We start from the raw sequence: 1,153,433 nt of genomic DNA on the forward strand, positions 1-1,153,433 counted from the left end.
TCATCAAGAGGCTCTTTAGTTCTCCTTCACTTTCTGCCATAAGGGTGGTGTCATCTGCATATCTACTGATGATTATTTGCAATGATCTCTTTAAATTATCCAGCTGGGCATAAGAATAAGCCAGTTTGTGAGTGTTCTAAGTGGTTAACGTTCTATGAAGATCAGCATTTCTGTCTCAGGTGACATCTTTTCTGAACTTAATGACCTACTGATTTACTTGTTAGTGTTGATCCTTATTGGGCTTCCCAGGTGATGCAGTGATAAATCCAGCTATCAATGGAGATGTGGGTTTGAGCCCTGGGTCAGGGAGATCCCCTGGAGTATAAAATGGCAACCAGCTCCAGTATTCTTGCCTGGAAAACACCATGGAAAGAGGAACCTGGCAGGCAACAGTCCATGGAGTCGCATAGAGTCAGACATGACTGAGCGACTGAGCACACACACACACACACACACACTGATCCTAATGGGAAGCTTCTAGCACACCAAGACGTGTACTAAGGCCTGCTAAAATGCCTCACGTACAATAGGCAATTCATGAATATTGCTTTGTTTCTTCTCTTCCTTGTGTAAACTTTTCTGTTCCTAAGGTCAGTTTTACTTTTTCTTGGTCTTTTTTATTTGATTGAAGTATAGTTCATTTACAGTGTTTTGCTAGTCTCTGCTGTACAGCGCAGTGACTCAGTTATACATATATATTCATTCTTTCCTTAATATTCCTTTCCATTATGGTTTATCCCAAGAGATTGGATGTAGTTTGGTATGCTATATAGTGGCAACTTGTTGTTTATTCTAACTTCCTTTTTAAGTTTCTTTTTAAAGAAAAGCAAAACATTGTAAATAAGCTATATTTTTTCCCTTAAAGTAATATATGCTTGTTAAAAAAAAGTATATGACTTTATAGCAGACAAAAATGAAAAAAATCTCATGACACAAATGCAATCATGGTTAACATTTTCATTATTTGCCCCCCCCAGGTTTTGTCCTACCTCATGTATAGGCTTAATTTAAAAGTTTTTTTTTAAACTTTTAATTTTATATTGGGGTGTGTGTGTGTGTGTGTTAGTTGCTCAGTCATGTCCAACTCTTTGCGACCCCATGGACTGTAGCCCACCAGGCTTCTCTGTCCATGGAGTTCTCCAGGCAAGAACACTGGAGTGGATTGCCATTCCCTTCTCCAGAGGAACTTCCCAACCCAGGGATTAAACTCTGGTGTCCTGAATCACAGGCAGGTTATTTACCATTTGAGCTACAGGGAAGTCCTAATTTTATAATGGAGTATAGCCAATTAACAATGTTGTGATAGTTTCAGGTAGACAACAAAGGGACTCAGCCATACATATATATGTATCCATTCTCCCCCAAACTCCCCTTCCATCCAGGCTGCCACATGACATTGAGCCGAGTTCCCTATGCTATACAGTAGGACCTTGGTGGCTATCCATTTTAAATACAACAGTGTGTAATGTAGGTCCCAAACTTCCTAGCTATCCCTTCCTCTCTTCCTTCCCCTTGGCAACCATAAGTTTGTTCTCTAAGTCTGTGGGTCTGTTTGTTTTACGAATAAGTCCATTTGCATCATCTTTTTAGATTCTGCACGTATAAAAAAACTTTTAGTATAGAATATTTATTTGTACATACACGTTCACAGCAACATTAATCACAATAGCCAAAAGGTGGAAGCAATCTAACTGTCCATCAATGGATGAGTGAATAAATGAAATGTGATATGTACACACAATGGAATAGTATTTAGCCATAAGGAGGGATCAGGTATTGAAAGATGCTAGGGCATGGAAGAACCTTGAAGACATTATGCTAAGTGAGACAAGTCAGTCACAAAGGGACAGATACTGTAGGATTCCACTTACTTGTGGTACCTGCTGCTAAGTAGAGTAGTCAAATTAATAGAAAGGAGAACAGTGGTTGCCAGGGGCTGAGGGTAGAGGGGGATGGGGAGTTACTGTCTAGTGGGTACAAAGTTTCATTCTGAGAAGATGTAAAAGCCCTTGAGATGGATGCTGGTAATGATTTCACAGTATCAAAATACTAATGTTACTGAATTATATACTTAAAAATGGTTAAACTGGTAAATTGTATTTTATATTTTACCAATAAGAAAGGCTTCAGTTATAAGTGACACATGCCCATGAAAAAAAATTAAAATGCATACATTGAAAAGTAAAATTCTTCTTACTTACCTCCCCTCCTCACTTACACAACCCAGAGATAACCATTCTAGCTGCTTTCGTATTTCTGCCTTTCACTTACCTGCACCTGTAACTGGAACAAGGATCTACCAGTTCCTCGTCCTGCTTTGGGTGGCCATGAGCCAATGGGGACCTGATGGTAACCTAGAGAGTCCAGTTAGGCTTACAATCCGAGAGGATGTCATTGTTGTCATTACACTTGCTGTGCGTCGCAGATACATACAGTAGGGTGCTCTTGGCTGCAGAGTAATAGAAAGTAAGAAACAAACTGCAGTAAGACAATTTATTGTTTTACACAGGATATTCAGAGGTAGGGAAAGGACTAAACCAGAGTTGACTGTCACTAAAAATGTCATCAAGGACTAGTTTCTTCTTTTCTGTCCTCCACTGTCCTTGGCATTGGCTTCAGCATAAAGCCTCCCATGGTTCTTAGTTGCTGCAGGTATCTGTGAGGGCTCTATGCTTTCTTGTCTCATGTTTTAGTAGCTGAGACTGGCTGAGTTCTGTCCATGTCTAGTAATAACCAGCAGTAAAGGGATATTGGTAAAAGGGTACAAAGTTTCAATTATGCAAGATGAATAAGTTCTAGAGATCTAAAGTACAGCATGGTGACAAGAGTTAATGTTACTTATTATACACAGGCCTACCTTATTTTATTGTGCTTCACAGATACTGCGTTTTTTACAAACTAAAGCTTTGTGGCAACCCTGTAGCAAGTAAGTCTTTCGGGGCCATCTTTCCAACAGCATTTACTCACTTTGTGTCTCTGTGTCACAGTTTGATAATTTTTGCAATATTTAAAACTCAACCAACAAGAAATATTATGACTTACTGAAGGCTCAGATGATGGTTAGCATTTTTTATCAATATTTTAAATTAAGGTATGTATATTATTTTTTATACATAGTGTTACTGCACACTTAATAGACTACAGTATAGTGGTATAACTTTTACACGCACTGGGAATCAAAAACTTCACATGCCTCAGTCACATTATTGTGATATTAGCTTTATTGCGGTTGTCTGGAACTGAACTCAAAATATCTCTGAGGTATGCCCATACTCGAAATTTGCTACGAGGATAGATCTTAAATCTTCTCAACACACACACACACACACAAAGTAACTACGTAGAGGTGATAGATATGTTAATTCGCTTGATTGTGGTGGTCATTTCACAATGTATATCAAGTTGTACCTGTTAAATACATATAAAATATAATTTTTATGTGACCTTTCAAAGCTGTTGCAAACAAACTAGTAGCAAGTGGGATGGAAGTACCATAATTAGCTTAGATTTATCACCTAGGTTCAAAAGGATGGAGGGGGAATCAACCAGTGCCTGCTATAGGCTGTCTCCTGGTGCAAACGGGTACATTTGAACAAGGCTACTGTTAGGGAAATTAAATAGTCTTGTTTAGGCTTCAGAGACAAAGTAGGACAGGCCTCTGACCTTGCTTCTAACCTGCCTGGACACTGCCCTGAGTGCCCTGCCTGCCTGCTCTGAGTATAAGATTTACAGCACCATAGATAAGATAGGGGACAATCTTGAGATTGTGGAGCCCTTGCAGGAGCTCTGGCCAACCAAGCCCCAGGCTTAACATTTCAAGTTTTATAAGACAAATGGCATTAATATGAAAAGAGCTGAAATTTGCTCACAGACTGATGACGGTATCAGTTTGCCTCCTGGAATTATAAGTGGGAACCCTGAACTGCAATCTTTGAAGTCTCACCCACATAGCAGATGCGCTGCCTGGGACCTTCTGCTAACTGGGACTCTGGATGTGCTGTGACACGGGACTTCCCAGCACTGTTTGAGTCTGGATGTTGGTCAAAATCCAGTTTGGTGATGTATCCTCTGCTGTTTCTAGTTCTCTTTTCTTTTAATGTTAGTATATTGAAAGTAAGCTAGATAATTCTCTAATAAATATTGGCATTATTCATTTGTATAGAACAAGTAGCTTATTCTTTTAACAAATCCTTTGAACCTGAGATGAAAGTGAAAACTTTCGGCACAACAGCTACCCAAGCCCATCTCATTTCCCAGTGTTTCACTTCACAAGCCTCTCCAACTTTGGCACACCCACCCCACCCCAGCCCAGCATTATAACTTACATCCCATATCAGCTGGGTAGTTTATTAGGAAACCCAATCAGAGAGACCTCTGTCCTCCTCAGACTGGTCTTGGAGGCCACGTCTTACCTGCCTCTTAGAGTTCTCAATACCTCCCAATATAGGACACTTGCCCAGAACCCCAAAACATTTCAAGTGGATCCAGGCTTTCCTTCACATCTGCCATCATGAGTCCTGGTCAAATGCTCCCCACTGCCCACCCCAACCTGTCCAAGATCAATATTCCAGGCAAATAATCAAAATCGCATATACCTTACATTAACCAAGGGAAAAAACACACTTCAGTTAAAGGGAATGTAGGTTATCAACTTGCATAATATATGGTTGATCCTTGAACATCATGGGGGAATAGGGTGCTGACTGACTATGCAGTCAAAAATCCGAGTGTAACTAATAATTGGCCCTCTGGATCTGTGGTTTGGCATCCACAAATTCAACCAACTGCAGACTGTGTAGAACTGTAGTATTTATTACTGAAAAAGTTCACACATAGTAGACCCTACACAGTCCCAATCCATGTTGTTCGAGGGTCAGTTGTATAAGGAGATGCAGGAGAATTGAAGGCTATATGAAGAAAGGAGAGGCCATTCTGACTCCACATTTGGATGCTGGGGCAGTTGTCCAGATGGAAGCTACTGCCACACACTAACATTATGTCATATGCATTCTCCACGGCATTAGATGGTCTTTACTTCATTAGTTATTCCCCTTTCTTCAATCTGTCCCTCTCTACTGGAATCTTAGGGAGCAAAGTACAGTGGAGGGTAGGGCATTGGAGTAAAATGGTCGGGATTTGGAATACTTGATGCTCTTCCTTTCCAACCCACTCCAGTCTGTTCTCTATGCTTCATAATTCTTTTCTTTTTTTTAAATGGAGATCCTTAGGAAGAAGAAACACATTTCACATCAAGATCGAGGACATATACCCAAAAACTCTGAATGAAAAATTTCACAAAACTGTAATTCCCATATACTCTTTTCCAATGTGTGCTATTTTATGTATTTAAGAGACCCAGCTATTTTTTACTCATTATATTGATTTCATAACTGACCGATGGATCATCACCTGTAGTTTGAGAACATGTTTTTCTATCTGGCTACTAGAATGCTCTTTCCAAAATACATTATTTTCTTTAAAATCCCTCTATGGCCTCCCACTATTTTAATGATAAAGTTCAAACTTTAACATGGCTTGGAAGATCCTCCATTCCCCAGCCCCTTTATTACTATAGCTTCATCTGTCTTGGCTCTAACTGGTCCATTTTCCTTCTGCAATCCAACCATGCCTACTTGCTCTCTGGACTCAGATGTGTCTACTAATAGAATGCTCTTCCCCACATCCTCTCCTTGTAGCTAATTTCTCCTCATTTATCTTCTCAGCTTAGACTCCACATCCCTCTGAATGCTTTCCCTGGACACCTGGCCTGGTTAAGGTGCCCCTCCTGTGTTCTCCCTTAGCACCCTGGCCTTCCTCAATGGCAGTGTCTGTCACCCTGCCAGTACTCTTTAAAAGCAGGGACCAGGTTTTGTTCTCCATAGGCTTTCAGTAAATATTGATCGAATAAATAAATGAAATTATCTTATTGGGTTCCCATCTTAAGTCCATTGAGTGGATATTCTCATACATTTGCAGGCTGTTGAATGTTTGGGTTCCTTCCCACCACTGTAATGTTCTGAAGAAGGCACAGGTCTGGAACTGAACTGTCTTCAAAGACACCGCTTGTGTGCTGATTCACCTACAGTTTAGCTGTGTGTGAAGCAACATGAAACACTGGGTTCAAGATTCACTAGATCTCTCATACTGAAACATAACCTAGCATCTCATAGTCTTGATTTCCTCATCTGAATTCCAGTACCCTAGTTAACATTTACCCTTGGATACACCCAGCATCCCAAATTCAATTTGTGTAACCAAAACGGAAACTATAGTAACATGCTCTTAGGACTGAGAAGCTGGTAAATTAAATAATATAAAATGTTTATATAAAATAATACAAAAAATACTTTGCAGATTATGTTTAGCTATTATATTATTTAGCTACCACGTTCAGATGTGCATGCCTGTGTCAGGTTATGCCAACACCCTGAATTACACTGAGTAAGGAGTGCAAGTAGGATGAAGACTATGGATAAAGGGTACATATCCATAATTATTGTTGGTTATCAATTTTAAATATAGTAGTGTGTATATATGTCAATCCCAACTTCCAATTTATCCCTCCCCCCAACTTGTTCTTTTTATCTTTTCCCTGCTTGTCAGAAAATGTAACCTCCACATAAGCAGGACTTTGTCTTTTTTACCATTATATCACTAGCAACTGGACAGGTTGCTTCTTGCATGATTATTCTGCATGATCAAACTTCGAAAATTCTTAGATTTAGCTATAATATGACCTATGGTATCATGGCTTTTTATTCAGAGAGCTTCTTCCTCAGAACCTTCCTGGCCTTTAAAAAGAAAACTAAAATTTAACCAGTGTAATTCATTTCGTCTGCAGTATCAGTTTTAGGATATTTAAAAGACTTCTTATGGGGAGGACTCCAAAGTCAGGTATTAATTAGCATTAGATTGACATATGCTTAGTTGGTCAGTCGTGCCCGACTCTTTGCAACCCCTTGGACTGTAGCCTCTCAGGCTCCTCTGTCCATGGAATTCTCCAGGCAAGAATACTGGAGTGGGCTGCCACGCCCTCCTCCAGGGGACTCGAACCCAGGTCTCCTGCGTTGCAGGCGGATTCTTTACTGTCTGAGCCACCAGGGAAGCCCTGATCGACGTATGGTGGTGGTTACAGGAGGAATAACAAACAACCTACAAATGAAAAGAACAAGCAGCTCTTGCAGTCTCTGTCAGCCAGCCCTGCAGGGCTATCCAACTAGTTACGCAACTAGATGATTATACATACCTGTCTTTACTTCTTTCAGACAGTTCTATAAAAATGGTGCAGCAGGATTTCTTCCTCTGAATGTTAGCATGCTACAAAATGCCCAAAGAATGAATTATGCTTCAAGCATTTTGGATATGACATGATATGGTGCTGATATAAGAATAAAAACTCAAACTGCCTAACCCCAAATCAGATTGGCACACTCAAAACAAATTATTTAGGAGTATTTTTCTCATTTTTACCTCGGTTACCTTATAACCTAGTTTGAAGGTGGCAGAAATTCATCAAGGAATACAGAATCAGAAAAATAATGTAACAGATATATAAAAGTGTAATAAAATCTTACAAATGTTTTAAGAAAGAATATAAACATTGTCCTTAACTTTCAGTTCATTCATTCACTTGGTATACACATCCCATTATTTTCCAGGCACCTGTCCAGTTGCTAGTGATATAATGGTAAAAAAGACAAAGTCCTGCTTATGTGGAGGTTACATTTTCTGACAAGCAGGGAAAAGATAAAAAGAACAAGTTGGGGGGAGGGATAAATTGGAAGTTGGGATTGACATATATACACACTACTATATTTAAAATTGATAACCAACAAAAACCTACTGTATAAGCACAGGGAACTCCGCTCAATACTCTGTAATAACCTAAATGGGAAAAGAATTAAAAAATAAATAGGTATATGAATTCTGAATAACTGAATCACTTTGCAGTACACCTAAAACAACATTGCAAATCAAATATACTCTAGTATAAAATAAAATAAAAACTTTAAAAAAAAAGTAAGAATTTCAGGTACTGATACATGCTATAAAGAACATGAAGTAAGTGATATAAATAAAAGTGCCCGGACATGGTAGGGACTTGGAGTATGCTTCTGGAGCCATAATGTTCATGTAAAAATTGAGGCTCTGCTGATCAACAGGGATATGATGCCGGGCAAATGACCCACCTGCTATGTGCCTCAGTTTTCTCATCTGTCAAATGGGGACAATGATATTGTTATTCACATGGTTTTGTTGGATTCAACAAATTAATGGGTATTCAACAAACTAATGTGTAACAGTACCTGGCACATTGTTAGTGCTTTTAAGTGTTTTCAATGACTATTTCCCTTTCTGAGTAGCTCACGTTGAGTTGAAATCTAACTATTGAGAAGAAGCTCAAGCTAATATGGATAAATTAAAGGAACTCTATGCCAAATAAAGAACCATTAGACTGAAATGCAGCTCTCTTCTTTATATTTCCACCGTACACAGTAATGAACAGACATGAAGACTGAGCTACAGCAGCAACCGTCGTCACCCATCTTCACACTCATCAGAGCTTTCTTCACTTGGGTCCTCAGTGCTCTCTCCTTCACTCTCACTATTGTCTTCTTCACTCTCGTCATCATCTTCCTCGAGATTCTGTGCTTTCTCTGCCACAGAAAGGAAGAGCCTTGTTTAAAATATTTCTTACTATTTCTACCCTGAAAAATCATAATCCTCCTTGTTTCCCCCTCCATCAAGAAGTACATAGTTTTAGAATGTGAGAACTCAGCTGAGGGTCAAAGCAGTGGTACACAGAACATATTTTTACTAGCATAAAGATGTTTGTGGATTAAAAATATATTTAAAACATTGGTCTATAAATTTTTTTTTTTTTTTTTACTACTGTCAACTTCTTACTTAAATAGAATAAGAGTAAAGTGAGATTCAGGGTAATGTAGAGGGTACAGACTTTGCTGGGAACCGTGGGATAATCCTTTCAGTTCCTGGTGTATTAGCAGGAACTGTTCCCTCTGGGGACTCTGTCAGTGCCCAATATTATTTGCCCAGGGAGCCTGCTCTGCTTGGGCAGTTCCACTCCACAGAGGAAATGGAGTCAGCTTGACCATCTATAGAGGAAAAGCCGGTTTCATGAAACCATCTGAGATAATCATTTTGCCTTTTCTTAACCACTTCCTGAGGAGGTACTTTGCCAGTTTCCTGGGATAATGGATTTTTAAATAGTGACTGATCATAATTCTATGAGAAAGAAGGAATTTCAATTTTTAAATTTACCCATCAGCAGCATTTCTTCAATCAGTGAGAAAAACTCCTTGGCCTCAGGATTTTCTGGTTCATAGATTAGGACTGCAAATGGACAACAGAATGCGTGTTATTAACATTCTAAGTATTTCAGCAAACAGCCTCTTGAGTGTGAGATTGAAACTGTCAATCAGTTAAGTGAAAATGCACAAAGCAAAAACACCAACAATTATACCACAGGAACATCTAAGTGCAAACAGAGAAAATGCTCTACTTATCTTAGGTACTTTGCAAGGGAAATAATCCTCATTAATATTTTCTACCACCTGTCCAAAAAATGCAATCTCCATCACTATGAGACATCCCTCAAAGGCTTTAGCCATGCTGTTTCTTGACTATAATCATTCCCCAAACAAGGTACAAATCCTGTAATACATGGAGACTTTGCTAATGACACCCAGTCATCACCTACTGAACAGTATTCTCACCACTTCATCGGATCTGTTGTTTTTAAGTGCTATTTATTCCTTTTTGCTGATCCTTTATGTGAATGTGTCATCTTTCCTTTGGACTAAATCAATAGAAATGTTTAGGCCTGTTGGTCTAATGTACCAATGTCCTAGAAGCCATAAAGCCTTATACCTTTTGTTTCAGAGTTTTCTAGACTAGTTAACTTATTTTTTCAGATCCTGCTCTACAGATCTCTCTCTGCTGTCTTCTTACCTGCCTTGAGGCGTATTCATAATTCTGCATCATCCATTGAGTGCTGTGACTTCTGTGTAATATCTTGGTGGCCCCCAGGGGGCACTGAAACATCAAGTGTGTATTCACCTGGCTAAAAGTGAGAATTGTGGGATGGTTCAACTGGGCCCCAGTGGCTCAGAGGACCTCACCCCATATGACTTTCATCCTGACACACTAAACCAATGTCTTTATTTTCCAATCCACTAACGTAACAGTGTACCGTCAATCTGGGTCAGCATGAGTGTGTGCCTGCTCAGAATCTGCTTTTAAGGATTCTATGGGTATTTATACATCTTTTAAGGCTTTAATAAAGGTGACTTTTTACACATTTTAACTTGAACTAAAACATGCTTATCATTAGCAGTCTAAATCTTTCTCTGAGGTTAAGCCTCCTCCTAGAGCAGAGTTTCTCCAACTTGCTCTTTGAGACACTAGTTTCTTAAGATGTTAATATGTATGTGGGAAACTAGGTTAAATGAAGTTAATCAAAGCTTACAGTAAGGAGCAACTGCAGGATTTTACATAGCCATTAACATGCTCAGAACTAGCATGTCTCTTACAGAGAAGAGGATATAGTTTCCCTAATTTGTTATTCCCATGGAATCCTACTTGGTGAAATATTTATTAAGCAATCTTGAACTAATATTCCCTGGAACACAACTTAGAAAATTTCATGCTGGAGTTAGGATTATTCCATGGGAATGGAGTATGAGATCAGCTATTTTCATGGTTTAACAGAAACTGCTGGCAGCTGTCAATTTTCAGAGGGAAAGTATCTGCTTTGAAATTCAGCCCTACAATTTCCATACCAGCGGTGGTGGGTTAGTTGCTAAGTCGTGTCCAACTCTTGTGATCCCAACTCTTGTGATCAGTAACAAACACTACTGATCACATTAGGATATCTGATGAATAAAGGAGATAATACAGACAAAGTACTTAGTTTAGTCCTTGCTGCATGGTAAGTACTGAATAAATGTTGATTATCAGTTTTCCTGGAGTGACTCTGGGCCTGGAGAAAGGCTTGGTTCCTTCCTAAGTGTGCAGCGGATACTTCCTTCTGGCTGAAGGGCTGGGGCAGGGTGCTGGGGCTGGGGGTGGGGCAAGCTCTGAGTTCCACAGGGCTCTAGGGCCCTCAGATGGCAGGCGATTTTAGGGTAGACAAGACGCTGGTCTTGTTCACTGTTGCAGCTCTAAGAGAGTACTTGACAGAGCTGGAGACCTCAAAACATTAAAAAAAATAATGGAATAAATGAATATAGATGACTGGGTAGGAAGCAGTCTTTTATGCCTTGATAAAATTATACCCCAAGAAAGGGTGATTTAGTTTACTCAAGAAGAAATAGAAAACTTTATAGAAACTCTCTTCTGTATCTGAAGCTACATCTGTTTTTGTGTTAGATGCATAATGATGAGAACCATTTTGGTTTTCAGGCCATTATTCTTAAACATTTACAATTATTATAATTGATGAAATAGGTCTTCCAGGCTTACACGTTATTTTTGTAGAATCTCAGACTGCCTCTGAGCAAAAGTGTTGGCACCCTGAGATGACTCGGCTGCAAGTAGAGAGACCAAGAAATGGGAAGACTGACAGAAAATCTCACAGTCAGTCATGAGATGAACTAAGAAAAGTACCTGGTATTCCTGACTTTCAGTCTCATTTAAAAACCACTTTTCCAAGCCTTCACCAGCAAAAGTTTTAGAAGAGCAGATAAAAAAGAAAAGAAACCATTTGCACCTGGGATGCAGGGTGGGAAGCCCTGCACCCAAGTAAAGATACAAATGAGCATACCGTGATTGGATGGCAAGGAAATACACAAGGAACTGGAGGCTATTCAAGAGAGTGAATTTGTAAGACACCTCTGAAGGGACAAAGATGTATTACTTCATATAAATTAGTTGCCTTAGATACAAATAAAAATATATATTGGTCAATTTATAGGAGACATTTCAATCCGATTGATTCATAAAAGCACCTCTTTTTCAAGTCTCCGCCTGCTTGACCAGAAATATAAACTTATTATTCAAATGAAGAAATGGAAATGTAGCAAGAAATCACAGGCTCTCAAGTCAGACTTGGGATCTAGCTTTACCACTGGGAAGCTGTGTAACTTTGGGTAAATCAATTCTCTAGGCTACCTTCACTTTGCTCATTAGTAAAATAGGGTTAATCCTATCTGCCTCACGTAACTGCTGTAAGAATTAAAAACTGTATGCAAGAATGTTCCCATAATAGGTGCTCAATACATATATATATAAATACATAAAAAGTAAATACATAATCTATGTTTACATGAGTAAATTTATAAATATATGAATATATATATATATATATATAGAGAGAGAGAGAGAGAGAGAGAAAGGTGGATTGTTCTGTGGAGAAGTTAGAAGGTGGGGGAACAAAAGAGACAAAAGAATATCTATGCTGTGGAGAACAGACTTGTTACCAAGGTGGAGGGGGGTGAGGGGGGGATAGGACGGGAGTTTGGGGTTAGCAGATGCAAATTATTATATATAAAATGGATAAACAACAAGGTCCTAGTATATAGCACAAGGGACAATATTCAACATCCTGTGATAAATTTTAGAAAATAATATCTATGCTGTAAGAATTTATATATAATATTTTTGGGTGCATGCTAGATGAAAAAAATTTGTTCTATTGCTCTGAACACAGAGAGGGACTTTAGGCAGCCCTCAGCCAAGCGTTCCTACTGGCATCAAAGAAATAGCACTTTCTTTTCCCTGAGACAGTCTACAACTCTGCTTTCTGCCTTCAATCTGCCTGGCTTTGCAAAACCTGGGCTTCTCTCATTTCACATCCTTGACTGGCAATCTGCGTCAGGGGTAGCCAATCTTACTTTGCACTCCCTGTGCTCTACCCTTCCCTCTTCTTCCTCTTGGGAGCAATTCTTTTTCATCTGGCTCCCTGGAAAATGGTGCCTGTCTTAGGACCCTCCATCCATCCTTTCCTAGAATTTAACCCTCAGTTGTAGAGGCACCACTATTTGCCATGGGTAGAAAAGAGTAAACAGTATTACTGGATGAGTCAGTCAGTAAGGGTGCAAACCACACCAAACCATGTCTGATGTCAACCCCAGAAGGGTTTAGAGCACTTTAGAAGGTGTGATCTGATTTCTGCTTTCTCTCCAGCTCCCAGCATAAATGTCTGGTAGAGTTAGTGCTCAATGTATATTGTCTGGAAGAAAGGAAGGGAGGGAGTTTTTAAAGGAATATAATCCCATTAAGATAGATCAGTTTGAACTTTTTCATCCTCATTTACCTGGCACCTAATGCGTGTGCATTGCCTTTTATTGAGGCCCACAAGCATTTTATTGAGCACCTGCTGTTTACAGTGTGGGGCTAACAGCCAAGACTCACTGACAAATGTGGTGATGTCAGTGTCTATATTTTATAAGCTTTAGCCAGAGGCTTTTCTAAAATAACTGATAGGTATAAAAACAAAAATAATATATACATTTTCTATATACAATTAGACTCCACAAGAAAAACTCACGAGAATTGGGAGCTAGAGCTAGAGCATCACTCCTTTCTGTACCGGCCACACAGAGAAGAAAGGCAGTTGTGGGAAAAGGAGGTTTGGGTTCCAGCTCCAGCTGTGTCACTTGCTCCCTAAGCAGGGCTACACATGCCGCTTAACCTTCTCCCTGCTTCGGTTTCATTACTTATAAAAAGGGAGGACTGGACATGATTCTCTAAGGATTCCTTCTGATTGGAAATTCTATGTTTGTGGGCCACCAAAAATAGTTTTGATCAAACTATTTTGATGGTTCTAAAGGTCAAAAGTGCTTGAAAGGATTAAACAAGGCAAATTATTCTGGATATAAAATAGGTAGTGTCAATGTATTCAAGAAATCGATTTTAAAAATTAGCTTAGTACTTAGGAAGTACTGTATCCACAGTGGGGACTCTGTGAGGCAAGGAAGAGTAGACCCCACGTCCCTACACCACATTGTCACTAGAAGATTTCAACCATAAAACAGGTCTACAATAGTTAATATTTCAGGACCTGTCATTAATAAAGTTTAATAGTAGAATTGGCATTTTCTCCTTTAACTAAGACTAATGAAGAGAAAAAGATGGGTAAAATAGTTGAAAAGACTATGGATTTTGACAGAGACCTGGAATCTAACCACTAGTTGGACTTTCTAAAATTGGAAAATGAAATCCTTGAAATGAAGAATTCACTGTATAGTTTTAACAGCACACTGGACACAGCAAAAGATAGGATAAATTAACTCAAAAATAGGTCAACAGAAAATACACAAGCTAAAGCATAGAAATAAAAGGAAATGGAAAAAACAGAGTATAAGACACATGTGGGACACCAAGGAAAAAATTTAATTTGTGTGTAACTGGAGACCCAGGAATAGAAGAGAGGGAGAGAATATGGCAGAAGTAATCTTTGAAAATTAATGGCCAAGAAATCCTCAAAGCTGATGAAAACATCAACCCACAGAGTTAAGAAACTCAGCAAATCTCCCAAACTTCTCTTTGCTTAAATACAAACAAAAACCACCACCATTTTGAACATCGAATCAAACTACTAAAACTCAGATAGAAAAGTAAGGTTGTTCATATCATTTATCTACTCAAAAGTATCTGGTGGTTTCTCTGCTCACTCAGAGAGAAAGCCAAGGTCCTTAAGCTGTGGAAAGATGCTCTGCAGTCTGCACGGTCCCTGACCTGTAAGCTCTCCAACCTCATCTTCTATCACACGTCCCCTGGCTTAATCTGCTCCGGTTCTGCTGCCTTCCTTGCTGTTCCCGGTCAGGCATGCTCATCTATTGGATATTTACTATTAGTCCTGCCTGGAACACACTTTCTTCCGATGACAGGACTCATTTCCACAACTTTTTCACGGGTTTGCTCTAGTCTTCCAGTGAGCCTTGCTGGACCGTCTTACTTAAAACTGCTTTGCTTCCTCCCAGTACTTTCTACTCCTTCTTCCCTTTTCCTCCATAGCACCTGTTATCTATGACATGCTAATTATATGTTTGTTGTCTGACACTAGATTAAGTGTGGGATTATTTGCCCAGTGCCTAAACAGCGGCACTGGCACACAATTTTTTAAATTTTTATTAAGGTTTCCCCAGTGGCTCAGTGGTAAAGAATCCACTTGCAGTTCAGAAACACAGGAGATGTGGATTCGATCCCTGCGTCAGGAAGATCCCCTGGAGGAGGAAATGGCAACCCACTACAGTATTCTCGCCTGAAAAATCCCATGGACAGAGGAGCCTGGCAGGTAGGTAACTCAAATATTTGTGGAATAACTGCATGCTAAGGAAGCCTTGTGAAGTCACTTAGTCGTGTCCGACTCTTTGTGACCCCATGGACTGTAACCCACCAGGCTCCTCCGTCCATGGGTTACAGTCCATGGGGTCTCAGAGTTGGACACGACTGAGCGGCTTCACTTCTTCTTCACTTCTAAGGAAGGCTTGTTTTACTACATGACACTTCTTTGAAACTAAAGGCATATGTTACGAACCCACTGTCATGAAGCTAATGATGTTGACATACCTTCTAATGGCGTCCTTGTCAGTTTATTCCACGCAAAGTTACTCTAGAATTCTAATTTAAATTAGTCCTTATTACCAGTTTTTACTATCAAGGATTCGCCAAGACACTATGAGGGAATTCACTAGCTGTATGATAACCAAACCATCTTACATATTAGGGAATGTATTTAGAAACAAAGAGAAGACTGGGAAAAGAGAATTATTTTGTACTTACTCATCTGACATAATTTTTTTGCCAAATGGTAGTCGTGGCCCATTTCTGCTCTCAGGAACTGGAAAACATTAAGAAATTCTTCAGCTATGCAGTTTTACCGAGAATTTAAATGTCAGTTATAAACTCCCTAGAAAATATTCCATTAATGATTAACTATTTTGCTTTTAACTTTTACACATGTTTCCCCAGGAGTGAGTCTGGAATCAATCAGTGAAGAATATTTAAGCCTTCTAATGGCAGGGTCATAGAGGAAGCATCTCACCTCTGTTTTACTGCAGCCACACTGTGCACACACTACCGAACAATCTGAGAATACTCAGGTTGATTCAACTGGCAAAGCCACGAACACTTTAATCACTTTAATATCCCTTAGGTTCAGATACAGTTTTTAGTTGTGAACTTAATCCATAATTATATGACAATACAATTATGTATTTTCAATATTTTCCAATATTGGTTGCTCTTATCCCATCTGTTTTTCCTTTTACTATTTTATTGTATTTTTGTTATAAAGTAACATATTATAACTTTTTTTTAAATTGAAGGATAATTGCTTTACAGAATTTTGTGGTTTTTCTGTCATACATCAACAAGAATCAGCCATAGGTACATCCATGTCACCTCCCTCCCATCTCCCTCCCTCCCCCACCCTTCAGCCTGTCACAGAGCCCCTGTTTGAGTTTCCTGAGTCATAGAGCAAATTCCCATTGGCTATCTGTTTTACATATAGTATTGTACATTTCTATGTTACTCTCTCAATACATCTCCCCTTCTCTCTCCTCTCCTCCCACCTTGTCCATACGTCTGTTCTCTATGTCTGTTTCTCCACTGCTGCCCTGAAAATAAATTCATCAGTGCCATCTCTTCAGATTCCATATATTTGTGTCAGTATACAATATTTCTATTTCTCTGACTTCTTCACTCTGTATAACGGGCTCTAGTTTCGTCCACCTCATTAGAACATATTCAAATGTGTTCTTTTTATGGCTGAGTAGTATTCCATTGTGTATATGTACCACAGCTTCATTATCCATTCATCTGCCGACGACATCTAGGTTGCTTCCATGTTCTAGCTATTGTAAATAGTGCTGCAGTGAACACTGGGGTACATGTGTCTTTTTCAGTTTTTATTTCCTCAAGGTATAAGCCTAGGAGTGGGATTGCTGGGTCATACGGTGGTTTTATTCCCAGCTTTTTTAAGGAGTCTCTCCATACTGTCTTCCATAGTGGCTGTATCAGTTTACATTCCCACCAGCAATGCAAGAGTGTTCCCTTTTCTCCACACCCTCTCCAGAATTTATTATTTGTAGACTTTTTTGATGATGGCCATTCTGACTGGCGTGAGGTAGTATCTCACTGTAGTTTTGATTTGGATTTCTCTGATAATGAGTGATGTTGAGCATCTTTTCATGTGCTTGTTAGCCATCTGTATATCTTCTTTGGAGAAATGTCTCTTTGGGTCCCTTTCCCACTCTGGTTGTTTGCTTTTCTGGTATTGAGTTGTATAAGCTGCTTATATATTTTGGAAATTAATTCTTTATCAGTTGTTTCCCTTGCTAGCATTTTCTCCCATTCTGAGGGTTGTCTTTTCACCTTGTTTGTAGTTTCCTTTGCTGTGCAAAAGCTTTTAAGTTTAATTAGGTTCCACCTGTTTATTTTTGTTTTTATTTCCATTACTCTACAAGGTGGGTCATAGAAGATCTTGCTTTATGTCATTGAGTGTTCTGCCTATGTTCTTCTCTAACAGTTTAATAGTTTCTGGTCTTACATTTAGGTCTAAGCCATTTTGAGTTTATCTTTGTGTATGGCATTAGGTAGTGATGTAACTTCATTCTTTTGCATGGAGCTGTCCAGTTTTCCCAGCACCACTTATTGAAAAGGCTGTTTTTGCCACATTGTATATTCTTGCCTCCTTTGTCAAAACTAAGGTACCCATAGGTGTGTGTGTGTTTATCTCTGGGATCTCTATCTCATTCCATTGGTCTGTATTTCTGTTTTTGTAACACATATTTTTCTATGTGTTATACATTTTTTCCTTATTAATTGGGGTATAGTTGCTTTACAATGTTGTGCTAATTTCTGCTATACAACAAACTGAATCAGTTATAGGTATACATATGTCCTCTTCCTCTTGGACCTCCCTCCATCTCTTCATCCCATCCCTCTAGGTCACCACAGAGCACCAAGCTGAGCTCTGTGTGGTATACAGTAGGTTCCCACTAGCCATCTGTCTCATGCATGGTAGTATGTACATGTCAATTCCAGCCTCCCAATTCATCCCAACCCTCTTTCCTCACCCTGTGCCCACATGTCCATTCTCTGCATCTGCGTCTCTATTCCTGCCCTGCAAATAGGTTCATTTGTTGTATGTAGGAAATTTAAATGCTAAATAAACACATCCTGTCCCCAATTAAACAGCATCTGTATTTTTACCATCCAGAGAATTTTTTTTCTAGATAATTTTAGTTATTTTGGGGGCTGTGCTGGGTCTTTGTTGCTCCATGAGCTTTTCTCTAGTTGTAGTGAGTGGAGGCTACTGTCTAGCTGCAGTGTGAAGGCTTCTCATTGTGATGGCTCCTCTTGCTGGCTGGTCACAGGCTCCAGAGAGCGCAGGCTTCAGTAGTTGTGGCATGTGGGCTAAGTAATTGCGGCCCATGGACTCTAGAGCACAGGCTCAATAGCTGTGGGGCACGGGCTTAGTTGCTCTATGGCATGTTGGATCTTCCTGGACCAGAGACTGAACCTGTGTCTCCTGCAATAGCAGGTGGCTTCTTTATCACTGAGCCACCAGGGAAGCCCACAGAGATGTTTGTTTTAAACATCTCCATGTACATCATTTTAGTTTTTTTTTTTCCCATAAAGGAACACATATATACTTACAAAAACTAAGATTATTCAGTAACTTTAAAAAAATATACCACATATCATGATCATCCTCTCCCCATGGAATTAAACATTATTACATATTTTTTACTTACTTAGGCTCCACAATTGACTAATCTTCCATTATTATTTGGATAGCTTTTATTAAAAAAAGAACAGTACACTTGGGGGACTGTTCTTGCTTATGTGTGACATTCTGAACCATTTGCATGTACACTAGGCTTACATGTAGGAATTCATTTGGTAAACAAATCAAGAAGGCAATCCTGGCATAGGAAACAGCATTGGCAAAACATAGGAAACAGCAAAAGCATGGAGGCCTGAAACGTCACATGTAAAAATTGCTCACAAATGTTTACTGATAATTCTATGGAGAACAAGACAGTTTTACCTCACATGTTGTGGTATCAGTCTAACTTTTATTAATATTACACAACTTCATGTATACAGTAAGAACTTCATAACAGTGCATTTTCACTTCCCCCTTCTCATCCTTTGTATTATCGTTGTCACATGTTTTACTTGTACATAGTAGGTCCCTCGCTTATCTGGGCTATAATTATACATATGTTAGACCACCCAACAGTCTCCCCAAAGTCTCTGATGTTCCCTTTTCCCCTATGTATTTTATCTGAGAAATTTCTAAGGCTATGTGTTCAAGTTCATGGTTTCTTCTCTGTTGTTACACTCGGTTAAGTCCATCTCCCTCCACTCCCTCTCCCTTCTTACACCCTCCGTATGTGTGTGATACACACATCCAGTGCTATTTCCTATGCCAGGAGTGCCATTTTGTTTACCAAATGAGTTCCTACATGTCCCTCTTCCTTTAAGTTTCTAAGATTCCGTTCTTGTCTCTTCCTCTTAATCCTTCCTTTACCTCCTTGTTTCTCCTGCCTTCATTTCTCAACTAGTCCCTTTATCCTCCCTGTTCCCAGAGAATTTTATGAACATCTCTACTGGCAATATTATAAATTGCATTAGATAACATAATAAGTGTTTGTTAGTTCTCAAGGGTAAAGACATGTCTTTCTTATCTATCTCTAAATATCCCAAGTAACTAGCATGGTACCCAGTAAGTAGAAAGTTTTTCTAAAAGAGGTCCTTGAAGAGTTTCATGCCGAAACTTCTCTTATTCCTGTTTTTGACTTTACCAGAATAATCTGAGTCACTGCCAGAATATTCTCTCATCTCTACCCTCATGATAGTAACAATGATGAGTAACCAGGTAAGCATCTGTGTGTGGGCAAGGATATTTTAACTATTTTTTTAGTCTTCAAGGCTATATACTATTTAGCTATTTTAATATTTTTGAGTTATAGAAGCAAAACTTACTTCTGTCATTAACTCTAACGGGGCATGAGTATCCTTATTCGGGTTGCTGTCTTCCTCCTTATCTTCATCACTGGTATCCTCACCATCATCATCTGTTGATTCAGATAACTTATCACTGATATCCTCAGGGCAATGTTCATTATTTTTCTCCTGCTCTGCAATAACTACATTTTTGCTCATTTCACCTAAAACAATATACATAATTTAGTAAATATTGCAACGTATTCATGAATTTACAATGGTCACTCCTAAATTATAATGTAGCAGGTGCTCATGTTACCATGTGTTCTCCTGTCCTGGACTTTTTTTTTCATGACTAAACAGCACTGCAATAAACTTACCTGATTTCCATTTCCCCAAAAAAGGTAATAAAACTGCTAAGTGAAGAGGAAAAAATACAAACTGATAATACTGAGCTGATGTTAATGTTAATTGTTTGGTGATTGAAACTGTAATAAATGGAAACAGTTTTGTTTATAAAGAATATAATTTCAAGAAAAAATTAATTCTCTTTTATCCATAGAAATATATTCCTTAAATTGTTCTTATAGGAATATAAATGTAAAATAAAGACTAAAAGTAAGACTAGAGAGGCTGAAAAGTAATTCTTCTTAGGCAGATAGTCACTGTGCAGATACTTGAGAATAAAATTATCCCTCTGCCTGGACACACACACACACACACTAATTAGATATATGTGAAGTATTCTAGATATGACCAGAGGTTATATAACATTATTAATGATTTTTCTTAATGTCAAGTCATGGATGACTGAAAAATAAAACATAAGCACTACTTTGACTACCCATTCAATGTGTGGCACTATACTGAGCCCCACGAACACTAAAATGGACAGTTACTGATCTCAGGGTACTCACTCACACTCTAACTGGGGAGTCAGAAACATAATGGATAACTGTAAAACTATATGGCAGTCCAGTGATAAAGATGTATACCAGGTACATGAGAGAACACAGGAAGAGAGCAGAGACCCATTCTGGTCTGAATGGATCAGTTTTTCCAAGGAGAGAGGACAGCATGAACCAGTACAAAAAGAATGCGTGCAGAGCAACACTTTGATGTGTTTATTATGGGTCAAAGTTGAGGCTGAAATGGTGACAGATATGGCCAGAGGGGTACAAGCTGGATAATAGATTCTTGCGGGCCAGTAGTCTTGGAATTAGAACTTTAAGAATGAAGGGGCTGGTCATGAAAGGTTTAAGTAGGGAAACAAGTATGATCAATTTTTAATTTCTGAAGGAACTCTTGGAGGGCAAGGTAGAAACTGTATTTGGGAGCAGACCAAAAAAATAAAGACAAAAAGAGCAGAGGGAGAGGTGGCTAGGAAAAAAAAAACCACCTTTAAAAAGTCCAGGTAACATTCTGGAAGGGGAGTGAGATGGGGAAACCATAACATCTTTCAGTCTTCTGTCATAACCCTCAGAAAGGCTGTGACAAAATGAAACACCTTCACATTTTCTCAAGGCTTATAGGGGTCAGAGATGTTTGAAGATTCCAGGATTCGGTATGGATTCACAGCAGTAACTTTACTGAATAAAACTGTGGAAGAGGAAACTTGCGGATTCCCACCTCTTACTTTGTTTCCTTATTTTGCATTCAGAGGCCCTATGGGTGGTTAAAAACCAGCTCTAAATGAATTCTAATAATGGGAATTTTCTAAGCAGGTTTTAGACTGCATTTACTGACAACTCACAATAGCACTTGCTGTTTGACTACAAATATGCCAAAAGACAGCAAAAACTAGAAAATATTATTCTCAGGAACAAAAGCCAAAAACGGACACAATGGTTGTGTATATAAGTGTGTATGTCTTGCTCTTCATCTAAATTGGGGAGACAATCTTACATATTGGTTAAGAAGAAAATTTGTTTCCTGAAGTTCATTAACTAATTAAATTGTGCTTATTCTTAGAAAATACATGTTGACTTAGGGTAAAGGATCATGAGATCTCTACCCTTTAAATCACCAGTTGCTTGTATATGAAGGGTTACTGGAGTACTTATACTATTTCTGGAAAAGGCAATGGCACCCCACTCCAGTACTCTTGCTTGGAAAATCCCATGGACGGAGGAGCCTGTTAGGCTGCAGTCCATGGGGTCGCTAAGAGTCGGACCCGGCTGAGCGACTTCACTTTCACTTTTCACTTTCATGCCTTGGAGAAGGAAATGGCAACCCACTCCTGTGTTCTTGCCTGGAGAATCCCAGGGACGGGGGAGCCTGGTGGGCTGCCGTCTGTGGGGTCGCATAGAGTCGGACACGACTGAAGTGACTTAGCATAGCATATACTATTTCTGCTCATTTTCTATAAGTTGAAATATTTCAAAAGAAAACATTTTTTAAAAAGTCCAGGTGAAAAAGATGGTTGATAGTACACTGTTAAAACAGGGATAAAGGAGGAGAGATATTAGAGAAATATTTAAGAGGTAAAATCTCCATGGCAGACATTTTGCAAATTTTAGTAATTCTTATAACACTTTATCCATTTTGCCATATGAAAGTAAGCTATACTATTTACTTAGTATCTTTTTTTAATCAACCTTTTTAACTTAGAAATTTTGCTAGATCATAACAATTATCGGGGGAACTTCCTTGGCTGCTCAGTGGTTAAGATTCCGTACTGCCAATGCAGAGGGCACAGGCTGGAAACCTGGTCAGAAAACTAAGATCCTACATGTCATGCAGTATGACCAAAAGATAACAAGCAAATAACAAATTTTACAAATGTACCCCAAATTGACAGAGATATTAATAAAAGACATAACAATCACAGCAAATATTATATCAGTACTCTTCTGAATACTACATATTAAATTATATAATTCTGTCAACATCTCAATGAGGTGTGTACTGTTTTTATCCCATTTGTAGATGAAACTGAGAGATAGGAGACAGGTTAAATAACTCACCCAACTTAACACCACTAATTAAGGTAGATCTGGGAGTCAGTTTGGCTCCAGAGTCCACATTCTTAACCATGTTCTTATTTTTTTTTTCTAATACACATTAAAATATACTACTATTGTAAAAAGTTTACCCTATGTTTCCTAAAATTATCTCTTTGGGAAACACTATTGAGCTTGCCAACTCTTTTGCTCTGTAGATGAATTTCACAGTTTCAACCTGAACTTGTGCTACATCATCCCCTGCTTTTAGAATTCTGAGTGTGTGGGAAGTCTTGTGAGATGTCTTCTTTGATGGGAGTGTGGCCATGAGCTACTTTAAACATGTAGAAACACTGGTCTTAGAAGGAAGAAAATAAGGAAATCCAGGAAAGGTTGACAGAAGACAATGTTAAGAAAAATCAGGCTTTCCCCCCTCCAAAGAAAAAGTTGGGAAAACCCCTCATTCTAAGCAAAAGATAACATCCTCAAAAGAGACCCAGAGTGTGATGCCTGGGCTATTCAGGCCATCTACCTGTTTCCTTTACAGTCTCCGACGGCTCACAACCCCTCTAACCTTACAGCGTGTACCCAGCCAATTCACCGACTCAACACGCTGGTGTCATCAGAGGTGGTCATAATAGGGAATTAAGAACTTCATGTGATGTCACAGGGACTCATTGAATTCACAAACACTGAGGATCATGAGAGAGGCTCCCTGATCCCCAGATTGAAGGTAGTCCTCCCGCTGCCATTTACGTTATAGTGCCCAGCCCGACCTGTCTTTGTCTTATTTGTTTGTATTATTATTATTTAATAGTTGGCTATCTATGTGAACCTCATAGGGGCAAGCGTCTTTCCTATTTGATAACTATTATACCCACAGCTTCTAAACAAGTGTCTGGCACTCAGTAAACCACTGTTGAATGACTGGAACTTGTTATTGCTTTCATAGGTATTTCAATCCATTCTAAACTTTAATATTTTATCATTATCATTTTATGTAATATACACCCCTGGATCACACGTGACTGCATATCAGAATCATCCCATACATGAGTTTGAAAAATTACTAAGACTTGCCCCAGACTTACAAGTTGTCAACATCCCAAAGGTCCTAAAGAAGGAAGGCTGAAATAGAAGCTACGGTTACTCAAATAAAATAAATGTTATTACCTGTGCTTGCTTTTAAGAAGGAAGATGACCATGGCTTAGATTGTAGATTTGTTTCTATTTCTTTGTTTGAAATACTCTTTGAAGATATTCTATTTTTAGTGTTATTTGAAGAGATTTTATTTTCAATATTTTTTGAAGAGACTTCCTTCCTAGATGTTAAAGTATATAGTTAAAAAATACTTTTCTAGATTACAATTCTGTTAAAGGTTCTATATGGGTTCATACACAAACACACATTTAATATAAAAATACAGTATATCAATAATAGCTAAAATGCAATATCTTCTTTGTGGAAAAGCATTAAAAATAAGTTTTACTAATGTTTAAAATTCTGTTTCTACCAGCCATTTGTCATTGTGTAATGATTCTTAGAATCTTTTCAGAGTTAACATAGAACATATAAGCAATCCATTATATGAATGTCCCTGGCATATCATTATGATATGGTGAAATAAAACTATTTAAGGAATACTAGACTTTGGGTTTTTTTTTTTTTCAAGTCAGTTCTCACCACTGTTAAATGCTAATATTAACCCTTAGAGTCTGATGCTAATATTAACCCTTGCTCACAATATGAAGTGGCCTGTTTTTTTATTAAATGACTAAAATAAAGATGGGTTAATTTTCTCTTTTAGCCTTTAGGCCTGAAACCTTACGTCAACAGGTAATGTATTGAGACAGGATTTTTGTGTGGTACACTGACAGGTACCCATGCTGGTGGAAAAACAACCTCATGTTCATTTTTTGTGGTCTTAAGATCATTTTAGTATGTCTCCTTTACTGAGTTTAAAAAATTCAACTTTAGTTTGCATGGCCAGATATAAAAAGATGTAAAGTATTATTTTTTCCCCCAAAGTTATGATGGCTCTGTTTTATCCCCATTGAAATATGACTCTGTAACATTAGTATTCAAGTTTGTGGTTTTGTACAGTGATTTAGCAAATAGGCTGAACAGCTTCTTACATTCCTAATACTATGGAGGGAATGGAACCTTTACATTCCCAGTATATGCTGCTAGAGCAAAACCCCTTTCTGGTGATGAAAAATGCACAGCAAAGAAGATTTACAGTTGTTCTTCTTCTGCCCTCCTTGATTTTCTAATTGTGAAAGGAGACATCAAAGAAGAAACACTACATGTGAAAAGTTGAGAAGTCACTTAAATATTCAGTTTCTAGCATGACAGAATCCTATTATGCCAAAGGTCACCACAAATGATTACTAGAATTCATATGCTTTAATATCTATTCCTTTTATCTATGAAAGGAGGGCTTTTATCTAGATTAGATATACTGCCTTTTTATTATTACAGAATTTCATTGAATTTAAGAGCATCTATTTCTTTTTTAAAAAAGATTAAACTATAGTTGGTTTACAATACTGTTAGTTTCAGGTGTACACCAAAGTGGTTCAGTTTAATATATGTGTGTGTATATATATTTTTTTCATATTTTTTCCATTAAAGTTTATTATAGGATATTGAATATAGTTCCTTGTGCTATACAGTAAATCTCTGCTGTTTATCTGTTTTATATATAGTAGTGTTTATCTGTTAATCCCATACTCCTCCATTTACCCCTTCCCTCTTTCCCCTTTGGCAACCGTAAATTCGTTTCCTATGTCTGTGAGTTTGTTTCTGTTTAGTAAATAGGTCCATTTGTATTATATTTTAGATTTCACATATAAGTGATCTTATATGATATTTGTCTTTATGTCTGATTTACTTCACTTAGTATGGTGATCTCTAGGTTCAGCCAAAGATACCACCTATTTATTATAAGACATACTAATATTTAAGAAAGAAAAAGCATTGCCAGTATAAGATGCCATCAACTGTAAGAAATGTTACAATATGAAGAAAATATGCATGCTTCAGAATCTATGAAATATTTTACTTATATATTCACTAAGTTACATCCCTAAAGAGGGGAATTTAGCTAATCTAGTTCTGGATATTTGAATAGTATGAAATGCCTTTAATGATTTTAATGACAGAACATGGAGGAAGCCTGAAGATAAAAAGGATATTACTATTTGAAAGCAGTGAACATCCCATAAAAACACATAAGAGAAGGGGCCAAATGATCAACGGTAAAATATGAATTCCTCTTTTGCTCACTTTCTGATATACAGTGCTCCTTATACACAGTTTCAAAGAAGAGGCCCAAACTCCAACCTCCTCTTCAACTATAGTCTGTTGAAAAGTCACTTAAGTATTCAGTTTCTAGCATGATAGAATCCTATTATGCCAAAGGTCACCACAAATGATTACTAGAATTCATATGCTAGTAGAATTTCATCTGAGAAAGTGACTTATGGCAACAGTGCCTCGAACCAATTAACATAAACAGATAACCAGAATACTCTAAAAGATCTGTTTTCTTTATATAGTTACAGTTGAGGAAAGATTAAAATTATTACTTTTTGGAAGATGGAAAGTATTTAATTTAGTATCTACTAAGGTTAGACAGTCAAGTTAAATATCCCACTGGAACGTATTTATGCTAGAGGGCAGATAATCCAGGTTTTACAATTAATTCGTTATATTAAGTACATTAAATGTCCTCAAGTTTCTACTGAATTAATAATTCTTTAACGTTCATATTTTAAACTTTGTTTTAAAATTATTTATATTTATCAAATTATTTATATTTATATTCAGAGTGCCTGAAGAACTATGGACAGAGGTTCATGACATTGTACAGGACACAATGATCAAGACCATCCCCAAGAAAAAGAAATGCAAAAAGGCAAAATGGTTGTCTGAGAAAGCCTTACAAATAGCTAAGAAAAGAAGAGAAGCAAAGGCAAAGGAGAAAAGGAAAGATATACCCATTTCAATGCAGAGTTCCAAAGAATAGAGATTAGAGAGCCTTCCTAAGTGATCAATGCAAAGAAATAGAGGAAAACAATAGAACGGGAAAGACTAGAGATCTCTTCAAGAAAATCAGAGATACTAAAGGAACATTTCATGCAAAGATGGGCACAATAAAGGACAGAATGGTATGGACCTAACAGAAGCAGAAGTTATCAAGAAGAGGTGGCAACAATACACAGAAGAACTCTAAAAAAAGATCTTCACGACCCAGATAATCACGATGGTGTGATCACTGACCTAGAGCCAGACATCCTGGAATGTGAAGTCAAGCGGGCTTTAGAAAGCATCACTACGAACAAAGCTAGTGGAGGTGATGGAATTCCAGTGGACCTCTTTCAAATCCTGAAAGATGATGCTGTGAAAGTGCTGCACTCAATATGCCAGCAAATCTGGAAAACTCAGCAGTGGCCACAGAACTTTTTGGAAAAGGTCAGTTTTCATTCCAATCCCAAAGAAAGGCAATGCCAAAGAATGCTCAAACTACTGCACAATTGCACTCATCTCACATGCTAGTAAAGTAATGCTCAAAATTCTCCAAGCCAGGCTTCAGCAATACGTGAACCGTGAACTTCCTGATGTTCAAGCTGGTTTTAGAAAAGGCAGAGGAACCAGAGATCAAATTGCCAACATCTGCTGGATCATGGAAAAAGCAAGAGAGTTCCAGAAAAACATCTATTTCTGCTTTATTGACTATGCCAAAGCCTTTGACTGGGTGGATCACAACAAACTGTGGAAAATTCTTCAAGAGAGGGGAATACCAGACCACCTTACCTGCCTCCTGAGAAATATGTATGCAGGTCAAGAAGCAACAGTAGAACTGGACATGGAACAACAGACTGGTTGGTTCCGAATTGGGAAAGGAGTACGTCAAGGCTGTATATTGTCACTCTTTTATTTAACTATGTGCAGAGTACATCATGCGAAATGCTGGGCTTGATGAAGCACAAGCTGGAATCAAGATTGCTGGGAGAAATATCAATAACCTCAGATATGCAGATGACCCCACCCTTATGGCAGAAAGTGAAGAACTAAATAGCCTCTTGATGAAAGTGAAAGAGGAGAGTGGAAAAGTTGGGTTAAAGATCAACATTCAGAAAACGAAGATCATGGCATCTGGTCCCATCACTTCATGGCAAATAGATGGGGAAACAGTGACAGACTTTTTTTGAGCTCCAAAATCACTGCAGATGGTGACTGCAGTCTTGAAATTAAAAGATGCTTGCTCCTTGGAAAAAAAGTTATGACCAACCTAGATGCACATTAAAAAGCAGAGATATTGCTTTGCCAACAAAGGTCCATCTAGTCAAAGCTATGGTTTTTCCAGTAGTCATGTATGGATATGAGACTTGAACTATAAAGAAAGCTGAGTGCTGAAGAATTGATGCTTTTGAACTGTGGTGTTAGAGAAGACTCTTGAGAGTCCCTTGGACTGCAAGGAGATCCAACCAGTCCATCCTAAAGGAAATCAGTCCTGAAAATTTATTGGAGGGACTGATGCTGAAGCTGAAACTCCAATACTTTGGCCACCTGATGTGAAGAGCTGACTCATTTGAAAAGACCCTGATGCTTGGAAGGATTGAAGGTGGGAGAAGGGGACGACAGAGGATGAGATGGTTGGATGGCATCACTGACTCAATGGACATGAGTTTGAATAAGCTCCAGGAGTTGGTGATGGACAGGGAGGCCTGGTGTGCTGCAGTCCACGGGGTCACAAAGAGTCAGACACGACTGAGTGACTGAAATGAACTGAATTGATATTTATCAAACATGAGCCTAAAAACAAAATTAATTTAAACTTACTTTTATGAGACTGTCTTTGCTATATTTAGAGAGACTTGCAAAAGTCAGTGAGGTATAAATTTTGCTTGCCAATATTGGTCTGTGTCTAAAGAGGCATTTACTTAAAGAGTAAAAATGGGAATAAAAATTGTGTCATACATTTTATAAAAGATAAAATATGATTATGGAATAACCTATAGATACTATTTTATCAACCTCAAAGAGTTGAGTTCTGTGGGATTCCTTTAGCCATTTTCCCCACACATCTATGAACTTGAAAGCTTGACCAAATAACCCAACAGATCTAAGGTCCAACATCTATAAGACTTTATCCAGCATTAAAGATACACTTTACTTTTACTGCTGAAAATGGTTTGTTAATTAAGTGCCATTTGTTGGGTAGACAGAATCTCTGACACATGGGATCCATGAGGAAAAAAGGAAATGAGTTATTTGGCCTTTGTGTACAGATAACTGTGAAACTCCTGGCTTATGAAAGTTCATACACTGCTTGTGGCTCAGATTAGAATGAAGACTCAATCAAAAGATCAAGCCAAAGAACTGGTGGGGAAAGAAAACGCCAAGATTTCCCTAATCCAACCTGGACAGAACCTTTCAGGAAATTCCACTTGCCAGTCAGACCGTGAAGCTGGAAGGAGGGTGGGGAGTAGAATGCAGGCTACGCTGAGAAAATCCATCAATTCTGTGGGTCAGTCACACTGTTGCTCAGCAAAGGTCCCCCATGGTTTTCTGTGTTCCTACTTGATCTTTTACTTTTTTTCCCCCCAGAACTGGCTCTGTTTACCTTCAACTCTCGGTGAGACTGGGCTTCCCTTGTGGCTCAGATGGTAAAGAATCTGCTTGGGTGAGGTAGCTGAGTTACAAAGCCATGCACTTACGAGGCTTACTGGCTATCGACCTATCCCTCCTGCTGCTGCTGCTAAGTCGCTTCAGTCGTGTCCGACTCTGTGTGACCCCACAGACGGCAGCCCACCAGGCTCCCCCGTCCCTGGGATTCTCCAGGCAAGAACACTGGAGTGGGTTGCCATTTCCTTCTCCAATGCATGAAAGTGAAAAGTGAAAGTGAAGTCGCTCAGTCGTGTCCGACCCTCAGCGACCCCATGGACTGCAGCCTACCAGGCTCCTCCATCCATGGGATTTTCCAGGCAGGAGTACTGGAGTGGGGTGCCATTGTCTTCTCCATCCCTCCTTCTACTACCCTACTCCAAATAATAACCAAACCAAACCCAAACTCTTCTCTACAAGTGAAGTGAACAGAACATGATCATACTGCTCTTGCAAAAAGTAGTTTGATAACCAGATGCAATTATTACTGAGATCAAGAGAACCAGCAGCCACTTAGGCTTTCCGGGTGGCACAGCACTATAGAATCCTCCTGGCAATGCAGGAGATGTGGGTTTGATCCCTGGGTCGGGAAGATCCCCTTGAGTACGAAATGGCAACCCACTCCAGAATTCTTGCCTGAAAAATTCTAGGACAGGAGCCTGGTGGGCTCCAGTCCATGGGGCTGCAAAGAGTCAGACACAACTGAGCACACATGCACGCTGCTTTTCTATCTTGGCCCAGACTGCATCTGATTTACCCCTGGGGTTTAACTACCTCAGGATATGGGTTACCCCCTTGCTCCAGTTCCAGCATTGCTTATTACAGTCTATGAACACTGGGGTTCATAGACACGATATTTATTTTCATTAATAGCTACTAACTCTCATTATTAAAGTTATATCATATTTCCCTCAAAGACTACTAACATTTTCTTAGATTTTTTATTTAAATATTTTCAGACATGTTAATAGGATACATACTATATAATTACATTTAGATTAATATAGTTAATGGGGCATTTACCTTTTCCTTGTTGTCTATAACATTTACTCTGAAACAAGCACAGATTCTGTCATTGATCTGTAATTTATTACCTTCTCTTTAATATAAAAACACGTATTTACTACACAATTTGCAAAAGTCAAAGTGAATCCTAATTTTAATTTTCAGCTTTGACAGTATATAAGTTAAAACATATGTTGTATAAGGTTTATTTTTCCCAGCCAATAATATTCAGAATACTTCAAAATAATTTTGATTTGAATAGAATTCTACTAGAAGCGCACTAGCAATTTGTCAATAATTGAACCCTATGAATGTGTTTTATGATCAACTTTCAAAATGCCATTTTTCATGGAATAAATAATTGATTTTTTTTTCAGTAGATAGATGATTATGTCAGGAAGGACTCTGATGGTTTACCAGAATCAGTGCCTTGAACAAAACAGGTACTTAATATTTAGCTACTAAATTGAAACTGGACTACGATTCTTTCAACACGAATCTCTTCAACTAGTTGGGGTGATTATTTTCCTTATTTAGTAGTAATTGTTCTTCTCATAGTAAATAAAAATCTGATTTTAAGGTAAATATTCCTTTAAAGTGATATTCTCAAAGAAACGAGCAAGTATCAAAGTGAAACAAGAATGAGCAATGAAAGTTATATAAGTAAAATTCAGCATACTTAGCGTTTAAGCAGTTGAGAAGTAGGTTTGAATATTATCTATACCCCTACATTTTTTATCAAAATTCATTTTTAATTTTAAATGTCCTCTTATCTAAGAAACAGTTGCTTTGACTGAAGCAAAAGCTAAGTGCTAATCCATGCATTTCTGGCCTTTCAAATTTAATTGGGTGACAAATGATTGCATTATCTACTTCTAATTGCTTAAAAGGCATAATAGATCAGATGCTCAATGAGAGACATCTTCTTACTCTGACATTCCTTCATTTGGTTCAATCATCACTTTTTCTGAAAGAGAAGAAAAAAAACTCAACCCAGTATTTTATCAATAGTGATGTTCTTAATAGAAATTCCTGACTGGCAAATATTTAGCATTGTTTGAGTGACAGGCAGTATAATAAAGGATTTAATTGCTAACTCAACCACACTTAACCATTCCTATAGACTATCTTCTTAATATTTAGGACAAAAGGGTGATCAAATATATTCTTTTAAAGTAATAAATCATTTACCCTTTGGATCAAACACTAGCAATCTCCCATTCTGTCTATCTTTTGGTGCCTATGAGAGAAGCAGAAATAAAAACTAGCATTATCAATATTATTTTAGCTTGAGGTACTTGAATAATTTATTCACAGCCTTTATATGAACATTTTTATTATCTAGGCTAAAATATAGGGGTCTTCCTGATAGCTCAGTTGGTAAAGAATCCACCTGCAATGCAGGAGACCCCGGTTAGATTCCTGGGTCGGGAAGATCCATCCGCTGGAGAAGGGATAGGCTACCCACTCTAGTATTCTTGGGCTTCCCTTGTGGCTCAGCTGGTAAAGAATCTGCCTGCAATGCGGGAAACCTGGGTTTGATCCCTGGGTTGGGAAGATCTCTTGGAGAAGGGAAAGGCTACCCACTCCAGTATTCTGGTAAAGAATCTGCCTGCAATGTGGGAATCCTGGGTTTGATCCCTGGGTTGGGAAGATCTCTTGGAGAAGGGATAAGGCTACCCACTCCAGTATTCTGGTAAAGAATCTGCATGCAATGTGGGAAACCTGGGTTTGATCCCTGGGTTGGGAAGATCTCCTGGAGAAGGGAAAGGCTACCCACTCCAGTATTCTGGCCTGGGTTGCAAAGAGTAAGACATGACTAAGTGACTTTCACTATCAGGCTAAAATATAATTTTATACTGAGGTCAATTATTCCAAAACTATATAAATTGATGGTAAGAAAGAACTAAAGCATCCTAAAAATTACTTTATATTCTCTTACCTTTACAGCATCTGTCCTGTCTAGATGATTCCTGCAAAAAACCAAAATATTTACTTTGTAAGTCTTTAAATATTTTTATAAACTTGGAATATAAATAAAACAGAATGCACAACTCAGTCTGTCAGCAGGGCAGTAAGCATGTATTCTGGTATTGTTTTTAGTAGCATTATTTTCATACTAAGTGAAAAACGTTATTCCTCTGGATTATGAAATCTGATTTTAAAAAAGCATAAAGAAATTAAAGCTTCCTCTTCCCATTTCACCTTGAAGTGAAGTGAAAGTTGCTCAGTCATGTTTGACTCTTTGCAACCCCATGGACTATACAATCCATGGAATTCTCCAGGCCAGAATACTGGAGTAGGTTCCTTTCTCCAGGGGATCTTCCCAACCCATGGATTGAACCCAGGTCTCCAGCATTGTAGGCAGATTCTTTACCAGCTGAGCCACAAGGGAAGCCCAAGAATACTGGAGTGGGTAGTCTATCCCTTCTCCAGTGGATCTTTCCAACCCAGGAATCAAACCCGGGTCTCCTGCATTGCAGGCGGATTCTTCACCAACTGAGCTATCCGGGAAGCTGTGGAGTTTATGTGAAAAAGAGCTATACGGATAATTTTGCAAGTTAGAAAACTGATGTACTAAATTAGCCTCTAATTATGTTACCTTTTTGGTTTTATGTAACTCGGACTCTAGATCTGGATCCAAATATGCTTATGATACAGCAAGTTAAGGGTATCACTTTCCTATTCAGCTAACCCCAGAAACCACAAATTCAGTGTGGCATGTGTTTACAACACTGCTTTCCCTTCCCCCTTAAACAAAGAAAAACAACATGTGAACCAAACTACCTGCCACACTCTAGTTCATCTGTGTTACGAAAAACACCTTTATAGATGTATATTAGCCAGAACAAGTTTTTCAATGATATCTCAAGATGCAGTATTTTTAGTAAAATATTTCAAAAAACACATTTAGAAATAAACCTTTGATTTTTTCCAAAGATAGTTTAAAATATAATTCTTACCTGATAAAAGTTCCCTTATGAGTTTACCAATACTTACAAGTTACAATGTTTTCTCTTGGAATGTTTTATCTTTTTAAAATTAGCCTATGTAGACTGATTTTCCTATAACTTAGGTCTTTATATATCTGAATAAATTTCATTCTAATTGTAAAGAGAAAAATCAACTTTTAAGTTTTTTTTAAATTCACTTGCCCTTTCCTCCCCAACAGTCCCCATATTCCAAGCCAGGCTTTAAAAATTATTAGTAGTAATATCTAGGGATTTCTGGAACATAAAATTCAGGACCAAAACTGTAGACAATAAAAAGAGAAGCTTCATTATTTTGCATTAAGTTTTTCTCTTTTTAAACGTGTCTTAAATTCTGTGGACAGAGGAGCCTGGCAGGCTACAGTCCACCAGGTTGCAAAGAATCGACATGACTGAACAAGCACTACTGCTTCTGTTCTGTCTCTGACAGCCTTCAAGACATGATCCCCGCACAACAGGCAGATGTCACCCCTACTGATTGCTAAGCTTACCTGAAGCTCCACCTTCAGTCTGGAGTGGCCACCCATGAATACACTGGGAGGCCCTTCAAGTTGCTAAACGGACTCTCTCATGCACGTCCTAAGGTCTTTGTTCATCTACAAAACTGTACAGCATCTGTGTGCAGGGGGCATTCCCTCAAACACTAGGGTGCCACTAAAGATGCCGTGGGTAAAAAGGATGAAGGACGCCTGATACAAAATAGAGTCAGGAAGCCACACAGGCGGGGTCCTCATGCATTCCCACTGGTCTCAGTATTCACTATCAGCAGGAAGAAAGAAGATTCCCACATACCTTAGCAACAGCAAACTCCCCACCACTTGGTGCCAACAAGAAACCGCCACAACTCTGAACTCTCATTCTCCTCCAGTGAGCTTTGGTTCAAAACAACCCTCCCCAGCTCCCTCCCAGAACCTAATAAAAGCCAGCCTCCAAAAAAACATACAAGCACCCCAATATTCACTGCAGTACTATAGCCAGGACATGGAAGCAACTTAAATGTCCACCAACAGGGGAATGGACAAAGAAGATATGCTACATATATACAATGGAATATTAGTCATAAAAGAGAATAAAACCATGCCATTGGTAGCAACATGGATGGACCTAGAGATTGCCATATTGAGTGAAGTAAGTCAGACATGGAAAGACAAATATATAATACCACTTATAAGTGATATCTAAAAAAAAAAAAAAGACGGTACAGATGAGCTTATTTATAAAACAGAAGTAGAGTCACAAATGTAGCAAACAAACTTATGGTTACCAAGAGATAATGGAGGGAGGGATAAACTGGGAGATTGGGACTGATCTATATATACATAGATAACTAATAAGAATACTCTAACACCCCTTATGAGAAAAGAATCTAAACAAGAGTGGATACATGTATGTATATAACTGATTCAATTTGCTGTACACCTGAAACCAACACAACACTGTAAATAAACTATACTTCAATAAAAAATTGTTTTAAACGGGCAGAAGACCTAAATAGGCATTTCTCCAACGAAGACATACAGATGACCAATGGGCACATGAAAAGATGCTTAAAATCACTAATTATTAGAGAAATACAAATCAAAACCACAATGAGGTTCCACTTCACACTGGTCAGAATGGCTCTCATGAAAAAATCTATAAATAATAAATGCTGGAGACAGTGTGAAGAAAAAGGAACCCTCCTACACCGTGGTGGGGATGTAAACTGGTGCAGGCACTATGGAAAACAGTACGGAGAGGCCTTAAAAAAACTAAAAATAGAGTTACCATATGATCCAGCAGTCTCACTCCTGGGTATATATCAAGAAAAAACTCTAATTTAAAAAGATACATCAACTCCAATGTTCATAGAAGCACTATTTACAAAAGCCAAGACATGGAAGCAATCGAAATGTTTATCAACAGATGAATAGATAAAGAAGATGTGCTACATATATACAATGCAATATTACCACTCAGTCATAAAAAATGAAATAATCTCATTTGCAGCAACATGGATGGACGTAGAGATAATCATACTAAGTGAAGTCAGTCAGACAAAGACATATCTTATGGTATCACTTATATGTGGACTCTAAAAACATGATAAAAGTGAACTTATTTACAAAACAGAAAGAGACTCACAGACATAGAAAACAAACATGGCTACCAAAGGGGAAAGCAGAGGGTAGGATAAATTAGGAGTTTGAGATTAGCAGATACAAACTTCTATTCATAAAATAAACAATAAAGCCCTACTTCAGCATAGGGAACTATGTGCAGTATTTTATAATAAACCCTAATGAAACAGAATATGAAAGTATACTGTATGTACATGTATGTGTGTGTATATATATCTGAGTCACTTTGCTGACACCAGAAACTAACACGACATTGTAAGTTAACTATACGTCAATTAAAAAAAAAAAGTTGGGCTCTTGAGTAAAGACACTGGGTTCATATTCCATTCTGCCACTTTTCAGGTAAGCCTGGGTGAGCTAAAACTTCTGTAGGCCTCAGTGTCTCCATCTGTAAAGCAGGGGTCACAACGGTGCCAACTTCATTGGCTCATTATAAACATTAAGTAGGATGATCTGGGAAAGGGGTGTAGTACAGTGGCCGGCACCTAGGAGGGACATGGTAGAAACAACTTGATGTTTCATCCAAAGGAAAAACTGAGATGATGTCTTAAGGGGCTGATTAAGATTGCTTAGGGAAACAAAAAGCAGGCTTTGCTGTGACTGAGACAAGCAGGCTAGCTCTAAGGACTTTTAATTAATTAATCAATCACATAAGCCCTAAAGTAATGATACTTGCTTAGAAAGATCACTTACTCCAGGGAAAAAGCAGAGTAATTGAGAACACAGGTAAAGTTAGAGCAGAGACTGATAATTTGTCAGAAAAAGGTACAGCCATCACATAAGTATGTATTTTTCAAATGTACTTAATGTCTCTTAGCTGTATGAGCCTGAACTCTCAGTTGCAAGTTCCAGAAACCATGCTCAAGGTAGCTTAGGCACAAACAGGGAAGCCCTGGCTCGTAGAATCCAGGAGTTGAATACACAAGCTGTGTGGAGTCAGGACACAGTGGCTACAGCTGTGGTCACGAGAGTGTGGCGCTTAAAGTGGGGACTTTCCCTTGCTCATCTCTCCTTCTCCTTTCACATGGGTCTCATTCTTCTCTCTATGTAGACAGATTTTCTACACATGATGTAAAACATAGCTCCCAGCAATTCTTAGGTTTTATCAGATACAGCCCTAGCTTTTAAGGAAAAATTGACTGTCAACAACAAAAACCCCAGTCAACAACTCAGTTAATTCAGCTAGTTTTTTGGGCTACAAAGAACAGATAAATTTAAGCCATTTAAGAAAAAAAAATCTCTAGTACTTAATGTACTCCATGTCACAGAAATTGGTCCTTGGTAAATATTAACATTTATTAAATGAATAGAATAAGAAGAAATGCAACAAGTGAAGTGAAAGTGAAAGTCGCTCAGTCATGTCCAACTCTTTGTGACCCCATGGAATATACATGGGGTCCGTGGAGTTCTCCAGGCCAAAATACTGGAGTGGGTACCTTTTCCCATCTCCAGGGGAATCTTCCCATCCCAGGGATCAAACCTAGATCTCCCGCATTATTGATGGATTCTTTACTAGCTGAGCCACAAGGGAAGCCCAATAATACTGGAGTGGGTACAGCCTATCTCTTCTTCAGGGGATCTTCCCGACCCAAGAATGGAACCGGGATCCCCTGCACTGCAGGTGGATTCTTTACCAACTGAGCTATCAGGTAAGCAACAACAGAGTAAAGGAAAAGAACATATTAAACTAGAGCTTTGCAATACGGTAGCCACTCACCATATGTGGCAACTGAGCACTCAAAACGTGATTAGTTAGATTTGAGATATGCACATCAGATTATAAAGACTTAGTACTGGACTTTTTGGTGGTAAAGTGGGTAAGACTCCATCTGCCAATGCAGGAGACACAGTTTTGATCCTTGGTCTGAAAAGAGTTCACATGCCACGAAGCAATTGAGCTCATGCGCCACAACTCGAGTCCACGCTCTAGAGCCTGAGAGCTGCAGCTACTGAAGCCCTCGTGCCTAGAGCCTACGCTCTGCAGCAAGAGAAGCCACCAGTGAGAAGCCCATCTACTGCAAGTAGAGAAAGCTTGCGGGCACCAATGACGGTCCAGCACAATGAAAAATAAATAAGAAGAAAACCTTAAAAAGACTTAGTACCAAGAAAAGGTAAAACATCTCATATTTTTTTGTAATAAAAAATTGAAAGATATATATTTTCTTCATCCTACATGTGTAGTTATTTCATCCTTTTGTGCTATTTGTTTTTATAAATTACCTTTTATTCGAACAGGCAAAGGGAGAGTTACAGGTAGACAGCTACATGTTCAGGCCCTGAAATTGTGAGAAGGAGAGACAGCTAATTAAGCACCATCCTCGAGGATGGATGGGTTTCCTTGTGCTTTGGGCTTCCCTTGTGGCTCAGCTGGTAAAGAATCTGCCTGCAATGTGGGAGACCTGGGCTCGATTCCTGGGTTGGGAAGATATCCTGGAGAAAGGAGAGGCTACCCACTCCAGTATTCTGGCCTGGAGAATTCCGTGGACTATACAGTCCATGGGGTCGCAAAGAGTCGGACACAACTCAGCGACTTTCACTTCCATCCTAGAGGAGCTTAATGGGGAAACTGGGCAGGGAGGATAATATTTCACTGCGAAGTTTCAAGTGTGTATAAAATGATTTTAGTGATCATCTTTTACTTACATTCATATTTAAAGGTGACTACCTATACATTTTATATATTACCTTTACAGCATAATACAGTGCGAGGAATTCAGACTCTGGAGTCAGACTGCCTATGTTCAAATCCCAGCAAATGGTGTGATCTTGAGCAAGTTCCTTAATCCCTCTATGATTCACTCTCCTCAAGTGTAAAATGACAAAAATACTGAAAGGGACAGGGTGATTAAATAGTTAATCCCACTGCTGCTGCTGCTAAGTCACTTCAGTCGTGTTCGAATCTGTGTGACCCCATGGACTGCAGCCTACCAGGCTCCTCCATCCATGGGATTTTCCAGGCAAGAGTACTGGAGTGGGGTGCCATTGCCTTCTCCAGTTAATCCCACTGCTGCTGCTGCTACTGCTAAGTCGCTTCAGTCGTGTCCGACTCTGTGCAACCCCGTAGACGGCAGCCCATAAGGCTCCTCTGTCCCTGGGATTCTCCAGGCAAGAACACTGGAGTGGGTTGCCTTTTTCCTTCTCCAATGCAGGAAAGTGGAAAGTGAAAGGGAAGTCGCTCAGTTATGTCCGACTCTTAGTGACCCCACGGACTGCAGCCTAGCAGGCTCCTCCATCCATGGGATTTTCCAGGCAAGAGTACTGGAGTGGGGTGCCATTGCCTTCTCCAGTTAATCCCACTAGGGGATTGTAAATAAAGAAGTATGGGAGACTCCTGTAAGTTAATGATCACTCAAGAAAGTAGGTTTGCTTAGCAACAAAACCATGCAACAGAAGCATGAGCCATGTCCCAAAACAATAAAACAATGGTGGAATGAGACCCACATTCTGCCCAGTGAGCTCAGCAAGTGAATGAGTCCTAGGACACATTCTTCTGCATGCAGAGAAAAGAAAAATATAAGGAAAAGGTGACATAATAAAATGATGATTATGAGATATGCCATATGTTAGTATAGGTGGTGCTAGAGGTAAGGCAATGGCAACCCACTCCAGTACTCTTGCCTGGAAAATCCCATGGACAGAGGAGCCTGGTGGGCTGCAGTCCATGGGGTCATGAAGAGTCGGACAGGATTGAGCGACTTCACTTTCATGCCCTGGAGAAGGAAATGGCAACCCACTCCAGTGTTCTTGCCTGGAGAATCCCAGGGACAGAGGAGCCTGATGGGCTGCCGTCTATGGGGTCGCACAGAGTCGGACACGACTGAAGCGACTAAGCACAGCACACCACTTTTTGCTCATTTCCACTGCACCATGATAATCCCAATTTGACCACATGGGGACAAAAAAACTCCCCTGCCAGATGTGGAGGAGGAACTGATGCTGGAAACCTGATGTCTACTCAAGAATGAGGAAGAAGGTGGTTGTCTTTCCCTCCCCACTTTTCCTTTGACTATAAAGCTGTAGACTATTTAGCTCTGGCTGTGGTGCCCTCTCCAACTTGTCATCCTCAGAAACATCCTATTCTAATAAGTCACTTCTTATCTATTACTTTGTCTCTTGCTGAATTCTTTCTGTGTTGAGACATAAAGAACTGGAGTTCCTTGAAGCCTCCAAAATGCCACCCAGGAGTTTCAATACTACCTGCTTTACAGAGTACTTCAAGGATTAATATAAATAGCTCACAGTAAATAACAGCAGCGCCTATCTGCTCCTATAATTCTAACCACTCCAACTCTTCCTCCTCCTATTGTTATTACTACCTACAGCCTAGCAAAGACAGGCCTGAAGCTGAACTCTGACTTAGAGTTCTAAGTGCACAACTGAGCCTGGACAGGGCAATGAAGGGGGAGAAAACGTTGCAGATTGAGCCCAAATGGTGGGTGGGTGGGTGTGTGTGTGTGTGTGTGGTGGAAGTTCAGGAATTGTGGAATGATGCAGCTGAGCCCCTACCAAGGTGTTGGAATTTAGCTCTGGTAAACGCAACACTTAAAGAGCGGTGCTGTTGTTTTCCTGAGAGTTAAGACAAAACTTCAAATACAAAAAAAAAAAAAAAAAAAAATTTAACATGGAGGATTTGGGGATCATTTGTATTTAGTTTTAGGAGAATGAAACAAATCAAAAGACACTTTCAGTGTCTTTCTCTATTTTTAAAAAGCAACTTTCAGGACTCTCTTGGGGGTAAAAATAGATTCGTCCATTTCACTTATGCCCTCTGGGGACTTATGCCCTCTGGGAAGTCAGACAATTTATAATTACGCCAGGTATTAATTTAAAACGCTACCGGGGCACAGTGTAGTTTGAACAGGAGCTCGATTTTGGAAGTTTCAAGTCAATTTGATTATCTCACAGAAGAAGGAAGACTGGATCTTAGAAGTGATCCGTTGTCCAAACCTATCATTTTGCAGAAGATGAAAATAAGGTCCGGGGAGGTTAAATGATTTGCTCAAATTCCAAAGAAATTTCTTCATGGCTAAGCAAGTAGTCTAGCGAGTAATGAAGTATTAACCACAAGCCAGCTGAGTCCCTGCTCCTCCTATTTATTGGCCATTAAGCTGTCCTCCCCCCACCTCCGCCTCGCCCCACAAAAGTTACGGGAAAAAAAAGAGGGGCGGGTGCCTGAGGACCGAGGGAAGGAGCCAGAAGCCCTGGGATGGAACGCGACTATTTTCATTGTATTTTGGGGGGTAAGCCAGGGAGGGATTTGGCATGTGCGAATCGGCAGGTCAGAGAATGGTGGTGTAGATGCGCCTGTCAGAACCGCTTAGCTATCACACCCACAGGGACACAAATATTCCTTCCTCAGCGCCGAACTACAGCCAGAGGAAGAAGCCAAAGTACGACGTGCACCTCCGGTCGCGCGGCCCCTACCTTCTCGCGTGCTGCCTGGGCTGTGGTGGGACGCCAGAGCCCGAACCTGGAGCGGTCAGAGAAGTTGGCGGGTTCAGGCGCCGGGCCTGAGGGAGTCCGAGGTAAGAACTGGGTCAGGCTGCTCGCAGAGATGGGGAGACGGCGACCGTGCTCGGTGCGGCGCCTCATACCCGCCTGTGGCCCTCTCACGCGGAGCATCGGAAGGGTTGACATGGAAAGCTAGCCCAGCTCCTGCTCGGCGCGGTGTTGGGAGAGTGGAGCAGTAGACGTCGCGTCGCTATGGAGACGAGACGGCGCGCTAGCGCGTGCGCGGCTGGAGCAGAATAAGCTGAGACGGGGCAAGGGGAAGGGGCGGGGCGAACCTTGGGCAGGGCTGACCGGGCGGGGCAGGGCTGAGGAGACGTGAAGGGGGCGGAGCATGATCCAGGAGTCTAGGAACTTGGGCAGCCCACGTGCCAGGGAGCCACGGGCTCTGACTCCTACCATTCAGAGAATTAAGTGCATACACTGTCCGACGCTTCCCTCATAGCTCCGTCGGTAAAGTATCTGTCTGCAATGCAGGAGACCCGGGTTCAATTAATGGGTCTGGAAGAGACCCCGGAGAAGGAAATGGCAACCCACTCCAGTATTCTTGCCTGGAGAATCCCATTGACAGAGGAGCCTGACAGGCTACAGTCCATGGGGTCGCCAAGAGTCGGACACGACTTAGCGACTGAACCACCACCAGTCGGACACATTCGTTTGAGAGTCCGCACGTGCACTAGTTACCCTGAGAAGGGCAGATTGGAGGGGGATTGATTTCCTTGTCCACACCTGATCATGTTTTTGGCGAGGAGAGGGGGAAAGGCTAGGTGGCCTCCTTTGTGTTTTAAACCTGTGGAGTAAAAGATGAGTTGGGAGAGAGGGTTGTCCCTGGATGTGGATGAACAAATGTCCCCTGCAGGATTTCGTCCTCCAACCTAAGATCGCCCCGAAAAGATTATGGGTTTCTTGGCATGGCGGGGAGCGATCTCTGGAATGCGTTTCCCTATCTGCTGCTGCTGCTAAGTCGCTTCAGTCGTGTCCGACTCTGTGCGACCCCATAGACGGCAGCCCATCAGGCTCCTCTGTCCCTGGGATTCTCCAGGCAAGAACACTGGAGTGGGTTGCCATTGCCTTCTCCGAAGTAGCCATATGATATGAGGTATAATCGCTGTTTAACCTCTTAGGTGCTCTCAAGGAATATGTGCCTTGGTAGAAGTTTGTCAGCTTCAAATGACAAGGTATATAAAGTTCTGACATGTAGACAAGCTTAAAAATGGTAAATTTTATAATTATATTTATATAAAATGGAGCCAGGTGGACCATTTCAGGAACTGAGTGTATATAGAGATTGTTATTTTAAAATTCTCTTAATCATTTGTTCATATTCATTCTAAACCTCCTTGGAGCCCAGGATGGTAGGAAAGAGGTAAAGGAATAAGACCAGAAATGGAAGTTTCAGAATGGAAGTTTTTTAAAGAGCTCAATTAAGTCATTGACAGATATACTCCTAGTTTAAAAGGACATAGCAAACCACTATCTCCTCTATTTTAGGAACACCCTTATGTCTTAAGTTTGGTCGAAGACTTTTTGTTCAGTAAAGGCAAAGGAAAATTCATTATACTTCTTGATCAATACCTTTCAAAACATTAGTTTTGATGAATTTTTCTCACTACTGATACATGGGTAATGTCTAACTGGCTATTCCCATCGTCCTGCTCCAAGGAAATGGAAGAAACCCCCAAATCTAACTGATTACTTTTCCTACCCCTCTTCCCTGCAACAGAAGAGTCCACTTGTTGAAAACAGTGTTTTCAGTATTTATTGTCCCTGAAAGAAGGGGCAAAAATGGTTTAATGATCTTGGAGAATAAAAATATTTTCTCCACATGAAGGAGTAGACAGACAGGACTTCTCTTTGAGCCTCAGGGTCTTCAAGTACAAAGTGGGGATGATCAAAGTACTTGCTCAGAACAGGACCTGAGAGAAAATAGGCCCCTGACACAGAGCATGGCACATGAGAATTGATCAGTAACACTTAGCTATCATTATTACTCCTCCTACACTATGTATATGAATAAAAGTCCCTGTATCCAGAATAGCTATAAAAATTAAAGATTAGGTAAAGTGCCTGGTCCAGGGCCTGTTTGAACCCACGTTGGTTATCCTATTTCTCCCTGATGAAAAGAAAAATTACACTTCATCTTTGTTTGAATAACTTTAGGAATAATCCACCTAAAATATATTTTTTTCTAGAAATTTTGCATCTACACAAGGTGATAGATGTTCACTAAAAATATTACAGTAATCATTTTGTCATGTATGTAAGTCAAATCATTATGTTGTACACCTTAAACAGTGCTGTATTCAATTATATCTCAATAAAACTGGAAGAAAAAAAAAAAAAAAAGAAATTGTGGAGAGAAAGAGAGAGGCCCTGCCCCTCAATATCCTGTGATTAGATGTCGCCACTGGTGTACAATTTCTATAGGTTGTGGCCCTCTATGTAACTGTTCCTCAAACACTAAGTGAATTTGGTCAGTTCTGGGGCCCTAGAACTTTGACTACTTTGGAGCTTCAAAGTAGCCATTATGTAGGTATCCACTTATGACCAAGTGTGGACCTAAGTGGTATGAAAGTGAAAGTCGTTCAGTCATGTCCAACTCTTTGTGACCTCACAGACTGTAGCCCACCAGGCACCTCTGTTCATGAGATTTTCCAGGCAAGAATACTGGAGTGGGTTGCCATTTCCTCCTCCAGGAAATAAAAGGAGGGTAACCTACAAAAGGGGCTTCCCTGATGGCTCAAGTGATAAGAAAAAAAAAATCTGCTTGCAATGCAGGAGACATAGGAGATGCAGTTGGATCCTTGGGTCCCTGGAGGAGGAAATGGCAACCCACTGCAGTAGTCTTGCTTGGAGAATTCCATGGACAGAGAAGCCCATCCCATGGGGTTGCAAAGAGTTGAACACGACTCAGTGCGTGTGCACACTCGAGCTACAAAAAGACAGAAAGAAATGAATTAACTCATCTATCTCTCTAACTTTTGTACAGAATTTATTTTTGGTGTTAAAAGTGGAGCACAGTTTAGCTCTGATGGTGCATTCAGGCCACTGAATAAATTATAAAAATATGTATCTAGTGACCGTTTATTCTAACAAAGTGAAGGGGAAAAGCCAAATACGCTTATAGAAACACTGAATCTCCCAACAACTATCTTTTATTCAACTCCACAGTTTTTAATGGTTAATTTTTGTATCACATGTCTAATTGTTAGCAGAGCATGATAAAAAATGTTTAACATTTAGTGTTTTTCTGACTATAAAAGTAATACATGCTCATGACAATTTGCAACATAAAGAGAAACACAAAAAACCAACTTAGTCAATAATTTTACTTTTCCTTCTAGCCTTTTGTGTGCCTGTATATATTTACTTTATAAAACTTGTATTAGATAGCGTATACATTGTTAGCATCCCTCTTTGCTTAACACTCTCTCTAATGTCTATTTCCCCAATCTTAATAAGTCTTCAAAAACATTTTCAGTGGTCATATGTTATACAATATGTATAAGCCACAGTTTATTTGTAATTTACTCCTTCTTTCAAGAATAATTATTGAGTATTTACTTTATATTAGACACTATGCTAGGCATAAGATTTAAGTGATGAACAGTGACTATAAAAATAAGGTTTTGATGAACATCTTTGTAAATAGGTCTTTAATGGCATCTTTCATTCTTAGACTGAATTCCTAGGATTATGAAAACATAACTTCAAAAACCAATTTTCCAGCTTCAAAGGCAAACTTAAGGAATAAAATTCTGAACTGTAAAATATTAACTTTTTGGAAAATTACCAACAACAGAATTAATATTTATTTTATGCAATGTGTGAACTTACCCAGAAGATGCTTTCTTGTTAGTGTCTGTGAAACATCAAGGGTATTTGAAGTGTATTGACTTTGGCTTTTCCCTCTAATTCTTTGCAGGATTTGCAGGTTTTCTCAACAGTGTGAGATTGTTTGAAGTATATGCAAATTGCCCTACTTCCTCCCCTCAGAGTTAAAATGTTAACTATTTTATTTCCAGCTTTCCTCTTGTAAACATAAGGCTTTTCCGCATTTCTTTCTTTTGCCTTCCGGTGTGAAACATTTTGTATCTTTACACTTTTTAACCTGAAGGCAGATTTCTTTTTCCTAACCCCAAGTTATAACATAAACATTCCTATAAGACACTAGATTTAACATATTTTATAGTTAATTTTGGCCAAGAAATATCATGTAAGTTAACCAATATATTTAGGGAATTTCATGAGAGATTATTAAAGGTAATAATCACTCCCCCAAACACACACACACCCTACTATTCTTTGATGATTACATGTTCGTACATAAGGTTGAAACGTATGAAATTGCCACTTGTGGATTAAAAATGGTCAACCAACTTCATATAGTTCTGTTTGTATAAATATTTCATTAACTAGTTTATTATAGTCAACTTTCTCCAAATAGTGAACTTTCTGATTATCATATTAAGGATAGCCTTTATTATTATACAAGATTGTGTTTGCTTTGATTTTCATAAATGTTGGAATCCAGTCAGGAGAGTGCCATAAAATGTTTATTATTGCAGAGACAGTAGAGGGAGCCTGGAGCCAAAACACTGTTATTTTAGGTCTCATGTAAATGGTGATTATCTTCCAATTCTTCACGTGTGGATGAATTTAAATATGAGTATATATGTGAAATAACAATCTTTTCTTTTTTAAAGGCTGGTTGTACTTAATTACTTTAATAAGATGGGAAGGGGAAGACTGGCCATCAGTTCAGGCTAGACTCCATCAGAGTGGATCCAACCTGAATCCCACTGCTCTCTGCTCTTCTCTGAGTCACTCTGGAGACAGCACGCGGCCACACTGACACATCTGTGCTCCACAGATTTCCCTCTTTCAACCCCTAATGTGGATCAGCCCATTACCATGGGCATTATATCCCGATTCTTCTTCTTCTTCCTTTTTTAATTTTGGCTGAGCTGCAAGACATGTAGGATCTTAGTTCCTGCCCCTTGAAGTGAAAGCATGGAGTCCTAACCACTGGACACCCAGGGAAGTCTCTCCTGACTCTTCTTTAGTCCATCAGAATTTCCAAATGCGTTACCATCTCCAATTGTTTGTATTAATTTAAGGTGTTTGTTTCCTCCAGACATATAAGGAGGCACTTTGATCCTGTTTTCAACTCACATCCTTCTAGGAAGGTTTGTAATAAATGACCAATCCTTTCACAGAACAGGAAACTTCATTAGCCTTAAAGACATTGTCTCTTGCTGACCTCTCCTCAACTATCTTTATCCTGAATCAAATCTTTTGTTAATTCCACCCCCTACCCTGGTGTTACAGAAGGGTCCCCAAGGTAATTGGTGGTGACATCATTATTCTTCACTGTAGGTAGTCTACAGTGGGCTCCAAGTCCCTGGGGTAAGATGAGTCCCTAAATCTAGAGGTAAGAGGAAGACCCTCTATTGTAAAACCTTATGGGAATCTACAGAACTTAGAACCAATTTGCTGTGGCAGGGTTTCATATACTGGTGTTAGGTGAAATTCTTTTGATGTGTTAATAACATCCAGAGAAAAAAGCATTCTCTGGGTAATTAGTTTAATGGGATGGTGGGTTTTTTTGGTTTTTTGCCCTTTTTTTTTTTTTTTTGCATAAGGTAGGAAGTCTCGGATGGAGATTTTAGCAGTCTAATATACTCTGTCAGTCTCTCAGAGGGAAATTTCAAATGTATAGTCTTTTTCAAATTTTTTTAACCAGGAAATTTCACTTCTTTTCTTAGCATCATTTGAGAATTCTTAGAATATTAGATAATTCCTTTGTGATTTGGAAAATAGCTCCAAGTTAGAAAAAAATGCCTTGTCCCTCCCCAGCTTAATTAAGAGTCAGCTAGCCTAAAATTCTAATGGAAAAAGCTATCAAATCTGTGAATTTTAACCAACTATATATCAAGAGAAAGGGTGATACGGTAAAAACTAAATAAAAGAAGAACTTGTCATGAAAGTTGGAAAAGCAAATGTTGGAAAAAATATACCATTATGGTGTAACCCTTTCTTTTCAAACTACTTTTCTCTCGTTTAATAAGCAAGCTTAAGCCAAATAGCCTTAAAACAAACTAAAATGAATAAAAAGCAAAATACTTGGTCCTCAAAAGTGCCCTCTTTCCCTCTCCTCTGTGTGATTCTCTTTACCCACTGGCATCCACCTTCTAATTTTCAGCCATTGCCTAGTGTTGCTCAAACTGCTCTAGCAAATGGTGCCACATTCAAGGGGGGGACCTTCTGGTTCCTGCCTTACTAGAGCAGAGGCTGCACTTGACACAGTCACTTCTCATCCCTTTTTTGAAACACTAGTACTTTCGCTCTCATACACTTCTTTCTCCTAGTTCTCCTAATCCATGGACTTCTTTGTATTTTTACCAGTGTGGATCCTCTAAAACCCTTGATATGCACCAAGATCCTGCCCCCATCCCACTCCACATCCTCTCCCTGGGGAACCTCATCCACACTAATGGTCCTACCACCTACATGCTGACTAGCCCTAAACTTTCCACTGGGCTTGAGGCTCGTATAATCTAACTATGCGCGACAGATGCATCTAAATACCCTACAGGCATCTCAAAGTCTGTCTATACCTGAACTTATCGATTTTTCCTCTGTCCTAAATGTCACTGAGTGACCACGACCTTCATGTCATTAAATCCAACAGGAATTTTTCATTTCATCTTATTTGACCTTTCAGCCATATTTGACACTATTGATATTCCCTCATTCACCAGATACCTCTTGGTTTCTGTGGGTCTACTCCTTGTTGCTGTGACCCTATACCTTCCTGATTTTCATCCTATCTCTCCAGGTACCACTTTTTTCTTTCTGTTTGGTTTTCTTTTTGACCACTTTTATTTCTCTACCTGAAATTTATTTTATTTATTTTTTTTTATTGCTTGCATTTAAAGGTTTATTTTTCTTTTGTTGTAGTTTCTTTTTTTATTTTATTTTTAAACTTTACAATATTGTATTGGTTTTGCCAAATATCAAAATGAATCCGCCACAGGTATACATGTGTTCCCCATCCTGAACCCTCCTCCCTCCTCCCTCCCCATACCATCCCTCTGGGTCATCCCAGTGCACCAGCCCCAAGCATCCAGTATCGTGCATCGAACCTGGACTGGCGACTCGTTCCATATATGATATTATACGTATTTCAATGTCATTCTCCCAAATCATCCCACCTTCTCCTTCTCCCACGGAGTCCAAAACACTGTTCTATACATCAGTGTCTCTTTTGCTGTCTCGTATACAGGGTTATTGTTATCATCTTTCTAAATTCCATATATATGCGTTAGTATACTGTATTGGTGTTTTTCTTTCTGGCTTACTTCACTCTGTATAATAGGCTCCAGTTTCATCCACCTCATCAGAACTGATTCAAATATATTCTTTTTAATGGCTGAGTAATACTCCATTGTGTGTATGTACCACAGCTTTCTTATCCATTCATCTGCTGATGGACATCTAGGTTGCTTCCATGTCCTGGCTATTATAAACAGTGCTGTGATGAACAGTGGGGTACACGTGTCTGTTTCAATTCTGGTTTCCTCAGTATGTATGCCCAGCAGTGGGATTGCTGGATCATAAGGCAGTTCTATTTCCAGTTTTTTAAGGAATCTCCACACTGTTCTCCATAGTGGCTGTACTTATTTGCATTCCCACCAACAGTGTAAGAGGGTTCCCTTTTCTCCACACCCTCTCCAGCATTTATTGCTTGTAGACTTTTGGATCGCAGCCATTCTGACTGGTGTGAAATGGTACCTCATAGTGGTTTTGATTTGCATTTCTCTGATAATGAATGATGTTGAGCATCTTTTCATGTGTTTGTTAGCCATCTGTATGTCTTCTTTGGAGAAATGTCTATTTAGTTCTTTGGCCCATTTTTTGATTGGGTCATTTATTTTTCTGGAATTGAGCTGTAGGAGTTGCTTGTATATTTTTGAGATTAGTTGTTTGTCAGTTGCTTCATTTGCTATTATTTTCTCCCATTCTGAAGGCTGTCTTTTCACCTTGTTTATAGTTTCCTTTGTTGTGCAGAAGCTTTTAAGTTTAATTAGGTCCCATTTGTTTATTTTTGCTTTTATTTCCAATATTCTGGGAGGTGGGTCATAGAGGATCCTGCTGTGATGTATGTCGGAGAGTGTTTTGCCTATGTTCTCCTCTAGGAGTTTTATAGTTTCTGGTCTTATGTTTAGATCTTTAATCCATTTTGAGTTTATTTTTGTGTATGGTGTTAGAAAGTGTTCTAGTTTCATTGTTTTACACGTGGTTGACCAGTTTTCCCAGCACCACTTGTTAAAGAGATTGTCTTTAATCCATTGTATATTCTTGCCTCCTTTGTCAAAGATAAGGTGTCCATATGTGCGTGGATTTATCTCTGGGCTTTCTATTTTGTTCCATTGATCTATATTTCTGTCTTTGTGCCAGTACCAAACTGTCTTGATGACTGTGGTTTTGTAGTAGAGCCTGAAGTCAGGTAGGTTGATTCCTCCAGTTCCATTCTTCTTTCTCAAGATTGCTTTGGCTATTCGAGGTTTTTTGTATTTCCATACAAATTGTGAAATTATTTGTTCTAGCTCTGTGAAGAATACTGTTGGTAGCTTGATAGGGATTGCATTGAATCTATAAATTGCTTTGGGTAGTATACTCATTTTCACTATATCGATTCTTCCAATCCATGAACACACTTTTTTTTTTTCTTTTTGGTTTTCTTTTTGCCCACTTTTATTTCTCTACCTGAATTTTTTTTTTTTTTTATTAGAGTTACTCCAGATTCATTTCTGGGCTCTTGCATCAGTGAGTGGTCTATTGCTGCATAACTTCAAAATTTAGTGATGTAAACCTAACAAATATTTTATTTGTTCGTGATTCTATAGGTGAGCAAATTGAGTCTGGCTTGGCTGAGGGGTTCCGCTGTTCTTGGCTGTGGTCACTCACGCAGTGATAGTCACGTGAGAGCAAACTCAGGCCTGGCTGATCTAATATGAACTTACGCATATGTGTGTTGGTTAGCGATGGCTGTTGGCTGAGCCTCCTTCTCGTCACTTATCCTCAAGAAGGCTTAATCTAGACTTCCTAATATGGCAGCCTCAAGGGCAAGAGTGGAAGCTGCAAGGCCTCTTGATATCTAGATTCTGATTCTCCCAACATTACATTTCTTGTTTCCTGTTGGTTCAAGGAAGTCACAAGGCTGGTTCAGGCTTAAGAGATCTGGAGAAATAAATTCCACCTCTTAATGGGAGGCAACATCACATAAAGTCATGCAAACCAGGATGAGAGGAATACGCACCCTTTTTTTTTTTTTAATAATAATATACTCCAAATCCCCTTCTTACTCTGTATTACAATCTCTGTATTCATTTCCTAACAGAGCTCATCCATTCATTTGGCTCATTGCCCATGGATAACACCATCAACACCCTAATATGTATGTCCTTCTCAGACCTTACCTCTAAACTGGTATAGCATATGCCTCCTTGATCTCTTCACTTGATATATCAATGATACTTCAAGCTCAGTAGCACTAAAAATATAGTAATAATTTTCCTCCAGAAATGTTTTCTTACTTCAGTGCTTCCTATCTTAGTGAGTATAGCCATTAACAAGGGGACTTCCTTGGTAGTCCAGTGGTTAAGAATCTGCTTGTCAGTGCAAGGGACATAAGTTTGATCCCAGGTCTGGGAAAATACCACATGCCAAGGAGCAACTAAGCCTGTGTGCCACAACTACTGAGCCCATGCTCTAGAGCCCACATGCTGCAACTCTTGGGCTTGCTTGCCATAGCTTCTGAAGCCCATGTGCCCAGAGCCCGTGCTCTGCAACAAGAGAAAACTTCTCAGTGCAATTAGAGAGTAGCCCATGTGCAGCAACGAAGATCTAGTACAGCCAAAAATAAATACATAAATAAAAATTTCACCCATTTAAACAAAACAAAACATTAGCAAGAGGCCTGGACAAATATTTCTTTTTCATTCCCCATTTCTATTCCATAACCAAGTTAAGTCACGTCATTTTGAATATCTCTTCACACCATGTACTTTTCTCCAGGTCTACTTCTACCACTTTAGACCACACTTTAGACCAAGCTACGACTACCCTTTACTTGAATCTGGTCTTAGACAGAATGACAAGGCAGGAGCTAAAATCTACATAAAAATGTATTGCTACACAGTCTAGTAGTGCATTGTGATTACATTTCCTTTCTTGAACAGTCTAGTTTCTTTCTTTTTATTCTGTTGTTCATTATCTGCCTGTATCACATCTTTGAATTCTCAAAACTACTTGCTTGGTTAAATCCATAACCCTGGTTAAATCCAGTTCTCTACCTTCTTCCTGCCGGTATCAGCCCAGCAGACTGTGGCTAATGGAAAACACATGACTAGTTTCATTTTAAATTCATTATGGTTAACCTCAAGGGGGTCCTGAGTGTTGCCCTTACCATCACGCCACATGCCACATGTCCATCTGTTCTCCTCTCCTGCACCAGTGGTCTTCAAACTGTGGTTGCTTTCAAGAGGAAAACAGTTAAGGGAATTGGCTCCTGGATCCTTAACATCTGTCTGGACTCTTTCCTAAAATGTTTCTGCTTCTCCTCTCACTTTACAAAAAAAAGGCATACCCCTCACCCATCTTAAATCTCAGAAGTGACTGCCATGCTGTACATGCCTCCTGGACCAAGTCAAAAGGGCAGTTACTTTTTGTGATGGATCAAGTCCTCCTGAACATGGACTGTCTGTCTTCCTCTGTTCTAAGTATACTCAGTTAAAGTGAAACCAACATTAGAAATGGGGTGTTCAGCCACACTGAAATGGTTTCAGTTGTGATACATCATAGAGTGGGGTGGTGTAAGTGATGACAGGTTTTGACCTAGTCTCCTCCACCCCTGGACTATTGTCAAGGTCACAAAGCATTCTTGGGGGGACTCCAGGAGAACAAAGAGGATTGGTGAAAAATACTGGATGCTAAAAATGGCTTTTCAAATGTATTTAATATTGGAAAATCTTTTTAGCTATTCTCAGTATTCATCCTCAGGGCCATGCCATTAGCTAGAAAGAAAAGAATCTGAACAGGAAATCAGTGTAAGTTAATAACGCTGATTCTTTACAGTGTAACTGGAATGATTTCTGGGACTACTAATTTTTAATACATGCATTAGATAAAGGCTACAGATGAAACTTTTATGTGATTTCCTTCAGATTGGGTGAACATTATTAAATAATGTAGTTAGTATCTATTTTATTAAATCATATCATGAAATATTGATTTCAGTTACAGTTAATCCTCATCTTCTAAAATGTTAAATATTGTCTGCTGCTGCTGCTGCTGCTAAGTTGCTTCAGTCGTGTCCGACTCTGTGTGACCCCATAGACGGCAGCCCACCAGGCTCCCCCATCCCTGGGATTCTCCAGGCAAGAACACTGGAGTAGGCTGCAATATTGTCTACCTCCTATTAAAATAATGGTTGCTGGATTCAAATTTTTTCTCTAACTGGGTATGCATTTCAATTTCATTAAACAAATAGGAAAAATGTAATTATGAAGTCTAAGGAAGTGGGGTGATTTCTAATTTTTATTTGAAATTTTTATTAAATTATTCTCAAAGGCAGAATGTTAGAGATCAATATATAAATATAGATGCTATTATTTAAATAAACAATAATAAGACTAGTTACCAATGGCAATTAGAAGTGATTAATAGCAGGCTAATTAAATAATATGTTGAAAAATGTAACAATATTTTAATAGTTCTTTTCCTTTGACATAGCACTTTATCTTTTTAAAAAACTCTATATTGGATATTTAAATTGTATAGGCTATGTTATTGTATATTAAGATCTATAAATATATTTTAAAAGGAGAACATAAATACAAAGTACTAATTAAACAGATATTATCTGTTTTTAATGAACAGTAACAATGTTGTCTATGATGTCTACAATGTCTAATGATGTAGTAGGTTATTTTTAATCTCCCTGTTTTCTTTTCCAGTAACATTTCTCTGAACTTCCTGTGGCCTTTAAGACATCTATTTTTTCTTTTATGTAGTGGTAAAACTGGATATAGTCAAATGTAAATTCATTCTGACTTGCAGCTCAGCTATTATCAAGTCCACATTATATATATTTATAGGCTGAATAGGATTTGCCAAGATTTACATTTGCACTCTCTGCTGAACCTACAGACAGGTGAGCAAACTCTAGTGTTTATGTGGACAAGATAGCAACAATCGTTTGTTTTGTGTTTTCTACAGTTTTATTAAAATCATAGAAATCAAGAAAATGATTTGAAACTCCATTTTCAAATGCAAATACCTAAGAGTGGATAAACTCTTTTTTTTTTATTGCTATTATTTGACTCCTTTCTGTATAGTGTAGAAAGCATGATCACAGGTAAGATTTGACAGAATGGACTCAACATGGTAAGCGGCTGATTGGGCTGATTAATGTCTCCTTAAAAGTCATGTCCACTTGGACCTGTGACTGAGACCTTATTTGAAAATAGGGTCAAGTTAAAAAGAGGTCATACTGGGGGTGGTGGTCAATCCAATATGGCTAGTGTTCTTTTTAAAATTTTTTTTGACTTTTTAATACTGTCTACAAGAGATTATTTATTTATTTTAAAAATTATTTTATTTCTTTTGGCTGCACTCCACAGCATGTAGAATCTAAGATCGAACCTGGTCCCCCTGCACAGGAAGTTCAGCATTTTAACCATTGGACCACTAGGAAAGTCTCTGTGACTGGAGTTCTTATAAGAAGGAAATTTGCACATAGATACACAGAGACAGAGAGAGGGAAGATGGCCATGGGGAGATGCAGGCAGAAACTGGAATGATGAAGCTACAAGCCAAGGAATGTCAAGGGTCACGAGAGCCACCAGAAACTGAGTGAGGCATAAAACAGATTCGTCCCTAGAACCTCAGAGGCAGCATGGTCCTGCTGACACCTCGGTTTCAGACTTTTAGTCTCCAGAACCATGAAGAATGATTTTGTGCTTGTTTGTTTTAAACCACCTGGTTTGTGGGACATTGTTATTGCAGCCCTAGCAACATAAGAGAGGCTAGCATACTTGTTCTCAAATTTCCCCACAGGACATTTTAGTTCCAACCTATGAATCAGTAAATGGTACTCTACTCAGTTCCACAGAGCCATAAAGGGAATGATATAATAATGCGTGATGGCCATGTGGTATGCCCAAACTAATTCTGTACTCACTGTTTTCCACTGAACATTGGTGTCTTTGGGAGACAACAGAACTGTTTGATTAATTCAGAGGGATTTCTCTGTCTAATCCCAGACTTGTGGGCTTCAGTCTCCGTATATCTTTCCCATCTCCTCCTCTGCCCTGTCCAATCCCAGACTCCTTTCTGCATATTGTACAGCATGCTCTGCTTTGGCTGTTTCCCTCCCTAGTCTAGTCGTATGTGTCTTTCCTTCTATCATTAAAAGAACCCAGCCACTTAGCCCCTTGTTTCAGTGATATCCGGGTCAATGCCAGTGATATTGCAGTTGTTCCCATCTTCAGGATCTGAACTTTCAAAAACATTGTCACAATATTCACAACATTAAAAATTACGGGGTAAGGAGAGGGTGGGACAAATTGAGAAAGTAGCACTGACATGTATACACTCTCATGTATAAAATAGATACCTAGCAGCAAGTGGCTGTGTGACACAGGGCGCCCAAGGTGCTCTCTGACAAACTAGAGGGGCGGATGGATGGGTGGGGGGAAGAGTTTCAAGAGGGAGGGGACATGTATATATAACTATGACTGATTCGTGTTGATGTACGACAGAGATCACAACATAGTAAAGCAATTATCCCCCAATAAAAACAACTTAAATTAGCACCATCTCTGGTATAAGAGATTGACTCCGTTTTGATGTTTGACTACCAGCAGCTTTAGATCTCATCCTCCCTCTACCCCTCTGCCCTACAAGCAGCTAGCAAAGCCCGAGTGCTCTCTCCTTTGGTGCTGGCAGGAGATTGGAGACACACAAGCCCCTTCCCATACAGAGAACCCTCACCCCACCCCTATCCTCTCACCACAATAAAAACCCCACCCCTCCCCTCACCACAATAAAAACCCCACCCCTATCCCCTCACCACAATAAAAACCCCACCCCTATCCCCTCACCACAATAAAAACCCCACCCCTCCCCTCACCACAATAAAAACCCCACCCCTATCCCCTCACCACAATAAAAACCCACCCCCTCCCCTCACCACAATAAAAACCCCAAGCCAGTATTACGTCTTCTGTACCAGCTCTCTCAAAGCATTCTAGACCTGCTTGAAAGGCCTGCCCTGCCCTGCCCTCCCCAGAGACCTCAGTGATATGAATAATCTTTTCACAGCCTCTTGCTGTGTGCATCAATATCAACATTTACTGAACCAAATTTGGGGATGGTGATGTAGCCTGATTATTCAAGGTGGCCTCTGTAAATCTTAATTCAAAGTACAACAGTTAATTCATCAGTTCAGTTCAGTTCAGTCGCTCAGTCGTGTCCGACTCCTTGCGACCCCATGAATCGCAGGACGCCAGGCCTCCCTGTCCATCACCAACTCCCTGAGTTCACTCAGACTCATGTCCATCAAGTCAGTAATGCCATCCAGCCATCTCATCCTCTGTCGTCCCCTTCTCCTCCTGCCCCCAATCCCTCCCAGCATCAGGGTCTTTTCCAATGAGTCAACTCTTCGCATGAGGTGGCCAAAGTACTGGAGTTTCAGCTTCAGCATCAGTCCTTCCAAAGAAATCCCAGGGCTGATCTCCTTCAGAATGGACTGGTTGGATCTCCTTGCAGTCCAAGGGACTCTTAAGTCTTCTCCAACACCACAGTTCAAAAGTATCAATTCTTCGGCGCTCAGCTTTCTTCACTGTCCAACTCTCCCATCCATACATGACCACTGGAAAAACCATAGCCTCGACTAGACAGACAGGCTAAGTCAAACACAGACTGCCAATGCCTCAGTGCCATGATCACACACACTTATATTTCACACTTAACGTACATCGCTCGAAATGAGGCAGCAATGCGTGATCCATTATTGTGAACCACAAATTGTGGTTGCCAACATCAGCGGTGAGGGGGAAGATCAGTGACAGCAACTAAGGGCGGTTAGTTCATATTGTATCCATTTGACTCTATTAACAGCCTGGTTTTCAGTCCCTATATTTTGGCCACAGATTTTCTGTAACTTTTAGCCAAATGCATTCCTAACTGGTAGGATTATTTACTCATCATTATTCTCTCCCCTTTCAGACATAATTCCCTGGGATCCTCTTTATGGCTCAGACAACAAAGACAGCTATTGAACATTTGTGTTAGTTAACTAAGTAAAGAAGATTTATGCAATTCTTTCTTAGGCCTAAAATTCTCCCAATTTAACCTTACCTCACTGTGATCATAGGTTTGGTAATTTTAAAACTTAAATATATTAATCTTCTTTCATCTGGGTCAAGAGAAGAAAATGAAAATAAAACTTCCTAAGGCAAAGTAGGAGGAGATTAGCCCTGGGATTTCTTTGGAAGGAATGATGCTAAAGCTGAAACTCCAGTACTTTGGCCACCTCATGCGAAGAGTTGACTCATTGGAAAAGACCCTGATGCTGGGAGGGATTGGGGGCAGGAGGAGAAGGGGATGACAGAGGATGAGATGGCTGGATGGCATTACTGACTCGATGGACGTGAGTTTGAGTGAACTCCCGGAGTTGGTGATGGACAGGGAGGCCTGGCATCCTGCGATTCATGGGGTCGCAAGGAGTCGGACACGACTGAGTGACTGAACTGAACTGAACTGAAGGCAAAATAAGTAACTTCAAATTTAAAATAGTAAAATAGTAAAATAAACACAAGGTTTCTTTTTCCATTGTTTTTATTCACTCAGACTGTCAACCATTTATTTGAAAGTCTTTGACATGACACACACTGATTCTGAGGTTGCAGTAGCCCCACCCCACGATTCTGCACTCATCACTCAAATCTAGAACTTTTTGCATCCTTGGGAGGGGCTTTCTAGGACACAAGACTTTCAGTTCTAAAACTGGGACCATTTCAATGAGAGACCTTAAACTAGAACTGCTTGGTTGAACACCATCTAATCACTGGCCGGCAGAAATAATTAGACATGATAATTATTCTTGTTGTTTTAAGACACTGAGTTTTGGGGTGATTTGTTATGCAGTGACAGAGAACTAAAACAGCAACTCAAACTGCCTACGTTGGGTCCCTGACCTTTTCCCTCAAACCTGTTCTTTTCATAGTCTTCCCTTCTCCTTATATGACAGCTCCTTTCCTTGGCTCCCTTTTTACCCCTCTCACATCCAACTATTCAACAATTGCCTTGGTTTTACCTTCAAAATATACCAAGTCTGACCACTTCTCCTATCCTTCACTGCTTCCATCCTACCACTGTTATCTCTTGCTTAGATGATTTCAATCATCTCCTGACTAGTTTCTCTACTTCCTCCCTTGCCTCTTTCAGTCTCTTTCCAACACAATATCCAGAGTGATTCTGTTAAAATGTACATGAGATCCTGTCGCTCCATTGCTCAAAACTCTCTCAAGGTTTCCCATCTCTCCTATGATAAAAGCCAAAGTCCTTGCTGTGACTCACACAGCCCCACATGACCTACTCCCCGTCTCTTCTTTCATTATTCCTCTCTAATTCTCCCTCTTGGTCAGTCTGCTCCAGCCACACGAGCTTCCTTGCTCTTGTGCAAACACAATAAGAACGTCCATGTCGTAGGGCTACAGGACATTCTGTCCCCTTTGCCTAGAATGTTGTTCTTTTTGCCAAGATGGTCATTTGTTTGGTTCCCTTGCTCTCTGGAGGCTGCCTTCTCACTGAGAAGGGCCCCGAGGCCCTCCCTGCTCAGAGCACCTAAAATTTCCGCCTCCCAGGCTCCTCCTACTCTCCTTCCTTGCTTTATTTCCCTTAAAGTACTTTTCATTATCCGCCATACCATACTTTCTACATATTTATCTTGTTTATTGTTTGTCTCCCCACTGAAACGAAAGCTCCATGAAGGCAAGGATTTCTGTTATGTTCACTGTGTTATCCTCAGAGCCTAGAGAACAGGACCTGGGACACAGCAAACTTTCAAGAAACTTATTGTTCAATGGATCGTCATCATAGTATACGCACTGTATATACCAATACTATACACAATATATACATGCATGGATTTTCAAATATAGAAGCAGCACTTAGGAAGATAACAGAAGACAATCATGATTACAGAAGAGAATGCAAGTGCTATCAACCTTAAGGATGTGAGAGTGTGATGCAGCAGTTTGGAGATGAAAGGAGGAGTACAAAGAAGGGAAGGGATGCCAGTATCTTCATCCTGCAAAATATCAGAGATAAGAGGTACTCTATCTGGTGGTTGGAAAAAGAAGTAAAGTCATGAGCACCAAATTGAGAGTCAGAAGCAGAACTAAAAGAACTAAGAACAATGAATTCTTTATAGGAACATGGGAGATGTGAGTGATGATGTTAAGTCATCGCTGATGAGTCAGTAGAAAATATCGGCAATATCTGTCTTGGCCTGATTTCCCTAGAACACAGAGCCTGAGGCAAAGCTTAAGGGCTAATCTTTTATTAGGAGGTACAACCCCTGGCCTGAGAGTTAGAAGGAAGACAAGACAGGGAAGGGTTGGCAGCAAGTACAATGAGCTACTGCATTGGTGAATGATGAGTTACTGCACTGATGAATGATAAGTTACTGCATTGATGAATGATAAGTTACTGCATTGGCCACTGCTTCATAAAGTGCCATGAATAACCATAGCTGGTTCCTCAGCTGGTGACCACTCAGTCATAAAGAAGCTCTTCAGGCAGGCTGGTTGGTAATGTTGTGCCTGGAACAATCCATCAGAGGGAGAAGGGTAGAGAAATCGTACCTACAATCTGCCTTTGCTTTCTCTCTTCCCCTGGTCGGAATCTGCTGCCTGGAGAGTTAACTCTCCCACGCATGCAGGCTGTGTCACTGGCCCCTGTAGGAGCCACTGGGGAAGCAGATCTGTGCATGTGGCCTGATGGCCTCCTGGGGTGGAAACAGCTCAGACTCAGTTGATGACCACTGGGACGGCCTGGGCAGGGTGAGCTGAGAGATTGGGAGGAAGGTAAGGCTGAAGAAATCTGAGTAAATCCATATGATATATCTGATATAATGCCCCAATCTGATAAATCAAGAGACACAGATACAAGCATTTTTTTTGGAGATAAGAAGGAAACTATCAGAAGAATAAAATCAGCAAAGAGTTAAAGTGGTTGCCTCTGGGACAGGGAAGAGGTTGGACAGTAGAATGTTGGACAGTAGACAATTGTTTCATGCATGAATTACATTGACAAAAATTGTTTTTTAAAATCTCACAAACTCGGTTTTATTACTCCCTTTTCCCACATTCTTCAATCATATTCCATTGCTTCTAGGACAGTTAAACGTGTTGAACAAACTTATTTTCAAAGGAAATATTGGTTCTCAGACACTGCAGGTTAATATTCTTGCTATCTGTAGCATCTAAATTTCTTCTACTATGAATGTACTAGTCAAATGCCAGGGTTTTGTACTAATCCTGCCATAGACACAGCATTTAAAGGAAAAAAAGTGCAACTGCCCATGTTGAGTTTTGGAGAGTTCAGTTCTGAACTAAAGCCCCTGACTCTCAAGGGCCTGCAGGCCTCTCCAGCTTACTGTAAACTATGCCCTCCTGCTTTCCACTCAAGCCATATTGGTCACCTTTTTGTTTCGTGGACCCCCCACTCTTCTTCCTCAGAGCTTTTGCATCAGAATGCTCCCTTCACTGACCATGACCCCCTCCCCACCCCATCCCTCGACACATCTACTTCAGTCTTTACACTGAGCTTCAGGTATCCACGTATCACCTACGTGACATTTGCCTTTTTTAGGTAATGCCAACGGTAGCACGCCAGGTTCCTGTCCATGGGATTTCCCAGGCAAGAACACTGGCCTGGAGTGGGTTGCCATTTCCTTCTCCAGGAGCTCTTCCAGACCCAGGGATTGAACCCGTGTCTCCTGTGTCTCCTGCATTGCAGGCAGATCTTTTACCACTAGTGCCACCTGGGAAGCTGGCATTTTAATCACCACCTTCCTTTAAACTGATACTTTGTTAAACATAAAGACATTTATTTTACAAGGAAACTTCAACTGCCAACAAAATGGGAAACCAATATCATCTGTCATAAATTGCAAAACTGTAAAATAAATATATAATGAGGATAATAATAATGTATTTCTCTATCACTCAGTTCAGTTCAGTTCAGTCACTCAGTCGTGTCTGACTCTTTGTGACCCCATGAATCGCAGCACGCCAGGCCTCCCTGTCCATCACCAACTCCTGGAGTTCACTCAGACTCACGTCCATCGAGTCAGTGATGCCATCCAGTTATCTCATCCTCTGTCGTCCCCTTCTCCTCCTGCCCCCAATCCCTCCCAGCATCAGAGTCTTTTCCAATTAGTCAGCTCTTTGCATGAGGTGGCCAAAGTACTGGAGTTTCAGCTTCAGCATCATTGCCTCCAAAGAAATCCCAGGGCTGATCTCCTTCAGAATGGACTGGTTGGATCTCCTTGCAGTCCAAGGGACTCTCAAGAGTCTTCTCCAACACCACAGTTCAAAAGCATCAATTCTTCAGCGCTCAGCCTTCTTCACAGTCCAACTCTCACATCCATACATGACCACAGGAAAAACCATAGCCTTGACTAGATGGACCTTTGTTGGCAAAGAAATATCCCTGCTTTTTAATATGCTATCTAATGGTCCATATAACATGCTTTGCAACACCCTAGACTAGTTACTTGACTTTTTCTTCCTCATCTTTGAGTTATTAGCTTAAATATTCCTTCCCCACCCCCCCAGGACCCCCACCTCCCCCACCCCCGCCCAGGGAAATCTAACAAGCTCCTGTGCTGTGCATCTTCCAGGCCATTGCTACATAACATTTAAGAGCCTACATTACCTGTGGTTATCTACCTGTGGGATGGCCACTTCTCCCACTGGACTTAAGCTTTGTGAGAATAAAATGTGTGTCAATTTTGCTCACCTCACATCTCCCTTATGTCTCCAGTGTGGAACCCATTGTTAACGCTTTAAAAAGATGTATGGGATGAATAAATCAGTACCTGTATGAGATTATCACTTGACATCAACCAACTTCCTGTGTTTGTTTTCATGCTCGCCAATCCATATTCTAATTGCGTGTCTCCAAATTCTTTCTGAAAGGAAGAAGAGGGTGGCCTAGGCTGGCAAGTCAGAGTTACCAAAAATGCCTACAAAAGCATCTCCTACCCTGTGTGTCCTTGTGCAGAGCGACTTTGTCACCCTCCCATTACGAGATGAGTTTAATTCCCTCCTCTTGAATCTAGATTAGACTTAGTGACTCACCTGAACCAGCACACGTGACTTCCAAAGCAGGTCAGAAAAGGCTTGCAGCTTTCACCTCTTTCTCTCAGCTCACTCACTGCTTGGCTGCGCCTCTCAGGACAAGCTATCACAGAGCCCAGCCAATGGCTGTAAAGAGCTGTGAAAAGCCCAGCCAATGGTCGCGAAGAGCCCAAGCCAATTGGCTGCCAGCCTCAGCTGAGCCCGATCTTCAAGTAGCAGGGCTCGGTCATCAGGATGGTGAGTGAGGCAGCCTCTAGGAGCGTCCCACCCCCAACCATCGAAGTTTCCCAGGTGAGGCCCCAGATGTTGTGGATCAGAGCCAAGCCATCCTTATTTACCCTGTCTGAATTCCTGACCCACTGAATCTGTGAGCATAGTAAGATAACTGTTGTTTTATGCCATTAAGTTTTGGGGTGGTTTTTACGCAGCAGTAGATAAGGAGAATAGAGTTTGGTACCTGAAAGTGGGATTCTCTCATAATAAACCCCCAAACCACAACCCACTGGCTTTTGACTGGGAAGCTGGAAGAAGCTTGTGGAAACAAAGGAAAACCAATAAAATGAGAACAAGCAAAGGCTACTTATTCAAAACTTGAAAGGAGTCAGCCACCACCATTTGCATTTTGGCACACAGTCAAAGGCAGACAGAGGAGTGGGACAGTTTGTAGTGGAAAAAAGGGGAAAACTTCAACTATGCCCTGGTTGGAGGCTGTTGGCATGGAGATATACTGTACACAGACTAATTAGAAGTGGGAAATCCTATGTGATTGGTTAGGATGAACATTTGGCTTTCACTGGTTGGTCCTAAATTGGAAGCAGGGATAAAAATTAGGGAAGCTGAAGTTATTAATCAAGTCCTGGTCATTTTGGGCCAAATGTTGCAAGAGATAGCTATCTACTTTTCTATAGTCTGTCTTATAGCAGGCTGGATTTCTGGGCTGGTTGCTGCTGCTGCTGCTGCTGCTAAGTCACTTCAGTCGTGTCCGACTCTGTGCGACCCCATAGATGGCAGCCCACCAGACTCCTCATCCTTGGGATTCTCCAGGCAAGAACGCTGGATTGGGTTGCCATTTCCTTCTCCAATGCATGAAAGTGAAAAGTGAAAGTGAAGTTGCTCAGTTGTGTCCGACTCTTTGCAACCCCATGGACTGCAGCCTACCAGGCTCCTCCGTCCATGGGAGTTTCCAGGCAAGGGTGCTGGAGTGGGTTGCCATTGCTTCTCTGGGATGGTTGCTATAGTTAATAGGTTAGTTTCCTAGGCTGGCTGCTGCAGATTGTGGATGAGAATTTTTATGTATTATACAGCCCTTATCTGTTTGTATATTCAGTCTCTCAATGTCTTGAGAGGTTTGTTAATGAAATCTGGATGAACCTTGAGAAGACTGTCAGTGAAAGCTAGAGAGAGGAGGAGGAAATTGTTATTGGAAGGTAGAAAAAAGATGACCCCGCTAAGTTGTAGCAAAAGGTTTAGCAACATCACCACCTGTGATTAACATGAAAAATAGAAGATATAACAAATGAACTAGTGGATCTGGCTAAGGAGATTTCCTGAAAGAATGCTGAAAGTGTCAACTGGTTTCTTTTACTTACTGATGACAAAATATAGCTATGTTTAATTTTGCAACAACATTTAGAGGAAGTATAAAGAGCTCCAGGCAGTCTTTCTAAGCAGCAAAGCATCCTCAGAGTTAGGAAAGGCCCTCAGTGTAAAGGTCAAATCAAGGGTGCAATCAGGAAAACAGTGTCTCAGAGTATAGAGGAAGCCAACAGTATGACTTTATTTTTTTAAAGGCCTCGGGAAGATGTAAGATGGTGCCTCATGAACCATTTCAGACCGATAGATAATAGGCCTTTAAAGGACCTTAAGACTAGAAGACTCGTGTCTTTGGTCCACAAGTCTTCAGATTGCAAGGAACTGCAGTGACGAGACTGTGCCCACAAAAGACAGAGACACCTGAGAAACCGCTGTGTGGATCTCAGAACTGAAATCCTAAATCACAATGGACAGTTGTATTTTTCCCCTTAAAGATTGTATCTGAGGCAGTTTAACATTAAAATTATTAGTATTCAAAGAGAACATTTTCAATCACAGATTTAGACTGTATAGAGAGTGGCATTAAATTGTAGGGTTTAATGCAGCACATGTGTCTTCTCAGTAGTGGTACTTTAGATGGATACAAAGTGAGGAAAATGTAAACAAGGACACAATTTACAGAGGAAATCATATAGACCTTATGAATAAACAGTACAGAAACTCTGATTTTTAAACCCTGAGCTGGGAAGGTACCTGGGATTGTTTAAACTCAAGTATAGAAGCTGGCCATTAGCCCTGCTCCAGTGAGGAGCTGGAAGTAAAATGAAATTAAGTTTAAACGCAGTAAAACTGTTGGTTTTCAGTCTATGTGTTTCTGTTTTTGTCTGTTTTCTAGAAAGCTTTCCCATTTCTAAGAGAAAGAGATGGTGGTGGTTTAGTCGCTAAGTCGTGTCTGACTCTTACGACCCCTTGGACTGTAGCCCACCACGCTCCTCTGTCCATGGGATTCTCCAGGCAAGAGCACTGGAGTGGGTTGCCATTTCCTTCTCCAGGGGATCTTCCCGACCCGGGAATCGAACCCATGTCTCCTGCATTGCAGGCAAATTCTTTCCTGACTGAGCTTAACCCACAGATGGAAGGATTGGAGCTAAGAGGCGAACTTCCATGATCAAGTCAAGGACTGCCTGTTTCAATCACAGTCCTGTTTGTGGATTATGAATCTTTTCAGAATGCAACTAAGTTCTGTATCCACTGTCCAGGAGAAAATAAAGGTACAGAAAGAACTTGGCATACAGTACCCATTCATGGACCCCCATGTCCATGAATCTCTTGGCCAAATATATTAGGATAAATACAAACGACAAAATTCCATAAAGCAGTTAATGAACTTCATGTTTTATACTTTGAAATGGAAAAAGAAATATCTAAAGGGTTCAAGAAGTAGACCATAGCTGCATTTAAGTAATATAATCCTGTTTATAGAAAAGCAAACATTTATATTATATATAAAACAACAGTAACAGATTTTTTTATTCTAAGTTATTTAACTTATATTATCAAATTTAATCCCCCTGCCTCAACAACCCTATAGAGCTTACCAGGTGGCACTAGTGATAAAGAATCTACCTGCCAGTGCAGGAAAGTGAGTGAGTGAGTGAAGTTGCTCAGTCCTGTCCGACTCTTTGCGACCCCATGGACTGTAGCCTACCAGGCTCCTCTGTCCATGGGATTCTCCAGGCAAGAATACTGGAGTGAGTTGCCATTTCCTTCTCCAGGGGATCTTCCCGACCCAGGGATTGAACCCAGGTCTCTCGCGTTGTAGACAGACGCTTTACCATCTGCGCCACCAGAGAAGTCCAAAAATTTTTGACTTTTAATTGTAAACTTTTCCTTAATAGCCAAAGCAGATTTCACCATTAATAACGTCAGTGTTTCTCTAGGCCAATGCAGGAAACACAGGTTCAATCCCAGGCTTGGTGAGATCCCCTGGAGAAGGAAATGGCAACCCATTCCAGTATTCTTGCCTAGAAAATTACAAGGACAAAGGAGCCTGGTGGGCTAGAGCGCAGAGGGTTGCAAAGACTCAGACACGACTGAGCATGTACGCATGCCCAACAACCCTATAAATTAGGTACTATCATTATATCTATTTTGCAAATGAGGAAACCAAGTCTTGGGGAATTAAGTAGTTTTCCTGAAATTATATAGCTAGGTATGGGTACAGGCAGTTTCCAAACCCAGAAGGAGACACACACACACTCAAGCTGGAAGCCACATAGATTAGGAACCTCTGGCATATTTAGCATCAAGGTCAGGGCCAGGAATGGTGCAGGAGATCAATAAAGATGTGTTGATTGAATGAAAGAACCAAAATATTAACAGTGGTTATCTATGAAGGGAAAGGATAAAGTGGCCCTTTTATTTTCTGCTCTGTTTTTTATTTGGATTTCTATGAGTATGTTGGTGAAACATTGTTAGTGTTTAATAAATAGCTATGTGCATCTTTATATTTTCCATCCCTCGTGCATACAGGCGTGTTTGTGGGACTAACTCTCACCAAAGGGAAGCAGGTAGAAATAATGTGTCTCCTTTAGTCTGAGGCAGATATGAGACAAGGATGACTGGGGACCATTCTTCAGGTTGGAGACTATGAGCTCTCCAGAACTGAGGCTGCAGCTTTGTCTCCCTGTGTGATCTTGTAGGGTAAATGTAGATGAATTTCAAGTTGTTGTTTACGACTCCTTGAATTATCTTGTTGGTTTATTTGTTTATTGTATCTTTACTGCCCTACTAGAATATCAGTCTCCTAAGAGGAGAAAGCTTATCTATCCTGTTCACTGCTCTGTCTCTGACTGCCACATGAGAAAAGCCCTATAAATAGTGGAATAAATGAATCACTGAATGACTAAAGTCCTCTGGGTACCCAAGCATGGGCAAAGCTGGAAAGCAGTGATGGAGTTTTCCATAGCAACAGCCTAAGAGAATACCCTTTTGGGGGTGAGAACTCATTTTGAGGACTCCAGCAGACATAGGCTAGGAGGAGCTGGTAAGGTGACACCATGTGACATCTTTTAAAGTGATGTAATTCACAACTGCCACAGGAAGACTCAGCAGGAGCACTGCTAATGCCTGCCTCTGGAAGCACTGTGTGATCCGTCAGGATACTGGTTATGGTTTAGTTACTGTAACAGACAGCAAATAACAATGGCTTAAACAAGATGGTTTATTTCTCTCTTAGAAGTCTAGTAGGTAGGCAGCCCAGGAAAGTTGGGCTGTTCTGCTTAAAGTGATGGTCTGGGGACTCCTATTCCTTCTGTTTTTTTATTTTTCTAAGGTCTTTTAGGATGTTGCTCTTATCTACATGACTGACCTGGAAGCCCACCACCATTATATACATTCCAGCCTCAGAAAAGGGGTAAAGAGGAAGGGGAGGGCATGCAGCTTTCTTTTGAAGATGTTACTGAGAGTGGCATATATCACTCAGGCTCACATTCCATTGGTGGGAACTTAGTCATGTGGCTACACCTGACTACAAGGGAGGCTGTGATATGTCATCTCCAGATAGAGAGTCATATGCCTCCCTAAAACCTGGGCATTACTATAAGGAAGAAAGGAAAGATGCATGCTGGGGGATAATTAGCAATCTCTCACCAGTGAGGAGGCATCACAGCTGATGCTGAGAAACTCTTTGTCCAAACCTTAATGGTCTATATATGTGACTCCATTTTTTTTTTTTTTTTTGACAAGCTGTGTCACAAGATATGATAGTCATCCTCTAAAATGGCCTCCAGGGATTCCCACCTCCTGGTATTCAAATCCTTATATAACCCCTTTCTCTTGAGTAGCCTTCTTCAAGTGAACAGAATGTTGATAGGCTGTACTTCTACTTCTTAAGGAGATTACAAAAGATTTACTTCCATCTTCCTAGCATATTTTTTTTTAAATTGCCTTCCCAGCTTGCATGTTTTGATGAAGGAAGTGGCCATGTTGGAGGGACTCATGTATTAAGAAACCGTGGGTTGTCTCCAGAATATAGCCAACAAAGAACCGAGGCCCTCAGTCCAACACCCCACAGAGAACTGAGTCCTGCCAGTAGTCACTTAAGTCTGGCAGTGTATCATTCACTGGGCCAGCCTTCAGATGAGGCCCTGGTCCTGGCCAACACCTTGACTGCAGTCTTATGAGAGACCCTAAGCAGAGGCTACAACTAAGCTCTGCCTAGACTCCTGGTGCTCAGAATCTGTGAGATAATGTGTGTTGTTTCAAGCCTTTCAGACTGTGGTATTTGTTATGCAACAAAAGGTAACAAATACAGAGGAATCTTTGCCAAGACTGTTGCCAAATGCTCTGGATCTAGCCTCTTAGGACTGCCATGCCTGTTCCTTCTGAGGTATGGTCCGTCCGTATTCCTGTGGTGCTGGAGAAGACTCTTGAGAGTCCCTTGGGCAGTGAGGGGATCAAACCAGTCAATCCTAAAGGAAGTCAACCCTGAATATTCATTGGAAGGACTGACGCTGAAGCTGAGGCTCCAATACTTTGGTTGCCTGATGTGAAGAACTGACTCATTGGAAAAGACCCTGATGCTGGGAAAGATTGAAGGCAGGAGGAGAAGGGGGCGACAGGGGATGAGATGGTTGGATGGCATCACTGACTCAATGGACATGAGTTTGCGCAAACTCTGGGAGATGGTGAAGGACAGGGAAGCCTGGCGTGCTGCAATCCACAGGGTCACAAAGAGTTGGACATGATGGAGTGGCTGAACAAGACAAGATACCTGTTCCTTCTGAGGTATGGTCTTTCCATATCATCAGTCCCTCAGTCCTCCACATGACGTACATCACTATCAGCTCTTTTCCATCACCATCAGAGAGGTTCTCCTTTTCTCCTCAGCTCTGGCTTCCTCTAGGGACCCTTCTAGTTTTTTCTGTTTCCTTTGAATAGTCACTTAGCACAACCTTCTATATGAGCTTAGATTTTGATAACAGTAGTCAGAAAGATGCAAGGGGATGACTGCTAAGGCACTGGGAAGTTGAGATTGTCTCAGAGAAGGCAGGAGACCCAGGATATGGGAAGGGCAGAGGGAGCCAGATAGCAGCCTCTGACAACTACCACCCTACCTCTGCCCAAACAGCTCAGGGTAGAGAGAGATCCTGGTGTCGTCCCTGAGTCTTCTCCCACTCTTCATGATCCTTAACTCTGTCCTTTTCTAGGCTGCTGGGTTTCCATTGAGTGTACTTACTCATTAATGTATCATAGATGTAACGGTTGCTCCATTTGATCAGACATGCCCTCAGCTGTCTCCTCTGATAAATGAGAAGGTCAAACTGGATGGTTTTAAAGTTCTCCTCCAACTCCAACATGTTAAATTCTCTGTCTCTAAGTACCGCTTGGGGGGATTTATCTGGTCACAGAGTGCACCCTTGATCTTTCAAGGTTCTGGGGAACTCCTTGGGAACATGCCATAGTCAGCATCAACCTAGCTTTTTGTTGTCATTCACTAAGTGTTCTCCTAAAGTACCCCAAATCAGTGATGGGCAGTTCAGGTTTGGAGGCAGAGAAAGAGGCTCATTCACTGGAAAAAACTTTGAAGCTATTCTCATTTATGTTACAAGCTTCCCTTGAACTTATAATTCATAACATCTTTCTATAATTCCAAAGGTCAGAAATAAAATGTTTTTCAAAGAAATGCTTTGGTTTGAGAAACAGACCTGAGATGAGCCAAGAAAGATTTGGTGGAGAAGGAGAAGATGGGCTGAGGAGGATAGCAGAGAAGTCAGAGAAATTGAAGACTCTGGGTTTAGATAAATATCTAGGGATTCCCTGGTGGCTCAGAGGTTAAAGCGTCCGCCTGCAATGCGGGAGACCTGGGTTCTATCCCTGGGTTGGGAAGATCCCCTGGAGAAGGAAATGGCAACCCACTCCAGGGTTCTTGCCTGGAGAATTCCATGGATGGAGGAGCCTGGTGGGCTATACAGTCCACGGGGTCACAAAGAGTCAGACATGACTGAGCGAATAGTCTCTACATAAATATCTACAACTTCCTAAATTTTGGCCTCCATTGAGAAGCCCTAGAGCTCTGCACTTGCTTTAAAAAGGCTTTTTTTTTTTTTTTTTTTTAAAGCAAAACAGAGGCTTGAAGCAACTGTGCTTGTGTTTTAGAAATGCCATCTTTGCATTTCTGCAGCATGGAGTGTACCTGTATTTTCCACTAATAGTGGTATACTTTATACATGCCCTATGATAATTAGCTATTAATCATCCAATGACACTAGAAAACAAAACTGCTTATTTAGCTGAGTATTCCTTTGAAGGAAACAGATGTTGTTAAAAGTCATTGTCCCACGTGTGGGGGAAAATTCCACTAACAAATGGAATATGATTGGTGATTCAAAAACGTAAATCTTCCATGTGTATTCAAATACTATGATAAAAGGACAATTGTCTACATAACTGTATACCATGCACAAAAGAATCACTCTACAATTAAGACTATTGCTGTCTTTTCATCAGGAGTTAGAAGATTGTCAATTGAGTCTCTCGACTGGGTGAGGGATTTCAGCCAAGTGGCCTGTCCATTCTCTATTTCCCCAGAATAGCTTGTGTGTGGTAGGCTTGAATTTGCTTATTTCCATAGATTAATCTTATGCATTATTAAAGGCACAATCTTCTAAACTGAAGTGAAGTAGCTCAGTCGTGTCCGACTCTTTGTGACTTCTAAACTGCTGCTGCTGCTGCTAAGTCACTTCAGTCATGTCTGACTCTGTGTGACCCCATAGACGGCAGCCCACCAGGCTCCCCCGTCCCTGGGATTCTCCAAGCAAGAACCCTGGAGTGGGTTGCCATTTCCTTCTCCAAAGCATGAAAGTGAAAAGTGAAAGTGAAGTCGCTCAGTCGTGCCTGACTCTTAGCGACCCCATGGACTGGAGCCCACCAGGCTCCTCCGTCCATGGGATTTTCCAGGCAAGAGTACTGGAGTGGGGTGCCATTGCCTTCTCCAGACTTCTAAACTAGTGGTTCTCAAAGTTTAGTGTGCATTGCAATCACCTGCAGGACTTACTAAAACACATTTTTCTGGGTCCTTTCCCCAGAGTTTCTTATTTAGTTAACTTGGAACTGGACCCAAGAATCTGCATTTCTAACAAGTTCCCAAGTAATGCCAAAGCTGCTGGTCTGGGGACCACACTGTCTTGAACTCTCAGCTCTATGTAAAAACCGAAATGATTTCCGAATGCTACAGGTGGAGTTTGTGGACTGTTTGTCAAAGCAGAAATATTTAAGGCATAAAATAATTTAATATTGTTTTACCTGCAGTAATTTAATTTCTCTTTCCTTTGTGTTGTAATAGGAGGTTCATTAGTTGCTTTTTACTTAGGCCTTGTATTACATTCATTTGTGTACATGTCTTATCTCCTTTATGATTATGAGCTCTTTGAAGGATTGTGTTCATCTTTGAATCCTCAATGAACCTTAGTCATCAAATAAAAGGTGAATTGAATTTAGTTATGTATACATGTTTTGAATTTGTTTTGCCTGAGTTTTCTGCATCTAGTATTATAAATAACAAATAATGAATTAATTATGCAGCTCATATTCTTAATTATATATATCAACATAACTGACTTCAAGGGTATGATGTCTTTAAATTTAGTTAGGTCAAAGCTTGTAAATCTAAATAGTTATATTAACATAATTATTGAAAAGTTGCTTTTACTTTTCAGTTCTGTCACTGTACTATGAAATTTCCATACATATAAACAGGACTTGGCGATGTGCATCATGGTACAGCATTTATAAAGACTGACACCCCCAGAAATGTTATCGTCAAAAACCAACATTAAGAGCATGTGAATACATTCTGATAATACTCTGCAGAGAGGCTGATTTACCCCAAATTACTTTGTTCCTCTTCAATGCCTTTAACTATATATTTTCAAAACCTGGATTTCTGAAAGCAGTTGCCAGAATCCCAGGAATACCCATATTACTGTTGTATCTTTAGTAGCCTTAATAAAATGTATTTGGATTTTTTTGGTTTCCAGATTTTAGATTTGAAGCATTTCAGCTTGAGAAAAGCCTGTAAAGGTCCTCCAAGTTCAACTTGTTGAGGTCCACGTCTCCCTGACTGCCTACTCATACTCAGCTTAGGTTTAAAAAGAAGAAACCATTAAAGAGAAGAACCAACCTGGGGTAAGGAAGGCACTTTCCAGGGGTCCATTCTAACTGAGAAAGTGATCAAGCCTTTTCCTTCAGCTTCTATACAGTGACCCTATTTCCACCCCTTTAGGAATGTCCTATCTAAACAGGATCTTCCAAATGTCTGTTATACCCCATGGTCCTGTTATTCCCTCTGATCTGCTTCCCTTTCCCCGACTTCAAGATCTCCATGCTACAGAAGCAAGAGGGCAGCTGCAGCCCCGCACCCAGCTTCTAGCTCCTAGCTGCTCAGCATGGGCGGGCCTGCTGTTCACAAGCCTGAAAAACGACTCATGAAGGGAGTACTTTCTCCTTAGAAAACTCAGCAACCTTCTCCTCCAAACCCAGACTCAGTATAAAATCTGTCACCAGAATGACAGTTGCCATTTCTTGGCGTTGTCTGTGGAATATGGAGAGAGGACATGAACTTCATCAAGGATCAAACAGAGGAGAATAAAGACTTTGAAAGAAAATCAAGTCTGCGTTCAATATAAGAACATTAACAAGGAATAAAAACAGCCAAATCCTTATAGGTCCTTAGCTCAATAAATAAAGAACTCTGTTTATAAATTTAGGTAATCATCTTTTTAATACTTTTTACTAATTAAAATTTATCCAACTGGGTATTAACTCAAACCATAATCCTTTACCGTATTTTACAATTTTACTCTTAATTGTGATGGAAATACTTTCCCATCACAATTGGCAGTAAAATGATGTTCACAAACCCACAGTAAACAGCAGTCATATACTGCAAAAATAAAACATGATTTGAATCTATAAATAGAACTCTAAATTTCACTCACTCACATGTAAAATTTAGACCAAGGAATATAAATGTCTATTAAAAAGACAATAGGTTTTAAATAACTAGAGTTTAGAACCCTTCAAGTCCTGCATAATAGAGAACAAAATAAAATAATAGGCATAAATACACCAAGAAAAGGAAGAAAGACATATGACACAAAATGAGTTTCCATGCTAGAGATGGACACAGATATATCAAAGACATGTGGCAACCACAAGCAGAGACATACAAAATATAAGAATAAAACTTGCAAAGGCAGAAATAAGAGAAATAAGCTTTCATGGTACCTTACATAGAGTTTTAGGAAATTGCTACTGAACACTTTTCAAATTAAGACACGTTTTCCCAACTGTAAGCATAAATGAGGATTTACCTTTGATACTTGCCTTGTGAACTGGCTGAAATTAAGCTGAAGGCTAGATGTTTTTCACCCATGTTTCAGATTATGCTAAACACAAAATCATTAGAAAGCAACCATGCAACTGAACAGTTTAACCTTTTTTAACCTTGTATTAAAATTTTTTAATACACTTATTTTTTAACCTTATATTAAAAAATCAGGTGACATCTAGATATAGCCTTAGACCTCAGAAAATTTTAGTATATTTTTGATGTTATGGTTTTGGCAAATAACGAAAAAATAGTTTTGCTATAAAACAAACTTTCATGTTACAGAAGGCAGACCAAATATTCATCATGCTGAAACAACTTTTTGAGAACTGAAACCCTGCAGATTTTTCATATACAGACTTGCCCAACTTACGATAGCTCGACACACAATATTTTGATTTTCTGATGGTGTGAAAGTGGTACACATTCAGCAGATACCAAACTTCAGATTTTGATCTTTTCCTGGATTAGCAATATGCTGTAGGATATTCCTGTGATGCTGGGCCGGGCAGTGAACCACAGTTACCAGAGAGTCACACAATCACCAGAGTAAACAAACAAAACGCAATCACCCTGTACCTATACAACCATTCTGCTGTTCACTTCTGTACAGGATTGAATAAACTGCATGAGACAACCAACACTGTATTATAAAATAGCCTTTGTGCTACATGATTTTGCCAGTTGTAAGTACTCTGAGCATGTTTAAGGTAGCCTAAGCTAAGCTAGGTTAGGAGTATTAAACGCAATTTCAATTTATGATATTTTCAACTCGTGATGAGTTTATAGGGACATAACCTCATTTTAAGTCAAGGAAGATCTGTATCCAACTAGGAACTTGATTTATTTCCCCTGAATTGAATTTTGGTATTAGGTAGACGATCAAAACATATTAGTTAATATAGTTTATTATGTGTTGTGCAGAAACTACTGCAGTTCACATGCATGGGTTGAATTATGAATTAAGTGTCAAATACCCTGTTAGGGATTATGCTTCAGCATAATTACTAAAGACATGGAAGGAGAAGTATATAAAGTCTAGAAAGGGAAGTCATCAAAATGTCAGCATGAAAATGAATACTATACCAATCATCACGTGCAAATCTTCAATTGATAAAAAATTGTTAACAGTGAACCTGTGAAACTATTTTTAAAAAGTTTAAGATTGTCCATAACTGTTTGATTACCTCTTTGCTGAACAATATCACTTATTCATTATAGAAAGGACCATTATATAAGTTACAGTGTCCATAAATTAATTTGAACAATGCAGACTCTAAAAACAATCGAGGAGCAATTAACACAAGGATCTTTATACAAAAATGTGCTGAGTCTGAACAACAGAGAAAAATTTACTGTTTACAAATATATTGAATGCTACATGAATCAGGTTACCATTATAGTGGCCCAATAATGAAACCTGCCATTTTGGTGTATTAATCTAAATCTATGTCTCATTACCAACATTCACCTTTCTATCTAGATGTTTTCCTTATCCGTTCCTAGTTTATTAAACTATTTTGGCACATGTTTTCATTTCAAAGCTGCCCTTGATCTCATACTCTTTTAAGTTCCCCATTACACATTGTATGACTTGCTTTGAGTGGCCCTCAATTTGGTACATTAGCAAAGCATAATTACATTTACCATAAAACAAAGCTTAAGGTTTGAATCTGATTCCCCAATCGACGATTTTCTAGTGAGATAGTGTTAGTTTATATAACTAGTCATGATTTAACGTGGTGAGCCAACACAAATAAAAGTAGTTCGCAATTTTTGAGCTCTGAACAACTTAGTAGGTGTTAATGTAGGCAAACGACCACTTTAGTGACATTCTGTGAAACTCTCACAGTAGACCCAAAACAAATGGGAAAGATACTGCTTTAAACTGAATACCTACAGTCTAGAAGTATTAGAATAGAAATAGAGTGCAAATTGTGGTGAAAAACTGCCTTTTCTACAAATACTGTTTGACATAGGTTTCTGCCAGAAGCAATCTCATCAATATTAATTTTTCAAATAGGTATGTGTTATTAGGTTGACTTAAAGGAAAATAAAGCAACATATACAACACAGTGAAAAGACTAGTACAATGGTGAATAATGCAGTTGTATTTTCTTTAACATAATTTACTTTCATTACCAAAACTATTCCAAGTTAGTGGTCAGCTAAAGGTAAATTTGCACAATTATCCCTCGAGAAAAGCAGAAAACTACAGAGTTGTTAACAAGTTCAGAAACATGTAACTCCAAATTACCTAAATTAATAATAACTCAGTTTCTCCATGTTCTCATGTTTTCAAATGGTTCATTTATCAACTGTGTTAAATGTGACATGACTTAATCATGTCACGCTTATTTTAGAATTTTCTGAAATATCTTTATATTATATTTGCATGCTACTAAAACAGTTGCTTAAAAAATGTCTATTGACACTTGAAGCCATCATTAACATAGTTTCTTCAATTGGTTTTTAAAACTCAGTTGAATTGGGTTCTGGGGTCTTTAAGTAAAGCCTTGAATCCAGTTGGTGGATTCAACTGGATTCAAACTTTCTTTTTGGATGATGGCTAAGTTCCACATAAAAAATAAATTTTAGTTTACATTAACAGTTATTTGCTTCTGAACTTTTAAATTTGAATTTCATTAAAATTTCTGCTAAGTGTGCTTAATTTACATAATTCACGCATATTTTCTTGCATACTGATGTATTTTAAAATAATTTTTGGAAGTCCTAAGTGGTTAATACCATAGTAGGTTGTAGTTCAATGAAACAAATAAAGCATGCAGCAGCAGTTCACATTTTAACAGCTTACATAATCTAATACATTTCTTCACTGTCCAATTTGTATTTCTGAGCATTTTATAAACTTATTTTTCAGTATAAACATGAAATGCTTTCCTACACTTGGATAATAATATCACATTATTGTGACTTCCTGGCTTCTACTTGAATAATGGCATAGAATTTTTTTCTAAAGCAATTGAAACAGATTTGCACTGAGAGGAAGGAACAGTCTTTCAGCTGTACCAAGTTGATCTAGAGCCTGTACTTTTACCAAGCTTTTAAAATTTGCAGGTTCAATTAAGTAAAAACAGAAGAAAGTGATCTTTCATCAGATGACTTCATTCTACTTTTAAAAATTATAAATATTGTATTTTTATATAAATTCCATATATATTTTACCTTTCTCTTCACCATCACAAAGTTATAAGAAAACTGTCTTCAACACCTTATCTGTTTAGATACTAAATTTTTTTTCTTAATGACAAAGTTAAAGTTATAAGGAGACTTTATCTTCAACACTTCATCTGTTTGAATGCTAAACAATCATAGCTGTCAATAAGCTAGTAGATTCACTACAGTATTGTCAGTTGTATTTCTTTACCAAGGGCATTCTCTTTCACCTAAGAGAATCATTTCAAGCCTAAAGGAAGCCCTTGGTGTTTTTACTCTCCAACAAGGATTCCTCTTTTCCTACCATCTGCCAAAAAACCTTTTTGGCTCTGAAGTCAATCCCAGGGTATGGTTCAGGTGTGAGAGTTTCTGTAATTCTTCCTAGAAATGATTCTCAAGAATCTTGATGTAGATTAAGATCACACATTAGATGTATATTAGTGTTACTGTGCAACATCTTTATTACTATCACTTGCAAACGTCGTAGCCTTGAGAATTTAGGCAGCTTAAGCTGCCCGTCCCAGGTAAAGAGTTCCAATCTGTCATTAAATAATCCCCAAATCTCTAACGAGACTAACTGGTTCTAAGACCTATTCCCATAATGATTTTAGTAGTTATTACCTTGTCCCAAATTACAAAGTAAAAAATGCTATTTCTTAGGAGTGTAAAAGTAATTTCCATCTCAATTATGTTGCTGGTTGAGTTTTACTTAATACATTAGTTCTTGGAGCACAACCCTCCTGCTTTTCAAGAACTTACCCCTAAGTTTGACGTCAAACAAAAGGCAAGGTAACACAGTGTGTTAACTGTGAAGTCCTATCAATTTATATACACCTCTACTACCATGAAAAAAAACTAGTCCCATGGAAATTTGGCATTAATGATACCAGTCAATTTAACACTGACAAAATTGAGAACAATTTCTGTTCTTTGCTAGTTCTAAGTCAGAAATTGAGGTTTCAGTTTCAGGTTAAAAACTCAAACAGTTGTAAACTTCACATTTAAATTTTCACATTTTAGAGACAGGTGAAAAACCTAGAGATGAGTATTCCTGGCTCCTCCCTGAGAAAAATCTTAGTCTACTGCAGTGATTGAAAAAATAAAGTCCCAAGACACAAAGGGGAGCTAAACTTCCAGGCCTAGGGAGAAATCCCAAAGTGGCTATTGTAAAACAATACTGGTATGATTTCCACAGCAAAATAATTAAGAGAACAAGCAAGACAAAGTTGTGTATCATGACGGGGCTGAAATACAGAGAGGCGGTTCTTTCCGGAGCAAAGACCCATCTGAAAAAGGGCCCCCAGTTACTCTGTAACTGTCCAGAATCTCATCTTGAACAGATCCTTGAGTTACTAGCACTTCTGCAGACCGCAGCATGGCCGGCTGCCAGGAGGAAGCCCAGTTTACCTGTGAACTCTGAGAGTACCAACAACCAGAAAGACACAGGCAATTCACCAGATAAAAATATCGCGTACTATATGTACAGCAGGTATCAACTTTTAAAAGAAGCCCGACAGTCTCCGGTCAAGTCCTAAGGCCGCGCGAGAAACTCAAGGTGTGATGGGAAAATCTTACCCTAACCTCTTAACCACAAAACTGACCCTGCCCTCCTACTTTCCGCATCTTTGCGCCCAACTTACGTGCCCAGAACCTTCCAAACCAAAGAAGCCTCGGACATAGGCAGCCCACAAGAACCTTCAAATTCCTGGCGAAACCTGACCGCTTTGTAAAGCCTCCCGGAAGAAGAAAAGATCAAGTGAGACCGGCTCAGCGGGGTCTTGCCGAGGTGACCCCGGAATTAACGTATTTATTTTCACGCTGCAACTGCTGATTGCTTTACAGAGACAATTCATGCTGTAGCTCTGCATAGAGCTGAGGACAAAAGTAACATTTTAATTAATGTTATTATAATTATTAAGAAAGCTATTAAATAACCTGTACAGAGCCCGGCCCAGTCCTAGCAAAAAACTCTGAGCACTATTTCAAATCTCTCAAGGTCCTTCCGTTTTGATTTCAGTAGCGTCTGCTATACACAAAGGTCAGCCCAGGATGGGTCCCCCTAAATTCAGGTCTCCCAGATTGGGGGAAAATGGTTCAGAGCTTCATTTTCCTGGCGCCGAGCTCTCAACTCTACCACCCCTGCTCCTCCCGGATACAGGGTCCCGTCCACAGGCCGGCCAGGGAGCTGGAGGCCTGGCGTCGCCCTGGGAGGCAGGCAAGCAGGAAGAGGCAAGTGCCTCTGTTAGGTCTTCCTTTGGCCGGCTGCCCACAGGCCACCCGCCCCCCCCCCCCCCCCCCCCGCACCCGAACCTCCCCGAAGAGGTGCTGGGTAGGGAGCCCGAGGCAGGAGAGGTCTCGATTAGCCCCTAGATGGGCTTACAGGTCCCGCGGGTCCTCCCGCTTTACTCCGGCCTCAGCAACTTTGAGCTTCTTATTCTGGTGCGTCTTGACGTGCTTGGCTAGGTGGTCGCTGCGCATGAAGCGCTTGCCGCACTCGGGGCAGGCGAAGCGCTTCTCGCCCGTGTGAGTCCGAAGGTGCCGCTGCAGCTCGTCCGAGCGCGTGAAGCTTTTACCGCAGAAGAGCCAGTTGCACACAAAGGGCCGCTCGCCCGTGTGCCAGCGCAGGTGCGCCTTCAGGTGCGACGTCTTGCCGTACACCTTGCCGCAGCCCGGCACGTGGCACACGTGCTGCTTCTTCTTGCCCGGCTCTGCCTCCGGGGCGCCGCCCGCCGCTTGGCAGTTGGGGCAGCGGCAGCGGCGGCACCTCCTGGCCGTGGCCGCCAGGGGGGCCTTGGTTTGCAGCAGCGCAGCGATTTGGCTCTGGTACTGCGCGAAGTCCGACGGGCCCAACACCAGGCCCCGCTGCAGCGCGGCGGCGGCAGCTGCAGCGGCGGCCGCCGAAGCGGGGAAGCGCGGCGCGTGGGGGCCCCCGGCGCAGGGGCCAGAGAGGCTGCCCCCTGGAACCCCCGAGGTTCCCGGGCCGCTGCCGGCCTGCGGGATACTCCACCACGGGAGGTCGTCGGGGGCCGAGTTGGGGGACAGCTGGCGGCACGTGGGCGGCGGTGGCGGCGGCGGCGGGGGCAGCAAGTTGGAGTAGCCGGGGGGCAGCGCGGCCTGGGCCGCGTAGGGCACGTAGGCGGGCGCGCAGCTGGCGGGCAGCGCCGCCATGCTCGAGGGCAGCATCTTGACCGGCGAGAACTCGTAGGGGTACGAGGGGTCGGCAGGGGGTGTAAGCGGCAGCTCGTGCGCCGCCCCGAAGGACGGCTGCAGGTGCGATTTCTGTGGTGTCAGCCCCAGGCTGGGGTGCGGGGGCGGCAGCGCGCCGGGCGAGTGCGCTGGCATGTCAGCGGTCCACGGGTGAAAGAGCCTGGAGGGCGAGCCCAGCGCGGGGTCGTAGGATACCTGCAGGAAATCCGGGGGCGCCGTGGCGCCCGGCTGGCCGATACGGCTACAGGTGGCGGCTAGCAGCGCCAGGGGCGAATGCTTGCCCAGGTCCGGGGAGGCGCTGGGGGTGCGGTCCTGCATAGGCGGCGGCAGGGGAGGGCGGAGAAGAGACAAAAGGTTAAGCGCTCCAAGCGCGGTCTCCGGGTCGGCCCGCCTCCCGCACGCCGGCTGTAATACCGCCGCCCCTCCCCTGTCCCGGCTGTCCCTCCCCTGGCCGCCGCACCCTGCTCACGCACCCACCAGTTAGGGGAAACTTTTGGTGCCCTCGCTACCTGGATGCAGAAAGCGCGAGTGCTTCCTGTTAAACTACTTGGTGCAGAGAGTCGCTATCCAGTCTCAAAGTAAGCAGGCACAAAGTAGGAGGGGAGCGATCCGACGGGCCACTCCCGACTCCGCGGTCAGAAAGGGTCTGTAAACACCCACAGCCCGGCTGCTCATCTACCTTCCCTCCCATCTTTTAAGCTCTCATTTCCACTCTACTCTCGCGCTCCTCCTCCGCCCGCCCCAGGAGGGCCCAGCGCGGTGAGCTGGGGCCGGTTTTCAGCCTCCGAACAACCCCCGCATACGCGCGTCCCTCCCCCCAGAGGCCACACTCTTGACACCAAGGTTGGGTGTGAAGTTGGTACGGGCACCCCTATGTCTCACTTCATTGGCACCCACCTAGCGGGATTCTCTTTGAAATTCAGGAGGCACAGAGTACCAGGAAAGATCCAGACACGGCCCTTCCCACCTTTCCCTCGCCCGCCTCCAAGCCCAGCCCTGACCTGGAGGAAGGCCTGTAGCGAGTCGTTCCGGAGGACGGCCACGGCGGCCATAGCTACGGCTTGCGGGCCGCTGGCTGCGGAGCAGGGCGCTGCTGAGGCATGGAGACCCGAGGGCGAGGACGAAGGGCCGCCTAGCGTCCCTTCCCGGCGCCCGCCCTGCGCGCTGGGGCCCTCCCTGCCCGCGCCCCTCGCCGCACCCCGCTCGCTCGCCCCGCGCGCGGTCTGAGCGCTTCAGGATCACCTCCAAGAATTTGATAAGGACTTTGCTGGGCCGCCAGCCAGTCAGAGGGAAGATTTATGGCTTTGAAGTTTGCCGCTACCCAATCATCAAAGAATAGCGGCTCTTTCAGAAGCGAAAGCAAATCCTTTGAATCCACAAAGCTCCTATGGTGTGTTTGTTGGTCTGGATAAAAGAACTGATTATTAGGGGGGATGGGAAGGGAGGAGATAAAGGCGGGACAATTAATGAAGTAATCACTATGTGGGAAATGTATATACACAAATAATTGGATTTTCCTGATCAAAGGGGGCCTTGCCGCCTGGAGACCCGCGCTTGGGTTGCTTGAGACACTCGATCCCCCTCTTCCCCCTACTCCCTTGCAATTAAAGATTTGCACCGAGGCAGCGCCCAAAGTGACAAAGTGTCTTTGTTATCTCCAGAGAAATCTGCCTTCGGCTTCCAGGCGCGGGACTTGGAGACGAAGATGAGGGTAATTCTCTTCTCCCAACGTACTTACACACCCTACAGCCGGACAGCAAACGCAGAGGCCCGAGCACATCCTCACTCCTAGCACACCTTGGACCCGAGGGAGTTCCCGGGGCTGGGCACGGGAAGCCCCGCGCCCCGCTGCCGCGTGCTCCCGCCTCCATCTCCAACCCGGCGGCAGCCGAGAGGCCGGCAGCTCTGTGACCCTGGGCGGGGCCGGGCGGCCGCCCAGGGCGCGGGATAGTAGCGCACACGCTCCAGTGCCTCCCGCCTCTCTTGCGACGTTCCTCCTGGCGATCTGGAAGTTCTCCGGCCACAACTTTTGCAAATAGTGAGCCTGGGAAAAACCCAAGCCGTGATTACCGCCAAAGCTAAGCTTGGCAGGACACCCAAGACAACCCGAGGGAAAAATATTTGCTATCTCGCTTTTCTCTCTCTGTGCAGGGCCCTGACCTCTATGAGGCCCCACTGAAACCCCCAGAGATACTAGAAATCCCCACCGCCGCGCTAAGGCCCACCAGGCGAGTGCGCCCTCTTGCAAGCTGCGCACACCTGCAAGGAACTACCGGGAGAAAACAGTAAGGCGCGGGGGAGGAAGCCTGTAGATGCTGTCGTTGAGCAAACCAGAGGTTGTACGAGGGTGGCTCTCTAAGTGGAAAGAAAAGTCCATAAAAACTGTTGTTCCTGTCACCTTTGTAAAGAAAAAGTTCTTCAGTCTCGGGACACGCTTCCTTGGGCTCAGGAAAACGCTCCCTACAGTGTATACTCCCCCAAACCTTCGCTGCCAGTCATTGCCCGGCCCAGGAGGGACAGCTGGCCATCTGCCTGCCTCCGGCCCAGGGAGCGTCCTGCGGGGACCGTCCGGACACCCAGATCTCATCCGGTAGGGCAGGCGGGGCTCCGCGGTGTCTTTACCGCGTTGGAAGGCATTAGGGGCCGGGAATAGCCGCTGAGGCCTCCCGCCGGCGGCCACGGTCCGTGTGACCGCTCAGCAGAGTGGGCCCCCTGGGCTGGGCCTACTCTGCTCCGCGTACAACGTCCGGGTACACCGCTTCCTCTCTGAGAGGCCGCGGACCGTGCAGGGATCCTCTGAACCATCTTGCATCCAGCCTTCCTGGGTACTGTTCTCCCGGTACCGCAGGAGACTTACATGAGAAGTCGGATGAGGTGGTCCAACTTGCCTTGCGGCGCCAGCGGTTAGCCCAACCAACACCAACTTCTGATTCGGAGTCTGGGCCGTGTATTGGTGCCCTCTGCACTCACATTGTATGCTGTGTGCTTAGTCGCTCACTTGTGTCTGACTCTTTGCGACCTCATGGACTGTAGCCCACCAGGCTCCTCTGTCCATGGGGATTCTCCAGGCAAGAATATTGGAGTGGGTTGCCATGTCCTCCTCCAGGGGATCCTCCCAACCCAGGGATCAAACCCAGGTCTTCCGCACTGCAGGCGGAGTCTTTACCGTCTGAGCCACGGGAAAGCCCAACACCAGGCCATCCTCCATGCCCAAAGCCAGCAAATAGAAACATCTTGCTGAAGAGGAATGGGCTGAATGCAGCCCAAATACTATGTTTGAGCACTTTGCAAGTCCTGTCCTTGCATGCCCGTCTTCTTTCCAACAAGGTGCCACCCAAGATCGGTGAGCAGTGACTGCACAGCTCGGCTGACACAGTCTGACTGCTGAAGAGGTGGTCCCAGTGCCCTGGGGGCCAGGAAAGAGAGGGGACTTAGTGTTTTGCTCCCGAGTCCTGGCAGACCTACATCTTTCCACAGGAGAACAGAGATCAATTACCTGCGAAACCTGGGACAGGAAGGAGCCCTTTCCCACATACATGTCAGAGGCCAGGGAGTCCTACGGTGCACACTCATGCAGGCACCTTTCCGCACTGTGGAAGCGGACCTGGTCCCTTAGTGTGCTTCCTTTTGAGCTACTGTAAGCTCTTCAACCTCCACTATCGATGCCTGGGGGGAGTGCCGCCCAGGCTGAGACAAGCAAGCTAGAGGCATTCTTATTTGCCAAATCTGATTGCTATTTAAACAAAAAGGCTGCTGCTGCTGCTGCTAAGTCACTTCAGTCGTGTCCGACTCTGTGCGACCCCATAGACAGCAGCCCATCAGGCTCTGCCATCCCTGGGATTCTCCAGGCAAGAATACTGGAGTGGGTTGCCATTTCGAACTTCTCCATTGCTTGAAAGTGAAAAGTGAAAGTGAAGTCGCTCAGTAGCGATCGACTCCTAGCGACCCCATGGACTGCAGCCTACCAGGCTCCTCCATCCATGGGATTTTCTAGGCAAGAGTATGGAGTGGCTTGCCATTGCCTTCTCCAAACAAAGGCTAGAAAACCCAATTCACATCTCCATAGTTGTTACAGAAGAGAACCTTTTCTCCAAGATGCCCCATTAGTCAATAAACCTCCATCAATGGCCAGCAGGGAGAGAGTACTGACTTGGTGTTAATAGCTCCAACTCTGAAACTCTGAAGGCAGATTTCAAGATGCCACTTTTCAGTTGGTGACATTGGCCAGCAAGTTACTCAACTGCCTTGTGCCTCAGTTTCCCAGTTTGTAAAATGGGGTTATAGAACTGTTTACCATGTAGAGTCTTCATAGGCTTAAAAGAGGTAAATATATTCAAAGTCTTTAGGATAGTGTGGATGCACAGTAGACCCTCCCGTGACTGAAGTCCTGGCTCTGGGCCTCCCCTCCATTTGTGAAAACCCTCGGGGATTCCAGCCCTCCCAGGCGCAAGCTGAAGTTTGGAGAGAGACTTTTACAAAGTGCTGTTTATCCGCTCTACCTTTGCACTCGGGGCTCCTGAAAAACTTACTCTTAATGAAGTAATGTTCGGTGCGTCCATTAAAAATGCAATGCCGGGAGATCAAAGTACAATATTTATTTTAGAAATTTGTTGCAATCACCAAGAGATACAGGTATCAAGGCCAAATGTCAGTTCCGTTACACAAAGCCCCGCGCCCGGGAAGAGCGTGTGGCTGCTCTGCCATAATGTAAAGAGACATCAAAGACCAAGCGCGCGGTAGAAGTGCGCAGACGGGAGGAGGGAGTGAGCCCGGGAGGGCCCAGCGAGCCCCAGACGGCTCGGGGGCTGCGGGGGCGGGGGTCAGTTCAAAGAAGTATCCGCTGGGGCGCGAGTTCGCAGGAGGGAAGATTTAATGGGCTTTCCTTTGTTGGTGGGTGTGTTTGTGCATGGAGGACCCAGGAACTCCTCTGTGGTCCTCCCGCCCGAGGGCGGAGGCGGGGGTGGGGGGCAAGGGTGGGAAGCGGTGAATGGGGAGCAAACTTTAACCGCGGCGGGGGGCGGGGAGGTTGAATACTAGCCTCGGGGCGGCGGCTGGCGCAGTGGAGCGGCTCTCGCAGCAGCTCTCCAAGCAGCAGGGTTCCCAGGCTGCGAAGTTTGCCTGGCGGTTTCTTCGAAGGAGGGCGGCGAGCGCTGACTGGGTGCCACCTGCGAGGAGAGGCGGTTAGGTGAACCCGCACAGGCATCCCTGCTATGGATGGACCTGCTGTGCGCGCTCCGGAATCTACTACAGAAAAACATGTTTACTGAGAGCTCTGGGGTTGCAACTTCGTGATGGGCCTGGCACCTCTCCTCAGGCATTTTCTGTCAGCAAAGGGGACCCATGCCCGTGGGATCAATCCAACAGGTCTCCCATCTTCGGTTGACTTTTTAAAAAATATCTATACATAATTTAGTTCATTTCAACAAATTCTTAATTCACGGGCTCTTTAGAGCAGGGTGTTGTTTGCCCAGTCTCGCCCCCACTCTGCGAAAAGCTTTAACCTTGCAAGATTCTGCATTCACCTAGTTAATACAGTACCAATCGTTGCTTTATTAAAGGTGCTGGGAGGGGAGAGGGCAGAATTTTCCTGGTGGTAGTAGAGCAGAGTCGCAGGAGGATGCCTGTTCGTTTTCTTCAGCCATCTACAACCAAGCATTCTTAGAGCAGTTACTCGGCAGCCTTTTGAAGTCCTGCTAGAGCAGAAAGCTGCTATTGTTGTTTTCAATGCTCAACAGAAAAGGGATCAAACTTTACCCCTTCAATTTGAAAGATTTTTTTTTTAATGGTTGGTGGGTGGGTGGGGGTTTCAATCTGACACACTCTAAGTTAACTTTGAGGATTTGGAGAACTTTTGCAGTTTAAACTGCAGACCAAATCACAGATGCCCTAATACTTGTGTCTGAAACAGGGCCTGGATCATTATTATAGCCAAGATGATTCAGTAACAAGGAATTACAATTCTAGGAATCTTTGGAAAACACAAGTTTAGTTTGAAAGTTTCTTGAACTGGAAACCTTGAATTAACTTTAAGCTTAAGTTTCAGTGGGCTTCCTGATAGCTCAGTTGGTAAAGAATCCACCTGCAATGCAGGAGACCCTGGTTTGATTTCTGGGTTGGGAAGATCCCCTGGAGAAGCCATAGGCTATCCACTCCAGTATTCTTGGGCTTCCATTGTGGCTCAGCTGGTAAAGAATCTGCCTGCAATGTGGGAGACCTGGATTCGATCCCTGGGTTGGGAAGATCCCCTGGAAGGGAAAGGCTACCCACTCCAGTATTCTGGCCTGGAGAATTCCATGAACTGTGAAGTCCCTAGGGTCACAACGAGTCAGACAGGACTGACTTTCACTTTCATTTTAAGCTTCAAATTTGGATCAGTATGTAATGGATGGATAAGTGGAATTCTAAATCTGGGAGGGATAATTTATCTCATCCAGTTAGACTCCTCCATTTGATGGCAGAAGGAAACAAGAGTTGCATAAGTGTGTCATGTCCATACAGCGCTGTGAACTTCAGTAGATGCTTATTGGTGTTGTGAGGTAGAGTAGAATTGTGTGTAACAGTGTCATCTGCCTAGTGGTTGGTGCTACAGAACACACAAATGCAGTAGGGACTCAAAGGAGAGCACTACTGAGGGCTGGAGTAGTTAAGGGAGGCTTATTAGGGAGCTGGCATTTGAAGGAGACTTTAAGGACCTATGGAATTTTAATTCATAGAAAAGAGAGGGTAAAGTACAGCAATGAAAGAGAATTCCCCTTCAGGGAGAAGCTGAATAACCATGAAAGATGGAATTCTACATCTTGGATTTGCTAGTGTAAACACAGTGGAGCCAGGTTAGAGAATCAAGGAATAGAGTTTGGCCCAGATGCTATATGTAGTAGGACTTTAGTGTAGACTTCTTAGCAGGGGAATTACATAAATTCAATTCATTTATTACATTTCCTGCTTTAGGAGGGCTGGCTTGCTGAGCACTTGGAAGGATAAATGCAGATGCAGTTATCTAAGTGTGAGATGGTAAAGCTGTAATCTGGGAACTAGTGTGGGTAGTGAAAGGATGACAAACATTTTAAAGGGAAAAAGAGCAAAACTTGATTGACAGGTTGGAATAAGAGATGAAACAAAGGGAAAAATAAAGATCCCTCTATTGACAAATGGTGCTGGGAGAACTGGATGTCCACATGTAAAAGAATGATGTTGGGCATTTTATTTACATCACACATAAAAATTAAATGGATCATAGATCTAAATACAAGAGTTGAAGTATAAAAGTCATAGAAGAAAACATAGGATTAAGGCCTCATGACCTTGGGTTAGGCAACACCTTCTTAGATACACCAAAAGTATAAGTGGCAAAAGAAAAAATAAATTGGACTTTGTAAAAATTTATAACTTTGTTCTTCAAAGGATACCATCAAAACAGTGAAAAAACTCATAGAATAGGAGAAAATATTTACTGATGATGCATCTAATAAGAGACTTGTATCCATAATGTATAAAGAAATCTTACAACTCAACAATAGAAAACTAACACACTTTTTCAAAAGGCAAAGGATCTGAATAGACTTTTCTCCAAACTAGGTATGCAAAAGGAAAATAAGCACATGAAAAGACGCTCAACAGCATTAGCCATCACTGAAATACAAGTCATTATTTGACTTTCACAATAGCCGAAAGATAGAGACAGCTCAAATGTCTGTAAATTGATGAATGGATATACAAAATGTGTTACATTTATATGATGGAATATTATTCAGCTGTAAAAAGTCCGAAATACTGACATCTGTTACAACATGAATGAACTTTGAAAAGATTATATTATGTGGAAGAAACCAGTCACAAAAGATCATTTATAGTATGTTTCCATTTATATGAAATGTCTAGAATAGACAAATCCAGAGACAGAAAATAGATTAGTGGTTGCCAGGCTCTGCGGGGTGGTGGGTAGGAGGAGGAGGGAATGATTGTTCTTTGACTGCTTTTTTCTTTTGGTGGGGGTGAAACATTCTAAGATTGTGGTAATGGTTGCACAACTCTGTGAATATACTAGAAACCACTTTACATGGATGAATAGTATGATACATGGTTATATTTCAATAAAGCTGTTAAAAATTCAAAAGGAACCGAAAGCTTAGCCTGTGAAGCAGTAAGAATGGTTCAGTTGCTGATGAAAATGGGAGATTAAGGAAGAAAGACAGATTGGAAGTACTGAATTCAGTTTGGGGCTGTTGAGTCTAAACTGTGAACTGGATGTTCAGGGGAAATGCTTGCAGAAAGCCAGAAGTGTGGGGAGTGGGCAGTGCAAGTGAGCAATAAGACTAGAGATAAGGAATTACAAACTTTTGAAAAGCAGTGATGGTGGAATAGGTGAGCTCACAGAAGTGAGTGGAGGTCAACCCAGTAGAGAAAAGCTACAGAATTTGTGAGGAAACTCCAATTAGAAGACGAACAGAGGGAGAAGCACCAGCAAAGCAGCCAAGGGAAAAAGAGTCAAGAAAGCCCTGAGAAAACAAAAAATGTACAGGTAGGAGAAGAGCAAGACCACTGGACATGACCAAAGGGGTAAAGAGCTAGAGGAAAGGGTAGTAAGAAAAAGTGTTCATCGGATTTAGGAGGAAACTTTTGAGGATCCATCTTCAGAGCTGAGGTGGGGATAGGAAGAGGATTATGAGTCTAAGCAGCGGCTGGATCCGATAGCAGGGTCAAGGCAAAGCACTGCATTTATGTTTTAGGGTGTGGTTAAAAGAAAATGTTAGAAAGAGGGGGTGGCTGTGGGTGGAGAGCCTAGAGACTAGGGGCTTGCAGGAGAGATGTGAGGGTTTCCTTTAATGAGGAGCAGAGAGAGGTTAGCAAGTCTAACTGCAGGAAGGAACTTCTGCTGGGGGCCATGCCAAATGAAACTCAAAGGGAAGCTCCTTATTTATTCATTTAAAGCACAAAGTATGCAGCAACATGGATGGACATAGAGATTATCATACCAAGTGAAGTAAGCCAGACAAAGACAAATAATCATATAATGTTACATATATGTGGAATCTAAAAAAAATGACACAAATCAACATATTTACAAAACAGAAACAGACTCACAGACGTAGAAAACAAAGTTATAGTTACCAAAGGGAAAGGGGGAGGAATAAATTAGGACTTTGGAATTAAAAGATACATATTTATATAAAATTAACAACAAGGACCTACTATATAGCATAAGGAACTGTATTCATATCCTATACTAACCCATAATACAATAGAAAAGAATCCGTAAAAGGATAAATGTGTATAAATATATATGTATGTATAGCTATTACAAAGTGGAGAGTGAAAAAGTTGGCTTAAAGCTCAACATTCAGAAAACGAAGATTATGGCATCCAGTCCCACCACTTCATGGGAAATAGATGGAGAAACAGTGGAAACAGTGTCAGACTTTATTTTTCTGGGCTCCAAAATCACTACAGATGGTGACTGCAGCCATGAAATTAAAAGACGCTTACTCCTTGGAAGGAAAGTTATGACCAACCTAGACAGCATATTCAAAAGCCAAGACATTACTTTGCCAACAAAGTTTCGTCTAGTCAAGGCTATGGTTTTTCCTGTGGTCATGTATGGATGTGAGAGTTGGACTGTGAAGAAGGCTGAGCGCCAAAGAATTGATGCTTTTGAACTGTGGTGTTGGAGAAGGCTCTTGAGAGTCCCTTGGACTGCAAGGAGACCCTACCAGTCCATTCTGAAGGAGATCAGCCCTGGGATTTCTTTGGAAGGAATGATGCTAAAGCTGAAACTCCAATACTTTGGCCACCTCATGCGAAGAGTTGACTCATTGGAAAAGACTCTGATGCTGAGAGGGATTGGGGGCAGGAGGAGAAGGGGACGACAGAGGATGAGATGGCTGGATGGCATCACTGACTCGATGGACGTGAGTCTGAGTGAACTCTGGGAGTTGGTGATGGACAGGGAGGCCTGGCGTGCTGCGATTCACAGGGTCGCAAAGAGTCAGACACGCCTGAGAGACTGATTTGATCTGATCTGATAGCTATTACACATCTGAAGCTAACACTTTGTGTAAATTAGTTTCACATGTACTGTGCTGAGTCACTCAGTCATGTCTGACTCTTTGTAACCCCATACATTGCAGCCCGCTAGGCTCCTCTGTCCATGGTGATTCTCCAGGCAGGAATTCTGGAGTGGGTTGCCATGCCCTTCTCCAGAGGATCTTCCAACCCAGGGATCGAACCCAGGTCTCCCGGATTCTTTACTGTCTGAGCCACCAAGGAAGCCCATGAATACTGGAGTGGGTAGCCTATCCCTTCTCCAGGGGATCTTCCCAACCCAGTAATTGAACTGGGGTCTCCTGCATTGCAGGCGGGTTCTTTACCAGCTGAGCTACCAGGGAAGCCCAAATCAACCATACTTCAATTTTTTTTTAAACAAGGTACATGGTAAAGCCACTGTTGAGAGTGAAGGGGGTGGGAGAATTCCACACTAAAAGTGCTGTAGGAAATGATTTGCAGATCAGGTGACGCTTACACCTACCCGTGCCAGGCCCTGTCCTGTGTGTTTTACTCCACCACACGCTTAAGCCCTGCCTTGTAGTCCACTCTACTGGCACTTGGATTTCCTCAGACAAGAATGTGGCCCGTATCCTTACCCCTCTTGTCTCGTACGGAGATGGACAGTGCAGATGTCCTGCTGTGGGGGCTGTCATATGGGGCAGGAGAACTTTTGGGGTGCTACCTGCCTCTGTGGGAGGGAGGTCCCCACATAAACCTGCTGTTTTTTTTTTTTTTTGAGGCATATAAAATTGCCTTGGGCTGTAAGCAAAAATATTGCTTTCAACAGCATGGCTATGAGTGATCTTTGAGTGCAGACAAGGCCCCCTTACAAAAAACATCCTAGAAAAGATAGTACCTAGCTTCTTTTCTTAGAGGCTGGCATTGGTGGTACAGTGGTGAGCATAGCTGGCTTCCAAACTTCCTTTCTTAAGAATATCATTTCCTATTTTAGTTTGTCTATTAATAGTCATGTTTTAAAATGATCCTGTGTTTTGATTTGTGACAATAATCACTTGATGCCAGGAGAAATAGTGGCACAGAGAAGTGCTAGGGCTGAGGCCATTGCAGGAGCTGGCAGAAGCTCAAGCTCCTTCTGCTCATCTCCCATCTTTCGCGGCTCAGGGAACCCCGTCTGTATGAGTGCAGAGGGTCCGTGCGCGCAGGCACAGTGGGGGGTCCCGGACATAGAGAAGATGTGCCCTGCCTGGGGGGTCTGGAATCCAGTACTGAGGACAGAAGAACTCGCAGTGTAACCACGGTTGGGTCATGGGACCGCAGGGAAGACATTGATGGCAGATGAAAGAACTGAGGCCCAGAGACGTGAGTGGTTGGCTTCCTGAGGTCACACAACACAGTGGAAAAAGTGAGTGGTGCCTAAGTTGTTTCTCCAACGCTGATAGAAAATGGGAATATTGAAAGATTTTCCTTGTCCTGTTACTTGTGGGATCATTTTCCCCCCCTTAAAACAGGAGAAAGTGATACATCTTTCTGCTAAGCTACACAATAATTTTATACATAAGTTTCTGGAAATTTGATCTGGAAATAGCAAAAAATGAAAACATGCATTAATTGGATACAGGTCTAATAGAGATTCTGTCTGCATAACAAGAAATGAAAAACTCTGGACTCTGTCTTTTTTTTAACCCTCTGAGTCTAGCTTCACCCTGGATGGAGGGGTGGGGGTAGCTCATGGGCTGGAAAAAGGAGTGCTATGAGGTGGTGGGTTTGCAGCACGACCTCTCTGGCATGCTGGTAGTGGCCTCTGGGTGGTCACCGCCTGTCCCTGTGTACCAGGCACTTTCACTTGCTGTGTGCGTATGTGGCCACGTCCTGGAGGCTCACACTGCTGCTGCCCATCACAGCGATGTGGGGTCTCATCAAATCTCTCACAACCCTATTTTATGGATGGGGGGAATGTGGCACAGAGGAGTTAAGTTATTTGCCCAGGATCCTACATCCTGTTACTGGATTTGGATCCAAGTAATGTTACTTCAGAGGGCAACCTTTTAACCTTCAGGATAGAGTGCTACCCTGAGGAAAGCAAGTCTTTCTGTTATCAGAAAAGCAATGTATGTGTCTGTGGTTCTGCAGCGGTGGTATTAAACAAGAAACCTGGGTAATTTTTTAGCCACATTACAAGGTGTTTGTTATTTGCTTCATGGTTAAAATGTCAGACCCACATGAGATGTCTGCTCTCTGTGTCTCCCAAGAAGAAAGACAGTTTGACCTCAAGGAGGATAGTCTGGACCCATGACCTTTCCTTTCCTGGCTAAAGTACTCTTCTCTCCCCCTTACCCTCATCCCAAGCCACCAGAGGGCACACAGAATCAGCTATTTACCTTGGAAGGTTTAAGGCTCCAATTCTAAGGATATAAGTATTAGTCCAGTATCTTTAGGGGTCCAGCTGGGGATGGACTAACACAAACATCAGGTCTCCAAGTGTCCCTAGTTCTATTTAAAAGATCAGCTCACCCATGGGGCTTTTGGTCTTGAGAAACAACACCCTGTTCTGTGGGTTCTAGGATCGTGATTTGGTTTCAAGTAGGAACTGTTAACCTTATCCTAGCCCTCTCCCTGCAGAATCACTCAGACCTAGTTGTTCCCTTTGGGGATCCTCACTGATCCTCATCTCCAATTGTTCTCTTCTCTCTCTTTTCCCTTTTCTTGGCTGCTGTCTTAAGTCTTTCTTGTTTATTATTTTCTAACAATTGCACTCATCTCTCATGCTAGTAAAGTAATGCTCAAAATTTTCCAAGTCAGGCTTCAATAGTACTTGAACTGTGAACTTACAGATGTTCAAGCTGGATTTAGAAAAGGCAGAGGAACCAGAGAACAAATTGCCAACATCCACTGGATCACTGAAAAAGCAAGAGAGTTCCAGAAAAACATCTACTTCTACTTTATTGACCATGCCAAAGCCTTTGACTGTGTGGATCACAACAAACTGTGGAAAATTCTTAAAGAGAGATGGGAGTACCAGACCACCTGACCTGCCTCCTGAGAAATGTGTATGCAGGTCAAGAAGCAACAGTTAGAACTGAACATGGAACAACAGACTGGTTCAAAATCAGGAAAGGAGTACATCAAGGTTGTGTATTGTCACCCTGCTTATTTAACTTATATGCAGAGTATATCATGAGAAATGCTGGGCTGGATGAAGCACAAGCTGGAATCAAGATTGCTGGGAGAAATGTCAATAACCTCAGATATGCAGATGACACCACCCTTATGGCAGAAAGTGAAGAGGAACTAAAGAGCCTCTAGATGAAAGTGAAAGAGGAGAGTGGAAAAGTTGGCTTAAAGCTCAACATTCAGAAAACAAAGATCATGGCATCTGGTCCCATCACTCATGGGAAATAGATGGGCAAACAGTGGAAACAGTGAGAGACTTTATTTTGGGGGCTCCAAAATCACTGCAGATGGTGACTGCAGCCATGAAATTAAAAGACGCTTGCTCCTTGGAAGAAAAGCTATGACCAACCTAGATAAGCTTATTAAAAAGCAGAGGCATTACTTTGCCAACAAAGGTCTGTCTAGTCAAAGCTATGGTTTTTCCAGTGGTCATGTATGAATGTGAAAGTTGGACTATAAAGAAAGCTGAGTGCTGAAAAATTGATACTTTAGAACTGTGGTGCTAAAGAAGACTCTTGAGAGTCCCTTGGACTGCAAGGAGATCAAACTGGTCAATCCTAAAGGAAATCAGTCCTGAACATTCATTGGAAGGACTGATGCTGAAGCTGAAATTCCACTACTCTGGCCACCTAATGAGAAGAACTGACTCATTGAAAAAGACCAAAATGCTAGGAAAGATTGAAGGCAGGAGGAGAAGGGGATGACAGAGGATGAGATGGTTGGATGGCATCACCAACTCAATGGACATGAGTCTGAGTAAACTCCGGGAGTTGGTGATGGATAGGGAGGCCTGGCGTGCCGCAGTCCATGGGATCGCAAAGAATAGGACACGAATGAGCAACTGAACTGAACTGAAGATTTGCCTAGGTGGCTACTACATGAGGCTCCAAGACCTATGAATCCAGGATTCATACTTACCTCTTGCTTACTGTATTGGTCAGGATTCAGTTAAGTGAGTAGAATTAGTTCTACCTGATTTAAGCATAAAGGGACTTATTCCAAGGTTGCCAGTGTCTTACAGCTTGACTGGAGGGCTGAAGAAACAAAGTCTCAGCTGAGCTTTCAAGAATGACTCCCAAAGCAACACCACAGACCTGGGTGGACAAGGAAGCCACTGCCTCTTTCCAGGATCAGAAGGTGGTGGCATTAGAAAGCTGCCTGCCTATTGGGAAGCCAGTGACACCTGCCCAGCTTCAGAATTATGCCAGCTGCACTGTGATCTGTACCTTGTCTCTTGACAACTGTGTATGTAGGGCTGTGACATTAGGACCTCTGTTATAACTGGCAGAGAAAAAACAAATATACCACACCCGTACTTACTGATAGAAGCAGCAGAAACACAGTTCCTGCCTCACAATTATGTACTTCTGTCTCCTAAATTTGGTATGCTGCATCTGAGTGGCTTAATCTAAATCACAGATCTGGAACCCTAACTGCAAGAGAGTCTGGAAAATGTAGATTTTTAACTTTCTGGCCTAGAAAGAAATTGGAGTAGCTACTAAGTGAGCCATTCCAAATATCTGCCATGTTTGCTGCTTATGAGGTTGTTTCACTTTGACTCCTGGTCTACATTCCCAGGTTCTCACCTCTCTTTCAGGGAATTGCCCAAGGACTGTTAATCTCTTTCTTCTCATTGTAAGTACTAATTTCAGTTCAGTCACTCTGGTCCCGCTACAGTGGAGTTATGTCATTCAGCCAATATTTATTGAGTCCCTAACATGTGTGCTCCCTTAACCATTTCCTTACCTCATGACTCCCGAGTCCCTCTACAGCTTTAACCTTGATCTTTCTCTAGAACTCCAGCCCATTATTAACTGACATCCTTGAGATTGCCTCAAGAATGTCCTGCCAGATCTCCAAAATAAATATATCCTCAGGAAACATCTCCCTGCTTTCCAAACCAACTCACTGTTCCAAGATTTCTGGTTGGTGGTGCTTAGACTGGTTCACATACAAACTCAACTGAACTCCTTCCTTCACTCCCCACTTCCATCACTGCTCATTGCATTTCCATGCTGTCATCCAATTCTTACTTCTTCCTTCTCCCACTTCCATTTTCCTGTTTGAAGCTTTCATTATCTTTCAGCTCCCTTTTCACAGCCTTTGTGGCAGACTATATTTTCCAGAGATGATCCCAGCAATATCTCTCATCCCACAATCTAACTGGCCTGAGCAACTCACTTACAACCAATAGGAGATGGCAGAAGTGACTTCCAAGGCTAGGTGTGTAAAGGTCAAGTGACTTCCACCTAGATCTCTTGGAGTGCTTGCTTTCTAGATATTCCCTCCTTGGAATATTCCCTCTTGGAACCCAGCATGAGACCACCAAGCCACATAAGAGGCTCCCTATAGGGGCTCTGGTCAACAGTATCAGCTGAGGGCAGTCTCTGGGTCATCCCAGCCCAGGAGCCAACATGTACGTGAAGAAGCCTGAGAGTGATTCCAGTTCCTAGATGTTTCAGTCAGCCTAGCTGAGGTCCAGACCTTATGGAACAGAGGTGAGCCATCTTTTCTGTGCTCTGTCCAAATTCTTGACCCAGAAAATCCATGAGCACAGTGAAATGGCTCTTGTTTTACTTCACTAATTATAGGGTGGCTTGTCATATTGTACAGCATTAGGTAAATAGTCCTCAAAGCCATGTTGCACATCATTTGGTGATTACCTTGCTAAAACACTGAGCAGCTCATATTTTTACTTTGCTCCGAAACCTGAAATGTCTCCCCACTGAATATGAAATTAATTGCATGTTTTCCAGGCTTGCATTCAAGGCACCACATAATTCTGAATCTTCTTGCCTTATTTTCCACTTTAACTCATTACCCACCTTTCATTCCAATCTTACCAGATAGTAACTCTTCACCTGGCCCTGCCTGAAGCTTTCCTACCTCAGTGAATTTTCACAAGCACCAGCCTTTGTTTGGAATTTTAATTTTCTATATCCAGCAAAGTCCTACCTTAAAGCCAGCTCAAATCTCTCACCTCTAGGACTGTACTATACAGTATGGTAGCCAGTAGCAACCTGTGGCTATTTACATGTAAAGTTAAACTGATTAAAGTGAAAACTCCTTTTCTCAATCTTACTAGCCACATCCTACTGGACAGCATTTGCTCTAAGAAACCTCTCAGCTTTACCGTTTCCAATTAATTTCTCCTTTCCTATAGAATCTCCTTTCCTACAGAATTATTTATTTGGGTCTTTGTCATTGCTCACAGGCTTTCTCTAGTTGCACCAGGCCTCAGTAGCTGCACCACGGGGGTTCAGTGGTTGTGACGCATGGGCCTAGCTGCTTTGTGGCATGTGGGATCCTCCTAGACCAGGGACCAAACCAGTGTCCCCTGCTTTGGAAGGCAGATTCTTAATCACGCAACCACCAGGGAATTTCCCCCCTATAGAATCTTGAACTGCTGTTAGCAATTTTGATCTGAATGACATTTTGAAGGTCATATAATCCAATACCATAAAATTACAGATGTATCTTGGCTTTCCAATATTCTAGTGCATTGCTCTGTATATGGTAGGTGGGCTCAAACATTTCTTGAGTTGCAAGGAAGCAACAATGAAAATATCTGTCCTAAGGGGTTTGGATTAAATGACCTCTTTCAACATTTTCCAGTAAAAGACTCAACAAACAACAAATCATATGTCTTTGACAATATATAATCTCCCTGGAGAGCTGTTTCTCAAATTACAAATGATTTGGGAGGAGGGTCTTTTGGGAGGGGCATCTAGGTATAGACTGTTAAATACTGTAGGGATTTAATTATTTAGGAATGTGTGTATGTTTTGTCTCAAAGGATGCCAATTTTTGCCCAGTCCTTATGACACCTTAACTTACATGTCAGCTCTACATACCACTGAACGAGGAATTTCCTTCACGCTGTTCCTTCTTTGAACAAGGAGGACATGATAACAGATAATTACCAGACAGGTGAAATTCCATTTAGTTTAAGTTTTTACCAGTCCTCAAGTTATTAAATTCATACAAATTAGACGCATAAATCTATGGTGTTTCCAGTAGTCATGTATGGATGTGAGAGTTGAACTATAAGGAAAGCTGAGCACTGAAGAATTGATGCTTTTGAACTGTGGTGTTGGAGAAGACTCTTGAGAGTCCCTTGGACTGCAAGGAGATCAAATCAGTCAATCCTAAAGGAAATCAGTCCTGAATATTCATTGAAAGGACTGATGCTGAAGCTGAAACTCCAACACTTTGGCCACCTCATGATAAGAGTTGACTCATTGGAAAAGACCCTGATGCTGAGAGGGATTGGGGGCAGGAGGAGAAGGGGATGACAGAGGATGAGATGACTGGATGGCATCACCGACTCAATGGACATGACTTTGAGTAAACTCCGGGAGTTGGTGATGGACAGGGAGGCCTGGCGTGCTGCAGTCCATGGGGTCACAAAAAGTCAGACACGACTGAGTGACTGAACAGACTAAAAGCTAAACTCTAAAATCATATACTATGTAATAAGATACTTTTTCATGTGTGTGCTTATGTAGAGAGAGAGAGAAATTTTAAGTCTAATCATCTAAATTTTCACTCATACAATATAGCCTGCTAATAAGGGATGCAGTAGACTCACTGTGTTTAGAACACAGCCTTCCACAAGCCCCAGCAGAGAAAAGCTTTGATGATGTTTATGTATGACACTACGCGTTCATGTTAATAAGTGTTGATTATTCCCATTTCCCTTCACTCATTATCATAGAGTGAAACACCTATTAAACCTGGGACATTTTTGAGGTTAATATTAACTTAATCTCAATATTCAGTTTTAACCATAAAACCTGGACTCTGTACCAGAAGCAGTTTTTCAGTTACTCAATAACTTTATTTCAATCTGACAGTAATACATGGGAATCTATTTACCTGTTTCTGGAATAGATGATGAAAATTAGAGTACTGCTGCCTGTTGACTCCTTTGGACCACTCTCCTACTTAGTCATCCCTTTAGAATAGTTATGATTTCACCCATCATGGCACTATTTTATGCTTCTTTAGGTAGGGTGGGTTTGTAAGATGCAGAAAGCATTACTTTTTCTTGATAGTTTAGAAAGGTGCCCTCAGGTCTTAGCACTATTATGCAGCACTTTAGGGAGATGCTTTCGGGCCTGAGGCATCCCAGCGTGGTCCAGGGCAGGGAAGTCACCCTTCCCGACTCCCGCGTGCCTGGTGAGGGGAGGGCAGCCTTGTCCATCTTTACCAGTGAACCTCTGTCAAGTGGGCCATGCCCTGAACTCCCATCCTAACAGCAAGTGAAATAAAGTGAAAGTGTTAGTCGCTCAGTCGTGTCTGACTCTTTGAGACTCCATGGTCTGTCCACGGAATTCTCTATGCAAGAATACTGGAGTGGGTTGCCATTCCCTTCTCCAGAGGATTCTTCCTGACCCAGGGATTGAATTGAACCTGGGTCTCCTACATTGCAGGCACATTCTTTACCACCTGAGCTACCAAGGAAGCCCCAAGAGAGGGTTTTAATAGCTTTCCAAATCATTTGCCCTCATCTCAGTATTATTCACCAGATAGCAACTTAAGAATACAATGGCTTAGATTTAAGTCTGAAAGGAAGAGCTATGTAAAATACCTGTGTATTTTGTTCTCCACAAACCTAATTAACAATTGATAAAAATATATATTGCTCTACTCTTTTGACATAGCATACAGAGTTAACATTTTCTTCTAAGTAACTTCCCTGGTGGGTCAGATGGTAAAGAGCCTGCCTACAATGAAGGAGACCTGGGTTAGATACTTGGGTCGGGAAGATCCCCTGGAGAAGGAAATGGCAACCTACTCCAGTATTCTTACCTGAAGAATCCCATGGACAGAGGAATCTGGTAGACTATAGTCCATAGTGTCTCGAAGAGTTGGACATGACTGAGTGACTAACACTTTCTTCTAAAAGAAACTTCACAGCACAGACATATGAAGTTCTTTAACCTTATTTCAGTTACAAAATAGTAACAAGTCCAGCCCTCTGTGCACGCACACAGCCATAGCTGTGTGATCCTGGGCAGAGCTCTTGACCACTCTAGGCCTCATTTTCTGCACTTGTGTAATAAGGGACATTTTTTTTTTTTTTTTTTTTTGCCTCTGCTTCTCTTTCTTTCTTGTTTCCAACACATTGTTTCTTGTTTTTTTTTTTTTTTTTTTGATATGTTAAATGTGAGGGCTTTTAAATAAGCTTAAATTGGGCAAAAATACATAACTAAAATTGACCATCTTAATCATTTTAAGTATACAGTTCAGTTGTGTTAAGTAGATTCATATTGTTGTGCAACCAGTCTTCAGGATGTTTTAATCTTGCAAAAAACTCTATATCCATTGAACAGCAACTCCCCATTTCCTTGGCAATCATCATTCTACTTTCTCTGTGAATTTGCCTACTTTAGAGATCACATATGAGTGGAATCAAACAATATTTGTCTTTTTGTGACATAATGTCCTCAACTTTCATCCATGCTGTTGCGTGTATCAGATTTCCTTCGTTTTTGAATCTGAAGCAATTACACTTAAAAAAAAAAAGAAACAAACAAAAAAACCCACCTGTTCCTAACAGTGGATACGATTATAACCTTTTAGAGTAGAGATAGGCCTTGAAATTCAATCTATTATTTTACAGATGTGGATGCTGAGGCCCAGAGAAGTTAAGTGACTCATGCAAGGCTGCTCAGCAGTTTTGTGTAGGAGTCGGGGCCAGAGCTCAGTCTCCTGGGACTTTTAGACCAAGTACTTTCTCTACCATGGGGAATTTGCATGTGTACTCAGTCATGTCTGACTCTTCATGACCCTGTGGACTATAGCCCACCAGGATCCTCTGTCCATGGAATTATTCAGGCACGAATACTGGAATGGGTTGCCATTTCCTCCTGCAGGGGATCTTTCCAACCCAGGGATTGAACCTGGGTCTCCTGCATTGGCAGGGAGATTCTTTACCACTGAGTCACTGGGGCTCCTACTGTAGGGGATGAGGGACTGCATTTCAGTATATTCTAAAAGAAAGGTTATGGGGTTTAAAATAGCATTATGTTTAAGCCGGGACTTTCCAGTGACTGAGACTCTGAGCTCCCAGTACATGGGGCCTGGGTTCCATCCCTGGTTAGGGAACTAGACCCCTCATGCTGCAATGAAGATTGAAGATGTGTGCTACAACTAAGACCCGGCACAACCAAATAAATAAATAAATAGCATTAGGTAGAAGGGAAAATAGCATCAGTTGTGCTGGAAAATAAGGTGTGCATCTGGTAACATGGGGCAGAGCCACGGGAAGAGATTATGATCTGTGAGGGATGGGAGAGAAGGAGGAGCAGGAAGACTGACATGGGAAGAGGGGATTAAACTGGGGGGAAGGGAGGAGTGTGGGGAGAGAGAAGAGAGGGAGAGGGGAAGGAAGGAGAGGGGCCAGATGGGAGCTCAGTGATGGTCTAAGACCCAGGCTTTAGAAGAGGCTAGGGACTCCAACCTGCAAAGACTTCTGCGCTACAGCAGCCAAACCACTTTGACTTCAGGCCCACCACCTCGAATCAGCTAAGTTTAGTGAGAAATCATGGAGTTCTCGATTCCATGTCCCCACAGTCACCTGTTGACAGATGCGTCAAATATTTGAACACAGGACAAAGGCTTAAAGTCTTAAATTGCAAATACTTGGTTTGGGCAACTTGACTGACATGCTGTCCATGAAAGTATAATCAACCAATCCCTCAACAAGTGTAAGTGATTTTATCAGAAACTTTCTAGTTTAAGGGTAGAGAGTGAGTGGAACAGACAAGTTGCTGGGATTGATAAAAAGGCAGGTATTAATGCAGGTGAGTGAAGGAAGGGGAAACCAGGAGTGGGGAGATTTGTGCATCTCTACCTGTGCTCAGCCTCAAATGCCTGCAGTTGTTATGGGCCTGGGTATTTGGAAGCAGGTCTGCCTTGACTAGAACAATGAGTATGGACCCAGAGGTTCACAGGATTTATGAAGATTTTACTTTTTCAACCCAGTTAATTCCTTTCACAAGGAAGCTTTTCCCCAGGTGATTCATAAATAACGGATCAGGCAACATGTTCCATAATATCTATGTTTTCTACATACCCAGAACGCTTTGGTGCACACCCTGGGAACTCTAATTGGATGTTCATTTATTCTGAGAGTCTTTGTTTTCCAAAAACTAATTCTTCAAAGACTTGTACAAGACAGCAGAAGCCACCTTCACGGTGGACACAATTTTCTTTCTCTCCCAGGCTCCGAATCCTGGCTGGCTAGAAAGCTACCAGGCTCATTTCCATATCAAACAAAGAGAAGGCAGGAAAATACTCCCCTGATCGACATAAAAAGACACATTACAGGAGATTGTCTAAGAACTTGTTTTTACAGCCAAAGTTAGCAAATTATTCACAGTAATAGGTGAGTCGGATGACAATAGTGTTTAAGAGAACAAAGCCGCTCATCAGGACTCCGACCTCAAATCCGCCTCACGGCGGGTCCCCAGCTGCCAGAACATCTCTGTGCACAGACAGCCAAGAGGCTGTAAAAAAGAAAAAGAGGCAGCCAGGAAGTCTGCCACTTACCCAGATGCAGCTACCAGAAAATGCGTTCCAGGGCCCGCTCCCATAGCTGCTCAGAAGGCTCCGTGGGTGGCCACTGCGTTAATGTGGGGGCACACGTGGCTCCCATCTTGATAGGAGTTCCAGGGAAACCAGGGAGCTTCAGATGCCCCATATCCACTTCCTTTCTTGATCTGAAATTCTTTGGAAGTTTTGGAGACTTTCAGTGGAAACCCGAGCTGCCAGCTGCCAAGTGTAAGTGCTTCATTTCCTGCACTTAATCAATACCAATTTAGTAACCCCTTGGAAAAGCTTAACGTACACCGGGTTTCAGGGTGGTGGAAACACACTTGGCACCTTTCTGTGTGAGATCCGTCCCAGAGACAGCTCATCACCTGGTAAGTCAGTGTGGGCCATCTGGGACTCAGTGAGCCTTCCTATGAGGCGGTGGGAAAAAGATTAAATAGACAGGGACTTGAAACTGTACCTGGGAACTGGGGCCTCCAGAAGGGGAGGAAAGTCTTAAGGCAGGACTCAGGATCCATCTGTGAGCACCTGGGTTAAGCCTTGCAGAGGCAACATCCCCAAGGAGCTTAGCCAAGTGAGCAAATTGGGAATTTAATGAAATCAAGCACTTATACTTGGCAGCTGGCAGCTCAGGTTTCCACTGAAAGTTTTCGAAACCTCCAAGAGCTTCAGATCATCTAATTCCCCACTGCTTTAGGACATCCCTCCCTCCCGTCATAATTAATGAGGATCTGTCTGTTGTCCTGCCTTTCGGGGACACGTCCTCTGCCAGGTGACAGCTAGAGCATCTCATAAACTTTCTCTTATGTTCATTTAGGGCCTCTTGAAGATAACAGCTCAACTCAAAGAGGGCCTGCAACCATAGGATTCTAGGTACTGGCTCAAAGGTGCTCAACTCTGGCTACAGGTGAGAATCATTTAGGAAAATTTTCATGACACTCAGGCTGCACCCAGACACACTAAATCAGAATCTGTGAGGCTCAGGCATTGGGATTTTAAAGAAATGTTTTATTTAAAAATAATTACAGCTTCATAAGACATTGCCAAAACAGTGCAGAACATGCCCCTTCATCCAGCTATTACCTAAGTATAACACATAAGACCAGAAAACGGACACCAGTCCAATGTGTATGAGTAGTTCTATGTCATTTGATCACGTGTAGATTAGTGTGACCCCAACAGCACTCACGATACAGAACCATTTCAGCTCCGCAGGCCTCCTTCCTGCTACCCTTCATAGCCACACCTAGCTGCTGCCCCTCGCCAGCCAACCCTGGGAATCACTTATATGTTCTTCACCTAACTGTGTCTTTCTGAGAATGTTATATAAATGGAATCATACAGTATGTAACCTTCTGAGATGGGCTTTTTACTTGACGTAATGCCTTTGAGTGGGAGCCATTCGAGAGGCGGCATGTATCAATAGTGTGTTCCTTTTTCCTGCTGAGCACTGTTGCATTGTATGGCTGTGACACGGTTTACCCACTCACTTCTTGATTATTTTCCATTTTTGATTATCACAAACAAGGCTTCTATAAACATTCATGTACAGGGTTTTGGAGGATATACGTTTTTATTTCTTTGGGATACATTTTTGTGAAACTTCAGGTCATTCCAGTGGGAAGCAGGGCTAAGAACTCTTGGACCAAGGAAAACTGAAGAAGTAGCTACCACGTGTCTCAAACATTTGCAAGATACTCTGTGTGACGTTGCGCTGTGCGGTATGGGGTGTAGAGGAGAAACAAGAGCACAGGTGCTGCAGTCAGACTGCCTGGGCTCAAATCCTGGCTTCACCACTTTATGCCTCAGTAGCTCACCTATAAAATGGGACAGTAAAACCAACTTTGTAGTTCTAGGGTGAGCATGCAGTGAATATTGTTCTGGACTGCATGTTGAGTAACCCCAAGTTCATACTTTGAAGCCCTAATTCTCCACGTGGTGCTACCTGGAAGTGGACCTTTAGGAGACAATTAGGTTTAGATGAGGTTGTGAGGGTGGAGCCCCATGATGGTCTCTGCTATAGGAAGAGACCAGAGAACTTGCCCCGCACCTCCCCCAGCCTCATGAGGATGCAGCAGGACAGGGTCCCTCTGTAAACCAGGAAGAGTGCTCTTACCAGGAACAGAATTGGTCAGTGCCATGATCTTTGACTTGCCCAGCCCTCCTACAGAGCTGTGAAAAATGAATTTCTGTTGTTTAACCTCCTCAGCCTATGGTATTCTGTTAAAACAGCCCAAGTTGATGATAAATATAATTCATGTAGAGCACACATAAATAGCTCAGTGCATGCTAGCACACAATTATTCTGCTGGGAACTGAATTTAGGTCATGTCAGTTCCTGGCTTAAAACTCCTCAAGGGCCTTTTGAACACCTCCCCTCAGGTCCTATGCACAAGCCTTAGTGAACTTTGTAGTGATATCTTGCTGTGGACTGCTGAGAGCTAACGTGAGAGAGGGTGCTTCCTCCTGAGAGCCTTCCCAGGTCTGCCCCTTGCCGAGCTCTGCAACGCATTCGCTTTTTTATGACACTTCCTGTTGGACACTGGAATTGCCTCCACTGTATGTACACCATGGGCTCCTTGGTGGCTCCCTGGCACATGTCCTGCCTACCAATGAATCTCCAGTGCCTGACATGGTGCTTGTCAGTAGGTTGCCATTCAATGTATGTGGAATGAAAGAACAAATAAATGAACCAAGGGTCCTGTTACGGCATGTGGCAGGAAAGGACTGAGCCCCCAGTTTACTCTCTGAGAAGGTCCTGCTCCCCTGCTTATTCTGGGTGGTCAAGGTAAGGGCAGCCTGGGCAGAGTCTCTAGTCAGTCACTGACACTTGTGCTGGGAGTGTCAAGGCTGTGACGGTCACTGAGTGAGCCCTGGGAATGAACATGCCAGGCTGGGAGGACGCAGACAGGGCTCCAACACCAGTATCATGATCATGAAGGCTGTCAGAGCAGCAAGAGAAGGACAAACTGGGACTTAACGTTAGAAGAGGCAAGTTCAAGCTACGTGACTTGGAGTAAATCAAGTAACCTCTAGTGCCTGAGCTTATCTGGAATTATACCTTAGGCCTGGAGCCAGACTGCCTGGGTGTGAATCCAGCTCTACCACTTACTGCTCTGTGACCACGGACACTTTACTTAACCTCCCTGTGCCTCATTTTTCTCATCTGTACCAGGGGGATAATAATAGCATCTGCTTTCTAGAGTTATAGTGACTAAAACAGTTCATAAATGTGAAGGGCTCAGAAAAATGCACAACTTACTGTTAATGAAAAATTTAAATATATATAAATAAATACAATGAGAATAAAGGATTATTGTGAGAATCCAATGAAAGGAAACTGAAGCCATGTTGCCTGTGATTCTGGCAAGGCTTTATGAAAAAGATTTTTGCTATTTAAGTCGACATTCAAAATTCCACATTCTGATAAGTATCCGGAAAATAGCCAAGCTGTAGCAGGGAGCCATTGGACACTGTGGACCCGATCTGCTCAGGAGGGGCCAGAAGTTGCTGCCATCTGATGTCTGTCTTGTGGCTGCATGGAAGGAGTTGGAGCTGTAAGTCCAGTTCTCAGTGGACAGGTGTTTGAAACCCAGAACCGTCCTTACAATTGGCACCTTGTTGAGTTCTCTGCAGACAGGTGAGGATTAAGTCGAGAGGAGACCGAATTACCCTTCCGTCCAGAGCTGGTGGACCCAGCAGGCAGGGCTGAGGCTCACTGACCCAGAATGGGCAGCCAGAGCTGAATCCTTCACTGTTGTCTACACTCTGCTTTGCAGAGAAACCTGAAGTTCTGGTCCCCAGAGCAGTCAATCCAACAACGTTCATAGATACTGTCATACTGACATTATACTTCCATCTGGCCATGGAGTTTCAAAGAACTAGATGCATCTCTTATTATCAAAAGAATAGTATAATTAATGCAAAGTTTTAGGCTCTGAATTCTGCTGTCAGAAATGAAGTCAAAAGAGCAGTGCCCTGGACATTAACTTTTCTTTAGAAGTTTTTATTTCAGTCAAAGAAAATAGATTGCCAGGAAGGAAAGGAGTGTTGAAGTATCTTGTTTTTGTTTTCCTTTAGGAGTTCAATTTTAGTATTGATTTTTATTGATATACCGAGATTTTTCAGAACTTAACTGGAGTGTCGGAGAAGGCAATGGCACCCCACTCCAGTACTCTTGCCTGGAAAATCCCATGAGTGGAGGAGCCTGGTGAGCTGCAGTCCATGGGGTCGCTGAGGGTCGGACACGACTCAACGACTTCTCTTTCACTTTTCAGTTTCATGCATTGGAGAAGGAAATGGCAACCCACTCCAGTGTTCTTGCCTGGAGAATCCCAGGGACAGGGGAGCCTGGTGGGCTGCCGCCTATGGGGTCGCACAGAGTCGGACACGACTGAAGTGACTTAGCAGCAGTAGCGGCAGCAGCAGCAACTGGAGTGTATAGCCAAAATTAGCAACGTAATAAGAAAAGATCTCTCTCTGAAATTTAAATAACATAAGCACGTATGAGAAAATCTTTGGAAATCTCTCAAACGATCAAGAAATTACTTGTGATGAAACCCATGGTTCTTCTTGAACCAGCATTTGAACGTGTGACTAACACAGGATGCTGCTGCTGCTGCTGCTGCTAAGTCGTTTCAGTGGTGTCTGACTGTGTGACCCCAAAGACGGCAGCCTACCAGGCTCCTCCATCCCTGGGATTCTCCAGGCAAGAACACTGGAGTGGGTTGCCATTTCCTTCTTCAATGCATGAAAGTGAAAAGTGAAAGTGAAGTCGCTCAGTCGTGTCCAACTCTTCGGGATCCTATGAACTGCAACCTACCAGGCTCCTCCACCCATGGGATTTTCCAGGCAAGAGTACTAAAGTGAACACAGGATGAGCAGTATAATTATCGGTGTTTTGCCTGCCCTGAGACAATGTTGTAAGGTCAGAGGTTTATGGTGACATGAATATTGAAGACAATCTTGAAGAATGAAGCATTTGTCTGTCAAGTTAAGATGGTGCTCAGCCGGCCTGAAACAAGCATTCCTGCCTTCTAGGAAAACATATCCAGTGGGAGAGGATAGCTGATGCCGCTAGTGCACCAGGCCATCTTAACTCCATACCCTCTCCCTTATGGGGGCCCTGTTTGGAGAGAGTACCTCGGCTCAGTCTCCTGGGCCCCACTCTCAGAGACTGTGATTGGTGAGCTTGGACTGGAGCTTGGGGCTATGCAAGCACTGAGCTTGGCCTGCCATGGTTGTAATGAGGTGGGTCTCGCCAGCACCGTGAGAAACCTGATTACCTTTCCTCTAACCCCTTGACTTCATCTTCCCCAATCATCTTAACTTGACCTTCTCAGAATTTGCATAGTAGGTTTTCCTATGGACAATAAACTGGGGGACTTCTCTGGCAGTCCCGTGGTTAAGACCCCGCACTTCCAATGCAGGGGGCACGGGTTTGATTCCTGGTCAGGACACTAAGATCCCACATGTTGTATGGTGTGGCCAAAAAAAAAAAAAAATTGGTATCCTGTTTCATAAGTCTGTCTTCTGCAAGATTAGGTAGATAGAGGTTTCAATTTATCTAAAAGCTTAGGAGTTCAGCAGAGGTGCACAAAGGTGTATAGGGTTGGGCAGCTGGAAAAGGAGGAGCTGGGGCCTTCCCTCTGTGTTTCATGGACTTTTGTGGCTTCACAAGAAGGAACAGCTCTTGACCTAAAATATTCTGCAAACTATTGGGTTATATTTTATCAGTCCTTCAGAGCCAGACCCTCCACACATAGACTGATTAAACTGAGCTGAGTTTCCAAGGATATTTTACCCCCTGATAAGTGGTGACCCCATGTATCTCAGACCATTCTCGCAGGTTGCATCCCTATCAGGGGGTAATGGGTAAGAACTGTCTTAAGGTTCTTAAGGTTCCAGTAAGTCCATGCTAATGTTTACTTCCATCAGCAGAGCTTGAGAGTACACATTTCCTATAGTATTCTGACACTGAGAACTTGAAGAAAAAAACTGCCATTCTGAAAGTAAAAATGGTACTTTATTTGTAATCTCTGTTTTATTCCTAGAGCTTACCCACTTTCCTATAGGTATCAATTTGTACCTATAGGTGCCAATTTCCTATAGGTATCTTCTTTGTAAACTCCCTGTGCATGGTTTTCTTCGTTTCTTTTTTTGGGTGGTGTTTTTTTTTTCTTAGTAGTTTATGGGAGCTTGCTGTGGATATTGAAAGCAAGACTACAACATCTTAGTGCATCATAGTAGTAAAGACATATTTGTTGAATGAAAAACGTAAGAATATTAGCCTTTATCATATATGCAACAGATGTTATTCTAGCTTGCATTGGAATTTTAATATTTAAAAATATTTTTGTTGAAAATTATGTACAATATAAAATATTTACCATTTTAACTATTTTAAGAGTTTAATGGCATTAAATATATTCATATTGTTGTGCAACCATTACTACTATTCATCTCCAGAACTTTGTCATCTTCCCAACTGAAATTCTGCACCCATTAAACAATAACTCCGCATTCTACCAGTGCAGTGGAACTTACTGAATGGTGTCTTTATATGAAGAGGCTTTAACTTTTTATGTAGTCAAATGCATTGTTCTTTTTCCTTTAAGTTGCCTTAGATAATACATTTAGAAAGGTCCCCCCTTCCTAAAAACTATGGAAGCATTCATATGTATTTTCTCTTAGATTTTATAGTTTCTTTCTTTCTTTCCTTGCATTGAACTCTTTCTTTAATCTACCTAGAATTTTCCTTCAATAAAACACTAATGACTGTTGGGAGATAATTCTGCATGTGTCTCTTGTGTGGCTGCACATCTTATGAGCAGAGGCACTGACTGCCTTTGTTCTGAATTATGTTTTCAAGGATGTTTGCATACTGATCAGCCTGAGAAAACATGGACAGTGTCCCCTTAAGAGCAGAGGGTAGGTTAATAGGTTGTCCAATACGATAAAGATAATGCCTCATTCAAGGCAGAGGTGAAGCAGGATTATAACCCATTACAAAAAAATAGAGTTCCTTAAGTTTGGGGTTCCTCTCTGAATATACCCCACAATATGTACAAGTATCATCTGGTCCTCTTTGCTTTGCCCTGTAGGAACTGGGGATCAGGGAAGCAGTGTAAGTGCTGATCTTCTGGCTATTGCTATTGTACTTTGTCTCTGCTCCAGCACTCTTGTGTCTTTGGACAACATCCATGAAACTATGTCAGGCTAACTTGTTAGTCTTCAAGTGAATACAAATGTGAGACTGTCACAGTTCTTGACAAAGAACTTTCTTTTCAATTTTTTCCAAAAGTTTAATTTTTCCAGCACTATTAATTGAATAATTTATCTAGTAATTTGAAACGTCAGCTTTATCCTTAAGAAATACATAATAATGGCTCAAATGGTAAAGAATCTGCCTGCAATGCAGGAGACCTGGGTTTGATCCCTGGGTTGGAAAGATCCCCTGGAGAAGGAAATGGCACCCCACTCCAGTATTCTTGCCTAGATAACTCCACGGACAGATGAGCCTGTCAGGCTATGGTCCATGGGGTCGCAGAGTCAGACATGACTGAGTGATTAACACTTTCACACTTTATATACACCTGTGTTTATTTCATGTTTTACTTGCCTATTTCATTTTTAAAAATTTTGTGTAATCTGGTACCAGTAAAATTCTATTATTTTTTGGAAATTTGATAGCATACTTTAATATCTTTTTTCTTCTGTATTTTCCTTTTCCTTGTTTTCTTCTTTTTCCCCTCCCTGTCACCTTCAGTATTTTTTTATTTTTTTTTTTTAGCTTTTGTACGAAATGAATAGTATCTATTTTGTGTACTGTTCTGTCTGGCACACAGCAAATATTTAATACATATCTTGTGAAGGCTACTAATGAAACAGAACTATTTTGTCAAGTATTCCATCCCTTTTGAGTGTTTGTAATTATATTAATATAGCAATTAAACTAGAAATAATTTAATTTTGCATGAACTTCTAATTTGTTAACTAATTTGATACACTAGTGCTTTATTAAAATTAAAAAATTTTTTTTAAAATTTTGTATTGGAGTATAACCAGTTAAAGCAATGTTGTAAACTAGTCCTTTAAATGTTAAGAATTTAACTGTTACTGATTATACAATTTAGGAAAAAAAAATTACCTTCTTAGAAAATGCTTAATATAAACAGAATTCTTGCACTATGTTTTAAAAATTTCACAGTTTCCTGGATATTTGCAGGATTCTGAAATTAATGATATTTCCTGACAACTCTAAGGAAGTTTATAAGTAAATATTTATTTATTACCTTTAAATGGACTTTATTATTTCATCATATCTAGCTTTTCATTAGAATAAAATTTTGCTTTTGTTTTTGCTAGGAATCTTACAGTTACCTATTTCAGGAGATTGCTTAGAAAGAAAAATGATGTCATAGAGAGCATTTATTTATGGGAGAGCATTAAAGAAGCAGCATAAATATATGGACTTTGTCCATGACAAGAACTGCTACTTGGGTGTCATGGAGATTATTCCTAGGGTTGCTCCCTTTTCCATGGGTTTCTCTGCTGGTCACTGCTTGGGCCATAGCCGCTGCCAGTGACCTCCCTGGCAACGGTGGCAGTGAGCTGGGCTGCCACGGCAGTGAGAGGTAGAGACCATGGCCAAGGCAGCATCCTCTGGATGCTTCCCTTGATGACAGATAGGGATCCTAACTCTGTTAACCCGAAGACATTTAAAATGGCAACCAGTCCCAGATTCTGCATTGTTCACGAATCCTATGTCCCCTGTTGATTTGATGTTATTCAAAGAAAAATACGGAGAAGGCAATGGCATCCCATTCCAGTACTCTTGCTTGGAAAATCCCATGGATGGAGGAGCCTGGTGGGCTGCAATCCATGGGGTCGCTAAGAGTCAGCCATGACTGAGCGACTTCACTTTCAACTTTCACTTTCCTGCATTGGAGAAGGAAATGGCAACCCACTCCGGTGGTCTTGCCTGGAGAATCCCAGGGACGGGGGAGCCTGGTGGGCTGCCGTCTGTGGGGTCGCACAGAGTCGGACACGACTGAAGCGACTTAGCAGCAGCAGCAGCAGCAAAGAAAAATAGAAGTATAATACTCTCTAGAGAAACAGAGGAATTCTCCAGCGCATTTAAAATCCATGAATTTCCTCATTCTTGTATTCACGAGGAATATTTCTACATTCTGGAAAATCTAGTGAATTGGTATCAGTATTTAAATTGATTTTATTTATTTATTTTTTTTTAAGATTTTAAATTTTATTTTATTTTTAAACTTTACATAATCCGCCACAGGTATACATGTGTTCCCCATCCTGAACCCTCCTCCCTCCTCCCTTCCCATTCCATCCCTCTGGGTCATCCCAGTGCACCAGCCCCAAGCATCCAGTATCGTGCATCGAACCTGGACTGGCAACTCATTTCATACATGATATTTTACATGTTTCAATGCCATTCTCCCAAATCTTCCCACCCTCTCCCTCTCCCACAGAGTCCATAAGACTGTTCTATACATCAGTGTCTCTTTTGCTGTCTCGTACACAGGGTTATTGTTACCATCTTTCTAAATTCCATATATATGCGTTAGTATACTGTATTGGTGTTTTTCTTTCTGGCTTACTTCACTCTGTATAATAGGCTCCAGTTTCATCCACCTCATTAGAACTGATTCAAATGTATTCTTTTTAATGGCTGAATAATACTCCATTGTGTATATGTACCACAGCTTTCTTATCCATTCATCTGCTGATGGACATCTAGGTTGCTTCCGTGTCCTGGCTATTATAAACAGTGCTGCGATGAACATTGGGGTGCTCGTGTCTCTTTCCCTTCTGGTTTCCTCAGTGTGTATGCCCAGCAGTGGGATTGCTGGATCATAAGGCAGGTCTATAAGTGGCTTATAAGACAGAAATAAAGGTATTGAAATTTTGGAGGTAGGGACTGTAATTAAATAATAGAATCTACCTTCCAGTTATGAGATCAACCTAATTTTCAGATGCAGTGTTAATGCTTCTGTTTCTGTAAAGTAAAGCTCCATTTGGGCTTCCCTGGTGGCTCAGAAGTGAGGAACCCACCTGCAATGCAGAAGACATGTGTTTGGTCCCTGGGTTGGGAAGATCCCTGGAGGAGGGCATGGCAACCCACTCCAGTATTTTTGCCTGGAGAATCCCATGGACAGAGGAGCCTGGAGAGCTACAGTCCACGGGGTCACAAAGAGTTGGCCACCACTGAAGTAACTGAGCATGCATGCACAAAGTTCCATTTAAAATTGTTTTGCCTACTTGTTTACTCTCAATAATTTAGAAAAATATTCTATGATGTATAAGAACAATGCATATAATTTCTGTATGATCGTAGTTTAGTGAGGACCTTATGATGTCCATGTGAAACCAGTGATTAGAAAACGAAATAACAGAATGAAAAGTCAGAGGCTTTGCTAAGGCTTGCTAGGAAAAACATGTAATTGCTTCTCCCTCTCTTCCTTAGTGGTTTCTCATTGAAAGTTGAAGCCACGTTTGTTCTCCCCCACATTTAATTGTCAAACTCATCTGCATCATTTAGATATGTATAGATTTTTTTTAGTTGGTGGAAGTCTTTATGTTTATAGCATTTCTCTCCCTCTTTATACAGTGAAGAAGTTACGGGGTTATACCAACTCTAAAAGTGCAGGAATCTTTTCTGCCTTGTTTACCTCAGGGTCTCCAGCTCATAGTAGGTGCTCATTAAAAATGTATTGCCTGAATGGTGATCTGGTGTTACAGACTAGAGACAGTACCCTCTAAGGAAGAACCGTAATTTACCTAGGGCATTTCACAAAGAGTGATAATTGGGGAATTAGAAATGGTATTCTGTTAATTTGGGTGACTAGCTGGATAAGTGAACTTATCCTAGATGACAGAACTAACTTATTCCAGGTAGAATTATTCATTGTACCTTTCTCCATCACTTACCCCTTGCTAACTGTTTAGAAGCCACACGTGATTATTATTAGTCACGAAAAGAGGCAAACAGGAAACTAAGTAAAAGAGATTTACTAAAATACAATGAATGTTGCATACTGTTTTAGACATCTAAAAAGGTGTATCTCATTTCTGCCAACTTAATAAGAATTTATATTTTATTGTTGCAATTTATTTGACATAAACACTCTAGGATTCTGATAAACCAGTGGACAAAATAAAGCTTTGTCAAATGAAAGTGACTGTTGCTCATCCAGGAATCATGGAAATTTGCAAAAAGAGTGTGTTTACGGCCAATCAGGGGAGACACTTTGTAAATAAACTCTCCCATAATCGAGAGTTGCCATTTAGTGGGGAAGAGTGCCAATTTTACAAAATATTTTAGGCACAAAAGAAAATCTCTTAGGTCCTGTCCTGAAAATGACATGAACATTGTTCCCGTTCCTAAGGTCTGGAGCTGGGCTCTCTTATTTACAAGACGTGATTAGGAGGAGTCTATGCCATTTTAGACTAATGACGTAAGTTGGAGGATATTCATTATGACAAAGTATTTACTGCTTATGAGCACTAATTTCTAATAAATGTTTAGTTTGCTTCTTTTTGTAATGTTGTGGATAGTTGCCTTAAGTGTTATTTGTGAATGAGCATTAAACACAATAACCAGGCAGCTCTTTTTTAAAGACCCAAATTAAAATCCCAGATAAAGACACAATCCTAGATAGATACTGATATAAACTACATTTTGCTGGTAGTTAGTCATCTAATTTGGCAGAGAGGAATTTGTTTCTGAACAAATTCCTTAAAAGATACAATGACAATAAGCTAGTTGATTAGATTTTTCCCCTTTAACTTTTCATTTACTACTTGGCAAAGACAATTTGGGACAGATTTCTTTATTTTCTCCTCTGGCCTAAAACAAAAAACCCCCACTTTCCAAACTGTTACCACCAAAGAGTTTATTAAATGGCTGAAAAAGACAGCTGGTCCCACCATCTGTTAAAATTTTTCAGGGGCCAAATAAAACAGGTTACACCTTTAGCCATGCCAAGTCTTGCAATACCCCCTTCCTCTCACAGCCTGGGGAGGGCTAATCTGAATTTCACGCTCTGATTTTGCTATTGCTAATGCTTGAGCTGCTTATGTGAGCTTCTTGTTGCTTCTGTTACCTCTCTTTCTTAGTTACAAAGCTATTCTCACATTTCAACGAAGCTTATTTGCCACCATTACCTTACACCTAGAGCTTCTATAGTTATACCCAACAACTAGAAGAGAATGCATAGACACCTAATTTCTGACTTTTCAAGCAAAAGGGGAGAGCCAAAAGTATGTTTCTGTTGTTTTGCAACCATTTTTCTATAAATGCTAATGGAGGTAATTCAGATTTTGGAACAAAGGCTTAGCTCACCACACATTGCAGGTGTGAGAGGGTTGAAACAAAAGAGATGCTAACCCTAATGGTATTTCTTGTCATTAACAATTCTTTGATGTTCACACTGGAGCCTCCCTTTTATCTTTTAGTTTTTCAGCCATCTTTGTTAACACGCAGCTCAACTGAATCTTTTTTTTTTCCACCTCCCCCGGCCTTTAAAGACATCTGCAAAATGTTTATGCTAAGTTAGTTTCCACTGCATCTTTTAGTACCAAGGCAAAGTAAGATGAGATAAAGCTTGTGAGGTTATTATTAAAACATCAGTAAGTTTCTATCATTAAGCTGAAGGGGAAGATCAATAAAAAGGGAGCACTTAATGTTACTTTAATAAGGATGAGTTTCCTGTAACAGGACTTGGGATTAACTTTAGTATTATAGAAGTTGGCTTTACAATAAGGACATTGCTGTGATGAGAAGAGTTTAATTTGCCTTTACCCAATTAAGCACTTTGCAAATACTCTGAATGTACTTGATCTATTTCCTGTTTTATCGAAAGCGTTCCTGATAGAGCATATTTTAAGATTATTTGACTATAGCTTTTCCTTCCTTCAAGATCAGTCCCTGGCAGACTGCCAGACTGTCTAAGGCTGGTTTCCCTCCGTCTGTCCTTCTGTCCATTTAGGATTGGAGGAGGGAGGAGGTGCGATGATAGAGAGTAGAAATGCAGCTCCAAGAAAAGTTTAACTTGCTTTGATGACAGCAAAAAAGTAGGGAACAGTCAACACCACATAATATACCCGTAATATATCATCCTAAGCTATTCAGAGGCGGGATCTGCAGCTACCCAGTGGGTGCAAAGTAGAATCATATGTTTCACACCAAAATTGTTTGGCTGACCTTACTATTCGTTAGTACATTTTGCATTGTTTTGAATAAAGCAGTGATGTTTATTAATTGTGTCTTAATTAACGAATACAGCTTTTCTTTTAATTGCTGGACGAGACAAAACGTTTAACTAGTTAACTGTTCAACCAGTATAAGTGCTGATCTCTCTGGACAGTTTATTTGTTTTCACCCGAGGACTCATTTTTGGCAGGTATTACTTTGGAGCTAGGTTAATACTACTGTTCATAACTATAATAAATGTGGCAACTCCCTCAGCCTTTTATATATAGTTCAGCCCCAAATGTCAAATGCTAGGGAGCAGATAATAAGAAAAGATAAAATACAAATTAATGTTAACAATGTATCTATTTTATGATTTTCCTCTCATATTATTTAATAATTCTTAGCATTTATATGATGCTTTTCATCTTCAAAGCACTTTACAAATGTTAGCTAATTAACCACGAGGTAATGAGGCCTGGATAATAATGCTGCAGTACATTTTCTCTAGCTCAGATTATAAAGTAGAAATGGAGATGTATGTATTCATACATTAAAAAAAACTAACAATAGGTGGTCTTAGAGATTTTTTTGAGTTCGAGACTCAGCCAGTTTATCTTCTATGTATAACTTATGTCTCTCTTTAAAATATCTTGGGCAACTCAGATGCTCATGAATTGTATATCCCATCTGGCAGAGGGTTGGCAAACTTGCTTTCATCTTAGCCTTGTCTGTTCTTATTCCTTGCTATTTTCACCTGGAGCTCTCTCCTCTTATCCAATAACAGAGAAAAGTCCAAAGGGAAGGACATTCACTATTAAGAATTAGGGACAAACAATCATCTTGTTCTTCCCCCAATTTTCTATGTTCTTTTCCCATATGTTTCCCATGTAGTTTTCAGCTTGTGGACTACACACTGAAACATTTGTGTTATTTTATACTTCAGTATAAGGCGCTAGTAGAGGTATATTTCATTACTTTAGAATGGATGTATGTTTGTGCTACGGACAGTCTGACTTTGTGTAAGGCCTAAATTATACAGCTTTTCAAATGGTAAGCATACTTTATTCAATATAAAGTACTACTCTCTAATATAAAATGGACTCCAGTAAGGAAAACTGTTCCCAATAAAAGCACTGTAGTTCATAGCTGACTTCCATTAAAAACTAATAAACACACAGTTTTATGAGAATGAAGAATGAATGAATTACTGCACTCAGGCTCTGAGGACAGGTCTTATTTTCCTGAATCTTTAATTTGGAAAAGCCACTAAAGCTAATAAGACTCTTCTTATTCATGAATAAGATCTTGAGAATTCAGAGGGAATTTTATTTGAACCACATAAAGTCTTATATATTCTAAGTCAGGGAAATTTAATTTAGCAAGCAGTTATCCTAATTGTTAAAGGCTTTCCACTCTTTTTCCTATGAATTACGGTATGGAGCTATGTCTACAGAGCCCAAACCCAAGACTGATAAATTGAGGTTCCAATCTGGGCACTCTGTCCTCCTGAGATGTGGGGAACATGCTGATGCTACTGGAAAAAGCCAAATGACTTGGGGAACATGCTGATGGTACTGGAAAAAGCCAAATGATGATGGGTGTGTCACAGACCACAATGTCCAAAGGACAACTGAATTTTTTCACTTTTCAGTCTATTTCTGAAGTCCTGAAATCCAGTATCAGCCTGTCTGCCTTCACAGTAATAATAGATCACCAAAGAGAAGAAGAATCAATTGCTAAGATTCATTGAATCTGGTCTTAGTATATGGCCTCTTGACCAAAGTAGCACTAGCTGACAGAGTACACATAAAATGTACCATTGTTGTAGGATTGGTTTCCTCCAAAACAAATGAGTTATACATTTAACTTGCCATCACATAATGTGATCAACTGGAGCTTACAATATGATGGTCATGGGGAAGTGTTTCTATTATGAATCATGACCTTGTCCCCAGCCTTTTATTCCTAAGGATACCCGTAGTGTGGTGTGTTATTTTGATGACTCCAGTCTTCAGATAGGGGTGGGGGAGAGGTCAGGTAGGACAAGAAGTGAAATCAAGACTATTTTTTTAACATCAGTGACAAAACCTACCCCCTTGTCTACTTGCTGGGGGAAAGGAGTGAACCCCAGTGAAAACAAGAACTGAACCAAGTTTTTTTATACTATTTCAATTAAATCTATCAAACATTTCCTTGCTAACTGATTTTGCTTCTGTTGAGAGGATCATCACCACATATAACAAGAAACTAACCTGCTCCAAAATGCATAGGTTTGTCTGCAGTAGTTATTAAGTGTATACTGACAGAAATACCCTGTGGAGGCCTTGTAGAACTTCAAACTCTTACAGTGTTTAATAAGAATTATTTCTTGTTATATCTAGCTTGTAAGCATAAATAATGGGGAAAAGATGTGAATTTGTTAATAATTTTTTAAAGGTGCTAAGTCACCCAAACATATTAAATATAAACAGAATAAAGATGTTAGAATAGTAGTCAGTAACTGGAGAGACCTAGTATACTGAATAGGTGCTTCTGTGGTTTGATGGTTGTTGATTGGCAGGATCCAAATCTGGAAGTGAATGTAGGATGCTGGATTTCAGGACATAAAGTCTTGGGATTTCATGCTGGTTCAGGAAAAGCCAAGGAAGCTACTGATTGAGGGTTCTTGGAAACCCAGGCATAGGCCCCATGGAGGAGCCCAATGCCCTTACTGGACAGATGAAGAAACTACAGTTTTAAAGAGATTCTCCCCCAGCTCCTACCCTCTTTGTCCTCTTTGATCATGTTTTCTCCCCTCTTTTCTGAAGTGTGCTTGGTGAGCTGTTAAGCATCCCATAGTGTCTTCCTCCTTCCATAGTCAATGATCAGTTAGTTATCTATTTTATCAACAGTGTTTTTTAGCTTAGGTTCTAGCAGTCAGAACTACTGCCTGTGGCTGCCTTTGCATAACACACCCCAGACTTTTTACTGCCTGTCAGTCTCCAAAAAGTTTGTTTTTCTTGGTTCCTTGCTTTAGTACCAGCTCTCAGAAGTTAGCACATCTGAGAAACTAATCACAACAGAAATGTAGATTGTGACGAGAGAGTTTAATGCACTCTTCTTTCAGATAAAAGATGGCTTAGGTGGTCTTCAAACAGAAGGCTCACCATCATCTTTCCCATTGTTTTGTTAATTTTCACCAAGAAATCCAGGATATCTCTGCAAATTCCTGCTGAGGCTATTCCACACTGCCTCCAGACATCCAGTAATTTCATATTTCATAAGTTAATAGCTGTCTGAAGCTTCAAGTTTTTTTTCAAATTCTGCCCCATTGGACTGTGCTGAACATTTCCACACCTCAGTTTCCTGTAAAAATGCTACTAATGATGATGATAACATCTATCTAACAGATTACTGTGAAGATTAAATGGAGCATTAGGGGGTAAAGCCCAAGATTTGGCATATAACGGGTACTCAATACATGCCAGTTCAATTATTCTCAGATAAAGATTAAATGAAAGCATCGGGATATTATATATTAAACTGCATTTTGGCTATCTGTCCCAGGTGGATCGTCATTTAACTACCAATGTACCTTAAAGGACAGTGAAATGCAGGCTGCATGGCTCCTGGAAAGAACTTGCTTATAGGACTCTGATACATCTGGATTGCCTATTGCTCCTTCCTCCTAGCTCTCTGACCAGGGTCAGGTAACCTTTCTGAGCTTTTGGTTTATACTTTCACCTACTTAACATAGCCAGTGTGAAGATTTGATAGGAGAATGCCAGTGAAATTGTGTTAAATGAATGCACTAAATATTTAAATTTCAAAAATGGCTTTAGATGTCCTCGATTATATCTGTAAATATCTGTGAAGTTGTTGCCAGGCACTAGGTCTGGTATCAACATCTTATACATTTGGAGAGTTAGAGAAATATTTTTGGAAAGAAAAACATCTCTTTTCTAAGAGATGTCTGTTCCGTGTACAAGTGAGGCAGATCTTAGACAGTATGACATAACCAGGAAGTCTGACAGTTTGGTACAGAGAGCCTAGAACACAGAATAAATTGACTTAGATTCTTTCCTCTACTCTGTCACTGCCTCCCTGTGTGACCCCAGGGCAAGTCCCTGGATCTCTGCTCTGTCATCTGTGAAAAGAGTAGATTGGCCTAGAGATTTTCTAAGTCTTAATAACTGTCCCAAAATAGAACCTTTGCACGTACAGGGCAGTGACATGTCATTTTTATGTCCTGAAGTCTAGCAAGTGACATTCAACTATCCAGTGATGTCAAGGAAGGTTAATTTGTAGAAATATTTTCTTGGCAAATCAAACCTCTTTTGTTGTTTTATTTTGTTCCCTTCCTTTTGTTTTGAACTGTATGTGGCTCAGTAAATCTACAAGAGTGTGTGAATGAAGACAACATTCTGAGTGACTCAAAAGACTAGCATTCTTTGCTGGCTGGTTTGGAGAACAGTAAACAGTAGAGGTTTACGTAAGTGGGAAACATTATGCAACTAAATAAATAAGCACAGGCTCTCCCCAGGTTGTCACTGGTTCATGTAATGTCATGTGTAAATGCACAAAATCCTTCTCTACCTTAACATAAGTTTATTACAATGAAAGCCTGATTTGACTGGGCACCTCAATAAAAATAGCCAAACTGGTGTTTACGCATAGCTGGGTCAGTCTTTCAACCAATTAGCCTGATCAATAACTAGTCTGACTTTATTGAGAGGTCCTCAATGGATCAAATGATTTAAACCACTGGGTCTTATTAGACACAGTACTGTGAACAAGTCATGGATACAAATAAGAAAATATTTAAGAGGAAATATCTCAACATCCCTTTAAAATTTCTACTTCACACAAGGAAACCCTCCTGCACTGTTGGTGGGAATGTAAACTGATACAACCACTATGGAGAGCAGTCAGGAGGTTCCTTATAAAACTAAAAATATAGTTACCATATGACCCTGCAATCCCACTCCTGGGCATATATCCAGAGAAAAACATGATCTGAAAGGATACATGCACCCCAGTATTCATTGCAGCTCTATTTACAATAGCCAGGACATGGAAGCAACCTAAATGTCCACCAACAGAGGAATGGGTAAGGAAAATGTGGCACATATATACAATGGGATATTACTCAGCCATTAAAAATAATGAAATAATGCTATTTGCAGCAACATGGATGGACGTAGAGAGTGTCATACTGAGTGAAGTAAGTCAGACAGGGAAGGAAAAATATGACATGACATCACTTATATGGAATCTAAAAAGAAATGATACAAATAAACTTACTTACAAAACATAAAGAGACTCCCAGACTTAGAAAACCAACTTATTGTTGCTTGGGGGAAGGAATAGTTAGGGAGTCTGGAAATGTCATGTACATATTGCTGTATTAAAAATGGATAACCAACAAGGACCTATTGTATAGCACATGAAACTCTACTCAATGTTATGTGCCAGGCTGGATGGAAGGGAGTTTTGGGGGAAAATGGATACATTTATATGCACGGCTGAGTCCCTTTGCTGTTCACCTGAAACTACCACAACATTGTTAATCGGCTATACCTCAATACAAAATAAAACATTTAAAGTCTGAAAAAAAAGCTTCTACTTCACACAAATTTGACTTAGGATGAAGACTATCATAATTCAATAATAGCTACATAGAAAAGGGGCACCATATGTAATTAAAAAAGAAATCCCCCAAAATTTACTTTAGGAAATTGTCTCTGAACTTTGAAAGAGATTATATATCTATATCTATATCTATATATATACACACACACATATATACATATGTATATATATATATACACACATATATACATATATATACACACACATATATATACATATATATATACACACATATATATACATACACACATATGTGTATATGTATATATATGATATAATAGTTTCTTTCTCTTGAAGGTTATGTTACTTGTTATCAGGGAACTGGCATTAAATAACTTATGAAATCCCACAAAGCAACATTAACAGTATGAAAAACCAACACTCACAGCCCTGAACAAACCACTTTTCAATGACTGCTTTAATGTCTAGGGCAGTCTAGTTATTACAATGATTTTTCACTTTTGAACCTCACCTATTTCATTAATAAAAAATTAAATCTCTCCCATTTTCAGTCTAAATCTCAATTCTACTCCTTCTCTTCAGTCTCTGATTGCTTCCATCCTAAAAATCTGGATAATCCTACAACCTTCTTGAATTAACTTTCTATCCTTTTCCTTCTTTTTCCTACTAAGCTTCTGGAGAAGTGGTCAGCTGCCACAGGAAACTAAAGTGACTGTCCCAGACATCCAGTTAATAAATTACAGAGCAGTTCCAGACCTTAACCTGTTTCTTCTGCATGGGGTCATCTTTAATTTATCCCTCCCTATCCCTTCCTTCCCTATCCCCTACCACTCAACACATAAATGACATTTTTGCAGGAGGTATTGGTTTCATACCCTTTCTACTCTCCTTCCATACTCTCACTCAGGTGCATGCTCGTGTGCTAAGTCGCTTCAGTTGTGTCTGACTCTGTGCAACCCTATAGACTGTAGCATCCAGGCTCCTCTGTCCATGGGATTCTCCAGGCAAGAATACTAGAGTGGGGTGCTATGCCCTTCTCCAAGGGATCTTCCCGATCCAGGGATCCAATGCATGTTTCTTACATCTCCTGCATTGACAGGCGGGTTCTTTACCACTAACACAGCCTAGGCCTTTGCTGCCTTTTGCTGAACTAACACGTAAGACTTGCAGCTGATCTTGCTGCTCACTTCTCCCCTTTACACTACTGCCAACAAGCCTTTGCCAAATCCCAGCTCTGTTTATGGCATTTCTCTGAACAAAGTCTCCAGTGGTTTCTTTTTGCCAGTAGAGTACAGACTCCCTAGCACAACATCCAAAGTTCTCTATAATCAACGTCTCTAGTTTTACCTATTACATATGTTCTATGCACTAATCAAACCAGAAAAGAACCTGAATTTTCCTGCTGCTTCACTATTCAAGATTCAGGATGAATACTGATACCTTCATGAAACATTCCTTTAGGTTCTGTCCTCTAATATTACTACTCTGCCATTTCCTAGTAAATATTTATCCATGTGTCACATTTTCCTTTCTATATTGTAAGCTCCTAGATCAGCTCAATGATAGTGTCTTGAAACAGTAATATCTGGAGGTTAGTCATGAGGTATAGAACAATCATTTATGTTTAATAATAGTTCAAATTTATTGAACTGTACACTTTAAAAGGGTGAATTATATGGTATGTGAAACTTATCTCAATAAAGCTGTCATAAAAATGGAAGTTCAAATACTAATATTTGTAAATAATTTAAAATCATTTACATAATTTTAAGCAGAGCACTGGATTTCCCTATTGCTCAGATAGTAAAGAATCTGCCTGCAATGCAGGAGACCTGGATTCGATGCCTGGGTCAGGAAGATCCCCTGGAGAAGGGAATGACAACCCAGTCCAGTATTCCAGCCTGGAGAATTCCATGGACAGAGGAGCCTGGTGGGCTATGGTCCATGGGGTTGCAAAGTGTCAGACACTCTTGAGTGACTAGCACTTAAGTAGGAAAAGTTACAACAAAACAAATAAAGCATTCACACATTTGTTCTATTTCTTGAGATCTCATTTGAAGTGAAGTGAAGTGAAGTGAAAGTCTCTCAGTCGTGTCCAACTCTCTTCGACCCCATGGACTCATCCATGGAATTCTCCAGGCCAGAATACTGGAGTGGGTAGCCTTTTTCTTCTCCAGGGGATCTTCCCAACCCAGGGATCTAACCCAGGTCTCCTGCATTGCAGGTGGATTCTTTACCAGCTGAGCCACAAGGGAAGCCCGAGATCTCATTTAAATGGCAGTAAAGAAGAACTGAAAAGAATAAATGCAAATTTGTCATGGGAATAAACTCAAAGATGGAATTGTCAAGGGGAATGATTTTAACATATTTCTGGAAGATGAAAAGTGGAAAAAGAAAGTATCTGCTTCCAGTAATTAAGAACTAGGTAATTCAAACTGCCTTTCTTTGAGGTCAAATAGTAAATTAAGAAAAAAATTTAAAAATACCTAACTAAAGGCATTGGAAAGCTAGCAAGAGAGTAAAGAAATACTGAACCAAGGTCTAGGAGAAGACAGAAATTCTAAGAGGATAGCTCAGCACTGGGGGTAACTTTTCTTCTGGGAGACACTTGCCAATTCCAGAATAGACAACTAAGAAGAAGAAGCTGTTAGGTTGAGCAGTGTGGGGCCAATGGGACAAAAGTTGGACTCTTAAACATATAACATCCAACACATGCACACATACTCTGACTTGGATTGCAAAGAGCTCCCCTGTGGCAGATAGGGAACCAGATGCAGCTGCTCTCACAGGGACTGCAGGTCCATTTCCAACCGTCCCAGACTCTGAAGTTGGATTAAAGTTGTCCTGATTTATTCATGCCCCAGAAAATATTACTGCCTTATGGAGGAAGAGAATACTATTGTGAGCCTCCAATTACCTTTACAAACAACTTTGTACATATAATTTCCATCATGAAATAAATAATAACTAAGACAGTAAGAAAACATGAATGAGAACCATATCTAGTAAAACTGTTGGAAACCAAAGAGAGGGGAAACCATAAAAGCAGCCATGGAAAAAGACAGATTACCTTCAAAAGAACAATTTGGCTAAAGCTGACCTCTCAACAGATACAATGAGAACCAGAAGTTAAAGTGTTGTCTTTAAAGTTCTAAGAGAGAGAAAAAAAATAAAGTTCTAAGAGAAAATAACTGCCAATATAGAATTATACACTCATCAAAAATATCCTTCAAGAACTAAGGTCAAATAACAATATTTTCAGTTGAACAAAACCTTATAGCAGCAGACTCACACTAAAGGAAACTCTAGGCAGAAGGAATCAGATTCTAGAACAGAGATGTGGGAAAAAATGAACAGACATGAAAACAATAATAATGTCTTGTGGGATATAAAATACGTGTTAAATTAAGATACCCCATAACAGTGGGAATATAGTCAAGGAATATGATCGATAGATAGATAGATACTGTGAATAGTGTTTTAAGGTCCTTGGATTCTTGCATTATCTAAGAAGAGGGTATAAGTAGCATAAGTAATATTAGATTTTGATAAGTCAAGGGTACATACTGTAATTTCTTGGGTAACTATAAGAGAACGATAAAAGTGTGTGTGTATATGCCTAATAACATAGCCTCAGAATGTATAAAGAAAAAAATTGACAAAAATAAAAAGGAATAGGCAAATTCACAATCACAGAGGGAGATTGTAACATATTTCTCTTAACAACTAACAACTAACAGAAGCAGTCAAAAAATCAGTAAGAGTGGGAAGATGACAACTTCAAATTTGAACTACTGTGTATAAATTAAAGGCTGTAGAACACACCTAATTTTAAAGTATATATGGACTATTTATAAAAGTTTTATTCAAAAAATCATATGCTAAGCCATGGGCAGGAGGAGAAGGGGATGACAGAGGATGATGGTTGGATGGCATCACCAACTCAATGGACATGGGTTTGGGTAGACTCTGGGAGCTGGTGATAGATAGGGAGGCCTGGCGTGCTGTGGTTCGTGGGGTCACAAAGAGTTGGACACGACTGAGCGACTGAACTGAAAGTCTCAACAAATCATAGTAAATTAATTCTTTGGCCATAACACAATTAAGCTAGGTTCAACAACAAAAAGAAGAGAAAATGCCTGGATGTTTAGAAATTAATAAATTAAATTCCAAAAATCTTATTTAAAAAAGATCATAAAAGGAATGAAAATGTTTTGAGCCCAATAAAAAAATGGGCTTCCTTGGTAGTTTAGCTGGTAAAGAATCTGCCTGCAATGCAGGAGACTCCGGTTCAATTCCTGGGACGGTAAAGAATCCAGTGCAATGTGGGAAACCTGGGTTTGATTCCTGGGTTGAATCCCTGGGTTGGGAAGATCCCAGAAAGGAATGGCTATCCACTCCAGTATTCTTGTCTGGACAATTCCATGGAGAGAGGAGCCTGGGAGGCTATAGTCCATGAGGTCGTAAAGAGCTGGACATGACTGAACAACTTTCACTTTCAATAATAAAAAATACTTGTATGTTGCTGCTAATTTTATACTTAGAGGGAAGTGATAGCTTAAATGAATATATTAGAAAGGAAGTCATAAAATTCTAAAAAGTTAGGAAAAATAACAGCAAATTATATCAAAGAAAAGATATAATAACTATAGCAGGAAAAGTTTGTAAAATAGAAATCAAATAGATACTAAAAAGGATGAACAAAATCAAAAGTTGTGTTCCTTAAAAGACTAATAAAATTGACAAACCTGAAAAGACTAGTCAAGGAAAAAGAGAGAGAACACAAATTATCACAAATGAAAAAGTGGACCTTTACTGTAGATTCTACAATATAAAAAATATCTTAAGATAGTTTTTGAACAATTCTAAACAAATCTGAAAAATGTAGAAGAAATGGACAAATTCCTTGAAAAAGAAAACCTACCAAAACTGACAGAGAAAGAAATAGAAAATATGAATAGTCATTTAATAAAGAAATTTATTCCATAATTAAAATTTTACCTTATAAAAAATTGTAGGCACAAACAGCTCCCTTAGTAAATTAAAAAAAATTTTAAGAAGGGATTATTGTCATGCATATACCAACTATTCCAAAGAAAGACAGATTGGATATTATGAGAATTAAAATTTTACATGCCAATTTTATCATAAGCAGAGCTATAAACATTTTTTTAAAAATGAACAAATCAAATGCAGCAATATGTAAAAGGATAATACAACATGATAGAGTTGTATATAAGAATGCAGATTTATTCACATTAGAAAATCAGCATAACTCACTATTTATCAAAATAGAGGAGAAAATTCATAGGTAATTTAAATATACACAAAAACCAAGTATTTAATAAAATCAAACATCTACTTATAAAGAAAAAACTCTCCTACATATAGAAGAGATAGCAATCATTTGGTAAAATACTGAAAGTTTTCCCTTTGAGATTGGGAAAAAAAATGAGTCTTACTGTTAACCCTCCTAATCACTATTGTATTGGAAATCTTAGCCAGGTCAGTATGGCAGATTGATTATAAACATGATTCCATTTTCTATCTCTCTATGTACCTATGCCTTTTGTGACATATCTGACTTTGCAGCATATCTCGCATCAAGAGATAGATTCTATTAATCCACCTCAAATCTGGGCTAGCCTTGTATTTTGCTTTGGTTTAAAGAATGTGGTGGAATTGACAATGTGCCAGTCCTTAAGAGGCATCTCTCTCTTTTGGAGACAGACACTGCCACTGGGGATAACAGCAAATTGAAGGATGAGACCACAGTGAATAGAACTAAGTTAGCCCAGCTGTCCCTGCTGTGGCTCTAGATATGTAAGGAACCCAGCCAACATCAGTAAAGCTGCTTAGCTGACCTGTAGCTAATTTCAGATGCACAAGTGGGCCCTGGCAGGAACAGCTCAAATAACAGAAACATTCAGCTAACCCATAGAGTTGTGAGAAATACGTGGTTGATTTGGGGGTTTACGGGGCAGCAACAACTAACTGAAACAGGCAGTGAGTCAAGAAAAAACAAAGTATAAATATTGAAAAGGAAGAAAAAGTCTATAATTATTTGCAGAGGGTCTAACTGTATATGTAGAAAATCCAAAAATATCCATAGACTTGTGAGAAATACATGGTTGATTTGGGTGGTTTACAGTGCAGCAATAACTAATTGAAACAGGCAGTGAGTCAAGAAAAAACAAAGTACAAATATTGAAAAGGAAGAAAAAATCTATAGTATTTTCAGAGTATCTAACTTTATATGTAGAAAATCCAAAAATATCTACAGATACCTTATTGGAATTAATGAGTAAATTTAGCCACGTTGATAGATCTCAAGTGCAAAATATCAATTGCATTTCCATATAAGGACAATGTCTTAGTCTGTTCAGTCTGCTATGGCAGAATACCATAGACTGGGTAGCTTAAACAACAGAAATTTCTCTCTCACAGTTCTGGAGGCTAGGAAGTCCAAGATTAGGGTGCTGACAGATTTAGTGTCTGGTGAGAGCCTGCTTCCGGATTCATAGGCAGCTACCTTTTCACTATATCCTTACATGCAGAAGAGGCAAGGAAGCTCTCTGGGATATGATTTATAAGGGCATTAATTCCATTTATGAGGGCTCTGTTCTCATGAAAGTGAAAGTGAAGGTCGCTCAGCCATGTCCAACTCTTTGACCCCATGGACTATACAGTCCAGGGAATTCTCCAGGCCAGAATACTGGAGTGGATAGCCTATCCCTTCTCCAGAGGATTTTCCTGACCCAGGAATCAAACTGGGGTCTCCTGCTTTGCAGGCGGATTCTTTACCAGCTGAGCTACCAGGGAAGCCATGACCTAATCACTTCTTAAAGGTCACGCGATCAAATAAATTGGGGATTAAGGTTTCAGCATACAAATTTTGTGGGGACATAAACATTTGGTCCATAGCAATCAACAAATAGAAATTTTTAAATAAAAATTACATATGGTACAAATTACATATGGTACATAGGAATACAACTGACAAAATATGTATAAGATTTCTCACATAAAACTCTTTTAAACCATTATTGAGAGAAGAAATAAGTAAGTAGAAGGATAGATCATGTTCATGGATTGAAAAATCCAATATTGTATACATGATAATTCCTTCTAAACTGACTTATAGACTCAAGATAATTCCAAAGAAATCCCAACAGGTTTTATTTCCTCTAGAAATTGACTAATTTTACAATATACAAAGGGACCAAACTAATCACAGGTGTTTTGGAGAAGAAAAACAATGTTGGAAGATTTGCTCTGCTATATACTAAGACCTATTATCAAAGTATGGCATTTAAGGTAAGGATAACAGATAGATCAATGGAACAGAATAGAGTATCTAGAAACCGGCTCATGAACACTTGGTTTATGTAAATAGTAGTAATTTAGAACAGCAGGAAAAGGATAGCCTTTTCCTTAAATGGGGCTGAGACAACTATCTATTACAGAAAACCTGAAAATTGACCCTTACTTTTCACCATTCACAAAGTCAATTCTGTGTGGCTTGAAGATCTAAATGTGAGAGGCAAAGCAATTAATGCTTCCTGAAGATACTAAAGGCAAATATCTTTATGACCTTGTTAAGTAAAAGATTCTTAACAGGCTATAAAAGAGCACTAATCAAAAAGGAAAAGATTGATATGTTGTACTATGTTAAAGTGACAAACTTTTTTTCAATCAAAAGGCTTTTTAAGAAGAAGAAAGGGCAAGCCACCTAATTGAGGAATTATTTGCAACACATATAACTAACAATGTATAATACATTCTTCAAATTAAAGGAAAAATAGTCAATCAATAAAAAACAGACACGTAGCAAAAGGAGGTATCTAAAGTGGCCATTAAACACATATAAATATGATCAATATCGTTATTAGTCAGGGATGTGTGAGCTATAATCACAGTAAGACCCTACTATATACTTGTCAAAGTGCTTGTATGAAGAAGACTGATCACAGCAAGAGTTGGTGAGAATGCAGAACAATGGGAGCTTTCTTATACTACCAGCATGGCTAAATTGGTACATCACTTAGGAAAAAAGTTTGGCATCATCTCCTGAAGTGAGGGTCTGTGTACCTTAGGATCCTGTAATTCTAATCCTAGGTATATAGCCAATAGAAAGGCATGCAAATATAAATAAGAGACATATACAATAATGTTGTGGTAGCAATTTGCAAAACAGACCCAGATTGGAAACAATTCATATTTGTCTATCAAAAGTAGAATGGCTAAATAAATTATGGCATAATTATATCCTGGAATACTATACAGTCATGAAAACGAATGAACTACATTTACATCCCATAACACAGGTGAACTTCACAAATATAACATTGAATAAAAAGAATAAGGCCCTCTCAAATTACATACTACATGATTCCATTTATATACAGTTTCTCAAATCTATCTATAAAAGATAGAACCTAACTGTAGTGTTTAGGGATACATGTAAATGGTAAAACTATGACGAAGATCAAGGAAGTATTTACCATAATGTCATGAGAGTGCTTCTCTTTGGGGAGGTAGGTGGGGGTAGTGGTGATTGGGGAGGAGGCTTCTAGGGTGGCTGACAGTGTTCTGTTCTTGACTGTAGGAGTGGGTACATACATACTCGCTTTCTGATAACTTATTGAGCTAAGCCTTCTGATTTGTGCCTATTTCTGTATATGTACTATATTTAAAAATTAAGTTTAGAAAGGAGATGGAGGCATATCTGCAGATGAACCAAAATGGAGGAAGAAACAGTAGCTCAGAACATGAACACCAATGGTTTCCATGAAGTTTTAAAACTACTGTTCTACTATTCTTGGAATTATTTCTATTTTGTCCAAGGATCATTATTCTATCTGTTTTGATATTATCCTTCAGTCTTCTGGTTTTCTTCATGCCAGGCATTCTCACAGAGCTACTATCTGAAGTCAATGGCACAAAAAATAGGTATTTAATTATATAATTTAAAGTTTAAAAGGTAATCAACAACAATTTAAACACAAAATTGTAAGCACTGGAAGAAGAGAGGGGTGAAGAAATTGACATAAATGCACATCTTTCATAGAGGGGAGAGTGGATATTGTCTAAAATGACAAATCAACATCAAAGCAAATTATTCAGACACATGATGGAAACCATTAAAAGAATTAGAAATAATTTTTAAAAACGACTGCTTCTGGGAGAGGGACTAAGTTTGGGGCATTGAGAAGAAGAATGCTCTGGACTGTTTTGACTTTTGCTTTGTTTTTGCTATATGCACATTACCTTCATAAATCTAGTAAGACATCTATGAGATTCCAGTTTGCATCATTCTCATCTAAAGATTTAAGAATGCTCTTTGAGTTTGTGGCATTTTAACTAGTCAAAGAGTAACATCTGTAGTCTGTCTTCTCTATGCAATGACTGATAATGAGCATCATTTCTAAAGTACTGTCAGGAGCTATGATATTACCGAAGCAGTTATTCTGTTGTGACCAGGTATTTTAGAGCTTCTGAATTATGATTTTATAATTACTTCTATTTCCTTTTAAACTTTATTTATGGATATATTTTAATTAGAAACAAGCCTGTGTATACAATTGTACACAGACAAGTGGGAGATTACGATCATTTATATTCAACAGTTTGAACAGCTAACATTATCAAATCAAAAGTAGATGTATCAATGATGAAAGTGAAATTGCCCAAACTACTCATATTAATAATAATGTTAAAATCTATATATTCTATATACTATATTTTAAACAATAAAATAAAATGCATTTGTGTTTCTGCTCTATTTGCATACCTTATGAACATACATTTAGGGTGAAGATCTGGAAAAAAGATCAAGACTCATTTTTTAAACAGTAAAGTTTAACTATTGAATAATTGGCTCTATTTCTTTTTCTTGTAACATTACAATTTCTGAGATCTTTAAATGCCTCATTTCATCATTTATGTTTGTAAAATGCTTATTAGAACTCTCCCCTTTAAAACTTTGGTAACAATTATTTTTTCTATTTCCTCAAGTATATTTTTGTCAAAATTTAGGTACTCCCATGTGTACTATCTGCCAAATATGTTTAAAGTAGAAAGAATATAAAGAACATCTTTTCTAGAGAAAGGGTCTTGTTGGATTTTCATATCACACAGCAGTCTCACATATTGTTTTGCACAGAGTAGTTACTCAAAAGAGTTTGTTGCATTGGATCACACTGAGTCATATATGGTATAATATGATTAAATAGGACTAGTCCAAGCTTCAGTGAAAAATCAGAGCTTATGGTATAAGAAAAGTGATCAATCCTATATCACATATAATTGAAAGTAACTTCAGATATGTTTGTGTAACTAAGTCTCTCCACTCACTCAAGGTGGGCATGTCCTCCCTGTGCTGGGCACTGTGCTAGACTCTGTGGCCACAAAGATGGATGAGACAAGATACTTCCTCTGCAGCTACTCACGGCCTCATGGAGACAGTCAACCAGGGAATGGACAGCTACAAAATGATGTGACACGAACTCTGATGAGTCCAAATTTTCTTTCCAGTTCATTCCTTTCTTTTTACCGTCAAGGTGATGAAGGTGTCTTAGTAAGGTGGAATAAAGAAGCAAAGCTTTATCAGAATAATAACTAGCAGCAGAGGGGTTCATTTGCCTTAAAGGAAGAACCTGAAAGGTTCAGGCTTCTTCCCCTAAGCATGAAACATTATCCTGGCCTCAGAGACCTTGAGTGTATCCCTCTGGGATGGAGGCACTCAGCAATGGAGCCCCAACACTGTGGTGAGGCGGGAAGGATAGAAAAGACCAGCAAAAGGAAAGAGGATGCAGTGCAGAGGTGAGGAGGAAAGGGACTCCTGGCTTTTCACAGGGGCAGATTCTGCATGGAACGACGTGGTAGGAAAAATAAAGAAATATCATCAGTGTCCTCAGGTGAGACTGTTACTCTCGTAGATGTTGGGACATGAATTATAGGTATTGCTGTAGTGGAGGTGTGCTCATGTCCTACAGGGACTCAAGAGATAAGAAAAGGAGGGGTTGCCCAGCTCAGGCTACAGAGCAGATGTTACAGGGGGAGGGGAGAAGGTGATGGAGGTAGGAGAAAATGGTTTGGAATCTGAAAATTGTTCAGTAAGGCTCCAGCACAGACCACATCAAGATCAACCAAAGAAGTTGATCCCATTGCACCTTTCTTATTAAATGACAGTCAGTGAATTACCATGATTGTTCTTACCCTCAACAGACTTGGGAGGCAGGAAGTATAGCTCAGTGCTGAGCAAAAGATGCCCCTTTTGAAGATGAAGAAAAAAAGAAAGGGTGGACTGAGTTGTCTTCCTCAGGGATAGAGTCCACAGGTGACAGAGATTTGTAATATTCATCTTCTCCATCAAGCACTTTGATTTGGCTGCAACAAAGGAAAGAGTTTAAGCAGAAAAAGAAAACAAGTACAGCAGTCATCAATGGGGCAGCTAAAATTGTGAGTACCTGGAACAGGGCTGGGCCCTCACACTGGGTGGTGGGGCAGAGCTTAGTGTAGCTCAGGGCCTCCCAGCATGGAAACTGGGGTCTGATTCACAAAGCCTTTCACATCTGGGTCACACACTAATAACGGGCCCGATTTAGTGGTGTCTGGAAGTTATGATCATATTGCAGTTTGATTTTTGTGAATTAACTTGTCTGGTTCCCTCTAGATGAGAAAGTTCCCCTCCTGACCATCTTTAGCTCTCAAACTACTACCAATTACCTATCTCATTGTTATTCTCAATAGAGACGCTAACAGTCAAATCAGCCACAAACTCTGTAGTGTCCCTTGGCTAATCATTGGGAGAAAATTTCCTCTGTGTACCTTTAAGGCTCAGGAGTAGAGGAATGTGGAGGAAGGAGTATTTGCACAACTGGAGTGCTCTGATTGTGGGAGAGTTTTATACAGCCCAATACATGTCTTGAATTATAAAGACAGTATAATTCCCTGGGATAATTATGAGAAATAACATTTACCTTTTGGTGGCAATTTCAGTCTTTTCAGACAGAATAGATTCAAGTTTTGTATACTTGCTACTGTGAAAAGTAGTTTCCAATGTCAATAATAGTGATGATATCCCCACTGTGTATTTTTAGAAGCCTCTCCAGAAAGTTTTGCATTTTCTGAATATCACAAAGGACCCCGTCTGTTTACAGTTGCTTAGAACTAAGAAGACAGATATTTACCCAAGTTTTCTTGGCTTCCTCTTGCTCCCTTGATATTCTAGAGTTCCCTGTGGAGAGGGCCAAGAACACACAGTCAAAGCAAAGCAGCAAGTCGTTAATTTTTAATTCAAAGTGATTTTGTGTTGAATGCAAGCAGATGCTGATAATATCAGAAGTCACAGCATAATTTTTTTGATCAAAGGGCTCAAGTGAGCCTGATGAAGCATGCATCTTGCTCGTCTTTGATAAACCACATCAATTATTCACCGTGAAGGCAGACATCCTGACATGAAAGCAACAGATAAAGAGCCTAAGCACATGTTCAAGACGAGAGTATAAGAGAGTGGGGGTGGGGCTGGAGGGGCTGAAACAGGTATTAATAACAGAATTATTAACTGGAAACAAAGCCAGTGAAACAGCTTTATGGCCACTTTGAACTCACATTTAACTGGTTATAGTACATGGTGTCCTCAGGGCTACTCAACATTTTGGGCTCCTGACATCTTCGGCGAGGTGTTCGCTGCTTCTGTGCAAGACCATTTTCTGAATCTGCAACAGGATAGCAGAACTTTTCTGTCAACTATCTGAGGTTTTGGGAAAATTAAGTGTAAAATTGCTCATCACATAAATGCATTTAGCAGAAACCCTGTCCTATCTTAACAGGCAAGTTAGAGCTTTGCTAATATCAGGAGAAATATGCCACGCGCGCGCGCACACACACACACGGACTGCTAAGTGTAAACAAGGGCAGCTATCAGGGACTTTGCCTTCATCTTTCTTATCTGAGTCAGCAGTCAACAGTGACAGAAGGCAAATTGGTTTGTCCATGCTGGTGAAGTAGAGGTTGGTGGTCAGCCTTTGTAGAGTAGAGAATGCCCTCTTGGTGAGATAGTTAAGGCAATGAAGGCAATCTGGGGCAGTTTGTACCACGTCCTACAGTGAGAGTTCAAAGACATCTGGAGAACACATATTGCTGGGTAGATGAGAAACAAACCTTTTGGTGGGATACATTTTGGAGGCAAAGTGGCTTGAGCTAGTATTTTCTGAAATGCTTTGAACAATGCCACTGATCCATGCAGTCCCTGGAGGTAGTGTAAAGGAGAAGGGGAAAGGATGATTGCATGATTTCATGGAGCAGCCTCTCTGTCTTAGTCCTGATTTCAGAACCCTGGACCAAGAGTGCACTGGAGATTAAGAAGCCACGTGTACAACGAAGTCATGACTTATTTCCCTTCCAAGCAGGTGCTTTCTGTGAAACCTGCTATCCTTTTGCACTATATCTGAATCAGAATTCAGCAGTTCTAACTTCTTGCCAACACACACACAGACACAAACACACACACAAACACACACACACACACAGCTGCCATAAAATACTGCTCATGAGTATCATGGTCTGGAGAAGAGAGATCACTTTCCTCAACCAAGGATATGTATACCATAAACTAATTATTTATAAAAGAGCGATTTGTACTTGGAATCATAGTTTGATTTTATTAGAGATTCTTACTCTACAAGGAAATTCTAGGGGAATTTTCTAAGTGAAGAATGACTCAGCAAAGACCATTATGAAGAGCAAATTATCAGTTTCCTAAATATGAAGTTTTGCATTTTTTTGAACTGGAACATATCTATGTTTGAACATGACTATTAGAACCACACAGGGCTTTAGGAACTGTCTGTTCTAAATACCCATTTTTTTCACAAAAGGAAACTGAGGCCCATAAATGTGGAATGACTCACTCCAGTTTAAGTGGCAGAGTAGAGACCCAACCCTAGATCTCCTACCTCCTATTCTAGCAGTTAAAAAAACTATACCATATTGTCTTTCTTAATACAAAATTCTTTTAAAAAGTCAAAGGTCTGCATAAAAGTAAGCTCCATGAAAAAATATTAATTAGCACAGCAGAATGATGGTGCTTGCAGAGGATTCCAGTAGCCTGGACAGACATCCCCATCCACTTCTTCAGGAGCTGTGCAGAGAACAGGACTCCAGCCTCTTGTACTAGCAATAACCTCAGACTATAAGGAATCCAGAACTGAAATGGGTACTTTCTGATAGTTCCAACACACCTACCTCCATATGCTTTGCAAAGTCTATATTTTGTAATATGGTAGAACCTGAGGTTGTGAGGCTCTTTTACATTATACTTTCAGATTTATAGATTAATGAACAGAAGTGTTTAGAGTTAAGGTTGCTTGTTTTAAGCATGTACTGAAGATCTGACATCTATTCTCTTTTAGACTTTCTACTATTACAGGAATTCCAACCCTAGCACCTCAAAAGACTGATCTTAAATAGTTTTGGGATTCAGCTGAAGTTCAGCCCAGTTCAGTTGTTCTCTATGTAAAGATTACAATTGATCAGAAGCCTTTATTTATATTCTCCACTAGAAATGCTTAATACAAGATGTGGTTCTCAACTTTTGCTCCTGATGAACTTGCTGTACCATGGGTGGGTGTTCTTTTCCCGATTCTTAGAAAGAATCAGTTATTGCATTGAATTTTCTCTTTTTAAAATGTCCCATAAATTAAAACAAAATATTAGTATCTGATACCATACTAGAATCTAGCATAAGTTGGTGTCTGATTTAGCATCAGATTTTAATTTTTATTATTTTAACTTTAATACCTCCATATTTTATGATGTTTTTCAAAACACTGGAACAGGTATTTTGCTATTGGAACAAAATTGAGTATTAGCGATATATGATCAATCACAAGCAGCCACCTAAATTGAGAAACAAATTCAATTACTGCTGTTACAACAACTGGACAGCAGTGTGCAAAAATATCACTTAAATACAGAGATTACAAAACATATTCTATATGTGAGGTAGTTTGCTTGATAACGTGGGGAAGACAAAGAGAAATAAGACAAGGTCCTTGCCTTCAGTCTAGTAGAGGACACCGTGCCTAAGAGGTTAGTGACCTGCCTAAGGCCATAGCTATTGCTGCTGATCTCAAATTAGTTCTTTTTACTTTTCTCAATACAGTTCTTGATTCTCACAGGCCACAATAAATTCCAGATGTTATATAGTTAAACATTTTAAATAGCTCCATGAAAACTGTAGAAGGAAATGAAATAGACTACCTATCTTAACTGTGGAAGAAGATAATAGAGACAAGGATGGGTTCAATTATATTAAACTAAAATATTCTATATGATGAACATTAACAAAACCTTAAGATGAAAGAAAGCGCAACAGAAAGATTAAAAACAAATTAAAATATAGAGACACAATATTATACATAATGTGGAAAGGCTGAGGAAGGAGAAAGATGGTGGTGGTGGTTTAGTCGCTCAGTCATGTCTGGCTCTTGCGACCCCATAGATTGTAGTCCGCCAGGCTCCTCTGTCCATGGAATTCTCCAGGCAAGAATACTGGAGTGGGTTGCCATTTCTTTCTCCATGGGATCTTCCTGATCCAGGAATTGAACATGGGTTCCTGCATTGCAGGCAGATTCTGTACCAACTGAGCTAACAGATATATTTATATATGTTGAAATACAATTATGAAATGAGATACTGAAAAATATTCAGCCACCTTGACAAAGAGCTTCAGTTAAAACAATTACTACTGACTTTCTATTAGGATAAATTGAAAGGTCAAAAGACAATGTGGGAGTGGCCCTGGATACACAGATGAGTCTATAGGCTTCCCCTCTCCTGAAGTGACTTGACAATAGATAACAAAAGCTAAGCAACTTGTTTCAAGGACCATGTTCCAACAAAGAGAACAAAAACTGAAAGAGAACAAAAAGACCACTTGTATGAAGATGGATGTAACACTTTCTTCAACAGAAAAAAGCTAGAATCATAATAAATATTTAATAATTGGGGAGAAATTACTGCTGAGATATAAATATGATGTCATGTCATGAAAGCACCAATGAGGATAAAAATGGCTATGATACTGATATATGAAAATTCAAAATTAAGAAAAAGACACAAAACACAAAATAGCATATGGTACACTGATTAAATCTATGTATGTATGCACTTTGAGAAGTTTGTCAAGATTTTTTTCCTTAAAAATTAAAAAAAAATAATGGGGCATGTAGAACAAAAATTATTGTTTCTTTCAGTATATACAGAAATTACAGGTGAGAAAGACTAAGTCTGTAAGTGGCAGAGTGGATGCATGAATCCCTGTCTTTTAGCCTTTGAGCCAATCAATTTGCCCATAAGAGATACAAAGCAACAGGATTATCTGGCAATTTCCTAGTTCATTTGACTAGTTTATGTAGATAAACTGGGCAATTTGAGTTTGAAGACATACATTAGAATAGGAGTTATTTACTTTGGAGACAATGAAGTTCATATTCTATAAGTAGCCAACTTCTGCCTCACATAAATATTTGTAAGCCAAGCCAAACTTCAGTTTGTAATACTTCGGGTTTTGTTTGTGTCTGCATGCTCAGTCAGGTCCTGTGCTTTGTGGCCCCATGGACTTTAGCCAGCCTGGTGACTCTGTATAGAATTTTCCAGGCAAGAATACTGGAGTGGGTTGCCATGCCCTCCTCCAGGGGACGCCTCCCTGACCCAGAGATTGAACCTGTGTCTCTTGCATCTCCTGCATTGGCAGGTGGGTTCTTTACCACTAGCACCACCTGGGAAGCCCATACTCTGGGTGCCACCTATCTACTGTGCTTTTTAAAAGTATATTATATCATGAATACCAGTTTGCATTTAACATAGGTCTCTTTCCTTTTCAAGAATCTCTGTACATTTTTTCCCCCTGCACCTTTTTGATTTCATTTTTGAGATCTTGAACACACCCTTCTCTTCTGAGTTGTCACAGAACTCTATAATAAACTGGATATAAATCTGTCAGAAAATGCAAGAAATATGGAGGGAGTTTCAATAGCACCAGGAAATGCTAAGTCATGTCTGATTTAGGGAATACTCCTTATTATACATGAACCATGGACTTCCAGATGTTCAAGCTGGTTTTAGAAAAGGCAGAGGAACCAGAGATCAAATCGCCAACATCCTTTGGATCATTGAAAAAGCAAGAGAGTTCCAGAAAAACATCTACTTCTGCTTTATTGACTATGCCAAAGCCTTTGACTGTGTGAATCACCACAAACTGGAAAATTCTGAAAGAGATGGGAATACCAGATCACCTGACCTGACTCTTGAGAAATGTGTATGCAGGTCAAGAAGCAACAGTTAGAACTGGACATGGAACAACAGACTGGTTGCAAATAGGAAAAGGAGTACGTCAAGGCTGTATATTGTCACCCTGCTTATTTAACTTCTTTGCAGAGTACATCATGAGAAATGCTGGGCTGGATGAAGCACAAGCTGGAATCAAGATTGCCGGGAGAAATATCAATAACCTCAGATATGCAGATGACACCACCCTTATGGCAGAAAGCGAAGAAGAACTAAAGAGCCTCTTGATGAAAGTGAAAGAGGAGAGTGAAAAAGTTGGCTTCAAACTCAACATTCAGAAAACTAAGATCATGGCATCCGGTCCCATCTCTTCATGGCAAACAGATGGGGAAACAGTGGCAAACTTTATTTTTTGGGTCTCCAAAATCACGGCAGATGTTGACTGCAGCCATGAAACTAAAAGATGCTTGCTCCTTGGAGGAAAAGTTATGACCAACCTAGACAACATATTAAAAAGCAGAGACATTACTTTGCCGACAAAGGTCCATCTAGTCAAAGCTATGGTTTTCCAGTAGTCATGTATGGATGCAGAGAAGGCAATGGCAACCCACTCCAGTACTCTTGCCTGGAAAATCCCATGGACAGAGGAGCCTGGTAGGCTGCAGTCCATGGGGTCGTGAAGAGTCGGACATGACTGAGCAACTTCACTTTCACTTTTCACTTTCATGCACTGGAGAAGGAAATGGCAACGTACTCCAGTGTTCTTGCCTGGAGAATCCCAGGGACAGCGGAGCCTGGTGGGCTGCAGTCTATGGGTCGCACAGAGTTGGACATGACTGAATCAATTTGGCAGCAGCGGCAGCAGCATATATGCATGTGAGAGTTGGACTATAAAGAAAGCTGAGTGCAGAAGAATCGATGCTTTTGAACTGTGGTGCTGGAGAAGACTCTTGAGAGTCCCTTTGACTGCAAGATCTAACCAGTCCATCCTAAGGGAAATCAGTCCTGACTATTCACTGGAAGGAGTGATGTTGAAGCTGAAACTCCAATACTTTGGCCACCTGATGCAAAGAACTGACTCATTTGAAAAGACCCTGATGCTGGGAAAGATTGAAGGCAGGAGGGGAAGGGGGCAACAGGGGATGAGATGGTTGAATGGCATCACTGACTCAATGGACATGAGTTTGAGTAAACTCCGGGAGTTGGTGATCGAGAGGGAGGCCTGGAGTCCATGGGGTCATAGTCCATGCTGCAGTTCATGGGGTCACAAAGAGTTGGACACGACTGAGTGGCTGAACTGAACTGAACTCCTTATTCCTTAATTCCAAGTCATTACATGGCATGACTGCACAATTGTTCAAGCCTGTGGTGAGAAACAAATGGCTGAATTCAGTTGATGGCTTTGTTCTGTAACTTTAAATGACTTGCTTGGGAATTTAATATTTCAATTTTCTTTATTGAACATGCAGGTATATTCTAACTAGAGTGGCTAGATTAAATACAGGGTACCTGCTTACATTTGAATTTCAGGTAAGCAACTGATACCTTTTGAGTGTAAGTATCAGTTCAGTCGCTCAGTCGTGTCCGACTCTGTGCGACCCCATAGACGGCAGCCCACCAGGCTCCTCCGTCCCTGGGATTCTCCAGGCAAGAACACTGGAGTGGGTTGCCATTTCCTTCTCCAATGCATGAAAGTGAAAAGTGAAAGTGAAGTCGCTCAGTTGTAAACTCTTAGCGACCCCGTGGATTGCAGCCTACCAGGTTCCTCCGCCCATGGGACATTCCAGGCAAGAGTACTAGAGTAGGGTGCCATTGTGAGTGTAAGTATATCCTGTGCAATATTCAGGACATATACTAAAAAGTGATTGGTTATTTATCTGAAATTCAAATCTAGCCAGGTGTCCTATTTTCTCCTCTAAATCTGGCAACCCTAATTCAAACACAATTTTAAGTCACAAATGAGGCTTTTTGTTTTTTTCCTAGCATCTCAGAGATAAAGAAGGACTTCCTCTGTTCTATTTGACTTGCTGAGCTAGAGCTATTTTGGCCACAAATGCTCTTCCCAAACATTGACCCTAAGACTGTCTCCCTTTTCATCACCTAATCTGGATGTGCCAGTTCTGGTAAATTTCCTAGCATGGTTACAGCAAGGGAAAGACAACCACAGGGATGGCAGGATGGGTCATGCAGCCTGAATATTCTCTGACTTGGTGGGACAGTACAGATTCCAAGTCTTGAGGAGTTGGTAGGCAGGGAGCAGGGTTCCAGGGAAAGCCAGTCTTTTGCACCCTCCTTGAGGGCCTCAGCAGACATGGATACTTTCAGAGCAGTAGGACTGCTGATTTGATTGCCATTTTGTGGATGAGGCATTTACAGGCTTCTCGCCAAGTAAAACATCCTCTTGAAGCAAACAGAATTTGGATTTACAGATGGCAAATCCTATATGAGGTTATGAGATACATTCTATTTAGGGTCATTTTCTTCACACTAAAGCAGATGTTCAGCTTTTAAAAGTACCAGTGTCCATATATAATGCAGAGAGCCCAGCTTGGTGTTCTGTGGTGACCTAGAGGGGTGGGATGGGAGGAGGGGAGGGAGGCTCAAGAGGAAGGGGATATATGTATAATGATGGCTGATTTGAGTTGTTGTACAGCAGAAACCAACACAACATTGTAAAGCAATTTTCCTCCAATTAAAAAATAAATTAAAAAATTACCAATGCCCAGATCAGGACCTACTACACATTCATGGACTATAGCCCACCAGGCTCCTCTGTCCATGAATTCTCCAGGCAAGAATACTGGAGTGGGTTGCCATGCCCTCTTCCAGGGGATGTTCACAACCCAGGCATCAAACCTGGGTCTCCTGCGTTGCAGGCAGATTGTTCACTGAGCCACCAGTCAAGCCCCATATCTGTATATATACAGATATATATACATATACAGATACATATAGATACAGGTAGATAGACAGACAGACAGACAGATAGATGGTGCTGGTGTTAGTTTAGTCACTAAGTTGAGTTTGACTCTTGGGACCCCATGGACTGTAGCCCTACCAGGCTCCTCTGTCCATGGCATTTCCCAGGTGAAAATACTGAAGTGAAGTGAAGTGAAGTCACTCACTCGTGTCAGACTCTTTGCGACCACATGGACTGTAGCCTCCCAGGCTCCTCTGTCCATGGGATTTTCCAGGCAAGAATACTGGAGTGGGTTGCCATTTCCTTCTCCAGGAGATCTTCCCAACCTGGGGATTGAACCCGGGTCTCCAGTTTTATAGGCAGATGCTTTACTGTCTGAGCCAATACTGAAGTGGGTTGCCATTTTCTTCTCTAGGGGAAATCTTCCTGACCCAGGGATAGAACCTGTGTCTCCTGCATTGCAGATGGATTCTTTGCTGCGGAGTCACCAGGGAAGACCAGATGGATAGATAGATAGATTTAATTTCCTTAGATGGTTCTAACGTGCAGCATGGTTGACAGCCATGGTATTAGACCAACAAGAACCACATTGGCATAACATGTTCAATGATTTGCACTACTTTAAAAATGCAGTCTGTGGGGACTTCTCTGGTGGTGATTCAGTGGTTAAGACTCCTCACTCCCACTGCATGGGTTCGATCCCTGCTTGGGGAACTAGGATTTCTTGTGCTGCTTGGGCACAGCCAAAAAAAAAAGAATGCAGTCTATAGAGAATTGTATAATTATGAAGTCTGTGGAATTAGGGCTGCCAGACTCAGGAAAAGAAAAAAAAATATTTCTCTAGATTTGAATTTCAGGTAAACAACCAGTGTGTTGTAAACCACTGGCTCCTGATATGCTATGGGACATGGGCTATGTCAGAGAAGCTCAGAGTCTTCTAAGGAGTTGTTGTTCAGTTGCTCAGTCATGTCTGACTCTTTGCAACCCCATAGACTGCAGCATGCCAGGCTTCCTTGTCCTTCACCATCTCCTGGAGCTTGCTCAAACTCATCACTGAGTCGCTGATGCCATACAACCATCTCGTCCTCTGTCACTCCCTTCTCCTCCGGCCGTCAATCTTTCCCAGCATCAAGGTCTCTTCCAATGAGTTGGCTCTTCACATCAGGTGGCCAGAGTATTGGAGTTTCAGCTTCAGCATCAGTCCTTCCAATGAATATTCAGGACTGATTTCCTTTAGGATTGACAGGTTGGATCTCCATGCAGCCCAAGGGACTCTCAAGAGTCTTCTCCATGTGGGAGAAGGCGAGGGTGGAATGATTTGAGAGAACAGCATTGAAACATGTATATTATCATATGTGAAATAGATCACCGGTCCAAATTCGATGCATGAGACAGGGTGCTCAGGGCTGGTGCACTGGGATGACCCTGAGGGATGGGATGGGGAGGGAGGTGGGAGGGGGTTTCAGGATGGGGGACATGTACACCATGGCTGATTCATGTCAATCTGTGGCAAAAACCACTACAATATTGTAAAGTAATTAGCCTCCAATTAAAATAAATACATGAATAAATAAATAAAAAAGAGAGTCTTCTCCAACACCACAGGTCAAAAGCTTCAATTCTTTGGGACTCAGCCTTCTTTATGGTCCAACTCTCACATCCATACATACTGGATACAGTAAGTATGTATGTACAGTAAGTATCCAGTATGTATGTACTGGCTACATACATACTGGATACTTCTTTATGGTCCAACTCTCATATCCATACATACTGGATAGGGAGTCAAAGGGGAGAAATCATGCCTTGGAAGTTCAAATGTTCCATTTTAAGTCATGATATGGAGGATGATAATCTCTGTGGTTCAGCTCCCTGCTCTTATGTCTAGGGGTTCTGAAGGTCAGGGAGCTTGGGCCCCTCTGCTGGCCTCTGCTCAGAACCTAGGCTTGGACTCAGGTCTTTTGATTCGAACCCCATGGCCTAGGTCATGGCCTGTATTTTGATGCTTGTTCTTTAACTGAGACATTCTGACAAGTTTTCAGCTTACTACATCTAACTTCAGGAAAGACTAAGGAATTCAGTAGGTTTTTGTAAAACACACACACACACAACCGGAAAGAGAGATTTTCTCCTGGGGTGCATGTAATTCAGATCTTCCTTTCTAAGATGAAAGGAAAGCTACAAATTTTCCCAGTTGCCATGTTATGTCATGAACAATCTTCTTCAAAATTGCAAAATTGCTACAAAGAAAACACCCCTGAGTTACATTAGTGCCTGTGGAAGATGATGGAGTTTTAAATTGTCTGTGTGGAATTTTCTCCTTATTAGTAAGGGAAGTGGTAATAACTTCTCCTGAAACTATTTCATAGCTCAGGGCTTGACATACACTCACCAAATAATGAATGAATGGTGACTATTCATTATTCTTGTTAAGGCCTGTTCCATTTCTGTGGTCCACTCTTTGTTTCTGTCAATTGGGATATTATTGCCAAGGACTTTCCTATCCTGGGACACCTCTGGGGAACCTTAGTCTGCCAACAAGGGAGATGAAAATGGCCTTTAACAAACAAGATTCATGTGTAATTTTTTCTTAAAATCATTTCAATATTTTTTCTAGGAATATATATTCACTTTAAAAAAAAATTAGTCATTCATATACTTTGTTACTACTTTTCCTCATACTCAACAGTAAAGTCATAAATATTTTTCCATTATTTAGCCTGATTTAAAAATAGTATCATACTTTGAGTTACATTTTTAAAGTAATGAATGAACATGATGTTCAAATAAGTTAAGGAATGAAAAGAAAAAAAAAAACCAACAAAAACCCCTGATCCCATTGCCATAATAGCAGTAAATGTTGGAACAGATTTCTTATCTGTCTTCCAGATTTATCTAAATGGCATCAATTCTAAAGTTGCATGCTATTTCATTTTATGAATGAACTATAATTAACTTATACAATTTCTTGTTTTGGGCACAGAAGTTGCTTGCAATGTTTTTCAATAATAAGCAATGCTGTGGGGAACATACTCAAAGTTTGAGCTTTGACTATTCACATTATTTCCTTAGGATAAGTCCCTAGAAGTGGAATTATTGGCCACAGATTATATATATTTTTAAAATTTACAAATTTTATTTCCAATTGCCTTCTAGGAAGTACGTAGCAAAATATACTTCTATCACCTGTACCTGAGATGACTTGTTTCTGAAGGCTTTCAGTATCATGGACCAGCATCTTGAAGAAAAAGCCTGACAATTCAATAGGTGAAAAAAATGGCATATCATTTGTTTTGATCTGCATTTCATTAACTACTTGCGAGAGTGAATGCCTGCCCTTTCCTCCTGTCCGTGGTTATCAGTCACCCGTGTTTCAGGATTCCTCTTGAGCTGGTAGCAGCAACAAAGTTCAAAGGTCCCGGCTGGACCTTTGAGGAACCAGTTGGACTTTGGAACCATGGACCTTGAGAAACCAGTTGCCTATCTGGTGTAATGAAATGGTAGATGAAAGTTCCCATTGGCTAACAGGTGTGGAGATGCCTATTTTTAAAATTGCCATGTTGTAGGAAAGTATTTTTCAAACTTCTGTCATTCAACTGCCACATAAACTTTTCTTTTTTTTGCTTTATTCAAGACACCCGTACTGTTCTTTAATATTTTAAAAATCAACTTAATTTCTCTTTTCACTTAAATACACTTCTTTTAAAATGAAGCTTTACTCACTATTGTAAGTGGAAACCATGTGTTATTTGCCATAAATAGAAGAAAATCACAAAGTAAATTCAGTGAGAATAAAACAATATTATTACACCTGAGCTAGATTCTATTTCCCACAGAATGTTCTGGGCTTCTTAAAGTTGTGTTAAAAAGACAGGTGAGAAGAATTTAAGACATACACTATGCCAAAGCCTTTGACTGTGTGGATCACAATAAACTGTGGAAAATTCTGAAAGAGATGGGAATACCAGAACACCTGATCTGCCTCTTGAGAAATTTGTATGCAAGTCAGGAAGCAACAGTTAGAACTGGACATGGAACAACAGACTGGTTCCAAATAGGAAAAGGAGTACGTCAAGGCTGTATATTGTCACCCTGTTTATTTAACTTATATGCAGAGTACATCATGAGAAACGCTGGACTGGAAGAAACACAAGCTGGAATCAAGATTGCCCGGAGAAATATCAATAACCTCAGATATGCAGATGACACCACCCTTATGGCAGAAAGTGAAGAGGAACTCAAAAGCCTATTGATGAAAGTGAAAGTGGAGAGTGAAAAAGTTGGCTTAAAGCTCAACATTCAGAAAACGAAGATCATGGCATCCGGTCCCACCACTTCATGGGAAATAGATGGGGAAACAGTGGAAACAGTGCCAGACTTTATTTTTCTGGGCTCCAAAATCACTACAGATGGTGACTGCAGCCATGAAATTAAAAGACGCTTACTCCTTGGAAGGAAAGTTATGACCAACGTAGATAGCATATTCAAAAGCAGAGACATTACTTTGCCAACAAAGGTCCGTCTAGTCAAGGCTATGGTTTTTCCTGTGGTCATGTATGGATGTGAGAGTTGGACTGTGAAGAAGGCTGAGCACCGAAGAATTGATGCTTTTGAACTGTGGTGTTGGAGAAGACTCTTGAGAGTCCCTTGGACTGCAAGGAGATCCAACCAGTCCATTCTGAAGGAGATCAGCCCTGGGATTTCTTTGGAAGGAATGATGCTAAAGCTGAAACTCCAGTACTTTGGCCACCTCATGCGAAGAGTTGACTCATTGGAAAAGACTCTGATGCTGGGAAGGATTGGGGGCAGGAGGAGAAGGGGACAACAGAGGATGAGATGGCTGGATGGCATCACTGACTCGATGGACGTGAGTCTGAGTGAACTCCGGGAGTTGGTGATGGATAGGGAGGCCTGGCGTGCTGCGATTCAGGGGGTCACAAAGAGTCGGACACGACTGAGCAACTGATCTGATCTGAATACCACTAAGACTTTCTCCTTAATCTGAAGAATTTAAAATGAGAATTGTAAAAGGAATAACTTTCTTTTACACAATTCAGTGTTATTTAAGGTCATATCCACACACCATCTAAAATCAACGTGCAAACTATCAGAGATCTACATCCCACGCTTTAAGAAACATGAATGTTACAGAAGAAAAAAGGCAGGGGAGTCAGAAAAACCTAAGTATGTATCCCACCTCTAGTACTTGTTACAGGTCTGAACTTGCTGATGATGATCATGCAAGTAAGGCTGCAGTGAGGATGGCATATAACATATGGAAAGAGAAAGCATGGCAGCGGAGGCGGAGCGGGTATGCTTAAGGGGCTGCCATAATTCTTGGTACATGAAGGTGGTTCTCTGCCATGTTTATACATTAGTATCACCTAAAGACCTTTTGAAAAACCCTAATGCCTCAGCCTCACCCCTGGAAATCCTAATTCAGTTGGTTAGGATTAGGTCTCTGGAATTGTTACTATTTTAAAAATGCCCCTCCCCCTTTCAAATGATTTTAATTTGTAGCCAGGGTTGGAAAAGACCAGAGATTTAACTCTTTCCTAAGAGCTTAGGTTGATTTTGTGGATTTGTTAGCTGCCATCTTGAAAGTCGGCCCAGGATGAGAGGTTTTGCAAGGATAGAAGAAATTCTGGGAAGGGGAAGCATCTCCAAAAGGGCCCTCAACGTCACCAAGCATTTTCTTTGCCCTGGAAGCTTCATCAAATGGCTTGAGCCCAAAGCAGACATTGATTTCCCTGGACACTGGAAAAATCACTTCTCTTATTCCAAAAGAAAAGTTTTGCTGATCATGGAAACATTATATCTGGTTTCCAGAAGTACAATGCTGCTCAGTACTCTTCTGGAAGTTTCTATATGAATGTGTGACAAAGCTGAAAAGCCATTTGAACCTAGTAAGATGTCCTTTAAAGCAAAACAAATGCAAGGCAAAATCTCTGAGGTGTTAGGAGGCTTGAAACTGGTCAAAAATGTTTAAAAGGTACAAGCTTAGAATCAATTATACAGATTCCAGTGGGTTGTGTTACTTTTCCTTCTTTTTCTTTTACTTTGCATAGTGGTCAGAATGCTTATAACATGTCCCATCTCTCTGCTTTTAGTTTTTAAACTGCTTATTTTGAGGTCTCACAGCATTCCTTTCCAGCCAGGTGTCTTCATGTGGGGATGACCCACTTCTTCTGTTCTATAACTTTGGTCCTGTAGGGGGACAGGAATTAAGGTGAAAATGGCCACCCAAACTGTGTCCAGTGGGTAAACAGAATTAATTCAGCTTTTTCAAAAATGTCAACATGAAAAAAAATCCACAACCTGGATCTGCTGCTTAGCAGACCCACAGTGCCAGGCAGCAGGCTGGGAGATGTCATTTCTGGAGCTCCTAATGAGATGCAAATCACCTAGTGAACTACTCGGGTGCTGGGAAACAATGTCCTGGGTAAAAGCAGATAAAAATGGAACGAAGAATGTCTTTGAAGATTGGAATGACATTTTAAATGCTTGAGGATATGGGACACCAGATAGTGCTGGTTTTACTAAACTAATTGTGACTGGGTCTTTGATTCCTCATGGCAGGGGATTCTGGGGTGTTCACCCCCAGCTCTGCCTGGCTCTCTAAATTGGGCACCTAGTTCCGGTTTCTGTTGTGAGTGTGCAAAGGGCCAGTCAGCTGTACTGATGCCAGCACTGGACTTGGGGTCAGAAGGCCTGGGCATAGTTCAAGTTCTGGGTGAATTGCCTACCTCCTCGGACCGCCACGTTTTATCTGTAAAATGGAGTTGGACTAATACAGTGATTTTTTTTTTTTCAACAGATGATGGTGATGTGGGCTTGTGTGGAGATTCTGAGCTGTTCTCCATCGGGTCACGCTCCTTCCCAGTGTGTGAGCATCTGTGTACAGTGAAAGATGTGCCTGATGGAGGTTTGTTGCATGAAACCAGTGTGAGAGCAGGTAAAGGCTGAGAACCATTAGCTGAGATGCTCTGTAAGGTCCTTGCCAACTTTAAGATGCTGTAACTACAGACTTCCTGCTATTTGGCCTCTTAGTACCTCATCTGAAAAATGGACATAAATGCTGTTGACCCTACTGGCTTGCTGGAATTTAAAGATGATAAATCAAAATACATTCGGGGGGAAAATTCTCCATAACTACACCAGAACTTCATTCTAACACAATTCAGTCATTTAAAATGCAATGCTGCACAAGGTGGCCTCATCTGAACACCTTTCTGGGTCATTTGGTTACTGATGGACTAAAAGACTGCATTTTAAGCTCACTTAGTCTTTCCCCAGATGTGAGCAAAACCTGCAATTTACAGATTAATGTCATACAGCTGTACAAACACTCACCCAGGTTCATAAATTCTACATTATTTTTACAAATAGAGAGAGCAGTCATTAGTATGAATGAGTTGGTTTGAGGGAGATTATACACACAAATGACTGACAGGTATGTGTGTACCTGTGGGAAACAGAGAGAATGTGAATAACAGAGGAAAAGAAATCACAGGTATGATTTTTGTTTGCATTAAACTAATGAGATGCAAAAATGAAATCAATGTAGTATTAGTGGTGAAAAAATAGATTCCTCTGGTTCTTTCAGTTTTAATCTCCAAAAACCCAATAAAATAGGACGTATCTGGGGGAGACAAGGTTAAATAGAAAATAATTACATTTGGGTTATTTTCTTATTTTGTGCTTCATGTTGGAAAAAAAATTCTTTGGTACACTGTAAATGAAATCTGATTCAACTATCCAGTAAACATTTAAAGATTTATAAAAATAGTGAGACTCAAAGCTTTCAGTTCTCTGCTCAGATTAAGAGTTCAGACTTCAGTTCTGTAGGGTCATACAGAATTACTAATTTTTTTTGCTTGTTTTCTTACAGTTTGATATGAGGTTAACAAAAACCTCATATGGTTCATAGTGGTATGAACTCATAAACAAAATACTGATCTCTCATGCCCTCTACTTCCCTTTATTTTTATAGAAGGTTATTTTGTCATAAGCAGGTCATACAAGACCTGAGTTTGAGTTTCTCCACTGGACTCAAGATCTCTCAACAAATGAATGTCATCAACTTTCTTCCCCTTTAAACCCCCCTTTTCTGAGTCAGCTGACCAGTATAGCTACAAGCATGTTCCAACATGTTGCAGAAAAAAACAAGCCAAGTTTAACCAAAGTAAATACTTACAGCTATTATCAGCATACCTGAAATGGGTATCTCCTGGGTTATACAGTGATTTAGGCCTTAAGAAGGAAATTATCACCTTCCCTCAGGCTTCTTTTGGAGTGATTTTGTATACTGACACATATGAGTCGTTGTGATTACTAAATTTGACCAAAAGACACGTTCTGGTGTAATTTTAAGTTTCCAAACTAACATATTTCAGGGGATTCATATCAGGAGTCTTCAACTCTTGAACCTACAGGAAACACTCTTTCAGTGTTTCCTGGCTTATTCAAATGACATTTTAGCAATCAGAAGCCTGGTAGCATTTATGTGACAATGTAGGGAGAACCATGTTAACAGGAGCTCTCCACTGGAGCGATCTTGGACATGTGTGATGGTGAGAGGAAACGCACCACTAGCTCTGGAAGGGCAGGAGCTCCTGGATGACTTGGCACCTTCCCACTTCCAGCTCTCACTGCCTCTCACCCTGCATGGGCCGGGGACCCAGCAGGGAGGGGTTAAATGGGTTGAGGAGCCAGTCCAGCTGGGGGTCATTAGCAATCAAGGACCAGCATTAAAAGGCAGCAGGAGACTAAGGGTCTCTGACAGGCTTGGCTCCGTGCACCATCTGGAAGAAAAGAGGCTGTCGAAGCTGGATTTAAAAAAAAAAAAAGACTGTGTGGCGATCCCCTTCTTGAAGATACATGAACAGTGATATTATTTTCCAGGTGGGTCCTTCCTTTTTGAGAGCGGGGCCAAACAGCCACATTTCCAGGTCAATCCCTGGCCATAATGGACCAGTGGCTGGCACCTGGGGCTGGGTCAGCCCAGGAACCTATCTAATGGCTTGATAGTGGCTAGTGATCAGAACATCCATGCTGGATAATGAGGTACTGGCATTGTGAAGCCTGAGTGAGGGGCAGACTTCATAGCAAATAACATATTTAACTGTATGTCTGTGCATTATAAACCAATCTGTGACAAAAAAGAGAAAACCTGACAGCTTTACTTAGGATATTCCAAGTTGATCATTGAAGTTATTATTTTTGACACTATGAAAATTTAAAAACAAGCCAAGCTCACTTCTTAAGGTCATTCTTAGGCAATCTGTACAAAGAGGTAGCAAATACAGGCAGTCATAGATGTCATAATTGCATCTACCTGGTCACTGACAATCACATTATTCACTAAGTTGCTTTTCTCTCTTTTTTTCACTTTTGGGTCCCTCCTCCCACTTCACCTTATCTATAAATAAGAAAGAATCAAATGTTTACAATACAGAATTGTATTTCTTTTGGTCACAGATTGTTGTAGGTTTACAGATAGATAAGCCTTATAACGTGATCCCTAAGATATATTACAAGACTAATTTAGAACAAGCTGCTAATCTCTTTGTAAGAATCATTAATATTATAGTTGAATTTCAAGAGGAATTTGCATCCCAAGTTCATTATTGTGTGATTCTAACACTGGTCTTCAGTAGACCTTTAACCCTGATTAACAAAGAAGCCAGTGCAGACAAGCAGACTCAGGGTTGTATTTGTTTTTACATGGTTGGATGTACTCTTCTGGAATTGTTAAGAATGAATAGTAGGTAAAATCATCCTCAAAAAGTTTTTGGCAAGTTTATAGATGCCTGGGAAAGGGAAAAGAAACAAGGAAGATCTAGGACACAGTAGTCTCTCAGATTTAGGGTCATCAGAGTGGAGTGGAGGGTCAGATGGCACTGGCTGCTGATCCAGGCAATATACATAATTTGGAGAAGAAATCAAGGTGGTTGGCAGGCCAATAGAAACACAAGATTCTGAGGGTTGGGATTTGGATAATTTTTAGTCATCCTATCCTAAACTTTGGACAAATTTATATCCATTATTGGCTATCCTGTCAGAAGTATAAAGGTCCAATCACACAGGACAGAGCTTATTTAAAAGTAGATATACAAATCTGCAGAGACAGAACATTGTAGACTCAAGGCATGGAGGAATTCTATGCTTAAAGTTCTATAGCTGGGCTCATGCTGATTTTGCAGTTCCCATGGGAAGTTTTCTTAGGTATATAAGTGTGACTACGTGAACGTGACTTCTAAACAATGGAAACTGAGCACTGCTTAGGGTTATGGGTTCCTGGGAATGGATATGAGAAAGTTCTTTCAAATAAATTGCTTGGTAAAAACATCCAACCTTGATACAAACTTACTGCCAATCTCATACTAAAACTCCACAGAAGATCTGTCTACAGATTACTATTGTCTCTTTAGTGTGACATCTTTTATTTTATTGAAGGCAATAGCAGAAGACTTTGGCGCTCTTCTGCCTTGTCCTCTCCCATCCCTAGGAAGGGAGTCCTCAGAGAGGAAATACTGAACTACTGATTCCATTTCCAATCTGCAGAGTTCCCTTAGGCTCCCCTGTGCTTAATTCTCCCATTTTGTGCAACTGGCGAAGTTTTGCCACAATAGATATTATTCCAAGAGCTACTTGTTGGATATTCCATTTTGCCAAGTGACTCTGGCCCTTGCTCTTTAAAAGGATAAAACAAACAAAGAAACAAAAAAACATAATCGTTTAACACATACGACTTGTTGATAGAATCTTTATTTAGACAAGTTTTCCCAATCTTGTGTTAAATGTCCTGCTTCTGTGTGATGTTACATAGGTTACTTTGAAACACAGCAGCCAAATTTCTGCTCCATAAAGATTAGGTGATATATCATCTAACTGCCAACAGAGCTAAGCTTCGTATTCTATTCATTCCAGAACATAGTTGGTTTGCAGTGCTGATGAATTTACTGTGCTATTAACTGTGGTTGATCTGTAAGTCCTCATGAAGGTTAGTAAAATCACAAACAATAAAATAGACTCAGTGAATTTTTCTGACCTCCAAGGTCTACAACTACTTGCTCCAGAGACTTTAGTCCCTTTTCTGTGATAACACAGCTTTAAAGAGTATATTTCCAGCTTTGTCTCTATATACTGAGAATTACATGTTCGAGGCTCACAATATATAAATTGCTTAATAATTGGAACAAGCATCTCACATCAAAATATGCAATTCAGATTCTATCTACTACCTAAATACAAAATCCTTGATAGGGCTGAGTTATCAAATTATTCAAACAGAAATATTTCTAAAAAGTTTTCAACTGATAAAAAATACTATACCCTGTTTCTTTTTCCTGGGTATGATTTAGTAATAATTAAGTATCAGGATATTTAGTGTAAATATCAATATGTTCTATGAAATAGAATAATACTTACAGATGTATAGGGAAAGCAATTTTAATTTATTTGTGAGAACTACCATAGCTGGAAAAGGAATATCCAAAGGTACATCACTTCTGCTCTTCAAGACCCACTGGGAGTTTTGTTTAAAACTTATAGAACAACAACAAAAACAAAACAAAACAAACAAAAAAAACAACTTATAGAACAGTACTGACCACATGATAGAGGGTAGTCAATTTCATCAACAGAACCTAGACATGTGTAATCAGAGATCTCTGCCTCAGCCTCCCCTTTTGGAAATTTGCTACATTCAGCCACAGAGCATGATGAATATATTGGAAATAAAAATTTCTAAGTGGATACTGGTTGTTTGCCTTAATATCTCCTCCCCTCTGCTCTGGTAAAAGAGCTTTATCTTTCCTGTGGGGAACATATTCCAGGAATGTGGATGTGGCTGCTGCCCGTCCTCTGCCTCTTCCCCAGACCAGGCTGAACACATGGTCCAGGTCTGGTTCCAGGCCTGGGAGCCTGAAAGAGTGTCTCCTACAGAGACTAGTTCATGGGTGGACACACAGGCCACAGGGCTGGAGCTCCCCTAGGAGATGTGAGATAGGGCACTGGAGGAGAAAGAGCCCTTTGCTCTTTGAGATCTCAAGTTCTACCTAGTGGATATTGGCTCAGGGCTGGCAGTGGCCATTTTACTAACATTGAAAGTGACATCCTGAAAGGCTGAGCAGCACTGAGAGAGGGAGACATAGACAGAGGCCTAATGACATTGTTTAAACCCTAATAAAGTGCTTTGTGGCCTAAGCTAGTTTGAGATGGGTTTCTGATTCTTGGATCTAAATGAGTCCTTGCATAGTTCTTACAAACGAGTAACCTAAATAGTTATTGTCCTTCCTGCTAATTACCAGCATTGACACTCCAAACCTGCACCCAATATGGAGCTCACTGAGTCCCTTTTTCAGGAATGCCTAAGTTTCTCAGATGGGTGTAGTCCATCACAGATTAGGTCATTAGGTCCTTCTGAGCCTCTAAAAATACATGGAGGTTCCTAAAGAAATATCATGTATGGTGTGTGTGTGTGTATAGCATTTCATAATTTTAACATTAGCTAGGGGTGGAACAAGCTAAGTGTGCCAGTGTAATTTGTGAGGCATCCATTTCTTATTAATGAAGTAAACAGAGGCATTTATGAGGAAACATGAGCAAGGAACTCAGCAAGCACGTGGGCAATTTCCCACCTACATCAGACAAAACATGAAAGAGTAACTCTTAATTACAACCAAATATTAGCTGGCCCCGGGGAACTCATCATCCCATCTCAAGGTCTATATTTATGAAAATTTAAGCAATGTCTTAAAACATGTTAATTTGTTCTTTGTTTATTTCTTTCCCTGACAGATTAATTTATTCCAAGGGACTTAGGTTCTCAAGCGCTAATATATCAATCGGGCCCACGTACGACATAACTAACAGCCTGGGGAGGAGATTTTGGTGGAAAACAAAAGTCTTTCTTGTAGTTTTCCTTAGGTAATTAACTTTGTATTTGTGGGCCCTGGAATGCTTCCAGTTTTCTTGGGATTTGCATCTCTGACTTTTAGATCAATGGTTAATTTCACAAGAGAGGCTAGGAGCATGGGGAGGGGAGGATGATAGAGAAAGGACTTCAGGCTCGAATAAGATGCTCAGAGTACATGGAGGCTATAAGAAAAGTTATGTGTTTTTTTTTTTTTCTCCCTTTACTGGGTGATGTCTTTCCAAGAGCTTCTATGTAAAGGGCATTTAGACATTAATAAGAACCTGCAGTACTGGCTCTGGAGAAGAGAGGGTGAGGAGCCTGTGAGGAATGCTATTTATCACTTATGGAAACATTTGTGAGTTTTGGATCTTTCCATCTTATTTAATCTCACTGGGGAGTCTGAGCAATGCTTACAAAGTGCCATCGTTTTAACTTCTGTTAGTTGCTTACCAGTTACTTTGAGGCCCATGAACTGTACTGAGAAGTCTGTGGAACTTACACACTATAAATATTTATATCTTGTATAAAGAGAAAGTACATAGCAAGTAAGACATAGGATTAACCCTACCCTCTGTTCCCTCACCAACATCATGCTTATAACTATATCACAAGATTAACTTAGCAGAATAGAAAGCCTCCAAAAATGAACCTGTCCCCAAATTTCAGGCAACTTCTTAAACATCCCTGGATTTTGTCTATAGGTTGTTTTAATGGTATACAAGTTTTTAAAAGTACATAAAAATCAGTGACCCCTAATCATTATTTCCCTTTCACTAATCTTTCAAATCAGCAAGCAGAGAGATTTCTGTCACTCTCTGGAATTCCTGATTTCTACGAGCTTTGTGCCTTTACCCAGAGCTTGCCATATACAACAAGCCTACATTATTACTTATAAAATGCTAAATACAAGTCAGAACTCTAAGGTACATATTCTGACTGTGTAATATTGCTTTTACAAATGGGTTAAATGGCATAAAGCTAGTCCTAGGTACTACTAGGACACAGACCTGAAATTCAGGTACCTACTACTTAAAGCAGCTTCCTGGTGGCTCAGCGGTAAAGAACCCGCCTGCCAATGCAGAAGACTCAGGAGATGCAGGTTTCGATCCCTGAGTTGGGAAGATCCCCTGGGAAAGGAAATGGCAACTCACTCCAGTATTCTTGCCTGGAAAATCCCAAGGACAGAGGAACCTGGCGGGTTGCAGTACATGGAGTCGCAGAGTCAGACACGACTGAGCACACGTGCATGCACATCCAGTGAAAGCAGTAGCTGCTCAGGATTACTGTAATAGGGTTACTTTTATCCCAAATATTCCCATTGCTACCCCTCAAGTGCTTCTCCCAGCAGAAAGATTCACATCCCTGCCCTGTTGAACTCAGGAATGGTTATGTGAGTTTTTTAGGCCCATGAAACACAAAAGGATGTGTGTATTTCTAGGTACAAGCTAGAAAGTGGTTCATTCAATTTCTGCCACCATCTCTACCAGCAATGATCTGGATGAAAACTGTTACAATAGCCTGGGCCCCGGAGTGAAGATGACACAAAGCAAAGCCACAGCCAAGCCATAGTGGTACAGCATGAGTGAGAAATGAGCCTTCGTGGTTGTAAACCACTAAGATGTGCAGGGTGTTTGTTTCTCCAGCATAATCTAATCTATCCTGACACAACATCTTAAACTAGAGACAGACACTTCATTTAACTATTTGTTAGCTGGCATCTTATGAAATTGCCATTGGTCATAATAAATGATCTAATAGAGCAATCTCATGTGATTCAGCTTATTATAATTGAGAAAAATTATAATATAAATTTGTATTCATGACTGCTTTCCTTCTAAGCTGTAATTGCTTATTAAGAGCACAATTATTACTTTTATTTTCCTTTTATGAGGAATATCATAGCAAAGTCAGAAAATGGTGAGAATTTAAATATGCATTCCTAAATCCACAGCAATATCACTGATCAACTGAGTGTCTTCCATGTGTCAGGTCCTAGGGATGCATTGGTGAGCAAGACAGACACGATCCCCGTCTTCATGGAGAGTCCATTCATTCTAGTGGGGGAGTTCAACTCTAAACAGGTAGATTATTGCAAATGATCTCAAATGAAACAAATCATCCAAGGCTTTGATGTCCGTGGAGGGAATCTGAATTTGAAGGCAATGGGAAGCTACTGAAGGAGAACGGGAAGAAAAAAGACATGCAACAGTTTACTTCTTTAATGAAAATCATTTTCTCTGGCTGGAGTACCGCATGTGTGGAGGCACAAGTGTGGAAGTAAGAAGACCAGTGAGGAGGTCAGAGGTGATGGCTGTTTGGACGAGGCTGCGGTGGTGAAGAAGAAGAGGTTGAGACAAAATCAAGAAAATGTTGAAGTCAAAACAAAAACAGAACTTGCTGAAGGACTGGATGTAGGTGAGGGAAAGGGCACAATCAAGAGAGGCTTCCCGATTGCTGGCTTGGGTCCTTGAATGGACGGTATGCCATGTACTGAAATAGGGAACACTCAGGGAAGACAGAGGCTTCTGAGGCTGTGAGGAAATCAGGGGCTCAGTTTTGGACACGTGAAGCATGGGATGTCTACGAAACATCTGAGTGGACATGCTGAATGGGAAGCATGTGTGGAACGCAGAGAAACAATCTGGGCTGGACATAGGAACTGAAAAGTCATCAACACCTCAGTGGGATTTTAGGTTTGGGGAATAAATATAGATGAAGAAGAAAGATGATTATTGGATGCCTGAGGAACCCCAGCATTTAGAGGTTTTAGTAGGAAATCAAAGAGTAACCATGAGGCTGGGGGAAAACCAGGAGAGTAACCTTCAGAGACACTAAGAAAGGGGCTGGTTTATGAAGGCCGAGAGAAGAGAAATAGGAAAAGGACAGAGAAGCTCCCCTGGACTTAGCAAATCGGAGGTGTTCCAATGACTTGGGAGTGTGTTTCAGGGGAGTGATGAACCCAAGAAGTTCTGTAAGGGAGGAGATAAAGGCAATAGGTACCAAAGATGTTTTAATATTTGGGATTGACATATACACACTGCTGCTGCTGCTAAGTCGCTTCAGTCGTGTCCGATTCTGTGCGACCCCATAGACGGCAGCCCATCAGGCTCCTCCGTCCCTGGGATTCTCCAGGCAAGAACACTGGAGTGGGTTGCCATTTCCTTCTCCAGGGCATGAAAGTGGAAAGTGAAAGGGAAGTCGCTCAGTTGTGTCCGACTCTTCGCGACCCCATGGACTGCAGCCTACCAGGCTCCTCTGTCCATGGGAGTTTCCAGGCAAGAGTACTGGAGTGGGTTGCCAGTGCATATACACACTAGTATATATAAAATAGATAAACAACGAGGACCTACTGTATAGCACAGGGAACTCTACTCAGTACTCTGTATGACCTATATGGGAAAATAAAAAGGAGTGGATCTATGTATGTATATAAGTGATTTAGTTTGCTATATAGCAAAAACTAACACAACACTTAAATCAACTATACTCCAGTAAAACTGTTAAAAAAAAAAAAAAGTACATTTGCAAAATCTGAAACAGCAAAAACAATTGGCTAAGAAGTGGAACAGAGAAGAAGGGTGAGGGAGGAGAGTTCAGAATTAACCATATTTGTTTTAAAAAGACTGTGGAAAACCCTGGAAATGATTGAGCTTACCTAGAAGCTACCAGATTGTTTTCTACCATTAGCAGAAATGTAGGCTTGAGAGCTAGCTAGCCAGTTATAACCCTGCACATCTGCAATACATGGCCACTTTCTGAAATACCATGTTCCTCAAGCACAGTCTCCTCCTCCACTTTCTTTTCCTATATTTACGGAAAATGCTGACCTAGCTGGATTCTGTATCTCTTGGTACAGTTCACTTTCCTCTTAGCTTAAGGGTTATTAGATGAGAGTAGAATTTCATTATACATTTTAGTCAAAACAATGTTTAATTAATATTTTTAATTGAAAAATTTACACACTTTAGGTATAGGACCAGACAAGCACAAAAGAGGACAGAATGAATAATTCCTCTCCAGACCCCTACTCCTTGCTCCAGAGAAATCACTGGCATTACAGTATTGTGTGAAATAGCCTATGTAGATACAATTAGAAAGCAGTCACTTCTGCTGTTAGAGGAAAACCCAAACCCCCAAGCCCCTCAAATGTAGCATATTTCTACACTCTGTGCCTTGCTTTTCTCATATTTCAATATAATATGGAGACTGTTCTATAAGAATACATATGGATACAACTCACTTTTTGTGGCTTCCTAATATTACATTTTTTATGGTTGCACCATCATTTGATAAGTTTCTATTGATGAAGATGTAGGTTATTAGCATTTTAAAACCAGAAAAAAAATGTCAAGTGATTACAGAAAACTTTGCCCAAGATTAATTAAACAGCTGTTATCCCCAATCCCAAAGAAGATTAGACTGGGAATAACTGATATTTCATATTTTGTGATAAGAAAGATAGTTGGTATCCTCGTGACTTTTTCATTTATGATGTTTGGAGATATCAGCAGCTTTAGCCTTTAGAAATAATAAGCATAAGTCATAGGAATACTAAGGAAAGAATGAATATGGAAGTTTTAAATCATTTAGAAAAACAGTCCTTTAGAGTAAAGAAACAGTATATGCGCTATCAAATGGCTTATATAACAAGTACATGGTGTTTTTTTTTCTTGAATAATAAACATGCTACTAGATTTTTTCAACATGGAAAGGTTTTCTAAAGATACTTTCTTTCACACTTTATGTTACATGAACAATTAGTATTTTCAACTTCAAACAATAATGCTGCTTTTGGTTGAAGGGGAGGAGCAGTCTGAGAGTTTGGGATTGACATGTATACACTTCTATATTTCTAATAGATAACCAACAAGGACCTACTGTATAGCACAGAGAACTCTGCTCAATATTCTATAATAATTTAAATGGAAAAGAATTTGAAAAAGAATATATGCATGTATATGTATAACTGAATCACTTTGCTGTACACCTAAAACTAACACAACATTGTTAATCGACTATGAACTGACGTGAAGTCGCTCAGTCATGTCCGACTCTGTGTGACCCCATGGACTGTAGCCCACCAGGCTCCTCCGTCCATGGGATTCTCCAGGCAAGAATACTGGAGTGGGTTGCTATTTCCTTCTCCAGGGGAATCTTCCCGACCCAGGGATCGAACCCAGGTCTCCCACATTGCAGGCAGACACTTTAACCTCTGAGCCAGTGACCCCATGGACTGTAGCCTACCAGTCTCCTCCATCCATGGGATTTTCCAGGCAAGAGTACTGGAGTGGGTTGCCATTTCCTTCTCCAGGGGATCTTCCCAACCCAGGGATCGAACCCAGGTCTCCTGCATTGCAGGCAGACGCTTTACCATCTGAGCCACCAGGGAAACCCTAATCAACTATGGTCCAATGCAAAATAAAAATTAAAAAAAATAAAAAAATTTAGACTCTGTCTGCCAGTGTAGGAGATGAGGGGTCAATCCCTGGGCCAGGGAGATCCTCTGGAGAAGGAAATGGCAACCCACTCCAGTATTCTTGCTCCTCCAGTAACCCCATGGACAGAAGAGCCTGGCAGGCTATTGTCCATGGGGTCGCAAAAGAGTGGGAAACAGACATAGCACCTAGACAACAAAATTAATGTATTATGGAAGTAAAGGGCTCAAATGCCCTCTCCTAGTATCATCACTGATTAGGAAGGTGTGTTTCAGGGGTTAGGGAGCTGGACATTTGTTTGAAAACACATAAAATAAGGTTTAGTTGTGAAGGTTTGGAAGTCAGTCTTAAAGATTTTGTCTTTCACCCTGTGAGCCTTGGAGAGGCACTGAGGTTTCTGATCAGGAACATGACACAGTACAGCTGTCCTTCAGCATCTGTGGGGGGATCGGTTCCGGGATACCCCATGAACACCAAAATCCATGCATGCTCAAGTCCCTTATATAAAATGGCCCCTTGTATCTGTGGGTCCAACCAGTCCTCAGATACAGAGAGGAGGGCTGACTGTAATTGGTAGTAGTGTAATAGAATGAATTAGAGGAGAGGGAAAAGGGAAAATGGAAAAGGACACAGCAGGAGTCCAAGCTGAGGTGATGAAAACCTTGGCTAGAGTGAGAACAGACGAAACAAAACGTGAAAAGGACCTAAGAGCGAATCTTAACCTTTTTACTCTGTCCCAACACCCCTGAGAAGTGAGACAAATCCCATTAATTAACATTGACTCACTCTACATTCAAAATTTTGTTATAAATGCAGCAGAAAACTCAATTAAAAGGCTAAACCATTAAAGCATGTCACAACAAATCATTAAAATATATAAACAAGGAAGTGAGTGTCTTTAGAGTTTTTTGTTGCTTGCATTGAATGGGCCGCTTTTGCTTTTTTTTTGGTGCCTTTCATGAGTCGTTGCTGTTATAAGGCAGGAAGGCAAGAGCCCCAGGAAGGGAAGATAGCAACGATGGTTGATTCATGAACCTAATCATTTGTGCAGGTAAATTCCAGATGGTTTAAGAATAAACACTGTAAGGATATTTATATTAAATCTAAATGTTGATGAAGTCTTTAAAATGATAAAACATATGGGTGAATATATAATCGGGGTGGGAAAGAACTCTATGAGTATTATACCAAAGGCAGATACTCTAAGGAAAATATTGAGCTGACTACATTAAAATGAGGAAAAAAATCATAAAAAAATTTTAACAGTGAAAGAGCAAACAAAAAAAGAAAAAAATATAAAACACAAACAATAAAGTGGAAAATATTCACAACTGTTATATTTAACAACAGATCACTACGCATAATGTATAAACATCTATCATACATCTTTGAGAGGAAGGTGTTTCCTACTCAGAGCTGTCTTCAGGGAATACAGCCCACTGGGTAAACCTGAAATGCCTCTCCTTTGATGGAAAGGCAGTCATAGTTACCCAGAGTATGGCCAAAGGATGCTCCCAGTGTTAACAGAATTATATACCTTAGCTTGATATAGTCCATTCTGCTGATTGGTGAGCAGACAGGATGAGTAAGAACACGATGGAGACGGGGGAGGTCTTATAAAATTGAAGAAAGGATGCGAGCAAACATCCTTTCTGTGTCATGTTCCTGATCAGAAAAAAACAGCAGAGAAATAGTAAATTTATTTTTCAAGCAACACAACACACTAAGAATGTGAAAGCATCTAAAACACAGAACCCAGCCTGCAGTAAGACACTTTATTAAAAGTGTACTGAATTTAAGCAAAGCCTTGACAAACTAGAGGCAGAGAGGAAGCTGCTGCTGCTGCTAAGTCGCTTCAGTCGTGTCCGACTCTGTGCGACCCCATAGATGGCAGCCCACCAGGCTCCCCCGTCCCTGGGATTCTCCAGGCAAGAACACTGGAGTGGGTTGCCATTTCCTTCTCCAATGCAAGAAAGTAAAAGTGAAGTCGCTCAGTCGTGTCCGACTCTTAGCGACCCCATGGACTGCAGCCCACCAGGCTCCTCCGTCCATGGATTTTCTAGGCAAGAATACTGGAGTGGGTTGCCATTTCCTTCGTCAATGCATGAAAGTGAAAAGTGAAAGGAAGCAGGTCCTCCCTTTAATAATAATTACAATAATAGCTAATTATATGATTATGACTTACTAGGTACCAGAGGCTTAGCTTAGCTCTGACATAGATAATTTAATTCTCATAGCAACTCCTGAAAATTGGTACTATTACCCCCATTTTACAGATTTGGAAGCCAAGACTCGGGAAACTGAAATGCCTTGCGTGGGTTCACGTAACTAGAAAATGGCCAGGGGATTAAAATTTGACACCAGAGCCCATATTCTTACTACTACACTCTGGTCATTTCCTCACTGGCCATCTCTCAATACCAGGGATACCACATGTGGTCTGAATGGATCCACGTTCTCAGCCTGCAGCCACAAACACGGCTCTTGGTAGAAGGGCTGTAGTTCTGAATTTCCACATAGGATGGCTGAACTCCCGAAGTGCAATGAAGTATCAGGCTAGGCTAGGAGGCTGAGAGACTAAAAAAGGAAAAGTCACCACAACAGAAATGGTCTTTCTAGGCCTTCTAGTTTTCAGTGACCAAACTGCACTCTGTTTATTCAGATGGAGGCAGGCCCTGGTGCCAAGCACTGGACGTTGCCGGGGAAGTTGTCCGTGTGGTCCTTTGATGTCATGTGCACCCCAGGAACATCCAGCTAAAACAGGGAGAGCTGCTTCGTGTTTATGCCTCTAAATAGAACCATTTGAGTATACAGACCAAAGACCTGGTCTAGGAGCACTGCGTTTTCTCCAATAGGGTGATTCATTACTAATGTCTTCATTTTGGAGACTGCAGTTGAATGTGAAGCCATATGCTTTAAATTAAAAGCACACTAAGCAAATCACAAGTTTCTCAAGATGGTGCTTAAAGTCTGTTTTGGCATCTGTTGGTTGCCAAAAGATCCATATGATCCTGTAATTAAACAACAAATATTTTCTGCAAAATCAATCACTTTAGCTGTCCCCAAATGCTATGATTACGTTTAGATGCTATGTTGAGAAATAAGTTGCACAACTAGACCTTTTTAGAATTGTTTGTTCTCTACTCCAGTACTGTGCTGATCTTTCTCTTAGCCATTTTATTCCAATTCATTATATCAAAATACAAAGCTTTTTCATTCCAATAAACATCAGAGCCACAGAGCCAGAAATATTGGCAGCAGAACCACCACTAATAGATACTGTTATATCTACTTGGTCGGAAGAGTCCTTCACAATGCCGTTGGTACCAGAATCAGCTATGCATCTTGGCTGCGGTCATCAGAAACCAATTGAGATCATCTTAAGTAAAAAGGGGAATTCACTGGAAGGAAGTCAGGGACTCACAGAATGGATGGGCAGGTAGTGAACCCAGCCTGGTAGGATCTAGAGGCACTCTGGAGAGCCAGGGAGTGGAAAAAAGCATGACCACTGCTGTGTTGATGCCTCCGCCTCTTCTTTCCCATGTCCTTGCCTGGTTGGCTGGTATCCTGGGGGGGGGGGCACCACCTTGGCAGGACCTCTTTTAAGGGTTGCTCCATGGCTGTTCTATAATAGAAGGCAGGATTGCTCATACTTTCTACCTAGATGGTGAGGAAATTACCCCCAAAAGATGGGGTTGCTGAGAGCAAGTCAAGGTCAACAATAGGCAGCCAAAAATTCTGGTACCACACTTCTAAAATGGAGGCCATTTTTAGGCCATGTTTTCCTACCTAAGCAGGAAAATGTGTGGATAGAAAACCAACTCTATGAGGTTTACAGACAATATAAAGGTAGGGTGAAACTTGACAGTTATATCGCTCTGTCGTGTACGACTCTTTGCGACCCCATGGACTGTAGCCTACCAGGATCCTCCGTCCATGGGATCTTCCAGGCAAGAGTACTGGAGTGGGTTGCCATTTCCTTCTCCAGGGGATCCTCCCGATTCAGGAATCGAACCCAGGTTTCCCACATTGTAGGCAGATGCTTTACTGTCTGAGCCACCAAGGAAGATGCAACACCTAATCAGCAGACACTGGCAAGCGAAAAAGATTCCTTCTGGAAAGAATTGAAGCTTTTTTCACAGGCTTATGACTGGTATCCTGGGGGGCATTTAGAGCCATTTAGAGCAATGGCTTCCTAGGCCTACTTCAGCTGGGAGGTTGCCTTCTACCACATGCTTCGTTTCTTATCCTCTTACAGGGCCTTCTCCATTCCAGAAGCAGTGAGGCAGGTGGGTAGCGGTAGTTGAAGGCAGAAGTGGAAAAAAGAACAGAGGAATGGATGCTTATTTAAAATGGCTTCTTCCCCCCACGAATGTTATGGGTAGGAAGAAAACACATAATCAGAATTAAGGAATTTCATGGCCAAATTAAGGCCAATTAGGAATGTGCAGTAATGCTTAGGTATGTGGAACAGCTAGAAGCAGCATTCTGCACGATTTACATTGTACTCTGAGGCCCAGCTGAACTTAGGTAAGATCTAGCTCAGATGAGGAGGGGCAGATGGAGAGCCCCAGGCTGGAACCAGTCAACAGAAGGCCCACCTAGGAGGTGAGACATGAGGGGCTGACGGGCCCACTCTCTCTCGGGGCTGGTACCAGAAGCAACAGCTTCTTGGGGGGGGCAGGGGTTAAGGGAGGGATACCTCTCAGAATGGTTGTGATGAAGCTTCTTAGATTATTTTCAGTATTTGAAAAAACCCAGCCAGCATCAAAGACGGGCTAATTACAAACTCAAATTTCTTTCCTTTTGGCCTGAAATGAACTTACTCAATGCAGTGCCATTGACTGTATCATGGTGGGTTAAGCTCGAATAGCAACCATTCCCATAATTAATAAAGTGGTGAAATTAATTTTACTAAATAAACTATATGCTTGGGAGAAGATAAAATTTCAAAATATATTATCCACAAGAGAAATAATAGTAGGTATTGTAAGTGACAAGACATGTTGGGAACACCTGCACTTGCGCATTTTGACTGCAAGTGTTCAGTTGCTCTGTTGTATCCAACTCTTTGCAGCTCCAAGGACTACAGCCTGCCAGGCTCCTCTGTCCAGGGGGATTCTCCAGGCACAAAAACTGGAGTGGGTTGCCATGCCCTCCTCCAGGTGTGACTGGAAAGGTCTCCACTAAAATGCAGCCAGGTTTAGGAAGCGTGATTTCATTAGGTATAGGGACCACAGGAGCCTCATTCATTCATTAGACTAGCTGAGAAAGGGGCAAGAATTGGTTGGGGTTACGAGTGAGAAGGGAGGCCTATGAAGGCCCAGATGGTATGTCCTTTGGAGCTGGGAGACCCTGGAACACCCTTAAGACACTTAGAAAGCAACAGAAAACAAGGAGAAGTGGGCTGTGTTGGGTGGGGCCAGAGGTATAGGGCTAATAACAGCTTCTACCTCATCATCCAGTCTTGCCTGTCTCAAGTTGTACTGGACAGCTCACCTCTCCAGCGGCTATAAGCTTTCCACTTACCATCTGCCCATCTTTAGTTAAGGCATCAGTGCAAGAACTACTGCCGTTTTTTGAACACCTCCTATCCATGAGGGCTGGGCTTCCTGATTAGAATGTATTATCTTTTGTCCTCCCCACGACTCTGTAAAATGGTGGTCATGGTTCCTACTTTACAGATGAAACTTGGGAGGGTAAGTGACTTGCCCAAGATCCCAAGGGCTAGTGAATATGGGAGCAGACAGCTCCAGAGCCCATGTCATTCTCTTGCACAGGTGTTCTGTAGATGGGGAATGGTGGGGGAGGTGGGGGTTGGCAGGGTACTTCCCTGACCTTGGGCTCCACACAACCCTCACAGCTGAGTCAACTGGGGCCAGTGAGGCTTTAATGATCACCTTCTGTGCCTGGTACTGGGCTGCCTTTGGCAAAATAGATAGAAAAGTAACAGATGAAGATGTGTAAGTGCAGTTTGGCCCTGAGGGTGTGTGTGCTGGGAGAGAGTGCATGGCCACGGGGTGGCCAAGAGCAACAGGGAAAGGCAAGGGGAAAGCTGCAAGAAGGAGGGGGTTGGAACATGGGTGCGGTTGGGTTTGCATATGAGGGGCTGGTCTTGGGGCACAGTTTATCTCAACACATCTGGCACTGTCTGGGGCATCAGGAGATGCTCGGGACCTGCCACCAACAAGGAAATAATCTTGTAGCACAAGTTAGCCATTTTGTTGTTTACTTCTGTGGTTAAGTTCCCATTTGCGGTTAGATAATGTGTTCGATGTTTGTTAGCTGAGGTGATAGGAGCCACTTCAAGTCTGTTTACCCAGCACAGAAAACATTGGTTTACTTGACAGAATAGTCTGTGAGGAAGGGTTGGCTTTAGGTGTTCTGGGGGGCTCGCATCATCTAACCTGGATTTTCTCTCTCCTACTGTCTCCTGTATACCCAGTGACCCTGCTTTTTTCTGTCTCTAAACTCTGCTCCTCCCTAGGCGTTGACCACACTCTTTTGTACAGCTTTTCTCTCCCTGCCAGGGACGGGGGAGTGACAATGCTGGAGGATGTGATCTGGGGGAGGGAGGCAGCCATATGTAAAAAATTACAAGTGGGCCTAACTTGAGGCATTTCTCCCACCCCGCGCCAGTCACAGTGGCTGGGGGGATACCTGAGATACCAGGCCTGGGTCACACAGTCCAAGTTTAGACCAGGAATTGGTAAAATTTGCCTGAGAGCCTCATCAGAACCACATGAAGTGTGTGTGTTGGGGAGCAATTTCCCAAAGGAAGGAAAGTGACAAGATCAGAAGAAGTGGAGGAGAAGGAATGCTGACACTAACCATTGCTGGTTACGGTGTCATGAATATCACAGTGTACAAATTCGGAGAGCTCCACGAAATAATATGGATTCTCTAGGAAAAATGGGCTAACATCTCATGACACAGGAAAACCTCACAGATGCTCCTGACTAATGACTACCAGGGTGCACATCAGAGAGAAGTGGAAAAAAAAATAACAGTGGAAAGCCAAGGCTGCATCGTGTTCAAGTATATGGAGCTCATTATTTTAAGATGTGCAGTTCTCTTTTAATTATTTATGATACCTCACAGCATACTGTAAGTGGATCTCAGTATGTTTTGTGAGACTAATGACGTCGTCGGAGTCACAGACCTCACTTGGGTCTGTGTTCTCAGCTCTTGCTAAGAATTGGGAGAGAAGCAGGAAAGTTGATATTCAGATCTATTTATCTGCTTGGAGATGTACCTTTTCTATGCTGGTGTGTGCAAGAGGCCATGGGCTTTGGAGTCAGTGGACTTAGAGAAACTCTCTGAACCTGGGTGAGGTACATCAGGTCACCGAACCTCGGTTTTCTTCTTTGTAAAACAAAAATGTTAAGACTGTCATTAAAATTGGTGAGAGAGTCATTCATTACTATGTTCAAACAGTGATGAGCATCTAGCATGGCTGTGTGAAGGGCTCCAAGGATACAGCACTAAACAGCATGGACAGGATCCCTGACATCAGCGAAGGAGACAAATGAAAGGAAATAATATTCAAAAGACACCTGGCCCAGAGCCTGGTACACAGTAAGTGCTTAATAACTATGGATTATTTTCCCGCCAACCAACTCACGCATCTTGTCTTAATCCCCAAATGGTAGCAAATCTCTTAATTTCTCTGAGCCTCAGTTTTCTCATGGGTTTTTTGAGGGGTTTAGAGATATTCTAATATTTCATCTTGCTTTAAAATTCTGCAGATCTTTGGTTCTCTTTCCTTTTCACCCAGGGCACAGAAAATGGGCTTATTTAAGGGAACCTCCCTGGGGACTGTCACTTAAATCCTGCTTTAAAGGGCAGCTTATTATTGTTGCCAAGCTGGCACCCACGCTATCAATCTGACCCCAGTGCAAACCTTGCAGAGGTTTACACCCACCCCATCTGAATCAGCCTCAACAAGCACCTCTGTCAACATAAAGGCACATATAAGAGTGATTTTATAAGACATGTAAGAGAGTGTGGTTATGATGGGGGCTTTCATTCAGATAGATTTGGCTGAAATCTCAGCACTAATAAGGAATTTTTGGACAAATGATTTAACCTCTTCATGCCTCATTTTCCATATGTGTAAATGAGAGGAGAAAAAAATCCACTTCAACAGGGTTATTGTGAGGATTGAATACGATAATGTATGGGGGTGGTGCCTGGTGTGGAGTGTATGAGTAAATGGCATATACTACTTTGAGTTGAGAAGTGACTGGCTGTTAATTGTAAAATGGTAAATGTAAGGAACTTCTGCTGGAAAGTAAAGCACCTGCAGCTGGTTCTAAATTTGAACCATTACTCTTATTATGTTTTAAATGAGTTTAGTACATAATATTTGTGCATTCTGTAAATACATTATTCTTTTAGCAGAAGGTTGGGGGAAGAGATATCATGAAAGTTAACTAGGAAGTACAACGCTCACCTAGAAACAAGAGGGCTGGATTAGGTGACCTTGAAGATTCTTTTAAATTCTAAAGTTCTTGAATTCCAGGCTTTGCTAAAAAAGTCTGTGGGGGAATTTGCCAAAAGGGGAAAAAAAATTCTTTGGTCCTACTCTGCTTCACCCTCTCTTTCCATACTGGACTTGTCAAATAATGGCCACCAACCTCTCTTGTCATAACCTTATGTTTTCATAGAAAATCTGTTTTGTTCAGTGAAATGTGAAATTATGGTTTGTATTTACAAATGGTTTTGTAAATATGTATATATGTATATACGTAAATATGTAAATATGTATATATGGTTTGTATATACAAAGATGTATACACACATCTTTGATTTTTAATTTTTTATCTTAGAGAAAGTGGTTGGAACTCACTTAGCATAATCATGAGAAACAACAGAGGCCCTGTGTGCCTTTAACACAGAGATGCAAGAGTTCCCCTCCTGGGAATGAGGGTGAAGGTCTCAAATTGCAGGTGCATATTGACATTGAACAAGCCCCTAAATCCCCAGGGATCCTCTGGTGCTCAAAGGAGAGCAATCAAAACCTAAACTAGTTATTGTGTCAATAGATTTTGCTAAGGCAAGGAAAAAATTATCGTGCCTGAGGCTATTGGAAAAAAAAGTTCCAAGTAAGGAGGAGAGGTAGTAAAATATCCAAAGGCTCAGCTTGGTGATGTTCACTTTTACATGTTGAGAGTAACATGTAAAAGTTCTTCTCTCGGCCCATTGTGACAGGACTCTGTGGCCTCTGAATATCGGGACATACTCTTTCAAGTTAATTTACTCAAAGATTCCACTACAAAATCAAAAGCCTGAGGGATGGCGAGCGTGAAGAGAGTGGTTCAGCCGAGTGTTTTCCCCAGCAGCACCCTAGAGGTCCTAATGGAGAGAAGCCAGGTGAATACTCCAGCCCACATCCCAGGAAATTCTAAATTTGGCATCAAAGTGCAGCACCTCCTCCCACCCTTCCATTGTACATTTAAAAGAGAGCAGTGGATCATTTTGGTTCCCTCCAAATTCAGACAGATTTTCTTAGCTTGGTTCTATGTCTGTCCTTCACAGAGGTAAACATGCAGATGAAGAAAGATCTCTCAGGAAACGATTTTGTAGATTCAGAGAGATTTGAGGCAAACAAAACAAAAAGAAAGAAACAAACAAACAACCACATGGTGCATGACTTCTGATAATGGAAATGAAAATGTTTGGAAAAAAAGTTTGAAGACAGCAGTCTTAGCTGGTGCAAGGAGTGGAGCATTTGGGTCCTGGCCTTCTTGGACCTGGCTCCCTCATTACAGGTGTATTAAAAATAAAATAAGTTAAGGTGGGGGTGGGCCATAATGAGGAATTTCATTAGATGTAAAACCAAAATATGGAAGAGTAGTTCCATTTGTTTCCAAACAGCTAGGGTGCCAACTCTTATTCTCAAAGCAGATAAGTTAGGATAGAACTTTACAGGGAGAAAAAAAAAAACACCTTTTAATTTTTGAATCTTTGTCCTTTTATTCATAGGAAGCATTCACTCTCCTATGGCTTTTGGTTGTTTTCAGAGAAAGTAACTGTACCAAGTATTCTGTTCTTGAAAGTAATTTCTTATCATGTATACACATATTTGGGCTTCCCTGGTGGCTCAGATGGTAAAGAATCTGCCTACAATGTATGAGACCCAGGTTTGACCCCTGGCTTGGAAAGATCCCCTGCAGAAGGGAATGGCTACCCATTCTTGCCTGGAGAATTCCATGGACGGGGGCCTGGTGGGGTATGGTCCGTGGGGTTGCAAAGAGTCAGACATGACTGAGCGACTTTGAGACAGAGAGAGATACATATAATTATATATATTTGTATATATGTATACTTCTATATTTATATGTATGTTGTTTATATATGTATATATGTCTATGATGTAAAAATATATATACATATGTGTATATATAGTATGTCTCTGTATATATATACACATAGAGATGTGCGCATGTATGTGTGTGCATATGTATGTGTGTATATCTATCTATCTATATATATATATATAAAATACTTTTCCAATGGATACTGGCAATTTATCTCTGCCAAAAGTGTTACATATATATAACCAGGAACCAGAGATCAAATTGCCAACATCTGTTGGATCATAGAAAAACCAACAGAGTTCCAGAAAAACATCTACTTCTGCTTTATTGACTATGCCAAAGACTTTGACTGTGTGAATCACAACAAACTGTGGAAAATTCTTTAAAAGATAGGAGTACCAGACCATTTTACCTGCCTCCTGAGAAATCTGTATGCAGGTCAAGAAGCAACAGTTAGAACCAGACATGGAATAACAGACTGGTTCCAAATTGGGAAAGGAGTACGTCAAGGCTGTATATTGTCACCCTGCTTATTTAACTTACATGCAGAGTGTATCATGTGAAATGCCAAGTGGGATAAAGCACAAGCTGGAATCAAGATTGCTGGGAGAAATATCAATAACCTCAGATATTCAGATGACACAACCCTTATGGCAGAAAGCAAAGAAGAACTAAAGAGCCTCTTGATGAAAGTGAAAGAGAGTGAAAAAGCTGACTTAAAACTCAACATTCAAAAAACTAAGATCATGGCATCTGGCCCCATCACTTCATGGCAAATAGGTGGGGAAACAATGAAAACAGTGACAGACTATATTTTTTTGAGCTCCAAAATCAACTGCAGATGGTGACTGCAACCATGAAATTAAAAGATGGCTTGCTCCTAGGAAGAAAAGCTATGACCAACCTAGAAAGCATATTAAAAAGCAGAGACATTACTTTGCCAACAAAGGTCCATCTAGTTGAAGCTATGGTTTTTCCAGTAGTCATGTATGGATATGAGAGTTGAAGTATAAAGAAAGCTGAGCGCCAAAGAATTGATGCTTTTGAACTGTGGTGTTGGAGAAGACTCTTGAGAGTCTTGAGAGACTCTTGAGAGTCCCTTGGATAGCAAGGAGATCCAACCAGTCCATCCTAAAGGAGATCAGTCCTGAATATTCATTGGAAGGACTGATGCTGAAGCTGAACTCCAATACTTTGGCCACCTGATGCGAAGAACTGACTCATTGTAAAAGACCCTGATGCTGGGAAAGATTGAAGGCAGGAGGAGAAGTGGACAACAGAGGTTGAGATGGTTGGATGGCATCACCGACTCAATGGACATGAGTTTGAGCAAGCTCTGGGAGTTGGTGATGGACAGGAAAGCCTGGCGTGCTGCAGTCTGTGGGTTGCAAAGAGTCAGACACGACTGAGCGACTGAACTGATAATAATTTTGCCTCTGAGATCACATAATTTAGACAGTGCTTGTGGTAAGAATATTAACTATAGGAAGCAATAAGTTTGAGGCATATTTTGACCAAGATAATACAGATATAAGTCCTCTATGGTTTTGTGTTTGGGAAGAGTCGTTTTCTTTCCTTTACCTATCTTGTGATTTCAACAAAAAAACAAAAACCCATACCATGCACTGTTGCAAAGGCAGGTGTGAAAAGTTATCCAAGCGTTCTCTGCTACAGTGGTTGATTTTTCTTTATCACAAAGTGTCCCTTCAATAAAGGTGCTGCATTTCTTACTTTGCTGGCACTGGGAAGAGTTGGCAAGACAGAAAACTAACATATCCATTTATTAAAAATGAATTGAGTTCCAGAGATTTTACTTAAGTGTTGTTTACCCAAACTGTTAAATATTTGGATAATCAACTGTCAAAGTAGCGGTTCCTGAAAGAATCATTTTTCATGAAGCTGCCAAAATATCTGATTTCAACATCAAAATTAATTTCTCAAAATTTTAGATTTAGTTTAAATCAAATTTAGGTTTTATTTGGAGCCATCGATAATTAAACTTTACGACTCTGGTGCCTGGCAAAGTCTTCGGGGCCACTGAAACCAAAGCTTCCACCATGTGACCTTTATTTAGAGGTAGCTCTACTTTTCAATTAAGAACTTTTCATCTCACAGAAAATGAAAAATAATGAGCAATTTCTTTGAGTCACATATCTCTGTTGCCAGAAAAATAAAAGACATCGAATTTTTCAGTTACACACATAACCAGGCACCATTTTTGCTTTTATGTAAAGTATCAATTCCACATGTAATTGCTGAATATTTTCTAAATTAAGAGCCCATGTGGTGAGCGGGTGCACACACAAAAAGATAATCAGAAAAATCTCGGCATTAAAATATAGCCTGCAAGTAAAAACACATAAATCACTTTGGTGAGGCCCAGCCTGCTGTGAAAATGACAGCTCTCAGCCTCATATTTCTGTTGAGTCTAGTGCGGAGGAACCAAAAATCCACTGGGCCTATGAACTTTAGGTCATAAGGTAAAGGCAACTGAAACAAATAGCTACAGAGCACGAAGTCAAAGACCAAACCTGAGCTTATGATACAGTCTGTGCTAGGAGGAGACCTGCATTCTAGTTTCTACTATTCATTCCACTGCTCACTAAATTCACTTCGCCAAAGGTGCCACTTTCCCAACTGAGGATAATAAAACCTCTTCTCCCTGCACCTACACCGTGTGATTTCTTAAAGTGATTTCCAACTCCAAGAGTTGTGACTTTACTTATTTCTTTATTCAGCGGCTTGTTCAGAGGCTGAATAGGTGTAGGTTATCTGGGTCTGTTCCATTGTTCACAAATGGTACCCCAGTGCTGGCTGGTCATCTCACAAATGTCACCAGAGGCAAGTCTGAGAGCACAGCTGTGCCTGATGGGACCCTGTGTCTACTCCTGGAAAACCATGAAAGCGTTTGCAAAAGTGGAGGCGGCTTTACAAGAGCTCAAGGCCCTACAGTGTGGGGTGGGAGGGAGGGGGGAAGAAGAGGGTAGCGGGGCTGAGAAGGTGAGCAGACCGCACAACCACACTACCTCTTTCCACCCTGAGAAGCTTTCAAAGGTGACTGAGGTATAAGAACAGATACTTTTTTGGCCCTCCTTAGAAGAAAGATATGCTCAAGTGACTCCTGAAACTCTTTTTGACTCAGGACACAAAGAATCACTAGGAGTAACACATTATTCACCTGGGATGCATTATTCAGGCTAGTAGAAACATTTGTAACTTGAGGACATGCTGGAATTTACGTGCAAGACTTATTTGTCAGGTTTCCTCTCTCTGCATATCCCCAGAGCTGTAGTCTTCAGCCTTGGCTGCACGTTAGAGCCATCTGGGGAACTTTCAAACAATCTTGATGGCCAGGCCACACCCCAGAACAATCAAATCAGAATCTCTGCAGGTGAGATCCAGGCAGGTCAATATTTTTTTAAGTTCCCCTGGTGATTCCAACATGCAGCCAAGGTTGAGAAGTGCTGTATCAGAGGAATGACAGTCTGAAGCACAGACCCTGACCCAGGAGCTGAGAAGGACGGAAATGCTGTCAGTTACGCTGACTTGCACTACCTAGTGTCTACTGGAAAGTTATTTCAGTTCTCCTATTAAAGGTCAGAATCAAAGGCAGACAGCCTAAAAATAACTCATCAGCAACTTGTTTGGCTGATGAAAATTTTGGAAGTTCTAAGTTGTTTTTTAACTTAAGCTTATTGCCTTCTCCCTTCGAAATATTTTAAGTATTAAGTTATGTAAAGTTTAAAAATAAAATGAAATTAAAAAAAAAAAAAGAATCACCTTACAGATCAATAAAAAGTCTTGTTCACTGTGTTAACAAGTATGAAAGGTCCAAAACAAACCCTATGAGTATACCCCAGTGCCGACATAACCTTCTACCTAAAATTCAAGAGACGCTTAAAGGGGAAAAAACCAGCAAAGATATTTGAAGAGAACTGTATTTCCTTAAAGGAATGGCAAGTGATACATTTTCCACATTAATTTATATCTGCCCTTCATCTCCACAGGCTCAATTAATAAAAGCTATGCATAAGTCATAGGAGAGATCATTAAATCAACCAGTTCACAGTGCTGACTAATTGGTAAATAAATACTTCATGAAAATGGTGATGGGTCTACAGATTCTGTTTTTCTTTTAAAAAGAAAAAATAACCATAAAAAACTTAACTATGGCTTCGGTAGAGATAACCACACCTCAAATCACACTTTGATTTTATAATACTTCTGAGTTTGTTGGACGGAGTTATACCACAAAGATAAAGCCCCACAGGGTAGGCCAGAATTCTGGGTGAAAAGTTTATAATTAAGTGAAAAATCCAGATTTGTTTAACTAGCCAGATGCCTGGTAGCATGTACACAAGACATCCTAAATCTGGGTGTTACCACACTTTTGTTTTGGTCCAGTTGTTTGTCACTGCATGAACATAACTAGAGACAGAGGAAGAGGAAACAAGGCAGGCACAGGAGAGGATGAAAACACATCTTTGCCAGGATCCCCTGAACACAAAGAGACGCTTTGTAAATTAGCTTGCTATCTGAGGTTTTATTTATTTTTAAATCTTATAAGGTTCTGCTATATATGAAAATTCCTGGGTTGGGAAGATCCCCTGGAGGGGATCATGGCAACCCACTCCAGTATTCTTGCCTGGAGAATCCCTATGGACAGAGGAGCCTGGTGGGCTGTATAGAGTTGCAAAGGGTCAGAAACGACTGAGCAACTAAGCACAGCACAGCACATATGTGAAAATAACATCTTCAGAGAGAAAAATTTTTCCCCTCACCACGAGACCTGGGCTTCCCTGATACCTCAGTTGGTAAAGAATCTGCCTGCAATGCAGGAGACCCCGGTTTGATTCCTGGGTCGGGAAGATCCGCTGGAGAAGGGATAGGCTGCCCACCCCAGTATTCTTGGGCTTCCCTTGTGACTCAACTGGTAAGGAATCCGCCTGCAATGTGGGAGATCTAGGTTCGATCCCTGGATTGGGAAGATCCCCTGGAGAAGGGAAAGGCTACCCACTCCAGTATTCTTGCCTGGAGAATTCCATGGACTATATAATCCATGGGGTTGCAAAGTCAGATACGACTGAGCAACTTTCACTTATGAGACCTCAGTCTGAGGCCAGGCTGTACTACTTGATCACTGTGTGATTTTGGGCAAGATGCTAAACATCTTTCCCCATCTGGGGAGAATAATGGTACCTACTTATAGAGACATTATCTTATTTAAGATACTGTGTGAAAAACATTTTAACCAGGTGTGGGCAGAGAAAAAAATGCTCATGAAACACTTATTATTGCTTTTATTTACTACCAGCTTACTACCTGTCTTGATTTTTTTTAGAGAAATTCAATTCTTACAGAAATAGATCCAACAGAGCAAAGACCCAGATTCAGATGTAAATACAGATCAATGATCCTTCATAAAATAAATGAAAATTCAGGAAATTGATGCCTTGAGCTCTGACCTGTCATCCTCATTTCTCATGGAGATCTTGGATGTGGCCAAGGGAATGGTGAAAGCAAGCTTAGAAGGGATGCAGTGTTGCCATGGCCTGTGGGAAAAGGCTCAGGGAGAATGAACCTGACTGTTCATTGGGGGCCTCTGACTCAGGGGGACAGCAAGGCTGAGCTTCCCTGCATTAAGTCAGGATGCAGCGGGGCCTAGAGGTGGACCAGCGGGGACCTGTTCTCAAGAATCTATCAATCTATTAGTGGAGACCAGAGTTAGCTACACACAAATATGCTTAAACGCCGAAATCAGAGCCCCTTGAGTTCCATTAGGGCCTGGGGGTGGACTCTGCAGTGTGGCAGCAGTCCAGGGGCAGTGGAGTGACAGGAGTGGCCAGAGGGCCCGGGGAAAGGTTGGGCTCCCGGTGCTCTGGCCAAGGCTAGTTTTGCATTTGTGGAGAGGGGTTATGTCTCCTTGCAAGCTGTGACTTTCACAGCCTTTGAAATGAGCATTTGCAGAAAAAGACCTGTCAACCTCTAGAGAGTAAGCTCAGGAGGGCATTCTGTGGGAGAGTGAAAGAAATAGTCCCATTTCCTCTTCCCTGGACCCCAAGAGAGAAAAGCCACATCTATGAAAGGTTTAAATATTGAATGTTTGAACATTGCTGAGCACTTATTTCAGTCTTCTGGGGGACCTCAAAGTCACAACTCTAGGTGGGATTTGTATTTTCTTAAAGAAAAAGATGAGAGAGAAAGAAATAAGTAGAGGAAGGAAAGAGAGGCAAAGAAGAAGAAGGAGAACTGGGAGTAAAAGCAAGAGGGTGAGGAAAACTGGAGAGTTCTCACCAGGTGCCGATTAGAGACTAGACAACGATGTGTGTTGGAGACTAGCCAGGGATGTGTATTTAAAGGCAGCAATCCTAAGAGGGAGGAGAGGAGGGAGAAGTGGAAGAGGGATGGACTAGGAATTTGGGGTTGGTAAACTATTGCATTTAGAATGGATAGACAAGGTCCTACTGTATAGCACAGGGAACGATATTCAATATCCTGTGGTAAACCATGAAGCAAAGAATATAAAAAAAGAATGTATATAAGTGTATATCACTTTGTTGTATAGCAGAGGTTGGCACAACATTGGAAATCAACTATATTTCAATAATAAGTAAATAAGTAAATAAACGCAGTGACCCCAGCAATGGGCCCAGAATTAAAGAGAAGAGTGGTGAAGTCATCCTTCCCCCAAAACAGTGCTTTTCCCCCAAGACTTCATTCTGTCCTGCACACATTTGTCTCCAAATCTATACTGTTTTGTTTTCTTCCAGAGTCTAAGACAAGAAGTAGCAGTTGTCCACCAAACTTCCTATGTCCACCCGCAACCCATCCCAAACTATTTTCTCTGAGTAACATCAAATTCCAGGAGCTCAGGTTCCTTGCTTCCTGGGAATTTTCCAGACCTACTTACTGGGAGTGTCTCTCTCCAGATATCACCAACTTAAATCTGCTAGAACCTCTTCCTCACAAAGTTATGTAACATGAAAGAGCCTTTCCTTTGCCCCTGCAAAGGTTAAGTGGTTAGAAGGTAGTTTACAAATCAACTGGGTGCCTTCCAACTGTTACCCTATCCAACCTGAGGTTATCTTACATTGTGTGCGTGCCTGACTCTCTATGACCCTATGTACTGCAGCCCTCCAGGCTCCTCTGTCTACAGGATTCTCCAGGCAAGAATGCTGCAGTGGGTTGCCATGCCCTCCTCTAGGGGATCTTCCCAACCCAGAGATTAAACTCATGTCTCTTATGTCTCCTGAACTGGCAGCTTCTTTACCAGCAGTGCCACCTGGGAAGCCCATATCTTCGTTAGATTAAGATAAGTCTTGGCTTTCTGGGTTGTTTTCACTTGTTAATAATGACACATACCTTTCAGCTGCTTTCCAACACATATTTTTTAAGTTTCATTAAAATTGCTGCAAAAGATTCTTACCTGAAAAGATAGCTTAATACATACCATCATCAAGAGCATAATGGTATTATTGTATCTAAAGTAAACATTAGCTTTTGTAATAAATTAGATAGAAATTAAATTGCTTAGCCAAAATTGTGAGGGTTCAGCAAGACCCAAGCATGCAGAGGAGGCTGTAGCCATCAGAAGGCCAAATGAGAGTTGGGCACAGCTTGGGATTCCTCCTCATAATCTGACCAGCAGCCCTTCCACAGCAGCCTCAATAAGCACACAGTATCGGTAGAAGCTGGGGGACTACAGTGTAAACACAACTTCAAGGCCAGTCTCCTAGCTGTTCTCCAAACAGCTTATGGTCCCTAATATCTGCCCATGTGGGGATTCCAGAGCCAGCACTGGCTATAGGTATCTGAGAAGCAGTGTTTGGAGTTTCCCATTTACTGAGGAGATGCAAAGAAGGAAGGAAATCCAACTGATTTTGTATTAAATCATTTAACAAACATTAATATCTACCAGTGAGCAAGGAGCCCTACTAAGATGTCACAGAAAATGTCCAGAGTATAATATCCCAAATCCTTAGCCTGTTGAAAAGACCAGCCCTTTGCAGGTGGACTGAACTTCTTCCAGTCCTTCAAGTTTTGTGAATGTTCCCTGCTTTCCTTTTTCTCCCAGTTTTTTCATCATTTCCTTTGCCTGAAACATACTTTCTGCTATATTGTATGAAACGAATTTCTTCTCATCCTTTAAATATAAGCTTAATTATAAGTTTTCTAGGGTAGTCTTCTCTGATCCTTGGGACAAGGCTATGTTAATTTTCTATTTGCTCCCATAGCCTCCTGAACTTCCCTTTTCACATAATCCCTTTCATGTTTATCACTGCTTAAATGTCTTTCTTCCTGTCTGTAAATTTCATGAGGCGGGAGCTCTCTGTCTTCTTTATAACTATGTGCCAATATCTTAAAACTTCATGCCTAGTACATAATTTGCTTCATGTTTATTATAAGAATTATTTAATTGAATATAATGTCCCCTGCCTAGAAGAAGTCCTCTAACAAGAGAGGGGGGAAAAGTACAGATAAATGCCAAAGTATATGTGTGTGTGTGTATATATTTAAAGTATACAAAATTAAAACCGGACAATAGCACAAAGAAAAAATTCCAAACCAAGGGTTGCCAGTTTCTGCTTCTCCTAATATTGAGTAATATCACATGGATTTCAATTCCTCTATGGCCATTGTTACTGTTGTAGATATTTAGCCACTGCTCATGAGAATGAGTAAAAGGCACTCAGTCTCAATTTTGTTCCTCTATAGATTAAGTTTTAAAAAGTGTGTGTGTGTGTGTATTTCAGGGGCACAGTGTTCAGTCTTAGCTTTCTCTAAATAGGCAAGTCGTCTGCAGTATTTCGACTATCAGTGAAGTGACATCACAGGAGCTTTGGCTGACCAAAAGCTCAACAGTAAGAAAGCACCCAAGAGCACTGTCAGTCAGGGTTCTGCATATAAACCTCTGCAAAACATTTACATAAGTCACTGACTCCACAGAACTATGCTAAGCTCTGAGGAAAAACTACAAAACTATATTTAATGCTATAAAGCATTAGCAAGCAAAGGTCAGTGTATAAAAAATACATTATGATCAAATAGAATACCAAGATTTCAAGGATGGTTCAATGTTTTTATAGTCTTAGAAATGTGTAATGCTAATATACCACACTACCTAGAAAGTTAAAGAAAAGCTTTAGTTCTGTGATTCATCTAAATCGATGAAGAAATAGATTTTGACAAAATATGGTACTCTTACATGTTATCAAACTAGGAATAGAAGATAATTTCATAAAATTAATTTATTAAAAATTTACAGTAAATATCAAACTTAGTGGTGAAACTTTAGAGGCATTTTCATTAAGGTCAGGAAATACATAGTCATACTCATTAGTTCTGCTGATATCCAATCCTGTATTGAAGCTTCCAGAGAACATGATTGGGCAAGAAAAAAAAGGAAGGCTATCAATGGAAACGAAGAGATAATTTTCCTCTTATATGTAGCATTGTTATAGGCTATATAGGAAGCCTGAGACAATCCATAAACTATTGAAACTAGTAAGTGTCTGCTACTGCTAAGTCACTTCAGTCGTGTCTGACTCTGTGCAACCCCATAGACGGAAGCCCACCAGGCTTCCCCATCCCTGGGATTCTCCAGGCAAGAACACTGGAGTGGGTAATAAGTGTCTAGCAAGTTGATATTCAAAATCAACATACAAAAATCAACAGTGTTTCAGTTCCACTTATAATAATAACAACAGAAAATATAAGTGTGGCAGGCCATCTCCAAGATGATCCCAATGAACCCCCGCCCACAAACCCTGCCTTCCTGGTATTCCTGTGTAAGCAATAGGAGAACACATAAATAACAACGTATGACTTCCAAGGTTGGGCCATTTAAGATACTGTGGGTTCATCTTTTCCCTCTTGGATCACTTGTGGGTGGAAGCCAGTCACCGTGTCATGAGGACACTAGAACATCCCTCAAAAGAGACCTATGTGATGAAGAAGTAAAGCCTCTTGACAACAGCCAGGAACTGAGGCTTCCTTCCAACAGCTGTCTCGGAAGCAGACCTTCTAGCCGTAATTAAGCCTTCATATGACTGCAGCCCTGGCTGATATCTTGACTTAAATCTCATAAATAAAAAATGCTCAGCTAGAATCACAGTTAAACTTCTGAACTCCTGGCCCTCAGAAACTGTTAGATAGTAAATGTTTGCTGTTCTAAGTAACTAAGTTTTAGGCTAATTAGGCAACAATAGATAAAGAAGTTTCAGAAAAAGTTCAAAAATTAATATAAGAAAAGATATGAAGACATAGAAAATTATTTTTTAAAAATTATTAAATGACATAAAAGACATTGAATAACTACAATATTCTTTTTTTTTAATAACTACAATATTCTTTACTAAAGGGGAGAAATTCTTTCCAATTTAAGCTACATATTCAGGGCAATGGAGAAGGCAATGGCACCCCACTCCAGTACTCTTGCCTGGAAAATCCCATGGACTGAGGAGCCTGGTAGGCTGCAGTCCATGGGGTCGCTAAGAGTCGGACACGACTGAGTGACTTCACTTTCACTTTTCACTTTCATGCATTGGAGAAGGAAATGGCAACCCACTCCAGTGTTCTTGCCTGGAGAATCCCAGGGATGGCGGAGCCTGGTGGGCTGTCATCTCTGGGGTCGCACAGAATCAGACATGACTGAAGCGACTTAGCAGCAGCATTCAGGGCAAAATCCCAAATCTATGTCCTCTGCAACTTGCTGCTGCTGCTAAGTCGCTTCAGTCGTGCCCGACTCTGTGCGACCCCATAGACGGCAGCCCACCAGGTTCCCCCGTCCCTGGGATTCTCCAGGCAAGAACACTGGAGTGGGTTGCCATTTCCTTCTCCAATGCATGAAAGTGAAAAGTGAAAGTGAAGTCACTCAGTCGTGTCCAACTCCTAGCAACCTCACGGACTGCAGCCTACCAGGCTCCTCCATCTATGGGATTTTCCAGGCAAGAGTACTGGAGTGGGGTGCCATTGCCTTCTCCACTGCAACTTGCTAAGCTAATCCTAAAATTTACATGGAAGATCAGAAGAGCAAGAATAAGAAAAATTTGAAGGATAACTCCATGTGTGTGGAGCGGGATAGATAAGGCTTGTATCCCAGATATCAAAATTTATTACAAAGCTGTTCTAGCTTAACTAGAACATGGCATGGTATTGGCATAAGAATAGACAAACAAATCAATGAACAGAATAGAAAGCCCAAAAAGAGAGCTGGAATCTTGATTGATGTGATAGGCAGAATAATGCCCAATCCCCACCTCCAAAAGATACCTATATTCTAGTTTTCAGAATTTGTGAATATGCGGATTACATAGTAAAGGTGAATTAAGGGTACAGATGGAATTAAGATTGCTAATCAGCTGACTTGACTTTAAAATAGGGAAAGTATCCTACATCAACTGAGTGAGCACAGTATAATCACAAGAGTCTTTAAAAATGGAAGTGAGAAGCAGAAGAGTCAGTGTCAGACAGATGGCATTGTGAGAAGGGCTTGGTCTGGCATTGCTGGTTTTTAAGATGGAGGAAAGAGGTAATGAGCCAGGGAATGCAAAAGGCATGCTGAAAATGGAAAAGCGAGGAAATGAATCTTCCCCCAGGACCTTCAGAAGGAATGAAGCTCTGCCTAGACTTTGATCTTAGCCTACTAGGACCCATTTTGGACTTCTGACCTCAAGAATTGTAAGATAATAAATTTGTGTTGTTTTACATTATCAAATAGTGGTAATTTGTTACAGGAGTCATAGGAAATGAATATAATCTATGTTACAAGCCAGTAGGTAAAGAACGTACTATTCTACCAGTGGAGTGAGACCAATTGGTTACCCATGTGAAAAAAAAGAAAATTAGTTCCCTCTCTCATGTTATATACAAAAATAAATTTGAGGTAGAGTGAGTACCTACATGTGAAAAGCAAAATAGTAAAACTTTTAAGAGACATAAAGTTTAATATTTTTATGAGCTTGGAGAGGAAAGATTTCTTAAACAAGGCACAAAAAGCATGAGCCATAAAGAAAAGAAATTGGCAGAACTATATTAAAATTAAAATCATCTGTTCAGGAAAAGATACTATACATAAATACCGAAAACAAGACACAGACTAGGAGAATATATGTGCTATGCATCTAAGACACAAGAAATTAATATTCACAATATAGAAAAAAATTTTCCAAATCAATGAAAAAAAGGCAACCCATTGGAAAAACAAATGAAGGATATGAATAATTAGTTCATAAGAAAGAAATTCTAATGCCCGTTAACATATGAGAAAGTGCTGATCTTTATTATCAGTCAAAGATGAGCAAAGAAAGCCATGCATTGTTGTGTATCTGACTGGAAAGTTTTTTAAAAAAATCTGAAAATTCTAAGGATTGGTGAGGATATGGGAAAAAGGAAGAGTCATAGTCTTCTGGAATGAATACAAATCTGTAATTTGTTTTTGGAGAGAAATTTGGCAGTATTCTGAACATTATATGTGCATCCTGTGTGACCCAGATTCCTATTTAGGCAGGGATGCGCCCTTGTATATAAGGTGACGTGTACAAGAACATCTGTCATAGCATCATTTGGAACAGTGAAAACTCATGAACAACCTAAATGCCAATGAAAAATAAAATAGATGCTGTATTGCTTCCATGAATTAATAAAAGAGTGCCACATGTGTCAACATGGATAAACACTGGAAACATTTTAAGGAAAAAACTAAACTTGCAGTGTGATGAATACATTCTGCACTTGTAAGGCTTCAAAGATACACTATTTATAGCCAAGACATGGAAGCAACCTAAATGTCTTCGACAGATGAATGGATAAAGAAGATGTGGTACATTTATACAATGGAATATTGTTCAGCCATTAGAAAGAATAAAATAATGCCATTTGCAGCAACATGGATGAACCTAGACACTGTCATGCAGAGTGAAGGAAGTCAGAGCAGGAGAAATATTGTATGATACTCCTTACATGTGGAATCTAAAAAGAAATGACATAAATGAACTTAAAAAACAGAAAGAGACTCACAGACTTAGAGAACAAACTTTTGGTTGCCTGCACACACTGCTGTATTTAAAATCACAAGGAATACATGGAATACTTGTAATACTTTTCACACATGGAATACTTTTCAACATTATGTGGCAGCCTGGATGGGAGGGGAGCTTGGGGGAGAATGTATATGTACTGCTGAGTCCCTTTGCTGTTCACCTGATACTATCACAACATTGTTAATCAGCTATACCCCAATACAGAATAAAAAGCTTAAAAAATATATATACTATTTATGCTTTTGTATAGAGAAGCTTGTATAGGATCTGAAGCTTATACAATTGCAGGTGGTATCCTTACTAAGAAAAAGATTATAAATAAAAATTTTAAATATAAAATAGAATATAAAATTAGGTACAGAAATGAATATTAATTTTGAATAAGGAAAATACAACAAATCACACATTTTAAAAAGCTGAAAAATATCTGCAATAATAAAATCCAGAAAAAACAACATAGTATGATTACTAGCTATTCAACACATCTTTATATAATACAACGTTTTCTTATATTTGTTAGCTTCATTCTCCTTGACTGCAATTAAAAATTTTTTTAACTTTTAATTTTATGTTGGAGTTTAATAAACAATGTTGTGACAGTTTCAGGTGGATAGCAAAGGGACTCAGCCATACAAACACATGAATTGATTCTCCCCCACGCTCCCCTCCCATTCAGGCTGCCAGAGAACACTGAGCAGAGTTCCCTGTGCTATACAATGGAATCTTGCTGGTTACCCACTTTAAATACAGCAGGGTGGACATATCAATCCTACACTCCCTATCTCTTCTCCACAGTCTTCACCACTCCCCACAACCATAAGTTCATTCTCTAAATCCATGAGTTTCTGTTTTACAAATTTCTTTGGATCACTTCTTTTTAGATTCTGGATATAAGGGATGTTATATGATATTTCTCTTCTGTGTGACTTATTTCACTCAGTATGACAACTTCTAGGTCCATCCAAGTTGATTGCAATTTTGTAATAGATTTTTTTTTATAGTAAGCGTTCAAAGACAATTCCATTTTTTTCTGGCATGGCTGATCAACGAATAAAAGACAAAAAAGGATCCTTTAGAGAAGATTCTTTAAGCATCACAACTCTAACTTCTGTCCTTGCACAGCAGAACGGCAATTTGACCTTTCTGGGCAGGGCTCCCAGGGCGGCCTGGAGCCTGGCCTCTGAGCAAGGAGCAGATTCTTCTCTGAGGTTGAGGGAAATCAACCAGGGGGAATCTATCAGGGGCAGAACATTTCTGGCTTCTGGGAGCTGGAAGGCTACAGAGGTAGTCCTGGCAGCCCCAGCGGTTTGAACAAAGACAAAGAGATAGGATGAAAACAAATTTATTTAATATAAATTGTATATGATACAGGAGCCTTCATTAGGAAATGAAGACCCAAAGAAATGATTAAGACTCAAAGAAATGGTTGACCCAAAGAAATGGTTATTCTAGGTGTGTTGAAGAGTAGAAAGATGTTCTAGGACAGAGGATCAAAGGTGAACTAAGTATAGTAAACTAGGGGAAACTTAGCAAGGTGTGTTTAATCAGATTGTTCTATGCATCCCTTCTCTTGGGATATAAGGATGCTCCTTTCCTCTGGGCATAGGTAGGAGGAAAATCTCATACGAGCACTTCATGATGTGCTCTCATCACAAAGGGCCGGAAGTTCTTGCTGCACATGACGTTTCTGAAATTCCTTCAGCTTGAAATAGTCAGTTTGCTAGCATGTCGTAGTTTTGAGTAGTGTGACCTGAACCGAGTCACTACATGTTCAACAAAAGATTAATAACTTGTTAGGGTATGAAATGAAAGTTCAGGATGGTGATGACTGTGGGGATAAGAGACAAAGGGTAGGATTGGGATAGGGTGAGGGAGGTTTCGACAGTATTTCAAATTAAAAACAAAACTTGAAGCAAATAGGGTGAGATATTAAGACCACCTATGGGGCTATTTTCGTGCTATTTTTCTTCTTTTCTGGATGTTGGAAAATATTTTATTTATACATATATAAAAATCAAAGCACCAACCGCTGGGGTTGTAACTGGCAGTGCCCCCTCCATGCTCAAATGACTTGAAAAGGTCTTGTCCAAAGAAGGGATATCGTTTAAAAAATGACAGATCTTTAAATTTGGTGATGCTATTCTCCAGTCCTTTGCTGGTCATAGTTTCTCCATTGTATTATACAACCAAGAAGCACATTTCATAGCCTTAATATGAATAGTTGCTTCTATAGTGACATGCTGAGTAATTACATTCAATCCACAAACTTTTTGTTGCCTAGGATTTATGGACTAATTAGAATATGAATTTCTTAAAAAGAATAACTTGTTCCCCATAACATACGAAGGAATTTTCTGGAAGGAGAACGCAACATGATGCTGGTACAAAGCGCCTCACTCCTCTGGCTAAATCCAAAGACAAGATCCAAATGGATCAAAGGAAACAGCAGTGACTCTTTACAGCCAGAACGTATCGCATACTTGCTCTCTGCCAGGCCTTATTCTACGTTCCACACATGAATAAACACGTTTATCCTCACAGAAATCCTATTCAAAGTGAGCACTGTTTTCTATCCCCATTTTTCAGAGGGGAAAACTGAAACTGTTTCATCCAAGGACAAACCACTTATAAATGGCTTAGCTGGGATCTGAACCCAGAAAATCTCACTGGGGAGACCACGATCGTCTCAAAAGATGAGCATCCCTAACTAAAGTCATTTCTCTAAGAAAGCGATAAGCTCTCTGGAGCTACCACTAAAGATCCAAGGCTTCAGTAAGCTTTCCAGGCCCTCCCTGTAATGCTGCCATCTGTAGGGGGAAAGCAATCCTGGGGCTCTGTTCCCTGAGACCATAGTATCTACTCTTTAAAGCAACTTTCACAAGTGAACAATGTGAATATTTTAACAGTTAGTTCAGAGAATATGTGCAGATTGTGGATAATACAGCAAATATATTAATAGCCTAAGATATTTAATACATTTCAAACAAAGTATAAACTATGTAAAATGCAAATTTTAAGAGTCATTAAGAGTGTTCACTGTATTTACCTTAGGATGCTTTTGAGATCCTTTAACAGGAAATGTTTATTAAGTTTCCAATACTCTCTCACAGGGAATTACTTTTGATATTATTTGTTTAAAACAAAGTACTTCATAGCAACTCAGGAGAGGGTGAAACTTCAAATATAGAACAGCTGTTCGGTATTTAAAGTCCAGGCCAGCCCTTAATATTGTGTTTTTATAAAACAGATCTAATTAACATTAAGTTGTTTGGTCACCTTTTTGCCCATTCCTGCCTCTTCCCCTGAAACAAACCATGTTGAGTCACTAGAGGTTATAGCCCTAAGCGGGCACAGCGACCTTGTGTGTGAAAACCCACTTTCTCGCAGGCTGACAGCCTGGCTGTATTTGGGGGAGGGCACATGTACCTCCTGCTTCTTCATAACGAACCCTGGAGACTACCCCAAACAAGTATTGTTTATGCAACCTTGTTTACAGAGGATTTGGGCATAACATTAAATTTATCTCAAGTATTAAATGAGAAACACATATGGCATGCATGCACGTGTGCACACACACACGCACGCACAGACATTCTCACATACCCTGCAGTTGTGGAACACTTTGCAGTTAGAGCAAAATCTTTCCTCTTCACATTCAATATCTGGAAATGCTTGAGGTTTGAGGAAAACATTTTCATTAAGTGTTTGATGTTGTGAAGGAGCTCCAGGCAGTGGAAGACTGCTTTGCTTCACATTTCAGAAGCTCCTCAGAATTTGGGAAGAGGAGCTAATGAAATATTTCCCTGTTTAAAGTCACAAGAAAATGAATCTTCTAAAAATTTAAGATATTCCATTTTAAAGTGCATAGTAATATAAACCACTACCTGAAAGCCATGATACTCCAAAGGGAAATAGGGACCCATCATCTCCTTGAAGAAATTCACATCCTAGTAATCTTCAACCCAATACTGATAAATGGGGTGCTGAGTCACAGATTACTAGAATTTATTCTTAAATCCAGAGACTGAAGAAACCTAGCTTTTATGTGTGAGCTGGCAATATTAAAGTGAAAACAAAAAAAATATTTACTCTTCTGATACAAACCAATTAGCCCATATCTAGCTATCTATTTACCAATACATTCAACCAGCATTTATTGACTGCCTCTCAGGTTACAGATGTTATAAAAAAGGCCCCATTAGGCATCCAAACAAGAATGAGCTGTAAACTTTGCCCTCCAGGAGATTAAAGTCTAAAGGCAAAAACATTTTCTCCAGTGGATAATAAATCAGATAACAGGCCCATTCTATAATTTTTTATTACTTCCTAAATAAAATAGTTAGATATGAAATTTTTGCTTCTTATCCCCACAACTTCTACCTCTCCTAATCTGAAGGTCTTGGTACCCAAGAGAGGAGTGTTTCCACCTGGGGATATAACAGTGGTTCCACTGAATTGGAAGATGAGACTGCCACTTGGCCCTTGTGGCTCTATATTTCATTGAACCAACAGGTTACCGAAAGGGATTACTGGACGGATTGATCTTGATTGTCAGAGAGGACTCAGGATATTCTCCAGATACTGCTCAGTATTTCCATGTCCAACAGTTAAAAGTTAATGGAAAACTACAGCAAGCAGAAATATGTAGAACTAGTGAAGATTCAGACCCTTTAAGAATGCGGTAAGCCAGCTGAAATCTTATCTGAGAGATCACAGGGTAAGGAATAAGGATATTATAAGCATCAACTAAGGCATTATGAGGGCTTCCCCACCTGGTAAAAATCCACCTGCAATTTGGGAGACCTGGGTTCCACCCCTGGGTTGGGAAGATCCCCTGGATGAGGGCATGGCAACCCCACTCCAGTATTCTTTCCTGGAGAATCTCCATGGACAGAGGAGCCTCGCAGGCTATAGTCCACGGGGTCCCAAAGAGTCAGACATGACTGAGCACAGCACAGCACAACACGTGGCTTTATGTTTTTTTTCATTTATAAAACAAGGACTATAGCAGTTCTATGTATGTTCTTTTAGCCTTTCTTATGCACAAGTGTGTATACACAAGTGCACTAATTTCTTTTTCCTTTTCTTCTTGTTCTCATACTATTAACCAATACTCTCAGTTTCACACAGTTTGTGATGGTGGGATGGGACCTGACAAAAATCACATTTCCTTTGCTATATGACTTCCTATTAGGCTCTGCCAACAGGAGGTGCTAGAGGGAGACTGTGAGGCTGGAGAGGGGAAGGTGAGGTTTGATTCCTCCTGTTTGCTCCTGTTCCAAACAACATTACCACAGCCAGGAATCTTCATCCTGGCAGCAATGCTTAATTCCAGCAGTCACAGTTGGTTCCAGCATGCAGCGTCCACACACTGCCAGAGCCAGCCTCACTGCCTCCCCTCAGATACCAGCACTGGCTGGACAGTGACCCTTCCCAGAGGTCTGGACTGCAGCTCTGGGAGGCTCCTCATCCAAGTCTAAATTCTAACAATATCAACATCTTTTGCTCCTCAAGCTTTAAGAGTGATAGCTGCTTCCTAAAGCTATTATCTCCAGGAAACTACAGGGTCTCTTTTGCCTTTTCAGTTCTCTAATACTGGTTACCAACTAAAGAGCTAAATTTTCCCAGTTAAAGTAACTGGTGTGGTTTCTGTCTCCTGACTGATAAACACTGTTATTTCTCCAATATCTTTTCCACCCCTTCAACTATACAGAGCAGTCCTGTCTGGGAAAGATTGACCCTGCTCCTGGCCCAGGGATAGGCCCTAATTGGTCTAAGTCAGAGCAGCTTCATTCCCTTATTTAGATGATTGGTGTATACAACCCAGGCCTCAGCCAATTAGCTCACAGCCATGGGGACTGGTTAGGCTAGTCCAGTAAAATTGTGGGAGGTGGAGGCTCTATCTCCATGGGAACAGGGCCTTGTTTAAATGTAAAATCTACAACTGCTGAAGCCATTTTGCCATCTTAAGAGAAACCAAAGAGACAATGAAGCTAAACCAGGCAGGATGACAGAGTCAAGGGAATTTCAAAGAACAGAGCCTGAAGTCCTAAGCATGTCATGCCTCATGTACTCAGGACATTTCAATTAAGTGAGCCAATAAATCCTCTTTACTGTTTCAGCTATTTTGATTTAGGTGTGCAATTACTTGACAGCAAAAGCCTTACAATGAAGTCATCTTATAATTAAACATATGTGTGACTATAAAGTAATGCTCAAAATTCTCCAAGCCAGGCTTCAGCAATACTTGAACCATGAACTTCCAGATGTTCAAGCTGGTTTTAGAAAAGGCAGAGGAACCATAGACCAAATTGCCAACATCCTCTGGATCATTGAAAAAGCAAGAGAGTTCTAGAAAAACATCTACTTCTGCTGTATTGACTATGTCAAAGCCTTTGACTGTGTGGATCACAATAAACTGTGGAAAATTCTGAAAGAGATGGGAATACCAGACCACCTGATCTGCCTCTTGAGAAATTTGTATGCAGGTCAGGAAGCAACAGTTAGAACTGGACATGGAACAACAGACTGGTTCCAAATAGGAAAAGGAGTACGTCAAGGCTGTATATTGTCACCCTGCTTATTTAACTTCTATGCTGAGTACATCATGAGAAACGCTGGACTGGAAGAAACACAAGCTGGAATCAAGATTGCCTGGAGAATATCAATAACCTCAGATATGCAGATGACACCACCCTCATGGCAGAAAGTGAAGAGGAACTGAAAAGCCTCTTGATGAAAATGAAAGAGGAGAGTGAAAAAGTTGGCTTAAAGCGCAACATTCAGAAAACGAAGATCATGGCATCTGGTCCCATCACTTCATGGAAAATAGATGGGAAAACAGTAGAAACAGTGTCAGACTTTATTTTTTGGGGCTCCAAAATCACTGCAGATGGTGATTGCAGCCATTAAATTAAAATGACGCTTACTCCTTGGAAGGAAAGTTATGACCAACCTGGATAGCATATTAAAAAGCAGAGATATTACTTTGCCAACAAAGGTCCATCTAGTCAAGGCTGTGGTTTTTCCTGTGGTCATGTATGGATGTGAGAGTTGGACTGTGAAGAAAGCTTAGCACCGAAGAATTGATGCTTTTGAACTGCGGTGTTGGAGAAGTCTTTTGAGAGTCCTTTGGACTGCAAGGAGATCCAATCAGTCCATTCTAAAGGAGATTAGTCCTGGGTGTTCATTGGAAGGACTGATGCTAAAGCTGAAACCAATACTTTGGCTACCTCATGCGAAGAGTTGACTCATTGGAAAAGACTCTGATGATGGGAGGGATTGGGAGCCGGAGGAGAAGGGGACGACAGAGGATGAGATGGCTAAATGGCATCACTGACTTGATGGACGTGAGTTTGAGTGAACTCCAGGAGTTGGTGATGGACAGGGTGGCCTGGCGTGCTGCGATTCATGGGGTCGCAAAGAGTCGGACACGACTGAGCGACTGAACTGAACTGAAAGGACCATACGGACTTATATTATGATACCATTTTATATAAATGCTTTGCATTAAGCACTCACAGAGTACGTAATCCAAATGGGGAAGAATACAGTAAATACTGAAGAATGGCAAGTCCTTCACCTTTGTTTGGGTCCTTCAACTAGAGTTATCTTTTATAACCTGTCTTCTTCCCTCTGTACCTTAAAAATTTTTAAAAAAACTTTTTTTATCTGAATAGGAAAAGTTTTTCTGAGTCTGTTTTTCATATTCATCAGGACATGGAAATATGTTTATTTTTAAAATTTTTTGGTTGGTATTTCTAATATTCTGGGGATAGGAATTCAGATCCATTAGAATACATACAAGTTCAAATGAATCAAAACCTAGAAACTAATTTCCATCAGCTTCGCCGTCAGCTTCTTATGCTAGCATGTTGACAGGCCAATCGGGAGGAAACGACCAGTGGCAGCCTGCTCTTATTTCTAGAAACCTGAGATCTTGAGGCTCCTTCAGGGCCTACCTCTGCCTCCGACCTCCTATTTTTTTGGCCAAGCCATTGAACCCATGCCCTCTGCAGTTCAAAATCAGAGTCCTAACCACTGAACTGCCAGGGAATTCCCTGTTCTCCTTCTTATACATTCTCAAAGCCTCAACCCTGGGCCTTTGACCCTTTAGTGAGGAGAAAAGGCACCAGTAATAAAAATCACCCCTCATATTTGCATAGTGCTCTAATTTTCAAAATACTTTAGACAGATAATTTAAATTGGATACCAAACTTCCCAGAAGGTGAACGGGGGAGGTATTGCCACTTTATTGACATGGAAGACCAGGGCCATGACTGACTTATCCTGATTGACTTCTGTCCCCAGGCCAACCTAGCATGGTGACCTTGATGTAACTAGAGGTGATCAGGAAATACAGGCTAGTGAATGAAAATGAAAGACAAAGGAGGTTTGGCACAGTGACTCTCCCTACAACATTCTTAGGACTGCAGAGTTCAGTGGTGGAACTGGGACAGGAACAGAGAAGCTCCTCTGGAGGGGGCCGGCTTGGACATGTTTGCACAGGGGAGGGCTGACGGTTAACCACCAGAACGAGCCTTCATAAACTGACTCATTTTCTGACAAAGCTGACTCTACAAACCTCCTTCCACATGTGGGACTCTCTCATGGAGAATTATTAGGCCACCAGGCCTCTGGTGTTTTTGCACAATGGCCTACAGAATTGGCTATGGGATTAAAAACAAAAAGAAAGGAACCTCAAAGAAAAGGGAACTATACAGAATAAAAGTGACTTGGAGATTCGCCCCCACCCTCAAAAGAACAGATGTTCCCCTCACCCACCCATGCCTCTATCTAATGGTGCCTAGGGAGGAAGTAGAAGGAGCACTGCTCCCGGGCTGGGGCCTGGAGCTGCTGACTGCCATGTATCTTGAGTGAGTTGTTACGTTTTGGGAGTCTTCACTTCCTTTTGTAAAATAAAAGGCTGGACTCTTCACACATCTCTAAGGACTCTTCCAGTCATGTGATTCTAGAGGGCACTGGGTATGGCAGAAAGGGTTTCTCTGTTCAAAACCTGCCCTTGCCACTTACCATTTGTCAAACTTGGACAAAGTCTCTCTTTAAAAAGAAATAATGCTTATTTTTTTCTTCCTATTGTTAAAGTATAATATATGTACTATAGAAAATGTAAAACATACAAGCAAGTATGTTAAGGAAGAAAATAAGGATCTCTCATAGTTCTGTTACCCAGAGGTAATCAGCTGTTTTAGGGTGTCTCTTTCAGTGATGTAAATTAGAGGTTGGCAAACTCTGACCCTCAGGCCAAATCTTGTCCACTGCTATTTTTTTAATGGTTGTGACCAAAGAGTGGTTTTTACATTTTCAAATGGTTGAAAAATTATCAAAAGAGTAATAAAATTTTGTGGCTAGTGAAAATTATATGAAATTCAAATATAGGTGTCCATAAAAAAATTTTATTGGAATATAGTAATGCTGGTTAGCTTATGTACTGTCTTTTACTCAACAACAGCAGATCTTGTGCCCTGCCAAACCGAAAATATCTGGTTCATCACAGAAAATAGTTGCTAACCTTTGATGTAGATAAAATAAATATAAATATGTGGGTTTATGTATTACATTATGTATCTTATATCCTACTTTTTTCTCTTAACACTTAAATACAAACACTTACTGGTCACTGTAAATATTCTTTGTAAACATGACTTGCTGCTGCTGCTACTGCTGCTAAGTCGCTTCAGTCGTGTCTGAGTCTGTGCGACCACATAGATGGCAGCCCACCAGGCTCCCCCGTCCCTGGGATTCTCCAGGCAAGAACACTGGAGTGGGTTGCCATTTCCTTCTCCAATGCATGACTTAATAGCTTCCTAATATTACATCATCATTTAAGATGTTGTTGGATATTTGGTTTATTAAAAATGTTCACTTATAATTTTCAGAAACATCCTTAGGCATAAATATTTGACCATATCTCTTATTATTTCCTAAAATTAGATTCCTAGAAGGGAGATGACTAGCATAAATTATATGGATAGTTATAGATACTCTAAAGAAATGCGGTATCAATTTGTACATCCATTATTCTCAGTGAGTGGGAGTGATCATCTCTTAGTACCCTCTGAGTACCCATCATTAAAGGAGAGAGAGGGGAGATAAAAGGAGAGGAGGAAGGGGAAAGAAAGAGAAAGGGGGAAGTTCACATTGAGATTAGGTCCAGGTCTACGAGCATAGTTCCTCTTCAATGATATGCTGGTGAGAGCTCTAGGAACTACAAGGTTTGCTTTGAGGGTCAAAAAAGATGTGAAAGCATTTTGTAAACTGTTAAAGAAGGACCACTGTCTCATATGAAAGCTACCTATCCGAAACAACCAGCAGTTCACCGCAAAGGTGGAAAAGCCACTCACCATAACTGTCCTTTTTATGAGAGAATTGGGTCTTAACTTTATAAACAGTATTTCATCCCTGTGTTACATTCTTAAAATTAGATCCATGTGTTTCTTTTAATTAGTATTTGATACAGTATTAATATTCTTATTTATCTTCTGCATGCCATATGGATTAAATTCTCATTACCTTTGATCTTAATACTTTTAAAATATGTAAATCAGCAGACACCCTCTTTAAAGCAGTGTTTGCATCCCTGTCTATTATTGCCTTGGGCAAAAGGAAAATATCTGCATTGCAAAAAATCCCCAAATTGTGTTGAAATCTTGAAAACTATATATTACACGGGTCATCTCAATAGATTAAATAATGGCCAACTGAAAATGAAGCCAATTAGAATTAAATATTGCTTAAACCTGATGCAGGTTAATGAGAGCCCCCCATGCATGCACATCATCAAGATGGTCACGTTTCAGGGTGAAACTGGTTAAGGCTTTGTGATTTACTTAACTTCAATAAACTGAACACAATAAAGATTTTCTGATTAACAAAGATCAGCATGCTATATTAAGTACTTCAGTGTTCTGGGTGAAAGTCTTTTCGTTTGTTTTGAGCTATGGCAAGTCACTTTACTTTCTTGGTCCTTAGTTTCTTTCACCATAAAATGGGGGTGATTAGGCTGTTGAATCCTAAGGCATATTCCAGCTCTAAGCACTAATTGGAAGTAATAACAGGGCTGTTATGTAACATATGTTAAAGGAACTTTAAACTTAACAGGGACTGTAGTTACTAATTAATTTAAGAACTGGAGAAGAAAAAGTGCACCTATGGTTGATTGATGGAAATTATCCTAAACAAGACCATTTATATATCCTTTTTAAGACCATCCAGTCTTTTAGGAAGCTTTTTATTTAAAAATGTATTGTGAAATATATATTGGCACTATCTTTTCACCTCTTAACTTGAAATATTCTTCTAGCTATTGCTGGGATAGTTTTTCCTTCCCCTTCGAGCTTATTCAATTAATAGTATAAAATATTTTTAGGGAAACTTTGTGTCAATCAAAGGTCCATAATCTGCATGCCACAAATTATTCTTCTTATTTTATAAGGTTAATTTCCTTTTGTCAGCTGTTCATTTTACTTTGGAAAATAAAGTCTCCCAGGCTCATAATGGAGTTAAGAACCCTCTTTGGTCTGTAGGAGGACTAGAGTTCTTAGGTCCAGATGCAGTTCCTTCTGGAAGAGTGTAATCATGTGTACATTGTGAATTAATTACCAAAATAGCCACTCTCTAATTTCTTGGACTTTGATCGACAAACATCCTATATCCTACTAGTTATTATATAACGCAGTTTGATTCTCAGTTCAGTAAAACTTTGCTGATACAACAGTCTACATACATATCTCCTAGAAGAAGTCGAATCTCTAGAATAACAAATATCTTCTATAGAGAGGGGGTTTTGCTTTAGAATTTACAATTTACAATATACAATCCAAATACACACACACACACACACACACACACCTTTTGTTTGAGCCCTATTCCTGACTAGTAACACACTGAGACCAACTTCAAGGTATAGCTGAATATCAAGTATGGAAGATTGGAGTTTATATGACAAATTACTGAAGGGATGAGGAATACCTAGAAGAAAATCAGTCATAACACAGATTAATTCTCAAAACAGACTGACCTGGAAAAATGAGAACAGGCAGAACTTCACAATTTTGTGAATTTGTTTCCCCACTTTACACTGTGAATTACACTGCGAATTTGTTTCCCAAATTTAGCCAAATATGCTTATGGATATTTATGCTTATCAAAATCTGCCATGTTGCACCAGGGGGTGTCTTACATAAGTGGGTGTCAACCTTGGCCATGAGGCAGGGCCTGTTCCATTGCCAGGTGGAGAAAATGCCAACCTTTGACAGCCTCCTCGACTCTTCCACCACCTGACCACCAAGTTTCATTTGTGCATTAAAGACAAACCATTGTTTCAGACTTATTTCTCTAGCTTCAACTTATCATAACCTTAACAGCTGCCATTGAGACTCATTGCCTTAAAAAGTTATTGGAAAGGCATCACTTTTCTACAATGTGTTGAGGAAGAGCACAAGCCAGAATCTATCTCCCGTAGTTTCTACCATGAATCAGTCACCAGGCCCTTTTAGCTTCTCTATGGGAATCATTCTGTCTGTCATCACTTCAGAAGATGGCACTCTACAGCTCAGCACACAAGGCCCTTTCTGATCTGACACCTACTTACCTCTATAGCTCATTTCCTACTGCTTCTCAGAGCTTGGCCTATGCTCCAGCACAAGACACTCCATCTGTTAGCCCTGAAGAATCATCTCAGGTTGATCTTCTCCTGGAACCTTTCCTGATTCCTAAATGCAAGTTGAATGCCCTAACTCTGGGTTCCCATTTCAACCTGTACAGAACAACATAATAACAGTTATCCCACCTGACAGGTATAAAATCATATTCATCCTTCTCTTTCTGTGGCTTATATCAAAGTAAATAATAAATGAGTGTTTATTTAAGAAATGAACAAATCTTTTAGTTGCTCTTGCTTAAAAACATCCACCAACATCTCCAATTCCTTTAGAAATTCGGTTTGGCTCAGTTCAGTTCAGCCGCTCAGTAGTGTCCGATTCTTTGCGACACCAGGCCTCCCTGTCCATTACCAACTCCCAGAGCTCACCCAAACTCATGTACATCGAGTCGGTGATGCCATCCAGCCATCTCATCCTCTGTCGTACCCTTCTCCTCCTGCCCCCAATCCCTCCCAGCATCAGGGTCTTTTCCAATGAGTCAACTCTTCATATGAGGTGGCCAAAGTATTGGAGTTTCAGCCTCAGCATCAGTTCTTTCAATGAACACCCAGGACTAGTCTCCTTTAGGATGGACTGGTTGGACCTCCCTGCAGTCCAAGGGACTCGCAAGAGTCTTCTCCAGCACCACACTCAGTGCTAATGAAAGCCAGTTAGCCTGATAAATGTAAGTGTTAACTATCTTGATAAATACAAGGTTATGTGAACAGCAGGCTTTTAGAAGGTAATCCTAAATCAGCAAGGGAGATATTATTGGCGAGTGTTCCAGGATGATCAGATAGACTCATTTATTTCACAAAGATGAAGTCCCAACTGTGTTCCAAGTACCACGTTAGGGAACAACAGTAACAAAAGGCTTAAGGAGAAGGCTGAGAGAACTTCAGATTCCTGCCTATCATTCACAGATGGGTTGCTGGGGTGCTGATAATTTGTGAAATAAATGTTTATACAGATATCTGTGTGATAACTGAGAAACCGTCTGGGGCGCTGCAAAACTACAAAGAAAAAATTGCAAATAAAGAGTCTAAAAACCAGCCCAGAATAAAACACAAATGGTTATTTCTTCAAGGACCAATAATCAGAATGGCCATTTGCTAAACAGAATCAGCCCTGCCAGTCATACAAGAATGATTAAGGAAAACCACCAAAAAGCAGGGTTAGGTATCTGCTACAGTAGAAGTTTGTGTCCCCCTACCCTGATTCAACTGATTCATACACTGAAATCCTAATCCCTACTGTGGTAGTATTTGGAGGTGGGGCCTTTGGGAGGTGATTAGGAGCCTTCAATGGGCCTTGTGCCCTTATTAGATCCAGGAGAGGTCCCTCACCACTTCTGCCACGTGAGGACACCCAATAGACCCCTGTCTATGAACCAGGAAGCAGGCCCTCACCAGACACTGAATCTGCTGGCACCTTGATCATGGACTTCTCAGCCTCCAAAACTGCAAGAAAGAAATGTCTTCTGTTTAAGCCACCCAGCCTGTGGTATTTTTGTTATAGCAGCTGGAAGAGACGGAGGCAATGTGTAATGACACCAAGTGGAGTGATGTATTTGCTGTGGAAGATGATAGAGCGGTCCAGAGCCCAGGTTTTTCAGTGAGAAAAACCCATATGGAATCCTGGCTCCTGGCTGTGGAGTGTGGGCAAGGCACCTAACCTTTTGAAACAGCAGTTTCCTTATCTGTGAAATGGAGATATTTTGCTACTTTGTTCACAAAGATCCAATTTAAAAAAGATTAATTTTAATTCAGAGTAACCCAAGGCTACCAAGCATAAAGGAAAGAGCTAAATAAAAAGGAAGACAGAAAATTAACTCAACTCCAACCCTTTAAACCAATTTTTTACATGCAATTTCTTTCCTTCAAACACCATTTTCATGCTCCTGTTACAGCAGCTGGGAGAAGTTGATTTTCACTCCAAACTGGAAAACTCTTTTTCTTCAGCCAAGAACTTGTGTATGAGATCTAAATTTGATTTCACAATGTTTGAAACAATAGTTCTGGCAGCTCAGTACGTTAATCTTGGCTCTTCTCCCTGGATCATACCCGTGTCTGAGTCTCCTTAATCCTCTTCCAAATTAGTTAAATTAGGTTTAGGTGGATGAAGTATTTACCAAATACTCTCATCTTCAAATAATCCACATTACCTTATAATGAAAACATTGTTAAAAGAGCCAGATCCTGCAGGAAAAAAAAAATTTAGCAAAATAGCCTGAATTCTAGAATTTAGGGATTAAAAGAGCAAAATATTTTCCATGACTTTCAGTTTTCTATCACTCACAATTCAAAACTTGAAGTTTGAGAAGATAACCCAGTTTGGTTTTATAGAGTCTCTCTCTTTCAAGGTCCTAGGAAGGAAATGACTCCTCTGCTTATAGGTTAACACACAATTCAAGTGCAGCTTCATAACTTCCAGTGAAATATCCTTCAGAGGCTATTGGTGATGAAACGTGTATCTTCTTATACAACCATTTTTACCTAAGACATCAACCACATTAGTAAAGAGAAGAACATATTAATTTGAACATTACTGGAAGTTGCATATTTTTGTGGGGAATGTAAAAGTAAGACACTAACTTTAGCTAACTTTTGGAAAGATGGGCGAACAGCCATCAGAGAAAGCTAAATACAGACAAAAGGAAACAAAACTGGCACGCTAATATTCCTTGCAATAATATTCAGGTCCCAGCTAATGGGAAAATACAGGTATGATGATTAACAAACAAAAAGTGACTTTCACAATTTTATGAATCACTAGTATTTTAAGCTTTTTTTTTTCCTCTCTCCTCCAACCTCCCTTACCACCAAGGTTGAAAGAGAAAATGACAGACTGGATGTCTAAAAATATCTATGGATATTAAACACCAACTTATCTAACAGGACACACATGCCACTGACTTCATTTTTTAGGCCTTGTCCCTGGCAATCCAACTTTTCAAAGAAACAGTTGGCTTCGTCGGCTCTAGTATCATGACCATATTCCTACTATAGTAACTGCATTCTGGAATCAAAATATCAAAGTTTTTTGGCCCATGGAATTTTCACAGCCTCCATTTATGCCTTAAACTTAATACTCCAAGATCCAACTGAAACCCACTGTTGAGAGTCACTGAAATCTCACTGACAAGTAAAGGTATCTTAGGGATGAAAGCCTATACCTTTGCAAATGTGGGGAGGCAGATCACATAATCAAACCTGGGAGCTGGATGTTTCAAAGAGCTATGGTTCTCATCTCTTTATTGAGCACAAAAAGATCCAAACAAAGTCACACAACAGCTAAACCAATGCCATCTGTGTGGAAATCATATTTTAAACACAAACAAAATCAAACGCTCCATATGCCACCACTCCTGAACATTTGCTAGAATGTTTCTGAGTATTTATTGTTAGAGTGTCAGTGTGGTCAAGTGAAGAAAGCAAAAAAAAAAAAAAACAAAAAACAAACCCAACAGGAAGTCCCTTGAACTCCTCCAGGGCCTTCTTCCACACTCTGCCCTTATATACCAAGGATGCTGTCTCGTTTAACTATCACCATAAGCTGAAGATAACTTAGAATTAGGTGAGATGGTGGAGAAGGCAATGGCACCCCACTCCAGTACTCTTGCCTGGAAAATCCCATGGATGGAGGAGCCTGGTAGGCTGCAGTCCATGGGGTTGCTATGAGTCTGACACGACTGAGCGACTTCACTTTCACTTTTCACTTTCATGCATTGGAGAAGGAAATGGCAACCCACTCCAGTGTTCTTGCTTGGAGAATCCCAGGGATGGTGGAGCCTCGTGGGCTGCCGTCTATGGGGTTGCACAGACTCGGACACGACTGAAGCGATTTAGCACCAAAAATGTGCATGACTCTTCATCATTCCATTCCTAAATCTCATTGAGCTTTTCACAGTTTAGATCTGTGTAAGGACAGAAATTCTTCTGTTAGGTATGGACCTAACAGAAGCAGAAGATATTAAGAAGAGGTGGCAAGAATACACAGAAGAACTGTATAAAAAGATCTACATGACCAAGATAATCACGATGGTGTGATCACTCTCCTAGAGCCAGACATCCTGGAATGTGAAGTCCAGTGGGCCTTAGAAAGCATCACTATGAACAAAGCTAGTGGAGGTAATGGAATTCCAGTTGAGCTATTTCAAATCCTGAAAGATGATGCTGTGAAAGTGCTGCACTCAATATGCCAGCAAATTGGGAAAACTCAGCAGTGGCCACAGGACTGGAAAAGGTCAGTTTTCATTCCAGTCCCAAAGAAAGGCAATGCCAAAGAATGTGCAAACTACTGCACAATTGCACTCATCTCACATGCTAGTAAAGTAATGCTCAAAATTCTCCAAGCCAGGCTTCAGCAATACGTGAACCGTGAACTTCCAGATGTTCAAGCTGGTTTTGGAAAAGGCAGAGGAACCAGAGATCAAATTGCCAACATCCTCTGGATCATGGAAAAAGCAAGAGAGTTCCAGAAAAACATCTATTTCTGCTTTATTGACTATGCCAAAGCCTTTGACAGTGTAGATCACAATAAACTGTGGGAAATTCTGAACGAGATGGGAATACCAGACCACCTGACCTGCCTCTTGAGAAATTTGTATGCAGGTCAGGAAGCAACAGTTAGAACTGGACATGGAACAAAAGACTGCTTCCAAATAGAAAAAGGAGTACATCAAAGCTGTATGTTGCCAATCTGCTTATTTAACTTATATGCAAAGTACATCATGAGAAATGCTGGGCTGGAAGAAGCACAAGCTGGAATCAAGATTGCTGGGAGAAATATCAATAACCTCAGATATGCAGATGACACCACCCTCATGGCAGAAAGTGAAGAGGAACTAAAAAGCCTCTTGATGAAAGTGAAAGAGGAGAGTGAAAAAGTTGGCTTAAAGCTCAACATTCAGAAAACGAAGATCATGGCATCTGGTCCCATCACTTCATGGGGAATAGATGGGAAAACAGTGGAAACAGTGTCAGATTTTATTTTGGGGGGCTCCAAAATCACTGCAGATGGTGATTGCAGCCATTAAATTAAAAGACGCTTACTTCTTGGAAGGAAAGTTATGACCAACCTAGATAGCATATTCAAAAGCAGAGACATTACTTTGCCAACAAAGGTCTGTCTAGTCAAGGCTATGGTTTTTTCAGTGGTCATGTATGGATGTGAGAGTTTGACTGTGAAGAAAGCTGAGCGCCGAAGAATTGATGCTTTTGAACTGTGGTGTTGGAGAAGACTCCTGAGAGTCCCTTGGACTGCAAGCAGATCCAACCAGTCCCTCCTAAAGGAGATCAGTCCTGGGTGTTCATTGGAAGGGGTGATGGTGAAGGTGAAACTCCAGTACTTTGGCCACCTCATGCAAAGAGTTGACTCATTGGAAAAGACTCTGATGCTGGGAGGGATTGGGGGCAGGAGGAGAAGGGGACGACAGAGGATGAGATGGCTGGATGGCATCACCAACACAATGCATATGAGTTTGAGTGAACTCCGGGAGTTGGTGATGGACAGGGAGGCCTGGTGTGCTGGGATTCATGGGGTCACAAAGAGTGGGACACAACAGAGCGACTGAACTGAACTGAAGACTACTTAAGACCCTAATTTCCAAACACTTGTAATTATTTCTGTTCCCCATAAGAAGCAGTAAAAGGTATGGCTTTCTTCACAGTGACATTCACTTTGTGACTCTGGCTCTGTGTTGTTCTTTTCCATTGGACTTTCTGCCTGGAGGCATCTCAGCATCCACTCAGCAAGTCAAGTCATTCCTTTCCAACTTCAGCCAAAGGCCCCAAACAAAACATCTTATGCTGATCAGAAGTAAAGCTCAGTGGTGTATTCTTCAGTCTCTGATTGGATCTGTATCCTGTTAACTTTCTTAAACCTTTCATTACATGACTTTATATGAACAAAGCAATGTCACACTTTCAGGTCCAAAGAGTTTCAAATATTTCTATAAGTCCCATTCTTTGAATCTCCCACAATCTTCACTAGCATCACCTAAAATTCACTGGTAGGGGAGAAATTTAACATTTTCAGTTGCGAAACTTAGAGAAATTTACAAAGATCTTATTGAAATTCTTATTAATTTCATTAATACTCATCTAGTTTTGATTTTGGCATCAGAATGAGTTTCAGTAGAAATATATTATAATTATTATTGTTGTTGTTCAGTTGTTAAGCCATGTCCAACTCTTTGTGACCCCATGAACTGTGGCCCACCGTCCTCTATCCTCCACTACCTCCCCGTGTTTGCTCACGTTCATGTCCATTGAGTTGGTGATGCTCTCTAACCATCTTGTATGCTATCTAACCATATAAATATATAGCCGTACTATAATAATAAGCTTATAACTAAACATTAGGTTAATAACTGAAATCATTCCCTCTTCGTCCTGCATTGCATCATTTTATTTTTGCTCTTGGAGTCTCTGGAAAGACAACATTCTCTTCATGACAATGAATGCAGTTCAAATTTTTGTTTTAACTGAAGCTTGCTTGCAAAAACTCTATAATCTGTTTCCTACAGGCCACTGGGTTGAGTTCTCATTTAAAAATATGACAATATTAAAGGTTAGATGGCTGACGAATATCTGTGCTAAAGTTCTAAGGCTCTAAGTGTGTGACTCAGGCAGAGAAGGCTGCATTTCTTCATCAGGTCACTGCCCTCCTCTCAAACCTGGACTCAATCATGCTGAGATGTGAGGACTACATGCACTCTACTAATCTTCCTGACTTCTAGGAGGTACCAGTGAGACAGCAGGACACTAATCAGAAACATCTGAGCTACGGAATGATACAGAGAGGATTTACGTACTGAGAATGAGACCCTTTTCAAAATGCCAAACCCATTCACACTTGGTGTATAATTTTTTAAAAACTGAGCTTTCTTTTGCTGGCATGATCTGATAATACCATAGATTCCCATACTTTGAATAAGTTTGGTGCAGATAATGTTAATGCTGTGGAAAAAATTAAGAGTTTTCTCACCAGCCACTCATAGCTTTCCCCATAAAATGGGTAATAGTATTTAGTTTCTGGGGTAAGCAGAACTTAGAAAAATTCAAATGATGGAATTCTAGCCATAATGCATATTCAAAATGAGCCTAAAATGTAAGCTTTATTTTCTTTAGTTGTCTATACAATTTACATGGTAAAAATTCTCAAGTATTACAATCAGTAAAATAATAATGCCATAGCCATTTTCTAAAGCTCATTTTTTTTTTAGATACCATGTTATGCACATAAACTGAATTTTCTGTTCAAAGTCCTTCTAACTCAGCAGCATTACTTCATCCTTCCCTTTGTAGCTTAAACAGTGAAGAACAAGTCTCTTAACCTATTTTAGATACTTTCTTACATTAAGTGATTTAAGCATATTCTGTTGGGAATTTCTGAGAAAATAATGCAACCTGCAGAAGGTTCTATTTCAACATATTTTCATCATTAAAATCCAAGAGTATTTTAATGTGCAATAACCTGCTGATATGAAGTCCAATATTTCAAATTGTCTTCACTGATTACTCTAGTCAAATTCTTTTGCAACAAAGGTTAGGGGATTTTTCAGGTGTGTTATGGGAAAAGTGTTTGAGGAGAGGAGGAGAAAAGACTTTAAAGTAAGCTACACCCTCCTTTCAGCAGGGCCTGAGATCATCTCTCCAGACTATGCAAATTTTTCTAAAATGATTATGCTTGTCAATCAGATGACCCAGTTTAGTTTTTCTCTCAGTCAAAGCACTGCATAAGCTAAATAAACCACCGAGCAACCTGATTTGGTCTACCTTGCTCCCTACAGAATTTTCCAAGGCTCACTACTAATCTCTTTCTCCAGCCTTGTTTGGAGACCACATTCATTTTCATAGCTGATTTGTACAAGAAAGAAAAGAAAGGAAAGACAGACAAACAGAAAGAAATCTCATCCCTAAAGTCTCCCACTGTTCTTGACAGATGGCTGTGTCCTGTTTCCTAAGCTCTAGTCCACGGTTACCAATGCTGACCAGAAATATTTACAACATGAGACTAAAATGCAAGATGCTCTTTTAGACAAAACTCATTTTCCCCTAAAGTGTCTACCCATCTGAATCAATTTATCATTTAATAAACACTTATACAGCACCTACTGTGTGCTAGACACCATGTCAAGCACTTTCTTATTTCTCATCTATCAAAATTCTCAGAGTGACCAAGAATTAACATCATTGGGTTCTTTTTAATACTTCAATACAACTAGCCACAGAATAGTATAAATTGCTTCCAATGCACTTGTCCAATTACGTATAGAGAATAAGTTCATGGTGCAGGTGTTTCTGAGTCAAATGATATATTGGCAGATTTGTCCTCAAAGAAGGTGTTGCCCTGACACAAACAATACTATGAGTGCCCTTGTTTCCTTGCTTTCCTGACAGCCCAGGTATTATCTTTTTTTAAAAAACATCATAGCTTGGGGCTCCCCTGCTGGCTCAGATGTTAAAGAATCTGCCTGCAATGTGGGGGCCTGGGTTCGATCCCTGGGTCAAGAAGATCTGATGGAGAAGGGAAGGGCAACCCACTCCAGTATTCTTGCCTGGAGAATTGCATGGACAGAGGAGCCTGGCAGGCTACAGTCCATGGGATTGTAGAGTCAGATACAGATGAGTGACTAACACTTTCATTTTCATTTATAAAGCAAAAAAGAAATTTTCATTTTTTTGTATTAAATTTGAAGTTGAACATTTGCATAGAGTCCTAGGTCATTTGTATTTTTTTTTCCTTTTATGAACTTCCCTTTAAAGCTCTTGATCAATTCTTTCTAAAGGGGTGTTTGTTTTTTCCTTCAGTTAGAGGTGCCGATGGGCAGTTTGAGGGTATAAATCCTATTATTAATACTAGAATACTAATAATCCTACTATTAATACTAGGCTCTGGTCATTTCAGTGGATATTAAAGGAAAAGGAGACTTAGAGAATTAAAATACTCAAGAAAAACTGCAGCAGAATCTTGGCTAATGTGAAAATGAAATCAATTCTCTCATGCTATCATAAATGCTTTGTAATATGATTTTAATAGTTATATATTATTCCATAATATATGGGTTTCACTAGTGCCTGCAATGCAGGAGACATGGGTTTGATCCCTGGGTCCGGAAGATCCCTTAGAGAAGGGAATGGCTACCCACTCCAGTATTCTTGTCTGGAGAATTCTATGGACAGAGGAGCCTTGTGGGCTATAATCCATGGGGTATAGTGGTATCAAATTTATTTAACTGTTCTCATAACTTTTTCTAGACTTTAAAAAGGCAGATTATGAGTAAATTATTGGGATAAAGGATCTGACCATTTTTAGAAGTCCCTCAATATACTCTGAAAAATATTTCTGTGTAAAAATTGTTCCTTTATACTTCTACCAGCATTCTAAAAGTGTGTCTTTTCCATTGCTCTCATTTCTAGACTCTACCATAAGAAGTAGCTTCACTTTGTTTGAACAAACTGTTTCCACAAAACACACTTGAATATCTGTCTTAGAATTTTATTTGTTGTTATTGTTCAGTCTCTAAGTTGTGTCCAGCTCTTTGCAACCCCATGGACTGCAGCATGCCAGGCTCCCCTGTCCTTCACTATCTCCCAGAGCTTGCTCAGATTCATGTCCATTGAGTTGGTTGTGCTATCAAACCATCTTGTCCTCTTCCACCCTCTTCTCCATTTGCCTTCAATCTTTCCCAGCATCAGAGTCTTTTTCAATGAGTTGGCTCTTTGCATCAAGTGGCCAAAGTATTGGAGCTTCAGCAAACCATCTTGTCCTCTTCCACCCTCTTCTCCATTTGCCTTCAATCTTTCCCAGCATCAGAGTCTTTTTCAATGAGTTGGCTCTTTGCATCAAGTGGCCAAAGTATTGGAGCTTCAGCTTCAGCATCAGCCCTTCCGATGAATAATCAGGGCTGATTTCCTTAAGGATTGACTGGTTTGATCTTCTTGCAGTTCAAGGAACTCTCAAGAGTCTTCTCCTACACCACAGTTAATTCTTCGGCACTCAGCCTTCTAAAGGTCCAACTCTCACATCCACACATGACTAATGGAAAAACTATAGCTTTGACTAGATGGACCTTTGTTAGCAAAGTGATATCTCTGCTTTTTAATACGCTGTCTAGGTTTGTTATAGCTTTCCTTCCAAGGAGCAAGCTGGATTTTATAACCATCTCTTATAAGTGGCCTCTTTCCTGCAGGCCTTGGAATTCCATGAAGAGAGATACAAGGCTAAATCTGATCATTAAGGAGGGACTATTTCATTCATATGACTTGAAAATTCCCCAGTTCAGAAACCAGTAAGAAACTCTGTCCTTAGCATATGTGCCTGAGATGATTAAAGTCTATCTTGGGCAGGCACTACTGGTTGTCTACTCAACATTCATTCTTGCTTGCTTCTTTCCCAACAGAATGCTTTTTCATAGGGGCAACAAACTGATCAACTCAAATTTCTTTTAGGTTCTCCTGCAGATAAAGGAGGGCCCTGAGAAGTAAACAAAAGGCATTTCATAGGGCCTCCAGGAAAATCCTTTTTGTCCTTTCACAAAGAATGCAGCCGGGACGGCTGTAGCTCCAGCAGCCATCTTGAGATCATAAAAAGCCACGAGGATTGCAGACGCATGGCCTTGCCTGACATTCTTGATCTCTTCAGTCAATATAAAAAACTGCCTACCCCCAGAGTTCTGGTGGCATGAAGAAAATGAACATTTATCTGTTGAAGTCACTGTATTCCAGTCTGTTTATTTAAATACAGAACAATTCCTAACTAAGGCACTGTTTTAAAAAAATGTATTCCAGAGAAGTGTTTTCATCTTTCATCTGCCAAAGGGAGTGAACTTCTTAGGAATGTGAATTTATTAGTAACTGAAGTTATATTGGGTACTTTTAAGTGGTGCAGCATTTCTTCCCAGCATATCCATTCTCCATCTATGTCTACCACAGTTTCTGACCCAGAAACTGACCTGTATGGAGTACTTTGGCTTCCCAGTGGCTTGGCCAATAAGGGGTCCTAACAGGACATAAAGGAAGGAAGAAAGTGAGCAAAGAGAGATAAAATACTTTCTCTTATTCCACAGCTCCCTTCCTGTCAGGTTGTTGTGTGTTGACTACATTCTTTTTTTTTTTATTTTTAATTGAAGGATAATTATAATATTATGTTGGTTTCTGCCATACATCAACATAGAGCAGTCATAGGTGTGTGTGTGTGTGTATATATATATGTATATATATATATCTCCTCCCTCTTGGGCCTTCCTCCCACCTCCCACCCCATCCCACCCCTCTAGGTTGTCACAGAGCCCTGGTTTGAGTTCTCTGAGTCATATAGCAAATTCCAACTGGCTACGGGCTTCCCAGGTGGCGCAAGTGGTAAAGAACCACCTGCCAATGCAAGAGATTTAAGAGATGTGGGTTCAATCTCTAGGTCGGGAAGATATCCTGGAGAAGGGAATAGCAACCCATTCCAGTCTTCTTGCCTGGAGAATCCCATGGACAGAGGAGCCTGGTGAGCTATAGTCCATAGAGTCACAAAGAGTTGGACACGACTAAGGTGACTTAGCATGCATCTGTTTTACATGTTAGTGTATGTTTCCATGCTACTCTCCATTAGTCCTACCCTATTCTTCCTACCTGCCGCCCCCACCCCCGTGTCCATAAGTCTACTCTCTATGTCTGCATCTCCATTGCTGTCCTGCAAGTAGTACCTTCAGTACCATCTTTCTAGATTCCATATATATGTATTAATATACGATATTTGTTTTCCTCTTTCTGACTTACTTCACTCTGTATCATAGGCTCTAGGTTTATCCACCTCATTAGCACTGACTCAAATGCATTCCTTTTTATGGCTGAATTAATATTCCATTGTATATATATGCCACAGCTTCTTTATCCTTTCATCTGTCAATGGACATCTAGGTTGCTTCCATGTCCTAGCTATTGTATATAGTGCTGTAATGAACCTTGGCATACACGTTACTTTTTCAGTCTTGGTCTTCTTGGGGTATATGCCCAGTAGTGGGAATGTTGGGTCATATGGTAGTGTTATTCCTAGTTTTTAAAGAAATTTCGATGCTGTCTTCCATAGCGGCTGTATCAATTTACATTCCCACCAAAAGTGCAAGAGGGTTCCCTTTTCTCCACACCATCTCCAGCATTTATTGTTTGTAAAATTTTTTGATGATGGCCATTCTGACTGGTGTGAGGTGATATCTCATTGCAGTTTTGATTTGCATTTCTCTAATAATGAGTGATGTCCTTTCATGTGTTTATTAGCCAACTGTTTGTCTTCTTTGGAGAAATGTCTGTTTAAGTCTTTTGCCCACTTTTTAATTGGGTTGCTTGTTTTTCTGGTATTGAGTTGCATAAGCTGCTTGTATATTTTGGAAATTAATCCTTTGTCAGTTGTTTCATTTGCTATTATTTTCTCCCATTCTGAGGGTTGTCTTTTCACCTTGTTTATAGTTTCCTTTGCTGTATGAAAGCTTTTAAGTTTAATTAGGTCCCACTTGTTTATTTTTGTTTTTATTTCCATTACTCTAGGAGGTGGGTCATAGAGGATCTTGCTGTGATTTATGTCATAGAGTGTTCTGCCTATATTCTCCTCTAAGAGTTTTATGGTTTCCAGTCTTACATTTTGGTCTTTAACCCACTTTGAGTTTACTTTTGTATATGGTAATTAGGAAGTGTTCTAATTTCATTCTTTTACATGTAGCTGACCAGTTTCCCCAGCACCACTTATTAAAGAGACTATCTTTGCCCTATTGTGTATTTTGCCTCATTTGTCAAAGATATGGTGCCCATAGGTGTGTGAGTTAATCTCTGGGCTTTCTATCTTATTCCATTGGTCTATATTTCTGTTTTCTTGCCAATACCATACTGTGCTGACTGTGTTCTTGACTGAAGGTCATCTGTCTTCTCAAGACCCCTCTACTCACATGGTTCTTTCCTTCTGGGTTCCAGATGCCATGTCCTTTCCTTACCTTTTAGGTATATATGCTAACAGTGCCACTCTCACTAGCCCCAGGGTACGATAGTATCCTATATAGTTTCCTTACATTCTATCCATAACCTTTTATTATCAAATAATCCCTTGATTTAACAATTCTCAATCTATCCTAATTTGACTGCACAATCTATTTCCTGCTGGGATGCTGTCTGATATGTTTCTTATTATACACATACATGCATGTATCTATCTATCTATATATATATACACACACACACACACACACACTCATATATACACACACATGCTTAGACTCACACCTTCAGGCCTCCTTGTCAAGGTAAAGAGCACTAACTGTAATAGGATAGGCAAGAAAACACTGTTAGGTGGTGAGTAGACTCAAAGAAAGTATGTAACATGTTACAATAGTGAATCACAATCATTTTCTGAAAAATATTTTCTAAAATGCAGACATTGCAATCATTTTACTACCTGGGGGGAAGATGTCAAGACTCTGTCAACACACATATCTCATTACCAACTCAGATATCTTCTCTTTACAGAATTATGTAACTTTTAGGGAATTCCGGCATGACTTGATCAAACCTATTCACTTTTTAGTGAGGGCTAACCGACTGCCTAAAATCAAGTCAAACACCTTGTCTCTAGACATTTGATCAGGTTTGTTGTTATAATTGGGGGATTTTATGAGGTTTTGTTTTGTTTTATCTGTATCTTGATTTTTTTCTAGATTCTATCTAGTTACAATTCAGCCTTTGATGAAAGAGAAAAACCAACAGCAGTTTTAAAACTCTAAAATACAACATGTGAGATTCCTGGGACCATTAATATTTTTACAAAATTAGTGGCCTAAGAAGTCAAAGCAGGGTAGCATCTAAGTTCAGACTGATATTAATGAGAACCAAGAAGAAACTGCTTTCAAGGAGAGCATAAATACTAATATATGTTGTGCATAAATTATCTGAGCATTTACAAGTGGCTCAGAAAATATTAACCCCATTTTGTAGGGAGTTCAAAGTAAAATGCAAAATAATTTTTTCTCAATCTTTAAGTTCCAACTTCCAGTCTAAAATTCTAAGAATTTTCCTTCTCTATGAAGCATGGAAAATTGAACAATAGCTAAGTAATATTTTTTAATTAAAAAAAGAGTTAAGGTGATGGAGAAATAAATGGGGTTCAATATTTTAGTCTGTTTAAGAATTCTGAGGTTTTAAAAAAATTTTTTTTTAAGGGATCAATGTTTTTTTATTTTAATGAAGAAGGAAAATACTATAGCAACCTGCCTTGGCATTTTTGAGAACTAGGTAGCTCTATCTTTTTTGGATTGCATGTGTGTCTTCTAGTCCCAAGGCCTTAGATCTTGGCATTAATAATGTCCTGGATGTGGTCATAGCTTTTAAAGGTTATTTGATGAATTACAGAATGAACAGCCCCAAAGAGAAAGCTATAACAATCTACAAATAGTTGAAGAACTAAGCCCGGAAAAAGAAGTAACTTTTTTTTTTTCTTGTTCAGTTATTGGGAAACAGGAAGAGAAGTCCTTCTATCAAGCTTTCTAACTATAAAATTGATAGTCTTCAAAGTTAGTCAGCTACTCTCACCAGCACAGATTCTTAACCTGGGATGAAGACCCCGATGGGACTATGAAGATGTCTGGGGAGAGCCTGGCATTATGCACAAAATAGTATAGCTGTGCATTTGCCCATTTTTCTGGAATTAGGGGATGTGGATTACATTAGTTTCTCAGAGGGGCTCTGGATATAAAAAGGTCTGCAAAAGAATGTGTGAAATCAGCCTGCATGACCATGTGTCAGGAGTGCTACAGAGAAGATAATCACTCTAAGCTCAATGTTTATAATTCAATGGTTACAGATAATGTAAGCAGAAGTTTAATGCAGTGTGTGTTCAATCCTCTAATCACTCAGTCATTATTTATAGGTTGTCCTTCAGATGGGTTAATTTGCTCAGAGTGGTGGGTTGGAGGGAACATCTATTTTAACTTCCCCTTTAGGGGCAAGATAATGTGATGTACTTTTTCCCAACGCTTTCCCACAGAATTTGTTTGGTAGAAGCTGCAACATGAAGTGGGTTCACCATTAATAAACTGAATGAGAGGATGCAGTCTAGAACAAAGAATGGCAGCCCACAACAGATGAGAAGAACCTGGTCCCCAGATGGCAACCGAAGTTGAAAATCAGAGCGCAGAATGCAAGTGTGAGGCTGGGAGCTGAACTGCTCTGGGCATGGATAAATATAGCAGTGAAGGACAAACAGAATGGACACTTTGTAATTTGACCCTTGGAGATCTGGAGAGGATCCTAGGATGCTCTGTCCCCGGCTCATACCCCAAACATTCAGACCCTGGGTAATGAACTAGCATGCGAACTGTCCTTTTGGAGGACAAATCAGTTAAGAGCTGAAACAAGCCTCAAGCTCTTTGCACTTATCTGATTTCTACACAAAGGCAGAATTTGGCATTTCAAGCCCACTGGGAGAGCCCAGCCATTGTATCCTGGCATCAAAACTTCTCCTTTGAAATTAAGATAGTGTGTAACTCATCCCTCACGAGCTTTGCAAATCTCTTGCATTTGTTTCTGGGGCCTGTTTGAATTTGTTCTTTTAAAGAGGCTGCTTAGAGAAATTCCTGGCACCAATGTAATGAAAAGGGATATCATTAATTTCTTCCTTTAAAAAGGAAGGGTCCCTTTGGGACCACTGATCGCCATGTATATCAGGTTAGACAAATCCAGCTTAATATCTGGGTAGACTGGCTGTTCTAATTGCTGACTGCCAAGCAGCCTAACGGATCTTCTGCATAGTGGAGAACGAAAATGGGGTTTTGAGTCAGAGGGAGCCCTCAGAATCCCTTATACCATTTAGGTGGATTAATGAAACATAACTCCTTCCCAATACACAAATTACCAAGCAAAGAAAATATCAACAAATTAGTCCACCTCTTTTTAAATGTGGTAAAGTTTCAAGGTGATAAACTCTTAAGACTTGTGGTGGCAATGGGAAAAAACCAAGTGTGTAGAAATCAGCACACTCTGTAAGACTTGACAATTTGAACAGAAGGAAGGAAGGAAGGAGTTGTTAACTTGAAATTAAGTACTAAGAAGGATTATCTGAGGAGTGGGGAAAATGCAGTGGCAACAGCTAAACATTTATTAGGTGCTTTACACATGTCAGGCTCTATCTTCATGCATTAAGCCCATAATCTGGAGTCAGACTATGGTATTTAGGATGCATACTTAGGGGGTGACCTCTAGGGAGGAGGAGAATCATAATCAGGAAAGGGTATCAGAAGACTTCTGAGATGCTGGCAAGTTCTGTTTTCTGACCTCAGGTGTAACTGTATAGAGACTTCATAATAATTCATTATGCTGTCCATCTCTTTTATAAACCTTTTTTCTTTTTTTTCTGTCAGTATGTTACATTTCAGAATTTTAAAAGGTATCTGATGTCTCAGTGGGTAAAGAATCTGTCTGCATTGCAGGAGACACAAGTTTGATCCCTGGTTCAGGAAGATCCCCTGGAAGAAGAAATGGCAACCCATTCCAGTATTCTTGCCTGAAAAATCCCATGGACAGAGGAGCCTGGCAGGCTACAGTCCAAGGGGTTGCAAAGAGTCAGACACGACTGAGCAACTAAGCATTCACGCACATTAAAACAACCACAATCTTACATCTCTCATGTGAGAGCCTTTCCTGGTGTGAAAAGGGAACAGGCAGAGAGGTTGTCCTAAGATGGCAGAGGAATAGGACGGGGAGACCACTTTCTCCCCCACATATTCATCAAAAGAACATTTAAACGCCAAGTAAATTCCACAAAACAACTTCTGAATGCCAGCAGAGGACATCAGGCACCCAGAAAAGCAGCCCATTGTCTTCGAAAGGAGGTAGGAAAAATATAAAAGACAAAAAAAGGAACAGACAGAGGGCCAGAGATATCCTTCTCCATTCTGTCTGGTCAGTTCCTGATCCCCTTCAGTTCTCAGTTTTGATGTCAGCCCACTGACCCTTCTCTGCTCCCACAAGATCACAAGGGTACCCCTGTCAGAGCATAGCTCCAGGGGCCACTCTTATTAATATCCTGGCCAGAGATCTGCTTTCAGGTTTACTTATCTATTTCTCCCTTAGAATGTAAACCCACGAGGCAATCTTGGCTGTTGCTCCATTATATACCACTGGCACCCAACACAGCACCCACCACCACTTAATAACTGCTCAGTAAATACCAGTTGACTGAATACTTGAATCAGTGAGTAGTAAAGGTGCACTTCATGCTCCCCCACCCCTCTTTGAACTTAAACCAACAATTTCTCCCTTGCTAAATTCAGTTTTTACTGAAAGAAGACAGCCCCAGAGTCTTCCTGGGGCAAGTTTAAGTAACTAGGAGTTCTAGTTACTTTAAAGAGTCAGATAAAAATGAAAAGAGAGAAAAACCTTACCATGGTTCTGCACACAGTCATATAACCACAGATTCCACCCCCCACCCCACTTATGTAATTTTGGACTATGTCTTTCTTGCCTCCCTGTAACACTTAGAATTGATTACATTTAATTTAAGGAACACACTTGTGTCATGGTCCTTACACGCTCAACTACTGAACTACCAATCACCTTGTTCCTCTTAGGCTGTTTCATTTTCTTAGATAGTGGGTAGGTACTATGCCGAGAGTCAGGTTTATTTAAAAATTTTTTTCTCCTTGATTATGTGCATAAAAAAATTCATTACTGCTCCACAAAACACACTGCTAAGAGAATGAAAAGACAAGCTCCAGACTGGGAGAAATATTTGCAGAACACATATCTCACAAAGGACTGGTACTGAAATATACAAAGAACTGTTATACCCTCAAATAAGAAAGCAAACAGCACAATTTAAAAATGGGCAAAAGATTTGAACAGACACTTCACCAAAGAAGTTATACAGATAGCAAATAAGCATATGAAAAGATGTTCCACATCAGGGAAACAAAAATTAAAACAACAATGAGATACCACTACATACCTATTTAAACAGCAAAAAGCCAGAACACTGACAACACCAAATACTGGTAAGGATGAAGAACAACAGGAACTCTCATTCACTGCTGGTAGGAATGCAAAATGGTGCAGGCACTTTGGAAGAGAGTTTGGCAGTTTCTTATAAAAGTAAACATACACTCTTACCATATAATCTAGCAATCACACATTTTGGTATTAACACAAAGGACTTGAAAAACTTTTGTCTACATAAAAACCTGTACAAAAATGTTTATAACAGCTTTCTTCATAATTGCCAAAACCTGGAAGCAACCAAGACATCCATCAGTAGGTGAATGGATGAACAAACTGTGATACATCCATATAACAGATTATTTTCAGCAATAAAAAGAAATAAACTGTCAAGCCACATAAAGACATGGGGGAACCTTAAATACATATTGCTAATGGAAAGAAGTCAATACGGAAAGGCTAAATACTGTCTGATTCCAACTATACGACATTCTGGAAATGGTAAAACTATGTGAAAGTGAAAGTCGCTTCCAGTTCTTTGGACTGGAAAATACAGTCCTTGGACTTCTCTAGGCCAGAATACTGGAGTGGGTAGCCTTTCCCTTCTCCAGGGGATCTTCCTGACCCAGGAATTGAACCGGGGTCTCCTGCATTGCAGGCAGATTCTTTACCAACTGAGCTATCAGGGAAGCCAAAATTAACAGTTGCCAGGAGCTTAAGGTAAGAGAGAGAGGGATGAATAGATGGAGCGCAGGGGATTATTAGGCAAATAAAACTGTTCTGTTTGATACTGCAATGATGGATGCATGCCATTATATATTTTTCAAAACTCACAGACTGTACAATGCAAAGAATGAACTGTCATGTAAATTAGGGACTTTGTTAATAATAATATATCAATACTGGCTCATCACTGTAGCAAGCAAGTCACTCTAATGCAAGATGTTAATAATAGGGGAAAATGGGGAGAGAAGGAAAGGTGAGGAGAGTAAATGGGAACTTGCTACTTTGCACTCAATTTTTCTAAAAACCCCAAACTACTAGAGAAAGCTATTAATTTAAAAAAAACTAATAAAATGTATTACTCCCAATCTTGGAAAACAAACAAAAGTAAATAGAAGAAAAATCACTCCATTCCTACTACACAACTGTGTGTTTCATTTTAAAGTTGAAAAGAATCCTTTAAAATGAAACAAAGGAGCCAGCCAAGGTTAACAATGAGTTTATGCAGTTTCAAATACATAAAGTAAGAAAAGAATGTAAAAATAAAATTTCTCTTGGCACATTTTACAGCCACGCCATCAACATCAAATTCTGGAAGCCAAGCACCCTAACTTGACTCACTCCCTCCACCCCTCCCCGCCCTGCTTGTTTGGCAGCTGTGCTCCTGATGTCCTGGGTCAGTGCCAGAATCTAACTTGGCATTGGCAAAGAGTGCATCCTGACCTAATGCACTCAGGAAAGCACCAGAAAAGTTCCTGCTGATCCTCCTCAGATACATTTACAGTAACAATCTAAGCAGAAATAATGTCCCCAAACTATGCAACTTTGTAACATGCTTTAATGAGCTGCAGGAATGAGAACATGCTGTCACAGGGCTTTCCCTGAGGTACATGACCATAAGAACTGTGGCTGACAAATGACCTCCATATCTTCAACCCACCAGCCCTCAAAGGGCAGCCACTTTTCCCTCTAGCCTCAACTCCTGCAATGGAGACAGGATCTCGCCAACTCAGCTGGCTGAGGGGTGGATGGTGCCAACCTATGTGGACTGCATCCTTTCTTCCTTATCATCATCACCCCCAAATTTCCGGGAAAATGGTCTGTCAAGGAATCTTTGCCTCTTGCTAGGTATTCTGCACAGTTCCTATAGAAAGCCACAATTTTGCACAGAGGCCTCAGTCGGCGTAAACTGCCATGAACAGCAACTGATGACCCAAGCACTCTGCATTCTCCAAAATTATGAAATTAAGCAAGACAAAACCAAACAACACCCAGACAAGATCTAGTAAGAACGAGGAAAGTCTTTTAAAGGAAAGGTGTGTGATTAACATAAATGGCACTAGGTTAGAAATCAAATTTGGGATTAAGAGAACTATAATTTCTCCCCTTTTTACTTCCATTTATCTGCCCATTTATCTGTCCTCATGCTTTCAATCCTTTTGCAAAAAGCCAGGTAACAAACTTTATGGCAATGACATATGTATTAGAGATACATGCAAATATTCAGATCTGGTAGAGTTTGGAGCAGTTTTGCCTTGTGGGAGGCTGGCAGAGGTAGTAGAGTTTATAAAGACAAAAATCTTTTAAGGCAGTAATTCCTAATAATTTTATAAATTGAGACACTTTTAAAAGTCTGGGACACTCCCTTCATCCTCCTCTACAGCAAAGTGACAAGTAACTGTAACTTTGTTCTGGACAATTTCCTGACAATTCAATGAGACCACTTGAGATAAATATGGACACTCAATATGTTACCAAACTTGCTTTGGAAAATGACAGCTGCAAAGACCAAGCTGTTATAATTGCATTTGTCTCTTAAGTGTCTTATTTCACTGCCTGGCCTGTGTTTGGTATACAGTAAGTGCTCAATAAGTGTTTGTTAAGTGAAAGAATAAAAAAGCATCTATATAAAGTTTACTTTTTCTGATTCAATGTAATATCATAGAGATAGGGGATGTGGTTCTCAAAAGGTAGCATTGTATAACCCGGGAATGTGATAAAAATGCAAATCCCTCCTCTCCTGTACCCCACACAAAACTGGAAACTATGGAATGGACCAGTAATTTGTATTTCAACAATCACTCGGGTGATACTAACACTTACTGAGTCTGAGAATCACCAGTTTAAAAAGGATCCTTTAAGAAAGATTACCTCCCACACTGCTGCTACTGCTGCTGCTAAGTCACTTCAGCGTGTCCGACTCTGTGCGACCCCATAGACGGCAGCCCACCAGGCTCCACCTTCCCTGGGATTCTCCAGGCAAGAACACTGGAGTGGGTTGCCATTTCCTTCTCCAATGCATGAAAGTGAAAAGTGAAAGGGAAGTTGCTCAGTCGTGTCCGACTCTTCACGGACTCATGGACTGCAGCCTACCAGGCTCCTCCGTCCATGGGACTCTCCAGGCAAGAGTACTGGAGTGGGGTGCCATCGCCTTCTCTGAACCTCCCACACTAAAGGTTAAGAATTCCACACCAATAGTACCTTCACTATTGCACTGAGAAAAGTCCTGAGACCGAGGCATCATGATGAGAGTTTATGGTGAATTCTGTGGCACCCAGGCAAGAAGAAAAGATGGATCAGCATTATGGGAGTCAAAAAGAGCAGGGATTCGAGGCTTGAGAGATTATTAGTGGTCTCCAAGTCTTGTATGTGGCTTTCTGTCATGGCCCTGGGTGTGGGACAGGGAGGCCCAGTAGCCTTGCCTCCATAGGGTCTGGCTCCCATGTGCTTTCCCAACAGGGATTATGTTGCCTTTGAGTCTCTGTTGTAGGAACATGCTCTCCCTGTCAAATGGGTGACATGTGAGCCCTTTACGATCACAGTGGTTGTGGTTTGGCAAGCTGCTTGCATCCCCTTCCAAACACAGGCAGCAGTGTGAGCTGTAGCAGAGTGTAGCATAAATCTAAGGCTCAGTTTTGCCTGATACAATGATCTAATTAAAAGTTAGTTTTCACCAGTCAAGTTCAACTTCTAATATTATTATAGGGTGACCAACTTGTCCTAGTTTGCTTGGGGAAATTCAAAAAAATCCACATCTTGGAAAACCTTCAGTCCCAAGAAAATTGAGATGTTTGGTCACCCTAATGATTTGGGCTTCCAAGGATAAAAACACAGCCCAAGTTTGCTTTCTGATAGCTGAACTTCTGCCAAGACCAATAAAATTTAGTAATAAGCAGTGAGAAAGGCAGGAAAATAACAGAGTAGATGGCATTAGAGAAGTAGTGGGTGAAAGAAAATGTGTATGACTTGCTCAGCAAATCTGAAGACGATATGGAACCAGATCACTGAATTCTAAAGCCACTTCGATGGGGACTCTACCATACCCTGACACTGCAAGCTACCAGAGGCACCCCCCTGGGGAGGCTAGTATAATACCACCTCTCCCTGGCTCCCTGAAAATGTACTAGACTCCATTTTAAAAAGCCATATAGCTAAAGTTACTCTTAGCAAATGCAATGACTTTTTTTACCTTCCAAAAGAAGTATGAATAATTTATACCACTTGTAGACAAGAAGATAACCAAGGGCAGGACTACCTAATGTCAGTGAGGTATCACAGGCCCTGACAGTGAAGGCCCTTGAATAAGCAGGCCACAAACTTAGTAGCGTATACTTTACACTAAGAAAATATGGGTAAAATACCTAGTATGTGCCCAAAGTCGATAGTACATCTGTGGCAGTTCCCTTTCTTTCTTTCACTGGGATTTCCTCACACCCCCCACTCAGATTCCCTTTGTTAAAATGTAGACAAAACAATTAAAGTTTGGGTTTTATACCACCACAAGGAGAAAAAGAGAGAAGGCAAACGGAAGGTATGTTATAAAAAATGAGCACATTAGCAATAGTAGGAAATAACAGCTTTGTGTTGAGAGAGAAGAAAGCTAAAATAAGCAGGTGCATTAACTAAAAATCATAACAGTTGAGGGTCATCTATTTTAAGGGTAGATGGCTTGGTGGTAAAGAATCTACCCACCAATGCAGGAGACATAGGAGACTAAGATTCGATCTCTAGGTCAGGAAGATCCCCTGGAGAAGGAAATGGCAACCCACTCCAGTATGCTTGCCTGAAATTCCATGGACAGAGGAGCCCGGTGGGCTATAGTCCATGGGGTTGCAGAGAGTTGGACATGACTGAGTGACTGAGCACACGAGGTGGTCCCATTTCACAATGATCTCCAAGGAGCTCTGCATTAGCACCAGTGTGAACTGTTACTAATAATCATGTCCCAAGACATTCTGAGTAAGGAGAGCTGTGTCCAATACACTCAATATGAAAGGGGAGTCATAGTTTTAGAAAGTTCCAGCTGTCTGGAATATGTAACTTAATAGAATATCTCATTTCATTGATGATGTCTATCGTCTCTCCTCAAACCAGTGGTTTCCATTTCACCCTTGCTACTCAAAATGTGGACCTTGGGTCAACACTATGGCACCACCTAGAAGCTCTTTAACACCACAGAATCTCAGGAGCCACCCAGACCTGCTGAATCAGAACACTCTTTTTAACCAGATTCTCAGGGTTTGGTAGGACATGCATCATCTGGCTCCTTACCTTCTATGATTCTCTTTCTTGCTCTCTCAGCTCCAGTCACCCAGGTTTCCTTCTACTCCTCCTGTACTCCACACTGTCTCCTCAGGGCATTTGCCTCAGCGGTTCCCTCTGCTTGTAATGTTCTCCTCACGCCCTCTCTGTGCAGTGTTCTCTGACCACCCCGTTTAAAAGTTAACCATCCTCCATCCTCATCCTCCATGCTTACCACCCCTGATCTCCCTTACTGTACTTTCTCCCCTATAATATTTCACCTTTCTAACACCCCACACAACTGATTACGCTTATTGCTTATTGTCCCTTTGATGAATGGAGAAGGCGATGGCACCCCACTCCAGTACTCTTGCCTGGAAAATCCCATGGATGGAGGAGCCTGGTGGGCTGCAGTCCATGGGGTCGTGAAGAGTCGGACACGACTGAGTGACTTACTTTCACTTTTCACTTTCATGCATTGGAGAAGGAAATGGCAACCCACTCCAGTGTTCTTGCCTGGAGAATCCCAGGGATGGGAGAGCCTGGTGGGCTGCCATCTCTGGGGTCACACAGAGTCGGACATGACTGAAGCAACTTAGCAGCAGCAGCAGCAGAATCATGAAACTGGGACTTTTTGACTGTGTTGTTCCTTGATGTCACACGTGACCAGAACAGTGCCCATGAAGTGTGGTCTACAGGCTGACTCTTGCCTCTGGTCTCAACTGGATCACTGAAGAAACTTAGAGTAGTTTAAGTTAGAGTAAGAAATTTAGAAAATTACAAATCAATTTGATATTGACTCAATGCCTAAATGGGTGATTATTTACCTAGTAATTCATTTCACTGTATTTTACAAAAATAGCAGACTGTGCAATTTGAAAATGAAAACATCCAATTCCAATTTGGTATATATATTTTTTTTTTTCCAATTTGGTCTTTTAAAAAATAGTTTGAGAAGCACTGGCCCAGGAAAGTTCCTGGCACTTAGTAAATGTTAATAATTGTTTGCTGAAGAAATAAAGAGAAGAACAAATGCCTGAAGAATAAACTTTTACATAGTAAAGGACTGCTGCAGTCCACGGTGTCACAAAGAGTTGGATACAACTGAGCAACTGAACTGAGTAAAGGCAAATCAGGTTTGTATATATGCTTGTCAGTCCAATTAAATAATTTCTGCTTGGATTAGTGGCAACGTGATTCATGTTATGCACTTCCTCCATATACTGTGCTTTCCTGTCCCATGTGAAAAATATAAGGCTCAAATGATCAATGAAGGAAATTTCTGAGACTCCCTGAATAACTGACTGAAGATAACCTTTGTCCAAGCCCCACATCTGGACACTTTTTTGCCTGGCTGTTCTGAGCAAAGCTGGCCTGATTAAGTAACTTTAGATTTATTCCCTGCTTTCCCCTACCCTCACCTCCCTCAGATCTCTTTATAAAACAATGCAGTTAGCACTCACTGAAAGTTAGAAGGCAAGCTTATTGGATGTTAGTGTTTTCTTAAAACTGAAAAGGTCATAATATTCTCAGGCTTCTATAGAATCATGGATTGCAATAATGGATCATTTAAGGCAATGAATTAAACACCAAGGTATAACCGGCTAAAATGTCTCTTACAGAGTAAATACACTCATTTCTGCAGCTTATCACTGTGAACATATAAATAAAACTGGAAATCTTTTGTTCTTCAGCCATCTTTGTTGGCTTCTAAGGTCAAGAGGAATCTGATTTATAAAATGCTTTTTCCTGCCCAAACCTTCCTTCCCTCTCCTCCTGTTCAAAACAATAACAACAAAATGAAATGGCTTGGATTTTTTAAACTTGTTCCACTGGTATGCTATACCTCTTTGGGGGTGTTAAGAGACCATGGACAGAGGAGTCTGGCGGGGCACTGTCCATGGGGTCACAAAGAGTCAGACATGACTGAGCGACTAAGCACAGCACAAGAGACCTTTATTTTGTTCCAGGATTGTTAGAAGTACAGTTTAAAACTTCTCTGACTCATTTACTTGAGCTTCATTTCATTCTTGCTTCCACTATATCCTATCACAGTTGTGAATGCTTAAGAATTCAATTTGGGGACCTAGGCTAGTTTGCAAGGACAGAATTCGGAAATGAAAAGACATGGTTCTAGAGGGTTTAAAATCTAGTAGATGCATGTAAATAACTGTAATACAAGGAAGGACGTGATAAGTACTAAAGGAAAGTCAAAGCACTCAGAGGGAGCCATGGTGGACTCTGAAGAATGGAGGGGACCTTGAGAATGAACAGTGAGGCAGAGGCAACAGCATGAACAAAATCACGGAGGAGAGAAAGAACACACTTGGCATGCATGGAGGACAGCGAGTAGTTTGGTATGCCAAAGCACAAAATGAGGAAGAGACACCAGTGAAGACAGAGCTAGAGAGGAAGACAGGAAGAGTTAGAACAGAGACAGCCTTGTATGTTGTGCCAAGAAGCTTAAAGTTGATGCTAGAACAACAGGGAGCCACTGGAGGTTATGGTGGAAGAGAAAGTTATGATTAGGGAATGCTTTAGAAGAGCTCCTCAGATACCCATGCATGAGGCAAGTTGAGAGAAGAAAAGAAGCAGGAAGACCACTTAGGATACAGTTTACAAGAGTTTAAGGAGAAGTCACGGTGATGGTGGCAAACCAAACAGAGAAACCTCTAGATGGGAAGGAAGGAGCAATAGTGACAGGAGAGACATATGAACATTTGCAGCAACTTATTAATAAGTTTGACTTTTGCAGACACTTATCTAAAGGCAGGGAAAGATGATTATAATCCAACATGTCTCTTCAGTAGTTAATTCAAAATGCAATATAGTTTTACTCCTCCTAAACGATACCACCAAAACTTGATGCCTCAAAATAAGAACTTTATTTCTCGACCCGTTTTTCATATTTAACTTTGCATTTGTATAATGTCAATAGCATAAGTACCATTGCAACACCTGACATAACGTGTACCGTTATGATGAGCCAGACACCATGCTGTGCCCTTTACTTCTACTAGCTTATTTAATCCTCAGTACAGCCTTTTGGCTATGAATTACCATTTCCGTCATCTTACATGTGTAAGTCCTGAGGTAAGGAATTGTTACATAAAGCTATGTAACAGGAAAGCAGAGATTTGCATCCAGGCAGATCTGACTCCATAGGCAGAATCTGTGCCTTTGGCTATTCAATCATGCTTTAAAAATTTCTTTTTACATGTATTTTAAAGTAGAATGCTAGAAGAGAACAAAGACCAGACGGAACAAAGAAAACAAATAGCAAGATGACTGCTATAAACCAAAATATGTCAACAGTCACATTAGATGTAAATGGTCTAAACATCCAAATTAAAAGGTAGAGATTATCTGTTTGGATAGTGAAAAATGCCAACCAAATTCTTGCGTAATAGATTCTATTCTACCAAGTGATCTTTTTCCTCAATTTCCATTTTTGCACCACTCTTCCCCTTACCTCAGTGTGGCCTTATTCCTGAATATTACCTGGCTGTGAGGAAATTAGTCCATTGGACAGATTTATCATTTTCTGCATGTTCATTTAAAAGGTTCTGCTATAATACACTAATCCTCTCTCATCTCTCTTGAAGAGTTAAATTTCATATGGACTGAAGGTCCTAACACATATATCACACATTCTCTACTTCATATTTTACCATTTTGTCACTGAAAAACAGACTAAGAAGAAACTTGGAGAAGTCTAAGAAACTACTATATATTGCAGAAAAATAAATGAGGTCAACAGTAAATGCACAGTAGTTTCTTAGTATTCGTATTTTAAGTTGAAAAGATTTCTTCATTGGGAATGATCCAAAATGTGTTTAGTATTTTCTGGTTCATAAATATTTCTTATGATCTTGCTTCTAGTTTATCTTCCAGAAGTATTGATTATAGCTACTCATAACACCCCAAACTGACTTTTACCATATTCTGTCGCAAGAATTTAGAAAGGGAGCAAAAAATACCATTTTCCATGAGTGTGGCAAGATGTCTGTATTCTTGCTAAAAGAATAGCCATGTTGCCAAAAGGACAGAACTACTCTCTAAATCCATATTCTTCACCAAGCCCTAGATTTTGACTCTGAACTATCTGCTTCGGTCAGTTGTCTATCTTCCCTGTTGTTGTTGTTTTTAATATGGAATGCTTTGCAAATTTGCATGCCGTCCTTGTGCAGGGGCCATGCTAATCTTTGTACCTTTCCAAACTTAGTATACGTGCTGTTGAAGTGAGCACAAGAAAGTTTTAAAGGAGTTTCTTAATTTAGGCTTCTTACAAGTAAAGGGAAAAGTATGATCTTTGATATTCATTTTTTTTTTCCTTTAGAAAAAGTAAACTTAAGTGGCACAGATAGGTAGTAAACTGCTACGTTTAATGAAAGTTTTGTTTCCAGTCTTTAAGGCTTTCTATATCTGAATGTTCTGCTAGCATTAGCCCATACTAGTATCAGAGTACTGCCTTCTACACAGCCTGTCTAAACAACTCATTAAAAAGTACACAAGCATGCAAATAGTAGAAATAGCTTACAATTCAAAATGTTCTTCTTACCAGATTTTGCAGGGGCTCCCCTTGAAGGACTCAGTCCTGGGCAATCTGGAGCAGTATGGCATATCTGAAAAGACAGAATCAGTCCCAGAAACTGAGTGCTTCAGAAAGACCCAGTAAAATAATTATTACTTTTATCCTCTGATGAGTCAGCCTTTAGAACTTGGCTTCCATTTAACTAAGGGACCCTGAACTTCAATCGTACTAGGGAAAAATTTAAGTATATTGGGGTCATGTGGTGAGTTGCTCATGCCTTACAGTAGAATTGAGTGGAGGTCCTCTCCTTGGGGGCAATTAGCTGCCAAGTCTCAACACCTTTGCCTCATCCATTTATTTCTTCCTCTGAACAAGCCAACCTAGCCCCCTTGTAAATTAATTATAGTCCGTATAAAAAACAGCTTGTGCTGATTTTCTCTTATACTTAATTTTTATCCCTGAGAAAGAAAAAAGAAAACCTATAGGAAGGTATTAATCTACTTAACATTTCTAAGTACATCATCCAAAGGATTTTGTTTTTTTAATCTTACATATGCTCAGCAGAGTTACTGGCAAAAACTGTACATTTTCTTCATTTCATCCTTTCAACATCAAATAGTAGGCAGCAAAAATTGGATCAGACTTCAAAGCCTGCTGTGGGCTCCAAGTCACAGAGAGACGCCTCCATTTCACATATTGAATTCTAGCAGGATATCAAAGTGCTACCAAAGAACCTCAGGTCCTTACTCAAAAAGAGGCTCTAACATCTGTAGAGAGTGGAGTGCACAAACCACCTCAGGGATCAGCTAGCATTTATTCTCAGCAGCAAATTTCCAGGCTTTTGATTCTCTCTTCACTGTACCTCCCTGCCTCTCTGCTGAACCAAAATTCTTAAGCAAGCTGGGCTTTTGTCTCAAAGCCTTCAAAATATCACTAACAGTTCATGTCTGGATGGCTTGACCAAGCAGCCACAGACAGGCACCATGACCACAGACTTGGATGAGTCTGTAATAAGGATAGACAGTTACTTCAGAGTCAAGGATGTCCAGCTACCTTATTTGAGTGTCCTGCGAAGACATCATACCCTTTGGAAGAACTCTGGGCTTGTGAATGCCTAAAAATAAAAATATAATAATAATTATTATAATAATATTTTTAGAAGGCTTGAAAAATTAAAAAAAAAAAAAAAAAAAACCTTACAGAGGATTGCTTTCCTCCAAAGATGGATCAGAACAAACTCTCATTCAGCATCTGTTGCTTTCCATTTCAATCCTTGGTTAGGAGGACATGGTCAACTTAAGGAAATGTATCCTATCAGGTGCTGCTCAAGTCAGCCTGAGATCCTAAGACCCAAGACACTGCCCCGTGTAAAGTTGTGTGATCTAATCTACTTTACTACTGGGTGTTCACAAACATTACCAAGTAGCCAACCATGATGCTAAGGCTGAACTTCCAATCCAGCACCTTAATCACATTGTTAAATAATTGAAAATAGATCCTGTAGTCAAATAAGTCTGAGGAATGCTAAGCTGCGTGTAGTTTAAGAGGTTTCCTTACTGCAGAATGGTCTTTGACAATATGCATTTAAGGATTTCTAAAATGGGGTGTGTGAGGGAGGGGGAGAATTCAGTTCCCTAAACTACTTTGAGCAAGAAATTTAAAAAGTGATAATTAACATCTATTTAAATACTATTGTTTCATGGAGCAAAGTTTGGAAAAATCAACTTATATAAAAAATCCAGAAATTGGAACACATGGTATAAAAGTGTGATGAGGGACTTCCTTGGCAGTCCAGTGGTTGAGACTCTGCACTTCCACTGCAGGGGGCATGGGTTAGATTCCTAATTGGGGGATGAAGATCTCGTATGCTGCACATTATAGCCAAAAAATGGTAGAAATTATTTTTTTAAAAATGTTTTAAGAGTGTGATGATTATAACTCACTCACTGCTAAAATTGGCTCTTACAATTCCTTTCAGATGGAAGCCAGGAGTATGGAAAGCACTGACTAGGCAAAGGGAAGCCTGGGTATCTAAGTCCTGCTTCAAAATCCATCCTCTCTCTGGGTGTCTCTGTCTCTCTTACACATACACACAGGCATGCACATTTACACACATTCGATTAGGTAAATTTCTATGGTATTCTGGGTTCTAGTTTTCCTTATCTATAAAATGAGAGGATTGAAATAAACTATTCCTAAGAGTTGACTCATTGGAAAAGTCTCTGATGCTGGGAGGGATTGGGGGCAGGAGGAGAAGGGGACGACAGAGGATAAGATGGCTGGATGGCATCACTGACTCGATGGACGTGAGTCTGAGTGAACTCCGGGAGTTGGCGATGGACAGGGAGGCCTGGCATGCTGCGATTCATGGGGTCGCAAAGAGTCGGACACGACTGAGCGACTGAACTGAACTGAAGAACTCTCCTAGTTCTGTATTAAAAAACTGTTTATTTAAGCTGAGCATTTCATTTTCTGAATTTCTGTGAATGGTTCATTAGTATTACCTTCAAAATGCATCTATATATAGATTATATATATCTATATATAGATGCATATATAGATTATATATATAATCTATATATATAGATTATAAGCAATGTATGTAAGAGCTCAGTCATATCCAACTCTTTGCCACCATATGGGCTGTAGCCTGCCAGGCTTCTCTGTTCATGGAATTTTTCAGGTAAGAATACAGGAGTAGGTGGCAATTTCCTACTCCAGGTTATAAGCAATATACCCATCTAAAAATATCACATCAATATCTGTGGAGAGGAGACTATGCTGATATATTTATTTGTATATATACTTGTTTGTCATATGTCTCCCACTATGGAATGTTAGCTTCCAAGAAGGTAGGGACACGGTCTGCTTTATTATGTACTCTGTATCAGCACTTAACCCTCTACCTAGTACACTATAAGTGCTCAATAAATATTTCACAAGTTGAATGAATAAAAGGATGACTAGTGGACTCCCAAAATATGGACCATGAAGAATACCCTTTACATTAAAATTGAATTAACTAGCAATTATATAGTTTTCATATTTTAAAAATTTGTTTATATATCTAATAAGGATTTCACAACCATTTGAGCTAAGTGCTTTAATTGCCTGTATTATACAGATGAAGAAACTATAGATCAGAGAGGGTAAGAGGTCTGCCCAGGGATCATGGCACATACCTGGCAGAGCTAAGACACTGAGCCCTGTTAGTCTGATTCCAAATACTCTGCTTTCCCTCTGAAGAATGACCCCCATGCCCTTGGGCCCATGGAACTCATTCCTGTCAGCTTAGGCAGGTCCCAGTGGCAGTGGGACACATATAGAGAGGTGGATTCAGGTCTTCCAGGAGTCCTGGTGGGCTCTGGAGAAAATCTAAGGACGATAATTTGGCTGTTGAATTACCACGGGGTCTCTAATTTCTGCCTTTCCTGCCCCAACAAAAGAACGAAACCTTTTAACTCCTCTAGTTTGCAAGGATTTTCAGGACCCAAAGGTCAGTGCACATACCTTCCGACAATACACTGAGGGTTGGCTCATCAGTTTACTGACTACCTTGTCATTCAAATCTTTGGGAGGATCTAACGCATCTCAATATAATTTTTACATGTGTTACTTGGTTTTAAAAGGCAAAGGTAGGATGAGTAGTGTCCAAAGGCAAACAGATTAGAAAATACTTGATTAAACAAAGTTAAGCAGGTTTCTTTCCTAAGATTTCCAGAATCTTTAACTTATTAATATGCACAATGAAACCTCAACAGTAGGAGAGAACAGGCAGCATTTCCCAGACATTATTCTGACAATGGAAGCCTCCCTTCACTGGGGCATGTTGAGGCCCTGGTTCTTACAACACATCTTAGAAAACACTAATCTGAGCAGCCCTTATTTGAAACAACTTTTGCCTTAAAAGAAAAAAAAAAGGGTATAAGTCACTTTTCTTCAAAAGTCTATAACTGCTTCAACTCTTTTGTAGCAATTTTATCAGATACCTTGTCATTTGCCTCCGGGACTTGAGCCTGGCAGCAAATGGATAACACTTTGCAAGTTGTCATCACCAAAACACAGTCAATACTTATTACCTGCGTATGTGCCACCAGACCATGGTCAAACATGGATACATGGTTATCTCATCTAATACTTCCAACAACCATGTGGATTAGTTCTATTTTTATACCCATTTTACAGGTGAGGGAATTAAGGATCAAGAAGCTAATGACTCCCTGGTGGCTCAGCTGGTAAAGAATCCACCTGCAATGCGAGAAACCTGGCCTCAATCCCTGGGTTGGGAAGATCACCTGGAGAAGGGAAAGGCTACCCGCTCCAGCATTCTGGCCTGGAGTATAGTCCATGGGGTTGCAAAGGGTCGGACACAACTGAGCAATTTTCACTTTCAAGCTAATGACTTGTTTAAATGTCATAACTAGTAAACAGTGCAGCATAAAACCTGCCTAGCAAGGTGAAAAGACAGCCTTCAGAATGGGAGAAGATAATAGCAAATGAAGCAACTGACAAACAACTAATCTCGAGAATATACAAGCAACTCCTACAGCTCAACTCCAGAAAAATAAATGACCCAATCAAAAAATGGGCCAAAGAACTAAATAGACATTTCTCCAAAGAAGACATACAGATGGCTAACAAACACATGAAAAGATGCTCAACATCACTCATTATCAGAGAAATGCAAATCAAAACCACTATGAGGTACCATTTCACACCAGTCAGAATGGCTGCAATCCAAAAGTCTACAAGTAATAAATGCTGGAGAGGGTGTGGAGAAAAGGGAACCCTCTTACACTGTTGGTGGGAATGCAAACTAGTACAGCCACTATGGAGAACAGTGTGGAGATTCCTTAAAAAACTGGAAATAGACATGCCTTATGATCCAGCAATCCCACTGCTGGGCATACACACTGAGAAAACCAGAAGGGAAAGAGACACGAGTACCCCAATGTTCATCGCAGCACTGTTTATAATAGCCAGGACATGGAAGCAACCTAGATGTCCATCAGCAGATGAATGGATAAGAAAGCTTTGGTACATATACACAATGGAGTATTATTCAGCCATTAAAAAGAATACATTTGAATCAGTTCTAATGAGGTGGATGAAACTGGAGCCTATTATACAGAGTGAAGTAAGCCAGAAAGAAAAACACCAATACAGTATACTAACGCATATATATGGAATTTAGAAAGATGGTAACAATAACCCTGTGTACGAGACAGCAAAAGAGACACTGATGTATAGAACAGTCTTATGGACTCTGTGGGAGAGGGAGAGGGTGGGAAGATTTGGGAGAATGGCATTGAAACATGTAAAATATCATGTATGAAATGAGTTGCCAGTCCAGGTTCGATGCACGATACTGGATGCTTGGGGCTGGTGCACTGGGACGACCCAGAGGGATGGAATGGGGAGGGAGGAGGGAAGAGGGTTCAGGATGGGGAACACATGTATACCTGTGGCGGATTCATTTTGATATTTGGCAAATCTAATACAGTTATGTAAAGTTTAAAAATAAAATAAAATTAAAAAAAAATAATAAAATAAAATAAAATTAAAAAAAAAAAAAAAAAAAGGAAACCTAAAAAAAAAAGGAGACTCCAAAGGGAAATTACTGATTCAGATACAAATGATCAATTGCTGATAAAATGTTAGACAAATGTTTGATGGTGAATAGGACGTGCAATATGGTGCCAAAGCACCACCATACAGATTCCTTCTTTAGGTCACAAGGAGAGTAAGGGAACTGCATACTGGATATTTATACCACCTCAATTCAGTGCCAGTCTTAGCACCACTGATGCCCACACAACACTGTCTTGTGACGTGAGACAATATGAAATATTCAACATCACCCAGGATACTTATATTTTTTCATTTAGTTAAAAACTTAACTTTGATCAAAGCTTTTAGATCTAATGTATAGTTTATCTAAAAAACACAGTATAGAGGGGGAAAACTATAAAAAATCAAGCAGGCAAATATAGAAGATGAGTTATTTTATGGGATGACTGGTTCATTCTTCTAACAAATCAGTGTCATGAAAAAGGGGAGTCTTATATGTTAATAGAGATTTAGGGGACATAACAACTTGATATAATGTAATGTCCTACATTAGATCCTGACTTGGACAAACAGGTATAAAGGACCATTCTTCAAACATCTAGGAAATTTTTATTGGTATTAGATGATAATAACAAATTATTTATTTTAAAGCATGGTATTATTTTGAACCTGTAGGAGAAAATTTTTGAAATAACATATTGTTCTCAGCCTCTGTTAGGAATCTGATGCTAAATGACAGAAGCAGTCCATTTGGTTATCAAAGGGTGGTGAATAGGAGGTAGTTGTCTCTCTGGAAACGATCCACTGCATATTTCCAGGGCTCCTGTAGCCTCTCAGAAGCCATGACTGAAGTCTCAAGCAGATTGCCTCAAGGGCTTGGCCACTCTGCTGCTTTACTGCAGTCAATTCATTGAATTGTGGGTTCTCGGGGAGATGAAAACTCTGTCACCATTGAAAACCCTTCTGCTCGGTCTCTCCCTTGAATAAGCCCCCAACTAAACTCAAATCTAATTCTCTTTTCTTAAACCAATCCCAGTGCAACAGGATGAGGGGCAGGGTGAAGGCTGGCTCTCGAGCACATGGCTACTGAGAATGCCACAGCATCTCTGCTGTGCAGCAAAGATCCATGAGGCCAGGTGGCTTTGGCATGCTGGGCTGGCAGCAGTAGGGGAAGTCACCTTGGTCCAAAACTGGGTCTCAGCGTTGCAGCCTCCAAAAATTAGTCTGCCAGTTCTTTGAGGGGTAATGTATTTTCAGGAGCTGAGTTGTACTAACCAAACTCAAAACAGTCATATTTGAAAAGTAGAATGCTATTGTGTGACTTTACAGTGAGTACAATAATCTGGACCAAACTTTCCCCCTGACTAATTCGTTGTTATACTCTGCAGACCAAATTACACATTAGAAGGAAAACAGAGGAAGCAGGGTGCTTTTTGAAGATCTGACCAATCAGGCTGGTCTTATAACTGGACTTTTTTAACTTTAGGGTTAGAATCAGTCACTTTTTTTCTTAGACAGGAATAGAGACATGCTGGCTACCCTTTGATTTGCCATTTCCTAGATTTCATTTAAATTTCTTCATGCAGTTTTTATTAATTTGGATAAAGCTTGCAAGATTGTGTCTTATCTTTTATCAATTATAATGTAGAATGGTTTCTAGAACTGAGAAACCCACTAGTTGTTTACTAATGAGACAATTAGTCATTCACTTACAAGCACATTCTATTTTAAAGCAGCTTATTTTGAAATTAAGGTTATTCAACCTTAATTTCTGCAATCTCTGAATAAGATGGCAGTTATTCATTGTGGGTCGATTTTTCTTAGCTTCCTACTGTCTTCAGATTTGGGAATAGTTCCTGGAAACTCTTGTCTTACTTGGTAGCCCTGGGAGAAAGGCTAATCAGAATAACCAAGCAAATTTGTTCCTGCCTCTTTGATAACTCTGAAAAAAAATCTTTTGTACATGGAGTTTTTAATATGAAGAGGTCAATTTCTTTTTTCTAAGAAGCAGCAATCAATCCACCCTGCCAAAGTTAAGCTCAGACTAAGATATTTTAAGTAGGAGGGAGGCACGCTTCAGACAAATAAGTCAAACAATTTTCCTTCTGGAAGTTATTACTATGAAAGATAATAGAAGACATAAACACCTTGAAATGGTTTCAGTAAGTTCAAGTTCTAAAGGTAAATTAAGGCATTTAAGGGATGGTATCAGAGAAGAGGACACTGCCCTTTGTAAGAGATCCCATGCTAACCTGAGTGCTAACAAGGCTTCTATGTGAGCTGGCCATAGGCTAAACCCAAATGGCAACTCAAGAATTATTGTTTAGTTCTTATATGGAATGTGAACATTCAAAGGGCTGAGGGTATATATGTGAAACAATACCCAGATCTGAATCTGCCAGCATTGTATCAACTATGTATTAACTCTTTCCTGAATTATATCAGCTAGGTGTCATTGCATATTCTTACTGCTTACATTTATTTAAATAGCTTTGAAAGCACAGAAGATTGGAGGATAATGTTTTAAGAACACAAATTATAAAGTTGGAAGACACCCAGAGTGTATAAGTTAATGCATGTTTATTACAAAAACTGGAAAGTTAAGATTTCTAGAATGCTGTGTTGTTTTTTATTCACCGCCACCACCACAATAAATATTTGCCAAGCACATGCTAAATCTCCCCAGGGTTGTATTCATATTTCTGTGCTTTTATCTGCAATGTCATCTTCTCCCTTGACCACCTGGCCATTGCATCCTTACCCTTTAGCTCTGGCGTTGGCTCCTCTGAAGAGTCTTTCCTGCCCCATCCCCACCCCGGCTACCTCTCCCACTTGGGGCAGAGTTGGAGGTCCTTGGTGTATTTCCACAGTCTACTGAGCATAACCATACTGAAAACTTGGTTCTGCAACTGACTTATCTGGTACTACATCCTGACCAATTAAAAATGTCTGAAAATCATCTATTGAAGGTGAGCTTTATCAAATTTTGATCAAGGGAGAGAAAGCAAAGAGCAAGTACCATAATATACTTGGTTTTTGAGATATCAGAGCTGTTCCTATTGCTGTGCTCATCAGTTTTATCTTTTCTTCTCTAGTTTTTATTTGATGAAAATGCTCTCAACTCCCAAGTGGTCTGAATATTCACTAATCACTAATCAATGAAAATGCAGCAATATCTGACTTTCTCCCCAAAGTAAATGACTAAACGAACTGGTGGCAAAATGTTTCCTTTTTTCCCTCTTTCCGATTAAAAATATATATTCACTGTTGTACTGTATAAAATATAGATATTCAAGGAGAAGAAAATAAAGAAATGGAAGAATATCCACACCCAGATATAATATCTTGCTTCACATATTTTCAGATGCTTTTCTATGTATATAATATACATTAAAAAATAATGGCTCATGATATATTTGCCATTATAGCGTACTTTTTGTATTATGAGCATCTTCCCACATATGTATGTGGAATACAACATAACATTTATGTAGTATACACCTATGTCATATTTATGGCTGTACAACACTACATAATTGGTTGGTATCACAAGTGATGTAAGTAATCTCTTATTTTTGGATATTTGTTTCCAGTTTTATGACATTGTAAATGTGCTCAGTTAGTCATGTCTGACTTTTTGTGATCTCATGGACTGTAGCCTACCAGGCTCCTCTGTCCATGGGTCCTCCCAGGCAAGAATACTGGAGTGGGTTGCCATTTCCTACTCCAGGGAATCTTCCCAACCTAGTTATTGAACCTGCATCTCTTTGGTCTCTGGCATTGGCAGATGGATTCTTTACCACTAGAACCACCTGGTAAATAATGGGTCATTAAGGATATGTGCATATAGTTATGAATATATCCAATTTAATATCCAAAAATTTTCCAATTTTTAATTAGGATAAATTTAATTTAAAGCTATTAGCTTAAATGATGAACAAATTTTCTATTTTAAAGCTTTTGAATTGTATCATCAAATTCTCCTTTAAAAAGTAACAAAAATTAACATTCATAACTATAAAAGTATGAAAGGCCCCACTTATATCATCAACACTGGGTATTATCAGTATTTTTCATCTTTGCTTACCTCTTAAGTAAAAAAAAAAAAATTTAACTCATTTTTATTTTAGTTGACATTTCTTGATTCTGAAGAGGGAAAACATTATTCCTGGGGTTTAATATATGATATGAAGGAAATACAAAAAGCATAGGAGAAAGGAAAAGAGTAATCATACAAAATAAGATCACCACTACAGTAGGAAAAAAGGAAACATAAAGGAATGATCACAGCTTTTGTATTTTTTTTTCCATTGGGTTTGCTACTTGGTAACTTTCTGTTTTGAATGCATGCACTGTATCTTACCCCAAGTCAGTGTCATTACTCAATAAGTTGAATATGCAAATTATGCTTAAGTATATGGATATTTGTTTGCTCTTGGACACATTCTAAATTTTAGAACATGGCTCAAGGAGAAATTCATAAAAGGGCTCAAAAAGGCTACAAATGTTTCATGATGCCGTTGCTCCAAGTTAGCACTACTAGTTTATGTACTTATGCTAATTTCCCAAATCCCACTGAGCCCTTTAAATCTGATCATATTTGTCTGCCTCATTGCTTTTCCCCAACCACAAGTCCATACAACCTTAATTTGCCACTTCTGTATCCTCATTTCTTTAATTTTTTTCTCCTTTACTATTTTATTACAGGCAGCTATCACTATGTAAAGTCAAATGTAAGAGCAGAAGATTTTCTTCATTCTGCTGAGAATTCTTGTCTTATTGGGGGAAAAAAAAGGACACTCAACACTCAACACGGAGAAGGCAATGGCACCCCACTCCAGTACTCTTGCCTGGAAAATCCCATGGATGGAGGAGCCTGGTAGGCTGCAGTCCATGGGGTCGCTAGGAGTCGGACACGACTGAGGGACTTCACTTTCACTTTTCACTTTCATGCATTGGAGAAGGAAATGGCAACCCACTCCAGTGTTCTTGCCTGGAGAATCCCAGAGACGGGGGAGCCTGGTGGGCTGCCATCTATGGGGTCGCACAGAGTCGGACACGACTGAAGCGACTTAGCAGCAGCAGCAGCAACACTCAACATAAAGCTGACTTCAGTTCTTTGTCAGCAACCACGGGAGCCATGAGAAAATCTGACCTCAGGCTTGGGGATGGAGTTAAGATAGAGTAGTGAGGAAGAACACATGACCCAGAGGGCTGTAGTGCCACGGGCTGAGGGCCCCAGCACAGCCAGAAGAGCTGACCATTCAATTGCCACATCTACACGAGCAATATAGAGCCTACCAGGGTCTCCACTTCACAGCTGAAGCTTAGGCTTTTTGAGGAGCCTGCTCTGGAGGCACCTAGATCTGCATATACAAACCCAGATCCCATGGATGCAGAGCCTGTGCACTCAGCCTGCAGTGCCATTTTGTTACTGGACTATTCCAGATATTCACTCAATCTTATCTGGGATCTTAATAAATGACACCTGGGGTGACAAATGTCTAACTATAAAAAACATGCTGCTGCTGCTAAGTTGCTTCAGCCGTGTCTGACTCCTAGCGACCCCATGGACTTCAGCCTACCAGGTTCCCCTGTCCATGGGATTTTCCAGGCAAGAGTACTGGAGTGGGGTGCCATTGCCTTCTCCAAAACAAAACATGCTGGGGGCAGATTAAATTAAACTAGGTCTGGAGATAACTCTTAAACCCTGACCTGCTGACATTTTACTCACCTTATGTCTGTGGGCTAATATTAAGATTATAAACATTTATGCCACACTCAAGGCTCCAATTTGGTGGCAAGCTTTGAGATTCTGTATGATTGTAAGAACAATAGATACTACATTGACAATATAAGGTCCTGAATAGCCTCTCAGGCATTACTCATTTATTCCACAAATATTTATTGAGCCCCTTTAATTTATCTCCTACTGTTTTGGGGGATACAAAAGTGAACAGGAAATCTAAGATGCCTCTGCTCCTAAGAACCTATATTTCTAGCAGGGAAAGTAGACAATAAATGAAAAAATAAGTAAATATGTTAGTATGTTAAACAGAAGAGCCAAAGAAGAAAATTAAAGCAAAGAAGGGGTAAAAGAAGTGTTGGAGGCAGGGTCTGCAATTTTAGATTAAGTGGGTACAGAAGGTGATATGTAAGTAAAAGATCTTAGTAAATAAATATATTTCCCTTGTGGTTCAGACAGTAAAGAGTCTGCCTGCAGTATGGAAGACCTGGGTTTGATCCCTGGGTCGGGAAGATCTCCTAAAAAAGGGAATGGCAACCCACTCCAGTATTCTTGCCTGGAGAATTTCATGGACAGAGGAGTCTGGCGGGCTACAGTCCATGGGGTCACAAATAATCAGACATGACTGAGTGCCTAACACTAGTAAATAAAAGAGAATTCACGTCTTTGAAAGTGTTATCAAAAAAAACTCCTAATAGGTAAAAAAAACTTTATATGTTATGGTACCTTGGGGCTGGAGGACTGATGTAAACACTTGGTAAAAGTTTAGCAACACTCTTTATGATGTGTGTGTGTATATATATATATATTCATGATATATATACACATATTCATGATACATTAGTTCTAAAGCACTTAGGCTAGTGTTGTTATATAAAATATAGGACACGCAGTTAAATTTGAATTCCAGGTACAAGATGAATAGTTCTTTTACAATAAAAATTTTCAAATACTTCATGGGACATAGTTATGTTAAAAAGCAATCTGTTTTTTACATAAAATTAAAATATCAGTGGGTATCCTGTATCTTTATCTGCCAAATATGGCAAGTCTAACTTGGGCAAATCAGCACCTCAGCTTCTTCATCAGCAAAACATAAATAAAAAGTCTTGCCAAACTGGGGCATGGCAGAATAAAATAAAAATATAACAGGGTTTAAAAAGGGTTAAATTGAGACGTGTATATGGTTAGAATTTAGAAATAAAACACACACGCAGTAACGTGTTATACTTATTGCAGTTCTGCAAGACAAGTCCCTGAACATGGACACTTCAGGCTGCACAGGATAGAGAATGACAGTGACAAGTATCTGGCATGGCTTTCATTCTGTCACCTTCCTCTCTCCTTTGGGTGGGGTCATAGGTAACTTGTGGGTTAAGTTACAGGCTTAGCACTTTTAAGACTTGTAGAGGCAAAGCAAGAGACCATTCACTACGCTTTTTTTCACATTGTAAGTGGGGAAACTGAGGCCCAGGGGCTGATATAACATGTTCAAGTGAGTTAGAGGGAGAAACGGGTCTAACAGCCACATTCGTTGGACGATGCTCCTGTCAGCAGTGCAGCCCTCAAAGATAATATTTAATCCCATTTTCCTCCCTTAGTTCTGAAAGCAGTGCTCCGTTTGCAGAAAGAAAAGCAAGAAGCACTGAAACGCAGAGCAGGATGAGCATGGCTTGAAGTGATGGGACCCACAGACAGATGAGGAGGGGGCATAAGAAACGCTATTTAGGAAGTGTTGAAAAATGAGGTGAAAAAGTCCAAGACTGTGTGTGGTGGGTGCTGACTAGTCAGTGAGGTCACAGCGGAGCTCAAGGACAGATACCTAGCAGTGCCATGCTGATGTGATCAGAGATGTAGGTGTGGATGGAGAGGGATCAGTTTCTAAAGAAAAAGTGGCTGATGGACTGCCCTGTCTAGAAGAGGGATGTAGTACTGTCTTTTTTCTTTTTTTTTTTTCATTTTAACATTTTAATTTAACTCAACTTCATATTTAGAAAGAAGAAACAAGAATAGTGTACGGAGTTCTGTATATTCCTCAGCAGATTCTCCAGATATTAGAACGTGCACATTTGCTTTATCCTCTCTTTGTGTCTCTGACTTTCTTTTGGTACATGTATACCGATAATACACACATACAAATACGTAAATTTTTTCTCCGAATCATCTAAGAGTCAGTTGTACCTGATACTCCTTTACCCCTAAATACTTCAGTGTGTATTTCTTAAAGGCAAGGGTATTCTCCTATATGACTGTAGCACAATGCTCAAAGTCAGGAAATTAATATTACTATAATGCTATTACCCAATGTATAGATTACACTCAGATTTTGCCAATTGTCTCAATGATGTCTTCCATAGAAAAAGAAAATTTTGGATCGTACATTGTATTCAGTTGTCATGTTCCTTAATCTCCTTTCACCTGGAACACTTCCTCAGTCACACTCTGCATTTGATTTTGAAGCCCACGGGTCAGTCATTTTGGAAGAAGTCCTTTTGTTTGGTTTGTCTGCTGTTTCTTCATGATTAAATTCAAGTTATGCATATTTTGCTGGAAATCCACTGAAGTGATGCTGTTTTCGGTGCACCCTATCAGGAGGCATGTGCTGTCAATTGTCTGATTATTGGTGGTACTAACTTGCATCACTTGGTTAAGGTGGTGTCCACCAGGTTTCTCCCACTGTTCTTTTGAAACTAACAAACATCTTATGAAGATTTCTTCTACAACACTGTTACCCCTTAAGCTTTTACCTATTTGTTTTAGCATCTGTGGAAGATTCCTGCCTGAAACAATGATTATTTTGATAGCTGCCAATGGTGATTTTCTGTCTTCATCATTCTTTTTACATGTGTTTCACATTTGACTGTTTCTTTCTTCCTTCCCCACCTCCTTCCCTTCCTCCCCTACCTCCCTTCCTTCCTCTGCCTCCTTTGTTCCTTCATTTCCTCCTTCCTTCTATCAATGTGGATTCATGAATTCTTACTTTATCCAATGTATTATATTCTTTTATCATTATTTACTTTGATAGTGAAGTTGTCCTCCATTTGGCTTAATTTTAATGGGTTGGGAGTAACAGACTTCAAAACAAGGACTTCAGAAAGGAATGTATAATACTAAGGAGTACATAAAGAAAGGTGAATTCCTCCAAAAAAACAATAACTCTCCTTATTACTACTATTTATGAGTGCTTTTGTGCATCAGATGAGATGCCATGTGATTTGTGTAAGTTGTCTCATTTCACTTTCATGACCCTGTGAGGTTATCATTATGTCAATTTTACATTCCATTTAAAGATAAGAAGACAGAGACTCTGAGAAAATAAGTAAGTTCATCAAGATCTTACCCTTAGTAGTAGCAAGTCTGGTGGACTCCAGGGTCCCTGCTCTCAACCACTAGGCAACCCTACAAATAGGGGTGGAAACCTTCAGGAAAGGAAAAGGTCTTAGAAGCAAGGCTGCACTGTTCCTGTGGGCAGCTGGACATTAGTACCAGGATTTGCAGAGTCATCTAAGCTTTTTGTATTTTTACAAATGGGGCAATAATTACCTACAATTCTGTCATTAGTGTAGAAACTTCCCTAACCTGCATTGTGAAAAGCATCTAACCCTGCCTAAAATCCAGGGAGGAAAGCATAAAGGACTCATTTGTGCCAATGTCAGCTGACACAGATCCAGAAAGACATGAGTTGGCCAAGTCACCAAAGGAAGCATTCCCATGGGTCGAGACAAGCGAATTTAGGCAGAGAAGAGACAACTGAGGGAACAGTAGAGCAGGGATTCTGAAGAAATTCAGTTTCTATTCAACTCTTGAGATCCCAGGTGAAGACAGGGCTGTGTAGCTCTCCCGCCAAGGCTAACATACAAGATCCTTCTTCCTGCAACAGTACTAGCATCTCTCTCACCACCACACCACTTTTATTATTATATTTCAGATCCTATGAGAATAAGTTTGGGTGAAATAAACATATTACCTGCTAGTGAAACTAATTCTAACAACCATTTTGCCCTAGAGGGAAAAGCACAATTGAATCTGAGAATAGCATCCTTACCCTCCCAGGAGGAAGAAACTAAAAATAAAAGACAACAAGGTGCTTCCTGCCAGTGGGTAAATCCAATAAGCAAAGAAGATGCCTCAACCTGGCACTGGGCAGTTAACAGCCAGCCTGACTCCCTCCATCGGAGAATGGCCATGTGGTTCTCAGAGCTAACAGCTGCCAAGCAGAACCTCTCAGATTAACCCATAGGTGGTGTTGAACCACTTCCCATTAAGATATTTGCAAAGCAAACAAAAATGATAGCCCCATTCTGAGTGCTGGGAGCCGGCCAGGAGCTCTAGCTGTTCTTGTTGATACAAAGAGCTCTCCAGGGAGGGTCTGGGCCAGAGTGTGGAAGGCCACTCCTGCCTGCCTCTCCAGACTGTGTTGATCTTAAGCCATTAGAATCTCGGTATCAGGGGCTGTTTATTATCTAATTTCCCAATCACAGCAGTTGCTGGAGCTTTGTTTCACCAGAACTCTCTACTTCTCTGTCTCCCTGACCTACACCATTCATGAGGGAAAGAAAAAATTCAGCTCTCCTCCTGTTATGTCTACTTATTAAGGAGACAAGTCTGAGAAGTTACTAAGATGCATACAGAGAGTGTGGTATTGCCACTGTCAACAGCTTCTGTGGCAAACACTTGTTAGGGTTCCTTCTGAATTTAAAGTAACCATAGCAATGCTAATGGGAAATATGCTTGCATATTTGTGTCCTACAGGTAGGAGCAAGCTGCTGTTTAATTCACAAAATACACTTAGAGCTGAAACACTAATATTTTTTCCTTCTAATCCAGAGGGTAAAATGAAATAAGGTTTAAAAGGCTGTGGACACATGCAAAGTTAATCTTCTTTCAACCTGGAGGATTGTAGTCTCAGTTTTTTTAACTGTTCATAAAGAATTGCTTTCACATAGGATTCATTTTTATACAAATATTGTTTCCTACAATATTTTCAACTTTAGCAAGTTTTCTTTTCTCAAGTTTCTTTTCTTTCAAAATAGCCTCCATATGCAAAGGTGAAAATGAAACGAAAGTTGCTCAGTTGTGTCCGACTCTTTGCGACCCCAATTCTCCAGGCCAGAACACTGGAGTGGGTAGCCTATCCCTTCTCCAGCAGATCTTCCTAACCGTGGAATTGAACTGGGGTCTCCTGCATTGCAAGTGAATTCTTTACCAACCAAGCTATCAGGGAAGCCCCATATGCAAACGTATTTTTTGTCAAAAACTCATTCTGAGCTTGAATTGAACAAAGGTCTTGATGAGGATACAAGCAAAAGTTGACACCAGAAAGGTGCTGAATTTCTAGAATTTCCTAAACTCATGGAATGAGTAATGCAGGAAGGGAACAAGGGATGGCAAAATGGTCAGAAGAATTTGTCAGATTTTGTCGTTACTGGAAATTGTCCTAAAGTTGTCCTTTAGGTTAGAAATCAGAATGTTAGAGGTATTAATTCTATAGCGAGAGAGACAAAGAGAGAGATTGAGAGAGAAAGAAGGAAAGCGAGACAGATAGAGGTTGAGATTTCTTTAGAAAAAGTACAGGCATTATCTACTAAAAAAAAAAAAGTCTTTTTTTTTTAAAAAAGAAGAGAACTGCTTAACATTTACAGTATAAAGTTAGGAAGCAGCTTTTTAGACTTTTGAAAATATCTTTCAGTTTTAGATGATGTTTCTCCAACTGTTGCTGGACCCAAGCTCTCTGTAAATGTGCAAGTTTTCCAGAGAGAGAGTGAATCTTACACTGCAGGCCAACTTTGCTGAACTCAAGACATTGTTTGCTAATGTTCTTATCATTTGCTGATGGCAAATATGTTTAGGGACAGATTAAGTCTGTCCACGGGTGATCATGTTCAAGACGTTGCTGGGGTGGTAGAGTAACCTCGTCTATCTGTAAGATGTGTTGGACATATCGGAAACTAGCTCTCATGCCAAACTGTCCAAATTGTTTCTGGACATGCTCTTGTCTTTGTCTGAGGTACCAGACACAAAAACATTGCCTTGAAGTGTGGATCTCACATAGGGGTAGAGGTGGCCAGAGAACCCAAGTCAGACATGCATTCTAACATCATTTCTGCTTAAGTTTACTACATGCTGGTTCCTGGCAACTGATATCTTTAAGATATCAACCATAGATGGCTACCTGCCAATAACTAAGCTTCTAAAGAAAACACATAATTAAGCATCTTTCCAAACTCAGGGCTTATTTTTGAGCTAGGAAAGTATATCCACTACAGAATAATTACATAGTGTTAACAGCATCTCCCTTTATTTATATGGTTAGCACTGTTGACTTTTGAGAAAGTCAGCTTCCTACCTTATCAAAAATTATTGTGTTCAAGCTAAACTCAAGATAAATGGAAAACATTTCTTAAGTAAAAGTAATGAAAGTTAGCTTTAGATCTAACAGAAATAAAAATTCAAGGAGCATATATTCATTCGTCCATTCATCCATTCATTTTATTTTATGCCTATAATAGCTGAAGATTTTAGATTCTAGATTCAGTGAGTTGTACAGAAATAAATGACAGTTTCAGTGCTGGAGTTTATTATCTCATGTAGAATATAGTAATAATGGCTAACATTTCTGTGCAGTTACTACATTCTAGGTAGTCTTTTAAAAATTTCCTATGGCTCATTCTCACAATAGCCATATGAGATAGGTACCATTATCATAAATTTGTTTAACTTGCCCAAGTGACAAGTGTTTAACTTGTCACTGAGCTACTTGGACACAGACCCAGGTGAGAAGAGAAAAAAATCTGTCTCCAGAATCTGTAGCCTAAGTTGTTTCCTCTACCTTCACAGAGCCCCTAATACACATGGGCAGGAATCAGACTCAGATGCTGGTGGGGCCAGGCCATGAAATAAGCAGGACTGTGAGTTACTCTCAATGGAACACAGCCTCTACTCAGTTCTAAGTGATTGCTGCTAGATACTCCAGCTTTCAGGAGCTATCAGAATTCTGAGTTGTGATATGAAATATTTCTATTTTTATATATTAGAAACATTGAGAATTTCAAAGATATTGTTCAGGTTAAAGAAAATATGTCTGCAGACCATATTCTATCCAACGACTGTGGGTGTGCATCTTTTAGCTTATAGAATAATGTCTATAATATCATGCAGCTTTTAAGGTCTCCCATATCCAGTTCCCATCTGCCTGATTCCGTATCATAGTTCTCCCTGCATCACAGCACTCCTACCCACACTTAGTCCTTATCCCACTGGACATCTCTCCCCAGAACCATACCACCCCCCCACACCCCCCGTACATCCTGCCTCTGGGCCAGGGCCCACTCTATTCTGCCACCTAGGCTACTCTTCTCCTGGCTCTAGTCTGCTTCAAAGCACTGCACCATGAGATGCCTCATGGGTGAGAACTTGAAGGATGGTTAAATACCAACAGGTAAAGAAAGAACTGGCAAGGGAATTCTATTCAGAAGGAACAGCATGAAAAACTACACAGAAATAGGAAAACAAAAGATTTTGAAAACCATCAAACAATTCCAAATATTTTAAAAGGTTTTTGGCCCTGAGAATCTGATCCTATAAACAGAACTCTGATTACTGACATCCTGGACATCCACAGTCCTTCTAAAAGAGTTCTTTGCATAAGGATCACTGATGATTTAAGGTTTGCTGAAACAGTTCCGATAAATATTTATGTACAGCCATAAGCAAATCCACAAGGAAAAATATAATTCAAAACAGACTTTTTGTTGAAGATCCTTGCAGCTGGTGATAAGGTTTCTGGCTTCAAAAAAGGTTTTGAAAATACATGTGATCAATTACTATTTTAAACATCTAGAAACTCTAAGAAGGCTCTAACAATCAAGGAAACTCTGAAAGTTATCATTTGAGGGTGTTGCCAATGAAACCTAGCTATATTGACAAGGGTGAGTCTTGGGCCCAAAATCAGCCTCAGATTTATTCCTGAGGTAAGAACCAGAAACACAGAAAAGAAAATTTGGCTCTCAGTTTCCAGCTGAGAGTGAGCATTGTTCTAAAGTACTGGAATCCTCAGTGCTTATTTTAGATCACAGCTCTAGAGCTAAACCAGAGGTCGTAACTTTTCATATAATGGTAGCTTTGCAGGAAACTTTTACATACTACTATTACTACTAATATTGCTACTACTTCTATCACCATGATCAACAACAGCTTGCCATCATCTTTTATCAGGCATTTATTATGTCTAGAACTGTGCTAATGCCTTTGTATAGATTACATCTAATCTTGTATAGATCTAATCTCAGATAACTTATTTTTAATTTTTTATTAATTGATATTGGAGTATAGTTGCTTTACAATGTTGTGTTAGTTTCTGCTGTACAGCAAAGTGATTTAGTTATACGTACACATATATCCACTTTTTCTTAGATTCCCTTCCCATCTAGGTCACCAAAGAGCATTGAGTAGAGTTCCCTGTGATATATAGTAGGTTCTCATCAGTTGCTGCTGCTGCTGCTAAGTCACTTCAGTCCTGTCCGACTCTGTGTGACCCCATAGACGGCAGCCCACCAGGCTCCCCCGTCCCTGGGATTCTCCAGGCAAGAACACTGGAGTGGGTTGCCATTTCCTTCTCCAAAGCATGAAAGTGAAAAGTGAAAGTGAAGTCGCTCAGTCATGTCCGACCCTCAGCGACCCCATGGACTGCAGCCTACCAGGCTCCTCCGTCCATGGGATTTTCCAGGCAGGAGTACTGGAGTGGGGTGCCATTGACTTCTCCGTCTCATCAGTTACCTATTTTATATACAGTAGTGTATGTATGTCAATCCCAATTTATCCCACTCTCTTCCCCCTTGCTAATGATAAGTTTGTTTTCTACATCTGTGACTCTGTTTATGCTTTACAGATAAGGTCATCTATACCATTTTTCTAGATTCCATATATAACTGATATTATACAATTATTTGTCTCTTTTTGACTTACTTCTGTATGACAATCTATAGGTCCAGCCATGCCTTATTTCATTCCTTTTTGGCTGAGTAATATTTCATTGTATATATGTACCACATTTTCTTTATCCATTTCTGTGTTGATGGACATTTAGGTTGCTTCCATGGCCTGGCTATTATAAATAGTGCTGCAGTGAATATCAGGCTGAATGCATCCTTTTGAATTATGGTTTTCTCCAGATATATGTCCAGGAGTAGAGTTGCTGGATCATATGATAGCTCTTTTTAGTTTTTAAAGGAATCTCTATACTGTTCTCCATAGTGGCTGTACCAATTTATATGTCCACCAACAGTGTAGGAGGGTTTCCTTTTTGCCACACCTTCTCCAGAACTTACTGCTTGTAGATTTTTTTGATTATGGCCATTCTGACTGGTGTGAGGTCATATCTTGTAGTTTTGATGTTAATTTCTCTAATAATTATTGACGTTGAGCATCTTTTTCTGTGTTTTTGGCCATTTGTCTATCTTCTTTGGAGAAATGTCTATTGAGATCTTTGGCCCATTTTTTGATCGGATTGTTTGTTTTTTTGATATTGAGCTGCATGAGCCATTTGTATATTTTGGAGATTAATCTCTTATCAGTTGCTTTGTTTGCAAATATTTTCTCCCATTCTGAGGGTTGTCTTGTTTTATTATGGTTTCTTTAGCTGTACAAAAGCTTTTAAGTTTAATTAGGTCCCATTTGTTTATTTTTGTTTTTATTTTCATTACTCTAGGCAGTGGATTGAAAAATATCTTGCTGCAATTTATGTCCATGAGTGTTCTGTTTAGATTTTCCTATAAGAGTTTTGTCATAGTATCCAGCCTTAGATTTAGGACTTCAATCCATTTTGAGTTTATTTTTGTGTATGATGTTAGGGAGTATTCTAATTTCATTCTTTTACATGTAGCTGTTCAGTTTTCCCAGCATCACTTCTTGAAAAGATTGTGTTTTCTTTTGTTTTGTCCCCTCTGTTGTGTACTAGGTGGCCATAGCTATGTGGGTTTATCTCTGGGCTTTCTATCCTGTTCTATTGATCCATAGTTCTGTTTTTGTGCCAGCACCATACTGTCTCGATTACTGTAGCTTTGTAGTAATCAAGATTGCTTTGATTATTTGGAGTCTTTTGTTTTTCCATACAAGTTTTAAAAATTTTTGTTCTAGTTCTATGAAAAATGCCATTAGTAATTTGATAGGTATTACACTGAATTGTAGATTGTTTTAGATGGTATAGTCATTTTGACAATGTTGATTCCTTCTGTCCAAGAACATGGTAAGTCTCTCCATCTGCTTGTTTTATCTTTGATTTCTGTCATCAGTATCATAGTTTTCCGAGTGCAGGTCATTTGCCTCCTTGCTGCTACTGCTACTGCTAAGTCGCTTCAGTCGTGTCCGACTCTGTGAGACCCCAGAGACGGCAGCCCACCAGGCTCCCCCGTCCCTGGGATTCTCCAGGCAAGAACGCTGGAGTGGCTTGCCATTGCCTTAGGTAGGTTTATTCACAGGTATTTTATTCTTTTTAATGTGATGTTAAATAGGATTGTTTCCTTAACCTCTCTTTCTGATCTTTCATTGTTAGTGTATAGAAATACAAGAGATTTCTGTGTATCAATTTTGTATCCTACATTTTTTACCAAATACATAGAAGAGCTCTAGTAGTTTTCTGGTAGCATCATTATATGTATAGTATCATGTCTTCTGCAAACAGTAACAGTTTTACTTGTTTTCCAATTTGGATTCTTTTATTTCTTTTTCTATTCTAATAGTTGTGACTAAGATTTCTAAAACTATGTTGAGTCCAACATGTCTAAAACTATGTTGAATAAAAGTGGCAAGAGTGGACATCCTTGTCTAGTTCCTGATCTTAGAGAAAATGCTTTCAGCTTTTCACCATTGAGTATGTTAGCTATAGCTTTGCCATATATGATCTCTATTATGTTGAGGTAGTCAGTCAGTCAGTTCAGTTGCTCAGTTGTGTCTGACTCTTTGCGACTCCATGAACTGCAGCACACCAGGCCTCCCTGTCCATCACCAACTCCTGGAGTTCACCCAAACTCATGTCCATTGAGCCGGTGATGCCATCCAACCATCTCATCCTCTGTCGTCCCCTTCTCCTCCTGCCCTCAATCTTTCCCAGCATCAGGGTTTTTTCAAATGAGTCAGCTCTCTGCATCAGGTGCCCAAAGTATTGGAGTTTCAGCTTCAACATCAGTCCTTCCAGTGAACACCTAGGACTGGTCTCCCTCTAAGCCCAGTTTCTGGAGAGGTTTTTTGTTGTTGTTGTTGTTCATAAATGGGTGTTGGATTTTGTCAAAAGCTTTTTCTGAATCTGTTGAGATAATCATGTGGTTTTTACTTTTCAATTTGTTAATGTGGTATAGTGGAAGGGGACGACAGAGGATGAGATAGTTGGATGGTATCACCAACTAAATGGACATGAGTTTGAGTAAACTACGGGAGTTGGTGATGGACAGGGAGGCCTGGTGTGCTGCAGTCCATGGGATAACAGAGAGTCGGACACAACTGAGCAACTGAACTGAACTGAATGTGGTTTATCATATTGATTGACTGTGTATATTGAAGAATCCTTGCATCCCTGGGATAAGTCCCACTTGATCAGAGTTCATGAAAAGTATTATAAACTTATTACAGGACAGACCTATCTACCCGATTGTGTCAGTGGGGCATGTGTGTGTATGCTTAGTTGTGTCCAATTCTTTGTGACCCCATGGATTGCAGCTCGCCAGGCTCCTCTGTCCTTGGAATTTTCCTGGCAAGAATACTGAAGTGGGTTGCCATTTCCTACTCCAGGGGATCTTTCCATCCCAGGAATCAAACCTGTATCCCCTGCTCTGGCACGCAAATTCTTTACCGCTGACCCGCCAGGAAAGCCCTCCCTGTCAAACCGTGTTTGACTTAATGAACAAATTTGACTTATGAATGTGCTCTCAGAATGGAACTCGTTTGTATGCAGGGGACCTACTATAGCTAAACTAAGATTCAATCCCAGGTCTGTCACTTGATTTTCTACTGGAAGAAGGTAACCCATAGCATCATAAGCATGTCATGAAAGAAGGCCACCACCCCTAGCTCCTCTCACACCTGCTGATATTTCCCCCCTGGTGTCATGGGGAGGTGGGAGTGTCTCTTAATATGTTAGTGCACTAACTTGGCCACAGGGGCAGGAAATGTGCACTAGCCCCCTGCGTGAGTGAAATGAAAGTGGAAGGAAAATTAGCATGGGAATTGAAGGGTGGGAGAGGAAAGGTGGGAAAGGAGACCTCCTCCAGATACTGACATGGAAAGAAAAGTTTTGTTTTGTTGAATCTTCTTAGCACTGCTACATATTTCTACAATGACCCCCCACACAGTCTGTCAAGATATGTGGCAATCTGTACTTCACAGCCCACAGGAAAATCTGGCCCACAGTCAGCCCTGATGGGAAGGCTGTTGCTCTGGCTCATCAATTCTGAGGTCAGCCCAATTGGCTTCAAGCCCTGGGCCGTAAGGATGACAAACGGGAGAAATATGTGTCCATTTTCCCCTCTTGCAAAGTGCCAGCTCCCCTCGAGCTGTCTGAGTCATGAAGTTTCAGTCTCTCTTGAGCCTGAAGTGGCCCACAACGAAGCAGCTTCTCTAGGGGTGTTTTACAAGCTGCTGGGTAAAAACATCTGCACCAGCATGATCAATCTGCTGCCTCCCTCATAGGGGCTTCTTTTTACACAACAACAGGCTAGCTGTGCTAAAGAATGTCAAATAAAAGCCTTGTGAGAGCTTTGCCATACGCAGGCCAAATTAAATTAAGGGGCATAATCCTCCCTATTGTACTTATCAGCATTAAAATGGAGGATTACCATCATGGGAACAAAGCCCCATGGCATAAAAGACTACTTCCATTCTGTCATTCACTGTACACAGTTACAGGCTTACACAGGAAGTGGAACAGAGGAGCACCGGGCCAACCACTGACTTGGACTTGCAACATGAGGTTTCTTTCTCCCCAGTCAAGTGAGCCCCGCCTCACCACGTACCCATGGGAACACCTTTCCCATGAGGTCAGAAGCTTTCTCCCAAGGTTCAGAGCTGGAATTTTCTCCACCAATCACAGGCTGAGAGTTTGTTGCCCATCAGAATTTACTCCTTAGCTGGTTGTGATTCAAGATTTGTTGCAATGACAAATAGAGAATATAGAATTAAAAACAAACAAACAAAAAAAACCTGGGCTAGGCATTTGGAGCCGGGAGAGGCAACAGAATGTACTGGCTAAAAACATGGGCTCTGGAGTTAGAGCTGTGTTCAAATCTTGACTCTGTCACTTTGCTGACTAGGTAACACCAACAGCAAGTCCCTTGTACTCTCTAAATGTCAGAAATTATATAATATGTGCCTCTCCCACAGGATTATTATGAGGATTAAACAGAATCATTCATGCGAAATCCTTAACACAGTGTCTAGGAAGTTGTTGCTGCTAAGTCACTTCAGTCGTGTCTGACTCTGTGCGACCCCATAGACGGCAACCCACCAGGCTCCCCCATCCCCGGGATTCTCCAGGCAAGAACACTGGAGTGGGTTGCCATTTCTTTCTCCAATGCATGAAAGTGAAAAGTGAAAGTGAAGTCGCTCAGTCGTGTCCAACTCCTAGAGACCCCATGGACTGCAGCCTACCAGGCTCCTCCGTCCATGGGATTTTCCAGGCAAGAGTACTGGAATGGGGTGCCATTGCCTTCTCTGAGGAAGTTGTTAATGAATATCAAATATTAGTTGTTACTATTATTGTTAGAGACAGAAAATCCAGACTCAAACCCTAGACCTGCCATTTATTCTCTGTGACAGTGAGGGAACCCCATGCTAGCCAACTGGGGCAGGAGCAGGTAAATCTGATGCCTCCAACCCAGTAGTGGCCTCCAGTCCAGCATTTGAGAGCTGATTGAGTAGCCATCCCTGTGTTCATCTGACTCATAGAGAACATCATGCAAAAGACTGGTGTGTGCATTCTGTGAGATAACTGTGAGGAAGACTCACCACTGCCATAAATGTTGGGTGAGTCAGAACAATGTCCTCAACATGTCCTTGTCATTCTAGTCTCACAGTGTTTCTTGTCATGTCTGGGTCTTCCTTATAAACTCTTCCTTCTGATTTTGCCTTCCCTCCATCATTCCCTGTACGTATCTGTTCTGTCACTGCCTCTTTAGGATTCTTCTAGAACACTTTATGGGTGGCTTCTCTAACCCCTTTATTCTTTGCTTGCTTTCTTCTGCAGAAGCTGAAAATGCTCACCTTTCCAGCTTCCCTCGCTGGACTGCTCTCCCCTGCAGAGCCACCTCTGCGAATTTCATCTGATAAGATGTGAGAGGAGTGTCCTGGGGACTTCTAGGAAAGGTCTCCCTCATAACCAACAGGGAGAGACTCCTGACGATAGGCCTTCTCCATCCATCTCTTCCTTCCTTCTTTGGACAATGCCATGTGAACAAGGGATCTTTAGTATGCTGCTTCAGCTAACTTGTGCTTCTAAGTTCTGATGTGCTAGGATAGAGGGGCAAAGTAATGGAAGGAGTCTGTGTCCACATATCTGAGTGGCCAGCCCAGAACTGGAACTTCTGTCTTCAGACTTGTTACCCTGAGGGGTCCTTGAATCTGCTGAGTTTTGTTACTTGCTGCTGGGAGAGTCACCACTGGCATGACCCAGCTCTCTCCTCATTATGCCCCGCCTGACTGCCTCAAGACTTCCTTCCTTTCAGTCCCTGGGTTGATCCACAGGGCATTGAAGTGAACATCAAATACAGAGAGAAAGATGGGCTCCCACCTTCCCTAGGGCACGGATGACCTGAAACACTATCTGACGAATTATTCTGAATCCTGTTGTTGCCACCACCACTTAAAGATTGAGGAGGGAGAACATTCCTTTCATAAAAATATGAGTTCTGAGGAGTGGTCTTGGAAGTCAGCCTGACAAATTTATTGAGACCCATTGCATCTACTAGAAATAAGAAGAAGGAAAATTTGGCCCTTGCCCTTGAGAAGCTGAACTGCTGGCACATGGTCAACCACAACACCAGACAAAACATGGGGAGCCACAGAGAGTAATATACCCAAGTGGTCCCAGGACCCAGTCTGTCAATGTTACCACTGACAATGTCATAAAGAGTTTGTGTCAGAATACAAATCAGTTCAATTAGTTACCAAGTATCTTGTTTCGTTTGGCTGAGACTATACATAGGGGAGGGGGAGCAAGACTTCCTTGAAGAAACAGTAGCTTGATGTACATTAGGACACAACCTCATTTTCTTATGAACCAGCCCTTTGAGTAGTACAGTCATAAATGGACCATGATGGTTCAAGGAGTGTTAAAGAGAATTAAGGACTCTGTAGAGAAGAGAGATATGATGTTGTATCTTGATGAAATAGGTAAGAGCTGAACTGAAAGGAGAGGGCAGAGAGAACAGAAGGAGATGCACTGGTAGGAACAATATGAAGTCTGACTCCAGGAAGCCAGAGGGTGCATATAGGGTCACGCAGGAACTGAGTCTAGAGGACAAACTGGAGTGAGATAGAGAGAGGCTTGCAAAAGCAGACTGAGGAGTCTGAACCTCTTTTGGTCTGAAATAGGAAGCCACTAAAGTTCTTTGAGAAGTCAGAATATGCTTTAAGACAATTGATCAGGTGTTAGAAATGAAAGCTGATATGTACAGAGGAGAGAGTGGAGAGAGACAGATAATGGTAGGTCTGGGCTAGGGAAGGATGCTAAACAAGTGATTGGAGGTGGGGTTAAGTGAGATGTAGGGATCAAAAATGAGCACCAGGTTTGAAGACCAGGTCACAGGAGAATGTGTGTAGCACTCATGGAAGTGGCGAGGTCTGGTGAGCTGGGGGAGGTCCTTTGGTGGGCTTTTCTGTTGAGGCTCTGGTGTATAGATCAGGAAATCTATGGGCAGCAGGAGGTGGGTGTAGTAGGGTGGAGCTCAGAACTGAGACCTGAGAATTATGCTGTCTCAGCTGAGAGTTGGTACCAGAATACACTTGTGAGAGAGGCTATCACCCAGGGAGAAGTGAAGAAAGAAGAGTCAAGAACTTGGAGACCTGCCTGTATTTCAAGGTGGGCAGAAGAGGAGCAGGATAAAGACGGAGGACATCTGGGAGAAAGAAGCTGAAGACCACGGTGCTGCAGAAACCATGGACGAGCACAATTCATAGAAACCATGGTCCATGGCACTGAGTGTTGCATAAACTGATGAATACAAGGCTCTCTTAGCTGGGAGCTAAGCTTCACAAGACTGTTTGAGGGATGTGGTGAGGGCACGGATGATTTCGGGTTTAGAGAGGCAGGGGATGGTGAGGGAATGAGGCAACCAAGCTGGAAGTCAGTCTGAGGAAGTCTGAGGTGTAAAAGTAAGAAGAGGGAGGGACAGGACCCAGGGAAGACTTTTGTTAGATGGGAAGAGGAATCAGCAAATGGGGAAGAGGCAGCAGAGGGAGAAAGATGTGAAAGCCAAGGCTGGTCTGCCTGATGGTGGCAGGGCCTGGAGAGCAGGAACATCACAGAGGTGAGCCAGGGAGAGCTCACCTGGGTGAGCAAAGGAAGAATGGGCAGCTGAATAGAAGGAGCAGCTCTTAGGCAGAGGGAAGGGAAGTGGACATTGCTCACAGCACAGCCCTGATATTCTGAGTAAAGCTGGTCATCAGTGGAGGTTGATGGGAGTCAGGCTGGGGCTGGAGCCATTTCCCAAACTATATTCATTGACTTGCCCAAGATCACAGGGCTGGAAAATGCTAGCTTTAGGATCAGAACCCAAGTCTTCCACCTGCCAAGTTCACTGGTCTTTCTGCTGAAAGAAATTTTGAACTTTGTTCAAAATATGAGAGTATCTCTAATATGAGATACTAGGCCTATAGTATTTCATCAAGTACCCTTACATGAGCTATTCTGACTATTAAGTACAATCTGCCCTCCATTTCTATGGGTTTTGTGCAAATCCAAGGTTGGTTGAATTTGTGGTTGTGAAACCCATGGATGTGGAGGGCAAACTGTACCACAACATTCTGTATGTAAAGGACTTGAGCAGCAGCAAAGTTTGGTATCTGTGGGGGCTCCTGGAACCATTCCCTGTGGTTACTGAGAGACAACCACAAACTACTTTAAAAGCAGCTCAAGCAATTTGAGAGTGCTAGAGAAATACTGAGGATTTAATTTGTCAAGTTTCAAATAAGATGTCTCAAAAAATTATTTTTAGAAGTTACAATTTAAGACCACCTCTTTTTCCAAAAAGATGCAATGAATTTTCTAATGGCCTGCTTACTTCCTCAAAATCCTAGAGTAAGCTTTTAATGAAAATGATATCCCCTTTTTGCATTAGCTTAAGCCCACAGATTTTTGTCCTTTTAGGCTAGTCAGTTCTTTGGTGGGGCGGGAGCTGTCTTGTGCACTGTAGATTGGGCAGCAGCGTCCCTGGCCTTGATCCACTAGACATCCTTCACACAAAGCCCCTGTGAAGAGTTGTGACAACCACACATGTCCTCAGAAGGAGAGCGGGAGGGGGCAAAACCGCCCCCAGTTGAGAACCACCGTTTTAACCTACTGAGGCCAAATACAGGTTTCACTACGAGGAGAACCCACAAGAAGGTTGTAACCAGATTGCCCTGTAGATCAAAGACTTTTGCCCACAGACTAATGAACTTCTGACATGGGGGAATCTGGTGGACAACACTTTTTGGCTCCACTCTCTCCAACTCACCAAAATAACACAGTGTAAGAAATACTTTTGTTTCATTGTCTGTTGGAATAAAATCTTACAGATAAGACTCACCAATTTTTCTCAGTGACAGGAGAGGTGCTTGAAGCCTCTGCATGGCCATTGCCGGATTCTGCTTGTAGGCTGCTTTTATGATCGCCAGAGCCCCTCAGAACTAAGAGAAAACAAACAAGTGCTTAGAGACTGAGGATAAATTCAGAGGTAGGCAGGGTTTGATTTCAGTAGCCATCTATTCTCTCCGCAGCACCTCGCTGCCTGTCGTGCTACTCCCTGACTTTCTGTAACCTTTGTCTAGGACACATCATCAAAACTGACTTCTTCTGTGATGACAGGCCTTGCTTTGTCCTCAGTCCCAGCTGGCAAACTGGATAAAATAACTCATCTTGTAGGAAAACAAGCCCCCTGTCTATGACAATAGATATAAAAAGTAGACAGATTGGAGGCCCCAAGGTGAGGAAGTTGGTGAGCAGAACACATGAGCTGGAGTGGTGTGGTGCTGGACAGTCTTAAGAGTCCAGCTTCCAGTCCTGACTGGGCTGGGCAGAGCTGCCTGTGGGTGAGGACGGTGGTCAAGAAACACCTTCACAACGTGTGTAAGTAAGTGAAAGTGTTAGTCACTCAGCCATGTCTCACCCTTTGCAACACTATGGACTGTAGCCTGCCAGGCTCCCCTGTCCATGGGATTCTCCAGGCAAGAATACTGGCGTGGGTATCCATTCCCTTCTCCAGGGGATCTTCCCAACCCAGGGACTAAACCCAATTCTCTTGCACTGTAGGCAGATTCTCTACCGTCTGAGACAATGTGGGTAGGATTACTACAACTAGGGATTCATTTCAGGAGGAACTCAGTTCTGTACTGTGATTGAGGACAGCTGACTGAAGAGTTTCTCGAGTGAGAGTGACAAGCACAATTCCTCCTTTTATGACCAGGGCAGCTGTGACTAACTAACCATGCCTTCTTCTCTTGAACTTTCATTCAGCTTCAAGTTCCTTTCTAACACCATGTTTCATGTCAGTGGTTCTCAAGGGGTGGGCCCCACATTATCACAGCAAATCAAAGACACATCACAGAAAGTGTCAACATCACCTAAAAACTTGTTAGAAAATAAAATTCTTGGCCCTCACCCTGACCTAAATGAATCAGAAAGTCTGGGGGTGGAGGCTGGCAATCTGTGTTTTTAACAAGCCCTTGAGGTAATCAGGATTGATGTTGAGGTCTGGAAGACACTGCTCCAGATCAACAATTATTAACCTTGACTGTACATTAGAATCACCCAGGAAGATTTTAAATATGCCTGAACCCAACTCCCAGAGATTCTGATACTGGTCTGGTGTGGGGTTGGCATCATTTTTAAAAAGCTCCCTAGATAATTTTAAGGTGTGGCCAGGGTTGAGAACCATAGTTACACATTGTTACCACCAATCCATTAGGGTCAGAAGGAGACTCTGTACCTATTTACTCTCCTTATTTTAGACCATCTAGAAAGAGCCAAACCAAAATACAACCAATGAAGATAATCTACACATTTTTCAACTGTGACATAGGGTGGAAGCTGCATAAAATATTGAAGGTTTCTGTTATAATGATGGAAAATATAACATGATAAAAATGGAGTGCATTAAAAGAAATATGGGGGAAGAGGTCCTAAGATGGCAGAGGAATAGGACAGGGAGACCACTTTCTCCCCTACAAATTCATCAAAAGAACATTTAAACGCTGAGTACATTCCACAAAACAACTTCTGAATGCCGGCAGAGGACATCAGGCACCCAGAAAAGCAGCCCATTGTCTTCGAAAAGAGATGTTTTATCAACAGTGCTGTATAGAAGGAGAAGTCTTGAGACTACTGTAAAAATAAGACTGAAAACCAGAAGAAGGAGGCTTAAGTCCAAATCCTGAGAACATCAGAGAACTCCTGACTCCACGGAACATTAATCGATCGAAGCTCATCAAACGCCTCCATACCTACACTGAAACCAAGCACCACCCAAGGGCCAACAAGTTCCAGAGCAAGACATACCACGCAAATTCTCCAGCAACACAGGAACACAGCCCTGAGCTTCAATATACAGGCTGTCCAAAGTTACTCCAAAACCACTGACATCTCATAACTCATTACTGGACACTTCATTGCACTCCAGAGAGAAGAAATACAGCTCCACCCACCAGAACGCTGACACAAGCTTCCCTAACCAAGAAACCTTGACAAGCCACCGATACAACCCCACCCACAGCGAGGAAACTCCACAATAAAGAGAACTCCACAAACTGCCAGAATATAGAAAGGCCACCCCAAACGCAGCAATATAAACAAGATGAAGAGACAGAGGAATACCCAGCAGGTAAAGGAACAAGATAAATGCCCATCAAACCAAACAAAAGAGGAAGAGATAGGGAATCTACCTGATAAAGAATTCTGAATAATGCTAGTGGAAATGATCCAAAATCTTTAAATAAAAATGGAATCACAGATAAATAGCCTGGAGACAAGGATTGAGAAGATGCAAGAAAGGTTTAACAAGGACCTAGAAGAAATAAAAAAGAGTCAATATATAATGAATAATGCAATAAATGAGATCAAAAACACTCTGGAGGCAACAAATAGTAGAATGATGGAGGCAGAAGATAGGATTAGTGAAGTAGAAGATAGAATGGTAGAAATAAATGAATCAGAGAGGAAAAAAGAAAAATGAATTAAAAGAAATGAGGACAATCTCAGAGACCTCCAGGACAATATTAAACGCTCCAACATTCGAATCATAGGAGTCACAGAAGAAAACAAAAAGAAATACCATGAGAAAATACTTGAGATAATAGTTGAAAACTTCCCTAAAATGGGGAAGGAAATAATCACCCAAGTCCAAGAAACCCAGAGAGTCCCAAACAGGATAAACCCAAGGCGAAACACCCCAAGACACATATTAATCAAATTAACAAAGATCAAACACAAAGAACAAATATTAAAAGCAGCAAGGGAAAAACAACAAATAATAAACAAGGGGATTCCCATAAGGATAACAGCTGATCTTTCAATAGAAACTCTTCATGCCAGGAGGGAATGGCAAGACATACTTAAAGTGATGAAAGAAAATAACCTAAAGTCCAGTTTACTGTACCTAGTAAGGATCTCATTCAAATATGAAGGAGAAATCAAAAGCTTTACACACAAGCAAAAGCTGAGAGAATTCAGCACCACCAAACCAGCTCTCCAACAAATGCTAAAGGATACTCTCTAGACAGGAAACACAAAAAGGGTGTATAAACTCGAACCCAAAAACAATAAAGTAAATGGCAACGGGATCATGTTGCTGTGTCACTTCAGTCGTGTCCGACTCTGTGCGACCCCATGGACTGCAGCCTACCAGGCTTCTCCGTCCTTGAGATTCTCCAGGCAAGAACATTGGAGTGGGTTGCCATTTCCTTCTCCCATGCATGAAAGTGGAAAGTGAAAGTGAAGTCGCTTAGTCGTGTCTGACTCTTAGCGACCCCATGAACTGCAGCCTACCAGGCTCTTCTGTCCATGGGATTTTCCAGGCAAAAGTACTGGAGTGGGTTGCCATTGCCTTCTCCCATGGGATTATACTTATCAATAATTACCTTAAACATAAATGGGTTGAATGCCCCAACCAAAAGACAAAGACTGGCTGAATGGATAAAAAAACAAGACCCCTATATATGTTGTCTACAAGAGACCCACCTCAAAACAAGGGACACATATAGACTGAAAGTGAAGGGCTGGAAAAAGATATTCCATGCAAATAGAGACCAAAAGAAAGCGAAAGTAGCAATACTCATATCAGATAAAATAGACTTTAAAACAAAGGCTGTGAAAAGAGACAAAGAAGGACACTACATAATGATCAAAGGATCAATCCAAGAAGAAGATATAACAATTATATATGCACCCAACATAGGAGCACTGCAATATGTAAGACAAATGCTAACAAATATGAAAGGGGAAATTAACAATAACATAATAATAGTGGGAGATTTTAATACCCCACTCACACCTATGGATAGATCAACTAAACAGAAAATTAACAAAGAAACACAAACTTTAAATGATACAATAGACTAGTTAGACCTAATTGATATCTATAGGACACTTTACCCCCAAAAAATGAATTTCACTTTTTTATCAAGCTCACACAGAACCTTCTCCAGGATAGATCACATCCTGGGCCATAAATCTAGCCTTGGTAAATTCAAAACAATTGAAATCATTCCAAACATCTTTTCTGACCACAATGCAGTAAGATTAGATCTCAATTACAGGAGAAAAACTATTAAAAATTCCAACATATGGAGGCTGAACAACATGCTTCTGAATAACCAACAAATCACAGAAGAAATCAAAATATGCATATAAATGAATGAAAATGAAAACACAACAACCCAAAACCCGTGGGACACTGTAAAAGCAGTGCTAAGGGGAAAGTTCATAGCAATACAGGCATATCTCAAGAAACAAGAAAAAAGTCAAATGAAATATCAATAACCTCAGATATGCAGATGACACCACCCTTATGGCAGAAAGTGAAGAGGAACTCAAAAGCCTCTTGATGAAAGTGGAGAGTGAAAAAGTTGGCTTAAAGCTCAACATTCAGAAAATGAAGATCATGGCATCCAGTCCCACCACTTCATGGGAAATAGATGGGGAAACAGTGGAAACAGTGTCAGACTTTATTTTTCTGGGCTCCAAAATCACTACAGATGGTGACTGCAGCCATGAAATTAAAAGACGCTTACTCCTTGGAAGGAAAGTTATGACCAACCTAGATAGCATATTCAAAAGCAGAGACATTACTTTGCCAACAAAGGTTCGTCTAGTCAAGGCTATGGTTTTTCCTGTGGTCATGTATGGATGTGAGAGTTGGACTGTGAAGAAGGCTGAGCACCGAAGAATTGATGCTTTTGAACTGTGGTGTTGGAGAAGACTCTTGAGAGTCCCTTGGACTGCAAGGAGATCCAACCAGTCCATTCTGAAGGAGATCAGCCCTGGGATTTCTTTGGAAAGACTGATGCTAAAGCTGAAACTCCAGTACTTTGGCCACCTCATGCGAAGAGTTGACTCACTGGAAAAGACTCTGATGCTGGAAGGGATTGGGGGCAGGAGAAGAAGGGGACGACAGAGGATGAGATGGCTGGATGACTTCACTGACTCGATGGACGTGAGTCTGAGTGAACTCCGGGAGTTGGTGATGGACAGGGAGGCCTGGCGTGCTGCGATTCATGGGGTCGCAAAGAGTCGGACACGACTGAGTGACTGATCTGATCTGATCTGACACCTAAAGCAACTAGAAAACGAAGAAATGAAGAACCCCAGGGTTAGTAGAAGGAAAGAAATCTTAAAAATTAGGGCAGAAACAAATGCAAAAGAAACAAAAGAGACCATAGCAAAAATCAACAAAGCCAAAAGCTGGTTCTTTGAAAGGATAAATAAAATTGACAAACCATTAGCCAGACTCATCAAGAAACAAAGGGAGAAAAATCAAATCAATAAAATTAGAAGTGAAAATGGAGAGATCACAACAGACAACACAGAAATACAAAGGATCATAAGAGACTACTATCAGCAATTATATGCCAATAAAATGGACAACTTGGAAGAAATGGACAAATTCTTAGAAAAGTACAACTTTCCAAAACTCGACCAGGAAGAAATAGAAAATCTTAACAGACCCATCACAAGCACGGAAATTGAAACTGTAGTCAAAAATCTTCCAGCAAACAAAAGCCCAGGTCCAGACAGCTTCACAGCTGAATTCTACCAAAAATTTAGAGAAGAGCTAACACCTATCCTGCTCAAACTCTTCCAGAAAATTGCAGAGGAAGGTAAACTTCCAAACTCATTCTATGAGGCCACCATCACCCTAATACCAAAACCTGACAAAGATCCCACAAAAAAAGAAAACTACAGGCCAATATCACTGATGAACATAGATGTAAAAATCCTTAATAAAATTCTAGCAATCAGAATCCAACAACACATTAAAAAGATCATACACCATGACCAAATGGGCTTTATCCCAGAGATGCAAGGATTCTTCAATATCCGCAAATCAATAAATGTAATACACCACATTAACAAATTGAAAAATAAAATCCATATGATTATCTCAATAGATGCAGAGAAAGCCTTTGACAAAAGTCAACATCCATTTATGATAAAAAAATCTCCAGGAAGCAGGAATAGAAGGAAAATACCTCAACATAATAAAAGCTATATATGACAAACCGACAGCAAACATTATCCTCAATGGTGAAAACTTGAAAGCATTTCCCCTAAAGTCAGGAACAAGACAAGGGTGCCCACTTTCACCACTACTATTCAACATAGCTCTGGAAGTTTTGGCCACAGCAATCAGAGCAGAAAAAGAAATAAAAGGAATCCAAATTGGAAAAGAAGAAGTAAAGCTCTCACTGTTTGCAGATGACATGATCCTCTACATAGAAAACCCTAAAGACTCCACCAGAAAATTACTAGAGCTAATCAATGAATATAGTAAAGTTGTAGGATATAAAATCAACACACAGAAATCCCTTGCATTCCTATACACTAATAATGAGAAAATAGAAAGAGAAATTAAGGAAACAATTCCATTCACCATTGCAATGAAAAGAATAAAATACTTAGGAATATATCTACCTAAAGAAACTAAAGACCTATATATAGAAAACTATAAAACACTGGTGAAAGAAATCAAAGAGGACACTAATAGATGGAGATATATACCATGTTCATGGATCGGAAGAATCAATATAGTGAAAATGAGTATACTACTCAAAGCAATCTATAGATTCAATGCAATCCCTATCAAGCTACCAACGGTATTTTTCACAGAGCTAGAACAAATAATTTCACAATTTGTATGGAAATACAAAAAACCTCGAATAGCCAAAGCAATCTTGATAAAGAAGAATGGAACTGGAGGAATCAACCTGCATGACTTCAGTCTCTACTACAAAGCCACAGTCATCAAGACAGTATGGTACTGGCACAAAGACAGAAATATAGATCAAAGGAACAAAATAGAAAGCCCAGAGATAAACCCACGCACCTATGGACACCTTATCTTTGACAAAGGAGGCAACAATATACAATGGATAAAAGACAATCTCTTTAACAAGTGGTGCTGGGAAAACTGGTCAACCACTTGTAAAAGAATGAAACTAGAACACTTTCTAACACCATACACAAAAATAAACTCAAAATGGATTAAAGATCTAAACGTAAGACCAGAAACTATAAAACTCTTAGAGGAGAACATAGGCAAAACACTCTCTGACATAAATCACAGCAGGATCCTGTATGACCCACCACCCAGAATATTGGAAATAAAAGCGAAAATAAACAAATGGGACGAAATTAAAATTAAAAGCTTCTGCACGACAAAAGAAACTATAAGCAAGGTGAAAAGACAGCCTTCAGAATGGGAGAAAATAATAGCAGATGAAGCAACTGACAAACAACTAATCTCAAAAATATACAAGCAACTCCTACAGCTCAATTCCAGAAAAATAAATGACCCAATCAAAAAATGGGCCAAAGACCTACATAGACATTTCTCCAAAGAAGACATACAGATGGCTAACAAGCAGATGAAAAGATGCTCAACATCATGATCAGAGAAATGCAAATCAAAACCACAATGAGGTACCATTTCATGCCAGTCAGAATGGCTGCTATCAAAAAGTCTACAAGCAATAAATGCTGGAAAGGGTGTGGAGAAAAGGGAACCCTCTTACACTGTTGGTGGGAACGCAAACTAGTACAGCCACTATGGAGAACAGTGTGGAGATTCCTTAAAAAACTGGAAATAGAATTGCCTTATGACCCAGCAATCCCACTGCTGGGCACCGAGGAAACCAGAATTGAAAGAGACACGTGTACCCCAATGTTCATTGCAGCACTGTTTATAATAGCCAGGACATGGAAGCAACCTAGATGTCCATCAGCAGATGAATGGATAAGAAAGCAGTGGTACATATACACAATGGAGTATTATTCAGCCTTTAAAAAGAATACATTTGAATCAGTTCTAATGAGGTGGATGAAACTGGAGCCTATTATACAGAGTGAAGTAAGCCAGAAAGAAAAACACCAATACAGTATACTAATGCATATATATGGAATTTAGAAAGATGGTAACGATAACCCTGTATGCAAGATAGCAAAAGAGACACAGATGTATAGAACAGTCTTTTGGACTCTATGGGAGAGGGAGAGGGTGGGATGATTTGGGAGAATGGCATTGAAACATGTATAATATCATATAAGAAATGAATCATCAGTCCAGGTTCAATGCAAGATACAGGATGCTTGGGGCTGGTGCACTGGGATGACCCAGAGGGATGGTATGGGGAGGGCGGAGGTAAGGGGGTTCAGGATTGGGAACACGTGTATACCCGTGGCAGATTCATGTTGATATATGGCAAAACCAATACAATATTGTAAAGTAATTAGCCTCCAATTAAAATAAATAAATTTAAATTAAAAAAATAAATAAAAGAAATATGGGAATCAATTGTTTTTGTTTTGTCTATTCTGTGAAGAGTATGCTCTGATTTTACATTATTTGTTTGTTCCTTAGGCATATTTATCTCTTGTGTAGCAGAAATGTGATTTTTTTCACTATCAGTGGTAGATAAGACCATCTGTTATTATTACTATTGCTATAAAAACCAAAAGGATAAAAAGAAAATTTTATATGGAACATTATTACATTTTTATTATTATATACATACACTCACATGCAAACACACATTATGACCAAACTGTGAAACAACAATATTAAAAGTGGGAAGCAGAAATCAAGATAAATAGCTGCAGCCTTTTAGAATTTCACGAACTGATCCACTCTCCTCCCTTCCCTGCCTTCTCTTGATTGATGAACTCCTTTGGTTAGAGGACCAGGCAGGCTTCCCCCTCCTGGAGATTTTAAAACATTGTTTGACCCAAGCTCACTTGTAATACCGTGAGAAGCAATATAAAAGTGAGAAATGATATGAAAAGAAGAAAAAAGAAGCTCACTTTAGGGACAAAAATATCTATTTCCTTATTAAGAAGGAAAATCAACAGAAATCATTTTTAATCTTGTTCTCTGGCCCAATTCAGCAGCACCAGGGGCTACCACTCCCTGACCAAAGCCCAGATGGTCTTGTCCACATAGGAGGTTGACGTTGTTGCTGTCTGCATCTATTTTGAGATCCTCAGTTTGAAAATGAGAAATAGCAGTTTAATAGCAATTCAGAGAGGAAGAAGCACAAGCAAAGTGAGGACGACCATTAACCCCATTTGGTTTGGGCTCTCCTTATGAAGGTGCTGTGTCCACCGCCAGGGAGAGGGGAGGCAGTGACACCTTTGTCTGACACTTAGCAAATGCTCCCAGTTACTCTGCCCAGGCTTCCAATAAAAGCCCATAGAATTTCTGATCATGTAATTAAAGGGAAAACTCATTCCTGCTTCTTACTCACTTGCACTTCAGTCATCAAAATATTGATTTCTGAGAGTTATTTGAAGTTTAAAAGCCAAATAGAAAGGTACAGAATATTCTTATTAAAGATTAGACAAAGTCTGCTCCTCTGTCCCCCAGCTTTGTCAGAAGAGCAGCAACAAGGATTTGAGTCGAAGAGATAAACTTAAATCAGAAATGTTGTACACCTGACACAAATATAATGTTGTAGGTTAATTATACCTCAACTTCTAAAGTTTTTGAAAAAGTTGGCTTAAAGCTCAACATTCAGAAAACGAAGATCATGGCATCTGGTCCCATCACTTCATGGGAAATAGATGGGGAAACAGTGGAAACAGTGTCAGACTTTATTTTTTTGGGCTCCAAAATCACTGCACATGGTGACTGCAGCCATGAAATTAAAAGACGCTTATACTTCTTGGAAGGAAAGTTATGACCAACCTAGACAGCATATTCAAAAGCAGAGACATTACTTTGCCAACAAAGGTCCATCTAGTCAAGGCTATGGTTTTTCCAGTGGTCATGTATGGATGTGAGAGTTGGACTGTGAAGAAAGCTGAGCGCCGAAGAATTGATGCTTTTGAACTGTGGTGTTGGAGAAGACTCTTGAGAGTCCCTTGGGCTGCAAGGAGAGCCAACCAGTCCATCCTAAAGGAGATTAAAGGAGATTAGTCCTGAATATTCACTGGAAGGACTGATGTTGAAGCTGAAACTCCAATACTGTGGCCACCTGATGTGAAGAACTGACTTGTTTGAAAAGACCCTGAAGCTGGGAAAGATTGAAGGCAGGAGGAGAAGGGGACAACAGAGTATGAGATGGTTGGATGGCATCACCAACTCAATGGATATGAGTTTGAGTAAACTCCGGGAGTTGGTGATGGACAGGGAGGCCTGGCGTGCTACAGTCCATGGGACGCAAAGAGTCGGACATGACTGAGCAACTGAACTGAACTGAATGTTCATAGCAGCACTACTCACAAAGCCAAAACAAAAACATTGAAATAAAATGAAAGAGCATTTGATCATCGGGAGAGAAAAAAAAAGAAAACAACATAGCAGGTGTTGCAAAAATGCCTTTGGGGTCACTCAGGCAACAAATGAGGTTTGTGGAGAACCAGAGGATGCACACCCAATTTGAAAACATTTGGGTTCAATGTTTTCTGTTAAAAAAAAAAAAAAGTTGGTCTGGACAAACAAACCATACCTGTGTGTTGATTACAACAGGAAGACCTCCTATTTCTGACATCTGCTAGGGAGAACAGATCTAGACTGTAGGTCTGTAACATCTAGACAGCCTTCTTTTGAAACTGAAGTGTCTCCCTGTCTCACCTCCAAGCCTCCTCAAGTTCAAGAAACACTGCTGCTCCTGGGGCTCCCCCTCTTCTCTTATTTCCTTCTCCCTAACCTCCTTGCCCTGAGGTGAGGCTTCAGTTGTGCATTTTCTTGAAACCTAGGCTGGGTTGCAGATTCCAAAGAAGCAGGAAGCACCTGGACCTCACTGCCGAGGTTGGAGTTACACTGTACCTCCAAGCTCTATGGTGAGATCCAGGGCAACTCAGCCTCACATTTCATACATGTGAGCATCAGCATTAAAGGTCATATTTTTAAAATCATAGCTGCTTCTTCAAGCAGAAGTTCAGGGACCTTCAAACTGAAAAAAAATGGAGGATTCTAATATCTTTTAAATGTTTGAAAACCATTGATCTAGTCCAATTCTCTCATTATACAATGATGGTAATTAATGGAAGGCTTAGACTAGATACTCAAGTTTTAACTTCTTGTCTACAGTGTTCCTTCTCCCTATGAATGTGCTCAATGTATCAGTGTCAGGATCATAGAAAGAGTCCTGAGAAGCTAAACTTTCAAAAGGTCTTAAGGTAAATAAGATAGAAACATGTCAGTGTCTGCTCCAAGAGGATGAACTGAAGGGAGGCAGTTGGCAAGAGCTGCCACTGGCCCATCTTCCCCAGTGAACAGGTAACTGGGCACCCAGACAGCTGCAGAGGTGTTGAGCCCCAGAGATAAGGGGCTCCCCTGCAAGGCTGCCCCTGAACCTAATCAGCTGTCACCTGTAGAAAAAAAAAAGAGAGTGCCAGACAGAGGGATCACATCAGGTGATCATTTCCAGCTCTAGAATCTTCTCTGGAGCATCCATAAATAAAGGACACCCAACCCAAACTTCTAATGACCTCACCTTTGTGGTCACCAGGCTTGCTGGAGAACTGACCCTGTGCAGTTCCGCTGGGACCCCCTGTGATGGTGGGCTGTGGATCACTGCTTTGGTCTGAAGGGCACCCTGTGGAATGAAACAAAACAGCATCTTTTCAAGGTTATACCCTCCACCTGGATGAATTACCAAAGTGGAGGATACAGCACGGCTAGGGAAATCCACATTTTTCTTATGGTTTGAGGCTCTGAGGTAATGAATCTCAGCCATGGATTTGGAGCTTATTTTGAAGAGTTAACACAGGGTGGTTGTGAAAGGGCACCAGTATAGGGAACAGGAGACTTAGTAACTCTCCTGGCCAGACTCTCTACCAGCTTGGTGACATGGGGGAGGTTGGGTAACCTGTCTCATTGATTGCATTGGTCAAATAGGGAGTTGGGTGACCGAGGTCATGAGTGCAGCAGGTAGGGGTTCCAGATGTGACAGCTGGACAGCATTCCCATTACCTTTAGGCGGTGCCACCTGAGGAGAAAAAGAGGGATGAGGCCTCCTCTGTCTCTCCACATGTCTACCCTGGGGCAGGCCTCTCTCTATTCCTTTTGTCTTGCAGTCCTGTTCACTGACCTTTGTGGGTCCGTGGTCAATTATGCTGTCATGGAAAAGACAGACTACACACTATCTTTAGTGGAGGAACATCACCAGTGCAGTTTTTCATAGTCCAGTTAGCATACTTCAATAACTACAGTTAACTTACTGCAAGGAGATCCAACCAGTCCATCCTAAAGGAGATGAGTCCTAAAAGAGATCAGTCCTGGGTGTTCATTAGAAGGACTGATGTTGAAGCTGAAACTCCAATACTTTGGCCACCTGATGTGAAGAGCTGGCTCATTTGAAAAGACCCTGATCCTGGGAAAGAAGGAGGGCAGGAGGAGAAGGGGATGACAGAGGATGAGATGGCTGGATGGCATCACTGACTCAATGGACATGAGTTTGGGTGAACTCTGGGAGTTGGTGATGGACAGGGAGGCCTGGCGTGCTGTAGTTCATGGGGTCGCAAAGAGTCGGACACAACTGAGCAACTGAACTGAACTGAACTAGCTTACTTCACAGTGATAAACATCTAAAGACTTCTCTACCAAGACCACTAATGGCTTGGGTGAGAAAGTGCTGCAGGGATGTTCCTGGTTGTCCCAGGTCTTCTTCCATGCTCCACAAGGTCACAATGGGTTGAAAATGTTCCTACATTTCAGACCACCTCAGGTATCTGGAGAAGCCAGGTTCTTTCCAAATAGACCCCTTGGCTTTAGAAGCAACTGTCCTGCCAGCAGGGCCCTCCTCTCCACAGCAGGCTCCTCCCTGAGGTTTCAACCCTAACTCTGTCCTGTCTCCTTCCTCCCTGGCCTGTGATCCAGAGGCTGTTTGCTCTCATCTTGCACTGCTTCCTGACTCAGGCTGTTTCTAATTCTGCCAAAAGTGCTTCTAGACATATCATACTAGAATATTTGGGACTTTCTCCTTTTTTATTTCCTCAGATGTGTTTCTTTCTATCCTGTCTCTCTCCCTCCTCCTGGATGGCTCCCCTCCCTCAAGCATGGCCCTCCTGGTGGCACCATGTCTCTCCATTCCTTGCAGGCAGCCCATAAGTATTCTGTGATAAGTAATGCAGGCTGCCTTGGACCACACTTAAGCAGGCACACAGAGTCCCTGTCCTCATAGAGCTTGCATTCTGACACAGAGACTGAGCATACAAAGAGATGTTTACCCTGCACCTCAGAATGTAACCTTCTTTGGAAATAGGATGTATACATATATAATTGGTTTAAAATAAGGTCCTATTGGATTAAGGTGGGTCTTAAACCCAATCATCAGTATCCTTATAAGATGGCCATGTTAAGACACAGGACATGTTAAGGCCATGTTAGGATACACTCTCTCTCGGGAGACCTGGGTTCGATCCCTTGGTCTGGAAGATCCCCTGGAGAAGGGATAGGCTACCCACTCCAGTATTCTTGGGCTTCCCTGGTGGTTCAGATGGTAAAGAATCCTCCTGCAATGTGGGAGACCTGGGTTCAGTCCCTGGGTTGGGAAGATCCCCTGGAGAAGGGAATGGCTGCCTATTGTCCTAAGCTCTTTACAAAAATTAATTCATTTACTCCTACAGGAACTCTCAAAAATAGAGACCACTATCATTCCCATTTTACAACTAAGGAGAGGCACAGGGAGCTTAAACGGTTTTCCCAAGAAAATCACACACAGCTGGAGGCTGGCAGAGTCAGGATTCAAACTCATGTAGTTTTGCCCTGAAGTCTGAATTCCTAAATATTACAGGGTGTAGCTCTTTTATTTAAACATTTAAAAATCATTAACCCTCACTGTCTTAGTAATGGAAATAAAAATTCAGACTTTATTTCATTCATGTGCCTGGGCCTTTTAGAGTCCCACAGCTCAGCTGCTGCAGGAGGTGGCTCTGGCATTGCCTGGTGTTTGATGACCCACATAGAGGACAGACCCAGGCACTGCTTCCAGCAGGGACACTGTCTGGGTAGGTCTCCTGGCTGGTGATCTTCGCCTGCTGAGCCTTCCTCACCATGGACCTGGCACAGAGAGTGCTTACAGACGAGGCGCAGAGACCCAGGCTTCCCCTCCTCACTGCTGCTGGCCAGTGGAACGAGAGGCCCGTGTGGTTTCTGGCTGGAGTTACAGCTGGTCAGTAGCTGTTTTACTGGAATTTAAAGAGGCCAACTTGTGGGAGGTCCAACAAGCAAATGCCACCAAAAGCAGCCCAAAGTCGAATTCTTTTCTTAAAGGGCAGAATCTTATTGACACAATTTTTTTTCCCCCTACAGCTGTATCACAAAGCCTGGCCTCCGCCTCTACCACACAAAACAAATCTAGTAATTTTAGGCCTATGAGCAGTCCACTCTGATTCTTCACTACTTAATTTCAAAGTAATCAAACTTTGACAGAGTTCAAAGAAAGTCTCGTCTGGTAACCACTTTCTCTAACTTGGAGGCTAAGGAGGGAGGCCTTCCTCTCCCCTGGAGATGAGCTTCCTGCCTGTCCTGGAGCATCACTGAGGAATTCCTCTTCCCTTCAGGCATCTAGGGACAGTGGCTCTCTTGTCTCCTGACTCCCAGCAGCCTTAGGTTGGATTCACTTCTTATAATTTATGCCCTGCTTGCTTCCAAAAAGGATCGAGGCAGGGACGCGTCACAGATCATTCTCTCCTTGTGACTGTGGTAGTTGGACCTGGCTTAGTCCTCCCTTCAAGCCTGTGGGAGGCCAGGTTTCATCTGAGACTGTCCCCCTCCCTTGTTAAAAAGTCTATATTTTTAGAGCAATTTTAGGTTCACAGCAAAATGAGGGGAAGGTACAGAGATGTCCCATATACCCTTTGCCCCCACACATACTCAGCCTCCCCAGTTATCAACATCCCTCATCAACTGTACATTTGTTATAACTGATGAACCCACACTGATGCATCATACTTACCCCAGACCCATAGTTTACATTACAGTTTGCTCTTGATGCTATAAATTTTATGAGTTTGGACATTATAATGACACATATCCATCATTATGGCTCCACACAGAGTGTTGTCAATGGCCCTAAAAATCCTCTGTGTTCTACCTATTTGTCCTTCCTCACAGCCCCTCACCCCTTGACAACTATTGATCTTTTTACTGTCTCCATAGTTTTGCCTTCTCCAGAACGTCATATAGTTGGGATCACATGGTATGTATTCTTTTCAGATTGGCCTCTTTCACTTAGTAAAATGCATTTGAGATCCCTTCATGTCCTTGTGTGTTAGTCACTCGGTCGTGTCTGGCTCTTTGTGACCCCATGGGGTGTAACCCACCAGGCTCCTCTGTCCATGGAATTCTCCAGGCAAGAATACTGGAGTGGGTTGCCATTTCCTTCTCCAGCTTCATGTCTTTAGTGGCTTGATAGCTCACTTCTTTTTAGCACTGAAGACTATTCCATTGTGTGGATATGTCATGGTTTATCCATTTACCTACAGAAATACATCATTTTTGCTTCCAATACTTGGTAATTATAAAGTTGTCTTAAACAAACATTCCTGTACAGGTTTTTGTGTGGACATAAATTTTCAGCTCCTTTGGGTATATACTAAAGAGAATGACTACTGGATTGCATAGTAAGAGTATGTTTAGTTTTATAAGAAATTGCCACATTCTCTTCCAAAGTAACCGCATCATTTTGCATTCTCACCAGCAGTGAGAGTTCGTATTGCTCCACATTCTCACCAGCATTTGGTGCTGTTAGTGTTCCAGATTTTGGCTATTCTAATACGTGAACAGTGGTATCTCGTTGATGTGTTAATTTTATTTCCCTGATGATATATGATGTAGAGCATCCAACTGTCTTCCCATCTTTTGAAGGAAAAAAATTCAGTATTTTTATGTAGTTTACGTGACCACCCAAAAAGCATCCAGCAGAGTGTTCTGAATGACAGGATGTTCAAAATACATTTTGAGGGAAGGGCAGGAGATCAGGAGTTATGCAGTCTGAATTGCAGGGAGGTTTCTTAGCTGCAATCTGTAAAATGAGGTAAAATCTCTAACCTCCTTCTCAGTGTTACTATGATATTATAGGAATAAGGAGATTGGAAGTCCTTTGTGTGAATGTATGAATTTTAAACTGCTGTGCAAAAAGTATAAGATGTTGTAAAAATAAGTATTTCTATTGGTTAGTCAAGAAAGAAGCAACTCCTACCTCCAGTATCATTCTGGCTTCTTATAAAACAAAGTTATTTACTTTGCTCTCAATTTTTCTTAAAATGAAAAAGGTCTGAATGATTATAGTAGCTTTATCCATCATCACAGGAACTGGAAACAAATGTCCTTCAGCTGGTAAATGGACATAATTGTGGCACATCCGCAGACCAGGATTCTGCTCAGCAATGAAAAAGAACAAGCTGCTGATAATGGAGCAACACTGAGGACTCTCCAAAGCATGAGGCTAAGTGAAAGAAGTCAGAGCCAAATATCTACATACGATACGCTTCACTTACATGGTGTTTTAGAAAACATAAAATACAGGGACAGGAAAACCAGTATGGTCACCAGAAGCTGGGGGTGTGGAAGGGATGGACGACAGCAAGGGCATGAGTGAACTCTTTGGAAATGTCTTTTTCTTGATTGTGTTGGGGGTTATCTGACTACATGTGATCATCCAATTTTATCAAACTGAGTTTCACTATATGTAAATTATACCTCAATAAATCTGACTTTTAAAAATGTACCAAATTCAAAAGCAAAAAGGGTAAAGCCTCCTTCTCCCCAAACTGGATTGTTTCTGGACAGGAGGATGCAATTGCTTCTAATCCACTAGGAGGAGAGTCTGGGGGAAGAGTCTTGCTGTCAACGAGGGACACTTCACAAAACGTTTGCATCACTGACCATAGCTGGTTTTGACACTAAGCAGTTGGCTCAAAGTCTATGAAATTAGCAGGCTGTGGTTGCTTATACATCTCACCCATCACAACTTTATTGACGAGAATGGCTACCAGCTGTCACCTCTGCCTCCGACTCTGCTTGGTGATTCAGACTGCATGGCCACAGCAAATCAAGCCATGATCCTGCTATGGCTCTTCATGTTGGGGTTTGAACTCCTGGCCAAATGGCTGTTGCTCAGCTGTTATGCTGCCAATCACCTGTCACTGAGGGTTAAATGTGATAGGCTTACCCATATCTTCCAACTCTTCAGACATCTTAAACGCAACTTGCCTTCCACAGCAGGAGGCAGCAGTCTTAGTGATATTCAACTCCTGGATTTTAGAATTCCTGACTTCTGGGGGGCAGGGTACAGAGGAAACTTGCTATTTTACAGAACAAGCTGCAGAAGGGCCTCAAACCCATGAGTGGGAAAAATGATGTCAGGAGCATATCACCTAAGTCATAACAATTTTGAGATCACTGGAAAATGTATCCACACAAATGAACCACGCTCTTGGCATGATGGATCATAGCTCATTACAAAAAGAAAGCTGCCTGAAATCTTTCACATACTATTGCTGTGTTTTAATTTTTCCCTGTCAGATAGACAAAGACATAAGATTCAGAAAATTCTCTCTTTTATAAAGGTTTTATTATAACTGTATTTGAGATCTGACATGCACTATCTTTTCCTCCAAAAGTGAGAGAAATAGTTTCATCTTTCTGAAGTTACAAAATTATTATTCTAATCATAGAAGAGTATTTCACAGACTCATTTTTTTCCCCCCTCAAGTAACTTCATACTTAGGAAGTGGGGACAGAGAGGAAATTGACACTTACTGAATAGCTGCCATGTGCCAGGTCCCATGCAGGATACTTTGTGTAAATTACCTGCTATGATCTTCACAACAGTCCTGAGAATTAGACCTTAATGAGTCCCATTTTGTAGCTAAGGAAACTAAGGTTCAGAAGTTAAGCAATTTCCCCTAAACCATATGACAAATCTGGTGGTACAGCCAGGATTTAAAGTAATTTTGACTCCAAAGTCCACATGCTTAGGATGGTATATAAAACTCTCCCCAAAGCTTTGACTGGTGCCATATCCAAGATGGAAATCAATATTAGAGCTGGTCTACTAAAAAGAACATTGGGTGAAGACTCAGAACAGGGCTCTGATATTTGTCATTAAGCTCATGTAACACATAAGGGGAGACAACTTATGTAGACTCTCTGTGCTTCTGTTTGATCTGTTTGGGGAGAAAACAAAATCTGCTTTTCTACACACAGAAGTCTTTTGAGGGAAAAAGTTCAATAATTCTTGTCACAGCACAGTTAATTTTCCCCCTATAAGTTTCCTTACTATTACTTGGACAGAGTCCCCAAACTAATAAGGGTTTCATAAAATGTGACATCACATTTTATGATTCTATGTGAAAAAAATGAAATACATAAATGCAATTCAAGAGTGTTGTTGACATCATTATTAATCAATTATTGACTATAATGCTGCTTCACTCAATGGTGGGGTGGTTAAGATACCATCTGAAGAACTGCCTTTTTGCAGCCAGATTCTGGAGCTCTACAGGAAGTCCGTAAGGGAGGAAATGATTCCCACCCAAAGAGGTTCTATCCATGGGTTTACTCTGAAATTTAATCTTGAGTCCTGTGATGCCAACCACTGCACCGAAGTTTCATCTTCAGCATTTCCATGCCGCGTCAGTATGATATCAGGAAAAAGCAGACCTCAGTTCCACACTGGCTTTGCAGCTTCTTCTCTAACTGTTAATTAGGTTAACAGTACTTTACCTGCTGGGTGTTTAATTCTAACATGGGCAATAATTTGATTTCAGAACAAAGGACATTCCTTTGCATCACAAGTTACTTCATGGTAAGACTTTTACTGCTTGTGCCCAGTGAGGTTTGGCAGAGCCCATTTCTTGACAGAAATCTCGAGGCTAAGGCCAAACTCTGTCTCTGCTATACACCACTTCCCTGAAGCCATATTTCTGGAGCTCTCTGTATGTCCTGACCCAGCTCACAGACAAGGCACATTTTCCCAAAGTAAATCACAATCCTTAACCACCACCCCTCAAAACATTCTCCTTCTCTAAGAAGTTATAACTGTGGTTATCAGAAACCAGTTGCAGACCTTTACCTACAGAGAGTCAGAGAAGGTCAGACAGTGCAAGTGGACTCTGCAGGACCCTCACATTGCCTGAAAGGCACATTCCTTCAGTTAATCAGAGCTTTGGAAGGCAGTGGAGCTAGCGTGAGCTCTTCGTTCACCTCAAGCTCAGGTGCACCAGTTAATTCCTTCCCCTAGATGTTGTTTTACTCTTGTGTGGAAATGGCCTGAAATATCAGGAATGGAGAGACAGCTGGCTCCTGCCAAGAAGAGTTTGGAACTTTTCTTCCCTCACATTTTAAGAAATCACATGTTTTGTGCAAAACGACCAGGAATATTTCCAAAAGACAGAAACAGAACGAGTGAAGAAACAATGGAATAGGGTGGAATGATAGAGATGCATAAAGGAGCATGCTTGTTTTCCTCCTATCTGTCCAAAGTGTATATTTTCCCTCACTGGGTACATTCATTTGACTTTCCTCTACTGTTTGACTTGTGATCAACAATGTGCTTATGCACAGATTCATCAAACTGAAAAACATCTGCCTAATCATTTTTACCTTCAAGAAGCTTGGGCCTTTTCAATGTACTGTTGTTGGTTGTTTAGTCACTAAGTCATGTCTGACTCTTTTGCAATCCCATGGACTGTAGCCCACCAGGATCCTCTGTCCATGGGATTTCCCAGGCAAGAATACTGGAGTGGGTTGGCATTTCCTTCTCTGGGGGATTTTCCTGACCCAGGGATTGAACCCATATATCCTGCATTGGCAGGCAGATTCTTTACTACTGAGGCACCAGGGGAAGCCATTTCAAAGTATATCCTCAGCTATATATTACAATGATTTTGACTCTTTGGTGTTTAATAGAATTCCCTTCCAAGGAGTGCTGACATAACATAGAGTACTTGATTATACAAACAGCGTCCATTTGAGGGAAGCATGTTTTTTAATCTTCTGTGTTGAAGATGAAAAATCTGAAGCCCCAAACTAAATCCCATTGTTCACCTTGAGAGTAGCTCCAGCATAAAGCAGTTACTTAAACAGTAGTTGAATAAGTGAATGAAATAAAGACATTTCCTAATTTGAAATATAGTTGTTCTGTGCACCTAGGGATATTTCTGGAAATCTAGTTCTAGGAAATTATTGCAACAACCAGTCATTGCCAACCCACCAACAATGCTAAAGGAATCAGCCTTTCAAAATTAGAAAAGACTAGGAGGAAGGCTTACCCTGAGAGAGGTTTAAAAGTTCAGGCATTTTAACTATTAAAACTTGGTTCTGCCATGATGTGGGGTCAGACTTTTAAAAGAAGTTAACCTGGAGAAGGGGGAGAGCCTGTCTGGATTCTATGCTTGCTTTCCTCTTTGGAAACTGCATTTAAAGCAATTCCCATTGGCTGGCGTCACATGATGTGCCCAGGGGTTCCAGCTGCAGCTGGTTTAAAATGCCTGCTCACAGGCTCAAGCAAGAGGGCCTCTCAGCCTTGGCAGGACTGAGGATGCCTTTCCAAAAACCACTCCCCTCAGAGGGCATTAGAAGGAGAAATGGCAGTAGATTTTAGTGCTGTTATCCCCTGTAGGACCAAGGAGGGGAGTAAGTAGGAAGCTGATCAGATAACAGAGAGAAAGAGAAAACAATTTCCAAAGCACTGAAGCAATTAGATGAGAAAGTGCTATAAACCAATGGGCTCTTCCTTCTCCTGGAGGGCTAGGGGAAAGAGGGGAAGAGAGGCTGCAAGAGCCAGCTCCTCCTGGAGACACCCTTTGAAGTTCCTTCCCAGTCTCTCAGGCTCCACTGTCACTGAGGGCTTCTCCCCTGTGAGATGAGGAGCCTGGCACTTTGCTCTTGCTTAAAAAACAGATCTTGAGTTAAAGGGGTAATTTTTTATTTTATTTTATTTTATTTTTAAATTTTACATAATTGTATTAGTTTTGCCAAATATCAAAATGAATCCGCCACAGGTATACATAATTTTTAAAAATTGTGCTTTCAAAAACTTTGAGAATGAGGCATTGTAGATCTTAAAAAAAAATTCCCTGCAGGTTGTTTGTTTTGATAGTATTTACTGAGGAACGTATGCAATTTCAGCTGACAAAATCTAGTTATATTCATTCTCTGAAAGTTAAGAATTCATTAAGAAAAAACAACAATACATTAGTGATGGGGAGACAACTATTAGTTTTTACTTAGACTATCCCATCTATCCAAACAGGAATATGTTTGCAATTATTTTTCTGATTAAAAAAGTACATACTTTTAATTGTTTTGTTATGTTTTCCCATAGCAAGAGCCTATGATCAGCATTAATCAAAAATAAAAACACAATAAAGCATGCCACTTCTCACCAAGGTGACACTTGAAGTCGTTTCCCTCTCCTTGAAAAAAGAAACTGAGGAAGGCTACTTTTGCCCAGATCCTCAGCAGGCTCTCTGCCTGTGAACCCACATCTCACAAAGGCCCTCTCTTGCCGGCACAATGTTGCACACAGGAAATGTGTGTGCATGTGCCTAGCATGTTTCCCCGTTTGTTTTCTTTTCCAGCATTGCTCACTGGCTGGTGAACAGTTCAGGCCCACAGAGAGCTTGAGACCACCAGCTCATGTATTTGAAAGGCATCTGTTTATTTTGAAAATGCAAATGTGGCCTACCTCAAAGACTGACAGGCAGGAAAATACCAGGGAGCAAAGGGAGAGGTTTCCAGTCTGGAGCCCTGTCCCTCCCTCGATCACGTCCACTGAGATCACTCGCCATCAGAACCACTTGAACAGCTCCGGGAGTCTGAGCGAACGGCCCACATTTCAAACGAGCAGGCTTGTCTCTCCCAAGTCTAGCCCGGCGGATCATAGCTCACCTGATTTAAAGTACTGATTGAGTCATTTCCAAAAGGACCCTGGGACTTGGAGATGGTGGTGCCCAGGCCAAGTACTGCCTGGAGGAGGGCCCCTAACACTGACACCAGTCTCCTAACAGCCAAAGCCCTGTCCTGGGGACAGATTCCTGGAGAAAGCCCGGGAAGGTTAATACCCTGACTTTGATCTCTGTCAAGGCATACCAGCAAGAATTAATTTACATTTCAGATGAAAAAGGTTGACAGCATGAAAAGGCATCTTGTTTCTGGTATGTGAATGTGCCGTAATAGATCGGGAATTCTGAAAGGAAGTTCTGAGGAAGCTAAAGGGATAAGCTGAGCGGCTGCTTTTATTGGGAAGGAGATGAAAGGAAAACAAATTTCAATATGCGCTGCTCTGTAGCAACATGTAGGCCAAATGCTTCCTAAATTTCAAGGGCTATTCTTTCAAAAACTATATAACATAGCGTTGCAGCATGATTTAAACAAGCAAAAAAAAAAAAGACAATAGGCCAGAACTTGAAATATAAACCAAACACATTGAAGAGTCTACATTTCAAATGAAATGATTTGTTGAAAAAATAATAAATTAGAGAATAACCATAGAAAATACCCAGAAAAGGTTATGTTGTGATAGCATCCCTAAGCCACTTCTGCAGGCTTCAAAAATAAGAGTACCCCTATATTTGGAGTTTGTTCTACTTGAAATGTCCCAGGGACATGAAGAGCTTGTAAGGAGAGGATTATACTTTAGGAAGAGCACACCCCAAAACAGAGACATTGGAATGAGCTGTCTTGCTTTTAGATCAACACTGCCTTTGAATCGAAAGATAAGGAGAACATTTTCAAGTAAAAGTAATCTGCCCATAAAATTGCAAATGTCATTACCCTATCTGAGTATCTTTACCACTTACACAAAACCAGCCCCTCAACTCCTGTCCATGATGTTGGCTGAAGGGCAACGAGACATTGCCCGCCCTTGCTCTGGCTGTCACACTCTCCTGCCAAGAGGGTGAGGTGGTGTCAGTACCACCCTCAATAACTACATGCCCACCCAAGCCCATGGGGACTCAGAAGCTCCCAATACCACTTGATATGCAGGACACTGGCTGCCAGGCTAAGAAGGAGGGTGTTTCCAAGGTTTAAAAAAAAAGAAGCTACTTAAAGAAATGTGTTCTCTCCAGTCCCATGAAACAAAAGGACCCTTTCATAGTGTACCCACCCTACAGGTGCTGCGCTGAAAAGATGCAGCCGAGCGTCCTGATATAATGAAGCCACTCACCTGTCTGTTCTTATGCATTTTCTTATGTCTGTTCTTATGCATGTGGCAATAACAGAGTCCAAAAGGGAGCCATCTAAAGATGATTTTCAGAGAGGGAAAATTTGACTTATGATCCTACACACTTTATGATAAGGGAATCAACAATAGATAAGCTTAAAGTTTATATTTGAAAATACATGTTAGGCTTTGAGCCAAACGGTGAGATCAGTCCAGTATCTTCTCTTGGTGTGGGCGAGGGTAAGGGGAAGTGTGTGTGTGTGTGTGTGTGTGTGTGTGTGTGTGTGTTGGACAGTGGGGAGGAAGAGAGAAAATGCATTTCGAGTTGTTTTACTTGTTGCAACTAGAGCTGGATCCTTCTTCCTGATGCTTTGAAGCTGTGGAGCTTAGAATTCCTAGGGGATGGTGTTAAAAGTTGCACTCTGGGGTTGAAATGACACTCTTTCCTCCCAAACATTTTGTTTTTGAATAAAGTTGTCTGTCCTTTACAGGGCCAGAGAGTTCTGAAAAGTGCCTCAAGAAGCCAGGCTCTGAGTAGGGATCTCCTCGAAAGGGGTGCAGTTGTTTCCCTTAAAAGTTTGTTCCAAGTGTGGCAGTATCTGAAATCCTCTTTCTCTGCTGGCCTGGTCCGTCTGGCCTGGTCACGTCTCTCTTGTTTTGTCTCTGATATCTTGTGCTTTCAGAGCCCGGGTGTGTGTGCTCTGGGGCCTGTCTCTTCCAAAGCCTCAATTAGGCACATGCAGCTTCAAAAGACAGAGGGAGCTGAGCCCCACAGCCCCTGGGGATACTGCCCTTTGCAGAAGAGCAGAGTGACCTGGGAGCCAGAGCTTGAGGAGCGCAGGCAGCTACAAGCTGAGCCACAGCGTGCCAACCCCAGGGGGCCCAGAGGACCACTGCAGTCCCACACAGGCCTGGGTGGGGAAACACAGTTTGCCAGGCAAGTACCTGAGTTAGTCCTATCTCTGTGCTATAAAGAGATAGGCTGAGCATATAGTTAGAGAATTCCAAGGTTGGAAGACCTTTCAGACCTTTCTAGCCCATGTTCTTATTTGCAGATAAGGGACGGGTGACTCCAGGAGAGGAAGGGAATTGCTCAGTTGGCAGTATGTAAAATGGACTCTATCCAAACTGGCTGTGAATAAATGCTGACTTGGCTTCTGACTGGCTGTGTGACTATGGACAAGTTATTTCACTTCTCTGTGCCTTGTTTCCCCCTCTATAAAATTGGGAATACAAGAGAACCGACTTGGAGCATCCTTAGCCAAGGTCTGGCATGCGGCCAGTGCTCTCAATCATCACATGGACGGGGGTGAATCAGAACAAGTGCTAGACCCACTAGAACTCTTGACTCCTCTTCCAGTGCTCCTGAATTATTAACCTTTCAGCTTTTTGAAACTCATATGAACTTAATCACAGAAGATTTCCAAGTGGATGCTATGAAAATGATGTTTTAATTACCTGCGTGAATATGAACAGCAGACTCACTCCTTCTGTTGCTTATTTTCTTAAATTTCCTCCGAGCATCATATCCTCTCCAGGCTAAAAATATAAAACCATGTGCTAGGAATGAGATTAATTTAAGAATGTGCCAGAGAATTGATATAAGCTGTTTCCCTCCAATCCTCTACCCCTCTCCTCCTCCCCACTGCTTTCTCACTGAATAAAATAAGCAGAGCTACGTGAGTGATGGTGGGAAAGAGGGGCCTCTCTGTACTCTCAGCTTGGCCTCCAAGATGCTTTTGAGAAGGAGTCATTTTGGTTCAGGCAGTGAATTTCTGCAACCTCTGGATTCCACTTATGAATCACTTGGAGCCCTGTGCAGGTGAGGTGGGTCCCTGTCCTTCCAACCCATGGAGGAAGCTCTGCCTTCAGGACTTGAGGGGTAGGAGAGGACTGGAATGGCCTGACTCACTCTGTATTTTTTACTGGGAGAAAGGTATAAAACATGAAAGTTGAAGGAGAGAAAAATAAATAATAATGATTAGTAGCATCACATTTGCGTTTGGTGAGGGGAGACTATGTATAGAACTGTGTTCAGGGAGGAAATGCGTGACGGAAAGGGAAACTGCGTGGGAAATGAATGAAGAGAAGAGAAAGGGAGCCTGGGGCAGGGGGCAGGGTGTTGAGTCCTTCAGAGTACTAGGCACTGAGCTGCTACCAGCAGCATGACCCGCTCTCCTTTTCACTTCTTCCCTGAGCGCTACAGCTCTCCATGTCACTGAATGAGGTCATGAAGTCCAAGTGGACGTTATGATTCTGGGTTATGAGAACACAAAGGAAATCATCTGCTGTGTTCAAGACCTGGGACAACTGCCTGCAGTAGCACGGGAGCTCAGACGCTATTTGTGACACAAATGACACACGTGTGTGCAAAGAGGCACTGACAGGGCTGGGTGTAGGACAGAGCCTAGTGATGAGCTGCCTTGGTTTACAAGCTCTGTCTGAGCCAGAAAAGCCTCCTCGATGTGACAGTAGCAGTTCTGAGGCTGAAAACCTGGTGATGGACATGAAGTGGGCATGAGGTGGGTCATCTGGGAGCTGGGGCGCATGTCTGTGTGATTGGGGTTTTACCTCCACCCACTGCTGCTGCCTCTATCTTGCTGTGGGTAAGGATGGCTCCTTTGCTTATCTGGAGGTCAGAGACTGTGGCAGTCTTGCTCACAGCTATACCTCCAGCACCAAGCACAAGGCCTGGCCTGCAGTAGATACTTGATAAATATTTGCTGAAGGCAAGAGGGAGGGAAGAAAAGGAACCACTGAGAAGAACAAAAGGTGAGTGGCCTCAAGCACTTAATGAAATGCCAAGATTCAGGGCTGTTTACCTGACTGGATGGCAATAGCCCCCTTCTCTCTCTTCTCTCTGACTCTTCTGTATCTCCTGGCTCCCAGCCACCCCTTGGCATAGGCCTGCAGCACAACCACTCTGCCTATGACTTCCCGCAGCAGCAAATTTAACTGCTCGACATGATAATACTTGAGAAAAACCTGAAATAAGACATCAGTTTTAGCATTACATATAGGCTCCCAAGGGATCCTCTGGTGCTCAGGGGTAAAGAAGTGTGTTAGTTGCTTAGCTGTGTCTGACTCTTTGCTACCCCATGGACTGTAGCCCACGAGACTCCTCTGTCCATGGGATTCTCCAGGCAAGAACACTGGAGTGGGTAGCCATTCCTTTCGCCAGGAGATCTTTCTGACTCAAGGATCAAAACTGGGTTTCCTACATTGTGGGTGGATTCTTTACTGTCTGAGCCACCAGGTTCAAATAAACCCTGCAAATGATTCTTCAGTGGTAAAGAAACCACCTCCCCATACAGGAGATGCGGGTTCAATCTCTGCGTCAGGAAGATCCCCTGGAGAAGGACATAGCAACCCACTCTGGTATTCTTGCCTGGGAAATCCCATGGACAGAGGAGTGTAGTGGACTACAGTTCATGGGGTAACAAAAGAGTCAGACACGACTGAGCGACTAAAAAACAAGAATAATGGACTCCCACACAGAAATTCACTCTGCTCCAACAAATTAACATAAATATTAAAACATCATGTAAATAAAGTTTACAGTGACTTGATTTATGCTAACATTACTGATTTCTTGGAAGCAAATACAATTAATCCCCTTGTAAGGTCGAGCCAATGTGGACTATTAATATACACAGACGATGAAGTTAACAGGGTTTTAGGAGATCCTAAATGTTCTCCAGGCTGGCCTCAGTTCTGCCATGAGTTCCATTTTCTCAGCTTGATCTTTTCCCCCTCAGCTCTGATGGAGGTGTTAAACTAGAAAAACTGACCAGGGCGGACAGAAGTTCTGAGGGAGTGGGGCTTGAATGGGCCACAGTGATCTAATTTCTGCCGAGGAGCAGCAGCATTGCCATCCACAGTCAGGCTAAGGCTGGCATTGTAGGGCAATTCAGAATGGACCACAAAAACCTGAAATCTTGTCAGAATGTGATGTTTCCCCAAATGAAAAGCTAGACATGATGAGACTACTAATCAGAGTGGGCAGTATACAACATGAGTCTAAGGAAAAAAGGACAAAAGTATAAAAGATACTCATTATTGTCATTAACATGATTTGTGTATTTGCCTGCAGTGCTGGAATAAGCAGCACTGAAAAAAAGGACATTTAAAAATGAGCTCAAAGATCTCATTCTAGAAATGTTAAATGGTTCTCAAACTACATGCAGAACAGGAAGCAAATTCTCCTCTTTTGGCCTCTGAGGTCCTGGGACTCCAGACCCAAGACCAGCAAAGATCACTGTTAGGTTGGGGTCTTGTCTGGTAAGTTGCAAAACTTACAGAGCTATTCAAATCACTGATAAGAGACCGAGGTACACAGCAGAGCATCTCAAGTGACAATCTAAACAACAAAGAAAGAACTACCTTTGTTTTTCCCAGCAGCCAGTGATCTAATCTGGACTTTTCCAAGATAGCGATGCAACTCTCTTTGCTAGCAAGAGGTGTTTGATGTGCTCTGAATGCCAAGTAATAATACCTACAAAACAGAACAGTGAAATAAAGCATTTTTAGTCACCATTTGATTCAGCATCATAGAGTTGCTCTGGGCCCATTGACATGCCTTGTTTTTCAATATCAAATATTTGTTGAGCATCAATAATAGTGTACTAGGTAGTGGAAGACACACAATTCATGCTTATTAGCGCTTATCTACTTTCATATTTTCTGCTACATGTATTTTCCTTTTAGTATTGCTTGTAATTCATATTCAAAGCATACTTGGCATCTTTTACATGCAAAATCAAAGTATGTAATCCTTTAAAAAACTGAAGTTTAGACGGCTCTCCCAGCAAAAGTTACCATTTTAAATGTATTACTCTTTTAAAAATAATTTGTCATCTCACTGCATGAATTTTGGCTCTGCTTTGAAAATTCCATCTGAAGCAATGTGTAGAGAGCAAAAATGATCACAGCCTGACACTACTGATTCTGTCTGGTAAGCTCTATGTCTCTCTCAAGGTAAAAAGTGGGTATGTTTTCTTGAGACAATCACCAAAACCACATTTGTCTTCCTTAATTACTCATTTTAATAAACTTCTGTACTTTCAGATGAAAGAGTTTCTGGGTAGATTCAAAGAACATGACCAGATTATATATATATATGTAAGTTTGTATATGTATATGTATATGTCTGTATGTCCATATGTACGTCTATATACATGTATATGCATATATACGTACATGATGTTGAATATATTATCTTTTTAGAAAACTTTACCTTAGCTTTTCTTTTAAAAACTTTCAAGCATCTTTCCTCTGCTCCTTGTTGCCATCTGTAATTAAATTCAACCACTTGGAAGTATTTCCTTGTCAGAGGATTTTCCTGTCATTGCTCAGACAAGGGTGATCTGTTATTTTAGAATTGCTTTAAAATGTAGAGCCATTTTTACTTTTTAAGAAAATCACCAAAATATAAAATATGTCCTTTCCTCTTACCAAATATTCCCATGCTTTCTGTTTATGGAAAGATAAACACACTTGATTAGCACTTGAGCCATTTAGCTTTATCTTTGTGCTACAAGATTGTTTTATGAGTTAGGATCGAATGCTGATTTTGCCGAAAACATTTGCATTCAGAGATTCTGAGAATGTTTCTAAGACTCTGAGTCTCTGTTTCCACCTGTGAGGAAGAGAAAGCAGTTTTCTCTCAGAACCCCTGAATGGTGGCCAGGACTATGCTAGGTCGTCTGGCCAAGCCCAGGAACCTGTTCAGAGTCAATGCTCCTGGAGCTAGGTGGGAGGAGGGACAGCCAGGAGTCAGGCTGAGGTCTGGGCAGTTCATGGCATCAGCACAGATTCTTTAGCCCTAGTTTCTCAAGGACTGTAATTTCAATCATGGGTTCTTGGATTTGGCTTTTGCTAAAGTAAAAAGACTGTACTGCATGGGGGTGGTAGAAATAGATGGCAAATCTCTATGGGGTGAATGTCTTGGGAAAGGTAAAGTACAGATAGCTTAAGATGTAAAAGTCATTGATAAAAGCAGGACTTCCCTACTCTCTTTTCCTTTAGTCCTGGACATTTATAAAATGGGCTATATGCTATAAATAACATATGGCATGATTATATGTTTAAAATATAATTAAAGGCTTCCTTGGCCTTAATCAGACAGGCTTGCTCAGGATGATTGTTCAATACTCTTAGTGATGAAATATTTAAAGATAATCTAATGAATGACCAGAACTATGCAGTATATGAGATTACAAGATATGTTCTAACTATCCATTCAAGGATTTATCCTTGTTTGGGGGGCATCCATGGATGCTTCTTAGCAATTTCTAAATAGACAGAATATGTCATGAATTAATATAAATATTAGAAATTAACTTTGATTTTTAGCACTTCAATTCAAATCTCTTATTATGATAACGTTCATATACAGCTTTTAGTTCAGAAAGAGATGGATAACAGTACTGTCAAGATGTGAAGATTTCAAAAAATATTAAGGGAGCATTTAAGTGATATGTCTGCAGTAATCAGGTCAGAGAGGTATCAGTACAGTGTGTTTTTGCCACAGAGTATTCTAATAGATAACACAATTAAAAACAAAACAAGACAAATAAGCACTTTGGCTGAGCTTCTGTATGCTTCAACGCTTCAATATAAGGGCAAAAATGAAACGAAAGGCACAAAGATAAAAGGCCTGCCACCAAGGGGACATCTTTTTGAGAAGATCCATTCCACCCCCTTCTTGAAGCAGCTTGATGAGTTAAATAAGCAGGAGACAATACAGTAGCAAAATAATACATGTAAAGATTTGTCTTGAGGGTCTGAGTACTTGAGAACATTGTAAAGACTAGTTCTATCTCTTTAATCAAGAGTTCTGCCCTGAGCTGTTCACCAGTTCTGCCCTGAGCTGTCTCTGATTGGTAGAATTCCTCTCTCAGATTGGAGCTTGAGCCCTGAGTTAAGAGTGAGAAGGTCTTTCATCTCTAACCATAGGTAAGTCACTTGTATCTAAATTTTCACAGGGAGCAATGGGAACCAGATAAGTGGTTCTTAACTCAGGTGGAGCGGAGGGTAGTGGAATAAACATTTTTTCTTAGGAAAATGCTCTTGATACAACATATTGCACACAGTATCAAGGGTTCCACATAGTTCGTGTTGGCCCTCCAACGACCTAAGAACCCTTCCCTATTTCAGAGCTCTATGGAAAGTGATAAATTTTACAAGACCTTATCTTATTAAAACATATAAGTTATTAAAAGAGTAAATATCCAGTTGAAAAATCTCTATCCAAAAATGTTATTTAGTTTTCTGCCTAAAATGTTTTATTGTATGAAATACAAATTTTTCAAGGAAGAGTTTTTAAACTAGTTAAACTAGAGGTACCAGTTACTACATAACAAAAAAACTTCAAAACTTAATGGGTTAAAGAGTAGACATTTATTGTCTAACAGTTTGTGAGGGTCAGGCATTTAGGAGCAGCTTATCTGGGGATTTCTGGCTCAGGGTCTTACGTGAGATTATAGGCAAGATGTTGGCCAGGGCTCCAGTCATCTAAAGGCTTGAGGATCTATTTTCAAGATGGCGCTACCACAAGGCTAACGGTAAAAAGCCTTAGTGTCTTTCTGGCTATTGACAGCATGATTCTCAGTTCCATGCTACGTGGGCCTCTTCAGAGGACTATTTCAGTATCTTCATAACAGAAGATGGTTTCTACCAGAACAAGGGATCCCGGAGAAAAAGCAAGAAGGAATCTGTAATGCCTTTTATGATTGAGGCTTAGAAGTGATACACCATCACTTCTTCCATATTCTTCTATTCATTAGAAGCAAGTCACTAAGTCCAGACTACATTTAATGAGAGAATTTAAGTTTTACCTCTTAAAGGGATTTAAGTATCAAGTAATTTGTGGCCATATCTTTAAACCACTGCAAAGAATCTCTCTGAATCATCAACTCTTATCAAAAAATGCACAAATATAATAAAATAAGTTAAAAGTAAAAGAAAAAGACATACCATACTAACACTAGTCAAATTAAAACTGGACTGGTTATATTAATATAAACAAAGTAGATTTCAGAGTAAATAAATATAATGAGGGATAAAGAAGTTTATTTCATAGTGATAAAGAGGTCAATCCATCAAAAAAACTAAACATTCTAAGCATTTTTTCACTTAATAACACAGCTTGAAAATACATGAGCCTAAAAGTATTAATGCCGCAGGTGCTAATACTGTTAATTGTGTCTTGTTAATAAGACACAAATATAGTCAGATAATTAAGTACCCTCTTCCAATAATTGATAGGACAAGTAGACCAAAAAAAAAAAAAAAAAAAAGAAAGAATCATCAAGGATATGGAAAGTTTGAATAACCAACCTAACCTAACCGACATTTATAGAAAATTCCAGCCAAAAATAATAGAACACATTTTCTTTTCAATTACATATGAAACACCTACCACAATAGGCTATATTCTGGGCAAAAACCCCCATGACTTAGTCATACAAGGTATATTCTCTGACCATAGTGGAATTAAATTAGAAATCAACAAGATACCTGGAAAATTCCCAAATATTTATGAACAGACTTCTATGGAAAAATAACCCATGTATCAAAGAAGAAATCAAAATAAAAATCAGATTGATCAAATGAACATGAAAACACAACCTATCAAAAATTTGTGGGATACTGCAAAAGTAGTAGTATTTAGACATGTATACCATTAAACACCTATAACAAAAAAGAAGAATGGTCTCAAATACATGAGCTCAACCTCTAACATATATTAGGAAAAGAACAAATAAAACCCAAGATGAGCAGAAGAAAGGAAATAAAGATCATGGTGAAAAATCATTGAAATAAAGAAGAGACACTGAATGAAATTTAAAAGTGTTATTTGAGAAGGTTAATGAAATTGGTAAACCTTTAGCCATATAGGTTAGGAAAAGGAAAGAAAACAAAGGTATGAGATTAGTGATATTCTATAGATTCTACAAATATTAAAAATATAATAAGGGAATATTAGAAACAACTTTGGGGGCCTCCCAGGTGGGCCTAGTGGTAAAGAATCTGCTGCCAATGCAGTAGATATAAGAGACGTGGGTTTGATCCTTGGGTCGGGAAGATCCCCTGGAGGAGAGCACAGCAACCCACTCCAGTATTCTTGCCTGGAGAATCCCATGGAAGGAGGTGCCTGGTGGACTATAGTCCATAGGGTCACAAAGAGTCAGGGTCACGACTGAAGCGACTTAGCATATACGCACAAACTTTATGTCATGCTAACAAGATAAAAGAGAAAAAACATATGATCTTACTAAAAGAGGAAAAGGATTTGACAAAATCCAACATCCAACACTAATTAAAAAAAAAGAAACTTTTCAACAAGCTCAATTCAAGGGAATTTCCTCAATCTTAAAAAATAAAGTATCTATGAAGACCATACAGCTAACACCACATTTAATGGTGGAAGACCGAATACTATTCCCCTAAGCTTCGGAAAATATAAAGGATGCCCATCGTTACCACTTCTATTCAGCATTGTAAAAGTTCCAGCCATTGAAAACAAAAGAAAGAAATAAAAGGTATAAGAATGGAATAAGTAGAACTGTCTTAATTCGAAGATGACACATTGTCTATGTAGAAAATCCAATGGAATCTATGAAACAAACAAACAAAAAAAATCCTACCAGAGCTAATAAGTGAATTTAGTAAAGTTGTAGGCTACAGATCAAAACCAAGATCATGGCATCCGGCCCCATCACTTCATGGCAAATAGATGGGGGAAAAATGGTAACAGTGATTGACTTTATTTTCTTGGGCTCCAAAATCACTGCAGATGGTGACTGCAGCCATGAAATTAAAAGACACTTGCTCCTTAGAAGAAAAGTTATGACAAACCTAGACAGCGTATTAAAAAGCAGACACATCACTTTGCCAACAATGGTCCATATGGTCAAAGCTATGGTTTTCCAGTAGTCATGTACAGATGTGAGAGTTGGACCATAACGAAGGCTGAGTGCTGAAGAATTGATGCTTTACAAGTGAGGTGCTAGAGAAGACTCTTGAGAGTCTCTTGGACTGCAAGGAGAGCAAACCAGTCAATCCTAAAGGAAATCAACCCTGAATATTCATTGGAAGGACTAGTGCTGAAGCTGAAGCTCAATTACTTTGGCCACATGATGAACCAACTCATTGGAAAAGATCCTCACGCTGGGAAAGATTGAAAGCAGGAAGAAAAGCGGGGAGCAGAAAAAGAGATGGTTCAATAGCATCACTGACTCAGTCAACATGAGTTTGTGCAAACTGGGAGATAGTGAGGGACAGGGAAGCCCGTCATGCTGCAATCCATGGCACAGCAAAGAGTCAGATAAGACTGAGCAAGAGAACAGCAACAACAAAAGGCTACAGATCAATATACAAAAATTATTATACTTCTATATACTAAAAATAAACAAAAAGTAAAACTGAAAAACTATATCATTTATAACATTTAAAAATGTGAAATACAGTAGTGATAAGTCTGACAATAAATGCCATTTCTTCAGTCTTTGTTTGAAGACAACAGCCAGAGTTCTACACAGTAGAGGGCCAGGGTAGATCTGAAAGGAACAGTGTATAGCATTTTTGTGTTTCTGTTGTATACAGGTGATTTGGAGATTTAGCGGTTTTTTGTTTTGTTTTGTTTTGTTTTTTAACTTTGGTCTTTTTTTCAAATATTGTTTAATAAAGTTTAATTAGCTCCAGAAAAAAAAAAAAAAAGACCTGTGCACTGAAAATCATAAAACATCCGTTAAGAAAAATTAAAGAAGACCTAAATAGATGGAGAGAGATATTATATTTCTGAGTCAGAAGATTTAATATTGTTAATATTCGAGTAAAGCACATTGGAGAAGGAAATGGCAACCCACTCCAGTGTTCTTGCCTGGAGAATTCCAGGGACGGGGGAGCCTGATGGGCTGCCGTCTCTGGGGTCGCACAGAGTCAGACATGACTGAAGCGACTTAGCAGCAGCAGCAGCAAAGCACATTACACTTCATAATGCAGTGAGCCTCATCCAATCAGTTGAAAGCCTTAAAAGTCTGTGGTCCCCTGAGAAGGAATTTTATCACCATGCTGCCTTTGGACACAAGACTACATCAACTCCTGCTGGCATTTCTAGCCTGCAGATTTGTAACTTGCCAGCCCCCACAACTACCTGAGCTGATTACGTAAATCAATTTCTCCTTGAGAGAGAGACAAATCTGCATCTGTATATATAAATACACACACATCCTATCGGTCGGTTTCTCTGGTGAAATCTAATATAGTCCCAGTTCCTTTTTGCTGTTATTTAAACATGGAGTGGAGATGGAGCCAACTGTGGTGGTAAACTTCCTACTAATGGTACAGGCAAGTCTTGCGCAAACCCATGAGTCTGGTAGGTTGTTTTTTAGTAACTTCCTTTCCTCTCTCTCATTTCTTCCCCCGTTGTCACTGAACTTCCCAAGTTTCCCACAGATGTTGGGTTTGTGTACCACACACTGGAGGTCCAGGACATTCAAATCCAGCTGTTCCTCCTCATGCTCACAGACAGATCTTCCCTGTCCTGTGTCAAAACTCTCCGTGCCTGGGCATTGTTGCAGGGCCATCTGTGCAGGGGATTAGCTGGCTCATCTAATAAACATTTAGATCCTGAAGGGAATTTAGACTCGTCAATAAAAATTCTTACTTTGTTTAGAGGAGAAAGCCTGGGAGAAAGCCAGAGAGCCAGAGCAACTGGCTTCAAGGCCACAAACTTAGAATAAGAGCTGAGGCTTTGCCAGGCCTTCTAATCCCAAGTTCAGGCTTCTTTATACTCATCTAACCTGTGTTTACTCTTAGCTATTATTATATACATAGGTAGTATCATTGTCTCTCTAACAGGGACCTTTGATCCTTCAGCACTTTCCAGCTAACTGGAGTGTCTACAGTGATCTGGAATATTGGGACTTGACTTAGAAGTGTTTATTACCTACATCTGAACATCAGCTGTCAGGCACTCCTTGACACATGATCCAAATAATACTCTATTTGCACTAGTGTATCAGTAAGGTGTTGCTGTTTCAGTGGAAAACTACATTGTCTTTAGCATATTCTCCAGGGTTATCAGATTCTAGCCCTGGTTCATCTTCTTTGAGCTATTTTGCAACTCTTTCTAAATTGTAGGTAACTGATAGATACATAAATTCTGTCCATTCTGGTGATAATTTTAATTGACTTCTTCTCTACTGTGGAAAAACCAGTGGTGTTTCTATTCATGATTCATCTTAACATTCCTTTACTTTATATAAGCCTGTGCTGGTTTGACTTTTCCTTTGAACTGATGATAATATCTGTCTGGTTCCCTCATATCGTGTAAATAAAATAAATTCTTTAAACACATTCATTTTTATATCTGTATGTAAGTCATGATTTTATCTTCTGAAAACTATCTTTAAACAAGAGGAAGAAAGAAGTCGAGAAATTCAGGCTATGGAGTTTTGACCCAAAGGAGCCTAAACACATGAGCAAGTGGAGGCAGAAGTCCTCATACCTTGGTAGACCCAGTGCTACCAAGCAGGCCTAAAAGGTCTCGTGTGCTCAGAAATACTGCCACTCTTCCACCTCTGAAATGCAAATACTGGTTAGTGCAATAGGTTCATTTTGGGACTTACTGAAAAAAATAGTTATTTTCCAAAGTGATCACACCAATTTATAGCCTCACCAGTGTTGTACAAAAGTCCAGCTGCCCTCTATCCATGGCAACCCTGGAGATTGTCAGACTTACTGATTACTGCCAAAATAGGTAGGAAGTGGTATTTCATTGTGGTTTTAATTTGTATTTCCTTAATTACTCATGTGGTTGAAATTTTCCTCTTGTTTTCAACCGTCTTCTGACAATGACATCTTCTAACAATATATATAATGAATTTAATTCTTCTAGTTTTTCCTAATGATTATCCATACGGCTAGAATGGGAAAGGAAAAAAGGAGGAAAAAACCCCCCAAAACACTAAAGAGTATCTAATTTAGGTAAAAATTGTATTAGCATTGGAGATCACTTACTTTTTGTTATGCCTGACATTTTAAATCTGTACCTCTTACCTTAATCATTCTCCTCCTGCATCTTTATGTTGTTTGGGAAGGATGTGCCTCCTTTAAAGATGCCTTTGAAATCCCAACCTATACTGAATGAGCTCTGCTTTTCATCCCTCTGGTTTGAATTTTGCTCTCAAAGGCAAGCAAAACATCTATATTCTAAATGAAGATGTGCACTAAGTCAATAGTGAAACATTTTAAAAAAGGTTAATTATACAAACAATTTTATTTTCCTTTTTAAAGAAAAAAAAACTTTAAACAAGTAACTTCCTTTATGATGAGTCATTCATTCTGTATAGTTTCAGAGCTCTGATATAACCATGTTATTACTGTTCATCACTTTCTAAATTTAATTGACTTTTCATCCCCTCTCTACTCATTTGTTTGGGCTTCCCAGGTGGCACTAGTGGTAAAGAACCCACCTGCAATGCAGGAGTTGTAAGAGATGCAGGTTTGATCCCTGGGTTGGGAAGATCCCCTGGAGGAGGGCATGGCAACCCACTCCAGTATTCTTGCCTGGAGAATCCCCATGGACAGAGGAGCCTGGCGGGTTACAGTCCATAGGGTCGCAAAGAGTCGGACATGAATGAAGTGACTGAGCACGCACTACTCATTTGTTCATTAAATAAAACTTCATTTAGGACCTATTAATGTACCAGATACTGATGGAAGAGCTGGAATGACATGAGCGAGCAAAGCAGACAATTTCCCCACCCTCACAAAGCTTCCATTCTAGTCGGGGAGACAAACATTAACAAGCACACAAAGGACATCATTTTGAGTAGGGACAAGGACTGTGAAGAACAGCAAATCAGGGCAGAGGGGTTCATTAGTATATTGGGGATATTTTTGGCAGGCAGCCTTTAGCAATCAGGATGGTGAGAGAACTCAAACCATGTTATCTGAGGAACTGGTGAAGACTTTCGGGGCTTCAAACTTAGAAACAAAAAATTTAACAGGATCTTATATGGGAGGAAAAAGTTTTCTTTGACTCTCTTAGGGTCCCTCCCTGTTAGGGTCTGAGAATTAGACTTTCACAGACAGATTCACAGAAGAAAAGCATTCAAATCTATTCACACAAGTTTTGTGTAACACAGGAGCCTTCATAAGGAAGACATGAAGAAATGATTAGATGTGAGTGTTTTTATGCTGGGTGTCATGAAGAGTGGAGAGGTGTGGAAATGTATAATAAGACAGGGGATGAGCTAAGTATAGTAAACTGGGAGAAACTTAGCAAGGCCTGTCCAGATTCTGCTCTGTGTCCCTTTGTCTTCATTGATAAGGATGTTTATTTCCTCTGGGTCTAACAAGGGCACCTTTCACAAGACAGTTTTTTGGTAAGGTACTCAAATATGTTTCAAATTTTAATAAGATTCTCTATCAGTGTGTTAGTTGCTCAGTGGTGACCAGCTCTTTCTCTATAAATTTATTTACTATAAATATCCATTTACCTATAATAATATACATTTATTTACTAATGAAAATTGAAATAGCACATCAAAATTTTTGTTACAGTTCAAATTTTTGAAAACCAGATAATTTAGTTAATATACCTTTCTCTAATTATGCTCTGGCCACACTACCCAATGTTTTCTTTACATTTATTCCATATAAGTTAATCTGTTTCAGATTCTTGATATTGGGTTTCATCTTACCGACTTCAGACTTTTAAAACAATGTGCATGCTTAGTCATTCAGTCATGCTCAACTTTTGCCATCCCATGGTCTATAGCCCCCCAGGCTCCTCTGTCCCTGGGGTTTCTCCAGGCAAAAATACTGGAGTGGATTGCCATTTCTTTCTCCAGGGGATCTTCCTGACTCAGGGACTGAACCTGCATTTACTGCATCTTTTGCATTGGCAAGCAAATTCTTTACCACTAAGCCATCCGGGAAGCCCCAAAACAGGTGATCAGTTCAGTTCAGTCGCTCAGTGATACTTGAGACCTATTAGTGCTTCTTTGTGTCAAATCAAGAAGTGGAACTAAAATATATTCAAGTCACCCAAATGCAAGTTTCTGTATCAATGTAGAAAAGAGAGATGTAAGAAAAAAAGACATCACAGACCTTATATCACAGGTATTACAATATTGGTACACAGTCTGTCCTAGTGCAGAGCAGCTTTCCCAGGCTGCTTAATAATGATCCTAAAATTACTAGCAAGAAAAAAAACAGTACAAGAACAAAGTTTCTGGCTCAACTGACTCTATGTCATAATTATTCTCCATGAGCGTATGCTCAGAAGGATCTCTATGTACAGGCAAAAATGACAGCTACATTTAAATCTTTCCAGAGATTCAGTCTCAACTACCACTTCTGCCAAAGTTCTCTCTGAGTTAGGGGAGATTGGTTCCCATAGTACTATTTCATGATCTGAATCATCCTTTCTATCCTTTCTTTCTGAGCAGTTAACAATATCCTCATTCTTCTCCTCCTATATAGTATGCCTTTACTAAGTCTCTGTCCATCCTACTGAGGTGGATATTTTGGTAGAAGAGAAGAGAATTTGGTACTAGAGTTGAGAGGTGAGCTACTAAGTTTCTTTATAAACATTTCAGAGACAGGTTAAGAGGCAGCTGAAACTTGGAAATTTTCTTCGACGGACATCTGAGGAGGCTCAAGGGTCCAGGTGGGGTTGAGCACCGATGAGTCCATTGGAAGTCTAGTCACAGCTTGAAGATTCTCCTAGATTTTTGAGGTCCAGTAGAAGGTGATGCTTCAGTTTAGTTCAGTTCAGCCACTCAGTCACATCTAACTCTTTGGAACCCCATGGACCACAGCATGCCAGGCTTCCCTGTCCATCACCAACTCCCAGAGTTTGTCCATTGAGTCGGTGATGCCTACCAACCATCTCATCCTCTGTCATCCCATTCTCCTCCTGCCTTCAATCTTTCCCAGCATCAGGTTCTTTTACAATGAGTAAGTTCTTCACATCAAGTGGTCAATGTATTGGAGCTTCAGCTTCAGCATCAGTCCTTCCAATGAATATTCAAGACTGATTTCCTTTAGGATTGACTAGTTTGATTTCCTTACAGTCTAAGGGATCTCAAGAGTCTTCTCCAACACCACCATTCAAAAGCATAAATTCTTATGTGTTCAGCCTTCTTTATGGTCCAACTCTCACATCCATACATGACTACTGGAAAAACCATAGCTTTGACTAGATAGATGGACCTTTGTGAGCAAAGTAATGTCTAAGTAATGACTAAGCATGCACATTGTTTTAAAAGTCTGAAGTCAGTAAGATGAAAGTAATGTCTCTGCTCTTTAGTATGCTGTCTAGGTTGTTCATAACTTTTCTTTAAAGGAGCACATGTCTTTTAATTTCATGGCTGTAGTCACAATCTGCAGTGATTTTGGAGCCCCTCCAAATAAAATCTGTCACCATTTCTACTGTTTCTCCATCTATTTGCCATGAAGTTATGGGACCGGATACCATGATCTTAGTTTTCTGAATGCTGAGTTTTAAGCCAACTTTTTCACTCTCATCTTTCACTTTCATCAAGAGACTCTTTAGTTCTTCTTCCCTTTCTTCCCGAAGGGTCATGTCATCTGCATATCTGAGGTTATTGATATTTCTCCTGGAAATCTTGATTCCAGTTTGTGCTTCATCCAGCCCAGCATTTCTCATGATGTACTCTGCATAGAAGTTAAATAAGCAGGGTGACAATATACAGCCTTGTTGTACGCTTTTCCCGATTTGGAACCAGTCTGTTTTTCCATGTTCGGTTCTAACTATTGCTTCTTGACCTGCATACAGATTTCTCAGGAGGCAGGTAAGGCGGTCTGGTATTCCCATCTCTTTAAAAGCTTTCCACAGTTTGTTGTGATCCACACAGTCAAAGGCTTTGGCATAGTCAATAAAGCAGAAGTAGATATTTTTCTGGAATTCTCTTGCTTTTTTGATGATCCAACAGATGTTGGCAATTTGATCTCTGGTTCCTCTGCCTTTTCTAAATCCAGCTGGAACATCTGGAAGTTCTTGGTTTACATACTGTTGAGGCCTCACATAGAGAATTTTGAGCATTACTTTGCTAGTGTGTGAGATGAGTACAACTGTGCAGTAGTTTGAACATTCTTAGGGATTGGAATGAAAACTAACCTTTTTCAGTCCTGTGGCCACTGCTGAGTCTTTCCTTTCCTGGCATATTGAGTGCAACTGTTTCACAGCATCGTCTTTTAAGATTTGAAATAGCTCAGCTGGAATTCCATCATCTCCACTAGCGATGTTTGTCGTGATGCTTCCTAAGGCCCACTTGACTTCACACTCCAAGATGTCTGGCTCTAGGTGAGGGATCACACCATTGTGGTTATCTGGGTCATTAAGATCTTTTCTGTATTGTTCTTCTGTGTATTTTTGCCACCTTTTCTTAATATCTTCTGCTTCGGTTAGGTGATGCTTGCTGCTGCTGCTAAGTCTCTTCAGTCGTGTCCAACTCTGTGCGACCCCATGGATGGCAGCCCACCAGGCTCTGCCATCCCTGGGATTCTCCAGGCAAGAACACTGGAGTGAGTTGCCATTTCCTCCTCCAATGCATGAAAGTGAAAAGTGAAAGTGAATTTGCTCAGTTGTGTCCGACTCTTCGCAACCCGATGTACTGCAGCCTACCAGGCTCCTCCATCCATGGGATTTTCCAGGCAAGAGTACTGGAGTGGGTTGCATTGCCTTCTCCGAGGCGATGCTTAGGACTCTCAAATTGCTACAAACTAGCAAGGAAGAACTATAGACCTGGGAAAGAGCAAGAAAAATCTAAACTCTTAATTGTGGTAAGAGAAAAATCTCACACAAGACAGTTCTGTGGCTTGCTTCATGGAAGGTCAGGAAGTCCTTTGTACAGACACCATTTCTCAAATTCCTTCAGTTGAAAATATTCAGTATGCCATGTGTCATAGTTTGGGGTAGTACGGCCTGAACTCAGGCCCTTAAATTGTCAGACCACCTTCACCAGATCCATGTGGAGATTTCATAAAAGATGTGGATTCCTGGGCCAGACTCCAGATACAAAATCAGAATCTCTGGGTCAGAGCTCAAGATCTCTATTTTAACAAGCTAGACGCTTACTCCTTGGAAGGAAAGTTATGACCAACCTAGATAGTATATTCAAAAGCAGAGACATTACTTTGCCAACAAAGGTTTGTCTAGTCAAGGCTATGGTTTTTCTTGTGGTCATGTATGGATGTGAGAGTTGGACTGTGAAGAAGGCTGAGCACCGAAGAATTGATGCTTTGGAACTGTGGTGTTGGAGAAGACTCTTGAGGGTCCCTTGGACTGCAAGGAGATCCAACCAGTCCATTCTGAAGGAGATCAGCCCTGGAATTTCTTTGGAAGGAATGATGCTAAAGCTGAAACTCCAGTACTTTGGCCACCTCATGCGAAGAGTTGACTCATTGGAAAAGACTGTGATGCTGGGAGGGACTGGGGGCAAGAGAAGAAGGGGACGATAGAGGATGAGATGGCTGGATGGCATCACTGACTCAATGGATGTGAGTCTCAGTGAACTCCGGGAGTTGGTGATGGACAGGGAGGCCTGGCGTGCTGCAATTCATGGGGTCGCAAAGAGTTGGACACGACTGAGCAACTGATTTGATCTGATCTGATCTGATGGTGATTTTGATACATGGTAGAGTTTGAGAGGAGAAGGCAATGGCACCCCACTCCAGTACTCTTGCCTGAAAAATCCCATGGATGGAGGAGTGTGGTAGGCTGCACTACATGGGGTTGCGAAGAGTCAGACACGACTGAGCAAATTAACTTTCACTTTTCACTTTCATGCATTGGAGAAGGAAATGGCAACCCACTGCAGTGTTCTTGCCTGGAGAATCCCAGGGACGGGGGAGCCTGGTGGGCTGCCGTCTATGGGGTCGCACAGAGTCGGACACGGCTGAAGCGACTTAGCAGCAGCAGCAGAGTTTGAGAATTCAGGGGACCATAATAGCTGACTTAAGTTTAAGTGGAGAACACAGCTGATTTGTTGTCTTACATCCAGAGGGAAGAACTTGGATGGCTGCATAGGAGTCTCCTGAAGGCTAATTTTGGTCAAGATTAGGAAGGACATGGTTGTGATCAAACATCTGAAAACATTTACCCTCAGGAGCCAGAGAGTAAATTCCCAGACCCAGAGTTATTCAGGAGGAAGCAGACTGAGAAGGCCAAGCACATTGCCAAAGAAATTCTAGTTTTAAGGTATGTACTTGAAATGAATGACCCTTTAAGAATCCTTCCAATAGAGTCTATGTTGAATTGTCACCTGGCCTATTGGACTACTGCTAGGATTTTAGAACTGATGTCCATCCTTAACCCAGTACGGCCACTGTCACAAGTCCTGGGTTATTGTTATTACCTTTGGGTAGGTTGGAAGTCTCCTACAGTAGCAGCATCACCTGGAAACTTGCACATACGCCTCCCCACTGAAGCAGAGACTCTAGGGCTCAGCAATCTGTGTTTGAACAGATTAGCCCTCCAGGATAGTCTCATGTGGGAGAAAGTTGAAAAATCACTGATTTGGAGAAACAGAATCCTATGGAAGTCAGGTGGCTTGCCTAAGGTGATCGAAACCTGGCTCCTATAACTGTCATCTTTTTTTCTTTTTTAGGCTCAAATGACCTTCTGGAGCACATCGTTTTTTCCTGGAAAGGGCAACCATTTAAAATCTACCCTAAAGACATACTCACACATGTTTAACATTTAGGATTGTTTATGGAGCCTTGCTGGCAAACATGGAGAAGGCAATAGCACCCCACTCCAGTACTTTTGCCTGGAAAATCCCATGGATGGAGGAACCTGGTAGGCTGTAGTCCATGGGGTCGCTAGAGTCGGACATGACTGAGCGACTTCACTTTTACTTTTCACTTTCACACATTGGAGAAGGAAATGGCAACCCACTCCAGTGTTCTTGCCTGGAGAATCCCAGGGACGGGGAAGCCTGGTGGGCTGCTGTCTATGGGGTCACACAGAGTCGGACACGACTGATGCAACTTAGCAGCAGCAGCAGCAGTTGGCAAACAATTGGACACAATGTCAATATCCACGAGGAGAGGAATGGCTAAATAAATGTCACAGATTTCAATGATAAAGTTAAAAGGAATCTGTCCGAGCTATAGAACACCATGGATTTATCTCTAATACCTATTGTTAAATAGGAAAGCAAGTTGCCAAATGGTATAAAGTGTGATTCAAGTTAAGCTGAAAATTTAGGGTTTTTTCTTTTCTCAGTTCGTTTCTCTCCTGGTATTTGTGTGTGTGTGTTGGGGGGGGGGAGGGGTGGTGTATTCTGAAAGGATAAAACTACCCTGAAAATAGTAATGGCTACTCTAGAGAGGGGACATAATGTGGATACTGGGAAATGGAATTAGAGATGCAGGAAGAAAGACTTTAGCCTAACATACAATATTTTAAAATTTTAAAGGAAAAGGTATTCATATACTATTTTTACAATTTTAAAATTAAATTTCAAATATTAAGTAAAAATTGTTATGATTTAATTACAATGGGCCCAAATCCTGGTCAAATTTTGATTTGACCAGGTTTGATTAATATCTCCTCTATCTAAGTAGATATTCTTAATCATATGGCAAAAGAGTATCAATTCTTTTCATATTTTAAAATATCCCCTGAGGAACCCTAAATTTCTATCAGTGACCACCCAGATCGTCTACTCAGACACCCAAAATACAGGACAATTATCTGAACAATTCAATCCATAAAAATAATTTTCTATATTATCTAATAATATAGATAATAGAGGAAACTGAGCTATTTTGGTCTGGATAATTTGGTAATTATCCCCAATTGCCCATTTCCCTTTAGTGTATATAAAAATCCAGATTTAGTTTATTAACTTCTTTCCCATATTTACCATAAGTCCCTTTTATTTTAATTTTTTCCCTTCATGTTTTGCCTTTAATAAAGAGAGAACAGCTGGCCACCATCTGCTACCAAAAAAAAAAGTCATTATACCCATTATATCCTTAGGAAGACTCTTCAAATTTGGCCTTGCGATAAAAGTCACATTGATCTGTGTTACTAGACTGTGGAAGTCCTGAGATTGTAAATTCTAATTCAGTATTACTATAGCACTTGGTGCACACAATAGGTGCTTAATAAATGTTTCTGATGCTGTTGCTGTCTCCTAATCAGCTCTAAATGGGAGGCTTTCTAAAGAAAAAAGAACGGAATTAGAGATTGTGTCTGAGTTTATTCACAAATTAATTTGTAATAGAAAGTTAAAATTTAAACTGATCATTCTATTTCACCACTAGTAAAATTATTAATTTTTTTTTTTTTCTGCCTGAATTCTACTGACTTTGCAATGATTATTTGGATGTGTTCAACTGTGTCATTTATGTATTTTAAGGATGGGCTTTGAAACCAGACTGATTCTCATTTCACGTCCTGACTGTACCATACACTATCTGCGTGATGGCTTTAAGCAGTTTCCTCATCTGTAAAGCTGGAATAATTTCATCTATTTCGGGGCTAGTGGTAAATGTAGGATGCATATGTAAAGCACTGACAGGAAGCCTGGCTTAAGCAAGTGGTCAATAAATGCCCCTCTCCCCTTTCTTCTCTTCCTTTCATTGACAAAAATGCATTTTTCTCCTCTTCAACTCAAATGTCTATGACAAAGCAGCTAGCAATCTTTCCTCTGAGTCATCCCTAAAACATGGTTTTTAGGGTTGGGCTGATATGTACCATAAAGTGAACAGAACACACTAGAACAAGAATGACTGAGAGGTCAGTTGATGGACTGGGCAGTGGTTTGCAAGAGCACCGTATGAAAGGGAATTACAAAGCCCCATCTGGGCTCTGAAGGAAATGTGCCTTGACTGAGAAGCCAGGTCTGCAGCTGGGGCTGGAGAGTGCAGTGGCGCTCATTTGCCATCTCTGTGCCAGGAGGTTTCCTTTCATACTCCTCCTCTTCTTCCCTTTGTTCATTATTTTCTTCATTATTTTTTCTTTCTGCTACTTCATCATTATCATGCAACAGAAGCCAGTTCACTGGAAATTTGTTTTAAGGAATCTCCAAGCAGGAACATAGAGTTTTAATTTAGCCTCTGATTTTCATAGAATAAGCTGGGCAGTCAATCTAGAAGTCTAGGGTGGCAGTCTTTTCAACTGCAGTGATACTGTCTAACATCTTCATAGCATCTTTCTTCTGGTTTTCCTTTATTATTTCTTTATATACTGTTTACATAGCTGTTCCCAGTGTTTCTTTTTCTACTTGGGTTCCTCCCTATCACTGAATTAGCTCATGAGGCTGCACACAGAGCAGACACTAAGGAAAGCAAGAAAGACAGCCTGGGCTTATTACTGCTGCTACTCAGTATCTTTGGAGACCAGTGAGACTGATATTACTTCTTGTATCCACTTTTTAAATCACTACTATAGATTTTAGGCTGAATTTTGCAGCGCTTTCAGCTATAGAGATGATTTTTCTGAATAGATAAGAGACAGCTGTCAGCAGTGTGGGCTTTATGAGAAAGGCAGGACCTTACAGGAATGAATTTTGGGATTCTAAATCATCTATAGGCAAGTTGGGAAGGATCGTCAGGCCAAGCAAGGCAAATTTGAATCCATACTGCAAGCTAAGAATGCAGAGGTGGTCACAGAAATTCTCTTCGGTCTAGAGTAACCTGGAGAGTTATTGATATTGCCACTTTCTTGAGACGGGACCTTGGGAAAGCTACTTCATCTTTCTGGCCTCAACCTTCTCATCTGTGAAATGGAAGAGTTGGACCAGGCCATCTCTTAGAGTCTTTTAATGATATTATAAAAGGGACTTTAAGAATGCTTTTTGTTGATTGTATTAATCAAAGTTGTAACAATGGTAATATAACAGTTAAGAGAGAAAAAAAGTCATCCAAAGTCTCACCTACATAAAACACATCAACACACCCAGTTAGGGACCAGTAAGCAACTCACTCTCTCAAACAAAAAACAAGGGTGGGAATGACAGGACACAAGAACAGCCGTATTCTAGATCCCGCCCAGAGAATGCTACCATGCAGCTGCTGCCCCAGAAGGTGTTATAAATGCAGAGACTGTTCACATAAGCATGCACTATGTTTTACTCACAATGCTGAAGCAGTCCATTATCCTCCTAAAGTATTATCTCTTAACATGTCCCTCACAACTATGTAAATCAATTTGCATTGACTGATGCACTGAGAATTCTGTTCACTGAGTTGTAGATATATTAGCTTACCTAAATGGCACATTTAAATCTATTTCATGTCAGGTTCTCACCTGTGTGATTGCAAGTGAAAAGAAAAAATAAAAAACCCAGTGAATCACCATCCTAGCTCCTGGAGGATTTGTGTTTTCTTATTCACTGCCAACTATCCAGAGAAGAAAGTAGCAGCTTTATTCTTTGAAAACTGAAAATTTGGATTTCAGTCTTTCTTGAGATGTCTGGATTCTTCTGTGATCCTGATTTCTCTCTCAACTCCTGTCCTGTGAGCTAGAACTAACCCTGGGGCTCTATAAGGAAATGTCAAGGACCTTGTCCTCATAGGTGAAGTTTTCACAGGGTAACTGATAATAGTTCAGTTCAAGAGCTAAAAGAATTTGCTGCAGGCTTAAAACTGCAAACATCCCTCTCCATGACAATGGAATTAAATGATCCTCAATATCTTGCCACTTTCTACTCAGGCACTTCTGAACTTTTTAATTCTAAAACTACAATCCTGAGGAAGAACCTAGGTAGCAAGAAGTAAGAAGTGAGTGGGTTGTGAAGACCTGAAATTATTTATTCAAATTCATCCAGCCCCTTAGTCATTCATCCACTCCTTTATTCAATTAATAAACATTAGATTTCTTTTCTGTGACAAGCATTATTAGTGGCTCACCCATTTCCATTCCCACTTCTTCCTAGCTCACAGAGAACCAATTTTTCTTTGGGTCATGATGCGCCCAGCCCCAGTCCTGGTCCTCACTTTCTAAGCCCATCTTTGTAGCTAGAAAGGGTCATTTGACTCAGTTCAGGCCAATGACAGGTTATGTGAAGTGGTTTCTGGGGAAATGTTTTCTTTCCCAATAAAAGCTGGACAAATGTGACTGACTTAGCCATTCATCCTGCCCCTTCCCTTTCTTCCAGCCTTGAATGCAGACATAATGCCTGGAGAGGAAGTAGCCACACTGTGGCCAGGAGACACTAAGCCAATCCACTCACTAAAGATGGTAAAAAGGAATTAAAGGAGGTCAGAAGATATTCAGGGCCCTGATGACATCACTGAATAGCTAATCTAACATTAAAAATACCTTACCTATCAATTTCTTTTTGTGAGAAACCAATAAACAAACAAATCTCTTTGGCAATAGTTCTCAATATGGGCAATTTTGCTCCCCAGGAGACATTTGCCAATATTTGGAGACAAGTCTTACTGTCACTACTTGGAATGCAAGCCATTGGTATCTTAATAGGTAGAAAGAAGCCAGGGATACTGCTATACATCTTATAAGGCACAGGGATACCTTCTGCAACAAAGAATTACCTGGTCCAAAATGTCAGCAGTGCTGAGACTGAGAAACTCTGGGTTAAGACACCAAAAATATTTGCTTGCTTGTTATTCATAGTCAAATGCACTGCTGACTGATAAGAGTCCTTTAACTGGGAAATATTAAATATACACCATGAGCTAGTCATCATATAATACAAGACACTAGAGATTTAAAAAATGAGTACAAAGTCAAGGATCAAAGTCCAAATATGAAAGATTTGAAAACCAAGGTTAATTCCAAATATGTATGGATGCCTAGAGTTGCTCCAGACCATCCACTGGAAAAAATATCTGGATCTCAAAGGATTGCTCTAGAATCTGAGAAAGTCAATTGGTCAACTCTGGAGATGTCCACAGTGTAGACTTTTATGGCTCTTCTCTCTCAGAGTAAAAACTGAAATAGAAAGAAGGCTTTGTTAAGGAAATATTAAATCATAGCAATAATTTTGTAGTATAAAAGGGAAGAAGCAGCTTTCTTGAGCAAACTAATTACTAAAGACTATTGTTAGAGCACAAAGAGAGGTCAGGAGAGAGACTCTGACAAAGAAAAGTGACATCCAACATAGTTCCACATGGGACAAGACTATCATGACCTATACTGATCAAGATCAGAGAAAAGTGTCCAAAATGCTAGAAGATGAACTCAAACTAGGCCAGAACAGATTGAGTTTTTTTTAATCCCTTGGCTAAGTAGAGCTGGAAACTGTTATCAGAAACCTGCTGTATGGTAGAGCTGTGGTTCAAAAAACAAATACCTTCCCAAAGAAAAAGCAGACTATGCTTAGCTTAACTTAGTAAACTGTATATAGTTCTCATTCCAGTGTTAACATTGTTATTATCAACAAAAGTTATATTCGTCTTAGAAAATTTCTAAACTAAAGACATCCTCCAGGGACTTCCCTGATGGATCTAGTGGCTAAGACTCCATGCTTCCAATGAAGGGGGCCTGAGTCTGAGCTCTGGTCAGGGAGATAGATCCCACATGCCACAATATGCTCCAACTAAGACCAGGTGCAGTTAAATACATAAATAATAAGTAAAACAAACAAACGAACAAAAACTCCTCTAGCTATCCATGTTGGGGTGGGCTTTTCTGTACTGTTACAGTTGATTCCAAGATATGGCATGGTCAAACAAGGGGTAATGAATGCTTATTCTTTTAGCCTATCCATCTTTCTCCTCTCCTTCTTTTAACAGAGCCCCTCAGACCATGGTTCACATAGGGCTGACCTCCATCCCCTGGCACTTGGCTGAAGACTCTACCAATTAAACACCAGCAGGTGACCCAAGGTGGGACAACAAGAGTGTTCCTTGAATGGGAAGTCTCAGGAACTTGCTTGCGGCTGACGTTGCTAAACCTTTAGGATGCTTCCTACAGAAGCTTCCAGGGACCATCTTTGTGAACACATGGCAAAGAACTGCCTACCTGACAAAAAACTCAAAAGAGGGACAGCAAAGTTGGTGAAAAGAAAAGACAATGGCTTGGTAAAATTGCTGGATGCCCTGGATCCAGACATATCTTTGAACTTTCTAGTTATGTAGCCAACATATCATCCCCTTTTAAATTTTGCTTCAACTCATTTGAGCTTCAGTCACTTGTTATTAAAAGATTCCTGACTAATACACCAAGTAAGCAGCCTTCTTTTACAGGCTATTGCCTTAATAGGGCATATGCTGTGCTGTGTTAGGGAGCTCTAACTGATTCTTTCTTTTCTGGAATGTGAGCCGAGAGGTGAGAAGATGAGAAAAGAGGCTAGAAATCCAGGCAGAAGCCAGACAGAGAATCTTCCTTGTCCTGTGAAGTTTGTCTTTTCTTTGGGGGCGGGGCAGGGGGGGTGGGAGGCGGGGAAGATCAGTGTTTATTGTCGAGAGAAGTAAGACAAATTTGTTTAAATGCTACTTTTTTTAATGTATTAAACTCTAATAATTCAAGATGGGTTAGAGACTTTTTATTAACTTATTACGGTTTCTTACCTTTTCTTGACAAAGAGCTACTTAGCACTTACCTGAACTCTTATGCTCTAACAATCTAGATGCTACTTTTTACAATGCAAGCCAAACTTAACCTCAACAAAGCCAGCTCCTGTCATGCATTTTAAAACTGCGAGGGCCAGAGTCAACCAAGAGGTGAGAAAAGAAGGTAGTAATGAAGAGGAAGGAATAAGAGTTTACTTCAATTCAATAAATATTTATTAAACACCTAATGTGTATTGAGCACAGTGCTGGCCAGTACAGATATGAAGTTAGCTGGAAAACACCCCTGCCTCCCAGGTGGTGAATGTCAAGGCAAGATCCCAGCAGCCAGTTTCCACCTCAGTGTAGTAAGCGCTACTAGTGAAGCTCATCACAGAGTCTCCAAACCTAGCCTGGGGGGAGCAAGGAGGAGATAGTGCCTGTTCAAAGTCTGAAGGAGTAAGCAGAGGTTAGACGGGTTAACCTTTCAGGTTAACCTGAAAACAGCAATCACAGAAAACCAACCAGTCTGATCACATGAACCACAGTCTTGTCTAACTCAAGGAAACTATGAGCCAGGCCATGTATGGCCACCCAAGACAGACAGGTCACAGTGGAGAGTTATGACAAAATGTGGTCCGCTGGAGAAGGGAATGGCAAACCACTTCAGTATTCTTGCCTTGAGAACCCCATGAACAGTATGAAAAGGCAAAATGATAGGATACTGAAAGAGAAACTCCCCAAGTCAGTAGGTGCCCAATATGCTACTGGAGATCAGTGGAGAAATAACTCCAGAAAGAATGAAGGGATGGAGCCAAAGCAAAACCAAAACCCAGTTGTGGGTGTGACTGGTGATGAAAGTAAAGTCTGATGCTGTAAAGAGCAATATTTCATAGGAACCTGGAATGTTAGGTCCATGAAATAAGGCAAATTGGAAGTGGTCAAATGAGTGATAGCAAGAGTGAACATCGACATTTTAGGAATCAGCGAACTAACATGGACTGGAATGGGTGAATTTAATGGTCAGATGACCATTCTATCTACTACTGTGGGCAAGAATCCCTTAGAAGAAATGGAGTAGCTATCATAGTCAAAAAAAGAGTCTGAAATGCAGTACTTGGATGCAATCTCAAAAATGACAGAATGATCTCTGTTCGTTTCCAAGGCAAACCATTCAATGTCACAGTAATCCACGTCTATGCCTCAACCAGTAATGCTGAAGAAGCTGAGGTTGAATGGCTCTATGAAGATCTACAAGACCTTTTAGAACTAACACCCAAAAAGATGTCCTTTTCATTATAGGGGACTGGAATGCAAAAGTAGGAAGTCAAGAAACACCTGGAGTAACAGGCAAATTTGGCCTTGGAATACAGAATGAAGCAGGGCAAAGGCTAATAGAGTTTTGCCAAGAAAATGAACTGGTCATAGCAAACACCATCTTCCAACAACACAAGAGAAGATTCTACACATGGACATCACCAGATGGTCAATATCAAAATCAGACTGATTATATTCTTTGCAGCCAAAGATGGAGAAGTTATATACAGGCAGCAAAAACAAGACTGGGAGCTGACTGTGGCTCAGACCATGAACTCCTTTTGCCAAATTCAGGCTTAAATTGAAGAAAGTAGGGAAAACCACTAAACCATTTAGGTATGACTTAAATCAAATCTCTTACAATTATACAGTGGAAGTGAGAAATAGATTCAAGGGATTAGATCTAATAGAGTGCCTGAAGAACTACAGATGGAGATTCCTGACATTGTACAGGAGGCAGGGATCAAGACCATCCCCAAGGAAAAGAAATGCAAAAAGGCAAAATGGTTGTCTGAGGAGGCCTTACAAATAGCTGTGAAAGGAAGAGAAGCAAAATGCAAAGGAGGAAAAGAAAGATATTCCCATTTGAATGCAGAGTTCCAAAGATTAGCAAGGAGAGATAAGAAAGGCTTCCAGTGATCAATGCAAAGAAATACAGGAAAACGATAAAATGGGAAGGACTAGAGATCTCTTCAAGAAAAATAAGATACCAAGGGAATATTTCATGCAAAGATGAGCACAATAAAGGACAGAAATGGTATGGACCTAACAGAAGCAGAGGAGAAGGTGATGGCACCCCACTCCAGTACTCTTGCCTGGAAAATCCCATGGACGGAGGAGCCTGGTGGGCTGCAGTCCATAGGATCGCTAAAGAGTCAGACACGACTGAGCAACTTCATTTTCACTTTTCATTTTCATGCATTGGAGAAGGAAATGGCAATCCACTCCAGTGTTCTTGCCTGGAGAATCCCAGGGACAGCAGAGCCTGGTGGGCTGCCATCTATGGGATCACACAGAGTCGGACACAACTGAAGCGACTTAGCAGCAGCAGCAGCAACAGAAGCAGAAGATATTAAGAAGAGGTGGTAAGAATATACAGAACTATACAAAAAAGATCTTAATGACCCAGATAATCATGATGGTATGATCACTCACCTAGAGCCAGACATCTTGGAGGATGAAATCAAGTGGGCCTTAGGAAGCATCACTATGAGCACAGCTAGTGGAGGTGATGGAATTCCAGTTGAGCTATTTCAAATTCTAAAAGACGATGCTGTGAAAGTGCTGCACTCAATATGCTAGCAAATATGGAGAACTCAGCAGCAGCCACAGGACTGGAAAAGGTCAGTTTTCATTCCAATCCCAAAGAAACGCAATGCCAAAGAATGCTCAAACTATTGCACAATTGCATTCATCTCACACGCTAGCAAAGTAATGCTCAAAATTCTCCAAGCCAGGCTTCAACAGTATATGAACTGTGAACTTCCAGATATTCAAGCTGGATTTAGAAAAGGCCGGAGGAAGCAGAGATCAAATTTCCAACATCTGTTGGATCATCGAAAAAGCAAGAGAGTTCCAGAAAAACATCTACTTCTGTTTTATTGACTACGCCAAACCTTTGAGTGTGTGGATCACAACAAACTTTGGAAAACTCCTAAAGAGATGGGAATACCAGACCACTTTATCTGCCTCCTGCCTCCTGAGAAATCTGTATGCAGGTCAAGAAGCAATAGTTAGAACCTGACATGGAAAAACAGACTGGTTCCAAATCAGGAAAGGAGTATGTCAAGGCTGTATATTGTCACCCTGCTTATTTAACTTCTATGCAGAGTACATCATGCGGAATGCTGGGCTGGATGAAGCACAAGCTGGAATCAAGATTGCCGGGAGAAATATCAATAACCTCAGATATGCAGATGACACAATCCTTATGGCAGAAAGTGAAGAGAAACTGAAGAGCCTCTTGATGAAAGTGAAGTGGAGAGGGGAAAAGTTGGCCTAAAACTCAACATTCAGAAAACTAAGATCATGGCATCTGGCCCCATCACTTTATGGCAAATAGATGGGGAAACAGTGGAAACAGTGACAGATTTTATTTCTGGGGGCTCCAGAATCACTGAAGATGGTGACTGCAGCCATGAAATTAAAAGACGCTTGCTCCTTGGAAGAAAAGTTATGACCAACCTAGACAGCATATTAAAAAAGCATAGACATTACTTTGCCAACAAAGGTCCGTCTAGTCAAGGCTATGGTTTTTCCAGTGGTCATGTATGGATGTGAGAGTTGGACTATAAAGAAAGCTGAGCGCTGAAGAATTGATACTTTTGAAGTTGGTGTTGAGAAGACTTGAGAATCTTGAGAGTCCCTTGGACAGCAAGGAGATCCAACCAGTCCATCCTAAAGGAAATCAGTCTTGAATATTCATTGGAAGGACTGGGTGTTGAAGCTGAAACTACAATCCTTTGGCCACCTGATGCGAAGAACTGACTCATTTGAAAAGACCCTGATGCTGGGAAAGATTGAAGGTGGGAGGAGAAGGTGATGACAGAGGCTGAGATGGTTGGATGGCATCACTGACTCAGTGGATATGAATTTGAGTAAACTCCGGGATTTGGTGATGGACAGGGAGGCCTGGCATGCTGCAGCCCATGGGGTCACAAAGAGTTGGACATGACTGAGCGACTGAACTGAACTAGCCTGTTTAAGTTAATTGACCAAGAACTTGGAAAAGGGGCATTCAGGCAACATAACATGAACATAACATGACCAAAAGCATAGGAGTATGGAACGACGTGGGGTGTTTATGAAACTCTAAGTAGTCTGGATTTTGCAGAAGTATCAGCTGAGAGGTGGGAAGACAAGAGAAGAGATTGGAAAGGTGGGTGGGGTTCAGATCAGGGAGATTTCCCCCTATCAGGCCAAGGGGCTGAGGCTCATCCAGTGAGGTTTGAATGGTCATTTCAACTAAGGATTTTAAGCAAGAAAGCAACATGATTGGATAAGAGTTTTAGTTAAATTGTATTCTGGTGGCTCTTTGGAGAAGAGAAAAGGCAGGAAGTCCATTTAGGAAGCTAAGTCAAAAGGGTAGACAAAAGAGCCTCTAGAGGTTTGAAATAGATTTTGATCAATGGACTAGAATTGAGAATTCAGAAATAATTTATGACCAATTTATGGTCAACTGATTTTTAACAAGAATGCCAAGACAATTTAACAGGAGAAAAAATAGTCTTTTCAACAAATAATGCTAGGAAAGCTTGATATCCATGTATAATATAAATGAATGTAGTTGAACCTATATGTACCTCACACCATACATAAAGATAATTCAAAATGCACTATTGATCTAAATATAAGGCCTAAAACCATAAAATTCTTAGGAGAAAACATAGGAATATAGCTTCATGACCTTGAATTAAGCAATAATTTCTTAGATATAACACCAAAAGCATGACTAACAAAAGAAAACAGAAAAATTGGGCTTCATCAAAATGTAAAAATTTTAATGCTTGAAAAGATACTATCAAGAATTGAAAAGACAATTCCAAAGAAAAAGAAAAAGAAAACTGAAAAGAGTATATCTGATAAGGGCTAGTATCCAGAATATATAAAAATCAACAATTAAATGGGTAAAGGATCTGAATAAACATTTCTTTGGAGGAAATATTATAAATGATCAGTAAGCATATGAAAAGATGCTCAGATTAGATAGCAGTGAGTTGCACAACTCATGAATATACTAAAACCATAGAATTGTGCACTTTAAAAGGTAATTTTATCATATATGAATTATATTTCAAGCTGTTGCTATTATTATTAAAAGACCTTGGGAGAAAGGATGGGAGATAAATAAAGCCTTGGGAGAAGGGATCAGGAAATTCCCAAAGGAATCTTTTTGATAAACCTTAGCTGGTAAACTTGACAGGACTTTTGATGGACTGTTTGAAGAGAATGAGAAGATAGAGGTTACACCTAGCTTTCTGAAGGACAGGAAGTAGAGGAATAGAAGGAAGAAGGGGAAGATACCAGGGCACCATGGGTTTCTCATGTAATCATGAGAAAATTGGAAGTTGCTAATGAAAGAGAATGCTCAAACTACCGCACAATTGCACTCATCTCACACGCTAGTAAAGTAATGCTCAAAATTCTCCAAGCCAGGCTTCAGCAATATGTGAACCATGAACTTCCAGATGTTCAAGCTGGTTTTAGATAAGGTAGAGGAGCCAGAGATCAAATTGCCAACATCCGCTGGATCATGGAAAAAGCAAGAGAGTTCCAGAAAAACATCTATTTCTGCTTTATTGACCATGCCAAAGCCTTTGACTGTGTGGATCACAATAAACTGTGGAAAATTCTGAAATAGATGGGAATACAAGACCACCTGACCTGCCTCTTGAGAAACCTATATGCAGGTCAGGAAGCAACAGTTAGAACTGGACATGGAACAACAGACTGGTTCCAAATAGGGAAAGGAGTATGTCAAGGCTGTATATTGTCACCCTGCTTATTTATCTTCTATGCAGAGTACATCATGAGAAACGCTGGGCTGGAAGAAGCACAAGCTGGAATCAAGACTGCCAGGAGAAATATCAATAACCTCAGATATGCAGATGACACCACCCTTATGGCAGAAAGTGAAGACGAACTCAAAAGCCTCTTGATGAAAGTGAAAGAGGAGAGTGAAAAAGTTGGCTTAAAGCTCAACATTCAGAAAACGAAGATCATGGTATCTGGTCCCATCACTTCATGGGAAATAGATGGGGAAACAGTGGAAACAGTGTCAGACTTTATTTTTGGGGGCTCCAAAATCACTGCAGATGGTGACTGCAGCCATGAAATTAAAAGACACTTACTCCTTGGAAGGAAAGTTATGACCAAACTAGATAGCATATTAAAAAGCAGAGACATTACTTTGCCAACAAAGGTTCGTCTAGTCATGGCTATGGTTTTTCCAGTAGTCATGTATGGATGTGAGAGTTGGACTGTAAAGAAAGCTGAGTGCCGAAGAATTGATGCTTTTGAACTGTGGTGTTGGAGAAGACTCTTGGGAGTCCCTTGGACTGCAAGGAGATCCTACCAGTCCATTCTAAAGGAGATCAGTCCTGGGTGTTCATTGGAAGGAATGATGCTAAAGCTGATATTTGGCCACATCATGTGAAGTAACCTAATATTTTGGTACTTTGGCCACCTCATGCGAAGAGTTAACTCATTGGAAAAGACTCTGATGCTGGGAGGGATTGAGGGCAGGAGGAGATGGGTACGACAGAGGATGACATGGCTGAATGGCATCACCGACTTGATGGACGTGAGTTTGAGTGAACTCCAGGAGTTGGTGATGGACATGGAGGCCTGGCGTGCTGCAATTCATGGGGTCGCAAAGAGTCGGACATGACTGAGCGACTAAACTGAACTGAACTGAATGACCGAGAAGATGGCAAAAGTTTCATTTTGTTCAACAGACACTGATTTAACATTTATTATGAATTGAGTCCTGGGAGATGCAATTCTCTGTCCTGTGAGCTAAACCAGGAGAGGTGGGCCTTTCTGGAAAACTTAGAGGCTAAGGCCCAGGAATCCACATGTAATCTCTGAAAATCTTTAGGATGTGGACTCTGTGTATTCCTGATTTCTTATCATGCAGATGATGAAACATCCTCTATGGAAATATTAGGTTACTTGCCAAATACTCTATCTAAGAGGAGACTAGAACTTCAATCTTATCACTAAATTATACTATTTTCTACAATAGTTTAGTAAACAAACTATAAGACTTTGAACTGAATATGCTGTACTATCCTTTAGACATTTGCCAGAACACATCCAAGTATGTGCATCATACACGTGTGTCTCAGAGCAGACCTTCTGCTGGACCATGCTTCAGAGTCCACTGACCATGAAGCCAACAAGCATTCATAGATCTTTCCTGTGATAGCTCAACAGTAGGACTTCCAGGAGGTCTCAGCTGCCTGCCCAGCACTGTCAGGTAGCCTTCTTCAAGCCTGCCTAAGAATAGATGAATGCTTCCAACCCACCTGGCCCCACTCTTGAGAGGGTGTTGAAAATAGCCCTTTTCTTGAAGGTGCCACGAGTAGAAAACTGGAAGGGCATTTCTAAGTCATTTTGCCAGGATTCAAGGATGAGGAGGCAAGGAAACATTTTAGCTTTGGCCAAGTCTGCAGACGTGGGTGACTTGGGAAAGTCCTTCCTCATTTTCGAACCAGACAACATAATCCTCAAAACACTGCCTTTCAGGTGTGTGCAAGTCAGGATTTCAGTCCCGAGTGCCAGAAAACACAAAAGGTAAAGAGTAACACTAAACAAGTCTTTATCTTTTATTTACTGCCACCTGATAAGCCCTGCCTTTGATTGTTTTGTCTGCATATTTCCTGCTAAGAGTTTACAAAACAGCACTCTTGAACAGGAAGATAAGAGGCGCCCCTATTTGTTGAATAACATCAAGGGGGGAAACTGCTAACTCATCCATTTTGTTGTTAAGTTGCTCAAAAGGATCAAAATACCAATTAACTTGCTGGCTCAGAAATCTCTGATACCCTCAGATTTACTGACATTTTGAAACTCCTGTTCATACTTGCCTACTGGCTTTCTGATTACGAACAAAGAAGTGCCAATCTGTTTAGCATTTGACCTGTTTTCTTAAATATTTTTTATGTATTCAACTCTTGGTAGCTAAAAATACTTGACTAGTCACATTCATGAACTAAAATCATCTTTTTTTTTGTTTGTTCCACTTCCAAATTTAAGATGAAAAAAGAGGCTCAAAGATACTTCCTTTTAAAAAGCCATTTCATTCTTATTTTTAATTTAACAGCTCTCATTGCCAACAGCTCTTTTTGCTCTTTCATCTGCATGGAATTTAGTGGCATTGGGAAGATCCAATGAAGTGACCTGCCGTATTAGGATCCACTCTTCCCTGAGGAAAAGTTGGAAAAATGACCTTGGGCAGAAGTTTCAGCATAGTGGTAAAAAGAAACTAAAGATAGTTGGTGGGGTGCAGCAGATTTTATAATAATTTTAATTTTCCTCTCTGGATATTCTCAGATAATAGTGCTTCTCAGAGATTCTCTGTTGTTATTCTTATTTCTTCACATAAAGTTTTGTGAAAATTCTACCTATAATCACATGTATATGTAAGACATACCTATGGCAGCTGTTCAGAAAAGAGCAACATTTCACTCTTAGGTAAAGGCAGTTTCTGGGTTTAAAAAGCTCTATGGCAATTTCTGCAACAAACTTTTATTGAATGGCGTAGACTAAAGAGATTAAAACTGTGGCTGTTGTAGCCAGACTCCTTGGGTTCAAATTTTGGTCCTATTATTTATTAGCATTGGACTTTGGTAAAATCACTTACTTTCCTTCTGTGCTTCAATTTCCTCATCTGTAAAATGGGGATAATAATAAAGCCTTGGGGATAATAATAAAGCCTAGCTTATGGGGCTGCTGTATGGATCAAAGGAGATTACACTTTTGGGACATTTTAGGTGCTATGTAGATATTAGCTATCATATTAAATCGTGCCAGATCCTGACAGAGGAGTGGGTGTTGTGTGTATTTACATTTGCCAGAAGCTTGAGCCATTCATGGAAGAATACTTCCATTACAGCAAAAAAAAAAAAAAAAAAAAAAAATCTGGAGATTTTGAAACCTAAGGTTTATATATATGTTTATATATAACACATATTATATATATGTTTATCTATAACACAAAAATACCTATAGACATTTGTATTTTTCAGATGTGATCAGAAGGGGGGCTTTCCTAGGGGCTCAGACAGTAAAGAATCTGCCTGGAATGCAGGTGAACCAGATTTGATCCCTGGGTCAGGAAGATCCTGTGGAAGAGGGCATGGCACCCAACTAAAGTATTCTTGCCTGGAAAATCCAATGGACAGAGGAGCCTGGCAGGCTACAGTCCACGGGCTCGCAAAGAGCCAGGCAGACCACTTTACCAGCATCCTGAGAAATCAGTATGCAGGTAAAGAAGCAACAGTTAGAGCCGGACGTGGAACAACAGACTGGTTCCAAATTGGGAGAGGAGTACATCAAAGCTGTGTATTGTCACCCTGCTTATTTAACTTATATGCAGAGTACATCATGGAAAATGCCAGGCTGGATGAAGCACAAGATGGAATCAAGATTGCCAGGAGGAATATCAATAACCTCAGATATGTAGATGACACCACTCTTATGGCAGAAAGTAAAGAGGAACTGAAGGTCCTCTTGATGAAAGTGAAAGAGGAAAGTGAAAGAACTGGCTTAAAGCTCAACATTCAGACTAAGATCATGGCATCTGGTCCCATCAGTTCATGGCAAATAGATGGGGAAACAATGGAAACAATGACAGACTTTAAATCAAAATTGTGGGCTCCAAAATCACTGCAGATGGTGACTGCAGCCATGAAATCAAAAGGTGCTTGCTTCTTGGGAGAAAAGCTATGACAAACCTAGACAGCATATTAAAAAGCAGAGACATTACTTTGTCCACAAAGGTCCATCTAGTCAAAGCTATGGTTTTTCCAGGAGTCATGTATGAATGTGAGAGTTGGACCATAAAGAAAGCTGAGTGCCAAAAAAAAAAAAAGAAAGTTGAGTGCCAAAGAATTGATGCTTTTGAACTGTGGTATTGGAGAAGACTCTTGAGAGTCCCTTGGACTGCAAGGAGATCAAACCAGTCAGTCCTAAAGGAAATCAGTCCTGAATATTCATTGGAAAGACTGATGATGAAGTAGAAGCTCCCATACTTTGGCCACTTGATGCAAAGAACTGACCATTGTAAAAGACCCTGATGCTGGGAAAGATGGAAGGCAGGAGGAGAAGGGGATGACAGAAGATGAGATGGTTGGATGGCATCACTGACTTGATGGACATGAGTTTGAGCAAGCTCCAGGAGTTGGTATTGGACAAGGAAGCCTGGCGTGCTGCAGTCCATGGGGTGGCAAAGAGTTGGTCACAACTGAGTGACTGAATTGAACTGATCAGAAGGGAGCTTAACTTGTCTTCCAGAGGACTGTAATTCAGTTGGAGTACAACAGAAACAACATTTAAGCAAGTAAATGGCAGCTGGAAAGTCTTCCCTAGTGGTTCAGTGGTAAAGAATCCACCTGCCAATGCAGGAGACGATGGCTCCATCACTGAGTTGGGAAAATCTCCTGGAATAGGAAATGGCAACCCACTCTAGTATTCTTGCATGGGAAATCCCATGGACAGAGGAGCCTGGCAGAGTCCATGGGGTTCCAAAAGAGTCAAACACGACTTAATGAGTAAAAAACAAAATAGCCAATCACGTGTTTGGAGGCAAGAGGGCTGGGGATGATCCCAGGGGACAGAATAGCTTTGGCACAGTTGTGTTTAATATAATGTATTTCCCAAAATACCAGCCTGACCTTTTCACAAACTCCTCAAAGAGGATGCGGTGAGAATACCCCTGCTGGCGGATGCTGACTGTCTCTAGGATGCCCGTGGAGCGGAGCTGGGCCCGCACTTTGTCTGTGGAGAACTTCAGGGCCTCTCGGTCATCATTGGGCTTGATGCAGCGTACAAAGTGGGGCTGTCCCACCACCATTTTAGAGAGCAGATCCATCAGAGAATACTACCAGGGGAAAAAATGCACAAGAAGTGAGGTTACCAAAATCATAATGGATAATTACAACAGTGGCCGGCCCAGGCTTCCAGGGCAGATTGTCACCTTGTAAACAACTCATGGAACCTTTGAGGCTAAACAAGAATTCAGCAAAAAGAAATAACAATATAAGTTCTGATTTATATTCTTCTGTACTTATAGCTGCCTGTGGATTTTCTTTAAACATCACCTAGGGCCAAGCAATATCCCACTTGGCAGAAACTCAGCCATCTAAGAATTTGCTTAGATTATCCCATAACTGTTGCCAGAATTAGCTTGTCTCTGATATTTCACGGTGATGCTCCATCAACTGTATCTGTAATTTTACAGGTCCAGCTTTCAGGGAAGGGGTCAGTTGCCTCCTTAACCTAACAATCACCAGAAAGTCTAAGGCAAAATGAGAAGAATAAAGAGGGCAAAGAAAACAAGAAAACTGGACGGTAAAAGGAGATTCTAATGAAGATGAATTAACATACACCAAATGGCTGTGTAGAGAACAGAAAGAGCACATGGAAAACTAGGAGTGCTCTCTGTTTCTCACAGACATTCACAGCAGCAGTTCTTCTTTTGGACGTGTCTTTGGGGCAATTACAAGCCACACATAAAATCAGTCCCATTATTTCATAATTTTACCTGCTACTGATCCAAAATGGTGTTAACCTAGCTTGGCAATGCGCCATTTTTTTAGCATTTGGGGACTAGTATTTTGAGGACACCCAACTGTTTGTTATGGATATACTTCTGAAAAGTGCACGCCAATGGCTTCTTCTGCTGAAAGAGGGACTCTAGGATCTTGAGGATAACCTTATAGTTAGAGCCTTCAAATCCCATACATGCAGAAACTAGGAGAGTATAATCAAACCACTAAGGGGATCAGGATAAGAAATAAATGGCAATTAGAAATGTCCAACCATGAGTGATGAAACAGGGGCTGAAAACCTACCTGTTGGAGAAGCTGTAGCAGGCATCACTATATCAATGGAACGCTGGACCCAAAGACCTCTAGGTCCCTACAGTCCATACACTGAGGCCCATTCTAGTCTACCTCTAAAGCACAGGTCAGACTTCTTGGCTCTAGGTCCTTCTTGAACCCACTAGCTTTGGGTGGAACCTTCTTTCCATGGTGCCGGCTCCCAGGCCCACCCTCCAGCCTGCCTGGCAACTCCAGCTCATGATCCACCTGACTTACTATCCCTGCCAAGTCCCTTACTTTGGCAACACCACCTTACAACCTTATTTTGTTGTCCCTGGTTTCAGTAGTTCTGTCTTTGGACTAACAGCATCTCCATCGTGAAGTTGCCTGGACCTCAGTTCCCTATGGTCAGTGATCTCTAATGGGTTCCCAATCCCAGTGCTTCATAATTTGAAAATAAACAAATCTGTGCAAATCAGTACAAAGTGACAGTCTCTTATCTTTCCTCTCTAATGCGCATTTGACAGAGTCCTTATGGAGACAACATTTTTACTCAAAAGAGTCATTCACCAGGTAAAAATATCAGGAATTGGGGTAACAGAGATGGGAAATAATTGCACTCAGGCAAATGGCTCTTGCAATGGGTCAATTCAGTCTAGGAAAATAAAGTTGAAGCTAAGACATATTTTCTCATGAACTTGATAAGCCTCCTTCTGCAATTTTATTAACTACTTTACTTCTCAGTAAATATGCTGGGAAAGTGGCTGACTCCAGTAGCTTTAAGGCCAAGAAGCAGCTGAAACACTAAGAGAATCAGCACATTCAGTGGACTATGTGCCAGTGGCAGAGGGCCCTCTGTAGACACTTGCGGTCTCATGCTGTACTCAAGGGTGGGTTCCCTGTTATAATTCTCCTTTCCCTACACCTCCATCTTTCCTAACTGACTCTGAGCTTTGCTCTTGTTTCAGTGACTCTGTGGTATCTAGGCCTCTTGTGCGAAGGGCTGACTCATCTTTTCTGAAAACAGGCAGAGAAGAGATCAAGAAGACTCCTTACCCGAAAGTAAGAAGCCATGGTTTGCCCCTTCATGTTGGTGGTTTCTTCCGGATGCCGTATCACCTCCAGAGTGTCCACCTGGAACATAAGCAGAGACAGTGGTTTGGGTATAGAGACAGCTTATTTTCTGACATTTCCCAAAATGTGAAAGGCTATTTGGTCAAATACCTGAGGGGCCTTGATGTTTATGATGTAATAGTACATACTATAGTACATACTCATTTAAAGACATCTTAAAGAAAAACAGAATTTACACCGTTCTACTTATTTGACAACGACCACACTCTGTGATATACTATATGGTTTCAGTACAAACCCCAACCATGTTCTTTCTGTATTTCTCCACATTCTACTGGGCCCTTATTTAGTTCTCCAATAATGTCATATGAGACCATGCTATTTTTAAAAAGAAAACTGGGTAATAACACATGAAGCTGGGCAATTTCAAAGTGAAAGTGAAGTCACTCAGTCGTGTCCGACTCTTTGTGACCCCATGGACTGTAGCCTACCAGGCTCCTCAGTTCATGGAATTTTCCAGGCATGAATACTGGAGTGGGTTGCCATTTCCTTCTCCAGTGGATCTTCCCGACCCAGGGATCAAACCCGGGTCTCCCACATTGCAGGCAGACACTTTACTGTCTGAGCTGTGAAAGTCGCTCAGGCATGTCTGACTCTTTGCGACCCCCATAGACAATACAGTCCATGGAATTCTCTAGGCCAGAATACTAGAGTGGGTAGACTTTCCCTTCTCCAGGGGATCTTCCCAACCTGGAGAATTTTGGCCTGGAGGATTCCATGGACTGTATCATCCATGGGGTCGCAAAGAGTTGGACAAGACTGAGCGGCTTTCACTTTCACTGTAATTACAAAAACACAGACCCAAAGCCCAGGTTGCACCACAAGAGAATTAGTGAAATCCTAACTGCCTTCCTGCTATCAGACTCTGACCCTGCAACATCCCTCCTGCTGCCCACAGTTCCCACATGTTCACTGTGGACCAGAGCTTAGAGTACACCTGTTCCCAAGTGTCTGCCCCAAATACCTGGGCTGACTGGAAAGAATTTATGAATGAAAGCCACGGTAGCAAACAATTGCAGGCACCCTGTATTCCATCATTTTATCTCAATGATAAAATGCCTGCTTCTGCACACACAGAGCTGTTTGGTTTGCAGAGCATATGAGCAGCGTCTCAGCACCAGCCTCTGTGGTAGCCTCCCATCTGCTCGGAACAGGTGGCAGGGGTATGAAGCCGGAACACTTGAACTGGAAGACGCTGCTGTCAGCACGTGTGTTCCACTCAGTGGGCTGCTGCCCGGGCAGCTACCTCCCCGCAGGGTGAGGATGTCTGTAGCCTTGTTCAACAACAGTGAGAAGAGGCTACTTAGAAGGGATGGGGCCATGGGAGGTGGCTGAATAACGAGACTTACTCGAGGGGTATTTAGGAAACTGTTTGCAAAACTGAAGAAAACGCTTCAACTGGCTTGTATAAAGAAAACAGGTATGTTTAAGAAGGGGAATAAACAAGGAACTAAGTTTTCAAACTAGAAAAGCAACCTAAATAGTGAGCAGGAATCTGAGGGTGTCTCTGAGCAAAGTGCCATGAGCTGGGGGCAGTGCAGCTTTCTTTCTCTAGGCTGCAGACTGGATCTGTTCCCAGAGCCATCGTTTCATCTGGATGTAGCTGAGCAACAGTATAACTGCCTGTAGTTGTTTTTGTTTTTTTAATGAGAAAGGAGGAAATGACAGCTCTGTGTTGAAAAGGAAGGTTGCTCTCACATAGAAAAGAAAGAACACAATATACCCACCCCCCTGCATAGGTCCGATGGCGCTACCTGCAGGGACCGCACGGTAGGTTCCTTCCCTATCTCACCCTCACTAGGAGGACACAGCTCAGCATTGGTGAGATTTGGGGAAAGCTAATTTGGACTGAAGCAAGGAGGATCTTGGCTACGGTCTGCCTTTGGCCAAACTGTATATTCTGACAGTTTTCCTAAACATTCTTTCTCCTTATTTTCTTTCTCCCCACCTGACTTTCATACACACACACAACTTTTGAGAATTTTTCCACTATTTCTTTTTATTCAGAGATCCTCCCTGAAGAACCACAGCTTGCTTTGAACTCTGCTTTTCCTCCTTCATTTCCCTCCCTTTTTATTCAAATTAGCCGGCTAGTGCCAGCCCCCCAGGCTCTAATCCACTGTGAAAGGGCATCTGGGAAACTCATCCATATTTCTCTTATTAGTAGAATTTACCTGTTACCCTTCTTCAGAACATACAGCAGACCCTTGGCATTTGAGAATTTTAACAGTTTAGTGATTAGGAAAATCTTTGATGTATATTAATTCTGCTAAGATATAACTTTAAAAGTGTGATATATACTGTTTTCAAGATCAGTACCCATCCCCTGTAGCAAGTTGGAAAAATATAGAATGAAGCACCAGTTTGCAATCCAAGATACAGGGCTGGAAGTATTATTAACTTCCCAAAGCCTGTTATTTAAAAACCACTGCTGTGCGCACACACACACATGAGGTCAGTCAGTTCCCCTTCCTTTATTGCCATGTTTGATTCAGTTTTAGTAATCACCCAGCATGACTTCAAGTTCTGCTCTTTTACTCACATACAGAGTAACTCTTGGGTAGTAAAAACCTATTCTCTTACATATAACTTGGAAATGTTAATGCATGTCTATAGTTCAGCACCTACATATCTAGTACTATATTTTAAAGAATAAATAACATACTATTGGGGTTCCTTCTGATTTTAGAATTTGGAGAGGTCTTGGGTTGGTCAAGAGTCTCTTGGATTGGCAAAGGGTATTTGCATAGTTATGAAGTTCCCCTGTACATGGAGTGGATCTAAAAGAGGGACTTGCACTTCGGACAAGGAACATACCAGAAGTTGCCTCTCTTGAACTTTTAAAGTAGGAGGACTTTGTCTGCATTGGGCCTACCATGGACTCTGTGCTGTGCTGTGCTAAGTTGCGTCCAACTTTGTGACCCTATGGACTGGCTCCTCTGTCCATGGGATTTTCCAGGCAAGAATACTGGAGTGGGTTCCATGCCTTCCCTCCAGGGGATCTTCCTGAGGGATAGAACCTGCATCTCCAGCGGCTCCTGCATTGCAGGCAGTTTCTTTACTGCTGAGTCACCAGGGAAGCCCACCATGAACTCTGCTGCTGCTGCTAAGTCACTTCAGTCGTGTCCGACTCTGTGCGACCCCATAGACGGCAGCCCACCAGGCTCCCCCATCCCTGGGATTCTCCAGGCAAGAACACTGGAGTGGGTTGCCATTTCCTTCTCCAATGCATGAGAGTGAAAAGTGAAAGTGAAGTCGCTCAGTTGTGTCCGACTCCTAGCAACCCCATGGACTGCAGCCTACCAGGCTCCTCCGTCCATGGGATTTTCCAGGCAAGAGTACTGGAGTGGGGTGCCATTGCCTTTTCCAACCATGAACTCTACAGAACTGCAAAAAACTCAAAGCCAAAAGAAATGCAAAGGTTATTGTCTAAATTAAGAGCTTGTCTTTCTGAACTGATTTCATTAATAGTTAAAGCTAAGTGTTAGTCGTTCAGTCATGTCAACTCTTTCGGACCCCATGGACTGCAGCCCACCAGGCTCCTCCGTCCATAGGATTCTCCAGGCAAGAATACTGGAATGGGTTGCCATTCCCTTCTCCAAGGGATCTTATCCACCCAGGAATAGAAACTAAGTATCCTGCATTGCAGGCTGATTCTTTACCATCTGAGCTACCCAGGAAGCCCCCAATTAATGGTTTTAATTTAAAAAATAAAGTTTCTTAGAAATGATCCAGAAAGTAGATTCTATTGAAGCCATCATCTAGCAAATTGTTCTTTCCAAAGGAGGGGATTTCACAACAGCAAAAACAACAAAGTCTTTTCTGTAGATTCTTATAAATTTTTACCTCAGATAGTAGGAAAAAAGGTTGGGAGAGCTTCCAAGGCTCAGGGGGTTTGTGCTGTAGGGCCCAGGGCTTGGAATTGGACACACTTGGTTCAAATTCCGGCTCCTGTGCTTAATAGCTATGTGGACTTTGACTTATTAACTTTTCAAAGTCTGTGTTATTTAAAAACCACTGTCTTGCACATGTGCGCACACAGAAAAGGTCAGTCAGTTCCCCTTCCTTTATTACCATGTTTGATTCGGTTTTAGTTCAGTAATCCATGGGGTTGCAAAGAGTCAGACATGACTTAGCAACTGAACAATAATAATCAATATTAAGGATGCTGGGTTTTTATTTCACGGAATAAGGTGAGTACTGAGCAACTTCACTTTCACTTTCATGCACTGGAGAAGGAAATGGCAACCCACTCCAGTGTTCTTGCCTGGAGAATCCCAGGGACAGGGGAGCCTGGTGGGCTGCTGTCTATGGGGTCACACAGAGTCGGACACGACTGAGCGACTTCACTTTCACTTTTCACTCTCATGCATTGGAGAAGGAAATGGCAACCCACTCCAGTGTTCTTGCCTGGAGAATCCCAGGGACAGGGGAGCCTGGTGGGCTGCCGTCTATGGGGTCACATAAAGTCCGACACGACTGAAGTGACTTAGCAGCAAGGTGAGTACTAGCTCCCATGCAACATAGCAAGGAAATCTTTTTATTTATTGGCAGAGAAAATACTTCCAATGAAACCAATTTCAAAATGATCAGTATAACCAGTATTCTGGATAAAAACATCGTCTGTCTAACCCAGTATACCCTTCTTCTACATCACCAATTGATATAACCATATAAGCCAACTGGAGCTAATCAAGCTTGCTGTGTCAAGAAAGCCCACAAGACAAATGTCCTGCCTGATTCCTTGTGAGTGGTGCTAGTTAGCCTTCAAAATAGTCATGAATAAGCTTTACAGTTTGTGGTACAGACTCCAGGCCCATAGGAAATGAGCAAGCTTCCGTATACATATGGACTACACACATGGAATTTTAGATGGTTATCAAAACATGAGTAATAAAACATTTATTGTTTCCAATGTGAAATCACTATACTAAACACTTTGCCTACATTATGTCAATGAATTCTCAAAAGGACACTATGAGGTAAACATCATTGTTACTACTATTTTACATATAAGGAAGTTAATGCTCAAAGATTTTAGGTAAATTTCCCAGAGTCTTGCAGCCAGTAACTGGCCATGCCTAAGTCTGAACCCAGTTCTGATTTCAAAACCTACTCCTTAAACATAATATAATGCCTTTATATGTGATTTGTTATAAGTTATAAAAATCAGTCTGAAAGCATGGTATTATTAAAAAGATTTGCCTCATCTGTCAACTAAATTTACTCTAGGATAAAGACATAGCTTCCAAAAAGCCTCGAAAACCATCTACATCTCAGTAATAAATGAAAAACTGGAGGAATTTTTTCCTTTGGTCTCAGTAATTACCTACGATTTGCATCTCAAACCTCAGAAGTGTTTATACTTGGCCTCTTGACAAAGCCTTTGGTCAAGAATTTTTACTGCTATCAAGTGATGCATCCGTCTCTTAAGGAAAAAGCCCCTGCAGCATCACTCCCCTCAAAAGTCTCCATGGCGCTGAATGAGGAAGCAAGGCTGGTGCGGACACCAGCCCAGGGTGGGGGTGCTAAATGTGGTGGAGGCTAGCTTCCGGCAGGGCCACCTCTTCTACTCTTTCTTGGATAAGGCAGAGAGGAATTGGTGGAGCTTTTTATTGCTGTTGTTACCCTCATATTTTCTAATGCCTTAATTAGAATTTTCAACTCATCTTCTCTCCAAGGAAAATAAATCTCTAGTCATTTTCATCTCACCTATATATATATTGTAGTGATGTAAATACACACCACACACTAGAGGGCACACTTCTCACATAGGCAGTGCAGGGAAGGAGATAACAATGTGTGGATAGGGAGTGTGGAAGGCAGAGGAATAGGTCCTAGCAGAATCTAGAGGTCAAAACATCAAACTGAGCAAAAGACGGGACTATAGGCTGACATCAAATAGTACACAGGAGACTCTCATTTTTTTTTTTTTTTTGGTCATGATCCTTTTTAGAAGGAGTCTCAGTTAATCAGTTCAGTCGCTCAGTCGTGTCCGACTCTTTGCGACCCCAATGACTGCAGCACGCCAGGCCTCCCTGTCCGTCACCAACTCCTGGAGTTTATTCAAACTCATGTCCATTGAGTCAGTGATGCCATCCAACCATCTCATCCTTTGTCATCCCCTTCTCCTCTCGCCTTCCATCTTTCCCAGCATCAGGGTGTTTTACAATGAGTCAGTTCTTCACATCAGGTGGCCAAAGTATTGGAGAAGGAGTCTGGTGGAAGCCAAAGACTCCGAAAAAAACACACACACACACACATATGGTTGATCCTCATCATTTGTGGATCTATATTGGTGAATTTGTCTACTTGCTGAAATGTACTTTTACTCTCCAAATCAATCAATGCTCACATGCTTTCATGGTCACTTACAGACATGCAGAGTGGTGGAAACTGATACCCGGATGTGCATGCTCCCAGCGGAGGTTGAACAAAGTGACACTCTCTCTGTCTTCCTGTTCCAGCTCTCACACCATAAACAAGTATCTTTTTCAAGGTGTACTTAAGTGCCAGAATTTTTCCTTTTTTTGTGCTTTTGACTGGTGATTATACTGTTCAAAATAGCACCTAATCACAGGACTGAAGTCCTATTGAGAGTTCCTAAGAGTAAGAAGGCTCTGATGTGCCTATTGGAACATATTTGTGTGTTAGTTTAGCTTCACTCAGGCATGAGTCACAGTGCTGCTGGCCTTGAGTTCAATGACACAAATACTGTATTTGAAATAATGTTTATACAAAGAAATACGGCATATAGTTAATTATTTGTAAGAAGTATCTACAGTGGACCCTTTAGCCACAGAGGTTTGAACTACATGGATCCACTTACATGCAGATGTTTTTCAATAGTAAATACAGCACTGCTACACAATCTATGGCTACTGAATCTGCATCTGTAGGACTGTGGATACAGAGAGCCCACAGGAAAGTTATTAGTGGACTTTTTACTGCATGGAGGGTTGGTGTCCCTAACCTCCATGTTCTTCAAGGGTCACCTGCATTAAATATAATGTTTTTAAAGAGAAACACACACAATACAGGTTATATATTAATCAGTTGACAACAGTATTGTGACCAGAGGCTTGCAGGAGCCTAACCATGTATTTCTAGGAGCAATGCTTCAAGATTTGCTGATTCAGCATTCACAGAAGCCTCATAGAACATAACTTTTGTGAATAATGAGAATCAAGTGCATTGAACACAAACAACATTTACATATAATGTCAACAGACTCTCAGAACCACTGAAACCCCTCTGTAAACCAGACCTAGGGTCCCACATAACTCATGTTAAACAGCCCTAATATCCTGCCACAAACGCACATGGTTGAAAAGCAGAATATTCTATAGGATTGTGCTAACAATGTGGATATAAGAATTTCTGCTAACAAAGATGATCTGAATCCTTACTATGTGCAGGTCTTTTATTCTCAGAGGAAGTGAGTATAGATATGTATGTCTGTATCAATTTGTGGGTAATATTCATATATTATATGTGGTTGTATTGATTATTCTTTGTTAAATGAATCAATTAATATTCAGTATAAACAAAGGGTAAGAAAATTCAGAGCCATGACCTGTTTATTATCCCCTCACCTTTCAGATCATTATTTCTTGCTGCTAGTATACACAATGAACATTAAGCAGCCATTCCTTGAGATTTGGGCTAAACATTAGCAGGAAGAATGCAACAGTTAAAAATATTTTACAGCCGGACATTTAGCAACTTGTCTAACACCCTCTTTGCATGGATAAGTGCATCACTCATTTTCCAGAGAGCAAAGCAGATTAATAGGAGTGGGTTTGGTTTCTTTCCTCCCTGCTGACTCCTTTTGTTATCCTACTCTGTACGTTGGTGATAGCTTCAAGAAAAAGTGGAATGTGTGCACTTCTTCCTGTGGCTGTGGATGTGAACATGTGCTAAGTTGCTTTAGTCGTGTTCAACTCTGCAATGCCATGGATCGAAGCCCACCAGGCTCCTCTATCCATGGGATTCTCCAGGCAAGAATCCTGGAGTGGGTTGCCATGCCCTCCTCCAAGGGATCTTCCTAACCCAGGGATTGAACCTGCTTTTCTTCCATCTCCTGCACTGGGAGGTGGGGTCTTTTCCACTCGCATCACCTGGGAAGCCCTTATATCTTCCCAGATGGACTTTATTTTCAAGTGTCATTGTTCTGTAAACTTAAGTAGTATTTCTGAGAATCAGGTAAAGGGGTCTGCATATACCATGTGGCATAAGGATTATTTTGAACTGAAGACATATAAGTAACAACAGTTGCAAGAAGAAGCTTTTCTAAACTCCCCTTATCTGCCTGAAAGCAAAGCCTCCAAAAATAATTCAACTGTCATAAATCCCCTCCCTGGGAGCTTTGCAATCACAGAAGATTGATTCCTATCACCAGAGATGAGAGGTCAGCACTGGGATAAGAAATTGCTGAAATAGATAGTGTCATATAAAACTGTTATACTTCCCATTTATTTTCCTAAAGGACCATTTATTTTTCCCAAGTCACTGATTGTCCCAGAAGTGTCCTTCTTCCTCTCTTCATCTCCTATTAAGATGGTATAGAAACCTAAAAATCTAACTGGCCCTTAGAGTCACTTTTTTGGTGAACCTCTGTATGTATATCACTAAAATATGTTTTTTTCTCTTGCTAATCTGTCAGTTCAAGTTGAATTCAGTCATCAAACACTGAACTTAAGAGGGTAGAGGAAAAATATTTTTCCCCTGACACAGGATTGTAAAGGATTCCATGATGATGTTTCAAATCTCTTAACCCCAAATTCCTAAATGCCTCAGTCTCTATTCTAGACTTCCCGGGTAGTGGGTCAGATAAAGGAAACTAATACTGCCCACCTAGGATGATCCCTAGGGTGGGAATGTCTTATGGTCCACAGTACTTTGGGTACAAACCTACGACTCACCTTGAGTCTCCCAGAACTGAAATGTGGAGGCAAAGATCTTGAGGCTGCTGTTATCCTGGCTCTTGTCTGGGCCAAGTTACCTGTGAAAAGAAGACAAAAAATTAAGGCAAAGGAAAAGTTAAAGAATAGTATGATAAGTAATTTTTCCCTTTGTGTCCCTGTATTTTTCAGAATGTTCTAAATGATCTGCCCTGAACTTGAAACATTTGGAAAAATTTTGAAATTCACTTATATAAATTATAAGTAAAATATAATATTTATAAGCTATAATTTGTAATATAAATTAAATTTATATTAGTTTAATAAGCAAATAAGAAAGCACAAAGTCTCCCATTCACTTAACAAGCTAGTGCTTAGTCGCTCAGTCGTGTCTGATTCTTTGTGACCCATGGACTGTAGACTGCCTGGTTCCTCTGCCCATGGGATTCTCCAGGCAGGAATATCGGAGTGGGTTGCCATGTCCCCCTCCAGGGGATCTTCCCAACCCAGGGATCAAACTAGAGATTGAAGGAAATTACTATAACATAAGAGAACCATATATGAAATTCCCATAACTCATGCACTCAACAGTGAAAAATTGGAAGTTTTTCCTCTAAGATTAGGAACAAGACAAGAATGTCCACTCTCACCACTTCTATTCAACATAATACTGGCAGCCCTGGCTAGGTCAGTTAGGCAAGAAATAGAAATTAAAGGCATCCAAATTGTAAAGTAAGAAGTAAAATTATCTCCATTCACAGATGACATCATCTTACATATAGAAAACCCTAAAGATCATACACATGCACTAGCAAATGAATTCAAAGTTGTAGGATATAAAATCAACATATCTTGAGAGTCCCTTGGACTGCATGGAGATCCAACCAGTCCATTCTGAAGGAGATCAGCCCTGGGATTTCTTTGGAAGGAATGATGCTGAAGCTGAAACTCCAGTACTTTGGCCACCTCATGAGAAGAGTTGACTCACTGGAAAAGACTCTGATGCTGGGAGGGATTGGGGGCAGGAGGAGAAGGGGACGACAGAGGATGAGATGGCTGGATGGCATCACTGACTCGATGGACGTGAGTCTGAGTGAACTCCGGGAGTTGGTGATGGACAGGGAGGCCTGGCGTGCTGCGATTCATGGGGTCACAAAGAGTCAGACACGACTGAGCGACTGATTTGATCTGATCTGATAAAAAGTCAGTGGCATTTATATACACTAACAATGAAAATCTGAAAAGGGAGTTAAGAAAACAGTTCCATTTACAATGGCATCAATAAGAATAAAATACTTAGGAGTAAACTTAACCAAGGAGGTGAAAATTTATACACTGAAAACTATATAACACTCCTGAAAGAAACCAACAAAAGCACAAATAAATGGAAAGCTATTCCATTGTGAGGGAGAAAAAATACACTTTTTCCTCTACCTGTTAGGGGAAGCACACTGATTGAAACCGCCCACCCTGGCCAGGCACCATAGTAACCATTTGCATGAGTGGTTTTATCACAGGAGGTCCTGGTAAGGACCAGGAAACTAATAAGCCTCCACCAACCAGAAAAGTTTGAGAAAGGTCAAAAGGAGACACCACCTGTCCGCCCACCTCCCAGAATCCTCCTCTCTGGCATCCATCTTGGCTGAACAAGGCATGCACCACCAGGAAGGACTCTGAATCAGAACTGTTGGCTAAGGACAACCCAGAAACTAACCGCATCACCATAAAACCCGAGACTGCAAGCCATGTGGCAGAGCTGTTCTCCTGGGTTCCCTTACCCTACTGCTCTCCACCCAGGTGCCCTTTCCCAATAAAATCTCTTGCTTTGTCAGCAGATGTGTCTCCTTGGACAATTCATTTCCGAGTGTTAGACAAGAGCCCAGTTTCGGGCCCTGGAACCGGTCCCCTTTCCTACAACATACCCACCTTAGGTCCATTGGCTGGGGCCCTGCAAATTAGACTGACAGAGGATAGAGTAGCAAGAGAAAAACAATCAGAAGTTTACTAATGCATGCATTGCACATATATATAGGATTACCCAGTGATGAGTAATTCAAAGGGGTGGTTAGAACTTGGACTTACATAGATATTAACAAAAGAACAATAAATTGATAAAGAAGTGAAAGACAAAGAAAAAGAACTTTGAGTTTCCAGGGGTGGGAAATTATGGTAAGGGTAGATATATAAGGAAGGGCTTCCCTGGTGGCTCAGTGGTAAAGAACCCACCTGCCAATGCAGGAGACGTGGGTTCTATCTTTGGGTCAAGAAGATACTCTGGAGAAGGAAATGGCAACCCACTCCATTCTTGACTGGAAAATCCCATGGATTTTCCATGGACTGTGGTGGGTTACAGTCCATGAATTCGCAAAAGAGCTGGACATAATTTAGCCATTAAACAACAAAAAATATATAGGGAAGCTATTATAAGATAAGGGCTAATTTCTTATATAGATTCCTCTAGTGGCTGTCTCTGAGTTGATAGGGTCTAGACTTGTCTCTGGTGATTAACTTCTGCCTTTTTTGGTAGAGAGGAAAGGGGGCACATTTTTACAAATTTATGCCCTGCTTTTGGGCAAATGCAGGGAAGGCAGAGAACTTTTCTTACATCTGCTCCTTTTCAATTGCTTTCAGCTTAAAATAATCCTTATGCCAAATTGGCATATTTTGGGGTGGCATATTCTGTTACCCTGCATTGTGTTCATGGATTAGAAGGCTTAATATTGTTAAAATGTCCACACCACCCAAAGAGAGCTACAAATTCAGTGCAATCCCCATCAAAATCTCAATGACATTTTTGGACAAATAGAAAAAATCCTAAAATTCATATGGAACCCCAGAGGACTCCAAAACAATCTTCAGAAGGAAAAGAAAAAAACTGAAGGCCTTATATGTCCTAATTTCAAAATACATTACAAAGCTATAGTAGTTGAAATAGTCTGGCAAAACAATACTGACATGAAGATAAACATATAGACCAATGGAACAGAACAGATAGCCCAGAAATAGACCCATGCACATATAGTCAAATAATCTTTGATATGGGTATTAAGACTACACAATGGGGAAAGGATTATCTCTTCAACAAATGGTGCTGTGAATACTGGGCATTTACATGCAAAAGAATGAAACTGAAACCCTATCTTATACCATACTTGAAGATCAACTCATAATAAAGACTTAAATGTAAGACCAGAAACTATATAAGCATAGGGGAAAGCCAATAATTAGTCTTGACAATTATTTCTCAGGTACAACACCAAAAGCACAGGCAAAAAAAAGCAAAAATAGACAATTGGGACTGTATATCAACAGGGGAAAAAAGATGGGAGAAAACCATCTATCTTGTAAGAGGTTAATTTCCAAAATATATAAAGAACTCCTACAACTCAACTCTTTGCAACCCCATGGACTATATAGTCCATGGAATTCTCTAGGCCAGAATACTAGAGTGGGCAGCCTTTCCCTTCTCCAGGGCATCTTCCCAGCCCAGGGATCGAACCCAGGTGTCCCACAATGCAGGCAGATTCTTTACCAGCTGAGCCACAAGGGAAGCCCTACAACTCAGCAGCAAAAAATAAAATAAGCTGATTTAAAAATGGGCAAAGAACTTGAATATACATGCCTGCAAAGATGACGTACAAATGGCCTGAAGGTATATGAAAAGATTCTTAGTATTACTAACAAGGTAATGTAAATCAAAGCCACAATGAGATATCACCTCATACTGGTTCAAGTGGAGATTATAAATGAAGAGGAATAAAATATCTCCCTTTGGCATACTGATTATTTTAAGTTGTTATTTTTGAGAAACGTAGACACACATGAGGCTCTGAAAACTGAGCCGAAATTACCCTTTTGTAAGAAAACTTTACAAGAGGAATGAATCTCCATATGTAAAGGTGTCTCCCTCTCCCTACTAGAAAGAGAAGGATGACTACATAATTTTCAGGGCTGTTATGGGCACTGGATGAAATGATTCATGAAAAGCATTATACACACAGCTCTGGTACAAGGAAAGTGCTCACTTCGTGTTACTAGCATTGATGATGATGATTTGCTGTGAATAGTTCACACGGTCTCAGTAGAGGGCAAGAGGACAGGGACTTGTACTAATTTGCTACTGTGAACCCTGGTTTGTAAAAAAAAATTAATGAAAGATGAGAAAAAATGATAAGGCAACTCCATTTTGAATGTCCATCTCTTAGCCTCTCTGATTTCTGCTGCTTTTTGCCTTTGAAGGGTCTGAGTGGCCTGCTGGAACTCTCTTCTCCCTTCCTCTCCACCCACCCTTCATCTCCTCTCTCATACTTAGCCCCCCAAACCAAGAGATCTGTTTTACCTAAAATGTCATTTGATTGTGTAGCAAAATAAAAAGTTGTCAGTGGAAGGAGAAGCTGCAATTTGTGCATTTTCAAGACACTAAAGATTTCAAAGTTTTTAGCAAGTCTAGCACAAAGATGTCCAAATGTTTTCTCTGGCGATATCTTCAGAGGCTAAACTGTGATTAATAGCCCAGAAAGAATCCTTTGAAGCAGGATTGGTGACATCAAAGTCGTAATCCAGGGGTGGCAGGAGCTTTATAATGAGTGGGAAGCATTTTAACACATTTCAAAGGATTTACAGCATGAATAAACAATAGACCTCAGCAGATGTGCCACGCACACCTTTCAGAAACATAACCTATAAGAAGTTTCCATTTTAATTTAAATGTAAATACAGTGTTCACACTTCTTTCAAATGTTAAGCATCCTCAGTCCTTCACCCCCCAGTCTCTTTGGCTAAGGATGCCTCACTGCTCCAGAGCGCCCTCCTGTGACTCACTGACATATCGGAGAGGGAAAAAACGGAAGTCAGAGGCATTGGATGGAATTTATATCCTATGTGGGAACTGGGTTAGGAAAGAATCTAAAATGGAGCTTGCAATGATCCCAGATAATTTCTCTGCTTCCAACTTAAAGGGAAAGAGACAAGTGGTCTGAAGACAGGGCTGAAACTTTTAAAAGATGGCAATTTCCTGCCTGCTTCAGAGGATTTTCAGCTCTTGGAAAGCAACCAGCACCCAGGATTTCAGTTGCCTCTTAGGAGTTGCCCGAGATGATGGCTTGCGGTTTTAAATAATCAGGCTTGAAATTTGACTTCCCTCTGCTGCCCCCTCTGGGTTTAAAGGATTGGTTGCAGGGTTCTGGTGGTGACCGCTGGTGGGCATTTGTTTAGGAAATTTTCCTGTTTCAATTTTCCATAATACAAGAAATAGGCTAATAAGCTAATAAATGATTGCAAAGAAATGCTGAAAAGTAAAAGGCTGGTGTCAATTGCTGCCCAAAAAGGAGTTGCAAAGAAAACATCAGCTCTTTTTTTTGCCAGATTAAGTCATGTGAGTATACCTGAGAACTACTATGTTGTACCCCACAGTCAGTGTGGGTGAAAGTGAAAGTTGCTCAGTCGTGTCCAACCCTTTGCGACCTCATGGACTGCAAGCCTGCCAGGTTTCTCTGTCCATGGAATTCTCCAGGCAAGAATACTGGAGTGGGTGGCTGTTTCCTTCTCCTGAGGATCTTCCTAACCCAGGGATTGAACCCAGGTCTACCACATTGCAGGTGGATTCTTTCCTGTCAAGCCACCAGGGAAGCCGAGTTTGGATACTGAAAACCAAAATCACACCTTTCCGTCTAAATGAGAATGACCTTGTGCTATTCCTGTCCCCACTAACATGAATTTCTTTTCCAGGAGTCTCCTGTCCAGACAAATGGTTTGATTGTTCATTACAAGAATTTCCCCAAAGACCCAAGACCCATCAACTCTTTATGAAAAATGTCCATTGTTTAAACTCCATGGTTCTGTGAATTCCTTGTTTCAAATTCACACGTTGCTGTTTCCACCAATCATGGGCTGGTTATATTTTATGTGATCCTTGTTATTGCTGTTCAATCCCTTAGTCGTGTCCGGCTATTTGTGTCTCCATGGACTGCAGCACAATAAGCCTCTCTGTCCCTCACCATCTCCCGAAGTTTGCCTAAGTTCCTGTTCATTGCATCAGTGATGCCATCCAGCCCTTTCATCCTCTGACACCCTCTTCTTCTGCCCTCAATCTGTCCCAGCATCAGGGACTTTTCCAATGGCTCAGCTGTTCATATCAGATGACCAAAATACTGGAGCTTCAGCATCAGTCTTTCCAATGAATATTCAGGGTTGATTTCCCGTAAGATTGATTAGTTTGATCTCTTTGCTGTCCAGGAGACTTTCAGGAGTCTTTTCCAGTACCACAGTTTGAAGGCATCAATTCTTTGGTGCTCTGCCTTCTTTATGGTCTGGCTCTCACAACCATACATGACTACATGGAAAGACCATAGCCTTGACTGTACAGACCTTTGTCAGCAGAGTAATGTCTCTGCTTTTCAACATATTGTCTAGGTTTATCATAGCTTTCCTGCCTCGAAGCAATCGCCTTCTGATTTCATGACTGCAGTCACCATCTGCAGTGATTTTAGAGCCCAAGAAGAGGAAATCTGTCACTACTTTCACTTTTTCCCCTTCTATTTGCCATGAAGTAATGGGGCCAGATGCCATGATCTTCGTTTTTTTAATATTTAATTTTAAGCCAGCTCTTTCACTCTCCTCCTTCACTCTTCATCAAGAAGCTCTTTCATTCCTCTCCACTTACTCGTGTGATCCTTATGCAGCAGTTCTAATTAAGCCCTCTCACTTAGACTCATCTTAAATCAAACTTGACCTCTCAACAAATTCTGACCCAGCCTTTCCTTCTCCAAGACACTGCCAAAGCTTTGAGAGATGGTGGTCTCCCTTCCTGTGGGGAGCAATGAACTCTACTTTGTCTAATCATAACAGGCAGAATGAGTAATGTTTAGGGGGTCAGCTTGGGACAGACTTATGCAGGGGTGATACTTGGAGTAAATGAAATGTTCTCATTTTAGTTAATAACACTGTAACCAATAAAAATGCAAGGGGTTAAATTCAGTAGTTGTATAAAACATACTAGAGTATTTTGTATGTTTTTTAAAAAACCACTTAGATAATGATCTGTCCTATAAATCTATATAACAAGAACTTGTTTTAGATTTGATACACTGAGATAACTTAAAATGGTGATAAGAAAATGACACAGTTGTAGGAGGAGGAGAGAGAAAGGGTAATGTTAGATTTTGTTCTGCAGATTTCACTCTCTCCTGGCCTTTATCTATGGCTTTGAGTGTTAATATCAATAAAGAGTGTTAATTTCAATAAACGGACAAGGGGGAGGTGGAAGAGTTCCCAGTCTACTTAATCTCTCAAGAAAAGAACACAGATAATTTATGTATATATGGAAGTGGCTGTAGTTTTGTGGAGGGAGGAAATAAAGAGATCAGCCTGTACTCTAAGCTGTTCTAATGAAGAAAGATACGCACATACAGCAAATGTTCTTTTCTGAATGCACAACCTAGACTTTATCATATATGTGGGAAATTTAATGCCCAAAGGGAACCTTTCCCCATTTCTGCATTCATTGGCATTTGTCTGGAAATTTAAGGAATTTCTGCACAATGAACACCTTTATACTATCTGCTTGAAGGAAGCCAAACCAAGGTTTTCACTGATTTTTTTTTTTTTCCATTTAAAATGAGAACTATAGCTTTAAAGATTTGTGGCCCAGAGATTCTAAAATTGTATAGCTGAGGAAAAACTAATAACTCCTTTCCTCTTTAAGTTTGAAAACTCATAAACAGGATGTCATCTCAGCAAACAACTGCACCAAATCATTAGAACGTGTCAAGGAGGCAACCAGACTTACCTTCAACTCAGTCTATAGTGGAGCTGAGGCTCCCTGCTTCCTGCACTTTACTGCCACATGGGTGGAAACTGCCAGTTCAGCCTATCTTAATAAAGACAGAGCTAGTTAAGAAAAGCCCTGGGTATTGTCTGCTTTCTCCACATGTTTCACTTGGAGTTTGCTTGGAAATACCATGACTGCCAAGTGGCATGACATGTGTTCACAAAAGTGCTGGAACCTAGACAGTTGATGCCTATCCAGGAAGACTTAACCCACTGAGAAAAGCATGACATTCACAGATGCATACCTGCCAGTACTCACACATGTAAGGATCATTTATTTCAGTCTCAGAGCAACATCCATATGCAGCAGAGTGGTTTTTAGTCCAATAAAGCCTGCTGCTGCTGCTACTAAGTCGCTTCAGTCGTGTCCAACTCTGTGCGACCCCAGAGACGGCAGCCCACCAGGCTCCCCCATCCCTGGGATTCTCCAGGCAAGAACACTGGAATGAGTTGCCATTTCCTTCTCCAATGTGTGAAAGTGAAGTTGCTCAGTCGTGTCCGACTCCTAGCGACCCCATGGACTGCAGCCCACCAGGCTCCTCCGTCCATGGGATTCTCCAGGCAAGAGTACTGGAGTGGGGTGCCATTGCCTTCTCCACCAGTAAAGCCTAGTCTTGGACAAAACTGTAATTTAGCCAAAGGATATGTTCAAAATCCCATACACGGCTTTTCACATCCCTATTCCCACTTCTGAAGGTCAATATGGCTTTAATGCTGTGTCTCTTCCCTATCCCAACAACCAGTTTTCCCTATTTCCTTGCCCCACCCTGGCAATCTCCCCAGCAGACCTTCTCCATACTCCCATTGAAGCTCCCCTGTCTATGTTCTAAACCTTCATGTTACTATTCTTCCCTGACAACTAATCCAGGTCCACTTTCCTCATGGATGGATAAATGTGTTATTTCACATAGGTGAGATGTTTGCATATGAGGGGGAGCAGAATTTGTAATCCCAAAATATGCCTCTCTAGCATAAGTATTATTTCAGGCTAATTATTTTTAAGAAATAGTCGTCATAGGAGAGACTCTGAAAACTGAGTAGAAATGACCCTTTTGTAAAGAATTTTGGAGGGAGAAAACATGGAAAAGGAAGACTTTATTAAGACATCATAAGTTACTGGTGGGACCATGGACAAAAGCTTAGCTAATTTTGCTCTTCCAGTGGCCTTATGTAGCTACTCATCCAACCATGTGGCCAAAGGTGAATGGTTTGGATACAAGCCACTATGGGACTTACATTTGTTAGTTACTACAGGGGGCAGAGTCTTGAGTAAAATCTCTTGTGGGTCAGGTTGTTGCAATACAGGGAACCCACATTTCACAGTCTAAGGCTAAATGACAAGGCAAGAGAGAATAAACTGATTACTAAACAATAAAAAATATTTTACATAATATAAAATAGGGATATAATTATATTTTTATATAATATTATATTTTATATAATATAAAATACGATAAAAAAAATCCCTCCCTAGAAGCTCTGCTCAACACAACTTATCTATTGATGGTGGGTCAGTTATGGATTTCTCTATGTAAAGTATAACATTATGTTTTCAATTAAGTCTGAAAAAGCCACCCAGTGTTTCAGAAAACAAGAGGCTGGTAACTTCACATGTTGCAGGATGATGACTGAGTGCTTGAAATTATAAGTGCTTATTTAGTTCTCCCTCTTTAGCCTGGAAGCAATGAAAAGAATGCTAGACTAATAACTGAGAAACCTGAATTCTTATCCCAAGCCTATCTCTGACTTTAGATCACTTCTAGTCTCTATGACTCAACAGTCTGACACCTCAAATGAGAAGTCTGAGTAGATGAGCGGTCCTCCACTCGTGTGTGCTGCAGCATTTTGCCATGGCACTCATGGAACAAATCCTCTGTGCTATGCAGCTGAATCTAGATCAATGTCTGCTAATGTGGTATAAGAGGGGTAGACTCTTGAGAGATGGGACTACAAGGGATAGTGTAATGGTTACCTGGTACCAAAAAAAGATTGCATGACATCTGGGGCCAGAGCATGTGAAAACTTTACCTAGGCTGTAAATCAGAAAGCTGGTCGGTCAGGGCAGTAAACAATATTGATCAAAAGCAACATCAAGGGGAAAATTCACAAATGATACATCTGATAATGGACTATTATCCAAAATATACAAAGAACTCTTGAAATTCTACAATGAGAGAACAAACAACCTGATTTTAAAATAGGCCGAATACTTTAACAGAAACCTCACTAAAGAAGATACACAGATGGCAAATAAGCATATGAAAAGATGCTCCACATTATATATCATCAGGGAAATGCAAATTAAAATGAGATACCATTATACACCTACTAAAATAGCCAAAATCCAGAACACTGACATCATTAAATGCTGCCAAGGATGTAGAGCAACAGAAACTCTCATTCATTGCTTATGGGAATACAAAATGGGGCAGCTACTTTGGAAGACAGATTGGTGGCTTCTTATAAAAAAAACATACTCTTACATATGATCAGCAATTATATTCCTTGATATTTACCCAAAGGAGTTCAAAACATGTCCACACAGAAACTTGTTGCCAAAAATTGGAAGTAACCAAGAGGTCAGTAGGTGAATGGAAAAACAATTTGAGTTATATCTAAGACAATGGATTATTTCATTCTTAAAAAAGAGCTATGAAATCATGAAAAGACTTGGAAGAACTTTAAATCTGTATTACTAAGTGAAAAAAGTCATCTGAAAAGGCTAGATATTATATTATTCCAAATGGAAAATGTATTATGCCAAATAGGAAAGGCAAAACTATGCAGACAATAAAAAGATCATGGGTTCAGGGAAGAAATTAATACAGTAAATGAACTGGAGTAAAAAAGGTTAAGGAGTGTTGGGTTTGCATTCAGGTCTGAAAGTCTATTGATGGTTGTGAAATAAATTTTAAGAGATTGCTGAGTTAGGGAAAACAAGAAAGAACAAAACAAAGGAGATAAAACTAAAGTCTACGTGATGTATTATTTCCTAGCAATCTGGCAAGAACAGGAGAGGGGAGGATGGTCATGACAGTGCATGTGTCTCTGTTCAGCAGACTCTTTGTGACCCCACGGACTGTAGCCTGCCAGGCTTCTCTGTCCATCGTATTTCCCAGGCAAGAATACTGGAGTGAGTTGTCATTTCCTTCTCCAGGGGATCTTCCCAACCCAGGGATCAAAACTGTGTCTCTGCATTGGCAGGCAGATTCTTTACTGAGCTCCTGGGAAGCCCAGCTTAGATAAATTGAGGAAGCTTAAGTAATGATTTGACAGAGGCGAGGATATTTAATTTGCTAACTCTCTCTTCACAGCTGATCACCATGAGAAACAAACCCTGGCTCTGTTTCTGGGGTCTCTTTCCAGTTACTCCTCCACTTCCTTTGCTTTTTTGGCGAAAGTGAGCTTATTCAGATCTCTAACTTGTATATCACTCTTCTTCATAATACATGAGAGAGGGGATAGAGGTATAATATTTTGCTTCCCCCAATAAAGATTAAGTAATTCAAGGTGATAGGGACAGAGTAAAGGAAGAAAGTAGGTGATTAAACTGAAAAAGTACAGGAGACCCCTGTAAATTAAAGATCATCCCAGAAAGCAGGTTTGCTTAGCAATAAAACCATGTGACAGAAACATGAGACACACCCCCAAAACAGTCAAACAATGGTGGAATGAGATGCGCATCCTGCCCAGTGACCTCAGCAAATGAATGATTCCTAGCACGTGCTTCTCCGCACTCACTAAAAACAAAAATATTGGAAAAGGTAGCATTATATTAAAACCTGAAATGATTTATCATAGTTTAGTATGTTACTGCCTTTTGGTCTATTTCTGTAGCACCATGACAGTTTCCGTTTGACCATATAGGGACAAAAAAACTCCCTTTCCCAATGTGGAGGAGTGGTTTATGACAGAAACTTGATGTCTACTCAAGAAAGATACAGAATATGGTCTTTCCAACCCTCCCCATTTTTCCTTTGATTATAAAAATGTAGCCACTAAGTTCTCAGGGAAGCACTGCCTTGCCTGCCTGCTTGCATCTCTTACAAGTGCCCTTCACTAATATACTCCTTCCTTGCCTGTCACTCTAACTCTCACTGAATTATTTCTACACCAAGACAGAAAATCCTTGGTTTCACTAAGCCCTGAAACACATTCTGTGATTTCAAAGGTGCTTATCTTCAGCATCATCATAATATGTATTCTCCAAATGAAAAATTATGCTTCTTTCAGTTTGGATATTAGCAAATACCAGTCATTTTGAAAAGCTGATTGCTAATATGAATGCAACCATCATTTATATAAGTCATTTTTTTTTTTGATTGAAACTCTGAAAGCATTCAAGGTTAACTTTTGGTCTATAGGTATTCAAGTCCAGTTTTCTCACTTACCAATTATTTTGCTTTCTTTCAAGGAATGACTATTATCACTTAACACCTTTTCAAAGACCTACTCTAAACATTCAGGTGCAGATCTTGGAGAAAAACTGTAGCTGCTTAAAATTCCAGAAAATAAGGAGAGGCAAACTGACAAAAAAACACTCTATAGGCAACAAAGCTTATAACAGGCCTACCTGGCCAGTGTGACTTGTATCTAAGCTACAGTGCCACAGGTTTTCTAGACACCAACACATACATATTTCTCACTCTCTTGTTTCGCTCTCCTTCCTCTCTCTCTCAAATTTTTGTTTGTTTTTATGATTCATAAAATGGCACTGACCAAAAAGATTCTTCTACTGAATCTGATATGTGTCATAGTGCTGAAGGATGAAGTTTATGTAAGTTTTATTTTTTAAGTACAGGCATTGCTTTTTTTTTAATTGACTATGCCAAAGCCTTTGGCTGTGTGGACCACAACAAACTCTGGTAAATTCTTAAAGAGAAGGGAATACCAGACCACCTGACCTGCCTCTTGAGAAATCTGTATGCAGGTCACGAAGCAACAGTTAGAACTGGACATGGAACAACTGATTGGTTCCAAATAGGGAAAGGAGTACGTCAAGGCTGTATATTGTCACCCTGTTTATTTAACTTATATGCAGAGTACGTCATGAGAAATGCTGGGCTGGATGAAGCACAAACTGGAATCAAGATTGGCAGGAGAAATATCAATAACCTCAGATAAGCAGATGACGTGACCCTTATGGCAGAGAGTGTAGAAGAACTAAAGAGCCCCTTGATGAAAGTAAAAGAGGAGAGTGAAAAAGTTGGCCTAAAACTCAACATTCAGAAAACTAAGATCATGGCATCTGGTCCCATCACTTTATGGCAAATAGATGGGGAAACAGTGGAAATGGTGACAGATTTTATTTTGAGGGGCTCCAAAATCACTGCAAAGATGGCTCAATAAGGGACAGAAATGGTATGGACCTAACAGAAGCAGAAGATATTAAGAAGAGGTGGCAAAAATACACAGAAGAACTGTACAAAAAAGATCTCCACGACCCAGATAATCACGATGGTGTGATCACTGACCTAGAGCCAGACATCCTGGAATGTGAAGTCAAGTGGGCTTTAGAAAGCATCACTATGAACAAAGCTAGTAGAGGTGATGGAATTCCAGTTGAGCTATTTCAAATCCTGAAAGATGATGCTGTGAAAGTGCTGCACTCAATATGCCCGCAAATTTGGAAAACTCAGCAGTGGCCACAGGACTGGAAAAGGTCAGTTTTCATTCCAGTCCCAAAGAAAGGCAATGCCAAAGAATGCTCAAACTACCGCACAATTGCACTCATCTCACATGCTAGTAAAGTAATGCTCAAAATTCTCCAAGCCAGGCTTCAGCAATACGTGAACCGTGAAGTTCCTGATGTTCAAGCTGGTTTTAGAAAAGGCAGAGGAACCAGAGATCAAATTGCCAATATCCGCTGGATCATGGAAAAAGCAAGAGAGTTCCAGAAAAACATCTATTTCTGCTTTATTGACTATGCCAAAGCCTTTGACTGTGTGGATCACAATAAACTGTGGAAAATTCTGAAAGAGATGGGAATACCAGACCACCTGACCTGCCTCTTGAGAAATCTGTATTCAGGTCAGGAAGCAACAGTTAGAACTGGACATGGAACAACAGACTGGTTCCAAATAGGGAAAGGAGTACGTCAAGGCTGTATATTGTCACCCTGCTTATTTAACTTCTATGCAGAGTACATCATGAGAAATGCTGGGCTGGATGAAGCACAAACTGGAATCAAGATTTCCAGGAGAAATATCAATAACCTCAGATATGCAGATGACACTACCCTTATGGCAGAAAGTGAAGAGGAACTCAAAAGCCTCTTGATGAAAGTGAAAGTGGAGAGTGAAAAAGTTGGCTTAAGGCTCAACATTCAGAAAACTAAGATCATGGCATCTGGTCCCATCACTTTATGGGAAATAGATGGAGAAACAGTGGAAACAGTATCAGGCTTTATTTTTCTGGGCTCCAAAATCACAGCAGATGGTGACTGCAGCCATGAAATTAAAAGACACTTACTCCTTGGAAGGAAAGTTATGACCAACCTAGATAGCATATTCAAAAGCAGAGACATTACTTTGCCAACAAAGGTCCATCTAGTCAAAGCTATGGTTTTTCCTGTGGTCATGTATGGATGTGAGAGTTGGACTGTGAAGAAGGCTGAGCACCAAAGAATTGATGCTTTTGAACTGTGGTGTTGGAGAAGACTCTTGAGAGTCCCTTGGACTGCAAGGAGATCCAATCAGTCCATTCTGAAAGAGATCAGCCTTGGGATTTCTTTGGAAGGAATGATGCTAAAGCTGAAACTCCAGTACTTTGGCCACCTCATGCGAAGAGTTGACTCATTGGAAAAGACTCTGATGCTGGGAGGGACTGGGGGCAGGAGGAGAAGGGGACGACAGAGGATGAGATGGCTGGAAGGCATCACTGACTCAATGGACGTGAGTCTGAGTGAACTCCAGGAGTTGGTGATGGACAAGGAGGCCTGGCGTGCTGCAATTAATGGGGTTGCAAAGAGTTGGACACGACTGAGCGACTGAACTGAACTGAACTGAAAATCACTGCAGATGGTGACTGAAGCCATGAAATTAAAAGACGCTTGCTCCTTGGAAGAAAAGTTATGATCAACCTAGACAGCATATTAAAAAGCAGAGACATTACTTTGCCAACAAAAGTCTATCTAGTCAAAGCTACTGTTTTTCCAGTAGTCATGTATGGATGTGAGAGCTGGACTATAAAGAAAGCTGAGCACCAAAGAAGTGATGCTTTTGAACTGTGGTGTTGGAGAAAACTCTTGAGAGTCCCCTGGACTGCAAGGAAATCCAACGAGTCCATTCTAAAGGAAATCAGTCCTGAATATTCATTGGAGGTACTGATGCTGAAGCTGAGACTCCAATACTCTGGCCACCTGATGCGAAGAGCTGACTCATTTGAAAAGACCCTGATGCTGGGAAAGATTGAAGGCAGGAGGAGAAGGGGACGACAGAGGATGAGATGGTTGCATTGCATTACCAACCCAATGGACATAAGTTTGAGTAAACTTCAGGAGTTGGTGATGGACAGGGAGGCTTGGAGTGCTGCAATCCATGGGGTTGCAAAGAGTTGGACACAACTGAGGGACTGAACTGAACTGAACTGATTGCTGTTTTTGAGAACTTGGCTTTATGAAACTGACACAGCATTCAGAATAACTGTTGATGTCCAAATCTCCCTTAATTAAAATCTTATCCTATTCTCTGATAAAGGAACTCTACAAGCATCACAATTCTGTACTAATTCTAGAGGCTTCAGGTAGTCAGTGCATATGTGTCTGAGTCCTTTTAAGTCAATGCAAATATTTTACCTTATATTGGTATTTGTCTTTAGAAATGGATTTTTTCCTTATACCAGTTACAAGATCTCTGAAGCCAGGCACTAAATATTTCTATTCTCATTCATTAATTCAAAAATTATTTCTTCAGCACCTTCTACAAGACTTGTGAAGAGCTCTACAAATGTGTGTGTGTGTGGTTAGTTGCCCAGTTGTATCCTCTGCAACCCTATGGACTGTAGATCGCCAGGCTCCTCTGTCCATGGAATTCTCCAGGCACGAATACTGGAATGGGTTGCCATTCTCTTCTCCAGGGGAGCTTCCCGACCAGGGATCAAACTGAGGTCTCCCACATTATGGGCAGATTCTTTACTGTCTGAGCCACCAGGGAAGCCCACTCTACAAATAGTAGGTGCTAAAAAAAAAGTTTATTGAAGATGGTATAATTCATTGGAACTACATTTCAAATGATTCCTACCCTTGCCTTATAGATGGATCATATCTACTACCTCTTGGCAAACTTCAGTATCACAGATTCTTTTTTCAGTCATCCAAAAAGAAACACTCATTATTCCAAAGAAATAGCAGTTGACTGTGAACCATTTTACACAGTTAGTAGAGCACCATAGATGAGCAGAAAATGTCTCATCAAAGCCAAAGATGTTCCTTAATGTGACACTGAAAGCTACCCATGAATCTAATTAAAACACTGTCTGTGACCCCTCACTGGAGTCTAAGCTCCCTTAGGGCAGGCACTAAGTCCATTCTATTTACTACTCTAGACCTAGTACTTAGCACAATTTACCTAGCACCTAGTAGACACTCAGTTAATATATGTGAATGAATGAGTGAATATGTGTGGCATTACATTTATTTAACATGACATCCAATGCCCTTTTAGGAGTAGGCCCCAGCTCACCTCACTTCCCTCCACGTACCCTGAATTTTATGCTGCTCTCTGGCCATGCCACACTCCCTTCATATTTCAGAATCTTTGCTCAAGCTATTGGAGCCCCAGATTGCAGAGGTGAAGTGGTTAAGACCGTGAGTGCTAGGGTCGAACCACCTGGGATTTTTCTCAGCTCTGTCACTTACTTGTTAGGAAGGCTTGAATGAGTTACTTAACTTCTTAATATCTGGATTTCATCATCCAGAAGGCTGGATGAACATTTATTGAGTTTTGGGAATAAAGTGTTTCTGTTAAATTTACAGTGAATAGAGTTTCAGTGGTGAGTGGAGATGCAGATGTTGCTGGTATAGGGGATTTGATTAGAGCCACATGGAATCCCTAGAAGCCCTACTCGGCCAAGAGTTTTAGTTTAAGCTAAATCACTTGACTCAGTGGTCATCTCTTCAGCATATATTTTGAGATTTACAAAATGTTATTAACTAGAGGTTTTGGCTAATCAGAGTTTTATAGACTATACAATTTTCTATTGCCTAGAACCTTATTAAATGTTGGATTGGATGACTAGAAAAGAAAATAAACTGAGGATGTAAGATTTGAGGGTTTATTTTATTCTTTCCTGTTTATAGTCTTAAGATACTATTTTCAAAACAGAGAAATCACAAACACTTAACAGAAAGAAAGAGAAAAAGGAAGGAAGGAGGAAAGGAAGGAAAGAAGGAAGGAGGACTCATAGTACTATATAATTTTATCTACTGTCTTTTTAAAAAACCGATCAGAGATAAGGAAATATATGTAGAAATCCACTTATTTTGCTCTATATTTGCCTCTCTGCTCTGGATCAGAAAAGAGTTAATAATATTTAAATACTAACATTTATTGCATGCTAAATCGCTTCAGTCATGTCCAGCTCTTTGTGATCCTGTAGACTGTAATCTGCTAGGCTCTTCTGTTCCTGGGATTCTCCAGGCAAGAACACTGGAGTGGGTTGCTGTGCCCTCCTCCAGGGGATCTTTCCAACCCAGGGATAGAAACTGCATCTCTTACATCTCCTGTATTGGCAGGTGGGTTCTATACTACTAGCTTCACCTGGGAAAATACTACTAACATTTATTAAATGCTTACAATGTAGTAGGCACTATGGTAAATGTGTAGAATGAATTGTTTAATACAACACTGTGAGCCATGTCTCCAGTTCACTAAGAAAAAAAATGGTGGCAGAGTATACAGGCCTATGGCCAAAGGTCAGATACCCACCGTGCAAAGCATGGAGCAGTGATGCTGAGAGAGCCCATCAACTAGGATGGCCTAATTATAGATTTTGTGGTTATTTCAGGGTTTCTGGTCATATTCAAGGAAGACCACTGAGTAATTGAGGGGACTGCTGCCTGGCCAAACTGATTGAACCCAATTGATTTTAGATGATGTCTGAATTTTTTAGTCATTTACACACCAAACCAGGTCAACTGCACACAGTTTCCATTGATTACCCAGCAATCATTATCCTTGTGACTAAGCCAAATCTAATCATCTGGAAAACAGTTGATCTGGGTTTTATGTAACTTGAACTGTCCTTATGAAATGTAAAGAATGGAACCACTCTACTAAATGCTCCTCTCCCACTTCCAACTCTCCAGTAAAGTTAAGTGACATTTTATTTAGTTTACTGACATCTCACATGTGCAAGCCAGTAAAGTTCACAATTGTTTCTCCACACAGCTGTGGTTTACAGCGTCTCTTCGCACACAACACGCTGGCTCCAGAGCAAAATGATTAACTTTTATATGCTTCTAACATATGGGCCAGACTGTTAGAAGCTGGTCTTGTGTTCTAAAGAGAAAAATACAGTTTTTATTAACATGACCCAAATTCCTGGGAAAAAAGCATTAAGTTGTGATCCATTTCTCAGCAGGGAGATTATAATTATGATGGCTTTGTTTCTAACTCACTTGATTTGGTGCCTCGAGTTATCTTCCAGTAATTTGAGGGGTGAGGGAAGATGAACTGAAAGCCCCATTATAAAGAGATTTTGAATTAATAAACTATAAATGGCCTTGAGACTTTTCCTCAATATGAGCTATGAAATAAATGCAAAGAACCTTTCATCTTAAATGGGAACATATTTCTTCTCTATGAATGAGAAGGAATGCTGGTGAGAGAAGCAGAATTTGTTTTTCTTGCATTTTTGACCATTTGAAAAATCAAAGCTGCCATATTTGCTGTGCTTCCCAAGATCATTACAGAAATAAAATGGCCCTAAATTGTACTGCCCCTTAAAAATAAAATGTGCATTCACTGTCACAAGTGGGAGCTATGAGAGAAGTAGTATATTAAAATAGACTGAGGAAAGATAGTGGATCTGATTCACAACAGATACTTTCCCAATATGAGAGCCATTATATTATAACGCATCAGAGAAGGTTATTTTAGTTTTTGTTTTTCAAGGACATAGTAGGAACAGGGTCCCTAGAGCTAGGAAAGTATGAGAAACTTTTGGAAATGGATTTAAGAGCCACACTGGAAGATTGCCCTGGAAAAGAAAGACTCAGGGAGAAAATGTTCCGAACAGCATTGCCTCATTGAGTGCTACTTGACTCTTGATCCTCAAGATGCTTTTTGAAGCATCTTACTGGTTTCGGAAGATCTATACATGGGAGCCATCTCTCGGTATTTCTGCAATAAAGACACTTATTGGAATTTCATACTTAGTATTCCCCACACTTTCTACCATGGAAATTTCTTCACATCACACCTCATCACATCTCACAAACCTAAGTTTTATGAAACACATGTTGGAAAACATTGCTCTTGATGCTGATAATATGGGACCTTTCTATCTCTGCAAAGAGAGCCACGGGAACTTTTAACAGGCTTGTGCTGGAGCTCTGCAAATCCAGAACAATGACTTTTCTCACACACTGGGAAATAGGCTGAAGTATGAATGTAATAAAATATTACTTTATGAAGAAAGAAGTATTTATTTTCTTTGGAAGGACCAGCAAGAAGAAGGGCTCTTTGGCATTTCTTCAGTTCTCTTTGAGGGCAGAAATGAGGCGCATCTGTGGCCAGGGCAGCAGCTCTCTGAAGCCACGTTATTCAATGTAGTGGCTGCAATAAACACGAACTCTGTGGCTCGTCCGAAATGAGATGCACCATGAGCAAAAAATACACACCAGACTTCAAAGACTTAGTAAAACAGAAAAAGTAAGGCATCTCAATAATTTTATATTGATTACAATGTTGAATGATAATATTTTGATATGATGAGTAAAGATATATTAGTAAAATTAATGTTTTCTGTTCTGTAGACTAAATGTTTGTGTCCCCCGTCCCCTACACACACAAATTCATACACTAAATCCGGGCCTCTAATGTGATGATATTTGGCGGTGGGGCCTTTGGGAGTTAATTAGGTGATTCGCAGAAGCAGAGCCCTCCTCAATAAGATCTGTTTCCTCATAAAAGAGGCTCTAGAGAGTTCCTTCACCCCTTCGGCCATCTGAAGACACAGTGAGAAGACAGCCAACTATGAACCAGGACATGATCCCTCGTCAACCATAAACTCTGTTGGTGGCTTGATCTTAGACTTTTCACCCCCTGGAACTGTGAGAACTAAATTTCTGCTGTTTATTAGCCACCCGGTCTCTAATATTTTGTTACAGCAGCCCAAATGGACTAAGGCATGTTTCTTTTTACTTTTTAAAATGTGGCTCCTATAACATTTTCTTTCCCACTGGACAGCATGGTGCAATAGACCAAAGAACAGAAGAGAGCCCAGTGAGAGCTTTCAAACCACAGTGAAAAAAAGGGAAGTCGTTCAGTCGTGTCCAACTCTTTGCAACCCCATGGACTGTAGCCCACCAGGCTCCTCCATCCATGGGATTTTCCAGGCAAGAATACTGGAGTGGGTTGCCATTTCCTTCTCCAGGAGATCTACCTGACCCAGGACTGAACCCAGGTCTCCCTCATTGTAGGCAGACTCTTTATGGCCTGAGCCACCAGGGAAGTCAAACCACAATAACTGCAGACAAAATCTGGCCAAGGAGTCACTAGAGGTTGGTCTGTTTGATCTTAAGCTTCCTTCTAATAGAGGGGTTCTTCTTCATGCAAAGCTTTCACTTTGCAGATGGGAAGCTTGTTCAGAGAACTGAATTAAACTCATTGGATGCCAAGTATCAACTCAGGTGGAGCTCAGCTTGTCTACTGACTTACAATCCATGGCTTGTTACTCCATCACAGCTGCTGCTGCTGCTGCTGCTGCTGCTAAGTCGCTTCAGTCATGTTTGATTCTGTGTGACCCCAGAGATGGCACCCCACCAGGCTCAGCCGTCCCTGGGATTCTCCAGGCAAGAATACTGGAGTGGGTTGCCATTTCCTTCTCCAAAGCATGAAAGTGAAAAGTGAAAGTGAAGTCGCTCAGTCGTGTCCGACTCTTCATGACCCCATGGACTGCAGCCTACCAGGCTCCTCTGTCTATGGAATTTTTCCAGGCAACAGTACTGGAGTTGGGTGCCATTGCCTTCTCCACACAGCTGATAGGGTAGAACAAACTGCAGGTAGACTTTTTAAAAGGAAAGAAAATTTTAAGCTGCTTACATGTGAACAAAGAGACAAATGAATAAACAAGCAAAAAGAAAAACAGTACTTGGAGAATACAACTCAAAACCTGAAGGCATTCAGGGAAAAGGAAAACAAAAGAATTTCAAGAGATGCTCTCTTCCTCCCACAACCATATCACACACCCATTTTGTCCTCAACAAGTCTAACAAAGACAACCAGTGATTCTTCTAGACAAGGACTGAAAACCATTAACAAAGGGAGATGTAGGAAGGTGTGAAGTCTCTCCTGGGATGGTTCAGCTGCTGCCAGGACCCTCTGTAAAGGGTAGAAGGGGACACTGTTCCTCATGGAAACTGACAGCAGAGGCCTTCTGTTTTCCAGCCGGCTGTGGCAGCAATAGAAGGGAGTGTGACTTCACACGCACCCAGAGTCCCTGGGGCAGCGAGGTTTCTAAGAGAAAACATGGATCTCGTGCTTCCCAGCAAAGTACACTTTGTGCTTTAAGCATGAGTGTGCTGCTTGCTTCTGGGAAAGCCCTACCCTGCCCACTCCACATAAGGAAAGGGGCTGGCAATCAATCTCAGATGCTGGATGTAACTACAAGTCTATCTGCACTTCTCTAGAACCTGAGTCCTAACAGGGCATCACACTTGTCTCTCCAGATTCCAAATCCAGAGTCTAGATGGAGCTCTGAATTTTACAACTTGTTAAAACAAATCTCTCACGCTGGTGGGCTCCCTGTCAGCACCATAAATCAGGACGACTCACACACATTTCTGATGTGTTTCAAGTGCTCTCAAGACCATGAGGGAAATCCATTCTCAAAGTACACTCCCTGCCTGAACAGACAGACTCTCCTGAGCATCTCCCATGTGCCCAGCACCTCTCCAGGAGTTAGAAAGAGGAGCCTACTAAATGGACAAAATCCTATCCTCATGAAACTTACACCCAGGGATTTCAGTGTATTGGGGATAAACAATAAACAGCTCCACTTTTCCCTGTTACTTCCCCATCCATGCTGTTACCTCTCCTTTCTTTGAGGATGGCAGCTCCCTTAACTATATTTTAGCTCCACTTCACAGATTTTCTGTTATTAGAGATTACTTTTGGACTTGAAGATTCCTTCTTATTTGTTTTTGACCTTTAAAATCACCTCAAGTCAAAGCTTTTTTTCCCACTGCCCCTTTCCCTCCAGGCTGGATACCTCCAGGACTTGAAGGAGGCCTGTCTCCCATACGTCTGCTCTGGACTGGCTGCTCTGGTGCGGGAGGAGAGAGGAAGGAAAGGAGAGCAGGCAGAGCTCTCTTTCTCTGACTGGGTGAGGCTGTAAACTCTCTCTGGTTAAACAGAATAGTCCCTGGGCTTTGTAGGAAAAAGTGGTGGCCTCACATGCCCCCTGGTAAGGGGGCACATATAGAACAGCTCCTGCAACAATTAGTGATTCTGCTGCTGCTGCTAAGTTGCTTCAGTCGTGTCCGACTCTGTGCGACCCCATAGACGGCAGCCCACCAGGCTCCTCTGTCCATGGGATTTTCCAGGCAAGAGTACTGGAGTGGGTTGCCATTGCCTTCTCCAATTAGTGATCTGCTATGGGCTAAATTGTTGGCACCCCACTCCAGTACTCTTGCCTGGAAAACCCCATGGATGGAGGAGCCTGGTGGGCTGCCGTCCATGGGGTCGCTAAGAGTCAAAACATGACTGAGTGACTTCACTTTCACTTTTCACTTTCATGCATTGGAGAAGGACATGGCAACCCACTCCAGTGTTCTTGCCTGGAGAATCCCAGGGACGGGGGAGCCTGGTGGGCTGCCATCTATGCGGTCGCACAGAGTCGGACATGACTGAAGTGACTTAGCAGCAGCAGCATGGGCTAAATTGTAGCCCCCCTCCCCCGCACTGAATTCATATGTTCAAGTCCTAACGCTCAGTCCCCGGAAGGTGACCACCTTTGGACATAGAACCTTTAAAAGGTGATTCAGGGCAAATGAAGTCATACAGGTGGGTCTCAATCCAAGATGACCGGCATCCTTATAAGAAGAGGACACAGACAGTGTACACACAGACCAAGGCGTGACCATGTGAGAGCCCTGAGAAGGCAGCAAACTACAAGCCAAAGAGAGAGGTCTCAGAAGAAACCAAACCTGCACACATCTTGATCGTGAACATCTACCCTCCACAATTGTGAGACAGTACCTTTAAGTCACGTTTTGTCTGTGGTGCCCCATTATGTCAGCCCTAGGAAACCAACACAGATTAGAAGTCAAGAATTGGATTTTACCTTTAGATTTTCTACCATGCAGGAGTTAGTGAGTTATTTGACAAATATTTACTAGGACTCACTATGCATTAGGAAAGGAGGGTAGGGGGCAGGTCATAGAAGAGAGACAGACAAGATTATGTCAGCTCCTGATGGAGACAGTTAAACGGGGTGTCATGACAGAGTGGGTGGGGAAGCACGGGGCTATCATCCATTGGGTAGACAGAGGAGGCCTCTCTTTGGTAGGGACGTTTAAGCTAAATTCTGTATCACAAGGATAGATCTGTAAAGATCTGGGCAAAGAATGTCCCAGGCAGAGTGAGCAGTGGGTGCTGAGTCAGGAAAAGGCTTGGACTATCTGAGGAACAGAATGAAGGCAGAGAGGGAGGGAAAGAGTTCAAGAAGATGGGGACTTTATGTTAAGAGTTTCAGGTAAGCAAAGGAGTCTGGATTTTATTTTAGGTGTGATGAGGAGCCATGGGAGGCTTTAAGCAGGGTGGTGACATGATCAAATTTCTATTTCTAGAAAAACGACTGTTTAGCTGTCAGGCTGGGTGAGGAGAGAGCAGAAGCAGAGTTTGGTTAGGAGATGCAGGAGAGAGGGGCTGTAGAGGCACTGCCTTGCTCTCTGACTTCATCTTCACCTGACATTCTCTGTGTGACTCTGTCCAAATTTTCCTTTTTAATAAGGACACCAGTCATACTGGCATAGGGCCCATCTTGGTGACTCCATTTTACCTCGATTGCTTCTGCAAGGGCCCTATTTCCAAACAGAGTCACATCCTGATGAACTAGGAGTTTGGATTTCAACATACATATTTTGGGCGAGGGAAACACAATTCAACCCATAACAAGCAGTCAAAAAGACAGAAGATACTATGTTGATGAGGATGACCACATTAAGAGGAATAAATAGCTGATGTAGAAGAGAGGAGGAATAATTGCGGAATGAAAGCCCTTGTGAAGGTGAGGAAGGGAATGAAGAGGCAAACAGAGAGTCGCTTGTAATGAGAGTAAGGATGGTTCAGTCATTTAGATTAGCAGGAAAACAAAATGGGAATAGATGCAGGAAGATGGGTAGATTTGGTTCAACCATCCATTCATTTACTCAGCAAATACATAGGGAGTGGCTACCATATACTAGATATTGCTAAAACTTTGAAGAGACAGTAAGGGACAAACCAGACAAAATTCCTGCTATCTGGAAACTTACTTTATACTGGAGGAAGACAGACAATAAACAAGTAAATTATATATAGTAAGTTAGGTTGTGATAAGTGCTAAGGAAAAAGATAAAACAGGAAATTGATTTATAAGTATTCAGTAGGTTGAAATTTTTTACCAAGGTAGCCAGGGAAAGTAGATTTTGAGAAAAGACCTGAAGAAAGTGCAATGGGTATGGGTATGTCTTGGGGAAAATATCCACACAGAGGGGATAGCAAGTGAAAGGGCACCTACATAATAACCACAGCCAGCGCCATACTTAACGGTGAAAGAGTGGATGCTCTGCCCCAAGATCCGGAACAAAGCAAGACGTTTCCTCTCACCCCTTCCATCCAGCTATGTACTGAAAGTCATAGCCAGTCAAACAAGGCAAGAAAAAGAAATGAATGGTGTAAGATTGGAAAGAAAAACAAAAAAGGGTTCTCATTAGCAGATAACATGACTGTCTATGTAGAAAACCCCAAGAAATCTGCAAAAACAAAATCAAACAGAACTCCTAGAACTAACAAGTGAGTTTAGCAAGGTCGTTTAAGACAAGGTCAATCCACAAAATCCTATGGTAGAATAGAACAATGCTGCTGCTACTGCTGCTAAGTCACTTCAGTCGTGTCTGACTCTGTGCGACCCCATAGACGGCAGCCCACCAGGCTCTCCTGTCCCTGGGATTCTCCAGGCAGGAACACTGGAGTGGGCTGCCATTGCCTTCTCCAATGCAGGAAAGTGAAAAGTGAAAGTGAAGTCGCTCAGTGGTGTCCAACTCTTAGCGACTTCATGGACTGCAGCCTACCAGGCTCCTCCGTCCATGGGATTTTCCAGGCAAGAGTACTGGAGTGGGGTGCCGTTGCCTTCTCTGAATAGAACAATACTAGCTCCCAAAACTGAAATACTGAGATATAAATCTAACAAAACATGTACAAGATCTGCATGTGAAAACAAAATACTAATTAAAGAAATCAAAGAGAATCCAAATAAACAGACATGGTGTGTTCATAGATTGAAAGACTCAATGTAGTAAACATAAAAATTCTTCCTGAACTGACCCATAGATTTCACGCAACGGCAATCAGAATCCCAGTAGGCCTTTCTATAGATATAGATACGCTGTTTTTAAAGTTTACATGTAAAGACAAACAAACTGGAATAGCCAAAAATTTTTTGAAAAAGAAGAATAAATCTGAGGCAATCACACTATGTGCTCCTAAGATTTACTGTAAAGCTATGAGTGAAGACATTGTGGTATCCATGAGTTAGACACACATACCAATGAAACAGACCCACACACATATAACCAATTGGTTTTCGACAAATGTAAAAGCAATCAGTGGAGAAGACAGTCATTTCAATAAATGGTTTTGGAATAACTAGACATACTTATGAAAAAAAAAAAATCTCTATCTCACACCTTATATAAAAAATAACTCATGCTAGATGTAAACGTAGAATGTGAAAGTATTTATTGAGCATCTGTTCACACAGAGCTCCACATAGACTCCTTGGGGCACCCTGGTTCTCTCTAATTAGTCTTTAACACCCTATTTAAGTTTTCCTTTCTTACCCTAAAGCTGTCCCTGCAGAAGTCCACCTTGCCCCCAACCCTGAGCATTTCGGATCAGCATCAGGAGCCCACTATTGTTCTTCCATTTGCTTCCCCTTCCCTGTTGGCTCAGCTGGTAAAGAATCCACCTGCAATGCGGGAGACCTGGGTTCGATCCCAGGGTTGGGAAGATCCCCTGGAGAAGGGAACAGCTACCCACTCCAGTATTCTGGACAACTGAGCAACTTTCACTTCATTTCACTTCTCTCTCTGCCCTGAGTCCTTTCCTCTTTGTCCTGTTCACTTATTCACCCCCCTGCCACCTCCCCCTCATTTCCAGGGCTGTACACCCTGGTGCAGAATGTCTCATTACACCAGACTGTTCAATTTTCTCTAGTCTATTAGGGGGGAAAAAAAATCTCTTCCAAGAAGCCTTTCTTAGTTAAGAGAACTCTTTCCCTACTCTGACTCATGATATTTCCATGACTTTTCCTTCTATTTTTACCTGTATAGATACAGTGCCTATATGCCCCCCCCACCATTTATTGCTGCACACAGGATGTTGTGCATCCTTTATACATTTTAGGATTTAGCACTCTTTCTCTGTCAGCCTATTCTGGCTGGGATTTTCTTTTATTCCTTCTAAAAAGCACCTATGCATAGCACCATATCTATTAATAGAAAGATGATAAATATATATTATCAGTTGACTGAGATGCACTCCCAAATTAGAAGAAAAAGGCAGGTCTCTGTACGAGGAGGAAATGAGTCAGCAGGGCTCCCTAACAGGGTTGGCTTATTCACACCTTCCTCCATTTCAGGAAGGGCCAAGCACTGTCCATGTCTGTGACTTGGAACTTTGTCACTTAGAGTCAGCTCATCTTGCCAGACTCATACGCTGAACTGCCAGAATGGAAAAAGAGCCAGAAGTGGAAAATGAGAACTCTGAGAGATGGTTACAAAAAGGCATCCCCTTATGAGCTTAATGCTGTTAATTTGGGGAGTTACAGAATCAGGATCAGGCAATTCAAAGCAAGGATTTCAGCAGGGTATTACAAAGCTTTGCAGATACAATGCGGGGCGGGGGGGGGGGGGGGGGCTCGTCTTGTCCCCTCTCCAAATTATAAGGGGAGCCAATGAAGTCAAGATAGAATTTACCATTGGTTTTTACATGCAAATTCCAAGAGACGAAACCTCAGAACCCTCAGAGAGAAGGCAACAGTAGAAACAAAACTCAGTTCCAGATTTTGAAGCAAAACCAGACTCTGAGGCTCAGAGAATAACTCTCTAGTTTTACTCTTGTTTTTTTTTTTCCCTAACTTCTCCAAAGTTCCTAATTCTTTTAAAACCCCAAACTCCCATTTGAAAATCAAAATTCATGATTCAAAGACAGAAATGGATTTTTCAAGTTCTTTTTGAAACCTCCTCTTCTCTTTCCTCCCCTGAGCCTTTTGAACTTTTCTCTAGTTTACTTGTAGCAAGTGGAATATTCCCCACACAGGAAAATAGGCCATGAAACCATGTTATAACATCTTTCCTTTTAATGTTTTTCTACCTGGGTCATTAGTTTGAAAAGTCCCAGCTGAAGGGTTGGAAAGCGGTGTTGCTGCCATAACAGATTTCCACATATAAAGTCTTCAGAGAATTTCTTATCAAAAGGAAGGATTACAAAGAAAATTTTATCACGTCTGAAGTGGCCAAAGAGTGGTTGCAAAAGCAAAGAGGGGAAGAGAGAGGATCCTTACTGACTACAGCTGCCTGTTTATCTGATCGTCACTGGGCATCTCAGAACGAGAAGGCACCCATCAGGCAGAGGTGATTCCACACCAGGCACAGCTGGGTGCCCACAGAAACAGCTGCTGGGAAGGGCACTGCAGCAACCTGGGAGAAGCTGAAGACCCTGAACCTCATGATCTCATGCTCCATGTTTTATAACCTTTTCAGTGAACAGGAAGGTGGGTACAGCAGAAAGGAAAATGCCAACTGGAGTACTCTCTCTGATTTTATATTATAGTTTTACACAAACACACCCAGAGGTTAATCCTCTTAACCTTGATAAGAGATTAAACCAAGTGCTGATACTTCTGTTTGAAATGCACGAATGAAGGGATTGTCAACCCGCCCAGCAGTCCCGGGAGAGGAGGCATTTTAAGATACCATCTCTTGGCTCAGAGGTTAAAGCATCTGCCTGCAATGCGGGAGACCCGGGTTGGATCCCTGGGTCGGGAAGATCCCCTGGAGAAGGAAATGGTAACCCACTCCAGTATTCTTGCCTGGAGAATACTATAGTCCACGGGGTCCCAAAGAGTTGGACACGACTGAGCGACTTCACTTTCACTTTCTCTATCCTTTGGGGGAAACAAGTATTATTATGAAATAGATTGCATGTGTAAAAAAGTATCCAAAATACAAACATACAACAAATGAATATTATAAAGCCAATATCCATGTAGTCACCACCAAGACCAGGAACCAGAGTATTGCCAAACTCCCCTTGGCAGTCTCTCTTCTTGAAACTGAGGAGCCAAACGCTGGACCTCTTTTTAAAGTTTGGGGTTAATAGCCTCCAAGGCTTCCAATCTTTGACCTTTCTCCTTCCTCTCTGTAGTTCATCCCCTAAAAGAAATTTGTAAAGTAATTGCCCATAATATCTATGCTCATTGAACTAATGCCCCCTTTAAGTGTTTCAAGCAGGATAAATAAAAATTTAAATGACCAAGAAAATAGTTTCTCACGCACTGAAAATACTAGCATATTTTCCTGCAAGGGAAGCTCCCTGGTAGCTCCATCAGTAAAGAATCTGCCTACAATGTGAAGGACCCAGGTTTGATTCCTGGGTCAGGAAGATCCTCTGGAGAAGGGAATAGCAACCCACTCTAGTATTCTTGCCTGGAAAATTCCATGGATAGAGGAGCCTGTTGAGCTACAGTCCATGGGGTTCAAAGAGTCGGACACGACTGAACGACTAACACATATATATTCTCTTGCAAAATGCTAGGATGTGTGGGATCTCGCTTCCAGCCCCAATGCTGAGATGGACAGCCATACTGCCCTTCCTAAAGGGTATGTGCTGGAAATAAGTGTTTGTATTTTTAGCAAACACAATACAACCTTTTCTGTCCAGTTGGGTTTTTCTACTTTCAAGGGATGTAATATAGTAAAACCAAATAGTATAGAATGCGACACTTTTAAACTTTAGAAGCTTAATGTTCAGACTTTCAACAGAGGATACACAATCTCTTTAAAACTGAGATTTGAAGGCAAATATTGTCATAATGAGATAAATTAGTGCTCAATTCTAGGTAGAAAATGAAGGTTAAAAAAAAGTTCCAGTTGCTTTTAGGGCAAAGCCACATTATATTCCAATTTACTGCCTATACAGTGCCTTATTTATTAGCAACCCTTCAATGAATGTTTGTTGATTGAAGGTATTTTTTCCACGAATAATTCCAGAAAAAGAAAACAGAATCGTGCTTACTAAAGTTTTCATAATTATACTCAAAATGTGGAGAAAAGAAAAGCTAAGGATTTCAAAAGAAATTATTATGCATAATATACAACTCAAGAATACAAGGAAACTTGTCAGGAAAACATGTTTGTTCTCGTCTCAGTTCTCACTTTTGTTTCCTCCAGGTGGTGTAGGGTGCAGTTTCAAGGCAAGATTCAGAAGAAGTTATAAGACAGGAGGAAAGTTCTTTCAGAGAAAAGCAAAAAGAAGCAGAGGGTATCTCTTTGTTTTTGTTCCTCCCCAGCTTTTAGGCGATCACGGCCAGCAGTGGCTGCTGCCGAGCATGACTTCTGGCACAGCGCCACCCAGTGGCCAAGACTTGAACTTGTTTTTATTTTGCCAAAGATTGAAAAATTAGAAATTCCAAAATTGTCAATGGATTTGACAAGTCATTACTCTTATATACAGGAGGGTATAAATGCTAGCCAACAAGTCACTTGGATATATTTTATTTCAAAGAGGATGTCTCCTATTAAAAAATGGCTGCCTCTTTGACTTTGCACAGAGTCACCTAGTGAGTATACACCTCAGTCTCTGGTGAGGGAGCCCCAACTCTGCCCACAGCTGCCCACTCTCCCAGAAGTTGATAATAAAACCAAATCCTGGCTGTTTCCAAGGGAGATCTGGAGAAGAAGCTGGAGGGCAGCCTTCGGAGGGGCACTCTACTATTCGTAAGGGAGCATGTTTTAAAAAAGTTAAAAGCTGGTTTCAAAGTAAAGATGAAGCAAAGGTTGTAGACTGTGACTTTTTTCTTAAGTAAGCTTTTCTTTCCTGCGCACGTTGCTAAAATTCAGACCTGGCAACCAGTCTCTTTTAGCTTGCATAGGCTCCGAGCTAGACACAATGCCAATGATCAGACAAGGGACATGAAAAGAAAAAGAAATTATGAACAATGATAAAGAGGTTTCTCTGCCTCCTTTTTTAAAAGTAGCTGTTTCCAGACATAGCCTCAAAAACATAAGGCCCTTGAGAGGAGAGCTATGGGAAGCTCAAGTCTGTTGCCCAGCCAACAGCAGCAGAATCCCAGATAAATCAAAGGTGCGTGACCCAGTTAGAACCCATTGGGCAAAACAGTAAAGACTAGGATGGTCCATCTTTTGGCCTCCTAATCCTGCATGAGGCCCGACTTAACAACTACACAGAAGCTGACTCTAAGGAGACAAAGGATGTGAATATAGGCCAGCGACACTGTTGGCTGTTCCGAGTTGGTTAGAAACAGTGGTGGGCTTAGTCGATGACTAAGTGGGAAGTTGGACCAGGTAACTTTTCAGGACTGCCTGACTGGATGACTCTGATTGGCCCCAGTCCCATTACTTGAAATCATACATAAATAGAAATAATCTTCTCAATAATTCTAGGTAAACCAAGACCATCCTAAAGCATTTAGCATGAACTATGGGCTTCCCTTGTAGCTCAGTCGGTTAAGAATCTGCCTGCAGTGCAGGAGACCTGGGTTCGATTCCTGGGTTGGGAAGATCCCCTGGAGAAGTAAATGGCAACCCACTCCAATATCCTTGCCTGGAAAATCTCATGGACAGAGGAGCCTGGTGGGCTGCAGTCCATGGGGTCACAAAGAGTCGGGCATGACTGAGCGACTAACACTTACTTACTTCTGATAATATAAACTATGGGCTTCCCTGGTGGCGCTAGTGGTAAAGAATCCACCTGCCAATGCAGGAGACATAAGAGACATAGGTTCAATTCCTGTGTCAGGAAGATCCCCTGGAGGAGGGCATGGCAACCCACTCCAGTATTCTTGCCTGGAGAAGTCCATGGACAAGGGAGCCTAGAGGGCTATGGTCCAGGGGGTCGCAAAGAGTTGGACATGACTGAGTGACTGAGTGCATAATAATACATGTTTTTATTTATTTATTTTTTTATTGGCCACACAATGTGGCTTGCAGGATTATAGTTCCCTAACCAGGGATCAAACCCGTGCCCACTGCAGTAGAAGCATGGAGTCCTGACCACTGCACCACCAGGAAAGTCCCAACATGCACTTCTATAAATGGAAGAATGAAAGGAATCAGGCAGAGAAAATGAGAAGTCTAAAAACTGATGTTATGGAAAGTGTGTGTGTGTACACACATGTATATATAGGCTGATGCTATGCAATTAAATGCAAAAGAAATAATCGCTTTCTTTTTCTTGAACTCAGGTGAATAGACTTTTATCCCTGCTCAAATTTCAAAATGTTAGTGGCACTGCCCTGGTGGTATTTAGACATGAACAGGAAAACCCCAGCAAGGCTTGTAGAAGCATGAGGCAGGCCTAGGGCTGTCAGAGACATTACAAGTACCCAGTTTTTTTTGTTGTTGCTGATTGTTGTCTTTTTAAAATTTTTAATTTATTCTTTGTGGTCATGCCACATTGCATGAAGGATCTTAGTTCCCTGACCAGTGGAATCATGGAGTCCCAACCACTGGACCACCAGGGAAGTCCCTCCAGTACCTGTTTTAGTCAAAGGGATTGAGAAGAGTTGCTGGAGAAGCTGGTTTTCTGATGCCCTCAGTATGACCACCACATCAGCAGGGAGAGTGTCTCTGTTTTTCTCAAGAACCCCAGAAGCATCATATAATACCTGCAACATAAAGAGCAAATCACAAGTGAGCCAATACTGTCCCCATCACAGTGTTGCCAGGCAACACTGGCATTGCCTGAGGTCAGTTATTAATCGATCTCTGTATAGAATTCATCTTTACACAGCCATGCTTTTAAACCTAGGCCACCAGATAAGGGGGACAACTGAAATTTTTGAGAGGCCAGTTTATCTTAACTCCTTGTTCAACTGTTCTTTGATGAAGAGAGTCCTATCAAAGATAAATCACTTCAGAATAATTAAATTGGCCACTCACAATATGAGAAGCATCCATCTGATGAGGTTAACACTGCTATTGCCTCCATTTCACTGTGGGCAAACAGAAGCTTAGAGAGAGGCTGAATCATGTGGCCACGGCCACACATGTCACCAGGGTGGGCAGGCATCCCAACCCGGGCAGATTGGCTCCATGCCTATACACATTTCACCCTCGCTGCTTCCCAAGGTGCTTGTGGCACCTGAGTGGTGGCTCAGGGGCTCTGAGCATTCTTGGTTCTCAGGGCAAAGGACATTTAGATCAGAGACTTTTTAAGGGATGCTCCAAAGAAATGAGTTCAAGAAAGGACCCAGAGCCCAGAAAGAAAAAGATCTTTTCTTTTTCCTTTTAAAATTAAGAAAGGACAAGAGGGAAGAAGAGTGGTAGTTAGAAAATAGGTGTAAAAGGACAGAGATGGGAAGAGAGGTGCAAAGAAGGGGATGAGAATGGAAGGCGGGAGAGAGGAGAAGAATGGGGACTGGGGATCAGGGTGGATGTCTTGTGCAGTCAGCCTCCAACACTAGGGTAAATCAAGTTTTTAGGAGGGAAAACTGGATTGCAATTTCTAGCCAGATCCAAGATAGATGCTGTCATGTATTATGTGAAGACAAAAACAATCTCTTTACTTACATTAAATTGCTTTCAAACAACATTCAGTCAGGCAAAATTAATTTCCATGCCATGATATGAATGTGAAAAATAATTTCAACAAGTCTTAAATCAACAAAATAACCCAGAATGCCTTTTATTGAACTCCTACCCATTTTCTGGGCCCAGGGCCTCAGCAGACCCTGCCGGAACCAATTAGCCATAATTCACATGGCTCCTTAGAGAGTAACATGAGCAATGAATTGTTGGCTACAGGAGGAGGGGATTTCCTGAATCACTCACTAACCTCGTTCAGGAACTTGAAACTGAGACTGAGGAATAATGGATGAAAAGTGAAAATTTCAGTTAATGTTGTAAAACCTTAACATCTGGATGATGAAGTGAATTTTCCCCCCTTTTTATCTAGACACTTCTGGTGCCCTGTAGCCATATGCTTGTGCTACAAAGTGCTAAAAATTGAGCCCCACTGTGATATTAACCCTCCTTCATTGCCTACACATCTCCAAATTACTTTTGAATGTGAGCATTCACCACTAAAGGCTGCAAAAGCTATCATGTTTTCTCTCTGGAGAGCTGTCACTTCTAGGCCAAACCTCAGGTGAGAAGCAGATGGCAACTCTGTGGGCCACCCCAGCAAGAAATTGCTTTTTTGCCAGGGGCTACTTTCCATGAGCAACATCACTGAGAAGGTTTAAGAATTATGATTAGGTATTCAAGAAGAATTAAAAGGAGAAAGAAATCTGCAAGCAATTTCATGAGTGCCACAAACAGAGTACTGTGGACACTCGTTCCTTGTCAAAATTCAGGTTTAATAACTCACCTTTCCAGCATAGTGCTGAATGCCAAAGCACAGCTCCATTCCTTTGGGCCTCCAGAAGTATTTGCATCGAAGATTATCTTCAAATTTATCTGTGTGGATTTTCATGTTTAAAAGTTACAATGTGAACTCTTTGGTCCTTTAGACAAAAATATGCTCCTCAAATCACGATGACTCAGAGTAAGGAACTTCAGAGTAGCCTGATATTATTCTTATTTGTACAGTGATGGAGAAAGATCCCCTCCCCACTCCCCCCGTACATGATGGGCATTTACAATCAAGTTCTCATCTAGCTGTTTCATATTGTCTTTTGTGTCAAGCTGATCTCGATGATACCATGTTCTGCTCTGAGAACTCCAAGAATAAACACTGATGACACCAGAAAACCAACCAATTAGCTTTAGAACCATGAAGATACTCCATGGAAGGCAAATAATCCTGGTTTATATTCCTCTTGACAACTTGCGACAATTTTATAGCTAAAAGGAAGTCAAAGGTGGCAGTCTCAACTCCTAGAAGCGAATCTCTCCCACAAATCAATTTTCTATCTGGGAAAAAGGCTTGAAACTTCCTCTCCATCCCTCTCCAGATAATTTTGCTGCTGTGGTCAAGGATGGCCTACTCTGTGTGAGGAACTGTGCTAAGCAGTGAAGGGATGCAGCGGTTGGACTTTGTTGCCCAAGGATCTCACAAAGTGAGAGATGGGTCACACGCAACGCTGAAGATTGACAAAGGAGGACGAGGAGGTGGAGAGGTATGGGGGTAAGTACAGAGGACTCCAAATGCCAGAAGGAGATGTTTTACCATCACTCCACAGACAATGGTAATTTAATGAAAAGGTGGCTTTACAAAAACAGTATTAGGTGGGATGCCCAGCATAAAATATGAGCCAGGAAGCCAGGACATCAGCAGGGCTTCTATACAAAGTTGTACTAAAGATGGCTGGAGGTCCAGGTAGAGATATGAGAGAAGGGCATGAAAAAGGAGGGGTATCAAGTGTTGGTCATGGAAAATAAGGGGAACAGAAGATGTGAAAATGATACTGACATAGGGTAAAGGTAATTTGCTTTACAGAAACAGGAAAGTGAGGAGAGTTTGAGAAATGGTGATGGGTTTGCTTTAACACACAAATCCTACCAGGATGTGTTATGTTCTGAATATTTCAATTTATTAAAAGCAGAGTCTCTATTTTCACAATCACCAGGTAGCCAAAATACACAGGAAGGATTCCATAAACCATCTGATGATATGAGCCAAATAGCCAAGTTCTCTTCTGCACATATGTATGCCTTTTCTAAAAGGTACCTACCGACTAGGGTCTGGTCCGTTGCCTGAGGAAACCGACTTTCCTCATCCAAAAGTGCAAGCAGTCCCAGGGGTTTCTGGAGGAACATATCCAAGAGGGGGCGATTGTCCTCATACTCCACGGGTGTAGCGTCAATGCCCTCGTTCTGATACTCCATCTGGAAGGAAATGGATCGTGACTCACTTCAGCCCAGTACTGGCCTAGGTACCACCAGGCTGCATGCACTTTGTCTGTCTGGCAACACTGAACAGGGTGTGTTTTATGTGAGTAGGACAGGATTGAAGCTCAGGATTTAAGACTGACCTACAGGGAGCCTATGGCAGGTGGTAAGGTTGGCAACAGAACCTTGGCTCTCTGTCTCTCTCTGTCTCTCAGACATGCACTTGGTAACTCAAATTGAGAAGCTGATACAGAAAGGAAGGGAAGCTGAAATTTTTTTGTTCTGGTGACAAGTATGGTTGAAACCAGGAGGAAACCAGATTTCTGTCTTCGGCAAGGTAATCATCTTGAACTAAAAAAAAACTAAAAGGAACTCCAGATTTCCTGGGAAAATAAATGGAAGTAAACTGGATTGAAACAAGGTCAGTTTTGTACAAGATGGGTGGGGGAGGAGTGCATTGTGGATTTGTCCAGTTTCCATGATAAAACCAATACCGGTGTTTTTAGTCCATGACTTTGTCTTTATCTAACCTAGCAGTTTAATGTGTCCCTTGCTCTTACATTAAAACAAGGGGTTTGGTCAGAATGTTTAGTTTTTACAACTATATATTCTCTCTTCATATAGGAGAGCCTTGGGGTTGGGTTCGGGTTGAGGTGGAGGATAAAGGCCCCAGACTTTGGGTCCACTAGCTTTTCATCCTGTTTTATTTGCCATTAGACTCATGGGGGGAAGATTTCCATGTTGAGAAAACCAAGAACATATCTTACTCCTCCCTGAAGATACCAATCCACTTCTGGTGGGGTCTAATATGCAGGAGACAGGGGATTCATATGGTCAGTGAGGGAGTTAAGGAAACCAAGAACCTTATCCTGAGTTCCAGATCATCCGGTATCATTTGGGACGTGATCACAAATATTTTTAGTTAAATAAAGCAGAAGAGAATGTAGCATTTTGGGCAATGCATATGAATCAGTTTGGAAACAGCATTTAAATAATTGGCTTGTCACCAGCTTCACTCAAGGGAGGAACCTTTCTGTACCTTTCCACAGAAATCGAGACCTCTTTTTATCAAGCTACATTTAGACTGTCGAGTTATTTTGACAGGACTGCCTCATCAGTGGTTTTTCTTTGGAGTCTTTGACCTGTTAACCTCACTAACAAGGTTTCTGCTTCCAACTCTGGGCAGCCTGCAGGCACGTTCCCCACCAGGTCCAGGGCCTTCAGAGTTCACTGTTACCTGCTCGAGAGCAAAAACATGCTGATTGAAATAGTACTGAATTTGCTCATTGGCGATATTTATGCAGAGCTGCTCAAATGAATTTCTCTGAAAGTTTTCGAATCCAAAAATGTCCAAGATCCCCACATTCATACCATCATCTGCAGTACTGCATGAGAGAGAAGAATAAAACCTTTTAGAGAAGGAAACAGCAGTCTCAGGGCAGTGAAAATATTCCTGCCTACATTTTTATCTACACATGTAGCTACTCAGGGCAAGCGGCATCCTGCCGCCTTTCAGAAAGGAACAGTCTCTGTGTTAAACAGTTGGTTTCCTAAGTCTTTCAACAGTACCTCCAACTTCTCTTCTTTTAAGCAGCAAAATTTCAAATTTTCCTCAGGAGCTCCATCTATAGAGAGATTAAAGAGGAGCCACCCTATTTGAAGGGGTTGGAACTGCTGCTCATTTATTCTTCTACTTTCTCACCCACAAGGCTTAGTTAGAAGAAGACTCTAGAATTTGATACTATCAGTTCCTCCACAATCTAGAAAACACTAATGCTTAGCACAGATAAAGCTGTAGAAGTAGCAATACTGTGAGATTTCTGCGCTTTAACACTTCTCGTGAAACGTCTCAGTTGATTCTAAAAACAGCAGCAGGAGGAGGATATTATTCTCATTTTACAGATGAGGAAACTATGACTTAGGATGTGCACAGATGAAGCTATGGAGTCTGGATGCAAACCCAGTTTGCCCAGCTCCCAGCTAAGCTTGTTCTTTTAAATACCATAATGCAGTGGCTCTGTAATCATGAGCCTCTCAGGTGTAAATACACCATCTTTTAAAGGAGATGCCCTGAGATCTTCATTAAAGAAAACCCAAGAGAAGACCAAATGCTTCCTCTTGGAAATTCTAGGAGACACTGGGGTCAATGACAGCTCTCCTCAAGGTCTCTGCTCGTCGGGGGAACTTGCCATATGTTTTTGTCTGGCTGCAGGAGTGTATTGATGCGATTTACGATCCAGCTGAAAAGCCTCCCGTACAGGCCTTTGGACATGGCGTCTCTGACGTCCGAGGCCCTGTCCACAGTGTTGGCGCGGATGATGGTCTCGCCCCGGGTGACCACGCAGTGTGAGGTGAGAGCCTCCTGGAGCTCTTCAGGGCTGATGCAGAGAACCGAGGCAGCTAGAAGACAGGGTGAGGATAATGCTGGAGGAGGCAGACATCCATCTGTCCAGCCAGCCAGCCAGCCAGTTAGCCAGCATTCATTCAACATCAGCCATGTGCCAGGCTGTATCTTCGGAACTTCAGAGCCAAGGATAAACATGTGGGGCCCTGAACCCCAAGAAACACCTAGACTGATGCAGTGCCTCCCAAACTGTTTTGAAAGCTCTTTACATGTGTTAGATGAAAAAAATATGGAAGGAGGTGGTCTTTGACCAAATTAGTTGGAGCAATTGTTGGAGAGTATAGTCTGCTCTCAGAAAATCACAAAGCACATTAGCATAGTTAAGTGCTATAGTTTAACACAAGAGATGTTATTTAAATCAGTTTTTTTTTCTAACTCAGGAATCTTATTCCTTGTGCCATTATTATTACTTGTGGAAATTTTAAAATAAATAGGTGCATGTGTTATCCCCTCCAGATGCTGATTCAGTGAATTCAGAGTGAGGTCCAACCTCTCATATCTTTTTCAAAAATTTGTAGATGATTTTTAAAAGCAGCCATTGGTGAGAATCACTGCCCAAAGTTACCTGCCATGGACTTTTCAGAAGAACATCTACGTACTTGCCACTTATGAAATGAATGCTGATGTTCTACAAGATATTCTCTGGGAAATACTGGTTAGAGAAAACACATTATATCTTCGAGTCTTGAAAAACTACCCAAGTAAAAGAAACGTGTACTTTGGCAACACAATGCACACGAATCAAATAATTACCATTTTCCAAGGCTTCTGCATTGGGCACCTCACTTTTATCAGTTTGATGCTGAGAGGAAATAGCTGCAAACTCAATGTTTCCAATATTCAAAATCCCAGCTAATATCCTGTACACTGAGTGCACCTCCTGAAAAGGACATCAAGAATCATGTTTGTTCATTGCCAATCAAACCAGTAAACTTACCAGCACTGTGGCAGAAACCACTAGTCCACCCACATCCATCTCCACCCCGCTGTCCTGGGCATACAAACAACGTCCAAGCCTTCTTTGCAGTTAGGCCATGTAACTAAATTCTTAACAAAGGAACAGGCAGAATGAGGTGGGCCATTTCTGGGCTTTCCTTATAGAAGGCATGCCTCCTTCAAGACTTTTTTTCCCTTACTGCTGGATTGAACTCCCACCCATCCACCTTCAATCATGCCACTGATTAGAATGCCTGAGACCAATGACTCGATGGAACAGAGATGTTCTACAGTCTGAACCTCTTGCCTTGGAATGCTTACATTAGAGAGAACTGTTCTTTGTTCTTTAAGACACTTTTAGCCTTTCAATTCAGTTCAGTTCAGTCGCTCAGTCATGTCCGACTCTTTGCGACCCCATGAATCGCAGCACGCCAGGCCTCCCTGTCCATCACCAACTCCTGGAGTTCACCCAGACTCACGTCCATCGAGTCAATGATGCCATCCAGCCATCTCATCCTCTGTCGTCCCCTTCTCCTCCTGCCCCCAATCCCTCCCAGCATCAGAGTCTTTTCCAATGAGTCAATTCTTCGCATGAGGTGGCCAAAGTACTGGAGTTTCAGCTTTAGCATCATTCCTTCCAAAGAAATCCCAGGGCTGATCTCCTTCAGAATGGACTGGTTGGATCTCCTTACAGTCCAAGGGACTCTCAAGAGTCTTCTCCAACACCACAGTTCAAAAGCATCAATTCTTCGGCACTCAGCCTTCTTCACAGTCCAACTCTCACATCCATACATGACCACAGGAAAAACCATAGCCACCCTAGCTAATACCAGCTCCCAAATTCAAGTATGGGTCTTTCTTCAAGACAAGAGTAGAGATGTTTCCTTATCGTCTTGAATATAGCTTATATGAAATAGTTGGAGGGCATTCATTGATGTTTCATTAGAACATCTGAAGTTAAATTATAGAGTATATAGTTATGAATGAGGTCAAAGCATTTTGAAAGACTCACTAGAAATTACCTGTCATGTTTTACTACAATAAGAAATAAACGTCTGGTCTTCATACCCATTTCCGACACAAGAGTTTCTACAACTCTAGGACTTCTTGAGCGATAGATAGAGCCGAGAAGGGTGTCCTTTGTTCATCACAATAAGCCCCTTTCATCCACATCTGAGTTTGTGCTAAAGAGGAGACTCTTGGGGGATGGGTGTGCTGGTTGTCAGAGGAACCAACGATGTGATTAAAGGGTTGGAAATCTTAGCCGGACTCCAGACTTCAATGAGGGCACAGGGCTTGAGATCGAATCAATCATCAATAGGCAATGACTTGATCAGGCATGCCTAGGTAACAGAGCCTCCCCTAAAACCCCTAATTGACCAGGTTTGGCGAACTTCTGGGTTGGCAAACGCATGAAGGTGAAAAGAGGAGGTGGTGCCTCCTCTTCTAAGACCTTGCCCTATAAATCTTTTCCACTTGTCTGTTCCTCAGTTGCATCCTTTATAATAAACCAGGAATATTAAGTGAACTGCTTTCCTGAGTTCTATGAATCCTTCTAGCAAATTATTGAACTTGAAGAGGAGGGTCTTGGGAACTCTCTATGTACAGGCTGTCCATTAGAAATAGGAAAATTTGGGAGTTGCAACTGGTACCTGAGGTTGGGGCAGTCCTGTGGGAGTAAGCCCCTAACTTGTATAATTTGAAGCTAACTTGAGGTAGACAGTGTCAGAATTGAACTGAACTGTAGGAGAACTGGTTAGTATGGGGAAGAAAACTCTACACATTTGGTAAGAATAGAAATGATTTGTGATGATGTAAGTCCTATTTTTATATTGAAGGTGGAATACGTAAGAATAATTAATGGTAAAAAAAAAAAAGTACAATTATTTGTTTAAATATTTGCATTTCCTATAGGCGAGAAATGAAATACATAGCCAGGAAATCCCTGTATCTTATGCTTATAGATAAAGTACTTTGACTAAAAATACTCAGGCTGGGTACTTGATTTAGTACTATACATAGCAGCAAACTAATAGAAACTGTCATTAGACCATTGAGAACGCATTGCCTCTGAATTGAGCCTTTTCTGCAAACACTGCTCAGTAAAGCCAAAAAACTGAACATGGACCGTAATAGTGACATCTGCTGGATACCTGATAATGCTACAAAGACAAATGAGGATTTTAAACTAGGCTTCCACGATAGAAAAATACTGTTCTTCAAACTCCTAAATCAAAGGCAAGATGTCATGTTTCTGACTTCAAGAATCACTGTTTTAATCGCACAACTTAAGAGTGGCTAAGGAGAACACCTACCAAATGGGTTTTCTGGGACTAGCGTGGATTTAACATGACAGAACTTCATTACTTTGATCAATACAGTGTGAGGCTTGTAGAATGCATCCAGACTCCCCACAGAAGCAGATCTGAGAGAGTAAAACAGAGACTCCACAGCAGTGAGTTCTATATCTATTATTTCCATACATAGTTATCTCAAGAGCTTATCTAAAATTCTCAATATTTCCTCTAATTAAAACACACATACACACACCATGTATAAGTATACAAGCTATGAAACCTCCCAAAACAAGGCATCCAGGCATTTCACCACTAGGATGATCGTCCACAAAGGACATGACAAGGACCACACCCTCGAGACCAGCATCTCACCCTGTGTGTCTTTGGCAATATTCTTTTCAGCACACCACTCAAGAGATTTCCTCTTTCAAAGAGGAAAACTACCTATATATTTCAGCAAAGACTTTGGGTTCAAGCACTGAGCAAAAGACTGAAGTTCAAAGCAGATTGGGCCTCCTTCCTTGGTTCAGAGAAGGGGACTTGAGAAAGGGTGCCCAGTGCTCCCCTCGTTATGGAGGTATTAGCCTTACGTGCTGCCTGTTCAGTTTCCAGCCCATTCCCCTTGACTCTTTAGTCCCACTGTTGGGCCAATTAGTTCTTCCTTTCTGGCCTAGGAACCTACATCCATTCCTGTATTTAGGTCAAAACATTATTCATCTAATGGTAGAATTCAATCAGTGATATGTCCACCTGTGTGATTACTCCTCTCTCCCCAGTACGCAATCCAGTGTCTCTTCTCTTCTCTTCATAGCCAGCATAGGAAGGACTTTTCACCTTCCTCACTTTGCTCATTTCCTCTTGCCTCATCTCCAGCTATGGAGGCTTTCCTGGCATTCCTGCCTTTCCTGAAGAATCTTGCTATCTGCTTGCCACTCATTGTTGTTCAGTTCCTAAGTCGTGTCCAACTCTTGTGACTCCATGGACTGCAGCATGCCAGGCTTCCCTGTCCTTCACTATCTCCCAGAGTTTGAGCTAACTCATGTCCATTGAGTCAGTGATGCAATCTAACCATCTCATCCTCTGCTTCCCCCTTCTCCTTTTGCCTTCAATCTTTCCTGGCATCAGGGTCTTTTCCAATAAGTCAGCTCTTATATCAAAGTATTAGATGGCCAAAGTATTAGAGATTTAGCTTCAGCATCAGTCCTTCCAATGAGTATTCACGGTTGATTTCCTTTAGGATTGATTAGCTACCTACTCTATCTTTTTATTTCTTACCAATTTCCAACTTTCTATATCATAAAATGGAGTCAGCTCACTCAGGATAGGAACAGTTAGCAAGAAGATGAACAATTCCTACAATTAGGCTTCCCAGTTCACTGCTAATGAGTATGAATTTGGTTTCACCACCAATCAGCACGAGTGGGAAAGTATTTATCTACAAAAGCCCCAAGCAGGATGTATGACCTTGGCTTCTTTTTCTCTTTTTCTCAAAATACACTTCTTCCACTTAGGCAGATATTCTCTCTGTAAAGAAGAGGCTAAGTGGAAAGTTGAGAAGAATCCTGGTTTTCTCTGTTCAGTTCAGTTCAGTCGCTCAGTAATGTCTGACTCTTTGCGACTCCATGGACAGCAGCACGCCAGTCATCCCAGTCCATCACCAACTCCCGGAGCCCACTCAAACTCACGTCCATTGTGCCGGTGCTGCCATCCGAATATCTCATCCTCTGTCATCCCCTTCTCATCCCACTTTCAATCTTTTCCAGCATCAGGGTCTTTTCGAAAAAGTTGGTTCTTTGTATCAGGTGGCCAAAGGATTGGAGTTTCAGCTTCAGCATCACATCAGTCCTTCCAATGAATATTCAGGACTGATTTCCTTTAGGATGGACTTGTTGGATCGCCTTACTGTCCAGGGGACTCACAAAAGTCTACTCCAACACTGCAGTTCAAAAGCATCAATTCTTCAGCACTCAGCTTTCTTTATAGTCCAACTCTCACATCCATATATGACTACTGGAAAAACCATATCCTTGACTAGACGGACCTTTGTTGGCAAAGTAATGTCTCTTCTTTTTAGTATGCTGTCTAGGTTGGTCATAGCTTTTCTTCCAAGGAGCAAGCATCTTTTAATTTCAAGACTGCAGTCACCATCCGCAGTGATTTTGGAGCCCCCAAAAATAAATTTTCTCACTGTTTCCACTGTTTTCCCATCTATTTGCCATGAATTGATGGGACCGGATATTATGATCTTAGTTTTCTGAATGCTGAGTTTTAACCCAACTTTTTCACTCTCGTCTTTCACTTTCATCAAGAGGCTTTTTAGTTCTTCTTTGCTTTCTGCGAGAAGGGTTGTATCATCTGCATATCTGAGGTTATTGATATTTCTCCCGGCAATCTTGATTCCAGCTTGTGCTTCATCCAGCCCAGTGTTTCTCATGTTGTACTCTGCATAGAAGTTAAATAAGCAGGGTGACAATATACAGCTTTGTCGTACTCCTTTCCTGATTTGGAACCAGTCTTTTATTCCATGTCCAGTTCTAACAGTTGCTTCTTGACTTGCATACAGATTTCTCAAGAGGCAGGTCAGGTGGTCTGGTATTCCTATCTCTAAGAATTTTCCACAGTTTGTTGTGGTCCACACAGTCAAAGGCTTTGGCGTAGTCAATAAAGAAGAAGCAGATTTTTTTTGGAACTCTCTTGCTTTTTCGATGATCCAGCAGATGTTGGCAATTTGATCTCTGGTTCCTCTGCCTTTTCTAAATCCAGCTTGAACATCTGGAAGTTCACACTTCACGTACTGTTGAAGCCTGGCTTGGAGAATTTTGAGCATTACTTTACTAGCATGTGAGATGAGTGCAATTGTGCAGTAGTTTGAGCATTCTTTGGTAGTGCCTTTCTTTGGGACTGGAATGAAAACTGACCTTTTCCAGTCCTGTGACCACTGCTGAGTTTTCCAGATTTGCTGGCCTATTGAGTGCAGCACTTTCACAGCATCATCTTTCAGGATTTGAAATAGCTTATGTCTTTAGTTTTTCACCAGTTGTGTTTTATTTATTTATTTATTTTTTTGCCCAAAGCACTGCATTAGGCCCAGCTGACAGGCATTCTTCCTTACAGGCTCTTTACTCAGTTTCCTTTTCAGAGGCTCACAACATTCATAACTTTACAGTCAATGGTTGGTTTAAAAAATCTTTTTGTTTTGCATGTCAGTCATACATCAATAAAGAGTTTTTGGTTTTTTTTTAAGTCAATGATAAGTCCTATTGTCTGTCATTAAGGCACTGGAAATCTCAACACCCTCAATTAACACTTTAATATGTACCCCTCTAGTGTATCCTCAGCAGTATTCTTCTAATTCATGATCTGTTTTGAAGAAAGGGAAAAAAATGTTCCCTAATCTCAAAGGCTTCTCTGTAACATCTTCATCAAGGGATCTGCAATAAATGTCCAATTTTGACCTTCACAGATAACCTGCCAGAAAGGCCTTCATGTACTTTTAAACATAAACATACCTAAAACTCAATTTATTTAATATGTTATGGTAATTCATATACCATTGAAGCCAGGCTTCAGCAATACATGAACCGTGAACTTCCAGATGTTCAAGCTGGTTTTAGAAAAGGCAGAGGAACCAGAGATCAAATTGCCAACATCTGCTGGATCATTGAAAAAGCAAGAAAGTTCCAGAAAAACATCTATTTCTGCTTTATTGACTATGCCAAAGCCTTTGACTGTGTGGATCACAATAAACTGGAAAATTCTGAAAGAGATGGGAATACCAGATCACCTGACCTGCCTCTTGAGAAACCTATATGCAGATCAGGAAGCAACAGTTAGAACTGGACATGGAACGACAGACTGGTTCCAAATAGGAAAAGGAGTACGTCAAGGCTGTATATTGTCACCCTGCTTATTTAACCTCTATGCAGAGTAGAGCATGAGAAACACTGGGCTGGAAGAAGCACAAGCTGGAATGAAGATTGCCAGGAAAAACATCAATAACCTCAGATATGCAGATGACATGACCCTTCTGGCAGAAAGTGAAGAAGAACTAAAGAGCCTCTTGATGAAAGTGAAAGATGAGAGTGAAAAAGTTGGCTTAAAACTCAACATTCAGAAAACTAAGATTATGGCATCTGGTCCCATCACTTCATGGGAAATAGATGGGGAAACAGTGGAAACAGTGTCAGACTTAATTTTTGGGGCTCCAAAATCACTGCAGCCATGAAATTAAAAGACGCTTACTCCTTGGAAGAAAAGTTATGACCAACCTAGATAGCATATTCAAAAGCAGAGACATTACTTTGCCAACAAAGGTCCAGCTAGTCAAGGCTATGGTTTTTCCAGTGGTCATGTATGGATGTGAAAGTTGGACTGTGAAGAAAGCTGAGTGCTGAAGAACTGATGCTTTTGAACTGTGCTGTTGGAGAAGACTCTTGAGAGTCCCTTGGACTGCAAGGAGATCCAACCAGTCCATTCTGAAGGAGATCAGCCCTGGGTGTTCTTTGGAAGGAATGATGCTAAAGCTGAAACTCCAGTACTTTGGTCACCTCATGCGAAGAGTTGACTCATTGGAAAAGACTCTGATGCTGGGAGGGATTGGGGGCAGGAGGAGACGGGGACAACAGAGGATGAGACGGCTGGATGGCATCACTGACTCGATGGACGTGAGTCTGAGTGAACTCCGGGAGTTGGTGATGGACAGGGAGGCCTGGCGTGCTGCGATTCATGGGGTTGCAAAGAGTCAGACACGACTGAGCGACTGAACTGAACTGAACTTTGAGTTTACAAACATGAAGCAAACTGAGTTAATTCAGCAAAAAAGGTTGTCTATAGAGATACAAGCAAAGATACAACAAAAGAAATCAGGATAAGAAAGATCCAGCCTCTTCCTTCCATTTCCAGGACTGCTGACATAAACTGTTTATTTCCAGCATGAATTAACATAGAACATAATGAATATACACACACATACATATAGTCACAGTCTGACTATTCATTTAACAGTCCAGACCAGACATAAACTAAAAATATTTATTACCTTTTGTGTTTCTTTATTTTCATAGCTGTTCATGCAATCATTCATTCATTTCTACTAAACTTTATTCCCATAGGAGTTAGGGATGGCTTACTTCAAGGATATATACTTAGCATATTTAGTTTCTTTTGCTTTTAATTTGCTTATCTTAAAACATCATCTGTTTTATTATTATTTCTACCATTAGGACAGGGCTGATATAATAGACTTTCCTTTAGAATTGGCATCAATCTTTCCACAGTATTCTACAACCATTGTTGTACTTATTAGAAGCAAAATATTATGAACCTTATGACTGACTTCTCTATTGTTCCTGTGCCCTTTTAAGAAAGTATGCCCTTAACACTTCAGCATGAGCCAGGCGACCTTAAATGGCTCTACTGTCAAGCTTTGACTCTTCTGGTGACGCATCTTTGATAACAACCAGCTCTATAAATTAACAACCATAAAGGTCCTTTAATAATACTGGAACCTGTTTAATTGCTCTCTTCTAAGAAGCCAAGGGAAATCTATTTCTATTTGTATCTGACCTTTGGGATTTTCCGCTGTCAGTTTAAAGTCTGTGGGAGGCTGACAGAAAAATTTAACAGCTAGCTAGAAAGAAGAAATGTATTATTATAACTAAAATCAACCAAGCTGGGGAGAAAAGGGCTGGCCAAACTCCTTGGATTACAAAAGCAATATTTTATCCAGAGTGGCTGTCCCAAGCTAACTCAAGTGTCTTGTAATCTAATCCCTGAAGATTTAAACATTTTCACCTATCTCCTAATCATTCACCTCCTTTGTTGGAAAGGCAAAAGAATCTGTATATTTTGCAAATTTGATGGCAAAAAGCCCAGAAACTATGACACGAATGTATCACAGAGTATTATTTGAGCCTAGGGTAATAAATATTTTCTGTTACCCCCGGTATATATTTAATAGAGACAGCCTGTATCTAGTATGATAAAGGCTATATAATACTTAGAACTATAGCTAATAATTGCAATTCTGCACCACAGAGAAGAAAGTGACTGCAAGAAAGTTGAAAAGGTTTAATTTGTCTAAGGCACAAGCAACTACTTACACAAATATATTCCTGTGGCTTGGGGGTAACCTCCATATTCTTATTCTCCTATTAGACAATTCACTCTAATGTTTGGAACAACCCCAGCTCAGAAAAGGGCAGTGTTGTTTGGTGTTTGTTATCAAAGCTGGAGTGAATTGATGACAGAGGTAGCAGTTCACAGGTATTTGGCATTTATAAAAGTACTTCTACATCATTTTTTTGTTTTTATTTTTAGTACTTCTACTTTAATGTTCCCCTCGGATTTTACTAAAATGCAGATTTTGATTTAGCTGTTCTGGTTAGACCTGAGGATCTGCATTTCTAACAAGCTCTTGCTGCTGCTGCTGTTGCTAAGTCGCTTCAGTCGTGTCCAACTCCTAGCGACCCCGTGGACTGCAGCCCACCAGGCCCCTCCGTCCATGGGATTTTCCAGGCAAGAGTACTGGAGTCAGGTGCCATCGCCTTTTCCAAATAAGCTCTTAGGTGATGACAATGTTTCTGGTCCTTGGGTCACACTTCTAAGTAGCAAGACCTTATAACATGATCAGCATGGCATTTGAAAAGCATGGGTACTGCCCCAAGTTGGAACTTTCAGGTCTTCATTCTCATTGACCCAAGAATATGAACACTTGAGTTTCTTTTTGTCCTGGCAATCACTTACCTTGTCAGTGAATCCTATAATCCTGAAGCAATGCTGAATTGCTTCAAACTGTCTTCTGTAAGACTCCTTAGAAGTTATGTCATGCATCACCCTTCCAGTTTCATCAGCTATGTACCTACATGGAGTATGACCACACAGAATGAGTACTGACTTGGCAAATGGCATCCCAAATACCAGGGTATCATTAGGCTCCTTCTTTGCAAGATCATTTCCTTACAGTCTAATACTGTGATGAAATAATGGTGTGCATGGCTAAGTAAAATGGCTGCAATTGAGTTTTTAAGCTTTCTAGAAAATGCAAAGGGAAATAAAGCTCCTGCCATCTCATGTGGGCATTTTGGCTAAAGAGACTGTGTGTCCAGTTAGGAGAACAGCTCCATTTCCAAGTTTTGTCAATTGCTAATTGTATACTCATTACAAATTAACAACTAAAACCCCTGACACTTACCTAGGAGGCTTTTCCTCAGGAAGTCGGAACTCAGAAAGTTTCTTTTGGTGATAAAGACCAGCATAAATATAGTAAAATATGTGAAAATTTTTCTCTCCTCTGGAAAAAAGTAGGGACGGGACACTGTTAATAACGTATTCTGGGCTTCTCTACTCGATGGCTTTTCCCTTCCATGCAAAATATTACTCTGTAGCCAATTTGCATTCATAGGCAATTAATATGCTACATTCCTGGAGAAGGAAATGGCAGAATACTCCAGTATTCTTGCCTGGAAAATCCCACAGACGGAGGAGCTTTGCAGGCTACAGTCCATAGGGTTGCAAAGAGTCAGACACCACTGAGCAAACAGTACAATATGCTACATCCCAAATATAGAATAGCAATAGGGCTAGGATTAGGATAGCAATTTCCACAGTGTCACACTATTAAACACGTTTATGTTTATACAGAAGACTAAATGGAACATTTATAGGCGGTAACAGCTCAGGTTACTTACATTTAGAGATCTTTCTATTCCAGACCAAATAACTGTGCATCTGTGTCACACATCTTGTTTGAAGCCCATGTTGCATCAGAGACAGTGATATCCAACTTACAAAGATCACCCCAACTCCCTACTTCACTCAAGCCCAAGACAAGAAGCAGCTCACCAGTAGTACAGCAAGTTAGGGAAGGGAACTGGTCCCAGGACTAAGGTCTCCACTGTCTCAAACTCGTATTCTTTCAAATACAATCAAAAAATGGCATGCATCAGTCTACCTAGTCTTGTGGAATGTACCTGTTTTTAGGCCACTCTGGCCAGGGTGGGTGCTGCTGGACTGTGGTCTGTGTGGTCTGTGGACTTGATGAGACAAGAAACTGGAAAGTCTGTGTCCAGACATTTTATAGTAAGTGGTATTTCTATAATATCTGAGAGTATGATGATTTTTCTGGTAATACACTTCAATTATATTTTACAAAAATAAAATCACAATTTATCATGAACTATTAAAAAAAAACAAACTAGTCTTTCAACAAAGGTAGTTTGAAAAGTCCTTCTCTCTAGCCTTACTTTCCTTTGGAGGTCAGTCTCTTCTGTTGATGCCCTAGGATTTTCACAAATCCTAACCTTGGCCAACGTAGCTTTGTGGAAAGAAATCTTATCTTCCTTCTACTCCTTGTCCCTGTCTGTGACATGGGCCCCACTCTTTTCTTCAGTTTCTCCTGGATATTATCCTGGATATTCTGGCCTTCCTCTACTTGATTATTCTGTCCAAGCTCACCTGGTACATTCTTATCTCTACCAGCCTTTCCTCAGCTATTTGTTCACTCAACTAATAAACTTCCTGAGTGCCAAGTATGGCAGGCACTGCACCAGATGCCAGGGATATGGGACAGAGGATTCCTGCTCTCTGGAGCTTCCTTCTAGTGATGGACAGAGATGAATCAGTATGAAAACTGGTGATACGGACTTTGAAAGAAACAATCAAAGGGCTGAGACAAACAACATTCGCGGATGAGGGTCACTTATGCCCAGTGAGGGGAAGGACTCTCAAAGGAAATAACATGAAAATCAAACTTTAAAGTGTGAGAAAGGAGTGGAAGGAGCTACAGGGAGAAGAGGGAAAGCATTTCATGGAGACAGAGCAGCACGTACACAAAGCCTCTGAGCATGATATCCATGTAGGGACCAAAAGTCTGCTGGTTGAGAAGCCGGTGGACAGGTGGGCAGGGCCAGCCCACACAGGCCTTATCAGGCTATAATGAAGATTTTGTTGATTATGCAAATAGAATTCTTTGAAGTGTTTGAAACTGTAAATGTGAGACTAGATTGTAAGAAGTTAAGATGGATGCAAGGAGACCAATTAGGAGGACTTGGTGAGAGGATCCTACTACGTGCCAGAGAAGAGCAGAACCAGAAAGATCAGACGACCAGGACTTACACAAGTCCCACCTTCTTCTCATCCAATGTCTTCAGTCTGTTTTACCCACCAGTGGGCTGCGGTTCATGGGGTCGCCAAGAGTCGGACACGACTGAGTGACTTCACTTTCACTTTTCACTTTCACGCATTGGAGAAGGAAATGGCAGCCCACTCCAGTGTTCTTGCCTGGAGAATCCCAGGGATGGGGGAGCCGGTGGGCTGCCATCTATGGGGTCACATAGAGTCGGACACCACTGAAGCGACTTAGCAGCAGCAGCAGCAGCTATCATATTGACTAAAATTAACAGCAATAATAAGTTATGGGTTGCTGCTGCTGCTGCTAAGTCGCTTCAGTCGTGTCCAACTCTTTGCAACCCCATAGACGGCAGCCCACCAGGCTCCCCTGTCCCTGGGATTCTCCAGGCAAGAATACTGGAGTGGGTTGCCATTTCCTTCTCCAATGCATGAAGGTGAAAAGTGAAAGTGAAGTCGCTCAGTCCTGTCTGACTCTGAGCGACCCCATGGACTGCAGCCTACCGGGCTCCTCCGTCCATGGGATTTTCCAGGCAAGAGTACTGGAGTGGGGTGCCATCGCCTTCTCCGAGTTATGGGTTATTAGGTGCCAATTATTCTATATTTGGCAAAAAGCACATATCATCGAATTCTCATAACAGCCCTGTGAGGTTGGCTTTGAAAGTGAAAGTATTAGCCGCTCAGTCATGTCTGACTCTTTGCAACCCAATGGACTATAGCCCACCAAGCTCCTCTGTCTATGGAATTTTCCAGACAAGAATACTGGGGCGGGTAGCCATTCCCTTCTCCAGGGGATCTTCCAGACCCAGAGATTGAACCTGGGTCTCCTGTATTGAAGGTGGATTCTTAACCATCTGAACCACAAGGAAAGTAAGGTATAAGGATAGTTCTATTAATAAGTGACAGAGCTGTGTTTTAGAACTCTCCTTACATTTTCCTTATAAAAGACCACTTTACATTTGAACACAGAAAACTACAATTTCTATTCTGTCAGAGGTAGTTTCCTGAACTTTAAAATAACCCTAATTTAGAAAGAAAGAAGCAGGGCACCTCATAAAAATTAATCAAGACACCACAGGGAAGCTAAAAATGACTGACTCTATCCTTCCATGCATTTGTTTAATTTTCAAGTCAGTCCCTATTTTGTGAGGGAACTGCAGGTATCTGATAAAAGAAGATGCTGGGGTTCTGAACCTAAAACAAGTCCTGTGGGTTCTACTTGCACCACCTCTCTCAGATTCATCAGCTCCCCTGCTTCCCCATCTCCACTGCTACCTGCTCAGTTCAGGCTAACAGTCTCTCTCAGGTTGATTTGAAAACAGCCTCTTAGTGGTCTCAGTGTAACAGTACGTCTTGCATCGTCTCCAATCCATTTGCTCCACTGAAGCCAGAGCCATCATCTCATCATAACAAAATGCAAGTTGGGTTTTGTGACTCCCCTTCTTCAAAACATTAAATGGCTTCTTTTTACCTTTAGAATAAGGTTCAGAAGAATGGTCTTTAGAATAAGGTTCCTCAGCCTGGCTCCAAAACCCTGCATGATCCGGCCTCAGTCTTGTCTTTGCTCCTCTCTTCCCCCACCCCTCCACTCCTGTCCCCATCCCATCTCCTTGGCTGACTTCTAGTGATCCTCAGGGCTCAGATTAAACATCTCTCACACAGGAAACCCTCTCCTCCTAGGCTAGGCTATTGCCCTTTCACCTGTTTCCCTTTCAGAGTGCCTTACATTGCTTCCTGGTACCTACCACAATTGTTATGCATTAAGCTTGTTTTTTTTTGTTTAATGCCTGTGACCCTTCCTGCACCTATCCCTCTCTCATCCCCGATCCACTCCAAGCTCCAAGAATACTAGGACCTTGTCTATTTTGTTTACTCTTGCAACCTAAACAGAGAGCACAACACTGGCATGCAGCAGGAATTCAATAGATAGTAAATGCATAAATGGAGCCATGCTCCTGAGGAAGTCTGATGTCCTCTAACAGTAATAATAATAGGAAGAGAGGCTAACTCTCTGATAACATGTACCAACCCAGGCACTTTTAAAAGTTCTTTTACATAAACAAACTCACTAATTTTCATGGCAAACTCATGAGGTGGGCTCTAGGAGCATCTTCATTTCACAGATGAGGCTCAGAGAGGTTAGGCGATGAGAGCGTTAATTCTTAGGTAGCTTGATAAGGAGTTCAGGGGCCCTTGAGGTGGAGAAAGGGATAAACCTTTTTTCTGTATTGTTTTTTCTTAAACTCTGAGTTATTATGACAACAATCTTTAAGACTAACTTTCTTTAAGCCCAGAGCTAATGATTACACATTAAAACAACTCATCTTGCCCTAAGTTATGTTTTTCCTTAAGCTCTATACTAATGATTATATCGGAGAAGGCAATGGCACCCCACTCCAGTACTCTTGCCTGGAAAATCCCATGGATGGAGGAGCCTGTTAGGTGGCAGTCCATGGGGTCGCACAGAATCGGACACGACTGAGCGACTTCACTTTCATTTTTCACTTTCATGCATTGAAGAAGGAAATGGCAACCCACTCCAGTGTTCTTGCCTGGAGAATCCCAGGGACGGGGAAGCCTGGTGGGCTGCTGTCTATGGGGTTGCACAGAGTCGGACATGACTGAAGTGACTTAGCAGCAATGATTATATAAGAACAATGTATCTTGCTCAAGGACATGTTTCTCCTTCTTAACAAGAATCTTCTGACTAATCTTGTTATCTTAAGATGTATGTTGTGGGAGTGGGTCTGGTAAAAGTATATAAGGACTTGATAAGACTAGTGGGTCACTCTCTGTCCCCCTTCTGATGTCTATGTCAGAAGCTTTCTTTGTCCTTTTTCACTGTAATAAAACTTCTGCCACACAAAAGCTCTGCGTGATCAAGACTGGTCCCTGAAAGTGAAAGTGGCTCAGTCATGTCTGACTCTTTGTGACCCCATAGACTGTATAGTCCCTGGAATTGTCCAGGCCAGAATACTGGAGTGGGTAGCCTTTCCCTTCTCCAGGGGATCTTCCCAACCCAGGGATCAAACCCAGGTCTCCCACATTGTGGGCAGATTCTTTACCAGCTGAGCCACAAGGGAAGCCTGAGAATACTGGAGTGGGTAGCCTATCCCTTCTCCAGCAGATCTTCCCGACCCAGGAATCGAACCGGGATCTCCTGCATTGTAGGCAGATTCTTTATCAACTGAGCTGCTGCTGCTGCTGCTGCTGCTGCTAAGTTGCTTCAGTGGGTATCCGACTCTGTGTGACCCCATAGACAGCAGCCCACCAGGCTTCCCCATCCCTGGGATTCTCCAGGCAAGAACACTGGAGTGGGTTGCCATTTCCTTCTCCAATGCATGAAAGTGATAAGTGAAAGTGAAGTCGCTCAGTCGTGTCCGACTCTTTGCGACCCCATGGACTGCAGCCCACCAGGCTCCTCCGTCCATGGGATTTTCCAGGCAAGAGTACTGGAGTGGGTTGCCATTGCCTTCTCCAACCAACTGAACTACGAGGGCTAAATCTTCTTTGGAGATCATGAATCTGACATGGTTCTTCATAAGCTATCAGTGACATACCCAAGGTCACACAGTAAATGTCAGAAACAGCCTTGAACCAAGAACAGTCCATGCTATTGACCACTACTGCTATGCTGCTATTTTTTTTTTTTTTTTTTTTTTGCCGCACCATGCAGCTTGTGGGATCTCAGTTCCCCAACCAGGGATTGAACCCTCAGCAGTGAGAGCCAGAATCCTAACCACAAGACTGCCAGGCAAGTTCCTATACTGCTCTTCTTAAAACAAAATAACTTTTTCCTCTCTCAAACTAGAGGAAACTTAACATGTGGAATATTCTCAGTGCTTTTTTTTAATAGACAAGCTCAATTTTAAGGGAACTAGTAATTTATATTGGAGAATGCAATGGCAACCCACTTCAGTGTTCTTGCCTGGAGAATCCTAGGGACGGGGGAGCCTGGTGGGGTGCCGTCTATGGGGTCGCTCAGAGTCGGACACGACTGAAGTGACTTAGCAGCAGCAGTAATTTATAAAAGTAACTGCATATTGTTAAATTCTACCTGGTATAACCAACTCCAGGGAATGGGCATACCTATCCCAAAGTAATCCCATCCAGCCCTTTCTATTGTGCTTGTAAATGTCTTTAGGTTAGAAATCATCATGTATCCTTTCCTTAAATAGTTTCTTGCCTTTGGGGAGGCTGAGGGTAGGAATGGGGGCAGGGATACTAAGAACAAAGAGTGGAATGTAGCCATAAAAATTCCCAGAGCCTCCTGTCTACGCTGCAGCATAAAACCAGAGTGAGAAAATAGGGCACGTACGCTGCCTGTTTTATAACTCTGGATTTTTCAAGGAGATATTCAGAGATTCTTGCTCCCATCACAGCTCCAGTTGGTGTAAACATCATTTCCAGATATTTTCCAAAACGGCTGGAGTTGTCATTGATGGCAGTGCATGCATTTCCAAAGGCTTCCACCAGAGAGTTGACTTGCAGAATTTTTTCTCTCAAGGTCTGATTATCTGCCTGTGCCAAACAGAGAACAATCCAGTGGAGTCTCCAGAAACATTACTCCAGTAGAGCTGCCACACACCCCTCCCAGCCCGTAAAAATCACATTTATCTTTTTGGGAAAAAACTCCATTTGGGAAATTAGCATCAACCAGCAGCACTGTTTTCTCAGATAAGCATCTCCCCAGGTGCATAAGTATCAGATGAGGCTAGGTTAGGTCAGTTTTTACGACCAGCCACGCGTCTCTTAAAGTCCTTGACAGATAAAATGCCTAGAGTTTAGAAAGAATTTTAGAGAGATTCCATCACTTTTCTCAGTTATTCATTATAATATTCAATAAATCTCCTCTGTAAAAAAAATACTTAAATTTGTTCTTAGTCTCATAATACACTGCTTATAAGTAATTGCTAGGCTATTTTTACAGCCATATCTTCAATGTCCATTTTACCAAGCTAAAAATTTCTATTTCCCTCAACTTTTGCTCAAAGATTTCTACTTTCCAATCCTTTAATCACCTTAGTGACTCCCCCGATCCTGCTCCTGGTGCTTAACCACTTTTACTACTTAACGGCTAACTGTTTGTATTATACTGAGAACAAGAAAAATTAATTGCCACATCTAGTAAATTCATGCTGGCATTATTTTCTTCACTACATGAAAGGAGGAGGACATGCTGACATCTTACAAGGCCTAGCAATCAGGAGGCGAGCATAATAAGGATGGAATGTTTCTATGTACCCCCTAATAAAATCCAGTATTTCCATCATTTTAGAAATATGCAGTTACTCTGAAGGGACTTCAAGCCACAATACAGAAAGCAGGTCATCATTACCTTTCCCAAGAAAGTCAAATGCTGAACGATCAGGTGGGCACTTTCCGTCTTCCCAGAGCCACTTTCTCCACTGATGACAATGCACTGATACAAAAAATGAAGTGTCGGTGAAGAATTCATAGCACAGTAACCATCCTGTGTGTTCAGCTATGGTTTTCATATAACATCCACCACTGTTCACCTTAACTCTTCACTGAGCAATACATCTTAGGGATCTTTCCATTTCGGTACATTGAGAGCTTCTTTAACCTTTTTAGTCGTTTGTGGCTCCTTTGTACAGATGTACCATAGTCTATTTAACCAGTCAGAATGGATACTTGAGTTTTTCCCTATGTCACTACAAACAATACTGCAATGAACAGCCCTATGGATAGGTCATTATATTTATGCAGGTTCATTTGTAGAATAAATTCCCAGAAATGGGGTTGTTGGACCAAAACAATGGAACACATTCATAAGTTTGATAGATAATACCAAATTGCTTTCCTAAGGACTGTATGAAAGTGCCTATTCTCCTGCAGCATCACCAACTGGGTATGTTGGATTTCTGCTATTCTGATAGGCAAAACACTGTATCTCGGTAGAGTTTTAATTTGCATTTTTATTATGAGTGAGATTGGCCATCTTTTCATAAGTTTAATGTCATTCATATTTTCCTTTTTTGTGCCCAGTCTATATCCTTTGCCTTCTTTTAAAAATATTATTGGTCTTTCTATCAGTTTTTTCTAGGAGCTCTTTATGTATAAAGGAGATTAGTGGGTGTGGTATAATAAAAAACATATATTGGGTCTTTGTCTCTGGTTCCTGACTCTGAGCTCCTAAACTTTTGGAATGTCCCGAATGATAGAACTGGTGGAGCATCCTTTGTTATTCACAAACAAGTCCCTTTCAAGCAAATATAACTGCTAACCAAGTGGTTCAAGGTGGAGCCCAAGATAGCTTCAGGATGGGGGCTGATCACCAAAAAAGACCAAAAAAGATTTAGGGGGAGGGAACTTTCAGCCTTACCATTCCAGCTTCTGGGGAGGAGAAAAGGGCTACAGACTGACTGAGTCATAAAAACTCTTGAACAACGAGATTCAGAGAGCTTCCAGTATGAATATGTTGCAGGCCTGGGAGGGGCCTGTGCCTAGAAAATGCATAGAAGCTTTGCACCATTTTCTCCCCTATATCTTGCCCTAAGCATCTCTTCCATTTGGCTGTTGTGTCCTTTATAAAAACCCAGTAAACACAAGTATTTTTCTGAGTTCTGTGAGTCATTCTAGTGAATTATCAAACCTCAGGGGGATTGTGGGAATCCCTAAATTTGTAGTCAGCCAGGCAGAAGAGTGGGTAGCCTAGGCACCCCTTTCACAACTGGTGTTGAAGTACAGGTGGTCTTGTGGACCGAGCCCCGAACCTGTGAGGTCTGAGCTAAATAAATCTGGACAGCTAGTATCAGAATTGAATGGAACTGAATTGTTTGATATCTGGTTGGCATCAGGGAATTGCAGAACTGGCTAGTGTTGGCAGAGACACAATATTTGGTGTCAGAAGTGGTGTCAGAAAAAAGATAACACAGTGGGATAACTTTGTAACTTGAAAAACACATATATCTCCCTTCATTTACTCCTGTCTATGAATTCTGTGGACATTTCACAAATCTCTGGGAAAGGTAATAATTTGGAGAAGCCAAGTTTCTAACCCATAGTTAATCCATGTATCCCATTTTATAATTTGCACTATTAAAATTTCAAGTGTTCCTCAACAAATCCAAAACTGGATTTCACAGGTCTCAGGAAATATATACATTGTGCTTCTCTCATAAAAATTTCTCATGAAATTAGACTGTTTCTATTTCAAACAGAATAAACACACCAGGGAAAAAATACATATTACAAGTAAAGGAAGGGCCAAAGGTTGGATATGCCACCAATGTGAACTGGAGGTCCAGACAGTTAAAATTTATGGGTGAGCTTTGTGTTAATAGCATTGAGTTTAATTTTTGTGCAGTTTTTACCCAATTCATCACAATTTCTTAGCAGCTAAACAGTGCGGTATGTGACCATTATCAGCCTGTGTGCAGTATTTCATACAAAAAGGACTGGACCATGAACTTTCTGAAACCTTCCCAGCAAAGAACTTAATTTCTGTCATTCTCCGTCTTGTTTTTATTATAGTCATTACCATGTCATCAGTTTTGTGTTAGCTCTATGTTCTCATATTAGAATTATCTTATTATACTTTAGGGATTCCCTGATAGCTCAGTTGGAAAAGAACATGCCTGCAATGCAGGAGACCCCAGTTCAATACCTGGGTCAGGAAGATCTGCTGGAGAAGGGATAGGCTACCCACACCAGTATTCTTAGGCTTCCCTTGTGGCTCAGCTGGTAAAGAATCTGCCTGCAATGTGGGAGACCTGGGTTCGATCCTTGGGTTGGGAAAATCCCCTGGAAAATGGAAAGGCTACCTACTCCAGTATTCTGGCCTAGATAATTCCATGGACTCTATAGTCCATGGGGTGGCAAAGAGTTGGACACGACTAAGCGAATTTCACCTTCTATTATATTTTACCAGGGAAAATGAGTGTATTTGAGGAGGAGGTCTCACATTTCTTGAAAAGGGTTTCTACATTCACTTGTTGCTCTAGTTTATCACTACTCCTGTCCCACGGAGCTACTATTTCATTGCCTATTTCCTTGCCTATTTCCTTGAGTCAGTATCAGCAACCAGAATGGCAAGTTTTTAGGAAAACTCAAGAGCTGCAAAGGAGGACAGAAAACATCCTACTGTGGGACTTGGTGGGGAAGGACAGTTAAGTTCTTACCTGGTCTTTGCTGAAAGTAACCATGCATTGGTAAGCAGCATCTGCTGATGCAAATATGTGGGGGGGATTTGAGGCACGTTTCACTCCATGATACAGTCTGGAAAACTGAAAAACATTAATTTAAAGAACTCTTCTAATGTCCCAATACCCTTTGCCCATAAAACCAAAGCTGTGTCACTTTTCAGGGGAATTGTGGCATCAGAGAGGCTGTAGAGCAGAGTCTCTGGAGTCTACAGGCCTGACTTCAAATCCCAGTTCTTCACTTACTGGCTCCATAGCTTGTTCAAGGACACTAACTTAACTATGTGAAGTCTCCTCATCTGCCAAATAGGCTTACTAACAGTACCCATCATGCAGGGTCATGAGAAATATCCAAGGCAACCCAATGCCCGGTATACAGTAAACGCTAATTTAATGTTAGCTGTTATCGTTACATATTAACTTAAAAGTCACCCCCAAAATGTACGAATTTTGTTGCACTATTATTTTCAGTTTGGGGTATGTCCACCCATGGTATTTTATTCTCACTTTTTCTCCCTTTTCATTTTTCCTTGAGATTTCAAATTTCCTGTTAAGGAGCCACATGCTCAAAAACATTCCTTACCTGTGGAGAGTATATGCTTAGATTCTGGAAGGGGTTTAAGGCAATTAAGATATCTCCAACATATGTGTAAATAAGTAAGTCCACATAACGCTTCTGCAGCTGATGAATAATTGTATCCTAAGAAGAGGATAAATAGTACAGAGAGTAAGCATTATTTCTAGTCAAGGGAGAGATATTAAAAATAACAACAAGTGTATTCTTACAAGAATAATTTTCTCCAAAAGATTAAAATAGTCCATTTAAATCATACCCTATTGATTAGGACCCTAATGATCCTAAATGCAGATATTTGCCTTGAAAGAAGAAAAAAATTAGGAATATACTATTTAAAAGAATTCAGCCTATTTAGGACTTGCTAAAAAACACTAACATATCTGACAAGAGTTTTGTTATTATTAAAAAACTGTTTGACCCCATCCAAATGTTCTATTCAGAATTCGATTTAATAGGCCATTCCTATTAATAAAGTACAGATAAATTGTAACTTCATTTTTCAAAGCATTACACTTAAAATTTATGTGGTGGGAATGTAGAATTGAACACTTTTATAACACACTTTAGTGATTCATACATTGCATTTAAGGGTCCCCAGAGTTAGAAACAGCAGAAGCAGGCCCAATGCAATTAACAGCTCTATTAAACATGCATATTTTAAATGGGGATTATCACAATTTTCAAATTTGGAATTCAAGCTATATTAGCTTCACTATTTCCCTAAATGAAGCTCTTCTTTATGAAGAACAAACAACTGTCTTAATTTAAGGGTTAAATTGCACTGTTCTATAAACAGAAAATAATTTCAGCTGATATAAAAACATATTTTAAGCCTGGAATATAAAAGCCTTCAAGGAAAAACTCCAAATCCTTTTCTCTTCATCATTTAGGACATTTAGGGGACTATAAATGAACACAGCACAACACGGGATCATAGTCACAGCAGCCAAACATCCTTGAGTTTCATCCCAGGGCTATACAAACCAAGTCTCAAGTGACCTTAGGAGAACATGGTCTACAACAGAAAGATCAGACCAGTCGTGTGAAACAAATGTCCTTGGTAAAAATTGCCTATTAAATATTTAGTACCTCATCCAGGACCTCCATATTGACCAAGTCATCCTCAAGGCAGTATTTTTCAGCATCTTCCACATGATAGGGTCTTTTGGTGTGCATCCTTTCATGCCTAGAGTTTATCCAGAGAATATTAGTACTAAGGCAGTAAAAAATATATCAGAAACTAGGCCACAAGAACAAATCAGCCACTGTCTTATCACATAAAACGTTCAGAGACTTCAGAGAAGGGACAGGAAGAGCAAGCCTAGTCCAGGCCCCCAGCCCTCTCTCATCACTGCAGAAATTCCAGGGGAAAGGGGTGCTCCAGCATTCAAGCCTTCTGCTGCGGTGAGGAGCACTGCCAAATGGGCCCATAAAATACTCATATCTGCTTTTCTTAAATGCCAACCACAGTACTTCCTCACATTATTTTCTGTTCAGCATCAGACACATAATTCTCATTAAGGTACTTCCCTTGAGGTCCCCTCTTGCTTCCACCAGCACCACTCCCCATTTTCTGGGGAATTTTTAAAGCTACAGAAAACTTTAGAGAATAATATAGCAAACACCAATGAATCAAGAAACGCTCATATTTTATCTTGTTTGTTTTAAATCCCTTTGTGACCCACTCCACTTTCCTCAGTTCAGTTCAGTCGCTCAGCCGTGTCCGACTCTTTGCGACATGCCAGGCCTCCCTGTCCATCACCATCTCCCGGAATTCACTCAAACTCATGTCCATCGAGTAGGTGATGCCATCCAGCCATCTCATCCTCTGTTGTCCCCTTCTCCTCCTGCCCCCAATCCCTCCCAGCGTCAGAGTCTTTTTCAACGAATCAACTCTTCGCATGACGTGGCCAAAGTATTGGAGTTTCAGCTTTAGCATCATTCCTTCCAAAGAACACCCAGGGCTGATCTCCTTTAGAATGGACTGGTTGGATCTCCTAGCAGTCCAAGGGACCCTCAAGAGTCTTCTCCAACACCACAGTTCAAAAGCATCAATTCTTCGGCATTCAGCTTTCTTCACAGTCCAACTCTCACATCCATACATGACCACAGGAAAAACCATAGCCTTTACTAAACGGACTTTTGTTGGCAAAGTAATCTCTCTGCTCTTGAATATGCTATCTAGGTTGGTCATAACTTTTCTTCCAAGGAGTAAGCGTCTTTTAATTTCATGGCTGTAATCACCATCTGCAGTGATTTTGGAGCCCAAAAAGATAAAGTCTGACACTGTTTCCACTGTTTCCCCATCCATTTCCCATGAAGTGATGGGACCAGATGCCATGATCTTTGTTTTCTGAATGTTGAGCTTTAACCCAACTTTTTCACTCTCCTCTTTCACTTTCATCAAGAGGCTTTTGAGTTCCTCTTCACTTTCTGCCATAAGGGTGGTGTCATCTGTATATCTGAGGTTATTGATGTTTCTCCCGGCAATCTTGATTCCAGCTTGTCCTTCTTCCACCCAGTGTTTCTCATGATGTACTCTACATAGAAGTTAAATAAGCAGGGTGACAATATACAGCCTTGACGTACTGCTTTTCCTATTTGGAACCAGTCTGTTGTTCCATGTCCAGTTCGAACTGTTGCTTCCTGACCTGCATATAGGTTTCTCAAAAGGCAGGTCAGGTGGCCTGGTATTCCCATCTCTTTCAGAAGTTTCCACAGTTTATTGTGATCCACACAGTCAAAGGCTTTGGCATAGTCAATAAAGCAGAAATAGATGTTTTTCTAGAACTCTCTTGCTTTTCGATGATCCAATAGATGTTGGCAATTTGATCTCTGGTTCCTCTGCCTTTTCTAAAACCAGCTTGAACATCTGGAAGTTCATGGTTCACGTATTGCTGAAGCTTAGCTTGGAGAATTTTGAGCATTACTTGACTAGCGTGTGAGATGAATGCAATTGTGCAGTAGTTTGAGCATTCTTTGGGATTGCCTTTCTTTGGGATTGGAATGAAAACTGACCTTTTCCAGTCCTGTGGCCACTGCTGAGTTTTCCCAATTTGCTGGCATATTGAGTACAGCACTTTCATAGCACCATCTTTCAGGATTTGAAATAGCTCAACTGGAATTCCATCACCTCCACTAGCTTTGTTCGTAGTGATGCTTCCTAAGGCCCACTTGACTTCACATTCCAGGATGTCTGGCTCTAGGTGAGTGATCACACCATTGTGATTATCTGAGTCGTGAAGATCTTTTTTGTACAGTTCTGTGTATTCTTGCCACCTCTTCTTAATATCTTCTGCTTCTGTTAGGTCCATACATTTCTGTTCTTTATCAAGCCCAGCTTTGCATGAAATGTTCCCTTGGTATCTCTAATTTTCTTGAAGAGATCTCTAGTCTTTCCCATTCTGTTGTTTTCCTCTATTTCTTTGCATTGATCGCTGAGGAAGGCTTTCTTATCTCTTCTTGCTAGTCTTTGGAACTCTGCATTCAGATGCTTATATCTTTCCTTTTCTCCTTTGCTTTTCGCTTCTCTTCTTTTCACAGCTATTTGTAAGGCCTCCCCAGACAGCCATTTTGCTTTTTTGCATTTCTTTTCAATGGGGATGGTCTTGATCCCTGTCTCCTGTACAATGTCACGAACCTCCGTCCATAGTTCATCAGGTATTCTATCTATCAGATCTAGTCCCTTAAATCTATTTCTCACTTCCACTGTATAAACATAAGGGATTTAATTTAGGTCCTACATGAATGGTTTAGTGGTTTTCCCTACTTTCTTCAATTTAAGTCTGAATTTGGCAATAAGGAGCTCCTGATCTGAGCCACAGTCAGCTCCTGGTCTTGTTTTTGCTGACTGTATAGAGCTTCTCCATCTTTGGCTGCAAAGAATATAATCAATCTGATTTCGGTGTTGACCATCTGGTGATGTCCATGTGTAGAATCTTCTCTTGTGTTGTTGGAAGAGGGTGTTTGCTATGACCAGCGCATTCTCTTGGCAAAATTCTATTAGCCTTAGCCCTGCTTCATTCTGTACTCCAAGGCCAAATTTGCCTGTTACTCCAGGTGTTTCTTGACTTCCTACTTTTGCATTCCAGTCCCCTATAATGAAAAGGACATTTTTTTGGGGTGTTAGTTCTAAAAGGTCTTGTAGATCTTCATAGAACTGTTCAACTTCAGCTTCTTCAGCGTTACTGGTTGGGGCATAGATTTGGATTGCTGTGATATTGAATGGTTTGCCTTGGAAATGAACAGAGATCATTCTGTAGTTTTTGAGATTGCATCCAAGTACTGCATTTTGGACTCTCTTGTTGGCCATGATGGCTATTCCATTTCTTCTGAGGGATTCCTGTCCACAGTAGTAGATATAATGGTCATCTGAGTTAAATTCACCCATTCCAGTCCATTTTAGTTCACTGATTCCTAGAATGTTGACGTTCACTCTTGCCATCTCCTGTTTGACCACTTCCAATTTGCCTTGATTCATGGACCTGACATTCCAGGTTCGTACGCAATATTGCTCTTTACAGCATTGGACTTTGCTTCTATCACCAGTCACATCCACAGCTGGGTATTGTTTTTGCTTTGGCTCCATCCCTTCATTCTTTCTGGAGTTATTTCTCCACTGATCTCCAGTAGCATATTGGGCACCTACTGACCTGGGGAGTTCCTCTTTCAGTATCCTATCATTTTGCCTTTTCATAGTGTTCATGGGGTTCTCAAGGCAAGAATACTGAAGTGGTTTGCCATTCCCTTCTCCAGTGGACCACATTCTGTCAGACCTCTCCACCATGCCCACCCGTCTTGGGTGGCCCCACAGGGCATGGCTTAGTTTCATTGAGTTAGACAAAACTGTGGTCCTAGTGTGATTAGATTGACTAGTTTTCCGTGAGTATGGTTTCAGTGTGTCTGCCCTCTGATGCCCTCTGTACCAATTTCTTTACCCAGTCTTATATTGATCCGCATTTAGGCTGATTCCACCTTTTTACTATTACAAACAAAACAGCACTCAGTATCTTTATCTGCATCCCCTTGCATATATTTGTGAGATTTTCTCTAGGGGCTGTTGCTCCCCAGGCATTTAAAAACTTCCTGCCTATTAAATTAGAAGTTACTTCCTGATCCCTATTATTGATAGATTTGAAGAAGGAATATTTTAAGCAGGTATTAGTCATCTCTAGTATTAGAACCAATTTTGCTGCTAATTCACATAAAGCTCCAAAGTGGATGAAACTTAATTTTACTTAATAAAATAAAATTTATAACCTAAGCATTTAAAAATTGTTATTAAACAGAACAGTTTATTCATCTCTATTCTATCATATTAGTGATATGAAAGAAAAATAGGTTTGGAAAACAGCTTTTTATAAAAACTCAGAGCTGCTTCTATCTAGCCACTTCGCTAAATAAAAAAGCAAGAAGGTCCATATTTCTGGCCAAATCCTCTTCACATAAAACCCAATCAGTTTTTTTCCCTTAAAGTTCATCATAAAACCAAATACTGTAACATATTTTTAGTAAACTAATTAAATTCTCATCATATTAAATTCAGCTAGTTTATCTCCTTCCTAAACTTATAGCTTGCAATCATATGAAATAGGTTATGTTAGAGTTTATTTCAAGCATCTTTTAACAAAGAAAGTCAGGAATTTAATAACAAAGAAAGTCAGCCCTGGTTCCAGAATAAGGACTCTCCATTCTCTCCCTGTACTGAATGCAAGTAAATATGTTAAACACAATGCATGGTATTCTCAGAGGTACGTGGTAACAGGCTGACTGAGGGAATCAGAATTCAAAATACCATTGAATAAAATGGCAAGTTTCCTAGGAATTTTTTTTGTTCCAGTAACTCCTGACCTGAACTTGAAGTCAGCCTGATCTGCATACAGGGATGTCAATCTTCACACTGTGTGGCATTTTTATAACCAACTAAAAGTGGAAGCACTGACAAACCTCAGTTGCAGTATCACAAATAAATAAAGTCTACTATAAAGTCCTCACTTTAACTATGAACATGTACAACGCAATATTGAAGGACTGAAACTATTATCTTCTGAACTCGTAGAATTAATCTATATACCAATCTATCTGTCTCACAGATTTAACCTCCAGGAATTATGCAGATGCTATCTGCAAACATGAGCTTGATTCTCATAAAATCTCCAGTAATATTTTATAAACAAGAAAAAACTTTTAAAAGGTTTAACCTGCTGCCATCAGCCATGTATGACCTTTTCTCATGTGTATAAGCAATTAACTTCCCTAGAATTATTTGCTCCCAAAATTGAAACTAGCAATCTAGAAGTTGATGTAGATATAAGGTATTTCCACTCTGATAAAGGCCAGTTCATTTTCTCAACCAGGGGAAAAAAATATGCCAGCCCTATCTCTATCTTCCTCAACTAGTGTTCCTCTGAAACTGCTACCTGCTTCATTTTCCTGCTTTGGATATTGGAAAGGTTTGGAGAGAATAAAGAGAAAAAATTATTTACTCCAATTTTTATATTTTAAAATTGACATTACCCTAGATTACATGTTTATTCAAAGTGTTACACGGTTTTATATTTATGCATTTTTAGTTGAAATTATTCAAAATAAATTTGGTTTCATTTTTTTACAGTTTTCTTGAGTTAAATAATTTGTTGTCACTGGTTAACAGATGACACCACCCTTATGGCAGAAAACAAAGAAAACTAAAGAGCCTCTAGATGAAAGTGAAAGATGAGAGTGAAAAAGTTGGCTTAAAACTCAACATTCAGAAAACTAAGATCATGGCATCCGGTCCCATAACTTCACGGCAAACAGATGGGAAAATGGTGGAAACAGAGACAGACTATTTTTGGGGGCTCCAAAATGACTGCAGATGGTGACTGCAGCCATGAAATTAAAAGATGCTTGCTCCTTGGAAGAAAAGCTATGACCAACCTAGACAGCATACTAAAAAGCAGAGACATTACTTTGCCAACAAAGGTCTGTCTAGTCAAAGCCATGGTTTTTCCAGTAGTCATGTATGGATGTGAGAGTTGGACTATAAAGAAAGCTCAGTGCTGAAGAATTGATGCTTTTGAACTGTGGTGTTGGAGAAGACTCTTGAGAGTCCCTTGCACTGCAAGGAGATCCAACCAGTCAATCCTAAAGGAAATCAATCCTGGATATTCATTGGAAGGACTGATGCTGAAGCTGAAACTCCAATACTTTGGCCATCTGAAGCATAGAACTGACTCATTTGAAAAGACCCTGATGCTGGGAAAGATTGAAGGTGGGAGGAGGAGACTACAGAGGATGAGATAGCTGGATGGCATCACTGACTCAATGGACATGAGTTTGAATAAACTCCAGGAGTTGGCAATGGACAGGGAAGCCTGGCGTGCTGCAGTCCATGGGGTCACAAAGAGTCGGACACAACTGAGCAACCGAACTGAACTGTCAACTTAAAATTTCCTTTAAATTCACATGCTCCACCTAGTGCCTTACTTGAGAATAGCATCTATTATCAGTTGTTGAACACTTCCTTATTTAATGTGAACATTACAGATTTCCAACTGTATCCAACTCTGGATCTAGTATTCCAAAGCTTAGAGGGATGGAGAGATAGATAAATGGTGGATTAAGTAAACAAAGGGCTTCCCTGGTGGCTCAGACGGTAAAGCATCTGCCTGCAATGCAGGAGGCCTGGGTTCAATCCCTGGGTCGGGAAGATCCCCTGGAGAAGGAAATGGCAACCCACTCCAGTACTTTTGCCTGGAAAATTCCACAGATGGAGGAGACTGGTAGGCCACAGTCCATGGGATTGCAAAGAGTCAAACACGACTGAGCAACTTCACTAAAATAAGCAAAAAGTATTCTATTAAACTAAGAGTTATGGTAAGGAATTACAGTTTTGATGATTTAGAAGACATTTTCAAAATTCAGTTTTTTGCCAGATTTTCTATTAGTTTTTATGAAGCCCTAAGCACATTGTCTGCCACGCCTGGATTTCCAGATAAATGGAGTTTGGGGGTTAAAGCTTACAGAAGATGAGACTCAAAGATCTGGTTTAGGCTGGTTCTCAGAGTTTGGGTTTCATGTGGTAGTGGGGGAGGTAGTGGTGAGTAGGGTTGACCTAAGGATTCAGGGTTCAAGAAAAGAGGAAACTGGTATCTGAGTCCCCAACTCAAGTAAGGTGGGAATGAGTGAAAGTCTGAAACATCAAGTCTAAGGAAATAATCACTGAATCTGAAGACTGGGTGAGACAGAGCCAGAGGTGGAGCCTAGGAGCTCCTCTAAAACAAGAGTGGGCACAGATGGAACACAGGATGGAGGGATTTTTTGGAATGCCTTGCTGCTGCTGCTGCTGCTAAGTCGCTTCAGCCGTGTCCGACTCTGTGCGACCCCATAGACGGCAGCCCACCAGGCTCCCCCGTCCCTGGGATTCTTCAGGCAAGAACACTGGAGTGGGTTGCCATTTCCTTCTCCAGTGCATGAAAGTGAAAAGTGAAAGTGAAGTCGCTCAGTCGTGTCCGACTCCTCGCGACCCCATGGACTGCAGCCCACCAGGCTCCTCCGTCCATGGGATTTTCCAGGCAAGAGTACTGGAGTGGGGTGCCACTGGAATGCCTTAGGTCCAGTTTATGAGGAGGAAAGGAGCTGTAAAGCTGTAGAGGGTATGAAGCTGACTCAGAAACTGAGAGAATAAACCCTGGAGTGCCGCTGCCATCACTATAGCTTAATCTCTGTATCTGTATTAGGTTAAAACCATTTCTGTGAGTTCTTTTTAATATCTCATCACTGACCTGTGGACTTCTTTATTTGAGCTGTTGGCCCTATGAATAATATTGATCATATAAGAGATATTATGTCCCAAAGTGACTATTTAAACCCTTAGCCTGTTCCTGTCCATCAGATCTGCCTGTGGAAGCAGTAACTTCAATGTAGGTAGGTCTAACAGGGCAGCAAGAGCTTCACGTAGGTGTGGCAGGATACATTCTTCCCTCCACCCCGACTATGTAAAAGAACAAAGAGATAAAAGGAAGGCCTCTAAACTATAACTGAAGAGTAGGAAGGAAACAAAATCTTTTAGGCCTAATAATGACAAGGGAATGTGCTAATTAGAGGCTAAACTCTGCAGTGAAAAATGCCTGATTGTCTTTTAGACAGCTGCCCTGCGACAGGAGGACCACTGGGAAGGCCACCTCTACCTCCACCCCTCCACACTTAGGATCAGAGCCCTACCCTCCACCCGAGAGAGGAGCCAGTAGAAGCGAAAAATGACTAACCCACTTATCAGATTCCAGATAAGTAAGTAAAATCTGTTGGGCATGGAGAAGAAAATGAGTAAGGGAGAGGCTTGGACTCACAGGTTGTGGTCCTCAAGAGTCTAAGACAAAGATTCTGTGGCTATATACAAAGCTTAGAGACATGCTGACAATTTGGATACTTTTAGAGAAACCTTTCCTTTATCATCACATTCAGTGGCTCTCATATAGTAAGGAAAATGTTACTCAAAGTGGGGATAGAGTACTATTACTCCAACAAAGACTGATGTTGAATATTTCTTCCAAGTCATTATTTTCATTTCAGTATATCTCCTGATAACAGGACAGATGAAAGAAACTTTTGACTATAATTATTTAATCATGGACCTAGCATGAGAAAAATAATGGCAGACCATCTAGGTGTACCATTATTTTTTGGTACACCTGGAGGGCATGGTAACCCACTCCAGTATTCTTGCCTGGAGAATCCCCACAGAGAGAGGAACCTGGCGGGCTACAGTCCATGGGGTCACAAAGAGTCGAAAACGACTGAGTGACTAAGCACATCTAGGTGTAACTTCATCCTGTTGTTTAGTTGCTAACTTGTGTCTGACTCTTTCGTGACTCAACAGGAAACAGGAGATGGCAAGAGTGAGCATCGATATTTTAGAAATTGGTGAACTAAAATGTACCGGAATGGATGAATTTAACTCAGATGACCATTATATCTACTACTGTGGGCAAGAATCCCTTAGAGGAAATGGAGTAGCTATCATAGTAAAAAAAAAAAAAAAAAAGAGTCTGATGCAGTACTTGGGTGCAATCTCAAAAACAACAGAATGATCTCTGTTTGTTTCCAAGGCAAATCATTCAATATCACAGTAATCCAAGTCTATGCTCCAACCAGTAATGATGAAGAAGCTGAAGTTGAACAGTTCTATGAAGACTGACAATCTAGAACTAACCCAAAAGAGATGTCTTTATCATTATAGGGGACTGGAATGCAAAAGTAGGAAGTCAATAGACAGCTGGAGTAATGGGCAAATTTGGCCTTGGAGTACAGAATGAAGCAGGGCAAAGGCTAATAGAGTTTTGCCAAGAGAAAGCACTCGTCATAGCAAATACCCTCTTCCAAAAACACAAGAGAAGACTCCCATACATGGACATCACCAAATGGTCAATACCAAAATCAGATTGACTGTATTCTTTACAGCCAAAGATGGAGAAGTCCTATACAGGCAGCAAAAACAAGACCAGGAGCTGACTATAGCACAGACCATGAGTTCCGTATTGCCAAATTCAGACTTAAATGGAAGAAAGTAGGGAAAACCACTAGATCATTCAGGTATGACCTAAATCAAATCCCTTACGATTATACAGTGGAAGTGACAAATAGATTCAAGGGATTAGATCTGATAGACAGAGTGCCTGAAGAAATATGAACAGAGGTTCATGACATTGTACAGGAGGCAGGGATCAAGACCATCCCCAAGAAAAAGAAATGCAAAATGGTAAAATGATTGTCTGAGGAGGCCTTACAAATAGCTGTGAATAGAAGTAAAAGGCAAAGGAGAAAAGGAAAGATATACCCACTTGAATGCAGAGTTCCAAAGAATAGCAAGGAGAGATAAGAAAACCTTCCTCAGCAATCAATGCAAAGAAATAGAGGAAAACAATAGAATGGGAAAGTCTAGAGATCTCTTCAAGAAAATTAGAGATACCAAGGGAACATTTCACATAAAGAGGGCACAATAAAGGACAGAAATGGTATGGACCTAACAGAAGCAGAAGATATTAAGAAGAGGTGGCAAGAATACACAGAAGAACTGTACAAAAAAGATCTTCACGACCAAGATAATCACAATGGTGTGATCACCAACCTAGAGTCAGACATCCTGGAATGTGAAGTCAAGTGGGTCTTAGGAAGCATCACCACAAACAAAGTTAGTGGAGGTGATGGAATTCCAGTTGAGCTATTTCAAATCCTGAAAGATGATGCTGTGAAAGTGCTGTACTCAATATGCCAGCAAATTTGGAAAACTCGGCAGTGGCCACAGGACTGGAAAAGGTCAGTTTTCATTCCAATCCCAAAGAAAGGCAATGCCAAAGAATGCCCAAACTACCACACAATTGCATTCATCTCACACACTAGTAAAGTAATGCTCAAAATTCTCTAAGTCAGGCTTCAACAGTATGTGAACTGTGAACTTCCAGATGTTCAAGCTGGATTTAGAAAAGGCAGAGGAACCAAAGATCAAATTGCCAACATCCGCTGGATCAGGGAAAAAGCAAGAGAGTTCCAGAAAAACATCTACTTCTGCTTTATTGACAATGCCAAAGCCTTTGATTGTGAAGAGCACAACAAACTCTGGAAAATTCTGAAAGAGATGGGAATACCAGACCACCTGACCTGCCTCTTGAGAAACCTGTATGCAGGTCAGGAAGCAACAGTTAGAACTGGACATGGAACAACAGACTGGTTCCAAATAGGAAAAGCAGTACGTCAAGGCTGTATATTGTCACCCTGCTTATTTAACTTATATGCAGGGTACATCATGAGAAACACTGGGCTGGAGGAATCACAAGCTGGAATCAAGATTGCCAGGAGAAATATCAATAACGTCAGATATGCAGATGACACCACCCTTATGGCAGAAAGTGCAGAAGAACTAAGAGTCTCTTAATGAAAGTGAAAGACGAGAGTGAAAAAGTTGGCTTAAAACTGAACATTCAGAAAACTAAGATCATGGTATCTAATCCCATCACTTCATGGCAAATAGATGGGGAAACAGTGGAAACAGTGAGAGAATTTATTTTGGCTGAAGGAGATCAGCCCTGGGATTTCTTTGGAAGGAATGATGCTAAAGCTGAAACTCCAATCCTTTGGCCACCTGATGGGAAGAACTGACTCATTTGAAAAGACCCTGATGCTAGGAAAGATTAAAGGCAGGAGGAGAATAGGATGACAGAGAATGGGATAGCTGAATGGCATCACCGACTCAATGGACATGAGTTTGAATAAACTCCAGGAGTTGGTGATGAACAGGGAGGCCTGGCATGTGGCAGTCCACGGGATAGCAAAGAGTTGGACATGACTGAGCAAGTGAACTGAGCTAAACTGGACTACAGCCCACCATGATCCTCTGTCCACCTGATTTCCCAGGCAAGAGTACTGGAGTGGGTTGTCATTTCCTTCTCCAGGGGATATTCCTAGCCCAGGGATGGAACCTGAGTCTCCTGCCTAGCAGGCAGATTCTTTATCACTGAGTCATCTGGGAAGCCTAATACCATCCTACTGAGAGCCAAATATGAATGAAGTTACCACCTAGATAACTTTAAGTACATTAGTCTATCTTGATCTGAAATTTAAGCTTATATGTATCAAATAAACATTATAATACAAAGATTAAAAAATACAAGAATTAGTTGGGTGGAAATCTCTAAAGTATCACCCCATTTTTTCATTTAAACATAGTTTTGACCATAATTCCAATAAATCAGCATCTTATCGATTATATTAAATTAATTTGACATAGCTACCTTCTCCAGGCAGTAAGAATCAGTGACAGCTGCAGAAAATTAAACATCAATTCACTTAGTTATAGACAGACAGATAGAGACAGATACACTGTTCAGTTATGTCCGACTCTTTGCGACCCCATGGACTGCAGCATGGCAGGCTTCCCTGTCCTTCACCATCTCCCAAAGCTTGCTCAAACTCATGTCCATTGAGTTGGTGATGCCATCCAACCATCTCATCCTCCTTCCCCTCCTGCCTTCAATCTTTTCCACCATCAGGGTCTTTTCTAATAAGCTGGCTCTTCAAGTCAGGTGGAAAAGTATTGGAGCTTCAGCATCAGTCCTTCCAATGAATATTCAGGACTGATTTCCTTTAGGATTGACTTGTTTGATCTCCTTGCAGTCCAAGGGAGTCTCAAGAGTCACAGTTCAAAAGCATCAATTCTTTGGCGCTCAGCCTTCTTTATGGTATGGATTTGTTTCTTGTCCGTTAGGAAAATCCTTAACCTTCTATATGTCAATCATCTTCAGCACTTGATGAAGTAAACATTCAAAATTCGTCATTTACACAGGACTCCAAGAAACCAACAGTGTGTGTGTGTGTGTGTGTGTATCGGGGCATTACATGTTTACAGGTAATAAAGGAAACAAGTGAGCAAGACTTACTGGAAAAAGCTCAGCAGTTAAGCAGTGAAGTAAATATCTGTTTTTAAAGGTCATTGCTGCTGTTTGAAAAGAAATCAGAAAAGCTGAGGTCATTGTTTTAATCATTGTTTTAAAGCCTTAGGCAAATTGCAAGAGTATAATCAAAATCCATTAAACAGAGCAGGAAACAACCAGCAACTTAATTGCTGTACCAAGTAATACTTGGTAGTAGACCCTTGGCATTTGAGGGTTTAACATTTGTGGTTTCAGCTAATCCCAAACCACCCACTGGGGAAGGAACAACATGCTGGATTTTGCAATTTTCCTGAGGCCAGAAGCTGAATCCACAATGGGAGGTTGGGAGGTGGGAGAGGGTCAGGTCACAGCACAGCCAACCATTGCTTTCCCTGCCTCCACTGCCACTGTAGACAGTGGTTTTTACTCTTCTCCCACTAACCCTTGTGAAGTGTTTTTTTTAAAATTCATATCTTCTCTAACTTTGATAGTGATAGGATACACCAGATGATATTGATGAATTCAGGGATTTCCAAAAGTGATTCAGGGAAAAAGTCCTTTTGAAAGTCAAAGAAATGGGAGCTGATATAAAGGAAATGGCCAAATTGTTTCACAGTATCCCTGACAGGTTAAGCAAAAATGTAGCTCTAAACTGTTGTTCATGGAATATCAGGGTTATTTAACCTCCTTTAAGAGAGAGTCAGCTTTGGGTACATAACCTCTCTACTGTTCCTGAATTCAACATATGCTACAGCAAAATTATAAATTACTGGAAAAACTTAAATTCCAACAGTTTCACTCATTTAATCAGCATCATGAATTGGTATCAAATCTCAGATAGTACAACATAATGTGAAAAAGGAATGGATCAGTCTAGCTGTCCCCCCAAACTGTACCATTCAGAAGAAAATGTTTAGACCAGGAGACAGCACCTGGGACCTCACCATTTAAGCCCTTTTCTTATTCTGTGAATGAAAAATACTGCCTGCCTTATCAGTGAACAAAGGATGTTGCAGCCATCAAGCCATCAGATTACAACCTCACTGATGGTGAGCTCTGAGGGAATTCAGGATGGAAACTGGATGCCTGATGCCCACCATTTAGCAGTCAACTGCTCCAGCCACCCTGAATGGTGCACCCCGAGGAGACACAGGATGGGAAAGCACAGGATGCTGGCCCCAGATAGCTAAGGTGCATATCAAAGGAATGATTCCAGGGAGCCCACAATCTTGTATCTTCCCATACACAGAGAGGCACTAAATTCCTTAACTTGAGATATCTGGTTTTCTTTAATTAACTGCAATCTTTGGATGTTCTGACCATTTGGTCTTCGTTGCAAAAAAAAAAAAAGAAAAAAACTTCTACGTATCCTGGATCCCCACCTTGCCTCTTTGGAGCAGTTCCCCAGAGTTATCTGAGATGTTGTATCCCAGGCTTAAGTCCTCAGTTGTGTCCACCAAGTAAAGCATAACTCTCAATTTTTAGGTTGTACATTTTTTTTCAGTTGACAATATATAGTACAGCTTCTGCTCTATTGTGAATAAGCCCCCCATGATTCCTAACCTCACTCCTGAATACTCATATATTTCCTCATCACAGCTGAAATGGACCATTTCCCCGTAACATTCCTGTTCGCCCCTCCCCCACTTTCCATCCACTTACAGTGAGGGAATAGGGGAAAGGCGCTTCCTCCTTGCTGCCCTCTGCCTTTTCCCATCCATTGTTCTCCCTGACCAGTCTCTCTCCTTGAAAAAGTTCACATCACACTCTTAAGTCATCTTCTCCAGCACTTGGCCTCCATTTGCCTTTCTCTCTCACTCCTTCTCCTGATACCAGGCTTTGGTTTTCCCATACCCTACCAATCACTCCTTGTTCTACTCTTTCCCCCCTTCTCACTATTGCACTTGACTAGTCTTTTGCAGACCTGCCCCCCTTCTAGGTATTAAATACATTGTTCTTGTCTTGATTTGAATTTTAGAAATTCGGAAGTCAACACTTTCTTATCACTGAGACAAGAGCTGGGACTTTATTTTGGGGGACTCCAAAATCACTGCAGATGGTGACTGCAGCCTTGAAATTAAAAGATGCTTGCTATTTGGAAGAAAAGTTATGACCAACCTAGACCACTTATTAAAAAGCAGAGACATTACTTTGCCAACAAAGGTCTGTCTAGTCAAAGTTTTTCCAGTATTCACGTATGGGTATGAGAGTTGGACTATAAAGAAAGCTGAGTGATGAAGAACCAATGTTTTGAACTGCTTTTTGAACTGCTTTTTGAACTGTTGGAGAAGACTCTTGAGAGTCCCTTGGACAGCAAAGAAATCCAGCCAGTCTGTCCTAAGGAAATCAGACCTGAATATTAATTGGAAGGACCAATGCTGAAGCTGAAACTCCAATACTTTGGCCACTTGAAGCATAGAACTGACTCATTTGAAAAGACCCTGATGCTGGGAAAGATTGAAGGCAGGAGGAGAAGGGGATGACAGAGGATGAGATGGTTGGATGGTATCACCAACTCAATGGACATGAGTTTGAGTAAACTCCGGGAGTTGGTGATGGTCAGGGAGGCCTGGCGTGCTGCAGTCCATGGGATCGCAAAGAGTCAGACACGACTGAGTGGCCAAACTGAACCAATCACTTTGTTAATTCTTTTCACATTGTGATTTCAAGAGTCTTCTTTGTTGATTCTTTAAAAATTTTTATTTCTCCTCTACTGAAGCTGTCCACAATTGTGCGGTGACTAGTTCCCAGTAATCTCTCAAAGGTTCCTGAGAACTCAGTTCTACAATCTCTTTTCTCACCATCCTTTCACTGCATCTGTTCTTTGTCTTCATTGTAACTGCCAGTCCCCTGACCCAGACGCATGTTCAAATTCAATAAACCCCTCTGGCTTCACTTTTCTTCCACACTCCCAAAAGGCCTCGGGGATACACTCCTACTCAGATTCTTTTGTCCCCATGTCCACCCATAATGATCATCCGACCCAGTCTCCAACCTGAAGAAGACCACAGTATCTGCTTTGTCTCCTCCTGCTCCTGTGGCTAAGAATTGCGAGAGATGATAGATGGAAAAGGTGACAGTGTTAATGGTACAATTTTACAGAGGTTCTAATGCCAAATGGTCTCCTGAATGTTCTGCATGCATTATCTTAAACACTGATTAATTCCACTAAAATACATTGCTATTTGATGAAGTTCCACCTGGGTTTTCAGTGCTATTGAGTAATAGTTACATCCATCTTTAATAAACTCTTTATCATATTCGTCATATTGGCTATTTCAAAGAGTTAACACTTCGCTGGAGTCCACAGCCCATTCCCAACTTTGAGACCACTTTGCTTACTTTTTTGGAAAGCTAAAGGCCATACAACATCAATGTCCTCATAGCATCTCCTCTTCCCCCTGCCTTTCACATTTTCTGGGTATCACAACCTTTCTGTGTCTTTCTCAACCTAGATGTGTTTTCTAAGATCAGTCTGTCTCTTAGATGCTTGATCCTCCTCCCTTGTGCTTCCTCTGTTACCTTCTCTGTGTTTTCAATGCCTCCTTCCTTAGATGATCCTTCCCTCACCTATCCAAGTTCTTCCCCATCCTGCCTTCTGCCTTCTGCTGCCTTCTGCTCCACAGCCCCCTGAAAATACCAACTTTTCTTTCCTCTTGGGAAAGTACTAAAGTGGATAGAACATTCCCTGCCTTTGCAGGAACAGTAAAACATGTCCACCCTATAGATTATAGTTCTCATTTCTCTACATTAACTCTCAAAACTAAACAAGTCTGTGCTGCTGAGGGGCCCAGTACTGTCTGGATTATTGAGGAACACTTCTTTGGGCAGAAAGCTAGAACTTTTGTGTGAATCTGTAAGTACACAGCATAGCATGGGCTGTGAAGGGCATCTGAGAGGATATGAAGAGGAAGCAAAGCCTTTTTACTGGTCTTTGTCTGTCAGTGTCTTGCAGTTTCTATTTGATTGCAGTCTGAACCAGGGTAAGGAGCCCAATTCAGGTAGACCCTGTAACACTTCTCTCTTTCCCTAATCTCTCTCCAATTCACCAATAAGTCCTGATGATACATTATTGTAATGTAAGGTTGGTGCAAAATTAATTGTGGTTTTGCATTGTTGAGTTTGCCATTTTATATTCAAATACATTCTTAAAGAAATGTGGTTAGGTTTACATCATTTAAATGCACATTTCTTACTTTTTTTTTCTTTTTTTGCTAGTGACATTACTTGCTATCTATATTTATTTTAGACTGGGGAAATGATGTTAGACAAAAAGAAAATTCAAGTGATTTTCTTATTCAAGTTCAAAATGGGTCGTAAAGCAGTAAAGACAACTTGCAACATCAACAATGCATTTAGCCCAGGAACTGCTGATGAACATATACTGCAGTGGTGGGTTCATTTCAGTTCAGTTCAGTTCAGTCGCTCAGTCGTGTCTGACTCTTTGCGACCCCATGAATCGCAGCACGCCAGGCCTCCCTGTCCATCACCAACTCCCGGAGTTCACTCAGACTCACGTCCATCGAATCAGTGATGAAGAAGTTTTACAAAGGAGACGAGAGCCTTGAAGATGAGGAGCACAGTGGTCAGCCATGGGAAGTTCACAATTACCAACCTCTTGAGAGCAATCATCAAAGCTAATCCTCTTACAACTACGTGAGAAGTTGCTGAAGAACTTCAACATTGACCATTGTATGGTCATTGTGCATTTGAAGCAAATTGGAAAGGTAAGAAAGCTTGTCAAGTGGGTGCCTCATGAGCTGACCAGGAATCAAAAAAATCATCATTTTGAAGTGTCGTCTTCACTTATTCTACACAACAACAACAAACCATTTCTCTATTGGATTGTGATATGTGATAGAAAGAGGATTTCATGATGACCAGCTTAGTGACAGGACTGAGAGAAGCTCCAAAGTACTTCCCAAAGCTAAATTTGTACCCCCCAAAAAAGGTCATGGTCATTGTTTGGTGGTCTGCTGCTGGTCTGATCCCCTACAGCTTCCTGAATCCTGACAAAACCATTACATCTGAGAAGTATACTCAGCAAATCAAGGAGATGCACTGAAAACTGCAATGCCTGCAGCTGGCACTGGTCACCAGATGTGGCCAATTCTGCACAACAACATCTGACCACACATCACACAACCAACGCTTCACAAGTTGAATGAACTGGGCTACAAAGTTTTGCGTCATCCACCATTTCACCTGACCTCTCACCAACCCACTACCACTTCTTTAAGCATCTTGACAACTTTTTTGCAGGGTTAGGGTTGCTTCCACAACCATCAGGAGGCAGAAAATAGCTTTCCAAGAGTTCATCAAATCCCAAAACAGATTTTTATGCTCCAGGAATATACAAACTTATTTCTCACTGGCAAAAATGTGTTGACTATAATGGTTCCTGTTTTGATTAATAAAGATGTGTTTGAGCCTAGTTATAATGATTTAAAATTCATGGTCCAAAATTTCAATTATGTTTGCACCAAACTAATATCTTCTGTTATTTACAATTGCCACAATCTGCTCTCATTTGCCCTCCTAGTTCCAACTCTGTCCAACTCCATTCCATCACTGCCATCAGAATGGTCTTCCTCAAGCACATCCCTTCTTGAAATCCTTCTGCTGCTCCCCAGTGCCTAAGAACACATCCAGGCTCCTTAGCCCATCTTGCCCTGGCCCCTGCCTCCTTGCATCCCCTTCCCCCAAGTTCCAGCAATACCAACCAATTGTTCACCAAATCCCGTAAGCTCTCTTCAGCCTCTGTGTCTTTGCCCTCTGCTCATCCTTCTCCTCCATGTGGAATAACTGTGTTCTGTTTGTCCTTCAGGATGGTTCAAGGATCACCTTCCCAACAGTTTCTAGGTTGTTCCTTTCCCAAGTACTCTGGGAAGTACCCCAGGAAACCTTCTATCCAGGTACTTTTCATGCTGAGCTGTTCTCATCTGATTCTTGTCTATTTCACACACTGGACTATTAGCTCTTTATCAGGAACTGTATCTGATTTCCCTTGTAGTTCCTCTGTTTGGCAGAGGGCTTGACACATATACACATATAAATGTCTCTGGAATGAATAAATTAGATTTTAAATAAGAGACAGAAATTTGTATTTGTAACATTTAATATCTCTGTACTGTTTATTCTCATGATGTTGTTTGGTAAGTAAATAGAAATTTCCACAGATTAAGGCCAAAAGAAATGGAGGACTCTGAATTAAACAAATCTCAAATATATTCAACTACAACTACTGCTAACAATGACTGAGTTATCAACTATCATCGTTGTCAGAGTTATTTAACTCCGTTATCAACATTAACTATTTTTTAATGTATTGACTCAACTCTCAAAATAATCTCCTTTTCACAGATAAAGAAATTTTGGAACAGAAAGATTTAATAACTTGTCTGTAAGTGATTGAGCTGGGATTCAAACCTGGCAGAGTCAGGTTTTTTTTTTAAACCACTGCATTGTACCACCTGCTGTGTGACCAAAACTGTGTAGAAAAAAAAGTAAATTGGGTATTTGCCTCACTCATCTATGCACTTACCCCACTTATTCTTTGCCTTTTCCACCTTAACTTGGAAACTCACAACGTTAAATATATTGAATTACCAGCATCAAACATTATCTAAGAATTTTTCTGGACTTAGCAAACACCTATGTAGCCAGCTCCCTGCCACTTGCTAAGAGGAAGTAATAATATAGGATAGGTCGTAAGATGTGTCAATTACATGCATTATGTTTCCTTTAGAATTAGTTTTACTTTCTCCTAAAGAAGTGCCTGCTTAAAGTTTTGACACCTATTTGTGAGGTTGTATTTTTTTAGTGACTTTTTCAAAGAAACATACACTTCAGAGTGAAACTTCAGATTACAAAGACCCTGAGAGAAGGGTCTTTGACCCTATGAGGCCTTTGACATCAAAAGAATTAACCAACATAAAGAGAAATTAGAGGGGGAGGGGAGAGAGCCTGGAGCCCTGGCTTTCTATGGCAAATGGAGAAAAATTTTTAAAAAGAGGACACACATCTGGACATGCAAAATCAGACAAAAGTACAAACCTGAATCACTTTGCAACTAAGTTTCAGAAACTGCTCTGCAGCAAATCAGAAGAAACAAGAAGATACCTGACTCGATGTAAAGTATTTAAATGCGGGGTTTGTTTCTCCCTTGGTTTGTACTTTCTTTTCATTTCTCATGGCGGTTGTGCATGTGTGTGTGTGTGTGTGTGTGTGTGTGTGTGTAAAGGTGAGTGGTAGAGGAGTGTGGCTGGCATAGGAACAAAAGCAGAAGAAGAAAAGAAGATTTCAGTTCCCTGAGGCTTAAACACAAATTCTACTGCTTCAAAAGGTATCAAGTGACAAGAATTTCTCTACCCTGTAGGCAAGCCATAGAAACAGAAATTGCAGTGGAAAAGGGAAAAGAGTAGGGAAGAATTTGTTTTGAGCCATCAAAAAGGGAACCTGGTGGTGGTGGGAAAAAAATCAGCAAGATATAGTCACCTTGAAACTATGCCTCTAGCTTCCAGAGTTCTGATGCTTTTTGATTTGTAAACAGTTTTCTGCAGAATACATGAATATTTCCAGAACTTGTGACTTGTGATATTTTAGTTTCTTCACCTCCAGTCCTTTGAATGTTCTTTTAATAATAATGGATTAGACCTTATCTGCATCCTGGCCAGTTTTATAAAACCAAGTAATTGCTGAGCTGGGGAAGTAGCTTTATTCACATTTAATTTTTTAAAAGAGAAATTCTGCCACCCTCTGGACAGAAACCAAACATCTATTTCTTAGAGACTACCACAGAATACTGTCTTAAGGAACTGCCTTTGAAAATAAACATTTTAAAAAAAAATCTACGCTGTAAAAGTAGAGGAAGGAGGAATCACAGTTACTTTAGATAGCATAGACAATATCTGGGGGAAAAACTCATATAAAAATACTAAATTGCTCCTAAGGAATTTTTAACTAAAGGAAATGGGCTCAAAGCACTTTAGAGAAAAAATCTTCAGTGTTGAACTCATAATCTTTCCAAAACCACTTTATAGCCTACACTTCTGCTTTCCAGCCTGCAACAGCCAAGTAAAGATTTCTCGCACAATCTCAGCCATGGCTGGTTTCACCCAGTTTTCATTATTGGTGGAATTTTTAAAAATCTACATATATATTAAATATATATGTGTGTTGGTTTTTAACTAGAATACTAGGACAGAGTGAGACTTCAGCCACTCTGAGACAAATTAGCCGTAACAGCACAAATGGGCAGCTAGTTTCTGAAGCTTTGCTGTTGTCATCTACTGCGCATGGAGTACTTAATGTCATGTAATGAACTCAGAAATGCAGGGATGTGATAATTACCAGTAATAATGCTGGGTAAATCAAAACACACGACATGCCATTTTTTATAAATAAACAGAGAGAGAAAGCAGAAAAATGCTGAGGACCATACCTGGTTTTAACAACAGGATTTAGATGCTTCTGGTCTTGGAGGACCTTAGCCAGCTGCTTCTGCAGAAACAAAAGCTTCCCGTGGACTCCTTTAATAAATGGGTGGTCGAGGAGATGTGTGACCGAAGGTCGCTTTTCAAAATCTTTAATGAGACACCTGTTCACAAAAATCAACAAACAGTCCAAGTATTATCTTAGACACCTGGCTTCTCTGTAAATATGGGAGAGAGGAGAAAAAGCTCATTTATAAAACCTGATCACTAACCTTACATAGCTGTTTATTCATAGGTAGCAGAACATAGAAAAAAATATTCTCTACTAGTCAAATTAATCAAAATATAAGAAATATATTTTAGTATGCTTTAAATATGTATTGAAAACACAATCAATTTAATTTGAAGTATTCAAAATACTGAAAAGATAGATTGGTCAGACTACAATTTCATTACAAAAAAAATGTTTACAATGGAGTCAAGTTGATTAGTCTATCTACTTTATTTTAGAAGCATATAAAATTATATATTATCATTTAAATGAAATCCAAGTATATGAAATGTCCAGTATTTGGTGGTTGGGGAAATGCATTTCGGAGTTTGCAAGGACAGAAATGAATCATAAAGAAATCTTCACAGAGAAGATTCAATCCCTTGATTTCTAATATCTTCTGAAGAAGCAGAAAAACCTCAGAACAGGAAGTGACTACAATATAATTCAGATGAATTGGAATGGAATTATTCAAACAGGGAACAAAAAGTCCATTCAAAATGGTAAAAACTGGGTTGCATTTAAACTCCTCTGTGGTTAATTGGTTAAAACTGCATGGTTGTAACCACTTTCTGCTTCAGATTCAATGCCCTTTTCAAAGAAAACAATGATTCAGTACATTTTGCTGTGTGCTGTATGTTATTAAAGATGATTCTGACACAGGAAATTTCTAGTGAAATTGAATCTGATGAATACCCCTCCAATTACCATCGCATTTCCATTCTGAGTAGCTGCCCTTGACAGGAGAAAGAAATTTCAACATCCACACTTTTAAGTTATCAGTCCTTAGCTCACACTGGAGGCTTAGGGTAAACAGTGGATATCTTTCTGCCCACTCCATAAAATAAACGTTTTCAGTTTCCCCAATAGTGACATGCTAGCAACATGTGAAACACAACATACTTAAAATAATGAAATGCACTGACAAATGGTAAAATGTTCAGCCTCACCTTGAGCATCTTTTCAAAACATTTAAGAAAACACACTCCTCAACTGTTGGTTTTATTAAAAGGCCTTAATCTTTGTACTTCAAACCACTTTTGTATCCCTTGACTTCAGGTCCTGAAAGATACTTGGTAAATTTCCCAGTTATTTGGTTTTAGAATTGATTCAGGGCATTTCCTATCTATTGGAACTGGAGCTTTCAACTAGAAAAGCCAAAAGAACCCAGACTATCTCCATTTTGCTGCCTGCACAACTATAAATACCACCTCTGTCTTGCTATGGGAAGAAATCAATCATTTGACTTTTATAGATCCAGGAGCCTTTTGTATTTATTATTTTTCTTATAAAATAAAAAATCAGTGCCCAAGCCTGAAAAATACTCTGTTCATATTTTTAAATCAACAGTCTTCCTGGGATTACATGTATATTCATTTATATATAATTATGTGACTACCAAAGGAAAATAAATGCTAATAATTCCCTAAGCACCTGGGAAGAAGGAATTTCTGGATAGTTTATGTGGCCAGTAATACAGGTGTATGGCTTCATCATCTTGGCTTGAGGGATGGTGTATGAAAACTCCCAAAATAAGAACAGTCTGTGTTCTCTGAGAGTTCCTACTGAAGATGGACATGGTGGCTTCATACCACCACCCCTACCCAACCTGGATGGGAAAACAGGCACTGCTGGGACCCCTAGCTAAGCCGGCCCAAGGATATTGTGAGGGCGCATTACATCTGTCTCCCATCACCAAATAGCCATACCTCGTGTGGTCAAGTATATGCCCAAACAAGGGAATGCAATTCCTTAATAGATTTTCCCACCATATTAATTCATTTTGCTTTCTGAGCAACTCTCAACTGCTTGTTGACTAGCCAGTACTTAAATAAAAAACTCAAGGAGGCAAAAAGTGAGAGGCACACAATTAGTAGAAAATTTACAGCAGGCGAATGGAAAAATGAGCAGGAGCTGCTTCTGTCTTCTCCTTCGGATAGGTGCCTTGGAACAGTGTTCCAGGTACTCAAAGCTTCTTGGACAGGGCTTGAGACAGACCAGGAAATCCATACTCCACCCTTATGAAAATAGGTATCTACAGGATTCTGGAGATGCAATTAAAGGTGCCATAATATCTTTCATAATTTTAGCATCCACTGGAAGAGCAAGGTTGCAAACAAGGTTACAAGATCCTTTGGCATTTTGGAAAGGATTTCTCTCTAGATCACAGGGGGAGTAAGAGGAATGAGGATAAATAATTTAGTGAGATAATCAGACAAGGGAGAAATTAACAAGTGGATCTGTGGTCTCTTGGGAGATTCAAAAAATATAAAGATGGTAGGCATTTTACACTTTGAGGGAAAGACCAAGAGGATCTATTTGTTAGTTCTCTCAGGAAGGCCCAAGTGGGCTGAATGTCATACCACTGGGTCATCAAAACTGAAACTGAGTGTGTATGGGAAGAATGCTAAGCAGAGGTGTGACATTCCAACTGCATCGGAGGGTTTTTAGGAGAAGGACAGGAAGACCTTGAGGGTACAGCCTTATTATAAAACACTCTTGCATACTCTTTTCTCATGGGGAGCAAATAGCCAGGATGAAATGGACTTATTATTTTACTGATAAATAAAAGAAAGTTCTGTCTTAGGAAGAGATATGGCTGGAAGTCAAACATTACTAGATATCAATCAGGTCGTTGAAATCATATCATTTCATTTGTTCAGCAAACATTTATTACACAACCAGAATTAGTCAAAATAGATTAATTCATAAAAAAATGATGACCCTTTTCCTCAAAGATCTACAATGTGATTTTAAAGATGGAAGGACAAGAGGAACATAAAAAACAGGAGAAACCAGTGTTTGATTATTTAGAATGAAAAGGTCACAAAAAAGCATAGGGTTTTGGAGCTAAAGGACCAAGATTTTCTACTCTTACCCCTCTTTTACAAGGTAAGGAAGTTGAGGTCAAGTCCTGATAGTGATGAGACCAATTCCCTGGCTCCCACAAGAGAACCCCTCCTACTTTGCAGTGTGTTGTTAAAATGGCACAGGCACAATGTGCAGACCAATGCTAAGTTATGGCAGGTGGGGGGAGCAGTCAGGTAAGCCGAGTGGAGAGAATGAGAATTGAGCTGAATTTGGGGAGAAGTTTTGGAACTAAACTGAACTCAATTCAGGGAGAAGATATAGAAGACATTTCCAGTTTGGGAAACTGGATCAGCAACGCAAGAAGCCAGATTAGGCAAGCTCTGTGGCTAGGAACTCAGGAGGCCACCAGAACGTTGACATTCACCTCCTAAGCTGTCTTCTTTGAATATCTAAGAACAATTCTTTACTTTAGTCCTTTTTCCAACTTTAACTTGGGAATATTCTTTATTGTTTAAGATGTTGCAATTTTGTGCCCCAAACCCATAACACTATGCTTGTCAGCTTATCATTCTGTCTTATTCTCCTTTCAGGCAGGGATTTAGTGGATTAATATAGAGTTGACAGTCAAGACCCATAAGAACTCCTGACAACTTCCATGACCTTTTTTACAGCATGATTAAATCCTCTAACGATGTGGAGAACAAACATGGAAAACTAAGGAAGTTATAATATGCTTATTCATTTCAGGATTTCTTATTAAATCAGGAATTTCAAATTCCAGATGCAGAATATTTTCTCCCAGCCTGGGATTCAACAGTTTTTATAAGAACATACATAAAACATTGACTTCTGTGTGGGAATATAGGGGCTGGCCAATGTAAGGTAAGTTGAGTGAAACACTAGACTCATGAGACATTCCACTGAAGAATGAAACTAGTCTTCTGGTCAAAAGGTTGGGAAACACTGGTGATTCCCTGAATCAAGTAAATCTGGAGTTTCATAGTGCATATGAGCATATTAAATGTTCTTAGAAGTATGGAGGTAAAGAAAATTCAATTTTGTTTAGGTCCATGTTTCCAAACTTACTCGGCCACAGATCCTTTTTTGTATCAATGGAACCAGGGCCCTGTATATGACATCCTTGAAAGCTCTGTTGTGAGAATTCAGTACCAGACTTTTGCAAATAACAGCTGTGTCTTCATCTCAGCTGATTGAGGGGAGATACTCAGAACCCCTAATTTTCACCAGCATGTTTGAGATACCTGTAGGCTGCATTTCTGCAGAAGACAGGGTCTCAAACTGGGGAAATACATTCTCCAAGATAACTTCTTCCCAGAATCTTTGACTCCGGAAAAAAGAAATTGAACAAGGACTAGATTTAGAAAATATTGCTTTTTTCCCCCAAAATCGTAAGTAATTTTTTCTTTCAGTTCCAGATGTTTTAAAACTCTTTCTTAAAAATCTGGACTTATGTGTGGTTATCTCTGTGCTAAGATACAAAACAAAAGAATAAAAAATTAAAACTACCACGAGATGTATTAGCTGGATTTACAAAGCCATGGAAGGTGGTTTAGAATATGATAGAAAAGTCCACCAGAAGAAAAAGGAAGCAAACTTCAGCCCTGAAAGAAATTAATCCATTACCTAATTTGAAATTCTAGTACCTTCCATCATGCATTCTTAGCTGAAGATTAATTCTCAGAATTCATTAGTATCACCACATTAAACACAGGTTGTTGCAGCCATTTGCTGCAATCTCCCAGCCTGGCTTCTGCCAGAATCAGGGGCAAATAAAGAGCCATTTCTTAACAAGAAACAAGGTCAGACTTCTGTGTCGGGCTCTGGAGCTGGCAGTGCTTGTGTTCCTTTTGCTCCCAAACGATCACACTGTTGAGATGCACCTGCCTGGCTGCTGTAAAGTGGCATTTCATAACCAAAGAATCAGATGCCTTCAAGGGGGAGCTATTTATTAAGAGTCACGAATGGATGTTTACTGATGACTAAACTATGCTTGATAAAAGCAGCTGAAAAGTCAAAAACTAAAAATACTGGTGAACTTGGAGAGAAAAGCAGGAGAGGGAGCAACTGTATTCTACATGTTGGGACAAAAGTAGACGAAAACTTGAGATTCATGTCTCTTTTCATTTCTTTTTTAATATGCTGTCTTTTATACTTTCTGCTGTTTTCTTGTGGCTTTGCTACTTAGGTTGTTAAGTGTTTCCGTTGTTACCGAATAGCTGAACGTTCTTGATCTGAGCAAGCATTTCCCTGCCCTGTGATGCACTGCATCTGCAGTTTGTATCATTGGCAGACAGAAGCCTGAGTGAAAAAGAGGCCTCTGCATGAAAAGAAGAAAACCTCCAGAGGGTATACTAATTATAGGTTAAACATCAGAGCCCATGGTGCTGTCCTGGAAGGAAATTTCCATTTTGGAAGACAAGATTATGACAATCACAGGCATTTTCCCAATATGACTAATGCCTCAAAAGAAGGCAGGCTGAGAAACTTGACACTGTATATGTAGCAAAACCAAATCTCATTTGGTGGAAGACTTAGCACCATTTCAGTTTTCATGTTCAGTCTGCAAATATTGCACATGGTGGTGAACTGAAATCATACACTAAGTTCACACATAGGGTAGGGAAGTAGGGTCCTAACCTGAAACAGAGAAGAGAGGACCAGAAGCCTATTTCTCAGCAAGGCTGATCTAGGGTTGTCAATCAGAGAAATCAGTCAGTATTTGCCAAAAAAAAAAAAAAAAGCCCTCAGAAGGTAGGATGGAGGGTTTTAAAACAGGAAGCTCAGTCCTTATTATGAGATGGGTAATGGGAGCAGATCCTATGTGGCAAAGTAGGAGAGAAGTTGCAGAGTGGCAGGACCACAGGGCAGCTGGCATCTTGCCTGAGGTCACTAGGGTGAGAAGGCAGGAACAGAGTTAGAAAGATGAGTAAGTCAGCACTACCTTTAGACAATGTCATCAGCACCAAAGGTCCAGAGTAAATTCAAGGGAACACAGAAGGAAAGAGAAATGGAAGAACATGACATGTGCATCATGGCAGCTGGAGAGAGTCCTAAAGCAAAAGGAGGGTCCGGGATGGGAGGGTGGCCTGAGGGCAGAGAGCCACCATGTGTAACCCGGAATGACCCAGGTTGTGCCCTGCATGACACCTGTGAACACAACTACCTCTTCATGTTACCTCTATGTCTCTGATCCCAGAATCAATAGTAAATAGTTAGAAAAGTCCAGACTGACTCACTGTATTCTTAGGGAAGGTGATTGGTAACAGAAATTCTAGATCCTCAAGCATAGCTTGTCTGGCAGACAGGTTGAGGGCCAGCCACAGCCAAGAAGGACTGAGGGAAGAAGAGTTTACTACACCACAAAAGAATGAGTAAAAGTGCAAGAGGCAAAGTGAGGAGAAGAACCAAAAGGAACCAGGCCAGAGCAGAGGAACAAGACAAGATGGGGCTCAGGGGACACTGAAGCTGAGGAGAAGCCAAAGGAGAGGACGGCAGAGGTGCAGTCTTATTACCATTGTTATCGCCACTCTTTCTTCTGTTTCAGTTGTGCTTTCTGCACTGCAAAGACTGGGGGTGAGCACACCCTCTAATGCTGTCACCAAAGAAGACCCCCATGTCCACGTCTTAGGACTAAGGCTGTCTTAAGGACTGAAACCAGAGGGCCCAAGTCACCACCTTCTCACTCCTCTTTTTCTTTCTTTCTTTCTTCCTTGATTGGGAAAAGTAGTGATACTTTGCAATTAAACAGCTATTTCTCTAGGTAACTCTGGCCATGTGGTTCAGTCAGGGTGCTGGAAAAAAATGAACCATTACTCCATCGCACAGCTCCAGCAAGTTTATTGGACAATTAATCCATATTCAGATCCCACCATCTGGTTCAAAGGGTTTGGGAAGGGGTAGTCCCTGGAGATGGGAGTCCTCTGATGGCTCCATCTCTCAGGCCGTGTCTTCCCAAGGATCTGGGAGTTGGCTGTTGCTGCAAGTGCTGCTGAACTTCCCCTGCAGCAGCCAAGCCACTTGCCTTTGGGACCTCTGTGAGGGGCTGAGGTTGGCCACAGGTCAGCCTTAGACTCAGCCAGGAAACCAGATGTGGGTGAAGAGGTTTCTTGGCTTCTGTGAAGAGGTCTTTGCTTCAGGTGGAAATTAAGGTAATACTTAAAGCAGGTCAGGAAGATGAGGAACAAAGAGGGAAGTGATGGCTGAGCCCAGAAGGAGGTATGGTTATGTAAATGTGGGTGAGTCAGAGCAAAAAGTTCATTTTAAAATGATATTAATCTTTAATTATTAATATAACTAGATTCATATAACACATTTATTATTATATATAAACTATTATTAATCTTAAAATATTTAAAATAGTCTGTTGATTTATTTAAATGACAGTATACTTAATCACTCTTACTCAAGCATGACACATGTACTCACTCATTTAAAAAAATTGGGGTGCCAATCATTGGAGCAGTAATATATAAAGGTTAAAAGTCAGGGGTTAGGATCAAACCTAACTACTTCATAGAAGTACATGATGATACACAAGTTAATTTAATTCTCTGGGCCACAGTTTCTCCATCTGTAAAACTGCAATAAAGTCATTGTAGGGAGTGAATGAGATGATCAATGTTCAGTGCCTAGTACATAGTAAGCACTCAATAATGCCAGCTCTGTGGGCCAGCCACTGTATTAGGTGGTGGGGATACCGTCAGTCGGTTCATTGGAGGAAGATAGCATGGCATATGCATGGATAAAATGGCATATCCAGTTCCAAGTAGGATGAGTGCTATAAAAAAGAAAGGTTAAAGTGCAACAGCTCCTTGAGTCAGATTTGAATAACACGTGCCCATTAATTACCTACTTTTTCTCAATGTGACTCCCAGCACTCAGGATAAAATTACTATTTGATAGATGTCCTGATCAGAACTTTCAAAGTTCTGGGGGAACAAAGAATTTTAGGCCCTGACAATTCAGCAAAAGCAAAGAACTTTGGCATTTTCAAGTTCAAGCCTTTGGGCACTCTTATTTTTGAATGTCTGGCTAATTTCTTTGATTCAAAAATCAATTTCCATTTTGACAAACCGTTATGGTCTGCTTCTTAGTCCAGGTTTAAGTGCCAGGGAATATATGAATCCTAATCTTTCCCTTGATCCTACTTGCCATGTTGACTGGAATTAAATCCATAATTCTTATTTGTATGCATTTTTTCCTAGGAAGGGGAGGCAATGGACAGTACCCAGCCATTCCCTATGAGAAAAGAATAACCAGTTTCATAGCACATGACCATTACAGGTAGGACTACTCCAGGACTGGAGTGGGGAGGCTAGGAGAGTGCAAAATAAATAGAAGATATATGCCTCCCCTCAAAATTTATTTTCTGGGATAATTCCAAACTTACACATATGAGACATTTAGAGATCCAAGTGGGATTAAATTCATTGACTCATTCAAACACTTACTAGGTATTTACTGTGAATGGCACTGCACCAAGTATTTCAAAGAAAAGATCCCTGGAGTGAGATGTCAACTTTTATGGAACTTAAAAACAAGCAATAGGATATAGACATCAATAACAAGAATTCAAGGCTAAAAAGTGTAACCACTAGAGTGGTTCAGATGAAGTAAACAATTCTAGTTAGGTGAACAGTGTTTCACTGGAGAGGTGGTATTTAGGTCTTAAATTAGGAAAGCAATATTGACCAGAAATACAAGAAAGGAGCATTCTAGTGCAGAACACAGTAGGAGTGGAAGCCCATCCGCTCATATGGGGAACAGAGTAGAATAGGATAATACAATTGTAATATAGATGGGGTGAGACCAGGAACATCTTATGCAGAACCTAGAAGATCATACCATTGAGCTTGAGTTTTCTTTCTTAGTCACATTGAAGTGGCTTTTTTGAACAGCAAGATAACACAATTATTTTAAAAAACAAACTAGAACTATACTAGAAAGTAAATTAGAGGGAGGGAATTAGGCAGGGAAGGGATCCATTTAGGAAACATACAGTCTGAATTAAATAAATGAGAAGGGAAAAATGATGACTGTAGCTGTAAACTTGAAGGCAAGTCAAGAATATGGAAAGAAAAAACAAAGAACCATCAATGGAATCTTAGACCAAGTTAAATCTAAGGACAGGCCTGTAGCTAAATCTTTGTGAACATAACAATCTACTTTTTACCTTCACTATCCAATTACAATCTCTCTTGATAAGAACCAAAGATCTTTAAGTTACCAATTCAATGGTCTGTCCCCATTCTATTCTCTATTCACTGATGACCACCACTGACTTGCTCCTCCTTCTTGAAATATTCTCTTTCCTTGCCTGCAATGATGCCACATCTTTAGTTATTCTCTTACTTCTCCCTGACCACTTTTGCTCATTTATTTTCACTACCAGGTGGAATAAAATGGCAAGGTAGAGGAGAGAGGGTCTACAAAGACAAGCCCAAAATGAGGAAGAATGGAAGTAGAATATCAGCCTTTATGCCCACAGGCTTGGAACTTGCTGCTAAACAAACTCTGGCTTTACCTGGTGGATCAAATGACCCAAATAGAGTATTTATTTGCATCCTATGGAGAAGGCCATCTCTACTCTCACAATTCCAAACAAGTCTACAGATTCCACTGCAAATAAGTGAATTTAACTACAGTGCACCTGTCTGGCACAAAGTGAAAATGAAAAGTGTAAGAAAAGCAGCAAATACGACTCCATAAAATTGACAGTTAGTTGCTGCAAATGACTTTTATAATAGCCATAATGAGACATAATTCACATACCATAGAGTTCACTCATTTAAAGTATACAATTCAAATAGTTTTAGCATATTCACAGTTTTGTAACCACTAATAATCAATTTTTAGAACATTTTCATTGTCCGCAAAAGAAGCTCTATGTCCTTTAGCAGTCACTCCCAATTTCCCTTCAACCTCCTTAGTCCCAGGTGACTACTAACCTACTTCCTGTTTATATGGATTGCCTAGTCTGGACATTTCATGTAATATGTGTGGTCTTTTGTAACTGGCTTCATTCATTCAGCAAAATATTTTCAAAGTTCATGTTGTAGCATGTATCGACACAATATTCCTTTTTATTGCTAAATAATGCTCCATATAAGGATATATCATAACTTGTCTATCCATTCATCATCTGAGGGACATTTGGGTTGCTTCTACTTTTTGACTACTATGAATAATGCTTCTATGAACATTTGGGTACAAGTTTTTATGTGGGACATATGTTTTCATTCCTCCTAGGTGTATATACCTAGGAGTGGAATTGCTGGATCATATGATAACTTACTTTGCCAACAAAGGTCCATCTAGTCAAGGCTATGGTTTTTCCAGTGGTCATGTATGGATGTGAGAGTTGGACTATAAAGAAAGCTGAGCCCTGAAGAATTGATGCTTTTGAACTGTGGTGTTGGAGAAGACTCTTGAGAGTCCCTTGGACTGCAAAGAGATCTAACCAGTCCATCCTAAAGGAGATCAGTCCTGAGTGTTCATTGGAAGGACTGATGCTGAAGCTGAAACTCCAATAGTTTGGCCACCTCATATGGAGAGTTGACTCATTGGAAAAGACTCTGATGCTGGGAGGGATTGGGGGCAGGAGGAGAAGGGGACGACAGAGGATGCGATGGCATCACCGCCTCAATGGACATGAGTTTGAGTGAACTCTGGGAGTTGGTGATGGACAGGGAGGCCTAGTGTGCTGCAATTCATGGGGTCGCAAAGAGTCGGACATGACTGAGCGACTGAACTGAACTGAACTGATGATAACTTTATGTTTAAGCTTCTGGGGAACACAAGACTATTTTCCAAAGTGACTGCATCATTTTAAATTCTCACAATCAGATACAATTTATTTTGAATATTTCATCTTGCTCTAGAATAATTTAAGGCATCTCACAACAGCATGTGTTTAAATAAATAAAGGTACTTGCAATAAGGCAAGATAAAAATAATTAAAAGCAGAAGAGAAAAACAAAACAAAGGGGAAACTAGGGAATGAAAATAGGAATTAGAATACCAAATAAACTACTTTGTTAGAGGTGGCCACAGATTTGGTTTCAGGCTCTAAAGCAGCCAGTGTGAAAGGGAAAATGCAGTCTATTCTCTATTCTTAAAATCCATTATATAAAAACAGACCAGCTGCTTGAAGAAGGATGATGAAGATGATGTTGCTGTTGACTGGTAAGGAGACTAGAGATTTACAACTTTACTGGGTTTTCACAGAAATGACTTCATATAACATAATGAATATTATTTCCCTTTAGTAAACATGGCCATGGGTTTCATAGGGCTGTTTCTTATATCAATAACATGCTTTAATCCCAACTGATATCTTGTATCAAAGAACCATCAAGTAAAAACATTCTCCCTGGGTGGCCAAGGAAACACAGAATTTTCTGATCTTAATCTAGGCTTTATATCTACTAGCAACTAGGTGAATTTTTGTACAGTTAAGTCCCTTGATTCAGCACATGCTGAATGCAGCATCCAGATGCTGACATCCATCAAGGAAAAGAAAGGCAAGGTGTCAAGCTACCATGTGCTGTTCATTGCAAAGAATGGAAAGAAGATGGCTTAAAAAGTTTAGCCTATGAATCAAAAGCAACTCAAAAGTCAGGAGGGGAGATTGGGAGAGGAGGGAAAAGGACTGGAATATCATATCAGTTCAGTTCAATTGCTCAGTTGTTTTTGACTCTTTGCAAGCCCATGAACTGCAGCATGCCAGGCTTCCCTGTCCATCACCAACTCCCAGAGCTTGCTCAAACTCATGTCCATTGAGTCAGTGATGCCATCCAACCATCTCATCCTCTGTCATCCCCTTCTCCTCCTGCCTTCAATCTTTGGCAGCATCAGGGTCTTTTCCAATCAATCAGTTCTTCGCATCAAGTGGCCAAAGGATTGGAGTTTCAGCTTTAGCATCAGTCCTTCCAAAGAATATTCAGGACTGTTTTCCTTTAGTATTGATTGGTTTGATCTCCTTGCAGTCCAAGAGACTCTCAAGAGTCTTTTCCAACACCACAGTTCAAAAGCATCAATTGTTCGGCACTCAGCTTTCTTCACAGTCCAAATCTCCCATCCATACATGACTACTGGAAAAACCATAGCTTTGACTATAAGGACCTTTGTAGGCAAAGTAATGTCTCTGCTTTTAATATGCTGTCTAGGTAAGTCATAGCTTTTCTTCCAAGGAACAAGCGTCTTTTAATTTCAAGACTGCAGTCACCATCTGCAGTCATTTTGGAGCTCAAGAAAATAGTCTCTCACTGTTTCCATTGTTTCCCCATCTATTTGTCATGAAGAGACGGGACTAGATGCCATGATCCTTTTTCACTCTCCTCTTTCACTTTCATCAAGAGGCTCTTTCATTACTCTTTGCTTTCTGCCATAAGGGTGGTGTCATCTGCATATCTGAGGTTTTGATATTTCTCCTGGCAATCTTGATTCCAGCTTGTGCTTCACCCAGGCTAGCATTTCGCATGATGTACTCTGCATAAGTTAAATCAGCAGGGTGACAATATACAGCCTTGACGTACTCCTTTCCCACTTTGGAGCCAGTTTGTTGTTCCATGTCCGGTTCTAACTGTTGCTTCTTTACCCGCATACAGATTTCTCAGGAAGCAGGTAAGGGAGTCTGGTATTCCCATCTCTTTAAGAATTTTCCACAGTTTGCTGTGATCCACACAGTCAAAGGCTTTATTTCGTAAATGACATGAAAACAATAGGAAAGTCACATTTGCCTCTTAAATGATGGCAATAATGATTCCAACTAAAATTTCAGGCCATAGTATATAGTGGAAGTGGGAGGAAGATTAGATTAAGAAGAAAGATAATGGCCTAGTTCAGTCATCTCGCTGGCATTGTGTCTACCCATATTTAGTGCCCTTTCTCTTACATGGTAAAATTTTGGTAATTTGGTTCTTTTGGTAAATATTTAAATTGACTAAATACTTCTCTGGCTGATTGCCAATTGTATGAATATTATTGATGATATTCAGTCAATTTGGGGGAAAAAAGCTAAATCAGGTTTTCATTAACAACCTAAAGTGAAAGTGAAAGTGAAAGTGAAAGTTGCTCAGTCGTGTCCAACTTTTTGCGACCCCCATGGAATTCTCCAAGCCAGAATACTGGAGTGGGTAGCTTTCCACTTCAATGAGGTCTCCCTCATTGCAGGCGGATTCTTTACCAGCTGAGCCACAAGGAAAGCCCAACCTAATTGCTACTGAAAAATCTGGAGAAAATACTGTCAGATAAAAAGTAGTTGTATAAGATTTCCCTGGCAGTCCAATGGTTAAGACCCCTGTGCTTGCACTGCAGGGGGCAGGGCTCATCCCTGGCTGGGGAACCACAATCCTGCATGCCTTGCAGCAAGGCCAAAAAAAAAAGTAGTTGTAAATGTCACGCAAATGAGGATTTTGCACAGCTACTGGCTGCCTCGGTTCCTATTTGTGAGGATACAAACCACTAGCGACCCTGTCACCTGCCATCCCTCTGCCCAGCTTCTGACAAAAAAGAACCTTCCAAGGTGATGAACTACAAAGCCAAAGAGATTGCTCCTTTTGCTCTTGGGAGAGACAGTTCTTCCTGAGGAAGTGGTCACCCAAGGAAGCCAGTTAGTGCTGTGCCTCTGCGTTTAGACCAAAAAATGAACACCAGGGAGGCCAATACAGAGTCTTGTTCAAGCACTAAATTTTTGTATGATAAAATATTTTTCTTTTTTAGGCAAGGGAAATCAATTGGCAAAGAGAGCCTGGGGAGTCCTTAAGGCCCCTGCGTTAACATGAAGGAGCAGAACAGCTCCATCTATTACATCAAAGCCTCATCAGAGACCCTAATCTTTCTGAAAGGAACTCTCAGGCAGCCAAGCCTTTAATTTGATGCATAATGGGCCCTCTAATTAACCCTTGCAAAGCAAAGCATAGACACATAGACACTGCAGGGAACAAATGTTCTTGGGGGTTGATAAAGAAAGTGGGGGTGTGTAGTGTGGATAGCTTCTGCTCCCACTGTTAGTGATCTAACTCCATGCATATGTTTCTAAATGGTTAGCTTTCTGTTTTCCTTTTTAATTTTCCTTCTTCTCTCTACAGGGAATGTGTCACTTGCCTGCTCTGTACTGGTGTGTCCTGAGCTTCAAGCCACTCTAACTCAGTGACAGGCATAGACAGGTGATGCAGAATGACTGTGTCGCTAAATATACTCACAGCAGCAAATCAGTGACATGATACGCTATTTCAGGCCATTTACTCACCCACCCTGCTCTAGGACAAACTACTTGTGCTCAAAAAAGGAAAAATAAAAAGTAAAAAGAGTAGGAACATATGCCTGAGGGGAAGAGAGAAGGAAGAGAGAGTAACAGCTCTAGTATTTCCCTGTGTTCTAATTCAACAGAAGATGTCTAGATTTAAAACACCGTTGATCCTCCTTGTGGAATCCTATTACTGGACGTAGACAACTGTATACTATGTTGCCAAGGACAGGTAACAGGTTAGATGGGTCATGGGTTTCACACTAGTGTGCATTAATAGATCACATACATATTAGACTTCCAGCTCATTTTATCAGATAATGAGATGAATGATTGAATGTATGACACAGTGGTCAATTATCATGTGGATGAAATAAATTCTATTGTGCTGAAGACATTTATCTGTGAATCGATCTGGCTTTTCTAGCAAGGATCATAAATTACTAGCCTTCCATAACCATATGATAAATACTCTAATAACAGAATGCCACCAACTCCTGGTTTCCCAATAAATTTCTACATGGTTTCAGTTAGAGAAGTAATGCAGAGAATCTGGGTTTTCTAAATCTTTATTCTGTTGTCAAAATTATATATAGTATGAAGACCATGGAGAAAAGCCTGTCTTTCCCAAACAAACAGCAGTATGCTAAAGTCAGCAAGCGCAAGCTCCCTACGTATTACTGTTATTTTTTCAAGGATTTTGTGAACTGACTGATGTTATATTGGTATCTTGAAACTGGTCATGGTAGGAGTCCTTTTACCATGGAAATCAGTAAAATCAATGAACAATACAAATTAACCCCCTACCCCCACTCACTCAGTTGTTAAGTATCACTGCCTATGGACTAGAGATCCTGGGGAAAGCTATCTGATAATTCAATAGCACAATTCAATAATTTACATAGGTAGAAATCTCTTTTTAGCACCTTTTCCCTCTAATTCTTTTTTTCTCATTTCCTGTCCTGTTGGATTAATAAAATTTTCTATAAACCTCTTTTTTCCTTCTGTTGATTTAGAAACTAGACATTATTTTTCTATACTTTATTAATATTATCCTGCATGTTTAACATATTTGCTTAACTATAAATTTTCCAGTAGTTTTATCCTCATTTTGAGCACAAGAACCTATGCATGCCATAACCATGCTTTAAACACTGCCTGCCAGTTTTATGACTGTTTAGTTTTTACATGTTTTAGCCCAAATAGTTCTCCTTCTTGGAGTTAATAGTTACTTATATCACTACTTCAGATTGTTCCATGAAGTCAATTTCATTTCAACCTGAATTTGTTTCATTTGTTGTTTTGGTGGGTTGTCTTCTTAGCCTTAGGTTTCTTTTTTTTTTTTTTTTTTTTTTTTATTTTTAAACTTTACATAACTGTATTAGTTTTGCCACATATCAAAATGAATCCACCACAGGTATAATATCAGTTGGCAGGCTCACTTTGAGGAGGAGAAGGGTTTTGTTTTCCTTCTCATTTCCTCTGTGTCCACCCCCATAGGCTAATAACTGTAGGGCTGTGTCTTTTCTGGGTTTCTAGCCCCAGTCTACATTGTAGAATGGCATTTTGTGCTCCTGTTCCGTGATTGCATTAGGTATACAGAAGAGCCCATCCCCGTGGCAGCAGAAGATATAGATCCAGCTGCTTACATATCCTTCTACCGCCTTGAGTCGGAAGCTGGCTAACAGCCATCATCCCAGGGGACAGTCAGCACCACCTCAGGTGATGGAGAACAACATGGAAGAGACTGCCACAAAGCACAGAATCATATGGCCCCTCCCCTGCCCCATTCTTTTCCCAGCCTCTTTTTATCAGTCCTGGAGAACCACCCAAACACTGCTTCAAGCAGAAGTCCAAACGAATTGCTTGAAGCCCTCTTAGTCCTTTTATTCACAGGAACAAAACTCCCAGACACCACTACTTGCTTTTGATCCTAGGAGACTGTGACTTCAGCCCAGCAGAACACTTCTTGGTTTTATCCATTCCAATCTGTCACAATATTTAGATTCCTTCCTTTCCTCCCTACCACTATGTTTTTGGCCTTTTCTTTTTACATGTGGCCTGTCATTGTTACCTGTTTGGAAAAGCACAAACTTGAAAAGCCCCCTTGACAGAAAATCTCTTGCATCTTAAGGCAAAAAATCCTTAAATATCAAAATTATTGAATAATTTCTTAACACTATCCTAAACTATCTTTTTAGTTACACCTATAGATGAGAAGAATGTATTAAGCTATTAACATATGTGGCCAAGATTAACATCTATCTGTGAGATGTGCCCCTGATTTTATTTTATGTGGAGGAAGCAAAGTTTAGGTCATAGGCCACAAACTCCCCCACTTTCATTTTCATCCATCACACGTTTGTATTCCCCTAAGCAGCCTTAGTGAAGCAATGTTTATATTAAAAGGACAATTTCTGAATCTGTGGGACACAGTGAAAACTATTCTAGTGGGAAGAGGGAAGTTTATAGCAAGACAGGCCTATTTCAATAAACAAGAAAAATCTTGAATAAAAAACCAAACCCACCATCTAATGGAATTAGAAAAAGAACAAGCAAAGACCAAAGTCAGCAGAAGGAAAGAATAATAAAGATCAGAGAGGAAATAAAGGGGGATTCTACCAAAAGGGGAAAGTTTCAAAGGGGAATTCTACCAAAAAAAAAAAAAAGAAGAGCTAATCCTATATGCAGATGACACCACCCTTATGGCAGAAAGTGAAGAGGAACTAAAAAGCCTCTTGATGAAAGTGAAAGTGGAGAGTGAAAAAGTTGGCTTAAAGCTCAACATTCAGAAAACTAAGATCATGGCATCTGGTCCCATCACTTCATGGCAAATAGATGGGGAAACAGTGGAAACAGTGTCAGACTTTATCTTTTTAGGCTCCAAAATCACTGCAGATGGTGACTGCAGCCATGAAATTAAAAGACGCTTACTCCTTGGAAGGAAAGTTAGGACCAAACTAGATAGCATATTCAAAAGCAGAGACATTACTTTGCCAACAAAGGTCCGTCTAGTCAAGACTATGGTTTTTCCTGTGGTCATGTATGGATGTGAGAGTTGGACTGTGAAGAAGGCTGAGCGCTAAAGAATTGATGCTTTTGAACTGTGGTGTTGGAGAAGACTCTTGAGAGTCCCTTGGACTACAAGGAGATCCAACCAGTCCATTCTGAACGAGATCAGCCCTGGGATTTCTTTGGAAGGAATGATGCTAAAGCTGAAACTCCAGTACTTTGGCCACCTCATGCGAAGAGTTGACTCATTGGAAAAGACTTTGATGCTGGGAGGGATTGTGGGCAGGAGGAGAAGGGGACGACAGAGGATGAGATGGCTGGATGGCATCACTGACTCGATGCATGTGAGTCTGAGTGAACTCCGGGAGTTTGTGATGGACAGGGAGGCCTGGCATGCTGGGACTCATGGGGTCGCAAAGAGTTGGACACGACTGAGCGACTGAACTGAACTGAACTGGATCCTATATTTCTCAAACAATTTCAGAAAACTGAAGAAGATGGAACAAAAACTCCAAATTTATTCTATGAGGCCACCATTACCCTGATACCGAAACCAGACAAAGATACTACAAAAAAGAGAAAATTACAGTTCAATATCTCTAATTAGAAATCTTCAACAAAATCTTATGAATCAAATTCAACAATATATAAAAAGAACCCTGCATCATGATTAAGTGATTTATTCCAGGGATTCAATACTCACAAATTAATGTGATACACCACATTAACAAAAGAAAGGATAAAAATCACATGGTTATCTCAATAGACACAGAAAAAGCATTTGACAAAACCCAACATTCATTCATGATAAAAAAAAAAAAAAAAAAAAGCCCTCAGCAAAGCTGGTATAGTAGGAAAACATACGTCAACACAAGAAAGGTCATTTAAAACAAACCCACAGGTAACATCATACCTGATGTGAAAAGCTGAAAGCCATTCCTTTCAGAACAAGACAAGGATACCTGTTCTCACCACCACTATTTGACACAGTATCGGAAGTCCCAGCCACAACAATCAGAGAAAAATAAATAAATAAAAGACATCCAAACTGGAAGGGAAAAAGTAGAAATGTCACTACTTGCAGATGACATATTATATATAGAAAATTCCCAAAATAAAATTAGTTCTCTTGTAGCTCAGTTGGTAAAGAACCTGCTGCAATGCAGGAAACCTGGGTTTGATCCCTGGGTCAGGAAGATTCCCTGGAGAAGGAAAAGGCAACCCAATCCAGTATTCTTGCTTGGAGAATCCCATGGACAGAGGGGTCTGGCAGGCTACACAGTTCATGGGGTCATGAGAGCTGGACCTGACTTAGCAACTAAACCACCACCACACAAATAATAAACTACCAGAAAGAGAAAGCAAGGAAACAGATTTAAAAATCACATCAAAGAGAATAAAATACCCTGGAATAAAATTAATCAAAGAGGTGAAAGACCTGTACTCTGAAAACTATAAAGCGGTGATGAGGTAAACTGAAGGTGACACAAAGATATCCCATGTTCTTGGGCTGGAAGAATTAGTACTGTTAAAATATCCATACTACCCAAAGAAATCTACAGATTTAATGCAACCCCTATCAAAAAACCCAAGGCATTTTTCACTAGAAGTAGAACAAATAATCCTAAAATTAATACAGAATACCCAAAGACCCTGTGTTGAGAAAGCAATCTTGAGAAAAAAAGGACAAAGCTGAAGCCATCAGATTCCCTGACATCAGAAAAGCTATGGTAATCAAAACAGCATGGTACTGGCAGAAAAACAGACACATAGATCAACAGAGCAAAATAGAGAGGCCAGGAATAAACTCATGCATATATGGTCAACTAATCTAAGACAAAGAATATACAATGGTGGAGACAGTCTTTTCAATTAGTGGTGCTGGGAAAACTGGCCAGTTAAAAGTGAAGAAAAAGATATTAGAACATTTTTTCACACCATATATAAAAATTAACTAAAATTAAAGAGCTAAATGTAGACCAGAAATCCTAAGACTCCTAGAAGAGAATATAGGCAGAACACTCTTTGACGTAAATTGTAGCAATATTTTTTTGGATCTGTCTCTTAAGGCAAAAATAAACAAGAGAGACCTAATTAAACTTAAAACATTTTGCACAGCAAAGAAAATACTCAACAAAATGAAAGGACAATCTATGGAATGGTAGAAAGTGTTTGCAAATGATATGACCAACAAGGGGTTAATATTTGAAACATATAAACAGCTCATACAACTCAGTTTTTAAAAAAGGCCTCAATTAAAAATGGGCAGAAGATTTGAATAGACATTTGGCCAAAGATATATACAGATGGCCAATAGGCACAGAAAATGATGCTCCACATTGCCAATCACCAGAGAAATGCAAGTAAGTACAATGAGATATCACTTCACACCTGTCAAAATGTCTATCATCAAAAAGTCTACAAACAACAAATGGTGAAGACGGAAAGGGAACTCCAGTACACAACTGATGGGAAAGGAAGCTGGTGCAGCCACGGTGGAAAACAATATGGTGGTTCTTCAAACACCAAAAAATAGAACTACCGTTTGATATGATCCAGCAATTCCACTCCTTGATACACATCTGAAGAAAATGAAAACATTAATTCAAAAAGGTACATGCACTCCAAAGTTCAGAGTAGTATAATTTACAATAGCTAATATAAGAAATCAACCTACATGTCCATCAACTGATGTGTGGATAAAGAAGATGTGGTATATACAGATATACAATGAAATATTACTAAGCCATAAAAAATAATTAAATTCTGCCTTTCACAACAATGTGGATGGATCTAGGGGGAATCATGCTTAGTGAAATAAGTCAGACTGGGAAAGACAAATACTCTATGTTATCACTTAAATGTGGAATCTAATAACAAAAAACAAATGTCTGCATATTAAAAAGAAACAGACTCACAGAAACAGAGAACAAAGTAGAGATTACCAGTGGGAAGAGGAAAGGGGGAAGGTGGCAAGATAGGGGTGTGGAATTAAGAAATACAAACTCTCATATATAAAATAAATAACCAACAAGGACATATTGTACAGCACAGGGAAATAGAGCCATTATTTTGTAATAACTTTAAATGAAGTGCAGTCTATAAAAAACTGAATCACTAGGTTGTATACCTGAAACCAATATTATACTGTAAATCAACTATACGCTGGCGATGGTGCTCTGTCACGTCCAACTCTTTGTGACCCTATGGGCTGTAGCCTGCCAGGCTCCTCTGTCCATGGCATTTTCCAGGCAATACTGGAGAGGGTTGCCATTTCCTACTTCAGGGGATCCTCCCAAACCAGGAAATGAACCCAAGTGTCTTGCATCTCCAGCACTAGCAGGCAGATTCTTTACCACTGTACCACGTAGGGAGCCCATACATCAATTTAAAATAACAAAAAAGAAAGGAAATTGCCAGCTCTGTAGAATGTCATGTCACTGATCATGGTCCTGAAACATCATGTGCTATGAGAACATAGCTTTTTCTCTTAATCCTGGGTTCAGAAATGGCTCCTCTTCAACCTCTCCTGGACTTCTGAACCAAGTGATGAAGGATGTATGGTGGGAATAGCAGCAGTGAATTGGGGTCAGGGGAAAGGGAATAGGCGAAATGGAGAGGAGCGGGCAGAAGTTGTTGGAGGGTAATAACCACTAAGAGTGCTGGGGAATTTTTCACCATTAAGGATAATGTTTGCTGTGGGTTTGTCATATATAGCTTTTATTATGTTGAGGTATGTTCCTTCTATTCCTGCTTTCTGGAGAGTTTTTATCATAAATGGATGTTGAATTTTGTCAAAGGCTTTCTCTGCATCTATTGAGATAATCATATGGTTTTTATTTTTCAATTTGTTAATGTGGTGTATTACATTGATTGATTTGTGGATATTGAAGAATCCTTGCATCCCTGGGATAAAGCCCACTTGGTCATGGTGTATGATCTTTTTAATGTGTTGTTGGATTCTGATTGCTAGAATTTTGTTAAGGATTTTTGCATCAATGTTCATCAGTGATATTGGCCTGTAGTTTTCTTTTTTTGTGGGATCTTGGTCAGGTTTTGGGATTAGGGTGATGGTGGCCTCATAGAATGAGTTTGGAAGTTTACCTTCCTCTGCAATTTTCTGGAAGAGTTTGAGTAGGATAGGTGTTAGCTCTTCTCTAAATTTTTGGTAGAATTCAGCTGTGAAGCCATCTGGACCTGGGCTTTTGTTTGCTGGAAGATTTTTGATTACAGTTTCAATTTCCGTGCTTGTGATGGGTCTGTTAAGATTTTCTATTTCTTCCTGGTCCAGTTTTGGAAAGTTGTACTTTTCTAAGAATTTGTCCATTTCTTTCACGTTGTCCATTTTATTGGCATATAATTGTTGATAGTAGTCTCTTATGATCCTTTGTATTTCTGTGTTGTCTGTTGTGATCTCTCCATTTTCATTTCTAATGTTATTGATTTGATTTTTCTCCCTTTGTTTCTTGATGAGTCTGGCTAATGGTTTGTCAATTTTATTTATCCTTTCAAAGAACCAACTTTTGGCTTTGTTGATTTTTGCTATGGTCTCTTTTGTTTCTTTTGCATTTATTTCTGCTCTAATTTTTAAGATTTCTTTCCTTCTACTAACCCTGGGGTTCTTCATTTCTTCCTTTTCTAGTTGCTTTAGGTGTAGAGTTAGGTTATTAATTTGACTTTTTTCTTGTTTCTTGAGGTATGCCTGTATTGCTATGAACTTTCCCCTTAGGACTGCTTTTACAGTGTCCCATAGGTTTTGGGTTGTTGTGTTTTCATTTTCATTCATTTCTATGCAAATTTTTATTTCTTTTTGATTTCTTCTGTGATTTGTTGGTTATTCAGCAGCGCGTTGTTCAGCCTCCGGGCCAAAGAACTAAATAGACATTTCACCAAAGAAGACATACAGATGGCTGACAAGCACATGAAAAGATGCTCAACATCACTCATTATCAGAGAAATGCAAATCAAAACCACTATGAGGTATCATTTCACACCAGTCAGAATGGCTGCGATCTAAAAGTCTACAAGTAATAAATGCTGGAGAGGGTGTGGAGAAAAGGGAACCCTCTTACACTGTTGGTGGGAATGCAAACTAGTACAGCCACTATGGAGAACAGTGTGGAGATTCCTTAAAAAACTGGAAATAGAACTGCCTTATGACCCAGCAATCCCACTGCTGGGCATACACACTGAGGAAACCAGAAGGGAAAGAGACACGTGTACCCCAATGTTCATCGCAGCACTGTTTATAATAGCCAGGACATGGAAGCAACCTAGATGTCCATCAGCAGATGAATGGATAAGAAAGCTGTGATACATATACACAATGGAGTATTACTCAGCCATTAAAAAGAATACATTTGAATCAGTTCTAATGAGGTGGATGAAACTGGAGCCCATTATACAGAGTGAAGTAAGCCAGAAAGAAAAACACCAATACAGTATACTAACGCATATATATGGAATTTAGAAAGATGGTAACAATAACCCTGTGTACGAGACAGCAAAAGAGACACTGATGTATAGAACAGTCTTATGGACTCTGTGGGAGAGGGAGAGGGTGGGAAGATTTGGGAGAATGGCATTGAAACATGTAAAATATCATGTATGAAACGAGTTGCCAGTCCAGGTTCGATGCACGATACTGGATGCTTGGGGCTAGTGCACTGGGATGACCCAGAGGAATGGTATGGGGAGGGAGGAGGGAGGAGGGTTCAGGATGGGGAATACATGTATACCTGTGGTGGATTTATTTTGATATTTGGCAAAACTAATACAATTATGTAAAGTTTAAAAATAAAATAAAATTGAAAAACAAACAAAAAAAAGAGTGCTGGGGAAGGGGTTTGTTTTGATGTTATTTCCATATATTCAAAGCAACCAAAACAAACAAAAAATAATCCACAGGCAACTATGTAGTTGTCATCATTCACTTTTACCAATCCTATCATGTTTCTGACTGTTGCAATTTTATTTTTGCTCTGGGAAAGTATATGTATGTTGTTTGTTGCTGTTTAGTCATTCAGTCGTGTCCAACTCTTTGCAACCCCATGGACTGTAGCCTACCAGGCTCCTCTGTCCATGGGATTTTCCAGGGAGAATACTGGAGTGGGTTGTCATTTCCTTCTCCCGGGAATCTTTCTGACTCAGGGATCCAGACCATGTTTCCTGCATTGCAGGTGGATTCTTTACCACCGAGCCACCAGGGAAGCCCATATGTATGTTAGGATAGTAAATCTGACTACCTTTTGCACCTCTCATAATCTTCCTAATGTTATATTTTTGGCTAGAAGAGACTGTTCAAAGATTATAAGTCATAACATCCAACTTCTAACCAGGTCCATCATATGCTGTGTATAATTTTGAAGATAGCACCTCCTCTCTAGGGTTCTTGTTTATCCAGAAGGAACTGATGTTTATGAATTCCTGCCATGTGCTAGAAACTGAGCCAGATATTGAGGATACAAAACAGAAAGACATTCTCTGCTCCCAAGGTACTCAAAATGTGAGTGGGGAGATAGACACACAAACCAATAATTTCCGAATGGCTTGACCTGCTGCTCTCCCTTCCTTATTATGAAGGTCTATCAAAGGTACCATGCTGACAGGAAAGCACGAGGGAAAGGGGACCTAATTCAAGTTAAGGAGGCAGGGGATGGCCCACTATTCAACTTTGCTAGAAAATGCAGAGTATGGAAGAGAAAATGCTATTGCATAGACAGAGTCTGTTCTGAATGGCTTAGTGTACTGAAGAGCCTTGGTGTATTCTTTCAGTAATGCAAAGCCACAGTATGATTGTGAGGAGGGCATGACTTGAGCAGTTTGGGGGTTTGGAAAGATGCTGACTTAGGAGGGATGGTTTCCAATGACTGCAGTTGTAGAACCAAGCAGAGTAACATGGAAGCTCTTGCCCTATTATAGCACAAAGCTGAGTCATCACCTAGGAACCCCAGACACCTGTATGATGCAATATTCTGGGCACCCATAAGAAGCCAGATAGCAAAACTACCAGCCTAAGTTGGGAGGAGATAGGGGAAACCACATATCCTATACTATAGTTAGTGCTCCCACCTCCAGAGGCTCTGGGTGCTTTGGCCATGGACATGAAGGTGGACAGAAGACCATGTCCAAACACTCCTAACTTATATGGGTACAGGGGAAGAAGAAGCGTGATTTTGACAGGTATTCAACAGTCTGGTCACCCTTGGTACCATGTATGGAATGACAAGGGAAAGTACAGGAGAAATCTGAGCAGCCAGACATGGGTCCTCTTCATATCTCCACATGGAAAAAGGTGTGTGTGGGGGCGGTGGGGTGGCTGTTGACATTCTGCCTCAAAAACATACATACAGTATCATTCAGCCATAAAAAAAGTAATGAAATACTGATATATGCTACAACATGAACGAATCTCAAAAACATACAGAAGGTCACCTGTAGTATGATTTCCTTTATATGAAATATCCAGACTAGGTAAATATATCAAGAAAGCAGAAGCAGAAAGTAGATTAGTATCAGCCAGGGGCTAGAGGGGAGGAGGAAATAGAGAGTAACTTCTTAGTGGGTACAGGGCTTCCTTTGTAATAATTAAAATGTTTTGGAACTAGGTGTAAGTGGTGGTTGCACAACATTGTGTATGTACCGAATGCCACTAAATTATTCACTTTAAAGTGGTTAATATTATGTTACATGAATTTCACATCCATTAAACACACATACACACTGCAGCATCATGAGACTCAGAACAGATATTGTACTATGATGCAGACCTGGGCTTGAATTTTAGTTCTGCCAGTTTCTAGTAGGTCCAGCTGCGAGAGCACAGGCTGGTCACTGAATCCCTAAGGCGCTCAGCCCTGGATCTGAGTCCTGCCTCATATGGCAGCAGTGAGGAGTCACAGAAACAGCGCATGTAAAATCCATTTCACTGTGACACATGACAAGCTTTAAATAATTCCTCATGATTAATGTCTGTACTTCTCACATACACAATTCCAAATTTATTCAACTAATTTTATTTTAACTCTCAAGTATCTTTTATGCTATATCTTATTTAGTTGAGGGTAAACTCTCTTTGCTTTGGAATGAGTTTTGCCAAGAACAAAGATTTTCACATAGCAGAGACCCTGGTCATAATTTAAAAGATCTACAGTGGTACAAGTTACCCAGTTCAGGTTCACAGCAAATATCACTAAGCGATCATGATCCTCTATCCTGGATGTGGCCTCTGAATCCTTCTAACACAGCATTCTAGAAAGGTGATCTGGTAGTTAGTGCTGGGATGCAGGATGACACCGATTGGTCATCTCTTTCTATTGTAAGTTGTTCCTCTCAGAGAAGCACATGTGATCATGAAATCTTAGAGCAAAAAGTATATTTGGTTCTTGAAGTTCTCAATAAAGGCCAGCAAATCATTGACAAGTACGAAAACATCCCTCTTTTACTATTGGTCAATAGGCTTGGGAAGAGGAATTTAACACAAACCCTTAACATTTGAGACATTAAAAAAAAAAAAGGAAGGGAAAAAAGGGAGGAAGGAAAGTAAAGGAAGAAAATACACTATGACTCTGTGGTATAGTACTAATACTTGAGGTTGTGCTGAGGTTGTGGGTACTAAAGGATTTTACATTATCCTCACTGGTAGATGGGTAGACATTTCTATCCTCACCCACAACTTAGGAAGCAGAGGCCTGGAGAGATCAAATGACTTGAAGACATTGAACCACAAAGCCAAGCTTCCCTGGTGGCTCAGATGGTAAAGAATCTGCCTGCAATGCAGGAGACCTGGGTTCCAACCCTGGGTCAGGAAGACACCCTGGAGGTGGGCATAGCAACCCACTCCAGTATTCCTGCCTGGAGAATTCCATGGACAGAGGAGCCTGGTGGGCTACAGTCCGTGGGGTCACAAAGAGTTGGGCACGACTGAGTGACTAATACTTTCACTTGACTTTCAACCACCAAGTCATGGGCTATATTGGTTTCCTAGGGCTGCTGTAACAAAGTACCACAAACTGATATTTATTCTCTCACAGTTCTGGAGCCTAGAAGTCTGAGATCAAGATTTAAGATAGGTAGAGCCATGCTGCCTCTGCAGGTGCTAGAGAAGGATCTACTCAAGCCTCTTTTGTAGCTTCTGGTGGTTCCTTGCCTTGTGGCAGCATAGCTCCAATCTTCACATGGCATTTTCTCTGGGTGTGTCTGTATTCAAATTCCCCCTTTTTATAAAGGTCATTCTTTGTGACCCATGGACTGTAGCCCGCCAGGCTCTTCTGTCCATGGAATTCTCCAGGCAAGAATACTGGAGTGGGTTGCCATGCCCTCCTCCAGGGGATCTTCCCAACCCTGGGATGGAACCCAGGTCTCCCACATTTCAGGCAGATTCTTTACCATCTGAGCCACCAGGGAATTTCACTAGTTACACCAAATTAGGCATCCACCCTACTCTAATATGATTTCATCTCAACTAATTACAGGTGCAATGTCCCTATTTCCAAATAAGGTCACATTCTGAGATATGGAGGGTTGGGACTTCAACATATGAAATTTTAGGGGCACAATTCAACCCATATCACAGGATGATCATGGCCAGGTTTACTGTACCTGTGTGAGGAAGACTGCCTGAGTCTAAGAGTTTAAGTTTTGGGCCTCCACTGAAAGCAAGAATTCTCACTATTCACTAAAATATCAGTTCGGTTCAGTTTAGTCTCTCAGTTGTGTCTGACTCTTTGCAACTCCATGAATTGCAGTATGCCAGGGGTCCCTGTGCATCACCAACTCCCAGAGTTCACACAAACTCATGTCCATCAAGTCAGTGATGCCATCCAGCCATCTCATCCTCTGTTGTCCCCTTTTCCTCCTGCCCCCAAGCCCTCCCAGCATCAGGGTCTTTTTCAATGAGTCAACTCTTCGCATGAGGTGGCCAAAGTACTGGAGTTTCAGCTTTAGCATCAGTCCTTCCAAAGAACACCCAAGACTGATCTCCTTTAGAATGGACTGGTTGGATCTCCTTGCAGTCCAAGGGACTCTCAAGAGTCTTCTCCAACACCGCAGTTCAAAAGCCTCAATTCTTCAGTGCTTAGCTTTCTTCACAGTCCAACTCTCACATCCATACATGACCACTGGAAAAACCATAGCCTTGATTAGACAGACCTTTGTTGGCAAAGTAATGTATCTGCTTTTCAATATGCTATCTAGGTTGGTCATAACTTTCCTTCCAAGGAGTAAGCATCTTTTAATTTCATGGCTGCAGTCACCATCTGCAGTGATTCTGGAGCCCCCAAAAATAAAGTCGGACACTGTTTCCACTGTTTCTCCATCTATTTCCCATGAAGTGATGGGACAAGATGCCATGATCTTAGTTTTCTGAATGTTGAGCTTTAAGCCAACTTTTTCACTCTCCTCTTTCACTTTCATCAAGAGGCTTTTTAGTTCCTCTTCACTTTCTGCCACAAGGGTGGTGTCATCTGTATATCTGAGGTTATTGATATTTCTCCTGGCAATCTTGATTTCACCTTGTGCTTCTTCCAGCCCAGCGTTTCTCATGATATACTCTGCATAGAAGTTAAATAAGCAGGGTGACAATATACAGCCTTGACGAACTCCTTTTCCTATTTGGAAACAGTCTGTTGTTCCATGTCCAGTTCTAACTGTTGCTTCCTAACCTGCATATAGGTTTCTCAAGAGGCAGGTCAGGTGGTCTGGTATTAGCATCTCGTTATGAATTTTCCACAGTTTATTGTGATCCACACAGTCAAAGGCTTTGGCATAGTCAATAAAGCAGAAATAGATGCTTTTCTGGAACTCTCTTGCTTTTTCCATGATCCAGCAGATGTTGGCAATTTGGTCTCTGGTTCCTCTGCCTTTTCTAAAACCAGCTTGAAAATCTGGAAGTTCAGGTTCAGGTATTGCTGGAGCCTGGCTTGGAGAATTTTGAGCATTACTTTACTAGCGTGTGAGATGAGTGTAATTGTGCGGTAGTTTGAGCATTCTTTGGCATTGCTTTCTTTAGGATTGGAATGAAAACTGACCTTTTCCAGTCCTGTGGCCACTGCTGAGTTTTCCAAATTTGCTGGCATATTGAATGTAGCACTTTCACAGCATCATCTTTCAGGATTTGAAATAGCTTAACTGGAATTCCATCACTAAAATATAGAACACTTTAAATAAAATTCTTCTTTCAAAAAGCCAATCAATAGTCCTTCACATAAAAAATCAACTATGGGATATTTCCCCCCACTCATTAACCTAGTATGATAGCTATATCACACACTTGATGAAGTTTCAACTAAAAATACTGAGGGGTCACCAGAAGTCACACACATACCTAGAAGGAGATGAAAGATCAAAAGTATCTATGATGACTTACCGTATTTAAAATCACTGTTATAAATTTTGAATCCACTTAAAAACAAACAACAACAAAAACCAGCCCTTTCTTCATCACCCTCAAAGGGTGATATCTGCTATTTTTAACCCTGCCAGAAATTATCAGTGGGCTGGAAGAATGTAGTACTATGACATGAGCCTTCATTTCCATTTCTAATTAAAATTCTTACTGATCCCAACCCAGATGTGTTTTTTTCACCATAGCCGGTGGAAACTTCACAATGGAAACTATAGTGTCCTCAGAATGGAGGAGCAAGCAGGCAAGAATCTGGGGCTTAGCATCAAACTGGAAGACCATCACAGCCCTTGGGAGAAGACCCAGGAAGGGTGTCAACCAGGTCACTCCATTTTCCCATCTTATCCTTACAATCTCATCTCTCCCAGCCCACACGTCAGCCTTGGTGGGGGTCACGATTGGCTTTCCTCAACATCCACCACCTGGATCTACTTCCCGACTCCCTCATCTGTTGGCATCATCGTTGTTGTAAGTTACAAAATTCATCGTGACCACTTACATTTGCTGAACTTTCAGTCTGTACCTCACTTCTTTCAACACTCCATAAAGAACCTGATTGTGGATTACTACCTGTCTACATGCTCTTCACGAGCCATAAGGATAGCACCCTGGTACCAACCTGAGCCTGTGGCTGCCCTGTTCAAGGACTGCATTTCTTATCTTCCTTTGTAGCTAGTGGCTACGTGATAAATTGCAGTTAACAATATATCGTATGGATTTGCCAGAAAGTCTTCGAGAAAGGAAACTTTCATTTTTATCTCCTTCCATCTGCCCATAAATGTTGGAGCTACAGCAGCTATCTTGGTCCATGAGGGAATGGAAACAACACTTAATGGGCAGCACGAGGGCAGGAGTCTGGGTGGGTGCCACGTGCCCTGCCAGACCAGCAGTACATGCAAGGTTTAACGCCCAGCTTACTTTGTGTGAAAAGAAATAAAAATTTACTTTATTTAAGCCACTGTTATTTGGGATTTTCTTTCACAGCAGTTTTAATCTCAAGTGGTTAAGTGCTAACCAGAACTCTCATTTTACAGATAAAGAAACTGAGGCTCAGAGAGGTTAAGTAACCTGTTCAAGGTGAAAATTCTCAGTGGCAATGCTAGACTACAACCTGATTTCAGACCCTCAGCTCTTAATCTCTCCAACATATATTCTCTAAAAAGACCCTTCCCCAAGCTGAAAATAGTGGCATCATGTTTAACTCTTCCCTGTCTGTAGCATTTGTCTCCTCCCATGGCTTCCCTGATAGCTCAGTTGGTAAAGAATCTGCCTGTGATGCAGGAGACCCTGGTTTGATTCCTGGGTTGGGAAGATCTGCTGGAGATGGGATAGGCTACCCACTCCAGTATTCTTGGGCTTGCCTTGCGGCTCAGCTGGTAAAGAATCTGCCTGCAATGCAGGAGACCTGGCTTCGATCCCTGGGTTGGGAAGATCCCCTGGAGAAGGGAAAGTCTACCCATTCCAGTATTCAGTCCTGGAGAATTCCAAAGACTGTATAGTTCATGGGGTGGCAAAGAGTCAGACATGACCAAGCAACTTTCACTTCACTTCACAGACAGGTGCCATGCACTGTGGGTTCTGCCTTCCAGGGTCCTGGCAACAATTTCCTGTCCCACTGCTCCCTACTTATGTAGAAACACATGGCCGGCTGCAGCGGAGACAGAAGTGCTCAGCCTGTACGAGGTATGCCCTGGGATGTGGGGGGAGCTAAGGCTGTCTGTGCGTCAAGCACTGTGACTCCTGCCAGGGCTGGTTCCCTCAGGCTGAGCTTGAAGGGGCTGCACCCTTGAGAAGGGAGCTGAGGAGTGTGTGCGTGTGTGTGTGTGTGTGTGTGTGTGTGTGTCCTGAGCTGTGGAAGTCGGCAAGCTGAAGTCTAAATAAACAGAAATTGGACAACAGATTCCAGAGGTGTCAAAAATGAGGTCATTGACACTTTCTTTTTTCCTAAACTAGAGGTTTCACACATTTATTACTGAACCTTCTAGTACAGAGGCAAAGAAACAAAAAGAAAAATAATATCCCTCCCCCCTTCTCACAAAATGTCCAACTCTCCAGATAGTGGTGATGTTTTCATCTTGATGTGGTAAGAAGTATATGCAAATGCATACAGACCCAGCTTGGTTCTTCTCCACTGTCTCCTCTTAGAGTTGTACCTGATTTTAAGACTAGTTTTCCTATTAGAATCCACTGGGGGATTGGACAGTTCTGCTTTTGTTTCTTGGCCAGGAATTACTTGATCCTGAAAGTCTTGTGAGAAGAACAGAATCAACCACACATCCCACGATGGCAGGGAAAAGGAAGGAGCCAGTGACACTTTCAAAAGGCAGTTTCAGAATGGTGATATGGCCAATTATGAAACATAAAAATAATAGCCACTGTTGGCTGGGCACAAATGCATATGAAGCCAGTCTTCTTGGGGTTGAAATCCCAGCTCCACTCCTTAACAGCTGTGGTCTTGGGACATGGCCTCTTTTGACCTCACTTTCTATTAAATAGGGATAATATTAGAACAACTTTACAGAACTGTGAGGATTAAGCAAACTATATGACGTGTAGGTCATACCTGCATGGTCTAGTGGTTTTCCCTACTTTCTTCAATTTAAGTCTGAATCAAATCCCTTATGATTATATAGTGGAAGTGACAAATAGATTCAAGGAATTAGATCTGATAGAGTGCCTGAAGAACTATGGACGGAAGTTCGTGACATTGTACAGAGGCAGGGATCAAGACCATCCCCATGGAAAAGAAATGCAAAAAAGCAAAATGGTTGTCTGAGGAGGCCTTACACATAGCTGTGAATAGGAGAGAAGCAAAAGGCAAAGGAGAAAAGGAAAGATATACCCATTTGAATGCAGAGTTCCAAAGAATAGCAAGGAGAGATAAGAAAGCTTTCCTCAGAGATCAATGCAAAGAAATAGAGGAAAACAATAGAATGGGAAAGTCTAGAGATCTCTTCAAGAAAATTAGAGATACCAAGGGAACATTTCATGCAAAGATGGGCACAATAAAGGACAGAAAAGGTATGGACCTAACAGAAGCAGAAGACATTAAGAAGAGGTGGGAAGAATACACAGAAGAACTGTACAAAAAAGATCTTCATGACCCAGATAAGCACGATGGTGTGATCACAACCTAGAGCCAGACATCCTGGAATGTGAAGTCAAGTGGGCCTTAGAAAGCATCACTACGAACAAAGCTAGTGGAGGTGATGGAATTCCAGTTGACCTATTTCAAATCCTAAAAGATGATGGTGTGAAAGTGCTGCACTCAATATGCCAGCAACTTTGGAAAAGTCAGTAGTGGCCACAGACTGGAAAAGGTCAGTTTTCATTCCAATCCCAAAGAAAGGCAATGCCAAAGAATGCTCAAACTACTGCACAATTGCACTCATCTCACACATTAGCAAAATAATGCTCAAAATTCTCCAAGCCAGGCTTCAACAGTACATGAACCATGAACTTCCAGATGTTCAAGTTGGATTTAGGAGCCAGAGATCAAATTACCACCATCCGTTGGATCATCGAAAAAGCAAGAGAGTTTCAGAAAAATATCTACTTCTGTTTTATTGACTATGCCAAAGCCTTTGATTGTGTGGGCCACAACAAATTCTGGAAAATTCTGTAAGAGATGGGCATACCAGACCACCTGACCTGCCTCTTGAGAAATCTGTATACAGGTCAGGAAGCAACAGTTAGAACTGGACATAGAACAACAGACTGGTTCCAAATAGAGAACGAAGTATGTCAAGGTTGTACATTGTCACCCTGCTTATATAGCGAATATACAGAGTATATCATGAGAAACGCTGAGCTGGATGAAGCACAAGCTGGAATCAAGATTGCTGGGAGAAATATCAATAACCTCAGATATGCAGATGACACCACCCTTATGGCAGAAAATGAAGAACTAAAAATTCTCTTGATGAAAGTGAAAGTGGAGAGTTAAAAAGTTGGCTTAAAGCTCAAAGCTCAGAAAACTAAGATCATAGCATCTGGTCCCATCGCTTCTTGGCAAATAGATGGGGAAACAGTGGAAATAGTGAGAGACTTTATTTTTGGGAGCTCCAGAATCACTACAGATAGTGATTGCAGCCATGAAATTAAAAGATGCTTGCTCCTTGGAAGAAAAGTTATGACCAACCCAGACAGCATATTAAAAAGCAGAGACATTATTTTACCAACAAAGGTCTGTCTAGCCAAAGCTATGGCTTTTCCAGTAGTTATGTATGGATATGAGAGTTGGACTATAAAGAAAGCTGAGCACCATGAACAAATGATGCTTTTGAACTGTGGTGTTGGAGAAGACTCTTGAGAGCCCCTTGCACTGCAAGGAGATCTAACCAGTCCATCCTAAAGGAAATCAGTCCTGAATATTCAGTGGAAGAACTGATGCTGAAGCCGAAACTCCAATACTTTGGCCACCTGAAGCATAGAACTGACTCATTGGAAAAGACCCTGATGGTGGGAAAGATTGAAGGCAGGAGAGAAGGGGACGACAGAGGATGCAATGGCTAGATGGCATCACCAACTCAATGGACATGAGTTTGAATAAACACCGGGAGTTGGCAATGGGATGCCTGGTGTGCTGCAGTCCATGGGGTTGCAAAGAGTCAGACACGACTGACTGACTGCACTGACTGAACTGATGATGTGTAGGGAACAGAGTCTGGCATGAGTAAGAGCTATATGTGTTAGTTATTATTATAATTACCTTCCAGGATCTACATATACATTATACAATGTCACCCTTACAGTAACCTTCTGAGACAGGTATTCTCAGCCCCAATTTGACAACAGAATACCAAGGATCAGGGAGGTTAAATACTTTCCCCAGGGTTACAGAGCTATTAAGTGACGCTTCTGGATAGCACACACTGCTCTCCCATGGCTGCCTCGTCTTGATGATGAGCCCAGCTGCACTTGGGGAAGGGCTGAGAATGAGAGGACATGGACAGATGTATAAGCCATGCCACCATCTCTCCACCCCTAGCCCATGCGCACAGCTCACCGCCGACTATCACTTGTCTATTTCAACTGCAGATTCTTTTTGATGTATGCTATGAAACTCAAGCATGTGTTTTCTTTTTTTGAATAAATGGTATAGAAGGTAAATTCAGACTAACCTTATCTAAAAGTCATCTAACATCAAAAAAATCTACAAACAATAAATGCTGGAGACAGCGTGGACAAAAGGGAATCCTCTTACACTGTTGGTGGGAATGTAAATTAGTATAATCACTATGGAGAACAGTATGGAGTTTCCTTATGAAACTAAAAATATTGCTGGATCAATCCCACACCTGGACATATATCTGAAGAAAGCCATAATTTGAAAGGATGCATGTACCTGGATGTTCACTGTGGCACTATTTACAATAGCCAGGACATGGAAACAACCTAAATATCCATCAGCAGGGGAATGGATAAAAGAGATGCAGTGTGTGTGTGTGTGTGTGTCTATACACACACATACATATATACTCAGCCATAAAAAGGAATGAAATAATGCCATTTGCAGCAACATGTATGGACCTCGAGATTGTCATATACAGTGAAGTAAGTCTGAAAGAGAAAGACAAATATTGCATAGTATCGCTTATATGTGGATCTAGAAAAATAGTACAGATGAACTTATTCGCAAAGCAGAAATAGAGTCACAGATGTAGAAAACAAACTTATGGTTACCAAGAGAGAAGGTAAGGGGTGGGATGGATTCGGAGACTGAAATTGATACATATACACTACCTTACATAAAATGGACAATGGATGAGAACATACTGCATAGCACGGGGACCTCTCCTCAGTGCTGTGTGGTGACCTAAATGGGAAGGTAATCTAAGAAAGAGTATATGTACTCTTTCATATATATATATATATATATATAAAACTGAATCACTGGCATGAATAAGAGCTATATATGATATATATATATATATATATATAAAACTGAATCAGTTTGCTGTACAGTAGAAACTAACACAGCATTACAAAGAAACTATACTCCAAAAAATTAATTAAAAAATTAAAATAAAAGTCACTTAACATAATATGCCACAAGCACTAATATGAAATCTATGATATATGCTACAGACTTGGTCTCTTACAAGTTCTAAATGCATTTGTTGGGAAATAAACAGAATATTCTGACAAGAGTCTGGGGCACCTACTTTACTATGCCATTTGCTTATTTTGGATTAGGCTGAACTCCTCATTGCCACAGTTCCCAGGACAACAGTATATTTAAGGTATGTGCAGATATTACACTGTGTTTGAAACTTCAATCCACACTAAGGTTTATACCATGAGAAAAGCAGATTTTATCAGCTGAGTTTACAGGTGGAGTATAAGTGAGATTGAATTGGGCTCTTGGTGTTTTTAGATGATCTATTAGGTAATCAAAATTAGATGCTCTTCAGGGAGATATAACCTTGAAACACACAGCTTTATTCTTCTCATGAAGGGGAAAAATAAAATCTCAGTTTTTCTAAATGAGAAAGAAGTTGGGTTGCATTTATAAATATATTGATCAATATGTTTAGAGAGGACAGGAGAATTGGGAGTTTTTTAAATTAGAATTTTTTTAACTTCTCCATCAGTTTTTATTAATTCACTAATTCCCTATAGCTCAAGAGATGCTAATTAATTCAAGAAACCATAATGCTAATCATTGGCTAAATAAATCTAACATGGAAAGAGTCTGTCACCAGAGATACCACTGCTCATTTTAATTAAAATTACCAATTCGTGAAGTAATATAAATAAAGGTTATTGTATCCTTCTACTCAGGCGGTATTAACCCTGTGCGTAGCCACCTGAGAATCCATCAGGACTTAAAAAGCCAAGAATATTTATGGAACCTTATCAGTCTCTGAGTTAGGATATTTATCATTCCAAGAGTGCTGTTCACTGATACTATAAAGCCATGTGGAATTAAGCTGCCTTGAAATGCAAAATGGAGAATGGCGAAGGGCTGAGAATTGTTGCCTTGGAGGGAGTACAATCAATATCAAGAAATTAACCATTCCAAAATGATTACCTTTACAAACATTCAGGCCTAGAGAAAAGCAGATGTTCCAGGTCTGAGTTTCAATTTTTAAGGAATAAATTTATGTAAATGCCCATTTGTTTTAGTAGTTTTGTAGCTCAGAGTGATCTCACCTTGTTAACATTCAGTGCAACCGTTTATAGCCATGTGAATGTCATTTGCAGGGATAGGAAAGGTTGCCTCAACATTTCATAACCACATGGCAGGCATGACCACGATGCTCACTCTGGGAAACCACCTGCACGCTTAGCTGCTCAAGCCAGCCAGCCCTGGAAAGAGGTGCGTGCGTGGGCAATCATGTGGTTCAAGTCATCAATGAGTCTGAAGCTGAACAGTCATAGTACTCTTGGTGGATTTGCCCTTGACTAAGAGAAATCCATCTTTATTGTCTCACTCATCAGCTCAAAAGACATTGATGATGAAGTCCTAAATCTAATTTCTAATAACACCCCAAAAGTTTCAGAGGCAAAATGAAAAAGCACAGCTCACAGATACCTTTTGACCAAAGGTTGGTAAAGAATTTTTGTAGATTAGTCCAAAGACCTGACATTGGTTTGAACTAAAAAGAGAAGTGACGTCCTTTAGAACCAAAGAGAACCTGGTAAAGGAAAAATGTTGTCATTTTATCAAAAGGCTACTTCTGAATGGAGCTTCCAGACAAAATAGAAATCTGTCTGGGACTTCAACCAGATAACCTTGTTATGCAAATAGCTTTAGCCAAAGGGTAAAGGGCTGATAATGAAATCGCTACAAAGCCAACTGCACATTACAAAGGTGACAAAAAACATCAGGCAGGGTCCTAGCATCTGGATAAAAAGCAGTGCAGAATTTATGTGAGCATCATGTTTAATTTATCATAACTAAGCTGTCAGGAGTCATGGTTTGGCAAATGCTTAGCTAACACACATAAATGAGTCAATTATCACTAACGACCAAAGGTTCAAAACCAAACAGGCTGATGTTTCCTTTCTTTTTTTTTAACCCTCAAAATAGGTTTACTAATAGGATTTCAGAATGTAAAATCTCTTCTACTGTCTCCAAATTAAGAAGAATGCTGGAAACACATCTAAAAACACTAAGCTACTTCCTGGCACTTATAGCCTGCCTCTGCTCCCACCCCTGCACTTAACTGCACTTGCTCTCTTTCACACACACACACACACATACACACACACAGAGTCCCCTGTCTACATAGCTGTGATCACTGGGCTGCAGCCTGACCAATTCCTTCAGATCCCTGCAGCAACAATGAGAAGCCATGAGGTCCTTTGATGAATGGTGACCATCATGGACCATCATTATTGAATTGACGCTGATATGGCTCAGCAGTTACATGAGAACCAGGTATTAAAGATTTTAAAACTGTTATATTTTTCTAGTCCTATTTATTCTTTAGAAAGAACTAGTTTAGTTTACTTTAAATCAAGGCATCGTGGCTCCATCCACAATGGAAGTTGAAGAAATTATCTAGATAATTCAGGCTAAAAAAATTTACCAGATAACCCTCTTCCCACCTCAGTTTCAGCAATAATGAAAAGTTTATGATCTGAAGATCTTAATCCTTCATAGTTTTCCCTTTTCCTTCCCAAGATGAGTAAGGTAAGGCTCTCTCTTTAAATAGACATTTCTAACCCAGTGAGTATCTTTGTTTACATTTAATTAGAGATTTGAATAAATAGAATGAAATAGAAAATTAAAATTGCATTTGGTAGGCTGGTTCCTAATAACCAAAGGGTAATACTTTGGAATAGTAAATAGTTTTCTACCTAAAGATATAAAATACAATAATTGTTCCTAATCTTGACAGTAATATTTCTAAAAATTTTGTAAAAGGAAAATTCATGGTTAAAAAAATCTCAGATGTTATGGGGAAAATAGAATTGAGGGACTGAGGTCAGGAAAGAATCTATGAACACCTATAACATATAATATTTTCACTAATAATACCAGTAAGGACAAGTCATTAAATAAAGATAATACTGATGACATTTTTCCATATCTTAAATTAGTAATAAAGCACACTATCACTTAATTTCTCTTTACCTTCACTGGTTCTTTAGAACCTTTTCAGACTCTCTCTCCTCTGCCATTTCAATAAGATGCTTTTGCTATGTAGCTGACGGATGCATACTAAAGGCACTGTTTTCTGTGTTGAGTCCTCCATTCTAGTACCAACATTTTTCTAAGTCTAAAGCAACTCAGAATGAGCACATATAGAAATCTCAGAGTTGGGGAAAACTTAACCAGATTTAAATGGGAATATAACGGGATCTGCCATAAAGAAAAATCAATAGTAGAGGGGGATTTCTATACTATATTTAATCCTGAAAGCCACAACCCTATCATCAATTACGTACCTTTATTCCCACATCTATCCATTAAATACTGTGCTTACTTTAAGAACGCAAACATACTCTTGAAGCCAAAACTTTGGTGAGTAAGTCAAGTCACATTTTAGAGGCATGCTGCTGTCTATGGGGTCGAACAGAGTTCGACACTACTGAAGTGACTTAGCAGCAGCAGTGTTTGGTATAGGAAAGCGTATTTGTGAGTATGTGATGTGGTTTTCTAGGTCAACGGCTTTGAGAAGGTCAGTCAAGGGCATCTGTGTGAAGCAATGGAATGAAAAGAAAAACTCTGGAGTCAGCTTTTGCCAGCAAAATCACGAGAACCCTAACCCCTGGGTTTCTTTCTCTGGGGTCATCTGAAATGTGTTTCCAGCCACCAGGATGTCTGTAGCTCTCCAGTGCCTTCCACCTCTTCGTTTGGCTTCCAAATATCAGGAAGTGGCTCTTCCTCTGCTTCTCTGAGAGCATCATCCCTCCTGCTATATCTGTTGTTCCTCTCAACACTGCCCACTATCACCACCCTTGACTTGCGGCTGCTTTTGCATTCTGCAGTCACTGCAGAAACATCAGAGTGGGGACCAGAGGGACAAGAAAATGTCCTCCATCCCCGGCCCTGAATTTCACGGTCACATTCCAACACAGCCATCCTTAGAGTTGTGGAATTCTTGGAGCTCTTTACCCTTCCTCTCTTCTGAGGATGATAGCAAAAAGCTAGCAGGGATTGACTGGACAAACAATTTCAGGGACCTTGAATTATGCTGTATTTGAAATGAAAATGAAATACAGGTTCACAGCTCTTTATACAAAACCCTTGGGGCCAAATATGTTTTAGAATTCAGAATTTTATCAAACGGTAGAAAAGTAAATCAGTGCATTTACTGTATGTTATATAACATCCCAGCAGGATCTGGGGCAGCACACTGTAATCAAACACATTAATATATCTGCAGCAATTCACATGAATATTCACACTGAGTAGGACAAATAATGGCTATAAGTAGCCTCACTTCAGTTTAGGTCATGTGTTGCCACCAAATCAGTTCACATAAGGTCAGGGCTTGCAGCTAAATGACTCAAATACAAAAAAAACCTTCTATTTTTCAGAGCTCTTTGGGTTTTGGAATTGTGAACAAGGGATTGTACTGTGCTTAAGTAAGGCGATCAAGAAACCCAGCTTGCTTACTTGCACTGTCTTTGTGGAAGCTAAGTCTGCACACAGGCATAAGTTAGAGAAATTTGTGTTGACCCTTTCCTTCTTCCTGTTTATCAGCTATTTTGGTCACGTCTTTTCTCCTTCCATTACTCTTGAGCCCCTTGTTTGATACACTCGATGCTGAGGGCACCGCTATAGCTTATAATCGCCTTGTCTAGATTCCTGCCCCCCACAGTTCACCAGGCCGCTTTACATAGACCCCTCCAACACTGAGCACCTTCCCCAGATTCAGGACTAGTGTGGTTTCTCTGTCAGGCGACAGCACTCAGTCCCCACCCTATTGGTGCTACTGTTGGTTCTGCTCCTGTCTTCAGTCAGTTCAGTTCAGTTCAGTTGCTCAGTCGTGTCTGACTCTTTGCGACTCCATGAATCACAGCAGGCCTCCCTGTCCATCACCAACTCCCGGAGTTCACTCAGACTCACGTCCATCGAGTCAGTGATGCCATCCAGCCATCTCATCCTCTGTCGTCCTCTTGTCCTCTTGCTCCCAATCCCTCCCAGCATCAGAGTCTTTTCCAATGAGTCAACTCTTCGCATGAGGTGGCCAAAGTACTGGAGTTTCACCTTTAGCATCATTCCTTCCAAAGAAATCCCAGGGCTGATCTCCTTCAGAATGGACTGGTTGGATCTCCTTGCAGTCCAAGGGACTCTCAAGAGTCTTCTCCAACACCACAGTTCAAAAGCATCAATTCTTCGGCACTCAGCTTTCTTCACAGTCCAACTCTCACATCCATACATGACCACTGGAGAAACCATAGCCTTAACTAGATGGACCTTTGTTGGTAAAGTAATGTCTCTGCTTTTCAATATGCTATCTAGGTTGGTCATAACCTTTCTTCCAAGGAGTAAGCATCTTTTAATTTCATGGCTGCAGTCACCATCTGCAGTGATTTTGGAGCCCAAAAAAATAAAGTCTGACACTGTTTCCACTGTTTCCCCATCTATTTCCCATGAAGTGATGGGACCAGATGCCATGATCTTCGTTTTCTGAATGTTGAGCTTTAAGCCAGCTTTTTCACTCTCCTCTTTCACTCTTATCAAGAGGCTTTTTAGTTCCTCTTCACTTTCTGCCATAAGGGTGGTGTCATCTGCATATCTGAGGTTATTGAGATTTCTCCCGGCAATCTTTATTCCAGCTTGTGCTTCTTCCAGCCCAGTGTTTCTCATGATGTACTCTGCATATAAGTTAAATAAGCAGGGTGACAATATACGGCCTTGACGTACTCCTTTTCCTATTTGGAAGCAGTCTGTTGTTCCATGTCCAGTTCTAACTGTTGCTTCCTGACCTGCATACAGGTTTCTCAAGAGGCAGGTCAGGTGGTCTGGTATTCCCATCCCATGCAATACTGCCTAGTTCCTGGTAATACAGTTCCCACCAGGTACATTATCCGTCAATTGGGTTTTCATCTTGTTCTCCACACTCTGAGCCCTGGCTGGGGCTTCTCACCTTGGTGCCTCAGGCCCAAGATCTCACTTTGCCTCTCAATCATCTTAGAAGCTGGAGCCCTGCTCCTAGACCACAGGTCCTAAAGCAAAGCCTAAATTCCAAGCTGCAAAATCTCTGCTGAAGGCTGCCATCTTCTGTCTCCCCTCTGGCTCAAGTGTGAGTGTCAGATATTTATATGGAGTCCCCTCTCTTATTAAACAAGACACTTTGGCAATATTTTCCCCAGGACAGAGTAGTCAGAAAATGTGACACATATGATCAGGAGGTCTGATTATAACCAAGAGTCAAATGGAATTCCGTATTTTTCAAATCTGCAGAAGCACTGTCTATCATTTACCAGAACAAATTCTGTGCCATGATGCGCTAGAAGGCATAACAACATCTAACGCCAAATCAATTCCACAGCTTGGATTTCTCCAATCACTGTCCAAGGCCTTGCTGGATGAACAATTTTTCGTGGAAGAAATACTCACTGTGAAATGAAGTGGTTGAATTCTTCACACCATTTTTCCGGATGAAGTAAAGTAGGTGGAGGATTTCTGAAAAACAAAAACATTTTTCTTACAAAAAAATTGTTTTGTTAAAAGCAAAATATCAACTTATCTTTCCTGATATTGTTCTAAACAGCTCTGATAAAATCTAGGCCTATTTATTTCTGGGTAGGAGTCATTTATCAGTGGTAAATTATAAAGTGCCAATCCCTATTCGTTTCGCAGCTCATTTCCATTGACTGAAGGCCTACTATGTCCACAGCTTTCTGCGGGACCTCTGAGGGTTACACAGATCGGGAATATTCCTCAGGGAGTGGACACTATTGAACGGTGAGGCAAGCACATAGCCACTATAACTGAGAGCTGAGTATTATTGGTGCCATAAGAAAGTTATAAGCCAAGTGCTATGAGCTTGAGAGAAGACTTTTAATTTTACAGGATTTTCAGATTATTATGATCCATTTGAATTAATTACATGATGCATTTAAAGTATACTTATAAATTCACTGGTCACATTTTTAAAAATTTTTCCTATATGTCAACCTTGACAATAGGCACCGGAGAAAGCAAAACAGCTAAGACAAGGTTCCAGACCCTGAGAAGTTCCCGGGTAGTGAAGAGGACAGACACCTAATGCAACTGGAGTTAGGTGTACACCTAAGTACTGGAGGTCCCAAGAGAACTAGAGAACTGCAGAAAGACTCTGGGAACCAGACCACTTCCTGGTGAGAAGGCAGGAAAAGGAAAATGTCAAAACCCTGCATTTGGCTGAATATTTACCCAAAGAGGATCAATTTTAAAACAGAAGTGACATTACCTTTAACTGATAAGAATGTTTTTTTCTAGCAATAAATGCTGGAGAGGGTGTGGAGAAAAGGGAACCCTCTTACATTCTTGGTGGGAATGCAAACTAGCACAGCCACTATGGAGAACAGTGTGGATATTCCTTAAAAAACTGGAAATAGAACTGCCATATGACCCAACAATCCCACTGCTGGGCATACACACCGAGGAAACCAGAAGGGAAAGAGACACATGTACCCCAATGTTCATTGCAGCACTGTTTACAATAGCCAGGACATGGAAGCAACCTAGATGTCCATCAGCAGATGAATGGATAAGAAAGCTGTGGTACATATACACAATGGAGTATTACTTAGCCATTAAAAAGAATACATTTGAATCAGTTCTAATGAGGTGGATGAAACTGGAACCTATTATACAGAGTGAAGTAAGCCAGAAAGAAAAGCACCAATACAGTATACTAATGCATATATATGGAATTTAGAAAGATGGTAACGATAACCCTGTATGCAAGATAGCAAAAGAGACACAGATGTATAGAACAGTCTTTTGGACTCTGGGAGAGGGCGAGGGTGGGATGATTTGGGAGAATGGCATTGAAACATGTATAATATCATATGTGAAACGAATCACCAGTCCAGGTTTGATGCATGATACAGGATGCTCGGGGCTGGTGCACTGGGATGACCCAGAGGGATGATATGGGGAGGGAGGTGGGAGGGGGGTTCAGGATGGAGAACACGTATACACCCGTGGCGGATTCATGTTGATGTATGGAGAAACCAATACAATATTGTAAAGTAATTAGCCTCCAATTAAAATAAATGCATTTATATTTTTTTTAAAAAAAGAATGTTTTTTCTAGTGGTAAATGGAAATAGGGGCTTATGGGCAAGTCAAGTTCAGAAAATGAAGAAAGTTACACTTCTGCACACCTGAACTCTGACTATAAATCTTAAACCCATTATATACCTTTGTTTTCACATGGGTTCTGATTGCTTCCTAAAGCCATAGTTTGCTCAGCTTCCATCGGCAAAGGAAGGGGGAGCAGCATGAATGATCAGAAATAAAAAATGTATCTGATAATGTGATAGTAAGCTGCTTCTCAGTACCCTTCCTTTTCTCACCTCTTCTAATACAATTTTTATTCTGATACAATGCTGCCATATATATTTTTCCTGAGTTTTGTGCAGCTAGATATGGCCACGTGGCTGAGTTCTGGCCAAATTATATACTACTGAAATTGTTCTATGATATTTCTAGAAAGTCTTCTTTAAAAAGGACAGACATGCTATCTTTTTTCTTCCCCCTTTCTGCTTCTTGGAACATGGATGTTATGACTGTACCATGAGCAGCCATTTTGTATGTGAAATGAAAATGTGAGCTTTGAGCTGAGTATGGCAAAGAAGAGGGATTCCCTGGTGGCTCAGATGGTAAAGAGTCTGCTTGCAATGCAGGAGACCCTAGTTCAACCCCTGGGTTAGGAAGATCCCCTGGAGAAGGAAATGGCAACCCACTCCAGTATTCTTGCCTGGAAAGTCCCATGGATGGAGGAGACTGGGGGGCTATAGTCCATGGGGTCACAAAGAGTCAGACATGACTGAGCGACTTCACTTTCATGGCAAAGAAGACAGACAGGACGTTGGATTCATGATGACATTTTAAAGCTGCCATACAAGCTCTAGATTGCTTCTGCCTAGTCTTCCTTAACAGGACAGAGAAATAAACTTCCATGTTCTTTAAGCCACTGTTTTATGTAATTAATTCTAATTGAGCTGGATTCAGAGGATTACTCCATTATATGATTATAACATAATTTTGTAAGTATATCACAAGCACAAAGATATGTGGAAGCATAATAAAGCAGCAACTTATCCAATCTGGGGAGTTCCAGAAGACTTTAAAAAGAAAATGAACTTCAGCTAACCCTTGAAAATTGGTTGGAGTTTTTTAAGATAGATGACAGGAAAGCTATCTCAGTTTTAGGAAATAAGATGTACCACGTTACAGAAGTGTAAAAAGTCTGGTTAGTTCAAAGAACATGAGTAATCTTTTGAGGCTAGACTATATGATTCTTTCAGATCTGGAGAGAGGGTAGGCGGGAAGGATAAGGTGGGAAAGGAAGAATGATGAAAGAAACTATATGATTTCCCTGTTCTACATAAGAATTTAATTACTCTTCAGATCTTCTGATTCAGAAACCTAAAGGAAAATTACCTGTGTACCCCGCTAGAAAGAGTAGCCATTGAAAAGTTGCCCTTCAGTTATTTTGGAGACTGCCTCTATCTCATTCATTTAACAATATTTGCCTTCAACTTTCCCTGGGCTTCTTTACATAATAAAAATACCATCACATAACTTCTGCTTTAATACCAACTTGGCTGAACTATTCTTACTGACTCTAGCTATTTGAGATTATACATCCACATGTCCTTCCAGTTCACCTCAGGGGAGCAGCTCTTAGTGAGCAGTTTACTCTAGATCATCTCTACAGCCCTTTCCACAGCTCAGACTTCCCTAATTCTGCTCAGGTTTCCTGCTTATTCTGCTCTCAGGGAGGTCAGTTCCACAGAGAAGAGCTGCTCAAGCAATTCACTGTCCAATAGACTTCATCCACCTCTAAAGCCATTAACTGTGACCAATAAGTCACTTGTAGGCACACTTGATTAAACCCTAGCAGGCTTGACCTTGGCCAGTCAAGCGTGGAGGGACAAACCTCTGTCACAATTAGAGAGTGACCTCGCGAGAGACAACTGGATAAATGGATGGAAGTGTCCATGCTGGTGTGAAGAACACTGTCCCTTCCTGTTTCCAGTCTGTCCCTCAGCAGGAACTATGAGCAGGGGTTACTGTTTACATGTTGGCCTGAACCTCTGCAGCAGGACACAGAGGAAAACAGCAGATCACCATTCACCCAGGCTACTACCAACCCCTCATAGCTCAGTTGGTAAAGACTCTGTCTGCAATACAGGAGACCCGGGTTTGATTCCTGGGTCATAAAGATCCCCTGGAGAAGGAAATAGCAACCCACTCCAGTATTCTTGCCTGGAGAATCCCACGGTCAGAAAAGCCTGGCAGGCTGCAGTCCATGAGGTCACAAGAGTTGGACATGACTTAGCAACTAAACCACCACTACCACCCACCAACCTATGATGGCCTCACATGAACCCCACACAAGGAAACACTTTCTCTGAGCTTGACATCATAGGAATTTAGTTTTAGAAAAGCTCATTTGACCTTGTAGATGCCCCACCTTTCCTGGAGTCCATCCATCATACTTAGGTTCATTAAATTGAGGTTTTGTGAAAGATTACTCTCTGAGCATAATGAAAACTAAAAGGAATTTGAAGGCTTTACAGTACTTTGTTTGCATTGGCAATATAAATTCTCTTTCTCCTGATACGCAGGAAGAGCACCAAATAATAATAGTTGTGCCTTTTTGGCTCCTCTAAACACTACAGATGAAAGCTGCAACCCTGCCCAAAAGGGTCTCTCAACACAAGGAGAAATGCTTCATGTTCCTTGTGATAAGAGTGTCAGAGCATAGCTGAGATCAGCAGGCATCACTCACATATGTGTATGGATGCTGAGAGCCTGTAGGATGTTTGAATGCTGAGTGGTTGAAAGGCCCATGAATCTGAATAACAAGTTCTCATTTGGATAATATTTATAAATATACCAAGGCAATGTAGAAAAGAGATTAGTCAGTAAAGGAAAATGACTATATTTGATTTGAGGTTTCCCTGCCTGGATTTTATTCCTGTGATTTGGACTCCAAATTCAATTTCTACAAAATGATCCCTGCATACAGACAGCATTAGAGCTACCTGAGGCTAGCAGCAAGGGGTGATGCCCATTTTTGACATCATAATCTTAGATCTAGCAAATACGACGGAGACAGAGTTAACCTTCTTCCCTGAAAGCCTCTGTGGAACAAAATGATTTGCTGAACAGTCAGATTGAATTCATTTTAGTTCCTGAAATAGAGAAGCAGCTGATTGGATGAAGGGGGGCACCCAATCTCAGGATAACCAATCCAAATTTCATCTAGTGCCCTGTGCCAAAGCATGACTCAAAATTATAAACTGGGTCAATCTGATTCTCTTTAGAAGGTTTCCTCCCCCCTCCTTTTTTTTCCACCTTGAACAGAAACAGAACAAAAACAAACAAACAACAGGCAGTTTAGTAATGGGATCTAAAGAGGAAAGATCCATGATGACAGGAGAGTACAATATACAAACCGGTTTTGGGAAGCAGACACTAGGAATAGTCAAGAAACCAGGGAATGAGGAGAAAGCAGCCCAGGTAAGGATAAAAAAAGAAATAAGCTACAAACATCCCAGACCCCATGATGGGACGTAGGTTTTCCTTCAGTTCCTTTTGTGAGTCCTTCTCCCTTTGGTGCAACTACACTATATTGGTCCCAGCATTCTGTTCTCAGCTGTCTTCTCCTCCTATTCTAAACATTCACTGAGGGCTCACTATACATTAGCAGCTTTCTCATCTTTATCTCCTGCCTTGGTTTTTCCTCCCCCTTTTCACTGGTGCACTCAACTATTTATTAGATGTTCCATTTTGATTTCATAGGGTCACCTTAGAGTCAGCATGTTCAAAATTAAACCCATCATCTTCTCCTAAATCTGCATTCTACCTGGTAGTTGAAGTCAGAAACTTGAGTTCAGTGCTCTCCACTTTCCCTACATCCAATCTAAAAAAACAGAATAAGGGCTCCCCTTATTAAAGAAGTCCACATTCCAGTGCCTGGTACCTATGAACATGTTACCTTCTATGGCAAAAGGGACTTTGCTGATGATTACAGTTAAGAACCTGGAGATGGAAGATTACCTTGGATTATCTGGATGAACTTAATTTAATCTCAGCTCCCTTAAAGCATAAAAGAGAGGTAGAAAGAAAGAAGAGGTAGGAAAGAATCGAAATGTGAAAGGTACTCTACTTGCCACTGTTGGCTTTGAAGATTAGGAAAGAGAGCCACAAGCTAAGGACTGCAGGTGGCCTCTGGAAGATGGGAATGGGACTCAGCTGCTACCCAGCAAATACATGGGGATCTCAATTCTGCAAATACAAGAAACTGAATTCTGCTAATGACCTGAATGAACAAGGAAATCAATTCTCCCCTGGGGCCTCCAGAAAGGGATGCAGCCCTGCTGACACCCTGATTTTAGCGCAGTGAGATCCATGTCAGATTTCTAACAAATTTGTTATGACAGTAATAGAAAACTAATACATCAGTCAAGCACCAACATCTATCAATTCTGCTTCCTAGATTCCTTTCTCGTCACCCCATTCCCTCTTTCATGGCCTAGTTCAGTCACTTATCTCCATCAGCCTACTCCATAGTCTCCTTATTTTCCTTTCTCCCTCTGTATTCATCTCCCTCTAATCCATCTTGTACTTGGAAGCTAGAACTTCTTTATAACATACAAATATGACCTTGTTATTTTCTTCTTCAAAATTCTATGGTAGGCCTACATTGCCAGCATGATAAAACGTCAACTCTTTGGCATGATATACAGATGGCTACACCTGCCTATCTACTCAATCCCATCTCAAACCACCTACCTTTCTCACCCAGCGCTGCAGTACTGTACTTGCAGAACTTGAACTCCTAAAGTAAGTCCTGTTCTTTCATGCCTTGGGGCCTTTGCACATGCTATACCTTCAGTTTAGAATGCTCTCCCCAATTTGTCGCCCTAGTAGGCTCCTACTCAAGCTTCATGTGTATCTTTAGTACCTAGCACAGCAGCACTCAGTAAATTTTTCCAGACACCTTCCCATCCATCTAGTGTTGTCCTTGAAAACCTCTTCCCTCCTCCTTCTCCCTCCTTCAAAGGACTGACCCTGATGGAGCTGCCCTCACTGTGGAGTTAGCATTCTGCATGAGTGGAGTCCATTCCAGCCTGAACCAGGCTTTCACATTTACTGAGGATGTAGCACACAGCATTGTATTTCTGATTTCTATGTCATTTTCATGTATCTCTTTTCTGGTTTTAAAGACATAGCTATAGCTATTAATTTTTTTAAATGATTCCTCTTTAGGAGAATTGCATGTATATTTTTGATATATCTTGGTCTATGTCCTGTGTTTCAAGATAATTACCCAGAGATATCCACTGTCCGAACCAGGGTGCAGATGCCTGCAAGTGGCAGAGGGGACCTCAGGAGTAGCGTTCTTGGTCTGACATTGATGGAGTTGAATAACTCAAAGTTCCCATTGACAGCATATTCTAGGAGGCGGTAACCCAGGGGTGCTTCACAACCTTCACAATTCTTCACAACCCTATAGGCCTTTGGGTTGTCACTTTCTCCTCTGCTCTACAATTGCTCACTGGTCACTTTGAGAAAATGAGGCAGTCAGCACCTGTTCTCTCTGCATTTGAAATATATGGCAGGATCCTAAATGTTCACTGACAAGAGGTGTCCACCACCTAAGAAACTTTTTAAAAGTTAGAAATCACATGATGGCATATGTAAACCATTTCAGCCTTCTTCTATCAGTGGAAAAAATAAAAACAGCCTGAATATCCATCAGTGAATGAATGGCTAAACTATTGTATGCACATGTTGGGGAATACTATTTGAGTATGAAGTTGATCTGGGATTTAAGTTGTCTTACTGAATGGGAATGTAGGGACCAGGACACTTAACGTGTAGCATATGATTCCATTTCTACAGTCCTCAACTATAAATATATTGTAAATACTAATATAAATTTATATTTATTATAATTTATAGTACAGCAAAACTATATATATTATATATTATAGCAAATATTTAAAAGTGAAAAAAAAAAACTGAGAGAATACAAGCCCTACTGACACAAGGAGGAGGCTGGGATTAGGGGTGGCAGTCAGAGCAGGCGACGGCACCCACTCCAGTGCTCCTGCCTGGAAAATCCTGTGGACGGAGGAGCCTGGTGGGCTGCAGTCCATGGGGTTGCTGAGAGTTGGACACGACTGAGCGACTTCACTTTCACTTTTCGATTTCCTGCATTGGAGAAGGAAATGGCAACCCACTCCAGTGTTCTTGCCTGGAGAATCCCAGGGATGGGGGAGCCTGGTGGGCTGCTGTCTGTGGGGTCATACAGAGTCAGACACGACTGAAGCGACTTAGCAGCAGCAGCAGGGAAGAGGTATTATACTCTTTGCTTTCTCTATCCCTGGGGAATTTTTTAATATTGAGATGGAATCATGTATTACAATTAAATATAAAAACTTTAACATAATTCTGAACAGGGAAGATATGACTTAGGACAAAAAGCAACCACTTTGGTTGGAGCTAGGTGGTGATCCTGAGGGGAGACATGGGCACAGACCCAACCATTCCCCCTCATTAGAGAATCTAGCAGTAGGCGAAGAGTGGCAGCTCTGTCCCTGTGGTTAATACTCTCAGAATAGTTCATTGTTCTCGAATGTCTTGCTTTATTGCTTTTATGAGTAAGGAAATAGAATAGCTTTTTAGCACACTCCTGTGTTTATTTAACTATATATTAATGATTATTAACTATTATACTTCAATCTTTGTATCTTCCTCCACTTATTCTCTCTCTCCTTAGCTTATACCTTTCCCCTCTTACCATCTGGTTGATATATCCTATATAGGATCTGCCTCAAAATTGACAAATTCCAGGTAGTCTTTCTTAATTAACTTAGTCTTATTGATAAATCCTTAACTCAGTATGTTCTTGATGAATGTGCTTTAATATTTGACAACTTCATTTTACACCGTCTAGAGATATTGCTTGCTAATTGTTTTTCTGTCATTTTTTGCATATATGTTCTCTTAATTCATCTTTTAAAGTAATGGACTCTCTATGAGATGAAATACAGGGAACAGTGAGGGGTATGGACATTGGAGACAGAAACACCTATTTGAAACCTGATCCTTCCACTTTTGGAGAAGGAAATGGCAACCCACTCCAGTGTTCTTGCCTGGAGAATCCCAGGGATGGGGGAGCCTGGTGGGCTGCCGTCTACGGGGTCGCACAGAGTCAAACACGACTGATGCAACTTAGCAGCTGCAGCTTTCCACTTTTTAGTTGGACATTTTAAAGAAAATTCCTTCTTTTAAGCTACTTTTTTCCCACATGTAAAACTGGAATAAATCATGATTTAAACTAATGACATTATCTGATGTCAGATGATTTATTTGCTAGCTTTAGTCAAATATGTTCAGGGTCCTGGGTACTACAAAGATAGCCCAAATATTCAAGTTACTACCTAAGGGGACTCCTTTGTTCCTCAAACTCTGCTTACTGTGAATTTGCTCACATCCAAAGGAACTGTTCCATATTTGTCTAGTTTTTTTTTTCCTGCTACTTTGATTTTTTTGTTTTGTTTTTGCTACTTTGGGGATCACGGTCATACTTTGTCCTGGCATCATTTCTTGGGTTACTTATAACATATCTATGTTTATGTGCATTCATTCATGTAGTCATTCATCAGTACTCCACCCTTTAAGTTCTCAACTGGGGCTCCTGTAGCAAAGGACAGACAACAAGAGAAAAACAGATAAATATGTTTTAATATAAGTTTTACATGCATGGGAGCCTTCATAAGGAAATGAAGATCCAAAGAAACAGTTAAATCTGAGCATGTGGAAGAGTAGAGAATCTTGGAAAGACATGATGGGACAAAGAGTTTGAGTAAGTGTGGTGAACTGGGGAAATTTAGCAAGGCCTGTTCACTCAGGTCCTCTCTGTGTCCACTGTCTTGTTCTTTGCAGTAAGGATGCTTCTTTCTTTTGGGTATAGGAAGGGCATCTCTCACAAGGGGATTTTATAAACTGCTTCTAAGGATGGTCAGAGAGTCCTTTCTGCACATGCCATTTCTCAAATTCCTTCAATTTGAAATATTCAATACGCCAAGGTCCCGTATTCAAGGGTAGCGTGTCTTGAATTATGTCATAAAAACTAAATGAGTCTAAGTCACATCTCAGCCTTGTATCACCATTGTCTAAGAAAGTAGAGATTTTATGATTAACACCTATGATAATTTTTTCTACACTAATTGACAAAGTTACTAAAAGCAGTGAGGAGAAAAGCAAAAATTTGTAATTAAACCTCAAGCTTGTTTATTCCTTTTTTTTTCTGCTTCTTAATAACCTAATTTGATTTTGTCCCTTAAATAACACTGCTGGCAATGTTAAGCTAAAATATTTAAAATGTAAAGTTACCACATCAAATCACATGGCCCATAATAAACCCATTTTCAACCATTTACCATCAGTAAGTGACAAGATGGTCATTTCCTCTGACTTTAAGCTCAGCAAGAATCTGTTTCAAAGATCATCTCAGAATCTCAAAATTGTATTATGTTTCTCATGTCAAGCCTAAGCCTGAGATGGAAAGTTTTATTGAGCTTTATTAATCTTTAGCCACTATACTACATTTCAAATGTTCACAGAATGTATTTTCTCATTCTCTCTAAAGCATACTGGGGTACCTTTCCCTCATTTGTACTTTCACTATGTAAACACACAGGATACATAGGCAACTCAGTCATGCACGTAGATGCCAGAAAAAGTCAAGGGCAAGAGAAAGTGCTATGCAAGTGGTGTGTGGCTCACCGTCTGAGCCGCTATGGTCACTTGCTGACATCCTTTCTTCCGTTTGCTCCTTCAACAAGAACTCAGCGACCCCGTCATATTCAACTGTTAAAGTCCAATGCGTAGAGAATTTGACCTTGCCCAACAGCTGGCTAATGACCCATTTCCTCCGTGATCCTTTATGCAGAGAGTGAGCCACAAGTCTTTTTTTTTTTTTTTAAAGCACAGTTTTAAGTGCATGATATATTAATTCATGATTTTAAAGAGATGTGTTTCAAACAGATGACACTGTCTTCTAAATGTTTTCCTTATCCTCAAATTCTGGACTGTTTATATGGGTTCTGTGGGATTGTACTCATTGAAGGGGATCACTAATGGTGTGTCAAAGCATTTTGGAGATACAGAATCACTCTCCAATTAGGTTAGTATTTTAAGAAAAAACAACGTCTAGTCAGATGAAAGTCATAGTGATGAGCTAGTAGGTTAGGGGACAGGCAAAGCTAAACAACATGTGCTAGACATGCTATGCTTTCCTGGTGCATCCATTTTTCTGGCAATAAGTTATTTTAAATTGTTTTATGCAACAACAACAACAACAAAAATCATTGGCGCAGACAATAAAAAGTAGGACTTCTCCCTGCCTGCATTCTGAACTAACTGAGAAACAAGAAAAAGTCAGCAGATGGAGTCCAAAATGATACCTTTAGTACTGATAAAGCTGATCTCAGAGAATGTGGCTTTTACCTGCATAAAATTGTTTCTAAGACTGAAAGACAGAGTTAGATAGACTTAACTAGCTGGTCTTGGGCCCAGGGCTGGGCCACCACAGGCCTCTCACTCAGAGGCAGAGCTTTGGCTGAGTGCAGGCTGGAGAACAATCCTCTAGTGCAGGCTGACTCACAAAAGGAAAAGGAGGGACGGAGCTGGGGTCTGTACGTCCGTCCAGTGCCTCTGCACATTCCTCATCTGCATACAGCACTTCTGACCCTCTAGGCTCTATCAATTTGGGTCCAATCAGAAGACAAGAAAAACACTAGTAATTTGAATGGGGAAAATTTAATATAAAGATTAATATGTGAATCAAGAATTTCCAGATGTTCAAGCTGGATTTAGAAAAGTCAGAGGAACCAGAGATCAAATTGCCAACATCCACTGGATCATAGAAAAAGCAAGAGAATTCTATTAAAAACACCTACTTCTGCTTCATTAATGCCTTTGACCGTGTGGATCACAACAAACTGTGGAAAATTCTTAAAGATATGGGAACACCACACCACCTCACCTGCCTCCTGATTAGTGTGGAGATCAAGAAGCAACAATTAGAACCAGACATGTAATAACAGATTGGTTTCAAATTAGGAAAGAAGTATGTCAAGGCTGTATATTGTCATCCTGCTTATTTAACTTACATGCAGAGTACATCATGCGAAATGCTGGGCTGGATGAAACACAAGCTGGAATCAAGATTGCCAGGAGAAACATCAATAACCTCAGATATGCGTATGACACCACCTTTATGGCAGAAAGCAAAGAAGAACCAAAGAGCCTCTTGATAAAAGTGAAAAGAGGAGAGTTTAAAATTAAACATTCAGAAAACTAAGATCATGGCATCCAGTCTTATCACTTCATTGCAAATAGATGGGGAAACAGTGGAAACAGTGGGAGACTTTATTTTTGGGGGCTCCAAAATGACTGCAGATGGTCACTGCAGCCATGAAATTAAAAGACACTTGTTCCTTAGAAGAAAAGCTATTACCAACCTAGACAGCATATTAAAAAGCAGAGACATTACTTTGCCAACAAAGGTCCATATAGTCAAAGCTATGATTTTTCCAGTAGTCATGCAGGATGTGAGAGCTGGCCCATAAAGAAAAACTGAAAGCGGAAGAATTGATGCTTTTGAACTGTGATGTTGGAGAAGACTCTTGGAGTCCATTGGACTGCAAGGAGATCGAACCAATCAATCCGAAAGGACATCAGTCCCAAATATTCTTTGGAAAGACTGATGCTGAAGCTGAAACTCCAATCCTTTGGCCACCTGATGCGAAGAACTGACTTATTTGAAAAGACTCTGATGCTGGGAAAGATGGAAGGCTGGAGAAGGGGACAACACAGGATGAGATCATTGGTTGGCATCACCAACTCAATGGACATTGGTTTGCTCAAGCTCTGGGTGTTGGTGATGGACAGGAAAGCCTGGTGTGCTGCAGTCCATGGGGTTGCAAAGAGTTGGACACGACTGAGTGACTAAACTGTACTGAATAGTGGATTAGATACTAAGGGGTGAAGAGAACTCTAGCAGAGCAGATATGGGAGCAGCTACTATGTCTAGATGAAACAGAACCTCCAAAGAAGAAACTAATTTTTAAGAGCCCTTGCCCCCAAGGCTGAGATTCTGATCTCATTGGAAAAGATGTGATTGCGGTCCATGGTGGGTGAAGTTCTCAGAGGTGAGACAAGCCAGGGCTGGCAAACAGGAAACCACCTGCCTGGTGCCTGAGACTCATCAGGAAGCTGCCTAGTGAGTTCTGGTAAAAACATACTGGAGGTTGAACACCACTGGGTGTCCCAAACGCCACTGAGAGTCAAAGGCCACAGAAGCAAGAAGGAAAAGCTACCCTAAAACCAAGAAGAGGGTCCTTTCCTCTGGCAGTGGCCTTCTGGTGCCCTCTACTGACAAAGCTTTACTTCTGCTGCTGCTGCTGCTGCTAAGTTGCTTCAGTCGTGTTCCACTCTGTGTGACCCCACAGATGGCAGCCCACCAGGCTCCCCCGTCCCTGGGATTCTCCAGGCAAGAACACTGGAGTGGGTTGCCATTTCCTTCTCCGATGCAGGAAAGTGAAAGAGAAGTCGCTCAGTCGTGTCCGACTCTTAGCGACCCCATGGACTGCAAGCTACCAGGCTCCTCTGTCCATGGGATTTTCCAGGCAAGAGTACTGGAGTGGGGTGCCATTGCCTTCTTCTACCATATGGCAAAGGAGAAATGCTTGAGTCCACTCCAGTATCACAAAGCAGGGGAAAGAAGGGTAAATTTGGAGCTGAAAGGCACTAAATTAATAACTGGCATAGGAAGAAGTGAATGAGAGAAACAGAGAGAGGCTAGGAGTTTTACAGTGTTTTTGTTTTTGTTTCAAGATGAAACGCCAGATTTTAAGAAATTTCTATTTCACAGTGGGGAGAGAAGGATTAGGAGTTTGGGGTTAGCAGATGCAAACTGGTATATATAGAATGGATAAACAACAAAGCCCTACTGTATAGCACAGGAAACTATATTCAAAATTCTGTTATAAACCATAATGGAAAAGAATATGAAAAAATAAATCTATCTACGTATCTATATACCTGAGTCATTTTGCTATATAGCAGAAATTAACACAATATTGTAAATCAACTATACTTCAATAAAATACTTTTTTAAAAAGAAATTTCTATTTCAGGCTTGGCGTAGGTAACTTCCAACCATGAACAACTGAATGAGTCCAGCCTTCTCTGCTTTAAGAGCACTTGCTGAATATATTTAAGAGGTAATGAAGAGATAATGGAAACTTCTTCATCGCCCACTTAAAAATTTTGTTTTGTCATGGTGCATCAAATTTCCTCATTAAGACTCATTGCTCTCTATCCCAGAAGATCCTTATTGAAATAGGAATATTCTGGGGAGCATCCTATTGTAAACCTTTATTGGCCAAAACTTTTCTTGGGATAAAAGGCAGACAAGAATAAAAACTTAGAAAAAGGGACTCAGCAACGATCAGTGAGGGGACAGAACCACAGACACAGATTTAATCTCTTTTGTGATTTTTCCATTTCTATGATTCCAACTTCGTGTGAGCTGAAAAGTGAAGAGTCTGGTGGCATGACACCTCTTGCTACTCCTTCCTGTCTCTCTGCCTCTAAAATGCCTCCCAGCACAGAAAAGAAACGGCATCAGTGAAAGTCAGGGTGGTTCACAATGCCCAGGATCATGGTCATAGAGAGGAACTCCTTTTCCTTCTGGGACTTCTTTCCAACTCAACAGTCACCAGCACTCTGTATGGAACGGGCGGAGGGGAGCTGATAATTGTTCTCTCCTCACCCCCTTCCCATTCTCTCAAGCCCATTCAGGAGCCCAGGACTTTGCCTTAAGCTGGATCACTTTTTCTGCACTGTTTAATAATATTTCTGGGGAATCCTTAATTTCTTGAGAGCTTATTATGTATTATAAGCACTGTGCTAAGAATTCACTAATTTAATTCTCACATAAACTCTCTGAAGCAGGTTATACAATGTTCTGTTTTAGAGAGGAAAAAACCAAGGGTGAGAGCAGCTTAGAAGCTGATAATGGTGTGGCCAGGCTTCCTGTGCAGGCAGCCTGATCCTCAAGAACACAATTACAACCACTGCTTCCCCACTTGGGAATTCCTTTTGGTTAATCAGGCACCACAGTATCTTTAGATTTTGCCAGAGCAAATTACGTCCTATTAATACAGGAATATGGGTCTGATTTAATAAGCCAGTTGTCTTTCTGACATCCCATCAACTTAAACACAGTACTCTTCAGATAACCAAGACATTAGTTAGCAAACCCAAAGAACATTTTGTTTAGGATACAAAATAATCAGTAATAGGGAGCATGAGCAAAGAATGTTTTCATCTGTTGAGTTTTATGCGTCCTCTGTCATTCAGCTCCCTCCAAAGTCACAGCTGGTAAAACCAAATGGGTCATTTTACCACAATCAGACTAACGTCACAGTTCAAGAAGCACCATTTGTCCTCCAAGGCAAAGCCATGCACCTAATTACAACACACTGTTAATAAATTTATAATAGACAAAAAGAAATTGACTGCTATGGATTTTTTTTCCCCTAGTAAAGCAAAACCATTTAAAGGGCATTTTGTGCAGCTATTTCTTCTTTTATTGTTTCAATAAAGTTAGTAATATATTCCAGACAGGAAAAAGCAGGGCAGGCCTCAGATGAACAGATTGTATCATCTGATCCTACCACATTGTCTCTAATGGGGGAAATTAGCAGCTGAACGTCAACACCTGTCACCATGAGCAGATCCTGGCACACACACCAGGTAGGAAGACTGTGCTGTTCCTTAGAGCAAGCAGAGCCTGGGCCACCAGACCCCATGCACATGCCAGAGCCAACAGAAGCAGGCTCCATTTTAAATCAACTGGATATATTAAATGCCAGGGGTGATGCAGCTGCAGTTCCTAAGGAAGACTGGGTGTTTACAACCGTGAGCTCTAAAAAGGTTTTATGAAGATTGTGCTAACTGCAAGTGGAACCACACAGACTTAAGCAGAGAGACTGGTCCCAGAAGCAACCATTGAACATTCATCCCCTTGCAAGGGCAAATGTACCACAGAACATTCATCCCCTCTCACACCTAGATGGCTTGAGTCATGTCTCCACTGGCAGATTACAGCCAAGTGTTTTACCAACCTCAAGATCAATTGCAGTTATTGAAACTGAATGAATTATGTTGCAAGTCCAGGCAGTCTGTGAGCATGCCCAAGTGAACAAGCCCACATTTATTTTTCTGACATCATAAGCATGTCTTCTGTTTATAAGGGCTTTGGCCATTTTTCTATCTGGTTGCCTAGCAACATTTTGAAAGGACAGAAATAAGGGAGAGGGATGCTGGAGTCATACCAGTGAGTGAATTTGTACGTATTTCACAGATTCCTTTTCAAAATTCCTCGGGTGGTGGTGGGTGGGGGAGAAGGGGCTGTGTTATCAATAGCACTGCTACTCTTATGGCAGGAACATACAATGCCAGCAAGTATATTTATACAAGGATACTCAGCAAACAAAGGGTGGAGGGAGGTATCACTGGTTACTGCATGTTAATAAAGATGAAGAATAAATACATTAACATCAAATCAAAAGAAACATATTGAGTAAACATAATGCTCATTTCATTGTTCTCTCTCAGGAAGGTCTCAGACCATTCCTGAGGAAAATCTGTAATCTCTATCATTTTATCCAAATGGTGAGTGGCTAATGAACAATACAGTGTTCTTGTCTGCCTTGTATCCTTTCTTTTGCTAAATGATATTTCCCCACAGAAAGTACCAATTCCAATCAGATGCTCAATTTTATTTTAAAGGAATTGAATAAAGTAGGCTCCCATGATTCTTCTAATTTCCTCTGCATCTGTGGTAATCAGCCTCTAATTAAAATAAATAAATTAAAAAAAATTTCATGTGCTAAAACTTTCTTTTTTCGTGATTAGTTAATAATTCATCTATTTTATTATTTTTATCCAAAAAAGCTTATGATTTATTTATTGGTTCTATTGTTTCATATATTTTTGCTTCATTACTTATCACTTCTATTTTATTAAATCCCTTTTTCTTCTACCTGGATTTAAACATTTTTTAAAATTTCTGTGTTAGAAGTTTAATTCATTTACTTTAATTCTTTCTTGATTATTAATATAAGTATTTGGGGCTATGAATTTGCCTCTAATCCCTGCTTTAACTATTTTCCTGTTAATTCTGATATGTACTATTTTGATAATAATTACTTTCTACATATTCTTCAGCTTTCATTTAGATTTTCTTTTAAACTTGAATTGTTAAAGATGATTTTGCTTTTTTCTCACCTAGGTGGCAGGAGATTTATGTTTTCTGTGTTTATTTCTAATTATATTGTGGACAATTAATGTTGTCTGTACTGTTTATATTTTTGGAATCTGAGAATGTCTTTGTAGTCTTTGTAACAAGCACAACAGTAGTATTGATGTTGTTGTTCAGTCACTCAGTCATGTCTGACTCTTTGCAACCTATTGGACTGCAGCAAGCCAGACCTCTCTGTCCCTCACCATCTCCCAAAGTTTGCCCAAGTTCATGTTCATCGCATCGGTGATGCTGTCCAGCCATCTGATCCTTTGATGCCCTCTTCTCCTTCTGCCCTCAATCTTTCCCAGCATCAGTCTTTCCAATGAGTCAGCTGTTTGCATTAGATGACCAAAATACTGGAGTTTCAGCTTTGGCATCAGTCCTTCCAATGAGTATTCAGGGTTGATTTCCCTTAAGATTGACTGGTTTGTTCTCTTTGCTGTCCAAGGGAAGCTCAGGAGTCTTCTACAGCACTGTATTTATATTTATAAAACATATGCAATATAATATCATATACATGTATATTAATATATAAAACCTTGTCCCTCAAGAATAGAGAATGCTCCTCTTTTCAAGCACTCCTGAAACATTCACAAAAATTTATACTATTGCTTATTATTTTTTAATGTACTACAACTGCCATGGGATGAAAGAGGTTCAATAATAACTTCTGCAACTAATGTGTATCTCCTTGCACTTTCTGTAGTTTCTGCTTTATGAATGTGATGCTATAAATAGATATATTTCTTATATCTTCATTTTAAAAATAGCACCTGTTTAAAAGTACGCTTTTTGAACTAATTAAATATTTTTGGTCCTGAATTCAATATTATCTAATATTAAGAACACGGTGTTAGACCCTGCTGATCTAGTCGCCTGTGTGCCGTAACTACTGAGCCTGCGCTTAAGAGCCTGTGAGCCACACATACGGACCTGGAATGCCACAACTACTGAAGCCCGTGCACCCTGTAGCCTGCGCTCTGCAACAAGAGAAGCCACCGCATGGAGAAGGCTTGTACCTCAACTGGACAGTAGACCCTGCTCACTGCAGCGAGAGAAAGCCCACACCCAGCAAGGAAGACTCAGCACCGCCAAAAGAAAAATGGTGTTATAACTATTGCTTTACAAAACCATGTATCCTTTAAAGAAATTAGGAACAAAACTGAAAAATTATATTTAAAGAATTTTTCACATTAACCCACATATTTACCATTCCCTGTGCTCTTTATTTATTCCTGTGGACTTCAGTTACAATCTGTTATCATTTCCTTTCTGTATGAAAGACATCCTTGGGGCTTTCCTGTAGCTCAGTGGTAAGGAATCCACCTGTCAGTACAGGAGACAGTTTTGATCCCTGGTCTGGAAGATCCCACATGCTCTGGAGCAACTAAGCCCATGCACCACAACTATTGAGCCCATGCTCTAGAGCTCAGAAACTGCAACTACTAATTCCTTGCCCTGCAACTACTAAAGCCCGCGCACCCGACAGCCCACCTGTGCTCAGCAACGAGAAGCCGTTGAAATGAGGAGCATGTGCACTGCAGCTAGAGAGTAGCCCCCGCTCACCACAACCAGAGATAAGCCCATGCAGCAACAAAGACGCAGCATAGCCAATAAATAAATAAGTACATAAAGTTATATTAAAAAGACATCCTTTAGTATTTCTTACAAGGCAATCAGCTAACAACAAATTCTCTTAGTTTTTGTTCATCTGGGACTGCCTTTATTTTCATTTCTGAAGGATAGTTTTGTTACATATAAAACTTTTGACAGTATTCCCCAGAACTTTGAATATGTCATCCCGCTGCCTCTGACTACCATTTTTCACGTGATAAATCAGCCACTAATCACATTGCCACTCTTCTGCACATTATCAGTTGTTTTTCCCCTGATGATTTCAAGATTTTCTCCTTGCCTTGCAACAAACTGACCATGATGTGGACAGATGTTTACCTTTGGATTTGTTGAGATTTTTGTTTGTGTAGACCAATGGTTTTCAACAAATTTGGGATGTTTTTACCCTTTACCTCTCCAAATACTTTTTCTGGACCTTTATCTCTCTTACTTCCTTTCTGCACTCCCTTTACATGCATGTTGAAATTTATGATGGTGTCCCACAAGTCTTTGTGTCTTTATTTATTTTCTTTTTTCAGTTGTCATACTTTAAAATGCCATTATAGCAGAACAGAAGCAGCCTAGCATAGAGGGAAAGAGCTTGACTGGGATCAAACTTTGTGAATTCAAGTCTACATACCACCATTTACTGACTGTGTGACCTTAGGCAATTTACTTGGTTTCTCTTTACCTCAAATTCCTCATCTATAAACTGGAAATACAAATAGTACTTACTCTATAGCATAGTTTGAGAATTAATTGAGATCATATGTATGAAGTGATTAGAACATAGTCCGTCATAAAGGAAGCACTCAGTAACTCTTCGCTATTATTATCTCTGCTAAAATAGGATTTTGGTTATCACCAACAGGTATAGTCAGGAATTAGTTTTGTGTCTGAGGCCTGAAATCTGGTGTAAAAGGGATAAGCCCCTTGTACATGACCCTTTCAGCAATCCTTTCTAATTTTTCCTCTGCTCCCTCAGTACATCTGGGTTTCTCTATTGTTTTTTCTAATTTACATTATAGTCACATTATATTATACATTAATGCTCAGCTCACTTGGTAAAAACTTTAACATATGACACAGATTTTCCCAGCCCCCTGCTCTCTGGAAGGCCTGGACCTTGATTCTCATGCCTACAGGTGCTAGTTGTCATTGGGCTCCAACCCACACTAACAACTCATAATCATATCACTCTATGTATTAAATAACAAGCATTATTTCTGTAGTAAAGCACCCACTCCTCTGCCTTTCCAGCCCACTATACTGGACCGCTTGTATACAACTCTTACATATTTGAACTCAAGTTTGTTCAAACTCCTTGAGACAGTGGATTTGGTCTGGGGTCACCTGTCTCATGGAGTACAGACCGATAAACACACCAGCAGTCCAGGCTCCAGTTCTTCCTAGTCCTGGCCCTCTTCATCCTATTGGCTCATAGTCTTGAACACCTCCTTCACCACGAGTCACCACTTCCCAGTCGTGTTTCTGCACTGACTGCAAAGTAGTTATGGCTATAATATTTGGTCAAATCAGAGTGTCAGTGGAATGATCTAGAAGGAAGTATTCTGAGAATTTCTAGTTAACTACTAACGTGGCATTGACACAAACCCAGGTGAACTAAACAGATCAAATTTTCTAGTCCATTTGGTTAGTCTAGGCTAAGTCTGGGCAAAGATGAAGACAAAATTTTCCAGTGCTCTCTCTCCACTCTCCAAACCTGTATGCAACTCATATGTTTCCCAAAGAATGTGACTCTCAGAAGTTTTCCAATGACAACTAACGGCTGTTTGCACTTTACAAAGCACTTACACAAATATATTTCATTCAATCATCATAATAACCTTGTGATCTAGGTGAAGTCACATGATTATTCCCATTATACAGATAAGGAAACAAATTTGGAATGCATAAAATTATTGAACTATTTTGGGTGCAGAACTGAGGTTACAAACTAATTTCTCTTGCTTTCAACTCTGTGAGCTTTTCAGAGTGTGTTTCATGAATCAGTAGTCCCATACAAATTGCCGTGATTAATAAGTGTAGGAAATGGTGAAGATTTTGTCACAATAAAAATCTCCAGGAAACCCTAAAGTAAATAAATCTTGTTAAGTTTATTTTCCACAGTATTTCTCACACTTATCTAACCACAGAACCCCTCTTTTTTTCTAATAACTATTTACATGCCATAGAATTTTGGGAAATGTTGCTCTATACCAAACTGCCTTACCAGAAAGTCACAGAAGGCCAAATTGAGTGAGCCTAGGGGATTCTTGGAGGGCCGTACTGCTCTGAGAAACCTTCAGCCTTTTACCAAACACTTCCTCTATCAAACAGGATCCCTGTCTGCAAGTGAAAAGGGACTCTGGTGACAGGAAAAGTGGACTATTAAGATGAGGACAAGGAGCAAAAATCTAAATGCATACATGTATTTACTACAAGATCAGGATACTACCTAAAGTGGCCCTAACTCAGTGTTTTTCAGAATGGAGTTTACAGTAGCACATATGCATCAGAATAATCTAGGAAATCTTGTGACCATAAAGATTCCCAGACAACACTCAGAGCTGTTGAAACAGAATATCTGGGACTAGGGCCCAGGAATCTGCATTTTAATAAGCCTACAAGGTGATTTTGCCATGATTAGAATCTGAGAAGCACAGCCTAAGGTAGTCAACAACAGATGTGAGATACTTTTCCAATTAAATCAAAGTCACGAACCAAAGTGAAAATGACCTGAGATGTATCCAGTAGGGGACTATTTGGTTCCATGGTAAATAATCACATCTCAGTAAGACCAGCCTTCCTGGGGAAGACTATTCCATGGTCTATCAGATCTCTTCATTAGGAAACTTCCCTGGTATTCCATCTAAGTAGCTTTCCTTAATTTGATCCTATTACTCCCATGTTTTATACAAAGCAAGTGCAGCAGTTATACTCAATAAACAAAAATGCAATATAAATGCCATTTCAGGCTCATTTTTCCATCCAATTACTCTCAAGTGGCCATGTCTCTCAACAAAGTGAGGGTCAACCTAACTGTCCAAGGCAGGCTGAAGTCTCAAATCTTGATTTGGATGAGTAATGCCATATTCAGAGTCAAGTGTGCAGCCATCAATGGCCCCATTCTTACAAACAGATGGCATTCTCACAGCTTCTCAACCACATTACAAAAATTGGGACTCAGAGGGCTGTTCAAGATGGAAGCGCTTAAGGAAATTGGAATGTGACCGTAACTACTGACTCAGTTATAAATGCTGTGATTTCTTGGCTTAGGCAAAGGGACCACAAACAGGATAACATCAGTACCATGACAATCAAATGGGATAAGCCAAAGCAGCAGGAGAGATTTGGATAGCACATCAGGAAATACCTGCTGGCTATCTAGATTATTAGGAATGGCAACAAGCTGCCAAGATAGGCTATATGGTATCTTTGAGGTCATTAAAAATAGAAATACAATCTTCCAAGATTTCCTGCCCAGGCACAAGGGGGTAAACAAGATGACTTTTTCAGATTAGAATAAAGATTTTAATGAGTATTCAGAAGATGTATTTAGAGAAGCGTTTTCTGTAGAACAGAAAAAGAGCTCTTTGGAAGAATAAATAATGCATTTAGAGATCATCTGAAAAATTTCATCAGATTTTCCTGGGAATACCTTGGTTTCAGGGTAACTGAGAAAGACTTCAGCAGATTGGTACACCTAAAATAATTTAAATAATTAACTGTCTAAATCTGATACACCCCATCATCTCTACATGCACGTACACATATTATATACATATGTATATACATGTGCATCAGTTCTTCGGCGGACGTGAGTCTCAGTGAACTCCGGGAGTTGGTGATGGACAGGGAGGCCTGGTGTGCTGCAATTCATGGGGTCACAAAGAGTCAGACACGACTGAGCGACTGATCTGATCTGATCTGATACATGTGCGTGTATGGTTGGAGTTTGAAGGCTGCAACACTAGAAAGTTTCAGTCTGGAATACTTGGCAAGTTATTTGACCTAAAATTGCAATAATAATCAATAGTAATCCTGCCTATAAATAATAATAATTCTTCGGAATCATCTCTGAAATAGCCCAGACATCTGTTATTTTGAGGTCACATTTATGTTGACCTGCTTAGATCCTGGGTGATAAAGAATGTGATCATTTCAGATACCGTCAGGCCCACAGTTTCAGTCACAGAGAGAAGCTATGACTGGGAGAACCTGCAAAACACAGGCTCTCAATCTGGACTGCCTGAGTTCAAATCCCAGTTCCACTGCTTATGATCTGTATAAGCCTGAACAATTTCTCAACCCTCCGAAGTCTCAGTTTTATCATATATGAAGTGAGATAAATGCAATGATAAATACAAAATTGGGATGAAATGAGATCAGTAGAAATATTCATGTGAAACATTAAATGCACCAAATAAACATTCAATAGGTGATGTTAAAGTTGATCTTATTGTTAAGAACTATAAGTAAATCATGAGTCTCTTCACTCTAATTCTCCAGATAATCCCTGACATTGTATGATAAATTTGTGAGGAATCAGTCTGTAAAATAAAGCAGACCTTCAGGAATCATAAGAGAAATGCTTCTTTCATTTTCTGAAACTTCAGGCTTTCAAGAAACAAAAGAGATGAGGAATTATGTGCTGCTTATAGATCGTGGGAACCAAAAAGCAGCAAAATAAAAGAGTAAGAACAATAAGATGTTTGTGATCTGAAGCAAAATTTGTCCAGTCAGGGCTTTAACCATCCAATACAAACTCCATACAGTTGATAAACTCTTATAAGGGAAGGCTGATGTTTTATGAAATACATGGCTATTGGTGGCCCAGCCTCGAGGAACATAAAGGAGGACAAAGTGAATAATGTTGAGTAATATAGCGTAGTGTGTTCAATTTATATATTCTAATACCAGAGATTCACCCCCAGCACAAGGTGCTTTTCTTTCAACACTTCCCATTCTAGGACTTCTTAACTCTATCAACTAACCCAAATCTGACACTTCCATTTGCCTCTCCCCATAGCCATCCCAAGACATTTAGCTTAAAATACATTGGTCCTTACATGAACATTCACTCATTCATTCATTCAATACTGTTTGAGTGCCTACAAGCAAAATATAAAGCTGTACTTAGAGCTGAGGTTGACGTATGTATGTACGTATATGTATATGTGTGTGTGTGTGTTATACTCCGCCTTTCTTAGCTATATTTTCTGTTCCTAACAAGATAAAGATCCAGTGAAAGATTTTAAGACAGAGCAACGCAACCAAGTAAATTTAGGGGAAGGAAAGAATGCAATGACTGGGGTGAGCGAGTAAATGACACAGTAGCCTGTCTGCAAAAGATGTCTGTCTCTAGACAGGGTTAAAGTAGGGAGGAAAGCACACTTCATAGGGAGGAATGCAACTTCAACTTTCTCCTCAGAATCTCTTTGTGGTGAGTTCATGATAAATTCAGTTGGATGAACACATGAATTAATGAAATAGAGCCTATATAACCCTCATTCAGGAAAATGGGCATGCCAGGTCCTGGCTCAAGGTTACCGAGGCCTTCCAGGATGAAGTACTTGACAGAATCCAGTCACAGACCAATTCTAAACTGCACATTAAATAAGCATAATAAAGATGTGAGTTTGGAGGCAAATGGCCAGCAGGAGGTTACTTTTCTGGAATGGCATGTGAGGTGGGGAGGAGGGGAAAGGAGGAGAAGCAGTAGGGAGGGAGCACAGCGCCCTCCTTCCCCTCTTACCCATCAGGCTTCTGGTTTACTAAAACTCAAACAGACCCTTGTTTTCTTTCCTGGGCCAGTATGAATGCAGTAATTATCCACTCGCGTCACGAGGCAGTGCTGGCTCCCATCTCCTTTGCAATTTTGAGCAGCGTGTGTGCATGTGTTTACCCACTACTATTGAGGGGTAGAAAATAGATTACAATTACATTCTGGCTGGCTTTTGAAGACTTGATCGACAGCTGGAAAGAAACCTTTCCTGCAGCTGGCAAGATGAGAGGGTGGCCAAGAGGTGGGCATGGAGAGAGGAAGAGAGGCCTTGTCAGGAGAGGAGGAAACAATGCAACGTGGACTCAGTACATTCTCAGAGGAGTATTTTTTAAAAGATTAGGGTTGCTAATATTAAAAATGAGTCTGGGGTCCAGGTGGCTAGTTGCACGTATGTGGGAAGTAGGTCCCTTTCAGGAACAGTCTGAGTGTTCATTTCCAAAGATGCTGTCACTGGATCACACAGCAGCAAGACCAGACTTGGACAAGGCTGGCCCTGAGGGTGGGTGCAGCCCACACTCTGAGCCAAAGGGCTCAGCTAGACATTTCTCCCTCTGCATCCAGAATCACTTTTCTAGGTTACAACTGATACGATTCTCCAAGAGGTTAGGTGAGATGATTTTTATTCCCTTCCACTCCAAACCAAGTTTTTTTTTCTTTTTTTTTTTTTTTTAGTATTGGGGTGGGAGGAAGAGAGTGGGGAAGCCTCAGTTACTTCCTGAGCACTAAATGCCCAGATACTGGAGGACAGGGAATCCTGGCATGCTGTATGCAGTCCATGGAGTAGCAAAGAGTCGGACATGGCTTAGTGACTGAACAACAACAAAGACCATATGTGTTATCTACCCAGCCCATGTAATCCCAACCACTCCACTGAGAGTGAAAGGTCAGAACTCTCATTTTATAGGGGAGGAAAGTGAAGTTCAGAGAGGTGAAGCACAAGGATGTCCAGGGACAGAGTGGGCAGCCCCATCAGGGTCATTTCAAAGTTAGTCTGCCAGCTCAGGGCAATACTGAGCCTTTATCTGGTTGGTCACAGCGCCCACAGTGCTCTGTGGTTTTTCTGAAACATTATCTCCCAGGCTATAGAACCTATTAAAGGTTGATAGGGTGAACTTCCGGAGAAGGCAATGGCACCCCACTCCAGTACTCTTGCCTGGAAAATCCCATGGACGGAGGAGCCTGGTAGGGTGCAGTCTATGGGGTCGCTAAGGGTCGGACACGACTGAGCGACTTCACATTCACTTTTCACTTTCATGCATTGGAGAAGGAAATGGCAACCCACTCCAGTGTTCTTGCCTGGAGAATCCTAGGGACGGGGGAGCCTGGTGGGCTGCCGTCTATGGGATTGCACAGAGTCGGACACGACTGAAGAGACTTAGCAGCAGGGTGAACTTCTCACACTGTTATTGAGGAATTGTTGGTCAGAGTGTGGGACACAGGAACAGGCAGGTGCAGACCAGAAGAGAATAAGGTTCCACACCCTAGGTCTGGTTCTGAGAAAAGAGCTTATGGCTGGGGCATGGAAAGACAAGGATGGGAACTGCAGGAGGAAGAGTACAGGGGACAGTCATGAGTAGGGCAAGTCTCTGGAAAGAATGGCAAAGCTGAACTGCAAAGACAAACTCAGCCTACTTTCTAGCCTGCCTTGGCCAGGGTTTTGTCTGTGGTCCCACACACATCCACCCTAGACCACACCAGCAATCCTGTCCCTACAACTTGGAGAACTTTCATGTAAGTGTCCACTATGACCTCACTCTCAAAAGGTCATCACAAGGGAGGTCTTTTGAATATATGAAGACTACAGATATATCTTAGTTGGAGCTGGTTCAATGAGTCAGAGAGCCTCAAACAAACCCGAGTCTCCAAAAATAAAGGTATAAGAATTGTCATACATTCCTTAGATTACAGGAGACCTTGTTAGTCTTCCTTAATCTGCTTGGAGTATCTCCTAATAAAATTGTACCTTAAGCTTCCTACTCATAAAAATAAGTGATTAAAATGAAAATTAAAAATATCCTGCTTTGGCACAGCTGGCCCATGGCTGACCTTTCTCCTGACACTCTGTAGGGTGTGCTGGATGCACTTTATAGATCAAATGAGCAAGATGTGAGGTTTCATTTTGGGGCCTGAATGAGAACTATTTATTCTTGTTTCCAGCTTCCTTTGGATAAGAACAGATAGATTTGAATCACTAAAGAGTGTGGCTAAGGGGAATGAAGGGGAAGGACACATACCTCTTCACTTACTAGTGGTTATCCTCTAGGCAAATGCAATGTATCTATGGTATTTTATCCAATCATTCCTATGACTGAAATGCATGTCAAAGCAAGAGAGGCAGATCAAATTAGGCATCAAGGATGCAGCAGAAGTATAGTAGAGGTTTCATTTTTAATTTATAAAAATTAAAATATTATGCAATATTTTGTTTTTATTATAACTTAAAAACTACCTATGTGGGAAATAAGAATGTCAATTAGTGGGAACAGTGGAGGGGGCAATGCTAATATATTTGTTACTCTTTTTAATTGTGCTTTTAGATACTCAGTAGTCTAGGTTCTGCAATTCCATAGTTGGTTAAGAAAATAAATACAATGGTTACATCAAAAATGAAATATAGATAGCACTTCTATGTATAGTTTACATACATTTGCCGATATGTGGGTATAAAATCCCCACTCCACGTAAGGTACTGGGGAACTCACCAGCTTTAAGTGTAACTAGAATTCAGACAATAATTGTAGGTGAACATGGACCCCAAATTTCAGGTAGACATGATTTCCCTGGCTGACAGATGGAAGTGATTTTGGCAGGCCTCTAATCTCCAGGGAAGGTGGTTAGCACAGTGGTCTGCATAGACCACCTGGAGCTGCCAAGTAAATATTCAGAAAACCTGCTTTATCCTTAGCTAATGGCAAAAATAAATATTTCCACATTTTCCCATCAGCCTTCTATACAGCGTTTGCCTTGATAGCATTTTGCTTATTGGTTTAGATCAAAATTAGATCACACTTTAAAAACTGGTTTACTAACCACCTCCTTTGTCAATGGGATTGGAACTCTTCCCTAAATGTGAGTCAACACCTATCCACATTTGGTCAGGGATTTCTTTGTTCAGTAACACACTTACCAGGCATGGTAAGCTCCTACTGAAGGCAAAGTGAAAGAAGAAAGTGAAGTCGCTCAGTCATGTCCCACTCTTTGCGACCCCATGGACTGTAGCCTATCAGGCTCCTCCGTCCATGGGATTTTCCAGGCAAGAGTGCTGGAGTGGATTGCCATTTCCTTCTCCAGGGGATCTTCCCGACCCAGGAATCAAACCCGGGTCTCCCACATTGCAGTCAGACGCTTTACCATCTGAGCCACCAGGGGCATGGGGTCATTAAATAATAGAGGTGCCATCCTTGCACTCCAACTGCCTACAGATTAATCACAGGTAAATAAATAAGCCTGTAAATAACCTATTACAAAATGCTGTCCAGGGGTCCTAAGCTGGATGAGTCAGAGAAGGATGCTGTGTCGAATTTTGACTCCCTGCTATCACTTCATCCTGTCCCAGACTGGTTTTAAAGGTAATTAGCATCATGAAATCACAGCAAACCCTAACTACCCCCAGAAACACTTGTGACTGTGAAAAAAAAATGAGAAAAAAAAAGTGCATCTTAAGACACTTGTTATGTGAGTGATAGAAAGGATGGAGAAGAAGGTATGCAAAGGAATGAAACAGCCTTAGCTTAAAGAAAAAGATAATTATGTGCCAGAAGAATATTGAAAAATAAGAACAAAGTTAGGAGACTCATACTTTCAGGTTTCAAAACTTACTACAAAGCAATGATAATCAAAACAAAACAGTGTGGTACTGGCATAAGGACAGATACACAGGCAAAAGAAATAGAATAATAAACCCATATATCTATGGCTGATTGATTTTCAACAAGGGTGCCAAGACCATGCAATGGGGAAAGAACAGTCTCTTCCACAAATAAGGCTGGGACAAATATCCACATGCAAAAATAATGAAGTTAGACCCATACTTCACAACATATACAAAAATTAACAAACACATGCACAATCTAAATTTAAGAACTAAAACCATAAAGCTCTTAGAAGAAAACAAAGAAGTAAATATTCATGACCTTGGAATTGGCAATGGATTCTTAGATATGACACCAATCAACAAAAGGAAAGAATAGATGAATTCTGCTTTGAAGGACATCATCAACAAAGTAAAAACACAACCTACAGAATGGGAAGAAATATTTCCAACTTATATATCATATAAGGACCTAGTATCCAGAATACATTTTTTAAAAAATCTCTTACAAGTCAACAATAAAAAGATAAACAGGTAAAAGATGGGCAAAGGTACTGAATAGACATTTTCCCAAAGAAAATATACAAACAGCCAGCAACCACATGAAAATAAGTTCAACATCATTAGTCATTTGGAAAATGCAAGTCATAACCACATTAGGTACCACTTCAGACCCACTAGGATGGCTATAATACTTTTAAAATACTAAGTAACAAGTATTAGAGGGGATGTTGGGAAATGGAAATCATACAGGCATGTTGTTGTGTTGTGCTAAGTCGCTTCAATTGTATCCGACTCTTCATGACCTCATGGATTACAGCCCGCCAGGCTCCTCTGTCCATGGGATTCTCCAGGCAAGAACACTGGAGTTAGTTGCCGTTTTCTCCTCTAGGGGATCTTCCCAACCCAGGGATCAAACCTGTGTCTCTTATGTCTCCTGCATTGGCAGGCGGGTTCTTTACTACTAGTGCCACCTGGGAAGCCTTATTTTTATTTCACTTTGCAGATTTTTTTTTTTTTAAACAAATTGAAAGTTTGTAGCAACCCTGCACTTTTCCAATGACATTTGCTCAATTTGTGTCTCCGTGTCACATTTTGGTAATTTTCACAATATTTCAAAGTTTTTCATTATTACTGTTATGGTGAACTGTGATCAGTGGTCTTTTATGCTATTATACAACTGCAATTGTTTTAAGGCATGATAAACCACGTCCATGTAAAATGATGAACTTAATCCATAAATGTTATGTGTGCTCTGACTACTCTATCAACTAGCCATTCTCTCCCTCTCCTTGGCCCCCTCTATTCCCTGAGACACAACAATATTGAGATAGGTCAATTAATAACCCTACAATGGCCTCTAAGTGTTCAAGTGAAAGGAAGAGTTGTATGTCTCTCATTTTAAATCAAAAGCTAGAAATGTTTAAGCCTAGTGAGGAAGGTATGTGGAAAGCTGAGCTAGGCCAAAGGCTAGGCCTCATGTGCCAAACGGTTACCCAGGTTATGAATGCAAAGGAAAAGTTCTTAAAGAAAATTAAAAGTGCTACTCCAGTGAGCATTTAAATGGTAAGAAAATGAAACAGCCTTATTGCTGAGATGGAGAGTTTGACTGGTCTGATTAAAAGATCAAACCACTACAATATTCCCTTAAGCCCAAGCCTAATTCAGAGCAAGGACTTAAATCTCTTCAATTCTATGAAGGCTGAGAGAGGTAAGGAAACTGCAGAAGAAAAGCTTGAAGCTAGCAGATGTTGGTTCATAAGGTTTAAGGAAGAGCCATCTCCATAACACAGTCGTGCAGGGTAAAGCAGTAAGTGCAGATGTGGAAGCTGCAGCAAGTTATCCACAGGATCTCGCTGAGATAATCATTGAAGGTGGCTACACTAAGCAACAGATTTTCAATGTAGATGAATCAGCCTTCTAGTGAAAGAAGATGCCCTCCAGGACTTTCATAGCTAGAGAAGACTTTCATGGCTAGATGTCACCTCTAACACATTTGAATTTGTGTTCCCGTCTAAAAGAACTAGTTTATTTGGTTGGCTTTTGGTGTTGTCTTTCTTGAAGGTTGCGGAAAAGAGGAGTGTGATAACCTAATCGAGAAAGGTCTAAAGGAATGTGAGAAGGGATCATTAACCATAATACAGAATTAAGCTGGTATTTTTAATACATCAAAGAAGAAAAGGATTCTTGAGAGAAAGGTGAGAACTGAAATCAACTTGAGTGTCTAAACCCAGACTCTTGGATTCTGAAGCCCTGAGACCCATACCCACACCTAGAAGATGCCCAGCACTGAAGATCCTATTTGAGATCAAAAAGTAGGAAGCATGATCCTTACACAAGTCAACATTGTTGTGGGAGCAGTGATTTTTACACTTCCACTGATGCAAATCTTGGCATGGAAAGTGTGCTCTATTCCCACCAGGCCCAGGAAGACGCCTTTGTGCCGACACAGAGAAGAGAGGTAGTCATGTCTCACCCTCAGCAACACGGCTACAAAAATAATTACAGGAGGCAGTGGCTTCTTTGATTTTTGCTTTCAGCTTTCTGAATGCCAGAAAGGCCTCCAAAGGGCACTGCCTACGGCAATTACAGCATCCCCTTGCAATGTTGCTGGAATAGAACATTCACGCTTTCTCAGAAATGGAGAATAGTCTATTATTACTGAGTGTTCTGAGACAATGGGGTTCAACAGGGCAAACCAAAGACTGGAAATAGGATGCCAGTACATTCAAAGTATTGCCTTAGCCACTTGCTCAATAAATATCTATTGAGTACTTACTATGAGCCAGAACAAGCACATAAGAGAACGACTTCCCACATTTAGCTGAGACAAACCATTCCCTCCACCTGTGACGCAAGTGTCTCGCCCTAACACTCAAAGGCCGTATGGGGGGTGGGAAGCCTACATTCAAAGGCTGGAATCTGACAGCTTTAGAGTCATACATACCATTGATACGCAATGAATTCTCTATCATATTGATAATAGGAAGAAAAGTACCTTGGGTAGAACAATGACCCACTGAACACATCATTTTCATTTTCTCACATTAAAGGCATAATTCACCATCTGTTCCTGAGCACCCTATTCTGTAGTGAAAGTATATATGCCTTTTCAAGTCAGTAGTCAAGAAGAAAGCAATGTCATGATCAACCTAAAGTAAAAGACCTGGTAAATCACAGGGACTTTGAAATGGAAAAAAAAATTCTGTGAATGAATGAGTATAAAATAAATGTTTTCCCATTTCCATTTGCCTGAGAACACACAGAGTTACTTGCAAAAAATAAAATATGTAATAATTTAAAAAACAGTATTTTAAAATAGGTTATTCAAATGTATAAAATGTACGTGGATACCTAATGACTCTTGATGTAGTAAGATGACATCACGGACCCAACCTGAGAAAAACCTGGATTATTCATTTTCCTCCAAATGATCACCACGCTGTCACTTGGTATCCAGACATGCAACGGCAGGTGGGCTAATGTGGGGTCAGAACTATAGAAGTCCTCTCTTCTCAAATGAGGACCAAATCCCTGGCCCTGGAGTCATGAATGTAGCACTCCAGCCAACTGAACTCGACTTGATAAGGATATTTGGAAAATCACAAGCCAAACTAATGGCCAGTAACTAGTCACTGTCTGATAACCTATATTTCCAAGGTTAGACTGTTTGAATTTAAACTTCTCCACAACACTACACCCACACACACACACTTAAACCATGTATGTATATCCATGGAGTTCATAAAATAATGAAGAAAACCTTCACATAGCTCTGACTTGAAGTTCTAACTACTGTGGAAGCATGCCCAAAACAGTCATGTGAAACCACCAAATGCAAATATTCTGTGATACTCTTCCTATTGAGAGGTGAAGTCTATGCTCCTATTAAGTAGTGGGATCGGTACCCTAACCCCTTGAATCTGGGCCAGTTCTATGACTGCTCTGATCAACAAACTCTTGCAAAAGTGATATAGTGCCAGTTTCGGAAACCAGACCTTAAAAGAATGGCAGCCTTCACTTCCTGTCTCTTGAAACGCTTGCTTGTATAGGCTTGAACAGCCATGCAATCTAACAACCCTGCTGGAGAGATCATGTGCCTAAGGAGAGGGGTTCAACTGAGCCCAGGCTCCCAGACATTTCCAACAAGGCACAAGCCATGCAAGTGAAGTCATCTTGGACCTACAGACGGGACCAGAAACCAGCAGAATACCACTGGGTGACCTCAGGTCGTGTCAGAGTGGAATGAAAGAATCACTCATCTGAACTCTGCCCACATTTCTAACCCCAAATCTTGAAAAGTAATAAAATGTTTGGGTTTTTTAACCCATGAAGGTTTGGGGTAATTTGTCACACAGCAACAAATATGTAAAACAAAAGCTTACAGGATCTTGGAGCTGTGACTACTTGAGTGAAGGGCATAGGGAAAAGTTTCCTAGAAAGGTATTAATTAGTAGACAGAGGGAAGCCTGTATCTCTTTCCCTCCATTATTACTGAAGACTTGATATAACGCTTGGTGACAAGGTTAGGAAGCTAGAAGTAGAAGGGTTGGATAATGGCTAAATAATCTAAAGGAAACCACCTCTTACAGTAACACTGCTGCATCCTAACATGAATAGTTTCTGGAAGAGTAAAAGTGGAAAAATAGCCAGAAATATTTTGGGGGGAAAAGTGAGGATTCATACTGCCAGCTAAAAAATATATACCTTCAAGTAATGAAAACAGTATGGTACTGTTTTAAACACAGAATAGAAAGGGCAGAGACAGACCCATGTATATGTGCTTTTGAGTGTGGGATAAAAAGATATTTCAACCACTAAGAAAGGATGAACCATCCTTCATAGTGGTAGAGAATGGAGGCTGTGTCCTACAGTATTAAGACCATAGGTTATTTGTATTTAATAAATCTAATTACATTCCTACTTGAATCAATCATAACTTCCAGATGGACTAAAAATCTAAATAGTTCTATTATTTAAATTATTGTTGCTTTGTTGTTGTTTGGTCATTAAGTCATGCTCAATTTTTTGGGACTCCCTGGACTGTAGCATGCCAGGCTCCTCTGTCCTCCACTATCTCCTGGAGTTTGCTCAAATTCATGTCCATCAAGTCAGTGATGCTATCTAACCATCTCATCCTTTGGGGTCCTCTTCTCCTTTTGTCTTCAATCTTTCCCAGCATCAGGGTCTTTTCCAATAAGTCAGCTCTTTGCATCAAGTGGCCAAAGTATTAGAGCTTCAGCTTCAGCATCCCTCCTTCTAATGAATATGTCTTTAGGATTGATTGGTTTGATTTCCTTGCTGTTCAAGAGACTCTCAAGAGTCTTCTCCAGCATCACAATTCAAAAGCATCAATTCTTCAGCCCTCTGTCTTCTTTATAGTTCAACTCTCACATCTATATATGACTACTGGGAAAACCATAGCTTTGACTAGACGGACTTTTGTTGGTAAAGTGATGTCTCCACTTTTTAATATGCTGTCTAAAAGTTTGGCATACCTTTCCTTCCAAGGAGCAAGTGTCTTTTAATTTCATGGCTGCAGTCACCATCTGCAGTGATTTTGAAGCCCAAGAAAATAAAATGTTACTGTTTCCACTTTCCCCCCTTTTATCTGCCATGAATTGGTGGGTGGGATCAGATGCCATGATCTTAGTTTTTCAAATGTTGAGCTTCAAGCCAGTTTTTTCACTCTCCTCTTTCACCCTCATCAAGAGGATCTCAGTTCCTCTTCACTTTCTGCCACTAGACTGGTGTCATCTGTATACCTGAGGTTGCTGATATTTCTCCTGGAAATCTTGATTCCAACTTGTGATTCATCTAGCCTGGCATTTCCATGACGTACTCTGCATATAAGTTAAAAGGCAAGGTGACACTATATAGCCTTGTCATACTCCTTTCCTCATTTTGAACCAGTCCATTGCTCCACATCCAGTTCTAACTGTTGCTTCTTGACTTGCATACAGGTTTTTCAGGAGACAGGTAAGGTGGTCTGGTATTTCCATCTCTTTAAGAAGCATCCACAGTTTGTTGTCATCCACACAGACAAAGGCTTTATTGTAGCCAATGAAGTGGAAGTAGGTGTTTTTCTGGAACCCCCTTCCTTTCTCCATGATTCAGTGAGTGCTGGCAATTCGATCTCTGGTTCCTCTGCCTCTTTGAAACCTAACTTATACAACTGGAAGTTCTTGGTTCACATATTATTGAAGCCTAGCTTGAAGGATTTTGAACATAACCTTACTAGCATGTAAACGAATGTAATTGTACGGTAGTCTGAACATTTTTTGAAATTGCCCTTCTTTAGACTTGGAATGAAAACATTCTTTGAAATTGCCCTTTTTAGACTTGGAATGCGGAGAAGGCAATGGCACCCGACTCCAGTACTCTTGCCTGGAAAATCCCATGGATGGAGGAGCCTGGAAGGCTGCAGTCCATGGGGTCGCTGAGGGTCGGACACAACTGAGCGACTTCACTTTCACTTTTCACTTTCACGCATTGGAGAAGGAAATGGCAACCCACTCCAGTGTTCTTGCCAGGAGAATCCCAGGGACGGGGGAGCCTTGTGAGCTGCCGTCTATGGGGTCGCACAGAGTCAGACACGACTGATGTGACTTAGCAGCAGCAGACTTGGAATGAAAACATTCTTTGAAATTGCCCTTCTTTAGACTTGGAATTAAAACTCTTTTCCAGTCCTATGGCTATTGCTGAGTTTTCCAAACTTCTAACATATTGATTGTAGCACTTTAATAGCATCATCTTTTATGATTTGAAATAGTTCAGCTGGAATACCATCACTTCCACTAGCTTTGTTTGGCTTCCTAACGCCACTTGACTTCACACTCCAAGATGTCTGGCTCTAGGTGAGTGACCACACCATCGTGGTTATCTGGGTCATTAAGACCTTTCATGTATGGTTCTTCTCTGTATTCTGCCCACCTCTTCTTAATCTCTTCTGTGTCTGTTAGTTCCTTGCCAATTCTGTCCTTTTTCATGCCCATCCTTGCATGAAATGTTCCCTTGATATTTCCAATTTTCTTGAAGAGATCTCTAGTCTTTCCCATTCTACTTTTTCCTCTATTTCTTTGCATTGTTCATTTAAGAAAGCCTTCTAATCTCTCCTTGCTATTCTCTGGAACTCTGCATTCAGTTCGGTATATCTTTCCCTTTCTCTTTTGCCTTTCACTTCTCTTTTTTCCTCAGATTTTTGTAAAGCCTCCTCAGACAACCACTTTGTCTTCTTGCATTTCTTTTTTTTGGGGGAATGGTTTTGGTAACTGCCTTCTGTACAATGTCATGAACGTTCATCCATAGTTCTTAAGATACTCTGTCTACCAGATCTAATCTCCTGAATCTATTCATCACCTCCACTGTATAATCATAAGGGATTTGATTTACATCATATCTGAATGGCCAGGGTTCCCAGGTGGCTAGTAAAGAATCCATCTGCCAATGAAGGAGACACAGGTTCAATCCCTGGGTTGGGAAGATCCCCTGGAGAAGGAAATGGCAACCCACTCCAGTATTATTGTCTGAGAAATCCCATAGATAGAGGAGCCTGGCAGGCTCTAGTCCATGGGGTTGCAAGAGTCAGACATCACTTAGCAACTAAACCACCATGGCCGTACTTGAATGGTCTAGTGGTTTTCCCTACTTTCTTCAATTTAAGCCTGAATTTTGCAATTAAGGAGCTCACAATCTGAGCTACACAGTAAGCTCCAGGTCTTGTTTTTGCTGACTGTATAGAGCTTATCCATCTTTGGCTGCAAAGAACATAATCAATTTGATTTCAGTATTGACCATCTGGTGATGTCCATGTGTAGAGTCATCTCTTGGACTGTTGAAAAGGGTGTATGCTATGACCAGTGTGTTCTCTTGACAAAACTCTATTAGCCTTCTACCTGCTTCATTTTGTATTTCAAGGCCAAACATGCCTGTTATGCCAGGTATCTCCTTACTTCTTACTCTTGCAGTCCAATCTCCTATGATGAAAAGAACATCTTTTTTTGATGTTAGTTCTAGAAAGTATTGTAGGTCTTCAAAGAACCGGTCAGCCTCAGCTTCTTCAGTACCAGTGGTTGGGGCATAGACTTGGATTACTATGATGTTGAAAGGTTTGCCTTGGAAGTGAACCAAGATCATTCTGTCGTTTTTGAGGTTGCACCCAAGTACTGCATTTCAAACTCTTCTGTTGACTGTAGGGCTAATCCATTTCTTCTAAGGGATTGTTTCTAACAGTAGTAGATATAGTGGTCATCTGAATTAAATTCGCCCATACCCATCCATTTTAGTTCACTGATTCCTAATAAGATGTCGATGTTCAATCTTGCCATCTCCCACTTGACCACATCCAATTTACCTTGATTCATGGACCTAACTTTCCAGGTTCCTATGCAACATTGTTCTTTACAGCATTGGACTTCACTTTCACCACCAGACACATCTAACTGAGTGTTGTTTCCACTTTGGCCCAGCTGCTTCATTCTTTCTGAGTTATTAGTAATTGCCCTCCACTCTTTCCCAGTAGGATATTGGATACCTTCTAACCTGGGGGGATTCATCTCCCAGCATCATATCTTTTTGCCTTTTCATGATGTTCACGAGGTGCTCGCCACAAGAACACTGGAGCGGGTTGCCACTTCCTCTTTCAAGGGACTACATTTTGTCAGAACTCTTCACTATGACCCGTCATCTTGGGTGGCTCTGAACAGCGTGGCTCATAGCTTCATTTAGTTACACAAGCCCCTTTACCACAACAAGGCTGTAATCCATGAAGATTATCTAAATACAAGACCCTACATTTTAAAAGTAAAGAATACTTTTAAAATTTTGAGATAGGAAAGAGCTTCAGGAACATGATACAAAATTTAAAGCCATCAATGAAAAACTTGACAGATTAAACTAAAAGTAAAAATAAAGTAAAACTAAAAGTAAAATTTCAAATTCTATACAGAAAAACATACATTAAGCAAAATTAGAAAGACAAAAGAAACCTTGGAGAAAAAATACCTGTGATATATGAGTCAAAGGGTTAAGACCCATAATATATTATAAATATATACAAATTTCTAGGAAAATATAAAAATCCCAGTACAAAACTGGATGAAAAACATCAATAAGCAATTCACTTCAATGGAGTGCAAGTGGCCAAAATCATCCAGAAATATGTTCAAACCTACCAATAATCAGAGTAGTGAAAATGAAGAAATAATTTTACCTACCACATCGATAAGAATTTTGATGATTAACAATATCCAGTGTTAATAAAATGTAATAAAATGGGTATACTCACACTGTCAGAGGAAAATATAAATGGACACAGCCATCTTTTAAAACAACATGGCAATATGTGTGAATATTAAAAATAAATATATCTTTTGAGTCACAGGCTCCACTTTCTATTATCTATCTCACAGAAATACAGTTACACAAATATACACACGATGATATTCACAGAGACCTGGTCGATAAGAGCAACAAAAAAGAGAAACATCCAAAACGCTCATCTATAAAGGAAGTGTTAAATACTTCTGTACTACAGAATACAACATAGTCATTTTAAAAGAATAGGTTGATCTATGTAAGACCTGACAAGGAAAGTTATCCCTGAGGAAATGCTAAGTGAAAAAAACAGTAAAATATAAATGGTATGATCACATTTTGGTAAAAAAGCAAATTGACAAGAGTGTGTTTGTGTATAAATATCTGTTAGTATGTGCACAATTAAAATCTAGTGGTGCACAAACACACACATATATACATATATATACCAGAAAAGATAATGCCTGAGATTATATAAAACAAGCTACCGCTAATAGATTTAAATATTTTGTATATCACAATCTTTTTAAAACAAGGACCTAAATAACAGCCCTTTTATGATAGAAAAATCAAATACAGTGACCAAAAAAGGTTTAATATTGGGTCAAACCATCTTCTCTTTGTAATTGCATTGTGACACCAAAACTACCTTCATCCTTGTCTCATAGTCAATACCTCCACATTTCAGCTTTCTCAGAAAATATGTTCAACATCTGAGAGATTAACTAGCATTTAACTGTTGTGTTTGCAGGACGCATTCTCTAAAGCAGTGATCTCAATGAGGAAAAGTGAAAAATTTAACATGACACATGCCTCATGCACTCCAGATAATTCCCCCTGCCATGGGCTTTTACTAGTATGAACTTCACTACTACAGAAAGTACCTTCTTTTAATAGTAGTGTATGTTATGCCTCTCAGGAGTTTGGAGGCAGGAAGAAGTTTGGGATCAACTGCTCAAAGAACTAGTTATTTAGTCTCCTTGAAATCACATGCTGAAATTGGGGCTGATAGATGGGCTTCCCTGATAGCTCAATTGGTAAAGAATCCACCTGTAATGCAGGAGACCCCGGTTCAATTCCTGGATTGGGAAGATCCACTGGAGAAGGGATAGGCTACTCACTCCAATATTGCTGGGCTTCCCTTGTGGCTCAGTCAGTAAAGAATCTGTCTGCACCATGGGAGACCTGGGTTTGATTCTTGGGTTGGGAAGATCCCCTGGAGAAGAGAAAGGCTATCCACTCCAGTATTCTTGCCTGGAGTCATTGACAAAGGAGCCTGGCAGGCTTCAGTTGATGGGGTCGCAAGAGTCAGACACGACTTAGCAACTAAACCACCACCACCACCCATACTATAGGAAGTACTCTTTATTTAGATTATACAGTCCCAAATACAGTTAACATTTAAATTGTGGAAAACAGATAACTAATTCCGCCTTTATTTAAGATAAGTACCTTCCTTTCCATATAATGGTTATTTTTCCTCTTAAAACTCTTCCTAACATTAACTAACATTCATATATTAACTCTAAGAGAAAATACCATGTGAAGTAAGAGCAAAAGAAATACAAAACCACTTACAAAATAAGAACACTATTCACACAATTTCAACTTCAACTGTTATTACTCATTGTGCCTATTCCTTTTTTAAAGTCAGAAGTCTCACTGATCTCATTGTCTGTGGCAGCATTGTAGGTTAGAAGGACTCCAAGAGCTGCTGAAGGATACATCCAGCTTGGTGGCAAGGCTTGCCAACGCTTCCTCCCACACTGCAGTCTTGCTTCAGGGCTTCAGAGAAGTATCCAAAGCTCACAAACACCTATCTACTTAGAAGTTCCCAGTAAGGCTTTAATTTGCCTCCTGCTGCTGGCTCTAATTATCTAGCCAGTGCCTGAGAGGGAAAATCCAGGTTTCTGCTTCTACTCAGTCCAAGTGGTGGCTCTCTTGCTTGTTTCCCATAGACTTTCTCCTCTCACACAGACCCTGACACATAAAAAGACCCTAAAATACTGGGCTGGTGGGTCCCCACCGTCACCTGCCGCATGACTGTGTACCACACAGGAAACATTTGCTCATGATAACTATCATTAGTTACTGTGAGTAGACTACTGAAGATTAGCCATTAAACCACTCCAGCAACTCCCAACTATTGTTTTGTTTCCTGATGGAAGCCAGGATTCTGATGAAGAGCATTTTCCTTAAAGGATTCTGCCTCTTCTCCCTTCCGATCATTTTAAGCATAAATTGAATTTAGCAGAAGAGTTTGAAGGCAGAAAGATTTCTTAGTAACATTACACCTTAACTGGACTGTGCTTTGTACCCATAAGTATACAAAATTAGGATAACCTATGCCCATTATTGGGGTCTCCCTGGTGGCTCAGACAGTAAAGAATCTGCCTGCAACGCAGGAGACCTGGGTTCGATCCCTGGGTCAGGAGGATCCCCTGGAGAAGGGCATCTCAATTCACTCCAGTATTCCTGCCTGCAGAATTCCATTGACAGAGGAGCCTGCCTGGCTACAGTCCCTGGTGTTGCAAAGAATCGGACACAACTGAGCAACTAACACACACACACATCTACATACCCATTATCAATTCAGTTTGAGGGACTATAATTCCCTCAAGCTTCAGATAAATCATCTGATGTATAAAGTTACCCTACAATATCAACATCCCCAAATTTTACATCCTAATATGTTTTTAGGACTAAATTATTTATTCAAGTCTAGGATATCTTCATTAGTCAGCTAGGGATGCTTTTTCCTAGGACTTCAGTCCCTAAAATAAAACCTGGTTGAGCAGTTGGTACAGATAATTAAGGGTCCTGTAGTCTTTCCCATTCAGCTGAGGAAGGGATCGTCACACTGACAAGAAGATTGGTTTAACATTCAGGGAAATTACTCTCGTTGTCATCCAGTTGACTCCCACTCCCCCATCTGAGGGAGCCTCTTTCCTAAACTGAGATGTCTTCTCCACAGGTTGCCAGCATAGATGTTGCCTGAAAAAGTCTAATGAGCCTGCATGCCAGCACCCACCATGGTATGTCAACTAACTGAAGAAACCCTCTCTTTGAAATTCAGCACCTCTTCTCCAGGCTTTTTTTGAATCTCCGAAAGATCTCATGTGTGGAAACCTGGTTCATCTTCACTCTTTGCTAGTTTTGAAATGGAAGACTATAAAAACAAAAACAAACCCTCACTCTCAAGTCTTACTGAGTAAGTCATTTAAGATATAAGGTGGTAAATTTCAAAAGGTAGAAGAGTACTCTGGTGTCTACCTAATTTTTATTTTGTGAGCACTAGCTTCTGGAAGTTGGTTGCAGACTAGATGTGCCAGGATAAAAACAGCAAGGATGGTTTCAGTCTTGTCACTCTTACTGTTTCCTATGATGCCTGATCCTCTACTTTTTAAACCACAAAGGTGACTAGAAGAGAAGAAACAGGTATTCTCACATCTGCAGCACTAAGTCCCTTATATTGCACTCTGGCCCAGCCACCAAGTACCCTTATTACCAGCAGGGCTTTCTGTATTACTACTCCCCAGAGGGACATAGTTGGGGGCAGGGGTTAGCATAAGCTATGCCATGTGGTAAAGATTTAGAAAATGGTATATCCTTAGATTGAGGGTTGGAAATGAGTCTTCTTTTGTGGTCCTAAGCCCTGGGATAGCAGAAAGTAAGGGAAGAGCTTACATGCTGATTAGGACTTCATTCTTGTAATATACAGTGTACTCATATTGGTCCTCTAGCAGACAAGGCACTTCATCAAGCATATTGTCCATCTGAGTGGCAAGAGAAAGAGAACATGAAACTTGCTTTTCAAAGGCTTCCACCAGAAATGTCACGTTAGCTCTGCTCACATTTCCTTGGCCAAAGAAACTCATGTGATCAGACCCAATTTCAAAGAGGCATGTGAATGCAATCTAACCTTGTTCCCAAGCAAAGGAAACTGGAATAATGACCTCTATGCACTGCATACTTCAGAGGTGATTGAGGATCAAATGCAACAAGATACGAAATTGTTTTTAAAAACTGCAAACCCAATACTACAGCGAGTCCCCTTATTAGTGAGTGCCATACCATTGAGAGTATTCAAGACCTTTGCCACACTGAGACTGTATAATCTCACCCTAACAATGCAAGCACAAATGTTTTTAATATTCAGGAGATGCTTCCTAGGCTTTTATTAATAGATCTCATCAAAGACCCAAGATAATTCTTCCTGTGATCTAGGGATGGACCTTTTTCCTCACTATCCTCTCCCACACTAAAAAGCTTTTTACCCTTATTTTTGGGATCCCAGAATTGAGTTCATTTCCATATATATTCAGTGTCCAAGGAACAAAGGAAAGGGAATGGAAGTTAAGCAACTTGCTTGCAAATTCTGGCCCTAATACTTGCTAGTTACAAAATCTCAGCTAATATTTCTAAGCCTCAGTTTCCTTCTCTAAAAAAATGGGCATATTAATAGCATTTACTTTCCAAAGGTTTTGAAGATTAAATATACACATTAATATGTAAAGTGTTCAGCCCAGTGGCTGGCTCATCATAAGCATTCAGAGAATATTTTCCCTTTTTCTTTTAAGAAAAAAGAAACTTACTAGAAAATTATTTTAAATGTCATGGTAGCAGTGAAGGTAACTTGTCAGCCAAGCCATTGGCAATGTCCAGGGAGCAAGGATGGTCCTAGAAAATGGGAGATGAGTCTGCTTCAGTTGATTCATTCATTTAGTAAGTTAATCATTCAGGCATTTATTTCCCGTTCTCTCTATTCCAGGCACTGTGTTTGGCCTATGACTTCAAAGATAATTAAGACACTATCCTTCTTTCCATGAGCTCATAATCAAGTAGGGAAAGATACATAGATGTACTGTTCCAGAACATAAGAAACATGTTCAGTTCAGTTCAGTTCAGTCGCTCAGTCGTGTCGGACTCTTTATGACCCCATGAATCGCAGCACCAGGCCTCCCTGTCCATCACAAACTCCCGGAGTTCACTCAGACTCACGTCCATCAAGTCAGTGATACCATCCAGCCATCTCATCCTCTGTCTTCCCCTTCTCCTCTTGCCCCCAATCCCTTCCAGCATCAGACTCTTTTCCAGTGAGTCAACTCTTCACATGAGGTGGCCAAAGTACTGGAGTTTCAGCTTCAGCATCATTCCCTCCAAAGAAAGATGTAAATCCTAAGTAGAGCTAGAGGAAGCTCCTGGTCACCACCCATCCTGAATGTTATCTTGCTTGAGATTCTTTCCTAGAGTACTACTGGTCCTTTGGTGAAAGAATTTCTCTCTCTTGTTAAGAAAATAGCAACAAGGAAAGAGCCACATTATTCTCACTTCCTCCCATCCAAGACCAAGCATATCAGGAATGTCATCTGGCTGGTCTTTGGGGAGGGCTGTAGCCTCAAACTCCCCTTCCCATTCCCATCATAGGGACCAATATTTCACTGTCTGAGGCTCATTCATTTAGATCACTCTTCAGCCACCTGCAATTTGATTTGGAAATAAATTATCTTTGGAATAAAATTCCCAGAGAACAAGCCCTGAAATATATATGGCATATATTTATATCAACACATATACAAATACATTTATAAGCCTTCATCAATATTCTATCAAATTTCCAAACAGTATTTCTAGACCATTATTGTCGTAATATTTATTTGCTCGCCTAATCATTTTCCTTTATATATTTGTGTCTTTGGTCTCATGACAGCAGCTGTGAAAGGCTAGAGTTCCTTGTTAAAAGTACACTCACAAGCTATTCCTATAGGATAGCTGCAGTGCTAATCAAGAAGAGCCATTAAATATCTCAAGCAATTTTAACATTCATCAAACTGATAATGGCAAGAAACAAATTGGAGCCTTTCAGTGTTTTACCAAATGTGCTCTCTAATTCCTTATTACGCTATATATTTCTGGAAACTATTTCTATACACAAACCAAGCTGAAAAGAAATGTGCTATTTGCTGCAAAAATAAAAGAACGAGTGTAAGCTGCTTGCCACCCTGGGGATAATCACAATCACATTAAAATGCAGCTCCATGGCTCATCTTTCATCTTTCCCCTCTATCAGTCAGTAAATGAATTCCTCTATAGATATGAACATCAATATTCTATTTCTGTAAAAAGTGCCCTTTTTCAATTACTTCCTGAGAAAAGCAGAGTTACTATGGCAATCTCTGAATTTTGCACTCTGCAGCTTTAGACTACCACTGTTTTATAAATGGAAAGCTATAATTTAGCTCAATTCCTTTTGCAAGGTGTAAGGAGAACACCCACATGTTCTTAACTGTCTGTGGCAACAACATGGGAGGGGGAGAAGAGAATGCATCTTTTCTTAAGGGGGAATTTTATATCCCAGCACCCAGTGAGGGCCTCGGTAATGATGGGTGCCAGATAAGTTTGTGGAAGATAAAGATGAAGAAGTAGTTTTGTATTCCCCTGGGACTCCCTCCTATTAATAAACAAATATTCAACATGTGAAGGAGACCAATTTGTGCAGAGGTTTTGCATTTTCTGGGCTATGAAAAGTAGTCTCATGGCCCACGAAGACCCCTATACCTCCCCATTACAGGGTTCTGCTCAGTTCTGTAGCCTCCTTTTAATCCTACTCAGTGCTATCCTGAAGCTTCCCAATATCTGGATCACAAGAATCTTCTATAATAGGTCTGCTTTGATGTGGAGACATCTAAGTAATTCATTGGAAAGCCCGTTCAAACACCCTTCTTATTGTATACCATGTGGGTGTAGACGTACTGTTAGCCACCAGTCGTTACCCAGATGGATTAGTAACATCTTAGGCAACTTATATTTCCACTTCAGTTTCTACATGGATTGTCTTTCAGACCAAGTTCTTTTAGGCACTCCTTTCTCTTTCAGTCAGGCCTTTGACTGGAAGGACAAAAGAAGTACTCAACCCACACACAGGTCAGCACTCTGCTCATCAGAGTAGGAGCTTAGAAATGGAATGGAAATAGGGCTGAAGTCCTCCATAGAAAGATTAGGGTCTGCCTCTCACATGGAAAGACCTCCCATCTTTGGAGAGCCTATAACAAATCTTCTTAACCTGGGGCCATGGATGTGCTTCTCAGCATCCATAAATCCTCTAACTAATAGGCAACATTTTATACATTTTCTAGGAAGAAGGTTGTATGATTTTCAGCAATTCCGTGTGAGCTCAGGACCCACAAAATGGGTGAAGCCCATAGGCTTAGCAGAGTTGGGCTTCAGATAGAGACTTGGAGCAGATAGCCAGCATTCTTTGGCATAACATCTTCAACAAATGGAAAAAAAAGAGCTATCAACATGGAATTCTATTCCCAGCTATTTTTCAAAAGTGAAGATGTCCTATAATAAAGAAAGAAAAATACAAGCCACAGACTTAGAAGATATTTATAACACATAAAACATATTATGGATTAGTATCCATAATCTATAAGATGTTCCCATAAACTAATAAAGACCAAAAAACCCTTGATATACAAGTTGCTAATATCTGATTAAACTGAAGATATTCATATCCAATATTACAGCTGTTCTATTTCTAGGCATGTCCTCCAGAGAAATCCTCATTATACATGTCCACAAGAAGACAACTACACCATTATTCATATGACAAGTTAGACACCCATCAAGAAGAATATGGATAAAGTATGATATAGTCTAATAACGGAATACTATGCAGCAGATAAAATGAACAGATTAGATCTACTGCATCAACATGAATAAACCACAAAAACATGGTGTTTAGCAAGCTACAAGTGAATACTTATAGTATAAGACAATTTATGTAACATTTTAAAAGAATCAAACAGTGTATTATATTACTAATAAATGCATATGCAATAACAGTTTTCAAAAACTCATGGCAAAGACACACACCAATTTTAATGGGATGGTTACCTACCTCTAGGAAAGGAGACTGAGGAATGAGATGGGTAAAGTCTCTTTACCCCTATTTATTACATTTTATTCATCAAGGAAAAGGAATTCAAATGGATGTGGGAGGTTCATAGGTGTCATATTTTCTAACCTTTTTTGTATGTTTTAACCATTTAACACAAAAATGAAATCAAAATTTAAAAACCTAGACCACACTTTTCGGGCATAAACCTTTTTATCATAAATATCTTTCCCAAAGCTTCCTTTCTCTTTCTTCTTCTCCCCATCATTCACCAAAATTCTATACAGGCCTCATAAAAAATTCCCTGCTCTGCCCGCCTCTCCCGCTTCCTGCTCTGCACTCCCTCTGGACTCCGCATTAGACTCAAATGCTGCCTGTTATCAGAACTAGTCCACTGACATGTATTGGGCTGATCCACAAGAGACTGCTGCTGTTTGCAGCTCAAAGACATTTAAGTATTGGGAGGGTCATACAGTTCCACCAATCATTATATTTACCTAACTGCCTTTCCTAACTAGACTCTGGATCCCTTGGATGTTCACGTTAGATTCACCGCTTTAAGCGTGACACGCAGAGGGTGCTTAGTGAACTGATCCCATGATGACAGGCATTTGCTCTCAGCCTCTCCTTCAGTCTTTTGCCCCTGGATTTAAGAGGATAGATGAGTGGTACACTTTTCCACTATATATCAGCAAGGAGTTATGGAGTGGCCATTGATGTGTGGTCTTTGTTTCATGGAGTTCTCTGCTTACGGAAGGAACTAAAAACAGAATATGTGAGTGAAGAATTCACAAGAACTGCTCAGCTGCCAGACAGAAGGGATTCTTGGGAAACTGAAGAGCCAGTACACTGTAGCAATAATGCATAAAGATGCACATCCGTGCATTTTTTATTTACTCTTTCAGTTATTCATTTGTTCAGTATCAGTATGCAATTTATCCAAACTTATCAGGAACGACCCAATAATCCAAACATGCTGTGCCTCTTTAACTGCCATTTCCAACTAGAGGCACCACTGCCCACCGACAGCCTTCTGACAGCTGCTCAGAGAACTGACCAGAACCTTTTACCCAAGAATAGACAATTACAATTGCTGTTACTGGTAACAGTACTGTTAGTTTCAGGAATGAGCCAGTTTATGCCTGCTTTATGACTGATGGATGGTCCACGTCTTCTTTCTTCTGCTTCTGTGGAAAGGGTGTATCCCATAATTGCTGTTCAAAGCTGGAGAAAATACTCTAACAGGGAAGAACATCATAAAATTTACACATTATAACGAATTCATTTTAGTATTAAGGATATTTGGACTCTTATTTAATAGCTTCAAAAGCATTCTGCTGTTGCTAAAAATAGACGTGTTCTATTTGAATTCCAAAGAGCCGTTTTATAAGGGAAATGGAATGAACTGTAGAAGAGATTCTGTGCATAATCCTTTCCTATGTGCTTGCTGTATATAGGACTATGACATTCTTAAAATTTCAAGCAGGGAAACCTGCTCTGGTTACCTTGGTGATAAACTGGGGATAAAAATTACACATAATTGCTGCTGATGTCACTACTGCCTTATTGTTTCCAAGGCTACAGATTGTCTCCAAATAATTGTAATGCTTTGTGCATTGGAAGGCCACCATGTAGGAAAAAGCTTAGTACTGCAGTTATTCTTTCTAAATCTATCTAATAAACCATCCATGGCCTCTCAGGGACTTTGGATAATTACAGAGATAAATAGGCATTGAAAAGGTTTCTATCTTAACCTATCCCAGGAACACAAACATCATCAAAACATCTAATATATAGAAAAGTTAGTTTCTATTATGATACATCAGGAAATTTCCTTCTAAAATATATTTTCTCTAAATGCTAGTCAGGAAAGCAAACTGCAGAAGTGTGTGTGTGTGTGTGTGTGTGTGTGTGTGTGTGTTCTGCGTGAAATAACTGACAAATGTGCAGCAAACTGTTGACAGCGCTCCTTTCTGAGGGGAGGGTTAAGGCAGGCTTTCATTTTCCATAAGACATATATTTGGGTAATATCTGAATTTTTGTGGTTAACATATATTACTTTTGTAATCAGATAAAATAGTTAAAATTCAAAGTCCTCAGCAGAGCTATTTTTAAACTACCAGTCAAAATGAACTGGCCTCCTAAGTTGCATGAATAAATGAAGCCATTTATAAAGGACACGTTTCCCTCTATCCAGCTTTCATCTGTAAAAGCAGTTGCCAGTGAGTTCCTCATACAGTCACACTCAGCCACAATACAGTTATGTTACACTAGTCACAAATCAAGAATCTCTTTGAAAGCCAGCAACTGATGCATGCTGATTTAATAACTTTCTATCTTTTTCTTTTTTTGCATCAGCCATAGATGTTGACTGCCCAAGAAATCACCATAAAGCAGTAATGGTCAGTGAAAAACACCATTAAATTTAGCTTCTTGGGAAATCCTATTTAAAGCATAAGATGCTTGAAAAAGTGTGGTAATGATGTGATTAACCCTAACAATCATTAGAATAGCATGTGCTTTCCAAAGTCACCAAACCTACTGCTAAACCTGGGCTTCTAGGTACAACCAGAGCCCCGCATTTCAGATGCTTACTTGACCAATAGCAAACAGGGCAAGAGCCTTCCGTCCAGCCCTCTCCCAGGGCTACAAGGGCCTCATACTGCTCGGTGACATTGGGCTTCAGCAGTGACCTTGTCAGCAGGACATTTTCCACCAAACCAAAGTAGAGCTGGCTGTATCTTAGCTGCCCTTGCCTTGCTGAGGGGCAGGTTTTACATAGTAACAATTTACCTTTGGAGCCCATTTACCACATAACACATGAAATGGCTCACATCTGGGGTTGGGAGGGGGCTCACAGAACAATCTTCATCTTTTAGACTAAAATATATAGAAACATGAAACAGAATTATGATCCAGATAAATAAATTATAAAGCAAAAGCACAGCCCTTTTGTATCAGAGTCCTGATTCTTTTTCTGCTGGTGAAATTTACATCAGAAATTGCTACTATAAAAGAGATTAGAGATCAAAGAATTATGTTTACAAGAAAGGCAATTGGTTATTCTGGCCAGGTATTATATATCTACCTGTGAAGAACTGAATACTAACTACTCCTCTTTCTTTTTTTATGGTCATCATTTTAGGCTCTAATAATGCTTTAATGATTTATTGCTGTGCCTCCTGTAATTGGCCAGGTATGTACCTACCCACACATTTACAACCTAATGACAGCTGCAAACTGTACTATTAAGATGGCAGGATTGTTTAAGCTACAGGGTTTATATATTACATAACATGTTTCCTCATTTTACCAAAGTGGATTTTGTAAGCTCTTAGATAACCATAAGCATATGAGTTCTACTCTAGAAAGCTCTTTAGGGCATCATGAGACCAGAATTAATAGAGCTTGGAATTTATGAATAAGTAGTCTATAAATAACAGGGGACCCATTCATATCACTCCCAGTTTCTCTACGGGACCCATTTATTTGCCATTTCAAAGGACCATACTAGGAATAGTTCATTTACAACTTGAACTAACATTAGTTTCCACATCACTCACTCCTGACCTCATCAAAAGTCTCTTTCTAAGGCAGTGGGTATAGATGGGAAATCTAACTCTTTGTATCACTTCATTTGTGTAGAGTGACAATCACCATTTCAGGAATAAAATTTACAAGTGATCTATGAATATTCCCTCCTAGGAGATGAGACTGGCTAGCATGGAAAAGTACAGAACTGTACCTCTAAGTCCTCACTCATTGCAGAGAGGAAAGCAGCCTGGATTTAGTAAAGGTTACAAAATTCTGCTGTTAAAAAAATGTAACTGAAAAAACCTCAAATAGCCAAAGCAATCTTGAGAAAGAAGAATGGACCTGGAGGAATCAACCTGTCTGACTTCAGGCTATACTACAAAGCCACAGTCATCAAGACAGTATGGTACTGGCACAAAGATAGAAATATAGATCAGTGGAACAAAATAGAAAGCCCAGAGATAAATCCACACACCTATGGACAACTTATCTTTGACAAAGGAGGCAAGAATATACAATGGAGAAAAGACAATCTCTTTAACAAGTGGTGCTGGGAAAACTGACCAACAACTTGTGAAAGAATGAAACTAGAACACTTTCTAACACCATACACAAAAATAAACTCAAAATGGATTAAAGATCTAAACATAAGACCAGAAACTATACAACTCCTAGAGGAGAACATAAGCAAAACACTCTCTGACATAAATCACAGCAGGATCCTCTATGACCCACCTCCCAGAATATTGGAAATAAAAGCAAATAAACAAATGGGACCTATTTAAAATTAAAAGCTTTTGCACAATGAAGGAAACTATAAGAAAGGTGAAAAGACAGCCTTCAAAATGGGAGAAAGTAATAGCAAATGAAGCAACTGACAAAGAATTAATCTCAAAAATATACAAGCAGCTCCTGCAGCTCAATTCCAGAAAAATCAGTGACCCAATCAAAAAATGGGCCAAAGAACTAAACAGACATTTCTCCAAAGAAGACATACAGATGGCTAACAAACACATGAAAAGATGCTCAACATCACTCATTATCAGAGAAAGGCAAACCAAAACCACAATGAGGTATCATCTCACGTGGGTCAGAATGTCTGCTATCCGAAAGTCTACAAGCAATAAATGCTGGAGAGGGTGTGGAGAAAAGGGAACCCTCTTACACTGTTGGCAGGAATGTACACTAGTACAGCCACCATGGAGAACAGTGTGGAGATTCCTTAAAAAACTGGAAATAGAACTGCCATATGACCCAGCAATCCCACTGCTGGGCATACACACTGAGGAAACCAGAACTGAAAGAGACATGTGTACCCCAATGTTCATCGCAGCACTGTTTACAATAGCCAGGACATGGAAGCAACCTAGAAGTCCATCAGCAGATGAACGGATAAGAAAGCTGTGGTACATATACACAATGGAGTATTACTCAGCCATTAAAAAGAATACATTTGAATCAGTTCTAATGAGGTGGATGAAACTGGAGCCTATTATACAGAGTGAAGTAAGCCAGAAAGAAAAACACCAATACAGTATACTAACGCATATATATGGAATTTAGAAAGATGGTAATGATGACCCTATATGTGAGACAGCAAAAGAGACACTGATGTATAGAACAGTCTTTTGGACTCTGGGAGAAGGCGAGGGTGGGATGATTTGAGAGAATAGCATTGAAACATGTATCTTATCATATGTGAAACAGATAGCCAGTCCAGGTTCGATGCATGAGACAGAATGCTCAGGGCTGGTGCACTGGGATGACTCTGAGGGATGGGATGGGGAGGGAGGTGGGAGGGGGGCTCAGGATGGGGAACACATGTACACCCATGGCTGATTCATGTCAATGTATGGCAAAAAATCACTACAATACTGTAAAGTAATTAGCCTCCAATTAAAATAAATAAATTAAAAAAAATAAAAAAATAAAATAAAAGCCATGACCACCATAACTATATGCAGAATCACTCAGAGGTGCTTATTTTTATTTTTCCCTGCATGAACAAAATATAAGCATTGTTATTTAAGATAAAAATTTCTACTGTTTCTTCCTTTACCCCTCTAGAATGCTAGATAACTGGTTTAACCCATGCATTGTGTGTTTTTTGTTTTCTGCACAGATTTTACTGGTTTTATACTGTTTTCTGAAAAGTATGAAACAATTCCTTAATTAAGAAACATGCCTCAGAAGTCAAAAAAAGTGCAGGAAAACTATTCATGCCCTGACAATGAGCCTTCCTTACAAGAACCAGAGACTTATTTTTAAAATAAGCTAGTACTGAGCTAATGTATGTGTTATGTGGTATAAACATGAAAAGTTCAAGAAACCCTTACTCTATGCCTTTCTAAAGCAAAACAAAATAAAATTAAGACAACAACACAGTATTTAAAGACATAGCATATATGAAATACTCTGGAGGAGGGCATGACAACCCACTCCAATATTCTTGCCTGGAGAATCCCCAAGGACAGAGGAGCCTGGCGGGCTACAGTCCATAGGCTCACACAGAGTAGGACATGACTGAGCAACTAAGCACAGCATATATGAAATAAGTCATAGTGACAGTAAAGATTCAATCACATCAATTTCCAAAGCAAAACTGTGGAAGGGGATGGCAGTGTCTGGTAATTTTGGATGAAAGAGGTTGACAGTAATCAAACATGTGCAAATCTCAGTATCTCTCTTCACAGACTCTATTCTAAGACATTAGGAAGTCCTGAAACAAGAAAACCTCTTTACTACATCTGATAAGGGGTTAATATCCAAAATACAAAAAGAACTCAAGTCAATAGAAAAACATCTTTTTTGCTGCCAATTAAAAAGTGGGCAGACAATCTGAATAGACATTTTTCTAAAGAAGATGCAGAGACAGCCAACAGGTACATGAAAAGACGCTCAATATCACTAATCATCAAAGAAATACAAATCAAAACCACCTGTCATAATGGCTATTATCAAAAAAGACAATGAACAACAAGCATTAGAGAGGATATGGAGAAAAGGGAACCATTATGCACTGGTAGAGAAAGTGTAAACTGGAGCAGCCACAATGGAAAACAGTATGGAGGTTGTTCAAAAACTTAAAAATCGAACTATCATACAATCCAGAAATCCTACTTCTGGGAATTTATCCAAAGACAACGAAAACACTAACTTGAAAAGATATCTGACCCCATGTTCACTGAAGCATCATCTACAATCTACAGCCAAGATATGGAAACAAGCTCACAGATACAGAAAACAGATTGGTGGTGGCCAGAGGCAGGTATCAGAAGGGGGTTTTTGCCAAAGTGCGTAAAGGGCATCAAAAGGTGCTAACTGCCAATTGTAAAATATATGAGGCATGAGGCTGTAGTGTGAGCGCTATAACTATAGTTAACAATACTGTATTTCTTACTTGAAAAATATTATGAGAGTAAGTAAATCTTAAAAGTTCTCATAAGAAAAAAATCTGTAACTACGTATACAGGGAGATGGATGTTAAGCAGACTCATGGGAGTGATCACTTCCCAATATGTTAAATTATCAAACTAGGTTGAACACCTGAAACTAATATAATGTTATATGTCAGTAGTTGCTGCTGCTGCTGCTGCTAAGTCACTTCAGTCGTGTCCGACACTGTGCGACCCCATAGACGGCAGCCCACCAGGCTCCCCCGTCCCTGGGATTCTCCAGGCAAGAACACTGGAGTGGGTTGCCATTTCCTTCTCCAATGCATGAAAGTGAAAAGTGAAAGTGAAGTCGCTCAGTCGTGTCCGACTCTCAGCGACCCCATGGAATGCAGCCTACCAGGCCCCTTCGTCCATGGGATTTTCCAGGCAAGAGTACTGGAGCGGGGTGCCATTGCGTTCTCCGATGTCAGTAGTACCTCAGTTGAAAAACAGAAAAAGATCTGTTTACTTTATTTAAGCCAGGATTTCCCAAATGCATTTGACCCTAGCAACCCTCATAAGCTGTAATTGTTGTTGTTTTCAATTACTCTGTTTAAACATCCTATGAACCAGTGTTTGTCTGGGAAGTGCTGACTTAGGTCATCTAATCAATATTGTTTCAAGATCTTAAATCAAATGGTTAACAGGCAAAATGTTAGATGAGAGTCCAGTAGCAGCTAGAGCTCTGATAAGTGGACGTATTTCTCTATAAACACAATCTTCTAACACTACTCAGAACTATAAAGTGGAAAAACAGTAACCTTCCATTTTGACACATTTTGAATAATGTCAAATCTGCCAAAAAAGCCAAATCATGTTCCAAATCCCTATTATCTAAAGCCTAAGGTCACAGAAAAAAAGGAAAAAGAGAACTGGATGAGCTAAACGTTTAAAAGTTTTGAGATTCTTTATTAGGAAATTAATATGTTGTGGAGAAAATCTTATTTTTGCTTTCTTTTTTCTTTCTAATTAATTCATTTTTTAAGGTCAAGTTTATTGAGTTATAATTTACTTTCAACAAAACTCTTCCTTTCTAGATACACAAGTCTGGGCATTTGAACAAACATACACTGACATGTCATCACCAGCAGAACTAAGCTATAAAACATTTCCATCACTCTAAAGAGCTGCCTGGTGCTTCTTTGCAGTCCACCTCTCCCAACTTCCCCTATGCCTTTCAGTTTTGATTCTACAGAATAATTTCCTGAATGCTGTGCAGCATCCTTAGTGCCTAATGCTAGTTCATTCGTTATTTACTAATACCAGGATACAAAGAATACAAAAGGGAGAACCCTTATCTTCCCTCAGAAAGCTCCCAGAGATGCACTGGTTAAAGCTCTTCTGTTTGCACTGAAGAAAAATGTTTCAAATAGCTCGAGGAGTTTTATGTAAGGCCATGCTGCTGCTGCTAAGTCACTTCAGTCGTGTCTGACTCTGTGCAACCCCATAGACGGCAGCCCACCAGGCTCCCCTGTCTCTGGGATTCTCCAGGCAAGAACACTGGTGGGTTGCCATTTCCTTCTCCAATGCATGGAAGTGAAAACTGAAAGTGAAGTCGCTCAGTCGTGTCCGACTCTTAGCGACCCCATGGATTGCGCAGTCCGTGGGATTTTCCAGGCAAGAGTACTGGAGTGGGGTGCCATTGCCTTCTCCAATGTAAGGCCATAGTACTCCAATAAACCTGAAAACACAAAATTACATTCAGACAGGCCAGGCTCCCCCATCCTGTGCCATTGCCTTCTCCGCATGTTGCCTCACCAACTCCTAAAGTCAGCCCAGTTCTCTTCTCTATCTCACGCATGCACCCTCCACCCGCACCCCACCTTTCCTCCAGCTGGTTCTACTAATTCATCTTGAAATACGACCATTCTGGTCATCCCAGTCATCCCAGTCCCAACTCTTTCCCACTTTTCAGCTCATATACTGCTATAGTCTGAATGAGTACCTCCCCTCAAAATTCGTATGTTGAAACCTAGTCCCTAATGTGTTGCTATTTAGATGTGGGGCCTGGGGAAGATGATTAAGTCATGAGAGCAGAATTCTAATGAACGGGACTAGTGCCCTTTTGAAAAGGATCCCAGAGAGCTCTCTCACCCCTTCTTCCATATAGGGACACAATTCCTTGTTCCTATCTATGAACAAGGAAATGGATTCTCACCAGATACCATTGTCATTCATAAGCCAACCAGCCTATATGGATTATACCACCAAGTGGAATGTCTCCATGTCTCAGTTAAACTTTCTAAGAGAGGAAATCTGATCGGCCCAGCACCACACTATGCCTTCCGCAGCCACTTTCCCCATTCAATCAGAGTGGAGTCTACAGGCCTCTTATTATCAACTATGGTTCATGAAATTGGGGTCATTTCAAGCTTGCGAATGCCTTACTCTGGGAATAGGCAATTGTCACAAAAAGTATTTCTAGCATTATGTGATAAAAATACATGAGTCCAATCTTTTATATGTTGAAGAAGGTTTCACAAAGGAGGTGATATATGAGCTGGGTTTTAAAGCCCATGTAGTTGGGCTTCCCTGGTAGCTCAGGTGGTATAGAATCTGCCTGCAATGCAGGAGACCCAAGTTTGATTGAGTAGCTCCCCTGGAGGAGGGGATGGCAACCCGCTCCAGTACTCTTTTCTGGAGAATTCCATGGACAAAGGAGCCTGGTGGGCTACAGTCTATGGGATGGCAGAGTCAGACACAAGTGAGCAACTAACACTTTCACCATGTAATTAGGGGTAGAGCCCAAGGGGAATGTGGAGTATGTGAGAACAAATGGGCAATGAGCATTCCAGGCTAAGGATACAGTATGTGAAAAACATAGAGAACTAGGGAAGCACATGTCTTCCGTAGAAAGCTTCATTTGATATGATTGGAGAGCAAGGTGCATTTGGGCAGTGTCAGGAAAAAAGTTGGAACCAGAATATGAAGGGCCTTACAGGCTGTAGCAAGAGATCTGGATTTCATCCTATGGGCAATCATGGGTCATTCAGAGATTTGAGGCAAAATGAAGATCCTAAGTTTGTTAGGATATCATACAGCAAGGACCCAGAGTCTCAGAATTTTCAGATCCCTGTATCTGCCTCTAGTTCTCAAGAAAGAAATGCAGGAGGACTGCTCTGGGCTTCTCTGTTAATTATCAGGCTTTCACCCCAAGGCTCTGGATGATCAGTACATCAGACAGGTGAGACTTCAGAGAGCTGAGTAGACCCCTTTTGCTTTGGGTCCAGACAGCCCTCACGCTTACACCAAAAGCAGACTGAATACCCTCTCTGGATCTTTCTTTTGGAAAAAGAAAAGTTGGATCAAAAGATCCAACTTTTGAATCTTGACCCTCCTGATTCTAAGTTTTATGTGGCCAATAAAGTTGATCCTGAGGAAAACACATGTACCCCCCACCAAAATAAAATTCACCATCTAAAAGAAAAGGAAGAAAGATCAGTTAACCAGGATTCCTTCCCATAATGGCTAACACACACACACACACACACACACACACATACCACTACCAAAGTCTTAGCATCCATGGCCTGGGGCTGTTCTTCATAGGTGAGTGGAGTAAAGGGAGGAAACCTGGGGTCCCTCTAGTGTTAAGCACTCCGCTGGTGACAAGATGAAATTGGCTTTTCATTAAGAAGGCAGTAATGTGGAGAAAGGATTGGACAGGTTGACTTGAAGGTAGGAAGACCAGTTGGGAGGGGCTGCTCCAGCTCAAGTCAGGGTTCATGGGGGCCTGTCCCAGGGCAGTAGAGGGCTTGGAAAGCAGTCAAGGAGCAATGGCCCATCCAGGTGTTTTCAAACCTTTGGGAGCGTCAGAATAGGCCACAGGATTTGTAAAAACACACACTGGGGGTCTACTTTCAGTTTCTGATTCAGTAGGTCTCGGGTAGCGCCTGTGAATTTGCATTTCAGACAGGCTCCCAAGTGATGCTGATGCTCTTGGTTCGGGGGCCAAGTTTTGAGAACCATTGGAAAAGAACCGTTCTGTGTGCCAAATCAAAAATGCACTATTCTCTCATTTTAGAAAAATAAGTCACTTGTGCTAGTGGCATTAAGATAAAATGCAGAAAAATAACAGTCCCTTACCAGTTATCCAGCATCTGCAAGATGCCTAGACACAAAGAGCTATTTTCATTGTTATGTACAGAAACCCAGGTGCACACAACCACCCAAATCTACTAGTTCTCACTCCAAACTCTGAGGCTACATTCAAAACAACTTGAAAATGCAGAAGCCATTTTTAAGTAAGGTTTCCAAATCACATTGTAGGTAGTAATAGAATAAGTACTGGTTTTAAAGTAAGAACTCCTTAAATTTGGTTTCTTTGTGGTAGAAATTCTCATCAGTTTAGTTCAGTTGCTCAGTTGTGTCCGACTCTTTGCGATACCATGGACTGTAGCACGCCAGACTTCCCTGTCCATCACCAACTCCCGGAGCTTGCTCAAAGTCAAGTCCATCAAGTCGGCAATGTCATTCAACCATCTCATCCTCTGTCATCCCCTCCTCCTCCTGCCTTCAAACTTTCCCAGCATCAGGGTCTTTTCAAATGAGTCAGTTCTTCGCATCAGGTGGCCAAAGGATTGGAGTTTCAGCTTCAGCATCAGTCCTTCCAATCAACATTCAGGACTGATTTGCTTTGGATGGACTGGTTGGATCTCCTTGCAGTCCAAGGGACTCTTAAGAGTCTTCTCCAACACCACACTTCAAAAGCATCAATTCTTTGGTGGTCAGCCTTCTTTATGGTCCAACTCTCACATCCATACATGACTATCGGAAAAACCATAGTTTTGACTAGATGGACCTCTGTTGTTAAATTTGCTGATTGTTGTTAAATTTGGTTTCTTTGTAGTAAAAATTCTCATTATGACTGTTAGCAATTTTTGAGACCAGACTAGTAGCATTATTACATCACTTTTCATAAGATAACATTGCTTAGGGAATTTCTGGGTTCACTGAAAGTTAAAATGGTTATTACTTCCAGTGATTCTCAGCATTAGGACATGTTGTACTCCATCTACTGGGCCACACCTCACACAAGCAGAAGCTGCAGATGGAGGAGGTTAAAAGAATCAAATAACAAAGTATCAACTTTGCTAGGCCACCTCCCTTCATAATTTAGACCCTTCTGTTGGAGATTTGAAAATATATTCTAGACAGATGACATGTTAAGAGAATCATTTCATGGTTCAGTGTCCTCTCAGTGTGATTTATCTCTATCTGCAGACACCAGAGGCCCCCATTTAAGAGATTTATGAGCTACCTGTACAATTCTATTTCGTTGAAAGGAAATGTATGCATTATTGAAAAACAAAATGAAAATATTTAAGATTATGCCACTTTCCAATTAGAGGGTTTAGAAACAAAACCTTTATATTCCCTGTTGCCTACCCATTTCTTTAACCCATTAACAAATCCTAAAATAATACCTTGAGGAAAACGGGAAAGTCCTCATTTCTGAATTCTTGGACCTGGACTTAAAGTTTCGAAACCTGGATGTGAATTACAAATCACTACTTAGTAGCAATCTTTATGGGCTTCAGTTTCCATATTTAGAAAATAAGTATAACACTTCCTTCCAGGGTATGAGAATTAAGGAAAGAATACATATGGATACAGTGTGTATAGGGAGAAGTGTTAAACAACTCCATGGTTGTAGAACTAGTCTTAGCCCCTGCCTTGGAAAGATCCCCTGGAAAGGGAATGGCTACCCAACTCCAGTATTCTTGCCTGGAGACCCCCATGGACAAAGGAGCCTGGCAGGCTACAATCCATGGGGTCACAAAGAGTCAGACTGGACTAAGCAACAACACTTTCACTTTTCACAGCAGGACCAATAGCTGTGAAGGTCCTAATCTTCAGTACTTTAGACCCCAAACCTGCAGCAGCATCACTATCACATGAGATTTGCTAAGAAATGCAAATTCTTCCTGCTCAGACCTCTTGAATCAGAAATCTGGCAACGGAGCTCAGCAAAGTTTTAACAAGTGCTGCAGGTGATTCTAAAGCTGTGAGAATTCAAATGCCAAAGTGTATTTTTATTCTGATCTTGATAGATATTAATAAACTGCCCTCCAAAAGGTTTTACCAATATTCCCATTGAAAATGGTGATGCCTGTTTCCCTACATTCTCACCAAGGTTTGTTATTGCCTGTCTTTCCCAGTTTTACAAACCTGATGAATGAAAAACAAAGTTATAGTATAATCACACATTACATGTAAGGGGCAAGGGGTGGTGAAACACAGGTTCTAAAGTGGTGAGAAGAAAACCATGGATAGTCAAAATTACCTTCAAAGATCTTTTAGGAAAAATGCTACTTTGATGACCTACATACCCACTCCAACTACAGACAACTCAGCCAGCTTTTTCCCTAGGTTATCTCTGGGGGTCTGGATGAAATCTGGGGGAACTTGTCATATGAAAAGTACACATAATACCAGACTCACACTGTATAAAGGAATCTCTCACATTAAGAAGCATTAATGAGATATGTGACCACCTGAGCAAACAGCAGGTTTTTCTCCCCCTATCCCCAGTCCCCCACAGCTTGCATCTTACTTTCAGGGCAGAGCCGGATGCAGGTAACTTTCATGCCCTATGAAGCAGTTCAAGTGTGTGCTGCTGCTGCTGCTAAGTCGCTTCAGTCATGTCCGACTCTGTGCGACCCCATAGATGGCAGCCCACCAGGTTCCGCCGTCCCTGGGATTCTCCAGGCAAGAACACTGGAGTGGGTTGCCATATTTTCTTGATTTTGCTACCAAAATGCAAGTCCATGTGCCCAATACACAGCGAGGCCAGACAATGTCAAAACATCAGAGTTTGGAACAAAGAAAGGTTTGTTGCAGGGTCATGCCAGGAGATGGGTGGTTCATGCCCTAAAAAAAACCCCAAAATTCCTTGAAAGCTGTTAGCAAAGATGTTTTCTAGGAAAGGTGAGGGAGGGCATGGTTAGTTGTTGCAACTTCCTGATGTCAGATGTTTGGGCTTGAAGATCAGGTCATGGTCATGACCATAAATCTCCAAACAAATACTATTCTCTGTTCTGACAAGAAAGGGCAAGGTCCCAGGGCACAACTTTCTCCTTCGAGGTCCAGGTCCTGGCTAAGAGCAAGCTGATCTCAGTTGGTGGCTCCCTGAGGACCAGGTCCCCAGATCCCACCCAGCTGTCATTGCTGAGGAAGCCAGGAGCCCAGAATCTAGCTGGCTCTCAGGTTTCTTCGGGCTGCCTGATGGGTCCCACAGACTGCGTCCCTTGCAAACGGCCACTGCCATTATGTCTCAGTGGCATTAGGTCTCCAGAGCCCTACAGGACACAGCCCCCAGACTGTTCCCTGGGACCCCCAGGCTCACCCACTGCCCCAAGGCTGGGTGAGCTGGAGGGCGGTGGGAGAAGTCCGGTATGTTCCTCTTATCTCATTCTCTGACGACCACCAGTCCACTGACTGTCGGCTGAATAGGCCACTAACGGTCACTTACTGACCGTTGCTCGCTTAGGGGAGGGACCTATTGCAGCACTGACCAATGGCTGAGCAGGACCACTAACGGTTGCTAATTGACAGTTGCCCACTTGGGGGTGGGGCCCACTGAGGGGCCTAGCTGAATGTGGTGGTGCTGTATTACAATTTGGACAGTTTGAGCACATTTCCATGTTTCAGTGGCCATTTGTATTTCTTCTGTGGAATGCCAATGTCTATTCTTTAACGTTTCTTCAATTGGACTGTCTCTTATTTGAAGGAGTTCTTTATATATTTTGCTATGTGTAATCAGTCACTAACTCATGTCTGACACTTTTCCAACCTCATGGACTGTAGCCTGCCAGGGTCCTCTGTCCATGAGGATTTTCCTGTCAATAATACTAGAGTGGTTTGCCATGTCCTTCTCCAGGGGATCTTCCTGACCCAGGAACTGAATGCCCATCTCTTGCATCTCCTGCATTGGCAGGCAGATTCTTCACCATTATGCCACCTGGGAAGCCCCTTTATAGATTATAGATATTAATTTTTTATCTGTTATATATGTTACAAAAATTTTCCTTCCATCTCAGTATTGCTCACTGGTACTCCTTTATACACTATATTATTTACCTGTTTCATATGTCTTCCTAACTAGATGATTGTATGAGTGAAGAGCAGTGAATATGTCTTACATTTTAAAATGTATCTCATCCCCTCCAGCCATCAATTTTATAATAGAGTTACGGACAGTAAAATATTCAATAAAGGAACTCTCCTGGTGGTCCAGTGGCTAAGACTCCAAGCACCCAATGCAGGGGGCGTGGATTCAATCCCTGGTCAGGGAACTAGATCCCACATGCCACAAAGATCCTGTGAGCAACTTAGACCTGGTGTAGCAAATAAATAAAAATATTCAATAAATTGAATGAATTACTATAGAGAAAAGCCAAGTTTTAAGCATAAATCCCGTATTACTCAAAATTCAATTTAATATTTAAATTAACTATTTATTTAATTAAATATTTCAATTAACAGTTCCTGTTATGATTCCTTCTTTTAAACACATTGTCAACCATTTAACACTATTACCATCAGAAGAAACCTGTTAAGAACCATATACGGCTATTCAAAGTTCTTATCGACCTTCCTTGAATTTCTGACTCTGTGGATGAGAATCTGTTATGAACTAAGAAGTACAAATTCACTATAGATTCCTAGTTATTATGACCTTTACATAGAATTTAGAACTTCCTTCTCTCAGTTCTGTCAGTTCTTCTACTCTCCCGTATGACAGAGAAAAAGATGATGAACATGTTACTACATACAGAAAACTGACTTTTTCTTCAAACAAAATTGTTAAGAAATAGATGAGACATAAGCAAGCCATAGAAAGGATTACTTTAAAATATTCTAAAACAAGTCATAATTTCTGGTAAGTCATCCTACAAAAATATAATTAGCTTATAACAATAAACCAACTTGATTGGTTATCTGGAAATCCATTTGTTTAACTCAGGGAGTATACCAAGAAATAACATGAATTAAAGTTAGCTTAAAAAATTAAAATGAGATGCTTTATTGACTTCAATTGTGCTCCTGTTTTATAGCCAGGCGGGGGTTTAATCTATCGGTCTAGAAAATCCAAAACTTAATCTCATATTAGGCTAAACCACTAGAGAGCTATACATGTGAACTGCACTGTTTTATTACTTTTGACCTAATTTTCCTTTATAGTCATAATGTCAATTTACATTGAAAAATTGTTGTTGGATTTACCATGAATATGATAGTGAAAACATTGTTTACTATGTTACCTATCTTGAGCACACTGCATTTGTTTTTAATTTTTTAAACACTGCAAATCATGTAGCTGATTGTATTTTGCTGTTTGCCTTGAGAGTTAGGAAACTCAGAAACAAAGGTACGAGGGTGGGAAGATTTGGGAGAATGGCATTGAAACATGTAAAATATCATGTATGAAATGAGTTGCCAGTCCAGGTTCGATGCACGATACTGGATGCTTGGGGCTGGTGCACTGGGACGACCCAGAGGGATGGAATGGGGAGGGAGGAGGGAGGAGGGTTCAGGATGGGGAACACATGTATACCTGTGGCGGATTCATTTTGATATTTGGCAAAACTAATACAATTATGTGAAGTTTAAAAATAAAATAAAATTAAAAAAAAAAAAAAAAGAAACAAAGGTACGGTCCAAAGGTGAATAAGAAAGCATGGTACACAGTTTGTTTATCAGCCTCCCCTTGGCTTAATCTTTCTCCTAGCTTTGTTTTCTATCCATACTAAATCCCTTCCCTCATGTGTTTTCATCTTGTTACAAAGTCTGCGTTTTCTTAAATACTTTTTGGAATAGCCACGTGATGAAGAGATGGGTATCTAACTAGAGAGAAGAGAGAGATCAAGGTACAAGGGTGGACACTAAAAGTAAGCCCTCAGCAGAGTCACAGATGTTCTTCAAGCCGAAATCTGGCATTACCTGGGCCATAATTCAGAGGACTAAAGTACTTTAACTCCCTGGTTCTCTCTTTACCCTGAAACCCCTTGTTGGGAGATCTCTCTGACCTCACAGCTCCTTCACTTTGCGTCCTGGCTCCTGCTTAGCCTGCCCTTGCCTGCCTCCTGCTTCTGACTACCCACACCTTGGCATGGGGACCTGGGGGCTCTGGCTCTGTTCCTAATGACTCTAATTTGCTGATTTTGGCCCAAGCACACTGTAATTACTCCAAATTCACCTATGATGTAGGGCTGTTTTTGTTTTTTTTTTTAATCACATTTACCTTCCAAATTATGCAGGAAAGTGCTTTCTTTTAGAATCTTTTTGGAATGCATGAATCTTTTCAGAGCTTTGGAAACTCCAGTGGTGTGATTTATAGGCAAAATTTCACAGTACTCTGAAATTAAGGCCAAGCCTTAAAAATCTAGAAGAGCTTCAAATTCTTTAAGTGTTTGTGTCCAACCAGAGAGACACATTGGAAGGTGAGAGGACAAGAGACCTCTGTATCAGGAGGCAAGAAAAGCTAAATAAAGATATGGAGTCCTGTTATGAAAGCCAACTTCAACAGCTTTCTAGTTCATAATCACAGCATTCTAAATATGAATCTGTAAAATGTTAAGAAGCCTTTTAAAAGCCCTGCCCTCATCAATTATCTCCTCTCACATGGCATCATCCACCTCTCTTCCTGCCCTTCTGTTTAACCTGATTTTCCCACATGACAGTCCCTTTCACTTTATTTCCCCCTTCACTGCCAAGCTGCGCTCACTGCCCTCAAATTCACTTATAGCTTAACTTCTGCCACTGGCTTTTGCTAATCACCTTGCTTCTGCTCTCTCCCAAAGTCAGGCAGTCATCAAAAGTTTCTTAAATGTCAAATTCAACAGACATCCTCTTCTCTATTTTCATTGTATTTATCCTCTAAGTGCATGTAACAGTAGTAATAATAATAGCTATTATTTGTTGAGCACTTACCACAACCCACTCCAGTACTCTTGCCTGGAGAATCCCATGGACGGAGGAGCCTGGTGGGCTACAGTCCACGGGGTCGCAAAGAGTCGGACATGACTAAGCAACCTCATTTTCACTTACCACATGCCAGGGCACTTTGCCATATCATCTCTCCCTTAGCTCTTTCAATGTTAGCATCCAATAACACTGATATTATCTCAGCTAAGGGAGTTCACATAACTTACCCCAAAGCACACTACCATCAGTGGAGGATCCAGGATTCAAACCCAGAATGTCTGTGTGGTGGATTAGAGATGTCTGCAAACTCTCTGCCAGTCCTCTCTCAGAGAGGTAGAGTCTATTTTCCTCCCCTTGAATCTGGGTTGGTGCTGTGATTTGTTCTGACCCATAGAATGTGGCAGAAGGGATGTGTGCAACTTCCATGGCAGGGCCTTATAAGATCTGCAGATATACTTTCATGCACTGGGAACTTGGTCACCACGTGGGAAGTCTGACAACCCTAAGACAAGACTGCCATGCTGTGAGGCAGCTGGTGGATAGAGGCCAGGTGTAGGAGCCCAGGGCATGTAAGTAAAGAAAGACTCCTCTGATCCTTCTGGCCTAGTCAACTGCTAGCCGAATGCAGCAGTTGAGCCAATTCTCCAGCTGACTCTCCCTATGTGGAGCAAAAAACCTACCTACCCAAGTCCCACCTGAATTCCTGACCCACAGAATCATGATACATCATCAACTGTTATTCAAGCCACTAGGCATTCAGCCAACTAAGTATTAGAGTTGATTGTTACATAGCAATAAATAACCAAAGAAGTCTGATACTAAAAGCCTATGCCACTTGGCCTCTCTAATATTCACTTTCTCCTACTTTCCTTGAACAAATTTCTCTCTATTTTCAGACTTATTTGATGATACATCTACACACTCAGTTACCTCAAAATTATTTTATTTTTAAAAAAAACCTGAACACATAGTATGCATATAATTTGGTCCCAGGTGCTATGACAGATATAAAGATTCAGAAAGTTGTAGTCCTATCCCTCAAATAGCCAATCAGAGAGAGAATCAAATACACAACTTGACACTAATACACAAAGGAGTAAGTAAAGATGGACGCAAGTGCGAGAACTTGACATGGGAAAAGCCTGGGTTCAGGCTTCTGATAGGAACCCTCAGATTAATAGGGAGGCCTCAGCGCATGACTGAGGGAAGCATGCCTGGGGAAGGATCAGCCTTGATTTCTACCTGCCGACAATGCCCCAGAACCATCAGCAAGTTCTGACACCTGCCCCTGCCCCCTCGCCTCTCTCCTTGTCTTGTGCTGACTTGCTTGGCCCTGGCACAGCCTCTGCATGCCCTCCTTACCCCTATTTTCTCCAGTTCATCCTTACTCTGTCTCTAGAGGTATCTTTCTAAAACAGGGGACATACTTGTCACTGTTTTCCTAAAGGCAATGGCTTCCCAGTTCTCTGCAGTCCCAAAAAACCACTCAAAATAGCCATCAAGACCCTGAGCACAGGGTTCTCCAGTCCCTTTCTAGTCCCATCTCTCATGCTAACAACTCTCGACCTGGACCCACTTTTGCCCTGTGTTTCCTCTGCTCATGCTCTCACTTCGCTTCTGAAGTAGCACTTCATCCATCCATCACAGATGCACAAATCCAGCCCTCCCTAGGTCTCCTCAGTTAAAACCATCTCCATACCCTTTACACCCTCCCTCCATCTGCCTTAGGTGTACTCTTCCTTACATGTGTGTGTGTGTGTGTGTGTGCATGCACTCAGTTGTGTCTGACTCTCAGCGACCCCATAGACTATAGCCCACTAGGTTCCTCTGTCTATGGAATTTCCCACGCAAGAAAACTAGATGGGTTGCAATTTCCTTCTCCAGGGGACCTTCCCTACCAAAGTCTCTTGTGTTTCCTGCATTGGCAAGCAGGTTCTTTACCAGCTGAGCCACCAAGGAAACCTTTCCTAACATGAAAGTGAAGTCACTCAGTCATGTCCAACTCTTAGCGACCTCATGGACTGAAGCCTACCAGGCTCCTCCGTCCATGGGATTTTCCAGGCAATAGTACTGGAGTGGGTTGCCATTGCCTTCTCTGATTCCTAACATGAGGGAGTTTTAAATAGATTGTGAGCTGCCAAGGGCCATATCAAGGCTGTATATTGTCACCCTGATTATTTAACTTATATGCAGAGAATATCATGAGAAATGCCAGGCTGGATGTAGCACAAACTGGAATCAAGGTTGCTGGGAGAAATATCAATAACCTCGGATATGCAGATGACACGACCCTTATGGCAGAAAGTGAAGAAGAACTAAAGAGCCTCTTGATGAAAGTGAAAGAGGAGACTGAAAACGTTGGCTTGAAACTCAACATTCAGAAAACTAAGATCATGGCATCTGGTCCCATCACTTCATGGCAAATAGATGGGGAAACAATGGAAACAGTGACAGACTTTCTTTTTTGGGGCTCCAAAATGACTGCAGATGGTGACTGCAGCCATGAAATTAAAAGATGCTTGCTCCTTGGAAGAAAAGTTATGACCAACCTAGACAGCATATTAAAAAGCAGAGACATTACTTTGCCAACAAAGGTCTGTCTAGTTAAAGCTATGGTTTTTCTAGTAGTCATGTATGCATGTGAGAGTTGGACTATAAAGAAAGCTGAGCACCAAAGAATCGATACTTTTGAACTGTGGTGTTGGAGAAGACTCTTGAGAGTCCCTTGGACTGCAAAGAGATCAAACCAATCAATCCTAAAGGAAATCAGTCCTGAATGTTGATTGGAAGGACTGATGCTGAAGCTGAAACTCCAATCCTTTGGCCACCTGATGTGAAGAACTGACTCATTTGAAAAGACCCTGATGCTGGGAAAGATTGAAGGTGGGTGGAGAAGGGGACAACAGAGGATGAGATGGCTGGATGGCATCACCAACTTGATGGACATGAGTTTGAGTAAACTCCAGGAGTTGGTGATGAACAGGGAAGCCTGGCATGCTGCAGTCCATGGGGTCGCAAAGAGTCGGACATGACTGAGATACTGAACTGAACTGAACTGAGGGCCAATGCTCTTCCTGGCTGATCAATGCATTTCCACAGGTCTGAGCAATCCTTCACACATTGTAGGTGCTTATATACTTATAGTTAATTGATGGTATCCCAGACACTTTTGTCTTTAATTTCAAGCTTTGATTAAACCTGCCAAATCTATTTTATTCTTGCATTTATATTCTCAACCCCAAAGATACAGATTAACAACCAAGATTATCAAATCATCCCAGGTGGGATGCAACAATGCTAAATATAGCACCAGCCACAACTAGGCACATTTCTCTAGAATGTATTTTTCATACTGCATATACTTCATAATGGAAGACCACATTGTGCATATAATGCACACCACGGTCTCATGTGTGCGCACTGGAATGCCCTATTTATAAACTCACAGATACAAATGACCACTGAAATTTAGAAAACATATCCTTTTTCTCCTTCTTCAGTTACCAGCTCATTTTTCCTGCTCCCTTTAGAGCTAACTTCTCAAAAGAGTTGTCTATAATCACTATCTCAACTTCCCTTCCATTTATGAAATGTTTTATTATGTAATATATCATGTATAATCTAACACTAGTGTAACCACTACCCAGCTCAAGAAACAGAATATTGATATCGCCTGAGACTCTACTCCACTTTGGTTTTTATCCCCATAACTCCATCGAAACAGCTCTTGACCGGGTCACGGTTTCCTCCATGTCATCAGATTCAATAGGCAGTTCTCAACCAGTATCTTACTTGACTCATGAGCACTTTATACATCTTGATCATCCTCTCCCCTAACCTTTCCTTCTCTGGTTTCTGGAAATCACCCTCTTTTAGTCCCCCTCTTGTCTCAGTGCCATTCCTTGTCAAACTCCTTTCCTGGTTTCTCTGCATCTTTCCCATCTCTAAGTGTTGGAGTCACCTTCAGGACCTCGTACCTTCTTTATCTACACCCACTGGTAAAGAATCCACCTGCAATCCAGGAAACACAGGAGACATGGGTTTGATTCCTGGGTCAGGAAGATCCCCTGGAAGAGGAAATGGCAACCCACCTCAATATTCTTGTCTGGAAAATCCCATGGAGTGAGGAGCCTTGCAGGTTATAATTCAAAGGGTCACAAAGAGTCGGACATGAACACGAGCATGGATGGACTGCCCAGGTAATGTCTATGAGACCTGTGATATTAAAAATCAAATGTATTCTGATGACTCCCATCTGATGACATCAGACAAGATGTCTCCACGGAGCTCCAGACTCCTGCTTCTCACTGCTTGCTCAATAGCTCTACTTGGATGACAAATCTGCGTTTCAAACAGTGTCTGAAACAGAACTCTTAATTCTTGACCCCTCACCCCTGCCCACTAAATCAGCTCTTCCCACAACTATCTGCACCTCAGGAAGTAGCCTGTTTTCCAGTTTCTCCAGCCAGCTACTTTGAGATTTTTACTATCTTCTCATTTTTTCTCATGCCTTACATCTAATCCATCAGCAATCCTTACAACTCCACCTTCAAATTATATCCATAATCCAGCTACTTCTCACCACCTGCATTTTGGTCCCAGGTGCCATTCTCCCTTACCTGAGTTATTACAGGTAAGACACCCTTACCTTCCTTGTTTCTCTGCCTGAACTCCTACCCCCTTCCTTCCCTAACATTCCATTCTCCATATACTATCCAGAAGATTTCTTTAAACAAAAGTCATTTCATGTATCTTCTCTACCTCAAACTCTAATGGCTTTACATCTCATTCATAAAAGAATTCAAAACCACTGCAGTAGCTTACAAGGCTCCGCATGATCTGTCCCCAACTCTCTCCCTCTCTGCTTCATCTCCTCCCTTCCCGCCTCCCTCTCTCTCTCATTGTGCTCAGTTGGGCTTCCTTCCTACGCAAAAATGTGTCTCCCGGCTTCCCACCTCAGGAACTTCGCCTTTACTTTTTCCCTAGGCATGACTTGCTCCCTTACTCCTTTTAAACTCTCCCCTCTACCTTATCAGAGAGGCCGTTTTTAGCACTTTATCAGTACAGTTCAGTTTAGTAGCTCAGTCGTGTCTGACTCTGCAACCCCATGGACTGCAGCACACTAGGCCTTCCTGTGCATAGCCAACTCCTAGAATTACTCAAACTCATGTCCATTGAGTCGGTGATGCCATCCAACTATCTCCTCCTCTGTTGTCCCCTATTTCTCCTGCCTTCAATCTTTCCCAGCATCAGGGTCTTTTCGAATGCGTCAGTTCTTCACATCAGGTGGCCAAAGGATTGGAGTTTCAGCTTCAGCATCACTCCTTCCAATCAACATTTAGGACTGATTTCCTTTAAGAAGGATGGTTGGCTCTCCTTGCAGTCCAAAGGACTCTCAAGTCTTCTCCAACACCACAGTTCAAAAGCATCAATTCTTTGGTGCTCAGCTTTCCTTATTTCCAACTCTCACGTGCATACCTGACTATTGGAAAAACCATATCTTTAATTGGACAGACCTTTGTTGGTAAAGTAATGTCTCTGCTTTTTAATATGCTATCTAGGTTGGTCATAACTTTTCTTCCAAGGAGCAAGCATCTTTTAATTTCATGGCTGCAGTCACCATCTGCAGTTATTTTGGAACCCCAAAACATAAAGTCTGTCACTGTTTCCATTGTTTCCCCATCTATTTGCCATGAAGTGATGGGACCAGATGCCATGATCTTAGTTTTCTGAATGTTGAGTTTCAAGCCAACGTTTTCAGTCTCCTCTTTCACTTTCATCAAGAGGCTCTTTAGTTCTTCTTCACTTTCTGCCATAAGGGTCGTGTCATCTGCATATCTGAGGTTATTGATATTTCTCCCAGCAATCTTGATTCCCGCTTGTGCTTCTTCCAGCCCAGCGTTTCTCATGATATACTCTGCATATAAGTTAAATAAGCAGGGTGACAATATACAGCCTTGACGAACTCCTTTCCTGATTTGGAACCAATCTGTTATTCTATGTCCAGTTCTAACTGTTGCTTCTTGACCTGTATACAGATTTCTCAGGAGGCAGGTCGAGTGGTCTGGTATTCCCATCTCTTTCAGAATTTTCCACAGTTTATTGTGATCCACACAGTCAAAGGCTTTGGCATAGTCAATAAAGCAGAAATAGATGTTTTTCTGGAATTCTCTTGCTTTTTCCATGATCCAGCGGATGTTGGCAATTTGATCTCTGGTTCCTCTGCCTTTTCTAAATCCAGCTTGAACATCTGGAAGTTCACGGTTCACGTATTGCTGAAGCCTGGCTTGGAGAATTTTGAGCATTACTTTACTAGCGTGTGAGATGAATGCAATTGTGCGGTAGTTTGAGCATTCTTTGGCATTGCCTTTCTTTGGGATTGGAATGAAAACTGAGCTTTTCCAGTCCTGTGGCCACTGCTGAGTTTTCCAAATTTGCGGGCATATTGAGTGCAGCACTTTCACAGCATCATCTTTCAGGATTTGAAAGAGCTCAACTGGAATTCCATCACCTCCACTAGCTTTGTTCGTAGTGATGCTGAGGCCCACTTGACTTCACGTTCCAGGATGTCTGGCTCTAGGTGAGTGATCACACCATCGTGATTATCTTGGTCATGAAGATCTTTTTTGTACAGTTCTTCTGTGTATTCTTGCCACCTCTTCTTAATATCTTCTGCTTCTGTTAGGTCCATACCATTTCTGTCCTTTATCGAGCCCATCTTTGCATGAAATGTTCCCTTGGTATCTCTAAGTTGCTTGAGGAGATCTCTAGACCTTCCCATTCTATTGTTTTCCTCCATTTCTTTGCATTGATCAGCACCTTATATATAACAGCAAATCCCACCCCTTCTGTCACTCTCTCTTCCCCTTGCTCCAGTTTGTTTTCCTCAGTCAGGCCCCTGTCACCACCCAGTATATTATATACTTGTTTACTGTTTCTCCCCCCGCATAAAATAAAAACTCCATGAGGACAGGAAATTAGTTTTGTTCACTGCTGTGCCTGATGCAGTGCCTGATTACAGTGTATGCCTGATGAATATTGATCAGATGATTCAAGAAATTAATTACAAGCATCAATTTACAGTCCATTTGTAAGTAGGTCACTATTCACATACAGGCTCCTAGTTTTAACTGGGAAACTCTTACATTTTGCCAAGTTCATTTGGCAAACATTTTTTTACCCAGGTGTCATTCTTTTCTTGTAAATTTGTTCCAGATGCACTGATTTTTTTCCCCACCCCTTTCCAGTTAGAGAGCTAAGCCAATGAACCATGTCCCTGATGATATACAAACTTAGTTATAGTTGGGGTTATTTTCTTTCTGATAGACTCGGAAGCACCAAATGTGAATTTTGGAAGAAAGTAAAGGCAGGGGCTTCTCTGATAGCTCAGTTGGTAAAGAACCTGCCTGCAATGCGGGAGACCTGGATTTGATCCCTGGGTTGGGAAGATCCCCTGGAGAAGGGAAAGGCTACCCACTCCAGTATTCTGGCCTGGAGAATTCCATGGACTGTGTAGTCCATGGGTTTTCAAAGAGTCGGACACAACTGAGCAAGTTTCACAAAGTGGGGTAGTAAAAGGAAGACTATGATCTCCAGAAAAGATGATCATCATCAAGGCAAAGACAAAACACACTTTTGACCTATTGCTTTAAAGTCATTGACAGAATAGTGAGCTGTGGCAGGTAGAGGCAGACCACCAAGGCAGGACCAACAGCAATTCTAGTGATGAAGGAGACAGGCCAATTTCTCTACATTCACCCCTCCTGACCTTGACCTTGAACTGAAGAGTCAGAATGTGTGAGACTCAGCCATATCACCTAGGAAAAGTCACTCTCAGCCTCTGGGCTGCTCATGGTTGCACTGAATTATATCAGTGGTTGTAAACATTTTAGGGTCCTGTACCATTTTCAGAGCTATGGACCTCTGTATTAGTTTTCTAGGGTTGCCATAACACAGTACTACCAACTGGATTGCTTATATTTTAACTCACATACCTCTGTTAAGACCATATTTCCAAATAAGGTCACATTCTGATGCATGGAAGGTTAGGACTTCAATATAAGTTTTGAGGAACACAATTCCACTCATGACAACCATTTTTCTAAAACTGGCCCATTTTGCATTCAATGTTGGCTCATTTACAGACCCCTTGAAGCTCATCCCCTGCTACATATTAGCTTCTATTAACTGTGTGTCTTGAAGCAAACCATAACTCTTTTGAGCTGTGAATCCTCAACTCTAAAATGGCAAAAGCCCTACCTATCAGAATTACAGTGGCAATTCAAAGAAATTACATAGAAGACAGTAGATGTGAACGTTGAATGATAAACAATTGTAGAAGCACTATTTACAATGGTTGAACTAGAGCCCAAAGCTACTGGTCTAAGAGTGGCCTCTAAGTATTTTTGATTGTATATTTTATCAGTAAGAAATTTTTGAGTGCACCCTGTAATAAAAACTTTTCTTTCTTATAAATTGTATGAAAGTGTTACTAAATTTTAAAAATGAAGAAGATGAAATCATGCTTTTTAACAGTATCCCCAGAACATTCAGTAATTAAACTAGAAGGGTTTGATTGTGTCATATTAATAACTTCTTGCTCAATATACACTGAGGAGATTTATCATAACAGTAGTAGGTATAAATCGATAGTTCAAATACTCTTCATAGTAATTTTGAATTTCAAAAAAATGATTTCTTGAAATGATTTCTTGAAAAAATGATTTCTGTTTTCTTCTAAAACAGCTGATTAGCTTGTCGTTGCTCTTAACTTCACGTGGCTGATGAAGACTGTCCCAGAAGTGTCATCATCTCAGCAATTTTGCTGATGCTCAGATGTGCTTGCACTGGTAGAATCAGATACAATCCAGAGTTTCTTTGCAGAACCCTTTTAAAACCACTAGTCCATTTTGTGAAGGCCTAATTAGTTGACATTTGATGGTATTTGCCATATTACCACTTAATGAGGCACCCTTTAACTTCAATGCTTCCTGCTGCTGCTGCTGCTAAGTCACTTCAGTCGTGTCCGACTCTGTGCGACCCCATAGACGGCAGCCCACCAGGCTCCGCCTTCCCTGGGACTCTCCAGGCAAGAACACTGGAGTGGGTTGCCATTTCCTTCTCCAATGCATGAAAGTGAAAAGTGAAAGTGAAGTTGCTTAGTCATGTGCGACTCTTCAAGACCCCATGGACTGCAGCCCACCAGGCTCCTCCGTCCTTGGGATTTTCCAGGCAAGAGTACTGGAGTGGGGTGCCATCGCCTTCTCCATCAGTGCTTCCTAGGACTCTACAACTGAACCTCCAAGTAGGCCCTTCTCAGCCCCTTGGCTATGGAGCTCCCTTGTGATTCATCTGCAGATGAAACCAGAAATGACCATCCAACATTTGGACTGAGTGCAGGTACTAGTGTCAATCTTCAGAGTCAGTAATAGGAAAGCATAATTCATTTCTTGGTTTCTAGATTTAATATGCATAGGTATAGAAGTCTTACTATTTCTTCTCTGCACCCAAATAAGTTGTTCTGTATCTTCCCACACTAGAGACCACTGGACAGTCAGTACATTCCTGTATTCCTCTTCTGCCTTACGTGTATGTTGACATAAATGAGAGTGTCTATCAAGTAACTGATGCAGCCAGAAAGATTAAATTTGGGGCAGGAGAAGAGTGGAGGAAATTGGAGGAGGTGGGAAGGGGGTTTGTTTCATTTCTGTCTCCTTGGATTGATTAAAAGAATGATGATCAAAACAGAAGAATCTGTTATTCTAGAGGGATTTGATGCTACTCTGTCAAGAGAGGAGGGCCAGAAACTGACCAAAATAATGAGGCCAAGGCATTGACCTTAATCAGCCATTTCTGGCTTTGAAGATGGAGAAGGAAGGGACCAAAGAGTACAGGTAGTCTCTAGAAGCTGGAAAAGGCAAATAAATAATGAATTTTCCCCTAGAGCCTCCAGAATGGAACTCAACTCTGATGACTCCTTGATTTTAGTCCAATGAGACCCATTTCAGACATCTGACTTTAGAACTGTACGATAAGACATTTGCATTGTTTTAAGCTACTTATATCAATGTCAATTTGTTATAGCAGGAATAGGAAATTAACACAGGGGGTGTGCACCCCAGATCTTGTTATTATGGGGTTGAGCCTGAAGACATTAGAAACAAATATAAATTAGTATTATCCTACACATGCTGAATGACTTCCAGAAACTTCCAAATCAGGCAGAATCCCTGTAACTTTGTAGCCTAGAGATGACTAATTTCAAACCCCTTCTCAGTCCTTCAAACACCAGGCTTCCCATCCCCTCACTCTTCCAGAAGGAAGGCATCTATTAATAGAAAGTGATATTTTCATCAGAGCTAGAGGTGGACTGCAGGGTAAAGGTAGCAGGAAAGGCCACACCCATCAAGACTGACAAATAATACATCATGGTGGAGCTTCCAACCCAAGGGACAGATGGCACAGAAAGAGGGGTAAGAGGGGACCAAGACTCGAGAGAACAGAGCCAGGGTTCACACGAAGAATACGAGGCCAAAATAAGCAGCTGAGAGTTTGTATGCAGAGGGAGCAATAAGGCCATGGGTCCAGGAGGAAACCCTCGCCTCCTCACCATTCTCTGAATTGGCCACAAGCTACAGGTGGAGTTAAGAACAAAACCTGGGTGAAGCCTGGAAGTCAATGTCCGTATCCCCCAGCCAGGACCAGCCATCATGCTTGGGATGCCCATCTGCCCTCTGTGCAGCGGGGAGGCCCTTTGGGACATGGGAAGCAGATGACGCTGCTCATTGGATCATGCTCCACTATGCTTGGCCCAGCCAAGGTAGACATGTGGGTCTTCTGAGACGTCTTCACAAACCTCACAATACCTGTCCCAGATATGTGATGGGGCTGCCACAGCTACTTCACAGTGCCTCTAGTTCGAATTGTACCATGCAGTTCCTTTTATGCAAAGATGGAAATATCAAAGGTCAAGAGCCATCTCCTTCTATTCTGCACTCCATCCAGAAATCCTGAGTCTGGAAGGAACTCAGAGAAAAAATGCAGAGGTCTGTTCTCTATGCTGAGCAATATGGAAGGGAGCAGCTCTTCCCTGCCCAGGTAGGGCTGGATGGGGAAGGAAGTCTCGGCTCACTGGTCCAGAACAAGGGAGAGGAGGAACTCTCATGCACCCACTTCCTATCTAAGTCCTGCTATGCATGATTTGTACAGAAATCCCACCTGGGGGTTGATGGAATGGAAGGTTGGACAATCTAATCCCTGGGACCCCCAACCCCAGGACTTTTCTATGCTACCATTTCCCTCCTACCCCAATCCCCTCATCCCTAATCATGCGGTAAACAGCCTTCCAGGAACAACAGGCTCCAAAGGAGAAAAAATCACTGGATTATTTCCCAGGGCTGCCATAACAGAGTACCACAGACTACATGGATTAAAACAACAGAAATTCATTCCCTCACAGTTCTGGAGGCCAGGAGTCCAAAATCAAAGTGTCATCTGGGGCAGGCTCCCTGGAAAGGCTCCTTTCCTTCCTATGGAAAGATTCTCCCTGGCCTCTCCAGCTTCTAGCGGCCTAGGTGCCCCATGACCCATGGCAGTGCGGCAGTCTTCCTGTCTTCACGTGCCTGTGTGTGTCTAGGTCCAAAACTCTTTCCTCTTCTAAGGACACCAGTCATATTGGATTAAGGACCTACTCTGCTCCACTACGACCTCATCTTAATCCAGCTAACTACCCCTGCAATGACCCGATATCCAAATAGTGTCAGTTCTGCGGTATAGTGGGGTTAGGTCTTCAACATACCTTTTTAACTGGAGACATACCACAATTCACCCCCGGACAGGCATCCCTGACTATTCTGCTGAAATCCTTTTTATTTTTCCTGATTTTACATTCTTCATAGTGTACAACAACACACTCCCATCTGTATTATCTCTAATTTCTCGATTCTCAACCATGAGGTGGGGATGGGGAAGGTAGGAACCAGAATTACCAGGAGAGACACTGTAGTTTCGAAATATAAATAAAGAAACAACTGTCTGATTGCTGTTTCAGGGCCAGGTTTTTCTCAACTGTGGGTGCACTTTAGAGTCATCTGGGGAAACTTTAAAATGCAAACTGTATGCATGTTATTACAAATGTATAGATTTGTAAAATTCATTATATATTAATATAAATGCTGAGCTTGACTCCAGACTGATTACACTGGAGTCTCTGGTGGTGGTGCCCAGGCACTGGTATTTTTCAAAGCTCCCAGGGGATTCTAAGCTGTATTTAGGACTAAGGATCTCTGTGCTGGGTGAGACTCGCTGCTTAGGGAATGGCTCCAGCCCTGCAGTTGTTGACAACGTACATTCCTCTCTATTGGTATCATGGAGCATAGGGAGGGTGCTGAAGGAAACAGTTTACATGGGCCTTGTTATCTGAGTGCAAAACATTTTGCTTAAGTTTGGTGCCATTGGTGTGCCCCACCCCCAGAGGTGAAAGGATGGACTGGTGACAGAGCAGAAGCAGAACCAAGAGTCTGAATCCCACTTTGAAATGCCAGACTCTTTTGTGGCAATTTGAGTGTGGTGCCCATCCTTCCAAAGGAGTTCTGATTGGGATGGAGCCAGTGTGGGGGCGTTGTTTGTTCTGACTTTCAAGCCTCATGTTAATCATGAAAGACTGTCCTACTGTTTGACCTACTGAACTTATGCCCCAACTAAGGTCATTTTCTACCCGCGCATTCTCAAGCCATGGCTCTCTGTCTATACAGCTCATCAGAGTTTCCAAGTTTACTTACTTGTTAGAGAATCCCATTGTTCTTGGTGACAGAGGTCTTTGGGGGATTCCAAGTCTGGTATTCGGCATACAGCTACCCTTCCGTGAATGTGATCAATAGGCTTATGTCCTCCAACTCGTTACACACTTTAAAACATTCAGCAGACAGGAAGGTCAGCAGAGAGCCCTACTCAAGGCCTCCAGGACTTGCCACCATGGTGACACAGACAGCATCACCCAATGCTCCTCGATATATACATTCTTCCTGGGTTGTGATCCATCACCACTACCATCCTCCAGCCTGTGTTTCTCCATCTTGGCCACAAAAACATCACAATAGATTTTAACCTAAGGGCAATATTCCAAATATATTCTGTCTGAAACAGTCCCTATTTGCATTTGTCTTGCAGTAATACCAAACCACAATATTAGCTGGACATGGCTCATTTTTAGTGAACCCAGCCAATTCATAATGATCACAGATTTCTCTTCTAAGAATTCATAGGGTATTCAAAGAAAAAAGAAGAACCTTAGTAATTAGCCCAGCATAAAATCAAGCTCACGAGGTAGTAGTCTGCAGGTCCTGCTTTCTTTACTTTTTTGAAGAAGTGAAGCACTTTCTCCCTTTCCACTCTTCGGACACTGTTCCGGTCCTCCAGAATTCTTCCAAGATCACTGTGAGTAGGTGGGCAGTCTCATCTGCTCAGTCCCTGGGGTATCACTCCTCTGACCTGAGAAACCTGAACTCGTCTGGAGCAACGAAGTGCTCTCCTTACAATCCCTTCACATGGCTTGGGTTTCAGTCTCCCATTGCCAATGTTTTTAGGCTTTCCAGTCTGGACTGGAAAAAAAAATCATTCCCAGTCTTGACAGAGCTCTCATTATCGTCCCTTTACCTAGGGACATGAAATTACTAGAACATGGGCGGAGGGTGTACCTACCAAGAGGGTTAAAGGGACCTGCAGAGGGAGGCAGCCAAGCCCCCATGACACAACTCAGCCATCAAGTACAAAGCTGCCACAAAGATGAAACTGAGAGGAAGGGAAAGCCCTGCAGCCTCAGTCCTCAGAGGATGACAGTATTATCACTCATTGTAGGCATAATGAGAGAGGGGACCAAGGCCTGCTCTGCTCCCAAGGGGCGGTCCTGACATCACATTCATGGGTATATATGGGGACGGGGTGGGGGTGGGGGGTCCACATCTCTTAGAAGCATGGCTGTCAACAAAGGAACTGTAATAATGGATACTCACGGCAGAGTCCCTCAGGCAGAGGCAGTAGAAGTATTGATAGTAAAGATTTATTGAGAAATCAGTCTTCATTCTCAATTTCCCATATAATCATCAATAAATCAATTAGCTAAACTTTCAAATGATTGATCTCATAGGTAGCCCTTTTTAAGAAAAGGTTTCAACTCCCAAGCTACAAGGGAAAGCAAATTTCTCCCAATATAAATACTCTTTTGAGGTTTTGTTCTTTGATAGCATCCAGCAAAAATCGAATGCTTTCTATATACTGTCCTGAGCAATTTACATTCCTTAACTGCTCACAACAACTCTATGAGGCTAATACAGCCTCAGCCATACCTCCATTTTATAGAGGAAGAAACTGAGGTGCAGAGACAAGCGACTTGGTCAAGTCCATACAGTTTGAAAGCAGTAGAGCTGGTATTTGAACTCATGCAGGCTGACTACAGAACACTGGGGTAAATGAATTGTAAAAACAGCCCAATTTTCTACCCGTCCCTGTATCTATGTCGGGAACCCTATCACCAGTGTGAGAAGAGTCCTGGCCAGCCTGCTAGATGATGAGAAAACACACGCAGCAGAGCCAGGTCATCCTAGACAAGGCCATCCTAGACCAGCCAGCCCCCAACCAAATCCCCAGCTGACCACAGGAAGGAAGCATGAGGAAGCCCAGCCAGCAGCCACTCAAGAACCCAGACTTATGAGAACTAATAAGTGATTGTACAATTAAGCTTGGGGGTGGTTTGTTACCTACCAGCAGATAACTGACACAAACATCAATGCTTGACCACTACCCTATATTTTCTTTCTTATGACCCTGGCTCCACCTGATTTCAGGACTTTTCAGGAAAGGACAGCTGCAGCTGTAACGAGCCTTCATTTTACCACCTTATCACTGTTCATCCTTGTGCTGCCCCTGCCCTACTACTATGCCAACCTGTAAAGACAGTCTATCTAAGTATTCTTCACATTTACTCCTGTCCCCCCCACCCGGCCCCGCCTCCCGGAGTCAAGAGGAAATGAGGGTGCCGCAAACCCTTCAGTACTACTTCAAGTTCTGTTGCCTTGCCTACCCTCTTTGCCCATCTCTCCACCATTTAGGAGCTAAGTGGAAATTAGCCAAAGTGACTGGGGCTGAAATAATGAGATCAGAGTCAGGAGGGAGAGAGCTTGGATAGAGCTCGAAGTCAACACCTCTTATTCTCCAGCCTTTTCCTCCTCTCCAGGTGGGCTTCTTCTCCACAGGGATGGGGACCAGCACTCCCTGGAGGCACGCTCCTGCTTTGCCACCTGATCTCCAGATGAAACCCTGCAAAGATGAAATTTCCCTGCCTGCCAGGAGTCAGGAGGGGCAGCAAGCTGCACCTCCACAGGAACTAAGAGCCCCAACTGCTCAACTCAAATTAAAAAAAGAGTTTGGAAACATGTTCCACAGAGTGGAAGCCTTCTTGGGGCATTTCTGCCAGCTGCCTCCAGCTACTCTGTTCTCAAGGTAATGGAGAGGATACAGGAAGGAGGGCATCCCCAAGACATCCTGAGAGGTAGGGGCCACAAGCCACTAAAACGGGACTAAATCTCCCAAGAAAGAAAAAGAGGCATAAAAGACTATTGTTTTTCTATTGGAGTATTTTTAAACTTATTTTTGCTCTTAGGCACTTAATAAATGCTAAATGATGCTAATTCTCCTAGCTCTCCTTGCTTTATGAGTGAAGCCTGGATTGTGAGGGTTCGTTGCTCAGAGAGCCAATAGCTAAGTGACCTGGGTTGATGAAGAGAAACCAAAGTTCCCCCGGGGTAAACCCAGCCTTACTGTGCCGTTAAACACCCACCCCACTAACGCATTACATTCCAACAATAGTTTAGTTTTAATTTCTTTTCCTTATATTTCACAGCCCTAAGGGAAAATGTCCTGTGACAATTCTATAATACTGAGACAATTACTGGTGACTCAGGACTCCCTGCTGCCTCTACAGCATCTCACAGCTGAGGAGCCGGGGTGCCGCCCATTTGGGAACAATTTGGTCTGTGAATTAGGAAAGTCAGAATAAAAGGAATCTTTACCTTTTAAAAATGATGGAAATTCGATGAAATTAGATGAAAATTCAGCCCAAGGAATGTATTTCAGAACAGGAGTCAACTGTAGGCATTGAGACCCTGAGGAAATCTGTCACATAGACTCCTGCTTTCTCAGTCCCTTCTCTTTGCCTTTTTTTTTTTTTTTTTGCTGTTTGACTTCTGCCCATTTTACCTCTGCCAGTGAATGGAGCAGTGAATGGAATGTAAAAACACGTTCTTCTCAGGCAAAAAAAAAAAATCCTATCTTATTCATCTTGAACTTCTAGCACTCAGCCCAAGCCTGACTTAGCAAGAACCAAGTTAGAGATGTCCTGGGTTGGAGGGCATGGTCCATCCCTAATTTCCAGCAGACTGTGTTCCTAAGCACTCTTGTGAATGGATAGTTTAGAGCATGGAAAGCATTTTTTCCCATAAGCATGAAGTTTAAGACACAGGCTGTCCTCGGACTCAATTATAAAACTCGAACTGGCCACGAGTCTAATAATACTCCAAGAGTGAGAACTTCAGTTGTTTTATTGCCTCCTCCCAAATAACCACTTATAAGTTTCCATGAGAAAATACATTCCAAAGCAGGATGCCAGGAACAGATTTCTATTTCCTCCACAACCAAAGTGAGGCTTTCCTACTGAAAAAACAAGAGGAAAATGAAGGGGAGGAGATGCTACCAGAAGCAGCCCTCATGGCCACGGCAGGCACAGGCTTTACAAGGAGCAGGGAATGGGATGGGAACGACCGGGCACTAACAATGACAACCTGAAATGCTGCTCTGCTTTTATGTAATACATGTTCTTCAATTCATTAGCTCAAACACTGTCCTTAAGTGTTCTAAATCAGAAACTAAAAGGCAGTTGCCTGAAGGGGAGTTTGGAGAGGGGAGGGATTTCTGGTTTGGGAGTCATTAATCACTGAACCAAGGAGGGCTGTGCTCCCCTGTGATGACACTTGATTTCTGTTCTTCAGTTCCTTGACTGACACATTGATGCTAATAAAATTCTAACTCTCAGGTTTCCTCTGTCAGTTTGAAACGGGAGCATGGAGAAGGAAGGTAGACTGTAAGCTTCTTAAAGACTGGGATATCATTTTCATTTTTTTTTTCCAGTGGATAATTTTATTCAAATTAAATATATATAACCCAGGAACAGCCCTCTCAGAAAGCTCTGAGAACAGTTCCCTCCCATTCATTTCTTTATACTCCAGCCCCCTCAGTGCTGAAATCACAGTCCATTAATAAATAAATACAACTGAAGAAAGGGCTTTAACTTTTCAAAACAGTTGCAAAATGGGAGGTCTTTGGAGTCAAACTTTACAGATTCAAATCATTTTCCCTCCACTGGTGCGGGAGCAGGGCTTTCTCCCTGGAATTCCAGTTTTCTCCTCAAGAATAAAGGGGTGATAGCATCTACCTCAAGGGTCACTGTGGGAACTGAACATATCTGCTTTTTGTGAATTGCATAGCACTGTGCCTGCCACATAGATGGCACTCAATTAATCTAAGCTAGGGCTTTCCAGGTGGCTCAGTGGTAAAAAAAAATCTGCCTGCCAATGCAGAAGCCACAGGAGCTGTGGGTTTGATCCCTGAATCAGGAAGATGCCCTGGAGGAGGAAATGGCTACCCACTCCAGCATTCTTGCTGGGATAATCCCATGGGCAGAGAAGCCTGGTGGGCTGCAGTCCATGGGGTCACAAAGAGTTGGACACGACTGAGTGACGCACGCATGCAAATATAATTCAGACAAGGATCCTGAGATGAAATCACCCTAAATTAGGATGAGGCCTAAATTCAATGATGAGTGTCCTCACCAGTCAGACAGAAAAGAAAAATACATAGAGAGTCAGTGAAGAAAGCCATGTGAAAATGGAGGCAGAGATTGCAGGGACGCTGCCGCAAACTAAGGAACCCCAGGAGCCACAGGATCTGGAAGTGGCAGAAAGGATTCTCCTCTAGGGCCTGCAGAGGGAGCAGGGCTCTGCTGACATCCTGATTTTGGACATCTGGCTTCTAGAACTGGGAGAGAATACATTTCTCTAGTGTTAAGATACCAGGTTTGCAATAATTTGTTGTGGCAGCCCTCAGAAACTAATATATTTGGGGACAATTTGGAACAATCTAAATTTGGTGAGGAAAACAAGCCTGAATGTAAATTGGAATTATCATGAGTTCTTTTCCCAAATTGTGTACTAGAGGAAAACTCCTCTTTAGGAAGGAAAAGTCACTGGCTTCAGGGACTGGAATGTTCAAGCCATTCTGTCCCACCCACTCTCAGACAAGCACATTTCTGCTGGGAATCTTAAAAGCACTCTGCATTTTCCCACAGGAATGCAATGGAAGCTCTCAATGTGCAGTAAGACTCCACATAGATTCAGCTGCTGCTGCTGCTGCTGCTGAGTCGCTTCAGTCATGTCTGACTCTGTATGACCCCATAGATGGCAGCCCACCAGGCTCCCCCATCCATGGGATTCTCCAGGCAAGAACACTGGAGTGGCTTGCCATTTCCTTCTTCAATGCATGAAAGTGAAAAGTGAAAGTGAAGTCACTCAGTTGTGTCTGACTCCTAGCGACCCTATGGACTGCAGCCTACAGGGCTCTTCCATCCTTGGGATTTTCCAGGCAAGAGTACTGGACTGGGTTGCCATTGCCTTCTCCGAGATTCAGCTGCTATCTGGCCCCAGTAAACTGGCCAGTGACAGGGCTCTTAGTCCTCATCCAGTAAACGCACCCATGCTGGTCCCCACTGCCTCCCTGACCCCATCTGAGGAGGTCAAAGAGGTCATTAGCCAAAGACTCCCAGCTAAGGAAAGATACCTGGTTGCCAAGAAAGGAACATAATTGTATATTTCTCCTAACTCCATGGGTTCTTGCAAATGCATCTATGAAGCAGAGCTCATTGTAAGTGAAAAGTCTATCCTGGTCATCTGCAAGATCCCTCTAAGCCTTTGGAATTCTACAGGAGCCCTCAGGAGAGAATCATGACAGAGAGGTTGTTGAACCCACTGATGCCTAGAGAAACAGTTTTCCTTCTTTTCCTCTCCTCTAACTCCTGGAGAAAAATAGCAGCAGACAGCAGTGGCTGTCAGAAAGGGGTGACTTTTTTGGAGCAAAGGCATTAGACAAGATGACACATGCTGACAAGTTCAGCAAACAGTGGCTGCTCTGCCAATCAGCAGATAATTTCTGTGTGTTTGCAGCGAAGGAAAGATTGCGAGTCATGTCGTGATCAGAGACAGGTCACGAATACCCCACGTGTCATCTTCTAAAGTGAAGGTCACAAGAAAGGGAGAGGTGAGTGGAGGCAGGGAGCAGAAAGCAGGAGACCCCTGTTCAGGCAAATCAAGAACAGCTAGGCAGATCTCGCCTGTTTTCTGACAAAGCCCAGGGAACCCCGGTAATCACCTGTTCTCTTGACGTCTGAGGCTCCCTCCTCACATGTAACCAGCACTGTGTTAAGTCCCAAGTCCTCTATCACTCACGAAAGTCACTCCTTGCCTGACTCGGGGCAGGTTTTCTTTTCTTCCCTTACTTGGTAATTTACTCAATTTATTTCCAATCAGAGAAAGGTGTAGGCAAGAGGCAGGTAAGAAAGGCCACACACAAGAGCACTCTGCAATGAACTTCACTGTTTAATTAAAGAGAGCTCCAGAACACCGACAACACTCATAACCAATGAGGAAGAAAAACACTCTGAAACCAAATAGATTCAAAGGGTTTTTGTCATGACTTGCCATTAGCTTTAGGAAAGGAAATGCTGAGATAGAATGAGAGAGAGCCCCATGAAACACATAGGTAGATAACCTGAGTGCCTATCTAAAATGTGTCAATACTAAATTTCTCCATCAAAGAAGTTTTCTGAGGAAAGGATACTGTTTTTACCACCCAAGATTAAGAGGATAAACACATGTGCATACACACACACACACAAACACACTTGGCAATCTACAACCCTTCCTAAGAAAATTGTGTACTTCCAATTAACAAGATACTTTTTAAGTAAAAAACTTGGTGAGTATAAAAAGCTATGCAGTAATTATAAACATGCTACATTAAAAAAAAAAAAAGTAAAACCTCCATCCTCCCTGTCCAAAAATGTCAAGCTGGCCTTTAAGGTTGTGATAAAGGCAAGTGCCGAGCACACGTCATCACACTGAGGGCCGGCTAACCAGCTAGCGTTGACGTTCCCTAGTTCAACCTGATTCGTCACTTGCATAGGAACCAAGAGACAGTGAAAGGGCCAGTGGTTACACCAGGAGGAGAGAAAGCTTCAACCTACTTTGGGATAAGGATCCGTGTCACTCCTAAGATCCTTTTTAGCAATTCACCTGTTCCTGAAGTTTGCCCTGTCCTGAGGCAAGCAGTGGGAGGCTTGGTTATTTGTGTTTCAGATCTGGAAGCTTCTCCCAAGCCAGAAGAAGGGAGGGGAGTGAGAGTATAAAAGTTATTAGAGAGCGGAGGTTTGGCTGGGCTCAGACGCAAACTAAGGAGTCGCTGGAGATAAAGGGTCTGTTAGACACATGCACATAACGTGCGTGTGTGTGTACCCATGCACACGCACACACACTTCAAAGCTGCCTCATATTTATCACCCTACGAATTTGTTGAACATTTGGTCTGTATACAAATGCACATCAAAAAAAGACAGAAAACATACCCAAGTAGATGATAGCCTATTAAAAGTACATATGTCTTGCTAATCAGAAAAGTGAAAGTGTTGGTCGCTCAGTTGTGTCTGACTCTGCGACCCCATGGACTGTAGCCTGCCAGGCTCCTCTGTCCATGGGATTCTCCAGGCAAGAATACTGGAGTGGGCTGCCATTTCCCTCTCCAAGCTAATCAGAAACCACACCTTAATTCTGGTAATTGAGAAATTATGTGGCTACAGTAAATAAAGAGTAAGCCATTTGTAAAAAATCAAAACACACATATAAATTATTCCAGACACCATCTATCATTTTCTGACATATTACTTTACACAATACTGTTTTGGGGTCCTGCATTCTTACATTATTTTGAACGTTCATCAGACTATTCATTTAAAAAGCCAGGAACTTTGTCCTAATCATCTGGACTTGTTTTTATACTTTGGAAAAGTAAAAAAGACCAGCTCTGTCTTGGTTGGGAATCATTTTGGAAATAATGGTGGGTGGTTGTTCACATCTGGACTAGGTATAAAACCATAACATTACAGTGATGAATGCCACAGAGCCTCATCTGCATATAAATAGGCCTAATCAGAAATGCAAATTGCAATCAGGAGAAATTTTTAAAGGCTGTGATAGCTGTGTGATTGTGCAGATAAGGAAAGGTTAACACTTGTATTGTTAAAGCAGTTAAATGGCTCCCAGCCGGCCAGAGCCTTCCTTTGCAAGAGAAATATGAAAGGGACAAAGCTTTCAAGCTGCAACATGCCTGCATGGAGCTCCCAGATAGCTTCATTTTCTGTAACTAGTGCCTCGCCAAACATCAGCCCTATTCTGATGAAAGACAACCAACAAGCCTCTTGTACAAAACCCTAATGAATATAGACAATAAAAAATATATTGGCATTTAAATACCCTTCAAACAGACCTCTTTCAGCACCGTTTCCCTCTGAGACAGAAATAAAGGGTTAGAGAGAAAATCATGACTGATGTAACATTTTTCTAAAATTTTTTAGTGCTGGTACACATTTTTTTTTCATCCCTAAATTTTTCAGCATACTGGAGAAATATTCAAACTGAAAAAAAAAAAAAAAAGACCAGATATGATTATATAATTTAAAAAGAAAACACTAGTATTTAGACAGAGTACTTAAGCCAAAGCTGTATTTTTAGTCTTGCCGTGCAAAGCCTAAAAAATCAACATCTCAGAAAAATTGGAGTACTGAAAATATGCGATTGTTACAACATACTCCTATTATTTTTGGAATATGTTGTCTTTCAGGAAACCCTCTATTCCCCCGTCCCCCGTGCCGACCACCCCCCCTCCCCACCCCCGTCCCCTTAAAAGAGAAATACATTTTACAATCAGGCTTTCACAGGTTTGGAGAGAAACTGTTTACCAGCTATTTATTATCCTAACGAGCCTCGTTCACAAAGCACTAATGAGCCAAGAGCGCCATCTCGTGTCCTACCTTGGAATCTTAAACAGCGTTTTCACAGGATGCATGTCAAAGAGGGGAGGATCTCCGTCCCCCAGTTCAATAGCTGTGATCCCCAAGGACCAGACGTCACAGCGAGCGTCATAGGAAGAGTCATACTGCTGTTCACAAGCAATGACCTACCAGACAAAAGCAGGACATAACACATCAACCCCACTGACACCTCACACGCCCCAAAAGGCCCTTGGCCAGTCTTAGCCCCCTTCTCAGTTTCCTGGCTATACTGATACTGAATTTCAGTAATAACAAAAGGTCCGTTTTCTAGGCCTTATTTGTGTGATTGACTTATCATCGGATATGTTCATTCATTTTTAAAATGTATGAATTCAGTTCAATAAACATGCACTGAACCCTGTGGATACCAAGGACAGTGCAAAGGGAGGCACAAGGGTGAATACCTCACCACACCCACCCTGACACCCTTTAAGTGTTAGGCTTTGTCTACATCCTTCATCTTGTTACCAGCTGCTGATTCAACAGTGAGGAACAGCTGTTCTCGAAGATGCCTCTTTTGTATCTCCTGTGCAAAGTCCCTAGGAGTGTGGCACCGGAGCAGAAAGCTTTCAGAAGACTGATGTGGTCAACTTAAAATAGGAACCACTCCCTCGCATTCTCTTTTTCCAAGAAAATCTGCCCCCCTCCTCAAGCCCCAGCTGGTTTATGTTTCCGCCCAGCTGCTGCTTCAGGGATTAGCCCAGCTGGATACTGGAGAAGGGGAACCAGAAAATGCCCTTGGGCTTGTCATTGGTTTGATGAGTTTGGAACCTTGTGGGAAAGTATTTTCCTATCAGCTTCTTGAGTTAGCAGGGAAAGCTCTACACTTAGACTCTGGTGGGTATCATAATGGGACTGGGAGAAGGCAGGGGTGCCCCGGAGCATGTGCAGGGACCAAAAGCTCCTGTTTGACCTGAAATCTGCCTCCTTGACCTAGGATAACCCATGATTATGAGAAGATGGGAGACTTTTACAGTTTGAAGCTGTGTTGGTCCAAACAGCCTATGAGGTAGACATACAGCATCACTGGCCAAAGGGGTGGGCTTCCCTGCCCTCTTAGGCCATTAGAAGGTCTTTGAGTAAGATGGACCAACTGGTGGGGAGGAGAAGAGTAACAGATCTGGCTTACACATTAGCAGGAGCATTCTGGCTACTGTGCTGAGGATACATTAATAAGACACACAAGTAGAAGAAGCAAAACCAGTTAAAGATGCTACTGCAGGAATCCAAACTAGAGACAGTGAGAAATAATCAGATTTTGATAATATAATTTTGAAGGTAGAGTCAAATGGATTTGCTGAATGGGGCTTATAAGAAAGAGGAGTCCAGAATTTTTAACCTGGGCAATTCCAGAATGGAACTGGTATTTAATTAGATGGAGAAGACAGTAGTAGAAGCAGGTTTGGGTTGAACACCATGCACTCCACTGGGGACATTCTAAGTCTGAGATTACTGTGAGACCTCCAAATGGAGAATTTCATTTTAGCTAGGTAAGACTCAGACTTCTGGCCTAGAGAATAAACATGTCTTGTTTAAAGCCACTAAATGTGTGATAATATAATGTCAGTGACAGAAACCTAATACACCTTTTCTCTGCCAGACCCAGCTCACTGGTCTCACGATGCCAGGTGAACATGCCCATCTTACCCGAGACCTGGTCTCCTACTTTTATAATTGTCCTCTACCCTTTTCTTCTGATTTCTGAACTAAAGAACCCTTTTCCAGGTACCTGCATCCTTGGCCTGGGATGGATCCCAGCCCCATGCTCTGAACAGACTCGCCTGCCACAGAAGGATACATTTAACACATTAAAAGGATACTTTTAACACATTATTTTCAAATGTGCATTCAAACTCAAGTTCAAATAATTCCAATTTTGGAAGCAGAAGCCGTTCCATTGTCCCCCAAGACCTCACTTTCATCACCTCAATCAGGTGAGAAACTACATTATTTTAAAAGATCTCCAGAGAAGGCTATTTAACACCTTCCCTTTCAGAAATGACATTTCCAAATGTGTGAGACAAACATAATTTTAGACCTATCAATCAGCAAGTAGTTCACCATCCTTATGCATTCCCGTGAAGAAAAGAGAAATAAGACTGTATCCTTCTCCAACAAGAGCTATGGCCGAGTGAAATTTAAAGTGACACCAATACAGTATACTAACGCATATATATGGAATTTAGAAAGATGGTAATGATAACCCTGTATGCGAGACAGCAGAAGAGACACAGATGTATAGAACAGTCTTTTGGACTCTGCGGGAGAGGGTGAGGGTGGGATGATTTGGGAGAATGGCATTGAGGCATGTATAATATCATATGTGAAATGAATCGCCAGTCCAGTTTCGATGCAGGATACAGGATGCTTGGGGCTGGTGCACTGGGATGGCCCGGAGGGATGGGATAGGGAGGGAAGTGGGAAGGGGGTTCAGGATGGGGAACACATGTACACCCGTGGTGCATTCATGTTGATGTATGGCAAAACCAATACAATATTGTAAAGTAATTAGCCTCCAATTAAAATAAATAAATTTATATTTTTTAAAAAAGAAATTTAAAGTGAACCTGTAAGAAATTAAATAACAATCCATGACACTTATAAATGTCCTAAGCCAGTACATACTAGCATGTCTAATAAAGGATGCAGGCTTCAAAAGCTTGGGATATTGGAGGGAGACCAATTCAGGCCAACCAAGATAATGAAAAGTAGCTAGTGCCCCTAGTCTGCAACTTCCAGGAAGAAATTCTAATTGACTTCTAGCCATCTCGAATGGGATACAGAAGGCAATTCCAAGAACCTGTCTAAAGGTGGGAATGGAGATATCCTATCGTTTCTCAAGTGCTGTTATAAAATATTCAAAACGTGTATCTGGTTTTCACTTCTCTTCACAGACAGACACATACGATCTTCAGCTCAGTTTGATTAATAGAAGAGTATCCTTCGGCCAAATTCTCTTCCCTAAACTCAGCTAGCAATGTGACAAAGGAATTATTTAAGCTTAGCTTTCTAAAGAAGTCTATAGAAAATTTCTGTAGTAAAATAACTCACAAATAATTATTAAGTACTGATGAGCCAGCATGGTCCTAGATAGGCACACAATCACTCTGTGAGACAGGTACATTACTACCTGTAGTAGGCATGGAAATTGAGATACAGCACAGTTAAATAGCTTCCCCAGGACCCATAGCTAGTCATGGTCATGGACAGAATTGATCCCAGGCAGAGGAGAGACATCTAAACATGATAATATGATAAGTTCTCTAAATAATAAAGGTTATCAAGGAATCTGACTTATCAGCATCCGTACTCATATGTTGACCAAACTAACCACATTTTTGAGATTTGTTTCACCTAAAGTCCATGTCTTCAGAGACAGTCTCTCTTTCCCTTTCTCTTTACTGAGTTATGTGTGATGGGATTCAAAGAAGAGGTTATATCGCTGATGGCCGGTCAACACATCCTGGAACTATATTCCTATCAATCCAACATCAAAGTCTGCAACTGTTTCTTTAGGAGAAAAAGCAATTGCATTCTCCTTAGCTCAGCATTCTCCTTGTCTCTAGGTAAAACAAAACTGAGTTAAGAATGCTTAGATGGTCAATTGGTCTTGCCCCCAGGAGAACGTGACCTCTCAAAGAGCTCTCTGGATCTCTCGTTACAATGCTCCACAAAGAAAAGGTGAATGGCAGCGGCAATCAAGCGCACTGCCCTGGGGCCAGGTTTCCCAGGTTCTGTAAGTCATACTAAAGGGGTGAAGACAGGGGAGTTTGAAATGGCATTGCCACAGGCCCATGACCCCAAACGCCTCATCCTCTTCCATCCTTCCACCTCAGCTCTGCTGCCCCCAGGAGGAGACACACTTGAGGCAAGTGTATACTCTCTCTTACGTCAAGCCTTTGCTTCAATCACAGGAGTATAAATGACGTTGGTGGCAGTGGAATGAGGAATATGGAACAGGTGAGATAGAGAGAGAGTGTTCAAGGGAAGATTTGCAGGACTTGGGAGGCTAGGGAAAGGGGCACACCAAGGAAGACTAACATAAGACCTTGGTGACCAGGAGAATGATGTTACCATTCACAAAACAGGGAAGTCAGGAAGAAGACATCAGTTTGGTAGGCAGCATAGCACTGGAAAAGACTCTGATGCTGGGAGGGATTGGGGGCAGGAGAAAAAGGGGACAACAGAGGATGAGATGGCTGGATGGCATCACTGACTCGATGGACGTGAGTCTGAGTGAACTCCGGGAATTGGTGATGGACAGGGAGGCCTGGCGTGCTGCGATTCATGGGGTCTCAAAGAGTCGGACATGACTGAGCGACTGAACTGAACTGAACTGATTGATAGCAAGTTCCAATTGAGTCTAAGCTCTATGCCTAACTAGGTACAGAAAAGTCATGTGTGCTCTTGGAAATTTTTTTTCCCATATGTAGATTCAATAAGAAAAACAAAATTCCATCAGGATCAGGAACAGAATATACTAAAGGGTAGCAATGAAACACTGATGTGCTTTTAGTGACTATATGGAATTTTATGTTACAGTAAATATATCTTACATTTCACAGCTCCATAGAGTTTAATCTTCCTATTGTTGGTTGCCAACACAACTAGTCAAAGTTTGTAGTTTGAATACACAGTTATATATACCAGAAGCAGATGCAAGGTTGTATATCATGAACTTGAACAAACTGGGATATTTCTCTTAATCTAGTATTGTGAATAGAAAAACTGCTAATGAATGTAAATTCTAAAAAGTAAGAATTCTCCGTAGTTGATTTTAGAGTCTCACAAGCATGTTCACATGAAGAAGATATGTCTTCTGGAATGTTTCACATGATGTGTATGTGAGTATATCTGGCAAAAGCTAAGAGCATAGAATTAACTGAATTAAAGAGTTCTACAGCAATATTTGCTAATGACCTATCGGCTCCAAGATTAAAATGCTGATTCATTGAGTCTCTGAGTTTCAGGATGTATAAATTCCTAAAAACTTCTGCATAGTCACCTTTAACAACCTTCTACTCTTCCACATGATATCAGTGAGTGTTTATACTGCTTCTGAGTTTTAATGAGTAGTTTTATCCACTTGGTGCTAATCTATCATTAGCCTCATCACTTCTTCTAGGTTTTAAAGGGGCCAGTCTTACGATCTCATCAAAGTGACCCCTGAAGTAAACAGAAGTAACACAGGGTGAGGATTATGTCTTATCTTTCTTCCTTCCCCATCCATATCAATTTGTGGCACTCATCAGAGAAGCTATGATGAAAAACTTTTGGATTGGAATCAGAAAGTCATCTCCATTATTCATTAGCTGGGTCCTTTTGATCAAGTCCCCTGAAAATTTTGAGCTGAGGGTTCTTTAGTTATAGTGATCTCACTTTCTAGATCTATAAAATGGCAAGGTAGGGATGAATGATCTCTAGTATCCCTTCAGCTCTAATATACTGACTTCATGATTTTAAAATAAGTGGTTTTGGGGTATCTCAAAATGAGAGGCTAATTTCTCTATGCAAATTACTTAGCAAACAGTAGATTATTCTGGGGTATGAACTGGATGACTAGAATTTTGAGTGGATTGTATTGCTAATATTTGGTAGAAGGTGTTAAGGTCTATGAAAAGATGCTGGTTGCTGTGATAATACCTCTGTTAAGGAAGATAAGCTTCAGCAACACAGCAGTTGTTTGGATGCTGGTTAATGGAGCATGTCCACGTTCCTACCTTGAAATGCAAACTTATGACTTTTCTGATACACTTAGACTACATTGATGCTTATTTTAGGAAGGGGAAAGACACTAATGCTCGGATTTCTGGCAATATCTATGCACCAACCGCCTCAGTGCTCAATACCAATACCTATTCTACCCAGAGATGGGCTGCTGCTGCTGCTAAATCGCTTCAGTCGTGTCTGACTCTGTGTGACCCCATAGATGGCAGCCCACTAGGCTCCTTTGTCCCTGGAATTTTCCAGGCAAGAGTACTGGAGTGGGTTGCCATTGCCTTCTCCGAGAGAAGGGCTAGAGCCTCTGAAATGTTGGTCATTACCACCTGAGCTACCCCAAAACTTCTTTCTGGAGGGAGCTGAGGACAAGAAATACGTTTTCACTATAGTTTAGCTCGACTGGTCTTTGTAGTCACTTTTCTTTGTTAGGGCAGTTCTCGCTAGACTTCTTTAAGCTAATGAGTTCCAAAGTTCAAGACTCTAAATCCACCCCAGTCACTCCCTCCTCCCCTCTCTTAAAGGAATTTACAGGGTGAAACTGTAGCTACAATTTGATAACACAACTGCTTTGACACATACCATTTCTTTATCCATCCTTGGGCATGGTCCACTGAGTTCTGTTGAGGAGGCTGGCCCTTTCTTTAGCCATGACCTGGAGAAAACTAATTGTAAAAAGCTCTGGGACTGTGAAAAGACTTGGCCCTCTGGCGGTTGCAAAAAGGTCCAGACCCAGGCATCTTCACTTCGGTTTTGCCACCCTCTCACTGGATAACTTTAGCAAATTATTTAATCTCCCTGTATCTCTTCTTCCATGGAAAAGAAATGCAAAAAAGCAAAATGGCTGTCTGGGGAGGCCTTACAAATAGCTGTGAAAAGAAGAGAAGGGAAAAGCAAAGGAGAAAAGGAAAGATATAAGCATCTGAATGCAGAGTTCCAAAGAATAGCAAGGAGAGATAAGAAAGCTTTCCTCAGAGATCAATGCAAAGAAATAGAGGAAAACAACAGAATGGGAAAGACTAGAGATCTCTTCAAGAAAATTAGAGATACCAAGGGAACATTTCATGCAAAGATGGGCTCGATAAAGGACAGAAATGGTATGGACCTAACAGAAGCAGAAGATATTAAGAAGAGGTGGCAAGAATACACAGAAGAACTGTACAAAAAAGATCTTCACGACCCAGATAATCACAATGGTGTGATCACTGACCTAGAGCCAGACATCCTGGAATGTGAAGTCAAGTGGGCCTTAGAAAGCATCACTACGAACAAAGCTAGTGGAGGTGATGGAATTCCAGTTGAGCTATTCCAAATCCTGAAAGATGATGCTGTGAAAGTGCTGCACTCAATATGCCCACAAATTTGGAAAACTCAGCAGTGGCCACAGGACTGGAAAAGGTCAGTTTTCATTCCAATCCCAAAGAAAGGCAATGCCAAAGAATGCGCAAACTACTGCACAATTGCACTCATCTCACATGCTAGTAAAGTAATGTTCAAAATTCTCCAAGCCAGGTTTCAGCAATACGTGAACCGTGAACTTCCAGATGTTCAAGCTGGTTTTAGAAAAGGCGGAGGAACCAGAGATCAAATTGCCAACATCTGCTGGATCATGGAAAAAGCAAGAGAGTTCCAGAAAAACATCTATTTCTGCTTTATTGACTATGCCAAAGCCTTTGACTGTGTGGATCACAATAAACTGTGGAAAATTCTGAAAGAGATGGGAATACCAGACCACCTGACCTGCCTCTTGAGAAATCTGTATGCAGGTCAGGAAGCAACAGTTAGAACTAGACATGGAACAACAGACTGGTTCCAAATAGGAAAAGGAGTACGTCAAGGCTGTATATTGTCACCCTGCTTGTTTAACTTCTATGCAGAGTACATCAAGAGAAACGCTGGGCTAGAGGAAGCACAAGTTGGAATCAAGATTGCCGGGAGAAATATCAATAACCTCCGATATGCAGATGACACCACCCTTATGGCAGAAAGTGAAGAGGAACTAAACAGCCTCTTGATGAAAGTGGAAGTGGAAAGTGAAAAAGTTGGCTTAAAGCTCAACATTCAGAAAACAAAGATCATGGCATCTGGTCCCATCACTTCATGGGAAATAGATGGGGAAACAGTGGAAACAGTGTCAGACTTTATTTTCTGGGGCTCCAAAATCACTGCAGATGGTGACTGCAGCCATGAAATTAAAAGACACTTACTCCTTGGAAGGAAAGTTATGACCAATCTAGATAGCATATTCAAAAGCAGAGACATTACTTTGCCAACAAAGGTTCGTCTAGTCAAGGCTATGGTTTTTCCTGTGGTCATGTATGGATGTGAGAGTTGGACTGTGAAGAAGGCTGAGCACCGAAGAATTGATGCTTTTGAACTGTGGTGTTGGAGAAGGCTCTTGAGAGTCCCTTGGACTGCAAGGAGACCCAACCAGTCCATTCTGAAGGAGGTCAGCCCTGGGGTTTCTTTGGAAGGAATGATGCTAAAGCTGAAACTCCAGTACTTTGGCCACCTCATGTGAAGAGTTGACTCATTGGAAAAGAGTCTGATGCTGGGAGGGATTGGGGGCAGGAGGGGAAGGGGACAACAGAGGATGAGATGGCTGGATGGCATCACTGACTTGATGGACGTGAGGTCTGAGTGAACTCCAGGAGTTGGTGATGGACAGGGAGGCCTGGCGTGCTGCGATTCATGGGGTCACAACGAGTCGGACACGACTGAGCGAGTGAACTGAACTGAACTGAACTGATCTCTTCTTCCTGTGTAAATCAAGCAACCCCTTCCACCTGGGTGTTGTCTGAAGCACTGCTTAGGGAAATGCTGATTACCCAGCTTTTTCTATGGTACCAGAATGTTAGTAGTGGATATCAGTGGGTCATAGATGCATGGGTAATATATATTTTATTGATTTACTTCTATCAGACTGTCTACATTTTCTAAAATGTCTACAAGGAACACAAATTATTTCTATAACCAAAAAAACAAATTTTGTCTGTTTTTGTGTCTTGAAATGTAAATAAGTACCAGAAAGTTTGCCTTGATCTACGAAAGGGTGTGGTTACTTCCTTGGGGGTATGTATTGGCTGTGGGGATCTTCATCAGCAAGGTGACAGGTTAAAGGTGATGTCTTGGTTGTAAAACCAGGGTCGCACAAGTTTAAAAAGAATTCTCTTCTCAACCATACCCCTTTCCATTGTAAGCACAAGACTGGGCATAGTACTTTTACTTTCTCAGGCCACCAGAGTCCCATGGAATGCCCCATGATTACAGTTTCATTTCAACCTAGACCAAGAGTAGGGCTTACTGGTAAAGGTCCCAAAACAGGGGTGAGGTCTACCCTCTATCTTTGCAGAAAGACTTGAGCTATAATAACCTGAGAGAACAGTCTCTCCTCATCTCAAAGTCTTCATTATCTGGGAAGAGTATCTGTATTAGACTGGCTATAAGGGGAATAAAAAGTAGTCAACATATGAACTCCTGCATTCAGAAATCCTAGATTTCTCCAAACTATTTAACTTAAACCATTTATCAAATGACAAATCAAAGAGCTGCTGGGCTGAAATCTCTTTCAATAATGTGATTTTTAACCAATATTTTCAAGCAAATAATATTACAGTAGCATCATCCACCATAAGGAAAGATGTTTTGCTCTTTTAAAAAATGATTTACAAAACTTAAAAGACAATAGCTGTTATTCAGACTATTTTATTTTTCCACTAATTTTTAAAATGTCATTAAAAAGGCAATTAGGTTTGTTTATATGTTCTGATTTTTCATCTCACTAGAATTGATTGTGTGATCCAAAATTATAACCAAAGGTCAAGATTAAAATTTCAGTCAAGTACACAGGCAAAATGCTGTTATCTCAAGAGCTAAATTCAGCTTAAAAAGAGGCAAAGCAAATAGACCTAAAGCTATTAATCCTTGGCTGACCTTGAGCCCAAAAATACAGTCAACAGACTGGCAAATAAGATGGGCTGAGAAGTAGGAAGGCAAATAGGATTCTTAATTTTGCTTACATAATTCACACAGCATAATTAATAAATGTTATTGATCATAAAGATTTCTAGAATAGAATTTCCCTAGAATTGTAAATTGCAGCTATAAATATTCCAGTGGCAAATATTATTCATCAGTTTTACATACAAACATCTTAAAGTGTTACAAGCTGAGATACTGAATAAGCACATGAAATCTCTTCCCTTGGATGAAATATAACTTCAAGGGAGAATACATTTGAGATTTGAGGGGTTTTTTCCAAAAGGGATGTGGACTAGAAGAACTGAAATTGATGGGATGGTGCTTTTTTTGGTTCATTCATAAAACTCAAGGCTAGAACTGAATCTATATTCCATATACTGAGAAACTTCCAGTAATACTTTAAATTATGCTGTTCACATAAAATTGAGAAAGGTCTCTAATTAAAATATGATGTTCTGCAAGCCTTTTCTCAGGATTGTAACACTCAGTTTATGACTTGAGAAAAATAAAAGAACAGACGTACACAGCACCGCTTCCCACCATGGCTGGCGGAGGAGAGACACAGAGCGCATGTACACAACACCACTTCCCACCATGGCTGGCGGAGGGCAGAGGGGACTGTTCTGGGTTTGAGGCCAGCACACAACACCAATTTTTGTACTGAAATTCCCTCAAAGCCCTGGAAACATATCACTTTTGTTGTTGTTGTTTTTTGTTGTTATGGACTGTAGCCCACCAGGCTTCCCTGTTCATGGGATTTCCCAGGCAAGGATACTGGAGTGGGTTGTCATTTCCTTCTCCAGGACATCTTTCTGACCCAGGAATCAAACCCATATCTCCTGCACTGGCAGGTGAATTCATTACCAATGAGCCACTAGGGAAGCCCAACATATTACTTATACTTAACTGGCAAGCCCTGCTCTCAGACTCAGGACTAATATCACAGAATTCCCCTGTGAAAGCAAAATCAGTGACCCCAAATTTGTGTATGTGTCCTTAGCATTCAAAGACTCTGAAGAAATACATGTGCTTGGAGACCCAGGAGAATCCCACCGCCCTCCCCTAGCAGCTTTTCCCAAATCAGAGATGGATGCTGGAAGGAATCTTAGGATTCATTAAGTCAATCTCCCTATTTGACAGATGAGGAAACTGAGGTCTTGGGGAATAGCTGAGTCACAGAGCTGGTTTGTAGCCAAACCAGGAGCAAAGTCCATGTCTTCTCCATGAGTGAGGCATCTCCCAGGGATTCTTATAATACACAGAATGCCGAGACACTACCAAGGGATTTCGTGTTCCATTGTAAGCCACAGCCACGGTAACTGCCATACTCCCTCCACTTAAGCAGGTGGAGTTTCTACTGCCTCTCACAGCCCCATGCCCTCACTCTTCCTTCCACTGCGCCTTTCCTTTGTCAGCTAGTGCTCTAATTCTACCAGAGTAGTTCTACAATTTCATTCTTTTTACAGCTGTTAGGTCAGGTATTCTTACCTTCGGGGAGGAAACAGATTCAGAAGGGTTAAGAAACTCTCCCCAGGTTATATAGCTAGTAGGTAACACAACTGAAGCATGAGCCACAATAAGAAACTAATAGTGGGAGGGGATGCAGGTAGTTTTTCTCCTCTACAGTACATCTGAAAAACAGGAAGGGAAGCAAATCAAACAAAACATCTGAGTGTTCCCGCATGGGCACACCCCTTTATCTGCACGTGGTCTCTGGGTGATGTCCTCCCCCAGACTGACATCGCCAGGCAAACCAGGGCACCCTTGGGAACATCACACAGTCCTAGCAAAGAGTGATTTCCTTTACCTTTTTAAAACCATAAAAGGTATGGAAAAAACCCGGGACACAATAGAGCACCATGAATACAAGTCCCACCTGCTCCGGCTTCATGCCCAGCCCAGGCTCCCCTGGGTCCCATTCCTAATGCTGACTGCCTGCCTCCCTCTGCTTTCCTCCCATAGCTCAGGGTCCATCGTGCAGAGGAGCCAGGGCAGAACTGGCCTAGCTGTGAACTCCCTTCCCCTTCCGTGGGCCTGAGTCCCTGTTCCCGGGGCAGGGCAGTGGAGGCACTAACCAGAGGGTAGCCGCCGGCTGATTCTACTTGGAGCCTAGGAGGAGCAGAGGCGGGCTCTGACATTTCTTCAGCAAACACTTCTGCCCCCGAGGGAACAGCTCTTCATCTTTGGTGGTTGAAGAAGGGGAAACAACAGGTGCCTTGACCTTCCTCACCTCCCCAGAGAGGGGCGGGAGGACAGTCTGGGAATTCGACATGCTCACAGAGGCTATGACTCTGATACGTCTTACTCAACCCTGAGCAGGAGGCAGATTGGGGTCCCCACGTGCTTCTGCACATCTGGAAGCTGAGGCCTCAAATGGGGTTCTATATTTAGATCTGCCAGGAGGAGGGTATGGACAAGTCACCACCACCTCCGGGGCCAGCCCCCCACCTCCACAGTGACAGATGATATATGGCTCTGCAGAGCTCCAGCTGAGAGGGGAGCTGGGGCTGAAGCTGAGGGTGAAACCTGGGGCTGCATTAGTCGCTGTGACCCTTCACCCACCGCAGCCCCAAGTGTTTGGGTTGTGCTCCAGGAACCTCAAAGACAGGACCACCCTGGGAATGCAGGTAGGGTCTGCCCCAGAAGGAGAAGGGAGGGAATCCTTGCTTCTCTCAGGCTGACCCAGGAACCTGGAGGGAGTCAGGGAACACAAATGGCTGCAGAATCTCAGAGATGAATGTTGTGGGGGAAGACACACAGGTCTTGCAGTCAATGATCCAAGGTTCTAAATCCCTCACTTGAATCTCCTGAGCAACCAAAGCCTATATTCCTCACAGTGAAGTGATTGGCAGGTGGAGGTCCCAAGAATCCCCAGCCTTTTAAAACAGAGTCAGGTAAAATCGGACCCTGAAAGTCTCACCATTGTCATCACTTCACCCTTACTGAGAGCCTGGAGAAATCCCCTCTTCATTATTCCAGGAACTCCAGGGGCTCGGAATGTGAGAGTGGGAAGAGTCTCTTTCCCCCGGAAACCATCAATGTTCTCTGAAACACAGAATGGACCTCAGAGGCAGAGACTACCCAGGCCAGTCCTCTCTGAGCTGAGAACAGGGAAGGAAAGGTAGGGTTCAGGCAACAGGCCCCACCATGTTTACAGCACACACTATGATGAGTATGGCAGCAAGCACTTTCAGGACATCATTTCACTTTGTCCTCTGAGGCTGCTTAATTTCCCTTCTCACTTTACCTCTTTTAACTTCTCCCATCTTTCTAATCAGAATATTCAGTAACTCGCTTGAGGTCCATGATTAGGTGTGTAAGTAGGGTACCTACTATTTGCTCGCAGGTCTATGACTCCAAAATTTGTACTCTTATCTTTTCTACCAAAAATGAAGCCATATTAAAGTAACTGAACCACATTCACTTTTTAAAAATGAGTGGCAGGGCTATAACTAAAATCTGCTGCTGCTGCTGCTAAGTCGTTTCAGTCGTGTCCAACTCTGTGCGACCCCATAGACAGCAGCCAACTAGGCTCCCCTGTCCCTGGGATTCTCCAGGCAAGAACACTGGAGTGGGTTGCCATTTCCTTCTCCAATGCATGAAAGTGAAAAGTGAAAGTGAAGTCGCTCAGTTGTATCCAACTCTTAGCGACCTCATGGACTGCAGCCCACCAGGCTCCTCCGTCCATGGGATTTTCCAGGCAAGAGTACTGGAGTGGGGTGCCATTGCTCTATTCTGAAGAACTTTGCTATTTTACTTTTCCAGATCCTTCTCTGAGGCATTAATTATACTGATTTCTAGTGTCATGTTAAAATATTGTATTTTCCTCAACATATTAGGAAGTATAATTCTTATCTAAAATAATTCTTAACTTGGAAAAAAAGATATTCATCTTATCTGGTATACTGGTAGTCATAAACAGTTTGCTCTAGTATAGTGGTTAAGAGCAGGGATTCTGGAGCTAAATATCTGAGTTTAAATCCTGGTGTCATCACCTAACAGCTGTCCAAGGACAAGAACTTTCTGTGACTTATTTACTTTCTCTAAAACACTGAGCCAGTAATAGCAGTAATTTCATGGGGTTGTTGTAAGGATTACAAATGAATTAATTCATACAAAGCATTTAGTGCCTGGCTCATAGTAAGCACTCAACAAATGCTATTAATTCTTATTGGGTACCAAACCCATTAGCTAGAGCTTAGGGAACAAAATGGTAATAATGACAACAATAATATTTCAGCTCTGTAGTGGTTTATGACTTTCTCAGCCCATCAGCACAAAACATCTCATTCGTCATCTCTATTCCTGGCAGTGCCAAAGGAAATAGCATTATTGTATCGTTTAGCTAAGAATGGCATAATTAATGAAGGCAAGAGTGGTTGCAAAAAGCCTGTGATATTTCTGCATTGGTGTAAGCTGGTTGTTATGGCAACCATCCCCTGTCAACGACCCTTTGCCAAGCAGAGAGAGATCCATTTTTGGAGCCGTCACAGCACATCTGTTTCTCTGCTCAGCTGATTAGCTCTTGTTTGCAACAACCAGCAGATGGAAGTAAAAATGAAAAAAATTTTTCTAAAAAGAAGCAAATGTTTATTTCATCCACAACTCTGCTTTCTAATACAGAAACAGACTTTTGGCTGTTTTAGGAAGATGCCAAGTAAACTGGATGCTTAATCTATAGGCTGCTTCTCTCATTGGTGAGAGGGAAAAGTGTAATCAACCTATAAATTACAGGTTATAGGTCCTTCGTGTAAGTCTTTTAAAATGATGTGGCTCATACTCCAGTTTCAGAGTGTTCTTCTACCACACCTCCATCTCTGCACGGCTTTGACAGAGGAGCCAGCTCAGCACACACGTTCCTAACCATACGTCCCATATGAAAACACTGAAGCTAAAGAACACAAGGCCAGTGGACTAGGAGACCTGAATTCTGGGGCCAAATATGGTCTGAACTAGCTCAAAGAGTATCTTCTCCCTGCCTTTGTTTCCTCACCTGTAAAATGGAACTTGCATTCCCATGCTCTCTGAAAAGGCAAAGAGCTCCAGTACTTACCAGATATGGGAATCTGGACACAATATCTCCTACACCTCTTTGAGCCTCACTTTCCTTAGTGGTAAAATGAAGAAAATGGTATCTACTCCAGAGGGCCATTGTGAGAATGAAATAAAACAACATATTAAAAAAGCACCCATCCTAGTCCCAGTGCATTCATGGGTAGAGCCTCAGTAATTGCAAGTGTTCTTCCCTCTGTATGCTTGCTGAGCAGGTGAAATATTCAAACTATCTGCCAATCAGCTACACATGGCCCTGAAGCTGGTTCTTAAGACACCTTCTTCCTAGACATTATCCCCTGGATATGCTGGGCTGTTAGGAAATCTGGGTGTCCAGGGAAAGAGACAGGCACTTCTGGTGGCCAAAGAGTACTCTAGAGGTTCTGGATGGCAGCCACTTACCATCTAGGACAAAAGTATTTCAGTATTTTAACAATCAGCATGGTCCCACCAGTGCTTCCCAGCTAACTGTAAGGCATTATTTTAACAGAGTCTACAAATATCCTCAATAAAAACAATAATGATGACCTTGGTCACTTTCTTTAGTTTTCAATCATTTATAAATACTCAGTTTAAGTCTTCAGTACCTGTGATGGTAGGAAAGGTAGATTAAGGATCAACTAGTCCTACACCCCTGCCATCACCATAAACATAAATCAGGCTTGTGTGCCTTTCTGCTATGAACCAGGATATTATCTGGCAGATGTTCAACACAAACCCTGGCCGAGCAATCCAATACTGACAGTGGGCATGGGCTGTATTGGAAGTGCCTGAGTTCACTGAGTCACAACCCAAAGATTCCAGTTACTGTTACCCACCTGGTAAGTCGCTTCAGTCATGTCCTACTCTGTGCGACCCCATAGATGGCAGCCCACCAGGCTCCCCCGTCCCTGGGATTCTCCAGGCAAGAACACTGGAGTGGGTTGCCATTTCCTTCTCCAATGTGTGAAAGTGAAAAGTGAAAGTGAAGTTGCTCAGTAGTGTCTGACTCTTCGCAACCCCATGGACTATAGCCTACCAGGCTCCTCCGCCCATGGGATTTTCCAGGCAAGAGTACTGGACTGGGGTGCCATTGCCTTCTCAAGTTACCCACCTACCCACCCAGCGTTCCTGAGCACTTAGCCTGGCAGAGCCTTAGATTCCTTCTCTATAAAAGCAATGTCATCATGCCTAACTGGCATCTTCACAGGTAGCGAGCGCTTAAAAACAATATTTGTAAAAGTTCTATGCAGATGTGAGATGTTACTATTTGTATTATTATAAGAAACTGGCTGTCAGGAGACAGTGACGGAGAAAAGAGGCAATAAACATGGGTAAAGGGAGGATCGTGTGAGTTAACGCAGTTCTCCCTTTACCGGTGTTTTATATATAAATATATAAGAGACAAGCCACAGTCACAGGCAAGGAGGGAGATCAGAGGCTCACTGTTAATTAGGTTGAGGGAAGTGACCTACACCGAGCATCTCGGAAATAATCCCAAAATACCTGACCAGAGAGCAGGTAGAATAGCACAGAATCCTCAAGGCGTTGAGGCTCCATGTGAGAAGGCAGTACATCCAGAAGAACATTGGTACATTCTAGCACATACACAAAGAACTGTGTTTGCCTCAAACACCTAAGGCTGAGCAAGAGGGGTGTGTGTGTGTGTGCATGTGTGCAGACAGGCAAAGCTGAGCTAACTAACCTAGCACCTGTAACATGAGGATCTGTAGATTCAAAATGACTGGCTGATTACCTTAGAAATCTGAATTATTTACTACAGAGGAGGAGTGCTAAGTATTCTGGAGAGTTGTTACAGGTTGAATTGTGTCCTCCGAGAAAGATACGTTAAGGTGTTAGCTCCCAGGACCTCAGAATGCGAAATTACTTGAAAATAGGGTTGCCGCAGATGTAATTGGTTAAAGTGAGGTCATACTGGAGCAGAATGGGTCCCTAATCCAGTATTACTGGTGTCCTTGTAACATGATGGCCACATAAAAGCGAATACACAGGGAGAATGCAATATGATTCAGTTCAGTTCAGTCTCTCAGTCGTGTCCGACTCCTGGTTTCTAATGTTAAGCATCTTTCTTTCCCATTTAAAATCATCTTGCTGAGTCACAGTATGCTACTGACATGCTCAGTTTGTTTAAAAAAAAAAGAAAAAAACTCTCTTGATATTGACTTCTAGAATAACTCTTAGTATGCCAGCCAATAATTCCCCAGTAGCACTGTTTCAAAGTACTATAATATTAAGGGCACCCCCTGGAATTTTTCTTCTCCTACATGGCTGAGTTGATACCACTTTCACTCAGCATCTTTCAACCTTCCTAGTGTCTACATGAGGTGGCAAGAGAAAGCAAGTGGAGAGTGTTGTGAATATGATAATTGATGTTGCAGCTTCGAGCTGCCCTGGTAAACTGCTGTTTGGACTGAAAGTCAATGCTTGACGGTGGTCTGGTCACATTTCATCAGCTACCTGGTTTGAAGCCTATAGCCTATTTGAATTATTATAGATGTTGGAGTTCCTCAGGCTGGTGAAATCAAAATGCAAATGCAAAAGGGAAAAAAATAATTTGGTTCAATTTCTCAGAAATAAAATAGAGGCTTCCCTGGTGACCCGCTGGTAAAGAATCTGCCTGCCAATGCTGGAGATACAAGTTCAATCCTTGAACCGGGAAGATCCCACATGTTGAGCAGCAACTACTCTAGAGCCCAGGAGCCACAACTGCTAAGCTCACGTGCTGCAACTGCTGAAGCCCACGTGACCTGGAACCAGTGCTTCACAAGAGAGGCCGCCACAGGAGAAGCCTGCACAGTACAACTAGAGAGTAAGTCCTGCTTGCTGCAACTAGAGAAAAGCCCAAGCAGCAATGAAGGTCCAGCACAGCCAAAAATTAAATAAATTATAAAAAATAAAATACGGTCAAGGATCTTTCTTTCAACTGTGTTTTCAAAGCAAAGGCACCGTGGCACGCAGTCGTTTTATTCCACTGGCATTACATGCATTGCTGTCATATTTAATCTGCTGCTGCTGCTAAGTCGCTTCCGACTTAGTGCAACCTCCTAAATGGCAGGCTCTCCCGTCCCTGGGATTCTCCAGGCAAGAACACTGGAGTGGGTTGCCATTTCCTTCTCCAATGCATGAAAGTGAAAAGTGAAAGTGAAGTTGCTCAGTCGTGTCTCTTAGCGACCCCATGGACTGCAGCCTACCAGGCTCCTCCGCCCATGAGATTTTCCAGGCAAGAGTACTGGAGTGGGGTGCCATTGCCTTCTCCCATATTTAATCTAAATACCACTTATTCACATAAGCAGAAATGAAGGCATGTTAAGGTCAATATACTATGCAGGCCACCATATAAAGACAATATCCATTTGAACCATTACTGATTATCCTTTCAAGGACTCCTCTTGACCCAAACCCTGGCCTCACAGAAGGATAGTATAAGTTTGTTGAAAGGAACACTAGTGAAAGTCGCTCGTCCTGTCTGACTCTTTGCAACCCCATGGACTATACAGTCCATGGAATTCTCCAGGCTAGAATACTAGAGAGGGTAGCCTTTCCCTTCTCCAGGGGATCTTCCCAACCCAGGGATCAAACCCAGATCTCCCGTATTGCAGGCAGATTCTTTACAGCTGAGCTACAAGGGAAGCCCAAGAATACTGGAGTACCTATCTCTTCTCCAGTGGATCTTCCCAACCCAGGAATTGAATTGGGGTCTTCTGCATTGCAAGTGGATTCTTTACAACTGAACAATCAGAGAAGCCCAAAAGGAAAACTACTCAGCCATAAAAAAAGAATGAAATAATGTCATTTGCAGCAACACGGATGGAACTAGAGATTATCATATTAAGTGAAGTAAGTCAGAAGGAGAAAGACTAATACCATATGATATCACTTATATGTGGAATCTAAAATATGATATTAATGAACTTATCACCCAAACAGAAACAGACTCACAGATAAAGAGAACAGTCTTAGGGTTGCCAAGCGGGTGAGTGGATAGGGGAGGATGGACTGGGAGTTTGGGGTTAACATGCAAACTATTATATATAGAATAGACAAAAAACAAGGACCTACTGTGTAGCACAGAAAGCTATAATCAATATGGTAATAAACCATAATAGAAAAGAATATGAAAAAGAATATAAATATGTATAACTGAATCACTACTGAAATTAATACATTGTTAGTCAACTATACTTCAATAAAATAATTTTTTTTAAGTTTCTTGAATGGAACTGACAAATGTAAGATTCTTCCTATGGACATTCTTGTAGCGGGTCATGGAGCAAAAAGACTCTGGGGAGTGAAAACGTGAGAACAGTGTAGGACTGAGTCCCAGGAGCTGCAGCCTGGTCCCAAAGTGTCTTGGATGCAACACACATTCTGAGAGAACCTCTGAGTCATACTCAGGAACTGGGCACTTGGCTCCCGAGAGGCACTCTCAAGGTCTCCATACCATAATCTGCCTGCTCCTCAATTTATCCACTATAGCAGGCAAGATGCAACACTAGCTTTTCCCTGATAAGAGGGGAACCAGTTCCAGGCAATCTGGGCAACAGAAGCTCACCATGGGCCACTAAACTGCCCCTAGTAGAAACATTCCACATATTTTCTTCAATCCAGCTGAAACCTAAAAGTCACAGACACTTCATGAGAAATGTATAAAGCCAAGAGCAGCTTTCCCTTTTCTGTGTTCTGTGGTTCTGAGAACACCAGCTTGCTGAAGACTGGAATGGGAATACCATCTTCTGACTTATGCCACCCTAAATAAGAATTGAGTGGCCTCAGTTATGCTTTCCTTTAATAATAAATTAACCAAAATCAACAGAGCAATGTGTGAATACCAATAGTCATAAAGCCCTCCTCAATCTACCCTCCAAACTCATCTTCTCCTTGACTTTTCCTTTTTAACCAATATATTCATTCATTCAACAGATGCACATTGAGCTCCTACTCTATACCAAGCACTACGCTGAGAGCTGAGCATCCCAAGTCCCTGCTAGAGTTTGGAGTTCAGTTAAAAGATCCACTTGTCAATAACTATAGTACAATGGTCATATCTTGCTAATGGAGAGCGTAAAGGCTGCAAGGAAAAGAGCCTCAGTGTTGGCCAAGGATAAGGATGGTTTCCTAGGGGAATAACATTTGAGAGAGACTTGAAGATTGAGGAGGAAATTTGCAGAGTTCTGAAGGCCACTCCAGATGATGTAACAATATATAGAAAGGTTTAAAGAAATGATATATAAGGACAGATTTGGGGAATTACTTGTTTTTCCACTACTGCTGAGGCATCAAAAAAAAAGTGAATTGGGGAAAAGGAACCTGAGATGAGGTTGGACAGCAGAGAGGCTTGAATATGAATGGCTTCATTCCTCATCCAAAGGAATCTTGACTTTGTCCTACAGTGTTTCTTAAAGTAGAGTTCATAAGATGCCTATGAAAATTTTTATGGTTTGCCTTTGTTTCCACGATAATTTTATATGTAATAGTGAAATGGGAGAAGTTGCAGTAAAAAAACGTGTTCCAGATTATCTGGATGGTCATTTGCCACATAACTTCAATGCCCATATTTATTTTTACTATGCAGCTGGCATCAAATCAAGAGAGAGGTACCAGTTAGAGGCCAAAAGAGATGCTATTTAAACAAGGAGATCACACAGCTGAGACAGAGTAAAGCGGTGGGAGAACCCGTCCCCACACGGTATGCGGTAATAAGAATGACAAAGTAACTCAAAATAATCCATGCTGTCATACTCTGAAATGGATTCACACTGCAAAGGACAACTGAGTTTCACAAAACAATGTCATTTGCCTCATTAAATTAAAACTTTTAATTTGAATGTTGCTGGCTTTGTAGTTTTTCATAATACATCTCCCCCCATCTCTAAGGAGATGACTACACAAGTCCTCTTATTAACAGAGGCTGGAGGGCTGTGGAATTCAATGCTGACCTGACAAGCAAAGCTGTAGCTGTGCTTCAGGGTCTGTTGGTATCTAGCCTGGAAATTCTGCAAACTTTTATATGTGTCATTTCACAGAGGATTTTGTGGTGATGCCAGAACTAAAAATTAGACCCAAATCCCAGGTTTTACTAGAGATACAGAAAAAGTACATAAGAGAAGTTGTTATGTATCCAGTATTAAAAAAAAAAAATAGCTAGGACTATGGCATATTGTTCTGTAGGCCACCTGGAACTGAAATCTGTCTCTTCTTTGAGCCATGTGTCACTGGGTCTGCCTCTATCCAGGGAAGGTGACCTCTGCTAATTTACACAATGGTGGGATGAACTTGCCAAGCCATGACCCTCGGAGAACATGGCGTCTTCTGGAGGAGGCACCTTTTTCCTAACTGCCTGAAGGAGTTCTATGGGCCTCTGTCACTTAGTCCTGAGATTCAGTGTCATCACTCACCCACGAAATCGGAACTCCCACAGTTCAATGAGGGTAAAGGATTTCCTTCTTGCTGAAAGTTTTGTGAAGTGTGTGACTTTACCATAAAAAAGGCATAGTACCAAGGCTTTCAACAAATACACAGAAATAGATGTCCTCTGCTCACCTCGGGGGCCATCCAGAATGGGGTGCCAACAGATGTGTTTCTCCGTAGACGTGTGCTGGTGAGTTGAGCTGAGACACCTACAAGAAAAGCGTGTCATATTTCAGCAGTGAGCAGACGATGCTAGACCAGGGCTGGCAAACTTCTTCCATAGAGGGTCAGACAGCAAATATCTTAGGCTTCGTGAGCTTAAGGCTCTGTCGCAACTACTCAACTCTGCAAAAGCAGCTCAGATAACACAAAAGCAAATGAGAGTGGTTGTGTTTTCGCAAAAATTTATTTAGGGATGCATATCATTTTCACGGATCATACTCTTCTTTTGATTTTTTCCCCAACTGTTAAAAAATATAAAAATCCTTCTTAGTTCATAGGGTGTACAAAAATGGGACACAGGTCAGACTTGACTCACAGGCTGTAGTTTGCCAAACACTGTAGGTATGAGCATTTATCACTCTGTTTAAATCACTAGGATATTTTTTTTTCTAGCGAATATTTCTATCCGTACTGCTGCAAAATTGGAATCAAAAGAAAGCATCAAGAACTAGGATTAACCCCAAATACCTTCCTACTATATTTCCAAAATATTTCAGGTGATATCTTTCTAAAAATGGTGCTTCATTTGATGGAGGAAGAAAATTGGCATGTATTATCTATAATTGAGCATCAGTGTAGACATAAAAAATTTTCAGTGCCTTATCTTACCTAGAAGACTGGAAACCTGTCAAGAAAAATACATTTGTCAAATGGAAAAAGAAATAGACTAAGACTATTATTATCTAGGGCTCAATGTTGAGGATTTGAATTTTAATATAATTCCCATGTACTTTGTTTTAGTCTTTGGCCAGTTCTCTTTTTTATGCCACAACAGACGTAAAGCTGAATTGGATTAGCAGTCAGAAGCCCTATTTCCCATAACAATTAAGCCTTTTCCTATTAGACCTTAAGCAGACAACCTCACAATGAGTCTCAGTTTTCTCACCTTTAAACTGGGGACAATACTGCTTATTACACCTAACACAAAGAGCTCTTAAACATCAAGTTAAGGGAACAACTGTGAAAATGACATAAATTGAAAAGCATTTTACAAATATAAGGTACTGTTTTATACCAAGCAGAAATCTACCGTAGCCCTTAAGACAAGGACAATAGTTGCCACTAATGTTGTCGATAAGAACTAAAAAACTTGGATACATGTGCTCATCAGCAAAGAACATATCTTTAAGAACATTAGGCATAGATTTGCCAAGTACCATGGGTTGTTTTTTGAGGGTAGTTCCACTAACTGCTTGCATTCTTTACTCTTTATTAGGAAGCCAGAGAGGGTTCTTTAAACTCTATTTAAACACCCTAAAATTTTTCTTTGCTGTTTTAAAAAACAGACCAATTACTTAGTGCAATTTCATTTATCTTTGAGTAATTTCTTCTGAGCAAATGATTCATTGATACATTTTAACACTAAATTCTTTCTTACCAATAAAGCAATGAACATACAAAATTATCTTTTCTCCTCCTATGCTGACACTGAAAAAGAACATTTAAAAAAGTGCTTCTGTAAATGTTTTCTCATTATTTATAGCAGTCATGTTGAAGGACTAACTGTTGTTAAATTCATTTAGAAGATTAAACCATTTGATAAGCTTAAAAAGGAAAATCAAATGGTTTGTTGGATTCAATACAAGGAGTGTTGTAAGGAGATATTAATAGTTCTCTGGCCTTAGGTGATACAGCTCTCTGTTTCCTCTCACCCTTCCATTTCCTGTTAATGTTTCCAGTTCAACCAGCCTCTCATGTAGCAGCAATAATCACAATTTAAAGGGATGTTAGTTTCCAGACCCAAAGGACTATTTTACCTTCTGCTCACTGGGAATTAGTATGCCTGAGGCTAGAGAAAGTCATTTAAAAGACCAAACGGTTTTCTCTTTTCATATGCAAAAGAATAATAGACAAAATGTAAATTATAGACAATTGCCCTGAGTTGTGAAATCCTTCGCAACAAACCAAAGTATTTCCCATCAAATTTTTCTTTTGAAACACTTTCATATTCTCTCTTTAATAAAATTGCTTCTAAAGCTGAAAATAGATTAACAAACAGCATCTCCTAGGGTGATCCATCTGGTGAACCCCGCTCCCCACCCCGACTCTCCAGCCTGTGTGTCACTGGAAAGGCCCTCAGCCCTTGGTGTAGAAGAGAGGCCCCAGTCTTCTGAGATCACAATAAATTGCTGCCTTTGGCTAAATTGCACACATCAAGAAAACAAATGACAAGCAGTCATTACCAAAGTCAACGAGCTTAACTCCTCCTTCTGTTGTCAGAAGAATGTTATTCCCCTTGACATCACGGTGGATGATTCGGTTATTGTGCAAATGCTGAAGGCCCTTCATGGAGTCCCAACGCCACCAAACAACAGGAAAGAGAAAAGGAAAATTTGCAAAGGTTAGTTTTAAACAATTACCCTACTAATCTAATCATAGTCCATATTAGGCTAAACCTCCCTGCTGTTAATACACCTTGCATATTATAGAGCAGTTTCCCCTTGTTAATATGCTGTGGGGAGCCAACCAATGACAAACTGCCCCCTCGACCCCACCTTGAAGGACGTCCTTACCAAGAGGGCCCCGTATAAGATGTATGAGATCACTGCTTCGTCCAACCGCTGGTTGCACCTAAGTAGACTTTTGACAAGCTCGGTGACTGAGCCCCCATTACACAGCTGCAAGAGGAGGTGCCGGGGAGAGAGACAGCAGGAGCATACATACAAAAAGAAAAGAAAAAAGACATTAAGAAAAGCCCACTGATTACCGACCTCAAGTAGTAAATTTGCAAATCACAAAACTCTAGGTTGGAACAATGAAACTTCACATTTCCATTGCACAGTCAAGTCTAGTTCTGTGTGTGTATGTGTTTGTGTATATTTATTCAAGGTGATGACTTAGGATTGAAAATACAAGTCCAAAAAAGTTGACTTCTTTCTCAAGTTAAATAGCAAAGCACAAGACATTATTTAGACATTAAAAAGAGAATGCATATAATAATCATGGTGAGTTATTATTGGAAATTTTACATGAATATTGTCTGTTAAAAAAAAAACCACACACACACGTGCAGTTTGAAGGAAAGACAAAATCAAGATGAATGCCCTTGATTCTTGGGAGGGGATAAATTTTATTTCAAATTTTCCTGTCTCCAGTGCTGGCACTGCAGACACCAGACGCCCAACCAGCAGCTCTTTCTAGAGTTGCCACTGCATGTCAGATTTATGGAACGGAGCTGCATCATATGTTCATTTAACCTTTTCAGATTCAACCTTCATTCAGCAACTTTATGCTCTTTTTTTTCCTCTGTAATTAAAAACACTGTAAAAGTATATCTTTCATATTTGCTCTCTGTTATAGAATATACCAAGATTTTAGATACATAAACCAGGCATATTATTTTTTCACAGCAACTTAAGGGTTTTCAAGGATAATTTTGACTAAATGTAGAAGGCAATGTGGAGGTTTGGGTGTGCTATATGCCATTTTAAATCAAGGGTTCTTAAGTGGTTTGAGCAGAGCTTGTATATACCTTGAAACTGTGGGCAGCATGTTGTATATTCATCTTGTACTTTCCTGCTGAGAAAATTCACAGCTTTTGTCAGATCTGCAGAGCCATCCTTGTCCATATAAAGTCAAGACCCTGATTTAGAGACCTAGGTTTCCTCCTGGCATTTTGTGTGTAATTTGAAAAAGAGTTAACTAGTGAACAGTGGGGGTCCCCTGGTTGTGGCTGCTTGAGTCAACTGGCTTTTTGTAAGCAAGGCAATCTGAGGGAGCACAGATTAGCACCTCTCCCAAAAGAAGACTCTCTTTATCAAGGGAATAGCACATTAAGATCTATTTGACTCTAATTACAAACATTTGCAAGGTTTTAATAAATGGTGAGGAAATGTTTTTGTTTGATGAATGTATCTCTTCTTGCTACATATATGGCAGATACCTTGCCCACGCATTAAGAATCAAGATAAGCTGAAACTTATCTGAATCTGCCCATGTTTTAAAAAACTTAAGCTGAATCTGCCCATGTTTTTACCATATAAGTTGTTCACAAACACTATTCAACTAAAAATCCAATATAGAATTGTTTGTGGGGACTGAGTTGCTTCTGACTCTTTACGACTCCATGGACTGCAGCCCACCAGGCTCCTCTGTCCATGGGATTCTGAAGGCAAGAACACTGGAGTCAGTTGCCATGCCCTCCTCTATGTGATCTTCCCAACCCAGGGACCAAAACCTCATCTCCTGCATCTCCTGCAGTGGCAGGCAGTTTCTTTACCAGTAGTGCCACCTGGGAAGCCCCAGTATAGAATTAGGAATCTTTAATAAAACTATGATAAATCATTATCTCTCAGAAAGGATTCCCTCCTGAATCCTTGAACACTGAATCCTGAACACTGAATCCTGAACACTGAATCCTGAACAGTGAAATGCACTGAAGGCTATAGTGGTCTGGGATTTTATAAGTGTCCTCAGAATCCTCTCTCCACCAATGTTTGGTGTAACTTGCTAACTCAACAACAACACTTCTCATGACCATAATATCGAGTACCAGTGTAATTTCTTCGAAAGGATTCCACATTCTTTTTATTTCAACTATGTCTTACATGACCCTGAAGGGCACATAACATTCAATGTTCAATCTAATATTCTCTTGAACAGTGAATGCATTTTCAGTGTCATGATTCATAGAAGAATCTTAAATGCTAAACTTTCAATAAACATAAAACAATTTTCTCAGGACTTCTCCAATTAGATTTTACATTTCAAGGGAACAAAAACAGGAAAACTGAACATAGAGTCAAATGATGATCATGTAAGAATGCAGAACATGACAGAAGGGATGTTTTGGACCCACAAAAAAAAGTCCTTCCGAGGCTGATGGCATAGAGCTTGGAGAGCTTGAGAGAGTAAGATTAGGGTGGGGATGCTCCCTTTTGGAAGTGGGAGTTGTATAAAGGAATAATGATGATGAAACTACTTCATATGAACCTCTTTTATTCAGAAATCTGCAGGGAGACCTCTTCACAGGAGCCTCATGCCAACAAAGCAGTGTCCGTGCTGTAGAGTGGCAGTAGAGTGCAAGATCCACCAAGCCTGGGATTCTAACTGTCCCTACACCTGACCTGCCTCCTGGGAAGCCTGTATGCAGGACAAGAAGCAACAGTTAGAACCAGACATGGAACAACGGACTGGTTCCAAATTGAGAAAGGAGTACATCAAGGCTGTATATTGTCACCTGCTTATTTAACTTCTATGCAGAATACATCATGCGAATGTCAGGCTGGATGAAGCACAAGCTGGAATCAAGATTTCCGGGAGAAATATCAACAACTTCGGATATGCAGATGATACCACTTTAATGGCCGAAAGTGAAGAGGAATTTAAGAGCCTCTTGATAAAGGTTAAAGAGGAGAGTGAAAAAGCTGGCTTAAAACTCAGCATTCAAAAAACTAAGATCATGGCATCTGGTCCCATCATGTCATGGCAAATAGGTGGGGAAACAATGGAAACCATGACATTTTCTTGGGCTCCAAAATCACTGTGGATGGTGACTGCAGCCATGAAATTAAAAGATGTTTGTTCCTTGGAAGAAAAGCAATGACAAGCCTAGACAGTGTATTAAAAAGCAGAGACATTACTTTGCCAACAAAGGTCAGTATAGTCAAAGCCATGGATTTTCCAGTAATCATGTATGGATGTGAGAGTTGGACAATAAAGAAGGCTGAGCACCAAAGAATTGATGCCTTCGAACTGTGGTGCTGGAGAAGACTCTTGAGAGTCCCTTGGACAGCAAGGAGACCAAACCAGTCAATCCTAAAGAAAATCAACCCTGAATATTCATCGGGAGGACTGATGGTGAAACTCCAATACTTTGGCCACCTGATGTGAAGAGCCTACTCATTGCAAAAGATCCTGATCCTGGGAAAGATTGAGGGCAAGAGGAGAAGGGAGTGACAGAGGATGAGATGTTTGGATGGCACCACTGACTCAATGGACATGAGTTTGAACAAATTCCAAAAGACAGTGAAGGACAGGGAAGCCTGGCGTGCTGCAGTTCATGGGGCTGCAAATAGTCAGACATGACTTAGGGACTGAACAATAACAACAGCCTGCTCATGACTTGCAAGAGATTTAGAACTTGATGCTACACTGGCAACAAGGTCAAGCCTAGAGTTTGAATGAAAAGGAGAGACAGGGAAGAGCCCATGATAAGGAGTATCAGAGACCTAAGACACAGGGAGATACCAAAGGCAGACAGTAGGAGGACTCAGGGTCATCACACAGTTGGAGTGTGGTCTCATTGCCATACGTGTCAGATGCCATGAGCATCTGCTGTATTCAGATTGAAATGTCACCCCAGAGAAGGACAGGAAGAGGGAAAAAGAAAACCATTTAAAAACTAAGTCCTTATCCAAGTGACTAAGCTTTGAGCTGGATTGTGAAAATGGGAAACAAATTCCCCAAACTTGTCCCTTTCCAAAGAAGCACTCAGCTGACTACATTTAACAGGATGAGTTCAAATCAACTGTTTCCTCTAGGCAGGCGGGGGGCTCAAGAACAATGTTAGGTTTAGCTATTGAAAAGAAAGTGACCTCTTGACTCTCAGTAGTTTGTAACTGTCCAGTTTGTATCACTCAATCATGAATACTGTCCCTGCACTCAAAGAGTTCAACACCAGAAATGGATACGTGAGTAATAAGAGTGGCAGGAGGAAGTGGAGTATGCCCAGGGGGATGGTGGCACTGTAGAGGGAAAGGTGACTTCTGCCATGCCAGGGTGGAGAGGGAACAGTCTGGAACTCTTCCTGGAGGATGTAACACATACAATGAATCTGAAGGACAAACGAGCTTATGGCAGATGAACAAGAAGAAGAGCATCCTTGGAAAAGGGACAGTATATGCAAGGAAGGGAGCACAAAAGAATGAGATGGGTGGGAGTGTTTCTATTTGCTGGTCCATCTACGTGCGTATGTGTGTCTCTGTCTGTGTGTCTGAATTCTATGTACTCTGCCTCTGTTGGGACCAAGGGACAGAACCTAGCACACAGAGATGGAGAAGTAGAAAGGGGAACAGGGAATGCAGGCATGCCCTGCCAAAGTGTGTGGACTTAATGCACACGTATTACGATACCATAGTATACCATTGGATAGGAGTGGTAAGCTAGCAACAGGTTTTAGACAGGAGGTCTGTTCAGATTTCTAGAAAGACCTTGGTAGCAGATTGGAGAGTGAACAGAACAGGAAGACAAAGGGAGCTGGACACCTATCGGGAGATATTGAAGCAATCAAGAGAAGCAAGGTCAATAAGTCAAGAGTCCTGAGGACAAAGAATCAGGGACAGATACAGAGTGGGTGTTGGGGGGTGGTGCTTTTATAAGATAGCATCAACAGGAATTTTTGACCAGTTGGATAGAGAAAGTTAAGAAGAGACAGAGTCTAGGGATCTTGTGAGAATATCAATAAAGTTCTTTGATCCTCTAAAGCCAAAGCAGTAATAGACACGCAAAGCACTGCCACACCTTCATCAGAACCACTTCTCGTCTGGCTTCCATCTCAGAGAGGCACATGCTTTATTGAATTGCAAGTGCACTATTAAAATTCTACCCAGAGAACATTTAAATTAAATACTGGGTGATGATCCAAGCTAACTCAACCCTGGAATCTTCCCCTGAAACCTCATTTTAGTCTCTCTCCTGCCCTACTTTCAATCTGGCCATTTCTGCAACAAGAGCCTATTTGGTGGCATTTTAGATGGGTAGCCAACTTACAAACTTTCTTCATAGCTCTAGAACCTACGGATGGATTAAAAGCAGCCATTTTGTCAGCAGGGTCAAAACTCAGCTGTGGATTTAAGGACAACAATAGAATCTGACTCAGTTGGTGCCTTTTGTTCACTAAATGCCAGAGTTTAAGAGCTGTCTGATTTCTTGTGGCTCATAGAAACATATAATTAAACTGCTCAGGGTACCTTTAGAGGAAGCAGTCCTGTGAAGCTGATAAGCCCACTAGCAAGGTTTTAAACGGCAGCCTGTGGGTTACAGGGAAAGGACTTAGGGTACTTGGATATAAAAAAGGAAAGCGGATGCACACTGACAATTGTCTAAGCAGAGTAAATATTCAGTGAAATGGACTGAACACTTTAAAAGCATGACAAGGGAACTATATTTAAATGCATCAAATAATATAATCCTCTTAAAGCTGTAAGGAGGCAGCCAAGCTTCCTACCTCACCCACCCCTGAGGGTTGGCACCTGCAGCCTTTTATTCCCGCCCACGCTGCCAGCCATCAGACTCAAATACAGAGGTAGGTCTGCGTCCCTGCGTTCCTCCCTACGCCCTCAGCATTCAGGAAATGTGGCAGCTGGATGTATGTTGAATTTAATGAGCGTTTCGCTCCAAACCAAGAAAAACAGAAAAATCATTTACATTCCACATCTATTTTCCAAAACATCGTTGAATATTGATTCAATCACAGTATGTGCATTTGCTAAGATGGTTGTAATTTCAAGCAATAAAATGTTCCTTGCTCCATAAGCCATCAGCTTTCTTCTACATTATTAAAGAATGACCCATGCAACACAATCACCAGACCTTTATTCTAGTTGAAACTCTAACCTTCAAGTAGATCCTGTACTGGCATGTTGATTTGCCCTAAGAGGACAGAAATAGGAGGAATTTCTTTTCAGTGCTTTTTTGTTCAGTGGACTTGATCTTTCAAGGGTGTTAGGTTCTACAGAGGGCATAAAGCAAAAGGCGAGGATTATCAAAATTACTCTTGAAGATGCCTTAGGGAGCACCATGTTAGACAATGTCCACCCCTCAGGAAGGCCAAGCAACATAGTTTTCCTCCACAGCATTGGGAGACATGTGTTTTTTACTGATACAAAGTGAAGTCACTGTCTTGCCCCTACAAGAATGAAAACAATGTCACTTGAAACCGTGGAGTTCCAGTCAGGGTGGGCTGGGAGGAAGATGCTCACACCACGAGAGGCAGGAGGGCCCCAAGACCACCACCTCCTGTTTCAGCCTCTCTCCAGAGCACATCGTAGATCCGTTGGGTAGGCAGAATCACTCCAACACTTCAGCTTCTTAGGCCCTCTTGTTTTTGCTGAATAAAGATAGCACATGAATATAGGATGCAACTCAGCTGCATTTCAAAGTTCTTGCCCTCTCCACTCCCAAATGTTCTGTACTTTCCTTCTGACCCCCAGGCACCCCAGTGACTCTCATTCTAAGATCCAGCCAGAAACTCTCATTGGAGTCAGTGTTCTGTGCTCCAGGGCTTTCTAACCATCTCTGGCCAATCAAAACATGGTTCAAACCATCAGAGTTCCACTACGACCCTGACTTGTTAACATGATAACCTTGACTCATGCCACAATATCAATGGGTGAAAACGCTTTAAGGTGGTAACTTGCAATGATAATGGGGCTTAGACTGGACTTTCTAGGGCCTTAAATAAATAAATGCAAAATCTGAACAGAGGTATCATTTCCCCCCACTTTGGCTTAGATACTGAACTTACACATAGATCTTTGAGAGGAAAAACAGGTTAAAAATAATTCTTTCATTTGGTTTTAAAATATAAGGAGTGGTTTTTTTTAGTTTACATTGTCACTAGCACTCTAAACGCTCAACTATTTCTTTTAAGTTGAACATATTATTTGAGCAGAAACAGTATTTACCAGTGGAAAGTTTTATACCAAAGGAAAACAGAAAAAAATATATTTCATGTCTTAGCAAATACTAGGCATTTTGTCTGAATATGGAGCTTTTCTTAAAGGTCTAATTTCTTATTATATTTCATTTAGGTGAGAGATAATAAAACTTGTAGATTTTTTGACTTTAACATTAACTAGAATAAAACTTATTCACAAATTATCCAAAAGATTATTATGTATGTCTGTCTCCATATCTTTCTCCTATAGTAGTTGTCTGTCACTGAGGAAAGCTTTGGTTTGCTTTCTGGTAACATTTAGTAATTAATTTCAGAAATGACATTTTTATTTGCTTTTGTTTTCAGAGTTGTGATTTAGGAGGGTTATTAATAACAGTTTTCTATCCTCAAGAATTGCTCTGCGGAATAACTTCTCACGGTTCCTTTCATCATATTCAGCAAGGAAAGAGCAAAGGCAATATAAATTTAATCTCAATATACAGGATGAAGGGAGCAATATTAAACAGATCATAATTTTATTGTGCAAGTTTCCTAAAGCACTTATTAAAAAGCTATAGGCGGTGCAACATGATCAAGGTACTGTGTGGACTGTCATTATCTTCCAGCGGAGAGTGTGTGTGTGTGTGTGTGTGTGTGTGTGTGTGTGTAATCAGGAACTGCTGCCATTTCAACCAGAGACCCGAAGTCTATTTCCTGGACCTGACAGACAGCATCATGGGCAGCAGCAACACAGAATGGGAGAAAAGCGAAGTGCAATCCTTCTCTAGTTCTGCCGTATAACTGGCTATGGGACGGTAGGCATGCCACTCCTTCTCTGGGTCTCTATTCCTCAACTGAACACTAGGAGAGTGACCTGAGGAAGGCCAAGGTCCCTGCCAGCTCTAGGAGTCCAGGAATCTGTGTCTATAAGCGTACTGGAGGCACTGGACACAGCTAACCCAGGAGCCTGGCATGGATGGCCCATTCCTAGACAGAAAAGACTGAGGATATCTGGCTCCCCGTGCCATCAGCTTGGGCATGGACCAACAGAACCCGCAAAAGGTATAATATCTGCATACTGTATTGCCGAGGCATGAATAATTCAGTGTGCCAGGGCAACCTCATTATCTGTGCTTAGTCACCCAGAAAAAGCAAGCGACAGTCCGCGGGGGAGTATTTGCACAAGGTTCAGTTCACAGTTCTGAGCTCCTTCTCATCTTTCAAGGCCAGGTGCGGCCCTTTCCGGCTGCCTTGACTGTGCCTGAAGGGCTGACATTCAGTCACTCCTCAAGGGGAAGAGCACTTGTCCTCCAGGTGGTGGCAGGTCTGAGCAGCCTACCTACCCACCTGGTCAAATGGAGGGAGGGACAGTCCCTTTTCAGGCTCTGGAAAACCCCTGGAAGGTCCAGTTTTCTATATCTGAATGCAGAATCTTTTTAAGTCGGGGTAAAATGAAAAGAAACTAAGACTTCTTGGTCACTGTACTTATATTATTAAATGATAATCAAGTTTAAAACACTGAGGTCTTACAGAGTTTAAGAAGAATATAACCCTAGAGACATTAGAAATTATTATTTCAGAGACCCTAGAAATATTACTTTCCATATTGCACAAGAATAAGCATTTAAAAATTAATGTTATTAATATTCTAGAGCTTTGTACACAGGATAAAATCTGTAATATTCCCAGGGAAGGAGTGGGGGATAATAAAATCCAAAAGATGATACTATGAGAACATGCTATGTGACGTAACCAATCAACTAAACAGAAAAAGATGATTTCTAAAAACCAAAATCCCTTACATCTGTATATTCTGAAGAGTGCCACTAGTGTGACAGAAATGTTCCTTGCAGATTATCCCATCTGAATACAACAAATGAATTTCTCACACATGGTTGCTACGGCATCCAGTATATATTGTCTCATGACCAGGCCCTCCCAGAGCCAGATGGGAGGTTTTCAACAAAAGACCCCAGACGGTGAATCCAGGACTGACCTCCCCTTTGTGGCTTCTCTCTTAAAGCTTTCACACATGTCCCCACGCTCATGGATCACACGTGTGACCTCAGGCATGGAGGCTGGTTCAGAGGGGTGGAGTCTAGGACAGATGAGGGTGGGCCTAGTGAGCACGAGGCAATACAACAGACCTGTCCTAATATACTGATTTCACATGCTGTCACTGCGTTGTTGCCATGTTAGTCCCATGGACGAACTGTATTTGCAGGGAACGGACTCTTTTGCACCCAGTTACACATATTCATTAACAAGGGAGAAAGAAGGGCAAGACTATAGCGGATACAGTGATGCTGGCTTCAGACTGTCTCTTCAAAGCAGATGTGGCCAGGAATATCAGCTGCTCCCTGCTCCAAAGTCTCAGAGGCACCTCTCACCAGGAATTGTGCCTAGCTACAGGGAACTTCCTCCCCCAAGGCCACATGCCCGCCCAGGCTGGCATGCATCCAGTGATTGGTTGATGCAAAGATAAAATACAGGACGACCCTACAAGAGCATCCCAGGTCTTCTTCTCCCTGAGGATGGGCTGAGGCCTCTGTTGCACCTACACTGATGTTTCCTATCTCCCTTGTCCAATCCCACCTTCTGTCCAGGTCTAGCCCCCAAAAGAGGAATTCTCAAATAACCTTCCATACACAACTGTCAGAGTTTATTTACAGGAAATCCAACCTGAGATGAGGATTAATGACCATCAATGGGCTGATTCAAATTTGGCAAGCAAGTAAACCTTGGGTTAACGACTTTTGAAAATGAGCTGCAATCAGTTGGAACATGTTTTCTGTGAAATCTTCCCAGCCTGGAGTAGAAAATAATCTTTTCCAACTATATTCTTATATTCATTGTATTAGAAAAAAAGATTGTTAAAACCTCAGAAGCAGAAAACACGCACATTTTCAGCACACAGCCTACCTGTAAGAATGTAGAGAATACCACATTTGGTAAGTTACCTGTGATATGCAGGAGAGATCATTTGCCCCAAATGTGCATCTTATACTATTTAGGCAATAACGTGTCCGCTCACCCCTGGTGCTCTGTCTGAATCGATGGTCACCCAACGGGAGCCTTACCTCCAGGACCAGCCACAGCTGTCCTCCCACACAGTGATCCGCTTTGTAAAACATTCCGTAAAACTTTACAACATTGGGATGATTCGGGAGAAACTGCAAAATGTTGTATTCTGCCTCAATCTCTTCATCCATATCCTATATAGGTAAAAAAAATACATGCTGAATTCAGTATAATGTGTGAGGTAGGGTACGGGACTGATGCCATGATCAGGTAACCCCTTAATAAGGCATATTTAGTCTGCATTTTTTATGTCATCATTACCATATCTTGAAAACACCTAACAATGAACATGTAGATACCAACTAAAGCCTTCTGTTATATCAATAAAATGTCTTCATTATATATCTTTAATAATAATATCATAAATATCCTTTTAAAATTTAAAAATGTCTGAATTTTCAAAGCAATTAAAGAGAAGTAGTGCAAAGGGATCCAACCAGGATACAACGCTTATAACCTCACTGTGCTAAACAGTGGACAGCATTGTAAGCTCAGTGTTCAGTGCTCTGAATTATGGATGCCAGGCTAAGAAGGCTGAACACCACAAGTCTGGGCCACTTTGTAACTTACAGAGAGACCAGACTCTGTGTAAACCCAAAACATCACTCTTTACAAGAGAATAACTGTTGAAGAGCCCTTGGGACTAAAACCAAAACAATAGTAAAATGGACAAAAGAGAAAATCAAAGGAACTTTTGACCCCAGATGAAGTCCCTTCATTCAGATGGGCCAGACTTCCCTGGTGGCTCAGACAGTAAAGTGTCTGCCTATAATGCGGGAGACCCAGGTTCAGTCCCTGGGTTGGGAAGATTCCCTGGAGAAGGAAATGGCAACCCATTCCAGTATTCTTGCCTGGAAAATCCCATGGACGGAGAATCCTGGTAGGCTACAGTCCATGGGGTTGCAAAGAGTCAGACACGACTGAGCAACTTCACTTCACGTCACTTCATTCAGGAGGGCCAGGGAGTCATAACTCATTTTGGGATATCATGCCAGGTTTCAGTATCTCTAGAAAATCACCCCCAGAATCAAGAAGGAAGTTGAAAACTCAGTGTGCATGAAACCCTATATTGTGGGTACTTACACTGATTGGATCTAGAATTTTTACTGCAGCCAGGCTCCCATCTCTCTTATTAGTCACCTTGTAGACCTTGCCATAGGTGCCTTTACCTATGGTCTCTATAATTTCCCAGGTATCTGTGGGATCTGGAAGCGATTCAAGTCCAAGCATTGTGGCGTTATAATGAAACAATCCATACAGATGTCTCCTGGTGGGAAGAAAAGCTTGTTATGAGCAACAGATCACAGGAGTAGTGTCAGTGGGCTTTTGAAACAAGAATATTTTTATTTCTTAACCAGCAATCTTGTGGTACTTTCCTTTTTTTAACTGTCCCCTTGTACTTTAAGAAGACTTTTTTTTTTTTTTAAGAGATTTGAAGCCTCTTTAAGAAATGCGGGTAGAAGATAGAGGGTGGGCAGCATGGCTCTGTAACATCTTTAAAAACACAATTCTAAAAGGGGAGATTATATCCACACAGAAGGAGGGAGTAAAAGGGCCAAAGAGGATGTCCAGTCATGACCAGACAACCTCATTCTAGGTTACTAGTCGTAGCTTCTGATGCCAGGAAAAAATCTGAAAGTCTCAGATCTGAGATCTTTACAGCCAAAGTATGTAACCTTGGCCAGGTCTCTCCGATGGTCACTAGAAACTAGCACCCAGCTTCTGTGTGCAAAGTCTGGGCTGTTAGGAAGGAGGATCTGGTGCCTGTACAAACCCCTATGTCCCTGCCCTTTCAGAAAGCTTATGTTAAATCTTCCAGGACTCCCCTGAGTCTCGAAAGGCTGGCTCAAGAGTTAATGATTAGGAAATGTGAAGATGTAGAAACAAAGAATAGCTATTGGGCCAAGAAACTGGTAACAACTTAGACTATAAATCCGCCTCATAGCAGAAACACTAAACTCCCAGTTCGCTGAAAGATACGGATAAAAGCCTGACACACATTTCTGAATTGTTTCTACAGGAAGAAGACCGTAACCAGATGAAAACTGCTGAGCACAAGAACAGAGATTCTAGACTGGCTGAAACTAGAAAGCTGATGATGCTTGCAACTTCACCTTGATGCCAACCAATCCGAGATGCTTCTGCACAAGTTGATCACACGCCCTCCCTCACACTGCCTTTAAAGGTCCTTCCCCAAAGCCATCAGGGAGTTCAGGTCTTTGGGGCATTGGCTGTCTATTCTCTTTGGTTGATGTCCTGCAGAAAACATCGAACTTTCTTTCACCACACCCCGCTGTCAGTGGATTGGCTTTGGTGTGAGCAGGTAAGAGAACCTAAATTGGGTCTAGTAATAGCATCAGTCAGTGCACAGTATCCATTGTCATCCAGGTCTTAGGTCCTTCAAGGATTAGCCAAGCCTGACCCCATCCACACAGCAACAGCCTACTGTGGGAATCACACTGAATGGCTAATCAGAAGCTGCAAGCTCACCCCACCTTAGCAGTAGTCTATTTAATAAGGACTTGGCCCTGTAAAGTTTAAGTACTTTAAAGTACCAGCAGCAAGCTTGGCAGGCAAACAAAGTCACCCTAGACTGGTCCCATGAAAAAGCCCCTTCAAGTATAGTTATTCCAAGGCTGGAAGAGGGGTCTTAACCCCAGGCTGTTTCTAACCTCAGAAAAGGGGCCACTAGACTCCAACAGGAACAACCACAGCATCCAGTCCCCAGATGTCCACCTGGAGTGAGCCCTTCTGCCTTATGCTGGGCAATCCAATTTCCACTTCTAATTATCTTCCAGACTGCATTCACTCAAGACACAGCCTTTTGACTTGGAACAAAAATTCACTTTTCATCCTTACCCTTTCTGATGCGGGCATTTCAAAGATATTGAAAACCATTACCAAAACCAAACAAAATCCCAATATCTGTGGTATTGATACTGGGAGGGAATCTGTCTTTCCAGAGTCCACCTGGCAGGAATTTCATGCTCTGAAGAGGTCTCCAACCAGCACCTTGAGAGCCCAGGCCAGGCTTACCTGGGCTGAGACAATGACCCTAAAAGGTCAGGTGGTCAAACAACTCCTGATTTTCATCTTCTGGTTTCAAGATTCTAATGAACTCTAAGCTTTCCCCTTGGCCAGTGTTTCCCAAAATCCACCTTTCTCAGCACATGTTTCACAATTCTTGCCATATATGTATGCTACCTGTGCTATTAGCTACTAATTTAAATGTCTTGCTTTTTTACATAAATAAATGTCTTATGTTTTTAAAATTTTTTATTGCCCACAGACTGCTGGAAGAAATATCAACAACCTCAGATATACAGATGACACCACCCTAAAGGCAAAGAATGAAGAGGAACTAAAGAGCCTCTTGATGAAAGTGAAAGAGGAACAGGAAAAAGCTGGCTTAAAACTCAACATTCAGAAAACTAAGATCATGGAATCTCGTCCCATCACTTCATGGCAAATAGATGAGGAAACAAAGGAAACGGTGACAGATTTTTATTTCTTGGGCTCCCAAATCATTGTGGGCAGTAACTGCAGCCATGAAATTAAAAGACGATTGCTCCTTGGAAGAAAAGCTATGACGAACCTAGACATGCTAGAAAGAAGAGAGATCACTTTGCCAACAAAGAGACATGTAGTCAAAGCTATGGTTTTTCCAGTAGGCGTGTACGGATGTGAGAGTTGGACCATAAAGAAGGCTGAGCACCAAAGAATTGATGCTTTTGAACTGTGGTGTTGGAGAAGACTCTTGAGAGTTCCTTGGACAGCAAGGAGATCAAACCAGTCAATCCTAAAGGAAACCAACCCTGAATATTCATTGGAAGGACTGATGCTGAAGCTGAAGCTCCAATACTTTGGCCACCTGATGAGAAAAGCTGACTCAATGGAAAAGACCCTAATGCTGGGAAAGATTGAAGGCAGGAGGAGAAGGGGACGACAGAGGATGAGATGGTTGGATGGCATCATCAATTCAATGGACATGAGCTTGTGCAAACTCCAGGGAAGCCTGGTGTGCTGCAGTCCAGGGTGTCACAAAGAGTTGGACACAACTGAGCGACTGAACAACAATAACAACATGGCGTGTAGGATCTTAGTTCCTCCATCAGGGATCAAACCCACACCCCTGGCAATGGAAGTCTGGAGTCTTAATCACTGGGAAGTCCTATACATATCTTTTAAAGGCACTTCATATCCCTACCCTAAATCATTTGCCATATATCAAAATTAACTGTGAAAAGATGATTATACTAAAAGCAACAGTTGTTCAAGCACAGCCAGGGACTGCTGCCCCTGTTCTTTTGGGGAAAAGAAGGAGATCATGGAGTGATGGGGTAGAGTTAAAGACTAGCACAAACTTTCCCCTTAATCTCATCAGAAGACATGAAAAAGAATTAGCAGGTGAACAATTTTGTCACTATGTAATTCACTGTCCTTTATTGTAAGATCCTCAAAACCTCTGAACACCTTGGGAATGGTTCTTCAGCTCAGCTTCTACAAAAGCGAAAGGCAGGATCAACTGGGGATGTTGATTAAAGCCAGACAAGTGGGGATGGGGAGGGTAATGAGATGTGCTTCCTGGAGAGAAGAATCTGGCCCATTGATGTGGCTAGAATTGCTTTATACTCACCAGGACAGGCCCTGTTTCTCCACTTGCATCTGGGCTCAGCGCCACTGACACAGAGGTGCTGGGCCAAAACGCCTGCACGATCCAGGCTCTGCCCTGCCCAGCCCCAAGATCTGCCTAGCAACGCAACTCTCTGGGCCTCGGTTTCCTCACTGGCATGGTGGGGCTGCTTCTGCCACCCACTCCACATTGTGGCTATGAGTCTAGGAGGATGAAGACAGAATGAAGTGAACGTGGTGAATGCCGACCAGTGACAGTCGCCGTCATAAAGGCTCAGCACCATGTTCTGCCTCAGCAGAGGCAGCACAGCTTCTTGTTCTGTTCTATTTTACCCTCAGCCACAAACCAAATGAGAACCAAATTTGCTCTGCTCCAAAATGGCAACCCACTCCAGTATTCTTGCCTGGAGAATCCCAGGGATGGGGAGCCTGGTGGGCTGCCGTCTATGGGGTCGCACAGAGTCGGACACGACTGAGGCAACTTAGCAGTTAGCAGTAGCAATCAGTTATCAGTTTCCAACAAATGGCAAGAATTCGGTGTGCACAAGTGAAATGAAATCATAGCCCATGGCAGTGGGAGAGGACCCTGGAGGCCCTCGAATCAAGTGGTTTCCTAATGATTTGGGGCCATGACACCCTTTTGTTAAATTAAATCTTACTCAGGATGCTGATGGATAAGCTGAAAGAAGTGGTGTCCTTCTGGCTGAGGGAGGCTGGGGAAGCGGGTGCCTGCACTGTGCCTCCCATGGGGGACCAGAGGGAGCACCAACCCCCTGGTCTGCTTGCAGCTGCTGGGTTCAGCACTGAGAGTCCTGAAGCCTGGGAAACCTCAGAACTAGGCAAGCCAGGAGAGTCTGTCACCTTAGACTCTGGGACCTTCTCTGAGCACTATTAGAAAAGCCCTGATTAAGTAGCCTCCACCACCACCATCTCATCCCCTGCTATGGTTAAATTGTAACTTCCCCACACCCCAATTCATATGACTGTGTGTGTGTGTGTTAGTGTGTGTGTGTTAGTCTCAGTCGTGTCCGACTCTTTGCAACCCCATGGACTATAGACCACCAGGCTCCTCTGTTCATGGGATTTCCCAGGCAAGAATACTGATGTGAGTTGCCATTTCCTTCTCAGAGGATCTTCCCAACCCAGGGATCGAACCTGGGTCTCCTGCATTGCAGATAGATTATTTACTGTCTGAGCCACCAGGGAAGCCTGCCCCAATTCATATATGGTGAAGTCCTAATCTCCAGTACCTCAGAATGTATTTGGAGATAGAGCCTTTAAAGAGGTAATCAAGATAAAATGAGGTTATGGGGCGTAGGGGTGGGAGGAAGTTAATCCATATGACCAGTGTCCTTTAAAAAAGAGATTAGGGCACAGACACACGGAAGAAAGACTCTGTAACAGAGGGAAGCTGGTCATCCTCAAGCCATGGAGAGAGCCCTCAGAAGGAACCAACTTTGCTGACATCTTGGTTTGGACTACTAGTCTCCCAAACTTTGAAGAAATAAATTTCTGTTGTTTAAGCCACCCAGTCTGCGGTACTTTGGTATAGGAGTCCTACCTAGCTAACTGATGGGTTTCCCTGGTGGCTCAGTTGGTAAAGAATCTGCCTGCAATGCAGGAGACCTGGGTTTGATCCCTGGGTTGGAAAGATCCCTTGGAAGAAGAAATGGCAACTCACTCCAGTATTCTTGCCTGGAAAATTCGATGGACAGAGGAACCTGGCAGGCTACAGTCCACGGGGTTGCAAAGAGTCAGACTTGACTGAGCAACTAAGCACCTGCACACGCACACACACACACACACATACACACACTAATTTACAGACGAAACTGAAGTCCAGGTTGGTGACAGGACTGTGTCGGGGTAGTACAGGAATGGGAATCCAGGCTTTCCTAAGCCTACATAATAGAATTAAGGGAATCCTCTGATTAGCAATGGTTCTCTCTGACCAACTGCACCAAATACTGAACAGTTCTGTGAGGGAGATGCTTCCCACATGGAAGCCAAACGCGTCACAGACCTAATAGATGGCGCTCTCTGCACTCTGCAAAACAAGAAAAACTCACCAGAGGGAAGCATCTACAGTTGACACCAGTAATGGGTGAGTGGGATGCAGACCCCCCAGGTTCCACTGCCATGCCCATCATGTTGATCTGGACATTCGTTCACAGACAGGGTTAAATAAAGGTGCAGCAGAACAGGCACACATTAATAGGCTTGCCAGTCTGCTTTCTTTAAAATCGAAACCCGACTCTATAAACTCTCTGATGATTGATTAAACAGCCAGCCCAAACAGTGGCTGCTTATACAGCCCCATAAAGGTGATGATAATCTGCTCGGGGAGGCAGCCCCACAGACAGCTGAAAAGCTGCTCCTGGCCAGAATGTTAACCTTGGTGGGTAGATGGTGCTTCTGCCTATGTCTGTGCCCAGAGCCTCACATAATTAGCCAGGAGTGACCAAAGAAGGGTCAGGAGCAGTTTGGAGTAAGAGGGATGAACATGGGACTGCAGTTTCCTGAGTCCCCACCATGAGGTCTCCATCATTTATTCAAACACAGAATTAAAGAGTGACCTCAGGAGATTTGGCTTCCCTGGGAACTCAGCTGGTAAAGAATCTGCCTGCAATGTAGGAGACCCCAGTTCAATTCCTGGGTCAGGAAGATCCCCTGGAGAAGGGATAGGCTACGCACTCCAGTATTCTTGGACTTCCCTGGTGGCTCAGCTGGTAAAGAATCTCCCTGCAATGCTGGAGACCTGGGTTCGATCCCTGGGCTGGAAAGATCCCCTGGAGAAGGGAACACCTCTGCACTCCAGTATTCTGGCCTGGAGAATTCCATGGACTGTGTAGGTCATGGGGTTGCAAAGAGTTGGACACGACTGAGCAACTTTCACTTCATTCAGGAGACTTGAAATCTCAAGTTACGTGGGTTGCTCTCAATGCAAAACAAATAGAAGGACAAATCTATCTGGGAAGATGTGAGTGATGGCATTTTTCAGCATGAGATGGGTTCATGCAGTTCACACCCCAATTCATATTTCTTATGGACCTGGACACGTCTGTAGTATGGCTGTTCTAGAGTGAAGACTTGGTGAATACTCTTTGATTTTTTTATGTAGTAATACTATGGAAGTTGATACCACAAACAGATTTCTGATCAAAGTCACTACTCTCTCAGAGCAAGATTCGCTGTCCCCTCTCTTCCTGCGGCATCCAAACCCTTCCACTATGGGGAAAAGCTATCAGCAAGGCAAGGAGGACATCACTTACGAAAGAAATCTCCATCTAGTACATAAGGGTAACCTAGGTATTAAAGGAATGTTTCCCTACCTTTGCCCACGCATCACAATTAAACAAAATATCTAGGATATATCCAGCTTCTCATTACTTAAGCCACCAGATAGATAGATAGAAAAGCAGACAGATATTTAATAAGAGACTTTAAACAACGGGGCTTCCCTGTGGCTCAGATGGTAAAGCATCTGCCTGCAATTCAGGAGACCCAGGTTCAATCCCTGGGTCGGGAAGATTCCCCTGGAGAAGGAAATGGCTACCCACTCCAGTACTCTTGCTTGAAAAACTCCATGGACTGTTGCCTGAGGAGCCTGGTAGGTGACAGTCCATGGAATCGCAAAGAGTCGGACACAACTGAGAGACTTCACTTTAAACAACAAGGTCCTACTGTATCTCACAGGGAACTATATTCGTATCTTGTAATAACCTATAATGAAAAAAAATCTGAAAAGAACTCACATAAATATTTATATGTATATATAACTAAGTTACTTTGCTGTACTCCAGAAACCAAGACAACATTGTAAACCAACCGTGCTTCAATAGAAAGAAAAAAGAGATTTTATCTTTGTGGTAACCGAATCCCTTAGAAGTTAAGAACAATAGTCTTTGTTTTGTTTTTAGAAGGCAATCTCCTAGAGTCATAGGCCGTGCCTCTTTGCAGCAGTTGGGAAAGCAGGCTGTCAATAATATTCTTTCTGTTGATAAGTACAAATGGACTGAACAAGACCTCTGTTTGCGACTAAGAGCAGGGGCAGGTCTTGCCCCACCAGAGAACAGCTCAGCTCCAGGACCTTCTACCGCAAGAGAGGGGCACCTTGCCCAGGTTACATGTCGCACTGCAGTGAGGAGTTCCCATGTGGCTGTAAAGTAGTAGCACATCTGCTGCTTTATCTTAGCAGGACTGAATGTCTAAAGACTTCCTGAGGAGTTCTGGTTACAATTATCAGCAGAGGACACACTTTAAAAAATAAGCCAACATATTCCAAGCTTAGGTTGCGGCAAACATTTCACCATAGAGATTTAAATTCCACACATTTTTAGCAATCACAAAGGAAAGTCAGGCATCCTGATGGAAGAACACCCTAAGAAAGAGTATTGCCAAAAAAATTAAAGCTGAATCTGATCAGACTTCTAGATTACCAATTTACAAGAATAACACAGGTCAGGGCAATGTGCTAGACAACACCGTGGGTGTACAATAAGCAAAATCCAGACTCGGTGAGAAATGCTCCAAGACAAATGACCCAACTTCTTCAAAAAATAAACTGCAAATAAAAATAAATAAACTGAAAGGGAAAACCTCAAGATTAAAAGGTGCTTATGACTTACGATACATACCAAATATAAAATAAACTGGATTCACAAAAACAAACTTTAAAAAAATAACAGTTATGAGATTATTAGGACACTGACTAGTTATTTGATGATATTAAAGACATATTGCTAATTATTTTAGTTATGATAACTACATTTGTGGCTGTAATTTTAGTTCTTATCTCTTATCAATACATCCTGAAATATTTACAGGTGCAACAATATGCTGTCTGGAAAAATATGAGTGGAAAAAATACAGGGCGTACATGACACAGATTGACCATGGGAGATTATTATTGAAGCTGCGTACATGAGGGTTCATAATCATGTTCTGTTTGCATTCGTATGTTTTTCAATTCCCTATTTTGGAGATTATAAAAAAGTCTTAAAACTTCTGTGTAATTAACGTATGTCAGCATACATTCTGATATTCATACACCAGGTCAATCCCACCTCTCCCTGAACCACTTCCTCACAGTGGATTCTATAAAAATGTCTCTGGACAGCTACATGTAAAAGAATGAAATTAGAACATTCTCTAACACCACAGGGGCTTCCCAGTTGGTGCTTAGTGGTAAAGAATCCTCCTGCCACTACAGGAGACATAAGAGACACCAGTTCAATCCCTGGGTCAGGAAGATCCCCTTGGTAAAGAAATGGCAACTCACTAACACCACACAAAAAAAAATAAACTCAAAACGGGTTAAAGACCTAAATGTTAGACCAGATATTATAAAACTCCTAGAGGAGAACATAGGTAAAACACTATTTGACATAAATCACAACAATATTCTTTTGGATCCATCTCCTAGAATAATGGAAATGAAAACAAAAATCAATAATTGGGACCTAATTAAACTTTAAAAACTTTGCACAGCAAAGGAAATCATAAACAAAATGAAAAGACAACCTACATAGTGGGGGAAAATATTTGCAAATGATGCAACTGACAAGGGATTAATCTCCAAAATATACAAACAGTCATGCAACTCAAAACAAACAAACAAACAAACAACCCAATCAAACATGGCCAGAAGCTCTAAATAGACATTTCTCCAAAGAAGACATACAGATGGCCAAAAGGTACATGACAAGATTCTCAACACAACTAATTATTAGAGAAATGTAAAGCAAAACTACAACGAGGTATTACCTCACACTGGTCAGAATGGCCATTGTCAAAAAGTCTACAAATAAGAAATGCTGGAGAGGGGGTGAAGAAAAAGAAACTCTCCTACACTATTGGTGAGATTGAAAAACTGGTGTAGGGAGAGTCCCTAAAAAAATAAAAAGTAGAATTACCATATGATCCAGTAACCCCACTCCTGGACAGAGAAAAACCATAATTTGAAAAGATACAGGCACTCCATATTCATTACAGTACTGTTTACAATAGCCAAGGCATGGAAGCAACCTAAATATCCATTGACAGACGAATGAATAAAGAAAATATGGTATATTTATACAATGGAATATTACTCAGCCATAAAAAATGAAATAATGCCATTTGCAGCATGGATGCACCTAGAGATAATCATACTAAGTGAAATAAGCCAGACAGAGAAAAACAAATATCATATGATATCACTTGTATGTGGAATCTAAAAAAATGATGCAGATGAACTTACATACAAAATAGAAACAGACCCACAAACACAGAAAAAAAATTTATGGTTACCAAAGGCAAAAAGGAGGGAGGGATAAATTCAGGAGTTTGGGATTAACATATACACACTATACACATAAAATAGATAACCAAAAAAACCTACTATATAGCATAGGGTACTATACTCAATATTCTGTAATAACCTATATGGGAAAAGTATCTGAAAAAGAATAGATATATGTATATGTATAACTGAATCACTTCACTGTATACCTGCAACTAACACAACATTATAAATCTATATTTCAACAAAAATAAATTAATTTTTTTAAGTCTCAAAGTCTCATGTGGGCTAGCACTGGAGTCATTAAGAAATAGTAAACCACCAATATAAGATCAACAATAAAAATCTCTGATTCTAGAGCACCCACACTCGTATTGTCCGAAAGTCACCTTTCCAGTCTACCTCTAGGTGACCGAGGCACAGTCAGTCCCCCACAGTGGCTGATGTCCCAGCCCAAACTGCCACTAAATGCAGAACTGTAGTTACGAGAAACTAATGAACCGCTGAATGGCACAGGAAAATCAATAGGCAGAAGAAGGCAAGTGACCTTCTTCTGCCCGTCCAACTCCTGTTCTTTTTTCCTGAAGGAGGAAGAGAGAAAGCACACCAATACACAGACACTGAAATAAATAAAAAGGCTCATCACCAAAAAGATCTGTGATCTTTTTCCTCTGGTCTCTGAAAGAGGACTGCCCGATGGCCTGAAGCTGAATCTGCCCAAGGCTAAATGCAGAGTCACTACCTAGCTGGGTGGGTGGCCCCTAAGCAGCCGGTGAAAGGCCTAGAGGGAAAATGAAGGATAGTCCAAGGTGAGCCTTGGCTTTGGCAATAAAAGGAATACGCAAAACAAATTTCACATGGTGCCCTTAAAACTGATGTGTTTAGTGAAAAAGAAGGAAAAAAACTAATCCGAAGAAAAACGGTCCTCCTGGTAAATGCCCTACTCATTCACCTGTGTCTTTTCACAGGCCCTATGAGCTGATACACCACAAGGGGTCAAAAGCAAATAAATGAGCTCAATTCTTCCAGGGCTGAAGTGAGCACTAAACATCCTCACTGTGAAGTGGGGCCATTTCTTCCATGCCCTACTGCTCTTGCCTTGTGCTTTTGCCCATCACCTCTGTGGATTAATAAAAAATTAGACTTGGGGTTTCAAGGCGACTGTACATCAACAATAGGTCATAGATTAGCCCGTGTGTGCTCAGTCACTAAATTGTGTCCAACTCTTTGCTCCTCTGTCCATGGGGTTGTCCAGGCAAGAATACTGGAGTGGGGTGCCATTTCCTCCTCTAGGGGATCTTCGCAACTCAGGGATCAAACCCTCATCTCCTGTGTCTCTTGCATTAGCAGGTGTAATTCTTTACCACTGAGCCACCTAAGAAGCCCATTGGACTAGCCCAATGGGCTTCTTATTATAAAATTATAAAATTTATTTATAAATTTTATTATAAAATTTATCATTTATGCACTTCCCATCACTTCATGGGAAATAGATGGGGAAACAGTGGAAACAGTGTCAGACTTTATTTTGGGGGGCTCCAAAATCACTGCAGATGGTGACTGCAGCCATGAAATTAAAAGACGCTTACTCCTTGGAAGGAAAGTTATGACCAACCTAGATAGCATATTCAAAAGCAGAGACATTACTTTGCCAACAAAGATCCATCTAATCAAGGCTATGGTTTTTCCAGCGGTCATGTATGGATGTGAGAGTTGGACTGTGAAGAAGGCTGAGCACTGAAGAATTGATGCTTTTGAACTGTGGTGTTGGAGAAGACTCTTGAGAGTCCCATGGACTACAAGAAGATCCAACCAGTCCATTCTGAAGGAGATCAGCCCTGGGATTTCTTTGGAAGGAATGATGCTAAAGCTGAAACTCCAGTACTTTGGTCACCTCATGTGAAAAGTTGACTCAATGGAAAAGACTCTGATGCTGGGAGGGATTAGGGGCAGGAGGAGAAGGGGACGACAGAGGATGAGATGGCTGGATGGCATCACTGACTCGATGGACATGGGTTTGAGTGAACATTGGGAGTTGGTGATGGACAGGGAGGCCTGGTGTGCTGCGATTCATGGGGTTGCAAAGAGTCGGACACGACTGAGCGACTGAACTTAACTGAAAAGTAAAAGAAATGATCAGGCTGTGTTCTAAAACAAGTTACATTTCCAAAGATACACAGGAAAAGATGCCTCCTGCCAAGTAGAGTAATGCTAGCACAGCATTTTTAAACAATATTTCGGAAAGAAAAGCAAAGTCAATATCAATCAAGCATGACTGCCCCAACGTCCAATACCCATACATCAGAGGGCAAAATGAACAGTCCAGACAGACAGATGTTTCCTGGTAAAATTAACTGAATATCAAGGCAGAGAGAGAAGTTTTCAGGTACAGAGGACAGATACACATACACACACACACACACACACACACACACACACACACATCCATACCCCAAAACAAAATGAAAAGCAAACAGAACAGAACAGAAGCTCAGGTTTCTCTCCATACCAACACGCAATACTCATTAGAGGAAAATCTGTAATCTACGTGTACAATAGTCTGAGGGAGAAAAAAGTGTGAACATTTTTATATTTAGCCAAAGTGTTATTCAAGAATAGAGACAATAAACATTTTCAGACATGAAAGAGCTCAGTGATTTTGTGACTCCTACTTGAAAAAAAAAAATTACTTGAGTTCAAAACTGAGCAAACAAAGAGATAAAGGTGGAGGAAAAAGTCTTATAGGGATATCTGAAATTATTTATATTTAGGAATGATACAAAGCAGCAGTAGGAAGTACATTTACAGAGGGAACTGTTATACATTTTAATAATTAAAAAAATAGTAAACCAAATTAACAAGAGGGAAAGTTTCTCTACTTTCTAAAGATGATAAATCAAGAAATTTACATTTAAATATACTATTTAAAATCATAAAGTTAACCAAGTGAAATAATATTAATTAAAAAAAGGAGAAAGCATATGCATTAATTTTCTCACTCGTTTCACTAGTGAGTCACTAGTAATTGATATATTGAGAAACAGAAGTTAAAATCACTATACAAAGTTATAAAAACAATCTCTAAAAGACAAAAAAATCGACTATAAATCCTTGACATTATCATTAAAACATACACTTACTCATACAGACACATGTATATGTATCACATGAAGAAAAGACAAACCATGCGGTAAGAAACAGGGGAGAGGGGGGCAGCATTAAAGACAGAAAATATAAGTTAAGAAGCATTAAAAATGTTCAGATGAAATTAAAAGATGCTTGCTGCTTGGAAGAGAAGCTATGACAAACATAGACAGCATTGAAAAGCAGAGATGTCACTTTGCCAACAAACGTCTGTGTAGTCAAAGCTATGTTTTTTCCAGTAGTCATGTATGGATGTGAGAGTTGGACCATAAAGCAGGATGAGTGCCAAAGAATTGATGCTTTTAAGCTGTGGTCCTGGAGAAGACTCTTGAGAGTCCCTTGGATTGCAAAGAGATCCAACCAGTCAATCCCAAAGGAAATCAACCCTAAATATTCATTGGAAGGACTGATGCTGAAGATGAAGCTCCAATACTTTGGCCACCTGATGTGAAAAGCTCAACTCCTTAGAAATGACCCTGATGCTGGGAAAGATTGCAGGAAGGAGAAGGGGACGACAGAGTATGAGATGGTTGAATGGCATCACTGACTCAATGGACATGAGTTTAAGCAAGTTTTGGGAGATGGCGAAGGACAGGGAAGCCTGGTGTGCTGCAGTCCATCAGGTCGCAAAGAGTTGGACATGACTGAGCAATAAAAAGCAAAAATATTTATTATATCAATAAATATAATGAGGTGGATGAAACTGGAGCCTATTATACAGAGTGAAGTAAGCCAGAAAGAAAAACACCAATACAGTATACTAACGCATATATATGGAATTTAGAAAGATGGTAACAATAACCCTGTGTACGAGACAGCAAAAGAGACACTGATGTATAGAACAGTCTTATGGACTCTGTGGGAGAGGGAGAGGGTGGGAAGATTTGGGAGAATGGCATTGAAACATGTAAAATATCATGTATGAAACGAGTTGCCAGTCCAGGTTCGATGCACAATACTGGATGCTTAGGGCTGGTGCACTGGGACGACCCAGAGGGATGGTATGGGGAGGGAGGAGGGAGGAGGGTTCAGGATAGGGAACACATGTATACCTGTGGTGGATTCATTTTGATATTTGGCAAAACTAATACAATTATGTAAAGTTAAAAAAATATATATAGGATTCTTTAATAAGCACAAACCAAATCTACAGAGATCCACACTAAAATAATCTAAGAGTCTTTGTGACTCAGAAAGTTTAAAGGTAAAAGGAGGTTAAAGAATAGCCAGTCAAATGGTAACAACAAAAATCACAGTATTAATACTAGAAAAGAGTAAGTTCAAGGCAAAAACTATTAAAGAACATGATGTGTTATTAGTATGTTCAGTAATAATAATTGAGCAATTACTATGCACCAGGAACAATTCTGGAGAAGGATATGGCAACCCCCTCCAGTATTCTTGCCTGGAGAATCCCATGGACAGAGGAGCCTGGCGGGCTACAGTCAATAGGGTCTCAAGAGTCAGACACAACTTAGCGACTAAACCACCACCACCAGGTACAATTCTACATACTATTAGAATAACCAAAGTTTAAATCAGTAATGAATTTATAAGTATTATAAATCAGCACCAGAGACAGTGTTAAAGTTTATAAAAACAGAAACCTCTAGAAGAAATCAGCAAAACACAATAGGTAACAGATATTGTCGGTCATGACAGAACAAGGAGACAAAATAAGAAATATGAATCATACAGTCAAACTGGTTAACCCAGTAGATATACATCTAAGTGCATAATCTAACATAAAACCTCTTTTCTAGTACTGATGGGATATTTAATTTTAAAAAGATAGAATACATTAGTCCACAAAAAAGTGGAATTAGAACACTCTTCCATGACCACACTGCAATAAAACTAAATGTTAATAATAAAAACAAGAAAAATCCTTGCTACCTGAAAATCTTAAAGCCCTCTCAGATCTTGACACAGTGGAAAAAGTTAAAACTGAAATTATAGTATATAAAAAAATCACAATATTAAAGATAGTACCTAGCAAAAAAAAACTTTAGAAGCTGGACTCAATGTAGGAGCTGGGGAAAAACAAAATAAAACCGATAATAATAAACCAGTTTAGTCAAGAAAAGGAGATTGTTTCTAAAAGGAAACAAGATACAACCTCAAGGTCCATCCCTATGGAGAGATTGTATGATAAATCATAATAATCACATAAAACAAAATATCATCTATCCACATGTAATCACTTGACAGAAAGTAAGTTTTGCTTCGACTAATATAGAAGAATGTCAAAATGGACAATTACAGTTTTTTAAAAGTATTGAACAATGTGTAAAGATAACTTTTGTGTAAAAAGAAATCAAATGTACATTTACAGCCATTTTATGTGTGTGTGTGTGCGTATCTACGCATTTTCCAGAAGGCTATAAAACTCAGACTTTAGGGAAAAGTACCAGGAGAGGCACCAGAGAGGTTGGAAAATAGAGAAACTAATTGAAATTAATATAATTTTTCAAAACTTCATACCTATCTACACAATACTTTTTTGCTGGGACATAGATTATTTTATTTTACAAGATAAAATTTGTTTTAACAAATAAGAGATCTCTAGAGAGATTATTCTCACCCAGATGCATGCTGGAGTCATGGAAAAGCAAAAACCACATGAAGCTGTAGAAGCCCATCTTGAGAGGAAAAAAGAAGAAAAACCCACAAGACCATATGCTTGAGAGAGGGCTGGTGACTGGGTTCAGTATGAACGCTGTACCCGGGTCCTCTCAGGCCTGCTGAACTTTGCTGTCTGTCCTGGAATATCCATGAAATTTCCTACTACATTCTCCTAAGACGCCCCCCAACACAGGTCCCCTTCTCACAATGTGTGTCTGTCACAGGCTGACTTTAGTTCCTAACAACCCCAAAGGAGCCTTGGCCTGTACCTTGCTGAATATCCTGCGCTATTCCATAGTGTGGGTGCAGCCTTACCTTGCCGAAAATAAAGCAAACTGAAGCTTAAACCCCGTGAACTCCTAGTCAATCATGCCTAGCGAGCATGATTTAAATAGAAACTTGTCCAGCAACATTCCAGAATGAGAATATTCATGATGACGATATCCATGTTTGAGTATCTTACTAAGAAGATTTTGTCTATATGTTATAGTATGTTCTACATGAATCATAAATCACAGGACAATGTTTTTAAAGCTGGAAGCATAGCTTTTAAAAAGAAATCAGAAGTGTGAACAGTGAAAGTTCAGAGTAAATCTGTCCAAATATTAAATATAAAAAACATGCAGAGACAGACAAAATTTTAAAAACACATACCATACAAGCATGAACAAATCAGAACAACTCCAAACTAATGCATAAGCAAGTGCATGATGTAACGGCCAAGGCTGCTAAGACGGCGACAAGGCCCATTCCTAAGAACTGGCTTCTTCACAAACAACCTCCCTGCACATGGTTAGATAGGACCCACTCAAGTACAGCACAGATCTCATCTCTTCTGGGAGGCTCCCCTACTCTTGCCAGGAGAGGTGCCCTTTCTTAGTGGTCTCAGGTATTAGGCACTCTTCGTGTATTACGTACTTTTTTCCAGCAGTAATCACATTGCCTGACATTTATTGTTCACATGTTGGTTTTCTCCTCCAGTGAGCTCCTAAGTACAGAGGCCATGCCTTAAAATTTTTCTCTGACTCATCAGTAAATACGCAATGTATAATCAGTGTTCAATAAATACTTATTTAATATAGGATTAAAAATCAAAACTTTAGAAACCAGTGAGGTTTCCTTAGTTAAAAAAAAAAAATACAATTCTAGCTTCATAAAACGCTAAGACAATATAGAAAACTAAAGAAATAAAAATATCACAATGCTTATAAAATTCCACCATCCAAACATAATGACTCTGAACTATAAATATCATTGCAGATACTAATACATACACTCATATATACTCACAGAAAGATGAATGGCTATGTTTGGCTGCTTGTTTGTTTCACAAGGCAGAGGATCTGGTTTCCAGCCCCATCTCCCTACTGAATCTCTATTTCAAAGGTTTCAGTCATGAAATTCTAGACACTTAATCCTCATCCTTACCCTTCAGGGAATCAGCCATCAGCGAACCCTCCAGGGCTGTTGTCTTTTTTACAAAACACTCCCTTCCCTTTGTTTTCTTTATACCTTACTTTGCTGGTTCCTAATCTGCCTCTTCATTCTCCCATTAATGTGGACGTTTAAACCCAAGTCCTCCCTTCAGTCCTTCACTTGTCTTACCAATGGCTCATCTCCACTGATGGCTTTAATAACCATGTCGTAGCAGGTGGCGCCATCTTTTCAGCCCTATTTCTATTCCTCTGAGCCCCAGACCAGGATTACTAACTGCTTGCCACACATCTCCACTAACATGCAACCCTTAATTTGCAAAACCCTCAGACATTGCACATATAAGATTAACCAACCACCTTTGGCTTCTCAAAGCCACTACTCAATTCCCAATGTCCATTAGGGGCTCCATCATTTTTTTCTGGTAGCCCAAGCTACGGCTTCACTCTTACATTAGTCAGCCACTAAGCTGTGGCCATTCTTTGTTCATTTTTGTCTCTCCCTTTTCATCCTCACTGCTGCTACCTCTGTGCATCTTACAAGGGATGGCTACAACAGCCTTCTTGTCTCCCTTCCTCTAGTCTCCTTTTATTACAACTCCTAATATACCTCACAACCACATACAACATCCAAAATCATCAAGTAATTCATGTCACAATCTTGCTTAAACAAATAACCTGTGATGGCTCCCTACTGCTAAAGGCAAAATTTAAAGACAACATTCTTTAAATATTTAAGACCTCAATAACCTAAATACAGCTTTCCATTCCTTTCTCAAAACTCCTTCCATTTCCTTGGTGTCAAGCTTGTGATGAATTTCAACCTAAACGCTTGCCATTTTCTGAACCATCCCTGGATGTTTGCACCTCTGTCATTTTGGATTTCTGCCAACAAGAGTGATCATTCCACTCAATTAATGATATCCATTAATCAAGAATCCTGCCAGCCCTTCAAGAGCCAGCTCGTGTTCCCTAACCCCTCCACAAATAGGCAGCACCTCCTCTTCTGAACTCAACTCCCCTTCAGGATCTCAGTCTTCTTATAGACAGGGACCATTTAATTCATATGAGTCCCCTCTGCTCTTGCATCAGCTGTCACTCAACACATATTTATGAAACCAAAGAGAGGAAAAGATGGAATGCAATTAAACAGGGAGGACTGAATTTTGGAGTCCCAAAATAATAACTTAAGCTGACCCTTGAAGAAAGTATATGCCTTTAATTAGTAGGGATTGTGGAAAAGATATGCAAGAAAAAAATTAATGAAGGCATGTTGAACATTTTCAACAAGAAAGCCTTTCACTGTGGAGGGCTGTCCTGGATATATCAGAATTGTGTGCCAGCCCCCTTTCCAGTGTGACAACCACAGGCAGCCCCCAGCCCTCTTCCAGGTGAGAAGGATAAATTAAGGTGAGCCATAGACATTGGAGATGAAACTGGTGAACCCTGACAAGATTTGACTGGAGCAAAAGAATTACTTCCACCAAGGAGAAGTACACCCAGCACCATTTATCTTTCACCCCCTCATGCTGCTGTGGAGGAAATATAGCAACTTACAGCCACTCCTTTTTCCATCAGCTTCCTCATGTACACACTGAAAAGCAGTGAAAATATAAGGTGAAAAGCATGGTCACTAACTCTGGGTTCAAATCTCAGCTTTTATACTTACTAGCTTCATTGGAGAAGGCAATGGCAACCCACTCCAGTACTCTTGCCTGGAAAATCCCATGGACAGAGGAGCCTGGTAGGCTGCAGACCATGGGGTCGTTAAGAGTTGGACACGACTGAGCGACTTCACTTTCATGCATTGGAGAAGGCAATGGCACCCCACTCCAGTGTTCTTCCCTGGAGAATCCCAGGGACGGGGGAGCCTGGTGGGCTGCTGTCTATGGGGTGGCACAGAGTCAGACACGACTGAAGCGACTTAGCAGCAGCAGCTTCATTGGAAAGGAGAGAATTGCTTAACCCTCTGTGCCTCTGCTTCTCATCCATTAAACAGAAATAATAAGTCGCCCTTCAGAGTTGTGTGGTAGTCCCAGCCAGCAGAAGGCACAAAACACATTGTTTATTATTACATCCTGGAAAAAATCCACTAGCTAGAAAAGAGAGAATATCACTGCTAGATACACTTTCAATAACAGGAAAACCCCTTCTATCATAGAGAGCATTTTCTGAGTAAATATTAGATGCTGGACACTATGCCAGCTGCCATGCTTCCATGAGACAGTAGCCGTTACTATTTCTACTTTATAGATAAGAAAACTGAGGCACTGAAAGGTTAAGTGAGTTAAGCTGGGAACCGGAATTTAATTCTTTTTGTTTACCCCACTTTGACTCGTTGAGTCAGCTAATATTTAACGAGCATCTACTAATTGTCTGGCAGGGCTTCCCAGCTGGTGCTAATGGTAAAGAATCTGACTGCCAATGCTAGAGACACGGGTTTGATCCCTGGATTGGGAAGATCCCTGGAATAGAAAATGGCAACCCCCTCCGGTATTCTTGCCTGGGAAATTCCATGGGCAGAGGAGACTGGTGGGCTACAGTCCTTGGGGCCATAAAGAGTTAGACACAACCGAGTGACTGAACACCCACGCACTCTGTCTGGGGGTGTTCTAGGTGCTGAGGATATAGCCAACACCTCAACTGGTGATCAACGCAGGCTAAAACCATGCCTTCATAGAGCTTATATTCTAGCAGGGGGAGAGAGAGAATCAGCAAAATAAATTAAAATGATAAACAGATGATGGGTGGTGATCAGCTGCTGGGAGAAAATAAAGTAGGAAAGGTGGAATGAAAGAGTGGTGAAAGATAGGGGAACTGCAATTTTAAAATGCATGGCCAGAGAAGTATCACTGACCAAGAGGCATTTGAGAAATGAAAGGAAAGAGATGAAAGAGTAAACATCTTAGCCAGGGATTTGGAGTGGGAGTCATTCCTAATAGAGGGTATAGGAAGTACAAAGGCCGTGAGGCAGGCGTTTGCCTGGCTTATTCAGGAAACAGCAAGAAGCCACTGCAGCTTCAGTGGAATGAGCAAAGGAGAGAAGCCGGAAGTGGGGTCAGAGAGAATGGGGTGGGGGAAGAGGAGAGATCATGTAGGTCTTCATTAGCTTTGTAAGGTAAGGACTTGGATTTTACTTAGAAAGCTGTTGGTGGGATTTGAGCAGGAGGGACATGATCTGACTTATGTTCTAACAAGTTACTCTGGTGGCTGCGTAGAGAGTGGGCTGAAGGAGATGTCACTTGGAGGTACCTTAAGAACAGCCAAAGTTATTGGCAAGAGCACAGGAGTACCAATGCCGTCCTCAGTTCTAGCAGGTGTGATCCAAATGGACTTTTTTCAGAGTAAAGTGCTTGGGAAGCCTCTTTCCACTCCATCTAGGATGTCTTGTTGACTACATAGGTCATAGGGAACCGCCTTCAACTATTCAGTACTAGGACCTTTTCTAAAGCAGACTGTCAGGATGAAATCCACAGCAGCTGGATGGAAATTGCCACATTCACGCTCATTACTCCTTAGTGTTTCCCTCATTTTTGGTGGTGAAGCTGAGTACAGAACTGGTTGTTCTGTCTTAGTACATGGTAGGCCTTCCATGATGGGAACATTTAGAAGACGGTCAAGTGGGAGGACAAAGTCCAAAGAGAGCTAGGATTAAGTTTAGCCAGATATTCCACAAAATGCATATTGACACCTACTCTGAGCAAATCAGCTACCAGGACTTCCCTGGTAGCTCAGATGGTAAAGCGTCTGCTTACAATGCGGGAGACCAGGCTTCAATCCCTGTGTTGGGAAGATCTCCTAGAGAAGTAAATGGCAACCTGCTCGAGTACTCTTGCCTGGAAAATCCTATAGATAGAGGAGCCCGGTAGGCTGCAGTCCATGGGGTTGCAAAGAGTTGAATACGACTGAGCGACTTCACTTTCACTTTTCTGAGCAAATCATTGAAAGACTAAAATTCAAATTCAGTCTGACCTAAGTGGGCATACCATCCATTATGTGAAAGGATATGACTTGAATATAAGTTACTATACAGCAATAAGTTGGCACACCACACATGATACACTATATAGTACAGTTACTTGAACACAGTTGTATAGCTACTTGAATATGATTATTTAATTACTTGAATACAAGCAACTATACTGCAAAATAGAAAGTGACAAATGTCTTATAGGGAGGGAGATAGCCTATTCAGAGGGTCTGGGGGTGGCCTCTGACTTGGTCTTAGAGAAGAAACTGGAGCTAAAGACACAGAGATGGGCAGAAGAAGGTGGGCCAGGCAAAGGGAGAGACTGGAAAACGGGGGACTCAGGATGGGAGCTCAGTTGGTAAAGAATCTGCCTGCAATACAGGAGACCCCAGTTCGATTCATGGGTCAAGAAGATCCACTGGAGAAGGGATAGGCTACCCATTCCAGTATTCCTGGGCTTCCCTTGTGGCTCAGTTGGTAAAGAATCCACCTGCAATGTGGGAGACCTGGGTTTGATCCCTGGGATGGGAAGGGAAAGGCTACCCACTCCAGCATTCTGGCCTGGAGAATTCCATGGACTGTATAGACCATGGAGTAGCAAAGAGTTGGACACAACTGAGTGACTTTCACTTTCAGGATGGGAACCAAGGTTGGGAGAGTTTAGAGATACTCGGGAATGCTCAGGAAAATCTCTCAGCAACACATTTAAAATGAAGATTCTGGGCTCACATCCAGCAATTCTGAGTTGATGGGTGGAGAAATCTCTATTTTTAGCAAGGACCTTCAAGTAATTCTGAAGCAGTTATGTCCCACTCAACTCTACCTCCACTTTGAGAAATACCAGTAGAGATGAGTTAAAACCACCCATGTAAATTTTTCCTTATTATTTTCTCTCATATAATCCTGTTCATTTCCTCTACAGGACTAATTGTTATAGATACTGTTTATACATCTTTTCTTACTATCGTTTCACACCACAGGATATGAGCTCTATTAAGTCACCAACATACAGCAAATATTGTACTTAATACTGGCAGAATGTTAAATGGGAGAGCTAGGTCTCAGTGCTGGAGGCCTTGAATATCTCACTGGGTATAAAAACCTTATTCTAAAGGCAAGTCACTCAACCTCTCTGTTCCTCAGCTCCTTCTTCTGTAGAACATGGAAAATAAGAATATTTTCTCTATGGGTTTGTTCTATGAATTAAGATAAACATGCCAACATATGTAAACTTTAGATCTATTCCTGATCCTGGTCCATAGCAAGCACTCAGTAAATTATTAGCCAGTGGGAAGCTATGGAAGTTCCCAAACAAAAAAGTAACCTAATGGTCAGTTTAGGAAGATTCGCCTGGCAGGAGTATGTAAAGGTGGATGAAAGGAGTTGACTCTAATTGGGAAGATGAACCAGAAGGCTACTGGTGGATTCTGGTTAGAGTTATAAGGATTTGTACTAAGGCAGAAGTCTCAGGAAAACAAAAGGGCTTTCTAAGAGAAGATTAGTAGTAGCAGAATCAACAGATTTGGGGTAAAACATAGGCTGTAGAAATGAAAAGGAAAAGCAGAATTAAAAAATAGCTGGAGTTTTGAGCTTGGAGAACTAAGAGACAGTTGACCAAAATGGGGAGCCCCAGAAAAGGCACAGTTCTGGGGAGAAATTCCAAGTTTTTCTGGAGATCTGCTGGTTTAAGGATGAGCGACAAGAAGGCAGAACTGGAGCTCAGGAAAGAGGCTGTGCTGGGAGAACTCGCTGGAGAACAGTCTGTAGAGAGGCATGACCTGTGGCCTGGTGGGGTTCCTGAGGCAGAGGTGGGTGTGGGGGAAGGAACAAAGGCAGAACCTCATACAATCTGTTCACTGAGTAGAGGTGCGACACGTGGAAGAGGAGCCCGAGGAGGCGCTAACAAGGAAGTTCTGGAGAGAATGGAGATCAGAGTTTCCTGAAGAAGTGGGGTTAAATGCCCTGAGTGGATGAAGAAGAGGAGGCAGGTTAAGGTAAGGTCTGGAATTTTTTCTTCAAAAAGATGCTCTTAGGAGGCACCAGGTGAGAATAGGGAGAGAATGGCCAGGATTTAAGCACCTCGTTCCTAATGGCATCCAGGCAGCATGCCCACCCCTAGCCACAGAACAGCACCCCAGGGGTCAGCCGGACCTAGCACGTGGCCACTCAGGCTGCAGGGCCCCGGTGTTCACAGAGCGGCGGGAAAGACAATGAGTATGGGCCACAAGAAAGTCAGACCAAAGTCATAGTTTCATGGGCTTGTGATAAAGCTATTTGTCAGGGTGGGATGCGGGGTGGGAGGGAGACCCAAGAGGGAGGAGATACATTGGCTGATTCACTTTGTTGTACAGCAAAAACTAACACAACATTGTAAAGCAACTATACTCCAATAATAAAATTTTTTAAAAAAAGAAAAAAAAGCCATTTATTACTTAGGCCTCTAACTGTTGCAGACTAGCTCCTGTAGATGAAAAAGTCTCATTTAGCTACCTAAAAATATATTTCACTTGTGGAAGTGACCATACTTTACAAAAACCATGAGTAACTGAAAAAGCATTAACAAACAGAACACATTCTGTAAAATCCCTGCTTTTACTTGGAGAAATAATTCTATTTTTCTGTGGCAGAATCTATTGCTCTGAGGCAAAAAGTCACTGCTATGGACTATATGTTGGTGCCCCTACCCCATACCACAAATTCATTTGTAAAAGCCCTAATCCCCCATTCAATGGTATTTGGAGGTGGAGCCTTTAAGAGGTGATTAGGTCATGGAGTCTTCACAAATAGGCTTAGTGCCCTTAGAAGAAGAGACAGAGAGGATGGCCCTTTGCCACTGAAGACGCAGCAAGAAGGTGACAGTCTGCAAATCAAGAAGTGGGCTCTCAACAGAAGCCAACAATGCTGGTAGCCTGATCTTGGACTTACCAGCCTCCAGGAACTGTGGAAAATAAAATCCAAACAGAACAGAACAAAGCAGTCACCCAGCTATACCACAGATCAAACCAGAAAACTATCTGAGTTCATCACTGAGGGCCTTATGTAGATTTGAGAAGGAAATCTTCCAAATTTACAAGATTTCTTATTCTAATGAGTTCTAAGTTACTTCACAAATATAGAACTAAATAATGAGCACTTTTTAAGTACTATCAATAAGTCTGATTCAGTCAGTCCGTCAGTTCAGTCGCTCAGTCATGTCCAACTCTTTGCGACCCCATGAACTGCAGCACGCCAGGCCTCCCTGTCCATCACCAACTCCCGGAGTCCACCCAAACTCATGTCCATTGAGTCGGTGATGCCATCCAACCATCTCATCCTCTGTCGTCTCCTTCTCCTCCCGCCTTCAATCTTTCCCAGCATCAGGGTCTTTTCCAATGAGTCAGCTCTTCGCATCAGCTGGCCAAAGTATTGGAGTTTCAGTCTCAACATCAGTCCTTCCAGTGAACACCCAGGACCGATCTCCTTTAGGATGAACTGCTTGGATCTCCTTGCAGTCCAAGGGACTCTCAAGAGTCTTCTCCAACATCACAGTTCAAAAGCATCAATTCTTCGGCGCTCAGCTTTCTTCACAGTCCTACTCTCACATCCATACATGACTACTGGAAAAACCATAGCCTTGACTAGACAGACCTTTGTTGACAAAGTAATGTCTCTGCTTTTTAATATGCTGTCTAGGTTGGTCATAACTTTCCTTCCAAGGAGTAAGCGTCTTTTAATTTCATGGCTGCAGTCACCATCTGCAGTCATTTTGGAGCCCCCCAAAAAAGTCAGCCACTGTTTCCACTGTTTCCCCAACTAATTGCCACGAAGTGATGGGACCAGATGCCATGATCTTAGTTTTCTGAATGTTGAGCTTTAAGCCAACTTTTTCACTCTCCTCTTTCACTTTCATCAAGAGGCTCTTTATTTCTTCGTTTTCTGCCATAAGGGTGGTGTCATCTGCATAAGCCTGATTAGCTCTATTCTAAAAAGACATCCCTGAATCCAAATACCTGCTGCCACCACCACCACAAACCCCCAAGGAGCCTTTTGGGCAAATTAGAAAAAAGACCCCTTATCACATCTGCCAGCATCTCCATCAGGGCCCTGCATTCAGCCCTGCTACTTTCTCCAGGGGCTCAAGTCACCCAGGTCCCCCACCAGGACCACAGTTACAGTTTCCCTTCCTCCTGTCTCCAGCTCCTGTCCTTGCCCCTCATCCCTAGCAGTCAGTTCCCCCACAGTTACAAGCAAGATCTGTTTTAAAGTTATGTAAAAGGCTACTGCATTTAGAACTGGATCCCACCTTGTCCCACCAAGACCCTGCATCACCTGGAGCTTTTCCCCTCTCTGAACTCGAACTCGTATCACTGGTCTGGAGCAGCAAGCTTGTATTTTTATGATCCTACCAAATTTCTCAATTGTCTGCATCTTTTTGTGCCTCAGTTTCCTCATCTGAAAGATGAGATGGTTGAACTAATCATGTTTTTGTGATTGCTCCAGGCACTGCTTACCGAACTTGCTCAAACCCAGAGCTGCTGACACTGAATCTTCAGGGGGAGAGACCAGGAATGGGCATTTGACCATGCTCCCTGGGTGAGTCCAGAGATCTCTAGGTTTTCCTCTAAGTTCCCTTCCCTAGTGTTGTATGATTTTTAAACCTTAAGCCTATACAAATACTGAGAGGAAAAAAAAGAATCATGGTATAATTGAATTTATCTAATATTGTTCAAATCATCATTTCCAAATCAGAAAGCAGTCACAATGTTGCAGGTACTAAGGAACAATTCACACCCACAGCTATGACAAATGATTAACTAAGTGATCAGATTTTTTCACTTCCTTACCAAAGTATAGAGAAATTTATCTTGGCTTTAACAGCCTTAGACCTGAGTGAAATACATTAAAAACAACTCAAATTACTGATGACTAATGCCCTTCAATTTGGCATCAAGCTGAGAAATTCTGTGCAGAAATAAAGTGGTTTATAATCCCACAGGTCTGTTCTATTATAAACTGCAGGTGGCAAATCAAGTAGCTATGAACTATGATGTATGTGTGTGTGTGTGTGTGTGTAAAAAATCTATACTCAAGGAGGGCATTTCTGCACTCTTTTAATGGGAATTTAACAGCCCAGACAAAAGGCAGATGTTAGTCTTGAGGACTCAGGGATCTCGATGGTGCCTGAAAAGGGTTTGAGGCCAGAGTGGCTATCAATCCCCTCACCTGCGCACCAGGCAGGGCAGCTGTGCCTGCCCTTTGCAAGAAAAGCAATTGAAACTAAGCTCAGAAGAAAGCTGGAAGGAAAATAACTGCAACTCACATTGATGACCTATTTTCTGAATCCGGCTTATCTGAGATTGGATTGTCATTCCTCCAAAAACCCGTCGAACCCTTCAGGCCCAGGAAATGGCATCTTTGAGAAGTGCAGGGACCAGAATGTGCAACACATCATCACCAGAGAGCTTTCTTCTGACACAGGTTCCAAGTGGCACAGCTTCACAGGGCTATTGTGGGAGTGTTAACACATTTACCAAATCCTTAGAGGCGCTTCATTATTAGCCAAGATTAACTTGATGCTAATTGGTAGTGAACCTGATCTCTTTAGTGTCTCTTATCAGCGTAACTGGCAGAATCAAAACTATCCAACCTCCCAGTCTCCAAGTGCACATCATGTAATATTTCCAATGTATTCCTCCACTTCAGTCTGCAGATGCCGCAGACATCCTACAAACTAATCATCTTTTTCTGACTCAAGGGCTCAGTCAAGGCCTGCAGGCAGGTTCACTTTTCTGATCTGCAGTTGCACCTTGGGTAAATGCCATGAGTTTCTGATCTGAATTCCTAAATAAAAGAGAAGTGACTCTTCAACCGCATTCAGAAGCACACTCTGAGCCAAGAGGAGAGAGGGGCAGCTAGGAATAGGAAGGCAGGGCCTTCCAACCTGCCTGCAGCAAGCTGTTTTCTGGCCAGCCTAGGTGGCATGCAGGCCCTTGTAAAATAGCTGAGGACTGCAAAGCAGCAGGCAGCAAGAGCCAATAACCTTGGATTAGCTGGATCCATAAATTGTGAAGAAGAGTCTGTTCAACCCAGGACCAAGAGCCCAGGGGGAATGCTTCCTGGAGCAGATAAATTTAGGTACAGTTTTGAAGGAAAAAGTGAACAGGATTCATGTACATGAGGCAGGAAGGAAATACAGAGCTAAGAAACAGCTCTCAGAGGATGCAGATGTAAGAGTGTCATTTAGAGAATGCTCACGTTATAGCTTGTAGAATCATAACACAGCTGGATGGAACTGATTGATCATCCCATCTATTTGCTGAATGAGTAAACGGATGAATGAATGAACAGGATACAAAAAAGAACAGAGTCCATCAGAAGGGTCATAGACATAATCAAGAGATGAGTCAACATACAAAAATCCATTGATGGCAGAGTTCTCAGGCAGCCTAGAGGGTTAAAATTTGAATCCAGAGGGGATAGGGAGTCACACCAGGTTCTTAAGCAGTGGGGTGAAATTGGAAATTTTCTTTGAGAGATTCCTGGCAGTTTTCACAGGAAAAAGTAGAACAGGGAGGCCAATAAGATAGTTTCAAAGATCACTGCCCAGGCACCAGCAAAGGAGGATCAGCTAAAAACATCTTTAGCCAGAGATTTTCCCTGGGCACCCCAGCAACTTATCCTGTTTTCCTTCCCCACTTCTCCACCCACTACCTCAGCCCTGACAATACTTGTTAGCTCAGAACGGACTGTCTGAAGGAAGGGACATGCTCCTGCAAATGGCTGAGAGTCTGATTGCCTCTAGATAAGTTTTTTCATCTGAGTAAGGAGTTAGAGCTCATTCCCAGTGTACGCACAGAAGTGACAATCTGACAGCCCTGGCTGACAGCCATTTGCATGATTTTTCTTCTGTAACAGCCTTCAAAATAATAATAGGCAAACTAGATAGAATTTATTCATCTCAAATTTGCTTGAGCTGCTGGCATTAATGAAGGTAACTACTAAAGAACCATAAACATTTTAAATTCACAAATCATGTAGTGTATCACTTGTTCTCTCTGAGGAGATATTTGAGGGAATTTGTATTACTACAGTTATCAACTGATTCGAGTCTGGGATTTTGATGGCCACTTGTTTTTGGATATACTGATATTGGAAGGGAGCTTTCTTAGAAAGTTCATCTAAGAATGGCAGAAAAAATGATATAAAAATAATATAATGGTATCAAGATAATAACAATGATGTAATAATATGATATCAAGAATAAGAGACACATTACGTCAGCAATGACACAAGAATCCAAGAATCCAGAAGCAAAAGAATGTCATAAATGACTTTTGCAGGTGCTAACGTCACTCTTAAGAAATTTGTATGCAGGTCAGGAAGCAACAGTTAGAACTGGACATGGAACAACAGACTGGTTCCAAATAGGAAAAGGAGTTCGTCAAGGCTGTATATTGTCACCCTGCTTATTTAACTTATATGCAGAGTACATCATGAGAAACGCTGGACTGAAAGAAACACAAGCTGGAATCAAGATTGCCGGGAGAAATATCAATAACCTCAGATATGCAGATGACACCACCCTTATGGCAGAAAGTGAAGAGGAACTCAAAAGCCTCTTGATGAAAGTGAAAGTGGAGAGTGAAAAAGTTGGCTTAAAGCTCAACATTCAGAAAACAAAGATCATGGCATCCGGTCCCATCACTTCATGGCAAATAGATGGGGAAACAGTGGAAACAGTGTCAGACTTTATTTTTGAGGGCTCCAAAATCACTACAGATGGTGACTGCAGCCATGAAATTAAAAGACACTTACTCCTTGGAAGGAAAGTTATGACCAACCTAGACAGCATATTCAAAAGCAGAGACATTACTTTGCCAACAAAGGTCCGTCTAGTCAAGGCTATGGTTTTTCCTGTGGTCATGTATGGATGTGAGAGTTGGACTGTGAAGAAGGCTGAGCGCCAAAGAATTGATGCTTTTGAACTGTGGTGTTGGAGAAGACTCTTGAGAGTCCCTTGGACTGCAAGGAGATCCAACCAGTCCATTCTGAAGGAGATCAGCCCCGGGATTTCTTTGGAAGGAATGATGCTAAAGCTGAAACTCCAGTACTTGGCCACCTCGTGTGAAGAGTTGACTCATTGGAAAAGACTCTGATGCTGGGAGGGATTGGGGGCAGGAGGAGAAGGGGACAACAGAGGATGAGATGGCTGGATGGCATTACTGACTCGATGGACGTGAGTTTAAGTGAATTCCGGGAGTTGGTGATGGACAGGGAGGCCTGGCGTGCTGCGATTCATGGGGTCGCAAAGAGTCGGACACGACTGAGTGACTGATCTGATCTGATCTGAACGTCACTACACAGTCTGCAGCACTGTGACAGTGTCTGTGATTGTCATTACATATCCCAGTCTTAACATAGCACCTGGTAAGATGGGGCAATGGTGAAGGACGTGACCAACTGGATGAATGAATGAATGAATAAATGCAGAATGAATATGATATCTTTACATAGTAAAGGCAATTAAGATACCTAAGAAATTTATGCATAAGGGTTACTTTTTAAAATAGATGGAAATAGCAATTATTTCAACATTTATTCATAAGCCTATGTGCCCCATGTTTGCACAACTGCATACACACATCTCAAATAAAAACACCTTCAGAAGGCAAGACATCAAACAGAAAGACTTAAGTTTCAAAATTCTTTATACAGCCAAACATTTTAAAATGAATTACCATCAGTTAACCTTTCAGTCTCCCTCAATCATCTGTGAAGTGCCAGGTACCGCATTTGGTGGTGGAAGAATTGCCAAGGCAACAAAAGAGCTAACTTGGAGGTTTCTCCCCATGGATGATTTTTCCAAAGAATATCCTATTACTTTTTATCCTAAACATATGCATTTTTTGGCAGGACCAAAATAATCCATTTTCTGCTCTATTTTAATACCCACATTTTCAATTCATGGGTATTATCCCTCAATTCCAAATGACATTCTAAGTCAAATGAGAACTTTGCCAAAGTCATCAGCTGGTACTTAAAAAAGGAAAACAGATCTTAATGGTAAAAGGAGAGAAGATCTCTGGATATTAAGTCTGTCCTGAATGGCACAGTCATTGAAATACAAGGCAAACAATATGTTCAATTTGAGATTTTTTTAATTTGGGGGTCTCAAGTTCTGTTTTCACACACACACACACACACACACACACCAGGCATACACAGATCTCACTTTTGTCTGTAAGGACAAAAGAGAAAGAATGGCTAAAGAAAGAGCAGACTGAGGACTGTGGTTTTGATGTGGGTCATGTTCCCAGACGGCTGTTTCTACACTTTTATGCTTCTTTCTGTATAAAGGACCATCCTTCTTCATCCTGAATGCCATAGAATTTACTATGATGTTGCCATTCTACTGCCCCAGTCGTATTTTGGATACCACTGTGTTGAAGTCATTTAGTATTCATATTTTTAAATAAATCCTTCTAACACCCCTCTAATCAAAGCACGGTTGGATCCAGCCTATCAGTGTGCTGTGGTGTGACAGGTCCTAGGGCTGTAAAGCAGACCCCTCGTGCTTAGGAGTGGCACAGGAGATGTGCTGTGGGAGCCCAAGACAAACAGAGCTAATTCAGCCCAGGAAGTGCCTCTCCGACTTGGTTGCACACTGGAATCACCTGGGCAGACTTAATACTAATTTCTGGTCCCAGCCCTAGAGATTCTGATTTAATTGTTCTAGAGTATGGCTCTGAGCATCAGCAGTTTTCAAACTTCCCAGATGAGTCTAGTGTTCCACAAAGTTGAGAGTCATCGCTGCAGGGAAGCGGTTTCAAATTTTAGAGGGTGTCAGAATCCCCTTGAGGGCTTGTAAAACCCAGATTGCTGGGCCCCAAACCATGAGCTTCAGACACTAGTTGCGAGGAAGAGTCCCAGAAGGTGCATTTCTATCAACTTCCCAAATGATGCCACTGCCGCTGTCCAGGGACCACACTGTTCCGGGGGTCAGAGGAGGCGGGGAGCTGAAGGGACAGGGAAGAACAGAGTGTTCCAGGCAGAAAAAAGACTCAGAGACGTGCCCAAGGGCAAACACACATTCCAGGAACTGAAAGGTTTGTTCTATGGTCAGAGTTTAGCAAGCAAGGAGAAGGTAATGCAGATCAAGGCTGAGAAGTAGGTGGCAGAACAGACAGGGTGGAACACACACCCTGTTCCTGCCCTCCCTGGTTTTGCCTCAGGAGAAACTGACTCCAGGAGGCAAAAGAGTGTGCGCTTCTTCACAGGGACTGGCCCCAGCAGAGCTACAATCAATAACCCCCTTAAGTCTCAGGTTATTAAAAGTCCAGGCTAGATTATCATTAAAAAGCATTAATACCCTCTGCAGATACAACATTCTGTAGCTTTCATGACAATTTTGCAAACATATCATTCAGTTCTTATAGACGTTCTGGAAGGCAAGAAGGCCTGGAACTCCTGTCTTCATTTCGCTGACAAGGGAAAATGAATCAATGCGCAGAGAGGGGGCGGCCAGGTCTCAGACCCAAGCATTCAGCCTCCTGGTCTGGTGATCTTTTATAATTCATTACCCTGCAACTTTTAATTCTACCTCCAAATGGGAAAGCCCAATCTCCTAGGAAAATTGTCCTCATACCCAGCTCTTCACAGAGATTAGGTGGCACATACACCTGCTTATAGAGTCTGTACGTGTGTTGCCACAGAATGTTCCAGGGAGCCCTGGCTATGTTTGGACAACTATTTGACTCCAGAAATTCAGTCAGATGTAAAACTGATTTGAAAGAGAACCAAAGTGTTTGCCATCATATTCTAGATGACTTCCTGAGGCAATGGCCCTGAAATCTGAGTAGCAGCTGTGAGGGGCCTGAAATGTTTAAGTGTGTTATACTGTAAGCCAAGAAAGCTGGGTTTTCCTCAACCACGGATAGCTAAGAGACTGCATGAATGTAATGCACAATTCAGGAACTTACTGTTTTATTGCTTTTTTCTGTCCAAATTAATACTCTTTTGAAAAGATTGACTCCTACTCTAAGACTCATCTTTTTTAAATTTCAAGAGTGTATTATTCCCTTTACTCTGGTTATAAAGTAGTATATATTTGTAGGCAAAATATTGGAAAATACAGGAAAGAATTTAAGTGAAAATAAAATCACCCATAATTTTGCCCCCAAAACTCATCAGAATCAATGTTTTAGTATTCTTCCTTCAGACATTTTTTTTAAATGCTTGTGTGTGTGTTTACAAATATTGATGATCTATTGTTTGACATCTGATTTTTTAAAAATATTATAGTAGTAGGTTTCTGTATTATTTAACTATAATTGTGATTCTTAGAAGGGAATACGCCCACTAACAAAGTATCAGAATCACCTAGGAAGGCTCTTTTCGAATCACAATTTCTTTCCCAACCTATGTTCCAACCAGCTAAGTCCTAACCAACTATGTCCTATGTCCTAACCAACCTCCCTCAAGCTAAGGCTTGCTAGTGGATAAACGTTGTTCAGATGAACGACAACATCACATGCCTCTCGTATGAGAACTGCCAGTCTAATATATCACTGACCATTTCTCTTTCTATTATGTGGCTCCACCAAAATGTATATAACCAATCTACTATGAATATTTTGTTGTGTCCAATTTTTCCACATTTAAGAACTATTACAATAACATTTTCAGGGTTTCCCAGGGGGCACGAGTGGTAAATAACCTGCCTGCCAATGCAGGAGACTTAAGAAACGCAGGTTAGATCCCTGGGTCAGGAAGATCCCCTGGAAAAGGTCATGGCAACCCAATCCTCTATTCTTGCTTTGAGAATTCCATGGACAGAGGATCCTGACAGGCCACAGTCCATAGGGTCACAAAGAGTTGGACACGGCTGAAGGGACTTAGCATACACAATAACATCTTCACATTCTTGAATGAATTCTTGTATACATACCTGATGATTTTAGGCTAAAGTCTTGGACTAAAGGAGTTGAATATTTCTAAGGTTTATGCATAGCTTTGAGGGCAATGATATGGCCTACATTTGAGAATGATCCCCCCCAAAATAGAAATATTTAAATACACAAAGAATAGTTCTCACACTGAATGAGTTGTTTTCAATCACTGGTTCTTCTAAGTAAAAGGCATCCATAGACTTTTACTTAGGTGTCCTAACACTCTAGATTTCATGCATGCACAAAGCTCCCAGGGAAGCTCCCACATCTGCCTCCACTGTGACTTCAGAGATGCTTTGGCCTCTGAAGTCTTAACTACCTGCTTATACCTTCTTGGAAAGACTCATTAGTCAGCCTTCTTAATTCTCATAAGAATGAATTTTTTCTGGCACTAACTGCCTATCCAGTCTCTTCACTGGGAAACCTTCAGCTTCCTTTTCTTTCAAAGTCAGAATGGAAAGGCTAACTATGATGATACGCATGTCTGCATACACACAGCCCCACATGTGTTATTTCTTTTCAACCGGAAAAGGTTTCCTTGGCAACCATCTACATCACTGCCTGAATGCCTCCTGCTCAGTATGTCCATGATATTAGCAAAGAACAAGACTCTTCCTCTATAGATTTTATTACTTTGTCCCCCGAGAGCATTTCTCCACATGGGCAGAAATGGTAGCTGTCGTGTTTATCATCAGCCACTGATCTCCCAGAGCTTGGCAATAGATCTCAAAACATATTTACTAAATGAATAGATGAGATTTAGCAACCTCCGTTTTATATGTAAGACTTGTGAAACTCACAAACATTTTGAATATTTAGAAACAAAACCAACTTGACAAAACAGTTTGCAAACAGCCATATGGTGGTTTCCTCACAAGAGATGTTAAGAATGAAAATACCCTACTTCCTCTAATTTGATCTGAACTGAATCTGCAGTGTACTCATTAGAACCAACTTATAAGACCTGAATACACAGTAGATGTACTATTACCTCAACCAGATTACAAAGTGAGAACTGTTCTTACCACAATTGCTGAATACGGCTGGGGAGGTTGTACACTGCCCAAAGTTAACCCGCCAAGGAGATGAGTGGAGCCAAAATCTAGCTCAGGCTCTACTCATTAATACATGTGCCATGGCATGGTGCTGCATATATTCAGAGAAAAAGGCAACTTTTTCCACTGATCACAAAGGCACCATCACTCACCAAGCTGTACAGTATTTTATAATTCACACAACAGCACTAGATGGTTCTTTGTTTCTTACATTTATTCATATTCCTCAACCGCATGTAGCAAAGTTCTTAAATATGGCAGGCACTCCATCAACATACACTACTAGATTGAGTGAGTATGGTATTCATTGATAATTAATTCATAATTTTATTAAGACAATTCTGAAGAAAGAAACATCCCAGCAGAATAGTGGTTCACTCAATTTGGGATCAAATACCATTTTAGCAGTTGAAGAAAATTCAGAAAACATGTCCTTCTCACTTAATAGGAAAAAAGGAGGCTGCAAGAGTCATCTAGATTACTGGACTCTTAGCATAGCACTGTCAGGGCAGCCCAGATACGTATTAAATCCTCCACAAATCTAAACTGTAAAAAACCCCTCCAGCAGGACCAACCCTCAGTTCCTAGCTAAGCAAGTCTCATGATAAGTGAGCAGCTTTGCAATTCGACTGGGACTTTGAATTTTGGCTGGGTTGTTATATTGCACGAATTATTTTTTCATAACATCAAGATATTCTCCTAACTTTCAAAATGAACTCTGATAGAAAAGAAATAAATCAAACTTTTATAAGATCTAATAGATGTCAGAGTGTTCATTCCTTGGCAGAAATTCTAATTCTTTTTTTGAAAAAAAAAATTAATCATCAAAGCAACTTAGTATAAAATTGAAGTTCCTCATTTATATTATATTAAATTTATATTACTTGCCTCTTCTATCAACTTGAAAGGAGTAATTTTCTATGTTGAATTATTTATATTCTCTTGTAATCAGATATCTGATAAACTTTTAAACATTTATACACCTACCTAATTCAAAGATGATAAGTGAACTAATATTGAAAATGAAAATCCACCTGTCAGAATTCAGAGCAGTACAGAATTTCTGCATGTCTCTTATCTACTTACCTGTATCCCTAGACACACGCCTGCATAAAAGGTACTCAGTCATCATTAAATGAATGATGAATAAACATAATAAATATCGTGACTTAAGATGGCAAGTCAGATAATGTCCACAATAGTAGATAAGATAATATATTATCACATTATTTCAGCACTCTATGAATTTTAATGCACACTACCTTGTTTGTTATTGTCATTTCTATAGAAAAGTCTTCTTTTTTAATTGGAGGAAAATTGCTTTACAATGTTGTGTTTGTTTCTGTCATAAAATGCAAATCAGTCATAATTTTATACATATATATACAAATATATATATATATATATATATATATATAAATACCTCCTCACTCTTGAGCCTCCCTACTCTCCCCCCATTCCAACCCTCTAGGTCATCCCAGAGCCTCAGACTGGGCCTGCTGTGTTACATAGCAGCTTCCCTCGAGCTATTTCTCTCACCCAGGGTAGTGTACATATGTCAACACTACTTTCTCAATTTGCCCCACCCTCTCACTCCTTTGCTGTGTCCACAAGCCCATTCTCTACATGTGTGTCTCCATTCCTTCCCTGCAAATAGATTCATCAGTACTGTTTTTCTAGATCCCACATATATGTGTTAATATACAACATCTCATTTTTACGGCTAAGTAATGTTCCATTATATATGTACCATATCTTTATCCCTTCATCTATCGATGGACATACAGGTTTCTTCCATTGTAAATAGTGCTGCAATGAACTTTAGGGTCATGAAAAGTCTTGATATTGGATTTCTCATACAGCAGGGGCCAACCATACTGTATCCCTGGACCATGAACCAGTACTGTACAGCAGGAGGTGAGCAAATCTTCATCTGCTGCTCCCCATCCCTTCCATCACTCACATTACCTCTTGAATCATGCCCCACCCTGTCCTGTCTGTGGAAGATTGTCTTCCATGAATCTAGTCCCTGGTGCCAAAAAGGTTTGGACTGCTACTGCTAAGTCACTTCAGTCATGTCTGACTCTGTGCAATCCCATGGACGGCAGCCCACCAGGCTCCCCTGTCCCTGGGATTCTCCAGGCAAGAACACTGGAGTGGGTTGCCATTTCCTTCTCCAATGCATGAAAGTGAAAAGTGAAAGTGAAGTCGCTCAATCGTGTCCAACTCTCAGCGACCCCATGGACTGCAGCCTACCAGGCTCCTCCATCCATGGGATTTTCCAGGCAAGAGTACTGGAGTGGGGTGCCATAGCCTTCTCCGTTGGACTACTATCCTATAATACTAATACTCTCATAATACAAGCATATTTTAATTTGGTATCAATAAGAACTCCTAATCAAGATGTATGTGTGTTAGTCACTCAGTCGTGTCCCACTCTTTGGCAACCCCATGGACTGTAGCCCACCAGGCTCCTCTGGTCATGGGATTCTCAAGGCAGAAATACTGGAGTGGGTTGCCATTGCTTTTTCCACCTAATCAAGACATGAACTTTTAAAAGAGAGAATTAAATTTGCTCCTTTAAAGTGTCAAAAGAAGACAGTTTACACATTGCTTATCTGTTCTGACTTTCTGTATTAGTTTCCTCAGTTCAGTCGCTCAGTCGTGTCCAACTCTTTGCTATCAGGTGGACTGCAGCATGCCAGGCCTCCCTGTCCATCACCAACTCCCAGAGTTTACCCAAACTCATGTCCATTGAGTCGGTGATGCCATCCAACCATTTCATCCTCTGTCATCCCCTTCTCCTCCTGCCCTCAATCTTTCCCAGCATCAGGGTCTTTTAAATGAGTCAGTTCTTCATATCAGGTGGCCAAATGATTGGAGTTTCAGCTTCAGCATCAGTCCTTCCAATGAACATTCAGGACTGATTTCATTCTGGATGGACTGGCTGGATCTCCTTGCAGTGCAAGGGACTCTCAAGAGTCTTCTCCAACACCACAGTTCAAAAGCATCAATTCTTCGGTGCTCAGCTTTCTTTATAGTCCATTCTCACATCCATACATGACCACTGGAAAAACCATAGCTTTGACTAGATGGACCTTTGTTGGTAAAGTAATGTCTCTGCTTTTTAATATGCTGTCTAGGTTGGACATGACTTTTCTTCCAAGGAGCAAGCTTTTTTTTAGTTTCATGGCTGCAGTCACCATCTGCAGTCATTTTGGAGCCAAAAAAATAAAGTCTCTCACTATTTCCACTGTTTCACCATCTATTTGCCATGAAGTGATAAGACCAGATGCCACGATATTAGTTTTCTGAATGTTGAGTTTGAAGCCAACTTTTTCATTCTTGTCTTTCACTTTCATCAAGAGGCTCTTTAGTTCTTCTTTGTTTTCTGCCATAAGGGTGGTGTCATCTGCATATCTGAGGTTATTGATACTTCTCCCAGCAATCTTGATTTCAGCTTGTGCTTCCTATTGTTGCTATAAATTAACACAAACCTAGTAGCTTAAAATAACATACATTATTACCTTATAGTTCTGGAGGTCAGAAGCCTGAAATAAGTGGTTGTTGTTTAGTGCTAAGTCATGTCAAACTCTTTGCAACCCTATGGACTGTAACCCACCAGACTCCTCTGTCCATGGGATTTCCCAGGCAAGAATAATGGAGTGGGCTGCCATTTCCTTCTCTAGAGGATCTTCCTGACCTGGGGATAGAACTCACATCTCCTACACTGCAGGCAGATTCTTTACTGCTGAGTCATGTGGGAAGCAGTATTAGTGGGCTAAATTCAATGTGATAGTAGGGCTATATTCCTCCTAAAAGCTCTGTAGTAGCAGAGCTGATGCTGGGAAAGATTGAAGGCAGGAGGAGAAGGGGACGACAGAGGATGAGACGGTTGTATGGCATCACTGATTCGATGGACATGAGTTTGAGCAAGCTCCAGGAGTTGGTGATGGACAAAGAAGCCTGGTTTGCTGCAGTCCACAGGGTCACAAAGAGTCAGACACAACTGAGGGAATGAACTGGGCAGAGAATCTATTTCTTGGTCTTTTCAGCTTCTAGAGGCCACTTGCCTTCTTCAGCTTGTGGTCTCTTCTTCATCTTCAAAGCTAGAAAAATAGCATCTTTAAGTCTCTCTTGAACTTTGACCTCTGACTGTCCTGCCTCCCTCTTTCACTCATAAGGATCTTTGTGTTTATATCAGACCCAGGTAATACTCCTATCTCAAGGTTCCTAATTTAATCAGACTGCAAAATTTCTTTTGCCATGTAAGGTAATATAGTCACAGGTTCTGGGGATTAGGATATACACATATTAGGGGGTGGAGGCAGATTATTCTGGCTACCCCCATCCCAAAATCATGGCTGGCATTTAGCATTGAGCAGTGCCCTAGGGAGGCAACACAGAAGTAATGAATAAGACACATTTTGGCAGTGAAGAAGACCAAGGTTTGGATTCTGGCTTTGACCATTTACTAGGATTCCTGAGTAGCTCAAATGGTAAAGAATCTGCCTGCAATGTGAGAGACCTGGGTTTGATCCCTGGGTCAGAAAGATCCCTGGAGAAAGTCATGGCAACCCACTCCAGTATTCTTGCCTGTAGAATTTCATGGACAGAGGAGCCTGGCAGGCTATAGTCCATGGGGTCACAAAGAGTTGGACACAACTGAGCAACTTTCACTTTTGACCATTTACTGGAGGAGGAAATGGCAACCTACTCCAGTCTTCTTGCCTGGAAAATCCCACAGATATACATATATGTATATATATATATATATACACACACACACATATACTAGAGGAGGAAATGGCAACCTACCCCAGTCTTCTTGCCTGGAAAATCCCACAGACAGAGGAGTCTGGCGGGCTACAGTCCATGGGGTCCCAAGAGTCGGACATGACTTAGAGACTAAACCACCACCACCACTAGCTATATGGCCTTGGCCAATATCTTCAAATCATATGAGCCTCAGTTTTTTCACTTGAAAAATGGGGCCACAGTACCTACTTTGTTTTGTTGCTATAAGGATTAAGGAGAAAACAAACATAAACCAGCTCCCAATCCAGTGGGTGTTGAATAAATTTGAGTCAACTTCTCTTGCTTCCATACTGAAAGGGCACAGCAACATTAAGCCAACTAATGACTAGTGACTGTAGCCATGAAATTAAAAGACGCTTGCTCCTTGGAAGAAAAGCTGTGACAAACCTAGACACGGTATTAAAAAGCAGAGACATTACTTTGCTGACAAAGGTCCATATGGTCAAAGCTATGATTTTTCCAGTAGTCAAGTATGGATATGAGAGTTGGGCCATAACGAAGGCTGAGCACCGAAGAATTGATATTTTTGAACTGTGATGTTCGAAGAAGACTCTTGAGACTTCCTTGGACAGCAAAGAGATCAAACCAGTCAATCGTAAAGGAAATTAACTCTGAATATTCATTGGAAGGACTGATGCTGAAGCTGAAGCTCCAATACTTTGGCCACCTGATATGAAGAGCTGACTCATTTGAAAAAACCCTGATGCTGGGAAAGATTGAAGGCAGGAGGAGAAGTGGACGACAGAGGATGAGATGGCTGGATGGCATCACCAACTTGATGGATATGAGTTTGAGCAAGTTCTGGGAGATGGTGATGGACAAGGAAGCCTGGCTTGCTACAGTCCATGGGGTCACAAAGAGTTAGACACAACTGAGTGACTGAACAACAACAACAACAGCATGCTGACCTGTATATTGACCTGAAGTTAATTACTATTAAATTCAGTGTAGAGAGGATTTCTCTGGCCCAGAAAGTTGAGAATAAACAGTTAATTACAGGCTTTTCTTTGTTAGCAAACAGTGTTAAATATCAGCAGGGCCTCCTGAAAGCTTGTTCTACTCAGTAACTTAAATGTCAGCCTGATTTAAGGCAATGGAAAGGATTTCTCTTTATCTCCGATTCTCAATTACCTCCTAGAGAAGATACTTATAGCCAGGAGTTACCAAATCAGGTTTTAAATCTATATAAAATGATATTATGGTGGAGTTCATATTAGAGGGCATCTTTAAATGCCAAGTCTCTAAATAATTTTTATTATATTTTTAAAATCCAGAAGTTATATATGCATAATATATGTTGAGTTGACAAACCTGACCAAAGAAAAAAATGCAATAACTATTTGAATGTCATCATTTGGGATGTTATAAAGTATTAGATTTCAGGTTAGATATTGTTTTTCTTTATTCATTCCATAAACATTTATTTTATCTTTACACTGTGATAGGTACTAAAATGAAAATAAATGAAAAATCAGTAAGATTCTGGTGCCTGACCTCCAGGTTCTTTCAAGCTAACAGGCAAAGGGACAGAAACATGTTATTTTTCTATAAAATTTCTCCTTTAATGTTATTTTTGAGTTTATATATAATTTACTTAGAGTGAAATGCTCAGATCTTATGTGCACCATTCAGTCTAATTTTGTCAATTACATATCAAGAAACAATATATTTCCATCACCCTAGAAAGTTCCCTTGTGCACGTTCCTGGTCAACCCACACTCCTTTCTTAAGCAACAACTGATCAGACTTCTATCATCATAGTTTAGTTTTCCCAGTTTCAAAATTTCATAAAGTGGAATCATACAGCGTGTATTTTTTTGTGTTAGGCTTCTTTCATTCAGCATATATTGTTATACTGACCCATACTGTCACACTTATTAGTAGTTCGTTTGTTTTCGATTGGTTGGTTTGTTAGTGTGCTTTGCTCTATACTATTCCTTTTCAAAGTGAAAGTGGAGAGTGAAAAAGTTGGCTTAAAGCTCAACATTCAGAAAACGAAGATCATGGCATCCGGTCCCACCACTTCATGGGAAATAGATGGGGAGACAGTGGAGACAGTGTCAGACTTTATTTTTTTGAGCTCCAAAATCACTGTGGATGGTGACTGCAACCATGAAATTAAAAGATGCTTACTCCTTGGAAGGAAAGACCAACCTAGATAGCATATTCAAAAGCAGAGACGTTACTTTGCCAACAAAGGTTCGTCTAGTCAAGGCTATGGTTTTTCCTGTGGTCACGTATGGATGCGAAAGTTGGACTGTGAAGAAGGCGGAATGCCGAAGAATGGATGCTTTTGAACTGTGGCATTGGAGAAGACTCTTGAGAGTCCCATGGGCTGCAAGGAGATCCAACCAGTTCATTCTGAAGGAGATCAGCCCTGAGATTTCTTTGGAAGGAATGATGCTAAAGCTGAAACTCCAGTACTTGGCCACCTCATGCAAAGAGTTGACTCATTGGAAAAGACTCTGATGCTGGGAGGGATTGGGGGCAGGAGGAGAAGGGGTCGACAGAGGATGAGATGGCTGGATGGCATCACTGACTCGATGGACGTGAGCCTGAGTGAACTCCAGGAGTTGGTGATGGACAGGGAGGCCTGGTGTGCTGCGATTCATGGGGTCGCAAAGAGTCGGACACAACAGAGTGACTGAACTGAACTGAACTAACTGATTCCTTTTCTGGATAAATCACATTGTCCATAGTTCAAAATGGAGTTGCTAATGTTTTGTTTTTGTTTGATATCTACCTTTATAATCTCTTTGCTTAATATAATATCTGGCACATGAGAGGCACTTGGTAAAATTCTGGTAAATAAATGAAGGAATGAATAGTGGGCTGGACCAAAAGAGGAGCTGGAACTAAACAGCACCTAAACTGTTCTACCATCTTTGATCCTGCCATCAAGGAGCAACTACCCCTTCAACTCACAAATCACTTTCCCCAACCATCTTAGCAAGAATAGAGACTTGGGGATCATGATCATAGCTCTTTTCAAGTCACATATGCCCACTTTTCAAGTCCACTGTCTTCCCACCCCACCCCTAGGTCACACACTGAGCTTTTCAAAAACATAAGACCTGACTTTAGCATTAGCAATTTTTATTTAATTGGGCCAGAGTGGAGCCCAGGCACCTGTCCACAACTGCTGATGTGATTAATAACAACAGTATCATGATTATACAGAAATTATCTGATTCAAGTAGTTCATTAAGACCTACACCATGTTTACTATTATTTACTATGCAGTTAGCAAGCCAGATGCTTAGAGCTGGGAGCTAATATTATGTAGGAAAAGATTAGAGAAAAAAGAGCAGAATCGTGCATTTTATACTCTTGGCATAACTCAAAAGAGAGCATATAATTGATGGCACATTAAAAATCCTGTACAATGTATTTGCTGCTCCCACCCAGATGCCAGGGTGGGAGATAATGGCAGTACAGACCCAGTGCAACTGATGTGCTTTTTTAAACAGTGTAGAATTAAGGGGCCCCTGAACCTTTTCCAAGTTAAAATCATTGTGAGGCCAAAAGAGAGCACCAGACTGGCAGTCAGGAGACTTGAGTTCTATTTCTGGCTATCTGCCTTATCATCTTGAATTCAAGTTAAGTACTAAGCCCCTTCAGGGAAGAGGGTGGTGACTAGGTTGATTCCTTTATTGGATTTATTTTGAAGGACAAATAATGTCTCAACGTTTGCATAGGACATAAAGAGCATTCCAGGCAGAGGGAATTTAGGTGGCAAAAGAAGGAAACATAAAATGCTATGACATGCTTGGGGAACTACAAGTACCTCAGCTTAGCCAGAGCATAAAAATCAAGGAGAGGCAGGATGTGGGGACTCAGGCAGACCTGTTCCTGAGTGTGCCATGTGTATCACTGTACATCATGCCAGGAAGCTTCAGCCGCACTCAGCACAGGCAACTAGAGAATCACCAAAGAGTTAACATAAAGAGCACAATAGCACCATCACAATAATAGTGTGTTTAGAAAAATCACACTGGCACCAGAAAGAAAGAGTGGAGGAAAGGGAGCAATCCAAATCCAACGGCAAGAATTCAAATTAAAAGACGCCTGCAATCACTTCGCCTCTCTGCTCTCAGGTTCTCGTGTATAAAATGGGCAGTGTGTTAGGATGTTGATTATTAACGACAGAAATGTAACTTCAACTGGCCTTTTTTCAAACTAGCTTTTTTAAAAAAGGTAGTTTCTTGGCTCACAGTCCAGAAATGTCCAGGAATTAATGGATTTCAGTCATCACTCAAAGGATTTAATCAGAGTTCTCTCCATCTTTCTAACAGGATCTTTCTACATGAGAAACCAGATGGCCACCAGCCACCCATCAGTTCAGTTCAGTTGCTCAGTCGTGTCCAATTCTTTGTGACCCCATGGACTGCAGCACACCAGGCTTCCCTGTCCATCACCAACTCCCAGAGCGTGCTCAAACTGATATCCGTCGAGTTGGTGATGCCATCCAACCATCTTATCCTCTGTCATCCCCTTCTCCTCCTGCCTTCAATCTTTCCCAGCATCAGGGGCTTTTCCAGTGAGTCAGTTCTTTGCATCAGGTGGCCAAAGTATTGGACCTTCAGCTTCAGCATCAGTCCTTCCAATGTATACTGAAGACTGATTTCCTTTAGAATTGATTGATCTTGCAGTCCGAGAGACTCTCAAGACTCTTCTCCAACACCACAGTTTAAAAGCATCAATTCTTTGGTGCTCAGCTACTAGAAAAACCATAGCTTTGAGTAGACAAAGAATGTCGGCAAAGTAATGTCTCTGCTTTTTAATATTTTGTTTAGGTTTGGAGAAGGAAATGGCAATCCACTCCAGTACTATTGCCTGGAAAATCCCATGGACAAGGAGCCTGGTAGGCTAGTCCATGGGGTCGCAAAGAGTAGAACACGACTGAGCAACTTCACTTACTTACTTCACTTTAGGTTTGTCAGCACTTTTCTTCCAAGGAGCAAGCTTTTTTTAATTTCATGGCTGAACTCACCATCGGCAGTGATTTTCGACCCCCCAAAATAAAGTCTGTCACTGTTTCCATTGTTTCCCCATCTATTTGCCCTGAAGTGATGGAACTGGATACCATGATCTTAGTTTTTTGAATGCTGAGTTTTAAGCCAACTTTTTCACACTTCTCTTTCACGTTCATCAAGAGGCTCTTCACTCAGTGTGTAATTTATAGTCCCTCCAGTAGACTAATAGCTTCAAAAAAAAAAAAAAAAAAAAGTCCCAGGAAGGACTCTGATTCGTCTGGCTTGGGTCATGTGTCCAACCCGGAACCAATCACTATGAATCAGGAAGTGGAGTGCCCTGATTGGCCAGGCCTGAGTCAATACCTACTTCAGTAAGATGGGGACAGATCTACTGCATTCAGGCCACATGGAATGAGTTCCCCATAGGAAAAGGAATGCTACTCTCAGATGAAAAAAGAATAGATATTGAGTTGGCAAAAATGACAGATGTCCTCTATAAGAGATTATACCAAATAGTCTACAATCCCCACACTCTAAGCCATGTTTTCAGTACAATATCATTTCCCTTCTCCATCATGCCAAGCTCTCAGAGCCATGCCTCGGTCCAGGAGGAAGTTTAGACATCTCTTACTGATACTGGTGAAAGTTTGGTCTCTTGAGATTACACATACACACAGACATGTGCTAATGGCAAATAATGAACAGAAATTGATGTTGTTTAGTTCTCATACAATTCATCTTCATACTAAAAGAAAAGGAAGGAGAATAGATTTCAGTGAAGCAAGTTACCTTTCAGTTCAGTTCAGTTCAGTCGCTCAGTCGTGTCCGACTCGTTGCGACCCCATGAATCACAGCATGCCAGGCCTCCCTGTCCATAGCCAACTCCCAGAGTTCACCCAGACTCACGTCCATCGAGTCAGTGACGCCATCCAGCCATCTCATCCTCTGTCGTCCCCTTCTCCTCCTGCCCCTAATCCCTCCCAGCATCAGAGTCTTTTCCAATGAGTCAACTCTTCGCATGAGGTGGCCAAGTACTGGAGTTTCAGCTTTAGCATCATTCCTTCCAAAGAAATCCCAGGGCTGATCTCCTTCAGAATGGACTGGTTGGATCTCCTTGCAGTCCAAGGGACTCTCAAGAGTCTTCTCCAACACCACAGTTCAAAAGCATCAATTCTTCGGCGCTCAGCCTTCTTCACAGTCCAACTCTCACATCCATACATGACCACAGGAAAAACCATAGCCTTGACTAGATGGACCTTTGTTGGCAAAGTAATGTCTCTGCTTTTGAATATGCTATCTAGGTTGGTCATAACTTTCCCTCCAAGGAGATAAGCGTCTTTTAATTTCATGGTTGCAGTCACCATCTATAGTGATTTTGGAGCCTCCCAAAATAAAGTCTGACACTGTTTCCATTGTTTCCCCATCTATTTCCCATGAAATGATGGGACCGGATGCCATGATCTTCATTTTCTGTATGTTGAGCTTTAAGCCAACTTTTTCACTCTCCTAGTTCCCTTTAAGAAACACTAAATAACAAATTCAATTTAATAATGTTCATTGTGGGGATTTCCCCAGTGGTCCAGTGGCTAAAACTCAATGCTCCTGATGGAGGGGGGCCCTGGTTCCATTCCTGGTCAGGGAACTAGATCCCACATGCTGTAACTAAGGCCCAGTGCAACCAAAGAAAATATATATTTTTAAAAAATAATGTTCATTGTAAAACTAGAGAGGATTTAAAAGAGAGCCACAAAATTAAGTCATAGAAAATAAGCTCCTGAAAAAGACTTAAGGATCTAGGATTTTTTTCAGCATGAAGAAAAGATTAAGAATATTAAATAAATGTACCAGCAAGGTGATGTGGTCCCTATCTCCAATATTATAGAATTGTACTAGAGATGCTATGCTAAGTCACTTCAGTCGTGTCCGACTCTGTGCGACCCCATAGACGGCAGCCCACCAGGCTCCCCCATCCCTGGGATTCCCCAGGCAAGAACACTGGAGTGGGTTGCCATTTCCTTCTCCAATGCATGAAAGTGAAAAGTGAAAGTGAAGTCGCTCAGTCGTGTCCAACTCTTAGCGACCCCATGGATTGCAGCCTAACAGGCTCCTCCGTCCATGGGATTTTCCAAGCAAGAGTACTGGAGTAGGGTACCATTGCCTTCTCTGGTACTAGAGATAGAAATAACTAATTATTTCTTCCTCTTTTCCCACTCTGCCTTTTGATATGAAGAATTTGGGATCTCTTAAAATGATAGATATATTTTTATATAGTGAAAAGGTACTGGAAATTAGAATAGTTACTAAAGTAAGCTGAGAATGAAGGAAGGAAAACAGTCCAAAGATGCTGAGGTTTCTTGACCTTCTATCTAAACTTAAAATTAAATTAGGTGATAATTTATATTCTTTCACTTGACTTTGGGCTATGTTTCAAAAAAATATTTAAACCCTCCCCATAAAAATATCCTGAAGAAGGAAATAGCAACCCACTCTAGTACTCTTGCCTGGAGAATCCCATGGACAGAGGAGCCTGGCAGGCTACAATCCATGGAGTCACAAAGAGTCGGACATGACTGAGTGACTAACACACACACACACATAAAAATATCCAAATGTAAATAAATAATTTGGTCAAACAATATTCTATTTATACATCACTTAACACTTCAAGAAAACAATAAAGTAGTGTAACCCTAATACCTCTTGTTTCCAAGTACCAAATAAATGCACTGTTAACTCAGGTCTTTCAAACTTTAAAAATGAAACAAAAATTTCACTAAGAAACTATATAACACTTAGTCTTGTTATATTTAACCCCACATTAGTTATTTGGGTTTAAAGTGGTTTATGGTCCAATCAACTAATGTTTACAAGACATCTATGATGTGCAAAGTATTATCCCAGACATGGTAGGGAACACAGAAACAAAAGGCAGGGTTTCTACCTTCATGAAACAGTAATCAAGTTGTGTGGACAAAGCATAAATATTGTGTAAAGTTAAACAAAAAATGCAGAAGTATGCAAGATATGAAATATCATATGGCAGGTCATAATTTATTACCAACTGAGTGGGACAAAGCCTAAGTCCCAGGCAGGGGAAACTGCTGTAAGCTTGGGGTTTGCAAGGAGATGGGAAATCCTGAAGAGGACCAGAGATACCAATAAGAAGAGGAGAGAGAGGACTGGGATTTGGAAAGCACAATGTACACTTGACCAGATGAGAACCAGCATAGGGTTTCTCTCGGGGAGGAGTGGGTAAATATTTGCTGGGTAAATATTTGAGGATAACTTTGGCCTTAAATATTTTGGAGTTAAGAAGATTCTTAAGGGAATTCCTAAATAAGTATTTTAGGACCATTGTTCTGTTCACAATTTATGTTTACACACTGCTTATTATGTTGCAGATACAGCTGAAGTGATTGAAAAATATGGACTAAGTTACTCCTCATGACGACCCATTATGGTAAATACTAGGACGCTAAAGCACAGAGAGGTCACCGTCACTTGCCTGTGGCCACACAGCTATCAGGAGTTGGGGGCAGTGTTCACAGCAGTGGTCTGGCTCCAGAGTCCATCCTGCCCATCACTGTGCTTTGTACACCCTGCAGAGGACAACCAGGAAGGAGTGGGCCTCCCAGAAGCAGATCAGGAATCCCTACCCAGGATCTAAGTGTTGGGTCAGGCCATAGTGCGAGGAGAGGAAAGGGGACTCTGTGGAGGAACCAGATAAAATAATGATTGGTTGAATATGGGCAGGTGTGGGGAGGGGTCAGGGGACGGGGTTAAAAATGGTAAGAGAAGAAAAGTCAAAGAGAACTTGGAATTTTTTATTTTTATGCTTCCCCAAGAGAGATGCAGTTCTGGTCAGGGAAAATGGGTCCTAATGTAGGCACAAAACGTATGAGCTTCTTGATGTTAAACAAACCTGGCTTTGAAACTAACTGTGTGACTCTGGGCAAGTTACACAATCTCTCTGTGCTTCTTTGTCTTCATCTGTAATAGGAACAATTTCAGCAACTGAGAGCATGTAAATCAGGGGGCATAGCATGGCCTTTGACAAGGAGAAAGCCTTTTGTTTGATGCCCTTGAGACACTGGAGGCAGGGCACTCGGTGGGGATGAGTTCCTGGCTGTAGAATGTGGATTTGGGGATAGAGGAGAGGAAGGGCTTAAAATAATCAAGGACCAGAAATGAGACTGCCTCTGTTCTAGGTCTGTTCTTTAAACACCTTATTGTGTGTAATTCTCACAACAATCCAATGAGGTCATTTACAATGCAGATTAGGAAGACGGAGAGGAAGGAAGCTTTCCTAGATTGGGTCTGTCAAATCTCCAAAGCCCTCTATCCCCACAGCCTATTGCCTCCCCAACAACTGTGGAGCTATGGAGAGCTATCACCAAGCTGGACGATATCAGAGATGAGGAAGAGGGATGAGGACTGAAAACTGGGGGAAAGGAGACCAAGACGGAGCACCAGCATCTTGTAGTCATAACTGCCATCTGCAAACCATTGTTATAAGCTGTCAAGCACAGTTCTTCAAACATCTAAAAGTCAGAAAAGGAGTTCCTAGGCAGCTGTGACCTTGTGCACACAGCCTGCCTGTGAAATAACAGAAGAAAATATATATATTGGTTTCTACCTTGTTCCTTGTCCATGCCTCTTGTAATTTCCTAAATGTTAAGAGCACTGGGAGCGTCTTTTGTTCTAATATTTGGTCTTTGGCGTTGCCATTTGTTCCTGACACAGAGCTGCTAAATTCCTTGGAATTTACTGGGTGATAGGAATGTCTTCAGTTCTAATGAGGCAACTCTTGGTGGGCTCCTGGGTGGAGGCTGGTCACCAGAAATATCGAACCATGTTTAGAAATGTGGAATTCTCCACCCCAGTCTATATTCCCTGAAAAGGGGAAAAGGAACTGGAGACTGAATTAATGATTGATCGTGTCTATGTGATGAAGCCTTCATGAAAACCCCAAAAGTATGGGCTTTTGAGTGCTTCCAAGGTTGATGAAGACATCTACATGCTGGGAGGGTGGTATATTCCAACTCTACAGGGATTGCTCGGCACTTGGGACCCTTCCAGATCTTGCACTGTTTCTCTCCACCTGGTTGTTCATCTATATCCTTTATTATATTTTTTATTAGTCAATAAACAGTAAACATAAGTAAGTGTTACCCTAGCCTCTGTGAGCTGTTCTAACAAGTGATCTAATCCAAGAAGAAGGTCATGGAATCTCTGATTCATAGCCACGTCAGAGAGAAACTGTGGGTAACCTGGGGATCTACTACTTGTGACTGGCATCTGAACTGAGGCTGAAAGGCAGTCTTGTGAGACTGAACCCTTAAGCTGTGGGGTCAGCACTAACTCTAGGCAGTGAGCGTCAGAACTTCTTGGTGTGGAAAACTCACACATCTGGCACCAGAAATGTTTTGAGTGTGGTAATGGTACAAGAGTAAAGGAGAATCAAGTTTGTCCAAGTAACTACCCCAAGTGAGGACTCTCCAGTCAATGGTATATCTTGGACCTAACCCAGGGAAAGCCCAGTACAATACCCCAGTCAGTCACCTGGGGACCTGCTTTCCCATCTTCCTACTAATCCTATTTCCAAGACTAAGTGTGGTTTCTGTGTCTCTTTCACTTCAAAGGATTCCATCAAACACAGCCTTGTTTTGCATTAAAAACCCTGTATCTGTACATTACTTCACACTACTCTCTCAGAGACATACTCCCATCCTGCCCTCTTAATTGAGATAGCCCTGGAATTGGACTGGAATTTTCCACTGCCTTTTGGTCTGGGTGTTCTACATGCTAGCTATTGGTTTTTATCTGGGAAAGGGCCACCATTTCTGCCCAGGGTTTCTCTTACCCTCTGAAGCCCACACTCATATTCCCTACATGTTTTGTAGGCTATGTTCATCCCTTTCTGGAAAATATTTGTGTCAGAGAGGTTAGTTGGGATCCAGTCAAAGAGAGCAGAGTTTCAAGAAAAGAGTAATCAGTAGTCTTATAGGCCACCAGAAGACTGAGGACTAGGAAAAGCCATTTGACTTAGCTAGTGAGAGCTAATGGCAACCCCCTCCAGTACTCTTGCCTGGGAAATCCTATGGATGGAGGAGCCTGGTAGGATGCAGTCCATAGGGCCTCGAAGAGTCGGACATGACTGAGCGACTTCACTTTCACTTTTCACTTTCTTGCACTGGAGAAGGAAATGGCAACCCACTCCAGTGTTCTTGCCTGGAGAATCCCAGGGACGGGGGAGCCTGGTGGGCTGCCATCTATGGGGTCGCACAGAGTCGGACACGACTGATGTGACTTAGCAGCAGCAGTGAGAGCTAAAGGTAGTTTCCAAAGATGCTAAGCAACAGAGGCAGAAGCTACATTGCAGGAGTGAAGAACAGATGAGCTGTAAACCACTTCCCCCACCAAAACTCTAGAAGGGAAAAACAGGGTAAAGAGAAAGGGGGTGCGATATGGCCAACTGAAACTTTTTCTCAAGATAGGAAAAAAACCTAGGGCTATTTTCCAGCAGAGAATAAAGAAATATAATATGAAACCGAAGTCTAAGGTGCAATAAAACTTCCTTCTTGTTGATGAAATATTTCTATTTGTCATCAGGAATTAACTTCACTTTCCAAAAGCTTTAATGAGCAAGTAAAGTGTATATAAATATAGGTACTCTTTCACTTGGATTTTTGCATTTAAAAATGATGCACATAAAAAATAATATATGCAAATCCTTTTAAAATTATAAGCCTTGTAGGACTCTCTGACCCCTTTTGATTAAATTCGACTGGCATGAAAAGCAGTAATTGAAGTATTAAGAATCAATTAACAGTGATCTGGCTGATTGTCATTACACCTTTAATTAGCAATACTGGTTTCAGTATCACAGTGCAATAGTTAGCGGCTATAAATGAATTGATTGCCCAGCCACCAGCTGACATTTTGAGAACCTTGATACATCATTACTTTTTCCTGCTACTAATTAAGATTTATATCTTCCACTGAATTAATATTGCAAAAGCCTTTGTGATGGAGGCGGCATTTTTCCACTGCCTTTGTGTCTGTGGGTCTCACTAGTTATAGTGTAGACACTCTGGGACCACAGACTTGTAAACTCCATCCCAGGACTCATTTCAAACTGGATCCTCTGCTGATTCATCCAAGAAATGTTTATAAAAGGACAACCACATGCAAATCACTGAGCTAAATGCCAGGGCGAGGGTGGAGGAGAGAAAGGAATACCAAGGTGAAAAAGGTACTCACCCTGAATTTAAGAAGCTCATCATTTCTGGAGGATACACACACTTGGTACTCACCATAACAAAGCAGAATGAAAATTACAATAGGCTAGAAATAATGTGAAACCCCAACATTCAAAAAATGAAGATCATGACATGTGGTCCCATCACTTCATGGCAAATAGATGGGGAAACAATGGAAACAGTGACAGACTTTATTTTCTTGGGCTCCAAAATCACTGCAGATGGTGACTGCAGCCATTAAATTAAAAGATGCTTGAGCCATGGAAGAAAAGCTATGACCAACCTAGACAGCATATTAAAAAGCAGAGATATTACTTTACCAACACAGGTCCATGTAGTCAATGCTATGGTTTTTCCAGTAGTCATTTATGGATGCGACAGATGGACTATGAAGAAAGCTGAGCACCAAAGAATTAATGCTTTTGAACTGTGGTGTTGGAGAAGACTCTTGAGAGTCCCTTGGACAGCAAAGGGATCAAAAAAAGTCAATCCTAAAGGAAATCAGTCCTGAATATTCATTGGAAGGACTGTTGCTGAAGCTGAAGCTCCAACACTTTGGCCACCTGATGCAAAGAACTGACTCATTGGAAAAGACCCTGATGCTGGGAAAGATTGGAGGCAGGAGAAGAAGGGGACGACAGAGGATGAGATGGTCGAATGGCATCACCAACTCAATGGACATGAGTCTGAGCAAGTTCTGGGAGTTGGTGATAGACAGGGAAGCTTGGCGTGCCGCAGTCCATGGAGTTGCAGAGTCAGACACAACTGAGCAGCTGAACTTACTTACTCAGGTTGTCCAACTCCCAGGCTGTTTCAGCCTCCACCATACCACACTACCTCAAAGGCTGTGATTCTCAAGTAAGGACTTGGGAGTTCTTATGGTGGCCACTGAGAGCTTCAGTCATTCTTCCTTCTGGGAAGAGCTGGCTTATTTTGGAGACTTGACCATATCACTCCTCTTCCTCTGCAACATTCTACACTTCTCTTTGCTTAGAGGATCTTGAGAGTTAGAGGAGCTCAACTTTAGAGCATCAGGTAGGCTTCAATTTAACTGATACATTCTTTGGGTGATTAAATTGCTGCATACATTAACAGTTCCATTAGGGCTAGAAGGAAAAAGATATCACATACCCACTGCTGAATGTGCTGAATACGAGAATTATACTTCCAACTTTGCTTCAAAGTTGAACTTTCCATTTTTTTCTGCTTGAAATGATTGAGAGAACCAAACTAACTTCTCGTGGAAGGGTTTGAAAACGAAGTTCCAGGTCATTAAGAAGAAAGGTTGGGAAATTGGGTTGACAGAAATAAGCTCCAAAGCACAAGGGCCTGCCTACAGATTCAAGCATGACCATCTACACAAGAGAATAACCTTCATGAGACATTTATCTTTATGACTCTGTTGTTTGGAATCTCTAGCAGGCTGTAACATCAATTAAGCAAAGCTCTTTGCAAGTCCCTTCATTAAAAAAAAAAAAAAAATTCTCTGTGGTCTCCTTAGTGAGCTCTTTCTTGCTGCTTTGCTGCTTGGTGCTGATAGCTAAAGGTTCTCATTCCAGCTTGGTCTGACTCAACTGCCAACTACTTTCTGACTTTCAGAAATCTCATCTCCAGGTCCCTGCTGTTTTCCTGAATGAGGCTGATTGCCACTTCTGGTTCCCAGGAGGCACCCCCAGCTCAGACAAACTGCCAGCTTCCCACCACACAGCTTTGTTCTCGGAGCCTCTGTCCTTGATCAGCAAACTGCGTCTCCACCAAGCTCAGGGTCTTTCCACCATGCTGGACCCACACAATGTGATTGTCATGGTAAGACAGCCAGCATGTGTTCCTCATGTGATGGTCACACCGTACAAGACACAGAGCTCACTTTGGTTGGACTTCTGCTTTCACCAACTGCTGGCCTCCGGATTGTCAGAACTAACAAGTGTCATTGTGGGAACGGTGTTGCCTGGGATTTTACTGCAGGACCAACCTACAGCAAAGAAAGCAGTTGTCAAGCAATGTGGCCTGGGATCTAAGCAGTCTTTAGTGGTTTTAACACAGTCAAGGCTTTTGTAGATGCTATCAGGTGGAGGAAAGTTCCCCTCTATTCCAAGTCTGTTGCAAGCTTTTAATCATGAATCAATGTTCAATTTTGTTTTGAAAAACTTTTTATGCATCAATTGATATGATCACATACTTTTTCTTTGTAGACTGTTAATATGGTGGATTATGTTGATTGATTTTCAAACACTGAATGCCTTGCATTCCCAGGACAAACCCCTCTTGGTCATGATGTAGCATTTTTTTTTTTTTATGTATTGGATTTGATGTGCTGATATTTTGTTGGGGATTTTTGTGTCAATGAGGATATAGATCTGGAATATTCTCATATTGTGCAAATCTAATTTTGGTATCAGGGTAGTATTGGCTTCATAAAATTGGTTAGAAGTGTTTACTCTTATTTTCTGAAAGATTGTTAGATTGATTTCTTCTTTGAATATTTGGTAGACTTAGCTAGTGAAATTATCTGGTTTTTGGAAGGCTTTTGATTATGAAATCAATTACTTTTGGTAGTTATAAGACTACTCAGGTTATCCATTTCATCTGGGGTTATTCTGGGTAGTTTTTGGTTTTTTGAGAAATTGGTCCATTTCATCTAAGCTGACAAATTTATGTGTATAAGAAACTGAAGCCCCAGTCCTACAGCCTCAAGGAAACAAACTATGCCAAACAACCTAAGCAAGTTCTTCCCTCGTGAGCCTCTGAGGAGGCGATAGAAGCAGCCTGGTGACTCCCGAAGTAGGAAATCCAGCTAAGTCATGCCCAGACTTCTGACCTACAGAAACTGTGAGATAATAGATGTGTGTTGTCTTAAACAGAGGAGTGCCCTGTGTGCAGCCATAGAGAGAACTTCTCACAGGACTCACCTTCGCCAGACACAGGCAGCACCTGGAGAGCACCTTGTGGGTTATTTTAAAGTCCTGTGATGAGGGAGACCTTAAGTCCATTTAGATATATTTGGAAGGTGGGAGGGGGAGGCACAGGCACCCTTTCTCACTGTTTTGTGAACCTCTGATGACGCTGAGCCTCAATGCTTAGGAAGCTTGTGTTACAGTTGCTCTTGTTTCTTCCTCAGTCTTTTCTATTGACTTTAATTCTCTTCCCCTTAAGTCTACGAACATCAAAGAGGACATGAGTACAATTCTGGCATATTATTTACAGAATCCAAGGGACATAAATAATTACTTAGACTGAAATTATTAAGCTCAGATGGGGAAGCACAATCCTTTATATTTTTTTCTGTCTGTAAATGGGCAGGCGTACACGTGGTTGGCATTTCTTGTCCTTCCTTCCTTCCCTCCTTCCATCCTTTCTTTTTCCATCCTGCCTTCCTTCCTTCAATAAATATTTATCACATATTCACTCCATACATGGTTCTATGTTAGGCACTGGGACATTTGCAGTATAAGAATCATGCTGTAAGATGGACACTACTGTCCATCTTTTCTTTGCATATGCATGTGATTGTAGCTGGCTACATAATGTCCACATTATCCCCAATGGAAAATAGAAGTAATGTGTGATACTCACGACAAAGCTTTTAAGGAGTACATGTGTCTGTTGGTGGGAATGTAAATTGGCATAGCCACTATAAAGAACACTAAAGAGGCTCCTTAAGAAACTAAAAACAGAGTTACCATATGATCCAGCGATCCCACTCCTGGACATACATCCAGGGAAAACTCTAATTTGGAAAGATACATGCGCCCCAGTGCCCACAGCAGCACTATTTACAATAGTTAAGACTTGGAACAACCTAAACGTCCACTGACAGAGGAATGGATAAAGAAGGTGTATATATACATACAATGGAACACTACTCAGCCATAAGAATGAATAAAATTATGCCATTTTCAACAACATGGATGAACCTAGAGATTATCATACTGAGTACATCAAGTCAGACAGAGAAAGACAAATATCATATAATATTAGTTATATGTGGAATTTAAAAAAAAATGATACAAATGAACTTATTTACAAAAAGAAAGAAGCTCACAGACATAGGAAATAACCTTAGGCATACCAAAGGGGGAAAGGAGTTGGGGAAGGATAAATTAGGACTTTGTGGTAAACAGATACACACCACTATACATAAACAACAAAGGCCTACTGTATAGCAAAAGGAACTATATTCAATATCTTGTAATAGCCTATAATGGAAAAAAATCTGAAAAAGAACATATGTATATGTATAAATGTATAACAGAATCACTGTGCTGTACATCTGAAACTAACACAACATTCTAAAATGACTACCAGGAGGAGGAGCCAAGATGGCGAAGGAGTAGGACGGGGAGAACACTTTCTCCCCCACAAATTCATCAAAAGAGCATTTAAACGTGGAGTAAATTCCACAAAACAACTTCTGAATGCCGGAAGAGGACATCAGGCACCCAGAAAAGCAACCCAACTCTTCGAAAGGAGGTAGGAAAAAATATAAAAAGACAAAAAAAGAGACTAAAGAGGGAGGGATGGAGTTCCGTCCCGGGAAGGGAGTCTTAAAAAGAGAGAAGTTTCCAAACACCAGGAAACTTTCTCACTGCCGAATCTGTGCCGAGCTTTGGAAGGACAGAGGGCAACATAAAAGGGAGAAAAAATAAATAAATAAACAATTAAAAATCGCAGATTGTGAGCCCTACGGTAACTCCCCCAGCGGAGAAGCAGCGCAAACGCCTGCACACGGCATTATCAAGCGGGGGCTGGGCAGGGAAGCGGGGCGTGGGCTGTGTCCCTTAGAGTAAGAATCAGCCCGAATGTCCTGAGCGCTATCTGAGCAAAATAATTTGGGCTAGCAAACCAGACTGTGGGATATCTACCACGCAAAAAGCCAGCCCTAACCTAAGACACCGCCAGGCCCGCGCACAGAACAAAGGACTGAACAGAGATAGCCGGTTGCAGACCTTCCCCCTCCGGTGACAGGCAGCCAGAGCCGTAAGGGGGCAATCGCAGCCCGAGAGACACTATCTATAAAACTGTAAGCAGGCTTCTTTGCTAACTAAAACTTCTTGGGGGTCTGGACGGTCAACATCTGCCTGAGAAGGTGCGCCGGTTTTACACCCAGATAACCGAGTGTCGGGGAGGCGATAAGTCGCAGCATTGGCGCCCGCCAAACACATCACCTGAGCTGCTCGGATCTGGGAAGAGCACAAAATGCAGACCCAACCGAGTCTGCGCCTCTGAGGACTACCCGAGTGCCTGAACCTGAGCGGCTTGGACCTGGGAGCTCAGCCCAGGGCCGGCCTCTGATTGTTCCCGGCGGAACAACCTAGAGCCCGAGCAGTGTGGGCAGGGAGGCTACACGCGCCGTGAGCGGGGGCAGACCCAGTGTGGCTGAGGCACTGCGAGCACATGCCAGGGTTATCTGTTTGCAGCATCCCTCCCTCCCTCCCCACAGCGCGGCTGAACAAGTGAGCCTAAATAAAATTTAAAAAATAGTGTCCTCCACCGTCCCCTTTGTGTCAGGGCGGGAACCAGACACTGAAGAGACCAGCAAACAGAAGAAGCTATAACAGAGGGAAACGCCTTGGAAGCTACAGGCCATAGATTAAAACCCTGTGGTTACTACGGACTACATAGGAAGGAGCCTATAGATCTTGAGAAATATAAGTCAGACCAAGGAACTAGCCAAAAATGAACTGAACCCACAATACTCACAACAAAACCAGAGAAAGACCTAGATATATTTTTACTATTTTTACGATCAATCTTTCTTTCTTTTTTTTCTTTTTTTTTAATTTTTTTAAAAAAATTTTAAGTCCTCTATTGTCCTTTAATTTTCACTTTTATAACTATTACTTTAAAAAAAAAAAAAGCCCTATTTTTTTTTTCTTCTTCAGCAAACTTCATATATATATTTTATAATTTTTTGACCGTGTTTTGTTTTGTTTTCTTTTCTTTTCTTTCTTTTTCTTTTCTTTAACATTGTATTTTTGAAATTCCAAACTCTACTCTAGATTTTTAATTTTAGCCTTTTGGTATATGTTATCAATTTTGTACCTATAGTTTTTTTCATAATTTCTGTGACTTTTTTTTCCCTCTTTCTCTTCTTCTTTTGTATAACATCGTATATCTGCAATTCCAAACTCTACTCAAGATTTTTAATTTATGCTTTTTGGTATTTGATATCAATTTTGTACCTGTATTTTCTTTATAATTTTTGCGACATTGTTTTTGTTGGTTTGTTTGTTTTCTCTCTTTATTTTTCTTCTTCTTTTTTTTTAACATTGTATTTTTGAAATTCCAAACTCTACTCTAGATTTTTAACTTTTGCTTTTTGGTATTAGTTATCAATTTTGTACCTGTAGTTTCTTTATAATTTTCACAACCTTGTTTGTTTTTCTTTATTCGTTTTTTCTCTCTCTCTTCTCCTTCTTCTTTTCTTTAACATTGTATTTTTGAAATTTCAAACTCTACTCTAGATTTTTAATTTTAGCCTTTTGGTATATGTTATCAATTTTGTACATATAGTTTTTTTTTTATAATTTCTGTGACTTTTTTTTTTCTTTTTTTTCCCCTATGTTTCTTTCTCTTCTTCTTTTATATAACATCGTATATCTGCAATTCCAAACTCTACTCAAGATTTTTAATTTATGCTTTTTGGTATTTGATATCAATTTTGTACCTGTATTTTCTTTATAATTTTTGCGACATTGTTTTTGTTGGTTTGTTTGTTTTCTCTCTTTATTTTTCTTCTTCTTCTTTTTTTTTTTTTAACATTGTATTTTTGAAATTCCAAACTCTACTCTAGATTTTTAATTTTGGCTTTTTGGTATTAGTTATCAATTTTGTACCTGTAGTTTCTTTATAATTTTCGCAAGCTTGTTTGTTTTTCTTTGTTCGTTTTTTCTCTCTTTCTTTTCCTTCTTCTTTTCATTAACATCGCATTTTTGAAATTCCAAACTCTACTCTAGATTTTTAATTTTTGCTTTTATGTATTTGTTACCAATTTTGTACCTTTAAGAACCCAATCTTCAGGACCCATTTTTCACTAGGGAACGAGATTACTGGCTTGACTGCTCTCTCTCCCTTTGGACTCTCCGTTTTCTCCACCAGGTCGCCTGTATCTCCTCCCTAACCCCTCTCTACTCTACCCAACTCTGTGAATTTCTGTGTGTTCCAGATGGTGGAGAACACTTAGGGAACTGATTACTGGCTGGATCTGTCTCCCTCCTTTTCATTTCCCCCTTTTATCCTTCTGGCCACCTCTGTCTCCTGCCTCCTTCTTCTCTTCTCTGTATAACTCCGTGAACATCTCTGAGCGGTCCAGTTGTGGAGTGCACATAAGGAAGTGACCACTGGCTAGCCCACTCTCTCCACTATTGATTCCACCTCATCTCATTTGGGTCACCTCTAACTCCCTCCTCCCACTTCTCTTCTCCATGTAACGCTGTGAACCTCTCTGAGTGACCCTCACAGTAGAGAAACTTTTCATCTTTAACGTAGATGTTTTATCAGTGGTGCTGTATAGAAGGAGAAGTTTTGAAACTACTGTAAAAATAAGACTGATAACTGGAAGTAGGAGGCTTAAGTCCAAACCCTGACTCCAGGGAACTCCTGACTCCAAGGAACATTAATTGACAGGAGCTCATCAAATGCCTCCATACCGACACTGAAACCAAGCACCACACAAGGGCCAACAAGTTCCAGGGCAAGACATACCAAGCAAATTCTCCAGCATCAAAGGAACACAGCCCTGAGCTTCAAGATACAGGCTGCCCAAAGTCACCCCAAAACCATAGACATCTCATAACTCATTACTGGACATTTCATTACACTCCAGAGAGAAGAAATACAGCTCCATCCACCAGAACATCGACACAAGCTTCCCTAACCAGGAAACCGTGACAAGCCACCTGTACAAACCCACACACAGTGAGGAAACGCCACAATAAAGAGAACTCCACAAACTGCCAGAATACAGAAAGGACACCCCAAACTCAGCAATTTAAACAAGATGAAGAGACAGAGGAATACCCAGCAGGTAAAGGAACAGGATAAATGCCCACCAAACCAAACAAAAGAGGAAGAGATAGGGAATCTACTTGATAAAGAATTCCGAATAATGATAGTGAAATTGATCCAAAATCTTGAAATTAAAATGGAATCACAGATAAATAGCCTGGAGGCAAGGATTGAGAAGATGCAAGAAAGGTTTAACAAGGACTTAGAAGAAATAAAAAAGAGTCAATATATAATGAATAATGCAATAAGTGAAATTAAAAACACTCTGGAGGCAACAAATAGTAGAATAACAGAGGCAGAAGATAGGATTAGTGAATTAGAAGATAGAATGGTAGAAATAAATGAATCAGAGAGGATAAAAGAAAAACGAATTAAAAGAAATGAGGACAATCTCAGAGACCTCCAGGACAATATTAAACGCTACAACATTCGAATCATAGGGGTCCCAGAAGAAGAAGACAAAAAGAAAGACCATGAGAAAATACTTGAGGAGATAATAGTTGAAAACTTCCCTAAAATGGGGAAGGAAATAATCACCCAAGTCCAAGAAACCCAGAGAGTCCCAAACAGGATAAACCCAAGGCAAAACACCCCAAGACACATATTAATCAAATTCACAAAGATCAAACACAAAGAACAAATATTAAAAGCAGCAAGGGAAAAACAACAAATAACACACAAGGGAATACCCATAAGGATAACAGCTGATCTTTCAATAGAAACTCTTCAAGCCAGGAGGGAATGGCAAGACATACTTAAAATGATGAAAGAAAATAACCTACAGCCCAGATTATTGTACCCAGCAAGGATCTCATTCAAGTATGAAGGAGAAATCAAAAGCTTGTCAGACAAACAAAAACTGAGAGAATTCTGCACCACCAAACCAGCTCTCCAACAAATACTAAAGGATATTCTCTAGACAGGAAACACAAAAACGGTGTATAAATTTGAATGCAAAACAATAAAGTAAATGGCAACGGGATCATACTTATCAGTAATTACCTTAAACGTAAATGGGTTGAATGCCCCAACCAAAAGACAAAGACTGGCTGAATGGATACAAAAACAAGACCCCTACATATGTTGTCTACAAGAAACCCACCTCAAAACAGGGGACACATACAGACTGAAAGTGAAGGGCTGGAAAAAGATTTTCCATGCAAATAGGGACCAAAAGAAAGCAGGAGTAGCAATACTCATATCAGATAAAATAGACTTTAAAACAAAGGCTGTGGAAAGAGACAAAGATGGTCACTACATAATGATCAAAGGATCAATCCAAGAAGAAGATATAACAATTATAAATATATATGCACCCAACACGGGAGCACCGCAGTGCGTAAGACAAATGCTAACAAGTATGAAAGGAGAAATTGACAATAACACAATAATAGTGGGAGACTTTAATACCCCACTCAAACCTATGGATAGATCAACTAAACAGAAAATTAACAAGGAAACACAAACTTTAAACGATACAATAGACCAGTTAGATCTAATTGATATCTATAGGACATTTCATCCCAAAACAATGGATTTCACCTTTTTCTCAAGCGCACACGGAACCTTCTCCAGGATAGATCACATCCTGGGCCATAAAGCTAGCCTTGGTAAATTCAAAAAAAATAGAAATCATTCCAAGCATCTTTTCTGACCACAATGCAGTAAGATTAGATCTCAATTACAAGAGAAAAACTATTAAGAATTCCAACATATGGACGCTGAACAACACGCTGCTGAATAACCAACAAATCACAAAAGAAATCAAAAAAGAAATCAAAATGTGCATAGAAACGAATGAAAATGAAAACACAACAACCCAAATCCTGTGGGACACGGTAAAAGCAGTCCTAAGGGGAAAGTTCATAGCAATACAGGCACACCTCAAGAAACAAGAAAAAAGTCAAATAAATAACCTAACTCTACACCTAAAGCAACTAGAAAAGGAAGAAATGAAGAAGCCCAGGGTTAGTAGAAGGAAAGAAATCTTAAAACTTAGAGCAGAATTAAATACAAAAGAAACAAAAGAGATCATAGCAAAAATCAACAAAACCAAAAGCTGGTTTTTTGAAAGAATAAATAAAATTGACAAACCATTAGCCAGACTCATCAAGAAACAAAGGGAGAAAAATCAAATCAATAAAATTAGAAATGAAAATGGAGAGATCACAACAGACAACACAGAAATACAAAGGATCATAAGAGAGTATTATCAACAATTATATGCCAATAAAATGGACAACGTGGAAGAAATGGACAAATTCTTAGAAAAGTACTACTTTCCAAAACTCGATCAGGAAGAAATAGAAAATCTTAACAGACCCATCACAAGCACGGAAATTGAAACTGTAATCAAAAATCTTCCAGCAAACAAAAGCCCAGGTCCAGACGGTTTCACAGCTGAATTCTACTAAAAATTTAGAGAAGAGCTAACACTTATCCTACTCAAACTCTTCCAGAAAATTGCAGAGGATGGTAAACTTCCAAACTCATTCTATGAGACCACCACCACCCTAATCCCAAAACCTGACAAAGATCCCACAAAAAAAGAAAACTACAGGCCAATAGCACTGATGAACATCGATGCAAAAATCCTTAACAAAATTCTAGCAATCAGAATCCAACAACACATTAAAAAGATCATACACCATGACCAAGTGGGCTTTATCCCAGGGATGCAAGGATTCTTCAATATCTGCAAATCAATCAATGTAATACACCACATTAACAAATTGAAAAATAAAAGCCATATGATTATCTCAATAGATGCAGAGAAAGCCTTTGACAAAATTCAACATCCATTTATGATAAAAACGCTCCAGAAAGCAGGAATAGAAGGAACATACCTCAACATAATAAAAGCTCTATATGACAAACCCACAGCAAACATTATCCTCAATGGTGAAAAATTGAAAGCATTTCCTCTAAAGTCAGGAACAAGACAAGGGTGCCCACTTTCACCATTACTATTCAACATGGTTTTGGAAGTTTTGGCCACAGCAATCAGAGCAGAAAAAGAAATAAAAGGAATCCAAATTGGAAAAGAAGAAGTAAAGCTCTCACTGTTTGCAGATGACATGATCCTCTACATAGAAAACCCTAAAGACTCCACCAGAAAATTACTAGAACTAATCAATGACTATAGTAAAGTTGCAGGATATAAAATCAACACACAGAAAACACTTGCATTCCTATACACTAATAATGAGAAAACAGAAAGAGAAATTAAGGAAACAATTCCATTCACCATTGCAACGGAAAGAATAAAATACTTAGGAATATATCTACCTAAAGAAACTAAAGACCTATATATGGAAAACTATAAAACACTGGTGAAAGAAATCAAAGAGGACACTAACAGATGGAGAAATATACCATGTTCATGGATTGGAAGAATCAATATAGTGAAAATGAGTATACTACCCAAAGCAATCTATAGATTCAATGCAATCCCTATCAAGCTACCAACAGCATTCTTCACAGAGCTAGAACAAATAATTTCACAATTTGTATGGAAAAACAAAAAACCTCGAATAGCCAAAGCGATCTTGAGAAAGAAGAATGGAACTGGAGGAATCAACCTACCTGACTTCAGGCTCTACTACAAAGCCACAGTTATCAAGACAGTATGGTACTGGCACAAAGACAGAAATATAGATCAATGGAACAAAATAGAAAGCCCAGAGATAAATCCATGCACATATGGACACCTTATCTTTGACAAAGGAGGCAAGAATATACAATGGATTAAAGACAATCTCTTTAACAAGTGGTGCTGGGAAATCTGGTCAACCACTTGTAAAAGAATGAAACTAGAACACTTTCTAACACCATACACAAAAATAAACTCAAAATGGATTAAAGAGCTAAACGTAAGACCAGAAACTATAAAACTCCTAGAGGAGAACATAGGCAAAACACTCTCTGACATACATCACAGCAGGATCCTCTATGACCCACCTCCCAGAATATTGGAAATAAAAGCAAAAATAAACAGATGGGACCTAATTAACCTTAAAAGCTTCTGCACATCAAAGGAAACTATTAGCAAGGTGAAAAGACAGCCTTCAGAATGGGAGAAGATAATAGCAAATGAAGCAACTGACAAACAACTAATCTCAAGAATATACAAGCAACTCCTACAGCTCAACTCCAGAAAAATAAATGACCCAATCAAAAAATGGGCCAAAGAACTAAATAGACATTTCTCCAAAGAAGACATACAGATGGCTAACAAACACATGAAAAGATGCTCAACATCATTCATTATCAGAGAAATGCAAACCAAAACCACTATGAGGTACCATTTCACACCAGTCAGAATGGCTGCGATCCAAAAGTCTACAAGTAATAAATGCTGGAGAGGGTGTGGAGAAAAGGGAACCCTCTTCCACTGTTGGTGAGAATGCAAACTAGTACAGCCACTATGGAGAACAGTGTGGAGATTCCTTAAAAAACTGGAAATAGAACTGCCTTATGATCCAGCAATCCCACTGCTGGGCATACACACTGAGGAAACCAGAAGGGAAAGAGACACGTGTACCCCAATGTTCATCGCAGCACTGTTTATAATAGCCAGGACATGGAAGCAACCTAGATGTCCATCAGCAGATGAATGGATAAGAAAGCAGTGGTACATATACACAATGGAGTATTACTCAGCCATTAAAAAGAATACATTTGAATCAGTTCTAATGAGGTGGATGAAACTGGAGCCTATTATACAGAGTGAAGTAAGCCAGAAAGAAAAACACCAATACAGTATACTAACGCATATATATGGAATTTAGAAAGATGGTAACAATAACCCTGTGTACGAGACAGCAAAAGAGACACTGATGTATAGACCAGTCTTATGGACTCTGTGAGAGAGGGAGAGGGTGGGAAGATTTGGGAGAATGGCATTGAAACATGTAAAATATCATGTATGAAACGAGTTGCCAGTCCAGGTTCGATGCACGATACTGGATGCTTGGGGCTGGTGCACTGGGACAACCCAGAGGGATGGAATGGGGAGGGAGGAGGGAGGAAGGTTCAGGATGGGGAACACATGTATACCTGTGGTGGATTCATTTTGATATTTGGCAAAACTAATACAATTATGTAAAGTTTAAAAACAAAATAAAATTAAAATTAAAAAAAAAACAATTAATAGAAAAACAAACAAAGAAACAAACAAAAATAAATTAATAAATAAAATGACTACCAGCTCAGTTCAGTTCAGTTCAGTTGCTCAGTCGTGTCTGACTCTTTGCGACCCCATGAATTGCAGCATGCCAGGCCTCCCTGTCTATCACCAACTCCTGAAGTTTACCCAAACTCATGTCCATCAAGTCGGTGATGCCATCCAGCCATCTCATCCTCTGTCATCCCCTTCTCCTCCTGCCCCCAATCCCTCCCAGCATCAAGGTCTTTTCCAATGAGTCAACTCTTCACATCAGGTGGCCAAAGTATTGGAGTTTCAGCCTCAACATCAGTCCTTCCAATGAACACCCAGGACTGATCTCCTTTAGGATGGACTGGTTGGATCTCCTTGCAGTCCAAGGGACTCTCAAGAGTCTTCTCTAACACCACAGTTCAAAAGCATCAATTCTTTAGCGCTCAGCTTTCTTCACCGTCCAACTCTCACATCCATACATGACTACTGGAAAAACCATAGCCTTGACTACTGGAAAAACCATAGCCTTGACCCTTGTTGGCAAAGTAATATCTCTGCTTTTGAATATGCTATGTAGGTTGGTCATAACTTTCATTCCAAGGAGTAAACGTCTTCTAATTTCATGGCTGCAATCACCATCTGCAGTGATTTTGGAGCCTCAAAAAATAAAGTCTGACACTGTTTCCACTGTTTCCCCATCTATTTGCCATGAAGTGATGGGACCGGATGCCATGATCTTAGTTTCCTGAATGTTGAGCTTTAAGCCAACTTTTTCACTCTCCTCTTTCACTTTCATCAAGAGGCTTTTTAGTTCCTCTTCACTTTCTGCCATAAGGGTGGTGTCATCTGCATATCTGAGGTTATTGAGATTTCTGTCAGCAATCTTGATTTCAGCTTGTGCTTCTTCCAGCCCAGCGTTTCTCATGATGTACTCTGCATATAAGTTAAATAAGCAGGGTGACAATATACAGCCTTGACGAACTCCTTTTCCTATTTGGAACCAGTCTGTTGTTCCATATCCAGTTCTAACTGTTGCTTCTTGACCTGCATACAGGTTTCTCAAGAGGCAGGTCAGGTGGTCTGATATTCCCATCTCTTTCAGAATTTTCCACAGTTTATTGTGATCCACACAGTCAAAGGCTTTGACATAGTCAATAAAGCAGAAATTGATGTTTTTCTGGAACTCTCCTCCTTTTTCCATGATCCAGCAGATGTTGGCAATTTGATCTCTGGTTCCTCTGCCTTTTCTAAAACCAGCTTGAACATCTGGAAGTTCACGGTTCACGTATTGCTGAAGCTTGGCTTGGAGAATTTTGAGCATTACTTTACTAGCGTGTGAGATGAGTACAACTGTGTGTATACTTCAGTTTAAAAATTAATCTTTTAAAAATTGGATGTGTTTCCTCCATGCTCTTTCCTCTTCTACCCACTGGGTACAGGTCTAAATGACAAGGCAGCAAAGCCCCAAGAAAGAAAGTAGATTGAAGCTCCTGAATCCGAAGGAAAGCCACTCATCAACTAATGGTACATATGTACAGTCCTATTACATTTGTGCCATGACACAGCTTTGGGGGTCTTCTTTTTTATTTTTAGCAGTTAGGCTACCCTGACATAGAAACTGGTATCTCAAAGTGGGGAGCTACTGTTTAAAACTGTTTTTATGAGAATTGGCTTGGTGGTTTAGTGCCAGATAGAAAAGAAACAGATATAGCAGCTCAGAAAGCTGGAAATTCCTCTTATCCCATGGGTAAAATATTTGATAAAACCATCCCCTGCGTTAACTGATAAGGTTAATCCAGTAAGGCCCATAAGGCCTGGAGCTTCATGGCAGGAGTTAGCCAACTATGGCTCGTGGGCCTGCTGTCTGGTTTTGTGAATAAAGTTTTATTGGAACATAGTCATATGCATTCCCTAACATATTGCCTATGGTTGCCTTTGCACTATAGGGGAAGTGTTGAGTATTTGTGAGAGAGCTCTTGTGGACCCAAGTTTAAAATATATACTACCTGGTCCTTATTTGTCAACGCCCGGTATCCTGAGGTTGACAGTGATGGGACTTGGGTGATGATGGAGCTAGAGAGTGGAAAACACCTGGGGTCCTGAATCATCCCCTCCAAACCAGGTCATATGCTGTTAAATGAATGAGAAATGCATGTCTACTGTACTTGAGCCATTATATACTTTGGAAATGTGTTCAGCAGTTTATCTTACCCTATCTGAGGCAGATTTGTAGCAAAAATGGTCCCAAATCCTCACTCCTCCCTGGATCTCTTTTTTAAAATATAACTTTGCAGTACCTGCCCATTTTGGCTGGGGTTTTCTGTCCCATCCCCTGACTCTGGGTTCAGCCATGGAACTAACTATGGTCACTGCTGCTGCTGCTAAGTTGCTTCAGTCCTGTCCGACTCCGTGCGACCCCAGAGACGGCAGCCCACCAGGCTCCCCGTCCCTGGGATTCTCCAGGCAAGAACACTGGAGTGGGTTGCCATTTCCTTCTCCAATGCATGCAAGTGAAAAGTGAAAGTGAAGTCGTTCAGTCGTGTCTGACTCTTAGCGACCCCATGGACTGCAGCCTACCAGGCTCCTCCGCGCATGGGATTTTCCAGGCAAGAGTACTGGAGTGGGGTGCCATTGCCTTAGCTAATATAGCACAAGCAAATGCTTGAAAAAGTACCTGCACATTTTCACCTTCTGTCTCTTATTCCTCTGGCTCTGCCATAAGGATGAGCTCAGGCTAGCCTGCTAGATGATGAGACACATGGAAAGGGCTGAGTTGGCATAGCTGTCTCAACCAAGATCAACAGAGCCATCCACCCAGCTTATTAACTCATAAGCAAAGATAAGGCTTTATTGCTACAGGTCACTGAGACCATTGTGGTTGTTTGTTACATATCACTGTGGTAATGAAACTGAGCAAGACCCTGTAGGGTCTTCTCAGGTACAAAAGCCCCTCCGTGTCCCCCATTGTTTGTTTGTAGAAAAAAGGCTTGAGTCTCCTCGGCCTTCCCCAAGTTCTAATCTGGACTTCGGGTTTCTGTACCATCAGATGCACGTGATAGTTGAAAGGTTTCCCATGTGAGGGACAGAAGAGACTCCCTTATTTCAAGGCATGGTCTTTTCAAATCTCCAATGCTCTGTGCTGTGGGCAGATCTTTGTTTAAATTAGGGAACTGATTATAGTCACTCCCCCAAAGAGTTTACTTTCTCTGATTATTTTCTTCTTTTTTCTCTGTAAGTGAACCTTATCCTTCTTTAAATTATAAAACTCTGCCTGTGCATCAAATAGCATTAGGCTATAAAAACCAGGAAAATTCATAATTAAGGTATATAGCATTTTAAAACCTACCAGAAATAATGATAAAAAAGATATAGGCATCCAACCTATGAATTCAGCATAAAATTACATTAAGAAATGATCTCCTCCTAGTATCCAATCAAGGTGGCTTAGCAGACTGCAAAGATAATATCCCATGCTGCAAAGCAGTGCATAAATAAATGGCCCTCCTCAAAACAACCATGTAATTTCTTCACAGGAAGGAGTACTGTTTTTAATTATTCACTCTTTAATTATTTTAGCAATATTTATATTTGAGAGACAGGGAGCGTATGGGAGGCAGGGAAGATGAAGAGATGTTTCTCACAGTTCACAGCTGGCCAGGAATGGCCACAGAGGCTTGAGAAGGTCAGAGCATACCTGGAGTTATCTGTCTCTGGTTTTTCAAATGGGCCTGAAAGGTTGAAGCAAAGGATAGGGTAAGTACAGGGAGATGGCAGCAAGGATGCACAAGGACAGCCATGCATACCAGGCTGGCATCCCGCTTCAGGAGAGAGACCATTCACAAACAGTCTTGTTTTCACAAGTGCTAATGAGACCTTAGACACACCAGTTTCTGGACTTAACGGCAGTCCACAGTCTGCCCAGAAAAGCAAACACAGTTTAGTGGAGCAGGAAATGTGCTTGAGAAATCCACTTGTTTAATTTCAGTCTTTTTCTTATTATTTAATATGGAAAAATACATTTTATTTGGCCTCGCTCTGAAAAAAAAATAAACACTGATCCTTTTATGGGAGCAAAATAAATGAAGATTCCTCTCTCTCAACCAGCCAAGCAGATGAAGTGACTACTCAATAAGCAGAAATGATACCTCAAGCCCTTAAATAACCATTTCCAATGCAAGCTCTGTTAGTTACTCTTGATTGCCTCTTTTTTTCCTAAGCAGCTCACTCTGCAGAAAATACTCTAAAAACATCAGAGTGCTAGAACTGAGTCCTGAGAGACATGACAACTAGATACGTGATTTGAGGACAAAGACTAGGATTGCGGGTTCTCCACAATGGGAGTCCCAGAGTGGTCTTAGAGTTGAAGTTTCTGGAAAAATCCTTTTAGCACAGCTTTAACTTCTGCCATCAAAGCTACAGCTGGGGTGAATCTACCATTTGCAGTGGGTAAGCGTTTCTAAACTCGCTAGACTTCTGTAGTCTTCAGACCGTATGCCTGTAGGCGGTTGCTTCGAGGGACTTTGGAAGCTGCCTACAAGGGCACTTTGCTGAGGCTGGCAGACGCCTCTAGTCCCTGCTGGCTGAGCACCCAGATTATGTGCAGTGTGGAGACTGTAAGGTCAACTTCCTCCCTCCACCAGCAGGTTTGGCACCAGATAAATCCATTAATATTTCCCCTTGAAAGAAACAGGCTTCTCAAACACAGAGAGGACAGAGCTTCCACCACATCCCATAACTGCTGTGGTAGACATTTTTAGCAAGTGGCCAAATACCAGCATTTAAGATTCCCACAATGGAATCTCTATGTTAAAATATATATGCCAGATTCATTTTTCCATTCAGACAACCCCTTCTGGGCTCTTGTCTACAATATTCTAATGAAAGATTACTGGTGTTTAAAATGAGAGTTTTATTAGATCCCAAATCAGTCATATCCAATCAGAGCATTTTAGTTCCAATCCATTGTCCTTTTTACTTAGTCAAATAGACTGAATCTTAGATAGCAGCATTTGAACACCGAACAGTCACCTCTTCCAAAGTCATCTTCTTTTCACCACAGATTCTTCTCTGATTATTCACTCCACAAACACTTGGCAAAGTTAGTCTGGGGAAGCTGCTGTGCCAGGCCTGCGGCCGTGACAGTAAACAAACACTGTTCCCACCCCACAGATATTACAGTCAAGCTGGGGAGACCCTGTACAAACCGCTTTTTCGCATTCCAAAGAAAGTGGCCTTCTCCCTCCATCTCATGTGAAACTGACTACCCTACTTCTCTTTCTTATTAAAACCTTTTGATTAGGAAAGGCAAACATACTCACCAAAAATGTTGAAAAATATTAACATGTAGGAAAGAGAAAAGTAAAATCATACACAATCCTCTCGGAGATAACTGTTGAAACATCAGGGAGGCAATGTTCACAGCAGCACTATGCACAATAGCCAAGATATGGAAACAAACTAAATGACCTTCGAAACATGAATGGATAAAGAAAATGTATACACACACACAATGGAATACTACTCAGCTATAAAAAAATTAAACACTGCCATTTGCAGCAACAGGGATAGACCTAGAAATCTTCATACTAAGTGAAGTCAGAAAGAGAAAGACAAATACCATGTGATATCACTTATATGTGGAATCTAAAAATATGACACACACACACACACACACAAAAAATTTGGCAAAACTAATACAGTTATGTAAAGTTTAAAAATAAAATAAAATTAAAAAAAAAAATAAAAATATGACACAAATGAATTTATCTACCAAACAAAAAGAGACTCACAGACATACAGACTTGTGGTTGCCAAGGGGGAGGGGTGGGGAGGGATGGGTTGGAAGTTGGGGATTATCAGGCAATGGAACCCCACTCCAGTACTCTTGCCTGGAAAATCCCATTGTCAGAGGAGCCTGGTGGGCTGTAGTCCATGGGGTCGCTAAGCGTAGGACACAACTGAGCGACTTCACTTTCACACTTTGGAGAAGGAAACGGCAAGCCACCCCAGTGTTCTTGCCTGGAGAATCCCAGGGACAGGGGAGCCTGGTGGGCTGCCGTCTCTGGGGTCGCACAGAGTCAGACACGACTGAAGCGACTTAGCAGCAGCAGCAGCAGCAGATACAAACTATTTTATAGAGAATGGTTAAACAAGGTCCTACTGTCTAGCATAGTAAACTATATTCAATATCCTGTGATAAGCCATAATGGAAAAGAATATGAGAAAGAATGTATACGTACGTGTAACAATCACTTTGTATAGAGTAGAAATTCACACAACACTGTAAATCAACTATACTTCAATAAAATTTTTTAAAATTGAAAACATCAGAGATGAATATATTTCCAGGCCTTTCTCAGTGCATGTGTGTGTGCTTGCGTGTTTCTGCAATTATGTACACTGTTTTGTTAGGTTTATGGATTTTAAAAAAAGGTACAAGAGAGAACAAAGAAGAGAGAGAGAAACAGAAAGAAGCAGAGACAGATTTTTATATTTTTATTTTATATTGGCGTAAACTTGATTTACAACATTGTGTTAGTTTTCGGTATACAGTAAAGTGATTCAGTTATAAACATACATGTATCAATTCTTTTTCAGATTCTTTTCCCACGTTATAACAGAGTATCAAGTAATTTCCTGTGCTATGCTGCTGCTGCTGCTAAGTCGCTTCAGTCGTGTCCGAGTCTGTGCGACCCCAGAGACGGCAGCCCACCAGGCTCCCCCGTCCCTGGGATTCTCCAGGCAAGAACACTGGAGTGGCTTGCCGTTTCCTTCTCCAATGCATGAAAGTGAAAAGTGAAAGGGAAGTCGCTCAGTCGTGTCCGACTCCTAGCGACCCCATGGACTGCAGCCCACCAGGCTTCTCCATCCATGGGATTTTCCAGGCAAGAGTACTGGAGTGGGGTGCCATTGCCTTCTCCAATTCACTTTCACTTTCCTGTGCTATACAGTAGGAATATTGATTATCTTGTTGATTATCTATTTTATATACAGTATTATGCATATGTTACTTCTGACTTCTTAGTTTATCTTCCTTCCCATCACTGCACCACTCCCCCACCTTATCACTTTTGGTAACCATACATTTATTTTCTAAATTGAAACAAAGACAGTCTGACGCAAAGAAACAGAGGCAGAGAAAGAGGGAAAGACACAAGGAAAGAAAGGCACTTTTCCTTTAAATAGTTTAGGTCTCCTTCCTCACCAGGAAGACTAACCAGTCTCAGGGTCTGCGGCCAGCGAAACTAATGAGCAAAAAAGCCTTTATGCTACTTCTCTTTCCATGCATGCTGTATCTATAAACTAACCCAATTCTGCTATATAAGCTCAGGTATAGCCCCCCTGCCCTATGTTCAAGGTCACTGAAAATTTACACAGGACATATTAATAATAAAAAAGGATAAATTGGGAGCATGGAAATAATAGATACAAACTACACATAAAATAGATAAACAACAAGGACTTACTGTATAGAACAGGGAACAATATTCAATATTTTGTAATAACCTATATGGGAAAATAATCTTAAAAAAATACACATATTACATGTAAATGAATCACTTTGCTGTACACCTGAAATAACACAATATTGTATGAAAATTATATTTCAATTAAAAACCGTAAAAAGCATCACTATTTCCTGACTACTGGTTTAAGAAATATTTTTTAATATTTAAAGAACACAGGTTAAGCAGTACATAAAATACTGGGGAAATATTAATAATTTCTATCATGTATTTTTGATACCACTTTTTCCTGCCTTCTTTATGCTTATATTTGGTGTCTGATTAAATTGTTACACCATCTCTTTTGACATTAAGAGTTTATTTGGCAAAAAGGCAAATTCAGTTCAGTTCAGTGGCTTAGTTGTGTCCGACTCTTTGTGACCCCATGGACTACAACATGCCAGGCCTCCCTGTCCATCACCAACTCCCAGAGCTTGCTCAAACTCAAGTACATTGAGTTTGATGATGCCATCCAACCATCTCAATCCCTTGTCCTCCCCTTCTTCTCCCACCTTCAATCTTTCCCAGCATCAGGGTCTTTTCCAGTGAGTCAGTTCTTTGTATGAGGTAGCCAAAATACTGGACTTTCAGCTTCAGTATCAGTCCTTCCAATGAATATTCAGGACTGATTTCCTTTAGGATGGATTGGTTGGATCTCCTTGCAGTCCAAGGGACTCTCAAGAGTCTTCTCCAACACCACAGTTCAAAAGCATCAGTTCTTCGGTGCTCAGCTTTCTTTATAGTCCAACTCTCACATGTATACATGACTACTAGAAAAACCATAGCTTTGACCATACAGACCTATGTCAGTAAAGTAATGTCTCTGCTTCTTAATATGCTGTCTAGGTTGGTCATAGCTTTTCTTCCAAGGAGCAAGCATCTTTTAATTTCATGGCTGCAGTCACCATCTGCAGTTATTTTGGAGCCCCCCAAAATTAAGTCTCTCACTGTTTCCTTTGTCTCCCCATCTATGTGCCATTAAGTAATGGGACTGGATGCCAAGATCTTAGTTTTCTGAATGTTGAGTTTTAAGCCAACTTTTTCATGCTCTTTTACTTTCATCAAGAGGCTCTTTAGTTCTTCTTCACTTTCTGCCATAAGGGTGGTGTCATCTGCATATCTGAGGTTATTGATATTTCTCTTGGCAATCTTGATTCCAGATTGTGCTACATCCAACCTGGCATTTCTTATGATGTACTCTGCTGCTGCTTCTGCTTCTGCTGCTGCTGCTAAGTCGCTTCAGTCGTGTCCGACTCTGTGCAACCCCATAGACGGTAGCCCAACAGGCTCCCCCGTCCCTGGGATTCTCCAGGCAAGAACACTGGAGTGGGTTGCCATTTCCTTCTCCAATGCATGAAAGTAAAAAGTGAAAGTGAAGTCACTCAGTCGTGTCCGACTCTTAGCAACCCCATAGACTGCAGCCTACGAGGCTCCTCCGTTCATGGGATTCTCCAGGCAAGAGTACTGGAGTGGGTTGCCATTACCTTCTCTGATGTACTCTGCAGATAAGTTAAATAACCAGGGTGACAATAGACAGCTTTGATGTACTCCTTTCCTGATTTGGAACAAGTCTGTTGTTCCATGTCCAGTTCTAACTGTTGCTTCTTGACCTGCATACAGATTTCTCAGAAGGCAGGTCAGGCGGTCTGGTATTCCCATCTCTTTCAGAATTTTCATTTATTGTGATCCTCACAGTCTAAGGCTTTGGTGTCGTCAATAAAGCAGAAGCAGATATTTTTCTGGAACTCTCTTGCTTTTTTGATGATCCAACGAACGTCAGACACGACTGAGCGACTTCACTTTCCCTTTTCCCTTTCATGCATTGGAGAAGGAAATGGCAACCCACTCCAGTGTTCTTGCCTGGAGAATCCCAGGGATGGAGGAGCCTGGTGAGCTGCCATCAATGGGGTCGCAGAGAGTTGGACATGACTGAAGCAACTTAGCAGCAGCAACAGATGTTGGCAATATGATCTCTGGTTCCTCTGCCTTTTCTAAATCCAGCTTGAAGCCTGGCTTGGAGAATTTTGAGCACTACTTTACTAGAGTGTGAGATGAGTGCAATTGTGTGGTAGTTTGAGCATTCTTTGGCATTGCCTTTCTTTGGGATTGGAATGAAATCTGACATTTTCCAGTCCTGTGGCCACTGCTCAGTTTTCCAAATTTGCTAGCATATTGAGTGCAGCACTTTCACAGCATCATCTTTTAGGATTTGAAATAGCTCAACTGGATTCCATCACCTCTACTAACTTTCTTCGTAGTGATGCTTCCTAAGGCCCACTTGACTTTTCATTCCAGGATGTCTGACTCTAGGTGACTGATCACACCATCATGGTTATCTGGGTCATGAAGATCTTTTTTGTATAGTTCTTCTGTGTATTCTTGCCACCTCTTCTTAATATCTTCTGCTTCTGTTAAGTCTGTACCATTTCTGTCCTTTATTGTGCACATCTTTGCATGAAATGTTCCCTTGGTATCTCTGATTTTCTTGAAGAGATCTCTAGTCTTTCCCATTCTATTGTTTTCCTCTATTTCTTTACATTGATCACTGAGGAAGGCTTTCTTATCTCTCCTTGCTATTCCTTGGAACTCTGCATTCAAATGGGTATATCTTTCCTTTTCTCCTTTGCCTTTAGCTTCTCTTCTTTTCTCAGTTATTTATACGGCCTCCTCAGACAACCATTTTGCCTTTTTACATTTCTTTTTCTTGGCGATGGTCTTGATTACTGCCTCCTGTATAATGTCACAAACCTCCATCCATAGTTCTTCAGGCACTCTATCAGATCTAATCTTTTGAATCTATTTGTCACTTCCACTGTATATTTTCTTTGCAAAAAGGCAAAGAAAATGCCTATTAACAATCCAACCAAAGATTCTGGTCTAGTCCAAGGTCATCACTGAAGAAAAGCAGACACTGTATTCAAAAGTTCTAGAGCAAATGGTTTTGATTAAAAATATACCCAAGCCACGTGTCAGAACCAAGATATCAAAATACATGGGTCCTGTTTAAAACCATCTATGGTAACTGAATTTGTTTCTCTTTACATGGGGTTTTAATGTCATATGGAGAATGACATTTTCATTCTCATTAGAAAAAGGGAGCAAAGTCTTTGATGATCCCCATCAAGGGGTCCTCTGCCCCCCAGGATATCCTCCCAGAAAGCATTCCCTGTGTTTCCAGCAGAGGGTCTGACAACACCAGATTACTCTCGAAGCACAAGCAACCACCACCAGGGGTCTGGGCCCCACCTGGGACCAGTGGGGCTGAGACGACGGAAGCATGTGGATGACACTTGAGTCCAGTTCCTGGCAGTCACAGAGCCCATCGCTTCTGCAGAAAATGTGCTCACCCAACCGATTTTTTCCTTGTCATGGGGAAGGGAGAGCAGTCCAGTTACTAGTTTTTTGGTTAAGCATTACCCAAGGTGAACACACTGAGCCTCTGATGCATTTGCGGTCGCACACCATGCTCTATGATCATGTAAAAATCCTAATACAGCTCTCAAAAGGCAATGTCTGCCGATGGGCTGTGTAAGACTTAAAATATGGCACTGAGAGGGCAGACAATTTTTTTAATGGTTCCTGGTGACTGGCTCTCGGATCCCCCTTATCTCTACCGTCTGAAGACAGAGTGCCAGGGAAGGTGCTCCAGGCCCAGCTTCTTGGCCAACGAGCTGCATAAATCAACTAAAGAGCAGTGATTATGACAAGGGGAGGAAAGCCACATGCCTCTCTGGTCCCCCTGCACCACCCTCAGCCCCATAACCTTGTCTTCATCTCAGGATAACACCAACTGGCCTTCCATCAGCCTCCCTGGAGGCCGGCCCTGGGAGGCTGGGAAGAAGGGAGGGTGGCTCAGCTTCTGATGGAGAGAAAGGGGGATAAGACCATTCCTCCCACCGTCTACCTGTGCTCAGAAACCCAGAGCTTTCCCAGAATGTCAGGGTCTGATGGCAGGCTAATATTTTTGAACTATAGATACAAAATCTGATAGATCATTTTTGCTAAGTCCGAAAAAAGAGCAAGAAGGTCTGAGCAATTCAGCAGCCTCCTGCCTCCAAAGTTCGCACTTAGCAGGGTATAGTCTGCATCTGCACTGTGGCTGCCTGCGGGGACTGGGCTCCTCTAAGCCCGGGAAGGTCTCCCACAGCCCAGGGCAGAGGAGGCTGGACAGCAGAAGAGGCGTGTGGAGAGAACAGTTTTACCAAAAGACCTCATTAGAAGGCAACATTTTCATATTTACTCCGCACACAGTTGTGCTAAAATTCACAGCTGCTGCTTAACATTTTTCTGACAAGAACACATTAAAAATATATGCTGGGAGGGCAGGGTGCATAGCAAATAGCTTTTAATCATATTTAAATCAAATTTACCTAAATCTTGCAAATTTTAACTCTTCTTGTGCTACAGCTGACAAGCATCATCACATGATTCACAGATGCAGCTGTTTTATTTTTTAAAAAGGAAAGTCTTCTTTGGCATGGAAACAACACATGCTGGAAAGATTAAGCTCAGCTTCTGCACATCAGTCAAGCCCACAGACCTGTCTGAGGTGAAGGATGCAGCTTTGGGAAGTCATTCTCTTACCGGGATTTGTTTCCTTCGGCGCTTTCACTGCTCACCTCGGACGCTGCTGTAACGAACAAGCAAAAAAGCAGAATCGTGACAGCCACCTGACACCTGCGGCCCTCGGTGGCCACCAGGAACACTGGGGTCCAGGCAGTACTTTGCTCAGCTCCTAGCCAGAGGAGAATGGGCCTTACCTGCCATTATTTGACCTGACCAAAGGCGAGCCTAGCCCTGAGGAAGTCCTGCTCCTGAGCTATAGAACTAGATGAGAGGAATGATTAATAATTCACTGGAACCCGAAGCGGATGGTGTGAGGTCAGAGTGAATAAAAGAAAGAAATGCTAAACAAAAAGGCCATGTTTCATTCATCAGAAAGCTCAGAGATGGGATGTTTTGTTCCACTGTTAAGAATAAAAGCCTCTGTTTCCACTCACGAATTTTGGATGAAAAGAAACCAGGCTTGGATGCGAAAAAATTCCCAGGGGATGCTTGCAGAGAAAAGGCCCTCTGGATCCCGGTCACCCTGGTTCCTGCATGTGGCTTGAGAGGCCAGTTGATTCTGAGGAACCCATGAACACATTCTTCTCTGTCGTATTAGTTCCATTCCTAGGAAATTTCCTTGTTGTTTTCAAAACAGTTTACTATTACAGGCGTGATGACCCAACTAATGCCATTCGCTGATTCTTCTACCCATGTGTCCTTCATTCAACAAATACTTATAAGCTACTCTCTGTGCCAAGCTCTGTACTAAAACCTGGAGCATCTCGGGACAGGCTTGTGGTCTGTTGTTTTAAATGCCTGTGTGCATTGGTGAGCTCCACACAGCCATCTCCAGCCCAGACTTCTCCCCAGAACTCAGAACTCACAGAGCCAAGACCACACTTCACATCTCTCCTAGAAATCTCATGCCATCCAAGAGGCATCTGATTGGACCTTGTCCAGATCCAGACTTCAAACCCATTCCTCCCACAGCCTTGTCCATCTCCACTGAGGCACCTCCATTCTTTCTGTTACCTGCATTTTTCTTGGAGTCATCCGTGCTTTCAGCATGGATCAGTTAGGGTCCATTTGGGAACTAAAAACCAGAGCCGTGTTCTTGTTGTTTTCGCAGGACTGTGTGGCATGAGAGATCTTAGTTCCCAGACCAGGGATAGAACCCATTCCCCCTTGCAGTGGAAGCACAATCCTAACCACTGGACCACCAGGGATGTCCCATCAGTTATTTTAACAGAGTTTAATATAAATCACTGTTAACCAGGTACTGGGGAACTGAAAAGGCAGAAGGTAGAAGAGGTCAGTGTAGAAAGCAGCCACCCACCCTCAACTGAGGGCACAGACAGAAGTGTTGGGTTCATCTGAACCCACAGTCTGTGAAGAGGGGCACACAGCTGGACCTCTGAGGCGGGAGCCATAGCCAGCAGATTCAGTGACCTCTGAGGGGCCCAGTGAAGTTGGCTCTGGGAACATGAAGAAAAGTGAGAAACTGGAATCAGCTACCACTATGGTGTCATTGACGCGAATGGACTCTGCCCCGCACCAGCCTTCTAGCGTCCTCTGGCACCCCTTGCCAGCAGAGCTTAACATGGACCGTGCTGGCAAAAGCTGAAGGGCAGTCTGCAGGGAAACGCGAACTTAATCACCACAGTCCACCTCTTTGGCTACTTAGCCTCTGTCACCTTAACACAAAGCTTCTTTCTGTCATACCCCACCTCCAACCTGCCACCAAATCCTCCCAGCTCTACCTGTCAAAAATCTCCATGGCTTCACAGCTTCTCCTCACTGCACTGCCACTGTTCTGGTCTGAGCACCTCTGGGTCTCACCTGGATCATCACAATAGCCTCCCAAGCGGATTCTTTCACTTTCTCCAGAGTTAATTCTCCACACAGAAGCCACCATGATTGTATTAGTTAGCTGCTGCTGCTGCTAAGTCACTTCAGTCGTGTCCGACTCTGTGCGACCCCAGAGACGGCAGCCCACCAGGCTCCCCCATCCCTGGGATTCTCCAGGCAAGAACACTGCTAGGGCTGCTGAAACAAACTGCCACAAGCTTGGCATGTTGAAACAATAGAAATTTATTGTCTCAACAGTTTGGGAGGCCAGAACTCTGAAATCAAGGTGTCAGCAGGGGTCCCTTACTTTGATAGACTCTTGAGAGAGAATGTGGATACCACATACCTCTTTCCTAGATCCTGGTGGTTGCTGGCCATCCTCGGTATCCTTTGGTCTACTAGATGCATCACCCCAATCTCTGCTTCTCTCTTCTCACTGCCTTCTTCTCTATGTCTCTGGATGCTTCTGTGTCTAATCCTCCTCTTACAAGGACACCAGCAATGGATTTGGGGCCTGTCCTAAATCCAGCATGATATCATCTCAAGATCCTTTACTACATCTACAAAGATTCTATTCCCTACTACGTTCTCACTCACTGATACGGGGGTAAGACTTCAACCCATTACACTGACTGTATTAAAACAAATCAGATCTGGTCACCGCTCTGCTCAAGTCCTCTAATGTTCCATCCTACCCTGAGTAAGAGCTCCATTCCTCCACGACCTGGATGCCCCACTGCTCTATTTCCCCTCTGACTGCTCTCACCTTCTTCCCCCCGTAGAAGCTACTCTGTTCCTCAGCCTTCAATACTTTTCATCTATTTCATCTAGAGATTTAATTTGTATTTTTTAACTTGCAAGCTCCTATTTACCTTAAACATGTGTAATACAGTTATAATAGCTGTTCTTATGCCCTTGCCTAAAAATTCTAACATCTGTGTGAGTTCTAGTTGGATTCTGATTGTTGTTTCTCCTTATTATGGTCATATTTTCCTGCTTATTTGCATACCTGGTGATTTTTTTTATTGGATGCTAGTCATTATGCATTTTTCTTGTTGGCTTTTGGGTATTTTTGTGTTGTAAATATTTTCGACTTCTTTCCCGGGATTGAAGAAAAAAGCTTTAATTTACTAGGAAAGAGTTTGATTCTTTCTCACCTTGTTTTTAAGGGGTTTTTTTTTTTTTTTTGGTGGGAGCAAATCAGTCTTTAGTCTAAAGCTAATTATTTCTTATGCTGAGGCAATATACTTCTGAGTATTCTACCCTATGTTTCAAGAATTGTGGAGGCTTCCAGTCTGAGAGGTGGGAAGCGGCATTATTCTTGACCTTGTACAAACACTAGGTATTGTTCCTCACACACATGCATTGATGAGTGCTCTGTGAAATACTTACATGGAAGCCTCCACAGATCTCTGGAATTCTCTCTCTCTGGAGCTCTTTCTTCTCTAGTACTCTGTTTAATGACCTCTAGCTATCTTTTCCTCAGACTCTCAGCTCAATATCCCAATTCAGGTAGTCCAACAAGTTACACATGAATTTCCTTCTTTACACTCCTGCTGCTGCTGCTGCTAAGTCGCTTCAGTCGTGTCCGACTCTGTGTGACCCCATAGACGGCCGCCCACCAGGCTCCCCCGTCCCTGGGATTTTCCAGGCAAGAACACTGGAGTGGGTTGCCATTTCCTTCTCCAATGCATGAAAGTGAAAGTGAAAGGGAAGTCACTCAGTCATGTCCAACTCCTAACAACCCCATGGACTGCAGCCTTCCAGGCTCCTCCATCCATGGGATTTTCCAGGCAAGAGTACTGGAGTGGGTGCCATTGCCTTCTCCGCTTCTTTACACTACAGCCTATAAATGAAGTAAGGGAGATTGTAAGGTGTATTTCATTTGTTTCCCATTCCTTAGGAATCATTGCCCTTTGCTGCTTGACATTCAGTGTCTTGAAAATCACTGTTTCATATATTTGCCCACTTTTTTTGGTGGTGGTGTTGGTTGTATCAGTAAATATGGTCCCTGTTACTCCATCTTAGCCAAAAGTGGAAGCTTCTGTCATCTCTTTAAGATTTTCAACTGCTGTGATTTCTTTTCTCATTCTCAATACATATTCACTTTCCTACTTTATTTTTTAAATTGGCATTTTGTATTCTTTTTCTTAAAGAGGGCCCCCATACTCAGGTTCTTGAGGTAAACCACTTGGGGTGGAATTCTGCCTCCACCACTGACTGCCACTGTGACCTTGACAAGCCTGTGTACTTAAGTTTCTTCACCTATAAAACTAGGATGATAAAAAGTTTCTTCATCTATAAAACCAGGATGTTAATAGGACCTGCTTCAGAGTGTTGAGTACTGCAAAAGTTATCACATACAACACTTAGAAAGTAACCTAGAACACAGAAGCCACTCTATGCATGTTAGTTATTACACTTATTTTTATTTAAATATTATCGATATATTGGAGAAGGAAATGGCAACCCACTCCAGTGTTCTTGCCTGGAGAATCCCAGGAACGGGGGAGCCTGGTGGGCTGCCATCTATGGGGTCGCACAGAGTCGGACACAACTGAAGCAACTTAGCAGCAGTATCAATATATAGGTGGTGCTATAATTTATGGACTAGCTATAGAGAGTGTGATGGCTTAGGATGGAATATAATATAATAGATGAGACTAGAGGAAGAGTAGGTCACAAAAGAAATAGCGTAATGGCCAGAGTGTGAGATAACCAAAATAATACACTGTAGTGTCCTAGGGAAAAAGGTAAGGCAACGTTCAAAAACAGGAAGAGGTGAATATGGTCTAAGCCACTAGAAATCAAGATAAGGACTTAAACATGACCCCTGGTTTGGCGACATAGCAGTCATGCCTAATGTTGTAAAATGAGGATATGAACAGGACCCGCCATATATGGTGGGCTTCCCTGGTGGCTCAGATGGTAAAGAATTTGCCCACAGTGCAGAAGACCTGGGTTTGGAAGATCCCCTGGAGAAGGGAATGGCTACCCACTCCAATATTTTGGTCTAGACAATTCCATGCATAAGGAGCCTGGTAGGCTACAGTCCATGGGATCACAGGGAGTCAGACACGACTGAGCGACTTTCACTTTGCCATATATGGTAACAATCAGCATTAAATCAGAATTTATCTAACGCCTTAGCACAGTACTTAGCATATATTAAGTATTCAAAAAATTTAAGTTATTTAACACAACATTGTATAGCAACTACAACAAAAAATTTTTTAAAATATAAACCGATATAGAAAACCAAATATAAGATTTTTATATAAGAAACCAAAATGCAGAATTCTCTGTGTTTATATACAGGTGACCCTCGAGCAACATGGATTTGATCTGTGAAATACTTTTTTAAAGTTATTTTATTACTATAATTAGCAATATCATGTTTACTTTTTGCATCACTGGATCCAGGCCATGTCTGTCTCACTCTAGTTTATAAATGTCAGGGCAGTTTCAGATTCTGTTTCCACTCTCCTTGGTTCGTTATCACCCATACCTCAGAGTATGACACTAGGGTACTTCCCTTTCTCTCTCTCTCTCTCTCTCTTACACACACACACACACACACACACACACACACAGACTATCCTACAAAAAAGCCTTGCTTTTGTCCAAGGGCAGTCATTTCACCCTACCCTGATACTTCTCCCTATCTTTAAAGTAGTGTAAACATCATCAATGGTTAGCACTCTCTGGATTCAAAAGCCAAGGCCAATTCTGGTTCAATCCTGAGTCTCATGCCCACACCCTGTTGGAGCTAGAAAAGACACCTGGGCCCCTCTGACTGTTTATATGAGAAGTAGAGCTCATTCTCCATCAAGATTCCCTCCACATAAGGAGAATGTATTCTCAGCATCCAAAAACCAGTGGCCACAGTGCCGACACCCAGCCAATTCCAGGGGTCCAGAAAATACCCACCAAATCACAAAATTACATGGTTCTAGCAGATCAAACATCTTGAATTACATTTCTAAACCTTTTTTTTTTAATTGGGGGAGGCAACACGTCTGTTCAGTCCTTTGTAATCTCTTATGGATTCCAAGTGAAAAATTGGTCCTGTGGTTCTGATTCACTGCTGTATGAGTCACATTAGTGCCATTTGTAAAGGTCTGTGTGAGGTCCCAAATTACATCTTTCAAGATGAGAAGTATACCTTGTATCAAAAGGCAACTGATTTAAACCCTAAACACACCTGTGTTTAAAGATGCACCTGTGCTACCTGGGCTTCCCTGAACCTCGCACCATGAGTCATTCAAGATGACTAAGTGCTCCAGTACTTGAAAGTTTAATTATTTGATCAAAAAATTTTAGAATTTTAGTAACATGAGACAAGAATCTTCTTAAGAAATATATTCCAACTTCCTAAACAAGATGTAGTTGTCACCAAATTGCAAGTCTTTGTGCCCAACACATAGTGAGGCCAAACAATACAAAACATCAGAGTATGGAGCAAAGAAAGATTTGTTGCAGGGCCATGCAAGGAGACAGGTGGCTCATGACAAAAAACTCTGAACTTCCCAAAAGCTGTCAGCAAAGATCTTTTGTAGGAAAGGTGAGGTAGGGCTGTGCCATGGTTACTTGTTGCAAACTTCTTGGTGTCAGGTCATGGTCAGGTCACAATCTTCCTGTAAATCTCTACCAAATGAATGTTATTCTCTGCTCTGACAAGAAAGGTCAAGGTCCCAAGGCACAACTTTTCCCCTCTAAGTCCAGGTCCTGACTAAGAGGAGGCAGATCTCAATTGACAGCTCCCTCGGGGCCGGATCCCCAGACCCTGCCCAGCTGTCATCGCTGAGGCAGCCAGGCACCCAGGACCTAACTGGCCCTGAGACTCCTCAGGCTGCCCAAACGGTGGTGCAGAGTGGGTAGCAGGTCCCACAGACTGACCCAGGCAGATGGTCCAATATGTTGCAGAGACAGGGATGAGGAAGAGGTTCACCGCTGCCTCACCACCCGGACCTGGCCAGTGCGTGGCCCTGAGGAGGCCTCCTGAGCCCTGCGGGGCACAGCCCCCAGCCTGTTCCCTGGGCCCCTCCAGCCCACCTGCTGGCCCAAGGCCCGGTGAGCTGGAGGCCCCAGGGAGAAGGCCAGGATCTGCCTCATAACTCATTCTCCACCGGACGACCACCACTCCCCCAACCACTGGCTGCATCCCGCACTAATGTCACTCATTGACGGCTGGGAGCTTGTGGGAGGGGCCCACTGCACTGCCAGCCAATGGCTGAGTGGGACCTGTTGCCTAATAATAGGGGGTGGAGTAATGGCACACAGCAATAGCTACGTGCTCTGTTACATAACAAACATAATTTTACCTTCTTTAGAGTCACTTATAAAAACATCAATAAATGGTCCAGTCTAAAGTAGATTTAAGATTCTAAGGGTTCTTTAACTTTACACTAAGTGGATCTAGATAGATGGTTTTGAATCATTTGGATTCTTATAGTAGTTTTTCTGGCTCCTCTATTGTTGACACTCATTTCCTGTTATTATCATTTTACCTATCTATAGTAGTTTCTTCCACATTTAACTATCTGTTGCTTTTTATACCTGACAGCTAAGACAACTTATGAGAATTACTTTATAAAGTTCATGTAAATGGATTCAGAATGGGGCCCTGAGAGATTTCACATATGAGTAATCTAAACTTGCTCTGACACACTTTTTTGAAAATAGGTATGGTATAAATAAATTAAATCAATGGAACATCTTGCGACATCGACTTTGGAAACTCAGATGTTTTATTGGCTTGCTTTGTTCTTCTTACTTTGTGATTCTTGGCCAAGTCCTATATTGGTGAAGGTGACCTGTGATAGATTTCCACCATGGAGACTAGGCCTTCAGGTATGCTTCCTTCTGTCTAGTCTTGGGCATCAGCTTGGTTAGAAATATAACCAGTCACTTGGATAAGCAAATAATTGAAATATCTCCCAGAAAAGCTTGTCAGTTGTTATGATTAGAGACAGAAAGGCCAGACACAGTCAAAAGGTTATTTCACAATGATTTCCTCATTCCTTACAAAGAATTATAAAAGCACATGGTCTTGCCCCAGCCTTAGGTTTCAACGGGAAGAAGAACCTTTGTCCTCCTAGGTTTGTCTTCAAGTGAGCCAATTCCCCACTGGGAACACGCAACTGTCACACCACACTCTCATTCTGCAGAAATGGCTCCCAAGGGGGCTTCTTTCATGGCACCTCTCCCTGCTGCATACCACCCAGCCTCAGAATTTCTCTGTGCCCAGAGAAACCCCTACCCAACCCTTCAGTATCATCCTAGGGAGCATTTTCAATGGGTGAGTGAGTTTCCAATCATTTCATTCCTTAAACAGCAGAAATCTCAACTGTTCCCAGGAGTCGGTGCAATGGCTCAGAGAAGGGCCCTACTGCTTCCATTCCCCCCAGATATTCAGTCACAAGATAGCCATTCATCCCTCAGCATCCTCTCTAGTCTATGGGGGATTCCCCAGGGTGGCTGGGATTCCTGTCCCTGGAACCTGCATCTCAAGTTCCCACTCTCTGCTCCCTAGAGAGATTGGCTCATGAGCTTCTTTCCAGGCTTTTCTCTCCGGGGAGCTTCTGGCTCACTTGACCTATTTTCCAAAAGCTCAAGATAGAGGGCATAGAAAGGCATTGAAACACTCTGGGTGCTGTGCTGTTTCCCAGTTACAAAACCTGACTGCAAAGCAAATTATCACCTTTTAGCAGTCCCACACCTCACAGACTTAATGGTTGATTCAAATGAATGATCAGCTTGTGTTTCTTTCCTTTCTCTGGAGTAAGAGGGAAAAAAATTTATTTTCTTTCAGTAGATTCTGTATTTATAAATATCATTAGAGGTTAAACATTTTCTTAATGACAGGAAAAGTCAAGACTTCCTCTATTCACCCAACCAGGACAGAGCTACTTCTCCTTTCATTGTTAAAGAGTTTTCTCCCCTCTCCAACTCCAGCTCAGTGCCCTGGATCTCTAGGTATATGGTAGTTACTCAGGAACTATTCATTAAGAGAATGAATGGATGGATTAATGGACAGATGGAAAAGTGTCTTTGCATCATCATCCACTTGGGTGCCTCCCCAGCTGGAGGGAGAACCTTCACACTGCTTCCTGGCAGCTCTTCTTCAGGGACCCACTAATCAAACGGGCCCCTCTTAAGCCTATTTGGAGATCATACAATAGAATTTAATAATGAAGACTATTATTTACTTCTTTGTTTTGCAGAGAGCTGAATGAAAACCTGACCTCCCTGGGCCCCAGTAGAATTTCTCCATGAATGGTTAGACGGTTTTGTGTTTCCAGCACCTTGGCATCCATTTGGTCCTGGAACAGTTGTGCATAGCTGGGGGCCAAACAAGAGTTCAAATGACTCCTCCAGGGCTCTTCTTTGTTATGAGGCTGTTGGATTTGTGGTCTTTTTAGAAGCCTTGGCAGCTGCTAGCCGGCTCTAGAAGCCGTCTTTCCTCAGATGGTCCAGGATGCCACACCCAACTGTGAACTCCACAAAGACAGGATCCTGGGCTACTGACCCCAGAGTGTGGGAGGACAGGGGCTCAGTTTTACAAAACCAGGTCAAACTTCACTATTATGGCTCAGTGATTGTAACTTCCCTGATCTCCCAGCCCCTCCAGTCCATTTTTCCCTTTCCTGGTTCTGGAGGCAGTTTTCCCCTCACCACAGATTCCCTAATTAACAATTCTTTCCTTTTTTTCTCTGCTCCAGTTCTATCAACAGCTTCCTACTCACAGCATTAAAAACCACAGATCTGATCCCGCTTCTGATATGGCGTACCCAAGAGGGCGTTGAGCCAAGAGAAGATGGGTTTGTAGTCACGAGAAGCAGGAGGAGCATCCCTGGGATGAAAAGAGGTCATGCCTGTAACTCACAGAGAAGTCCCCTCACAATAGCTGCTGTTGGAATATTAATTACATAGTCTTAAAGTGACTCCCCACACATTGCTTATTAGTGGCAAGGGAAAAAAGACCCAGAAAGCAACCAGGATAAAGAAACTGTACAACACCTTGACCAGGTCCAACTTAATATCATCTGTGTGGGGAAGATCACATCGTCATGCTCCAAATACCTGGACAGGACTCACATCGCTGGGCAGTAATTGGGCTGAGGTCAGATAACCTCAATCTAACCAGCATGAAACACCTACAAGCATGCATACAATGAGAAACATGCCCTCGAAACAAAATGGTGTGGGGTGCTCACTTTGGCAGCAAATACACTAAAATTAAAACAACAATTATGTAAAGTTTAAAAATAAAATAAAATTAAAAAAATAAATAAATAAAATTGAAACAATATGAAAAAAGATCAACACTGCCCCTGCACAAAGATGACACACAGATACCTGAAGAAAAAAAAAATGTGCATGTGATGGGAAAGTGGGGATTGACATCATGAAAGCCAGGTTAAAGGAGGTAAAAGGCAGGACAACAAAATCCAAGACCTGACTTTGCACTGGATCCTGTATTGGAAGTGGGGATGCTTGGAAAGACACTCATAAGTCACCTAACAAAATTGATATATGGAAGGGAAATTAGATAAACGTACTTTGCCAAGTATTATTGTTATGTTGTAGAATACTTTCATTCTTAGGAAATTCACACTCAGGGGTAAAGGGCCATGAAGCTGGTAACTTATTTTCAAACTGCTAAGAAAAAAATATATTATTATAATAGATATAGAGATGTATATTGTCTACATGCTATATATAATTTTTTTTCTTAACCATTATACATGTATATATGTGTGTGTGCACATACATATGGGCTTCCCTTGTGGCTCAGCTGGTAAAGAAGCCACCTACAATTCAGGAGCCCTGGGTTTGATCCCTGGGTTGGGAAGATCCCTTGGAGAAAGGAAAGACTACCCACTCCAGTATTCTCACCTGGAGAATTCCATAGACTGTATAGTCCATCGGAGAAGGCAATGGCAAGCCACTCCAGTACTCTTGCCTAGAAAATCCCATGGATGGAGGAGCCTGGTAGGCTGCAGTCCATGGGGTCGCTAAGAGTCGGACGCGACTGAGCGACTTCACTTTCACTTTTCACGCAATGGAGAAGGAAATGGCAACCCACTCCAGTGTTCTTGCCTGGAGAATCCCAGGGACGGGGGAGCCTGGTGGGCTGCCATCTATGGGGTCCCACAGAGTCGGACACAACTGAAGCGACTTAGCAGCAGCAGCAGCAGCAGCAGTATAGTCCATGGAGTCACAAAGAGTTGGACACGACTGAGCGACTTTCACTTTCTTTCATATACATGCTGCTGTATGTATATGTATATATACATATATATATGGAATTGGCAGAAACATGCAAATAATAAAGCAAGTGGAGTAAAATGATGACAATACAGGTGCTCTTGTATTATTTTTCTATTTTTGCATCCTTTTTTGTAAGTTTGAAATTATTCCCAAATAAAAAGCTCAAAAATACAGCTGCTGTACTTCTGATTCTTAATATTCTTAGGGTCTGAACCCTCTGAATGAGAAAAAATAGGACATGAGGTAACTCTGTGTGAAGCCAGTTAGGCTTATAGATAGAGGCTCCTGAGCTGGGAAGCATTTGAATTTACCTATAATTCTGAAGCAAGTGTTTGATGATGGCTACCACTTTGAAGGACAGGGGACCACTATGAGGAAAAGCATCAAAATCAACACAGGAAGACACAACCTCATCCCAGTCCAGTTCAGAAAATAAATAATGTCCTGCAGTCATGATCAACGAAAACACAGATTAATTTTAAATTCCGTTTGGGGAGCCAAAAAGTAGAGATGAGCATAGCACAGAGACTGAGTGTGGCTTGGGCACCTAGGGGACTACCAGCTGTGATTCCCAAGGCAGGTTCCTCTGCCCCGCGCCCCCCACCCCCACCCCTCAGGCTCAGTTTTCTTCTCTGTAGAGCAAGAGTCCTCAAAGGCTTGTTACATGGTACAAGCGAGGCTGCTGCTGCTGCTGCTAAGTCGCTTCAGTCGTGTCCGACTCTGTGCGACCCCATAGACGGCAGCCCACCAGGCTCCCCCGTCTCTGGTAGTACAGGCCAAATGCTAGGCATGTGGAAGCTCAAGTGCCGTCAGAGAGCAGCAACCACGAGGTAGTAGTATTATAAGGACGGTTTTCTCCCCTGACTCTGTAACGCTGTCAGCAGCAGTTATTAATACAAAGGCTCCACTGAGTCAGAGCACAGGGCCGGGGTGGGTGGGGTAGGGGCAGAGGTTGCTGTGTTCCTAGAGACATGGGTTCTGCAGGGTGGGAAGGGGCCCTCAGCAGGAGAAAGCTTATCAAGAGAGCTCCTAAACCCATGGCATTTGCTCCAAGGGGCTTCCAGGACTAAAGCCACGGTCTGCTCAGGGCTTTGTCCATTGTTTGATGAGGATGTGACCCACACGTACTTTATTTGATCCAAGTGCTGTGCAGGGTAGACGATTTTACCATCAAAACCTAATCTCTGGAGAAGGAAATGGCAACCCACTCCAGTATTCTTGCCTGGAAAATCTCATGGACAGATGAGCCTGGTGGACTAGTGTCTGGCATCGCAGAGTCATACACAACTTAGCAACTGAACAACAACAACACACAATCAGGCAGATGGTGATTTGGGGAAAGAGTTCTTGATGGAAATGTGACATAAAATGAAGAGTGAAGTGACCTAGCAATATGGAATACAGAGTTTTGTAAGAAATTAACATTTGTGTATAGAATAATAATTGCAAATATTCAAACAATAAAGTCCATGGCTAAAGAAAAAAAAAAAAAACAACCTAATCTTTACTCAGAGAAATAACCAATTCCTCCATTTAGGTCAAACTTTTTGGCCTCCACAAATCCTTCAAAAAGTAAAACATGCCTTTAAGGAACTGACTTCCCTCTAAGAAATCAGGAAGGTATGAGGAAAGCAGAGTCGGGGTGGGAGAGAGGGCAACACCTCTGTCCTTGCATCCTGGTCATCACCCAGCCTGGCTCTGGCACCCACCTTTCTGGAGGTGCCTGATAGCCTCTCTGTTACCATTTCAGAGACATTCACCTGAGCCACATGTGGATTCTGATTTGGACCCTAAATTCTTGGTGCCTGGCCATCGTTTGCCTGTTGGGAGCTGGTTCTTTAACTTGATAAAGCAAAGTCCACTCACACAGCACCTCCAACTCTTTCATGCCCCAGCTATCTACTGACTTTGTACTGGGTGCCAGGTCCTGGATTCAACACTACAGTGTGGATGTGAATGAGCCACCATCCCTGCGCAGCAGAGCTTGGCATCCAGCCAGTCAGGTGAACATGATGACCGAGGCAGGGGAGCACCATGGTTCCAACACCACTTTTTCTCAACCCCACTCCAATGCAGAATCCGTGAGTAGTAGATTGAAGACACAGCATCCAGGCCCCAAACTCCAGACCTACCAAATTAGTCTCCAGGGTAAGGCCTTGAAATCAGCACTTTAATAATGGAATATTAGACACTCCAATTCTGAAGGGTTGATGAAAGGCACAGGCCCATTGGGGATCTGTCTGTGCAGGGTTCCAAAAAGGAGCCCACAGGACTGAAGGAGGATCAATAAACTAGCACAGTCTCTGAAAGTTCTTTAAGAAACAGGCAGCCTGGACATTTGGGAACCTAAGAGAGGGTGAGGGGGATTCACTCCACCCCAGCACTGTGACTGCTGGGAGATCCCTGGGCAGAAGTGACAGAGGCCATCACACACAGGAATGGAGAGGCAGGAGCAGAAGGCAGTGGGCGATCTGGGGCCAATGGCACCGCCCTCCAGCATCAGGAGAGGAAGAAGCAGCCTAGGCCAGTGCTTTGTGTGCGGCATGACAGTACTGCGAGCTGGAGCCCTCTGAACACATCTGAAGGAAACTGCAAGGAGTGGGAGTCAGGTGAGCTGTCTGCACCCAAGCTGCCGATGTCTCTGCGAGTTGTCTACTCTCACAGAGAGGAGCCTTTCTGGCATTTCTGAAGTGTTAGGCACCAAGGCTGCTGCAGGCTTCCTGACCTAGAGTTTGATTGTAGCCTCTTCCCCCAAGGACTCTGTTACAGGGTCACGTGCTGTGTGCTTCTATATATGGGTCTCAGAAGCACCACTAGTGAGACAAGTCCAAATGCCTAGGTGAGTACATATTAGACTCAAGCCAAGCCATCTACACCAGCTTCAACATTGGCCTCATAGTATACACTTGATTAATGGATTCTATCCCTAAGATATCACATGGTTACAACTACATCATCCTGGCTCTTGACAGTCAACCTCCAACAATCCCAATTCAATGCTGCTTTTCTTTTTTTTCTAACCTCTGGACTGGCTTATGGAAACTTCTGCTGCTGTTGCTGCTAAGTTGCGTCAGTCGTGTCTGACTCTGTGCAACCCCATAGACGGCAGCCCACCAGGCTCCTCTGTTCCTGGGATTCTCCAGGCAAGAACACTGGAGTGGGTTGCATTTCCTTCTCCAATGCATGAAAGTGAAAAGTGAAAGTGAAGTCGCTCAGTCGTGTCTGACTCTTCGCGGCCCCATGGACTATAGCCTACCAGGCTCCTCCGTCCATGGGATTTCCCAAGCAAGAGTACTGGAGTGGGGTGCCATTGCCTTCTCCGCTTATGGAAACTACATTCATTTAGTCCATGGAATCCCAGCTCTGCCACCAACTCACTGTGTGACTTTGGGAAAGTTACTTACCTTCTTTGAGTTCCAGCTGCTTCTTCTATTAAACTTGGGTAACAACATGTGCATCATAGTGTTGCTTAATCAGTTTCATTCCCTTTCCACTTCTCCAGAGTTGTGTGTCATCAGTAATAGACCCACGATTTGCCGTTTGAAAAGACACATTTATAATCAGTCATTTTGTTCATATTTTCATATATTGATCTCAGTTTGAACATTTAGTTAATAGAAAAGACACAGCAGGAAATCCTCCAGAGATAAATGGGTGGTAGGTTTTAAAGCGACTCTAGGCCTTCTGGAATGGATGGCAGATAATTAGCCTGCCTCTTGCCTGAGAAATCAAAATAATTACTGGTGAGGCTTGCCTAATGGGGTCTTTCGTGAACTCCCTCCCTAAATGAGAAATCTTTAACTTTTCACAAAAACTCAATCTCATTTGTGCTGCTGATTCCTAATATTTCTAAATAAATACTTGGCCTCTGGGCTTTTGTAATCAAATAACCCAAATCAAACCAAGCTGCTCTGCCAGGGGAATAATTTATTTTGTGTGAATCTACTGGAAGAAATGTCTACTATCAGTTTGGAATCACCACAGGCACTCTGAGGCAAGTTTTGTGGACCTGGGCTAAGAAGTGAGTTTACTCCTTTTGGGCTGAAATGGCTGGTTGAGATGTTCAAACAGTGAACACTGACATGTTTCAGAGCCCACAGTGTGCAAGAAGCTGGCTGTTCCCCTGACCCCAAGTCGATCATCACACATAGACAGGTTCAGGGTTCTGTGTCTAAGGCAGAGGAGACAAAGTCTATGAAAGCCAGTTACCTGCCCTGCATCAACCTAGAAAGTGAAAGTGAAGTCCCTCAGTCGTGTCCTACTCTGTGACCCCATGGACTGTAGCCCACCAGGGTCCTCCATCCATGGAATTTTCTAGGCAAGAGTAGTGGAGTGGGTTGCCATTTCCTTCTCCAGGTTCATCAACCTAGAAAGGAGGGCAAAGAGCCTCAGAAGGTAGAGGAGTTGGAAGTGTGGGGCACTTTTTGCAATAACAGAGTCATCAACCAGCTGGAGGTGATCTGAAGACAGAAGAACTTGACATAGAGATACATAGAAATGCTGAGGGGGAGATGCAAGTCAGAGCTTGGCAGAAGTCTGGAGAAGCCCCCAAAAGTGCCCCAGAGCTGAGATGTGACCTACACAATGACTGGAGGGCTCCACTCCAGGAGAATCTCCAGTGACCTTGGCAGGGATAGCAGAGTCTGCTATCCTCTGCATCCACCCTTCATAGTTCTTCCCTGTCAAGGATTCTTACCCAGCAACTCTTGAAATACGAGGTCAGAGTGGAACTTGGGAGTTCTGGGCAGCTTCAGATTCCTTTTATAATATTAAATTACTTAGATGACCCCAAGCTCTTCCTCTATTTTTACCAGCTTCATTGGTTCTTTTCAGAAACTTCAAGTAGGATGGTTGTCCACCCATAGCTGCTTGGGATATTCTGGATCCTCAATCTATCCTCTGGGATGGAAAACATCCTTCTTTTTGGTTTAATAAAGGTGTAATCCCATTTTTTTTTAAAAAGAAAAAAATTGGTAGATTTCAGGAAGATAAAACAAAGAGAGACAGAATGGTTTCAAGACATAGGTTTTCACTATAATGCAAGTGTTTGGCAAGAGGGTCCAGTAAATCCCAGTTTCTTTCCCTCTCCTCTACTCCTTCTCTTGGTCTAGAATAACCTGACCAAAATCATCTTTAAATTCTTTAGCATCTCCATTCTCCAGTTTCACTCTTAGCACATATATCTCCCCTCCAGGAAATAAGCTTGGACAAGGACCTCAGTCACCAGTGTAAGATTATATAAGTCATTAAAGGTCTGCCTCTAGACAGAGCAAGGAAGACTCTCATTCCCCAATGACCATGGTTCTCCAACTATGGTATGCATATGGACTACTTGGGGAACTTGTTAAAAATGCATCTTCCAAGGCCCTTCTTTCAGGTTCAGTAGGTCTTGGGTGGGTCTCAAGAATACGTATTTTTTAAATTCTAGTATTAAATCACTCTGGATAATTCTGATTTAGGTATAAAGAAGACATGTTTGAAAGCCTATTTTAAGGCTACGTCAGCATAATGTCAGTGAACTTAGAGAACAGGTACCAACTACTAAGAGGAGTAAAGGATCATTTCCCTCCACTTCTCTGGACCAAAAAGCAGTGATTCCCAGGATCTAGACCCTGAAGAGTCCACCTGGTCCAATCCTCCCTCTCCAAGACAGCCCTCTGTGACCTCTGTTACCCACAACAGCTGTTGTCTCCCTTTAAGGATCACAAAAGAGCAAGATTCCACAGCCTCCCAGGCAAAGACATTCCAGTGTTTAATCGCCCTTCAGTTCAGTTCTTTACATTTAATCAATTCTGTCATTGCAAGACTCATCAACTCTTGCTCTATTCTCTGTGGAGAACAAGTTAGTGTACAACTTCCAACCCTTCATTGAATTACAGAGTTTTGAAGCCAAAGAAACTGCAGATATTATCTGGCACCACCCTTTTATGCTATCTATGAGAATGCTTGTTCAAAAACATGCATGTATTCGATGGGTTTTAGTTTCCAGTCCCTCAAACATTGAAAGGAAGTAGATAGCTTTACTAGCCCCCATTACTCTGCATTTTCTATCCTATTGTATTGCCTTAATTTGGGGATAGAAGCATCCTCTTTGCCTTTTCTGTTTCTGAATACACATAAATTCCTTCATTATTTTTCAAAAAAATGTATTTTCCATTCTTGTGATTTTAGCCATTTGTTTTCAGATTTTTCTTTGTTGCAAGTAGGGTTACCTTTATTTGCTATTTGATATAGCAAATAAAACAGGATAACTGGTTACATTTGAATTTCAGGTAAATAACTAATTGTTGTTCAGTCACTCAGTCATGTCTGATTCTGCGACCCCATGGACAGCAGCACACCAGGCCTCCCTGTCCTTCACCATCTCCCGGAGTTTGCTCAAACTCATGTCCATCGAGTCAGTGATGCCATCCAACCATCTTGTCCTCTGTCATCCCCTTCTCCTCCTGCCTTCAATCTCTCCCAGCTCTAAAATCACTTGAGCTCTAAACAACTAATAATTTTTTAGTAAACATACTCCATGCACTACTTGAGATATGTTTACACTAAAAAGGTTGTTTATCTAAAATTCAGTTTTTACAGAGATTCCAATATCTGGCAACTCTCATTCAAACATCCTAGACATATATTAGTTAAAAACCAGACACAGAACTCTTCCTATCTTTAGCAATTCACCATAGTCATTAAGGACACTCCCACTTCCTGGGGTTTCCACTTGAAGTTCCCCCTGCTAGAGTGGCCCTGATGGTTGTATCCAAATTCTGTGACCCCATGGACTGTGTAGCCTGCCAGACTCCTCTGTCCATGGGATTCTCCAGGCAAGAATACTGGAGTGGGTTGCCATTTCCTTCTCCAGCCTGCTAGAGTGTTCTTTTTCAAATATCTGTGTGATTTGATCCCCCAGTTCAGAACACTGTTCAAATTTCTACTTATCAAAGAAGTGTGTTATCTGGCCATCTTACAAAAACCTCAGCATCACTTTTCAACCTTCTTCTGATTCACTTTTATCCCCTGACAAAGTATATGTTTATACTTTGTTAAATACATCTACTTATATAGTTTTCATCTTCTCCCTTAAAGTAGAATATGAACTCCATGACAGCAGGCACTTGGTTTTATTCACTGTTATACCCTTAACAGGTTTCCCTGGTGGCTCAGACAGTAAAGAATCTGCTTGCAATGCACGAGACCTAGGTTTGATCCTTGGGTCAGGAAGACCCTTGGAGAAGGGAATGGCTACCCACTCCAGGATTCTTGGCTGGAGAACTCTATGCAGAGAGGAGCCTGTCACTGTACAGCCCATGGCTTTGTAAAGAGTCAGACATGGTTGAGTGACTAACACACACACACACATACTCTTAACAGGTAGAACAGTGCCTCACACACAAAAGGTCTATGTATTAGCTATTTAATGCTGCATTTAAAAGTGCCCCAAAGTTTACTGGCTTAAACAATAATCATTTATTATCTCTTACTGTTCCTGAGGACAGGAACTTGGGAGTTGCTTGGCTAAGTGGTTCTGGCCAAGAGTCTTTCATGAAGTTATGATCAGATGTTGGCTAAAGCTAAAGATATCTGAAGACTTGTTTGGGGCTAGTGAATCCACTGCCACTATGGCTCATTCATGTAGCTGGAAGATCATGCTGGCTCTTGGCAGGAGGGTTCAATTCCTATCCATGCCAGCCTCTTCACAGGGTTACTATGGTGCCTGTGTGAGGAGGTTGTCACACACTTCCTTCATATTCTATTAGTCAACATAGGAAGAGACCTATATTTGTTTTCTATTGCTGCATAACAGATCACCACAAAAGTAGCAGCTTCAAATCACACAAATCTGTTATCTCACAGTTTTATAAGTCTTAGAGTCTCACAAGATTGAAAACAGAAACATATATGCACAAAGAGAAAACAAATTCTAAAATTACAGACATAAATCTAAATATAATAATTAAATGTAAATGGTCTGAATATGCCAGTTAAAAAATTTGTTATCCAAATGAATTTTTTAAATGTCCCAACTATATGCTGTACCCAAGAAAATAACTTCAAAGTAAAAGGATGAAACAAGATCTACCATGCACACATTTTCAAAAAAGAAAAAAAAAACCTGAGTGGTTATATTAATTGTAGACAAGGTAAACTTCAGAACAAATAAAATGACCAGGCACAAAGAGGTACATTGTGTAGTGATACAATGATCATTTCACCAAGAAGACAATTCTAAGCGTGTATGCACCAGGCAATAGAGCTTCAAACATGAAGCAAAACCTAAAGAACTGAAAAAAGAAACGTATAAATCCACAATTGTAGCTGGAGACTTGACCATCCTCAGTTATTGACTGAAGTAGTACACAGAAAATCAACAAGATCATGGAATTGCTGGTTTGAACAATCACCATTGGTGATTGAACAGCACCACCGGCCACTGGCATCTAACTGACGTTCACAGAATTCTCCCACAACAGCAGCAGAACGTGTAGTTTTTTCAAGTACATACAGATCATTTACCTGAGAGACCATATACTTGGTCATAAAGGAAATCTTAACAAATTTAAAAGAATTGATACAATATATGCTGTTTGACAGTAATGTCATTAAACTAGAAGTCAACAACAGAAAGAAAAACCAGGAAAATCTCCAAACATTAAATATTTACATTAGAAAAAAACTCAAGTCAATAATCTAAGCTTCCACTTTAATAAACTAGAAAAAGAGGAGAAAATAAACCAAAAGAAACAGAAGGAAGAAAACAATAAAAAATAGAAATTAATAAAATGGAAAGCAGGAAAAGAATAGGGAAAAAAAAATCACAAAACCAAAAGCTAGTTCTTTGAAAATAACAATAAAATTTCTGCACATCTTGAAAGACTGAAAAAAAGATAAAAGACACAAATTCCCAATATCAGGAATGAGGGTATATCACTATAGAGTCAATTATGCATGGATAGGATAATGAGTGAATACTATGAAAATCTCAGTGCTCAAAAATTTTAAATATTAGATAAAATGAACCAATTAAAAAAAAACCTATCAAAACTCACCCCAAATGAAATAAATAACCTATGTAATCTTAAAACAAATAAATTCAATCCATGGTTAAAATGTTCTGAAAAAGAAATTCCCAGGCCCAGACTGTTTCACTGGTAAATTCCACCAAATACTTAAAGAATAAATAGCACAAACGCTACACAATGTTCTTCCAGAAAACAGAAGAGGAAGGAATACTTTCCAACTTACTTTATGACACTAGAGCTACCTGATACCAAAACCCAACAACAGTACAAGAAGAGTATAGACTAACACATGTAATAAACATCCATGCAAAATCCTCAGTGAAATATTAGATAATCAAATTCAGCAATATAAAAAGATAATAATGTTAATACACCATCACCAAATGGGATTATCCTAGAAATACAAGACTGGCATTAATAATCAAAAATCAATCACTGTAATCCACTCTATCAACATTCATAAAGCAGTACCATTTGAGGCAGAAAAGGAACGTAACAAAATTTTACATCTATTCACGATTAAAACTTTTAGCAGATTAGAAAGAGAAAGGAACTTCTAAAGGATCTCTACAAAAAAAGACCTCTGCCTAACATCATACCTAGTGGTGAAGGCTGAATTCTCTCCCCTTAGATCAAGAACAAGGGAAGGTTAAGGATGTCTGCTCTTATCATTCCTTTTTTTTTTTAATATAAATTTATTTATTTTAATTGTAGGCTAATTACTTTACAATATTGTATTGGTTTTGCCATACATTGACATGAATCAGCCACAGGTGTACATGTGTTCCCCATCCTGAAGCCCCCTCCCACCTCCCTCCTCATCCCATCCCTCTGGGTCATCCCAGTGCACCAGCCCCGAGCATCCTGTATCATGCATCAAACCTGGACTGGTAATTCGTTTCACATATGATAATATACATGTTTCAATGCCATTCTCCCAAATCATCCCACCCTCTCCCTCTCCCACAGAGTCCAAAAGACTGTTCTATACATCTGTGTCTCTTTTGCTGTCTCGCATACAGGGTTATCATTACCATCTTTCTAAATTCCATATATATGTGTTAGTATACTATATTGGTGTTTTTCTTTCTGGCTTACTTCACCCACCTCATTAGAACTGATTCAAATGTATCCTTTTTAATGGCTGAGTAATACTCCATTGTGTACATGTACCACAGCTTTCTTATCCATTCATCTGCTGATGGACATCTAGGTTGCTTCCATGTTCTGGCTATTATAAACGGTGCTGTGATGAACTTTGGGGTACACACGTCTCTTTCAATTCTGGTTTCCTCGGTGTGTATGCCCAGCAGTGGGATTGCTGGGTCATATGGCAGTTCTATTTCCAGTTTTTTAAGGAATCTTCACACTGTTCTCCATAGTGACTGTACTAGTTTGCATTCCCACCAACAGTGTAAGAGGGTTCCCTTTTCTCCACATTTATTGTTTTCTCCAGCATTTATTGTTTGTAGACTTTTGGATAGCAGCCATTCTGACTGGCCTGAAATGGTACCTCATTGTGGTTTTTTGCATTTCTCTGATCATGAGTGATGTTGAGCATCTTTTCATGTGTTTGTTAGCCATCTGTATGTCTTCTTTGGAGAAATGTTTGTTTAGTTCTTTGGCCCATTTTTTGATTGGGTCATTTATTTTTCTGGAATTGAGCTGCAGGATCTGCTTGTATATTTTTGAGATTCTTTGTCAGTTGCTTCATTTGCTATTATTTTCTCCCATTCTGAAGGCTGTCTTTTCACCTTGTTTATAGTTTCCTTTGTTGTGCAGAAGCTTTTAATTTTAATTTGGTCCCATTTGTTTCTTTTTGCTTTTATTTCCAATATTCTGGGAGGTGGGTCATAGAGGATCCTGCTGTGATGTATGTCGGAGAGTGTTTTGCCTATGTTCTCCTCTAGGAGTTTTATAGTTTCTGGTCTTACGTTTAGATCTTTAATCCATTTTGAGTTTATTTTTGTGTATGCTGTTAGAAAGTGTTCTAGTTTCATTCTTTTACAAGTAGTTGACCAGTTTTCCCAGCACCACTTGTTAAAGAGATTGTCTTTTCTCCATTGTATATTCTTGCCTTCTTTGTCAAAGATAAGGTGTCCATAGGTGCGTGGATTTATCTCTGGGCTTTCTATTTTGTTCCATTGATCTATATTTCTGTCTTTGTGCCAGTACCACACTGTCTTGATAACTGTGGCTTTGTAGTAGAGCCTGAAGTCATGCAGGTTGATTCCTCCAGGTCCATTCTTCTTTCTCAAGATTGCTTTGGCTGCTACTGCTGCTGCTAAGTCACTTCAGTTGTGTCCGACTCTGTGTGACCCCATAGACGGCAGCCCACCAGGCTCCCCAGTCCCTGGGATTCTCCAGTCAAGAACACTGGAGTAGGTTGCCATTTACTTCTCCAATGCATGAAAGTTATTCAAGGTTTTTTGTATTTCCATACAAATTGTGAAATTATTTTTTCTAGCTCTGTGAAAAATACCATTGGTAGCTTGATAGGGATTGCACTGAATCTATATATATTGCAGTATAAATATTGCAATTGAATCACTATATTGAATCTATATATTGCACTGAATCACTATGTTGATTCTTCCGATCCATGAACACGGTATATTTCTCCATCTATTTGTGTCCTCTTTGATTTCTTTCACCAGTGTTTTATAGTTTTCTATAGATAGGTCTTTTCTTTCTTTAGGTTGATATATTCCTAAGTATTTTATTCTTTTCATTGCAATGGTGAATGGAATTGTTTCCTTAATTTCTCTTTCTATTTTCTCATTATTAGTGTATACGAATGCAAGGGATTTCTGTGTGTTGATTTTATATCCTGTAACTTTACTATATTCATTGATTAGCTCTAGTAATTTTCTGATAGAGTCTTCAGGGTTTTCTATGTAGGGGATCATGTCATCTGCAAACATTGATTGATTTGCGGATATTGAAGAATCCTTGCATCCCTGGGATAAAGCCCACTTAGTCATGATGTATGATCTTTTTAATATGTTGTTGGATTCTGTTTACTAGAATTTTGTTAAGGATTTTTGCATCTATGTTCATCAGTGATATTGGCCTGTAGTTTTCTTTTTTTGTGGCATCTTTGTCAGGTTTGGTATTAGGGTGATGGTGGCCCCATAGAATGAGTTTGGGAGTTTTCCTTCCTCTGCAATTTTCTGGAAGAGTTTGAGTAGGATAGGTGTTAGCTCTTCTCTAAATTTTTGGTAGAATTCAGATGTGAAGCCGTCTGGACCTGGCCTTTTGTTTGCTGGAAGATTTCTGATTACAGTTTCAATTTCTGTGCTTGTGATGGGTCTGTTAAGATTTTCTATTTCTTCCTGGTTCAGTTTTGGAAAGTTGTACTTTTCTATGAATTTGTCCATTTCTTCCAAGTTGTCCATTTTATTGGCATATAATTGCTGATAGTAGTCTCTTATGATCCTTTGTATTTCTGTGTTGTCTGTTGTGATCTCTCCATTTTCACTTCTAATTTTATTGATTTGATTTTTCTCCCTTTGTTTCTTGATGAGTCTGGCTAATCGTTTGTCAATTTTATTTATCTTCTCAAAGAACCAGCTTTTGGCTTTGTTGATTTTTGCTATGGTCTCTTTTGTTTCTTTTGCATTTATTTCTGCCCTAATTCTTAAGATTTCTTTCCTTCTACTAACCCTGGGGTTCTTCATTTCTTCCTTTTCTAGTTGCTTTAGGTGTAGAGTTAGGTTATTTATTTGACTTTTTTCTTGTTTCCTGTGGTATGCCTGTATTGCTATGAACCTTCCCCTTAGCACTGCTTTTACAGTGTCCCACAGGTTTTGGGTTGTTGTGTTTTCATTTTCATTCATTTCTATGCATATTTTGATTTATTTTGATTTCTTCTGTGATTTGTTGGTTATTCAGCAGCGTGTTGTTCAGCGTCCATATGTTGGAATTCTTAATAGCTTTTCTCCTGTAATTGAGATCTAATCTTACTGCATTGTGGTCAGAAAAGATGCTTGGAATGATTTCAGTTGTTTTAAATTTACCAAGGCTAGATTTATGGCCCAGGATATGATCTATCCTGGAGAAGGTTCAGTGTGCGCTTGAGAAAAAGGTGAAATTCATTGTTTTGGGGTGAAATGTCCCATAGATATCAATTAGGTCTAACTGGTCTGTTGTATCACTTAAAGTTTGTGTTTCCTTGTTAATTTTCTGTTTAGTTGATCTATCCATAGGTGTGAGTGAGGTATTAAAGTCTACCACTATTATTGTGTTATTGTTAATTTCCCCTTTCATACTTGTTAGCATTTGTCTTACATATTGCAGTGCTCCTATGTTAGGTGCATATATATTTATAATTGTTATATCTTCTTCTTGGATTGATCCTTTGATCATTATGTAGTGTCCTTCTTTGTCTCTTTTCACAGCCTTTGTTTTATTTACTTTGTTTCACAGTCTATTTTATCTGATATGAGTATTGCTACTCCTGCTTTCTTTTGGTCTCTATTTGCATGGAATATCTTTTTCCAGCCCTTCACTTTCAGTCTGTATGTGTTCCTTGTTTTGAGGTGGGTCTCTTGTAGACAACATATATAGGGGTCTTGTTTTTGTATCCATTCAGCCAGTCTTTGTCTTTTGGTTGGGGCATTCGACCCATTTACATTTAAGGTAATTATTGATAAGTATGAATGTAAAGTCAAGTGGGCCTTAGAAAGCATCACTACGAACAAAGCTAGTGGAGGTGATGGAATTCCAGTTGAGCTATTTCAAATCCTGAAAGATGATGCTGTGAAAGTGCTGCACTCAATATGCCAGCAAATCTGGAAAACTCAGCAGTGGCCACAGGACTGGAAAAGGTCAGTTTTCATTCCAATCCCAAAGAAAGGCAATGCCAAAGAATGTTCAAACTACTGCACAATTGCACTCATCTCACACACTAGTAAAGTAATGCTCAAAATTCTCCAACCCAGGCTTCAGCAATACGTGAACCGTGAACTTCCTGATGTTCAAGCTGGTTTTAAAAAAGGCAGAGAGGAACCAGAGATCAAATTGCAAACATCCGCTGGATCATGGAAAAAGCAAGAGAGTTCCAGAAAAACATCTATTTCTGCTTTATTGACTATGCCAAAGCCTTTGACTGTGTGGATCACAATAAACTGTGGAAAATTCTGAAAGAGATGGGAATACCAGACCACCTGATCTGCCTCTTGAGAAATTTGTATGCAGGTCAGGAAGCAACAGTTAGAACTGGACATGGAACAACAGACTGGTTCCAAATAGGAAAAGGAGTTCGTCAAGGCTGTATATTGTCACCCTGTTTATTTAACTTATATGCAGAGTACATCATGAGAAATGCTGGACTGGAAGAAACACAAGCTGGAATCAAGATTGCCGGGAGAAATATCAATAACCTCAGATATGCAGATGACACCACCCTTATGGCAGAAAGTGAAGAGGAACTCAAAAGCCTCTTGATGAAAGTGAAAGAGGAGAGTGAAAAAGTTGGCTTAAAGCTCAACATTCAGAAAACGAAGATCATGGCATCCGGTCCCACCACTTCATGGGAAATAGATGGGGAAACAGTGGAAACAGTGTCAGACTTTATTTTTGAGGGCTCCAAAATCACTACAGATGGTGACTGCAGCCATGAAATTAAAAGACGCTTACTCCTTGGAAGGAAAGTTATGACCAACCTAGATAACATATTCAAAAGCAGAGACATTACTTTGCCAACAAAGGTTCGTCTAGTCAAGGCTATGGTTTTTCCTGTGGTCATGTATGGATGTGAGAGTTGGACTGTGAAGAAGGCTGAGCACCGAAGAATTGATGCTTTTGAACTGTGGTGTTGGAGAAGACTCTTGAGAGTCCCTTGGACTGCAAGGAGATCCAACCAGTCCATTCTGAAGGAGATCAGCCCTGGGGTTTCTTTGGAAGGAATGATGCTAAAGCTGAAACTCCAGTACTTTGGCCACCTCATGCAAAGAGTTGACTCATTGGAAAAGACTCTGATGCTGGGAGGGATTGGGGGCAGGAGGAGAAGGGGACGACAGAGGATGAGATGGCTGGATGGCATCACTGACTCGATGGACGTGAGTCTGAGTGAACTCCGGGAGTTGGTGATGGATAGGGAGGCCTGGAGTGCTGCGATTCATGGGGTCACAAAGAGTCGGACACAACTGAGCGACTGATCTGATCTGATCTGATCTGATGATCCCACTGCCATTTACTTTATTGTTTTGGGTTCGAGTTTATACACCCATTCTGTGTTTCCTGTCTAGAGAAGATCCTTTAGCATTTGTTGGAGAGCTGGTTTGGTGGTGCTGAATTCTCTCAGCTTTTGCTTGTCTGTAAAGCTTTTGATTTCTCCTTCATATTTGAATGAGATCCTTGCTGGGTATAGTAATCTGGGCTGTAGGTTATTTTCTTTCATCACTTTAAGTATGTCCTGACATTCCCTCCTGGCCTGAAGAGCTTCTATTGAAAGATCAGCTGTTATCCTTATGGGAATCCCCTTATGTGTTATTTGTTGTTTTTCCCTTGCTGCTTTTAATATTTGTTCTTTGTGTTTGATCTATGTTAATTTGATTAATATGTGTCTTGGGGTGTTTTGCCTTGGGTTTATCCTGTTTGGGACTCTCTGGGTTTCTTGGACTTGGGTGATTATTCCCTTCCCCATTTTAGGGAAGTTTTCAACTATTATCTCCTCAAGTATTTTCTCATGGTCTTTCTTTTTGTCTTCTTCTTCTGGGACTCCTATGTCCTAGAGGTCTCTGAAGTTGTCCTCATTTCTTTTAATTCATTTTTCTGTTTCCCTCTGTTTCATTTATTTCTACCATTCTATCTTCTACCTCACTTATCCTATCTTCTGCCTCTGTTATTCTACTGTTGGTTCCCTCCAGAGTATTTTTGATCTCATTTATTGCATTATTCATTATATATTGACTCTTTTTTATTTCCTCTAGGTCCTTGTTAAACCTTTCTTGCATCTTCTCAATCCTTGTCTCCAGGCTATTTATCTGTAACTCCATTTTGTTTGCAAGATTTTGGATCATTTTCACTATCATTATTTGGAATTCTTTATCAGGTAGATTCCCTATCTCTTCCTCTTTGGTTTGGTTTGGTGGGCATTTATCCTGTTCCTTTACCTGCTGGATATTTCTCTGCCTTTTCATCTTGTTTATATTGCTGTTTGTGGTGGCCTTTCCATATTCTGGCAGTTTGTGGTTCCTCTTTTTTGTGGAGGTTCCTCACTGTGGGTGGGGTTGTACAGGTGGCTTGTCAAGGTTTCCTAGTTAGGGAAGCTTGTGTCGGTGTTCTGGTGGGTGGAGCTGGATTTCTTCTCTCTGGAGTGCAATGTAGTGTCCAGTAATGAGTTATGAGATGTCAGTGGATTTGGAGTGACTTTGGGCAGCCTGAATATTGAAGATCAAGGCTATGTTCCTCTGTTGCTGGAGAATTTGTGTGGTATGTCTTGCTCTGGAACTTGTTGACCCTTGGGTGGTGCTTGGTTTCAGTGTAGGTATGGAAGCATTTGATTGACTCTTGTCAATCAATGTTCCCTGGAGTCAGGATTTCTCTGGTGTTCTCCGGATTTGGACTTAAGCCTCCTGCCTCTGGTTTTCAGTCTTATTCTTACAGTAGCCTCAAGATTTCTCCATCTATACAGCACTGATGATAAAACATCTAGGTTAAAGATGAAAAGCTTCTCCACAGTTAGGGACACCCAGAGAGGTACAGAGAGTTATATGGAGAAGAGAAGAGGGAAGAGGGAGTTAGAGGTGACCAGGAGGAGAAGAGGGGGAATCAAAAGAGGAGAGAGCAAGCTAGCCAGTAATCACTTCCCTATGTGCTCTCCACAGTCTGGATCCCTCAGAGATGTTCACTGTGTTACACAGAGAAGAGAAGAGGGAAGAAGGAGACAGAGGTGGCCAGGAGGATAAAAGGGGGAATCAAAAGGAGAGAGACAGATATAGCCAGTATTCAGTTCCCTAAGTGTTCTCCACAGCCTGGAACACACACAGAGATTTGCAGAGTTGGGTAGAGAAGAAAAGGGGGAGGGAGGAGATAGAGGGGACCTGGTAGAGAAAAAGGAGAGTCCAAAGTGGAAGAGAGCAGTCAAGTCATTTAATCTCGCTCCAAGTAAAAATGGGTACTGAAGATTGGGTTCTTAAAGGTACAAAGTTGATAACAAATACCAAAAAGCAAAGATTAAAAATCTAGAGTAGAGATTGGATTCTCAAAAATACAATATTAAAGAAAAAAACAAAGTCACAAAACTTATAAGATATATATATATGAAGTTTGCTTTAAAAATAGGGTCTTTTTTTTGCAAAGTAATAGTAGGTTATAAAAATGAAAATTAAAGGAGTAATAGAGGACTTAAAATTAAAAAAATTTTTTTTAATTTTAAAATGATAGTAGTAAAAATATATCTAGGACTTTATCTGGTGGTGTTGTGGACAGTGTGGGGTCAGTTCATTTTCAGATAGTTCCTTGATCCGGCTTATACTTCTTAAGATCTATAGGCCCCTTCCTATGTAGTCGGTGCTAACTACAGGGTTTTAATCTATTGCACCTGTCACTTACAAGGCGGTTCCCTCTGTTTGTTTTAGCTTCTTCTTTTTGCCGGTCTCTTCAGTGTCTAATTTCTGCCCTGACACAAGGGGGTGGTGGTGGTCACTTTTTTAGGCTCACTTGTTCAGTCGTGCTGTGGGGAGGAAGACTGCAAACAATATCACTAGCGTGTGTTTGCAGTGTTTCAGCCACATTGGGTTTGCCCCTGTTCACGGCGTGTGTGATTTCCCAGTCTACACTGCTTAGGCTCTAGGATTCTTTGCCAGGACATGTCTGAGGCGGGTTCTGAGTTGTATGCACTTCCCAGGTCTAAGCCACCCAAGTTCAGTTTCTTGGGTATGCCACAGAGGCACAGACTTGGTTGGGCCTGCGTTTTGTGCCCTTCCCAGGTCCGAGCAGCTCAGGTGACCAGATGCTTGGTGAGCACAGTCACTCCCAGGTGGGGGCTGTGACTTGTCGCCTCCCCCATCCCTGCCACTCAGTTTTCTGTGTGTACAACCGGCGTGCCTTCTCACGTGTGCTGTGTCTCTTCTGGGAGCTGATCTCTGGCTGCAACCCTCCTGGAGGATGCCGACTGTCCAGAATCCCAAGAAGTCTTGGTTAGCAACGAAGCCTGCATGCAGTTTGGTAGAGGATGCCTCTCTGGGGCTGCGATTGCCCGCTTCCAGCTCTGGCTGCCCTCGCCTGCCTGTCTCTGGTGGGGGATGGCTGGTCCACAGCTGGCTACATCTGCTCAGTCCTTTGTTCTGTGAGTGGGCCTGGCAGTGTCTTAGGTTAGGGCTTTTCTCAGGATAGCTATTCCACATTCTGGGTTGCTATCTCAAGTTAGTTCCCTCAGATTGCCCTCGGGGCATTCAGGCCCGGTCCTTACCCAATGCAATGCAGCCTGTGCCTCCCTGTCCAGCCCTGGCTTGCTAGTGGTGGATGTGAGCATCTGCACTGCTTCTCCACTGGGAGTTGCCGTTAGGCACATAATCTGTGGGTTTTAATTATTTATTTTTCCTCCTGGTTATGTTGCCCTCTGAGGTTCCAAGGCTTGCCACAGATTCGCCAGTGAGAGTGTTTCCTGGTATTTGGAAACTTCTCTCTTTTTTAAGACTCCCTTCCCTGGACAGATCTCCGTCCCTACCTCTTTTGTCTCTCTTTTTATCTTTTATATTTTTTCCTACCTCCTTTAGAAGACAATGGGCTGCCTTTCTGGGTGCCTGATGTCCTCTGCCAGCATTCAGAAGTTGTTTATGAAATTTACTCAGCGTTTAAATGTTCTTTCGATGAGTTTGTGGGAGAGAAAGTGGTCTCCCAGTCCTATTCCTCTGCCATCTTAGGACCGCCCCCTTACCATTCCTATTCAATATCACACTTGACATTGTAGCTACTGCAATGAGGCTATAAAAAGTAATAAAAGGCTTACAAGTTAGAAAGGAAGAAAATGTCCCCATTCACAGACATTAAGATTGTCCTTATGGAAGAATCTGAGAAAGCTACAAAAAGCTCCTAGAACTAAAATGAGTCTGACAGGTCACAAGACCAATGCACACAAAACAATTAAACTTCTATATATTAGCAATGAGCAACTGGAAACTAATTTTTAAAAAAAAATACTAACTTACAAAGTAAATTCTCAAGTACAAATATAATATTCAGTCTTAGATTGTTTTTCAAACTCCTACTATACAAAGGCATTTAAAAGTTTTAAAATTCAAAAACAGAGAAAACTTAGCCATGGTGTTAGAAGACAACAGGTTTGGGGGGAGAAAGGATGTAACATCTGGGGCAGGACCTAGGAGGATTTTTGGTTTCTAAGATATTGTTCTATTTCCTGACTTGGATGATGATATACCTACCTTGTGATAATTCACTAAAATAAACAACTACAAATTGTGTACTTTTCTGAATGTACACTCAACATCAATTTTTTAATTTATTTTTTAAAATTTATTTTAATTGGAGGCTAATTACTTTACAATATTGTATTGGTTTTGCCATACATCAACATGAATCTGCCACGGGTGTACACATGTTCGCCATCCTGAACCCCACTCCCACCTCCCTCCCCATATCATCCCTCTGGATCATCCCAGTACACCAGCCCCAAGCACCCTGTATCCTGCATTGAACCTGGACTGGCGATTCATTTCTTATATGATATTATACATGTTTCAATGCCATTCTCCCAAATCATCCCACCCTCTCCCTCTTCCACCGAGTCCAAAAGACTGTTATATACATCTGGGTCTCTTTTGCTGTCTCCCATACAGGGTTATTGTTACCATCTTTCTAAATTCCATATATATGCGTTAGTATACTGTATTGGTGTTTTTCTTTCTGGCTTACTTCACTCTGTATAATAGGCTCCAGTTTCACCCACCTCATTAGAACTGATTCAAATGTATTCTTTTTAATGGCTGAGTAATACTCCATTGTGTATATGTACCACAGCTTTCTTATCCATTCATCTGCTGATGGAAATCTAGGTTGCTTCCATGTTCTGGCTATTATAAACAGTGCTGTGATGAACTTTGGGGCACACACGTCTCTTTCAATTCTGGTTTCCTCGGTGTGTATGCCCAGCAGTGGGATTGCTGGGTTATATGGCAGTTCTATTTCCAGTTTTTTAAGGAATCTCCACACTGTTCTCCATAGTGACTGTACTAGTTTGCATTCCCACCAACAGTGTAAGAGGGTTCCCTTTTCTCCACATTTATTGTTTTCTTCAGCATTTATTGCTTGTAGACTTTTGGATTGCAGCCATTCTGACTGGCCTGAAATGGTACCTCATTGTGGTTTTGATTTGCATTTCTCTGATAATGAGTGATGTTGAGCATCTTTTCATGTGTTTGTTAGCCATCTGGATGTCTTCTTTGGAGAAATGTCTATTTAGTTCTTTGGTCCATTTTTTGATTGAGTCATTTATTTTTCTCGAATTGAGCTGTAGGAGTTGCTTGTATATTTTTGAGATTAGTTGTTTGTCAGTTGCTTCATTTGCTATTATTTTCTCCCATTCTGAAGGCTGTCTTTTCACCTTGCTTAGAGTTTCCTTTGTTGTGCAGAAGCTTTTAATTTTAATTAGGTCCCATTTGTTTATTTTTGCTTTTATTTCCAATAACATCAATTTTTAATAGTAATGATAAACATAAAGAGAAAATACAGAGGACTAGTAGTTGTTGAGACATTTGTAAAACTGCATTTTGAAACTACAGTTTGCATCTGGCATTAACTAGGAATGATCTGAGAAATATGTTGATTTAATTTAACCTTACCTAATTTACAAAGATCACTATATCTCCATAAAATCTTTTTGCTTCATGAAATTTTCCTCACTCTCACCCATATTTCCCTCACCTTATTATCCATCAATGACATCAACTATCACTAATCATTTCACAATGTATACCTATATCAAAACATCACATTGTACACCATAAATATATACATAATTTTTATTATATGTCAATCATGCCTGAATAAAGCTGGAAAAGTGTATATTTTGAAGTGTATATATTTTTAAATTATACAAATGATTGTATCATAAATACTATTTTTTTACCCAACACCATGGTTTTGAACAAGCCTCTCCCTAACGGTGTACACTTATAATTATTTCTGGCTGCTACAGAGCTTTCTCAATTTGTGTCTACTACTTCTGTGATGGATTACAACAACAAAATCCACACTGAAAACCTTATACCTATGTCCTATGCAAAATGATTCTCCGTAATAAACATCCAGGGTTGGTATAGTTGGGTTATAAATTATGCATACTGTTCTTTGCTAGGCTTCCCTGACGGCTCTGTGGTAAAGAATCCGCCTGCAAATGCAGGAGATGCAGGTTCCATTCCTGGTTTGGGAAGATCCCTTGGAGAAGGAAAAGGCAACCCGGTCCACTATCCTTGCCTGGGAACTCCCATGGACAGAGGAGCCTGATGGGCTACAGTCCATCTAGTCGCAAAAGCAAAGGATATGACTTATTGACTAAATAACAAGGTACTGCCAGAACATCAGTCTAGAAAAAATATCTCATCATGCTGTTAGTTTGTAGTTACTTGTCAGTGAGGTTATTTCTTTCATAGAGATGTTACTCATCTAGGTCAATTGGTTTTGTGAATTGCCTATTCATATCTTTTCCCCATTTTCCTATTAGGCTTTTAAGTACCTTCAACTGATTTAAATAAGTCCTCCACAAAGCACAAAGTAAACAGTTGATAATTTTGACATTAAAATTAAGTATTTCTCTTCCATAAATAACACTATGGGCAGAATTCAAAGGAAACGAACAGATAACCAAATATAAGAAAATATTTGCAGTATCTAAAACATCAAGAATGTCTCCATTCTAACTTATTTTCCTCCCAATGAGCCCAGAAGTCAGTGCCCTTAAAACACTCATTTTATAGACTACAAAACTGAGACCAGAGACTCTGTATAACTCACCCATGATGAAATAGCTAATTAGAAGCTTCTTCCATTCAAAAATCTATCCTCTGGGACTTCTGGTTTCCGTTTCCACAATTAAGGAGTTTGAAGCAATCACTCAGTCCTAAGAAGTAAAAAGCTAACAGACTGAAAAACCAACTCTCTTGGATCCATAAGAGAGGGGAGGACATAAGGCAAACTGCTGTCTCCAAGACTGAAGAGAGGAGCAAAGACGGAAAGCTGCAGTTTACTGAAACTGAGACTCACCATTGGAAACATCTGCGGGCGCCAGTGCGGGAGCAGGAAAACCTGAATGCAATCGACAAGTGCTGGAGGCTCAGCGTGCAAGACAACGCTGAGAGTTAAAACTCCAATGGGACCTTGTTATGGGTGGCCCACGATACTGTGAGACTTACCTCCAGAAGTTTGACCTGGTTCCCACCGGAACTACAGGAGAAAAATCCCTCATACGACTGGCAGGGGGAGGAAGAGGAACTATTTTGAAATGCGCCAGAGTACTGTACCCTCTTTAACAAGTCCTTAGTGTGCTGCTTAGGTGTTCAGTCCTCTCAGAATCTTTGTGACTCTTTGAGTTGTAGCCCGCTAGGGTCCTCAGCCCATGGGATTCTCCAGGCAAGAATACTGGAGTAGGTTGTCATTTCCTCCACCAATGGATCTTCCTCACTCAGGGATCGAACCGCGTCTCCTGTGTCTCCTGCATTGCAGCCGGTTCTTTACCTGCCGAGCCATTGGGAAAGCCCCAGCAAGTGAGACTAGTTACCAGAGCCTCATCTGCTGGGGTATTTTCAGAGTCTAAGACCAGAAGAAGGGAAATACCCAACTCCAGCCAGCTCTATGCCATCATGTCCTACCTGACGGGGGAGGGGAAAAAAAAAAAAAAACAACTAAAGAAACACTTGTGAAGTCCATAGCTGAAAGGCACAGGCTCGCTGAAAGACCGAAACCCAATCACAGGACTAGAGTGCTTCCCCTCCCCCAATATCTCATTACCGCATTGCTTACACCTGTTTACATTACTTCTTTTAAACAAATACATTAAGTCTGGCTATCAAGAAAAAAATAAGATATACCAAAAGATGAAAACACACACACAACATGAAAGCACCGAAAAGAAATGCTAGAGATTAAAAAAAAAAAAAAAAACCAGCAATGAAATAGGCCTTTGATAGGCATTTAGTAGACTGGATACAGTTGGGGAAAGAAACTCTGAGCTAGAGGATATAGCAATAGAATCCTCAAAAGCCAGAAAGCAAAGAGAATAAAGACTGAGGAAAAAGACAGGACCATCCAAGGTCTGTGGGACAGTTTACAAAAGGTGAAACACACACAAATGGGGTACAAGAGGGAGAAGGAGAGAAAGGGAGGAAATATCTCAAACAGTAATGACTGAGGATTTCTTCAAATTAGCATCAGACTCCAAACCACAAATCCAATAAGCCTAAGAACACCAACCACGATAAATGCCAAATGCAAACAAACAAAACAAAGAAACTACACCGCATGTCGTCTTCAGAAATTACAGAAAATTAAACATAAAGGAAAAATCCTGAAAGAAGCCAGAAGGGAAAAAACCCTTACCTATAGAGGAGCAAAGGTAAGAATTAACCTCTGACTCCTCCTCAGAAACCATTCAAGCAAGAAGAGAATGGAGTGAAATGTTTAGTGTTGAAAGGAAGACACAAAAACAAACCATCAGCCTAGAACTCTGTATCTTGTCAAATTATTTTTCAACAGTGAAGGAGAAAGACTTTCTCAAACAAACAAAAAGAAATTTGTTGTCTAGTAAACCTGCCTTGCCAGAAATGTTAAAATTTCTTTAGAAAAATAACACAGGTCAGAAACTTAGACCTACATAAAGAAAGGATGAACTTCAAAGAAGGGATAAGTGAAGATAAAATTAAAATTTTTATGCTTCTTCTTAATTGAGCTAACAGAGAACAGTGTTTGAAATAATAATAGCAACAATGTGTATTAGATTTTACACACACACAGGCTTTTGTATACTTACATAAAAGTGAAGAATGACAGCAGTCGTAGAAAGGGGGGAGGAAGGAATTAGGGTTATTTTGTTCATATAAGGTACCATACCGCCCATAAAATGGTAAGTGTTATTTGAGAATGGACTTGGATTAATTGTAAGTGTATATTGCAAGCTCTAGGGCAATCGTTTTTTAAAGAATTTTTTTTAAAAAGGATAACTGATACACTAAGAAAGGAAAAAAAAATAGAATCATAGCAAATGCTCAATTAAAACCACAAAAAGTAGGAAGGATGGAAGACAAAAATAGGAATAAAGAACAAGGTCAACAAATAGAAATAGTAACAAATATGGTAAATATTAATCCAGTTATACCAATAATCACTTTGAATGCCAATGGTCTAAATGAACCAATTAAAAGGGATTGTCAGACTGTATCAGAAAACACAACCCATCTACCTATATATTGTCTACAAGATACTCACCTTAAATTTAAGGATGTGTAGATGAAAAGTAAATGGATGGAGAAGATTCCATGCTAACACTAATGAAAAGAAAGCAGGAGTAGCTATTCTACTTTCAGACAGAGCAGTTTTAAAACTAAGGAAAGAGACCAGGGATAAAGAAGAGCATTATATGATGGTAAAGGGGTTAATGCTTTAAGAAGATGTAACAATTTTTAATGTGTCATGCCTAACAGTAGATAAACAAACAAACAAAAAACTAGTAGAACTGCAAGGAGAAATGTTTGAACACACTATCGCAGCTGGAAACTTCAACTCCCCTCTCTCAGATATAGACAGGACCAGCCGGCAGAAAGTCAGGACACAGCTGAACTCAACCACACCATTGATCAACTGGCTATAACTGACATCTCAGACTGCTGCACCCAACCACAGCAGAAGACACAATCTTCTCAAGCTCCTATGGAACATTTACCAGACAGACCACATTCTGGGCCATAAAACACACTTTAACAATTGTAAAACACCAGAAATCATACAAGGTTTCCCTCAGACCCCAGGGAATTAAACTAGAAAGCAGTAACAGAAAGACAATCAGAAAATCCCCAAATATGTGGAAATTAGACAACACAGTTCTAAGTAACACAGTATTCAGAGAAGTCTCAAGAGAAATTTTAAGGTATTTTGAACTAAAGAAAATGGAAACACAACTTATCAAAACTTCTGGGACACAGCAAAAGCAGTGCTTAGAGATAAATTTATAACATTGACTGTTTATTAGAAAAGAAGAAAGATCTAAAATTGATAATTTAAGTTTCCATCCTAGGAAACTAAAAAAAGAAGAGTAAATTAACTCCAAAGTAAGCAGAAGAAACATCTGTGCTTTTAACAATTACTTTCTCTTTCCTCCCAGGAGATTGAGAACATTAGTCTTCACTTTCCTCTCCTCTCTTGTATTAAATATCTCTGTTCCCTTTCTCCTCCTTCAAGGTCCATATTCCTCAACATCAGTGTCTCCAATCTTAGGAAGTTTTTAAAGATTATTTTTTACTATACTACATTTATAGTTGTCTGTTTTTACTATACTAGCCATTTGTAATTCATACTATAATTGCATTGCTAATTACTGTTTATAGGAAAATTAATGTTTCACCAACCACACTATAACCTCCATGAGAACATGGACATTTTACTTCTTTGTTTTCCCAGGAACAGCTAACACAGGGTCTTGAATTTAAGGCCCTCAATAAATACACGTTGCTTTAACATAAATAAATACATGAAACACCTCTATAATACTCTATCCTACTTCCTATCATCAATCCCCACAGAGAATATAGAAATGTCTGATACTTCTTTCAGGCGCACTATCTGGTTTTCATTTTGTCCTTATCATAAATATTGGTAAGCTCTTTTTTTTAAGTGACTAATTTAGTAAACAGTTACAGTTGAAAGACCTGAAAATTTTAATTTAGCCTTTGGCCTAATTCACTGGTTGAATCATCTTGGGGCAGTTATTTCTGTTACTGTTCTATTTTCTTACAGAAAAAGGTGGAAGATTGTCTGAGTAAGGATCTTTTGGACAGAATACAAGAACATAGAACATACATAAACATGGTGGACGGGTGAGTTAAAAAAAAAAGCCCATCTAGCCATTGTTAAACCCCTTAACTGGTGAACCGTTGTCCTATAAACTTATATATGTGGACACATGCAAGTATACCTTTTTGATAGTATGTTTTTCTTTTTCAAAATAGTAAAATAAGTATAATGGTGGGAGATGGACTATCATTAGAGTTGGAGGCTAGCCAGTCAGATCTGGAAGCAAAAGGAACTGAATCCAAGGAATTAAAAAAAAAAAAAAACTTCAAGGTTGACACTTAAACACAATTAAAGGGTATTGAGAAGGGCCTCAAATTTGTTGTCAATAGGTCTAAAACAAAGATATCAAAGAGAGATGGACTGAACAGAATCACTTGCCTTAAAAATTAGAGATTTACAAGAAGTTGCAAAGCTAGTACAGAGACAACCCAATATCCTCACCCCAAACAATAGTATGATATCAATACTAGGAAAAAGGCGTTGGTAAATGTGTGGGTGTCACTTTGTCTCATGTGGATTTGTGTAACTGCTACTACAAATACAGAACTATTCCATCACCACAAAGATCTACCTCTTGCTACCCTTTGTAGTCAGAGATTGCTTTTAAGAAAGATAACAGTAAATAAAGGATGAATTAAAAGCCTTGTCTGGGAGCACACCCAGGGAGGTGGGTGTGAAGAAAGTGGAAGAAGACTTAATTGTCAATAAGCCAAAATTTACAGTGTGTCAGGGAATCTTTGTTGGGGACCTCCCACATTTGCTGGTAGCTCCCATGAGAGGCAGAGCTCTTAAGCAGAAAGAGATTTTAATTTCCTGCTCCATTGCCCCCAGAACTCCTGCACAGTCTTCCTCATCTTCTACTCTGCATCTCCCCAACTCTGGCCCAGACACTTTTCTCTGGCCTCCTATTCACTAAGAGACAAGTTGCAATCCTCAAGCTCCTTAGTCCCTTAGTCAATGACATCGACTTGCCTAATCTAACAAGTACTACCACGTACCCCACAGTAACCAGACCCCACATTTCCCTGTAATGGAAGTATTCCCAATACTCAGCCCTCATCCACTGTGTCCTCTCCTCATGGCCTCACAGAACTCATTCCAGGTTTGCATCACAAGCTGCAGACAATTTACCATAAGATAACTCAATGGTACCCCAGAACTGGCCTGAACTCAACTCTGCATGCCAACAAAAAGTGTCCCCCACCATGCTCCCCATTGTTGTGACTAGAATCATCACCCACTCGGTAATTTAATAACTTTAAAAAATAAGTAATTTAAAGTAATTTTTTAAATGTAAGAGTTTAGAAGCCTCAGTAAGTCAATTCCCATGTCCTTCTCTCCAGTATCCAATAGACTAGATTGGGCTTTTGAGCACCGTTTGGCAGTTTCTTAGTTTTCTTTCCATTTCCCTCAGATCCTGATTATTTCTCAGATGAACCACTAAATCAAAGATTTAATCCCTCCTCCACAGTGCCACAGCACTCTTTGCCCCAAACCTCCAAATGAAACAAATCACTCCCCTAATGAGACACCTACTCCACTTCTAAGGGGACACTCCTTTTGGAATTTAAAGGACTTCACTCCCCAGATATAGCGTGTGCCCTACAGCTAACCTGCCTTTGCTTCTGCTGTGCCTTATCAGCCTGGAAGGCCCCAATCCCTTTTACCTGTTTAATAAAAACCTATGCATCCTTCAGGGCCACTTTCAAAGCCATCTTCTTAGTTGAGCTTTCTTTGATCTCTCAGATGGAATGAATCCTTCTTGGCATTCTCATGGCACTTCATTGTAACAATTATTTAAGTCTGCCTAGAAATATGGTTTGTGCACATTTCTAACACTGTGGCCAGTGGCCACCTTAATCATTTTTGATATTGCAAAATACTAAAGAGTTTTAAACTAGCATTTGAATTCCAGTCCCTTTACTGACTGTATGATATTGCATCAATCAGCCTTTCAGCCTTTCTTCATCAGTAAAATGGGAATATAATGTCTGTCCAAAAGGGTTGCTGTAAGAACTAATATAATGTGGACAAAATGCCAAGCACAACGTCCTCTCACAGTTATTAGCTCAATTCACCACTCTGTATCAATCCTAATATCTAAGGTGAAGCTTTATGAACATCGGGCTGTTAAAACGTTTCTTGGATAAAATGGATAATATCGATGGGAGAAAAGTCTATTAAAAGAGCCCAAGGGATTATAACTAGAGCCACAAACTGGCTGAAAACTGACATCGCTTAGAAAGTATTTTCAGAGAGAGAGGAAAAAAAGGAAGTAGACTGATCAACAAGGATTTCTGTCAGGGGAGGAGGGCAGTGTGTGTGTGTGTGTGTGTGTGTGTAACTTGCTAATGAACATGAATAGTAGTAAGACAATCAACTTCACCTTAGAGACATTTGTTCAAATTGCACTCACATTTTCAAATGTTCTTCCATCTTTCTATTTTGTCAAAAATGCTGAAAAGTGGGGACACTCCAGCTCAACTCTATTCATCCATTTCAGATTATATGCAACAGGAGCAAATACTTTTCACAAATGCTTTTCTCCATCACAAGGATAATTGGTTCACAGGCTTTGCTTTCCTTTTCCAGCAACTCAGGGTTTTGATCTAGCGCCCGCTCAACTGTGCCCTCTAGTGGAGTTGGTAAAAAGAACTATGGGATTGTTGAAACTCCAGTGTTAAAGTATCTTTGTGCTGTAAAAATTTCCCCAATCTCCCAGACTAAGTATCAGTGAGCTTACAAAAGAGGGTTGGGAAAATGCTTAAAAACATGTGTAACAGGAGACAGACCTGCTAGCTACCATGCAGTCTTGCTTATTTTCCTCTAAAAAATAAGATCGGTGTCCCCAGCAACAAGTAGGAGAAAAGACATTGAGCCAAGAGTTTAATTTCCCCACAAATCTGAGAGAACCCTACTGTTCAATCATCTTACAAAGAAATAAATTATGTGTGATAAATTTTTTAACAGCAGAGCTATTGTATGGTAATAATATCATAGATGAGAATTATAGGTTTGCATCTTTACAGAGCTTAATTGGATTAACAGTGGAAAACTAGAAAAGTAATTTCTTTGAAGCAACTATTCCTTTAAAGCAACAAGAACATTTAGGAGAAATTGCTTAAATTGCATTTTAGGCAAGCAACAAATATGTATAGAGAAGCTTGGAGAAAAGGTTACATAATTTTGATTCCTTTAGAGTATCCATATGATGCAAGCCTCGGATGTACTGCTTCCCTGGCTGACACCTGAACTGCAACCCTAAGACACTCTGAGCCAGAACTACTCAGCGAAGCTTCTCCTGGGTTTCCGATTCACAGAACTGTGATGTAATGAACACTGTTTTGCTGCATTTATCTTTTGAGTAATTTGTTACACAGCAATAGACAACTAATATAGTCTGAATCATTTAACCTGCCACTACTAGAATCTATTAAATGTCTGTGTTCCTTTAATCATAGTATTAGCTACTGTCTTCCTTGCACAGATGAGAAACCAAAGTGTGGCAGGCACTCAGCTAGCTATCAAAAAGCCACACACAATCTGTTTTTCCCCGTTGCATTCCTCTAGCATAGCGGATCAAGAGCTAAAACATTTCCCTTCCCAGATCTCTTTGCACTTGGTTGTGGCCATCTGATAGTACTGACTAATGAGATATATGTAAAAGTGTGTTGGGAAAGGACTTTTCTTGCTAAACAAAGGACAAAGCTTCATGAGAAGCTTTCAGCCTTTTTTCCTGCCTGGAAAACAAAATTAGCAGTCATCTTGCTTTCAACCTCACAGTAGCAATGAGGTTGAATAACACACTCTAACAGTGTAGAAAAGAAAAACAGGAGGGGCCGAGATCCATAGCGATTTCCTTGTGCAGATGCCCCTTCCTGGTCTGCTACCTTCAGAGTTCCTTTTACTTGAAACTAATAAACCTTTTCCTTACACACCATCTGAATAAAAACAGAAACCAACTGGAAGTAAATGTTGATGCAAGCACGACCAGGTATCCTGTAGACACAGGTGGGTCGCAGACGTGTTGGGGAGTCAGAAATGGTGTCCTACTCCTTCACTTCATTGTCAGTTTTCCATTTCTTCACCTCCAGAAGCCACACCTTGACTTCTGCAGCTACCAGTTCATCAAAGCTATACTCATCAAAGATAAGTTAGTCCAAAATATGAGTTCTTTTGTAGCTTGTATGTCATTTAATGTCTCCACAGCACTTAATGTTTATTAGTTTCTCTTAAAATATCCTTCCTTCTAGGATTTCACATTTTTTTCCTTCCTCCCGATTGGCCTCTTTTCTCCTTTTCAATCTGGTCCTATCATCTTGCAGATGATAATTCATTCTTCACATGTGTACCAAAAACCCCATTGTATTGATTTTTTTTTTTAAACAAGAGGCCTTTTAACCTCTGCGATGCAGGAGAACTGGGTTGGATCCCTGGGTTGGGAAGATTCTCTGGAGAAGGGAATGGCAACCCACTCCAGCATTCTTGCCTGGAGAATCCCATGGATGGAGGAGCCTGGTGGGCTACACTCCACGGCGTCACAAAGAGTTGGACACGATGTTTATTTTTCCACCTCTTTGTAAAATACACACACACATACAAGTGTATTATGTACATTTTAGTTCTTGATGCTTTTTTATGGTTTCTAGTATGTATGACAAATGTAGCTGTTGCCTTAAAATGTACTATATAAACAGATCATGAGACAAAAGCCCTGCTGATCTCAGGAGCCACTATAAAGTGAAAGAACCTTTCTAACTGCCTCCATTTGAATGTTATGGCTTCTGACTGACTGAACTCTCAGGATGATTTCTGTGGTGCCTCTATCTCTATCCCATTCTCCCCTACCATATGTCTAAACATTTATCATTTACCTCAAGCCCCCAAATACACTAGACCTGTTCAATACCAACTCTTATTCTGCTCCTATGCATTGATGAGAGGTAATCTGATCAGACTCCTCTTTGCTCTAGACTTTTTCCTTTCTCTTGTCCTTTTTCCTTCCCCTTGAGCTTTTATTTGTGTTCTTGACCCCTTCTCTAGCCCGATCTTGGGCTCAGCTGCATCACTTCTGGTATGGCTGCATCTTACATTGATTTAACTCACACAAAGGCTATATAATGTCCGATGATGCCTTCTCATTGTGTTGCATCAGTTGAAGTCACTTTCATTCTGCTGCTGGTTGAGCACTGCAATCTAGGATGGTAAACACAGTTCTTCCCCAGTTAATATACCTTACTATTAAGAGCCTGAAGTGCCACGAATAGAGAAGTGATCATGCTGCCGTTCAGCTCACCCCTGAGGACCTAAGTAGTACTTGGTATCATCCAGCCAGATCAAGTTAAAGGAAAGAATTATGTGCTGTACATGGGGCTGAGGCAGTCACAAGTCTAGTGATGACTCCCACTAACCATCAAGTGTCGGGCATAACCACCAGTGAATATCTCTGTGTTTTGATTCTAGTGGTTAATACTGTATTTTATTTGTTGTTGTTAACATGACCTCAACTACAAGCCAACAACAGGAATTTGACAGCAGTTACAATCCTGGAGTTGTTACAGAAACCCTTGGGCCACATCTCCTCTAACACTATTGTAACCTCCAAGCCTTTGGTGGTTTCAGTCAGCATCTAAGTCACAGAAATCAATAAATATCAAAATACATAAAACAGAAAAAAGGTTTGTGAACACAAATGGATTCCTAGCTGATAACTAACAGGTGAGCTACAGGATGGAGGTGAAGGGGCAAGGACTGTCAATTCAAACAAGGTACAGCTCAATCAATGTCACAAACCTCCGTCCATAGTTCATCAGGCACTCTGTCTATCATATCTGGTCCCTTAAATCTATTTCTCATTTCCACTGTATAATCATAAGGGATTTGATTTAGGTCATACCTGAATGGTCTAGTGGTTTCCCCCACTTTCAATTTAAGTCTGAATTTGGCAATAAGGAGTTCACCATCTGAGCCACAGTCAGCTCCCAGTCTTGTTTTTGCTGACTATATAGAGCTTCTCCATCTTTGGCTGCAAAGAATATAATCAACCTGATTTTGGTGTTGACCATCTGGTGATGTTCATGTGTAGAGTCTTCTCTTGTGTTGTTGGAAGAGGGTGTTTGCTATGACCAGTGTGTTCTCTTGGCAAAGTTCTATTAGTCTTTGCCCTGCTTCATTCTGTACTCCAAGGCCAAATTTGCCTGTTACTCCAGGTGTTTCTTGACTTCCTACTTTTGCATTCCAGTCCCCTATAATGAAAAGGACATCTTTTTTGGGTGTTAGTTCTAAAAGGTCTTGTAGGTCTTCATAGAACCATTCAGCTTCTTCAGCGTTACTGGTTGGGTCGCAGACTTGGATTACCGTGACATTGAATGGTTTGCTTTGGAAATGAACAGAAATCATTCTATTGTTTTTGAGATTGCATCCAAGTACTGCATTTTGGACTCTTTTGTTGACTATGATGGATACTCCATTTCTTCTAAGGGATTCCGGCCCACAGTAGTTGATAAAATGGTCATCTGAGTTAAATTCACCCATTCTAGTCCATCTTAGTTTGCTGAATCCTAGAATGTTGACGTTCACTCTTGTCATCTCCTGTTTGACCACTTCCAATTTGCCTTGATTCATGGACCTGACATTCCAGGTTCCTATGCAATATTGCTCTGTACAGCATCGGACCTTGCTTCTATCACCAGTCACATCCACAACTGGGTGTTGTTTTTGCCTTGGTTCCATCCCTTCATTCTTTTTGGAGTTATTTCTCCACTGATCTCCAGTAGCATATTGGGCACCTACTGACCTGGGAAGTTCATCTTTCAGTGTCCCATCTTTTTGCCTTTTCATACTGTTCATGGGGTTCTCAAGGCAAGAATACTGAAGTGGTTTGCCATTCCCTTCTCCAGTGGACCACAAAATGCAAAAAAGCAAAATGGCTGTCTGAGGAAGCCTTACAAATAGCTGTGAAAAGAAGAGAAGCCAAAAGCAAAGGAAAAAGGAAAGATATACCCATTTGAATGCAGAGTTCCAAAGAATAGCAAGGAGAGATAAGAAAGCCTTCCTCAGTGATCAATGCAAAGAAATAGAGGAAAACAAAAGAACAGGAAAGACTGAGATCTCTTCAAGAAAATTAGAGATACCAAGGGAACATTTCATGCAAAGATGGGCTCGATAAAGGACAGAAATGGTATGGACCTAACAGATGCAGAAGATATTAAGAAGAGGTGGCAAGAATACACAGAATAATTATACAAAACAGATCTTCATGACCCAGATAATCACGATGGTGTGATCACTCACCTACAGCCAGACATCCTGGAATGTGAAGTCAAGTGGGCCTTAGAAAGCATCACTATGAACAAAGCTAGTGGAGGTGACGGAATTCCAGGTGAACTATTTCAAATCCTAAAAGATGATGCTGTGAAGGTGCTGCACTCAATATGCCAGCAAATTTGGAAAACTCAGCAGTGGCCACAGGACTGGAAAAGGTCAGTTTTCATTCCAGTCCCAAAGAAAGGCAATGCCAAAGAATGCTCAGACTACCGCACAATTGCACTCATCTCACATGCTAGCAAAGTAATGCTCAAAATTCTCCAAGCTAGGCTTCAGCAATATGTGAACCATGAACTTCCAGATGTTATAGCTGGATTTAGAGAAGGCAGAGGAACCAGAGATCAAATTGCCAGCATCTGCTGGATCATCAAAAAAGCAAGAGAGCTCCAGAAAAAACATCTATTTCTGCTTTATTGACTATGCCAAAGCCTTTGACTGTGTGGATCACAATAAACTCTGGAAAATTCTGAAGGAGATGGGAATACCAGACCACCTGACCTGCCTCTTGAGAAACCTGTATGCAGGTCAGGAAGCAACAGTTAGAACTGGACATGGAACAACAGACTGGTTGCATATAGGGAAAGGAGTACGTCAAGGCTGTATATTGTCACCCTGCTTATTTATCTTATATGAAGAGTACATCATGAGAAATGCTGTGCTGGATGAAGCACAAGCTGGAATCAAGACTGCCAAGAGAAATATCAATCACCTCAGATATGCAGATGACACCACCCTTATGGCAGAAGGAGAAGAACTAAAAAGCCTCTTGATGAAAGTGAAAGAGGAGAGTGAAAAAGTTAGCTGAAAACTCAATATTCAGAAAACTAAGATCATGACATCTGGTCCCATCATTTCATGGCAAATAGTCTGGGAAACAGTGGAAACAGAGACTTTATTTTTGGGGGCTCCAAAATGACTGCAGATGGTGACTGCAGCCATGAAATTAAAAGATGTTTTCTCCTTGGAAGAAAAGCTATGACCAACCTAGAAAGCATATTAAAAAGCAGAGATATTACTTTGCCAACAAAGGTCTGTCTAGCCAAAGCTATGGTTTTTTCCAGTAGTCATGTAGGCATGTAAGTAGGCATGTGAGAGCTGGACTATAAATAAAGTTGAGCGCCGAAGAATTGATGCTTTTGAACTGTGGTGTTGGAGAAGACTCTTGAGAGTCCCTTGGACTGCTGGGAGATCAAACCAGTTCTTCCTAAAGAAATCAGTCCTGAGTACTCATTGGAAGGACTGATGTTGAAGCTGAAACTCCAATCCTTTGGCTACTTGAGGATAAGAGCTGACTCATTTGAAAAGACCCTGATGCTGGGAAAGATTGAGGGCTGGAGGAGAAGGGGATGACAGAGGATGAGATGGTTGGATGGCATCACAGACTCAAGGAGATGAGTTTGAGTAAACTCCGGGAGATAGTGATGGACAGGGAGGCCTGACATGTTGCCGTCAATGGGGTTGCAAAGAGACGGACATGACTGAGCGACTAAACTGAACTAAAGCACTTTAGATACCTAAAGTCTAGTTGGGAATTATCAGGGAGCAACAGGGACCACAGCAGTGTTCTTCAGATCAGCACATCCATTTGCTTCTCCAAAAATCTATTTCCTCTCCTTTCACCCATTTCCTGCTTCTAAAAACACTTACTGCACCTAGCAAATGTTTTATATTAGTTATGAGACAAAGAAGGAACAGGAACTAGCTCTGTAAATAAAAGGTTAATGGAAAAGCAAACCCTTTATATTAACTCCACCTTACAGCAACTATTAGTTATGTTATGCTTTGATCTTTTCATTTATGCTCACTCACATTTATTATTGTCAATATCTTTGAAAAAATAAAAACATGTAAGAATAAGCATGTTAAGGACCTTTCACAAACCAAGTGACAGTAGGTTTTTATTAACATATCTTACAATGTTGATTATTCCTAGTTTTGTAATTTCTGCTTAATTATAAAGATTGATTTAGCTTCTACAGTAATGTACTGTATTTAAATGATCATTCATACAAGATATCACACCAGGACATTTTCTTGAATAATATACACACATCACTCTACCTTGGACCTGTTATTTTTAAAAGTAGGTTTATAAATGGGACTTATAAAAGTTATGGGGGAAAAATTAAAGTTCTAGTTTAGCAGCATGCATGTATGTAATTCAAGTACAATTTTCAACCAAGTGCTTTTTAAAATTTTACTGGTGACTAATTCACCAATATCAAAATAAACACTATCAAATACCCAAATTTTAATGTTAAGGCTAATATTTTCACTTCACATCCATATGCACAACCATAAAACATTCCATTTTAAATATGCAGTAATCAAAGTCTGAATACATTATACCATGTATATATAGCATCAGAGTTTCAAACTGTAGAATTATCCAAGTTCATGAATCCTGTAACAGTATTTCCTAGAGATGTAAATTAGCATTTTGCTCTTCAATCACACTTACAAATGGTCTGGTATCCATAATGACCAATGCAAAAAATATGACAGGCTGAACTTATGATACAGTATTTTTAAAAGTAGCAATGTGTTGGAAAGGACAGCTACTTAATTAAACAGAATCATTCTAGTCTTTCAGAAAGTTATCTTAATATTTTGGAAATGTATATAAAAATAGCAAGCTATTTCCATGTGTTTTATTGTAGGTTCATAGGTAATCTTTTGATTTTTTGAACATATTTGAATATTTACTGTTCTATTTTAATGCAAGGCCATCATTTAAAGTCCATTTTTATATCCTGTAATATCATGTCATTCAACAATTTTTAGAACACAGATCTGTGATTTTATTTTACCGTTAGATGTTTTTTAGTTTATTTTTACACATAAAAATGTAATTTTATATAACAAGCCATGGAAGTCCAAAGTACCAGGAATTGCTTGATAGTACTATATATATTAAATAATCATCAAATTATTGAATCATTTGGAAGAAAAATTGTGGCAGCAATATATAACATGCTTTTCTGTAATCTTCCTTCTGTAAGTACAGAGTGGGTTTTAGCTCAATCATTTCCATTCTTACTGACTTAAAAATCCTACAAACATAAACTGCTTTTCCCAGCAGCCTCAAGCAAGAATGCAGGTGTACAGCTCACTCATGAGGATCACCACCATTGAGCCTTTTTTTTTCCCTTTTAGGAATCCAAGCAGAAATAACAATGATTACACTGCACAAATACAATACAGATGAATCTCTTGAGCTGAGAAGGAAAGTTCCAAAACTATGCTCCATTTGTGGGGAAGTCAGAGCTTTTTTCCAATCCAATCATTTAAACAAAAACTTGGTTGGTATTAAAAGGTGGGCATGCACAGAATCAAAATCTGCCATATGTATGTTCTTAAAACTTCTGATTTTATAATAAAATCTATTTGCTATTACCTCAAGTAATTTATCCAAGTGAAATGGCAAATTTTGATATTTAGGGACTCCCCAACCACACAAATGCCCCCCTAAATGTACTGTATTATATTAACAGCAGCTATCTACTTATTTTACAACTATTTCAATTATTTACCTGGGGAGAATATTTATGAAATTCCTGAGAATGAATTAAGTTTTCAGCAAAGCCTTAAACTTTTAACAGATTCCTCACAATAAGAAAAAATTGTAAAGTTCTACTATTAGACCAACTTTTACTATACAATATTTCACATAAATCATGTTTTACATTTTTTTCTAATTACATACAGCAAAAATCTCAAATCAACACAAGAATGGCAGAGGGAAAGGATGCATTATGTTTAGCAGATGCAAATTAAAACACACAGATATAAAGAAGCAGTAAAACTTTAAATAAATCACACCCACTCTAAATATCAATGAAAAGCAGATATGCACTGTTGGGAGAATCATTTTAAAATGATTTTGTCAACAAGTTGTGCTTCTTATCAATTGTGGACTTAAACAAAAAAAGGACCACTAAAGAATGGTTTAACTTGTTACTTGTTATGCTCTCCAGATATTAAAAAAAAAAAAAAAATTATTATACCATTAATGTGATTACCAAGCACCTAATTTTGGAAAGGCTTTATAATGTATGTTTTCTTTTTTTCCCTCAGCAAAAGCGTTAATCCCCCAAATTAAGTTAAAGCTTATTGTTGATAAATTCTTAATGAAAATGATATAATGCAATGCCAAGGTGGTGAGTCACAGCCCATTGTAATGTGGACCCCATCTTTTATTGATGTGATCAAAAGTATGAGAAATCCACTGTTGTTCAAGAACTTTGTATCTTTCTTTACAAATGTAGAGAGGCTTGCCTCGCCTAGAATGAAAAGAAAAAAAAAAAGCATTAAAATAATATAATACAATGAAGCTTTCACACACGTTTTAAAAACTCTATGGCAAAAATCTCTCCTAGGAAATTGGTTTATTTTATATTTCCTTAACATCATATGGGAAAATATCCCCCCAAATAGAAACAGCTCTAAATTAATGACTGCCAGAATTTCTTAAAATAAAGAATAATTATTATTATCAACACAATTACAAAGCCAGGAATGGCACATTATTCTTACTGGCCAAAGCTGAATAAAACAGGAGAATATATCCATGAACATCTAACCTAAGATCTCGGTCTTCCTCTCCATGAGCATCCAAATACACAGAACCCCAGAGGCAGAAGCGGTGGCCTCGAATGATGATAATCACTGATGCATTGATCAAAAGGAAAATCCCTGTTCCAGCACCACAGTTCTGAGAATGCTAAAAAATAAAAAAAATGTAAATGGACTTCACAAGAAAAGAAAATGAATAATGCCCTAATTGTCTTCTAAATAATACAGAAATATTTAAATTTTTAAAAATCAGATTTCATCTAAGTTAAATTTATAATCTCATTCTTAATCCTTTATTAACAATACATTGGAAGAATCTGGATAAGGATTATCTAGGAAATCAATTAAGAGCTAACCTAAATCTAATTCAGAAGCTAGTGTCTATAACAGCATATCTAACAGTTGTTCCACAGCATAACATCTAAACATATATTTCATTAAAGGGCAGGAGAGGGGGATAGGGAGAGGAACTGGAGCTGCACTTATGAAAGGTTTTACTCATAAAAAACCTTAAGTGGGTTTTTTGTTGTTGTTGTTTTGTTTTTACCCTTCTACTGGATGTAAAACAACAACAAAATCAAGATCCTTACATGTATCATGTATTTAACTCAAAGAATAGTTAAATCTGAAGTTGGTTTGACCATATTTTTGTATGTAATACACACTGCATTGTATGTAAAACAAACCACATTTCCATGTGATATGAGATTTGAGTTTCCATAAATTTTAGACTATTTACTCTTGCTTACCAATACACATTCACAGTAACTTTGTTGCTTGCAGCAAAGTCCTTTCAGGCATACAAAAGTACCACAAACAAGGCAAACGGCAGGGTCTTTAGGAACCTTGGTGCAGACACTGCAGGTTTTTCTGTGGTAGTACTGGAAAATGGTGTTATAATTTTCAGGCAACTGTAGGAGGTGTGGCAATTTCCATTTTGACTCTTGGATAAGCAATGCCTAAAACATTATTCAAAAATATTCATTAGTCCTATGTATTTAAGTTACTTATACAAAATATTTGTTTTTTAAAGGCTGTTTTCTTTTTTTTTTTTTTAAGAAATCTGTCTCCAAGAATGTGGCTTTTTTTTTTATTAACACTCTTGCCATTTCCATTTTACAAAAGACTAAAATAGTCCTTCAAGAATTACCATTCTCTATTTTAATATATTCTATTTTAATTTAAGTCCCTTTGTGGCACCAGTGGTAAAGAACCCATCTGCCAATGCAGGAGACATAAAGAGATGCGGGTTTGATCCCTGGGTCGGAAAGATCCCCTGGAGAAGAGAAGTGAATGGCTACCCACTCCAGTATTCTTGCCTGGAGAATCCCATGGACAGAGGAGCCTGGAGGGCTACAGTCCATGGGTCGCAAAGAGTGAGACACGACTGAGCAACTAAAACTTTCACGCTTTTTCAATTACTACATGATGTAAATTTTAGATTAAGCACCCTCGAACATTTAAATTTCTTATTACTTTAAAAGAAAAATATGAAATATAACTAAGGATGCAAGGAAAATATATGCAGATGTATTTTTTTTAATATTCTTGATGCATAATTTTAAACAGTTACACGTTTTTCAAAACTAAGTTTTGGACCTTTCTTAGATAAGCAAAAGGACACTTGGTGGCTCAAATGGTAAAGAATCCGCCTGCCATGCAGGAGACCCGAGTGTGATCAAGCAATTCATTGGCTTTTTCTTTTGGGGAAGATCATGGTTATAATTTACATTTCTATTTCAGTACTTTATCATCTGGAGTTTCTTTTCTAGAAGATGAAAAATCTTACACCTCAAGCTGTTGAGAGCTTTTGTATCTGTCAGTGCCAGGGCTACAATTCTTTTCATAAATGTTGTCAGGAAGTATGAAAAAAAAAAAAATCAGTTAAATTTCCCTATAGGATATTTTGTTCTTGTAGTTATATAAAAATACTGGAAATAGCATTTATGTTTTTTCTAAATGCTACTTCCTTAACACTTAAAACAGATAAAATGTAGTATGAATCTATATTTTAAGAAACTGTATACAGGTTGGCAGTTTACCTGGTGATCTTCTCACAGTACTAACAGCCACAATACATCTTAATCAATGCAATAACCAAGTATCCAGCTTGGTGTTTATCAGTAAGTTCATGGATAAAGTGGCCATGGAAGCAAGGATAAGGACAACATATGTGTTTACAATATGCATTTGTCATACTCAGTGCCCAGCTCTTGACTCCAAAGACTGCATATTCTGTGATGAGCTGATTAAATATGGAACCCTTGCATCAGTGGAAAGAACAGCAATTTGTCCTCACTGACCTTGATACTTAACTAGATTAGGTTGTAAATTGCCCAGCAGCATACACCACATGGTCTCTAGTCAAAGGATTTTCTTCATACAGAAAGATGTAAGGCAAGAGGTGGATGTCTATGAATTAATTGATCTTAACTGGTAGTCAATCATCTGAAAAACTCACTGGTCTTTTAAATAATCAACTTCTTTGCTGATGAATTTTTAGATGGTACCAACTAGAAGAAAACACCTATAGAATGAGGTATATGGTCCTACAGAATGAGGTATATGAGCTAAACAAGCACCAGTACATAAGGGTGACTGCTCCCTTATAGATGGAATGCACAGATTTGGGAACCAGGGAATGCCATCTCTCATAATTAGACCTAAGACTTTGGTCTTTAATTTTTGTTTCCCTGATATTCTGGATTCTTCTGCGGTTTTAGTACTGCCATAAGGAAACCATGTCCTATCCTCCATCAAGGGACATCTTAACAGTTCTACTGAATTAAAAACTAAATATCTTTGACCATTCTAGGTTCCCTAGACCATTAGGAAGTATGAATTAAGTATTCTCTTACCTATTGGCATATCACCACTATAGCAAGTGAGTGTAACTCTTTTTACATACCTTTCCTTGTTCAGCATGTCTTTCAGTAAATGAATTTATCTCAAAACACCACTGAGATATAATATCAAATGCCGGAACTGGCCAATCCAGACAGGAGGCACTGATGAATGGATGTTCTGTTTGGTAGAATGTTGGCAGAAGTCCCAGGCAGCTGGAAAGAACTGAAAATTCTTCTTCTTCCTTTTAGATATAAAACAGAAAATTCTCAAGACATTTCTCATAAGCATTTCCCACTACAGATACTTTGTCATTCTCATCAATTATTTTTGGATAGTATGAAAACTTTCTTAACTGATTCAACTAAATAAAGGGAGTAAGAGGAGCAAAGAAAGAAAAAGGCTCCAAGCTGTTATAGCCAATATTCCCATAATATTTCTCTTTGAAATTTAACTCCTAAGTACCATAGCATCTGCTTCATTTATATATTTACATATTTTAAAAATAGTCTATAGATAACTGACAGTGCTATCTGGTAGTCTATAGAATCTAGCTACACTAGGAAGTCAAATGTTAATACGGAGCAAAAGGACAGTGACTTTTGGTTAAAAAGACATAGACTGTCAGTGTGGATAAAGAAGAATAGTGAAAACATGGAATTCACAATAAATAGTGCTCTGCAGTCTCTGAAAGGATTTGCAGGCATGGTCTCAGGCCCCCTGGTGAGTCATGCTCTTTCACATAGTTACATTCCTAGCCCTGGTGCCTTTATTCCTAGGCTTCTTTATCTGAGGCCTCAGGCAGGGGTTACTTTGAGACTTCTGCCAAGGGCATGTTATGAAGGGAAAAAGGTGAAACCCTGAAGAAACTTTTCCCCACTCTGACTCAGTACCCAGCACTTTTCCACTCCTGTCCCGACCCCCTCACCCACTCTCCACCTCAGAGTACATAACACTGAAAGAGGCTTCTGTTTGAGACTCCCTTAACATCTGTGCTGATCCATTTGACCCTCAACTGGTACACCATTTCATTCTATGAGGTGATGAATGAGGAATCAGCATTTTCCCTGGTTTTAGCCTCTTGCATATACTATCATGGTAAGTGATTTAAAGGCTTAACTCTTTCATCTGTGGCTTCCAGCTTTAATCAGCCAGTCCACTACCTAGCAACTCAGTTCTCTCTCCCAGCTTAGCTGAGCTCCTGACATTTATGTGTATCCATCTTATTGATTTTTGCAAAGAACCAGATTTTGAACTCATGGATGGTCTACAGCCGTATCACCCTGAACGTGCCCGATCTTGTCTGAACTCACTGATTTTCTCTACTGTTTCACTACTATGTCATTGATTTCTGCTTTGATTTTTGTAATTTTTTAAAACTTGCTTTGGATTTAATTTGCTCTACTCCTTTTTTCATGAAGTAAAAATTTAGATAAATGATTTTAGACCTTTCTTCTTTTCAAATATAAGCATTTGAAGCTGTATCTCTCCAAGAAATATTTTAGTGGCATTTCACAATTTTTCTATGCTGCATTTTCATTTTCACTCAGTTTAAATGTTCTCTGGTTTCCATGTGATTTCTACTTTGATACTTAAGTTATTTAGAACTATACTACTTAATTCTCACATACTTGGGGATTTGTATATTTCTTTCTGTTATTGATTTTCCAATTTAATTCTGTGTGGTAAGAAAACTGTTTTGTGATTTCAATTCTTTTAAATTTATTGTTACTTGCTTTATGGGTTGGCATATGGTATATTCTAGGTGAATGGGCCATGTGCATTTTTAAAAATATGCATTCTGTTATTGCTGTCTGGTGAAATATTCTATAGATGTCAGTTATATCAAGTTGAATAATAGTATAGTTCAAGTCTCATTTATCCCAGTTGATTTTCTATTTGTTATTGATTACTAAGAAAGAATATTGAAGCTTGCAGCTGTAATTGTGGATTGTCTATTTCTTCTTTCAATTCTGTCAATTTTTATGTAATTTGAGGTTCTGTTGTTTCATGCATATATATTTATAACTGTTATATCTTCCTGCTCTATTGATAAAAAAAATGAATCTAAACTATTTAATGCAATAGTCAATTATTTAAGAGAGAAGGAATAATCAACGGCTTAATTCTGCTATACTGCATGCAGGCTTCAAAGACCATAAATATGATAAGTAACTTAACTCTCACAGAAAATTCCCTGAAAATGAATGACAAATAATGACAGGGTCATAATCCTATAAACACAGCTTGATTTACTTACCTTCTGGTTTCCTACTTTCTTTTCCACTTTCTTGCCTACTCATATTGACCCACAGTTTTATAAACTAGATTAAATCAGCGATCATTCATTCAAGTTTTAATTGGCTACAAATTGAATATTTTTAAATTCTAAAATTATATAAATGCCATCAGATCTTTAAACAACCAGCTTGCTGGTCAACATAATATCCTTCAAAAAGGATATTAAAAGCCAGTGATGATTAGTGGTAAATATATCAATATGAAAAATATATCAATATGAATACTATCATTTGTTCAAGTACTAGGGATTTATTATCACAGATCTAATCAAAAACTCCTCTAACATAAAATATTAGTAATATTACCATAAAAATGGGTGGATACTAACAAATAAAAAAGTAACAATAATAGTAAATATTCTAAATATCTACTCCTTTGAGTTGGAGTAACATATTCTTGTATGGGGGGTTTCCCTGGTGGCTCGACAGTAAAGAAATCTGCCTGCGATGCAAGAGACCCGGGTTTGATCCCTGAGTGGGGAAGATCCCCTGGAGAAGGGAATGGTTACCCACTACAGTATTCTTGACTGGAGAATTCCATGGACAGAGGAGCCTGCAGGCTACAGATCACGGGGTCACAAAGAGTTAGACACAACTGAATGACCTAACGCTTTCAACTTCATCTTTGTATGGCAGTTCTGGATATTGATATAAGCATAATATTGTATAGGTATGTTTTTTTAAATTAGTTAATTATTTAAAAAAAAAGGTTCCCTACTCTCTATCCAAACTTATACCTGGCAGCTAGGTAAATCTTCCCCAAAAAGGTGGTGCTGAAGAAGGCTGGTGATTCTGAGAAATGGTAAGCAGAAGTCCTGTAAGTATTTTTCCATGGATTCAGGAGACCAAGCAACAGGGATAATCTAAAGTTAAAAAAGAAAATCAGAACAATTCATTCTATTAATGTAATAGACATAGCTTAAAAAGTCATGTTCATAATGTCAAGAAAATCTAAATTTTTAAATAACCACTACATCTGGTCTTAGAGCATACCGTTGCACACTCCTGAGTTCCTTCTTCATGGTATAACTTTCCTTTAGACAGTTCACTTATCACAAAGCTCAATAACACTTCATAAGACTTTTCTGCATCACAAGTATTCTGGGAAAATTAAAAAGTAATTTCATTAGTCACTGAAAATTACAAAAACATTTACATTAGAAAGAATACTTTTTAATGAATATAATCATGACTATATTACTTCTCAAGCATGTAAAGTTCACCTTCTCAAAATCTGTGTACAACAGCACACCTCTGGATTCACAATGAAAGCAGGTAGGTATTAAAGCTATTCCAATACTTCCTTGGAATATAAGTTACATAATATATGTGTAAATGAACATATCTAAGTCATATCTTTTGTCCCAGTAATTCTCATTCCTGGAAATTCTTTCCTAAGGAAATAATCTCAAAGGAAAAAAATAACTTTATGCCCATGACAATCACCAAAGCATTGTAACAGTAGAAAATTAGAAATGACTAACAAAAGGAAGCAGTTACCTAAATTATGACATATCAGACTATTTTATAGGCAGCAAATGTAACAAATTTGAGCTACATAAAAAAGTGTTTATGGTGTGATATGAAAAAAGCTAACAGAAGTTATTGTTATAATGATACAATTGTTATAATGATACAAATCATATATGCACGAAATATAATATGGACCCCAAATTATTTTCTTTTACAAGTTCTCTCAAATTCCTTGAGTAGAACTTGTTAAAACAATTTAATATAAAAATAAACAGGACCATATGTTTATTACAAAATTACAAATAACATTAAATAACAGTCTACAAATTAAATAAGCTTAATGACTATACTTTTTATAAGAAAGGAAAAATAATGGCTATTAATAAATTTAAGTTTATTTCAATAATGCTTTTCACATAAAGAAATGTACTTTTTACATTCACTGAAGTATTAAAAGGTGTTGCAAATTACTGTAAAGTATAAATTACAATAAAAGTAATAACTTGGTTGTGATGTTGTTTATTCTGTTCATTAACTACATTTTTAAAATAGTAAAATATAAGAACTGAGCAAGCACTGTGGGATATACGTTTAACCTGAATTTTTAAGGCACTGATAGGACCACAGAATTTATCATTTGACGATACATCCTTTCTCCCATGTTACTGTGCTCTCTTCAATTAGACTGTAAATTCCAAAATGTCAGAAACTATGCTTTATATCTTCTATGTCACCGTTTACATAACAAAAATCTGAGTAATAAACACTTGCTGGCTAACTGATAGGATTTATTTTGGATTTTGGTAGTGGAGTTTTTGACCTTGAAACTTGACTGGATGTCTCTCTTTTTATAATCAATTATTTGCATTATCTTTAATTACCCCTCTGCTTTCTGCCATGTTGCAGCCATGTAGTATTATCATGTCTTGATAAACTATAAAGTCTCTGACGCAGCAACTGCTATCCTGATATCATGTGACCCACTTCACCCTTGCCTAATTAATCAGCAGGATTATTGATCACTTGCCAAATATGTGATTTGTAGTTTACATATAATTTGCAAGAATCCATATCCCACTGGATATCAAAACAGCAACATATTATGTTTTTAGAATTGATTTGATAAGAGTAGCTCTTGAATAAGCAACTCAAAAGAAAATATTACCACAATTTTGCGTTTTGTTAATTAATGTGACATATTTAATGTTGTGAATATATACAAGACAGCCTAAAAGTCTAATTCAAAACACACTCCTTTGAGTAAAAGATTTATAGAGCCTAACAACAGAAATGTATTTCAAGTAAAATACTTTCCTACTTAGGGGGAAAATATTCCCCCGCAATGATACTCATATCACCCAAGCAAGTTATTGAGTGATAACTAGCTTTTAAATTATTATCAAAATCATTTTAAGTATTTTTTTTACAAACAAGAAATACTATATCAGATCAGAAAGTCAAATATAATGTAGTAGTCATTGTTTTGTATTGAGAACTCTCTCACCAGAAGAGTATTAGGTAAGAAAATAACTTTATTTCATGCATAAGAAGTCTTAGGAAATCATATTTTACATCAGCAATATCTGAATAAAGCAAAGAGTAGGCTCTTTGGTAAAGCTAAGAAGATAAGCTTTAATAAGTAAAGCTTTAATTTTTTAAGAAGTAAAGCTTAAGAAGAGGATTTCTGAGACCATGAATAAAAGACCTAGGATCATGATAAGAATCCTGTGGGAGAAGTGGCAAATCTATGTGACTTAAGAACAGAATTTAAGGGTTGAGAGATATAAAAAAAAAAAAATAAAGGGGTTGAGAGATGCAACAGATGCTTTTCTGGGTAGATGCTTTGTCTAAATTACAGTGCTTCTTAACTTTTGGGGGTGACAGGCCCTTTGAATATATGCTAGATGCTATGGTCCTAAAGTGAAGTTAAGTCACTGAGTCGTGTCCGACTCTTTGCGATCCCGTGGACTGTAGCCCACCAGGCTCCTCCGTCCATGGAATTCTCCAGGCAAGAATACTGGAGTGGGTTGCCATTTCCTTCTCCAGGGGCTCTTCCTGATCCAGGGATCGAACCCAAGTCTCCCGCATTGTGGGCAGACACTTTAACCTCTGAGCCACCAGGGAAGCCATGGTCCTAAACCCAAAAGCAAATCAAAAGGAAAGAAGCCCAGACTAAGAAATCCTGGTATAAATACTCTGAACAGAAATTCCACTAACCAAAACAACACAATTTATACTGATTTTAATAATCATTTTTTCCCCAACTAAACCTCATTATCAAATTAACTCTAAAATCTCTTTGAAAAATACATAGGAGCTATGTATTTTATTTACCAAATTAGGTCTGTTTTTCATTGGAATTATCACACCTGACGATAAGGAATTTACAAGGATGAGATGAATAAATGAGATTCAATGAAGAAAGAAAAGAAGGAAGAGACTAAAAGAGGAAAGAAGAGCTAAAGAAAGAAGGAGATTTTTTAAAGGAGGAATGAACAATACAAAATAATTACAGAAATCACAGTGATATCTCATTATTCATAAATATTACTGCTGCTGTAATTTACAATCCTGTAGATATACAGGATTATTGGCTTTTTCTACCATTGATGTAAGCATAAATGCATAAATGTACATTTTTTTAAAATAGTAAAATATAAGAACTGAGCAAGCACTGTGGGATATACGTTTATGTATATAAAAAGTACATTTATGCTTAGATCTATGGTAGGAAAAGCCAATAATGTGGCAAACCAAAAACAATTTATATAGCTATAAATTTCTAATTTATGTTCTGATAAGACTCTGCTCCATATTAAATGTTTTATTAAGCATTTTTAAAAACAGCTAACAATGATCAAATTGAGAAAGAAAACTGACAGAACAGTTACCTAAATTACTTCATGTTCTTTTCATCATAGATTTACAATTGTCTAATTTTCTGTCAGTACGTCTCATTTTTGGAGAAGGCAATGGCACCCCAGTCCAGTACTCTTGCTTGGAAAATCCCATGGACGGAGGAGCCTGGTAGGCTGCAGTCCATGGGGTCGCTAAGAGTTGGACACGACTGAGCGACTTCCCTTTGACTTTTCACTTTCATGCATTGGAGAAGGAAATGGCAACCCACTCCAGTGTTCTTGCCTGGAGAATCCCAGGGACAGGGGAGCCTGGTGGGCTGCCGTCTCTGGGGTCACACAGAGTCGGACACGACTGAAGCGACTTAGCAGCAGCAGCAGGTCTCATTTTAGAGAAAAGTCAGATGAACAGATTTAGAACCAAATTATATTAGAAAATGTTTAAATTTATACTTTTTCATGATTAGAAACCTTACTGAAAAAAAATTCAACAATGGCACAGCATAGAAACCAGTTATATCTGATTTGAATATAAATAATCCAAAATATCAGATTAGAGTACATTTAGGGAAACAAAAATATTTAGAAGAAAGAAAGAACTGTAGGAGGCAAATTATCCAAGAATCAGCTAGAAGCAAGAAGGAAAAACCACTGAAGGACAAGACAAAAACTCATTTTGTTATTTAGGAATTTTAAAGAGAATTTTAGAAACAGAGGGGCTCATATAGAGCATATGTTATAAACTTCTCATTTACCTATGAGAAGGTTGAGGTTCTCAGAGTTTTATGTCTTGAACAAAAAAGTAGTATCTCTATTCAGTGGCAGAAGCTTAGCCTCATACTCAGGTTCAATGTCCAACAACCAGTATTTCTAAATTAAGATATAACAAATTTCATGATGATACTACAGTAAATTTCTAGATATATCATCATGATTTAGGAAGACTAGTGGTAAAAGTGAAGGTTATATTGAATATATTTCATGTATCTATAACTGGTTTTCTCTTCTTTAATACCAGTAGATATGATTTTAACAGAAACTTTTCAATGTGATTTAAAACTTCTCTAAAAAGTCTATAAACCAACCAAAAATACTTCTTTTTTAAAAAAAGAGTCTACAGAACAAAGAAAAGTTTCAATTTTCACTACACTTATTATTTTTTCCTGCCAACTTTCCCAAATAAACAAGGAAGTAGGTTGCAGGAGTGAGACAGAACTTAGTGACTGAGCATGCATTCTTCTTATTTCACCTGTGTCTAAGTCAAACTACTCACTCAGTTTTTTGGTTCAACAGTACACAACTCATTTGTCTTCAAGCCATTGAAAATACTTACATTTAACTAAACTTGCACAATTTTTCTAAATTGTTCACATAATTCTTAAACATGGGGAAAAAGTAGTTTTTAAAAAGGTATAACTCCAGGAGAGGGATCCCAAAGGCAATGCCAAAGAATGCTCAAACTACTGCACAACTGCATTCATCTCACACACTAGTAAACTAATGCTCAAAATTCCTCAAGCCAGGCTTCAACAGTATGTGAACCGTGAAATTCCAGTTATTCAAGCTGGATTTAGAAAAGGCAAAGGAGCCAGAGTTCAAATTGCCAACATCCGTTGGATCATCGAAAAAGCAAGAGAGTTCCAGAAAAACATCTACTTCTGCTTTATTGACTATGCCAACGCCTTTGACTGTGTGGATCGCAATAAACTGTGGAAATTCTTAAAGAGATGGGAATACCAGACCACCTGACCTGCCTCCTGAGAAATCTGTACGCAGGTAAGGAAGCAATGGTTAGAACTGGACATAGAACAACAGACTGGTTCTAAATCGGCAAAGGAGTACATCAAGGCTGTATATTGTCACCCTGCTTATTTAACTTCTATGCAGAGTACAAAATGAGAAATGCCAGGTTGGATGTAGCACAAGCTGGAATCAAGATTGCCAAGAGAAATATCAATCACCTCAGATATGCAGATGACACCACCCTTATGGCAGAAAGTGAAGAGGAACTAAAAAGCCCCTTGATGAAAGTGAAAGAGGAGAGTGAAAAAGTTGGCTTAAAGCTTAACATTCAGAAAACTAAGATCATGGCATCCAGTCCCATCACTTCATGGGAAATAGATGGGAAAACAGTAGAAACAGTAAGAGACTTTATTTTGGGGGGGCTCCAAAATGATTGCAGGTGGTCACTGCAGCCATGAAATTAAAAGATGCTTGCTCCTTGGAACAACATTTATGACCAACCTAGACAGCATTTAAAAAGCAAAGACATTACTTAGCCAACCAAGGTCCATCTAGTCAAAGCTATGGTTTTTCTAGTAGTCATGTATGGATGTGAGAGTTGAACTAAAAGAAAGCTGAGTGCCGAAGAATTGATGCTTCTGAACTGTGGTGTTGGAGAAGACTCTTGAAAGTCCTCAGACTGCAAGGAGATCCAACCAGTACATCCTAAAGGAAATCTTTCCTGAATATTCATTGAAAGGACTGATGCTGAAGCTGAAACTCCAATCCTTTGGCTACCTGATGCGAAGAACTGACTCACTGGAAAAGACCCAGATGCTGGGAAAGATTGAAGGCAGGAGGAGAAGGGGATGCCAGAGGATGAGATGGTTGGATGGCATCACCGACTCAATGGACATGAGTTTGAGTAAACTCTGGGAGTTGGCGATGGACAGGGAGGCCTGGCGTGCTAGAATCCATGGGGTTGCAAAGAGTGGGATACGACTGAGTGACTGGACTGAACTGAACTCCAGAGGATCTTCCAGACCCAGGGATAGAACTTGCATCTCCTGTGTCTCCCGCATTGCAGGTGGATTCTTTACCCTCTGAGCCCGAGGGGAAGCCCCAAGAAAAGGGAAGGATTTTTAAATTTAGAAGTAGTGAGTCAAAAGTGATCTTTGGATTGTGACTGGGAATGAGGCAAGGAGAAGAAAAGATGACAGATAAGTAAAACAGTTAAGCCTACATACATTTTATCACTTGCCAACTATGATGATGTAAGTTTTATAACTTCTGGAAGTTTAAGGCTGGCAGCAAAAGCAAAACAAAACTGTCCAGATACAAAAAGGGAAAGGCCAAGGTTTATAGATAGATAAAAAAGACCTCACTCTGCAAGGAAAACATTTTTAACTTTTTTAACCTGACAGTGCTCCATTTCCAATTAAAACACTGTTAACAATTCACTTTGCTTTTCAAACACCTAATCTCATTCATTCATACCACCAATTTAAAAGAGTTCACCAAACTACTAAATGATAAATTTAGACAAGACACTAACCTTTTTGAGGGTTCCTGTGTGTTTCCAGGCTGACCTATCTTCCTCATTGCATTTAACTGAAAGTGCCACAAGACCTTGTGTATATAGTAGGGTAAAAAGCACCTTCACAATGCAGGTGAAGTGGTCTATGAGAGAAAGAGAAGATCATTATTTCTTTGAAATCTAGACATCTTATACTCAAGATAACCTCACAAATACATGCCTTTCCTTGCATGTGTAACTGGCTGTTGTTCAACAATAAAATGTGGTATTGTATTTGTGACCCAATAGACCTGAAATTATGGAATCAAACTTCCTTTATTCATCTACATAATATACAAATAAGAGGCTTTTAGCACAGTGGGAAGTGTGCTCTGTCTCAACCTCAGAATAATGCTGTAATCTTGGCAAATCTCCTTACTGCACATCGTGTGCTTAATAACCAGGCCTGGGAGTCTAAAAACCAACAATTTACCTGCTTCCAATATCATATGACGAGTAGTACAATACAGACCTTCTAAAGTAAAAAAGAAAAGAATAAAATTCCAATATTTTAACTACTCTGAATTTTAAAACAATGAAAACTGTTATAATGCAAAAATAGTGGTAACAATACGCAAAATGCCTGGCACACATTAGGTACTTAAAAAAAATGGTAACTTAACCATCATAATGAACATTTATATACACCTAATAACATAAAAAATTTCTTCAAATGTCTCCTTACAATCTTCGTAACAGTCTCACTGGATAACTGAGCTTTAAAAGATATGCTTGTGATAACAAAGCTAATAATCACTCACATCTGAACTTGAATCCTTCAGTTATTCCTATTATATTATGCTACTACCCTAGTAAATGGCTACTACCACTTAATCAGTTGTTAAATTAAGAAACTTGTAGACATCCTTGATACTTTCCTATGTGTTTCTCCCCACAGTAAAACAATCACCAAATCCCATCAATTCTTTTTAAATATCTTTCAAATGAGTCCCAACACCATGGACCATGCGTCCATCATTTCTTGCCCAGACCTATTAATTTCAGCCTAAATAGTTGTGTCAGGGGTTCCTAAGACCACTTTGAGACTTGATGATTCACTAAGAAGACTCATAAGACAGCAGATAGTCTTATGATTTATTACAGCAAAAAGTACAAAGGAAAAGAAAAAGGCATATTGGGTGAAGTTCAGAGGAAACTTTCAGGAGTCCTCTCCCTGCAGAGTCACACAGGATGTGTCCATCAAGGTGCTGGGACAGTATGTCTGAAATACAAACCTGCGAATTCATTAAGAGGCTTTGCCCAAGATTTTTATTGGGAGCTGATCACACAGAGGTACCCACGGCCTGGCACATACCTCCCAGGAAGAAAACAAGTACGTTCATCATAAACTACACTGTCTGTACAGTTTGGGCATAGAGAGCCAGTTTTATCAGTGGGATGATGGAACCCTCCTGAAATCAAAGATCCCAGATACCAGTCAAGGGCTGACCTTGGAAGCAGGTCTTTCAAAGGATAGCAGTCAGGCCTTCTCCTTTCTGAACTCTTTTCTGCACAGCAGTTTATCTGCATGACCTGCCCCCTGCAATCTTTTTTGTTTGTTTATTATAGCAAGATGGATCTTTTAAAAAGAAGTATTCAGCATCCTTCCACTGGGTCTCTGTACAAATGAAAACATTTCCTCTTTGGAGCCCAGGTAACTCTTTAAGGTGTCAGATGACACCTTAAAATCATGCCCTAAGGAAGAATCTTGCCTGATTTTAAATTTGTGTGTGTTTCTATGTATGTGTGCAGTGTGCCTGCAAACATATGCATACATACACACACATGCTGTCTCTTACCAACAGTGATGGGTTGGGGTGGGAACTTGATGTAAGCTGAGCCAGTCAGAGTACCTATTTGGGATTTTTAAACTGGAGGTAAAAGGAAGGTGTAAAGATGTGAGTCTGGAAATATCAGGCATCATGTTCCTAGTCTACGGCAGAGACAGTCTAAGGCCAAAGTGAATGAAGCAGAGCCACAGAGTTAGAAGGATAGATCCAAGATGGCAAGAACTCTGCCAGCATCTGAAGCCCTGGTTCTGATCATCCTTAGGACTCCAATTCCTATAGTATGGTTATGTGAGTCCATTCGTGCTCTTTGTGCTTATAAGCTAGCTCTAAATGGATTTCTAAACATCCCAATGCCTAGGTAGCTAACACATGCCAGGTTACAGACAATGAGGACTTAGGGTCTGGATAGTGAGAGAGACAGATGGCTATATGTATGTTCAGCGTGCGATGTGAGCAATAGGAAGAGTACTGTAAACTGCCCAGTGTAACTAGACTATAAGTAGTGATCCATGAGAGATGAAGCTAGAAATGTAACCTGTATGCTGAAGACCAAAGGTTGTAAACTGAAGGCTACTTGTCTGAATGCAACCTGCAGAGATGTTTATCTTGCTTTGTTTTTAGTTACTGACATTTAAAAATTGGACACATTGGACACTTCTTGTAAAAGTCCAGATTTCCACTTATAGGAAGATCTGACAGTATTGGGCCCACATTCTTACATGCCGACAATTATCTGGAGCTAAATAGTAACTGCCCTCTTGGGCCAAGCATACTTGCCAAAGTCCCCAATCCCCAATTATATCAAACCAAAGACATCATTGTTAACAATGGATTTCAGCTATGAAGCCTAAATTGTTTAGGTTTAAATTCTGACTCTTCTGATCTTAGGCAAGTTAGTTAAACACTCTGCTTTTTCATCTGTTAAAGTAGGTGGATAATAACACCTATTGGCAGTGGCAATAAGTAAATATCTGTTATTATTATTACTATCTATGTTACTTGTTTCGTATCTGTAAGTTTTTTATTTACAGAAGTTAGACTGGGCAATGAGAAGTAATTTTAAGCAGTACAATGATAATATTAGATTTGAATTTTAAAATACTCACTGCTGCTTCTTAGAAGAAAGGCACTAAAACAAGACTAGAGGCAAGAATACCTATTAGCAGATAGCAAAAGCACTCTAGCACATGTCAAATTAGAGGCCCTGTTGAAAAGAATAGGCTGAATTAGAGAAATATTTAAATGACAGAAATTATAGAATTTGGTACAGCTTTCAAGGTAGAAAATAATGATAGTCTCTCATTCTACAAAGGGTAAATATCAACAGTAGTAGTATTGACTAAAATAGAAAATGGAGGAAGAGAGCAAGCATGGATGGGAAGAAGACGAATTAATGTTATATATGTTGAGTTTGAGGAATATGTAACATGTGTACAAGTGTATAATATGTACACATTCCTCAAACATATAATATGTTTGAGGAATATGTAACATGCGTAATATGTATAACATGTGTAATATGTAACATGAGGAATATGTACACATGTAACATACATATGTAATATGTATACAAGTGTATAATATATACACATTCCTCAAACATATAATATGTTTGAGGAATATGTAACATGTGTACAAGTGCAGCTCACCAGGGAGCTGTAGACTGGCAGGAGATATTTGGAATCATCAAAGAATAGGAAAGGATGGTATCATCAAAATTTTAAAAATTCATAATGATTAAATGTTTTATAACAGAATTTGTCTACTAAGCACAAACAAAATGATTTTAACCAGGAAGTCAAGTATACTGCCTAGAAACACTATTCACATATAGTTTTTTCCCATTATAAACTACAGAAATTAATTTTTAATTTAAAAGAAATGATGTACTTAAAGAAACAACAGCCACTTTCAGCATAATTTTAGCTTCTTGTTATAGGAAAGCACCATTTTTTAAGTTATTTTGTCTACCTTGATTATCATCATATCTAAAATATTTAAACTGGCAGTTTAAAGTTACAGATTAAACTTAAGTTCTCATGTTCACTCATTCATTTAAGAAATATTTATTTACTGAATACTTGCCATGTGTGAAATCAACATCTTTTAGAGACTTAGGGAAAAAACAAAGGAATCGCTCATTTGAGGTATATATTAAGTCAACAGGTTATTATCTTCCAAAGTTAAAATAGAGAGCTGCTGCTGCTGCTGCTAAGTCACTTCAGTCGTGTCCGACTCTGTGCAACCCCAGAGACGGCAGCCCACCAGGCTCCGCTGTCCCTGGGATTCTCCAGGCAAGAATACTGGAGTGAGTTGCCATTTCCTTCTCCAATGTAGGAAAGTGAAAAGTGAAAGTGAAGTTGCTCAGTCGTGTCTGACCCTTCGCGACCCCATGGACTGCAGCCCACCAGGCTCCTCAATCCATGGGATTCTCCAGGCAAGAGTACTGGAGTAGGGTGCCACTGCCCTCTCTGAAAATAGAGAGCAAAGACCTTCAAATATAATAACCAAAATTTAAAATGGAGGAAAAAAGAACTGGACATCCATTCTCAATGTTTTTTTTTTTAGAAAAACAAAAATCCACTATCAAACCACCTGAGAGTAAACAAAGGAAGATTGATATTAATTTAAAATGTGTTAGAAGCAAACAGACTTTAAACAATGGTACATATTTTAAGTTTTATAGTGCATGACAGGAAAAAGGGAAGGGGTTGGGGAGACAAGGCACTTTCAAGGGTTCAATAATTAAAGTTGCCCCTACTGATCACATTGAGATAAGTCTGGTAAGGTAGAAATGTAAGCCTGAAGCTCTTTAAAAAGTGAATTTTTCCTTAGAATCACAAATGAAAATGAATTCTTTACTTAAATTGGTGTGAGAATTGAACTACTAAGTAGCTGCCACATCTGTCTCACCACACTATTTCAGAAGATGAAGCCATCATTTTGCTATCAGCATGCAATTCATCATTGTTTAAAAAAAAAAAAAAACTGAAACATACAATTTTATTTTTTTCTTTTGGCTACACCGTGTGGCACGTGGGGTCCTAGTGTCCCGGCCAGGAATCAAACCCATGCCTCCTGCATGGAAGCACGAGTCTCCTAACCATTGTGCTGTCAGGGAAGGCAATGAAGCAACTTTTTAAATAGACATCACATGTAAATCTTTATCCATATTTCTGATTTTTTTCATCAAGATAAAGATCCTGAAACAGTAATATAGTTCAAAGAATACTGACATTAGGCTGAAATGACAGCTTGACTCTGGAATGATACAACAAAATATGAGTACATCAGATTTTCTTCAGTGGGTAAGGCAAAAATACACAAGACATTTTTTAAAATCTGACAACTAAGTATTTAGCGAGTATGCACTCTATCCAATGGTATTTGTGCTGTGTTTTGCAAAAGTAATCCAGGGAAACTATACTCTCCTGGGAAGGTACAGTTACTCAACTAACACCCATTTATTTACTGGCTTGCCTACAAGTACCAGGCTTAGGGTAGATGATAAACAGGAAGACAAAGAAGACTGCAGTGTTTGCAAAAGTTTCTTTCCATAAACTGTTTTAGAGTTAAGGTGATACCAAATGCTCCAAGTTTCTTTAAGGACAAGATAGAGTATATATAAAATAATAAAACCCAAATGTGAAAAACCATAGAATAAACACGACGTAATGAAGACAGTATCAGACACTTATTCTTTTCCTAAAATTATCATGAATATTATTGGTAAAAAAATTATACTCTTCCATAAAGCATTTTGCACATATCCATGAAAATATCAAATCTTCTTAGTCTTCCATTTTATGATCTGAGTTACTAATGTGCTCTGATCCTCTTCTTTTTCTTTTTTATTTTTAACTTTATTTTTAAACTTTACAGTATTGTATTGGTTCTGCCATATATCGAAATGAATCCGCCACAGGCATACACGTGTTCCCCATCCTGAACTGATCCTCTTCAAAATGTCTAGTCTACAACAAAAAACAATTTGTGATGTGGTTTTCCGTGTGATAAGCTTCAGCCTATTTTGCCTCTGACGAGTAATGAACACAAACAGCTTAATAAGACTTTCTTTGCCTTAATCAACACAGAACTGGGAAAAGATCCCACATCCATCTAACAATGAATAAGGTAGTTAATGCTGTTCCCTTGGGTATACTTCAGGGCAATTGAGGTTTAGGTTTAATAAACTGCCAACATTACTAAAGAACATTATACAGAAGTGATCACAATTTAAGGTACAAAGATTTCAACTAAAGTAACAGCTTTCTTGAATTTCAAGAGAAAATAAGCAATTTACCAGAAAAAAAGATAACTGGATATTTAACACCTTCATTGCACATTATTGAGTACCTTATGTACCAGGTAGGCACAAGGGACACACAAAATGGTGCAAGTCCTGGAGGAATTGATAGTCTCGAGAGAGTAATATTAAAGAAAATCTACTATTATTACAAAGAGACAAGTATTGAAATAGAACTATGAACAAGCTACTTGAGAAAGGGGAAAAGAGACAGCCAAGAAAATGGCTTCCCAGTAAAGGAGCACCAGGTGTTATCAGGTGAATAAGGGAGAAATGGCAAACATTTAAACATGCTCAAAACCTGCTCAGAAAAAAAGAAAAAAAAACTCTGAATTATATCCACATACAGCCTCTATTCTCTCCCTACATTCACTCTTGATTACTCTCTGCTCACTATGTCTGTTCTCTCATCGCCCTCTCATTTCTCATCCCATTAAAATCTTATCTGATTCTACAACTACTCAAAAGCAATTTTCTTACTGCCATTCCTTATTACAGAACTATTTATTTGCTTTATGACCAAGTGTTCTCAGGAGAATTTATAAACAGCTCAGTTTTAGAGGTCAAGATTCATTTGAAAATATGGTAGGAGCTATGGAACTTCTCATAAAAAATGTACATATACATAGAAATTTTTTTACATTATTTAGAGATTCATGAATTCCTTGAAGGCCACTGTGCTGTGCTTAGTCACTCAGTCATGTCTGACTCTTTGCAACCCCATGGACTGTAACCCACCAGGCTCCTCTGCCCATGGGGATTCTCCAGGCAAGAATACTGGAGTGGGTTGCCATTTCCTCCTCCAGGGGATCTTCTCAACCCAGGGATCAACCCAGGTCTCCCATATCGCAGGCGGATTCTTCACCATCTGAGCCACCAGGGAAGCCCAGGAAGGCCAGCAGGGAGTTCCAAATTAAGCTCTTTTAATAATGTAAGGAAGGATGTGGAGAAACGAATAAAAGCTCCAACAGTCTTTGTCTTGAATCCATTCAAAAAACACTTTTTAAATATTTTAGGCCACCAAAACTATTTTGAGACGTTTGAAATGAGGAAAAGGGACATTTCAAAAACAGTGAAATTACCTGAAAGAAATCTTTATTTCTGTGTGAAAACTATAGATTAACTGCTTAAAAACAATGTCAAGTATGTTTTTAAGGTATGTGTAGCAACGATAAAGTTGCCTCTTCAGTATGGTATGTTCAAGGAATAATGGAAGTAGAAAGATCATGTGAATGTGATATTCTGAGTCACTATGGAAGTCTATGATCAAAACAAAAGGCTACCTTAATAATCTTTACTAGAATGGTTTCCAGGAAGTCTAGGAACACAACTAATTTCAGCACTCCAATAAACATTCTCCAATACTCTGGAGTTCAAAATACTTTCCTAATATGAGATAGAATTAGTTTTCAATCAAGTATAGAGATTCTATTTAATCAAATATTAGCCTATTTTAATAAAAATTAATTTTCAACTCTACTTGTCTAGGATAAAAGCATTCTGAACTTACAAGGAGTTTTTTCATACTTTCAGTAATTGTGCACATCACCTAATGGTGTGAGTGTTTTATTTAAATATGTGTTTTTTCCAATGAACACCTAAACCACAGATTAAAATGCCTTAGTTTGAAGAGGCTACCAAAGATTGCTTGGGTCATATCATCAGGACACAAGCCAACTAAAACCAAACACAAGTGTTTAAACAGTTATTAGTCTACACAAGAACTAAAAGACATCTCATTTGCTAAAATTCATTAGTTCATAATAATTATAAAAAACAAAAAAGCAATCACCTTTGGAGGATGTTAAGAAAGAAAAAAAAAAAACCTACATATTTTTCTGAAAACTGGTAAACAAATCAAGCATTTAAACTGACTTCCCTGCCCAGAAATAAACCCACATGTATATGGTTAATTAACTTATGACAAAGGAGGCAAGAATATAATATTGGGGAAAAGACAGCTTCTTTTAACAAACAGTGCTGGGAAAACTGAAAACAGCTACATGCCAAAGTATTAAAGTGGACCACCTTCTCAGACCGTATACAAAAATAAACTTGAAAATGGATTAAAGATTTAAATGTAAGACCTGAAACCATAAAACTTCTAGAAGAAAACAAAGGCAAGTACATTCTTTGATATCATTCGTGATATTTTTTTGGATATGTCTCCTTGGGCAAGGGAAACAAAAGCAAAAATAAATGGGACTCCATCCAACTAAAAAGCTTTTGCACAGCAAAGAAATTACCAATAAAACAAAAAAGGTAGCCTACTGAATGAAAGAAGATAATATATCCAGACAGGTTTAATATCCAAAAAATATTAAAAATTCATACAACTAGGGAGCAATAATTATGAATGCTATCAATATCATACTAGTAAAAATTAGTATGTAAAAATTAATAGTACGATATTAACACTAATTAAAAATAATGTGTCATCACATTTTTAATAACTCTGATACTCCTATATCAAAGTATCTATGCATGTAGATAGGTAAAGGCATTAAAGCTGACAGTTTGCTCTATTTTTCACATTTCTGTACTATCATTTTAATTTCTTAAAGATTTTCAATGACTCCCCCATATCTTTACCTAAATATTGACTAAAGAGCTAAAAACAGACCCATAAGGAAGAAAAATTCTTTATTTCACTCATCTTTAGAAATACATGATTACAATGTTATTTATCTCAGAATATTTCCATCAGACTGAATGTTATATTTATGCCTGTAATTTTTAGAATATTCATTTTATATACAATATAATCTAAGAATAAATTGTAAAGACATACCTTTGTGTAAGGGTTGAGGCATCATTAAGATCTGGATGAGCAAAAGGGATGTAACATCATGATAAAGAATTGGAACCTCAGGCTGTTGTTCCTCATTTCCCAGTCTAAAAGAAAAATGCATAATCACTTTAGACAGTATTGTATTTTCTTTCTAACTCACTTTATATTTCACATATATGTGACACACAAACCAAACTTTCATAAGCAACTAAGAAATCTCAAAAGAAAAAGTTAGGACAACATTTTTGCCTAAAAATATAATATTCTAGGCACATATTTCCTTGATTCTGCCTAATAGGAAAAAATTACCTAGAAAATTTATTAGGTCTTACTAACTTAAACATTTGGGACATATTAACTTGATTGTGAATCTTTCTGATCTCTCAGACTACAGAAATCAAACAAAATATTAAATGGAATTTAAGAGAATTAGCTTCAAATGGGGTGGCACTTAGGATACTTGCTATCACAAACTTCATATTAAAGAATAAATATTCGTGTTATAAAAAAAATCAATTCACAAACAAGTTAAATTGAAAAGGCATGGTTAATATCTCTTATTAAAAGTTGTTTCAACTTTAGGACTAATATAAAATTCAAAGAAAATCTTTTAACATTTTCAAAGTTAAAAAAAAAGATATAATAACCAAAGCAGAACTTAAAATATACTATAAAAGACAAAAAAGTAAACCTAAGTGTTGGAGAAGACTCTTGAGAGTCCCTTGGACTGCAAGGAGGTCCAACCAGTCCATTCTAAAGAAGATCAGTCCAGGGTGTTCTTTGGAACGACTGATGCTAAAGCTGAAAATTCAATACTTGGGCCACCTCATGTGAAGAGCTGACTCATTGGACAAGACCCTGATGCTGGGAGGGATTGGGGGCAGGAGGAGAAGGGGACGACAGAGGATGAGATGGCTGGATGGCATCATTGACTCGATGGACGTGAGACTGAGTGAACTCCGGGAGTTGGTGATGGACAGGGAGGCCTGGCATGCTGCGATTCATGGGGTTGCAAAGAGTCGGACACGACTGAGCGACTGAACTGAACTGAACTGAAGGTATGTATAGTACAATAAAATACACAGAATATATTATAGAGTAGCTCTTTTCATTCTAAAAGAATTAAAACTCCTTTAGAAACTTAAATTTTTTGATCACAGGTTTAATTTTTCATGTCAGAGAACAAAAGTAAATCTTAAACATTCAGAATCAGCTAAATTCTGAAGCTACATGTCAGACTAGATTTGGGATAAATAAAAACTGCTGAAATCTTTTATAAGGCTTCGTTATTCAGCAAAATGGCGATTACTTAACTGTTGGCTAGGCATTGGATACATGTGAGTAAACAATCCCTGCTTCTATGATGCTTATGGAACTGCCAAAGGAAGACAGCTCTTTGAATATCTCCATTCTCTACAAATATCTCTTTAATACTTGTCTTTCTCTCCAAAGATAAACTTCCATTAATGCTATGAATCCTATTATTGTCTCTTAAGTCTCCCTGGCATCTCTTCTTTACAAGCCCAAAGTTCTTAAGAAGAAAAAAATTTAGGGGTCACCACTTCCTCACCTATTATTCAAATTCCCTCAGAAATGGTTTACCACTGATTACACAAGTGGTAGCATAAAGTACAGATTCTGTATTTCTGTAAATAAGGAGTAAATACATTAGGTATATCATTTCAAAAATTTTAATGATGTGGGAATTTGGTTTTCATGTGTTATTTTTAAAAAGCAGATTCTAAAACTAGTGTGTTTCTAGCTAATAAATCATAAAGCAGGTTTTTGTGTTTTTTTTTAAACCACTATTCTGTAGTACCTAATGAAGGCAAGACTGATCATAGGTTTCAAACATCATCAGGCGAAAGGCTGTGGGGAACTTTACAATGAAGGAATAAGTCTAAGGTTACCTGAACCCTTTGATCAATTATGACATGAAAAGAACAACCGGCCATCGTGTGCCTCTGAATGTTTTGTCTATATAAAAACCAATGAAATTCTTTAAAAAGATTTTCTCACTTAGTAGGAATTTTTATGCAAATTTAACAGAAAGTATAATAGTATAAATAGTTATAATAAATAGTATATAAACGGTATAAAAATATAATAAACTGTTTTCAATTTTTATCATGTATTTTTGTCTCATAAGGAAAATTCACATATTAAAAAGAACTTCAATCTTATTTTTATACTTAATCATTTTCAAAAAAGTTTTAACTGAATTTAATCTTTCAATAATACTTACTGAGAACTCATCTCTTCTAGTAACTGTGTGAGCTTTCTCCAAGGATTATACTCAGAATCAATGCTATAAAGTCGCATGTGCAAGGCTAATACATGGAACAGCTGATCTAAATAAATTGAAGGAAAAGTAATTAGAAAGTTCACACAATTTGTCCAGAACAATATTCAGGCAAAATTTCTAGTAATTTTTAAAGAAATGTTTCCTTTCTTTATAATTCACCAAGTATAAGTACCAACAACTTCATGCTTTATTTTAAGGTAAACTCTGAGGGCTTCCCTGATTGTTCAGTTGGTAAAAAAATCCACCTGCAATGCAGGAGGCCCAGGTTCAATTTCTGAGTCAGGAAGATCCCCTGGAGAGGGGATACGCTACCCACTCCAGTATTCTTGGGCTTCCCTTGTGGCTCAGCTGGCAAAGAATCCTCCTGCAATGCAGGGGACTTGGGTTCGATCCCTGGGTTGGGAAGATCCCCTGGAGAAAGGAAAGGCTACCCATTCCAGAATTCTGGCCTAGAGAATTCCATGGGCTGTATAGAGTCACAAAGAGTCAGAAACAACTTTCACTTTCACTGAGACACATATCCAAATAAATTCAGAACTTAGACTGTTCTTTTATGCTCAGTCCTAATACAGAAGTGGTTTGTTTTCCTCATCTTCTGTCAGAGATCTACCTTTCCTTGGCTTTATGCCTTGATCTTGGTAACCTGTAGTTTTCACTGCTGTGATCTCCTAACCAAAATTCACTATTATCTTCAATATCCTACTCTGAGTAATATGCAGAATAACATCCATATAAACCACTGTTGGGTGAAGTTCTTCCTTTACCTAATTTTTTTCTCCTAAATATTCTTTAGATTTAATTGTGATTTCATCTTTAGACTCAACATGAAGAAAAAAATAATGGAAATGAGGATAATATTTAGAAAAATTATTCTGCTATTTTCATTTCTTCTGACAATAATCTATGACAGATACCATGACAATAATCAGTCTCAACTTTTGACAAAATTCTGCTACAACATTTAGAAAAAGAATTGTTTAAAATTTTTTAATTATTTGGGAAAAAAATTTTAAATTTTGCTTTCATATCACATGTCCTTTTCCTGATATAAATGACAAGGACTGGACTAAATTACTCTCTTAAATACTCAAAATATTTGAATTAAAATAAATCAACAGTCCCTTTCTAGAAAGTCAGATAATACTTTTTGACATGTGATTAGAATTAATTCCTAAACCCAGAAAGAAAAAAGCCAAATGACATAAACATACTGTTGTCACTTACTCTCTAAATTAAAATACTCAAAACTAAACAACATTTTGTATCTCTGAGCAAGTGACTTAGAAATTAGCTATACTTTAGAATAACTTGAGATCCATCCATGTAAGTATTAGTAATATTAGTGGGGGTAGTAGTTTGAAGAAATCATCTGTAAGACATGAAGCTGTAAGACGAACAAAATAAACGTTCCACTCTGTGGGGCACTGTAGAAGAAATGGGAGGTCGGGGAGGAGCTGAACACTGTACCTACAACTGTTTCAATCTAATCTCTGTATAACAAACAGAAGAATTTAAACACCTTATTCTTATTCATCTTCTGCCTATAAGTCAATGTATAGTCTAAATCTTCTCTTAAAATTTCTTCATCCTATTAATGGTTAAGATTAGCTGAGTATTTATTAGTGCCAAGCACTATTTAAATCACCTACATAGATTTATCCCAATTTATTTTCACAAAAACTGTAAGGTAGATAATATAGCTATCCCCTGTTTTGAGACAAGTTTCCCAAATTTTCAGTTTTTCTAGTAACCTGGTTCCATTGGTAAAAATAAGAACAAGACACATTTTTAGCAGTGAAATAATATGATAAAGATATATTGGTTATTCTTATTTTATTTCAACTCAATTTTATATAAGATTTTTATGAAGTATATATATAATTCATCATTTTTTTAAAAAGTGTCTAAAACCTAGAAGTGTTTAAAAAAAAAATCCTCTAGCAGAAATATTAACTCAAGCTGCCAAGTGGGGAGTTTTGCATTCTTATATAAGTTTTTAAGTGAATAAAAGGTCTCTTTTTACTATCTCTTTTCAAGACAAAAGTCAATTAACTTGAAGCTTTGATTTAATCAAAAGCACAGACATGGCAATTTTACTAACCTGCTTTACACTGAAACCATGGCCAGCATAAAAGTAATGTTGCAAATGTCTAATTTCCTAGACTTTATCATAATTAAAGAAACACAAATGTTAGAAGAAAACTTTTCATTTTCTCATATTCCCTTATTCTACAGGTGAGGAAGTAGGCCCAGAGAAAGGAAGTACCTTGCCAGGTCACCCTAAATATTTATTAGCAAAGCTAAGAACAGAATTCAAGATTCCTGATGACACTGACAGTCACTCAGTCGTGTGACTTTGCCACACGTCTTTGCCACCCCATGGAGTAGCCCGCCAGGCTCCTCTCTCCAGGGGATTTGTAGCCTGATAGGCTCTTCTGTCCATGGGATTCCCCAGGCAAGAATACTGGAGTGGGTTGCCATTCTCTTCTTCAGGGGATCTTCCCAAAGCAGGGATCAAACCTGGGTTTCCCACAATGCCGGCAGATTCTTTACCATATGAGCCACCAGGGAATCCGACTTCAAGATTTCCTACTTCTTAGTTTTTTCTACCACTTCAGCTCTCCTTGAGGTTTTAATGATTAAAAGAAAAGTATAAAATTCCTTTTGTAACACACACCCCTTTTCCATTCCTATGAAGAACTGAGATTATAACCCTGTTGCATCTTCTAAAGGTACTAATATAATATATGACAAGAGTCTTTGGTATTAGCTTTAACGAGAACTAAAGGATGATAACATATCTAAGGAGGTGTATCTGTCTTTCAGAAACAATCCTGGAAATTGCAGATAACTTCAATAGGAAGCAGAACAAGCCAATAACAATCAATACTTATCACTATGTTTATTTAATTCACTGTGTTTGCAAAATTCAGTCTGAGATATATATATCAATATATATCAATAAGAGTAAACTCTAAAATTTATTTAGCAATAAAAATATCTTTGAGAATTCCCTGGTGGTCCACCATGCTCTTCACTGCCAAGGGAACAAATATTGACATTAGCAGATGTAGGATGAGGAGAACCTTTGATCATATCAAAAAGTTAAAAACTAAAAAATAATGGAAAAATGTAATAAACACCAAATATGCTCATGACAGGCTTCCCTGGTAGCTAAGTGGTAAAGAATCCACCTGTGATGCAGGAGATGCAGGAGACAAGCGTCTGATCCCTGGGTCAGGAAGATCCCTGGAGGAGGGCATGACAACCACTCCAGTAATCTTGCCTGGAAAATCCCATGGACAGAGGAGCCTGACAGGTCACCTCTGGGGTCACAGAGTCAGACACGACTGAAGTGACTGAGCATGCACACACATGTGCATGAGATTTTAAAAGTTGAAAAGCAATTATACCAAGAAAGAATATTATTAAAATTTTGAATAACAACAGCAAAAGGAATAGACAATTTTTTCTGGAATGACACATTTTAAAGTTCTAAAGTTACACCTACATTTATAAAAGGGTGTAGAAATGAGAAAATCACTCATTTATAGGTGTGCTGACCACTGGAAAAACCATAGCCTTGACTAGATGGACCTTTGTTGGCAAAGTAATATCTCTGCTTTTTAATATGTTATCTAGGTTGGTCATAACTTTCCTTCCAAGGAGTAAGCGTCTTTTAATTTCATGGCTGCAGTCACCATCTGCAGTGATTTTGGAGCCCCAAAAATAAAGTCTGACACTATTTCCACTGTTTCCCCCATCTATTTCCCATGAAATGATGGGACTGGATGCCATGATCTTCGTTTTCTTAATGTTGAGCTTTAAGCCAACTTTTTCACTCTCCTCTTTCACTTTCATCAAGAGGCTTTTGAGTTCCTCTTCACTTTCTGCCATAAGGGTGGTGTCATCTGCATATCTGAGGTTATTGACATTTCTCCCAACAATCTTGATTCCAGCTTGTGCTTCTTCCAGCCAAGTCAAGGCTATGGTTTTTCCAGTGGTCATGTATGGATGTGAGAATTGGACTGTGAAGAAAGCTGAGCGCCAAAGAATTGATGCTTTTGAACTGTGGTGCTGGAGAAGACTCTTGAGAGTTCCTTGGACTGCAAGGAGATCCAACCAGTCCATCCTAAAGGAGACCAGTCCTGCGTGTTCATTGGAAGGACTGATGCTGAGGCTGAAACTCCAATACTTTGGCCACCTCATGCGAAGAGTTGACTCATTGGAAAAGACCCTGATGCTGGGAGGGACTGAGGACAGGAGGAGAAGAGGACAAAAGAGGATGAGATGGCTGGATGGCATCACTGACTCGATGCACATGAGTTTGGGTAAACTCCGGGAGTTGGTGATGGACAGGGAGGCCTGGCGTGCTGTGATTCATGGGGTCGCAAAGAGTCAGATATGACTGAGCGACTGAACTGAACTGAAGTGTGATTTCAATAAACAGGCAACACTGTCCAGTAGGACTAAGGAAGTCCTAGATTTGAATTCATGCTCTGTACTGGCCATGTGTCCTTGGGCAAATTATCCTAGTTTTATTATCTGTAAACTGAGGATAATTCCAACTCTCTGGGCTGTTTTACGTGATGAGCAGTTATAGTAGGAACACATATCTGTAGTGTGCAGATAGTGTGCTTAAATACATGTACATACACATATGGTTTCTATGGTTAAATTCCAAATAATAAATTTAATATTTATAAACTTGAGATAATACAGCCAAAATTAGAGATTATAACTACATAAGAAACATTAGGTCTCCACATAAAACTACCACTCTACACAAATATTAACATACATTTTTAACCTTCATCTCCCTCCTCCCCTGAACTTTTGGTACTATGCTTCCTTGGTTCTCGCCCAGCTTCTTCTCAGTCACCTGTAAGTGTTCCCCCTCTGCTGAGCCCTAAAAGGTGGCATTCTCCATATGAAAGGAAAAGGATCTCTTCTTAGCCTTATTTCCTTCTCATTCTCCATACACTATTTCATTTAAGCTCAACTTCCACTTCTACCTGCAAGTTTACAATTCACAGATTTCTCTAGCACTTCCAATGTTTGACAGGAACCACAAAAATCTATATATGCACAACTAAACTGATTATATAGCCCAGCCTAGCTCTGATATTCATTTCCTCTTACAATTCCATTTGAGTGAATGACATCACTGCCCATGCAAACAACAAAGGAAAAACTTGGCCTATTGGTTTAATTAATAAACCAATTGATCCTATTGGTTCTGCCTCCTATGACCCATCCTCTTTTACTCCACTCTACCCCCTGTATCATTTCTCAAGTAGATAACTCGACAAAGTCCTCATTTAGCTTCAAGTCTTTTGTTTCAACCACTTCCAATTCCTGTAAACAATAAATCTATTCATATTGTCTCATAATTGGTTGGTGAACCACTGAAAGAAGAGTCATAGAAAGCCCTTAAAAGTCACTGAAAGAGAGATAACCCCTATCTTCTTTTTCAGGTTTATTACACTTCCTTCCTCCCTTCCTTTAGCAAGTAGTCCCCCACGTGTCTTCACAAGGTGTCCTCTCAGGCTAGAATGGCATCTTCCCGCTCTCCAAGCAAACCTGATTCATCTTTCCAGGTTCAAGGGCTCCTCTGCAAAGTCTTCTCTAATACATATCTGAGACAGATGTGATCATCCCTTGCTTTAAGCATGCTCTACACTTGAGTTACCTCTATTTTAGCACTTCTAATACAGCCTTGTAATTATTTTTTCACATTTTCCTCTCCTATTAGACAGTGAAATCTCCCTAAAAAAGATAACTACTTTTTTTCCTCTTTGTACTTCCCAGGCTAGCACAGTGTTTGACATTTAACAGGATTTTTTAAGTACACTGAATATTTCATGAATATGTCAATAATCTTTGTTTTTAAAAATCATACAATATAAGCATAATATTCATGATGGACGTATGCTCTTTTCTGCTGTCATGACACACTGGCTTACTAACCAAGAAGGAGGCCAATTCATCAGCCCTAATTTCACTTCCCCAAAGAAGTGACCTCTCCACTCTGACTACTAAAGCAGTGGCTGACTCACTTGCTCCCACTATTTCCTTCACAGTGCTGGCTGCTGTGACAACTCATCTGGGAAGATGGACTCTATTTTCCGCAACACCTAATCAAATTCTTTACCAGTGAGACAAGTCTAAGGCATTGAAATGTGCTTAATCACAAGAGAAACATATCATTACTAAAACAGGAAACACCACTGAAAGACTAGTTTCTCCTTGGAAAAAAACAAAGATTTAATTATAAGAACTCTCAGCTGGAACAAAAGGTAAGATTTAGCAATCTATTCTATCTTTAACAATATTAAAAGTAAGATTATAATACCAAAAACTCTACAAATTAAAAATGTAACTCCACTTTACTGTAAAATTAGAGCTTCACATGTATGGCTAAGAATACCATACATATACACAAGACACCATAAACAATTTTTATGACTTGAGAAGTATTCAGTTAAGGAAACTGAACACAAAGAGCTCAGCACCAGCTTGGAAATTCTGTGTCTCTGTGAGTTATTTCTAAACACCTAAGAATTCTAAACTGGAAGATTATTTCTTAGTATAACTCATACTAGTCATTAAGACAGTTAACTACAGTTCAGTCTCTCAGTCCTGTCCAACTCTTGGCAACCCCATGGACTGCAGCACACCAGGCCTCCCAGTCCATGACCAATTGACGGAGTTTACTCAAACTCATGTCCATTAAGTCAGTGATGCCATCCAACCATCTCATCCTCTGTCGTCCCCTTCTCCTCCCATCTTCAATCTTTCCAAGCATGAGGGTCTTTTCAAATGAGTCAGCTCTTCGCATCAGGTGGCCAACGTATTGGAGTTTCAGCTTCAACATCAGTCCTTCCAATGAATATTCAAGACTGATTTCCTTTAGGATTAACTGGTTGGATCTCCTTGCAGTCTGAGGGACTCTCAAGAGTCTTCTCCAACACCACAATTCAAAAGCATCAATTCTTCAGCACTCAGCTTTCCTTATAGTCCCAACTCTCACATTCATACATGACTACTGGAAAAACCACAGCCTTGACTAGACGGACCTTAGTTGGCAAAGTTATGTCTCTGGTTTTTAATATGCTGTCTAGGTTGGTCATAAATTTTCTTCCAAGGAGCAAGCATCTTTTAATTTCATGGCTGCAGTCACCATTTGCAGTCATTTTGGAGCCCCCAAAAATAAAGTCTCTCACTGTTTCCACTGTTTCTCCATCTATCTGCCATGAAGTGATGGGACTGGATGCCATAATCTTTGTTTTCTGAATGCTGAGTTTTAAATCAAGTTTTTCACTCTCCTCTTTCACTTTCATCAAGAGGCTTTAGTATTTAGTTTTCAATAAAGAAGTTGTATCAATCTTTGGGAATAAATCCCATTTTCTCCTTCTAACCTCACCTTTTAACAGGCCAAGAGAATAAATTAGGTGCTTAAAAAAGAAAAGACTAGGCTGAAAATTAACTTTTATCTTGCTTCCGGTCTCCTTAACTACCCCCATCCCCAATTTGATAATGGTAGTATTGAAGTAGTAGAAACAGTAGTGTTGAGATTTATAGTCTATGGTAAAACTATGTTCTTACAACAATTCTCTGGTTGGATACTATGAGGAACTGAATCCATGAGATTAAATGAGGCTGCCATTAAATTATCTGCCTACTCATGAAGAATGGATTCTGAAGGCAATTTCTACATTTTTACATTCATTTATGCATTTTGACCATTATAATAATCTGGTGGCCAAATTTTCTTCTTGTTACGAGGTAACAAAAAAGAATAGAACAAAAGTTGTGATTCAACCTATTTGTAGAATTCATAGTTTTTCAATCTGAAAAAGACCTTACTAAGCCATAGATATCAAGGTTTTACCACTGTTAAAAAATAAGATGAGACTACTGAATAGCAATTTTGTGAGAGTATTTAAAAATATCCTTATGGAGTATTACTGCAGGGTGAAATTAACATCAAAATAATTTTAACTCTGAATTCACCAAAAATTTATCTTTGAGCAACTATTTTGAGCTGCATGCTGCATGCACACCGTCAAGCTGGATTCCTTTCTAGGAATAACAAACACAGGGGCAGTCCCCCACAGTATGCATCATTTCTTGAAAAGATTATATATTATGTCAAAATTAAGTTAAAGCTCCTCAAATGAAAATGTCAAAGCAAGGGTTTGCCTTAAGCTTTCTTGACTGAAGTTTAATTTTTATTTCTATTAAATCATGAAATCCATTTGTGATATGAACTGTAGCTTAAACTACAGTAATAAGCAGAAAGCTAAGACCCAAAGATATGGAAAATGTTGATCTAACTAAAGATAATTTTTAAAAATTATCCAATATTAACAATTTATCAATGATGCTGCTTCCTCCCACCCCCCACCACAGTCACTGTTCTAACAATTTCTACTTGAGAAATACACTAAGAATATCATGGCACAAAAGTATTGAAAGCCTGTGAACCTCACTGGAATCTATGGAGTTTCATGTCTCTTTTCAAATCACTTGACTGAATAAATTAACCTCGTAACTTTAATAAAACATTATTCTTAATAAGAAAGTTATGCCTTCAATTTTACATCTGCTTTTACATCCTACATCTACTGCTAACCAAATTGGTGGTACTTATCTGTAGATACACTAATTTGTAACAAAAACTCCAAATTCACTTATTTTTCAAAATCTTGTTCAGAAACACCAAAAGCGTCACTGATTTTTACAAGCTAGATATGATCCCAAACCTCCAAATTTTCTAGAACTTTTTCCATACTCTACTTTAGAACTTAACACTTTATATCTTACATTATCTAGAACCAGTTTTTTCTGCTGAATACAAGGTCCTTAATGCCTGAGCTTCCAGTGGATAAAGAGGCGGTCCAGAGTTCTGACCTAAGAATCAGGAGCAGAGCTGTATGTGCGAGCTGATCCACATGGATCAAGGGGGAAGGAGTAAGAGGGAACCAGCCAGCAAACTGGTGAAAAATAAAGGAGAACCAACTGGTACCCAAAGAAGGAACAATGATTTGAGAAAATGTCTGAAGGAGTGGTCCAAAACAAAATAAGATTCAGAGTGAAAGGCTGGCAAAGATAAGCAAGATAACAGGACAGATGGCATGGCAGAGCCTGAAAAGATCCCAAGGCAACAGTGTGCAGTAACAGTGTGCAGTGACTAAGCCCATGGATGAATGTTTGTAAAGGTACTGCATCCTTTGGGACACTTAAGGGTAAGGGACATGTCTTACATAATTGAATTTAATGTCAGAGAGCTGAGTTCAACTGCAAGCTTTGACATTTTCCGCTGTATGACTTGGCAATGCAATCACTCTGAAGTTCAGTTTCCTTTTCTATGAAAAAGAGATAACATCTATTTCACATGATCATTCTAAAGACAATAATTTATGTGAAAGTACTTTATAAACTTCAAAAGTACAAATGTAAAGTATTATTAAAATACCATAGTACATTGCTATGTGAATTAATAAAGCTCATTTTTTACTGTGGAAAATTTCCCAGATATGTATTTAGGAACCTTTACTCTGATTGGGTACTGGTCATTTTAGCTCAATACTAAAAAACTTATTTGAATATGGAAGTGCTGAAAGCATTATTCCAAAACAATTTGATTTTTCAGTATAAATTTTGCTGATAATATTTTCTGCTTTCATTGTTGTTAACAGAACATTCTTCTTCTCCACCTACCCCCACTGTGTGGTGTGTGTGGTGTGTGTGGGGTGTGTGTGTGTGTGTGTGTCTCCATTCATATTTCTCTCTCACTGTGTTAGTTGCTTACTTGTGTCCAACTCTGCAACCCCATGGACTGTAATCTGCTGGGCTCCTCTGTCCATGGGTTTCTCCAGCAAGAATACTGGAGTGGGTAGCCATTCCCTGCTCCAGGGGATTGTCCTGACCCACGAATTGAACCCCGGTCTCTGACATTGCAGGCAAGATTCTTTACCATCTGAGTCACCAAGGAAGCCCAATTATATATCAGGCATTACACAAACCATTCCACATAAAATTTATTAAATTTTTTTGACTAAACTAAACTTCAATTTCATCAGGAATTTGTGATGGAACATTATTCCAAAAGTGTAATTTTCCTTATCATTTGCTTAATTAGTAGAGCATTTTCTCTTTCACCAGAATATTATGAAAAAAAGATAAGACTTTTTTAAATGATATATTTAAGAGTGAAACTAATGAATGGGATAGAAACTAATAAATGGGAAAAGGAAAATATCAACTTATGAGCAGACTCCAGAGAAATGAGAATTTTTATTTACTAATACCATTAGAGAACTACTAGAAGATGAAAAAATGAGATATTTGATCTAATATTTCATAGGAATCTATGAAATACCATCAATATGTTCTTGTGTTAAATTAGGTTTGAGTAAGGCTTGAGTAAATAATAAATACATTAAGTTTATATACTTGGAATATAGTGTGATTTTATAGAACATATAACTTTCTGCACACATGATTCACAGAGCTGCTTTTACAAATAAATAAGTAATGCATAAGTAGCTGCACAATAATAAGTCATATGAAAACTAAAATCAAAACCATCATGTTGTACAACCTAAATACATAAATTGTTTTATTTGTCAATCATATCTTAATAAAGTTGGGAGGGAAGCTAACACAATTGATAAGGAAAAGAAGAAAACTAAAAACAGTATTAACTTATATTTAGGATAAGCTTCATCATGACCGCTTCTATACTGTCACATTGAAATTTCATATTCACTAAATTAGAAAATAAAAAGAACAAAAGCCTGGAAGTAACTATCAACTTAATAATTCAAAGCAAAATTGACAGTGATTACTGAAGTGGATGCTGTTAGACTTTTACTACTAATTTTATTAGTGCTAATTTTAGCACTCTGGATAAATTCACCATTTACAAGCCTCTGTATAAATTTAAGTACCTCAGGGGAAAAAAAGTAGATTTTGAACATAAAACTAAAATTCCTTTACTAAACACTTTCTAATATAACAGTTTCTGAACTATTAAATCAACCAATACCAAACAACAAATTAACAAGAAAGAATAAAAGTGAAATTATAGTTTCTACAAATTCAAACAGACTAGAAGCTAGTACTCAGATTTATCAACAGCTTCCCCTATAAAACATATTAAATCACTGGGTATAAGTAGTGTTTAAGTGCTTATGTCAAGGGGTTAATAAAGATTAAATACTTAGTAAACAATAGTTTTTAAAACCTTAAACTTCTAAGTACAAAGTGATAACACAAAAATCTAATACAACCAGTAAGAATTTCAAAATTAACTTGGTTTAAATTTCACACAAGTTAGTATCTTTTTATTAGAAATTGCAAGGTATTTTTGATCAGTCCTTTGCTTTGAAATAATTCCAAAATTACATATGTATCTTTCTAAAATAATATACATATGTTTAAAAAACTTATATTGGTTTTAAAATAATTACTAGTATTTTAACATATTCATAAATAAGAGCAAACATCTACCATTTTAATATATTTGTATACATCAAAATACAGTACAAATCTGTTTACTGATTAATAGCAGCTATAATCCATAGGCGACACAAACTGTCTTTATAAAAAGTTTTTCTTAGGTCCACACAACATAAAAATTTTTTAAAAGAATTTAAGTTTGAGGACAATTTATAGTTGAGAATAATATACTTTTAATTTTGAACCAATGTAATTCTGATTAGTTACATTTACTTACTGAGTAATCACAGTATATAAAGAGCTAAATATTCATGATTCTTCTAAGTACAAGATTAATGATTTAAAGCACAGAATCACTATTAAAAGTGATTATACAAAACATAAAAAGAATCTGAAAATACACTAAAAGACCACTTTGCCTGCATGTGCTTTCATGACATAATTAGAATTTTTTTTAAAGTTAGCACTGCTTAATACTTACTTAAACAGGACCTTTTACCAGCTGTACTTGCGCCACCTGAACATAAATTCCCTCCTCGATGAATTAATTCAAGTTCCAAGTTGGTTCTGTAAGCAAAGCATTAAAATGCATCTCGGTCATTAGGTTAAAGCAATACTTTTGTTTTATTGACATGTCTGAATTAACCTAAATAAAGTTCTTCAACTTTATTTGCAAAATTATGGTTTATGCAATATCAGTAACAATCATATTTTATCTGATTCTTAGAAATAAAAAAGGGGAACAGTTTATCTACCCTTACTCCTATGTTCATATTTATACCTGCAAAACTGCACACGTCAGAGTATAATTGTTGCAAAATCCCAGCTGTTGGCAAATACTAAAAACTATGCCTTAAGGAAAAAAACTGCAACACATTTCAAAAACCTGCATATGAATCTGATGAAAGAATCTGTACTCTGTCAGCCTCTGATTAGGTGGTTACTGGCGTATAAAACACAAGGGCATATCAATTTTTTCTATCAGAGAAATGGTTATCACTCATTGGAGCTTAGATGGCATATAGAAACCAATATTAAGAAACAAAATCACTAACATCAAAGTGGATATGAACAACACATATAATTAACAGCAGTTTCTTTTATAGACTTCTAAAATTATAGTTTTATTAAAATATATAACTACTGACACTGCTAAACAATAGTATTGTTCATATAGATCTGGAATTACAATATATTTAGCAACTATTAGCTTAAAGAATACCAATAATTAGTAGATTGACATTTCAAAAATCAAACTGATGCAGAATCTAAAGATTTACTCAAAAGCAGTAACAGTAAAATAGCCAATTAATTTTGATAATAAATGAAAATTCAGAGTGATTGTGTGTATTTTTACTTCTACATTATTAACAAACTTAAACACACCTTTACTTGCCACAACTAAAACTGAATAAACGAAGTTTATATCCAAGATATGTATATGACACTAATAGTGAGATATCCTTTATCTCAAAAAAAAAAAAAAAAAAAGGCAAACATTTCAAGCTTACTCTTTACAAGTGAATTCAGGAAAGAACAGTACCCTGTTTTATTTAAAACAAAACATTTTGAGATGGTTGGCTGTATCTTGAACATAGCGTGTTTTGAAACATTATTTTCATGTATTAACTTTTAAATGCAAACTGTTAAAAATATTAATATTTCTAAATCTGTATATTTGCCACCCATTTCTAAAGAAATGCTTTAATCCTTTCTACTCAGGGGGGAGAAAAAGCAATTTAACATTGATAATGTTCCTGCTCAGAGCTCCATCTGGTTGCTGCTGATAAGGGCATCTGTGTGACAAGGGAATTTTCCACCCTTCAGGCGATTTGCATTGCTCACTGAACTTCTAAAAACCTACCAGCAAGGAAGCAGGGAAAAGGATTTCATATTAGTGGACAGAAAGCGAGCGGAGACCAGCATGTGTTCCTTCATCAAGGGAATATAAATGAGATCAATACATTTTGTTTTCACAAATCTTCAGTTGCCTAATCTGTAGAAAAAAATTAATGGCTATATTCTCTTATAAAAACTAAGATTTCCTAGTTAGTACTTTTAACAGAGCTAACCAGAAACACAATTAATTCTTACAAATGAAAGTCAGAACCAGAATGTCAACTTTTATTTCAGCATAATTTGCAAAAGTATTCATTAAAAAATAAGTACAAGAACAAGTCTATTTATTCTAGCATCAAATAAGATACTTTAAAGGATGATAAACATGTTACCAGAAATTTGATTTTTAAAGGATACTTGAAAGAAAACTGCCAAATGTAATTAGTTAACTTCAGATTATGGTTTGTAAGATCTCCTGTACAACATTTCTTCTGAGTTAAAAAAACAAAAACTACCTATCCAAAGTGTTAGAATAGTATGTAGAATTTTAAAAAATCACTATGTCAGAAGTCCTAGCAATCAGCTTTTCCTTATCTAATTTATAACAAAATTGGCCCCTTAAGTCTTGCTAGACAAAAGAACACACAAATGTGTCACATGCCCCACGTCTGCCCTTCCCTCACTGCTGAAAATCAAAACCGTATTCGGTTTCTGCCATCCTGAATGGATGATATAAAAATAAAGATGTACTGGATGCAGAAGTTTTTCAAGCCTTTTTGCTCCTGGAGAGAAGCAGACACAACTTTCTATATCTCCTAACACAAACACATTCAAATTAGTTTGGAAGGGAGAAAAAAAAAAGGAGAAAATCTCTGTATTTAAAAGAAAAATGAGCAAGACTGCTTAAAGCCTATCATGGTGGCCACCTAGACATACCCGTACAAAAACTCCAACTATGCTCCAGTTTCTTTTTGCTTCTCCAAGTATGCTTTCCCTTTTACCCCGTTTTTGGCACTAACATATTTTTGGAGCTATAATTTGAAAAATAAATGTGTGTATGAACACATACACACAGAGGGACACTGAAATACATACTCATATAATGTGGGTTCAAGGCCTGGGCCTACCCCTACTAGTTGACCAGGTACTTCAATTTCTCAGAGAAGAAAACATCTTCATCCATACCATGGCATGGCCTATATTATCGAATCCTCGGCTCAAGCTCTAACTTCTGCAGGAGTTAGGGAGAACTACTCCCTTTTCTTGGAACAGGATGGAAGCATTTCTACATACTTTATATTTCAGTCAGCTCATCTTCCCTTTTGAAGTTCTATAGCACTTTCTCAATATGATATATATTTTTAAACAAAATATATTCCATTTTAAACAGCTGTCTCTCCAACTAAACTGCAAATTCCTGGAGAGCAGGAGCCATTTCAAATACAGCTTCTAAATCCCTGATGGTACCTAGGAAAGTGTTCAAAAAATTCCCAGGAACTGACCCTCACTTTGTTTTGATATGTAACCAATGATAATATTCTCTAGTCTCTGTAATTTATTCTCTATCTTGTTGATCCTTCCTTTTGTTTTAAACGGATTTATGGGAGGAAATCCAAAAGAGAGGGGATATATGTAAACATATAGCTGAGTCACTTTGCTATATAGCAGAAACTAACAACACTGTAAAGCAACTATACTCCAAGAAAAATAAAAATTTTTAAATGCTTCCAATTAAAAACAAACTAATTAAAAATAAAAAGCATTCACAATTTGGTGTTTTAGTAATCATTCTTTTTATTTCAAATATAATTAGTTTATAAAGTTTAAACTTACCACACAACCAATGTATAAAGCAAGGTGCATTCACTCTACTGAACAGTTCATCCACTCAAATCTTATAGATACCTCTCCATCTACATTGCAGTTACTCATATATCACCTTCTTTCCATGTTTCTCACTATATACAGGCTAAGTACTACTCACTAATAATTCTAAGCTAAATATAACTTTGGGTCCAAAATCTTTAGAAAAATCAATTACTCAAATTAGTGTGATTCATTATTTCAATAATGAAATAATAAATTGACATTGAAATGGAGAAATCTTTGTTCCCCAAAATTAACTTTCCATAATCCATCTGAATGACTGATAACTGCAACAAAATGCTTCTTAGAAATACATTAAAATTTGAATACAGTAATTTTGACTAATTTCAATGCAACAAAAAGAGACCATTCCAACAATTTCTTCTCTGCTGCCCTCAGAAAATCCTCCAAGGCTTTACCATACAAATAAAATTTAAAACAAAGAGAAACATATTGTCCTACCAAAAAAAAAAAGCTTGAAAACAATTATTAAAAGAAAAAGCTTTACATGCTAGTTACCTACTAGAAATATTTTGTTTCTAAACATCAAAAACTTTAAGCTCCCCAAACAAAATTACTTATATAGATAGAAGAAATTGAGTTCTGGGAAACTAGGGTTGTATCTCATTCAAATTACAAATGTCAAAAACAAATACATTCACACTAGACACTATAGAATGACTATACATTTAAGAATCACAACATTTAATTCAAAAGTTAAATAACTGAAATTAATTTTATTTCTAAGCATTTTTTTAAACTATTTTAAATCTGTTAAATATTTCAATGCTTACCTTTTAGGCATAAAAATGATCATAATCTATAATCATAATTATTTAATGAACCAAGATTATACACTAGGCAGAAGATAACTGTAAAGATCTGGTTTACTACCTTGAAAAAGTTACATCTTATTCAAATAGAATACAACATGCTTTGTTCCTTCAGTTCAAGTATTTGTTAATTTTTCAGTCACTTCGTTTTATGTTTTTCTTTTTAATGATTAAGTAAAACTTAGAGAAGGCAAGCAATCTCACTGTGAGAACACTACAACGGCCTAGGTAATTTTAACCCAAGGATAAAGTTTTTAAAGGTTATATACTTTCACTTTTGGAATCACTATATTGTTGCTTTAGAGTTTATCACTAAGGATCAGAGAAGGAAGGGGAGATAGGCGAGTATATTTTCTACATTTCTCTACATGCAGCCTTAGGAAACATTTGATATCTGTCCCTGCTTCTATATAAAAAAGAAAAACAAAAATATGTTGATTCCAAAAGTCTCCCATTATCACAGTAAGCTTTCTAAATATTTCTATTACAAATTTTATAAATATATTCTATAAATACTTTATATATTTAAAACCAAGAAATAGGAATTCCAAAATTTCTACCAAATTAATTTAAATCAAATTATTTGATTTATCATAATACAGCAAAATTCCACATACAGATCATTCCCAGTGAACCAGGATTTTCTTTTAAGATCAGTCCTAATAAAATCAAAGGCATGAATATACAAGTAACATAAATATGTATGTATGTTTATATGTATACATATATAGATATAGAGAGAGCATAAAGTCTACATCCATCCCAGTCTTCTACAACATTATTACCACAATATCATACAGAAGTTTTATAAAACCTTGAAACATGGCAAAATTAAATTACATTCAATTTAGTTTTCACATAAAGTATACTTTATTGCAATTGGTAACCCTTCAGAGACAAAATGTTAGATTAACTGTTATATCTCTCCTGAAAGCTCCTGAAAGCATTTAGAATAAATATCAACAACAGCTTAAGAATGGCAGACTAGAAAGTTACTTCCCCAACCATCAGATCCCTTTATATCAATCCCTGTCCAATATTCGCATTCTTAGACCAAAAAGTAATGTTTTCTTATCTTGAGGTCTAAATCAGTTGTTGCAATTTTCTTAAATCTGGTTCCATTTTTCCTAGGTTCAAAAGAGTACAGAGACCATTCACTCTTTCCTTACCCTCTACTCAGGAATGGAGCAGAGAATGGCCATGATGAACGGCATGTATATATGACTTATAGAAGCTGAACAAAGAACGCTATCCCTGAGTTCTAGTCCTACTCTACCACTAATTTGTTGCATGACTTCAAGTCATATTACTTCTCTAAATTTACCTATTAAAATATTACTTCGGCAAAATACCAAGTATGCTTCTAGAGATATTCAAGGGTCGACAATATCAGATCCAGCAGAATATTCTTACAAGTTCCTAACTGTACTTGCAGCTCTCCTACTTTTTTTTATGTGTCTCTATTTTCATTCAACTAAGTTTTCTAAAATTCCTATTTAGAATTACTTTTTAGGTACTGAACACCTACTCAGTCAATTAGACTATTTCTACCTAATCTGAAAGATAAGAAGTATTTGCCTCCATTTCCTTGAGTCTCTGGTAGCTACTCATAGAGGTTTAAAACATGTCTGATCAAGAGATCAGGAAACAAGAGTTTCCTCTCCTTTATCTGACTTTCTAAACAACCTATAGTCTTCCAGAACATTACTATATCTTTTACAAGCTTAAAACAAACCAAATAAGTTCTTCTTACTGTTCTTACTTCTTTTTTTAGAAATTAAAAATACTTAACATATTATAATTCTTCAGTTATTAGTATTATTGCTTTTTGACAGGACTTGAACAGTGATTTCTTAACAACATATTTCATATATAATATTCACATGCTTTGAGGTATATATCTGTCCCCAGATGTGAATAATATACTTTTCCTCACATACCCTATGATGATTAATAACACTTAAACCAATATTTTATTAAAATAAAAACACCTGAGGAAATGAAAACTGTACTTTTATAGACTTCCAAGGAGGTTTAAAACTAGTCATAATGCCAACCACATTAAAAATATGCAATCTTTCTTCATATGAATATGAATGACAAAATGATAAAATCAACTATTATTACTAAGTAAATATAAAAGTATATACTATATGTACCTACCTAGCAACAGAATACATAAAGAGAAAATCATTATCTGGTGAGCCTGGAGTCTTGCTATAATCTCTGTATTTCTTCTGAGTGGTATTTTTTATATCTTTCATTACAGATTCCATTTCTTTACTTAAGTTGGTTTCTGACTGTAAAAAAAACACAAACATATATAAAAAGTTTATGTATATCCATTTTCTCTAATAATAGTCTAACACTACAGTGTTTATCGTTTAAGCACACTATGACATTAAGGTTTAAAAATCAAAACAGATATATATATAGGCTATCAGCTAAAAATATATTTAGTATACCAAAATAAAACAGATCAAGAAATATTTTCTCTTATCTTAGAGACATTTTAAAGAGCCTCTTGATGAAAGGGAAAGAGGAGAGTGAAAAAGTTGGCTTAAAGCTCAACATTCAGAAAACTAAGATCATGGCATCTGGTCCCATCACTTCATGGCAAACAGATGCGGAAACAGTGACTGACTTTATTTTGGAGGCTCCAAAATCACTGCAGATGGTGACCACACCCATGAAATTAAAAGATGCTTACTCTTTGAGAGAAAAGTTATGACCAATCTAGATAGCTTATTAAAAAGCAGAGACATTACTTTGCCAACAAAGGTCCATCTAGTCAAGGCTATGGTTTTTCCAGTAGTCATGTATGGATATGAGAGTTGGACTATCAAGAAAGCTGAGTGCCAAAGAATTGATGCTTTTGAACTGTGGTGTTGGAGAAGACTCTTGAGAGTCCCTTGGAGTGCAAGGAGATTCAACCAACACATCCTAAAGGAAATCAGTCCTGAATATTCATTGGAAGGACTGATGCTGAAACTCCAATCCTTTGGCCACCTGATGTGAAGAACTGACTCATTTGAAAAGACCCTGATGCTGGGAAAGATTGAAGGTGGGAGGAGAAGGGGACAACAGAAGATGAGATGATTGGATAGCATCATCAACTCAATGGACATAAGTTTGAGTAAACTCCAGGAGTTGGTGAAGGACAGGAGGCCTGGTGTGCTGCAGTCCATGGGGTTGCAAAGAGTCGGACACGACTGAGTGACTGAACTGAACCATAGAACAGTGTCCATGCTTATAAAAAATCTTTCATTTAAGCACATTTTTTTCAGGACTAATACTAATGTGCCTTACTTTAAGCATATTTTAAACACATAAAAATTTGGATTTGCAAAAGAAAAAACCACAGAGACGCAAATCTTAGTCTTCAATTGAGAAAAGGGAGTAGCTTTGAAATATGAATTTGTTTAAAAAGTCAAATATTCATAGGTTTCACAAATTTACTGCATTTACTGTGCATAGCTCTCACTTCTCTCAGGTATCACAACATAAATCTGTGATAAAAGTGAAATATTCAAGAATTTAAATCAAAAAAATAAATCCTACTGAAAGAGATAAAAGATGGGCTCACTCATACCAAATTTCACAGTAAAACAGACTGACTTATGGTAGATGCTTCGATCATATACACAATATTTGACCTCTCTAATGCACAGAAATATGTGTGTAAATCTATACTTACACACAAAGTGTGTGTGTGTGTATAAATATATCACCTTAATTCTAATATACCTAATGGACATATTTTTAAAAGATTAGACTGTGCTTTACATTGCAAGATATAGATAAGGTTTAATTTCATTTTTAAATATTTCAACATAACCATATCTAAGCTTATAGAATTTCATGATCTGGAAGGCATATACTAAAATTATAACAACTGATATTAAGGAAAAGTATAGCCTTTAGCAATAATTTGTTCTATTACTCTCATTTTTGTTTTTAATAACCACCGACGGAAAAGAAACACCTCTAAAAGCAATTTCTACTAAATGTATGAAGGTCCAGAGTAACAGAAATGGAACAAAAATTACAGCTGAAAAGCAGAGCTAAGTTAAGCAGGATATTTCTGCCTTACACTCATGCTTACTGGGAAAGCCCCCGGACGTCCTTGCAGCTCCTCCACTTCCTTGATGAGATCGTGTATGCTTTTGTTACTAGGACGCTGCCAAAGGTTGTTTTCAACATTGCTTCCAGGATAACAAGGAAGAACACTGTTAGCAAACTGCCTACAGAGAGGACACGTGAATTCTCCTTTGTCCACTGAGAAGCCCTGAAGAACCTGGTCATTCTAAAAGATGAAACAAACATACAGTTATATGATGCATACTTTTACAGAAAACAAAATTAACATCTCTACATTTTAGAGTAAATAAATAAACCATACAAAAAAGATCTCTACTGCATGTCATAAAAACAAATTCACTTAACTCTTGAGCTTATCAAATCACTTCTTACAATCACAGCAATCATGCAACACTTGCCATCACCAATGAACTGCTTAAGTATCCTACTTTTCTCTCAGGAGGAAACATTCAAATAATGATCCAATCAATGTGAAATGTGAATTTAAGATAAAGGATAACTCAAAAGCAGGTCACATTAGAGTGAATCACCTTCCACTGACACCATGCCCTGTTTGCATCATCTATAAGTGACTATTGGAAAGTTTAGCCCAGTGCTAATGTCACTGGAGCAGAACAGACAAGCTTTTGAGAATATATAAGCCCCCCCCCCCAAAAAAAATGAGGAGCTATCCCACATTGAAGGTCAGGAAGGGCGGCGGTGAGGAGATACCCCTCGTCCAAGGTAAGGAGCAATGGCTGCGCTTTGCTGGAGCAGCCGTGAAGAGATACCCCACGCCCAAGGTAAGAGAAACCCAAGTAAGACAGTAGGTGTTGCAAGAGGGCATCAGAGGGCAAACTGAAACCATACTCACAGAAAACTAGTCAATCTAATCACACTAGGACCACAGCTTGTCTAACTCAATGAAACTAAGCAATGCCCGTGGGGCAACCCAAGACGGGCAGGTCATGGAGAGATCTGACAGAATGTGGTCCACTGGAGAAGGGAATGGCAAACCACTTCAGTATTCTTGCCTTGAGAAGCCCATGAACGGTATGAAAAGACAAAATGATAGGATACTGAAAGAGAAACTCCCCAGGTCAGTAGGTGCCCAATATGCTGCTGGAGATCAGTGGAGAAATAACTGCAGAAAGAATGAAGGGATGGAGCCAAAGCAAAAACAATACCCAGCTGTGGATGTGACTGGTGATAGAAGCAAGGTCCGATGCTGTACAGAGCAATATTGCATAGGAACCTGGAATGTCAGGTCCATGCATCAAGGCAAATTGGAAGTGGTCAAACAAGAGATGGCAAGAGTGAATGTCGATATTCTAGGAATCAGTGAACTGAAATGGACTAGAATGGGTGAATTTAACTCAGATGACCATTATATCTACTACTGCGGGCAGGAATCCCTCAGAAGAAATGGAGTGGCCATCATGGTCAACAAAAGAGTCCGAAATGCAGTACTTGGATGCAATCTCAGAAACGACAGAATGATCTCTGTTCGTTTCCAAGGCAAACCATTCAATATCACAGTAATCCAAGTCTATGCCCCAACCAGTAATGCTGAAGAAGCTGAAGTTGAACGGTTCTATGAAGACCTACAAGACCTTTTGGAACTAACACCCCAAAAAGATGTCCTTTTAATTATAGGGGACTGGAATGCAAAAGTAGGAAGTCAAGAAACACCTGGCTGCTGCTGCTACTGCTGCTAAGTCACTTCAGTCGTGTCCGACTCTGTGCGACCCCATAGACGGCAGCCCACCAGGCTCCTCCATCCCTGGGATTCTCCAGGCAAGAACACTGGAGTGGGTTGCCATTTCCTTCTCCGATGCATGAAAGTGAAAAGTGAAAGTGAAGTCGCTCAGTCGTATCTGACTCTTAGCGACCCCATGGACCACAGCCCACCAGGCTCCCCTGTCCATGGGATTTTCCAGGCAAGAGTACTGGAGTGGGACACCTGGAGTAACAGGCAAATTTGGCCTTGGAATACGGAATGAAGCAGGGCAAAGACTAATAGAGTTTTGCCAAGAAAATGCACTGGTCATAACAAACACCCTCTTCCAACAACACGAGAGAAGACTCCACACATGGACATCACCAGATGGTCAACACCGAAATCAGGTTGATTATATTCTTTGCAGCCAAAGATGGAGAAGCTCTATACAGTCAGCAAAAACAAGACTAGGAGCTGACTGTGGCTCAGACCATGAACTCCTTATTGCCAAATTCAGACTGAAATTGAAGAAAGTAGGGAAAACCACTAGACCATTCAGGTATGACCTATATCAAATCCCTTATGATTATACAGTGGAAGTGAGAAATAGATTTAAGGGCCTAGATCTGATAGATAGAGTGCCTGATGAACTATGGAATGAGGTTCGTGACATTGTACAGGAGACAGGGATCAAGACCATCCCCATGGAAAAGAAATGCAAAAAAGCAAAATGGCTGTCTGGGGAGGCCTTACAAATAGCTGTGAAAAGAAGAGAAGCAAAAAGCAAAGGAGAAAAGGAAAGATATAAGCATCTGAATGCAGAGTTTCAAAGAATAGCAAGAAGAGATAAGAAAGCCTTCCTCACTGATCAATGCAAAGATATAGAGGAAAACAACAGAATGGGAAAGACTAGGGATCTCTTCAAGAAAATCAGAGATACCAAAGGAACATTTCATGCAAAGATAGGCTCGATAAAGGACAGAAATGGTATGGACCCTGTAGCGGATTCATTTTGATATTTGGCAAAACTAATACAATTTCGTAAAGTTTAAAAATAAAATAAAATTAAAAAAAAAAAAAAAGAAATGGTATGGACCTAACAGAAGCAGAAGATATTAAGAAGAGATGGCAAGAATACACAGAAGAACTGTACAAAAAAGATCTTCACGACCCAGATAATCACGATGGTGTGATCACGGACCTAGAGCCAGACATCCTGGAATGTGAAGTCAAGTGGGCCTTAGAAAGCATCACTACAAACAAAGCTAGTGGAGGTGATGGAATTCCAGTGGAGCTCTTTCAAATCCTGAAAGATGATGCTGTGAAACTGCTGCACTCAATATGCCAGCAAATTTGGAAAACTCAGCAGTGGCCACAGGACTCGAAAAGGTTAGTTTTCATTCCAATCCCAAAGAAAGGCAATGCCAAAGAATGCTCAAACTACCGCACAATTGCACTCATTTCACAGGCTAGCAAAGTAATGCTCAAAATTCTCCAAGCCAGGCTTCAGCAATACGTGAACCGTGAACTTCCTGATGTTCAAGCTGGTTTTAGAAAAGGCAGAGGAACCAGAGATCAAATTGCCAACCTCCGCTGGATCATGGGGGATTATGGAAAAAGCAAGAGAGTTCCAGAAAAGCATCTATTTCTGCTTTATTGACTATGCCAAAGCCTTTGACTGTGTGGATCACAATAAACTGTGGAAAATTCTGAAAGAGATGGGAATACCAGACCACCTGATCTCCCTCTTGAGTAATTTGTATGCAGGTCAGGAAGCAACAATTAGAATTGGACATGGAACAACAGACTGGTTCCAAATAGGAAAAGGAGTTCGTCAAGGCTGTATATTGTCACCCTGTTTATTTAACTTATATGCAGAGTACATCATGAGAAACGCTGGACTGGAAGAAACACAAGCTGGAATCAAGATTGCTGGGAGAAATATCAATAACCTCAGATATGCAGATGACACCACCCTTATGGCAGAAAGGGAAGAGGAACTAAAAAGCCTCTTGATGAGAGTGACAGAGGAGAGTGAAAAAGTTGGCTTAAAGCTCAACATTCAGAAAACGAAGATCATGGCATCTGGTCCCATCACTTCATGGGAAATAGATGGAGAAACAGTGGAAACTGTGTCAGACTTTATTTTGGGGGGATCCAAAATCACTGCAGATGGTGATTGCAGCAATGAAATTAAAAGACGCTTACTCCTTGGAAGGAAAGTTATGACCAATCTAGATAGCATATTCAAAAGCAGAGACATTACTTTGCCAACAAAGGTCCAGCTAGTCAAGGCTATGGTTTTTCCAGTGGTCATGTATGGATGTGAAAGTTGGACTGTGAAGAAGGCTGACTGCTGAAGAACTGATGCTTTTGAACTGTGCTGTTGGAGAAGACTCTTGCAAGTCCCTTGGACTGCAAGGAGACCCTACCAGTCCATTCTGAAGGAGATCAGCCCTAGAATTTCTTTGGAGGGAATGATGCTGAAGCTGAAACTCCAGTACTTTGGCCACCTCATGTGAAGAGTTGACTCATTGGAAAAGACTCTGATGCTGGGAGGGATTGGGGGCAAGAGGAGAAGGGGACGACAGGGGATGAGATGGCTGGATGGCATCACTGACTCGATGGACGTGAGTCTGAGTGAACTCCGGGAGTTGGTGATGGACAGGGAGGCCTGGCGTGCTGCAATTCATGGGGTAGCAAAGAGTCGGACACGACTGAGCGACTGATCTGATCTGATCTGATCTGAAGCCTAAAAATGCCAGGTTGGATTAAGCACAAGCTGGAATCAAGATTGCCAGGAGAAATATCAATAACCTCAGATATGCAGACGACACCATCCTTTTGGCAGAAAATGAAGAAGAACTAAGAGCCTCTTGATGAAAGTGAAAGAGGAGAGTGAAAAAGTTGGCGTAAAGCTCAACATTCAGAGAATGAAGATCACGGCATCCGGTCCTATCACTTCATGGCAAATAGATGGGGAAATAATGGAAACAGTGACAGACTTTATTTTTTGGGCTCCAAAATCACTGCAGATGGTGACCGCAGCCATGAAATTAAAAGATGCCTGCTCCTTGGAAGAAAAGCTATGATCAACCTAGACAGCATATTAAAAAGCAGAGATATTACTTTGCCAACAAAGGTCCATCTAGTCAAACCTATGGTTTTCCCAGTAGTCATGTATGGATGTGAGAGTTGGACCATAAAGAAGACTGAGTGCCAAAAAATTGATGGTTTTGAACTGTGGTGTTGAAGAAGGCTCTTGAGAGTCCCTTGAACTGCAAGGAGATCAAACCAGTCAATCCTAAAGGAAATCAGTCCTGAATATTCATTGGAAGGACTGATGCTGAAGCTGAAGCTCCAGTACTTGGGCCACCTGATGCAAAGAACTCACTCATATGAAAAGACCCTGATGCTGGGAAAGACTGAAGTTGGGAGGAGAAGGGGACCACAGAGGATGAGATGGTTGGATGGCATCACCGACTTGATAGACATGAGCTTGAGCAGGCTTCAGGAGTTGGTGACAGACAGGGAAGCCAGGCATGCTGCAATCCATGGGGTTGCAAAGAGTTGAATACGACTGAGCGACTGAACTGACTGAAGTCTAAAAAAAAATGTGATACACCTTCTAACGTGTCTAACAGTTGAACAAAACTGACTGGTCTTGATGCATTAGGTTATTTAGGTTTAACAGGTAGGGAAAAGATTTAGTTAGACTACTCAGAAATGTGATAAGGAGGGAAATTAATTCAGCATCCTTCAGATGTTTCTGATAGGAGGGGGAAGAAAAATTAGTTCAAACAAACATACATAATGCAAATATGCCTAGGAGGAAACTCTTGCTCATGAGAGATTACAACATATGCTAGCCAACCAGAATTTAAGGAAGGAATCCAGGCTGCTACATTTGTTTCCTTCTTTTGACTGATACCACCCTCATCTACTCTGTTCTTTTAGGCCATTGCTATCCTGTGGTTCTAACCACTATCTTACTCTTTTTTCCAGTAGTCTCTCTTGTTTTGCCACTAACCTAATGATTTAATCTCAAAATGTTTTTAATGTACTAAAATAAATGCATGAATGCTACAATATAAACATTATTACTAACAAGACAAAAATAATGAGAAAAAAGGATACAAAAAAGAAAAAAATGAATTTATTTGCCCACGGTTACAAAGATATTCGGGCTTCCCTGGTAGCTCAGCTGGTAAAAGAATCCACCTGCAATGCAAGAGACCCCAGTTTGATTCCTGGGTCGGGAAGAACACCTGGAGAAGGGATAGGCTACCCACTCCAATATTCTGGCCTGGAGAATTCCGTGACTGTATAGTCCATGGGGTCGCAATGAATTGGACACAACTCAAAGACTTTCACAAAGATAGTTAATGACAATGTCCAAATGAACTTAGGTTTCCCAACTCTTTAACGTACTATTCATTTCACTGTATCTTGGATCTCAAATACTTAGGCCAAAAAACTGAATTCCACCTTTTTTACTTTGTGACATTCATTTCTTCAAGATCTTAAACATCTAACACTATGTCTTCTTAAATCCAATTCTAGAAACACATACTAAACTGCTATCATGTGTCAAATGCTGTACCATGTGACTGCAAAAAGAGTTAAGAGACATCTTCATTTAAGGTACTGACAATGTAAAAGCAAACAGAAACAACAACAGTGTGATAAATCCAACAAACAAGGCTTCCCAGAGCAGACTTGTGAGGTGAGTTTTAAAGACATACAAGAAGAGTGTACTAGAAGGTTTTGGACAAGGGTACTAGTAATTGAAGGACATTCTTTGATAAGCTTCTCTGTCGCTATAATTTTTTAAACTGCTAGGTCTTCATCCTAGTCTCGACTGAAACTAGGTTCCTTCCTAAAGCACCCCCAGAAGACCTCTCAAAAAGGCACTGCTCATTTTCTCACATCCCTCAAACATCAGTACCCTTCTCACCTCCAGTGCTGGCTCAAGATCATTATTCTTGCATTCCCTGTGTGGTTCAGGTCATTTAAAGAGATCACCCCTTTTCCTTCCTTTTTACTGCCATTCATTGCCCTTAACATCCAAAGACTTCAGTAACTAGATTCGTGTTCTTCCTCACTCCAACTTTTGCCATCCTCTTATACAATTTCAATGTGCATGTAGACAGCCAGTCTTACATAATTTAATGACCTCATCAGCTACTTGACGTCGGCAACTCCAATGGCTCTGACCTCTACTCTATCCTAGCACCTGTTACCATGACACACCCTTATCTTGTAAGGACAAACTGTCCATATCAGAAAACAGTAAATTCAAACACCTTACACTTTGACTGTCAACTCCTATCTCTTTTAGTCCCTCCCTTTTCCCTCAGTTTATATGGCCTTTCCTATCGTACCACACACCATGAGCTATCATTTTAAAAATTCTCAAGTTAGGAAGAAACAGACTCTGATGAGGGGAAAGGCATCTTGGGATTTAGGCAAAGAGTCTGGGATAGAGGAGGCAAAGATTTGGAATAGTTGCCAAGGAGACTAGGAGAGGGAACTGATCAAAGACAGGTAAATTAATTGATTAGTAATATCCACAGTCCATGACCCTAACTGAACCACTATTTTAAGAAATCACAGATGTGTATATGTACTAGTCTGCTTAGTTTTACAATTTTTCTAACAGTGCCAGCTACCTGGGTATGAAGTCAAAGGAGGTGGATTAAATGACTAGTATTAAGAGCACAATGGACATAGTACAAGAAAATGAGGCGAGGAAAGTGCAAGTGTACTAGGCAAATGCAAGGGGGGAAAAGAATAGATGCTTTCAAATTGTGGTACTGGAGAAGACTCTTGCAAGTCCCTTGAACTGCAAAGAGATCAAACCAAGTCAATCCTAAAGGAAATCAACTCTGAATATTCATGGGAAGGACTGATGCTGAAGCTGAAGCTCCAGTATTTTGGCCACCTGATGTGAAGAGACCCCCTCACTGGAAAAGACCCTGATGCTGGGAAAGACTGAAAGCATAAAGAAGAGGGCAGCAGAGGATGAGGTGGTTAAATAGTATCACCAACTCAGTGGACATGAATCTGAGCAAACTCTGGGAGATGGTGAAGGACAGCGAAGGAGAGAAGGACAAACTTCAGGAGATAGTGAAGGACAGGGAAGGACTGGGTAGGCTGCAGTACATGGGGTCGCAAAGAGTTGGACACAGCTTAGCAACTGAACAACAAAGGACTAGAGATGTTGAGGTCAGAAGCAAAACACACTAATAAGAGTAAAGATAGAGACTTTGACAAGTGCTATACCATAATGGTATGGTAGGATATTAAAGCTTACTACTTTAGAGCTAAAGTAGCAAAATCTAAAATTACAGCTATGGAAGTCAGCTGCCAATGTGAAGTAAAAAAATGAAATCCCTAAAGTTGAAGAGGTCAAGGAACTGTGAAGCTGAATAGTTCAAATGGCAATCATAATCACCCAAGATGAATTAGGATGTATAAGCTGTAAAAAAATATTTAATACTTTGAAAGACACAAACACCTTTATTTAACATGTTTCAATCAACTTACCCGTAATGATTCCATATAAGATTTATGGCAATCGATATGTAATGTGTGGCCACAGGTTTGTACATAAACACCTCCTTCCCAGCCAATTGATACTGCCAAGAGACAAGAACTCTTAAAAAAAAAAAAAAAAAGACAAAATATAATTAATTTTAAAGAAGCAGAAACATACCTAAACAAATTTACATAAACCTCTCAATCATTTCATATTGTTATACCTATGTGGGCTTTGTATTTCTGTGATATAAAGGAACACCTGACTTGATAACCCCGAGGCAATATCTTTAAATCTGGAAGATAGTTTTAGCTTCCAAATAATTATACTTGTAATAAAAGAGAAAAACTGTGAATTAGCCTTTCTCTACCTCATAAAATATAATAAAGTATACTGCTACTGATTATTTTACCTGTTCTACATGGTACTGGAGTTCTCTGTGACATCTAACCTTAACATCTGCCTTCTTCAAATGCCTACTTCCCTCTTGTTTCCCTAATGCCACTCTCTTTTGGTTTCTCTCCTGTCTCTTTAACCATTTGGTTTAAGCCTCCTTTTAAGACTTTTTTTTCCCCTTCGTCTGCCCCTTCAATATTTAAATTCCTCAAGGTTCAATTCTTAATGCTTTTTTCTTATTAAAACTATCCTCCCTGAGTGAACTTAATCAGTATATTCAACTGTTCTCCAAGTTGGGTCTCTTGCCTGAATGCCAGATACAAATACTCAGTTGACAACCAGAAATCTCCAATTTGAGGTCCCTCAGATAAAATAAAACCAATGTGTCAAAAATGTTCATTTTCTCTATGAATCTTTCTCTTCCTCTTGGCTTAAAAACTCTACATCTATTTAGTCACCAAATCAGAAAGCTAAAAGTTATTTACATCACACCCTTTCCTTCACACCACAGAATTAGTTCCCAAACTATATTAAATCTATCTCCTATATAATTCATGATTTTGGCCTCTCTCTCTTTATTCCCACTGTAACAGTCAAGCCTATGTGATCTGTTGTGGGGGAGAGAGTTCTTAAATAAATTTTAACTGGTCTCCATGATGCATCTTGCACAATTCTTTCTAAAGTGCAAATCTGCTCATGAGAATTTTAAAAGTGCCTAAACATTTATATGGGTCTAATATAATAAACAATACAAAAAGGAACCCAGATTATATAAGCAAACTACATACCCTTTGGAAATGCGTTTTGAAAGTTAATTCCTTTCATCTTCTCTTTCTCTTTAAACTTCTCTGCTAATTCCTTCTTTTCAACCTATAAACAGTCTCCTAAAGTAAGTTTCTTTAAATTTTCATTTGGCCTCTGCCAAACAGCATTTCAGCCTGACCCTGAGTTTACCCTCTAGTGAAAGTGAAAGTCATTCAGTTGTGTCCAACTTTTTTCGACCCCGTGGACTGCAGACTGCCAGGCTCCTCTGTCCAGGGAATTCCCCAGGCCAGGTGACTGGAGTGGGTAGCCATTTCCTTTTCCAGGAGATTTTCCTGACCCAGGGATTGCAGGTGGATTTTTTACCATCTGAGCCACCAGGGAAACCCTCCAGAGTCTATAGCAAATAGATGGCCAAGTCAAGGCAATATTAGGTACGAGGTCTAACATGAGTGACAGCACATGATGAAAAATTTGAGAGCCATCAAAACAAAGCAAACTATTAAATTTTACTTTTATGTTGGAAAATAGCCTATTAGATGACCAAACCATCTTAAATAACAGTAAACAAAATTCTAATATTAAATCAAGACTCTTCACGAGCATCTGAAAGTTAAAAGCATCACACAGTATAAAATGCCTTTCTAGCCGATTTGAAGATGTGCAACAGCACAAATCAAATTCTCACAGCAGGTGAGCTGGTTTCTACTGTTACACATCAGAAAAACAACAGGAGACCTGCTCATCTCTGTTTTATGTTTTGGAGCCACTTTAAGTAGAAGCAGATTTGGGTATCAGATCATTTTAGAATGGTTGATAGGCAGCTAATAAGCTATTCTCTTTGACAATGTACTATAAAATGTAATTAATCTTTCCTTTTAATACATAAGCTGTTAGTTTTAAAACTGAAAATAGTATGTCATTTGTCTATGTAACTGTTAGATGTCTTTTTAATTTGCTAGAGTCAAAAAAAGCAAAAGATCATTTACTAATATGGACCTACATTTCAGAAAGACCTACATTCAACAATGTGCCCACCTCTGTACTGTTTAACACTGAACCTTCACCTCAATATTTATTAAAACTTTATGCAGTAAGCAGTCTTATTTCTTTTAATAAAAAGGGACTGCAAGCTGACCAAGAGCACTCAGTCAAAAGTGGTAAAGCCAGATCTATCTGACTCCAAAGCTCAGGTTCCCTCCTTCTCTATTTATATATGAGTGTCATAGCTCTCTTATATAACACTTCCAACTTCACTAGTAAACATACTATCTTGTATGACTGAAATTCTACAGGTCAACTTTATAAAAAGCATGCATTTTATATGAAGAGAGCAGAATCTATGCAGTTTAATTCTATAATCACTAACAGTGTCTACTGATAACAACTCTTCTTCTTTACGTGGTCTGGCTACAAAACTGAAATCCAGTAAGCATCCACAATACCCAAGCATGTGTTAGATGCCCTGGAGAAGGGAATGGCAACCCACTCCAGTATTCCTGCCTGGAGAATTCCATGGACAGAGGAGCCTGGCAGGCTACACAGTCCATGGGGTCACAAAGCGTTGGACACGACTGAGCAACTTCCACATCTTCACATCTTTTGTTGTTTAGTCACTAAATCACATATGATTCTCTTACGACCCCATGGACTGTAGCCCTTCAGGCTCCTCTGTCTGTGGGATTTCCCAGGCAAGAATACTGGAGTGGGTTGCCATTTCTTTCTCCAGGGGATCTTTCTGACCCAGGGATCAAACTCACATCTCCTGCATTGACAGGAGGATTCTTTATCACTGAGCCATCTGGGAAGCCCTGAAGGGACTATAAAACCAATAGAAAAAAATGGCCCTAGGCCTCCAGAGGTCCAGGGAACACACTATTTATAAGTAAAATAGCCATTATGAAGTACATAAAAGTACTTATGTAGAAATAAAACCTCACAATCACTCACAAAAACAAAACAGATTCAGTCCAGTTCAAGTATCAGTTCAGAGCTTTTTTAAAAAAAGAGTTTTCTGTTTTCTTTCTTAGAAATGAATAGCTATTCTGACTGCAAGAAGAGATACTCTACTTTTTCTCTCCTTTATTAGATCTCCTCTTCCCTCAAATTATTATGTCCTCAGGTCTGAGTTATATTTTGACTGACTAAGTTATTTTTATTTTCTATTTGGCCTTAGGATTCATCTTTACTCATTTACTCTAAAGTGATTCAAAATGCTGACATTAAAACCAGGATTACATCAGGAAAAAAAAAACTAAAAAAAGTTGGCAGTAAATTTCTGCAAAAGTAGAATTCAGCACAATTTTCTCTAAAATGAAGATATTAATTGGTCTCCAATTAGTAAAGCTATATACATATATACACATGCTGCAGAAAACCTGAAGAAACAATAAAGAAAAAGTATGAAAGTGTGTCTGTGTATACATATATGTATGCATGTACATATACAAACATAAAGACGTCTTATTTCCAAATAATGATTTCATTTTAAAGTCTCTGAAAATATATGGAAGCATTATCCTCATTACCTAACCCAAACTGCTTAATAAGGCCTAACAAGCCCTCCTAAATAGGTAACTTGAAAATTAAAAATACCACTTTACATTTATACTGACCTTTTATAACATGTAAAATGATCTTTTGGGTTACTGCATGAAAGACCATTACGAGCCCTATTTTACAGATGAGGTAACAGAGACTTAGACTGTTTGGTCACGCTCACATTGCTAAGAAATGGCAGAATCAGAACCAAACCCCAGTTTTCCTCATCTGAAATTCTTTCTACTCCACATAACACCTCCCTATCTAGGATTTCCGTCTCCTCCAGAATCCACTGGAAACATCCTTATCCAGACTACTGAACCACACTCTACTCTGACTCTTACCATGTTAGATCAGTTACTGTTTACTCTAGATAAGTATTCTGTCTGCCACATATCCTACTAGCTGCTTCCATTTAACTTAGTACATTATGTACATGAAGGAATTATATTTGGAAATCTACTAATATACATTTTTATATATGTGTGTGTATATATATATAACTAAAAATAATGCTTCATTTTATATTTTAAGTATTTTAAGTTATTAACAGATGTTACTTAACTCAAAATACAGCAGAGTCAAACAACAACAGGTGAAAGGAATCCCCATTTGATAACCCCTCTGCTGCTAAGTCACCTCAGTCGTGTCCGACTTTGTGTGACCCCATAGACGGCAGCCCACCAGGCAGCCCCGTCCCTGGGATTCTCCAGGCAAGAACACTGGAGTGGGTTGCCATTTCCTTCTCCAGTGCATGAAAGTAAAAAGTGAAAGTGAAGTCGCTCGGTCGTGTCCTACTCTTAGCGGCCCCGTGGACTGCAGCCTACCAGGCTCCTCCGTCCATGCGATTTTCCAGGCAAGAGTACTGGAGTGGGGTGCCATTGCCTTCTCCATGATAACCCCTCAGGAAACTTAAAAAATGGTATCAAAATTTTACAAAGAAGTTAACAATGTTGCCACTACTAAATAAACTGAGTTGATCTAAGTCATGAATACCTGAGAGTTAGAGCCACAAAGTACAAAGAGCCAGGGAAAAAATCTACCAAGTTCACAACAAGAAATAGAAGCCATGATAAATCTGCCCCTACTTTACATATCAAAGCATCATGAGACTTTATTGTGTATCTTTAAATGAAAAAGACAGAAGCAAAAATCTTCATAAAACATAAGTGCCACATCTAAAAGTTTTTATAACGTATATAAAATAATATGTGTTTAAAATGATAATATAAACTTATCATTACAGTGAACTGAATTTGTATATCTTATAATAAACAACATTTAAAACAAAGGCATAATATTTGAAACCTGAAATTTTTATGTGTTAACTGACTTCTATTTATTACTATCCACATACTAATTTTTTTCTAATAAAGTTCCAAATTCCAAGTCAGAAAGATATTTGGTTGAAGAAAAATATAAAACTCTGGAGAGAAATATCCATCAATTTTACAGACAAAAATACCATTTAATAAAAAGAATACTTACATCCTTAAAATAACGTTGTAATAATGAAAGCCTCACATCATGAACTGCTGCACATGTATCCCAGGGGTATATCTGCTCCTCTTCAGAGATAGGCAACTTTTTTGGCTCAATGTTGTCACGGCACTGCCCCAAAACTATATTAACAACAGAGATAAGAGCCCGTTAAAAAAAACTAATATGTGGACTTTATTCACCAAGAAAAGCAGTGTTATTTACCATAAGCTTCTTAATTTTTTCACTATTACAATATTTTTAAAGACCTACAAAAAGTGATATCCTAATTTTCTTCTACAGAGTAAATAAACTTTTAATATGTGAATGTTTATTTCTTAAAATAACATCAAGGTTGGCGAGAAGGGCAAAGTAAGCCTGGAATTGTGTGTAAAGAGGAAAGAGGTATTCAAGCACTGAGCGGGGACCTAAAGGAATTCTGACTAGCCAAATTCGAGAATAATGACAATAACAGGTAACATGTTCATTGATTCAGGCAGGGAACATGAAGTAAAAGGGTATAATGTTAGACTCTCAGAATACCAACCAAGTGATTAAACTTGGTTAACATCACCAATAATGGAACAAACTATCACTATGAGTCTCTTGATGTGATGCAACGGGAAGGAACAGCATCATAATACTACCATTGCCAAAAATGTTTAACTTTAATCTAATAACAGGGAAAGCAAAAGTGAAAGTCGCTCAACCACATGGACTATACAATCCATGGAATTCTCCAGGCAAGAATACTGGAGTGGATGATAGCCATTCCCTTCTCCAAGGGATCTCTCCAACCCAGGGATCGAACCCAGGTCTCCCACACTGCAGGCAGATTCTTTACCAGTTAAGCCACAAGGGAAGCCCAATAACAGGGAAACAATCAAATAAATCCAGAAAAAGAGACAGTCTACAGAATAAACTTGAACTCTTCAAAATTTTTTAAAATGCCTGGAGAAACTGTTTCGGATTAAAGGAGACTAACAAGAAATGACAACTAACTGCAACACATGATCTTCACTTGTCTCTTGGAACAAAAGAAATATATATCTGGTATATAAAATATTATTGGGAGACTTTGAACACAGAATATTTGATTTTATTGTTATTAAATTTATTCAGTATGATTGGTACTAAGGTTGTATAAAAGAATATCTTTATTATTACATGATATATCCTGAAGTATTTAGGGATAAAAATGTCCAAGATGTCTACCTCTGACAAGTGTGTGTGTGTCTGTGTATAGATAAGTATGGGAAAGAAAACATAAACATGGAAATATGCTAGCCATCAGCGAGTATAGGTGAAGGCTTTTCAACTTTTCTGTAGATGTAAAAGTCAGTTGAAATGAAAAGGTGGGAAAAGAGGTATTTTTATAATTGTAAAACACATATCACACAAAAAGGAAGTGGGGGTATAGGCATAAAGTGCCACACATTACTCTAAGACTCAATAAGTCATTCTTAGAGAGGGAAATATCGGACACAGAGCTGTGGGCCCCAAGTTCTGGGGAGATTTGTAACAGCAGCAGCAGCAGAAAGAATAGACAAAAGCAAGTAGATGCTAGAAACTAAAATATAATTAGCCATGATGTATAATCCTTTTAATAAACTGCCAAACTTGGTTAGCTAGGATTTTGTTAAGGACTTTTACATCTCTATTCATAAGGGATACATGTCTATCATTTTCTTTTCTTTTGAAATCCTTATCTGGCTTTGGTATCAAGGTAGGGCTGACCTCAGAGAATGAGTTAAGAAGTGTTCCCTTCTCTCTTTTCATTTTTTTTTTTTCTTTTGGACAAATCTAAGTAGGAAGAGTCTTAATTCTTTAAATGGCAGAAGACCAAAACAGACATTTATTCAAAGACAGGCCAACAGGCACATGAAAAGATGCTCAAGATCCCTAACTATTAGAGAAATCCAAATCAAATTTGCAGTGAGGTACCATCTCAAACCAGTCAAAATGGCCATCACTAAAAAGTCTACAAATAACAAATGCTGGAAAGGGTGTGGAGAAAAGGGTCTCTCCTACAAGGTGGTGATATAGTGCTATATATAGTTACTGGTATACTGCTATACATAGTATAGTTATACTGCTATAACCACTGTGGAAAACATTATGAAGGTCCTCAGAAAACTAAAAGTAGAATTACAATATGACCCAGCAATCCCACTTCTGGGCATATACCCAGACGAAACTATCATTCAAAAAGATACATGCACCCCTGTGTTCACAGCAGCAGTGTTCACAACAGCCAAGACGTGGGAGCAACCTACAAAGGAATACTACTTAGTCATAAAAAAGAACAAAATAATGCCATTTACAGCAATATGGATGCAATCAGAGATTATTATGCTAAGTAAAGCATGTCAGAAAGACAAAGACAAAACCATATGATATTACTTATATGTGGAATCTAAAATATGACACAAATGAACCCATCTATGAAAGAGAAACAGAACAGACTGGTGGGTGCCAACGGAGAGAGTTGAAGGAGGGTTGCAGTGGGAGGCTGGGGTTAGCAGATACGAGCTTTTATATATAGAATGGATAAACAACAAGGTCCTACTGTATAGCACAAAGAACTATATATTCAATATCCCATGATAAATCATAACAGAAAGAATATTTTTTAAAAAAGAATGTGTGTGTGTGTATATATGTGTGTGTGTGTGTGTGTATAACTGAACCATTTTGCTGTACAACAGAAATTAACATAACATTGTAAATCAAATATACTTCAATTAAAGATACTAATAAAAAAATGTTCAATGACCCAATTTCTTCAAATAGCAAAGTACATTTGGGGTGGGGGGGGGTGGAAATGACAGGCACAGGAAAAGATAAAAAGGGACTCTATTAATTAAAAGACTATAAGGAGTCTCTACAACTATAAATAAATAAATAAAATAAAATAAATAAGAAACAATTGGGGAATTTTGAACTCTGACTAGATAGTTGATGATATTGAGGAATTAAGTTATTCAGGAGTGACTGTGGTTTTAAAAAATAAGTCTTTAAAAAAATAAGTCTTTTCTATTCAGCAGATATGGTGAAATATAATAATGTCTGGAATCTGCTTCCAAATACTTCTAGGAGAAAAAAATTAGTCACAAGTTAATCACTGTTAGAGATTGACAGAGACATTAAAAATTGATGTGGACAAGGAGGTACATTTTACTAGTCTCTTTACATCACCACATAGTTAAAATTTTCCATATTCAAAGATAAAAGAAAGAGAGAAGAGAAAAAATAAAGAAAGAATTCAGAAGAAAAAAGTAAAGAGGGGTAAAAGGTGAGAGGATGTCAGAGGGCGGTGAGGCTCAGAAAGAAAGGAAACAGCCAGAGATTTTCCCTGTTACAATTCCTAATTAAAATCACTCTTGAGATTTAATAGCTTTTAATACTAGTTTCTTATATTTTTCCTCCTATCTTGAAATGACAAAAGAGCTCTGGAATAGTGGAATTATCTAATATTAACTAGTTTAGTGTAAAAAATTGCTATAAGGGAATTAAATGAAGTAACAAGTCAAAGCAACTTTAAAAATATAAAACAATGAACAAATAACAGTCCAAAATAATAACATAAGCTTCACTGGGGCAGAGATATTATTTTGTTTGGCTTCTTATTGTAATAGCGATGATCAATACATATATGTGAAATGATTGCATGAATAAAATAAAACATTACGTTGATGATTATACAGTACTTGGTGAAGAAGTTATAGAGGGACAAGTGGCAAAAATCTAATAAACTGAATTCCTTAAAAGAGCAGAAAAAGATAAGCAGCTGCAAAATTGGTCAGTACTCCAACACATTTCCTTTTAATTATAGTAGTTATTTCTCATCTAGACAGCTCTATTGTCTTATTCAGTGAGGGTTTCACAGATCAATTTCAAATTTTAACAAGAGTAATAAGACAAAAAAACTAATGTACCAGGCACCATATTAGACCCTTTTACCTATATTACATTACTTAACCAACATGACAATCCTCGAAAGTCACTATTATCTCTATATTTAAAAGAAAGCAACAAACTTGGCCAGATTAAGTCAAGCAGTAGATGTTTTTCTGGACCTCTCTTGCTTTTTCGATGATCCAGTGGATGTTGGCAATTTGATCTCTGGTTCCTCTGCCTTTTCTAAAACCAGCTTGAACATCTGGAAGTTCACGGTTCACGTATTGCTGAAGCCTGGCTTGGAGAATTTTGAGCATTACTTTGCTAGCCTGTGAGATGAGTGCAATTGTGCGGTAGTTTGAGCATTCTTTGGTATTGCCTTTCTTTGGGATTGGAATGAATACTGACCTTTTTCAGTCCTGTGGTCACTGCTGAGTTTTCCAAATTTGCTGGCATATTGAGTGCAGCACTTTCACAGCACCATCTTTCAGGATTTGAAATAGCTCAACTGGAATTCACTAGCTTTGTTTGTAGTGATGCTTTGTAAGGTCCACTTGACTTCACATTCCAGGATGTCTGGCTCTAGGTGAGTGATCACACCATTGTGATTATCTGGGTTGTGAAGATCTGTTTTGTACAGTTCTTCTGTATATTCTTGCCACCTCTTCTTAATATCTTCTGCTTCTGTTAGGTCCATATCATTTCTGTCCTTTATTGAGCCCATCTTTGCATGAAATGTTCCCTTGGTATCTAATTTTCTTGAAGAGATCTCTAGTCTTTCCCATTCTATTGTTTTCCTCTATTTCTTTGCACTGATCACTGAGGAAGGCCTTCTTAGCTCTCCTTGCTATTTTTTGGAACTCTGCATTCAAATGGGTAGATCTTTCCTTTTCTCCTTTGCTTTTGGCTTCTCTTCTCTTCACAGCTATTTGTAAGGCCTCCTCAGACAGCCACTTTGCTTTTTTGCATTTCTTTTTCTCGGGCATGTTCTTGATCCCTGTCTCCTGTACAATGTCATGAACCTCCGCCCATAGTTCATCAGGCACTCTGTCTATCACATCTAGTCCCTTAAATCTATCTCTCCCTTCCACTGTATAATTGTAAGGGATTTGATTTAGGTCATACCTGAATGGTCTAGAAAAACATCTATTTCTGCTTTATTGACTATGCCAAAGCCTTTGACTGTGTGGATCACAATAAACTCTGGAAAATTCTGAAAAAGATGGGAATACCAGAGTACCTGACCTGCCTCTTGAGAAATCTGTATGTAGGTCAGGAAGCACCAGTTAGAACTGGACATTGAGCAACAGACTGGTTCCAAATAGGAAAAGGAGTACTTCAAGGCTGTGTATTGTCACCATGTTTATTTAACTTCTATGCAGAGGACATCATGAGAAATGCTGGACTGGATGAAACACAAGCTAGAATCAAGATTGCCGGGTGAAATATCAATAACCTCAGATATGCAGATACCATCACCCTTATGGCAGAAAGTGAAGAAGAACTAAAGAGCCTCTTGATGAAAGTGAAAGTGGAGAGTGAAAAAGTTGGCTTAAAGCTCAACATTCAGAAAACTAAGATCATGGCATCCGGTCCCATCACTTCATGGCAAACAGATGGGGAAACAGTGACAGACTTTATTTTTTGGGCTCCAAAATCACTGCAGATGGTGACTGCAGCCATGAAATTAAAAGACGCTTACTCCTTGAGAGAAAAGTTATGACCAACTTAGACAGCTTATTAAAAAGCAGAGACATTACTTTGCCAACAAAAGGTCCATCTAGTCAAACCTATGGTTTTTCCAGTAGTCTTGAATGGATGTGAGAGTTGGACTACAAAGAAAGCTGAGCGCCAAAGAATTGATGCTTCTGAACTGTGGTGTTGGAGAAGACTCTTGAGAGTCCCTTGGACTGCAAGGAGATCCAACCAGTCCATCCTAAAGGAAATCAGTCCTGAGTGTTCATTGGAAGGACTGATGTTGAAACTGAAACTCTAATCCTTTAGCTACCTGATGCGAAGAGGTGACTCATTTGAAAAGACCCTGATGCTGGGAAAGATTGAAGCGGATGACAGAGGATTAGATGGTTGGATGGCATCACTGACTCAGTGGACATGAAGTTTGGGTAAACTCTGGGAGTTGGTGATGGACAGGGAGGCCTGGCATGCTCTGGTCCACAGGGTTGCAAAGAGTCAGACATGACTGAGCAACTGAACTGAACTGAACCTGTATCTGAATTCTGAGGAATTTCTTATACCTTACTCTTTCTACTCTACTAATTCAGAGTAAACACCCTAGAAAAAAAAATGCCCTGGAGAAATATGTAAGTCTTTTATTTACTTCGCTTCACACATACTCTTATTGAAAAAGGATTACATTCATTGGAACTGGAGTGTAATATTTATCACTACCTCAAAATACTTCAGTATGGCAGAGAACAGAGAATATTCAGACAAATCCTTCAAATTTTTAAAAACATTATTTTAACTCTAAGATTTGCAAACATCAATTGGCAGGCTGTTACAAGAATGACTGCTTCTATGCTCAAGAAACAAGGGCAAAGCAACCTGAATATGTCTTATATAATTAAAATATTTAAACTGACTATTTTTGGACTTAAATGTTTCTAGATATTAGAACAATCAAGTTGCCAAGAAAGATGAACTCAGTTTTTGGCCACCCAGCATTGGTAAGATTCCATCACACTCTAAAGAAAAAGACTATGTAACATACAGAGAGATCTCTCTTAAATTCTTCTTTAAACACTCCAAGAAAGTGAGATAAACCAGATTAAGAATCTTTGCTAAAAAAAAAACAAACATATAAAGATCCTTGCTATACAGATCTGCAGTTATACCTAAACAAAAATCTAGCTTTTATTTGAGGGATTTACTAATCTGCTGCAAATACTTCATCTCTAAAAATGTTCCCACTAAAAATTACTTTGATTTTTACCTGAGGATGCTTGTAACAGGACAACCAATCCTGTAGGTCTGTCTTCAGAGGAGGGCCCACTCTGTCCACAAATAACACAATCATATACTGCCTCAGAAACTTGAGGTTCTGCTGTGGTGATCTCCATAGGAATATCACTCTCTGGAGAATCTGAGGAGAAAAAGTTGCAATCTTAATTCCTGAAAAGAAAATCTCTCTTTAATAAAATTATGAAAAAAAATCAAGCTCAAATAATTTGGAACTTCAGTATCAATAAATTATATAGTAATAAAACTATGGGAAAATTATCTCACCAAAATAAAATGTTTACTCATAAAAGACAAAATTACAAAGAATGGATGTTATGAAAGACTTCCGATTCCTGGGTTGGGAAGATCCCCTTGAAGAGGAAATGGTAACCTACTCCAGTATTCTTGACTGGGAAATCCCATGGATAAAGAAGTCTGGTGTGCTACAGTCCATGGGGTCACAAAGAGTTGGATGTGCCTTAGCAACTAAAACAACTCTTCTAATGTTGTACCATATGTAAAATTAAAACTAAAAACACAGATGCAAAGGTATTTGTATCTAAAAATATTGTTTTAATATTATAATTTCAGGAAATAAGGGGGAGGTCATTTGCTTTAGTTTTCTTTGAAGCACTTCAGAGGGAAAATTTATAATAACATGGCAGCTCTTGGAAAGAAATGGCAATATTTACTAGGAGATGAAAGGGTAAAAAAAATTTTCTTTTTTCTTTTAATTGTAGTGATTATGTCTTAGTGATTATAATTATCAATATGTATTTATGTGGGATAAACATTTCGATACGACCATACATAAAATAAAACAAAACTATAATAGAAAATAACAGCAACCCTTTGGTGACATGTCATTAACAGCAAGAAATAAAATACTGAGTCAATAACCATTTCAGATAAAAATTCATAGAAGCATCCATAGTGGCAAAAGAAAGGAGTAGAGGGGATTGGGAAGATCAAAGAAGCAGAAATGATTTATGGCATGTTTAAGAGATGGAGGCATATCTAAATAAATATGTAAAAAAAAAAAGACAGAAATAGAAAAAGAAAGGTGTCAAGTTTATATATGTTTTAATAAGATTTCATGCAGATAAACATATATCAGATATTTATTAAGACTGAGAGGAAAAGGGGTGAAACCTAAAATAGAACTTTAGATAATGCTCAAAATTAATGGAAATTTTAAATAAGCCAATGAAGAGATCTAAAGCTTAAAGTGGTCTTGTATATTCTCCCTCAGCATCTCTCCCCTAGTATCTCTCTCTCCCTCTCAATCATACCACTTATTTGAGAATAAGTCTGGGATTGCCTACTGGAGAAGGAGACAGCCCACCTGGAACAGAGCCCAGTTGTCCTACCAGCTCAGGCCAGTCCCAACCAACCAACTATCGGATCATTCTTGGAACATGCTTTGTTTTTGTGTTTATGGAGTTTTGTGGATGAAAGGAGAAAAGAATGGGAAAATGATGTAGGGATGATATATTTAGTGCCCTCAGAACCATGGGAAATATGTTTTTGCTTGGAAACATTATGCCTATGCTGGGAATAGACAACTGCAAAACACAAGTATCTGGAGAAAAGGGAAATCTCTTGCACTGTTGGTGGGAATGTAAATTGAGGCAGCCACTATGAAGAACAGTATGGAGATTCTTTAAAAAACTAAAAATAAAACTACCCTATGCCCCAACAATCCCACTATGGGGCACAGACATTAAGAAAACCATAACTGAAAGAGACGCATGTTCCCTGTAGCTAGGACATGGAAACAACCCATGTTCATGCATAAAGAAGCTATAGTACATATATACAATGGAATATTACTCAGCCATAAAAAGACCACATTTGAATCAGTCCTAATGAAGTGGATGAACCTAGAGCCTGTTAGACAAAGTGAAGTAAGTCAGAAAGAGGAAAACAAATATTGTACATTAACGCATATATACAGAATCTATTTGCAGGACAGCAATGGAGATGCAGACAGAGAGAACAGACTTGTGGACACAGTGGGTGAAGGAGAGGCTGGGATGAACTGAGAGCAGCATGGAAACATATACATTACCATATGTAAAATAGCTAGCCAGTGGAAATTTGCTGTATGACACAGGGAACTCCAATCAGGTGCTCTGTGACAACATAGAGGGGTAGGATGGGATGGGAAGTGGGAGGGAGATTCAAGAGTGAGGGGGACATATGTATACCTATGGCTGATTCATGTTGATGTACAGTAGAGACCAACACAATATTGTAAAGCAATTATCTTCCAATTAAAAAAAAAAAAGTATCACAGGGCAAAGTGTGGTGTGCAGCCTAGGGGTAGGCACAGAGAATCTTCTTTACTGCATAAATTGATCCTTGGTTTTAAGAACATATAATACACTTTAATTTTAACTACAACTGAGTATTTGCTCGGATCCTACTAGGTGAATTACTACTCATAAACTAAACACGCTACTGGCGCTTACTGCTTTCCGCTAAGAAGCCTGTGACAATGGCCACAATTGCAAAACTCCTGCAGAGCAGTATCATTAATTCTGGTAAAGATGTACAGTACTGTCCTGACCTGGTCATCATTTTTACTACTAACATTCTTGCTTTCCTCTGTTTTTTTTTTTAACTTGGTATAGAGAGGGACTTCTCATTCCTTTTAAAAAATATATCACTGAAATATAATTTTAGTTTTGCAGAAAAGTTTTGAAGCCACTACAAAGAGTTTTCATAAACCTCACACCCAGTTTCCCCTTAAATCTTACATTAGCATGATATGACTGTCACAATGAACTAATATTGATATATTATTGAGCAATTTTATTGATATAATACTGATAAATTAAAGTCCATATTTTCTCCAGATTTCCTTAGTTTCTACCTAACGCCCTTTTTTTTTTTGAGGATCCCATCCAGAACAGCGTATTACATTTAGTTGTCATGTCTCCTTAGTCTACTCTTAGCTGTGGCAGTTTCTCAAGAAACTGTTGCTTTTGATGAACTTAAAAGTTTTGAGGAGTACTGATCAGGTATTCTGTATAACATTCCTCAACTGTAACTTGTCTGATACGTTTCTCAAGATTAGTCTGAGGTTATGGTTATAAGTGAGGAGGGCCACTAAGGTAAAGTACCATTCTCATCAACATCGTATCAATGGTATATAATATTGATATGATCAATTATTGCTTATATGGACGTTGATCATTTCATTTGGGTAGCATTATGATCATTTCATAATGTATGCAAATACCAAATTACTAGTAAGTAGTACACCTGAAACTGAGCTTCCTAGGTAGCTCAGTGGTAAAGAATCTCCCTGCTAATGCAGGAGACACAGGAGATGTGGATTCAATCTCTGGGCCAGAAAGATCCCCTGGCGGAGGAAATGGCAACCCACTCTGGTATTCTTGTCTGGAAAATCCCATTGACAAAGGAAGCTGGCAGGCTACAGTCCATGGGGTCACAAAGAGCTGGACATGACTGAGCGACTGAGCATGCACACACATACACAGACGTGAAACTAATATGATTCTGTACACCAACTATATTTCAATTATTTTAAAAAGGAAACATGGAACTTCCTTGGTGATCCAGTGGTTAAAACTCCTTGCTTCTGATGCAGGTGGCAGTTCAATCTGTGGTTAGGGAACTAAGATCCCACATGCTCTTGGAGAAAAAAAAAAGGGGGGGTAGGGAGAGCAAACTGCATAGCATTATATATAGTAAAATTTTATTTCAGGAAAGACAAATAGAAACAAAATCCATTTCTATAATTTTTATATGTATTCATATGAAGCAAGTAAGCCTATTTATAATGGTTTATCCCAAACGGTTGAGATTTAAAAGAGAAGGTAGGAAGAAATGATCAGCTTTGCTTTCGTACAGCTTTGTATATGTTAAGCATATACATTTTTAAATGTTTTGGCTTGATATCAGTGTGTGTTTTATTTATGGAACCAAATAACCAAAACATAATTTATATTTGTGGGTTGCATTTTTTAATACACCACATCACAGATGACTGACTTAAAATGACAGATACAGCACTATGCCTCAAAAGTGAACAAATTTATGATCAGAACAACCAACATAGAAAAGTATTCTATCCACAAGATCTGCTTTCTAATTTAAGTGAAAATAAATTCAATTCGTTTCTATTCAGTTGAGAGAATAAGAATTTCACAAGGTGACATGGCTAAGTTTATAGTAATTTATAAAATAATAACACAGATGCAACAGCAATAGATACATAGGACTAGTGCACTATAGGCATTCCAAAGCCACAAGCAGATCGGTCTTACCTAAAAGAAAGCAAGTCTACAACTGTGCCTGATTCCAAGAAAATATAAGAATATAAAAGAGGCTAGTTTATGATACAACCAAACTCTAAAGTAGCAAAAAAAAAAAGTGTCAGGGGAAAAAGAAGCAGTTAAAGATGTAAAGAGCATCCTTTTTCATAATAAGAGAAATGCTAATTAAAACTAGACCAGATAGCATTTCTTTTCACCAACAAGATTCGCAAAAATACAAAAGTTTGACAACATATTCTAATGACAAGGATGTAGGTAAATTGCTGTTCTGACACAGTTGATGGGAATACTAAATGGTACAACCCTTAAAAGGGTAATTTGGCAATATGTAGCAAAATTACATGTGTGTTTACCCTGAACCAGCTATCCCACATATAGAAATGTATCTTACATATATATTACCAAAATATATAAAGATACATGCCACAAGATATTTACTGCAGTACAACTTATATTGCAAAAAACTGGAAATAACCCAAATGTCCAATAATAGAAGACCATTTGAATAAACTATTGATGGGGGAGGTGGGGGTGGGAATCTACCATACAGGTAGAAAAAAGAATAAAGAATATCTCTATATGCTACATGATAGGATCTCCAGGATATAACGTTGAGTGAAGAAAGCAAGGCAGAAGAAGTGTACATAGTATGTTATCATCTACCTAAGAAGGGGACACTAGGGATGCAAATATTTTTGTATTTCAATATATATATTTATATCCCCAACCCTCTCTTTTTCTTATGTAAATTGTTAAAAAAAATCAAAGGATAAACCTCAAATTAAACTGTATTATTAAATAATGAAACAAACAGCTCCTTCATAACTAACAACAATAAAAGTCAACCAAATCCTGACACATGCCAGCTCAAGCTTGGACTACCCCACTTTCCAAATGAAATCTTAAAGGATGGGTACTGTAGACAGTTACTATTTCTATCTGAAGTGAAAGTGTTAGTCACTCAGCCATGTGGGACTCCTTGTGACCCCCCAAAGACTCTAACCTGCCAGGCTCCTCTGTCCATGTGATTTCCCAGGCAAGAATATTGGAGTGGGTAGCCACTCTCTTCTCCAGGGTATCTTCCCAACCCAGGGATTGAATGGATAGAACCTGGGTCTCCTGCACTGCAGGCAGATTCTTTACCATCTGAGCCACCAGGGAAGCCTATCTACTTGGTATTTATTATCTCATCTGTTAACAGCAGGACTAAATTTTTGCTTAGAGAATCATACCATCACCACTTTTGATTCATATGACTGGAGTGGAGCTAATCTTATAATCAGGCTAGACTAATAGAGTCACACCAAGGATTTTTGTTTCAGTTATTTGAAAAGAAGTATTCTTTTCATTCTAATTTAAAAATAAATAAAACTTGCCAAACACAATGACTATCCTTCTATCTTATACCTTAAGCCTCAATCAATCGTCAGTCTATTAATTCTCACTTTGCAACTATTCTCATAACCGTCCCTTTCTGTCCCCAGGCTACCAACTTGGGGGAGTAAGCAGGGGAGAGACTTCGCTCTCCTCAGTTTGCTTCACATATGAGAAATAGTAAAGAATAGGCAAAACTTGTTGTTCAATAGCCCAGACTCTACCATTTACTACTGTATAACTTCAGACAAATTTCTTAACTTAAATTTAGGTATGGAATACTGCCATCTATCTCATGTGTCTATCAAGACAAATAAGTCAATAAACATAATGTGTTTAGCACAGTGCTGGTTACATAGTTAACATACAAATATATATATATATATATATATATATATATATATATATATCTCATCATCATCATCATCATCCCCCCAAATTCATACTGTTAGACCCAGACTCAAATACGGAAAAGGTTTTGTGTACACAATGTTTATAAAAATTACATTTTTTTAAAAACTAAAGTTCAATTATGATGGAATGATTAAATAAATTATAGAATAAAAGTAATAATAGTAATAACCAATGCTTAAAAACACTTATGCACCAAGCACTCTTGTTTTAAATGTTTGAAATGTATACCATTACATTCAATCTTCACCACAACCTTATGAGGTAGGTAGTATAATGATCTCTTTTTAACTATGTGGAAACCAATGCAGAGAGTAAATTACTCCAGATAATGGAATGGCTGTCACATGAACTTGGCAGTAATGCTCCAGAGTCCATGATCATAACCACTACATGCTACCTCTCCAATGAAGTAAAACCGCAGTTACTAGGAATTTTAATAATAATATAGGAACATGTTTATGCTAAAATGTTGAGCAAAAAGACATGATAAAAAATTGTATTACACAGTATCATCTGTAATACATATGTCTTCTAGATGGTGAGATTAGGGATAAAATTCATCCTTCTTCATGTTTTTCTGTACCATATAACTTGTATGATTAAATGTTGTATGTTTCAGATCCCTCACAGCTCAGTTAGTAAAGAAACTGCTTGCTATGCAGGGGACCCTAGTTCGATTGCTGGGTAGGGAAGATCTCCTGGAGAAGGGAAAGGCTACCCACTCCAGTGTTCTGGCCTGGAGAATTCCATGGACTGTATAGTCCATGGGGTTGCAAAGAGTCAGACATGACTGACCAACTTTCACTTCAAGATCAGAAAATAACTTCCAAAATACATTCTTACTCTACATTAAGCATCTAAACTCTCCCTTGAACAACTATGTTGGATTTCAGCCATATCTGTCTGATAAACCTTAATGAATCAGGTCTAACATCCTGACTTCTACACATGTGGTGGTAATAGTGCTCAGGTCATGCCCGACTCTTTGTGATTCCATGGACTATAGACCCCCCCTAGGTTCCTCTGTCCATGGAATTTTCCAGGCACGAATACTGGAGTGGGTTGCCACTTCATGCTCCAGAGGATCCTCCCAACTCAGGGATTGAACCCATGTCTCTTGCACCTCCTGCACTGGCAGGCAGATTCTTTACTACTGTGCCACCTGGGAAGCCCATGACTTCTATACCTAGATGGCGAGTAAAAATAAACAATGGGGGATAGTGATCAGGAGAGAAGGAACTGCAGAGGTTGAGTCTTTTCATATAGGAAACTTGATAACTGCAAAAAGGAATTATCAACAGAGAAGTAAGAATACTAATCATAAAGTAGAAATCTGTTGAATTCAGAGAGAAAAGTGTCCTTAAATTTTTTACCTACTAAAGTACAATATTGATTTGAGGATTTATAAAGTACTGCATGTTATAAGTTTGAAATACTTTAAATACTAAGTTACGAGACTAGAAATCTTAGGAGAAGATCTCTCACACACAAAAATAAAGCCAAAATAAGAAAGAAACAACTACAGAATGCTTATATTAGTAACACAGATGGGAAATAAGGCAAAAAAACAAAAGGCATCTGACAAAGCAGAGGACTAGACTGAGATTAAATTGTGTCTATATTAAAGATAAATATTACCTCAGGTGTGGACCCTGCTTCATGTGTTAATAATAATATATATGTCACATGTAAACGGGGAGAGTAATCAGAGGCAGTGAGACGTATAACTGCAATTTTTATCTTGAGCAAAGTATGAAAATGAGATCTCAAACAGGTTTTAGGGGTCAAACAGATCTCTCTGGGAAGGGAATGAGTTATAAATAAAAGGAATATACAAATCTGAATGGTCCAGAATCCCACTGGCATGGCCATAATCAACATAAATAAACCAAATGCTCATGAATCTCTATTACCTCACCTGTCACCACTGCAGCATGCAAGAACCGGGACTAGGAGAGAGCGGAGCCCTTTATCCTGATGGCTTCTGTGAATTGCCTCTGTTTGCTAGCAATCATGTCTGCCTGATCCCTCAATTGTTGTTCCTGTGCCCTGGCTACTGCCAAAAAAAGATCAAACCTTCCAAAAAGTAGTAAGATTTAGGACAGCAAGTCAATAACTTTGCAGACTAACGACATTCGAATTTATGATCTTGAACATAACTGGACCCTAAGCATTGCTTATTAATTTTTATCCTTAGCCTGGATGAGCAACATCTCCCACTTTCATTAGCAACTTCTCCAAACTTCAGATGGTATTCTTTTCACTCAGCAAAACTCACCTTTTACTTGGCCCTGTGAACTGAAGCAACTGAGTGATCACCTGAAGTTCCCACTTTCCCTACCCCTAAAGGAACTTACCTCTATCTCCATCCACGCTTTCCCTCTCCTCTCCCGTCTGCTCAGGGAATGAGGTGGCCATTCTCCTATTCAAGACAATACTACCTAACCTCTTCTGGATACTTTGCTTAATCAATTCCTCAGAAAATTGTTTTTATCTCATTTGGGAGTGGGAGGCAACAGATAAAAACAATTTCTAAAAACAGTATTCACTAAGCTTTTTTTCTTAGCTCCTAAGGTTGCAAAGAAACAAATCAAACTGTTTATCAAACCGTTACATTAACTCCCCCCAAAATGCTGCTCTCAAGTGACTTCAGAACATAGAGCTTTTGACTATTATCCTTAGTAGAATTATCAAAGGATAAAATGGTCTGTAAACAATTTTAAATTTTTTAAATTTTAATTCAATGATTTCATTGTTTAATATAATACCCAGGTTGGTATTTTGAAGCTATTTTCTTTACTTGGAAAGAAAAAGTAATTTGCTTACATATGGTGTATTGTGCTTGAGTAGGAGAGTATTCTAAATCCTAGGACATGTATGTTGAAGTATTTAGGAGTAAAGTATCATGATGTCTGTAACTTACTTCATCTAGTAGAGGAAGAGAGTGAGTGAAAGAACAAATTAAGACAAATGCTAACTAGGTGACATGGCGCATGGTAATTTGTGATACTATTCCTTCAGTTTTTCTGTATATTTGAAATTTTTCATAAGAATAAACAGCATGTATGAAATTAATTCATTTTGGCTAAAAAATACCTTTACACACAAATATACTCAGAAAAGATTTGTAAGGATATAGCCTAGATTAGGAAATCTGATAGTAAAAATATAGTATTATTTTATTTTTGATTATATGTGTTTTCTAAGTTTCCATAATAAAAATTTAATGCTTTTATAATAACAGAAAATTTTAACTTTATACATTATAATAGCAAATATTAGTGAGTGGCTAATCAAGACTGAAGACTGAGCACATACTTTTATCTCCACTCCTTTTAAAAAAATCACTGAAATAAAAGGAAAGATATACATAAAGAAATATTCCCATAAGAATACAGAAAAATGATGGCGTCATGAAAGAGTTTCACCAACCAACAAATAAGAGATGTCAGTAAAATTTCTAAAAGATTAGAGGAGATGGAGACACGCTGACAATGCAAGAAAATCATAATAGCTACAACCACGTATGTATTATGAGAAAGTTACAAAAAGGAAAAACTGATAGGTCCGTTAGAAGAATGTCAAATCTGGGCTCAGAATCAGTCAGTGAGGCAGAGGATAGGAGTCTTAAGTATTAAGTGATTCTGAAAGCAGAATAATCAGAAGTCTATGTACAAAACTTCACTACTCAGCACCCCATTCCCTCCCCAACTTTGACTGATAGAGCACTCAGGTAATTTGGCATTTACCCTAAGGAGAAAAAAAAATGACTGTCTTTCTCCAAAGGAACTGAACATGCTGCTTGGAGAGTAAGAGGGTTTTCTAATTGAGCGTTAACGTCTGGGGGCCCAAACAGAATAGTCGGCAATCCTCCCACCCAGATCTAAGTCTGAGAGTCAACCCCCCTCATCCATACATTGGCTAAAAAGAATTACTAGGATCAAACCTATTTAGGCCTCAGCAGGGTAACAGACGATCTTTCCAGAGGAATCAAGAATTATCAGGCAAACGAGGGAAACTAACAACATAAAAGAGTAACTTAAATTTCTAAGCAGTTCAGAAGGATAAAGGATAATTGAGAGAGCGCTAACACATTCAGAAAGATTTTAGAACAAATTCTTCTGACAAATACCAAGATATTAAAGAGAAGAAACCTCTAAGCATGTAAAGCAAAAAGATATAAAACAGACACAGAAGATTAAAACATCAATCTAAGAGATCCAATATCCAAATAATCAGAGTCCCATCAAAGAAAATAAAGAAAATATATGGAGAAAAGTATTGTAATAGTTTTCTACTGCTGTTTAACAAATTACCCAAAATTCAGTGGCCTAAAACAATAGTTTTCTGAGGGTCAGGAATCTGCAAGCAATTTAGCTTGATAGTTCTGGCTCAGGATCTCTCCTGAGACTGCTATTAAACAAACAGCTGGACAGTATCATCTAAAAATTTGAAAGGGGCTGGCAGATTCACATCCAGGCTCATTTATAGGACTGTTGGGCAGAGGCCTCAGTCCCTACCCACATAGGCTTCTCCACTGGGCTGCTAACAACATGGCAGCTGGCCTTCCCCAGAATACGTAATTTGAGAGACAGAAAAGCAGTCAAGATAGAAGTCACCATATCTTTCATAACCTAACCTCAGAAATGACATATCATCACTTCTGCCATGCCCCAGTGATCATGAATACCAATTCTGACACAACATCAGAGGAGAGCACACAGGGCATGAAAACTAGGCAGTATGGATCATGGAGGGTCATCTTGGAAGGTGGCTATACTAGTTGTCAAGAAAATCATAGGAAATATTTTTCTCAGAGCTTCTGATACATGACTTTTCAGCCTGAAAAGGTCCATTAAGTACTAAGGAGAATGAAAAAGATCCACCTAGATACACATCATAAAACTTCATATCTCTAAGAATCAAACAGTTATAAAAGTGTCACAGGAAAGGGAAAAAAATGTTAACTCACAAAGAAGAATCAAATTACCACCACTGCTACTGCTGCTGCTGCTAAGCCGCTTCAGTCGTGTCCGACTCTGTGAGACCCCATAGACGGCAGCCCACCAGGCTCCCCCGTCCCTGGGATTCTCCAGGCAAGAACACTGGAGTGGGTTGCCATTTCCTTCTCCAATGCATGAAAGTGAAAAGTCAAAGTCAAGTCGCTCAGTCGTGTCCGACTCTTAGCAACCCCATGGACTGCAGCCTACCAGACTCCTCCATCTATGGGATTTTCCAGGCAAGAGTACTGGAGTGGGTTGCCATTGCCTTCTCCGAATTACCACCACACTTCTTATCAAATTAATGGTAAAAGAAAAGGGAGTAGTCCTTTATCAGGTGTAACAAAAAATGTGTATTAACAGGTGTATTACATTCATCCAAATGAACAATCAAGCACGAGAGCAAACCAGGGTCCCATCTGGAAATAAAAAGAATCAGAAAGTTTAACTTCCAGCACAAGCATTTCTGGCAATATACTTGCACTCTAATAAAACAAGACCTCCAAAAAGAGATAAGATGCAGGAAACACCAGATGAACCCTGTAAGAGGAAAATTCCAAGGTAATAGCTGTACAGCATGCCTACGGAGCAAATGGACCAGACTGGAACAGAATTCTATGCAAAGGACAGTATGGTTAAGTGGGCAGAATAACAGGGATATCATAAAGGCATATTAGTTAGAAAAACAGGTAGTTGGAAACTTCAGGAAAAACAAAAGACAATATAACAAATAGAAATGAGTAAAGGGTGGTATAGTTTAAGCAATTCCAAGACTGTAAAAAAAGAGGCTATTTACTAAATACAATCTCCTTAATGCAGTCTAGGAGTCAGGTCACTGGAGTCAAAAAAAATAAATGAATACTAGACTATTATTTATTCGAAGGCAATGGCACCCCACTCCAGTACTCATGACTGGGAAATCCCATGGATGGAGGAGCCTGGTAGGCTACAGTCCATAGGGTCGTGAAGAGTCAGACACGACTGAGCGACTTCACTTTCACTTTTCATTTTCATGCACTGGAGAAGGAAATGGCACCCCACTCCAGTACTCATGCCTGGGAAATGCCATGGATGGAGGAGCCTGGTAGGCTACAGTCCATAGGGTCATGAAGAGTCAGACATGACTGAGTGACTTCACTTTCACTCTTCACTTTCATGCATTGGAGAAGGAAATGGCAACCCACTCCAGTGTTCTTGCCTGGAGAATCTGAGGGACGGGAGCCTGGTGGGCTGCCGTCTATGGGGTCGCACAGAGTCGGACACGACTGATGTGACTTAGCAGCAGCGGGCTATTATTTAGCCCTGAAGTCAATAGCATTCAAAAAGTTATCTTGAATGTTTTTCAACATTTAGAATAAATCTTTGAATGGAAGATTTGACTGTAACTGCAAAATAAAATATTAGCAATGTTAATTTAAAAGAAAACAAGTTGACTTCCCTGGTGGTAGAGTGGATAAGAATCCACCCGCTAATGCAGGGCACATAGGTTTGATCCCTGGTCCAGGAAGATTCCACATACTGCAGAGCAACTAAGTCTGTGAACGGGAAGTACGGAGTCTATGCTCTGGAGCCTGCCAGGCCGCAACTACTGAGTCTGCCTGTGGAAGTCCGTGTGCCTACAGCCCACGCTTCACAAAATAAGCCACCACACTGAGAAGCCTATGCACCGTAATGCAGACCCCACTCACTGCAACTAGAGAAAAGCCAGCACACAGCAACAAAGCCCCAGCACAAGGAAAATAATAAATAAATAAAAAGATATGTTAAAAAAGAAAACAAGTAACTTCTAAAAAGCAGAAGGTAGTGATGATGAAAAGAAAAATGAAAGATAGGGGTGCTTATTAGTTCATTTTATACGAAAAGATATGAAGAAACTGGCTATAGATAGAACACTTAATAGACATTATCTTTAATGTGTAAAAACCAAAAAATTGTAAGTATGCATTTTTGGAAAGAAGGAGGAAGAGAAAACATAGAAAAAGGAAAAGCAGTATCATGAACTAAATCGTCATCTTTCATACAAGAAAGTCAACTGATTTGCTATTGGTTAATCCAACAAACAGAATTTAGTATACTTTACATCAAAGTACATAAACTCCACTGTTGATGGTTTACAACACATTATGCTAAATCTGGACTGACCCTCCTCTTCTGAACATCAGTTATGTGTGCTTATGTGCATGAGAATGTATTTGCATGTCTGAACATACATTCTTGTATTTTATTTCAGCATTTTTGTCTAAAATTGAAAAAAAGAGGGAAATCACTGAAATGCAAGAAGTAATCAGGAAAAGGAGTATACTGTTAACTGAAGACAGATTAATCGAGATTTAATCTATATCTCCTATGTCTGTAAAAGATTACTCATAGCAATCTACTATCACACAGGAAAATGGCATCCTCTCTCATTGTAAAAGGCTAATACTAATCCTAATGGAAATGAGAGGTGCACCTGATTTTAAGAAACAGTGAACATATAAACAGCAAGAGAAACTCAAAGTATCTGAAAACTATTTTAAGGATCTTAGAAGAATTTCACAGGAAAAAATCAAAGTAAGTTCATATTGATGAACCTTATAAATCTAAAGGGCAGTTTAACAGAAGAGAGCAGCAGAATACTACTGTATTACTACCATCAAGAACTTTCTAACAATTGCAGCTAACTCAACAACAGAATGGACCGCCTTGGTCTGATCTTCCATTACTCCATTGTTTAAATAAAGACCAGAAATCATCTGTCTATAATGTTAAAAACTGACGGATGATTGGACTGGATAAGTACTATGGTAATAACTGTAAGTATGAGTGTTCTAAACGAATAAATTTTGACTTACCAACATCCATGGCAGTTTCCATGAAGCTTTTCTGTCGTGATGCAAACTCTGCAAGCAATTTCTGCTGTCTTTCTCTAGCTTTTTGTCGCCTAGATTAAACAGAAATAAAGTATTAAGTACCAGACACACTTAAGACGTATCTACTATCTTTCAGGAGTATATAATGTATGAAAGGGTCCCTGACACACAGTTAAGAACAACCAAATTTTTGTACCATGTTTTAAATTTCATGTAAAGTTTTATTGTCCTTAAAGGATTCTGCTGCTTTAAAATGGTCTGAAAATCACTAGGTGTAAACAGGTAAAAATTAAAGAAAAAATTTACTTTAAAATGTGAAATAATAATTTAAGTAGATAAAAAATTTTCCAACTACACAATTTCCTAAGTATATGTCAGTTCATTGCAAGAGCAAGAAGAGCTTTAGCTAAAACTCATAATTTAACCCCAGGTATAAATAATAGCAAGCTCATTGCTAGAAGAAACTTTTATGTTAAGCTATGAATAGAATCTAAAAGGTAAAAATAGTCAGATTTACTGTTACCTTAAGAAAAGGTCTCTCCTAAAAGAGGATTAAGAAAAAGCCAGGAAGTTTTCTAGTTTCTACTACGCAATAGCACAAATTTGGCTTATTTTGTTTGAAGTAAAAGAAAACCAATAAATTCAGTTTATTCTATTTATTAATTATCCCTTATCTACTTCCGAAGAGCATTTTAATCTGAGGTTAACTGCAAAAAAAAAAAAAAAGAGTGTAACATAAGTATAAAAAAAAAAAGTAAACTAATAAAGACAGGAGATAGGCTTCCCCAGGAAGCCTGTGGCCTAGGACAGGGTGTCAAGACCCAACAACCTGGCACAGGAGGGCATTCATGCAGGGAAAAGTTATAAGAAATTGGTTACATATGAGGGAACTAATAAAAAAATTAATACTATTAAAGGATTATAGGGGTCAGGTTTCTCACTGTGGGATTAGAGATTATAATTATGAAAAGAGAGAAAAGATGAATAAATCCTATGGTGTTGGATTAGAACTGGGATTATCAGGTAGAACTCACAGTCATAGTTTTTAATACCTCTCTCTCCCCTCACTATATCCCACTCTTGTGCACACACTTTTTGCCCACTAAGAGAGTCTGTGAATGAGCTCATTAGAATGAGTGCATAGACTGGTTTCTAAGTAACATTCTCTACTAAAAGTAACCAAAACTCTTTGGACAAATGTCTAATATAAAATGCAAGATGAACCTGGGTTATCTTCTTGGCCCAGAAAATAAGAAAATGCTCAAAGAATGATGGGGAGAGAAATACAAAGAATACAGAAACCAGCTTGAAGGGACTCCCACTGGTCAAATCTAAAACAATCTGAGCATCAAAATGAGTAATGAGCAGATTATAGCTCATAAAGTAAAACAGAAATCTGTAACTCTAAACTGATATAAGCAGATAAATGAATGAACTGAAATGATGAAGAATAGAATACTGCAGCATCTCAAAGTATCTCTCCACAAATTATTAACACACACTAATTACAAAGGTGAGGAAGGGGAGGATATTTACAAAGAGTAACTTGACAGTGAAGTCTAACAGATACCCCCATAATCAAGTGATCAAAGTTAATCAATAGTCATGAAACAAATTAAAATCATGTGACAACTTGATGGGATGCATCAAAACAAAACAGCAACATTCCCCCTCTGCCTTTTTTTTTTTTTTGGCTGGGCCACATGGGCTGTGTTATCTTAGTTCCCTAACCAGGAACTGAACCTGGGCCACAGCAATGAAAGCCAAGAATCCTAACCACTAAACCACCAGGAAACTCCCCAGCAACACTTTTTTGATATTGTTCTCAAAGATATATCATCCAAATCCAAGCATAATGGAAAAGTAGACAAGCCCAAATTGAGGGATATTCTACAGTGCTTACTGCTCTGTAACTTTCAAAAGTGCCAAGGTCAAGAAAATAAAGGAAAAAGGGAAGACTATTCCATACTGAAGGAAATCAAAGAGATACAACAACAAAATATGATGAGTGATTCTGAACAGAATCTTTCTGCTATAACCAACATTACTGGAACAACTGTCAAAACTTGGGATCTAAGGATTTTATCATACTAAGTAAAATGCTAATTCCTTTATTTTGAAAGGTATATTGTGATTATATAAGAAAATGCCCTTATTTCTAAAAACTATGCACTAAAGTATTACACTAAAACATTCCACTGTAAAACAACTTACTCTGAAATGATCCAGAAAGTTCTTTGTATTATCCTTAAAACATTTCTGTAAGTTTAAGATTTCTTCAAAATAAAAAGGTTTTAAAAATTAAACCCATTATCAAAGGACTAAAATTGGTCACTAAGGAAAAAACAGAAACAAACAAAAATGTACTGTAGATGCTCAAAGACCTATGAGACCTCCAAAAATATTTAAATAATAATAGCAGTGATAGAAGGCAGTGGCACCCCAGTACTCTTTGCCTGGAAAATCCCACGGATGGAGGAGCCTGGTAGGCTGCAGTCCATGGGGTCGCTAGGAGTCAGACACTTACTGAGTGACTTCACTTTCACTTTTCACTTTCACGCATTGGAGAAGGAAATGGTAACCCACTCCAGTGTTCTTGCCTGGAGAATCCCAGGGACGGGGGGGCCTGGTGGGCTGCTGTCTATGGGGTCGCACATAGTCGGACACGACTGAAGTGACTTAGCAGCAGCAGCAGCAGCAGTGATAGAATATGTGTTTGGTCTTCATACTACTCCTTTATAAACTAGTAAGCTTCACCGTTTCTTTAATTAAAACAATGAGTTATGCACTCTACAGTTGACCTTTAAATATGTACATGTACATTTACATTTAGAATATACAAGTTCACAAAATACTGTTTCAAGTAACAAATCTGAATACCAAACTCATCTCACCTGCACTGGCAAGCAGAATCTTATCCACTGTGACACCATGTAAGTCCTAGAAATGAATTTTAATACCGGTGCCAATCAATTATATTTGAGGTTTTCTTAAGAAAATTGATTGGCACTGGTATTAAAATTCATTTCGAGGATATCCTTGGTGGCACAGTGGATAAGATTCTGCCTGCCAATGCAGGTGACAAGAGTTTGATCCCTGGTCCTGGAAGATTACACATGCCGCAGAGCAACTAAGCCCCTGTGCTTTAAAACGAGCCCTCGCTCTAGGGCCTGCGAGTCACAGCTATTAAAGCCCACGCACCAGAGCCTGTGCTCCACAACGAGAGGAGCCACCACAATGTGAAGTCCATGACCCACAACTAGAGAGCAGCCCCTACCCTCTGGACTAGAAAAGCAACGAAAGACCCAGCACAACCAAAAATAAATAAATAAATAAATAAATAATTTTTAATAAAATTCATTTCTGTTCTGGAATTACTGTAAATTATAGATAATTATGTCTGTCAACTTTACTTTAGTTTGTGAGACTCTGAGCAGAGACTCAGACACACCAGGTGACTTCAACAGAAATAAGAAAATTAAATGGGTATCGTTTTAAATTGTGTTCTTAACAATGCATTTCTGTAGTAGTTGTCTATGATTTCTAGAAAAGGAGTGTTGTTATTTTTCCCTTGTGAATTTTTTCATAATTTAGGTTATTCCTTTCTAAACTTGGACATAAATGTGCATAAAGACCATTAACAAAAGACACAAGTTCTAGCACGTTCATACAACTCAGCAATTTTCCATTATGACCTAAGAAGTGGACATACTAAGGTTGCATATGGTTACAACCTTCTAGAGTTTTCTATTTGTATCTAGTTTTCTATGGAGTTAATCGGTTATGAGGGCTTCCCAGGCAGTGCAGTGGTAAAGAATCCGTTTGCCAGTGCAAGAGATGAAAGAGGCTCGAGTTTGATCCCTGGGTTGGGAAGATTCCCTGGAGAAGGAAATGGCAACCCATTCCAGTATTCTTGCCTGGGAAATCCCATGGGCAGAGGAGCCTGGTGGGCTATAGTCCATGGGACATGACTTAGGGATTAAACTACCATCAATCTATTATGAAAGTGATGTCAAGTTTGTCTATAGCTGGGGTACCTGGGAATAGATCATTATGTGTACATAAACTATTCTGCCTTTATTGTGAAATTTAATCCCAAACCCAAAATAAATTGAGAAAAAAATGTGAGCCGCATAGCGAGATTCAAACTGATTCATTTTAATCGTTACCTGTCTGCTACAGAATTAGTTTCAAGTCCTTGTCAATACTACCATCGCTCAAAGGAAACAAGCCCATAACAAAAAAAGCCTTAAATTTTTAGGTCACTATTACAAAAGCATTAGAGCCTTTGTAAAAAAAAAAAAAAAAAACAGCATCTGAACTATGTCCTCTAGTATCTATATGTTATGAATAATAATTACAAAATGCCTTTAACCAAATAGAATAAGTTTTGATTCACTGAATGTTTTTATCTTCCTTAAAAAATAAATAGACATTATTCTATAACCAAAACAAAAGGTGACCAATTTAGAAGAGGACTAATCTTAGTTAACAACAAAAAAAATGTACCTCATTTTTAACTTTCCAATTTTATCTATTAAATTCTAGGTGTCTACCAATTCAAAGTTAATGAACTTTCACCTAAATTATATTATTATATAACAACTTCTATTTTATAAAGTACTGTGAGAAATAAGAACTCTCCTAAATTTTTAATGTACTAAAAGTTTTGTGTATACTTTTATTATAAATTATCTGTAACAAAATTACGGCAAAAATGAAGAACAGCTATGTATGATTAAATCTGCTTCTGTTACAGTTACCAAAGGATGACCTCCTAACTAATCAAATGGGACTGCCAATCTTAACTAAACTTTTGTAGCATTTAACAATCTTTCTTCCTTTCTGAACCTCCTCCTCTTATGCCTCTCTAATGCCATTCTCTGCAGTTTTCCTCTTATTTCACTCTAACCATCCCATTTTGAGTCACCTTTATAGGTGCTCCTTCCTCAGTTAATCTCTTTTATGTTTTTCCCTTGAGTTTTATACTAAGTGTTCTCATCTTTTTATTGTCCATATTCTTCCATACACAAGGCTCTATTACCTATATGCCTAAATCTGTAGCTCTAACTCAGAATTGTCACCTAAGTCTCTAACCCTGTATCTAACTGGACATCTTCACCTGGATGCCTTCCTTAAACTCAGTAACATACAAAACTGAGCAAGTCAATTTTACCGCTAATCCTGAGCCACCTATCCTCCTTTATCTTGGTAAACAGAACACTGTCTAAAGAAAAATGGAGAGGTTTTATAAATATGATTCAACAACAAATTAAAAGCAACTTAAATCTTCAAAAGCTAAAACCATCAAAGTTTTAAAACACTGCTTGTTTAACAATTTGTGATCATATATAGGAAAGACTGGAAAGCACTAGAAGAAACTAAAACAAATTTTTAAGGATTATTAAAATTTTTCTTTTATTTTCTACTATCATTTAAAGTTGAATTAATATTTTTTTAAAATAACAAGAGAATTATTAGATTTCCCACAGTAGTAACAGACAGCAACTTTTACAAAGGGGTCTACAGGTTTGCGCATGCATGCTTAGTTGCTCACTTGTACCTGACTTCTCGTGACCCCATGAACTACAGCCCGCTAGGCTCCTCTGTCCATGGGATTCTCCAAGCAAGAATACTGGAGTGGGTTGCTATTCCCTTCTCCAGGGGATCTTCCCAATCCAGAGATCGAACCTGGGTCTCCTGCACTGCAGGCAGATACTTTACTGTCTGAGCTACCAGGGAAGATCTTAAAGTTGAATTAATACTTAAAAAAAAAAACAGCAGGAGAATTATTAGGTTTCCCACAGAAATAACAGCAACTTTTCCAAAGGGGTCTACAGGTTTAGAGTAGTAATTTAATGTCAGGGTCAGTCCCAGGCTGGATGAAGCACAAGCTGGAATCAAGATTGTCAGGAGAAATATCAATAACTTCAGATACCCAGATGACACCACCCTTATGGCAGAAAGTGAAGAGGAACTAAAGAGCCTCTTGAAGAAAGTAAAAGAGGAGAGTGAAAAAGTTGGTTTAAAACTCAACATTCAGAAAACAAAGATCATGGCATCCGGTCCCATCACTTCATGGCAAATAGATGGGGAAATAATGTAAACAGTGAGAGAGATTATTTGGGGGGGCTCCAAAATGACTGCAGATGGTGACTGCAGCCATGAAATACAAAGACGCTTGCTCCTTGGAAGAAAAGTTATGACCAACCTAGACAGCATATTAAAAAGCAGAGACGTTACTTTGCTGCCAAAGGTCCATCTAGTCAAAGCTATGGTTTTTCCAGTAGTCATGTATGGATGTGAGAGATGGGATTATAAAGAAAGCTGAGAGTCGAAGAATTGATGCTTTTGAACTGTGAAGTTGGAGAAGACTCCTGAGATTCCCTTGGACTGCAAGGAGATCAAACCAGTCAATCCTAAAGGAAATCAGTCCTCTTCTAAATTTTTTTATTTCCTAAATATTTTTTAAAGGAAATATTCATTGGAAGGGCTGATGCTGAAGTTGAAACTTCAATACTTTGGCCACCTGATGTGAAGAACTCACTCATTGGAAAAGACCCTGATGCTGGGAAAGATTGAGGGCAGGAGGAGAAGGGGACGAGAGGATGAGATGGTTGGATGGCATCACCGACTCAACGGACATGAGTCTGAGCAAGCTCCGGGAGCTGGCAATGAATAGGGAAGCCTGGCGCGCTGCTGCAGTCCATGGGGTCGCAAAGAGTCGGACACAACTGAGCCACTGAACAGAAACTCAACCAATTCAAGCATGCTAAACGTACGAGCACTGACTATCTTTGATTCCCCTCTTCTTACAAACTATTCAGTTATGATTATAGCTAGCCTCAGATGACCAAAAGTGGGGGTGGGGGTGGTAATATAAAATCATCAACTGCATCATACATTAGTTTAAAGCACTAAAAATAAAAATTACCTTTCTTCTTTGTCCAGTGTTTTCTTCTCTGCTGCAGTAATCTTTTTGGGTGGTACAGGAGGGGTCACTTTTCTACATATCTCTTCAATGATGCGTTTGTTCATTCTGCTTTGCAATGCAGCTTTTAGTAAAATTCTTTCTACTGCAGTTATACCATCTCCATGACTATATTTAGGAATTTCAGGCTGGATTAAAATTTCTATGTCATCAAGCCAAGGAGGATAGTAGGAATTTTGTTTTCCTGAGAGTTTGTGGTGAAGTTTAATTAACAAAGACAATATACTTTCTTTAATTTCCAAAATGGCTGTAGTTAACTGTGGAGCTGAACCAGGTGCAGACCATTTACTTGAAGTTTTAGGACGAACCACTTGATTTGCTTCACTGTTACTGCGATTGATGATCTCTTGAAACTTCTTTCTGCGCTCTGCTACTAAGCTGAAAACCTGAGCTGTACCAGAATTCTACCATTCAAATGAGAAAGAAAGAAAAATCAAGAGGTTATTCAGGGTCAGTTTTAAAATATATTAGCATTAATTACATTTTCCAAAGGATATGTTCAAAGTTTCATCCAAAGATTTATTTAATAGATTTGTTCTTTAAGTAAATTTGTCCCTTGACTTCTCTCAAATATACTTAGTCCCACTCAATCTGGAAACAACAATGAGGAAAAAGGAGATTATCCACAGTAACACTTCTTTTGCAAGCCCCCTAAGCCTATCAGGGAAAACAGACAAAGCTTCAGTAGTATCTACAGCCATATTCAAAAGGAATCATAAACTAAGTCTTTCATCAGTTTAAAGGAATCAAAGCTATCAGACATTCATCAAGAATACTACACTCCTGACTAACTTCTAGAAGACCATGATATCGTCCACTTAAGAAAATTATAAATTAATTTTTTCCAAGTTAGTGAATCTCAACTGCTAATTAATGTCATTTTTAAAGAACTTTAAAAGTTTGAAAATTACTTCTAACATAAATGCTTTAAGTTACTAAAATGAAATAAAAAGATGAAAAATTAATCTTTCATATTTAATATAACTATATTTATTTGAACAGATTTTTTAAAACTATTTTTCTCAATAATTTATCTTCAAAATAGCCTTTTTGCTAAAGCAGTCAAACTACATTAGGGCTCTTAGAAATCATCTTTTAATAAAGATACAAGTCAGTTTAATAGATTTCACTAAATTTTTTAAAGCAAGCATAGAAACAATGTTTCAATCAGCTGAGATTTTATGAGCTTAATATACATTTTTTTTTAAACGTCCAAGCTGTTTGTCAAGTTCCCTCTACCAGCATTAGAGGCAAAAGCTGCCTCTTACAGACTGCAATATTTTATTCAAAATTCTTTATGGTGTTCACAGAAAAAGCATACTGTCAAAGATAAAGTTTCTACAAATGAACTCGTTTCAATAAGAAATGTACGATTCAATGTTCTTTACTTGCAAAAATCTAGACTGTAGGAATTAGAAGTATTTAGGTTTAGTTATTTGCCATGTCATTTCAAGATTTTTAATTTCTGCTTTTTATAAATTAATTAAGCTACATGCAATAAGAGAGCTTATTTTTAAAATGAGTCCAAATACACAACATAAGAAGTTTAAGCTTTTTGTGGGCTTATTTTATCAGTTAATTAACTATCATATAAGCAAAAAAAAAGGGGGGGGGGTTGTGAATGGCATACCACCAGCAACTAAAGATAAAATTTATTTTGATTTCAGAAACATTCATTTTTAAGATGTTAGTAACAATGCTAAATGTAAACAGAACAAAATGTGTGTCTTATAATTGGCCCAAAATACCAACACTACTAAGAAAAGCTCACTATTAAATATGCAGTATTATTTTTTAAGTTCAATAATGTGGATTTTCTTTAAAAATAAAGCCTAAATTACTGCATTTTAAAAAGAATGCACACATACATTAAATTTTTTTTATTGTAACCATATTAATTAAACACACACATATACACACAATACTTCAGCATTTGTCTCCATTTCCAGTTAAAGCCACATTGCTAGTTAATGCAAGTATCACATACATCTACCTCTCTTTGAAGAACTTTAGGCCGACGTGAACTCTGGCAGATTAAAGGAAAAAGATGGGTGAGGCAGAAGTTGTTTAGATATATCAGAGTTGCTTAGATATAAAGGACAATTTAAAGTTATCTATAACCACATTTATGTTTCTTTTGGATATGACTGTTTTTGTTGTTGTTTTGTTGCTAAATCATGTTCAACTCTTTTCAACCCTATAATAGACCACAGCCTGCCAGGCTCCTCTGTCCGTGGGATTTCCCAGGCAAGCATACTGGAGTGGTTGCCATTTCCTTCTTCAGGGGATCTTCCCAACCCAGGGGTTAAACCCACGTCTCCTGCATTGCAGGCAGATGATTCTTTACCACTGAGCCACCAGGGAAGTCCTAGGATATGATAAGATGATCTAAATGACACATCCTAATATAATGAAGTCTTTCCCTTTTTTGTTCTCACTTTTACACTTACTTGTAAAGATCCCAAGCTATCAGAGCTGGTACTTGCAAGTGAGTCTCTCTTCACTTCTGGAGCAGTCTCTGGAACTCTCACTCTAACATAATTTATAAAGTGTCGCATATTCGATACTAAGTTACTACCAGGAAACCAACTGTCATGACAACGTTCAGGTCCACATGCTGATGCCTGAAACATAAACATAATGAATACAAATCTTGTCAGTGAGGTCCAAGATACAGTGGAGATGTAACAAGCCCAAATAATAGTTCACTGCCTGTTATATCCTTTAATCCCTTAAAGTCACATTTACGAACTACGAAGTTCAAATAAAACCAAATGCAAACACAAAATTTATTTTATTATTTTTTTTTTATTTAGAGAATACTTTATTAGTTTCTGTAATCAAACCCATGTAGATAAGACCTTACATATTTAATACAGTGAAACACAAAATTTAAAAACAAACTGCTCGATGCTAATATGGAAGTCAGCTAAACTTCTCCAGAAGAAAATACATTTTTCAATTTGGAAATACGCAGTACAGGATACTTTTCATCACCCATTAAAAATAACTCATAATACAGTCAAATAACACTAATTTGGACTAACTGTGGAAGGAAGTCTGAAAAATCTATCAAAAGTCTGACTTATTCTTAGAGGAGTATTAATGATCTTTTTAATATCTATGAAAGAATATAGGTTGACTCAGCTTAAGACTACCAAGTACTGCCTAGCCTTTTCACTTGTCTGTCTATTGCTGTTGTCTTTTTGTATGGAGGGAATGAGAAAAAATATCAATTAACTATAAAATCAATTTGTAGTAACTAACAATTACTTTCAAGGAAATGATACTTATACAGTCCTGAAACACATTAACAACTTATATTCTCAAGTAAACATTCTTCTTTACAACAAATTTTACTCCATTAACTTAAAATCTTTACAGAAAGAATTTGCTATTCAAAAATAAAATCCCTAATGGAATTATTAGAATTTCTAGACTGAAGTCCTAACATAATTATTTACCAGTGTCTGTGTGTGTAGTTCAATTGCTCAGTCATGTCCCACTCTTTCTGACCTCATGGACTGTAGTCCGCCAGACTCCTCTGTTCATGTGATTTTCCAGGCAAGCATACTGGAATGGGTTTCCATTTCCTTCTTCAGGGGATCTTCCTGACCAGTAACTACAAAAATGGCACTAGTGGTAAAGAACCTGCCTGCCAACACAGGATATGCAGGTTCGATCTCTGGGCTGGGAAGATCACCTAGAGGAGGAAATGGCACCCTGTGCCAGTATTCTTGCTGGGAGAATCCCAAGCACAGAGGAGCCTGGCACACTACAGCCCATAGGGTCACAAAGGGTTGGACATAATTGAGCATCTGAGCACAGCACAAAAATGCACTAACAACTTTTCTTAGATCTACATATTATGAATTACAAATTTCAAATTCAATAATTCTCTAAATGGGAGTTTTATATATTAGTGAAATCTCTAAAAGAACATATGTAGTTGAAGATTTAAAAGGGCCTTTCCAAGTTCCTAAGAAGATTTTTTTCTAAGTATGATACTCAGACAAAATAAATACCTTCAAGATGACATGCAACCTTTTATAAAGGCATATCACAACTTTAACATTTAAAAATATAATAAACTACTTACCTCTTCATCTGATTCCTCTTCAGCTGAATTTTCAAGTCCTAATTCAATCAGATATAAAACCATACAGAGTACATGTTCTGAAAGATTTTGATGATCCATCAAAATCTTTAAAAAGGGAAAAAAATGCCCCATATTACTTTTTTCCATAAAACATATTTCACTTAAATATCAAAAAGTATTTTAACCTTATAGACCAATGTAACATAATATATATGTGTTATTTATACATATATGTTATAATATACATGTTATACATATCATATATACATATGTGTGTTATACATATCATAATCAGATATGTAAGTAAGTAAACATACACCTTGGTGAAAAGACAAACTAAAACCAAAAAAACAGGTTCCCCTCCCAGGATTACACAGTATTTTAGGCAATATTCAGAATCATTAGTTCACTGATCACCTAAAGTTTAACACATTAAATAATCCACTAAAACAATTATTATAAAAATACCAGTATCTAATAAAGTAATTTAACAGGAATATTTTACATCCTAAGTTATTGACATTTTTCTCCTGATTACAAGGATATCAGATAAATGTTTGTTAAATAGGATAGTTCATGCAAATGTGTTTAGCATAGCACCTGGTATATAATTGGGAGCAAAATAATTGTTTATGGAACATTAATATTATTAAAATCTGTCTCTAAAATTATAGTCCTGAGCTTGAGTGCTCTGCACTCAGTGTTCAGTGTTCAGTTCTGTGCATACACTGTGTACATGTGTATGCACTGTGTGGTTTATACAAGAAAGGAAAAAAGAATAAAGTGGTTAGGAGACAGGTTGCGCTGAGGAAATACTGACAAATCTGACCTTATAAATGGATTATGCAAGCCTTACCATTTTATGCAGGACTCAGTGGGCTAACCTATACCAATCACTCATTCATATAATGCAACAAACTATTAACCAGAAGACACATAAAATACCGTAAGGAAAAAACAGCCTAGTAGCCATCTTGTTGTCTTCATTATTAAAAAAAAAAAAAAAGCCAGCCAGTCAAACAAGAGATTCTGTGGGGAGTGGCACTGTCAGCTGCAGGGGAGACTAGGGAGAACAAAGAGAGGCCAGTCTAGGCTGAGCCTCCTAGAAACTGCCCAAACAGCAGAGAGGGCTTGGAAAAGCCTTAGTCACTTAGGAGCTAATCTACTATGACTAAAAAATTAAGACTTCCAGTTCACTGATTTTCTAATGTTCAATCTGACTACTGAGAAGACTTTTCCATTCATATTTTGTGTGGCACAATGGTGAGGAGAAGAGACTTTCAAAACCTTTTAAAAACCTGATTTTTTATACAAATTTTGTATATACTGAATTTATTTAATCTTGAACAACATCTGGTCTTAAGTTTCCTCATCTTTAAAACTGGAATAATAGCCCAGAATTATTGTGAGGATTATACGATTAACATCTTAAATTTGCTTCAAATAATATCTAGTAACTGGTGTTCAACAAATAGTAGGGAGGTGGCGTAGACGGATGGTGGGAAGAACAGGAGAGCAGTAAGGGGGGACTGAAGGTTGACAGGCAATAGAGGTAATCCTTCTAACCCAAGACTTTACAGGGAGGAAACCAAGGTTCAGCTACACACTCAGCTAGCATAAGCAACACTAGAACACAGATTTCAGACTTCCAATGACTGCATACCATTACTGCTCTGCCTCCTTTTAATAAATAGAGCATTATTAGCTAAAATCAAATAAATTCTAGCTTGAAAACCTGTGGTATTACATCTTACAGCTTCAAATGTGTAACTTTAAGGTTAAGGAAGCAAAAAAACTTTTTTAGGTACTACAATAAAAGAGAGGATGGTTTCAGAAGAGTTTTATTAACATGTTCTATATTAAAGTTTTTTAATATTAAACATGGCAGGAGATGAAATGGTTTACTGACACTGATTTTTAGAAAGCTGACCTGCCAATAAAGGTTCTTCTATTATCATAAAGTCAGGAATGATATTACAAAATTGAGATTTTTAAAAACTCGGTCATAGTAATCTTGTAACAAGTAAATACTGCCTTTCTATTTTTGAGGAAATATTATTCTTATAGTAAGCAAATGAAAATGTTGAAAAAATATAACTTGAAAGGACACAAATCATTTGCAATAGTCTTCTTTAATTTTTAAATTAAGATTTACTGACTTCTTCACTTATTTAACCTTATTCAGTTATTTAACCTCTAAAACTCAAAAAACATATCTGAGGTCTTCCCTGGTAGTATAGTGGATGGGAGTCCGCCTGCCAATGCAGGGGGCACAGGTTCGATCCCTGGTCCAGGAGGATTCCACATGCTGTGGAGCAGCGAGGCCCATGAGCCACAACTACTGAGCCTGTGCTCTGCAACAAGAGAAGCCCCCACAATGAGAAGCCCACACACCACAACCAACAGTCCCCACTTGCCCCAACTAGAGAGAGCCCACATGCAGCAATGAAGACCCAATGCAACCAAAACTACATAATAAAATGTTTAAAAAAACATATCTGAGAGATGAGAATAAAAATAGAACTGTCACTCATAAGGATTTCTACTAGAATTAAAATAATGTATATATGTGTACACAAAGCATCTGAAACAAAATCTGGCACTAAGTAAACACTGAAAAATGTCTATAAAAGATCAAAACTATAAATATCCTTTTAATAAGAAAAATATTCTATTTTAGTTTAAAAATAAAATTAAATTAAATTAAAAAAAGAAAATATTCTATTTTAATTAAAAAAAAGAACATTTTAAATTATTTTACTGAATTATTTTCTTAGAAATGAATGAAAATAAACCATTCAATTGGTTTTTTTTTGAGGCCCATGTCTAAAATTTTAACAGGAGTAATTTTTGCAAGTAAAATGAAAAACTGATCATGGGGTAGAGTTAAAAAGAATAGAAGGTATAGAAATCTAAAAGCTGTACTTGTTTGTATCTCAAACATTAAGAAAAAAACAAAAATGTCTGCTAAATTTAATATATTAATTTTCTTAAATAATTTAAATAATACAAATGTAGTGATTGGAAATTTGTTAACAGATAGGCATACTTTTTACTTTTAATTTTTAATTTTTCAAATTCTAATTAGAAGAAACAATAGTTTTTTTTTCTTTATATCTAATTGTATAATAATTCCTGTCTGAAACTGATAAGATGAATAGTTTCCCATAACAAATGGTGTAGCTCTGTTATTTTCCAACTTAGATTTGAAATTACAAGAATACAATTCACATACATGTGATTATGACATATCCTCACACATCTTAAATATATAAATACACTTTGCTTTATAAATGGTACTTTTATGTTCATATTATCTTTTGGCATTTTTATTTAAGAATTATGGTAATAAACTCTAATCTAGTCTTCTTAGTCAAATTACTACTGTACCTTGTAAAGCAGAGTGAATAGCACAATGTGTAAAGTTTTACAGTGCAAAAGTCTCATGAGACCTTTATAGCTGGGGTGGAGTGGTGTCCTTTTCTTATAGGGTGGCCAAGGATTTCCAGGGAATTTTCCACTCTGTTTTAAACTATAAAAATAAAATAAAACCAAAATTAGATGATAGACACAAGATTAAACTGTGATTTAAATGGTGATTCTATAGCTTCAATCACATACGATACATGCTACTTTAGCACTTGTAGTAACTTTATGTACAGACCAGTGAATTTCCTCTACCTTTTTCTGGATATACCATACTATTGATTCATTACTATTGAATTCACAGCCAAGAGCACTGTAACAGCCTGAACAAAGCTTATCTAACAACAAATCTTCTCTGTAAGGCACATCAAAGCCTTCTTGCCCTCAGTAACACTACATGGTGCTCTGGTACTCCATGTGGGAGACATTCTAAACAGCAAAATCACCAAAGGACAAACACAGCGCTGAACTGACCATGAAGAGGACCCTTGTCTATAGTATGAGCTGAAACAAGAGGGCAGAGTTTTGCTTTTTCCCACTTGAATCTAGGTGCCCTCTGCACATCCACACAAATCGTAAATAACCAGTAAGGTGCTCTGAGTATTGATTCAAGGTTTACAAATAAATTTACCAAGTAGTCAAATTAGAAAATATAGAATTTGAAAATAATGAGGATCAATTGTATATGACAGAATTAGCATTACAAATCAGTGAGAAAAGCATGGATTCTTCAGTAAATAGTCCTGGAGCTGGTTTTCTGAAGGGGAAAAAAAAAAATAAATCACTACTTCACTCCATAAAAATCAACTCCAGGTGGATTAGAGATCCAAATATAAAAAAATAAAACTTGAGAACTAATAAAATTTAGACAATCTAACCAAAAAGCCATCAAAGATAATCCATACACCACTTTCAATGCAAGAATCATGAAGGGAAATTAAGTTTTTTTTTAAAGGTTCAATTTCACCCAGTAATCCAGAGAATGTAAGTCATACATTCAGCATTCAAAGTTAAAATGACATAATGAACATAAATATTTAATTTTACTTTCACTCAAAACTCCAATGACAATAATAGTAACAGTATTTTTTTTTTTTAATGAAAAGCACAGGATGAGGAAAATCCAAAAAGGCAAAGAGAACGAAAATTTTGTTAATCGGAAAGCAAATGGCTATGTGGATGATTCTAGTAAACCTAAGAAAGCCAAATCACAAGAAGGCAAGGGGGAAGGCTGAAAATCAACCCCAATTACTCTGCAGAATCCTTAAAAAGCTCAGAAACTGGAAGCACCTGGTACCTCAATAATTGGGGGGTGAGCGTGTGCTTGCGTGCTCAGTCATGTCTGACTCTTTGTGACCCCACGGATTGTATGTAGTCCGACAGACTCCTCTGTCCATGGGATTATCCCAGCAAGAATACTGGAGGGGGTTGCCGTTTCCTCCTCCAGGGGATCTTCCCAACACAGGGATCAAACCCGCCTCTCTGTCTCCTGCTCTGGCAGGTGGATTCTCTACCACTGAGCCCCTAGGAAGCTGGAGTTGAGGAGACAGGAGGCTAAAATGAGGACTGGATGAAACTGCTTCACCCCATCCCAATAGAATTCTAGCTGGAGAATTCATCTCTGAAGAAGGTAAAACACAAGCACGGTTTAGGGTAGGAGGACATGCGGTTAAAGCCATCAAATGCATTTTGATTCAGAATACTTAGGCTTTGACTCCATTTCATTTACAGAATAACGGCAGTCAGACCACTATATTCTGGGCAATATTTGAAAATACTTCTTTGAGAAATCTTACAAAACCAAAATAGTTTCAAAGAGACTAACATAGGGGCTTCGCAACAAATCTGCTTGCTCAAATCACCCCAGAGTAAAGCTCAGGATCCACAACATCCACCAAGGCACTGAGAGCTAGCTCTTCATCACAAGCAGCCAGAATTATAGATATCCTAAGAATGCCTCTAACATGAAAGCTAGAGACTTAACAGTAGAAGACTCATCTAAAGGGAAAAGGATATTATGTAAGTAGGGGAAAGAAAATCTTAAAAATAAAAATAAAAAATTACAAGAAAAGGCAAAATGGTTTCCTGTTAAACCTATATAATGTAGGTTTGGAAGGGGAAATTTGGTGCAGCCCACATACCCATATTAGCAGAATTTCCTGACATCTGAATGAGACAAGAACACTATAAAAAGCAAAGAACTAATTCATAGTCTGGTCTCCATACAGGAGTTGATTTTTCCTGAATATCTTCTGAGACAAGGATAGGCTAAGCTGGCACTTTAGGCATTTCAAGATCTTTCTGTCTATGGGTATGCTGAGAGCAAAGGGACACTCTTAAGATGCTGATGTGATTCTTCAACATAACATTGATTAGAAAAAACAATACAGACAAGAGAAAGAAAAGGAAATGGCAGCTTCTCAGGAAACTGCTGAAATTCCAGGATGTAGCTATAGAATTTACTCAGGATGAGTGGGAATTTATGGACATCACTCAACGGGAACTATACTTGGTCTCCCTGGGTCCTGTCTGTAAGCCAGACATGGTTACATGGTTCTTTTGCTTTATGGAGCAAAAGAAGGATCCCTGGGACGTGAAGGAAATGGAGACAACAGCCATACATCCAGGAACTGGGGCCACTACCCAAGCGGAGAATGGTGACGTTGGGATGAGCTCAAGATTTCTGGGGCACCACCCTATTACCTTACCACCAACCAATCAGAAAAAAGTCACATACCCTGTAGCCCTCCCCCCAAATTTTGCCTATAAAAACTTCTCCCTAAAAACCATACAGGGATTTAGGGTTTTCTAGAGCAGAAGCCTCTTGTTCTTTTTGCTTGGTCCTGCAATAAACCCTTCTCTGCTTAAAAAAAAAAAAATTACCATTAACATACCAGAGAAATAAGTTGCATCTATGATTCAAGAAGAGGGTGTCATTATATTGCTTAAAAAAAAAAAAAAAATGGTTTCTATATAATACTATAGTGGCTACATATAAGCATAATTTTTAAAATAATTCCAATAGTATATAATCAAATGTTTTAATTATTATATTTCATTTAGCATAGAAAAGCAATTTTTAGCTTTTGTTTGCTTTAAGCACTGGGCCCCTAAATATGCAATGCTTAGATTAATAAAGTGTTCTGACATAAAGGTTATATATTTGTTTAAGGCAGCAGGTAACATCATTTGACTGCTCTTTTCAAAATCATTAATGGAATAATGTAAACAAAAAGCTACATGGCAAAAAAAAAAATTTTAAGTGACTCAAACCAACACCTAATTACTGACTGCTGCTGCTGCTGCTAAGTCGCTTCAGTCGTGTCCGACTCTGTGCGACCCCACAGATGGCAGCCCACCAGGCTCCCCCGTTCCTGGGATTCTCCAAGCAAGAATACTGGAGTGGGTCGCCATTTCCTTCTCCAAATTACTGACTAGTTTGAGACAAAAATGACACATATAAACTCATACAATGTACTTTAAAACATAGGCCAACAACCATTAACCTTCAAGATGGGAAGCAACATAAGTATCAGCAATTAGAGTTCAAAAAAATTTGCTTTCCAGCTGAATTTAAAATAACCACTATATAAAAACCAAATTTGTCTTTTGGAAATGGCCTAGATAATAGTTCCAACACTGCCATTAACAAACATATTTCACTGAACTTCTCTGGATCACAATGTCCTCGTATATAAAATATAATACTAAATTGAATAAATGGTTTTCCAACTGTTGGTTTGTTCTTATTGGGTTTTGTTTTATTTTTCACTTTAAAAGCTGAATTGTCCATTAAAGGGTATTTTGGAAGGGAGTAAGGAAAGCGACCGGCGCACTAAGCGTGGCCAAGAGGAGCTATCCCACGTCCGAGGTCAGGGGCAGAAGACGGGAGGACCCCATGCCCAAAGGGTGGTGGCCACGAGGAGTTACCCCACGTCCGAGGTCAGGGGCAGCGGCCGAGAGTGCCAGGCTGCAAGGGCGCAGGAACGGCTGAGAAGAGCTACCCAAGTCTGAGGTCAGGGGCAGCGGACGGGAGGAGCTACTCCACGTCCAAGGTCAGGGGCAGCAGCCGGGAAGAGCTACCTCATGCCCCCACGCCCAAGGCCAGGGCCAGTGGCCTGGAGGAGCTACCCACCCCGTGAGCCCAGGGGCGGCGACCGAGAGGAGATACCCCACATCCGAGGTCAGGGGTGGCAGACAGGAGGACCAACCCCACGACCGAGGCCAGGGGCAGCGGCAGGGAGGACCAACCCCACATCCAAGGAGCAGTGGCTGCACGGGTGCAAGACGGCCTAGAGGAGCTATTCCACGTTCAAGATCAGAAGGGGCGGCAGTGAGGAGATACCCCTCGTCCAAGGTAAGGAGCAGCGGCTGCACTTTGCTGGAGCAGCCATGAAGAGATACCCCACGCCCAAGGTAAGAGAAACCCGAGTAAGATGGTAGGTGTTGCAAGAGGGCATCAGGGGGCAGATACACTGAAACAATACTCACAGAAAACTAGTCAATCTAATCACACTAGGACCACAGCCTTGTCTAACTCAATGAAACTAAGCCACGCCGTGGGGCCACCCAAGACGGGCAGGTCATGGTGGAGAGATCTGACGGAATGTGGTCTATTGGAGAAGGGAATGGCAAACCACTTCAGTATTCTTGCCTTGAGAACCCCATGAACAGTATGAAAAGACAAAATGATAGGATACTGAAAGAGAAACTCCCCAGGTCAGTAGGTGCCCAATATGCTATTGGAGATCAGTGGAGAAATAACTCCAAAAAGAATGAAGGGATGGAGCCTAAGCAAAAACAATACCCAGCTGTGGATGTGACTGGTGATAGAAGCAAGGTCTGATGCTGTAAAGAGCAATATTGCATAGGAACCTGGAATGTCAGGTCCATGATTCAAGGCAAATTGGAAGTGGTCAAACAAGAGATGGCAAGAGTGAATGTCAACATTCTAGAAATCAGTGAACTAAAATGGACTGGAATGGATGAATTTAACTCAGATGACCATTATATCTACTACTGCGGGCAGGAATCCCTCAGAAGAAATGGAGTAGCCATCATGGTCAACAAAAGAGTTCGAAATGCAGTACTTGGATGCAATCTCAAAAAAGACAGAATGATCTCTGTTCGTTTCCAAGGCAAACCATTCAACATCACAGTAATCCAAGTCTATGCCCCAACCAGTAACGCTGAAGAAGCTGAAGTTGAACAGTTCTATGAAGACCTACAAGACCTTTTAGAACTAACACCCAAACAAGATGTCCTTTTCATTATAGGGGACTAGAATGCAAAAGTAGGAAGTCAAGAAACACCTGGAGTAACAGGCAAATTTGGCCTTGGAGTACGGAATGAAGAAGGGCAAAGACTAATAGAGTTTTGCCAAGAAAATGCACTGGTCATAGCAAACACCCTCTTCCAACAACACAAGAGAAGACTCTACACATGGACATCACCAGATGGTCAACACCGAAATCAGATTGATTATATTCTTTGCAGCCAAAGATGGAGAAGCTCTATATAGTCAACAAAAACAAGACCAGGAGCTGACTGTGGCTCAGATCATGAACTCCTTATTACCAAATTCAGACTTAAATAGAAGAAAGTAGGGAAAACCACTTGACCATTCAGGTATGACCTAAATCAAATCCCTTATGATTATACAGTGGAAGTGAGAAATACATTTAAGGGCCTAGATCTGATAGATACAGTGCCTGATGAACTATGGAATGAGGTTCGTGACATTGTACAGGAGACAGGGATCAAGACCATCCCCATGGAAAAGAAATGCAAAAAAGCAAAATGGCTGTCTGGGGAGGCCTTACAAATAGCTGTGAAAATAAGAGAAGCGAAAAGCAAAGGAGAAAAGGAAAGATATAAGCATCTGAATGCAGAGTTCCAAAGAATAGCAAGAAGAGATAAGAAAGCCTTCCTCACCGATCAATGCAAAGATATAGAGGAAAACAACAGAATGGGAAAGACTAGAGATCTCTTCCAGAAAATTAGAGATACCAAGGGAACATTTCATGCAAAGATGGGCTCGATAAAGGACAGAAATGGTATGGACCTAACAGAAGCAGAAGATATTAAGAAGAGGTAGCAAGAATACACAGAAGAACTGTACAAAAAAGATCTTCATGACCCAGATAATCATGATGGTGTGATCACTCATCTAGAGCCAGACATCCTGGAATGTGAAGTCAAGTGGGCCTTAGAAAGCATCACTACAAACAAAGCTAGTGAATTCCAGTTGAGCTATTTCAAATCCTGAAAGATGATGCTGTGAAAGTGCTGCACTCAATATGCCAGCAAATTTGGAAAACTCAGCAGTGGTCACAGGACTGGAAAAGCTCAGTTTTCATTCCAATCCCAAAGAAAGGCAATGCCAAAGAATGCTCAAACTACTGCACAATTGCACTCATCTCACAAGCTAGTAAAGTCATGCTCAAAATTCTCCAAGCCAGGCTTCAGCAATACATGAACCATGAACTTCCAGATGTTCAAGCTGGTTTTAGAAAAGGCAGAGGAACCAGAGATCAAATTGCCAACATCCTCTGGATTATGGAAAAAGCAAGAGAGTTCCAGAAAAACATCTATTTCTGCTTTATTGACCATGCCAAAGCCTTTGACTGTGTGGATCACAATAAACTGTGGAAAATTCTGAAAGAGATGGGAATACCAGACCACCTGACCTGCCTCTTGAGAAATCTGTATGCCAGGAAATATGTAGGTCAGGAAGCAACAGTTAGAACTGGACATGGAACAAGGAAAAGGAGTACATCAAGGCTGTATATTGTCACCCTGCTTATTTAACTTATATGCAGAGTACATCATGAGAAACGCTGGACTGGAAGAAACACAAGCTGGAATCAAGATTGCCGGGAGAAATATCAATCACCTCAGATATGCAGATGACACCACCCTTATGGCAGAAAGTGAAGAGGAACTAAAGAGCCTCTTGATGAAAGTGAAAGAGGAGAGTGAAAAAGTTGGCTTAAAGCTCAACATTCAGAAAACGAAGATCATGGCATCTGGTCCCATCACTTCATGGGAAATAGATGGGGAAACAGTGGAACAGTGTCAGACTTTATTTTTCTGCAGATGGTGACTGCAGCCATGAAATTAAAAGACGCTTACTCCTTGGAAGGAAAGTTATGACCAATCTAGATAGCATATTCAAAAGCAGAGACATTACTTTGCCAACAAAGGTCCGGCTAGTCAAGGCTATGGTTTTTCCTGTGGTCATGTATGGATGTGAGAGTTGGACCATGAAGAAGGCTGAGCGCCGAAGAATTGATGCTTTTGAACTGTGGTGTTGGAGAAGACTCTTGAGAGTCCCTTGGACTGCAAGGAGATCCAACCAGTCCATTCTGAAGGAGATCAGCCCTGGGATTTCTTTGGAAGGAATGATGCTAAAGCTGAAACTCCAGTACTTTGGCCACTTCATGAGAAGAGCTGACTCATTGGAAAAGACTCTGATGCTGGGAGGGATTGGGGGCAGGAGGAGAAGGGGACGACAGAGGATGAGATGGCTGGATGGCATCACTGACTCGATGGACGTGAGTAAGTCTGAGTGAACTCCGGGAGTTGGTGATGGACAGGGAGGCCTGGCGTGCTGCGATTCATGGGGTGGCAAAGAGTCGGACACGACTGAGCGACTGAACTGAACTGAAGGAAAGCGAGATGAGCCACCTTCACTTTTTTAGCCCTCCTCTTGCTATTGCCCAGCTCCCTCTTTTAGTGATGGCCCCCAAGACATTTCTACAGAAGCTGGAGAGAAGATCTTGAAGGGCTTTTCCAGCAATTTTTCAGCAAAGATCTAAGCATCACACAAAGAAAATGGCTTATTTTCACTTAAAACTCTCTGCACAAAAAAATTTAAGAAACTTACTTTTCATTCATTTAGCAATTACTGATTGTCTACAAAGTGCCTAGTATCCAGGTAGATTCTGGAGACACAGCAGCCTTAATTTACCTACTCATTTGCTCCATAATTCTTCAAAACACCTTTCTATTACCTTCTTGAAATAAAAAAAGATCACACTAAGTAAAATCAGTTTCACCACTTTTGTTCCTTAAAACTAAAAGAAGATGAAAATGACCAACAGCCAATAAGCCCCACACTTTTCCCAGTTGTGTTATAATAAGAAGTGAACGAGTCAATTATGCCATCATATAAGACATATCAATAAAAGAAAGAGATGTTATATTTCATATACAAAATAAATTTCAAAACAATTAAGTTTTACATAGAAACAAACATATTCTTCATATCCATACTTATTTTAAATATACAAAATATTATTGGGTTACTATAGTTTGTGCATAAAATTTCACAGATTTACATGAAAATGATTTTAATATGAAGCTAACGTGTATTTCTCTGTTATTATTCTTTCATTTTAAATGAAAGAATACTTCTTTAAAACTTCTTTAAGACAAACTTCTTTAAAACAAAGATTTTCAAACTGTCAAGAAACATCGCAACATTTCAGAAATATTTCTAAGAAACTATAAAGGCATTGTACAGGAATTCAAAAGCAAAATGAGGAGAATGAGAGAATGAGAAAAAATATAAAGCAAAATAGGAGAGAGGAAATTTAATAAAAACAGTTCTAAGAATATGGTTTTCTCTATGCAAAGCAGTTATAAGTCAAAATATGACATGGTTCTAAACAACTAATAACACAAAATAAGTCAAAAATACAAGGTACCTACAAACAGAAAAGGTTACCTGTATGTCAGTATAGGTTTAAACCAGCTTTCTCAACCTTGACACTAATGACATTCGAGGCCAGAAATTCTTAGTTGTGGGGACCAGACTTAGCCTATGCTACATGTCAGTTTTAACCCTCTGAAGTCTGTAGACAATAGCAAATGTCCCCTGAAGGACAAAATTCATTCTGACTGGGAACCACTGGTCTAAATGAAGGAAATTAACTTCTCAAAGCTCAAGTAAAAATCTTCTATTTGAAAAATAAAAGACCACAGTTCTCTTTGCTTTACCGAGTACCTGGTATATAATAATGCACTCAGTAAATGCATGTGTGTGTTCAGTCGCGTCTGACTCTTTGCGACCCCGTGGCTGTAGCCTGCCAGGATCCTGTGTCCATGGAATTTTCTAGGCAAGAGTACTGGAATAGGTAGCCATTTCTTCCTTCACGGGATCTTCCCAACCCCCGATTCAAATGCAGATGCCCTGCGTCTCCTGCACTGGTATATGGATTCCTTACCACAGAGCCACCTGGGAAGCCCTTACTCAATAAATGTGCATTGTCAAATTGAATTTCACTTTTAAAACTGATTACATTAAGTATTTAATGACTCTTTCAAGGCCTGGAAAGCTTCAGGCCAATCCTCGTCCAAATTGCTATGAATTATAAAGTAAAGCAGAATAATAAAATTAACTATATATTTAATTCTTATATATTCAGTGACAAGCTACCATGCACTCCCCCTGAAAAAAGGCAGATCCACTTAAGACAACAAACAGTATTTATGAAGGCCAGACTAGGTTTTCCATGGAAATGCTTCCTCCCACCCATCTTTCATTTTCAGCATGAACAATTTCAAATTTATTTACTCAATGAACAATACTGTGAATGTCTATTATGTGCCAGCACTGAGATACATTCTGAAGATATAAAAGAGAGAGAGACAAAAGTAACTTCCTTCAAGTAATAACAAACAAAAAAGGCAAAAAAAAAAAGTTGTAAAAAGCAAACAAATAGTTACACAACTATACAAAAACTCTATAAAGAGGTTGCTAAGAAAGGAGAATCTAAGGCTATCTCCCCAAGAGTTTTAGAGAAAAGTAGAGAGAAATGCCAAGCTAAGTTTTGCTTTTTGTTTTTGTCTTTCTTGGGGTGGGGCTGGGGAGTGCAGAGCATGCTAAAATTCTACACTATAAACTTTCTTCAGATGTATCTATGATGGTTCTTAAATTCAACATATATCTATTACTGCAAAGTCTTGGCAAAGAGAAATTTCAATTATACCCAATATCTGTATTTACACTTTGATAGTTATATGAACAAATATTTTCTCAAGTTCAAATACATTTAAATCATTTTAAACTTGTTTTCAAAATGTTTGCGCACAAATGAACTTAGCACAAATAAAAGATGATATTCTATAATGCTCAGCAATACGTTAACCATTTAATGTTTAAAAACAGGAGGAAAATAAATAAATAAATAAAAACAGGAGGAAATACTGGGTTGGCCAAAACACTGATTCGGGTCTTTCTGTAAACCCTTATGGAAGAACCTGCACAAACTTTTTGTTGTTGCTGTTGTTTAGTTGCTCAGTCGTGTCCAACTCTGTGCCAACCCATGCACCGTAGCCTACCAGGCTCCTCTGTCCATGGGATTACCCAGGCAAGAATACTATAGGGGGATGCCATTTCCTCCTCCAGGGGATCTTCCTGACTTAGGGATCAAACCTATATCTCCACATCTTCTGCACTGGAGACAGAGTCTCAACTAGTGACCAGCAGCAAAGCCCTCGTATGAACTTTTTGGCCAATACAATAATACATTAAAAAGCAATCTACAATAATATATAAAACTGAATTCTCCATTAAAAAGATATCCTCAAAACCTTTCTGCAATTATCAACATTTTAACTATTTTGTTAAACATTTACATAGAAAATTCATTTTACTTTGGCTATTTTCCCAGATGTTAAGAACACAGCAATGTTACCACACTTTTTGTAGTTACCCATCATCTCTGATATGAGACCATTTTATTCTTTTAACTTGTGCCTCCTCTACTGGTTTAAAAGTAGAACAACACAAAATCAAGTTTTGCAATCCACTGGTCAAATAGCAACTAAATAAGTTTCTTATTTTTTATGCTTATTAATATTTTCTATAATAGATTAATGTCAGATTTTGGATCAAGATCTAGAGAACATAAATCTCAGCCATATTCTTTTTTAATCTTAAAATATTTCTTTCCTCTAAAGATTTTAAGTATACTTTAATGAGAGCATTATCACATTTGTGCTATAACTGAATTTTTTTTATAAACAGAAGACATTCATTATTATACTAATCAATATAACAGACTTACAATGCTGTGTATCTGTCCATTGCAGACTGCACGTCTCTACGGTAAACTGTTCGAAGAATGACCATGACAGGGTCAAATTCGTGATCCCAGACTTCAGCTATCATTCAAAAGAGAGAAGAAAGAAAACACTGATGACTTCTTAGGAATCAAGTCAATCTCTAATGACTAACTGTGCGTGCATGTTCAGTCGCTCAGTCGTATCTGACTTCTCTGCAGCCCCATGGACTATAGCCCGCCAGGCTTCTTTGTCCGTGGAATTTTCCAGGCAAGAATACTGGAGTGGGTTGCCACTTCCTCCTCTAGGGGATCTCCCCAGAGATCGAACCCATGTCTCCTGAGTCTCCTGCATGGCAGGTGATTCTTTACCATTGAGTCTCTAATAACTAATTACATTTCAGTATATCTTAAATTTAAAAGATGGTAAAGTTTAATTTGACTGAACTTCCCTGGTGGCTCAAAGGTGAAGAATCTGTCTGCCAATGCAGGAGACACAGGTTCAATCCCTGGATTGAGAAGATCTCTTACAGAAGGAAACTGCAACCCACTCCAGTATTCTTACCTTGGAAATCCCACGAACAGAGGAGTTTGGCAGGCTACAGTTCATGGGATCATAATGCAGTAGGACACAACTTAGCAACCAAACAACAACTTTTGGAGCAAGGAAATGGTAAAACAGATGAGAAGCTATGTCCACTACCCACACTCATTTTAACAAGAGTAGGTCTGCTTTTATTGCTTTTGTATAATAAATTCATTTAAGGCTTAATTCCCCAAAACTACAAATTTATTTTAAACACTTTTTTTTAAAAAAAGGTCAAAAACAACTTATCCATTCCAACTCTTATTTTACAAAGAAGAAGTCAAATCCAAAGATAAAAAACTGACTTTCTCAACATCACACAACTAGCTGATACAATTCAGTATTATACATGAATGTGACACTCAATTTCTTGATTCTAATTTCAAATGTCCAGTGTTCTGCCTCAGTGTCTCAAAATTTACTGTATGTAACAATCATCCTATAGAGATTGGTAAAAAAGCAGATTTCCAGAATCTATTCCCAGAAATCTAGACGAGAGCAGATTGGGGTTTAGGCATAGAAAATTACATTTTAATAAGGACCCCAACATGAATAAGTCTGACAAAGGTAACGCTCACATCACACGTTATTAATAAGCTTAGCATTCTACTTCTAAGCTCATCTAAATTTTAGATACAAAGTGTTCTCTACAATAAAGAAATACTGTGCTTTTCCAATGGAATACATTCCAACCAGAGATTCTGGATTGTTCTTGCTACTTTTGTGAACTCTCTGAAAATTCCCACATGATTAGGCTTATTTTGGTGCCTTTTATCAAACACAGTACATGTTATTTACAACTTCAAAGTAGACATCATTTTTTCACTTAGACAACAAGTGTCAGGGGTGTAAGAAACCTGTAACCTCTACTTTCTTCAAAATTTTAATTTAATGAATATGTGAAAGTGAAGAAGAAAAGATCATGGATCAAAATTTCACCTACTTCTGGCTTTTGTCAAGCATGTCTCTACAAATCCAGGGGAAAGACCTTAGAAAACCAATCATTTAAGGAAAAGGTTTCTATGTATTTACAAAGGTTTAAAACATATGAGAACATTATCAGTATTCCATATAGATTTTTAACTGTTTCAAATTAAATTTAGGGTAGTGACAACTATTTCAAAATCAAATTTAAAGGGCAAATACACTCAGAGTGTTTTTAAGTATATATTTTACATCATACTTTCAAGTTCATTCACTTACAAACATAAACTGGTGTTCATAGATAAAGTTCCTTTGTAATTTGGACTCATCTCAGAAGTCTTACTATAACATAAATCATAGATTTTTAAATAAAAGGAACCAATATCACAATATACTGAAAAAGACAAACATACATGTTTAAGAAAGTTGAAGGGGAAAACCAAAGCTAAGGAAATAAAAGGCAAACATTTTGTTTCAGTATACACAACAAACCTTCAAAAAAACCTGATATTTGAAAAAATACATTCATAGATATAAACGTACCTTTAGGAGTATACATGCCTTGTTGCATAGAACCTCCAGGTTCAAAAACAGGAGCCTTAAAATCAGCTACCGCTGATAAAACTGATTCAAAGCTATAACTTCCAGGAATAATACCACTTTTAGGATTTGGATTTTCTGGAATATGATGCATGTGTCAAGAAAAAAAATTAATAACTAAGATTTATAATCTTATTAAGGTATTAGTTTCCAACTTTCTTTGCTAAAATATTCTTGTCTTGAGAACCCCAAGAACAGTATGAAAAGGCAAAAAGATAGGACACTGAAAGATGAACGCCCCAGGTCAGAAGGTGCCCAATATGCTACTGGAGATCAGTGGAGAAAGAATGAAGAGACGGAGCCAAAGCAAAAACAACACTCAACTGTGGACGTGATTGGTGATGAAAGTAAAGTCCAATGCTGTAAAGAACAGTATTGCCTACGAACCTGGAATGTTAGGTCCATGAATCAAGGTAAATTACAAGTGGTCAAACAGGAGATGGCAAGAGTGAATGTGGACATCTCAGGAATCAATGAACTTAAAAGGACTGGAATGGGTGAATTTAACTCAGATGACCATTGTATCTACTACTGCGGGCAAGAATCCCTTAGAAGAAGTGGAGTAGCCCTCATAGTCAACAAAAGAGTCTGTAATGCAGTACTTGGATGCAATCTCAAAAATGACAGAATGATCCCTGTTCGTTTCCAAAGCAAACCATTCAATATCACAGTAATCCAAGTCTATGCCCCAACCAGTAACGCTGAAGAAGCTGAAGTTGAACGGGTCTATAAAGACCTACAAGACCTTCTAGAACTAATACCCCAAAAAGATGTCCTTTTCATCACAGGGGACTGGAATGCAAAAGTAGGAAGTCAAGAGATAACTGGAGTAACAGGCAAGTTTGGCCTTGGAGTACAAAATGAAGCAGGGCAAGGGCTAACAGAGTTTTGCCCAAAGAATACACTGGTCACAGCAAACACCCTCTTCCTACAACACAAGAGAAAACTCTACAGATGGACATCACCAGATGGTCAATACCAAAATCAGATTGACTATATCCTTTGCAGCCAAAGATGGAGAAGTTCTATACAGCCAGCAAAAACAAGACCAGGAGCTGACTGTGACTCAGATCATGAACTCCTTATTGCCAAATTCAGATTTAAATTGAAGAAATAGGGGGAAACTACTAGACCATTCAGGTATGACCTAAGTCAAATCCCTTACGATTATACAGTGGAAGTGACAAATAGATTCAAGGGATTAGATCTGATAGAGTGCCTGAAGAACAAGGGATGGAGGTTCGTGACACTATACAGGAGGCAGTGATCACAACCATCCCCAAGAAAAAGAAATGCAAAAAGGCAAAATGGTTGTCTGAGGAGGCCTTACAAATTGCTGTGAAAAGAAGAGAAGCGAAAGGCAAAGGAGAAAAGGAAAGATATACTCATTTGAACGCAGAGTTCCAAAGAATAGCAAGGAGAGATAAGAAAGCCTTTCTCAGTGATAAATGCAAAGAAATAGAGGAAAACAACAGAATAGGAAAGACTAGAGATCTCTTCAAGAAAATTAGAGATACCAAGGGAACATTTCATGCAAAGATGGGCTCAATAAAGGACAGAAATGATATGGACCTAACAGAAGCAGAAGAGATTAGGAAGAGGTGGCAAGAATACACAGAAGAACTATACAAAATAGATCTTCATGACCCAGATAACCACGATGGTGTGATCACCGGACTAGAACCAGACATCCTGGAAAGCAAAGTCAAGTGGGCCTTAGGAAGCATCACTACGAACAAAGCTAGTGGAGGTGATGGAATTCCAGGTGAACTATTTCAAATCCTAAATGATGATGCTGTGAAAGTGCTGCACTCAATATGCCAGCAAATTTGGAAAACTCAGCAGTGGCCACAGGACTGGAAAAGGTCAGTTTTCTTTCCAAACAACCCCCAAGAAAGGCAATGCCAAAGAACGTTCAAACTACCACACAATTGCATTCATCTCACAAGCTAGCAAAGTAATGCTCAAAATTCTCCAAGCCAGGCTCCAACAGTATGTGAACAGTGAACTTCCAGAGGGTCAAGCTGGTTTTAGAAAAGGCAGAGGAACCAGAGATCAAATTGCCAACATCCGCTGGATCATGGAAAAAGCAAGAGAGTTCCAGAAAAACATCTGCTTCTGTTTTACTGACTACACCAAAGCCTTTGACTGTGTGGATCACAATAAACTGTGGAAAATTCTTAAAGAGACGGGAATACCAGACCACCTTACTGCCTCCTGAGAAATCCGTATGCAGGTCAAGAAGCAAAAGTCAGAACAGTACAGGGAACAACAGACTGGTTCCAAATAGGGAAAGGAGTACGTCAAGGCTGTATATTGTCACCCTGCTTATTTAACTTATATGTAGAGTATATCATGCAAAATGCCAGGCTGGATGAAGCACAAGCTGGAATCAAGATTGCTGGGAGAAATATCAATAACCTCAGATATGCAGATGACACCATCCTTATGGCAGAAAGCAAAGAAGAACTGAAGAACCTCTTGATGAAAGTGAAACAGGAGAGTGAAAAAGTTGGCTTAAAGCTCAACATTCAGAAAACTATGATCATGGCATCCAGTCCCATCACTTCATGGCAAACAGATAGGGAAACAATGGAAACAGTGACAGACTTTATTTTGGGGGGCTCCAAAATGACTGCAGATAGTGACTGCAGCCATGAAATTAAAAGACGCTTACTCCTTGGAAGGAAAGCCATGACCAACCTAGACAGTATATTAAAAAAAAGAGACATTACTTTGCCAACAAAGGTCCATCTAGTCAAAGATATGATTTTCCCAGTAGTCATGTACGGATATGAGAGTTGGACCATAAAGAAAGCTGAGCATGGAAAAATTGATGCTTTTGAACTGTGGAGTTGGAGAAGACTCTTGAGAGTCCCTTGGACTGCAAGATCTAAAAAGTCAATCCTAAAGGAAATCAGTCCTAAGTATTCACTGGAAGAACTGATGCTGAAGCTGAAGCTCCAATACTTTGGCCACCTGATGCTAAGAACTGACTCACTGGAAAAGACCCTGATGCCAGGAAAGATGGAAGGCAGGAGGAGAAGGGGATGATAGAGGATGAGATGGTAGGATGGCATCATTGACTCGACTGACATGAGTTTAAGCAATCTCCGTGAGTTGGTGATGGACAGGGAAGCCTGGTGTGCTGCAGTCCATGGGGTCACAGAATCTGACATGACTGAGACTGAATTCAACTGAACTGAATCGGCTGTAATATATAAAGCTGGCCACAAGAGGGCTACATAATACAACAGTTCAATAATAACTTTATTAACTGTAATTTTTTAAAATAGCTTAAGGCAGCTTAATTTTTAAAATAGCTTATTTTTAAGATAGCTTAATTAATAGCCTACTAATAAATTATACGCTGAAGTAGTTCTGATGTATATTTCCCCCAAAACAAATGAATACGGTTTCAGGAAATGAAAAAAAAAACCTTTTAAAATTAATCTCCATTTTCAACAATTTGCAAATAATGTTATATACTTCGTCTTCGAAAATCAAAGACAGTATACTAAATATCAGCCCAGATTTTTATGAGCAAAGATTATTTCATAAAAGACACAAAATGTTCTCCTCAAAATAAGAATGAAAAAATACTAAGCAAATTTTTCAAAAAGAAGAAAACCAGAAAACCCTAGATTCTTTCCTATTGGTTTCACATTAAAGCTATATAATATTTTCTAAATTCAAAGTTACGGAGAATTCTTTTGCTCTTTTACAGCACTGATACACAGTACATAAAGGCTGAATGAAATCATCAAACAGTATCAAGTTGTTGTCTGCTTAAGAAAATCTTCAAGGTTATCAAACAGACTTTCTAATAGGAGCCAGTTCATAAAAGTTTAGTCAATTATTTCAAACAAAATCATAATGTACAAAGTAAATTTAGTCAAAAATTCACAAAGCAAATTTTACCACTAAATAACATGATAACCTTTGTCTAAAAGTTTATTAATACCTTAAAAAAATAATAAAGTGTCCACTGAATCCTCAGTCCTATACAGAGAACCTTAAGGTTTTAAAGTTTGTAGACAACAGCCTTTGCCCTTCAAAGCTGCTTGGTTTAAAACTGAATTCTCAGGAAAAAATACTCAGAATGTTTAAAACTCTGATAATTATAAGACATAACTCTAAATTTTAATGATGAATTCCAGCCTGGTTATACAAATAAAGTAGATTTAGCTGCCTTTTACCAAGTGTCCAGCTCCCTTTTACTACTGCTATCCTAGAAGGTCAGGTTCCCGGGTGCCCAGAGCAAACAGTCCTGATGCTTAAGCAAAGTCTAACAAGAGCACCCTGAGAGATGATGATTAGAGGCAAATCCGCCACTGGTCTTGAACACAGAATTGAACAAAAAATTGGGAGTTTTTTTCCATATTATTTTCCAACCTCAAAAAAAAAAAGTTTTAATCAGAAAGTGATATATCTTTAATCCAAAAACATTACTTGTAATTTAGATCCTGCAACTAAAAGAAAATTAAACTCTTGAAAGGATATGAGGTCCAGCAATGAACTGTGTGTTCTGTCATTCATACACAGCTGGGCTACCATCTCTGCTCTAAGAATCTCATCATCAGACATTCCTAAAATTAAAAACAGAATTAATATATCTGAATATTTATATATTATAAAGAAACAACTTACCACACAATTAAGTTATTTTACCAAAATGAGATGCTTCAAAAATCATAGGGCAAAGAAAACAATGCCCCAATATAACTGCAGTTTAACTACCCTGCTATTTGCAGTTCCCTTAAGTAAGGGTTCAAAGAATATTCTAAAAGGAGTATTAATGGTAAAACATATCGTGTCAAGAGTTTGAAATGCATCCTTTCCTTTTTTTCCATAAACCAGTTACTACCACAGGGTAAGGGGAGGAAAGGGAGGTACCCAAGTATTTGTATTAGTGCTTTTTACCTAAATGTAAACGAAGACTCAAAAGAATCACAAGAAATGTAAGAGCGCCTTCTAACATGGATCTCTCATGCTCTGCATCAAGTACTGTGTTTTGATGTTGTGAAGCCATTGTCAACAAATCCACTACCTTAAATCTATTAAAAAAATATTTGAGACAGATTTTTTTAAAGTTAAGACAAAATTAACTTAAATTCCAAATACTTCCTAATACCTGTATTAATAAAACTATGCTTACCTTTCAAAGACAGATGAAATAAAATAATCCGGATCAAGTCTAGATGCACAAACCTTTAAAAGATCAATAAATAAATAAATAAAAATAAAACCCACAAAGTTTATTTCTCAGTAGCCAGTATTTATTTATTCAGTATTCTTTTTCTTTTTTTCTTCCTTTTTCCCCCCTCTGGGTATGCACATGGCTTGCAGGATCTTAGTTCCCCAACTAGGGATTGAACCTGGGCCCTTGACAGTGAAAGCACCAAGTCCTAAGCACTGGACCATGAGGGAATTCCCCAGTTTTATTTCTTGTGTTTATCATTCCTCTTATTTTCTGTATTGTATTTGTTCAACAGCTTACCTGGAAGCAAGTCTTTTATATGCAAGTCACGCTTGCCCTTTATTTAACTCACAGACCAAGCCAATATACCCCCAGGCCCCTTGGCCAGGGCAGGTACCAGATAGCTGGGGATAGCCTTTATGCCCCAAAGCTCACCAAGATGACTCAAACCAGCCAATGCTAAACTACTTCCATAGCCCTGCCTTGCCTTTCCTATGGAAACCCCAGTAAAGCTTCTGATCTAGGATTGCCCCTCATTCCTTCTGTCTCCTGACAAAAATCGAATGCTTCCCCTTTGGTCCTGCGTAGCATGGCATGCCTCTCTTCCTTTGGAAAATGTTAAGTAATAAAATTCTTCTTTCAATAGCACTGACCTCTGTGTCCTCATTTAGTCACCTCTATAAATTAAAATCCCACAGGTACAAATGAGATACTTCTTAAGTTCAATATCTGCATCACTAGATTGGCTTACCTGTAACAGGTAAATGTCAGGATCAATCATGGAATTACAGAAATGAGACTGGACATAGGTCATGGCTTGTCCTTTGATCTGCAGACCATTTCTTACCCACATATTGCTATGGATTTCAGCAAGACTTGCCTAGTAAAACAAAAATTAATTGAACAAAGAAGTCATCTAAAGTCAACCTTTATAAAATCATGTTACGATAAACAATCATTTCAAAATATTTTAATCATAGCATAAGCCTGATATTCTGTCCAGTATTTAGGATATTCAGCTCAAATATATAATTTTAAAATAATCACTATATTTTATATATTTCTTCTTTTGGAGCTTATATATGAGCTAAGTTTCCATGATGACTTCTGGGTACATTTATAATAATATTCACTGAACCCTTAAATGAAATCTCCTGCATTGCAGACAGATTCTTTACCGTCTGAGCCACTAGGGACTCCAGCCAGCCCAAAAGCCTAAATACATACCTGAATTTGGAGTGGGTGAATCATTAGTTTCATTAACATTTCCTGATCTGGCAAAACAGAATCCAAATCTAGTTCTTGACATTTCACAGCCTAAAAATTGTTATAAAAAAAGTTATTAATTCAATACATATTTCCCAATGTTCAAAAACAGATGAACAGAGTATTTAATGAAAACTTTTACCTTACTCAAAAACATAGCATAATAACGATGTAGTGGCAGATGAAAAGTAACTTGGTTAGGTGCTGGCTGGAAAGAAAGAAAATCCAAAGTCAAATAATACTTTATCAAATTCAAAGAAGGTTTTGAAATGCTAAAACAACACTTCCACCTTGATTTACTGGCCTACACTTTTTTTATCAAAAAGTAAGATTTTAGAAGTTATAGTTTAAAAACCCACTGTAGAAAAAATTATTCCAATTTAAAGACCCAAATGCAAGTTCCTTAAAGGCAGAAACTATATACTCAAACTATATACTCAATCCTCTGACACATCTCGTACAGAACAAGGGATGGAAGATGTTTCCCTTTACAGTCGGCCATTTCAGAATCTTCAAATGCATGCACAACAAATGTGATGATAATAACAAAAACAATAATCACAGCTAACATTCACTGAGTGTGCCAGTCACTGTGCTGATAAGCACTTTATTCATATTTAATTTAATCCTAGGAGACCCCATGGGGTCTGAATATTTCAATTTTATGAATAGGGAAATTCAATTCTAAAAAACTTAAATAACTTCCTAAAGCTAACAGGTAGTGAACTGAGAAGCTAGTCTGCTATATTCAGAATTATCTGAGGGTCTGACTACAGCCCTATCCTGAAGTGCAGTTAAATGGCTTACCTAGCTGGATGAGATGCTCCCCGAATCAGTGGTGAACACACAGTCTCTATAGCAAAGCTTAGTACAGTACATGCCAAAGATCTTTGATATCCTTGTGGATATTATAAAAACTGTATTTTAAATCTGTGACTCCCATGGGTCACACTATTGCTAAAGGGCAAACACAAATAGTTGTCTTTCTTAAACAAACAAGAAAAATGAAACATTAAAAGGTATCATTTGTTTTTAATGCTTCTATAAATTTTTAGTAAAGTTTTCTCCTGTTAAAAAAAATCTAGCCAAAACATTCTCATAATTATGCTAATAGAGTACCATATTGAGTCATAAAGATTTGAAATATGTCACCATCTATGAAAGAGTTTTTTCCAAAACCAGTATGAGAATAAAATCCTCTTTAACATGTGAATAAACATCTACAGAAAGTTGCTCTAATAAATGTGTGACTTCCAGAAAAAGGAAGGAATTTCTGACACATGCTGCAATGTGGATGAACCTTCGAGACATTATGCTAAGTGAAATAAACCAGTCACAAAAATACATGTACTGTATGATTTCATTTAGGTATGCCAAGCAGTCAATATCATAGAGACACAAAGTACAATGATGGCTGCCAGAGGCTGGGGGTAAGGGAAAATGAGATTATTGGGTTTCTTGGGAACAGAGTTTCAGTTTTACTAAACAAAGTTCTGGAGGTTGGTTGCACAACAATGTGAATAACTGTATACTTTAAAAAAGGTTTAATAGGTGGTAAATTTTATGTGCATTTCACCATAATCAAAAATAAAAATCAAACAAGTTTGCCCTATATTACTATCATCTTTTGAGTAACATAACATATACTAACTAGCTAAATCAGAATCTCCTTCAATCTTCTTTGAAGGCATTAAGAACAGTGGTGAAGAGCAGGCTCTTAAAAGCTGGGTTTGCATGCATTCAAATTCTGACTCTGCCACCTATAGCTATAAAACTGAGAACAAGTTACTTCACTATGCCTAAGCTGTCTCATCCATAAAGTGAAGATAATAAGCAGATGGACAACTGTGAGGATCAAGCAAAAGAACACGGTACACAACACACATTTCTATTAATTGCTAAGCCATAGGCTCTATCTTGTCTTTTAAGGCTTGAGCATATGCTAAACACACATTCTTCTGCAGTTCTACACTCCATAATCTCCCTTTGTCCAATGTCACAAATAAGCTACTTGAAAAACTCTTTTAACACTCCTTCCAAATATACTGAGGTGTTCCATAGATTCCATTCTCAGCTTTCTACTCTTCTCATTTGAGACACTTTGTTCAGTTTACAGCTTTGGCTGCCAACACAAGATGACTACTAAATCTCAGCAGAAATCTCACTCCTGAACTCCAAACCCTACATTCAAGTTATCTACTGAACATCAACACTTAATTAACAACCCGTGGGGACCACAAATACACTGTGTCCAGACCAAACTCAGCATCTTTGCCCTATAACTCAATCTTTCTCAGTGTTTCTTCTGCAAATTCCCAGTAATACAAATCTGAAATGTAGATTCTCTCGAATCTCCTCCACTTGATAAGGCGTCAAAGTGTGTTTGATTTTCTTTTTTTTTTTTTGAATTTTATTTTTATTTTTTTTTTTAATTTTATTTTATTTTTAAACTTTACATAACTGTATTAGATTTGCCAAATATCAAAATGAATCCGCCACAGGTTTACATGTGTTCCCCATCCTGAACCTAAGTACCTCTTAACTCTACTTTTTCCTCTCTTTCCACATTGCCTCTAACCAACCTTAGCTCAGGCTCTCAACATTTAGTGCCCAGATTTCAGTGCTAACCTTTGCTTCTAACCTTACCCTCTATAAGAAGCTTTTTGTGGTATCTGCCTAGCTCACAAACCTCCCTCTTATTCTCAGAATGACCCTTCCTCCCCACTTTCCAAATACATACACACAGGAACTGGAGCCTGACAGTCAAGTTTAGAGTAGTCACATCTGATTAGATCAGGGCAGGGGATCCCTATCCCATCATGGGCAATGAGGTTCTCTCCCACTTGAAAACTGAAGTGGGATTTAAAGATATCTGTGGAGGTTCTTGAAATATGGCTGACACTGCAATATAAGGCAATTATAGGAAGATAATGTTTAATAAAGGCAAAAAAAAGCACAGAAAAACCAATCTACAGAAAGAGAAGAAAAGAATGAGGGAGAAAGAGCAAGGAAAAGCAAGAGACAAGAGCTCTTGTTCAGCTTTCCACTCAGTTCCTGAAGTCCAGAATGCCATAAGATCCCTGAACGATCTCTCTGTACTCATAATAAAGTATCCCTCCTTTAAATCAGACTGCCTTAAAAGTGTTTTGAAAAGAAGCTTAATTAATACATCTACTTAAATCTGTTTTTAAATGCATATTAAATCTTCATACTGGCAGGAGGTAGTCTTATTGAAACATTACTTTAACCCTATACTTCTCCATTTATCATCTTTTAATGGCTCCCTATAGTTTTAACCTCCTTTAACTGTCCAACTCTTGAGAGATAGGACTCTTTGGCCTTATCTATTGTCATATAAACTCATACACTATAAGTAGAGCCTTTGTATATGCTTTTCCCTTTGCCTCAAATGCTATATACACTTGCTCCCACTGGATTAACGTTCCATAAGACTTTGCTGAAATGACATTTCTACTAGGAAGTTTTTCCTGAGTCCCTCAGGGTAAATGAGATGCTCCACTCTATTCTCCCCTATAGCACCCTGGTCAGAATTTTATACAGAAGCGTTCTGATCAAATTAGCCATTTACTTGTCTTCCATTTCCTCAAATTAGGAACCCTTTCATCACTGTATCCCCAGTGTTTAGAACATAGTAAACATTCAATAAATATTTGTTGGGTGAACACATGTTCTACTTTCCTCTCATGAGAGAAGACTCTAACTACTCTGCTATATACTCATAAATGTTCCTCTGCTATACACTCATAAATGGTATTTAGAATTTCAGGATTCTTAAATGGCCTACACTTTTGGAAAAATTTATTCCATCCTGTGTTCTAAGTGATTGTTTGATTTGTCTTAATTCAGTTCAAAAATTATTATTTACTTCATCTGTGCTGGATTATTGCAATAACTTCTGACCTCCATTCTCAGGCTGACAGAACAAGTATTTATCACATATGAAATACATGGCTCTTAGTCAATCCTCATTGGCTAATAGTATTATCTTAAAAAAATGAGTAGAGAGACTCGGTAATGCTTTAAAACAAACAAAAACATGGTCAGAAGACATAGCTATTTGATTTGTAACAGAGTAACAATTTTTACCCAGGTATGCCTAACTCTAAAGCTCTTTCCATTGCCAACAGCTAGTATAGCTGAAATACTACCAGACAAGCAGTTGAGAGATGTAGGCTCTGGACCCAGAATTATTAGTAGTTTGCCATAAAACTACAGGCAAGTCATTTAATATCTCTGTATCTCCATTTTACATCTATGAAAAAGGAAAGGATAATAACATCTTCCCTACTTAACCAGGGTTGTTTTCAGAAACAAATATGTCAAAGCACTTTAAGAAACAAGAAACTTTTAAACATCGTAAAGACATATTGTTTGATTCCCAAATTCTATTTAATCTTTTATTCTTTTTTCTTTAATTCTTTATTTAATTCTTCTCAGTTCATTATCAATTTAACAATTACTTTTATTCATGCCCACAGAACACTGACCAATTAATAAAGTTGTGGTACCTTTCCCATCAATCTCCTCTATTCTATTCACATTTGCACTGTCACTTTTTCCTCCCTGAAAGAAACCGATATTCACTCCTGAGAAATATACATTTAATAACATTAAAAATATATCCTTCTCTAGGAAATAAGCGAATACAGTTTATGTACTGTAGAATCCCCTAAATAACAAATGATTGGTCTCTTACTTCCCACTTTTGTAAAGCCTAGTGATTTTATGCTTATTCTGACATCTTTCCCTTATCCCATGAAAAGACATTCATTATTTTCAAGGTTAAATGAGATCTAACACTTCTTTTCTTAAATGCTTTTACATAATCAAAAATATACATACCTCATCTACGAAGTTAATAGCATCAAACCAGTCTTGAAGAGCTTCAAGGCAATATCTAACAACATTTCGGGTATATTCTTGAGTTTCCTAAAATAATAAGCTTTATAAATTTACAGTATATAAATATATATATGCTCAACTTCAAAGTATATGCAATGTATAAAAATGGTTATGTGTATTATATATATGTAAAATAATAAAATATACATATTTTCAAAATAACCACCTTTGCCATTTCAAGAAATCATTTCACAAACTAATAGTAACAATTAGTGATAGTCATAAAAATTAAAGAACACAATATATCACCCTCTATATAATATATTCCTGAAAATGAATCAAAGCTGAAATAAATTTATGTGATGTAAATTGGATTCCATTTCAAGAGATCCTAAAAATGTAAGTTCCCTACTGTTATTATTGGGTGGAGTTTCTTTTGGAATGATAAAAATAAAAGTTCCAGAAATACATGGTTGCACAACACTGAGAATGTATGTATTTAATGTCACTGAATTGCATACCTAAAAATGGGTTAAAGCAGTAAAAAAGAAAAATTACGTTATGCATATTTTGCCACAATAAAAAAAAGAGGGCAGAACATATGAGTTCTATAAACAGCCTGTGAATATCTTAGCTTGCAAACGACTATGTTCCCCTTAAAATAAGGGTACTGTGGAAGAATATTGTGGGCTTCCTGGGTGGCGCTAGTGGTAAAGAACCTGCCTGCCAGTGCAAGAAATGTAAAGAGACTCAAGTTCGACTCAGGGTCGGGAAAATCTCTTGGGGGAGGGCATGGCAACCCGTTCCAGTATTCTTCCCTACAGAATCCCTTGGACAAAGGAGCCTGGCAGGCTACAGTTCATAGGGTGGCAAAGAGTCGGACATGAGTGAAGTGACTTAGCACACACACACGAAAGAATATTGTAATGTTTTATGGAGAAATTGATTCAGTGAAATGGGAAAGTATTAAGTTACATGGAAAAATAAATCATGATAGCCTCTCTTTAAAAAAGTAGGCAAAGGATTTGAATAGACATTTCTCCAAAGAGGATCTACAAATGACGAATAAGCACAAGAAAAGATGCCAACACTATCAGTCATTAGGAAAATGCAAATCAAAGTCACAATGAGATACCACTTTATACCTACTTGGATGGTTATAATTTTTTAAATGTAAAATAAGTGTTGGCAAGAATATAGAGCAACAAACTCTCATACATAGCTGGTAGAAATATAAAATGGTGCAGCCGTTTTTAAGTTAAACAGAGTTACCATGAAAGTGAAAATGAAAGGTGCTCAGTCATGTCCGACTCTTTGCGACCCCGTGGACTATATGGTCCATGGAATTCTCCAGGCCAGAATACTGGAGTGGGGAGCCGTTCCCTTCTCCAGCGCATCTTCCCAACCCAGGGATAGAACCCAGGTCTTTCGCACTGCAGGTGGATTCTTTACTAGCTGAGTCACCAGGGAAGCCCACAGAGTTACCACATGACCAAGCAAGTCTACTCTCATATACCCAAGAGAGTTGAAAACATGTATTTACACAAAAACCTATACAAATGTTCACAGCAACATTACCAACAGCAGCCCAAAACTGAAATCAACCCATGAATGGACAAATTAGTCTGATATACCTATGCTATGGAATACTATTTAGGAGATTAGTGGCTTCCAGGAAATGAGACAAGGTTGGAACTGAGAGGCTGAGTTTTCTTTTTTGGCAGGGGGTAGGGGCACAGGGTGAAAAATGTTCTGGAATTAGTGGTGACAGCAGCACAACTCTGTGAATATACTATCAACTACTTAACTGTATGGTTTAAGAAGATTAAAATGGGGAACTTCATGTTATGATAATTTTATCTCAATAAAAAGTTTTTTTAGAAAAACATTTTAGGGCATCAATGTCAACAAAAGGTACCATCACTGTCAAACAGGTCACTGTTGTGAAGAAGCAAATGAAAACAATGAGCTTACAACGCTCTATGTCACGCTCTAGCATCTGACAAGTGCTGGTTAAGTGCTCCAAAGAGTCATGCCCAGACTCAACTTGTGTCTAGCTTGCAGTAATCTAAAGCTTGCCACTAGATGGAAATTTCACAGCTTATTTGTTCTCGTTTAGAAAGCAAAAACTAGTGACATTCTAGAAATGCGCCATCCCTTTATCCAAGCTATCTATTATTAATTTAGTATTACTTGTTCAATGATCCCTTAGCACTTTTAAGAACCAAATAGCATACAAGGCAATCATACAAAGAAAGTAAGCTATCAGGTGAAGTTTCCTTTTTTATTGCTAATCCTTTAGTTTTACATTTTATAATTAAAAAATATAAAGAAACAGATTTTCAAATACTTTTTTTTTCTAGTTTACAGTTCTAAAACCTCACAACACTGCCACTAAAAACTCTAGACATTCCTCTTTAAGAGACAATTATAGCAAAGTGATAAAAAGCACTGGTTCTGAAATCAGATGGATTTGTTTTCAAACTCAAGCTTCTACTTGTAGTTGTGTAAATGTGGATGAGTTGTTCAACCTCTGAAAAAAAAAGGGATGATACTTGCTACTTTTAAGAGATGCTATGAAGATTAGATAAGAACATAACATAAGGAATATAGTATAAGAATAAAGTCTGGCATAGTATAGGCTCTCAATAAGAGAACATCTTATCTAGGACCCAGATGTCCCTTTAGCTGACAAACTCCTCTCTTAAGTATTACAAGATAACATGAGCTCATTTTTCTCTCTGTCATCTTCACTTCTTAGATTAAGGGACCCAAAATACAATGAAATCCTGGCCTTCAAAAATGAAAAATTACGGGAAAAAAAAAAAAATGAAAAATTACTACTGCCTGAAAATAATGATTTCTCTTCATCACAGAAACATAGCTTCAGTCTTATAATCCAAATGCATCCTAAACAGTTGTCAGAATAATCTTCCTAAAATACTGATCTTTTGATATCAACATCAGATCAATCCTCTCTCCAAAGGCAGCATCTTTTCTGTTGGCTTATATGATGCTGCACTCTTCTGTTTTTTTCTCCTTTCCCTTCCTGACATTTAAATGTTAACTTTTTCTTCAAAGTCCATTTCCCTTTTCTCCCAACTTGACTGCATTCCATCCCCTGGCAGTAAATGCCATTTTTATTCCCAAGGGTCTAAAAGTTATACCCTAGCCCAGACTTCTTTGAGTACAAAACTCATATATCCAACTGCTTATTCACTATTTCCACTTGGATGTTTCAGAGGCATCTCAAACTTAATATATCTAACTCTGAAAACTTTAAACCTGCTTTTCTATTATCTTTTTCACCTCTGTAAAATTATCTCCATATATAGCTACTCAAAAATTTATCTAACTCATCAATAACATACACTCCATCACCAGCCCTTTTGGTTCTACCTTGAAAATACATCTTTAACATTCAAAATGCACCTTTAATACACCTTGAATTTCAAACCTGAAATTTCTAGAATATTACCACAGCATCTTAACTGGTCTATTTGCTACTAGTCTTGATGCTCCCCATACTCTCCTCAATCCAGTCTTTCCAAACAAACAGAAGGAACTTTTAAATATAAGTCTGATCACATCAAACCCCTACTTTAAAATATTCACTGGCTTCTCCTTAAAATTAAATCCAAGGCTTATTAACATGATCTATAAGAACCTGCATTAATAATCTACTCTCTGCCTATCTCTCCAATTCCATCTTATTCTCTGGCTCCAGCCACAAACTCCTTACAAAGACCAATTACTTTCTTATTGGGGGTAGGTTATTTCATACCATCTCCCCTACTACCAGCCCTAATCCCACTTTTATTCATATAGCTGGCTTCTTCATATTCTTTCTTCAAAAAGGCCTTCCCTGATCCTCAAATCCATCAGTCTCCACACTCAACATTCTCACAGTAACCTGATATTTTCCTGTAGAATATTTACAAACGCTTACAAAACAAGTCTACGTGCTTACTTACTTAATGTCTATCTCTGCTACTAGACTGCTCCATAGAGCAAGAACCACATCTATTTGATTTGTCTGACACCCAAAACCCAAACATCTAGATAGCATCTGGCATAGAACAGCGTTCAACAGACTTCTTTTTTTTTTCAAATAAATGAACAAACAAATCTCATATTAGATGACAGGGTTTTTTTTTTTTAATAAATGCTATAATGGAGATTAAAGGAGGTACTATAAAAACATAGACTAGAATCATAAATCTGAAAGAAGTTAAAATGAGCAGATTACATGTCAGCTGAGTCTTTGAATACAACCTCTGAAAAGCTAATACTAATGGCTTTTCATTCCAGTTAGAACTGCTGCCAAGATCCTGCTGTACACCAAACAAGTCAAAATCTGTAGCAGTGACACTTAAGCACATATATTTTTTAAGCTTCCCAGATGATTCTCATATAAGAGAAGCACTGGACTAAGCAGAAAGAATGAGTGCATATGTCAAAAAAAAAAAAAAAAAAAAGGACTAATTTGAACAAAAGCACTGAAATCAAGAAAGGAACTGCATGCTGAGGAATAGTAATCAAGCCAATGAAGGCATGGAGGTAGATGGGGTATAGGAAGGCAAATTATGACAAATACATTGAAGACAAATTGTGGAAGTTCTTAAATTCCTCTACAGGAAATATGGACACTATCCTGCAGACAGAAAGGAATGTGAATGATTTTTAAGCAAAGGAGAAATAAGCACAGAGCTCAGAAGTAACTTAGATATTAGGAAAGACTAGAGTAGGAAGACTCTAGAGGCAGAAAATCAGTTAAGAAGTTACCTTAACAACCCAGATTTTTTAAATACTGACATAAATAAAACAGAGGAAAGAAGTGGTAGAGAGAGACATTTCTGGACAAAAGAGAGAATTCACGGTATCTGATTATAGTTTGAACACAGCTGGGGAGGTTTCTATATTGGAAAGCTGCATCATTTATAACACCATACATAAAATGACATAAAGGACACAGTATAGACACATGTTTTTAAAAAGTTAGTTAGGAACCTGAGAAAACTCATGTACCTATAAGGAGAATACCAGAATATTCTGACATTCTACACTGAATAGCCAGAGCTATTGGAAATTTGAACCTGGCTAGCCTGTAACAAAGTTGTGAGTCATCTGTATTAAGAGAAAGCTGGAGTCATGAGAGAAAATAGAAAGCCACTTAAAGAAACACATACATTTAAAGAATATATGTAGAAGAGTCTCATAATAACCCTGTGAGTAAGAGCAGGCTTTGCTGTCCCATTTCTGTTTTGTTCCCTTTAGGTTTTTAAAAGAAAAAGTCTGAGAAGTTCAAATAGTTTTAAATGAGTTGACCAAGTCACCTAAGTTGAAAGAGGCAGAACCAAAAGCACTATACAATCTTTTGCAGCATGCTTACTGGTACAGGCTAGCAGGTAGGACTTCACGGGATCCATACAGCAAAATCTTAAGTCCTTAGTTTCATAGGGCCAGGAGATAACATTTTTCTGAACTATCCAAGGATTCTGGAGACCCATCAAACCAATACTTTAAAATGCAAAGGTAAATATATGTATTTTTATAGAAAAACAAAAACACATGCAATTATAAGTGAGCTGGGCTTCCCTGGTGGCTCAGACGGTAAAGCACCTGCCTGCAGTGTGGGAGACCCGGGTTTGATCCCTGGGTTGGGAAGATCCCCTGGAGAAGGAAATGGCAACCCACTCTGGTACTCTTGCCTGGAAAATTCCATGGACTGAGAAGCCTAGTAGGCTACAGTCTATGGGGTCTCAAAGAGTCAGACGGGACTTCACGTTTCTTAACCAATTATAAGAATTTATGTTGTTGTTATATACTCTTAGGTTCTTTTCACAAACAAACAGGAATTGTATGAAATGTATATTGATTTTGTTCTTGGAATCTTAAAAGTGTAAACTTTATTGCAGTTTATCCTCATCCCTTGAAAGATAAGAAACATTAGGTAACTAACTGATAATGGATAAGATGAATGTGAAGCTACAAAGACTATTTACAGTAAGGGAAGGCTAGAAAGATCTGATAATTCATTTACATAAATCAAGTCCAACCTACCTAGGAATAATAATTACTGTCTTAGGTCAACTTTCACAGAGCTGAATTCAAAATTAAACACTGCATATTATTACATACAAGTAAACAAGTCAATGTTTCCACAAATCTTCTTCTTAAAATTATTTTAAAGGTAAATACAGAAATTAACAAAAATATTTTCAACATACCCTAACTTTACAGTGTGATAAGAGTCCCCACATTGGCTGTGCACAGGCTTCAAGTTCAGCAGCAAAGGCAGCATAGTAGGTCTGAGATTCAAACTCCACATGCTCATTTAGTTCTCGCTTATTTAAGTTCATACCTGACAAAAATTAAAACAGATATAAACCATGCCGAATGGAAACAAACACCTACACTCAAAATTAAGTAAAATACTTCCTCATACCAAACAGATTTTAATGTTCACAAATGGCATAAATGACAAAATATGTACAGAAATTAATAAATTATTAAAAATAAAATAGTCTGGTCCTTTCGGAATTCTTTATAAACTAGACTTTCTTAAAAACATTTTGTGAATTATCTCTTTCTTACATAATTGAATATATTAAATAAACTCAAAACTATTTTAATTGGCACTGGTTGAACTTTTTATGGAAGTGTTAACAATCTTTCTTATAAGAAAATTTCTAGATTAATGCTTTAAAATGCTTTTTAAAATTACACTGCTATTTCCTATATAATAGTTTGACTTTTTTCATAACTCTGATATGTTTCATGAGCACTTTATTAAATACTTACAAATATCAATTAAAATGAGACATTTCACATGTAACTGAATGATGTGCTATTTATTATCCTTTAATTAGTGTCTGATAGTTTACTATTAGTAATTTTGCAAACTAAAAATAAATAAATAAGAAAAAAACTGAAATTCATACCTTGAAAGAAAGATACAAAGTTCATCCATGTCACTAACAAACCATGGTCCTCCAAAAATCTCTTAGCCACACTTTGATGAGAAAGGATATTAATAAAATCACTGACAAGAGGCCAATAAGTGTTATTCTTCAGCAATGCTTCTCCACAATTCACTACAACGTGTAAACTATTTTCTTCATCTAAAACAGACACAAACACATACACCCAAAAAAAATCAGCTTAAAAAAAAATAGCCTTATCAAAGATAAAGATTATATATTTTAGAATCAGAGTCACCTAAATTCAAACCCCAACCTGACATTTAATACCTATATGGCTTCAGGTATATTACATAACTCTGAATCAATTTCCTCACCTATAAAAATGGGGAAAAAACACATATATTAAGGCAATTAAATGAAACATTAACATAACACTTAGCACATCATTACAATTATTATTACTACCTGTCAAAACATATTACACGAAATTGAGTTATGAAACTATAAAATACATACATAAACTTCTTAAGCCTAAAAAAAAAAGCCTCAAAGTTTAAACACATCATTGGAAGGAAGCGATGGGGAGGATTAGGCTTGTATAAAATCTTTACTATTAGAAGTTATAGCATGTATGTATTAGCTCTCTTGACCTATTTCCCTATTCCAGCTTAACTGATTCACTGGACAAACAAGCCCCCCATTCCTACTGTAAAACACATTAATACCCATAACACACAGAATGCTCAAAGTTGAGCCTATTCCAGACTACACAAGACCCAAGGTATATGCTTATCCAGAGTCTGTTTTCGTTTCTGTTCATACTAATTGTTCTTTGTATTATAATCATAAAATTTAAATCACAAGTATATAATCTGATAAAATGCGAATGCATAAATACAGCTATTATAAAAACTGGATCATAAACTTTTGAAAGACAATAAAAGTGCTTAAGAAAATCTTGGAGGAGAAAAATCATAAGAGTACAGAAGATTTTCAAAACTCAGACTGTTTCATAAAAATTTTTATGATCTTATTCTACTTTAAAGAAACTGAAAATGGAAATCACAGGTGCTGCTTTACAAATGTAGTATATACAAGAAGGATAAAAGAGAATTCCAGTAAAGAATACAATAACTTACAAATGCTTTGCCCAAAATGAAAAAACTGGAGAACAAACAACCATTCTTATGATTTAAGTTAAAATCCTCTGTTTCAGATATCTATGTATCATTTTTTAACAATTCCTCACTCTAATCAACTTTCTAACTAACCACCCTATTGTCAAACTCATCAGTGAAGAGGGCTTCTACTGGACTCCATATTTCTATAAATTAAATTTAGGTTTCATTCCATAAAATTATTTTACCGAACTCAAACTTAACAACATATGAAACAGGACCCACAATAGAATGAGAGAGGGTATAGCTGAATGAGGAAATGGAGATAAGGGAGGTTTACAAATTACCCACACCTAAGATTTGGAAACAGTGACAGACTTTATTTTGGGGTGCTCCAAAATCACTGCAGATGGTGATTGCAGCCATGAAATTAAAAGACGTTTACTCATTGGAAGGAAAGTTATGACCAACCTAGATAGCATATTAAAAAGCAGAGACATTACTTTGCCAACAAAGGTCCGTCTAGTCAAGGCTATGGTTTTTCCAGTGGTCATGTATGGATATGAGACTTGGACTATAAAGAAAGCTGAGCACCAAAGAATTGATGCTTTTGAACTGTGGTGTTGGAGAAGACTCTTGAGAGTCCCTTGGACTGCAAGGAGATCCAACTCGTCCATCCTAAAGGAGATCAGTCCTGGGTGTTCGTAGGAAGGACTAATGTTGAAGCTGAAACTCCAGTACTTTGGCCACCTGATGCAAAGAGCTGACTCATTTGAAAAGACCCTGATTCTGGAAAAGATTGAGGGCTGAAAGAGAAGGGGACGACGGAGGATGAGACCGCTGGATGGCACCACCGACTCAATGGACATGAGTTTGAGTAAACTCCGGGAGTTGGTGATGGACAGGGAGGCCTGGCATGCTGCAGTTCATGGGATCACAAAGAGTCAGACACGACTGAGCGACTGAACTGAAGATCTGGAAATGTTCTCTGACAACTACAGCCATTATAAGTGAGTGAGCAGTTGATTTTGATGGGACAGTGCTTAGGGATGCCAAGATTTTTTTAACTTTTATAAACATTGAGAATCACTGTTTAATTGAAATCAGAGGATGAACAAGCAAAATACAATTAATCAAAATCACCATTTTCCTGACACTGCTTTAAATACACTACTGTCCTTGTGAAAAATACCTTGGAATCTATAATGAAACAAAATGACTAGAACTTCTATTTTTATCCAACTGATACTTTTCCAAATATAGATACAGAGACAGCAGTGATTCAGTGTTAGATGATATTCAGTTCAGTTCAGTCACTCAGTCGTGTCCGACTCATTGCGACCCCATGAATCGCAGCACGCCAGGCCTCCCTGTCCATCACCAACTCCCGGAGTTCACTCAAACTCACGTCCATCGAGTTGGTGATGCCATCCAGCCATCTCATCCTCTGTCGTCCCCTTCTCCTCCTGCCCCCAATCCCTCCCAGCATCAGAGTGTCAACTCTTCGCATGAGGTGGCCAAAGTACTGGAGTTTCAGCTTTAGCATCATTCCTTCCAAAGAACACCCAGGACTGATCTCCTTTAGAATGGACTGGTTGGATCTCCTTGCAGTCACTCAGCAACAAATATTTACTGAGTTCCTACCGAGAGCCCAGCATTCTAGTAAGCTCTGAAAATAAAGTGGAAAGTAAATCAAGATTTTATACCGTCTCTTTCTCTGCTGAGATTAATATAAGAAGATACAGCATGGTAGGGCTGTAATAGAAAGAGTACAAGAAGTCCTAAGAACAAATAAAGCTGGTCTACAATTTAGGAAAAAGAGTTTCCTGATGAAGTGATGTTTATACTGAGATTATACATCATTCTACAGAATGATGTAGAAATTGTGATTAGCCAAACAAACTAGACACGAGGAGGAAAAGGTATTCTAGGTAGAGGAAGCAGTATAAAAAAGACTGGAACTACTGGACAAAGAATGCAGAGGTTAAGTGGCACCAGTGAGTCTAGATGGCCTTATAAATCAGCTTTAGGAGTTTGCAGTTCATGAGACAAGAATGGCAAGCCACAGAGGGGGTTTTAAGCAAGAGAGGACATGAATAGATGTTTAGTGTGGAGAGTGATTATAGAAGAGTGCTGATGACTAGTAATAGAAGGCCTAGAGATGGCAATGGCTTGAACTACGGTACTGGCATAAAGAGCAGAGATGAAAAGAACTGGTTATTCTAATATATTTAGAAGGATTTAAATGACAGACCTGGTGATGGTCACTATATCTACAAAGAGTAAGAAGTCAAAACTGACTCCTAGGTTTTAGGTTGGGCAGCTCTGTAGATGGTTAGTGTGGTGCCAAAACAGCAACCTGAGCACTAACACACACAAACTTATAGACACACACATGCAGGTAATAGGAAAGAAGCAGAACCTCATAGACAGAGAATGAGTTTTTGATGTTGACATTGTGTGTGTGAGGTGCCTGCAGACATCCAAAGAATATAGTTCAATAAATAATATGATATTCAGGAAGGATGATCAATCTGGCATTATGAGCAACTATAGACATTACTACAGTTATGCAACACATGGTTTAAAGTTCCATTCTACACAGACAATTTCACAGAACAAACTGTAAAATTTCAGGGATATGGAAAAGTATAAGAAAGTAAAAGTATAAGGAAGGGGTCAGGTACTACTAGAGGCTTTTTCCTTTTAATCTTCAGTTATTGCTGTGGCCATGTGAATGAATACTCATTGTATCAGCTCCTACATTTACTAACAGTATAGACAAAATTTTCAAACACTGTCTAACGACAATGCATACAAAGGCTAAACAGAGGCTGTTACAAACTAAAAAGCATAGAGAACTTGGGTAATATCTCTAGCTAATTCAATATATTTAAAGCTCATTCCAATACTCTTCATGTAAAAACAAGAAAAACATATGGTGTTCTTAGAAAACCAGTAAATATGTACCATGAAATGTTACATACTTTAGAAAGAGGAAACAAAAACAGCATTGGAGCTAAAGATAGTGTTAGACTTGGCTTAGAAATTATGTAGTTTGTTGCCAGAAAAAATACATTTATATTTAAAGATCTTAGCAATGCTACTTGTAGCTATTTAGCTTTTGGAATATTCAATCTGCATAAGAATTTTCAGGACAGACTAATAGAAGAAAGTATACATAGAAAGCAATGAAGACTATGTAATACAATTTCAGAAAATACGGGAAAAGTAAGAAACACAGAGATAGCAAGACCAAGTGCCAAGAAACACCAACATTGACAGAATAAGCAGAAAATAATTTCACACCACACAAACAACAGAGAATCAACAGTGTGAAATGCTAATGAAAATCAAGCAAGATAAGGTCCAGTGTTTTATCACCAGCTGCCTTATCATGTAGTCATAGAAAGGGTGCCCATATAATTAATTTTATAAACTGGAACACTTTTGAGAGTAAAAAAGACTGTATTAAAATTAATGTCAAAATAACAGGCATAACCTGGAGCAGTTCTAGGAAAAGTAGGACATGTGGCTAATGGAGTCCTGGACAATTCTGGAGAAGCAACAGAACAACGGAAACAAACACTAGATGGAGGTGGGTTAACAAGTGACTAAAAGTTAAGGAAACAAATACAAAAACTCTCTCAGGAAAGCTGGCTAGAAAAAAAAAATGGAGGCAGACTCATATACATCCTCTTCCCAAGCATTCTTCTCTAAGACGCAAGCCGTACATAATAAGCATAGCTAAACCACTTAGTCAAGAAAAAAGGTTCAATTCTTTCGAAAAGAGTAGATACTTTTCATTTTTCCAAGTTTGTCAGTTTATAAATTAAAAATGCTATATTTGTGAAAAGTCCTTTTCTAATTATATAATTCTATGTATAAAAATATCATTGATACAGTTCAATGATGACAGATACTACTTCAAAAAAGAAAAAGAGTAATATACACAGCTGATGGACAGGGAGCTGGCATGCTGCAGTCCATAGGGTTGCAAAGAGTTGGACACAACTGAGCGACCGAACTGAACTGAATATACACAGCTAAGTATCTAATAAAGAAAAGGGCATCCTACACAAAGATAGAAAAATAATGCAAATCAGTTTTTAATATTTCCATTAAAAAGGTAAGGAAGTATACTGCTTTATGTAAATAATATATTATTCTCCCATTATACTTACAATGGGAAGTCAGAGTTATTGTACATAGTGAGGCGGAGTATGAGTGTTGAAGTCAGACACCTAGACTTACACTCACAGCTAAACCATAGATCACTGACTTCTCAACTTGTAAGCCACAGTTGCCTCATTGTTGCCTCACCTATAAAATGGAAAAAACAGTATCTACTCCCCAGAATTGCTGATGGTTAAATTAGATAAAACATATTAAAGCACTGGGAAAGAAACCATGGTATACAGTGAGTGCTCAAAAGATGGGAGCTATCATCATTATTAGTAGTTATTATTACATAGAAGGCATCATGCCTGCACTGATCCCTATACAAATTTTCAGGCTACGGTACTGCACCTGAGAATAGGCAGACACTATCAGTATAAAGAGAAAACAGGAGTTGGTATGCAAAAGGAGACAACAGTAGAAGGCACGTTTCAAGCGTAGGATCTCCCATTCACAGAGAATGGAAAGGTCCTAAGGTTAAATTTGATGCATTGTTTGTTATTATTTTTTAAATTTAGCTCCAAGTGCTAACAAGTGAAGACAAAGTCCTATTAAAATTGGCCAGGCTATACTGTGACTAAGAACAAAGATTCTGACATCAGGAGATACAAAGTCCTTCTTGGTTCTGTCATCTACTAACTATATATTCTACAACAAATGACTCAATTTCTCTAAGCCTCAATTTACTCATCTTTAAAGTGGAAATAATAATAACACCAATCTAGAGAGCTGTTCCTGGAATAGGAAACGGCAACCCACTCCAGTATGTTGCCTGGAAAATCCCATGGACAGAGGAGCCTGGCAGAATGCAGTCCATGGGGTCACAGAGCTGGACATGACTGAAAGACTGAGCATACACAGAGAGTTGTTCAGAAATTTAATTGAAACAATGTATAAATAATATTAACACATTAGTACATAGCAAATACTCAAATAATATAAATTATTATGAGAAGGTAAAGTCAAGATGAAAGACCACAAAGAAATAAGAATGGGAGGAATTCCTAGAAATGTTATGGCAATATGAAAAGGCATAAAGGAAGAAAATTATAGATCACACTAAAGGAACATATAAAAGGCAAGATTTATTTCAACTTTTAAATTATAAAAGTATATACATATAAAATGTCTAAAGCTGACAATAATAAATTCATGACTGCAAAAATAGAAATATATCTAATAAGAAAATGGTTAAATAAGTTACAGTAAACTCATATGATATTACTATCTGCAATAATTAAAAATCATGTTCTTAATGTGTATACTTTACAGAATATTTTAAAGTACATATTCTTATCTATAAAAATACTCAGCTCACAAAAAGAAATGAAACATCTCAAGATGTTAACAAGTTATTTGTGAATAACAGAACTGTATTTAAAGTTTTTTCTTTAAATTTTGCTAAATTTTTCAAGCTTTAACAAATACGTATTATTTTATAATATTTTTAAAAACTACTTTTAAGCATAAAAAGAGTTTTTAAGGCTAGTTATGCAAAGTGTATTTATAAAACTAGTGAAAATAATTCTGAGTTTACCTTGTAGCTCACTTTTAATAAGGCAACTTTCCATCATGTATAACAGCACAGTGACCATAATATCCAGCAGCTGACATTCTTCTGTTACCTGTCTGGCTAGCTCTTCATTGCTAAACAACTGAACACTAATATGCACAATTCTGTTAGACATAGTGTCCGATTCATGACTTTTCTTCAGTGTCTTCATAATGAAAGCATAATGCTGAACAAAAGTTTTTGTAAAAGCAACCTGTAAAATGTTTTAAACGGGAAGAAAAAAACACAGTTTAAGTTTGCTGGCACATTTTCATTTTAAATTAGCATTTTAAAGTATAAAGTGGTATCAAGTATAAAAAGTATAGATTATAAAGTATAAAATTTATAAAGCTAAGCTATGATTAGCTTATGACAATGTCCAAGACAATTGGAAAAGTAATTTCAATGATGGTAGTTACTGTACAAATGTAAATTTGTCCCTTTTTTGAAAATTTGCAAAATAGTTTGATAGCTAAAAAAATATTCAATATGCATTTTAAATTATTAAAGTTTTAAAGCAATTACAAAGATGGTTTAAAAACACAAATCTTCACTTTGCACAAAGGTATCAATTCACTAATGTCAAAGTATGTCTTTGTCCTGTGCTAACTACTTTAGCAATAAAATCTAAAGTCTCATTTGAAAATCATCGAGTTGTTTACACAACTAAACAATAAGTGAGTCAATGTGACTACTCCAAAAGAAATGATATTTTTTCCTATTTGATCTGAAAGCCAACCAATATTTAAGTTTTCTTTTTTGTGTACCATATACACTTATTTTCTTAAGGAGACATAAACACACAAAACAGCATTATTAAAGTGTCACTCCTAAAGAGGCTTTACTTTTTAAACCATAAGAAGAGCTAACCCATGATTCACTGTCTTTTCAGATACAAGGCTGTATAACTTTGCCATAACCATACAAGAGTAACTGGTGGGTCCACACCCTCTGAGACTAGAGACTTCACTCATCTACATGTGTACATGAGTCAATACTATTGTGTCTTTAACAGTTATGGCCAGAAGCTACTAACTCTGTGCTTTTCCCATGCTGAATCTCACAATCTAAATTCAGTTGTCCCCATTAAACATTTTCTCAAAGCATCTTGCATCTTTCTCCTTTAGAGAATTTACTATAATTTTTAACTACATATTTATTTGTATAATTGTGCTTTTGTTTGTCCCCCAGCAATTTCTCTGGACCAAGTCTCATGCAGAAAGGTAACCCTAAGGATCCCGCTCTGTAAAAGTGCTTTGACTCAGATCTAAAATACTGTGCTTTTTGTGTAGGCCCTCTTTTGGCAACTGAGCTGAGAAATACATCAAAAAGATTTAATGTTGACAAGGCAAAGAAAGGTGATCAAAGTTCAGAAAAGAAGGAAAAAATGTAGATACCTTATACTCTTGATCTGGAAGCATGTTGAGTAAGAAAGTCACCATCTTCTGCGGAAATTCATACTTTATTGTCCAAAACAATAGCTCTTCTAAGAAACTTTTATGTTTCAAAACATCCATTATGGATTGATCTACATAAGAAAAATAAAATTTATCACCCTAATGATTTAAGTTGCTCATCTCATTTAAACCTTACTATAACAACCCAGCAACCTCAAACATCTGAATATGCCTAAAAATCAAGGCTATCCTTTCAATAATTGAAATGATACTACTAACAATATCAAGTTGTTTCTATAATGTCCACAGTACAATAAAATACTTACTTAGTCCTTATAATTCAACATAAAGTAGTTACTAGAAAAATAATTACTTGTCCTTAAACATAAGAACCAGACATGAAACAATGAACTGGTTCCAAATTGCGAAAGGAGTATGTCAAAGCTGTATATTGTCACCCTGCTATTTTAATTTATATGCAGAGTACATCATGCAAAATGCCAGGCTGGATGAAGCACAAGCTGGAATCAAAGACTGCTGGCAGAAATATCAATAACTTCAGATATGCAGATGACACCACCTTTATGGCAGAAAATGAACAGGAACAAGAGCCTCTTGATGAAAGTGAAAGAGAAGAAAGTGGAAAAGCTGGCTTAAAAATCAACATTCAAAAACTAAGATCATGGCATCTGGTCCCATCACTTCATGGGAAATAGATGGGGAAACAATGGAAACAGTGACAGACTTTTTTTTCTTGGGCTCCAAAATGACTGCAGATGGTGACTGCAGCCACGAAATTAAAAGACGCTTACTCCTTGGAAGAAAAGCTATGACCAACCTAGATAGCATATTAAAAAGCAGAGACATTACTTTGCCAACAAAGGTCCATCTAGTCAAAGCTACGGTTTTTCCAGTAGTCATGTATGGATGTGAGAGATGGGATTATAAAGAAATCTGAGAGCCGAAGAATTGATGCTTTTGAACTGTGGTGTTGGAGAAGACTCTTGAGAGTCCCTTGGACTGCAAGGAGATAAACCAGTCAATCCTAAAGGAAATCAATCCTTTAGAATATTCATTGGAAGAACTGATGCTGAAGTTGAAGCTCCAATACTTTGGCCACCTGATGCGAAGAGCTGACTCATTTGAAAAGACCCTGATACTGGGAAAGATTGAAGGCAGGAGGAGAAGGGGATGACAGAGGATGAGAAAGTTGGATGGCATCACCGACTTGATGGACATGAGTTTGAGCAAGGTCCGGGAGTTGGTGATGGACAGGGACGCCTGGAGTGCTGCAGTCCATGGGGTCACAAAGAGTCAGACACGACTGAGTGACTGAACTGAAGCATAAGCCCTTTATCTAAAACTTCTACTATGATTTAAAATAATTATCTTACAAGAACAATATTCATGGCACATAATTTAAATAGTAGTAATTTTAAACTAAAAACATACTACTAAGGACAAACTCCAATTTTGTTTTGAAAAGTCTTTATAGGATAATTTATCTATTTCTTTAAAATTATCCTTCATAAATGAAATGTTAACTTCACTAGAGAAAATAATCATTAGTGCACTGCTTACTCTAATATACAAAAGCATCTACTCTCTTCTGGTAGGAACATACCAGGAAACACATAGAATGTTAGCTATGTTTACTTGCACTGGACTCAAGATGCCCTCTTCATACATAGAGGAAACAGGAAACGGATGTCTGTTTTGAATTAAAAGGTATTCGAAGGGGGAATAAATTATCTCCTGGAAAGCCTATTTCTAAAGCCAAGTGCCACTTCTTGAGGGTTAGGCTCTTTCCTGCTTATCTCTGCCTCCTTGCCTTGCTGAATCAACAGAAAGGTCTCAACTGGTACATGAGGAACTGAATTTTTTTAAATTTTACACTGGAGTATATTTGATTACCAATGCTGTGTTAGTTTCAAGGTGTACAGCAAAGTGTGAATTGAATGTTTTTAATACTTTAGTTCTCTTTTACCCCTCAAAATGAACTAGAAAATTCTATTAATCTTTACTAGAGCAAACTATCCTGGGATACTGCTCTGAATCATGAACTCTATATAAGGGCATTAAGTGTCAACTATGGACTGGTTCAGTGCTTAAGCAAGAATTAGAGTTAGAGGAGAGATCTGAAAAGCCAGTATCACATGAATCAAAATACTCAGGTATAGCCCTAACTAATTACATGTCAAGTAGTCTTCCAGGGTAATCTTGCAGAATTTTTAATTAACCCTATCCCAATCCTATCCCCGTGCTACAGTTCTTCTATTATTGAGTAATGTGTTCATATCATAGGTGGCTCAGTGGTAAAGAACCTCCTGCCAATGCAGGAGACTCAAGAGAGGCAAGTTTGATCCCAGAGTCAGGAAGATCCTCTGGAGGAGGAAATGGCAACCCACTCCAGTATTCTTACCTGGAAAACCCCATAGACAGAGGAGCCTGACAGGCTACAGTCCAGGGGGTGGCAAAAAAGCCAGACACAACTTAGCAACTAAACAATAACATCATTATCTCCTCAGGTAATGAGTCTAAAAGAGTAACCTCAGTATTTAATCACTCTCTTGATTTTTTCATAAAACACTGAGTTTAATAAGACTTAAATCAGATATAACCTTAATCCAATTTTCCATTAATAATTAACAACCACTATTTTCAGAATAACAAATTCATTAATCTAGAAACACTATAATTTAAACTATACAGAGACAAAAATATCTGCTAATCCCCCCATCTAACTCCCTTTCAGTGCAGCCTTCAGTATAAGCCATATGCAGAAGGACTAAAAATAGAAATACAATTATAATATACAGCTCTTATTTGGAAATAAAAATTCTTTATTTCTCAAATCACACAATTTTCTACTTGTAAAACAGAAATCTCTTCCTCCTGCCACTTCCAGGATATAGCAATGATTTAAAAGAGAAATAACCAGTTTTGCAAGAAATGAGGTAAAATATATTCAAAGGTCACACTGACAGATTCAAAGTCAAAAAGTAACAAAATTAGGGGCCAAATGAATTAGGCGACAGGAATAAAAGGATTATAATTAAAAATTAGAATATAACTTAGAGCACACATTGCCAAAGCCAATTTAATTCTCAAAATTCACTTGGTACCAACATGACTGAGAATTTCACTGACTACCAAAAAAATACCCCTGCCAGGTAAGTGCTTCTGAAAATAATTACAAAGCTGAACAAAACTAGTAGTATTTATTCTTTTTCTTTAAACTAGTAGTATTTATTCTTAAATTCATAGTTATAACTCTCTGCAAGTTTGTATTAGCCAAAGAAAAGCCTGAAGCTACCATAATTGTATATCAAGCATTAAAAATTAAAGATATATTACCTTTGTTTTAAATAAATAAAATAATCGAATACCCCAGAAAAGCCGTGCCTTCTATTAAAATGAAAATAGCTGCTGTTATGTACAATCCAATTTTTCTATCTTCAGACATAAAAGTGGGGGTGGGGGGTGAACCACAATGTCTTCACTGTTATTCTTAAAAGACACCAGTTTCCCAAGATATTTAAAGCATGTATTATGTGTTTTATATGTTATGTTATAGAAATCTAGTTAGAAACACTTTCATTAGCTGTGTATGATTATTACCTTTAAAATCTTGATTAAACTATCATGACCTTCACAACACCTAAAATCACTTCAAGCAAAATTGTAAAACAAAATTTCTGAATTAGTATGTGGTATAAATGAATGATAGCTTTTAATTTAGGCAGCAGAGTCCAGGCTCTGCAACTCACCAGCTCATCTTGGCCATGTTAGCTGAAGTCCTCTAGGCCTAAGCTTTTTCATCCTTAAAACTGAACTTTTGAAAATAGGCAGTGATGTGTTAGCACAGTGCCTCTCCTCTTGCCCATCATTACATATTTTATTTTCAGCTCGCTTTCAAACTGTTGAATCAAATTCTTACAAAAACTAAACCACTTTGGACTTCAGACATTTTCAAAAGCAACAATCACTTCTTGAAAAGAGTTTCTGCTAACTGAAAAAGCCATTTCTTCAATGTCCATACTCAAACCAAAGATGATAACTAATCAAGTCTTAAATCTCTTTACTACTTCTTACCAGAAAAGGAAGGAAGAGACAACAATCTATCTCAAATGCAAAAAAATTCAGGTATAAAAGAAACTTCAACATGAAGTCTGCATAAAAAATGTCTTAAGCCAGAGTCTGACCAGGCTGAAGGAAAACAATGACCTCTTAACATTGTTTTCTGAGGTATTTTCTGAACATCCCCGAAGCTTAAACTCAAGTATATGCCTAACAATCTCCTCCAACTCAGATGCATCTCAAGGACTCAGGTAATTCTGAACTGCATAACTCTGGTTAAGTCAAAGAGCCAGGTAGCCAAATGGGTTTCTAATTTCTTTCAGGCATTACAGATTTTCTGCAGGGCCAAGAAAAAGGGGAACATGTTGCAGGCGTGAGTCCTGGACAGCAAATCAAATTTCATACCCTCTGCTAACAGTCCATAAGTTGAATGCAGCAACGTGAATAACTAAGAACAGACTTACAAAATGAGCCTCAACTGAAACTGTCTGCTTGCTCCACCTTTCCAAGCAGTCTTAAACTTTCCAAAAGACACACTTGGCAGTAGAAAAAAGAATCTTTTCATGAAAATATTTTAACCTCTGAAGACTTTCTAACAGATCATACTAACCCAGAAAATAAGACTATGCTAAGATTTAGAAATCCATTTCAAAAATGGAGCACAGGCTACCAACTAATAACAAGTACTCTTGAAAAGCTTTTAGGGAGGGTCAAGAAAATATAGTGACAAAGCATTTAAACTCTGGGATTTGAATTAAGAACCTACCTCTCATTAGCTGTTATGCCTAACATGCCTTCATTCCTCATTCATAAAACAGTAGTAACAATAAAACCTACTACATATGGTTACTGTGAGAATTAAATGACAGAATGCACATGCTGTGATTAGCACTATGTCTAGCATATACAAAAGTTCGATAAATATTACTAATCTATTCCCTCACTACAGGCCTATCTACTTCTCCTTTGCATCAATATATATTGAGTCCTTACTGAGCCCTTAATATTTGTTAAGTGCCATTCATTCTCATTTTCTTTCACTCTTGTTACTTTTTCTGATACATATCCACACTACTTCCATGCTGCTCATCCTTTTTCATTCTAGAAATTGCATACTCTGGATTACAAAAAGATACAAATCAAATTTAAGCTTTATACCAAAAATGCTGGATCCAAATTAAAAGATTCAATGAAAAGAGTATTTTTCTGGCTCAAATATAATATTGCTCATTTTATGAAGAAAACAATGAATAAAAATCCCAACAGTAAGGGTTTCACTTGCTATTGAGGTCTCCCACAATCATCCCCTAACAACTCTTTCTCCATATTGAACACATCTAATAACATAACTCTCTCTTCAAAGAGCTTTGATGGCCACCCAACCAAGTGCTCTTAGTAATTAAGCATTTTTTAACACAAGAAAAAAACCAAAATATAAATACCTTTGGTGTTACTGCTTAGTTTGACCCTCTTTCTCTTGCCCAGACCTTGACTCCCATCCTGATCCTCCTGGAGAAAAACAAAATTAGCATTATCTGTAGTCCTAGTCATGAATTTATATGTTTTATGTAAATTTAAATATGCTTATAAATTATATTAAATATAAAATACAGGTGTGCTTACATATTATTAATCAATAATTTTACTCATGTATTTGCTATAATAAAATGTATTTTAATACTGATAACTTTTAATTGAAAATTAAATTTTAAATTAGCATTATAATTAAATATATCATGAAAATTCTTAGGATTAAAATGCAAGAGTTCTTAAACTTAATCTGTGCCTCTAATGAAAGATTCTCAAATGCCCCAAAATCCCAAAATAAAAGTCTTCCTAACTTATAAACAAAATATTAAATGCACAAAGAAGCTAAAGGGGAGGAGGGAAAAGATTAGCATAGGAAGGAAGAGGAGAAGGAGAAGGGGGTTAAAGCAATGAATAGTGGAAAAGTTTTGAAGAGTCTAATACAAACAAATGAGTTCAAGAGATCAAGTTCTGAAAAATAAGCACAGCATGTTAGAAGCTGGAGTTGATGGTCAAAAAAATATTAATAAAAAAAATTATTATGTGGCTCAGATGGTAAAGCATCTGCCTGCAATGCGGGAGACTGGGGTTCGATCTCTGGGTTGGGAAGATCCCTGGAGAAGGAAATGGCAACCCACTCCAGTACTCTTGCCTGGAAAATTCCATGGACTGAGGAGCCTGGTAGGCTACAGTCCATGGGGTCACAAAGAGTCGGACACGACTGAGTGACTTCACTTTTACTTTCACTAGGAAAAAAAATCCAAGAAGAAAATATATGTATTTCTGCTCACATGTGATATATCCATTCCTGAAAAAAAATCCTCACATTAAAAATAACAAGGCTTATAGGGAATAGAAGAGTGAGGGACAGACCATTCACAACCTATTCTGTAACCAAGAAAGTGTATAACCAAAGAAATAACAAAAGCAATAATTGGTACCTGGGGAGATCATTTGGATGCCCAGGCAAACATCTTGGAGTGGTGTGAGCATGTCTCATGGGATGTTAACAACATACCACCACAACAGAGTGGGAAGCTAGCTGGCTGAGACAACATAAAGGGAAGAGGAGGGAAGAGGAGCAAAGGAAGCAGCCTGCTAGTAGTGAAGCCAACAGTGAAGCTAGGAATGTGCCTCTAAAGCAGGAAGCCATGGGTGCAGGTGCTCAGTTCTAATTTTCTTCAAATGTTGCTGAAAAGGTTCCTGTTCCCTTTGCAGATGAGGGTGTGTTTCTCTCCAGAAAAAGGACATGACTGTACCCCATTATCCCAGATCTCCTGAACTATTGCATAGTTCAGGAAAGATTGCATAGGAAACCAAAACTTCCATGTTATACTGACATCTTTTTCCTATTTTCCAAACATGTATGAGCCCACTAGTATTATAAAGCTATGTGTGGTAGTATTTGGCATACTGTCTGTTATGCTAACCAATTATGCTGATGGCAGAATAGAACCATGGTACAAATTCCCAGACACGTTCTCAATTAAATCACACCTCCAAAGCAGAAAAGCCTCAGCTTTATGCTATGGCTCAACCCACTGGTGTAGTATTCTTGGCCTACATACCAAGACTTAACTGCAAGTTTCTGACAAGTCCAGCATCAGCCCTAAAGACCAGTCTGGAGGTTCCGAAAGATACTTCATAGCTCAGTCATTCAGCATTTACTAAGCACTTCTATATGCCCTCTGTTAACCCCCACCAAAGCCAGGCCTCTATGGTCATCTACTTGGCAGCAACAGTGACAGTCAAACAAACTATACTCCCCCTTCCTGTGCCACCCTCACCTTGTCCAAAGAGAAACTCAGCCAGTATGAAATTTGGAGCCATAAAAGACAGATATACGAATGTAAACCATGCCACAAGACCCAGAAGATTGTAAAATTTGAGATTTTAGCTAATAGTCATTTATGAAACTGTTCTCCTGGCAGAAGACAAAAAAAAAAAAAAAACTTTTAATATTATATTCCAGGTTAGGATTATTTCGTAATTTCAAATAAAAACTTCCTATGAAAAGTGTATCCTTGGTCAAGCAATGGCCATGACAATACAAAGTTTTAAAAATTTCCCAAACTTAAACACTTTAAAGGACAAGTAAAATTAGTCAAGCTAGGGAGAGGAAAGTCATTCCAAGAAGGCAGGCACAAAGAAAAAAGTCTAGAAACAAAGATTAGCCTGACATCATCATAGATAGCAAACTCAGCTAGGAAGGGAGTCTACCTCCATTTAAATAGGTGGGATAATGGGTAGTCTTGTACTACACTTGAGAGAGTACATAACAGAACAATTTTCCTGAATGGCAATTTGTCAATACACATATGGAAAGTCGTTAAAGTGTATCTATCACTGGAACAGAAATTCCAGTTCTAAGAATTTATCTTAAAGAAATAATCAGACAAGTGAATAGGGACTATCTGCATAACACTCATCACAATGTTATTTATAATGGCAAAAAAAAAAACCCACCTTTGGTTTCCAACAGCAGAGCAGGGAATTAGGGAAATAAATTATAGCACAAATATACTCTTTAAAGAAAAGCAAGACTAGAGTTCCATATTCATTATGACCAGGTGAATATTCAAAAACTATTACTATAAATTAGAAAAAAAAAAAAAAGCATGCTATGAAGGATAGCATATGGAGTACAAAACCATTTAAGTAGTGATACCACACACAAATAAAATATGTTAAAATATACTTTTTGTTACAGATGTTTAAAACTACCATTAGTAAGGAAAGCAGGTTACAGAATAGCATATATAGCATGGAGTCTCTAAAATATACCATATATAAAATCTGTTAGAATATATATGATTAGAGTAAGTCACCTCTAAGTGATAGAGTAATAGGTAATTTCATCATCTTTTTGCTAATATTAATTTTCTATTTATTCAATGATGACAATGAATTATAGCTTTAAGCTAATGAATGTTTTTAATACTAATTATGATTTTCAATCCTAAATACAACAATCTACTCAAGATAATGGATGAGTGTGTTATCTATTTCAAGTTCTATTTTTTTGGGCCACGCCTCGAAGCATGTAGGATCTTAGTTCACCAACCAGCGATGGAATACCCGCCCGTGCTGTGGAAGCATGGAGTCTTAACTACTGGACCACCAGGCAAATACCAAGAACAAAAGTTTCAACAAACAGGAATAACTTCCAGTGCTGGGATATTCAGGCATTAAGGAAGATGAAAACAATTTAGTTATCATGACAACAAGACCCCACACCAAACTCAAGATGGAGAGTTAGAGTTCTTCCCCTTTTATCCATGAGAAAACAGTATAGAACCCTGGGGGAAAATAATGGGTCCAGTGAACAAGAGAGGAAATAAACAACCTCAACTGAGACAGCATTCATACAGCTCTCAGAAACACTCTCAAAAACTGTTAACTAGGTTCCTGAGTAGAGAAGTAGACAACACTGCATGTGTGTTTCCAGCACAGGGAGACTCCCTTCCTAGCTGAGTTTGATATATATGTCCAATATCAGAGAAGACCCTTACCCCACCTTGCCCCCCACCAACTCCCCAGAAAACAGATTCAAGCTCCTAGCCTGCAAAATTTACAGGTGGTTTTTCAACCCAAATTAACCTTTCTTTCTTTTATGGATTTACTGGACAGATGAAAAAATATGAGCTCCATAAAAAGAAGTCAAGTTTAAATTCACAGTTGGTTAAAACAATATTCAATGTTAATACAAAATACACAAGGCTAAAACAAACATTTAACATAGCAGAATATAAAAATAAAATCCAAAGGAGATCTTGAGAAACTAGAATAAAATGAAAACATTTATGTAAGCCACTGTAACATGACACTGTATTTTACAAATACAAAGCAGAGAGGGAGCTCTCAAACTTGTCAGCTGTAAATCTGAAGGGGTAAGTGAGTGAGGGACCTGAGTGTTTCATTTGACCACTGGAGCTTCTACCGCAGTTTAGCACTGCTGCTAAAATGCTAACAAAAAACCTTAGGCCTAAAGGAAGCCATAACATGCTTCACGATAAGCTATCCTTGTGACTCTGTACCAAAATCAGATCATAATTTTAAAAAGGAATGAACAGGTGAAAGAGCTATGAATACCAGAGAATACTGTGTAACTAAAGCTAAAAAGTTAAAGGGGTATCTAATGAAGTAAAATTAAAATGTTTCCATAGGGAGAAACAAGAAGAAAGGTGGGAAAATTATAATATTTAACACGGTATTGAGAAGAGATTGCTAATAATTAAAGCTATCAAACAAAGGAACGAGTTGTCTCATAAGCTAGGTCAGCTCTCAACCACTGGAAGTGTTTATGGAGAGGCTGATCATTTGTGAGGAAAGTCATAAAATCAAACGCTAAACTGGCAAAAATGTCTTAAATGTTTCCAAGGCCTCCTCACCAAAATTTCTGTGATTCCCCACTCTATCTTTTACCATTAATGTAATTTATAACTAATTAAAGTCAAACCTTGTACCTCTAAAAGTAAAGTCATATTTTTCTTTTACCTATTCATTTATGAAAAGTTACTTTAGCTTTCAATTGCAATAACCCTGCTTTTGCTACAAGTTTTGATCAAATTAGTTTTAACTCTTCACTGGATTCTTTCTTGAATAAAAGCAAGAATACTGACAGCACATTTACATAGTAACTTATTTTGTTAAGTGATCATTTCTCTTATGTAAGAGTATGAAATACAGAAGACTAGAGGCAAACACACAAATTAATAAATAGTGGTAATCTCTGGAGAGCACAGCTGGAGGTAAATGTTTTCTTTTTTCTATTTGTCAATTTTTCAACAAAGGACATCAAATTTTATGGTTACACAGGAGGAAAAATGTGTTTATTTATTAAATTTGTATTAACAGCTAAATGTATCAAAGTCACAAAGATTAATGATCTGGTCAATACACATAGATAAATGGACACTGCTTATGGTAATAGCCTCAGTGAAAATAATCTTTCTTTGAAAAGTTATCTTGATTTAAACAGTCCTAGTTTCTCTAAGAAACTCTCTATTACATCCATGTACATATAATACTGGAGATAATTTTCTTTTGAACTGAATTATCTGATGACTGAACAAATCTAAACAAAAAATGAATAAACATAAATTCACATTTTAAAGTACTTCATAAAGTTAAAATGTGTTTCTATTTTATTTCAGTTTCATTCAACACAAAGAACATTTTAAACTCCTATTACATATTAGCTACACACACCAAAAAAAAAAAAGTAAGTAGTAGTAGTATGAAGAATGTCATGTGTATAAATAGCCCTGCTGAGTACATGATGTTCTGTTGCTTTAGGGACAGCAGGGACAAGTATCTGACACAACTGTATGAATAAAATTAAGTAGACAGCAGTATGCTCATTCAAGTAAATCTTTAAACAGGAAAAATCTTGCTGTTGTTAAAGAGCTTCAAACTTGTTTCTTCATTTTTCAAATTGGCAGAATTAGACTATGCCTAGGATCTCTTCCAATTCTAACTTACAACATTTTCTTAATTGTTATAACTCCCTCTCTATAGCAGTTTTTGAGATGTCATTGCCCTCTTCTCATCCTGTCTCCTTTTTCATATACTTCGCTAAATTATAAGAATGCAATCACAAAAGGGGTTTGTTCAATAACCCTATGGGCCTGTAGAGTAAGGGTGCAGAAATTCCAATCCTTAAGCCATATTCAGCTCTTCACTAAATGTCAAATATAAATGCTAAAAGCAAACATATAATTTGTGACTACAGTTGCAAAATAAAATGCAATATGGCCTTAAAAGCTTTAACGAAATTTTTAAATGGCATAAAATAGATATTTGTTCAAGAACATCTGTATCTCAGTTCAGTTCAGTGACTCAGTCATGTCTGACTCTGTGACCCCATGGACTGCAGCACACCAGGCTTCCCTTTCCATCAGCAACTCCCAGAACTTGCTCAAACTCATGTCCATTGATTTGGTGATGCGATCTAACCATCTTATCCTCCATTGTCCCCTTTTCCTCCAGCCTTCAATCTTTCCCAGAATCAGGGACTTTTCTAATGACTCAGTTCTTCGGAATATCAGGTGGCCAAAGTATTGGAGTTTCAGCTTCAGCAACAGTTCTTCCAATGAATATTCAGGACTGATCTCCTTTAGAATGGACTGGTTGGATCTCATTGCAGTCCAAGGGACTCTCAAGAGTCTTCTCTAACACCACAGTTAAAAAGCATCAATTCTGGTACACTTCTATTAACATTTTCCATCTCCTTATCCTTTCATCTACTTTCTCCTTTATTTATTCCATCCTTATTAAATTACTGCTTACATTTTCATCATTTATACATGTAAAAATGCTTTGAAAAGAACTATAACACAAATTTAAAATAGTTTTAAATCAGTTTTTTCAAACATCATTAGGCTTCGCAGGTGGCACAATAGACAAACAATCTGCCTACAATGCAAGAGACATGGATTTGATCTCTAGGTCGGGAAGATCCCCTGGAGTAGGAAATGGGAACCCACTCCAGTATTCTTGCCTGGAGAATTTCATGGCCTGGAAACTTCCAAAAGCCTGGAAAGCTGCATTCCATGGGGTTGCAAAGAGTCAGACATGACTGAGCAACTGAGCACACGTTGTACAGCACAGGGAACTCTACTTAACGCTCTGTGGTGCCTTAAATGGGAAGTAAATCCCCAAAAGAGGGGATACACATATACACATGGCTGACTCACTTTGCTGTACAGCAGAAAATAATATAAAATTGTAATGCAATATACTACAATAAAGTTTTTAAGAAAGAGGGTGGAAATTCTTATATTTTCCCTCTAAATATATCACATTAAAACTCAATTAACTTACTTCTTATTTATAATTACCTAGGCACAAAAGGAAGCTTTTTCCATCCAAATCACTGGTCCTAATAAAATAATGTTTATCATTAAGAAATAAAAGCACAATAGAGACCCCAAGTAGAGATTAGCAGAAAAGTTATGATAATATTAGTTTCCATTTTAATCAAATTCAAAACTATATTCTGTTCCTTAAGCTGCAATGAATCCTAGTAAAATTTTAATATGTCCTTTTTCATTCTACCAAGGTAAAGATCAATTCTTTTAAAACTCTCTTATAACTTTAAATGTAAGCTTTCATTCTCTTGAGATGTAATAATATAACTATTATACTAAAGAAAACTTTGATCTTCTTTAAAACACTACAGTTGCCATTTCTGGCTAAAGTGGTATTTCATTATCATGTTATAGTTTTTCCCAACAGACAAGTACTACTTAAATAGACAGGAAAATACATAATCAATTACTATATTGTATTTAGCTATAATCACCAGTCATTTCTAGGCTACCAAGAGAATCCAGGAAAAAGAATGGCAAATTTCACATCCTGGTTGTGGAAATTTTGAAACATGTTTATAAATTCTTTGACATCCCTACCTTCTGAGAGGTGGAATTTACCTCCTTCTGCATTGAACCCACCTTAGCAACTCGTAAGGAACAGAATGCAGTAGAAGTAATAGTATGTAAAATTCCAAGGCTAACACGGAAAAGGCTGCACAGCTGCTGCTCTTGAGTTCCTCACATTGGGAAAAGCCACAACTATATGAGAAGCCCAACAACTTGAGACCACCTTGCTGGAGAAACCACATGCAGGCTGAGCTCCCTGTGCACAGCCAGCATCAACTGGTAGCCCTGTCCAAGCATCTTACATCTCCAACTCAGCTGATCCTTCAGATGACTGCAGTTTCTCAGCCAACAAATAACAGGAATCTCGTGAGATAACCTAAGTGAGAACTGCCCAGGTGCCATTCCCAAATTTCTGAGTCATAAAATTGTTAGCAAAACAAAAACTGGTAATTGTAAGCAACAAAGTTTAAGACAAATTTGCTGCACAGAAATAGTAAGAACGGTTGGGTTTATCCACCTTACACTAAAAACTCTAGACCAGCAGAGAGGAGACCTAGCATCCATTTGCAACTCTACTACTAACGAGATGGAATTCACTTGTCCAGTGGATCAGTTTATTATTTGAAATTCAGCTTCCTCATCTATAAGAAAGTTAGGCAAGAGGAATGCTCTAGAATTCATAATTTTTTAAACCTTCAAATTGCCTCCTTCTGATTCTCATTTTGTCTTGTTATATTATTTCTAGCTCAAGATTTGACTTTGTTAGTATGTAAGTCAATAAAACATATATGAAATTTTTTGATTAAAAAAATTATGATTGCAATCTTAAAATAGAAAATTTCCTATCACTAAAACCTTTCTATGACTGGCCCTGGGTAATGGTCTTATCTTCGTAGTTTTCCATACTTGTCATCTTAAATACGTGTGTGTGCCTTTTTTAAACAGAAAAATATAACCTAATAAAATTTAAGATATGCCTACCGTATAGTCTGGAGAAGGTAATGGCACCCCACTCCAGTACTCTTGCCTGGAAAATCCCATGGATTTCACTTTCACTTTTCACTTTCATGCATTGGAGAAGGAAATGGCAACCCGCTCCAGTGTTCTTGCCTGGAGAATCCCAGGGATGGTGGAGCCTGATAGGCTGCCGTCTGTGGGGTCGCACTGAGTTGGACACGACTGAAGCGACTTAGCAGCAGCAGCAACCCTATAGTCTGGAGCTTTCCAGATGCCACTAGTGGTAAAGAATTTGCCTCCCAATGCAGGAGATGGAAGAGACCCAGGTTTGATCCCCAGGTCAGGAAGATCCCTGGAGAAAGCAATACACTCCAGTATTCTTGCCTAGAAAATCCCACGGACAGAGGAACCTGGCGGGCTATAGTCCATGGAGTCCCAAAGAGTCAGACACAACTGAACAACTAACACTTTCACTTTTCACCCTGTAGTCAAGCAATTCCGTATCTTAGAGAATAAACTGTTCGAAAAGAAATACAAGCACTGTATCTTATAATAAAAAATTGGAAATTATAAAAATGACTGGATAAACTGTAGCTTATTCATATTTCAGAATACTGGTAAAACAACTACAATGTATAATATTTGAGTAAACTTTCAATTTAAAATTTTAAAGATAAACTTCATTACTCTTAATCCATGCTTTAATAAACTTATTTTCTCTGGAAAGACAAGCAAAAATGTCTATCATATGACCCATGGTAGCTGAAAATTTCAGTATTTCAATACCTTCTACATACAAAGCACTAGGACAAAAAACATTTATCAAGAGCGTAATTTGTATCTGGTTCATGAGCGGTAATACATATGTTATTCCCTTTAATCCTAACACTAGAATAATCACCATTTTTTCATGAGAAAATTCATATTAAGAAGCTTAAAACCTGGCAGAAAGCATTGCAATACTATGAGGCAATATTCAAACTCAGATCTGTCTAACAAAAGCTCAAGTTCCTTTTAAAGAAAAACCAAAGTGGGTATCCCTTCAACTTACATCCAGCTGAAAAACTCTACTTCAAATTCTTAAGTTTTCAGATGTCCAAATGACCCCATTTTCATCCCATTTAAAGAATATGATAAATACATAAAGTATAAAAAGTACTGTTTTTTTAATTGGAGGGTAACTGTTTTACAATGTTGTGTTGGTTTCTGCCACACAAAGTGAATCAGCCGTAAGTGTATATACACATATATATATACCCCTTCCACCCCAGTCACATGCCACCCCACTAGGTGATCGCAGAGCCCCGGGCTGGGCTCCCTGTGTCATACAGCAGCTTATCTGTTTTACTAAATGGTAGTATATATATGTCAGTGCTACTCTCTCAATTCATCCCTCCCTCTCCTTCCCCTGCTGCGTCCACAAGTCCATTCTCTCTGTCTGCATCTCTATTCCTGCCCTACAAACAGGATCATCAGTACCATTTTTCTAAATTACATATATGTGTTCATATACTATATTTGTTTTTCCTCTTTCTGACTTACTCCATTTTGTATAACAGGATCTATGTTCATCCCCCTCAGTTCAACTGACTCACATTCATCCCTTTTATGGCTAAGTAATAGTCCATCATATACATGTACCACAACTTCTTTATCCATTGATCAGTTGATGGGCATGTAGGTCGTTTCCATGTCCTGGCAATTGTAAATAGTGCTGCTATGAATATTGAGATGCATGTGTCTTTCCGAATTATGGTTTTCTCAGGGTATATGCCCAGTAGTGGGACTGCTGGGTCATAGGTTTTATTGCTAGTTAAAAAGTACTTTTAAATAAACTAAAAGTTTAATTATAAAATACAATTTAAAGATCAAAAAAATCTTACTGCCTTTAAATATAAATATTAAGTATACTTCACAAACTCTAGGTGGTCTCAGCTACTATCACAAAAATAGCATTTTATGAGAATGCAAATTGAAATGAAGTATTTTGAAGTTGTCACCATCAACAAGTACTTACTGAAATATAATCATAATTAAGGAGTAAATGATTATATAAATTATATTACACATAGAAGTTGCTGAAACAAAGAATCCAAGAGAAATGAACAGAAGGAACACAGAGAGGGCCTAAAGAAGAACAGAGTAAAAGCAATGGTAATGAACAAAGAAAGACCCTATTTCAAATCCTCTGATACCCCTCACAAAGTTACTTCTAGAAGAAATTCAAAAGCACCACCCCCCAACCCTGGGTGCACACTCACACAGAAGGATCTCCTTCCAGCATCCTACCATAAAATACGGTGTTGCTACAATGTACTTATGTACAATTAAGGCACCCCTGGCTATTCAAAAGTAGTATACTAAACTGCCTATCCAATTTGTTGAAAATTAACAAGTTCCTGTTAATTGTTAATTAAATGAGATTCCACAAAATAGTACATTTTGTGGAAGCCTTCTTACAGGGGAAATATGCTACTAAAAACTTTAAATTATAAGGCATCAGATCAATTGTAACATATCCATAAAAGAAATAGTGCTTTCAAACGAAGGATATTTGGCTTAGTTCATATGACATTACCACATCAAAATGGGTTTTTTCAAAGGAAAAAAATGTAAATGCTTAAAAACATTTTAGTTTTTAAAATGTCCAACATTAAATGTATAAATTAATAAACATATGAAAATTAAGTTTTATAAAAACCAAGATTATAACCAAATATAGATCAAAAAGGAATTTTTCCTTATAAATTGCATACTAACAAACTACAGGAATGTTATATGTAATTTATTAGAAATATTATTAATAAACTATAAAAACTGACATTTCAAACTGACAGTCTATTTCTCAGTACTTTGCTTTTTTTTAATAACTCCTGAGATAGAAGATATAACTTTATTATGAGATTAGAAAAGAAGCACATTTCATATTCTTCTAGCAAATTATTCTAGACTTAGCTAATTTTTGGATAAATCTGAGGATATTTTCATAGGAGAAATATCTATGCCTTTCTAGCTCTCGTTTCTAAACTATGAAAACAGAAATGAATTTACAAATAAGAAGTAAAAATCTAGTTGCAGTCCTTGTCCTGTCACTAAGTAATTCTGTGACCTTGACTAAGTTATTCCACTCTGGGCTTCAGTGTCCATGTCTACAAAATGAAGAATTTCAACTACAAAATATCCACAAATTTGTATGGTAGTTCTAAAACTTTTAAATACTACTTTTTAAATGTTTCAAATGTTAACTCACCTCATCTGAAGAATCTAGTTGTCCCAATGTTCCTGCTGCACTTGCAAAACCTTTGGAAAGGAGAAAAAAGTTTCCCTTCATAACTGTTACATATTGCTTTAACCTTAAAATTACTTTAAAACATGACAATATCAAAAGCTAAAGTTTTGTTAAGATAACTCATCCTAATAGTTATCTTGGCAGAATTTAACATTTATCTTTAAATCTGGGCCCAATCAGTTTATATTTCAATAGGAAACCTCCAGTGAAAACACAGATTTAATATTCACAAATAATGTTTCAGAAGGATTGCTTTCTTTTCTTTTTAAACCATGGTTTACTAAAATATTGAACTACTAAAGTTTTGGGCTACTACTAAATAGCAACTGCTATATTTTTCATGAGTTCAAACTATAACCTTTGATAAACTAACTGAATCCCTTTGAAGAAAAACAAAGTATCTTCTTTGACTAATCTATCCTTTCTTGCTTACAAATTTCTACTACTTTTATAACTTTCCTTACAAAGAATGACACAGCGCTTAAATTTCTTCAATGAGTAAAGCTTGAGGGGTTTCTGGTTTTAATACAGAAAAGTTACCATTGTTCAAATTAAATATTTAAACAAACCTTGAACTGCCAGAGTGCTAGCGCCAGCAGATGGCTCTTGTATACCGTATACAAGTTTATCCTCAGGATATGTAAGTCCAGAGCTCTTCAAAGCTATAAGGTATTTTTCATGACTTTTCCTTGCACAAGCATTTTCTCCAAGACCTAATATTTAAAGTACATTTAAAAATCAGAAAAAAAAATATTCCATTCAAAACATAAATACAGCCACCTCAATAAATAATGTATACACATATAAAACAGATGACTATTCTAATTGGAGGGGAAACGCTAGAATGAATAATATAAAATAGCTATCAGACATTTCTGTGCTCATGTTTGGCATTAATAATGTACAGCATGTTTATGGCAAATAATGAAATCCAGTAAGCAATTGAGCATCTTAAAGATGCCAGAGATTATATACAAAACACAGGGGGTTCAAAGATTAATAAAACATGATTCCTATCTTCAAGGAACTTTTATTGTACAGAAAGGCAGATAATATGGTTAAGTGACAAATCTGCAGCAGACTTCACCATTTGGTTTCACAATCTGTGCTCTTATACCATGCAACCAGACCCAAAGCAAAGTTTTTGGAAAGGCTTCCTAGAGAAAAAGAGTGGAATTTTCAAATATTATAACTGAGACTATTCTTAATTTCTGTTTTGCCAAGCATAAAATGTTTTTATAATGACATTGAAGTAATTAAAAGCATAACTTGTACAGAAGTATCACTTAAAACAAATTTATTCCAAAATTTTGAGAAGTTTAGGTTCTAGAATTAACAATCCCAGACATTTCACTTAGCATTTGATCATATTAATGCCAAGTTTGTCTTCTATTTTGATTTCTAATATATTATGGAGAATAGAAGACTAATAAAAGAAAAATACTGACATTTGAAAGTTCTTTAAAAGAAAAAATTATTTTCTGAAAGCCAAGTTACCATGTCATTTGCCACCTCTTAATCTGAGAAGCCTGGCGGGCTACTGTCTATGGGGTAACAAAGAGTCAAGACACAATTGAGTGACTAAGCAAACACACACACACACACACACACGGAGACTATACATCTTTAATTAAGGTTTCAATCTCTCTGATTATAAAAATATATAGTAAGTGAGTTTGTTTAATATTTGCTGAGCTTTCCTCAATCTCCTCTCTTTGCTACTCTCAATACTTAGAATAGCTTTGTTTATTTAAATCTCTGCCCAATCTCTGGCCTAATTTAAAAAAAAAACAAAAATGAAAATAAAACTTTCAGCACAGATTAGACAGGAATACATCTATCCTTCAATTCAAGTCCAAAATTAAAAACAACCACAGTTTATAAAAAATAAAGGACTTCAAGGGTCCTACATAAGAAATGACTAAATATCTTCTGAATAATAAAAATCATGTGTTTATCTCAGTAACAATAAATGAAATTTTTGCAATACTTTTAATTAACAAAATATATTTCAGAGACTTCCCTAGTGGTCCAGTGCTTACGAATCCCTGCTTCCACTGCAGGGGGTGCAGGTTTACACTCTGATCATGGAACTAAGATTCCACATCCCATGCAGTGTGGCCAAAAGAACACAAACTTTCCTTTAATTATTTCTTAATTAAGTTGAACATATTTTCCTTTAACTTCTTGAACATATATGTAATAGTTTTTTAATTTCTTTATCTGCTAAATCCAACATCTAGGCCATTTCAAGGTCAATTTCTATTAGTGTCCTTTCTCTTGGTTACACTGCACAATTTCTTATTTTTTTGTAGGTCTAACAGTTTTTATTGTATACTGGACATTCTGATGACACATTATCAAAGATTCTGGGTTCTTCTATCTTCCTTTGAAAAGTGTTAATTTTAATTCTGCAACACTTACAGCTTGATCACAAAGAATTTCTGAAGACTCAGTTTTATAGTTTGTAAGGGGCAAATCCCTTACTATTATACAGTGGAAGTAACAGACAGATTCAACAGATTAGATCTGAGAGACAAGAGTGCCTGAAGAACTATGGACAGAGGTTCGTGACACTGTACAAGAGGCAGCAATCAAGACCATCCCCAAGAAAAAGAAATGCAAAAAGGTTGTCTGATGAGGCTTTACAAAGAGCTGATAAAAGAAGAGAAGAGAAAGGCAAAGGAGAAAAGGAAAGATATACCCATTTGAATGCAGAGTTCCAAACAACAGCAAGGAGAGATAAGAAAGCGTTCCTCAGTGATCAATGCAAAGAAATAGAGGAAAACAATAGAATGGAAAAAAACTAGAGATCTCTTCAAGAAAATTAGAGATAACCTATGGAACATTTCATGCAAAGATGAGCACAATAAAGGACAGAAATGGCATGGACCTAACAGAAGCAGAAGATATTAAGAAGAGGTGGCAAGAATACATAGAAGAACTATACAAAAAAGATTTTCATGACCCAGATAACCACAATGGTGTGATCACTCACCTAGAGCCAGACATCCTGGAATGTGAAGTCAAGTGGGCCTTAGGAAGCATCACTATGAACAAAGCTAGTGGAGGTGATGGAATTCCAGTTGAGCTATTTCAAACCCTTAAAGATGATGCTGTGAAAGTGCTACACTCAGTATGCTAGCAAATTTGGAAAACTCAGCAGTGGCCACAGGACTGGAAAAGGTCAGTTTTCATTCCAATCCTTAAGAAAGGCAATGTCAAAGAATGCTCAAACTACTGCACGATTACACTCATCTCATACGCTAGCAAAGTAATGCTCAAAATTCACAAAGCCAGGCTTCAACAGTACATGAACCAAGAACTTCCAGATAGTCAAGCTGGATTTAGAAAAGGCAGAGGAACCAGAGATCAAATTGCCAAGATCATCAAAAAAGCAAAAGAGTTCCAGTTTTGTTTTACTGATTACGCCAAAGCCTTTGGCTGTGTGGATCAAAACAAACTGTGGAAAATTCTTAAAGAGATAGGAATACCAGACCACCTTACTTGCCTCCTGAGAAATCTGCACGCAGGTCAAGAAGCAACAGTTAGAACTGGACATGGAACAACAGATTGGTTCCAAATCAGGAAAGGAGTACGTCAAGGCTGTATACTGTCATCCTGCTTATTTAACTTATATGCAGAGTATATCATGAGAAATGCCAGCCTGGATGAAGCACAAGCTGAAATCAAGATTGCCAGGAGAAATATCAATAACCTCAGATATGCAGATGAAACCACCCTTATGGCAGAAAGTGAAGAAGAACTAAAGAGCCTCTCAATGAAAGTGAAAGAGAAGAGAGTGGAAAAGTTGGCTTAAAAATCAACATTCAGAAAACTAAGATCATGGCATCCAGTCCCATCAATTCATGGTAAATAGATGGAGAAACAGTGGAAACAGTGACAGACTTTATTTTGAAGTGCTCCAAAATCACTGCAGATGGTGATTGCAGCCATGAAATTAAAAGATGCTTTGCTCCTTGGAAGAAAAGCTATGACCAACCTAGACAGCGTATTAAAAAGCAGAGACATTACTTTACCAACAAAGGCCCATCTAGTCAAAGCTATGGTTCTTCCAGTAGTCATGTACGGAATGAGAGTTGGACTATAAAGAATACTGAGCACCGGAGAACTAATGCTTTTGAAATGTGGTGTTGGAGAAGATTCTTGAAAATCCCTTGGACTGCAAAAAGATCAAACCAGTCCATCCTAAAGGAAATCAGTCCTGAATATTTATTGGAAGAACTGATGTTGAAGTTGAAACTCCAATACTTGGGCCACCTGATGAGAAGAACTGACTCACTGGAAAAGACTCTGATGCTGGGAAAGACTGAAGGTGGGAGGAGAAGGGGACGACAGAGGATGAGATGGTTGGATGGCATAACCGACGTGATTGGCATGAGTTTGAGTAGGATCCAGGAGTTGATGATGGACAGGGAAGCCTGGAGTGCTGCAGTCTATAGGGTCGCAAAGAATCGGACATGACTGAGTGACTGGACTGAACTGAACTGAAGGGGCAAACTTATGGAAAGCCCAAGATTCTTTGGGCTTCCCTGGTAGCTCAGATGGTAAAAAATCTGCCTATAATGCAGGAGACCCAGGTTTGATCCCTGGGTTGAGAAGATTCTCTGGAGAAGGGAATGGCAACCCAATCCCTTTCTTTTCCAAGTATTCTTGCCTGGAAAATTCCATAGACAGAGTAGTCTGGCAGACTACAGCCCATGCGGTCGCAAAGAGTCGGACACAATAGAACAACTCACACTTTCACTTTCAAGATTCTTTAAAAGCCCTGTAAATTGGCTGGAATAATCTCCAAACTCTGTCAGGGTTCTAGGCTTCATTAAGACTGACCTGGAGTAGAACTTCCTCTAAGGTATATGGCCTTCTGGTGTGTCAACTTGATGCCTAGATTATTAATAAGGTCTCTCCAGTTCGGTTGAGCTGATACTCCAGTGTCTCCCAACACTGCCTAATTTCCATTATCTCTATTATATTTATCTTCACTATCTGCCATTAACCCCACAGCCCTCTTTAGTAAGTCTTAGGTAGTCTCATCCTGTATATGTGTATCTCAGTTCTCAGCCAAGCACTTTCAGGTTCCTCATACATCTGACCCACAAATTCTTGCTATTCTGCACCAAAGATTCCACAGGCTCCAACTGCTTCAACCGCCCTAAACTGTGACCTCTGCCCCCTTAACTCAGCTGGACCACCACACTCTGCTTCAATGCCAGCCCTCCCCGTTAGTCAGAAAGTTTTCCCCAGAGAGAGATTCAGAGAATTGTGAGGCCCATCTCTTGCTTTTTGTTTCTCTCAAAGGTTTACAGTCTTGTGTTTCCTGTTGTCTAATATCTGAAAACAACTGCCTCACATTTTTTTTCCAGTTTTATGTTATGACATAAGGGCTACCAATTTTTTGGTATGGAGGTTTTGTTAATGTCACCTCCCCTCACTAGACCATTAAGTTTTGTAAGGGCAGGGATAGGAATATTTGGTTTACTATGTACCTTCCCCACCCAAGCTCTAAGATATAGCCCAAAGCCAATCAGATGAGACTATCCATAAATAACATGTAATTAACAATACACATAAAAACTTCACCACTCTAAAGAAGGAAGATAAATTTCAATTTTCAAAACATGCTGTTCATAAAGAACATTATTTAAAAGCACAAAGAACATTATTTAAAATATTCATAAGATTTTAAAATAATTGATATATTTACCAAACTACAAATTTGAGCTAAGTTACCAAGATGTAAAAACTATTTTATATTACAGTACAAACATATTTAACAACTTTAAGTTTCATAATTTAAATTCTACATCACTATAAACTCTGGGGTTTTTCTACATCACTGTAAAATCCCACACAAAAGTTTAGGGATACCGAACATGAAGACACAAGAATGATGGCTGTTACTGTTTGGAGAAAGGGAGGTAAGGTATAATTACAAATATGTCACACCAAACTTGGGAAGTCTGGGTTCTAGTCCCAACTCCAAAATCAGTTAATTGTGATGTCTTGAATTGGTCATTTAATTTTTCTGGGGTTCAGTTTCTTGATCCATAATATAAGAAGTATTCTTAATAACTTTTAGCTTTAGCATTCTACTAAAATAATCTACATTTTAAGTTTTAAAATACATAATTTTTCATTATTATAATAATGTAAGTAAATTTTTTTTTATTTTATTTTATTTTTAAACTTTACATAATTGTATTAGTTTCGCAAAACATCAAAATGAATCCGCCACAGGTATACATGTGTTCCCCATCCTGAACCCTCCTCCCTCCTCCCTCCCCATACCATCCCTCTGGGTCATCCCAGTGCACCAACCCCAAGCATCCAGTATCGTGCATCGAACCTGGACTGGCAACTCATTTCCTACATGGTATTTTACATGTTTCAATGCCATTCTCCCAAATCTTCCCACCCTCTCCCTCTCCCACAGAGTCCATAAGACTGTTCTATACATCAGTGTCTCTTTTGCTGTCTCGTACACAGGGTTATTGTTACCATCTTTCTAAATTCCATATATATGCGTTAGTATACTGTATTGGTGTTTTTCTTTCTGGCTTACTTCACTCTGTATAATAGGCTCCAGTTTCATCCACCTCATTAGAACTGATTCAAATGTATTCTTTTTAATGGCTGAGTAATACGCCATTGTGTATATGTACCAAAGCTTTCTTATCCATTCATCTGCTGATGGACATCTGGGATGCTTCTATGTCCTGGCTATTATAAACAGTGCTGCAATGGACACTGGGGTACACGTGTCTCTTTCCTTTATGGTTTCCTCAGTGTGTATGCCCAGGAGTGGGATTGCTGGATCATAAGGCAGTTCTACTTCCAGTTTTTTAAGGAATCTCCACACTGTTCTCCATAGCGGCTGTACTAGTTTGCATTCCCACCAACAGTGGAAGAGGGTTCCCTTTTCTCCACACCCTCTCCAGCATTTATTACTTGTAGACTTTTGGATCGCAGCCATTCTGACTGGCGTGAAATGGTACCTCATAGTGGTTTTGATTTGCATTTCTCTGATAATGAGTGATGTTGAGCATCTTTTCATGTGTTTGTTAGCCATCTGTATGTCTTCTTTGGAGAAATGTCTATTTAGTTCTTTGGCCCATTTTTTGATTGGGTCATTTATTTTTCTGGAGTTGAGCTGGAGGAGTTGCTTGTATATTCTCGAGATTAGTTGTTTGTCAGTTGCTTCATTTGCTATTATCTTCTCCCATTCTGAAGGCTGTCTTTTCACCTTGCTAATAGTTTCCTTTGATGTGCAGAAGCTTTTAAGGTTAATTAGGTCCCATTTGTTTATTTTTGCTTTTATTTCCAATATTCTGGGAGGTGGGTCATAGAGGATCCTGCTGTGATGTATGTCAGAGAGTGTTTTGCCTATGTTCTCCTCTAGGAGTTTTATAGTTTCTGGTCTTACGTTGAGATCTTTAATCCATTTTGAGTTTATTTTTGTGTATGGTGTTAGAAAGTGTTCTAGTTTCATTCTTTTACAAGTGGTTGACCAGATTTCCCAGCACCACTTGTTAAAGAGATTGTCTTTAATCCATTGTATATTCTTGCCTCCTTTGTCAAAGATAAGGTGTCCATATGTGCGTGGATTTATCTCTGGGCTTTCTATTTTGTTCCATTGATCTATATTTCTGTCTTTGTGCCAGTACCATACTGTCTTGATAACTGTGGCTGAAGTCAGATAACAGAGCCTGAAGTCAGGTAGGTTGATTCTTCCAGTTCATTCTTCTTTCTCAAGATCGCTTTGGCTATTCGAGGTTTTTTGTATTTCCATACAAATTGTGAAATTATTTGTTCTAGCTCTGTGAAGAATACTGTTGGTAGCTTGATAGGGATTGCATTGAATCTGTAGATTGCTTTGGGTAGTATACTCATTTTCACTATATTGATTCTTCCAATCCATGAACATGGTATATTTCTCCATCTGTTAGTGTCCCCTTTGATTTCTTTCACCAGTGTTTTATAGTTTTCTATATATAGGTCTTTAGTTTCTTTAGGTAGATATATTCCTAAGTATTTTATTCTTTCCATTGCAATGGTGAATGGAATTGTTTCCTTAATTTCTCTTTCTGTTTTCTCATTATTAGTGTATAGGAATGCAAGGGATTTCTGGGTGTTGATTTTATATCCTGCAACTTTACTATAGTCATTGATTAGTTCTAGTAATTTTCTGGTGGAGTCTTTAGGGTTTTCTATGTAGAGGATCATGTCATCTGCAAACAGTGAGAGCTTTACTTCTTCTTTTCCAATTTGGATTCCTTTTATTTCTTTTTCTGCTCTGATTGCTGTGGCCAGAACTTCCAAAACTATGTTGAATAGTAATGGTGAAAGTGGGCACCCTTGTCTTGTTCCTGACTTTAGAGGAAATGCTTTCAATTTTTCACCATTGAGGATAATGTTTGCTGTGGGTCTGTCATATAGAGCTTTGATTATGTTGAGGTATGTTCCTTCTATTCCTGCTTTCTGGAGAGTTTTGATCATAAATGGATGTTGAATTTTGTCAAAGGCTTTCTCTGCATCTATTGAGATAATCATATGGTTTTTATTTTTCAATTTGTTAATGTGGTGTATTACATTGATTGATTTGTGGATATTGAAGAATCCTTGCATCCCTGGGATAAAGCCCACTTGGTCATGGTGTATGATCTTTTTAATGTGTTGTTGGATTCTGATTGCTAGAATTTTGTTAAGGATTTTTGCATCGATGTTCATCAGTGATATTGGCCTGTAGTTTTCTTTTTTTGTGGGATCTTTGTCAGGTTTTGGGATTAGGGTGATGGTGGCCTCACAGAATGAGTTTGGAAGTTTACCTTCCTCTGCAATTTTCTGGAAGAGTTTGAGCAGGACAGGTGTTAGCTCTTCTCTAAATTTTTGGTAGAATTCAGGTGTGAAGCCGTCTGGACCTGGGCTTTTGTTTGCTGGAAGATTTTTGATTACAGTTTCAATTTCCATGCTTGTGATGGGTCTGTTAAGATTTTCTATTTCTTCCTGGTCCAGTTTTGGAAAGTTGTACTTTTCTAAGAATTTGTCCATTTCTTCCACGTTGTCCATTTTATTGGCATATAATTGTTGATAGTACTCTCTTATGATCCTTTGTATTTCTGTGTTGTCTGTTGTGATCTCTCCATTGTCATTTCTAATTTTATTGATTTGATTTTTCTCCCTTTGTTTCTTGATGAGTCTGCTAATGGTTTGTCAATTTTATTTATTCTTTCAAAAAACCAGCTTTTGGTTTTGTTGATTTTTGCTATGATCTCTTTTGTTTCTTTTGCATTTATTTCTGCTCTAAGTTTTAAGATTTCTTTCCCTCTACTAACTCTGGGGTCCTTCATTTCTTCCTTTTCTAGTTGCTTTAGGTGTAGAGTTAGGTTATTTATTTGACTTTTTTCTTGTTTCTTGAGGTGTGCCTGTATTGCTATGAACTTTCCCCTTAGGACTGCTTTTACCGTGTCCCACAGGTTTTGGGTTGTTGTGTTTTCATTTTCATTCGTTTCTATACAAATTTTGATTTCTTTTTTGATTTCTTCTGTGATTTGTTGGTTATTCAGCAGTGTGTTGTTCAGCCTCCATATGTTGGAATTTTTAATAGTTTTTCTCCTGTAATTGAGATCTACTCTTACTGCATTGTGGTCAGAAAAGATGCTTGGAATGATTTCTATTTTTTTGAATTTACCAAGGCTAGCTTTATGGCCCAGGATGTGATCTATCCTGGTAATGTAAGTAAATTTTAACTTTCTTCCCTTTGAAATTTTACTCACCAGAAGTCAGATCTTTGTAGTTTTGTTGGTTTGTTAAAACCTGAGTAAGAACAGACCGCATTGCTCCTCCCATTTTAGTTAGATCTTCTAAAAAGGAAATTTGAGGTTCCAAAAGCTGAAGGACTTTATTAAGGTCTTTCTCTGATGGAACATCAGCTGCTAAAAAAAAAAAAAAAAAGCAATAAATTTTCTTTAAAATATTTTGCTAAGAATAATATTTTATTCCCTTAAAAACACAGTAACTTAGATAACAGCATTTTATAATCAAAAAGTTAATTTAAGAACTCTTCAGAAAGCAGGCACCTACTCAGCACCTAGCTAGGGTAGACTTGTTTAGGAATTCAGTCCTCTAAGAAAAGACTGCTGGAGAAAAGAGATGACTTCATAAGGTATTAGATGTCCCAAGTAGCTCAGACAGTACAGAATCTGTCTACAATGCAGGAGACGTGGCTTCAATCTCTGGGTCAGGAAGATCCCCTAGAGAAGGAAATGGCAACCTACTCCAGTATTCTTGCCTAAAGAATTCCATGGAGAGAGGAGCCTGGTGGGCCACAGTCCATGGGGTCACAAAGAGTTAGAAATGACTAAGAGACTTTCTCACTCACTCACTCACTCACTTACAAAGTATTAATCACTTAATCTGTGTAAAATGCATTCAACTTATGGTTCTATACTTAACAGATATATACATGTAATCAAAAGATCATCTCAAAATTAGATGAACAGAGTTCAAGAAAAAGTTAAGATTACTCTCTAAAACAAAACAAGACAGAAATCAAATATATTCAGATAGTATAAGAATATTAGGACAAAAATATGCCAGTTCTAAATTAAAATCTGTGTAGCAAATAAGCCATCCTTTATCAATTCCAAAAATACAGACTCATGTTAGCTAAAGGTCAAAGCAACTAATTAGAAAAATATGAATGTTTTTACTAAAACAATTTTAAAATACCAGGCAAGATATGCTGGTAAGAGGGGAAGAGAAGAAATCTAGAAATCTGGACAGCAACGTAAAAAGAACAGTTAAGAGGAAAAGAAAAAAAAGATGTCTTAGAAAAATGGAGATCTAAAAGAAAGACATGAAGAGAGAGATTTAGAGCTTAATCATAACTGGTTAAAAGAAGAATGCATATAAGGGAGCTAACAGGGGGCTTCTGTGCCCAAAAAAGGAGACATCAAGTTCTTTAAACATTTATTGAATATCTACTTTATGACCAGCACTGAGAAGCAAAACTAAGTAAGACATAGTTCCTAACCCCAAGGAACCCCCAACCTAGTTCAAAGATAATCTGTGAATAAAATTCCAGATAACTCTGAGTCATGGAATCCAAGCCAAAAACCTTACTTTCTCAGTGGAAAACCATACTGTGTATTATTCTTCTTTCTGTTCTCCCCAATGACTTATTAGTAGAAATTTAATTAACATTTGTTTTTTATTTCCAGGGGCTCTAACACAGGCTCTGACAGAAAGGATGGTAGGGTGAAATGGAAAACAGAACTCCAGGTAACTGTCCAACCATGAAATTATCTCAGCTTTCATTATCTCAGATTAGATGATTTCAAGTACTCTCTTTTATCTTTTTTTTTTTCTCTTTAATTTCAAACAGTGATCTATACACAAATGAATGCAGTAGTTTACTTTTGCACAGACATAAGAAATTAATGCTGAGTACAAGCAGTAATACAGAGAGGAAAACTTCATGAACCTAAGTTCACAAAACTCATCTTAAAACAAAAAAAGTGCTTCCATTCATTCCTTTATGTTTTCGGATAATGGTAACATAATTATCAAAGCTATGTACCTATGTCATCCACCTCTTGTAACTGCTAAGTGTCACCAAGGAAAATATAAATATAATATATACTCTTATATTAATTACTCTTTGATTAAACTAATGGTAAGCTTTAAGATTTGCATAATGTGATTTCTACCTATTATTTTTCTAAAATAGGACACTTGCAGCATAAAATGTGAATATCCAAAAAAAATCTGTTAACATATGTGAAATAAAATGGAAGGAAATTTCAATAACCCTGCTGGTCTCCAGTTCCTTCATTCCAAAGAGAAAGCAGTTTGGGACTAAATCAAAACAATATTCCTTTCTCTATTTTAATGCATACCAGAAGTATTTGACAAAAGACTGTATATTCTGCTTAAAATGTAGAAGTGAAGAACTATAAGCATTTACTCACAATGCAAATAACATAATAGTTTTAGAAATGATGACGATACTATAATTCTTCACACTTCTAGATGCAAGAGAGAAGATAAACATGTGTGCCATAGTTTCAAATTGGATTTAAGATTACTTACAGTATTAAATAATCTAAAAGCTCTAAAAGTAATGCAAATGCAGTCCCTTAAATGATAAAAATGCAAGTATCTCTAGAAAGGCAAAAGACATCATAAAAAGTTAATGTTTGGTTCATACCACTAATTGATACCTGTAATTCACAATGTCAGATTAAGAACTTTAATAAATGATATCTAAATCAAGACATTTAACTAAAGCATATTAATCAAGATTGTGACTACATCTTAAAAAGTAAGAATAATATTGGTAATTTGCATGTTTCTTTTCTCTTTTCAATACAATCAGGATGCTCACAGATATACATTCTACCAACAATATGGGAATAAGCAATTTGTTCCCTAAGTTGTTATATACAGAGGAGAATAAATATATATACCTCTACAAAAAAGGAGGAGGGAAAGAGATTGGTGAAATAGTTTATCTCCTAAAAATCTAAGTTAATGTCAAACACTTTCAGGACTTCTTAATTCTGCTCTATCACAATATAATCACAAATTAAATCACTTCAATCCCATAAAATAATTATTTCCTCTTCTCCAGAAGGCCAAATTAGTTTGATCAGAGACATTTACAACCGAGCAAAAGAGACTGCCACATTCTGCCTACTACAAGGTATCTATGAGGTCATACAATTGACATTTAGTGTGCTTTTATTTAGTATATCATAGTCATCACATAAAAAACATTAAGCCAAAAAAAAAAGGTATCTGAAAAAATTCACCTCATTGTTAGTGCTAAACTTTGTTAATTGAGAACTTAAAAAGAGTACTAACAAAAAGTGGATTAAACATACCTGGTTCATTATAGCCTTCTCTTAAATACTGAATAAGACAAAAAATAAATCTTGGAAGAACAAATTCAGACATCATCAGTAAGTCTTTGGGGACACAAGGAATATTTGAACTTGATTTAATTTGATGCCTTTTGCAAAACCTGTAATAGGAAAAAGAAAAAAAAAATTAATGGTGCTGTCAAATCTGCTAAGAATATATTAATTCTATTTACAATATCCATAAAAAGAATGTGGGCCAATATCAAAAGGAACGTATTACTCTTTTTATGATTTTAAGGCACCAAGTTAAAAGAATATAGTTTTAACTGGTCTTTAAATAAAAATTGGCACTGAGGAAGATTTCTTCCTAATAAAACATCATACCAGTTACATTTCAACTAGAATACAAAAAGTAAATCTTGTTACCGACTTTATACATTTTAACTGCAATTTATTAGTTTCAAGGATTAATTTATTACTTTCACTCTTTATAAATCATTAAGTACAAATTGATTATTTTCCAAACTTGGGAATTATAAACTTGGGATTATTTTAAAAACTTGCATTTTTCATTCCTTAACTATTTTGAACTTATTGCATTAATGAATAGATAAGTGATACAAATACTTAGTTTATTTGAAAAGTATATACACTTAAGTATGCACATTTCTTCTGATCTTATACTAATTTTAAAGTATGACTGGTATATTTGAGCAAAACTGAAGTAAACTATTTTATATTTATAATCTGAATAGTCATAAATAAGGTATTTTGTGACTAAACACAAAATAAACACACTAAACATAAAACATACCTAGAAAGAAACTTATTACAACAGATGGAGAAACTATTTTAGCTGAAAAACATAAAAAATCTGAATAGAGAAAAACCACATTCCCAATGGAAAAACCTTTAAAAAAAAAAAAAAAAAGTCTCTTCCACCAAACGCAATGACATTAGATTTAAATTTCAATGGGACTAATCACTAACTAATTCTAAAGTTCAAATGGAAAATCATATGTGTGAAAGAAAATAAGTAAAACGTCTTACAAAATGATTAATGACAGTGACCTACACTTTAAAACATAGGACAAATCCAATAGAATTTAAAATATGTGTAATGTCTCTATAATGACCCATATGAGCAAAGAATCAAAAAGAGTGGATATATGCATATATATATAACTGATTCACTTTGCTGTTAACTATACTCCAATAAAAGAATTTTTTAATAAAAACAAAATAAAATCTGTGATATTATGATATCAATAAACCACAATGGATTCCAGAAACAGACTATGTAATGCCTAAGTCAATTAATGTGGGGGGGGGGTAGAAGATTTTCAATAAATTGCTAAAGGACTAATTGATTACATGCAGGAAATAAATTTGATCCTTATCTTATACCATATACAAACTATATTCCACATAGATGAAAAATCAAGCAGGAAAAAATTTACCAGGAAGAAAATAAACTATTACTTATATGATCTCAAAGAACAAAAGTCAAAGTAAGATTTAAAAACAAAAGTCATAGAAGAAAGATAAAAATTGGCTACACAAATTCAAAGTTTCTATGCAGAAAACAATTATAAACTGGAAAAAACATTTATAACATATAAAAGATTAATATCTATGATCTTTAAACTCTTGAAAAATGGGTTAAAAAGAAAATAATTCATAAAAAAATCATCCAAGGTCATGGGCAATTCACAAAAGAAGTGAATGACCAACAAACATATAAAAAGATGTTCAAGTTCTGCAGTAATCAAATGAATCAAGTTTATTAAAACAAAAAATGAGCAATTAGAAAATCTCCATTTTGTGATACCTATAAAATAACTGACCCATGCAATGGAGTCATTAAAGAAAGGCTTAAAGAAAAATTTTCCACTTAGAGAACAGACTGTTACATCCATATCAATCTTAGTATCACCACAGGAGAGGAAACAAAAAAATCAGATGCTATGATGCTTCTGAAGTACACAGTGCCATTTACAAAGAGTTTTTACCAAACAAGTTGAACCTAAATGACACTAGAGCTAAGTAGTGAAGTCTCTAGAGCTAAGAGGTAAAGAAACAAGTTAAATGACACCGTAAGAAAGCAAACAGAAAAATCATGAAAGTAGAACATTATATAGGACAACTGACTCCACTGCAACTGATCACTGCAACCTATCAGTGGCTGAGAGGAAAAGGAGGTAGAAGGAGCACCAGTTAAAGAGCTTGAAAGGCCCAGTAGCCAAATTAACATGTGAACGGAATCTAACCTAAACCAACTTGAAAAAGGCATTTTTTAGAAAACAGAAGTCCAATTAAGAACTGAGTACTAGTTTGTTAAATAATTTTATTAGGTAACATAATAGCATTGTGGTTATGTAAGTAAATGTTGATGGATATTTAACAGTAATAAGGAATTAACTTTGTTTAGGTATGACAACAGCATTGTGGTTATCACTGAATAGGACAGTCCTGTCTTTTACATATCTCTATATAAATGTTTATGAATAAAATGCTACAATGTATGAGATTAGCTTCAAAATAATTTGGTTGTGTAAAGGAAAATAAGTAGGAGTATACAAAGCCCAGCTTGAGCTGTTAACTGTAGAAACTGGGAGACTGATAAGGGGTTTTGTTATATTATACTTATTAAGCAGAATGTGGGCCAATGTCAAAGCCAATAAAGTACCATCACTTTCAGATTTTTAAGACATCAAGAAAAAAGAATGTAGTTTTAATTGGTCCTTAACAGAACATCACCAAAGGAGTTTTTTCCTAATAAAATATTGTATCAATTAAGTAACACTCATTGCTTTTAGACCTGTGTGAAATTTTCTCCACTAAAAGGCTAAAAAAATTTTTTAAGAAAGAAAATGCATTTTTTAAAAGATGAATACTGAAGCGTACTGGGGGGGTGATCAAATATGTTGGGGATTTGTTTCAAAACACTTTGGCAAAACAGAAAAAAGGCAAAGGAGGCAAACGAGTCAAAAATCTTGATAAACATTGAGTCCAATGATGGGTTGCTGCTGCTGCTGCTGCTAAGTCGCTTCAGTCGTGTCCAACTCTGTGCCACCCATAGACAGCAGCCCATCAGGCTCCTCCGTCCCTGGGATTCTCCAGGCAAGAACACTGGAGTGGGCTGCCATTGCCTTCTCCAATGATGGGTTATGGAGGTTCAAAGTTCTATCTTTACCTTTGTGTATGGTTGAAATTTTTGATAACATAAAAATGTTTTTTCATCTTGCAAATTAGGGAAAATTCACTTTATTAACTCGTTGGAAAGCATGTTCAGAAATTTGTTATCATACTCGTGGAAGGGTAAATAGATCCAGTTTTGGATGACATTTTAACAATAGAAGGCAATGGCATCCCACTCCAGTACTCTTGCCTGGAAAATCCCAGGGACAGAAGAGCCTGGAAGGCTGCAGTCCATGGGGTCGTTGAGGGTCGGACACGACTGAGCGACTTCACTTTCACTTTTCCCTTTCATGCATTGGAGAAGGAAATGGCAACCCACTCCAGTGTTCTTGCCTGGAGAATCCCAGAGATGGCGAAGCCTGGTGGGCTGCCGTCTATGGGGTCGCACAGAGTCGGACACGACTGAAGTGACTTAGCAATAGCAATAGCAATTAATACTTTAGGCTTCCCTGGTGGCTCAGACAGTAAAGAATCTGCCTGCAATGCAGGAGACCTGGGTTCAAGCCCTGGGTTGGGATGGTCCCCTGGAGGACAGCATGTCAACCCACTCCAGTAATCTTGCCTGGAGAATCCCATGGACAGAGGAGACTGGCGAACTACATTCTATGGGTGGCAAAGAGTCAGACACAAATGAGCAACAAATGAGTAACAAATAAGCACAGCACAGCATTAACACTTTAGGTATTCATAACTTTAGCTGAGCATTTCTCTTTCTTGTAATTAGATAGAAATAATTCTAAATTTGCAAAAATATATCTACAGATATATTCACTGTACCACAGTTTGCAATGCAAAAAAGTTAGGAATTACTCATGTAATAGAATAAAGATTAACCAAAATTTTGTAGATCAATAAAGAACACTGAATTTGTTATAAAGAATGAGGTAGATCAACAAGTACTGAAGTGGAATTATATCTAAAATAAGTGAGAAAAGAATTGCATACCATACATATATATGTACATATATATAAAATAACCTCTTTTATAAATAAAATTTTGGAAAAAGAAAAGAAAAGAAAATGACATCTGTAGGAAGAAAAATACTTAGAGAAATGTACACCAAACTTGGTAGAAATTAACTGAAAATGGGATACAGCATACTTTTACTGTCTACATGAATTGTACCTACAATGTTTAAATTCTGTAAGATAAATATATGTATAACTGTATAATCAAAAGGAAAAAACCTACCCCCAAAATGAACAATAAGTTATGTCATTCATTTGGCTTTAGTTCCACAATTTGAACATTCATTCTTAACCTTTTTTGGCTAATAGAGCCTTTTCAGAATCTAATGAAAGTTATAACTCTTTCTTAAGAAAAAAAATACACAAACATACAAAAATAAAACAGAGTGCTCACATACTACTTAAGTTTATCTACCCTTAAAGCAGAGCTTCCAAACATCAGGCCAAGAGATTATAGTGTAGAGACAGGTAGACTACCTCAGTCCTCACACAGGTAGACAGGCAGGGTCTGAACAGCCTCCTCAGATGCTTTTGTTTCCCATCCAAATATCATTTCCATATTTATCATAGAATGAAAAAAGTTAGAAAAAAAAAATAAGTTACACCCTAAGGGCTTCCCTAGTAGCTCAGCTGGTAAAGAATCCTCCTGCAATATGGGAGACCTGGGTTCAATCCCTGGATTGGGAAGATCCCCTGGAGAAGGGAATGGCTACTTGGTCCAGTATTCTGGCCTGGAGAATTTCATGGATCGGATAGTCCGTGGGGTCGCAGAGTCAGACAGGGCTGAGCAACTTTCACTTTTCATTTTCACTGTTCATTACGCCTAAAAGTCTAAATCTTTATTTAAAGGGAAATAGGAACTTAAGACGGAGAAAGCAATGGCACCCCATTCCAGTACTCTTGCCTGGAAAATCCCATGGACGGAGGAGCCTGGTAGGCTGCAGTCCATGCAGTCGCTAAGGGTCGGAAATGACTGAGCAACTTCACTTTCACTTTTCACTTTCATCCATTAGAGAAGGAAATGGAAACCCACTCCAGTGTTCTTGCCTGGAGAATCCCAGGGACAGGGCAGCCTGGTGGGCTGCCGTCTATGGGGTCGCACGGAGCCAGACACGACGTAAGTGACTTAGCAGCAGCAGGAACTTAAGAACTTCTTTCAGATGGGGTACACAAAATCTAAGTAAAATCAAAGAAACTTAAAATTCTCCCCTAAACCTAATATAATTTAACTGAAGTGCTTATAAGCATGAATGTAGAAACAGAAAGCTTTCTGTTTACGAAAGAAAGTAATTCAAAAGAGCTACTGAACAGACAGTGAAGAACATTTCAGTTCAGTTCAGTCCCTCAGTCGTGTCTGACTCTTTGCAAACCCATGAATTGCAGCATGCCAGGCCTCCCTGTTCATCACCAACTCCAAGAGTTCCCCCAAACCCATGTCCATTGAGTCGGTGATGCCATCCAACCATCTCATCCTCTGTCGTCCCCTTCTCCTCCTGCCCCCAATCCCTCCCAGCATCAGGGTCTTTTCAAATGAGTCAGCTCTTTGCATCAGGTGGCCCAAGAATTGCAGTTTCAGCTTCAACATCAGTCCTTCCAAAGAACACCCAGGACTGATCTCCTTTAGAATGGACTGGTTGGATCTCCTTGCAGTCCAAGGGACTCTCAAGAGTCTTCTCCAACACCACACTTCAAAAGCATCAATTCTTTGGCGCTCAGCTTTCTTCACAGTCCAACTCTCACATCCATACATGACCACTGGAAAAACCATAGCCTTGACTAGATGGACCTTTGTTGGCAAAGTAATGTCTCTGCTTTTTAATATGCTGTCTAGGTTGGTCATAACTTTCCTTCCAAGGAGTAAGCATCTTTTAATTTCATTGCTACAATCACCATCTGCAGTGATTTTGGAGCCCAGGAAAAGAAAGTCAGCCACTGTTTCCACTGTTTCCTCATCTATCTGCTATGAAGTTATGGGACCATATGCCATGATCTTAGTTTTCTGAATGTTGAGCTTTAAGCCAACTTTTTCACTCTCCTCTGTCACTTTCATCAAGAGGCTCTTTAGTTCTTCTTCGCTTTCTGCCATAAGGGTGGTGTCATCTATGTATCTGAGGTTATTGATATTTCTCCCGGCAATCTTGATTCCAGCTTGTGCTTCCTCCAGCCCAGCGTTTCTCATGATGTACTCTGCATAGAAGTTAAATAAGCAGGGTGACAATATACAGCCTTGACATACTCCTTTTCCTATTTGGAACCAATCTGTTGTTCCATGTCCAGTTCTAACTGTTGCTTCCTGACCTGCATACAGGTTTCTCAAGAGGCAGGTCAGGTCAGTGTCAATTGAGGAATAACATTTCAACCTGGAACAAAGGTGAAGGAACAGCAAGAATGGTCTAAGCAACTTGGAAACTGAGGTTACAAAAATAACTATAAGATACTATGAGTGTGTGCTAAGTCACTTCAGTCGTCTCCAACTTTGCAACCCCATGGACTGTAGCCCACCAGGCTCCTCTGTCCACGGAATTCTCCAGGCAAGAATACTGGAGTGGGTTGCCATTTCCTTCTCCAATAAGACACTATGAAATTGACAAACAAAATTGGTTTTTGCATTTTAGTCTGAGAAATAATATGGGGAACTAAAGCATCTTACATATCACACAGCAAGTGCTCAATAAAGGTTTGGTGAAACAAAGATTTAATCTAATAGTAGAATTCCAAAAATGATTTCAAGGGCATCCAATTAAAAAAAAAAAGAATTCATTTAATAATCCCAGTTTTCAAACATGTTTTTAAGAACCACTATATGCCTGGCACTTAGGCCTTAGGAATAGAGGCCTTGCTCTCATGCAGCTAACTTTCTTTCGAGGGGAGAAGCGGGTTGAGGCAGAGGATAGAAAAACAAATTAATATGAAAAATAAGCTCTACAAAATAATACCACAGCATGATTTATAGAACGGGTCCATTAGGCACCTTTAAATTGGGTTTGTCAGGGAAGGCCTTTCTGAAGACTTGACATCTGGGCTACAGACCAAATGAAATGAAGGAGCTAAGTTAGGCTAGGCATGCAAAGCTCGTATTGTCAAGAGGTATGACAAATGAGACTACATACAATCAGGTTCTAAAGATCTCTTCCCAGGTGAATAGAGAGAGGGCTTTTAGACAATCGGTATGGCTCCAAAGGAAAAATGGCAGGAAGTAATGTGTTTGCATTTGCAATTCACAGGTCACAGATTTTTTTCTTCAGGGAACCCAACAGTTCTGAATGAGTAAGAAGGTTAAATATTTCTTAGTGAAGCAGGATGTTATGGCAATAAATAGGATAGTCAAATAGAACTGTGGAAACAGTTGATAAAATAGCATCTCCAAATTTTATTTTACCTCAACTTTTTAAAAAATCTTCATTGAACTGACAGAAAATTGCCCAAAAGCAAAGTGTTCAGCTCAATGAAGTATCACAAACTGAACACATCCATGCTAGCAGCAATCAGATCAAGCAACAAAATATTATCAGCATCCCAGAAACCCTCCATCTGATTCCCCTAATACCAAATTTAAATGACTGAAAACAGAGTTCCTATACGCTGAAAAAAAGAGAGGGGGCAGAACAGGACAAGAGGGAAAGGGATAGGATGGCAAGAAAGAAAAAGGACCAGAGGATTCTGGTCATCCATTTGCAAATTACTAAGATTTGGCTGGGGGGAAGAAGGCCAAGGAGAAGCCAGCTCAAATAACTCAACCACATATTTCAAAAATTAGAAAAGCATCTGAGATAAGCTCCCTAAAAATTAGACTGTGGCATGTACATTACATTCCTAACTCAGCACAAATTACATACAAAGAATAATTTCACATATACTCTAAGGTAATTCATAGAGAGGGCTTTCTTGGTAGCTCAGTGGTAAAGAATCCGCCTGACAATGCAGGAGATGCCGGGCTGAATTCCTGGACTGGGAATATCTCCTAGAGAAGGAGGGAATATCTCCTAGAGAAGGAAATGGCAACCCATTCCAGTATTCTTGCCTGGAAAATCACATAGACAGAGTAGCCTGGCAGGCTACAATAAATGGGGTCACAAAATAGAGACACGACTTAGCAACTAAACAACGACAATTTATAGAGATCCCTAGAAAGACATGCATCCCAAATTAAAAGCCCCTGAAATAATCTCATCATTTTACAGATAGGGAAATAACAGAAACACTAAATGACCTATCTAATAAAATTGCTAAAAGATTCCTGAAGATCACAAAAGGCATATCATAAAGATATATATGGTATGCAACAAATCTACATACATAATATGACCTCAGTAAAAATATCAATAAAGAATAAACAAGGTGATTCTAAAGTTCCAATGGAAAATTAAAAGCTAAGAATCTTCTGTAAAACAAATGTAATGAGAGTAGAGTAGTTTTATCAGGTACTAATTTATTTTAAGGTTAGAATAATCAAAACAGTGTTGCTATCCAGCCTTTAGGCAGTTTACATTCTAGAGAGTAGACATTAATGATAAATGCAATTAAGTAAACTATAAAATAAACAAAGAGGGAGTTGGGACAGAAATTCACCTATATGTATTCTTATCTTGTATCTCTATATTTCTACATCTTTCACAGGCATGGCTTGAGTAAAGAACAGATTAACCTCATGTCTAAAACTGTTATATTACATGAATAGTTAAGAAATAAAAGGAAACATTTTAAATTCCATCTAGATAGGTTTAATATTATTTACTGGGGCCTAAAGTACTAAAAAAGCAAAAGATTAATGAAAATTAAAAGTTCTAATTGGGAAAGAAATACATCAAGGTTGTATATTGTCACCCTGCTTATTTAATTTATAAATAAGCAGAGTACATCATATGAAATGCTTGGCTGGATGACGCATAAGCCAGAATCAAGATTACTGGTATCAGTAAAGCAATTATCCTTCAATAAAAAATAAACCTTTAAAAATTAAAAATTAAATTTAAAAAAAGATTATCGGGAGAAATATCAATAACCTCAGATATGCAGATGACACCACCCTTATGGCAGAAAGCAAAGAAGAACTAAAGAGCCTCTTGATCAACGTGAAAGAGGAGAGTGAAAAAGTTGGCTTAAAGCTCAACATTCAGAAAACTAAGATCATGGCATCCAGTCCCATAACTTCACGGCAAATAGATGGGGAAACAATGGAAAACTGTAAGAGACTTTATTTTGTTGGACTCCAAAATCACTGTGGACAGTGACTGAAGGCATGCAACTAAAAGACGCTCCTTTAAAGAAAAGTTATGACCAACCTAGACAGCATATTAAAAAGCAGAGACATTACTTTGCCAACAAAGGTCCATCTAGTCAAGGCTATGGTTTTTCTGCGAGTCATGTACAGATGTGAGAGCTGGACAATAAAAAATGCTGAGCACCAAAGAACTGATGCTAGAGAAGACTCTTGACAGCCCCTTGTACTGAAAGGAGATCAAATCAGTCAATCCTAAAGGAAATCAACCCTAAATATTAATTGGAAGGACTGATGCAAGCTGAAGCTCCAATACTCTGGGCCACCTGATGTGAAGAGCTGACTCAGTGGAAAAGACCCTGAGACTGGGAAAGACTGAAGGCAGGAGGAGAAGGGGACGACAGAGGATGAGATGGTTGGATGGCATCACCGACTCAATGGACATGAGTTTGAACAAGCTCCAGGAGATAGTGAAGGACAGGGAAGCCTGGCATGCTGCATTCCATGGAGTCACAGAATCGGACAGAACTGAGTGCCTGGGCAACAAAAAGTTCTAATTTACTTAAAGAAGGCATATAAGATTAGAAGATTTGAAGGTAAAATTAAAGATGTACACACATTTAACTTTTAAGATAGCAAATAAATTATAAATTGAATGCCTGAAGGCAGAAAGAAAACAATGCGGCACTGGTACACGAAAAGATATTATCAATGGGCATATTAATTACTGTGAGTCCCGAAATGGATCAAATATGCTGCTGCTGCTGCTGCTAAGTCACTTCAATCGTGTCCAACTCTGTGTGACCCCATAGACAGCAGCCCACCAGGCTCCCCCGTCCCTGGGATTCTCCAGGCAAGAACACTGGAGTGGGTTGCCATTTCCTTCTCCAATGCATGAAAGTGAAAAATGAAAGTGAAGTCGCTCAGTCGTGTCCGACCCTCAGCGACCCCACGGACTGCAGCCTACCAGGCTCCTCCATCCATGGGATTTTCCAGGCAAGAGTACTGGAGTGGGTTGCCACTGCCTTCTCCGGAATCAAATATATGTGGAATTTAATTCATGACATAGGTAGATTTCAAATCTATGAGAAAAACTTGGCTCACTCAGAGAAATGGTATTGAGATAATTGAATAACCAGACAGTTTAGGGGCAGGAAACAGAATCTCCTAACATCTTACACCATGATAATAAATAAGACCCATATCAAACTTCTACAGATGAAAAATAACGTTAGTAACAAAGGAATACACCTGATGGGATAATAGTATATTAGACACTAGAAAAAGAAGATTAATAATTTACTGGCAAAGCAATAAGAAACTATGCAAAATAATTCATGAAGACTGAGAAAAAAGAGCATCTCAGTGAGGAGTGGGATTAAAAACAAGCAATATTGCCTTACACTGGAATCCCAAAAAGAGGAGAAAGAGAAACAGAACAAATATGTGAAGAATGGTCAAATTTTTTCCAAATGTATTGAAAATCATAATATTACAGATCTAAGAACTCACAAAGCAACCAGTATATAAAAGCAGACTTTTCATCAGAAATTACAGAATCTAGAACACAATGGACAGACACATTTAAAGTGCTAAAACAAAATAGCCCTGCAAATCCAGAATTCTTAACATAAAATAACTTTCAAAACTGAGAAATAAAAACTTTTCAGACAAAGTCTAGGAGAATTCATTGTCATTATAAAATTAATTAAATTTTACAAGCAGTCCTATGATAAGCCCACATTTTGAAAAACTTACCCTCCCATCAACAGGCATGTGAGTGACTCATCTTGGAAGTAGACCCTTCAGTCCCAAGAAGCCTTCAGAAGACTATAACCCTAGTCACAATCTTAACTACAACCTCTTGAGAGATACTATACATACAATGCCATAACCACACACCTAGGCCACTTCAGAATCCTCAGTACACAAAAAGTATAAGATAATGTTTGTTATTTTAAACTGCTCAGTTTAGAAGTGATTTGTTACAGAGCAATAGATAACTACTAAAATACTATCAATCAATTACACCTAACAGAACACTACACCCTACAGCAGCTGGACATTCATTTCACCGCTCATAAAATGTGTCTCAAAAATTTCTTTTTAGATTTTTAAGAAGCAAATGGATATTATTAACTCACAGAATTATATAACCAACTTCAGTTCAGTTCAGGCCCTCAGTCGTGTCCGACTCTTTGCGACCCCATAGACTGCAGCACACCAGGCTTCCCTGTCCTTCACCAACTCCTGGAGCTTGCTCAACTCATGTCCATTGAGTTGGTGATACCATCCAACCATTTCATCCTCTGTTGTCCCCTTTTCCTCCTGCCTTCAATCCTTCCCAGCATCAGAGTCTTTTCCAATGAGTCGGCTGCTTGCAACAGGTGGCCCAAGTACTGGAGTTTCAGCTTCAGCATCAGTCCTTTCAATGAATATTCAGGACTGATTTCCTTTAGGATTGTCTGACTTGATCTCCTTGCAGCCCAAGGGACTCTCAAGAGTCTTCTCCAATACCACAGTTCAAAAGCATCAATTCTTCAGCGCTCAGTGTTCTTTGAGGTTCAACTCTCATATTTATATATGAATGACTACTGGAAATACCATAGCTTTGACTAAACGGACCTTTCTCGGCAAAGTAATGTCTCTGCTTTTTAATATGCTGTCTAAGTTGGTCATAACTTTTCTTCCAAGGAGCAAGTGTCTTTTAATTTCATGCCTTCAGTCACTGTCCACAGTGATTTTGGAGCCCAAGGACATAAAGTCTCCCACTGTTTCCACTGCTGCCCCATCTATTTGCCAAGAAGTGATGGGACTGGATGCCATGATCTTACTTTTTTGAATGTTGAGTTTTAAGCCAGTCTTTTAACTCTCCTCTTTCACTTTCATCAAGACGCTTTTTAGTTCTTCTTCGCTTTCTGCCATAAGGGTGGTTTCATCTATGTATCTGAGGTTATTGATATTTCTCCCGGCAGTCTTGATTCCAGCTTATGCTTCATCCAGCCCAGCATTTCTCATGATGTACTCTGCACAGAAGTTAAATAAGCAGGGTGACAATAGACAGCCCTGACGTACTCCTTTCCCAATTTGGAACCAGTCCATTGTTCCATGTCCGGTTCTAACTGTTGCTTCTTGACTTATATACAGATTTTTCAGGAGGCAGGGAAGGTGGTCTGGTATTCCCATCTCTTTCAGAATTTTCCAGTTTGTTGTGATCCACACAGTCAAAGGCTTTGGCATAGTCAATAAAGCAGAAATAGATGTTTTTCTGGAACTCTCTTGCTTTTCCTATGATCCAACAGATCACAGAAACCAACTTAAACATCAGATAGTATTTTTAAATAATCATGTATATTTATCAACATATACATTGACTACATTGCACAGAATTAGCACAAGACATATATTTCTAATGCATATACCCACTCTCCATGCCCCTTCTGTTATGAACTGAAATGAGGTCACCTAACATTCATACATTGTAGGCTTAATTTCCAGTGTGACTGTATTTGGAAACAGGACCTTTAGCTAGGTAATTAAAGTTAAATGAAGTCATAGGGTGGGGCCCTAGTCCAATAAGACTGGTGTCCTTATAAGAAGAAAAAGAGACACCAGTAATACAGGTACACAGAAGAAAGACCATATGAAGACACAGAGAGAAAGCGGGCATCTGCAAGCCAAAGAGAGAGGCTTCAGGTGAAATCAAACCCAAACCTGCCAGCATCTTGATCCAGCCTCAAGAAATAAATTTCTGTTATCTAAGCCCCCTAGTCTTTAGTAACATGTTACAGCAGTGAGACCACTACACACCCTCATTAAGACATGATTCCCTGAACACACGACGGAGCCAGGCTTACTGCCAGCACTGAAATTAGTCCAGACCAAAGACTCATGGCAATACTGACAAGCAGAAAATATCAAAAAAGAATATATGGGTCTTATCAACTATGTGGAATTGAAGCATTTTAAACTTACACCATGTAAAGTATGCTCTCGGGCCACACATTAAACTAGAAATCAGTAACAGACATATCTAAAAAAGTCCCCCAAATCTGGAAATTAAATAACACACCTGTAAATAACACATGGACCAAAAAAGAAATAAAACTACACTGGGACAATTTTTTCAAACCTATAGTATTTGCAAAGACCAAATATTTGATGATATACTGCCCTGGTCAGGTAGTAAAGTGACAGACATCCTCACTGTACTGTTGGGAAAGGTGTAAATTAACACACCAAATATGAGGACTATTAAAAGTATAAACACACAACCATTTGACCCAGTAATCCACAGGTTAGAATCAGGACAGTCTAATTTCTAATCTGGAGCTCTTATCCACCATACCTGTGAAGACATTTTCTCAAACCACAGTTAAAAGAAAGAATTCTCATATGCTGTCCAAGTAAAAGAGATAAACTGGAAGATGTAAGCCAGCCAAAATAATAAAATATTGTAATTCCCTTAGCTTTCAATGGTTATTTTTAAAACCATAATTTTACTGTTAACCAGATGGAAAATATCAAAATCAGATTGATTATATTCTTTGCAGGGAAGATCTATATAGTCAGCAAAAACAAGACCTGGAGCTGACTGCGGCTCAGATCATAAGCTCCTTATTGCAAACTTCAGGCTTAAATTGAAGAAAGTAGAGAAAACCATTAGATCATTCAGGTATGATCTAAATTGAATCCCTTATGATTATACAGAGGAGGTTATGAATAGATTCAAGGGATTAGATCTGGTAAACAGAGTGCCTGAATAACTATGGATGGAGGTTTGTAACACTGTACAGGAGGCAGTGACCAAAACTATCCCAAAGAAAAAGACATGCAAGAAGGCAAAACGGTTGTCTGAGGAGGCTTTACACATAGCTGAGAACAGAAGAGAAGCAAAAGGCAAGGGAGAAAGAGGGAAATATGCCCAACTGAATGCAGAGTTCCAGAGAATAGAAAGGAGAGATAAGAAAGCATTAAGTGAACAAGACAAAGAAATAGAGGAAAACAATAAAATGAGAAAGATAAGATCTCTTCAAGTAAACTGGAGATACCAAGGAACATTTCAAGCAAAGACGAGCACAACAAAGGACAGAAATGGTAAGGACCTAACAAAAGCAGAGGAGATTAAGATTCTCTTACCAAATTCTATCAACCAGTTAAAGAAGAATTAATATCAATCCTTCTCAAATTCTTACAAGTATTTAAGGAAAGAATGCTTCCAAATTCATTTTATGAGGCAGCATTACCCTAATAGCAATGCAAAAATTCTCAAAAAAATGCTAGCAAACCAAGTTCAACAGTACACCACAAGATTAGACACCAGAATCAAGTGAGATTTATCCTTGGGATGTAAGGATGATTCAGTATACACAAAACAGTCAATGTGATATGCCACATTAACAAATGAAGGATTAAATTCATGATAATCTCAACAGATGCAAAAACAGCGTCTGACGAAATTCAGTAAACATTGATAAAAATTCTCAACAAACTGGGTACAGTTGGATGCACCTCAACATAAATAAGGCCATAAATGACAAGTCCAGAAACATAATATTGAATAGTGAAAAGCTGAAAGTTTCTCCTCTGAGACCAAGAACAAGAATACTCAGTCTCATTACTTCTATTCAACATAGCACTGGAAGTCTTAACTACAGCAACTGCACAACAGAAAGAAATGAAAGGTGTCCAAATCAGAGAGATATAAAATAAACTCTGTACACAGATGACACGCCATTATATTTAGAAAACTCTAAAGACTACACCAAAAAAAAAACTGTTAAAACTAATACTACTAGTTACTGGATACAAATCGACATACAAAAATCAACTGCATTTTTATCCACTAACAGTCAACTACCTGAAAGAGAAATGAAGAAAGAAAGCTCATTTACAATAGCACCAAAAACAATTAAAAAAAATAGACAGGAATAAATTTAACAAAGGACATGAAAGAGTTGTGTGCTAAAAGCTACAAAATACTAATGAAAGAAACTGAAGAAAATTCAAATAAATAGATATTCCAAGTTCATGGATGAAAATTAATAGTAAAACATCCATACTACCCAAAGCAATCTACAGATTCAATGCAATCCTCATCAAAATTCCAAAGGCATTTTTCCCAGAAATACAATCCTAAAATTCATTCAGAACAACAAAAGATTCCAAATAGCCAAAGTAACCTTGAGAAAAAAAGGCAGGTGGAGGCATCTCACTTCCTGATTTCAAACTGTGCTATACAGTTATAGTAATCAAAACAGAATGATACTGACATAGAAACAGACACATGGATCAATAAAACAGAACAGAAACTCCAGAAACAAACTCACGCATATTGGTCAACTAAAATCTGACACAGGAGCCAAGAACACAAAGGGGTAAAGGATAATCTCTTCAATAAATGGTGCTGGGAAAACTGGATATTCACATGCAAAGGAATAAAACTGGATGCCTAACGCAGATACTCACAAAAATTAACTCAAAATGAATTATATACCCTTAAATGTAAGCCATCATAAACTTTGAGGGGGGGGGAACCTCTTGACATTGGCTTTGGAAATGATTTTTTTTTATATGAAACCAAAAATATAGCAACAAAAACAAACAAGTGGAACTATCTCAAAGTAAAAAGTTTCTTCTGCACAGCAAAGAAAGTAATCAACAAAACGAAAAGGCAACATAAGGAATGGAAGAAAATACTTGCAAACCAAATTAAAGGTTAATATTCAAAATATATAAAGAACTCATACAATTAAATAGCAAAAAAACAAATAATAATTCTGACTTTAAAATGAGCAGAGGACTTGAATACATGTTCTTCCAAAGATGGCATACAAACAGGTACATTAAAAGGTGCTAAACATTATTAAGTACTCAGTTAAGGTGCTAAACATCATTAAGTACTCAGTTCAGTCGCTCAGTCATGTCCAACTCTTTGCAACCCCATGGACTGCAGCACACCAGGCTTCCCTGTCCATCACCAATGCCCAGAACTTGTTCAAACTCATGTCCATCGAGTCAGTGATGCCATCCAACAATCTCATCCTCTGTCATCCCTTTCTCCTCCTGCCTTCAATCTTTCCCAGCATCAAGATCTTTTCCAGTGAGTCAGTTCTTCGCATCAGGTGGCCAAAGGATTGGAGCTTCAGCATCAGTCCTTCCAATGTGAATATTCAGGACTGATTTCCCTTAGGATTAACTGGTTTGACACTAACTATGAGGGAAATGTAAATCAAAACCAGAATGAGATTATCAGCTCACATCTGTTAGGATGACTTTTATCAAAAAGACAAGAGAACTAGCATTAAAACAGATGTGAAGAAAAGAGGACTCATTCACTGGCGGAAATGTAAACTGTTACAGCATTATGGAAAACAGTATGAGGTTTCTCAAAAATTAAAAACAGAACTAGCATATGATCGGAGAAGGCAATGGCACCCCACTCCAGTACTCTTCTTGCCTGGAAAATCCCATGGACAGAGGAGCCTGGTAGGCTGCAGTACATGGGGTCGCTAAGAGTCGGACACGACTGAGCGACTTCACTTTCACTTTTCACTTTCATGCATTGGAGAAGGAAATGGCAACCCACTCCAGTGTTCTTGCCTGGAGAATCCCAGGGACGGGGGAGACTGATGGGCTACCGTCTATGGGGTCACACAGAGTTAGACACGACTGAAGCGACTTAGCAGCAGCAGCAGCAGCATATGATCCAGCAATCCTCACTTCTGGATATATCTGAAGGAAATTAAGTCACTATCTGAGAGAGAGATCTGCACCCCATGTTTACCGTAGCATTATCACAACAGCAAAGACATGGAAACAAGTGTCAGCCAACAGACGACAGACAGAGACAATGTGAGACAGATATATATATACACACATATATATACATATACATATACATATAATGGGAAAAGTTATTCTGCCATAAAAAGAGGGAAGTCCTGCCATTTGTGAAAATATGGATGAACTTAGAGGGCTTTATGCTAAGGAAGATAAGTCAGAGAAAGACAAATACTGTGTGATCTCACTTGTAAGTGGAATCTAAAAAAGCTGAACTCAGAGAAACAGAGAGTAGAATGGTAGTTGTCAGGGGTTTGGTACGGGGGAAACGGATTGTTGGTCATGGGGTACAAACTTCCACTTATAAGATAAATAAGTTCTGGGGATCTAATGTATAGCATGGTGACTACAGTTAACAATACTGTATTATATACTTGAAATGTTCTAAGAAAGTAGTTCTTAAAAGTTCTTAACACACGAAAAAAGGATATGAGGTGATGAATGTGTTAACTAACCTTATTGTGATAATCATTTTGTAATATATACATGTATCAAATTGTCATGTTATATACTTTAAATTTATATAATTTTATTTGTCAATTATACCTCAATAAAGCTAGAGAGGAAAAACCAGGCTTTATGGTCCTTCTAATCAAATGACAATAAGAAATTATATTGGTTTAAGAATCTATTATATATAGTATTTTAATATCAGGATTAAGGCTAATCCTCTCTAACCTGTTCCTAATCTCAATGCCTAATATCCTAATAACTCTCTATAGCCTCTTTTAGTCTTAAAAAAAAAAATTCATCACCTTAAGTTTCATATTAACTTGAATTCATTTTCTATTAAAATCACAGTAATATAAAATATTTATCAATACTTAAAGATCTATATCTTAATGTAGATAGTGCCACATGAATGTTCCCATTAAAATTATTTATATTATATATATACACTTTACATATAAGTTCCTGTGTATGCAAATTTGATAACATAAAAAAATCTAAGACTTACTGATACAGATACTCATAATAGTGAGTAATCTCAGTATTACTTCAAATAAATCTAAGCCACGGCATCACTTCCTTCTTTCTAACCTTAACTGTCAGTGTTAAATTTCAGTTTTATACAAACCAAAATAAACTTTTCTCTCAGAGTACCAAATTGCAAGATGGATAATTGAATACCTGATGAGAAATATAATTAACAAAACTATAACACATTAAGTTAATAATTTCAGAGATAAAGAACACCTGTCTTATAGGTTTTCTATTATTGTTTAAAAAATAAACTATATCTCAGGGGATCTTCTGACCACATTAAATAGATTTCTGTTTTTCTTTCTTCCTTACTCTCTCCTCCACACACACACACACATTTGTGTGCATATATATATATACACAAACAACACACACAAATTCATGCAGATTTCAAAGAAACTAAGTCCCTTTATAAAGGGGGAAAAGTCCACTTAGGAGACTCATAAATAAAGATATGAGAGTCAGACATGACTTAGTGACTAAACAACAAAGCCACAAACCAGGAAAAAATATTTTTAAATCATGTATCTGATAAAAGGTTTATATCCACAATAGATAAGGAACTACCAAAACTTAGTTCAGTTCAGTTCAGTCGCTCAGTCGTGTCCGACTCTTCACGACCCCATGAATCGCAGCATGCCAGGCTTCTTTGTCCATCACCAACTCCCGGAATTCACTCAAACTCACGTCCATCAAGTCGGTGATGCCATTCAGCCATCTCATCCTCTGTCGTCCCCTTCTCCTCCTGCCCCCAATCCCTCCCAGCATCAGAGTCTTTTCCAATGAGTCAACTCTTCCCGTGAGGTGGCCCAAGTATTAGAGTTTCAGCTTTAGCATCATTCCTTCCAAAGAAATCCCAGGGCTGATCTCCTTCAGAATGGACTGGTTGGATGTCCTTGCTGTCCAAGGGACTCTCAAGAGTCTTCTCCAACACCACACTTCAAAAGCATCAATTCTTCGGTGCTCAGCTTTCTTCACAGTCCAACTCTCACATCCATACGTGACCACTGGAAAAACCATAGCCTTGACTAGACGGACCTTTCTTGGTAAAGTAATGTCTCTGCTTTTGAATATGCTATCTAGGTTGGTCATAACTTTCCTTTCAAAGAGTAAGTGTCTTTTAATTTCATGGCGGCAATCACCATCTGCAGTGATTTTGGAGCCCAAAAAAAATAAAGTCTGACACTGTTTCCACTGTTTCCCCATCTATTTGCCATGAAGTGATGGGACCAGATGCCATGATCTTAGTTTTCTGAATGTTGAGCTTTAGGCCAACTTTTTCACTCTCTTCTTTCACTTTCATCAAGAGGCTTTTTAGTTCCTCTTCACTTTCTGCCATAAGGGTGGTGTCATCTGCATATCTGAGGTTACTGATATTTCTCCTGGCAATCTTGATTCCAGCTTGTGCTTCTTTCAGCCCAGCGTTTCTCATGATGTACTCTGCATAGAAGTTAAATAAGCAGGGTGACAATATACAGCCTTGACGTACTCCTTTCCCTATTTGCAACCAGTCTGTTGTTCCATGTCCAGTTCTAACTGTTGCTTCCTGACCTGCATATAAGTTTCTCAAGAGGCAGGTCAGGTGGTCTGATATTCCCATCTCTTTCAGAATTTTCCACAGTTTATTGTGATCCACACAGTCAAAGGCTTTGGCATAGTCAATAAAGCAGAAATAGATGTTTTTCTGGAACTCTCTTGCTTTTTTGATGAACCAGCCGATGTTGGCAATTTGATCTCTGGTTCCTCTGCCTTTTCTAAAACCAGCTTGAACATCTGGAAGTTCATGGTTCGCATACTGCTGTAGCCTGGCTTGAAGAAGAGCATTACTTTACTAGCATGTGAGATGACTGCAATTATGCAGTAGTCTGAGCATTCTTTGGCATTGCCTTTCTTTGGGACTGGAATGAAAACTGACCTTTTCCAGTCCTGTGGCCACTGCTGAGTTTTGCAAATTTGCTGACATATTGACTACAGCACTTTCACAGCATCATCTTTTAGGATTTGAAATAACTCAACTGGAATTCCATCACCTCCACTAGCTTTGTTCATAGTGATGCACAACTATTAGAACAGCTAAAATTAAAAAGACTAACCGCAGCAATCATTTGCAAGGATGCAGAAGAATCGGAACTCACATACTGCTGGTAGGAAATCAGAATGGAATACCCACATAGGAAAACATTTTGAAAGTTTCTTTAAAAGCTACACATCATGTAATTAATGCCACTGAATTATACACTTTAAATAATTGAAATGTCAAAGTTTATTATATATATATATATATAAAAAACCACAATAAAAATGTTTAAAAATTTTTTTAAGTTAAACACACATCTATCATATGATCCACTCATAACACACCTAGGTATTTACCAAAGGGAAGTATCCATATAAAAACTGGTTAATATTCACATAAAGACTTGACTATGACTATTTCATAACAGCTATATTTGTAATAGTCAAAAACTGGAAACTACTCAAATGTTCATTGACAGATTAACAGATAGACAAATTGTGTGATACCCTGATGGTCAAATACTACTGAGCAATAAAAGAATGAACTAGTGACATACAACAAGATGAATGAACCTAAAATGGTTATGCTGAGTGAAGAACACCAGATCAAATATATGTATATACATATTTCCATGCCAGGATGACTTAATCTACCCTGTCTTTGAGGATGTCTTATAAGAAGCTGAATTAACAATAGAGAGAATGAGTGTTTTGGATGCTCTGATAAACATGAAATCAAAGTAAGAAAATAATGAAAACAGGGAAAGAATAGCTGTTTTTCTCCTATAACTGAAGCAATAATGTATCAGCTTTTGAATAATTCAAGGTTAAAAGGTAAAAATAAAATGGTGAAGTTATCACTGAGAAAGGCTACAATTTCTATGCATTGCTGTTTTCCTAATGACCATCTAAAAATGGTGCCCTGCTGAGGCTCTGTAAATTAAATGATGCTTGTATGAATAGTTATTTGAAGGGGTCCAAAAAATGAAATGAAATAACTTTTTTTTAATTTTTTAATTTTTAAATAAAAATGGTGCCCTGAATTAGGTTTTGGGAAAAAATTTTTTAAAGCCACCATATAAGAGTATTATTGGTGAATGATTTTTTATACTTATAAATATGGTTTAACATCACAAGATACACACACACACACATTCCACTTATATAAAGCTCTAGAAAAGGAAATTAATCTATAGCAACAGAATGTTGCTAGATCAGTGGTTGCTGAGGGAAGGGGCACAGAAAAAGGCAGAAGGAAGGCATTACCTTGCAGGTAGTTGCTATGTTTACTATCCTGATTAAGGTCACAGTTTTACAGGTGTGTGTGTGTGTACATAGAAAAAAAATTGTGTGTGTGTATATACATACACACACACGTGAAAACTTATTGTACTTTAAATCGTGCAACTTATTGCTATCGTTGTTGTTTAGTCACTAAGTCGTGTCTGACTTTTTGGGACCCCATAGACTGTAGCCCGCCAGGCTCCTCTTTGTCCCCAGGATTTCCCAGACAAGAATACTGGAGAGGGTTGCCATTTCCTTCTTCAGGGAATCTTACCAACGCAGGGATAGAACCCATCCATGGCTCTTGAGTCTCCGGCATTGGCAGGCAGACTCTTTACCACTGAGCCAATTATTCCTTATTCAAGCTATTCCAAAAACATGCCCTCAAAATCATATGCAACTGCCTTGGTCAAGCATTCCAATCCAACAGTTTGATAAGAGGGTATGCTTAACAGTTCTATCTATAAGAGCACTAGCATAATAGAGTATTATTACAGCATGCCAATGTTTCACAGTCCTGGGCAATCAATTGGAATAATACCATTCTATTTTATGTGTTTAGTGTCACATTTAGTTTAAAAGAAAAAAATTGAAGTAGGCAGGTTCTGATCTGTCTACCATCCCTATTTTACATGTGGTAAAAACTACAGCCTAGGAAAATTAAATGATTTACCAAAGGACAAAAAGACAAAAAACGTTGGGAAGGGCAACCAAAACATGTCCTTACAGTCAGGTATGTTTTCACAATTCTAAAGTGAAAATTAGCAAGACCAACATCAAAGGTCCCCTGTCAAAATATCGAGGGTTCTTCAGAGATGACTGATAAGCTAACTGGAGTTTTGTGATAATGAAAATATCATAGTGAATAAATCAGAAATATAGTAATATATTCATGCCAACCAGCATTCCAGGAATTCTTTCCATTATTATAGGTTAGATTTTCCCGAGATTCTTGAAAGAATATATTCCATTAAATTGTCCCCACTCTCCCAATAAAATCACCTACAAGCAGAATTATCTCTACCTGAGCAATGGGTAAGATTTAAAATTCCCTTAAGAAGTCAAAACCACAAATCTAGGCTTCATGCCAAGTCTGGGATTTATATTATTCTTGCGGCTTTGGAACCCCCAAACTAAAAATTAATTTTTAAAATCGACACTGGACCAATGATAAAACTCAAATTCTCTGTAAAATTTTCCTTAAAGATTTTTCTAGAAATGAAATTTCCATTCATTCAAATTAAAAACTTAATAGACACACTGGACAGCAGATCACATAGAACTGAAGAAGGAATTACCAAGAAGATAGATCTGAGGAAATTACCCTCAATACAGGGGGAAAAAAAAAGATTACTGGATAGAAAGTGAGTGAGCTCTCTTTAGGAGACAGAATGAGAAGATCCAACAAATACAATAACATGGTATCCAAAACAGAAAATAAAGATAGTAGAGACTCAAAATTCAAGGAGATGATGGTTGAGAATTTTCAGAACTGATGAGAGGCACAAATCCTCATCTAGAACCAGCCCGACAAACAGACACATCACAGTGAAACTACAGATAACCAAAAAATAAACCTTAAAAGCAACCAATTAAAAAGGCAGACTGACTACAAAAGAACAACCAGATGGAATATAATCTCTCAGCAACAGAGACCAGAAGACAACAGAAAAGTATATTCAAAGTGTAAGGGAAAACAAATGTCAACTAAAAGTCTCAACTCAGTTAAAATATTATTCGAGGGGCTTCCCTGGTGGTCCAGTGTTAAGAATCCGCTTTACAATGCAAAGGACACCTGCTCAAGCCCTGGCCTGGGAAGACCCCACGTGCCGCGGAGCCACTAAGCCTGTGTGCCGCCGCCACTGATCCCACTCCCGAGTCCAGGAGCTGCAACTACCGAAACCCGCGCGCGCCTAGAGCCGGCGCTCGGCGAGGGGAGCCCTGCAGTAAGGAGCCCACCGCTGCAGGGAAGCCCCACTCACCACAGCTAGAGAAAGACCATGTGCAGCAACGAAGACCCACCACACCCAAAAAATAAAGAAATCTTAAATACATTTTATATATATACACACAGATTATTGTAATACACAGATTAGCTATTAGAAGAGACTTCAAAGATGGTGTGATCAATATTTAAAAATTAATAGCATTTGAATACTTTTATAATACAAAATATTAGGAAAAAGCAATAAAAAAGAAATTGGAAAAAGCAATTTTTAAAATGATATCATCTATAGTAGAAACAAAAATAAATTATCCAGGAATAAATATAACAAAAGCTACACAATTTATGGAGGAATACTTTACTTACAGAAACAACAATTTGGATTACTCTCATGGTTAGGCAGATTTAATACTACTCTTAACAAAGCGTGTTTTCTACTGAAAAGAATTCCACTGCATGATTAAACCACAGTTTACTAATCTCATTGTTTCTATTTTTTTCCTATTACAAATAGTATAATGAATATCCTTGTAAGAGCCTCCTTCTGCAGTGCCCTAAAATGTAATGTGATTCCAATAAGTAACTAACAGAATTTTCCACAGAACTTGACAAGATGACCCTGATATTGAAATGAAAAAGTTGAGACCAGGTAGAGCCAAAATTCTTTTGAAGAACAATAAGGGAAATCTTACCATATTGAGATTTATTCTAATGTTGTAATAATTAAAACATATGATATTGTTACAAGAGACATATCAATACAAGAGTTTAAGACATATACAGGAAACTGATACAAGAGCTGTCGTATAGTGGCAGTAAGATCAATGAAGAAAAAAATGGTTGTTTAATAAATGGTGCCAGGTATTTACAGTGGTCAAGACATGAAAGTAACCTAAATGTCCATTGACAAACGAATAGATAAAGAAGATGTGGCACACACAATGGAGTATTACTCAGCCACTAAAAACAGTGAAATAATGCCATCAGCAGCAGCGCAGATGGACCTGGACATTATCATACTAAGTGAAGTCAATCAGAGACAGACAAATATCATATGATATCACTTATTTGTGGAAACTGAAAACAAAAAATAATACAGATGAACTTGTTAACAAAAGGAAAATAATTCACAGACTTCGAGAATGAACCTGTGGTTACCCGAGTGGGGGACAGGGTGGGGCGGGGGGACATTTTGGGAGTTTGGGACTAACAGGAACACACTGTTATATTTAAAATAGAAAACAACACAAATGTCCACTCTAGTCTGTATTATTTGTGTATTTTAAAGCAATCCTCTTTACCTTTGTTTTAAAAAATGCCTATAGATTTTCTTTTCTTTTTTAATCTAATTGATAGTAACTGTATTTTATTTTATTTATTTATTTATTTTCGGCTGTGCTGGGTCCTTGCTGCTGTGCGGGCCCATCTGTGCTCAGTAACAAGAGAAGCCACCACGATGAGAAGTTCACACACCGTAACTAGGCCCCCGCTCTCCACAGCTAGAGAAAAGCCTGCAGTTCACAAAAGAAGAAATTAAATGGCCTAAAAACATGTGAAAACATGCTTGCTTATAACCAACAGATTGGCAAAATTTTTCAAATATATTCTTTATTTTTTTAATATATCAGCAACTCTTGATATACAGAAAAACGGAACTCAATTTCCTGGTGGAAGAGTAATTGGAAGTAAATTGGATAAAACAATGGAAATCAATTCTCAGCTATCTAGTAAGGTGTGCTGAAGAATGCACACCCTATGATCCAGCAATCCCTCTTCTCAGACTCTGGCCTAAAAAAAATTCTGGTATATCTACACAAGGAGATACATACAAAGATGTTCACTGAAGCCCTTTTGGAAACAATGAAAAATGTAAAGCATCTAACTGTCCCCTCAGCAAAGAAACAGATAAGCAAACCATGGTTTAATCATACTATAGAATGTTTAATAGTAATTAAAAATTAATAAACTAGTCTATTTTAGCAACATGGTAAATGAAAAAGGCAAGATGCAGAAGGATTAATATAAAATAATTTATGTATATTTTCCATACTAAAAGAATTATACACACATATATAGTTTAAACGTAGTACATTAAAGCAAATGTAAAACATATTGAATAAATATAAAAGTAAAACATGCATGCATATGACACAAGAATTTCAGGATAATGGTAAATCTTAGGGAGGAAAAGATATAGGGAGAAGAGCATGACCTTCAGTTTTTTGACTGAAAAAAGGCAACTATAACAAAGTTGACCTCTATTAATCTTAATGGTGAGTACAAAAGTACTTGTTATATTTCTATACTTTGATGTATATTGAAAATGTTTCATAGTTGAAAATAGTTTTAGACTTTAACATGAAATACAAATTAGAAAAAATTTACAATTTAACCAGACTTCCACACTGCTGTTGTAGTTAAACCTCATAACAATAAAGATGACTAGAAATTACACTCAGCTCAAGTAGAATCTTCTCCACTAAGCAGAATCTTCTCCACTAAGCAGAATCTGTCTACATTATTTCTAGTAAATTAGCAATGACAAAAAGTACAATGAACACAGAACAGAGAACAAAGATTTCTTTAACTCTTCTTCCTTCAAGCTCTCAGTACAGTAGGAGGAATGTTGTGCTCCTTTGTTTGAATTTGTGACTTGAGTTAGATGGATACTGCTATGGAGAAAATTCCAGATTCACAGGGAAGAAAATTTCACAAGGAATCCATGTAAATACATAAATAAAACTCTGAATATGAGCAAAGAAAACACAAATAAAAGAGATATATATGGCAAGGTCCTCATTATAAAATTTTTATTGAAAGTTTGCTATTTGTAGGGATAAAAACTAAAAATGAAAAAAAAAACCTGTTAATTCAGAAAATCAAATCCTGCAGTATGGTTTCACACTGTACATATGCTATAGGAGTGCTGCCCTTACACATGAGCCTGACAGTAAAAATTAAACTTGCAACCGGACTTTGCAGCACAGGATACAACTGAGACTTCAAGGACAGGAATACAAACAGTGAACTAAAATTTTAAAAAAAGGAACAGAGGATCCTACTGCAATGGAGACAATAAAGTTGGCAATGTACATAGAGGCCATGTTGTGGAAAACACTGACGCCAGGCTAAAGGCTTCAGACATTAGCCTATAAAATATGAGAAGTTATTTTAAGCAAAGTTGTGACATATGTGAAGCAGAATTTTATATGAGTGAAGGTCAGACTGAACTGTGAAATTATTACAGGCAGGAAAATAGTAATTATCATGGAATAGATTATTATGTCATGAAGGCTTGGCCTAAGGTAACAGCAGAGAATGAAAAGAACAAATCTAAGAGAAAACAAAAGAACAGGTCTTAGTATCAAGCATTTGAGGAGAAGAAAAGGAAAGAATCAATAAGGATACAAGCAGACACTGTTAGATATCGACCCAAAATCCATTCCTCTGTTTTTCCCCAGCCATGAGACAACAAAGACAAAATATAAACAAACTGAGTGATGAAACAAAAGTTTATAAAAAGCCTGTGTCCCTGTAACACTGAACTAGTCCTAAGATGCAAAACAATAAATGCTTCAAAGTTTAAGCCACTAATAGCTAGGATTTCTGATGAGGAGGGGAAATTAAACTAATTTAAACAGAAAAAAAGAAAAGGAAAATCTTTTTTGGAGAGATATATATAGCTGATTCAGTTTTAGACATGCTGACATTAAGGTAATGGAAGGGTAGTCAAGTGGACAAAATTTGCCAAACTGGTATGACTCAAAAATAATAGCTTCCTAGATTTAATCAATGAAACTTTGATTGTTCAAATTTACAGATTTATTTACTACGGGATTTTTTTTTAATGTTATACATTGCAGATAGCCAAGAATATACAACATGTAGTATTTCCCAAGTTTGTTTGACCACAGTACACCCCTCAGTAGAAGATCTCTGTAAAACATGTCTAGAGATATAGATATAAGTAAGTATAGCTGATCCTTGAAACTTTGAGTATTCTAAAAAGAACTCAGTAATATATGAAAGGATAATACAATTAGAGTATCACCATTTTGCAGCCCGTAATGAAATAATGGGTCTAGACAGTGATAGTCAATAGCTGCAAAAATCTTTGACATGATATGGAACTTTACGACGTATGGATTGGGCTGACAAACCTGAACACACTGATCAACCTAACATTTACTAAAGAAGAGACAAGGAGATATTCTGTGACTCCTGCTACAATTCAACAGGAATTATAAGACACCATTCAAGTTTTCTTGCACCACCTCCCCAAAAACAGAACCTAAAATTTGATCAAGACTCTAGATCCAACTACCAGTTTACAGGAAATAGTGGGCAGAGGAACAAGTTAAATATCACAGAGCTGCAATCATTAAATCCCACAACATTGATTTCTTCAACTAATACATTGAAAGAAGGAAAAAAGAGGAGGAGTGGAGAAAACTATAAATTAAGATTCTTCAGAGAAATGAAAACCAAGTACAATAGTAGAACTCTGCATCCTAATCCTAAATCAACCCTAAGAAATCATTTATGAGACAAGTGGGAAAATCTGAACACTCACTGGATAGTTGAAGATATTAAAAAATAACTATGAATATTTTAGGTACTATAATTGTGGTAACAGTACTACAATCCTTTGTGATAAAATACACATAAAATTTATCATTTTAACCATTTTAAGTGGTATTAAGGATATTCACATTGTCATGCAACCATCACCACCATACAACTCAAGAACATTTTTATCTTCTCAAACTGAAACTCTACCAATTAAACAAGTCCTCACTTCCATCTTGCCAAGCCCATGGCAACCACCATTTTACTTTCTCTCTTGGTAATTAAACGATTGCAAGAACTTCATATAAATAGGATCATACAATATTTGTGTTTTTACGTCAGGTTTATTCATTTAGCGTTAAGATTTTCAAGGTTCATCCATATTGTAGATCATGTCTGAATGTCATTCCTTGTAAAGGCTGAATGATATTCCATCTTATGAATATACCACATTTTGTTTATCCATTCATCTGTCAATGGACATTTGGGTTCTATTTTATTTTTAAGGGTTCATATTTCTTTACTGAAATACATAAATATTTATAAGTTGAATTATAAGATACCTGAGATTTGCTTCAAAATACTCCAGTCTGGGAGGAAAGGGGAGTGGGGGAAGGGATAACAGATGAAAAAGATATCATTTCTCACTTATCAGATTAACAAAGATCAGAAAAACTGGTAACACCATATACACTGGCCAACATGTTGGGAAACATGCTCTTTTATACATTATTGGTAAGAGTGTAAATTAATTTCTTTGGAGGGCGCTATCAAAAGTTTAAAATGCACATTTCCATTAACCAAGATATTACTTCAGGGAGTTTATCTTCACACATATACTCACACACACACAAAGACGTGTATACAAGAATACTGACTTCAGTTATGCTTATATTAAGCCCAAGACTTAATTTACATGTCTATCAGTAGTGAACTGACTGAATAAATTACAGTAAAATACAAAAACATCAAAATGCAATAGAATACAATTTAAAAAGAAAATCAAATTGTTCTCCATGTACTAATAAGAGACAGTTTCAATAAGTATGTTCAGGGGGAAAAGCAAGGTACAGAGAGTGTAACACTATTCAACCAGACATCCATGGCTTCAATTTCTAGCACTGAGTTCAGTTCAGTTCAGTTACTCGGTCATGTCCGACTCTTTGCAACCCCATGAACCACGCACCAGGCCTCCCTGTCCATCATCAACTGCCGGAGTCTAACCAAATCCATGTCCACTGAATTGGTCATGCCATCCTACCATCTCATCCTCTGTCGTCCCCATCTCCTCTGCCCTCAATCTTTCCCAGCATCACGGTCTTTTCAAATGAGTCAGCTCTTTGCATCAGGTGGCCAAAGTATTTCTAGCACTGCCACACACCAAATAACCTAAAAACTTCCCACAACAAAACATCTAGAAATGCTGAATAAATTATAACTAAAATCTTTTTAGTTATAAGTTAAATTATAATTTAAGTTATAATTTAGTTAAAATTAAGCTCAAAAGACAGGGAAATCTCTCACTGAGAAGTGGGATGGAGGAAAGAGGAAACTTTATTTTTTACTTTATCTACCTATTTTTATGTTATAACCTGTAAGTATTACTTTTGAAATTGAAAAATAGTTAACAATTCCTGAAGTACACCGAAAAAAGATGCTTTGGTTGGTATGTCATATTTTTGAATGAAAATCGTAGGAAGTTGTTCCTTTAACAGAGTCTGTTAGGGGTAGAAGAATGGAGATAGTAGTACTGCCTCAGATTCAAACTGGCACACCATAAACCCTGTATGCCAGGGTGGAATGAAGTCAGCTTTTTATAGCGGAAATAAAATATTTTATTCACCACTGTTGCACAAATCCTTGAAAATAAAATTTCTTCTCCTAAAAAAAAAAAAAAAAAAAGATGCTTTGGATTTAATAATCCATGCCACCTCCCGAATAACTAAAGCAATGTGACTTCAGGGTAAATTTTAAGGTAAAACAGTCACTAGTTTATCCAGTTTAATTCAACACATACTATCTACCTAGTAAGCAAGCACAAGAGCGTTTGATTAATAATAGCAAGATGAATTTTCTAATTTTAAAGAGTTTAGAATCTGTGAGGGAAAATAAGGAAGGTAGCAAAAAAAATCTGTAATGCAGAATAGAATATGAAAACGGTCATCCTCTGCATCAAAATTTGAAAACTAAATGTTTAAAATTCCAATTTCTGGTTTGTAACATCAGAACCCCAAACCAGTCAAACATTATTTTATATTTTCCATTACTATTCTTAAAATTTATCTTTTAAATTTTTATTTAAATTTATTTTTATTTATTTATTTTTGGACATGCTGCAAAGCTCGGAATCTTAGTTCCCTGACCAGGGATTAAACTCACACCTCTAGCATTGGAAGCATTGAGTCTTAACCACTGGACCACCAGGGAAGTCCAAACACACAATTACTAATACACAGTTTCTATAGGCTTTGTAATCTCTTCCTACAAATGAATTCTCAGCTGTTTTCTTCCTTTGATTTGTATACCTGTTAATACGCCACATTTATTACTACTAATCAAAGAAAACTGAATCCTCCTTGCATATTTCTGTAATTATAAATCTGAAAATTAAACAGTAATACAAGTTGTGATAGACCAAATATTTGATTCTTCCCATCTCCAATCATACAACATCCTACCCAAAACAGTCAGACACTTGGGGAAAGGATTAAGGCACAGTAGGGTTTCTTCTCTTTTATTAAGAACAAGATACAGAGAACAATAGAATCCTTCCTTTAAAATTTACTGAATAAGATATACAAACTTCTATGACAATTAAAATAACAAACAACACTAAAATCAACACATCTTCGATCTTTAGCAACCAAAAAAATTTTAAGAAATATCAAAAACTTGAGAAAAGTTACATTCCATCCATGTGAGGGTAGTCCAGCTTTGCCCACCAGGAATTTTTTAATGATTCCCAGTTCTAAAAAGATTCCAGAGGCAGCCTTTCAACCTGCACCACTGGTTAACATCCTGTGTCTCTCAAAGTAGTAATTAGGTACGTGGCCCAGAAGAATTATCCTGTCCAACCCAAAGAATTGTAAAAATTTCAGAATAATCACATGGCCATAATATTGTTTATTGTTCACTCTTGCCCATTGTGAAACGGCATGGCAACTGCTGGTATGTACAGACAATAGCTATGCATTTTAGACAGACAATAATTATTTAAGTACTATAGATGTCCTGGAGAAGGACAGGACAACCCAATCCAATATTCTTGCCTGGAGAACCCCATGGACAGAGGAGCCTGGTGGGCTACAGTCCATAGGGTCACAAAGGGTCAGACACAACTGAAGTGACTGAGCACGCAGGCATGTATCATCTGATAAAGGGAGGCTTGCCTGATTAGGGGAAAAATAAGAATCTGCAAGATGTCAGTGAAGACAAATGCTATGAGATTAAGATATGGACCGGCTACAGCCCAGATGCCCTAAAACTGTACAAGTACCTTGAAAGAAACTCACTGAGATATTTCTGCTCCCACAATGAAGCATCACAATGAGAGATCAGATATGCATCTCATCCAAATGAACCTGATAATTAATTATGCCATTTGGTTCTAAAATTCAGGAAAGAATATTATCTCCTACTTTCACGTATTCTGCGGGTTTCTTAAATGTTAACATTGACTAAGAAGTAAAAATGTCTAAGGATCAATAAGGCACTGTTTCAATTCCTCTGTTTTGAAATCCCTCTTAAATGTTTTTAACAGGTAACATTTTAAAAAGAAAAAAAGGCCTAAGAATGACATATTAAAAAAAAAGGAACATAGTAACAAATGGAAGTACCAATAAGAATGTTATTTGTAACGGCAATAGAGAGAATGGTGAAGCTGTCAGGCTCTGGCATCAAGATGCATAGCCAACTACTTGTATAATCCTGAGCAAGTGTCTTAAACCCTGCACCCCACTTTCCTCTTCTGTACAATGGGGATAATGAGTAACAGTCTTGGAGTTATTGATTAAATGAGCTAATCACGTAAAGCGGGTTTTAATATTTGATCATTATTTTCCAAACAGGTGGATAAAAATTCAAAATTTTAATAGCACTCTGTTGATGAGGCTGTTGTAAAACAGTCACGTGCTCTGCTTACTACTAAGTCTTATGGGGGGGGCAATCTGGAAATTTCACTTTATTTATCCCATTGATATTCTTGCACAGGTGTGAAAAGAAGGTAGATCAGGTTGTAATTTCATATTGGAACCAAAATGTCCATCAAAAGTGATGACTAAGAATGGCAAATTTATGACATGAAACACTATGCAGATTTTTTTAACAGAGTACACTGATTTACTGACAGACCTCTTAAATGAAAAATGAAAATGCATAGACTAATGTATATGATATAAAGAGACTGAAAAATCAAAATATATATTCACCCTTGTTTTCACACTAAGAGAAACTAAAAACGGTGGAAAGAAACTGGACAGACAGGAGACAGGATGAGAGGGAAACTTTGTGTATATTTTTATTTTTTTGCTTTTTTAGCTAAAAAAATTTTACCTATTTAATTATCAATCTTGAAAGTATTTTTAAGTGTCAGGCATACACTCTAAAGTTAGCAAATGTTAGCTGCAATTATTACTATTGTCCTTGTCAGCAGCAGCAGAATTACAAGTATTATCATTATTAGCAAGCTCCTTTCTAAAGCTTTTTCTTACTCCCTCTGCACAGAAGCCTCCTCTAACTCCCAGACTATTTAAGGAACTTACCATTTTCTACTCTTGCATAAGCTGCTTAAGACACAGGTCATGTATCTACCTAATAGATATAAACATTTTGCAGTAACAGTAACCTACAGGTAACAGTAACCTACTCCAAGGAAAACAGAGACCATTTCTAATACTCTATCATTAATTATAAGACCTGAAAATCGAAAAACTTGAATAACTGGATTTGCTAACATTCTTTCAGATACTACCCAACCAAAAAGCTCTCTTTGACTAAGCTTTTTTCTTCTCACAGGACTTCCCCAGACATCATATCCCAAGCCAAGACACAACATGTACCAACTCTTTAACTCCCTGCAATCTCTGAAATGTCTTTTGGCAAATTCCAACATCCTGGTACAACATTCCTATCGAAAAAGCATCTGTTGAGTGTTTCCTTTTAGATAGAGGTTCGCCTATTAGTCCGTGAATAAAGTGCCCTTTTAACTATCGAAGACCTAGGACTTGATTCCTAATTCGCTCAGTGTTTTGCTTGTTCTGGTATGGAGGGTATTCTATAACTGACTGCTCGCTCAGTAGCTCAATTCTAGCTGTCATTCCAGCACACCAAACACTCCACTGACAGCTCAACAGTCACTTTTCATTCAGGCCCCTCCCCTTCCCTCCTCCCTCAACCCCCATCAGCTCAGGAGCTCCTTCCCTCACACAGACACACTGACAGTTCAGAAGTCCCTTTCCACAAGCTGTCCTCCTCTGCAGCTGCAAGACCACTTCCCCCACTCTCATCATCCCGCGACCCAATTTAGTCCCCATTATCATCGCTCTCCCAAATAATTCAAATCACATCATCAGTTTCTTCCCAAGAAACGAGCGGCTTTAAAGCCTTCCCCAGCAAGTACACAATTGACAGCTCGACACCAGATTCCCCAAGTATCCTTTCCTCTTCTCTCCGCTCCTACTCTAGGCACTGGCTCTTTTCTCGCAATCACTCGTTCGCCTCGGCTTCCCCGAAATTCCCAGCCTCGTTCTCTAAATACGCTCTCCGCTCTCCCCTCCTCCCCATCCCCTTTTCACCGCTGACAGCTCAGTCACTTCCATCCCCATGTGGCTGCACCTTCCCCCACTTCTTTCTCCTGACAGCTCGGAGTCGGCTCCGAGCTTCCCCTCCCCGAGGCCTCTTCAGACTCGGCCTGGACAATCCCGCTGTGTCCCCCGCCCTGGGGAAAGACTCCACTCACCCACTCTCCCGCATCACGTTGCTGTCTCCGCAGTCGCAAGCACCCCCGGCCTGGCTACGGAACATGTTGAAGTCGTGTCCGGTGTGGTCACCCTGGTGGAAGCACTCGGCGCAAAGCGACATGCAGGGGGAGATGCCGCACGTCCGGCAGCGGTAGGCCACGAAGTTGGCAGTCCAGACCAGGCCGCATAGCGCCGCGGGGTCGTAGGCCCGCACCGCCGCGCAGAACTCGTCGTAGCCTCCGCCGCCCGCCAGAAGGCACTTACACCACTCCAGAGCCTCCTCCTCGGCCGCCCCCGGACCGCCCCCGCCGCCTGCCGCCGCCGCCTCCTCGCCGTCCGCAGCCGCTGCCAGCGGCCGCTCGGCGCTCAGCACCCGCTCCAGCAGCGCCTGCAGCTCCTCAGCACCTGCCCGGTTGTCCGGCCGGCTGAGGGCCGCTTTCAGATGCGCGGCGGTGGCTGCTTTGTCCAGGGCCAGCCCGGGAGCAGGCACCTCGGCTTGGGGTGGCTGCGGCCCCCCGACGGCCGCAGCGGCCGCCGCCGCCATGATGAGAGCTCAGAATTTGGAGAGTCCAGGGCCGGCGGCTCCTCCCGGGAGGGTGGGGGAATTGACTGCTGCGATTGCTCGGTCCGCCCAACTCTCGCGATACCCCGGGGCTGCCGCGCACCTCCGCCTGCGTCCCCGCCCATGCACACGCCCCCTCCAGTTGGGGTGCGGGCTTTCCGACCCGCTAGCTTGGGACAGTCCTCTTGTTTCTTTCTTCAACCTTTTGGCTCTCTTGTAGTTGAAAGCCACTAAAAGAAGGGACTCGACTTTTTAAAAAATTTTATATGAGTAATATGGAAGACCTTTAATATGGACCTTTTTTCCCTTTATTTACCTGAACTATAAAAGTCAGCATCTTACAGATGTATTTTAGGCATCTCTATTTCGTTTTGAGATACAGATTTCCACTGTTATCAAACCCTTAATTACTATTGAATTACTATTATTACTGAAAAAAAAACTAACTCCCCTCCTCCCCGAATCAATTCCTACCTTCACACTATTATCAGTTTAAACTTCTAATACATTTTTTAGAGGACTAGGGTATATTCTTACTATCTCTCCTGTTCAAAATCTTTAGTGGAAGCAAAAGTCAAACACTACTTGAATCTTCTGTTAAAGTCCACCTCCAACCTGTCTTTCTATCATGATCTCCTGGTGCTACTCTAATTTTGCTCTTTGAAAGAAACTAATGGGACTCTTCAGTGTTTTCTGAAAGATGCTTTATTTCCTGCCCCTGCCCTGTATTGCTCCTAGTGCCACCCATGCTCCACCCCATAAAATCACCCTACACTCCTAGCAATGTCCGCCTGTTTCATTTCCCTTCTTCCAAAGAAAATGGTTTTGAACTTATTTGATGATGTAACATTGCTTTTCACTGTAAAAAAAAAACCTCTAATTGGTAAAAAAAAAAAAAAAAAAAAAACAAAAAAAAAATACTAATTGGTAAGTTTTTTGAGGGCAAAGAATAAGTTTTCATCATTGTCCATAAGTGTTCAAATATTTGGCTGGTGAGAGTTGGACTGTGAAGAAGGCTGAGCGCCGAAGAATTGATGCTTTTGAAGTGTGGTGTTGGAGAAGACTCTTGAGAGTCCCTTGGACTGCAAGGAGATCCAACCAGTCCATTCTGAAGGAGATCAGCCCTGGGATTTCTTTGGAAGGAATGATGCTAAAGCTGAAACTCCAGTACTTTGGCCACCTCATGGGAAGAGTTGACTCATTGGAAAAGACTCTGATGCTGGGAGGGATTGGGGGCAAGAGGAGAAGGGGACGACAGAGGATGAGATGGCTGGATGGCATCACCGACTCGATGGACGTGAGTCTGAGAGAACTCCGGGAGTTGGTGATAGACAGGGAGTCATGGCGTGCTGCAATTCATTTGGTCGCAAAGAGTCGGACACGACTGAGCGACTGATCTGATCTGATCTGATCTGATTGTCATTAAACGGAATATAATTAGAATAGATAACTTGTTGCATAATTATTGTGCCCCATTCTTTATGTGTTATTTATTTTAACTGTCTCAATAATCCTATAAAGAAATTAAACTTACAGAGGTAGTTTATGTGTCCCAAAAACACACAACTGGCGATTAAATATGACTAGAAACCAAGTTCATCTGAATCCAAAGTCCTACTTTATCTATCATATCAATGCTTCCCAAACTTTCCTGATCCTAAGACTCACCTGAAGTTCTTACCCACAAAATATATTCCCAGGCTCTACCCCAGACCCAAGGTATCAAAATCTCCAGAAGTTACACTGTCCTATCAAGCAAAATCTGAATCTTAAAAGAGATTGTCATTAACAGTCCTTCCAGAACTAAAAACTACAGCTTATTAAGTTTCCATAGCTCATCTCCAGGGAACTGGATGTATTATTAAAAGTTATTTAGGAATATATAACAAAGGACAACCAAGAATGAATAAAACTCTAGGAGAAGCAATCCAAAGAAGTAGAATGAGTATTTCCAATTCATAAACAGTGATATAAATGAATCTAACATAACAAAAACATACTATTTCACAGGTCCGGACCAGACTCTACATTAATAAAGCAGTTTTACAATCATTTAACAGTGACAAATAATTCAATAATTCCCTTTATGAATCACCAAATTGTAAACCAAATAAAATCCAAAAACATTTCAAATGAAGGTAGAACTAGTGTGTGTTCACCAATCAGTGTTTTTGGTTTCTGGTAGTAGAGGAAGTGTGCTGGTATTTCTCCAGGATGGCTTGCCTGTGGAGAATAACAAAGGTGCCTGTTCTGCTTGACCATGATGAGGCATGCTGGCAAATGAAGCCTTTTCAGCATGCCTCAGTGGTCTCCACATGCTCTGCGAAATGTCTACAAAATTCCAGAACTTGTCATCATTGCCTCTTTTTTTTCTGTAACAAAAACAAACGAAAAGAAGTTTAAATATCACCCCCTATTTTAGTTATATAGACATTGCCATGCATATACAGAAAGCTGGACATTTGCCAGATTTCCCACCTACTTTGTGAGGATAGAAGATATGTTCAACGTCAGAGAACCATTAAGAATAACTAGTAATAACAAAAATAGAAATAACCCAAGTGAAAAATGAGCTAAAAAAGTGAATAGACATTTTACCAAAGAAAATATATAAGTGGACAATCAGATCTAATCCCTTGAATTTATTTGTTATGGGATTACAGACATATAAAAATATATGTAACATATAAAAAATATAGACATTAAAAATAGACATATAAAAGATTCTGAGCATCATTATTCATTAAGAAAATGCAAGTCAAAATTATGAGATATTACTATACACACTCACTAATTGGCAATAATCAGAAGGAGAGAAAATAACAAATGTTGACAAGGGTATAGAAAAATAGGACTCCTCATACAACACTGATGGGAATGTAAAATGGTACACCTTCTTGGAAAAACAGCTTGGCAGTTATGTACTTACAGTGTTAAACATAACTTTACCACAGAACTCTACAGTTGCACTTCTAGGAATCTACTCAAGAGAATTTAAAATATATCCAAACAAAAACTTGTAGATGAATACTCACAGCAGTATTATTCACAGTTGGAAAGAAAGAAAAAAAAAACCCTGGAAGAGATCCAAGGCTCTATCAATTTGTAAATGGATAAACCAAATGTGACATTTTCGTATAATGGTTACTATTTAATGATACAAAGAAACGAAGTGCATGCTACAATATGGATGAATTTCAAAAATCTTATGTCAATGAAAGAAATCAGACACACAAAAAATATGTATTGTATTGTCCCATTTATTTGAACTGTCCAGAAATGTACATTTATAGAGACACAAGATAGACTAACAGTTGTCTTAAGCTGGGAGTTAAGAAAATTGAGTGATTACAAGTTAACATAAGATATCTTTTTAGGGGGCTTTCCCTGGTGGTCCAGTGGTTAAAACTCTGCGCTTCTACTGTAGGGGGCGCAGGTTCAATCCCTGGTTGGGGAACGAAGATCCCACATGCCCTGTGGTATAGCCAAAAAACAAATAAATTAAAAAAAAAAAAAAAAAGATATCTTTTTAGGATGACAGGAATGTTTTAAAGATGGATTATGTTGATGGTTGCACAACTATGTGAATTTCCTAAAAATCATTTATTTCTACTCTAAAAGTAGGTAGATTTTATGGTATGAAATCATACTTCAATAAAAGTTGATAATATAATTAATATTACTTCTTATTTGAGATGAATGAAATAATAAAATTTCAGTCCAGGTGGAAACTATATTACTGCTTTAGCTTTCAAAATCAATGTGACAGGCTCTCAAATCTTTGCCTCACCAAGGATGTCTGGGGTTTGATTGTTTGGATCCAGAAAGTTTGCCATTTTTCTCTTTCAACTCATTTAGTTCAGTTCAGTTCAGTCGCTCAGTCGTGTCCAACTCTTTGCGACCCCATGAATCGCAGCACGCCAGGCCTCCCTATACATCACCAACTCCCGGAGTTCACTCAGACTCACGTCCATCGAGTCGGTGATGCCATCCAGCCATCTCATCCTCTGTCGTCCCCTTCTCCTCTTGCCCCCAATCCCTCCCAGCATCAGAGTCTTTTCCAATGAGTCAACTCTTCGCATGAGGTGGCCAAAGTACTGGAGTTTCAGCTTTAGCATCATTCCTTCCAGTGAACACCCAGGACTGATCTCCTTTCGAATGGACTAGTTGGATCTCCTTGCAGTCCAAGGGACTCTCAAGAGTCTTCTCCAACACCACACTTCAAAAGCATCAATTCTTCGGCGCTCAGCTTTCTTCACAGTCCAACTCTCACATCCATACATGACCACTGGAAAAACCATAGCCTTGACTAGATGGACCTTTGTTGGCAAAGTAATGTCTCTGCGTTTCAATATGCTATCTAGGTTGGTCATAACTTTTCTTCCAAGGAGCAAGTGTCTTTTAATTTCATGGCTGCAGTCACCATCTGCAGTCATTTTGGAGCCCCCCAAAATAATATCTCTCACTGTTTCCATTATTTCCTCATCTGTTTGCCATGAAGTGATGGGACCAGATGCCATGATCTTAGTTTTCTGAATGTTGAGCTTTAAGCCAACTTTTTCACTCTCCTCTTTCACTTTCATCAAGAGGTTTTTTAGTTCCTCTTCACTTTCTGCTATAAGGGTGGTGTCATCTGCATATCTGAGGTTATTGATATTTCTCCCGGAAATCTTGATTCCAGCTTGTGCTTCTTCCAGTTCAGTGTTTCTCATGATGCACTCTGCATATAAGTTAAATAGGCAGGGTGACAATATACAGCCTTGACGTAATCCTTTTCCTATTTGGAACCAGTCTGTTGTTCCATGTCCAGTTCTAACTGTTGCTTCCTGACCTGCATATAGGTTTCTCAAGAGGCAGGTCAGGTGGTCTGGTATTCCTATCTCTTTCAGGATTTTCCTCTGCCTTTTCTAAAACCAGCTTGAACATCAGGAAGTTCACAGTTCACATATTGCTGAAGCCTGGCTTGGTTTTTGTTCTTGTTGGTGTTGTTTGTTTGTTGGCCTCACTACATGTGAGATCTTAGTTCCCTGATCAGGGTGGAACCCATACTGCCTGCAGTAGAAGCACAGACTCCTAACCACAGGCCTGCCAGGGAATGCCCTCCAAAGTTATTTGCATATTTATCCAGACTCTCTTGGTTTCAAGAGACAAAAACTTGAATTAGCTTAAGCCAAAAAAAGCATCATATTAGATCATATAACAATGGAGGGAAGGGAAAAGTGAATTTGGATGCATCTCCACATTTGCTTTCAGTGAGCATTAGCTCCATTGTCCCCAGCTCTAGGTCACATCTCCACAACCTCACAACAGAGAAAAAGGGTCTCTTCTTTGCCAGATCCACTTAAAACCCTGGGAAAGAACTCATGGCCCACTCAAGGCCGAAGCCACCCTTATCACCAGAAGTAAGAGGAGGAGCTATCTGCTGGGAAATTAAAACATACAAGATACCTACAACTGTATTAACTTCTAAATTTCTGCCTAGCATCTTAATACACACCAAACTTTCTCTATATGCACAGCAAGTTCACCAGCTTTAATGACAATTGTTGCAATTCACACCATAGGAAACACTGTGCCAACCATGTACGAGGAATTCTGCCAGCTGATCACGTTTAAGATTCATGACAACCCTGAGAAGTAATTATCATTATCCCCATTTTATAAATAGCAATGATACTCTTCATTTCATAGCTTTCAAGACATAAAAAAGAACCCTGGGAGAGCATCCATTCATTGTTCCTACATGTGCCTGTCTCTCCCTTCTCCTCTTTCACCCACTCTATCCCCCTTCCCCTCTTCTCTCCCTCCCTCCCTTCCTTCCTTCAAAACTGAGTCCTTGAAGACTTTGCAACTGTAGGTAACTGTGATTCTCTCATTTGCTTAATATTGAAACAAGGCCAGTTTTAACAAGTTTCTCAACTCATCCTTTAGAAATATTTTGGGGAAAAAAGCATGACAGTACATAAAGGGTTTGACCTATATTAGCTCCTCTACAGACAGGTCTTTCCAAGGTTATAAATGCTTATCAACTCTCTGAGATCTTTTTTATTATCATTTACTACCATTACAGACCTGGGTTCAATCCCTGGGTTGGGAAGATCTCCTGGAGAAGGAAATAGCAACTCACTCCAGCATTCTTGCCTGGAAAATCCCATGGACAGAGAAGCCTGGTAGGCTACAGTCCATGGGGTCGCAAAGGGTCAGACACGACTGGGCAACTGCACTTCACTTACTACCTTTACAAGTTGTCCTAATTCCCTCCTCCTCTTTTTTTAAACAAAGAAAAGTTTCCTTCCATGCACCTCTACTAAAGACTGTAAGATTTTCAGCCATGCAATAAATTCATTGCATTATTCATGCAAGAAAATATTCAACACATATCTGTTGAGACACTACCAGTTGCTCTCTGCAAGAGTTGAGGACAGTACCGTGAATACAACAGACATGGGCCATGGCATGGCCTGGCATGACACAACTCCAGGGGGCACCATTCACACAGAACACAGTGCTCCTGCCACAGACTTTATAGACTGATGGAAGCATATTATGAACTGTTATCTAATCTACAAATACATTATTACTGTTGCTATAATTATTACTTCTGATCTTGACATGAGAAAACATTTGTAATGGACACAAAAAGTATTAACAGCAAAAGAGAAGACTGAAAAAAAATGAGTTACAAAATTTTAACTTTCTGTTCTTTAAAGATACTGTTAAGAGTTAGAATTTTCTGTTTGGGATGATTAAAAAAAATTGGAAATGGATGGTTAAAGAACATCATGAACATAATGATTACCACTGATTTTTACCCTAAAAAATGGTTAAAATGGCAAATTGTTATATGTATCTTAGCATAATTTTTAAAAAGTAATAGCATAATATAACAAAAACCACAGAACTGTACACTTGAAATTGGTGAATTGTATGGCATGTGAACTACATCTCAAGAAAGCTGTTAATAAAATGAGACTACTAAGAGTAATAAGGCAAGCTAAAGAGTAGGAGACAATATTTGCAACATGTCTGACCCAAAAAGGATGTGCCTCTAGACTATATACTGAATTCCTACCAATCAAAAAGGAAATGAATCATCCCAATAGAAAATTGAACAAGAGACTTCAATACACATTTCATAAAGGAAGATACCCAAATGGCAAATAAACTTGTGAAATTAATAATCAGAGAACTGCTAATTAAAACCATATTAAGTGTACTACTATACATTCAACAGGATGGCTACAATTTAAAAGACTAATAAGGGTGAGGATGTGGAGCACCTAGAACTATCAACTAGCATCAGCAGGAGTACAAAATGGTTCAGCGACTTTGGGAAAAAAGTTGCACAGTTTCTTATAAAGTTAAACAAACATATACTCTATGATCCAAAAATTACACTTAAGAGAAACCAAAACATACATATCCAGAAGAAACCTATGCAAGAATACTCAGAGTAATGTTATTCATAGTAGCCAAAAACTGGAAACAATTCAAATGTACATCAACAATGAATGTATAAATACTGGACTTCCCTGGTGGTTCACTCCCAGTACAGGGACGTGAGTATGATCCCTGGTCAGGGTACTAAGATCCTGTATGCTACAGAGAGTGGCTAAAATAAATAAATAAATGCATAAACAAATTGTAGTATATTTCATGCAGTACAATACTACTCAATGATGAAATGATTGATGTACATCAGGTATGAAGCTCAAAAACTTAATGCTAAGTGAAATAAAGCAAAAGAAAGTATGTTTGCATGATTCAATTTATATGAAGTCTTACAATGGGCAAAAGTAACCTATGATGATCAAAATCAAAACAGTGGTTGCCTGTGGGCTGGCAGTAATTGACTGGTAGGATCAGAAGGGAAATTACTGGGATGAATGGAACTATATCTTAATTGGGGTATTGTTTACATTGTATATTATTCACATTTCATCAAACTATACACAAGATTTGCACATTTTGTGTGAACTATATCTTAATTCTAAAAATGGAAACAAACTAAATGCTCTTTAAAGTAAAATAAATATACTATATTCATATAATGGCTTCCCAGATGGCTCAGCAGTAAAGAATCTGCCTGCCAATGCAGGAGACTTCGATTGGATGCAGGATCAGGAAGATTCCCTGGAGAAGGAAATGGCAACCCACACCAGTATTCTTGCCTGGGAAATCCCATGGACTGAGGAGACTGGTGGGCTACAGGTCATGGGGTCACGAAGAGTCGAACACGACTGAAGGGACTTAGCACTCAGCCTGCATGCAATAATGAAAATGAGCAGACATGGATGAAACTTGCATATATGCTGTTGAGCAAAAGAAATATGACATAGTGGATATGATTATACTTGTATAAAGTAAAAGAAAAATAGTAAAATTAATCTATGGATTTAAAAGTCAGGAGAATTATTACTTTTGGAGAGGAGGGCAAGGGATTGATTGTAGGGGAGCCTAAGCAGGATGCTTTCCAGGTGTTGATAGTATTCTATGTTAGTATTCTATGTTAGTATTCTATGATAGTATTCTATCTCTTCCTTTCTAATCTTTTTCTTTTTTTAGACACATAACATTTTATTAATTTTAACTGTACAACATAATATTTGCAATATATATATTGCAAAATGATCACCACAATAATTTTGAATTACCATCCATCATCACAGTTCCAATTTTTTTCTTGTGATAAGAACTTTTCAGATCTACTCTTTTCAGTTCAGTTCAGTTCAATTCAGTCGCTCAGTCGTGTCCGACTCTTCACGACCCCATGAATCACAGCACGCCAGGCCTCCCTGTCTATCACCAACTCCCAGAGTTCACTCAGACTCACATCCATCGAGTCAGTGATGCCATCCAGACATCTCATCCTCTGTCATCCCCTTCTCCTCCTGCCCTCAATCCTTCCCAGCATCAGAGTCTTTTCCAATGAGTCAACTCTTCACATGAGGTGGCCAAAGTACTGGAGTTTCAGCTTCAGCATCATTCCCTCCAAAGAAATCCCAGGGCTGATCTCCTTCAGAATGGACTGGTTGGATCTCCTTGCAGTCCAAGGGACTCTCAAGAGTCTTCTCCAACACCACACTTCAAAAGCATCAATTCTTCAGCGCTCAGCCTTCTTTACAGTCCAACTCTCACATCCATACATGACCACAGGAAAAACCATAGCCTTGACTAGACGGACCTTTGTTGGCAAAGTAATGTCTCTGTTTTTCAATATGCTCTCTAGGTTGGTCATAACTTTCCTTCCAAGGAGTAAGCGTCTACTCTTTTAGCAACTTTCAAATATACTATATAGTATTGTTAACTATAGTCACCGTTGTTGTTGTTCAGTTGCTGACTTGTGTCTCTTTGCAACCCCATAAACTGCAGCATGCCAGGCTTCCCTGTCCTTCACTATCTCCCTAAGTTTGCTCAAACTCATGTCCATTGAGTCAGTGATGCCATCCAACCTCTGTTGCCCCTTCTTGTCTTGCCCTTAATCTTTGCCAGCATCAGGAAAGATGCTAGGAAATAAGTCAGCTCTTTGCATCAGGGAGCCAAAGTATTGGAACTTCAGCTTTAGCACCAGTCCTTCCACTGAATATTCAGAGTTGATTTCCTTTAGGATTGACTGGTTTGATCTCCGTACTGTCCAAGGGACACTCAGGAGTCTTCTCCAGCATCACAGTTCAAAAGCATCAGTTCTTCAGTACTCAGCTTTCTTCATGGTCCAACTCTGACACCCATAAATGACTGCTGGAAAAACCATAGCTTTGACTATGTGGATCTTTGTCGGCAAAGTGATGTCTCTGCTTTTTATAACTGTCTAGGTTTTTCATAGCTTTTCTGCCAAGGAGCAAGCGTCTTTTAATTTTGTGGCTGCCGTCACCGTCCACGTTGATTTTGGAGCCCAAGAAAATGAAATCTGACACTGTTTCCACATTTCCCCCATCTATTTGCCATGAAGTGATAGGACTGGATGCCATGATCTTTGTTTTTTGAATGTTGAGTTTTAAGCCAGCTTTTTCACTCTCCTCTTTCACTTTCATCAAGAGGCTCTTAGTTCTTCCTCATTTTCTGCCATTAAAGTGGTATCATCTGTATAGCTGAGGTTGTTGATATTTCTCCCAGAAATCTTGATTCCAGCTTGTGAGTCATCCAGCCCAGCATTTCGTATGATGTACTCTGCATATAAGTTAAATAAGCAGGATGATAATATATAACCTTGATGTACTCCTTTCCCAATTTTGAACCAGTCCATTGTTCCATGTCCAGTTCTAACTGTTGCTTCTTGTCTTACTTACAGGTTTCTCAGGAGGCAGGTAAGGTGGTCTAGTATTCCACACAAACTGTGGAATATTCTTTATACAGTACAGTGTTCATGTGTTTAACTTGGCTCCCAGTCCGATTGAAAACGCCTTAAAAAACCTAACATTTTAGTTGGGAAGGAAGCTCGCACAGATAACAGGGCCTATGAAAAGATGTGTACACCCGAGGAGTATGAAAACATCCGCTGAGAGGAGCCTCGTAAGAGGGTTCCTCTGACAGCACTGGGGTAGCGGGGGGGTCTCGCGGCCAAGCCTCGGTAGGAAAGTCTGAAGCGCTTTCGGCGCGCTGCTGTTCTTCCACATGGCCTCGGGCTCGCTTTTGAGCAGGGCCACTCGCCAATGTTTGTCTAATCGCGCCTCTGGCCCACTACCAACGGTTAATAACCGCCTTGCCCGACCAGGCCCCTACCCTCCATCTTTGTGCGGATGGGAGGAGCGAGGACGCCAGGTGTAGTGGCCCAGCCGCTCTTCCTTTCTAATCTTGATGGTGGTTAAACAGATCTGTTCACTGTATTCACTTGTTCAGTGAGCTGTTCATTTATAATTTGTGCCTATATATGTTCAGTTCAGTCCCTCAATCGTGTCCAGCTCTTTGTGACCCGATGAATCACAGCACGCCAGGCCTCCCTGTCTATCACCAACTCCAGGAGTTCACCCAAACTCATGTGCATCGAGTTGGTGATGCCATCCAGCCATCTCATCCTCTGTCGTCCCCTTCTCCTCCTGCCCTCAATCCCTCCCAATATGAGGGTCTTTTCCAGTGAATCAACTCTTTGCATGATGTGGCCAAACTACTGGAGTTTCAGCCTCAGCATCAGTCCTTCCAATGAACACCCAGGACTGATCTCCTTTAGGATAGACTGTTGGATCTCCTTGCAGTCCAAGGGACTCTCAAGTCTTCTCCAACACCACAGTTCAAAAGCATCAATTCTTCGGCACTCAGCTTTCTTCACAGTCCAACTCTCACATCCATACATGACTACTGGAAAAACCAAAGCCTTGACTAGACAGATTTTTCCTGGCAAAGTAATGTCTCTGCTTTTTAATATGCTGTCTAGGTTGGTCATAACTTTCCTTCCAAGGAGTAAGTGTCTTTTAACTATATATGTTACATGTCAACAAATTTTTAAAATTAGTATTACTTGTAAGGGAGACATATATTTTGTGCTTAATAATTTATGAATAAGTAAATGGATCTTAAAATTTGGAAAACTCAGCAGTGGCCACAGGACTGGAAAAGGTCAGTTTTCATTCCGATCCCAAAGAAAGGCAATGCCAAAGAATGCTCAAACTACCGCACAATTGCACTCATCTCAAACGCTAGCAAAGCAATACTTAAAATTCTCCAAGCCAGGCTTCAGCAATACGTGAACCATGAACTTCCAGATGTTCAAGCTGGTTTTAGAAAAGGCAGAGGAACCAGAGATGAAATTGCCAACATCCTCTGGATCATGGAAAAAGCAAGAGAGTTCCAGAAAAACATCTATTTCTGCTTTATTGACTATGCCAAAGCCTTTGACTGTGTGGATCACAATAAACTGTGGGAAACTCTGAAAGAGATGGGAATACCAGACCACCTGACCTGCCTCTTGAGAAACCTATACGCAGGTCAGGAAGCAATAGAACTGGACATGGAACAACAGACTGGTTCCAAATACGAAAAGGATTACGTCAAGGCTGTATATTGTCACCCTGCCTATTTAACTTATATGCAGAGTGCATCATGAGAAACGCTGGACTGGAAGAAGCACAAGCTGGAATCAAGATTGCCGGGAGAAATATCAATAACCTCAGATATGCAGATGACACCACCCTTATAGCAGAAAGTGAAGAGGAACTAAAGAACCTCTTGTGAAAGTGAAAGAGGAGAGTGACAAAGTTGGCTTAAACCTCAACATTCAGAAAACTAAGATCATAGCATCCGGTCCCATCACTTCATGGGAAATAGATGGGAAAACAGTGGAAACAGTGTCAGACTTTATCTTTGGGACTCCAAAATCACTGCAGATGGTGATCGCAGTCATGAAATTAAAAGACGCTTACTCCTTGGAAGGAAAGTTATGACCAACCTAGATAGCATATTCAAAAACAGAGACATTACTTTGCCAACAAAGGTCCATCTAGTCAAGACTATGGTTTTTCCAGTAGTCACATATGGATATGAGAGTTGGACTGTGAAGAAAGCTGAGCGCCGAAGAATTGATGTTTTTGAACTGTGGTATTGGAGAAGACTCTTGAGAGTCCCTTGGACTGCAAGGAGATCCAACTAGTCCATCCTAAAGGAGATCAGTCCTGGGTGTTCATTGGAAGGAGTGATGCTGAAGCTGAAACTCCAATACTTTGGCCACCTCATGCGAAGAGTTGACTCATGGAAAAGACCCTATGCTGGGAAAGATTGAGGGTGGGAGGAGAAGGGGACGACAGAGGATGAGATGGCTGGATGGCATCACTGACTCGATGGAGGTGAGTTTGGGTAAACTCCAGGAGTTGGTGATGGACAGGGAGGCCTGGCATGCTGTGATTCATGGGGTCGCAAAGCGTTGGACATGACTGAGCGACTGAACTGAACTGAAATGGATCCTCAGCACTGAAAACGAAACATTCCAGATTTGAAGGTTAAATGTGATTATGAATTCACTTAAATTGAAATATTAGGAAATATACTTTCTAATATTAGAAATATTGGAATCAGTTCAGTTCAGTTGCTCAGTCGTGTCCGACTCTTTGCGACCCCATGAATCGCAGCACACCAGGCCTCCCTGTCCATCACCAACTCCCGGAGTTCACTCAGACTCAAGTCCATCGAGTCGGTGATGCCATCCAACCATCTCATCCTCGGTTATCCCCTTCTCCTCCCACCTTCAATCTTTCCCAGCATCAGGGTCTTTTCAAATGAAGCTCTTCGCATCACCTATAGATTGTTATATAATATTGAGTATAATTCCCTGTGCTCTACAGTAGGTCCTTGTTGGTTATCTATTTCATACATAGTAGTATATATATATATGTTAATCCCAATTAGGTGGCCAAAGTATTGGAGTTTCAGCTTCAACTTCAGTCCTTCCAATGAACACCCAGGACTGATCTCCTTTAGGATGGACTGGTTGGATCTCCTTGCAGTCCAAGGGACTCTCAAGAGTCTTCTTCAACACCACAGTTCAAAAGCATCAATTCTTCGGTGCTCAGCTTTCTTCACAGTCCAACTCTCACATCCATACATGACTACTGGAAAAACCATCACCTCAATTCCCTCTAAAATGGCCTCAATGAAGCAGCAAAAAAACATTAATTTTATTACATTTTGATCCATGAGGATACACCTTAAAATTCTCAATGACTTAGTGATTTCACATAAAGTACTTTTATTGTATACTGAAATATTTGTAGTCTCAAGGAAAGAGCATATATGCAATGTCATAAGCTGAACTAGCAGCTTTAAAAAAAAATTGTGGCAAACTATATATAACAACAAATGAACTTATTTCCAAAACAGAAAGACACCCCCAGACACAGAAAACAAAGTTACGGTTACCAAAGAGGAAAGGGGGGAGGAGGAGAGATAAATTAGAATGTTGGGATTAACATATATATATACTACTATGTATGAAATAGATAACCAACAAGGACCTACTGTAGAGCACAGGGAATTATACTCAATATTATATAACAATCTATAGGAAGAATATACATAGCTAATATTATGCTTAATAGCCAACATTTTCTGTAATATAGACAATATTACTCTAAAATCTATATGAAATGGCAAAGGAAATAGAATAGCTAAAATAATTTATAAAAAGAATAAAGTGGGAGGAACTGGCCTACCCAATTTCAAGGTGCATTGTACAGCTTCAGTAATCAGGACTGCATGGTACTAGAGGATGTATGGACACATAAAACAATGGAACAGATGAGGAAAATCCAGAAATTGACCCACACAAATACATTCAATTGAATTTTCATAAAGGTGCAAAAATAATACTGGAGAAAGTACAGCCTTTTAAACAAATGGTGCAGAAGCAAATAGACATTCCTAGGGAAGGGGGTTAAGCTTCTTACGAAACACGATGTGTGTGTGTTCAGTCCCTTCAGTCACATCCAACTCTTTGCAATGCTATGGACTGTAGCCCACCAAGCTCCTCTGTTCATGAGATTCTGTACACAAGTTTCTACAATTTTATTTGTAATAAATGAAAACTTGAAGCAACTGAGATGTTCTCCAATGAATGAACATTTAAACAAATTGGTACATCCATACCATAGCAGCAAAAAGGTACAAACTACTGATACACACAACAACTTAGAAAGATCTCCAGAAAATTATGCTAAATTTTAAAAAGCCATTCTCAAAAGTTTGTATATCTATACCTTCATTTACATAAAATTCTTGAAATGACAAGATTCTAAAAATGGAAAACAGATTAATAGTTGCTAAGGGTTAAAAACTAGTGGGGACTGGAATGAAGTGGGTATGGCTACAAAAGAGTAACAGGAAGGACTTTGGAAATCATGGAAATGCTGTCTTGACTGTATCTGTCAATCCTGGTTGTGATACTGTACTCAGTTCAGTTCAGTTCAGTCCCTCAGTCATGTCAGACTCTTTGGGACCCCACGAACCACAGCACACCAGGCCTCCCTGTCCATCACCAACTCCCGGAATTCACTCAAACTCACGTCCATCCAGTCAGTGATGCCATCCAGCCATCTCATCCTCTGTCGTCCCCTTCTCCTCCTGCCCTCAATCCCTCCCAGCATCAGAGTCTTTTCCAGTGAGTCAACTCTTCACATGAGGTGGCCAAAGTACTGGAGTTTCAGCTTTAGCATCATTCCTTCCAGTGAACACCCAGGACTGATCTCCTTTCGAATGGACTAGTTGGATCTCCTTGCAGTCCAAGGGACTCTCAAGAGTCTTCTCCAATACCACAGTTCAAAAGCATCAATTCTTCGGCGCTCAGCTTTCTTCACAGTCCAACTCTCACATCCATACATGACCACTGGAAAAACCATAGCCTTGACTAGATGGACCTTTGTTGGCAAACTAATGTCTCTGCTTTTGAATATGCTATCTAGGTTGGTCATAACTTTCCTTCCAAGGAGTAAGCATCTTTTAACTTCATGGCTGCAATCACCATCTGCAGTGATTTTGGAGCCCAGAAAAATAAAGTCTGACACTGTTTCCACTGTTTTCCCATCTATTTCCCATGAAGTGATGGGACCAGATGCCATGATCTTAGTTTTCTGAATGTTGAGCTTTAAGCCAACTTTTTCACTCTCCTCTTTCACTTTCATCAAGAGGCTTTTTAGTTCCTCTTCACTTTCTGCCATAAGAGTGGTGTCATCTGCATATCTGAGGTTATTGATATTTCTCCCGGAAATCTGGATTCCAGCTTGTGCTTCTTCCAGTCCAGCATTTCTCATGATGTACTCTGCATATAAGTTAAATAAGCAGGGTGACAATATACAGCCTTGAAGCACTCCTTTTCTTATTTGGAACCAGTCTATTGTTCCATGTCCAGTTCTAACTGTTGCTTCCTGACCTGCATATAGATTTCTCAAGAGGCAGGTGAGGTGGTCTGGTATTCCTATCTCTTTCAGAGTTTCCCACAGTTTATTGTGATCCACACAGTCAAAGGCTTTGGCATAGTCAATAAAGCAGAAATAGATGTTTTTCTGGAACTCTCTTGCTTTTTCCATGATCCAGCGGATGTTGGCAATTTGATCTCTGGTTCCTCTGCCTTTTCTAAAACCAGCTTGAACATCTGGAAGTTCATGGTTCACATATTGCTGAAGCCTGGCTTGGAGAATTTTGAGCATTCCTTTACTAGCGTGTGAGATGAGTGCAATTGTGCAGTAGTTTGAGCATTCTTTGGCATTGCCTTTCTTTGGGATTGGAATGAAAACCCACCTTTTCCAGTCCTGTGGCCACTGCTAAGTTTTCCAAATTTGCTGGCATATTGAGTGCAGCACTTTCACAGCATCATCTTTCAGGATTTGAAATATCTCAACTGGAATTCCATCACCTCCACTAGCTTTGTTCATTGTGATGCTTTCTAAGGCCCACTTGACTTCACATTCCAGGATGTCTGGCTCTAGGTCAGTGATCATACCATCGTGATTATCTTGGTCATTAAGATCTTTTTTGTACAGTTCTTCTGTGTATTCTTGCCACCTCTTCTTAATATCTTCTGCTTCTGTTAGGTCCATACCATTTCTATCCTTTATAGAGCTCATCTTTGCATGAAATTTCCCCTTGGTATCTCTAATTTTCTTGAAGAGATCTCTAGTCTTTCCCATTCTGTTGTTTTCCTCTATTTCTTTGCATTGATCACTGAAGAAGGCTTTCTTATCTCTTCTTGCTATTCTTTGGAACTCTGCATTCAGATGCTTGTATCTTTCCTTTTCTCCTTTACTTTTCACTTCTCTTCTTTTCACAGCTATTTGTAAGGCCTCCCCAGACAGCCATTTTGCTTTTTTGCATTTCTCTTCCATGGGGATGGTCTTGATCCCTGTCTCCTGTACAATGTCACAAATCTCTGTCCATAGTTCATCAGGCACTCTATCTATCAGATCTAGTCCCTTAAATCTATTTCTCACTTCCACTGTATAATCATAAGGGATTTGATTTAGGTCATACCTGAATGGTCTAGTGGTTTTCCCTACTTTCTTCAATTTAAGTCTGAATTTGGCAATAAGGAGTTCATGAGCTGAGCCACAGTCAGCTCCCGGTCTTGTTTTTGTTGACTATACAGAGCTTCTCCATCTTTGGTTGCAAAGAATATAATCAATCTGATTTTGGTGTTGACCATCTGGTGATGTCCATGTGTAGAGTCTTCTCTTGTGTTGTTGGAAGAGGGTGTTTGCTATGACCAGTGCGTTCTCTTGGCAAAACTCTATTAGCCTTTGCCCTGCTTCATTCCGTATTCCAAGGCCAAATTTGCCTGTTACTCAGGTGTTTCCTGACTACCTACTTTTGCAGTTTTGCAAACTGTTACTGTAAGGGGAAACAGTAAAAGATACACAGTATCTCCATGTGCTGTTTTTCATGATTATATATGAATCTACAATTACCTCAAAATAAAATTTTAAATTCAGTTTTTAAAAATAGAACAACATAAAGTATCTCAGCTGGCACTAGAGCTAAAAAACCCGCCTGCCAATGAAGGAAACAAGAGACTCTGGTTCAATCCCTAGGTCCAGAATATCTCTTGGAGAAGGAAATGGCAACCCACTCCAGTATTCTTGCCTGGAGAATCTCATGGACAGAGAAGCCTAGCAGGCTACCGTCCATAGGGTTGTAAAAGAGTAGGACACAACTGTTCTTCCTGGTATCTGGCTAGTCTGGATCATCTATTTAGCTCAAACTGCTTACTCTATCTCCTCTCTCTCAACACATACCACCATCAACAAATATTTATTAGGCATTTGTTATGTGACAGGAACTTTATGCACTACCTTTACCTGCTAAGAACTTTACTCATTTAATCCTCATAACAGATAATTCAAATTCTATTTTTCATTTTAAGTAGCAACCTCAGACACCACTCTCTCTACTTCATCCGCATGCCTCCACGACCTTTTTTTTCTTCCATTGAAAATAAGAAGAAGGGTCCACTCCCCAAACTAAGGGCAATCTTTTCACGTAAGCACTGTATGCTTCCCTGTCAGGATCCTGACTCCATCCAATATCCTTGTTCTTGCATTTTGAACCCCTGCCTTTCAACTACTCCTACTCTGAATTTAGATATGTTCACGAATACTCCCATCAATTAAAAAATAAAAAGCTTCTCGAAACCTAACTAAACATCAACCCTTCTCATTCTTCTTGCAGCCACTTTTCTTAAAAACTGTTCCTATGTATTCTTCCTACTTCCTTAACTTTAGTCCCTAATCCACTACAAACTGGCTTCTGCTTCTACCCCATGAAAGCCTAATTTCTTTCCAGCAGTTGACACCACTTCCCATTCCTTAATCTAAATCCTCTCTTGTTTGGACTTCTCTGACATCACCACCCTGTGAGAGCTGAAGTAAGTGACACAGTTGACCTAAAAAGAGGGAAACGAAGGAGGACAAGAGACTGGCAAAGAAAGAAAAGGTGAGTGGAGGTTGCTACTTTTTGAGCGGGGGCGTGGGACACAGGAAGCAGAAAGGGCCACCGTGGGCGCTAAAACAAAGGGAGAGATTTTCACCATCACCTTCACCCTCTTTCTCCCCTTCTCCTTTAAGGGCCTGACGGTACTCAAGGAAAAACTACAGGGAAATGACCACTCGAGAGACAGCTGGGGCCGGCCCCTAGGCTGCGAGAAGGAGCCGGGCACTCCTTGTGGCGCGGCCTCCGCCGACTTGGCGGCGGCGACGGCGCTCGGGTGTCGGCGGAACCCATGCGCGAGGCCGCTGTTGCAGCTCGGCGCGGGGCCGCAGGGGGGCGGACGCGTGTGCGCTTGCGTGGCGGCCCTTCCGGCCCGGGCAGAGGCAGGAGCAGCTTCTGGAAGTGCAGGAACGTGGCGTGTGGATCCCTTGGCGACTCCAGTCGAGTAACCGTGCGGGATACCTTGTAGGCGGGTTGAAGCCTGGCCCCGGACTCCACCCGCCGCTGGCGCTAGGAGAAGAGCGGGAACCTCCTGGGCTGGGTGTCCTCAGCTTGGCCCTCAGCCAGCGGCGCTGAAAAAGATACGGGGGATAGGGGTTGGTGAGGAGATGCAGGTGAAGTAGGTTTCTTTACAGATCCAGCGCCTTTAAACCCTGCGTACACTTTTTTAAAAATGAAGAAATTAAAGCTTAAGGAACTAGAGAGTCGCCTGCAACAAGTGGATGGATTCGAAAAGCCCAAGCTCCTTCTAGAACAGTATCCTACCAGGCCGCACATTGCAGGTAGGGCGGCTGCTGATCCCGCCCTTGTTTTGCGGGTTAGTCCTGTCTACTCTTCTTATAACGAAAATGACAGTTATTTGGGTACAAGAATGTCTAGAGAAATTTCGCTCTAAGATTTCACGTTGCGTGGGAGAGGACTTCCTTGACACTGCAGCTGAAAACATCCCACACACAGGACACACTGTCGTTTTACCGTTTGGTTTTCTGCATACGCTTAATACTGTTAGACATCTTTTAGTGTTTGTTAATCTCATTACACAGTTAACTCCCTGAAGGCAAAAATGTGCTGGTTTTGTTCACACAAGTCCCAGTGTCTAGAGTTCCTTATACTACTTAGGAGCTCAGTAAATATTTGCTAAAATTAGGATCAATTTCCTAGTGCAACGATTTTGCCAGTGCAAGGATTCCTACGCGCTATACTCTGCCCTATAAATGAATACTAAAGTTGGTAGTAGAAAGACTTGAGTTTTAACAAATTCAGAATAGGTGCAATATTAAAAATGAAGATGCATTTCAGTTTTAACAAATGATCTGAGAATCAGCACTGTTGCTTAAGAAGAAGGATTGGTACTGGAAGTAAAAGAACACAGGAAAAACCATTATATTTAATAAAAATATTACCAAAGTCATTGAGAGAGTCTTTGGAAGATTAAGTTGTTGGGAACACCAGCAGGGAGGAATCCCCTTAACTTCGACATAGTTCTGTTTCTAAGCTGCTAAAGAAAGTCAGGGGAAAAAATGTGTGTGCCCGCACTTCACTCCAACATATTGTCATAATTCCAATAAAAAGTTGCACAAAATTGTGTCTGGGGTAAGACCAGTTTTCCCATTGTAGATAATGATTTCTTTAATGTCTTCTGGCTGTAGTGGAATCGTTGTGTGTTTTTTTTTTTTTTTCCCAGATAACAATCAGTTGTTTCAAACCCAGTGTGTAACACACACAATAGTTGTGCTAGTTCTTTGAGATACTATCTCCAAAGACATTAACACCTGCAGCAGTAATCAACAGCACAGTTGACATCCCTGTAATTGTGTGTTCTGATAAAACCTCTGGATCCTGGGGCATCAGTGATGGCCAGCAACCTTTGGTAGGTTCAGAGATAGGCAGGGAGGTATCAGTGGATATTATTCATGCTTAACCTCCATATATTCCCCACTTTCGTGTATTTAAAAGATCCCTTTCCCATCCTAGCAGCCTCTGTTCTGCTCCTCAATAGTTCTCTTATCAGGTTTCATTAGTAGATATTGTTTCTGTAGATCATAAGTATATGTGTGTGAATATTTGTGTCTAAAGGCTATGTTGTGGATGTAGGTCTTTTCCTTTCCTATTCTAGCTTAATAACACAGAATATTATGACAACTTGAATTTTCTTTTCCAGTTGAGGATTTGTGTAAAGAAAATTTAATTATACGTTATTATTTTTAAACCTGGAACACGAATTTGGGGGAGAGCTTAATAATGCAAGAGGAGAAATTGTTTTACAAAGGGTCATTTGCACAAATTGGATTTTGGTCATCCACTTGCCTATTTACTCTTTAATATATTTTTTGATCTTTCAGCATGTATGCTCTATACAATCCATAATACATATGATGACATTGAAAATAAAGTGGTTGCAGATCTAGGATGTGGTTGTGGAGTGCTTAGCATTGGAACTGCAATGCTAGGAGCAGGGTATGTGATCCACTATATTTCTATTTTAGTATGGGGTAGTTTTAATAAGAGTAAATAAAATCAACTGAATTATATTTATGAGACTCTACAGTACATGATGAGAAGAATCCAATACTGAGTACATTTTGGATGGGCAGAACATCAAAACAAACTTAAAAAAAAAAAACGGTAACAGCAGCAATTAGAAGCCTATATTTTATATGAACCTGAGTTTCCAACCCCTGACAGTTTGGGAAATCATGCTGTTGAAAGGCATCACTCACTGTCACTTGGCCAGTTGGGTTAAAATGGTGCATGGTTTTGGTTTTGGTTTTGTTGTTTTGATTTAGGAGCTATAAGTATTTACTTTGTGTTTTATATTTATAGGTTGTGTGTTGGATTTGACATAGATGAAGATGCATTGGAAATATTTAATAGGAATGTAGAAGAGTTTGAGTTAACAAATGTAGACATGGTTCAATGTGATGTATGCTCATTATCTAACAGAATGGCCAAATCATTTGATACAGTAATTATGAATCCTCCCTTTGGGACCAAAAATAATAAAGGTTAGTAATAAGAATCAGCTGTGCTGGTATCTTTGTAAAAAAGCGTTTTAAAAACCATTTTCTCTTTGGATTGTTTGGTTAAGTGACTTTGTCACTGTTCATTAAATAAACCAGTCTCTTACCTGTATAATTATTATAATTTCAATCTCAGTGTGTTTAATGCATGATTAGAGAATTTTTCAATCTTTGTTTTTATAAATTTGTGCTAAGTGAACAAATTTATTCACTTATGATTTATTCTTCATCTGATTTCTAGAATGATTTACCCAACTCTTTTGAAGATTTCCTATAAAGTGTTTTATACTTTTAAAACCTCTTTTTAGTGCCTCAACATTCAAAGATTTCAGTAACAATGACTTACTGTGGCTATTTATTTTATCTGTTTTGTGGGCAAGGAGGGTAGGGAGTGAGTAACAAGAGGAAAAGATATACATAGTTTTAAAACCCCTCCCTCCACCTGCCCCCACCATTCTATTACTACTTTACCTGTTCTCTTCTGCCCTCTTTGAAAGTTGTTAATTTGGAATATATTAAAATTTTTACTTTAGCCTCATTTAAATGAGACAGTATAATTCTGATTTTATTCCATCAACCTTAAAAGATATTTAGACATCTTAGATATTTGTACCCTGTCTTGTTACAGAAAGAATTTGAAACAGCTATTTTGGAGTTCAAAAAAAAATGTTTCCAAATCCCCAGTATTCCTTTAATCTTCTATTTTGATAACAGTTTTTTCTACTTTTAACAGGGACAGATATGGCATTTCTGAAGACTGCTTTGGAAATGGCAAGAACCGCAGTATATTCTTTACACAAATCCTCAACTAGAGAAGTAAGTTCAAATCATCAAAATATTCTGTGTCATTTATTTTTAAATTCATGACAGTGTTTGAAGGATTTATTATCAGTACTAAATACCAAGGTATCTAATTCTCCTGAAATTTTTAAACATCTGGCACTTAGAAACTGAATTTTCTCCTTAACTAGCATTTATGAGTAGTTTTATTTGTCAAAGATTTGTCCAGGCAGGAATTGTTAACAGGAAAGAGATTATATAATTCAGGAATAGAGAAGTATGGTGTAACTGTGGTTACAATATCTCCTGGTTTGCTTGGGTAAGTTGTGGTTGATGCCTGTAATCCCAGTGTCTCTGTATGGCCTAGTGTACTTAAGAGAGGCAAGGACAGCCTGGTTTTTAAGAACAGACTGGGAAGCTAAACTAAGCTGAGTTCAGAACCCATTTATTCCATTATTTTTTATTGTCAACACATGACACATGAAGGTGCATAAGACATATTCTAGAAAACTGGGGATGGGGTGGCACAGTTTTTTAGTGTTAGTTTAACACCGTGATCAAGAACACAGACTGTAGAGCCAGACTACCCAGGTAGGCTCAAATCTGGGGCTTCACAGCTGTCTTCTCTTGGTCAAGGTTCATTTTGAGTTCATTCGAGTTCACTTTCATCACTTACACTGTACTCACCTATACTCTTGCAGCATAAGGAACTAAGAGTACTTTATACTTTGTAGGGTTGATGTGAGGATTAAATGAGTTAATGTTTACAAAGCACTTAGAATAGTGTATGGCAATTGCTATGTTAGCGGTTATTTTTAAGTGATATATGTATTAAGAGATTTTAAGATTTTGTAGGAAAAATATTTATATAAATACAGTGTACTGGAATTCGGTTGGAAACAAATTATGACTATATGGTAATCTAATAATCTTTAAAATACATAAAATTGCATAGCTAAAAGGGAGAAGGCAATGGCACCCCACTCCAGTACTCTTGCCTGGAAAATCCCATGGACGGAGGAGCCTGGTAGGCTGCAGTCCATGGGGTCGCTGAGGGTCGGACACAACTGAGTGACTTCACTTTCACTTTTCACTTTCCTGCATTGGAGAAGGAAATGGCAACCCACTCCAGTGTTCTTGCCTGGAGAATCCCAGGGACAGGGGAACCTGGTGGGCTGCTGTCTATGGGGTTGCACAGAGTCCGACACAACTGAAGCAATTTAGCAGCAGCACATAGCTAAAAATATATATAGGCATACCTCGTTTTATTGCCCTTTATTGTGGGGCTTCCCCTGATGGCTCAGATGGTAAAGAATCCACCTGCAATGCAGGAGACCTAGGTTCGATCCCTGGGTTGGGAAGATCCCCTGGAGGAGGGCATGGCAACCCACCCCAGTATTCTTGCCTGGAGAATCTCCATGGACAGAGGAGCTTGGTGGGCTACAGTCCCTGGGGTTGCAAAGAGTCAGACAAAACTGAGCCACTAAGCATAGCATAGGATTGCACTGTACAGATAATGCATTTTTGCAGGTTTAAGGTTTGTGACAACCTTGCATCAAGCAAGTCTGTCAGCACCATTTTCCCAACAGCATTTACTCACTTTGTGTCTGTTCATTTTGGTCATTCTTGCAATATTTCAAACTTTTTTATTGTATTTGTTGGGTGTTGGTGCTCTTTGATATTACTGTTATAGTTGTTTTTGGCATTGTTTAGCAATAACTACTACTACTACTAAGTCACTTCAGTCGTGTCCGACTCTGTGCAACCCCACAGATGGCAGCCCACCAGGCTCCGCTGTCCCTGGGATTCTCCAGGCAAGAACACTGGAGTGGGTTGCCATTTCCTTCTCCAATGCATGAAAGTGAAAAGTGAAAAGTGAAGTCGCTCAGTAGTGTCCGACTCTTAGCGACCCCATGGCCTGCAGCCTACCAGGCTCCTCTGTTCATGGGATTTTCCAGGCAAAAGTACTGGAGTGGGGTGCCATTGCCTTCTCTGGTTTAGCAATAAAGTAGTTTTTAATTAAAATATATACTTTTGGGGGACTTCCCTCGTGGTCCAGTGGTTAAGAATCTGTGCTTCCACTTCAGGGGGCATAGTTTGATCCATGGTTAGGTAACTAAGGTCCCACATGCTGTGAGTTCCAGCCCCCAAAAAAGTACTTTTTAAAGACATAATGCTATTGCACACTTAAAAGCCTACAGTATAGTGGGAACAGAAATTTTATATGCATGGGAAACAATCATTCAGATTACTTAGTCTTGTGATATTCACTTTATTATTTTGGTCTCTTACCAAGCCTGTGATATCTCTGAGGTACGCCTGAATACTGCTAAACAATTAGTAGTGATACATGTAGGTAAGCAGCAGAACACAATATAACTTTCAGTTCAGTTCAGTTCAGTTCAGTCGCTCAGTCGTGTCCAACTCTGCGACCCCATGAATCGCAGCACGCCAGGCCTCTCTGTCCATCACCATCTGGAGTTCACTCAAACTCACGTCCATCAAGTTGGTGATGCCATCCAGCCATCTCATCCTCTGTCGTCCCCTTCTCCTCCTGCCCCCAATCCCTCCCAGCATCAGAGTCTTTTCCAATGAGTCAGCTCTTTGCATGAGGTGGCCAAAGTACTGGAGTTTCAGCTTTAGCATTATTCCTTCCAAAGAACACCCAGGGCTGATCTCCTTTTGAATGGACTGGTTGGATCTCCTTGCAGTCCAAGGGACTCTCAAGAGTCTTCTCCAACACCACAGTTCAAAAGCATCAATTCTTCGGTGCTCAGCTTTCTTCACAGTCCAACTCTCATCCATACATGACCACTGGAAAAACTTTACTGGTAAATAAATCCCCATTCAGTAAGTGAGACCAAACAGCAGTAATTATTGATATCTAAAAAGCCTGTATTGAGGAGGTCCCCAAGACCATCCTCAGGTTTGATGATTCACAGGGAAATCTAACAGGACTGAGCATATAGTCATACTCATGATTGTGATTTATTACAGCTAAAAGTTACAGAGCAAAATCAGCAAAAAGGGGTGGCTCAGATGGTAAAGCATCTGTCTACAATGTGGGAGACACAGGTTCGATCCCTGGGTCGGGAAGATCCCTTGGAGAAGGAAATGGCAACCCACTCCAGTACTATTGCCTGGAAAATCCCATGGACGGCAGAGCCTGGTAGGCTACAGTCCATGGGGTTGCAAAGAGTCAGACATGACTGAGCAACTCGGTTGGTTGGTATAGGTCACAGTCCAGGAGAAACTAGGTGCAAGCTTCCAGAGTTCTCTCGCAGTGGAGTCATATGGGATGCACTTAATTTTTCCGGCAAAGAATTTTTGTGACAAGGCACGTGAAATGTTGTTAACCAGGGAAAGGTCACTGGAGACCTGGTGCCAAGGGTTTTTACTGGGGACTGATCACATATGCTCCCCCTTGCCTGGCACATACCCAAATCCGACTCCCAGAAGCAAAACAGGTATTCAGCACAAAGAGTTTAAGTACAGTAAGCCGCTGTTATTATGGAATGGGCAGTGAAAACTCTGTCAAAAATCTAAGTTCCCATACTCCAACCAAAGGCGACTAATATGTAGACCTTCCAAGGATAAGCAGTCAGGCCTGCTGTGGATTCTTCTGCACAGCCTGGCATAGGTCTTATATTACTCATACATAGTTCATGAAACCAAGTAAAATATGCCAATAAAGTGTGCAACTAAGCAGCAAAGTCTAATAACTTGAATAAATTCCTAGTCACATTACCAGGGAATGTGTCTTCATTGTTTGGTATTGCCATGTTCCACCACCAGGAGGCAGCAGTATCAGCATTGTCTTGGCTGGCTTAATAGAATTTTAAGCAAGTATCTCTGGGAGTTGGTGGACAGGGAACCCTGGCGTAAAGCAGTCCATCAGGTCGAGAAGAGTTGGACATGACTGAGTAAACTGAACTGAGGCAAATATTTACTTAAATACAGTTTTATATTTTGGCAATGCATAAGTATTTCCATTAGCAGAGTAACTAAATAGTTTGAGAAATTAATCTGGTGTGTGTTGTGCATATTGTGAAGGAGGTGTGATGATGAACTTCTAGTATTAAACAGTCCTTAGATTATGCTGTAGATATATCTGCTATAAGCCTTGTGATAATTTTGCTTAAGTATTCATTGTAACTAGTATTGAAGCTTATTTCAGACAGACCCCTTAACTATAGACCCTTGTCTCTTTTAAGTACTTGGCCCTCTATTCATAATATAGGTGCATTTGATACAACTTTTTGATAGAAAATTTGATAGAAAGCCACGTCCTGGCAGATTTATACAATTTACTGAAAACTTCTACTGGAACCCAAGTATTTGTTCTTTGCAGGCTCAGACAGAACCTTATGTATCATCACAGTGACTCCAAAAAGTTAGATGACTCTAAAAGTTGTTGCCTTACCTTCTTTCATTAGGCATTATGAGAACTTAAGTTCTTGGCTCATAGTTAAATATGTGAACCTCAAATTTAGGGAAATTTAAATAGCTAAAACCAGCATTTAGTACGTGTTTTGTGTGCCACCACAGTTCAAAGCACTTTTCAGTCTACAACAATCTGATGAGATACCATTACTATCTTCATTTAACAGATGAGGGACCTGAGGCACAGAAAGCATAATTTTCTCAGGGTTACACAGCTAACAGAGCTTTAGTTCAAATGCAGGGTGTCTGATTCCAGCAACTGTCCTTAACCTCTATACCATACTGCCACTGCATTGCCCATGGACACAGATCTCTGCTGGTTTCTGGGAGAGCTGTGTATTTATCTTGAATATTTCTATGCACATCAAAGTCCATCAAAGGACTTCTGAAGTAACAGCTTTATTACTTGAATTAAATAGTTTAGTTAAGATTATTAAATGGCTTGGCTTCTTACTAAAATATTATCCATACAGTTGAAAAAAAATTTTAAGGTCTAAATTCTAATGAAATTTTAAAAGCTTGAAAACTTACAATTAAGTAAGAAGCAATTTTTTGAAAACTGTTTTAAGACCAACTCACATTAACATGTTTATGTTCAGCATATTCAAAAGAAAGCTGCAGAGTGGAAGGTCAAGATAGATATTATTGCAGGTAAGACAATTTTTAAGTTTCTCACAAAACAAATCTCAACCATAATTATCTATGTTTGGTAATGGGTTGCAAATGGAGTAAAGGGAGGGTATCAGTGTTTGCTCAAGATTATCCCAATTTATGCATTTTACTGAGAACTTGTAAGTGATCTAAGAGCTTGGGCTTAAGAGTTTGTCAGGTCTTCGTTTGAAGTTCATTCCTGAAACATACCACCAGACTATGCTTGAATTACTTTTCTATTTCAATTTTCTAATTGTTCCTGGAGTCAAATAACATGAAGCTTTTTCTTTTAGTGGGGAACAGAATATAATCATCCACACTATGTAAATCATGTTTGATACATTTTTATTAGTAAATTGCATAATAATATTCACAGACATCAAAATGGGAAAAGCATATAACTAGAAGCTGACTATAACCCAAATAATTCTGAAAAGTCTGAAATACGAGTATACAATAAGGGGGATTTTTTTTTTTTTTTTGGATTGGATTTAACAACATAACTAGAACTGTCACCTTCTGTATTCCTATTCAGTACTGCCATTCCTTACTTAGTTTAAGATATAATATGCAACATGGAGACCTTAGAACAGTTCCAATAGTAGTATACCAAGCCAGAGCCTTGCTACTCCAAGTGTGGTTGTCAAGTATGGACCATCGGCCTTGACATCCCTTGGGAGCTTGTCAGACTTGCAGGATTCAGGCTCCACCTAGACATACTGAATTACAATCTGCATTTGAACAGGATTTGATTTGAAGGTGATTTGTTTGCACATTAAAATTTGAGAGCTGTGATTTAGACAGAGTGCTTAGTAGGAAGATAATTAGCTACTTACTACCGTTACTAAAATCCAAACCTGAAAGATAATCATGATTATTACGAAATTGGTAGCTATAGATTATTTAGGAAATTACAAATAGGAAAGTACTACCATATTTAAGTCAAGGGTGGTAAATGTGTGGAAGTACAGTTTTCATCCTTAGGCGGCTTTTGTTTTATAGAGCTGCGATACGACCTGCCAGCATCATACAAGTTTCATAAAAAAAAATCAGTAAGTCTCTTGATTCTGGTTTATCCACATTCAGTACTGAAACACTTCACAATAAGTAATTATTTCTAATGTTATCAAGTTGCTTGAGTAAATACAGAAAGCCAGCATAGAAGATAAATATTTAACTAAAACAGAATGGGCCTATAATCACAACAGCCAATATGCTGGTAAATTAAAAAAAAAAAAAAAAAAAAACTTAGTTTATTTTTATGCAGTATACATTTTATTACTTTGTATTAATACATTCTCATATTACAAAGGCAACTTAATGGAAGAATGTTTCTTTTGATAGTTGAATAATCCAAAAGAACACAAACAGAACTGCACGTTAAAAAACATATTTCAATAACAAAAGACAAGTTCAACAACAACAACAACAAAAAAATCTTCTTTCTTACAGGTAGACATCGAAGTGGATCTAATTCGGTTTTCTTTTTAACAGCCTCCAAAGACAAAAGCAGCTTAAAATCTAATTTAAATGAATAAAAAATTTGTTTATCAAACTACTGGTCTCCAGCACCATTTTCTGTTTTCTGTTGTTTTGATGCAGGTTCTTCTTTGTCTGTTTCTTCTCTTGCTCTTTTTACTGCTCCTATACAATAAAAATTTTCATTAAGGGCACTGAAAACATTACTCTTGAGCATAATTATCAAAAATAATTTTGTTTAAAAAGATTAGCAATAACTTCCCTACACTAATGAGGAAAGACTTTTCCTTTAGTACAGACCTGCTCTCTAAATTTAGCTTCCAAGTATTTTTGTTTTCCACATATAACAACATCATAACCAGGGTCAATCACAATCTGAGAATATCACTTAAACAAAACCACACTGCTGTTCTCGCCCAAATAATTTTTCATCAAAGTACCAAAGGACTTAGAAAAACTTACGAGATGCACCATTTTCATCACGTTCATCATCACTATCAAATTTCGTTTTCTTGCCCTGAAACTGTACTTTTCCTTTAGCAGACCCAGCCTGGGCAGCTTTATTTCCCTTTCCTTTTCCTTTAAATCTGCGACCTGTAGAGACATAATTAAGAAATCATCAATCTTTTAAATCTCTTGTCAATGTCTTTTAACACCATTTATAAATTTTTAACCAAGTAAATGAGTTAAATTGTAAAAGAAAATCAGAACTAATGACCTTTTGACTTCCATTTGTTTAGAGATTCTTGTTGATCTTCTATTATTTTTTTCAGTGCTTCTTTTTCCACATCTCCTTCTAGTACTTCCCAGGTGACTTCTTTGTTCCTTAGTTGTAGGTTACCATTATTGGCCTCTTTTGCTTTATCCAGTGCTTCCTTAGCTTTTTCTTTAAATAGAATTATTCCCTACACCAAAGACAGAAAACAAAAGCCAGGGAATTCTACTGAACATCGGACATCAGGAAGGAAGTTATTAAAAAACTTGCCGTCAGTAATTTCCAATAGTTATTCACAGCACAGTCTCAAAAATATCAATCAGACATGTCCAGTTACAACAGTAATAAAACAATTGCTTTCTTCTTTAGTGTCATCTTAAGATAAAAGTTTCTACGTGTTTTTTAATTGATTGGTAAAAAGCATATGAATATTTCCAAACCTCTTTGGCACCTCTGACAAAGTGTATCCATTTTATTTCACCATGATTTGAGAAAAGGGTGTGCAAATCTTCTCTACACGTCTGATCATCTAAGTCTCCTGAAAATTTCAGCAAGCAGCCAATCTTTTCTTCCAGAGATTTCTGTAAAAATATACAAGGCAATATAAAGTTTCTTAAAAACAAGCTGGAATCAAGATTGCAGGGAGAAATATCAATAACCTCAGATATGCAGATGACACCACCCTTATGGCAGAAAGTGAAGAGGAACTCAAAAGCTTCTTGATGAAAGTGAAAGTGGAGAGTGAAAAAGTTGGCTTAAAGCTCAACATTCAGAACGTGAAGATCATGGCATCCGGTCCCATCACTTCATGGGAAATAGATGGGGAAACAGTGGAAACTGTGTCAGACTTTATTTTGGGGGGCTCCAAAATCACTGCAGATGGTGACTGCAGCCATGAAATTAAACAATGCTTACTCCTTGGAAGGAAAGTTATGACCAACCTAGATAGCATATTGAAAAGCAAAGACATTACTTTGCCAAAAACGTCCATCTAGTCAAGGCTATGGTTTTTCCAGCGGTCATGTATGGATGTGAGAGTTGGACTGTGAAGAAAGCTGAGTACCGAAGAATTGATGCTTTTGAACTGTGGTGTTGGAGTAGACTCTTGAGAGTCCCTTGGACTGCAAGGAGATCCAACAGTCCATCCTAAAGGAGATCAGTCCTGGGTGTTAACTGGAAGGACTGATGCTGAGGCTGAAACTCCAGTAGTTTGGCCACATCATGCAAAGAGTTGATTCACTGGAAAAGACCCTCATATTGGGAGGGATTGGGGGCAGGAGGAGAAGGGGACGACAGAGGATGAGATGGCTGGATGGCATCACCAACTTGATGGATGTGAGTCTGAGTTAACTCCAGGAGTTGGTGATGGACAGGGAGGCCTGGCATGCTGTGATTCATGGGGTCGCAAAGAGTTGGACACGACTGAGCGACTGAACTGAACTGAAAAGCAACCACAAACCAGAAATTGCATGTACCACTCTCTACATATATAAGGAATAACTAGAAGCTAAAATGCTGTTTTGAAGTAGTTTAAGTAGTTGGTGTGTTTTCTTTTATCATCCTTTGTTCTACATGGCTTCTGATTTTAACTTATTTTAACTTCTCTAGCAAGTAATCACTAGTTATTATATAAATCTTATTGCTCTGGATAAGTAGTAATATTAGGCAATATTTGGCTAGTACTTCAGTGCATTGGCAACTGCAGACTTGCTTACATATTTTCTTTAAAAAGTCTCCAGAGCTTTTTATTCTAACTTTGAATTACAGATTTCTTAAGAGACTAGTAATATATACTTACCATTTCAGCATTTTCTGCTAGCTTTTGTTTTTCTTCTTGCTCTCTACAAATAAAAATATCATTAGACCATTTCCATCTACTTTATGCATAAGAAAATTAAACCCTGATAAAATTAACCTTAATCATGATTACTAATCATGTTACTACTTAGTAACAAAAGCCAGTCCTTGGGTTTTCTGACTGTCTGATGCTAGAGTGCAACAGAATGTGGCCCTAGGTTTATTAAGGCAGCTTAGGACCTCAATATTTCATTAGCAGAAGAAAGGTCTATTGCCACTCATATTTCAGAGCTCATCATCAGCTTCATATCCCAGAACCAATAACCTTTGTCAAAGCTTTAAGGAACTAAAATGTGATTAGCTCAACATACTTACTGTTTAGCTCGTAATTTAGCTTCCATTTTATTTTGCTTTCTTTCTTCATTTTTTTTGGTGAAATAATCTTCCCTAAGGACAAAAAATGTAAAGGCTAAGTTCATGAGAACTTTCAAAGACTGATAGTTAAAGTGAATAAGATATCCCATAAGAATAAATGTTACATTTTCTACCAACACAATTACCTATAAATTCAAAATTCACTAAGGAAGTTACTCTTATTTTTAAAATAATAGTGTGACTAACAAATAATTCACATGCCATAAAATTCACCCTTTTAAAGTACATAATTCAATGACTTTCAGTATAACACTGAGAGCATGATTTATCACTATGCATCTCTAGGTCCGTCAGGTTTATTCTAAGTACTTAGTATTTAGAAGACTGTACAATGCAGAAGTCGGAGATTACGGGCCTGCAATTCACTTTATCATGAAAATGTCCAGTCTGTGCTAGTTCTTAGATACAAAGAGAGATACACAAGAATGTGATTCAAATCTCTATTTATTAATCCTCTGTACTGTATGAAAACACAGGCATATAGACTATGAGAAATACAAATAGATAATAATTGTACAGTGATCTATTCTCTAACCACACTAAAAGCTCAGATTTTACCATCAAGCCTAATTATAAGTTTCACATACAAAACAAGTACTGAAACTTAACCTTGTTTATTCACTGCTAGCAGTGAAAAGCTCCTAATAAACCCTTCCTTACAGTCAAAGGACTTATAGTACCACTGAAAGAACTTCAAGTATTTCTCAAAGAATGCCTAAGGATACTAAAAATACTGGTCTGTCTTATCCCAGTGTTTCAATTCTAGATAACTAAGTGCCCTCCCCTCAAAAAAGTCAGCAAACAGACTTACTTGAAAAGTATTAACAGGTCTGTGTCTTTGTACTTCTGGCCAGGGGTCTCAACAAACTTTTTAGCTGATTCAATACTATCAAATACAGCAAATATTGAACCCTTTGAAAAAAGGAAGAAAACATTTTTTAAAGTTACATCCCAGTTAATTTTCAACCAGAAAAAGTAACAACATACAAGCATACCTTAAATGCTTTGTGCAACGTTCTTCTCATCTGAATATTTAGTACTTGACCTTTATCTTCTAGCCATTCTTTTATGTCATCAAGAGCTGCATCTGTTGGGAAGCCTTTCTAGAAAAGAAGAAACACACAAATGGCAGCTCAAGGAAACAATGTCTCAGAAATTCTGATTTACTGTGTCTTGAAATGAAGCCAGGATATACATATTATTTTTCTGTCTCTTAAATGTTTAATAGCTCTAGTTAAAAGCTGTTATTGACCAGTGCAATAGACGTGACCGGTTTATCTGGGATCCACTTCAAAATAATCTAGGTAGGGCAAAGATAAAGCAATATTAATCACGTTAGTAACTGTTGAAGTTGGATAACGGTACATTATATATTCAATCTACTTTTGTATGTCTTAATTTTTGCAGTTTAAAAAAATCTACTAAAAATTAATGTTAAAATAGCTATCAAGTTTAACTGTTGATAAATAACAGCTGATATGCACTGGGTGCTTACAGTATGTCAAAGATTTTGTCCAATGTTATATGGGGTGTTTTTTTTTTCCCATTTAATTCTAACAACAGTTCTTTAAGGTAAAAAATATTATCCCCATGTAGGAAGATAAGGCTTAGAAAGGTTAAGAACATTGCCCAGGAATATACAGCAAGTGGTGAAGCTATGATTCCTGAGTCCTTATTCTTATCCAATAAGAATCTATGTTATTTCTAAATAACTTTTAAGACACAATTAAAGGCCCACTTACAATATAAACAGATCTGTTTTTTACATCATTTTTATACTCATCAGTCACTTCAGGGAGGGGTTTGCTTGGAGATCTTCTAATTTTAGTTTTATCTTCACTTATTTCCATGAGTTCTGCCTTTGATTTGCTCAGGGCCTCTACTATTACATTAAAGTCTGTCGTTAAACGGTTTAACCTGAACGAATACATATAAAAGCACTGTAAGATTTAGGAAAAGCCCTTGCTGTTAACAGAAAATCTAATAACTTAAAAATGTTTTTACCTATTAAACTTTATCATTATCTCCAAAGGTACCCAGCCTTCATCCAGTTTGATCTGTTCCTTTAAAAATTTGTCCCGTGGCAAATTGAAGTCTCCAAAATAATACTGCAAGATAATTACAATATACTGCAGAGTACTGTAGAATATCGACTCTAATCGTGGAGTTTTAAAAATTACCATTACATCACCAAGTTCTAGTCTTTAAAAGTAGCAATATGTGTCAAAAGTTAACTGGCAATAAACATTTTCCCTTAAATACACTTTAATAAAATACTTATAATACAAATTAAAACTAAATATGACTATTGAAACAATGTAATTAGCAGATATAATAGAAAGCCTTAAAACAAATTTAAGGATTTAATAGATGAAAAGCTTCATTTCAGTGTGGAAAGAAGAGATTGTTATAAAAAATGGAATAAACTTGTTAATCACTCTAATTTTAATTTTTTTTAAATTAGAAAAATCTAAAAGTTTATTAAATTTCCAGTGTTATTTTAAATTCCCTGTTACAACTTTACTAATTTCTTTACAATTGTGAAGAAAAATTACAAATTATTCTGTGTTCAATATTTAGAGGACACAAAAAGTTTATCAAAACTTATAATTGAAAGCAATGAAAAACATTTTCACCTAACAAGTTTGCCAAAAATTCTAAAAATAAGAATACCTAGTATTGGCTTGAACACAGAAAAATGGTCATGCAGGTAGAGATATTAACCAGATATTAATTTGATATTAAATATCAAGTTATTAAGAAAAATCGTGCATACCCTTGAGGCAGAAATCAGTAAACATGTTTAATAGTATTTATTTATAAGGATACTCATCACAGAACTATTACAGTTAAAAAATTGGAAATGTCCTACATATCAAATAGTAAATGGTATAAATTATTGATGATATGAAACTACCCCAAAATGCATCCTATTTTTGGTGGGAGGGAAAGGGAAAAAAAATTATGTTATCGTGAGTACTGACCAATGTGTCAAAGGGTCATCAGTCTTTTAACCTTGACTACCTCAACAGCATGAGATTTGAGAAGGGGTAGGTTGCTGGAAGGGACATTATTGACCTTTTCCACATACATTTTTGTATTATTCCAAATACTGAACATAGAATAATTTATAATTTTTCTTCACAATTATAAAAAAATTAGTAAAAAAAAGTTGTAACAGGAAATTTAAAATAACAGAGAAGTGCAACTTTTTACAATACCTAAATTAAAAAAAAGTTTAAGAGAACTTTGAGAACAGACACTTAAAGTTATGATGACTGAGAAGACCTAATTGAGCAGAAAAACTATCAGGACCTTCAAGAATACAGTGCTTTTTAACAGGGAAGGTATTTCACAAAGAATTTTTAAATTATCCTTCTATGTGCCATGCATTATTCCAAAATGTTTAACATTTTATGAACTACTGTAAACCTCAGAACCATCTTATGAAGGTACTAATTCTATCCTCATTTTATAGACCAGGAAACAAAAGCAGTAAAGAAGTAAAGTTATGCTGGTCTATAGTGTTACCTTTTGAAATGTCTTTGTCCTTGGGTTTTAGAAACTGGCTCCACCAATATAACTGTACACTACTGTACATTTACCTTAACACCAAGAATCAAAAACAAACCAAAATGTTCGATAGGTCAGTATATCAAAATTAAATGCTCTTTGTTTTAAGGTCCTAAATCTCCTCTCAAAGAATCTGTTTTCACATTGTAATACCACAAGAATCATACCTCAATTTGATGACAGATTTTGGCCTCCAGAGCAGCCATTTTTTCATTATCACCATTTTCAGCCATTCTGACTATCTGCAAAAATTTACAAATTGGCATAAAAGTTATTTACCTTTTACATAGAACTCAAGACATTTAAAAGAATGTTTTAATTATCAATATCCCGCTATTTTCCTAAATAAAAACCAATTTCACAGGTTCAATTTCTCTACTCAATTTTCTAATTTCAACAAAAGAAAAATTTTAAAATAAGTGACGAAAAACTATCAACGACCCTCACTTCTTTCAGCCATTGTTCTATCCTCTATAACAAAGTGAGTGGGTCATCTTCATTTAGCTGATCCAGAAAGCTGAGGGAAAAAACTCCATGCATTTAAGCATATCAGTTGTCAATATCATGGATCTCAGTCTTGTTTGGTGTGAGCTGAATTTCTTAAAATCAGCCACAGTTGATTTACCAAAAACAAGATTATGTTATAAAAACTTTTGGGTGAAACAAAATTTTAAAAATGTTACACAGCATTAAATAAATGTTAATATTAAGGAATATATGAAAATGATCATTTGAGAACCTGAGAACACTAAAACAACATTAAACTGGAGTATGCCTACTATTTGGGCTTCTCAGGCAGCACTAGTGGTAAAGAACCCGCCAACCAATGCAGAAGACAGAGATGGGTTCCATCCCTGGGTGGGGAAGAAACCCTGGAGGGCATGGCAACCCACTGCAGTATTCTTGCCTAGAGAATCCCGTGGACAGAGCAGCTTTCTGGGCTTCTGTCCATAGGGTCGCAGAGTCGGACATGACTGAAGCTGACTGAGCATGCTCATACACATGCCTACTAACACTGGTTAACCTAACAGCCACATTCCCGTTTCACATCCCTCACAATAACATTGCAAGAAAATCATAAGTCTGTGAAGTTGGTTTGCTAGGACTAACCGTCTCCTGACTTCAAATTATTTGCTTCTAGTACTCCATTAAGCCATCAAAACACACTGTATAAAAGTATATTTATAAGAATTCATCAAGGCTATCTGCCATTAGTTAACTCTAGTGATACACTTCTTGGAGGCAACCCTTTATAACTTGTAATTACTATGCAATAACATGGATGCACACTGGAAGCTCTCCTATGGTGCAACACCTTACTGACAAAATTTGGTCAATCTTACCCAATGGTTTTTCCACCACAATTCCTAAGTTATTACCGTGATCTGTTGTTGTTTAGTCGCTTAGTCGTGTCCGACTCTTTTGCGATCCCATGGACTGCAGCCTACCAGGCTCCTCTGTCCACGGAAATTCCCAGGCAAGAATACTGGAGTGGGTTGCTATTTCCTTGTCCAGGGGATCTTCCAGACTCAGGGATCGAACCATCGTCTCCTGCACTGGCAGGCGAGTTCTTTACCACTGAGACACCAGGGAAGCCCTACTGTACTCCAGAGCCTTCTATAAAGAAAAGGGTGAAATAAAAGAACTATTTAGTCCCTGTAACACTTCTTTGGGCTACTCAAAACTGGAACTTCGTTTCATGAGATACACTCTTAGAATGTACAACTGAAATATTACCCACGTTTTTCAGTTTCGTTCAGAAGCCCTAATGTGAGTGAATAATGACCGTTAAAACCCAAGAAAGTGACGCCAGGAGAGCATCTGCGGCCCCGATTCCCTGACCCCAGTCTGTCTCGTATGATCCAAGAAACCCTTCTGCGTTTAACCCACATCAACCTCCCCAGAATCTTATACAGCCCAACCAAACATTCGCTTTCGGCGACACTGCAAAACGGTGAAGATACGAAACCTTAAAGACGCAGTGGGGATGCAGGCAGCCTGCGTCCAAATAATCCGCCACAGTCCATCCCAAAGCAACCAACTGGTCGCCTGGGCCCCAGCCACGTGCGAGGATATCCTCGCTCCCGCGAAGAACGCAGGATCGGCTCCCCACCTCGCAGCGGCCCGCGCCCCTTAGCCCCCAGCGCAGCTTGCCACGACCGGCTGCGGCCCACGCGGCGCTCGCCCGGAACGCGAGGAAGGCGAGGAGCGGACGCACCCAGCGTGAGGCAGCAATGAAAGGGACGCGCCGTCGCGCAACACGCAAAACAGACCCTTTTGTACTTTCTTCTCTTTAGCCACCTAGAGTTGCTCACCTTTCAGTTCCTAGCCCCACAGAAACGCGCCACAGGATCACCAGCAGCGTCTGCACTCCTCTGAGACGCCGGCTTGCCCACGGCGCGTAAAGAAGATGGGGGCCGTCCCGGCAGCCCTTGCGGTCAAAGTGGGCGCGGCTTCCGGCGCACCCGAGCCGGCTCCGCCCTGTGAGCATGCGCCTCGGCTGCAAGCGCCCAAGGTCTGAGAAGTCCTGCGCCTTGTTTCTGTGAGATTGTGTTACAATGTTCAGTAGCACTTTGCAAGTGTTAGGGTAAATATTTATTTTTAAGTATTTCTAGACAGCATTTGTATTTCCAGCCCTTCTAGGGCTCTCCATTCACATGAAGTGGTTGACTTTTTTCTGTACTTTAAAAAAAAATTGTTTTGATTGTCCGTAATAGTTAACCCTTTTTTTTAAAAATGACAAGTAAAACATTTCACTTTTTAAGTGAAAAATTCATGGAATCTTAAAGTTGAGAAAAAAAAATACAGTAGAGAGTTAGGAGCTGGAACTCTTGAAATCAGACTGCCTGTGGTCAAATAGTAGCTCTCCAGTTGTGACTTTGGGAAAGTTACTCAACCTCTCTATCCTTCATATATAAAATGGGGCCAGTGATAACTATCTTACACTTTATATAGCTGTCGTGAGTATAAAACATGGTACAACATATACCTTCTGTCGGGAACTGTGCCTGGCATATAATAATAGGAGCAGCATATATTGATCTGAAACAAAAAACGTCATTTTAAGAGACCGAAATGCCGTCCATAATAGTGCAGAAACCTACTGCTCTATTGAATGAAGTCATTCAGTCGTGTCCGACTCTTTGCGACCCCATGAACTGTAGCCTAACGAGGTGCCTCCATCCATGGGATTTGCCAGGCAAGAATCCTGGAGTGGGTTGCCATTTCCTTCTCCAGGAGATCTTCCTGACCCAGGGATTGAACCCAGGTCTCCTGCATTGTAGGCAGACGCTTTACCGCCTAAGCCACGAGGGACGATCTATTAGAGGGCCTTTTTTTAGAACCAGCTGCAAAGACTGTGGGACCTTAGTTCCCCAACCAGGGATTGAACTTGGTTCCTCAGTAGTGAAAGTCCGGCACCCTAACCACTGGACTGCCAGGGAATTCCCAAGAGCCCCTTTCTATTAGTATACTTTTTGCACAATAATTTTTGTCACTTAAAGGATTTTTTTCTTATGGTAAAGCAAATTTTTCCAGCGTTTTCTTGAAAATTTAAAACGTCTGGTGAAACAGTCTGTTAAGTGAGTTCAGAGTTTTTTGGCAGTTCCAAAATAGATCAAATGAATTTATCTGAAAAAAAAAAAAAATTTCAGTTATAGATTCAATCCAGGCATTACATCAAGCCAATGAGAAAAAATTGAGTTATGCTGAGGTAATTTAAATTCAGTTTAATCATGTTCACTTTTATCCACTCAACAAATATTTATCAAGTCTCTACTTTGTGCCAGACAAAATAAAAACAATTCACTTTTTGATCAAGTTAGATTATAGGTATTTAATAGGACAAATCATATGCATGTCAGGGTAGCCCCACTCAGTGGTTCTGAATATTGTTTACTCCATGCCTATTAATGTCCTGGTATGGAGCTTGGCAGTGGGAATAAAAAGAAGACCCAGACTCTGCCTAGAGACAGTGACACCTGAACAAATGTCCCTGCTCCTTTATTCCCCCACAATGTCTGGGTAAACTACAGATACAGCCTACTACCAGAAACCACACTTATTGCAGAAGACATATTTATTATTCCCATCAGGCCCCTGGTCCTTTACGCTCCCTTTCTTCTTCCTTGTCTCTCTCTTCTAGGAGCCAAGCTCTATGCAGCTACCACCCTTCAGGGAAAATGGATTCCTGGCTGCACACGAGGAAAGTTGTTTTTTTCAGATGAAGAACCAAAAAGACTCTCTCATGCTGATATCCATTTCTCTCATACCATAACTGTGTAGGATAGTATATTAAAGACCATCTTTTTGAGTGTCGACTTAGTAAAAATATTCTAGAGCGTAACTTGGTAATGATATATGCTAAAGTTTATGATATGCATAGTTGATGCCCCCAAAGTCTACTCCTAAAAGTGTATTCTAGGGAAATTTTTACATATGTGCTTAAGAAGGTATGGTCAAGAATATTCATATGTGTATGATATATAAATGCAAAGAATTGGAAATACACTAAAGATCCACCAGAAAAAGAATGGGCAACTAAATTGTGGTGTAATTAAGCAATGAACTAATAAACTACACAGTAATGAAAACACATAAACCAAACTACATGCATTAACACTGATGAAATTCACAAACATGCTAAGTAGAAAAAAATTTTTAGAAGAAATATAAGTAGCACCCCTAGCCATTGTGGCAATGAAAAATCCCTCTACATTTCTAAACACTAAGAGATGGTTATTGCTTTTCCCCTTCCTTTTCTCCAATACTGAGAACAATTAGTCTAGGATAATGGCATTATTCTAGCTTAGTTAGGCATTTAGTTTGAAATATTTGTTAGCCATCCAGGTAGAGGTGTCAAGTGGAAAGCTGATAGATGAGTTTGCAACTTAGGAGAGAAGGCAAGGTTGGAGAAACAAATTTTGGAGTTATTAACATGAAAACATTTAAAGTCATGACATTAGATGAGTTCTCCTAGAGAGAGTATAGACAGTGAACATAAGAGCCCAAGACTGAACCTTCTAGCATTCCAACTTTTGGGATATTGGATAAAGTAAGAGAAGCATGCACAGGAACTAGAATAAGCACAGCATTCAGAAAACTCAGATCATGGCATCCGGTCCCATCACTTCATGGCAAATAGATGGGGAAACAGTGGCTGACTGTATTTTTCTGGGCTCCAAAATCACTGCAGATGGTGATTGCAGCCATGAAATTCAAAGATGTTTACTCCTTGGAAGGAAAGTTATGACCAACCTAGACAGCATATTAAAAAGCAGAGACATTACTTTGTCCACAAAGGTCTGTCTAGTCAAGGCTATTGTCTTTCCAGTAGTCATGTATGGATGTGAGAGTTGGACTATAAAGAAAGCTGAACGCCACAATAAAGAGAACTCCACAAACTGCCAGAATACAGAAAGGACACCCCAAACTCAGCAATTTAAACAAGATGAAGAGACAGAGGAATACCCAGCAGATAAAGGAACAGGATAAATGCCCACCAAACCAAACAAAAGAGGAAGAGATAGGGAATCTACCTGATAAAGAATTCCGAATAATGATAGTGAAATTGATCCAAAATCTTGAAATTAAAATGGAATCACAGATAAATAGCCTGGAGGCAAGGATTGAGAAGATGCAAGAAAGGTTTAACAAGGACTTAGAAGAAATAAAAAAGGGTCAATATATAATGAATAATGCAATAAGTGAAATTAAAAACACTCTGGAGGCAACAAATAGTAGAATAACAGAGGCAGAAGATAGGATTAGTGAATTAGAAGATAGAATGGTAGAAATAAATGAATCAGAGAGGATAAAAGAAAAACAAATTAAAAGAAATGAGGACAATCTCAGAGACCTCCAGGACAATATTAAACGCTACAACATTCGAATCATAGGGGTCCCAGAAGAAGAAGACAAAAAGAAAGACCATGAGAAAATACTTGAGGAGATAATAGTTGAAAACTTCCCTAAAATGGGGAGGGAAATAATCACCCAAGTCCAAGAAACCCAGAGAGTCCCAAACAGGATAAACCCAAGGCGAAACACCCCAAGACACATATTAATCAAATTAACAAAGACCAAACACAAAGAACAAATATTAAAAGCAGCAAGGGAAAAACAACAAATAACACACAAGGGAATACCCATAAGGATAACAGCTGATCTTTCAATAGAAACTCTTCAAGCCAGGAGGGAATGGCAAGACATACTTAAAATGATGAAAGAAAATAACCTACAGCCCAGATTATTGTACACAGCAAGGATCTCATTCAAGTATGAAGGAGAAATCAAAAGCTTTTCAGACAAGCAAAAACTGAGAGAATTCTGCACCACCAAACCAGCTCTCCAACAAATACTAAAGGATATTCTCTAGACAGGAAACACAAAAACGGTGTATAAATTTGAATGCAAAACAATAAAGTAAATGGCAACGGGATCATACTTATCAGTAATTACCTTAAACGTAAATGGGTTGAATGCCCCAACCAAAAGACAAAGACTGGCTGAATGGATACAAAAACAAGACCCCTACATATGTTGTCTACAAGAGACCCACCTCAAAACAGGGGACACATACAGACTGAAAGTGAGGGCTGGAAAAAGATTTTCCGTGCAAATAGGGACCAAAAGAAAGCAGGAGTAGCAATACTCATATCAGATAAAATAGACTTTAAAACAAAGGCTGTGAAAAGAGACAAAGATGGTCACTACATAATGATCAAAGGATCAATCCAAGAACAAGATACAACAATTATAAATATATATGCACCCAACACGGGAGCACCGCAGTGCGTAAGACAAATGCTAACAAGTATGAAAGGAGAAATTGACAATAACACAATAATAGTGGGAGACTTTAATACCCCACTCACACCTATGGATAGATCAACTAAACAGAAAATTAACAAGGAAACACAAACTTTAAATGATACAATAGACCAGTTAGACCTAATTGATATCTATAGGACATTTCATCCCAAAACAATGAATTTCACCTTTTTCTCAAGCGCACATGGAACCTTCTCCAGGATAGATCACATCCTGGGCCATAAAGCTAGCCTTGGTAAATTCAAAAAAATAGAAATCATTCCAAGCATCTTTTCTGACCACAATGCAGTAAGATTAGATCTCAATTACAAGAGAAAAACTATTAAAAATTCCAACATATGGAGGCTGAACAACACACTGCTGAATAACCAACAAATCACAGAAGAAATCAAAAAAGAAATCAAAATGTGCATAGAAACGAATGAAAATGAAAACACAACAACCCAAAACCTGTGGGACACGGTAAAAGCAGTCCTTAGGGGAAAGTTCATAGCAATACAGGCATACCTCAAGAAACAAGAAAAAAGTCAAATAAATAACCTAACTCTACACCTAAAGCAACTAGAAAAGGAAGAAATGAAGAACCCCAGGGTTAGTAGAGGGAAAGAAATCTTAAAACTTAGAGCAGAAATAAATGCAAAAGAAACAAAAGAGATCATAGCAAAAATCAACAAAACCAAAAGCTGGTTTTTTGAAAGAATAAATAAAATTGACAAACTATTAGCCAGACTCATCAAGAAACAAAGGGAGAAAAATCAAATCAATAAAATAGAAATGAAAATGGAGAGATCACAACAGACAACACAGAAATACAAAGGATCATAAGAGAGTACTATCAACAATTATATGCCAATAAAATGGACAACGTGGAAGAAATGGACAAATTCTTAGAAAAGTACAACTTTCCAAAACTCGACCAGGAAGAAATAGAAAATCTTAACAGACCCATCACAAGCACGGAAATTGAAACTGTAATCAAAAATCTTCCAGCAAACAAAAGCCCAGGACCAGACGGCTTCACAGCTGAATTCTACCAAAAATTTAGAGAAGAGCTAACACCTATCCTACTCAAACTCTTTCAGAAAATTGCAGAAGATGGTAAACTTCCAAACTCATTCTATGAGGCCACCATCACCCTAATCCCAAAACCTGACAAAGATCCCACAAAAAAAGAAAACTACAGGCCAATATCACTGATGAACATAGATGCAAAAATCCTTAACAAAATTCTAGCAATCAGAATCCAACAACACATTAAAAAGATCATACACCATGACCAAGTGGGCTTTATCCCAGGGATGCAAGGATTCTTCAATATCCGCAAATCAATCAGTGTAATACACCACATTAACAAATTGAAAAATAAAAACCATATGATTATCTCAATAGATGCAGAGAAAGCCTTTGACAAAATTCAACATCCATTTATGATCAAAACTCTCCAGAAAGCAGGAATAGAAGGAACATACCTCAACATAATAAAAGCTCTATATGACAAACCCACAGCAAATATTATCCTCAATGGTGAAAAATTGAAAGCATTTCCTCTAAAGTCAGGAACAAGACAAGGGTGCCCACTTTCACCATTACTATTCAACATAGTTTTGGAAGTTCTGGCCACAGCAATCAGAGCAGAAAAAGAAATAAAAGGAATCCAAATTGGAAAAGAAGAAGTAAAGCTCTCACTGTTTGCAGATGACATGATCCTCTACATAGAAAACCCTAAAGACTCCACCAGAAAATTACTAGAACTAATCAATGACTATAGTAGAGTTGCAGGATATAAAATCAACACCCAGAAATCCCTTGCATTCCTATACACTAATAATGAGAAAACAGAAAGAGAAATTAAGGAAACAATTCCATTCACCATTGCAATGGAAAGAATAAAATACTTAGGAATATATCTACCTAAAGAAACTAAAGACCTATATATAGAAAACTATAAAACACTGGTGAAAGAAATCAAAGAGGACACTAACAGATGGAGAAATATACCATGTTCATGGATTGGAAGAATCAATATAGTGAAAATGAGTATACTACCCAAAGCAATCTACAGATTCAATGCAATCCCTATCAAGCTACCAACAGTATTCTTCACAGAGCTAGAACAAATAATTTCACAATTTGTATGGAAATACAAAAAACCTCGAATAGCCAAAGCGATCTTGAGAAAGAAGAATGGAACTGGAAGAATCAACCTACCTGACTTCAGGCTCTACTACAAAGCCACAGTTATCAAGACAGTATGGTACTGGCACAAAGACAGAAATATAGATCAATGGAACAAAATAGAAAGCCCAGAGATAAATCCACGCACATATGGACACCTTATCTTTGACAAAGGAGGCAAGAATATACAATGGATTAAAGACAATCTCTTTAACAAGTGGTGCTGGGAAATCTGGTCAACCACTTGTAAAAGAATGAAACTAGAACACTTTCTAACACCATACACAAAAATAAACTCAAAATGGATTAAAGATCTCAATGTAAGACCAGAAACTATAAAACTCCTAGAGGAGAACATAGGCAAAACACTCTCTGACATACATCACAGCAGGATCCTCTATGACCCACCTCCCAGAATATTGGAAATAAAAGCAAAAATAAACAAATGGGACCTAATTAACCTTAAAAGCTTCTGCACATCAAAGGAAACTATTAGCAAGGTGAAAAGACAGCCTTCAGAATGGGAGAAGATAATAGCAAATGAAGCAACTGACAAACAACTAATCTCGAGAATATACAAGCAACTCCTACAGCTCAACTCCAGAAAAATAAATGGCCCAATCAAAAAATGGGCCAAAGAACTAAATAGACATTTCTCCAAAGAAGACATACAGATGGCTAACAAACACATGAAAAGATGCTCAACATCACTCATTATCAGAGAAATGCAAATCAAAACCACTATGAGGTACCATTTCACGCCAGTCAGAATGGCTGCGATCCAAAAGTCTACAAGTAATAAATGCTGGAGAGGGTGTGGAGAAAAGGGAACCCTCTTCCACTGTTGGTGGGAATGCAAACTAGTACAGCCACTATGGAGAACAGTGTGGAGATTCCTTAAAAAACTGGAAATAGAACTGCCTTATGATCCAGCAATCCCACTGCTGGGCATACACACTGAGGAAACCAGAAGGGAAAGAGACACGTGTACCCCAATGTTCATCGCAGCACTGTTTATAATAGCCAGGACATGGAAGCAACCTAGATGTCCATCAGCAGATGAATGGATAAGAAAGCAGTGGTACATATACACAATGGAGTATTACTCAGCCATTAAAAAGAATACATTTGAATCAGTTCTAATGAGGTGGATGAAACTGGAGCCTATTATACAGAGTGAAGTAAGCCAGAAAGAAAAACACCAATACAGTATACTAACGCATATATATGGAATTTAGAAAGATGGTAGCAATAACCCTGTGTACGAGACAGCAAAAGAGACACTGATGTATAGAACAGTCTTATGGACTCTGTGGGAGAGGGAGAGGGTGGGAAGATTTGGGAGAATGGCATTGAAACATGTAAAATATCATGTATGAAACGAGTTGCCAGTCCAGGTTCGATGCACGATACTGGATGCTTGGGGCTGGTGCACTGGGACAACCCAGAGGGATGGAATGGGGAGGGAGGTGGGAGGAGGGTTCAGGATGGGGAACACGTGTATACCTGTGGCGGATTCATTTTGATATTTGGCAAAACTAATACAATTATGTAAAGTTTAAAAATAAAATAAAATTAAAAAAAAAAAAAGAAAGAAAGCTGAGCACCGAAGAATTGATGCTTTTGAACTGTCATGTTGGAGAAGACTCTTGAGAGTCCCTAGGACTGCAAGGAGATCCAACTAGTCCATCCTAAAGGAGATCAGTCCTAGGTGTTCATTGGAAGGACTGATGCTGAAGCTGAAACTCCAATACTTTGGCCACCTGATACGAAGAGCTGACTCATTTGAAAAGACCCTGATGCTGGCAAAGATTGAGGGTGGGAGGAAAAGGGGACGACAGAGGATGAGATGGTTGGATGGCATCACTGACTCAATGGACATGAGTTTGGGTGAACTCTAGGAGCTGGTAATGGACAGGGAGGCCAGGCGTGCTGTGATTCATGGGGTCGCAAAGTCAGACAGGACTGAGCGACTGAACTGAACTGAAATCCCTAAGAGCATAGAGTGCGAAACCAACCCTGGTGGCCTCCTAGAATGGATTTACCATTTAATCAAAATTTTTTTAAAGGCAGATATGTCTTTGCTAGATTGACACAAAAATGTAGATTGCTAGATTTTAGATCTGAGTTAGCCAAGAGATCTGTCACTAAGTGGCAGAATACTCTAATAAATCAAAGCTCCAGGCCAAGAGCCCCACTCTGAGGCTGCTTGGCTTGTGCTAGACCTTTATGTTTTTTTGTGTGTGTATGATGTGTGTCAGAATGCCTAAAAGCCAGAAATCCAGTGTGCCTCTGAGCTTTGGGAATAGGTTGTAGGACTGTTTTTTTTTTTTTGTCTTCCTGCTAATAGATTTTTTAATATATGACAGAATCTTGTCTGAGACCTGCCATTATATAACAGATATATAAGAGATCACCTGAGCATGAGATTCTTGGAGGGAGACTTAGAGCCTGACCCTATGTCTGATAATTGGAGGCCTCTAATATCCTCTCAATTATCTACTAATTGTGAGTAACCAAGTTTTCTTGAGTCATTTGTTACATTTGACCCAATTTGTTACATTTGCACAGGTTGATATATATGTAAATTGTAAGTAGACCTTATATAAGCAAGAGAGAGAGACATACAGAGATTTGTTCAGTTCTGTCCAACTCTTTGCAACCCTATGTACTATATCTGACCAGGCTCCTCTGTCCATGGGATTTCCCAGGCAAGAATACTGGAGTGGGTTGCCATGCTCTCCTCCAGGGGAATCTTCCTGACCCAGGGATTGAACATATGGAAATTCATAAAACAGCACAGGTTCTGTACTAAGATTTCATTTAAAATAAAATATTTGTCACACATATAGGGAAAAGAAGGAGCTTTTGTGGGTGGGGGGCAGGTAGCTGTAAAAACTTTTTTTAACTTTAAAAACAAAAATTAAACAAACAGTGAAGTGCATGAATTTCAAGGGTATGAGTTGATGAAGTTTCACAAATGAACACTACCTTGTAAACACTACCCAAACCAAGAAAGCAGTTTCAGCACTCCAGAAAGTTCCCTCTTCCAGTCACTACCTCCTTAAAAGTAACCAGCACAGATTAGCTTTCCCTGTTCCAGAAAGTCATGTAACTGCAATCGTGTAGTAAATATATATGTGGTATATGAATGTACCACAACTGATTTACCTATTCATCTGTTGGTGGATATTTGGGTGTTATGAATAAGCTGATCTGAACAGTGTTGTGCATGTCTTTGGGTAGATGTGTGTGCTCATTTCTGTGATTTATAGCTAAGAGTGAAATTACTGAGTCACCGGGAAGGCATAAGTTTAGCTTTACCATGCACTGCCAAATGGCTTACTAAAGTGCTCAGATCATTTTCCACTTGTACCAGCAATATATCTGCTAAGTATCCTGGACAACACCCTATCATTCTTTTTAAATTTGGCCATTCTAATGATGGTGGTTTCTCATTATGCCTTTAATTTGTGTTTCCTTGATGATTTCTGACTGTAGCCTGCCAGGCTCCTCTGTCCATGGGATTTGCCAGGCAAGAATATTGGAGTGGGTTACCATTTCCTTCTCCAGAGGATCTTCCCAACTCAGGGATCAAACTCATGTCTCCCGCATTGACAGGTGGATTCTTTACCACTGAGCTACCAGGGAAGCTCCACATAGGCAAGTACATTGTATTTAAACTATTTTCATAGTATTTACATTGAATTATGTATTATAATTAATCTAGACATGACTTAAAGTATATAAAAGGATGTGTGTAGATTATATACAAATACTATGACATTTTATAATAGACTTGAGCATCTGTAGATTTTGGTATCCACAGGGGGTCCTGGAACCAATTTCCCCTGCAGATACCAAGGGACAACTGTATACACACACTCACACACACAGATGGAATATTACTCAGCCACACACAATAAAAGAAATCACATTGGTGAAAACATGGATGGACCTTGAGAATATTATGCCAAGCAAAATAAGTCAGATAGAGATAGACAAATATGTATTATCTCACTTAATAATGTGGAATCTAAAAAAACAAAACAAATAATTTTTTAAAAACCCAGTTCATGGTACAGAGAACAGACTGATGGTTGCCAGAGGCAGGGTGCAAGATAGGTAAAATGGGTGGAAGGAGTCAAAGGTACAAATTTTCAATTATAAAATAAATAAATCATGGGAATACAACATACAGCATAGTGACTATACTGAATAATGAAACTAAGGGCAATCATCAGTTAGATCTCTTACACTATAATTTACGTAATAAATAGTATCCTGTAACCTGCCTTCACTGATTAAACTTGCCTTGATTGTTTCTACAAATTGTGTACTTTCCAAGCCTCACCATGGTTATATAACATTTTTCAAGATTCCTTTAACCATCCCCTATGTTATCTAACATCTCTGACATAGATGGTTTCTCTGGTGTCTCAGTTGGTAAAGTAGCTGCCTGCAATGCGGGAGACCTGGGCTCAATCCCTGGGTTGGGAAGATCCCTTGGAGAAGGAAATGGCAACCCACTCCAGTATTCTTGCCTGGAGAATCTCACGGACAGAGGAGCTTAATGGGCTACAGTCCAAAGGGTCACAAGAGTCAGACACAACTTAGCGACTAAACCACCACGACTGACGCATAGGTTGCTACAGTAGTGGCTGCGTAAGTTGTTTCTCAGGTGAAATGGACCTATAGTGCCCAGTTCAAGCTGGTTCAGACCACTGACCACTTAACTAGTCCTGCATAAGTGTCCAGTGGATGACATTTTGATGTCAAAGAGTTAAAACTCCACCTTCGGATCATGCTACCATCCCTGTTTTCTGAATGTACATCCTCTGAAGAAGGTTGTCTTCCAGATACACCTACACAGAACATTGATTACTTCTCTTCTTTCTTGACTCTGATGGTCTTTCTTATACCCCAGACCACCCTGCTTCTTTATCCCATAAATATCTCGAGTCTCTTGCCTTGGAATAGGTGAATTTTAGGTTTGTTCTCCCACCTCCTCCTTGCTTGCCTGCTTTGTGACTAAACTCTTTCTCTGCTGCAAACCTTGGAGCCCCCACGTTTGGCTTGCTGCAGTCTGACAAATGAACCTGAATGGATAACACTAATACTGTATTGCACGTTGAAAGTTACTGAGAAAGCAAATCTTAAAAGTTCTCATCACAAGGGAAAAATTATAACTATGTATGGTGACTAATGATAACCAGATTTATTGTGGTAAACATTTTGCAATATATATATATATAAATATCAAATCATGAGGTTCTACACCTGAAACAAATACAGTGTTACATATCAAGTACAACTCAATTTTAAAAAGAGTAAAGAAAATGGTTAAGATGGTAAAGTCGTATGTATATTTCCACATTATAAATTTTTAAAGAAACCAGGTAATCAGCTAAAAAGAAGATAAATCTCCCTGAGACTGGTCTAACAAAGGGCTCATTTCCATGAGACCCCTCCTACCATATCTAGGCCATGGGGACAGCTTAGGCTGCTGCCAGAGAAAGAGAGAATCCACCCTAACAAGGTGGCAAATGAGCCACCGCAGGTGCCATGGCAAGTTTAGGTACTTGTGGCCCTCTGTCCTGACCCCAAAGAAAGACTGCATCAGAGGCAGAAGGGTGTCATACTGTGGTATACTCATTCAGAAGGTCTGGTTCAGATAGATTCAATAATTCTATACTGGATAATCTTTTATGTTTTAAAATTGTATTTAAAAATAAGTAACTTGAAAAGGCAGGTTTATATACTATTACATTCAGTAGAGTGAATGCCTCCTGACTCATCATATGGGTTCCCAGTTCCCATAGATTTGACATGGCTTTTAATAGTAAAGCTTTCTATACTTTTTGTCTCTCTCACTGGAAAGTCAGCTCTTTGAGGACACAAGCATATTCCTCAATCTTCTATTAAAGTAATACTCACTGTGCATAAATTGTCTTCTTTCATTAAATATATTTTCCAGTATTCTTGCCCAGAAAATCCCACGGACAGAGGAGCCTGGTGGGTTACAGTCCAGGGGATCGCAAAGAGTCAGACTTGACTGAGCACACACACACACACACCACACACACATTAAATATGTTTACTGTAAAAACAGTGGTGGATGATATAATTTGGTAAGCTGAAAACTGGACCATTGAATCTGGCCTGGGTTCAGGGAATAGAGACTAAAGACTTGGCCTCCACTCAAGTTGCTGTTACTTTGATTTTGTTCTGAATAAGCTAACAAGCAGAGTGAAAGATACAAACAAGATGTATATGCCAGAGAGTGAATGTGTCTTCCCATAGCCTCTCTTGTGTCTTTCAGAAGGCACCCAAAGTTTGCATTTCTTAGCAATTCTGCAGGTGGGATATCCCTCAAGTCAAAGCCTCAGGAACAGCTTAGATGATCATAGAAGGTGATTACCTTGAGACTCAGCGAGCCATGTGGCCAGGCCTAACTGCCACGTTCTGGGCCTTGAAATTCTTATGCCCACAGTCAGGCAGTCTCCCATTTCCTCTGAGTACAAGGGAGGGCCTGGGAGTGCTCCATTGCATCTTTTTGGGTTTTTCGTGGGCAGGCCTTTTGAAAAACAATAGGAAACCCATACATGAAATTGAACTCAAGTATCATCAAGCAAGGGCTTCCCTGATGGCTCAGATGGTAAAGCATCTGTCTGCAGTGTGAGAGACCCAAGTTCAATCCCTGGGTTGGGACAATCCCCTGGAGAAGGAAATGGCAGCCCACTCCAGTACTCTTGCCTGGAAAATCCCATGGATGGAGGAGCCTAGTAGGCTACAGTCCATGGGGTTGCAAAGAGTCAGACATGACTGAGCGACTTTACTTTCACTTTCATCATCAAGCAGTATATTAATATATAGAAAATTATGGTTGCTATTGCTTAGTTTTAACATGAATTGTTAATTCCACAAATATACATGGCCTGCCTACCATGTGTTTGAAGATACAAAAGTAAATGAAACAGCCCCTGCCTCCTGCATTAGGAAAGCTTGGAGTCTTGTTAAATCCATCGTGCCTTTCTCTAAGACCCTTACTTTACTGAGGGTGGACAGGAAAAAAACAGGATACACTAGTTTGAAACTTTTTTTTCAAGTTTATTTTCATTAATTCCAGGTTGTTTAATAACCTTTTGATCTCTTTTGGTTTTCCCCTATCCCTCTGTCCTCTGCTATTTCCCCTGAAATAATACTCAGTGTCTGTTTTCATTAACTCGATATGTTTACTCTGAAAACAAGGTTGTGTGCATGCTCAGTTGCTAAGTCGTGTCCAACTCTTTGAGATCCAGTGGACTATAGCTCACCAGGCTCCTCTGTCCATGGAATTCCCAAGCAAGAATATTGGAGTGTGTTGCCGTTTTCTTCTCCAGGAGATCTTCCTGACCCAGGGATCAAACCTGAGGCTCCTGTACTGGCAGGCAGATTCTTTACCACCAAACCACCTGGGAAGCCCTGAAAACAGAGCTGAGGGTTATCAACTTGAAAGATTCTTCCTCTTTTGTCTCTGGCTAAAGCAAACTTTGGGAGACTCAAAAGAACATGCAGAGGTTTATTCTAGTTCCTAGAGTGCTAGAAAGGACCACTGACAGAGACAGACAGAACTTCATCATTTTAGGATTTCAGGAGCGTATTGTGGAAGATCAAATGTGGCCATGTGAGTCAGCCGGTAGTAGGCTTTGTACAATCTCAAATTCCAGATTAATCTGAAGAAAATGAACTTGTTCTCATGAAAATTCACCCTTTGTATTTCTTATGAATTTATTGCTTAATGAGTGTATATACTTCTTTCTATAATTGTTCCTGGATTTTGTAGATGCAAAATATTCTAAAAGAATTAACTAAGCCTAGGGAAAATCCTTTTACATAGTAAGTATACAAAAGATCTCTGAGTATACATACCTCAGGGCCTTTGAACTATTTGTTTTCAAAGTTCTAGTCTTTCTTCCTTCAGGCCTGAGCACAAATGTTGTATCAGAGAGAACTTTGCTGACCACCATATATAAATAGAACCTCTCTCACAATTTTGCCATTCCATCTTCTTCATCCAGATTTAATTTTTTCATAACATTTATCACCAACTTCTTTTTCAGTTTTACTGAGATATAATTGACATACAGCACTGTATAAGTTTAAGGTATACAGCATAATGATTTGACTTACATATATCATGAAATGATTACCACAATACACTTTTAACTTTATCTTGGAGCTTGCTCAGGTATTATGGCTGTATAATATTCCATTGTGCAGTACTGTCTTAATTTAAATAATTTTACATGGACATGTAGATTGTTCTCAGTCTTCTCCTGCTCCAAACAATCTTGCAATGGATAAACTTGTATACGTGTTATTTCACACATACGTAAATACACCTGTAAGATAAATCCCTAGATATGCCTTTAGATATTAGAGTGATAAATAACACTCTTCATCTTCACCCAGGTTTCTGAGCCAATTGAGACATAAATCAAAAGCATTAGGCAGATAGGTGATCAAAAGTATGACCTTTATTACTGATAAGATCTGATGCTAAAGAATGTGACTTACATTTACTTACAAAAGAGGGCTTCCTAATTCTGAATCTCTCCATTTAATCATAGGTAATGTTGGTCACCTACAGGCCTCTCAGAACAGGTTTTGGAGAGAGAAAGGGCTTAGTGGAGCCTTCCCTGTTTATTCTTTACAAATGTAATAATTATAATAGAAAAGTCATCCCTGGTGCAGTCATTATGGAAAACAGTATGGAGATACTTCAGGAAATTAAAAACAGAATGACCATAAGACCTAGAAATTTCACTTGCAGGTATTTATCTGAAGAAAATTAAAACATCAATTAGAAAGGACACAAGCATTATTTACAACAGCCAAAATATGGAAGCAATCTAAATGCCAATCAATAGATAAATGGATAAAGAAGATTTTGTATATATTAATATAACAGAATATCACTCAGCCAAAAGAATGAAATCTTGCCATTTGTGACAACATGAATGGACCTTGAGGGTATTATGCTAAGTGAAATAAATCATGAAAAGACAAATACTGTATGATTTCACTTATATGTGGAATCTAAGAAACAAATGAATAAATGTAGCAAAACAGAAATGGTTGTAAATATAGAGAACAAACAGGTGGTTGCCAGAAGGTGGGGAAGTGAAAGGAGGAAAGAAATAGATGAAGGATATTAAGAGGTACAAACTTCCAGTTGCAAAATAAATGAGTCACAGATATAAAAAATACATTGTGGGGAATATAGTCAATAAATGTAATACTTTGGTGATATAACTAGACTTACTGTGATTATTTTGAAATATGGAATCACTATGTTGTCTATCAGGAAGTAATAAAGTGTGGTGGGTCAATTTACTTCAAAAACAAACTCATAGAAAAAGAGGTCAAATTTGTAATTACTAGAGAGAGGAGGTGGGGTGGGGGAATTGGATAAAGACAGTTAAAAGATACAAACTTCAATTTACAAGGTAAATAAGTACTAGGAAATGTGCAATGTGCAACATGATAAATACAATTAACACTGCTGTATGTTAGATATAAAAGTTTTTAGGAGAGTAAATTCTAAGAGTTCTCATCACAAAGAAAAGGTCTTACATATTTCTCTAAATTTTTATCTATATAAGATGATGGATGGTCACTAAACTTACTGTGATGATCATTCTGTGATGTATGTCAAATCTTTGTGTAGTAGATCTTAATGTTACACACTGCTGTATGTCACATGTCACATATCTCAAAAAAAAACAGGAATTCAAAAACGTACAACAGCAACATGATAGCCATTCCTCCTTCTCCAGGAAGAAGCATGGCGGGGGTGTTAAGCTAGTAGAGCTACTTCCACGTGGAAGGGCCATTGGGAGAGGGGAAGACATGTTCCCTCCTAACAAGGAACTCTTCTGACCTTTTTTAAAAGTCTACAAATAATAAATGCTGAAGAGGGTATGGAGAAAAAGGAGCCCTCCTACACTGTTGGTGGGAATGTAAATTGATACAGCCACTATGGAATACGGTATGGAGGTTTCTTGAACAACTACAAAAAGAGTTACCATGTGACCCTGCAAACTGTTGTGTTGAAGACTCTTGAGAGTCCCTTGGACTGCAAGGAGATCCAAACAGTCAATCCTAAAGGAAATCAACTCTGAATATTCATTGGAAGGACTGATGCTGAAGCTGAAACTCCAATACTTTGGCCACCTGATGTGAAGAGATGACTCTCTGGAAAAGACCCTGATGCTGGGAAAAACTGAAGGCAAGAGAAGGGGACAAAAGAGGACAAGACGGTTGGATGGCATCACCAACTCAATGGACATAGGTTTGAGCAAACTCTGGGAAGTAGTGAAGGACCGGGAATCCTGGTGTGCTGCAATCCATGGCACTGCAGAATTCGACACGACTGAGAGACTGAACAACGACACAACTCCTGCCTGGTGAGCACCAGTATAGGCCCAGGCACATATGAAAATGTAATATAAAATTTTCCAATTATCTGGTTTTCTATTCACGTTTCAGTACCTGAGGTTTTAACCTTGCTTCTTTATCTTGAAATATAGCACACCAGATTTTAATTATAGTAACTTATAATAGCTTTATAGCATTTTAATATCTGGCAGAGACTGTTAATGGTTCTAGTATCTGTTACCCCCTTCTTTCTGTCTGTAACAAGACTGTAAGCTTTTACCTGAGCATGTGACTCTCCATCTTTGTATCCACCTATAACAGCACACGTGCATACTACTGCAGGACATAGACTTTATCTCCAAATAAAATGGAGAGTCATCACAGGGATTTGCACAGAGGAGTGACATGATCAGGGTATTTCTGTTATCAGCAGGGATTTATTTGCTCATCAGCAAAATCTGGTGAGTACAAGGCAAGGCATTTCTCAAATAGAACCAGAGCAGAACTAAAGCTGCTCTGCAGGTTGAGACTAGGATGACAGAGAACTGAGTGGGTGGCTCTCCCTTCACTTCACTCCAGTTCTTCTAAATGTTTGGGTTTTACAGAAAGGGAAGGAGCCTGATGAGAGTTTCAGATCTTAGATTTATGAGACAGGATGTTATGCTGCTTCCAGAGATGTCTTTTTTTTTACTTTCTGGCAGTTGTTTTCTCATAAAACTTTGAGCTTCCTCATTGAAAAATATTTCAAAGCTTCAGCTCATCCACTGCAATGGCCAGGAACATCTTTATTTATAACTTATGGAGTAAAAACACAGGTTCAAAAATAAATAAATTTTTTAAAAAGTAGGTTCACAGAAGGCGGATGTCATTATGGAAAGATGCCCAGTTAGAACTACTTTTTAAAACATTACAGGTGCACTGATGAAAAACACAAATAGGAAATATAAAGCCACGAAACACACTGGAAGAGTGAAGTTGCATCCAGCCAAGAGAATAATAATTTATACTGGGCACAATTTTGATTTAAACTTTCTAACAATTCTGTGAACTAAGTGTGTGCTGTGATTTTGGTGGAGCTGAGGAAATGTTTGGACACAGTGGGGCTTCTAAACAGTGGGCAATTTCAGCCCCAAACCTTCTAAGAGAACTTCCTTCTTGTTTAAAAGACCAAGGACTCTATCATGTTGCCTTCCTAACTTCTTTTAAAAGCAAAGATTAAAAAAACAAAAACAGATACATTGTTAAACCAGTAACTTTGGGTTTCCATTCAAACTTAAGGACCACTGGAAAATAATTGTATGTGTCCTTTGTGGTGTTGGAGAAGACTCTTGAGAGTGCCTTGGACTGCAAGCAGATCCAACCAGTCAATTCTAAAGGAAATCAATCCTGAATATTGGAAGCACTGAAGCTGAAGCTGAAGCTCCAATACTTTGGCCACCTGATGCAAAGAACTGACTCATTGGAAAAGACCCTGATGCTGGGAAAGATTGAAAGTGGGAGGAGAAGGGGATGACAGAGGATGGTATGGTTGGATGACGTCACCAACTTAATGGACATGAGTTTGAGTAAGCTCCGGGAGTTGATGGACAGGGAAGCCTGGCATGCCACAGTCCATGGGGTCACAGAGAGTTGGACACAACTGAGCGACTGAACTGAATTTTGTGTTCTCTGGACCTGCAGTTAGGCTGAGTGGGAAACGTTATCCAAAGAAGTCTTATAAGCTCTTGGCTGAGCCTCCAAAAATAAATGTCTTTTGCTAGAAATTAGAGGATATAAAAGCAGAAATAAGCTCTAATAAGGACTGTATTTCAGAAACTTTTAAAAATTATGAAGAACAAAGTGCTCTAAAACTTCACTTTCAGTGTACGTTTAGAGTTCCTGACTGGGATTAGTTACCATTCTTTTCTTCTGTCTGATGTAAAGTCTCAGGTGGTAGTTAGTCAGTTTCAACCTCACCTCCCCATTTACTTTCTATTTGGAATTTTGAAGAGGTCCAAAATTATTGAAAATTTATACCCAAAATGCTTGTTGGTATTATTATTCTGAGAATGATGTGTGTGTGTGTGTGTGTGTGTGTGTGTGTGTGTGTGAGAGAGAGAGAGAGAAGTGGAATAATGAATTATAAAGTGATTTTTTAATTCTGTTATGCCAGGTGACTTTGACAACCAGGATACTTTCTGTGAAAAAAGGGATATAGATATTGGGCTAGAAAAGACTAGGTAAATACCCTGTGGAGCTTTTACCACTTCCTGACGATGCTGGGACCTTAGAAATTTTTAACTGTAATTATTTCTCTCCTGTATTTAGTATTTTTATTATTATGCGTTTTAATTTTAGGCCTAGAAACATGGGACAATCTAGTAGCAATAAGCATCCGTAGCATCCAGACTATGGTCTTGAAATACCAGTTTTCACTGCAAGAAATCAGGGCTACTTGGAGAAATGGCTGATTACAGGTTTGAGGTGAGAAATGTTCAAGATGAGCCAGGAGAATCTTGTCACACCAGATAGCAAAGGAACTGTCAAAAACTACTGGGGCTGTGCCAAAAGGAACTGGGAAGCAATCTGCAGAGCCTTTCACTGGCTCATGATGATAAACAGAGCATCAATAAGAGTAACGGCAATGGACTGAAAGATGCTAAGTGTATTTAAATCCATGAGTTCATAATGATTTAAAAAAACAATAAATCTAATAAATCACCTTTGAAGGATGCTAACAACTATTCATTTTGCAAACTGATACATAAAGTTAGGAATCAAGCCATTTCTTCTACCTTTCCCATACAAACTATACCTCCAGGTAAACAACTAGTAAGTGAAGGAAGGTTTCTCTTTATAGAAATATTTCAACAAATACACCAAGAAGAGAGAGCACTGGAAATCACCATTTTGCAACCCCTAATAAATTAAGGATTGGGTGTTGAGCATCTATGGCTGCTAACATCTGAAAGAGACAATTATGTCGTTTGATGAAGGAACACACCACCACCTGTGAAGCAGTTTTGACCAAAAAAAGAAAAGAAAAATGAAATCTGAATCTGATTAAGCTTCTGGATCTAACTACAAACTTACAGGAAACTTGGAGGACAGAAGAACATGCTAAACTACACAATAGGAACACAATCAGTACAATGTCAACCCTGGAAAAACAGAATAAATGACCTAGCTTCTTCAACAAATAAATTGCAAGGAGTTAAAGAAAGAAGAGCTGGATGGGGAACTTATAGATTAAGAGACCTTAAAAAGTTTTTCATGCGTGTGAAAATAAAGGTTAATGTGCCCTTAAGCAAGTATCCTAGATCTTGATCCTATTTCACTTGCAGTTTAAAAATAAGATTTGTGAGAAACAGCAACTTTCAAAATTTTGATATTTAAAGTCTTAATTAAGTCATACTTAAAATCATCTCCACAACTTTAATTATTTTGTAAAATAGTGTTTGCCCCCCCCACACCCAAAGCAATGGCTTACATTTAATTACAATAAAATATTTCTCAGTCATACAACAATGATTTGGAACTTGGAACAATTCCAACTGAGATGTTTATCTTTCTTAATCCTTTCTTGGTACATATATCAAGAGCAAAAACCAAAGAAATTTGGCAGAAAACAGAAGCTGGAAATAAAACATCTCAGATCACAAACTATTTTTCAAGATCCTTTACCTCCAGATACTTTTCTGTAAAACTGATACCATCATCCTTCAGAAAAAAAGTATGCAGAATATACAGATGAAATGTTAGACCCTGAGAAGACTAAGATGGGCTTCATGATCTCAAAGTTACCCAAGAGACATAATATGGACATATAAATGTCAAATTCTTTAAATGTGACAATGGGAGTTGTACTGTGGCTGAAACAGTTAGGAAAGAATTTCCAGTGGCTAGGCTGGGGTCAGGATTTTATAAGATCTGGATGAGCTGAAAAGGAGGTGAAGACGATTCTAACTGTTCTCATCTGTTCATAAAAGAGCTCTCTAAAGTACTACTGGATAAAAAAAATATTGGTTCAGCATTAAATGCAGATATTCTTAAAGGCAATAAAATTGTCTATTATTCAGTTACAGGATGAAATAGTCTATAATTCAGTTGTTTCATTAATTCAGAAGCTTAACTGTTCTTCAGTTCAACTGGCCCCAATTCAAGCAGCTTTACCATATATACAGTGATTTATTTATTTTTATTGAAAATACAAAGTAATATTAAAGTATTTAAATAATTTAAAAATCATTCCATATCCCCTACACTAACACAGTGAATTTCAGTTCTGCATATTACTTTCCACATGCATGAAGATTTTATAGTCATAATGATAGTGTGCATATCATTTTATATTGTGCTTACTTTACTTTTCATATAACAGACATGTCCACGTTTCCACACAGTATTCTGAACAATTATTTTAATGGCCGTATAAGACTTCACTCTTTTTATTAACCCACTTTCTTATTTGACATTTAGATTATTTCCAATTTTTTGTTATTGAAAATAATGCAGACATAAGCGACCTCATGCTTTTATCTTTCTGTTTGTTATGCTTTAGGTTACAATATCAAGGAGTAAAATTTATGAGGAAAAGATATGGTCATTATTATGGCCCTTTCTATGTAGTACCATATTTATTCCCAAAGGGTTATATCTACTTAAAATGCCTTTTGAAACGAGTTCATTAAACAGGTTCCTTCTAAAATTTAAAAATAAGTCAGAAGAATTAGGTAGTTTTACACTTACATATTTAAGGTTAAAAATAATTATTGCCTCTTAAAAAATGATGAGTGTGGGTAGATGATCTAACAGATTTTACTAAGTTTAGATGAATTAAGCAAAGCTTCCAAACTTTTCTCAAGTTACAGCACACTTGGAAAGTGATATGGTAGGTATGATGGAGAAAATGGACAAAGATGTTTCTGGCCCAGAAGCTGCAGCCAACCAGACCACCTCAGGCAACCCCAAGAGATGCAGGATCCATGTCTAGGCACCTCTGTCACCCACAGTACCAGTGTGCCTGGGAAGGGAAGCTCCAACTAACAGTGGGTTAAGTGACTCAATCCAAGTCACAACATCTAGTTAGTGGAAAATGAATTCAAATTTCTTTTCATCAATGTATTTTCTACTATATTACAATGTTCTACATGCTTTCCAGCTCAAAGTTCAATTTCATATGCAGACACATATCTATACTTATGAACAAAGAGCATTTTCTAACATGCTTAAATTAAAGCTACCTAAACTAGCAATTTACATCAAAGCTGAAAATTAAAAATAGTTCTTAGGATCAGCAGATATTCAACTACTTTCTCTGCAGTTTTTCATATTTTCCATTCTTTTAGTTTGTAAACTCTATGAATAGTAATAATCTTCTGCACAGTATCTTGTATATCTCTGTTGTCAGTAAATAATCATAACAATAAATAATACACACTACGAAGGAAAAACACTAAAGTCCATTCTAAATAATTCTAAAGGTGGAAAAAAAAAAGCTTAAGTGTTGATTTTGTAGAGGTAGAGAATATTCCTCCTTATATTTCAAATTCCTTGCTAGCTAAGTGGAAACAATGTACACTATTACATTACAGGATCATAAGAGACATCTCATTCCACAGAATGATTTTGACCTACACCCAGTGTTGCTGCTACCAGGAGAAAAAATTTGCTACAAAGGCATTTCACCTTTTACCAAGTGTCCAGCATTCCAAATCACCTTTGATGAGCAAAGATTATAGGTGTTGACTCTATTGATTTATTCAACTGTAAATATACAAAAGATTTTTCTTGACCATTAATCACTAGGTTGAGGTGTAGAGTGGGGGTTAGGAATAAGAATTTACCTGTTATGTGCCAGGCCACAGTAACAAGTAAGAGACTCCAAACCCTACATTCTTTTCTTACTACACCATGAAACAGTGATTACTTGGTCATTTCTTTGGACTTGATCAGACGTTATACACACAAACACACCCATGGGACCTCATGGCACTTGGAAGATTACCCACAATTTCCCACTTATTAAGATCTGGATCGTATTTCTCAATGCTCTGAAGATACGTCCCCTTTGAGTAGGAATAGCCCCCAGTGACATAAATGCATCCATTCATGATGACGGCACCACACTCCATCCTCCTTTCCATCATGGGAGCGATCTCTCTCCATTCATTCTGTTCAGGGTCATAGCATTCTGCGATTGTAGTTTGTCCACCAACTAGATAGAGCTTATTTTCAAATGGAACTGAACACAATCCATATTCTATTAAAAAGAAAAAAAAGAGCACATTTTTATTAGGGTAAACAAACAGAAGAGATACCTTAGGGTAGTGATGTAATAATGCTTTACAATTTGGCTTACAAAAATAGAGTAGTTGTGACATTTTGATTCCAGCACTCACTACTGCAACACGGACCCTTAAAATCCACTCCCAGTCATCAGGTTCAGATGACTAGTTCCTGCCACTGTCTTTCAGATTATCCTTAAACTGGCTTCTCAGGGTGCTGGGAAGAACTCATCCTCAGACCACGACCCTTCTGGGAACTTCCCAGCACAGGCACCTTTTCTCTATGCCTGTGTGTAAAAGGTGTAGCAGCAGAGTCCCTCTGCCATGAACACGTCCTAGGTAACTGGTGTAGGATCCTTCGGGTCTTAGCAGCTAACCCTGAGCTGGTACGTGCTGCCACAGATGCTTGCCTCTCTCATACTGCTGGTTAAGTTAAGGACACAAGAAGTTAGAGAAACACAAGCCAGTTTACTGGGGGAACTACAGTCTGTGACCTTTAGAAGCTGTGGAAGGTGCTCACAGGCAGAGGGCTGCTGTGTGAGGTCTGTGTCCTGGAGCTGGGAGTCCACTTCTTGGGGCTCAGCCTTCCAGGCTGTTTTAATTTCTTCCATTTTATCACCCTCCTCCACATCCAAACCTGCTGGCTGTTCAAGGCACTGGGATCTCTGGCAACTTCACTTCTCCCCCTTCTTCCCAGGGCTGTGACTAGGATGAGGCAAGTGATGTGCCTAGAGCACAAACCATGACGAGGTGCTTCCTCTCCAAGTTTCTCCTTCCGTTTTGTGCCTCAGGTGTCTCGCTTGCCTGACGCTAGTCCCAGCCCTGTTTCTAACATCCCAGGTCTTAGTGCTCACATCACTCCCAGCCTGGGAGTTCATTCTAAGGAATATCAACTACAGACCTGAAGGAAGAGCAGGAGTTGTCAGTGGGATGACTATTACAGCAAATAAATCAAGAGTTAGCTTTCCATTGCTGAGCTGTTCCTTCCGTCTGGAAGTCTTTTCTTTTCCCAGGTCTTTGCATAGCTGCCTGCTTCTCATCATTCAGTTCTCATCTGTCAACTCCTCACTGGGCCTTCTCCTGTCATCCAACCTGCAGGAACCAGTCAGCTGTCTCTACCACACCACCCTACTTTAATTCTCTCTGTAGCGCGTCTCACGATCTGATGTGCTTCCTGTTTACAGTCTCTCTCTTCCTTCTAGCAGTGTAGGACCTGGGCCCTGCCCAATGCTCCATCCTATTTGGAGGATGGCAAATGTCTGGCACCTTGTAAGGACTCAGTAAACGCTTGTTGGATCAATGAATGAATTGTACCTTGTACCCTCTGTGCCCAAATATGCACTCCCAATACTTGATGGAAAAAAAACTTATAAGGCCTTCTTTAGAAAGAATGCACAATCATTCTTTGATTTCCCTGTAAGTAGGGAAGACAGGTTCTTCTCAGTAAAGCTGTTGCTATTTAGGCTTCAAAGCATAAGGAAAATTCTGAGAAGACTGGTATTTCTGCTTTGAGTCCACATGCTGATGTTCTCCAGTTTCTGACATCCAAGAATTATCCCACCTCTGAAAACCCATTTATTCCTTTTCAGTTAAATAAATCTAGAATTTTTATAGGATTTCATTGTTTTTGGAGTACTTGTGACATATTATTTATATAAATTATGAGTCATTCTGTTAAATGGTTGCTGTTAAAATTAATGATGATACAAAAATTGTATCAGTTGGTATAAATGATTCAACAGTGACTTTGTAGGCTATTTTTTAATTATTCAAATCTTACCAAAAAAATCATCATTTTGTGACTCACGTTAAAGAAGAATCTCAATCTTTCCATAGCAACAAAAATGCCCAAAATAAAGTGACTCCTGGCTCTCTACTCTGATTCATTGATGTATGTATCTGTTTTTGTGCCAGTACTATTCTCTTTTGATTATGCAGTTTTGTAGTATAGACCGAAGTCACTGATTCCTCCAACTCGGTTCTTTTTCAAAAGTGTTTTGGCTATTCAGGGTTTTCTGTCTTTCCATGCAAATTTTAAAGTTATTTGTTCTAGTTCTAAAAATACCCTTGGTGTTTTGATAGGGATTGCACTGAATCTGTAGATTGCCTCAGGATAATGTGGTCATTTTAACAATATTAATTCTTCCAATCCATGAACACAGTATATCTTTCCATCTGTTTGCGTCATCTTCAATTGCTTTCATCAGTGCTTTAGTTTTCTGAGCACAGGTCTTTACCTCCTTAGGTAGGTTTATTCCCAGCCATTTTATTTTTTGATGCTATGGTAAATGAGATTGTTTATTTACTTTCTCTTTCATTGTTAGTGTATAGAAATGCAATAGATTTCTGTATGTTAATCCTGTATCCTTATAATCAATTCTTCTACAAGAAAGGAGGCAAGAATATACAATGGAGAAAAAAAAGTCTCTTCAATAAGTGGTGTGCTGGGAAAACTGGACAGCTACATGGAAAAGAATGAAATCAGAACACTGCCTCACACCATATACAAAAATAAACTCAAAATACAGTAAAGACTTAAATGTAAGGCTGTTTACTATAAAATTCTTAAAACATAAGCAGAACACTCTTTAACATAAATTGCATTAAGATCTTTTTCAATCCACCACTTAGAGTTCAGTTCAGTCGCTCAGTCGTGTCCGACTCTTTGCAACCACTTAGAGTAATGAAAATAAAAACAAAAATAAACAAATAGGACCTAACTAAACTTAAAAGCTTTTGCACAGCAAAGGAAGCATAAACAAAATGAAAAGACAACCCTCAGAATGGGAGAAAGTATATGCAAATGAAGCAACTTACAAAAGATTAATCTCCAAAATACATAAAGAGCTTGTGTGACTCAATATCAAACAAACAAACAACCCAATCAAAAAATGGGCAGAAGACCTAAACAGACATTTCTCCAAAGAAGACATATGGCTAAAAAGCATATAAAAAGATGTTCATTATCACCAATTATTCAGCTCAGTTCAGTCGCTCAGTTGTGTCCGACTCTTTGTGACCCCATGAATTGCAGCACGCCAGGCCTCCCTGTCCATCACCAACTCCCGGAGTTCACTCAAACCCATGTCCATCGAGGCGGTGATGCCATCCAGCCATCTCATCCTCTGTCGTCCCCTTCTCCTCCTGCCCCCAATCCCTCCCAGCATCAGGGTCTTTTCCAATGAGTCAACTCTTCGCATGAGGTGGCCAATTATTAGAGAAATGCAAATCAAAACCACAATGCAGTATTACCTCACACTGGTCAGAATAGCTATCATCAAAAAATCTACAAACAATAAATGCTGACAAAGATGTGGAAAAAATAGAACCTTCCTATATTGTTGGTGGGAATGCAAATTGGTATAGCTACTACGGAGAACAGTATGGAGGTCCTTGAAAAACTATCATAGAACTACCATATCTTCCAGAAATCCCATTCCTAAGCATACATCTGGAGAAAACCATGATTTGAAAAGATACATGCACCCCAATGTTCATTGTAGCACTATTTACAATAGCCAAGACATAGAAGCAACTTAATGTCTATCGAGACATGAATGGATAAAGACGTGATATATTTATACAATAGAATATTACTCAGCCATAAAAAGGAATAAAATAATGCAACATAGATAGATCTAGAGATAATCATATTAAGTGAAGGAAAGTAGACAAATACCATGTGATATCACTTACATGTAGAATCTAAAAAAATGATAGAAATGAACTTATTTACAAAATAGAAATAGACTCACAGACATAGAAAACACACTACGGTTACCAGAGTGGGTAGTGAGATAATTAGGAGTTTGGGGATTAACATAAACATACTACCATATATACAACAGGTGAACAATATGGACTTATTGTATAGCACAGGGAACTCTACTCAATACTCTGTAAATGGTCTATATGGGGAAAGAATCTAAATGAGACTGGAGATATACATGTATATAACTGGTTCACTTTGCTGTATACCTGAAACTAACACAATATTGTAAATCAATTAAACTTCAATAAAAATGAACAAATAAACATTTTTTTTAAATGACAAAGCAAAAAACACAATGGATGAACAGATAAAAAAGATATGGTGTGTATATATATGTGTGTGTATGTGTGTGTGTGTATATATATAAATAAAAAGGAATACTATTCCACAATAAAAAAGAATGAAATTTTGCCATTGGCAACAATGGATGGATTTGGAAAGTATTAGGGCTTCCCAGGTAGCACTAATGGTAAAGAACTCTCCTGCCAATGCAGGTAAACATAAGAGACGCAGGTTCGATCCCTGAGTTGGGACGATCCCCTGGAGGCGGGCATGGCAACTCACACCAGTATTCTTGCCTGGAGAATCCCATGGACAGAGGAGCCTGGTGGGCCATGGTCCATAGGGTCTCAAAGAGTCAGATAGGACTGAAGCAATTTAGCACACATGGAGAAAATTATGCTAAGTGAAACAAGGCAGACAGAGAAAGACAAATATTGCTTGAATCACTTATATGTGGAATCTAAAATATAAAACAAGCTAGGAGAAGGCAATGGCAACCCACTCCAGGACTCTTGCCTGGAAAATCCCATGGGCGGAGGAGCCTGGTGGGCTGCAGTCCATGGGATCACGAAGAGTCGGACATGACTGAGTGACTTCCCTTTCATTTTCGTGCATTGGAGAAGGAAATGGCAACCCACTCCAGCGAATGTTCTTGCCTGGAGAATCCCAGGGACGGGGGAGCCTGGTGGGCTGCCGTCTATGGGGTCGCACAGAGTTGGACACGACTGAAGCAACTTAGCAGCAGCAGCAGCAATGAATACAACAAAAAAGAACCAGACTCACAGATCTAGAGAACAAACTGGTGGTTACCAGTGGGGAGAGGGAATGGGGGAGGAGCAAGATGGGGTAGGAGATTAAGAAAGTACCAACTATTATGTATAAAATAAATAGGCTAGAAGGATATATTGTAAAACACAGGGAATACAGCCAATATTTTATAATAACTATAGAGTATAAAAAATTTTTAATTGTAAATCACTATGTTATACATCTAGAACTTATATTGTACATAAACTACATCTCAGTTTTTAAAAAGTATAAAAATAAAGTGATTCCTGGTATTTTTTCCCATTACCCAAATGCAACATAATGTTCTGTTATAGTTGGTGGAAACCTGCTCAGCTGTAACTGACTTTTTTCTTATTGGTCTCTCTATGAAGCTACTGAGGCTATGATACTGTATCTTGTTTATCGAGCTCCTAGCACTGTACACAGCATTAGAAAGCACTCAGCAAATATCTGTTGGACAAATGAATGAATGAGCAGTTTCAAACCCAGTATGAAAATAGCTCAGAGTTTACACACAAATGTTCACTATAAAAACATGGCAGTCGATATTCAGTTTTACAAGAGTGATCGGAACAAAGCCACGCAGGCATTCAGAAACAACCATAATATTTTCATGTATTCAATATCCACTTTAAAAAAATGCTTTAAAAATTTTACTTAAGATTTTTTTTCTCACTGAAAAGAACTGTAAAGCTTATCTAATCTAACTTCCTTATTTTGCTGGAAAGTAAGACCCAAGAGCTTAAGCTGCTGCCCAAGATTAGACAAGTAAATAAATCGCAGAGCCAAGAGAGAACATTCTCCCCATTGGACACAGCTCTCCACGGATTTTTCTTCCCTATCACTTACTGCTTCTCCTGGGTTATCTTCACACATTCTTCTTTCTTTCTCAGCTCATCCTTTAACTAATGCTGTTTCTCAAGATTCTGCTCATTTATGTGTTATTAGTCCCAGCCTCCCAAGGCATCTTATTCACCTCCACACCTGGCCATCATCTCTAAGCAAACAATGCCCAGGTCTCTGTATTTACCCACAGTCTTCCTCCTACTGCAGAACCACACTTCCCATTGCTTTCTGGACAGATCTTCTAAGTTGTATTAGTTGTCCAGTTGTGCCCAACTCTTTGCAACCCCATGGACTCTAGCCCAGCAGGCTCCTCTGTCCATGGAATTCTCCAGGCAAGAGTACTGGAACGGGTTGCCATTCCCTTCTCCAGGGGATCTTCCCAACCCAGGGATTGAACCCTGATCTCCTGCATTGCAGGCAGATTCTTTACTGTATGAGTAACTAGTTCTTGACATTTCACTCAAAACTGAGCTTGTCATCCCTCCACTTCTCCCCTCCCATTGGTTGCTACTTCAATGCTGCCAGTCAATGAGCCAGAGAGTCTTGCCCTTATCTCTAGTGTCCAATCACCCAGGGGGGTGATCACTACCATTCAATCAACGGTGAACCTACACTATTCCTCACACCTGCCTGTTTTCTACTCCTGCCACTGCAGGCTTTCAGTATTTCTCACCTGGCATATTATAGCTTTAGTAGGCCTCCCTGCCATCTTTCTCCCAGTCTACTCTCAAAGGAACTCTTTTCTTAAAACTAAAACTGACAATGCAGCATTCTCTTGCTCTGAAAACTTTGGTAGTTCTCTATTTTTAAAATTTATGGAGGCCATTCAAAGCCCTCTGTGACATGATTTTCAAATGAACTTTGTTATTCAGTCTCTCATTCTTCCCTCTTGTATCTCACTCACACTTCTACTCCCAAGAAGTGGAGTAAACCTGTAATTTTCCCATCAGCATTCCTTCATTGGCTAACTTTTCTGCCAGAAAGCCTAAATCATAACAACCTACTCCTCAGATCAGATCAGTCCCTCAGTCGTGTCCGACTCTGTGACCCCATGAATCGCAGCATGCCAGGCCTCCCTGTCCATCACCAACTCCCGGAATTCACTCAAACCCATGTCCATCGAGGCGGTGATGCCATCCAGCCATCTCATCCTCTGTTCTCCCCTTCTCCTCTTGCCCCCAATCCCTCCCAGCATCAGAGTCTTTTCCAATGATTCAACTCTTCCCATGAGGTGGCCAAAGTACTGGAGTTTCAGCTTTAGCATCATTCCTTCCAAAGAAATCCCAGGGCTGATCTCCTTCAGAATGGACTGGTTGGATCTCCTTGCAGTCCAAGGGACTCTCAAGAGCCTTCTCCAACACCACAGTTGGAAGCCTCCTAAGATTGTCAGATTCCCCTTAATCAGACTGACGCTCTCTCTACCCTCAATTTCAATAGCACCTATCTGTAAGATTGTGTTCCTGTTATGTATGTGTATTTACTACTATATTCTGTCTTCCTGTGGCAGTAAAATTAATCATCTTTAATGTCTCATGTAATAACTATCAATAGAATGGTATCTTTCCCAAGGTAAGGTCTCAATAAATGTTATCTTGAATTTGATGGAATTATACTCCCCTGTCTTCCAACTATACAAAGCAATCACCCTTAAAAGCATTAAGAAAGATAACATTTATATTACCTTTTAAAAGTAATAAGAGTCATTTAGTTGCAGTCTAAGCTACATATCTATAAGGTACACTCATGACTGGCATTTTACAGTCCTCAGGAGGTGCTCCTAAAACGTATAGGAAGCACGTTGTTGTTCAGTTACTAAGTCACATCTGACTCTTTTGCGAGCCCATAGTCCTCCTCTGTCCATGAGATTTCCCAGTCAAGAATACTGGGGTGGGCTGCCATTTCCTTCTCCTGGAGATCTTCCCAACCCAGGGATTGAACTGCATCTCCTACATTGGCAGGCGGATTCTTTACCACTGAGCCACCTGGGAAGCCCCATAGGTAGCATGCTGCTGCTGCTGCTACTGCTGCTAAGTCACTTCAGTCGTGTCCGACTCTGTGCAACCCCATAGACAGCAGCCCACCAGGCTCTGCCGTCCCCGGGATTCTCCAGGCAAGAACACTGGAGTGGGTTGCCATTTCCTTCTCCAGTGCATGAAAGTGAAAACGGAAAGTGAAGTCACTCAGTTGTGTCCGACTCTTCGCGACCCCATGGGCTGCAGCCTACCAGGCTCCTCCGTCCATGGGATTTTCCAGGCAAGAACACTGGAGTGGGGTGCCATTATTGGAAGCATAAGTTGCTATAATTCAGAGGATGTAGATCCAAACGCTTCCCAGGGCCAAGGAGATAACAGATTAGCCGAATGAAGCAGGCTAGGGGTAAGAAATACAGCAGCCCTGCTCAAGGTCTATGATGTGATAAGCATGGAATAGACTGTGGTGAAATGGAAGCCTCATCTGAAGGGAATAGCCACTACCTGGCCCCAGTGATTGTTGGCAGGAAGGAATATGATGACAGATCTTGCAATTTTCCTAAAGGCCAGAAATGATGATTTTTATTTGAAATCTCCTGAATTTTAAATATTGATAACAAGCCAGTTAAAAAATATTTTGAACACTGTGAGAGCCAAACAGAAGATATACAACATAGGTGATAATATGATATCTTCATTTCTCATTTTATGTTCAACATGAATCAAAATGCTCCATGTGGAATTCTATGTTTGCAGGGATTGATACTGTAATTTAATATTCATTTCTGACTGATTTTTCAACTTGCCATGGCTTTACATCCTTCGGCTTAAGTCTTACTAAGCCACCTGGAGTGGCTCTCCATCAGTCAACAAGCCATATCCAGTTTAAGTGTGTTATGGAAGATTTATTTTTAAAGGAATCCCTTTATGAAATATAAATTAAGCCTCTTATGTAGACCCCTCTGATTCGTTGATCTGACTTTTCATATGCTGGATCTTCTTTGTAAAGATAAGTCAGAATAATATCTAACTTAGGTTAACATGAGGATCAAATGAAGTAACAGTGTAGTTGTTCAGAGCTTGGGCTCCCAGCCAGGCTGCCTGGATCTGAAACTCACAACAGCCTAGCTGACCATGGGCAACCTATTCACTGTCTGTGTGCCTCAGTGACCTATAAAACAGTAGTAGTATCTAGTTCACAGGACTGCTGTGGCTCAGATGGTAAAGAATCTGCCTGCAATGCAGGAGACCTGGGTTTGAGCCCTGGGTTGGGAAGATCCCCTGGAGAGGGCATGGCAACCCACTCCAGTATTCTTGCTTGGAGAATCCCATGGACAGAAGAGCTTGATGGGCTACAGTCTGTGGGTTTGCAAAGAGTCGCACATGACTCAGTGATTAACACTTTCACTGGATTAATACATGTGAAAGTACTGGAAAAGTTAGTGCCTGGCACATACTTGGGCTTCCCTGGTGGCTCAGAGGGTAAAGCATCTAATCTTAGCTATTACAGGCATACCTTGAAGAAAGTGAAGTTTGGTCAGAACATAGTAATAAAGTGAGCATCACAATAAAGGGTCCACACAAATTTTCTGGTTTCCCAGGGCATAAAAAGTTATGGTTACACTATACTGTAGTTTATCGCAGAAGGCGATGGCACCCCACTCCAGTACTGTTGCCTGGAAAATCCCATGGATGGAGGAGCCTGGTAGGCTGCAGTCCATGGGGTCGCTAAGAGTCGGACACGACTGAGCGACTTCACTTTCACTTTTTACTTTCATGCACTGGAGAAGGAAATGGCAACCCACTCCAGTGTTCTTGCCTGGAGAATCCCAGGGACGGGGGAGCCTGGTGGGCTGCCATCTATGGGGTCGCACAGAGTCAGACACAACTGAAGTGACTTAGCAGCAGCAGCAGCATAATGTTTTATGTCTATAAAACAATAGATATATATTAATTTTTAAATATTGTATTGCTAAAAATGCCAGTTCAATTAGAATAGAATATCCAAGACTGCTGATCAAAGATCACCAGAACAAATATAACAATTATGAAAAAGTTTGAAAACATTGCAAGAATTACCAAAATGTGACAGGACACAGTGAGCAAAGGCCATTGGGAAAATGGCACTGACAGAATTCTCAAGGCAGGGTTGCCACAAACCTTCAATGTGTACAAAATGCAATGTCTACAAAGCACAAAACAACAAGGCATGCCTGCATTCAATATGACTGTTACTGTTATTCTCTACCATAATTTCACTAGTTATAATAGAAAGTTGTGGGGATTCTAGGATAATGTATCTGAACTACTAGGAGATGGATGACTGCCTCCATGATGTCTTCAAGAGCCAGGACCGAATCTGGCTGATCGTTGTGGAAGTCCTGTACGTGGAGACACAGACCCAGCTTCAGGTGTGCTCGCCCTGAACTGTGAGATGACGCAACACACATGACCCACGGGCGAACTAGCTGCACTGGTTAAAAGCAGCAGAGCTTGCTCCCTTCCAGAGAGGAAGACTACTTACTGGTTATGCCACAGGTTAATGCACTCAAACTTCCTGACTTTGAATCCTGACCCACCACTTCCAAACCGTGACCTTGGCAAAGCTACTTACCCTTTCTAAGCCTCCATTTTCAAATATGTAACCAACTCACAGGGCTGTAGTTAGAATTTAAGGTAGTATTTCATGCCAAGTGCTTAGGCAGTACTTGACCTATAGAAAGTGCTCAAGAAGGTTAGCTATTATTATTATTCTCAGATGGGTCAAGCTTGTGAATTTTGATTATGCTCTCCAGTGACTGACATAGCAGCCTGATGCCATATGGAAAATGATTCAAAGTAGTATAGTCATACGGTGACATGAAACTTTTCTGATGAAAAGAATCTTAACCAGATGGCATAACTGTAACAGGTTTATGCTTTCCCCTGAGCCTTACCCAAAGAGACAAGCCAAAGAACAAAGGACATCACAGAAGACAGGCCATCATTTGTGGGCAGACAAGATCCTGTGATGACTGTTAAGGCCAACAAAGAGCCCTACACATCACAGGAGTAAGTGCTTCACACCTATTGAAACCCAGAAAGAACATGCTTCTTTAAAAAAAAAAAAAAATCATCTCCTAAAAGGAATTAACAGATATCCTTCCCACCTATTTGACAGACTAGTGTTTTTACCTGTCCATAAAAATTCTGTTTTCTGTAACACAGGTAGTAAATGAAAAAAAGCATACAACTAAGGAATAGGAAACAGAAGAAAAGATTGTTGTCAGATGAACATGTGACTATTTTGGGCCTTTTAATTATACCCAAGTGTAGTCTACTATAAATTTAGTACTGTCTACTTCCAGCATATTCTTAGCCATCTTTTATGCTGATAAGCAGCATCACAACACATACTATTTGAGACGGTAATTTGTTACCTGGATGTGGACTGGAGGTGATGAGACTCCATTCATTGATATCTGAATTGTAGCTCTGGACCTTGTCATAGGTGCAGCTGCCTCTGTATCCGCAGTGGCCGCCAATGACGTAGATAACTTCATGTAAGACACAAGCAGTAGCATTTCCTACACCTGTGTGTTAAATTAAAATCACATCTTCAGATTGGTCTTTTGGTTTTGCAGTGAATATTGGACTAAGTTTATTATTGCTTTTGTTAAAATGGACATTAGACACAAGGCATTGTCCCAGGAGTTACGAAGGATAGGAAAAAAAAATTTTTTTAAGGCTTCCTCAGTTTTTTTTTTAAGGGAGGGGTGAGACATTAATGCAAATAATTAGAATGCAGGGTAGAGATCTCCTGTGAGTGTTCAGAGCAAGGAGACATTGCTTGGTCTAGGGGAATCACGGCAGAATTTGACCTGGGCCTTGGTAGGTGGCCTTTGGCAGGTAGAGATAAGAGAAAGCCATCTGAATCGGAGGGAAAGGGGAATACAAAGACTCACTGGACAATGTCATGCAGCCCGGATTGATCCCCAGCACTTGAGCAGGCAGGTGGCACTCCTGGGGCTGTCGTGTGGGAATTAAAGCTGATGTGGTAAATTGAAGCCACACAGCAAAAGATCCTCATGCCCGACTAAGAAACATACAATTAATTCAGCAGGACATTTTAAACAGAGGAAGAGAGGGACTACAGAAATAGAAGGGCAAGAGTCAGAAAGAGAGAGGTACTGGCCCAGGTGCAAAGTACCGAGGATCTGACTCAGACTGGGCCTTGAGTGTGGGGGAAGGATACCGAGGTAAGAGACACAGGAGAACAGATGGGCTTCAAAGACTGACTGCGTCTAAGACTCATTCTGAGGTCCTGAGCAGAGAAAACTGGGAAACACCGATGCCACAGAAAAATAAAGAGGAAGTGGATTCATCAGGGGAAGAAGACATGAGGAAGAAAAAAGTGAAAAGAAAGTGCTCAGTCATGTCCGACTCTTTGCGACCCCATGGACTGTAGCCCACCAGGCTCCTCCATCCATGGGATTTTCCAGGCAAGAGTACTGGAGTGGGGTGCCATTTCCTTCTCCAAGGAAGAAAGATGAGGAGGCTCATTTTAGTTGAAAACGTCAGGTTAGTCTTTCAAGCAACATTTTACTTAGCCCATTCTGTGCAAGGTGCAGTTCAATCTCCCTGTACATTTCTACTCCAAAACAAAAGCAAGTTTGTAAGCAGTGCAGCTATGATGAAAGAGAAAAAAGTTAGGATTTTCTAAACAGCCAAGTATTTGTTTTTAATGTATCTTTTTGGCTGTATGGAGTCCAACATGGGATCTTAGTTCCCCCACCAGGTACTGAACCCGCCCCCCGTGCACTGGAAGCTTGGAGTCTTAACCACTGGACCACCAGGGAAGTCCTAAACAGTCAAGTATTTATTTCTTCTCTGTACATGACTAAACTAAAAAAGGAAATGAATTTGAAATTTGACTCTGCCCAATTTCGGTGCTCATGACCGGGGAAAGCTGTTAGTTCACTTCATGACTACAAAATAAAACAAATTGGGGAACATAGTGCTATTCTTTCTAGAGACAAACGGGAAACTTAAAGCTCATCATGAGTCCACCCATCAGAACCAGCACTTGCAAAAAGTGCAATTGACTGACAAAAGTGTTACCCTTCCTGGGGATGGTCAGATATAATCAAGAATCGAAATTTAAGTTAAAAAAATATAAAACTCTGGAATTTCAGACCCAGCTAGGAGGTAGGGGAGGACTTCAGTGTAAGAGGGTCTTCCATTCCACTCAAGGCTAAGGTGAGAACACTTGCGGCTTTCTTTACGGTGTAGACACCCTTGCTGCATTTTTCTTTCCAGAAACATTGTTTCAAATACAATTTAACAACATTTCATAAAGTAATACATTTCAGCCCTCAAAGAAATATACTCTTAACTACAAAACCACCGAAACTGTGATCTTATCATTAAGAAGCAGAGGCAGAAATATAGCCAGGTTTACAACAGCTGCTAAAATATTTGAACTTTCTTTGTTTCTTTCCTAGGAAAGGAGTTAGGCTATTTAGAGCCACTCTAGGGAGGGGAATTAGTAAATGGGGGCGTCAAGCTCAGGCAGAGTGAAAACCAGAGCAGCAACAGCACTGAGCTTGAAGCCACTTCTCCCATCCTGCCAACTACTGCGGAAACTTTGGGCATGCAGGAGAGACGTTGTAATGGAATATGAAAGATATTTCTGCACTATCAAAGCTGACACGTCCTTCTATAAGGATGGGCATGACCAGGACTTCCCTAGTGGTCCGATGGTTAAGACTCTGCGTTCCCAGTGCAGGGACACATGTTCAATCCTTGGTCAGGGAACTAGATCCCAATGCTGCAATAAAGGTCAAAGATTCCACGTGCCACAGCTAAGACCCAGCACAGCCAATTAAATAAACATTTTAGTGTTGATGACCATAATGCCTAACCCTTACTGAGTGCTTACTCTATGCCTGTCACTGTTCTAAGTGATTCACAAGCATAAATTAAATTAATCCTCTTAAACCCTAAACCATGTAATGTTGTCACCCCCATTGTACAGATGGCAAAACTGGGGCACAGGGAGATTAAACGATTTGCCTAAGCTCACCAGCAAGTAAGTGAGAGGTTAAGATATAGACCCAGGCAGCTTGGCCTCAGAAGCAGTGTGCCTGGTCACAAGACCATTTTGTGTCTCAGGCTTCCTGTTCTCATCCAAGGATCACACCGGGTCAGATTCCCAGGCCAGGTCAGATTCCCACACCCTCGCTAGCATTAAAAAAGAAACAGAAAGGCCTGGGAAGAAACATCTGGGATAAAATGACTCAAATTTAGTAACAACCTACCAGTTTGTGTGCAACTCCCCAGCACCAATGAATATATGTAATGAAATAAATGAGATTACAGTTTAACTTTTCTTCCAGTAGGAGGGAACAACAACAAGGCTAATCTGGTACCAAACAGCAGAAAATACAGTGTCTATCAGACAAATACTGAGACCCAATTGTGTGCATGGCTGTGTGGGCCGTGTGCAGGAGACAGGGGATCTGCCCCTCTCCTCTACCCTCTAAGATATGACTGGAATCACAAAGAGCAGAGGCTATATGTCCTCCAGTTTTTGAAAGAATACCAAACCTTTCAAGGTTTTAATGAAAGACCTTTTAAAAGACAGATGATCAGATGATGAGAAAAAAAAAGTGAATATTTAAAAGCAAGACTCAAAAGCTTTGATTTCAAGAGCAAGCAAAAAAAAAATAATAATAAATAAACATGAATAAAACCACCCAGCTTTTTCTCTTCATTTAGCCTTTGATTTAAATATAAATTCTTGACTGAAAGCAAGATATAGATTCAAAACAGGCTCTAGAGTAGGTACAATGAATTAGACTGTTTTCTTATATAAATAACATTACTTTTCCAGCCTGGGTAGCATACTCTGACCAAATAACTCTCAGTCAAGTTGAGTTCTGCTATATTATATTTTTACTTAGAACATTCTAGGTAGCATTATTTGATTTGTATAATCCAACTATAGCTCCAAGGTAGCATTCCAAAGTGATAAATTTTTTATAACGTTATCTGTGAGAGACCCTTTGTCTAATCTCAAACACCTAAAAAATACAGAATAAACACAGTCTGTACTTACCTTTAATCATGTTTGCAATAGGAATCCACTTCTCTTTCAACGGATCATAGAACTCAGCCTCTTCTGCTGGAGCCCCTTTTCTGTAGCCACCTAAAGCATAGACACAGCCACCCAAGGTGACTGCACAGTGGTAATACCTGGCATTGAGCATTGGCAAGCCTTCTGTCCATTCATCACCTTCACTGTTATAGATCCACACTGTGTCAAGAGCTTCAATGTTATCAGTTCTGTAACCCCCGGTTACATAAATATTGGGTCCCAAACATGTAACACCATAGCTCTCCCTAGTGTAATCGGGTATTTCTGCCCCTTGGATCCAAACATTTGTCAAAGGATCCCATATGTGTACCTCTGATAAAGGGTGCCAGTAATAGCCTCCAATGATATACATTGTGGCTGTGGATCGCTGAGAAATCTCTTTATGCATGGGATTCAAAGCGTTGTATATTAGAGATCGGATCTTATTTTCAGTTAATAAGCAGCTTCTTTGAAGGCCTAAAGCTGTTTTTAAATACACTGGATCTACATCTATGTTGATATAGCTTAATAGATTATACAGGCATTCAATTCGATTTTCTACATCATGAGCAGTCCACTTAATAACTGGCTCTATGACAGCTTCTTCTTTCCAAACACTGAGATTCTTTCTGGACAAGATAAAGAGAAACTTTTCAAGGCTGATTTCCAGAAATTCTTCTTGTTGCCATACTTCCTTAAACCTTGAGCACAGAATTCTTCGAGATTCCTTCTCTAGTTCTGGACACACGTGAAATTCTGCAAAGGAGTGCATTCCAATACAATTATCAATATCCAAGTGCCTTACCAAAAACTGCTCACATGCTTTCTTTACTGAAAGGAACTGTAGCAGATCAGCTGCTTCAAGCAGGCTTTGAACATTTCTTTTAGTTATCTCAATTTGGGAAGTGTACGCGTAATTTACAAGGCCTTCCAAGATATCATGGTGGATGCCAGAGATCTTTATTTTATTTTTAAATTTTTCTTTCATGTCAGCCGTGAACATTGCCTTAAAATAATTGCTGCAAGCAGCTAAAACAGCTCGGTGACAATGGAAGATTATGCCTGAAGGACACTGAAGGGTAATATCAGTAAATAATCCATCCAAGTAAAATGTTCTGAATGCATCCAGAAAATCCACTGGATGCGTGGTATCCTTGAAAAGGTAAATATAATCTTCTTGTCCTTTTAGAGCCATGGCTGCAAAAAACATGAAACAAACGCGTTTTCAATTTTGCATATTATCCCAGATAATCAGTGCCCAATATTCCTGTCATTGCAATGATTGATTAACATCGCATATACAAAACTAGATAGACTAAGTTTAGCAGTCTAAGTCACAAATGCAAAAGTCTACGTGGATAGACTATTTCATAATTTATTTGATGGTCAATTTAATTTCAGGGTAGCTCGTAGTCTGATATGAGGCCCCCGGATTGTTCAGTGGTCCTCTCAAGAAGAGATATTGATTTGCTACCCCATTCACCCAATCTCTTCAATCTGCCCCGAGTTAGGGTCCTAGAGAGACCTCACATTTGACAATCCAAGCGTCCAAGAGGTCACCTCACTCGAGGCTGGACCTTGGCCGGCCCCAATTCAACCTTTTTCCCGAGCTCCGTCTTCCTTTCAAGTCGCATCGATTGCCAGGAAACGGATGACAGAAATATAACTGATTAGAAGAAATCTCGGAAAGGGGAAACCCTGTGCCTTTCTGCTCAAGGAAGGACAGAAAGTAAAGCGGCCGGACGGCGGCCCCTCTATCCCCGCGCCACCACCGCGGACTGCCGCAGGGGTTTCCGCGCGCCGCACGCCGCGCGCCTGGGCCCGGAGCCGGCGTTCCCGCCTGGGGACCGCCCCGCCCGGGGGCCGGCGCGGGGACTCGCTTCGAGGGCGCCGCGTGCCGTCCACTGGGCCGGGTGCCGCGTCCCTCTGTCCCGGGCCGCGGCACAGGTGTGGGGACGGCGTCACGGACGGCCCCGCGCTCGGCCCGGCCCGCCGCCCGCGCGGCCATTGTCTCCGCGCCTCTGCCGCAGGCGGGCTCGGAAGGCGGCGTGGCCTCGCTCCCCGCGTCCGGCCCCGCTCGCTCCCCGCCGGCTGGCCTCGGGCGGCGGGTCCGTTCCGCACCTACCTCCGGCACTGGCTCCGGGACGCGGTGCGGACCTGCGGGCTAGCGGCGAGCGGGGGCGGGGGCGCCTCCGGACCCTCTGACCATCTTTGGAAGAGGCGCGGCGGAGGCTGCCTGCTAGCGCAGCTCCAGCCCACAAGCGGCTCCTATTTTGGTGCCCCGGCTGCTCCCCGCCTCCAACCGAACAGCCCCCCACGCGGCTGGGGCGCGGGGCCACTCGCGGGAACTCACGGATGGCGGGGCCGCGCTGCGGGCAGGAGCGGGGTGGGCGCGCGGGCGCGCGGCTGCACTCCTACCCGAGGCTCCCCCTGCAGCAGGTGGGAAGGCTTCTCCGAGGAGACCGCCCGGGCCACTTTTCCCTCTTTCCTTAGACCTGTCTCCCTAGCCCCACCCCTCAACACAGACACTCCCGAGAGTTTTCTCTCTAGACAAACTCTATAAGTCCTGATTTAGAACCAGATATAGGGATTGGGGACCTCCTTTCTCCCTCTTTCAGTAGCTCTCCCCAGCCCAGAACCTAATTGTGGAGTGGAATTGCGGGTGGATGTTGGAGAGAATGCAAAAAAGCTAAAGGTCTGGGGTTGAGGTTACCTTCAAAATGCCAGAAGTAGGAGCTACTTTCCCATGAACTCCATCCTACCCCTTAGGAGAGCACTCTGGAGCCCCAAGGACTAATTTGTACAGTTTGGGTTAACTTGGAGCTTTGAGAAAAACTGAAAGTAGCCAGGGCCAAGGATTCAGGTTCCAGTATTTAGAGTAGCTGGAAGGAGCAGTCTCCAGTCTTTCTTCTGGTGGTAGCCAGTCCAATCACATAAAGGTGTCTATATGCTACACCAGAAAGTTCACTTTGTTGGAACTTTTTTTGTTCCAACAAAACCTAATATTAAACATTTTCATTCATTCATTTGCAAGACTGTATTGAGTGCCTGCTTAGGCATAGGCACTGGTAACGATGTAGTGAAAGATGGTCCATAACTTTCATGGAGTTTACAGTGTAGCCCATTGCTTCAAGGCAAATAGATGGAGAAACAATAGAAACAGTGACAGACCATTTTCTTGGGCTCCAAAATCACTGTGGACGGTGACTGCAGCCATGAAATTAAGACAGTTGCTTCTTGGAAGAAAAGCTATAACAAACCTAGACAGTGTGTTAAAAAGCAGAGACATCACTTTGTCAACAAAGGTCCATCTAGTCAAAGCTATGGTTTTTCCAGTAGTCATGTACAGATGTGAGAGTTGGACCATAAAGAAGGTTGACTGCAGAAGAATTGATGCCTTTAAACTGTGGTGCTGGAGAAGACTCTTGAGAGTCCCTTGGACTTTGAGGAGATCAAATCAGTCAGTCCTAAAGGAAATCAGTCCTGAATATTCATTGGAAGGACTGATGCTGAAGCTGAAGCTCCAGCCACCTGATGCAAGCAGCCAACTCATTGGGAAAAGACTTTGATACTGGGAAAGATTGAAGACAGGAGGAAAAGGGGATGACAGAGGATGAGATGGCTCGATAGCATCATCAACTCAATGGACACGAGCTTGAACAAACTCTGGGAGATGGTGAAAGACAGAGAAGCCTGGCGTGCTGCAGTCCGTGAGGTTGCAAAGAGTTGGACATGACTTAGCAATTAAACAACAATAACTACAGTATATGTTTTTCTGGAACTCTCTTGCTTTTTCGATGATCCAACAGATGTTGGCAATTTGGTCTCTGGTTCCGTCGCTTTTTCTAAATCCAGCTTGAACATCTGGAATTTCATGGTTCACATACTGCTGAAGCCTGGCTTGGAGAATTTTGACTATAGTGATGGGTAAATGCCTAAGTACTGTTAATTTCCCACTAGCCTCGAGGATTCTGAAGCTAAAGCCCTCTAGTGTACTTAATGGGCTTCCCTAGTGGCTCAGGTCAGAGAAGGCAATTGCAACCCACTCCAGTACTCTTGCCTGGAAAATCCCATGGATGGAGGAGCCTGGTAGGCTGCAGTCCATGGGGTCGCTATGAGTCAGACAAGACTGAGTGACTTCACTTTCACTTTTCACTTTCATGCATTGGAGAAGGAAATGGCACCCCACTCCAGTGTTCTTGCCTGGAGAATCCCAGGGACGGGGGAGCCTGGTAGGCTGCCGTCTATGGGGTCGCACAGAGTCGGACACGACTGAAGCGACTTAGCAGCAGCAGCAGCAGTGGCTCAGGTGGAGAAGGCACTGGCGACCCACTCCAGTCCTCTTACCTGCACACTCCCATGGACAGAGGAGCCTGGTGGGCTGCAGTCCATGGGGTCACTAGGAGTCAGGCACGACTGAGCGATTTCACTTTCACCTGTCACTTTCATGCATTGGAGAAGGAAATGGCAACCCACTCCAGTATCCTTGCCTGGAGAATCCCAGGGACAGAGGACCCTAGTGGGCTGCCATCTATGGGGTGGCACGGAGTCGGACACGACTGAAGCGACTTAGCAGCAGCAGCGGCAACAACGGTATAGCCAGCTTAAGGGAGGAAGGAGACCAGGATGAAAGAACACCAGAGCCCCAGTGTGTTTCTCAGAATATGGTCTGAGAGACAATATACAAACAATGACCAGACTGTATATGACAACAGAACTCTGAACCACACAAAAAGCCCAAGAAGCCAAACCACAACTTCTGCAGCAATTAGACTAGACCAATTAGACCAGCAATTAGACCAGAATACTGGAGTGGGTTGCCATTTCCTTCTCCAGGGGATCTTTCTGACCCAGGAAGTGGTCAATGACAGCCAACTTACTGATTTTTACCCCTACTTCCAACTCAGGACCAACCAGAGAAAGCCAATTTGTTCCTCATACCAGTCGCATAAAATATTCCTTGATTCTAATAGTTGGCCTGGAGCTTTATTTACCAGGCCAACAACCTCAAATAAAGCATACTGGAGACCTTCCTCTTCTTCCTCTTTTACAAAGCTTGTCCACTCCCCTACCTGCCTTTGAGCTTCTATCAAAGGCAAATAATGTTCTGACTCTCTGGCTATAGCAAGATCTGAATAAATGGCCTCTGTTCTCATTTGGGTGATTTTAGTTTAATTCCACAAGTCAGACCATCTCAACTGAATTATGTGGGATGCTAGAATCTGCATTTTAATCATGGGCATCAGATGATTCTTTTGCACAATTAGAATGTCAGACCTAAAATGGGAGAAAAATGAAAGATTTACTATCTCAACATTTGGTAAACAGTTTAGTAGAGAAGAAAAGTATATGAGATCTTTTTCAGGCTTAATATTCTCCTGTGTCACTTATCTATCATGTAGCTTAACTGAGCTTCTCAGATCCTTAATTTTCTGACTCGTAAAAGAAAATATCAGTACTTTCTCAACTAACATAAGGTTACTGGAAAGATAAAGCAAAATTATGACTGATGCTGAAACTGAAGCTCCAGTACTTTGGCTGCCTAATGCGAAGAGCCAACTGATTGGAGAAGACCCTGATGCTGGGAAAGATTGAGGGCAGGAGGAAAAGGGGAAGACCAAGGATGAGATGGTTGGATAGCATCACCGATTCAATGAACGTGAGTTTGAGCAAACTACAGGAAATGGTGAAGGACAGGGAAGTCTGGCGTGCTGCAGTCTACCGGGTGCAAAGCATCAGACATGACTTAGCAACTAATCAAATGACCACGAAAATACTTAGGATGTGGTATATAAATATTAACTATTATAATGAAAGAGTGTGAGTGTGTGTGTTAGTTGCTCAGTCGTGTCCAACTCTTTGCAACTCCATGAACTGTAGCCCGCCAGACTCCTTTGACCATAGAATTCTCCAGCCAAGAATACTGGAGTGGGTTGCCATTCCCTTCTCCAGAGGATCTTCCCAATCCAGTGATCGAACCCGGGTCTCCTGCATGGCAGGCAGATTCTTTACCATCTGAGCCACCAGAGAAGCCCATAATGAAAGGATATTTGCACTCCTCTATCACAACCTCAATTTGAAAATTAGTATCTTATTAACATTTCTTCCAAAATTACAAACTTTGTAGTTAATTGTAATTACAGTTTGCCCTTCATAATGAGGAGTGATGTCATCTTTAGTGTTGTCATTCGAGGACACAATTGTGATTGATTGAAGATGGAAGTGTGGCTGTTTGTGGCATGATGCTGTTTGTTACACAGTAAGTACAGGCTCTATCTAACTCAAAGGAGGGCTTCTAGAATCATAATAGCTTGTAAACATGTAACAAATGATTCTTGAGTAACAGAATTCACTACTATATTGTCATTTGTGTAGTTATTTCAGATTGCTGCAGAGCCCAGTTAATACTTTTGCTTTCACTGCCTGACATTCGTTGGCTTTGAATTATTGCTTAAAAGTATATATCAGCTACATGTCTACTATAACTAAAAGAAAAGAGCCCAAAAAAGTACATATCAGCATAGAGTAGACTGTTTCAACCTGCCAGAAGAAGAGCAGCCTGCCAACAGAACGGTATGAGCAGGAGCAGTTCCTCTTTACTACACGCTTTATCAGAAATCCACTGCAAATTCTAATAGATGCGATGTACTCAGAAATATATAATTAGCATTCCTAAATCAAATAAATTAATGACACTGTTCAAGAAAACAACCATGCCATCTGTGAATCCAAGTCTTAGGGAAATAAAGAGCCACCATAAGATGAGACATAAAAGACTCGTGGCAGATACTGAGATTGGCATGGAGTTGGAATCCTTTGGACATCACACTGTACTTTTCAAAAGACACTTAGTTTATAAAAATAACAACTTTGTTTGTTGTTTTTACCTTATTAGCACATCTTTCCACTAAATGTTGCTACATCGTTCAATGTTTGGTATGCTAATTGTGATAGCATTATCAATACATATAGATGTGCCAGTATATACAGAAAATTTTGTGTACTTCATTTAAGCTACTCATTAAGATGAGTTGATGTTAAGTAAAAAAAATAGGTATAATTTATAAAGCCACTGAATACAGCTGTATAAGTTATGCACTGCACAATTCCAGCTCATTCCACTCAGATTGCTATGTGGACAGTCTCAGGAACTGTATGGTATAAAACCAGCACAGGTACATGGGGCTGCCCTGGAGTTGCTACGTCTTGGCAAAGCCTTTTGGGTATGCTTCCTGGAAAATAAACATTCTGATGACTGGGCAACAAGTGCTTTCACAAGTCAGAAGGTTTCCAGTTCCTTGTTTTCAACAAAAGTCAAAGAGCATTTTTGACAAATAACTTGGAAAGAATCCATGAAATGAATAGCACTGCTATAATAAAATTCCTCTCATTCCTATCTAGTTGTCTGTGTGAACACATTTTCTCAGGGACTATATCTATAGAAATGAAAAACAGGAGTATCACTGATCCTAAAGTCTGTCTCATGCCAGCAGGAAGCAATACTTAGCCAAGATACATGGTCTAAATGAAAGGAAAATAGCCCAATTCATCAGACTGAAATAATTTTTGATAAATTTTTACTTTTGATTTAATTTAAGCATATTTATGTTGTTTTGGTTAATTATAATAATCACTTCAGTTCAGTTCAGTCGCTCAGTCATGTCCGACTTTTAATCAGCCTAGAAATTTTTTTACTACTTGAGAATCAAGAACATAAAATAGTTAAAATTCTAATTTATGTACATATTTGTTTCAGAGAAGCTTAAAAGGTAGTAAGATTTTCAAGTATAAAAATATATAGATGATCCTTTCTTTGAATGTTTCCAATATGCATGAATTTCAGTTACCACCATTTTGTTAAATAACACCAATCCATCAAACAGGGTTCAAGTTTTAATTACTCTTGTGTATTTTTAATAACTTTAATTGCATAAAATAGAAATTTTGTCCTCTAGCTCTTCAGTCCACAAATCACTGCATAAATAACAGGTGAGCATCATGGTTAGCGACCAATCACGTCTCTTCTTTCAAAGTCCATTGTGATTGGTCACTGCGCATCTGTTATTGAGTTCACAGACAGACAACAAAGCTTCTAGTTGTCTTGCCTCCTGTCTGTGATAAATCTGCACAGTATTTTACAAAAATAGATGATTGAAAGACGGCACTGGACAACGAAAATGAAAACGTAGTAAAGAAGTAAGAGTGATATTGCCAAAAGTAGAGCTTGAATTTAGCATAATGGAGTTCTAGGAGAGAGGGCTGAGCGTGGGAATGTTGACCGTGCCAACAGTGAAAAGACCAGATTGCAGCCGGCTGAACTCGGTGCAGGCGAACTTTCTGACTTAAAGAGGAAAGTGGTTGTTGTTGACAAAAAGGGTAACAGTGTCCTAGAAGAAGTAACCCCGGTAAAAATTTTCACTTTCAAAAGAACTCTTGGAGATATGTCACAACATTGCAAGTGCAAAGGATAAAATGTTGGAAGCTGATCCAAATTTAGAAATATGACAATTCACTAAGGCATAGACACATGATCACTCTCTATTGTAAGTTATAGGACAAAAGAAGGTGGTGAGAACTCTTTATTCTTAATAAATGTTTTACCAAAAAAAATTCATACTTTTATTTCCAATGTTTCTAATTGCAGTGTGTGTGTACGTCAGTTGCTCAGTAGTGTCCAATTCTTTCTACCCCATGGACTGCAGCCCACTAGGCTTCTCTGTCCATGGAATTCTCCAGGCAAGAATACTGGAGTGGGTTGCCATTTTCTTCAGGGGATCCTTCCAGGAGAAGGAACTGAACCCGGGTCTACTGCCTTGCAGGCAGATTCTTTACCTCCTGAGACACCAGGGAAGTGCACCAAGTAAATATTGGTCCTACTGTTTTTCATTTTCCGATACATTTATAGGAAACATGTAGAAACTGTCTTCCGATACCAGTTTTTAATATCTTGACAAAAAAACTTGAAGGTCACAGGACAATCACAGTTGTTCTTACTGATTACAAAGATTATTTTGCATGATAATTTTGCAAATTTTCATATAAGGACTGCCTATATTTTCAGTAGGACAATATTCTCTGGGAGAATGGAAATATGAGCTCAAGAGGAAAAAAAAAGAGGGCTTCTCTCTGATGGTCCGTTGGTTAAGAATCCACCTGGCAATGCAAGGGATACCAGTTCGATTTTTGGTCTGGGAAGATCCCACATGCCTTGGAGCAGCTAAGCCTGTGCACCATGATTACTCAGCACTCGAGAGCCCGCAAGCTGCAACTACTGAAGACCGCTCTGAAAAAAGAGAAGCCACTGCAGTGAAAAGCCTGTACAGCACAATGAAAAATAGCCCCCCGGCCACAACCAGAGAAAGCCTGCATGCAGCAACCAACGTCCACCACAGCCAACAATAAATAATAAATCTTTAAAAAAGAATAAGATAAAAATTCCTCACTGTTAAAGAACAACATGTTTATGTATTTTTAAAGGAATCATGGTAGGTTTCAAATAATTATAGTTAGCTTTCACTAAATAGATTTTAAAGTGTTATTTTAAAGCCTATTGAAAAGTCATTATTTATAATATTCTAGAAATTATAACCTTGGAAAATGTTTAAACTCACAATGAAAAGTTTTCAATATCAATCTAAAAATGTGGAAGTGAGTCCATATGTTACTTTTGGGGTACTTGTTAAAAAAACATATGAAAGACCACTGGTTCATTCTCAAAATAGGAACTAGCTTGCTACACTTGGAGGGAGGGTCATTTAAAAGACAGTGCTTCACTGAGGATATGTTTTTGGGTGCCATAGTTCAGTTCAGTCGCTCAGTCGTGTCCGACTCTTTGCAACCCCATGAATCGCAGCACACCAGGCCTCCCTGTCCATCAGCAGGTCCCGGAGTTCACCCAGACTCACATCCATCGAGTCAGTGATGCCATCCAGCCATCTCATCCTCTGTTGTCCCCTTCTCCTCCTGCCCCCAATCCCTCCCACCATCAGAGTCTTTTCCAATGAGTCAACTCTTCACATGAGGTGGCCAAAGTACTGGAGTTTCAGCTTTAGCATCATTCCTTCCAAAGAAATCCCAGGGCTGATCTCCTTCAGAATGGACTGGCTGGATCTCCTTGCAGTCCAAGGGACTCTCAAGAGTCTTCTCCAACACCACAGTTCAAAAGCATCAATTCTTCAGCACTCAGCTTTCTTCACAGTCCAACTCTCACATCCACACATGACCACTGGAAAAACCATAGCCTTGACTAGACGGATCTTTGTTGGCAAAGTAATGTCTCTGCTTTTGAATATGCTATCTAGGCTGGTCATAACTTTCCTTCCAAGGAGTAAGCGTCTTTTAATTTCATTGCTGCAATCACCATCTGCAGTGATTTTGGATCCCCCCAAAATAAAGTCTGACACTGTTTCCACTGTTTTCCCATCTATTTCCCATGAAGTGATGGGACCAGATGCCATGATCTTAGTTTTCTGAATCTTGAGCTTTAAGCCAACTTTTTCACTCTCCACTTTCACTTTCATCAAGAGGCTTTTTAGTTCCTCTTCACTTTCTGCCATAAGGGTGGTGTCATCTGCATATCTGAGGTTATTGATATTTCTCCCGGCAATCTTGATTCCAGCTTGTGTTTCTTCCAGCCCAGTGTTTCTCATGATGTACTCTGCATAGAAGTTAAATAAGCAGGGTGACAATACACAGCCTTGACATACTCCTTTTCCTATTTGGAACCAGTCTGTTGTTCCATGTCCAGTTCTAACTGTTGCTTCCTGACCTGCATACAGATTTCTCAAGAGGCAGGTCAGGTGGTCTGGTATTCCCATCTCTTTCAGAATTTTCCACAGTTTATTGTGATCCACACAGTCAAAGGCTTTGGCATAGTCAATAAAGCAGAAATAGATGCTTTTCTGGAACTCTCTTGCTTTTTCCATGATCCAGCGGATGTTGGCAATTTGATCTCTGGTTCCTCTGCCTTTTCTAAAACCAGCTTGAACATCTGGAAGTTCACGGTTCACATATTGCTAAAGCCTGGCTTGGAGAATTTTGAGCATTACTTTACTAGCATGTTAGATGAGTGCAATTGTGTGGTAGTTTGAGCATTCTTTGGCATTGCCTTTCCTTGGGATTGGAATGAAAACTGAGCTTTTCCAGCCCTGTGGCCACTGCTGAGTTTTCCAAATTTGCTGGCATATTGAGTGTAGCACTTTCACAGCATCATCTTCCAGGATTTGAAATAGCTCAGCTGGAATTCCATCACCTCCACTCATTATTCATAGTGATGCTTTCTAAGGCCCACTTGACTTCACATTCCAGGATATCTGGCTCTAGATGAGTGATCACACCATCGTGATTATCTTAGTCATGAAGATCTTTTTTGTACAGTTCTGTGTATTCTTGCCACCTCTTCTTAATATCTTCTGCTTCTGTTAGGTCCATACCATTTCTGTTCTTTATAGAGCCCATCTTTGCATGAAATGTTCCCTTGGTATCTCTAATTTTCTTGAAGAGATCTCTAGTCTTTCCCATTCTGTTGTTTTCCTCTATTTCTTTGCATTTATTGCTGAGGAAGGCTTTCTCATCTCTCCTTGCTATTCTTTGGAACTGTGCATTCAGATGCTTATATCTTTCCTTTTCTCCTTTGCTCTTCACTTTTCTTCTTTTCACAGCTATTTGTAAGGCCTTCCCAGACAGCCATTTTGCTTTTCTGCATTTCTTTTCTATGGGGATAGTCCTGATCCCTGTCTCCTGTACAATGTCACGAACCTCTGTCCATAGTTCATCAGGCACTCTATCTATTAGATCTAGGCCCGGTACCACAGTTAAAGCTAAATTTCAGATAAAATTAATACATGGAAGAAGATAATAAACTAGGATCTTTTTCAATTAGAAAAAAAAAAAAGAAACCCAATTCTTCTGGCTAGAGAAGGTACCATGGGATTCTCCAGGGAAGACTACTTGAGTGGGTTGCCATTCCCTTCTCCAGGGAAACTTCTTGATCCAGGGATTGAACTCAGGTCTCCTACCACAGGCAGAACTTTACAGTTTGAGCCACCAGGGAAGCCATTCTTCTGGCTGAAAGTGTTAGTCACACAGTCGTGTCTGTCTCTTTGGGACCCCATGGACTACATAACCCGTCAGGCTCCTCTGTCCTTAGAATTCTCCAGGCAAGAATACTGGAGTGGGTAGCCATTCCCTTATCCAGGGGATCGTCCCTACCCAGGGATCAAACCTGGGTCTCCCACACTGCAGCAGATTCTTTGCCATCTGAGCCAGCAGGGACCCAGAAAAAGTAAGAGCACTGGCTGAAATCAACCAAAACAGACTGATACTCTCCTCAGTCACAGATTAAAACTGTCCAACGATTCTCTATTTCATTCAGTAAAAATCAAAGTACTTACAAGGATCTCCAGCACCCCCTTTCCCAGCCCAGCTTCTCCCCTCACCAGGAATGGGTTGCCTCAGGGTCTCACTGCTAGGTATTCCTTTTGCCTGCCCAGCTCTTTTCCCCAAAATACTGTATGACCTGGTCACTCACCTCTACTGGATTTTTTGCTAAAATATCAACTTCCCAACAAGGCCTTTTTTTTTTTTTTTTTTTTAACCAACCTATTTAAAATTATCTCCACATCCTACCTGTTATTCCCTATCCCCCTTCCCAGCTTTAATTCATAATCCTTATTACCATTTATGATATCATATATTTTGCATATTTTTTAGTTCATTGTGAGATTTCTCCCACTAGAACATAAACTCCATGAAAGCAGTGATTTTATGTTTTGTTCATCGTATATCCCCCATTCATTCTAGTATTCCTAAAACAGTGTCTGCCACATAACAGGCACTCAATAAAGATTTTTTATACCAGTGAAAATATGAGCCGATTATAAGTAAGACTTTCAGAATTTGCTTTAAAAATTCGCTCAGGTCTCAGAGTTCTTCAAGAAATTATATAAATGACAATCCACAGACACTGCCTTCCTGCAGAACATGATCTAAAAGTTTTGTGCTTTTTTCCATTTTCAAATTCAAAGCATCAGGCTTATTTTTTTTATTAATGAATTCATTTATTTAATTTTGGCTGTGCTGGGTCTTCACTGCTGCACACGGGCTCTTCTCTAGTTATGGACAGCAGAGGCTACCCTCTAGTTGCAGTGCTCTGGCTTCTCATTACAATGGCTTCTCTTGTTGTAGAGTGCAGGCTCGAAAACATACGGGTTTCAATGGTTGTGCCTTCTGGGCTCTAAAGCTCAGTAGTTGTGGTGTCCTTCACAGATCAGGGATTGAACCCATGCCTACTGCCTTGGCAGGCGGATTCTTTACCATGAGCCACTAGGAAAGCCTGCATCTGGTTTACATATCTCTTCATTTTCCTTCTCACTCACAGCATGCTTAGGAGGTCTTTATCACTTCTACCTTGACTTACTGCAAGACTTTTCTGTGTCATCTCTTCCTTTTCCTCCCAAGCTGTACATTACCTTTCATACCACCTGAACACAACTTTCTTGACATCACTTCCCTTTACTTGCTCCTAAGAGGTACCTGGAAGAAATTCAAACTCCATGGATTAGCTTACAAATCTGTCCATAAATTGGCCAAATCCTACTTACAAAGCTTTATTCCACTACTCCCCAGTGTAAACATTTAACTTCATCAGGCCAGATATTAATACATCATCACTACCTAAAGAATATGCTGTACCCACCCCCATCTTGGCTCACATTATTCCCTTCATCTGGGAAGCTCTATCAAGTCCATTCCATTTTTCCAGGTCCTTTCCATGCTTAATGTATAGATGACAGTCTACCTCTTTCATAAAGCTTCTATCACAGTTAATCAATTGAGCGAATACAAAACACAATACTGTATGGTCATCTAGTCCTTCCTTGACTTAAACACTTTTTATGCTGATTACTAAGATGCTTTATGAAGCATACTTGGGAATTATGAATTACATATATATGTATCTCACCCTTCAATCAAACTGTAAACGCTTTGAAGGACATCATTCTTTGTAAGACATAGTCCTACACTTCTTAAGCATCCACAGGTTTTTGTTTTGTTTAGGTTTGCTTTCTTGCCCATAGTAGACTCTCAAAATATTTGCTTACTGTAGTCTTTTTATCCCCTCAAAAATTGTGCAACAGGATATTTTTCTGGATTTAAATCTGAAAAAGGTTAACTTGTTAATAAATCCCTAAAAGAACATATTCTCATATTGAACTGAGGAAAGTAGAACATTGCATAGACCAAGTTGTGAAAAGAGTTGAGATTTTTGGTATGTAACAAAATCCAGAATATGACTGTAGAGTGGTAGAAAAAAATGTGAATGAGCAAGTTTTCCAGTTTGCACAGTTTTAAAATTCTGTGTGACAAATGTTAGTTTAATTGTAATCATATTTTACTAGTTGTTTAAACATAAATCTGAACATTTATTATTTGAATATAAAAGACAAACTAATTTTTTACTAAGTAATGCCTTCCATAAACAATGAGTGTTTATAAGAAAGTCTGTGTTAGGAAACATTTATGTTAATGTTTTGTTTCAACATGAACCCTCATCACATAGATATCAGTTTGTACGACATAAGTAAGATAGATTTAGCTTTTGGCCAGAAATATATTATTCCATAAGCCCTAGTAGAGCACATCAAAAAAATGTCTCTTCAGAACCATCACACTGTCCACCTGAAAAAGAAACCCACCAGAAGGTACAAACATGATAGGGTTTTAGGTAAAAGAGTCAAGGCAATTAATTACTGTTTATATATTCCCTACAGCTGGCCTCATCTAAAGATGTGCTGTGGGGTTGTTAAGTCAGTAAAGGGCTCTCCCTCTCATCTTCTGAAAGAAAAAAGCATATCTCATAATAGGGGTAGGAAGCGGCTATAAATTCCAGTCCCATTATCACACTATTAGCAGAGCTCAGTCTGGGGCCTCCTGTGATATACCAGCTGTCCCATGGAAGGAGCTTATGAGACTATAAGTGATGATCTTTTCTAACTCTCCTTCAGGACTAGTACAAACTAGGAGCTTAAAAAAAATTCAAATGCTATGACAGTAAATGAATATGTGGGTATATCAGAGATAACATTTTTTAAAAAGTAGAATAAAGATGTAATTATAACTCATATTATAAAAGATTGTACTTGTACTACAAAAGCAGATTGAAACTAATAGATTTGTTGTGCCACAGTACACATAATATATAGGAATTTCCAGGTGGTGCGGAGAAGGCAATGGCACCCCACTCCAGTACTCTTGCCTGGAAAACCCCATGGACAGAGGAGGCTGGTGGGCTGCAGTCCATGGGGTCGCGAAGAGTCGGACACAACTGAGCAACTTCACTTTCACTTTTCACTTTCATGCATTGGAGAAGGAAATGGCAACCCACTCCAGTGTTCTTGCCTGGAGAATCCCAGGGATGGGGGAGCCTGGTGGGCTGCCATCTATGGGGTCGCACAGAGTCGGACACGACTGAAGCGACTTAGCAGCAGCAGCAGCAGCTAGTGGTAAAGAACCCCCCTGCCAATGCAGGAGATGTGAGATACACAGGTTTGATTCCTGGGCTGGGAAGATCCCCTGGAGGATCTTGCACAGCAACCCACTCCAGTATTCTTGCCTGGAGAATCCCATGCACAGAGGAGCCTGGTGGGCTACTCCATAGGATCACACAGAGCCAGACAGGACTGAAACAACTTAGCACAGCAAGGCACATATAATACATGGGTAGGAAAAGAGGCCTCGTATGTATCTAATGCATGAAGGAAGTGACTGAGTTAGGCATCAAAAATATTAAACACTCAGGTGGTGATTGCTATGATGTGACAAGGCTGTGGACTTGATCATAAGGAAATTATTACACGGGGGAAAATATTTTGGATCCGTCGCTGTAAGAGTAGCAGTATTCTGTCCATACAATTGCTGTATCTTCGCTTCATCCAGGGATAAAGCATACAGACTTTCAGTCATTAAGTAGTTCTCAAACAGGGATTATTGGAAATGTCTAGAGATGCTTTTGGTTGTCACAATTTGCCAGTGAAGTGAAAGTTGCTCAGTTGTGTCCAACTCTCGGTTACTCCATGGACTATACAATACAGTCCATGGAATTCTCCAGGCCAGAATACTGGAGCTGTTCCCTTCTCCAGGGGATCTTTCCAACCCAGGGATCGAACCCAGGTCTCCCACATTGCAGGTGGATTCTTTGCCAGCTGAGCCACAAGGGAAGCCCAAGAATACTGGAGTGAGTAGTCTATCCCTTCTCCACCGGGTTTTCCCAACCCAGGAATCAAACTGGGATCTCCTGGATTGTAGGCAGATTCTTTACCAACTGAGCTGTCACGGAAGCCCGAAAATGAAAGTTGCTCAGTAGTGTCTGATTCTTTGTGACCCCATGGACTACACAGTCCATGTAATTCTCCAGGCCAGAATACTGGAGTGGGTAACTTTTCCCTTCTCCAGGAGATCTTCCAAAACCAAGGATTGAACCCAGGTCTCCCACATTGCAGTGGATTCTTTACCAGCTGAGCCACAAGGGAAGCCCAAGAATGCTGGAGTAGGTAGCCTATCCCTTCTCCAGTGGATCTTCCTGACCCAGGAATCAAGCCAGGGTGGTCTCCTGCATTGCAGGAGGATTCTTCACCAACTGAATTATGAGGGAAACCCTAACTTGGCCGGAGGAGTGCTAGTGGCATCTAGTGAGTAGAGGTCGGGAATGCTGCTATTCTACAATGTACAAGAAACACACACTCCTCCCCTGGCCCCCAAAAAGAAATCATCCAGCCCCCAAAGTCTGTACAGTGCCAAAGTGGAGAAAGCCTATACCAGTTCCCACTCTAGCAGTTAATTTCTATGTCTAGGAGCTCTTCTTCGATGATCAAGTCATATGAGCTATGGTAGGCTATTCTGGGGCAGGTAAGCCTGAGCATAACCACATTTTGGCTGCTCATTTAGAGAGACAGGTTGGACTCACCTGTAGGCACTAAACTGATTTTCAGGTTATTTCTATGGCACCTGGACTTGGCCTATAAGCCAGTGGAGACTGCTTTCTGGGTTTTATTGTCTTTATAGGAAGTGCTGCTAGATTCAGCACCTTAGGTAGTCAAGCGGCAACTAAGTATTAAGAGTATTTCATCTATGAGTGTGTCAGAAAAACAGAAGCTCAAGTCCCACCCCAGAACTACTGAAAACAATTTGTATTTTAACATGATCCCCAGCAAAGCATTGTTGTAATACACACTGAGGAAAAAAGGAAAAGAAAGACAGTGCTTATAAGAGCAAAATGAGATAACCAGTGACTTGATCCTGAATATAGTCCTGTGTCCAGTTCAAAGACAGTCTTAAAGGTCAGAGAGGATTTTGAGTAGGTCAGAGAAGAGTCATGAAAATAAAAACTGCTTTCTGATAATCAGATAAAGAAGTCATAGTTATTTAGCTCAAAGACAAGAAAACTAAGCAACATGAAGAGTTCAAACCTGTGACCTATTAATATGCTAAAAAATTAAAAGCAAGGTTGATCCCAAAATGATTTTGCAGTAAAAGGAAAACCTCCTTCTAAAGGCCTTAAAAATAGGGTGACTTAACTTGATTTAGAGGATAGCTAGTTAGTTCAGTCGTTCAGTCGTGTCTGACTCTTTGCAATCCCATGGACTACAGCACACCATAGACAGAAGATAGCTCCCTGTAGCCAAAATTAGAGAACACTTAAATTCATAATGACATTAGAAGTACAGAATTTTAGAACTGGAAGGCAGTTGGGGATAAAATTCGCTCAGTCTAGTCATTTTACAGAAAGTAAAAAGAATTCCAGAGAAGCAAAATAATTCCCCAAAATCACAGAGCTATTTACCAGTTAGAACTGGGACTAGTGTTCATGTTCCTTGTTTCAACATCACCTAGTTTTGAAGAATTCTTTTATTACTTGGTTCTGTGACCTTACCAAGCTTGTTTTCTTATATAAAAATGTTGGAGCAATATTCCTATTTTAAAAGATAGTTGAAAATAAAATAAGTTTATACTTAAATTACATATGTAGCTTGAAGTGAAGTGAAAGTCACTCAGTCATGTCAGACTCTGCGACCCCATGGACTATACATGCCATGGAATTCTCCAGGCCAGAACACTGGAGTAGGTAGCCTTTTCCTTCTCCAGGGGATCTTCCCAACCCAGGTCTCCCGTATTGCAGGCAGATTCTTTACCAGCTGAGCCACATGGGAAGCCCAAGGATACTGGAGTGGGTAGCCTATCACTTCTCCAGTGGATCTTTCCCACCCAGGAATCAAACGGGGGTCTCCTGCATTGCAGACAGATTCTTTACCAACTGAGCTAATAGGGAAGCCCTGTTATATACCTTCCTAATACAGTAGTTTATAGTGTATACTTTCCTAATAGCTTGTAGCTTATACCTTCCTAATACAGTAACCATGTCAGACTTCAATACTGTTCTCTTATTTTACTATAGGGATTCCTTAAAGGACAAGGATCTTTCCTGTTTTCCTTCCTCCCAACTTCCCTCCCTCCCTCTTTTCCTTCCTTCCTTCCTCTTTACCATTCTTTCTTTTTTAATCTCTTCATACCATTTAAAGTGCAAAAATGTAAATTTAAATTAAAAAATTTAACCTTAAAGAATATTAATACAGGTAAATACTTAGGCTATAATTTTAAGTGATAAAAGCAATATGACAATTATAAGAATAATCCATCTATAGCAAAGAGCACATATATATATATATACATATATAATAGACACACACACACACACATACATATATACAAACACATTTGGGGAAAATTCTGAAAGGATTTGGTGTATGGTGACATTATAAGCAATTACTTTGCAAATGTCACCCAAGCAGTGAAGCAGCACTGGGGCATCTGGACAGTAGTAACCAGTGCTTGGCAAAGTTTTTATCTGGAAGTTGCTGGAGAAGGTCTGAGCACAGATTTGGCTGCATGTGTGACCTGTGCAGTCAGAAGGATCTCACTCTTGGTTTAATACTTTGCTGTCTTGGAATCCTTAATCTTTGAACAAGAGGTTTCATATTTTCACTGTGTTCTGGGTCTCACAAATTACGTGCAGCTAGTCCTGTGTGAACAGCTTAGGGTTATAGGGTGTGCTCTGTCTCAGGAGGTCTTGATTTCTTTAAATTTATTTTTCTTTTTAAAGAAGTACAGTCACATTATAAAAAATTAGAAAACAGGAAAAATTAAGTCCCTGTTAAACTCTCAAAGGCAGAGACATTTTTAGGAGCATCTCTCCTTAGGTCACAATGATGTTCAGTGTCTGGTCAGAAGAATAAAAAGTAATTTGCTACTTTACAGTTTAAATTGCCAAATACATAATTACAAAAGAGCTATGTGTATGAAAATCAGACTTTTCCTTGAGATTAGCTATTGTGTTAATTTTTACTGCTATGTAACAAATTAACACAAATTTAGCAGTTTAAAACAACACAAAAACATTGTCACAAGTATCTGTAGGTCAAAAATCTGGGCACAGTGTGGCTGGGTTCTCAGCTCAGGGTCTCACCAGGCTGAAATCAAGGTGCCAGCCTGGGCTGTGTTTCTCATCTGGGGCTCACAGTCCTCTTCCAGACTCGCATGACTGGTGGCAGAATTCATTTCCTTGCAGTTTATTGTACGATTGTAGTCCCTGTTTCTTTGTTGGCTGTCAGCCAGAGGCTGCTCTCAGCTCTACAGGCTGTCCACATTCCTCATTATATGCCTTCTTCCATCTTTAAACCAGCCAGGGCATGTTGAATCTTTCTTGTGGTTTGAATCACTGACTTCCTTTTCCGCTACCAGCCAGGAAAACTCTCTGCTTTTAAAGGGCTCGTGTGTTTAGGTCAGGTCCAACCCAGACATTCTACTTTAAAGTCAACTGTGCCATAAACCATAACCTAATCATAGTAGTAAAATACATCAAATTCACAGTACTAAGGATTATGTTTAGCATGTACACCAGGGCATGGGACATCTCAGGGACCATTTTAGAATTCTGCCTACTACGGCTATCCTAGAGTCTCCTGTGAAGAACAGGAAGTTCCTCTACTTCTCTGCCCAATCCTATTATGATATTAATAGTCTTTCTTAATTTCTATTTTTAATTCTACCATCTCTATAAGCTCACAGTTTAGCATAATAAAATTGGCCATGGAAAATCTGCTTAGCTTTGAGGGAAACAGAGATTCTTTTGCTTTCAAAGGAAAATTTTTAGAGAACAAGAATCCTACCTTTTAAAAATCCTAATTAGTGTGTATCAATATATTTGTTTCATTAAATCTAACATAATCTAATGGATAATAAGGCACATACTAAATGTAGATGTTTATATTTTTGAATAAAGATTAAGAACAAATTATCTAGAAATAATAAAACAAGGTTTAGAAAAGATGAACACAATATTAATATAATACAAACAATATTTATCACAGATATAACAATATTAGTATCTTCCATATACAAAGTGGTCAGAAAAACAGATAAGCAGAACACAGATCTTATAGATAAATGAGCAAAGGACATGTCCGGACATTTAAAAAAGAGGAAATAGAACTAACTTAATAAAGTTGGACCTCAGTGAGCTAACATTGAGTGTATACTACGTGTGTGAGGTGCTGGCATAAATGACAAGTGCAACGCTTCTATTCAGATCCAGACACTGTTATGGTTGTGGCCAGCATCCATTCTTGTTTGGCACTTCTGTTTTTATTAGCTGGTTCCTGTGCTGTAGTAGTTGCTAAATATATTGACTATTAGCACTGATTGATTGTGTGCAAAATGCTTTATTACCTGTAATAGGCTGAATAATGGCCACCAAAAGATATCAAGTCCTAATCCCTGGAGCCCATAAATGCTCCCTGGAACCCATAAATGGTGGCAAAGAGTTAGACATGACCGAGCGAGTGAACAATAAGGAAAATGGGTCTTTAGAGATGGAAGTTAAGGATCCTGACTTGGGGAGATTGTCCTGGATTATCTAGTTAGGCTCTGAATGCAATTACAAGTGTCCTTATAAGAACACGGCAGAGGGAGACTTGACATAGAAGAGGAGAGAGCAATGTGGTCATGAAGGTAAAGACTGGGAAGACAATGCAGCCACAAGCCAAAGAGAGCAGGCAGCCACTAGAAGCTGGAAGAAACAATAGATTCTCCCCTCAAGTCTTTAATGGAGGGTTGCCCTGCTGACACCCAGGTTTCAGCCCAGTGAAACTGTTTGCGTTTTTAGCCTCTGGCACCATAAGTGTTTTAAGCTACCCAGGTTGTGTTACTTTGTTAAGAGCAGCCATAATAAGCTACTAGCATGTCCAGTTCAGTGTATCTTTACAACAATCTTAGCGGTGGTAGGTACCGTTATCATCTCCACATAAAGGATAAGAAAATTGAGATGTTTGGAAGCCAGGATTAACCCAATCCAGGGCTAGAATTCAAATTGGTCTAACCTAGAGCAGAGCTTTTAATCACCATGTTAAATTAGGAATTAAAAATGAGATACTACAATTTCTGTTTCTGGAGGAACTGGGACTAGTCTAACCATCCCACTGCAAACAATAAGAAAACTTTACAAAATATATGAAATATGTGTTTCCAGGCACTGAACAACAGGCAGCACAGGAATGTGATCCATAAGAGAAGAGAAAACAAATGAGGTAAGTCCTATAATGGCCTGCATTTCTGCCTGGAGACATTTTCCAGCCTGAGGTGCAGGCAAGGGGAATCCCAAGCAGACCACAGTAGTCTCACTGAGTCGAGGAGTTGGAGGTAAGTCTGGGGAGGTTGAACTGGCTGCAATTTGTAGGACAGAGTACCAGATAGGAAGGAGCTAAATGGAGAAAGAGTTTCAGAAATCTGTAAGAGGAACTGTCCCCTTGACTCTATGGTTAGATACTAAGACACACATGCATAGGGTGAAACACTATAAGTCTGGCAAAAAATGATCCCAAGACCATCACAAATTAAGTTATTCCCAGAGGTCACACAGAGCTGGAAAAGAACTAAGTTCCAACTGAAGCCAGAGAAGTACATGGTTTTTTTTTACACTGGGAAACAAAGAAGGAAAGGGGACAAAAAATGCTTATGTTAAAAGAGGAAGAAGAAAAAAATTAAAAAGATGGCTAGATAGAGAAATGGATAGGAATGTGATAAAATAAGCAGAGTAAAATATTAATGTAAAATCTAGACAGCAGGTATCCATGTGTTCACTGCAAAATTAAAGGACTGATAGGGCAGTATTATGAAAAACTTTATGCCCATAAATTTCACATGAAATGGACCAAGTCCTTGAGAGACACTTTACTGGCTTAAAAGCATATCCAACACCCTTCAACTCCTCCCTCAAAGGTAGAGTTTAATTCCCCTCCCTTTGACTGTGGGCTTGACTTTGTACTGGTTTAACAAATAAAATATGGTGGAATTGATGATGTTTGATTTCTGAGACTACGTCACAAAGGCACTGTGGTTTCCTCTTTGCCCTCTTTCTTGGATTGGTCACTTGGCAGGAAACTATGTCTTTAGGACATTCAAGCAACACTTTGAAGACACCCACGTGGTTGGAAATTGAGACCTTTTGCCAACAGTCAGCAAAAAGTTGAGATTCCTAAAAACAATCAGTGAGAAACTGAGGCCTCCTGCCAAAAACCGTGTAAGCCAGCCACCTTGCAGGCAGATCCTTCAGCTCTAGTCAAGATTTCATATGACTAGAGCTGGAGGGGACATCCTGACCTGAGAACCTGAGCCAGAATAATCCAGTTAAAAAAGAAACTGTGAGATAACTAACGCTGAGTTGTAACCTGTCAAATTCTGAGGTAATTTACTATTCAGCAAAAGATAACACTGTCACACACTGCCAAAGCTTACTCAAGAAATACTATACAAGCTGAATCTATAAACAATTAAGGAAATTGAATGAGTAGTTAAAAATCTTCCAATAAAGAGAACTCCAGGTCTAGATGTCTTCACTCTTCAACTTTATCAAACATTTAAGGAAAAAAAGAAAATATCAGCTGTTATAAATTACTCCTTTCAAAGTCATCTTTTTCCCCCCTCTAGCTTCTTTATGTTTTTTCCATCATAGATTATTGGTAGTTTTAAAAAAATGTGATTTCATATGGTTTTCTTTTTATTTTCCTGTTTGGGGTTCATAAGAACTCTTGAACGTGTGGTTTGATGTCTTTCATCAGCTTTATAAGGTTCTCAGTCATTATCTTCAAATATATTGCTTGTTTCATTTTCTCCTTTCTTCCCAAGACACCAATTTCCTATGTTAGATCTTGTTATATCTTCTACCTCTTAATTTCTCTTCTGCATTTTATTGTTTTGGCTTTCTCTGCCATATTCATGTATTTTCTAACTTGTGTTTATTCACTAGTTCTCTCTTGAGCTATGCCTGTTCTATTATCAAATCCATCCATCAAGATTCTAATTTTAGTCATGGTAATTTTAGTTCTAGTATTTCCAAATTATCTAATTTTCAGCTGTGCCAAAAGTCTCATAAGATTAGTGTCTGAAAACTTCAATTCCTGAAGCTCATGCAGATATGTTTAAGTAAAAGCTTCTGCTGGTGTTCATTTTTATCTATTGGTGTGGCTACTTTTTGGAGAAGGCAATGGCACCCCACTCCAGTACTCTTGCCTGGAAAATCCCATGGATGGAGAAGTCTGGTGGGCTGCAGTCCATGGGGTCGCTACAAGTCGGACACGACTGAGCGACTTCACTTTCACTTTTCACTTTCATGCATTGGAGAAGGAAATGGCACCCCACTCCAGTGTTCTTGCCTGGAGAATCCCGGGGACGGTGGAGCCTGGTGGGCTGCTGTCTATGGGGTCGCACAGAGTCGGAGAGGACTGAAACATCTTAGTAGTAGTAGCAGTAGTGGCTACTTTTTACCATGTGCCGTACAATATACTTACAAAACTGTTTAGATTTTGCAACCTACTGCATTAATTTGGCATTGCTACAAACAGTATTACCACAAACTTAGCATATTCAAACAATGCACATTATCTCATATGTTAGATCTTGTTATATCTTGTTATATATATATTTATACCGGGATAAACACAAAGGTATGGTCACTCACCTAGGGAATGAGACATCCTAGAGTGTGAAATCATGCGGGTCTTACTACAAACAAAGCTAGTGGAGGTGATGGAATTCTAGTTAAGCTATTTCAAATCCTAAAAGATGATGCTGTTAAAGTGCTGCACTCAATATGTCAGAAAATTTGGAAAACTCAGCAGCGGCCACAGGACTGGAAAAGGTCAGTTTTCATTCCATTTCCAAAGAAGGGCAATGCCAAAGAATGTTCAAACTACTGGATATTTCACATGTTAGCAAGTTTATGCTGAAAATCCTTCAAGCTAGGTTTCGGGAGTATGTGAAATGAAAAATTCCAGATGTACAAGCTGGGTTTAGAAAAGGCAAAGGTACCAGAGGCCAAACTGCCAACATTCGTTGGATCATAGAGAAAGCAAGGGAATTCCAGATAAACATCTATTTCTGCTTCATTGACTACACTAAAGCCTTTGACTGTGTGTATCACAACAAACTGTGGGAAATTATCAGAGATGGGAATACCAGATTACCTTCCATCTCCTGAGAAACCTGTATGTAGGTCAAGAAGCAACAGTTAGAACGTTACATGGAACAACCTGACAATTTGATTGATTCAAAATTGGGCTGTATATTGTCACCCTGCTTATTGAACTCATATGTACATCATGCAAAATGCCAGGCTGGCTAAGTCACAAGCTGGAATCAAAATTGCCAGGAGAAATATCAATAACCTCAGATATGCAGATGATACCACTCTAATGGCAGAAAGTGAAGAGGAACTAGGGAGCCTCTTGATGATGGTGAAAGAAGAGTGAAAAAGCTGGCTTAAACATTCAAAAAACTAAGATCATGGCACCTAATCCCATCACTTCATGGCAAACAGAAGGGGGAAAAGCAGCAGTGACAGATTTTATTTTCTTGGACTCCAAAGTCACTGCAGATGGTGAATGCAGCCACAAAATTAAAAGATGCCTGCTCCTTGAAAGGAAGGCTATGACAAACCTAGACAGTGTATTAAAAAGCAAAGACAACAGTCATGTATTGATGTGAGAGTCAGACCATAAAGAAGGCTGAGCACTAAAGAGTTGATGCTTTTGAATTGTAGTGCTAGAGAAGACTCTTGAGAGTCCCTTGGACAGCAAGGGGCTCAAACCTGTCAATCCTAAAGGAAATTAACCCTGAATATTCATTGGAAGGACTGATGCTGAAGTTGAAGCTCCAATACTTTTGCCACCTAATGTGAAGAGCTGACTCATTGGAAAAGACCCTGATGCTGGGAAAAATCGAAGGCAGGAGATGGGGATGACAGAGGATAAGATGTTTGGATGGCATCACCAACTCAACGGACACAAGCCTAAGCAAACTCTGGGAGATGGTGGACAGGGAAGTCTGGCATGCTGTGGTCCATGGAGTCACAAAGAGTCAGACACAACTTAGCAACTGAACAATATTCTGTAGATCAGGAGTCCAAGCATAGCTCAAAAGAGCCTGTTTCAGGGTCTTTCTTACAAGGCTAAATCAAGCTGTTAGCCTGAGCTGTGATCTCAGCTGAGGTTCCACTATCCAGACTCACATGGTTGCAGTACTCAGTTCTCTGCAGACTTTTGGACCCAGGACCTACTTCTTGTTATTAGCTAGAGGCCACCCTCAGTTGTTTGCCACGTGGCCCTCTTGGAAGGCCAGCTCACAACATGGCAGCTTGCTTCTTCAAAACCACCAAGGGAGAGAGTTTCTTAAGAAGATCAGCGTAAGAATCTGATACAATGATAGACACATTAGTAATATATCCCATCATCTTTGTGGTAATGCATTGATTAGAAGGTGATAGACCTTCTCCACACACACAGAGCCAAGACCAGCTTATAGAGATTATGGGGGGTTACCTGATAAGATTGCTCACCATACTAACGATAGTAACTTCCTCGTAAGACAGTTCAAATTTGCTTTAGCCAAGCATCTGGGAACTCTAAAAATGGTAGATAACTTCAGGCCAATTTCAGGGATTGAGAGTATTCAGAAGTGAACTGCCTACCCTTTGAAGCCCTGCTTACATGTTAAGTAAGAAGCAAGCAGGTCACTGTTACACATCATGGGCAGCCTTTTGGGATCATTATTCAAAGAGCAAGGGTTTATCAGTGCAGGCCTCATACTTCAGTACCTCTTGCCCCAGTCCCATTAAGATTGTCAAGATAGCCACTCAGTATCTCAGATGCCATTCAGAGAATGCCCAGCCCTTTCAGGTAAAAGCAGCTCAAAGCAGCTCACTACCTAAGTTTTTGGGGTTCCTTAGTAATTGTTTATCATCATCAGCTCTCTCATGTCTTTAAGCAGATATTTAAAAAATCTGTTCAGCTATCAGCTTTCCAGATGCAATCTGTAGAAGATCTGGCCCAAATTACTTGATCTACAACAACTATAGAAGAAAGTCTTTTTTTTTTTTTTTTTAACATCTATAATTTATCATGTTACTGGCTTCAACTTGTAGAGAAATCCCAATTTATAACAGTGTTTCAACATAATCTAACCTATTAATTTAAAGCAAGACAAAGTTTACTTTCTCAACTTGGAAAAAAATAAGAGTACCAATTTTTTCCCATAAAAGTACATTGAACATTTTTATTTCTGGAGCTTTCCATATGGAAAATAAAATCCTAGTATTATTATATAATGAATATTTATGCCTATAACATGTGAACCTAGAATTATCATGGTACTACAAAACTTTCTAGGTCAGTTGACATTTTGCTAATATCCCTAAATGAAACAGTTTCTTAAATGCTGAATATTCCTACAAATTATGTATTACATCACTCAATACTTAACTGCCAAACAGTAATAACATACTGATTAAATCAGCATTCTGGAGTTATAGTCTGTGATGATGATTTAAATTTAAAATATCTGGCCTTTCAAAGATTTAGAAAGTTAGTATCATTTGAACTTCTAATGTTCAGCAACAGTTTTAGCATGAGTGATTTTGTTTCAGAGGGTTTATCCTTTACATAAACTGTTAGTTCTCCATTTTGGTAATCATTTTATTTGTAGTAATTTTTTTCTTTTTATAAAATGCATTGTTCAAAGTTTTCTGAGAAGTGGGATTTGCAGTTATCTCCTACACCCAAAGCATATTACTTATCATTTATCAATTGTGTGAATTTCCCTTGTTCATTTGTATTCCAAATATACGAAGTTAAAGTTAAAAAAAATTAAATATTTGAAGAACATTCATCTGTATTTCATTTCAAAAGGAAATTGTGAAATTGATCTGGGGCAAGATACTGAATTCTTATCTCTAAAATGTATTGATTTGGAACTAGTGAATTCTTATATGAATTAAGAATTAGGTTATATTTTTAAGATCTGTAACTGCTAAGATATGCTTTGGAAATAAATACCTAAGTGAAACTCAGACTATTCTCTCTGGGAATAAATTTAAGAATACAATCTTTCTATTAACCATCTTTGGTAGAAACCACTAGTTGCACTTACCTCAATTTTGTACTCCATTTTCCCCCAATTTTTCCTAGGCATATGACCATCTCGAATAAAAGCTACATTTTTCATCCTTCCTTGTAGTTAGGTATTGTAAGTTTTGGCCAATGAAATTTAAATGAGGTTGCAACTTTCTCTCTCACTATCCTCCTTGCTGGCCAGAAGGTTGATGTGACAGATGGAGTTTGAACAGCAATCTTGGATCATGAGTTGGAAGCCAAGTGCTGAGGTTGGTAGAGCAAACAGATTTTGAGATACTACACTCTGAAATTCTTTTAAGTGAGAGGAAAAACTTTTTCTCTTTTTTTAAAGCCTTATTTGGAGTTTTATGCTGCTGTATCTAATCTTAACTGATACACATTTCAATTGTTGGCAAATTATTCCTTTATTAGAAATTGTAAATAAGAAATTATTTCAACACCTGAAGACCAAGATACAACAGAAGATTCCATAGGCTCAAGGTTTTGACACATCCTATAAAGAGTTTTCTGTAAAGCATATCCCTTCCGTGGCATAGCAATATCGTTCTTCTTTAAAAAAGTTACTGGACAGACATCATTTCCTCCGTCACCTATATAAACAATTCGTGTATAATTCACTCCTTGTTGTAACTGTTCACCTACAAATTCTACCAAAACTACATTTTTGCAAAGGTTTTGGGGGCACTGAGTGCAAGAATGAGTGTGATGTTTTTCCACAGTGAGGTGACCATTGCTATCAAATGCTGCTGGATTTGTAAACACTTTATCAAACACATCATGAAAATTGGTAGCTTCTAAAACCCAATCTATGAAGACTGAATTTGAATCTGAAATAATGATGCAGTCAAATTTATTCTTGTTCTTTCTTATAAAGTTTAAAAGTTCCACCATCCCTGGAGTGAAAGGCATTGATATCATTGCTCTCTTCATTTCATCTTCTCTTACACCTTCATCTCCCAAATACTTAAAGACTCTGCCCATAAATTCTGTCCAAAATCCCTTTTTGTAAGAATCTTGCAGTTCAAGAGGAATCTTTTTCTCTGGAGCACATTGTACAATCCAGGTGTCACTATTATCATCTATGATTGTATTGTCAAAGTCAAAAACCAACAAAATTTTCATGGTTCCCAGAAACAGATTTGGGTTACCCTGGAAAAGAAGAAATATTATTTCCTAAACATATGTTGTTTTATGTATCTAGCTATGAGATGAAGTGTGAGAGTATTAGTCACTCAGTCGTGTCTGACTCTTTGCAACTTCATGGACTGTAGCCCGCCAGGCTCCTCTGTCCATGGAATTCTCCAGGCAAGAACCCTGGAGTGGGTAGCCATGTCCTCCTCCAGGGGATCTTCCTGCCTGGGATGGAACCTGGGTCTCTCACTTTGCAGGCAGATTCCTTACCATCTGAGCCACCAGGGAAGCCCAACCTAGCTATAGTTACCTATTTAACAACTCTTGATCTGCTAAAAAACAAAGGATGAATATAAACAAATTAAAAAGACCAAGCACTGTTAAGACCCACTATTTAAGCACCTTTTCCTAAGAAACAAAGTTTATATCTGAGTATGTTAATGGGAAACAGAATATCTAAAAAGGATACTCATGATATTATTGTGTTCCTGAGGAAGTGATTCTTTGAGCACTCAGAACTAAACTATAGAGCAATTCAACAAGAGAAGAAATTAAACAATTATTCCCTTAAAGTTTAATTCAGAAAAGTTGTAAAATTAGATAAGAAAAATGTAGGCCAATCATTCTTATTGCCTTTAAATTATTGATCACAAACTTATTAGTTTAAAATATTTACAGTAATCTTCATACTAAATAATAGGTCATGTACAATACAGATTCTCTGTGAACTAACCAAAATTCTGACCACATTTAACATAATGTGAAATCTTGTAAACCTTAAATAAATTTTCTAAAAAGGTTTTTAGCTTTAAATCATTGCCAATTTTAATCAAATGGTTGCTTGATGCTGTACCTGAAATTCTCAAATTACGTGAACTGGAAGTGGATTAAATTCTCCCAGACTAGAAATAACATGTGTTAACAAAACCACATTTATTTATATTTCCTCTAGATAGTTTAACTCTGGAGTGCCAAATAATCTGGATATACATGAGCAATCACACTGCTTTTGATATGACAATTACTCAAGTCTCTGTTTTCATTAAAAGATAATGAAGATCATTAGCTGTAAATTTCAAAAGAAAAGGAAAGAATAAACTGGTCATAGATGGTGTGAATGAATATCATCATGTAAAAAAGGTAATTATACAGAATTCTCAGGAAAAGCTGCAATTAATGTCTGTAAACAAACAAAAAATTTTTTTTATAAAGAGTGATATTTTTTGAGCTATCTGGACTAAGACATTGGACTAAAAACCTCACAATCTCACCATCTCATTTAACTCACATCTACATGTGAGTGAAGTAAAGTTGCTCAGTTGTGTCTGACTCTTTGCAACCCCATGGGCTGTAGCCTGCCAGGCTCCTCAGGCCAAGGGATTTTCCAGGCAAGAATACTGGAGTGGTTTGCCATTTCCTTCTCCAGGGGATCTTCCCAACCCAGGGATCAAACCCTGGTCTCCCACACTGCAGGCACATTCTTTACCATCTGAGCCACACATAATCATATCTATATGTTTTCTCTGGTTTATAATGATAGATATCCAGTAGTTGAAACTGAGACTAGAGCTCATGACTCATATACAAGTAAGCATTTTTGGTCTCTCAATTTAGAATATCTGGAGAATAACTAACTAGAGGTTGTATCTCCTGTTGTATGCCTTTAGATGGCATAAAATATTCTGATAGTCTGGATCCTTGAATCTCTAAATGTCTATCCAGGGGTCTCTGATTGGCTTTCAGAGATTTAAGTGCAGAATTCACTTTCCCTAGAAACAATATAATAAATAACAATAAAGCACAGTTGACAATCCCATTAGAACTGCACCTAAGCACATTTTAAATTAAAATGCTTTTTAGGCATTCTGAATTTATACATAATTTAAAAAATTTTTGCAAATGTAACTCACCGTGGGTTGAAAAGTGTTTCAAGCCTAGATTTAATCAGCCACAAGTTACTAAAATCCCTGCAATATTAACCTCCAAGTAAGATGTATCATAAACCTGAAGTTAACGAAGTTCCAACTGTGTTAACTCAGTTTCACTGCTAACTATTAATTTTTATCAACGGTACTTTTCCTAATTTCAGATCTTTTTCTATTAGTTTTTTTCCCCACCACTCAACACAAACCTTTTTTTAAAAAAATACTTACCCAATTTAGTATTTCCAAGACAATCTTCCTTCAGCATATAGCTTAGGTTAAATAGTCATGACTATCTTCAGCTTTAAACACCAGCCAGTTTCTAACCAGCATTACTCCTACACTATATGCAGGGGGAAAAGTCTTCTGGTTTGGAGCAAGGGAATGAAGACTTCTTAAATTCTAAAATAAAAGTATTTAAGACATTTTAAAATTTATGTTTTCTAATATGCTTTCTTTTACATCAGAAAATTACCTACTGGCAATGGGAGAAATAAAATTTTGTTTAAACAAAAAGTTTAAATACAAAACAAGGAATATTATGTGAATATAAGTTCCAATAATGAAAACTAGAAACTACATACAAGAATAGGAAACTGCTTAAATAAGATGTGCACATGATAGTCACATAACAGAACATTTATTTCAGTAGTAAAAGGTTAAGATGTTCAAATTAAACAAGTCACAAAAGAGTGTTTACAGTATAATCTCATTTTTGTTTTTAAAAAAGAAATATCTGTATACAGTGGTAGCATCAACTGCAGTTTCTACACTTATTTTGTAATAACAGTGTCCCCCCCCACCCCCCGGAATAATTTAAGCTCTGTTTCAAAGTGCATATGCTACCTTCTTTATTTCACAATAAAGAGGAAAAAAAAGGAGTGGAGGTCATAGGGGGTAAATAATTTTAGACACACTTGGCTGTAAAGATCCATGGACTAGTTAGAACCAAGTGCTATTAAGTCAAATCATAACTGAACATTATGCCAAACTGGCAAATTACTGACACCAAATCTTGTAAGATTCAATACTTTTTGTAACCAATTTAGTTAAAATGCCACAGAATTTTTGTTGAGGTAATCTCCTTGGGTCTCTAATGGTTCTGCATATCTTGTAAGCAAGGTGCTCACTGCCCTTTGCTCTGGACTGTTGTCTCAAAAATGTTATGTACAGCGAACAGTTTTGAAAGGCGTGCATCCTATGGCAACTGGGGCAAAATTACTGATATTCTGGCTACTGCTGTAATTCATCACCTATCCAGGGGGCTGCATCTTCTACAAAACTGTGGCAGGCTAAGTTGTTAGCATGCAAGCAGAGTAAAATCTCTCTCGCCAGTTTCTGACTTTTTTAAAACTATGCTTCCAAAAACCCACCAATGTTATATGTGCAAAACTATATTTGTCAACAAGTATTTTTATTAATCCTTTCATACTTACCAGCATTATTACGATGGATCATCTGATAGAAAACCTGAAGAAAAATAGCAGAACTATGTGTTAGAACTTTAGTGACTAAAAATCTTACCTCCCTTACCAAATTGAGCAACTCCAATTTGATGCCTAATGTGTATGTGTCCTAACCAACTAGCTTGTAATCATTTGTACCTCGATTTGTTAGGAAAGGATCTTTTGAAATCAAGTCTGTATCCACTCTTAACAGTTTCTGTATCCTTAGAGGTCTGACTAGTCCTCCAAATACATTCAATTTAGTATACTGTATTTACCGAGCGATTAAAGATTTCTTACATGTCCTAACATGAATATTTCAATCCAAGTTTTAACATTCCGATTAAAAAAACAAAAGCAATTACGCCCCATCTAGCCCGGACCATGCCTTAGAAACCAAAGTATTTAAAAATAGATTTTCTGTCAATTAATTCTTGAGTATTCACAGTTAATGGAGCGGGGCTTTGCCCTTACTCCCGCGATAAGATCCGGGGGCCACACATGTCAAGCGCAGGCCTCGTTCTCCCACACACCTGCCCGGTACTTCCCGAAAACAGGGGCTGGAACCTAGTTTGGTGTCGTTTCCCGCGGAGTAGGATGACGATGGGAGCACCAGGCCGAGCGCGGCCGGGTCCCCAGGACTTCTCACTGACCCAGGCCAGGGATCCGCAGCCATGCTAGACTCGGCGCCGCTCCCGCGTACTCTGTCCTCAGCCTCGTCCGGGTGCCTGAAAAAGAGGGCCGCTTGACTGGTACACCCGGCCTCGACTTGCCGCGCAAGCGCAATCTCCCTTCTCCAGCCCTATAGTCTACAGCTGCGCGTTCCTCGTTCCTCGGCGACGATTACCGTCACTTCCTGTGGCGTTGCTAAGCAACTGCGTGGTTTGGCGAAAACTCTGCCGCCTGGAGGCCGCGGAGCTTTCTCTTCAAATCGCCTTTCCAAGCCCGAGAACGCCGCGGGCACCCTAGAGATGCTGGTGCGATTCGGAAGGCGCAGTGGACAGGCGAAGGAAAGCGCGGGTGAGCTAAACTGGCCCATCCCGGCACAGGGACTGTTTCTGGTTCCCAAGCACTGGGGGAGAGGCGAGGGTACATTACCTTTTGAAACGGGTTGCTCCAAATAAAAACAGCACTGTGGGCATCGTCGGGCTCCGTGTAAATTAGACAGTTTTGACCATGGATGGGTGGGTAGGTGGGAAGTTTACAGAAATAAGGGTAGAGAAAAGAAGTCAGAAACTTAAAAGTTGACTAGCTGGTCTGGATATCAAGCTGCGCAGTTGCAGCTCCAAAAGTCTGGTGTTTGCTGAATTCTCTCGCACTTAAGCTTTGTTATTCGTTGAGTGACTTGGAATGTATTTTGGAAATATAAGTGATCTCATTAGAATCTTGTGAACCTACTGAGTGCTCTTAGGAAAGTGTCTGAAGAAAAGTCTCATTTTCTTCAAATCTAGAATGAAGGTAATGTCTCACCCTACGGCATATACTTTGATATATCAGAGTGTAAAAATAATGCTGTTTAAGGTGGATTAACTCACATGACCTTTTATAAAAATTTGATTTTGTAATAGAAGTAGCTAGAACATTTAAAGAACTCTTTATTACTTTGAGTGATTTTGGTTTCTTAAGTCTGTAAATTCCCAATTAATGTTCTCATGGTAACATTAGAACCTTGGGAACTTAAGACTATCTTCATGTCAGTGCTTCTGCTGCTGCTAATTCGCTTCAGTCGTGTCCGACTCTGTGCGACCCCATAGACGGCAGCCCACCAGGCTCCCCTGTCCCTGGGATTCTCCAGGCAAGAACACTGGAGTGGGTTGTCATTTCCTTCTCCAATGCATGAAGGTGAAAAGTGAAAGTGAAGTCGCTCAGTCGTGTCAGACTCTTAGCGACCCCATGGACTGCAGCCTACCGGGCTCCTCTGTCCATGGGGTTTTCCAGGCAAGAGTACTGGAGTGGGGTGCCATCGCCTTCTTCGTGTCATTGCTTCAGTAGCAATCAAATCCCTTGTGCCAAGTGAGAGCCAGCCATTCTCCCACCCAGTGGGCACTAGTGCGTATATATGCTGTGGAAAACTTAAGAAGTACCAGCAGAGGATCATGACATGTAGGAGACAGTACTCAAGGGGCATGTATTGAAAAAACACAATTATTCTCACATATTCACTTTCTTGTATACAAAGTACTGCACTGGGAGTTCCCTGGTGCTGCAGTGGTTAGGACTGGATGCTTTCACTGCCTGGACTGTTTGCAATCCCTGGTGGAGGAACTAAGATCCCACAAACCTCAGAGAGCAAAAAGGAAAAAAAAAAAGTGCCGTGCTAAAATATTTACCTGATAGATTTAACTCTGGCAGTTGGTCCAGAAGTTTGCATCTGAGCCTCACTGCTAAATTATATCTTCATTTGGAAGATATTGATACTGAGATTCCAAGAAGTTAAATAACTTGCCCAAGTTTACATAGTAAGGAATTGACTGAGCAAGGACTCAAATTTATGTCTTCTGATTTTAAAATCTTATATATTTTCCACTTAATTCCAGCTGTTCTTAAGATAACAAGAATAAAATTATTCTTTGAAACAACTTCCAGATAGTATGCCAATATAGAAATGTCTATGAAAAATCACTTAAACTCTTCTTGAAAGCTTTTAACTCATTTTTAAAAATTTATTAGAAATGAAGAACTGTGAAGAAGATCAAGTTCTCTATCCACCTCTTCTGCCTACCAAAGTAGATCTCCGGCAGGTCACCATAATTCCACACAATGAGTGGGAAAGGATTCGAGATAGCCTAGACAGTTTGACAAGAGAAGCAGCATGCCTTCGTGCAGAAAGAAAAGCAAAGAAAGAAATGCATTTACGATCCCAAGAAGTGGTAAAACACTGGACTAATACATATGCAGTAAGTATTAACCATCTCGGAGTACACGTACACTGAAGACTTACTCTTCTTAGTACTCTTTTATAAATATTTTAAAGATGCAAAATAGCATTACAGTGCATTGAAACACATTTTCAACAGCTTTATTTAGGTATAAGTGGCATACAGTAAACTGGATATATTTAAAGTGTACAATTTAAGATTGGACATGCTTATTTACCCCTGAAACCATTATTATAATCAAGATAATGAACATATAATTGCCCCCCAGAAAGTTTTCTTGTACCCCATTTTACTTCCTCTCATTCCTCCCCATGCTTCCTCCAGTGTCTCCAGGCAACCACTGATCTGCTATTATAAATTTAACTCACACTATTATTTGGAAATTCTTTCATGTTTTGTATCAATTATTAATTCATTTTATTGCTGAGCAGTATTCCATTGTATGGATATAACACAGTTTGTTATTATGCTCAGTTGTTGATGGATGGACATCAAGCAGATATTGACATTTGACCTGCAACAGAAAGTAAAGACAGTTTTATGAATTTTACTTCTTTTCCAATCTGGGTGTCTTTTAGTTCTTTCTTTTTCTTTTTGCCTTATTGTACAGGAATGGATGTTTGATTTTTAAAGTGCTTTTTTTTTTTTTTTTGCTTGTCTCTGTTGATGTAATCATGAAGTTGTAATTCTTAATTTTGTTATATGGTGAATTGATCAGCATTCAAACATTGAAGCAAGATTGCATTCCTGGGATAAATGTCTGCTGGTTATAAGTTATCTTTTTGATGGTTTCAGTTTGTTAAAATGTTAATTTTTGCATATGTGTTCATGAGGGATATTGAACTGATGAGGGATATTGAACTGATTGAACTTCTTGAAATGATATTGGTTTTCTTGAAATGTCTTTGTCTGGTTTGGATATCAGGGTAATGCTGGTTATTGTTATGATGGAGGATTGTGCAGAAACACAGGTCTCGAAACTGAGGAACCAAGGAGCTTCTTGAGGTATCCAGGCAGCTTCATCTGCCGTTGATTTGTCTGCCATTCCATCTTTTTCTAAAATGATATATCTCTTTGCTGTGCCCTTCTCTGTGCATCTGTAAGATTCTCTACCTAAAAGGTACAGTAACCTGCATTTTAGTGCCATGTACATGAGTGGGAATCTACTTCAAAGTGGGGAGGTATCCTCTGACTCCTTTTATTATTTCACCTGGGGAGAAATGCTGGGAAAAGATATTCTCATCCCCCTACAACACTTGCCTGGATCATTGAGGAACTGAGAGGCAGGAATTTTTCCTGTTTTCTAGTAGAATTTTTAAAACTCTGTGCAAGCATAATATCTGCTTAGAGAGTTCTCACTTTTCCCTACCCCCCCAACTTTGCATATTTCCTCACTATATTGCAAGGTACATTATCTATCTTTGGGAGGGGACACAGAAAGCTTGTCTTTCCTTGCTTTAGGAACAGTGTTCATAATTTATGAATTCTCTTTTTTCTAAAAGAGGGAAGAGTTACATCATGACTGATATCATATATGTAATATAATATGTGACATTCTGAAAAAGGCAAAACTTACAAGGAAAGAAAACAGATCAGTGATTCCCAGGGGGTACAGGTCGGGGGAATAGTTGACTCTAACAGGACATGAGGGAATTTTAGGGGAGGATGGAACTGTTCTATAAATGACTATGCATTTGTAAAACTGTATGCTAAAAGAGCGTATATAACATATACTGTAAAAAATTTGATTGTAGAAAAGCCCTTGGTCCATAAATAGATGGGGGTGTGAAATATACTCCCTGTTTTTTTTTTTTTTTCCCAGAAGTACCACACTACACCTAATACTTTACACTTTCATGGGTGTTAAAGAAGAAAAAAAATGTAGTAAGTGTAATAGAAACATAATAATAAAAACTGCAGTATAGGCACAGGGATTGGCAAAATGATTCATCAGTAGAGAGAGCCTAGAAGCAATCCTGTGTTATACATGGGAGCCTGCCATGTGCTAGAAATGTCATTGCAAATTAAATGGAAAAAGATGGAAATTCCATAACAGATACTGAAATAATTGGCATATGGAAAAAATGAAATTATATCCCTATGGTACAGAATATACAAAAATGAATTTCAGCTGGATTTAAGACCTAAATGTGGAAAATAGAACATTTAAAAATAAATCATAGGATAGCTTCAAGGTTTCAGGGTAGGTGAGATTTTCTTAAGATGTAGAAAGTATGACCCATAAAGGAGAAAATGACTTCATGGACATGAGACATTGGCTACCTCCTCAGGGGTGTAGAAGAACATGTGAAGTATGCTGTTGTTGATTTTTTAAAGGGCTTCCCTGGTGGCTCAGTGGTAAAGAATCCGCCTGCCAATGCAGGAGACACGGTTCCATCCCTGATCCAGGAGGATCCCTCGTACTGTGGAGCAATCGAGTCTGTGCTCCGCAACTATTATTGAGCCTGTGCTCTAGAGCCCGGGAGCCACAGCTACGGAAGCCCGCACGCCCTAGAGCCCGTGGTCCCCAGCAAGGGAAGCCACTGCAACGAGAAGCTCGCACACCAAGACGAGAGGGTAGTCCCAGCTCACCGCAGAGAAGAGCCCTCGCAGCAATGGAGACCGAGCACAGCCAGAAATAAATAAATAAATAAAGGGCCCAAAGTAGCAATATTATTTATTATAGAATGGAATTATGGAAGTAAGTGTAAGAAACTAAGGTAAGTGTTTATCTTAGAGATTCCAGGTACAAATTAGGATTGGAGGGAGAGTTCCATTATATACTTTTGTAATATTTTGGGTTTTGAACCATGTAAATGTATTACCTAAAAAATTCAATTAAAGATTAGCTCATAAGTATAACCTCATATTTATTAATGGTATGTGCAAATACAATACTCAGGGAAAGCTCTAATTATAATGTTAAATTTTGTAAGGTTAAATTACAAAATGAAAACAGACTACTGCTTTTATCTTTTTGTAGGGGATGAAAGAACAGAAACTTGAAGCCAAAAAGAAGCGTGATGAAGAAATAGAAGCAGAAAGACAAATTCTTGATATAGAAGAAGCAATACACAAACAAGGAGAAAGGAAAAAGGCCATTGAACTTGCAAAGCAATACCAATTTTACCAGACAGAACGAGTGAAAAACTTTCATGTACTACTTGGGTTTTCTTACATTTTATATATATTTAACATATCTGTATATAACTAGACTTCATTTTCTTAAAATATTGCAATTTTTTTTTGTAGTCAGGACTACTTCTTAGTAGAGTTATGAAAGAACGGGATGCACAGATTGAATTCCAAAAGAGTAAAATAAAATCAGATAAAAAATGGGAGGAACAAGTGAAACTCAATGTTGAAAAAGCTTTTAAAGAAGAACGAGAAAAAGCAGAAAAACAACGCAGAGAAAGAGTGGCTCTTGCTAAAGATCATTTAAAACAGTATGTATATATAAATTACCTTTTTTTTGTACCTTCTTTTTCTTGTAATGGATATAGCTTTTTTTTCTGATTATAAAAGTAACGTATGCTGATATACTCAATAAATAGAAAAAAAATACAAAGAAAGAGGTTAAGAATCACTATTACTCCTTTGGTGGCTTAGTTGCTAAGTCGTGTCTGACTCTGCAACCCCATTCACTTTAGCCTACCACGCTCCTCTGTCCATGGGGTTTTTCAGGCAAGAATACTGGAGTGGGTTGCCATTTCCTTCTCCAAGGGATCATCCCAACCCAGGGATCGAACTTTGGTCTCCTGCATTGCAGGTGGATTACTTCCTTATCTAAAGATAATATATTAGTTACAATTGTTATAATAATGCCACACAATCTGGTGGCATTCAACAGTAAACATTTATTTCTCATGTGTGTGTGGGTTGTTTGGGCTTGGCTGGGCAGCTTCTTTTCAAACTGTAGGACAGCTGGGTTTGCTTGTTACTGCAGGAAAGGCTCTGATCCTATTCCATGTGGATCTCCTTTTGAGGTCCAGGATGAAGGGACAGCAAGCACCAGGGGAAAATTGTTTTTACGGTATTGACAGATGCAAAAGAATGAACCCAAGCTTGCAAGCACATGGCTAAACCCAAAGAAAGTCAAAGGGTAAGGAAATACACTTGGCCTACCATGAGTCTCAAGTCACATCACCATGCTGACTTCAGTGGGACAGAGCCATAGACTTACATGGAAGTGAGGAGTGAGGGAGTCCATCTTTTTGAACAATAATCTAATCTAACACAATAATTTGCTATTGTCTTGGTATGTAGCTATATAGATTTTTTTGATGTTAATGGTAGAGAGAGTCTCATTCACTGAAGTATAATTTATATTTAATAAAATCCACTTTTTAAAAGCATATTGCTGGGAATTCCCTGGTGGTCCATTAATTAGGACTCTGTACTTTCACTGCCGAGGTACTAGGGTTCAATCCCTGGTTGGGGAACTAAGATCCCGTAAGTCATGCCCTATGCCCCCACAAAGCATACTGCTGTATAATCACCTCCAAATCAAGATGTAGAACACTTGACTGCCTCCAAAATTCCCTCACGCTCCTTTGCATTAAGTTCTGTCCCCCACCCTTGGCCCTTGGTAATCATTGATCCACTGATACAGACTTTTTCTCTGAGCATGTATACTCACATTTTATAAAATAAAACTAGATCTACAGTATTGTTTTATGAAATGTTTTTTTCACTTGCCAGTAGTCTCTGTGATCAGTCTTGTCTGACTCTTTGTGGCCCAATGGACTGTAGCCCACCAGTCTCCTCTGTGGAATTTTTCAGGCAAGTATACTGGAGTGGGTTGCCATTTCCTACTCTGGGGGATCTTCCCGACCCAGGGATCAAACCTGTGTCTCTTGTGTCTCCTGCATTGGCAGGCAGTTCTTTACCACTAGCACTACCTGGGAAGTCCCTAGTATGTCATGAAATCTTGCCATGTTGGTAAATGGAAATCAAAGCTGATTTTTTTTAAAGTAGCTATTACTGTACACATGGAGAGGAGAATATTTGGGTGTTATTTTACTTACTTTTCTAAATAACTGACGCATGCACATAGGAAGAGGCACAAAGGGGATTTAGTGAAAAGCCTCTTCCTTGTCCATCGGCCACCTTGTGTGAGACCATTTTCTTCATACTATAGTTCAAATGTATCAATATATACATTGTATTAATGTATCCAAAAAAATAATAGTTTGTGGACATTTTTACCATTTTTAAAGAAAAAATATTTTTATACTTAAGTATTACATCATTAATTCATTCATCTTTAATTATTTTTAAATATAATTAAATAAAATAGGATATAAATTAAAAATCACCAGAAATGCTGTGATCCAGATTAAGCCCTATTAACATATGAGTGTATATTCATCTGCTCTTCAAATTTTTCTTTTAAATTTCACAAACTATAAATGAATAATCAGAGAAGGCAATGGCACCCCACTCCAGTACTCTTGGCTGGAAAATCCCATGGATGGAGGAGCCTGGTAGACTGCAGTCCATGGGGTCGTGAAGAGTCAGACACGACTGAGTGACTTCACTTTCACTTTTCCCTTTCATGTGGTCACACAGAGTTGGACACGACTGAAGCGACAGCAGCATAAATGAATAATATGCCTGTTGTTTCAAATTCAAGCAATATAACAAAATTTGGAGTAAAATTTAGAATTTCTTCTTTATTTCCACTCTATTCAATGTCTTTAACTTTCATTTTGCTCTTCAAAAATAGCCATTATTAGGCTTCCCTGGTGCCTTAGTGGTAAAGAATCCACCTGCCAGTGCAGGAGACACAGGTTTGATCCCTGATCCAGGAAGATCCCACATGCGGCAGAGATAGTAAGCCCGAGCGCAACAACTACTGAGCCTGTGCTGTAGAGCTCAGGAGCCAGTAGTGAGCCCTTGCACTGCAGCTACTGAAGACTGAGTGCCCTAGAGAATGTGCTCTGCAACAAGCGAAGCCACCTCAATGAGAAGCCCACACACTGCAACTAGAGCGTAGCCCCTACTCCCCGCAACTAGAGAAAAGCCCATGTAACAGCGAAGACCCAACACAGCCAAAAATAAATGAATAAAAAATTTTAAAGTATCCATTGTTAAGAGTTTTATAGCTGTCACCTCAGAATGTTTTATTGTAGTTACTAATATTTATGTTCAGGACAATCTCTGTCCATGGGATTTTCCAGGCAAGAATACTAGAGTGGGTTGCCATTTCCTCCTCCAGGGGATCTTCCTGACACAGGGATTGAACCCACACCTCTTATGTCTCCTGCATTAGCAGGCAGATTCTTTGCCACTGAGCTACCTGGGACGTGGAAGTGTATGTTAATCATTGATTAATTGATTAAAAGGTGATAATGAGTATTTTTATATATTAGATATTAATTTATTAGACATATTGCAGATTTTTGTCATCAGTATTTGGAAAATATGGCCTATTTTATTGTTTGTCTTCGATCAGTATGAGAATCTGCCTGTGACTCACAGTGGGCATGATGTTCAGTCGCTCAGTCGTGTCCAACTCTTTGCGACCCCATGAATCGCAGTACGCCAGGCCTCCCTGTCCATTACTATCTCCCGGAGTTCACTCAAACTCACGTCCATCGAGTCAGTGATGCCATCCAAGCATCTCATCCTCTGTCATCCCCTTCTCCTCCTGCCCCCAATTCCTCCCAGCATCAGAGTCTTTTCCAGTGAGTCAACTCTTCGCATGAGGTGGCCAAAGTATTGGAGTTTCAGCTTTAGCATCATTCCTTCCAAAGAACACCCAGGACTGATCTCCTTCAGAATGGACTGTTTGGACCTCCTTGCAGTCCAAGGGACTCTTGGGAGTCTTCTCCAACACCACAGTTCAAAAGCATCAATTCTTTGGCGCTCAGCTTTCTTCACAGTCCAACTCTCACATCCATACATGACCACAGGAAAAACCATAGCCTTGACTAGACGGACCTTTGTTGGCAAAATAATGTCTCTGCTTTTGAATATGCTATCTAGGTTGGTCATAACTTTCCTTCCAAGGAGTAAGTGAGGACAGGGCAAATAAGGGACTCTGTGATGCCAAAATCCCCCCAAAGAGGATTTTTGATCGACACCCTTAAAAAAATTATTGTAAAGACACTTAAAAAAGTAAGATGAGGTTGATTACATCAGGGAAATCCCAAATGTAAGCTTCTTGAGGGCAGGAACATGTGTTGATTGGCTGGGCAGGATACGTGGATGCATAGACACAGGTAGCTCAGGCTGGAGCTGTCTTGCCAGTATGCTGAGGATTGACCACCAAATGTGGGCAGTCAGAACCTGTGATAAGCCACTGATAGTGCATGCTCCTGGTGGTGATGGTAGGGGGCCTGAGGGTGTGGGTTGAACAGAGCTGGTGCTAAATCCAGGTCGGAGCTCTGCAGTGAGGAGGCTGCTCAGGCGTCTCTGAGGAACTCATACGCAAGCCTGTGAGAGAACCCGCGCTTGATGACTCACCAGTCAGAGGCATCAATAGTTGGTGTTAGCCAGGGCGAGGATAACAAGCAAAATGGCCAGCAGGGTAAGGAAATCGTCGCCTTTCTTCTGTCAAACCCCATTTTCTGAGGGGCCAGGTCCAGAGCTTAGATAGTGTCTTGTAGTGCTGAAATCGAAAAGCAGACAGGATTAGGGACTCTTCCGTAAAACAGTGCCACCATTTCAGCATACTGTCTGTCGTTCAGTTAACTGGTTCTTTCTAAAGGAAAGAAACATTTGAATCTGTTGTAGGACTTAATTTTGGTGAGTAATGAAACATATTTGAAGAAAGAAAAATAATTGGCAATCCTGGGATAACCAAGTTTGGATTTGGTTTTTATCACTGCTCTTTACCTATCTGTTCTTGTCCCCAAAGAAATCCTGAAGTTTTCCTTTACAGCTTCAAATCATCCCAGTAAGAATCTAATTCATATCTTTATATTCTATTTTTCTGCTTCACTCTTTAGTTGTTTTTTTTTTCTTCAGAATAAAAGAACATGAAGAGGAAGAAGAAAGAAGAAGAAAAGAGGAAGAAAAGGATGCTGAGGAAATAAAGCGACAGAACTCATTATATGAAATAGAAATGAAAAAAAAACAAGGAAAGAAAAAAGAAGAGATCAATGAAAGCAGGAGACTATTTTTTGTAAGTAGATAATACTCAGAAATGTATCTCTTCAAGAAATATACAAAGTCCAATACCTCATTTTCAGTATATTTTTTATAAACAATAGTGGAGTAGAAAACAAGTTTACTATTAGGTTGGGTTTCTAGGTATACTTTGAGGGGAACTATATTTGCTATTGTTTCACATGTATGTGCTTTTACTCATGAACAAGAATTAAGAGAATGAGACTTTTTGTCAAATGAATTTTCTTATCTTTAAAATGAGAGCTGTTACAAGCAACGAACAGGGTGATATATGTTCAGTGTCTGCTGCACTATTAATTTGTGCTCAATAAATGGTAATAATTGTTTTATGGTTTTTATAATTTATTTTGTAATTTTTAACATCCTTTTCTTTATATTTTTTTATTCTTAAGTAACATATTCATTGCTGTTGTGTCTGACTTTCACGAAGTTACATACATCAAGATTTAAAACATCAAGCATCACAAAACGCTTAGAGTAGCAGTCCTTGCTCCACTCCTTCTGCTTCTTGGAAAATTATATTCTAAATAATCTACATATTTTTTAAAATATATGAAGCTTTTGAGATATGTATCTTGATTTATCAATTTTAAATGTTTTCTATCTCTCTGCCCTAAAGAGGATTTAGCTCTTTTCCAATACTACCCTCTTCTCATTCTCCTCCCTAAATAATCAGGGTATAATTTTAGTTTAATCATTATTATGATTAAATGAATATTGTTCATCAAAGAGTTAATATACTATGACTGTATTTTTTGCTTCCATAAATATGTTTCGGTGATTAATTGTCATTGTTTTCATTTGCTTTAAAGTTGTATACATCAATTTTTTCTATATGTTCCATGTTCTGTCAAATGGATGATACTAGTTTTCAAGTGTTCAGCTAAGTAATATTAAATTATCTACGTTATTGGTTTTTTTGGTGCTCCCACATCCAGAGTCCCCCGTCCTCTGCCTTCTGGACTGTTCGCTCTCTGGGCCTGCTGCTCAGCTGCCATTCTGGGCCTTCCCTGTGCCAGTTTCCTGGGTCACAGCTCCTATTTCCTCAATCTTAAGCCTTCCTCTTTCTTGGTTTATTCCTTCATCTTGCTGAAATACATCTTTGAGTAGCTTCTGAAGAAAGGCTACAGAGGTGAGATTTTTGACTTCTTATCTGGAAAGGTTATCATCTAAGGTAATGCTTGCCTTATAGTTTGGATGTAGAATTCCGGGTTCAGAATTCAGAGTTGTGTATTTACAGTTTCTTAATCACCTAGCTTTCAGTGTTGCTATTGAGTAGTTTTATTCCATTTATGGTCTTCGTCTTATGTGTGTAAGCTACTGTGTTTGGCTTTTTCTTTCCTTCTGTTTCTCTGGAAGCTCTCAGAGTCTAAGATTTCACAGGGACATACCTTGTGTAGGTCTTTTTCATTTTGCTAAGCACTCAGTTGATGCTTTAACCCATAAATGTGTCAAGTTTTATTTCTTCTATAATTTTGTCCCTTTCTATTTTGTTTTCTCTCTGGACTTTCTGAAGTGATGCTCTAATTTTTAAAAAATAGTTTCTCATATTATTAGTTAGGGTACAAGCATATAACAGAAAATTTGAAAAATGTAAAAAATTACAAAATAAATTGCAACAGTACCTTAAAAATTAAACCTTTATTTGAAGAGCAGAGCTAATCATTCCAAGGCTGATATGATTCCTCCAGAATCAACAAGGAATGAGACAGCTTTTCTTTTTTTGCCTTCCTGTTCTCAGAACAGAGGTGGCTTCTGTTCTCAGGATTGCCTCATGGCCTTGAATAGCTGCTGGAGCTCCCACCCTCCTGACCAGACTCCAGGCAGCAAGAAGAAGAAAGGATGAAGGACAGAAAAGAGTGTTCTAACTATCTTTTCTCCTTTTAAGGAAATTTTCCAGAACTCCCACTTAACAATTTCCATTAAATCTCATTGGTTGTAATTTAGTGACACCTCGCTGAAAAGAAAGCTTGGAAATATAGTCTTCTAGCTGAGAATATTGCCACTCTGAACAAAATCTGGGTTCTGCTACTTATGCAGAAGGGAAGAAAGACTCTTTGGTAGGCAGTTAATTATTCCTGCCATTTTTGTTTTTTTTTTTTTTACTTTGAGAGTTATCCTCATCTTTGTCTTCTAAATCTTCTATTGAATTTTTAATTTTAGTGATGAAAGTTTTAATTTCTAAGTATTATAGAATACTAGTAATATCATTTTTATTCCTTTTGCATGAAGTCTTATTCTTGGTTCATGAATATAATATTTTTATCTCTCCAAGTCACTTTGGAATAGGACAGACCTGTTTTGAATGCTAACTTGGCTACTTACTAGCTATGTGACCTTGGCTTTCAACTTGAGGCTTTCAACTTTTAAAAAATCAGAATTAACTTTGTGTTAATTATACTCTTTGCTATTATAAAAATCCTTATGAACATTACAATAATTTAGAAAAAACAGTAAAATAAAGCTTTTAAGAAATAATTCAAAGCAATCACTTTTAAGAGTTTGATATTTTCATTACCTTTTCATGTCAACTAATCTATCTCCTAACCAGATTACAGGCTTTTAAAAGTAATATCCCATAAAATAGAAGAGTACTTAAACATAGTAGGTACATAGTAACCTTGAGTTATAAATATGTTGTAATAATAAATAATTGCACCTAGTAACTTTTACCTTGAATTCCCTTCTACTTTTGGTAACGGAAGCACTGATGTATCCGTATATCCCAGCTGTTGTGTTTAAAGGCACCTATTATTGTGATGGCTAACTGAGGTCAGGTAGTAGAATATATGCTCATATGAGCAGATTTTTAGTTTAAAAAATGACCTAGTTTAAAATTTTTTATTAGAATATACATCTGTATAATTTTTTGTATATGTATAAAAAGAAAGCCTAGACAAGAAATTAGTTTCAGAGTAATTGAGCCTGGTGGGTGGAATTAGGCATAGGAAGATAGTAATGTGGTAGGAAAAATTTTACACTATGTGTGTTTTTAAAATATTTTAAATTTGTATAGCATAGGACTAGATTAACTATTCAAACATTGAATGAGATTACGATATATTTACTGTATTTTTAATTATATTAATAGTATTGTTTTAAATTACATAGTTGTAAAAAAATGAGATATTTGAAAAGAAATACAGAAAATTAAGAAGATGTAAAAGTCATCTATAATCTCATACCCTAGAGACAACTACTGTTAACATTTGATGCATTTCTTTCAGGTATATATATTCAATATAAACTTATATGTGCATGAAAAACTAAAATACACTATGGTAATGCTTTATATTCTGCTTTTTCCTCATACTTACTGATTGTTATTTATATCTTCCAATGTCCTTGAGAGCAGTTTAACTGTTTCTCCATCACTGAATATTTAGAAGTTGTTTTCAGTTTTTCAATATTATAAATAACTCTGAGATGAATTATATTGTACATGAAATTTAATGCCCAGCTATGATTATCTCCTTGAGATAAATTTCCAAGAGAGAAATAATTATATAAGAAGCTGACCATTTGATAGATTCCTATTAGATATCTATATGTTGAGACTTTGCTTTGTGATAACACAATTCCCCCCCCCACACACACACCCAGGAACATTTGAATGATAAACATATCATCAAAGCTGTAGAACAGCAGCAGCAAGAGGAAGAAGATGAAAAGATTAGAAAATTTATCAAAGCAAAAAAGCGTCTTACACAAATGGGGAAAGAGAAAGAAGCTGAAACACACAGGTCAGTGTCTAAAATAATTTTTTTGTTTAATAAAGTACTATCTGAAATTATTTTATTTTAAATCAGAAGTTGTGATATGAGAGTGCAGTCTTTAGGAATAAAGATCTTATTATTTTATGTATATCAGGGCATTTAGCGCCTTGGTGATTTCAGCTTGGAGCATGTGAATTGGGGTTCCGTTGGAATATTGATGTCATCTATGTGGTTCAGTCCAGTTCAGTCGCTCAGTCATGTCCAACTGTTCGCAACCCCATGAATCACAGCATGCCAGGCCTCCCTGTCCATCACCAACTCCTGGAGTTCACCCAAACTCATGACCATCGAGTTGGTGATGCCATCCAACCATCTCATCCTCTGTCGTCCCCTTCTCCTCCTGCCCCCAGTCCCTCCCAGCATCAGGGTCTTTTCCAATGAGTCAACTCTTCGCATGAGGTGGCCAAAGTATTGGAGTTTCAGCTTCAGCATCAGTCCTTCCAAAGAACACCCAGGACTGATCTTTAGGATGGACTGGTTGGATCTCCTTGCAGTCCAACGGTCTCTCACGAATCTTTTCCAACACCACAGTTCAAAAGCATCAATTCTTTGGCACTCAGCTTTCTTCACAGTCCAACTCTCACATCCATACATGACCACTGGAAAAACCATAGCCTTGACTAGACAGACCTTTATTGGCAAAGTAATGTCTCTGCATCTATGTGGCAGATGACTGAAAATACTGAACATCTCTGCTTTAGGAGATGGGTATGAGAGCTGTATAAAAGCTGGAGATGGCTTTATGAGCCATTGATATACAAGTGGCAGCTGGAACTGTGGGTACAGGTGAGCTCACCTAGGGGGAGTAGATAAGAAATGAAGGTGACATAGTCCCTATGGAAATCCATAGTTAAAGGTCAAATGGAGAACAAAGATAATATGAAGACCAAGGAATAGTTTCCAGAGAATGGAGGAAAAGCAAAGAAACTGCAAAGGGTGGGGGTGTGTTTGTGTGTGAGAATTTAGTAAGGAGAGAGCAGTCATCAGTGTTAGATGACTAGAGGGAGAGAGTTTTAAAATACAGCACTCATCAGATGTAGAGGTCATTGCTTACCTTAGTGAGCAATTTGGGATGAGATGAGTGAAGATACAGCGTCTTTCTGTCTAGATTATGCTTTTCACTTGTGCAAAACCCTCTGGTGGCTTCACACCACACTTAGAGTGTTGATTATGGCCCATAAGGCTCTGTACCCATCCTAATTCCCAGTGACCCTAACTCCCTCTCCCAAACCTCACCTCTTACTGTTCTCTTTCTTTCCCTCTTCATCACTTACACTGAATTTCTCCTGTACCCTCATTGGGAAATGCTCACCTCCCTTGACTCTTTCAGATCTTTACTCAGATATTGCCTTCTCATTCAGGACATCCCTGTGTTATTTAAAATTATAACCCCACACCCCACATTGCTCATCACTTTAACTGCTTTCTTTTTTTCCTTGGTGCTCCAATACTATTTTAATTATTTAGTTTGCTGTGTCTCTACCCCAACTATTGTGAAAGCTCCACAAAGGCAGAGATTTTTAATGTTTTTGTTTACTTCTATGTCCCAATAGCTGCAATAGTCCCTGGCACATAGTAGATAATCAATAAGTCTTTAGAAAAACACTTGTTTTTGAAAGCCTAGGTGAAATGTGACTTTTTCCACGAAGGCTTCCTTTTTTCATTTGCTCACATCACTGTCTAGGTTTATTGTGGCATTTATCACCTTTTGCCTGCATAGTTATTTACATAACTGCCTTTTCTGCACTTTATTTTTTTATTCATTAATTTTTGGCTGTTCTGGGTCTTTGGTGCTGTGTGGGCTTTTCTCTAGTTGCAGGGAGCAGAGGCTGCTCTCTAGTCATACTGCGTGGGCTTCTCATCGCAGTGGCTTCTCTTGTTGTGGAGCACAGGCTCTAGGGCATGTGGACTTCAGTAGTTGTGGATTGGGCTTAGTTGCTCCATGGCATGTGGGGTTTTCCCGGACTAGGCTCAAACCTGCGTCTCCTGCATTGGCAGGCAGATTCTTTACCACTGAGATAGCAAGGAAGCCCTTTTCCCACTTTAGATTGTCACTTCCTTGGGGCATGCATTGTGTCCTTTCTCTTCGTTTCTCCAGTGTTGCTTCACAAATTCACTCAGTGATCAGTAAATATGTCACAACTCAAGTTAAGTTTTTGCCCAATTTCCTAAACCAAAACGCCCCCATTCCTTTAACAGACAGGTAGTTATTGTTGATGATGTGCCAGGCACTTTGCTTGGCCCTGAATGAGAGAGAGGACTTAACCCAGTACAAAAGGAAAGTTAAATTTATCTTCATTTAAAGTATATTGGCTCCATAACAAAACCATTCTTGAAGACTTGACTAGTAAATGGTTATTTTGTTACAGGCTAATGGAGGAACGGAGAGAAAGAATAAATAACTTCCTGAGTAAGCTAATGAAAGAGAAATTTGACAATGAAGATTTGATTATTGCTAGAGATATTGCAGAAGCTGAAGCTGAGTGGGAAAAAAGAGAAAGAGAAAAGTATGAAAAAAACAAAGCAGAATTAAAAGCAATCGCAGAACATAGAGCGCTTGTGGTAAGCAATTCACTAATGACAAGTAAAAATCAAACAAAATTGAGCCCTTTGCTGTACTTTCTCCTAACTTATTCCCTCTGCTTCTCTAACAAAAAACTAAGAGATTTGAAAAACAATGTATAAAATTATCTTCCAATATTCTTGAAATCAGATCCTGTTTACTTTCTAACAGAAAATGACATAATTACAAATAAGATCTTTATAGATGCAAAGTAATAGTCTCTTCTGTTTCAGAACCATCTGAAATGTAAAAAAGTTACTTTCATTTGAATGTTTTTAAGATAAACCAAGTAAAAATTACCCCATTGTGTTTCTGTGTATCTTAATACTTCAGAATTTAACTCTTACATGACTGACTTTCATAAGATTTAGATAGTTTTTAAGCATTATAGCAGTTATATAATGCTATAAATGTTTCCCTATTTTGAGATGGTCTTGCTTTTCTGTTCCTCTATTTTTTTAAACCAATATCATTCTACTTATGTTTTCATTGTTTCCTGATATTACTAGAACAAAAAGTAAACTGGCCATGTGTGAGTCACCCCAATTTTTGGCCCTTTCATTGCACTTGGCTGACTTTCCCCTTGGAACTTTCTAACTTCAAGGCCATTGGTTGCTAAAAATGGTGTTTTTTTTTTTTTTTTTTCTTTTGCCTTCTATCATCTAGATGAAGAATAAAGAGGAAGAAGAAAGACAAAGGAAAATAGAGGCTACAGAACAAATGCTAGCTATCTTAAAAGCAGACCAGATTTTCTGGGAGCATGAAAAGGAAAAAAAGCAGAAAGCTGATAAAGAACGTCGAGAAGTTCAAGATGCCCATATTCAGCAAATGGTAATCATTCCTAAATGTTTATACTTATAAATAAATATGTAATATAGATTTCATGAGTTTTGTTTCCCAGAAGAACAGTTTTATAAAGTAAGATTAGACGGTTGCTATGGTTATGACACAATAAAATGTACTACAAATGTGAAGTTTCTTTTTATCAGTATTGAAGTTTCCATACTAGGTTTATGTCTTTTGTACAGATATTTATCTTTCTTTAGTTTCAATTGCGTTTTAGTAAATGTGAAAGAAAATACAAATGCACATGGCAGGCCATGATGCTTCTTTTACTTTTCCCCCTCTTTTATAACTATTATCCAGAGAATATGTTGATTGGGATCTCATAGGTTTCATATTTGAGGTGAGTGGTGGTCCTGGAGATTTTAGAACATGTATGCAGGACTGGGCATGTAATTGTTTGTTTCTGAAAACTGTTTTCCAGAATAGCTCTACCATTTTCCATTCCTCCCAGCAATGTATGCAAAGACAAGTTACTCCACATCCTTGCTAACACTTGTTATTGCCATCTTTTAATTTTTAACAATTCTAGTGTAGTGTTATCTCATGGTGTCATTTTGCATTTCCTAACAACTAAAGATGCTGAACATCTTTTCATGTTCTTTTTAGTTGTTGTGTGCCTTATTTTGTGTTTACTTAAATCTTTTGCCAGTTATTTAGTTGGGTTGCTAATGTGGTGAAATATGCATAAAATTTACTATTTTTAATCATACAGTCCGAGGGCATTAAGCACATTTATACTGAGGTGCAGTTGTCAACACTATCCATCACCATAACTTTTTCATCATCCTCCTCTGAAACTCTGTGCGCTTTAAAGAGCAACTGTCTGTTCTACCTTCCTCCCAGTTCCTAGTAACCACTGTTCAACTTTTTGTCTCTCTGAATTTGCTATTCTAAGTACCTCATATTAGTGAAATCATACAGTATTTGTCCTTTTTTCTCTTATTTCACTGAACGTAGTATCTTCAAGGTTCATTCATATTGCAGCATGTGTCAGTTTCATTCCTTCTTGATGATGAATAATATTCCATTGTACATATACATCAGGTTTTGTTTATCCACACATCCATCAATGGATATTTGGGTGGTTCCCATATTTTGGCTATTGCAAATAATGACTCTATGCACACTGCTATATAGACAGACACCTGTTTGAGTTCCTGTTTTTCATTCTTTTGCTTATATACCCACAAGCAGAATTGCTAGATCATATAGTAATTCTGGATAGTTGTTTTTCAGAAATACCATAGTTTTCTACAGCAGTTGCATCATTTAACGGAGCCACCAGCAATGTTTGAGAGTTCTACCTCCTCCAAATTCTCAACACTCATTTTCTGTTTGTTGTTGCTTATCATAATGGATCTGAAGTGGTATCTCATGGTTTTCACATGCATTTCCCTCATGATTAGTGATATTGAGCATCTTTTCATATACTTATTGGCCATTTCCATTCAGGCTCAAGACTTCCTTTAGCACATTTTATGGCACAGGTAGGCTAGTAATAAATGTTTTTATGGAGAAGTCTTTAATGTTGCTTTCGTATTATTGGATACGAAATTAACTGGATGTCATTATTTTTTCAGCCTTTTGACTGTTTGTTCCAGCGTCTTCTGGCCTTCACCATTTGACTGGAAATCTGTTAATACTGTTTGTCCCCTGTATGTGATGTGTCATTTTTCTCTCGCTCTCTTGCTCATTACAAGCTTTTTTATTGTGGCTTCCTGCAGATTGACTGTGATGTGTTTTGAGTTTTTCCTATTTGAGATTTGTGGTGGATCTTGGATGTGCTACTTAATATCACGAAATGTGGGGAGCTTTTTACTATTTCAAGTATTTTTTCCTGCCTCTTTATCCTTTTTTTCTTCAGGGACCCAGTTTGCACATGCATAAAGACATCTGATATTGTACCAGGAATCTGACATTCTGTTCATTTTAGTCAATAATTTTCTTTTTCTTCAGATGGGATACTTTCTATTGACCTACTTTCAGCACTGATTCTGATGCTGAGCTCCCCTAGTGAGTTTTTCATTTCAGTTATTGAACTTTCAACTCTACAGTTTTTTTTAATATATAGCTTCTAATTCTGTGATTCCCAATTCACTTGTTCTGAGCATATTTCTTTTAATTTACTGGATATTTTCATAACTGCTTTGAAATCTAATTGCCAGAGTCAATATGTAGTCTCATTAATAGGTGTAACTTTTTTAACTATTCAAGTTACAATTGTTTCTGTTGAACTTTCTTTCCTGAAAATAATATAACATTTTCCTATTTCTTTGCAGTGATTTTTGGTTGAAAATCAAACACTTTATATAGACTATGTTGCAGATTCTGTTTTGTTCTGAGGGTTGTTTTAGTAGGCAGTTTCTTTCCCTGGATGCAAACTATGAAATCTGCCTTCACCACAGTACCTCTGATGTCTTTGGTCACTTTTACGTTTTAAAACCTGGATCCCTAGGGTTCTTTCCTCACTGTACTGGTTTTGTTTGACAGTCATCCAGTAATATGGGTAGAGGTTTATGTTCAGACACCTTTAGCCAGTAAAGCTTTTACTCCCATGCCTGCTATGAAAGCTGTGTGCAGGTTGAGATTGGTAGTCCAAAAATTCTCCTGTGTGGATGTATTCTTATCAGTCAGGAATGTGTGTAGATTTACCATTACAGTTTTTCTCTCATTCCAGAATCTCCTCCTCAAATTTCTAGCTATTTTGTCACTTGGCCCAAATAGAATCTGCCATCATTGTCCAGTAATCTGCATGTTTTTACCACCTGAGCTAGAGGGATAGAATTGCCCTCCAGACAAGAAAGTTATGAACTTGTACTTCCTACCTTCTGATCTAGTTTTTCATGAAAAAACACTTCTCAAGCAGTAGCCTGTGCATAGTTATTTACCAATGCTCTGAAATGGTTGACTTTAATAATCAACTTTTCTGTGGAGTTTTGCCCAGCCTCATGTGGCCATTATCAGAAGTAGGATCTGCCATATTATTTTGAAGCAAATACCAAATATCATTATCATTTTATCAATGTATATTTCAATGTATATATCAGTATCTATCTCTAAAACCCAGGGACTCCTTCAGTTCAGTTCAGTCGCTCAATCGTGTCCGACTCTGCAACACCATGAATCGCAGCACACCAGGCCTCCCTGTCCATCACCAACTCCCGGAGTTCACTCAGACTCATGTCCATCTAGTCAGTGATGCCATCCAGCCATCTCATCCTGTCGCCCCCTTCTCCTCCTCCCCCCAATCCCTCTCAGCATCAGAGTCTTTTCCAATGTGTCAAATCTTCGCATGAGGTGGCCAAAGTACTGGCGTTTCACCTTTAACATCATTCCTTCCAAAGAAATCCCAGGGCTGATCTCCTTCAGAATGGACTCGTTGGATCTCCTTGCTGTCCAAGGGACTCTCAAGTGTCTTCTCCAACACCACAGTTCAAAAGCATCAATTCTTCGGTGCTCAGCTTTCTTCACAGTCCAACTCTCACATCCATACATGACCACAGGAAAAACCATAGCCTTGACTAGACGAACCTTTGTTGGCAAAGCAATGTCTCTGCTTTTGAACATGCTATCTAGGTTGGTCATAACTTTCCTTCCAAGGAGTAAGTGTCTTTTAATTTCATGGCTGCAGTCACTATCTGCAGTGACTTTGGATCCCCCCAAAATAAAATCTGACACTGTTTCCACTGTTTCCCCATCTATTTGCCATGAAGTGATGGGACCAGATGCCATGATCTTAGTTTTCTGAATCTTGAGCTTTAAGCCAACTTTTTCACTCTCCACTTTCACTTTCATCAAGAGGCTTTTTAGTTCCTCTTCACTTTCTGCCGTAAGGGTGGTGTCATCTGCATATTTGAAGTTATTGATATTTCTCCAGGCAATCTTGATTCCAGCTTGTGCTTTTTCCAGCCCAGTGTTTCTCATGATGTACTCTGCATATAAGTTAAATAAGCAGGGTGACAATATACAGCCTTGACGTACTCCTTTTCCTATTTGGAACCAGTCTGTTGTTCCATGTCCAGTTCTAACTGTTGCTTCCTTACCTGCATACAGATTTCTCAAGAGGCAGGTCAGGTGGCCTGGTATTCCCATCTTTCAGAATTTTCCAGTTTATTGTGATCCACACAGTCAAAGGCTTTGGCATAGTCAATAAAGCAGAAATAGATGCTTTTCTGGAACTCTCTTGCTTTTTCCATGATCCAGCAGATGTTGGCAATTTGATCTCTGGTTCTTCTGCCTTTTCTAAAACCAGCTTGAAAATCTGGAAGTTCACAGTTCACATATTGCTAAAGCCCGGCTTGGAGAATTTTGAGCATTACTTTACTAGCGTGTGAGATGAGTGCAATTGTGCGGTAGTTTGAGCATTCTTTGGCATTGCCTTTCTTTGGGATTAGAATGAAAACTGACCTTTTCCAGTCCTGTGGCCACTGAGGAGTTTTCCAAATATGCTGGCATATTGAGTGCAGCACTTTCACAGCATCATCTTTCAGGATTTGAAATAGCTCAACTGGAATTCCATCACCTCCACTAGCTTTGTTCGTAGTGATGCTTTCTAAGGCCCACTTGACTTCACATTCCAGAATGTCTGGCTCTAGGTAAGTGATCACACCATCGTGATTATCTTGGTCGTGAAGATCTTTTTTGTATAGTTCTCGTGTGTGTTCCTGCCACCTCTTCTTAATGTCTTCTGCTTCTGTTAGGTCCATACCATTTCTGTCCTTTATCGAGCCCATCTTTGCATGCAAGGCTCTTAAGAATTAACATAATCACAATTGTTATCACATCTAAAACATTCAAAAAAATGTAACATTTAACATTCAGTGTTTTCTCAATTTCCACCAGATTGTCTCATGAATTATTTAGTTTCTTGAGGATGAAACAGGGTCCATATATTCTATTAGGTTGATTGATATATCTTTCAAATTTCTTGTAACCTGTAACTCTTCCTTCATCCCCATTCTTCTTGTTCTTATTCTCCTTGTCTTCATTGTTTATCTTGCAATTTGTTGAAGGAACTGGGTTTCTTGTCTTTTATTATAGTCTGGATTTTGTGGGCAGCCATGCAGGGTAGTATAGTTCCTTACATTTCATGCAAAATCCAAGGTAAGTCAGATTCAGGCTGCTTTTTGCTGAAAATCCTTCATAATTGGTGTGTATTTCCACTAGGAGGCATGTGATGACTGTCATCTCACTTTCTGTGATACAAGCAGACTTTGGTGATTGTTACCTAGATTTAATTCATAGGTGGCAAAATGTATTTTCTCCTTCCTTCTCATTGATTGCTTAAGTTTTCAAATAAATTTTCATGATCGGCAATTGGTTTCCCTTAAATATAATTTTAAAAGACAGAATAAATATTTGATTTTCACTTGAGTTTTCAAATAATTAGCTAACATCTCCTAAGGTATTTGTTACTTTACCCCCCATGTGATGATTTTTAGGATTTTAAACCAATCAATATTTTACAAATCTGTATTTGATGTATATAAAGTTTGAGGTACCAGTCATATGATCCATTATGGTTGTCCTTTCCTTCCACTCTCATTTCCTTTCTGTACTTAAAATACATTTATCCCTGTTCTCTCAATGTTTCTACAAAACTGCTACCAAATCAGTTTATCCCAATTGCTCCTTGTCAAGATCCCAAATTTCAGCATTTTACCATTGATGAGACAGCTTTTAGCCTTTTTAAAAAATTCCTAATGTTATTTAATGTCATTTTCTATGTTTTCAAACTCCTGGTGTCTGTCCCTATTCAACAAATAGCATAAAAGTCCTAGTGTTGAAATACAGCATTCTAATAAAAATTTGGTATTTTGTATTGAATACAAAATAGTTGTTCTATTTCATCACAAATTTCAGTTTATGATTTTAAGCTGAAGTGTCTGGCTACTGATTTTGAAACATATTTGCATGAATGTTATAATAATATATTCACAAGTGATTTTTTTTTTATAAACTCAGCACTTCTTAAAATGCATGGCATACAATGAAAAGCTGCCAACCAAAATATAGAAATCTTTAAAAAGCCATTAGTCACTTCATGTAATATAAACAGTTTTTGTAAATTATAAAAAGAAAAAAATGAAATGCTAGTAAACTAGTTTTTGATAGGTTGCTTATTCTACCTAGCTTCTGATCAACCTACATTGATAAATGTCACTTGTCCAACTTCAGATTCTTAGGAAACAGAGAATGTAATTAGTTTAACTTAATTCAGATATTCATTGGAGATTTAATCTTATGTGGCTGGGTCACACGGTGTATGTGGCTGGTTTGGGATAGAAGGTTTGGATGCATCCTTTCAGAACAGCGGATGGACTGGGACAGTGATTGGTATGCCTTCTATACTTGTGAAAAAACACACCTTATAATTGGTAGAAACAGGCTTTTAAACTTGGTTATTTTAATCTTAATTTCATGCTATATTATTTGAAGATGTACAATCACATAGTAAGGTAAGCTTCACTGAGCCACTGCTTTGAACATATTGTGAGAAGCATGGGAGAATTTCTGAAATAAATTATGTAGTTAAGTCAGGACTTGTCAAAAGTCAATGAATTTAAAAGCTCTATCTACAACTTTATATGCTATGTGTGTTTAGAAAATTGACCAATTTTCTAAACATATCAGAATGTAATTATATTTTCTCTTTCCCAAACAGGCCAAACATAAGTTTAATGCACTGCAAGCAAAACAAGCAGAATCAGAGTACTGCAGACTTACTGAAGCACTTGTGGCTGAAAAGGAGAAGGAATTTCAGGATTATGCCCGAGAAGTAATCGAATCTGAGTCTAAATCGACAAAGAAATATATTTATCCTCTTGTAAAAGCTGTACAGGAAGGACCTGGAGGTGGTCGTGGACCAGTTTTAGTGGACAGAGGTGGACTAAGACCCAGCTATCAGGCAAATGATATCACTGGAGTCCAGCTCCCTTTTTATAACTCTCAGGGATCGAAATATAATAATTTTCAAAAGTCTAAGGGAAGGCTAGGTTTTACATGGTAGAAAAAAGTTTATTTTTAAGATTAAGAAGACTAATTTGTAGCTAATCTGAGCTACACACTCAAGTGAATTATATTGGTTATATATATATATTGGTTATATATATATAACATTATAATTTGTTAATAAAGCTGCTTTTCATCTAAGTACAATTATGTCTGACCTAATTGATTCTTCCCCACTCAAGATTAAGTCCGATTCTCTTTTTTATTCTGATAAAAGATATATACAACAAAATGTATAATTTTAGCTATTTAAGAATATTCAGTGGCATTAAGTATATCCATAGTATTTTACAACCATTACCATTTATCTAGTTCCACAAGTTTTTCATTGTTCCAAACAGAAACCTGTTATCTGTACCTGTTAGTACACAACTGTTCTAATCCACTAATTCGATAAAGCACAGCTAAAACCTGTGGCAAAGATGTAAACTGGAACTAAAACATTTCGGGTTACTGAGAGGTCTTGGGGGTGGGGAAGGTGTAAAAATTATGAATCAGCACTACTTAAAAAGAAATACAGTATTACATTAGGAAATATGTTTAGGAAAGAAACCTAGAAAGCAATGAAAATAGAAAACACAAAGTGAAACTAAAAGTATTTTAATACATAAATCTGTACAGTCCATATGACACACTCACATTTTACATATTCTCCTGGCTTAATAAAACATTTAAAAACACTCCAGAATTTGAAAATTTAATAATATTCACCTACTAACACATATAAATCACTGAATGGTCAAAATGTTTTTATTTAAGCATATATATGTTCAGTGACTCTCAAGTTAACTAGGTTCATTTTCCCTAAAGATGTCTAATTTAAATTAAAAAAAAAAAACAAAAGAAACCAAAAACTAGACAGTATGTTTTATAAAACTTAGTTAACATTTATATGGCTTTATAATGGTAAGTGTTACATTAAAACTAGCAGGCACAGAATATAATACAATGTTCCCACTGCTGAGAAATTTGGAGGAATTAAAAAGCAAATGGTAGCATTCCAGTAGATAGTAATTCCATGTATAACCTTAAAAGTTTGCTGAGGCAAAAGACACCTTGCAACATGAAGCATTATGATTAAACAATTACACTAAAACTTATCCCTAAACCTGGAAATTGTAACTGCTGGCTAAATTCTTAAAAGAAGTTCACTACTGTTAAGACTCTGCTCAGTTTTTTCCCATTACAATTTCTGTATCCTTATGGGTAAAATAAAAGTATTAAATGATTTATTTCATTATTAGCTTTTAATAAAAATAAAGTCCAAATAAACTAATACAATCAATAATTTAAAAAATACAAAACAAACCATTTGATAGTATAGTTTATTTAATACAATGTTTTAACTATAAAAGTTGATACAGTTTCAGAGTTTAAATTCTGTAAAATGCAGTTTGCATAAAACAGTTTAACAGTTACTAGACTAATGAAAGAGAAGCAGCATTTTGAAACTAATTATACAACTGCAACGTTTTATTCCTAAATTTCATTAAAAAAATATACATCACAGTGACTTTTGAGCTAGGAAAAGAAGTACATTTTAACCTCATTTGTTTTTCCCTTCCACAAAGAGAGCAGCCACAACTTTTAACATCCTCACATACAAATACCCAATTAATTTATCCTTCAAAATACTATAAACACACAAAGGGGGAAACAAAATATACAGCATGTGCTTTTGGTAAACATAGGTATTTGCTTGAAAAAGGTGGTGGGGAAACACCCCAATCAATTCCACCATTCCCCTCTATACATGAAAACAAACAAATCCCCTAACAACTCCCTTCTTCAACCTTCCTGGTGGAATTTTTAAAAATTTGTGGTTTTTCTTTTCCTTTCGTATTTACTTGTTGTGTCACAACACAGGCCAGAATTTACATTTGCCTCAATCCTTTACAGGCAGCTGGGAACTCACTATTAGCCAATGTTCCACTGCTGGAGTTTATTTTTTAAACAAGAATTTGTAGCAAAACAGATCTTTTCACAATAAAACAGGTTAAAACCTACTACCCTTGGGGAATCTATTCAACAGTAAATGTTGGAATACCAAACTGAACGATTACAGCAAATACAACCAAAGAGAGACAGAAAACAGCCCATTTCATGTTTCTTTGTAACAATGATATGGTGTATATTTAAAGTACCTTCTATTGAAGGTAAAGGAAACAAGTTTCTATAGACATCTACTATAAAAGTTCAAAAGTGTGATTACCAAAAAAAAAACATAAACTGCCACCTAGAGTAGAGCAAAATCAACTACTAAAAAATATACTGATTTGTTCCACTCACAAACTTGAAAACAAATTAGAACTGCCAATTAATATTACTACTCAAAATACCAGAACACCAATGTGTTCCTATCCCCAATATTAAAGAAAATTTTACTTTTCAGTTTCATATTTTCTACTGGGCACAAGAATCAAAGGCCATTAGGCAAAGCTCTGATGAGTTAATATTACATTTGTGCAAAGATAGATTTTTATAAGACAAATTCTTTGAAATTTCTGTGAGGGATCTGATTAAGATAACTTAGAAACTATCATGCTCTATGAACTCTCATAACTATAGTTTTTAAATGTTTTAAAGCAACCTGGTATCTTCCGTACAAGCTCATTAACATTAATCTCTCTGCAGTGTCAATTCTGTGGTAGATGATTTACACAGAAAAAGAATTCACAGGAAATAATTATAAAAATGTTTTCATTTCTCAGGTATTGCCAACCAGGCAATAAAAACAAACTAAAAATCTTTAAATGGATTTAAATCCGCTTAAAGATGTTTGAGTTTACAGTTTACCTCAAAGTAACTATGATACCAATTTGGCAGGAAACAAATACACTTTTAGGAAAAGAGTTGTTCAAAGTAAAAAGTAAGGGTTGCACAACTATTAAAAAGGTAAGAAAGAATTACTTGATCAGTGCAGTATTCAGATGCAAAGGCAGATGTATGGTTAATGCTGTTTGATCATTTTATAAATGTTATTTACATTCTGAAAATAAAATCTAGCTGATTGTCATCTTTCACTTCAACTCCTTCACCATACCTCACTGTAAAAACAGCTAACAGTTTTTATAGGTCTATAAATAATGCTTAGCATGGAATTGCTTCTTTGATAACCAAAATAGAATATTACTTAAAGTAATTACTAGCTTCCCCGCCCTGTGGTTACTTATCTGTAATTCTTAGTAGATAAAAGTTCTGGGATCAGACAACATACAAGTATTTTTTAATTAGCATGGATTTTCTTTTTTTGTTGTTCTTATTAGAAATCCTTTCTTAAACAGCACCTTTCTTGAAGCTCAAATAGTTTATAACAAAAACTTTTTAAATGCAGTTCACTCTATTTAAGACAAGCAAAAACTAATTTAAAATATATAACACATTATACAGCTTGGGGACTCACGACTCAATTATCTCTAAGGTTTGTGATAAAAATCTCTAAGGAATCAATCACCCTGGATTATCATAAACATCTATTACTTTTATCATTAGGAAAAAGATTCAGTAAGACCCTGATATGGATATTTGTTTCAGGAAATCCAAACAATCTTATAATCATCACCCTATTCATTACATAAGTATCATTACTGTATTAATCAATAATGGGAAGTATTATATTAATAAGCATTGCTTTGCTCAGTACAAATAGCATGAGTAGCTACTGGATTTACCAAGGAGCTACCTGGTAATAAGTAGCTATAAGTATCAAATAAGGGATAAGTAAGTAGCTATTTGACACTATTGACAAATATTAAAGTACAAAACACTCTAAAGGCAACTACTAATTGGAATTCTGAAATTTCTTTTCAAATGAGGCAGGTTTTGTGTTTACTGGATGTTCAGTATTCTATTTAGAAGAGAAATTACAGAATAAAAGGCCACACATCACTAAAATAGCAATATACAACACACAAACTTCTAAATGGACTTTGGATATCTTTAGTGTTTAACTCTGTAAGCTATCAAATTTTGCCACTTTCTACTCTACTCTATGTGGCAATGTTATACATGCCAAGTTAAAATAATGATTAATAGTAATGATACAAAGCCACCTAAAGAGAAAGAAATCAGAGTCATAAACATGCTACAGCCTGTGATACATATATAAAAGAGATGCATTTTCTTGCCAGTTGAAACTCAGTTTGAGATTGAGAGAGGTCAGTTCAAGTTAAAAAAAAAAAACAACAAAACCAACAACCATGCAACGTTAACACTGAACTCTAGGTTAGTGGCCAAAAAGAGAACTCTCATAAGTTAATGTGTCAGTACCAACAATTTTTAGAATTTGTCTAACAAAGACCTGCACGAGTGGTACGTTTTAGTGAGGAAAATATTTTTTTCATTTTAGAGAAGGGCAATGACAATAACAACAATTAAAGAACATTCGAGAAAAGCAAGTTTCATCTCTTCAGACCAAAAGCAACACAAAATTGAGAATTACAACCTGATCGTCAAGGTATAGTTCTTGTTAGATGCTGTATAACAGCAACTCAAGCCCAATCAGTACATCAACTGAAAAAAATACTCAACTATATCTATAGACAGTTGATAAAACAGGAAAAATAAGAAACAAGCTACTGGTAGCACTATAAAGAATAACATATGAAGTGCAATATAAATATTTTAAAGCACAAATTACTATAAAATCAAAAGTGATGACTTAATATCTCAAGTTATTAGGGGCCCACTTCTGTATAATTAAAAGCTGCTGTTGCAAGCCTCTATTATAAATGCAATCAAAAAATCTATATATAAGATTTCTTCTACCAAGTGGCTTTTCTAAGGTTACTTTAATCATGAAAAACACAAGCTTCTATAATAATGTATTCCAACAATCAGTTATCCTTCTTTCCAATTGGCTGATCACACAAATTAGGGTATAGAAGAGCATGTTTGCTACTGGCTGATTGTTGCAACACAAAAATGCATACATGAAATAGTTAAACATAGCACACAGTATTACACCAAAGTGTTTTTATCATTTCAAGTTTATTAAAACTTTAGCAGTACAAATTATCCAGGCTGCAGATTATCAAAAGATCAACTCAATAAAGTCCACATTGGAAAAAAAAAAAAGACAAACAACCCCAAAACAATGAAAAGAGAAAAACAACAAAAAGAAGATCATCAGCAAGTCTCTAAAACTTAAAATCTGAGACAGAATGGAAATAAGAAGTTTATATAACTCACTCATCCACTTTTGTCTTCATCTGTTCCAGGGCTTGATTCATGATCAAATTTTTTATTTTTATCATGTGTGTGGTCATTTTCTTGACCCTTTGATTTTTGGTTTTCTTTTTCCACTGAGGATCTGGTCTTCTCATCCTCCTTATTTTTCAAAGTGGAGAACTTTAATTCATTGTCCTGACTACTTTGTTTCACTTTTGAGAATGGACTTGGATCTCTATCTGCCTTTTTTTCCCTATTACTATTTGAACTACTATGATCACGATTTTTAGAGTACATTCTCTTCTCACCCTCAGAATTCTCTTTTCTGTGTGAACTTCTACTTTCTTGGTTTCTGTATTTTTCCTTGTTTCTGCTTTGACTTTCTTCTCTCTCCGAGCTCCGTGAATCTCTCCTCCTCCTCCTCCTATCTTTACTTCTTGATCTTCCTGGCGTTGCTCTTCTCTCTCGGCTCCTTGACCTTCCTCTTCTCCTGTACTCCTGTTCTCTGTATCTATGATGCTCCTTGCTTCTGCTGCGGTCTCGGTCATGGCTTCTGGAGCGCACTCTTCTGCTCCTGTCCCTACTTCTGCTTCGCTCCTTTGTTCTACTGTTGTAACTGTGTTTGCTTTTAGTCATATCACGTTCTCTACTCCTAGATTGTGCACGTCTGTCTTTGTCCTTACTTTTATTATGATCATGCTCATTGTTTTTGGATTCTAACTGTTTAGACTTCTCTTTACTTCTACTCCTTTCCTGTTCTTTTCCTTTAGAATCAGGTTTTTCTTTTTCTTTAACATTCTCATGATCCCTTTCTTTACTCCTTGACTTCATCCTCTTTTCTTCATGTCTATTATGCTTTGTGTCTCTTTCCTTACTTTTGGATTTCTCTTTGCTCTTACTCCTACTTTTTGATTTGGCCCTTTTCTTTACCTTGTTCTTATATTTATCATCTTTTTCTGAATTTCTTCTGATTTCTCTTTCTTTGCTGTTAGATTTATGGTCTTTAACTTTCTTTTCCTTTTCACTTTTCCTGTTTGGACTCTCAGACACATGCCTATGATCAGTTATTTTTTTCTCTTTTACTCTAACTGGGCTTCTTTGATTTTCTTTTATTTCATTTAACTCACTCCTAAAAAATGAAGAAAAAAGTTTTTGGGAGACTTTATTAGCTGAAATGATATTCTATTTTCCTTAAGATTTTCAGAAACAACTGAAATGACTCTAAATAAAATAATTTAAAATAGTTTAAAAAATACTTATTACCACATTTGTAATAAGAGTTAAATCTTACTTATCCCCTTTAATCCATCTTTCACCACTTGATACTCTCATTCTTTGAGCTCTCTGCATCTCCTGCCTCCAATGTGGAGGAGTCTCACTACGTCTGAAACGATCCCTTGATCTGGATCTAGAAGGAGTTCGATAACGCTTTAAAAAAATAGAGGGGAAAAAAATTAACATATTAAAACATGAAAGTATTACAACAGTTGCTAAAGTGTATGTACTTTTAGATTTCAAAAAATGTCTGATATTTCCATGCCCTCTAAAATAACTAAACTCTCCCAATTTTCAGGTAGGAAATCAATGAGGCATGACATGGTTTGATATCTGTTTCCACTGCTAATGAAATGTGTGCTTATCTATTCTTGTTTTAAATAATTCTTGGGTTTAAGTTCTAAAAGAGTAAATATTGACAGCTATAACCCACATCAACAAAAGCTCTTTTAAATCTTCCATCATTTTTAAGAGTGTAAAGAGGTCCTAAGACAAAAGAGTTTAAGAACTGCCATGAGACCAGTTAGGAAGCCATTTATAGTTCAGAGAATGTGTAATGGTGAATTGAACGAAGACGGTAGGAGTGGAACTTGAGAGAAGTAGATGGATTTCAACATATCTAAGAGGTTGAACTAACAGGATTTGGCAACAGATAAGTTAAAATGGTAGAAAAGAAAGATGAGAAATAAAATGATTCTTGGGCTTCAGGTTTAAGTAACTGCACAAGTGGAGGTGTTGATCACTGAGACCAGGAACCTAAAGGAGGGTCAGGCCTGAAGAAGAAGAGTGCTTATGCTCAACACTGTAAATGCTGAGTTTGAAGTGTCCTCCAGGCATCTAAACGGTCATCAAATAAGGCTCTGGTACCAGAAAAGCAGATGAAAAACTGAGTTTTCAGTGCATAGGTACCCAGTGAAATTATGAGAGTGATGAGATTGCCCAAGAAGCAAATACAGAGTGAGAAGAGTTAGCGCTCTAAGGTACTACAATATTTAAAGATCAGGCAGAGGAGTATGAACTGGCATTGGAAATTTAAGATAGACTAGCCACAGACAGGAAGAAAAGACAATGGAAGTAAAGGAGAAAGAGTATTACAAGGAGGGAGATTAACAAAGACAAAGACTGGAGGATCCACTGGATTTTGTGACATGGAACTGACCATAAAGCAAGTGCTGTTTTCAGGAGAACGGCAGAAGACAACCTGAAATGACTAAGGAACAAGTAGGAAGTGAAGAAATACTATACTAAGTATAGCCTCGTTTGTTAAAAGGTTGCAAACACAAGAAGATATTTAAATTCTGAAGAGGAGAATCTAGTTAAGAAAAAGCGTATGAAATGTTAAGAATAGGATTTTTAATAACAGTAGACACACAGTGGTCAGGAAGTAACAAAGAGGCACAAGAAAAACCTCAATCTCATTTTATACCATGTACATGTAAAATCCATTAACATCTCTTAGACTTTCAGCATGGAAGAACCAACACAAAGAAGTACTATAAAAAGGGAACATTACAATTCAATATCCACATCTACTCTAAATTTTAACTACTTATGTGAAAAAAAAAATTAAACACTCCAAGATTTAAGATAAATGCAATATTATCAGGATTTCTGGGAAAATAATCACCTACCCTTGGTCCTCTTCCTTTAATTTTCCTGCCAGACCTAGTAACTAGAAGTCGTCTCTGGTATGAAGGAGGCTGGGAGTTAGGTAGATTACTAGAAGGAAGCAAAAGGAAAATTAAAACACATTATATAATAAAAATAAATCTGGAGAACATAGCTCTATTAATCTAAACTAATAAACTTAAAATAGTGGTTCTCAACGAGAAATATTATCAGTTTTAGTAGGTATTTGAAAAAGTAGGGGAGCATTTTAACAACTGTCAATGATGAGAGGGTGCTACTGGTACTGAGTGACCACAAGTCAGGAATGCGGGAATCCTGTAATGCATGAGGACGAACAACTATTCTGTTCCCAAATGCCAACTGTGTTCTGCTGAGACATACTGTTACATAATCTTTTTGAAGATCAAGTCAACTTGATAGTGCTAAGGAACATGAAAAAACGTGGAGTAGGCTGTATGCTGTTAAGAGAACAATTTTAAAGCTCTCTGATTCTAAAGTACCTCATTATCCTACCAGCAGTTATTCACTGGTGATAAAACTATGGATAAGTGCAACTGATGTGAATTAAACAGAGAACACTTGGTCTGAATTAGAAAAATATTTAATATCATGCTTTATATAAAAAAGGGAAACTACTTATTTTCAAATAATAATATGAATATTAGCACTAACAACATTCATGTATGCTATATTTGAAAATGCATTTTAAAGTAGTTCAAATATTTTCTCCTTAATATTTATTTCCTTATAAACATCCTTTCCTAACAGTTGAGTAAACTCAATTCAATCCATCAAAATTAACACAATTCAAGTAACCAAGATTTATTTTTATATTTTTATTGTATTGTGAAAATACAGGGGGAATGAGCAGGTTTTTATCACTTTTATGTTATTTCTGATCATAAATAAGAGAAAGATATCCATCTTTTTTTCCTATTTTTGGACATAATTATTAGAATGATACATAAAGAACCAACAGAACTACTAATTCTAATAATGTGAATTATGTAGAAAAATTTTCAAAGTACTTGAATATACTATCAATTTTCAATACCACAATATTGTAAATCAGGCAAGGAAAACAGCATTTTCTCCCACCAGACAAACTGAAACTTAAAGCTTCTTATTTGCTTAAAAATTTAAGGTATATAAATAACAGAGTAAAACATTTGTTTTACATGGAATTTGTCTGGAAATGCCACTTAACATACCTTTTTGCTATTTGTAGTGCTTTTTTTAAAAGTTACTTTTATTTAAAAATCTGTCTAAATTAAGTCAATTTTATCTTTTCAGCTGTGTGACTGGCAAAAAGGAGCTTTGCTAACACTATCCAATTAAAAAATTTCAATCTTAGGACAAGGTCACCAATTAAATCTTATCTAAAATTTTTTAAAACTGTTGCTTTTTTTTTTTTTTTAAAGAAAGGGTCTGTGGTAGAGACTGAAGGGCTCTTTGTAAAATAAACATATTAACATACCATTCTCTCTCTCTCTCTCTCTCCCTGTTCTTCCTTTCCTTTTCATCAGCTTTAGGAGGACTTTTTCTCATTAGGAATCTGTTTTCAGGTATTGGAGGGATTTCTTCTGGACGGACAGTAGACTGGGGTTGTGCTTCAAGATTTTCCGCCTCACTTTCACTAGATGCACTTAAAAGAAATACACAAACAAGTTCCATTTGGTTATTATGTACCCACCTCAATTTCCCAATTGTTGGTCTTTCTTTCGTTTGTAAATATTCCATCTATCTATCATCTGGTCCCCCACTGCTGACCAAAGATGCAGTTACATGGGGAAAATACTCATTCCTCTGACAAACCAACCTAAAACCCAAACCAAATGTATCTATTATCACATTCTCAAAAAATACTTTCCTTTAAAATGGAACCCAAATATTCCATATGCACTGCACTGATAAATTTAAAATACTTTAAAACACAGGTAAAGAAACTGCTTTAGAGGCAACGGGTTTATGAAGATGAGCTTTAGTACAAAGACAGATTTTTTTTAGACACAACAGAAAAGAAAGTAAATATGTTGACATAATCTGCTTTATGCTATCACAGGAGGAAAAAAAAGGAAAATACTCATTGGTTTCCTACAGTTCTTACTAATTTTAAATTCCCTCCATAAAATACAAATGTATCTAATCAAAAAAGTCATTGAGTTCCCACAAAATGAACTGAATGATTTTGCTGAAAATTGAAATGTACCCAAATTTAATCTATAGACTATAGAATATCAGAATGGTCTTATATGTCATCCTACGAAGTATTTCTATTTTCATGTACCATATAATTGATTCAATATCCCAATAGGTTTATATATAAACAGAAGGTAATTAGAATACAAAGACAGTACTGTAAAAGTAAATTAAGACCTTTTCTTGCTTTTCTTTCGCTTCTTCTTCTCTTTCTTGTGTTTACGAGAATTTTTCCTATGTTTCTTCTTTCTTTTTTTTGATTTCTCTTCAGAAGCACTTTCAGAATCAGAAGAATCAGAAGAGGACTGAGAATCGCTTGAGCTATCTGAGTCACTGGATGATGAGGAGGAGGAAGAAGATGACTTATGCCTTTTCTTTTCTTCTTTCTTAGCTTTAATAAAAAGCAAAATGGTTCGGTCAACACTTTTTAGACAAACTTTGTAAGAGAAAATTTAGATTTTTTTTTTGGCAGATTCTCCAAGTCCAGTATTTAACACTTAGTTCATCCAGCTTTTTTGAACTGAGCAGAACAGGAAAGGAGTTAAGACTCAAGATTAGAATCCAGACCTTCAGATCCATGGGATTCCCAGATGGCTCAGTGATAAAGAATCCACCTGTCAATGTAGGAGACGTCAGAGACATGGGTTTGATCCCTGGGTCAGGAAGATCCCCTGGAGAAGGAAATGGCAACCCACTCCAGTATTCTTGCCAGGAAAATCCCATGGACAGAGCAGCCTGGTGGGCTACAGTCCATGGGGTCACACAGAGTCGGGCATCACATGCGCACACGCACACACCCACCAGATTCATGGGTCTGAGTTATATTTATAAAGAATTCTGGAAAAGTTAACAGGTAAAAACACTAAACTAAGTCAATTTCAGAATTAGCTGAGTAACATTTTAAGCCCAGAAGTAACACTCAAGAATCTCAGATTCAAATATTTGTATAGTTTCCAACTTTTTCTCTTATTATCAATATTGGAAGCAGAAATGTAGGAGAGAAGAAGTAACAGAAAAAATACTTTGCATGAATGTGGAAAGGTAAGAAACATGATTCCATTGGAATGGGCTTATTCAATGCCTGAGCATCCCTCTAATGATTAGAGCCTGTGCTCACCAACAAGAGAAGCCCCCACATGCTGTATTATACACAGAAAGCCCAATGAAGACCCAGGGAAGCCCCCAAAAAGTTAAATTTCAAATTGAAATTTTATTTTGGGTTAAACAAAGTTTTAATTTTTAAAAGAGGTCACCAAACTCAAATGATTTAAGGACTAGGAAACTAACACAAATAAGTGAAGTTAATCAGGAATTGGGGAAAGACATGATAGACTGGATTGAGCCTGGCCCACCTAAAAGTATTCTAATTCAAACCATGGTGGACTTAAAGAAGTGAATTCAACTATCCAATTAAAACAGGGGCGGGGGGGGGGGGGGGCGGTTTCTCTGATGATCCAGTGGTTGAGAATACTTCTGCCAAAGCAGGGGACATGGGTTTGATCCCTACTCTGGGAAGATCCTACATGTGACGTGGCAACTAAGCCCATGGGCCAAAACTTCTGAGCCAGCACTTCAGGGACCATGAGTCGCAACTACTGAGCATGCGTGCTGCAACTAAGGATCTCCAAGCGCCGCGAGCTTGTACTCCCCAACAAGAGAAGCCACCACGACGATAATCCTGCACACCACAACAGAGTAGCCCCACTCACAACGAGAGAAAGTCCTTGCGCAGCAATGAACACTCACACAGCCAAAACAAAACAAAACAGCATCTGATCAATTTTCTAGGTCTAACTACAAAGTTATATGAAATAGAAGCACAGAAGGAACACATTACATAATACAATGATGCAAGTAGTAAAATTCAGTGTGTGCAACAGTAGGAAAGAAACCCTACAGGTAAAATGACCTAGCTTGTTCAACAAATAAATCTCAAGAAAACATAAAAAGAAATGGTGGGAGAATCTATGAAAAACAAACCAAAAAATTACAAGACCAATCCAAATGCTTGAACCTGATTCGGATTCAAACTGAAACATCAAAAAAGGTAACATTTATAAACTTAGAAATGTGAACACTGTAAAGATTTTTTACATTTAGGAATATATGTGTATATGCCTGCATATGCTTACTTTTTTTAGAAGAGTCACCTTTTAGAGATAAATAGTGAAAAACTTATCAATAAAAACATTATGCTTAGAATTTGCTCCAAACAGGAAATGGAAAAGTGGCCAAGGATAGGAAACATGAAATTGGTCATAAATTAATTGGTAAAGCTGGGTAATGAACATGGTGATTTGTTATACTATTTCAACCACTCTAGTAAACGTTAATATTTTCCATAATTTAAAAAATCAAAGAGGACAAAAAATCTATCTTTGGGACTGACTATTGGCTGTCTGTTTACTGACCTTAACTGAAAGGGTTCACAGTTGCTTTGCAACCTTTCTGTGTTCCCCTCTCAGGAACACCTGTGGATTTGGCACTGGACCAAATGATTCTTGAAACTTTCTTTTTTAAATGAATTTAGTGGCTTAAAACAACAACTATTTATGATTTCTCACAAATCTAAAGGTCAGCTGAGTGGCTTTGCTGAACAGGGCTGAGACCTACTGATTTATCGTTGTTGTCATTGTTTTTGCCATTTTGTGTGGCATGTGGGATCTTAGTTCCCTGACCAGGATCAAACCCACCCTCCCTGCATTGGGAGCATGGAGTCTTAACCACTGGACCACCAGGGAAGTTCTAGGGCTCTGGGGATCTTGCTGGGGATTCTTGAAACTCTTAACTCAGAATTTATAGGAGTGCACTGATTTGTAGAGATAAACGAGAATCTAGCTAAGTTACTGTACACTTGACCAACGGTTTGTGATTCACCATCAAGATTTAGTAATGATGAGATGCTGCTGCACTGGAAAATGGCAACTAGGTATAAATGCTAAAGGGATACCAGAGGTAAAAGCTTCATTAAACTAAGGTAGTCTTTTCTCACCCCATCATGCTTCTCAGGACCATGAACCTATTAATATTAAGCATGAGATGCCCGGGACATATGCAAGCTCTACCTAGAACCAGAGATCTCCACTATGACACTGCTGTTCAAGCTGTGCTGTTTCTTGTCCTGTATCCTTTCATAATGATAAATAAGCTTAATGCTGAGTGAAGCCTGTCTTGTCTCATGAATCCAACTGTTACTCTCATCCCAAGACCACTGTTGCTGGTGAGGCAGAGTGGGTATGTGTACTGAAAAACCTGCTTGTATACACTAAAAACCTGAGGTATGGGATTAGGAGGGAGAATAAAAGTTAAAGAAACCCAAGGAAGGAAATGAATTCATAATGAATATGAGAAACTCTAAATAAAAATATCTCGGACTATATAATATGCAGGCAAAATACAAATATTTCACATAAGCAGAGAAGGGGCTTCCCTGGTGCTCAGTGGTAAGGAACCTGCCTGCCAATGCAGGAGACATGGGTTTAATTTCTGGGTCAGAAGGATCCCTAGGAGAAGGAAATGGCAACCCACTACAGCATTCTTGCCTGGGAAATCTCAATGGACAGAGAAGCCTGGCAGGCTAAAGTCCATGGGGTCGCAAAGAGCTGAACACAACTTAGTGACTAAACAACAAGCACAGAATACAGCTGTTAAAATTACTTGACAAAACACAGTCATGCTTTATCCCATGATTAACAAAGCTTTATTCACCAGCTCCAATTCATATTTATTTTACATTGTGATTCTTTCCAGAGAAATACACTGCATGCAGTTGGTTTCTTAAAAAGCAAGCCCAGTCTCCCTATTAAATGATTGAGAATGCAAGTGTTAGTTGCTCACTCGCATCCGCCTCTCTGCGACCCCGCGGACTACAGCATGCCAGTCTCCTCTGCCCATAGAGTTCTCCAGGCAAGAATATTGGAGTGGGTCGCCATCCCCTTCTCTAGGGGATCTTCCCGACCCAGGGATCAAACCCTGATCTCCTGCATTGCAGGCAGATTCTTTACTGTCTGAGCCACCAGGAAAACCCTCTAAATGTATTAAATACATTTAAGAAACCATTATTTAGAGTTCACATCACTTTTCACATAAGCATTTGAGAGAAGCAAAATATCACAACAGTACAGAAGATCAGAAGGAGATTCATAACTATTTTTAGGGCAATATAATCTGCCTGAGATATGGACAGAGATGAGGAAAGGCTTTTCAATGACTACTGTTTTATGCTTTCTAAATTTTGAACAAAATGTATTAACTTTTAAAATTGAAGAAAATTTAAAACTCTCAAGTCTGATAACAGCTGTCACCACATTCTCCAAAAAACCCCAAAACCTACTGTCTAACCACTTAAATAAAATCTATTTCAAAGCATCATTTATAAGCATATAACTATCCTTAAAATAAAATGAAATAGTACTGAAAGCAAAACACAATGCAAGTTAAGAATCATTAACTGGATAAATGGATTTAATGGATAAAAAGGAATTACAAAGAGCAACACTTTTAAACTTTTGGTAGGGTGTGGTATATAATATTACCAGATACTGACTTTACTAGTATGATGTTAAGGTGAAAAGACAAGTTTCCAGAACATCTTACTTATAAAAATGTAAGGTAAGAAAATGCTGCTTTACTAGTTTTTTGAGAGCTATAAATTTTATACCAATTAATTTCACATGAAACCTTTATATTGAAGAAAATTTCCAGGCCATCATCAAAATAAGGTTTGAAGTAAAGAATGGATTATACCTAAAATAACCCTCTTTTCATTTCAAAATTACTGGGTCTCCCCTCTAAACAGTTTCCTAGTTTAATATCCCACTATTTTCCATGAAAAGTGCCATTACCATGGCTCTTAATTCCAGAATAAGGATACTGAAATGGGATCCTGTCATCATACAAATGAGTCTCTCATCTTTTCCACTGTGGAAAGGTTTACAAGAACAAGGTTTACCAGCTGCTTCCTCTACTGTGCTCTTCTTTTTGTATTGCCAGGTAATCTGTTTTCTATTACATATATGCAAGATTTCTGCTCATTTATCTGTTTACTGCCATTTGCCATAACTCAGCACTTGTGTTCTATGTACTCTGTAATATATCACTGGTCCCATCTCATGCTGCATGGTAAAGGTGTACAGATATCTCTTTAACAACTGCAGTGAACTCTGAAGAGACCAGCATGATCTGAGTTCATGGTAACTTCTAAAGAACCAGGAAGTGTTCTTATCAAAGCAGTGGTCTGTGTTCTATCATCCACTCTGCCTGCCCCTTGATAGCCTCTACACGGATGCAGTTTTGGTTAGTCTCCAGTGTTCCCCCTCTGCACCTGTTGGAAGGATGTTCCCCTTGACTCTGAACCTTCTCAGGCACATTCAAATAGCCAGAAAAAGTAGAATTTCCCATCTCACAACAGCAAAGGGACAAAGGCACAAGATGACTGCCCAGACTCACCAAGACCACATATAGGTGGGCCCAGACAGTCAGATTTCTTCAGAAGTCTTTTTGTTTTCTTTAAGGAAGTTAGAAAAAGAAAAGAAAAAAAATTCTATATTTATTTTTTAAAATTGGGGTGTGTATCCCTCAAACAAGGTTTTGAATACGATGACAATGAACACCATTGTGCTACCCAAAGCTTTTTGACTATTTCCAATTTAAGACTGTAAGAAGGCCATCAAACATAAACTGGATGTAAGACATAGCTACACCTAAAAAAAAAAGATCATACAGATGCATGACAAAATTCATTCTGACCAATGTTCTGAATGATAATTAAAGGACTGTAGGGTAATAGGTGCCAAACTGTGTTCTTTTCCGCCTTCCATAGTGTGATCCAGAACAGAGCAGGCATGGACAGTATGCTTGAAACAAACCTGAACTTTTCAATAACTCCTGCGAAGACACTAACAAAAGGACAAATTTTCCTCAACTGATGAAACTGATAAGGGTAAGAAATGCTTCCTTAGCATGAGTCTGAGGAACACACACTAGAATACTACATCAACTTTCAGCACAACTTCCTGGCCACAGTGGCACGGGCAAAATTAGTATTTATCACTTCAGGTGAAAATATATGATAAAAACATAATAACATATAAACAGTGACATTCATTCACCTTCTCATCCATTCAGCAAATATTCAAACACTGACCAGTTAATACCAAAAAGAATTTTTACACCACATGTATTAGAGAGTCTATGATAACTTTTATGGTTTAAGATGTAAGCTTTTTAATTACCTCAGTCTCTTTCTAAATATGTAACCACACAGCATTCTTAACTGTTATAAGCAGAGAATAGATCCTAACAGAAGATCCTTAAAAATTATAAAACACAAGAAAAAAGCCAAAAAACAACTGCTGAGTACAAAATAAAGTATGAAGACTTTTCTACATGATATAGGAAGAAATGTCTTAAACCAAAATATTCTAATTGTACCAACACTTTGAAGAATAAAATGGCAAGATTCAGGGTCTAAATTTTTCAAAGTTTAATATAGATTGCTTTTTAGTTTTTATTAAAAATAAGTCTTCTCCAGGGATTTCTCTGGCAGTCCAGTGGTTAGGACTTGCTACTTTCACTGCCATGGGCCTAGGTTTGATCCCTGGTTGGGGAACTAAGATCTCACAAACCCTGTCTGTGTGTGTCTGTGGATTCTCCTCCAGAAACATTGTGGGTCTTTTTATATTAAAGCAAAATGAAATGTACATATCACAGAGCACATCAGTATACTTAAAACTTGAGAACAGAATGTTCTACTTAGGGCAATTCTGAAAAGAATATTAAAGACTTTAATGAGTTAGCAACACCTAACAAACAAAGCTTTAGATCTGGAGCCAGCAAACTTGGGTCCAGTTCCCTGATGTGGTAAAGAACAATTTCCTTGACTGTATCTGTAAAATTAGAGAAACAGTATTATATAGTTCTCGTGAAGATGAGAGAAGAAAGGTTATAGATGATTCTCACATCTGTTAAACATGAAACACTAAGTACTGATATTATTTATTATTTCTTAGACAACTAAGAATAGGTCAATTCAATATTTTATTGCTTTCCATACAGATTTGAAGGTAAACTCACCTCATTACTTTGAGATTGTCAGACTCAATAGGTGTAATGCTGCTAAGTTGCTTCAGTTGTGTCCGACTCTGTGCGACCCCATAGACGCAGCCCATCAGGCTTACCCATCCCTGGGATTCTCCAGGCAAGAATACTGGAGTGGGTTGCTATTTCCTTCTCCAATGTGTGAAAGTGAAAAGTGAAAGTGAAGTTGCTCAGTCGTGTCCGACCCCATGGACTGCAGCCTACCAGGCTCTGCCGTCCATGGGATTTCCAGGCAAGAGTACTGGAGTGGGTGCCATTGCCTTCTCCGCTGGGGTGTAGAGGTGGTCACAAAAAGGGAGGTAGGGAGAGAAAGGGAGGTGGCAAGCCCACGCGGGCGGGAGGACCAAGTCGTGTGCGACGGGGGAGTGTTTAGGCAGGTGAAGTACAACCATTGAGGCAGAGCCTCGCTTGCGTGATGAATTTAGCTATTCTTTAAGAAAATCATAAAATCAAAACAAACCAATGGACTCTTTCAAGTTCCCACTCTGGCCAGTGATTTCCCTGCTGCTGCTGCTGCTGCTGCTGCTAGGTTGCTTTAGTCGTGTCCGACTCCTAGCAACCCATAGACTGCAGCCCACCAGGCTCCCCTGTCCATGGGATTTGCCAGGCAAGAGTACTGGAGTGGGTTGCCATTGCCTTCTCCCAATATGTGTAATAAACAATAGAAATTACATATTTAATATAAAGACTTAAAATACTTAAAACCAAATTCTTACCATTTCAGATAGTATCATAGCAAACTACCAGTTGTGTTAACTTGAAGTGTTCTTGTTTAAGTAAAACAAGTGTCTCAAATGTGCCAGATGGTTATGAATCTAAGCAGTGCATGAAGGGGAAATAATTTATTCCCATGAAGTTTGTTAGCCTATGTTAATCTTGTCAATTGTCATCCTCCCCACACTCTTTTCCTAGAAGAGTGCTTACCATACTATTTAGACAACTACACTTTTCAAAAAATCTAAAAAACAATATGGAAGCAGAAGGATGAATTACTGTAAATTAATGACAAGGAAAGTTAATCAGTTTCACAGTAAATGAGCAAAATATGGAGTAAGGTGAAACAGATTTAAAAAATACAAAAATACATTAAAAATACACAAAAATGTCATACTTATGTTCACTCTAGTATAAAGTTCATGCCAACTAATTAAGACTGTTTTGTGCACATAAAAGTTAGCAGAAATATATGCTTGTATTTACCTTTAGATTTTGGAACTAGCTCTCCACAACTGAGTATCCGTACCTCAGCAAATGGTTTGCTAGCTGCATCTGTTTTCTGGTTTTCTATTTCTCTCACAACTTCTTGACCAGAAATCACTTGCCCAAAAACCACATGATGCCTAAAGAGTCAAGTAAAGATGATTAAATAAAAGTTTCTTATTTTAATATATTAATTTAAAATAGGTTGTAAAATACATGAAAATAATCTTTACCCATCTAAATGAGGAGTTGGTTTTGTTGTTCTTTTGGAAGTCATCAAATAGAAGAATAAAAACAAAGTCAGAGAAAAACAAAGTTAGCATCTCTAAAAAGGAAAAGAAAATAACTGCATTGGAAACAATGTAGAAAACAAGAATTCATACATACGTTAACATAATAGAATCTTATTTACCTTAACCTTAAATAGAATCGAATGCAAGATGCTTTGACATAATGCATTTTCAAAATTTTGTTCTGAAACACCTATACATTATTGAAAACATACATGAAATTAAAGTTGATGTTTTGTTGTTACATCTATCCGTCCATGTTTCTTGCATGTAACTGGGTTCTTACTGAATATCCATAATTGTACAACGTTCTACTATCTGGGTATACTGTAACTTACCAAAACATCGCACTAGTTTAACAACAGTGCTTTTCAGCCTTAGCATTTTAAACAGTTAGAGACCAGGTCACATTCTGACGCACTCACATGTGTTCCATGGGGCCTGAACAGAAGTGGTCCATCCTGCATATTATAAATTTTTAAACTAGCTGCCAAGATTTACAAATTTGGATACTTCTATATAAAAATCCATATTCTAGACCTTTTTTAAAACCTGTAAGATGTGGCACTTGGCATGTGGCAATAATTGGTCAAGCTGAGTATCCCTGTCTTCTCTAATAGAAAGATTAATAATTAAGTTTCTCATCCCAGCAGTCTTTATTCCCTTATGTTACCTGCCTAAGACCTATAGGTCTTAGAGTTTGTTATCCCTAACATAAAGTAAATCTCATGTTGAAGAAAGAGATCTGCATTAAAATTTAGACAAAATCTAAAATAAGCAAAAAGTCATTTTAAAAAATCCTTTTTTTCTTCTCATCAACCTTAAAACTTTGTAGTTAAGAAAGCTGCTATCTGAGTACCTATGAAGACATACTGATATAACGGACTAAAGATGGGTACTGTATAAGATTCATTATCTAAAAAAATCTTTAAAAAAGCATTAGAAATTTGAAAGAAGGAACACAATTTAAGCTAACCTTTGGTTAAAACACAAACAATACTACTAAAAAAATTCTAACGTATACATGTATTTCATGTACATGTTAGAACTTTAAAATAAGCTCACCTTATTTTAAAAAGTGATAACCTGTTATTGTTTTCTCACTGTAACAGCTGTAATCACCTCAACTTGATAAAAGCACCTAGAAATGTAAAAACCTAGGTGTACACTATATATGTATTTGTGTTACATTCAGTATACACAATTTGCATCAAGATATAGTAAATCCTCACTTCACAGATTTCATATTTGCCCACGGGCTTACTCACTATAATGTATTTATAACCCCTAAATCAACACTTGCAGTGCTTCACCGTCATTCTCAGATTGGTGAAAAAGTGATGAGAATCAAAACTAGAATAAATAATGCTAAAAACTAGCATAATTTGTATAATGCTTGTAGGAATGTGAAATGATGTAGCCATTCTGGAAAAGTTTGATGGTTCCTTAAGGAGCTAACCTTACAATTACCATATAATCCAGCAATTCTACTCCTAGGTATATATCCAAAAGAACTGAAAACAGGGACTCAAACAAATACACATGTGTGCCAATGTTCACTGCAACACTATTCACAACAGACAAAAAGTGGAAACAACCCAAATGTCCACTAACAAATAACTATGGATAAACAAAATGTGGTATGTATATACACTGGAAAGATACTCAACCACAAAAAAGAAGGAAGTTCTGATACATGCTATAAAACATGGATAAACCTTCAAAACATGCTAAGTGAAATACATTAGACACAAAAGGACAAATATTGTATGATTCCACTTCTATATATAGAATAGGCAAATGTTCAGAGACAGAAAGTAGAATAAAGGTTACCAAGTGGCTGAGTGGAAGGGGAAATGGCTACTCTATGGAATGATGAAATAGTTTTGGAAACAGTGGTGGTAGCTGCACAATTCTGTGAATATAAATAATATCATTGACTTAGTTACAAATGGTTAAAACAGCAAATTTTATGTTACCACATATTTTTTTAAAAGATTAAAAAACTAAAGTTGTTTCTGTAAAAAAAAAAAAACAAACAACAACAAAGAAGTAAAGATGAGTTAACCAGAATTGGAAAGAGGTCAGGAGAAACCAACAGGAGGAAAATTCTGAGAATATACATGTGAATTTAACACAGGGGTTTTGGTTAGCATAGGGAGAATTTTATCTTAAAAAGTGAAAATAAATGGTAACAGTGTTGCTGAGGATCTGGTAAAATTAGCACTTCCTTTTGGAAGTCAATGCAACAATATATATGTAAACCCTTAAACATGTATAAATATTTGACTAAGTAAACTTCCAGTTACTTATATAGAAGAATTTAAAAATGCATCAAACAATAGGTACAACAGTGTTCACTGGAGCAGTTTGAAAACAAGAAGCAACTAAATGTTCAAAACTGAGATGAAATAAATAAAACCATAGTACATTCAAACAATGGATTAACATGTAGTATTAAAATGTTACTAATTCATATTTAGTAACATACAAAGAAGTTTATATTACATCCAAATGTTGATTACAGAGTATATGCAACTCTATATTTTTATTCCATGAAAAGATGCACTTGGGGAGAGGATTGTTTTTCTTCTTTTTATCTGTGTATTCTAAACAACAAATGTGATAAAAGTTCTTTCTGTTTAAACAATCAAGAACATCCAAACATAGGTAACTGGCTGAATAAATTACAGTATATAAACACACAATAGAGTATTATGCATTTATGAAAAAAGGAAAAAGATTTCTATGAACTGATATGAAATGATTTCTAGGATATATCATTAAGTGAAGAGAGAAAAACATTATGTACAGTATGCTATCTATTGTATAAGAAAAAATGGAAAATAAGAAAAAAGTATGTATCTGTGCTTATGTTTGTAAAAAGAAATATAGAAAAATAAGCCAGAAACTAATGAGGTTGGTTACTAATATGGACAGGTGGTGTAAAAAGGGGTGAAAAAATGGGGGAATGGAAATGGAGTGAAGAGTTAGGTGGGAGTGATAATTCCATGGTATTCTCTCTGCTTTGATTCTTAGAATCATATTAATGTTTTAAAAGCTTAAAAAAAAAGGACGAAAAACAAATCAATCTGGCAGGAAAAACAAACGAAATATAATCAGAAACAAATGAATATAACATATTTTGAGTCATAAAACCATACAAAATTTATACTAGAAAGTACTAACAAAAGTCACTTTTAAATGCGATAACTACATATCCTCACTTTAAAAACAAAAATTGCTAAAAACAGTGAACTCTAGTTAGTACGTTACTTTTCCCAGTGTTATAGGGTGGCAATTTTTAAACCTAGGATTCAACAAACGAGAATTTTGAGCATTACTTTACTAGCGTGTGAGATGAGCGCAATTGTGCGGTAGTTGGAGCATTCTTTGGCATTGCCTTTCTTTGGTTTTTCCTGTGGTCATGTATGGATGTGAGAGTTGGACTGTGAAGAAAGCTGATCGCCGAAGAACTGATGCTTTTGAACTGTGGTGTTGGAGAAGACTCTTGAGAGTCCCTTGGACTGCAAGGAGATCCAGCCAGTCCATCCTAAAGGAGATCAGTCCTGGGTGTTCATTGGAAGGAATGATGCTAAAGCTGAAACTCCAATGCTTCGGCCACATGCTAAGTGTTGACTCATTGGAAAAGACTGATGCTGGGAGGGATTAGGGGCAGGAGGAGAAGGGGCCGACAGAGGATGAGATGGCTGGATGGCATCACCGACTCGATGCACATGAGTTTGAGTAACCTCCGGGAGTTGGTGATGGACAGAGAGGCCTGGTGTGCTGCGATTCATGGGGTCGCAAAGAGTCAGACACAACTGAGTGACTGAACTGAACTGAACTGAACTGAGTTTGTATTTCTCAATCCTGTATTCCCTATCCTGTACACCTCTACCCTTATCTATTCCCATTGGTAACCACTACTTTGTTCTTTGTATTAGTGAGTCTGTTTTGTTATATTCATTTATTTGTTTTATTTTTTAGATTCCACATATAAGTGATAACGTACAGTGTGGTCTTTCTCTGGCTGACATATTTCACTATGCAAAATATGTTTCAGGTCTATCCATGCTGTTGCAAATAACATAATTACATTTTTTATGACTGAGTAATATTCTGTTATAACATTTTTATCCATTCCTCTGTTGATGAACACAGTTTACTTCTATATCTTGACAACTGTAAATAATGCTGCTATGAGCACTGGAATGCATGTGTTTTTGAATTAGTATTTTCATCTCCTTGGTATACAAACCCAGGATGTAATTGTTGGATCATATAACACTTCTATTTTTGGTTTTATTGGTGCTAAAACTTGGGGTTAGTGATTTTTTACTGAATAAAATACTTTTGAATCTAAAAAAAAAAAAGCTTAAAAAAAAGGACAAAAAACAAATCAATCTGGCAGGAAAAACAAACGAAATATAATCAGAAACAAATGAATATAACATATTTTGAGTCATAAAACCATACAAAATTTATACTAGAAAGTACTAACAAAAGTCACTTTTAAATGCGATAACTACATATCCTCACTTTAAAAAGTTACTTTTCCCAGTGTTACAGGGTGGCAATTTTTAAACCTAGGATTCAACAAATGAGTAGAATTTTTTTAACATAATGGAAGAGATTTCTCATGGTTGAAGAAGGGAGTTACAAATATGAACTAGAAAACACAGAAATAATCCATATGGTGCTGACAGATTAACTTCTGAGCCCAAAAGAGTTTATGTTACTGAAGAGCAGAGCAAATTTTTACCCATGGAACATGATAAAAAATGTGAATTGCTGACATGAGCCCTGGTAACAATTTTTTAATGGTCAGAATTGGAAAACATTAGTAGTATTGACTTTGGATTACAAATAAACTTAGTGAGTTGGCAAATTCACAAATACAGAATCTTTGAAAAATGAGGAACAACCTGTATTTTACTCTCTTTTAAGTAAGTAATTTATAAAGAGATATTCACTGCAAATATTCTGTTCCTTAATTTATCCTTCACAGATAATTTTTTCCTGGATCAATTACTACTGAGATGATTGCAAAACAGGGACATTTCTAATGCTACAATTTCTTTTACATGTGTTAGTTGCATTCTACTAAGGAAGTTTTTCTTTCTCCCTTCTTATTCATTTATTATTTATTTCCAAATGGACGCCTGGATTTCTATTTTATTTGATAATATGATATCATCACTACTTACTTTCAAAATAATCAATGCTCAACTTGTCCTCATTTGGCCAGTGGAAACTCTACCCCTTCAAGCTGGCTCCTGTGTCCTTTTGACAAAAGTTTTCATCATTTGAAAACTTTAGCAGTATAGCTGATCTCCCCTTTCAGCAAAAGGGGAGGTCAGCTGTACTGCTAAATTCTTTGTTCTTCCACTTTTAAAAATTCTCCCCCTTACACCTTATAAGTCCCTTTCTTATTAGTGATCAGTAGCAGGAATCCAGAAAAATGACATACCAAAAAAGGGATATATTAAATCAGATCATAAATTCTTACATGAAGAACTGTGAGCCATTTGTATCCTTCCCTCTGTTGGCCATTGACAAGAGAAATTCTTTATTGTGTTTAACAGCAAAACTCTCATCTATAAAGAAGCAAAGTTTTCAGTTACATTATAGGCATAATTTCCCCCTCAAAATTCATTTTCACTCCTCTATATATCTTGGGTTCCTATCATATGATCTTTAGCGCCAAGCAAAATTTAGATTAAAAAGTCAGGGTAAGAGAAATCTAATATTAATCAATTCCCTCCCCTATCTTTTCATATAAAAATATTTTAAATTTTCAATTATTTACTATAAAATCCAAATACTATACTAATCTCTCTTCAATATTATTTTTAGCACACAGAGGCACTCATTAACTTAATTTCTGCTATTGATAAAGAAAACAGCTTATTGCAAAGAAAGCAGATTGTCTTCCAATCTTGTATTAGAAAAAAGCAGGTAGAACGTGAAATTTCACTGACTCCCAAGTTAAAGATGGGTAATATGAAATTAATTCCACAACCACATGTTTAAAGTCTTTCAAATGATCTTCACATTAATAGAAATTTCAGAGAAAACTTAAATTTGGGGAAAACTTTACAGCCAAATTTAGAATATCAAAGATTTTTAAAAAATCTTCAGAGAAAAATGGACACACAAAAATGTTGGTATTATCACTAAGAAATACAGCTGAATCTCTCTTTTAATAAAGATTAAGATTAAACTTTTAATTTAAAAGTAAACACTAAATGTTTAATTTAAACGTAAGTATTTGTACCTTCAAAAAATCCTCCATAAATGGATTCCCCTCCTCGTCCATTTCCTAAGAATGAAAAGCATGAACTCTTAGAACTGTTAGGTCAGTAATTTCCTTGAAGCATTCCTAAACAAAATGCTTCTTACAAAGTAGGTACCTGAATGACTTTGCACCAACAATACTCAAAGGTTCACAGCAAATCATAAAAGATAATACTGACAAGATCCCAAATTACTTTTTCTCCTCTCTGATCCAACAATATGAGTGTGACAAAGCCTATTAATATCTGTAGAAAAAAAGACTGTTCAGATTCTAATGACTGTGTAGGTCCTTTAACAGAAATTACTAGTAGCTTTCAAAGTGTTTTTAAAAACACAGTTTCAGTATTTTTACAAAAAGAAAGGAGGTAAAAACTATACTATAGTAAAAGATAACTGGATGTGACAAAATCAAACATGAACACAGACAGGCTACTAAGAGATATACAGTGGGTTTTTTGTTGTTGTTGTTTAGTTGCTAAGTCGTGTCTGACTCGTGTGTGATCCCATAGAGTGTAGTCTGCCAGGCTCCTCTGGCCATGGGATTCTCCAAGCAAGAATACTGGAGTGGGGTGCCACTTCCATCTCTAGGGGATCTTCCTGACCTAGGAATTGAACCTGCATCCCTCTCTTTGGCAGGTGATTCTTCACCACTGAGCCACCAGGGAAGCCAATGTTTTTTTATCCAAAAGCAAATTTCTGAAATTAATTCATGCATCAAAGATGAAATTTTTTCCTACGTTTTTCTTCCTTTATGTCTATTTCTATGAGTTGTTCTAATTTTTATTTTTGGCCATGTCAGGCAGCTTGCGGAATCTCAGTTTCCCAAGCAGGAACTGAACCTGGGCCCTCAGCAGTGAAAGCTCCGTATCCCAGCTACTGGACCACCAAGGAATTTCCAGTACTTTTTGTTTGACCAAAAGATTAAGTGGGCTGAGAAGAAAATTGGACCAGTACTTTCAGAGACTTGTCTAAATTTCAGATCCATGTACATAAGAATAAAAGAATATAAATTTATAAACTAAGAATATTTGATTTCGTTTGGTAAGAATTAAAGTCTTACCTTCACTGAAGTCACCACCTTGAACCATAAAATCTTTGACAACTCGATGAAAGAGACAACTTTTATAATGTAATGGCTTCTGAGTTGATTTCCCTGTCCCCTTTTCACCTAAACAGAAGAAAAATTAGTAGGCTATTAAGTAGAAAAGAAATTAAGGAAATAGTATTAAAGCAATATTAATGATGAAATCACAGGAAAAAAATTTTTTCCATACTTCTTTAATTTTGTATCTATATGAGATGATGAATGTTAACTAAATTTATTGCAATAACCACTTTATGATGTATGTAAATCAAATCATTATGCTGCACACCTGAACTCATACAGTGATATATGTCAATCACATCTCAATAAAACTGAAAGAAAAATCTAAATAAAATGAATAAATAAAAAATTATTTCTCTTGATCTATAAAGACTTCTTTAAGCTACAGAATTTTCACTCCTCTCAGGAATTCTTTTAAAAATTAATTTAAAAAGCACTCATGCTTTTCTAGTGAGTGGAAAAATCAATCTCTGATAAATCCTATTACAATTAATATGTCTAAGAATTACTTTCATGTCTAGTCAATGTTGCAAATCAGCATGCTGAGAAAGAAAAATACAATGCATGAAAAAATCTAAAATGTGTTAAATTGAAACTATTAGGGTGAGTGAAAATGTCAACAAACCTGTACAAAGACACCGAAAGTTCTCGCATGTTTTGGGGCACACATCAGAAAATAATTCAAAGACAACTCTTCCAGCTGAAAAAGAAGGTAGCTGGTTTATATTTCTTCATGTAAAGATAATTTAAAATATTAAATATTCATATATAAATGTTAAATAGAGACATTAATTTCCTTACCAGGTTGATTATTAATGGCGATGTCAAAAAAACATCTAGGACGCTGAACCTTTATTCCCATGGCGTCAATACTTCAATCTGAGTAAAATAGTTTCAGGCAAACACATTAAAACAGCAAAGATTTTTCATAAATTTCTGAAGAGAAAACAAAACAAAACTCTGTGGAGCATAAACAAGAAATGTAGTCTGAATTTATTTTAATATTTACTTCTATGACATAAATTACATGATTATTTTCTTTGAAAGATTAGACTGCATCTTGTAGAAAAGACATAAAAGGTTTAGCCATTATATAATACAGTATTTTAAAAACCAAATATAGACTGCCACCTCAAACAGAGAACTGTATTAAGTCTGCATAAGTGAACTAGAGAAAGGTTACCTTTAAATAGGGAAAAATCAAGGACAAACTGATCCAATCTTTTCACTCCTAGAAAACAAAAATAAATTTTGATTAAAGTAGTGGAGTTTTGAAAAGAAAAACATTCAAATTCCTAAAGATAATTCCTCAAGGAAAAAAGAAAATGGACTACTTTAACAATAGTTATATATATGGTAGATTACATTACGAGTAAAAATACATTACATTTTACATATGTAGTTATTTTTTGATCATGAACAACAGCCTATACTGATCTATCTAATGTAGACAAAAACATCAATAAGTGAGATACTCTATGGAAGTTTTATCTACAGAGCAGACAGCTACTAGTTAAGACATTGTTTTCATAAGCATTTAAGGACTTCCTCCAAATTGTAATACCTGGTGGAGAATGACAGGGTAAAGTGAAAAGCAGAGGAAACAAAGGTACTTAGTATAAACAGCTTTCAAAACAATGAACTACAAAAATCTGTTTATCTGTTCAAAACAGAGACTAACTGAAATGTTTATGCTTTTGCAAAAATTATATCTTAAGCTAGTAGCTCAGTAAGCAATGAATGATATTTTAAATCTTGTGAAATTTTTATAGATTCACAGAGTTATAGGAAATAATACAGAGATACATGTTTCTCCCACGGTAACATTTTACAAAACTATAGTATAATAGCACAGCTGTAGGGTAAAAAGCATAAACAATGCTGACACAATCCACATTTCCCCAGTTCTAGGCGTACTCATTTGTGTGTATTTATTTAGTTTTACAAAATTTTATTAAACATATAGGTACATATTATCTACCACCATTCCTTATCACTTTTACACACACCACAACCGCAGGTAAGAACAGTCAACAATAAAAGCATGGAAGACTGCCCAAATCACCAACAATTTGAAAAATACAAATCCTATGTATTTATTCATTATTGTATGGAAAAGGGGGGTTACAAACTACCTTTTCTGCAACCTCCTCCATTTTTTATTTCCAAAAGATACAATATATATATTAACTAAACTAACTAAAATTTGTTTCATATGAAACAAAAAAGAGGCCTTTCAATCCTCCAGATTACAGACACAGACTTCCTGAAAACAATAAAACAAAACAAAACTTATTGATTTTAATAGCTTGCTAAGTTTGTTGCATTTTTATTTGTATAAAATTTCAATGTATGCACATCTGAAGGTGAGAATAAACTGGATCCATAAATTTGAGGAAACTATCTTATCTTAAAGAAAAATATTAAATTATTATTGATACTTAGTACCTGATTATCTTTTATCTTCTAAATAACTTGTGCAGGCCTTCTTAAATTCTCTACATTTGGAGGCAGAAAAAAAAGAGGAAATTTAGAGATTTAATTATTTTCCTCCATAAAAAACTTCTAAAGTTAGCTGTTTAGCCACAATATCCTAAAGATTTCCATTCTCAGAAAAATAGTATAGTATAGATAGCACTGCCTAAAACATACCAAATTGTTTACAATTACAGTTGATTTCCTGTTTACCGTGTTTTTAAAAACTCCTTATTTGAAAAACAGGTAAATATTATGAAAGCTTATAAAGTAGTTCCTAATACCCTTAATCTTTTAGGTAAAATCTTTGATGATTTTCCAAGTTTCTCAATTCTAAGGCATACTGTAAACAATCCTATAATTCTGAGACTCTGCAATCACAATAAATGCTATCACTAATTTATGGAGTTAGGAATGTAAGTGGAAGCTACTAGGATAGCTGTTTGCTCTGGTTTTTTTTGCTGTTGTTTAAGTGCTGCTTACATGGTAAGTTTACTTTGGGAAAACATTAAACTTCACTTAGAATTTGTGTAGTTTCTGGTATGTTATGTTACACTAAATTTACTTTTGTTAAAACAAAGTAAAACTTTGTTAAAACTTTATCTAAAACAAAATTCTTGGGGTTCCTGGAGTCTCCTCCAAGCAGGAGACACGGGTTCGATCCCTAATCCAGAAAGATCCTACATGCTGCAGAGCACTAAGCCCATGCACCACGACTATTGAGCCTGTGCTCTCCAGGGAGCTGCAACTGCTGAGCCCCTGCAAGAAGCCCACGCACCACAACTAAGAGCAGCCCCGCATCTGCCACAACCAGAGAAAAGCCCGAGCAGCAGGGAAGACCCAGCACAGCCAAAAATAAAGAAAGAAATATTATTTTAAAAATAAAATTCTTATTTCTCTACCCCTGATTCTCTCAAAAGAGTAAACACCATTGTCCAACCCGGCTGCTACCACTGAAGAAAACATAAATTTTATTGAACTCAGTATGTCCAAAATATTATTTCAACATATAATCAACATTCAGTTCAGTTCAGTCGCTAAGTCGTATCCGACTCTTTGCGACCCCATGAATCACAGCACGCCAGGCCTCCCTGTCCATCACCAACTCCTGGAGTTCACTCAAACTCACGTCCATCGAGTCGGTGATGCCATCCAGCCATCTCATCCCCTGTCGCCCTTCTCCTCCTGCCCCCAATCCCTCTCAGCATCAGAGTCTTTTCCAATGAGTCAACTCTTCACATGAGGTGGCCAAAGTACTGGAGTTTCAGCTTTAGCATCAGTCCTTCCAATGAACACCTAGGACTGATCTCCTTTAGGATGGACTGGCTGGATCTCTTTGCAGTCCAAGGGACTCTCAAGAGTCTTCTCCAACACCACAGTTCAAAAGCATCAATTCTTCGGCGCTCAGCTTTCTTTATGGTCCAGCTCTCACATCCATACGCGACCACTGGAAAAACCATAGCTTTGACTAGACGGACCTTTGTTGGCAAAGTAATATCTCTGCTTTTCAATATGCTATCTAAGTTGGTCATAACTTTCCTTCCAAGGAGTAAGCGTCTTTTAATTTCATGGCTGCAATCACCATCTGCAGTGATTTTGGAGCCCCCCAAAATAAAGTCTGACACTGTTTCCACTGCTTCCCCATCTATTTCCCATGAAGTGATGGGACCAGATGCCCTGATCTTAGTTTTCTGAATGTTGAACTTTACATTATCTTTCTGTTACTATCCTGTGCTAGGCTGCTTCAGTCATATCTGACTCTGTGCGACCTCTATGGACTGTATGTAGCCTGCCAGGCTCCTCTGCCCATGGGATTCTCCAGGCAAGAATAATAGAATGATTTGCCATGTTAGCAAGTTTTACAAGTCTCGGATATCAAGTGGGGTTTTTTTTTTTTTTTTTTTGGCCTTACTGCAAGGCTTGTGGGATCTTTGTTCCCTGGCCAGGAATCAAACCTGGGCCACTGCAGCAGAGGAGTCAGGTTCTAACCATTGGACCGCCAGGGAATTTCCAGAAATCAGTGTTTATGCCGCATTTCAAATGTTCTATAACCACATGTGGCTGGTGGCTGCTGTACTGGACAGCATGGTTCTAACTACTTCAGCTCATGTTGATCTCTACAACTTTATGGAACATTCCGAAGTTGGCTTCAGCCACACTGGAGATCCTGCTGTTCTTCAAAAGTCTGTGCATGCATGCTCAGTCATGCTCTTTGCAATCCCACAGACAGTAGCCTACCAGGCTCCTCTGTCCATGGGATTTCCCAAGCAAGAATACTGGCCACTCCAGTAGCCATTCCCTTCTCCAGGGGATCTTACCAACCTAGGGATTGAATCCACATCTCCTGAATTGGCAGGTCGAATCTTTACCATTGTGCCACCTGGGAAGACCAAACAGCCAAGGCCTATCCTTTGTCAAGTCTTTCACATTTACTACACCCTCTGAGGAATGCTCTTACCCCAGATCTTCACATGGTTCACGTCTCCACTTAAGTCAGTGCTCAAGTATCACCTCCTCATGGAAATCATTCTTTGCCAGTATATTCACAGAAGCAGGCCCTATCCTCCAGCACTTTATATTCCCTAATTCTGCTCTACTTTTCTTCCTAGCATTTATTGCTACTTGATATTTTAAGTTTTATGTATTTTCCTCTTACTAGAATATAAGCTTCATGATGTGAGAGACCTTTTCAGTTTTGCTCCCCTCTTAATTCCAAAGTGCCTCAAACAGTACTTGATTATGGCAGGAAACCAGTATTTAATAAATCAATAATCATGCAAGGAAGAATAGGCATGTGTGAGAATGCTTTTCTGCAACACTGCAATAACAATAATTAAAAGCAAACATGCAAAATGTCCCCAAATGAGATAATGTCTGAGTAAACTGTGGTATATACATGCAAGTTAATACTATAAAACAGTTTAAAAAGTCTTTACGCACACTATCCAAAACACCTGTTTAGGTGAAAAGAAAAAACAAAATTGCATTCAAATATTTTTTTTAATACCCTAAAATAATAGTCTGCTTTCACAGAGAGAAAGGTCTTGAGATAAATACGAAAACCTCAAAGAGTAAGTACTCTGTAGCAGTACAGGAGTAAGGATGGAAAGTCAATGAGGGTCTTTAACTATAATGTTTGAATTTTTGCAACAAGAATATGTTCACGTATTAGTTTCCAATTTAAAGAAAGACATATCTTCAAAGTAAAATAAAATAGCAGAAAATATGTGAAAATATTTAGAGCCTATTTCTAAGTGAAAGAGTCATAGACGATTTTGTTTAAGTTTTCTCATTTTCCAAGTTTTCTATGACAAATTCAGACCAGTAAAAGTAACTCTTCAAAAGAGCATTCAAGACAACGTATTTTTTAAGTGTTTTACTTTCAGGCTTACCACTGTTGTTTCATATTTAAATCTAGAAGATCTCAGGAAATTATTTTTCTTTTCACAAAACTGTGTACCCCTCCAAAGGAAGGGTACGTTTGCTACAAAGGAAGCAAGGAGAAATACTTGAGTATTTACCTAAATAAACTTTGGGTGTTAAATAACTTTTCAGGTTCTCTAACAATGAAATAAATAATGGAGACAAACTTGAGAGTCCTTTGGACTGCAAAGATACCAAACCAGTCCATCCCAAAGGAAATCAACCCTGAATATTCATTGGAAGGACTGTTGCTCAAACTGAAGCTCCAATACTTTGGCCACCTGATGTGAAGAGCTGACTCAATGGAAAAGATCTGATTCTGGGAAAAACTGAAGGCAAAAGGAGAAGGAGGTGGGTAGAAGATGAGACAATTAGATAGCATTACCAACTCAGTGGACATGAACTTGAGCAAACTCCAGGAGATAGTGGAGGATAGGGCAGCCTGGTATGCTGCAGTCCTTGAGATTGCATGACTTAGTGATTGAACAACAAATAATAAAGAAATAAATAACAGGGACAAACAGATTTGATCTCATGAAAAAATGTATTATTTCTATTTTTCAAAGGGAAATTAGAAAGTAAAAAATTGGGGGAAATATGTCCAAACATGATGTGCTAGTTTCCTTACTGTAAAACACTGGCAAGGCCCATCCTACTCACTGGAGAACATGAAGCACCTTTAGTCCCGATATGTAAATATCAGTCCATGTGACAACCAAAAGAAGCCCTCTCAATGTCCCTCTTCCCCTCCTTGAGGACTGTAGGGTCCATGCAGGAAACACTTAAAAGCACAAAGGCTACTCAAGGGAATATAAACAAACAATTCATAAAAAAATGAAATAAAAAATATAAACAGTATGAAAACTTTTGCTAAGCAACTTGGCACTGTACACCAAGAATATATTCATCATCATTCTAACCTTTAACATTTTAGTAATTCAAACTCTTTGAATGTCTCTGCTGCTGCTAAGTCACTTCAGTCGTGTCCGACTCTGTGCGATCCCACAGACGGCAGCCCACCAGGCTCCCCCGTCCCTGGGATTCTCCAAGCAAGAACACTGGAGTGGGTTGCCATTTCCTTCTCCAATGCATGAAAGTGAAAAGTCAAAGTCAAGTCGCTCAGTCGTGTCCAACTCTTCACGACCCCATGGACTGCAGCCTACCAGGCTCCTCCGCCCATGGGATTTTCCAGGCAAGAGTACTGGAGCGGGGTGCCATTGCCTTCTCCGTTGAATGTCTCTAAAGGCAGCCATTTAAAATAAAATCTTCTTTAAAGAAAGTGAAAGTGAAGTCGCTGAGTCGTGTCCGACTCTTTGGGACCCCATGGACTGTAGCCCACCAGGCTCCTCCATCCATGGAAATTTTCTAGGCAAGAGTACTGGAGTGGGTTGCCATTTCCTTCTCCAGGGGATCTTCCCGACCTGGGGATCGAACCCTAGTCTCCTGCATTGCGGGCAGATGCTTTACCATCTGAGCCACCAGGGAATAGTAATTAGGAACAATCTAACAGCTCATACAGCCTAAAAAAAAAAAAAAAAACCAAAAACGGACAGAAAACCTAAATAGACATTTCTCCAAAGAAGACATACAGATGTTCCAAAACACACATGAAAAGGTGCTGAATATTGCTAATTATTAAAAGAATTGCAAATTCAAACTACAACGAGGTATCACCTCACACCAGTCAGAATGGCCATAATCAAAAAATCAGGGCTTCCCTGGTGGCTCAGTGGTAAAGAATCTGCCTGCCAATGCAGGAGACACCCATTTGATTCCTGATCTGGGATAATCCCACCTTCCTTGGAGCAATTAAGCCCAAGTGCCCCAGCTACTGAGAGTATGCTCTAGAGCCCAGGAACTTCAACAAGAGAAGCCACTGCAATGAGAAGCCAGTGTATCACAGACCCAGCACGGCCAAAAAGAAAGAAAATTATTTTGAAAACATTTACAAACAACAAATGCTGGAGAGGCTGCGAGAATGTAAACTGGTGTAGCTACTATGGAAAATAGTATACAGGTTCCTTAAAAAAACTAAAAACTGAATTACCATATGATCCAGCAATCCCACTCCCAGGCATAAAACCAGAGAAAAACACCGTTCAAAAAGATACATGCTCATTTCAGCAGTGTTTACAACAGTCAAGACATGAAAGCAACCTAAATATTGGTCGACAGATGAATGGATAAAGAAGATGTGGTATATATACAAGATGGAATATTAGTCATAAAAAGAATGAAATCCCAAGTGCTGCCACGTGGACGGTCTTAGAGATTATCATATTAAATGAAGTAAGTCAGAGAAAGACAAATATCATGGCATCACTTATATGTGGAATCTTAAAAAATGATACAAATGAACTTATTTACAAAACAGAAATAAACTCATAGAAAATAAACTTACGGTTACTAAAGGGGATGCGGCAGGAGGGAGTTAGAAGTTGGGAATTATATACACAAAGACACACTGCTGCTGCTGCTGCTAAGTTGCTTCAGTTGTGTCCGACTCTGTGTGACCCCATAGACGGCAGCCCACCAGGCTCCCCTGTCTCTGGGATTCTCCAGGCAAGAACACTGGAGTGGGTTGACATTTCCTTCTCCAATGCATGAAAGTGAAAAGTGAAAGTGAAGTCGCTCAGTCATGTCCGACCCTCAGTGACCCTGTGGACTGCAGCCTTCCAGGCTCCTCCGTCCATGGGATTTTCCAGGCAATGTGTCTTTATATCAAATAGCTAAACAACAAGGACCTACTGTATAGCACAGGGAACTATACTCAGTATCTTGTAATAATCTATAATGGAAAATTATAGAATCTGAAAAAGAATACACACACACACACTGAATACACACACACACACAACTGAATACACACACACACACTGAATACACACACACACAAATGAATCACTCTGCTGTACACTTTCAATTAACACAACACTGTAAACTAACTATACTTCTGTAAAAAATAAACAAAACAAAAAAACAACCTAAATGTCTAACATGACAAGTAAATTAAGAAATATTCATATGATGGACTGCTATGCTGCTTATGAAAATATAATTTTTAATATAACATGGAAAAAATGTTTAAGTGAAAAAAATAGCAAAATTATGTAGTGAAAAGGACTTTAAGGGTAAAAAAATTCATATATACTGTCACTGTAGTGCTTTTTATAATAGTAAAAAAAGAAGTTGCATAGTAATAGAAATTGGTTAAATAAACGATATCATCATGAAATGGATGGTATTCATCTAGCCATTGGAAATCATATTCTTACATGTTAAAATAACAAAGGTAACATTTTCACCAACTGGATTGAAGGAAATAAAAAATGCTGACCTCATATATTACCGACGCTAACAAAGGGGTAAATCTGATAATCCTCTGCCACTGTGACAACACACATTACAAATGCATTCACGACCCTTTGACTCAATAGCCCTATTCCGAGGAATTTATATGTCATTCGCGAAATAAGGTATGTACAAGGTCATACAAGGTACCTTGTATGTAATACAAGGTACACTTAATACACTTAATACAATTACACTTAAAAGGTATGTAATACCTCATTTGTAATAGTTAAAAGGCCATAAACCTAACTATACATAAAGGAGGAAGAGGTTACATAAATCATATGACCTCCGTACAAGTTACTGGCTATAAAAAGGAATGAGGAAGCTGGTTATCTGCTATCTCCCAGCCCTTTTAAGTAAAAAACAACAACAACAACAAACTACAGAAATGTATATGGTATATTTTCTTTGTATTTTTTCAAAATAACTTTTAAAAAACGTGTTTTGTCTAATACAGACGCATATGGTAGGAAAGGAAATGGGTAGCTGGAGAAGATGGGTAAGATTTTTTTTACTGTATAACTTTTCAATTTTTTGCCACTACTAATACTAAAGCACACTAATACTACCATTAAAAGTTCTTTAAAAATAAAACTGAAAAAGAAAAATTATCAAAGACCACTCATAGATGAGAAGATATTCATATAGGCGAAAGAAAGCAAGTTAGCAAGCAGTATTATCTGTAAGATTCCAATTTTACACATATCAAATGCACATAAAAAAGATATCATTCAACAAAAAAAGGAAATTCTTCCATTTGCAACAACATGGTTGGACCTTAAAGACAATAAGCTAAGTGAAATTAAGTCAGATAGAGAAATACTGTATGATCTTACTTGTATGTGGAATCTGAAATTAAATTTAAAAATATATTCACACAAACATGCATTCACACATGCACAAACACACCGAACTCAGAGAGAAAGATATCAGATTCACGGTTACCAGAGGCAGGGGCTAGGCTTGAGGGAACTGGATGAAACGGTTACAAGGTACAAACTTTCAGTTATAGGATAAGTAACTCCTAAGGATGTAATATACAACAGTTAACACAGTTAGCACTGCTGTATGGTAATTTGAAAGTTGCTAAGAGAATAAAATTCTAAAAGTTCTCATCACAAGGAAAAAGCATCATTTTTTTCCCTTGTATCTGTATGAGATGGTAGATGTTAAACTGAACTTATTGTGGCAATCATTCTTCAATGTGTAAGTCAATTCATTATGTTATGCACTTTAAACTTGCACAGTGCTGTACTTCAATAAAACTAAAAGGAAAAACAGGATTTACATCAAAATATTAATGAATCATGAATTATGCAGCATTACCTACAGACATGGAAACAACTTAAGTGTCCCTGATAAGTGGATAAAGAAAATGTGTCACACACACACATTGAGGAGTATTATTTAGTCACAAAAAAGGAAGAAAATCCTTCCACTTGTGACAACATGGATGGGCCTCAGGGGCATTGTGTTAAGTGAAGAGTCAGGCAGAGAAAAACAAATACTGTACAATCTCATACATGGAATCATAAAACAAAAAGAACCCCCCCCAAATCTGAACTTATAAAGTCCCAAGAAAATAGTGTGTATGCGTGCATGCTAAGTCTCTTCAGCTGGTCTGACTCTTTGTGAGCCTGTGGACTGTAGCCCACCAAGCTCCTCCCACCAAGATTCTCTAGGCAAGAATACTGGAGAGGGTTGCCATGCCCTCCTCCAGGGGATCCTCCCGACCCAGGGATCAAACCCATGTCTCTTACATCTCCTGCACTGCACGACTAGCGCCACCTGGGAAGCTCCAAGAATACAGGGTACAGCATGGTGAGTAATATGTGCTCTGTATTTGAAAGTTGTTAAACAGATGATCTTGTCACAATGAAAAAAACATCTGTATGTGAGGTGAAGGTTAACTAGACTTACCATGGTGATCATTTTGCAATATATACACATAGTCATATACACATGGGCTTCGCTCATAACTCAGTAGGTAAAGATCTGCCTGCAATGTAGAAGACCAGGGTTTGATTCCTGGGGCAGGAAGATCCCCTGAAGAAGAGAATGGCTACCCACTCCAGTATTCTTGCCCGGAGAATCCCATGGATAGAGGAGCATGGCAGGCTACAGTCCATGGGGTCGCAAGAGTTGGACATGACTAAGCGACTAGACCATCACTGCCATCAATCACATACACAGTGAATTACACACACATAATCATATACACAGTGATCATGTTGTACAGCTGAAATAAATTTAAAGTTATATGTCAATTACACTTAAAAGCATTTACAGCAAAATATTAACACTGATAATATCTTGGTCATGAATTTAAGGGTAATTGTTATGTATTTCTGTTTTCCAAATTTTCTTCAACAGGTATAATTTTATAATCAAGAAAATATTTTAAAAGAAAAACTAACAAAATGAGATAATTTTCTGCTTATTAAACTAGCAAAGATCTTTTAAAAGAATAATTCCCAATACAGTAAGCAAATCCTCTGGAAATGTATGTAAAAACTGTTTATACCTCAAACTGGTTTATACCTTAAAAATCCAATTGCTAGGAATCTACTGTAAGGAACTATTTTAGAAAGCCTTCATGTATAAAGTTGGCCATGTTAGTGCTTCTTTTATACTATCCGAAGTAACCTTTTCAGTATTATGAAAAATGATAGTTGAACAAAATATCACAGTTGTTGAAGCAATGCTTACAGTAATCAATAACTTGGAAAATGTTCATAATTTGTTAAAAATACTCAAGATATAAAACAGTAATGTAATATTATTATAATCACATAAACTACTCCTTCAAATTCAAAGATTTACAAAAGAGAAAAAAGACTGAAAGGAAATAATCACTACAGTATTTGGCTGTAAGACCGGGGAGTGGGGATATATGTATGTATACGTATAGCTGATTCACTATGTGTGAATCACAGAAACTAACACAACACTGTAAGCCAACTATATTCCAATTACAAAAAAAACCCTGAAGAGTGTTTTTGCCTCACTGTACTTCTTTCTACTTCTTTAATAAACATAACTGCTATTAGAAATAAAAAATTCATAATATAATAAAAAATGTACATACAATCTAAGATTATAATGTGCATGTCTCTGTGTGGTTATAATACACATTTAGGTAACACCACACAGGGATACTTTTCTTAGAAACAGATTTAAATGGTATCTTGAAACAACAAATCAAATATGCTTTAAATTTAAGAAACATGAAAGATAGCAAATTATTATTAAAAGCACTATATAAATATCTTAAGTATGTAAATGTTCTAACATTAATAGCTAATGAAGAACAATGATGACACAAAAGATGGCTCAATGCTATGTCTCTAACATTACTGATATCAAATTTTATCTAATCAGAAATAGGATATAGTACTCCCTCTTTAATTATGACTTCCTGTTATTACACTATCTAAAAAATGCAACACAAACATCTAGTCAATTTTTTTTTCTTTTAAAGGAGTAAAGAGGTGGTGCTAGTGGTAAAGAACTTGCCTGCCAATGCAGGATATGCAAGAGATGCGGTTCCTTGAGTTGGGAGGAACCCTGGAGGAGGGCATGGCAATCCACTCCAGCATTCTTGCCTGGAGAACCCCCTGGACAGAGGAGCCTGGCGGGCTACAGTCAGTCCATAGGGTTGCACAGAGTCAAACATACCTGAAGCAACTCAGCATGTATGCAAAAAGAAAACAGTACTGATAGATACCAAAAACACAGTTCAGGACAAAAATCAAGTCTACACAATTTCAATACAATAAGTCATGAATTTCCTAAGAATAGTTCACAAAGAAAGCTTTCAGAGCAATAATCTGCAGGTGAACTGTTCACTGCATAGTTGTTTAATCTAAATGAGTTGCAGCTATTCCTGTAAAATGTAGCTATAATTAAAAAAAAAAACAAAACATCATATCAAGCAACATGCCCCATTCCTGTACAGCAATCAGCATAGTATACACCATCAGATGAGGTACATATGTTCCAGTCTGACCTAGTTTCCACTACTGCATGTTAGCTGTTACCATTTATCAATTTACTTGAGCTTTTGCATTCACCTCACCTGCCTGACTCCCTCAGAAATCTGAGTATTTGATACTTACTTCCATCTACTTTATTTATAAAGAAAATACTTTTAAAGATAATCAGTAAAGCTAATAAGCTCATGAAAAAAGTTGAGTAAAATTAAGCCATAACTTTTAACATTTTAATGTATATTAAATAGATAGAATTACAAATATTTTAATTCATCAACAGTATCATAGTCACTTTAATATGTCAATAATATATAAATGCAATAAAATTTCAAAATATTAAATGCTGGGAAATAGATGGGGAAACAGTGGAAACAGTGTCAGACTTTATTTTTTGGGGCTCCAAAATCATTGCAGATGGTGACTGCAGCCATAAAATTAATATGCTTACTCCTTGGAAGAAAAGTTATGACCAACCTAGATAGCATATTGAAAAGCAGAGACATTACTTTGCCAATAAAGGTCCATCTAGTCAAGGCTATGGTTTTTCCAGTGGTCATGTATGGATGTGAGAGTTGGACTGTGAAGAAAGCTGAGCGCCGAAGAATTGATGCTTTTGAACTGTGGTATTGGAGAAGACTCTTGAGAGTCCCTTGGACTGCAAGGAGATACAACCAGTCCATTCTGAAGGAGATCAGACCTGGGTGTTCTTTGGAAGGAATGATGCTGAAGCTGAAACTCCAGTACTTTGGCCACCTCATGCGAAGAGTTGACTCACAGGAAAAGACTCTGATGCTGGGTAGGATTGGGGGCAGGAGGAGAAGGGGACGACAGAGGATGAGATGGCTGGATGGCATCACCGACTTGATGAACGTGAGTTTGAGTGAACTCTGGGAGTTGGTGATGGACAGGGAGGCCTGGTGTGCTGCAATTCATGGGGTCGCAAAGCGTCGGACACAACTGAGTGACTAAACTGAACTGAACTGAACTGAGGATGTATGATATGCCATGTGCTCTTGAGCTCAGTTGTGTCCAACTCTTTGTGACCCCATGGACTGCAGCCTGCCAGGCTCCTCTGTCCATGGAATTTTGCAGGCAAGAACACAGGAGTGGCTTAGCATTTTCTACCCTAAGGGATCTTCATGACCCAGGGATCGAATCTGTATTGGCAGGTGGATTCTTTACCACTGCTCTACCTGAAACTTCTGCAACAAATACATTTCATAAAAATATCAGAGATGAAACAAATTCATAAGTAAAAAGTTTAATCTTGTAGCTTCAGACATGAAATAATTTCCATATTCACTTAAAGTAACATGAAGGTTGGAGATGGGGGGGCAGAAGGACACAGGCAACTAATTATTAAAACATATAGTAAAAAAAACATGGTATTTGTAATTGTGCTTTGTTGCTGAGTCATGTCCAACTCTTTGCAACCCCATGGACTGTAGCCCACCAGGCTCCTCTGTCCGTGAGGATTCTTCAGGCAAGAATACTGGAGTGGGTTGCCACGCCTTCCTCTGGGGGATCTTCCCAACCCAGGGACTGAACCCAGGTCTTCTGCATTGCAGGAAGATTCTTTACCAGCTGAGCCACCAGGGAAGCCCCAAAGTGAAAGTGAAATTTGTAATTAGGCAATAAATAATGCAGTGACTTTATTACATGGAATTACATTCATAATTCCAAGAATTACTTGGAAGTTTAACACAGTCTGAGGGAGTCTGCAGAGTACTAAGTCTTGACAATGGAGATAGTAAATACTCTTTACTATTACAATGACAAGCAGGTCTTTGCCCTTTCTGATTCCCTTGGTTAATTCCTAATTGTCCTTAAAGATTGAACACAGCCAAAGTACACTCTAGGAATTTCACCCTGACTTTCTGAAGTTAAAATGACTGTTGAATTTTATTTTCATTATCATAAATTTGTCTGGAAAAGGAAATGGCAACCCACTCCAGTATTCTTGCCTGGAGAATCCCATGGACAGAGGCGCTGGTGGGTTACAGTCAATAGGGTCGCAAAAGAGTCAGACAAAACCTAACAACTAAACAATAACAAACTCCTTGAACTCAGAACCTTTCTATCTGCAACACCAAGCGCAATGCCTGGTCCAGCACTACACTGCCAAACAGAATGCTAGTTACCGCTTGAGCAGAGGACTTACCCAGGGCCTTTTCTCCCACATGTACTGCTTCCCACGGGGAGTATTGCTAATATGTATCTATAGTGAGTAAATCCTCTCAGCCTATTCCACAACTGAAAGGAGCGTATTCTTTAGATATGCCTACTGGGGCTGCATTCTGTTAACAAAGTGTCTATTTTCTTTTCTTTAAACAGAATCCACTATAAGAGAGCATTTTCAGTTCAAGACCAAGAAATAAAGATGGGAAGTTCTCATCTGTTTAAGTTTAATACAACAGGTAGCAATTTTCATAGAAGACTTGCACCTCTAAGTGCAATCATATTAAGTTAAACTAATTAAAAGTATAGCAGATATTGAAGACTTTCAAAGATAGCAATCTAACATCACATTTTACATTACTCTCTACCTTCATGTAGTTCACAGAAATCAAATGAGATATAAAAACAGATTGGTTAAAAGATATCTAAATACATTTATGAATGCCAGTTTGTTAGTGAACTAAGTACAAATAAGTTGACATTCTGGGGTGTCAGAAAAGGCCACTATGATCTTCCATATAGTTCCTTTTCCCTTAGTGTCTCTGATAGTCACAAACCTCTGCACTGGTAAAAACATGATTAACAGTGTATAGGCAGTTAGCAGGGCTTCCCTGGTGGCTCAGATGGTAAAGAATCTGCCTGCAATGCAGGAGACCTGGGTTTGCCCTGAGTCAGGAAGATCCCCTGGAGAAGAGAATGGCTATCCACTCCAGTATTCTTGCCTGGAGAATTCCAAGGACAGAGAAGACTGGTGGGCTGCACTCCCTGGGTCACGAACAGTCAGGCTCGACTGAGCAACTAACTCACTTCACTTTCAGGCACTTACTAAATTTCTAAATCCTTCAGAAAACTTAAAAGAGAAAAGCTGGTATGATGCCAAGTTTGGTGTTAAATAACTTACTGCACATACAATCTGAGACAAAAATCTAGTACAACTATGCTAGTGCAAACTAAAAAGCATATACCAACTGGGGAATCTCTGCTAATATTCTTAATATTGTACCTGCAATTATCTAAGCTCTTATAACAATAAACTTATCCCACTATCTCAAGAGATAGAACCAAACCATCCTAGCACTGTGCTATTTAATCCAGTAACTCCTAAATAAAAAATTACAGATTTTTGAAGTTTGAAGGAAATAGGTAATCTGGTCCAATCTTCTAAGTGTATAGACTTGGGAACAAGGAGACTAGAGAGTTGAAGTGACTGGCTCAAAGTCACAAGTGGAAAAAAAAAAAGCAAGAGTTTTCTGGTTAAGATTATAGCTTCACTGTTAAAAGTAGCTTATAACCTGTGCCTGATTCATATTGATGTAAGGCAAAAACCATCACAATATTGTAATCATCCTCCAATTAAAGAAAGAAAGTAGCTTATTTATAAATATTCCAAATAATGGTTACATAATTTTACTTTTTATCAAGTGACCACGATGCAAAGATTTAATTATGAATAAACCTTAAGCTAAAGTTTATACACAATTAACAGTAGCTTATTAATATATACAATCAGGCTTCATGCAATTTAAAAATAAGTAGGTTAAGGAATCATTCATGCTTTAAAAATAACCATTTTAATATCAAAAATTGATAACCACAAGCATGACATAATTAAATTCCAAGAACAAGTTGGTAATCATTTTAAGCCACTACTCAAACTAAAACGAAGTGTAAAACATTTCCTGTCTGGTACTAAAAGTACAAAGTCCCAGTTACAGCATACAGAGAATTTATAACACTGCCTGTAGTATATTTCAAGATGCAAGATTTGCCTTACAGAAATAAAAATATACGGAGTTCTTATGGAGACTATATATTCATTAAACCAGGTCAAAACCACTGACACTTAAATGAAAACTAAAAACTGGTACTAATATTAAAGAAAAAAAAAAGTGTAGCAGATAGATTTGCAATAAACTCCTCAAATGACTTGAATTAATTATCTATGGATTCCAACTACATATAACAAGTAAGACACATTAGTACTTGAGGATACAGAGAATAAATAATACAGTCTAATCCTGTTGAAATATCCTATAAATAAAACAATAAGGGAAAACATCAACATATATTTCTCAAAAGAGCAACACTTGAAGAACTGTAGATGGTGTCCTGACAACTAGTAGAACTAGCTCATCCTACTATAACTATTACCAATTTCCCAATGTTTGGGAGAACGGATGCTGCCTGACAGGAAATCTAATTTAAAATATGCAAAATATCAAAAGAATAAAGACTTTACCTAAAGAACACCGATACTGCAAGACCACAGTATCAAGCACCAAAAATCAAAGACTTGAGTAAGTCACAATAAACGTAATGTACGCTTTTCACTCCTAGGGGAGCCACTGAGCTCAAGCTAATTTCACACAGAATTTTAACAAACCTGAAGATTTACTTTTGAAGCCCACAGCTTGATAATAGCCTGAAATTAGAATATAATTTTATAGATGATAAAAAAAAAACCCTGAGGTTCAGAAAGATGGTCGGATCAGAAAAGAACTCAAAATTTCGAACCTTGTCAGTTTTCTTACTTGTACACTCCTGACAACAGGGAAAAGCAACCCTGACAAAAGTTCGCAAAAGCAAAAACCTTAAAAAGTAAACAAAATTTTTAAAAAGGCACAGAAGCCTACTACAAGACGCCATTAGGATCTCAGGACACCAATACTCTTGAACCATAAAGAAAACGTTAAGGTAAAGGGAGCTCTGTTTAAAACAAATGTATGTAATCCCTTATAGAGAAGATCCCATCTTAAATGATTAAACTAAAAAAAAAGGAGGAGTGATAAAACGGGTAAATTTTCGCATATATAAAAAACATGAATTAGAGAAACAGCCATTCTAGATGTTGGTGCCTTTTATGGATTTTAAACCGCGATTTCAAAACTGTTTACACACCCCCTCTCCATCATCTGTACAAACCGGCCATTCTTTGCCAAACGGTAGTCCACAGACTCACTTTTTCTATCTGGTTTGGCTACTGAAAATTAACCGTACTCCCTAATTTTCACAACATTTAATTGTTCTTGGACGCATTTCTGACCACTACTGCAAACACTTGGTCCTGCATAAAGTACTATTGTGGGAAGAAATGAAAATCAATGCACAAAATGGTGCTTTTATAACACTTTAAAAACGACAAAGTTTCCCATTTCCTGTAGATCTCGATTCAGCACCTTAAAAGACTAAAGACTAGCAAAATTCGCACACTTTCCCCAAAGCATTTGGAATTCCGAAGCCATCACCTTCCTTCAAGAGTAATTCCTCCTAAAAGGCCTGCGCTGCACACAGTTCTTCAGAAACGTGGGAGAACTTGGAGTCAGTTCTGGGTAAGAAGGAAGAGCCTGGATTGGAGTTTGGGGAGAACTAAGTGGCCTGTGCCACTACACTACGCAAGATAGTCGCTATGAGAGGAAAAGGTCGGAGCAGGGGAAAGCCTGTCTTCGTTCTAATCTTAACCCCTAAGATCCAGGCTCCTCGCCTGCCACTCTCCACCCCTAATCTGACAGGATGGCAGGTAACGCGTCCCGTTTCCCCACCTATCCTCCCACCTACCCCGCACTAGTGCTCGGTCTTACGATTTTGAAGCATCAAAATCACCCCGGCTCCCTGGAGTTCAGGCCACCGTCGCTGCCGCCATATTACAGCTTGTGCGGCAAAATGCGTCAGGGAGGGAGGTGTGCTCCCGAGAAGGGAGGGCGGGGGCTGGCAGGGGGAGGGCCATTTTCCAGGTCCGGAAGGCAGGGCTGGAAGCCCTCTCCAGCAGCACCTGCTGCAAAGCTAGCGCCACGATCATCGGGGTCCCCTCTGGGATCGGGCAGCCCCAATATCTTAAGAGGAAGATGGTTAACTAGGTCTGGGCCTATCGCGCCGGCTCCGCCCCTCTTCTAGGGCCCTTCCCGCTCTCGCACCCCGGCACTGCTGCAAAGGACGGTACCGAAACAACACAGGCTCTGCGCCACCTACTTGCACCAGTCCAGTCTCCTCTTCCCGGGGTCCGGTCCTTTAAAGCGCTTCAAATCTACCGCCGCCAGAAAAGGCGCTAAAGACCACTAACCGACTCCCTCCCCCCACAACCCAGGCCCGGCGTGGAGGGGAAACGTCGCGCCGGAAATACGTCACTGTTCGGTGGCCCGCGTCTTCTGGTGATCCCTTGCTTCGTTACCTCACCCTCCCTGGAGTTCTAGGATTTTGGAGCGAGTTAAATGCCTGGCCCATAGGTAGCTTAATCGTTTCTGTGTAAGTTGATTGACAGCGTTTGTAACCGTTAGAATGCCAAGTCGTTCGTGAAATGAAGTGCTTCACTTAATAAACATTGATTGAGCCTCTGCCAGGGTATTGGGAAGGAGACCCTACTTTCAAAGAGCTTCCCAGGTCAGCTTCTAGTTAATGCTGTGACACACATTAAAAAAAAAAAGAAAAGAAAAGAAATTAACAAAGTGCTATTTGAGAAAAGGAGGAAATTAGAGAGGACATTGACGCCCTTTGTTGTCTTTTAAAAATATTCTCATAGCAACCCCATGATATGTTATCCTTGTTTCACAGATAAATTGAGGCTCAAGGAAGATAAGTGCCTTCCCAAATACATTGTTCCTAAATACCAAAGTAAGGCTTTGACTCCAAATCCAGTGCTTTCTGGGGAGAACACTATTTAGGACATATGTTGCTATTTAATTGTTTCAAGAGGTTAAGAGTTCCTAGATTGTTAGAATTGTAATAATTCCCCCTGATATTCAGGGGAGTTGAAGGCAGTCATTGTGAAGATATGCCACGTGTTTTAAAGAAAACAGACCCCTTGTGATGATTAGTGATATGTGTCAACTTGGCTAGGATATAGTGCCCAGTTATTTGGTCAAAGAATAGTCTAGATGTGTTTCCCAAGGTATATTTTAGATGTGATAAAGATTTACAATTCGAAGACTTAAAGCAGGGTGGGACTCATCCAATCAGCTCAAGGCCTTGAGATCAGAGGCTGAGATTTCCTAAGGAAGAAAGCATTATGCCTCAAGATGGCATTATAGAAACTTTGCCTGGGTTTCCAACATGCTTGGCCTGCTGTGTTGATTTCAAACTCAAGACTGCAATATCAACTCTTATGTGCACTTACAGCCTGCTCACCCACCCTACAGATTTCAGACTTTCCAGCCCCCACAACTGTAAGCCAATTCCTTACAATAAATCTGTTTTTCTGTAAAAACAAACAAAAGGAAACAGAGGACTTAGATTTTATTATTGTATGAAAAGTTACAATTATTTAAAATTTTCACTCCTTTATCTTTGGTAAATTAGTAATTATCAACAACATGTGAGCATGTGGCAGGTACACTTAAGGGTCTTCACCGGTTTTATTAGCTGTAGAACTGAGAGGACAATCCTGGCCTCTTTAAGCCGTTTTGCTTTCATTGCAGGAAAGTAGCATCATGCTCATCTTCAAACGATTTAGAGGTTATGTGAGTTCGCACTTTGCAGTGAGGAAGGCAATTCTTTAGTACCTTTAAAATTCTAATTTATAGTGAGCACTATATTGAGACAGATTTTTGTTAGCATGGGTTTGATTTTTGCTAATTCAGATTCCTTGGAATATACTTTTATTTAGCTGTGATATACAGATTCATTTCTTAGATTTCTACTTGTAGAGGTAATGTGTAACATTGCTATGACATTGCTGTAGTTTCCCTCTTTATCATCCATTTAGTTAGACACAATCTTTGAGGATATAGTACAGATTATACCATAGTTAACATTTTGAGGTGTGCAAAGGTAGTATTACTAATTTGTTCCAGGATATACATTTTTCTTAGAGAGATAGACTTTTATATGAAGTGACTGAAGAATTATTTAATAGTAAGGTATTAACAAGTACTTAGATATAGTATACATTATAAATGGTCACATTTTAGAGGATTCCTGAAAGAAGTCTTAAAGCAGCTTTACAAATGTCAATTCAAAGACTGGTGGCTGGTGGTGAACTATGACAAAGTTTTCACTATTCTTTTCTTAAGAACAGTTGTTTTGGGGGGAAATTCCCTGGTGATCCAGTGGTTAGGACTCTAGCGCTGTCACTACTGGGACCCTGGGTTCAATCCCTGGTCAGGGAACTAAAATCCCATAAGCCACATCTTTTCTTAAGACTGTGGTAGTTGCTTTCTTTATCCAGATGTCCTTACTTGAATGAATGAAAAACTGGTGTGCTTTGCTGGGTCCCAAACATGTTGAAAGTTCAATGGTCTTTGAAATCCAAAACTTTCCCAAATAAATTTGACATAATTTATTGTTCCAAGAAGGAAGCTCTTGCAAGTAAAAGGAAGTATTACCTCCAACAATATGGTGGCTTAAGGAACAAAGGACTTATTTCTCTCTTAAGTAATAGGTCTGGTGAGCGGACCAGATCAAAGGGCAACTCTCCTCCATATAGTCAGTCAGGACCTTACGTTCCTTATATGTAATTCCAACATACTCCAGGGCCTTGACATTGCATGATTAGATTAGAGTGTATTGCCTTGAGTTTCAGCCATCAGGAAAACATTACAAAAAATAAGATCCTGGCATCAGTACCATCACTTCATGACAAATTGAGAAGTGGAAACAGTGACAGATTTTATTTTCTTGGGCTCCAAAATCACTGCAGATGAAAATCACTGCAGACGGTGACTGCAGCCACAAAATTAAAAGATGCTTGCTCCTTGGAAGAAAAGCTATGACAAACCTAAACAGTGTATTAAAAAGCAGAGACATCACTTTGTCAACAAAGGTTCATATAATCAAAGCTATGGTTTTTCCAGTAGTCACGTATGGATGTGAGAGTTGGACCATAAAGAAGACTGTCACTATCATTTAGGCCTATTGTTGCAGGGAGCTGGTCTGGCACTCATAGCTCAGCCTTGGTATTTCTGCTGAACATAACAATTGCACAGAATACCAACATGAAACAAGGCCACTTTCTGACTGATGTGTCAAGACCAAAACAAGACATAATCATACCTGAACTTAGACAAAAAACAGTATTGTTCAAACCACAAAAAATGACCAAACATCCACCTATTGTGGCTAGTAGGAGTGACAGCTGCTTCTTTACCAATCCCAGCTTTAACTTAGCTTCATTCTTTCTGCCTTCTAGATAAAATTTATTAAGATGCCCAGTAAATTCCGCATAGTAGCCAATCTAGAGCAAAATCCCTGTTAAACTTCCTTAAGGTAACACAAGGCCAAAAATTGATTGTGGTGATGTTCCACAACTCTGAATTACAAAAAGTCACTGAATTTTACACTGTGAATGGGTGAATTGTATGGTGTGTAAATAATTTCTCAATAAAGCTGTTACAAAATTTGTCATCTAGAACTGGTACCTGTCTGCCATGACACAGTGCAGAAATGGAGAGAAATTTTGATGCTTTTATAGCCATTCCATAGCTATTCCATACATGTTGAATATAATAAATAAAAATCTGCACGTCTTTTCCACATTTAAGTTTTCAGATTTCACTTTTCTAAATATTCATTTATATTGTGTGTTATAAAAATATCAGTGTTTCATGGACTGGGAGAAAACCTCTTATAGTTGAGAAACAAGTACCCTAAAGGCTTCCCTGGTGGCTCAGCGGTAAAGAATCCATCTGCCAATGCAGGGCACGCGGGTTCCATCCCTCGGTCAGAAAGAGCCCCTGAGGAAATGGCATCCCAGTCCAGTATTTTTGCCTGGGAAATCCACCCCATGGACATAGGAGCCTGGTGGACTATAGTCCATGCAGTCACAAAAGAGCCCTACACGACTTAGCGACTAAACAACAAGGACCTATAATTACAATGGTTTAAGACATGCTTTGGAGAAGGCAATGGCACCCCATTCCAGTACTCTTGCCTGGAAAATCCCATGGACGGAGGAGCCTGGTAGGCTGCAGTCCATGGGGTCGCTAAGAGTCCGACACGACTGAAGGCCTTCACTTTCACTTTTCACTTTCATGCATTGGAGGAGGAAATGGCAACCCACTCCAGGGACGGCGGGGCCTGGTGGGCTGCTGTCTATGGGGTCGCACAGAGTCGGACTCGACTGAAGCGACTTAGCAGCAGCAGTAGTAGCAGCAGCAAGACATGCTTTTTGAACTGTGGTGCTGGAGAAGACTCTTGCGAGTCCCTTGGACTGCAAGAAGATCCAACCAGTCCATCCTAAAGGAGACCTCCTGGGTGTTCATTGGAAGGACTGATGCTGAGGCTGAAACGCCAATATTTTGGCCACCTAATGCGAAGAGTTGACTCTTTGGAAAAGACCCTGATGCTGGGAGGGATTGGGGGCAGGAGGAAAAGGAGACGACAGAGGATGAGATGGCTGGATGGCATCACCGACTCGATGCACATGAGTTTGGGTGAACTCCGGGAGTTGGTGATGGACAGGGAGGCCTGGCCTGCTGCGATTCATGGAGTCGCAAAGCGTCGGACACAACTGAGCGACTGAACTGAACTGAACTGAACTGAAGACGTGCTACCCAAGTCTCTCTCAATGAGGAACTACAATACCCAGAATTCCCCCAAAAATGCGTATGCCACGTCTATTCCACGACCCTCGCCGCGAGGTCCCCTGGGGCATGTAGTGCATGCTTTTGGCCGTGCACGCTGGGCTCCCTCGGCCTTTTTTCCGGGTTTTGGAAAGGACACCACCAGAAGAAAGGTCTGGGATAGAAGGGAGGTGTGAGTGACATAACCAAGCCTGTTGCGTCCCATACTAGGGGACCAGGAATAGCCATGAGTTCTGAGCCCTCCTAACCAGCATTCCCCGCGATTCTCCAGAAAAGTTCCCTGGCGTTGGGGAATTTGCCCGCAAATCAGGATCGGGTGACGGCGATAGGTTTTCTTCTTGTACCCAGCACGTTCCGGTTCCGGGGTACAGAGTTCGGAGGCTTCTTTCCAGGTATTGTATTTCCCGGATCGCGGAGGACTAGGGCAGGGCTGAGCTCTCTCCCAGCGGGACCGGGAGACCCCATTCGTTCAGCGCCACTGTGTGCCAAGCGCCGAGGATGCCTGCCATTTTCAAAGGGTGCTGCTGCTGCACTATATACCCTGCACTATACCTGTTCCCGGAGGGTACCTATCTCTCTAGTCCCGAGATCCCTCCTTTGGTAGATCAGTTTCCCAAGGTCGGTTAGCTGGGTCGGTTAGACTTGACACTGGTATTCTGAGCCGTGAGCTGCTTCCTCTATCAGCTGTAGACAGGCAGGAGATTCTTGAAGATATCTTTTCTTTGTGCGGGGATTTTTGTGTATGTGTGTGTCGCAAGTTAGTCTGGGTCAGGATTCAGTGCAGATTGCCACAGAGTAGCGTGCAGACAGCTTGGCATGGCGATAGAGAGGATTTTGAGGCATACTTTTAACATTGGTTTGTTCATGTAATGAGGATGTTCAGGTTGAAAGAGTGAAAGAACTATGTGGTTGTCCCAGCTTCATTAGTACTAGAGTAGATTTTTAATCTTTATGAGAGTAGCTTTTATCTGTAAAATTCAAATGATAGTATGTCTGGCAGGTTGAGAGAATTTATTGGGATAATACTTTAAAAGTCCGTTGTAAACTGTTGTAGAAGTGTTAGATAATATGGTTTTAGTCCCAGCTTTTCTAACCATTGTTTCTCAACTAGAAATTTAGACATACTTTAAAAACAAATTATTCTTTTTCATAATAATCTTTGGTTTCCATGTTGCTTCACCACACCCTCATACATTACTTGATTTCTTAATATTTCCTGATTGGGCTCTAATCATCTCGTTTATTGCTTAAAACCTACTTAAGGCCAATATAGTGATTAAATTGTTTGGGTGCTTTTAGAGTACAAGGAGAAAGGAGCAAGAAATTATCTTGGAATTAAATATACCAGAGACTATCCTTCTGAAAAAAAATTTGAAAAATTGTGGCTATGAATTAATGGCTACTCTTTGTAAAAACTATAAAGGCAGTATATTTATTTATTGCAAAGAGTTTGGTTTGGGTCCCCCAACCCCATCTGGTTTTATAGTCAAATTTGAAAACTTTGTGTGTCAGATTTAACATTATTTATTTATTTTTGGCTGTGTTGGGCCTTTCTTGCTGCGCACGGGCTTTCTCTAGTTGCAGCAAGCAGGAGCTTCTCTTGCTGAGGAGCACAGGCTCTAGGTTTTAGTAGCTGTGGTGCAAGGGCTTAGTTGCTCCGCAGCATATAGAATCGTACCTGACCAGGGATCAAACCTGTGTCCCCTGTATTGGCAGGCAGACTCTTAAGTGCTGGACCAGCAGGGAAGTCTACACTTAACATTTTTTTAGATGAAATGCAGAAAGAAACCCCTTTTCCTGGACATTTCGCTTTGGATCAAATCCTGCTCTCTGGTTCAGGCTAAGAACAAAGTCTATAGTTACTTAAGGAAAAAAGTTGTTCCTGTAATGAGAATATTGGAATTAATTTGGTATTAATAACATAAGTATGACCATGTTAAATCAATTTCTTTACAGAAGCTGCATATTGAAATGGGATTTGGAGTCATCATAATGGAAGCAAAATACATGAAGGAAAACCAGTTATTTTTATACCAGAATATTGCACCTGACTACTAGTTGCAATGGTTTTCTTTACCTAAGAAAATTTGTGATGTAAATGAAAAGATAGTTTTTGTCCCCTAGATTCATTATTTACAATATGCTTTGCCTAAGAGCTATTCGTCCATTCTCCTGGAGAGTGTTTCACTTTCGACCCTTTAGTTTTGAACCATTAATTAGTCAGATGAATAATTGTACAGATGAAGAGCAAATATTCGGTCTCATTGAAAAAAACAAATCCCTACTCTCAGAAAAGCAAGTGGGATGTGCACTCAGTATGCTTTGGCAGTTTCAAAAGCAGAAGACCAGCTCAGTAAAAAATGTGGACTGTATCAGAAACCATCCCCAATTTCTTACTCTGTGTAATTTAGCTACAACTAAAATGGGATTCATGAGCGACAGTACCTTGGTGAATGTGTTATACATCATACAACAGTAAGTAATGTGCTTTTAGGTTTTATAGAATGATTATAGTTTATTTTTATATTTTAACTTTATAAAAATCTCTTTGAAATGAAAAGCAATGTGGTTTTTTCCCTTAAAATAGTTTTCCTGATCATCTAATATTTTAAAGATACTTGGTGGATATTCTTTGATTACAGTAATCATTCCACTATGTATATGTGTATCAAAACTTAATACTGAAGGTGACTTTTTATATGCCCTCTATCCCAAGACTATGGCCAGAGGGATATTAAGGTCACCAAGAATAATTTGGAGGTTGCCAAAGACTTGTTTTTGAAGTGTTTTCAAGTCTGACCGAGAACTCTGACATTTCGAAATGAATAAGATATGAATGTTTAAAATCATGTTTTCTTTAAAAAAAACAACAAAATATTATGCTGTATAACCTAAATATATACAATATTTGTTAATCATACATCAATGAAGCTGGGAAAAAATTTAAAACGAAAATAAATTTTACATTATTTGGAAAGGAATTCAGCAGCTGTACAAAGGAAAAAAGAGCAAAAAAGTTAAAATTAATCTGTTTATTAGTCTCATTGGTGGAAATTATTGAAGTTAAATAGTTGTCTAAATAGCTATAGATGTCAGCACTGCACAAAGCAGAGATACAGTTGTTTTTATTAGGGATCAGTGTATACAGAAAGGGGCTTAATTAAGGCTTTTCTTATTTTGGAGGGTAGGGTTAGACTAAAAAAGAATGATAAACCTTTTATATCAGTGATAATACTGTTTATAGTGATATACCTATAAACAAAATAATTTTGTTTCTAAGATTTATCCTAAGAAAGTAATCTAAGATACATGTTAAGATTCCTGTACATGGTTATTCATTCCAGCATTGTTTATAATATTGAAAAACTAAGATCCTAGTAAGTAGGTAAATGTTTAAATGATATTTTATTCACATAATTAATAGTATACAACCATTAAAAATTATGTTTTGAAGTATACGTAAAGATAATGGGCAAATGTCCACAATATAGTGTTAACTTACTAAAAGAGGCAAGATACAAATATGTGAAAGAAATACAGATATTTCATTAAGTGTGTAGAAAAAGAACTGAAAAGAAATGCTCCAAATTAATGATGGTGAGTATTTATGAGTAGCAGAGTTATAAATTCTTTTTATTACCCAATTGAAGTTTTTCTTTATTTTACAAACTTTCTCTTTTAAAAATATTTTTGTAATCAAAGCAAAGTAGTACATGTTAGATGTACTTATAAGATAAAATATATCATTGAACATTTTTATTGTTCAGTGGATGGCATTGAAATGTTACAGATAAAAGGATGAGGGCATGGGATAAAGTATAGGTGTTTATTTGGTAGTACTGAGAAATCAGAATACTGAAATGGGACCAGACCAGAAATAAGGGCTGACTGTGTAAGAATATAGTAACTTGAGGTTCACTTTTGCATTATAATTCTTACTGCATATGTGCTTTTAATAATTTTAAAATGTTTCTATGTGGAAAATTATTTTCTCTTGATTTTCTTGAGGTTTGGTATTGAGGCCCATGACTCACTAGTTGAAGCACTCGTTACAGAAGCATGGAGAAGACTGGAAAGGCAAGTACTCTGGGTTCTTCAGCTAAGATCAGGGTTATTCTGTTCAGGATTAGCACAGTGAAATCTTGTAGGGGAGGAATAGGGAGCTGCTGCCTAACTATCAAGCTTTATTGAAATGTATTTAGGAATTTCCCCTGTGGTCCCGTGGTTAAGACTGCGCTTCCACTGCAGGGAGCACGGATTTGATCCCTTTTCGGGGAACTAAGATCCTGCATGATGCGTGATGTGGCCAAAAAAATTTTAAAAAGAAAAAAATATATTTAAGTTCAGTTAGGTTTTAGGGTTTTTTGATTGTGTTAAGGTGTGTTTTTCTAGCACAGTGAAATCTTGTAGGAAAAGAATGGGGAATGTGTGTTTTTCCTTAAGACAAAGAAAAGTATTTCAAATATTCCTTAAGGCTGCAGAATGTAGGTGCTTTTAAACATATATAATTAATCAAAATATAACTAAGCTAAAGTCACTGCTATTCTTGGACTATGCTTTTTAAACTTTCTTTTCTGAAAGAATTTTGCTTCAGAAGGAAAAAATTCTGAGTGATAGGCTCTCAGTAAAATCCCTAGATGTTCATAAAAAGAGAAAGAAGAACAAGTTTATGAGAAAGGAAAGACTTTACTGTTTAACAACATCTATAGGTACTTGCCTATCACTTCATTTTTATGAAGATGCAATGAACAGAGCTCATAGGTATCTTAGAATATTTCAGGTCCACTACTGTGAATAGTATCAATTTAGATATCTTTCCTACTCTACACATAGCTATATCGTTAGCATACTTTCATAATCAATGATCATCTAAAACGGAACGGCCAGAAAGGTGGCTGCCTCCTCGCCCCTTTGTGGGGAACCTGGTGCTAAAGCATTCATAGACAATTTGCTTCTGGGTCGGGGTTTCCTACATAGCAGAGTGGCTCCCTGCTGTGAGTCTGCCCTTGATACAGGGTTTGTTAAAAAATTAAAATAGAAAAAAATGAGAGAGAAAAAAATAAATAAAAAAAATCTAGAAAAATATGAAATTTATTCAGAGTATTATGAGTAGAGTTCATTTCAGTTGCTGAGCCCTGTCCGACTCTTTACGACCCCATGGATTGCAGCACGGCAGGCTTCCCTGTCCATCACCTACTCCCGAGGTTTGCTCAAACTCATGCCCATCAAGTTGGTGATGCCATCCAACCATCTCATTCTCTGTTGTCCCCTTCTCCTCCCGCCTTCAATCTTTCCCAGCATCAGGGTCTTTTCCAATGAGTCAGTTCTTTGCATCAGGTGGCCAGAGTATTGGAGTTTCAGTTTCAGCATTAGTCCTTCCAATGAATATTCAGGACTGACTTCCTTTAGGATGGACTGGCTGAATCTCCTTGCAGCCCAAGGGCCTCTCAAGAGTCTTCTCCAACACCACAGTTCAAAAGCATCAATTCTTTGGTGCTCAGCTTTCTTTATAGTCCAGCTCTCACATCCATACATGATTACTAGAAAAACCATAGCTTTGACCAGACGGATCTTAGTTGGCAAAGTAATGTCTCTGCTTTTTAATTTGCCAGAAAATTTAGAAAATTTGGGGGTACAGAGAAGCCTATTGTATTCTGTACTATCCTATTTATATTTAATAAGAATATATAAAAAATAATAAAAGAATACATGAAAAGCTCTCCATTTATAAAACAGCTGAGGGCTCTTAGCTGTACCAGAGGGCCATTTTGGTGATTTCTGAAAACTTAGAATTTTTAAACTTAAGGGTTCTGGGTAGCCATGGTCCATTATTAGTGGGATAAAACAAATATTTGTGAGTGAAAGAAAAATCAAGGTGGGAAAGAGACAGGAGCTTTTGGAAACCACAGAACAACACTCCCTCTAAACCAAATAGTAACCTAGGGCAGAAGAGAAAGGAGTGCCTAAGATAAGAAACAGTAACTATTTGTAGATGAGAGGACCAGTCACCCTCATTATTCTTTTTTAGCATATTGCTTTTTGAAGCATAAACAATGATAAATTCTTACAATTGTAGTCGTGCATGACTGCAGGGTGAGCTTTGTAGGCTTTTGTTGTGTAAGCTGAGTTAAATTAAACAAGGTACCCAACAGACTGCAAGGTACCCAAAGCAAAATGGCTGTCTGAGGAGGCCTTACAAATAGCTGTGAAAAGAAGAGAAGCGAAAAGCAAAGGAGAAAAGGAAAGATATAACCATTTGAATGCAGCGTTCCAAAGAATAGCAAGGAGAGATAAGAAAGCCTTCCTCAGTGATCAGTGCAAAGAAATAGAGGAAAACAACAGAATGGGAAAGACTAGAGATCTCTTCAAGAAAATTAGATATACCAAGGGAATATTTCATGCAAAGGTGGACACAAGAAAAGACAGAAATGGAATGGAACTAACAGAAGCAGAAGATATTAAGAAGAGGTGGCAAGAATACACAGAAGAACTGTACAAAAAAGATCTTCATGACCCAGATAATCATGATGGTATGGTCACTCACCTAGAGCCAGACATCTTGGAATGTGAAGTCAAGTGGGCCTTAGGAAGCATCACTACAAACAAAGCTAGTGGAGGTGATGGAATTCCAGTTGAGCTATTTCAGATCCTAAAAGATGATGCTGTGAAAGTGCTGCACTCAATATGCCAGCAAATTTGGAAAACTCAGCAGTGGCCACAGGACTGGAAAAGGTCAGTTTTCATTCTAATCCCAAAGAAAGGCAATGCCAAAGAATGCTCAAACTACCTCTCAATTGCCCTCATCTCACATGCTAGTAAATTAATGCTCAAAATTCTCCAAGCCAGGCTTCAACAGTATGTGAACCGTGAACTTGGAGATGTTCAAGCTGGTTTTAGAAAAGGCAGAGGAACCAGAGATCAAATTGCCAACATCTGCTGGATCATTGAAAAAGCGAGAAAGTTCCAGAAAAACATCTACTTCTGCTTTATTGACTATGCCAAAGCCTTTGACTGTGTGGATCACAACAAACTGTGAAAAATTCTGAAAGAGATGGGAATACCAGACCACCTGACCTGCCTCTTGAGAAATCTGTATGCAGGTCAGGAAGCAACAGTTAGAACTGGACATGGAACAACAGACTGGTTCCAAATCAGGAAAGGAGTACGTCAAGGCCATATATCATCACCCTGCTTATTTAACTTATATGCAGAGTACATCATGAGAAACGCTGGGCTTGGTGAAGCACAAGCTGGAATCAAGATTGCCGGGAGAAATATCAGTAACCTCAGATATGCAGATGACACCACTCTTATGGCAGAAAGTGAAGAAGAACTAGAGCCTCTTGATGAAAGTGAAAGAGAAGAGTGAAAAAGTTGGCTTAAAGCTCAACATTCAGAAAACTAAGATCATGGCATCCAGTCCCATCACTTCATAGCAAATAGATAGGGTTAACAGTGGAAACAGTGGCTGACTTTATTTTTCTGGGCTCCAAAATCGCTGCAGATGTTGATTGTAGCCATGAAATTAAAAGATGCTTACTCCTTGGAAGGAAAATTATGACCAACCTAGACAGCATATTAAAAAGCAGAGACATTACTTTGTCAACAAAGGTCCATCTAGTCAAGGGTATGGTTTTTCCAGTGGTCATGTATGGATGTGAGAGTTGGACTGTGAAGAAAGCTGAGTGCCGAAGAATTGATGCTTTTGAACTGTGGAGTTGGAGAAGACTCTTGAGAGGCCCTTGGACTGCAAGGAGATGCAACCAGTCCATCCTAAAGGAGATTAGTCCTGGGTGTTCATTGGAAGGACTGATGCTGAAGCTGAAACTCCAATCCTTTGGCCACCTGAGGCAAAGAACTGACTCATTTGAAAAGACCCTGATGCTGGGAAAGATTGAAGGCGGGAGGAGAAGGAGACGACAGAGGATGAGATGGTTGGATGGTATCACCAACTCAATGGACACGAATTTGAGTAAACTCCGTGAGTTGGTGCTGGACAGGGAGGCCTGCCATAATGCAGTCCATGGGGTCACAAATAGTTGGACATGACTGAGCGTCTGAACTGAACTGGAGTGAGCCAACAAATCTCTGGGGTTAGAAATTTCACATCCATTTACTGAATGGTGATTATAGTTAATCTCATTATCTAAACCGATCGGTCTTCTCATCTCCAGGTTTGCGTTCTCTCTACCTGTAACTGTGTTTTTGTGAGGGTAAGGAGAACAATCTTTGTCCTTTGGTGAGGTAGAGAGATCAGTATAATGAACTCCTATGTACCCATCATCCAGGTTCAATAATTACCAACATATAGCAGTCTTGTTTTGTCTGGATATTCTTCAGTTCCCTCCCTACCCTTCAGTATAGTTAAAATTGTGGTATAATTTTACCAGTAAATACCTTAGTATGTATTTCTGAGAGACAAAAAGCACTCTTTTAAAAGTATGTATAATCACCATGCTATTATTATACCTAATAAAAATGATTAATTATTCCTTATTATCACCTAATAACTGTCTGAGTTCAGATTTCTTTGCCTGCTCTATAAAGGTCTTTTTAAAGGCAGTTTGTTTAAATAACTATCCAAACATGGTATACACATTGTATTTCGTTGCCATGTCTCAAATTTTTCTCTGCTTTTGTTTTTTCTGGTAAGTACTCATTAAAGAATATCATAAAAATATACCAATTTTTTTAGTTACACCAGTCATAAGTATACATCTTGATAAATTTTCACATACTGAAAATACTCATATACTTCTGTGTAATAGCAGCAAGATCAAAACACAGAATATCACTAGTTTCCCCAAAGTTCCTTTCATGCTCTCTTCCACCCGCTCCCCACTTCTCTGTCCCAAAAGTGAGCACTATCTTGACTTCTGACACCAGAAATTAGTTTTCTTTCTATAAAAATGAAATCCTATAGTAAGAACTCTTATACCTAGTTTTTTTACTCAATATATTTTAAAGATTCTTCTGTGATATTGCACTATTCTTTTTTATTGCTGTATGGAATTCTAGGAATATGTGCAGTTATTCATTATACTCTTGATGGACATTAAGATTGTTGCTGTTTTGCATTTTTTTTTATTGCTATTACATATCGTGCTGCTGTGAAATTCCTTATGCTTGTCTTTAAGTGAATTCAAAGTCTTTAAAAATCTATAACAATTCTCCTTTCTGCTCTTTTGGCTTGCCATTTTTGTTGAAGAAATTGGGTCATTTGTCCTACAGAAAAAAATCAAGTTTTTCAAGCATGATTATAGTAGAGATTGTTTTATTTATTTAAAAAATATTTTTGGTTTTACGTGTTAATATGGGCTTTCCTGGGGGCTCAGATGGTATAGAATCCACCTGCAATGCAGGAGACCTGGATTCCATCGCTGGGTTGAGAAGATCCCCTGGAGAAGGGAACGGCTACCCACTCCAGTATTCTTTTTTGTGTGTGTGCTAGAAAGCAATGTCTTTTATTTAAAGTTTATTTCTTTTTTGTTTTTTGCAGAAAACTTTTAATGGGTGATTTTTAAAATTTATTTTTAATTGAAGGATAATTGCTTAACAGAATTTTGTTCTTTTCTGTTTTCTTGCCTGGAGAATCCGTATGGACAGAGGAGCCTGGCAGGCTACAGTCTATGGGGTGGCAAAGAGTCAGACACGACTGAGCAACTTTCACTTTCACATACAACCTTGAGTTGAAATTGTTCTGACACCTGAAAAAATTAATAAGTAAAATGATTCAAATAACTTTGAGTGTTTTTCCCCCCCTTTTAAAATCTTCGAGAAGAATGTGGCTTTTTAACTCTTAGCTTGGGTTACTTTTAAGACTAGATAACCAACATTTTAGAAAAGTCATTTTATGTTAGTAATATATTAGTTTTTTTATTTTTGCCTATTTTATAACTGTGTATTATGTTTTAAGTGAAAATAAATAGCAAGGATCCTCTTTGTATATCCCCTTTAATAGGTTTGATATCAGTGTGCTGTCAAAATTTTCCTCTTGCCTGGCAGATCAACATTTACATTATAGTCCATTAATGGGAAAAGTAGCTGATATTGTAAATAGGAACTTGGAAAACATACAGGACTTAAGGTAAGTTTATTTAGGGGCTTTGTGTTATGGTGGAAAGAGTCTGGGCTTTGAGTGCACACACACTTAGACTTGCTAGTTCCTAACTATGTGACTTTATTCTCTTGCAAGTTCACGGTCCTCACCTACAAAACAGGAGTAGTAAGTAGTATCTACTGTGCAATGTTGCTGTGGGAATTAGACATAAAATATGTAAACTATGACACAACGTTGCTGAGCTCTGTGATTTTTCGTTACTTGCAAGCTAACATGTTTGCTGGCCATCCTTACGACCTCATTTAACCTTAAGTTACCTCCCTAAAGGCCCTATCTCTAAATACAGTCACATTGCCAGTGGGGCTTAAAGGTATACATTTGTGGGGAGAGGGCATAGTTTGGTTTGTAGCCTACACCAGTGTTCATAGTAACATTAGTCACATTAGCTGAAGGGAGGAAAGAACCTAAATGTCCGTCAGCAAATGAATGGACAATCAAAATTTTGTATAGATCCACAATGGAGTATCATTCAACCTTAAAAAGGAAGGAAATCCTGATATGTCCTACAACATGTATAAATCCTGAAGACATTATGCCAAGTGAAAAAAGCCAGACACAGAAGGACAGATACTGTATGAATCCCCTTTATATGAGTTACCTCGAGTAGTCAAATTCATAGAAACAAAGTAGAATGGTAGTTGGCGGGTGTTGAAGGAGGGGAGAATGGGGAGCTACTATTTAATGGGTAAGAAGTTTTAGTTTGAGAAGATGAAGAAGTCCTGCAGTGGACGATGGTGATGGTTGTACAGCAATGTGAGTGTACTTAACACCACTGAACTGTATACTTAAAAATGTTTAAAATGGTAAATTTTACTTTATATATATTTTCACACACACATAAAAGTAGCTTATAAAAGCAGAGATAATAAAAATCACTGTAAATTTTTTTAACTTTAAAAAATTCTGATAGACCCATTTGAGAATCTAATGAAATCTTTGGGTACTTCCCCAGTCCAAATTGCAATTACAAATACAATTAAAAAAATCATATCCAAGTTTATAACTAAACTAAATAGCAACACTAGGTTACCAATTTATGTTAATTGATGTTAACATTAAACATTTGGATTAGAGAAGCTGAAGTATTATACTACTGGGTTTTTAAAAAATAATTTGTTTTATTGGAAAGAGTGAAGAAATTTTGAAACAAAAAGCCTCAAATAGTTCCACTAATTGAGATAGTGGAATGGTTGAGATAGTTTTAGATTCACATTTTCATGTCTTTTTTGTAGATGTTTTCTAATTATCATCCCCACATGTTTGTTACATCATACCTTTTACATTTTACATTCCTTATTCATTATTAGGTGTATTCTTGTATGTAGAGTTTTATGATTTTTGTATCATGTAGGACCTGTCTCCTTTTGAAAGGAGAGATCTCACCTTTGTAATTTTGGTGTCTTCCACAGTGCCAGAAGATTGATTTATGTTTCTTAAAAGTGTTTATTGAGTGAAGAAATATGTTTATTAAACATATTCATGTTCAATATTGCCCTACTGTTATATATCAATATCAATATAGCATAAAACATTAAAAATATGAAATCATTCATTAGTGAGAAATATTTTGCCAATATTTTTACTGGTAGATTATAAATACAGAGGAGGGAGTAATAAAGCAAAGTCTACTTCTGAAAATATAGAATGAGACCTTCCGTGTTGCATTCGATTGGCTGTTGGCACAGAGTGATTTCTGAGTAAATTTCATTAAAATATTCCCCTTCAAAGTATTTATCTATAGAACAAGGTATTATACACATTCAACAAAAATTATTATTCAATCCTTTTTTTATCTACAGGCTTTTGATTACTAGGAGATCAGAATTCAAGTTCCACTAGTATTTAAAAGAAAAATTTTGTTGTATAAAGCCTGTAGTATTTTTATCAATTCCTTTCTGTTTCTAAGCATTTAGTCTTAGAATTTTTCATTATTCTTAGATAATGTAAACCTTTTGCATCTTCTTCCTCTTTCAGGTCCTTGTCTGTTTTGATGGTCAGCATATCTTCTTTAATATCACAGCGTTTTCAAGAGAAATTAGTGAACAAAGCAGAATTACTTTTTGACACTATGGATTCTTCCCAGGTCAACACTGCAAGAAGAATAGTACAATTTCTTCGAAATATTAAATATAGATATTACCCACTATTAGAAAGGTGTAATAAAGTATTTTTGAGCAATATGAACCATCTTGATTTGGACTCCATTAGTAAAATACTTAGTCTATACTACTCTCTACAGTTTCATAGTTTTGAATTTATTTTAATGACTAAGAAGAGGCTAACAGAAATGATTCCTCTGTTTGACCACCCTGCTAGCTGTGTAAAATTGTTTGTAGCGTTGGGACCCATGGCAGGACCTGAAGAAAAGAAACAGTAAGTTCAGCTAAAAGCGCTTTACTTTTCCTGTTGAGAATATATGGAGTCTTCAGGCATAGATCTTGCAGTTCTAGAAGTCAGAAAAGTCACTCCACTCAAAAGTAGAAGGGAGTTGAGTACTCTGCTCCTTGATCTTTCTCTGGTTATTCTAACTTATATCTCAAACTCAGTCTCCTAAGGTGTTTTGAATGGAGGCCAGTAATCCCCTGGAGGTCAACATAGCATTGATGAAGGAGAACGTCGTATCAGTGCTATTCTTCTCCCTTCTTAGGCTGCGTGACTGGCTTTGGTGGTTGTGGTGGTTTAGTTACTAAGTGGAGAAGGCAATGGCACCCCACTCCAGTACTCTTGCCTGGAAAATCCCATGGACGGAGGAGCCCGGTGGGCTGCAGTCCATGGGGTCGCACAGAGTCGGACACGACTGAAATGACTTAGCCGCAGCAGCAGCGGTTACTAAGTAGTGTCCCACTCTTTGGTGACCCCATGGTCTGTAGCCCCCCAGGCTCCTCTGTCCATGGGATTTCCCCAGCAAGAATACTGGAGTGGGTTGCCATTTCTTTCTCCAGGGGATCTTTCTGACCCAGGGATTCAACCTGTGTCTCCTGCATTGGCGGGTGGATTTTTTACCACTGAGCCACCAAGGAAGCCCCTGTAAAGATGAGCAAATATTAAATTAATATGTGATTACTAGGTATGAGCAAACAGATTAAGTGTGATTAGTAGATTCAGTTAAGCAGAGGTTCCAGGAATTGCATATTGGGTATATGTAGCTGTCCTTGTTTCTGTTAGCAAAGACTTCATAGAAAGTTTTTGGGAGTCTTCTAAATTACATGAAGAAATTTAAGAGTACATTTTAAGAGACTGGATCAAGATGGAAATAAGATGATTATTAAAAAACTTTTATTGGAAGTTTTTTCTTGTCACCAAGTACTGTTAAAATCTCTTATGCCAGGGTAGTACAAATTTTTGAGTCTCTGACTTCAGGAAATTTTTATTCCACTTGGAAGGATAGAAATATGTAATTGAAATATGTGAATACCATGACAACATCAATATAGTTTATGAGTATACTAAAAAATAGATATAGATAGTAATTGCTGTGGGCAGACAGAAAAGTGAGAGAAAAATGTGGATTAAAATGGTTGGGGGAAAAAAAATGGTTGGGGAAAAGCTATGGAAGAAGCTGGGTTTGAAATACTTGATAAGGTTAGTGAAAAGGATGGTGTGGAAATATCCAGGATGAATAGAGAATTAGTTTGCCATGCTTTCTTCAAATTTCATATTTTGGACTTGCCTTCTAAATTATTCTAAAAGACACTTATATACTTATCACTGCACTACTTTGGATGATTTCAAAATGGACCATCTTTGTAAATTTTCAGTTTATAGTGTTATAAGAAGTACTTAGTGTTAAGGTTTCTGTTAATGTGTAGGTATGGTGACTTCCTGGTTAGATCTTACTAAGTTTTAAAAAATTGGGGCAATATTGAAATATCAATTGTTTGCTCCATAGCTCTCTCCTACTGAATAATTTCATTGAATTATTGTATTTTATAGCCAATGAAATCATACCTTATTTGAAAATCATTAATTAAAAACATTTTATTTATATTTTTTAAGAGACAGTTTAAGATTATACTGAGGCCTTAGTTTCTTTGAGTAAAATACATTTTTCTTTATTTAATAATATTTTGTGTTATCCCCAATTAGGTGGGGAGAAAATTAGAATTATATATTTAATCTATTTTTTTAATTTAGTTTTTGTTTATATCATTTCTATTTATTGCCTAAGAACTGTTATTTGTAAAAATTTAATAAACTAGTCATTAATTTTCTAACATATTTTTCTTTGCTTCTAGACTTAAATCAACTATATTATTGATGTCGGAGGAGCTGACTGGCCAGCAGGCCCTGGCAGTGATGGGAGCAATGGAAGAGATGGAAAGCAGAAATTTACGTCTGATTAAAAAGTATACTTCCCTGAAATTTTTGGTGTTAAGTTTAGTTGACATTCATAAGTTGCTTTTTTTTTTTTGAGAAAAAAAATTTTTTTTTCCCTATAATCTTGGTTTTGAAGAAATAAGGAATTAACATTTAAGTCATTGTTTATTTTCTAAATAATTTTTCAAAACAGGTTTTTAATTGTTTGCAACATCTTTCATTTCATTTGCTGCTATTCTTATTCTCGGGCAGAGGATTATAATCTAGGAAAGTGAAGAGCATAAAGCACAAGTGACTTTTTAAAAGGACAGTTTCTGCAGAACAGTTAACATCTATCTACATGAATTTGAATTGTTTCATATTATAGTTGTTACCTTGAAATCATACTGCAACGTATTGGCTTTTTAATTTTGGTTCAGATTGTGTATATTTATTATTTCATTGTGTATTATATATTCTTTTAAAAAATATTCCTACTGCCCTAGTTCCTCCAATTTATTGACTGTTTGCATTTTTCATTGCTTTTAAGCATCTCCATTAGAGGACCATCCTGGATTTAAGGAAGAAAAATCATTTTACATTTTTGGGGTCATCTTGAGACAGTTCTTCAAGAACAGAAAACCTTGGGCCATTCATTGCTATTTCTCTAGCACAGAACATGTCTGGCATGAAACAGCTCCTCAGTAAAAGTTTAATAATAGTACATGAGTGAACTGGTTATAATACATGTTTTATCATTCTTTTTAGGATTACTTCAATTCTGCATAAACATTTGGATAACTATAAACCAGTAGAGTTGTTGAGAATAACTCAAGCGTTGATTTTTCTACATTTTCAAAGTAAAGAGCTTTTTGTGAAACTCAGAGAATTACTGCTTAGGTAAGATTAAAATAGATGTGTTTAAGTCTTTCATTGTATAATCCAGCCTGTTTTGTTTAGTTATGTATAAGTTTAGTTATATAAAAGTTGTTGGAACTTTTGAAAACAGAAATGGGTAGATTATTATTAAAGTTATTAAGACGCTTATCTTGCTGCCTTGCCATTCTGCCAGTGCTTGTGCTTGATATATTTTCAAATGGAAGTGAGGTCAGTGGGGTGATGAGAGCTCTAGGGCATGAACACATAAAACCAAGCCATTCTCCTTCCCTGCAGGAATGGAATAACCATCCATGAAAAGATTAGAGCTGCTAAAGAAGGCAAAGCTCCATTTAGGAGTACGCACATTTGTAGGTTTTTAGTCTGCTTACTTACCTGTTTTAAGGAATAATTAAAATGTAATTAATTAATTAATTTTAAAATTTATGTATTTATTTTTGGCTGTGTTGGGTCTTCATTGCTGCCTGGGCTTTTCTCTAATTGAAGTGAATGGGGGCTACTCTCTGGTTGTGGTGCACGGGCTTCATTGCGATGGCTTCTCTTGTTGCTGAGCACAGGTTCTAGACTCGCAGACTTCAGTAGCTGTGGCGTGTGGTCTCAGTAGTTGTGGCTCTTGGGCTCTAGAGCACAGGTTCAGTAGTTGTGGCGCATGGGCTCAAGTTGCTCCATAGCATGTGGGATCTTCCTGGATCGGGGATCTGACCTGTGTCTCCTGCATTGGCAGGTGGACTCTTTATCACTGAGCTACCCAGGAGGTCCAAGGCATATTAAAATTTAAAATTTTAAAACGAAAATATGTGGTGGCAATGTTAGTAAAGTATTTTCATATGATTTCCCTTTTATAATTAAAAAATTTTTGCATTTCTATGAATATAGCATTCCTGTTTCAACTAAGAAGTTATTCAGTTTTCCATTGATTTTTATTTTACTTTAAGATGGAGTGTTCCAATTAAAAATTTTTACTTTAAAGATCAAAATAATGACTTGAATGAAGTTAAAACCAGATTAATCTTTTCCCCCTCTGTTTTTCCCATACTAGTTTGATTTCTTACTGTGATTTTTGAAAGACCAGGCATGTGACTTTATGCTGTAATCAAGACTGACATATAATTGAAAATGATTTTTGCTGTAATAAAATGATATGCTATTATGGTTAAGGATTTGAACTGAGGAATAAGAGGTAGCACTTTATCAGGTGAGAATTTAGCATATTAGATATGTTACAAGAAGGTTCACTGTTTTCTTAAATAGGTTTCTTATCAAGGTGATTAAATACAGGATTGTTTCTTCACTCCATATTTATTAATAACATCCACTTTCATATAGCCTCTGAATTAATAATTTAATGTAATTATGCTCTAAATTAGGTATCATAAACTGGCCCAGAGACATGATTTATTTGGTCAGTACAGTGTTTCTTAAAATAGTAAATTATACAATACTATTGGCCTACAGGTATGCTAACAGAAAAGTAAGACAGGAGTGGGAGCATCACAGGAGATTTCACTTTACCGGTAATGTTTTGTTTACTTTATTAAAAAATTTGAAGCAGATATGGCGGTGTTGAAGTTTAGTAATTCCGCATAGCAAGAGCCCTTACATACCTCTGTGCTGCTGCTGCTACTGCTAAGTCGCTTCAGTCGCGTCCCGACTCTGTGCGACCCCATAGACAGCAGCCCACCAGGCTCCCCCATCCCTGGGACTCTCCAGGCATGAACACTGGAGTGGGTTGCCATTTCCTTCTCCAATGCATGGAAATGAAAAGTGAAAGTGAAGTCGCTCAGTCGTGTCTGACTCTTAGCGACCCCATGGACTGCGGCCCACCAGGTCCTCCGTCCATGGGATTTTCCAGGCAAGAGTACTGGAGCGGGGTGCCATTGCCTTCTCCGACATACCTCTGTATGTACCTCTATTTTAAATGTAACCCTTCCCCCGCTTCAGAGCAGGTTGGTGCGAAGGAATACAATCTAGTTAAAGTAGTTCACATAAATGTTTGTGTGAATATCTCCTGAAACTATCTGGGGAACCCAGGGAATTCATGTACTGGAATAATATGTTCTTTAAAAAAAAAAAAAAGATGATATATTGAACTATCTACGTAAAATAGACATATTCCCTCCTCATGACACTACTCCCTCCTCTTTACCCCTACCTACCCCCTTCCCCAGGCTAACTATTGTCCCTGCTTCTAACTGCATGGATTAGTTTTGCCTGTTTAGTGCCTTGCTTCTTTTGTTTAACATTTTATTCATGAGATTTACCCATGTGTTTGCTATATAGTCTTGTAAGAACGTAACAGGTTTTTTTAAGTCTATTTGAATGTTGATATTTGATTTATTTCCAGTTTTGGCTATTATAAATGCTGCCGTGGTGAACAGCCTCATTCGTATCTCTTGGTGAACATACGTGTACATCTCCGTGGGTATTTACTGAGGACTGTGATTCTTTATTATACATATGTTACTATATGTTCACCTTCAGCAGATCCTGCTCAATAGTTTTCTCTTTTGTCTCTTTTTCTTTAACAGTTTCCCAACTAGGGATTGCACCCGGGCTACAGCAGTGAAACCGGGAATCCTAATCACTAGTCCACCAGGGAACTCTAAATAGTTTTCTAAAGTGACTGTACCAGTTTCTTTACCACTAGCAAAATGTGAGCATTCCTGTTTCTTGAGATCTTCACCAACTCTTGTACATTTTTATTTTAGCCATGCTGGTAGATTTGTGGTAGAATGTAAATAAACGCAATTGCATCTGTTGTGAGTTTTGGAATTTTAGGGGACACCATAAGGAAAGCATCAGGTGGAGTCTGGCATGTTTGTGTCTCTTGGAGGTTTATTTTCAGATTAGTATCACAAGATTGGCAAATAATGAGAGTTCCTACCCCCTGGGTCAATTCTGTAAACAGATGCAACTCTGGAGGTCTTTCTTTTCTTTATATAAAATAGCATATTAATTTTTTGTGGTTATAAGAATAAAATGCTTATTTAGTACTTATTGAGTACCTACTTTGTGTCAGGCAGTGGGCCAGATATCATGTGAAAATCATTTTGATTGTAGTTCATAAGCATAGTAATTGGGTGTTCACACTACTGTGTGAGATGTGCTTCCCTCAGATCTGTTATGAGGTCAACACGGGATCCATCTCATGTGAAAAAAAAAAATCATTTTGAAAACAGAAAAAAGTATAAAGAAGAAAATAATCATTTGTAAGCCCTTTCATTTATGGTGAACAGTTTGGTTTATTTGGTTGGTTTATTTGCTTGTGGTATATATCATCTATATGTTTTTTTCCTAGCTGAGAATCAGGAACGTACAGTTTTGTGTTCCTCCTCCCACATGCTTAACATTAACAGCATTTTCCTACATCATTTAAAGTTATTTGTAAATATTTTTAGTGATTGGATATTGCCCATTATATGACTGTATCATAATTACCTTAACTATCCCCCTTCCTGGGTATGTAGACTGTTTTCAAATTTTAGCCACATAAAAAAATATGATGAATAACGTAACATAAAATCTTTGCCTTCATTTTAGATTATTTTCTTAGGCTAGTTTACTAGACAAAGATTGATCATGTCAAATGATGTAATTATTTTTCAAGTTCTTAAGCTATACTGCTAAATTACTTTCCAGAAAGGTTGCACCAACTTTTTAAATTTACTATTAGTGAATGAGAAAATCTGCATCAATATACCTTTGCTAGCCTTGAATATCATCATTATTTTAATATGCTAACTTAATATGTTTAAAAGTAAATCCGTTTTCTTTTAATTTATATTTGATCATCTCTTCCAGTACTTCTAAACTTAAAAGATGGTTTAAAAGCTCCCAGTTTTTAATTTGTATTTTAACAACTGCTGTCCTGGTGGTGGGTCTCTAAGCATAGGGATTTGGGAAAGGAGGAGAAGAGAAGGGACTGTATGCTCTGTGTTTGTCTTTTTTGTCTGTTTTTTTTAAAGGTTGGGCTTCTTATGTTGCAGAAGAAGGGGATCACTGTTATTGAGTGGTTACTCTTTGCCTGTTCTAGATCATACCAGCTTCTGACAGGTCATATCCAGTAATTCAGTCCAAATTCTGTCTCTCGCAACAGCTCTGCAGACATTTTTCTAATGTTGACCTTTTGTTTGTCAGGGACTATGGTTTTATTTTTGCATAAAGAAATGAGGATATGCTTTAGAACATCTTAAGGCTTCCCTTAGTGAGCCTTTATGAAACTTGTCATCTTTGAATTTATCTAACCCTTTTTATTGATTTTATTTTCATTTAGTTTTAGCTGTTCTGGGTCTTTGTTGCTGTGAAGGCTTTTCTCTAGTTGTGGCAAGCAGGGGCTACTCTAGTTATGGTACCTGGGCTTCTCATTGCTGTGGCTTCTCTTGTTGTGGAGCACGGGCTTTAAGGGTGCAAGGGCTTTCGTATTTGCGGCATGTGGGCTCAGCAGTTGAGGCTCCCAGGCTTTAGAGCACAGGCTCAGTAGTCGTAGCACGCAGGCTTAGTTGATCCAGGCATGTGGGATCTTCTGGACTAGGGATCGAACTCATCTCCTGCATTGGCAGGCGGATTCTTTACCACTGAGCACCAGGGAAGCCCCTAACCCTTTTCAAATTATATTTTAAAACTGTCACACCTGTTAAGTGTAATAATAATTATATATTCATGTTTTAATTCTTATAACTAAGTTTTGTTGGTGATAGATTCATTCTGTTCTTTTTATTTTTCCTTCTTTCTTTATAGTTATTTGAAAGTCAGTGTCATACCTAGTGAGATTTCCATCCTGGTCTATGCTCTTTCGATGCTTCCTTCTGCTCACCTGGACGAAGTGAGGATGTCTCAGATTGAAGCAGTTTTGCCACAGTGTGACCTACATGACCTGAATATTTTTGCAACATCTGTTTTAAGATGTATTCAGTATGATCACATGTATCTGGATAATATTCCTGCGAAACAGTTGAAAGTACTTCAAAAATTAGATCACTATGGTCATCAGAGACTACAAGAATGTAAAAGTTTGAATCTGTTATGGGAAGAAGTTAAATCTTTAAAAGGAGACTGGTTTGCTGATTCACTTCTTGAAGAAACAGTTGTTACCTTACAGCGTCTGATGGATGAAATTAATTACATCAATGTTGCAGGGATTGCATCTTTCATTTCTAGAACCAACTACCTCAGTACTTCACTACTTGATAAGATAGCCTCAGTGGTCCTTCAACAGATTGAAAAGGTGAAATTGAAATGTTGCATATTATTGTCAACTTCTAGAACCATAAATGTTTATAATAAGTGCTTGAAGAACTTGATTGGAATTTGAAGTTTAAAAATTAAGCTCTAGTTTCTGGTAAATAATAATAGTTGTGTTAGGATAATGGAGATGTATGATTTTTGCCTTCTTTTTCTTATTTTCTATAATCCTATGATACTTTTACTATTTAAAACTATTCAAAAGAGTAAGATAAATGTGAAAACTGAGAAAATTGTAGGTCTTCACTGACTTTCAGTTCAGTTCAGTTCAGTCACTCAGTCATGTCCGACTCTTTGCAACCCCATGAATCACAGCACGCCAGGCCTCCCTGTCCATCACCAACTCCCAGAGTTCACTCAGACTCATGTCCATCAAGTCAGTGATGCCATCCAGCCATCTCATCCTCTGTCATCCCCTTTTCCTCCTGCCCCCAATCCCTCCTAGCATCAGAGTCTAGAATAATTGAATTGTCACTGTGTCTTCTTACAGTTTTATTTCTGGAACTTGTAAAATGCTGTTTGTTTGTTTGTTTAATTAATTTATTTATTTTTGGCTGTGCTGGGTCTTAGTTGCTCCATGGGCTTTTCTCTAGTTAGGGACTACTCTCTAGTTGCGATGCATGGGCTTCTCATTGCAGTGGCTTCTCTTGTTGCTTGGAGCCCAAGCTCTGGAGCCCAGGCTCAGTAGTTGTGGCACATGGGCTTAGTTTTTCCATGGCATGTGGGATCTTCCCAGACCGGGGATGGAACCCGTGTCTCCTACTTTGGCAGACGAATTCTTTACGGCTGAGCCACCAGGGAAGCCCCAGTGATGCTTTTTGAACTATATGAGAAAATCAATTATATATATCAGAATATGGTTTTTACTTAGAAGACAGTGTTTCTAATAAGTAAAAATAGAAGTCTATCTTTTTGCCTAGCATAGTGCCTGCCGTTTATTAAGTATTGGGTGAATGAACTTAAAAAAAAACAATGAAAGAAAAATGAAGTCTGATTATTATTATAAATTAGGAAGCTTTCTTATTATATGATGAGTCTATAAAATGCACTTATATCATGGAAATTAGTGATACTATCTTCTTGTCATTTCAATGACTAAGGAATTCTGGAACAGAATTTTATACTTATAAAATCAATTTGTAACTTATCTGATTTATTTTTTCTACATTAATATTTAGAGTTACTAACTAGAGATTAGTGATGGAATTAAATAGATTATAGCCAGGTAGAGAACTTATTAACAGTGATACATGTGTCATTTAACTGTGGGCATGTTCATTTAACTATAGGCTTGTTTGATAAAGAGTTCTACTTAGGATAATAATTAGGCTAAATTTTGTTTTGTTTTGCTGAGGTTTAAACAGTAATTTTTTTGTTCTATTTTTTACAGATTCATCCTTTTGCAATTCTTGCTATTATTCTTCCATTCAGTGCCCTGAACTATGATCCACCTCAAAGGGATGAATTTTTTGGAACTTGCATTCAACACCTTAATTCTTACTTAAGTAGGTATATTGTTTAGTACTACCTGGATGAGGAGGTTGGAGAATACTGTTGCTACTACTCTTAAGACATACCGCTCTTTTAAAGGATAACAAAAATATCCATGAGTTTTATACCTTCAAAAAAATGTTTTGGATCCATTTTTTAAAACTTTTTTATTATGATAAATGTCAAGTTTGCATTAGAAAGTAGAGAATTGAACAAGTAGCACTTGTGAACTCACTAGGTAGATTCAGTAATTGTTCACATTTTATCATATTTGCTTTATTGTTTCTCTTGCTCTCATTTTTTCTATACCATTTCAAAGTAAGTTGTAGGCAATGTGAATCTTTACGTCTAATTGCTTAGACCTCCTAAGAATAATGATCTCCTAAGTCACTACAATACTGTTATCACATAGAGAAAATTAGTTGTCCCCTGCTATATAATATAGGGCTTCCCTGATAGCTCAGTCAGTAAAGAATCTGCCTGCAATGCAGGAAACAGGGTCGGAAGATCCTTGGATTGGAAGATCCTCTGGAGAAGGAAATGGCAGTCTACCCCAATATTCTTGCCTGGGAAATCCCATGGACAGAGGAGCCTGGAGGGCTACTATCTATAGGGTTGCAAAAGAGTCAGACATGACTTAGAGACTAAACAACAACAATATATAACATACAATCTATTTTTAAGTCTCCCTCATTATTGCCAAAATACCTTATTTACAGTGATTATTTTGGACACAGGATCCAGTCAAGGTTCATTCATTCCAGTAGGTTATCTCTCTAACATTTTGCCAGATTTGCTCTGTGTGTGTGTGTGTTTTTCTGTGTATATGATGAACCATTTGAAGTGCCAGCCCTAAATACTTCAGGTTATAAGGACATTCTCCTATGTAAACACAATGCCAGTATCACACTTAAGAAAATGAACAAGTACCACTTATTACCTAGTATTAGTCACTCAGCCATGTCCAACTCTTGGTGACCCCATAGCCTGCTGTCCATAGAATTCTCCAGGCAAGAATAGTGGAGTGGGTAGCCATTCCCTTCTCCAGGGGATCTTCCCAACCCAGAGATCAAACCCGCGTCTCCTGCGTCTACTGCATTGTGGGCAGGTTCTTTACCTTCTAAGCCAACTGGGAAGCTACTGCCTACTCAATCCATAATAAAAATTTCCCAACTGTCACCAAATTTTCTTTGATAAATTTTTTAAAGAAACTAATGTTGGGCTACATCACTTTCTCCCTATCTTTTTTTCTCTTGATATTTTTTTTGTAAAAGGGATTGGCCTTTTATTATGGGTTGTGCCACATTCTGGATTTGTTTGAGTGCTTTTTTTTAACTTGCTTCTCCATCATCTGTATCCCTAGTAAACTGGAGTTAGTTATAGATGCTTGGTTAGATTCAGAGTAAACATTTTCAGCAAAAAATGTTTTGTATGTGAAGCTGTATATCTGATATTTGTATCATTTCTGGAGACATATAACATTTGATTGTTTTTGTCAATTTTAATAGTTGTTTTTTTTTTTAATAGAAAACAAATATTTCTTAAGATCCTTTATAGATATTTATTAATTGTCAGAAAGGTTGTTGCTTTGGGACTGATTATTATGTCTCTTTAAAAAGTCTAAATAGTGTTTTAGTACCAGAAAAAAGGTGGAATAGAAATATTCCTTCCTACTACTGGCCTTAGCAGAAGCAGTATGTGAGGACAGCAAAGACAGGAAATTATTTTTTTCTTTTCATTTATTTTGGTCCTGAATTATGTTTGTTTCTATTTGGCCTTAAAGAAAAAGGCTTTATGGGGCTTCTCTTCTCAGACTCATTCTTCTTGCACGTCAGGATAATGTGAGAGTTTAGAGGTGAAATGTCTGGCTCAGTAGTTACTGCTCTTTCGGTCAGCATTCACCAAGTACTTACTGTCAGGCGGTCGTTAGTCACTGGAGATACAGGAGGGAGTAAAAACCATATAGACTTTACCGTCATTGAGTTTACTTTCTGGTGGGGTGAAACTGGTGTACATAATAAGCAAGTTCATAAGGTCCAATGGTGATAAGAGTCTAAGAGCGCTAGAGCAGGGTAGGTATGGAGGATGGAGGATAGTGAGGCGGGCCAGATGGAGTAAGGAGACGTCATTGACCATGGATTGAATGAAGTGAGAGAGTGACCCATGCCCAGAGTTGGAGAGGAGCATCCCAGGATAAAGAAAAGCAAGTGCAAAGGGCCGTGAGGTGAGAACATGCTTGATTTCATTTTAGGAACAGCAGATTCAGTGTGGCAGGAATGGAATGAGGGAGACCAAGTTGATAGGAGAAGAAACTGGCTTTCCTCAGAACTTTTTGCTGTGCCTGGAGAGTAAGATGGAGAAGGCGATGGCACCCCACTCCAGTACTCTTGCCTGGAAAATCCCATGGATGGAGGAGCCTGGTAGGCTGCAGTCCATGGGGTCGCTCAGAGTCGGACACGACTGAGCGACTTCATTTTCACTTTTCACTTTCATGCATTGGAGAAGGAAATGGCAACCCACTCCATTGTTCTTGCCTGGAGAATACCAGGGACAGGGGAGCCTGGTGGACTGCCGTCTATGGGGTCGCACAGAGTCGGACATGACTGAAGCGACTTAGCAGCAGCAGCAGCAGGAGAGTAAGAAATAGTCATTCTGTTATCCAAGCAACAAATACTTAACTGAGAGCTTCTGTGTCCAGCATAAGATGTTAGGCTCTATTTTATGGTATGTTTCTCTAGGCTTATAGACCTCTAGTTAGGCTGTGTGAGACAGTATAAATATATTAATGATGTCAGTATGATGTTCATGGACTTTGGTATTTTTTTGTCGGATCTTTGTGCCAGATAGTATCTGACCTATTTTTGTGTCTTTAATAGACAAGTAAAGTGCGACTGTGACATGTGTGTGTTTATTCATGTACAGATGTATGCGTGTGTGGCATTCATATATACTCCCCTTTTAGTAATAGAACAATGTATAGAAAGATGAGACTTGAAATTGAAAGATGAGACTTTGCATATGCTTTCTTGGTTGTTCAGTTGTGTGTCAACAACCAGAGGGAAATGAAAGTACATTCTTTTTTTTGTTTTTCTTCAAATAAGGGATATAAGAGATAAGAGTCTGAGAAGTACAGCTTTGATTTTTGAAGACTTTACTGTGAAAATGATTGCAAAATTCTTGGAGACCTAAAGCAGAATTTTAAGTAATTTATGGAATGATACTTTTCTTTATTTTAAATAAACATTAGTTTTGACAGATCAGTTTTGCTGGTAGAGATCATCACGTAACCTTGTTTGTGACTTGATCTTGCTTTATTAAATAACCTCAGGGAAACAATTGGAAGATTTAACATCTTTTTTTTGTCCTTTGTAAGAACATTTGCTGCTAAAGGTGCATTTTAGGTGATCCCTTCCCTCTCATCAGAAATGTCTTTTGGCAGAGAAAGACAAATATCAATATCAAAGACAAATATCACCTGTGATATCACTTATATGGGTAATCTAAAGTATCATACAAATGAACATATTGACTAAACAGGAACAGACTCGTGACATAGAAAACAAACTTACGGTTGGTTACCAAAGGGGAAAGGGGTGGGAGGGATAAATTAGGAATTTAGGATATAAATATATAAATATATAAACAATTTATATTTTTATATAAATATATAAAGTATATAAACAAGTTCCTACCATATAGCACAGGGAACTGTGTTCAGTGTCTTGTAATAAACTATAATGGAAAAGAGTATGAAAGAAGAGAATATATGTATATAATCTCTCCTTTTAATATATATATATATATATATAACTGAATCACTGTGCTGTACCTCAGAAACTAACACAACATTGTAAATCAACTATACTCCAATAAAAAATTTTTAAAATGCATATATATGAAATTTAGAAAGATGGTAACAATAACCCTGTGTACGAGACAGCAAAAGAAACACTGATGTATAGAACAGTCTTATGGACTCTGTGGGAGAGGGAGAGGGTGGGAAGATTTGAGAGAATGGCATTGAAACATGTAAAATATCATGTATGAAACGAGTTGCCAGTCCAGGTTCGATGCACGATACTGGATGCTTGGGGCTGGTGCACTGGGATGACCCAGAGGGATGGTATGGGGAGGGAGGAGGGAGGAGGGTTCAGGATGGGGAACACATGTATACCTGTGGCGGGTTCATTTTGATATTTGGCAAAACTAATACAATTATGTAAAGTTCAAAAATAAAATAAAATTTAAAAAAAAAAAAAAGGAGAGAAAGGAAATTCCTCTTGGTTAAGGCAAATCAGGTAAGTAACTGCAAGCCTTGTACTCTGGGATACACAGTGTGGTGCTGGCTGACTGGTCAGGGAGGAGGTGCTAGGTGAGACCCGATCTTCATACGTGTCTGTCCTCGGCCTGGGGGTCTGAGAGCCCTAGAAGCAGCATAGCCCAGCGGTTCAGACTCCAGAGATGGACTCTCCTAAGTTAAATCTCACCCTCCACTAGCCAATCATGCTGAGGCACGTCATTAAACTTCTCTGTGCTTCAGTACAGTTGGTTTATAAAGTGGAGATAATAAGCATTCCTGTTGTACACTAAAGCGATGTTTTAAATGAGGTAATATTTGTAAAGTGCTTAGAATGGTTCTCCACACAATCTGAGCAATATTATCATCAGTATATAGAGAATGGTGGCCTTTCTTATTTTTACATACTTCACTGACCTTTTGTTTCTTTTTTTTCCCGCCCATTATATATAGGAGTTTTTATTGAAAAACAAAACCAAAAACAAACATATACTTGAACATCAAAAGTTATTGTTAATCACAGAAATAGACATCTCAAGTTAATGATTTTAGTGCTTTTCTATGTGTGGTAAAATACAAGAGTCTGGGCTCGCTGAAATTTTTCCTTTGATGTGAATCTTAGCTACCTAGGGCCAGTGTCCGGTTTTTCTTCCTCCTGGATTCCCCTCTGGGTGCACCATTGTAGGTGGTTGCAGTGGCTGATGCCTTGGTAGTTGACCTTTTGTTTCCAGTCTTTCTCTTTTCAAGGCAATTTAAAGACTTTTATTGGAAGTATAATAATAATGCAGACATGTTTATATATCATTTATATATATATACATATATATGTATATATACATATACACACACACACATATATACATGGTGTATGTGGATTTATAGAAATTGAATCATGTAAGAAATCAGTACCCAGATCAAAAAAAATAGAATATTATCAAGAGCATGGTAACCTTCCTGGCTTTCTTTTTTCTTCTTCCCCCACCCAAAGGTAACCACTTTACTACCATCCTTGCTTGCGACAGTATAGATTAATTTTGTCAAGGTTGTGTTTGTATCATTTTTTAAAAACCTGGTTTTACTGAATAAAGTATGTATTTACATGTATGTGAAGCAGCTGTACATTTAAATTTTTTTTTCGTAATTTTGTTTTAGGTGTATTGGATCCTCTCGTGTTAGTGTTTCTTGGTTACTCTTTGGCCACGCTTCAGTATTTTCCTGAAGATCTATTGAAGGCAATTTTTAACATCAAATTCTTAGCCAGATTAGATTCTCAACTTGAACGTATGTATCAACAATTTAATACATTATCACTTGTATTTAAATCCAAGTTTCAGCTCTGCCTACCTACTTAAAGCATTTAAATGTTCATACTGATTTTTTTCTGTTTATTATTGTAGAATATAGAACAGTATGAAATAGAAAATGAAAGATTATCTTACCACCAAGTGAAACTGCCACTTTTAGTGTTTTAGAATGTTTCTTTTATGTTTCTTGCCTTCATATATATATATATGTTGATATATCTATGTTTTAAGACAAAATTTGAATTATATATATATTCACTTTTGTCTGTTGCCTTTTATCATTGAACTATATTTTGAAAGATTTTCTATGCCATTACATTTTTTTTTGATGTCATTAGTTTGTTTTTTGTTTATAGAATCTGACATTGTCCTCATCTTTGTTTCCTTAGGATAAGTTGCTAAATGTGGAATATTAGGTCAATGAATATTCTTTGGCAGTATTTTTTAAAATATGGTTTTAACATTCATAATTAGGGAGAACAACATAGATGTTGGTCCTAATGATCCCATTGAGTATAATAATTTAAAAATATAGAACATGTATATACAAATGAAATGAGGTTATAATATGAAAATAAAAGTTACAGTCATTAATGGGATAAATGAATGTGAAAAATGAATTGTCTTTGCTGAGTTCAAAGTCTATTAATGTATTTTTAAAATTTCAGTTATATGTTCATCTCTAAATATGAAGGTCCAATTTCGTCTTATGGAATTAAATAGAGCAGTCTGCTTGGAATGTCCTGAATATCAGATTCCGTGGTTTCATGACCGCTTCTGTCAACAACACTATAATAAAGGTTTGAGTTTTCTTTGGGTCAGAAAGTAAAGTTTAATTCTAAAGCACATTATTAGGTAGTGCATGGTTTTTATTGTTGAACCTATCATGACACCAGAATTCCAAGAGTGCCATAACTTGTTTAATGGAAACATTTTGTAGATGAAATTTGTGTTGTAAAAATTTCTTAATATTTAGGACACTAAACCTCTTTTGGGAGAGAGCCAAAGAACTTGTATTGAATTTACTGTCATTGCATATGGTATTATTAGTACAGCAAGGCTCTTGTTGGAAATATTAACCTTTATTTTTTAGTTTGTAGATGTGGAATGATTTTCGTTCAAAAACTGATTATTTTAAGTGAACTAACTGTTTTTATTTCATGAAGATTTTGGCAGCATGAATGGAGCACAACAGCAGATTTATAAAATGTTAGCAGAGGTACTGGGAGGAATCAATTTTGTGAAAGCCTCCGTTCTTACACCTTATTACTACACAATAGGTAAGTCTTTGGTAGGTTATTAACAACTTTCAGAAAATCAGACTAAATAGAATCATCTCATCAGCTGGAATTTTAAAACTTTAAAAAAGTTATTTCATTATCTTGAAGATTTTCCGAGAATTCCCTGGTAGTCCAGTGGCTAGGACTTTGTGCTTCCACTTGTAGGGAGCATAGGTTTGATCTGGGCTGGAGGAAGCAGAAGCTGGAATCAGGATTGCCAGGAGAAATATCAGTAACCTCATATATGCAGATGACACCACCCTTATGGCAGGAAGTGAAGAAGAACTAAAGAGCCTCTTGATGAAAGTGAAAGAGGAGAGTGAAAAAGTTGGCTTAAAGCTCAACATTCAGAAAACTAAGATCATGGCATCCAGTCCCATCACTTCATGGCAAATAGATGGGGAAACAGTGGAAACAGTGGCTGACTTTTTTTTCTGGGCTCCAGAATCACTGTGGATAGTGATTGCAGCCATGAAATTAAAAGACGCTTACTCCTTGGAAGGAAAGTTATGATCAGCCTAGATAGCATATTAAAAAGCAGACACATTACTTTTCCAACTAAGGTCCATCTAGTCAAGGCTATGGTTTTTCCTGTGGTCATGTATGGATGTGAGAGTTGGACTGTGAAGAAAGCTGAGCACTGAAGAATTGATGCTTTTAAACTGTGGTGTTGGGGAAGACTCCCAAGAGTCCCTTGGACTGCAAGGAGATCCAACCAGTCCATCCTACAGGAGATCAGTCCTGGGTGTTCATTGGAAGGACTGATGTTAAAGCTAACTCCAGTACTTTGGCCACCTGTTGCAGAAAGCTGACTCATTTGAAAAGACCCTGATGCTGGGCAAGATTGAGGGCAGGAGGAGAAGGGGATGACAGAGGGATGAGAATGTTGGATGGCATCACCGACACAATGGACATGGGTTTGGGTGGACTCCACGAGTTGGGGATGGACAGGGTGGCCTGGCGTGCTGCGATTCATGGGGTCGCAAAGAGTCGGACACGACTGAGCAACTGAACTGAACTGAACAGGAAACTGGGATTATTATGTTCCAAGCCCATTGTATTGCCAGTTCATATTTGTATTAATACCTTATGTTGTCAAGTAGCTTATTTTTATGTGAAAATATATATGTCATTAAAAATAAGATTTAATTGGTAATATTTGTATATAAAGATATGGTATAATTAATACAATTGTATGATTACCATTTAGTACCATTTAATACAATGGTATGATTATCATTTAGTACCGCTTAGTACAATGGTACTAAGATTGGGAAGAAAACACTTACTTACATGATACATAACACATGCTTATAGAGAAGAGACAGATAACCTAAAAAAGGAAAACCACCCATGATACAACCACTGTTTGCTTCTGATGTCTGTTTTTCTCTTTTTGGCTCTTTTTTTTTTTCATTTTTAATGACATTTGTTTTCTTTCTAAATTTTACAAGGAGTACTTTTTCATGTGTACAAGCAATATGTATCTTAAAAAATTCTGATTTTTTAAAACCAAAATGACTTTTTATAGTATGTAACTTTAAAAGTGAAGTGAAAGTGAAAGTCGCTCAGTCGTGCCTGACTGTGACCCCATGGACTGTAGTAGTAGTCCATGGGATTCTCCAGGCCAGAATGCTGGAGCAGGTGGCCTTTCCCTTCTCCAGGGCATCTTCCCAACCTGGGGATCGAGCCCAGGTCTCCTGCATTGCAGGCAGATTCTTTACCAGCTGAGCCACAGGGAAGCCCAACTTTGTTTATATATTGTGAATATTTTTTCCATGTCAACAAATATACAACATTCTTTTTAGTAACTGTATATATTTCATTGAATGAGTATGCTATAGTTTACTAAGGTTTTTTTGCTGCTATGTGCATCTCTCAAACAATGCTGTAATTTCATATAACAACAATAATAGTAATGAATACACTCACATATTGATTATTATGTTAGACATTATTTATTTTATTTATTTTAAAATTTTATTTATTTGTTTTTGGCTGTGCTGGGTCTTTGTTGCTGCACGGGCTTTTCTCTAACTGTGGTGAGCGTGGCTGCTCTCTAGTTGCGGTGTGTGTTCTTATTGCAGTGGCTTCTCTTGTGAGCACAGGCTCTAAGAACACGTGGGCTTAGTAATTGTGGTGCATGGGTTTAGTTGCTCTGTTGTATGTGGGATCTTCCCACACCAGGGATCGAACCAATGTCTCCTGCATTGGCAGGCAGATTCTTTACCACTAAGCTACCAGGCAAGCCCTTAAGTGCTTTATATATATATAAGCTTATTATATCCCCTTAAGTTTTGCAAATACTCTTTTTTATAGATGAGGAAACTGAGGCCCAGAGATATTGTTTTTTGCCCAAGGTTATATAGCTGGCAAATGGCAAAGCCAGAATGACTTATGCATTCTAGCTCCAGAATTCATTCTCTTAAAAATGAGAAAAGTATATTTCATGTTTCATAATTAACTTGAAGATGCTTCAGTGCCTCAGTTTCCCTTAAGAATAGGTAATTAAATCCACTCTTCTTTTTCATTCCTTGTTTCTTTTTTTCTTGGCTTAAATACTTTTATTATTGTTTTTATTATGGGAAAAATTTCATACATATACAAAAATAGAGAGAATAGTATGATGAACCCTCATCCAGCATTAAAAATGATCAATACTCACTAACCAGAATCCCACCTGATCCTTTCCAAACAAATCACAGATAATATATCATTTCAGAATGTATATCTAAAAGGATATATAACCATAGTGCCATCATTCATCTCTACAACTATTCATAATAATTTCTTAATATTATATTGCTTATCAGCATTTAGGTGTCTCCATTATCTTGTATATGTTGTATTTTACTGTTTGTTAAAATTGGAATCCAAATTTTACCTTTGGGTGATCTGTCTTTTTAAGTTCTGCCTTTCTGTCTTTTTTCCCCTTACAGTTTATTTATTGAAAATAAGTTATTTGTTTTTTCATATTTTGAACTTTTCCAGTTGCAGTTCTGTGATGTCATTCAACATGCTCCTGCATCCCCCATTTTTCCTGTAAACCAATAGTTAGATCTAGAGGTTTGACTAGATTAGTCAACCAGGTTAGTTTGGGGACAGTAGGGATGGTTTTTTTTTGCCAGCTCTTTCATAAGTGGTATGTGCTTATTGCATCTTATCATGACATACAATTCTGGTTGTCTTACTATTATTATATTAAGATTCATCAGTGTGTTTGTAGGTCATCAGTGCCTCCATTAGGAAGTTTGCTCCTTAGCTTGTCACCTAATGATTTTAGCAGCCATTTAAATTATTATCTAAATGCATCATTCATCAGGGGTAGCAAAGTAGTGATATTGTGCATCTATCATTTCTTCCGCATTTATTAGCTGGACTTTGTCTAAAAAGAACTTTCCTATGTCAGCTGTTTAGTTACCCGATGTATAGTTCATACAGGAAAGACAGGATGCTTGCCTGAATCTTTGTCTCTGCTAATTTTCTGATGAGTTGGTTTAGCTTCTCAGACTGTGAACAAGAGATTTAAAGGGATTGAGATAAAATTTCTTAATGTGATTTAGCTTGAAGTGAAGTCGCTCAGTCGTGTCCAACTCTTTGTGACCCCATGGACTGTAGCCTACAAGGCTCCTCCATCCATGGGATTTTCCAGGCAAGAGTACCAGAGTGGGGTGCCATTTCCTTCTCCAGATGATCTTCCCAACCCAGGGGTCAAACCCTAGTGTCCCAGATTGCAGGCAAATGCTTTACCGTCTGAGCTACCAAGGAAGCTGTGATTTGGCTTAGTACAGTGCTAATTATAGCCCTCATGCTAACCAATAGTTTGGTAATACTTACTGGTTGATTTTTATTGATCGATTTTCAAAGAGGTGCTCTTGGATCATATAATAAGTTGGATAGGGACTTCCCTGGCAGTCCAGTGGTTAAGACTCTGCACTTCCACAGCAGGGGACGTGGATTCTATGCCTGGAGGGGGAACTAAGATCCTGCATGCCACACGGTGTGGCCTAAATAAATAAATAAATAAATGAAACAAGTTGGATAATTAGAGAGGTACCTCATTCTTCATGTTTGTGAGTGTGTGTCTTTATATATATGTGTAAATATTTAACATATATCTTAAAATTTTACCTATAAGAATGTACCTGATTCATATTGTTGATTCCTGTGCTTCGTTATAGACTTTGAGTGTATCTTGGATAAAAGGAGAAACCCTCTTCCTTATGGAAGCCATAATACAACTTTGGAAAAACTGCCAAAAATACACTTGGAATCAAATACTCAAATAGCTGGATCAAGACTGCCACCAGGAGCTGAAAAGTAACTTTCTTTTAGCTTCAGATTTTATTATCTAAATGTTAAATTTGACACAATTTAATGAGCTCAAGTATCAAGGATTGTTTATAGTAGAATATACTCCTCATATATGTCACAAATTCTACCTACGTACCTTTGCTTTTGTTGTGCTTTCTGCCTGAATCTCCATCCTTCACTGTCCAAAAATGCTGCTGCTGCTGCTGCTAAGTCACTTCAGTCGTGTCCGACTCTGTGCGACCCCATAGACGGTAGCCCACCAAGCTCCCCCTTCCCTGGGATTCTCCAGGCAAGAACACTGGAGTGGGTTGCCATTTCCTTCTCCAATGCATGAAAGTGAAAAGTGAAAGTGAAGTCACTCAGTCCTGTCCTACTCTTAGTGTCCCCATGGACTGCAGCCTACCAGGCTCCTCCATCCATGGGATTTTCCAGGCAAGAGTACTGGAGTGGGATGCCATTGCCTTCTCCAGTCCAAAGCTGAGCAGTCTCTAAAGCACTAACGTTCCCACTATCCTCATTGGAAATAAATAGTATCTTCTTTGGACCTCCCATGCCTCTATACTTTTCTGAAAACCACACAGCTGCTTCCTACACTGAATTACAGTTATGTGCTGTATATCTTATGTTCTTTGACTATTTGTTGTTCAGTCGCTCAGTTCTGTCTAACTCTTTGCAACCCCATGGACTGCAGCACGGCAGGCTTCCCTGTCCTACACTATCTCCTGGAGTTTGCTCAAATTCATGTCCATTGAGTCGATGATACCATCCAACCATCTGTCTCATCCTCTGTCACCCTGTTCTCCTCCTGCCCTCAATCTTTGCCTGTATCAGGGTCTTTTCCAATGAGTCAACTCTTCATATCAAGTGGCCAAAGTACTGGAGCTTCAGCTTCAGCATCAGTCCTTCCAGTGAATATTCAGGACTGATCTCCTTTAGGATGGACTGGTTGGATCTCCTTGCAGTTCAAAGGACTCTCAAGAATCTTCTTTAGCACCACAGATCAAAAGCATCAATTCTTCAGCACTTAGCCTTCTCTATGGTCCAACTCTCACATCTGTACATGACTGCTGGAAAGATCATAGCTTTGACTAGATGGACTTGTCAGCGAAGTGATGTCTCTGCTTTTTAATACGTTTGACTATAAGCTGTGTCTTTTTATTTTTATGTCTCTCACAGTACCTTACATATGGTAGGTGACTAATAAATATATGCAGGACAGAGAAACACAGATGAAAGCATGTAGATACTATAATTTGGTTTAATCTAATGAAGAGGATTACTTGTCATTAATTACTAATTTAAGTAGAAAAATAACAGTGTACTCAGTTGGCTTTTTTAGTTTATAAGGATACACCCTTGTTTCTGAAATGTTTGTAATTACTCAGTTTCTCATTTTAATTTCAAAAGTAAATATTTATTTTTCTTACATAGGATCGCTTTGGAATTTTTGGATTCAAGAGCATTTTGTAGAAACATCCCTCATTTAAAAGGAAAATCTGCTATGAAAAAACGACATTTGGAAATTTTGGGCTATCATGTGATTCAGGTATGAAATACTTATATAATTCAGCCTCTAAAAACCCCAGACACATTGGTTTTACATGTATCCTCTTTTAAGGTGAAAGTTATAGATTTTTTTTTTTAATATTAAGAAAAGCTATATTAAAATATCTCTGAAATAGAATCCTCTCCATTTTTTTTTAAGAATAGCAAATAAAAATCAGTTTTTAAATTGTCTCTAGACAATCTCTTGATTTTTATATTTATCTTACAATGAAGAGAGGCTCTATGAAGATGGTTGGAGTTATAAGAGAAAAAGGCTAGTGTATAAATATAAGAGAGTCACATAGGAAAAAGAGTCCATTCTTGCTATTGTAGGAACTAGGAGCATGAAAGCTTTGAGGCAGAAAACCTTCCAAAAAGGGTTCAAAAGGCTATGCTTATGTAAACTAATGTCTTAGGGTCTTAAGCTCTTTTCAGTTTTCTTAGAAGCCTTCCCTGACCTTTTTGTTGCTGCTTTCGAGCTTTCGTTTAGACTACATTACTTCTTTTACAGATCCCTCATTTCGAATGGAACTCCATGGCACTGTCAACAAGGGATGCTCGAATGGACTACCTGAGAGAACGTATATTTGGAGAAGGCAAATCATGATTGTAGCTTTTACTGAAAATTAGTTATCATGTTGTGTCATATTTGGACTTAATTTAAGTGGCTTGACTCAATTAAAAAGTAATAATGTAGAACTGACTGATTTCTAGGTCAATTGAATATTAAAATTAACAGACATTTTACAATTGAGTATTTTCTCTACTGTCTAGTTGGGAAACTTTAAAATTCTTAATATAAAAGACATGTAGCTTTTAGGAAACTTAAATAGTTCACCGTTCATTCCTTGAGTGCATACTATGTGCCAAGAACTATTTTATTTTTTATTTTAATTATTTTTTGTTCCAAGAACTATTTTAGATACTGGGTATACTGGAGTTAGTACAGTATATCTCTCATGGGTTGAGTTAAACACAATAAATTAATATAGTTCATTATATCAATATCTTAGATGATATGGAAAACTGTAGAGAAAAATTTGAACATTGGTGGGGGAGTGATAGGAATATTGTGGGTGGGTGTAATTTACATAGGGTAATCTGGGAAAGGCTCACTGAGGTGATATTTGAGTCAAGACATAAGGAATTATCCGGGAGTGGAGAACTCTAGGCAGAAGGACCAGTAAGTGCAAGTATTCCTGGCATGTTTGAAAATAACAAGGAATCTACCATGGCTGGAGCACAAGTGGGAGATGGAGGTTAGAAGTATATGAAAGGGTGAGATTGATAACAGTGTCAAATATATACTACCTCCTGGCTACCCTGAGATAAGAGGCCATTGGAGAGTTCCTAGTAAAGAAATAAAAACTCATATTTTCACTGGATCACTTTTGCTACTCTCTTTAGCTGATGAGAAAAAAAACTGCAGTGGGGCAACTGTATAAGCAGGGAAATCCATTAAAAGGTGATGGCAGTAATCCAGACAAGAAGTGACTTGAAGAGAGTAGTAGCAGTGGAGGTAACGAGAAGTTGTCAGTTTTTTAATGTATTTTGAGGGCAGAAGCAACATCACTAGCTCACTGATTGGATAATGAGGTATGAGAGAAAGGAGTCAAAGATAATTCTAAGTTCTTGTCCTGAGCAACTAAAAGCATTGTAAAAGCATGCCATTGCCATTGACTGAGATTGGGAAGTCTATGAAAAGAGGAAGGAGGGAGCGGGTAGGAGAAGATCATGGGTTTGGTTTTAGACATATAGAGTTTGTGATACCTTTTAAACATCTAAGAGGAGATATCAAGCAGGCAATTCAATAAATGAATTTGGAGGTTGTGGGAGTGGTCCAGGCCTTAGTTATAAATTTGTAAGGTGACAGCAGTTTTTAATGTGATGAGAGATGATGGAGTCGCTAAAATGTGATTAGAAGAGAGTGTGAATGGAGGAGAGGTCTGAGGATTGAAGTCCTGGTGCCTCAACATGAAGTCAAGAAGAAGAGGAAAAGCCAGATGCTGCTGATGGTTCAGGTAAGATGAGGACTGGGCAGTGTCTATTAAACTTAGTAACATGCAAATCATTGTTAGCCTTGAAAAGAGTAGGTTTGGTGACGTGGCGGCTATGAAAGCTTGACTGGTTCAAGAAAAAGTGGGAGGAGATAGTTTTCTTACAAATGGAAGCAAAGAAAGGGGGTCGTAGCTAAGGGGAAAGTAGACCCATCTTTTAAAAACTTTTATTTCATTTATTTAAGAACTGTTTTTATTTATTTATTTTGGGCTCTTCATTGCTGTGAGGGCTTTTCTCTAGTTGCGGTGAGCAGGGGAATACTCTCTAGTTGCAGTGCCTGGGCTTCTTATTGCTGTGGCTCCTCTTGTTGAGGAGCACTAGGGCTCCAGGGCACGCAGGCTTCAGTAGTTCTGGCGTATAGGCTTAGTTGCTCTGTGGCATGTGGAATCTTCCCAAACCAGGGATTGAACCTGTGTCTCCTGCAGTGGTGGGTGGATTCTTTGCCACTGAGCCACCAGGAAGCCCCCAAAGTAGGCCAATCTTGACCTGGTCTGATCCCATACATTTTGAGGGAATAATGATTTTCTGTCTTATATTTATTTCATAACACAGTTACTAAGAGCCTACTGTGTGATAAACTCCCTAACCCTTATTCCAAATATGTGTGCTTAGCAGAAAGCCATATTGTAGCTACCCACAGGCTACTTGGTGGGGGTGCAGGTCATTGGCCATCTGAAACTTCATCTTTCACCTCTGTGACCCTCTAAATTCATTCTGTCCCAAAACAAGTTAGCCAGAGTGCCTTGAATCTTAAGCATAGCTTTAGAACATGTGACCTGTGCGTGTTTTGGTCCATTGATATTTAATTTAGGCTTAGTTGAAGTACTTGTTTAAAATATCCAATTACTGTGCATGATTTGAGCTCCAAAATGTGAACTTCACAGGACCTTCTTTGAAAAACAGAATCAGAATTGGAAGCAAATGAAAAATGTCTCCTTGTAACCCATCTCCCTCATTTTGAATTTCCTCATGATGTTCATTTGTGTTTGCTGAAATCCTGTTCTAAGTGCTTGTTATCCACATTCATGAGTGTGTTTTATTTCCCAAGCAAATGATTACAGGAATTAAACCCCCAAGTAGGTTGAAATATCTTACTGTCCAACTTTTAGAATTAAATGATTAAGCTGATGAGGTTATAGGTGGTTTCCTTTGGATATAAATTAAAACCCAGTTTTTGTATAATTAATATATTCATACATGGAAATCTTGATTAAATGACCCTTAAGGTACCTTTTACTTACTGTTACACATAATCTGACTTTTCATGTACATCTCTTACTTCCCTTTCTCTAGGCTGCCTGGTGCAAATGGTTTTATGTCCTTATATTTCTGTTTGATGATTTTTCTATCTAATAACTTTGGTTGTTATAAATAAAAGTGTCCCTTTTTTTTGATTGAGATATATATTCCATAAAATCCAACTTTTTAAAGTATATAGTCAGTTTTTAGTGTACTCAGATTATGCCAACACCACTACCTAATTCTAGAACAGTTATTTATTCTAGAACATCATCCCAAAGCATTGTTTTTACAACTTAATCTCATGTCTACATAGATCAGCACTCTCCCCCACAAAGTAACCACTATCATGCTTTTATAGTAGCCTTCCCCTTAATAATTCTATCAGCACCATCATGTTCTTATAGTAAAGACTTTCCCTTAATAATTCTGTCACCCAAGTTTGCATCTCTAGACATCATAATTCCCCATCCCTACCTTATTTTTCTCTACCTAATCTTTAAAAACATTCTTTTTTTGCATTTTAATTTTTTTGACCACACCATGCAGCATTCAGGAAGATCCTCAACCATGGATCGAACCCCAGACCCCTGCATTGGAAGTGCAGAGTCCTAACCACTGGACTGCCAGGGAAGTCCCTCCTACCCCTGCTTTTAAGTCTGTCTTAATCTATTAGCATCTCTCCTTCTTAACAATTTATCTGCTAAATAACCTGTAGTTTCCCACCTTTGGGATTTGCTGATTGTATACTCAGGGTGCAGTTCAATATAGAAAAGTACTCAAGATTATACTTCAGAGATCCATAGTAAGACTGAATTTTATTGAATGTTTCCATATTTATGATGCAGAAAATAAAGCTATAGCTTTATTTTATGAATATGAACATTCATCTTTTTATGCAGTTGCTTAACAAGTAATAATGGAATACTCCAAGTCAGTTCCAAGTCAGGCCTCTCAGAAAATAACACATGTAAGGCTAGAAGTCAAATATGTCTGTGAAAGCACATGAGACCCATAAGCGATGATTAGTTCATGACTTGCAGACAATAGAATGTAATGGTTTTGGACAGACCGAGATGTCATCTTACTGTGTATGCTAAGAACAAACAACTTGAATGTAGGGTTTTACATCCCAGAAAATAGAATAATACAGTCATCCTTCTTCTATCAGAAATTTGCAAATAGGTAGCTCTTTAAAGTATAGATAAAACTCAAAGCAATGAATACACACCTTTCTCCATACCACCCGCTGGCCCCAAATTCTGCCCCAGCAGTTAAGGAATCAATCCTTTTCCTAAGATTGCCTCCCAATCCTTCTACTACAGATACTGCAGTTAAGGACTTGAAGACTGATTTACTGGTTTTAAATTTAAAATTCAAATGAAATCCATTTATTCCATTTCCAAAGTTTTCTCACAGCATATAATCTTTAATATATTGCACAGGGTTCTTATTATATCTTGAAGCATGAAGAAAGGTTTTTGCTATTAAAAAATTTTTTTTAATGTAAATGTACATATTTCATTCTCCAGTTTCATTTATAATAGAAAAAGGAGTGTAAAGGCACTTTAACAATGCAAATGAAAGGATCAATAAACTCAAATTTAGGAAGCTCCTTTATAATTGATTGAGACAGATTAACAAGAGAAATAATCTGTTCAATTTAATATTTATTACTTTTTTAAGCTCTGATTGTTATATTGAAGATTCAATAACTTTGAGGTTTTGATGCCCACTGCTAATCTCTTGGACAGTAACACAGTAATTTCTACATGGAATCTCTGTATAGGCTTTTTAAAAACAATAAATTAAGGCCCTATTATCCAAACAGACCACCTCCCTATCTATTATGTTTTTCACCTTCTTGTTTATAGCTTAGACAGTTTGAAGAGATTTAACCGTGTTGCTAGGCAACTGGCTCCTGAAGCATAACGTATTTCCTTCAGCATCCCAGCCCATTCTTTTTTATCGTCTTCATACCTGATGGAGAGAAAGAACGTAATAAGTTGTTTTAAAGTAGACAGTTCTATAGATCTCCTGGTATTAAATATTTCTCTGAGAAAAGCCTGTCTGATCTTACCCAGAGGAGGATGCACCTGACTCACAGACTAACACCTGAATTCCTCCAAAAATGTGCATTCTCTGAGCATATACCCGAATTATTGCCATGGTATTTAATCTGGATGCCTAGGCAGTTAAACCTTCTCTGGGAATCAAAGACTGTCCAGTGATGATGAGTAAAAGCAATTAATCCTTCACCTTTGGACTGCTAAAGATGGCTGGTCCCCATGAATCAAGGTCAGCAAAGAGTAACAACTGGGAAGAGCAGAAACAATTAAGTCACCGTGATTCTGATTTCAACCGTACCCATGCACCAGTGTGATGCGTGGCACTGGACACTAGGGGTCACTGTAAGAAACCGTTGTTCTTCCCCTTTACTGTCCTGTGTGAGTACTGCTCTTCGACTTCGCATTTGACCTTAGGGAAGAACTGGTCACCCTCTCTGAATATTCATGAAGACACAGACAGCTTGAGTCCCTTCGAGACCTGTGTGCTTTTCCTTTGCCTGGTGCTTGGTGCCTGAAATGCCATCTCTGCATGAGAAATTCCACAACACTGCCGTCTCTCTGAAGCCTTTCTCGCCTTCCTGAAGCAGAGTTTGTTATGTCTTCATTTCTCACGGTGTTCTTTGTATGGTATCCATTGATGGTAACAATTATCATCCTATGTTAATGTTTTTATATTTATGTCCTCAACAAGCTCAAAGTTACATGTATTTTATTCACTTTAGTATCTTCCCTTCTCCAGAAGCTATCAATACTTGGCACATAGGAAATACCCCCAAATCATTCTATGATGAGTGAATGAGATTTAAAATAATTTAAAAATTAGCTGATGCCTATGTTAGAGTTGAGAATCACTGCCTATTCTTATTTTCCAAGCAAGAATTATTATCCCTGTTTTTCAAAAACCCTAACCTTTCCAGCCCTCCATTATTTCATCCTTTTTTCCTGCCGCTTCCAGTGTTTACCCATCTCACCCTTTTGCTGAGTCTTTCCTCCCTGGGGATCTCCAGTTTCTTTATCTTCTTCCCTCTTTTTTGAAGGGAAAGTGATAATAGTTAACTTCCTTTTATAGCCACTTTCTCTTGCCCTCTACACAGCTAGTTACTGTTACAATAACATAGGGAAATGATGTCTGATGCACAAAATAATTGTTTGGTTAAGCTGCCAGCCTTTGAGCCTTCCAGTTCACCAGCTGGGAATAAGGCATGTACTGGTTCAAGTATAGAACAAATATTATCCATTTTTCTCTCTTAGGCTCAGTGGTATGCCTCCACTGATCACTCCTCCAAAGCTGTACTTATAAATTTAAATCTGCAAGCAAATCTAAAGTATAAATTTGGCAGTTTCTGGATGAGTATAGCCAAAGCTATGGTTTTTCCAGTAGTCATGTATGGACGTGAGAGTTGGGCCATAAGGAAGGCTCAGTGCCAAAAAACTGATGCTTTCAAACTGTGGTGTTGGAGAAGACTCTTGAGAGTCCCTTGGACTGCAAGGTGATCAAACCAGTCAACCCTAAAGGAAATCAACCCTGAATATTCTTTGGAAGGACTGATGCTGAAGCTGAAGCTCCAATACTTTGACCACCTGATGCGAAGAGATGATTCATTTGAAAAGACCCTGATGTTGGGAAACGGGAGGAGGAGAAAAGGATGGCAGAGGATGAGATGGTTAGTTAGAATAACCAACTCAATGGACATGAATTTGAGCAAACTCTGGAAGATAGTGATGGACAGGGAAGCCTGGAGTGCTGCAGTCCATGGAGTCACAAAGAGTTGGATGCGACTTAGAGACTGAACAACCACAAAATATATCGTGAACTCATGCTCACCTCAGGCAACTGAGATCTACCTCCTATAAACTTAGATCAACAAGCATTATACCTAGGCTGAAGACCACACATGGGGGGGACCTGATAGTGACCAGACATCTACATACTGTATGCCCTGGCTCAACTGTGTTACCATGTGACTCTCTATTATGATACAAGTTACACTTCTGCTCCTAAGACCTCTGGATACACTAGTCTCTATTCACTGCATTAGAAACTATGATAAAATACACACACACCTTCTTTATAAATACATTTATTTTAAGTTTAACTGTAAAATAGTTCAATTGGGTAACAGCTGTAAGTGTCATACTTGGGAGACCTGCCCAGCACCTATCTTAGAGGTCAAGTGGATTGCTACTTTTCACTTCTCTTTTAAAAAGCTTTTATAACTGAACACTCTGAAAATTGGCAACATTTTAAAATTAGATTCAAAATAGAATTAATGAATCATGGAAAACTCAAGAGGTTAAATGTTTCTTCAGAGCCCTGTTCTCTTAGGAAATAAAGTACCCTGTGGGAGGAAGGTAAGTGGTTTGGAAGCCTTTACTCTACGGGATGCCTAGAGCATTCATTACACTTTTAAAACTGGAAGGGAGCTTAAATGATGAGTTGTCCAACTCTTAATTACTGATTAAGATATAGGCCCCAGTAAGTTCTTTCCCAAGTTCACAGCTAATTAGAAGCAGTACTTGATTAAGTAAGTGGCAATGTGAAAAAGTTCAATAGATTCAAAGAGTGTTTACCACCAAAAAGTAGTGTACATTTTGGGAAAGTCTGGCTTCCTATGTACTTCAAAACTGTTTTGTCTTAATATTTAGTTCGGAAAATTGGAGTGAAGAAAACTTACTTCCATATGTCATTGACTTCAGTGGGTGCAAATTCTTTAGATTCCAGCTGAATCATAGCAAAACCACCGATAGCATACAGGGATCCAGCCAAGCTGACCAAACTGATGGAACTTCTTTCTTGGGGAAATTCAGTCATTACTTCCCACCTGGGAATCATTGAAGATATAGTTAATGTAAAACTTAAAAAAATGCCAAATGTATTTACTGAATAACTATAAAAAATTAATAATGAAAAATTTTGAGTAGCATAGGCACCCAAAATTAGAAGATTAAATTTGCTACTGGAAAGTATCTAAATATTCCTTTATTTGAAAGATCAAACCAGATGAGATTTTAAGGCCGTCAATATATCAATCCAAAAATACTTCACCTGCATCAGTCAGCACCTTTAGCAGTGGTTATCAAACTGTGTGCCCTGAACAGTGGAGTATTGGGGGGCAATTCTAGGGTTCCTTGGCCCTACTGTGTTGGGTTTCATTTGAATGCTAATACAAATTTTAAAAATCTTTGAGCTCCATAGTGTCTCAAGGAATCTCCAGCCCTTTTTAATAAAGCATGTGAAAATGGTAGTCTCGGGCTCCCCAAGTTACACTAGTGGTAAAGAATCCGCCTGCCAACGCAGGAGACACAAGAGACGCAAGTTCTATCCCTGGGTCAGGAAGAGTCCCTTGGAGGAGGAAATGGCAACCCATTGCAGTATTCTTCCCTGGAAAATTCGATGGACAGAGGAGCATGGTGAGCTACAGTCCATGGGGTCACAAAGAGTTGGACACGACTGAGTGCATATGAGGACAGTTAACAAACTAGGGTTGGAAATTTTCTTTTTAATAATTTATCCTTCATCCTTTTAAATAAAGGATTTATGGGAACTTTTTAATGTTAATGGCTGTATGAAATAGGACCACTGAAGATAAAAATCAATCAAATTAGTTGGAAGTATCAAGAGTCTAGAATGAGTTAGTCATTTTGGTAGCTCTCTTCCAGTACTCTGGCATTACAAGTGGACCTCATAGTTTTTCTCTAAATATATCATCTGTTTAACTATAAAAAATAATATACATACATTGTAGAAAATCTGGAGAAACACGTTATAGAAGAAAACAACTATCACCCATGATCCTATCCTTCAAATATAATCATAAGCAAAACTTTGCTATATTTGTCATTTGAACACATGTATACCTGTGGCGGATTCATTTCGATATTTGGCAAAACCAATATAATAGTGTAAAGTTCAAAAATAAAATTAAAAAAATAAAAATAAAAATGCATATAAATTTTAAAATATCCATCTATACATATGTACTGGAGAAGACAATGGCACCCCACTCCAGTACTCTTGCCTGGAAAATCCCATGGATGGAGGAGCCTGGTAGGCTGCAGTCCATGGGGTCACTAAGGGTCAGACACGACTGAGCGACTTCACTTTCACTTTTCACTTTCATGCATTGGAGAAGGAAATAGGAATCCACTCCAGTGTTCTTGCCTGGAGAATCCAGGGACAGAGGAGCCTGGTGGGCTGCCATCTATGGGGTCACACAGAGTCGGACACGACTGAAGTGACTTAGCAGCAGCAGCAGCATACATACGTACAAAACTAATAGAGTATTTACAGTTTTGTGTGTTGCTGCTTTAACTTCTTATGAGTGTTTACCCATATTATATAGTCTTCAAAAACATGATTTTTAATGATCATAAAAATCCATTTCCATAAAACTTGCTTGTAATTTTCAGATTAACTAAAGTCTATTTTGAACTGTGGTGTAGGCGAAGACTCTTGAGAGTCCCTTGGACTGCAAGGAGATCAAACCAGTCCATCCTAAAGGAGATCAGTCCTGAGTATTCACTGGAAGGACTGATGTTGATGCTGAAACTCCAATACTTTGGCCACCTGGTATGAAGAGCTGACTCCTTTGAAAAGACCCTGATGCTGGGAAACATTGAAGGTGGGGGGAGAAGGGAACGACAGAGGATTAGATGGTTGGATGGCATCACCGACTCAATGGACATGAGGTTGAGTAGACTGTGGGAGTTGGTGATGGATGGGAAGGCCTGGCATGCTGCAGTCCATATGGTCACAACGAGTCAGACATGACTGAGTGACTGAACTGAACTGAACTGAACTGAAAGTCTATTTTGTAATCAGGCATACTTGGTTCCTTAAAAATGTAATAATAGTGTTCTAATTTTTTCTTTATTGCTAAACTAGGAACATAAAAACTATATACTCATCTAGATATATGAGCTCAAAAACTTGAAAAGGACTAATTCTATATAAAGAATATCTGTCCTATATCTTCACATTAACTTTAAGCCAATACAATCTTAAAAGTGGAAAAAAAAAAAAGAGAAAATTATAAAGAACACAAAAGAATCAAACATCTGAAGCATTCATCCTTTACAAATATCACAAACTAAGTGGAGGTCTTTTAATATTTAAAGAAACTACACATTTCAAATCAAATAACCTTATAGAGAGATGTATATCCACTATTGTGTATATAATTATTCAGAAGTATTACCTTTGCAAGGCTAAATTTACAAAATTAATAACAAGTGAGGGCAAATTGATTACTCCAACATTAACTTGAGGGTCATGTATTCCAAATTAAAGACACACATAATGCATCATAATGGTAGGTGTTTCGTACCTATAACACCGAAAGAAACAGACGAAGACACTTCCTCTTCAGTCCTTGCCTCCCTGCCCTCCTCTCCCCTTGTCCAAATTAGAAATTGAAGCATACAGTGATTCATATTCCATAGTAAGAGATAACAGCTTACTTATTGGTGTTGAGGTCAAAAGCTTCAACTGAAGCTGAAAGACCGTCTTCAGTGACACCTCCAGCAATCACAATTTTGCCTTTATGGACTGCCACTCCAAACATGGAACGAGGGATTTTCATTGGAGCCAGATCTTTCCAATCTCCTTTTTTGGGGTTGTAGATAAACACTCTGTTTGTACATTTTCTGTAAACAAAACACAACAAAATGGTCCTTTAAGAATTTTCCTTTTTCGAAAGAAACAACTTGACTAATCACTTAGCCATGGTTCTCATTTGAAATATGAGATATAGTGAGGATCAGAAAAATTCTTAATCTGAACATATGTCACCAAGCAAAGGACAATAATAAATATGAGAACCAAAACTATTTTATAACAATTATACTACTGGAAGGTAGCATCCTTTACTTTTGGCAATTGCCTAGAGGCCCAGGAAGCAGATTTTAATCCTATCTGCTACTAAGTTAAATGGAAAACATGAATAGAGTTAACAAAATTCATAAATTCTTTATTGTGCCTCTGTTACAAAAATGTTTATCCATTTCATTATCTGAATATCCTAAGAATGAATCAGTTAACTTAAAAAATACTTAGGTGTGAATGTACCTAGTTTCAATGTAACTGTAATTTGATGATTCATTACATTTTAGTCTATCACTAATATACCATTGCATTTTAAGAAATCTGGGACTAAAGATTAGACAACTAGTCATCTGAGCTGATGGGTAACGAGAACAATTTTACATGCTAAATGCTACCAGAAAAACCTGGACTCATCTGAATTATCTTTCTAAGGTTCTTATGATTCCATAATTTACTGATGGGAGTTTGAATTTCAAATAAGAATTAACTGGATATATCTGGTTAAGCCAAAAAGCAACAAAACAAAACCTCAACTTTTTTTTTTTCACTAGTTTTATAAAAGACCAGATTTCTGGAGTAGAAACATTTCCTGTAATACATGACTATGAGTATTATCTTAAAACTCCGTTAACTTAAAACTTCTTCAAATTCAGTGGCAAAAACTAGTATAATTCAGTGCTTGCTTTTAGATAATGACTCATTTCAAAGTTCTTGACTCGGGCATTTGTTAAGCAATGTTGTCTTAGTTAATCATATTCTCAAGATGAATATATTCTTACTGACAAGACCATATGCTTCTTACTGACATATCAATTTCCTAGTTACTAATACTACTTGAAGGAAACAATTTAAATTATTTGGCAGGGTCACTATGTTTCCAAAGTCAAAACACCGCTCAACACACATTTTCCATTCCATTTACTGAGGAAAAATGCCCCAAATAAGATTTAGCACTGCGTGTGTTTATAATATGGCCTTCCTTTAAATGTTTATTTAATGGGAATATCTGGCATTAAGGAGGATATCAAGATTTAAGAATATGTTATCATTGAATATAGATTATATAAAAACTCATTGCTTTTTAAAATCACATATTCTATAATATATGTCATTTTAATTGAATAATAACCATTAATTTTTAACTCCAGAATATAGAGTTCTTTAATTCTAGCACATTTCCATATTTTACTCTCCTTTCCTGCTTTGTCCTTAAATTCTTTATTTTTTGCCACTTTATTTATTTTTTAATTAAAGGATAACTGCTTTACTGAATTTTGTTGTTTTCTGTCAAATACCAACAAGAATCAGCCATAGGTACACCTATGTCCCCTTCCTCCTAGACCTCCTTCCCATCTCCCTCCCCATCCCACCCTTCTAGATTGTCACAGAACCCCTGTTTGAGTTCCCTGAGTCATACAGCAAATTCTTGTTGACTATCTATTTTACATATGGTAATGTAAGTTTCCATGTTACTCTCTCCATACATCTCACGTTCTTCCTCCTCCCCTCTGCCCGCCCTCCGCCCGCCCCGCCCCGTGTCCACAGGTCTGTTCTCTATGTCTGTTTCTCCATTGCTGACCTGCAAAACCTACAGCCTATTATACAGAGTGAAGTAAGTCAGAAAGAGAAATATAAATATCATATTCTGATGCATATATATGGAATCTAGAAAGATGGTACTGATGAATTTATTTGCAGGGCAGCACTGGAAAAACAGACATAGAGAATAGTCCTTAAATTCTTTATTTCTGGCTTCCTTTCCAGGACTGGACAACTCTTAACCTGGGCAAGTGATACAAACCAAATTAGGTGGCATTTTCAGGGGCAGGAAATTTGTTATCATTATTGAAATCGAAAATCATTATTTTACCAAACAGGCTACTGGCTTAACAGACTTCTGGAACACTCTGAACTCACTTCTTCCATAAAATCTCTTTCCTAATTACCTATCCCTTGAGAAGTAACTAAAAATCAAGTTATATGAAGCTTCATCCTCTTTTTCTCCTAAGAGACTGGGTGCTACTGAGTATTCCAGGTATATTTCTTTTGTTTGATCAGTGTCTGTTTGTGACCAGTTGTTAAATATTTTGAATATCATCTGTCCAGGAATAAATATGTGAAACATTGCTGGGGAAAGAGCTGCCTGCTTTTCAGTCACATGTTTTTCAGTTTCAAACTCAACTATCTAAATTCTCTCTTATGAATGTAAAGTACAAAATCCATGATTTTTTTATACACTATTGTTTTAGTAGCTATATTTTAAATGCTATATTAAAGATATATGCTTAATTTTTATCTATCAATACTTAATGGCTAAATCCATAAAAAGTCCACTGGTTTTAATGTAGTAAAATATAATTTTAAATTAGCCAAATAAAAGACTTGATTATGCTCCTAAATTCTGCTTTTCCATTGTAAGAATGCTTATGATGGAGCTATTATGCTCACTCCTAGCAATATATTGGGCATATACAAACTGACTTCAGCAGTTTAATAATTTTATACAGTTTTCCTTCATAAGTCATTATTAATATCCTCCAATAACATTTCAAAACTTTATTTGTATTTTTTTAATTTTATTTTCTTTTTAAACTTTACAAAATTGTATTAGTTTTGCCAAATATCAAAATGAATCTGCCACAGGTATATATGTGTTCCCCATCCTGAACCCTCCTCCCTCCTCCCTCCCCATACCATCCCTCTGGGTCGTCCCAGTGCACCAGCCCCAGCATTTTACTTCCAAAATGTTATAGGTGAGAACCAAGTATCATTCCAGTATAAACAGAAAGGAACCCTTGTAATAAAAAATCACCTGGATATAAACCATAAGATTTTAGGGTACTTACTTATCATCTGTCTTTCCTCCAAGACAATATATCATCCCCTTATGTGAAATCACACTATGGCCATAGACTTTGATAGGAAGCTTTTTAACTTCATTCCATTTGGCTGCCCTAAAATCAGAAGATGATAGGATTTATATGCTTTCAGTAAACTTCAGGTTCTAAAATTATGATTTTGTTATAGACACCCATATACCTGAATGCTTAGGAAATGAAAATATCATGCCAACTTACGCAGGATCATAGCATAATACTGTATCCAGAGAAGCCTCTGTTTGAAGGTCTTTGCCTGCAACTACATAGATTTTGTCATCTATCTCTCCCAGACCGAAGAGACACCTAGCTGAAGGCAGAGGTGGGAGTCCAACCCACTCAGATGCTACATTATCAAGCTGAAAGAAAAAAAATATATGAGGAATTGTGAAGCTTGTTATAGGTGTACCAAAAAATATGCTATACTTTGTTGTTTAGAATTGATTGAGATAGTAGAAGATCTCATAAGTTTAAAACTATAACTCAGAAAGGATCATATTTTACCTTTGAATTACCAGGAAAAATGAGAAAATCCACACAGCCTACCAAAATAGCTAAAAATACTCAAACCTGGAGAACTTGGGAAAAGGAAAGCGAGAATAAAATAGTCGTCAGAGATTAGTTAGAACTGTTGAGATTTCTTGTCAAACTTTCTTCCCACATTACCTTGTTCAGGTTTGAACAAGGAATCAATACTTCGAGGACATTGGGGAAATAGATTGCCACCGTAGGGAGGGTCACAGTGTGTGAGTGACCCCCTGCAAGCTATATTTAACATGCTCCAAGCTGGCGCCCAGGACAGCTGGACCTGTCGCTCAGTTCACAGACAACTGGGACGTTAGATATTATCTTTTTTTCTTTCCTTAAACATTTTTAAGTTCTCCATGCTTCACTTTATTACTTTAGATACAGGCAGGTATTACAGCCTATAACCTCCCAGGTTTTGGTGGGAGTCATTTAAAATGCTCTTTTCCTTCCCTCCCACTCTTTCTCTCTTTCTGATTTAAATTAGAAAGGAATTCTGCTTGTTTTTGCTACTGCCAATTCTGCGAGCCTAAGACAGCCTCCAAGAGCCCATGCTCTGGGATATGTGATTGATTCTAATATGGCTGGCGTCAGCTTTAGGACTAACTATTGGTAATTTTAAGATTTTCCACTTTGCATTTTAGGACACCAAGGCATAAGAAAGCTCCTTTCTGAGGGAGTGCAGTCAGAGATTTGTTGTTCTCTCTAGTGCTATTTCTATGAAGCAGAAGAAAAAAGGAAAAAAGCCCAGAATAACTGGTTACCAAGAACAGATGCAGATATTCAAGTCTGTGGTATATCCAGATGGTGATCACTAATGTATTCATTTTTGAAAAAAAGTCCTTTATCAAGAAACCAGTAGGTAGTATAAAAGCAAAAATAATGACAATTATCAACTTTGGGGGATTCCCTGGTGGCTCACTGGCAAAGAATCCATCTGCCAATGTAGGAGATGCGGGTTCAATCCCTGGTCAGAAAGATCCCTTGGAGAAGGAAATGGCAACCCACTCCAATATTCTTGCCTGAGAAATCCCACGGACAGAGGAACCTGGTGAGCTACAGTTCACGGGGCCACAAAGGAATCGGACATGACTGAGTGACTAAACAACAACAAAGGAATGTTTACTCTGTGACAGGCTTCATGCTAGGTGCTTTATACAGGTAATCTACTTTAGTCCTCTCGTTTGTTAGCTCTGATTTAGAGATGAGAAAACAGGCACAGAAAGGTTAAACAATTTGCTCAGGCTCGCAGAGCTTTTAAGTGATACTCGATGCAAAATATATAAATTCATAGGTTTTCTTTTTTTCTTTTTTTAAATGGGAGCAGCAGCCATCATAATCCCAAATCAGAGGGTTTACTGCCCACACCACCCAGTGCTGTCTACCTTCCCATACTGCCCCCGATAGGGCACTTCCTACAGCAGACTGCCTGCCAGGTGTTTTTACAGATGAGTTGTCAAGCCATTTAACCTCTCTGGCTTCAGTTTTCTCATCCCTAAAATTAGAGTTTGGACTCAGAGTACTTAAGATGTGGTGCTGTTCAAAGATTTGATGAAACTGGTAATTCTATGGGAAAAAACCCTCTCTTCTCTAAATAAAAAAAATTATCATAATCTAATTCTAGTATACAATCAAAGGTCATATGAATCCTGACAATACATTTTAAACAGAGGTGACAAGTAGAAAATACAAAACCTGAAATTCTCACACATTTTCTTGTGAGTCATAATCCTCTTTCACAGTCAGGTGTTTTTATCCTGGCTCACTGTTTTATCCTTGTCTCACTATTTGTGCCTTTTAAAGGAGCAAGGCATAGGAAATGATAGGGAGTTGACCTTTTCAACTTTGAGTAACTGTTTTTGTAGCTACAAGGAAAATCAAGCATGCTTCCAGAACCAGAAATGTGAGGCGATGTCAATAAAAGCAAGGGTAGCGATAGGATAGAAGGGACTAAAGATAAGGCTAGAAGTATTCTTTGGATCTGATTTCCAGGTTATTTGTATTTTGACGTAATTTTTACTTCCTAGATATATTATTGTCTTTTCAATTGAATTTACCCTTTCTGAAATTTATCTGAATTTAAAACTAGCCCTTAGGAAGTTTTCTGGCCCACATTCAAATACTTATGATTACAGCTTCTACTGTTATTTTTATATTTCATAGTTAACATCCTTTAATAGAATTTGGAAAATTAAGAAGCATGATTGACATGTATTATTACATTTTTTTGAGATTAGTAGAAGCTGGTTAAAGAGTGTGTTTTATAAATGCATGGTATGTCACACAATTTGAAATCACTCAGTGACTGTGGTGTGACATTCTATACTTACTTATCTTTGCCCTTTCGAATTCAAGGCCCATAAACTACAGGCCATGAGTAGCCATGACCTAAACAAACCCTTTTGAACTATCTGTAAGCTACAAAGTACTGGTATTGGTATTAAAGATAAAGTCACTGATTCCTTCATAAACTGGTAAAGTATAATGTGTTGGTAACATGAAACTAAGTCCTTTCAAACTACAGAGAGTTTGTTTAGGAGGATCTCTCTTCTTGGAAATTTCTATGGTTTCATAAAACAGATTAAGTTGCAATCATGTCTAAGTACAACTCTGATCCAAAGAAATTTGATCATTTACCATAAATAAAAATTTCTAAATACAATTAATCGATTCAAACTAGTGATGTTTGTATAGACAGTATTTCCTCAAAGGCATTCCAAAGCGTGTAAAATACTTATACAAGTTCTTTTCACTTTCAATAAAATTGTATTTTAGGCAGTAAACCATAAATAAGAGATGAAATACTACCTCTGAGAATTTCAAATCAAGCAAACTTGGAAAAAGGTAGAAAATCTGATCAATTAGAACTTTTTGTAAAGTGTAGAGTACTTTGATTTTTGGAAAATACCTATTTTTCAGAAAGAGGATACAAGATTAAATTTTGTTTTTACTAAAATACTGGACTTTAAAGGATTACAGTTACAACTATCAACTATAAACATGACATTTTAGGTAAAAGAGCATAAAGAAGATCATGAGCCATCACTTGTACATGAATTAGAACCTCATTCTTCATGAAAATGTTTATTAAATATTAACAAGCAGTTAACTGATCTAGATATTTGTCAGTACTCTAAGGAAAATGCAAGGGACTGGCATAGGACGTCAAGTATTGATAGAACACAGTACAAGCAGCCTAAGTAATTCACAATCAGCTAACTAGATGGTGACTAACATCCTTTCCTCTATGTCTCTGCATATGTGAGGACAGCCTTTCTTACCTGGAAGAAGTAGGACTGTAGGGGCTGATCTTTATTTTCTTCATCCACATACAGCCCTCCTACCACATACACCTGATTTTGTTGGGTAACGATGCTGGAATGATTTCTGGGGATCTGCTCAGCCAGCGCAGTAAGGTAGCATTCATTTTCCGTGGGATCGTAAGCCACAGCAGCTGTGTCATTAACCAAGAGGATGAGGTCCTTGACAAACATTCCATGCCTGGGAATATCATTCAGGTAACCAGGAAGCAAATCTTCATCACCAACATCACCGTTCACCTCACCAGCCCCAGCCTTCTCTGTGTTTTTGCTAGGTTCTGGGAGTTTGCCTGCAAAGGCATCTTTGAGAACTTTGATTTTTTTCTGGAGTTCTGGGTTGCTTTTAATTATATCATCTTTTTCAACATGATCTTTAAAATATTTTTCTGTCATAAGGCGAAAACGAATACAATCAAACACTTCGCTAAGGTTTTTAACCCTATTTTCTTTGTCTGTTCGCACCCATTTCATCACTGCCTCAAATACTGCTTCTTCCTTTTCTACATTTAGGCTGTCATTGGAAATGACTGAGATCAGCTCCTGCGGAGACAGTTGCATGAAGTCCTCTTCCTTACAAATCTGTACAAAGCGATCAGACACAAATTCACGGGCAGAGATGGCAAGTCTCGGGCAGTCAAGAAGAAGTCCTAATCTTAGAATAGCTAGACAGTTACCAGGAGCAAGTCTTTTCTGAAGATAAGAAACGCAGACCGTGAACACGGAGGGGATCTGAAAGCGGCTGGCCAATGCAAAAATATCTTGCACGTTTCCGTCGTTGAGATCAATACTGGCAGAGTATAGGTACTTAATGATTAAATCCAGTACAGCAGGATCCACATTATCTAGTACTACCTCCTTTTTTTTCGCCTCATCAATTTCAGATAAAAAATACTCACGGAAGTAAGGACTACAAGCTGACAAAATCAATCTGTGGCAAGGAAGACTTTTGTCACCTGCTTTTAGGGTGCAATCGATGAATTTTTTCTCATCCAGGAGATCTTTTAGACCATCCTGAAGAAGGGTGGATTGGTAAAGCCGCAGTTCCTCTGCGAGTTCCCGCTGGGAATCCATTTTGTGAGTAACCTGGGTAAGGAAGGGGACACTAAGGCCTTAGCTCCTCACAGCACACAGGTCTAGCAGTAAAAAGGCAGATCAGTGTGCTCTGCCCAGCTTGAAGCCTTTGCAATTTAATCCCACCAGCTAAATATAGACACCAATGCTAACAACGGGAATGCAGGAGAGCTAGTTTGGAAGAAGAGTTGCTCTTGCAGCTGTCAGAGATTGAAAGGAACAACTGGAACTTTTTATCACTAAGGAAACAGCTAAGAAATGAGATATTTAAATGAAGTGGAAAGCTTTAAAATACATAAAGCATTAGAAGATAGGCTAATAAAGGATACCACAAGAAAATGTTCATTGAACTAACAGAAAACGGAATCATAAAAATGAGTCAGTCCGCTAAAACTGGTCTAGTGGCAAGCTACTTGGCTATCTGAATTAATGATGCAAAGGTCAAGAATATGAGGTGAGTTCATTTGAATACTCATAAGCAAGATCCTCTTTCCAGTAATGTTATAAATGTTTATTTTCTACTTAAAACAGCAGGATATATAATATTCTTTGAGAAGTAGGAAACTTAAAGACTGCTACTTAGGTAGACTATTTTTTTTTAAAAAACCTTTAAAATAATAATACCCCCCCACATCATGACTAAATTAAATGGAAAGAAACTGCTAACTTTATAAGACATCCTAAATTATCATTATTTTTAAGTGGAAAAACTACAATTAGTATTGAATTAAATTATAGTATTACTCATTCACACTTTGCCTTGCTCTGCAAAGGATTTGATGTGGCAAACAACAATAATAAAACCAGGAAAAAAAGTTAAAAGTTGACACTAGGGAAAGAAAAATCCCACAACATATACAGTATGATTAATAAAGATATTCTGTAGTTTTAAGTGTTGATCTTTCATTAAATAAAAATTTTTAAAATGGAACAGATGTAACCCTATCAGAACAATGTAATCAACAGAATGCAGCAAAATCAGGACAAAGTGCTACATCCCTGGTATTATTTGAAAAACAGGCTTTATACATGAAAAAAAAAAGTATATACAACTAGAATATAATTTAAGTTGTTGACTAAAATAGAACACACAATATTAAGTATGGGATGCAGAAGGCATGACTTGAAAAAAACTGATCCTTTGTTTATATACAAATAGCATCATATACTTCTTCATGAAATATTTTATTATAAAATTATGTTATCACATTATAAAAAACTCACTTGGGCTGTAAATATACTGTACTTTCAAAGATTGGTATTCTTAAACATGCTCCAAAGAACATAAGCTCCATAAACACAGGGATTTGGGGAGGTTTGTTTTGTTCAATGCTACAGCCACACGACCTCATGAGTGCTCCATAAACATTTGTTGAAGGAATGAATGAATGTCCTCAGATCAGGGAAATATGTATTTTTAAATTTCAAGGTCTCCATCCATGAGTAACAGTTTTTTCCTCTTATTTTACATCACGGTGAAGTCAATGGTACTGTCAGCTGCTAAAACAACAGCTGAGAGAAGAGTTCGTTGACTCTTTTTCCATTTATAGATGCCACTAAAGGTTTTAACACATGAGAAAAAACTAACAGCTGCTTTCCTGTTTAAACAATAAATGACTCATTTCTCTCTACACGTAACACCTAATATTTGAAAAGATTAATGAGTCAGATGCAAGCACCATGATATGACATTTGAGATTATTACTTACTAATCAGCAACTTTATAGTCTGTTTTGCTTGAAAAACTATTGAAATAATATTCCGAACTGCATTTTGTGATCTGTATACATTTTTCAAGCACACTTTCCCCCTAATATAGGTTATTATATCTCCATCCCTTAAAAATCCCTTCCTATTTAAATATAGAACCAATTAATAGCTTTTGTTTATTGATTTTTATTAAACTCAGGTTGTGTATGTGTGTTGCTCAGTCGTGTCCGACTCTTTGCGACCCCACGAACCATAACCCACCAGGCTTCTTTGTCATGGAATTCTCCAGTCAAGAATACTGGAGTGGATTGCTATTCCCTTCTCCAGAGACACTCAGGTTAGCACTTGATTATTACATGTCTATGGTTGTGCATACAGTTGCATTATCTTAAATGATTTTACACACTCAGTTTTTTCACTGTAGAGAAACAGGACTCCTTTGTTTAATTTTAATGTTTTGACAAAAGTTCCTTACTATGTTTCTTTATACTGAAGCAACAGCAAAAAAAAAAAAAAAAAAAAGTGATGCCAGAGAAGTCACCAAATCTTACCTGACCAAGAAATCAGAAAATATTGAATTTTTGAACACTTCAAAGAAGTTTCAATGAATACAAAGAGAAAGTCAATAAATGAACTATTTATTTACAAACTATTTAAAGTTGTTTCCTTATAAATGTATTCTTGCCAAAATGATATTGAAATTATTTACAAAAGAGTGCCCAAAACTTTACATAGGGAATTGATATCCTCCAAAGTTAGCTATAATTTTTGGTTTCTACATAAATGATTACCTAAAAAATGGTAAGCTTAAGGTTTGTAATTTATATTAGAGTTGGCTTACATTTAGAGCTATGTGATAAATATATTTAAACCAGAATTTTATAATTAAGAAAGCAGTATTTGATTACTCCATAAGAAGAGTCTTATACTTTAAAATAATATTTTCAGAACACTTAATGGTGCTACATAAACTCTTTATTAAGCTCAATATAATACAGTCTTTTAATATCCACAGAATAATAATTTATAAGTACTAGGTACAAAATAAACATATTTACAACAAACCAGGAAGATTTCGATTACAATTTCAAATATAATTTTTTTAGAAGACTGGCAGTAAAATCTTAGATAAAGGAGCTTTTCCTTAATCATTAGAAAACTCTATTAAAAACTTTTTCTGTAAATGTAAAAACTATTCCATGCCTTATAGTAGGCGACTAGTATCTTTAATCTTGAGATATCTGTAAACAGAAATTCAGCTCAACTCAAGATCAATTCATTACTTCCCAAAGTCCCTGTAGGGTGAATCCATCCTTCAATTTCTCTATTGCAAGCCCCAGTTCTTCTGAAAACACAGGTTCACGATCTTGTTGCTTTGGGGGAGATAAGAGGATGAGATGGGAATAGAGAAGGTGAGCAAGGAAGAGGAAAAAAACAAAAAATAGGTTTCACATAAATGTGTGAATACTGAACACTGGAATATAGAAAGTTTCTTCATACATTATAGGTAAAATATCCTTACCTTGTTGCCATCAGCAAAATAAGCCTAAAAGACAAAGAAAATTATATTTCACATACTTGACACAATAGGTTAAGAGGTTAAGGAACAGGTAATTAACTTACAGAAAAATTCCAAAACTAACTGTGTTTTATATTCTGTTACTGTGTTTCTAATGGTTTTCTCACCTATCTTTACAAAGCTGGTAGCAGAATTCACTTTTGTCAATATTAATGTCTTCAAGAGTTATGCTAAATTTAAGTGCTAAAACTGCTTTGTAATTGGTGAATAGTTAGCACTGTTAACTTGAAAGTGGATAAGAGAATGATTTAGCAGATACAAAATTTTACCCCTACTTTTGGTTTAAAAGAAGATGCTGGCAAAACAAAACAAAGCAATAAGTGCTTCAATGTGTCAGCAAATGCACACACACTGAGGTTGTAGTAGTTTATAATTAACTATCTTATACTTAGCTTAAAATTTTTCATTCCCAGAGCAGTATTCTAGTCAGATTCATAGACCACAGTATATAGAAAGCATTATTATTATTTTGGCTATTAATTAAATAATACAGATTTGCAAACAAGAAATTTTAGTGTTCAAATAGAAATCCATTTTAAAATAATACACTTCTAAAATTAAAAGGAGGGAGGTCTTTCTCATAAAGATTACTTATGGCAAGTGTAGATTTTAAATTAATTAACTATATTTAGCATATTCTATTATCTTAAAGTATGGAAAAAACTTTTCACATATCTGAAATCCTCTGAATAAGTTATGTTCTCAAATTATTTCCCAGTTTGGTAATTTAAAAGTATTTTCTCACACAAAAAATTCCCTACCTTGGAAAAAAAAATTCTCCAACTCATGTTTAAAACACTCTAGCTTTATGATATTTTATACATTTAGACCATTATTTAATTGAACATGACTCAGATTTAAAAAAAAAAAAAATTAGTGATGCTCCTGTTCATAATGCTCACCACAAAAGCATCCGTGTGATCATCAGAGTCTATCTCTACATCGTCTTGAATTTGTTTGACGGTCAGAGCTTCAAGGGGCTGTGGCTGAAAATCAGTAGATGTTAAAAAGAATCAGTAGATATTAAACTGCATCAATAAGACCATATTAAACAAATAAATAATTTCAGTAGAATGTGCTATAAGAATTGTAAATACCTGTAAAAGGATATCACAATTACCAACTACTCAAGTCTTACAAAAATCACTGCATAATTTATATTCTATTAAAACTTATATGAATAATAAAATGAGTCAGTTAAATCTAAGCTTTTAAATCTGAAGTTAATATCATCAAAAGAGTTAAAATGAAAAATTTATACAAACTTGATATGATACTTAGAAATATTCATAAAGAAAAAAAAAACTGTCATTGAGCTTTATCTGATTTTCTGATAGTTAAAATCTCTCTGGTAGTTTAAAAACCTAACTTGTATAATAGCATATTTTAAAATTTCCTCGAAGTAGTCATTGAATAGAATTTGTGAAAAAAGAAATTCGTGAAAAAAAAGAACTAAGATTTGTATGGAATATTCTAAAAGTAAAGCAAAATACATATAGTACTGATATCTATTAATTTATTTTTCAAATATTTGAATATCTTTAGTGTATGAGGTACTATGCTGGCTACCTCCTCTGTCCATGAGACTCTCCACGCAAGAATATCGGAGTGGGTTGCCATGCCCTCCTCCAGGGGATCTTCCCGACCCAGGGATTGAACCCACATCTTTTACATCTCCTGCATTGGCAGGCGGATTCTTTACCACTAGCACCACCTGGGAACCCCCACGCTGGTACTACCAAAAGTATAAAGTTTTCACCCTTCCCACACAAGGTGTGTAATATAGTTGGAGTGGAGTGAAGGATAAAATACAACTATAAAAAACTAAATATCAGGTTGAACTATAAGAAATTGCCACTTTAATTTAAAAAATGGTCAAATATTAATAACATCATATGGCAACCTACAGAAAATAGCTGTAACAAATGCAGTATCTATTGTAACAGGAGAGTTCGGCAGCACAACTTCTGGCTTGTGCGTACCAGAAACTTTTATGAAGAAAAGGCTGGCATGTGACTGAGGGCTTTTAGGACAAGGATGATTTTCACAGATAGGATTAGGGGAAAGGGTATTCCTGGCAGAGGGGATCAGCATCAGCAAAGGTGAGAAACCACAGGATCGGGCTGAAGAGGAATAATACAATATGGTCAGAACATGAGAGTCCCACAAGGCAGGGGAGCTAAGCAGGGATATTGTACTGAACAATGCCAAGGAGTATCACTTACACTGTGGTTGTACAGATAAGGTGGGGACGGTAGACTGGAGTCTACTGAAATTTTTAAATACCAGCTCAGACAATGTGGACTATTTATGGGTAATTTGTGGGGGAGAGTTGATGTAGGAGTGTACTGCTGACAAGAGGTTGACCTGATTCCCTAGTCCGAGAACAGCTGGTATTTCAACCATGTTTAGAACTGTGTAACTGTGTATAAGTAAATTAACCTATCTAAGCCTTGGTCTCCTTAACTGTGAGATAGAGATTATAATAACGATGATGATACAGTTCATAGTGTTTTTGGCAGGATTAAATGAGATGAGGCATATAAAATTCTTAGATCCGTGAACAACAAAGAGAAGGCACTCAACACAGTCATTCAATCATGACTATTCACTAAAAGTCTATTATGTGCTACTTTTGATTGCTGGAGACACAGTGGTTAAAGAAAATAGACAGAAATCCCTGACTTCATGAACATTATTTATAATGGAGGAGACTGATTAGTGTTACCAAAAATAAAGCAAGCAAGCGAGAGAGCAAATAACAAGCAAAATAAGGGATAAAAAAGTGACAGGGGTTGTTGTTGTAGATGGATAGTTAGGGAAGACCTCCCTCAACAGGTGTCTTTGGAGAAAGGACTTACATGTAGTGACAAAGCGAGTTACTATGGCTAACCGTTATTACACACTGAGGGCCAAAGAAGGGGAAAAAAGGAGAAATGAAAGGTAGCAAGAGAATGGGTAGCAGTATCTCCCAGGTGCTGGCCACTTTATGGACACAATCAGTAACTTTGTGAAAGAGATTATTTTATAATGTGAAAACTGAAGCTCAAATCTGCCTAGAATCACAAATAAATGGTGAAATTAGGATCAAAGTCAGAATTGTCAGGTTCCAAGGACCATGCTTCTTCTACAACATTATTCTACAAGCAAAAGTAGCAAAGGAAACTGCAGTTTCATTGGAAAGAAAGGGATAGGGACAGGGGAGAGGATGGTATAATTGGCTGAATGTTTAAAATGAGATAATGGGAAAAATAAAAAACAGTAAATCCCAGGGTTTTGAGCACATCTGACTTTGACAATAAGGTAGTAAATAACTAGATAAATCGGTAGGATTTTGATTTTGAGAAAAAATGACAAGATTTTAGGTATGCCAAGTTTGAGATATTCATCCATGTCCTACTATATCTTACTGATTTGGAAAGTTATTGATTAAAGTTACTAAGATAAAATTTTAAAGGAGAAATTCAATTCATGTTATTTGGAATGCTCATCTATGTGAAAATATTCAATAATACTTGGAACCATGATAAGCTGAGAGAGTATGCCAAGGTCAGAAAGATCTGGCAGTCATCTATGTAAGTACCAGCTGAAGAAACTGGAGGAGCAAGTGACATTGCTGAGGAATATATAGGGGAGGCAGAGCGAGAGGGAGAATGCTGAAAGCCGTGCAGGTTGGGAAGAAAGCAGAAAGGATGGTTAAGGAGATAAAATACCGAAGAGTGTACAATATTGTGTCAAGGACTGCAAGGAGATCCAACCAGTCCATTCTGAAGGAGATCAGCCCTGGGATTTCTTTGGAAGGAATGAGGCTAAAGCTGAAACTCCAGTACTTTGGCCACCTCATGCGAAGAGTTGACTCATTGGAAAAAGACTCTGATGCTGGGAGGGATTGGGGGCAGGAGGAGAAGAGGATGACAGAGGATGAGACAGCATCACTGACTCGATGGACATGAGTCTGAGTGAACTCCGGGAGTTGGTGATGGACAGGGAGGCCTGGCGTGCTGCGATTCATGGGGTCGCAAAGAGTCGGACACGACTGACCGACTGAACTGAACTGAACTGAACCCAAAGGCAAACTTCAGTTGGAAGGGGAAGGGGATATATATGGAATTTGACAGAGAGAGAAAAAAGAAGCACAACGAAGTTGAAGTCAGAGGGTATGAGTTAGTACTTAGCTGTCCAATCCAATTTTTTGATCTTCCCTGGCCACCTGCTGCAGTAGTCCAAGAGCAGGAGAAGAGACAGATAATATATGTGATATATGATATAGCTTGACATGCATAGTACTGTTTGGGACACTGATGAAAGAGTGGGTGGACACCAGCAATAGACCAGACAGTGAGGGCCTCAGCAAAAGAACAGACAGCAAGGGAGCCTGTGACAGAGCATCCCTGGCAAGGGTACTTGCTGTCAGAGCAGATGGTGAGGAGTCTCTAATAGAGTGGCTGGGAGGACTCCAGCGAACCACCAGATGATGAGGGGCCCACGTGCAGAGGCTGAAGAGTAAAGCCAAAAGACAGCTGATGGACCGGGAGAGCAGTGACTGGGGCAGAAACTAGAAGTCGTAAGGAAGACAAAGAGCAGACAGGCAAGTGTGATATTCAGAGTATTTCATAACTGACTTGGAAGAGGCTCTGATAAATATGAACTGACACAGGCCATATTGATGGAGCAGTCTTCTGCAGTTGCTATATTGTGGGTCACTAGAGAAAGAAAATAGTGTTTGTGAGGCCTGTAAGGTTTGACCAAATGCTAACGGAAGTAGAATAAAAATAAAGTTGTCAGAGCGAGAGATGTAAGTCTCTCTACATCAGAAGAGCCTTGCTTATGGGGACATCTTTGGATAGACTGCTACATAGATGGATAGGAATGAATGGTGAAGCAGCCAGGGAGAAGACAGGTGGTAGGCACAAATAAGAGTCAGCCATACTGACTAAGCAGAGTCTGTATATTCATCATTTTAAACATGGTTTAAAATTAAATTGTGCATAAAGCTAACTGAGGTTTATAGATTATATAAAGAAAATTCAGCAAATTCTATACATCACACACTGAACAAAATACCTTTTCTTCCATCTCATAATCCACTCCAAATATAGGATTGGCAGAATAGACTTTGTGAAGGGAGTTGATCTCCTTGACTGATTCTTGTAGTTTTTCCACAGGATCTATTTTAAAGCCAAGAACATATCCTCCACTCTATAGGAAAAAATAATGAAAAAACAGAAAACAAGCCTGAGGAATCATATTTACAACATATGATAAACTACAGTTCTAATTGTTCTTACTTCAGAATACAATATGTAAGCTAATTTTTTTAAATTAAATTTTTTATTATAAAAATTTCCAGCATACACAAAAATAGGAGTACAATAACTGTCCATGTAGCTATCATCCAGCTTCAAAAAGTAACAACATATGGCCAACTCTGTTCCATCTTTAACTTTCCCATCCCCCAAATCTCCTCCCCTTACCAACTCAGAATTATTTTGAAGTATCCAGATATCACATAAATTCATCTGTAAATATCAAAGGTAATATTTCAAGATTAAAAAAATACACTACTGTAGATTATGAAGGTCAAGGGAATTAAGTTTTTCCTGAGCTCGACCTTGAAAATGAATAGACTACATGTTAAACGACAAAAGGGAATGGCATACCTGTTGTTGGAGAAAAAGTGTTAAAAAAATTAAGTACCCATATGGTGATGGTTGAGAGCAATCTGCTCTGGGGTGAAAGTATATGTTTTTGGGCTCAAATCCTGGTTTTACAACAAACTTACTAGCTGTGTGATGTTGGGAGATTCTAAGCTGTCTTTTTTTTTTTGGCTGTGCCACGAGGCTTGCAGTCTCTTAGTTCCCTGACCAGAGACTGAATCCAGGTCATGGCAGTATAAGAGTGCTGACTCTTAACCACCGAACTGCCAGGGAATTCCCATTTAAGCTTTAATTTTCTAACCATAAAATGGTTATCATGTTGTTGTGAACATAGTAAACACTCAATAAATGGCAGCTACCAATCTATAGGCCAGGGGAAAGGAGTAGACATTCCTGTTTAAATTTAGAATTCAGAAGAGAAACACCTCTTTCAAAAAATTTATAAGAATAAATTACGCCTGGCATAATGGGGCACAGCTTCTAACTAGATACAGTATAACCTGTGTTCGGTAGTATAAAATCTCAAATAGGGTGTGTGTATGTGTATACCTGTGCTGCTCAGTCTTGTGAATCAGTCAGACCTAGAAGCAAAAGCTAGCTCTACCACTTATTACTTATGAGACCACGGTCAAGGCTCCTAACTTCCCCGAGCCTCAGTCTCCTTGACTGCAAAATGGGGAAAAATAGTAACTGCATCATGTGCTAAGTCACTTCAGTCGTGTCCAACTCTGTGCGACACCATAGACAGCAGCCCACCAGGCTCCCCGTCCCTGGGACTCTCCAGGCAAGAACACTGGAATGGGTTGCCATTTCCTTCTCCAATGCATGAAAGTGAAAAGTGAAAGTGAAGTCACTCAGTCATGTCTGACTCTTTGCGACCCCATGGACTGCCAGGCTCCCCCATCCATGGGATTTTCCAGGCAAGAGTACTGGAGTGGGGTGCCATTGCCTTCTCCGGAACTGTATCATAGGGCTGTATAAAGACTGAGATAATGTCATGACCATGATCATAATTAATATGTCTGCCCAATGGAGAAACATAAGCAGGATTCTTTCCATGGGAACAATTAACCTCATGTTACAGCTAATATTCTTGGATATAAACTGGTTACTATATAAATAAAACTAAAAATATAGACTGTCATACAGTTTTTAAAATCTATTAAAGATTAATAAAAATATAAAACATCTTACCTGCTGAGAGCTTTCTATGACAAGAGCTAAACCAAATTTTGAATCTCTAATCTTTATTGACCGCTAGATGTAAAATGAAAAAGAAAAAAAATGTTTGTTTTTATCTGACAGTAGTGACATTTTAACAGTAGTTTTCCAACTTTTACATAGTAACTACTTTTCATAGTCTGAAAAACAGAATTCTTCCTTTTTCTTTATCCTCACACTCCCATGGAGATCAAGTAAATAAAAATTCTCATACTGGAAATAGGTAACAAATTTGTAAGGTAATACAAAGACAATGCCTCTGAAATATGCACAAAATTCTGACTTAAATGTTCCCTGCTTCAGGGAGTCCACAACTTCTCTGAATATTTTAAACCAAAGACCAACAATCTTTTAGTTATGGAGAGCCAGTGTCTTTGGTGGTTCCTAAGGCTAGGTTAGTTTTTAAAAGTCACATGTGCCTTCTGTTTCTTACATCATAGATGGCTAAATTCTGAAAGAACCCCCATGCCATTTACTGAAGAAAAAAAAAGAAAGTATGGGTATTCATTACTGGGCATCAAGGAAGCCTGGGATAGGTCAAATGGAATTAACTCAACTGGTAAGTGTGACATGAGGATGAAACTTGGCTAGCAGATGAGCAGTGACACCAGTGACCTGGAAGAAGGGTAGAGGGATAGAAGCATAACGACATGCAGGACCTGTAGAAAGTGACACAAAATGTACTCACTGGTAGGGTTAGAGAGAACCATGGAGAATCTAACATTATGACCAGCAGACCAAAGGCCCTAGAAGGATAGTGTTTGTGGTAGGTGATGGTGTATCATATACCCAGAAAGATGGGTATTGTAAGGTGAGAAAGAAAAAGAGAGAGACGGACAGACTAAATGGTAATTGCAACGAAAACCTCGCCTTCCATTTAGATTACTTCACACCCTGCCAGGAGTATACACAGTCCTGGTTAAGAACCATAGAACAGTGGCATCCTGGTTGTGAACAGCTAATCTAACCAGGTGACTGAGGTTGACAGAGGCTGTCAAGAAAGAAACTGGCAAGAAGATATGTATATATATATACATCTATAGGAGTGGAAAAATCATAGCTTTGACTAGATGGACCTTTGTTGGCAAAGTAACATCTCTGCTTTTTAATATGCTGTCTAGGTTGGTTATAGCATAAAGAAAGCTGAGCGCTGAAGAATTGATGCTTTTGAACTGTGGGGCTGGAGAATACTCGTGCGAGTCTCTTGGACTGCAAGATCCAACCAGTTAATCCTAAAGGAAATCAGTCCTGAATATTCTTTGGAAGGACTGATGCTGAAGCTGAAACTCCAATCCTTTGGCCAGCTAATGTGAAGAACTCACTCAGTGGAAAAGACCCTGATGCTGGGAACGATTGAAGGCAGGAGGAGAAGGGGATGACAGAGGATGAGATGGTTGGATGCCATCACCAACTCGATGGACATGAGTTTGAGTAAGCTCCGGGAGTTGGTGATGGACAGGGAAGCCTGGCGTGCTGCGGTCCATGGGGTCGCAAAGGGTTGGACACGACTGAGCAATTGAACTGATAGGCATGGAGTCAGGGCAATGGCTGAGGCACAGAGCTGAAGTTAGAAAATGATTGCCCCAGTGACAGACTAGCAGTATCAGATTGCAAGTTGTTTAGGCCAGGTTGAATTTATTCCAGAGTCCATATTTGGCAACTGTATTCTTAAAAAACAAAAAGTATACTACTTGAAGAACAGAAAGCACATGGTTGTTTACTACTCAGGAATTAATTTTTCAGCATAATAGAGGCTGAGCAAGCTATAGCATATGTAAATACAATATAAAACAGCAATGAACAATACTAACATCAATTATATCAGATGCCTGTGTAGACTCTCACATTTTCCTAGCTATGATATAAATTCTTATGTTTCTTTAGATGACCAGAAATAATTTTCTTCCTATCAGATCCTAGATTTTTTTGTTTAATGTATTGCTTTTCTCCACCAGACTGGAAGCTCCTTAAAGGCAGAAACTGCGTACTGGTTCATGACTTTAATTACTGAGCACAGGCTAAGTGCTCACTATTTGGCAAATGAATGATCAGATATTTTAAAGTAATTCACATACCAAACAACTTAGCAAAAGATAGGCTTGGGAATATTTTGCAAATAATTATCTTTCTCATAGGTCAAGAAATCTTTCTTAAAAATAAAACTTTCCAGGTATCTCATACATGGCATCTAATACTCAATAAACATTTATTAATGAAACTGTTTAGTCTTAAGACTACTTATATTCTACAATAAGGGTGATCATCATAGGATAACCTCACAGGATTTTGATTAACTATTTTATGTTTCATCTAATTTGCACTAGGATCTGAAGAGCAGTTTTTTAAATACATAAAATGAAATCCTTCAGCTTATTGGAGTTTACCATTTGTTTCACTGAATCACACACTTACCATTAATGCAGTGCAGAGTGAAAAGAATCATTTTTATCTACTCCCAAAACAAACTGGTCTCAGATGTAATTAGTTCTTATTCTAAATTCTAACAGCTTTAATTTAATTTAAGCTAAAATCATTATCAATAAAAGTCATCTTGATTCCTTTCACCAAACCTGTGGTATGAATCCAACTTATACTACAGGCTGTATCTAAATACAATAAAAGCATTTCATTCACAGAATCAATGAATCTATCCTGGCTTTAAAAGGGTTTGAGCAGAAAACAGCAAGCCATAAAGTATGTGAGTCAGTGAGCCATGCCAAAGAACAGTATATATTGGGTTGGCCAAAAAGGTTGTTCAAGTTTTTCCATAAGCTGCCCTGGAAAGTGCTTTGAATAAAATCTAAGAAAAATCACCTTAATCTGTGTGATAATTATTTAAAATTAAAAATTTATTGAGGTATACTTAATTTACAAGGTTGTGCCAATTTCAGATACACAGCAAAGTGAATCTGCCATATAAATACGTATATCCACTCTTCTCCAGATTCCCTTCCCATACAGACCATTACAGAGTACTGAGTAGAGTTCTCTGTACTATACAGTAGATCCTTATTTATTTTATATATATTAGGGGCTTCCCTGATAGCTCAGTTGGTAAAAGAATCTGCCTGCAATGCAGGAGACCCTGGTTCAATTTCTGGGTTGGGAAGATCCGCTGGAGAAGGAATAGGCTACTCACTCCAGTATTCTTGGGCTTTCTTTGTGACTCAGCCGGTAAAGAATCCACCTGCAATGTGGGGGACCTGGGTTCGATCCCTGGGTTGGGAAAATCAACTGGAGAAGGGCAAAGCTATCCACTCCAGTATTCTGGCCTGGAGAATTTCATGACTATATAGTCAATGGGGTCACAGAATTGGACACGACTGAGCGACTTTCACTTCACTTCACTTCATATACATTAGTGTGTATATGTCAATCCCAATTTTCCAATAACCATAAGTTTATCTCCTGCATCTGTGCTATTTAAATTTTTAGAATCCAGTATGTGTGCATGCATGCTCAGTTGCTAAGTCGTGTCCAACTCTCTTACAACCCTGTGGACTGTAGTCCACTAAGCTGCTCTGTCCATGGGATTTTCCAGGCAAGAATATTGCAGTGGGTAGCCATTTCCTTCTCCAGGGGATCTTCCCAACCCAGGGGTTGAACCTACGCCTCCTGCATTGGCAGGTGGATTCTTTACCACTGAACCACATGGGAAGCCCAGAATCCAGTATATTTTTCTCGTAATGAAAAGAGAAATGTAAGCTGATAATGGTGCTGTTTCCCTTGATTGTAAATACAATTGGGTCTTTTCTGATTATCAACATTTTAAAAGTATGCTCTCAGCTAAACTGCTGTCACTTAAAAAGGGGAAGAAAGAACTCATCTAATCCCCAATGTCCTATTAACTGTTGAATAGAAATTATTTATTCTACATTAAAATAAGGTCATCGAAATGCATGCACTTACAATTTGCAGATATGGTATACTGACGTTAAAACTGTCATTCATATTTGCATGCCACACGATTCTCACATTGGTAATAAAAAAGGTTCCTAAATTTCCCTGTAAAGGAGAATGATGAGAGGGACATCAGTGATCATGTCTGAATACTTACTCTTTATTTTCTAAACATGAGAATAATTCTGATTATCACAGCAGCATAAAATACCAGAATTGAGCATTATATGGAGTTACTCAGATGTGGAGCTGTCTATATACTATAACATATTTATCATAGTCCACAACTAGAACTTTTCAGGTGAGCAAAGTTTATTCACAATTTAATCTTATAATTCCATGTTTAGCAAGAGCTCTTCAAGCACAATGTTTTACCATGGTGGTTATCAGTCGAAACTAGGCTGTAACACCCATGACGGCTGGAAATTATTCTTAGTAAAAGATGATTTTTTTCTAGAAATTGATTTGTTTCTTGTTCCAACTATTAGTTGCTTATATGTTTCATCTAGAAATGGCAACCCACTCCAGTGTTCTTGCCTGGAGAATCCCAGGGATGGGGGAGTCTGGTGGGCTGCTGTCTATGGGGTCGCACAGAGTCGGATACGACTGAAGCAACTTAGTAGCAGCAGCAGCAGTTATAATTTCAAGAGGAAAAGTTACAATAATGGATATAGGAGTCACCAAGTGAGTTAATATGTTTAATTCCATAAAGACTGGATTGAAAGGCTTCCATGACAGTCCACCCTATGACTCTCCTCAATTAGCCTAAGTTATCATGCTGTGGAGGGTAGTGCAATAAGGGAGGAAGATCGAGACTGTGGGATAAACTAGATGTGGAAGTCACCTAAGTCTTTAGGGCCTAAGTTTTTTATCTGTAAGTGAATAATAAGAGACTGGACTAGATGATCCTCTAAGGTCCATTTAAGCTCTAAAGTTTACATAAAACAACTGTTGCTAAAAAGAGTATAAGAATATGAAAATCAGAGTATTATTTATATCAAGAGCTATAATGCTAATATTAAGAGTTAAATAAATATACAAACCCAATCATAAATGGAAAAATGATTACCAAAGAAAGCACTGCCCCAAAAGGTTTGTTAGTTCTTTGCATGGTACCTGATCACTTGATAAATTCCATACTCCATTGATTTTATTATATACATTTTCTTGTGGTAATAATCTTAGTTGCTTATTTTGAATTAGAGCACTTCTCAATTTAAAATCACGATACATTTTAGAAGTTTCATATGCCCTATAAAAAAAGAATAAAAGATTAATTCAAACTGAAAATGTGGTTTTCTTAGATTATGTCTACTTATCTACAAAAATACACAGTTGTACATCACTCAAATAGCTATTAAGGTAAGTTAAAAAAATTGTTTTTGGTTGATAAGTTTTGGTGATTATAGTCTTTTGTACTGTATTTGTCATTTCAGTGTAGTATTTACAAATTTTATCTCAGTAAGCTAAATTTGAAATGTCTAATATATACAGTATGGCACAAATGAGAAGAAGCAAATTTTTTCTTTAAGCTGAAAGACAATGCTCATAAAAATAGACATGAATATTAATTTTTCTATCAAAAAGCTTCCCTCACTTCTCTGTTTTAGGTAAAAGCACAATTATTCTCTTAACATAAATAGGAATACAATTACTTTTCCACTGAAACCTGAATATTTATGCCCACATCTACCTATATACAGAAAATTAGAATGAATCTGTACCAACCAACTCGAAAAGGAACTCTAAGACAGAGTATGTATCTGTGTGTGTTTGCATAATAAATTCCTAGACTTTTTCTTTCTGTGTTTCCCTACTGATAAATAATAAAAACAGAAGAAAATTCTGATTAACTTTTAGTTCATTCTAATTTTAACTCCACAAAAATACAGGCTAATTTACCCTTTTATCAAAGCTAAAGTGTTTTCCTGGCCTGAACAACTTTAGATGTCATTTATATAAGTACTCTTGCCTAGAAAATCCCATGGACGGAGGAGCCTGGTGGGCTGCAGTCCATGTGGTCGCGAAGAGTCAGACACGACTGAGCGACTTCACTTTCACTTTTCACTTTCATGCACTGGAGAAGGAAATGGCAACCCACTCCAGTGTTCTTGCCTGGAGAATCCCAGGGACGGGGGAGCCTGGTGGGCTGTCGTCTCTGGGGTCGCACAGTCAGACACGACTGAAATGACTTAGCAGCAGCAGCAGCAGCAGCATATGTTATAATATGTATTGTTAAACTAATGAGTTTTATTTTAATCTTCTAATATATGAATTATGAAAGAGCAGAATTTTAGCATTTGCCCATAAATCTTAATTTCCTTTAGGACTGTAATCATCAATATTTAACCAGTGGAAAAAATGGAAATTATTTATCTATAAATTGTTTCGGGGGAACACCCAACATTTTTATACTATTAAGAAAAAGGAGCTTCCTGGCTCCCTTCATACTCCATTTCATATTACTTCTCTAAGTGAAATAAAGAGATATGAATCAGGTATGTGCTTAAGAGAACTAAAAAAAAATGCTTTCACACAAAAACTTGTATATGCATGTTCATAGAAGCATTATTCCTAATAGCTAAGAAGTGGAAACAACCCAAATGTCCATCAGCTAATGAGTGGATAAACAAAACATGTGTCCATAGAATGGAATCTTATTCCGCTATAAAAAGGAGAATGTACTGATATATGACACAACATGCAGCATGTCTGAAGACATCACATAAGTGAAAGGAGTCAGACATAGAACGCCACTATGTTATGTGATTCCATTTATATGAAATGCCCAGAATAGGCAAATCCATAGAGACAGAAAGTAAACCAGTGGTTGCCAAGAGCCATAGGGAGGAGGGAATGGGGAGTGACTACTATGAGGGTTTCTTTTTGGGGTACTGAAAATATTCTGGAATTGAGTAATGGTGAATATACTAACTTTACCAAATTGTAAACTTTAAAATGGTAAATTTCATGTTATGTGAATTATATCTCCAAGAAAATAAAACCATTATATAGATTAAAAATCATTAACAAAATTTAAAAAAAATAACTAGGAAACTAATAAATTTGCAATACACATAACAGTAAAATTAAGAAATTTACAACAGAAAACTATATACATAGCCAAAGAGTATGCAAAATTTCAACATCACTAGTAATAAAAGGAATTCAAATGAAAACAACAGTATATATATATGTGTGTGTGTATATATATATATATATATGTATACATACTATATATCTGCATGTAAAAAAAAATCTTGTGTGTGTATACTTTTTTTCTGCTGGCCTGGCATCTAAGCCAAACTTTTAAGAAAACCACACTAATTAGGGCTGGTTTAAAAAAAAAAAAAGCTGAGGTAGTAAAGAAGAGAATAGCTAAACAAAAACCCAAAACTCTTTAGAGAAATCACCCAATCATGTCTTCTACTGTTAGAAAAATAACTTAAAAAAAAAAAAGAAAAATAATCTTAATTCCTTAATTGAATTATTCCACTTGGTTATCTACCAAGTTGAATGAATTCTCTGTTTCATTTTTTAACTATCTTGGTAGCTAATTTAACAGACTCTTCAGCAGTTTTAGGTGTTTTATAAATAACTTCAAAGTGAAAGTCAAAGTTGCTTAGTCATGTCTGACTCTTTGCGATCCCATGGACTTTACAGTCCATGGTATTCTCCAGGCCAGAATACTGGAGTGGGTAACCTGTTCCCTTCTCCAGGGGACCTTCCCAACCCAGGGATTGAACCCAGGTCTCCCACATTGCAGGCAGATTCTTTACCAGCTGAGCCACCAGGAAATACCTTCAAAGTGTTTATTAAACAGTAATGCAACATGCTCTATGTATCTTTGGGAAGTCTGCAACAGACCTTGGAGGAAGGCAGCACCACATGTTAAAATTTTATCCTCTAAACCTTTATATCATAAAATTACCTTAAAAATATTCAATAATCTATCAAGTATTACCATACCTGTGTACTGCAATCAGAGAAGTATAAAGTCTAGGACTTCCAGGAACCAAATTCGTAAATATAAACTCAAAACGAGTACTGTTACATTTTGTTAGTACATAAAGAGCTTCAGTTTGGCCTCGTAATTTCTGTAAGGACAAATTTTAAGAGTAATTTCTCATTTACAGTGAAAACTAACATCAACCTCAAATATCTATTGTTTCCTCACTATATATATTTCAATAAGATTTTTCTGACTTACAGAATTAGCAGTCCTTGTTGTAATATTCAATATGCAGTTGTAACCAATAGCTAAAATTCAAAAGTAAAGAATTTAAAGAACATGATACAATGAACTAAGGGAAAAAAACATATATATACAGAACTCTAAGCTTAAAAAATCAAATATATGGGGAGGGAGGAGGAAGGAGGGTTCAGGATGGGGAACACATGTATACCTGTGGCAGATTCAATTTGATATATGGCAAAACCAATATAATATTGTAAAGTTAAAAAATAAAATAAAATTTAAAAAAATCAAATATATATATAAAAACACAACTTTAAAAAATTTTAAGAAATATCTACAAATTTAAGTTAAATAATTAAATATAAAGCTAATTCTGCCTCTTTTGAACAAACAAAAAGTCTAGCTGGATAATCTACAATAGTTTAAAAAACAGTGAAACAATTTAACACAATGAAACACTGTTAACACAATTAAACACAATTTAACACAATGTTTAAAAAAAAGTGAAACAATTTAACACAATGAAACATTGTTAACACAATTAAATACAACTTAACACAATGTTTCATTTAGCACAATGAAAGGTTGTACTTTTTATTAGAATTTAGATCTCCCTTGAAACAGGTTATAGAAAATTTCAAAGTAAAGGAAAAAACAAAACCAAAAATCAATGTAAAAGCATTAATCTTATAAGCATCCAAGAGACAAAACGGATTGATAGAAAAAACATTTCTTTTGCATTATCATGCAGTCTGTGGTTAGTCTAGGATTTCTTAAGTTTTTATCAATCAAAACTTTTCACATATTTCATGGTATAGCTTTTTTTTTTCATTTCAAGAGCCACCCTGCAAGCTGATGTGACAAATTACTTTTTCTTGCATGCTTTCTAACAAAGATACTTACAAAGATTGACTCTGGGTAATGCCAAAGAGTGCCAGACAATTCTTAAATTTGTTACTAAGAGTCTACCTAAAAGCAAACAAACAGAACATCACGTTACCTTACCTAAGGACCCACTTTTGCAGTACCAAATGAGATGGACATGAAACTTCTCGCCCAGCATCAACAGCAACACTTGTAGATGTTTTTCACACATTTATTAATTGAAAATATTGATTGAGCATATAGATTCTAGGTAAGGTATACAATGTGTAATTTAGAATCCCAGAGAAACAAAATCCAACAGTTGACAGAAAAAATACAAGTATTCACTGCCAACAGCTTGGTTTGACTCAACTGATAAAGGAGAAAAGTTTGTACTTTTTTTTTTTTCTCGATAGAAGCTGTTCTGGGGTTCCTAGCAGGTCATATGCGTCCAACTGAGTATGTGAGAGAGAGAGTATAATTACTAAGCCATTCAGTGAAATTACATTTCTCAAAGAACTCTCATATACATATGAATCCCTGCCATATGAGTGCTCTCTTAGCAGTTCTCATTTAAATGAGCTTTTTTTTTTTTTTGCTATGAACAAATTTTTTTCCTCATATGAAGTTATAGCTAGGCTGAAGTCTGTTAAAGGCTTATGCTTTTCATCCTTAGCCTCAAACTGATGTTCTTACACTGAAATATGCACAAAGTTAGATATGCTTCATTTCTCAAAGTATATCCTATAGAACCGTAGTCCCTATAGATGCCCCAAGGCAAAAAAAAAAAAAAAAAAAAAAAAATCAAGTAAATCTATGCATGGTAAACTGTATGTCTTAGAAATATATAATACCATTGCGTGTGTATTATGTTGCTTCAGTTGTGTCCGACTCTTTGCAACCCTATGGACTATAGCCCAACAGGCTCTTCTGTCCATGGGATTCTCTAGGCAAGAATACTGGAGTGGGTTACCATGCCCTCCTCCAGGGATCTTCCCAACCCAGGGATCGAACCCACACCTCTTAGGTCTCCGGCACTGGCAGGCAGGTTCACCACAACGGACGATGCGATGGTTAAATGTCATCAGCAACTCAACGGACGTGAGTTTGAGCAAACTCCGGGAGATAGTGAAGGACAGGGAAGTCTGCCATGCTGCAGTCCAAGGGGTCGCAAAGAGTCTGATATGACTTAGTGACTGAACAACAACAACTTTGTTTAACACAGCATTTCTTCACCAAATTATAACCATGGAATTCTTTTGATGAGTAATCTATAGCCATGACATACTCCTTCCTCCATGAAAAAACCCCTAGAATATCTAAAATCAGAGAAACTAAGCCTGTGTGAATGCCAGAGTGAGATGCAATAGGAGATTCTAAAAACAAAGGAAGGCATCTCAAGGGAAACTGGAGCATTACATGATATGTTTGACAAACAGTAAGTCACCCAGCATGGCTAGAGTGTAAAGTTCCCACAAGACCACAGAAGACTGGTCTTCTGGACTGCATCCATCAACTGGGGTCAAACAGAAATGAGATGGATCACTTAAATTAGGTTAACTGAGGTTTGTTTACAGAAGAACTTATTACAATAATATCAGGAACCATAAGCAACATATAATGCTGTTTCATATCTTACTCTCCAGCTAATATAACTTAACATTTTTAGTTTAAACCAGAAACATAAAATATATTAGAAATATACTCACCTCTATCCCCATTATTTCCTTTGGTGTCTTCAACTGAATCTAAACAATCAATAAGGACTTCTCCAGGTCTTGTTTTCATTTGTCTAAAATAAATATAAAGGCTTTAATATTTTAGCTACAACATCCGCTTACAATCATGGGAGGGAAAAGACATCTGTATATAAAACAGACAAAAGTATAAATGATACAGTACCAAATGTTCAGCTATTTGAAAATAAGGTTTGCAAGAACTTTAAGAACCTGGTGATCAAGTGGGGCCTGGAGTGACCAGGGACATGCAGAGAAGCCAGAAATAAAGAGAAAGCATTTAGAGAAATAAGAGAGAGAGAAGAGAATCCATGATTAAAGATCTTAGAAGTAAGAAATGATAAGAGAATGTGGGGAGACTGGCCTGGCTGGGGAAGGTCCATGTTGAGAGAGAGTGAAAAATACAATAGGATAAGTGAGAACAAATCAGATTATGGAGAACTAGAATGACAGTCAGACAGATATGGGTTTTATCTGGTGTACAGTGGAGAAGCCCCAAAGGTTTCTGTATAGACCAAAGAAGTCATGCAGTTACAGAAGGAACAGGTTAAAGCAAAGCAACATTGCTGCTGCTGCTAAGTCGCGTCAGTCGTGTCCGACTCTGTGTGACCCCAGAGACGGCAGCCCACCAGGCTCCCCCATCCCTGGGATTCTCCAGGCAAGAACACTGGAGTGGGTTCCATTCCCTCCTCCAATGCATGAAAGTGAAAAGTGAAAGTGAAGTCGCTCAGTCGTGTCCAACTCTTCACGACGCCATGGACTGCAGCCTACCAGGCTCCTCTGTCCATGGGATTTTCCAGGCAAGAGTAGGACTTGGTAAAAAATCAGATAAAGGAGACAAAAGAAAATAAAGAGTGAAGAATAGGTTGCTGACTGACAGAATGCAATCTAGAGTGTCCATAAAAAGCAAAAAAAAAAAAAAAAACCAACAACCCAGCAGAATATGTGGTGGGGCTTTCTAACACTTTCTCAATAAAGCTAACTCAATTATCTATTGGAAATACAGACATGATCATATCACTTTCCTGCTTCAAAGCCAAGTAAGTTATCCCAATACCTAGAAGAAGGAAGCCCAAAATCCTCAGCTGAATATTTCATAATCTGGCTAATTTACCTTTCTATTTGCACCTTTTCCCTCTACTTGCCAGATCCTGCCTTCTAGCCAATGAGATTTATACCTCTAAGACTCTGTATCTAATTTATTTTTCCTTCCTTTTTTCTGGAATACTCTCCTCCTGTCTCCTCTACCAAGGCCCTGCTCATTCATCAATTATGATATTGATGAATCTCAATATCTCAATTCAGATACTATTTTTTCTTTGAGGCCTTTCCTAGGAATAATGGACTTTTTTGTTTCTACGATCTTCCAGCTTTTTGTTCATTTTTTTCAATGATGGTACTTACCATATTTTAAATAGTTGTCTGTATGTATCCCTGCACTAGAATGGTGGGGTGGGGTGGTGTCATTTCCTATTATTTTGTATCTTTACTTATTTTTTAAATTTTTTGCATCTCCGACCATGGGATTCTCCAGGCAAGAATACTGAAGTGGGTTGCCATTTCCACCTCCAGGGGTTCTTCTGCACCCAGGGATCCAACCTGCTTCTCTTACATCTGCATTGGGAGGCGAGTTCTTGACCACTAGCGCCACCTGGGAAGCCCCAGTTATCAGCACAGTAACCAGCACATACCAAGGATTTGATAAATGTTTAATAAACTGAAAATGTTCATGAAATGGACCTTTGCTTGATTAAGAACTTTCCAGGGATAATATAAAAAGTCAAAGAATGTGTGCAACATATTACTGTCACATAACTATAAATTCCCTTCTCTCACAACTGTCTTAAACGATCCAAGACCATCTTAGTAATAGATATCTAGCCACAACTAAGTCTGGGAAATTAATATTTCATTTTTTCCACCGACGAAAATTCTGTTCATAGTAAAGAATCATGCTGCTGCTGCTGCTAAGTCGCTTCAGTCGTGCCGGACCCTTTGCGACCCCATAGACGGCAGTCCACCAGGCTCCCCTGTCCCTGGGATTCTCCAGGCAAGAACACTGGAGTGGGTGAGAAGTGGCTAAAAAGCAGCAAACCATTACTAAGAACCTTTAACTTTACTATTTTTCAATACTTAATACTCAATGTTGGATGGCATCACCAACGCAATGGACATGAGTTTGAGTAGGCTGCGGGAGTTGGTGATGGACAGGGAAGCCTGGGGTGCTGCAGTCCATGAGGCGGCACACAGTCGGACATGACTGAGCGACTAAACTGAATACCCAACGGGCATTTTTTCCTGGACTGCTGGCAGGAAGTTTCTAACTATTCTTTAAAACATTAAATTTCCTAACACAGGATTTCTGTTTGAGAGACTTCAAAAGGAGGTTCCTTCTTACTGTTGGTGATTTAGATGAATAACTAGATAGAAGCTTACCATGGGAATAAAGTTTGCATGCTGGGGGATTCTGGAAAATGCTTACTCCCACTTCCTTCGGAGACTCAAGCTTTAGAATGAAGTCATTTTTCTAAGGGCCCACAATGTATGTCCTTGTTCTAGAGCTAGTTTCAGAATCCTCGTTTCCTGAGTCGCTGCCCCAGGTTCCTTCCACCATAAGAAACTGGCACGGCAAGTTCACTGGGGTGTACTAGACGCCCAAGCCCTCGGCGGTCCCGGCCGTGTTTGGGTTCAGCTTCCTGATAGATTACCGCCAAGACAAGGCCTAGGATTTTACGGGACCAAAACGGCGTACAACCTAGACGAGCCCCGGCTGTGGGGCCTCGAGAGTGCCACAGGGCCCCGGCCAGTCTGGGGTTTCTTGAGGCGAGCACAGCAGCGCCAACCTCCTCCCACCCTCTAGAGGCCCGTGAGCCGCGGGGTCGTAGACTCCGCCCGCGGGCCGGGAAATCGCGCTGCGACGCCTTCTACAGGCTCCAAGCCCCTGGGGAATCTTGGCGACTCACTGTGAGGACACGTCGAAGCGGACATCCCGGTCCTCCCAAAGTGCGTCCAGCACCGACATGGTGACCACAGCGGTGGAGGCCGGGTGGCGTCCCGCCGACTCCAAGGCAACCAGTCGCCTCTGTCACGACGTCTACGGAAGGCGGTGAGGATCAAACTTCCTCGAGGTAACGTCGCGCTTTCCCAGCCCTGTCGGATTTGAGGATTTGCGGCTCCAGGCAGGATTCTGCGGCTGAAAGAAGCCGAGCTGGCCCCTGGCCAGGAGCTGGTGCTTGACTTCTCAGTGACCTTCCTCGCCTCCTTAAAGCTCGTCGCAACTACTCTTTCCATTTCTCTACCCTGTCAAAAAAATCCAGACTTAAGAAATTTCCCTGGCCGTCTGCTGGTTAAGACTTTGCACTTCCAGTACTAAGGGCCCCGGGTCTGATCCCTGATCAGAGAACTATTAATAAGATGTTGCAAGCTACAGGGTGTGGCAAAAAAAAAAACCAACTTTTTTTTTTACTCTCCTAAGAAGGCAATGGCACGCCACTCCAGTACTCTTGCCTGGAAAATCCATGGACAGAGGAGACTTTTAGGCTGCAGTCCATGGTGTCGCTAAGAGTTGGGCACGACTGAGCGACTTCACTTTGACTTTTCACGTTCATGCATTGGAAAAGGAAATGGCAACCCACTCCAGTGTTCTTGCCTGGAGAATCCCAGGGGCGGGGAAGTCTGGTGGGCTGCCGTCTATGGGTTGCACAGAGTCGGACACGACTGAAACGACTTAGCAGCAGCAGCAGCAAACATGTGCTACATTTAATGAAAAAGCAAGGATAACGTAGAAAGTCTGAGAGCCCTGGAAGATTATTTCCAGATCTTAAAACTTAAGCAATAAAACCCCAACATCTGCACAGATGGATGTCAGAATTGTTATATGCCAGTCCTTCATTTGTACCTTCCCTCTACCCCCCTGTTGAAGTGAAATGTCTCTGTTCTCCTCTGACTGTCCCACCATTGTATGATGGGAGTCTTGGGAGCACTAGTGTCTTTAGTTTCCCAGGTCTCCAAGGGGAATTGTGCTGCAAGGAAATGCACTTAATGGCTTATAGCCAGGAGCTTCATTTACTGTTATTGTCGTTCAGTTGCTAAGTCGTGTCTGTTTCTTTTTTTTTAAATTTTTTTAAATTTTAAATTTTATTTTATTTAACTTTACAATATTGTATTGGTTTTGCCATATATCAAAATGAATCTGCCACAGGTATACATGTGTTCCCCATCCTGAACCCTCCTCCCTCCTCCCTCTCCATACCATCCCTCTGGGTCGTCCCAATGCACCAGCCCCAAGCATCCAGTATTGTGCATCGAACCTGGACTGGCAACTCGTTTCATATATGATATTATACATATTTCAAAGCCATTCTCCCAAATCATCCCACCCTCTCCCTCTCCCACAGAGTCCATAAGACTGTTCCATACATCAATGTCTCTTTTGCTGTCTTGCATACAGGGTTATCGTTACCATCTTTCTAAATTCCATATATATGCGTTAGTATACTGTATTGGTGTTTTTCTTTCTGGCTTACTTCACTCTGTATAATAGGCTCCAGTTTCATCCACCTCATTAAAACTGATTCAAATGTATTCTTTTTAATGGCTGAGTAATACGCCATTGTGTATATGTACCACAGCTTTCTTATCCATTCATCTGCTGATGGACATCTGGGTTGCTTCCATGTCCTGGCTATTATAAACAGTGCTGCAATGAACACTGGGGTACACATGTCTCTTTCCCTTCTGGTTTCCTCAGTGTGTATGCCCAGCAGTGGGATTGCTGGATCATAAGGCAGTGTCTGTTTCTTTGTGACCCCATGGACTGCAGCACTCCAGGCTTCACTGTCCTTCATTATCTCCCTTAGTTTGCGCAAACGTATGTCCATTGAGTTGGTGATGCTATCCAACCATCTTTGTTCTGTCACCCTCTTCTTCTTTTGTCTTCAATTTTTCCCAGCATCAGGGTCTCTTCCAATGAGTCAGCTCTTCACGTCAGGTGGCCAAAGTATTGGAGCTTGAGCTTCAACATCAGTCCTTCCTGTGAATATTCAGGAGCTTCATTTGCTCAGATGTAAATGATTTCGATGATGAGATCCTGGATTTTGAACTGATGCTGTAATGTGATGAGAGAGAAACCCTGGGAAGGAGAGAACATTTTTTTCTTGTTGTTGTTTTTTGTTTTCCTTTGGGAGAGGCATGAATTGTTGAGGGCCATAGGCATAGTCCCAGGTGGCCTCTAAGATTACCACTCCTGGTATACATACCTTATGTACTCCCTCCCCCCTTGAGTGTGGAAGAACCTATGAATATGAAAGGATATCAGTTCTATGGTTAGACTGTGTGGTGTAGCAAAGATGAAGGAGTTTTGCAGATGCAATTAATGCCCTTTGAATTAGGAAAAAGGGAGACTATCCTTGGTGGCCCTGAACTTATCAGGTGAGCCCTGAAACTAGATTTTATTGATGGCTTTAATGAAATAGTCTCCAAGTTGTGATAGATCTACATAGCTAGGAACTGAAGGCAACCTTTAAGAGCTAAGAGCCAGCAAGAAAACAGTAACTCCTGTCATCCACCCACAAGGAACCAATTCTGTCAAGGAACCTGAATAAGCCCAGAAGAAGTCCCCAAACCTCAGATGAGATCACATCCCTGCTGACATCTTGATTTCAGGCAAGACTCTGAGAAATAATTCTGCCAAGACTCTTGACCCACAGAAAACACTGTGAAACATTAAGTTTGTATTGTTTTAAACATCTAAGGTGGCAACAGTTTATTATAGCACTATTAAATTAATACACTGACATCTCAGTAGGACCTTTGAAATGAAGGTTGAAATGACTATTTTTTGGTCCTTTTAACTGGACCTTCATATTCTTTGTTTCCCAGACTCTTTTTTTCTCCTGCCTTCATAAGTAAAGTTTTTTTGTGTGTGTTTTTACTTTTTAAATCAATTTTATTGAGATATGATTTACATATAATAAAATCTACCTATTTTAAGTGTACTCTTTGATGAATTTTGACAAGTGTATGCATCCATGTAACCATTTCCATTATGAAGCTACAGACCATTTCCATCACCCCAAAAAGTTTTTTCTTGCCCTTTTGAAATCAACTGCAAGTCCTGGAAACAAGTTGTTTGCTTTCTATCACAGCAGATTTTTTTTTCATTATTTTTGTTTTGGTTAAAAAAAAATCTATCTATATATATATAGATATAGATATAGATAGATATAGATATTAACTTCTTATTGGTTATATCTCTGAAAATATTTTCTCCCATTTCATATGTTGTCTTTTTGATAGTTTCCTTTACTGTGAACAAGCTTTTAAGTCTAATTAGGTCCCATTTGTTTATTTTTGCTTTAGGAGACAGATTCACAAAAATATTGCTATGATTTATGTCAATCAGTATACTGTCTTTTTCTCTAGGAGTTTTATTGTTTCTGGTCTTAAATTTAGATCTTTAATCCATTTTGAGTTTATTTTTGTATATGGTGTTAGAGAACATTCTAATTTCATTCTTTTACATGCAGCTGTCCAGTTTTCCCAGTGCTACTTATTGAAGAGACTTCTGTTTCTCCGTTGTATAGTCTTGCTTCTTTGTTGTAGATTAATTGGCCACAGTGTGAGTTTACTTCTGGGCTCTCTATTCTGTTCCATTGATCTATGTGTCTGTTTTTATGATAGTACCATACTGTTTTGATAACTGTAGCTTTGTGGTATAGTCTGAAGTCAGGGAGTGTGATTTTTCCAACTCTGTTGTTCTTTCTCAAGATTATTTTGGCTATTCAGTGTCTTTCATGTTTCCATACACATTTTAAAATTATTGTTCTAGTTCTGTGTAAAATGTCATTGTTATTTTGATATGGATTGCACTGAATCTGTAGATTGCCTTGGGTAGTATCTAGCACCATTTGTTGGACTACTCTTGCCTCCATTTGTTGGACTACTTCTTTTAAAAACGCCTATTTATTCTTAACCTAGAAACAAAATTAAGGCCTTAGGAGGGAAATATGTAACATTAGAGCCTAGTGAAACAATGAATAGTCTAGATAGCAAAGGAGCACAGAAGAGTCAAAACAAGAATAAAAAACTAGTTATTATCCTTATGTCAGTGAGTCATCTCTTCTTCCTACTCCACCCATCTCCTTTTAAAAATGATTGCCTTTATTAATGTTGAAAGTTCATGGGTAATAAAAAGAAATTTTCCTCTAAGGCAGGGATACCCAACCTTCAGGATCTAATGTCTGATGATCTGAGGTAGAACTGAAGTAACAGTGATAGAAATAAAGTGCACAATAAATGCAATGTGGTTGAATCATCCTGAAACCTTCCCCCACTCCTGATCCATGGAAACACTGTTTTCCACAAAACTGGTCCCTGGTGCCAAATAGGATGGGGACCACTGCTCTAAGTTGTCAGCTTTCATCTTCATTGAGTGTCTACAGTATTTTGGATGCCCTAAGATGTTGTCTTTTCTTTTGTAAAGAAGACACAACTTATTAGGAAGATATTCACTAAGCCAAAATATATTTTATAATCTTAAGATTAAAAAAATCTAAAATCTAGATTTTACATAGCATAAAAATATGCTTCAGTGCAAATATTTTACTCTTTGTTCAGTTAAATAGCAATCGATATTATTGAAATATATTCCTATCTTGAAACAAAATTATTGCACTTAGCAACAACTTTCCAAGTACAACTACTAGAAAACTGATCTTAAACAAAAAGCCTTTAAGGAGAGGAATAATTATATTTGTCCTATTTCAAGTGTTTGATTTATTCCTTAACTCTGACTTATTCTTTAACTTCTGTGTGAAGACAGTTATTAGATACATGTCACAAGTTCCTAAGCAGTGTTTATTATAATTTACTTTAAAATATAGAGGAGCTATAAGAGAGTTTTGGCTTTTC

The 1,153,433-nt window shown here is 39.4% G+C and overlaps 13 protein-coding genes, 5 long non-coding RNA genes and 2 other non-coding genes across 54 annotated transcripts; 8 read left to right on the forward strand and 12 right to left on the reverse strand.

Annotated features, from left to right (window-relative positions):
- Nucleotides 1-8,461: 8,461 nt before the first annotated feature.
- Nucleotides 8,462-61,792, reverse strand: ERICH2 (glutamate rich 2). Of its 11 annotated transcripts, none has more exons than XM_055572292.1 (9): nucleotides 61,603-61,792; nucleotides 61,341-61,455; nucleotides 32,486-32,516; nucleotides 31,474-31,510; nucleotides 24,039-24,187; nucleotides 19,963-20,147; nucleotides 15,748-15,805; nucleotides 9,283-9,354; nucleotides 8,462-8,657 (listed from the first exon to the last, which is right to left on the reverse strand). In XM_055572292.1, the coding sequence occupies exons 2-9, from the start codon at nucleotides 61,389-61,391 to the stop codon at nucleotides 8,539-8,541; spliced, it is 702 nt and encodes a 233-aa protein (XP_055428267.1). In that variant the 5' UTR covers nucleotides 61,392-61,455; nucleotides 61,603-61,792; the 3' UTR covers nucleotides 8,462-8,538. The 11 variants fall into 11 exon arrangements, with proteins under 11 accessions (XP_055428267.1, XP_055428258.1, XP_055428260.1 ...); XM_055572283.1 differs by having other exon boundaries at nucleotides 61,341-61,433; nucleotides 61,603-61,742; XM_055572285.1 differs by lacking the exon at nucleotides 61,341-61,455 and having other exon boundaries at nucleotides 61,603-61,651.
- On the forward strand, nucleotides 61,791-74,551 carry LOC129646318 (uncharacterized). The gene is made up of 3 exons (XR_008711853.1): nucleotides 61,791-61,893; nucleotides 71,175-71,322; nucleotides 71,420-74,551. It is a non-coding gene; the product is annotated as an uncharacterized LOC129646318 (long non-coding RNA).
- A 3,443-nt stretch (nucleotides 74,552-77,994) lies between these two features.
- On the reverse strand, nucleotides 77,995-80,085 carry SP5 (Sp5 transcription factor). Its single transcript, XM_055572280.1, has 2 exons — nucleotides 79,912-80,085; nucleotides 77,995-79,222 (listed from the first exon to the last, which is right to left on the reverse strand). Exons 1-2 carry the CDS (start codon nucleotides 79,960-79,962, stop codon nucleotides 78,080-78,082), a joined length of 1,194 nt encoding a protein of 397 aa, XP_055428255.1. The 5' UTR covers nucleotides 79,963-80,085; the 3' UTR covers nucleotides 77,995-78,079.
- Nucleotides 80,086-100,734: 20,649 nt separating this feature from the next.
- On the forward strand, nucleotides 100,735-129,958 carry LOC129646321 (uncharacterized). Of its 4 annotated transcripts, none has more exons than XR_008711854.1 (5): nucleotides 100,735-100,873; nucleotides 101,463-101,552; nucleotides 117,414-117,556; nucleotides 121,684-121,884; nucleotides 129,821-129,954. It is a non-coding gene; the product is annotated as an uncharacterized LOC129646321 (long non-coding RNA). The 4 variants fall into 4 exon arrangements; XR_008711856.1 differs by lacking the exon at nucleotides 100,735-100,873 and adding an exon at nucleotides 100,880-101,016; XR_008711855.1 differs by lacking the exon at nucleotides 121,684-121,884 and having other exon boundaries at nucleotides 129,821-129,958.
- On the reverse strand, nucleotides 128,399-687,707 carry MYO3B (myosin IIIB). The gene is given in 38 exon segments (XM_055572295.1): nucleotides 128,399-130,034; nucleotides 130,680-130,850; nucleotides 131,654-131,700; nucleotides 132,075-132,181; nucleotides 221,827-221,903; nucleotides 221,905-221,924; nucleotides 222,853-222,913; nucleotides 250,888-250,987; nucleotides 262,505-262,606; nucleotides 275,645-275,725; nucleotides 277,009-277,171; nucleotides 278,570-278,681; nucleotides 311,410-311,615; nucleotides 313,615-313,692; nucleotides 322,617-322,696; nucleotides 354,626-354,755; nucleotides 356,459-356,547; nucleotides 357,765-357,918; nucleotides 359,159-359,306; nucleotides 360,111-360,321; nucleotides 361,079-361,205; nucleotides 370,303-370,417; nucleotides 370,751-370,849; nucleotides 377,003-377,205; nucleotides 378,023-378,106; nucleotides 380,829-380,933; nucleotides 381,433-381,549; nucleotides 382,516-382,612; nucleotides 403,276-403,431; nucleotides 444,558-444,623; nucleotides 530,065-530,210; nucleotides 551,377-551,453; nucleotides 553,650-553,749; nucleotides 553,980-554,084; nucleotides 564,145-564,279; nucleotides 565,229-565,412; nucleotides 675,003-675,324; nucleotides 677,071-687,707. Coding segments are annotated over 36 exon segments (4,074 nt in total). The 5' UTR covers nucleotides 675,056-675,324; nucleotides 677,071-687,707; the 3' UTR covers nucleotides 128,399-130,034; nucleotides 130,680-130,711.
- On the forward strand, nucleotides 148,459-155,326 carry LOC129646323 (uncharacterized). Its single transcript, XR_008711859.1, has 3 exons — nucleotides 148,459-148,578; nucleotides 152,479-152,607; nucleotides 154,586-155,326. It is a non-coding gene; the product is annotated as an uncharacterized LOC129646323 (long non-coding RNA).
- On the reverse strand, nucleotides 221,411-221,514 carry LOC129648049 (U6 spliceosomal RNA). The gene has a single exon (XR_008712651.1). It is a non-coding gene; the product is annotated as a U6 spliceosomal RNA (small nuclear RNA).
- Nucleotides 489,488-521,459, reverse strand: LOC129646322 (uncharacterized). The gene is made up of 3 exons (XR_008711858.1): nucleotides 521,202-521,459; nucleotides 520,661-520,785; nucleotides 489,488-491,222 (listed from the first exon to the last, which is right to left on the reverse strand). It is a non-coding gene; the product is annotated as an uncharacterized LOC129646322 (long non-coding RNA).
- Nucleotides 687,708-690,136: 2,429 nt separating the features above from the next.
- UBR3 (ubiquitin protein ligase E3 component n-recognin 3) lies at nucleotides 690,137-887,764 on the reverse strand. Its single transcript, XM_055572294.1, has 39 exons — nucleotides 887,148-887,764; nucleotides 853,185-853,324; nucleotides 850,074-850,232; nucleotides 840,849-840,992; nucleotides 840,241-840,290; nucleotides 828,567-828,633; nucleotides 823,045-823,175; nucleotides 821,633-821,861; nucleotides 814,817-814,996; nucleotides 814,103-814,236; nucleotides 807,873-807,959; nucleotides 803,152-803,217; nucleotides 802,971-803,060; nucleotides 802,495-802,623; nucleotides 801,702-801,754; nucleotides 801,467-801,600; nucleotides 801,048-801,132; nucleotides 796,487-796,629; nucleotides 794,440-794,536; nucleotides 783,329-783,470; nucleotides 779,939-780,043; nucleotides 778,290-778,463; nucleotides 775,783-776,243; nucleotides 768,831-768,919; nucleotides 754,894-755,043; nucleotides 748,050-748,183; nucleotides 742,871-742,981; nucleotides 734,627-734,827; nucleotides 732,685-732,821; nucleotides 726,465-726,550; nucleotides 714,455-714,560; nucleotides 712,210-712,313; nucleotides 703,302-703,426; nucleotides 696,690-696,797; nucleotides 696,434-696,559; nucleotides 693,461-693,640; nucleotides 691,302-691,511; nucleotides 690,561-690,700; nucleotides 690,137-690,260 (listed from the first exon to the last, which is right to left on the reverse strand). Exons 1-39 carry the CDS (start codon nucleotides 887,690-887,692, stop codon nucleotides 690,143-690,145), a joined length of 5,670 nt encoding a protein of 1,889 aa, XP_055428269.1. The 5' UTR covers nucleotides 887,693-887,764; the 3' UTR covers nucleotides 690,137-690,142.
- An 18,828-nt stretch (nucleotides 887,765-906,592) lies between these two features.
- On the forward strand, nucleotides 906,593-916,247 carry METTL5 (methyltransferase 5, N6-adenosine). Of its 3 annotated transcripts, XM_055572300.1 has the most exons (6): nucleotides 906,801-906,923; nucleotides 907,791-907,976; nucleotides 908,449-908,563; nucleotides 908,930-909,111; nucleotides 909,860-909,942; nucleotides 914,949-916,247. In XM_055572300.1, exons 3-6 carry the CDS (start codon nucleotides 908,454-908,456, stop codon nucleotides 915,060-915,062), a joined length of 489 nt encoding a protein of 162 aa, XP_055428275.1. In that variant the 5' UTR covers nucleotides 906,801-906,923; nucleotides 907,791-907,976; nucleotides 908,449-908,453; the 3' UTR covers nucleotides 915,063-916,247. The 3 variants fall into 3 exon arrangements, with proteins under 3 accessions (XP_055428274.1, XP_055428276.1, XP_055428275.1); XM_055572299.1 differs by lacking the exon at nucleotides 907,791-907,976 and having other exon boundaries at nucleotides 906,593-906,888; XM_055572301.1 differs by lacking the exon at nucleotides 907,791-907,976 and having other exon boundaries at nucleotides 906,799-906,923.
- On the reverse strand, nucleotides 915,329-925,471 carry SSB (small RNA binding exonuclease protection factor La). Of its 2 annotated transcripts, XM_055572298.1 has the most exons (13): nucleotides 925,315-925,420; nucleotides 924,379-924,616; nucleotides 923,167-923,241; nucleotides 921,431-921,534; nucleotides 921,169-921,343; nucleotides 920,422-920,529; nucleotides 920,238-920,338; nucleotides 919,367-919,438; nucleotides 918,993-919,035; nucleotides 917,635-917,775; nucleotides 917,198-917,384; nucleotides 916,942-917,073; nucleotides 915,329-916,644 (listed from the first exon to the last, which is right to left on the reverse strand). In XM_055572298.1, exons 3-13 carry the CDS (start codon nucleotides 923,230-923,232, stop codon nucleotides 916,556-916,558), a joined length of 1,218 nt encoding a protein of 405 aa, XP_055428273.1. In that variant the 5' UTR covers nucleotides 923,233-923,241; nucleotides 924,379-924,616; nucleotides 925,315-925,420; the 3' UTR covers nucleotides 915,329-916,555. The 2 variants fall into 2 exon arrangements, with proteins under 2 accessions (XP_055428273.1, XP_055428271.1); XM_055572296.1 differs by lacking the exon at nucleotides 924,379-924,616 and having other exon boundaries at nucleotides 925,315-925,471.
- A 15,008-nt stretch (nucleotides 925,472-940,479) lies between these two features.
- Nucleotides 940,480-977,096, reverse strand: KLHL23 (kelch like family member 23). Of its 3 annotated transcripts, none has more exons than XM_055572302.1 (4): nucleotides 976,939-977,096; nucleotides 963,452-964,666; nucleotides 959,772-959,924; nucleotides 940,480-948,668 (listed from the first exon to the last, which is right to left on the reverse strand). In XM_055572302.1, exons 1-4 carry the CDS (start codon nucleotides 976,970-976,972, stop codon nucleotides 948,358-948,360), a joined length of 1,713 nt encoding a protein of 570 aa, XP_055428277.1. In that variant the 5' UTR covers nucleotides 976,973-977,096; the 3' UTR covers nucleotides 940,480-948,357. The 3 variants fall into 3 exon arrangements, with proteins under 3 accessions (XP_055428277.1, XP_055428278.1, XP_055428279.1); XM_055572303.1 differs by lacking the exon at nucleotides 976,939-977,096 and adding an exon at nucleotides 965,595-965,867; XM_055572304.1 differs by lacking the exon at nucleotides 976,939-977,096 and adding an exon at nucleotides 965,000-965,583.
- Nucleotides 977,097-991,369: 14,273 nt separating this feature from the next.
- PHOSPHO2 (phosphatase, orphan 2) lies at nucleotides 991,370-996,329 on the reverse strand. 3 transcript variants are annotated; one of them, XM_055572329.1, is made up of 4 exons: nucleotides 996,136-996,329; nucleotides 995,474-995,507; nucleotides 994,269-994,439; nucleotides 991,370-992,133 (listed from the first exon to the last, which is right to left on the reverse strand). In XM_055572329.1, the coding sequence occupies exon 4, from the start codon at nucleotides 992,104-992,106 to the stop codon at nucleotides 991,381-991,383; it is 726 nt and encodes a 241-aa protein (XP_055428304.1). In that variant the 5' UTR covers nucleotides 992,107-992,133; nucleotides 994,269-994,439; nucleotides 995,474-995,507; nucleotides 996,136-996,329; the 3' UTR covers nucleotides 991,370-991,380. The 3 variants fall into 3 exon arrangements, with proteins under 3 accessions (XP_055428304.1, XP_055428305.1, XP_055428306.1); XM_055572330.1 differs by having other exon boundaries at nucleotides 996,016-996,329; XM_055572331.1 differs by lacking the exon at nucleotides 996,136-996,329 and adding an exon at nucleotides 996,050-996,073.
- On the forward strand, nucleotides 996,327-1,020,814 carry CFAP210 (cilia and flagella associated protein 210). The gene is made up of 9 exons (XM_055572324.1): nucleotides 996,327-996,502; nucleotides 998,153-998,379; nucleotides 1,001,345-1,001,518; nucleotides 1,001,614-1,001,807; nucleotides 1,006,336-1,006,492; nucleotides 1,010,101-1,010,240; nucleotides 1,012,643-1,012,835; nucleotides 1,013,503-1,013,667; nucleotides 1,020,347-1,020,814. Exons 1-9 carry the CDS (start codon nucleotides 996,454-996,456, stop codon nucleotides 1,020,689-1,020,691), a joined length of 1,644 nt encoding a protein of 547 aa, XP_055428299.1. The 5' UTR covers nucleotides 996,327-996,453; the 3' UTR covers nucleotides 1,020,692-1,020,814.
- A 4,849-nt stretch (nucleotides 1,020,815-1,025,663) lies between these two features.
- On the reverse strand, nucleotides 1,025,664-1,066,556 carry PPIG (peptidylprolyl isomerase G). Of its 10 annotated transcripts, none has more exons than XM_055572313.1 (15): nucleotides 1,066,347-1,066,556; nucleotides 1,049,407-1,049,456; nucleotides 1,048,142-1,048,189; nucleotides 1,047,760-1,047,837; nucleotides 1,047,584-1,047,658; nucleotides 1,046,914-1,047,021; nucleotides 1,045,834-1,045,878; nucleotides 1,045,066-1,045,153; nucleotides 1,039,497-1,039,526; nucleotides 1,039,264-1,039,403; nucleotides 1,031,143-1,031,356; nucleotides 1,030,244-1,030,411; nucleotides 1,028,769-1,028,856; nucleotides 1,027,154-1,027,290; nucleotides 1,025,664-1,026,991 (listed from the first exon to the last, which is right to left on the reverse strand). In XM_055572313.1, exons 4-15 carry the CDS (start codon nucleotides 1,047,818-1,047,820, stop codon nucleotides 1,025,884-1,025,886), a joined length of 2,262 nt encoding a protein of 753 aa, XP_055428288.1. In that variant the 5' UTR covers nucleotides 1,047,821-1,047,837; nucleotides 1,048,142-1,048,189; nucleotides 1,049,407-1,049,456; nucleotides 1,066,347-1,066,556; the 3' UTR covers nucleotides 1,025,664-1,025,883. The 10 variants fall into 10 exon arrangements, with proteins under 10 accessions (XP_055428288.1, XP_055428294.1, XP_055428296.1 ...); XM_055572319.1 differs by having other exon boundaries at nucleotides 1,047,760-1,047,894; XM_055572321.1 differs by lacking the exon at nucleotides 1,066,347-1,066,556 and adding an exon at nucleotides 1,065,959-1,066,232 and having other exon boundaries at nucleotides 1,047,760-1,047,894.
- A 4,396-nt stretch (nucleotides 1,066,557-1,070,952) lies between these two features.
- FASTKD1 (FAST kinase domains 1) lies at nucleotides 1,070,953-1,106,360 on the forward strand. Of its 5 annotated transcripts, none has more exons than XM_055572308.1 (15): nucleotides 1,070,953-1,071,282; nucleotides 1,072,847-1,073,365; nucleotides 1,074,899-1,074,967; nucleotides 1,080,852-1,080,977; nucleotides 1,082,985-1,083,383; nucleotides 1,085,246-1,085,356; nucleotides 1,086,075-1,086,206; nucleotides 1,090,941-1,091,427; nucleotides 1,092,835-1,092,949; nucleotides 1,098,385-1,098,513; nucleotides 1,099,205-1,099,336; nucleotides 1,099,703-1,099,816; nucleotides 1,103,998-1,104,136; nucleotides 1,105,562-1,105,676; nucleotides 1,106,187-1,106,360. In XM_055572308.1, exons 2-15 carry the CDS (start codon nucleotides 1,073,031-1,073,033, stop codon nucleotides 1,106,280-1,106,282), a joined length of 2,499 nt encoding a protein of 832 aa, XP_055428283.1. In that variant the 5' UTR covers nucleotides 1,070,953-1,071,282; nucleotides 1,072,847-1,073,030; the 3' UTR covers nucleotides 1,106,283-1,106,360. The 5 variants fall into 5 exon arrangements, with proteins under 5 accessions (XP_055428283.1, XP_055428287.1, XP_055428285.1 ...); XM_055572310.1 differs by lacking the exon at nucleotides 1,070,953-1,071,282 and adding an exon at nucleotides 1,071,296-1,071,408; XM_055572309.1 differs by lacking the exon at nucleotides 1,070,953-1,071,282 and adding an exon at nucleotides 1,071,315-1,071,455.
- On the forward strand, nucleotides 1,089,248-1,089,354 carry LOC129648142 (small nucleolar RNA U13). Its single transcript, XR_008712725.1, has one exon. It is a non-coding gene; the product is annotated as a small nucleolar RNA U13 (small nucleolar RNA).
- A 3,411-nt stretch (nucleotides 1,106,361-1,109,771) lies between the features above and the next one.
- Nucleotides 1,109,772-1,124,748, reverse strand: KLHL41 (kelch like family member 41). Its single transcript, XM_055572323.1, has 6 exons — nucleotides 1,123,548-1,124,748; nucleotides 1,119,943-1,120,100; nucleotides 1,119,712-1,119,819; nucleotides 1,116,502-1,116,687; nucleotides 1,113,717-1,113,863; nucleotides 1,109,772-1,110,952 (listed from the first exon to the last, which is right to left on the reverse strand). The coding sequence occupies exons 1-6, from the start codon at nucleotides 1,124,655-1,124,657 to the stop codon at nucleotides 1,110,841-1,110,843; spliced, it is 1,821 nt and encodes a 606-aa protein (XP_055428298.1). The 5' UTR covers nucleotides 1,124,658-1,124,748; the 3' UTR covers nucleotides 1,109,772-1,110,840.
- Nucleotides 1,124,749-1,124,842: 94 nt separating this feature from the next.
- LOC129646337 (uncharacterized) lies at nucleotides 1,124,843-1,137,714 on the forward strand. The gene is made up of 3 exons (XR_008711860.1): nucleotides 1,124,843-1,125,111; nucleotides 1,126,567-1,126,704; nucleotides 1,135,946-1,137,714. It is a non-coding gene; the product is annotated as an uncharacterized LOC129646337 (long non-coding RNA).
- Nucleotides 1,127,325-1,148,652, reverse strand: BBS5 (Bardet-Biedl syndrome 5). Of its 2 annotated transcripts, XM_055572325.1 has the most exons (12): nucleotides 1,148,486-1,148,649; nucleotides 1,145,496-1,145,578; nucleotides 1,143,826-1,143,891; nucleotides 1,142,935-1,142,984; nucleotides 1,142,694-1,142,821; nucleotides 1,139,841-1,139,976; nucleotides 1,138,734-1,138,829; nucleotides 1,134,798-1,134,860; nucleotides 1,133,011-1,133,145; nucleotides 1,128,849-1,128,932; nucleotides 1,127,890-1,127,913; nucleotides 1,127,325-1,127,740 (listed from the first exon to the last, which is right to left on the reverse strand). In XM_055572325.1, the coding sequence occupies exons 1-12, from the start codon at nucleotides 1,148,542-1,148,544 to the stop codon at nucleotides 1,127,639-1,127,641; spliced, it is 1,026 nt and encodes a 341-aa protein (XP_055428300.1). In that variant the 5' UTR covers nucleotides 1,148,545-1,148,649; the 3' UTR covers nucleotides 1,127,325-1,127,638. The 2 variants fall into 2 exon arrangements, with proteins under 2 accessions (XP_055428300.1, XP_055428301.1); XM_055572326.1 differs by lacking the exon at nucleotides 1,134,798-1,134,860 and having other exon boundaries at nucleotides 1,148,486-1,148,652.
- Nucleotides 1,148,653-1,153,433: the final 4,781 nt, after the last annotated feature.

This window comes from Bubalus kerabau, chromosome 3 (genome assembly GCF_029407905.1).
Source record: "Bubalus kerabau isolate K-KA32 ecotype Philippines breed swamp buffalo chromosome 3, PCC_UOA_SB_1v2, whole genome shotgun sequence".
Lineage (NCBI taxonomy): Eukaryota > Metazoa > Chordata > Mammalia > Artiodactyla > Bovidae > Bubalus > Bubalus kerabau.

What these genes read in the sequence shown, in the direction of transcription:
- ERICH2 (XM_055572281.1), bottom strand. Translation starts at nt 41,290, where the DNA reads ATGTCAACCCTTCCGATGCTCCGCGTGAGAGGGCCACAGGCGGGTATG. An exon ending in CTTCTTAAAAGCAAGCACAG is followed by an intron (nt 20,148 to 24,038) that starts GTAATAACATTT and finishes ATATTGTTTTAG; the next exon opens with GTGAAATGAGCAAAAATGTA. An exon ending in TGAAGAAATGCTGCTGATGG is followed by an intron (nt 8,658 to 9,282) that starts GTAAATTTAAAA and finishes TTTCTGTGGCAG; the next exon opens with AGAAAGCACAGAATCTCGAG.
- SP5 (XM_055572280.1), bottom strand. Translation starts at nt 79,962, where the DNA reads ATGGCCGCCGTGGCCGTCCTCCGGAACGACTCGCTACAGGCCTTCCTC. An exon ending in CGCTACAGGCCTTCCTCCAG is followed by an intron (nt 79,223 to 79,911) that starts GTCAGGGCTGGG and finishes CCGCCTATGCAG; the next exon opens with GACCGCACCCCCAGCGCCTC.
- UBR3 (XM_055572294.1), bottom strand. Translation starts at nt 887,692, where the DNA reads ATGGCGGCGGCGGCCGCTGCGGCCGTCGGGGGGCCGCAGCCACCCCAA. An exon ending in ATAGCTTGGGATCTTTACAA is followed by an intron (nt 776,244 to 778,289) that starts GTAAGTGTAAAA and finishes TTTGAATGGTAG; the next exon opens with AATTCTGGTACAGCTCAGGT. An exon ending in TGGTAAAAGGTCCTGTTTAA is followed by an intron (nt 714,561 to 726,464) that starts GTAAGTATTAAG and finishes CAATTTATTTAG; the next exon opens with ATCAGCTGTTCCATGTATTA.
- METTL5 (XM_055572299.1), top strand. Translation starts at nt 906,780, where the DNA reads ATGAAGAAATTAAAGCTTAAGGAACTAGAGAGTCGCCTGCAACAAGTG. An exon ending in ACTGCAATGCTAGGAGCAGG is followed by an intron (nt 908,564 to 908,929) that starts GTATGTGATCCA and finishes TTATATTTATAG; the next exon opens with GTTGTGTGTTGGATTTGACA. An exon ending in ACAAATCCTCAACTAGAGAA is followed by an intron (nt 909,943 to 914,948) that starts GTAAGTTCAAAT and finishes GTTTATGTTCAG; the next exon opens with CATATTCAAAAGAAAGCTGC.
- SSB (XM_055572296.1), bottom strand. Translation starts at nt 923,232, where the DNA reads ATGGCTGAAAATGGTGATAATGAAAAAATGGCTGCTCTGGAGGCCAAA. An exon ending in GCTAAATTACGAGCTAAACA is followed by an intron (nt 919,036 to 919,366) that starts GTAAGTATGTTG and finishes TTTTATTTGTAG; the next exon opens with AGAGCAAGAAGAAAAACAAA. An exon ending in TGATGAAAATGGTGCATCTC is followed by an intron (nt 916,645 to 916,941) that starts GTAAGTTTTTCT and finishes TTTATTGTATAG; the next exon opens with GAGCAGTAAAAAGAGCAAGA.
- KLHL23 (XM_055572302.1), bottom strand. Translation starts at nt 976,972, where the DNA reads ATGTCAAGAAAGTTGTGTTCAGGTGGTATGAAAG. An exon ending in TATTGCAAACATGATTAAAG is followed by an intron (nt 959,925 to 963,451) that starts GTAAGTACAGAC and finishes TTTAACACACAG; the next exon opens with GTGTAGGAAATGCTACTGCT. An exon ending in CACCTCCAGTCCACATCCAG is followed by an intron (nt 948,669 to 959,771) that starts GTAACAAATTAC and finishes TCTTTTTAATAG; the next exon opens with AATATGGATTGTGTTCAGTT.
- PHOSPHO2 (XM_055572329.1), bottom strand. Translation starts at nt 992,106, where the DNA reads ATGAAAATTTTGTTGGTTTTTGACTTTGACAATACAATCATAGATGAT.
- CFAP210 (XM_055572324.1), top strand. Translation starts at nt 996,454, where the DNA reads ATGCTGGTGCGATTCGGAAGGCGCAGTGGACAGGCGAAGGAAAGCGCG. An exon ending in GCTAAAGATCATTTAAAACA is followed by an intron (nt 1,001,808 to 1,006,335) that starts GTATGTATATAT and finishes TTTTTTCTTCAG; the next exon opens with AATAAAAGAACATGAAGAGG. An exon ending in CAGAACATAGAGCGCTTGTG is followed by an intron (nt 1,012,836 to 1,013,502) that starts GTAAGCAATTCA and finishes TCTATCATCTAG; the next exon opens with ATGAAGAATAAAGAGGAAGA.
- PPIG (XM_055572314.1), bottom strand. Translation starts at nt 1,047,820, where the DNA reads ATGGGAATAAAGGTTCAGCGTCCTAGATGTTTTTTTGACATCGCCATT. An exon ending in AGGTGGTGACTTCAGTGAAG is followed by an intron (nt 1,045,879 to 1,046,913) that starts GTAAGACTTTAA and finishes TTTCATTCTTAG; the next exon opens with GAAATGGACGAGGAGGGGAA. An exon ending in AATGGCTCACAGTTCTTCAT is followed by an intron (nt 1,039,527 to 1,045,065) that starts GTAAGAATTTAT and finishes GACTTCCAAAAG; the next exon opens with AACAACAAAACCAACTCCTC.
- FASTKD1 (XM_055572308.1), top strand. Translation starts at nt 1,073,031, where the DNA reads ATGCTTTGCCTAAGAGCTATTCGTCCATTCTCCTGGAGAGTGTTTCAC. An exon ending in GGACCTGAAGAAAAGAAACA is followed by an intron (nt 1,083,384 to 1,085,245) that starts GTAAGTTCAGCT and finishes CTTTGCTTCTAG; the next exon opens with ACTTAAATCAACTATATTAT. An exon ending in CTCAGAGAATTACTGCTTAG is followed by an intron (nt 1,086,207 to 1,090,940) that starts GTAAGATTAAAA and finishes CTTTCTTTATAG; the next exon opens with TTATTTGAAAGTCAGTGTCA.
- KLHL41 (XM_055572323.1), bottom strand. Translation starts at nt 1,124,657, where the DNA reads ATGGATTCCCAGCGGGAACTCGCAGAGGAACTGCGGCTTTACCAATCC. An exon ending in TACAGTCCTACTTCTTCCAG is followed by an intron (nt 1,120,101 to 1,123,547) that starts GTAAGAAAGGCT and finishes TTTTTCTTTCAG; the next exon opens with CTTGATAATGTAGCATCTGA. An exon ending in GTATTATGCTATGATCCTGC is followed by an intron (nt 1,119,820 to 1,119,942) that starts GTAAGTTGGCAT and finishes TTCTGATTTTAG; the next exon opens with GGCAGCCAAATGGAATGAAG.
- BBS5 (XM_055572325.1), bottom strand. Translation starts at nt 1,148,544, where the DNA reads ATGTCGGTGCTGGACGCACTTTGGGAGGACCGGGATGTCCGCTTCGAC. An exon ending in CGCTTCGACGTGTCCTCACA is followed by an intron (nt 1,145,579 to 1,148,485) that starts GTGAGTCGCCAA and finishes TATTTATTTTAG; the next exon opens with ACAAATGAAAACAAGACCTG. An exon ending in GGAATTTATCAAGTGATCAG is followed by an intron (nt 1,138,830 to 1,139,840) that starts GTACCATGCAAA and finishes TCTCCTTTACAG; the next exon opens with GGAAATTTAGGAACCTTTTT.